The 883,231-nt window shown below is 43.8% G+C and overlaps 3 protein-coding genes, 5 long non-coding RNA genes and 1 pseudogene across 20 annotated transcripts; 2 read left to right on the forward strand and 7 right to left on the reverse strand.

Annotated features, from left to right (window-relative positions):
• Positions 1–10,139: 10,139 nt before the first annotated feature.
• On the reverse strand, positions 10,140–33,193 carry ITPRIP (inositol 1,4,5-trisphosphate receptor interacting protein). Of its 4 annotated transcripts, none has more exons than XM_031682650.2 (2): positions 32,982–33,193; positions 10,140–13,930 (listed from the first exon to the last, which is right to left on the reverse strand). In XM_031682650.2, exon 2 carries the CDS (start codon positions 13,915–13,917, stop codon positions 12,259–12,261), a length of 1,659 nt encoding a protein of 552 aa, XP_031538510.1. In that variant the 5' UTR covers positions 13,918–13,930; positions 32,982–33,193; the 3' UTR covers positions 10,140–12,258. The 4 variants fall into 4 exon arrangements, 3 of the variants coding, with proteins under 3 accessions (XP_031538510.1, XP_072827939.1, XP_072827940.1); XM_072971838.1 differs by lacking the exon at positions 32,982–33,193 and adding an exon at positions 28,182–28,286; XM_072971839.1 differs by lacking the exon at positions 32,982–33,193 and adding an exon at positions 24,896–25,020.
• Positions 33,194–46,353: 13,160 nt separating this feature from the next.
• CFAP58 (cilia and flagella associated protein 58) lies at positions 46,354–260,918 on the forward strand. 6 transcript variants are annotated; one of them, XR_012077570.1, is made up of 20 exons: positions 46,354–46,525; positions 50,843–51,124; positions 53,214–53,362; positions 55,915–56,071; positions 56,920–57,114; positions 59,185–59,322; positions 61,275–61,434; positions 64,887–64,969; positions 68,143–68,334; positions 92,389–92,550; positions 93,373–93,519; positions 99,318–99,458; positions 100,186–100,409; positions 103,091–103,202; positions 105,231–105,335; positions 137,691–137,810; positions 140,163–140,296; positions 144,054–144,326; positions 158,132–158,230; positions 260,582–260,918. XR_012077570.1 is itself a non-coding variant. In XM_072971840.1 (18 exons), exons 1-18 carry the CDS (start codon positions 46,517–46,519, stop codon positions 144,163–144,165), a joined length of 2,622 nt encoding a protein of 873 aa, XP_072827941.1. In that variant the 5' UTR covers positions 46,354–46,516; the 3' UTR covers positions 144,166–144,777. The 6 variants fall into 6 exon arrangements, 2 of the variants coding, with proteins under 2 accessions (XP_072827941.1, XP_072827942.1); XR_012077569.1 differs by lacking the exon at positions 260,582–260,918 and adding an exon at positions 160,603–160,656; XR_012077568.1 differs by lacking the exon at positions 260,582–260,918 and having other exon boundaries at positions 158,132–158,356.
• Positions 217,731–225,403, reverse strand: LOC140699836 (uncharacterized). 2 transcript variants are annotated; one of them, XR_012078084.1, is made up of 5 exons: positions 225,331–225,403; positions 220,528–220,656; positions 220,188–220,270; positions 218,438–218,508; positions 217,731–218,097 (listed from the first exon to the last, which is right to left on the reverse strand). It is a non-coding gene; the product is annotated as an uncharacterized lncRNA (long non-coding RNA). The 2 variants fall into 2 exon arrangements; XR_012078083.1 differs by lacking the exon at positions 225,331–225,403 and having other exon boundaries at positions 220,528–220,712.
• A 49,759-nt stretch (positions 260,919–310,677) lies between the features above and the next one.
• On the forward strand, positions 310,678–870,885 carry SORCS3 (sortilin related VPS10 domain containing receptor 3). Its single transcript, XM_006216335.4, has 27 exons — positions 310,678–311,529; positions 485,594–485,661; positions 562,770–562,869; positions 614,611–614,769; positions 676,321–676,394; positions 721,551–721,615; positions 732,662–732,780; positions 761,413–761,502; positions 769,411–769,590; positions 778,532–778,678; positions 780,278–780,380; positions 785,265–785,341; positions 788,185–788,276; positions 798,563–798,670; positions 823,158–823,275; positions 824,244–824,377; positions 834,067–834,180; positions 837,119–837,290; positions 839,637–839,823; positions 845,520–845,653; positions 853,904–854,027; positions 855,585–855,697; positions 859,235–859,366; positions 861,094–861,193; positions 862,186–862,291; positions 867,989–868,149; positions 868,931–870,885. The coding sequence occupies exons 1-27, from the start codon at positions 310,903–310,905 to the stop codon at positions 868,993–868,995; spliced, it is 3,669 nt and encodes a 1,222-aa protein (XP_006216397.1). The 5' UTR covers positions 310,678–310,902; the 3' UTR covers positions 868,996–870,885.
• Positions 527,143–527,983, reverse strand: LOC140699837 (C1q-related factor pseudogene; annotated as a pseudogene).
• LOC140699839 (uncharacterized) lies at positions 693,750–694,745 on the reverse strand. The gene is made up of 2 exons (XR_012078085.1): positions 694,526–694,745; positions 693,750–694,158 (listed from the first exon to the last, which is right to left on the reverse strand). It is a non-coding gene; the product is annotated as an uncharacterized lncRNA (long non-coding RNA).
• Positions 695,518–701,257, reverse strand: LOC140699414 (uncharacterized). Its single transcript, XR_012077567.1, has 2 exons — positions 700,651–701,257; positions 695,518–695,789 (listed from the first exon to the last, which is right to left on the reverse strand). It is a non-coding gene; the product is annotated as an uncharacterized lncRNA (long non-coding RNA).
• Positions 790,849–792,108, reverse strand: LOC140699417 (uncharacterized). 2 transcript variants are annotated; one of them, XR_012077576.1, is made up of 3 exons: positions 791,920–792,108; positions 791,196–791,298; positions 790,849–791,075 (listed from the first exon to the last, which is right to left on the reverse strand). It is a non-coding gene; the product is annotated as an uncharacterized lncRNA (long non-coding RNA). The 2 variants fall into 2 exon arrangements; XR_012077575.1 differs by lacking the exon at positions 791,196–791,298.
• LOC140699416 (uncharacterized) lies at positions 831,412–840,367 on the reverse strand. Of its 3 annotated transcripts, none has more exons than XR_012077574.1 (5): positions 840,323–840,367; positions 834,966–835,010; positions 834,679–834,738; positions 834,329–834,442; positions 831,412–831,814 (listed from the first exon to the last, which is right to left on the reverse strand). It is a non-coding gene; the product is annotated as an uncharacterized lncRNA (long non-coding RNA). The 3 variants fall into 3 exon arrangements; XR_012077573.1 differs by having other exon boundaries at positions 834,679–834,770; XR_012077572.1 differs by lacking the exons at positions 834,966–835,010; positions 840,323–840,367 and having other exon boundaries at positions 834,679–834,941.
• Positions 870,886–883,231: the final 12,346 nt, after the last annotated feature.

Consider the following 883,231-nt stretch of genomic DNA (forward strand, 5'->3'; position numbering starts at 1 on the left):
AGCTGCCAAGTTAAATCTGCAGGCCCCGTGGGCGTGCATGAGAATCCTTCTCGCTCAAACTTTGGCCGTGGGCCTGGGAGACGCTGAGGGTCTTGTGACTAAAAGAATTCCAAAGCCGGAAATGAAACACCCGTTATCACCCTGGACTAATGATGTCAGAATTTCACCGGGGCTCTCAGGGCTCAGGATGGCTCACAAAATGTTCTATAGCCGACATCCTGCCTTAAAAAAGTACACACGCCCCAAACCCAGGCATGGGCAAAGGTCATTCTGTTGGACTTGCGTCACACATGCGTTCAGTTCATCCCAACACAGGCCTCTGGTTGCTCTATTGTGTACCAAGCCCTGGTCCATGTGGGTGATAAAGATGACAAAGATGACAAAGACACAGGGGCCTCTGCTCTCTCCACTCATCTTGGTTGAGGTTTTAAACCTAGAGCATTGAAGCTGCTTGCCTTGCAGTGGGAATGCTTCTCCTTTTAAAAAATATTTTTTTTAATTGAAGTATAGTCAGTTTACAATGTTGTGTTAGTTTCAAGTGTACAGCAACGTGATTCAGATATACAGATATTTGTATTATTTTTCATGTTCTTTTCCATTATAGGTTATTACAAGATATTGAATACAATTCCCCGTGCTATTCAGTTAGTCCTTGTTGTTTATCTATTTTATATGTAGTAGTTTGTATCTGTTAATCCCAAACTCCTAATTTATCCCTCCCCACCTCATTTCCCCTTTGGTAACCATAAATTTTTTTTCTATGTCTGTGAATCTGTTTCTGTTTTGAAAATAAGTTCATTTGTATTTTTTTTTTAGATTCCACATGTAAGTGATACCATATTTGTCTTTGTCTGACTTACTTCACTTAGCGTGATCATCTCTAGGTTCATCCATGTTGCTGCAAATGTCAGTATTTCATTCTTCTTTTATAGCTGGGTAAGATTCCACTGTGTATATATACCATAACTTCTTTATCCATTCATCTGTGATGGACATTTAGATTGTTTCCATGTCTTGGCTATTGTAGTTTCAACTTTTTTGGGGGGGTGAGTAATTACGTTTGTTTACTTATTTCTTTATTTTAGTGGAGGCACTGGGGATTGAACCTAGGACCTCGTGCATGCTAGGCACGTGCTCTATCACTGAGCTACACCCTCCCCCCCCCCCCCGTCTTGGCTACTGTAAATAGTGCTGCTATGAACGTTGGGGTGCATGTATCTTCAAAGTAGTTTTCATCTTTACTGGATATATGCCTAGGAGCAGGATTGCTGGATAGCTGGGATGGCTACTCTGTTTTTTGTTTTCTAAGGAATCTCCATATTGTTCTCCATAGGGACTGCACCAAATTATAGGAATGCTTCTCTTGGCCTGATTTGGCACCTTGGCTGTGTCCATCTGGCAGTGCCCACCACTGAAGATGACAAAGAGCCCAAAACGGTAGCCAGGCATGCCAGCAGGTGCCTTAGGAGGGGGACAGGCCAGTCCAATGCCATTTTATCTCAGGGTCTTGGGATCAGTCTGTGATCATTTCCGCTTTGTTCATGCCAGATCTTTTCCCAGCCTCCAGCTGTGCTGAGAGACCAGGCAGCAGCAGGAGTGATGTTTGGATTTGTCGGTGCCCACAGAGGAGCTGTCTGCTGCTCCTGCCTCTGACCCAGCCCAAACCAGCCGGGTCTCTCCCCACGTCTCAGCCCGGCCCAGCCATCTGCTGCCTCTGGGAGGATTTTGACTCATGTAAATAGTTACCAGTGTGACTCTGTGCCAGCTGGACAAAGCAAGCCTGCTTGGGGAGGTAGCCTGGTCTGCTAGAACAGGCGCCACGTGATGGGGCAGTCTGCCGTGCCATCTGCTCGGGATGGAGCTCTCTGTTGCCATGGCGCCCGAGCCAACGCAGAGTGAGGTCTGCTAGTCACATTTCCCTGGGATGCTTGCTCGGCCTCTCCTGGGACCCGGGGACTGATCATCTTTGCAGGTGTAAATCCTGTATGTTGGCCAGTGTTTGGCATGGGACTGAGATTGCTGTTGACACAACAGATAAAAGCGTGTCTCTGGATGGCCAAATCCTGAGATGTTCTCTTCTGGGGCTCCGCATGCTAATTTAGGAAGCTTGGAGAACCAGGAAATAAAGGATGGAGAGAAGTGCTCATGGGGAGTTTGCGGACTGGGGGCCCCAGCCCAGTTTGGGATTTGAAAGCTTTTTGGCCAGTTGTGCTCTCTGCAGCTGGCCAGGTCACCTGCAGTGCCTTCCTCTACTTCCTTCTCATTCCTTTATGTCACCCGTTTGAGCCACAGAGGAATCTGAATTGTCAACCTCTGGATGAAACTCAAAGCATTTAGCCTGGAGAAAAGAGGCATGAGGAGCTTTCCAAACACCACCTCTTTTATTTGAGGGGGAGGGAACAGAAATAATACATAAGGATTAAAAAAATACAAGAAAGAGAAACGGGAGGTCTTCCTACATCCCATGTCCCAGAGATAACCACTGTTAACAACTGGAGTGTATCTTATAAAAAGCATGTTCAACTATGGGTTTGAGGTGAAATCTGTCCCCTATGTCCTGCAGATAAGGAAAAAGAGAAAAATAGTTTAAACCACAGCATTGAGAGAGCCTCATTGTCACAGATGATGTTAACATCAAAACTGACGACCAGAGGTGGTATGAACTCCATTCCATAGAGGTCCTGGATTGGAGCCAACCTGGGCTGAGTCCACTTACATCCTGACATGGTGTGGGGTGGGATGGGATGGCCAGGACAGCTGGCAGTGGCGGTGGTGGGGTGTAAGGGGAGTGGTGACTCAATGTTACTTGAAATTCCTTCTAGCTCCAAACTGCTCTGAGCGCAGACAGCAGAGTGGCTGTGAGCATCAGAGCAGATTAAATCTGAACGATCAAGTCCAAGATAGTGCGTCTTCCCTGCTGCAGGAACTTCCCGGGTGTGCCTCTATATTGCTCCTCCAAGCTTGGGTGAGGGTGGGGGTGTGTTTCTCCCTTAATTTCTCACCTCGTGTCCCACCTGGTCCACACTTCCTTTGTCAAAGTCAATGATCTTCTTGATGGAGGGGGAACTTCGCTGCTCTCCCTTGGCCTCTCCCATGGTTTATGTCAGCCTGGCTCCCTTTGTTATCTAAAGTCTCTTATCTAAAGTGTGTATCCAAAGTGTGTTACCTAAAGTTCACAAACAACCAAATATCCAGCCCAAGCTGATTCTCACTGACTAGCCTCCAGCTCCTCCTCGGCCTCCTGCCACCCCATACACACACTGAACACTGTGCCCACCCAGGAGCCCCAGTTCCCATTCATCTACCTCTGAGTCCCAGGAAGCCAGGGCATTTGGTCTTCTCAAATATCTTGCTCGCATCTGGCTTGTCAGAGCTCTTGATCCTTTGCAAATGCTGTTTCCTCCACTCTCTAATCTTCCTCAGGGCAGCCTCCTATTTGTTGTTTTTTTTTTCCAACCAATTTTTTCCTTGCAAAGTTCAGACAAGAATCCTTCTTTGTGCCAAGAGGTAGTGTACCATCATAGATAAGAAGAGGACTGTGTGGTCAGAGGTACCCGGTTCACAACTTATCTCCGACACTCATCAAATCCCGTGGGCAAGTTGCTTAACTTCTCTGAGCCTCAGTTTCTTGTCTATAACATGGGACCACTAAGTACCTATTGCATAGGGTGGTTTAAGAATGATGGGTCCATCCACGGAAGGACTTAGCCCATGCCAGGAAAATGCTCGGTGAATGGCCAGCAAACCTATTACCACGGTGAGGCTTCTGTGGATGATCAGACTTGAACCCTGCGTTTATTCTCTCATCACTTTGTGGAACAAGATGTCCCACAATTGTACACAGCCTGATCCATGATTTGGAGTTGCTTTCTGGTTGCCTTGTGTGTGTGGGTTGTCTCAGATCACCTGTGAGCCCTTGGAAGCTGGGACTTTTATCCCTCCCCTACTCTGCATTCCTCACCCCAAGCCTAGTTTAATATTGTGACTCTTGGAAGCTTGCCACATTGATGATGGTAAAATCAGTAACCTCTCCCGTGTTATGGAGGAGTACTCGGAATCCAGCTTCCCTGCCCTCTTGGAGCATGTTATCACCATCAGGGGGTTCAAATGTGAGGGATCTGAAATGTCTGCAGGCCTGCCCAGGTACCAGGCAGCTAGGATGCAGCAGGGAACACAAAACCTCCTGGGACCCTGTGGCTTGTCAGCACCAGACCTGGGGGTTGGGAAGCCAGGAGGGTGCATGTTTGTTAGCAGGAGCAGCCTTTGCTAAACCTGGGCTTCTACTTCCAAAGCTGTGGAATATTTGGGTTATCAGGGGTATAGAAAACTTCTCAACGGTGTGTTTGTGTTTGCGTATGTGTGTGTGCGCGCGCGCGCACGCGCATGTTTCTGGGCATTTCTCCCATAGGAGGAAAGTACTTGGATGAATAATGAGGAACCCTGTAAATGATCTGGGCAGGAGGTATTTTAAAAATTCCATCCTGGGATGGTGGGTATGGCTCAGTGGTAGAGTATGTGCTTAGCTGGGTTCAACCTCCAGTACCTCCATTAAAAAAAGAATTTCATCCTGAAACAAGCAGTACTTCATGTGCTAAACAGAAAGGCCCCCTTTGAGGACTTTGCCTGGACACTATTTGGATAATCTGATGGCAGCAGGGGCTGGGGCGCACACATGTCCCAGGTGCAGTGACAGGGGGCTGCTTAACCTGGAGGCCAGGGGAAGGGTTAGCTGGGGCTCTGCTGAGGTCTCTAATCTGCAACTGACTTTGCTATATATAAAACAGATAAAGAACAAGGTCCTACTGTTTAGCACAGGGAACTACATTCAGTGTCTTGTAACAACCTATAATGATAAAGAATATGAAAAGGAATGGAATATATATATATATATATACACACACACATACATACATATATATATGTGAATATATATATCTGAATCAATGTTCTGTACACCAGAAACGAACACAACATTGTAAATCAACTAGACTCCAATTAAAAAAATAAAAAAATAAAACTGGCTTTGAGTGTGTGGAGGAAATCCCAGGGTAGAGTCAGAACAATAGGAAACCTGTTTATTGAGTGTCTGCTGTCTGTCAGGTGCTTTACATATACTAGTTACACCTCACAGACTTTAAGGGAAGTACTAACTACCCCCATTTTACAGGTGGGTAAACTGAGGCTTAGAGATGCAAGTAGCTTGCCCAAGTGTCACATGGCCAGTAATGGGCAGAGCCAGGGTTTAAACACAGGCAGCTGACTCCGGAGGCTGTGCTCTTAATCCCTACACTCCTCTGCTTCCCCCTTACCAGAGCCCCCTTACCTCCTGCCCTCCCCTTGTACTTCCTCTCTAGTCTGGGAGCTCTCTTAAGGCAGGGATAAGTGATAGTGTCTCACTTGAACTTTGTTTTCTGAGCACCTGGCACAGTGCCTGGCATACAGTAGTGACAGCTACTCAGTAGTGTTTTGTGAAGGAGTGAACACATAAATACATGACTGAATGAATGATGGAATGAAGGGGCGCACGGATAACAGAAACCTGCACCCCTTCCAGGGAGCTCATTGTGAGGCAGCTCTCACAGCTAATTCCCTGCTTTGCTGTCCAGAAGAGGCACCTGATTGCCTGAGAAGCAGGGATGCCCTGCCTGGTACCCTCTTTCTGGCTCTGTTGCTGCTATGGCAACTGCTGGTCTGGGCTCTGGCTCTTCCACAAAGGGACTAGGAGAGCAGAAGGGTCAGAAGGGCCAAGGTAAGAGACCCCTTCTTATTCCCCCAAACTGGAGCCAGTGCCCCAGGCCCACTTGGTTAGGTGCACATTTCCTACGCATGCACCTGGCCCTGGGTGGGGAGGAATTCATTCTTGCAGGTCCTGCGCTGTGCGCTGAGGGAGCCCGGAGGGCAGACAGACTCACTCAATCAAGGGCGGTGGGAGGAGTTACTTGAGAGACAGCCTCATCACTGACGGGGGAACCACGAAGCAGGCATTTGGTGTAAGGAGCCCTCCTAGAGCACGGTAATAACCGCTGTCATTTTGTTGTCATTTATTATTCATCAGGCCCTAAGCTAAGTGCTTCACACGTGCTCTTTCATGCAATTTTCTCAGTGGCTCTATGAGATGGGCAGCATTACTTCCACTTTACAGAAGAACGCGAGGCAAAACCAAAGCTCGTAGAAATGATGACACTTGCTGAGCTAGGACACGGCACACTGGGATATGAACACGCAGCCCGAGCTCTTAGCCCCTGTGCCATCTGACCTGTATGGAATCTGAGTCTCATTGGTCTTTGCACGGCTTTGTCGTGGGAGCAGTCTGGGTCCCCAGTGGGCCGAGCCTCACAGGTGCACCTCCAGTCTGAGTGGGCACATGGAGATGGGGCAGGGAGTCCTTCTTCCTCGCCTCTCTCTGGATCCTTCAACATCCAGGCTGAGCAGTCTTGCTTGGGGTCTTGTCTCATCCTGGAGGGATGGGGCTTCAGTAGCTTCTCTGCCTGGTGGATTACAAAATGCTGTGAGGAGGAAACAAACGTGTGAGGGGGCTTCTTAGGAACTGTTTTGGTGGAAGCTGAGCTCTCAAGAGGGCTGAACGCCACCAACCTCCTTGACCCGGAATCTGGCTCCACTTAAGTCTTCTGTTGTTGCCTTGGTTGGTCCTGACTCCTGGGTTTCAGGAATCTGGGGTTTGTACAGGCTTGTCTCTGGCTGGGAGTCCCAGGGCTGACCTGCAGGTTCAGCTCCCAGCAGGGCTGATTCAGCGCTAATTGCGCCTTTTGGGAGAGGGCTGAGACATTTTCAGCCTTTGGAGGCCCGACCACTGTCCCGAGGGACTTTTGGTCTAGCACAGCTCAGTCCACTCTCCAGGACCAGGTGAGCAACGAGGCCGTGGGGGCTGTGAGTCACCTCTGGTCAGTTGGGAAGACAGCTTGTGAGGAGTGGCAGGAAGTGGGTCTGTGCTTTCTTTTTCTATTTTTAACAAAGTTACCCTAAGAGAAACCTTAAATATCATTAATCGGTGGGTTTTAAAGAAACAGATGGGACTGAATTCTTCCCAACTCCCTACCCAACCTCTGTCCTGCCAATCTCACCTTGCACTCTTAAGACCTACCTTTTACCATCGAAAAAGAAATATCTTTGAACATCTCTGAGGTGTATATGGTTCCCTCCTGTTGGGACAGAATTTGTGGTTGAGTTTTATTTTCTGGTTTTTTTGTGGGGCTATAGAGGAACATCAAAGGGATAGATGATGCCACTCTCACCTCTAAAGCAGGGGCCCCACATTGTGCAGGAGGAAATAAACCACCCCTGGGCTCAGGTGAATGGAACACAGGCATCTGGTGACAGAATGACCATCGTGATGATTTGATTTTCTTTGGGGAGGCTCTTCACACTTTGCTGTGTATAAAAACAAAGCATCTCAAGGGGGAGGGTATAGCTCAAGTGGTAGAGCATATGCTTAGCATGCATGAGGTCCTCAGTTCAATCCCCAGCGCCTCCTCTAAGAATAAATAAACCCAATTACCTCCCCCCACCAAAAAACAAAAAAAAACAAAGCGTCTCACTTGAACTCTGGGTTCTGAGCAGCTGGTACAGTGGCTGGCATTCAGCAGTGACAGCCACTCAGTGTTTTGCGAAAGATCAAATACGTGAACATGTGATTGGCTGAATGACGGAATGAAAGGATGTTTGGATGATGTAGAAACTTACAGCTCAAATCCAAAGCTGATCTGGCTTCTTGCACATCCCCCTGCTCCCCCACAGGCCTCAGAGCCACAATTCCACTTCCAATTACTTACCAGTCTTCATTGTTCTCTAGCTTACTTTGTGGCCATTGGATGCGTCTTCCCAAGAGACCCCATTCCCCAAGGACAGAACCCTTTCCTTGTCTTATACTTGTCCCCCACATAGCACTGACCCAGGGTGGAACACAAGCTGTGTTGCTCAGGACTTAGATAATAATGCCTTTTCTTCATTCTGGAGTCGTAATGATTGAATAAATCCCAGAATAAAGGAATTATTCTTATTTTTACAGTAAAATGCTTGGTAGTGAATGCATAGACAGCAAGTTGGCAAGTACAGAATAATACAGCGTTGACCAGGAGAAGATCACTTCAAAGCAGGCTTTCCCTTCAGAGATGTTCACTGCAGGGTTGTTTACAATAGCAAAAAAAAAAAAAAAGATACGACACCTAAGTGTTCCTCAGGGGAGGAGGGGTAGATTAGGGTACATTTATCACACAGGAATAGTAAGCAGCTCTTTTAAAGAACAAGGTAGAGCCAAAGGTTCAAAAAAGATAGCCAAGAAAAGTGAGATAGCATGGTCCAATTTATATAAAAAAGAACAAAAGGGATGCATCCACACATGTGATACATAATAGGAAAATTCTGGAAGGATACATAAGAAACTTCCTGTTGGTTGATGCTGGGGAATGAGCTGAGAAATCAGGAGTGGGAGCTTTTATCTGTTACTTAATATTTCTGAGAGTGGTTGAATTTTTTTATCATGACTGTATTGTTTTTGTTTAAAAAGGGTTAGAAAAACAAGCTATCTTTGGATGGCAACAAGAAAAGTTAACTCTGAGATGTCCCTCCAGGGTGGCGGATGGGGACAAGGCAGAGGAGGGTGAAGTGGGCAGGGCAGGGGGGTAGTGAGCTGAAGGCAGACACTTCCATCACCGTGTGGTTCTTGGCTCCCTCTGCCTGTGGTCCACTGGCCAAACTAAACAAACTTCCCGCTCTATCCCATGAGGCAGAGACCGGATGGAGCATTAGGAGGTTCTGAATCACAGTCTTCAGAGTGACTTAAGATTTCTGGGACATTCACTGACTGCTGCCACAGATGCCATCAACTTACTCTAGGTACTTGGCACACAGTGGGTGCTACTTAAATGCTGCCTACGTCTATTATGCTCTCCTACCTTCACTCCATGGTTCCGGCTGAGATGTGTTTCCTGGTCAGTCCCACCCATTTTTCAAAAACAGAATCTGGCAGTGCCCTGCCTCATGCCCCAGGTACCAGGGGTTCTTGGACTCTCAGCATCACCTAGGGAACTTGGCAAAACGCTGATTCCGGTGCCCGACTCCTTCAGATTCCACTGAAGTCTGCAGTTTAGTCCAGGAACCTGGACCCAGGTGATACCACACATGACCTGCTAGAAAGGCATGCTTACCAGCTTTTACCTTGCCATCCTCTCTCTGCTTCCCAGACCATTAGTGTGAGTATGGGTGTGCTCACGGATGCCTGTGATGTAGCTGATGCCACCTGGACCACGGATCCCAAGCAGGCTCACCAGCTTCTACCAAGCCTACCTTCCAACAGTTTGGTAGGGAAAACAGTCCACTTGGGTTTTCTTTAACTTTCCATTTGGAAAGGAAGTGAAAAGCCATCCTCCACCAGGAGTGTCATCAGTCACTTGAGGGAGCTTTAAAAATAGAGTCGTATTGGGCACCATGTAGGTTCAAGGTGGGGTCTGGGCATTTGACCCAACTCTCCACAGGATTCTGATGACACCCTGTATTATGAGCCAAAGTGCTGGGCCCAAGTTCTCAACCCAGGCTGTACTTTGACAAGCCTGAGAGAGGGGCTGGGGCTTCTGAGGAGGTGGGGCCCTCCTTCAACCTGACCAACCTTGTGGCTTCAGGCTGGCCCTAATCATTTCATTTATCAAGAGGTGCAGCAAAAGTCCTCGGATGTTTGGCACAGGAAGTGAGCAGATGCTGGGTAAAGTCTAGCATCCTTGGGAAGGAAAGAGATTCCTCGGAGAAAGCTGTCCTCAGTGGAAAGGCTTAACGTGTCCTAAAAGACTAGAACTTCTTCTGTTTAAAAGACAACCTCTTTCCTTCAAGCCCAAAACTTCACATTACTCCCAGGCTCGACATTCTTTGCACACACCAGCTCTCTGTGAAATAAGGTTTTGTGCCAGAATCCACCCTGTAGCTGGCTTTCAAAGGCCCTTTCTGGAACTCTGCAGGCTGCTTCAAAGATGGGCCAGAAATATTCTATTTTGCTATCTTTTAAAGTTTCCTGAAAGCATAAGAATAAAAAGGGAAAGCTTCCGCTCGTCAATAGGAAACCCACCCCCTCGCCAGCTACTGGGAATCTCACAGATTTCCTGAAGTTAAAAACAAACACCGTGACCAGTGCCTTCTCCTTGCAAGAATTTAATTCGTCCTTTAATATAAATAGGGCAGCATGAAAGGCCAAGAGCCCCACTGCTTTCTGCTTCAGAAGCAGCTTTGGTGCATAAAAGATCCCCATTTCCCCTCTGAGTTGTTGCCGCTGGATAAACAAGAGGCCAGAAGGTAATTTTTCAGTGAACTTTCTCCTGGAAGCAAAGAGGGGAAATCGGGGGTGGGGGGAGATTTAGGCTTGGTTGTGGCTTCTGGAAGCTGGTTCTTGGTTGCTGGGGTCTCTTCAAAGCCATCAAATGAGGATGAAGATGGGAAAGGAAAGGCACAGGTGACAATAAATAAAGGAAATTCACCCCGACTCTGGAAACAAATCCCTGTGGAATGGGGCACTTGGGGCTATGGTTGGAGACCACATGGGCCTGGGAAGGGGCAGACCCAGGTGCTGCTCAGTCAAACCCCAGCTCAAAAGGAGGGCCTCCTATGGGCTTCAGGGCCCCATCACAGACCAGCCTTCCACTGTGAATCAACCTTGTCAGGCAAAACTGTCCATCTTCTAGAATACTCTGAGGCCAGGTGAGAGCACTCCTGGAGTAGAGAGAGGATCCTTTCTTCAGTTCGCGGTGAGCCCCACACCCCTGAGGAACCGGATGCCCTCTGGGAGGCACGGCCAGCTTCAGCCCAGGAGGCAGTCCTGGGGAAGGAGCGCCTGTTCTTGCTTCCTCCTTGGCCTTCTGCAAGGGTTACCGAGGCAATGCCAAGAGAGGCACTCCCAAAGGGCCAGTGAAGCCACAAATGGAGGAGGGAGCGGCCTCCCAGCACCGCTGAAGCAGGCCTGCAGCCCAAGGCCAGCTCTGACCACAGGCTCTGCTGGCTGCCCAGGGACTGCCGCCCGGCAGTGCCAAGGTGGCCTCTCCGAGGCCTGAGCACTGTGCTTGCAGTCTGTCCCTGTGTGTCCCGGTCAACCGGGCCTCTGTCTGGCTCTTGGGTGATGGCCATCTGTGTGGCCAGCAAGGCCTACCAGAAAGGGGGTTTCTGTGCTGTGAGGGAGCCCCACTGGAGCAAAGAGCCGAGGGGATCGGGGGGCCTGCGCGTGGGGCTGGGTTTCTACAGCAGGTCTTGCTTCCGGGCACACCGTGCTCTAAGATCGGGGCCCTGAGGAAAACTCAGGGCTACGGCACCCCTCACCTCGCAGCTCCACGACCTTCTCCGAACAGAAGCCAGGCTGCAAGCCAGACCCCAGCACCCGGGTACCAGGCTCTGCCCTTTGCCTCTTTCTCTATCATCTTCCACCTCCAGTGTGTGACTCCAAGTCCCAACATACTGGTGGTCAGAGAGACCAGCTGTGGGGAGAACAACCTGGGGTGAGGGGCCGCTGAGCTTGCACCTAGCATGATGTGTGGTACCCACAGGGTTCAGGACACAGCATCCTGGGGGAGAAGGCGGCGGGGGGGTACACCTTGAGTGAGACCTGTGGTTGGAAAAGCGGTCAATTTAAACTTTTCTCTGCCACTGAGTACCCACTTTTGTGCAACAGAGACATTAGCCTCTTGGGGCTTTGAATCTTTCTTGGTCTGTTCTCCAAATAGGATAAAAATGGCAGCCACAGTGGGGACCTATATTGTGCAGGCTGCAGATGGAAGGCTGCAAATTCCCACCTGGTCCCCATCATTTGGTTGCAGATGCCTGGGGCCAAGGGTTACTGGAAATCAGGGTGCAGGTGTTAACATAGGTTCCTGTTAGCATTCCTGTACCTCCTCTGATGATATTCAAGTAGAGATTGAATCTGGGATGTAAAAAGAATCACACCCAAATTATGTCTGCATTGTCTGCAACTCAGTGTTCAAAGAGTTCTGTTATCACCTTGGCCACTGGTAGTGATCCAAAAGTAAGCTGCAAAGAATCAGTCCCCAGATCCAGACAACAGCTTCACCAACAGGCCCCAGTGGCATGAAAGCAAACCAGCTTCGGCTTGAAATTTCATTTCCTCTGTGCTATAGGATCTGGCTTCCCCTGCAGGCTAAGCCACGGCACCCTACAACGCCTGCCATTTTCCCAGGACAGGGCTTGCAGATGCCCCCAGGGGAGTGGACATGCGGGATGCCCCGAGTCCTGGCCCTCTGGGTCCTGGATGCTCTACAAGATGACAGCTTTTGGGGGCAGGCTAGAGTGGTCTGAGGGAATATGGAGGGAGTACTCGCTAATGAGTGCTGGGGCATTCTTGAGCATCTCATAGAAGGAGTCTACCGTCTTCCGGTAGAGACTTCGCTGCAGGACGAAGGGCCGGAAGAGGTTAAGAGGCTCAGCCCTGCGCATGGCCTCAGGGAGCCCCATGGCCTCGGGCACCTTGCGGTTGCCGATGAAGAAGTGATGGAGCTTCTTCTCCAGAAGGCTCTTCTCCAGAAAGCGGAGCAGCTCGTGCAGACGTGCGTCGAGCTGCCCAGCCTTCCAGTCGGCGGGCCGCCGGGCGAGCAGGAGGTGCAGTAGGGCGGTCTTCAGGTGGTAGTTGCTCAGCCCGCTGGGGCCGGTCAGGCAGCTCTGCTTGGAGAGCAAGAAGGAGGCAATCTGCAAGCAGCTGAGGTGGCAGGCGCCCTCCGGCAGGGCCTTCGATGTCATCCTTAGGAAGTGGCGCTCGTAGACAGCAAAGGACAGGAGCCAATCGGTGCTCGATGCCGAGGTCCCGGGGCAAGACTCCCGGGGAAGGTGGGAGACAAAGTACAGGTCGGAGTCATCACACTGGATCACAGGAATCAGGTTGAAGGGCATGAACTTCCCTGAGCGGAACCTGATCTTGAGGGACCCTGGGGTGTCTAGCTGGCCAAAGGCCAGGTCGAACTCATACTTGTGGGCGATGCGGTGCCAGGCTCTGGTGAGGGCTGTCTGGAACCACTTCATGACTCGCATCGTGTCCAGGTAAGGGGAGTCTTGGGCGCACAGGGGGTCTCCTGCCTCACTGCTGGGCTGTGCCACGTTGTTCCTGCCGTGAAGGAGACACAACATGTCCTCCCCAAGCTTGGTCTTGCCGCAGATACAGCTCAGCGTGTCCTCGTCGGCCCGGACGACCTTGATCTGGCCATACCCCTGGCGATCCAAGGGCACGGAGCGGCTGGAGCACCAGAGCTCTGGGTGGAAGTGGTAGGGCTCCGGGGGCATGAAGGGCACAAAGAGGTTGCACAGCAGTGGCTTGTTGACCTGCCAGTTCTCATACATGCTGTCCACGCCGATGAAGTCCTCCACCTCCATGTCTGAGTCCCGGCTGCACAGGCTTCTCAGGGCTTCCAGCAAGTCATCCACGAAGCCTTCCACAAACTCCCGGGTGCGGGCGGCGTCGGCTGTGGCCCCTCGGATGCAACGCTCGTAAAAGTGTTCGAGCGTGGCCTTGTTGGGCAGGGTGAGGCCCCGGAGCGGGGCGCCCTCCAGGCCGGGCAGCTCATCTTCATCTGCGCCCAGGCACTCGGGCGAGGGTCCGTCCTGGTGGTCCTGCCGCCACACCTCTATCACCAGGAAGAGGATCATGCAGAGGGTGCTCCACAGGTCCCAGGCAGCACGGCTTTCGTTCTGCTGCTGGCCCTCCTCCGCCACCCGCTCCAGCGCCTCCTTCTCGGCCGCCAGCCGCGCCACCTCCTCCTCCAGGCGCAGCTGCTCCAGCTGCAGCTTCTCCTGGTGCGCCTGCATCTGGCGGATGATCTCCTCCTCGTTCTCGGGGACCGTGGCGTTCTCTCGCGGGAACAGCAGCGGGTGGTTGATGATGGCCGTCACGACCACCAGGCACACCCGGAAGAGCCCCAGCGCCATGGCGGCAGCTTTCCTGGGAACAAGGGGAGAGACCGCTGGTCACACCGAGCTTCCCTCAAAGCCACTTCTTCCCTAGTAGGTCCCTCCCACCGACCTCTGCCCCACCGAGCTGGTGAACCCACCCAACCCACGGTCTAGCCTTGGGAACCAGAACCCCAGTCCCACACCAGCAGTCCTGGCTGCACAGCCCACAGTCTTGGAGTTATTCCTAGCTGCCCAGACAGTCCTCTTTCCCGTAGCAGCACCCCACTTTCCCTGAGAACCAGACCATTTCTACTCCCAGGCCTTACTACTCCGGTGGGGATGAACCCACCCCCAGCTGCAGGAGTATGGGTATCACCTAAGCCCAAGATTACTCCCTGCTCCTCCTCACCAGCCACAGTGACAGTTTCAGGATGAGCTTATGACCCTCACTGTTCTGGCCAGTGGGAGACGGAGGTAGGATTTGTTGGGACCAATGGGGAGAAAGACTCACTCTGTTGCCTAGGGTTGTTGAGGGAATAAGGATTACACCTGCTGGTGGCTCTCTAGCTACCTCAAAGTAGGGGTGGAGGTGTGTGGGTCCACCAGAGAAAGATGCCAACATGGAGGAAAGCAGACCTGCTGGACCCAGCCATGCCTGAAGCCATTACCTCTGGACTTTTTAGTCATATAAATCAATACATTTCCTTTTTATTTAAGTCAATTTTAGTTGTTTTCCAACACCTGAAACCAAAATAGTCCTGAATAAGATATCCCCTCTCCCTACAGTGAATGCCTTCCAGGGAATGCTTGCTTCCTCAGTGCAGAATAGCCTAGCGGTTAGGAACAAGACGGTTGGGTTCCAAAGCCGGCCCTGCCACTTACTGATCAGCTGTGTGACCTGGGGCATGTTAACTCATCTCTCTGAGCCCCAGTTTCCTTACTGTACAAATGGAAAGTCGTAGCACCTAGAGGGTCATTGTATTGATGGAAGCACTGATCCATGAAAACTGCACACACAGCACAGGGAATGGTGCACAGCGTATGTTCACTGAACAGCCGCTGTTTTTGAAGCAGTCTGCAGCTCTTCCCCTACTGTAAACTTCTGATCTGGAAGACCCCACCCCAAATTCAGACACTGATCTCCTGGCTACTCCAGGGTCTTTCACAGGACCATCTAGGAGACAACCAGACTGACTCAGTCCGTGGTTTTCCTCTCACGAGTCATCTGAACTTCAAATCCGACTTCTTAATTGTGAGAGGGGACACGCCACTCCTCCAGGATAAACGGATTTCTAGGTCTCAAGTGACTTTTGGGGAAGAACTAACCCCTTACAATACTTGCTATTCAGACTGTGCAGCTGCAACATCTCCTGGGAGTTTGTTAGAAATGCAGATTCTCAGCCTCACCCCAGACCTACTGAACCAGAATCTGCATTTTAATACCATCCACGTTACAGTCTCACATTGTAAGCCTTATATTATACCCTCCCTTCTCCCTGGCAGAAATCTTGGTAAGTAACACCTGGCTTTTTCCACATTTGCTCCACCTGCTTCCTGCCTGGGACCTCAGCTAGGAAAGCAAATGGCCAAAGGAGGTCATTTTTGGACAACAAAGAACACAGAGGGGGTTCCCCCCACAATACATGCCAATACCCTGATAGAAGCCCCATTCCCTGACCTTGACTTTGCACCATGAAAACCACCTGTTCTAGTTCTTACCCTAATGGTCAAGAGGCAGGTGTCTGTCACCAGTTACGGACACTTCTGCAGGTGCTATCTGCAGTGCCATGATACAGATGGCCTGAATTGCCACACTGGGGCAAGGCCTGCTGCTCAGATGTGACTCCGCCCGGTTGCACACGTCAGCAGGAGTGAAAAGGGTTGCGGGGAAGAAGGTCTAGCAGCAGCATTCAGTGTGGAGACACATTCAGGCCTCAGAGGTGAACTCACTCGAGGAGGAAATGGAGGACGGGAGAAAGTGGAGGAAGTCTCAGACCAGAAGGGAGGTGGTGTGAGGAGAAAGTACAGGGGGCAGCCAGCCAGCTTTCCTTCCCCAAGACAAGGAGCAGCTTGCTGGATTATTGCAGAAACAGGTCAGCCCTGGTTTCAACGTCAGAGAAACATCAGTGGAAAGTTTGGCCAGAGTGATTCAAAGTAAAACTGTAAGGTGGGCTGATTAACATGGATCAGAGTTTTAAGATAAAGGCGAGGAGTACTAATAGTAGAATGTTAGAACCAGGCAGCAGCCAGTTAGGAGATAATATGGGGGTTGTGAGGCCCGTCAGGGCCCCGTGCTCTAGGCAGCCACATTCGGGCACAGCAGGCCCGGACACGTCACAGTAATAGCCCTTGTCAACACCTGGTTCCAGCGGTCAGTTTCCATGCCACCTCAGGGTAGGATGCCACCAGCTGGCGACGGTACCATCCCCAAGTCCTGTGACTGGGAAGTCCTTCTCCTCTCTGCCCAGTAGTTTCTACAGGACTACCTGTGTACACCCTCATGCCTGCTGGAAGATGATGGCCTGTACTGGGGCAGGCAAGGTTCAAAACCTCCCAGCAAACGGGAGCAATTGACACCGTGCATGGGGGGGGTTAAGAGGATGGACTCTGGAGGAGACAGACTGGGTTAGTACCCAGCGTGTCCACCTACTAGGTATGTGACCTTGGTCAAATCATTCCACTTCTCAGAACCTCGGTCTCTTCATCTGTAAAATAGGAATAGTAATACTTGCTGTTATAAAGGAAATAATGCAGAGGAAGCACTCAGCAAATGCTTGCCTCTGAGCTGGTTTTCTTATAAAAGGGAAGCCTTGATGGGATGGGAATAGCCAACGCACCCGCCTGCAGGCGTTGGTAATGCAGTGGGCCAGGCAGATGCCCCTGCAAGGGACCTGGGCACGATGCAGGCAGCCACGAGCACACTGACAATAGTAGGTTACAGGCAAGACAACAGGAACACAAGGGAAGCAGAAAGGAGCCCGAGCTGAAGAAGCAGACAGGCCTGGGTTTGAACCTTGACTCAGCTCCTTGCTGAGGGGTCCAGGGTGAGTCACTTGGCATCTCTAGGGCTCCACTGTTTCACTTATGAGATGGAGCTAATTGCAGACCCCCCTTCACAGGAAGTAGGGGTTAAGTAAGACCATGCATCTCAGGTGCCTGGCATACAGCAGGCACCTTACAACACCAGCTGCTTCCCCCTTGGCCTCTGTGGGCCTGTTTTCTCATCTGTCACACACACCAGCCCTGCCCAAGGAGGAACACACGCTCAAAAGTGCTCTGAAAGCACAAAATGCTCCCCTAGGACTGCGGGTCCCTTGGCATGCCACTCCGTCCACCCTGCCCCCCAGCAAAGGGGGAGAAGTCTTTGGAGCTTTGGCTCCTCCTGCAGGTGGAGTTCCCTCTGACTCACTCCCCACCTAAACCACCTCCTCCCTCCCAGGGATGGGATCCTGGCATCATTTTGCTCCTGATACCCTCTGTGCAGGCTGGCTCTGCTTGCAGCGCCTAAGTGACGGGGAACAGGGCGGTGGCTGCTCAGTGCCCACAAGGTGGGACCGAGTTTGAAGCCTCCACTACTCCCCCTCCTCAAACCAAGTCACAGGCAACACTACCCTGGGGGCTGTGGGGGTCAGAAGAATGAGGGGAGAGAATCCAGGTGTTTGGACTCCTGGAGACCACAGGGACAGGACAGAAGCTGGGGGCCTCAAAAAACCATAGACATATGCACACACATACACTCCTCACCAAAGGGCCCCTTTCTCCCCAATTTCAAGGGTTTTTACCTCTGCCTTGGCCCAAAGCTGTCACCTCTACAAGGCTGCCCCACACCTGTAGTCTGAGACATCCAGTTTGACAATAAACCTGGGTCACTTGGAGGGCTTTCGTTGGTCTGCTTGCCAGGAAGTCGGCAGGAAACCTGCCAAGTTCCTCTCCACCCCGCCCCTGCCCACAGAGCGTGGCAGCCCATGCAGGTCACGGCTAAACTTAGCCTGGCAAAGGGCCAGGGTCACGAGGGCAGCAGGGGCAGCGACAGAGGGTTGCAGGTGGTCGGCCCCAACGAGCGGTTTACTGAGACACTGACTCTGAGCCTGGCCGGAAGCCCCAGGCCCTGGGAGAGAAATCCCAGATGGTTCCTCATTTCTGCAGGTCCCTCACTCCTGTGTCCCCCAGATCGCCCCAGCACCCCCACTACAGCTTAATCCAATGAATGCCACTAAGAGCTGGCTAATAGCAACACGCTTCTGTTTATCACGCCCTCACTAGGATGTGCTGGGCACTGCACACAGCGACCCCTGAAAACTTCTAGGCGGTAGGTTTTATCCTTCTTTCACAGGTGGGTTAAACCAAAGCTCAAGAGATGTAATTTTCTGGCCACACAACTAGAAAAGGCACAGCTGGGCTGAGAAAGTCTGCTCTATCTGCCTCCACCAAAGCCCAAGTACTTCCCACTGTGCTGTTTACAGAGCACCTACTATGTGCAAGGAACATGCTGGGGGCTACAGGGCCTGCAAAGATGAGCGGGGCATGATCCTCGGTGGTAAAAACACTACAATCCACATAGGAAGCAGATAGCCTGTAAGAACCCTCACAGGACAGAATGAGCTGTGAGCAACAGGCTACAAGGTCACAGCATGAGAGTTTCATTCCTGTTCTTTTGGGGGCCCCTCCTGTCTGTAGACCTGCTCGGCGCCCACCTGCTTGGCTCCATATCCACCACGCCCCCTCCTTCCTCCAGACTGAATTCCTCCAACAAACTGAGAACAGCAGGAGCCTGTGTCCAGACCCACATGTTCATCAACACCCCTCTGCGCGTCACCCACCTGCCCCCACCCAGGGCTGGCTGTTGACCGTGGCCTCAGCAGCCCGGGCATCTTTCTCAGCAGCCCAACAGCTTCCAGGACAGTGCTTCTCAAAATATGGTCACAGCTCAGCATCACCAATGTCACCTGGGGACTTGTTAGCAATACAAATTTTCAAGTGGAATCCCAGGCCTACTGATCAGAAATTCCAGCGAAGAGGCCAGCATCTCCAGGTGGTTCTAAAGCCCACTCCAGTCTGAGAACCAACCCTTCCCAAGCCAGGCAGACCTCCGGGGAGGAGGAGGGTGGGGCTCCAGCAGTGTCACTGCAGCCCAGATCCTGGAGCTTGCCAAGGGTTTGTCCCACGCCCAGCCCGTCGGATGCAATTAGCTCTACTAATTACAACAGCAAAAGGAGCTCAGGCCCTGGCGTCACCTTCACAGCTGAAAGGAATCGGAGGTAGGCTGATGGCAGGGGAGGGCACTTGTAGACCAGGCCTCATGGAGTGACTTGAATCCCTTTTCCATTGCTTAGGTTCTGAGCCCCTCAAGAAAGAAGGGGCCAGGGGAGAGCCACACTGTCCATAACTGTGGGCTGAACCCCTCCTGTGTGCCTCGGATTTGTGCTAGAGTTTCACAGTCCTGGCAAATGAGATAGATACACATTTTGGGGAAATAAATCTACACATTTAAGAAAGTCAGAATTTAGAGCTGGACTAATCAAAGCCCTGTTTTACAGATAAAGAAACCGAGGCCTAAAGGGGAGACACACTTGACTGGGAGGGTGGGGTGAAGGTCGAAGTGGGCCTGGCAGGCTGGATATCACCCTGTGGACCCTCACAGACAGGAGAGGAGTAGTGAAAAGTGGTGATGTTTTCATTAACAGCCAACAGGAAGTACTCTGCACGTGTTTTATCATTTAAGTTTCAGAACACCAGTTAGGTAGTTGCAACATCCCTATCTTGTGAAGAGATTGATGGTCAGAGAGGTTCACTGGGTGGCCTGTAAGATTCTCTGGTCTGCAGTATGCGACAGTCAGCCTCCCTCCATCCGCCAGGGGCTGATGGGAAGCTGAGTGAGCCCAGCTACCTCCCCCTGCCCAGTGGCACCTCCCTGGCATCACTGCCAGTGGTGACCACCGAAACCATCAGGTTGGCTGTCCCCTAAGCTTCCCAGGCCTTGGAGGAACAGGACTGTAAGTAAAGAGAGGTTGAATGTGGAGCCAGAGTTTGACCCTGAGTCTTGGTTTGGAGTTTGGCCCAGGAGCAGTCTGTTCCTCCTGTGGTCCGGCCTGTCTCATCCCCAATTCCACACTTCTCTCAAGCAGAGCCCACACCCCATGCTGGAATCTGACCACCTTCCTGGCCAAGAGCAACAGCACCCACCAGTCGGGGCCAGCTCAGGGGCCCCTCCTCCAGGTCTTGCTGCAGGCCAGCCTCACCCTGAACCCCTGTGGGTCAGGCCACCTCCTTGCTCTTTACTGTGTCAGTTTACCCATTCGTCCCTGCCTTCCTAACTATGGTTTGGGCAGGGTCCCAAAGCTGAGGCTGAATATCACCACCAGCCCCCCTCACCTCCTCCAGGCACCAGGCACGGGGCTGGGCACCTGCAGGCACCCAGTGTGCCAGTGGGAGTTAGCTTCTCACACACTTAGGAGGAGAGGCCGGCTGTGCGAGGGGCCGGCCGGTCTCCACACACTCCTTCCTCGTTGGCCGACTCAGGGCCAGGGGACAGACAGACTGAGCACGGATGGGTCCGTCAGGGCAGCTCTGCAGAGAGTAGTTCCCACCCTTCCAGGACAGGCTCACGGGCTGGAGAGAAAGGCGCAGCAAAGACAAGGCCATAGAGCCACCACTGGGGCATCTCAGGCTAAGGTCTCTCTTCACCTGCACCCCAAACAGGGATGGGAGAGGGGATCTAGCAGAGAGGGGAGGAGAGAGGGAGGCTGAGCAGCACTGGGGGTGAGAGCTGGGCGCTGGCAGGCCTCAGGCCTGGGCAGAGAGGGACAGGCCGGCAGAGAAAGGAAGTGAGGAAAGAGGAAGGAAGAGGACCGACACATAATAATTGAGAAAGTGGGTAGAAAGGGTGTGCTTCTGGGCCCCCAGTGTCTTTGCAGGCCCCTGGCATTTCCTTCCACCCCTCCCACTAGACAGGACCTCTGTCCTGTCCTCCAGCCAGGCTTACTTTCCTGGGACCTGTCACCCTCATGCCTCTGGGCTCCCTCCCTCATCTCCTTTCACCTTCCTGGGGGCAGGAGAGGCGGTGGGGGACATGCCTGGAGTGGGGGTGGCTTGGGGAGGGGACAGTTCCCCAGAGTAAACAAGCTTGGCTGCAGGTGCTGGGACCTGGGTGACACAGACTTTATCTAAGCGGAAAGCTACCACACTGCATGCTCCATACACCCAAAATGGCACAATCTTTTTCACTCCCCAAAAGAGAAGCCAGAAATCTGGATTTTATCCAAATTCCCCAGTTTTACAATGTCATCTATTCTTTCAAAAATACTTTAAAAACCATGGGAGCCAAATAAAACATGTCAGCGGGCCCCCCAGATCCTGTGGGCCCCCGGCCTGCAGCCCCTCATGTGCCTCCTCTCTCCTGCCCACTGCCGCCTCCCCCCGCCCCCACCAAGGCCCCGTCAAGCATTCCTCAAGGCTGCCCTTGGCCCTGGGACTCTCCTCAGTCTTCCCCCTCAGCCAGACCACCACCTGCTAGTCCTCGGCACCTAAGGCTCCCTCCAATACCCCACCGGCTAGACTTTTCTCTCCTAGCCCAGTCCTGACTCTGTTCCAGGGCCTCCCAGTCGGCCCCAGCAGCCACACTCAGAATCATCATCGCCAGCATTTACGAGTGCTGACTAGGTGCCAGGTCTGCGCCAGAGGCTTACATATGCTCCGCGTGCTTACACATGCCTGCACATGCCTTCCCCATGGCCTCTCCAGGAGCTAGAAGAAAGATCACCTGGCCTAATGGGTGTGGACTACGCAGAACTCAGACTACAGACTAAAGCCTGTGGTCGCCAGGACCAAGAGCTGGACCCCCTCCGCCCCTCCCTAACCCAGGGGAAACCCAGGGGTCAAGAATGGGCCCTGGTGAGGGTGAGGGAGCAGGACAGAATGAGGGAGAGAGCAGAGAGGAGAGGCCCCGCCCCGACGCCCAGGGAGGTGGACCTACTGATGGGCCCCTGGGAAAGTGTCCACTGCAAGGGAAGCGGCCTTTCCATTGAGGGGAGCTCAGCTGTCCCCCCATGTGGCCACACTGGCCAGACTCACAGAGGGTGACCGGTCACACCTGCCAAAGCATGAAGTTTTCTCAAGGACACTCTCAGAAAAGGAAGGGATTTCTGAAAGTCACCAGGATGATGCCAGCCCCATCCTCTGGACCAGGGTCATGCAGCTGGCCAGCCCAGGTGCAGGAAGGACAGTGGCCTGGACTCCACCGACAGGGTGGGAGAGCCCACATCCTTCCTGTTCCTCCAGCACAGCTCACGTGTGTCACTTGGCGGGCAAGGGATGGAAAAGGCAGGGAAGCCATCAATCTCCCAGGCTCATGGCGTCCTTCTGTCCAGGCATGCTGCCTGACTTCCCCACAGCAGAGGCCCTGACCCACAGGGTGTCATGGAAAATCATAGCATCTTGGGACAGACAGAGACAGACAGACAGATACACTTACACTGAGGCCTGGGGTTTCAGAGGCTAAGGGATGATGAGAAGGCCTGTAAGTCACAGAGACAAGGAAAGGCTCCCCTGGCAGCCCTGAGTCGAGGCCCACACCCCCCTTTCTCTCATCCATACTTCCCAAGGCACCTCGAATCCAACAGTCACTGCAGTGGGTCGAATGGCAGCCCTCAAAAAGACAAGCCCTGGTGCTAATACTCGGACCCTATGAATGGGAATTTGGAAGAGGGGTCTTTACCGATATAATTCAGGATTTTAAGATGAGACAGATCTGGATTACCCTAAATCCAATGACAAGTGTCCTTATAAAGAGACAGAAAAGTGGAGGACTGACAAAGAGGAGAAGGTGATGGAAGACGGAGGCAGAAGCTGGGGTGCTGCTGTCCCAGCCCAGGAAGGCCTGGAGCCACTAGAAGCTGGAAGAGGCAAAAGAGGATTCTTCCTTAGAGCGTGGGCCTTCGAGAGTAGCTTGATTTCAGACTTCTGGCCTCCAGAGAGTTCTCCAGAGAGAACTATTAGAGATTCGATTTCTGTTGCTTTATGCCACCAGGTTTGTGATCTTCTGCTATGGCAGCCCTAGGTCTGAGACCAATGCAGCCTCAAAGCACAATGCACCCTCCTCTCCCTTACCAGCTCTCCCACTGACTTTCCCATTTTTAATGGGCCTCTCCAGTGTCCCGAGCCATCGCCGATGCAGCCTCTGCTCTGCACCAAAGCCTGGAGACCCCACAGTCTTTGGGCTCTCCCTCCTGGCCTGGTGTGGACCTTTGGAATCAGCTCTTCTGAGGTCTCCCTAATTCCCAGCCACCTCAGGTAGCTCTGGCCCTGGAGGGCTCCCTTCACTACTTCAGGGAGTTTCTGTCCATAAGACAGAGTCTAAGTCTGATGTTCAGAGCCTGGTCACAATCAGCCTCGGGGACCCCTCGGTTCCCGCTTGCCTGGCCCAGACACTGCAGATTATCTACCGTGCTCTGAACCCCCTACTCTTCCCCACCATTCCCTGCAACATCCATGCCTCACATCTCTCCTGCCAGAACCCCACCCAACGGTCCTCACAGCCATCTCAGAAATCACTTCCATACAGCTTAAATGGTAGAGCACATGCTTAGCATACACAAGGTCCTGGGTTCAATTCCTCAAAAAATAAATAAAAATAAGAAATCGCTTCCAAAAGTGTTCCAATCTCCCCACCCCAACTCCTGAGACAAATCCTTCTTTCTTGAAAGGGATAGAAGAACAAGGGGAGGGAGACAGCATCTTTATTAAACCCCTGAGTATAGGCAGGTGTCTCCTGTAGATGGTGTCTCCACAGAAGTGTCCGTAGCAGGGACCCAACAAAGGCTGGCTCCGCACGCCTTTATTCTTAGTTCATCTTACTGGTGCAGCAGCCCTGTTTCCCAGGCAGGAGCCCAAGGCGCTGAGAGGTTGAGCAGTTGCTCAAGGTCACACAAGTAGGAAGAAAGCAGAGCAGCCAGACCCCTTGCTGGGCCTGTGGCTCTGGACCCCACTGGCTCCTCGGTGTATCCTGTGCTGCCTGAGTTCTGGTCTTACTCCATTGCCTTCTTTGCTGTGAGCTCCTCTAGGGCCCGGGTGGGCCTGTTTGCCATGATATTCTGCAGAGCGCCTGGCAGAGACCAAACACAGGGTTGTCTGCTCACTAAGGATACACGCAACCTTGGGGACCCACCAGCTCACACACTGCACATGGGAGACGCCCACTTTCTAAAGAAAGCCTCTATCAATGCCCGCCATCCTTAGGAAGGATGCACTTCCTATAGCGAGTGTGCACCAAGGGCCTCCCTTGACCCCAATTCCCAGGTCAGATTCCTAGACCTGAAACCACAGGGTGCGTTTTAACAACAGAAGCACAGTGCTAACCATTTCCCACAGCAAAGCAGCCCTCGTGACTGTCAGACCTTGGCTTGACTCGAACTACTGTTTCTCGGAATTTCCCCTCAGCCTGTGGGCCCCGTCTCACCCGCAAGAGTGGCTACACGGAGGGAATACAAACCCACCTCTGCGCAGGTGTGCCAGGGCTCCCCAGACTGTCCCCATCTCTCCCTTCACCCGGTGTTTGCTACACGCCAGGCCCCCAAGCAGAGGGGCAAATGCTCAGGACAAGCCCCACTTTTGCCCCAGGGCAGGGAGGGCGGTCTGGAAGAGGGTGCCAGACCCCAGCAGCCACACGGGCTTCCTGTGGAGGGCACTTGAGGGGGTGGGGCAGGAAGCAGAGAGTAAACACAAAGGACAACAAAGGGAAGACAAGGGCCTCCCTTGCCACGCCACCGCTCCTTTTCTCAGAGCTGAGCTGGGGATGGATGAGGTTAAATGGACGGTGCCCAGCAGCCACCTTCCCTGTGATCCCCGGATAGGAACATGGAGAGCTCAGCCCAGGATGACTTCCTGGCCTCTCAGGCGTGGGGGGGTGGGCCCCCCGGGCTTTTCTGTGAGATTTCTGTGAGAAAGGCAGATTCTCCACTCTCTCCCTCCCCACCCATTGCCTTACTCCTGTTACCCACGCCTTACTCCTGTTACTCACGTCCTGGCTCAGAGGGATTCTGGCCCCAACACGGTGGACTCCCAGGCAGTGCTCCTACCCTGGTCCCCTGAGGCTTGGGCGTACCTGACACAATGCCTGGGCCCCAGCTGGGCTGGGAGACAGGGAGAGAGAAGGGGAGGAGCGGAAGCACTCTGGGCCTTCTGCACACACACACTCAGTCACTAATGCTCTATGCCTGCAAAGATCTAAAGACCCCTTTCATCTTAATAAAGGGGAGCAGCAAGAGACACAAAGGCAAGAGGGAGGCCAACCCAGCTGTAAAAAACTTAAGAGTCTGCGGTTGGCCTCTTGGCTGTGCTCTCTGCTGCAGGAACCTGGGCTGAAAACAGAGCCAGCGTCTGCCCATCCTCCCACATCAGGACTGCATCGGTCACAGCAAAGGTCTCCTCCCACAGGGTTAGCAGTGGGCCTATACTGTAAGGCCGGGAAGTTAGAAAAATGACCCCCAGAATCATCAGACTCCCTGGGAATTACACAGAACAATGACCTACAACCACATGGTTTTCTAGCTCCGGGGATGGAGCGATGATGAGAATGTGTGGATGCCCGTGCTCGGTCCTGGTTCCTGCCAGAGGCTGCGGCTGGCACATAGGCATCCCTGAACCAGTGGCAGGTACACACGGGTCAGGCTCGGGCGGGTTGCAAGCAGGCACCGATAATACTGCCAAGTTCATCTGGACATCCTCCCGCCCCAAGGCTGCCCAGAAAGAAACATCCCAAAGCTCTTCAGCTCAGAAGAGCTTAACACTTTGCAGAAGCTTAGTAGTGAAGGGTCCAAACTCTGGAATCAGAGACCTGGGTTTGAATCCTGGCTTTCCCACTTGCTGTGACAGCAGCATCTACGTCATGGCACGCTCATCACACGGTCGTGCCCTGTAAAAGCCATTGTTACTGGCATGAGATGGGAATGGAGCGGAGCATTCTGGATGAAGTAACCTCTAATATTTTTTCCTGTGCGGCACCCTATCAGAAAAGCAAAGTGCTAACAGTGGTAAGGGCCTTGGGAAATCTGAGCAAAAACCCTTCCAGACACAGCCCCGGAGACAGATGACAGCCACATTAGGTCTGGCTGGACAGCCTTCATCTAACTGTAGGCTGACTCATCACCAATGTTGACCAAGATGACAACCCGGGAATGAACCCTGATGTAAGTTATCTGACCCCCCAGCTGCCCCTCCCCTTGGCACCCACCTCCTCGCTGGAGATCCCCATAGAAATGGAAGATAAATGGAGGATGACAGGATTTGATGCAAATTATGTAAGAGAAGAAGAGAAGGAACCTTGGTAGAGTGACACAGAGCAATTCTCCCCTTCTGGAGAACACCAGACAAGCCGCATGGCCCTGACACCCATGGGAGGGTTGAATAGCAAACAATGTACTGCATTCACTGAGATTTGAGCATTGTGCAAGATGCTTTATGCTGCTGTAATGTCCTCATGATAAACCTCTGAAGGAGGCACTATCCTCATAAAAAAACTGAGGCACAGAGAGGTGAGGCCACTCCGACAACATCACAGAGCTGGGGTTCAAACCCAGGGCTGTCCAACTTTCAAGCCTCCAGTGTTCCCATGGTACCCTGCTGCTCAGTGACCTGGTACCTGTGAAATATTAGACACGCACTTATGGGCTTTCATTCTCTGTACTGTTTCGGGAAAAGCAGGTGACAATTTAGGTGAAATTTGAGGTAGGGAGTTAGACTTAAGGAACCCATGATGTTCCTTCCACTCAGAGATTCTGGGAGTGTGACCTGGGATATCTGAGATGGCTTTTCAGCTGAAAAGACAGGAAACCTCCTCTGAAGTGGATTAGGAAGAGAGCGGAGGCCCATCCGACCCTGGGCGGTACTTTTTTGGGGTGAGGCAGTGGGGAGAAAGAGGCATGGATGCATAGGGTGGGTGCATTCTGGGGCAGCACACGAGGGTGGGGCCAGCATCCCCGCTCTCTTCCCCTCCAGCCCAGGCATGCTGCCGTCCTGCCTCCTCAGCGACTCTGGAACAAAGTCTCAGCAAACAAAGGACCTTTTCATGAACTTCAGGCGGGTCTCCTGACTGCTACTAAGAAAGCTATTGAAACAGGCTCCCAGGAGAACAGTTTGTTATGAGCACGTGGTTTTGTACCAACAAGCAGGGCCAAAATTATGACTACGCCCTCCCTGTGGTTTGATGCAGGTTGGTAGGAGACCCTCCTGCATCCGCTGCAGCCGGAGGGGGAAACTCCAGGACAGCCTCAAAGAGGAGCCCCTCCTCCTGGGCAGAAATTAAGTGTCCCTCTGTGTTATTCATCTGGAAGTGAGTCATCTGAAAATTGTGGGCTTTGATTTTTTTTCTAGGGACTTCCATCTGAGGATCTCAAAGTTCTCTGAATAGCATTTAGTACTGGCTGTTACTGTCCCCATTAAACAGACAGAGAAACTGAGCCCTGCCTGTTAATATCACAAAGCAAGTCACAGCACGAGGGGAACTGAGGTTGGTGGTCTGCTTGGTGTCTTCTCACCTTTGACCCTCAGACTTTGTGGGACTCTGTCCCTTGGCAGGACTCTGTGGACACCCATGGCTGTCCTCTAATACCACTCCCCAAATCTCTGGTATATCTCAGACATTCCTGAATTCCTGTACAAACTACTGAGGAGGAAGGGATTCTATAGGTTTTACTTAGCCCACCCAGAAGTCCATGAGGAATGCCAGATGGATGAGAGGTGAACTCTGAGACCTTGCTTCTATTTCCAGCTGCTACAGACTCTTGCTGGAGTGAATTCTGGACATGCCACCTCTGTGTGCATTTGATCACAAAGCTCCCTGAGGCCACAGAAGCCCCAGCACAGTGTCCATCACATCATAGGCGCAAAATAAGTACATACTCACTCCATTAATGAACAGTAGTTCCCTCTTAAGTCAGCCCCATAAGAAAGACGTGGATATCCATGTTTCTCACTTTCCTTTGGTGGCGCTGGTGAAGAAGGGATAGCCACTTTTCTGATCTCCCCAACACCGCTCTGGCCTGCTCTTGCCCTACCCACTTCAGGGATAGATTCAGGCTGTAGAAGGGAGGCCCAGAGTCACGGAGGCCACCAGTAACCACTTAGGAGTCATGCTTTTTGCTCCAAGTTGCAGCTCAGAGAACTAAACCAGATGGCAGCTGTCAGCACAGTGAGTTCCCTCAGGCCAAATCCAAGGCCTGAAGACTCTCCACCAGCTGGCTCACAGCCCAGCCCTCTGACCTGCAGCCCTGCCACCCTCCCCCGAACCCATCCTCCGAGAAACACACCTGTGGATGTTATGCCTCCGCCTCCAGTGGGCCTTCCCTTCAATATGTGTCTTACAGTTGGGTGGTTCTCGTTTCTCCCAGTTTAACTTAAGGTGGAGGAGTTGCCTTGGGCAACAGTGATGTCACCTGTGATGTGCTTCCATTCCGCTGATGTCATGGGTTGGGCCACATGAATGAAGGGGGAATGTGCTTCCTACAGGAAAATGTCACGGGACCCAAACTGCTCAGGAGGATCTTGTACACCTCCTGGGCTCCACAAATGATCCTCTTCCTTCCCAGAAAACCTGCTCATCCTTCCTTCCCCGCTGGGTGCCTGTTCCGGCCATGCCTCAAACCCGAATTTCCCTCTCACAGTGTCGGTCGAAAAGTCTGAACGGACAGCTTTGCCCTTGGCTCTGAGTGAACTTATGCAAGAGCCCTGATGGTCTCCTTCTCACCACATGGGGTAGTCTCGGTCCCTGTGGCCTTGCCCTTAGCCCAGGCCTTAGAGGCAGCAGTGGCACTAATGGGGAAGCCAGGGTCCCCATGTGGCAGAGAATGCAGATCCTTGATTGACCTCTACTGTTTTTAAGAGCCCATCTGCACCAGGCACTGTGCTGAGTGCATTCCAAGCAGGCCCTATGAGGAGTCATCCTAATTTTGCATATAGCATTTACCCCTGTGGCCTGAAATTTTACAGTAATTATTTAACTTATGCAAAAACAACTCAATGTAGCTGGGAGCTAATGCTTATAAAGCCCTAAAAGAACTAAGTAAAACAAAACAAAACAAAAGAGGACAGGGAGAAACCCTACTGGTAAATACTGCCCTTGAAGCACTGGCCAAGGAGGGACACACAGCATACAAGAGTACTGGTCTACCTGGCAGGTCGGTCAGTCTTGGTCGGTCTCTGTCTGTCTGTTTGTCTGTCTCTCTCTCTCTCTCCCCACCCCAACTCTCCCTCTCTCTCCTTCCTTCCCTCCCTCCCTCCCTCTCTCTCTGTTGGTGAGGGGGCCACAGAAGGGAACAGACCCCATGCATGGTATTGGACCATCACTCCCGTCCTCCTTCCCCTACCCTGATCTGAATCCAGCTTTGCCAAGCACAGGTTGCCTTCTGATCTTGGGTTTCCCACATGGCTTGCCAGGATGCAAGAAGCAGGTATCATCTAGGTTTCATCACGGTCACAAAAGTCTCCCTTTTCTCTCAAATTCATACACTAGTAATCTTATTTGTACACCCACTTCCGGGAGTTCTCTCGAGATGACTCAGTAGCCTATGCCCAAACTATTCTGAAAACTGTGAAGATAGAGTTTCTGAGTGGGCACAGCCAAAGGCCAGCCCCTGGGACAGGTGACATAATGCAGGTAAACGCCACCCTTCCGGGCAATCTGCTGGGCACCAGCCGACCCTTTCCAGAAGACATGATGACTTTCTCATTGGCTGAGAGGCCTATTTTGTTTAAAAATACTACCTATGGACACCATGTAGTAAAATGCCGTTTCAGCTCATGAAGCGCTAAAGTGCACAGTGTGGAAAATAAGTGATCATATATATGGAGCCGTGAAATGGAGTTTGGAAAGGCTTCCCGGACGAGCTCGGGGCGGGTGTATGCAGGTGAACAGCACAGGACAGGGATGGGGCTGTGGGGTTGCAAGCGTCAGGACAGCCTGTCCGGATACTTCTTCCGTTGTCCACTCCTGCGGGCGTTCTCTGCCGAGGTCAGAGGCCCTGCATGGCTCTTTTCCTCCGCACCACGCCCTGGTAGCACTTACTCATCACCTTCATGCCAGGCCCTAAACTGGATTTGCCACCTCACATGCCCAGTGATGAAGAAGGAAAGCCATCTGAGGCTTGGGCCAGGCCTCCTATCAGCCACCAGGGCCAGGCCTGCCTCTTTCTTTCCTTTCTTCTAGTTGCCACGTGAGTTTTCCATCTTCCTCTCTCTGACGTGAGAGCGGGTATGACTTCATTTGACACAAAAATAAAAGAGCAACCTCTCTCCTCTCTTTCCCACAAGGGCCCCCAAACTAACTAGCTTTTGAAGCTTAACCTACTTCTTGCTCTGTGAATGCTCAGTGACTGGGGCTCAGTCTCTAGGCTTCTGAACACTTTACTTCTCTGTGCCTCAGTTTCCTCAACTATGAGATGGGGATATCGATACCTATGTCACTGAGCGACCGTGAAGACTGAATGAATTAATACAGGCAAAGTGGTTTTGGAGAAAAAAAAAAAGCCTGGCAAATGTTAAGCCCTCAGTAATTGCTGGTTATCAAGAATTCAACTGCTGTGTATGGTTGTACGTGGTGTACTGCTCAAGAACAGCGGGCTCGCCTCGGGGGGTGGTGAGGATGAATCCAGCTCACGTGCAGCTTGCCCAGCTATGTGCCTTGGCTCTGTCCACCCAGATGAGGCCTCTTTTTCTAAATGGTACCAGGATGCCAACCTCTTACTGAGAGGAAGCGCTTTATTCTAATTCACACAAAGGATGGAACAGGCTAGCAGCAGCCTGGGAAGTTATTATTATCAGCTTTCAGCTCTCATGGCTATGTCCTCCTCCCTGCGCAGCAAGACTAGATTAGTCCCAGCCACAAGTAAGGTCCGGCTTCTCAGCTGCCCATTATACCTGGAGCACTAGCCCCTCCCTTAGGCTGCTTATCGGGTAAAGCCTTCCCCAGGAACCCCCCCTCACTGGGGTTGCCCTACTACCTCATCCCAATTGAGGGGAGGCTCCACCCCAAACACAGAGCCGCAGAGTCTTGGACTCTGAAGGATCATCTCCTTTGTAAATGTCGATGGCCATGTGTCTGCTGACAGTGATGGTGGTGCGTTACGTACAGAGGAGCCCCACGGTCAGCAGGTTCCTCCTTATTCCTGGGTGAGCAGGATCTTTCTCCTGCTTCTTGCACCCAGTGAGTCTCTGAGGCCAGACAGAGCAAGTCTTCTCCTTCTCTCAAGTGACCAAGTTGGAGATTCCTGAAGGCCACAGCCCCGTTCCCCTAGGCTTCTCATCCCTGGGGGAAATACTGCCATTTCATTCCCTTATCCCTCACAAGAAGCACTTTTCAGATCCTCCATGACATTCCCTCCCCTCCTCTGCGGACAAGTGAGAACAGCGCTGTGCACACCAGCCTCCCTCGCAGACTGCACCCTCTCCTTCATACAGAGCCCCCCATCTTCCTTCTTTTTATTCACCCTGGAGGGTCCAGGAAAGAAAAAAATACAAAACCAGGTTCCTCCCAGATGATACCTTCTCAGGTGAGCAATTTTGCCAGAAGCCTCTACCAGAAGTTTCTCCCCATTCTTGCCCTCAGATAAAAAAGTTCACTCACACACCCTTTTCTTTGTTTCCCTTATGGGTGCAGCAGGACGGCGCTGCAGGAGCCCAGGAAGCCTTCTTGGTAAGGTAACAACTTCTGGGACAATGGCATCAGGTTAAAAGTTCAGACCCTTGCCTCCAGAAAGCCAGAGCTTGAAACTGCTGCATCTTTGAAAATTATGGAGCTAGAGGATAGCACTTGAAACCAAAGCCTTTTCCTTGGAGAGTCAGTATAACCACTGTGTGGTTACCCACAAGTGGAAAGTATGAGGGCAGGATGGCCTGGAGCAGCAGCAGCACACAGGGAATTAAAACACAATGAAAGCCACTTAGGCACTTTGGCTGGAAGGAGGACTCAAAAGCACAGCCTATTATGTCATTAATAAAAAGGTGATGGGCAGCAATTCTACCTGTTGACCTGCCATTTTCAAGGCTAACTTGGACCTGTGAGTGCACCCAGCACAGATTAGCTTCTCCTGGCAGCCTTTCTGAGGTCCAACTGGTTTGTAAAAGGGAAGGGCCCTGGGTCAAATCCAAAAGAGGAACCAAAAAACCAGAATAAGACTCTGCAACTGATTTAGATCCAAAAGGCCTGGGTCCAGGATCCCCCAGTGTGGTGCTCTTCTAGCTCTGAAGTGGGGTGAGGAGATGGTTCTCATTCCAGGCTGAGGAGCAAAAGACAGTGTGGTCCCTGAGAGGTTCAGTAAAATATTTTCCCTTCCTGGGCGGCAGCATTTTTTGTTTTGAAAGAGGAGTATTTTTGGATGGGAAGCCCAGCCCTAGGGTTTCTGAGTCCCTCTCTACTCGGCAGCCAGGAAGGCAGAAACACTGGGAAGGGGTCGGGGATAGTTTAGGGGTCAGGTGGCAGAGGCTAACTGCAGCCCCAAGAGAAAGTTCCGCACACGTGGGGTCTCCTCTACTAATAGCTCGGAAAGAGGAAGCGGCGGGGGCCTCATCTGGCCCCAGGAACCTAGTAGGTTCATTAGGTTAAACCGAGAAAAAAACAGGCTTCACACCTACTCCCTCCTTCCAGGAGGGGAAGGAAGGAGGGTAAAGAGCTGGCTAAGGAGCGGGGCGACCCGACCAGTCTTTCTGCCTTAGCCCTCTGCTCAGACCATCGAAAGTAACGGATCGTCAGGGCCGCTGAGACAACAACGTGGTCTCGCTTCCGGCGCCGCGGCTCGGGGCGCCCGGAGGAGGAGCTGCCCGCTGCGCTGGGGCTGCAGCAAAGCGCCGCGGCTGTCCGCGGCCCGGGAGAGGCTGGGGTGCAAGTCCCCGCGTGGCGCGAGGAGGGACAGGGAACCGCAGAGGACAGGCTCCCTGCCTTTGCTCGGGCGCCGTAACAGGATCCCCCAAGTCAGCCCCAATCTGGGGGGCCGAGCGGGCATCCCGCTCCAATCCGCCATCTCGGGTGCAGCTCCCCCTGACCCCTCTTCATCTTTCCAACACACGAGATGCTCAGGGAGGACGCAGAGCCTCGCGGCTGCGGGCCCGGGACTTACGTTTAGCCTTGGTCCGTGCTCCCTGGTGCGAGAAGGACCGCGCGAGCCCCGGCTGAGCACGCGGGTCCCGGGCGCCCCGAATCAGCTGTCTGGCGGTGATTGCGGCGGAGCGTCCCGCCTGGCAATTAGAGGGACGGGGGCAGCGATACCCCGACCCGCTCCCGCCTTCTGGCCTCCATCGGCTGGGCTCTAAAGGGCTTTGGAGTTACTCATTTCCTGGATGTCAAAGAAACTTTTCCTCCTTATAAGAACAAAACACCCGCCTCTACTCGCGTCCGCCGAGGCTCCTTAAGGTGGACCGTGAGACTTAGGGAGGGTCTGCACCCAGCGTCCGCCGCAGAGATCTTCCCATCGGCCACCCCAGAAACTCCAAAGGGGACAACAGAGCCGGAGGGTGATTGGGCGAGACGGGATTTGGCTACTGGAGTAACCTGGGGCGAATGGACGGGGAGTCAGGGAGGACGCCCTTAAAAGTCGGTCCCGGCGCGCGGGACAGAAGGGGTTAAAGCACTGCACGCCTCCGGAGCGTTTTCCGCGGCGCGTTTTACAAGCGGTGGAATTTCCAGAGGCCAAGTGTTTTGTCCTCTGGAGGAAAATATAAATCGAGACACAACGCCAGCCCATTACTCTTTTGCGGCGTGAATGGATTAAAATAACTCACCAGGTTTTATGATAAATGAATGCATCGTGGCCTTTTCCTGAGTAACCAGACACAAAGGAGAATGATGACTAAATGCTTTTATCTGTAGAGGGCGCTTTAGCGTCCAAAGCCTGTTCAAGGTTGGGATGTTCGTTAGAGCCAGATTTTAGACAGGAGCGAACTGAGGCCAGGAGGGGACAGCAGCACCCTGGTCATTCTTGATGGGTTATGAAATCCATAACCTATTATCTTTTCTTTGTGACCTGCCCAAATTCCACAGCCACTAGAAGTGGCTGGGAAGGGCTTGAATAAATCGTACGTAAGTGGCTTTGCGGCTTTCAAAACGCCAGTGACAGTGCCTTGGGGGAAATCATGAGAACACACTGTCCGAATGATTATCACCATTGCCACTGATGTTTGGTGTTAGATCACCTTCTTCCTCTCCTCGGCAAGCCAGCCAAATAGCTTTAACACTCGCCTGGAAGACATTAGGCTGAGTCTGAAAGATAAACAGGCAATGAGAACAAGTTCTAAAAATAGAACCCCTGGCCCTTGGCCCAGGTTACTCTTGTTTTCAAGCGTTTGCTGCTGCTCACAGCTCTTTCCTTACACAAGGACAGTTATGATAGAGTTTTGGGGGCTGTTGGGGAGAGTTGGGGAATGGGGAGATCTGGGGAAACATTCTTGAACGGTCTGCGTATTTCTAAAATGTCTGCAAGTTGGATGGTGGGGTGTCACCCACCCAAAGCAGGTGAGGGAAATTCCAGGGAGGAGGGGACTGATAACCACTAGGCTTCCATAAAATCCTTAGGGTAAGAATTAAGGGTTATTCATGGTGGAATGCCAAGGTTAACGTCTGAAAGCCTTCTGGTATCGTCATCCAGTATGCAAAGCTGTTTTAGCATTTTCTAACCAGCTGTGTATATTTATTTATTCAAGCAGCATTTATTAAATTTGTTTTTCTTTTCATTCTTTGTGACCTGCTGGTCACCTTTATCTCTCCTCTGTTCTTGGCACTTGGTCCACTGTCCTAACTGGGCACCTATGCCGTTCCTGAACTGGCCTCTACTTATCTCACCAACTGCATATCTCATTCCATTTTCCACACCAAACCTCTTGCAGTTCTTGGAACTTGTGCTTCTCAGAATGTGATATGAGGTTTGTTTTTCACTCCCTTGGATGTTCACATGGGCTCTATCTCCTGCCTGCAGCCTTCACCCCACCTCTTCCTTCAACCTGTCACCCCTGCTAATGCACACACACTTTTTCTGCCTGGCTGATGTGTGCTCAGTCTTAAGGTCTCTGAAGAGTCGATTTCTCCTCTAGGAAGTCTTCCTCAAACCTCCATGCCTGGGTTGCTCATCCTCCCCTCCCATTTAGTTTCCATAGCAACTTGTGCTTATTTAGAAAGTGTTTTTAAAAGACAGGAAAATACAAAGATTAAACTTCTGGGAACATTAGAGGCCAAAAAATCAGGGAACCTCTGCTTCAAACACAGAAATGCTGGGGGAAAAAAAGAAAAACCATATCAACAATTGAAAGAAAGAGGGATCAGTAGGTGTGAGACAGGAAGAAGGAACTCAAAGGCAAATAGTGATATTTGACATGAACATAAGCACAAATGGCCAAGGACTGGGGCTGGAACCTACTCAAGCCATATGTTCTACAAAGGCAGAAATCTGGACTTGAGACCCCTGCCTAAAGCTGACACCCTGGGAAGGATATTAATGTCTGGATAACAGAGGAAGAAAGTCTCCCACTCGTCCAGGGCCACAGCAAGGAAGACTGTGCTTTGTCTGGGGACCATGGATGAATTAAAAAGTGTCTGCTATAGAAATTGAAACCACTAGGCTTCCTGTGCCATGCTTTGGTGTGCGGTCCCAGTTTATACTACCCATGTGGTGAGGTGAATCCTGAACTCAAGAAAGAATATAAAGGCTGGTTCCAAAGTGATGAATCCCCTTGGTCCTGTCAGAGCAAATGCAAAACACAGCTGTTTATTCTGCTCTCTGACAGATAGAACAACTCCCACTGAAGATGAACTTACAATAAGGAATTATAAACCCAAATAGGAAATGAACCACCTGAGGGACAGGATCAGTAAAAAGCAGGAGAATTAGCCCCTGAAGAACCTGAGACAATAGAACAGTTTGAAAAGACCATAAAATAGTTATGTTCAACATAATTACAGAGACAAAATGATAGGCCATAGCACTAAGACAAAAGAATAGGCAAATTTGAAAAATTACAAATACAATATGTAGAAGTAAAAAGTTTAGTCATTTGCATAAAAAAGCCCTGAATGGTTGGAATTCTTTTTTTCTTAAGTCAGTCATAATATATTAGTCAAAATTCCAATAAAATGATTCATTAAAAAGGGGAAAATAAAGAAAAATAACATACTAATCTCATTTATGAATACTGTTTCAGAAATCTTAAATAATTAACACAGAATCCCAGCTGCACATCAAAAGAATATTATATCACAAATAGATCAAAAAAGAAAAATGGAAAGATCATTATCATACATGCTTAAAAGCCATTAGACAAAATTCAGCATCTAAATATAGATAAACACTTCTGCAGTATGACAAAAGAAGAGTGAAGTTCAGCCCAAAGCCAGTATCGAGCTTAATGGGGTAACAGTAAAAACCTTTACATTAAAATCAGTGCAGAAACATCCTCCTTCACCTGCCTCCTCTTTGTTAGATTTGTCGATCAGGAATGTGTTAAGTTGCAAGTACTAGAACACTTAACTATAATTTTATGCATGTCTAAGACTACAAAAGATTAAACAAATAGGACCTTATTTTTCGCAAACGAGAAGTCTGTATATAGGTTGCTTTGGTTCAATGTCTTCATTGTTTCAGGGCTGGTCAAAAGTTGTGAACATTTATGTTTTGCTATTTATTGCAAAATTGTCCTCCAAAGAAGTTTCACCGATTTGGACTCCTGGAGTTTGAGAATGCTTGTTTCCTCGCATCCTTTTCAGCATTAGCTATTTCCTAACTTTAGTTTGCTTCTTTTATCAGTGAAAAAAAGATATTTCAGCGTCTTGTTGCGTGTATCTTTAATTACATATGACACTGAACAGAACCTTACTACTGACCATTTTTATTTCTTTATTTGTGAATAATCCATAATAACTTCACCTGTCTTTCTGTTGGCTTGTTGTGCGTGTGTGTGTGTGAAAGTTAATGGAATTTTTTTTTTTTCGTAATCTTTGGTGCTAGATGTGACTTCAAATTCCACAGTGAATGGTGACCTGGGACCAACACCAGACCAACTGCAGGGCAGCCTCACATTGTACTTCACATTCAGGAATGTTGGAAATAAAAAGCCAAACAAACATGGGAACAGATTTCCTTTTCACCCCTCGCTGTTGTTATCCAGTATATGGAATAAAATACACGACAGTGGAAGAGACAGGAAGCCAATGCTAGTCATGACGGGTCTGATGGATGGAAAAAAAAAAAGCATTTTCCTTGATAAGGTCAATCTCTCTCCATCGTGAATTCACCTTTGCATGCAGTTTCAAGAGGTAATAACAAGTTGGCCTGCGAGTGTTTCTTTGGAACAGGCTGCTTTGCTGAGACCTCAGAGGTGTTTGTTGTACAGGATGGATGATTTGCATTTGGCTATTTTATCCCTCAAGGTCTACTCTGGGAAACTGCCTCTTACCTTTTCTTGTAATGTTGGTGCCAGCAGGGCCTTTAGAGATTATTTACCAACAAAAATGAAGACCGGAGATGTTAGGTCACAAACTCAAGGTCACATTGTTGGTTAGTGACACTATAATAATGGCTAAAACTTATACTATGTGCTAGGTATTACTCTAAGCACTTTTCATATGACAACTCATTTAATTCTCATAATAACCTTATGTAGTAGTATCATTAACATTCCCATTTAACAGTTGAAGAAACAGGCCCAGAGAAGCTAAGTAACCTGCCCAAGATCACACAGCTATTAAGTCAGGATTCAAATCTGGAACTTTGGCTCCAGAATCTTGCCTGTAACTACTACACTCTATCTTTTCATTCAAAGTAAACCCCCTTCAAATGTACAAAAACACTGAATTTCCTCAAGAATGACATTATAATAATTAGAATGTTTTTCAAACTTTTCTTAAAATACGTTTTACCTCTTAGAACCCAATATACTCTCACATACAAGTACATTGTAATTGACAGGCAGTTTCCTTAAAATTAATTCTTATGCTGACTACAGGGGATAGATTCTGGTGTTGTGCCCTCTTCTCCTTTCTCTTGAAATCTTCTATCCTTTTTTGAAAAAAAATGGAGGCCAAAACTTACTTGTGAGTCATGATTTACAGATTGAAAAAAATTCTTCTTTAAACTACTCTTCTAGCTCTCATCTCTGTTATGAAAGCTGTTAGCGGTTTGTATATGTTCAATTACCATGCACACACACCACTCAGAGTGGGAAAGACTGTCAGATAATTTCTATCAAGCTTATTTCTGGTCAGGAGGTACTCACTGCACTCCCTGTAGTTCATGGCTAACGATGGTACACTGGGGCTTTAAGACAAATCTCCAAGCTATAATCTTAGGAAAATCTTCATTTACTCATTCATTCATCCATCCATTCATTCAGCAAATATCTGAGCACCTATGATATGCCAGGCATTGTGCTAAATCTGGAGTTGGCAAGCTGGCTGGCAGGCCAGAGTGCCACCTGTTTCTGTAAATAAGGTTTTCTTGGATTCCCCACCAGGCTGTTCATTTATGTATTGTCTGTGGCTGGTTGTGTGCTGGTGGCAGTCAAGTAGCTGCTACAGGGACCATGTGGCCTGTGGAGCCTAAAATGCCTCTTAATCTGGTCCTTTACAGAGAAAGCTTGCAGACTGTATGCTAAATTCTAAAACACAGTGGTATTTCAGGCTGGTCTCTACCATTCTGGAGGTTTGAATTGTCCTGCTTAGCTTTAACTGGGCTTCACGCTTCTTTGGTGGGGCTGGAGGGGGAGGCTGGTGATTTTTGCCTCCCTTGCTTTGCCTCAAAGAACACCTGCTCACAGCAGATGCCCAGCAGGCATTTTGTTGTTGTTGTTACTGAAACTCTTCGGTAGATCTGGCAGCAGATATTGGAAATAAAGCAACCTGCCTATGGGATAGACAGGAGTTTATTCCTTTCAGAGAGCAAGGAGTTTCCTTTTACAAATGCTTATCTTTGCTGCTCTGAGAAGCAAGTCATAACTTTTGTTGAATGCCTACTGTGCATCCAGCCCTGTGAGTTAGAAAATTTGGTTCTTTGGCACTTGCATCAAAGATGGGAAGAGAAATGAGATACATGCATTTATAGACATACTTAATTCCTCTGTTTGGGGACCTGGTGTGTACTTGGAGATGATTTTGTTTAACTACCTTAGAATCTTAAAGGTTTGTGTTCCAATAGCCTTTAACTAGTCACTAGTCACTCCCAAGAGTAATTCCTGTGTGCTCAGTGCATAAGCTAATTGTATTTTTTCTTTCTCCCTCCCACTTTCCTTTCTTTCCTCCCTCCCTTCCTTCCTCCCTTCTTTCCTTTTTTCCTTCCTTTACCAAACTTTGTCTTGAGTGACTCATGAATCAGCACCATAGATATATTAAAGAAAAGACTGGCGGGGGAGACACAGAAATAAACACATGATTACAATACAGTGTATTAGACTGAGAGACACTCAGGTTTTCTAGTAAAACAGAGGAGGTATGCCTAACAGGGGAAGACTTCCTGGAGGAGGTGACACTGAGCTGAGTTTTGAAAAACCTCACTGGCTAAAAAAGAAAACATATATAAAGTCCAGAGCTATTTGAGCATATGATGTTTTCAGAGGAGAGTAGAAATAAGAGCACTGGCCCATCATCAAAACGATTTGTGCTTTTGTTTTTTTCTTTTTCTTTTTTTTTCTTGCCTACAAATCCCTCTTAGGGTGCTTTGACTTTAGTAATTTTATTAATTTGCTTATCCACTCATCTGTTCAGTCAATTTATTTGTTTGCTTATTTATTTGTGGTGGGAACAGGTTGTGTGGAGCTATTTAGTCTTTTTAACCAATCTGGTTAGCTGGTTGGTTTGTGTAAGTCTTCACTAGTTTTAAGAGGAACCTTGGTCTGGCCTCTTGGGCAAGAAGCACCCACTGAATGAGCTAGCCCAACCAGTGATACCCAAAAGGAATTTGACTGGGAGAAGCACAGTTACTATTAAGCCAATAAAATTCAAGGCAGATAAGAGGACTGGGTTGTGACACTGTCACCTTCTGGTAAAAATGATCACCTGCAGTGGCAGATTGCCAACTGTTTCCACCTCATGCCCGACCTTTCAATCTTCCTAATAAAACTGCCTCAGCTTCGTTGCCTTCTCTGGTATCAAGAGGAGAGTTTGTACAGGGAGCCTTTGGGAATCGATGTCAAATGCTCAGCAAATGTTCTGTTAAGTTAGGTCTGCAGCAGTCTGGAAAAGGAGCAGATTAAAGGAATAAAATATGACCCAAACAGTTTTGGTGAGCACTCGCCAGCTGGGACTCTGTTCTGTCATCAAAGGTGAGCATGGGGTCAGCTGATAAATGATAACAATTTTGTGTAACACGTGGGCTTTTAATCTTCCCAATAGCCTGGAGGAGAAGTGCTAGGTATGATGGCTGGGGCCATTTTGATCATGTTGTTTGGGGCCCCAAATGCAGTGTTAAAATTTCACGGATACTAAATCAGCGATATCACAAGAATGCCTGTGCAAGCAGGACCTGTGTTGGTCCTATTCTGTCTTTGGAGTATTTTGGGGATGGGGGCGGTATAAACAGTGGAAACTCGCTGCTTAAACAAATAAAGGGAATTTGTTAGGAGGATGCAAAGTATCTGGCAGAACCCAAGAGAGCAGGTGTTTCTGGGCGGCCTCAGGGAGTGTAACCAGGACCTGAAGGGGCATCAACGACCAAGGGAGCCCCTCCCCACAACTCTCTCTTTGTCTCTTCAGCCTATGGGTTCCTCTCCTTGTTCACTTGCTTTGCTCTTCCCTCTATGTAGCCTACCTTTCTCTGCCTCTCCTGGGCATCACATACTCATTTCCAGGCTCCACAATGAGTGACTTGCAACTCTTGGTCCAATTACAAATCCCCAGGAAAAATAATGGGTCATTTGGGTCAAGCCTCCACTCCAGACCCTTTCAGCTATGGCCTGGGGGAAGCAAGTTGGGCCATCTAGAACATTTTGGCTTTAGTGAGGAATGTATTTCTGGGCAGTTTTAGTCTCAGGGAAGGGGATTGTGGGCTGTGTAGACTCTCCCCAAATTGCTTCTAAGACCTCTCTCTGGTTCAGTAGAGGAGTAGGTTTCTTTAGGGTGCAATTGTTTTGCATAGCAGGTTGGAATTTCCACACAGAGCTGCATGTCAGTGTTTCTCTCTGCTTTTCTGGAGTTTCACTTCATACCCTCACTGGATGCTGTTGAAGAGTTGGGCATTGTGTCCATTAAACGCTGTTTTTATTACTGAGCCACAGCACACAGCTTAGAGGGCCTAGGAGGGAGCTAGAGCAGAGGCACTTATATCTAAATTTAAACAAGGAGCTTTGCAGATGTATTACAGCTCGGGTTCACATATCTTAGTTATCTGGCAGAGCAAGTGGGTGTGTCCTCGGCTGTCCCTTGTCCTGGAGTTTGCAGCCACTTCTATGCTATTCTTTCAAAGGGTCCACTCTTCACCCACACCCTTTTATGTTGACTTAGTGTGGACAGTGTCCACTGGTCCCTGATAGAGGACCCCACCCTCCCTGTAACAGGATTTTTGCATTCTGGCTTTGGTATCTGCCCAGTGCTGTTTCCCACACCTGGGATCCCTTCTCTTTTTTCCCATGTCTCTAACTCACATGTGTCATTTAAAGTCAAGTTCAAGAACCATGTCTGCCATGTACCTTTCCCTACTAATAGTGAACTTCACGGGTTGTCCTTATTTCAGAACTCATTCAATAGTCATTCACTTAATAGTTATGTACTGAGAAGGATGTATCAGTTTGCTGGGGCTGCCATAATAAAGAGCCACAGACTGGGTGGCTCAAAGAACAGATATTTTAGGGGATGCAGTCAAGTCCATAGCATCAGTGGATACAGGGCTGAACAAGACAGAAAAGTGATCCTTGTTCTCTTGTTCTTTGACAGCCCAGTAGAAAAGATGAAACTGAGCAGGACCCTCTTGGGCCCTCTTGGGTACCAGAGCATCTCCATGTCCCCTGTTTCTTATTTGTAGGAAGAAGGTTTCAGCCTCCTAGACCTTCCCTGAGTTCCAAAGGGCAGATTCAAAAACTTACTAATCAGGGAAGGGAAGGAATGCAGAAATAAATGAGGAGCAATCAAAAAAACAATAGTGCAGTGATAAAGCAGGTCCTGGTTCCTCCTCAGGGGAGATATATAACAATATATCTCTGAGTTCTTCTTTGGGAAAAAGGCCCCCACCCAGGTGGAGGATGGCAACTTCAGGCTGAATATAAACACATGGAACCCAGACTGGTTGGAACCTGAAGGCTGATGATTGAGATTCCTGGAACACCACCCTGTTACCTCATCACCAACCAATCAGAGGAAGGTCACACACCCTGCAGACTGCACCCCCAAATTTTGCCAATAAAAACTCTTTCCCTGAAAGTCACCAGGAATTCGGCCTTTCTGAGCATGAGCTGCCCATTCTCCTTGCTTGGCCCTTGCAATAAATCTTCCTTTGCTCCAAACTCTGGTGTTTCGGTTTGTTTGGCCTCACTGTGCTTCTGGCACATGAACTTGGTTCGACAAAGTTTGACAACAAAGACAGACAGGAAACAACCATTTCCATGACTACATAATTGATTACCATTGTGGGAGGGTCCAGGAAGCAGAATACTAGGTACCTGAGAAGGCAGTCTGGTGTTGGGGGCAGCTCAGGAAGTCCCCTGAGGCAGTGAGATCTGAAGGAAGGCTGGACAGGTGTTGGCTAGGTGAAGAGGGAGGGTCGGGTATTCCAGGCAGAGATCAGGCTCTATGGATGCCAAGCGGAAGAACATGACATATACAAGGAATTGAAAGAAGCCATCGTGGCAAAGAGTAAGTGGTGGGAGAAGGCACTAGAAGGCCACCAGGGCCGATTACACAAGATATTATGTCCTGACATCCTCATTTCAGTGCTCACTGCATCCTGCCTCGGACTGTTTTAAATTGTTTTGTGTGAGGGAGGGGCGGCATGCATGTTTTGCTTCTCCTTAGGTTCCTTTAGGGAGGAGAGCCTTTCGACTCCCTGATAGTCTCCAGAGCGTGCAGGATAGGGCTGGGCATATAGTAGGTGCTCAGGAAATAAACTACATGGGGGTAATGAGAAATGCGATTGATAGACGCACTCTTACTTGCCTAACTTGGGGGCTGACACAATCTTGGTGGGTGTGTCCCTCCTAGAGGCTCTAGGAGGGGAGGACTTTTGGTGGTATGATGCCACCTAGTGCTCCTTTTTATTACAACAACAAAGGGCTGCTGGGTGGTGAGTAAATTCTTCTATGGGAATCTGGAAAATTGGAAATGAAGTATTTTCTCTCACCAGCATAAATCAATTTGTCCAACCACCCATCCTCTCATTCACTCATCCACCCTTGTTGATGTCCACCTGCGTCTCTTTCTTGTGAGTTGGACATGTCATGTTCTTTTCCACCTCCAGTGGTTCCCTGATTTCCCATGTTCCATCTTTCTGTCCTGATATCCTAAGTAAAGCTTTCAGGTGTCAGTGTTTGGATTCCCTGAGCACCCACAGCACCTGCTGTCGACCTGGCCTGTTGTAAATGATGCCATCCCGTCGTCTTAGAATTAACTGTAGATTTTCCTTTCTCTCTTTCCCCCAGAGCCAGATTGTGAATGCAAAGGGGAGTGACTGCCTTAGTCACCTCTGTGGTTCCTTGTGCCTGCCATGTATCAGGTACTTAAAAAAATAGTATTTTCTGGATTGAATTGCTGTCACCTTGGCAGTCCACCTGCTTGTGAAGTGGTCCTTTAGGAGGGTCCTAGGAAATGAGTTGACACCCATGCAAGTTATGGGTGGCCAGGGCCCTCTAGGTATATGGTTATGCACCTTCAGGAACGTTATGGGGCCTCTCTGGATCATGGTGGTCCCACAAGTTGGTCTCAGTGTGTAACTGGGTTTCCTATAAACACACAAAGCTGCCTGAATTGTGTTGCTTGCTCCATCTCCATCTCATTTCTATTAGCTTGGCTTACAATTTGGTTCAACTGCTTCTCCAGCTTCATCTGCCACCTGTCTCACTGTTTCCCTGCACATTATGCCTCAGCCATATTGTGTTCTTTTGCCCACCAGATACACAGTCTCTGTTCATGAATGAGATATCATTGTACAAATGTTAATATTTCCTGTATTAATTCATAAATTCAATGAAGTTCCAATTAAAATTTCTCATGAGGTACTTGAAAAATATCCTGAAAATTATATGGGATGATAAAGGTTCATGAATAGCCAATGCAGTTTTGACAGAGCAGGGATTGGATTTCTGCCCTTTAACCACAATGACCACCTACAAAACTATAATAATAAAACCTTGTGGTACTGGCACAGGAATAAGCCAAAAAGCTCAGAACAGACCCATCTAGATCTGGGAACTAAGATGGTTGAAAAATGGGCTCACTCCACTGTGAAAAATAAAATTGGGTCCTTATCTCACACCGTATACAAAGGTGAGCGCTACCTTTAGTTGAGAGAACTAAATGTGAAAAAGTAAAACTATGAAACTAATAGAAGAAAATGACAGAGAATATCTTTATGACCTTGGGGTTGAAAGGTTGAGAAGGACTTCTTAAATTACAGTAAAAAAGCATAAAAAAGATGAAGTACTACAAAACTAAAGATTATTCTTCAATCAAGGTCATCACAAGCAACTTGTCCAGTCTTTGAAAGCAGGTTAATGTTTAGACTTTAACAAGACCTCTTGCAAATCAAAAAGAAAAAGCAATAGGAAAATAGGCAAAGGCTATAAATAGACAATTTACAGAAGGGGACCTCAAGTGGCTTATGAATGTATGAAGAAATGCCCAATTTCACTCATAGTCAGAGAAACGCAAATTAAAAATAAAACTTGTTGACAATACTTCCATGATATTGACAGAAAATTGGCTAATTAGATGAGTCAGTATTTGTAAGGCACTAAGAATAGTATCTGGCACTTAATAAACACTATACGAGTGTTTATGAATAAATAACTACTGCATGCTGGCAAAGACCGGAGTGGAGGACAGAAACCCTTATACTACACGCTGGAGTGTGGTGTAGGGCAGCAATTCTGGAGTGCCAACTAGCAGTACCCAGTGAAGTCAAGTACCCAGAGCTTCCACCAGGCTATAGGCCCCTTTGAGCCATTGGAAAATACTGTCCGCCACTGGGCAGGTGAATTTGAAAAGGGCATATATACCTTCTGGATAGTCACAGCCTGTAGGTTCATGGCTTGACTAAGGAAGAGAGCTTTGTGGGAAAGGAAGGGATATGTCTTCCTCAGCAGGGCACATGATATGGGCAAGAGGAGAGGGGCTATTTTTCAGCCCCCACTGGCCCCCTGGCTGGATGTCTTTGTGCAGGAGAAGTTACAAAACTGAATTTGATGGTCCTGTGCATACCCTATGGTTTTAACAACCTCACCTAGGCATATATTTCTGAGGAGTTTGCACATAGGTCCACAAAGAACTGTGGACGAAGATGATCATGGCTGCATTGTTTGCGGTACTAGCGGCGAGGTGGAGGTGGCCTTCGTATTCAGCACTTGGGGGATGGAAGTAAAACGTGTGGATGTCCAACCTGGAAGACTACGCAGCAGTCAGAAGCTGTGAACTGGGATTATAACACCAAGTGCAACAGAGATAGAGCCTTAAAAAGAATGTTGAGTGAAAACACTAGAAGATAGTGTGCCAGTGAAAATGCTATACATTTTTTGAAAATACATATCCAAGTACAGTAGCATGAATTCCTATGGGGGGGTGAGGATGAGGCGCGGGATTAAGGATGGGGATAAACGGGGAAAAATAAAACAAGAGAGGAGTCTTGCATATTTCATGAACCAAAGAGTTTAATTATTTCAGCTCTGCACCTGAAGTCTAAGAGGGTGGAGGAGGAAGGGGAGGGAGAAAGAGAAAGGGAGAGAGAGAAGAAAGGGTCTTTAGAGAGGAGCCCCAGAATCCAGGCAGATTTTCATGATGTGGCTCCACGTACGGTCTTCCAGGTGCGTTGACCTCTGCACCCTGTTTTCCTCACCACTAGTGACTGAACCCTTTAGGGGCAGGGTCTGTGTTTTCTTTTAGTTTTACCCTTGTGTCCTGCACACAGTAGCTGCCTCCTAAGGGTTGGAATCGACTCCAGTTGAGATTATTTCCTGTTCCTGTGGCCAAGTCCCTTTATGACAGAGGGCAGACGGAGGCTGCCGGTCCTTCCCTCATCCAGAACTGACTGATCCACAGAGGGTCGTCCTCGGCTCTCCACTGCCGGCTCCCGGGTCTCGCTGAGAGGGTCCCTTCTCCTGGGTGTTTCTAACTTCGGCGCATCCTGGGGACTTCTGGCGCACACCTTGGGACTCCTCCCAGCCGCTCAGAGGCACCGCCCCTCATCTTCCTGGTCCCGCCCATCCAGGATATTTGCGTACGACTCTGAGGAACGCCGCCCAAGTGCGGGCCTCAGAGGCTCCACCCCTTTCGAACTTCGCTGCACCCCCCGAAGGGCGTGGCGGTTGCTAGGAGACCCGAGGTCGCGCCGAGCGCCGGGTTTCCGCCCCCTACGCGGGACAGAAATAACGTGGCGCCGTTTTAGACGCTGGGGGCGGTGCACAGCCCCTTCCTCAGACTCCGGCCCAGTTCCCGGGGGCTCCACAGCAGCCTCTGAGGCCTCTCCGGGAGCGCGTCAGGATGGCCGAGGTCAGAAGCCAGCGCCCCTCTCTCTGTCGCCTCTCGCTCTATCCCTCCCCGCCGTCCCTTTTCTGCTGTAGACTTATCCCCTGTCACATCCACTGATTCCGAATATTCCCCCGGTCAACATCCTGCCCCACCTGCAGCCTCACCGCCTCCACCCCCGTCCCTGTTGGTTCTGGCCCCGTTGTCTCCTGCTTCTCCTTCCATTGGTGGACACCCCCTACCTCACCCTATTAAACTGGCGCTGTGCTCAGAATGGTAGGAAATTCTTAAGTTCCCAGACTCACAGATGACAGACAGGCCCCCACCCCTAAATTCTGACCCATAAGGTGATGCCGCAGGAGAGATACACACGGAAATATTGATGTCTGGCTGACTGGGAGAAAGCGTCATAAATACCCAGGGTCACCCCTGTGCACTGACTCTTGTCCACCTGTCACAGCTTGATTCGTCTGATCACCTGCTATTACACATCTTCATTAAGCTCCTCAGCCCATCATCACTGCCCTGTGTTGTCTCTGACCACTGTGTTAGTATCTTTAGCTCTCCATTCACACCCCCACTTTGTAGCACACCCCATTTTCAGCCTCACTGATGAGGGGTTATTTCTGCAGTCTTTTAATGACCTTTGCCTGTCTGTTAGCACCCTCATTTATAACCTGGACAACCCTCAGGTCCCTGTCGTCACTTATGAGTCACAGTCCTCATCCACTATGGCCCCAACCCAAATCTTTAATCACCCCATCAAACCCTTCCCCATCTCACCCATCACCTGGTCAGTCCCAGCCAGGATCAGCCTCATAGTCTGTGGGGCTCAATGAAGGATGAAAATGCGTTAGCCTTTTGTTAAAAAAATACTAAGAATTTCAGCAGAGCATTAAACCAAGGGTGGGGCACATCTGAGCAAGGAGCCCTGTGCAACTGTATACTTCACATGCCCACGAAGCCAGCCCTGGTCCGAGCTTCCCATCATCACCGCCATCGTGCTCCCTCCCCTATTCCAGTTCCTCCTCTTATCTCCTTTACACCATTTACATCATTCCATCTCCTCCACATCTAGTCTCCCTTTGCAAACTCCATCTTCTGTGGTCAACAGCTCCCTCTTTTCCTTATCATACAGTCCCTTTCAGACGCTCCAGCTTCCTCAGTCTCTGGGCTCCCTCACTCTCAGCTCTCTCTTACATCCATCCAGCTGGTACCCACACTCATTCATAGCTCTTTTCTTCCCATTTCCTCCTCTTTTTTTTCCTGTTATTTCCTTTTGAGTATTTCCTCTTTTTCTCCCCCACTAGTCATCTTGGTTTATTTCATTCTTCATTTTCCCCACGTAAGCCCCAGTTACCAATACTATAAATTAATTATTTCCCAGTCTCTCTTCCCTTTCATCATTTCCTGTCACTTCTTCCTTTCTCCTGTTTTTCTTCTCAATAGACCTTAGCCCAGTTTTCCTCACCCCTGCTTTCATAAGTCTTCATTTCCACGCTCACCTCATTTTTCAGTATAGCTCTCTTTCCTTTTCTCTGCTAATTAGTACTCCCAGCACCTAGAAGAGAGCCTGGCAGATAGTAAACACTCAGTAGATAGGTGCTGAATGAAGGAACACCAGAATTCATTTCTGATCAGTTCATGTTGAAATCATGCTTCGGAAATAGATACTGTTATATGCTATAACTGTGGATACCAGCTGGTCACTGGTAAGAGCTAAGAGATTATTCTGGCATTGCTTTTAATTGTGATATATATATTTAATGACAATATGAACAAATCTCTTTTGTTCAAAATAGTTTCTTTAAAACTTTTTCTCCTTTGATATTGTTCCATTTCTGTGCTCAGTGCCTGGTGTACAGGGAAAACCTTTTCTGCAAACAAATCATTAGGCTAGTGATCAAGTGTTGACATTAATACCCTTTACAGGGATGTAACCGAGGACATTGCCATGATAAATGTTTGTGTGTGTTCAAGTTTAGCATCAACGAGGGGAAAGCACAGAGCAGTAGCAGCACTATTCCTTAATATGATTTTTCCTCTGTGAAATCGCTGTATTGAGATCTTTGCAATAATCTGCTTTTTAGTCAGGAAGAAGACCTCTGTTGAGTTTAACGTTAGTCCTTTGTTGTTATGCAAAATGCTGTAGGGATATGCTTGTGACTCCACGTCGATTTTAAGATGTGGACTCTTGTTTTGTTGATATGTCAACTTTAGATGTGCAATCAATAGTGCAAGTGTTTTTGAAAACCAAAAATGTGTAGACTTTCTCCATGTTGGGCAAGACAAGCTTGTCAAAGCAGAAGGTAAACTAAATTGCTTGCCAAAATCTTCGGAGTGAATTTGAATTTTGCTTTATTATTGGGATTAAAGCTCAGTTAATTTCTTTGATTAGTAATAGAGTTATGATGTTAAAGCCCTTTATAGTATAGAATATCAAAGCATAATGTTGCCAACATAAATAAGACCTTTCAAACCTTACCAGTTTTTTGCTCAAAAGTAGAAGTGGTTCCCCATGGCCTACAGAGTAATTCGCTCCCTATTCCTTAGAATGCCGTTCAAGGCCCCCAAGTCTGTCCCTAACTCCCTGTCTGGTCTCCTTCCTTCGTGTCATATTTCTTGTATTTCAGCTAACTTGAGCATCTTAACCAATCTCAAATCCTGGATACCTGCTTGGCCTTGAGCCTTTGATCAAGTCTTGCCATGGGCCGGGAATGCCCTCTCTCTCCACATCCACCTCTGAAAACTCCAGTCTCCCTTTTGCGCCTGCTCAAATGCCAGTTCCTTTATGAAATTTGCTTTAATTCTTGCTGCTGGGAGTGATTCCATCTTCCTCGAAGTCCTTGCAGAACTTTGAATCTATTTTATGACAGGTATCAAATTCTTTACTTCCATTATCAGCATTCACACCCCATCAGCTCTTAATGTATACATGTCCTACGGGAGGGCAGTTTATTCCTTGCCTTGATGTCTCCTACAGGCTGCATCATTCCACCTTACATACAGCAGATGTTCAATCAATATTTGCTGAGTAAATATATTAACCATACCTATTTTTTTTATTATTATTATTGTGCTGTGTGTTTCACAGTTCTGGAGGCCAGAAGTCTGAAATCAAGGTGTCAGCAGGGCTATGCTCCTTCTGAAACTGAGTAAAATCTTTCCTCTTCTCTTCTCAGCTTCTGGTTCAGCATCCTTAACTTACCTTGGTTTGCAGCTGTATCAGTCTCATGTCTGCCTCCATCCATCACATGCCGTTCTCCTGTGTGTGTCCCTGTATGTCCAAATTCCACCTCCTTTTTTTTATTGAGATACAGTTGACATGTAACATTGTATTAGTTTTAGGTGTACAATATAATGATTTGACATATGTATATGTTTCAAAATGATTACCAGAGCAAGTTTAGTTAACACCCATCACCCCACATAGTTAGAAAATTTTCCCCACTTTTCATAAGAACCAGTCACATAAGTTTTAGGACCCATCCTACTCCAATATGACCTCAACTTAATTAGTGATATTTGCAGTTACTCTGTTTCCAAATAAAGTCACATTCACAGTTACTGAAGGACTTCAACATACCTTTCTGGGGGACACAGTTCAGTCCATAACACTAGGGAAATAAGAATTCTCACGTAACTAAGTCCTGGGTTCTCATCTAAATCATCGTCAGACTTGCTTGAATCACATGTATATGTCCAGGCTTATATTTTTAAATAATCTTCTGTCCAGCTAATCACGGAAAGCAAATGTGGAGAAGGCCCAGGGCAAGTGCACAGAGGGCACTTCAGTATTCTTGTGGAGATGAACTAGGCTAATCTTTGTTAGGGGATGGAATTTCTTGTTGGAGAATATTCCGTATTATGGATGGGCTTCACTGTGGGTGTGACTTCATGGTATCTATATCAGTATTTCCTGAGACCTCATGACCTCCACATGCTGTGGCTTCCCTTTGCAGTCCTGGGAACAGTAAGAAGCAGGATGAAATGAAGAGAGATCAGGCTTTGGACTAATCATAATTGCTCGCAGTTTATTGAATACCTACCTACTGTTTGCCAGGCACTTGGCTAAGTGTTTGACATGAATTGCCCCATTTTTTCTCATCCTTAACAACATGTGATAGGAAATATTATTATCCTAGTGCATATGTGTACATATAGACATGCATCAGAGGATGAACAGAGTCTTCCCATCAAAGAGTCTTAAACTGTCCACTGGTCAGTGGCTTTTATTTTGCTTGTACAAAGGTCTTTTGTCCATGGATAGTAACAGTCATTCCTGAATAGTGGTGGAGAATATACTGCACTGTTCATTCTCATCCTTGCCATTTTGTACAGGAAAAAAGCGAAAAACAAATGCTGGAAGAAACTGCATATGAAGAAATTGAAAGGGATTTTCAGCATGTTCTCAGGGAACTTTCAGGAGACCGAAGTCTGGAGAAATTTAAGGTTGAATATGAGAAGCTTCATGCTGTCATGAAAAAGTCTTATGACAATGAAAAGCGTCTGATGGCCAAGTGCAGGGAACTGAACGCAGAGATTGTGGTTAATTCCGCGAAGGTCGCCGCTTCCCTAAAGCTCTCTCAGGATGATCGGACCACCATCGTAACCCTAAAGAAGGTCAGTGATCTTCTAGAAAACAGAACCAATGGCGAGCTGCCGTAATTGCATCCTATATTTAAAGCATCAGCCTTTCATTATACTGACAGCTCTGGGCTGGTAGTAAAAGTTATTCAGTGAAAATTTACATGATTTATATATTCATTAAGCCTAGGGAATAATGTTCATTTTCAAAGAATATAATCAGCTTGGGTGAATTTCACTATGCAGAAAATAATGTAGAACTTTACTGGCGTGGTTTCTAAGAAATACTGAGTTAGTGGAAAGAATCTGCCCTAAGTAAGTGTAGTATTAGGCATATGAGTATGTCTTGTTTGACCTAAGATAAATAATTAAGTATCTCATGATGATAGCTTGTTAAAGATAGTTTCATATTTCTACCTTTTCCAATGTTTTAGGAGAGATTACCTTGAGAATTTCCAGACAGTAATTTGCATGATCTTTCCTTTTATCACCCCTTTGCCTCTGCCTTGATTGCCCTAGTTCCTCGTAACGTGGGAACAGGGCTTCAGTCTCGGGGGCATATCAAGGAGGCATGGCTTTGTTTTATACAGAATTTTTCCATCCTCAAGTGTGTTGCATGATTCTGCAGGCAAAACACAAACATTTCTTGTAGATTGCAGGGCAATGAGAGGTTAAGAAATTTTGCTTTATAATTGAAACCCTAATACTGAAAAATGATGTATAAAGTTTTTCTACAATTCCCTTGATATCATGCAATTAAACATACCCAGCTCAAATATATTTCCAAGACCAGTGCAAAATGTGACTTATCTAGTTTTTTAGGAACCACTTTTTTAGTGTCATTTTCTCTGTATTATTTTCTTCTTCTCCTTGCTGAAATACCAATATGAGAAGGCTTCAATTCTTTTTGTGATGAGGGAAAAACCCCACTTCTTATTGTAAATTAAAAAACTGGAGATGGAAGTCATGAATTGATGAAAGTCCACGTGGTGAAGTTCCTTTGGACAAAATTTCATATAATCATATTTTCATTTAAATATCCTTCATTTGCTTTGTCAAAAATAGTACATGTGATTGCTGCAGAAAAATATATCCCATAAACTGACTTTTTGTTTTGAATCACTACATTACGTGCTGCAGTTACCCAAGAATCATCTCTCTAATGTAACAATGAGCGTGAATTTATTTAATTAAACACTTTCTTCCACTCATTTTATTCCTTGTCAACATAAAAGTAGAATATTTTCACCTTAAGTGTATAGATACTTACCTGTAGAAAAGGACTTGCATTCCACCTGATGGGGTTTTGCAAGAAATTTAAGTGATATAGCAAAACTCAAGGGTGTTGCAACATTTGCTGTCCTTCATCCATTTACTTGAATGGCTGTAATTCACTTTTAAGTATTTCTCTTAATACTCCACATTGCATTCAAATAGAAAGAAAACCAGTGGTGTCTGAGTCACAGTTTCCACTCCCTGCTATAGGTGTTGTTTTCCTCCTGTAAGCATTTGATAAGAAGGCCTGAGCTTGAGTTTCTGGAAATGGAAATGACCAAGGCTGTTGTGTACAATTAGGTGACAGTGAAGACCTCATTGCTGTGGGTGGCTCTAAACTCCGTATCGCCCTCCAGGAGCTCACTTGGGGCCTGAGGGCAAAATATATGTTTCATATAGAATCTATCAGGAGCTTCAAATTTAGAGCTTAGATCCAAGACCATTTCTTATGTGATACAGCCTTTTTTTTTCCCTATAAAATATCTGGATTTGGAAAGCACATAAGCTTTCATTTTAAATTTTGTAAACCTATCTTAACATCTTTACTAGAAATAATCCCACTAGTTGTAGCAGTCTTTGCAGTATGTGAGCCTTGTAGCCACATTCACCTACACAAGAAAAAATATACTTTGCCAGCACCCCTCCTTAAAACTGCTGCTCAGTATTGACTGGCTCCTGTTGAACAACGCAGGAAGTCAATATACACTGAATACACAGAGTGTAACGTGTAATCTTCTTTCCCAATAAATGACTTCTATAATGTAGTTGTCTTAGTATTCTCTTCATTCAGCTGATCTTGCATCTGGATCCTACTTTGGTTTTTCTCACTGATGTCTCATGGCCCATCTAGGAAGTTGAAAAGGCCTGGAAGATGGTGGACACAGCCTATGATAAAGAGCAGAAGGCAACGGAGACGATTCTTGCCCTGAAAGAGGAAATCGTGAACCTAACCAAACTAGTCGAGCAAGGATCTGGACTGTCTACGGCCCAGGATAGCAAGTAGGTCATAGCCTTCGTGATGCGTGTTGCACTTGCTTTTGCAGAGGCCTCCTCCTTTGACAGACAGCCTGGGGCTCGCCGGTGCCGTCTTGAACCTTCTTTGTGAATGCTTTTGCTTGGTTCCCGGAGATACTTTTCTGCCTGTCGCTATTTTTTCTTTTTAACACTCCCTTTCTCCACACGCAAGAACTTCTGACTTGTGTTTATATCCAGCTTCTGGCTCCATAGAGTCAGTGCTACTGGTTTAAAACAAGTGGAGATTTAAAGCTTATTTCTCTCCAACTTGTGTGGAATGGAACTGACTGACTGTCTGCTGAGAGTCCCAGCCCCTCCCATACGCTCTGCTTCCCCACACCCCGTCATTAATTGCATCACCATCCTTCCTATCTCCCCAGGTTCTAGGCCAGAAAACAGGGTTGCTTTTCACTCCTGCTACCCCTTCATGCCTTAAAGCTTCGTCTCGTTGACGCTGCCTTCTAAGCATTACTTCTGTCTTCCCCTCCTCCCTGTCACCAGGGCTTCTGCCTTGGTTCTCTTCTGGATTTGGCAATAGACCCCTAACTGTTCTCCCTTCCTTCAAGGAATCATCTCCTCTCTACCGTCTTCCATACCAGATTTACGCTTCTAAAACATAAAAATATGCTCCCATCTCCAGCATAAACACCTTTGACAACAACCTGTTTCTAAAGGATAAAGCCCAAAGTCTTGAACATGCCTTGCAAGAGCCCTGCATGGATCTGCCCCAGTCACTTGCTAGACTCACGTCCAGCCACACCATGCTAACTCATACCTCTGTGCCTTTCAACGTGCTGTTTTCTGTGCCAGGGGTCCTTTTTCTTCCCTTCCCCACTCAGTAAACAACTACATCCTTCAAGAGTCATCCTGAACACATCTTAACTTTAACACCATCTTATCTTCATTACCATCAACAATTTCTCTTCCAACCTCCTCCCCAAAAGTGGACCCAATGACCAAGCAAAAAAGTCATTATGTTTCCCTGTTTCCATAAGACCCAATCTCTCCCAAGTATGGCACTGATCACATTGTATCAAAATTATTTGTGCTTCTCTGCCCATTAGGCTGTGAACTCCTTGTAGGAAGACATCTGTCTTTACCTTCCCTGTAGAGGTCTAGCACTGTGCAGGGCATGTAAAACCTTGAATGAATGAATGAATCAGGAATGAGCTTCCTTACACATCCTTAACTAAATCTTTCTGCTATCTAGGTTTTATATGCTTTCTAGATGCATTTATTCTAGGTTGATAGATGGTTTTGAGTGAAAGTTTTGGGAGTGGGAATAGGAAAAACAAACAGAAGATGTGGTGTCCATAGTAATACACTCTATTTTCTTATTAAAGAAGTCAAGCAACTATTGAATAAAAATGTGAGGGAACTGATTTGGTTAGAAGGACTTTTAAGAAAAATTGGAACATAATGAGGAGGAGGACTGAAGAAATGATCCAGCCAAGAGTTTTGTCTTCAACAGTGCACTTAGGTGTAGCTGTCTGTCTTCACAGTAACTGTAGAATTCAAGGGCTCGTTTCTGAAGAGATTGAATGCAGTTTTGAAGGTTCTTTATTGAACAGTTACATCAAAGTTGTTGGTCAGTAAGTATCAGATTACTGTGTTTTCAACAGCCGTTTGATGGCTGTCAGCTGCAGGTGTCTCAAATGCAAGTTCTCTGGTTTCTCAGCTCTAAAGTAGCTGCCTTGCTCTAGACAGATTCTGCTGCACGGGTCGTGGCAGACAGTTTTTCTACTTTTAAAATGCCGTTTCTGCAGAATGTCATGCCAAATCATACGTAATGGTTTCTGAAATGCTGAGGTAACTGGTTTACAGTTCAAATCAACGAGTATTATCACATATCCTCCGAGAACTGGCATCACGAATGATTTTCCAAATTTTGTTCTTGGGAATATTTCATCTGGTTCATCCCTTTCGGAGAAACTAATCTCTGTGGGTGAATGGATAGAAAACTGGCAACGTATATTGTTTACTTATGTTTATGCTGCATTTTAGACTTTATAGCTGTGATTAGAGCTCTCCAGTGGATGTATTAAACAAATAATTTCCTAAATTGACATCTCCTTAGGGTTAATTAGAAGAGCTGACAGTAACACTATAGTTTCATTGTAACAAATTCAAATACTACAGGGATGTGGCGCATAAGGAGCGAAAATCAGCCCCCCAACTCTTCCCCACTAATTCCAGTCCTCTTAGATAACCTGTTATCAATTTGGTGCCTATTTTTCTGGACTTCTATATAAATGCCTATAACATACACGCACACCCATGGGTTATAGTTGATTAAAAATAGAAAAAAAAGGGATCACATTATGCACATTATTATTGGAATGCCTTTCCCTCCCCCCCTAGTTAACAACTCACAAACAGCTCCCCTGGCAGGGCACAGAGATCTTTCTCTTTCACACCTGAATAGTGTTAATCCTTGACTGGAAGTCTTTCCCTTGAAAACAAGTTCAGAGGATGATAATGTTCCCTCAGCAGATGACCATTGTCTGACTCCCATGTTCTTTTTTTTTTTTTCCCAGCATCCGAGATTTGCTGAAGTTCAAAGAAGAAGTGACCAAGGAGAGAGACCAGCTCTTGTCTGAAGTGGTGAAATTACGAGAGACCTTAGCTCAGATCACTGAGCAGCAGCAGGAGACGGAACGGAGCCGGGAAGAGGCCCAGCAGACCATCAGTCAGGTCTGCTCTGCCGTGGAGAGCAAGATGAAGGAACATTCCCTTCCAGAAGGAGGTTTTGTCCTTTCCCAGGCTCCCTTTCCGTCTTGTTCCTGTCTCAGTTTACCTCCTGGCATCCAAACGAAACATCCGTTGTTCTGTTTGTTTTTCTGGTTTGTTCTTGCGAAGGCAGTTTTACTTGAGTCGTTCTTCTTGAAGTTCTCTGTCTGAGACGTCACCAAGGCAGGGTGCTGCTTACATTTCTGGCCCAAGCAGGTGTCCCCTGTGAAAGCCAGGATGCCCCGCACCTGGGGCTGGTGGAAGCCGTTCCCCTGGCCTTTCTCCCTCGTTATGAAGCTCTCTAACTGAATCTGTCTGAACACTTTTCTATAAAAGCAGAAGTCAAGTAGATAGTATGCAAATGCAGGCTCAGGAGAAAAATGTGAGGCTCCTTTGAGAATGAGATGAGAGAAGGACGTTTCCTTTGTTTAGCAATCTCCAGTACTCATGAAAAACACAATTTCATATTTAGGGTAGCTGGCTACATTTTATTTAGTTTCTGTCGCTGGAGAGTTGGATGAGTTCTTTCCATGTTTGACTTCTCTGGAATTCTGGGCTTCCATATTGAACTGGATTTTATTCCTTCCTTTGTGGATTTGTTCCCGCCATCAGGGTGGGCATTCAGTGCCACAGCTCTGAAAAACAATACAGAATATTCGTGAAAAGTTTGAATATTAGGGTTCAAAGATGACTCTCTTTGAGGAGAAATACTAATACCAAGTGACTACCCTGAAAATGAACTATCTGAGAGAGTGAGGCGCTTGGCCATCTGAGACCCATCTCTTTCCACCCTGCCCTTTCTGTGCCTATAGTTCCAACAGGAAATCCAGCAACGTCAGAATGAAGCTTCGCGGGAGACTCGGAAGAAGGAAAAACTAGAGAAGGAGCTCAAGCAGATTCAGACAGACATGGACACCAGGCAGACGGAAATCAAGGCCCTGCAGCAGTACGTGCAGAAGAGCAAGGAGGAGCTTCAGAAGCTGGAGCAGCAGCTGAAGGAGCAGAAGGTGCGCTGGGTGGGGTCCTGGCCAAATGAGAATGGTGAATTTTGAATTTTCTTTGGAAAGCCAGCAAACTCCCTTCACTACGGATGTTGGTAACACAACACGTAGCACTGCCTTTGGTCTCTGAATGGCCCTTTTGGGTAGATATGCCCTCCTTCTCCCCCGACCCCACCCCCTTCCAGCTCCAACAGGTTAATTTCTTTTGAACTTTTTATTGATGTATAACATACACAGAGAAAAATGTACAGGTCACAAGTATACCACTTGATGAATTTTCTCTGCTTGAACACATCTTGGTCACCTGTACCCAGCCTAGGAAACAGCACCCCAGGAGCCCCCTGGTGCCCCCTCCCCAGTCACTCTCTCCCGCGAAGGGCAGCTTTCTTCTGAATTCTCAGTAGAGATGAGCTTTACCTGTTTTGGCACTTCACAGGAGTGAAATCATACAGGATGTACTCTTTCATGTCTAACTTCTTTCTCCTCACATATTCTGCTTGTGAGATTCATTCATGTTGTTGCCACATACTTACAGAACCACACTGTCCAATATGGTAGCCACTAGCCACACATGGCTATTTACATTTAGATCGTTTAAAATTAAAACTTCAGTTCCTCAGTCACACCAGCACCATTTTCAGTGCTCAACAGCTACATGGGGCTAGTAGGCACCATATTGGACAGTGCAGATAGAGAACATTGAGATCATTACAGAAAGTTCTATTGGACAGAGCTCAGTAGACCATTCATTCACTCTCGTTACTCTAAGCATTCCAGCCTGTGAATATAACATGATTTATTTTTAATTTTCAAGTTTGGGAAACCACACTCAGTCTTTATGTGTTTTAAATGTGGTACCTTTTTTTTTTATTTAAACATTTCCTCTGTAACAGCAATTTAAGGTAACACAAATGCTAGTCGTTCTTTTCTAATTTCTTAAAGAACCAATTCATGTAACTGAAAAGAGTCATTTCTTGAAAATATATCCTCTTAGGAAGTTTCCAAAGTATTTTCAAGTCATACATCATTTTTTCTACTTAAAAAATTAGATATTAGAACACATCACATTTCTTTGTCAGTTGCTTTATTAATTTTATATAAAGCCAAAAATCAAATAGATAATATACAGTGTGCAGTATTCACGGGAAAAACATGAGGCTTCTTGGAGCATGAGATTGGAGAGATTTTTTGGTCATCATGTTAAAACTATAGTGCATTGTTTAGCAATAGCCTGGACTCATGGAAAACACAATTTCCTTTTAAGCATAGCCAGCTAGATATATTTTATTTAGTTCCTATTGATAGGAAATTGGATGGATTTTTTTGTTTAACTTTTGCTTGAATGGAATAAAAAAAAAGACACTTTCGAGTAAGTGTCTAAAGTATCTTCTTTTTTTTATCCCGTTTGATTTCCCTCTATCTCCCCAATATTTTCCCAGTTGAAATGATCCCCAAAACAGACTCCTCTGCTTTTATAAAACCATGTCTTCTCAGGATAGTCAAGGTAGAAAAGAGGAAAATCCAACTGACACTGGAATCAGGCAGATAGAAATCATTCCACTGCTGCTCCACGGTTTTGACTTAAGCTGGATTAAGGGGAATTGTCTCTGTTGGTGTCAGTGAATGGTTCTGTTCACGAAAATGTTGTAGGCATGTTAATGTGGGATTTGCTTCTGAAGATGTAGCTTCTGAGCCCCACGGCTGATAAAGCCGTTCGAATCTCTAGCTCATTTGCAATGATTATAGCAATTGTTGCGTATGCGAAGCCTGCCAAATGGCAAACAGGCATTAAAATATTTATCCACCACCTGTGAACAAGACTTCCCAAGGCTCCCAGGGAAAAAAAATGATGCTCTCTGTGTTATTCATTAGAAGGCATCATTTCCCTCAGCCATTTAACATTCATCATATTTGAGTGCATTCGTGCTTTCACGGGGGAGAAAGAACAATTCCTGCAAAGACAAAAAAAAAGTGTGGTTGCCGTGCTTGCCGTAGGTCTACAGGGCCTCCTGCCTGGATATGCAGCTACTGTAGTCAGATTCAAAAGCCTTAACCAGCTCGTTTTGCGTCTTTCAGATACTGAATGAGAGAGCTGCAAAGGAGCTGGAGCAGTTTCAGATGAGAAATGCTAAACTTCAGCAAGAGAACGAACAGCACAGTTTGGTTTGTGAGCAGCTATCTCAGGAAAACCAGCAGAAGGCGTTGGAGCTCAAAGTAAACACCGAGTGATTTATCTGTCTCCTATCATACCCTCCTTCATTCCCTATTAATACGGGTTGGCTGTGGCTGTTGGAGCCCTTGGTTGGATGACCTGTATTAGCCTCGATACATCAGAGGCAGGTTGTAAGCCTACAGTGATTGCTTTATGCCCAGAAGCAGACAGTTTGATGACTTCCATTCTTAGACTACTGCAAACCTTATTATTGATCATATGATTATGCAAATGCTTTCCAAAGCAAGCTCAGATATTCATCTCTGTAATTTAGCCTTGCAAGTAACCAGCTGCCTAGAGTTAGAAACCATTTACATGAGTGAGTGGCAAGGAAGTCAGATTATATTTTACTACTTGTATGGAGAGGATGGAGTGGGAGGGGTGGGCGATGGACTGGTACTATTTGATGTCTACTCTCAGGACTGCAGAATCATGGTTTTCGCTTCTGTCCAATGTGAATTTCAAAACAGATCTCCTAGTCTTCTCCCTGCCCTCACTGAAGAAGGCTTGCAAATTGTTTGGATAACAGTTTTATAGTTGGATACATTTTGTATGCCTACATGCTTAAGAGGGTGGCTTTATAATTATCAGCAATTCTGAAAAATTCATAAGCCCTACTCTGGTTATGTTAGAATACTAGGTATAAAATTAGTGACCAATCAGGAAAATACATAGATTCGAGTAGTGAATCTTAACAGTTTCTGCGTCACAGCCCCTTTTGAGAATCTGGTGACAGCATACACATACACATACACACAGATGCACACACATGCTTGTTTGCACATCTTTTGTTTTGTTTTGCATGCAGTCTTAGAGGTTTACAGGATTTTTCTGAATTTTAACCATAAGGTCTGGATTAATAACCACTGAATTAGAACATCTTATTATTCCAATTGAAAGGGACCTTAGGACAATGAACTTGGACCTGGCAGGATCTGAGGCTGAGGAACATTTAAGGAATCTGGAATAGTTTGACTCAAAACCATTCTTTATGAGAATGCTCCTAGTTGAAGCAGAAATAAAACGACTACTTAAGGCAAAATAATGTATTAGCCCCTAAGGTGAAATTAAAGTAAAAATACTTATGCCATTAATTCTCTCCTTTGATAACACAAATGGGGCACCTTGAAAGATGGAGAATTTTTGCTCTGAGATCCTGAACCTGTGGGATTCTGCTTCCAGCAGTGATGTGAGAGTAACAGGTTGAGCTACGTGCAGTCTCTAAATGTCAGGAACTGGGGATAATTGCTACCTTTTATTTATTTATTTATTTGCAGAAGAATCCTTTCCAGTCATTTCTAAGAATGGCAAATTTAAAAAAATGAATTTAATTTGAATTTAAGAAAATTCATAAAACTTGGAAGTCCATAGACAAAAAATCTGGTGCTTTACTTTGCTAGAATTATTGTTTTGATATGTTTTGCCATCAAGTAGACTTGCCTGTTAATGTTACCCTGTCCATCTGTCCATATGTACAGTCACAGACTGACACAGTCTGAGGAAGGAGGACCCCTTTTCTAATGTATGTAATTGCACTACAGTGGCCATGTGGGTCCAAAAGAGTCAAAGTTTTATAGCATGTTAATAACCTCTGAGAGAGATCACTCTGTGAGTCTAATCAGATACAGCATTTGTACACAAATTTCATGCGTTTATGATACATGCAACTCAGCATTCTCATTTGATTAAACAATTTGATAGTACCTTGAGACATCAGGCTTAATCAGTCTTTTCATCATTTTTAGCTTATATAGCCATTTATTTTACTCAGAGATTAGAGTTTTTCCAGTTTACTCAAAACCAAACAGTGTGTGTTTTGATTTAATCTCAGAGAACAACTTTAAATTGGCCTGGAAAGAATTTCCTTGTATTGGTTCTGAATTTACCATCATCTAGTCGCCAGCCCTTTATTTAGAATGTGTGTCCCTGCTTAGTCTTCTCTAACTAATTACAGGCCAAGGAAGAAGAAATCCATCAGATGCGCCTGGACATTGGGAAGCTCAACAAAATCAGAGAACAAATCCATAAGAAGTTGCATCAGATTGAAGATCAAAAGGCAGAAGTGGAACAGCACAAGGAAACTCTGAAAAATCAGATCTTGGGGTTAGAGAGAGGTAAACCAAGGGTCATTTTGTGCTTTGCTTTATTAGTTTTTAAACACCTCATTGGTGACTGATGTCATTTGGCAACCCAGGGCTCCGTGCATACAAATGCAAACCATGCCAAATGAATTCAAGAGAACTACATTCAAACTAGTAAGCAGATAATATGGAGGGGACATCATTTTCAAAATCTTAAACTTTCTTTCCTTAAAAAACTCTCCAAGAGGTTCTAGTGAGTATTGCTCAGTATTTGTCAGTGGAGGATCTAACATCCATGCTTCTAGATCTGGGTTCTGCATGACTTTTTCTTCAGTGTTCTTTTTTCATAGACGATACGGGACAAATTAACATGAATGTTCCCCATCAGCAGTCTTTGAGACAGTAGTGCGCCCAGAATCAGTGAGACAGAAATAAATGGCTTCTAACTTCTTTCCTCTGCTAGTACTTTACATATGGCAAACTCTTGTTTTACCCAGCTATCACATTGACCTGTGAAGGGAAAAGTTAAGTGCTGCAGAAGGCTATATAGTACAGAAAAATCATTAAGGATACACACTCTGGGGTCAGATCTGCCTGGGTTCATACCCCACCTCCATCACACTTAGTTCTTGGGGGACAAAAAGACCTAATACACAGAAAGCTCTTGGGACAGTGCCTAGCACATAGTAAGTGTTTACTACATGTCACCTATTATTATCCAGTTACATTACTATTTATAAAAGTGATAAGATAGAATACTATCTCATTCTGAAAAAGGATATGATTAAAAATAGGGTATACTAGTTAAATATGGTGTGGTAGAAACAGCTCTGGACTTGGAGACAGAGGATCAGGATTTGAATTCTGACTACACCAGAAAATCTACGGCAGGAACACCTCACCAACCCAGCTGTAAATCACTGGATGAGATAGCATACATAAAAGAATACAAATGCACATTGCCTCCCTGAAAGTTAGGTAAAACTTAATCTCTAGATAAGATAAGTAGAAATATTTGTAAGTCTTTGAGAAGTGCAGAGATTTTTCATCCTAAGATGTCAGGAAATCATCTTTTACTGAGGTACAGTTGCAGTTGATCTTGGCAATTTCTCCATTTATTTATTCATTCAATAATTTGATTACATACTATGTGCAGGCATTATGCTAGGCATTGGGTGCATGGAGGTTTCTGCCCTCAGGATGCTTACAGCCTAGTATGAGTTTACAATTTAATGTCTTCAATGACAGATATGAAAAAAAAAAAGAACTAGTAGGGCATGTTTTGTAACTGGCTTAGTGAATTTCAAAAACACTCCCATATTAAAATTTCTGTATTTTTACTTGCAATAGTTCTAAGCTTTTTAAAAAAATTATCCATTCAGTGTTGAACCCAATTCTTCATCCTTAAATCATGTTTACAGAAGTCATTGTGCTTTCTCATCTGGCTATTTTATAGATATCGTTAACATCATTATTTCTTCTTAGGGAGCATTTCCTTTGGATGTGCCCTATCAAAGTGTGGCACTGGACATCATGGTCAGGAACAGGAGTCTCCCGTTTGTTATGATTTCCTACCACAAAATCCGAGAAAGGAAGTGAGAAACTGCCAGAACTAACAAGAGTTCAACAGAGTGGCAGGTTATAAAATAAATATATAGATATCAATAGCTTTCTTTTGCACAAAGAGTCAGTTACAATATATGATGGAAAAACCCCCTTTACAATAGCAACTAAGGTAATAAAATATTTATGAATAAAGTTACCAAGATATCGGTAGGACCTATATATATAAAACACTACAGAATTCTATTGAGGGGCATAAAGGAAGACTTGACAAATGGAGAGAGACGCCAAGTTCCTGGATGAGAAACCTCAATATGATAAAGATATAAATCTGTCCAAATTAATCTATGCATTTAAATTTCCAATAAAAATTTCAGTGAGTTATATTGTTTGAGACTTGAAAACTGATTCTAGAGTTCCTCCAGAAAAATAAACACGTGACAATAGCCATAAAATTCTGGAAAAGAAAAGTGGAAAGGGAGCCTTTGGCTTACCATCTGTTTAAGTGTATTATAAAGTTTCAGTAATCAAATATTTTAGTGAAAATGCCTGAATAAACAGATCAATGGGAAAAAATTGGAAAGACCACAAAAATACCCAAGATGACCATAAAGGTGTTGTTTCTTACCAATATGCAGGTTGAATTATTAAGAAAATGGTAGCATGACAATGAGCTACTTTTGGGGGAAAAAAGATTTAAGACCAAATGTAGAACAATAAAGTGAAGATTGAGAGATTTAATGAAATTTAAACCAAGTTTTTTTTTTAAGCAGCAAAAGACTCTACATATGAAGGCAAATTGACTAAAATAGTGCCAAAGAGTTAGTATTCTTATTATATATAAGGTGCTGTTATAAATGCACAAAAAGTATAATCAGTTCATGAGAAAAATGGGCAAAGGGCCAATGTGGGCAATTTGAAAAACAGAAATACAAATAAATGATCATTAAACATGAAAAGGTAGTCAACTTCACTACTAATTAAAGAAATGTAAATTAAATACAGGCATACTGGTTTAAAAAAAATCTATCAAATTGTCAAAGATCAAAGAGAATGATAATACCAGTGGTGGTTTGGGTGTGGATTTAAACTGCTGTTAATTTTTGGAAAGAAATTTGGTGGTAGGAGAGAGATGCCTTTGAAAAGAAAATCACCTTTGATCCAGGGCTTCCTCTCCTAGAGAAACAAATGAACAGAAACTTTCACAGGATTATTGCTTATAATTGCAAAAAACAAAAACAAAAACAAAAACAAAAAACGTAAAAGGAAGCAACTTAAATGTTAAGACAAGAATTGGCTAAATAAGTTACACATTTTTATACAGTGAGATGTGAAGTCATTAAAAATTCTGATGCAGATGTACATTTACAATATAGGCAGGTATTTATTTTATGTTTGTTAATTATAAAAGTAAGCTACAAAGCAGTAATGTGTAGTATGAGTCCCTCTGGGTGTATGTGGTGTATAAATATTCATATTTATATACACATACATTTTTGCATAGGAAAAGGAAAGAGACACATCAAAATCCTAGTAGGTTCTGGTTGATTTAAAATTTTTCCCCCTTGTTTATTTTTGTTTCCCATTTCTTCCTGTATTTCTAATGATTTGTATAATAAAAAAGATTTTAAAAGAGCAAGGACTTTTTGAGTCAGAGCAACGAAGCTCCCAGCCTCAGCTCCGTCACCTCTTGGCTGCGGACCCTTGACATGTGGCTCTCTAAGCCTCCGTTTCCATCCGCTCTGTGGGGCAGGAAGATGTACCTTACCGAGTTATAATGAAGATCACGTAGCACTCAACGAAAAGTAGCTTTATAGCTGCAAATAAATATATAAAGCAGTTTTTATGGCACTTTGGCTTTGGCAGATTCTTTCCTAGGTTTTTCTCTTTATTTACTATTGTTTTTCTCCCTGGTGATTTAGAGGTGGAGGCTTCAAAGAAACAAGTAGAACTTGATAAGAAGGCAATGGATGAGCTTCTGAGAGAAAGGGACATATTGAATAAGGTGAGTTTGTTACAGTAGCACTGGTAAATAAATGTCTTTCTTTAGTGCTATAATATCTACCTATAACCGGTTGCAGGGGAAAGAAGACTCTGAGGCAAGCAAAAGTAGATTAGAATTAATAATAGTGCTCAATTTTCCTCTAAGCAGCTGTCTACATTTTACCGTTCACTGGCTGGGAATTGAAACCACATTATCACCTGTGAGCACAAAGGGACTTGGGAGAATTACCCTACAACCTCGCGGGGGATTTCAGAGTGTCTTGCGGTTTCTGTGTTTATTGCTGGCGTGTTATTTGGCATCCTAAGCAGTTGATCAGAATCTCCGATTTTAGTATCTATTATCTGCAGCCTTTGCTAATCCAGACAATACAAGTGAGTGCTAATACCATTTTAACTTTGAGGTGTTAAAAGAATGGCTGCTGGGCGATGTAAAGAGTCTCTAAGCTTCCCTCCCTCTTTTCAGGAGTGTTGTAGGTTTCTGTTTTCAGACCTTATTCCTCCTAGCCTTTGAGCTCAACGTGGTCCAAAGCTGAGGGAGGGGTTAGGGGAGCTTGAGGCCTGGAGATCTTCCATTCAAGACAGGACCCCCACCCCACCCCCGCCCCTTTCCTCTCCTTGCTCTTTTCAGAGGATTCTTTCCATGGACAGTCACTCTTGGGAGACAATGCTACCTTCAGGGATTTAGGGTGAACATTCCCACTCAAGGATTTCCTCCAGGGAGGAAAAAGCGATGGGCCGGGTGTTGAACAGGGAGGCTGCTTCCATCACAGACAGCCTGATGGCTTTCTGCCAAGACAGCTTCATCTCGTCAAAGTGGAGGCGGCCCAAATTTGTTCATTGCAAATTTTTATTATGTCTTTAGGTTTCCCAGAATTGAACAAATATTAACAAAGTAGATTACCCTGTAGTTTAAAGTAGACTATTTAGGGACTCTCAGGAAATAGAAGATGAGCTATCTTTACATGCTGAGCACTCCTTAAGAAAGTCATTGATTTTTCTTTCTTTTTTTTTTTTTTTGTGTAATCCTGGAAACTCTTCCTTTATTTTATAAATTTGTACATGTACATAATATTGTTGGATTTAGATCTTTAAATTTATTTTTAACACATACAACATTTCACCCATTTATATTTTATATATCCTGGTAAATAACCAGTAGGTTTTGTGCCATAATAGGACACCTAGCACATTAATTATATTTATTTGTTTCATTTGACTACATCAACACCTTCTTTTAGGGCAGGATATACTTTTATTTTTTCTTTCCTGGCCATTGCATCCTTAGGGGCTAGCACAGCCCCCACCCCTCTGCAGGTGTGCAACCAGTCTTTGTTGATAGTACATTCTTTCCCCACTGACTTGAAAGGCCACCTTCATTGTACGAATGAGTGACATAGTTTTGCAGGAAGCAATGTTAATATATTTTGGTTCTTTTAGTGTCATGTTGAAATGGCTTTATCTTTCACAGAGCAAATGTTTAATTCAATACTTGAAAGTAAACTTGACCTTTTCCATTTTCTACATCGTTACCCAACCAAGTTTAATGTCCATTTTTTTTAACCTGTTTATATTCCACTGGTTTTCAGACCTGGCTGCAGGTCTGATTGGTGAGAGATTTGGGAAGGGATTATGAGGTGCCTCATGGAACCAGCCCAAGGATACAGCCGGGCCTCAGGAATGGATAGGAACCTGACCTCACATTCTTGGGATGCACAGAAAGCCCTCTCTCTCCACCACTAGACTTCCAGCTGAGTTGTTGCCTCATTTCTTCCTTGCAGTGAAGATTGTCTCACTCGGTTTCCCAGTCCATATGGCAGAAAAAAGCTGTCACCAACAGCTCCCAACTTTACATCTTCTACCAAGTAAAAAAAATCCAGAGGCCCTATTTCTAAAGCCACTGGCTCCATTCAGCTGTGGCTGGAGAAGCAGACCCTGTAGCATGAGCACGGCTGCCAGAACTGCACCCTATTAATTCTGTGTTTCAGGGGAACAACCTGGCTTCTTGGGCAGCCAACCCAAGGCATTTCCATTTCAGTATCAGAAATCATCAGTGCAGCTTTTTAAAAAAAAACCTATGTGCCTGGGTTCCATCCCAGATCCACTGAATCAGAAATCTCTGGAGTTGGGACATGAGCATCTGTGTTTTTTAAAAAAACTGGGTTAATTCTTTTTCTAAAGTGGTAAAATACACATAAAACAGTTTAACATTAGTGACATTTAGTATGGTCAGTGTTGTGCAAACATCACGATTATCTAGTTCCAGAACATTTTCATCACCTCAAAAGGAAACCTTGTATTCATCAGGCAGTCACTTCCCACTGCCTCCTCCTCCCACCCTTGACCACTACTAATCTGCTTTCTGTTTCTGTGGATCTGACCATTCTGGATGTTTATATAATTGAAATCATACACTATATGACTTTATATCTGGCATCTTTCACTCAGATAATGTTCTGAAGCTTTAATCATGTTGTACCATGTATCAGTACTTCATTCATTTTTATGGCTGAATAATATTCCACTGTATGGCTTTAGCACATTTCGTTTATTTATTCATCAGTTGATGAACATTTGGGCTATTTTCACCTTTTGTGAATAGTGCTACTCTGAACATTCATGCACAAGTTTTTGTTTGAACACCTGCTTTCAGTTCTTCTGAGTAGACACCCAGGAGTGATATTGTTGGATCATAGGTACATTATAGGTATCTGTATTTTTAATTAGCTGGGTTTATTTTACTTTGTAGTCAAAGACTGTTTCACAATGGGGTTTATTTGTTCTAACGTCATAGGAAAGTGGCTAGAGCTGATTTGGAGGTTGACTTCAGGGTCAGTTAGCCCTGGATTCAAATCTTAGTTCTGTCATTCTGCTCTTGTATGAACTTGTAGGCAAGTAGCTTAATTTCTCATTCTCAGTTTCCTACCCCTAATATGGGAGCAATACAGTGCCCACTTCCTATGATGTTGTCTCTTTGTGCATTTATATGTGTGTTTATAGCGCCCTGTGCAAAATTAACATAACGAGCTCTTAATAAGCTGTAGAAATGTGATTATTTTTATTCACCCCCACCAAATAATGCATCTAATTGTTTTAGGATTAAGGCAGGGAGTAAATTTAAATGCAAAACCCCAAATGTTTTGAGTAATGGGGCTGCTCTATTGTCCTGTTTTTTAGAATATGCTTAAGGCAGTCAGTAATACCCAGAAACAGATAGACCTGGTAAAGCTCCATGAACAAGCCAAGAGGAACCTGGAGGAAGAAATCCAGAACTACAAAGACGAAGCACAGAAGCAGAGAAAGATCATCTTTCAACTGGAAAAGGAGCGAGACCGGTACATCAATGAAGCCAGTGACCTTACCCAAAAGGTAAGCCACCCTTTGAGGGTGGGGGTCGAGCACCAGCACATCCTTTCTGATTGTCACACTTCTGATTGCCTCACACTGTTGCAAAGACGAATTACTCAGATTTCAGCTTGTGGTTCATGTGCTGATTTAAGATAATGGGAAACAAGCTTTTCTAGGAAATCAGCTTCTTCCTGTTTAGACTAAATAAATGTGGAGCAGATATTTGCAGAATAGAGGTTTGGAGGAGCATCTATGCATCTGCTCCGTCTAGCTCTGGCCGGACATGTCTTCCTTGGAAAGACCCCTAGAGATCCTCATACCCCTGGTTGGGAGCCTTTGGAATACAGCATATTTCTCTTGTGACTTACTCATTTAAGAAGCCCTACTGATTGATTTACTGACTCTGAGAGGACTCGTTGTAGGTTCAGACACTCATGTTCTCTAGCTCAGCTGGCCTGTTAGCCTTTGTATCAGTCAGAATGAGTTGTAACAAATAACTCTCAAATCTCAGTGGTTTATAGCAACACATCTATTTTTTACTCATCTAAGTGGCCTTTGAGTGTCAACCACAGCCCTGCTCACATCCTCTTCACTCCAGACTGGCTCCATTGGGATGTGCTGGCCTCTCACAGAGGAGAAAGTGTAGTAGTGAACCTTTGATGTGCTCAGAGCTCCCGCTGGCAAGGGAGGGGCACAGGGCCTGTCCACTCAAATCCCATTGGCCAAAGGAAGTCACATGACCAAGGCTTACATCCCTGGGCAGGGGTATGATACTACTAGGGGAGGGGCCCTGCCTGGTGAGATACGAATGTATCTGATGTATAATCTGTGCAGCCTCCTACTTCTCCTTCCTGACAGTCAGTCTCTCTCCACTCTGGCTGCCCTCACACTATCAGGGCTGTTAAAAATTCCAGTGTGATCTCGTTATTACTCCCTGCCTTACAAACCTCTGCCGTATCTCAGCAACCTGAGGCAGTGCTTCCTAATTTTTTTTGCATCACAGCACACAAAGAAAATTCCATGTCTATAGCATGTGGGAATAAGGGGGATGAGACTGAGCAAGGCTGGAGGGAACTAACCAGGGCTGCCAGCTGCCCAGGTATTACCTGGCCACCCTGTGGGTAGAGTAAATTGGTATTTTGGTAGATTCCTGCAACCCCTGTAACCCATGCAAGACACAGAAATTGGTGTTCTCTAATTTACGGGACAATGTCCAAGCTCTTTGTTCTCCCTGGAAAGTCCTTCCTTCCCTTCTCTGCGTGGAAAACTCCTATTCATGCTTCAGTACTCAGCTCTAATGCTTATCTCTGGGGTCAAGCCTGCTGTGACTCCCTAGGCAGAGCTAGTCATGTCCTACTTTATGGGTCTGTGGATCCCTCTGGAATGGCACTTATCTTCTTGTGTAATTATTTATTTGTACCTTCGTATTCCCTACTTTCTGTTGAGCTCAAGGACTTTATCTCGTTCTTTTCTTCATTTTCATCATTCTAGTAAATAGCAGGCACCAGAAAGTATTTGTTGAACAAATGGAGAGAGAATGAGTAATGGAAAGAATCCCGCCACTGATTTTAATATAGGGTTGTATATTTCTCTGTTTCCTTGTGTAAAAGAGATACTGGTACCAAGTTTTGCTGGTAACTGTTTTTCACAATTTCTGATGTTTAACTGCACAAGTTCTTAAAATATTATTTATCAACTACAATTTTTCTATCTCTTACTTAACCCCTGACAGCGTATATCAGTTGCTATAGCAACCTGTGTCATCTCTGGACTTCTTATTAAAAACATATATGTCCTTTTGATACCTCCCTATATTTCTTTCTTTACACACACACACATACACACACACACACACACACACACACACACACACCCCTCATTCCCACAAGCAGGAAGTTCCCTTTCCTGCATTCTATTAATAAGTTGAGGGCTGGGGAAAGTGTCATGAAACTGATATTTTCATCAACTTCTAAAGAGAGATGTCCCAAGTTTATCCATTTGACCCAGCAATTTCTTTTGTAAACACTGAATCTATGAAAAAATAAGAATGCAGAGATTTTCAGAGAAGAATATTCTTCAAAATAAATTGTGCAAATTTGATGGGTACCAGTAAAATCATGTTTGAAAAATATTTTTTTAAATGGGGAACATGGTCACAATATGAATCTGATAAAAACAAAATGCAAAATTATTTATTTGGTTTGACCCCAGATTTTTCTGTGTGCAGAGGAAAAGGATTGGAAGCATGCAGCATGGGATGGTTGGGAATCTTAAATGAGGAAATATCTGTAAAGTATTTAGAACAATCTTTGGTGCATAGTAAGTGCTATGTAAATGTCTCATAAGTAAGCAAATAATAAATAAATAAGCAAATAGATAAGTAAATGCATTTGTCATAAATAGTCCAGAATTTTCTTCCAAGTGGCATTTGAATGCAGTTATTCTCAACTCTTTTGTTAAGTGTCAGTAAGGTGCAGACATAGATGAAAGTTTTTAACAGGATCAAACACTAAGACTGACATAAAGCCTGATGCTAAAATAGAAGAAGAGAGAATGGATGAAAATTTTAAAGCCAACAGAGGGAAACTGAGAAAATCTTCCTGGACCTTAACCTCATGATCCCAGAATTTGCTTCATCATAAAGAGGACCTGAGGGATAGGTAGATATGGCTCAGTGGTAGAGTGTGTGCTTAGCATGCATGAGGTCCTGGGTTCAATCCCCAGACCTCCATTTCTAAAATAAATAAATAAACCCAATCCTACCCCCCTACTGAAAAAAAAGAAACACCCAAACATACAAAAACCCAAAGAGATGACCCAAGGACAGCTAGAAAGATGCATCTCCCATCTGGACTCTCTTCCCTGACTCCAGATCTGCACTATCCAAGAACTGACCAGGTGTCACTCCACCCTCCTACCTGTTCTTCCCAGCTGGTTGGGCAAATACAGCAAACCCAGTGAACAAGTGGGCAGGCTGTGGGGGAACTGGTCGGGGCCCAGTGCATTCTGGGGATGGTGGCTTAGGAGTGTGACAGGGCAGAGAGAATCACCCCTGGGAGTGGAGCAAACTAGGAATTACAGTTTTCCATAGGCTGCATCAGCTCAGAGTGACAGGTAATAAGCAATTGGACCCGGGGCTCCAGCCATATCCCTAAATGAAAGAATACTGGAGATTGGGAGGTGGACGGAGCTGTGCACATCACTGTGTTTTCAGCTGTAGATGTGAAAGTGGATTCTACCACCATCCTGAGGTACTAAGAGTTGGACCTACCTTAATAGTGTCATTCCTAGGTTGCTGTAAATCCTGCGTTGCTCAGGGATGAATAAGGTGAAAACACCAGCTTCATGAGGCCTATGAAAAAAAATAATCTTGGAACCAGAGAAAGAGAATGGTCTCTGAAAGCCCCAGGGTAACAGCCCGCCTCTGAAAGGTCCTCCATGACCAGGTATTTATGTTGAAGCCTTTGAAACAAACACTTTTGGAAGTAGAGAACAGTTGACTCTCAGTGATTGCCTAAGGTTCAGCCTAATAGAAGAAAATGCAGAGAAAAGATTCAGCTTCCTTCAAAGAATATAAATATACAAAAATCAGTGCCAGGTTTCCTCTAATGGAAAGAACAGTTTCTGTTTAGCAAAATCTCTCGATATTTGTGTTTGTTTGAAAGATGAGGTCCAATGAACCAGAGAGGGAGCAAAGTAAGGTAAGAAAAGTAACAGTGATTGGGAAGGGGAGTTGGGTGGTGAGCAGGAAATGGGGGGAGAGACGATAGGATGAGAAAGTAACGCAAACAACACCGGCACCCAGGCAGTAGGCTGGGCTCTTCTGGAAGACATGACCAGTTCCCAGGGCAGGAATGACCGAGGAATTGCTAAGAGCAGGGATGTGCAATAGCTGATTTTAAGTTCTTTACTGTGCTCTGTACCTGCAACCTCCAGTGACAATCTGCTACATCAACCCTGTGACCGGATTGCAGTTTGTGGGGACAGGAATGGGATGGTGAGGGATGTAAGGTACCACATCCTAGAAAAGGGATAGAACGTGCAAGAGAGAAGTGCCAAATGAGAAACAGGAACTTGAAATCACAGTAAATAGGAGAAATACAGCCACTTTAAGAATTCTTGGAGTTAGGTGGGATGCTAGATTTCCTAGCACAGAGAATGGAGATTCTGGACTTTCTGTTGTGTGGTTAAGAACAGGGTGACCCCAGTAGGGCACAGGATTGTCATCTGGGTTTAAGTCCAAGATGACATTACTTCTAAGATAAAGCAAAGATGGAATGAAAAGAAAGTGATAGATAAAATAAGGAACAATTGAGGAGAGACTAAAACACACAAAAACCCAAACCAGACCAAAGCAAACAATGACAGATTTAAAATGTACAATGAAGTTAGTAAGGAACAGAACTGATGTGAAGCAACATGGATGGACCTGGAGATTGTCATTCTAAGTGAAGCAAGCCAGAAAGAGAAAGGAAAATACCCATATGATATTACTCATATGTGGAATCTAAAAAAAAAAAAAAAAGCCACTTCTGGTCATCGCCTCCCAGACATCTTATATGCCCAAGTGCATTTTTTATAATGATTCCCTACCTACAATTTCTTAGCTCTCTGCTTATTTGCCTATAACAGTGTCAAGCAAAGCTCTTCTAGACAGAGGTTCCAAGAAATGAATAATAATGTGCTTTCAAGGGCTTAGAAGAAAGTGAAGTTAGGAAAAGTTGATCAAAGAAGTATTGTTCACTGAATAGGTACTTCGTGATAAAAAGAAGCTCCTGTTTCTTCAGTATTAATATGAAATCTTATGCCGAGTGTCTTTATTGGGTAGAATCCTGGAGAGGTCCCTCAAGGGGACATATACAAATTATAAACTTTTTGTGTTATAATAAGAAAATGTATTATGGATCACTGTTTTCCTACAGAACATAGTTTGATGCATAGAATCCATTATGACATAATATTAACCTATCATGATAGTCTATTAATATTTATTAAATGATTAAATTATGATATGCTAGGTACTTATATGATGCCACAAATATATATTTTCTCACTTATATCTTGGTAATAGCCCTCTGAGGCAGATAATATATCCCCCATTTTATACTATAATATGTTATTAAAAACAGATAGGGAAACAGACATGCCTCTAGATTTTAGCTAGAGGATAAAATAAGAAAGTAAGAAAAATAGAGATGACTTAAAGTTCCACATGTCCAGGCACCTAGGTGTTTTTTTTCCCAGAGAGTGAGTTGTCTAGTTTCATTATGGAGATAAAGGCATTGTCAGCATCCAGATCATTGCCATCAAGTCAGAAAAACTTATTTGAAAAGTTTATTGTACTGATATTTCATCAAATGCACGTTAAATGATTCTAAAGTCAATGACCTACTTTCTCAGCCTGCCTTAGTCTATATGATGTTTTGACTATGGCTGCAAATTTCTAGCATGCGTTATTGATTTTTATCTCAGTCTTATTTCTATTGGCAGGTTATGTTAACAGAAAAAGAAAAGGTAGTAGGTTATAAACTGAGTCTGTACCCTCCTAGTGCATGGTAAGCATTTTATGGGCTCCTCTGAAGTAGGCCTCCATATGCTAGGATCTCCAACTCTCTGGCTGTAACAAAACTTACTATATTTGGATGTGATTTATCTCATGAGTTGGTTTGAGGTATCTAAAGTGTAATCAATTAATTAAGCTCCAGCCCCATAGCTGGCATTCCACATTCTCTGACATATCCTTTTAAACTGGGGACATTTTGCTGGCAAAGAGTTTTGCTCCTACTTAACACTCCACACACTTTATGAATTTTCAGGATTTGAATCTCTATGTGACCTTGGCTTGAATGATTTCCCTCAAAACAATTTGAGTCCCAATACTTAGAGCTAAATTGCTTTGTGAATTGTCTTTTCCTTTCATTTCAATACGTTAAAAAATTTTCATTGTCATTTAAATGAAATACCCTTGACCTTTTTGGGATCATGATGGGTTCCTATTACTCCCAACCTCAAGAATCCAGAAGCAAGTTTGATTTTGTGCACTGTTGTTTGCAGAAAGATGGACCCTGCTAGCTGGGTTCCCCAAAAAGAAATGCCCTTGGCTGTATCCTTTCTCTGGAGCATTATTCTGTCTGTGCAAAGGATTATTCTTGTTACATTATATCTCAAAGTGATTGAACAACCAATTTTTTTTTCTATTCTCTGATGTGCTTTTTGATGTTTGAATGCTGATGATGGTGTTTAAAGTGTTTTCAGTCTATTCATTTCACTGACCCCAAAGAGGGTGATCATGTCCCCTCTTTATTATTATTATGCTAAAATGATGCCTTTCTTTTAAAAAAAATCCAACAAGTAATAAATCTAGTAATATCTTTTTTAGATTTCATATTTATTCCTAATTTATACATTTTAGTTACTGGCGATGTTACCTTAAAAGGCCACCTGCTACTCATTTTTTAATAATTCTAAAGATGTAGATCAAAGAAATGATAGAAAAAGGAATGAGATTTCTTTGCATTTCATATCTATCCACATGCCTCTTCTCCAGACCTGCTTGTCCCAGATTTCCTAATTTTGTTCCTTGCAGGCTCCCAACCAATGATGCAAGCCATTCATCGCTGGGTCTGCTTATAGTCTTATCTCGGGCCATTTTCTTTCCACATGAAGTGGACAATAGCAATTAGTAATAATAAAACAGTAAAAGCATATGAAAATTCTTTGTACAATTCTGGTTGCATGAATTTAAAAAGTTAGTTGAAAGATAATTTTCTCAAAAATCACATCAAGCACACATAAAGGCTCAACTCAAGGAGAAACAGAAAACATAGAAAGATCAGTAATTAGGGAAGCCACCAAAAAAGCTGAGAGAGAATTAGCTCCAGCACTGTCACTGGCGGCCTAATGATTTTAGAATTGAGTTCCTTCAAAGTTGTAAGAATCAGATAATTCTCAGGCTATATAAATTTTTTGTGTGTGAATTTAGAAAAAGTGTTCCTCATATGCCATGTATTCTTTGGGGGTAATACTGGTGGGCATTGCTGTATGGGCATAACCCATGCCTTTTGCTGTGATGATGAATAAAGATTCCAGGCCGAGGAGAGAGCTTGGGGTCCAAGGGGAGTCCTTGGTTGGGTTGATTGAGGAACAAGAAGGAACAGGTAGTTCTCACAAATTATGTAAATCCCAAATATTAATTTCTTGGATAAGGTGTGTCAGATCATCTTCAGAAACTGTCCATTAACCTCTCAGTGTTTAATTCTCTCATAACACCCTGTGCAGATCTCAGGTTATTGGTTGCATTCATTCCTTGATTATCCATTTCATGGTGAAGTCATCTCACTAGAGGTGAACTTGATTATAGGGATTGAGTCTTCTTTACATCACTAGTACTTTTACAGTGTCCACCACAGATGGGCCATCAATGTCTGTTCATTGAATGAATGAATAAGTGGGTGAGTAGATGAATGAGTGAACAGGAGGATATTGCGCTCACTTTATGAAATGAGCAGAAATCATGATATTAAAATAGAACCAAAAAGAAAACTCTAGACTTATGTCATTTATTATGCAGCATCCTAAATGAAATTCAGTACATTATAAGAGAATCATCCAGTATGACCAAAGAGAGTTTATCCTGAAACCTCAAGGATAGATGTCTATTAAGGAAACTATTGCTGGCAGTATGGAAATGCAAAGAGTTACAACCATTTTGGAAAGCAATCTAGCAATACCTATTAAAGTTAAAAATATATATGTCTTTTGAGTCAGATAACCACTCGTGGGAATCCATCCCAACAGAAGTGAAAGAACAAGTGCATAAGGACATATGTATAAAAATGTTTATTACAGGATAGTCCAGAGTGGCAAAAAAGTGGAATCCAAGTGAATGCCCATCAGAGGAGAACAGCTGAGTGTATGATGGTTCACCCACACTTTAGGGTGTTATCCCCCCTTTAAAGACAATGAATTAGAGATACTGTACCTGATTTCCACCAAGTATTATTGAGTGATAAAAAGCAAGTTGCGTGAAAGTGTATAAGCAGATCCCATTTTGCTAAAAAATAAAAACCACACCCCAAAGGCAAAACGAAGGGAGACAAACAAATCCCTGTATCTGTATATTGACTAGTTGAATAGCTGTGAACGATATTACTTCTTTTGACTTCGGTTTCCTTCTTTGTAAAATTGGGGTGATAATAATGCACATCTCATAGGATTTTTGTGAAGATTAAATGAGTTAATGCATATAAAATGCCTGGTAAACAGAAAATACTTAAGAAATATTAGCTATTACGATGATGATGATATTAGTAGACCTAAGTAGAATATGCAGAATTCAAAGAAAAATACGGACGAATACATCTAGATTGTTAACTTGGTTACTTTATGTGTCAATGAGGGCCTGATATAGGTTGAAGGGAGAAGGAAGGTCCAAGTAAATAAGGAAAAGAAAATAAATAAATGTATATTATGCATTTATTTAAAATTATGACACATGGAACTATATATAAAGGAATAAAATGAAAGTACCCGTGAAAGGAAACATTTATTACTAAGTATATCAAATCAATAGGCCCAATAATATAGTGCAAAATAATACATGCGAAAAAGCATTTACTCAAATTTAATCCATCCCTCCTGAAATATGTCAAAGAAATCTTTGAAAGGTATTTGTTTAAAGATATAAAGGAAGAGAATCTAGAAGGTGGAGTAGAAGGATGCTCTCAGCTCACCCTCTCCCACAAATAGACCAAAACTCACATCTGCAGATCCACTCAGCCAACCATAGCACCTGTTGAACTCCGACAGAACATCGCCCTCTTCAAAAGACAAAGACGCCAAAAATCTGGTAGGAGAAAGGGAAAAAAGAAAGAAGAAAAAGTAAAACAGTGCGGGACTGATCCCGTGGGGAGGGAGCGGCAAAGGAGGACTAGCACTCATTTGCTGGGTCTTCCCCCCTCCAACGGAGAGGCCAGCGGGACAGAGAGGGAGCCTCCAAGGCTCAGATCTGCCTGGAGCACCCCTTGACCAACAGAACCAAGTTAAACGGGCACAAAGGGTCCCTGCAACACCCAGCCTGAGACGCGAGCCGGCAGCTGGGGGTCGGGATAGGCCGCTAGAGCCAGGGGGAGGACTGGGGCGGCTGCACTGAGGCAGCCCCTGGGGACTGCAGGGGGCTGTGCATTGTGGCTGGGAGGGGATACAGAGCAGAACAACCTGGGCCCCCGCACAAATTACAGGGGAAAGAAAGCAAAGCAACACTGCTGGTGTGCCCTGAGGGGAGGGGCGCCATAACCTTTGTCTCCTCAGACCTGCTGTGCCATTACTGGTGCTACTCGCAAGAAGAGAGGCGGGGCGCAGCCAGAGCCACCTTCTCCTCGTGTGTGCAGTGCTCGGGCGGGGGCCGGGCTGAGACCTGAATCCACACCTGGTGACACCACAACCACCTGGGCAGGACTGAGATTTGTTTACAGCCTGAGGCAGATAGGATCTTTCTGCCCTGGTACCTTGGAGAACTTGCGCCTCCAAGACAAACAAGGAGCTGAGTTATGGAACAGAGCAGGGGTGGAATGGGGTGGTGGTCTTCCCCAAGCCCACCTATGGAGCGCCAACCCCAGATGGAGCAGGCAGCTGCACGGAGCAGCGAAGCGACCAGTGCTGGGAGAGGGCGGGCGGCCACCTGCCTTCCTGGAAGGAACGCAGCACCTGACTGTGGTGCTGGTAGGGGATGCGATCCACCCACCTGCCTCCCGTGGAGCGCAGCATCTGACTGCTGTATCTGGAGGGGGAATGACCCACCAGCCCACCTCGAAGGAGAGCAGCACCTGACCCAGTGTTGGGAGGCGGTGCAATCTTCTTGCGGACAGGCACCAGGAGCAGCATAGCTGAGGGTGCCATGGAGGGCCTCTGGAAAGAGCAAGCTGAGTTCACGAAACAGGGCGAAGACAGAAAGACTTCTCCATAAAACCATTAAGAATGCACAGTCTCCAGGAGAACACATCTTTTTTTTTTTAATTTTTTTATATCTGTTTTATTTCATTACCTTTTTAATCTTTACTCTTTTTTTTTACATTTTTTATTGATTCATAATCATTTTACAGTGTTGTGTCAAATTCCAGTGTTCAGCACAATTTTTCAGTCATTCATGGACATATACACACTCATTGTCACATTTTTTTCTCTGTGAGTTATCATACCATTTTGTGTATATTTCCCTGTGCTATACAGTGTAATCTTGTTTATCTATTCTACAATTTTGAAATCCCAGTCTATCCCTTCCCACCCTCTACCCCCTCCCGTAACCACAAGTCTGTATTCTCTGTCCATGAGTCTATTTCTGTCCTGTATTTATGCTTTGTTTTTGTTTGTTTTTGTTTTTTAGATTCCACATATGAGCGATCTCATATGGTATTTTTCTTTCTCTTTCTGGCTTACTTCACTTAGAATGACATTCTCTAGGATCATCCATGTTGCTGCAAATGGCATTATGTTGTCAGTTTTTATGGCTGAGTAGTATTCCATTGTATAAATATATCACATCTTCTTTATCTAGTCACCTGTTGATGGACATTTAGGTTGTTTCCATGTGTTGGCTATTGTAAATAGTGCTGCTATGAACATTGGGGTGCAGGTGTCATCCTGAAGTAGATTTCCTTCTGGATACAAGCCCAGGAGTGGGATTCCTGGGTCATATGGTAAGTCTATTCCTAGTCTTTTGAGGAATCTCCACACTGTTTTCCATAGTGGCTGCACCAAACTGCATTCCCACCAGCAGTGTAGGAGGGTTCCCCTTTCTCCACAGCCTCTCCAGCATTTGTCATTTTTGGATTTTTGAATGACGGCCATTCTGACTGGTGTGAGGTGATACCTCATTGTAGTTTTGATTTGCATTTCTCTGATAATTAGTGATATTGAACATTTTTTCATGTGCTTTTTGATCATTTGTATGTCTTCCTTGGAGAGTTGCTTGTTTAGGTCTTCTGCCCATTTTTGGATTGGGTTGTTTATTTTTTTCTTATTGAGTCGAATAAGCTACTTATATATTTTGGAGATCAAGGCTTTGTCGGTTTCACTTGCAAAAATTTTCTCCCATTCCGTAGGTTTTCTTCTTGTTTTACTTCTGGTTTCCTTTGCTCTGCAGAAGCTTGTAAGTTTCATTAGGTCCCATTTGTTTATTCTTGCTTTTATTTCTTCTAGGAGAAAATTTTTGAAATGTATGTCAGATAATGTTTTGCCTATGTTTTCCTCTAGGAGGTTTATTGTATCTTGTCTTATGTTTAAGTCTTTAATCCATTTTGAGTTGATTTTTGTATATGGTGTAAGGGTGTGTTCTAGCTTCATTGTTTTACATGCTGCTGTCCAGTTTTCCCAACACCATTTGCTGAAGAGACTGTCTTTATTCCATTGTATATTCTTGCCTCCTTTGTCGAAGATGAGTTGACCAAAAGTTTGTGGGTTCATTTCTGGGCTCTCTATTCTGTTCCATTGGTCTATATGTCTGTTTTGGTACCAATACCGTGCTGTCTTGATGACTGTAGCTCTATAGCACTGTCTGAAGTCTGGGAGAGTTATTCCTCCAGCCTCTTTCTTTTTCTTCAGTAATGCTTTAGCAATTCTAGGTCTTTGATGGTTCCATATAAATTTTATTATGATTTGTTCTAGTTCTGTGAAATATGTCCTGGGTAATTGGATAGGGATTGCATTAAATCTGTAGATTGCCTTGGGCAGTGTGACCATTTTAACAATATTGATTCTTCCAATCCAAGAGCATGGAATATCTTTCCATTTTTTAAAGTCTTCTTTAATTTCCTTCATCAATGGTTTATAGTTTTCTGTGTATAATTCTTTCGCCTCCTTGGTTAGATTTATTCCCAGATATTTTATTACTTTGGGTGTTATTTTAAAGGGGATTGTTTCTTTACTTTGTTTTTCTGTTGATTTATCGTTAGTGTAAAGAAAGGCAACTGATTTTTGAACATTAATTTTGTAACCTGCTACCTTGCTGAATTCTTCGATCAGCTCTAGTAGTTTTTTTGTGGACCTTTTAGGGTTTTCTATATATAGTAACATGTCGTCAGCATATAATGACACTTTTACCTCTTCTTTTCCAATTTGGATCCCTTTTATTTCTTTCTCTTGCCTGATTGCTGTGGCTAGGACTTCCAGGACTATATTGAATAGGAGTGGTGATAGTGGGCATCCTTGTCTTGTCCCAGATTTTAGTGGGAAGCTTTTGAGTTTTTCACCGTTGAGAACTATGCTGGCTATAGGTTTGTCATATATAGCTTTTATTATGTTGAGATATGTTCCCTCTATACCCACTTTGGCGAGAGTTTTTATCATAAATGGGTGTTGAATTTTATCAAATGCTTTTTCTGCATCGATTGAGATGATCATGTGGTTTTTGTCCTTTCTCTTGTTGATGTGATGTATTACATTGATTGATTTGCGTATGTTGAACCAGCCTTGTGTCCCTGGGATGAACCCCACTTGGTCATGATGTATAATCTTTTTTATGTTTTGTTGGATTCTATTTGCTAAAATTTTGGTGAGGATTTTGGCGTCTATGTTCATCAGTGATATTGGCCTATAATTCTCTTTTTTTGTAGTGTCTTTGCCTGGTTTTGGTATCAGGGTGATGGTGGCTTCATAGAATGAGTTTGGGAGTATTCCCTCCTTTTCAATCGTCTGGAAGAGTTTGAGAAGGACTGGTATGAGTTCTTCTTTGTATGTTTGGTAGAATTCCCCAGTGAAGCCATCCGGTCCTGGACTTTTATTTGTAGGGAGGTTTTTAATTGCTATTTCTATTTCCTTTCTAGTGATCGGATTGTTCAAGTGTTCAGTTTCTTCTTGATTCAGTTTTGGTGGACAGTATGTTTCCAGAAACTTGTCCATCTCCTCTAGGTTATCCAGTTTGGTTCCATATAGTTTTTCATAATATTCTCGTATGATATTCTGTATTTCTATTTTGTTTTTTGTTATTTCTCTATTTTCCTTTCTTATTTTGCTAATTTGTGCTTTCTCTTTTTTCTTTGTGAGTTTGGCCAGAAGTTTGTCGATTTTATTTACTTTTTCAAAAAACCAGCTTTTGGTTTGGTTGATTTTTTCTATGGTCTTGTTAATCTCTATTGTATTTAATTCCTCTCTGATCTTTATTATTTCCTTCCTTCTGCTGCTTTTTGGGGTTTTTTGTTCTTCTTTTTCTAATTGATTCAGGTGGTGGGTTAACTTGTTTATTTGAGATTGTTCTTCTTTTTTGAGGAAGGCCTGTATCGCTATAAACTTCCCTCTTAGCACTGCCTTTGCTGTGTCCCATAGGTTTTGAGTGGTTGTGCTTTCATTATCATTTGTCTCAAGGTATTTTTTAATTTCAGCTTTGATTTCCTCATTGATCCATTGTTTTTTCAATAACATATTGTTTAATCTCCATGCTTTTCTTTTTTTCTCCTTTGTTTCTCTGTTGTTGATTTCCAGTTTCATGGCACTGTGGTCAGTAAAGATGCTTGAGATAATTTCTATCTTCTTAAATTTGTTGAGGTTTCTTTTGTGTCCAAGTACATGATCGATCCTGGAAAATGTTCCATGTGCACTTGAAAAGAATGTATATTCTATTTTTGGGGGGTGTAATGCTCTGAAAATATCCACCAAATCTAGTTTTTCTATTGTAGTATTTAATTTCTCTGTTGCCTTGTTTATTTTCTGTCTGGAAGATCTGTCTAGTGATGTTAATGCAGTGTTAAAATCTCCAACTATGATTGTATTCCCATCAATATCGCCCTTTATCTCTGTTAGTAATTCTTGTATGTACTTAGGTGCTCCTATATTGGGTGCATATATATTAACGAGTGTAATGTCTTCATCTTGTATCACTCCTTTAATCATTATAAAATGTCCCTCTTTATCTTTCTTTATGGCCTTTGTTTTAAAGTCTATTTTGTCTGAAATCAGTACTGCAACACCTGCTTTTTTGGCTTTTCCATTTGCATGGAATATCCTTTTCCATCCTTTAACTCTCAATCTATATGTGTCCTTCTCCCTAAAGTGGGTCTCTTGTATGCAGCATATTGAAGGTTCTTGCTTTATTATCCAGTCTGCCACTCTATGTCTTTTGACTGGAGCATTTAGTCCATTAACATTTACAGTAATTAATGATAGATGTGTGTTTATTGCCATTTTGAACTTATCTTTGCAGTTGAATTGGTATATCCTCTTTGTTCCTTTCTTCTTCCTTTTGTGGTTTGGTAATTTTCCTTTGTATTATCATGGATTTTATTTAATTTTTGTGACTCCCTTGTAAATTTTTGACTTGTGGTTACCCTTTTTTGTAAATCTATTAACCTATACCCGTTTTTAATAAACTGATAATAACATAATCTCAAACCCATCCTACTGTTAAAAAAAATTTTAAAAAAGAAAGAAAAAAAAATTCTATATTTCCCTGCCTCCCTCTCCCACTCTCAGTGATTTGTATGTCTTCTTTTATAATTTCGTCTTTCCTTTATTTGTAATTCATGAGTTATCACCTTTCCAGTTGTACATTTCTCATTTCTGTAGCATCCTGCTGCTTTTCTATTTAGAATAGTCCTTTCAATATTTCTTTTAGCATGGGTTTAGTGTTGCTAAACTCCTGCAGCTTTTTTTTGTCTGTGAAACTCTTTATTTCTCCTTCTATCCTAAAGGATAGCCTTGCTGGATAAAGTATCCTAAGCTGCATCTTTTTTCATTCAGGGCTTTGAATATATCTTGCCACTCCCTTCTGGCCTGTAGTGTTTGTGTAGAGAAATCAGCTGAGAGCCTTATGGGGGTTCCCTTGTAGTTCACTCTTTGCTTTTCTCTTGCTGCCTTTAGAATCATTTCTTTATCCTTGACTCTGGCCATCTTGATTATGATATGTCTTGGTGTGGGTCTATTTGGGTTCTTCCTGTTTGGGACCCTCTGAGCTTCCTGTACTTGTATATCTGATTCCTTCTTTAAGTTTGGGAAGTTTTCAGTCATGATTTCTTCAAAAACCTTTTCAATCCCCTTTGATCCTTCTTCCCCTTCTGGGACCCCTATTATGTGAAGATTGGGACGCTTTATATTATCCCATAGGTCCCTTATGCTATTATCATTATTTTTTATTTGCTTATCTTGTAGTTCTTCTGAATGGGTGCTTTCTGTTGCCCTGTCTTCTAGATCACTAATTCGTTCCTCTGCATTAACTAGTCGGCTTTGCACAGCTGTTAGATCATTCCTCATCTCTGTCAATGAGTTTTCCCATTTTGCTTGGCTCTTCTTTATAGCTTCAATTTCATTTTTGACATATTTTATTTCTCTAAGCATTATCTCTTTTACTTCCTTCACCAATTTGATCACTCCTTTTTTGAAATCTTGATCTAGTAGGCTATCAATGTCTATTTCATTGAGCTTTCTTTCAGGGGATTCCTCTTGTTCTTTTAATTGGGAAAGGTTTCTCTGCTTCTTCATCTTGCTCATACCTCTCTGGCACTGTGGTTTATGGAGTATCAGTTGTCTATTTTGGATCTTAAGGATTTTATCTATCTAATGCCTATTTAGGAATAGAACTTAGGGAAAAAAAGAAAAAAAGAAAAAAATAAGAGAGAGAGAGAAAGATTTTTAAAAGAAGGGAGAAAGAGGGTTTGATAACAATGTATAATGAATAATAGAAGAGCGGGTTGAAGCAGAGTATTAATCGGGTGGAGACGTCCTTTTAAAACCTTAAAAAAAAATAAGGGGTGGGGAGATGAATATATGTGTTTGAAGCCTGTGTCTAATCAATAACAGGACATCAAAACCCAAGAGAAATAGAAATGAATTAAGAAGTAAAAATTAAGAGAGTAATTGAAAATAGAACAGGTAAAAACAGATTAAAAAACAAACAAACAAACAAACAAAAAAAGGGGGTTGTCGGTGTTCTCCTGGAGTCTGTGTGCTTTTAATGTGATGTCCTTCTGTCTTCGTCCTGTTTTGGAAGCTCAGCTTGTTTTCATAGGCCCTCCGTTGGCGCCCTCTTCTGTGCTGCTCCCAGCACCTGTCGGCAAGCAGATCGCGCCTCCTCCTAACACTGGGTCAGATGCAGCTCTCCTCTGCTGCGGGCGGGCGGGTCACTGCCCCTCCGGATGCCGCAGTCAGATGTTGCAGACTGGCCAGGCAGGAGGGCGGGTCGTGCCCCGTCCCAGCACCTCGGTCAGGGGTTGTGTTCCTGCCCGACAGGAGGGGGGCCGCTCTCCCCCTGCCTGCGCCGCCAGTAGCTCCGCTGTTCTGTGCGGCTGCGTGCTCTGCGCCGGTGCTCCGCCCTGGCCGTCGCTCCGCCCTGGTCGCGCTCCGCCCCGTTCGGCGCTCCGCCCTGGTCGCGCTCCGCCCTGTTCGGCGCTCCGCCCTGGTCGGCGCTCCGCTCTGGTCGCGCTCCGTGGGTGGGCTCGGGGAAGACCGAGGGGCAGCCTTGTCCCTGCTCCGAGCCAAGACCCAGCTGCTTGTTTGTCTTTGTGGAGCAAGTTCTCAGATTTTTGGCGTCTTTATCTTTTGAAGAGGGCGATGTTCTGTCGGAGTTCCGCAGGTGCTCTGGTTGGCTGAGTGGGTCTGTAGATGTGGGTCTTGGTGTATTTGTGGGAGAGGGTGACTTACAAGCGTCCTTCTACTCCACCATCTTGCCCGGAAGTCAATCTTTACTTTTTAAACAGTTGTATATGTTTACAGTTTTAATCCCTTTAAAATTTTTCTTTAAAATCTTTTTATTATTATTTTAAAAAAGTCCACCTCATTTCATTTTTAATTATCTTGGTTTTGATCTCCTGTTATTGATTATTCACAGGTTTCAAATATTGTTTTTTGATTTTTTCTCCATTTTATTAAGGTTTTTGAAAGATGTCTCAACTTGATTGCTATTCTGCTTCACCTTGCTCTTCTATTATTGATTATATACTGTTTTCAAACCTTTTTTTCTCCCTTTTAAAATTCTCTTTTATCTTTTGTTAAAATCCATTTTATTTTCTATTACTTTTTCAAATTTACTTTTTAAACAATTGTATGCCTCCAGTTTTAATCCCTTTAAAATTTTTCTTTTAAAATATTTTTATTTTTATTTTTATTACTTTTAAAAATCAACGTCATTTCATTTTCATTTCTCTTGGTTTTGATCTCCTGTTATTGATTATACACAGGCGTCAAATATTGTTTTCTGATCTTTTCTCCTTTTTTTAAGGTTTTCAAAAGACGTGTCAACTTAATTGCTATTCTGCTTCAACTTGCTCTTCTATTATTGATTATACACTGTTTTCAAACCTTTTTTATCTATTCTTTTAAAATTCTCTCTCTCTGTTTTTTTTTTTTTAAGTTTTATTCTGGCATAGGCTTTAGATAGATAAATAAATAAACTCCTTAAGGACCACAAAATATAACTGATACTCCTTAAACCAAGTGCTAGAGAGATATGAGCAATATGAAGAAGCAGAGGAACCACTCCCAATTAAAAGAGCAAGAGAAATCCCCTGAAAACACAATCAATGAAATAGACATTGATGGCCTACTAGATCAAGATTTCAAAAAAGGAGTGATCAAAGTACTGAAGGAACTAAAAGAGATAGTGTTTAGAGATATAAAATATGTCAAAAATGAAAAGAAGCTATAAAGAAGAGCCAAGTAGAATTGGTAAACTCATTGGCTGAAATGAGAACTTATCTAAAGGCTGTACAAAGCAGGCTAGGTAATGCAGAGGAAAGAATAAGTGACCTAGAAGACAGGACAACAGAAAGCATCCAATCAGAACAGCTGAGAGAAAAACAAAAAACAATGAAAACAATATAAGGGACTTATGGGATAATATAAAGTGTGCCAATCTATGCATAATAGGGGTTCTAGAAGGGGAAGAAAGAGCAGAGGGGAATTAAAAGGTATTGGAAGAAATCATGACTGAAAACTTCCCAAACCTAAAGAAGGAATCAGATTTCCAAGTACAGGAGGCTCAGAGGGTCCCAAACAGGAAGAACCCAGACAGACCTACATCAAGACATATCATAATCAAGATGGCCAGAGTCAAGGATAAAGAAAGGATCCTAAAGGCAGCAAGAGAAAAACAAAGAGTGAGTTACAAAGGAACCTCCATAAGGCTCTCAGCTGATTTCCCCTCACAAACACTACAGGCCAGAAGGGAGTGACAAGATATATTCAAAGTCCTGAATGAAAAAAAGATGCAGCCTAGGATACTCTATCCAGCAAGGCTATCCTTTAGAATAGACGGAGAGAGAAAGAACTTCACAGACAAGCAAAAACTAAAAGAGTTTAGCAACATTAAACCCATGCTACAAGAAATATTGACAGGTCTACTCTAAATAGAAAAGAAGCAGGATGCTACAAAAATGAGAAATTCATAACTGGAAAGGTGATAACTGCCATGAATTACAAAAAGAATAAACACAGAATTGTAAAAGAAGACATCTAAATCATTAAGAGTGGGAGAGGGAAGAAAGAAAATATATATATATATATATATTTTCTTTCTTCTTTTTTAAAAATTTTTTGTTCATGGTAGGATGGGTTTGAGATTATATTTCTATCTGTTTAGTACAAACAATTATAGTAATAGGTTAATAGACTTACAAAAAAGGGTAACCACAAGCCAAAAACTTACAAGTGAGTCACAAAAACTAAATAAAATCCAAGATAATACAAAGGAAAATTACCAAATCACAAAAGGAAGAAGAAAGGAATAAAGAGGAAATACAAATCAACTGCAAAAATAAGTTCAAAATGGCAATAAACACACATCTATCATTAATTACTGTAAATGTTAATGGACTAAATGCTCCAGTCAAAAGACGTAGAGTGACAGACTGGATAATAAAGCAAGAACCTTCAATATGCTGCATACAAGAGACCCACTTTAGGGAAAATGACACATATAGATTGAGAGTTAAAGGATGGAAAAGGATATTCCATGCAAATGGAAAAGCCAAAAAAGCAGGTGTAGCAGTACTGATTTCAGACAAAATAGATTTCAAAACAAGGGCCATAAAGAAAGATAAAGAAGGACATTTTATAATTATTAAAGAAGTAATACAAGATGAGGATATTACAATCATTAATATATATGCACCCAACATAGGAGCATCTAAGTACATAAAACAACTACTAACAGAGATAAAAGGGGAAATTGATGGGAATACAATCATTGTCGGAGATTTTAACACTGCATTAACATCACCAGACAGATCTTCCAGACAGAAAATAAATAAGGCAACAGAGAAATTAAATAATACAATAGAAAAATTAGATTTGATGGATATTTTCAGAGCATTACACCCCCCAAAAATAGGATATACATTCTTTTCTAGTGCACATGGAACATTTTCTAGGATTAATCACGTACTTGGGCACAAAAGAAGCCTCAACAATTTTAAGATGATAGAAATTATCTCAAGTATCTTTACTGACCACAATGCCACAAAACTAGAAATAAACTACAGAGAAACAAAGGAGAAAAAAACGATAGCATGGAGATTAAATAACATGGTATTAAAAAAAACCAATGAGTCACTTGATGCAATCAAAGTTGAAATTAAAAAATACCCTGAGACAAATGAAAATGAAAACACAACCACACAAAATTTATGGGACGCAGCAAAGGCAGTGCTAAGAGGGAAGTTTATAGCATTACAGGCCTTCCTCAAAAAAGAAGAACAATCTCAAATAAACAACCTAACCCACCAGCTAAAAGAACTAGAAAAAGAAGAGCACAAACACCCAAAAGTCAGCAGAAGGAAGGAAATAATAAAGATTAGGGAGGAAATTAATTAAATAGACATTAAAAAAATAGAAAAAAATCAATCAAACCAAAAGCTGGTTTTTTGAAAGAGTAAATAAAATCGACAAACCTCTGGCCAAACTCACAAAGAAGGAAAAAGAGAGAGCACAAATAAGCAAAATAAGAAAGGAAAATGGAGAAATTACAACAAATAACATAGAAATACAGAATATCATATGAGGATGTTATGAAAAACTATATGGAACCAAACTGGATAACCTAGAGGAGATGGACAAGTTTCTGGAAACATACAGTCCACCAAGACTGAATGAAGAAGAAACTGACCATTTGAACAAACCGATCACTAGAAATGAAATCGAATTAGCAATAAAAAACTTCCCTACAAATAAAAGTCCAGGACTGGATGGCTTCACCAGGGAATTCTACCAAACATACAAAGAAGAAATCATACCAGTCCTTCTCAAACTCTTCCGGAAGATTGAAAAAGAGGGAATACTCTCAAACTCACTCTATGAAGCCACCATCACCCAGATACCAAAACCAGGCAAAGACACCACCAAAAAAGAGAATTACAGACCAATATCACTGATGAACATAGATGCAAAAATCCTTACCAAAATACGAGCAAATAGAATCCAACAGCACATAAAAAAGACTATACATCCTGATCAAATGTTGTTCATCCCAGGGACACAAGGATGGTTCAACATACGCAAATCAATCAATGTAATACATCACATCAACAAGAGGACAAAAACCACATGATCATCTCAATAGATGCAGAAAAAGCATTTGATAAAATTCAACACACATTTATGATTAAAAACTCTCACTAAAGTGGGTATAGAGGGAACATATATCAACATAATAAAAGCTATATATGACAAAGCTACAGCCAGCATAGTACTCAACAGTGAAAAACTCAAAAGCTTCGCACTAAAATCTGGGACAAGACAAGGCTGCCTGCTATCACCACTCCTATTCAACATAGTCTTGGAAGTCCTAGCTACAGCAATCAGGTAAGAGAAATAAAAGGGATCCAAATTGGAAAAGAAGAGGTAAAAGTGTCACTATATGCAGATGACTTGATACTATATATAGAAAACCCTAAAAGGTCCACACAAAAACTACTAGAAATAATCGAAGAATTCAGCAAGGTAGCAGGTTGCAAGATTAACATTCAAAAATCAGTTGCATTTCTTTACACTAATGATGAATCAATAGAAAAAGAAAGTAAAGAAACAATCCCCTTTAAAATAGTACCCAAAGTAATAAAATACCTAGGAATAAATCTAATCAAGGAGGTGAAAGAATTATACACAGAAAACTATAAAATACTGATTAAGGAAATTAAAGAAGACTTAAAAAAATAGATATTTCATGCTCCTGGATTGGAAAAGTCAATATTGTTAAAATGGTCACACTGCCCAAGGCAATCTACAGATTTAATGCAATCCCTATCAAAGTACCCAGGACATATTTCACAGAACTAGAACAAATCATATTAAAATTTATATGGAACCACAAAACACCTAGAATTGCCAAAGCATTACTGAAGAAAAAGAAAGAGGCTGGAAGAATAACTCTCCCAGATTTCAGACAATACTACAGAGCTACAGTAAGCAAGACAGCTTGGTATTGGTAGAAAAACAGACATATGGACCAATGGAACAGAGAGAGCCCAGAAATGAACCCACAAACTATTGTTCAACTAATCTTCGACAAAGGAGGCAAGAATATACAATGGAATAAAGACAGTCTCTTCAGCAAATGGTGTTGGGAAAACTGGACAGCAGCATGTAAAGCAATGAAGCTAGAACACTCCCTTACACCATACACAAAAATAAACTCAAAATGAATCAAAGAACTAAACATAAGACAAGATACAATAAACCTCCTAGAAGAAAATATAGGCAACACATTATCTGACATACATCTCAAAAATGCTCTCCTAGGGCAGTCTACCCAAGCAATAGAAATAAAAGCAAGAATAAACAAATGGGGCCTAATTAAACTTACAAGCGTCTGCACAGCAAAGGAAACCATATGTAAAACAAAACAACAACCTACGGAATGGGAGAAAATTTTTGCAAATGAATCTGACAAAGATTAGATCTCCAGAATATATAAACAGCTCATACAACTTAATAAGAAAAAAACAAACAACCCAATCCAAAAATGGGCAGAAGCAACTCTCCAAGGAAGAAATACAAATGATCAATAGGCACATGAAAAAATGCTCAATATCAATAATTATCAGAGAAATGCAAATCAAAGCTACAATGAGATATCACCTCACACCAGTCAGAATGGCCATCATTCAAAAGCCCACAAATGACAGATGCTGGAAAGGCTGTGGAGAAAAGGGAACCCTGCTGCACTGCTGGTAGGAATGCAGTTTGGTACAGCCACTGTGGAAAACAGTATGGAGATTCCTCAAAAGACTAGGATTAGACTTACTGTATGACCCAGGAATCCCACTCCTGGGCATATATCCAGAAGGAACCCTACTTCAAAATGACACCTGCACCCCAATGTTCATAGCAGCACTATTTACAATAGCCAAGACATGGAAACAGCCTAAATGTCCATCAACAGATGACTGGATAAAGAAGAAGTGGTATATTTATACAATGAAATACTACTCAGCCATAAAAACCGACAACATAACGCCATTTGCAGCAACATGGATGTTCCTGGAGAATGTCATTCTAAGTGAAGTAAGCCAGAAAGATAAAGAAAAATACCATATGAGATTGCTCATATGTGGAATCTAAAAAAAAAAATAAATAAATACTAAGCAGAAACAGACTCATAGTCATACAATACAAACTTATGGTTGCCAGGGGGATGGGGGATGGGAAGGGACAGACTGGGATTTCAAAATGTAGAATAGATAAACAAGATTGTACTGTGTAGCACAGGGAAATATATACAGGATCTTGTGGTGGCTCACAGCGAAAGAGAATGTGACAATGAATGTATGTATGTTCGTGTATAACTGAAAAATTGTGCTCTATACTGGGATTTGACACAACATTGTAAAATAACTATAACTCAATAAAAAAAAGATTTGCCTAAAATAAAAAAAAATAAAGATATAAAGGAAAATATATTAAATACTAGTCATCATTAACTCTGATGGGAAAACGTTAGAAGAGGGTTTCTTGGAGTATATTTTCTGGAATACTAATCCCACAAATGGAATAAAAGGATTCGCTAGTGCAGTAATGTGGGGACATGATGCTCACAGGTAGCCCACACCTGAATCACAATGATTATCAGGATGGCAAAGGGCTAAGTCCTTCTTGACCTTGAGGTTCTAAGGTAAAATGCCTCTTCTTTAGAGGAAACCTCCCTGGCTGTGTTACTTTAAGTACATCCCCTTCCTTCCTTCTCAGTCATACTGCTCTGTTTGTTTCCTTCAACTGTCATCATTAATTAAGAGAAGTCCACTGACATACAGTGAGATAGTCTTGAGAATTTTCTCCTTGTGGTGGTCTAGCTGTTGTTTTATACCATAGTGCCACTGATTTAATCGGCCTTCCTTGCTAAATTTTTTTTTGTTAAGGAATTTTTGAAGAAGTTTGTTCTTAGAAAATCAGTTTCTGTGGGCATTGCAGCCGAGAGTCATGAGTATGTAATTTCTACTGTATGGATTGCTTGTCAAGAGGTATTGGCTGATGGTGGAATTTCAGGCTTCGGTTTTTCATACTTGCAAAAAGGAGGCAGTAATTCTTGGATCTATCTTGCCCAGAAGTGTTTTGTGCACAATGGAACACATTTTTATGAAGCCCTTTGGGTTTCCCTGATGGAGTGAGTTTGACATTGGCAAGACAGCACTATGATTGCTATCAGTGTTCAAAGGCCACTTTTCTTTCTCGTGGTTGACTTTATAAAGCCATGAGTGTGGCCAAACAGCTAAGTTATCTCTTATCCTTCTTAGTGCTTTGTGTTAAGATCTGTTTAAGCCTGTGCCTTTTTTTTTTCTTTCTTTCTTTTTTCGGTGGGTGGGGTGGTCAGGAGAGGTTTTCAGAATTGAAAGAATTTCTTTATTTCTTTACCCTCCTGTGATCACAGAATAACTGTGCTAAGCCTTTGTGCTTGAGCACAACTCCAGCATAGATAAAATGTTTACTCCTAATCAGCTGGGCTGAGTTTCTGTGTTGTACTGCAGTGATTATAGCCAGATTTTCTGATTGCTGCCGTTTCTACTAGCTACCATTAGATTAAAACAAAAAAAATCTCTGTTTTCCCTGAACCAATAACCACAGATAGGATATTTAACCATCTTTATATACTTCTTTCTCCTCCAGGTCCTCATGAACATGGAAGACATAAAAGTCCGTGAGATGCAGATTTTTGACTACAGGAAAAAAATCGCTGAATCAGAGACTAAATTAAAACAACAACAGAACCTGTATGAAGCTGTGAGATCAGACAGGAATCTGTATAGCAAAAATCTGGTTGAGGCTCAGGTAAAGAGTATAGTTACGTCTTTACATTTTGATCCCTCCCCATCCTGGGTTTAAAGCAGTTTCTGTTATCCTAATGGCAGAACTTAGACTAGATCAAGAAAGAGATTTCCTGGAATTCACCTGAAAGAGAAGATCAGTTTCTGCAGAACTATCATATTGTTGGGGAGGGGATAGCTCAGTGGTAGAGCACATGCCTAGCATGCACAAGGTCCTAGGTTCAATCTCCAGAACCTCCATTAAATAAATAAACCTAATTACCTCCCACCTAAAACAAATTGAAAAAAAAAACTATCAGATTGTTTGAAATGGAAATGACACAACTTGATCGGATGTGAAAATCATGGTCCTGCTTTTCATTGTTGTGTAGAATCGCCAATGTCCTGTTTCTAATTTTTAAAACTGCTGATAGCTACCGTGACTCAGACGGGAGCAGTGTACTCTTGTCCTTTAATTGCAGAGCTTTGCTTTGTAATCTTTTAGTTAAAATGTTTATTGTGGTTCTAATTCCTTCCTCTATGAGGAATAAAGTGTGTGTGTGTGTGTGTGTGAGTGTGTGTGTGTGTGTGTGTGTGTGTGTGTGGCATATTCATTATGTATACTTTATAGCTATCTCATGAGGATATTTTGAGAGTTAATTCTAGAAAGCACTTTAAGGTTGATGGGCACAAGGTACAAAGGATAGCCCAGTCGTAATTGGTCAAGAGACCAATGTTTGGAGTGAGTCACCCTTAAAAGCTCTTGATTAAGTATGTATTGAATTTCCACAGGGACGGTGATATCTCTCTAATGCACTTTCAAACATTTCTCCTTTCATTTTGTTAGGATGAAATAACAGAAATGAAGAGAAAGTTAAAGATTATGACCCATCAGGTAGATCAGTTGAAAGAAGAAATCTCGGCGAAGGAGTCAGCCCTTGTGAAGCTACATCTGGAACAGCAGCGGATTGAAAAGGAGAAGGAAACGTTGAAGGTACAGATCTCGTAATACAAGCCGTGGACCCACAGTCAATCTGTCTGACCCGCTAAGGGCAGGCCCCACGTTTACGAAAGGCAGCAAGGGGGCTGGGAGAACAACCAAGGCACCAGGAGGATGAACTCCACCACCTCCAGGTCAGGCTTCCTTCCAGGCAGGGCTCCCGGGTAGAACGGGGAGGGGCAGGTGGAGTTGCATACATAGCACCTCATTTACCTGTGCTGTCTATCATCACATCAGCGCAAGAGAACCGAGCAGGTCAGCGGCACACAAGGAGTCCTGGAGCTCTCAGGCTCACTGCAATCTCTGCATTTACAACCCAAGTTCAACCCTTGTGCCCACACCCAACCCTCCCAAGCTCTTCCCTGGGGCTTCTATAAGACAATGCTGGCGGGATCCTTGGTCCTTCTGTCCTGATCACTGTTTATTTCATGTGCAGTGCCTTTTCTGCCTGCCACATCACTAACTACCAGGTGTCAAGCTTTGTCCTCACTTGATTTGCCCTCAACCAGGTTCATGGTTCACCTTACCTCTGTGAGTCTAAGAACTTTGACTTCAGGGAATCAGATATATTGTCTTCACATCTATTACTAAGATACATCCTTTTAAATCTGCTAATTTAGAACATTCTGTGTCTACTAATATACTCTTCCCCAAAATACATACCAAATAATTACACCATATCAAATCGTTGAGCCAAATATATGTTTTACTATACACATTCACTAAACCTAATGTGTTTTCCTTTTCCTATGCAGTCCAGTAGATTTCCCTTCTAATCCATTTGACCAAAGAAATAACAAAGGATCTCCTAAGAGAATGATGTCACTTATTTTTTAAAACGTGTATGTTTATGAGCCACTTGCGGGAACTATCTTTAACAAATGAGAGACTGGGTGTCTTGTTTTCAGCACATGTTAGCTTTCAAAGATAGTTCCTATCTTGAAAATGTTCGAGTGTTGGATAGGTTTAATGTCAAATTTCCTTGGTTCCAAGATTCTGATTGAAATATGCACTCTCAGTTTAATAGGTTTTGTCAACTTAATGATAGGTCTTCATGGAAATAGAACTACTACATTAAATTAAATTAAGGCACATTAGGTTTGAGAAAGATTGAAATGTAACAAAATGCCTTTATAAAAAAGATATGGTAAATTGATATACTTACCTGCCTAAGATTTTCGTCTCCCCATTCTAGCTCATGATAGAAAAATAAGAAAATTCTGTTTTAAGAGTTGTTTATATATTAAAAACATAAATATATTTTCTAAAATTTGAAAATATCCTACATCTTTGTCCTTATTCTCCTTGTTTGAAAGCATAATTTTATAGAAGGTATTTTGTTCCACCTTGGAGTCTGTAGTGGAATGGGGTTTATTTATCATGGGATGAATCAGAAGAATCTTTTTATAAACATTGCTTCACCCATGGGCTTCATGGACCCGTGTTAGCAAGGCTTCAGTGTAACTCGATTTGGTACATCCTCTCTTTCCTTTCAGAGGATGACACTGATGCTCATCTCTTACTTTCCCAAGCAGTGCTCTTTTCAAAAGATTAATTATTGCTTTATAATTGCTGAAGTCCAAAGTAGACAAAATCCTGCTTTAGAATGAGCAATGTCCTATGCAAAAAGGCAATTATTATTAATTCCTTAGAGCTTGACTTTGGTGAATATTTATTTCACTCACACCCTCCATCATTAGACACCTACACACATAGCTTGAAAGAAGCATCATAATACAATGAGATAAAAGACTGTAGGCTCCTGTTTTTCGGTCCTGGGCCAGCAGAGTTGGCAGCTGGTGCACATGAAAGATGATTAAAGGGCTTCTGCTCTAGAGAACCTGCTCTAAATGGGGAATCCTAGGTCTGGATAGCTTTGGGTCATCGATTATAGGAAGATGATTGCTTTAGACTTACTGTGAAACTAGGCTGCCTTTTCCCCAGCTTTTCCCATTAAAGCAAGAATTAAGAACAGACAAAGGATGATTCCTTGATTTATTATTTGAGGTTATCCAAGGGTGACTTGCAGTGGTGCTTCAACTGGATAATTTTGGCCTATCATTAAGCCCGTTTGACATTCTTTAGAAAAATATGACAGCTCAAATGTTCAGTTTCAGCCTCTTGACTTTTTTAGCCTCAAATATGAATCACGTTTACAGAGGTCCCTGGATTTCATGCATCTAAAGTTTGCAAACCAAACCCTGAAGGGAAGGGCAAATTTGCTAGTGACTCTGCCCCACCAGAGGCATGTAGCTTGTTACTATGAGTTCTCCGAAGCTATATGGGCACATAATCTTCCCTGGGACGGCAATTCTTGACCTGTTTGGTAGACTGAAAGATGCTTTTTGATGGGACAACTCAATTTACTACTTCTCCAAGCCTGACAGACAAGCAGTTGTCCTTAATAGGTCATCCTCATCCTCATTCATCCCCCTTAAAAGAAAAATATTGCTCCTTCCATGTTTCTTTTCCTTTTTTGGTTGCTACCAGGCTCTACCGACTCCTCAGGATCTTAGACATCGTCAGCACATTATGGTTATGACAGAATGTCAGTGGTTCTTTGTAGACATTGCTGCATCTGTGTTCATCTGCCCATTCTGTCCCAGTCTTGTTTCATCAGCACTGAAGGGGCCATCTCATTTGGAGTGTCTGCCTTCCAGTCCTAACAAGCCCTCAATTCTGTCTCGTCACCTCCCAATCATCCCACATCAATCTGACAGCACTCTGATCCTTGATGAATAATTCAGCATCAAATTCTCTATGTCCAGAGCTCAGCATCACATTAGCAACTGGCTTCAGGGCACCATATCCCTTTACTTAGCAGACTGTCTAGAATGACATGGTTGGGAACTATTGGTGGGGGTGGGGGGGGGGAGAGAGATGGGGGGAAGCCTAATTATTCTCATGGCTAGAAGACTTCAGGAGGTCCTATTTGTTTTGCTAGATACAAACAGATAGATTCTGTGAAACCCAGTTAATATTGGAATCATGTATGAATGGGTGAAACTCCCTTAAGTATGGTTCTTAGGATAGGATTTATGGATATATGCCAGATTAGAGGATATATGTTCCATAAACACCTGTCACAAAACTATATAATTGTGGAGGCTGCAACTAAAGAGTGTCCTGACATTGTGTTACAACTTTGTACCACCAGTAACACTTTGATAAATGCAGATACCTCAGGTCCCACCTAGAACATTGCTTGATGAGCTTTTGGGTGCACAGTAGTTGTTACCATCTTTCCTGGGTGAGACAGCTCAGATTTATAGCTGCTAAATGCACGAGACCCAAGGTATTTTGTTGATGTTAACATTTGCTGCCAACATCTAATGCCACATCTTGTTTACAGCCCATAAATTTATGACATAAAGACACCACTCAGAACTTTGATATATTATGGAAAAAAAAACCGCCCAGCAATGCCAAACACATGAATGGTTTTACATTTCAGACAGATACTTTTACACACCATTGATTGCATTTTAATATAACAGCGGTTTCATTTTGTTCTGCTGATGGATTCAGATCAGCTCTCGGCACTTAGGAACAGGGAAGTGAATGTCGCACATCTGGGAAAATAAAAGTTTTATTAAAGAAAGTATGAGCCAAACGGGGATTTTATTGCTGTCTTCGCCGTCACCTTAAAGGATGATAGAAAGAGAAAGGCTGGTTCGTTCTTCACTCTTTCCTAACAGGCAATCCCCCGAAGTGGTAAAGACCAGACCAGGTCTTTGCTCACTAGCTATTTCCTTTGGCTTATCCTTTGACCAAAGCGTATTTCATAAATGAACAAACGAACTGTCATGAAAGGAACCCCGGTTTTACAGTAGCTAGCCGCACTTAGTTTGTGATGTTACATGTCTCTTGCTGGGTTTGCCGTGTCTTGTACTGTTTGGATAGGTTTGAGCCATGGAGTTAATGAGTCTTGGTCTTCATGGATGAGAGGTGGGCTACAGCTGGAGTTGGGCTCGTTCACAGGCACTCACTTGCAAGTATTCAGTTTTTGCCAGTGACATTTCTGGAGGTGGGGTGGATGGTGGGGGTCCCAATACTTCCTAGAAGGAAAAAAATGATTACTTTTTCGCTGTCATTTGCAGCCCTGCAAACCATTGAAAAGTTGGAGACTTAGTGTTGTCTCGCCATCGCCCTTGTGATTTCAGGCATGGGTGAAAGGCTAGTTCTTCCTCCCGTCTTTCCTTCTGGTGCTGACTGCTCTGTGATGGCACCTGTCCTTCCTATCTGGGCATAGAACCTCTCAAAGCTGTAGTTCTCTTTTCTTTAATATGATTAACTCTGGGGCTCCCCATCGTATACATTCTACGTGGCGTACAAGATCCTTGGCAGGTTGGCTCAGCTGTTTTACCAGCCTTACCTCCTGCTGTTCCCTCTCCAACACTCTATCCCAGCCCCACCGGTTGCTTTGCTATCTGGTGAACACACCAGGTTCACACGCCTTCGTTCACACAAGCCTGCCTGTTGACTGCTCTCCCCCCAGCACATACCTCTGCATTTTGGAAATAACTGTCAGCAGCCAAAGCCCTGACTGCCTCTTCCCTCTAAACCCCAGGAGGAAGTAGGAACTCTTTCCTGTGTACTCCCATGTCCTCCTTCACACACTAGCTGGCGCTTCCACACTGTGGTGTGCTTGGTTATATTTGCCATTTCCATTGGGTGGTGAATCCCTCACGTCTTACTCATCTGTGTTTGACTTGGAACCATTGTGTGGAGGTAGCAGAGGGGGCATGAGCTTCGGAATCAAAAGATCTAGGTTGGAATCTCAGCTCTTCTTCTTACTAGCTGTGTGACCTTGGGCAGGTTGAGGTACTTTTCTTTGTCTCTGGAATTGGGTCTGTAGGCTGGGGATAAGGGTAGCTGTGCAAAATACTTAGTATCATCCCAGGGGCATCGCAGCCACACATATGCTTGTGGAGTTGCAGCAAATGTGTCCTTTGATGAGAGGAGCTTTCCTTCTGAGACTGACCAGTTCACAGCCCCCTTCCCCCATCACTCTTACGATTCCCACGTCACCTCAAGAGCTTCAAGATCTGAGCTGTCCCAGGAAGCCTTCCCGATAGCCGCAGTCTTCTGACGTCCTGTAACATCACTTCACTGTCTGGGTGATAATAAAGATCCTGAAACGTTAGTGCCTGGACTTGTTAATATTTGCATAATACTTGTATATCTTATCTTCTCATCTGGATTGGAGTCGTCTTAGGAGTAGGATCTATATATCTTTCTATATCATAATATTTCTTCTATTCCATCAAGATGTTTTATAAGATAGACACTTGGTTGTTATCTTTAAGTTTTGCTTGTAATGGGCTCTTATCTCTGCAGCTGATATGCTGGTGGTGTTAGTTAGGACCATTACAGGAGCTGCTATGTACAGAGATGCCCCTCCTCAACCTCCCTGCCACACTCACCTCCACATCCTCTCTGCACTTTTCTTTGTGAATTCTCCGGTGTTTAGCTGGTAAGAGAAGTGCTGCTGAATACCAATGAAGCCCCTGCTACACAGATAGAGAAAAATGATGGAAGACCCTGAGGGCACGACTCATGGAATAAACATGATCACCGTGATGTGCACTGCTGTTTCTTTACAGACTGCGCGCGCTTGTGTGTGTGTGTGTGTGTGTGTAGCTCATTTTGCTTGTGAAGGTGATCAAACCACGTTAAACGAAACATCACAGGGATATGTAAGAAGCACGCCATCCGTCTGAATCTGGGCCCTGCGTCCTGGTTTGCACTGTCACCAGGGAAATTGGTCTGTACCTTTCACTCTTTGTCAGGCTGAGCTGCAGAAGCTGAGACAACAAACCCTGGAGACCAAACACTTCATTGAACAGCAGGAAGCCGAAGAGAGAAGACTGCTGCGAATCATTGTCGAGGCCGATGGGGAGAGGCTGAGACAGAAGAAGGAGTTAGACCAGGTAGGAGCAGCTCCTCACCAGACCTGCAGACGCCACTGTTGACTCAGCTCTTCACACCAAGGCCCCTTCTTTTCTAAGCTCTTCCATTCAGTCTATCGGAAAGACGGCCCTGGAGCCCCACCTTCTGCTGATTAATCATGAAATATTCATTCATTTATTCAGCTCCTATTTACGGGCACTTCCTGGGTGTCAGCCTCTCCTCTAGGCATGGAGGATACATTGACCAAGAAAATGAGGTTCTGTCTGCAGGGAGCTTGCCTCCTAGCATAATATCATTGCTTACATATACTTACAATTTAATAATTATGTCATTTAGGGGTTAGACACTTAAATGCTTTCAGAGATCTGGCAGGTTAAAACAAAGAGAATTTGGTTACTGTGGGACAGTAAGGAGTGGCAGAGGCTGTCAAGAGTTAGCCCACCGTAAAGGCCTTCACATTTAAATGTTTATAAAATAACGTGTTGGAAAAAAATCAACCTAGCAAACATCTATGGGCCAAGGGTTATTGGATGATTATTATCGTGGATTATTTATTGTACTCCTCTTTCCAACAAGGCTGCGAACTCTCCCAGGAAGGGTCTGGTGTTGGTGTGTAGCAGGCTGTTCCCAGGGCCTCACCTCCTGGCTGCCTAGCACAGGTCCTCATTGACTGCATGAGCACTGCTGTCATCATGCAAAGTGGGCCGTTTTGTCCCCTGGTGGCCACGCCCTTCCCTCCCCTTCTAGGTCATCAGCGAGAGAGACATCCTTGGGTCACAGCTAGTTCGACGCAACGATGAGTTGGCTTTGCTGTATGAGAAGATCAAGATCCAGCAGTCCGTGCTGAACAAAGGCGAGAGCCAGTACAACCAGAGGCTGGAGGACATGAGAATCCTCAAGCTTGAGATCAAGAAGCTACGCCGGGAGAAGGGGATCCTTGCCCGGAGCGTGGCTAACGTCGACGAACTCAGGTAGTAGAAGACCCACTTGGAGCTGAGGGCACGGGAGTCTGTGGGGAGCTGCTGAAAGGACCTTGGGTTTCTCTTGTTGGTCATGGAAGGTCTTTTTTTTTTTTAAGTTTTACTTATTTATTTTTAAAATTTTAATTTATTTATTTTTAATTTTGGGGGTAGGCAATTAGGTTTATTTATTTTTATTTATTTATTCTTTAAAGGAGGTACTGGGGATTGAACCCAGGGCCTCATGCATGCTAAGTATGCGCTCTACCACTGAGCTATACTCTCCAGCCCTGGTCATGGAAGGTCTTGATCAAGTTGTATAAAATAATTTTTTTATGTTGAAACTATTAGCAAATAATGGGAACCACTTTTCCTTCATTCTGAATCTACACTGTGCCCATTCTGTGTCACAGGAAATGAACTAGTTTCCTTTCAGTGGAGCATAAGCAAGGGCAAAAGGATTTAAAAAAAAAAAAAAACCTTTATTCTGGATTTAAAAAAAGAAGCTTCGAGTCAAATCCCCAACACAAACTTGTTACAATTCAGAAAAAATTTTCCCCCAATGAGCTCTGTAGAATTTCTTTAATAAGGCAGGATGCAAGAGATGGAGCATCAATATTTAAATTGAATCCTGCTAACATTTGCACATCTTTTTCTTGGAATTATATGCAGAATGAGAAGAGGGGAAAAATTTAATTTTATTACTATTTGAGAACTCTGTTTCCTTAGAAGGCGGCCACATTTTATATCTTACTCTTGATTTATCTTCTGCAGCTTTCACTTGAGCTTAGTACGCCTTCTTCTCGCTTTAAATCTTACATTATACAAGATCTACTTTCCCTTTGGGAAAACATCACTGTGTTTTATATAGGCAATTGCAGGAAACCAAATAAGAGGTCTGGTGTTTTCTCAGTAGCTATCTTATTCCCCACAGAGTTGGAGATACACAGTATCCTTGACCACCTGGGGACAAGGACACAGTTTGGATCTGCTTCTTAAATTAGCTGAATTAGAAGATAGTTTTGATTTTTAGATGCAGTGAATACGTTCAGGAATAGCAAGGGAAGTTGCCACTCTCAAGGATAGATCAATACTCTTTTCTTTTAAAGAGTTGCTCATATTTCAGACAATGAAAGTAATACAAATTCACTGTAGAAAATGTGGGGAATGTAGGAAAAATATAAAGAAGGGATTAGAAAATCACTCATAAGTTTACTATGCAGAGATACCACCATTGACATTTTGGAGACAAATGGATTCATTCTAAGTAGCTATTGAATGATCTCCAGGACCAGCACTTAAACTTGCCAGCCATGTGTTATTTTTATTACATACACAAAGGACCAAATTCTACCCATTCTCAGTCAACACTGCTGGTTTTTTGATAATAGATTTTTATCTCTCTTTATAATGGGAAAACAACTTAATAAAGATATTGGAGGCAAGCAGGCTGAACTCCAATCTCAGACTTGGCTACCTATAAGCTGTGTGACCTTGGACAAATCACTTAACTCATCTGAGCTTTAGACTTGTAGTTAAAATGAAACATGGAAACAAACGTAATGTGCCTGGCACAGAGTCTAGTACAAAAGGAGCCATCAGTAACAGTGGCTAATACTCTTGCCCTCCTTTGCTGATGACACTGTAGAAAATTGTAGTGTTAAAAATATGCTTTTAATTCTCAGCAGCTTGTTCTGAGCTCCCTGTTGAGTGAACATCATGCGGTTAATTCTAATGGTTTGTCTTGCTAATGAGGGGAAGTCGTATTATTGGTTTAAATGAAGCAATTAAGTAAAAGAGATGGCTTAGTATTAGTAATCTGAACACCCACAGCAGACGAGGACAGATAATAATATCCTTCTTGCCCATGTCAACGCCAGTGCTTGCCTCTACTCCGCCTCCCAGCAAAACCTCTCGTGGAATAGGGTGGCAGCCGGCTCACTGGGTACTGTGGCTGGCTGTAGTGCATTACCTATTAACTAGAGATTCTCACAGATTTTAGAGTGTGTTTGAGCCTGAGCTAGCTCTTCAGGACTTTTCCAGCCATCTGTGTAGTTGTGGAACTTGAGAGAAAAGATCTCTCCTCATTTGATGTTTTTCAATCCTGACCTGCATGTTAGAATTACCAGCAGGACATGACAGTCTACGAAACCCAAGCCACATGCTGGACCAATTAGCAGAATCCCTTTGGGCACTGGGTCCAGGCAAAGGTAGGTTTTCAAAGCTCCCCAGGTGACTGCAGTATGCAGTCAGGGCGGTGAAGCTCTGTCCTAATTGATGTCAGGTTCTTGCCTGAGCCTTGATAGCGTGCATTCTGGTGCCACACCTCGTGGTGGAACGTGGATTGGGGTTTCACTGCTACTATAGGAGGCATTTAGAAACTTTAAAAAATATATTGAAATCCTCATAATTTACCTCCCCTGTTCTTTCCTTGTTCTAAATTCCTTAGATATCCAGGATCATAATTCTGAAGCAGGGGTACCTTTTTTTTTTTTTAAGCTAAAGCTGAACTTTGAGCTCTGCAAGAATTGATGCCATCTGTGTCCTGCCCAGATTAGGAGGCTGGGCTCAGTTCCCAAAGTCTCCCGATAATTCCAGCTTTTTATGAGATGTAGTGTATATGTAACCACTTAAAGATATGATACTCAAATGGGTAGAGAATTTCTTTGCAAAAGAAAGTTTGTCTTATTCAGGCAGGAGCTTTTTCACACGCAGAGAGAGTTCCTGAAGGAGAGGACAAGATGCCGAGCCCTGGAGGAGGAGCTGGAGAACCCCATGAACGTGCACAGATGGAGGAAGCTCGAGGTAACCTCTGGCACAGCCTCCACCCACCCCCAAACCTCTGTCTTCCCTGCTTGTCTCCTTACCTCAAGGCCAATAAGAAGCGTGTTTTTATTTAATGCAGTGCGATTGTCGCCTAAAATGTCAGGCTGGATCAAATGTAATTTGGATTGTTCCAGATTTGGGTTCTGTTTGGACAGAACCCTTTCTGCCTAAAGAAGACCCAGTGAAAGCTGTGAACTGGCCTCACCAATGGACATTTTGTTTTGTTTTTGTTTTTGTTTTTGTTGAAGCAGTTTTTGGTCAACCAGCTATTTTTCGGCTGCCTGTTTTTCTTGGATAGTTAATTGCCTTCACCTGCATTGACCACCAGCCTCTTCACCATCTTTCAGTCGGCCTTTGCCTCCTTTTATTCCCCACAGGAAATAGGGCTTTTGTGAACTAGCCCTCTTTTCAAAGAACTAACGTTGTGTTAGTTAAACCCCTTCTCTTAGGATCTGGGGACACAGCCAAAGTCCCATTGGTAGATGATGGATAATAAACCTCACAATTTATTTTATGACCTCCTGATAGGCATTACCACCAGCAGTTCACAGTGGAAGACAAACTGCTTATTCAAGAGAAAGATGTCCATCTCCTATAGTTGTACCCAACAGTATGGGGGCCACAAGGGGTTTGGACTAAGTGCACAGTTAGGGTGCTGGGAGAATAGAAGTGTGTGATATAGAAAAGAGGGCACGGGGAAAAATCAGCCAAGTAGGTTTTTGTTTTTGTTTTTTATTTTTTCCTTTAAATGAAGAAAGCATTAAAGATAATGCATTATAAATTGTGATGTAAACATAAGGCCTGAATTTTAATGACGTCCATTGTTGCCAAGTGAATGTGGGTGCCAAATCTAGTCCCAATGTGTGGGCATCAGTTGGCTCTGCTTAGTATTTCTTAAGCACAGTCAGACTCCATGGAATATCTCCCCCCACCTCTCTTGGACCCTTATTTATTTCTCTTCAAATGCCAAGAGTCGGGTAGTTTACTAAACAATGATACGGTTGTGTCTGGGGAAGTGGGGCTAAAGATTTTAAATTCGTTTACTGTCACAGTAGTTTTCTTCCATGTGTTTTCAAGCAGATCTTTGAAGTTTCCAATTCATGTCAATTTCTATTAAAAAAATTAGAAAGTAGAGACTCTGGGAGGCAGCTGAAGATATTTAGCTGCTAAATTAATTCTGAGTGTCAGTACAGTTGGAAGTGAAGCTTTGGCTCAAAGTCCAGAGGACAAATTATCAAGGTATAACTGCAGATCTTGTTTGAATTATGCATAGACTGAAGGCACATCAAAGCTTTCGGGATTGATAACGCTGTTTGAGAGCTAAACACCAACACCATGGCTGTGTTCTGCTGCCAATTATTAGCAGACATCCCCCTCATAGGCTGTAATGAATCTTCTTGTTGACAATTAGGAAAGGAGAATCCTGAGATGGAATGAATTAGGGAGCCCCGTCTCATTCCTATGGAAGCAGAGATGACAGTAGCGAAACCTCAGAGCATAGTAATTAAAAACCCCAGGCTTTGGAGCCAGACATATCTGGGCTTGAATCCAGCTCGACCTTTATCAGTGTGGGGAAATGACTTCCTCCTCTGAGCCTCAGATGCCTTATCTGTAAAAAGGGAAGATAATACTGTCTAAGAGGGCTGTCATGTGACTAATATTTAATAATATTTGAAAAGCACTCAGCCTGGTTTCTGGATGGTGGTGAAGAGTCAGGTTTGATGCCCTGTAGCTGTCATATTGTGGTTACTATTTCCCCTGGTGAAATAAACATATTAACTTTCCATTTATCTACTAACTAGAGGTAACAGATAAAACATTAGCCAGACATCAGTCTATTTTGATGATGTCTCATCTGTTATACTTTTTTTTTTTTTGGTTCTGATTCTCTCTGTATTGGGTCTACAGCTTTGCAGTCGATTTTCAGAAAACATTGATTTTTGCATAGGGACCTCAGTGCTTTGAAACTGATCATCTTGGCTGCTTAATTTTGTTCCTTTTGAACAGGCCAGTGACCCCAGTACCTTTGAGCTGATTCAGAAAATTCATGCCCTGCAGAAGCGTCTCATCAGCAAGACGGAAGAGGTGGTTGAAAAAGAGCTGCTCCTCCAGGTAACATTTCCATGTGCTGTACTCATTGTATGAGCATATTTTCTTAGCGCCGGCGTCCTCAAGACTAGGTTTTGTTAATTTGGCAGTGTTGCATGCATGCCCTGTTTTCAACTGTAGATGGCAACAGGGACTCACACACAGAGAACAAACAACCTGATTAATTGGTCTTTGACGCTGCCATCACTGATATTTCAAGAATTCTAAAAAATTAAGTTCAAGTCTAGATTTACTCTATTGGGTAATGTGAGCTGCCCCCTCTATCCCAACATCTCTGCAGTTTGCTTTGTTAGATTCTTTTAAATACTTTTCTTCATGTCTTCATATAATATGAAACGCCATGATTTTGATTTTGAAAATTAGCTTAGAGCTAATTTTCATAGAGCACAAGTGTCCTCTGGAGGATTTGTGAGAGCGAAATGGAAGCAAAGGTATCTTTGTGAAGATTTTATGTGGTAAGTTAGTCTGGAGCAGTTAGGAGTGGTAACATCCCTGTGTGCCTGTATCTTTGCAAGTACCAGTTGTCATCACTGTCGTTTCCTTCATCACCAGACACTGTGCTGGTGGCTTTATCTCCTTGTCTCAGGTCCTCTTCACAGTTCGATAGAGGGGGTGGATATTGTCACCCCCAATCAGTGGGTAAGGAAGTTGAGCCCCAAGGAGTTTGGTGTGGATTACACTGTAGGCTCTGGTGTTAGGTGGCTTGGATTGGAATCCTGCCTCTTTCAGTCTGTAGTGTGTGAGGTTAACTTCTCTGCATCTGAGGTGCTTGATCTGTGTTGTGGGACAATAATAGAGCCTGCGGAAAGGGACGTTGTTGGGACACTAAGAGTCTGCGAGACTGATGGCTCAGGGTGCCCATCTTTGCCATCATGTCCTGTCCTATCGCCTGCACCCAAACTCACACAGATGCTCGTGGGCTGCCTACGTCCTAACTCACCAGATGTGGGGAGAGAGCGCCTGCACTTTGCTCTTGGTCCACATCGCTGACCTCTGAGGGCAGCCCAGGGTGGGGAAAGCCTGTGATTCTCCCCTGTAATAAAATTAGCCAGCACTCAGTATGGAATTCTAGGATATAAGGCTACTTGTCCTCAGCAGTTTAACCATTCAATTTCAGTAGCTCTCTCTGAAACTGAGTAATTTGGTACAAGGAAGAGCATTCACAGAACCTAGCATGTAATTGTGCCCAGTAGAATTCAGTTGTCCCCTTTCATTTCACCTTCCCTCAGCCATCATCTCAGGCCTCGTCATTCTGGTTCAACCCCCATGTGGAGAAAGCGTGACACTCCAGTGTCCTCGGTCACCATTTATCATGTACCAAACATAGTAGCTCCTGCCTTTGCCTGGGCCTTCTGTGTGGCTGGCCTCGTGCAAGGTGTGTGCGTCTGTTCATTGTTTTCTCTACGGTCAGTGAGATCTGAACATGAGATCTGAACCTTGGATGTGTATTGAATGACATTAAGAAAGGTGTGATAGGAGTATTACGGTTTTGTAAAAAAAGAAAAAAAGCCCATTTCATAAGAGAAACATACTGAAGTATTTACAAATGAAATGATACATAGTCTGGGGTTTACTTTAGAATTTTAGAGCAAAGAAATGAAGAAAGGGGAAGGGAAGGGAGACACCTGCATGTGGAGATGGAGGATCAGTGACATAAAATTGGCAAAATGTTAAAAGAAAAAAAAAGGGAGGGGATGTTGTAAGGAATAAAGAGGCTAGCATTATGCTTGGCACATAGTAAGTATCTAATAAATATTAGCAATTATTATTATTTCTAATTCCAGACTCTGTAATCTTAACCACTGGGATATTATTAGTAAAAGTAAGAACTTCTGTCCATGAGCAAGGGTGCGTTTGCCCCTTCTCTTTTATATTCTGCCTTAGAAAAGACGTTTTCCCTGAAGTTGAGTATACAGTGAGTGGCCAACAGGGATTTTCCTCACCTCTCATTAATGAGCATGGTGGTTAAGAGGGCAGACTTCAGAGTCAGAAAGATCTGGTCTTGAGTCATCTCCAATGCTTCCTATTTCATGACTTGAGGAGAATTACATATATTCTTCAAACCTCAGTTTCTCTATCTGTTAAGTGGGTATAATAATACCCGGGTTCATTATGGAAGGATGATACTCTCTTCAGAGTACACACCCGAAAGTCCTACTGTAGGAATAACCAGTTAGTGCCTGGGCACCAGGGTCCGCAGTCCAGGGTTTGAGCTGTGGTTCCACCAGTGCCAGCCACAAGTCACGTGCCCACAGCCATGCAGCTGGTAAGTGGCAGAGTGGGGACTCCAATGAAGCAGTCAGCTCCAGAGCTGACTTCCTACCACTTCATTACCTGCCTCTCCTGTTCTTATCACGATTAGTGTTAAAAGGAACCATTTTGTGTTTTGCCAAACCTTGCTCTTGTAAGTTTGTTTCATACTTTGTCGACTGCTCTAACTTTATTATTCCTTTCCTTCTGTGTACTTTGGGTTCATTCTGTTCTTTTTCTACCTTATTAAGATTGATACTCAGCTCATTAATGTTCAGCCAACTTTTCTAATGTAAGCATTTACAGCTACAGAATGTCCTTTAAAACTTTGGTTTCTTCCTATGGGTTTTGAAATATGGTATTTTCATTTTCTTTAGTTCTAAATATTTTCTATTTGCAGAATTATTTCTCCGTTGAGAGTAAATCTTGAAAAATACCCATTATTTATCTTGTGGTAATTAAAATTACAAATTTGAATTTCCAAATATATATGTGTTTAAGTAATCTTTTAGTTATTGATTTCTCACTTTTTTGCCTGTGGTCTCTATTATGCTGATTCTTTGCAATTTGTTGAGACTTGCGTTGTGACCAGCCAAGTGGTCAGTTTTATAACTGATGCTTACGTGCTTGAAAAGGATATGCATTCTCTAAATAGAATGCATGTTTTTTTTTTAAAGATTCAGTAGTCTACACGATGTTCGTCAGACCAGCCTTTTAATTGCATTGTCCAAATCCACATCTTTCCTGATTTCTTTGTCTACCTAATCACTGAAAGAGAAAAGTTTGGCGATTTGTCTTTTTCTCCTTGTAGTTCTGTCATTTTTGGACACTTTGGATTATCACAAAGTGAGTAAAAGGTCATGGTGTACATTTCTTCTTGGTGAATTGTTCCTTTGATATTATGCAAGAACTCTCCTGAATTCTTAATGCTTTTACTTACAAAATTGTCTGATATTAATATAGCTCTGGGGTTTTTTTTGCATAATTTTTCTATACTTTTAAACTTGTAGCATACTTGTATTTCGGTGAGTCTCTTGTAATTAAAAAAAACCCTAATCTGGTATCTTTGTCTTTTTGGCTGGTGTGTTTAGTCTACTTGTATTTATTGATAATTTTAGGTTTATTTCTACTTCTTGTTTTCTATTATTTGTTCTGATTTTTTTTTTAATGCTGAGAAATGATCTGTTCCTGCTTTCTATTGGATTGAGTTTTCTTTATTCTATCTTTTCCCCTCCACCAGCCACTTCTCTCTCCTCATTACTCCCTATTTTCCTTTCCCTGGTTTATTTGTTTATTTTTTCCGAATAGTTACCACGACTGAATGTAATTCCCTCTCTCTCTGATTTCCTTAAAAATTTAACATGCATAGTTGACATCAAGTCTAAACAAATTTAAAGTTGATCAATATCCTTATCCTTCTCACGAACAACAGAAGGGCTTGGAATGCTTTAATTCAGATTACCTCTTATGGTCCTCCCAGTGTTAGTCGTCATCATCATCAGTATTTTATAGAGCCAATGAATTATTTATTCAGAGTCACCAAAATATTTACCAGTTAATTTTTTATTTCTTCGTATCTCCAACTTCTTACTTCTAGTTTCCACCTCCTTCTTTTTGAAGTGCATGCTTTCATAGTCCTTTCAATGATAAATTTTTCAGTGGCTAACACTCTCTTTTGCTTGTCTGAAAATGGTTTTATTTTCACCTCACTTGTAAATGATTAAGTCGAAATCCTGTTTTCTATTTGTACTTTGAAGATGTTAGTCCCCTGTGTTAGTTTCTGTGATGCTACTGAGGTGTCTACTGTCAGTCTAATTATTATTGCTCCTTTTTAAGTATCCTGCCTTTTCTTCTGCTTGATTGTTAGAGCTCCTCTTTGTCTTCAGTGTTCTGGAGTTTCAGCACAATACATTTAGTATGAATTTAGTTCTAATTGCTATGCTTAGGACTCATTGTATTTCCTGAGTCAGAGGTTTCCTGTTGTTAAAAAACAAAATTCAACTGAATAAATTTTAGAGGTCTTATTGATTTTATCCAACAATTCATGAATTGGGCAGCATTCCATCTAGCAATTTGAAAGGAACTCCAAAGAGCTGTACAAAATGGGAGGCTTTTATAGGCAGAAGTGAGCAGGATGATGTTACTTGCAAAGAGTGGGTTGTCTAGGCAAGGTCAACTTCCTTTGGGGGATGGCAGGGGCCACCAGTGTTGACCAGGTAATTCCAGCCTCACCAGTTAAGATTACATTTTTAATAAAGGCTGAATCTGCAGTTAGGTTAAGTATTAAGTCTGAGTTTGGTGATGTGGGCTTAGCACAAATGACTCCATTTTGGGCCTTCTGTCTCTTTTTTTTTTTTTAACACTGTGTCTTTGAATAATCTCTCTTTTATTCTATTTTCACTCCTTCTGGAATTCTTATTAGATGTATCTTGGATTTTTCCCATTCTTTTTTTCTTATGTACTGACCTCTTTGATATTTTTCTTCTCTTTATTTCTTATGTTACATTTTCCCAGCTTTAGCTTCTTGTTTACCAAGTCTCCCTTGAGGTGTGTTTATCTGCTAATAGCCAATCTACCAAGATTCTATTTTCAATAATTCAATTTTTGTTTTCTAGAGATTCTTTTTCACATATGAGTGGTCTTTATTGATAGTGTCTTGATCTTTCATGTTTTTATTCCTTCCTTTATGTCTTCAGTTAATTGAAACATTTATTTTATAGTCTTTATTTGATTGTTCTATTATTTGAAGGTCTTTCCTGTTGTTTATTGTGACTGCTGACTTTCATTCATGATGGACCTTTTCCTTTTGCATTGTGATTTTGGATTGTGAACTCATTTTCAGAAAGGCTTTACATATGGGACTTGGGAATGGTCCAGGTTAAAGGTAGGTCCCTTCATTTGTTTCTGTTGGGTGCCCTAGGAGATCTCACTTGCTTAAGATAATTTTTTATGTTAAATCCTCATTTTGGAGCTTTCTAGACTACCCAATTAATTTATGTTAAAACTCTAAACTCTTATGATAGAAGAACTATGAATACAAATTCTCAGGGAAGCCATTTTATTCCCTGCCCAGAGCCCAGGAGAGAGAGTTAGATTTTCTTGTGGTCTTCCTGTCCCAGTGGGTGAATTTCTACCTGTTGTGTCTTTTCACTGAGGGTGTAACTCTTGTAAGCCCGTAACTTTATGTGGAGGAATCTCAGTACCAACTCCCCACTTTACACAGGTTTAGCACCTCATTTTATATCTTCTTAAAGCCATTAAAATCCAAGCTCCTTATTCAGTGAGTCCAGTCACTTATCCCAGTCAGCCCCCAAGGCGTAGCTGCCATATCTATCTACTGCTCTAATATGATTCACCCTTTGATTTTGATACTTGAGGATCAAACTACTTGTAAACTCCTTTTTGTGATTAAAAGGATGTGTTGTTTTGTTAAGCAAGTCAAATGCTTTGTGGACTTTAGTTTGCAGGTTATTGAGTATACCATAATGCCATAAACAGAAATTTCTGGTTTATTCTAATCCTTAGTTTTCTCATCCACAAACTGGGACAATAGTAGAATTAAGTGTAAGTACACCTAAAGGTTGATCAGAGTCTTTAGTAGTCATTAACATTCTGGTGATGATTGTTAATATTGTTAACCAGCAAGCATTTTCTCCCCAGGTCTCCAAAGTTGAATAGCCTGCCTCAGTCCCCTCTGTCCAACTCCTCATTTAGCCTTTCTTTTGGAGGCTTGGGCTGCCCTGTGCCTGCTGTGAGTTTTCTTCCAGAGCTTGTGCATCTGCCGACAACAAGCCTTGTTATCCTGGTGAAACCCCAGGCGTGCTACGGGGGTTGACAGTTTCTCAATTTCAGCTGCTTTATTAAATTATTGGAGAAGTTCTCTGAACTCACAACAGAACATTTTGCAATTAGGAAGATTTCTGGTTGAATTCTTCCTAGTATCAGAACATTTTTAAAATGACCGTTTAATCTGTTTCAGGGGAGGAAGAATCCCTGTCACCTCCCAGCACAGGTGTAATGCAAGTCTGTTTGCCCCCAATAGACTGTAAACTCTTTGAGAAAAGACTCTTGTTAATTCACCTTCCTAACCCCAGTGCCTGATACAGTACCAGGCATGTAATAAGTGCTAAATAAAGATGGACAGACTCTTTGCCTGGGCAACTCCTATTCACCCTTTCGGCCTAAGCGTAAATACTTTTCCCTCAGAGGACCCCTCTTCCTAGGTTATGTCTCTTGGTGTATGTTTCTATACCTTGGCTTCTCTTTCCTACCGTGGTCACACTCGTCATTCATGAAATAATTGCAGCTGTGCACTTAATGACTTTTCTGCTAGACCATAAGCTTCACAAAGTGTTCCTATGTCTGTCTTAATGATTACTTCATCCCTCGTCCCTTGCCCACAGAAAAATATTTGTTTAGTGATTGAGTGAATGTTGCGAGAATGGTGGTCCTTCAGTAAGTGGTATTTCACACAGTCATTTGAGTTCTGTCTTGGAGCTCTGGGAGGTTATGGGAATTATTCTCCCTGTTGCCTTTGAATTTTTGTATTAACTTCTAACTTTGCAGGAGTCGGGAATTTACTGTGGTTTATGGATCTATAAACTTGGTGCAAACTGTCTGGGTCCTTTCTGCATGCCGAGGCAGGCTGATTCATGCAGTGTGCTCAAAGTTCTCCCTTGCTCAAGGATAACTTGATTTTACAGTTTTAGTGGTAACAAGTGGTCTGTATTCTTGCCTGAACCGGAATCTGAAGTGTGGATGGGAAGGATTTCTTTTCTTTTCCCACCAGGCTACTCTCCTCTTTTAGGAAGCAAGGACAAGGCAAGCATCACTGAAATGTGGCTCCTGCTGGCCTCTCCTTTCTGTCTTTGCTCCATTTATTCCTCATCTCTCCCAAATCCCTTAGTAGTAATAATTTCTTTTTAAAAAGGCATCTGTAGGATTAGGCAGGCATGTGTGCCATGAATAACTGCTATCCTGTACTAGCATTACATCACCATCATCATCATCACATCAAGATGGGATTCCAAATAATGGCACAAGTCCTGATAACATTAGAGTAGGAAGCTTGAATCCCTTGCCAGAGGCTTTTTAAAAACACAAGGAACATTTATAGCAGCTGGGACCTGTTTTGTCCAAGTGCTTAAATATGGCAGAGCAAGCTCGTATACCTTCACCTTCAAGGCCAGACAGGTAACAAGAAAGAGCAAAGTGAACTTTGTGTGTCACAATCACAAATGGCAACTGACAAGGGGCTAAGGGTGAGAGTTAAAAGGGCATAGTGGGGACCCCAGCACATAGGGGGCTTTGGGTCCATCTCTAGGAAGCGGTTAAACTCACCCCAGCTAATTGTGGTGCATGTCATCAAATCTTAAATTTTTCAAGAATAGTTGGAAATGTGAATTTTTATGTTCCCTATACTGAGTTTTAAATATTGGCAACTTTAAGAACATTGCATGGCCCTCCCAGAAACATATCTGCCAACCACCCTTGACCCATAGGCAGCTAGTTTGCAACCTCCAGCTTCAAGGCCTGGGGGAGAAAGAATTTAAAGGAGCAACAGCAGCACAGTCAGCTTTACTTATTTCAATTTCTTTGATCTAGTCCTTTGTTACGGTTTCTGGATGGAAATACACGGCTGTGAATCAAGAGGGAAAGAGGAAATAGGGAAGGAGGAGGCTACAGGTGGAATGCACTGGTGGACAGTCAGAGAAGTTAGGCTGAGCTCCTTTGAGGACGTGAGCCAGGAGGCAGGGAAACCTGGCTGTGTTTTGTGGGGCAGCAGTGGGTGGGCTTAATAGAAGGTGTCTGTTTCCCCAGCTGCTAATGGCTCTGCCTTAATTTCATTGTAAAGCTTTTCTGAAACAGAGAAGCATTCCCTGAATTGTCAATGAGACCTGGTTGCCTCCTGACCCTCTTGATGCATGGACAGCAGATGTATGGCTGGTATCTGCTCAACTTACAGCTTACTGAGCCTCCGTGCCAGGGCGCCTGTGGTTCCTGGGTAAATCAGACAGACTCGATCCTGGCTTTGATGGACCTCCTGGTTCTGCAGCCACAGTGCAGTGCGACAAGGTCTGTGATTCTCTTCAGGACTTGATGGGACTCTGAACAAGGCTCTGAGGTGGTCAGGGGTCTCAGTTTGGGTTCCCCAAAGCAGAGACTGAGGCAAGGGCTTGGTTGCGGAGGTGGACTCAGGAAGCTGGAGTGAGGGAGCAGGAGCGTGAGGCGGGGGAGGAGGAGAAGGCAGTGCAGGGCCGGAGAGAGCTGGCCATCCCTGTGGGTGTCTAAGTTCCGACGCCACCAGAGTGCCTCCGAGGAGCCACGCTGAAACCACTGCAGAATTGTCCCGTCAGAGGAAGGGAGGCTGGGACTGCTCACGGGCTTCCCTTCCCCACTGGCTGAAGGTTGCCCCCGTGGGACTGGGCTGCTTCTGAAAACAGGGTCCTTCACTTGTTCCCAGTCCCACCTCTGAGGAAGCCCTGGCCGGAGGCAGAAAGGCTGACTCCGCAGGCAGTTGGGGTGGAAGCTGCCCACGTGTTCCAGGAACTGATGGCCATCCCACTGCGCCAGGCATTTCAGCTGCAGCTGAAAGTTTGAGATGGACTGGGAAGATGAGGCTCAGGACACACACAGTGTCTGTCACAGAAATTGTGGTTTCCTGATAGACCCTGAAGACCGCTGCCCGTACACCCCTTCCTCCCTGCCCCTTACTGCGTACTTCTCACCTGAGTGGTCAGTTGCCAATCCGCATGAGGCAAAGGCAGTGGCTATTTTACAACCAAGTGCCCATTTGGTCTTCCCCCATCCCACCCATCTACTGCTATTCCAGCAGCTAGTGACACGGTCAGGGCAGCCTGTGGTTCATTTAAAAGATGGTGCCCTGATTTTGTTCTAATCACAACCATCCTTTATGGAGTGCTTCCTGTGTGCTGGGCACTGTGCTTTACCCATGCACAGTCCTCAGGGTGATGGTGAGCGCACAGTGAACTCGCCAGATGGTGGAGGCGTGAAATGAGCCATCGTTCATAGGAGCAGGTGGGACAATTTCAGAGAAAGAAAACAAACTTGACCTCGCAGAATGTTCATTTCACAGGTGAGAACACTGAGGCATTTCCCTTCATATGTCGAATAGTGACATATTACTAGAAGGGTTAATCACTCCAGGGGGTTACCAAGCGTGGGGACACACTACCTGATGGCAGTGACACACGGAAATGACCCACGTGAGAAGACTGCTTTGATGTGGTTCTGCTTTGTGTTGCTTTAGGAAACTGTCACCGGCTCCCGCGACTGTTTCTTGTGCGGAGAGGTGTAGGGAATGGGCATGTCCCTCAGATAAAGAAATGATGAACCGAGCTGGAAGCCGCTGCTTCTTTCTTGCTTTTGGGTCCTGCCCTTTCAGGGTGAACTTTCTTCTAATTTAATTTTATGACTGACTAGATGTCAAGTCTGGTTTACTTAACTGTAAAACGGCTTGAAGGATAGGAGGCTTTGGATGGATCTGTGCAAGTTATTGGCTGGGCGGGGGGAGCAAACTGTATTTTTAGATAATTCTTTGGTAAGGATCTTCATTTTTCCTGATCTTCTGATTATTTTACATTTGTTGAGTGTTTACGGTGGGTGAGACCTTACTCTAAGTGCTTTGTATACGTACAATCTCATTTAATCATTGTCACAACCCAATAAGAAAAAAGCTATTATCTATCCCTTTATAGGCAAGAAATTCGAGGCATAGGAAGGTTGAGAGACTTGCCCCTAAGGCCACACATCCAGCACCAGGTGGAGTTTTGAGTCTAACTTTGGCAGCCTGGCTCCGTGGAGAAATATATTCATTGATCTGTCTTGTGCAGACCACTGAGGTCATTAATGGGGAAGGTGCACTTTTCCCAGTGTATCTAGAGCCTTGCTGCTCTAACTATGGTCCTAGGACCAGTGGCACTGGCATCACCTGACAGCTTTCTAGAAATGCAGAATCTCAGTACCTCCCCAGACCTTAATAAATCAGAACCAGCATTTTAACAAAATCCCTAGGCATTCAGGATACTGGTTCAGTCAGAGAAGCACTGGGGCTGTAAAAGGTGACCACCTTAGCTCCAAAGCAAGAGCCATGGTTCAGGAAGGAACCCCACAATTCCTGGTTCCTACATGCATGGCCTTGCCTAGTTACCTGACCTTCCTTCTCTGACGCCTGGAGCTTATCACCTTATCAGCATCCTTTGCTTGCTGTGAAGATGAAGAGAAGGAACTGCATAAAGCACTTAGCAGAGGCCAGCGGTCATCAGAACTGGTCAGTGCTCAGAAAATATCATTATAGCCGGCCCTCGGTCTTCATGGGTTCCACGTCCCAGATTCAAAGAACTGCAAATCAAAAATATTTTTAAAATTCCAGAAAGTTTTGAAGAGCAAAACTTGCAGTTGCCATGTGCTAGCAACTAGCTACATAGCATTCACATCGTATGAGGTATTATATATGCTCTAGAGATGATTTAAAGTATACAGAAGGACGTGCGTAGGTTAGGTGCAAATACAGTGACATTTTGTATTGGGGACTTGAGCATCCGTGGATTTTGGTGTCTGTGTGGGGTCCTGGAACACCAACCTCCCATGGATGCCGAGGACGACTTTATTCTGGTTTGGAGCATGGTAACCTCACATTTTGGTCCTCAGCTCTTGAATGACAAGGACTGAGACCTAGGAGGAAACTGATAAATGAGTGCTTCCAGGCTTTGAGGCATGTTTTAGGACCCCATAAACTTTTGAAGCCTACTGATGTTAGCATGAAAATTCTAGAATATTTCTTTGTTAGTAGAGACATGAGAATCTGTGATCCCATTTGATAGTAGCCCGGATGCATCTGACAGAAGCTGCAGAGAGTTTTGAAGATGGAGGGAAATGACAGTAACAGCTCACGTTTACTGCCTGCTGCGTGCACGCCCAGCCGCCCTGGGCTAGAGCATCTTGCTTTCACTGTTTCCATAGGAAGCCCAGATGAGGTTGACGCTGTTGCTGTTCCCATTTTCTAGAGGAGGAAACTGAGGCTTCTAAACAAAATCTACCCAAGATTTGACCCCTAAGAAATGCCAGAGCTGCAATTATAGACTAGGGTTTAGTAAACTATGGCCTGCAACAGGCCGTGTCTGGCTCACTTCCTGTTTTTATAGGGCCCACATTAAGAATCATATTTATATGTTTAAGTGGTTAGAAAAAAAATAAAAAGAAGAAGAATATCTTGTGACTTGTAAAAATGATGTGAAATTCAAAGTCCAGTGTCTACAAATCAAGTTGTATTGGTGCACAGCCACCCGCATCCACATATCTGTGGTCCAGGACTCCTTTATGCTGTGGCAGCAGAGCTGAGTAGCTGTGGCAGACTCTGTGGCCTACAAAGTCTACAGTAGTTACTCTCTGGCCTTTTGCAGTAAGGATTGCTGACCCCTCTTAGGAACCTCCATCATTGAAATCCAGAACAGAACCTCTTGCCCGTGTTCTGTGGTGCCTCTCCATAGAGCCAGTAAACATCCCATTTCTTCCCCGCCACATCCCCCCAAACCCCAAAGGAATTGTTCAGTTGTTAAAGAACTGCCCTAAGATATGGAAGACAGAATTCCAACATTGTGTCCCAGCTGCTGATGGTGTGATCTACACCGAACATAATGCTTGCCTGCTCAGTTAGCGGATAACTAAGTGACGTCCTCCACAAACAGAGCTGATATTGTTGAAGATACTCCTTCCCTAGAGAGACCAAGGGACTGAAAGGCACAGTGTCGCTGAAGCTGTTGGCTGGAAGCCCATCTGTGAAACTTTTGTTCTGTTCTAAAATCAGAGGGAAGAAGAATGAGATGCGGGGAGGGAACACCTCCTGTAGAGCCTTGCTGTCTTCGCCAAAGAATGTCTAACTTGTTGGGAATGGTGGAGGGGGCTTCTTTCCCAATGTGCTCCTGGTCGGAGCTGTGCCCCCGCCACCACTTCCTCGCACTTCCTGGGGGATTCCTGCTGTCCTGCACATGCTCTTCCTGTCAGGGAGGATGGAAGGGGCAATTAGAGGTTGTTCAGAAAACGTGATGCTATAGAAAACAAACTTATGGTTACCAGTGGGGAAAGGGGGTGGGAAGGGATAAATTGGGAGTTGGAGATTTGCAAGTAATAACTACTATATATAAAATAGATAAACGACACGTTTCTACTGTATAGCACAGGGAACTGTTTTCAGTATCTTGTAGTAACCTATTAATGAAAAAGAATATAAAAAGGAATATTTGTATTTGTATGTATGTCTAAAACATCATGCTGTACACCAGAAATTGACACAACATTGTAAACTGACTATACTTCAGTTACAAAAAAGAAACAGGATGCCAGTGCTGGCCCTGCACAGAGATGTGCACACATCCGTGAGGCCAGCCTGTGGGGCACGTGGTTTGTCTAAGAGCCTCAGTGTGAGCCCTTGGAGAGGACGGTACCTCTCTCATGATCTTATAGCAGCGCTGCAACCATTAATGTCTGAAGGGCATGTTATCAAAGTGCCTTCTATACACGGCATCTCAGTGGTTCCCAGACGTTCACCTGGGGATTGAGAAAATCTGTATGTCCCCACACATAAATATTCATTGGTCTGTAATGAGTGCAATGCATAGCATAAAGCCAGTTTTACTTTTCAACTTGGGGGGTGCCCTTTTCCCCATGTCCTTTTTTGTTTTTGGAGATGCTGTTTTTTTGGAATGGCATTCTCTTATTTTTTTGTACATTCCTTTCTTTCATGAAAATGATTGGTGAGAGCTCCTGACCACTTCCTGTTTGTTGAGCATGTGGATCCTGGAGCCAGATGACTGGAGTTTGAATCTTAGCTCTGCCACCAGCTCTGAAACAGTAACCCAGTTTCTGCGTTTGTTAAATGAGGAGGATCATACCTATCTCACAGGGTTGTTGAGGAGTTTATATTAATACATGTAAAACGTTTAGAATAGTCTCCGGCACAGAGCAGACACCACATTAATATATTACCTATTAGTCTTTCTCTTTTTCATGTTAAAACTTAGCAAAAGAAGCAGCAAAATTATGCCTCCAAGATTTTTGGTGGGGAGGGGGTCGATTATTCAGGTTCAAGGAATCTAAAATCAGAACTACTTCTTTCTCTCTTAAACTTTGCAGCAGCCCCATTTAACAGGTCAGGGAACGAAAGGCCAGGGAGATTTATGGCCCTCAGAAAATGCCTCTGCCGCTGCTAGCAGTCCTAAAAAAAGGACGATTGTGCAAGGTTGTCGAGGACCCACTGGTCTCCTTTACAGGAGCAGGATGATTTTAATATGTAGATGTTTTAGACTTAAAATTGTGTTCAGCTTCATTTAAGGTCAATCTGTTTTTCACCCTGCGTCCCTTCCCACTTGCCGAGGGGCATTTAACGTTCTCAGTTATCACAGGCCTTCTCTCATTTCCTCTCACTAGTCTCTATAAATGTGCCAGAAATAGCTTCCCGCAGCAGCAGAGCCCTGCAAGCGTTAGAACTTTCTTGAAAAGAGATTGGCGCTGGTAGGCTCCATTAGGCAGGCAGAGGTTAAAAACCAATTTATACCTTCAACCATAAGTGCCTTTAACACTTGTGATTTCAGCCAGCCCAAGGGGGTGCACAGCTGACTAGTGGGTTAGAACTTTGACTTGATTAGAAAGGGTTTTGTTCATGTTAAGTGTTTTGAAACAGGTTGTTTTCAAAAGGGGCTGTCTTGATTGACTTCTTTCTCTTAACCCCTGTTTTCCTCTCAGTGTTGAGTGAGGGTTGAGGCCTTCTGAAGTGTCAGAAATCCAGGACGAAGCAGGCCCGATTCCAGAGGTTTCGCTAACAAAGAACAGTTAGGTAGTAAGTCTGCCATGGGTGCCGAGCCTCTTCCCTCTCCTCATGGGAGTCCATTCTATATTCATGAGAAGAAAGGAACTTCTGCCTAACTTCCCGCCTGTTTCTCTGGCCTCTTCCAAGACCCTTTTCCTTCTTTACCCTCATCTGCCCCAAGACCGGAAGGGAGGCATTGCTCATCTGGTTGGTCACAGCCTAAGACTTGGCCACTCACTGCTGATGGGTCCAGCCATTATGTGTGAAGTAGCCCCTGCCCCTGTGCTCAAGCTCTCTGGCTCTCTCAGACTGTGTCAGAAGTCAGCAGGCCAGGGCAAGACCTACCATGTCCACCGTCCATCCCAGCTCCTCCATATCTTCCACTAGGTGGGTAGGTCTCACTGGGTCTGTCCCACCTGACTACTGAAGATTTGGGAGAGAGAGAGAGAGAGAGAGAGAGAGAATTTTTTGGTCCTGACCATTCTGCAGCCCTCTGAACAAGAGAAGCCTTTCATGGCTGATGGTGTGGGTGGTAGTGGTATCAGATGGAAAAGCATTGTGATTAAGAGCTCAGACTCTTCAGCCAATCAGATTTGTGAGTCCAGGCTTGCTTGTAATACTTTGTGACTCCAACCAAGTTACTTAACTTCCCTAAGCCTCAGTTCTTGATTTTAAATGCAGGTAATAATAATACCTTTCACATGAAGTTTTTATGTAGATAAATTAAGATCATTTTTATCAAGCACATAGCCTCATGCTTGCACTTAATAAATGTTAACTGCTATAATCATAGACTGCACTGTGGATGTAGATTTTAGAAAGATCCCCAAACTATTAGCTTATAAATGGCTTAGTAAAACTCGATTATTTCATATGCAAACTCACTTCTAGGAATAATTCTGTAGACCCCCCCAATCTGTAGGGCAGCCTCTTACTTTCCCTCTAGGGTGACTGGCCCATTAACTGTTGTGCTCATGAACTAGGTTTTGTGATGACCTTCGTATCAGATAGCTTACTATATAACAAACCAATCCAAAAGTCAGTGGCTTAAGACAATAGTCATTTATTTGTTCTTGAGTCTATCAGTTGATAGTTTGGGTTGGGCTCTGCTAGCCAGTTCTTCTATTGGTCTGGCCTGGACTCACTTGTGTTTCTGCAGGCAGCTGGCAGGTTGCTAGGAGCTGGTTGGCCTAGATGGCTCCATTCACATGTACAGTGCTTGGTGCTGGCAGTTGGCTGTAGTAATGGGAGCAGCAGACCACATGTGTCCACTAAGCCAGCCCAGGTTTATTCTCATGATGACAGTCTCAGGGTTCCTGAGAGCAGCATGAAAGGACAAGCCCCAAAGTGCAACTGCTTTTTGAGTCTCCATTTGTGTCATGTTTGCTCACATCTCATTGGCCAAAGCAACTCACATGGCCAAGCCCAGAGGAAATGTGAGTGAGGACTGCCTAAGATCATGAGGCAGACAGCCATTATTACAACAATATACCACATCTTTCTTTGATGAGTCTGAGGGGAGATACTTTGCAGTTAAGCATTCAAGTGGTACACAATTTCTTTTTTTAATCCTTTGTCAGATATGGTATTTTAATATGCCTGGCATCTGGTCACTATCCTTGGATTTTATTGCTGACTTGTTTTTCTTTTCTTTAATCTTTTATTCCCTTTATTTGGAAAATTATAGTTTGCTGCAGGATATAGTTCTTTTTACAGTAGAAACAGCCGTGATGTCATAACTGAGCACATTTCCTTAGGGATATGCATTTAGCCCCATGCATTGGAAACATGATCCATAACCCATTTGTTTGTTTCTATTTTGGTCTCTGACTGCATATTGAATGAGAGCAAATATGTGGACCCAAAATATATAAGTTGATAAATTAATCTGTTAAAACATGTTACTTACCATTTTCTTTTGATTTCTGGTTGTTGAGCTCTAATAGATGAGGGAATGTTAAAAAAGAAATTTCTTTCTTTTATAGGGTCAGTTTGAATTAAGTTTCACAAAACCTCATGTGCAAAGCAAAATAATGTGAGTTTTTTGGTATCAGAAAGTATTCAAGTTTTTTTTTGTAAGAGCAGTGTTTAAGCAGGTTTTTTTTTAAGTGAAAACAAATAGCAGTAATATGAATAGTGACTGAAAACGGAAATAAATAGATTACTTAGAGTCCAAACAAAACATTCTTAATAAAGCATTTTTCAGTGGAACGTTCAGGTTCTTACTGACTGTACACAATTATATCTCACTCCCTAAATAAAATGGATTTCCAGTGATAAATGTTTCTGGACAGCAGCAAGATTCAATTCAGTTCATTGCAAGATGCAAATTTATTTGTGAAATTAGAAGAAAATAGTTGCCAACGAGAACCTAGGGGAGTCCTATCCATCTTTAGCTGCTTTATTGGTGTTTCACCCAGAAATATCTCAGAGATAGAGGTGCTTCTTACAAGGATGAGAAAAAACTGCAGCTGGAGCAGAAATTAATTTGTATTTATAGTCCAAACACCTACATGAATCCCTAATCTGCTTTTTTTATGGTTTTAGGGGGATTTATAGAATCGTTTAGATTGGAAGGAATCTCCAGTGGGTCATCAGGTTCCTTCTCCTTATAATGGCAGCACTGATTTTATTATCCTTAAAGCAGCTCTGATAGATGGGTGTCAAGTCCGGCTCATGTTTCATGTATTTTAAAATGTATATTCCCTACCCTGAGTGTATTTAATGTGGAAGAGACAGACTGGGAGCTGCCTCGATGCCCAGGAGACCTTTTCTGAGTTCCTGACACACAGCCTCCTCTGAAACAGATGCCAGATATGTGGCAGATTAAGCATTATATTGATGCCATCAAACCCAGTTTGCTTCAGGCTTCTGACAATTGGAAACATTTTCCCCAATGTGTATAGGGACCCAGCTGTGCTCTCTGAGATATTCTGAGATGGTAATAAAAGATTGTTCCTTCTCATACCCTTTGTCCTGCGTACCTCCAGGGGCCTTCCGTCCCCCCGGTTAAGAAAGCCTACTTGGAAGGCCCATTATGAACCACAAGGTATCTCTAATCTCTGCAGAAGTTTGTGAGACACGAAGGAATATGAGATGTGGTCCTTACCTATAAGAAATTTATATTCTATTGGAAAAGATTTCTGAGGTGTATCTGGGAAGAAATGAGACTGGTCTCTATCAGCAGCATGTGGAAACTCAGACCATTATTTTATGATTCCACTTAGTCAATGATACCCAGTTATGCATAATCACATTATACCAGATCCTGAGAAAACTGAGTGCCTAATTTTGTGGTACAGACACTGTGTAGGACAGCGTATAATATGGCGTTGGTTGTTTAAAACAGATGTAAGTGCCAAAGCGGTAAAAGCAGGGGAGATTAGTAAGAACTGACTTCCTCCAGGACAAAGAAGATGTGATGGGCTGGACTTTGATGTGTTAAAATGACTCATCCTGCCATTGCCTAAAAATATGTGTTGAAGAAGGATGGGATAGCAGTTGAGAGTGCAGACCTAGTTTCTAGTCCTGGTTTTACCCGCGAGCAACTTTGTGACCTTGGGTAAGCAACGTACCCTCCCAGAGCCCCAGTGGCTCTGGCTGTCAAGTGGTGAGTATGAGTACCTGGTTCACAGGGATGCTGTGTGGATGAAATGAGACAACTCATTGAAACTGCCTGGGACAGAGCTAGACACACAGGGTGGTGAGAGCTAATTGTGTGTGATGGTGGTGGTGCAGGTGTGGAAAAGGCACAAGGGTTGGGTAGTGGAAGGAGCCTTTGAAGGAGACGTATTTGGAAGCAAGTGAAAAGGGTGTTTTAGGCTGAGGGAAGATGAAGAGTCATTGTTCTGGGATGGGGTGAGTACGTTTGGGGTGTAGAGATGTGGCTGAGTAGCAGGGACACATAGCTGGCTGTTTTGTGTTGGGGGGGTGCCTTTGGATAAGTTGGGTGGGGACCAATTATATGGTCTTAGAGACCAAGCACAGGCACTAAACTTGCTCCAGCAGACAACTGTGGACTCTAATTGTGATAAAGGACCACAACCGCCATGGCAGCAGTGACGGGTTTTGAATGCCTATTGTATTATTGTGTGTCCCATCCTATGACAGGTCCTCTGTTTTATGTATTATTTTTAATCCTCGCAATAACTTTTTTAAACTTATGCCTTAAGCCAACTTTACAAATGAGGAAACTGAGGCTCAGTGAGATCAAGTAATATGGTCAGGATCACAAAGCTAACCAGTGAGACACTTGGGGCTCAAATGCATGCAGTCTGGGGTGCAAGGTGACTCCTGTATCCCAGCCCAGGTTGGTTGGCCTGCCAGGCCTACATTCTATAGAATATCAACCAGTCAAGTGTGACACAGTAAAAGTGACGAGAAAGAAAATCAGAAAAGGACACGGATTACAGAAAAGGGCTGAAGGAGCAGCTAAGAGATGGTTGTAAATTGAGCCAAAGTTACTGAGGTTATTAGCCAGGAACCAGAACTAGGGTTGAGGAGAAAGGAGTAAATCTGTGATGTCTTTAATAGGACTAATTTATAGGACTTGGCAGTTGATGGTCTGTGAAGGTCAAAGGAGAAGAGTCAACAGTGGATTCAGGTTTTCATCCCGGTCAGTGGTAACTCCCAGTTTGGTGCTGCTGATCACTGCCGTGGGACCCATCAACCATACCACAGCCATCCTCTCCTACTCTCCTGCCATCTCCTCTCCTCCCCACCCACACACACACAGAGCTGCCTAGGCTGAAATTTGGACCATGAGACTCTTTAAACCTTGAACAGAAGGTGAAAGCAAAATAGGGAAGAAACCCAATGTCACATAATGGCTACAAACAGTTGCCATCACAGAAGAACAAGGGACTCCAGTAATTCATTCCTCCCACTTTCACTCTTCCTGGTTGTGCCCCTGGTGGGGCTTGGCAGTTGGAACGACAGAAATCTTTCCCCCAGTAGGTGTTCCAGGTGTGTGTCCCAGTTGGTTATTGCTGGCATATTGGAAAGCTATACATTTTTGCACAGTTATTTGTATCCAGCCCATCATACTAAACAGCTTCTCTGTTAATTTTCTGAGGTTTCTAGGTGTGTAATCATACCTCCTCTAAGAAATGATGGTTTTCCTCTTCCTTTCCAGTAATTATTCAATTTGTTTTTATTTCCTGACTCAGCACTTTATTTATGAGACCAGTTATTTTAAAAAGTTAGTTGGAGTAAGAAAAACAATGCTGATTTTTTGAGCATCTGTAGGAAGACTGGATTGGAAATCAGAGTGACTATAAAGATCGAGTGAACAGCCAGGAGGCTACTGCAGTAGAATAATGAGGTTTTGATGCTGAAGGAAACATTTGAAATGAGGGAAATTGAAATAGTCACAAGAGAAAATGGGCTGGTCTCGTTTTTGTGGCCAGGGCACAAAAGATGGCTTTTAGGCTTCAAATCCAAAGTCTGGTGATCTAGAGTCACCAGGACCTTGACTTTTTTGTGAATAGAGTTTGAAGTTTGTTGCAATCAGTTCATCTGAAGAGAGTTGAGAAAATGGAAATTAATAAGAATTCTCAGTTTATAAACAGTTCCAGGAAGGTGAATTTAAAAGAAATTAGTAGGTATTTTAATTTTCCTTAGTATTGCCACAGTCTGACTCTTAATCTACCTGGAGGCAAAACATCACATAATAATTACAAACTGCATTCTGGACTCATATTTTATAATACTTGTTTGTCAAAAGGATGTCCACCTTCCTCCTCGAGCCAGCTCTTTCCCTGGTTTGTGTATGCATGTTCACGGGGTGGTGGCTTTTCCAGGCACCCAGAGGCTGGAAATACCAGAGTCATTTCTGACTCCTCCATCCTCCTCCCACCACGTCAGTCGCTGAGTCATGTAAATTCCGTCTCCACAGGCTCTTGCATCTGTTTCTAACCTTGTATTTCCCCCTTCTCCACAGCCACTATCTTGATTTAGGTCCTCATTGCTATTATCTTAGACCTGTATTCTTCAAAGTGGAGCACTTAAGACAATCCACTGAATGTTGGAAGAAAGTATTAGAATTTCTACATATATATACATTTTAATCTCAGTCTTTAAAATGTTCCATTTTATATATACCTTGTAAATAATTTGTTAGAGTAGTACATAAACATATAATAATATATTAATATTACTACTGTAGTAATAATATATTATCCACCAAGAAACCCTCAATGATTTCTGCTGCCTGTTATGTGGAAAGTAGTTTCATCTGCCTGTCCTTCAGGACGCACATAGTCCTCCCTCCTTGTCTGGTAAAACAGCCCCTTCCAACCTCCCTTGTGTGCTGCAAGCTTACTGGATGCTTTCATGTTCCCTCTCCTGACCTTTACACCTTTGTTTGTATCTTTCTCCTCTCTTGCTCTCCACTTGCTATAGGAAGCAACACATTTGTTACTTAGGAGCAAGATGGATCTCTCTCAATCTTTGAAGTGTTCTATTTTATACAGGTTCACATCTTGGTTCTGCCACTTTCTGGTTGTTTCATCTGGATAAGGCACTGACACTTCTGAGCCTCCATTTCCTCATCTGGAAGGAAGGCATGATGATGAAGGAAGGCAATCAGTTCTCAGGTTTGTTGTGATGAGTTACTGAAATAACACACGTGTTGAGCTCAGCCCCGTGCCTGGCACATCCGTAATCCCTGTTCTTTAAATGAGAGCTGCTGCCAGTGCTTCTGGTACTCTCTTTCCAGTATTCTTTGTCCCATTTTCTCAGATTGTGAGATTGTGTGGAAAAGTGAATGTTGTCATAATATAAGTGTATTCACTGAGGAGCTTGTCATTTATGTGACTATTACTGTTCAGACCGCCTAACCAGCGTCATGTGACCAGCTCCTGCCCATCTTGACATCGTTGGTCTCTCTTTTTCATTTGGATTGTCTGATGTTATTATACCCAATGGGAAATACAAATACAATGCAAAGCAGTTGTAAAATAAAACTGTAAACTTTGCAAAGATGCCAGATCTTATGAAGTCAGTGAAAGTGGTATTAGAAAGATGATGGAATCATACACAAAGGCAATGACAAATCAGCATCCAGTGGAAAAAGAAAAATTGAACAAGTAAAGTGCGGGTACCTCAAAAAAGAATGTTTTAAATGTCAAAGGATTAAGAAGGGATTTGGGAGAAATTAATGAAGGCTTTAAATATTTCTCCTAAAGGAAGTCTTTTAAAAATAATTGGTCTGAGTACTTAACTAAGATACAAAAAAGCATTAACCATAAAAGAAATTATGGATAAATCTTACTACATTAAAATTAAAAATGTCTGCTCCTCAAAAGAAGTTGTAAAGAAAGCAAGGCACAAACTTTATTTTTATCTATCCAGAATATATAAAGAGTTACAGGTCAATAAGAAAAAAAAAACTCAGTAGAAAAACAGGAAAACGATGTATGTGAATAGGCATTTCTCAGAAGAGGAAACGCATGAGTAAAATGCTCATCCTTGTTTTGTAAGCAGAGGAATGAAATACACAATCATACTGAGATACAGTTTCACTATTTCTAGAGAGATAAAAGCTAAGATGCTTTTAATAGTTATCTGTTGCTCTGTTATAAATCAGCACCAATTTCACAGCTTAAAGCAATCACATTATTTTATACTTTCAGTGGATCGGGGTCTGGGTACGGCTTAGCTGGGTCACCTGCTGAGGAATGCCTGACGACACCAAGTAATGGCAAGGATGCAGATCAGTGGGGATTTTTATACAATACTTTGGAAAATAATTTTTCATTATCTGACAAAGTTGAACATTCATATATCTTTAAGATGCAATTCTACTTCTAAATCTACATGCTGGGAAGACTTGCACTTGTGAACTAGGGAACATACACCAGAATGTTCATAGCAACGTTGTGGGTAAATACAAAACCCTGGAAACAACCCAAATGCCCACCCACAGGAAACTGAGTAAACTGTGGGACTCTCATCCAATAGAATATCAGATAAACTACATGAACAGAAACACACAGTGACATCAATACAGCTTGGAAACATCATGTTGAGTAAAACAAGCAAGTCAAAGAAAACTAGATCCACTTGGAGGTAAAGCAAAGCAAAATTAAATAATGGGTATCTGATTAAAAACTACCTGAAAAAGACCTAGAGGGTGATAGTAACAGGATTCAGGATGGTGCTTACCTGGCTGACGGTGGCGGTTGTGTAGGCACAGGGATGGGACAGACAAGGGAGTACAGATTTAGGTATTGGTAACGTTCTAGTTTGTATGCTAGGGGACGGATCCATCATGAGCACTGATTTTGTGCTCATGCTCTGTGGTTACATAGAGTATAGATATTCTTTTGTATGGTTGTTACATAATAAAAATTTAAGAAAATGTTGTGTTGTAAAAGTCAGCTGTACAAAGTCAAATTGTACTATAATGTAACATTAGTTATGTTAAAAACCCAATCACTTTGTTTTAGTGAGGAGTACATTATTACAATTAAAATGTAAAATGTTAAATAAAACAAAATCAACTTCTTTTTATGAGGCTTAGATCAGTTTTTCAAGGAAAGCATCTCATTCAAATTTTTCCCCTACTATTTATTGTGAAAATTGATCACATTTCAAGTGAATTGCCTTCAAGTGGCTTTAGCTAATTAATTTGTCCTTTGATAGGGAGGCCCTTATCTAATTCATGAATACAAATATTATTACTGCTACTGCTACTCCCACCAAGATCTGTCTGAACTGTTTCCCTTTCTATGGTCCACGAAAGGGATATCATCTCTACCTTTGAACCTACCCCCACGCTGCCCACTCCTCCCACCACCTCTCTGTGGACCTGGTATCACTCTGTCTTGCTTTATGACTTAGTTATTTGTTTTTCCTCAACTGAATAGTAATCTCTTTACAGTTTTTGACCTTCCTTACCTTTGTTTGTGTGAAACTAGCACAATCACATGCATGGTATTTGCACTAAAACTTAGTTGACTTGCATTTTTCTAGACCCTTTTTGTTATAAGCATTAAGAAAAGTCAACATTACCATTATTTAATATGTTCAAATTCTTCACACACATTAAGTTGCTAAGTACAGTGCAAAGGTAAAACAGGCCAACAGTCTTGGTAATGAAGTTCAGGCCACTCTAGACAGTACATACTTTGCACAGGACTTCACAAACATATATTTGCCTTTGGAAATAAAATTCCTTGTGAACAGATCTTTCAAGAAAGTTTGTGTTAAAAAAAGAAGAAGAAGAAGAAGAAAAGTTTGTTTTATATCAGGAAGTACCCAAAGTATTTTCCTATTGTTACAAAAATGTGAATGTTAGTGCATGCAAATTTCTCTTATGCCTCATAAAACACTTAATCATCCACATCCGAAGCCAAGAACCACTGTGTAACCAAGTGGTTCCCTGCTCATAAGGAACTCAGCTGTGTAATTCTGTATCATCCCCAAATCTAGCATCTCCCATCCTCTCTAGGGGGCTTTACCACTTCATGACATCATAAACAAGATAGGTCCAGAGTTCAGTGTAGCTGACATTTTTGTTATTAAGCTAATAAACAAGAAAGCCCCAAGGTACCAGCCATCATTTTTTCCCTTTTCTGAAACTAGATAGAAATGTAATATGTTTACAAAGTTTCTTTATTTTCCTACTAATAAAAACAGGCATTCCTGGATAAATTAGGCATGTTCTGAAATTGCCCCTATAGAGAAAGGAAAACAATTTTGCTTAAAAATTTAAATCTGGCTTTAGTCTTTTGTTAAGAATTATGACTGGGGGATGGGATGGGAGGATGGAAAAGGACGGAAACCAAGCAATGAGGCAAACATGTACTGCGTTTTTTTTTAATTATGGAAAAGAGTTATGCGTGCAATTAGAATTTCCATGTTTAAGAAGGCTGTTGAAAAAGTCAGCACATTATTTAGTAGAGCACTGTAGTTTGAGTTATGCTTGCGCTTTTGTACCTACGTGTATCAGTGTATACATGCACATACAAGTAGAGTTTTCAGAGCCAATTCAGTAAATGCATTTGCAAATGTTATGAATTAAAAAAAAAAGCATTCCAGACAACTTGCACTATCAGAAAACCCCTATGAACATTTAATTAAAAGGTCAAGTTTGTACATCAAGTGCTTTCCTCAATCATACACAGTATGCACAATGAAAAAGTTTAGCTCCAATCTATGAAGTTTATAGTACTGGCTCACTGGGGTGAATTATATACAAGCTCTGTTAACAGGAAGATGGTACCCAGTGGCCTAATTCAAGTAAAAGTTCTCAGCATAAATATATCATACTTCTATTGATGTGTACTTGTGAAATATGATGGGCAGAGTTTGCTGACAATATAATTGCAAGCAACAAAATTACTGAGCACCTCGAATAAGTAGAGCACTAGAAAAGTAGTTGCGAGGGTTATACAGAGAGATGCGTTGTGGTTCTGACCTTAAAGGCTCATAATTCAATTGGAGAGAAAGAATGGACTCATAAAGCTTAAGTACCGAAGTAACACAAATGGCATCTGTTGACATTTTGGAAATGAGATTTTCTGTATATTCTGTGAAGTAGGCTTTCCCAGAAATAGTGGTTATGGGATTAAAAAAAAAATCAACTCCATCTTGAACCCACTGGGTGAGCAAGAGTAGTAGTAGTAGACCACACCAACGTCTCTTTCCTTTGAGTGCATCCTATCCAAGCAATTGAGTGGGTGGCTTTCACCCTGGTGGGTGTAGATAAGCATGCGTCTTTGGATCGGGAGGAGAGCTGCCTGTTTCACATGAATTAGCTAGTTCATGGAGTGAGGTGATTATTCCCAATGCTTGTCCAAGCAAACTGATGAATCCAGGGTGAGCAGAATCAATGCACTGGCATTTGCCAAACTCAGATTCAGATTAAAACAGAATAAATTAGTTCCTCTTAGTCAGTTATTGCCTCAAGGAGGCAAGCTGAGGAAGAGGAGTGTTAAGGTGCACACTGAATGTGAACTACCTTCTGTTTTCAGCTGAAGATGCAAAGCAGAAGACAGGGAATAGAAACAGACAGTGAATATGAAATTGGAGGTTGGTGGGGAAAGGAGTTCTGTGAGCAACTCAATTTCTTCCTCTGAATTGTACCCAGAATAGCACTGCCTCTTATTTGCATAGACTGTTCAGAATGTAGACTTTTAATTTATTGTCAGATAAAATATAGATTCCTGAAGTCTGAGTGATTCCATATCTGGAGTTTCCAATATGGGGTTATAGGCTGTCACCATGTAATGGCAGCATTATCTGCAGCTAATACTGTAATTAATTTCTTACCACTCTCCTCAGCCAATATTGACAGCGAGTCATGCTGTTATCCAGTGTAACTTGGCAGAGACTTTTGCAGCAAAAGAATCCATAACCATGTCTGACAGTCTGTCCAGCCAAGAGGCTGGGATGTCTAGGAAGAGGACATTGTTTCAAGGATGGACATAGTATGGTTAATGCTATGCTCAGCCAAAGAAAGGGCTAGCCTCTTGGTGTTAATAGTCTAACTTTTCTTCCCCCAGTATAGCTGTTCATAGGGTAATTTAAAGAATGAGGCATGCTACAAAGTAATATTAATGTGCATTATGCACAAATTCTGAATAAAGAAAGAAATGTCAGCCTGAAGAGTCAATCTTTTGTTGGTGGGGAAGTAATAAACTATTTATGATTTTCTTATGATGCTCCATTGACATATGGCGCTTCTAACCCAGTGACAAATTAATTGACTTGGTTTAAAAAGAAATGGATGTGGCTTAATGAAGAAGGACAGGATATGTATTACAAGGCAGCTGGTTCTGCCACCACTGGCTTATGGAGACAATATACATCGGACAGCTAATGAGTCTCTGTTGCATAAGATAGATTCTCTTTATAATAGAATTGCATGCTTTGTCTCTAAATGGGGTTATTATACACACCATTGCACAGTGTTTGAAGAGCTTGGTTGGCCCTTGTAGAGGGTTAGGAAAGAAATAAATTGGAAAACAATCGTACTTAAGACCTTCAATCCATCAAACCCTCCATATTTATCTAAATTACTAGCACGTTCTACCCAAATACAAATCCGTGTGATACACACCGCTAGAATGTTAATGCTGACCAGCCTTCACTCTGGTTTTATCAAAAGCTAGGTTTTCCGTTGTAAGCATAGACCCAAATTCATGCACGTTGAAGGCTGGCAGTGCATTTCAACCACTGTCCTCCCTTCCCTCTCCCTCTGCTCTTCATACATCCCTCTGTCTTCGTCCCTGACATCTCATTTGGTATTCCTTCCACCCACCATGGTCACACATACATCATTTGTCCTGGATTATTTAACTCTCAGAACTTTTTTGACTTTGAATACTTGGGCAGTTTTCATAATGATTCACTCAGTTTCTTCACTTTCCTCCACACTTGTGGGTCCTCACTGTTCAAACACTCAGTTATCCTTTAGAATAAATCCATTTCAATTCATTTTACAGCCTCAAAAAACCCCAGAAAGTTATAGGAGACAGGATATGTGGTAACACTGCTCACTCTGTCTGTGAAGATTGCGCCTCCTGTCAAGGGCCAGGGCGAGGCTCCTTCAGATGGCGTAGGGCGGGAGAGCGGGGAGTGGAGCTGTGCCCGTACCTCTAAGACCCTCTCACCTGGCTTTGAATCTGGCTCTGTTCTTCCACTGATGTTATCATGCAGCCTTTAGGAATTGTGTGGCTTACTTTGATTCAGATTGTTTCAGAGTTATAACACATCTTCCAGCCCCAGAGGAGGCGTGTTATGGGAAGCATGATCCTTGAGTGCATCATGATGAGGTTTTTGACTTGTCGAGCCACTCAGACACACTGTTCATCCCTGTTGACCTTGGGATGCTCACCTGGGAGCTGAGGTAAAGATATTTGCTTCTTCTAGCCTTCTGTGACTCTTTCCTCCCTCCCTCCCAGGAGCAGTTGAATGAATCATGCCTGTGAAACGTTTGAGGGTCCTTGCCGTAAGATGGTCTTTTCAGTTTAAGGCACTGTTATTGCCCAAGCCAGATTGCTTTCTCCTCATCACTGGGAGGTTCTTTACTTTTCAAGCCGACTGGTACACTGGCGTAATGAAAGGTGAGATGAAAGAAATGGACAAAACAGTTGCAGGGGCTTCTCCGTGTGTTTATTACCCTCTCCAAACTGGATCTTGAAGCCTTGTCAGAAGTGTTATTTTTCCAACAGAGCAGGTGTTAAGTGGTTATAGAAAATACACCCACCTCCCGGTATCTTTCTCATTGTGTGCTACACCCATTTACTGGGAAGACTATATTGTAAGGTGTGACAGGAGGCGTTGTACAGCAAAGGAACATCACCATTTTGTAATGCTATGTGTTCAAGTTGTTTTTCTTCTGTTCAGGCTTTTGGGTTTCCTTGTCATTTCTGAAATTATTTCTTAAATGATGAGTATTATTTTGATATTTCTTTCTCCAGAAGCTTATCCCATCCAATTTTTAAAATTAAAATATAGTTGATTTCTAATGTTGTGTTGGTTTCTGGTGTACAGCATAGTGATTCAGTTATACTTTACATGTATATATATATATCCTTTTTCATATTCTTTTTCATTATAGGTTGTTACAAGATATTGAGTGTAGTTCCCTATGCTATAGAGTAGGAACTTGTTGTTTATCTATTATATATATAGAAGTTTGTGTCTGCTAATCCCAAACTTCTGATTTATCCCTCGCCTCCTTTCCCCTTTGGTAACCGTAAGTTTGTTTTCTGTGTCCCATCCAACTAATTTTCAAGTTGCATATACTCTTTTCAAAATAGAGCCATGTTATTTATTAATAAATTTTTTGTAATTTGGCCAGTGAAAAGGAAAAACCATAACAAATTGTGACTATGGCTTGTTAATAAATTTTCTTTTACCTATTTTTTTTTTGAGATGCCTTTTATATGTTCTCTGGCAAAAACAGATGGTTTGATGACAATGGTAAGACTACTTAGCTCTGGGTAAAAATCAGCTTCCTTTTGACTTGATGTTTCATTTAATGAGTGGGCTGTTACTTATATTATTTTTCCTTTAACATAATTAATTTAAGGAAGTAAATATGTACAGAGACAAATGAGTCAACACACTACTCTTTATCAATGTTTGCTGAAATTATTGTAGTTTGGAAAAATGGGGATCCAGAATTGCAAAGCCTTAGAAATAAATCTTTGCCTGTGTGTAATATCTTTAGTTCAAGGATCTGAAAATAGGTTACAAGCAATTAAGCTTTAGGATACAAATGGGAGTTCTGTATTGTTTATTGGGTTAATTAAGTTATGGAATTATGATTTGCTTTGGGATCCTAGGAAGTCCTTTCTTTTAGTTCTACAAATTTGTATTCCTAGTTTTCCTGGATTCTTACCTAGTCCATTAACCATTTCCAGATCTCTTTTCTTCCCATGCCATGTTTCTTAAAAGACTCATTTTCTCTCCTCCCTGTTTCTCCTTCAACTTCTGTGACCTTTGCCCCCACATGTTCCTCCAGCCTTTCTGACCAAGGTTGCTTCATCCCCACAGCCCACCCCAAAGGCTGTTTTCAGCTTCTTCTCTTCACCCCATTTGATGTCCCTGACCACTCAAATCATTCCTCCTTTATAAACGTCTGCCTTTTCTGGGTTTGGGGGATACTCAGTTACTCTCTCATTCTCTTTCTCTGGGTCTTTCTTACTTACCTACCCTTTATATGCTAGTTTTCTCAACAATCTGGTTGTGCTGGCCTGCCCTGTAAGACGTCCCAGCTGATGGATCCACACCCATGGCTCTGGCCATGACCCACTTCTGGTTCCAACTTTCTCCTCATTCTCAAGTCTGAGACTTCAGTTTCAACTCCTCTCCTGGATACTCCCCCAGGGCCCCAAGCTCAACATTTCAGCAACCTGCTGATTGTCAGAAGAGAATGCAGTAACAGTTCCCTACCCTCCCCCTACACCCTCCCCTCTCCCAGCCTCCCTGCCTCCATTGCCATCATCCTCCAGCCCCAGAAGAGTCCACATTCGAGGCTTTGAAGACCTCTAACTCCTGTTCCTTCTTTCCTTACTTGTCTGATCATTCACCAAATCCCCCTGATTCTACCTTAGAAATGTCTTCACAACTGCCTACTTTTCATTCTAGTTGCCTTCTGTCTAGCTTTCTTTGTCTTCTGCTTGACCTGGTGCCCTGAGCCGTCTCCTCATTCTGCTCTCTGCTTTCCCACTGGAGTTATTCCTCTGAAGACAATCCCAGGCCCCCAGTTGCCCAAAACATGTGATCCCAAACCACATCTCGTGTGCCCTACGCTGTCTTGTCCCAATCTATGAGCCCAGCCTTTTCTCTCTGCTTCTCCCTCCTCCCACCCAGTGCACCTGCTAAACTGGGCTCACCTCTCCCCTGTCCTGTCAAGTATTTGAACCTTGGCCTTAAACACTTCTTTTCTCTCTCTGCTTAGGGGAATCTCCCACTCATTCTTCAAGTGACATTTTTGTGATGCACCCCCCCGCCCCAAATCCTCCAACCACAGTCACTGCCTGCTTCTACTGGCCACAGCACTTTGTCGAAATCTTCTGTCACCATCCTTGTCTCAGTTTTGTGATCATCAGTTTAGGTTAGAGAGGGACTTTCTTTTTCTCCTTTGTCCTATTATTTGTATCCAAATGCTGGGCACATCCTAGGCCCTTGATCAGGGTTAGTATATACAAAACTTTGAAAAATGGAAATATAGTTTATGCACAATATTATGTTTCAGGTGTACTACATAGTGATTTGACATCTGCATACATTATGAAATGATCACAATGATAAGTCTAGTAACCATCTGTCCCCATACAAAGTTATTGCAATATTATTGACCATTTTCCTTATGCTGTATATTATATCCCCATGGCTTATTTACTTTATAACTGGAGGCTTGTACTTCTTAATCCCCTTCAGCTGTTTCTTCCTCCTCCAAACTCCCTCCCCTCTGGCAACCACCCATCTGCTCTTTGTATCCAGGAGTCTATTTTTGTTTTGTTTTATTTATTTAGATTCTACATTTAAGTGAGATCATATCATTTGTTTCTCTCTGACTTACTTCACACAGCGTAATACTCTCTAGATCCATCCATATCATCCACAAATTGTAAGATTTCAATTTTAATGGCTGAGGAATATCCCATTGTTTACATACACTACATCTTCCTTCTCCATTCATCTATCAGTGGACACTTAGTTGCTTCCATATCTCGGCTGTTATAAATAACACAGCAGTGAACGTTGATGTGCACATATCCTTTCGAATTAGTGTTTTCATTTTCTTCGTGTAAATACCCAGAAGTGAAATTGCTGGATCATATGGCGGTTCTATTTTTAACTTTTTGAGGAACTTCCAAACTGTTTTCCAATTTACAAACTGGCTGCACCAATTTACAATCCCACCAACAGTGCACAAGGATTCCCTTTTCTCCACATCCTCGCCACCACTTTTATTTGTAAACTTTTTTGATGATAGCCATTCTGACAGGTATAAGGTGGTAACTCATGTGGTTTTGGTTTGCATTTCTTCAATGATTTGTAATGTTGAGCATCTTTTCATGTGTCTGTTGGTCATCTGTATGTCTTTTTTTTTTTTTTGGAAAAATGTCTATTCCGTCTGCTGTCCATTTTTTAATCAAGTTTTTTTTGATGTTGCGTTATATGAGTTCTTTATATATTTTGGATATTAAACCCTTATCAGATATATTGTTTGCAAATACCTTCTCCAGTTCAGTAGATTGCCTTTTTGTTTTGTTGATCATTTTCTTTGATGTGCAAAGCTTTTTAGTTTGATGTAGTCCCAATTGTTTATTTTTGCTTTTGTTTCCCTGGCTGGAGGAGACAGATCCAAGAAGATATTGCTGAGACCGATGTCAAAGAGCACATTGGCCATGTTTTCTTTTAGGAGTTTTTATAGCTTCAGGTCTTACATTTAAGTCTTTAATCCATTCTGAGTTTACTTTTGTATAAGGTGTGAGATTCTTTTGCGTGTGTCTGTCCAGTTTCTCCAGAACCATTTATCCCAGCTGTCTTTTCCCCACTGTATATTCTTGCCTCCTTTATTGTTGATTAATTGACCTTATAAACACGGGCTTATTCTGGGCTCTGTATTCTGCCTCATTGATTTATGTGCCAGTACCATATTGTTTTGATTGCTTCAGTTTTGTAGCATAGTTTGAAATCAGGGAGCATAATATCTCCAGCTTTGTTCTTTGGTCCTCTTTGGGTTGATTCCGTTTGACACTCTCTTTGCTTTCTGGACCTGGATATCTGTTTTCTTTCCAAGGTTAAGGAAGTTTTCAGTTATTATGTCTTCAAACAAGTTCTCTGCCCCTTTCTCTCTCTCTCTCTCTCTTCTTCTGGGACTCCTATAATGCAAATGTTAGTATCCTTGATGCTATCCCAGAGTTCTCTTAAACTGTCCTCATTTTTTAAAAATTCTTTTTTCCGTTCAGCTTTGGTGATTTCCACTAACCTGTCTTCCAGTTTGCTGATCTGTTCATCTGTTTCATCTAATCTACTGTTGATTCCCTCTAGTGCATTTTTTATTTCAGTTATTGTATTCTTTATCTGTATCTGGTTCTTCTTTATATTTTCTAACTCTGTTGAAATTCTCACTGTGTTCATCCATTCTTCTGAGTTCAGTGAGCATCTTTATGATCATTACCTTGAGCTCTTTGTGGGATAGATTGCTTATCTCTACTTCCTTTCATTATTTTTTCTGAGATTATGTCTTGTTCCTTCATTTGCAATATATTCCTCTGTGTCCTCTTTTTGCCCAATTCTCTGTGTTTATTTCTATATGTTAGGTATGTCAATTACATTTTCCAATCTTGGGGAAGTTGCCTTGTATCTTTTGGGGCCCAGCAGCATACTCCCCTCTGGTCACCAGAGCTATATGCTCTAGGAGTACCCCGTCTGAGGCCTGGTATACTCTTCTGTTGTGGTAAAGCTGACTGCTGTGTGGGTGTGCTGGTAGGTGGGGCAGGTTGCTGGCCAGGTTGGCTGGGAGGACATTCCTCATACAATGGCCATGAGTCCACTAGAGGGCAAAGTAGGCTTCCTGTGTGATTGGCCACACAGCCTGGGGGTTGCAAGGCTGCTACCAGCCCACTGGTGGGCAGGCCGAGGTCCTTATGTGGCTCGATGCACAGTGGACTGAACCTACAGGTAAGTGTGAACAGCATGGAGCTGAGAAGTAACTTACGGTGATCCCAAGTCATCCTGAGCATACTATCAGAGGCCCTTTCCTTGTCTTGATGGGGCCGTTTATCTCCACTTGTGGTTATGCTCTCCACCAGGAAAAGGAGAAGCTGTATGTGGAACTAAAGCACATCCTAGCCCGGCAGCCTGGGCCTGAGGCTGCAGAGCAGCTGCAGATCTACCGCCACACGCTGCGGGAGAAGACCAAGCAGCTTAAAGTAAGTGCTAGCCTCTGCTCTTTCAGGGCTGAGGGACGGCTGTGCCTGGGGAGCACCCCTGGACAAGTCCACCGTTTCGGCATAAGGAGCCAGCCTCCCAAATACTGTATTCCACTGAGGTCAGCCTTTTCACTCCTCCAGTCCTAGGAGGAGCAGGGCAAGCCTCAAAGCTACCCCTCTGCTCCTGGACTGATAGACGCCACACTTCACGTCCCAAAAAGGGGGAGATGAGCAAGTGGAGAAAGAGTTGGGGAGAGGATATGGAAATTTGGGAGATAGGGTTTGTACGGATTATCGCAAGACGATTTAGAGGATTTGGATGGTGGAGAAGAACAGAGGAAGTATTTTAACACCATTGCCCACTGAAGCCAACTCCCTAGTCCCCAACGGCCTTGCTTCATGACCACCTCTCAAATAAGTAGCCATGAAAAGTGAATTAAGTCATTTTAGGATCCTGTTAGCATAAATTCCCTTCTAAGTGACATAAGAACAGCAGGTGGGGAGATAGAATGTTTTACTATCACATGTGCCTTTTAAAAGTTTTCTCATTATATTTTCAGTTTTACCTCCTAAGAGAGTACTTAGATATTCTTGATGTATTAGGAAGGGCTCACACACACACACACACACACACACACACACAGCACATGACAGCTGAATTCTGGCACTTACCTGAGCAGTGATGGTAATAATCATTGCCTTTCTGCCTGGAGTAAAATAGATACCATGCTACTAATATAGTACTAATCCTTTCACAAATAAAATGTAAAATCGCATCCTTTTTCTTAAAAAAGGCAGGTGAAACAGAAGTCTAATGAGAGCATTAATTTCTGGCTTATCACTCTAAGCATTCATTTCACATGAGTATCCTGAGGCATAATTTGAGTTTTGCAGGAGGCATAATCTTTTGATTATTTTCAATCCTTTAAACAATTGAATGTATCAAACAAAATAAAAACTTCTTTTCCCATGGGTCGGCGTGGATTAGAACAGCACATGTCTGTCTTTGCACTGCTGTCGGGTAGCTGTGCTTAGCGCTGGACTGTAGTCAGCGGTTCAAAGGAGACTTTTGTGACTTTAACCCTTTATCTCAGGATATCTGGATTTTTTTCTCTGAATGAAATGTGACCCCTGGGAGAAGAGATTCACAGGTGGGTGGTACTGAGTCTGTCCACTAATTTGTCCTCATTATCTGGACTCTTTTAAGAAATTCCGCATTAGGTTCGTATGCAAGGTCTTTGTTCCTAAGAGTTTAACTTTTGAGATGGATTTTCTCCCAACAGGACAATCATCTTCTTCAGCTTATGTTAACATAATCAGAATCCTTGTCACAGCAATGAGTGGGAAAGAGTTCAGAAGCAGATGAGCACTCAAAAGATAAAGATCCCCCTTCCATGCAATTTTTTAAAAAATTAGGAGCTAGAGGAAAAGCAAATTGAGTCCATTGCATGTCTCTTAGAACAATAGCTTTCTTTTTCTCCCCTTGTTTTTGTCAGGGGAAATTGAGTCCATTGCATGTCTCTTAGAACAATAGCTTTCTTTTTCTCCCCTTGTTTTTGTCAGGGGAACTCCTCGCTGTGGTGTGCTTTACACATCTGTTCAGATGAGTAACTTCCCTCTTTTCTTGTCCAGCCTGAAACCAGTAGCATCTACTGAGCACAACAGTGGAAGAAGCAGATAACCAGGCTTCCTATTATAGCCTCTCATACACACGTCACTCTCCCATGCTCATTTTATAGCCCCTCCCCCCCCTTTTAGAGGTAGGCGTCCCAGTGCTGAGGTAAAGTGAGAATCTGTGAATAGTCCCAAAGGGCACAGTGAAGAGGTGATGGACACTCAGCAGACCAACCACTTCGGAAAACACAGAAATTAAATGCCTACTTAGTGGTGGTGGCAGCAGGATGATTCTGAATAATTTTTACAATAATCCTAAAATGAATCACACTCCCTAGTGATCACTTTTCTGAATGCTTAAAAACAAAAAGGCTTTGAAAGCAATTTTATACTGTATGCTGGGAGTTCTTCTGTTTCTATTCACAATATTCTTGAAACACATTACACCATCCACTGTGAGCCTGTTTGAATGTGCCTGATAGTTCTCCTTGTAAGGAGGGGAATGAGGTTTCATTAAGTTTGTCACTGGATTATGAGTCTTCAGACCTGTGTCGGATTTTTACCCAGATACAGACCTTGAACTGGTAGAAGGGTGCGGATTAACTGTTGAACCTGGGCATGGTTTTGTATCCCTGGCCTCATTGAGGTAAGTGGCAGCAGATTGAAAAGATTTTTTTCAGAAAAAGACATTGCCTCACTGTGTATCTTCTGTTAATGCGACTTTATTTGTCCTGTTAGGTTTTATCTTCTGAACTGAATATGTATGAATCACAGAGCCAAGAATATAAGTATGAGATCGAGAAACTTACCAGCGACCTGCTGAACATAAAGAAGAAATACCTTGCTCAGAAACGTAAAGAATACATTCAGAAGTAAGAATTAGTCAAATGTTCTTCTAATTTTGTTTTGCCTATTACCTACTGATAAAGAAGTAACTGCGGACAGAGTTGCAGACCTCAATGCGGTAAACGAAGTCACGGGGTGAACAAGTGACATTGCACAGGTCAATCAACGGGTTGGTATCAAAGCAAGACGAGTGTCTCATCTGATGCTGAGACCCCTCCTTAGGGCCCTGACAGGGATCCATTAATATCTGCTCCCTGGTGGACCTCACGTGGAGCAGAGGAAACCTATTGTGATTTCCCCCAACGCTGTTCTCATGGTTTGGAGATCAGCATGCCATAACTGTGTCAGCAAAGGAGGTTCACAGTCAGCCGTGTGGGGGCTAAAATGTACTCACATTTCAAGCCACAGTTAATTTTGCTAAGGGGTCTGGGTTTGGTAAAGCTGTTTTTTCTAATAACACAGCTGGACCACTATAATTACGTGCAGTTCATGAATAATTTTCACCCACGTTTTAGATAAACTATCTCTGAACCCTTTCTATATCTAGTACCTGACTTCAGTGTCTGCTGAGGGGCACTGACAAGAGCTTTCATTCTTCTTGGAGATGATAATGCAGATGTCAGGTGAACATTTTAGGTTTCAAGATGCCTACATGTTGAAGAGTACATGTTCTCCTTACTATGTTATCATCGTTTGCCTAATCCCAGGGTGAGAGAGTCGGTCCAGATGAATCAGTAGGTTTGAAACTTGGCTGCTTGGCATTGCCCAAATTATCTTGTTAATTCCGTGGTGGCTCACATTATGAGTTGAAAGTCAAGTTTGGTACCTCATCCGTAGGAGCATTTCAAGGAAATGGTGGAGGGTTTAAATGCATCTGCCTATGATTCATTAGTGGCAAACAGCTATTTAAAGTAGCTGGATGTGAATTCATTGGCCAGTGAAAATCTCCTCTTCTTGTAAATCAGAATAATCCTCCATTCCACATTTAGATGCCAGTTCCCTGGTAGACTAAAATACTGCTAAAAATGGTAGCTCATTTAGGTGGGTCTTACTTAATGTGTGGGTCCAGCAGCTATCTGATTCAGAATCACTGGTGAGATTCATTTATTGAACATGAAGTTTCCCAGGCCCCATTTCCAGATATTTGGATGCAGCAGGTTCTGGACAGGACTCAGAAATCTTCAGTTTAATTGCTCCTCAGTGATTTCCATGCACACTGATGTTTGAGAACCACCTATATTAATTATGTGAATTAAATGAATGTTGGAGTGAGTGGAAACACTGTAGTTTATTTCAGGACCAAGGTTGTGCTTATCAAATGTCAGCATGGCTAGTTTCCACATAAGGCCGGTGTCTAGCTCCGTGGCCTTCAAGCTTTTTGAGTGTGCACCCATATCAGGAAAACATTTCTGAGCTTGCAGCTCCCCCTCATATATATTCGTGTAGTTTTTAAAACAAATTTTCTTTGGAATCTTTTTTTTTACCTCCAGTATATTTAAATTTGTAAATTATATAGAGGTGTCACTTTGTGGGTAATTATTAGTAAAGCAAGATTTTAAATTTTTAAAGATGAAATGTAGAATCTCTTAATCTTGGCTTTCCACTTGCTAATGGGTGATCCTATGCATCTTCTAGAGTTCACGCACTCCATTTTGGAGACCAGTGGTCTAATTTACAGTTACAGACAGCTGGCTTGGCTAGACAGTTAATTATCTTTCTAGGGCTAATTAACTTCCCTGCCTTGGCCCTGGGGTTTGGTCTCGTTTCCTTTGACCTTATTGATTCCCCCCACCTCCCAAAACACAGTTTTTTAGACACAGAGAGCATGCTGTCCAACAGAGTGACACCCCTCTGTTGCCTTGGCTCTTCCCAATGGCTCTAGGTCACTAGAATTGTGCTGCCCCACCCCTGCTCCCGCTGTGGTACGCTGCTTGTGGCTATTTAAATGAAAATGAATTACAGTGAAACCAAATTCAAAATTCAGTTCCTTAGTTTCAGGAGTCACATTTCACTTACTTAGGAGCCACTTGTGAGTGGACGCCACCCTGGGCAGCCTGGCCGTTAGAGCTTCTCCACCCTCGGGGGGAGTTGTATATGATAGCGCTGTGCTGCTCCAGAACCTCTGCCTTTACCGTGAATCCTCCTTCCTTGTAGCCACTCTGACCTGGCTGGCGTGTCATCAATGGTTCCATTTAACTGGGGATCCATAAACTGGAGGGAGACAGAGGGATATGAGTTCATAGGAGAAGAGCAAAAAAAAAAAAAAAAAAAGAAAGAAAGAAAGATTAAGGAGCTGAAGGAGAATGTACCAGGGCAAGAACAAAAGTGCTGAGATGGTTTAGACTGGAAGGAAGAAGGCTGAAGGGAGTCATTAGGATGGTCTATAAATACATTAAAAAGATCATATAAAGGAGACATTATTCCCATTAGTCAGCTTCGATCAGGCCAGAAGCATTAAGCTTAAGTTCCTCCAGAAAGCAAGATTTAGGTTACTTAAGGCAAGAGAGGGCAAGGGTGGGGGGAGTGAGGTGGGGGGGGGTGCCTGCATTGAACAACAGTCAGGAGGTAGACAAGTTGTCAAAGCACTTGGAGGAATCTTCTTTGCTGGATCCATTCAAGGCTGAAGCTTTTGTCCTATTTATGGAGGGTGGGTTTTTATAATAAGGAAATCAATTCGGCTAAGAGACGGCTGGATTGATAAACCAGTCCTCTACAGGATCTTTCCATATGGAATAATTTAGAATAATCTCTGTGGATATTCTCCTCACACATGCTCTTTAGCAACTCATATCATTTTGACCTTTTTGCCTTTCTTCATTTTTCTCAAACACTGGGTTTATCATGCTCCCGTCCTGACCTGCACCCCCACCCACCTGCCCCTAATTCCCCTACTCTGGACCCCCTGGCTGGTCTAGAGTCTGCAGTACCAGTCAGATTCTTCTGCAAAAGGTAGAATTCTCTCCCTTAAGATAAATCTTTTGTAGTTGTCAGATCTGATTGGTTTTAGTCTTAGTCATGTGCTTAATTTTAATTTTTAAAAAGGAATTCTAAAGATGTTTTCCATAAGTCTCCTAATTATACAATAGATAATTTGTATAAATTTAATGTGCCTCTGCAAGAAACCTGAATGTGTGTGTGTGTGTTTAAAGAAGATCCATGTGGAAAATACAGTGTAGATTTTAAGGTAGAACTTCCTTTATCCATTGCCAAATGTGTTATCTTATTTATCTTACCCAACTTTTTTTGTATCTTAAACTATTTCTAATAATAACTGCTGCTTATCTAAAGTTGTAGGAAAATTTGTATTTTATAAATGTCCAAGTTTGATGAAGGTACCTTTGTGTGTGTGTGTGTATGTGTGTGTAGTAAATATTTATAAGTTTCCATGGAAACGTTGGAATATAAAAGTTGATAAATGATGAATTAGTCATTATAATTGAGCCAAGAGAAAGATTCTTCTGACTGATCTTTGGAACTAAACAAATGTTTTATAAAACAGGAATATGATTACAAGTTAGGAGCCTCCAGTACATAGCGCTTGAGTTATAATGAGGCCTTCTGTCTGTGTTTAGATCAGCATTACGAAGGCACATTTAATTGTGTCTCTCCCTAATTCTATGTGTTATCAGCAAACCTCTAATTAGATTTAAACAACCACCTTGTCTAAAATTGGAAGCTTTGATCAAACCAGTTTTCAGTGGCTCACTCACCCTAGGAATTTAACACCAATCTTAGAAGAGGAAAAAGATGGTAAGGAAGTTAACTTCACCTCCTCTCTTACAGAAACAAGGACAGAATATCCATGGATGACACCTTCTCAATGGCCAAACCAACTGGCCCTCGTTTTACAGGGGGTGGGTTTCCCCTCAGCAAGTCATCCAAGATGAAGTCCTGACTCGAAGCTGCTACCTGGGTCCAGCTGACCAGGTCATGAAATTTGCTCTGAACATTTTGGAGGAATCTCTTTGAAATCTCTTGGATCACAGACCTTTATGGGAAATCAATGCTTAGATTCCAGGATGGAAAGAAATGCAGAACTGTTACAGTCATGTACATGTAAGAATGATGAAGTTCTACTTAGTCCACATGGATATTAACAGAATGTAATTGTATCTGTTCAAATTAGGCTGACCCATTACATGAAGCAGATCTTTGGTTACCACCATGTTGATTGATTTGAAATGCACCACATCTAGATACTCCGTATGGATGAAATTTTGGAACCCAGTTTCTCTATTATAGACATTGGTGCTTAGGATTTATATTTAAAGGCATATTTTTGAAACACAGTGCATTCTTATTCATAAGAATCTATTTTAATTATTTCTCATTAACAAGTCACTGATGAGATGAGAATGAAGGACATACTCTTAAGTATTTTTTAAAAAGTGTTTTTAGAGTTGATTTCTATGTGGAATTTCTTTTCAGGCCTGGGGTATGAAAATCTATTCCAAAGAGACGTACTAATAAATACTTCATCATAAAAAATAAAAAGAACTTTTGTAGAGATTTTGATCTTTGCTTTGGTAGAGTACGTAATTAAAGTTTAAAACTACTCTGAGAAATATTTAACAGAAGGATTTGATTCAGAGGAACCCAGACTATAAAGTGAAGGCTTTGGGCTGGTGTCCTCTGAAGGTCTATTTTTTCTAGACCTCACACTCGGATAACAGGATAGGGATCTGTATGACTTCCAAGCTGCAGGCCAGCATTTTGAGCCACCAAATCCATTGTATTTTCTTTTTGTTAATGGCACAATTGTGTGGGCATCATTTCAAAGTTCCCTCCTTTAGAATGTTCATTCAGTAACATTATGTGGGACACTCTGGCCATCTTTCTCACAATATCTTGACCTCTGTAATTTTTTTAAATAATTGAGAAGTAGCTGAGGGATAGGCAAGGAGGATGTAAGTAGATGATTCCATTTGTGCTACAGGACTAAGGTTCTCATTGTGAGGAGCAGGAGACTTAATGACCCCAAGATGTTTGTTCAGATTATACAGAGAGAGGATTTCAGAGGGGTCTTCTGCATGATTTGCTGTTCATCTCAGTTCACCACCAGAAGCAGACCCAAGGCAATGATAGCAATGAAAGAGATTTATTATGAAGTGACCCCAGGAAACACACTAAGAGTGGGGAAATAGGACAGAGAAGAGAAGGAGACCAAGCCAAGGTGCAGTGTCATGTCAAGTTCCACGGAGGGGAGTCTTTGGCTGGACCTTGCAGGGAGCTCTGGAAACAATGTAATCACATCTCAAGAGTTGTCCCCATCAGGGGTGAGGGAGCTGAGATATTTATATCCCCTATGCTTCTAGTCATTGGCCAAGGACTACTGTGGAAGGGTCCTTCTGGTCTGTCCTGCCTGTAGGCAAAGCAGCTGTCAGACAAGGAGATGGCAGTTGCTGACTGTTGGAAGGGAAAGTGGTTATGGGCTTGGGGGGGAACTGAGTCAGGCACTGTTATCCTTTATTGCTTCTCCCCCATGATCCCAGTCAAGAACTGTGGATGGAAATCAACCTCCAGTGTAGCTGGTGACCCTCGGGTGAGGTGTGATCATCAGCAATCTGTGTACCATATGGGAGGTGAGGATGGTTACATGCCGGAGAAAATTTGCTGAGAACACTTTAAAGAATCACAGTGGGGCCATTTCCATTTTTGAAAATCACCGATGATATCTTCCCTCAGAGCTGACCATATTCTGTTTAGACAAAAGGCTTTTACAGGTAAGGTAAGGCGAGGCAGTTATGACACAGGCACGGCACTGGAGGGTTTCCCATCCATTCAAGCCCATTTTGAAGTAGAGCCATAGCCAACTTCCTTCTGAGTCCTTGGGTGACTTTATAAGAAGTTCACTTCTCTAGGGAAATGGGATCTGGGATTCTTGATTCCTCCCAGGACAGCAGACACTCTAGAGACAGATGCCAGGTTCAAATACTGGCTCATCAAAACAACTGAGTTGTTTTGAGGATTAAATGGATTCACATGTATATGCTTAGAACAATGTCAGGCACATAGTAATTGTTCAATAAACATCTGCCATTATTATTATGATGTAAGAGATATGTTTTGAAATTGGAGAATAAACATTATTACATAATACTTTATTATATCAACTATAAAGGTGATTCTGATCCTCATTTACAGCATTTACAGGATGAATGACACTAAAATATCTGGATGAAGCTAGATTTGCTAATATAATTGATAATTGAGTACTTTGCAGAAATGCCGTACAGGGGAACTCATGAAAACTTCTGTGTATTTTTCTTATCATTGTGATCTGAGAACAGATTTCTCACCTTCAAAAGTCAGAGCTTCCAGAGGGAATGATGCTGGTGGCCTCTAGCTGCCATCTTCTTTTTTTTTTTTAACTTTTTTTTTTAATTGAGTTATAGTCATTTTACAATGTTGTGTCAAATTCCAGTATAGAGCACAATTTTTCAGTTATACATGAACATACATTCATTCATTGTCACATTCTCTTTCAATGTGAGCCACCACAAGATCCTGTATATATTTCCCTGTGCTACACAGTACAATCTTGTTTATCTATTCTACATTTTGAAATCCCAGTCTGTGCCTTCCCACCCCCCATCCCTCTGGCAACCACAAGTTTGTATTCTATGTGTATGAGTCTGTTTCTGTTTGGTATTTATGTTTTTTTTTTTTTTTTTTTTAGATTCCACATATGAGCCAGCTCATATGGTGTTTTTCTTTATCTTTCTGGCTTACTTCACTTAGAATGACATTCTCCAGGAACACCCATGTTGCTGCAAATGACATGTTGTTGTTGTTTTTTATGGCTGAATAGTATTCCATTGTATAAATATACCACTTCTTCTTTATCCAGTCATCTGTTGACGGACATTTAGGCTGTTTCCATGTCTTGGCTATTGTAAATAGTGCTGCTGTGAACATTGGGCTGCAGGTGTCATTTTGAGGTAGGGTTCCTTCTGGATATATGCCCAGGAGTGGGATTCCTGGGTCATATGGTAAGTCTATTCCTAGTCTTTTGAGGAATCGCCATACTATTTTCCGAAGTGGCATTCCCACCAGCAGTGTAGGAGGTTCCCTTTTCTCCACAGCCTCTCCAGCATTTGTCATTTGTGGACTTTTGAATGATGGCCATCTGACTGGTGTGAGGTGATACCTCATTGTAGTTTTGATTTGCATTTCTCTGATAATTATTGATATTGAGCATTTTTTCATGTGCTTATTGATCATTTGTACTTCTTCCTTAGAGAATTGCTTGTTTAGGTCTTCTGCCCATTTTTGGATTAGGTTGTTTGTTTTTTTCTTATTAAGTTGGAAGAGCTGCTTATTTATTCTGGAGATCAGGCCTTTGTCGGTTTCATTTGCAAAAATTTTCTCCCATTCCGTAGGTTGTCGTTTTGTTTTATTTATGGTTTCCTTTGCTCTGCAGAAGCTTGTAAGTTTCATTAGGTCCCATTTGTTTATTCTTGCTTTTATTTCTATTGCTTGGGTAGACTGCCCTAGGAGAGCATTTTTGAGATGTATGTGAGATAATGTTTTGCCTGTATTTTCTTCTAGGAGGTTTATTGTATCTTGTCTTATGTTTAGGTCTTTGACCCATTTTGAGTTTATTTTTGTGTATGGTGTAAGGGTGTGTTCTAGCTTCGTTGCGTTACATGCTGCCCTCCAGTTTTCCCAACACCATTTGCTGAAGAGACTGTCTTTATTCCATTGTATATTCTTGCCTCCTTTGTCGAAGATTAGTTGACCAAAAGTTTTTGGGTTCATTTCTGGGCTCTCTATTCTGTTCCATTGATCCATGTCTATTTTTCTACCAATACTATGCTGTCTTGATGACTGTAGCTCTGTAGTATTATCTGATGTCTGGGAGAGTTATTCCTCCAGCCTCTTTTTCTTCAGTAATGCTTTGGCAATTCTAGGTCTTTTGTGGTTAGCTGCCATCTTCTTCTTGTTTCTCTCCATGTAGCAGAGAAGGGTGGTCAGCCTCTGCTGCTGACAGAGGCCCGTCAAGCCAAGATCGTGTGGGCTCTGGGAGTTAACACAGCAGCTCCATAAGCTCAATATGCTTATGTTCAAATGGAGGAGGAGTGAATTAAGGCCAGAAAAGGTGAGAGATACTGCTGCTGCCTCTCATTCCCTGCACAGCCTGACAGCCCAGGTGTTCTAAGCGACAATTATTTAGGTGGAGATGTTGCCACCGTAGCCACAGTACAAAAGTGAGCTATTAAAAATACTGAGATTTGCACATCATTAAAGATAACTCTGAACTCACAGTGGGCTAACGTGCTTTTAAAATCACAAATCTGAGCTGCATTGTAAAGCAACATTAGGAGGTTGTAGAGTAACACCATTTTACCCTGGGGTTTTGAGTGTCTCAGAAAGGAGTCATGTTGCTAAAACAGCCATTTCCTCTCAACTGGGCTGATGGGGAGCTGTTATGGCTTCTCTGTCGATAGAGAGACATGATAAAGACATGACTCCTGGGTCATTATTTGCTGATCAGAGCTTCTCAGCAACTGCTCTTACAGCCAGATTTTTATTGTGCTTACTTCTGAAGAAATTGCTCAGAGTGTAGGTTTGTTGCTGTGATAAGCCATGGAGATGGAAGTAGTCATGCTTGGAGGAGATGGCAGCTGCTCTCCTTGTCATGGGCTGTAATTTTGCTATAAAAATTTATCCAGGGTTGATAATTACAGTTTGATTTCCTGGCTCACTCAACCAGATTCTGATGTCTAAGCTAGGCCAACATACCAATCAGAAAATACTATGTCATGAATTGAGAGTTGAATAGCATTTCAGAGCCTGGACTATTGGAAGAAAGATACTCTTTCCCTTCAACATGATCAATTGTATAGAGATCTAGTTGGAATAGGGAGCAAAGGGAGGGCATTTTGAAATATTAAAATGGTAAAATAGTTTAAAAATATATCTCACTATTTTCTTTGTAGTAGATGGGAAATATTTTTATGGCATTATCCATTTTTAACTTCTAATTCAATGCTGTTTTAGTATACCATTTCTCATATCTATTATTTAAAAGTTCCATTAGGGTTTTGAGACCCATTAGATTTTACAACGGCATGAAATGTGTTATCAACAGGGTACCATTTTTCTTTTTTATAATTAAAAATAGATTTTTTCCTCTTATTTAAAAGTACCTATTGAAATACAGAGAGAAAATTAGAAAATATGAATAAGCAAAAAGAAAATACGAATCAGCATCAATAACCCCACCATCTATTGATAAATATTGTTTTCCTGTGCTAATGCACATCTCATTGACCTGGGTTGGCTATACCAGTTGCTATGCCCACCATTTGTTCTGACTGATTGGTGCTTATAATTCCCAATTGTTAAATATCTTGAATATCACCTTTGAAATACTACTGTTTTATAATTTTGAGTGTATCTTTCTGGACATTTAAGGTAAGTATATATAGATATATTTTATTTTTAAAGCTCAAAGATATAATTTACATTTAATAAAAGCACACTTTTAAATGTATAGCTTGGTAAGTTTTGACAAATGAATATGCCCAAGTAACCACTGCCACAATCACCAAGAATGCCCTTATGCCTCTTGGCAGTCAATATTCACAGCCCCCATCCAGCCTAAGCAATGATAGATCTGTTTTTCATCATTATATATTAGTTATATCTTTCTTAGAATTTCATGTAAATAGAATCATACAGTAGACACTCTTTTGTGCCTGGCTTTTTTTCATGTAATTTTTTTTTGAGATTCACTCATGTTGTTGTGTATGTCAGTAATTAATTCATGTTTATTGCTAAGTAATATTCCCTTATGTTGACAATGCAATTTGCCTATTGATTTACCTGTTGATAGGAATTCAGGTTGTATCCAGTGTTTGGTTATTATAAATAAAGTTGCCATGAATGTTCATGTACAAGTTTTTATGTAGACAAGCATTATCTTTGCTCTTGGGTAAATACTGAGGAATGAAATTGCTGGATCACTTTGAAGGTAAATGATCGTTTAACTTGATAAGACACTGCCAAACTGTTTTCCTAACTGACTGGGCCATTTTTCATTCCTATCTACAATGTGTGTGAACTCCAGTTACTCCTGTCTTTGTCAATATTTGGTATTGTCAGTATTTTTTTAAGCCATTCTATTGGATATATACTGATATTTTATTGTGATTTAAATTTATATTTCCCAATTATTAATAATACTAGGCACCTTTTTTTTACGTGCTTTTGGTCATTCATGTGAAGCATTTTCAAATCCTTTGCCCATTTAAAAATTTTTCATAATTAGGTTATAACTGTTCTTTGTCTATTCTGGATAAATAAACCTTTGTCAGATATATATATTGCAAATATTTTCACTCAGGCTGGGCTGTACCTTTTCATTTTCTTCACAGTGTATTTTAGAGTAGATCTTTTAAATTTTACTTAGATCCAGTTTATCCTTATTTCTCTTACGTAGTTAGTACTTTTCTTGCCCTAAGTAATTTTTGCCTACTCCAAGAGAGTAATGATTTTATATCTATTTTTATCTAGAAGTTTTACTATAGTTTTAGCTTTTATGTTTATATTTATGATCCATTTAGAGTTAATTTTATGTATGGTTTGAGGTTAGAGTAGAGGTTCATTTTTGTTCCATATGGATATCCAGTTGTTCAGCACCATTTGTTTAAAAGACTGTCATTTTCCATTGAATTACTTTGGCATATTTGTAGAAAATCAGTTGACTTTATTTGAGTAGTTCTATTTATGAACTCTGTTCTGTAGTTCTATACCTATCTGTGATGATAACAGTAACTTTATAGCAAGTCTTGAGATTCGATGGTATAAGATCTTCAACTTTTTTCTTCTTCTTTGGAATTATTCTTATTGTTCTAGGTTTTATCCATATCTATACACCACTTAAACCGGTTTATCAATTTCTGCAAAAAAGTCTGCTGGTAGTTTGGTTGAATTGCATTGAATCTATAGATCAATTTGGGGAGAATCGTCACCTTAACAATATAGAGGCTTTCAAGCCATGAATGTGGCCTATGTCCCCATTAATTTAAAATTTTACAATTTCTCTCAGCAACATTTTGTATTTTTCAGTGTACATATATTGCACATGTTCTGTAAAATTATGCCTAAGTGTTCTGCAACTTCTGATGTTACTGTAAATGGTAATTTTAAACCTATCTTTCATTTGTTATTAGTATGTGGAAATACAACTAACTTTTGTGTATTCCTTTTGTATCCCAGGACATTGTTAAATCCATTTGTTTTCAGCTTTTTGGAGTTACTTAAGATTTTCTATGAACATAATCATGTTTTCTACAAATAAAGTCAGTTTTTGTTTGTTTTCAATCAGTATGCTTTTTATTGTTTGTTTATTTATTTCTTCATAATCACCATACTTGCACTGGCCAGGACTTCAAGTAAATTGTTAGATTAAAGTGGTGAGAGCAGCATCTCTGCCTTGTTCTTGATATTAGGGGGAAAGTCTGAGTCTTTCATCATGAAGTATGATGTTAGCTGTAGGATTTTCATAGATGCCTTCTATTAGGTTGGGGAAGCTTCCTTCTATTGCTTGTTTGCTAAGAGTTTTGATCGTACATGGATACTTAATTTCAGCAATGCTTTTTCTGCATGTATTGAGGTAGTCTTATTTTTTTTCTCACTTATTTTGTTAACATGATGAATTACTTTGACTTTCAACTGTTAAAGCAACTTTGCATTCTTTGGGTAAACCCCACTTGGTCATATGTCGTTTTTATACACTGTTGAATTAGATTTGCTAACATTTTGTTAGTGACTTTGACAACTTTGTTCAACAGGGTTATTGGTCTGTAGTTTTCTTATGAGGTCTTTGCCTGGTTTTGGTTTCAAGGTTTTCCTGGTCTCACAAACTGAACTAGGAAATGATTCTTCTCCACTATTTCCTGAAATACTTCGTAGGATTGGTATTATTTCTTCCTTAAATATGTGATATAATTTACCTTTAAAGTTATCTGAAATGATAATTTTTCTTGTGGGAAAGTTTTCAATTAGATACAGGGTTATTTGGGGTTTTTTGTTTCATCTTCTGTTGCTTTTGATAATTCATGTCTTTCAAGGGGTTTATATATTTCATGTAAGTTGTTAAACTTATGGACATAAAGTCGATCAAAATATTCTTTTACTTTCCTTAAAATTGCTAGGATCCAAACAGACAGTCCTTATTTCATTCTGGATATTGGTAATTTAAACCTTCTCTCCTTTTTTCTTTATGAGAGTTCATTAATAAAATTTTATTGATATTTTCAAAGAACCAGCTTTTTGTTTTATTCTCCTCTATTATCAGTTTTTTATTTCACTGATTTCTGCTATAGCACTTAATATTTTCCTTCTGCTATTTACTTTGGGTTTAATTTTCTCTTTCTCTTACAGCTTCTTAAGGTAGTTGATTTTAGCCTTTCCTTTTTTAAAATACAGCCTTAAAGCTCTATGTTTCTCTCCTAGCTCTGCTTAAAATACATTCCCCACATTTTAATATGTTGTGTTTTCATTATTTTTTAGTCTAATTAGATTCTACTTTCCGTTATGACTCATGGGCTGTTTAGAATCGTGTTTCTAAATGTCACAAACATGTAGGTGCTTTTCCAGATATCTTTTGTTACTAATTTTTTATTTCTGTTGTCATCAGAGAACGTGTCCTGTATACTCTGAATCATTTCAAATTGATTGAGGTTTGTTTTATGGGCCAGAGTATGGATTATCTTGATGCTTGTTTTTTGTGCACTTGAAAATAATGTGTATTTTGCTTTTGTTGGGTGAGTGTTTTGTAACTGTCAATTAGGTCAAGTTAGCTGCTGGTGTTATTCAAGTCTTCTAGATTTCTCCTGGCTTCTTTTTACTTGCTCTATTGATTACTGAGAGTAGAGTGTCAAATATTCAAGTATGATTGTGGCTTTGTCTGTTTATCCTTTCAGTGTTGTCAGTTTTTGCTGCCTGCATTTTGAAGCTTTGAAATCAGTGCCTAGATGTTTAGGATTGTATCTTCTTGATAAATTGACCCTTTTAATATTACAAAAGACATCTCTTTATTTCTGGAAATATTGCTTACCTCAAAGTCTACATTGTCCCATATGAATATAATCCCTCCAGTTTATGATTGTTAGTGTTTTTATATTATAGTTTCCCATCCTTTTACTTTTAAGCTAGTGGTATCCTTATATTAAAATGTACCCATTGTAGAGAAAATATAGTTGGATGTTGCTGTTTTTCTTTTAAGTTCAGTATGGCAGTCTTGCCCTTTTATTGGAGGAATTAGACCAGTTACATTTAATGAGATTATCAATATTGTTTTGTACCCTTTACCAACCTGTCCCTTTGTTTGTTATTACATTGTTTTCTGGTATACATTATTTCTGCCTATGAGTCTGAAAGTATTCTTATCTTTTTCATTTGAATGTAATGTATCTTTTGCTTTACAAAATTTGTCTTTATAACTGATTTTTAGGATTTTATTATGATGTGCTTTGGTGTGGTTAGTTTTCTTTATGTTTATCCTGCTTGGGGGTCATTGAGATTTTTGAATATGTAGGCTTATAATTTTCATAAAACTTGGGGAAAAAAGTTGGCCATTATTTCTTCAAAAAATTTTCTGTGCACCCTCTTTCTGGGATTTCTATTACTTTTATGTTAGACATTAATTTCTCTACTTTTAGTCTTTTTTATTTTGTTTTATGATTCACTTTGGATAGTTTCTATTGATGTGTGTTAAAATTTCACTAATATTTCCTTGTGCAGTGTTTACTCTGTGGTTAAACACCATTCAGTACGTTTTTTATTTTTAGAAGTTTTGCTTGGTTACTTTGATATCTTCCATCTCTCTCTTCTTTATATTCATGCTTTCTTTATATCCATGAGCTGTTTTTATTTTTGCCATAGCTGTTTTGAAATCCCTGTCTACTAATTACATCATCTCTGTAATTAGTACTGACTGAATCTTCTCCTGGTTTGGGCCACATTTTCCTGCATCTTTGTATATCTGGTAGTTTTCTATCGGAGGCTGGATATTGTGAATATTGTACTGTTGAATGTCTAGATTTTGTTGTCTTTGTTTAAAGGGTGTGCAATTTTGTCTTGTTAGATAGTTAAATTGCTTGTGGATTACCTTAGAGGCTTACTCAAAAATTTTTTAAAAGTCACTTACAGAAAAGGTGCAAGAATAGTATAAAGTGTTCATTGATATGCTTCACCCAGACTAGCCAGTTGCTATCATTTTACTGCATTTGCTTTATTCACTTATCTATTTTTTTCTGAACCTGTGTAAGAGTAAATTGTAGAGATTATGCCTCTCTACTCCTAAACGCTTCAGAGTGTATTTCCTATAACCAGGGAACTCTGTCACAGACCTCCAGTAAAATCAACCTCAGAAAATTAACACTGATATAATAGTATTTTCTAATCTGGAGACTTTATTGAGATTTTATGCATTATTCCATTTATGTTCCTCATAGCAAATGAAAATCCAATACTTTACAGAAATCTTACATTCTGTTATCATATCTCTTTAGACACCTTTAACCTGGAATGGACCTCGGGTCTTTCTTTGTATTTCATGGCATTGAGGGTTATTTTTCAAACTCGATTTTTTTAAATGTTTTCTTATGCTTACATTTAGGTCATACACTTTTGGCAGAACTATCACAGAAGTGATGCTGAGTTCTTCTCAGTGCGTCATATCAGAAGGCAGATGGTCAGTCCCCTTACTGATCATGTTAAGTTGAATAGTTCACTTAAGGTGGTATCACCATGTTTATCCACTGTATATTTACCCTTCAATCCACTGCAACATATAAATATCTAGTAGGTAAATAAAACGAGACTATGTCAAGATTATTTCCACCTCAAACTTTATCCACTCGTTTTAGCACTACTGATGATTCTTTCCTGAATCAACAGCAATTATAATATTTTGACAAATGGTGATTTTCTTATTTTATCATTCCTTCTCTATTTATTAACTGGCTTTTTACTGAAAGAATGTTTCCTTCCCTCCCTCCCTCCTGCTCTCCTTTCTCCCTTTCTTTCTTTCCTCCCTTCTAATATTTATATTTCTAAGATATTTGTACCAATGATATGATTATAATAAATATAAGAATTTTAAAAATGAACAAAAAGTTTTCAGAACCTGAGCCCTTTGACAAAACAACTATTTCCATTAAGATTTCTTGTTTAATGATATAATGACCATTGAGAAAATATTCAGTCAATAATATGTTTGAGTTTCTACCATATATATATATATATATTGTGCTAAGCACTTTAGGAAATGTAAAGGTGTCCTTGTAAATTTTAGAATTTTTGAGTTTTTTCCTCTTCATTTTCAAGTTCCTTCACATTTTCCCAGCTGTCCCTTCTCTTTCATTCTATCAAGCCAGAGAACATATCTCTTCTTTTCTCTAAGGCTGATTCCTCCACCTTTGCCCACAATTCTATTCCCTTTCATGTCTTTTGGAGTCTTGTAAGTAGGCAGGATGGCATAGTGGTTTGGGGACCAGATGGACTTTTAATTTGAATCCATCCCCTTCCAATTACAGCTGTTTGATCTCAGCTAGTTAAGTAGGCTCTCTAGACTTTGGACTCTCACTTGTAAAGTCGGGATAATAATAGTACCCATCTCAGAGAACTGTTGTGAGGACTACAGGAGACCGACCACTTGTGATGTTTGTACAGTGCCTGGCACATAGTAAGTGCTTGATCAGTGTCAGCTTTAATTATTGTTATGTAAAAATCATTTTCTTGCTACTAATAGTAGCTTGGAACATTTAAAAATATTGTTCCAGTGCTCACTTGGATGGGTAATAAACTTCGTGAAAAATCTTTAACTGTTGGCTGCATGGATATCGTCCAGAGTTCTCTTTGGATTGTGAAGCCTTCTATTTTGCTCTTTAAATAAGTGTTAGAAGATTGAATGGCTATTAAAGTATATTGTGTCCATTCTGTTTCTCTCCCATGAGTGATTAGTCTTTCTTCCACTTAATCTGAGACAGAATGCCAGGAACTTTTCCCTCTAATTCCGAAGAAATTGTCTTTTATCTAAATGAAGACAATTCCTTTTCCTCCTTTTCTTCCTTCCCATTGAGATGATGCAAGGGAAATTCCTAAGTGTAACAGTTACAGTTACAGCCACCATCACAAAGGCTTTTAAAAACCCTAAGGCTCAGGCCACACCCCTGCATCTTTGAGCGAGGAACCCACATTCTTAAACCTAGTTGCACATAGGAATCACTTGGGGAATTTAAAAAACACCGATGTCTGGTCCCTCCCCCAGAGACACTGATTTTATTGGCCCCAGTGTCAGGATTGTTTAACGCTCCCCTGTGGTTCTGATGCGCAGCCAGGCTTGAGAATGGCTGCTTTACACACAATATCTCCTCCTTAAGGGAAGCCTCTCTCCAGGCCCACGCGACCTCCCCAGTGAGAGAGGAGCAGCCTCCTGGGTCATGGAGTTGACTTTCAGGGCAAGACTCAAACTGATTAGCCTCTGACCAACCCCATCCTGCCCCTGCTCATGACATGGTGGTTGTCCCCAGTCTCTGATGGAAGCACAAGTTTCAGGCTGTCCCATGCTCCTATTACCCAAACCCCTACCCCTCCTTGCCCTCATTGTGCCCTCTGAACTCTGACCTATGATCAGCAAACATCCTACATCCTCAACCTTTTATTCTGAATGCAGGTCCCCTCCCTCCTCTCCTTGCCCTAAGAGAGACTTGGCTCACTTCCTTGTCTCTCTCTTGAGTGGAGACCGTTTCCTTCTTAAATCCCACACACTCCTTGCTCTTCAGGCTGAGGGTGTGGAGTTGGTGTCATCCTTGCTCGGCATTTCCACTGTAATTCCTATTCTTTTCTCCTTCGCAATGTTAGTGTGCGTGAAGTTGGGCCATCCTGCTTATCACCCACCAGCACTTGGCGTTTCACTCATCTACTTACCTGCCTGGTAGGCACGCTCCTTGTGCGTCTCCTCAGCTGTGGCTCATTGTGCGCCTCTTCATTGCTGCTCCTCGCATTGCTCCTGGCGATGTCAGCAACTATGCGGATGAGACCCGCGCAGTGTCCCAGGTTCTCACTTCCTTGAGGTCCTCACTTCCAACAACTTTTCCTCCCTTCCGCCTCAAGTCATCATCCAGTTATTCTGCTTACTGTTTATTATTCCAATTATTTAGAGTCTTGAAATCTTGGTTTTAAATATTCTTCTTCCTATTCTTCTAGATACTATGCTGCAGAATAATCAAAGAACAGTTTTCCAACATCATCGAGCCCTTCAAAACTTACACTCTGCTACTCTGTCACTATTCATCTCTTTTCTTCTTTTCCCTCCTTATGTGGCTTAGATTTTATGGCCTACAATTACTATTGTTTCCTTGCAAACATGTTCAGCTCCCTTGACCCTTCCTTTCTGATGCAATGGCTTGGCAAGGCTCCTGGTGTGAGTGTGCTCCCTTTTTACCAGCCTTCCTCACCCCTCACCTTCTGACTTTTAACTAGTGGCTTGCTTCATGCTTGATTGAGAACATAGAAGCCATAATCTCCCTACCAACAAATCTAGAAATCTCCTTGGAGCTTGCTCTGTCTTCACTTCCCTTCCATTAAGAGGTGAGAAGTGTCCTCACTTCTATAAAAGTCCAGCCTCTCTTGTGCTCTGAATCTCATGTCCTCACTTCCTCAAGAACTTGCTATTTTGGTAAGTTTTATTAGCTCTCTCCTGCACCATTGGTCTGTCCTGCTCTATAGGGTCATTCTCATTAATTTGTATTTACTAGCATGGCCCATTAAGACCCAACAACAATTTTCCTTGATTTCATATCCTCCTTCCACTCATATCCCAGTATCTTTTCTTTCTTTTCCAGAAGATCTTCTTGAACCTGCCATCTATCCTTGGTCCCACCTGCTCTTCAACCCTCTCCAGTGGAGCCTCAGTTTCCAGCCACCCCTCTGGAAACACTCAAGTCAGTAGAGCCTTTCGTGTCTTGATCTTACACAATCGCTCAACAACATTTGACCCAACCAACGACTTCCTCCTCCTTGAAACACTGTTTTGCAGATATGCCTCCAATATGAATTTTTTTTATTGAGTTATAGTCATTTTACAGTGTTGTGTCAAATTCCAGTGTAGAGCACAATTTTTCAGTTATACATGAACATACATACATTCAATATGAAATTAATTAATGCTTTTCTCATGATTAGATTGAAGTTATGGTTTGAGGGGAAAGAACACCTCAGAGGGGAGGTACCTTTCTAATCTCTTCCTGCCAAGAGGTATGTGACAGCCACATAATGTCACAGGTGATGTTCACCTTTATCATTTGGTAAAGGTAGTGTTTGCCAGGTTTCCCCTCTGTGAAATTACTATTTTTCCCTTTCCATACTCTGTTCTTTGGAAGTGAGTCACTAATTCTAGTGCAGCCTCAACCCATGAAGGGATGGTAGTAATTAAGTTCCACCAAGGAAGATATTCTTTATTCCAGTTTTCAGATGAGGAAATTGAGGCTCAGAGAGTTAGAGTGCATTTCCTAAGGCCACATATGGATGTATGAGTCGTGATGTTGGCTCACTATCTGAGTAACTAACAGCCATCCAACCGGTATTCACGCAGGCAGCCTTTCATGAGGATTTAGTTTTGTCGAAATGATTTTAAAAAGAAAACCTCCAGGTAAATGCAAACATATGCTGCTAGCAAGACTCTTGACCATTTCTGTAGGCCAGTATGTGTGGCAATTGGAATAAAAAGGGATCTCAGTGTTTTCCATTCTCATCTGAATTATCCTACCTATGGTTCAAAGAAGAGGTTTCAGAGGCGTGCATTCCAACTTGTGTTCTGTGGTTTGGATCTGGCTGGCAGATGTGTTTCATTGGACCTACATGATGTTTAAAACCATTTTCTCGCTTGGTTGTCAACATCCCAAAACTGGGAAATTTCCCCTATAAATCCTGAGAGTGGAACCAGTGTCAGTGCCTCAAGTTATGGGAGACAGCCTCCAGCAAACATAAGGCAGAATGGTCTACACATATTTGCACTGTCAGTGTAGCAGGTTGTCTTAGATAAGGTGACTTTGTTTTCACATGAAGTGTTGAAGCAGAGTGGGGAGGATCGTGTATCTGGCTATCAGAGCGAAAGCTCAGAGCAGCCACATTGGAAGAAGCACTCCCAACTCAAATATTATGATACCCTGTTTTCCTGAAGAATTAATAAACTTGACGGAATCGTCATTTTACTCAAAGAAGTAATTATACCTTATAACTTATTATGCATGAAAGATATATTAAAGCTCTGAATTTTTTTAAAAATAGGAAGCAAAGACTACAGTGACCTGGCTCAAGTATGTAATCTACAGGGAATGGTGAGAAGTGGACAGAGATGAAGGGAGAAAATGGACCATGGGAGGAAGTAGCTGGACCGCCAGCAGCTTGTGTTGTGTGTTAGATGGGGAGAAAGGTTGAGGGCAGTGATGGAATGATTCAGGTGAAGGAGCAGCATGCTTATTCCTAGGCAAACTGCATGCCTGGGTTTTCTAATTGAACAAGCTTGTCTTTCTTGAAATAAAAGGAAAGCCCAGTGTAGTATAAGTAATTTGTATAACCTCATCTGAACATAGCCTTCTAAAGATGGTGTTTTAATCTTTCTTATTGTGGTGTCATATGTAGACTGAAGGCAGTGGGGTTTTTAGTTTAGGTGCTTAAATCCTCCACTGCGAGCTGTCTGGTTTGTCACCATCAGAGATTGTTCCAGCTTTGCCCTGAGTTGCAGGGTCAACTTTGGCCGCCTAACTAGTGTCACCCACATTTATGTTGTTGCAGAAAGTTGAGTAGTTTGGTGTAAGCTTGTTTACGTTCACAAATTTGAGGATTTTGCCTGGGGATGCCTTTGGCCTCTGTAACTCTTTGCATATATGAAGAGGCCTGGGGAAATCATTCAGAGATTAATTTGGGATGTTATGTTACCAAAGCAAGACAGGTAGAGCACACCTATCCATCAGGTGGGCTATTACCCCAACGGTGATAGGGACATTAATCTCCTTGGCATCAGCGATGCTTGCAATGAGAAAGGAATGCTTGTAGCACCTAATTATATCTCCCAGTATTAATTAACATGTTAAATGACAGCTTTGTTCACACCTTGTTGTGTGTGGACTCTTCCTTCCTAAGGAAGGAAGAAAAGAACAGTTTTGTGCAGTTCTCTGAAGATTTAGAACAGGAAACCTGGCTCTCGTTCCTACCAGATTTCAGGACGAAATAAGAAAAGGAGAGAATGGTTCCACTTGTGCTTGGTGGCTTAATAGAAAAAAAAAATAATGACTTTTATCTTATTTTGGCTCAGACGCCTACCTGAGATGTGATTTGAAATGAGTTTCCTGTTCTCGACACGCCCTTGTTGAAAGCCTGGAGATTTATCAGTTTCTCACAACAGCAAAGATCACCGCTCGGTATGATTGGACACAGGTGTGGCTTTCTTCTCCAAACAACCATCACATCTTTTTTAACGTCTATAGATTTAAACAGGATTTATACTTCATAAACCCAAGTGTGTATCCAAATCCCCCTGTCATTGTAAAGAACAGCAACAACAAAAGCCATACTCTCAATAAGCCAGTTGTGTTTTCTATAAACCTCCAAAGAAAAGATGTGGACTCTCCCCGGTCTGAGCATTAGAAGAAATGAACCCGCTTTGGCCAGCACCCCTCCCAGAAAGCGGTGTCCGAGAGCAGGCCCTGGGGCCCTGTAACTTTCCCAGCCCTAACAGGAAGGACTCCGTGAAGTAGCCAGAGTCAGTCTGTGATCTCTTCTTTTTCAAAGGAGGCAGCAACTGATGGTTATGTTTGTCTTTCTGGAACATTGGTGGATCGTGCTGTTACCTAGTCTGAGACGTTTTTACTGTTTTCTTATGGGATTTATAACCACTGGGTTTATTTCCCTGCTGACGTTTAGCGTTACATTTTAGAATTATGCCTACCTGACACTTCAGGAAATTTCCTCCGAAGAGGTTGTATTTAAGCCCGGGATGGCCAGGTTCATCCAGAACCTACTGCCCGGCTGCTACTTTCTGTGCAGTGGAAGGGTTCTTTACATTAAATTGATATTTTACTCTTTTGGAGTTAACTCTACCTTCTATTTTCCTTTCTCGTTTGACTTTTTCTCACTTAGCATTCCTTTCCGTTGCCTGCATATTAATATGCAGTTGATGCAGAAAATGTGGCACCTGAGCATCGCAGAAGCTTCTCATACGTGTGATGCCTACGGATGTGCGCACTACGTGCAGACACAGTGGGGGCATTGCTGAGAAGGACACGGGGGAGTCATGGCCGGAAGTATGGGATGGAGTCAAGACAGACTTGGGTTAAACTTTGGTTCTTCCGTTTACTGGTTTTATTCCTTGATTTCTTACCTTCAAAAATGTGTAGGGTTGTGGTAAAGGTGTTGCTTGAAATAATACATATAAATCATAGGAGAGGAATAGGAAATTTAGATTTATTTCTATTGGTAGCTGTTTTCCTTGGGAAATAGATCAGATTCAGGGTCCATGTGAATATTATGAAGCTTGGTGTTCAATCACTTAACAGTTTCATATCTGAGAAGCACCAACACCCTTCAAAAACTATATTCTTTATTTGATCAGCAATTCTACCTTTTCCAACATGAGCCTGGGCATAAAAGTTTAAAACACTTTTGACTAAGATATACATGTATTTCCATACCTGTGTGACAAAGGACTCCATGAAACGTACTGTACTATGCCAAGGCACTTTGATCCTATTCGAAACATTAAGAAGCAAGTTTAAGCTATTTCAAAGGTCTGATAATTTCCACTTTTATTCCCAACATAGAAACGACTTTTTACGCTGCTCCCAACCCCAGCTGCTACGTTTCTGCCGCTGTTCCCAGGAAGGACACATCCCTTTCATGCTCAGTGTGGACAATCACTGCTTGCATCAAGAAACCACCTTCTCATGTAGATAATAGAAAATGCACTGACTTTTACTTAGCTGCTAATGAGTAATGGCTCTGTGGCCAGCTACAAATGTGGCCAGCCACTGCAAGGTTATTGTGAGAAGACAAAAGCACTTTTATCCTCCAGGGTTTTAGATGTTGCCTTCAAGTTTTGCTAAGAAGAAACTAGCCATTGGGCCAGTCCCTCGTGAGCAGTTCGAGACTTAGAAAAGACTTGATAGACAGCATGGCTGAGCATCGTTTTTATTTAAAAACATAGCCATCACCTTTCAACAGTATGGTCAGCCTTGTTCTTTCTTTAGTCAAAAAGTTGACTTGGGAAACCAATGTAAGTCCCCAAAGGGTTGCTTGGTGCATATAGAATCAGAGTAATGAGACTGAGAGGTTTTTAGCATTAATTTCTCCTTTTTAAAATTATGCAAGCAGTACCTTTTTGTTATAGACAGATTAGAAAACATGATATATAAAAAAGGAGCCACACATACCACTTAGAGATAATCATGGTTAATATTTTGTTGCATAACCTTCCATACTTTTTAATGCCTCCTTATTGAGACTTGCGGCCTCTAGGGCTTGAGGCTAATTCATTCTTCTAGAAACTTAAGGTCCTGAAGAGTAATTGTTTTTAGATTTTATTTTGAGCAGGGGCAAGAAGGGGAAGTACTTATTCCTATAAAACCAACTCTTTTACCAGATACATGGATAGATGAATGGATGGCTGGATAGATGAATGTGATGCAGGAAAAACGGATGTGGGGTGTGAGGAGGGCCATTTCCCAGGGCTCAGTTGAGTCCCTGGATGTGCCCCACCAAGTATGGTCCTTGGCTTCATGCAGGAAAGAATTCAAGAGCAAGCTACAGTTGAGTAAAGGTAGATTTATTTAGAGAAATACATACTGCATAGAGTGTAGGCTGTTTCAAAAGACAAGAGAAAGGCCATGAGGTGTGGGGGTTGGGTGCTCAAATTAGAGTAATAGCAGTTACACATTCCATAGACAGAGTGAGGGCTGTCTCCAAAGATGAGGGAGTAAGAGGCACCCATGGGGCGCTGTGTTGACAGTTTTAATGGGTTTGGTAGCTTCATATGCTAACAAGTGGGAGGACCATTCTAACTACCCTTGAGAAGGGGCTGGGATTCCCAGAAGTTGGCCATTTCCCACTCTTTGACCTTTTATGGTTAGTCTTGGAGCTGTCATGGCGCCTGTGGTCATGTTATTCACCATGCTAATATATTACAATGGGTGTATAATGAAGCTCAAGTTCTACTAGAAGTCAAATCTCCAACCATCTTGAGCCTCAAGGCCTACTGGGAGTTGAATCTTCCACCATTCAGGCGTTAATTGCTGTGTTATTCCTTGAATGGCTGTGCCCTGTCCCCTTCCTTCCTGTCTCAGATGGATGAATAGATGGATGAATGAATGGATAAATGGGCAGATGGATGGATGGGTGGGTAGAAGAAGGGAGAGATGGATAGATTAATGAAATAGCTGGAATGAAGACAAGTTAACCAGTAGAGTGCATTTTGAAGTTGGATAGCTTTTTTTAGGTGGGCAGGATTTTATCTGCCAGCATCCTGTCTTTGAGGGAACCTCCTCTCCCCCTACTAGATGTGATATGGTTAATTGTTAAATATGCTGTGTGTATGCCCTCTTTCTCCAGACCTTCTAGCTACACAAGATTCAACCTGAGCAAATCGTGTTCTTGCAACCCCTTAGTTACAAGGATTGAACATGTGATCCAAATGGCTAATCAGAGCTTTTCCTGGAATTGATACAGGAACACTAGAAGAAAGCATCTCGCTATGCTTGAGGTAGCTCAATGGGGAACATGGACAGCAAGGGCAGCCTGAAGGCTTCTTGCCGGCCATGTGGCAGAGAGCTTGTCTGAGAGCAGGGGCCAGCAGTGCAGAGAGAGATATAGAGAGAGAGAAAGAGGGAGGGGGAGAGGTTAAGGCGAGGGAGAGGGAGATTGGGAGAAAGAGAGGGAGAGAGGGGTGCAAATATCCTCTCATCAATGAGTTGACATTGGTTGAGCCCTTGGATCCAGCCATCCTTAAAATTCCCAGTTATGTTAGCCAACCTAAACTTATCCCTTTTGGTTAAGCTAGTCTAAGTTGGTTTAGGTCAGACATAACCAACACTTGTATCGACTTCTCCAGCTCCTTGGGGAAGGGGGCCTGAGTCCCTCCCTTCCTTTTCTGTGCTCAAGGTATAGCTTTTCTTCCTTTCATTCTGCCTTGAAAACTTCAGCTTCCAGCTTGGCATTCACCATGGTGATGGCTGGGTATCCTCCTGGGAAAAGAGGGGCCCTGTGCGGTGCATCTCTTTGGAGATCAGCATAAGGTGGAGCCTGCGACTTCTCTGACAGCTGATGGGGTCAGATGGGTAGGGCCACCCGGTTTTGATTAATATGCCTATAAAACAGAATTCTGGGACTGACCTCCATTCAACTCAAGCAACACAGATAATTGACCTTTGGAAACTGCCTTTGGCAGTCTTTTATTATTTTTATAGGAAAGTCCTGCAAACCAATTACATCTCACAATGGGCCTTTTATGGTGCTATTAGTTTAATGCAGCTTTCAGAGAAATTAGTCCTCAGGGAGCCTGAAATTCTAGAAGAAGAAAAAAAAAAAAAAGCTCCCTGGGTTTATTTGACTTTTGGATTAGCAAGAAAGATGGATAGGTAGCATGGTAGTCCCTGTGGTAACTTTTGGTATTTTGAGCCATCTGACCAAGGTACCGTGTTCCCATTTGGGGCCCCTGGTTTCTGCCCCGAGCAAAAAGAAAAAATAAATTTGAAAAAGGACAAGCTGGCTCTTTAAAGAATTCAGTCTACAAATCAAAGAGGGTTTATTCCTCCCTCAGTCTGAGGTTAAAGAAGAATGGGAGTGAGAAAATTGAAATAGCACTTCTGTTTAAAGGTCTGGGTTTTCCCAAATGTGAAATTACAGATGTCTGTCTCAGATCCTCCTTTTGGCCTCCGCATCTCTCACCCTGACCACAGTTATTTGCAGAGTGACACTCCTGGGGCCACTGTCACAGGGCAGGCTGTAGGTCTGGGCTGCAGGAGAGGAGCTGGCATCTCAGAAAAACCACCCAGTCCCCAGCCCAGGGATCAAGTGCATGGGGAGCCCTGAGGAGCAGAGTGGGGTGAGGGAGAGAAGCTGAAGGTGATGAAAGGACCAAGGACTGGCAGGGAGCTCTTCTGTTTCCTGGGGTCTGATTCCAGGCTGGTCGGCCAGCTCATCCCTAGGACATGGAAGGGGCCACAGAGCAGGTCCATGCTGGGCAGAGGGCCTGAGTAACTTGCCCACCGGAGTTGCTCCCCATCAAACCAACACTGACCCTGGAAACCACCAGGCCTGCCTGTCCCTATGTCATATGGTCATCAGCCAGGCTGCAGCGGAAGCTTCCAGTCCTCTGTGCCCTTCTAGCTTGGGGACTTGCACCATGTCCTTACACTCTTTCCCTCCCAGTTACTGTTTTCTCTGGCTCTGACCTTGCCGGGGCCAGCTCACCCACCCTGGGCAACCCAACCAGGGCTTTGTCTGCAATCACCTGTGACTGCTCTCTGCAGGCTTCCTCTGGCTGCAGGAGGAGCTTGCTTAGCCTGGGCAGGAAGAGTGGGCTGAAACGCTGGGAGTTATCGCCCATGGGAGCAGCCGTCAACTATGTACGTGAAGGTGCTGATGGGCAGAGACCCCAGTTCTCTAGCCCCTAGGGAGGGATAGCTCCGAGATTTATTCTGCATCATTGCCAGGAGTTCCCGGTGCAATTGGGTCCCAGTTGCCTTAAATGATAAACTTCCATTAACATGCCCTGTATTCACTTCCTTCCTGTCCTGTCTCAGTTCCCCTCTCCCCTACTTCTTTTTCTGAGTCACCTCCCAGAGCCATGTCTCAGAGCCTGCTTTGGGGCTGGCACACTAAGCAGATCTGTTTCCTGTCTTGGCCCCCACTGGCTTCCTCACCGTGAATCTAGGATCCGAGGCAGTTTGTCCTGTACTGTCTTGGGCTCTTCTTGCTCCCTTCTTTACTTTCAATTCACATGACATCTCAGGCCGTATCTGTTTCAGGGTCCTCTGAGCAATGACCTGGCTTGATTCCTAGACCCTCCCTGGGTCCATGTGGCTGGTATTCCTGCTGGTTTTGGCTCAGTCCTTGAGTGGAAGAAACTGGAGTCTTATTTTTAAGGGAGAAAGAAAGAGAGAGCCTCCCTTTTGAGGGAAAGGAAAAGAGAATAGTGGTCCCCACACTGGGCGTGATACGTAGGGGTGCATCTCTAGAAAAGTAGCAGAGCGCTGCGAAGCTGTGTCCACCACCCATGGGGCCTTCCTGGCGTGCTTTTGATCAGTTTCTCGCCCTAACCCTTGAAACAGCCAATGGACTGGCTTTATTAGAAAGTGGGACCAGGCCCCCTCTCTTCCCTCCATTAGGACGCGTGAATGCTGCTCCCTTTGGACCCATCAATGTCTTGCTTGCAAAGCAGAAAGCTCTGGCTACAAGTACTGCTTATGTGATGCTGGACAAATTTAATCTCACCATAGCTCAGTGTCCTTATCTGAAAAATGAGGCTCATCACGTACACCTCATAGGATTGTTGCAAGGAGTAAATAAGCAAATGTGATGAAGTACTTAGCAGAAGCCTGGCACGTAGTAAGAGCTCAATATCGCTGGCTGTTATTATTAACCTGGCATGTACTGCCTGGTTTTGCTCATTATCTTTTGATATTTTATCTCCCTGAAGGTGGGAGGCACGCAGTGGCATCTTTCTTCCTCATGGAGCGTGCAGCATGCATATGTAGGAAGTAAGTAAATGACGCACTTTTAGGGACCAGGTAGATTAACATGCTGAGCCTTGCCCTTCTCCTCCTGACCTTTCAGGCATGGGGCCACCTGGGGGTCAGGAGGCACATGAAGAGGTGGTTCTAGCTGTGGGCAGGGTTCAGTCTCATCCCTGCATTCTCAGGATGCAGCCCCGCTAGCTCCGATGAAACCGTTTCATGGGCGGCCCACCTTTATCATGCTTAAAATCTAAAGACAGTGCAGGGGCTGGTGCCCCAGGAGAGGCCAGTGCAGCAGTGGAGGTATTTGCACTCTGAGGTGCAAACGTGTTTAAGCTGCACAAGTCGCTTAAATAACGGCATTATCTGCTGCTTCCCCGTCAGTGTTCCAGACAGATAAAGATAAAATAGCCGGGGTAATTGTGGAGATGGAGTGTCGCTGGCAAATGATCTGAGCACAAAGACCATTTCCAGAGACAGATGGAGTAGAGGCCCCTGTAATTTTTCTTGAATCATGTTTAAAGTGGCACAGTCTGAAAACCAATTCAGCAGGAGTACCGCTCGGAGAGTCCAGGGCCACCTGAACTTTGAAAATATGAAAACCCAGTGAAGCTCATCAGTGACAAAGAAGGAAAGCTATTCCCCAAATAGCCCGGCGTAGGAGAGGACTGGTGAGGGAGACTGATGGTCAACCCCGGGGAATTCCACCCACACGGCACTGGGTGCCAAGTACCAATGTGTAATTACTGGTGAATCTGGCAAAGCTGCCACCTGGGGTTGGCTTGACTCCAGGGCCCGGGGAAGCAAGTGCACCGCCATGGGTGGGATCAGCTGAGTCCCCTGGGCTTCGTCCTCGTTCATCATTTGGTTTGTTTGGGGGCATCTGGGCAATGGATTGTAGGAACTGGGTGCTGTGGAGTTAGAATGCTCTGGCAGCGTCCTTGGGCCCAGTGCCAGCTCCTCGGTAGAAGGAAACAGTTGGGGACTTCCCTTGACTCACTCTCAACCTGATAATGAAGGAAGTAATGGGCTCTGAAGGTAAAATTACAACATCTTATGGAACACTTGCAGCCGTTAAAAACCATGTTGTAGAAAACTATCTAATGACTTGGGGGAAGATTCATGATATACCACTAAGGGAAAAAAGTGGATTACAAAACAGCATGTAAGTATGCTCACATATATGTACACCTATGCCAAAAATGACTGCAGAGATGGCTAAAATATTATATTATTTAAATTTTTTTTCACCTTTAAATCTCTCTACAGTTTCCAAATTTTCTACAATGGGTATTTCTTTTGCAATGAGCGAAAGGGATATTAACATTGTATCTTACATTCCTATAGTATTTATAGTTTTCAACAGTTTTTGAATACCTGCTTTTGTTTGCTCCTTGTGACAGTTCTGCAAGTTAGGTAGAACAGAGATTCCCATTTTACAGATGAGGAAACTGAGGCCCCATGTAAATCAAGGACTTGAGTAACTGTGTGGCCTAACTTGTAAGTCCCTGAGGCGGGGCTAGAACCCACTTATTGTGTATTCTAGTCTTAGTCTTCTTTCCACTGCACATTAGAAGTTTTAGGATAATCCAGTTGACAGTATTTACCACCTCATAGTTGAGATCCTAACTCATGTCCCTCCCTCAGGAATTCCTACCCTGAGCCCACCGGTGGGACCAGGCTCCTGTGTCATGTGTTCTCAGAACCGAGTTCATTCTTTCCTATGCTGCCCAAAGCAGTAGCTACTAGCCACCTGTGGCTATTCAGATGCGAGTTTAAGATCATAAAAATGAAATAAAATTAAACATTTGGTTCTTCAACTATATTAGTCACATTCTAAGGGCACACCAGCCTTATGGGTCTGTGCTGCATTCACCTATATCCGTCAGGAGGGAAAGATCTGGGCGGACTGTCCCGGATTGCTCATCTCCCTCACTGATGAGACATTTATTTGTTCAGTTATTATTGGGTTCATGTCTGTTCTCTGCGCGGAATTGTGAAGTCCATGAGGGCAAGCATCGCATCTGATTTTCTTCCCTCCGCATCCCCAACGCCTAGTCCAGTCTTGACACACAGAAGTTGCTTAGTAAACATCTGTTGAATGCTTCCCACCACTTTAGGATGAAGTCCACATGCCTTAGTGTGGCTTCTCAGGCCACATAAAGCAGTCTGGTCTCCTTTATCAAGCTCCTTCCAGATACTCTCTTCCTTGTCTCCAGCCATTCGGTTGCTCCACATCCCTTTGAGTTCCTTGGATGTTCCATTCCCTCTTGCCACTGAGCCTTCACAATGCTGTTCCCTCTGCCTGTCTCATGCTTCCCCTACCTCAGCTTCTCAAAGCTCATCCTTCAAATCCAAGGGTTAAAGATTAAATGTCTCTTCCTCCAGGCAGCCTTCCCTTGTTCATTTAGTCTGGTTTAGCAGCTCCTCCTCCATGCTCTTAGAGCACTCAGTATTCCCCTACTCTTAGCACACTGTCATATAATGGTCTCTTAATATCTTTATCCCTCTAGCTAGATGGTAAGCCCCGTAGAGAGGCTGTGTGTCTTATAGCCACTATCATATCCCCTTGTGCCTAGATCAGTGCCTGGCAAAAAGGAGTCAATCAGTCAAAAAAATGTTTATTGGGAATCCCTCTGTGTCAGGACCAGGCTGGGCACTGGGTGTATGTTAGTGGACAACAGAGACATAGTTCTGACCTTTAGGGGCTTCCCCAGTCTTCAGAAACTCTCATTCAATGTGTCTTGAAAGAACTAAAGCTGTGTCTGATGAGATTGGCCTGAATTGGGAAGTGATGGTTTCTCTGACAGTGGAGCTAAGGGAGTAAAGCCAGGGAAACCACAGGAGGGACCTCTGCACTCACTGGACTAGTCACAAGGGCAGTGGTTTCCATGTAGGGTGCAGGGGAGACAGGGAGAAGCATCTCCCAGGGCATGTGTGTTTAAATAACTTAGAGTCTTTTTGAGATTTTTCCCCCACCCCCAGAATCACTGCTAGAGTTTTCCTGATAATAACAGCATTGTTTATTGCACATCTAGTATATGTCATTTAGAACATTACCTGTTTGAAAGGCTTTACACGCACAAACTCATCTCAGCCTCTTGAACACTCTATAAGGGTGGGACAGAGATCATCTCCACTTTACAGAGGGGACACAGAGAGGAAAAGCAACTTGCCCAAGGTCACCCAGCTAATGAATGGTAAAGCCAGGATTGGAACCCGGGTGGTCCTTTCTGATATGTTCTCTTAATCACTGACTTAAAGCCTGATGGCAGGGTGGTGCGTGTCTCAGGCGGGTGGGGGCAAAAAATCAAAACAAAGCTGACAGCCACTCAGATGGAGAGTTGGCTCAGAACTCGGTCATTCCCTCCAGTTGTGAGGCTCGTGTCCTTGGTTTACCTTGGTTGGGAGACACAAGTCCCAGGAATCTATTCAAGAATGTTCCAAAGCAGGACACAACCCAGTGCTCCATTTGGTGGCCCAGCCTCGTGGGACCGGGTGGGATACAGGAGAAGAAGGAGGGGTGAGTGCTCAGGGACAGGCAGGGCAAGGGTGCATGACGCTGACCAGATGTAAAGTTGGCCCAGAGCCTGGGGGCTGAGCACAGTGAGTTTCCCCCACCTGTTCCAGAAAGACTCGACCCACTGTTGTTGTTCTGTCACGGGGTTATTGTGCCCCTACTGTGTTCCAGGCATGGTGCTGGCTGCTAAGTGCCCAATGTGAGCAGAACACATCCAATCCCTGCCCCATGGAGTCTGATGAGGGAAATAGACAGCCATACACTTGTTAAACACACGAGCAAATAACTACAAAGGGAGATAAGTGATCTAAAGGAAAGAACATGTTCCTTTGGGAACACGTAACAGAAGGATCTGGCCCAGGCTGGCTGTGAGTGGGAGGAGGAGGTCAGGGAAAAACTCTCTTACAAATATCGTTTAAGTTGAGAAATGGGTGATAAGTTGAAGTTACTCGGTTAAAGGGGATGGCAGAAGGGATTCCAGGTAGAAGGTTCAGCACATGCAAAAGTCCTGTGGTTGGAAGGAGCATGAGGAATTGGGGCGTGAAAGAAGGCCAGAGAGCTAGAATGCAGAGCAAAGCAGGCAGGTAGCTCAGGCTGAGCTGGAGGGAGAAAGTGGGGGCCAGAACATGCAGGGCCTGTATGGATGGTGACCACACATCTCGGCTTGCCAGGGACAGCCCTGGTTTGCTTGTTTCCCTAGAAAATTAGGAATAGGGTCCCTCTTTACTCCCAACACTGTCTTGATTTGGATGACGGTATGTAGTCACCCTCTCAGGCCACGTTAAGGATTTTGTTCTTATCCTAAATATGGGAAGTCACTGAAGTGTTTTCAGCAGATAAGATCCTCCCTTGACAGTATCAGGTTCCAGTTTCCCAGATAAGTATCTGGCTGCAGTGAGGAGAATGGATGGGGGCACAGGGGCCAAGTGTGCAGGCAATAAAGCCGGTTAGGAGGCGATTGCTATAGTGATGGCGGAAAAGTTGTCTTCCAATACCAGTGGAGAGGACTACTCCCTCCCTCTTCCCCCTCCTCACCCCCAACACACAAAGAAAGTTTCAGATCTCTGGTTAAAAGAGGACCACTCGCCACTCATGGGTTGTCTGGGTTTGGAACCTGCTGGCATCCCGTTAGCAGGTGACCTTCTGGTATGCACATCCAAATGAGTCGGAGCCCTAGTGGGGTTTCCTGAAAGGCCAAGGACTTCCTGCCTGTTCTGGAAAAAGCACACATAGATCTCCCCAGATGTCACCCACCCAGCTAGCCCATGGCCGAGGGATAGTCATCCGGCAGTCACCCAGTTGTCCATCTAAGGCACCAGCTGTAGGGACAGTATCCCGTGCCAGAGCTGCTTGACGGATGTTGTTGACGGGGGAGAGTCTGGCTGTGGGTGCTCATTTTCCTTGAGTCTGTCTTGGATTTCGGGTGAGGTACCAGAGTTTGAGAGGGATGCTCTAAAGCCTGCTCCTCTGTGGTTGCTCGATCTCTCTCTCCATCCCTTTCTCTCTCTCTCTTTCTCTCCGTCTCTCTGAAGCATCTACTTTGTTTGAAATCAGTATTAAAGTACTCTTATTGTTCCTCCTGCCAGCCTATTAAAACTGCCTGGGCTTGGTTGCTTTTTCAAAGCATCTCAAGTCTTTTCTCTTGGTTGGTGAAATGAAAACACAATTATTCTAGTGGAACATTTGATGTTAGATGCAATCTAAGAAAATAGCTTACAGAACTGAGGGCTCTTCTGGAAGCAGCCAGGGCTCTGAGGGAGCGGAGTGGGAAGGAGAGCCGGCAGACGGAGCAAATTCTCAGAAAGGGTGGGGAGGAACCAGGGCTGTAAATGCCTCAAGGAGCTGGGTGGCTCCAGAGCAAGTCAACAGAAATTGATGACACTTTTGAGTGCTCTTATCCCTCCAGGATTTTATTTTTCAGTCCAGAATTATGCAGCTCTTTAAGAAGGCACCTCTCTCTCTCCTCCTTTTATCTTTCCCTCTTTTACCTACTCTTAATGTTATTTTTTTCTCTGCTTTAAGTTTTTACTGCTTTCCCAGCTCCAGCCTGGGACTCCCCTTCCTCTGACACCCACTCACTGTGCATCATTGGGTTGTAAGTGAACCTTCACAGCAAGAAACAAAGGCCTCCAGCTCATGTCCCTCTTATGCTGGGGCTCCAGCAGGTGGGAGTGTCAGCTCAGCCGATCTCTAACAGGACAGGGAGGGCATGCCTAGCTCTGAACCATGACTGAGGCTCCTGGGGGTCACCATGTAGCTCTTTTTCCAGCCCAAGCAGATACTTGCTGACTCTGTGATGATGATTTAGTGCCCAAGGGAGCCTCTGTGTCCCTCTCCTCCAGTCTTTCCACGTCACAGGAGGAGAAGTGGAAGTCCGGGCAGGTGACCTGGGGGAGGAGGAATTCACACACCCTCGAGCCAGACTCCCAATCCAGTGCTCTTTCCCTATTCGGGGAGAAACAGAGTCTGGGGGCAAAACTTTCCTGGCCTCTTCTTGGGGCAACATTTTAAGGACTTCATGGAATCCCGTGGGACCTATGCTCTTTGTCTTCTTACAGAATAAGGGGCTGATGGAGAGTAGGGATTTGGCTGGGAAAGTATATGGCTCTAGACCAGATGTTGCGATGCTCATGGGGCCAGGTGAGCAATGTAAATAAGGATAAAGCAATAGGGGGTGGTGGGGACTATGGCAAACAGAAGACTAAAAGAGGCAGCTGCTATGGAGTGCCAGCCTACTGCTGACACCGATGAAGGAGGGCCCAGTGTGGCCTGGTTTCTGACTTTTCAAGAGGGACCAGAAACCTAAGCTTTATAAAATATAAAATCTGATTTTTAAATATCGGCTACATTAAAATATGAAACCCTGAGTTGGTCAGAGGAAACTTCTCAGGTGATCTGAGTTCAGGCTGCTTGTTTTTTTTTCCCCCTGGGGGGATGTGAGTATGTTTATTTATTTATTTTTAATAGAGGTACTGGGGATTGAACCCAGGACCTTGTGCATGCCAGACAAGCACTGTACCTCTGAGCTGTACCTTCCCCATTCTGCCTATTCCTATGTGGACTGAGTGCAGCCCCTGTTCTGGGCACCGGGACCTGTCTGGGATTTGATAGGAGACAGGGCAGTAGAGGTAAGGGAAGCACAGAGCTGAGATGAGCATCAGCCGTGCCCTGGTGCTTTTTCCACCACTCTCCTCGAACCACTTTCCCGTAAAGGAGAAGGAAATTTTATATCCGAATGCTGGGGCATTTCTGTTTTAAGAGTAGAGGGCCAAGTTTAATGCTGGTGGAACTTTCTATCCTATCCAGACAGCAAAGGATTAGGAGGGATCTTGTTTTAAGACCTGAAGGACTCCCAAATCCAATGAAACTTAAAAAAAATAATTACTGCTAATTGAGGGCTTCCTGCATGCCAGGCATTCTATGTTTGCTCATTTAATCTTCCCAATGACCCTGTGGGGTAGATAGTATCTTTTTACATTTTATGGATGAAGAATTTGACGCTCAGAGAGGTTAAGTAACTTGTTCAAGGACACCCAGGACGTGGCTTTCTCGATCACGATGCTTTTCTTTCCAGTTACCCTCCCCAAAAGCCCATGCACACATAAACACACTCACTCGGTATACAGATACATAAAACTTTAACCAGGATTCTATTTTGATTACTAAGGCTCCTAAAAAAAGCGACTGTCATATCGTGTGCAGTTTTTCATTAGTGATAACCGTCCTTGGATGAGCTCACCCTTCCCATGAACTGTAATTTATTGATTTGGCAAAGGTGTCAGCGAGAGCTTGCTTGTAGCTTTATTCTATTTCCCAGCTCTCAGAGAAGAAGGGCTCAGCCTGAGAGGCAGCCCAACCCGACTCCGTGGCAGCCAGAGAGCTGGCAGCCTGTGAGGACCAAAAGTTACCCCATTTCTTTTCTTGCCATTCCCTTTGGGTGGAAGCCAGGCTCTCTGCTCTCACTCCTGTCCTTTCCCTCCATGATGAATAGGATAGCGCTGCCACCCCACAGCACCCTGTCTCTTTTTCAGTCTGAGCCACGAGCCCTGGCTCGGGATCAAGTGCATGGTGAGAGCTCCACACCCACCTGCCTGAGTGTTTGATTATAGTCAATGTATGGTCTGAAGCTCGGGAGAGAATATCTGTCATATTTTTGCGAAGGAGGTACATTTAATTTTTCTTAGGCAAAATCCATTTATCTTAGAGATCATATATTTGCTAGGAACAGAAGTCCCCTGGAGTTAAAGTAAGGGGAAGAATATTCTAAAGCCATGGATGGGCCTGCTGGAATCCAAGTAAAATGTGGACAGTTAGGCCACAAGAAAGGTGGGAACCAGGCTACTCCCAGGGCGACAGCAATCGCAGAATTCCCTGATCTCGCGTTATTGCTTCTCTGTAGGATGATTCAGCCAAACTCCACCTCTGATCTGCTCCCATGTGTGGCTGAATCTCCAAGTTTCCATTTCAGATTCCCAAAAGTGGCAAATCAAAGGCCATCGCTTGGGCAAGATGGTCATTACTGATGGAGCCAGCTGTGTATAGGGTACCCCCAAATGTTTGGTGCTCCCTATGATTTTACTAGAATATTATCATTACAACTAAGATTAGAGCAGAATGCCCGGAAGGGTGAAGTCATCCTTTTTAATGCTTGCCCCAAATGCCTTTGCTCTAAATTTTTAAAATTAAAAAATGCTTGAATTTAATTTTTAAAAATCAAACACTGGTGCTGAAGCCAAATGATTCCCCCTGCTCCATGGGTCAAAAAATGAACTTGAGAGGAAGTCATGGTGAAGAGGGCCAGGTTTTGTAACCTGCCAAGAATAGGAGACATCAGGGTTTAGATCCCAACTCAGACCTTGGACTGTTCTCATTTCTTTTGGAAAAATGATGATAACAACATAGAATGAGGGACGTTTTTGCAGCAAATCTCTGGAACTGGATGAGTAATGCCCCTGTTTTGAAGTAGTTAAGAGCACTGAGGACAGTGACTGGCACATAATAGATGCTCAGTAAATGGTAATTGTGATCATCAACTCCTGAAGGCAGGGATCACCATGTACCTAGAATTAAGTGCAAAATCAAGTTATTAACTGAATAACTGATAACCCAGCATGGCCCACTGAGAGCAGTAAGTGGCTACATGGAATAGAGTTGGTGAAAGAAGAACAGAAAGACAGCTTAAATTGGCAGAAAAAAAGCTTGCAAAAATAACCATCACAGGTTTTCAAAAACTCTAGTAAATATAACCAATTTTTTAATAAAAAGAGAAAATAGAATCATATAAATGTGAACTTAAAAGCCAGAAAATACAAAAAAAATGGAATACAAAAATAGGATCAAAGAACAAGGGCAGCAAATAGAAAACATTAACAAATGTGACAGATAATAATCCAACCATATCAATAATCACTTCGAATAACAAGAGTCCAAATGCGCCACTAAAAGACAGAGATTGTCAGAGTAGATTAAAAAACAACAACAACAAAACCAAGACCAACTGTATGTGGTCTACAAGAAACCCAGTTTCAATATAAAGACACATGTAGATTAAAAATAAGTGGATGGAGAAAATGATACCATGCTAACATTAATCTAAAGGAAGCAAGAGTAGCTATTTTAATCACAGAGCAGATTTCAAACTAAGGAAACTTATCAGGGATGAAGAAGGGCATTGCATACTGATAAAAAATCAGTTCACGAAGAAGATACAACAATCTTCAACAGTTGCTTCATAGCTTAACAACAGAGCATTCACACTACTTGAGGCAAAAACGAATAGAATTGCAAAGAGAAATAAATGAATCCACTTTCATAGTTGGAGACTTCCAACACTCCTCTGTAAGGAACAGACAGATCCAGCAGGCAAAAAATCAGTACCTTCAATCAACTGGATATTTTGTCTCTCTCTAGGTAGACTACTTCCCCCAACAACAACAGAATACAGATTCTTCTCATGCTCATATGGAACATTCACCAAGACAGACCTCATTCTGGGCCATAAAACAAACCTTGATGCATTTAGAAGAATAGAAACCATACAATGTCTACTCTCAGACCACATTGGCATTAAACTAGAAATCAATAACAGAAAGATAAAGGGAAAATTCCAAAGTACATGGAGATTAAACAACACACTTCTAAGTAACATATGGGTCATAGAAGAAATCTTAAGAGAAACTTAAAAATATTTTGAACTAAATGAAAATAAAAACACAACTTATCAAAATTCATGGAATTCAGTGAAAGAAGTTCTTGGATGGAAACTTATAGAATTGAATGCATACATTAGAAAAGAAGACGATCAAAATCAATCACCTATGCAATTCTAGGAAATCTATGAATTTCTAGGAAATTGGGAAAAGAAGAGAAAATTAAATCTGAAGTAAGCAGAAGAGAAAATAAGAATTAGAGCAGAAATCAATGAAATGGAAAACAGGAAATCAATGCAGAAAATCAATGAAACCAAAAGCTGGTTCTTTGAAAAGATCAATAAAATTGATAAGCTTCTATTCAGGCTAAGAAAAGCAGAGAGAGGCACACATTACTAATATCAGAAATGAAAGAGGGAATATCGCTACAGATCCTGTGGACATTAAAAGGATAGTAAAGCAATCATATGAACAATTCTATGCCCCCCAGTTTGGTAACTTGGATGAAACCGACCAATTCCTTGATAGGCATAGTTTGCTAAAACTCACACGAGAAGAAATAGACAATCTGAATAGGCTGATATCTATTTAAAAAATTAAATCAATAATTTATACCCTTCCAAAACAGAAACACGAGGCCCAGATGGCTTCACTAGTGAATTCCACTAAACACCTAAGGAAGGCATTATACCAATTCTCTACAATCTCTGTCAGTGGATAGAAACAGAGATAATACTTTGTAATTCATTCTGTGAGGCTGGCATTACCCTACTACCAAAACCAGACAAAAACGTTACAAGAAAAGAAAACCACACACCATTATTTCTCACTAACATAGATAAAATATCTTAAAAAATATTAGCCAATAGAACCCAACAATGTATAAAAAGAATTATACACTATGACTTAATGGATTTATCCCTGGTATGCAGGACTGGTTCAATATTCAAAAATCAATTAATGAAATCCATCACATCAAAAGACCACATGGTTATATCAATAGATGCAGAAGAAGCATTTGGCAAAATACAATATCCATTTTTGATAAAAATTCTTGGTAAACTAGGAATAGAGGGGAACTTTCTTAACTTGATAAGGATTACCTACAAAAATACTATAGTTAACATCACACTTAATGGTGAGAAACTTGAAGTGTTCCCACAAGATTGGGTACAAGGGAAAAATGTCCCACCTTACCACTCCTTTCCAACATCATACTGGAAATACTAGCTAATGTAATGACAAGAAAAGGGAATGAATGGTATACAGATTGTGAAGGAAAAAATAAAACTGTCTTTGCAGATGACATGATGGTCTATGTAGAAAATCTGACCCCAAATTCCTGGAACTAAGAAGGATTACAGTAAGATCACAGGATATAAGGTTACTTACAAAGGTTAATTGCTTTCCTATATGCCGGCATTGAACAATTGGAATATGAAATTTAACACACAATATCATTTACATTAGCACCCCCCCAAAATGAAATAGTTTTAGGCATAAATCTAAATATGTACAAAATCTGTATGAGGAAAAATATAAAACTCTGATGAACATAATCAAAGAACTAAAGAAATGGTGAACTAGTTTACATTTATAGATGAAAGAGTCAATATTGTCAAGATGTCAGTTCTTCCCAACTTGATCCATAAATTCAATGCAGTACCAGTCAAAATCCCAGCAAGTTATTTTGTAAATATCAACAAATTGATTTAAAGTTTGTATGGAGATGCAAAAGACTCAGAATAGCCAACACAATATTGAAGGAGAACAAAGTTGGAGGACTAACACTATCTGACTTCAGTACTTACTGTAAAGCTATAATAATCAAGACAATGTGGTATCAGTGAAAGAATAGACAAATAGATCAATGGAAAAGAATAGAAAGCCCAGAAACTGACACACATAAATATAGTCAGCTGATCTTTGACAAAGGAGCAAAGGCAATACAATGGAGTAAAGATAGTTTTTCGTCAAATAATGCTGGAACAACTGCATCCATAGACAAAAAAAAAAAAAGAATCTGATGCTTACCTTTCAGAAAAATTAACTCAGAATGGATTACAGACCTAAATGTAAAATGCAAAACTATAAAAATCCTAGAAGATAAAATAGGAGAAAACCTAGATGACCTTGGATATGACTTCTTAGATACAACACCAAAGGCAAAATCCATGGAGGAAATAATCAATAAGCTGCACTTTGTTAAAATTAAAACCTTCTACTCTGTGAAAGACAATGCCAAGGGAATGAGAAGACAAGCCACAGACTGGGAGAAAACCTTTGCAAAAGACACATCTGACAAAGGGCCTTCATCCAAAATATACAAAGAACTCTGAAAACTCAACAGTAAGAAAACAAACAACCTGATTTAAAAAAATGACCCAAAGACCTTAACAGACACCTCGCCAAAGAATATATACAGATGGCAAATAAATGTATGTAAAGATGTCCCATACCTATGTCATCAGGGAAATGCAAAATGAAACAATACTGCACACCTATTAGAATGGCCAAAATCCACACTGACAATACCAAATGCTAGCATGGATGTGGAGCCATGGGAATTCTCATTCATCGACAGTGGGAATGCAAAATGGTATAGCAACTCTGGATAACAACTTGACAGTTTCTTACAAAACTAAACATACTCTTAGCATATGATCTAGTAATTGTGCTCTTTGGTATTTACATAAAGGAACTGAAAACTTACGTCCACATAAACTCCTGCACACAGTTGTTTACAGCAGCTTTATTCATAATTGCCAAAACTTAGAAGCAACCAAGATGAACTTCCATAGATGAATGGTTAATTAAACTGCTGTACATCTAGAAATGAGCTATCAAGCCGTGAAAGGACAGGGAGGAACCTGAAATCCATATTACTAAGTGAAAGAAACCAATCTGAAAAGGCTGCATACTGTGATTCCAAGTATATGACATTCTGGAAAAGGCAAAATTATGGAGACTATAAACCAGGAGGGATGGGGGAGGGTCGATTGGGTGGACCACAGAGAATTTTTAAGGCAGTGAGAAGACTCTGTATGACATTATAATGATGAATACTTGTCACCATACACTTGTCCAATCCCATGGAATGTACAACACCAAGAATGAACTACAGGGTAAACTGTGGGCTTTGGGTGATTATGATGTGCCAATACAGGTTCATCCTTTATAACAAATGTACCTCTCTAGTAGGAAATGTTGGTAAAGGGAGTGGCTGTGCATGTGTGGGTTAAGAGGGTACATGAGAAGTCTCTGTACCTTCCCCTTAATTTTGCTGAGAACCTTAAACTGCTCTTAAAAACAAAGTCTTAATATAAGAAATATTAGTGACACCATCATTGACTGACTAATAAGAATCTCTGGGAGGAGGCTTGTCTTTTTTCTGAATGCTCTTTGATGGATTTTAAAATACAGTCAAGGATAAGAACCACATTGGTCTTAAAAAATAATTCTGAATTTGCTCTCATTTTCCTTAATATATATTGATTTCCTTGTGTAAATCAATGAACTTCTAGGGGTCTGAGATTTCCCTAAACCTCGAGGTATTGTAAGGAGCCTACCAAAATATGAATCTATAAGTTGGCAGCTTCTAGTTGGTTTGTCTTCCTGGTGAGAACTGTGTTGGGGTTTCTGACGTCTGAGTAAGACGGGAACGTGAGATGACTGGGAGGAAGATCTTCATCTGTAGACACTTCCCACGGGCCAGGCTTGTGCTGCGTATCCAGTGTCTGTGACCTCAGTTATCACAGCCCCTTTGACCTGGGTCCTATTGTGCAGGTGGAGATTAGACAGGAAGACAAGTGGTTAAGTGTGTCCTGAGACAGTGGCAGACACATCCTAGGTGAGGTCTGCCTGGGAGGCAGGCTCCTGTGGCTCAGACAGAGCCCCAAGGGTGGGGAGGGGGGGGCTCCCTCTCAGCCCTCCAGACTCCCATCCAGGTGTGAGGGGAGCACAGCTGGCTCATTAAGCTGAAAGCAGCATTAAGGGGCCCAGGGAGGAAAGCGAGACATCTGTTCCCCTCGGCCCCTCAGCTGGCTCCTTTGTGTTGCATCTTTGTAAGAGTGGGTCCCCTCCTCCCAGTGAAGGCCGAGCTGGGGGCAGAGTGAGGGCCGGTAGCGGCCAGGGTGGGGGTTAGGGGGTGGGGAGCTGTGGTAAGCAACTCCTTTTTCCTTCTCCGTGTGCTCTCCAGGGCTGAGCTGTTTACTTAATAGCTGCCTTTGGTGGAGCCAGCCCCATTTCTACTTGGGAACAGCGTGCTGATCTGATTTTCTTTTAACCCAGTGGATGCAATTTGCAGCATCCTTCCTTCCCTGCCGCCCCCTCAACCCTGCTTCATTTGTTTGTTTTTATTCTATAAGGAGAGCTACTTCCACTGCCCCAGTTTACATTCTCAGCAACCATGCTGGCGGGTTCCCTTTTCTCCACTTCCTCGCCGACACTTCTTATTTGTGTTCTTTTTGATGACAGCCATTCTGACAGGCGTGAGGTGGTACTCACTGTGGTTTGGATTTGCATCTCCCTGATAATCAGCGATGTCGAGCCTCTTTTCATGTGCCTCTTGGCCATCTGCAGGTCCTCTCTGGGAAAATGTCCATTCGGGTCTCTGCCCATTTTTAAATCGGGTTGTTATTTATATCATCTGTAATTCAAAGGATAACTGACTTCAAAGCGACATCCTCAAACTCAGGTCTCTGGCCCCAAGCCCATGTCATTGTCACAGTGCTACACCGTGTTTCCTGTTTGATATATTTAATGAATGAGTTGTCACACTCTCATAATGATGGCTGTTACCAACATTTCATGTACAGGCTAGGAAACTGAGTAAGGTCCAGGAAGACGAAGAGAATTAGGTAACAGGTTAAGAGTACTTACTACCGAGGGGCTCCTGCCATTTCTACAGCAATATCCCTTCTCACCCAAGAATCTGAATTGGTATCAGTTCTGTTACTTCTTGAGAGAGGGTGTTTGACGGTTCTTTTCACTGTTGTGTCCGCAGTGGCTAGGACAGTAGCCTGGCATGATAGCTGTCTGCTGAATGGGTGAATCCCAAAGCCACGTCCTCCCTGCTCCTCTGCATGACCATGATCTTTTGGCATGGCTGCCTGTGCAGGAAGTCCTCCAGGGAGCCATCTGTCACCCATGTCTGCCCCAGCACCCCCGTGAGACACTCCCTATGGGCAGCTTCCAGACCCGACTTACACTGTCTGCAGTATATCTTTCGATTTGGAAGATATGCAAGGATGTAAGTGAAATGAAGATATGCCAGCCAAATAAAAGCTCACCCAAGCTTTATGAATTTTAATCTTCAGAAATATTTGGAAACCACTATAATTTAATGTTTCCACCAAAGTCCAGAAAGTGTGCGAATATATTTATTAAAACTGAATCAGTTTTTCACAACCAGTAGGCTTCTGTGATGTCCTGAGTCACTACACATCAATAAGAAGATGTATTACAGGAGATGAAAAAGAAACATTTTATTCTCTGTATAACTCAGTTTTCATCGCACCTGATCACTAGGGGAAGGGCCAGTTTCTGTTGGTTTCAGGATTTCCTTCTGCTCTGTTGGTGGCTGTTTAGACACTCCCCAGCCTATTTGGATCTGTTCCTCTCTGAGCCTGTGCAGTGTCTTTTTTTGGATGCCATTTCTCTCTCTGCCTGCCAGCGGCCGCTCAGTGCTCTCTGGGAGACCCGGGGAATAATTAAGGAGCCCGAGTGCCTTGTTTCTAGTCTGAACAGGGATTTGGGTTCTCCCTGCTGTCTCCTTGAGTTGGGGGGTGGGTGGAGTCGGACACATTTTATACTCCTGGCTCAGTCATGAGCTGGGTGAGCTTGGGAAAGGCATTAAGCCATTATTAGTATTATTTTTTTCATTTGGGAAAGAGATACTGAAATCTAACCCTCAGAGTCGCTGTATGGGGACAGAGTCCTGACGTACCTGAACTTCAGGTCACACTGACCATGTGACCTGGGTTGGGGGGGGGTCTGGGAGTGTAGCCCTAATTCTAAAGCCTTCTGCTCGATTTTAAACATTTCTGCAGAGTTTGCATGGTATTCCATAAAATATCCATGCTTGTTTTGATATCCAGTGAGGCAGTCACGCCCCCCCCACCGCCCCGCATCTTTAGATAAGAGATGTGACGTGACGGTGTGCTGTGCACATCCTGCAAAACCCTGTGATGCCTGGCATCAGCTGCCTGTCCCCACCACCCAAAGGGGAGTCTGAGGAAGCGCAGGTACAGTGTCTGCAGCTTGGTAAGGCCTTTGAAAACAGGCTGAAGGGATCAGCAGGTAATGGGCTCTCTGGGGAGCCCCGTTTGCCCTTCCCCTGCCCCTGGACCTGCCGCTCTCTGCTTCTGCAGTGCCGGCCTCCCCTCTCCCCCGGGGTCTGGCACTTGCTGCTGAGTGAGTCTGTCAGCATTTCCCCCACGGAGCTCAGCCTGACTAATTAGCCTTCCCGGCCTGGTTGCTGAAGCCACAGGGCTCAGCCAGGCCAGCACTTTTTCACACAGCATCTGCTGAGAAAAAGCGAGGTGGAGTCCTTAACCCTGTCTTGTCAACGCTGCGATCTCTGGGTACGTCTGTGTTGCGTGGGCACCTAAGGACTTGCAGGCAGGTGGGCGTGGGTACGTCCTCCCATTGGCTTGAGGGACGTGGGGTGTGGGTTCTGCTCATGGGGCCAGTGGACATCTCTCTGGATGGTCAGGGCTGGTTGGAACACTTGGAAAGACTTAAGCCAACGATTCACATCAATCTGGAGGATAATTTAGGGTAGACGTGACGTCAGGTAACTGAAGCTATTTTCCTAATTTTGACCCAAATTTTATTTAAAAAAATTTTTGGTCACCTAACTTGGCCTTTTTGTTTCAAAGAAATTATGGTCAGTCAAAAAGTTTTTTAAAAAAGTCAAAATGAGGATCAGATATTTCTTTCTTTCACATGCATTTAATACAGGTTTGAGGCCATTGCGGCCTGAGGTTTAAAGAAGGTCATGTCATCAGTAATCTCCTATGCATTCCTAGCGTGCATCCTCTCCTGCTGATGCAGGACCCCGATGCCGAAAGCCCCTCAGGTGTTCCTGGTGCACCGGGGGGGGGGGGGTGTCCCATGAGAGCTCTTGAGTGAGCTTGGTCAGCTGCTGCAGGCTTCTGCTGGGTGCGGCTGCCGCTGGGCCAACTGTGTATTGTCACCTGTGCTGGATGTCGCCATGTCCACAGGGCATTGTCCCTGCCCCCACCTGTACCCCATCTCCCATGGCGCACCACAGTCTCCCTCCACAAACAGTTGCCCTCTCACTGAGGCATCACTAATGCCCCAGAGGGAATGGCTGTCTGCACTCTGTGCGTCCCCAAAGCAATCCTGCCTGCAGCTTCTGCCTTAAAGAGTAGTCAGGCATTGGGCTTTCAATGTTTATTTAAGGTCCTCTCTCCCTAGGGGATCAGGAGAGTGTGAGTTAAAATCTGGGCAGTGGGTTCAAAGTGATTGTAGTTTGAAACCTGACTCTTCTTTGAGACTGAAGAACTTACACACATCCCGACACATTTTTATACGTGCACACACATGCTTGTGCATACACACTTCTTCAACTTGATTAGGAAAAAGTAATCCCTTTGTATTTTTAAAATGAAGCAAAATGTTGTGCTATAACTTCATCCTGGGGGTTGATCTCCTCTAGGGGCTCCTAGTCTTTCCCTAGGACCCCCAAATCCAATGTCTACAGGAGTTGGGCAGAGAATTGGTGTGTGAATCAGACTGTGATTAGACATTCATGCATGGTACACATTCCACATCCAAAGGCAATCAAAATCAAACCTTTAAAAACTGCTGGGCAAACATGGATGGGTTCCTCTGAGCAGGAAACCACCAGGCTCTCGAACCCCGACCTTGCCCCACCGCCAAGCATCCCTGGACTCTCCTGCCCCTGGCCCCTCCCTGCTCTTCTCCTCCCCTGCTGGGTGTCTGGAGCGTTCTGGTCCTCTCACCACATTACCTTGAACAGTCACCTTGTTCAATTAGGCTTTGAGCTCTTCAAATGCTGGGGCAGGCAGATGTGAACTTTGATTTCATCTCCACCAAGTCCTCGATTTATGGCCTGGCTATTAAAAGTCTCTGAACATCAGTTTCTTGATGTGTAAAACTGAAATCATATTATCTTCTTCACGGGTTGTTTAAGGATATGATGATAACATGTAGCACAGTGCCTGGCATGTTGCATGGGTTTAATAAATGCTAGTTATTGTTGTTGTTACTAATATTTACCCTTCATTCGTTCATTCACTCAGCAGACATTGTCCTCTGTGCATGTGCATCCCTGTTCACTGAACACGGAGTAGGAGGGCAGCGTGTGTTTGCCGAATGACCCAAGCAAAGGGAACACATTCCTCCTTAGGTCATGGGACATGGAGTGAGTCTGCACTTGCCCTACTTGGGTCAAAGGCAGGATCCAGGCTTGGAGAGTCCAAGAGGGAGCTGGGATTTGGGGAGCAGGTATCAGGGAAGGCTAGTGAGCTGGGAACTGGGCTCATCTGGGTCCTTGGCTTCATTCTGAGTCCTGCCTTGGCTACTCTCCAGGTCACAGAGGAGCCCTCACTTCCATACGTGGAGTGGAGAGGGTCAGGGTCACCTCTGCACACCTCTGTGCCTGCAGGGAGTGCAGCCACACAGCCCTGAATTAGGTATTAGCAGACAGGGGCCCTGGCCATTTAAATGCTCTGAGCATTTTCAACCCCTTGTCTATTCTTTTTTTTTGAGGGGGATGAGGTTTATTTATAACTTAGGTTTATTTATTTATTTTTAGAGGAGGTACTGGGGATTGCACCCAGGACCTCGTGCATGCTAAATATGTGCTCTACCACTTAAGCTACACCCTCCCAGTCCCTTATCTATTCTTATGGAAACCCTGCATGGATATGGAGGCTGGCCAGCTCTTGGGTCTTCCCTCAAGGCTCTCAAACTCCTGCGCTGACCCCAGAGCCTGCTCCAGCTACAGTGCCGGCCTCCTTCCAAGCAGCCTTCTCTTGGCAGCTCAATACCTTTACCTTCAACCCTACCCTTTTTTCCTTTCCCCACTAATGATTTTTGTAGTTAATGAGATTTTCCCCCCGTTCTCTAATTACATGACTCCGGGGTCAAATTTAGTAAGCACCTAGCTCTCTATTTATACACCATAGGCTTTTCAGCTCTTCCTCCCAAAGTTCTCCCATGACCCTTTTATTTTTCACTGCTGCAGCAAACAATGCATGTTTCAGAGAAGATGGTTATTTTCCTAATAAGGTGTCTCAGTATGTGAAGAGACACTGCTGTCGAATGTGAATAATTAAGAAAAACATAGTTGGGATCCTTGGCCTTATGATCAAGTGTTTGGCAGCTCAGTTAATGCTCAGCTGGAGTGCTCTAATATCTGTGGGGTTTTCTCTCTGTTAAAATAGGACCTGACAATAATGATGGCTGCAAGGCTTAGTCCCTTCTTGTCAATCGTATTGATCACAGAACTCTGCATCTCAATTGATGTATTAAGTCCTTTTTGAACATTTGTTGAACTCAGTATTGTGCCATTTGCTCTAGGGAAGTGGCTGGGGGAGCTTTCAAAGAAGAGATGCGCGCTCCATCCCAGGATCTCTGGGCATCTGAAGCTATCTACCAGATCCAAGGTGCAACCAGGATTGAGAACCTCAGCTCTGGGGGAAAGGGAGACGTCTGCATGTTTCTCGCCTTCTGGAAGCTTAGTAGTGTCAACTGAAAAAAAAAAAGCGCAACCTAAAAGTTGAGAGTAATATTTTATTTGGTGGGCAAGCCCAGGAGGCAGCCTCTCATACCGCTCTAAGAGACTGTTCCGAAGAGGCTGGGTAGAAGCCAGGATATACAGGAGTTTCTGCAACTAGGACCAAGCAGTTGGAACATTAAAAGATTATTGTTAAGTAAAGAAAACGGGGTTTCTCAAGTTAAAGAGTTTAGCATTTTTTCTATGTATGGGGAGATGCAAGAATCTGAGCTCACTGAAATCATCCTTTTAACACACACCTTAGCTCTCCAGAGCCAATATCCTGTGCTTCCTATCCTGAGTCTCCTGGGGGGCACCACTGGGGGTGGTGGGCAGCCCGTTTCCATCCTGAGTTCCCTCAGGGCTCACCATCGGGGTGGCTGCAAGGTGATGGCTTGATGACTGCAACATCCTTTGTTTACTAACACGGCAGTCAGTATCTTTCACTCACAGTAGTGTGTTCAGAGCGGTCCTGTTGTGTGCTGCACTGTGCTGGGCACTCTTACAGCCATTATCTCAGCTTCTTAGTTCTTTGCAGGAACTGAGTTTCTTAAATTCTAAGCATAGTGCAGATTCCGAGGCTCAGAATCAGAGTTACACAGCCAGGGAGTGGCAGGACCAGCCTCCAACCTAAATCTCTCTGGCTTCAAAATCTACACCTTTTGCACCTTACTGAGCTACTTATGCCAGAAAAAGACTCAAGCCCATGTATGATTAAATGCTACATCTTGATTCTGGTTCAGGAGGCATTTCAAAGAGAGAGGGGGAGATGAATAGAGTTTGGAGAATTCAGCCACAGTTTTGCTGAGGACGTGAGATAAAGTGAGACTTGACAGAGTTCTGTGATGAGCTTGGAAAGCATGAGCTTCTGTTCCCAGGCAAATGAAAGCATTTCCCAGGTTTGATTTCTACTTTCATTATAAGCAGGTGTGTGTTGGGGGAAGAGGGTGGATGGAGTTGACTACGTGTTTCTCAGGCTGGGCCTTCTGGAATTTGTGCTCCTCTAATGAATCATTTTCATCATCAGCTTTGCAGGTTTAGAACTCCCGCTTTTTGTATTGACCGGGCATTGAGGTTCTGAGAGATGGATTTGCTGTGGCCAAACAGGACTCTGATCCCAGGGGAAAGAGGCAGGTAGCGGAGTGTCATGTGGAAATTGACAACAAAAGGCCTCTCCAGCCATGTGTACCTGCAGGGGACATTGCCTCCTGGGGTGGGTAGGGAGGAGTGCTTGAGAAGTCCCTAGGATAGATCACAATATTGCCTGGGGACCCCAGAAGAGGAGCAAAGGGGGTTGGATATTCACCAGGATTTTTTTTTTTTAATGGAGGTGCTAGGAGTGGAACCCAGGACCTCGTGCATGCTAAGCATGCACTCTACCGCTGAGCTATACCCTCCCCTGCTCACCAGGAACATTGCCTATTTATTCTGAAGATACTTTTGCCTCATTCAGAAGTGTTTGTTATTAGAATCTGACCACCCTTTCAACCAGGCAGGAACACCTCAAAACATGATTTCTTCTGTCTTTCTGAACTCCATCTGATATATTATGACAACTTGGACAAGGTAATTTGTAACTAATCAGATATAATGAGATACTTGCTGATTTTTAAAATCTCCTTGAGGGTCTTTATTTTTTATTGTGGTAAAATATACATAACACAAAACTTACCATTTTGACCATTTTTTAGTGTAGATTTCTATGACTTTAAGTACAGTCTTATTGTTCTGCAACCATCACCGTCATCCATCTCCAGAACTTTTTTATCTTCCTCCACTGAAACTCTGTACTCATGAAATGCTAACTGCCCATTTCCACCCATCCAGCATCTTGCATTTTTGGTGGGACTTGAGATACCCTAGGAAAGAACTCAAGTGTATATAAATCTGGTCTGGGATTGTGTTTATTTTTATTTTAAAAATTAATTTATTATTGTATTATCATTTTATTATTATTATTTTATTATCATCATCATCATTATTGGCAGTGGGGAGGTAATTAGGTTTTATTATTTATTTTTAGAGGAGGTACTGGGGATCGAACCCAGGACCTCGTGCATACTAAGCATGCGCTCCACTGCTTGAGCCTTACCCTGCTCCTGGGTCTGTGTTTAAATAGAAACTTCACCTCTTCTTCATAGACTGATCCTGCAAGTCTGGAGTGAGGTCCGGGAGTCTGAGCGTCTGTGATTCTGTGACCCATGGATCTTAGAGCTTGAGAAGGATGTTCATTCGATCCGGGTCCATCAACACTCCCGCAGCCCTAAAAGCCCACCTCCACCTCCCACTCCTCCTTGACCGATGAGTAACGCAGTAATGTTCCCTGGGCAACAGATTCAGATGTGTGATTCCTCTCTCTTCTCTCTAGACACTGTCTGGCTTCTTCCTGGACTCTGAGGAATGCCAGCTTCTGAGCCTGTGAAATATTTATTCTCTCCTCTCTGCCTCCTTTACAACCACTTTGCTGCAAGGCTGTCTTCCTCACAGCCCTTTGAGGGCTGTAGGATGGGGTAATTTAAAAGGGCTTATGTAGTTCCATTGACTAAAAATTGGGACAATTTCAGAAAAATCTGAGCTCCCTGAGTGTCTGTGTGTGGCTCCCGATGTTCATATTTATATATCTACTTTGTTAAGTCAGCGATTCTCAGAGTGGGATCCCTGGGCCAGCAGCATCAGTTTCACCTGGGAAACTGCTACAAGAGCAAGTTCTTGGGTCTCAGGCCTGACCTACCGAAACTCTGGGATAAGACCCAGAAATCTGTGTTTGAAAAAGTCCTCTGAATGGTTGTGATGCGCAACAACGTGTGAGCTGCTGCTTTAAATAAATGCATTGCCTAATTTAACTCTCACAAGGGTGCAGAGAGAACGCCCATTAACGAGAAGACAAGGAAATTCAGCAAGGTTAAAGATAAAGGGGTTGACCAAGTCCCTTCAAAAATCCCAGTGCCAACTGTTTTGGGGATTCCGGGGATCCCGGCAGATAGCACTCTTGTACACTTCCTTGTGTTTCTAGTAACCAGCTGCTACCTATCGAGAAGCCTTTGCAAACACAGAGAGAGCGGGACGAAGAGGGCAGAAGAGCCTGCAAATGGGAGTAAAGGGCTTGGTATCAGGGGGCCGTTTGTGCAAAAAGCGGCGGGAAGGCATCTTTCCACACTGCTTTCCTTGTCCCACATTTAGTCAGCTTGCTCACCACAGGGGGGACCTTTGGCTTCTTTTGGCATCAGCAGCTGGCTGTGCTCTGCAGGGGTGGGCAGCCAAGGGTCTGCTTGCAAAGTGTCATCACTCAGGGCGGATGTGCTCCGTGCGTGGCAGATGAAGGCCAGCTGTTGGCTCCGGGACCTGCAAAGATCAGCTCTGCGCCATCACCATTTGGTCTCGGCTGCTGCTTCCCGCGACCCCAGGGAGCTGCCGCACTTGCCGTTGTAAGCCAGCTGTTCAGGGCGCCTCTGAACAAGCATAAAATCCTCACTAGCTGTTTTTCTTTATCCTTTAAAGTTTGCTTTGATTAGTGTGAAGTTTGTTAATGGAAAGTCAACATGTGTTCTGACTCTGGCTCTGGCAGAGAGGCTGCCAGGCATTGGATGATTGTCTTACATTATCCCATGGTCCAGTCTGAGGTTCAGATGAGCAGATCAACTCATCCAGCAATATTAGGGGGCTTCTGCTCTGTGCCTCACCTTCTGCTTCCCAGGCTGGCACTGGAAGACCCCATTTTTGATAGGGGTTGGTGAAACAGGAGGAAGAAGCTGGAAGGAGGAAAACCCAGTACCTCCGGGTCGGAGCCAGTCATTAATTAGCGGGGAGGGACCAGGAGAATAAGATTGAAGGAACAGCCTGGGGCATCTTCCCAGACTGCTTCTCAGGCGCCTCTAGGACAGACCTGAGTCACTGGCCCCTCACGGGACATGAATGGAATACAGAGCTTCAGCTCTAAAGAAGCGCTCTGTGTCCCCTCAGAGGCACCAGTGTTGTGGCAGCAGCTGTCGGTTTGCTTCTTGGGCGGGAACATCTATGTGGAAGTTTCATGAATGGTTTTCATATGTCCAATGTCATGCCAAGCATCTGAAAACAGCCCTTAGGATTTTTTTTTCTTTTCATAATAATATAGATAGAATCAAGAAGGATTGAACGAGTTCTTTCTCAGAATGTGGTCCACAGACCAAGTGCCCCAGAATCACTGGTGAGCTTGTTGAAATGTGGATTCTCATTCCCAGTTCCAGATGGATTCATCGGAATCTGTAGGAGATGGACCCCAGGACCAGACATTTTATAGATGCTCCCCAATGATTCACATGTTCGTAAAAGCTTAAGAATCCCTGCCTTAAACCTTCTGTGCCTGCAGATGGAGTCACAAGTGAATCTCTTGGAAATGAAGTATAGAATCATTCTTTGAGGTCCAGCTCAAGTGTTCCCTCCTCCAGGAAGCCTCCTAATTCCCTTGAAATGAGCCTGTTCACGTGTGTACTTGGGTACATAGTGCACATCGTTAAGATGCTCTGAGTCCCCATCATTTGCTTTTGGCAAACTAAGAGCTCCTGATGGTGGGAACAAGCCTTATTGGGTTTCTGGCCCTAGTGCTGGGCACAGTGCCTGGCACAGAGGAGGCAGAGTAAGTGCTTGCAAAAAATGAATAAATGAATGAAGGAACCCGAAAGAACACCTTGTGCAGCCCAGTTCTTTCACAGATGAAGACCTGAACACCTAAGGGGTGAGGCTCAAGGGCACAAGGCTAGCAGCGCAGAGCTTGGACTGGTACCCAGGCTTCCACATTCCTTGTCCAGTGTGCATTCCTCTCACCTAGTGACAAACATTTCAGTTTCACTTAGAAATTAAATCCCCACCCTTTTCCTGCCCTTCTCCCACCCTCACTGTGCAGTGTGAAAGGGAAGTCCCATTCGAAGTAGATCCTCCTTTGCCATCCCCTCTGAGACTGAGCTGCGCACAGAGGCAGGGCTTTTGCGGGAAGCACCCTGAGGAGCACCTGGCCCCCAGGTCCAGCAGGACACAGGCTTCCTCTGCTCACTTCCACCTTCCTTCAGTTCTCGGCCCGCAAACCCCATCTGATGAGCATCTCCCTGGGCTCCTTGGAATGAATGTCATGGCTGCTGAGGGTGCCTCCCCCTTCATTGTGGGCAGCAAAGGGCTCCGGGTGGGATTTGCATATTGCTAATTACAGTTGATTCCGATTTGGGAGAAAATCATTGATCCATTTATAATTTACAGTAATTTGCAAAGCAATTACCTTCTGGCATCTTCTTTCTTGCTAAAAATGTGTCTTTTTGTCTATGTGTTTTTTTTTGAAAGAAAAATGATCTGGGCATTATCCACGAAGGACCAGCCTCTTATGTGCCTGGAAGAGGTAAATATGTGAAATCCTGCAGGGCTGGAAGTGCGACCTGAGAATCTTTACATCTTATTTGGTCCCCACATTAAGTAGATGTGCAATCAGTCTGTGGCTGCAATAAGAGATTAGAAGCCCTGTGAGCATCTGCTGGATCCAGGACCTTCCCCCCTCGTCTGATATGTGGTGCAGCAGTGGTGGATATAGCCTCCGGAAGCAGGCATTCCAGGTTGGAATCCTGGATCTTCCCTTTACTGCCCTTGTGACTTTCAATGGACGTAACTTTCTGTCCCTGGCATTTCTCATTTGTGAACTGAAAAGTCTGGCAGTACCTCCTTCCCCAGATAAAAGATCGAATGAGATGACGTGGGTAGGGTGCCTGGCCCAGAGTAAATGTTAAATTAATGTCAGTGATGACTTTTCCTTGGTTTGAGGAGTTGTTTGTTATGATTCAGTAGGTGAATTGCCATTTTCCAGCTGGACACCTAAGAGGTAAGGTGTGGATGGAGGGTGCTGGCAGACAGTGGATAGTGCAGTTTTCTGCAGGCATGGTGGGGGCTTTCTCTGCCAGTCTGCTTGAAGAAGTCACGTGAGCAGTGAAAAAACAGACAAACAAAGGGTATCAAGTTAGGGAACTGGGGCTTAGAGGAGTTAGATTTGGGAATCAAAAGTCTTGGGTTTGAGTCATGGTTTTGGACTTACTGTGTGATCTTGGGCAAATCATTCCACATCTCTGAGCCTCAGAGGCAAGATGGGGATCCTGGTGCCACGGCCAGGACTACATTAAGGAGAGCCAGCCACTCACCTCGGGTGACAGCCACCAAAACCTGAGTAATCAAGATAAATAGTATTTTAATGTTACATTAAAAAAACCCAAAACCAGTGCATCCCACTCTGTTCATGTAGACAAGGCCCTGAGTGGACCGCAGTGAACACGACCCTCCCTCGCGCTGCCCCGTGTGGAACTTCTCTCAGGGGAGTGGTTCTCACAGTGCGGCTCCCACCGGCAGCATCAGCCCCACCTGAGAACTGATTAAAATGAAAATTCTGGGGCCCCATCCCAAGACCTACTGAATCGGAAGGTGGAGCCCAGAAAGTTGCTAGTGAGACCCACTTCTTAGGGAACGAAGCCTTTTCTCTCATTCTCGTTAGGACAATGTCCCTGTAACTTTCTGACATTTTTAGTTTGTAATGAGTGTCAGCTTTCTACAGGTTAGCAGATAACTCCCCTTTATCCTTCTGGCCTCCCAGATACCTCCCTCTGCTCCCACCCCCAGTCAGTATGCAAATTTTGGATGAGCTGGAAATAGAGCCATTCATTGCCTCCTAGCTAAGAGCTGCAGGGGAAGGAGGCATGACACAGCAGAACCGTCTCTGTTTCTCCAGGCTTAATGTGGTGCTCAATTGTCTTTAATTTTCTTGTCAGAGCAGACAGGTTAAATATTGTATCTCCTTCACCCACTGCCAGCATCATCTTCAGAGTCCTGACCTGCTAAGCTTGTGCGGTGGTTAAATCCATTTTAGCTGTTGCTCTTTTGTTTCTTTTCTTTTAAAAGAACCAAGCAAAGAGTAAACATGTTGTTTCTTCTTTGTCCCATTTAAGTAAATATCTTTCTTTCCTTTCTAAAAGCTCCTCGCTTTGGTGGGTTTGCATACTTACATGAATTTCATCAACCCTTAACTCATGCATCTTCGGAAGATGCATTAGAAAATACTCTCTCTGCCTCATCCGCTCTGCCCGAACCCCCAGCTAGCCCAGCTAAAAGCCGTTTCTGCATAACAGTGCAATCATCCTTTGATCATACTTATAGTTGGGAGAGTGTTCTGTTGTTAACATGTGATTGGTTAACTTGTATTCTGCAGGTTCCATTTCTTTCCCCGTTGACAAAGATAGCTTTGTCTACCAACAGTGGTGCTCACAGATGGAAATGTTCTGTATCTGGCTGTCCAATATGGCACACAAGCTCACAAGGTGAACACTTGAAATACATGATCTGTGCAACTGAAGAATCAAATTTTAAAATTTATTTAAATTTAAATGAGAAAAAGCCATATGTGGCTATTGGCCACCATTGTGGGCAGTGCAGGTCTATGAACACGATCACCCCTGATTAGAAAGGAATGACCCCCAAATGCTGCTCTGAGAACCCCTGGACACCTGGCAAGGGTTTACGTGTCTCCACTTGGGTGGGTGGGGAGGTGTGGCTGGCTTCCTGAACTGCTCCAGATCACACCTTCCATCAAGGGCATCACTGCTCTCAGGTCGTGGACAGGTTCTCCCAGCTCTCAGTGGTCCCTGAGCACACCCGGCCATTGGGTGCCCAAACACCCGTGAAGGGGAGGAGCAGGTCCCACAGTGGTGGGAGAGCCTGAGCCACAGGTGGGGAGCTCTTGGACTGGCTCTTGGACTCCCTTAGCCGCTTGGGGTCTGCCAGTGCCTATTCTGGAGCACAGGCCCACTGACGAGCTGTGCCAAGAGCAATGGACCAAAGATGCTTTGCCTTCAGGCCCGAGATGCTGGTGTAACTAGTGAAGCTGGTATCAGGAGACAAGGTCCAACCAGGGAAACAGACACTGTGAGTTTTTACAAGGCTAGACATTTAATGCAACATGATGGAAAAGCCTCAAGCCAAAAGGGAAGGTGAGGCAACCCAGAGCTTAGCAACCTCAGGATGCAGTTGTGCACCCCAGGCTGGAGGGTCAAAGAGAAGCGGAGGTGTTACCAGAGCCCAAGAGTGAGGGGGTAGGGGTGTCACCTGGTGGAAACTGGGGCCATGGGGCAGGGGTTACTGATGAGAACAAGAGCCAGTTAGGAAAGCATCTGTTGTCATAGATACTTCCTTGGGTAGAGAAGGAAGGGGAGAGACTCTGGCTTCTCCCTTCCTCCTGTCTTCTAGTATCCTACCAATGCTTTGCTTTGGGCCAACCCAGACAGAAGCCATCTGACGTAAGAGCCTGGGAAAGGCTCCTCCAGGGTTTTCTGTTACAGAGAACAGAGCAGGGGAGGGGCGAGGACTGGCCCAGTGTCTATGTGAGTGTGTTTAAAATGTAAGCCTCTACTGTTGCCCCTGCACAGTTACAGAGGGCAGGACCATATCCTGTTTCCCCCTGCTTCCTGCCTGGTCTCCGCCTCCCCAGAGCCCTCTCCCAGTACATCCAGTTCACAGCGAGCCTAGAGGGGTGCCTGCCAGTGGTGATGAAGTAGACCTCTTAGAATGGATGCTGTAGAGTGGATTTAAACATTGGTGGTGGTGTAGGTTGGAACTGAGTTTTTAAAATTGTGTATTATTAAAAAATTTTTTTAATTAAAAAAATTACCACAATTAAAAAAAACACACAGCATAACATTTACCATTTTAGCCTTTTTAAAGTTCAGAAACATTAAATTAATCCACACTGTTGTGCAATCAATCTCCAGAACTCTTTTCATTTTGCAAAACTTACCCCCCCCCCCAGCTCCTGGCAACTGCCACTCTACTTTCTGTCTCTAGGAATCTGACTGCTCTAGGTACTTCTGAGCTGAATTATTTTTGAAGTGACTGCCAACCTGGAGATTCTGTGATTCAGTCTTAAAGGTCTGTGTGGTAGAAAGAGCATCTGGGTAGAACTGCCTCGGATGGATTTTCCCCTCAGAAATAGAAAGAAAGAAATTCAGAAAGATCTGCTGTTGACAGGATGAGCTCCTTCTGGGTGAAGTTCTCTTGGTGGGTGTCCCACGGTTTCATTCCTGTGAGATGTTAGGTCTATTAGATTGCTGCTTTTCCCATTAACCAGGATTATTGGACCAAAGGATACCAAAGGTACCCGTTGATTCTCCGGAATTCCCGACATAATTTCTCTAGCCCCGTTATGAGTCAGCTACCCAGTTTCCCTTTGGATCAGTCACCTTCCCGGGATCAACCGCCCCAGCCCATGCTCCAACCTCCTTTTCTGCCAGTTGGTCCAGCAGCATGAAGAGTGGTTCAGCTCCATTCGATGCACCCATGACTGAGGTTTAGGACGTGCAAGTGGATCTGTCCCAGGTCAACCTGGTTCGGATGCGTGTAAATGCTTAGCTTTGTTGTTGTTGTTTGTTCACTTGGTTTGTAATAGCCAAAACTCGTGGCAGGGAGAATTCCAAGATAGTCTCAGGGTTCCTGGCCTTCTAGGATATATGTACCTTTTCCCAATTATTCAAACACTAATCTAGCTTTGCAAATGTTAGTAAGGTCTCATATCAGCTGAGTTTAAGACAGGGAGATGATCTGGCTGGACTTGACCTAATCACACAAGCCCTTTAAATCTGGATCTGGAAGTCAGAGACTGAGGAATTCAGAGACTGAGAGAGTCAGAGACTTGAAGCGTGAGGGGAATTCAAGCAGGAGAAGTTTTACACTATAGGCTTAAAGATGGAGGAAGCCACGTGACAAGGAGTGAGGGCAGCCTCTAGGGGCTGAGGACAGCCCCTAACTGACAGCCAGCAAGAAAACGGGACTTGAGTCCTACAACCAGGAGGAACTACTTGGCCGTGGATTTTCCTTCAGAGGCACCAAAAAAGAATGCAGCCTGGCTGACACCTTGATTTCGCCCTGTGATTCCCAGAGCAGAGAAACCTGGCTGCACTGGGCCTGGGGTTCTGACCTACAGAACTAAAACTGAACCAGTGGTTACTGCTTTCAGCAGCTAAGAGGGTAGTAACTTGTTATGCCTAAAATGTTTACTTTTTGGTGAATGCAATAGGCTTTAGTTCAGGTTCTGGATTTGGTATAAAGTAAGTTCTCCTTCAGGAGAAAGGGCTGTTGTCTATTGTCTAACTGAATTCTTACACCATCATTACAGGTTAAACGGTTCAGGTATTAATACAATTCATTATATAAGTAACTGTGGAGTTAAAAATAATTCAATCTATGAGGAAACAGTGAGGGTGGTTGACAAGCCCAAACCTCACAGTTAGTGCCAAAGGTGGGACCAGAGTCCAGTTCTCGTGAACTCAGGCCTGATGCTCTCATTACGTGCCCACACTCCTTTAAAGGTATTCTGATGTTTCAGGGGTCCCTGGGGAGGGCAAGGTATGGCTGTTCCTTCCTGGGCTTCTTAAAGGGACATTAGATGGAGCCCAAAGGCAGGCAGGCGCCTTGGCCTGTCTGGATAGGCAGCCTGGTTATCTTGACTCTGTTCCTCGGTGGAGAAGCCACCACCAGCTGCACCTTCAGGAGGTTCTGGGCAGGTGTCTGCAGGGGTTGCTGAGAAGAGACCGGGCATTGCTCTGGCTGGCACCTGCCTGCCCACAGGTTGCAAACACTGCCTGTGTTTCTAACTGTAGCCTGACGATCAATGCACTTGCTGGCAAGAATGAGTGGAAGCCCAAACAAGGGGTTTCTGAGAGAAGTTCTTCAAGGCATCCATTCTCATCTGCTTTATTCAAGGAAATTCCTGCAGTAGAGGCCAGGACCACCTGTTCCGTGATTGTGTGGGACCTGAGGTCAGCCCCAGGTTGTTATTGAGATCTGGGCCCTGGAGTAGAGGTGATGGAACTGGGACTTTGGGAATTTAAGCTGGGATGATTTGGAGTGCAAGACAGAGGCAGGGCTCTCTCCAGACATTGACCCATGTACACCCCCACCGCAGGTCCTGACCCAGGCGGGGCTGCCCCTTGGGGCTCCATTTGTGCCTGAACAGCTCTGGAATGTTCCAGCTGGAAAGGACCTCAGAGATTTGTTAGTCCAACCCTCTTAGTGTACAGGGGAACTGAGGAAACTGCAGAGGGGACACAGCCACCAGGTGGCAGAGCCGGAACCAGAATCGAGTGTCATGGCAGATGGAAGACAGGCCATCTGCTGTGGAAAGGCTGGTTTCGTGGAAACTCTGGGCGACCTCCCCTCTGTCAGTCTGGAGAGAGACTTTTAGACATCCCTCTTTACTTCGATCTACTTATTGGGAATTTGCTGTCGTTTGAACATGGAACCCACAGACTGGTTGAGAAACAGGTTGAAATAAGTAACAGAGATTGGTCGGTAACTGCCGCTGGTTAACGAACACAAATAGGGTGCATTGGCTCAGAGTAGGTTCTGCATCAGACTGCTCTGCATGGGTTAAAATCTTCTCCGCCGGTTGCTATCATAGGACCTTGAGTAAATCGCGCGATTTTGCTGAGCTCCGGTTTCCTCCTCTATAAACTGGGGATGACAGCGGTTGTGAGTACCTGCTACTGAGAGTCGTTATGAAAAGTCAGTGGGATCACGCACCACACCTGGCGTGTTATGAGCACTTCATGCACCAAGTGTCAGGTATTATGAGTGACGTCTTATTTGTGCAGGTCAGCTAATTGTGAAGTTGCCGTGATTTGCCTCATTGAACTTACCAGAGTCATTTGATTTCTTTGTGGAAATATGTATATAATTAAATGCAAAACAGGGCAGCATTCACCGTCCTCTCCTGCCTCCCAGGCTTTCTGAGGTAGTGAGATATTTTTAAAACATCATCATTCTTTATGAAGCACCTGCTACGTGCTTGGTTCTAGCCATGAAGGAAGAGAAAGAGACTTGGTCCTTACCTTTAAGGAACTTGGACTTGCTGGAGCATACATGGCAGAGACAGTATCCGAACATGTTCTGCCCTGGGAGGAGGGGTGTAAGTGCCAAAGTTTCAGGGGGTGGGGTTTGGGACCCAAATCTTTCTGTTAGCTTTTTAAAATCAACTTTTAATTTTAGAACACTTTTAGATTTACAGAAAAACGGCAAAGATGGTAAGAGAGAGTTCCTGTATACCCCACACCTAGCTTCCCCTATTATTAATATTTTGCATTAGTCTGGTATGTTTGCCCTGCACGATGAACTGGTATTTGTACATTATTATTAACTAAAGTCCATACTTTATTCCATTATTTATTTCCTTAGTTTTGGCCTCATTTTTTTTTCCTGGTCCAGGATCCCATCCTCATTACGTTTAGTCATCATGTCTCCTTTGGTACCTCTTGGTAGCCCCAGCTTCTCAGACTTTGGCTGTTTTGATGACCTTGACAATTCTGAGGTGTTCTGTAGAATGTCCTCCGGGGAGAGACTAGTAAAAGATGCCCTTCTCTGATGGGCTGAGGTTGAGGGGAAGAGAGAGTTTCACCTTCCCCGCAGAGTAGAGAGCAGATTGCAGAGATTGGAGGAGGGAACTGAGCAGTGAGGGCTGAGGAATCAGGGACGGCTTACTGGAGCGTGGGACGTGGGTTGAGAAGATTTAAGGCTTTGGAAGGAAGCTCTAGAGGGACCATCCTGGCCTTTCCTCAAAGGCACCGCCTATTTTCCTACACGATGCTGGGAACCACACTTTTGGGAATGTCATGGCATCAAGCTGCCTCACACTGAACTTGTCAGAGTGTTTGTGTCTTCAGGGTGGGCCAGAGAGGGGGTCACTGGCTGGGGCTCAATGCAGGCTGCACTGGGCCTGGTCTGACTCGATGGGGGCTCAGAGGAAGCTCAGGGGGGCAGGCTGCCGAGGGCCTGCTGGGCAGTGGCATTAATTAGGAGGCTAAGAGTGTCTGCAGAAATGTTCGGGACGTGACACTGAGTTGCTTTTATATTACTTAGTTACATAACACAAGAAAGTGAGAAAACTAATCAGCCTGCCCCTCCAGGCTTTGGGTGTAGCCTGGCTGGGAAAACAGCCTGTGGAGGAGGAAAGAAAGGTAAGATTCAGGGTTAACTTGAAAGGACCAAGGGGCAAGGCAAATCTCCTCAAGATTAGATCATTTGATCCATGTATCCATCCATCCATCCCTCCATCCATCCATCCCTCCCTCCATCCATCCATCCATCCCTCCATCCATCTATCTATCCATCCATCAGTCCCCTGTATATGTGGGCAATGGGCAGGCCACATCCTCAGTACACCCTGAGCCACTCTTTACCTGACCAGTCTAACAGACTGACTTTTCTCACCTGAAGGCCCCTCTGTCTCTATGATCAGCTGGTTAAACACTTCTTGTCTGAGTTTCGATCAACAAAAGTGTAAAGACAGCCCCATCTTCCAGAAACTGTCCCCGTGAGAAGACAGCACATCCACTCTGAGAATAGTATGATGCAGTTGGTATATGAAAATATTTGGGGACCAGTGTCTAACATCCATCACCTAGCACCCATCTTTTTCCAGCAAAGGAGGAAATGGGCCTGGGTGGGGGATATTTGGGGTGCCATTATTTCCACGGCTCTCTGGTAATAAGCAGGGTCATTGCAAGTACGAGACTGTCCCCGACTCCAGCTGAGTCCACTGTGGACTTCGTGAAAGCTCTCCATGGGATCTGCTGTGACACAGATCTCTGATTTCATAGTTAGGTACCCTGAGTCAGGTAACCTGAGCTATTCTATTGGCTGTTGCATGAGCCCAGGCTTTCTCTTGTTCTGGCACCTCCTGCCAAGTCCTTTGTGAACTAGAGTCTGTAAGGAGTTCCTCGTGGTCCCAAAGTGCCGTAGCAGCCCTGCCAAGCGATGCCTCCCTGGGGCCTGGGCCCCCTGGTGACCCCTTCCAGGCTTTCTCTGGTTCCCCTGGCAAGCCCAGTCTGACTCCAGAAGGGAGTGTGTGCATCTCTTGTGTTCATGACTTAAAATAATGAGGCAGTTGTCTTAGCAAGAGGAGACAAATAAATCACTGGGAAGAGTTTTTCACAGGTCAGCAGGTTTGGGACTTGGCTACGTTAAGACAGAAAATTGCTTTCCCTTCTGAGTCGGGGATAAGGGTGGATTGGGCACCAGACCTCGGGCTTCCCTAAGTTGCACTGTTCCACTTTCCAGAGCCCCTTCTTGGGACCCGTGGGGTCTCAGGGGCTCAGTACCCACAGTCACTCTTGACCCTGAAGCACACACCAGCTCGGAGACCTCCCACCATTCCTCACTGCCCCTGGAGGGGAACTCCTCCAATTCATCTCTTAGGGCGCCCCACTAGACTTCCCGCTCTTCCCTCTGCTCCTCCCAGACGTGTCCCATCTCTCTGCCTTTGCTTGGGTTGGTTCCCCTTGCTAGGATGAGTCCCTCCTCTCAGCTCACCTCCGCTTAGAGGCCTCCCAGCAGCCCTCAGGGGTAACTCCTCTGTACGCATCCATCCCTCACTGTGGACCTTCTCTCAGTGCTCCTTAGCTGGCTGTGGTAGCTGTCCTGTCCCCCCATCGAGGTTGGACTCCCTGGAGGAGAGGGAACTTATCTAAACGACCAAGAGCCCTTCGGTCTGGGGTTAGGCAGACCTCCCTGTGCTTTTACAACAGTTCTGCTCACTTTCTGCCTTGAGAGGGGATCACTGGGCACAGAGAACAGGATTTGGATTCCGGATTTGGACAGCTCTGAGTTTGTATTTCACTTTGGGAACTGGGAGAGGGCCCTTGACCTCTCTAAGTCTCCTCTTCCATCCACATAATGGGAACGGCTCCAGCATTTATCTCACTGGGTAGCTGTGAGGACAAAGTGTCAGGATGCGTGTGAAGGACTTAGGACAGCTCCTGGCGCAGAGCGCGTCGGAGGCAGCCAGCGCTCTCATCAGGCCACTTCCTGCTGCACGCCCCTGGGGCTGGCACAGCGCTGCTGGACTGATGCTTAATTTGACCAATAGACCCACAGCCCTGTGTGAAGGAATCCTCCATCTTGGAAGAACTAAAGTCTGGGTCTTCCGAGGCTGTCTCTGGGTGAAGAGTCTCCGTGTGGGGCAGGGCTGCTGGCCTCACACGCACGCATGACTTTCAGCTTCCAGATTCTCCTTCCAGGTTTCTGCATAGTTGAGGCAAGGCTGGATTTTCAAGTATCACCTCCTACTCTAATTTGAAAAGACACCTGCACCCCAATGTTCATAGCAGCACTATTTACAATAGCCAAGAAAAGGAAGCAACATAGATGGCCATCAACAGATGACTGGATAAAGAAGTTGTGGTATGGAATATTACTCAGTCACAAAAAAAGAGTAAACTAACGCCATTTGCAGCAACATGGATGAACCTGGAGATCGTCATACTAAGTGAAGTAAGCCAGAAAGAAAGAAAAATACCATATGAAATTGCTTATATGTGGAATCTAAAAAAATAGAAAAGGACACAAAAGAACGTATTTACAAAACAGAGACAGGATCACATAGAAAACAAGGGGGAAAGCAAGTGGGGAGGGAAAAATTGAGAGTCTAGAATTTGCAAATACTAACTACTATATATAAAGTAAACGACGAAGTCCTACTGTACAGCACAGGGAACTATATTCAACACCTTGTAGTAGCCTATAATAAAAAAGAATATGAAAAGGAATATATGTATATATAAATGAATCACTATGCTGTGCACCAGAAATTAACACATTATAAATCAACTATAGTTCAATAAAAAAAGGAAAAGGTAATACCTTCCTAAGTTCTCAGGAATATCAAGGAGACAACAGAGAACAGAACAGTGATGAGAAAGAGCAAAGGGTTTGGGGTCAGAGGGCCATGGCACTTTGTAGGCCGAACTATTTTCCTAGTGGATGAAGAAACCCAAACCATCCTGGGTCAAAGCCGGTGTGAGCTCTGGAAGCGGGGCGAGCCCCAGCAGGAGGCTACACCACAGTGTCTTCATGTGTCAGATGGGGACAGGACAGTGGGTGCCTTGCCGGCAGGTGTGGGCTTCCCTGCGAGAAGGCAGAGAGCACACGGGAAGGAGTGAATCCGCCATCATTGGCAAATTCAGTCTGGTTTACTCACCCTCAGCTGAGGTTTCTTCTGCTGGGATCTCTCAGCTCTGGCTCTACCTCTTCAAGGAACCCTCAGGACATTTCTGCTTCCAGGAGCGGGGTGTGGAGGAATCAGGCCTCCTGGCCCCAGCTTGACACCAAGGGGGCGTCCCTCCTAAGCCCCGGGCCGCCTACATGTGCCCATAGGCAGTGCCCTCGGGATGGGCCCTTCAGAATGTAACCCAGTAACCCCACATCCATGGGTTCGTTCAGAGGGAGGGGCTGGGGTGGGGAAGAAGGAGGAAGAAAGAGGGGTGCAAGATCATTATGTTATCACGTCAACAGCCTCTGCTGCCATCTGGCAGCCCAAACAACACCCCTAACTGAAGGAATGCGTCAATCTCCAGGCTTTCTGAAAGAGCGGAGACAGAACAACGCGCTGTGTGCTGTAGCCGCAGGGATGGTCACGGATGACAGGGCCCATTTACGGAGTGTCCTCTTGGCCACACCTGCTTCTGAGAGATGCTGTGTTTATCCTTACAACTTCTTGCAGCGAATGCTACCATCATTTCAGGTGAGGGAACTGAGGCACAAGAGGACCAGACCTGTAACAACAGCATTCCACTGCTTTGCCTTCGGGGTGGTTACCTATGCCTTTATTTTAAAGGAAGGGAAATCCTAGTTCGGAGTGTCGAAGACGCCTGCCCAAGGACACACAGCTAATAAGGAACAGAGTTGGACTGGGATGCTGGTTGCCTGGTTCTAGCCTACCCTGGTTCTGTTTCAGAATTAGAATGGTCTGCTTGAGTCCCCATGAGCCCTCAGCGGGATGGAGTCGGGTCTGTTCGGTGGGTTCTGGTCTGGTCCTCCAGGAGGGTCTGCAGGGAGATGCTGATCCTGGCGGCAGAGGCTGCTGCGGCCGAAGATGAAGAAGATGAGATGTGGGCCAGCACGGAGCCTGGGCGTCCTGCCAGAGCTGCCAACACTAAGTTGCATTTCGTCGTCTTCTCCCTTTCCCTGATTTAATACAATCTTAAATAATAATGGGGCAGGGGGACGGGGGAGCCAGAGAGAAACAACCCAGCCAACATTCTGTGTAACAATCTCATCAAACCTGGCATTTTCCCTTTGCTATTTGAGGAGCAATTTCTCGTCTGATGTAAACATTTTTTTTAATGATGATTCCAGGCTGAGCGGCACCAGGAGTTGCTGCTCGGCGCTTTCCTCTATCTCCCTCTGGTCCTCAGACGGAGGCAGAATGGGGCCCGTAACCATAGCAATTCTCTAATGTTCTTCTGCCATAAACCATAAACGTAGGGGGAGTCTTCATTATGGCTTCTTCAAGGAGAAAACAAAGCTTTCCCTGACTGGGGCAGGGCAGGGTGGCAGGGAAGGGGGAGGAGAGAAGAAGAGAGAGTTAGATTTTTTTTTTTTTTTGCCAGAAGAAGAGGAGAGATTTTAGATTTTATCATGGAGATGAACTGCCTCAAACTTCATTCAGTCCAATGCATGGTTCCAGCAATTAAAAAAGATACAGCCCCAGGGCCAGGCACAAAGGAGGTGCTCCTTCAATATCTACTGAAAGCAGGAAGGGTGGGAGGGAGGGAGGGACAGAGTGGTGTGGTGCGGAGGGAATTTGGGGGATTGGGGGAACCGTGAGGAGTAACATCGGGTGGCCAGATGGGTCCACCTTTTGAAAGAGTTTCAAATTCTGCTGACCCGCCTAATAGGTTTCTTGGAAGAGCAGGATGATGAATGGGTTGTCTTACCTGGAGGCTGGCACAGCGTCCTTTCTTCCTTGTACTCTCCGTGCTGGATACTTGGTCTCTGAATTGTCAGCATCAATGTTTGTTGCATAAATGAGGGAATGAGTGGATCAAATTTTTTACCTTTTTGGAAGTAGTCATAGTGGTGCTGAGAATATAGATTGATGAAAGCTAAGAATTGTCCCCTCAAAACTGCAGCCATGAAAACACACATTCTACGTCATCTCAGGATGCTTACAGACTTACTCATGACCGTCCCTAGACCACACAGTGAGAATTCATGGCTGCATTATCTTCTAGAGACTCTCGAGCATTTGTTTGTTTGAATCATCAGCTAGACAAGGGTCTACTATGCTGCCTCGGTTTCCCCAATGCAACCAAGAACAGATGGATCTGAAGACGTATCTTGCTTCTAACTTACAAGTTCTAGGAGGAGAATCAGGGTTCACCCAAAGCCTCTGGGGCCCAGGGGCTTCACAAGAAATTCTACTCCAGACACCCACATACACACAGAGAGAATTCAGATCCTCTTGCAGGGAAAGGTGCCAAGTGTGGGCCTGGACCTCTCAGGGTTTCTGTTGTCCCTGAGGCTACCACATTAGCACGCTCCTTGTTTCATGTGGCTTTGTTTGGGTTTGTGGCACACTTGTTCTACCGATTTCTCACAGTCATAAACTATGCACCTGCACACATGTGCAAACATCTCTCTTCCATTCTGAGAGTTTTAAGGACTGCCCCATCTGAAGGCAGAGAACTGTGTCTTGTTCGTGTTTGGGTCCCCAGGGCTTGGTAGAGTTTGGGGATCCTGATACAGGCTTGGATTAGGTGACCTTTGAATCCTTTTCAGCACTATAATGCTGGGAATCCAGCACCCTCTGCATCCTTAGTATCCAGGACTGTGAAAGCAGTTTATAATATAAATAAATGTAGCATTAGACACCACCATTGATCTTGGATTTCATGCTCTTGGCTGGAGAGCTGAGTCTTTTCCTTTTTTACCTACCGAAGTCATTCTTGTACCTAAGATGTTCCCTCTCCTGCAAAATATTCCTTGACTTTCACAGAAATGATGTGTCAGTTCCTCTCCTGTTCTCAAGCTCTTTGCTTCATATTCCAGTGTTACCACTTTATGGACTTGGTTGTTGCTTTTATTGGGTTGTAAATATCTGGAGGGCAGAGACTGGCTGGAATTCGACTTGGTATCCCACAGTGCCTTGCACGTAGTGGGCATTCAGCAATGTGGGGCTTGCTGAATAGCAGGTAGTTCACTTATTATGGGGATGGGGATCCCCCTCTCTGTATCCGTGTCCCAGGCCATGTCACTTTGCAGTCCCTCTCACAAAGGTGGATTACATGTCCCTGCTCCTTTGACGTTGGATTTGACGTTGGATTTGACCATTGGACTTGCTTTGGCCAATGGGATACTAGCAGACACGATATGAACAGAGGCTTGGGATGCCCTGGTGCAGCTGACTTGCCCTCTTGTGCTTTAACCATCACCTGACTCACCCCTGGATGAGGATGAGAAACCCACGAAGCACAGCTGCCCTGACCAACCTGCTGAGTGAAACACAAATGCCTGTGGTCGGGTAGAAGTGGGCTTTGGAGGGTGTTCGTTCCTCAGCAACAGTTGTTTAATACAACTGTTAACCTAGAATATAGGCTGAAAAACATACAAAGCCTTGAAGTGTTAGTTGTTTTTAAGGGATGACGTGGACATTTTAGAGAGAATGGAACATTGAGAAGTGACTTGAAGAAGTGGTTGGTTGTTCCCCATATGGAAGACTGAACAGAGGTGGAGGAGTTGTAAAAACTTTCCCAAACATCTTCCTCTCTTAACTAAGTCTGTTGCTGTTAAAACCTGAATGCTGTCAGCTTTTGTAGGAGGGAAAAAGAAATGGGGCTTCTTTGAAGAGCGGCACATCTCCCCTATAGTTGCAAAAGATGTTTCCCACGGCTGACTTCTGTGAGTAACTCTGCAGTATAAAATAATGTGTGTGTGTGTGTGCATGTGAGAGTGTGTAGATTTCAGACAAAATCTGACTTAGATGCTTTTTAGAAAATTGGACTTTTCCATCATTCTGTCATGGGGTTCCCTGGCCAGCTCACTGCATTACTGTTGCCAGAAGGGATGGGACACAAGAGGTGAGGGAGCCCAATTGGGTGTCCATGCTTGCCTGTGACTTGAGAGTTTTCATACAATGCACTGTCTTCAAAATCTGGAGGTGCATTGGTGGGGAAGAGTATAGGTCAGTGGTGGAGCACTTGCTCAGCATACACGAGGTCATGGGTTCAATCCCCAGCATCTCCCTGAAAAAAAAAATGTAATCACCTGCCCCACTCCAAAAAGAAAAACAAATCTGGAAGTGCTGGAGCATGATGATGGCCAGACTTCTCTCCCATTTCTAATCCACAGCCATTCTTCAAAGAACTGGGGTTCAATGCTGGGAAAGGAACTGGGGCATGAGGGTCATCCTGTCGAGTCCCGTGTTGACCCACAGTGGAGAAATGGTTTTCACTTACCGAATCTCTACTGAATATCTGCTATGTGCCAAGCACTGCTAGGCACCAAAGCAGCCCCTTACCCCCGGCTGTCATGGAGACTATGATCTAGACGGAAGACAGACATTGGTGAATAATCCCACAAATAGAAATTTGTTAACTGTCACAGGGGCTACACGTAGGAGCTCCAGGGTCAGTGAGAGATGTTTGATTTTGGGATATCAGACATGGGAGATGATTTCTGAAGCCCCATTCTGCCAATTAAAAAGTCTATGTCAAAGCCATAGCCACTTTGAGTGCAGCCTTTCATCAAATTAGAAAATGCACCTTGTCCACCAGGAGTCCTTGTGTGGTGGGTGGACCTGCAGGAGTGTATACAGTGGTCCTGTGCCCCAGCCCCACATCTTTCTGTTCTTCCTCAATTCTCAGCCATGTTTCCACAGTTTCGAGATGTGGGTCTGGACCTGCCTCCCTGACTTGTGTGTCCAGGGCATGAGGAGCCACACACGTGTTTGGCACCTAAAGTGGAATTCCCTTCTAAATGCAGGGGATCAAAGATAATGTCGTGAGAGCATCTCCTTCTCTGGTATAGAACATGTAGCGTTTCTGTTTTACCTATAACGGATCTGGCGTCCTGATGCATTGAAAACATACCTTATGTGGTCTGAGATGGGTGATTGCTCAGTTTCTCTTCTTTCTGCCCTGAACCAAATTGATACTGGGAATTATGGGGGCTCTCTCAAAGCATCAGGATACAGGAGTTTTCAGATCTGCATGGTTTCCACAGTGATGTCACTTGCCCACCTGATCACAGCTCAGCTCGCTGGCACTCCAGGTGGAGGAGGACAGAGACCCAGAGTGCTCAGGTTCTGGAGTCCAGTAGGGATTCTGCCTTGGCCTTCGCTTTGCTCCTCCTGCTAGGGGCCCCTGTGTGTCTTCCATGCCCTCCATCTCGGCCCTGTCCCAGCTGGCCTATCCCAAGCTTTGGCAGTGGTGTCATTTCACCTTTTCCTCAGTGGGCCGTGCAGAAGGCCAAGTGATTCTTGACTTGGAGTCTGCACCACATGTAAATGGGGAGAGGCTGAGGAAGGCAGCACACAGCAGGTCTCCTCTGCTTGGAGAGGATGAGCTTACATTCACGGCACCTGGCACTGTGCCCTCCTACCAGAGTCCCAAACACAGACCCACTCTGACCTCAGCATCACTTTCAAGGTTCAAAATATGGCACATGTCAAACTCACCATGGCCTTTCGACTTGGCTGCCTGCCTCTGATCTCCGTCCAAGTCATCCTCTCACTGCTGTTGTTTTCCTTATTAAAACAAAGCTCTGATTATGACATCTCCAGCTCACAAACGTTCAGTGGTTCCCCATGGCCTCCCAAATAAAGCTAAACCTCTTCCACATGGAGCCTAATAAGGTCTTCATTCCCGGCCCCAACCCACCCCATCAACTTTGCTTCTCAGCTCCCTGCCCTGCACTGTAGACAGTGGCCCCCTTGAGCTTCTGCTGGTCCCTAAACAAACCAGGCCTTTCACAGTGCCATGTCTTTGCTCTCACTGGTTCCCTCACAGGGAGTTCCCTTTCTCAGTGCTGGCTGTAGACATGCTTCTCATCTTTCATGGCCCAATTCAAGTGCAGTCTTTAGTAGGAAGACTTCCTTAAACATCCCTGAGGGTGCTAGCATGTTGTCTCTGTGTTACAGCCCATGTCACTGCATTTATTTTCTTGGCTGTTTTTCTTTCTAGGTTGAAAATCTTGATTTGTTGGGGTCCAGGAAAGAATCACAGTCATCTTTGTTAATGCGCTCAGTGTCTTGTAATGTCTTTCTACTGTGGGTCCTCCATAAATAGTTACTGCTATCAAAGCCATAGGCAAGAGGTGTGGTCCTTGCACTGGAGGTACTGATTGTCTAGATGAGGAAACAATATACAAAATATAAAATGTCATGAAACATATAACAACATATAAAATGCCATGAGAAAAAAACAAAGAATAACAAGTCAGCAGTGGTGGAAATGCAAAATTGTGCAGCCACTGTGGAAAATAATATGGCGGTTCCTCAAAAAATTAAACATATGGCAAGGAGGGTAGAGCTCAGTGGTAGAGTTCGTGCCTAGCATGTACAAGGTCCTGGGTTCAATCCCCAGCACTGCCATTAAAAAATAAATAAATAAAAAAATAAACATATTGCCCAGAATCCCACTTCTGGGTATATATCTAAAAAGAATTGAAAGCAGGGAATCAAACATATTATACACCCATGTTCATAGCAGCATTATTCACAGTAGCCAAAAGGTGGAAGCAACCCAGGTGTCCATCTGCGGATGAATGCATGAACAAAGTGTAAGCAACACATATCATGGAACATTAGTCTTGAAAAGGAAGGACATTCTGTTTCACGCTACAAGATGTATGAACCTTGAAGGCATTCTGCTAAATGAAATAAGCCTGCCACAAAATGGCAACTATTTCACGATTCCACTTATATGAGGCACCTAGAGTCATGAAACTCATACAGGCAGAAAGCAGAATAGTGGTTACCAGTGGCTAGAGGGAGAAGTTGTTGTTCAACGGGCAGAGAGTTTCAGGTTAGAACGATGAAAAGCTCTGGTGTGGATAGCACTGATGGTTGCACAACAAGTCAGTGTACTCAATGCCCCGGAACTATGCGCTTAAAACTAGCTTAAAAGGCCAATTTTGTGTAATCTGTATTTTATCACAGCAACAAAAAATCGAAAACAACAACTAAAACGAAAAGAGTTAGCAAGTACAAATAATGCTCTGTGTACAAATTGGCTGGTGGCTCGTATGTCTTTGGCTGGAAGTGCTGAGTTGGCTTTAAAGGGCAAGGAGTGGGGGTTCTGGAAGGAATGTTATGAGCTATTTGGATTCTGCATAAGGGGGAGATGGGTAAGGGGGTATTCTGGGTTCACGCCTGCCGTGGTTGGACATTTCGCTAGCTGAGCTCCAGAGGCTGACCACTATGGACCACTCAGCTCAAGTCCTCTGTCTTCTCGGTGGGTCTGGCCAGTGTGAAGGGCCAGCAGGTGGGAAGAGGGTAAGAGATGGTGAGGTCAGGGACTCTCGTCCTGCCGGTTTGGCAGTGGCTTTGGTCCTTTGCTGCCATCACATTGAGTATGGGCTGCAGATGGGAAGAAGGGAAGGGACAAGAAGACTTCCTGGAAGTCTACACATTTCTCCTCCCTTTCACGTGGTCAGAATCCAGCTGCCTAGGGAGGCCACGACATGCTGGCTTTATTGCTGGAGACAGCGCGTGAGACTGTCTCAGGATTCTGTTTCTAAGGAAGAAAGGGGAACGGGTATCGGGAGTCCATGGTACTGAAACAGCCCCATGGTTGGCGCTGCTTTGGAGCTGATCAAAGCCCACACATGATTGGGATAGACAGAGTCAATGTGCCTTCTTTCTTCTCCCACTATTGGGTGCCTAGGCTTTGATTTACTATACTGTGGGGTCGTGGCCAACTTGGGCCCCTTCCCTGTGCTGAGCATAACAGGGGACCACGTACTCAGTCTCACAGGGAGAAGGCAAAGGACCACAGCAGACCAGAGTACAAACATCTTAGATCAGGAAGCTACAAGTTCTATTTGCACAATTTCTCCTCCCATCTCTCCTCTTAGTTATGATGGGACACAGGTTGCTATGGTGATGGGAAGATGAGGGAGGGGTTTGCGGGTACTGAGGCTGCTTTAACCTACACAGAAAACTTTGTAAAAGTTTCCTCCAAGGAGCTGGACTCAAGATAAGGCAAAGCTTGACCCCGGATGCCAGAGGGCTCCAAAAGTTTTCCCAAGTTTCTGTCCACCAAATAGATCTTGCAGGAAGCCAGTGCTGTAAACTGGGGAGTCCAGAAATATTCCAGGAGGAGGAACGATTCCGTGCCAAACCTAAAAACACTGGAATGAGCTGAAAGAGCTCTTCTGCTTTTAAGTTGAGAGTGGGCACAAGGAGAGGGCTGGCCAGGAATGCAGCGTAGGAAGCCCCGCCCCCTCTGTGTAGATGGACGTCAGCATCAGAGCGCTGGTGGAGGGCTCTGGCATCTCCTGGGGTTGAATCCTTCCTCTGTCATATTCTGGTTATATGACCTTGGGATGGTTTCTTTCACTTTCTGAGCCTCTGCTTCCTCAGCTGTCAAATGCTGCCAATACCAGATCCTGAGGGAATTACACAAGGAACTACACACAACATGTTTAGCGTGGGGTCGGGCACACAGCACGGGGTCTACATACACTGGTGGTTATATAACTGGCATTTCCAGGTGACCAGGTTTCTGTTCTTCAGTGTGTAGAGATTACAGTCTTTTGGGGGGAATTTAAGAAGCACTCCAGGAGCAAGAGAGGAATGGGGTGAAGGAGGGGTGCTGTGGCAAGCAGGTGAGGAACCCTAGCTCCTTTGCTCCTGAATTATTCATGGAAATAGGCTTGGAATAATTAGAGGCCATTTTTCATTATCATTATTTTCCAGAGAAAAGACTCTGTTGCTGAAATCTGAGGCGGGGAAGTTAACTTGATTCAGCTTAGATTGCTTTCTTAAAAACTGCTTAGGGATGGCCCCAAACCGGAGCCTCGTTTGGGGAAGTGTGAATGCAAAGGCAAATAATCCTGCCTCATTAATTACTTCCTAAAGTAAAAGGGGAGAGGAGAGAGGGAGGGAGGGCGGAAGGGTGTTGGGGAGGGGAAGGAGGCAGGGAGGAGGGGGTGGGGTTGAGAGGGAGACTCTGGAAGTCTGACCCCGGGTCTGACAGATGTGGGGTCAGCCCGGATGGAGGAGTAGTTCTTGTGTCTGTGCCTGGAGGGGCTCTGAGGAGCATCTCCCCGTAGATCCCAATCCCCACTGTGGTATTTTGTCCCTGTCCAGGCATAGCGTATTGACAAAGGACAGACTCTGCTCCACCACCAGGTGACCTTGGGCAAACACTGTTCCTGTCTCCATGCCCCAGTTACCCTCTGAGAGTGACACTGGGAATGTGTCTTTTGCAGAATTGTTTTGAGGATTGAATGAGAAAATGGACGTGATTTGCCTAGCACTGTGCGTGACTTACGGGAGGTTCATAAAAGCTGTTAGAAAACCCGTTCCCCCATCACCGAGTACTCCCCACTAGAGATCCAGGCCTAGGGATCCAGCATCACTCATTTTCAAATGCAGAGGCAGATGCTCCTGGTAAGGGGTCGTCCCTCTCTTCACAGTAACTTGGTTACCTCTGGGGCTGGAGGGGCCACAGGTTCTTACGTGTGGTGTGGATGGGCAAGAGGGGAGGGGAGGGGAGGGAGGCAGAGGGTGCTGAGGAAAGAGGGAGAAAGGCACTTAAAATGGAGTCAGGGACAAACCTGCAGCTTGACACTTCTAGCAAAGACCAGTCTGAAGATGCACACGCATACCCACACTCAAGCACATGCATGCACACACATGCATGCCTGCACTCATTTGCCCAGTCTGGGTGTTTTATGAGGCCTACTTGGACCCCCCCATCTCCATCCCCTGCTCCAGTCCAGCTGACCCAGCTCAAGGCAGATGCACTCATATCTGGCAGATGAGATGTAAGCAGAGGTGTCACATGCCAGTTTCTGGGAACCTTCCTTAAGACAGCTGGCGCGTGTCCTTGGTTGTAATTTAATTGCCATCTGGGAGGTTTGTGGGGATTACTTCTGTCTGTCTAATGAGTTAGAAGCTCTCAGGGAAAGGAGTACATCTGTGTCGTGCCCCCTCCCTCCCACCCGGGGTCAAGCACAGGGCTCTGGATGTCATCAGCCTGCAATACTCCACAGGCTGTTGACTGATGAGTGGATGGAAGCAGACACCAGCCAGTAACATGTTACTCATCTGGCTGAGAACCCATCGTGGGGACCATCTGAGTGAAGAGAGCCCAGGGCTGAGGAGAACAGTGGATCAAACTTGACAAGGGAAGATAAGCAGGGGGCCCACCCTCACCCCGCTGCCAGAAGGAGCCCTGTGCGTGGGCACCAGCTTCCTGCCCCAGGTCAGTGCTCCCCATTCCACTCCGCATGGTAGCTTCATACCTAGGTTCTCCGGCCCCCACGGCCCCCTGCTCCACCCAGGAGGAAGATGAAGAAAGTGCCATATACCTAGTAACATGTCTCGGCCACTTGATATCGTTTCCCGAGGGCAAAGCCTTAGCCCAGCAGGATGGACGCGGGGGAGCACTAGCCCCCTGGAGGCCCTTCCTGGAGCCCCCGCTCTAGAAAAGCGCACTGGAGCTGCGTCTTTACGTTGAAGCAAGGCCTGGAGGGCTTTGGGTTGTGCATCTCTGGGTGCTTTTCACTCTGGACAAAGGTTGTCCTTCCCTTCCCTCTGTCAGGCATCAAGATCTTAGAACATTGTACCCAGACAGCTCTGGATTGGGATCCCAGCTCGGCCCCTTCTGAGCTGCCATGTAGCCTCCGTCGGGGTACATCTTGCCCATCTGTGAAACCAGAGTCCTAGGAAAGAAGGACCCCACCCACACCCTCCATTTGCAGGGTAAGGCACAGACCCTCAGCATGACCAGCAAAGCCCCACGAGATCTGACACCTTCCTCCCGTCCAGCCTCCCTGGTGTTCTGTGATTCAGACGTAGTAGTCTTCCTTCTGGTCCTAGAAGCTACCTTGCTTCTTCCTGCCACAGGGCGGTGGCACAGGCTGCCCCCTCTGCCTGCAGTGCTCACTTCTTCCTCTAGTCCCGGTTGAATCCTCCTCATGCTGTTGGTCTCAGCCCAGGACACCTCCTAAGAGAGTTCTCTTCGGGCTGCTGCATTGCAGACTTCTGATGGGAGCATCATTCGACTGGTCTTTTATGGGAGTGGCACCTCGGGGTACAATCCTCCAGACAGTGCTGTGAATAAGGGCCCCTGGAGCTGTTTACTGATGCTTGCCTGCCCACCCCAGCCCCCAACTAGGCCAGTCCCTCCTATGAAATGCCACCTTCATAGCTTATATTAACTATAATTTTATAGTTATTTGAGTTAGTATTCATTAAGGCCTATGTTTGCTAGATTCAAGCTCCACAGGGGCAAAACTATTCCCATCATGCCTTGATACCTAGCTCGGTGCCTGGCACAGAGTAAGTGCTGAGCAAAGGTTTGTTGACTGACTAAATGAGAGAAATGACTAAACGATGAGAAGAGTGAGGTGTAGGGCTTTGTGGACTGTCTGCATGACACCCAGAAAAGAAATTAATGAATCCAATCAGGGAAGCCAAGGCTACATAGTTAATTCTTTCGCTTGCTTGTTCATTTATTTATCAATTAACACGTGCATGCTGTGTGCCAGAAAGTATGCCGAGCAGTAAGAAGAATTCAGGCATGAACAAGGCATGTTCCTGTTGAAGGAACTCACAACGCAGTGGGAGAAATAAAAGGATTATAGTAACAACCACCCTGACAGTGAGAACCCAACTGGTGGTTTTTAAACAGTCCCTGTATGTTAGATCTTGCCACACATCTTGCTTTAAGATATTGGTCTATTTCTTTTTCTCAACATCTCTGAAATGGGAATACTACTACTATTTTATGGATTAGGAAATCAAAGCACAGAGAAGTTATGTTGTTTTCTCAGGGCCACACAGCAAAGCTTTACATTCTTAAACTCTCTTGCTGTTGTAATATGAAGTAGCAGAATAGGAATGTCCTATGAACAAAAAGTGCCTCAGGAGTCCAGGGGAAGGGGTCCCACGTGAAGGCTTTATGGAAAAGGGACATCGGAGTTTGAAGGTGTGGTAGAATTTAGAGAGCCGGGTATTTGTCAGGGAAGGATGGCTGCACTGTGGGTGGCCTGGTGGAGGAGTCAGAGGCATCAAGGGCATAGGAATGAGAAAGGGTATGAGGTTTCTGGGAGGAACTCCAGCTCATTAGGGCTGGAACTGAGGGTATGTGAAGAGGTAGGGGGCAGAGAAGGCTGCAGAGTAAGTGGGACCAGTCTGGGAAAGATCTCAGGGGCTATGGAAGGCCTTGTCATGGGCGGTGAGTAGGAGACAGACAGAAGGACAAGGAGGAAGGTGATGTGGGACTAGTCTGCCCCTGGGCTGGTGGTTTGTCTGGTGTGGGGACAGGGAGGCAGCTCTGACTTGGCCTGGTGTGCACCAGTCCTGGCGTCTGTGTGCCCCAGGCCAGCAGTAAAGCTGTTTACGGGGGAGGGGAACAACACCGACTTCAGTGATGCTCCCAGGTTACCCACCGGGAGACCCTTGACAAAGCTCACCGCTGCTGATTGGCCCAACCCAGATGGCTAGCTAAGGTCACTCTTCAAAGCCAGCCGTCCTCTGAGCCTATTGGACCACTCCCCCGCACAGTGGGCTGAGCCTGGTAAAGATCCTTCAGAATCCATTCTTTTCCCCTACACAGAATTTCGCCCGCGTCAAGTGATTTCTTTGCTTGCTTTGACCAGTAATTTCCAGATATGTCTCATGTAGGGTCAGAGAGAGAGAGAAAGAGGAGATTATGTGAATGTACTTGCTGTATGGAGTGACTGCAGGAGAGGTCTCAAGAAGGCATGGTGGGGGCTGCTGAGAGCAGCGGAGAGAACATATGAATTCCGTTCTTGTAAGTGAAGATTAAACAGTGGAGAGAATGGGGCTTTGCTGCAGCCACTGGATTAACAGCTTGTAGATTTTAATAATCAGCTTCAAGCTGAGTTTATCACGCATGCCAGGACACGTGGCTCTTTTAAGATGAGCTATGCCGTTGTTGCTGGAAATGGCTGAAAGTCAGGGAGGCGATTTGCAGCCTGAAGATGCTGCCCCTCGGAGAAGAATCACCCACCCCTCCAGCAGCAGCCTCTTAAAAAAGAGATCTATCCTGTCAATTCCTTAAAGCCATCAGATTGAATTGAGATGCCCCAAGAAAAGGTGGATGCTCTTTCTAGGGTGTTGACTGAGATGAACTGGCTCAAGAAGCATGCCCCATGGCCAATGGAGTGAAGCTCTAAACCCTTGGCCAGAAACCGCAAGGCCTCCTGAACCCATTTATAGGCCCTTCTCCTTGGCACTCCTCCCTTGCAGGTCTGTCCTCCACCAGAGCTACCACCCAGGCGCCATCTCCCTGAGCAGCCTTTCTGCATAAAGTGCTCATCCTTTTTTCACCTGTCTAAACTACTCCAACTCACCAACTGCAAATAGAATACAGATGCCTCCCCTGAAATGAAGGTCCCTGAGGCCCTCCTCCTTCCCCAAGTGGGAAGGCATCCCCTGGCTCCTGTAGGGCCCATGACATTTTTCTTGTTAAGACATGTAGGTAATTGTAACATGACACGTAGCAGGTTGTCAGCTCTGGAGGGCAGACCGCTCATCTGGGCTTCTCCATGTGTCCTGTGGCTCATAGTCCAGTTGGGCAAGCACCTCATCCATGGTTGCCACATCAGATACTCATTCTTGGTTTTCCCATCACAGGTTTTTTACCCACAGGAGCCAACTCACTGTTCCCCAGTGTACTGTGAACGTTCACACCTCTGGGCCATTCATTCATTCATTCATACATTCAGCATATATTTTTTGAATGTCTACTACATGCTAGACTGCCCCACTTCCAAGAACCAGGGGTGAGCACATGACCCAGCCCGGCCAATCAGAACATTCCATTCTCCTAACCACAGAATTGGTTACAGATGGACAAATGACACAGGTCACACCATTGAAACTCAAATTTAAGACTCCTTTGGGAACTGTTTGGGAAGCAGCATGTATGTTCCCCTGGAGTTGCTTAATAATAGGTATCAGCCTGGAGCTGCCGGGGGTCACCCATGAGTAGTGAGAGTCAATTCCCACCAAGGAAAACAGATCTGAGAGGCAGAGAGCTAACTATTCCTGGTGACATCCATTGAGCACCTAGATCCAGCCATGCCTGAATCACCCTTGGACTTTTCAGTTATATGAATCAATCAGTTCCCTTTTCTGCTTAAGCCAGTTCAAACTAGACTTCTATTAGCATGCAATCAGTGTTCTCACTAAAATAAAGGTAGCAAATGGGGCTTTATGGATATGAAAGCCAGTCCTTTGTCTTCCTGGCTGTTCTAAACCTGGATCTAGAACATCTTCACTTTCTTGCTGCCAAGAAAGTTGGTGGGTGATGGTGGAGGGGTTGTTTGCTTGTCTGTTGTCATCTATGCCTGGCCTTCAGGCCCTGCTTGGTTGCAACCTCCTGCTTGTCTGGAAATGGTCCTGAGATGGGTCCCCTCTCACACCTCTGGGAGCTCATGGAGTTAATAGCACACACAGATTGAATGATGGATTCTGGACAGTAGAAAGGAGCTGATACAGAGGCCATAGCTCATCCTTGCTCAGATTGATCAGTCATTAGGTATAGAGTTAGGTCAAATTAGGATTTGACTATGAACAAGTTTGGTGTTTTTTGGTTTTTTTTTGTATCAGATACCTATATTTGTCATTACTGTGGCTGTTTTTATATTGAGTTTTACTTTAGCTGCTAGTTCTCTTCTGCCCCTTGAGATCCTGAGGTCCCACGATTGCCCCAGGAACTGAGAATGTTCCCACACATTTAACGAAGTCTGCACTGGGTGTATTTTTAGTTGGCTTGTTTGCATCTCTTCCCTCCCTGTTCCTTGCCTGATTGACATCCGCTGGGTGAGAGGCACGGGAGCAGAACTTTGCCATGGGAGGTAGCTGGCTACGGTGGCTGGCTTCCCAGCACCCCTCTGGTTGTGTCTAGCCTGCGAGGAGGCATAGAGATTTCCATCTCTCTTAGTTTGCTTGATTCCTTTGTTCAGATGGACTGGCAGGAGGCTAGCTGGCATGTTTACCCCCTCTCCGTGGCTGGTGGGTGCGAGACCCAGGGTGCGTGGCTGTGCCTGTTAGAGCCCCCTGGGTTCAGGCTGAGCAGCCTGCCTGAGGAGTGTTTCCGGATGCACAAGTCTCTGGCTTGGAGAGGCTTCTCACAGCCCAGGCGGTATTTGATGGAGCCCTTGCTCTCTGCTGGAGCGCCCCAGAGCCCTTTGCTAGTGGCGGAGCGTGGGGAAGTGTCTTAGGGTCCCAGCAGGAAACAGATGGCATACTCATAGTGGGGTTGAAGAGAATTTAATAGAGGAACTGTTCACAATTGTAGGCACGTCTGAGGGTACCAGCCGGGGACGTGAAGCACCTCAGGATTGGTAACAGCAAGAAACTGTTATCACACACGCTGCCACCCGACATGAAGCACTTGCCTCACCCCAGGAAAGCGATAGCTGCAGAGGAGGCACCCGACAGCAGTGGTGGCTTTCGGGAGCGGAACACAGCCATTGCCAGCCTGGGGCTGGGATGCAGGAGAGCTGGTGGAATGGAGAACCTGACCGCTCTCTCCTCCCACCCTCTGGTCTCTTGTTGGATCATCTTCCAGTTGGCTGAACTCAACCCCGTGAGGCACTAAGACAGGGAGGGAGAGTGAATCTGAAAGGAAAAGCAGACAATACCCAGCTCTGAAGCACTAGCTCCTGTTTCAGGCAGGGCTTGTCTGGGATGTAAGAAACAGAAATCCACCTACAGTTATTTCAAGAAGAATTGATGGGGCTGGAACCCCAGGTCAGCCCACAGGAGGATATGCAGTTTAAGAAGTTCCTTTATAAAGTTCCCCATGGAGACTGTGTGGATGCCACATGGGGCGGCAGGAGGAATCGATGATCTGCCAGGCTACTCCCCCCACCAAGCTTGGCCTTAAGCCTCCTGGGGAAGAGGTGATGCTGTCTGGGTTAGAGCAAAGGCTGACACAGCTGGACTTTGCACTACTTACAATGCTTACCGACTTCCCCACAGAGTAAAAAGTAATGCATGCTCCTTTCACAAATCCAATGATACGGAGACCTGCAATGGAAAAGCCAACTCCTTCCTCCATTCCCAACCCCATCCCCCACAACAATCATGAATGGCTTGGTGTATATTCTTCCTTCGTCTTCTCTACACTCAATCGAAATATATTTAAATGTTTATAAAATATTAAAAGCATTTTTTCTTCAGTGATCATACAATGTGCATAACCTTATAATCATTTTTTCCCACTAAAAGTGAAATGGATATCTTCCTAGGTCAATCAATGTATTTGACTCCAACTCATCCTTTTTCATTGCTTCCTAATATTTCATAGAAGCCATTATATATGATTTTGTGAGAAAATCACACTTCCCTTTTAATGAGCTGACACAGAGTTCTTGACCTAGCGGGTCAAATTGCCATAAATACACTCTTCTAGTCTCCAAGTTCTTCTGGCCCAGTTAGGGCTGTAAGACTTGGTGTGGGACAGAAAAACTTGTATTTCAAGGTAGCCCGTAAATGGCACCTGGGTGACCTAGACTCTGGATGCTTTAGGGAAAGTTGTTTGGCTGAGAAGTCCTAAAAGGCCTCATTCAGGGACAGGAGAGGGGTGATTTGAGCTGGACCTTGAGAGAAGGGAAGCGTTACTATTGCTATTTGGATCACACGCAACAACACCAATTAGTGACCGATGGAAGTGTTATGGGGCAGAGAGTCTGCTGGGTCTATGATGCAGTTAGACAGCTGTCATTTATAAGTGACACTGTTTGGATGCAAAGATAGAGGAGCTAACATCATTCCAAGTTCTTGAAATCGGTTGGTTTTCCCCAGGTAGGTTGATTATCCCTCTTGCCCAGTATTCTTTTGTGCTCTTGATTTGTGTAACAAGTTATTTTCTTCGAAAGCTCGCATGTCAGTTCGAGTCTTGTCTGTGTCCACATGATCTCAAGTTTGAAAGCAGGAATGTTTCTGTTAATGAGGTCTGACACGATGCCCATTAGCCAGTGAATATCATGGGACCCCACAGATCTGTGTCAAGTCCCAAGGGCATCACAGCCCCGGCTGCGATCAGTTTCCTGCACAGGAAAAAAGAGTCCTCGCTCTCTGGGGAGAGTGGGAGGGCCACTTGGAAGTGCAGGCTTCCCTCCTTCTGCTCCCACACTGGCTTCATCTACCTGTGTCCCGGCCTCCCTTGCGCTGAACCCTTTCTGCCTCCTCACCTGCAGCTCTGAAGGCATTTCCTGTGCTTCCAGGTGGCCAGTCATTCTCCCTGGTTCCCCAGTTGTACCCCTTTTCCAGGCACCCTGGGAGATTCTTCTCTGTACTTCCTCTTAGGTTTCTGGCCACCTTGTGGGGACATGGCCCCTTAAGGTCCTCGTCTAGGGCAGCGGCATTTTGATCCAGCCTCTAATAATTTCCTGGAGTTCACAACTTGAGGACACAAACTCTCTCTTCGCGCCCCTTTCCCCCAGCTCTAAGCTCCTAGAACACACTGGATTCCTCACCTCTTTACCTCTCTGTTGCTGTAACTTTTGATTCTGCCAAGATTTGGGTATAAAAATTCACCACTCATCTCCAGTGCAAACTTACTCTTTATAAACTCTTCATTCGGATGATTTGGGGAGTCATTACAAACCCCAACAAGGAATCGAAGAGACACAGAGTTTGATGTAATCCCCTTTAAATGGGAAGAGCTCCCAGCTATGAACCCTCTCGGGGAGGCAGAGTCTCACCTTAAAGAGGTGGTGCTGGGGATTGCCTTTCCTCTCACGGCGCTCTCCGAGCTGCTGAAATCTCTCCCCTCATTATTGGGAACCTATATAAAGGCCGGTAAACTTTTATTGTAGGCATGTTATAGCTTTACTTTAAAACAGTCTCCCACTCCCCCTGCACTTGGCAGCACCGAGGGATGGATTTCATGTGCTATTTGCAGCTGCCATCCTGGCCCTCTTTGAGCAGGGAGGGCAGTGGAGGATGATGCTGGGAGCCCCCAAGCCCTCATTCTCATCTGCTCCAGGCTCACTCCCCTCATCGCCCACTTTTGCTGATCCTTGTCCCGTCCAAGGTACTTACTGCATGAAGGTCACGGGGCCATCTGCATGTAAGAGAGGGAGAGAGAAGGGTCTTCAGGGTGGGAATGTGGTTCCTCGTCATTCCCAGTTTGGGTAGCTCCAGAGAGAAGGCTCTGGAGAGAGTTAGAGACTGGCCAGAGTGGCACAGCAGAAATGGAAATAAGTTGAAGAGGAGAGGTTCCACTCTCTGCATCTCCCTAAGTGATGCAGGCTTCAGAATCTAAGGTATTTGGAGAGTGGGCGTGGGGAGAACAAGGGCTCTGATGTTAAATTGTTCTCTATTGTCATCTTGGTGTCCCCACTCATTAGCTGCATGTCCTTGGGCAAGTGACATCATTTCTCTGCCTCTCCGACCTCTCATATTTTAGTACAAGTAATATTCTATTGGAGGGGAGTGGTGAGGATTAAACACAATTACACAGGCAAAACTCCCAGTGCAGGTCCCAGGAGCAAGTGAGTGCCTAACTGATGTGGAGCCTCTCCTTGTACTTGATTTAAGCAGCCTCTGCTGCAATCACGGTTTCCCCCTTTCATTCAGTTCTCGGTGGTCCACTCTTACTAATTATTATGGAAACATGTCTACCAGTGGAAGCACTATGTCTCTTGCAAGGCCCACTCTAAGACTCTGTATGTCCATAGTTCTCTTCTCCACTAAACTTTCATAACTGTTAGACTTTTTTTTCCTTCCTTTCCTTGATCCTTTTTACATTCTGCACTTATTTGCTGGGACTACCCGAGATCCCCCAAATGGATATCTGGAATAAAGGCCAAAGCTGAGTTTCAGGATAATGAAAGGATGGTTCACACTTTTAAAATATCCCTTACATACAACCAAATTGGGTCACGTGTTGGTTATATATTAGAAAAGCTTTACCCAGTCCTGCCTAAAGTGGTTTACAACTGACCGTCTAGATCAGAAGTCAGTAAACAATAACCTATGGGACAAATCCATCCCACCACCTGTTTTTATAAACACAATTTTATTAGAACATGGTCACACTCATTTGTTTAGAAATTGAATATGGCTACTTTTGCATTACAAGGACAGAGGTTAGAAGTTGCAACAGAAATTGTATGGCCTGCAGAGCCTAAAATATTCACTGTCTGGCCCTTATGGAAGAATTTTGCTGACCCCTGCTCGGGGTCATCTTCTGCTGGTGTGTTTCAAGCCTCCTGCTTCAACTCCAAGAGGGCATTGAGGAATTAACTCCATACAATTAGGTAAGCTCCCCAGATGAGAGACTCATTTCCTGGGAAAACATGGCATATGTATGGCATATACGCTGTATGACATATGTTTTGAGTATGCATTTTAAGCAATTTGGGCCTATCCTGACACATACATCTTAAGATTTATTTCAGGGCCGTCCTGGAAAAACCTAGCAGCTTGAGGAAGACCTAGAGGGCAGTTAGCTCAGCCGCTGTCCATCCTTGGTGCTGATCACAAGCACCGGTTGTGTCCGACACCTGAATGAGTAGCATCTTATTTTTGTTAGACATTTAACTGTTTTCAAAGGACTCTACAATGTGCTTTTTTCACTTGATTCTACTATCATCTCTGAGAGGTATATGAAACAGTTTTGTATATGTTAAAGGTACGACCTGAAGGTATTTCCGGACTCTTTATACACCGTGCCTTTTCTGTATTTTCACAATTACAGCCTTACTTTCAACCTCTTGTTAAGCCTCATTCTGCTTTGCTTGCAGATCTTGACAAACAGCCTTAGCTAGAAGGACAAGATCTTTGGCTTTATTCTGGCATTCATCTTGCCCAGACCTACACTTGACTCCCTGAACTCCTTAAGCCTTGGGCCAGGTGCTACACGATCCTCTTTCCCCTATCTGCCCTCTCCTCCAGAATTAACCTTCTCAGGCCTTCTCCTCAAGTTCCTGCCATTCACTCAACATTGGACGACTTGTCCACTAGGTAATACACTCTCTTGACACTAATTAAAGCCTCCAGGTCATTGGTAAGTGTTCATCTTCTTTTATAATGGGTAGTCTTGAGGTTAAGAATATTTCAAGGGGAAATAATGTGGTCTTTAAAATCCCATGGAACTCCAGCTCCTGATTTCCCATTTTGGAGGATCCTTCGGGGTTTTCAGACTAAGGTAGGCATGTCGCTTTGTGCTTCTTTCACCATCTGGCCAAAGCCACAGCCTCATCCCCAGGACCCTTGGCTTCCTCTCAGTTTGATAGTTGCATGTGATGTTCTGCCATATGCAAGTGCCCAGGTGTGGAGCAGGATAACGCATGAGGATATTACTTCATTTAACAGAACAATTTTACCCTAGTGATGGGGACAGAGTTATTCAGCATGATAGGTTAGGGTAGGCATGGGGAAAAGACAGGAAAACCAATAATCAGGTCCAGTAACCAGAGTCTTCTCTGAATTATGGAAGTCAGAGTGTCATTAGTAATTGCATACCCCAAGCTCTCCATGTTAACAATGAAAGAGCTGAGACTCAGAGAGCAGAAGTAACTTGTCCAAGGCCTCCCTGGGAGCTAGTGGCGTAACAGATATTAGAATTCAGGTCCTACAATTCATCCTGTACTGATAGTTTTCTAAAGGTTCAGAGGCAGTGTCTCAGGGGATCCTTCAGGAGAGAAGGGGATGATGGGACCAGTTTTATGTATTTGATTTATTTTGAAGAGAATATTTTGATCCCTAAAACGATTTGAAAGTCACTGCAGCAAAACATGCTGACTCTTGGTTTGAGGAGATTGAAAACCCTTAAAAGAAAACTGAAAAATCATTATACAATTGGCTTCAATTTACTGAGTGTCTATTGCGTTCCAGGTACTTGATGCTCAGTGGTTCATATACTCTTAATAATATTCCTAGGAGGCAAATGTTATAATCCTATTTTAAGTGGGGAGACTGAGTACCAGGCAGTTTAAGAATGCTGTCCAAAGATACATAGCAAGTAAGTGAAGAAACTGGACGTCATAGCAAAGTCTTCCTGATTTGAAAATGCGTTCTTTCTTCATTACCCCTGGCTTTCATATCATTCAGCCTCCTGCTTCAAAGCCGGCTACTAGGTGAGACTCCAGCCTTCCTAAGTGATTAGTGATTGCATCTAATAGCCCTCAGGTCTAAAGGGGATCCCTCATTTTGTTCCTTGGGTAGCATTTAAAAATTGGACTGGAGAGATTCCTTCTAGTGCTCCCTCTCAGCCCCACCCTCTCTGTTCTCATCTCTCCCTTCAGTGCAAACAAGACTCCCTTGCTCTGAAGCAAAGAACATGAATAGTACACAGAAGTGACACGCTCATCCAGAGTGCAGATGATGCACAGAGAAGCTATGAAGGGGATAATATTTTGAAATAAGACTCTATTGCTTTTCTTACTATATTCCCAATTCTTTCCTCCACTGCATTTTGGTGGTGTGGAGAGGGAATGACTTTTAAGGGTGATTCTTGGCTGAGGGCCTAGAGCTCTGTCCCCTCCCCTAAGTGCCATCTCTTCTCCTCCGATGGTCAGTATGACTATCCTGAGGTTCTTCCCTAGCCGTTAGCCCTGTTCTGGCCAGGGATATCTGGGAGCACTAATGTTGGGGCAGAATCTCCTCAACTAGGAACATCTCCAAAGGGCAACCAAGACTTGCTTCGGGGAGGAAGGTGCAGCCATGAGGGCCTATCCCACTGTCAGAGGAGAGAGCAAAGGCTGCACGATAGCAGGAACCATATTGGTGAGAGTGTCCAGGCAGGCTGAAACATGCACGTAACCAAGACCCCATTGCTCCAGAGCCTCAGGATAAAGTCAAGATGGAGAAGAGAAACCCTCAAACTGTAGGCTTATTTATCCTTCGGGTATCTACTGTCAGCCACCATTAGACATTACCTGTGCGAGGTCACCCAGTAGAGGGGTTCCCAGCAGGAGACAGTAAAAAAGAATTGGTTCTAGTCCTGACTCAGTTATAGGCACATCTGATCTGGGGTGAGAGATGCCTTCTTACTGAGACTTGCTGCCATCCTCTGTAAAAACAGGGCATTGGGCCAGCTGGCCCCTTCCTGTTCACACCTTTTCACTGCAAAGGTGATGCTCAGGGGCCGGAGCTTCTTCAGCTGCCCTCTGGTGTGTGTTTGTTGTGTCTACTATGAGTCTCTTGGTTGGGTGGGGTGCATGGGTGTGAAGTTATACAATGTGATGAGGGCAGGGGGTGATGCCAGAGCTTCAGAAAGCCAAGTGAGTTGGGGGAGTTAGAAAATAAAATTTCATCTCTTCCTTCTGGATTTTTTGGACTCCTGAAACACCCATGAGTGGGGCCTGAGATGCTGCTTAGAGACCGCCCCCCAGCCCCCCAGGCCCCCAGCCATCCCTGTATCTCTTTCTCTAGCCTCCCAGGTTTTCCCCTACACGTGCGGTTTGCCCGAGAGAAAGCAGGACCAATACTGTTAAGCCTTCCTGCTGTTGGCACCATTTCCACTGTACCTGGAGGGAGGGTTTTCCTTGGATAGTGATGAGAAAATGGTGGAGATTTCTTCTGGTTTATGCTTGAAGGGTGCTCAGGGAGATTCAGCTTATGAGGCTCACTATCCCAAAGGGAATTTTGACCTTAGTGGCAGAGGTGGTCCCATAGGAGGACTGCTTACTGGTGGGGATGACAGAGACAGAGATGTCCCTTTATGCTCTTCCCCAAAAAAGAGGAACTCCCAGGACAGGAGCAGTGACCAACCAAACAGACATCTGCCTTGAAATTGCTTCTGCAACTTTCTTGTTGTCTGCTATTGCACTAGGATGATGGTTGTTCCCACAGACTGGCATTCAGATTTCTCTCCTTATTCAGTTTGAAAACACCTACCTGCCTGATCTATGACCATGTCTGAAATTCCAGCGCTAATGCTTAGTCCATTTTTGTTGCAGCATTGCTATCTTTACGTTCCTTTTTAAAGAGCAAATATTCTGTACCTTTAAAGGAATGTAGACAGTGATAAATCTATAACACCTCTCTATAAATTATATTATAAAATACTCTCAAGTTTACTGAGAATATACTCTAAGAGATTGGTAGATGTAAAGAGTCAAATATCAGAGGGCACTGCTTCCTTTGAAGCATGAGATGCAACCTTAGACCAGGTCTAGGGGGATATCCATGGGAGAAACTGGGCAACATTCACAGAGTGGGCATGGAGGATGGGGAAACGTGTGTAGTGAGATGTGCCCTGGAAGGTAAGATGGACAGGAGCCAAAGGCAGAAACTAATTGCTAACTTCTATTGAATATGTAGTATGTACCAAGAACTCACACATGCATTAACTTTTAATCCCAAGAGCATCCTCGTGATGTAGGTGTTATTATTACTACTATCTCCCTTTTATTGATTGGGATCCTGAGGGATAGAGAAGTTAAATAATTTGTTCAAGATCACACAACTAAAAAGTGCCAGAGTCGGATCCAAACATAGGTACTGTCACCCAGAACTCTCTCTTTCTTCTTCAACGTTCACAAATGCAAGACTGAAAGGATAAAGGTATGGAAAATATCCATGACTCCAAGATTCTACGTGAGGTTTTCTCAAAATACAGCAATGATGATACTTGATGCTGCGCATCCCTTTACCCTCTGCAAAGTGTGTTCACATACATCCACTCTGTGGGCTGGGCTGGGGTGGGTAGGGACTGGAAGGACCTTTGGCGTCTGCTGTGTAAGACAGAACATCTTGACTAAGTGAACCGACCCTCCAGCATGACTGTTAGCCCTGCTCCATGATATTTTAGGCAGGGCTCCCACACCCTCTCTTCAAGCCTTAATCTCTGCTTCTGTCCATCTGGGGTTCAACCATGAATGTTGGGAACACAGAGCCTAGAGAGTTTTCTTCCAGAATGAAGGGACCCTAACTGATTAGCTGTCAGACAAGACCTGGGTGAGATTTGGGGTTCTAGATTAAGTTTTCTTTTCTCAAGTCATGGTGTGATGACTTAGGGTAACAGTCTAAGTCCCACTGGGTCAGTCTGGGGAGGCAGTGCTGGAGAGGGGCAGATGGCAGCTGGGCTCTGCATGGCTACGTGCCTGCTTTCAGTCCTTCCTTGTTCGTCCAGTCAGTCATTTATTCATTCAAACATACTGGAGTGGTCCTTCTGAGCCTGGTCCTGTGTGCATTTGGGCAAGAGATGGGGCAGGGAAAAGACCCCATCCCTGGCTTCAAGGAGCCCCCCAGGCCTGCTGGGAAGAAAACGCCCCCACCAGCAACAACTGATCTGTATCTGGAGCTATGGAAGGGGAGGGGTGAGAGGCAGAGGGCTCCCAGAGGTGAGAGCAGGGCTGCCAGAGAGAGACGGGGGCCCTTGCTGCCTGTCTAAACTCCACCCATCCTGTATCACTCAGCCCAAATGTAACCGAGGACACCCTGTGGGGCCTTCAGGGTCAGACCCCTCCCCCATGTCCTCTGCTATAGCTCCTCTCTGAAGAATCTGGATAATAGTATCTTATGTATATGTCCTGAGTTTCTCAGATGCTTGAAACCACCACCAAAGGGAAGGAATGAACTACCTGATGATCAAGAGCACGCGGCCCCCAGACCTCCTGGCGCCTGCGGGCTGATAGTGCTGACCGCCCTGTTCCCTCAGCGTCCGCCAATCGGAGAATTGAGCCCGAGCTGATCCCGTACCCTGTGACCCCTCCCCTACCTGGCCTTTCTGCACGCTTTGCTGAAACCCTTCGGGGCGCTGGGGTCTTTCTTGGGCATGAGCCACCCCGTCCTCCTTGCTCGGCCCTGCCGTAATCCTTTCTCTTCTCCAAACTCATGTTTCAGTTTATTTGGTCTCATGGTGCAGCGAGCACACGAACCTGCCTGCGGTAACAGTTTTGGAGAGCCCGCCCAGGAGTTTGTGTCGGTGGCAGGTCGACCCCGGCGGGGGGCAGCCTCTTCCCTGGGTCCCAGCAGCTGCCAGAGCTCCCTTGGCTCCGGGGAACCGGCAGGGACTCCGGCACTGGCTGCCCAACAGCACTAGGCCCTTTGGAGCCTAGAAAATGTCCAGAGCTGCGGTGCACATTCGGAGTCCCCTGGGGTGAGTCGTGCCAGCTCTCACAGGCTGGGAATTCTCTCCACTCCATCTGGGCTCATCGTGAGCCACTCTGGGTTCATTCTTTTTCGCGAGCTGGGCCCATCTGTTTGGAGGCCTCCGTTTGGGAGCGGAAGTGGAATTCTTAGACTACGCCGCCTCTGATTGTCTGTGCAACCGTAGCTTATTTGTTGTTTGTGTTTTTGTGTGTCTGGTTTTGGGGTGAGCCATTCCGGCTGCACAGGATGGGAAATGCTACCCCCTCCATCTGGGCTCCTTCCCTTGCAGGGAGTGAGCAATTCTGGGCTCATTGCTAGCCACTCGGGGTCCATTATCTTTTGTGAGCTGGGCCAATCTGTTTGAAGTCCTCCAACTGGGAGTGGAAGTAGAATTTTGGGGCCACACCTTGTCTGATCTTTTGTTTGTGGGATTGTGTGTGTGTGTGTGTGTGTGTGTATGTGTGTGTGTGTGTGTGTGTGTGTGTGTGTGTATGTGTGTGTGTGTGTGTGTGAGAACTTGCATCGGTCCGTTCAGACATCTTTGAGTTACGGGGCTCGCGAGTGACGACACCAGGGTGTCCTTCCCTGTTGCGTTGGCCTCGCCTGTGGTGGAGTTTGGTCAGTATTTTCCCTTTCTAGCCTTGATCTTTCATTCTCTGATGGGGCTGGGGTCTCCCCTTTTGGATTGGCGGGACAATGATTAGTAATTTCCCTTTTGGGGCTAGGGACCTGTGACCCTGAGAATGTTTTGAATTGTTGTTTTCTTGATGTTTGATAACACTGGCCATGAATAATAAAGTGCGGATAATCAGAGATCTGTTTCATCTTATATATAGTCCTCCTAGAGTGTATTTTGCAGAACTGGGAGTGTATTTTGCAAAACTGAAGAGCTATGCTCCCATAAATGAGAGAAAATGATATTTTTACAGTAACACTGTGACCTCAGTACTTACTCCCTGAGGTCTGAAGAACAGTGGCCCTGATGGCTCTGCTGTTATGTAAAAGTAGGCCTTTTGCAATTTGGCTTTTATCTTGTGTGGGGGGTGTGTGTGTGAGGGTCTTGGTGCCTGTGTCCAAATCCTGTTATCTCTTCCTAGTTTTGCTGAAAATGAGGCATGTGAATGTGAACAAATGAGATATATATATATATAATTGTCTACTATTTTTATTTCTTTTAACTTAAGTGGATACTTGGGAACTGGAAAAAAAATTCCCTGAAAATCGCCAAGATGATTGGGTTTTGTATGAACCTTTAGAGAGGAATTGTATTTCTCTTTCTGTGCCTTTCGGGTGTAAATGACCTCCCTGGGCTCTCAGTGAAAAAGTTTTTATTTTCAAACTCAGCCAGAAAAACTGAGATCTCTGGTTCTGTCTGTCTTTATGTAAAATTAACATGTAAAAGAGGTCTATTTAATTGACTTAAAAGTAAGCACTTAAAATTAAATACTTCTAAGTATAAAAGGAGGTAGACAACAAATTTCAGGCTCACGTGATCTACTATCCGATATTAAAGCTAGCTGAAGCTTGTTGGTATAATCAACACAGACAAGTCTTTTTATTGTACCTAAAGTTACTGATGGTCAGTAGGTTCATGTGGTTTCTGCTGCAGTTTGTCAGAAAGAAAAAAAAATTCAATTAACTTTGTATGACAAAATTCTTACAAGTAAATTAAATGTAAACAACGTAAGAGTTTGGGGGTGAACTTATTGGAAATAATTCTGTTTTAGGACTGTCTACTTAAAAATGATCTCTCCAGATACTTGGCAATTTGAAATTTTAGAGTTGTACTAACTTAAGTTATATGATGGAAGTGTGTTGAACAGCTAGGCCATTACCAAATAAAACAAGATACTGGAACATTATTTACTGAACATTGACTTCCCGTTATAGATAAAGTAAAGGTGTTTAGGACTATTATTAAATATGTTTGGTGTCACACTGAGATATTTTCTATAAAAATCACATGTCTTTAGAAATTATTATTTGGTATTTGTTTGCCGATCTCTAGAATGCTAATGTAAAAGACAGCTCATAATTGCTTACTTCTTGGTTTTCACTAGAAATTAAGGTTTTTAAGAGTTGAAGATTCTAATTTAAATATGTTATTAAAGCTGCTAAACATAATAAAGGAAACATTTCAGTATACAGTAGGAAAGTAGGATATGCATTTTGAGTAAAAAGTATGAGGAATGGAATTGCATTTTGTCAAGGGAAAAGTTTGTAGAAAAGGGACCCCTGAAAAAGAGTTTTGTGCATGGCTGAGCTGAGATTAGATTACCCTTAAGTAAATGGTAAATGGATTGTGTTATTAAAAGAAGGCTGGTGCAGGACTGGATTTGGTTCCTCTCCGTTAAAAGAACAAGTTTACTTGCTTGTGATTAGCAGATGCTTCTGATAACAGATTGTGTGAAACATTTTGATGCTGTTGATAAGCTTCCTATCAAATTCTAATCAAAATTCTTTTGACTTCAGCTAACTTTGGGAGGCTTCAGAGGACCCCTGAGACATCTCAGAGAAAAATATTTAACTAGCTGGGATTGGTTAATAAGTTAAATGACATGGCATTGTCAAATGAGTGATAAGCCTCCTCAGATCATATGGTACTGATAAATGTTATTAATATAGACATTCTGGAAATTATATAAGTTTTCTGAAATTTAGATATGTCCTGGTATCGGTCAAAATTCTATTTTTTCTAGTTATTATAATTCTCGTTCTAGTCTAGTTGTTATCTGAAAATGTTGTATGCCACAGCAACTTGATTAAACTTCTTTTTTAAAAACATTGTAACTAGATCTTTAATCTTCCTTTTTTAAGTCTTTTGTTATTCATAGACAGTTAAGCCGATGCTTTGCAAAACTGCTTCATCTTCAATAAGAAGTTATTGTTTTACTTCCAGCCACACTGTTGCCCCCAGTGTTTAGGATGGAAAGAGAATTCTCTAATGGAGTTGTCACAGTGTATAACCACTCATGATGTGTAACAATGCTTGGTCTATGTCTATTGCTAAAAGCACATGTACAATGCTTGTGTAACAATTGGGTGTAAGTGATAAAATGTATGGCTGATAATGTGTTTCCCCGTTAACGTACCTCTGAATCTATTCATGATACCTGATTAGTTTCCCCTCAAAATGGATAACTAGGCAGATATAAAGGAGACCCAGCACCGAGAGATATGATCTGAACCTGAGGCAGGAGCCATCACCCCAGCATCCAATGATGAATATTTTGATCATTATTGTTTTCTACTGAAAGATTTACAATCAGAAGGAGAGATGATGGAAAAATCTGCACATATTGAGGTATGGGGAAGTCATTCTGGTTTTTACATGGTTTAACTTAAACTTTACTGACCATAGCAACCTGTTTTATGGCCTTTTGGACATGCATTGTACATCCGCTTTGGCCTTGAGGAAGGGAATGCATTTGAAAGTCAAAATGGAGCAGCTGGGACTTGGACATTCAAGGTAAAACTAGGACATTCAAGGTAAAACTAGGTCGCCATTGGGGTATTATTTCAGATATGTTCTTTTTTTTTTTAATTGAATTATAGTCAGTTTACATTGTTGTGTCGATTTCTGGTGTACAGCACAATTCTTCAGTCCTACATGGATATACGTATATTCATTTTCATATTCTTTTTCACTGTGAGCTACTACAAGATATTGAATATATTTCCCTGTGCTATACAGTATAAACTTGTTTATCTATTTTATATATACCTGTCAGTCTCTGCAAATCTTGAACTCCTAGTTTATTCCTTCCCACTCCCCTCCCCCCCGGCAACCACATGTCCGTATTCTATGTCTGTGAGTCTGTTTCTGTTTTATATATTAGTTCATTTGTCTTCTTTCTTTATTTTTAGATTCCACATGTGAGTGATATTATATGGTATTTTTCTTTCTCTTTCTGGCTTACTTCACTTAGAATGACATTCTCCAGGGACATCCATGTTGCTGCAAATGGCATTATATTGTCTCTTTTTATGGCTGAGTAGTATTCCATTGTATAAATATACCACAACTTCTTTATCCAGTCATCTGTTGATGGACATTTAGGTTGTTTCCATGTCTTGGCTATTGTAAATAGTGCTGCTACGAACACTGGGGTTCAGTTCAGTTATGTTCTTGTATTACTGAGAACTTGAATTTTCTGAGCTGTGTCACCCTTGGGAGACCACCAACCATTCTCAAAGGAGTGTCTACAGGCAGTTGCAACCTTATGACTTCAAGGTCTCTTTATTAAATTTTTAGACAACAAAGTTAATTTAGATCAGATGTTAGCAGAAAAAAGGAGATGTGTAATGGCCAATAGCTCCTGTTATGTATATGTTAATACCACATCAGCAGTTAAAACCTACTTAGATAAAAGTAGCTACCTGGCTACAAGTCTCCTCTAAAGTGTCAGGTCCAGACTGGTTTTCAGGTTTATTCTCCTGAATTCCTCTGGGAACGGGGAATGAGCTCTATTTTGTCTTTTAAAGTTCTGCTTGTCACCCCTCCAACTACTTCTACTTGGGTCTGTTGGCACCAAAAGTGTGGACTAAAGGACTGGGATCTTAATCATACAAGACTCAGATCCAGGACTTGAAATGAAAATATTTTCAATTTGATGTCCATCCCCAAATTGAGGCAGGACTATGCTCCATTTCAGCAGGAAGTAGCCAAAGCACTCGTTGCCCCATTGCCTGATAGATCTGAGGGAAGATGAAATAGGATTGGTGATTGAAACCAAGTCCCCCTAAAACCAGGTTCCGCTGCTGAGTTTATGGTTAAACTCTCGGACCAAAACATTATTCCCTTTCTTGTCCAACACCTGTTCTCCTCGAGATTGAAGAGTCTCAAAGAAAAGGGGCGAATTGTAACCAAGCAGGACCCTGTGGGGGCCCTCCAGGGTCAGACCCCCTCCCCCCATATCCTCTCCTATAACTGCTCTGAAGTATCTAGATAGTAGCATTTTATGTATATTTTCTTAGTCTTTCAGAGACTTAAAACCACCACCTAAGGGAAGAAATGAACTACCTGACGGTCAGGAGGACGTGGCCCCCAGACCTTCTGGCGCCTAGGGGTTGATAGTGTTGACCGCCCTGTTCCCTTAGCATCAACCAATCAGAGAATGTGCACAAGCTGATCACATACCTGCGACCATCTCCGTTACTTGGTCTTTAAATATGCTTGGCTGAAACACTTCGGGGAGTTCGGTGCGTGAGTCACCCTGTCCTCCTTGCTCGGCCATAAACCTCTCTCTGCTCCAAACTCATGTTTCAGTTTGTGCGGCCTCATGGCGTGCTGGGCAATGACCTTGCTTTTGGTAACACAGAGGCTCCCTTCTCTCTGCAGCCTCAGTGCCTTTGCGCTTGCGTGCACCTCTCCCCTTTGTGGGCTCAGCAGTGGTTTTGTTGTCTACGGTACTTAGCATTGTTCTTTGCTTGACTTTTTTTTCCCCTTGGTATTCCTCATCTGGACTGTGGCAGAGCCTACCGTCACCCCCATCTTCTCTCGACTCCCCGGCAGGGCGGTACTTTTCAGAATTCATTGTGAAGCCGAATCCCCGGAGAACTTGTTAAAATGCAGATTTGAATCCAGTTAGTCTTGTGTGGAGCCCGAGATTCTGCATTTCTAACAAGCTGCCAGCTTGTTAGATGCCAAACCCAGAGTCTACAGACCTCGATTTTAGTGGCAAGGTTATAAAGAGTCAGACACAGACGAAACCTTTCAAGCGAACTTGCTGATTTACTGAACTGGTTAATGGGCGTGCCACTTCCTCTCTCTGGGTCTCTTTTTAGCCAGATAAGACATTTTTTTAAGGCTTGAAAAATGCGAAAGCTTCTGGACCACCATCTTCTCTCCTGCTCCCTTATAGCAACAGTTAAAATGGTATTCTTTCCCACTGAGCTTGGGCATGTCCTCTTGAGAAGGACTTTCTCAGTACAGTGCTCTAGAGAGCCGCTTCTGGTCCAACAGCATTCGCTTGAGGGAAGAACAAATCTAACTCCATATTGGATCTGTTTCTTTTACTTCAACCTTTGTGTTCTATTGCTTTTGCTACAAGTTAATCATTAAAGAGACGTTGCCTGAAAGCTGAAATTATACATAGTGGCCCATCTCTGGGAGCCCTGCCTCCCAGGTAATGAGTGTTAAGCTAAAATACCTAAAATTATGGGAAGCACCCTGACCAGGCTCACCTGTGAATGACTGCAAGTAGGAATAAATGAACACGTTCCCTCCCGAGGCCAACCGGAAGCAGGAAATGCATGACTTTACTCCCTCCGCCCTTAGTATAAAAGAAGCCTGAATGCTAAGGGAAGATGTTCTTTGGGATGCTAGTCTGCTGCTTTTTTGGTCTGTGGACTGTCTGAATAAAGTTGCTATTCCTTGCCCAACAACTTGTCTCTTGGTTTATCGGCCTGCGGCGAGCAGTTCGAGCCTGGACACAGTAGCATGAGGATGAGTCCTATTTGCTACCCCGGGGTGAGCTATACCTTGAGGTCTCTTCTAATGGCCAGATTCGGGGTGTGTGGGGAAGCTGTCCTGGGTGCGACACAGAGATGCTCCAGGATCTGGTGCCTGTCCTGGGAGATGCAGGCACTGCTGCCCTGGGACACATTCATGCCAGAGAAGCCCCTCCGTCGGGGTCTGGGAGGTGAGAGGAGGGGCAGGAAGACAGAGCAGGTGCTAGAGGGGGTTGATTAAGTCAGTGGTTCTCGGCCTCGCCTGCGCATGAGAATCATTAGAAAGCTTTAACACACTGTGCCCCTCGCCCCTCCTAGATACTAGGTTTAATGGTTTGGGATACGACCTGGACACCAACACTGAAAAATCTCCCGGTGAATCTAATGAGCAATCAGGGCTGAGAACCAGATTAAGCCTGTATGTTCATGCTCAGCGAGTGGCAGGAGACCAAGGAGCTTGGCTCACCTTCAGTCGTGGGCTCCGTCCCCCAACTGGCCGCTCCAGGGCTGCGATAAGTAAGCTCTTGGAAGTAGCTCCTGTCCAGGAGGCTTTCTGGTTAGAACTGGTTCCATCTTTAGAGGCCAAGCCAAAGGTAAAGGACTTGAGGAAAGATAGCAACTTCCAGCCACTGTTTTTTGTTTAAGATGGATCTATCCTCGGGAAAATAAGGTAAGGGAACGCCTTTTCAGGTGTGATACTTTCTTGGGGGAACGTTATTGTTACCCTCGGCTTCGTTAATCTAGATTGGCTTTCCTTGTTCTCTGTCTTATGGGGGGACCTCTCCTTCCTGCTTGGGGGATTTGGAGATGGGAGGCAGCCCTCTCCATACTTGTCATCCCTTGTGTTGCTGGAAAACCAGCCTCTGTGTCCCTGAAGGTCGAATTCAGGTTCGGAGACAGAGTTTTGAGAACATCAGAAAAGAGCAGCTTTACTGTGTTGCCAGGCAAAGGGGAGTCACAGAAGGCTAATGCCTTCGGGAGTCTGAATCCCTCTTGGGGTTGGCGTCTTTGAGGATTTATAGAAAAACTGGATGGAGCAGAAGAGTGATAACAATCAGGGGCAGGCTGTGGTGGTGTATTTTTCTTAATCTTGATAAGTCCATCTGGCATTACAGAAAACTCCTCAGGGTCTGTCCATTCTTCTGAGGTCATCAACCTGTAACTTTCTGGAAAACAGTTTCTGGGTTAAAGAATAAGCTATTCTGGGTAAAAGAATGTATAGGGAAGGTTGGGGGCTGTTTTAGCAAAGCTGTTGAGCGAATACACAAAAAGAAAAACAAGACATGTCAAAATGAACAGCAAACAGCAGCAATCAGCCTTAGCATCAGGGAAGCCATTTTGTTAGCTGTTAGCTTTCCTTGCCTTAAGCCCCACCCTTCAGTGCTGGCCTTCTCATTTTCCTCCCTGACACGCATGCCCCGTCTCCTCCAGCTCCCAGTGCCACGGGGCTTAGCTATTTGTTCAAATGGAAGGACTGACTCAAACTGAAATCCCACTGAGCTCTGGGTGAGTGAGTCCTGCCTCTACTCCAGCAATCTTGGATTTGAAAAGCTATCCTAGAATATTTTTTAATTGGTGGAATTCCAGGTCATAGATGAAGATAACTGAAGCATTTTCACAACTACTGTGGGGAAATTGGTGGGGCTTTCCAGAGGGGGAGGGGATGGCATTCCTATACTCTTCTGTGTAGCTGTCTTTTTTAATGGTGAGAACAGGCATTGCTGGAGAATAAGCCAGGTGCCTGGGGAGGAGCAGTCCGAGCCTCTTCTCCCTTCAAAGAAAGAAGGGGGTGGGGGCGGGGGTCTGCTTTAGGCAGCTTCAGCATATTTCTAATAATAGTGCCCATTTGTAACCAAGACTTTGGCCTTCCAAGAAGACTTGATTACTATATTCATAATTCATTGGCAGTCAGTCTATTCCCAATTCAATGATTTCTCCAGCCAGGGAGAGAATCTTGATCTTTTAAAAACTGATTTTTCACATTAGAATAGCAAAAGCAATTAGTTTTATTTTTAGCTCGGTTAAGCAGGAACTCTAATGAAGCTGAAAGGAGGTTTTTTTTTCCCCTCCTTTCTTTGTCCCATTCTTTCCCCTGAGGTGCTTTGGGAGGATTCAGCCTAGAAGTTTGCCCCCTGCTGCTACTGGGTCTTTGTGGGAGGCCTCTGGCTGCTTTAGAGTGAGGAGTTTGTGAAGGTGGAGGGTGGTTCTCAGAACTTGGTACTTAGCCTTGTGTTTCCTGAGGCCTAGACTCCTACCTCGACTCGTCATGAAGGTGGGAGTGGAATGTGTGTAGGGGTGAGCTTGGCAGCCTTAGTCCCTAAACCCCACATTATATCTGGAGTTCTTGGCATGAAAGGCTGAAAAGAATATTACTTGGCACTCAGGTCCTTCATTCCAACGGTATGGGCTCAATTTACTGTTCTCAGCCTTATCCTCCCTCCCCTGCACAGGCTCCCAATCTGGCCACAGTGGTTTACACATGGACCTCAAGTAGGACCACACACATTTCTCTCTCTCCCTGACCACCTCCCCCACCCTTCCCAACATTCTGGAATCCCTTTCCTCTGAATTCTCAGGGGTCAACTTGTGCCCATAACTGTAAATTCCTAGATGGTGTTGGGCACGTGCTGGCTGGGCCACAGGTTAACCTGGGCAGGTTTACTATGCATTCAGATGCCTGCAGGCATCCAGGGAAGTGGCTTAAAAGAGGAAAACTGATTGCAGTGAGAACTGTGGTGACCTGCGGAGCACAGGCCAACTCTAAAGGATGTAGCCATTCTTTAACTAGACGGTTTTCATGTTGAGCTTCTGGTCTGGTGCTGTCAGATTTTTTATTTTTCAAGAGCGGCTGGAAATTCAGATTTTAAAATGTGAAGTCTAGTAATTTTTCAATGTTGGAAATTCAATGTTCTTTAATACCTTACGTGGACCAAAAAAATCACATCTGGGTCCACCATTTTGTTTTCTCAACTTTAGGAACCCACAGCACTTAGCGGAGAGAACCCATTTTAAGGCATCTTTGAGCTCCTTCTGCCTCTTGTATCCTGACAGATCAGGCAGAAGAGCCAGCCCTCCGTGCACCAGGCTCAGAGCAGTCCAGGGGCTTCCCAGTCACACAGGGACCTGGGGGCAGAGCCAGCATTAACTCGTGGTCTCCAGCCCAGAATTCTTTCCATCAGTACCACACAGATACACGCTGATGTTGCCTTAGTGTGTGGGGTCAGTTACTGTAGCATCTGTAACTGCTGTCCAATCTTAATGGAAAATGAAGAAAAACACTCTTCCCTCGGAATGAATTACCCTTGGAATCAGTTAGATAAAAGAATACAAGACTTCACTCCTGTTGGGTTTCTGCATGATTTTCACAGGGAACATGCTACTGAAACTGAGCACTGAAGGGGCCCTACTGAGTATCTTCTGTGTGTCGGGCACGGTGGAGTGAGCCACCCCCAAGACCTCATTCCCGTCCTTGGCAGGCTTAAGCCACAGGCTCAAGGCTGTGAGCTCCTGGAGCAGGGACTTGGCTACACTCAGCTTTGCGCGTCTCCCAACCCCTACCACTCTGTCCAGCACAGAATAGGGACTTGAATTAAAGACAATGACAACCCGAGTGAGACACACAATAGGCAAAATAAGGCTTCCAACTAAAATGGTCAAACTCTTTCATCTTGATCTGAGAATGTTATTTCTCATTATGAATGTGATCCTGGCAGATCATGGCATCATTTTCCCTTGGTGAGCCACTGCTTGTTGTGACAGCCTAGTATCCTGAACTGACACTGAACAACACACCATCATTCCAAGTGGTATTCTTGGGAAAACCTGATACGGGGCTGGGGGAGGGAGAGCTTGCGCTCTAAGGGCAGAAAACAGGTAGAAGCCTGTGGTTAATGCATTCCTTCTGAATCCTCTCCTTTTTCCATCTTAGTTTTTCCTGACTCCAGCCCCTAAGATAGCCTCAGGGAAAATGGAGCATTGCTTAGCGCCTCCCCCACCCCCCATCTCCGGGCCATGAAAGGATGGCCTGCCCTTCTCAGGGAGAGGGTATACAAATTGTACCCCAGCGGAGGCCAGCTTAGGGTGTTAGATGAGCCTCTGACAGAGGATATGAATCTCGGCCCCAGGTCCCAGTGAAGGATGCTGGGGCTGACAAGCCCATATCAGACACGCCTCTGTTCTGCAGGAGCCATCACTCACCCCTCTGAGCTCTGGCGGCACATGCTAATGAGGGCCAGCTCATAGACCGAGCCTGCCAGGAGGCTGGGGGTGGGAGGGACTCAGGCTCCTGGCAGATTAGAAACGGCAGCCCTTGGTGGGATTGCGAAGGAGACAGCATCTAGTCTACCCTCTCCCTAATTTCTAGTAGTCCCCGTTTGTAGGGGCCTTCCTTTTAGCTGCCTCACTTCCTAGTCTCCAGCCTTCCAAGGGCATGGGCTCCTTTCTCAAAGCACTAACTGAACACTGCTACCATTTGCATGTGTTGTTCATTTCTCTTGGTGGCTTTTACGTTGACACGAAGACCCCAGGCATAGGACAGATTCCTAACCTAAGGAACAAATGATGGATGGTCCATTTCAGGCACCTGCTAGGAGATGGTCTCGAGAGCCCTTGTGAAAATAGAGGTTCCCTTTTCACCAGTAGATGGTCCTGTCGGCTGAAGGGGAACAGCACAGATGATGACAAGGATGATGCTAAAGATGACGATGCTGGCAGATTGACACCTATTAAGTGCTTGCTGTGTTCCAGAACTGTTGAGAACTTCACACATGTAAGCTCATTTACTCCCCTCGTGAGCTCTGTGGTGGGCACTATTATTATTCAGAAATGAAGAAACGGGCTCAGAGAAGTTAAAACAAAACAAAACAGAAACTTACCTATGTAGCTAAGAAGCATTCCTGGGAGGTGCTCCAGAAAGCCTGCCTTTCCATGATAAAGACTTGGGAGGCTTGGTCTGCTCAAGTGCCACTTCCTTGGTGAAGCCTTCCCCGAACCTGCACCCTGCTCCCCAGTGATGCGGAGTTCGAGAGCAGTGACTTGCGATGTGGGTGTGAGTCCTGTCTTTGACACCTAGAAGCTATATGCTCTAAGACAAATTAACTTCTCTGAGACTGCTTCCCACTTTATAAAAGGATCAGCCTCACTGGGCAGCTGTGAGGGTTAAGTGGGAAATGCCGGCAGAGCCCTCAGTGTGGCCCTCTTACTTCTGTTCCGGGGTGCATCACGGGCAGCCCACCTCCTCCACCCTTCAGATGCTTTTTATTTTCCCTCCCTTAACAGAGGCAATGGGGATTGAACCCAGGACCTCATGCAAGCCAAGCACGTGCTCTACCATTGAGCTGTATCCCCACCCCTCTCCCCTCCCCACCCCTCAAATGTTACATGTATACGTTTGCCTTCCCCATAAAACTGAGGATTGGGGGGCAAATTCCATGTTTTATCCATCTTTGAAAATGTTTCCCTTGGAACTTTGAATATAGTCAATTGAATTAGATGACTAGAATTGGAATAACACTAGCAACTAACGTATATGAAGCGCACACCTCATTGTATGCTCAACGCTAGTCCTTCCGACCACCCTGCTGCTGCATAGGTCCTATTATCCTGCTTGTTTCGCCGTGGAGGGAACTTGAATCACTGACTTGGGAGCTCACTATTGGCAGGTGGTGGAAGAGGACCCAGGTGGTCTGAATCCCGAGTCTGAGCTCTTAATTACTCTCCCATGAAACCATGCCCTAAAGATCCTTTTCTCCAATTCCCATTCCTCTTACAAAGTTTCAAACAAGCAGGAACCGGAGGCTCCCGGAGGGTGAGCTACCCCTGCGAAGGCCAGGGCTAATTTAGTTGCGGAGCTAGGGCTGGAGCGAGCGCGCCAGACTACCAGCCCCGTGCTCCTCATCGGAGGTGCGTCCTGTCATATGGTGCTGTGATTAATTGGGAGAGAAGCTGTAGGAGGCTGACATTTTCCCAGCCTCATCAGCCCACACGCCAGGCCCTGAATGTCAAAGCCCCCCACGCTGCTGCGCTGGGGGGAGGAGGGAAGCCCACTCACTATTATTAAGCAATTAAAAACACGGGCTGAGCAGATGTGGGGCAGCCGACTTGCCTGACGTGTTGGGCGACAAGGCGGTCGGCTGCCCCTCGCTCACGCTGAGAGACATTTAAGGGACTAAGTGAAAACAGCTCCTTTGAGCTTTCTGGGAAGGGGGTGCTCTGAGTGCTGCTGACTCAGCACCCTTCCAGCTCAGCTGCTCAAACAGTCTGGCGGACCGTGGGAGAAGCGGGAACTCAGGGGTGTGGCCAGCAGCCTCTGAAACACCATGGTTATCTCATCATATTTGTGAAAGAGAGGCAGGGTCTGAAAACTTCCTCTGGGTCCTTAGATCTGTTCCCAAACCTGATGTGTTCCTCCCCACCCCCCATAACAATGTGGAAACTCAAAAGTCAAGTTCACGTCAGGGTGGCCCCAAATCGTTCCTACATTTTATTTTCACCTGTAAGGATGAGTCCAGGATTTCATTTGCTAGAGGAGGAAATGGGGACTGAGGTTGGTCAGTGCTATAGTCTGTTCGTTTCAGAATTCGTATGTTGGAATCCTAACCCCAAGGTGATGGTATTAGCAGGTGGGGCCTTTAGGTCGTAAGGGCAGAGCCCCCCAGTGAATGGGATTAGTGCCCTTGTAAGAGACACCTGAGAACTCCCTGGCCCCTTCCACCATGTGCGGTTACACTGAGAAGATGACTGTTGATGAGCCGGGAAGCAGGCCCTTGGCAGACAGAGAACCCGACCATGCCGGCACCCTGACGTCAGACTGCCAGCCTCTGGAACTGTGAGAAGTCCATTTCTGCTGCTGATAAGCCACCCAGTCTATGGTATTTTTGTTACAGCAGCTTGGATGGATTAAGACTGTTGACGAAAAGGGCCTCCTTGATGTTAGACCTGAAGCTCTTGCTAGAATCTGGCCCAGGTACTTAGAAACAGAGGATGGTCTCCACCATTCTTTCAGATACCTCCATATCCGATTAACAACCGTCTTCTTTCATTCATTTAAAACATCTCTCATGTTGACCCTCACCTTTGCCCTCTGCATGTCCGTGGCTGTACACACACCCCATGGGTGGCACTAAACTAGGCCTCCTGGTGAGTCATGGGAGGGTCTCCAGGCTCATCGAAGAGGGTCCCTTTATTCTGTGTCTTGGAAGGAGGACTGGAAGTGAGTCACTCCCCACTGCTCCGTGGTGCCGGATGCTCAGGTATTTATTGAATGAATGAAATGCAGCAGACGGGCGTTTGTTGAAAGTCCTTTATTTTTTGATAATGACTTGATTTCAACCTCACAAATACTACAAAAACATTGAGTATGGCCCGAGGGTGTGAAAATTACATGGTATCAGTAGAAAATCACTTATTTTAGAGTGTGTGTGTGTGCACACACTACTTGGAGCACGCCACTGCCATCTAAGATGATGGCAGGAAATGTTAAGTATAAGTTGGGACAGAGTTAGGGTCAGGGCAGGGGGAGGGGGGAATAAATCCTCTGAAATGCTGACAACTGCATGTAGGGCCCCAGCATACAGAGGAGGTGAGTGGGTGCTCCTACAGGCCAACAGGAGAGCAAGGCCCTCCCAAGTGGGCAGAGTTTGACCAATGAGACCAAATCATCCAGGACACAGCTAAGTCTGTGGGAATAAAAATTTCAGCAAACTGTCCCAGAAGGAGCATCTTAGGATTCCAGGAAGAGCCCATTATCCACTAGTCATCCACTTCTGAGCCCAGAGGCTGCTGGCAGCTGCCTAGTGCTCCCTGGGTTGGGCTTGAGTGCTCCTACCTTTGTGACTCTAAAGAAGCTAGAAAGATGTGTGTCTTTCCTTCTCTCCTTTTCCAGGTGAATAGCAGGGAGGAGGACAAGGCACAGCTAACACCACATTTAAAAATCTTTTGTTTTGAATTAGGCTTACAGAAAACGTTGCAACATCATAGGGTTCCCTGTACCGTTCTCCCAGCTTCCCCTATTGGTAACAGCTTCCGTCATCACAATACAATGATCAAGACTAAGAAATGAACCTTGGCACAGTACTAGTAACTAAACTACAGACCTGGAATGTTTTTCCGCTCATGTCCTTCTGTGGTCCCAGGACCCCATTAGGACCCCGGGTTGCCTTTAGTTGTTATTTCTCTTGGTCTTCTGTAGCCTCTAACAATTCCTTAGTCTTTCCTTGCCTTTTATGACCTTAACACTTTCGAAGAGCATTGTGCCGAAGATACAACTTCACGTCCTTGGAAAGATATCACTTCTGTGGTGTTTTTGCCAAAAAATGCGTATCATCAGTCCGATCACAAGAAAACACCAGACAAACCCAAATTGAAAGGCATTAAAAAAATTGCGGATCAACCAATACTTTTTGAAAAAAACTTCAGCCTCTGCTTTTGTACTCTGTTGGTCCCAAAAATAGGTTCGGGGGACACTGCTTGACACTGAATTAGAATTTTAAGATGTGACCTTACGAGGCAGAGGTGGTGCTCCTCTCTGGTAACGGCCACAGCCCTGAGCAAGCAGCTGGAGCTATGGATTCTGATCTCAGCCCCGTCATGTCACTCAGAAGCCTCCCAGATGGCTTTCTGTGAAATGGTGATACCTCATTCTCTGCCTCTGCCAAAGGTTTGTCCCAATGAGATTATGTTAGGTCCCCTACCCTTGTGAACCTCAGAGGTTTGTCAGTTCTCATGGGATGATGCACACAGAGGGCCCATTATCTTTAAACTTCACTGGGACTCCAAGAGGTGAGAAACTGGTACCTCCAGCCAAACAAGAACCTTGTCAACTGGTCAACTCCCCACTCCCCCTTACTTAGCTGTAATCTTCCTGGGGAATGAGGATGGAGAGAAGAGGAAATGTTCCAGATTTATCCCCCTAACTTTGTCTAGAGGGAAGTGACTTTTACAACAGCTCCTCAAAAGGGAAATCTCGTAGCATTTTATTCAACAGATGTTTTTGATCACCTACTGTGTGCCAGTCTTCTAGGTGCTGGGCATATGTCAATGAACAGAATAGACTATACTCTCTGCCTTGTGGGGCTGACATGCCAGTGGGTGGAGGGGAGCAGACAGTAATAGAAATGAGTAAATGTAGTTGTCCCTGGGTATCCATGGGGATTGGTTGCAGGACCCCAGCAGATATTAAACTCCGTGGATGCTCAAATCCCTGTATAAACTGGTGTAGCATTTGCATATAACCTATATACATCCTCCTGTATACTTTAAACCATCCCTAGATTACTTACGATATCTAAAACAATGTAAATAGTTGCCAGTTTGTGGCAAATTAAAGTTTTGCTTTTTGGAGCTTTCTGGACTATTTTTCCCCAAATATTTTGGATCTGTGGTTGGTTGAATCCATGGATCCAAAACTCATGGATACAGAGGGCTGATTATAAATCAGTAATTAGGAGGTGATGAAATGCCATCTGTGAATCCAGAAAAGTCAAAATAATTTTGGATACAATCCATGTTGGGATGTAGTTAGTCACTGCTGATAAATGGGGATGGTTATAAAATAACAAATAGCATATATTAGGGGTGGGAAGATGGGTGTTGCCAAATGTCTCACCTACTTAAGCTTTCTCATTTTAAGTTTCAAATCAAACTCCCACTTTGGGTAATTAGACAATGCATGTAGCAGTTGAAATGTCATTCCTCTGACCCGAGAAGGTGCCTCTTAATCATTCCCTCTTGGCCCCCAGCATCAGGGGAAGGAGATGAAGGAATAAAAGCACACAGGAGTAGTTCACTCCCGGAATACTAATACCGAGATGATGATAGCTGAGAGATGAATTGAGTGCATCATTCGGGGGATATACCAATAAGCACGAAGAAAACAGTGTAAGGTACACACCAGACTTTAACCAGTTAATACTGGGAACCTGGTGTTTGTGAGAGCACATGGGTGGCAGTGGTAGGGGGCTGGGGGAGCAGGTGGTGGAATTTCTTTGTACACCTCTGTTGTTGGCCTGTAGCAGCTAGTGAGTATCGCTTTTGTGACTAAAAAAGAAAATCTAAGGAAATATTTAAACAAGCACACAAATTGAAAGGATAGATGAAAGATAAGGAAGATCCTATGGAACTTCTAATTCTCCCGAGTTCATATCTAGCTTTTCTTCAGATTATTTATTCATCCAGGCGAGCACTGATCATTGTCTTTGTGTGCCCGTTCGTGCTGAGATCAAGGGGGCGAGGGCACATAAAGGTGAGTGGGGCCTGATTTCTACCTTTGGGTAACTTTGTTTTTTGATAAACTTTTACAAATTGGTTTATCTGATTTACTTTTTAATTGAGGTGAAATTCACGTAAGATAAAATTAACCATTTTAAAGTGAACAAACAATTCAATGGAATTTAGTACATTCTCAATGTTGCGCAGCCACCACTCTGTAGTTCTAAAACATTTTCATTGTCCTCAAAAGTAAGTTCGCTCCCATTTCCCTTTCCCCCCAGTCCCTGGCAACTACCAGTCTGCTTTCTGTTTCTATGTATTTATCTGTTCTGGATATTTTATATAAAAGGAATCATATGGTGTGTGTCTGGCTTCTCTGACTTAGCATGTTTTCTAGGTTCATCTCGGTTGTAGCATAGGTCAATATCTCATTCCTTTATATGGTGCAATATTCCGTTGTCTATATACACTGCAATTTTTTATTCATTGAAGAACATTTGGGGTTCCACCTTTTTGGTGGAATAGTGTAATAGTGCTGTTATGAACATGTGTGTGCATATATGTCTTCCAGTATCTGTTTGCAGTTATTTTGGATATGTACCAAATATATATGTCCAAATTTGGAGTGGAATTGCTGGATCATATTGCAGCTCTGATACTTTTTGAGGAATCACCAAATTGTTTTCCATAGCAGCTGAGTATTTTATATTCCCACCAGCAATGTACAAGGGTTCCATTTTTTTTTCGCATCTTCACCAATACTTGTAATTTTCTGTTTTTCTTTTTTGAATAGTTATCGTACTGGGTATGAAGTGGTACCTCATTGTGTTTTTATTTGTTTTTCCTTAAAGACTAATGATGTTGATCATCCTTTCATGTGTTTGTTGACCATTTGTATATGTATTTTTAGAGCAATGTCTATTCAAATCCTTTGCGTACTTTTTAATTGAGTTGTTTGTCTTTTTGTCATTGGACTCTTAAGAGTTCTTTATCTGTTCTGGATACTAGGCAGCTGTCAGATACATAATTTGCAAATATTTTTTCCTGTTCTGTAGGTTGTCTTTTCACTTTCTTGATGATGTATTCTGAGGCACAAAATTTTACAATTTTGTTGAAGTCTAATCTATTTTTTATTTTGTTGTTCATACCTTTGTTGTCATGTAAAACAACCCATTTCTAAATCCAAGGTCTTAAAAGATTTAACCCTAAATTTTCTTCTAAGAGTTTTATGGTTCTAACTCATATTTAGCTTGTTGATGCATTTTGACGTAATTTTTGCATAATGATGTGAGACAGGGGCCCAACTTCATTCTTTGGCGTTTGTTTATCTAGTTGTCCAAGCACCATTTTTGAAAAGGCTGTTCTTTTCCCTATTGAATTATCTCAAAACCCTTGTCAAAAATCAATTGACCATCAGAAATAACTGCTGGTAAGAACTGGATCTATTTTCTTTTAGGCTATATGCATGTTTTTTCCATCTCTTTTATGTAAAAATAAAAAGCTTTAGTTTTATGAGTACTTAGGTACAATTTCTGAAAAAGTTAGTGTTAAAAAACCTTATATACAGTAACATTCATTTATTTTTTTCACATAAAATTCTGTGAGTTTTGGCAAATTTATAGACTCATGTAGCCACCACCACAATCAGGATACAGGTTGGTTCCCTCAGTCTCAAAAATTTCTTTGTGCTACCACCTTGTACTTCTGAACTCTGGCAACCATTGAAATGTGTATATATATATGTGTGTGTGTGTGTGTGTGTTTATATATATAAAATGTATATAATAAAAATAGAACAGGAGTTGGCCAACTTTTTCACTACAGGGCCAGATAATAAATATTTTAGGCTTTGCTGGCCCCATGATCTATGTTGCAACTATTGGCAACATGTAAAGGAATGAAAATGATTACATCACAATAAAACCTTATTTGTAAAAACAATCCTTGAACATTGATTCCTGGGTCCAGCCCCCAAAGGTTCTGATTTTAGTGATCTGAAATGAGAACTGAGCATCACGTTAAAAGCTACCCAGGCGATTCTAATGTGCAATTAGGTTTGAGAACCACTTATTTAAAAGAAACTGTGATATGGAATTAAGTTAAACAGAAATGTTGAGAACCTAAAAGTGATAGAAATGTTTATATCAATTCGTTCTCTAGAATGAAGCCTCAGACATATAAAGAGAAGCAGCAATGAGAGATGACAAGCATTGTTATGATTCTTAACAACCTTCTAGATATAAGTATAGCCTTGTGAGACCCTAATCTTTGTTTGCTTTTTGGAGTCTGACATATCTGTGTAATCTCACAATCCTTTTATCCTCAAGCTATTTTTTTTTTGTCATTTGTAATCAAAGGTACTCTGTACTGTTTATGTATCAAAATTTATTTGGGATATTATAAATATTTCTACTATATAAACTCATTTGCATTCCCCCAAGTGACTAGCCAGAAGAAGCAAACTGGGTCCTAAAACGTCTGAATCAAATGTGCAAAAATGCCACAATACTTCAAAATGAAGGTGAATGATTACAGTCTTGAGTCCAAAAGATCAAGAGAGAGTTGAATGATTTGGGGACTAGCCCAGGTCTTCAAGACTCAAGAGTTAGCTTCTGTCCTGGTTAGGTTAGGTCAGGTCTCCTTACTTTGTACCCCAAAGGCACTTTTGGCATCTCTTTATTGCTGCAGTTGTCTCAGGATATGGAAATTATTTTAATTTTTTCTGTAACCTCTTTAGAAAATAACCATAAGTAGATTGCACAATAAGCTTTATTTTAAAATAAAACCTTTTCCCCCACCTCTTAAACTTGTAGGTTTGCTTTCTGTGCCTGGACGCTGTTTTGTAAAACTCTTATATCTTTTGAAAACAGTCCCAAACGAATTCCTAAAACAGTCTTCCATGGCCTCCTTCAGCCTCCTGTCCTCATATATTTTCTTATTCCTTCCATATTCACTCTGCCCTTTTCACTAAAAATGATACCGTCTTTTATGTAGGTGGTCCAAGAAAGACTGAGAAGTGGATGGTGAGGCCCAGATTGTTAGGAAGGGGGTGAGAGGTGTAGAGGTTAGATGCTGGGGAACACTTCAGCATTAACTTTTTCCTCATTGCATCATTCTTTGCGAATAGACATCATCTCTATGGTCCTGTGAGCCTGGCACAGGGTTTGGCATTTGATAGATAGTCGGCAAATATCTTTTTGTTATTTGTTTTGATATTCTTTATTTTTATTCTTTTAGATGTAGAGTTCACACTCGGTAAACTTCATCCCATTTAATTGTACAATTGAATAAATTTTGGCGTAAAATGTTTTAATCACTTCAGAAAGTTCCCATTTGAACCGTGTTGTCAGTCTACTTACCCCAGCTCCTGGCAACCATTGATCTGATTTCTATCTCTATTGTTTTGCTTTTTCCAAAATGTAATGCAAACATGATCATATGTATATATGGAAACTTTTGTGTCTGGCTTCTTCCATTTGGCACAATGATTTTGAGATTCATTCATGTTGTATGTATCAGTTCCTTTGTGTTATTAAAAAGCATTCCAATGTATGGATGCACCACAAGTTGTTAAATATATTCACCAAGTAATGGGCACATTTTGGTTGTTCGTAGTACACAGTTGCTGTGAACATTCTGGTACAAGCCTGGTACATGGATATGTTTTCATTTATCTTGGATAGATACTTATGAGTGGCATTACTGGGTTGTATGCGTGCATGTTTGACGTTATAACGAGTTCCCGTATTGCCAAAAACTGGTGGTTGATGCTTAGTGTATTTTATTTTCATGTGTATATTTGCTTTTCATATATCCTTTTGTAAAATATCTGATTAAATCTTTGCCTGTTTTTTAAAATAAACTTATTTTTGAGTAAAAAAAATATCAATTGGCCATAAATGTATGGGTTCATTTCTGGACTCCCAATTCTATTCCATTGGTCTATAGGTCTTATTCTTATGTGAGTATCATACCATTTTGATGACTGTAGCTTTGTAGTAAGCTTTGAAATTGGGAAACGTGAGTCTGCCAAATTTGCTTTTGTTTTTCAATATTGTTTTGGCTATTCAGGGCCCCTTAAAAATTTCATATGAATTTGAGGATCCACATTTCTACTTCTATAAAATATATCTGTGGCAAATTAATGTAAAACTTCTTTTCACAGAGATTTCACTGAAGCTATAGATCACCTTGGGCGGTATTGCCATCTTAACAATATTAAGTTTTCCAGTCCACAGACACAGGATATCTTCACATTTATTTAAATCTTATTTACCTTTTTTGAGCAATATTTTGCAGTTATCATTGTACAAGTCTCTCATCTCCTTGGTTAAATTTATTTCTGAGTATTTTATTCTTTTCAATGCTATTGTAAACTTAATTGTTTTCTTAATTTTCTTTTTGTATTGTTCACTGCTGGTGTATAAAAACAGAAATGATTTTTTATTGAAGTTTAGTTGATTTACAATATTGTTAGTTTTTTTTAACATTTTTTATTGATTCAATATTGTTAGTTTTGAGTGTACAGCAAAGTGATTCAGTTATAGATACTTTTTTAAGATTATTTTCCATTATAGGTTATTACAAGGAGTTGAATATAATTCCCTGTGCTATACAGTAAATCCTTGTTGCTTATCTATTTTATGTACAGTAGTGTGTATCTGCTAATCCCATACTCCTAATTTATCCCTCTCTTCCCTCTCCATTCCCCTTTAGTAACCTTAAGTTTGTTTTCTATGTCTGTGAGTCTGTTTCTGTTTTATATATAGATTCATTTGAATTACTTTTTAGATTCCACATAAAAGTGATATCATATAATATTTGTCTTTCTCTCTCTGACTTACTTTACTAGATACAGTATTCTTTAGGGTCATCCATGCTGCTGCAAATGGTGGTATTCTTTTTATGGTTGAGTAATATTACATTGTGTATGTGTGTGTATATATGTATGTATTTATGTATACATACCACATCTTCTTAAGCTAATCATCTGTTGTTGGGCACTTGAGTTAAGACACAACTGTTTTTTAACTGTTGACATTCTACCTTGAAATTTGTTGAATTAGTTTATTAGCGTTAGTTGTGTGTGTGTGACTTCTTTGGGATTTTTCTATATGTGGAAGCAGGTCATGTATGAACAGAACTAGATTTATTTCCTTTCCAATTTGGATACTCTTTATTTCTTTTTATTGCCTAACTGCTCTGAATGGAACTTCCAGTACAATATTTAATAGCAGTCATGAAAGCAGGCATCCTTGTTATTGTTCCTGATCTTAGGGGTAAAGATTTCATTTTCCTTCATTAAGTGTGATGCTAGTTGTGGATTTCTCATAAATGCCTTTATCATGTTGAAGAATTTCCCTTCTATTCCTAGTTTTCTGTGTTTTTATCACGAAAGGCTGTTGGGTTTTGTCAAATGTTTTTTCTGCATCAATTGAGATGATCCTGTGTTTTTTCTCTTCACTGTATTAATGTTTATTACATTGGGTGATTTTTAAACTGAAGTACAGTCAATTACAATGTGTCAGTTTCTGGTGTTTAGCACAATGTCCCAGTCATGCATATATATATGTATATTCATTTTCATATATTTGGTTTATTTTCTTATGTTGAACTACCTTTGCATTTCTAGGATAAATCCCATTTGATGTATATTTATTTTTTTGTTCAATCTGAAGTATTTTGTTGAGTATTTTTGCATTCACAATTATTGTCTGGTTTTCTTTTCTTGTGATGTTTATTTTTCTGACTCTGATACAAGGGTAATGCTGACCTTATGGAATGAGTTAGAAAGTGTTCTCTCCTCTTGTCTTTCTTTTGAAAGGATTTAAGGATTGCTGTTACTTCTTTAAATGTTTGGTAGAATTGACCAGTGAAGCCATCTGGTCCTGGACTTTTCTTTCTTGGAGTTTTTTAATTGTATTTTTTAAATTCTTGATTCAGTCTCTTTACTTGTTACAGGTCTGTTTAGATTTTCTATTTCTTCTTCACCCAGTTTTGATAATTAGTGTGTTTGTAGAAATTTGTCCACTTCATCAAGGTTTTCTAACTTGTTGGCATACAACTGTTCACAGTATTTTCTTCTATTCGTTTTTATTTCTGTGAGTTCTATAGTAATGCCCCCCACACACATATATAACTGTTTTTCAGAGTTTTTCACACAAAGGTGATGTGGACAGCCTTTCTTGATTTTTGGATGTTTTTGTGGAGGGATAGTCTCTTAGAGCTACTTACTCCACCATTTCTGTTTTTTAAACTAATTCATAAATATACAGCTGGATGAATTTTTGTCTTTTCAAAAGGCATACACACATCTGTATTCACCCTCCAGATCTTTTTGTTTTGAAATAGATTTGTGTCTTACCTCGTTTCAAGAACTGCTTGTGGTGACTTATAAAAGTGCATATAGTGCTGATGAGGGAAAAATAATTTTAAGTGCGGAGAGTGGTCAGAAGGGAAAGTAAAGAAAGAATAAAGAAAACAAAACCAAGAGTAATAGTATTACCCTCAATATAAGGCATAATGTCTTACATACCTTAACAGAGGTAGGATAGAAATTAGTCCCAGAGTTCTCTAGTTGCAAATGCAAAAAGGGAAATACCATTGCTCTCTCTCTCTCTTTTTTTTTTTTTTTTGTAATGTCTGAAGGTAAAAACAGACCTGTTGTTTAGTAGATACGCAGCTATATTCAGTACTGAAGCTGGTGGAAATTTCTCCTGGAGTTACTGTAAAAGAAGACATTATTGGAATTGGTGAGAAGTGTGACTTTTGGCATCCCCGATAGTAAATGAATCCCACAGCAGGGATCCCAGGTCTTTCTGTGTGTGCACATCAAGGGGTGCCAATGCTACATTGACCAACTGCAGAGTAATGACAGCAAGTCTATGAGGGGCCTCAACGCTGCTGATTAGATGAGTGGGGAAGAGAATTATGAAAATAAGGATGGGTGGATTAATTGCCCTAAATCTTAGTTTCCTTAGCTGTAAAATAATGATAATAGTAAGTACCCAGGGATGTACCATCAAAGGAGAAATTGTGTGTGTCTGGAGTGTGGTAAGTGCTTGCTAAATCTAGTGATGATGATTGTAATTCTAAAGACTTGTTTAGAGATTATTGATGGTCTCTAGTCCCTTGGTTGAGTCACCCATTTCTTTTCACCTGCCCCTCTATTTCTAAGCCTGAACCATGCCACCAAGGCTTTCAAATGGTTTTGATGCTATGGGCCCAAAGTGGGGCAAGAGCACATGAGACTTAGGATCTTCTTAGATCTGGAGCCCCAGTCCCAAGATGAATCACTCCCAGAACTCAGTGGAGACACTGTCCATTCCTCATGGGGTGGAGGAGAAGATGACTGGGTCTGCCCCACTCCACATGCCATCCCAAGACTATCTCCTTGTATACAAATTAGGTTTCAAAAGCCCTGTGGGTACTTAGTGCCATGGTAGTAGGAATGCACACAGGCCATGGTTGCTTTTGGGTTCTGATGTATGTGCATGGCATTTATACTTTTCCTTGGGGGGTGACCACAGTCCAGATGGGTGTGACTTCCATGGCCCTGCTGTGATACAGCCTGAAGGACAGCAAGGTGCCCCCCAACCTCTGGTGGGATAAGCATCCATCTAAAATTACAGCCAAGCCTTCGCTAGTGTCTCAGGAAGAAGCACCTCTTTATAGCTGGTCATGAGTCTTTAATATATTACCCTTAAATCATTTAAAACTGGACTAGCCTGAACAGCAGTGAATATGCCAGTGCAGCTGGGAGCAATCTCGGGCGGGCCCAGGGAAATGGCCAAGATGATCTAATAGATCTTGTTTCATCTCCAAAAGTCTATCACCCTGCCTCTCTCCTCCTTATTAAACCAAAGCTCCCCACTCACAGGGAATAAAACTGCTACCTGATATTTATATATCTTCAGAGAGTGGTGTAATTCAAAAACCAGGGAGAATAGTTTAAAACTATTTATTGAAAAGGAGACTTTCTTGCATAAAATAATCTGATAGGAAACAATTACCTTATTTCTTCTAATGCACTTGGAAAATCTAGATCATTTGTAAAGCAAAGGGCAAAAAAAAAAAAAAGAAATTGATTTTTGTTGGCGTGAGGTTGGTTTTTGTCCTTTGATTAGCGGCTTGAAGCTGGTGAGTCATGTGGTGGTCCTGGTATTTCGGGGGAGGGTATTCAGACTGAGATCATAGCAGCTCTTTCTGACTTGACTTTGAACAGAATAGTGTGGGAAGTCTTATGTCACCCCCAAGTCTCTGGCTATTTGCAACCTTCTGCTATCTTTTTGATTGATCTCTCGCATTAAGCAGTCCTCTCCCCTCCCTCACTGTGCCATTCCTGGGCTCTAAGGTTATGAATGGTTTTACAACACCTAAAAAAACAAGTAAAAGTGTAAAAAGTCTGCATTCATTGTTCTAGTGCTCTTGCTTCTCCAAGCTCTGACCCCATCTGACTTCTCTTCCAGCCCACTTGCTCTCCTGCCTCCACGGTGTGAACCCTCTGCAACCTTCAGCCACGCCACTTAGCACACATCTGGGCACATGTTGACCCCTCCAGCATTTGTGCTTCTCTTTGCCTTATTCATTCTGTTAAGATGTCTACTCCTTCCCCAGGTATCTGCCCACAGGTGCTCTCAGAAGTCCCCCCCACCTCCTGCCTACCAGTGGAGCTTCTCCGCTCTCCACTGTGACTCAGTACGTACCTTATTGCACAAATAAACACCGATTTTTCCCCCCTCTCTAAATTAGTTCTTACAAGACAGAAACCATCTCCTATTCATCTCTGTATCCCTGTTCCTCAGGGAGTTTGCCATGTAGAAGCTGTCACTGGGTTCTTCTGTCACTTGCGATGTCGTCATCTAGGGAGAGACGAAAGAACATAAAAGAAGAGGGTTGGAGAAAGATCCTTTCTGGATCCTTGTTTTACGTGGAGGGACGAGGGGAGGAAGTCAGAGGAGCAAAAGAAGAACCAGGAGAAAGGTCTTAGAAGCTAAGGAGAGAGTTTCAGGAATGACATGGAGACCATCAGCTCCAAGTTTTGCAGGAAGTGAAGCTGAACAAAAAAATGAGAAAAGACTTTGGGATGCGTAGTAGGTGTATGGGTGAAGCCCAGGAGGCAGAGCTGGACTGGTCACCAGAACTGGAGAGGGGAGTGAATAGTGAGAAAATGTAGAAATGGCTCTAGACTACGGATTCTCAGTCTTGGCACCACTGACATTTTGGACTGGACAATACTTAGTTGTGGGGAGGGGGGCTGTCCTGGGTGTGGCGGGATGTTTATCAGTGTCCCTGGCCTCAACCTATTAGATGCCAGTAGCAACCCCTCACCTCCAGTTGTGACAACCCCAAATGTCTGCAGACATTGCTAAATGTTCACTGGGGACAAAATTGCCTGTGTCTGAGAACCACTGCTATACCACTGGCATCCTCCCAAACTGGCTGCCCCTGAGATGCTCCCAGAAAAGCAGTTTGCATGGTCAAACATGCAGGGGCAACACTGAGTGAAGCAGGTTCCTTTGCTGCAGGGATTCTCAGAGGCTTTGATGCCAAGATGCACCCTAGCTCTCTTTTATACTGTGAAAGACCAGTGTGGAAGAAGCAGGGTTTCCTGGAACATCTTTGCAGGACAGTATTACACGGCCCGCAAGGAGTGTCCTGGCGAGCACACTTTGGGAGACACTACTACAGATGGCGTTTACGGGAAGATGTGCCCACTGTCATTCATGCAGTCAGCACTGGGGGGGCGGAGGGGAACCTAGACCTGTTCTGTCCTAAATCCCAGCTCCCCTTCCTCCACCGTTCACTCCAAACTCCTAACCCCTGCCCGCCCCATCCAGCTGTCCATCCCTGCACCTCTCACTCAGCACAGGCCAATCCTGAGATTGTTTCCCTTCGCCTCTTCTCAAATGCCCAACATGCCTCGGTTTCCCCACAAGAAATATTACATTCAGGTTTGCCATGTCTCCCCAGATCACTGGAAACATTGCCTCATCAAGGCTGGATGGCATGCTGGAGCAAGCTCCAGTGGAAACCTGCAGACTCAAAGGACCCGAGCACCTGAGAGGGAAGGCTGCTTCCCTGCAGGGTGCTGATGCGGACAGGGTGCTGGACAGGGTGCCCTTGGATGCTCCATGCAGCTAAGCTATTCAGTTATTCACGGAACCAACATTTTAATGAAAGCTCTAATTCTCTAATTCTCTGCCTTTCAATTCTATCCTCTACCGAAGAATGGGATTCCTTTAAGAAATCGCTAAGACTGCTTTTCAATGACACATTCTGTATTCTTGCCTTCACTCTGCAGGGAGCAGGAAAAGCCCTATCAAGGCACTGGTGTTTAGGAATAAGCGAAACGTTCTGAACAAAAGCTCTGAAAAAAAAGAGGAGACTCTCTCCTGATTTTCTTCTCTCATCTTATGGGTTAGCTCTTTGAGGGGGAACTGTTTATTTGCCATTTGCGGATTTTATTATAGATGTTTAATGAGTGTTCTCTGTGTTCTCAAAAAAGGCAAGCCCTTTTTGAGGACAGAGGGGAAGCGGTGAGGATGAGGGTAGAGGGGGAGGTAAGGACAAGTCAAGGCCTTTTGAAAACCTGGGCTGTTTCGCAGCAGGTCCCCAGGGGTGAGCTCTTGGAAAGTCAGCATTCGCTGCTGGAACTTACTTTCCACTTTGGGCAGAAACTCCTCTGAAGGCCTCCGCCCTGTGTGGGGCACCCCAGGCGGCCAGTTCAGAGCACCTGCTTGGATCTAGGTGATGCATTCAAGGTGAATGTCACTCTGCCTTCTGTCGCTTTGAGTCAGCACCTCCTGTCTCCTGCCCTGCCAGTCAGAGCTGTCTGTGGTGAGCCCTAAAATGTGGCCTTCTCCCCCGTGTTGCCACCAGACACAGAGGGGCCGGTCTGGCAGTGCTCCCATCCATCCTGACAAGCAGTTGGTACCTTGTGCCCAGGGTGGGACTTCTGATCTCAGCTAGAGGCTTCTTGATGATCGGACGACTGCTGTTCTCACTGAGAGCCAGCGGGACATGGTCAACTCACTGTCTGAATGTGGCAAAGTGATGAATCGCACTCATGTTTATTCTGTGGTTTCAAAGGCAGCCATCGAATGTTTAAGAGCTCAGAGACATTAAATGAACAAATGGTTTGGTGGAGGAAGGAGAGATGGACACAACCCTGATTTGCTACCTAGTAAATGGACTTTATTTTATTTCTTATGGCTCAGGAGCATAGCTTTAAAAGACTCCCAAAGTGTGGGTAAGATTTGGAAAGTCTCAATTGTGCTCCGAATTTGAGAAGCGGTCCCTTATGCTGATGACGTCTTTGTAAGAAGATGGTCTCCTTTTCATCACCAGATTGTCCTTGAAATTAGTTGAGGCCCGGAGGCCTTAAATTAAAAGCAAGAAGTTACAATGCAGCAGACTGAATTTAGGTGCATGTGCTGTGTTTGAAATATATGAGCAGCTATTGAAAACATAATTTTAAATGAGTAGTGGGCTCCTTATTTAGCATCCCCCCCAAATGTCTGTTTATTTGCATTGAAAGCCTAAGATCCGCCCACTTAATGTCATAACAAAGGGGACAACCTTCCCCTCCCTTCACCATGACCCTGGCTTTCTCTCCAGGCCAGCCTGAGCTGGCAGGACTAGAGTCTGCGCTGATGTCATCATACCTGCTGGAACCTGTTCCCGAATTCCTGTTCCTGCCCAAGCTGGACAAGGCAGACCTAGCCCCCTGGGGTCCTGTCCCCTCCTCTTGGCCATCAACAAGTGAGGTGCCCGAGGAGGAGTGACAACTAGACCTCTTTACAAGCCCTGGGCTCCAGATCCTCCATTTCTTCCCGGCCTGGGTCTCAGGGTGCTTAAAAGGCAGCATTAAGTCCTACTGTTGCATCACACGTAATTGGTGAGTCTGCTCTCTGGATGAGGGCCCGCTCATTCACTGCAGTGATTCTTAACCCTGGATGCACAGGGGAAGCTGTGGAAATATACTGATGCCCAGGCCCTGACCCCTAGAGATTTTAATGTAATTGGTGTAAGATGAGGCCTGGGAATTGGGGGTGTGTGTGTGGGTGTGTGTGTGTGTGTTTATACAAGCTTCTCAGCTTATTCTAATGTTCAGCCAGCGTTAAGAAATATTGGCTTGGAGGGAAAAGTTACCTGTTTTCACTGCTACTATTAGGCTTTACTCAGACTAAGACAATGTGATAGGCAGACAGTGCAAAATTAGCTGTGTAGAGAGAGGGATTTAAAGACTCCAGGCATTCATGACAAAATCAGCCATGACCCTTTTTCACTCTACTCAAAATAAGAGAGATATAAAAGCTCAGGCTTACAGGGGTCAAGATTAGAAAGTACGCTTCAGAGCTAGAGGCTTGTATGTGTTGCAAATATTTCCTCAAAATCAAATTCACTCATTCATTCATTCATTCGCTCATTCATTCATGCACTGCCTACTTCTTAAGTACCTGTTTGGTGTCAAGCATTTTAATAGGCTCCCAGAGGTGCAAAGATGAATATCTTTAAGGTAGGAACTCTGAAAGGGTGGGAAGCACAGGAGATTAGGATTAATTTTCTTAATCATTGATACTTGGCTTTTCACCTGGGCTTCTGTTCCTTTGCAAATGCTGGAACCCAGCGTCTGCCCTTGAGTTTCCCTAGGACAATGACAACTCCCTCCACCCTTTCTGCTTTACCACTTGCAACTTGTCTTGTCACTGACATTTTCTCTGGTACATTTTGTATGACGATGAGTGGCATATGGGCACCTCTTTGTCAGACACACATTATCTCAAATACAACCTTCTCTCCATCCTGCCTGACTCATTTGGTGATTACAGAAAATTCATATGAATAGGCAAGGGTGCAGGGGCAGGAGAAGCATTTCAGGCACCTGGAATACTTCTCTTTCCAGCTTCAGGCTCCCGTTTGCAGAGTCCCCAGAGCAGCCTCCACCTCCAAAACTAGCAGAAAAGCAACCATTTCTGTGGGCACGTCTTGGCCGGCTAACTAGACATGACCACAAGGGGGCACCAAAGAGTTTCTAGTACTTCTGAATGCCTTTGCGTTTTTTGCTGTGTAGCAAATTGGTACACAATTAGAAACAGTGTGAACTTAGAAAAAGGGATGATGGAAGGTAAAGCTTAAGCCCCAGGTGAAAAACTGACTGGACAGCAGAGGTGATGCTCCTAGTTTTTACTTTGGTTGGAGATGTGAGGAAGTGATACCGGGTGGGGTAAGTTTCTGATTTGCTCTGGGAGCCCCTGTGAGGCTCCCTCGGAATGCTCCAATTTTTCTTTTAGAAGCAAAGGAAGATGGAGAGTAACGTACATGAAGCAGGCATTTGTTCAATCAGCCACTCACTGAGTGTGTGTAGGACATTAAGTCTGAAAGGTGGGTTGAGGGTTAGCAGGACCACACCGATCAGGGAAGGGGGTCTGGATTTTATTCCAAGTTCCATGGGAGTCGCTGAAGACGTCCAAGCCAGGGGGCTAGTGGTGTGACCTGTTTCGCATCCGGCTGCTCTGTGCGGAACAGACTCTGGGGCAGGAGCGTGGACACATCAGGGGCTGTTGCCGTGTCCAGAGACACTCAGGTGGCCTTGGTAAAGATGGGGAGGAGCACATGAACTCAGGGCATCTGTTGGTGGCAGGACCAGTAGGATTTGCTGCTGGATTGTCACCAGGCAGGTAGAGATGAGGGCACAGCCAAAGATGATGCTTGGGGCAGGGGCTGGGCCCTGGGTGGGTGGTGGTGAGATTCACGGAGGAGAAGGGCTGTGGGAGGGCCAGGTTCAGGGATCAGTGCTCTCCTCTGGCTCTGGGGTGTGTGCAGTGCTGCCACACTGCCACGTGGAGCTGCCCTGGGGGCAGCTGGATTTACGCCTCCGAGCTGGGGGAGACCAATCAATGAACAGGGCAGTTGGCACCCTCAAAATCAAGGCTGGGGACAAATTGCCTGTGTCCAGGTGGGGATGTTCACCAGTTAGGAGAAAGCGGGGTGTGTGTCTGACCCCTGGGGTTCCAGGGATGGCTCCCATGATCAGAGGGTTCTGGGTGGTGGTGGTGCAGGGATGAGGGTTGGGTTGTCTGTCAAGGCAGGACAGATCCAGTCAGAGGGGCTCAATCTCATCATGAGCTAACAATCAGGAGGCCGAGCGAGGGGTTTCCTTGAGAGGAGAGACCTGGCTGGAGGGAGGAGAGGGCTGCCAGACCGAGGTCTCAGGTGGGTGGGTGTAGATTTACAGGGAAGCCATCCAGGGAAGGAAAGTTTAGACGGGGGCATCTAGGGAAACCTTCCTGGGGTCCTTGCTGGTTGCAGTGTTGGCCCCTTCTCTGTTGTGTTCCCCCATGGCCCCTCTGGGGCAGAATAATCTAATACTCAGGCACAAGGTGACAAGTAAGGAAGCAAAGCCCTGCATCCTCATCTGATTCATTCAGGACCGCTGACAAGGCGGCTTCTGTTGGAGGAGGGGTCCTCTAGTCCGGTGGTGAGTTGTAGCTCAGGTAGATGCTAAAAGCAGTGAGCCCGCACATGCTTCAGAGAAGCAGGATGTGAGGACATCAGAGGCCCGAAAGCAGAAGCCAGAAGTTATTTCTGGGCCTTGAGATTAGCAGCGTGGCTTTGGAAAGCCAAGACATGGGATTGTTCTGTTGAGACAGAGAAATTCTAAAAAGGAAATAGGATGGGGGATTATCTGGGCGGGGAACGTTAGGGCATCCCTAACAGGGATGAAACCAGGACCCATGAAAACCTGTCCAGTCAGCAGGCAGGACACACCCACGGGTGGCCCGGGGCTCACCTTGTGTGTCTGCTGCCCTGTCCTCGGTGGGTTCCCTGTTGCCCTCCACTTCTGCAGAAGCCTGCTGGCCTTTGTTCCTTCATGTGTGTGTAAGAGATAAAATCAGGTGCCTGGCGGGATCCTCTGAGCCCTCGGCCACCCACACTGTGGAGCTGCCCGAAGTGACCTTCCTGCCGCAAGGGTGGTTCCAACCTGTGGATCTCAGCTCCTTTCCCGGGGTCATTGTGGGGAGACTCCTTGTGTTTTTCCTTTGCCTTATGTTACATCTGTTGAGAAAACCAGTCGGACATTGTACTTTATCTTGAGAACACTTGGTGGGATATAAGCAAGGAGCAAGCCTGTGGGAAGTCGGGGCCAAGCTGCGACTTCAGGCTGGGGACAGGGACTGGGGTGGGGCTTCCAGAGAAGGCAGAGCCACCGGCAGCTTCTGAAGAGCTGAAAAAGCTGGTGTGTCCTCTGCAGGCTCCTGTGAGGGCTGTTGCCTCTCTCCTGTTATGGTCACCATAAAGCAGGCTGCGTGCGCCCACCTCAGTGGGACAGAGGTCGAGGACAAAGAGGGAGCAGAGTCATCTTGCACCTGAACGATGCCCTGGGGACTCTAAATAGCCATCCTGTAGCCCCATCCAGGTGCCCGCTGCTCCCAAAATAACGGAGTGCACACATCACCGCCAAAGACGTTTTTCAGGAGAATGCCATCTCGTTACAGCTAGCTGGGGCCCATTGTGCACCCAGAGAGGAGGCAAGATAGATAAATATTTGGGGGAATGAGCATGTGGAAGAGATGAGCTGTCAGAGCGAGTGAACATTAGGCAGAATGGATTGCGTTTTCTTTTAGCTTCCCCCAGCTCAGTAACAAGATCGCTCCTGGGCCTGGGTTTCCAGGTAAGCATATCCCAGTGCCATTCATGTTCATTGAGTTCCTTCCGATCAGTGTCACCTGGGGAAGGAAAGGTGGGCACAGAGCAAGGAAGCACATTTCCTCTGTCAGGGGCAGGGAGAGGAGTGGGACTCCTGCCTTAAAGACCCCCGATCGGCTGTTGCAACACTGGACAAAGAGCAGAGGGGCGAAGGCAGAGACGTCTGCACATCAGACTTTATTTAAAGGACTTGAGACCCAGACCACAACTCTCAGACACATGGGAGCTTTCAAACCATTGGTTAACCTTTGTCAGCTAACCTTAACTTTCCTGTCCTGGTTGTTTATTTTTATTGAAGTCTAATTCACATGCCATAAAATTCACACACTGTGGGTGCACAATTCAACGAGTTTTAGGAAATGTACAGTGTTGTACAACCCTCCCTGCAATCCCATGTTAGTTTTAACTATCCTGTTTCTCTGAATGATTACCTTGCAAGGTTATGGGAGGAGGTGGTAAGGTCTGGGATGAGGGTGCACAGCCGGCCTGAGGAGAAGATAAACCTCAGGGATGGAGGTGGCAGAGCAGCCTGCACGGGAAAGAGTGAGGACAAGAACCAGCCGTTCTTATTGTGTGTGTACCGCGAGCAAGGCCTCTGTGGGACTCGTCACGTGAGTCATCACATTTGCTTGTAATACCATAACTCCAAGGGATAGACAACTGTATCATTCCCATTTTACAGATGGATAAACTGAGGATTCCAGAGGCTGAATTGCTTGTACGAGGTCTCACTGCCAGGAAGTGGCTGAACTGGGATTTGAACGCATCTCTCTCTGCCTACAGAGTCTGCATGCTCAAACCATACAGCAGGTGGCATTTGAAGACTGTGGTCTAGGCATAGACTACTGGAAGGTGACTTAAAATGCATCGGATCCTGACTGCACGCTCAAGACCTCTAATTTTGTGACTCTTGACCAAGCTGAGTTTATTAAAAAGGAAAATGAGTCTCTGCTCCCGATTGATTGTGATTTTCACTCACCCCTGGGTTCACTGTCATTTTGGCTCCTCCCGAAAAGATAAACACTACCCACTGGACTTTGTTTACTTTCCGAGGATCATGCCCTGACTCAGATAGAAGAAGGCACCAAATGTCTGGTGCTGCCCCCTGTGCCAGGAATAAAGGAACCTGACAACACACTGCTGTTTCTAGAACAGCCGGCCTGCCAGAGGTAATGGTGTCTGATGATGCCACAGTATTTCTTTCTCCCTTTCAAAATCAATCTTCAGACTACAGGCCTGAAAACCAGGTGCCACTGTCTCCTAAAGGTATGCCAGGGGTTAGAAACGGAATGCTACACACCACTTAACACATGAAATACGAGTTATCTGTCTGGGCATGTATGAAAAGAAAGAAAGAAAGAAAAACTCAACAATAACCCTTCTGTTGCGTTTTGAAATGTAAATGTTTGCTAATGCTTTGCCGAAGACAGCTTCACTTGGGCTGGGAGCTATGTGTAAAGAAACATTAAAATGCATCATTTGCTCAGGGCTAAAAGTCATCAGCTTGTGATATTAACGCCCTTTAAAAACTAATTTGTCAGCATGGAATCAGAGCATGTCTTGTGCAAAGGATTGGCTCTTGTCAATTTCCTCATGGATCTACTGAGTTATAATTGCATTAACTTTGATTTCATCTAGTATGAAGGACCCCTGCCTGTAGGCTGGGAACGAAAGCGTGCTGGTCAACGAGACGGTCAAGCTTTTTACCGCCGCTGCTTTGCTGCTTCTCCATCCTTGGTCCCCAGGGTCCCAATACGGCCTACGGGGTGAACGCTGGGAGAGACGAAGGCTTAGGGCCACCTGTGAGGGCATGCATGACACATCCTTTAACTTTATTAAGGCTGCTTTGGCTTAAGCAGCAAAGTAGGGTGCGGGGTGTGGCTCGCGGAGCCCAGGCATGGGAAAAGGTGGAGGTTTATATCCCACCTGAAGCAGGGGCCCGGTGCTGCCAGGAGTCTTAACTCTGCTGGAGGTGACCAGGCTGGGATGGCGGCTGCAGGATGGGTGGTGTAGGGAGGGGCAGATGCAGAGGCTTATTCCTCTGAGCCCTGCCTCCCCTGAGGCAGCCCCACTTCTCCTGCGATGTGTGGTGGGAGATTCCATTTGAAATAAAGATTCTGTCATGAAGAAAGAAATTGAAAATGACCGGACTAGATAATTCCTTGGCCTTCTTACAGATTCTCTGGTTTTGAGGAGTCAGCTTCTGGGAGATGCCCGTGAAAAGCGTTACAAGGACCAGACAGGCACAGCAGACACCTGGCCTACCCGACTGTCATCTCTGCACTGTGTGGACACGCCTGCCACTACCCTGAGCGCTGCGCGGTGGCAGGCTCTTGTGAGGCATGGGGGTAACACAGACCGATCGCAGACTCGGCCGTCAGGGTGCCTCTTATCTGGGTGGTGTTCTGGAAAGCTGACTGTTCCTGCAGTGTGGTTAATCACCTACAGCATCTGGGCTTTTCTGTTTTCTTTCTTTCTTCCTTAAAAAATTTTGATCAGGTTCTTTAAAATGTATACACACATGCATTTATTTTATTCATCCATTCAGCACATCTTTATTGAGTGCCTGCTAGGGGTTCTCCGATCTGGAGATAGAGCGACAAACAGAATAGAATCAATACCAGCCCTGGTGGAGCGTGTGCTCTTGTTGGGAGGTGGAGTTGACTGCGTCTGCTCCCAGCCCCCCTGGTTTGCTGCTGCCACTCCCACTCTCCCCACCTGTGCCGGGGGCCACAGTTGTCTTCCCTTGACAAGGTCAAGTGCTGATCCTTAACCAGCTACTCGATCCCATAAACAAATCTGAAAGGTTTAGAATAGTGATTCTCAGCGTGTGCTCGGGGAACTCCCGTGGGCTTCTGAGACCCTTTTACCAGGTATGTGAGCTCACATGTGTTTTTATAATAATGCAGAGGCATTTGTCTTTTTTGATCTCTGCTATGAATGTACAATGGAGTTATCCAAAGGCTGCATGACATGTGGTATCAAACCAGTTGGAAGGGAGAAGCAGATACATATGTTTCAGCTGTCTTCTGTGAAGCTGGCCATTGAAGGACAAGATTTGCAAATGTACAAAACAATGCCATTCATATCACTTTTTTTTTTTTGGAAAATACAGTTAGTTTTTATAAAACACCTAATTTGACATGTTATGAATTTATGTTAAGGTATAATGACTTCATTATTATTTTTAAACAAACTGATGTCTTGTAAAAACGTCTCAATTTTAATTTCTAATGCAGTAGGTATCACTAGATGTAACTGGCATAAACAAAAGCCCTTTGGGGTCCTTAATTCTTACAGTATGAGGGGGTCTTGAGAACAAAAGGTCTGACTACCACTCGTGTAGAGGCAGTGGGGCTGCACACACGGTTTATCAAACATGTAGTAGCAATGGAAGTTGTTGAAAAGATATGAAGGGAAGAACTATTCAAAGTCTCCAGAATCACTGGAAAGCTAGCAACTCTAGGAAAACTAGGAGACCTGTGGCTGCCAGAGTCTCAGACCAGCCTGGTGAGGACAGAACTGGACACAGGAGGCGCCTGGGTCACGTGTCCGTGGCCCAGCAGCCTGGAGCCTAGGGGAGGGTGCATGGCCGTCTGGGCTCATGTAGGGCGAGGCGGTGCTCTCTCTCCAAGGACCCAGTGTAGAACATAAGGGGCAGCCAGAACATCCGACCAATTCCCTTCAATGCGGTGTGTTTCCAAGACTCTATTCCCTTCACCAGAGCATGTTCCTGGGGCTTTGGGTGCCCCCTCTAAACCTTGAGCAGTCTGGGGAGATGCAGATCAGGGCAGTTATGCATTACCAATTCTGGTTCCATCTCCCGGGCACTTCTGTCTCTAAGCCTTGGAGGCTTAGGGATATTTTTGTGGCTGGCTAATAAGCACGGTGCACAGAATACAGAATGAGGTGAGGAGAGTCTGTTACTCTCCGGGTCTGCCTTCTTTCCTAGGTGAAGGGCAGGGTCAGAACTTACAGTGAAGAGCAGCAATTAGGAGCTTTTCTAGAAACAGCAGACTGGGGTCCCAACCTTGGATCTGCATTCTGCTTCCCTGGAGATGGCTATTTCTGGACAGGAGCCAAGTGGCCAGGTCTGGGAGACACGAGAGAGGCAGAAGGGAAACAGGCAGTGAGAGAAGAACTTGCTGGACCAGGGCTCATCCACTCAGCAGCAGGCATGTGCTACGCAGCTGTCTCCACGATGCTCTCCTTGTCTGCTTTGTCCCTGACTCGTAGCAACAGGTAGGCTCAACAAGGAAGAATTTGAGTACGTGGCTTGAGATGTAACGAGGTGGAAGACTCTCTCCCTTTACCACCACCTGCCAGAACTTTCCAGGTCCAGTGCTCAATTCCTTCTGGTGATCCATGAGCTTGGGATGACCTGCTGGTTAGAGCTGGTGACCACTCTGCTTGGAGGCATGCAGAAATGTGTGTCCCCCTCTCTTGCTAGGAAAGGGCCTTAAAAGCCACAGAAGAAAATCATGGAGGAGAGGGTCCCATGGACACTGAGACTCTGGGACAGAAAGCTCTTAACGGAGGTGGCAAGACTGTGAGCTACTGAGAGGGGCACTTTATAGGACTGTTTCCTGGGCACTTGGCAGAGTGCCTCACAGGATGAATAAAGGATGGATGGACCAATGGCCACAGCATGTGGGGAGCCCAGTCAGGCTTCCAGCTCCCGTTTCCCCTCCCAGCATCCCCTTCCTCACCCAGTGCGCTCATGCTAATCCTAGGCCTCCAATCTGCAGGAAACTGCCTACTAAACCCGGACTCCCGTGAAGATGTACTGAATAAACTTCCTTTCTCAAGAGGGCAGTGACTTATCCAGGTTGGTAATCCTATAATGCAGTTTTCTCTACTTGTTTCCTCAAAATTTTAACTGATGTTCCATGAAACTTAAGACTAAATCCTTCATCAAGTGAGTCTGAGAAACCCTGGGTGTTTATAGCTACTTCCTGAAGATTTAAAAATGCACATCAACATTATTAAAGGCTCTGAAAAGGCCTGTGGTTTAAAATCAACCTGTATAATTGAAAACAGAATAGTCTTTTCAAAGTACGGTTTTTCACACAGTGAAATTCGCAGATTTTAAGGGTACAGGTCAATGAGTTTTGATGAATGTATGCACCCAGGGAACCAACAGCACAATCAAGATACAGGACATTTCCATTAGCCCCAGAAGTTCACTCGTGACCCTTTGTAATCAGTCTGTTTCCCCAGCTCCCAGCCCTTGGCAACCAGTGGTCTGTTTTTCTATGACTATGATTTTGCCTTTTCTAGAAACTCCCATAAATAGAATCATACAGTAAGTAGTCTTTTGTGACTCTGGTTTCCACCCCTTAGCATAATGCATTTTGAGGGTCAGTCCTGTTGTGTGTATAGGCAGTTTGTTTCTGTTCATTGCCAAGCAGTGGTCCATTGTATAGTTGAATCATTGTTCGTTAATCCACCCACCAGCTGATGGACATCTGGGCTATTTCCAGCTCTAGATGGTTAAGAATAAAACTGCTATGGATATTTGTATACAAGAGCTTGTGCGGACATATATTTTTATTTCTCTTGGGTCAACACCCAGAAGTGGAATTGTTTCATTTTATTAGATCAAGGGACACAAATTGAATATCTGCTAATGAATGCTCTGAAGAACACAGTCTGGGGGACACGGCTGGAAGGCTGGGCTTGTCAACCCCATCTAGGCTGCTGCTCTCATGTCCATGGGCAAAGCTAAGATACTTTGCCCAGGCCCTTGCTAGACAGACATTCAGAAAGGTGTTTGTCAAGCAAGGTTCAGCTGGAGAGGGACTGTTGAGCTGGCGTTGGTGATTTGGCTTCAGAACTGTAGTGTCTTCTCTCATCTGACAGTACGCTCAGACCCTCACCATCTCTGTCATCTCTGGTCTCCCCGCAGAGGGGAAGCAGTGACTCTGGCCTGGAGCTGGGCTCTGCGTCCCTTCTCGTTGGTTCTGAGTAAAGACGGGAAGGACCCTCTGTAGTTGCTCTCATGAACACCGTCATTCTCATCAGCAGATGGTAGAGGAGAGAGGCTAATTGAGAACTCCTGTGGCATATAAAACAAAAAGCAGCTAAAGGAACCTGCAAGGTAAATATTATTTTCAGGCAAGTAAAGGAAACAGCATCTGTCCTGCCGTGGCTGGAACCAGGGCTGGGATGCTGGGGAGGTGGCGGCGCCCCGCGACTTGCCTCAGGGGAAAGCCGCTCTCGCAGCGAGGGAGCTGGCAGCTCAGCACCTGCTCCACTGACCTCACCTGAGGAGAAGGGCAGCTTGGGAGGCTGGGCCGGGGCTAGATTTTAAATGTTTAATGAGCTTCCCAACTTCCTTTTATGTGTTGTTGTCAGACTGTCTTGACAGACTCTCATGATCAAGTTTGTTGATCAGTTAAAGTCGGAAAAGGCACGTTCCTCATCTACCTCGAGCCGTTGGAGGGGGCGTAATGTGTGGAACCGCCTGGGATAAGCGCATCTGGGTCTCCAGCTTCTCTGATGTGGGGCTGAGGCTGTAGGAGGCACATGCCATTTGCAGTCAGAACCGAGAATCTAAAGACTCTTTCCCTCCCATTGAGCTCCACTGGGCTCTCAGGCCACGTTAACATCTGAGAAGAACAGGGAGGAGATGGCTCTTTCCTGCAGCCACATTCCACGGGCATTCTGTGGTTTGGTGAAAAGAGCACAGGTTTCTGGAATCAGACAGCCCCGGGTTCCAGTCCTTGCTCTGTCATTGGCCAGCTAAGGCCAGGCCCCTCTCCTGTGACACGTAGTCTCCTCGGCTGTAAAGTGGGGTGGGGGGTGGGGTGAGGTATACCTGCTCCCTTGGCATTGAGAAGAGTTTATAAGACACAGTGTTGCCTGTGGATAGATGAGTGCCTGGGGCGTATCAGGTGTATAATAGGAGCTCATAACCCCAAATTCCTGGACCCATCCTGAGACGTCCCCCCAGCAACAGCATGTACATGGCCAAGATGCGGGAGGAAGAAGGCGAGGAGGAGAGTGTTTGGAGAAAAAAGATACTATGGTGAGACCTCCTCTACCAGAATGCCACACTCAGAATTCTAGAATCCTAAAATCCCAGGCCCAGAAGTTTCCTCGGAGGTCTTTTAGTCAACTGTCCACGCCATGCTGGAGGCGGTTTTCCAAAGCCCGCGCTGAACGGTCGTCGACTTTCCCTGGAGCATCTTCAAAATAGCGCAGTGGGTGAGAGCAAGAATGAGCAACTTCCTCATTCTCAGCCTTAGGCTAGTTCCTTGCCCCCTCCCTGCCTCAGTTTCCTCACCTGTAAAATAGGAACAATGACGATACGAACGCAGTAGACTGTGGTGAAGATGAGGAAGTCTACGTAGGACCACAGTGGTCCTTGGTAAGAGAAGCCCCTTTAAAGACTTTCCTTACTGTGTCTGATCTTTTTAGGGATGAGGACTTGCTATGAACAGTGATACCCTAACCCTCCCTGGCACCTCAGGGCAGCTTTTGTTCCAGGAGGGAAGACCTTCCTGTCTTCTTAAAATTTCCACTAGGGAGTCTATTTATGACCCTTCTTCTCAGACTTTCTTTTTTTGTTTTGTTTTGTTTTGTTTTGTTTTGTTTTTCAGAGAGCTGTTATCTGTTCTCTGGATCTTTTCCTTGGTCACAATTAACACATTATACCAAAGAGAATATTATTAGTTTGAACCATATGAGATTGCCATTTTGTATCCCAAGAGCTCCTGAATGTCGGCGATTTCATATGGTTCAACCTAACACGAGGTTACACAAGCCGCACCGTCTTTGGGCCCCTGGAGCTACAGTCACCAAGGTCACTTTGGGCACCTGATTCTGGGGCCCTGTCCCAGATCTGAGGCGCAGCCCTCAGGAATCTGCATTCCTAACAAGGTGTCCACTGACATGGTGGAAAGAGTACTGTCCTGGGAGACAGGACACCCCGGTTTGGGGAGCAGTTCTGAGTCTGGCTGGCCGTACCACCTTGGGCAGGTCAGTTCTTCAGTCTCAGCTCTTGTCCCTCCATGGAGGAGTTTTCAGAAGGCAATCTTTAAGATACCCCCAACCCTGAACTCCTGTGGTTTATGAAATATTTACTGGGTGCCCGCTAGGATCTGAAGGTCACAAAATATATAGTCCAAACCTGCAGGGAGCGTTCTCTAGTTGGGTGGGTCTCTCCAGGGCAATGGGGCAGAGCAGTATCCCATGGAAGATAATGCAATACAGTGTGGAGGCGGTTTCACTCTGGAAGGAAGGCCTAGCCACAAAGGTAAATTACTGCTGTAGCAGTTCAGAGGAGAATGGGGCAGGCTTCCTAAGGCAAAGGGGGACTCTGGGAGGCTCTGGGGTTGAGAGAAGGAAGATTCACCTTAGCTTTATTTCTCTTTGTTATTCTTAGCACACCAGCTCCTAAAATGTCAGCAGACTTAAGATACTTCATTTGTTCATTTGCTCATTCATTCATCCATCTGTCTATTCATTATGTCCATAGATACATACTGGGTGTTTACATACAGTGAATAAGGTAAAATCAATCCTGGCCCTTATGGAGCCTAACAACATAGCAGAAGAATCAGACAAGAAACAAACACACAAATCAAAACAGGAGATGTAGCGTTAATGAAGACAATTAAAATCGGATGAAGCAATAATGACTGTGGTTTCCTGGGCTGGAGAGGGGTCAGAAGAGGCCTCTCTGAGGACATGACATTTAAACTGAGCTCTGAAAGTCAAGAAGGAGCCAACCAGGATCTTTCAGGGGACATAGTGCTCCAGGCAGAGGGAGCTGCCAATGCAAAGATTGGAGGAGGTGAGCATTAACAGGAACAAAAGAAAGGCAGGCAGTGTGGGAGGAGTGAGGTGAGAGATGGGCAGGTGGTCCAAGATATATCTGGTGAGGTAGGCAGGGTCAGAATGTAAAGGGTTTTTGTAAACCAGGATGAGGATTTTATGCTTTATTCTAGGTGCAATAGGGAGCCATTGAATGGCTTTAAGCAGAGGAACATAATTTGACTTATGTTTTTGAGCAATCTCTCCAGCTACAAAATGAAGAATGACTGTAAGCAGGCAAGAGTGAAAACAGGATGCCAGGTGAGGTTATGACAGTGGTCCAGATGAGCGATGGCGTCGGCGTAGACTAGAGGAATAGCTGGTGAACAGTGCGCCAATATTTAAATACTCAGGGCAGGGAGGGTGGGTTGGAAAGACGCCAGGAGGTAGAAGTTCTCAATATTTAAAGCAGTGTTTCTCAAACATCTTCCTGACCTCATGGGGAGTGTTGTGTACTTGCTTCAAGAACAGGATGTCAATTCAGCAGCGATTCTTGGCTGGGGTTCCCTGGAAGCTGGAACAGCATATTGCTGCTGGAGGAATGTGGGGGACATGCCCTACTCCACCAACAGCCATAGGATCTTGTGTCCTGATTATTATACAAATACTGACTGTGAGGGAGGGCTGCTAAGTGATGGGTAACATTGATAACTACAGCCCAATGTGACTTACTGAGAGCTTGTTTCTTGCTATTTTGACTCCCTAAGTACATTTTGATTGCATGTTTATAAGTAAAATCATTTTCATTATAATAATAAAACATTAATTTTTGTCAAAATATGATTTTTCCAGGCATAAAAATGTTTGTACTTTATTAATGTTGCATCATACAAATGAGCATTTTTAAAAAGTTGAAGTATAGTTAATTTATAATGTATTAATTTCTGGTGTATAGCATAGTGATTCACTTATGTATATAAAATAGATATATTCCTTTTCATATTCTTTTTCATTATAGGCTATTTCAAGGTATTGAATAGAGTTCCCTGTGCTATACAGTTGGCCCTTGTTGTTTACCTATTTTACATATGGTAGTTAGTATCTGCAAATCCTGAACTTTCAATTTATCCCTCCCTACCCGCCCCCTTCCCTCCGGTAACCATGTTTATTTTCTATGTCTGTGAGTCTGTCTCTGTTTTGTAAATAAGTTCATTTGTGCCCTCCCCCCCTCCTTTTTTAGATTCCACATGTAATTAATATCACATGGTATTTTTTTCTCCTTCTGGCTTGCTTCACTTAGTATGATGATCTCCAGATTCACCCATGTTGCTGCAAATGTCAGTATTTCATTCTTTTTTAATAGCTGAATAATATTCCATTGTATATGTATGTGTGTATATATATACCACAACTTCTTTATCCAGTCATCTGTTGATGAACATTCAAGTTGCTTCTATGTCTTGGCTATTGTAAATAGTGCTGTTATGAACACTGGGGTGCATGTATCTTTTTGAATTAGAGTTTACTTCAGATATATGCCCGGGAGTGGGGTTGCTGGATCATAGGGTAAGTCTATTTTCAGTTTTTTAAGGAATCTCCATACTGTTTTCCATAGTGACTGCACCAAACTACATTCCCACCAACAGTGTAGGAGGGTTCCCTTTTTTCTACCCCTGCTCCAGTATTTATCATTTGTGGAATTTTTAATGGCCATTCTGACTGGTGTAAGGTGATACCTCATTGTAGTTTTGAGCAAAATCCATTAAGTAAATTTTACTTCTTGCTCATCTTTTGCTATCTAATAGCATCTAAAAATTTCCAATCATTTGAGTTTCATTTACATTTTATTATGAGAAAATATATTGTATATATATATAGTAGATAAATATTTGATTTATCACTCAGATTTTGGGCGGGGGGGAACTATTTCAAATTTTGGCTTTTGCCATAATGGTTTGATTCTGTTTAGGTTCAGTTTCTTAGGTCCAGTCTTGCAAATCTAAATTTTGTTAAGGAGACATGATTCTTTAGGTATATTTCGATTATAGTGAAATTTATCGTGTGTGGTTTTAGCCCCAGTCAATTTTAGTCTCTGCTCTGTGTTTTCTCCCAGTAATATTCATTATAAATTGAGAAAAGTTGATAGTTGTATTTCTATTCCGGCTAGTCCACGAGGGTATTGCGGGCTGTTGTCTCAGATAGATCAGAATTGTTCTCGAATGTGGGTAGCACAGGCGGGCGGTGAGCATCTAGGCTCTGAGACAGGCTGTCTGGTCTCAAGTCCTGGCTTCACCACCTTTAAGCTGGGTGGCCCTGAGCCTCGGTGTCTTCACCTGGCAAGGAGTTTGGTGGTGGGCGTGCCCACCAGCTAGGCATCTGCTGCCGTGAGATTTGAATCAATGAAAACGCAGCAAACCCTGTCTCTCTGCACCCGCAAACGAGCCTAATTCCTTATTGTGACGAAGGCAAGGCTCTGGCCGCCCGTGGAGGAGGGTGGTGTGAGTGGAGTTTGCGCCTGCTGCCTCAAGTCCCCTTTGCCTTGTTTTCCTCCATTTCACTGTCTGCTTCCATCGCCCTCGGATGTCTCTTGGGCTCTCTTTCCCACCAACTAAGATTTCTCAAAAGGTGATTCACAACCTGCAACACAGTCAACTGGGAAAGTTGTTAAAATGCAGATTTCTGCTGAACTAGACTCTTTTAGGGCTGGCCCACGAATCTGCATTTTAACACATTCCAGGTGTTTCTGGTACATCCTGAGGTATGCGAGAGACTTAGACCCTTGTCCTGGGACGTCCTCAGAAGCTGGAGGGCGATCTGCTTTACCTGCCAGGCCAGGTGTCCAACATGCAAGCTAACCCTGGGCTGCCCTCTGCAGGTTTTCAGCAATAGCTTGTAACGATGGAGCATCTAAGAAGGGCCAGGAGAACTTGGCCACCTTTCTGGGCCTCTTGGAGTCTGAAAGCACCATCTGTGTTAGACTGATGGGCTTGATCCTGCATATAATTTTACTTGCTGCCCAGTAGAAGCAATTCTATCATTTTTAGCCGTGTGAGATTAATTCCAGTAAAATTGCACTATGACCAAGGAGTGTGCTGGGCTCACATCAGCAGAAGGTTACTCACTATGGAAAACAAATCGATGCACCCATGTTCAGTATGAATACATCTGAGGTTCACGCTCTCTATTTGTATCTGGTCAAAATTCATAGTGCCTACAATACATGGGTTTCTGGTCCGATGACCCACCAAGGACAATGTGGATTCTTCAGAAGGTAAAGTTTGCAGGCAGGGAGAGAAAATGCTTGACTTGCTCTCCTTTGCCTCCATCTAAGGCTGACACTGCTAATCCATTGCTGCCTAGGTCCCAGGAGCCTGCGGGACAGCCGGAGTTGATACGCTACATGTAATCAGGGGGTTTAAACATCTTCTGTATCAGTTGATAAATAGCTGCTGTTGAGATTACTCCCTTGGATCTCCCCACACTGACCCAGCAACTAAAGAGTTAACATCCACACCAGCAGGGGACCGGGAAGAGTGATTGGTGGATTGTTAAATATTTTGAATATCACCCTAGGGAACAGTTCAAGAATCTTTCTCAGTACGATGCTTCAGGCAGTCATTACCAATGGATCAAAGTTGGTAGTTTAGATAAAATTTATTTACCATCCAAAGATTAAGGTCTTACCTCCCCCGAGGGTATTTGGTTTTAAACTGTGTGCTCTGGAAACTAAAGAATGAGGCTTCCAGGACTGGACCTCTGGTGCTGTAGCTTCAAGTCCTGGACTTGAGTAGAATTGGGGGCTGAAGGCACCAAATCTCATTCTCAAGGCTCTGACCCTTGAACACGAGAAGGGCGATAGGATGTACCTCGGCCTTCAGCACTGTTGATGGTTTCTCTGCAACACATTTTTATTTTTGTGGAAATTAAGGGACCTGTGCTGCCTGTAGATGGCAAAGGTAGCTTAGCATCTAAACAGCATGACTTATGCCCTTAAACATCCTAAATAAAAATAATTCTGTCAGATTAATATTTTCCTTTTCCATATATAGCAAAGTGTCCCCTGATGTTAAAATGAATTTAGTCATGTTATTACCAGTAACAGCCTGGGCAAAAGTGGAGCTGCTGTGGAGAAGAAAACTTTTAGGGGATGAGCAGAGATAGGAAGCAAGATGGCAACGTTGGCATAAGCAACCGTGTATGAATTGGATGGTCCAGAAGGAGAGCGTGGCCGCCCCCACAAGGGTTTCTGTTACTGTTGATGTGGGATGGTTTGTCTCTCCAAGATCTCTTTGTTTGCAACGAAAGACTTATAGTTGTCACAACCCTCATTTCACCAGTGAGAGTGTTAGAGCAGGCAGATAGCTAGATGTGAGCAGAGAAAGGGGGACACAGGCCAAATGGCAGGAACTGGGCAAAAAGGAGGGACACAGGCCAAATGCAGGAAACCACACATCATGTAAGCAGCAGGGATCCCAGGGCAGAGAAGGAAAAGCAGGAGACTCTGTGCTGATCAGCTCTCACGTATTTTGGGGTGATAAGTGGCCTGGAGGCTGACAAAGAAAGTGGGAGAAGGCAGGAATCTCCAGTGTTGAATGTAATCTTTTGCTCATTATGCCCTCATTTCAATAAAATTAGCCTTGCAGATTGGAAGTACCCATCATGCACTGATGCCATGAGACTTCTGATTCAGACTAAATAAGGGCAAAAAATCCCTCCTCCCCTTGGGAAGGTGGAGTTGGGATGAAAATCAGGGAATACAACCCCAAAACCTTCCCTCCCCAATGAATATTCCACCCACTCACTTTTACACTCCATGTAACCAACTTGCCAAAGAAGCTCAGGGCAGCTGCTCACCTGAGCCTGCCCGCTCTCCCCTTGAGAGTGTACTATCCATCCCTTAATAAATCCTCACTTTACTTTCTTAGCTTTCACGTCTAGTCTCTGAATTCTTTCTGCAATGAGATAAGAACCTTATCACAGGCAACAAGATGACAGGGGTCCAGAGGGGGTTCACTGACTTTTCCAAGATCACACCTTTACTGCAAGACAGATGCAGAATCGATTGAGTCCTGACTGCTCATTCTATTCACTTAGACAACATGGCAAGGTAATTTATCCATTTCTTGATAACCCAGCTACCGGTATCATTAGGAACACTAATTACCATATAACATTGCCGTATAGGGCTGGCTGGGGTGTGTGGGTCTGGTTGTTTCTATGCTAAGTGGCCTCCTTTAGTGCTATTTTGAGATCTTTTCCTGGTATGTCTTAGGTCTGCCTTCATCATCGTCAATCTCTGAATGTGCCTGCTTCAAACAGATCTTCTAAAATCTATTTCCCCACACATCATTGATTGTGAAAGCACATTAGCAATTTAACTTTATGTAATAATGCTCCCAGCATGGCTGGTGGAAATCTCCCCAGTGCAGTCATATCTACTCCCTCTTTCTCCGTGTTCCCCAGGCCCTCTGCACCTCTCTTGGTCAATGCACTGTTCTGGGAGGAAGTCTCTTAGCATCATGGAAAGAGCAGGGCCTGATCCTGCAACCAACAGTGTGACTGTGCACGAGTTTCTTAGCCTCTTTGAGCCCTGGTTAGTCCCTTGGCCTTTCAGGGAGAGCATGAGGCTCAAATTCCTGCCTAGAGCTGTTTTTTGACAAAGTCTAGTTTCCTCCCTACCTTTAGAGGCATGTTTCACCGTCACCTTTTGTTATGGTTGGTTACGGGCATGTCTGTGCTATGTGGTAGGATTCTACCAAAGCAGTAGAATCGGTTGAGGTTGGTGACTTTGTTTCCTGGTTCTGGAGCCCCCGGGCCAAGCATAGGCTTGCTGCGGGCTCTCTATTAACGCTGGTAGAGCGGAGAATATTGTAGGTCAGTAAGTTCTGGCTTGGCCAGAAAGACAAAGAAACATACCATATGATACCACTTATATGTGGAGGCTAAAAAAACAAAACAAAACAAAACAAAAAAACACAGATGAACTTATTTACAAAGTGGAGATAGACTCTAGACTCACAGACATAGAAAACAAACTTACGCTTACCAGGGGAGAAAAGGGGTGGGGAGGGATAAATCGGACATTTGGGATTTGCAGATACTAGCTTCTATATATAGAATAGATAGACAACAAGGTCCTACTGTATAACACAGGGAACTGTATTCAATACCTTGTAATGGCCATTAATGAAAAAGAATATGAAAAGAAATACATATTGTAATATATATAACTGAATCACCATGCTGTACACCAGAAATTAACACAGCATTGTAAATCGACTACACTTCAGTAAAAAAAAAAAAAGTCCTGGCTTGGGGCAGCTGTGAAATGGCTGTGTTGTCTCTCGTAGGCTCAGGGGCTCAGATCCCGGAGGCCTTTTCCTCTTCTTTGTGTCCCGGGAGGCACAGCTCCTGGAGCTCTGACCTTCACATACATGGGGCATCTCTGTAAGTTATGACCTCTCTTTGGAAAGTGGCCCCATTGCAGAGTGTCCTTCTCCCAAGAGAGAATTCGGGATCTGGGGGACCAGCTTCAAAGCCCATGCAAAATGAGCCAGCCTGCTCCTTCCCTGCAGCACAGCCAGTGGGGCAAGGGGTCCTCAAGGCCCAGGTGCCTCCTCCCCTTGGAAGCCATGACTTTGAGAGGCTCTGAGTGGCTCGGAGGGTTTCCGAGCACTTGGGCAGGCTCTTCATTCCTTTGCGGTGGGTTTGGTTGCCTGGTCAAGAGCCCTGCCCCCTCCACACACGGCTGGCTGTGTGGGTGCAGAAGGTGGAGAGAGAAGGATGGGGGGAAAGAAGCCTCAAAAATAGAGATGAGAGAGCGAGACCAAGGGGTTCCAGAGAGAAGGAGAAACGGACGGAAGCCTGACTTTGCTCCCTGCGCCGTGGTTTCTTGAGATGCTCCTCTTTTTGACCACAAAACTCCTTTCTCCTTGAGTCATCTCCAGTGGGCTTTCCTGCCCCTTTACAAACTTCTCCCAACTCATTTCTTCTTTGAATAATCCATGGGGGTCACGTGGTAAGTTTCTGGAGGGCAGGAACCACACTTGCATTCTTACCTCCCTGCAGTGCACACTACAGGGCAGGGCAAGTGAGAGATGCCAGAGGCACAGTTGTTGCTTAATGACGGACGAGGCTGGGCACAGGGACAGTGTTTGCCCTCAAAAATGCCAACAGTTGCCGGCACATTTCAGACACAGGCACAGCCTCTGTTCCCCTGTGGTGTATGTGTATATTCATGAGTCTGGTCCCCTAAACATGTCATAAGCCTCATTGATGGCATGCTTTGCGGTGGTTTTGCAGACACAGGAAAATCCATTTGAATCCAATATTCTCAGATTGCCCTGTTCATTTAGTAATTAGAATATATTACCCTCGTAGATTACTTGAGCCTTAATACTTTCTTGGTTTTCAGCCCTCTCTGAACCGCCTCCAGACCACTGCTAGTGAGAAATTTGGGTAAGGTTGTAAACGCATTTGCTGTATATTTCTACCCAAGTATTTGCAGCAGGTTTTATGGAGCTTGTAAATATGAACTGATTTCCCTTTACGTATGTGAGTCAGCCTTATTTTGGTCTAAAGTGGACTTTATGAACCTGCACGGATTAGAATAAACACTGAGTCCAGCAATCAGTTCTGTACTTGGCTCTTAAATAGCTAGGCTCTGTATATGTGCGTGTGTATGAGAATTGAATATTAAGAAAAAGCTTAAGGTTGAGAACTGAAGCTATGTGTGAAGCTGACTGATCTGAGGATGGGCCCAGGAGAATTCCTGGCCAGGTGGGGCCAGGGCTAACAGCTAAGGGATCTCTTTTTCTCCTGAAAGTCACTGTTTCTTTACCTATAAATGGGTAGGCTGGGAACCTGTAAAACCCCAGGACGGTTGTGCAGTTCAAAGGAAGCAGGGGATGCACAAGGACCTAGCACAGTGCTGGTGTCCAGCTGGTACTCAGTAAATACTACTTACGGAATCTCAGCCTTGAATGGATTTTAAGGACCATTCTAGACGACAAAGGCACGTGTCTTCTGCTGTGTCCTTGACAGTTCCTAGGAAGCCCCAGGCCAAATAAATAATAATATAATACAGGTTTTTACATTGAATGCGAGTGCTGCCTGGGTCTTGATTTTCTCAGAGTTCTGCCAGACGAAAGTTCCCACCCAAAAAATGTCATCTTGGGTCACTATAAATAATAAAGTAGCAAGATCGGGCAACAGCAGATGCGTGGTGGAGGACAGGGCCTCTCAAGCCAGACTGCTGGCGTTTGTGTCTCAGCTCAGGCCCTTTAAGAGCCGTGTGACCTTGGACATGTCATTTAGCTTCTCTGTGCCTCAGTCTCTTCACCTGTAGAATGGGCTTAATAATACTAATGCTCTAGCAATAGTATATGCACATGTATCTATAGATGTAAAATGCTTAGTGTGACTAGCACACAGTGTTTATTATTTTTATTATGTTTATTATTATTAACAGTGGTTAAAAGAGTGGACTCTGGTGGCAGAAAGACTTAGATTTGAGTCTTGGCGCTGCCACTTTCCAGCTCAGTGACCTCGGATAATTATTCAAGCTTTCTAAGCCTCTATTTCCTATCTGTTACTGGGGATGTCTCTCATCCCCTGGGGTGACTGCCAGCTGCAAATGAGATGTGTGAAGCATTTAGCCTTGTGCCTGTCATAGAGAAAGCACTCAATCAGTGTTATCTATTGTATTATCTTGAGAACTACTCGAACTTAATACCGTTCATTCAACAAATCTTAGCGAAGCCTATCCTGAGTGTGGGCTTGGTATGGAAAGAGGCTTCTTCCTTCCCGAATGAGGAAGCATGAACATCGTTTCCATTTTGGAGGAATATACACTTCCCCCACTGTAGTCAGAACATTGTAATACTGTGTGGAAAAACCCGGAGGAGAGACTAAGGTGGGGCAACTAGAATCCTCAAAAGGGGCATGGGCTCCGGGAATCAGAGCTCTTGGGGGAGACCCCAGCTACACAGCAGTGGCACTTGTGGGACCTGGACCTGAAGCTGGTGGGGCCTCAAGGGCAACCACCACCCAGCCTGGCCTGCCTTCTTGAGGTTAGTGCTAACTGTGCCTCCTTTCACTTTTTTGGAGGGATGGCGGGTAATTAGATATTTGTGTTTATTTTTTAAACAGAAGTACTGGGGGCTGACCCCAGGCCCTCATGCATGCTGAGCACACACTCTACCGCTAAGCTACAACATCCCCTAGGCCTCTTTCGCTTTAGAACTGTCCTGGGCTAGATGTTAGATTCTAGGTTTCCGCACACTTGACCTACTTAAGGAAAACACCCTCCTGTCGCTCAAAGAGGTGTGGCTAGAAGTGCCACAAGGCCACATCTGGCCTTCGGGACAGCTGCCTGGAATCTTGTTGGACGAGGGGGCCTCTCTGGTGGGGCGGGGCGGCCACAGGAGGCGAGAACCCTGGGGAGCCCCTCTCCTCCCGGCCGTCCGAGAAGTCGTGGGTGTCTATTCTTTCCCCCTCCTTTTTCCAGGTCAGCACACTTTGTGGGAACTTCGTTATCTTCCTAGATTCTGAAAGTGAGTGGCTGAGGGATAGGAATGCAGAGAGGCCAAATTAAAATGACAACACAAATTCAAGTAAAGTAAACAAGCAACCAGCTCCAAAGAAGAAACTTCTGGCCTTGATTTGAATCCTGTTGGCTCTTGGTTGCCTGTTGCCCCGGTTGTCGCTGGGGGAGGGGAAGGTGGTGGGTGGAGAAGTGCTGGCCCGCCTGCCCCTGTGTCTCACCTGAGTCCCCAGTTCATGATTCTGACCCCCTGGAGGGAAGGGGCTGGGACCACGGGGAGGAGGTGCTGGCTGGGTATTTTGGAGCAGTGCTCACTAAGACTCTTATTAAAAAAAAATTGTGTATAAACAGCAAATTCAAGATCCCCCAAGGTTTCTACAACGCTGATGTGTTATTTTCAGTAGCAGGATAAAAATATAATTTTTAAAGGCTAATAAGACTAATAGTAAAACTTACCTATTGATTACAGCATGGCAGGTTTGCTTTGAAGGGCTTCACGCATATTTACTTCTTTAATCCTCACGGGGAACCTCTGAGTTGGCGAAATGATCATTATCCTCAGTTTCCAGATGTGGTTTAGTAACTTGGCCAAGGTCATATGGCCGGTCAGTGGCCATTATTCTACCCTGGCAGTCAGGCTCCAGATCTCAGCTCTTAACCAAACTCCTTATCACCTCCTGGGCTGAAAGTCAGGCTGAGATCAGGAAAGTGAGGCACAGAAAGGTTAGGTAACGGGCGGAGGTCACACAGCTAAGAAGTGAGAGCGCGGGGCTCAAGCTCAGCTGTGCCTAGCTCAAGCGTTATTGACAGCATTAGGGAAACTTTTTCTCTTTCCTCGTTGAGTTCCTTCAAGGATTGTTGTGAAGTGAGGATCAAGTGAGACAAGGTATGTGGGTGTGTGTAGACAGTTGTAAAGCACCACACAAGCTGTCATTTCCTACACTAGATCTGCGGACTGGGCGGGACAGGGAGGAACTCACCTTGTGTTCAGAGGTGCCTTAGGCAGAAGCTGGCGAAGAGGGACCCTCACATTTGCAGTAAGGGGGTCGAGCAGCAGAGATCAGAGATGTGAGATGTGAAGGAAAATCGGGTAGGCTCTTAAAACCAGACGGAGTGGAAGAGGGGAGCATTTCCCGTCCGTCTAGTGCTAAATGGTAAAGCCAACAGAACCAGCCCTCTGCTATCGGAGTCCATGGCTCAGAGAACCCAGCGATAATAAAGCAACAGAGCTGGGGACAGTAACAGCAACTTCCTTTTAGCCAAAGACATTCTGTCTCCTTCCTCTCACTGTCTTCAAACTGGCTTCCAAGCATTTTCCCAGGTTATTGTCTCTTTGCGGACAGCTCTGCGGAGGAGTCCTAATTTGCATCACCATATGGAAATCTTTATCTCGAGCTACCTGGCTCCTCTGAGCTGTAATCTGCCTACAGAAACGCACTTACTGTGGATCTGAAAGTGGCACAGAACCTGACGGCTCCTTTCCTCTCCGTTTTGGCCCCCCCTTTCCCAAAATCCTGGCAGCTGCTAACGGCCCAGTTGTTTCCCAGGGGAGTACATGTGCCTGTCTCGCTCTTCAAACCGACTGATCTCTCTCTCTTCAAGCCGACTGATCGTGCAAGCCTTTCATCTGCTCTGAATCTGATTTAAATACGAATCCATAGAACGCAAACACCCAGCACTCAGAAGAACCGTAACTTTATTATATTTCACTTTGCAGAATCACAACAGTTGTCTTATCATTCTTCTTTGCTTGGTGATGTCCTGTCAAAAGAAACTAAAAGACAACATCTGGAAAGACAGCAACATTAATCGTGTGAAAGTGATTTATTTTTAATCCTCCACCCTGAGGTCGTCCCCCAGTTATTTGTGAATATAGATCGAGCCCAGACTTTGAAATTTTGATAATTGGTTTATTGCCGTTTCATTATTTCTCCCTTTCCTCTGAGTTTGATGTGTGTGGAAAGTTTCCCAAATATGCATCCCTTAAATGAATCCTAGACTCAAAGATAAGCACAGTAAAATACAATATAAAATAAAGCCTCAGTTACTCATTTATTTAATGAATATTATTTGAATGTCTTCACTGTGCCAGATGCTGGTGACACAGTCACAAGCAAGGATCAGAATCTCTGTCCTCACAAACTTACCAGTGAGTGGAGCTCGCTGCAGGCAATGAAAAAAAGCCAAAGTAAATGAAAGAGCAAATAAAGACATTTTACACATTGTGTTACATTCTCAGAGTGGAACAAGTGGAGGTATTATGGAAAAAAATCATGGAAGAAATAACTCAAGGAGGGAGTGTCCCCTGATTATCCAACCCAAAGACTGAATTTTACAGATGAGAAAAATCAAGGATGAGTAATCTCTGCCAACCCTATGTAAATGGTTGCTAGCAGACCTGTAGCTAAAGTAGATGCTGCCTCTTGGACGATACACTATTAGATCTAGTGGTGAAATATACCATCCTCCTATGGTGAGATTTCTGGGAGGATTGGTCTTAGAATATGTGAGTATATATAGTTAACATATTTCTGGAGAAATGCTAAAAAGCATTCTGGTACTCTTTTTTTCTTTTACTTTTTCTTTGGATTGCTAAATCTGGGATGCTGTGGAAGAATGGATTCTTTTTATTCCTCCCAGACACTAACTCAGAGTTCTTGTAAGGAGTTCACTCCATGCATTGAGCAGAGAAGGCCCCTCGACTCTGGATCTGTTGTCCGTTAGACACAATATCCAGGTGGCTCATGCCAAGGGGGAGTTGGACGCAAAAGCAGAGTCCAGGAGAGAAGTAAAAGAGAGACGGAGAAAACAGAAACAACAGTGGTAGCAAGAGAAGCAGCAGAGAACCGGGATGGGAGGCTACTGGCCACGTAGGGAGATAATCCCCCAGCTTCGCTCAGCATGTGCACTGCCTGAGGGACTGTGATCTCAGCTCACTAGTAAAGGCCACCCCCAGTTTGCTTGTATCTCCTGTTTCTGTTCATGAGCCCTTTCCCATGTGGGAGCCCCTGACGATGGAGCCAACTTTAGTTACCTTTCTGGTTTGGTCTTACCTTCCAGGTAGAGTTATGCAGCAGCTTGTTACAAAAAGCTCTGAGCACTCATCCCTGAATTTGTCTCTGGTGCCACATACCCCTCCATCCTACACGGAATCATTAGAGTGGTTATCATAAAGGGCAACCATGTCTTCTCTTGCTCAAAACCCGTCAGTGGTACCCTGCTGAACATTACGCTAAGCGCAAGCTAGCCCTAACAAGTGCCCCAAGTTTCTATTGCCCTATAACAGACTATCACCAAACACAGCAACTTAAAATAACAATTTGTTATTACCTCTCATGATTCTGGGATTGATGGTGGGTGGTTCTTACTCGGGATCTTTCTTATGGCTGCAGTCAGAAGCCCTCTGAAGGCTTCTGCGTTCACAAGTCTGGTGCCTGTGCTGGGATGACTGGCTCAGCTGGGAAGTGGTCAGACGTCTCTTTGTACATAGCCTCTCACGTGCCTGGCTTGGGCTTCCTCAGATTACAGTGGTCATGCTGTAGGCATCCTTCTTACAAGGCCACTGGCTTCCCCAGAAGACAGGAAATAAGAGCTGCTAGTCTGTTAAGACCTGGGCCTGGAAACTGGCATAGTGTCACTTCCTCCATGTTCCGTTGATCAAAGCAGTCACAGAGGTTACCCACATTCACAGGGAGGGGGCATAGACTCCCATCTCCCTATGGGGTAAGTGTCAAAGAATTTGTGGTCACCTCTAACCCCTCATACCTCTACTGCCCCTTCCATCTGAGAAGCCTTAATATAGAAAAGAAAGCAAACATGTTGCCATTAAGTTTTTTCTTTACGGGTGATACTTACCAGTTTCTTTAGCCTTCAGATGACTCACATCCTTTCCAACCCTGATTTTCAGTCCAGATTGTCAGAGTTCTCCTTAAGATGTGGCACCATTACCCCAGATATGGCTGTCCGAGTACAGAGCCCAGTGAAGTGATATCTCTTTTCTGGAAAACGTAATTCTATGTATACAGCCTAAAACTGCATTCCTGTTGTTTTCATCAGCTGTGTTATTACACTTTTGATCTGTATTGAGCCAAAATGAAATTTTTATTATAAAAAATAATTGGAGCAAATTTGTCAAATATGAAACAACACAAAGAAGAACATAGGGTCATCTGTATTATCACCACTGAGAGTTAACCGCTGCTACCTTTTTTTGAGTCTTTTCTATTAATAACTTTGTGTGTGTGTGTGTGTTTCATACATTGGTTTTATCCACTTAAGAAAATGTAATATGCATTTTCCCCATGTCAGGAAATACCCTTCTGCATTATTATCCATAGTGATGACATCATATTGTACTGTGTGGTCATGTGAAATACCTCATCTTTTTTGGATAAAATGCAGTTCAACCAGGTCTTCTCCATCCTGTACTTGTATAATTGGGTTTTTTTTTAATCTAAATGTAGGACTTTACCTTTTTATGAAAAATCATCTTACTGCTTTTAAGGTAAATTATTATAGCCTGTTATGATCTTTTAAGTCCTGATTTCATCAACCAATCTCCCCCAGGTTTCTATGATTTTAAGATCAATAAGAATCCAAATCACTGATACATCATTTTAAGTAGGATAGAGCCTCGTAGCACTCCCTCAGAAACCACCCTCCAGGTTTTCATTACTCCATTGATCAAACACTCTTTAGCTCTGATCAATTAATCATCTTAGCTCTACTATCCTGTGGCTTGTTTCTCCATTTGAAAACAAGAATTTTCAAAAATGGAAAAAAATAAGACAGCCAGTCACATTACCATTTGGACACATTATGTCTGTCATATTCCCTTTTATGCACCATCTTACAGTTTTATTAAAGAATGGGGATGGGAGTGGTTTGATATACCTTGTTCTTTTTGAACTCATGCTGTTTTTCTGGGGGAAAAGATATTGGTCAAATAATAAACTCTGATTCAGATTCCTTATCATTCTTGAATGTATAGGTTGGACTTAAAGGTCTTAATCTTGACATATCCTTCAATTTGGAGATTAAAAATTTTTTTCAGACTAAGTCTTTTGTTGTTGTTTCTCTTTGTCATATGCAATTGCTGGTGAAAAAAAATGGGACTAATTAGTACTTTAAAGAATATTTAATTAAAAAATGAACACATTTTTTCTAGTGTGTTCACAAACTAAGTGTGTAATTTTCCAAGGATTAAATACAAATAATTGAACTGTAAATAATAAAATCCATTTTTTAAAAAAATATCCAGAATATTTTGTAATTCCCTTCAGTCCTTCAAAGATTATTCCCTACTTGGCATTATCATCTTTAAGTCCTGTAAGTACACTTCAGTGTGGCCCAGTTGGGACAAGCAGTTTGGACTCATTCAAGGCTGCGATGAGCTTTCTTTTTTCTCCTCATTTGGCTCAGATTTCTGTGCCCTGAAAAAAAGTTTGTTTTACCCTCTCTATAGGATGATTATTTTTCCTGAAATGACGGAGGCAAAATAGAAGTGGAGTGGTTGTGTTTTCTATCTTCTGTTCCCATTATATCATCTGCTCCAAGTAACGGTTCCATTTCTTTCCTCTCTAAACCACCTGAGAATTTGCTCATCTTGAGATGCTCCACAGTGCTGGACATAATGACACTTGATACAGGTGTATTAGTCAGAACTCTTTTGGTTGCAAGGGATAGCAACCCAACTCAAACTTTCTTAAACCAAAACACAAACACACACACACACACGCACACACACACACAGGATGTTTTCAGTGAGATCTGAATGCTCTGTATTTACAGCAAGGGCTTGGAATACAGAAATGCTGTCATGGAGGTGCTGGACACAGAGAGGAAAGTCTAGTACATGTCAAGAATTATGAGCAAAAGAAATATTAAACTAAATGCACAAAGCATAAAGTGTAGCCATGTCTAGACACCATGTCGTGCTTGAAAAATTTTTGTGCCAATAAATGATATCAGAATTTTAAAAACAAACACAAATTAAAAAATTTAAAAAAATTGTATATTTCAACAGAAGACCAACTTCAGAGCAGCTTGAAAAGAGCTGCAAATTATGTCATCAGGACTTGGATTCTCTCTCTCCATTTCTCCCTAGTGCATTTCTCTCTGGTTTTACTCTGAGGTGGTCTCACTCCATGTGGAAACTCCAGCTTGCATCTTCACAGCTCTGAGCTGTGAGAAAAATAAAATTCTTTCTTCTTGACTGCTCAAGAAAAAGTCCCAGGGTTAGCTGTGTTTGACTTGATTGGCTTGGATTGAATCATGTGCCCATTCCCAAGCCAATCAACCACCACGACCATGGGCATTCATTCTGATTGGCCTGACCTGAGTCACATGATGCCCTGTGTGCTTGGGGGTATAATCAGCTCTACATAAAGGACAGTGGGCGAGTGAAGCACTGGCACTTCCTCCAGAAGAAAGTCTGAGTATCATTATCCAAAGAATTGAGAAGGGTGATGGGTAGGTATAAATAACACAACATCATGACAAGTCTTTCAACTAAATACTTTTTGAAGTAGCTAATTAGTCTCATTTTTTCCCACCAGTGATTGTGTATGACAAAGAGAAGCAACAATCATGAAAATCTTATTCTGAAAAAAAGAATTATTTTTAATCTTCTAATTGAGAACTATCTCAGGATTAAGACCTTTAGGTCCAGTCTGTATATTCACGAATGATAAGAAATTTGACCTGGGTTTTCATATTTGACCAATTTCTTTTTTTCCAGAATACGTGGGTTCATTTTTCATTTTACGAATTTCCTGGGAGCATATGCAACAGTTCCTATCACCTGCCATTTACACAAAAGGAGATTTCTTACTTTTCACTAAAAGAAAATTTGTTACAACAGGATGACTGTATACATTGGAAAAGATAGGCCTAGCTTGTGGTGGCCTTGGTAGAGAGCTGGAGTCTCAAGGACAACACCGTACTAATGCATGGCTGCCCAGTTCTCAGTGGTTTGATACTACCCTCTGTAGGGCAACCAAGAATAGGAGTCCAAAGGCTTGTGCTCTGATGATGTGGTGACCTATTAGAGACAGCCAGTATCCAGCAGAGAAACAGCACGTACGAGGTAGCCCAACAGAAGAAATTCAATATGAAGAATTGATCACAAAGATGTCAGGAGAGCTGAAGAGCCCAGCAGGGGACCATGAGGCAACCCAAAGGTTAACAGAAGCAGGAAACCTCTACAACTCTAAGGAATAGGGAATAAAGGGAGGAAACGGCACGACCAGATCCAGGGAGCTGGAGTTGGAACTGCTCGGCAGTATCTGGATCTACAGCAGACTGCCCGATGTGAACCGGGACCACAGAGGAGATGCCAATCAGAGTAGGAAGAAGGGGAGAAATGCCCCAGATTCTCCTTCTCTTCTGCCCAGCAATCTCCCAACATTGTCTCTCATTGGCTAAACCAGAGGGCAGCTAGCAGGGAAGTCTGGGAAATGTATTTCAGTATTTTCACAGCTGGCACAACCGAACTAGTATGTCCTAATTGAATATCAGTCCTGCCCTTAGTCCTTGCTCGTCCAGGAAGCCTTGGGATGTTATGGCCACCCATGGCCACCCCACTGGATCCAAGGCTGCTCTGTAACATGGTCATGGCAGAGTTCCTTATTGCAATTTCAATCTGTGCTTTATATTTAGTTATAACTTACAACATAGCTTCCAAGAACCTATCCAAGAACATGAAACATAGACAAAAAATTGAGTTCCTATGCCTCAGGAGCTTTTGTGCTGCCAGACGACAGCAGACTTTTCCCTTGTGAGACGGATTGTGCCTCGCACAAGTGGCCCAGGGCTGAAGCCAGTGAAGGGATGTGTCTGGTATGGTCTGAGCAGTATTGATACAGAATTTAAAATCTGACTGTTGTTAACATTTTTAGATGGATAGGTGGTTCTACATACAAACCCAGATTTCAGGATTTTCCCAGAATACTGAATGCTCAGTCAATACTGGTTCTGTGTTTTCGGGGCCAGAAATGGCCCTGTCCCCTTTTGAAGGTGAGCATTTTTAGTTAGCCCTAGTCCCTACCACTCCCTCTTGCCTTTCTCACCCAGACTTAGGGTCAGTTGTCATTTTATCATCTTCCTGCTGGAGGTACCACTCATTTGCACCACCTGCTGGGCGTACTTAAGTTTCTGACTCTGGCTAGATGGGGGCTTTTGGAGGGGAGAGTCAGAGGCAGCTGGAGGGGGAATAGTTAAGATTCTTTAAGCCTAGGAGATGGCCGCCTTTGATGGGTCCTGTGAGGAGAGGAGACCAACCCCCCACTTTGGGACTGCTGTGAGGTGTCTTGCAGATGCTTGGGAGATGGAATACTGTGCCCTTGGCCACTGTATTGGAAGGTTTCTGGGCTCAGCCTTGGATCTGGCCCCTCAAATGACCAGACTAGCTTAAACCAGGATCACCTAGTTATAATCACGAGGATTGAAGGCAAGGAGGTATTCCTTAGAAAAATTCAGGATGTACAAGGACTCTGGGGCTTCTGAACAGCACTAAAAGAAAGCCCCACAGGATTACAGAATTAAAAATCCTCTAGTGATGTGGGAGAGAGTTCAGAGCAGAATATTGATTAAGAGACAAGAAACCGACCGTTTTGTACTAGCGCCGTGGATGTCTCGCTGTCCCTTCAGTCTCCCCGTATTGAGAGCTGTGATGAGTCCCTGTCTCCTATCTGCAGGGCTGATTTAGGTGGGCTGCTTCTGTGCTGTCATCAAGCAGTGCTTTCCCTTTGTTTTGTCGTCGTGTGAAGCTGTATGCCTGAAATGATCTGGTGATGATTTTTCCAAGAGCCCCAAGCACAGAGCTCAATACTTTTTTTCTTAATGGCTGCTATTCTAATAGTCTGCCTCCTGTTTCATGGAGAAGTATAGGGGAGATGACAGAGTCACCGCATACTTCCGAGTATCAGCTGTCATCTCTGTGGCATACGGTAGGAACTTTCTGAGCAGCCTCCCATATTCTGCTTCCCCCGTGCATTCTGCACACTAGCTTCAGTGTTCTTTTCCCGGCTCCAGAGGCTAATCTGACTATGTCACTCTTGCACGGCCTATCTCTGCGTCCCTGCAGCTTCATTTAATGCCTAGTCTCTTTAACATGGCTTTCTAGACTCCTCCTGCATTGCCAGCTTCATCCCTCCACCAGCATGTGCTCCTCCCAACTCCCTGAGTACTCTGTTCCCTGCTTTTCTCCAGGTCTCTTGCTTACCCTGGTCCTTAGCCTGAGATGCCCTTTTTCGCAACTTTGATTGTTGAACTCCTGTTCAGCTCTGTCCTCAGAGCTCACCTTAAATACTGCCCCTTTCTGAGTCATTTCTTGTATTTCCAGAGGCCTCACAGCATTCTGGATCGCTGTCCCGATGTGCTGTCCCAGCACTTTCCCTGGATTACTGCACGCACTAGCCCCTCCCCACACCTCCAGTCAACTTAATGGGCCAGACAAGTCGTATATGGTGACAATTTAAGTAGCCAGAATGATTCCTGGTTCAGAGTGTGATTTGATTGAAATGATCTTTAAAGCAACATTCAACAAACTGTAATCTGAAGGGGGGAAAGTTAGGTGTGTATGGGAGAATTCATTGTCTTATTATACCGTCCTCTGGGTGGTTTGCATCACGAATTCACAGAGTCAATGTTCTGAAGTCCTGTAGTAATGAACCCTTTTAAAATTTGCTGAATCTAGTATTTCATGAATTGATATGACTATTTTATTTTTCATGGAACATTATGAAATGTAATTTTTTTCACAGAATGCTATTCATATCTGCTGGGCTAAAGAAATACTGTACTGATCACAAGGAGGAATTGTCTATTCAATACGGAAAAAAGAAAATCAGATGGGCAGATGCCATCAGTATCCACCCAGGGGCTAGTTGAAGGAGATGAGGTCTCAGTCCAAGGTCTGGGCTGTCGGGGCCTGGCAGCTGGGGGGTCCTTACCTGGGAGGTGAATGCAATGTGCCCCCCTGACCTGATGCCAGCAAATTATTTGAGTCAGACAGCTACCTTCCCTTATTCTCATTTTATACTCACTAGACAACCTGATTATACTTTATTTTCCAAAGTAAATTTCTTACGTGAAGGAAATAATCTGGTCTGAGGACAGAATGCTTAACCCCCTTGCCGTTCGGTTATGATAGTGAGTTGGCATTCCGAGCTGCACGTCAGTCCTTTGTGAGCCTGATTAGTGAGAGTCCATCCTGGAGATACTGATTCATTCTCAGTGGAATAAAACAAAACCACACTTCAGAACCTACAAGGCTGTGGGACTTAGCATTTATGAAGTACCACTTCAGTTACCTGTTGTAACACATCACCACTTGGTGGCTGGAGTCAAGAACAATCATTTTATTGTTCCCCACTGGTTCTGTGGCTCAGGAATTTGGGAGGATTTAGCTGAGCAGTTCTGGTGTGGACCGTGTCATGACGATAACTGGGGCAGCTGGGGGTTGACTGGCATCTCTCTCTCTTCATGTCCACTCGTTCTCTCCATGCGAGCTGCTTAGGGCTTCCTCACAATATGGCGTCCCCAGGGCTCCAGAAGCGAGATTCTCAGTGAACCAGGTGGAAGCCCTATCAGCTTTTCTGATCTAGTCTTGGAAGTCATGTCGCTTCCAATGGTCTGCTGTTTGTTACAAGAGAGTCACAGGCTCACCTAGATTCAAAGGGAGGGGAAATTGAAGCCACCTTTTGATGAGAAAATGCCAGCGTTCTAAACAGCATGTGTAATGGGAAATAATACTGTGGCTTTCTTTGGAAGATACAACCTGCCGCAGCATTTACTTTAGTCAGCACCTTTGCTAAACTTCACACACACACACACACCCCTAACCCTTATTTATTCCTCACAACAAATCCAAGGGACAACTCTTATCATTCTCCATTTTTACAAATGACGAAACTGAGTCTTATACAGGTTAAGTAATTTATCCAGGGACTTACAGCTGGTTAGTTGCTGTGTTGGGTTTTAAAACCAGTAGACATTTTTAAGCAGTGTGCTCCACCGCTTCCTGAGGCACCAAGGTAAATGCCACGCGGGGAGGTTTCTGGCAGTCTGTCAGCCAGCCTTCCTAGGGACTCCCGCCTTGCTGTGCATACTAAGTGTGGTGGGAGAACATTTCAGAGTGTTGATCAGAATGACTTCCTCCTTAACCCACCACATTCCTTTACATGTGCCCCAAGGGTCTTTTCCCCGTGGAAACCCTGCCTGCTTCCCACCACCTTTGGTCCAAACAGCTCTAGATATGGGTCACCCCTTTATGAAACCAGAAAACAAAGGCCACAGATACTTGTTTGTTAAGGTTCCAAGCTGCGTATTGTCTAGATAAAAATGTGCTAGTGTTACTGACAATGCTGGTGCTTTGCTCTGATGTCCTCAGATCCCCTTTCCCCATTTATGCCCTCCCTTTAGTGTCTTTGGGCTCCTAAAATCTCTTGTGCCTTTCCAAAGACTACCCCCCTGGTGGGGGGCACCTGGAGCTCCCTCTACCCAATCATGAGAGGAGACAGAAGGGCCTGGGAACTTGTCCCCCCAGTGTGATCTCAGCCAATGCCTGAAGGTTGGGACTGTGAAGCCCCTGCCCCTTGTCCTCTGGTTTGGATAACTCCAAGGGGTAACTTACACTCGTAAGCATCCTTCCAGATTCTGGGTGAAGCTATCCTCAGTGGAGTTTTTCATGAAATTTCACCCTTTCTTGGCTTCTTCCCTTTTCTTCTCCTGTTTCCCCCACTCCTCTGGGAGTATCACCTATAAAAAACACTCAGGGTCTGCTTCTGGGGAATCTGAGCTAACACAGCTAGGCTGGGAAAGGAGAAGAGGGAGGAGCTGGAGAAGATTCCTCAGTACCAGTCCTGTCTCTTACCAGCTCAGAGAGCTGCAGGGGGGTTGGGCCAGCCTGGCCTTTCTTATTGTCCTTCAGAGAGTGCACCCACCCCTAGCCCAAATGACAGCGGCTGGCTAGTTATCTGGCAGCCACATGCACACGTTTTGGACCAGAGTCTCTCCTTAGCCCCCCACGTAACCTGTCTTTTCCCACCCCACTCGATGGGACAAGCCCCCTGGGATAGAGCTTAAAGGGTGGCGATCTAAGGAAAGTGCCCCCTAACACCCTCCCCCTCCTACCTGACCAAGGTGATAAGTTGATGGAACTCATTCAAAACCTGCCACTGAACCAGCGCGGAGATGGAACCACAATGAACCACGAGGGAGAATCACTGACCTCGAGTCCTCGCTCAGCCCTCAACTAGCTCTGTGACCTGTTTTCCCAGCCGCAATGTAGTCTCTGCCATCCCTCCAGCTCTAAATGTTTGTTCTTTTCAATATGACATGTTCGGTGCCTCCCAAGAGCTTATAATCTTGTTAAGGAGACACGACACAATCAGAGGGCTGTATATGACAGACTTTAGTACAAAGTGAAATCAGTCCAATTAAGGAGAAAAGAGCGTGATGCAGGAAACAAGTCCAGCGGCTGATTAGGACGGGAGGATTTCTGTGGGACAGACTCTTCAGGAAACCGTTGAAGGGAGATTTGAAAAGGGCCGTGGAGCTTGACTATGACTTGGTTGGGGACAGGGACAAACCACCGCAGTCTTAGGCATGTAATTGTCACCTGGGTGTGAAATGAGGGCAGAGGCAAGGGAGGGCAGAGAATGCAATCCTGGCTATCATTTAATTGCTCTTTTGCAGCTCTGCGTGATTACAGCACACACACTGCTCCAGTTATAATATGCTAGTTATTTACAGGGCTATATTTCTGTTCTTCCAGGCTTACCAAACATCACTGGAAATCTGACATTCAGAATTGGCTTTTCCAACCCCCTAAATTTTAATTTAAGTAATTATGTTACTAACAGAAGCTGTAATTTATCTTCTCCTCGTGTTTACAAAGAGGAGAAAGGCAACTTTGGCCCAGCCTGCTTCCCCTGCGTGCGATTTCTGGTTTGTTCCTTTTGGTGGCGGGGATAGGGGTCTGTCTTTGCCTGGGTGGTCCAGAGACCGTATGGCCCTCTGCAGTGCGGAGGTCCCTGTTCAGGCTGTTTGGAATAACTGTGCTACTGAGAGCCTCAGGATGGGTTGAGCTGTGTCATTCAGAAGCAGCTTCTGAGCTAAAGGACAAATCCATCTTCTGACAAAATCCTTTTGGCACAAGACTCTCTCTGTGTGTGTGTGTGTGTGTGTGTGTGTGTTTCAGGCATTGGTGGGAATAAGAAACTCAGTGATTTAGAAGAGAACTTTCCATGCAATTAACTTCTTCCAGACTAAAGCAGGTACTGATGGGAACCACCAGGCAAGCCTGCTTAGTAAATACCCATCCCCAGATGTGGAGCAATGCAATGGAAATAATTATACTGGGTCAATTAAGCAGAACTCAGATCTCCTCCTGTTAGCCTGTTAGAAGTTTTGATTTCCATGAGCCAGGTTTGCTCAGGATTTAATCTGCTCAACCTCTGCCAAAGGGGGTCTCTGGGCAAACATCACTGATTTCTGTGGTGGTAGTTGCTGCTAGAAGATGCAGCCCCCACCTCTCAGGAAGAGCCCTTGGGCTGGTCCTCACACAAGCCTGGGCTGGAGTGCTGGCCCCGGCACCTAGGATCTCTGGAACCTTAGGCAACTCACTTAACTCTCTAAACCTTAGTTTTCTCATCTGAAAAGTGGGGATGGTAGGAAGGCCTGTATCCCAGATCTTTCATGAGTATTAATTAAGAAAATGCTGATAAAACTCTGAAAAAAAAAAAGAGGGGGAGGGCCTGGACATAAAAAGTGCCCCATAAGCAGCAGCTTTTGTTATTATGATAGAGATTATCATTGATGAAAAAAGTGGATATTGTGGTAACTGCCACCTCTGATGATCCAATGGAAAACCTTTATAAAGGGCAGCCTGTGAAAGTAAGAGCTAATTATGCTCAACAACAAACATGCAGAATGTAAAGAAACCAATATGTGAGTCTATAAAATGCAACAATTAGGGCGTGATGTAAGGGCTGGAGAAAAGAAGGAACACCAGAATTCAATGAATTCTAAAGACCCTTGGCTGCACTGACCATCAGTCCATTTGTAGATTACCGAGGGCTTGTCACACAGGCTGAAAAACTAAGCTTTGGGGACCATTGTCAGGTTGAAAATGAATCAGAAATGAAATGACATCACCTTTAAAATGATAAGGCAAATCAGTGAGACGTGCAATCCAATTGACAAAAATTCAGAGGTTTTTTTTTTTGCACAATAATAAGTATTTATTGAGAGCTTATAATTTGACAGAGGCATTTCTTAGTGCTTTGTGTGGATTCCTTATTTAATCCTTACCCTAACCTATAAGGTTGTTCTATGTTTATCTCAATTTTACAGATACATAGCTTTGAGGGATGCACTTGCTACAGAAAATGAAAGGTCACCTACTTCTCGGAGGCCCCTTTAAAGCCTGGGAAAGGTAGACCCACTGAAAAGCTTACATGTAAGCAGAAGGGCTTACGTAAACATTGGAGAATTTGGATTCGGTTGTATACATGCATTTACTGCGCAATTCTTTATACAAGATCTACTACTCTGTGCCAGGAAATGAGTTTGGAGTTGAAGATAGAATGATGAACAGAAGTAGGTATGATCAGTTTCTGGGAAGATGGAGGATATGGACTTTTCTTATTGTTCCTGCTATGTGCAACAAAAAACCACGGGCATTGTATGTAAAATGAACATAAAAATGCTCTGAAAGGTGGAAAGAAGGCAGATCAGCAAGGACCTTGGGACCCAAGGAATGACACAGTGGTGTGATCCCTGGTTCTTCTTCTTGCCTCATGTGCCCCAGACTTGGAGAAGAAGCAACCAGCAACCTGGAAATGCCAACAGGCAAAAGCAATTAAAATCCTCCTCTTTCTAGCCAAAGGACCAGGAAAGGGGAAGCTTGGCAAGACAGAGAACTTTTAGGTAATGACAGCTCTACTCTTGCCAGACACCACTGGAAAAACTGTAGCTTCACTTCTGCTCCTACCAGCAGAGGCTGACTGAGGGGCCCAGACTTGCATCCTCTTGAGGCTGTAACAAGGTTGTCCAAGCCCCTGCGACAGTTATGTTAGAGAAGGCCAAGTTGGAAGCCAACACTTTCATCTGCTCCAGGTGGTGATGAGGCTGCCCCTATCCCTGCCTGCAATGTCAGTAGAAGCCACTTTTACCCCCACCCAGCAAGAACGAGGTGCTCCTGCCCCTCCCTGCTGGAGCGGGCCAGAGGGGCCTCAGCGGACAGTCAGGGCTTCCACCTCTGCCCTGGGGTAATGAAGCCACTCCCCACCTCCACCCTTTTGTGCCAGTGGAGGCCACAGTGAAGCATTAGTGAGACACATTCCTACCCCTCCTAGCCAGACAGGTATCAGTGGAGGTTTGGTGGGGACAGGTAACCCCCAACTTTGCCCAGCCTCACAATCCCCAGTTGTCCATAGAGGCCAAGTAGAGAAGGTGAAGAGAAGAACCCCCACCTGGCAGTAACAAAGGGCCACCCCTTCCCTTTCTCCTGCCAGAGCTATATCAGAAGAAGCCAGTTAAAACAGAGGTTCAAATAAGATTCAGAGTCTTAGAACATAATATTCACAATATCCAGATTTTAATAAAAAAAAAACTCTTGTCATACAAAGAACCAGGAAATAGCACATTGAATGTAAAAAGACAATCAATAGATGCCAATGCCGAGGTGACAGAGATGTTGAAGTTATCTGACAAAGACTGTAAAGCAGTCATTGTAAAGATACTTTAACAAGCAATTATAAACATACTTGAGAAAAAGGGAAATATAGAAAGTTTCAGCAAGGAAATAGAAAATATAAAGAAGAAACAAATGGGAATTTTAGAACTGAAAAACAAACAAAAAAGCACCTCAAAGGATAAATTCAACAGCAGAATAGAATAGACAGAGGAAAGAATCATTGAACTTAAAGATAGAACAGTAAAAATTACCCAATCTCAGCAGCAGGGAGAAAACAGAGTGAAAACAAAGAACAAAATCTCAGGGGTTGTGGGGCTCTAACAGCAGATCCAACACTCATGTCCTGGGACTCACAGAAGGAAAGGAGAAAAAAAGACAGGGATAGAGAAGTATTCACAGAGGTAAAGGCTGAAAACTTGTCAAATTTGGCGTAAGACATACCTATGTATTCAGGAAGCTGAGTGAACAATCAGAAAGAAAGAAAAAAAAATCCATAGCAAGAGACAACAAAATCAAACTTCTGAAAACTGAAGACAAAGAAAACTCTTGAAAGCAGCAATCAGAAATGACATATTACCTATGGGGGGAAACAATTCAAATGACAATGGAGTTTTCATCAGAAACTGTGGAGGTCAGAAAGAAGAGACATGGCATTTTTTTTTCAGGTATGAAAGTGAAGAAATGTCAACCCAGAATCTCTTACCCAGTGAAACTATCCTTCAAGAATGAAGGAGAAATGAAGTCATTCTCAGATGAAGAAAAACTAACAGGATTTGTCACCAGCAGACCTACCCTAAATGACTAACTATAGGAAATCCTCTAAAAAGACAGAAAATGATAAAAGAAGGAATGTTGGAACATCAGGAAGGAAGGAGGAACATGGTGATAAAAACCATGGTTAAAGAAAAAAAAGACTTTCCATTTCCTCTTAAATTTTCTAAATTTTGTTTGATGGTTGAAACAAAACTTATAACACTGTCTGATACAGTTTTAAATGTATGTATAGGAAATATTTAAGGCAATTTTAGGTGGGGAGGGTAAAGGGATATAAAGGGAAATAAGATTTCTGTTACTCAAACTGGTAAAATGAAAAGCCAGCCAGCTGTGATAAGTTATGTATGTTTAATGCAACACCTAGAGCAACCACTAAAAAAAATCTGTGCAGCGATACACGAAAGAATCCTATAGATACAATCAAACTGGAACTTTAAGAATGTTGAAGTAACCCACAAAAAGGCAGTAAAAAACAAACAGGTAAATGAAAAATAGAGACAAGCAGAAACAAAAAAATAAAATGGCAGACTTATCTGCCAAATTATCACTAATTACATGAACTATAAATGGTCTATATATATACAAAAGAAAAGACAGAGATTAGCAGAATAGATTAATAAGCATGAGCCAATTATATTGCTGTCTATAAGAAACTCACTTCAAATATAACCATAAAAGGGTAGAAAAAATATATATGTAAACATTAATCAAAAGAATGAAGGACTAGCCATACTAATAGCAGATAAGGTGGACTTCAGGACAAAGACAATTACCATAAACAGAGATGATATATAATGACAGAAGGGTCACTCTATCAAGAAGACATAGCAATCTAAAATGCGTAAGTGTCAAAAGACAGAGCTGCAAAATATGTGAAGCAAAATCTGACAGAAATGAAGGGAGACGTAGACACATCCACAATTACAGTTAGAGACTTCAGCACCCCTCTCTCGACAATTGATTGAGCAGCTAGGTAGAAAATCAGCAAGAACACAGACTAACTCAACAACGCCATCAACCAATAGGATCTAGTTGAAAGCGATGGAACACAGTAGAATACACTTTGTTTTCAAGTGCCCACAGAACACAAATAAGACACACTATATCCTGGACTATAAAACAAACCACAGTATATTTTTAAAATTTTGAAATCATATAGAATGTGTGGAATCACACTGGAAATCAATAACAGATACCAGGAAATCTCCAAACACTTGGAAACAAAGAACACTCTAAACAATCCATGGGTCAAAGAGGAAGTCTCAAGAAAAAGGTAAAAAAAAAAAAATATTGAACTGAATGAAAATAAAAACATACATCAAAATTTGTGGGGTACAGCTAAACTCATGCTGAGAGGACAATTTGTAGCACTAAAATCCATATGTTAGAGAAGAGGAAGTGACTCAAGTTAATAATTTAAGCTCCCACTTCAAGAACCTAGAAAAAAGAGCAGATAAACCCAAAGCAAGCAGAAGGAAGAAAGTAATAGAGGAAACAGCAGAAATCATGAAACTGAAAACAGGAGAAAAAAAAAAGAGAGAGAGAGAGAGAGAAAACTAGTGAAGCAGAAACCAGTTCCTTTGAAAAGAACAATAAAATGGACCAACTCTGAGCAAGACTGACAAAGGGAGGACAAGTTAGCAATATCAGGATATCACAACTGATTCTGGACAATAAAGGAATACTGCTAACAATTCTACTCACACAAATTTGACAACCTAGACAAAACAGACCAATGTTTTGAAAAACACCAACTACTACAATTTACCCAATATGAAATAGATAATTTTAATAGCTCTATAACTGGTAAGCAAATTAAATTCATCATTTCAAAAGCTCCCCCAAAAGAAATTTCCAAGCACAGATGGTTTCACTGGAGAATTCTATCAAGTATAAAGAAGAATTAAGACTAACTCTAAATAATGTCTTCCAGAAAATAGAAGAAGAAGGTTCATTTTAGGAAGTTAGTATTATCCTGATACCAAAACCAGACAGACAGTACAAAAAAAAAAAAAAAAGGAAAGAAAACCACAGATCAATATCACTGATGAATATAGACACAAAAAATTTTAACAAAATATTAGCAAAGAGAATTCAGCAATATATGAAATGAATTATATACCATGACCAAGTGGAGCTTACTTCAGGCTTGCAAGACTGGTTTAATAGGAGGATATCAATCCATATTAATAGACTAAAGAGGAAAAATCAACTGATCATATCAGTCAATGCAGAAAAGGCAGTTAACAAAATTTAAGGCCTATTTTTGATAAAAACTCAGAATAACAGGAATAGAGTGGAACTTTCTCTAGTTGATAAAAGCACTACAAAAAACAGCAGGTAAAATTATACTTAATGTTGAAATACTGAATGCTTTCCCCCTAAGATCAGAAAAAGTTAAGAATGTACACTCTTACCACTATTATTCAACACAGTGCTGGAAGTTCAATACTGTGCAATAAAACAAGAAAAGAAAAGGCATTGTGGACTGAAAAGGAAGAAATAAAACTATCTCTCTGCATATGACATGATTGTTTACATTGAAAATCCCAAGGTATCCACTCAAAAAAAAAATCCTGGAATAAATGAGTTCAGCAAGATCACAGGGTCCAAGTAAAAATACAACAATTAATTGTATTTCTATATGCTAGCAATGAATTCATGGGCACCAAAAGTTAGAAATGTAATACCGTTTATAATAACTCAAAAATATTTAGGTATAAGTCTGACAACATGTACTGGAATTATATGCTAAAAACTACAAAATATTGATAAAAGAAATCAAAGGAGATATAAATAATGGAAGAGACATACTATGTTCAAGAATTGCAAGGCTCAACATACTAAAGAAGTTAGTTCTCCCCAGATTGATGTGCAAGTTCAGTATAATTTCTATGAAAATTCCAGCAATATTTTAAAAAATAGACAAGATTATTCTAAAACTTATATCGAAAAGCAAAAGTTTATATCAAAAGGATTAAAATAGCTAAAATAATTTTGAAAAGACGAATGAAGTGGAAGAAATCAGGCTACCCAGTTTCAAGACTTAAAAAGTATCTACAATAATGAAGTGTGTGTGCTATTGGCAGAGGGATAGGCATATCTTTTTTTTTTTTAACATTTTTTCTTGATTTATAATCATTTTACAATGTTGTGTCAAATTCCAGTGTTCAGCACAATTTTTCAGTTATTCATGGACATATACACACTCATTGTCACATTTTTTCTCTGTGATTTGTCATAACATTTTGTGTATATTTCCCTGTGCTATACAGTGTAATCTTGTTTATCTATTCTATAATTTTGAAATCCCAGTCTATACCTTCCCACCCTCTACCCCCCTGGTAACCACAAGTCTGTATTCTCTGTCCATGAGTCTATTTCTGTCCTGTATTTATGCTTTGTTTTTGTTTGTTTGTTTGTTTTTGTTTTTTAGATTCCACATATGAGCGATCTCATACGGTATTTTTCTTTCTCTTTCTGGCTTACTTCACTTAGAATGACATTCTCCAGGAGCATCCATGTTGCTGCAAATGGCATTATGTTGTCGGTTTTTATGGCTGAGTAGTATTCCATTGTATAAATATACCACATCTTCTTTATCCAGTCACCTGTTGATGTACATTTAGGCTGTTTCCATGTTTTGGCTATTGTAAATAGTGCTGCTATGAACATTGGAGTGCAGGTGTCATCCTGAAGTAGATTTCCTTCTGGGTACAAGCCCAGGAGTGGGATTCCTGGGTCATATGGTAAGTCTATTTCTAGTCTTTTGAGGAATCTCCACACTGTTTTCCATAGTGGCTGCACCAAACTGCATTCCCACCAGCAGTGGAGGAGGGTTCCCCTTTCTCCACAGCCTCTCCAGCATTTGTCATTTTTGGATTTTTGAATGACGGCCATTCTGACTGGTGTGAGGTGATACCTCATTGTGGTTTTGATTTGCATTTCTCTGATAATTAGTGATATTGAACATTTTTTCATGTGCTTTTTGATCATTTGTATGTCTTCCTTGGAGAATTACTTGTTTAGGTCTTCTGCCCATTTTTGGATTGGGTTGTTTATTTTTTTCTTATTGAGTCGTATGAGCTGCTTATATATTTTGGAGATCAAGCCTTTGTCGGTTTCACTTGCAAAAATTTTCTCCCATTCCGTAGGTTTTCTTCTTGTTTTACTTCTGGTTTCCTTTGCTCTGCAGAAGCTTGTAAGTTTCATTAGGTCCCATTTGTTTATTCTTGCTTTTATTTCTTCTAGGAGAAAATTTTTGAAATGTATGTCAGATAATGTTTTGCCTATGTTTTCCTCTAGGAGGTTTATTGTATCTTGTCTTATGTTTAAGTCTTTAATCCATTTTGAGTTGATTTTTGTATATGGTGTAAGGGTGTGTTCTAGCTTCATTGTTTTACATGCTGCTGTCCAGTTTTCCCAACACCATTTGCTGAAGAGACTGTCTTTATTCCATTGTATACTCTTGCCTCCTTTGTCGAAGATTAGTTGCCCAAAAGTTTGTGGGTTCATTTCTGGGCTCTCTATTCTGTTGCATTGGTCTATATGTCTGTTTTGGTACCAATACCATGCTGTCTTGATGACTGTATCTCTATAGCATTGTCTGAAGTCTGGGAGAGTTATTCCTCCAGCCTCTTTCTTTCTCTTCAGTAATGCTTTAGCAATTCTAGGTCTTTGATGGTCCCATATAAATTTTATTATGATTTGTTCTAGTTCTGTGAAATATGTCCTGGGTAATTGGATAGGGATTGCATTAAATCTGTAGATTGCCTTGGGCAGGATGACCATTTTAACAATATTGATTCTTCCAATCCAAGAGCATGGAATATCTTTCCATTTTTTAAAGTCTTCTTTAATTTCCTTCATCAATGGTTTATAGTTTTCTGTGTATAATTCTTTCACCTCCTTGGTTAGATTTATTCCCAGATATTTTGTTACTTTGGGTGCTATTTTAAAGGGGATTGTTTCTTTACTTTCTTTTTCTGTTGATTTATCATTAGTGTAAAGAAATGCAACTGATTTTTGAACATTAATTTTGTAACCTACTACCTTGCTGAATTCTTCAATCAGCTCTAGTAGCTTTTGTGTGGACCTTTTAGGGTTTTCTATATATAGTAACATGTCGTCAGCATACAATGACACTTTTACCTCTTCTTTTCCAATTTGGATCCCTTTTATTTCTTTCTCTTGCCTGATTGCTGTGGCTAGGACTTCCAGGACTATGCTGAATAGGAGTGGTGATAGTGGGCATCCTTGTCTTGTCCCAGATTTTAGTGGGAAGCTTTTGAGTTTTTCACCATTGAGAACTATGCTGGCTGTAGGTTTGTCATATATAGCTTTTATTATGTTGAGATATGTTCCCTCTATACCCACGTTGGCGAGAGTTTTTATCATAAATGGGTGTTGAATTTTATCAAATGCTTTTTCTGCATCGATTGAGATGATCATGTGGTTTTTGTCCTTTCTCTTGTTGATGTGATGTATTACATTGATTGATTTGCGTATGTTGAACCATCCTTGTTTCCCTGGGATGAACCCCACTTGATCATGATGTATAATCTTTTTTATGTGTTGTTGGATTCTATTTGCTAAAATTTTGGTGAGGATTTTGGCGTCTATGTTCATCAGTGATATTGGCCTATAATTCTCTTTTTTTGTAGTGTCTTTGCCTGGTTTTGGTATCAGGGTGGGGACAGGCATATCTGATTGATCACTGGGATAGAACAGAGAGCTCAGACACAGATATACATAAATATACTCAACTTATTTTTGATGAAGTATACTTTCAAGTAATTCAGTGGAGGAGAGATAACTTTTCAACAAATGGTGCTGGAGCAACTGGACATCTATAACCATAAAAGTGAACTTCAACTTGTCTCATACCTTACACAAAGATTAAATAAAAATGGGTCACTGCATTAAATGTAAAATGTTAACTTTATAACTTACAGAAACAATCACAGGAGAAAATCTTCGAGACCTAGGGCTAGGCAAAAAGGGCTAATGATACCAAAAGTATAATCTATAAAAGAAAAGTGGATAAATTGGACTTCATCACAATTAAAAAATTCTGCTCTGTGACAGATCCAGTTCATAAGATGAAATGACAAGCCATAGACTGGGAGAAAATATTTTCAAACTACGTCTCCAACAAGGACTAATATCTATATAAAGAACTCTCAAAACTCAACAGAAAAAACAAACCAATCCAATTAGAAAATGGGCCAAAGATATGAAGAGACATTTCATCTGCGTGGCTATATGGATGGCAGATAGGATGTGAAAAGATGTTCAACAACATTACCATTAGGGAAATGCAGATTAAAGCCACAATGTGATTGCATTACATACCTACCAGAATGGCTAAAATAAAAACTAGTGAGAACACTAAATGCTGGAGAGGATTTAGAGCAATTGGATCAATCAGACATTGCTGGTGGGAATGTAAAACAGTATAGCCACTCTGGAAAACAGTTTGGCAGTTTGTTAAAACAAACAAACAAACAAACAAACAAACAAACAACCTAAACATGCAACGACCATAGGACTGAGTGATTGTACTTATAGACATTTATCCCGGGGAAAAGAAGACTCACATCCACAGAAAAACCTGTACAAGAATATTTACGGCGGCTTTGTTGTTATAACCAAAACCTGGGAAAAATTCAGATGTCCTTCAACAGGTTAAACAAACTATGATACATCCGTTCCATGTAATACAATTCAGCAATAAAAGAGAATAAACTGTTGACTCAAATAACCTGGGTGAATCTCCAAAGAATTAGGCTGAGTGAGAAAAGCCAATCCCAATAGGTTATATACGATGTAATTCCATTTATATAACATTTTTGAAAGGACAAAGTTACAGTAATGGAAAGCAGTAGTGGTTGGCAGGGGTTAAGGAGAGGTTGGAGACTGGATGGAAGTGGTTGTGGCTATCAAATGGCAACATGAGGATATTTGTGGTGATGGAGATACTGTGTAGCTTGACTGTTCCAGAGTCAACATGCTGATGATACTGTGTAGTACTTCTGTAAGATGTAACCATTGGAGGGAGCTGGGATTCCTTTGTGTTATTTCTTACAACTGCGTGGGAATCTACAATTCAATCAAAATTAAAAGTGTAACTAAATCCCTTTGCTGATGGGGCTTACAGTATTCTGGAGGAGAGAGGCACTAATTTAATCTCTAGACGAACACATAAAAATTCATCTCTAATAATGCTTTAAAGAATTGATGCATAGTCGCAGGAGAAAGTATAATAGGTAAGGTGGGTGGCCACATAATTTATTGCTGGCATGTTTTTTAGAGTGAACAGTGGTGCTGTTAGGCTGGGAAAGTGGCCTGAACTGGGGCACATGGTCACCCTAATGATAGGGGAGGGGGCTCCCAAGGTCAGAGGAGGCTCCCTGAAGGAGGTGAAGCTAGACCTAAGATTTGAAGGAAGATGGAGAGTGAGTTAGGCGAGCTGGGAAGTGAGGAGCAGCAGAAAAACATCCCGCAGAGGAAGGGAGCCTGGGCCCCCGGAGCAGGGGCAGCAAGAGGCTTCTCCCAGGAGTGCCCGGAACCTCCTGCGTGGTTTTCCGCAGGAGAAGCCTCATCTGGACTCTGGTTCCTGTGACCTCAGACGTGGTCTCTTTCCCAGTGCTGGGTTGTAAACCACATGTTTGTTTTAAGGCTATATTTAGCTCCCTGCTTTGCTCTCTCTGCCAAGCTTGAACAATTTCCTAAGAACCGCCAGCTCTCTCAGGTCCCCTGTGCAGGTGCAGATTCTGACCCCTGGATGAGCGAAAGGGTCGTAACCCCTGAGTGTTGGGGTGAGAGGGCCACAGATGCATCCATGATCCATCTCCTTCTCCTCTGGCAGCCGCTGAAGTGGCCTCGGCCATTCTTGGGGGTTTCCCATCCTTGTCCCCAGTGAGATACTTTTTCTGAGCTGTGGCCTCATCTCTGGCAGGCTGTTCTCACTCCTCTAGGGAGCCTTTGCCCCTGGGTTCTCCACCCAGGCTCTTCTTTCTTGCTTCTCCTGTATCCTCTGCTCTCAGGAAATCCCCCACCCCTCCCTATTGTTGACCTTGGAGGGTGGGTTTAAGCTCTCTGATCATCAGAGTCTGGCTGTGACCACCCTCCTAGGACTCTGGGAAGAGTAAATGAGGAGGGGGATGGTGCATACAGTTGTTCAGAGACAGCATTGAGGTCAGCCACTGAGACCTTTTCTATGAGATTATTTGCTTTTTAATTCTGCAGTTTCACCTTGGGGAAAAAAAGCTTGGACTTCCCAAGAAGGAAATCCAAGCATCATCAGGCAGATGGAACATAATGTTTTGGGAGGATGGAGAAGAGACTTAGAGAAGGGAGGTAAAGCGGGGGTGGTGTGGAGTGGGGATGGGGGTCTAATAGCAATTTATTAAGTGCTTATTATGTGCCAGGCACTATTGAGACATTATCTCATTGGATCCTCAAAAAAACTCTTTGAGATGAGAGGAACTATTGATATCTTCATTTTACAGATGGGGAAACCAAAGCTCAGAGGGGTTACACACATTCCCCAAGGTCGCACACCTCTTAAGGCAGAGCTAGGATTTTAACTGGCTCTGTTTGGATTCAGAATCATTGTGTTTGCTCACTGGGCTCCACAGTCTCCCTGGAAATCATGTCCTATCTCCAGTACCTGAAAACTTATCTATTTTGTCTTTTTTTTCTCTTCTCCCTAACATTCCCACTTCCACCCCCAGGCACCGTTTCTCTCTCTCCTTCTCTTACTCTTCCCTCTTCTGCTCTTTGCTTTTCCATTTCCCCCCAGTCCTATTTGCTTCTCTGCTGTCTAGGCTGTACCCTACCAGTGGCACTCCTCGGGGGCAGGTCAGCTCTGCTTGGATCTCATTGTCAGTGCTGCCTGGAGTTTCCCGTGATTGTCTACTCCCCTTGTTAAACTTGGCAAGCTTCTGGTAGTGTCTTTTTAAATGCAAATATTGTACTCCTGGGAAGGGGTGCATTAAGACATCAATATTTAAGGATGAATTAGATGCTCCCTCTATTAAAGCTTTGCTGGGGGAGCACAAAGCTAGGAGGGAGGCATGGGCACAGAAAAGGGAGGCTGGATGCAACAAAGACTCTCTCTAAGCATATTATGGGTTCTAGAAATCAGAACTGTGGGTTGCCTTGGGTCCTGTCTAAAGAGATGAGATCTGTAACTATATTGATGTCAACTAAACCAGCAGGGCATGCCATTTCTTTTGTGTCGCCCTGTAAGTTTGCTTGGTGCTTCCTTGAACATTCTCTTGTTTAATCTTCAAACTCAGTGAAGTGGGTTTTCTTTCCCCTGCTATAACTATGAGACTTGTTAATATTTCCCATCTAGCACTGGGAAAAGAAGGACTACACTGTAAATCCTCTCCTAACCTCCTCTCCACCTCTCCTAGAAAATCCCCTGCTTTTCTACTGTAAGATATTCTAATTAAATTACCCAAATCTCCTTTCTGTCTTCTGTTCATTCATTCCTTTATGCGTTCATTCATTTGACAGGCATTAGCATCAGGTACTAGGTTAAGCTTTGCCATATGTTATTTCTCATTTACTTCTCAAAATTACCCCATGGGGATGATATTAGAGAATCTTCTTTTAAAATGGAAAAACTGAATCATGCCTACCTGACCAATGCCCCAGCAATCGTGCTTGGAAATCCATCACCACATTCGTGCCCAGGCCAGCTTTCCACAGGCTGCTCCCAGCCACAACAGAGTGTGGCATGGATACCATGGCAGGCCTGTTACTGGGAACCTGGGAACTCCTCAGGGAGTGACTTGGACTCAAGGACTCCCATCTGCCTTGCCTTCTTAGAACGCGCAGTAATCAACGATTCTTTCGCCCGACTTTCCTTCCTTCCTTCCCTCTCTCCTCCAAAGAATCTGACATGCATCTTGGGCTGATGGCTTTCCCAGCCACCACTCCTGGCTCCCTCTTACTTTCCCTTTTCTGAATTCAAGCCCCTAGTTGTGTCACTCACAAGCCATGCAACCCAAACTCTCTTCATCAAAGCTTCCTTCTCTGTAAAATGGGCACAGAGTGCTGGCCTCCACAAGGCTGTTAAGAAGAGTAAGAGCATTTATAGCCAAGCTTACAAGGAACTCTATCAGTGCCATATTTGTTCAACTGCTTATGTACGTTAATTCTCTTAACCCTCACTCTGATCCTATATAGTAAGTAGTTGCAACATCCCTATTTACAGGTGAGGAATAGAAGTGCAGAGAGGCTAAGTAATTTGTCCAAGATCACACAGTTGGTGGTTAGTACGGCTGGAATTTGAACACAGACATTTAGCTCCAAAGTCTGAACTCTCAATCACTCTGCTCGAATGCTGATGGGTCCTTACCACACATCTGGTCCAGAGTTACTGCTCAGTATGTGTTAGTGCTCATCATTATCATCACCATGATCGCCTCATCATCACTGCTTCACCTGTACACATTTCTGCTTCTCAATCTATTGATTGGAACCAAGAAAACCTACTTTTTCAGAATTAAATGAAGCTGTGGGCATAGAAGACTCAGAGCCTGACATTAAGGAAGCCCTTGTTAAATGTCAGTTTCCAGGTTGTCCCTTTCTGCCTTCTCTCCTCTGCCTTTCTTCTTTCTCTTTCACTTTTCTTCATCATAAAGTCTTTGATGCCTTTTGGGCAAGATTCTTAATGTTACTACCTGCACCTGGGACCCCTGGGCAAATAGTCACCGGTGGTAGGGAATAGCATCAATCTAATCTTAGCGCTTTTGCCTCTTTAGAAAGTGTACATACGCTAAAAAGAACAGCTTATTGGTACTTGCAGCAGGAGTATTATTATTTACCTTCACCTGTTTCATTTTTTACTGCCCATTTATTGAGGGTCAGTGCTGCTCCAGGGGCTGGGCTAGGTGCTGAGGATAGAGCACTGGGCAAAACAGACACTTCCTGCTTTCATGGACACACAATAGTAAGAAATTTTTATTTCAGTAGTCTTCAGATGCTTTCATCCACATTTCAGCTTTTGCTTTATGATCATTTGCCTCTGTAGAAATTCAAAGAGTTACAATGGGGACTGTTGTTTTGATGTTAATCAATTAATTAATTTCCTATTTAGTTCTAAAAAGGATGTGAAGTGGCTTATCAACAATGCACAGATATAGTATGACCAAAGAGTATCAAACAATAAAAACAAACAGTATTTAGTAAAAAGAGGAACAGAGGATAAAGATCTTGTTCTGAAGACTGTATGAACAAGTGAACGTGCTACTCAGCCTGACTGTCGAGAGGAGAGGAAGACAGAGTGAGGAGACAAAGCCATGTTAAGAAAATCTTTAAGATAGGATGTCAACTTCACAGCAGAAATCAAATTTTTCCTGGCCCTAAGTTTAATGAGTAATTTAGCTTTAGGTCCTCATACGACTACTGAACATGTAATAAAATATGAGAAATAGGCATAATTGGAAAGCTTCCCTATATGTGCTGGCTGTGAGTGCTAATGGTAAGACATCTATTAGACTATTAAGGGATTGGAAGACGGTGTGTGTGCATGTGTGCATCTGGGATGTCAGGGAGAAGAAGTATAGTTTCCCCACATGTTATTTCACTATAGAGTTAAAAAAAAAACTGAAAGAAGCTATTTTAGGATGACATTTAGTGTACTCTCGTGGATAACGTATAGCATACAGTTTGCTTTCTCCAGTTGTTTGTAACAGGGACAGAAACCTGGAGGGGAAATGCATTCTCCACGAGGCTTTCTTTGCACTCCCCCTTGGGACCAGGTGAGGGCTAATCTTAGCTCTCAACCTGCCTTTCCCAGCTGAAGTAGGCATTATGCCAGCAAAGGAAATGGGAGCCCATTCTAACTCCTAGCCCTCTTTTAAATTCCAAATAAACACTGGATAGCTCCCATCTTAGAGCAGGAAGATGAAGAATTTGGTGATGATGATGATGAAGATGATGATGACTGTGCTGGTGCTAATAATGGATACAGTGTCAGGTTCTACAGGATAGTGGGGACAGGCCTCAGGGAAGAGCTGGCATTTAAATCAAACCAGAATGAAAACTGTTGCAGAGGACAGATTAGAGACTTAAGGAATACAGTAAGCAAGTTCATGGAGGTAAGAGAGTGTATGGAGTCTTGGACAACATTTTAACAAGTTTGGACTTTATGGACAGTAGTTGGCAATAAAGAATTTTGAAGAAGGCACTCCATGATATAATCTTCCTTGTGTTTTAAAAGGCTATTTTTGCCAACAGCATGGCACTGTGCTGTCTAAAACAATAGCCTTTAGTCACATGTGGTTCCCGAGAACTTGAAGTGTAGCTAGTCTGAGTTGAGATGTGCTGTCAGTGTAAAATACACGTTGGATTTTGAAGACAGTACAAAAGTATGTAAAAATACTTCAGTAATATTTATGTTGATTATAAGTTGAAATGAAGATATTCTGGATCTATCAATTCAAAGAAGTATATTATTAACCTTAATTTCATGCTTTTTTTTGACTTTTTAAAATGAGGCTACTAGAAAATTTTAAATTACCCACGTGACTCACATTATATTTCTACTGGATTGCACTGGTGGACAGTGGGGAGCCTGGCTTGGAGAAGCAAAGAACTGAAGACCAGGAGAAGATAGGAAGCTACAGTAAAACCCTAGACAAGGGATGATTGTGGGGTCAGATCCAAGGCAGTGATGCTGGGAATAGACAAGAGAGGACAGGTAAAGAGCCTTTTAAATAGGACTTGACAGTGATTTTCTCGGATATGGGAATTAAAAGAGGGAAGAGTTAAGGTTGCATGTCAAATGTCTAGTCTGAAAAACTGAGGTGTTGGAGGATGGTTTTTAGAACTTGATGCAGACACCTTTCAACATGGACATGCACATATGCGGAGCAATAGAGAATTTGGATGTGAAGCTCATGAGAGGGCAGAGTGGGGTTGTAGATTCGGGAGTCAACAGCAAGAGGTGATAGTTGAAGCACAGCAATGGGTGAGATCACGGGGCTTACTCACGGAGGGAGGATAGAATGGGAGCCAAGCACAGAGAATTAGGGGAATGATGGAGGTTGGGGCTCAGAATTTTAGATGTGTAGGAAAGAAGAGAGGCTGGTAAACTTCACTAAGGTTGGTCAGTGAGAACCAGCAGACCCTGGTACCATGTAGACCAAGGGAGGTGTTTCCAAATGGAACATGTTACCAAAGGCAGGAGGCAGAGGCTCTTGGGCTGGCTGTCTCAAGGGAGCCACTGGTGGTGTTTGTTGGGATGGGGCTTTGATGAGTCACCTGAAGGCAGGTGTCACACTGCAGAAAGCCTAGCAGAGAGTGACTGTGAGGAAGGGGAGACTTGAAGAGGTTTGGACACTAGAGAAGGTTGGTGGGGAATGGGAGGCTGGGGAGGGAGGGTTAGCACAGGGCTGAGGGCCAGGATTGTAAGGTAAAGGGTGAAGGAGGATGTGATAATTGATGGAGCAAGGCCAAGAGGATGAATTGGTACAGGAAACTACATGAAAACGTTGTACCTGGAGTCTTTTATCCATCCCCGCCCAACAACAACAAAAAAATCCCGTAATACTTTATAGCCACTTGTCCACTAGTCCATCTCGAGGATCCGACCTTTCCATGAGCTCCATCTGGGTAGGGCCTCCTGCAGGTGGGAGGGTGAGAGAGGAGACACCAGCCTTGCCCTTGCTCTCCACGGGGAACTGCAGGGAGTTTGGACAGGCCACCTCCCCTGTGTGCCTGAGGCTCGGGAGGCCGTCCTCTCCAGGGATGTATGAACCTCCAGTCCCTGAGCCCTGCCTAACAGGCCAGATCCCTTACACTCTGGCATCTACCAGGTCTCCTCAGAGCCCAGGCAGAGAGGAGGCTTCGAATCCTTCCCCAACCCCTGAGCTTCGGCTCCGGCTGCAGCGCCTAGCCTTCGCCGGTAGGGGCGCTGGGAACCCGCGGATGGCCGGCTTCGGTCCAGAGACCGACCCGCGCCCACCTCAGCCTTCAGCGCTGGAACTTTTCTTGGGGCGGCCAATGGCCGCGGTCTTTGGAAACCCACAGACTCCAAGGATCTGCCTCATTCTGGGCTGGACGTTGTCACTGGCGTGGTTCCCAATTTCCATTGTAACTCCGGGTGGAAAAGCAAGTTCACGAGGGCGGGGGCTCCCGAGAACCGCTGTTGTCTCCCTCCTTGCCCGGCTCAGATTCCCAGGCACCTCCTCTGTCTCCTGCATTCTTCTTGGTCCTCCCCAGAGCTCTTTTCGCCTCTTCTTCGGTCTCCCCTTTCCATTCGCGCCATCAGCTCGCCTTCTCTCCGCCTCTTGGTCATCTCCCCCTCCCCTTTCTCTTTCGCTGTCTTCCCCTTTGTTGCCTTCTTCTATCTTTGCCTCAGCTTTCTTTCCTTCCCCCTCCCCGCGTTCCCCTCCCGTCTCAGCTTTAATCGTCTCCTGCACTGGAACTCTTCCGTCTAAGCCAGAAGAGGGAGGCCTTCACGCTCCCCAAGCCCCCTCCCTTCATCCTACTCCTTTCTTAATAGCCCCTCCTCCAGCTTCACGGATCTAGGCCTTTTCGACCCCTAGAAACCCCGGGATTTTCTCGGAGGCTGTTGCACTACTTGCCCCAGGGCCTGTAAGCTACATCTTGAGGTTGTCTTCGGGTTTAGTTTCCTCTCTCCAGCCCACTCAAAGTCTCCTTCTACGGGGTACGAAGGGTCCCAGCCCAGAGTGAGTTCCACGCGCCCTGGCTGCTCTTCTGCAGTGGGCTACTGTGGGAACTAATAGGCCTGAGCTGTGCTGGGCCTGGAGCCCTCTAACTTGCAGCCCTTTCAAAATTGAGCCCTTTCAGGAATAAATCTAGGGAGATGGGGGCGCGACCTCGTCCGCGCGTCGCAGGCGGAAAGATGGGGGCTAGATCCTCCCCGTGAGAGGAAACGGTCTCGACTTCTCTCTTTCCCCAGCTCCAGCTGGGGTCCCAGGAATAAAAGTTACCGAGTCCGGAAGGAGCTGGCAAGCCCCCAGACCCGTCTGCCGGCGCCTCCTAATTCTTTCCTCTAGCCCTCGGAGAGGCTCAAGAAACAACTGGTTTACATCCGGAGGCGGTGGGGCACTATGGGTGCGCGCGGAGCCAGGAGGAGCGGGCTATCCAGAACCGCCTGCCTTGCTTTCGGTATTGCCTTTCTGAGGACTCGCAGGCTCACGGAAATGCAAACACAGCCCCTGCGTGATCCGCGAGCGCCCACAGCCCGAGCGCACCCCTCCCTGCCTCACACCCCATCGCTCACACTAACACGCATACATACGCGTGCAAATGCGCACGCACGGAGCCGCGCGCCCCCGCACATCCAGCCACCCCCGGCTCAGCCAGGTACCCCCACCCTTGGCGCCCGCCCGCCAGCCTCGGGCGCACCCCTTGCCTTCCCACTACCGCCTGCGCGCACGCACGCGCACGCACGCACTCCCCGTGCCCCCGCACCGGGCGGAGGCGCTGGGGGCGGCGGGAGGGGCCGGCCGGGAGTCAGGAGCGGAGTCCCCAGTCCCTCCCGCGCTCGGCTTCCGCACGTCGCCCCTCCGCGCGAAGACTCGGGGCTCCCTTTTGGCTCCCCAACCGGAACAGTTGGCTCTGAAAACACTTTACTCCTCCTCCTCCCTCGAGACCTACCTCCCCCCCGCCCCCCACCCCCGGCAACCTTCCCTTCGAGCCATCTCCCGCCTCCTACTACAAGCCAGGAGAGTAACCCCCTAAACGCGGCCAGAAGCGTTTCCCAACTCTTCACCGGGAGCAGGTTGGAGGCTGGATTTCCGAGAGACTCTGGATTGGGGTCCGTCGCCAGCCCCTCCTCCTGGATCCGATTTGATTTTCATATTTTAAAAGAGGATTTTCTTATTACCTTTGAACACTCCTGACAATTTCTGGAGGAGCTCGCTGGGGAAGATTTTGGGGGATCTTATTTTTAAGGGGAAAAGAAAAGCACCGAAGGGGCACTTATTAATTTTTCTTGCGTTTGGACTCACCCTGTGGAGGAGAGAGCGAGCGATCAGAGCCAGGAGGGAAGAGTAGAGAAGAGCAGAGAGGCGCGCCAGCCTGAGCCACCTCCTTCCTGGCCGCCCCCTCCCCACTCCCCCGACACACACTCGCTAGCTTGCTCGTCGGCGCTCGCACACCCCCCGCGCCGGACCCGCACCTCGGCGGGCGCCACACACTCGGCAGCCCCAGCCGCGGCAGCCGCAGCGGGATGGAGGCGGCGCGCACAGAGCGCCCGGCAGGCTGGCCCGGGGCGCCCCTCGCCCGGACCGGGCTCCTGCTCCTGTCGACATGGGTCCTGGCCGGTGCTGAGATCACTTGGGGCACGACGGGCGGTCCTGAGCACCTCTCGGCCCCGGCTTCGCCGTCGCCAGCGCTGTCTCCTCTTTCGCCGGGGGCAGTGGCAAGCCAGTGGCCGGAGGAGCTGGTGACGGCGCTGAGAGGCGCTGCACTGGGACGCCGGCCCGGACCAGAGCAGCAGCCCCAGCCAGGCGGTGGCAGCGGCGGGAAGAAGCAGGGAGAAACCAGGGAGCTGTCACCCGCAGGCGCACGGTGGGGACAGGGCATCTCGGCTTCTGGCAAGCCTAGCGGCGCGAGGAGGAGTCGCCGGGCGCAGCCCCCCAGTGCCCTGGAACGCGGGGACGCCCGGTCCACTGTTTTAGCCGATGGTTCCAAAGGAAGCCGCCCTCTGGCCAAGGGTCTCCGGGAGGAAGTGAAGGCGCCACGGGCTGGGGGGTCGGCGGCTGAAGAGCTCAGGCTACCTAGCACCTCATTCGCGTTGACGGGGGACTCGGCCCACAACCAAGCCATGGTGCACTGGTCGGGACACAACAGCAGCGTGAGTACCCACCCGGCGGATCTTACTGTTTCCCGACAGCAAGGGAAATGGGGGGCAGGAGAGAGGAGCAGATAGCTCCGGGTCCAGGCAGAGGCAGGGACAGGGGAGCTCCTCGACTTTTAGGGAGAACGGGTTCATCCTGCTTTCCCTACGCCCCCAACAGGTTAGCGGAGTTTGTTGTAAGACGGTGTGTGCATTTGTTTACTGGAGACCCTAGGATTGGGGACGCGGGGAGGGGAGAGGAGGAAGAGATGCCTTAACGGGATCAGTGATCACTTTCTCTGATACTCGGCTTGGAGAGTCAGTTATCCTGTTGGGGTGTGTGTGTGAATTCTTGGGTGAGGACACTGATTTAGGGGAGGAACCTCTCGACAGACTGGCGGATTCCTGCAACCGCCGGGGCTCCCCCCCTTTCCCCTCCAATCGCACGAAAGAGAGCCGAGAGATTGAGCCACTAGGACTCCGCTGCTCCCTCCAGCCCTCATTAGGATCGCTGCTCTGGGCTCCAGGCGACTTTGTCTCAGTCCAAGCGGGAGGCTGAGCCAAGTCGGCCCAAGCCTGGGCCTTTAGGCAACACTGATTCCCCCTTCAAAACCCAGGCAGCTGCCCTGGAAAGCTGTTGGAGAGGCAGAAAGAAAGTTTAAAGTGTGAAGTGAAATTCAGCACCCATCCCGCACCACTCATTCTAACGCGAGCACATAAGTCGCTGAGGAAAAAAAACTCGCCTCGGCCTCTGCATCCTGCAACAACTCCCGGAGCGGACTTGGATCCCGGTGCTTTCTACTCACCTCTCCATCCCTTTCCCTCCGCGGCCAGGTTCCCCTGGAAGCCGCTGTACCGAGAGGTGGCGCCCTGGAGTCCACTCGGGCGGCTCCAGCGCTCGCGGCCCGGCGCCGGGTTTTAAGATGGTCTGCCCAGGCAGCTGCTGCAGCCTGCAGCGCGTGCCGGCAGGAGCTCCCCAGCCCGCCCCCGCCCGCAGCCAGTGCGTGCTGCCCGACCAGGGGACCTCGGGGATGGCTCTCAGGGAGGAATTGGGGCAGCTTCCCACGATTTACCCCACTGCTCTGCCTTTCTGCGGCTCCCACTTCAGCCAGTCTAGCAAGAATCCTTTCCTAACCTCTGGCTCTCAGGATCAGAGCAGAACCAGGCGCTGGGCAGACTCTGGAGAATGGTGGATGTCTGTACAGGCAGCTTTGGGGAACTTATTTGATGGGAAAACACTGTTCCACTCCCTTTGTATTTCTGTTCGTAACTGACCTTAAAGATTTTCCTGGGAAATATTCGTGTGTGTTAATTCTTATTTTAATAGGCCTGGGGGGTGTCACAGGAGTGAGTATTGAGTAACAGGAAAGCTAGGAGTCCACAGAGCGCAGCACATCAGCAATACCGAGTACAGTTTCCTGGTCCTTACTGACACCAGGCACCGCGCACAGGCAGCCCAACCTGGGTTGGAAGCATCTGGGCAGCACAGCTCCCCAGAAGCGGGAGAGCTGGCTTCCTCTGCCTCCAGTGAAGACCCACCCCCAAAGCTTCAGAGTGGACAGCTCTAGACGTGGGGAGTGGGCAACATTTGGAAGGATGGGTGATTGAGGACTTGCAAGTCCCTAGGGGACTGTGTGTGTGTGTGTGTGTGTGTGTGTGTGTGTGTGTGTGTGTGAGAGAGAGAGAGAGAGAGAGAGAGAGAGAAAGAAACAGGGATTGTGAATCTCAACTTCCTTTTAGTTTAATAATGAGGAATTATGTGTGTGTGTGTGTGTGTGTGTGTGTGTGTGTGTGTGTTATTTTGTTCATGTTCTTACTCCGTGAAGAGGATGGACAGGATGTATGGAAGTAAATGTTCCCTAGGTGGAGGAGGTGATGTCCTCACATATCTGTGACTTTATCACTGCCACATTTGAACAATAGAAATTCATTCTGCCTAAAGAGTTTTCTTACTTTTTGGTTTTTATTTTAAGGATCATTTTTGTGTGTCGACAGATTCCCTGAAGATGGGATGTTAGAGAATGCTTTCTGCAAACAGTAGTGAAATGTGCATAGCCTTCTCTGCCCATCTTCAATGCAGTTGTGCAGCAGAGGAAGTGATGGGGGCAAGTCTAGCTTGGGGAAATGGCTCTTCAGTTAAAAGGGGGCCTCAGGGGACTGGGAGTGGACCAGTTGGCCTTGGAGTCCTTAGGGACAGCGATGAGATTTGGGCAGTCCATAAAAGGCCCCTCAGGGGGATTACTGGTTGTCCTTGTGGCTGATCTTACTGTCCAAGCAAAGGGCAGGGCAGCATGGGTGGCTGCAGAGACCCCATGGTGTCTACTCTCTCTGGTCCAGAGAGAGACTGCCTTTTTAGCTCCTGCGCTCGACCTGTCTGTTGCCCGTGCTTCATAGGCAATTTCAGTGAGAAGGGCTTCCTTGAGTGTCGGTTGCTGCTGCTCTAAGAAAGATGAGGAAACAGGCTAAGGTGGCCCTGCTTTTGAGAGGCTTGAAGGAAATAACCCTGGGAGAGTAACTGGAAAACCCATTTCTGCAACATTACCTAGTTGGTTTCTTTCTCCCTTTTCCTGAGGGCAGCAAAAGAAGGTGCTGTAAATGAAAGCCAGGGTAAGGAGTGATGGAGATGATGGACCTTCTGGAAAGTCCCTTCCTCATTGGTTTCAAAGTGGAGGGAGATGTCCCCAAGGCAGAGTACATGGGTCTTAGCACCAGGCTCTGTTGGCATGAAAAGAGAATTCCATCTTCCCTCTGACTTCAAAAGGGGTAAACATGTCCTTTTCTGGGATGGCCACCAGGTTAGTTAACACCTTGTGGGGCTTCCCACTCTCCCTCCAAGTGCCTCTGGTGGACCTCATTCCTTGCATGAGTTACTTTTTGGGGAGAGTTTCCAGTCACCCCATGTAACTGAAAATTGAACTCTACTCTGGCTTGTGTGCAGAGGTGGACACGCAAGGGAAGGACCTTCGCCCCACCTGCCGCATCCAGTGTGTGCCCAGGGGCTGAGACTCTCCTTCTAGGCTTGAGTCATGTATTTACTTTGCTCCCAGGAGTGGGGTGAGATGGCTTGGAGGGCAAAGCACCAAGTGCCTAGCAGGCTTGAGCCAGGAGGGGATGGAGTGTGGGTCCCCTGCTGACCTTTCATGCCCTGCCAAGGTGTTTCGGAGGAGAGGGGGTGAACTTGGGCTTGGAGCCTGTACACTGGAAGAGCAGTTTGCCCTTCTCTCTGGTTGTCTCCAGCCGGGATCCTGGTGATTAATGGGCTAGAGAGTGTTTCACAAACACTCAGAGGGAACCCAGACCCCGTGGCTTACAGGGATACAGAAAAACACATCATTCTGCTCTTCCCCTTCAAAGAGAGAAAGATGCTTCCCTGCTTGGTTAGTGAGTTGGCAAATGGCTTTGGAGAGTAGAAATTGTGAAGCCACAGCCCACTTCCTATGCTCCCTCTGCACTGCACCCCTTGATGGGGTCCCCATTCTGGATGCTGAGATGAGAAGACCGCGTCTTCCCATAGACAGATCCCCATGCCTTTCCTGTAGCTCACTCGCATCAACAGCGATTTGCAGGCTGCTGCCCCTGCAGTGTGTCTGGCTGGAATGACTTGCCAGATAGTTTTCAATTCGTGTGCCCAACACTGCACCTGGGGGAAGAGAGACGGGGAGATCCTGAGAACTCCAGGTCCCTACCCTTCCGCATTAGTGGGTGGAACACAAAGGTTCTCCCAGGCAGGATTTCATCCCCTTAACTAATTCAGCTGGACTGTGCTCTAAAATATTTACTACTAATGTGCAAAATAGTGACAGATTTGATCAGATTAATTGTATTTCACTCACTGGAACATCTAACTGTGGCTCCCCAACAGATTTTTCAAATAGGTTTTGGCTGGATTGTCTCGCCTTCTTGTCCCTGCTCACAGTCCCCGTGTCACAATATCTTAATGCGTTTTGCCTCTTGGAGGCTTAATAAAGAAGCCTGCCACAGGAGCCGTTCTTCAGGGGTTTGCCAAAAAGAATCTGTTTTTAATTAATATTACAAGGGGAGCCATCTCAGTTGAGACGTAGCTGGGAGATGCAGCGGGACAGACAGAACTGCCCTAATTGCTCCCGGTCGCTGTCGGCCTGGGGGTGGGGGAGGGGGCCCCACACAGGCTACTTGTCAGCTCTGATGGCTGGGTTACAGGGTATGATTTGCTTCTCAGATCCTGCAGTGATTTCCAAGGTGAGCAGAAGTTGCAAACTCTTGAATTGGGAGGCCTGATTTAAGGGTTGCAGAAATGCAGTGGTTGGAACTTCCTTCGTAGTTGGCAGGGAAGGAATGCGGGCAAGTGGCTTCTCTAAATTATGTTGGGTTTAAGGGATGATGGGAGGCGAGGGAGGGAGGGTTTTGGCTCCAGTGTCAAGAAGGCTCAGGGGGCAGAGAGGAGAGAACTGCTTTTCCCTCGGGCTGGGCTGTGTGAATCTCTTACTGTAACTGGGGGAACTGGCTCTGAATCATCCTATAAAGAGCAGAGAGGTGTGACAAAGCTGGACCAGCTGAGATAGGAGGCTGTGTCTGAGGGGTTTATCTGAGGCCAGGTACACCAGGGCCTGTGGGCTTGGCTTCCCTGTTGCTTTCCTGCCTCCTTTGGCCTCTAGGCTGGCTTGAGACACTCCCCTGTAAGGAGAAAAGGTCAGAGGATGACTTTTCTGCCAGTTTGGGAGAAAAGAGGTCTTGCAGAATTGAAGGTGGAAAATATAGAACACCTGGTGGGCCACTTTGGGTAAGCAGTGCTGGCTCTATGGGATGGACGTCCTTTAGCTAACCATAACTGTCCCCCTGGCATGGTGGCTTACTGAGAGAAGGGTCTGGATGGTGCTCTGACTTTGTTGGCAGGAAGTGGAAGTGAAAGAACTCTGCCTTACATGCAGCAGAGAAGCTCTACCATGTTTGACCAAGTGGGTGAATGACTGAGCCTCACTGAGCAGAGGCTGCGAAGGAACTGGAAATCCCTGTCCCTTGGGATAGCGATGGTTTCTTTCTCAGGTTGTTCATATACACTTGACAGCTGCTAAAACCAGGAACATTTCATCCAGTATCTCTGTGTTCTATCTTGAGTACCTTTAACCTCTTGGATTCAAATCCAAGTCCTTTAGCTTGGCGTTCTGTGCCTTTCACAGCGCCTGGGGGCTGCTTCTCCAACTCTGTGGCAGACTGTTCCCTGAGGGACCCCTTCACTCTGGCCAAGGCAGCCCCTTTGTCATTCCAACCTCCTTCGTGACTCCAAGCCTTCACTCTTGACCTGTCCTTCACTCAGATTAACTTTCTTCCTCTATGGAGGTGCACCCACTGCTCACACAACTCAGTTTAAGAATCAAACGTGGTGCCGCTCTAGAACCTTCCTGAGAAGCATTTATTTTCCCGGTTCCTGTTTATAGAATTTACAGACTGCCTCACACTTTTGATTATATTTAGTTTAGCACTTGGTTATTATATGAATGTTTGGAAGGTGAGGGATAAAATAATTAGAACAGCGCCCCACTTCCCGACACCCCAGAGTGAGTCCTGCTCTTCTGCTGCGTGCCTGCTGGCCTGGGGCACAGTGCTCGACACGTCCATACTTGCTGAACTGAGCCTGAGAGCTGGACAGCTGCTGACACTGTCTCTCTTTTTTTTTTTTTTTTTAACATTTTTTATTGGTTTATAATCATTTTACAATGTTGTGTCAAATTCCAGTGTTCAGCACAGTTTTTCAGTCATTCATGGACATATACACACTCATTGTCACATTTTTTTCTCTGTGATTTATCATAACATTTTGTGTATATTTCCCTGTGCTATACGGTGTAATCTTGTTTATCTATTCTACAATTTTGAAATCCCAGTCTATCCCTTCCCACCCTCTACCCCCCTGATAACCACAAGTCTGTATTCTCTGTCCATGAGTCTTTAGACTCCACATATGAGCGATCTCATATGGTATTTTTCTTTCTCTTTCTGGCTTACTTCACTTAGAATGACATTGTCTAGGAGCATCCATGTTGCTGCAAATGGCGTTATGTTGTCGGTTTTTATGGCTGAGTAGTATTCCATTGTATAAATATACCACATCTTCTTCATCCAGTCACCTGTTGATGTACATTTAGGCTGTTTCCATGTTTTGGCTATTGTAAATAGTGCTGCTATGAACATTGGGGTGCAGGTGTCATCCTGAAGTAGATTTCCTTCTGGATACAAGCCTAGGAGTGGGATTCCTGGGTCATATGGTAAGTCTTTTCCTAGTCTTTTGAGGAATCTCCACACTGTTTTCCATAGTGGCTGCACCAAACTGCATTCCCACCAGCAGTGTAGGAGGGTTCCCCTTTCTCCACAGCCTCTCCAGCATTTGTCATTTGTGGATTTTTGAATGACGGCCATTCTGACTGGTGTGAGGTGATACCTCATTGTAGTTTTGATTTGCATTTCTCTGATAATTAGTGATATTGAACATTTTTTCATGTGCTTTTTGATCATTTGTATGTCTTCCTTGGAGAATTGCTTGTTTAGGTCGACACTGTCTCTTAATAGCACTTAATGGCACAAAATAAATAGCATTATTTTACAAGTGACTTTTAACATAAGATGTGGAGGCATCTCTAACCCCCTTAGTCAGAGGATGAAAATAGGGACTAGTCAACAATCTGGCTTCTTCCTCATGTACTTCAGAGGTCAGATGGATTCACAGGATATTCACCCATTTGCCAAGTGTTCACCATGTGTGTGGCAGTGTTTTGGGGACTGTGGGGTTGGCAGGGCTGTGGTGGAGGGAGAGACAAAGAAGAATAAGACAGCATTTGCCTCAAGGTCCTTCTGATATGCTTTGGGTGTAAGACTGCTCGTCCATAAAGTTAAATAACACATAACAACAGGACAGATGCCACAGGGTGATATGTGGTTAATTGTCAAGTGATCATTTCAGGCTGTGAGCTCAGAGGAGAGAGGAGCACTATGGGAGACCCTATGGGCATCTCAGACTCACAGAAAGTCTAGGCGGGAAGTGCACTTGGAAATTGTGTTCATAACGTCACTCAGCATCAAGATGAGGGGTGTGGGGCTCAGAAACATTGGTACCCTACAGCTTGCACACCTTTCTGGTCTTTCTCTCCGAATAGTTATCCCCTATACACTCCTGGTTTTCTCCTTGATTTTACGGACCATTTTAGGATGCTGCCCATTTTATAGATAGGGTAGACTGAGGCCTAGGCTGAGTATACACAGAGAGGCTTAGGAATAGCTCCCTCCCTCCTGTTCCCTGGCTGTGTCTCGTGGCCACCCTGCCCACCCCCTGCTGTGACTGCAGACAATAAATACCAAGCTCCTTGATGTACAATCTGTGTCTTACTAACCGTTGTTAATGGGGGCCTCTTGTGAGTCACCTCGTTATTTGAGTGAGTGAATCAAGCCTGGTTGCATCACCAGGAACATTTTGCTCATTTATTTTGATCAGTGTAGTTTGGGTTTAATTATTTATGGAAATGCTGTTCTTTGTAGTATGCTAATAAACATGCTACAGTAAAGTTCCAAAAAGTCACGGAGTCTAAGAACTTCAGGGCTGCACGGATAGCTTTCTGCTGTTATCTTCTCGCTGGGGAGCAGAGGAAACCTTCCCTACTGGGTTGGGGTGAGAGGGCCCGGAGCACCGTGGGGCCAGCCGTTCAGGGCTGTTGGTGAGCAAAAGAGTGCCCCTTGCTCCACAGGGGCCTGTGACTTGGCCTGAGCTGGAAGAGAACCTAGCTGGGAGGAAAAGCTGGATGCAGTTATAGAGGGTCATCGAGGGTCCTGCTGGGGTGTGGATTACGTAGCCTGGGTACGATGGCTCAACTTGCATGAATTCATACTTGTGCACGGTTTCCGTCATTAATGCCGTCCTCTTCAGGGTTTGTTAGGAACAAAGATAGACTGGCAGCACGAAACAAATGGTGAACAAACAGGAGCAGGGGTTCTGGAGCCAGTGGCCTGGGTTTGAATCCCTCTCTCTCTTTCGTTTGGGTTAGGTTTAATTTAGTTTAATTTAGTCTTTAAAAAAAAATTGAAATATAGTTGCTGTACAATTACACATAAGTTACAGATGTACAATATAATGCTTCACAATTTTTACAGGTTATATACTCCATTTATAGTTATTATAAAATATTGGCTGTATTCCCCGTGTTGTACAATATATCCTTGCAGCTTATTTTGTACCTGATAGTTTGTACTATCTTATTCCCTTCCCCCTGTATTCCCCCTCCCTGCTTTCCTCTCTCCACTGGTAACCACTAGTTTGTTCTCTGGATCTGTGAGTTTGCTTCTTTTTTGTTGTATTTACTAGTTGGTTGTATTTTTTTTGGGATTCCACACATAAGTGATATCATACAGTGTTTGTGTTTCTCTGTCTGACTTACTTCACTTAACATAATGCCCTCCAGATTCATCCATGTTGCTGCAAATGCATTATTTCATTTTTTTAAATGGTTGAGTAGTTTTTAATTTGTGTGTGTGTGTGTGTGTGTAAGTGTGTGTGCGTGTATGTGTATCGCACATCTCCTTTATCCATTCATTTGTTGATGGACACTCAGTTTGCTTCCATACCTTGGCAATTATAAATAATGCTATGAACACTGGGGTGCATGTATCTTTTCAAATTGGTGTTTTTATTTTTATCAGGTATATTAGGAGTGAAATTGCTGGTCATATGGTAGTTCTAGTTTTAGTTTTTTGATAGACTTCCATACTGTACCGATTTACATTCCTACCTACAGTGTAGGAGGGTTCCCTTTTCTTCACATCCTCGCCAGCATTTCTTATTTGTGTTCTTTTTGATGATTGACATTCTGACAGGTGTTAGGAGATATCTCATTGTGGATTTGATTTGCATTTCTCTGATGATTAGTGACGTTGAGCATTTTTTCATGTGCCTATTGGCCATCTGCATGTCCTCTCTGGAAAAATGTTTATTCCATTCTTCTGCCCACTTTTTAATTGGGTTGTCTGCCTCTGTCTCTTAATAGCTGTGTGACATCAGGCGAGTTGTCACCCTCTCTTGCCTATTTTTCATTTATAAAAAGGGATCTATAATAATAGTACCTCTCACACTGGGCTGTTTTTAAGGATTAAATAAGATACTGTACATAACAAAGTGTTTAAAAGAAATGCCTGGCTTGTACTTTGTCCTCCAAATATTTCAGTTGGTTTAGTGGTTACTTTTATATTGGAAGGGACTTTCTCTTTATTTTCAGATGGAAACACTGAAGCAGAGGAAGGTGGTACTTGCCCAAAGTTTCCCACTGAGCTGATTGCAAAGCCTTGGCTAGAACCTAGGTATCGGTGAGATGCTCATTTCAACCACTTCCCATAGTCCATGTCCTGAGTCAGATGAGTCTTGGTGATACCTATTTTCTGTGTCATGATAAGGGAGATAGTGAAAGAGATAGAGAAGTGCAAATGGCTGGGGACCTGGCAATTTGAAACTCTCATTCAGAATTTGTAATAGAAATGGTTAGAATCAGGTTAACAATTACACTAATAGGCAACAAATAGGTTGAACATATTTTTAGGGCTTTCATTGAGTAATGTTTTGAGAAGAACATCCAGAAAGATGAAGAGTAGCTTCTCTTGGCTTGGGCATCCATGATTATAGCTCATAGCTAATCACGGAAGACTTCTTGAAGGAGGTGAGTGAAATGTGTAGCTTTAGGAAAATAGGAAAACACAGGACTGGTGGACAGGAAGAGCCTAGAGTGCCAGAGATTCATCTCATCCAAGTCATGGGATAGACCTTGATGTTCTGGGTTCATTTCTCCTCTCCATCTCCTGCCTGTGCTTTGTGCCTGGCGTGAAATGGGAATCTCCGTGGCAGGAACTATCTGCAGAATATCGGCAGCTTCTTTCTCAGAATTATCACACTGGCCAAACCCAGGAATATTTTGTAAGGATCCACATCTAGCGAGGTACAGGCTTGAATTCCCTTTTTGCCTGCACCCTATACACCAAGAATGGATCCTGAGATCCTACACAGACACTAGAGGGAGTGTTGCCCTGGGAAAGAAGTGACAATAAATAGGATGAAAAAAAAAAAAGTGCTGCATGAGGAATTGTTGCAAAGGAGTGAAGAAGAGCCTTAGGGACCTGCGAGTGCATTGTGGTAAGGGTCATCTGGTGACCATAGATAGACAATTGATGGGCAACCAAGCAGTTGAATCCAGTGTGGGGAGGGGGGTGGTGCTGATCCTTCAGCTCCTTCCTGCAGAAAAAAGGAAATGGATGTTTTGTTCAAATACATCCATTCTGCAGCCTATTCAGCCCATAAATGACTCAGCTTAAACTCTACAGGTAAATTCAGCCAGAAATGATGCTCAGACTGGGTTCTCCCATCTCTTTTGCATTTCCTGCCTTTGTGTTCCCACACTTTCTTATGTACGGTGGTCAGTCAGTAGAAGTGTATTGAATTGAATGACAAAAAAAAAATTCTTAAATTGTTAAAACTGCAAGGGTAAAGAATGAGTGCCTTGGGAATGGGGAAGGATCTGGCTTCTTGCTGCCCCCAGGCCTAGGGTCTGCACCCCTGGGACATCACAATTGCCTCTCGCCGATTCCCAGTTCCTGCATGTCTGACTCAGAACTCTCAAAGCCTTTTTGGCATCTATGATGAGGTAGCAGTTTCTCTTCCAGATGGTTAGAATCAGGTTAAAGATTACATTGCTGCATAAGAAATGAACTTTTTCTTTTTAAAATCTGTGCTCAGTGGGAGATGGAGAACAATGACTGAGTTGAACATTTGTTCAGGAGCTCAAGCTGCCATATCTGAATGTGATTACACATACTTGGGGAACTTGTTACAATAAGAGTTTTTGAGGCCATTGTATTAGAGATGCAAAGAAACTTGTTTTCCAGGGTGGTGGCAGGTAGAGGAAAGAAAGTATCTTTGGGCAAATGAATTGATCATATCACTATGTTGCTTTCAATGTTATTCATGCTTGAAAGCAAACTTTTGACTGGAAGATTTCTCAAAACTTAGAAAATTTTTTTTTTCCTGTTATGAGAAGCTCCCCACACAACAATGATTTCCGGTAGGTCTCTGAGCTTTAGTTTCCCTGGCTGTAAAATGGGAATAATACTGAGCTTGTAGGGATGTTGTAGATAATACACTAAAGGGGCTAGCGTGGAAGGCTATTCCACTGGTTAAGAATGTTAGTTCTCATTATCTGCCTGGACAGGAAGAGGGATAAGTTGAACATATGTCCTTTTGTAGTAGATCAGTTGGTACTCTGCCCACATGCCCTCAGCATTTGCCTTTTATCTGCAAGCTGGCCTGACTCCTGATCACCAGCACCACGGACTGCGTGCCCACTGGGGCTTGCTTTGATAATGCAGGTGCATGCTGGAAGTATCAGGGAATTAATTTCCATCAAGGAGTAGGGAATAGCCATCTGACAATGACTGCTGGAAGTTGGTGGATAAATACCCCAGCTCCCTTGCCCTTTGGGGTAAGTTAACTCTGAATCTTGTTCTCTATACTGTCTCCCAGGACCTCCAGTGAGATTAAGCCCCAGTTGCCTACGGTGGTAACTTGCTTGCTTTATTGGCTGCCTTCCCATTATTATCTCCTTTCTCCCCTCCCCAATCAGTATTTCCTGGGCTCACCTCCCAAATAAACTACAGTTGACCTTTGAACAATGTAAAGGTGAGGGGTGCTGATCCTCCATGCAATTAAAAGAAACCTGTTGTATGATTTTACATTTGGCCCTCCAGTATTTGAAATTCCCTGCCTGCAGATTCAACCAAACACGGATCCTGTAGAAAAATCCAAGTATGAGTGGACCCACGCTGTTTGAACCTAGTTGTCCAAGGGTCAGTTGTACTTGAACTCAAGGCTTTGTTTCAGAGTCCACTTCTGGAGGAACACAACCTAAGATGCTTTAGTTATTTCCAAGTGTGTTAGTCTGGGCTCTCCAGAGAAAGAAAACCAATGGTATATGTGCAGCCTTCACAGTAAATCTCTTTATATATGTAGATACATATATCCATACACATATAAAGAGATTTACTCTAAGTAATTGGCTGACACTGCTATGGAGACTGAAAAATCCACAACCAGCAGTCATGAGACCCAGGGGAGCTGATCATGTAGTTCCAGCCTGAGTCTAAGTCTGAAAGCAGAAGGAGACTGATGTCCCAACTTAACTTAAAGACAAGCAGAGAGAAAGAGTCATTTCTTACAGAGCCTTTCTGTTCCACTCAGGCCTTCTAGTGGGTTGAACGAGGCCCACCCACACTGGGAAGACAGTCTGCTTTACCTAGCCTACCAAATCCGACGTTCAAGTCATCCAGAAATACCTTCACAGACACACCTAGAGTATTATTTGACTAAATATCTGGACACCCTATGGCATAGTCAAGTTGACACATGAAATTAACCATCATACCAAATCAGAAATTTCCCTCACATTCTTTTAAAACTCTGCATCAGGCCCTGCTATGGTACATATTGGTTATAAAGAGGGAGCTATTGGTCAGAACCAGCTGACCCTGGTTCTGACAGGGTCCTCCTTTTGTGTTGGAACCTTCCAGTAGGAAGGACCCCAGGTTATACTGAGTGGCAGGAACAGGGCATTGGGGGTTTGAGGAGGGGACACACAGCTCCAAATTAGTTTTCACTGTCACTTTTCAGAGCACAGGAGCCCCCACCCGAGGGCAGGTGTTTGATCTTCACAATACAGGGCTTCCCTGAAATTTAAACCTCTGCCTGCTGGCAGACGATCTCTTGCCTGGAATAGGGTGTGACTTTTTTCTTAGACTTTGTCAGGGTTCCAGCAGGGAGTAGCTGGCTTACAGTTGATGTCTTCCCTCCTAAGCTGTCCTTAGTGAGGGGCGACATGACAGGTTGGAAATAATATTGGCCTGGGAGTTGGGCTCTAAATGGCTTCCTGATTTACATAAACTCTCCTCAGCAAGTCACCTGCTTCTTAGATATAAGGGAATGAAGACCCTTCCAGGTAAAGTAGCTTATATGTCTGTGAATAAGATTTTTTTTTCCATGGGTACATTAGCAAGTCAAGGGCCTAGAACATATGATAAAAGCAAATGGGAAAATGCTTTTTTCAAGCATGTATAAATTTAGTCTTATCCAAAGCACATGAGCTTACTTTGATTCATTTGTTCGGTCATTTGTTTGCTTAGTGTGACACCAGGTAAGTGACTTGAATGTTCTGGGATTCATTTTCCTTATCTATAAAATGAAAGAGTAACTTATGCATCTCTTGATGCGGGCTGGTCTCGTCATAAACTAGAGGTGGTGTTAGGTCAGTCATTTCTTCATGTGTGAAATGAGGACACTTCTGTCTGCTCCCCTCATGTCACAGTTAAATAACCAGCTACTACACCTGGAAGCCCTTTGAGAAGAGTGCTTTTCAAAGCGCTGTGAACAAGAGTGATATGAACAGGGGATGGGGAGATAGGAACTCAAGGTGTTAGTTCTCTTTACCTCTCCTTTATTCCTTAGGTAGCTGGAGGTCCTTCCACAGCAGATTTGAGACCACATATTGCTCCCCCTTTCTTTTGCCTTCTCCCAGCACAAATGGAACACTTTCATGAGCACTTTCACCATGGTGTTAAAAAAAAAAACCTGGAGATTCCTATTCCAGGCATGATACATAATTTATTTCAGGTCACATCTGATATAATAAAATTCTCAGATGGGAGTGTAATTTGATGTTTAAAGAAACATTTGTACTAGGGCTTGACCTGTATTGATTGCTCTGCCTTGTTTCTTTCAGATAATATGAAGTATTTGGGGAGCATCTGCTAGATGCCTAGTGATGCAGAATGTGCCAAAAAAGCACATGATGCAGACTGGGTACCCAAAAAGCTGATAATCCCGTGTGTGGGAATCACGTACTAGAAAAGTATTGCAAAGAACAACGTGAGATTATGCAAAATATGTGCTAAATTTGAGCATTCTTAGGAAATACATTGAGTGTAATCAAGACCACAGTAAATGAAAACTAATAAAATGTTTAAAAGATTAGGGTTGCTTTATTATTACAACAAAATCCAGTAGCAAGGTTGGAAATAGACATAATTCTCATGATTAAACCTGAGTCACTTGGTGAGAAGTGTTTCGAGCTTTCAGGTCAAAGAGATTATCTAATGCTCTGACAATTGCCCAGAATTCTGCCATAGTAGTTTGGGCTAACTTTCTTAGACTGCTTTTGTTTTTCCTTGAGTTTCTAATTGTTTTACCTTCCTCAGAGGAAGACAAAAGAAACATCTGTTTTTTTTTTTTTTCACCAGAGTACTGAGATTTTCCAGCTTCTCTATTGTATTATTAATAGATGTTCTAATTTGTACTGATTTCCTTCTAGGCCTGCTTCCCTGTTGTCATCTTGATTATCTCTATTTATTCTGCTCCTGGATTAGTACCTCTGTTTCTTGGATTCTATTCCTCTTTTTGGGGCTGAGTTTCATTTTTTGCTGGTAGATCCTCAAGTATTGTTTTTCAGAGTGTGCATGAGAATGTCCTGGCTTATTCCCAACATGAGTATTGCTGGATTCCTTTTAACTCTCAGAAAGATCCTGCCTTGGATGGCAAATTATAATCATCCAGGGCTTGAGTGATTCTCTTTTTTCATTGTTGGCATGTCTAAAATTTATTTTGATCTCACACTAGTTTGATGGTTCATCTGGACATAGAAATCTAAAGTCAAAGAAATTGGGTCTTTGAAGGTCTCAGAGTACGTGCTGGTTTTGCACCATCTGCTATTTTGGGATGATCTGTGTCTCCCCTCTCGCTCAGAGGACTGATGGGGGTAGGGGCAGGAGATGCCTAGCGTGGGACACCATGGCTTTGTTCCTGTTAGGGAGGCACAACCCTGGAAGGAAAACTCATGCATTAAAACCCAATTTATACAAAATCAGTATGGGGTGGGTGATTAAATACTCCATGAGGCAAGCTGCTGGAGACACGTGATCTGAATACCTTTGATACATAACTCAACCACAAGAGGTAGTTTTAACTACTTTTTATTTAAAAAATTTAAATAGCTTTAAAAAATGTCACCAACATTCAACACGTATTTACGGAGTGCGGTCTACATGCCAGGTGTTGCTGGGCCCTGAGTACGTGATGGTGAGCTCTGAAGGAGAGGTTCACAACACGATCAAAGGTTACACTAGGGACACTTAGCTGGGAGAGAGCAAAGGGGCAGAAGCAGGTGAGCAAGTTCAGCTAGGTGAAGAGGAATGGGCAGAGTGTTCTGGGCACACAGCTTCTGTGGCTTGAGGGAGTGAGGTTTTTGAAAGGACAGAAAGAAGGACAGAGTGACTGGAGCAGACGGTCTGTGTGCCAGGGGCTGGTGAGAGATGATGCTGGACAGGCAGGCATGGGATGGACCAAGCAGGGCCATATGGGCCCAGCGGAAGGACTTTATTCTTTTTTTTTTTTTTTTGCCTTTTAATTGGGGGTATTTAGACCATCTCCTTTGTTTTTAAATTGCAGTATAGTCAGTTTACAATGTTGTGTCAATTTCTAGTGTACAGAATAGTGTTTCAGACATACATATACATACCTATATCCCTTTTCATATTCCTTTTCATTATAGAAAGGACTTTACTCTTTATCCGAAGAGCAAAGGGGTAAGTTTCAAATAGGAGGGTCATATAATTACATTTGACCACGCTATGGGTTGGAGGGAGGAAAGGCTGGGTGCTGGGAGACTAGACTGTTGCTATGGCTAAAGAGGATGATGGCTTGGATGGTGGCAGTGTAGGTTATGAGAAGGAGACAGCTGAAGAGATGTTTAGTGGGTGTGACTGACTGTAATGTGGGCTCTTCTCTGTAATTCTTCACTCCCCCCATAACTCCCTTTGTACTGGGCCTCTGTGGTGCCCTTTCTCTCTGGGGGGGGGTGCATTCTTCCTCATCTCCTGACCTTCGGTTTGGTCTTGTGACTTGTTTTGGCCAGTAGAAGGAATGCCGCTTCTCAGCTTAGTTATCAGAAGGCGTTGCGTGTCTCCCTGCTGCCTTGCACCTCTGCAGTGGCCACGAGAGAAACATGCCCATGCTAGCTAGGTCCTAGGTAGAGAATGAGAGACAAGTTGTATGTAGCCATTCCCAGCCCAGCCCAGCCATGAGCAGCAGAACCGCTCCGCTGAGCCCAGCTGTGATCAGCTGACCCCTAGCTGCCCTGTAAACTTATGAGAACAAATGATTTCCGTGAAAATAAGGGATCGAGATTTGAATGGCTTGCTCTGCAGCACTTTTGCCACCAGAACCAACTGGTAGACCAAATAAAATCAACAGAACTTGATAGACTGGATGCAGCGAATTTGTGGTAATGTGACTCCAGTGTAAAGGGAGGCTCGCTTGTATTTCAAGCTCATTGGCCTCATCCATGCTCAGGACTACACTTAAATGTGTCTCTGTGGGGGTTTCCTGCCACTCACCTCTCTTTACAATTCATGGCTCCTCTTCCTGGAGCCGAATGAAGTAGGTCAGATTCACGGTCCAAAAGAATTCATCTTCCACTCATTTTCCTTCTCACTCTCTTTCCAACATCTGCTAAGATTCTAGCAGAGTGTTTGTGCTGAGTGGTCCTCAAGTCCTCGGCGAGAGCCTTCAAGCCCTAACACTCAGTCTATTCTTGCTAGAAATGAAGTCCATTTCTGTTCTAGCCAAGAAAATGGGATTTTACTTCAAGGGTGGGGACTAATGTGGGGCCAGGGATTTTCTTAGTCTTGACTGATTATTTAAAATATATTAGTGCTGATAAAATATTTAGCTCTTAAACAACAGACTTAATATAGGGAATTGTGTTTTATTTATTAATGGCGGTTGAAGGGAGATTGGTAGGAGCTGTGCTGAAGTGCACTGTTGTGATTTTGCAAAGTATAGTAATTACTGTAATATTTTGTTGAATTATTAATATCTACCATGCCTACAGGAACATAAGCTGCTGCAGTCAAATACATTTCAAGATTGTTTTTCCCCTCTTCTGGCTTTGTTTTGTGTTTTCTTTTTTGCACAATTATGAATAAAAAATGGGGTTGGGGGCAGAGTGGATTATTTCGTGTGAAACACCACTGTCACACTCGTCAGTGAATGTAGGCAGGCAGTAGAGAGAAATTGTAGTTCCCTGATGATCCCCTGCTTCAGCCAAGAGTCTCTGCAGCCTGGACTGAGGAATCCTGAAAGAATCATGTCTGGGAAAAAAGGACCTCGTCAGTGGGCCTTTTTCATAAGCTGAGATGAGGAGAGAGAAAACAGAGGGGAGGCCATGTGTGTGCACACGTGAGTGTTATGTGCACACGCCTCTAAGCAGAGCTGGTCTTACACCTGTGCATGGAGTTGGCAGATGTTCGGGTGTATATGTAGAAACAGTACCTGCATCCTTTATAAGTTATTTCAACAACTATTACTTAGTGTCTATTATGTCCTCGCAAGAGATTCTTGTGGATGACAGTGATGGTGATAGCTTAGTGGTTGTATGAACGGGTTTATGCTGCAGTAGGACTCTGGATCTGAGTGTGAGGTACACATAGGAACATCCCTTTTGGTTGTAACTAAACTGAAATCGGAAGACCAGCCTCCACATCATCCTCTACCAGCTTTATGAAGTGGTCCAAACCAAACAGCATCTGAGACTCAAGATCTCTCATCTGTGTAACAGTTGCAAGAATCTACGTGAGATTGTATATTTGAAAGAACATTATACACTATACATTTCCAGACAAGTGAAAGGAAATGCCGTTATGACCAAATCACAGGAAAATACCTGTGGTGTGATTTTGGGGGGCAACAGGGAGTATTCTGGGCGTTTTTTTTTTTGGCCAAAAACTTCACAATTTGAGAATCATTCCTTTGAGTTAAACATTGTCCTCTCCAATATCATCTTAAAATATAAACAATTCAGAGACAATATTTTAGAGCTGGAAAGGACACAATGATCTGACCACATCCTTTTCCAGATATGGAAAATATGGCCAAAAGAGACTGTGGAGTGTTTAAACTCACTGAAACAGTGGAAGGGCCCACACTGATGTCCATCTCCCTGATTCCTAGTTCAGTGCTCTTTCTGCAACACTTGGTGTTCTTCAGTTTTTCATTAAGCTCTTACCACAGTTTAGGGTCTTTTCTCCCGGTAGGGAGCTTTGGGCAGAATGAATAAATCAGACAACTTGCAGGGCGACAGAAGATAGGGTGTCTTAGGTGGCAGAGTGGTGCTGGAGCAGGTGGATCTCGCTTTGAATCTTAGCGCCACCACTGGCCAGCTCTGTGACCTTGAGCAAGTGGCTTTTCTGAAACCCAGCTGTCTCTTTTATAAAACTGGGATTACAATCCCTACTTTGCACAGCTGTTGTGAGGATTTGGTGAATGTGAAATGCTTGGCAAGGTGTGTGCCCTGTGGTAGAAGATAAATTGAAAGTGGGAAATGATTATTAGGTGGTAAGAGGTCCTGAAGATTGTGTGGTCTACCTCTTTGGTAGGTCTACCTCCTGAGAGCCGTTTTCCCCACTGTGAGGATGTGTATCTTAAGGCATGGGGGAAGCCACCATTTCCCTTCCCCAGGATTGGGGGAGGAGGGACTCAGAGAAAAGCCCTGCCCAGTGGGAAGTGATTCTGTAATAGCCAGAGGGATGAGCTAAGACTTACCAGTAGCCTGCCTTCTCTCTTGAATCTCAGATCCAGCCCCGTTTTAATTTCCCCTACAGCGGGTGGAGATGGTGAGAGGGTGCGGATGAGCATCTTTGAAGAACAGCAGGTGGCTCTAAAGAGGAAACAAGCGGAAGCGCTTGCATCCATCTGCTGCAGCTCTGTGTCTAATGAGGCTCCTCTGCTTGTTTTAAGTTACTAAGGGGGTTTCCTGAAAACAGGTTTCAGTTTTTTTTTTTAAACTGAGACTTTTTCCTGCTTCTAATAAGTCTATCCAGAATCCCTGGTGAGCTGGGTAGGACCCAGTGTTTCTTGTGATCTTATCACAATTAAAGCAGGGTCACCCATGAATTAACACTTGGGTAGAGGATGAAATTTCCAGGGACAGAAGGAGATCTGAAACCCCCCAGGCTGTGTCCGCTCTCAGGCATGGGGTCTGGACCCGTGTCTGCTAAAAGCAAAACAAGAAAAGAAAGGGATGCAGGGAAGTGTGTTCAGTTCCCCTTCCTGGCGCTTACTTTCCTCTCTACCCAGTGTCCTCTTACTTCCTCACTCTCCCTGCTCTGGAAAAAAATTAATATCAGTCCTTTTATTTCTTCAGTTCCTTTCCTTGAGGTTTTGGCGTTTTATTTGATTTTTTTTCCAGCTTGATGGAGATATAATTGACAAAGATTGTACGTATTTAAGTTTGCACAGTGTGATAGTTTGATATACGTATACATTGTGAAATGATTACTACAATCAAGTTAGTTAACACATCTGTCACCTCACTATGTAGTTACCGTTTTTTTTTAATACGGTGAGAACATTTAAGATCTATTCTACTAACAAATTTCAAGTACCTAATACAGTATTTTAACTATATCACTGTGCTGGATATTAGATCCCCAGAACTTATTCTTACTACACAGCTGAAACTTGATACCTTTGGCCAACATCTCCTCATTTCTCCCACCCTAGAGGCCCCTGGCAACTACCCTTCTGTTCTCCACTTTTATGAGTCTGACTTTTTGAAATTCCACATGTGAGTGAGATCCTACCGTATTTGTCTTTCTGTGCCCTCATTTTATTTAGCGTATCCTCCAGGTTCATCTACGTTGCTGCACATGACAGAGTTTACTTTATTTTAAGGCTGAAAAATATTTTGTTGTATATAGATACCACATTTTCTTTATCCACTCATCCATTGATAGACACTTAGATTGATTCTACATCTCAGCTCTTGAGAATAATGCTGCAGTGAACATAGGAATGCAGATATCTCTTTGAGACACTGATTTTGTTTCCTTTGGATACCTACCCAGAAGTGGGGTTGCTGGATCATACGGTAGTTCTATTTTTAAGTTTTTGAGCAAATCCCCATGCTGCTTTCCATAGTGGCTGTACCATTTTACATTCCCACCAACAGTTTGCAAGTGTTCTCTTTTCATCCATCCTGGCCAATACCTGTTGTTTCTTGTCCTTGTGTCTGACGGCCATTCTAACAGGTGATACCTCACTGTGGTTTTGATTTGCATTTCCCTGATGATTTAGCGAGTTTGAGCGTTTTTTTTTTCATATACCTGTCGGCCATTTGTATGCTTTCTTTTGAGAAATGCATTTTGAATTTGACCTCTTAATAGTGAATGAAAATCTTCCACTTTTATTGGGGATGGTTTGGAAAAGGCATTTTAGGGATGGGAATGCCTGAAATCATAGTCTGCACTCTTTGTCTAACTTTTCCATCTTTAGGGCTGGCATCCGGGAGAGAAAGGCTGTCTCCAATTCCAGGCCAGAAATGCTTGTTTCCTTTCTGACCCATTCCTGAGCCTCGAAAGACTCCTATCAGGTGAGAGCAAAGGACTCTGACCAAAGGCTGGCTTCTATCTCTGTGTCGGTCAAATGCTACTCATAGTGGATTTTCTTTGGAGATAGGGAATTGGGGAGAGCTCTATTCTGTTTTCTCCATTTTAAATTTTATCTATTAATTAATTAATTAAAAAATAGATATAACATTTGACCTTTAAACCATTTCCCCCCCCTTAACAGTTACCGGAGATTGAATCCAGGACCTCGTGCATGCCAAGCGTGCACTCTTCCACTGACTTGGAGCCATTTTTAAGTGGCCTTGGTTACATTCATACTGTTGTGTGACCATCATGGCTGTCCCTTTCCATAGCTTTTTCATTGCCCAAGTAGAAACTGTAACCACTCAACAGTGCCTTCCCCTTGTCCTGTTCCTCAAACAGCCGAATTTTCTTCAGCATCTGAGCAAGTATGGGGACTTGGCAGTTTGCTTCTGTCATTTGTTTTCTCCTACCCCACCCCTAACCCTTTTCTGTCCTTTCCTCTCACTGCAGGGGCCCGTGGGGTGGGGGAGGAGCAAGAAGGCTGAGAGACAGGCTCAGGCAGCTGCTGGCCACCTTCCTTCCTTTCCCTCCGTCTGGGTCTGTTCCCTTTCCACCAGCCATGCCTCTCGCCCGCGCCCTCCTCTGCACCACCAGCTCTGCGCAGTAGCGGTCCTCTCCATCATTAGAGCAGCCAGTGGGGTTCTACTGTAATTAAAGGAAGCCAACGGGAGGAAGCAAAGCAGAGCAAGGGAGAAAAGCAACCACCAACAAAACATCTTACTTCCCACCCCAGCTCCCTAACAACTGCCGGCTCTCAGCTTTCGTGGGAACCTGCTTCCTTTAAACACAGCAAAGGGAAACCCCACAGGATGGTGTGGGAAAGCAGGTTATTAAGTTACCCTCAGGCTGCTAGGGTGAGGATTTACTTTTTTCTTTTTTTTACCTTCTCTACCCTGCAGAGCAAAACTGATCAAAGTTAAGAGTCAAAGGGGACCTCAGAGGCCATTTAGTTCAACTTCTCTCCCAAGACGGGGGTCCTCTCCACCCCCTGCCACTCGCTGGCATCTCTGACCTTGTTACCTGGCGCCTGCCTTCCCCAGCTCCCTAAGTTTGCTGGGCCAGAGCTGAAGCAGGGATCAGAAGACACTTTGCTAGCAGAAAACTGGCCACCCAAGCCAGTTGTCATTTGTGGCACTGACTCCGGAAATGTCTAATTAATTCATTTATCCAATTAGCCCCTTGCTCTCTGAAATGCTTTTTCCTGGTTGCTGAGCAACTAGGATAGACTTTGAACACATGCATGCTGCCGGTGAATGAACCATCAGTCTTTTCCTTCACCCTGGCACCCCCACCTCCGGCTCCTTTCTCCTTTTATTTTCCCGATGTACAGTAATGAAGAACTTCTCCGCCAATCTGCAGCCTTCTTACCTTCCCCAGGCCTCTGGATGTGCTTGCTGCCGGCCTTAACACATTTCTGAAGGTACTTTTTATGCCAGACATTTGTCGTGGACAAGGAGAGGGACAGAATATCCAGGTACACAGAGTTGCAAGACTTGGGGAGAGCTTTGCTGGCACTGGGGGCCTGGACAAGGTTAGGTTCAGGGATGTTAGGGAAGTGGAGGTGAGCCTCTCTTCGGGTGACATGGCATTAACGAGGGCAGCCTTACAAGCCAGTGGTTCCATTTGTCTTTATGGTCTGCCTTTCATGGGGAATTGTCACCCAGCCCCAGCCTGGAGTGCATAGTGAGCACAGGAGGGGGGACTTTAAGAGAGGCTGAAAGGGACAATATGTACCCAGGAGGGCAGCAGAGTGCCTCGAGGAATCATCTCTGAGCTCGAACATGCTCCTGTTGCAGGGTGTGGAGATGCCACACGCTGCTTCCACGAGTTAGAATGTTAGAACTGGACTTTGAGCTCAGACTGCCACCCTTCTCCGCCTTATTGATGAGAAAATTGGAGCTCCTGGAGGACAAACAGTTTGCTCAGTGTCTCCTCACCAGAGTTTGGGGCTCCAGAGTCACAGGCCTTCCCATGGGACCACGCTGCTCCTCTTTGACCTTGTGAAGGGAACCTTGTCCGTCAGCTCAGTCACTTGAGTCACCCAAACTCAATTTTCAAAAATCAACTTTTATTTTGGAAGAGTTGCAGTTGGCAGAGAAGATTTGCAGAGCATAAGGACCTTGGCTTCTGTTGCATCATTCACCTTGGCGTTTCATCTGTTGCAGATGGCGGGGTATGTGCTCCAGGCCACATTCAGGATGAATAAAGAATGGCCCCAGCCCTCACAGAGCCCCACCGTAGTGGAGGAGGTGGTCAGTGAATGAGGGAGAGAGTCCTTCTTGGAAGGAAACATTCCTAGAGGAGGATTTGGGCTATTTGACCAAGGATCAGATCTTATGTTTGAGGGGCTGGGAGGGTAGGATAGGGGTAGGGGGCATTCTTGGCCAAGGGGACAGCATGGGCCAAGGTCAGGAGGCACAAGAGATTGTGGTACATTTGGGCTGAAGAGTGGCCTGGGAGTGGGGCCTTCTTCAGGCCTCTGGTTTTCTCTGATACAGGCAGATGGCTCGGTGCCTCCCATACTGACATCTGGAAAGCACTGCCTCCTGCTCTCCAGAATAGTAAGAAAGCACAGGTATCTATATGCGTGTGTGGGTATAGAAAAGCATATGTCGGATTTCCTGGATGGGAATGACTTCCCTTTGAAGTTAGTTCATAAATAATGATGAAGGCCATAAAAGTACACACGCACTGCACGCACCTTTAGCTACTGCTGTGGACCAAACTTGCCGGGAGCGGAGTATTCAGGAGAAGCAGCTGCCTGGAGAAAGAATAAGGGACTATGAGATGTCTAAAGCACATGCAGAGCCTCCTGTGGGACCAAGGGAAATGCTTTACTGAGAAGGACCCATTCCTTTGCACTCGCAATTGTGTCAGTCACTCAATCTGCAATTTCAAGGGACAGACGGAGAGGGAGCTGGGCGTGACGGTGCACACCCTGACCAGGCTTTTCCAGTGCAACGAGTGCTTCCGTACTTGGCAGGCATTGCTCATCCGGGTAAAGCTCTCCTTCTTCCAGCTGTGCAGCCAATGCCAGGCTTACTTTTAGAGGACCTGGAGATGGCAGGCAGCACTGTGGTTGCTCCTTAGTATCAGATCTCCTCTGGGAATTTTCTTAAGGTGGTTTGAGTTCCTCTAGGAATTAAGCCGGGGGTGGCTGCTATTTTTCTGGTAAGACTTGTTACTCTAAGATGCATGCTGGGCTGACAATCACAATGGACTGTCTTTGGAGCAATCAGATGCACATGGCAACCTAAGGGTCTGATAAGGAAGAGTCCATGGCTTTTTATTCAAGAAATATTTAGTACATTGGGCTTTGATGGATGAAGCCACTGTCTGCTTGGGGCTTCTTAGACTAGAATGTGAGGTCTCCGGTAGTCTCTGCCTCTTGTTTGTTCCTTTGATTTCCTTCGGTGAAAAATGGTCTTTGTCTTGGTGAGGTCTGTTAAATCCATTCTTTTCCAAATGGGGCTGCTAATACTTGGAAGAGATTGGAACTTTCTATCCCTCTGGTCATCCCTTGCCATCCCTTGGGTGATATGGTTTCCCATTTTCTGAGATGTGCCCACAGGTCTTGTCTCTCGCCCCCCCCCCCCCTTATATAAGGAGGCAGGGTGCATCTGGTGCCAGATTTCATTCAACTGTGTAACAATCCTCCCTTTATGACATCACTGCACATCACCATGGAAACAGTCTCCAAGTCACAGAGACTGGATTGTGGCATCATAGCATCAGGCAGGATGAGGGGGAGAGGAGAGAAGAGGAGAGGATTGAGACAGCCAGTGGGATGAAATTCCAATAAAATACCACGTGATGGCAGAATGTGGGACTTTTCTCTTTGGATCCTTGAATGGAGAGTCTAACCATGGGTTGTCAGAATAAACCTCATCTAGGATAAGGAGGAAGAGCTGCTGTGGAATGTGGACTCTGGACTCTGTTCTTGCTCGGTATTAGTGAGGGGAAATTACATTTAATGAGAGCGCTGGTGTTATTGTATATGTACATATAACATACGATGTAATATATATGCATGTTACATTATACATATACAATGTACAGCCTCACAATTGTACAATGTACAGTCTCATTTGATCCTCACCTAATCTCCATGAACTCTTGAATCAGAGAGGTTCAATAACCTGCCTAAGGTTACATAGCTGGAAAAAGCAGATGTGAGAATTAGAGGCAGGAATTGTAGTCTGTGTTCTCATGAGGTTTATAGTTAGTGTGTGTGTGTGTCTGTGTGTGTGTTAGAGGCAATTGTTAAGTAAATAAAATAGAAATAGTTAAAATGGCAGTAGATGTGATGAGAATACATGGTGCTTCAGTGAGGAGGTATTGGAGAGTGAGTGGAAACTGACTTAGGTTTGTGTATTATTAAGCTTGGGACATGGCTCCTCTAGTAGGTGTGCACTTAAACACCCGGCACTTAAGGCCCTGTACTCTTAAATGCTCCCACCTGCCTCTGCCTCAGCTCACCTGCTGGGCTGCACGACTCTTGCCCTCCTCCCTGGCTGCTTTCCTCTGCCCGTGTCCGCATCTTCCTGTACCCCCACTTCTCCATTTGTCTGTTCCCTTCTTTGAGAGCTTCCTGCCAGCCGTCCTCCCTTGATCCTGATTCTTTCTCCCAAGGCCCCACCTTCTCTTTCTCTAGAATCTAAACTCAAGAGAAGATATTCTCCTCTGATGTAAAACATTCTTGATTTGCCCAAGGATCAGGCTAGAATATCTGCTGCAGAAATAAATGAGCAGTGGCCCGTTGTACAGAAACAAAAATAATGGCTAGACTTTTGCTCAATTAAAAAATATTCTTTTTTGGACTTTTCTTATTAAACTTTGGCTAATGAATGAATGAACAACTCACAAATAAACATGAAAAGGGCAAATCCCCCAAGGAAATGGCCATTCATCTTTAATTCAACAGCTTGTTTACTGGGTGGTTTGCATGGTTCACGCCGATTGTGAGTTCATGTTCTCATGCGATCTGGTCACACGTTCTCTTAGTAAAATGGATCCAAGTCTGGAGGACTAATTAGCAGAGTTGTATGCAGGGTTCCCAGAGCTGTGGGTGCTTTGCCGTGGGCCCCCTCTGCGCGCTGCTGTCCTGGTGCCCGACCTGAGAAAGAGAGGGGTCCCCGGGAGCCCAGTCCTCTCCCTTTGTGCTGCCTTGCTGGGCCCGAGTCAGGCCCCTTCATTTCGCCCCCGGGACCTAGAGTGGACAGCTCTCTATTTGGTCTCCTAAGTGGAGGATGCCCATGCTCAGTAAGGCTGAGCACCTTGCTGACTGGAGCCCTGCTATCATACTTACGCTGTGACAGGACTGTGTGTGTGCGCACATACACATGTGTACAGATTTTAATTCATAAACTGTATGAAATGCATTTACAATCCAAGCTTGTTCTTTCTAGGACTTAGAGTATCTCAGTCTAATTGCTAGCATGGCCCTTCTGGACCTGCGTTACTGATTCTATCAGAACCATTTATGACTGGCATCTACAGAACTACTAAGTGGCTTTTTTGAAGACATACGTGAAAATCATGTAATGAGTTAGTTAAGATCATGGACTTGGGAATGAGATAGAGGTGGGTTCAGCCTCATCTTGGTGGGACTCTTACTAGCCAAATGATCTTGGGCAATTTACTTGTATTCTCTATACGTGATATCTTCATTTACAAAATTGGCATGGATCTTAGTACCTACTATACAGTGTTGAGGTCTGCATTCAGTGAGATACATCTGTAACATCTTATTATGATGTCATTTCTTGTCAAAGTGAACTATAATTAAGTGGGACAAATATGTTCTTTATGTTTTTCCCCAGTAACTTATTCAGTAAACACTTTTTGAACCCAGTGCAAAACTTTGTGAGCCATATCACATCTAACTTTTCTCAGATTTTGAATTAGAAGGATCAGGATAATTGGCATTTTTTTTCTTCTGTTCTTCACTTATAGACGCCATGAGTGTAGGGGGCCCAGGAAGTGTAACTCCTGGTATGGAACTGATTTTAGGTAGTTTCTCAAGTGTGACCTTGACCTTAGCACTGTAAGAGCAAATTAAACAGGTGTTGCCTCTGCCTCTGAGAGCAAACAGTTTTCTTCCCCTGGTCCTGCCAGAGGGAAGATTCAGCCAGGAGGATGTGTAAGTTGACATGCACACGCTCACTGGGTGAGAGAGGCTAGCCAGGACTGCTGCTCAGAACCAGCTCTCTGACCTTCAGGGATTCAGTTCATCTTTTTATATCCTCGGATGTAGGAAGGGAGACGGGAGGGGCTACTAGATCCCTTTTTCCCCCAAAATGTTTATTGATGTGAAATATACATGTATTGGAGTGTACTGATTTTAATAGTACATCTCAATGAGTATGTTTTTTCTTGCGATTACACTGATGTTACCCCACTACCTAAATGAGTTCAAGATTTAGAATTTTTATGGCATCCCCAGCAGCTCCTTCATTCTCCCTTCTCATCTGTAGCCTCTGCCCCTGGAGGTAATCAAATTTTGTTTCTATCAAGGTGTGTCTGTTGTTGAAATTCACATACATGGAATAATGTGTGGTGGGCAGCCTCTGAGATGATTGGCTACCAGTTATCTCTGCCTCTGGATAATCAGGCCTCTGTGTCATGTCCTTCCCTTGGGTGTGGCCTGGACCCTGAGACCTGCTTCTGATGAGCAGACTACGGCAAGGTGACGGGGTAGCACTTCCAAGCTTTGGTCACTCCAGACCGTGACTTACCTTTTGCTGGCGCTCTCCCTGGCCCTCCTCGCCTGCTGTGATGAAGCCAGCTGCCATGTGTGAGCTGCCCTCCGGGCAATGGCTGGTAAAGAACTGAAGTTCTCAGCCCAACAGCCGTAGAAGTGAACATGGAAGCACGTATTCCCCTAGCTGTGGCTTGAGGTCACCGTAGTCTGGCCGACACCTTGATCAGAGCTTTGTGAGCAACTCTGAGTGGGAGGACTCAGCTAGGCTGCACCTGGATTCCTGACCCACAGAGTTGAGACAAGACGTGTCCATTGTTTTAAGCCATTGGCATAATCCATTAGACAGCAGTAGGTAACGAGTATGTATATTATGTTCTGTTTTGTGTCTCTTTTTTTCACTTTGTGTCTGTGAGATCTATCCCTGTTGACATGTATAGCATTATTATTTTGTAAAATTTTGGCATGATATTAAAGCATGAGAATACATACAAATTACTTATCCATTCTGTAATTGATGGACATTCGGTTGTTTCCACTTTTTGATTATATGAAAATTCTTGTACCTGTTTTTATTTTTTTTTTTTGGTGGATATGTGCACGCATCTCTCTTGAACGTATACCCATAGATAACTGGGTCATAGAATAGACTGTAGTAGCTACTACCAAAACAATTTTCCAAAGTGGTTGCACAGTTACACTCCTTCCAGCAACATACGAGATTTCCACTTGTGCCTCTTCCTGGCCAAGGCCTGCACAGTGGAGTAGCCCACGTGGTTTTAAATTTGATGACTAATGAATGTTGACTATTTTTTTTTTTAATATGCTTAATGGCCATATGGATAGCCTCTTCAGGCTAGTCAAATATGCCTAGTCAAATATTTTGTCCATTTTATATTAAATTGCCTATTTTAAAAATGGATTTGTAGGACTTCTTCATGTTCTGGATTTAAGTTCTTTGTCAGAAAATATTTCTTTGTAGATGTCGTCTTCCAATTTGTGGCTTTTTTTTTAATTCTGTTAATGGTATATATATTTTTTTTATAAAGGGATGCTTTTACTTTTAATGAAGTGCAATTTATCAGCTTTGTTTTGCTTTGCTTTGTTTTGGGGAGAGGAGGTAATTAATGGAGGTACTGAGGATTGAACCCAGGACCTCGTGCATGCTAAGCATGCACTCTGCCACTGAGCTATACCCTCCCCTCAATCAATTTTTTTCTTTTAAGGTTATAAAATCTTTGCCTGTTCCTATGTCAGGAAGATACTATTCTATGTTTTCTTCTAGAAGTTTTACTGTTTTAACTTTCACTTTTAGGCCTGTAATCCATCTGGAATTTCTTTTTTATATGCTGCGTGTCTAATGTGAGAAGGGGGTCAAATTCATCCTTTTCTCATATAGAACTCCAAGTGACCTAACACCACTTATGGAAAATATATCTTTGTTACAAATCAGGCATCTTTGTGTATGTGTCTGAATTCTCTATTTGGTTCCATTGGCCTCTTTTTCTGTCCTAACACCTGTGTCACAGTGTCTTCATACTGTACTTTTATAATCCATTTTATTATTTGGTAATTTAAATTTGTCAACTTTTAGTATTTTCTTCATGGTTGTCTTGGCTCCTGGCCCTTTGCATTCCCATATACATTTTAGAAACAACTTGCCAATTTCCACCAAAAAAGCTTGCTAGGAGTTTTGGCTAGGATTACCTTATAGCAATTGGTCATTTTTTTTGGAAAATTGACATTATTTGGTTTTCCTTAATTTCTTTCAGCCGTGTTCCACAGTTTTCAGTGGAATGATCTTGGAAATCTTTCAGTAGATTTATTCCTAGGAGTTTGATGCTTTTTGATGCTATTTATGTGAGAATTAAAAATATTCATTTTTGAATTGTATTCTTCTATTGCAGTATTATCTTCCGCTTTTTTTTTCGGATTTTCTTTGCATAACAGTATATCATCTATGAATAATGAAAGGATGTTTTGTTTCTTTCTTTCACTTTCCTGTCTTATTGCCGAGTTATAACTTCTCCACAGTGCTGAATAGAAGCGGTGATAGCTGACATCTTTCTCTTATTGCTGAGTTTAGGGGGAAAGCATTCAATATTTCATGAGTGATGGTGTTTGCTGTATGTGGTTATAGGTACCTTTTATCATATTAGGGATAAAAATCTCTTTTTCCTGTCTAGCATTTGATGATTGTCTCTGATTGTATGTAAAAAGTAAAATCTAATGTGTAGATGGGAGTAATAATGATGATAAATGAGAAAGAATAAGAGAGGCAAGGGAGAGAAGGAGGATGTGAAGATGTATGCTGAAAAGGAGAGTATGAGAATTTCTTGGAAGCCTCCTAAGTTTCAGGCGCTGTGAGAGCTGACGGGAGTTGTGATCAGTGGGTCACATGGCTCGTGAAGGCTGGAGGAGATGTGAGAATCCAGGTCTTTTGGGAACAAGGGCTTTGTTCTTTGAATTGGACCTAAAGGGACAACAAACAACAAGGAAGACCTGCGAGGAAGAGAACAGCTATCGCAGAGCCCTCCTGTGGGCCTAGGGCATCGTGTCTTTCCTGTGTCTCTCCATATCGGATTCTTTCTTTCTGTCTCTTTTTCAATCTTTATCTGTCTGGGTCTTGATCTTAACCTTGGACTCCAGCTCAGTCTCATTCTCTTTCTAGTGGTGAATGGTGTTGTGTAACCATCCAGATCATGTGAGGCTCCTCTGCTCTGGGCTACCTCTGATTTTAATTCAACTTTTGAGATGCCCATTACATAATGCCAGCTGACCTGGGTCATTCAGAGCACAATGGCTGGGGCATGAGGTGAATGGGCATGGCTTGCGCCTCCTAGGTGTCTCGGTGTCAGCTCTCTGCAAATAATGGCCACTCACCAGTCATTGGTACACAGGGAGTGAGAGGGGTGAGCAGGCTTCAGGCTGGAGTGAAGGCTGCGACGCCCTCCTCACCCTACATGAGCCCAAGCGTATCTGCTATGGGCAGAGGTCTCGGTCTGGGACCAGGCCAGGGCGTTTGCAAGCCATGTCTAGGCTGTGTTGCCCGAACCTTCTGCAGCTGGCCCAGTTTTCCTGTTGGTTTTGCTCTTTTGCAAAGTCTATCCTGAGGCTATTGTTTGGTTTTCTGGTCCTGGCTGAAAGTAGGATGGTTCCATTTAAGGTGAAAACAGTATAAAACAACCACAGAAAAGCTCAGAAGAAGAAACAGAAATTTTACTCTTTGAAAGACGGATGCAAACATGCTTTGCAGTGTTTTAATATATTCGAGATGCTCTGCTCACTGTAGCCAATCTGTCACCGCCTGCCTGGGAACAGGAAAGTTTGTGGAGGAAGAGGCTGAGGTATGGGCTAAGAAGTTGGCTGCCTGAGAGCTCCTGAGCCATCATTGTCACTGCTGAAGCATTAAATACCCATTGGTCCTCACCACCTGGTCCCCAGGGAGGGTCATCCAAGGGGTTGGCTCTAGGGGTGAAGGGTGGTGGGAATGAGGCCATTGTCATCCTCTTCAGTACAGGTGACCCCAGGGCTGCAGCCCGTTTCCTAAGCGTGGCCGGTTGTCACTGAGTATGACCTGGAGGGAATGTGTATGATTCAGCCCCATCCACTACTCAGTCCTGGGAACAAACCATTGAGAGAGAGAGAGAGAGAGAGAGGGAGAGAGAGAGAGAGAGAATGTGTGTGTGTGTGTGTGTGTGTGTGTGTCTGCGCGCGTGCGCTCATGTGCTTAATAAAAAGCCCACTGACATTGCTTCCATGGCTGAGATCTTCTGATTTTTTTTCTTTTATGCAGCATTTTAAAGTAAGAGGGATGGTGCATGACCAGACATTTGTTCAAAGCAATAGGCACTCTCACTTCCTAGGAACAATCTCGTAGTGATAGAATTGATGCTGCCAGTAGACATACACGTGCATGGTCTTAAAACAGAAAATTGTGAAGAGGCCAAAATCAAATATCTTACCTGGGCATAGACCCCTTGAGTGTACTTTAAAAATTTTTGTTTTTTACTGAAGTGTAGTTGATTTACAATGTTAGTTTCAGGTGTACAGCAAAGTGATTCAGTTATACATATGCATACATATATATAATTTTTTTCAGATTCTTTTCCACTATATGTTATTGATGCAGGAAAAACAGATGTGGAGCTTGAGGAGGGCCATGTCCCGGGCCTCGGCTGAGCCTCTGGGACGTGCCCTGCCAAGCGTGGGCCCTTGGCTTTACGAAGGAAAGAATTCAAGAGCGAGCCACAGTTGAGCAAAGGTAGATTTATTTAGAGACATACATCAAAAGGCAACAGAAAGGCCACGAGGTGTGGGGGTTGAGTGCTCAGATTAGAGTAAAAGTAGATACACACTCCATAGATGAGTGTGGGCTGTCTCTCCAAAGAGGGGGGGGGGGCGGCCACGAGGTGCCATGTTGCCAGTTTTTATGGGCTCAGTGGCTTCATATGCTAATAAGTGGAAGGACCAGTCTAACCATCCTGAGGAAGGGGCTGGGATTCCCAGGAAGTTGGCCATTTCCCACTCTTTGGCCTTTTGTGGCTGGCCCTGGGACTGCCATGGCGCCTGTGGGTGTGTTATTCACCATGCTAATATATTACGCTGGGGTATAATGAAGCCCAAGGTCTAGTGGAAGTCAAATCTCCAGCCATCTTGAGACTCGAGGCCTCCTGGGGGTGGAAGTTTTTGCCATCCTGGTGTTAATTGCTGTGTTATTCTTTGAATGGCTGTGCCCTGCTCCCTTCTATCCTGTCTCATTATTACAAGAAATTGAATATAGTTCCCTGTGCTATACAGTAGGTCCTTGTTTATTTATTTTATATATGGTAATGTGTATCTGTTGATCCCAAACTCCTAAGTTATCTCTTCCCGAATCTAAAAAATAATTTAAATTTTATTTACAAACCAAAAATAGACTCAGAATAGAAGACAAACCATGGTTACCCTTGAGTGCATTTTGAGAATAAATGAGGAAGGGACTCAACATTTCACGTCTTCCTCCGTTCCGCCTCCGGGAATTGAGTTCAGGATGGTAATGTGTGACAGTGGCATGAAGCTTTAGTAATAGGAAACCTTGTCAAAGTGAGGTGACCCCTGTTTGGAGTTGACAGTTGGGGTGGACTAGACCCAGTACATGGGTGACTTCCGGATGCAGAGTTCAGAGCTGCAAAGGCAGCTGTTACGTGAGTTCCTACATGTAACGCACGTGCATGTACCTGGTGTGTAGTAAGGACTCCATGTTGGTGCTTATGATTGTTATTGCTGGGCCGAGTCCACAGTGTTGCCTTCAGGTCTGCGGGCCCAGGATAAATGAGAGCATCATTTGCTATGAGAGACCAGGATGGGGAAGGACACTGGACATTCTTGTAAAATAAACTGTTAAAAAGATTAGGTTCTTTAGCCTGGGGAAGAAAAAACATAGGGGATGGGAGCACTAAATATTTGAAGGGCTTCTACATGGAGGAAGGAAAAGAATTGTTCTTTAGAGATTTAGGGGGTCAGGGTTAGACTGGAGATGAGAAATTGCAAGGAGGCTGATTTTTTGGCCCCATAAGGAGGAACCTTGCCCCGGGGGAAGGAGTGGTTAGCAGAGTCTTGGGGATCGTTCCAGGTGGCTGTGGAGGGGTGTGTGGATGACTGTGGAACGTATCTTCCTATTTCCTTCTAAAATAGATATTAAATGAAATGAGAGCTGGGTCCTCTTGCTTGCAGAGAGGGAAGGGAAAGCTGCTGGTATGGCCCGTTTGGGCCGGTTATGGTTGGGACCCTTACCCATCTGGAAAGAGAAAGGAAGGACCTGCCATTTATTAAGCCTTTACCGTGTACCAGGAGCATTGCCAGGTGCTTTCTTTTTCTTTTCTTTCTTGCACATTATATTCCATTATAGGTTATTGCAAGATATCAGTATAATTCCCTGTGTTACAGAGTAAATCCTTGTTGCTTAACTATTTTAGGTAGTTTTTATCTGTTAATCCCAAACCCCTGATTTGTCCCTCCCCACCCTCCTCTCCTCTTTGGTAACCACAAGTTTGTCCTCTATGTCTGTGAGTCTGTTTCTGTTTTGTATATATATCCACGTGTATTGTTTTTCAGATTCTACACATAAGTGATATCATAGGGTATTTGTCTTTCTTGGTCTGACTTACTTCACTCTGTGTAATATTATCTGGTCCATCGATATTGCTGTAAATAGAAATATTTTATTCTTTTTTATGGCTGAATAATATTTCTTTATATCTATCTGTATCTATCTACCACATCTTAATCCAGTTGTTTGCTGACGGGCACTTGTGTTACTTCCATGTCTTGGCTATTGTGAATTGTGCTGCTGTGAACATTGGGGTGCATGTATCTTTTTGAATTAGTTTATATTTTATTAGATATAGGCCCAGGAGTGGAATTGCTGGATCATACGATAATTCTAGTTTCAGTTTTTTGAGGAACCTCCACGCTGTTTTCCATAGTGGCTGCAGGGGTCTACACTCCCACCACCAGTGTACGAGGGTGCCCTCTTGCCAGGGGCTTTCTTTACATCGATTCCCTGTCTCGGCATTGGCAGGTGAGTAGAGGTGGGGGCGGTGCTCTCAGGCAGGCCGAGTGACAGAGCCAGGCTCCCATTCTCCTTTCTTAATCATCTCCTGGAACCCTGTGCTGTCAGTTGGATCCTTTCACACCAAGTCCACTTTTTCCTCATCTAAATAAATGATTTATGGGTAGAACAGTCTGTATCAGATCCTGCTGGAACCTTCTTACGGGGCTAGGATGGACCTCTAAGCACTGGTTTTTGCCTTGTCAGCTAAGACCTTTGCTTTCGTGCAGAGTCCTTGCCGAGGGCTCTCGATTGCAACGTCCCGTTTCTCCCCCTTCCCTTGGTGGAGAGCTCCAGAAAGCCTTCTGTTGACCTTCTTTTAATTGCTAATAATTATTCAATTTATATAGCCCAGAGTGATAAATATCCATGAATAGCACTGTGTCCAACACTTCAAGCTATTGTGCTTTTTAAAAATACATTACAGGAAACATGGAATTAAATGCACTAAAAGGGGAAAAGCAGGAGCATCTACGTGTACCTACTTCAGTCTTGCTGCGGGGCTGAGCGGGAGGCGGACAGGAGGCGCTGACCCGGGTGCTGTGATGCGCTATCTTTAAGTGTCTGAAGGAGACACCTGAAACAGCTGGACCTGGCCGCCTTCGTCCACTCATTCACATGTCTGTTTATTATCTCACTTGGCACACATTTCCTGATTGCTGCCCAGAGCCCTCACAGAGCCTCTCAGTGGGGTACAGACTAGAACAGAGCCTCAAGAAGCTCACAGTCTAGTCCTGGCAGAATCAGCAGTGCCAGAGTTGCCTGATAAGTGTGGGGATCACAGAGCAGTGATCCCGGAGGTGCAGAGAGTAACCCCCAGGATGGTACAGAGGCTGCGATCCCCGTCAGATCCGCATCGTCTCCTGATCCTGCCTTCAGTGCTACTTCTCTCGTTCCAGTGAGGCTCACCTCTGGACTTGTCCCAGAAGAGGGGTGGGCTGCCCACCTTTCCCTGGAGAGGCTGTCTTGTCCAGGGTGTGGACTCTGAAGTCAGACTGCTTGGATTCACATTCCCAGCTCTGGCTCCTACCAGGGGTGCCTATGACCTTGGGTGAGTCATTTAGCCTCCCTGTGCCTCAGTTTCCTTAGCTGTATAATGGGGATGATCACAGAAGCCACCTCACAGGTGGCTGGGAGGGCTACACCAGTGCAGATGAGTGAGGTGCGCGGGACACAGAACGTGCTGAGCTGCCAGCATCCCAGCTACTGTTGCCGTTGGCCTGAAACCTCGGTCCATGAAGTCCCAGGACTTCTTTATGCTGACTTCTTGGTTTTCTAGAGACTCTTATGACGTTTTACTGTGTAAAGGGGCAGGCAAACTGTGGGTGAGCCCTGGCTGAGAGTTCAGGAACGTTCCTGAGAGCCCTCCTCAAGAGCCAGCAAGAGGGAGGCGAAGGCAGAGCCTTCACAAACACTCCCCAGAATGCCAGCCCCAGATGCCGTGGGAGCCCGGCCGGGGTGGGCACCTTGGGCAACGGGGAGTGGGAGGGAAGACAGCACGCTTTGCTGTGCCATCCCCACCGTGGGTGGGCCCCTTCTCTCTGGAGGGAGGAAGCCCAGCCCGCTCCCGTGTGGGTGTGGCACACGCTGTCCCCCGGGGCGTGTCCCTGCCTCCACGTGGGAAACAGGAGTCTTATTTGCAGCGCATGCTCAGGGAGACGCTCCTGAACGAGTGTGGGGATTTTCTCCAAGTAAACGAACCCCCTTTCTGGAGAGGCAGTTAGTTTTTACAGCTCGAGGAGAGAGAAAGCTCAGCATCGCCAGAGGGTTCTTAGCACTTGGCACCTTGTCCCTTCCCGTCTCTGTCATCTTCCCCCGCCTCTGACTGTGGAGTGGAGCTGGCGAGGGAGTCCCACTTCTCAGTCCTCCCACCAAACACCAGCAAGCTTGCCTTTTTGTGTCAGTTTTTACCGTAGCTGTTTTAAGCCAGAGATGGGTGGGGTTGCCAGGTTGAAGAGGCTGTGGGTAGGGGGGAAAGGCCTGGGGTCTCTGCTTGGTGGGATGAACCATTAGGGTTGACTTTGTGTCAAGGCCTTGGATTGAACACTAGCTCTGTGTGGCTTTTAACAAATCACCAGCTTTCTCTGAGGCTAGTTTTCTTATCCATCAGGAAGGGACTGATCAGAGTCAAAGCTTGAGTCTCTGCCATGACCCTCAGGGGCCCATAACTGGCCCTTGTCACTGCCCTCACTTAGTTCCTGCTTGTTCCCCTGGTTCACTTGGTCCAGCAACACTGGGTTCTCTGCTTCCTGATGTGTCAGCTGAGCTTCTGCCTCAGGGCCTTTGCACTGACTGTTCTGCTCTCTGGAATGCTCTGTCCACAGCTAACTACCTGGGTCATTCTTTTACCTCCTTCCGGTTTTTGCTTAAAATGACTTTTTGGTGAGGCCTGCCCTTGCCTCCCAACCTAAAATTGTGTACCTCTCCCATTCCGCCTCCTTCCCTGCTCTAGTTTTCCTCTGTGTAACTATCTTGCATATTATATGTTCCGCTAATTTTAATCTTATTTATTGCTTTCCCCACCTCACGAGAATGCAAGCTCCATGAAGACAGATTTGCCTATTTTGTCTCCAGGCCCCACCCAGGAGAGGATGGGGGAGGCGGAGAAGCTTAGCAAAGCGAGGTGGTGTCCCCTCTTGGTGATTGCAGGCTCGCTGGCTGGCTCCCCTCTCTCTCCTGAGCTGTGAAAAGAAATGGCCTCTCCAGAAAGCAGTTTGTTTACTTGGAAAAAATCCTGTTTGGTGCCTAATAGGTATCTGCTGAATGGATGAATCCGAGCCCAGGCCCTGGGGCCACGGAGCCTGGGCTCCTCCACTTCACAGCTCTGTGAACTTGGGTACCTTCTGGAGCCTCCCTGGCTTTGGTTTTCTTTCCTGTGAAGAGGGGCTAATGGTGTAACTGCCTTGCAGGGTGGTTGCAAGGAGTCCGTGTAGGTCTGCAGAATGCCTGCAGGTTGTGAGTGTTCAGCGCTGTTACTTTAAAAGTACTTTCAGGTCTGATATTTAAATTCCAGGCATAGGGACACTTCGTCCATGGAACCTGGGTCAAGCCCTGGAGAAATGGCTCCTGTAGGCAGTGAAATGGTGGAGCCTGCCTCCCAGGCTGCCCTGGGGAGGAGGGCGGGGCTCTGGACAGATTGCAGCGGGAAAACTTCATGTAACATTTTTGTGTTTCTTTAGCCTGCTCCCTCTAGCCTGGGCCCGCCTTCTGTGCCTCTGAGCCCTTACAGAAACTTCTGTATGCCTGGATATTGGCATGCCTCCAAGCAGTAATTTTTAAAATAGGGGACACATTGGCTTTTGGGGGGCAGGGAAAACATTCTTTCTGGTCCCAGACTGTCCTGTGCATGGCTGGACTTAGCCTCCCTGCTTCCACCCCATCAAGTCAGTCATTAATATTCTCCCCTCCCACTTCCAAATGTCCTCTAAGGGTTGGCATGGCCCCCAGTGAGACTCACTGGAGTTGAGGTGGGGTAGGTTATTGCTTCTCCACTTGTGGGTTTCTTTGCTGACTTTTCTTCCTCTTTGGGATTGGCCAACCCCTCTCTTGCCAGACCTTTTGTCTGCTCCTTCTTGCCATCAGTGAGGTCCTGCAGCATTGGGGAGGGAGGGAGGAAGTGCCTGAGTGAAGCCAGCTGTGGAGGGAAGTGAATGCATGTGGCATGAAAGTAGGTGAGAGCAGGCAGGGCAGTGGCATCGGATGCCTCTTGAGGGTCCCTGGGCTCTGGTTTCTCTTGCAGAACCTCCTTGTCAGCTTCTCTGTAGTGAGAGGTCAGGGAGGAGGCACTGCTGTCTCTCTGGAAGGGAGGCTCTGAGCCAGGGTCTGGCTTCCCTGGAGGCAAGCAGGGGCTCTGTAGGACTGTTTTCCAGGTCTCAGTTTTTTTTTTTTGGTAGGGGGGCAACAGGATCAGTAGTGACCCCCTTGAGGCTGGGAGTGGGAGCACAGGAGATGGTGAAAGGAGTTGCCAACTGCTGCAGACACAGACTGCAGAGACGTCAGCCTTACTCACCCCCTGCACCAGCCTCCTGGATAAATAAAGTGACGAAGAGCCAATCGTCGTGAGCTCTAGAACTCCCACACTCAGTAAATTGCAGAGATGGAAAGCTGGGGTCCCCACAGGACCATCTGTACCCTCGTGTAACAGCCTGGAAGGTTCAGGAACCTTGGGAGGAGCCAAATGAATTTAAAATACCACCCAGCTCTTCCTTCTCCCCTTTGTTTTCCTGTCTGGCTTCCTCCCTCCTTACCCTTCCTGGCTATTCTCATCCCTTTCTCCTCTCTCCTTCTGTTTAAACCTTTCACTGTACATGATGGAAAAGACCTAGCCTCCCAGGAGGAGCCCCATGTGTTCAGTGGCCTCTCCAAGAATCACAAACCCACCCCTCTCAGGCTCTCCGTCCATCCAAAGATCCATCCATCTATTCATCCATCCACCCACCCATTCTCCATATACGCACCCATCCACCTGTCCATCCACCCAACAACTCATTGATCCAGCCTTGCTCAAAGGCTCCACCAAGACGGTCTCTCCTCCCCAGTTGGATAGTAAGTTCCCTTAATCTAAGCGTGTGATTCAGACTTTTCAAAAAATCATTCAACCAGCCTGGGCTGGGGAACGCGTTACTGCCTGAGACACTTGAGAGCAGTTTGGGTCCCTCTCCTCTTCCTGCTGACTCCAGATAAGGACTGACTAGGTGAATGGAAAACTCCTGGCGATGATGCCAAGCATTCACCAGAACTGAGCTGCATTTAATGGTGAAAATCTTTACTCCTTAGTATGGGACAACTTCAAGTTCAAATGTCTGGGTAGAGGTCACATCAAATGTAAACACACATTAAGGTGTAAATGACTGATGTGACATTCTCCCCCTAGTGTGGCTGTGCATTGGGAGCAAGCACCAGGGGAGAGCTCTGGAATGTGGGAAGGTGGATACCACACAGGACTAGGGCACGGGAGGAGAAGCCTCTTGGGCTTATCTGGCCCAGAGTTTTCAAATGGAAAGGTAATAATCTGAACCTAAGAACTCTTTGGCTCACTGATAGGTCCTGATCCACTGTATGTCTCAAGAGGATGGTGGAGAGTTTATGGCTGGAGGCTCTGAAGTCTGATGCTGGTGGGTCCCCTCTCAGTTCCTGGTTCCTAGTTGTGTGCCCTCAGACAAGCTCTAAGCCTCATCTTCTTCATCTGTAAAATGGGGAGAATAATAATACTGATCTCAGAGGGTTGTTGTGAGGATTTGATGAAATAAGGCACGTGCTTTTTTTTTTTTTGTACATAACAGCTCAGAAATACTAGTTATCGCCCTTACCATTAGTTTCAGGGAGAGAAATTTGGAGCAAGAGGAAGAGAGGTTTGCATACCCGAACCGTCCGACATAGCATTGCCAGCTTTAGCAAATAAAAACACAAATCAATTTGTTATTTATCTGAAATTCAGAGTTAACTGGTGTATTTTACCTGGGAATCGTAATCAGTCGAGCCTTTGAGAAGCAGGGTCTGGATCCTCTAGGACAGTCACAGAAATGTCCAGGGCGATCTTGGAAGAAGCCGGGGGCAGCAGCCTGTGTTGGCTGGGGCAGGCAGGGTGAGGCGAGCTGCCAGGCAGAGGCTGTGTGTGTGGCGGGGCGGGGCGGGGACCTGGGGGAGGACGCAGCCGCGCACAGAAGCTGCGCTTGGCAGAGGCAGAGGGCGTGTGAATCAGAGAGGCGCCTGCCAGCAGGCCGTGGGCAGACCGAGTAGCAGCGCGTGCGGAGAGACACCGGGGACACCGGGGACACCGCGGCTCCCAGTGGCAGGAACACAGCCGCGGGACTGCTTCTGTTTTCTTCTTGAAACAGCCAGCAGCGCTCAGAGCTTTCCCACTGCTGCGTGTGTAGAGCAGCCTGGCTCCAGTTCCCTCCTGTTCCTGCTCTTTCCTCCTGTGTGTCCTCTTTCCTTCCCCTCCCCGCCCATCTCCTCTCTTGTTTCTCTCTCTCTCTCTCTCCCCCTCTCTCCCTCCCTCTCTCTCCCCCTCTCACTCTCTCCCCCTCTCTCCCTCTCTCCCTCTCTCTCTTTCTCTCTCTCTCTCTCTCATCCCCCCATACCAGCCTTTTTGAGAGCACCGATGTGGGTGGGATTCTGACGCATCCTTGGTTACCTGCTGTTCCACACCCACCGGCTTCTGCCCCTCCACCTGCTGACTCCACACCCTCCCCAGCCAAGGCTGGCCCTTGGCAGCGGGGCTCTGAGTCCCCTGCAGTGAGGAAACAGCCAAGGGCAGGTGCTGTGTGACCTGTCGGTGACAACCCCCACCCCCTCCAGGTAGGCAGGCGTGCCAAGGACACCAGGACATGACATACAGAGGTGCTGTCCGTTCTGAGCACAGCTGGGCGTGACCTGTTATCCCATCACATTCTACTTGCTCCCTCTAGTTAGGGGACCCAAGCTCTGGCTCCCCGTTCATCTTGCCATAGAGCACAAGGCCCTTCATGATTTGAAGGCTTTATCTCTTTTTTGCTTCACCTTCCATCACTCCTCTCCTCCCACCTGAAGCTCCAGGTAAATGGAACTGCTTGTAGTTCCAGAAAGCTCCGTGTCCCTCACACTTCCAGCCCTTTGTCCATTCTGTGTTTCTCCTGCCTTGGCAAAATCCGCTCATCCTTCAAGATTCAGCTCAGATACCCCACCTCCTCCGAGAAGCCCTCCTGAGCAGCCAGCCCCTAGCCAACTTGGCCTGCAAGGGCTCTTTCTCTGCTCGCTTTGTCCGTGTTGTGAACAAAGCTTGTTACTTCCTGAAATTGTGGTTGGTTGGTTGTGTACGTCTCTTCAGCTGGATTGAAAGTGCCTTGAATTATGTCCTTTAATCATTCCTGCCTCAGGGCCCTTGCAGGTGCTGTTGATGCTTCACGAACACTCACGGCCTCTTACTGTTCATGAGACTGGCCCCACATCATCCTTCATATCTCAGCTTACAGTCGCCTCATCAGAGACTTGCCCTAACTCTCCTTTCCTCTAAATAATTGTTTTGTTTATTAGAACACCCTGTTTCCTCTCACAGTGGTTTACTAAGACTTGGACTTTATTTCTCCTTTGTCAGTCTTCACTGACAGTAAGGCAAGGGCCTTCTTAGCTGGTTCACTGTCGTCCTCCCCCTCCCCCTAGGCCAGTGCTATTTGTGGATGGGGCTGCAGAATGAGGCACGTGGGGACTGATGCCTCTGTCACCTGCACCGTCCCACCTTGTCTCTGGCTGCATTAGTTAAATTTGGAGCAGATACCTCTATGGTGTGGCATCATCACTGTCTCTCCTTTTGCGTGCTTTGGTTCACAGGTAGGTTTCTTTGGACCTCTTCAGTTTGGTTGAGGTCCAACCAACAGAAGGGTTCTTTGGAAAGTGTGTCAGATGTTTGAAGAGGAGCAGCTGCAGTGCCTGGGAGCCCTGGGATTTGGTGCTCCGAGGCCAGGCTGGAGTATCTTTTATCCTCTGTCTACAGGTTGGAGAGTTCCTGTCAGTGTATCTCCCGCGAGGGTGGCAGTGCCGACAAAGGCCTGTTCTTGGTGATGAAGCCCTTCTCTGGATCCCAGGATGCCTCAGGGCAGGAGAGTGTGGATTTGAGAATCCTGTCCTCGGGAGCCTGGTTTCTGCTGCTCTGCTCCTCTGAGGAACCCAGGTCTCGTGTCACCTCGTCTGGGGTGCTTTGCCCTCATCATGTAGACAGACCCTCATGTCACTGGGATGTTAATTTGGAGGTGTGGGCTTCCAGGCCACAGAGGGCTTTAACCTTATCCTCACTGTGCAAACACGAGCCTTTCCTCTTTCACATCCCTCCTTCTCCCCCTGTTCACCATCCTGAGAACATGGGGTGAAGACAGTACCTTGGGTTCCAGGGTAGTGGGTAGGCCACAGGTGTTGCCCATGATCCATGATGCAAACAGGTACTGCTGTCCCCTGACTGTGCCTCGCAGGACCAGGTGAGACTGTGCTGAGGGCTCCACTCTGTTACCAGTGACCCGATGGTTCCTTTACGAAAGAAAGCTCCCACACGTGTTCAGAGCACTTTGTTTTTCAGATACAGATTTTAAAAGGCTGTTTCTATGTAGTTAATCTTTTGAGGGGTCTGCTGGAAAACCCTTCTGCAGGCTGCCTTGGTTCAGGTGTGTGATTGCAGCTGGCTCTGACCACTGTGTCTTTTAGGACAGTGTCCAAGGCGATGGGCTTGGCCAGTAGGCTGTGGACAGCTTACCCTGTGCCCTCCTGACATTCAGTAAAGGATGGAGAAGGAAGGATTCCATGGTAACGAGGCTGGAGAGTCCTAGCTTCATGGTGTCCTAGCAACCAAATGGGGGAATTCCATCCAAACGGTGACAGGGGGATCCCTGGACCAGTCAGACTCGGGCTGGCCCACTGCATTAGCAGCCGGGCTGTGATGGGAGTGCTCGTGGGGGAGAGTGAAAACGATTAGGGTGGGAGGGCTGGAAGAAGTTGTTCTGTGTGGATTTGGAAGACTAAAAAGAATTGTTAAAAGAAACAGTAATAGAGAAAGCCCTGCTGGATCAGTACTAATAAAAGGAAAGAAGTCAGGACTGACTTTACATCACGTCCTCTTGGTAGTGTTTTCTGATTCACCCCCCTCCCCCTTGGACTATTTAGTTTTCATGTTCTGTGTCTGGTCCGGGGCATTTGCCCTTGGCTTTGGGACAACACTCACCCATGGTTTCCCACCTCTCTTTTGTAATACTGTTTTGCTCTGTTCCTTTTGCTTACGTAAGACATGGAGTAGATACTGCAGTAACAGCCATTGGCTGCTCTTCGCCTCCCCACGTGTGTCTCCACTGCGTGGCGTGTGTTTCCCTGTGTGTCCATTTTGGATAATTAAACGGACTGTTGTGTGTGTTGGATTTCTCTTTTACACTTGACCTCTCACTTGTGACAAGTGTCTGATTTCTTACCCTGCAGTGTGGACATGTGAAGACCCTTCTGAGCTGATCAGGACTTGACTTTGGGTTAGAGGACTGGATACAGGCTTTTGCGGCTCGTGTCTTTTAGCGACCTGGCAATCTTGCTGAGATGGGACCATCTCAACGTGGATCTGGAGAAGGAGTTGGGCCTTCATCCACCATTCCCATCATTTCGGGAAGAGCAGGGTGGGTGGAGGACATGGGAGGCCTTGGGGAGAAAGAACAGAGGGAAGGATGCACGGCACAGGGGAGGTCTGTGTCCACAGCAGGAGAGAAAAGAAATCTGGACATCGGCTCTCCAGCCCCAGGTCTGGTTACAAGTGCTTGGCTCAAGGGCAGCTCTAGATGCAGAGTGTCTCTGAGGCCTCAGGGCACAATGTGAATGGAGTTTTGAGTGTGTGTATACACAATGAGCTCCTGAAAGGCTGGATCGTGGTTAGACTTCTCTTTACCCCATGGCACCTGTACCGAGATTGGCACCCAAATTTGGATGCCCCATATTTGTTGAATGAGTCATCTTTCTTGTCTTTGTCACACTTACACACCACCTGAGAAAATAGAACATCTCTCCTTGGATTGCCAAACCCCAGGGACATGAATAGACTATACATTTTCGAGTGTAAAATTAGGATTTGCTGACCACCGAGTGAATATTTGGGACATCTGGAGGCAGGGATTATGGAAGTTAAAAAAAAAAAAAGTTGTGATGACCAAGGCTAGTGATATAGGCTGTAAAGAAAAGCATGACTGTTCTAGGGAGCTTCAAACTTTAGGTGAACTTGAACTCTGTTTAAGCATGCAGCTTCCCATCCCCATCCTAAAAAGTCTGATTCAACAGCCCTGGAAATCGGCATTTTTAACAAACTACCCAAGTGATTTTGATGGGAGTTGCCAACTTAGAAACACTGATCTACCCCAGGTGTATTCCTCATTCAACAAACCCTCTTTGACTCACCTAAGCTTTAAGGCTTGCTGTTGTTAGGGGATTCAGAAATAGTTTAACATCAGTGAGATAACCTCTGTGGGGCTGGCAGATCCAGGACCCCAACTTTCTCTAGCAGAGCAGAAAACACCAGGCCAGTCCTGCTTTATCCTGAACTATCCTTAACATGTAAATCCAGGAGGCAAAGGCAGGTGGGCTGAGCTCCAGGGCAGGGATGGGAAGCAATGATGCCTCGCTGGGTGTGTGAGGTGTACACACAGGCAGTGAGGGTGAGCTCCTGTCATTGGAGCCCGCCAGCCCATGGGCTGTGAAATGCAGAGAGGACAGAGCATTTCAAGGAGGATTTGCCACTCTGGGGGGGCATCTCTAAAGATAGGAAGGCAAAGCCATGTATAAGCCAACGTCCTTCCCAGAAAGTTCTGAAAACCCCAACGCGCGTACTGCACTTCGGTTCATTCTGACTTTTCCTGCTGCACTTGGCTGCTGGGAGGGTGTCGATGTTCACAGTAGCCGGCCTGGTGGTAATAACCAAGGACTGACGTTTATTCATTGCTCATGCTGTGTGTTCACAGGGCCAAGCACTGAATGTTCGTGATCTCATTTAATCTTCATACTGGCCCCATGAAGCACGCGTTCCATCGCTTTCCATTTAACAACAGGGGAAACTGAGGCTTCAAGCATAACTTGCCTAGTGACTTCCAGCTGCTAATTGAGGGATCTGAGATTTGATGCTTTGTGCACAGAGGAGAGTCTTTTATTCACCTCCCTCCTCTCCTCTCTCTTATTCTTTCCTTCCATGTGCCAACATGTGCATTCTTCTTTCATCCAGTGTCTCCTGTATGGCTCCTAGTTTTGGTAGTTTATTATAGGACATGGAGAGTGGAAACGAAATAGAATATGGATTTTATGAGCATCCATTTGAAAGCAAGCCTCTTTCAGCAAGACCCACAGCATCAGTAGGATGAGCAGAGGCTGCTGTACCAGGCAGTAGAAAGCCGAAGTGATCACAAAGCAACAGGGCCTTGGTTATCTGTGTGATTGTTTGCAAAGCCCCTCTCCTGTGTTTGTGACAGCTGTCTTTTTCTTGATGGATTCCTTGTAACATCAGGTTCAAGAATTCTCCCCTTCCTCCTGGTAGGCAGGTGGATATGCTTATCAGTGTTAAAGTGCAGATTTTAAGGGTAATGTGCAGAGATAGAAACCACCCTTCTCTGAGACAGATGCCCCAAGACAGAGGTCCCAAGTGGGTAGTTGGTTAGGAGAGGCAGCCTGGCATCAGGGAAGGAGTTTCGAAGGAAGGAATCCTGCCTCTCAGCTTACCTGGGGCTAGTTCATTTCTCTGCTGCTGCGCCCTCATTTCTGGAACACGGATTTTGTCATTGCATGTGCCAGTAGTACACTTTCAGATTGAGCCGTCATCCCCCCAGCTGCTGGGGGTGTTGGCAGCTGAGTCCATCCCTAGGAATTGCCCTCAGCCTAAGAGAGCTGCCCGGCCCACAGTCACGTCTGTTCCCTGGAGGCAGCCTGTGTCCATATCAAAGCCGTCGTGGCCTGGCCATCTTGATTTAAGGCAGGGTAACTCCAGAGCTCCCAGGGATGGGCTGAGGCCCCTGTGCAGCTGCATCATCCCTCTGCCTTCACAGGGAGGGAGACTTCGTCTCCCTGTGCCCAGTGCTGCAGCCTTCGCTCCCCCCACCTCCTCCCCACAAAAAACCCCTCCTGTGTGCAAATCTTGGCTTCAGAGACTTAGATTCCATCCTAAGACACCTGTTTTGTGATGATCAAGTAAGATCATTGATAGTAATGCCTGGTGTAGTGCTTGAAAAACAGTAGGTCCTCTGTAAATGTAGCTTTTGTTTGATTAGCTTCAAAATTTTATAAAATTTATATCTATAACATTTGTAGCCACTTTGTAGAATTTATAGCCACTTTTCTGTATTTTGGGGAAATATTGACTATGCAGTCATGATCAGGGCTCACTACATTTCCATGAAAGCAGGAATTCTTTGCAACTATGAAGGACGCCCTCCTGTTTATTGTCATCAGACTTCAATATAAGAAGTGCTTTGGGACATTCAGATCAGCTTTGTTTAATGGAATTTTATCACTGTGGTTCTTTTTAAAGTTTTACTAGAAGACATATGCTGAAGGACCTTCCCGAAGATATTTTTACTTTTAGAAGGAACTTAAACTCGAGCTTTTAGTGAGGATTTAATAAGGAAAAGAAGTATAGCTCCAGTAGAGGGAAGGAGGGAGTGTTATCATTCACACCTGCTCTTTCAGTCTTCTAAATATGTGTGTGTGCGCGTGTGTGTGTGTCTCTAAGACTGTATTTGTGGTTTCTTATTTGCTGGAGTGTTAGGGAGCTTAGGTGATGGTTACCAGTGGAAAGGGTTATGATATTGGAGTCTCCATGGAGTGAAGAGGGTCTAGTACACCATTTAGAAAAATCTAAAATATAATTGACATATAATATTACACTTGACCCTTGAACAATGAAGGTTTGAACTTCCCTGGGTCCACTTATCTGTAGATATTTTTCAGTACTACAGTACTGCAAGTCTGGTTGATTGTGGATGCAGAGGAACAATGGATACAGTGGCTGACTATAAATTACACGCTGGTTAACCCCCTCATTGTTCAAAGGTGAACCATATATTAGTTTCAGGTGTATAGCATAATGGTTCAATATTTGTGTATATTGTGAAATGATCACCACCATAAGTCTAGTTAATACCCGTCACTGTACCTAGTTACACATTTTTAGTATACCATTTATAATAACATCTTTTGTAGGTGATTACAACAGAAGTACAAAAAGGGATGGAAAGAAATTCAACATGACTGAAATGTACCATATAAAAAGTGAAAGTCTCTTCTCCATCCCTGGCTCTCAACACAAATTCCATTCCTCAGATGTAACCACTGTCACAAATTTAGGGCATGTCTCCCTCAGCTTTCTTCTGTACACGAACGATCATATGCATACGGATTTATACTGATATATGTGCCTGTCTATGCATGTATGTATGTGTGTATATGTATATCAAATAAGTGATATCCTATCGTACATTCTACTATGTATTGCCTTTTTTCACTTAACTCTAATTGAAAATCTCTCCAGATTTGTACATATAAATTTTCTTCATTCTTTTTTGCTTGTGCATGATACTCCATTGAATGGCTGCAGTAAAATTTATTTAAGACGACTGCCATTGGTGAATCTCCATGTTGTTTCCAGATTTTCAGTGTAGTAAACAAAGCTTCAGTGAATTCAAACATCCATTATATCACTTAAAAATAGGACCCTCAGCTTGCACAGGTTTAAATGCACAATAGGTACTGAATCATGAGTTGTTGAATTGAAGTCTACGTACAGCTTGATGAGAGGTTATAGGGGAACAGCTCTCCTTAGCACACAACCAGGCACTGATTTTTCAGGGGAGATTGACTATCACATGTAGATTTAGACAAAGAAAGAGTCTGGTGTACTGAAGTCCTTCTGGGTGAAAGTTTGTTTTGGCCAGATTTTCTAGGTCCTGGTTCTGCTGGCCATTCGTTTTTATGTCACACAGGACTTTTCCTGGTGCCTGTATGCTGGTGCCAGGATCAGCCGTGTTTTCTTCCATCACAGTTTTAGGGGATGGGCTTTGATCTGAGCGCATTCACAGATGATCACAGGGCTGCCACCCAAGCCAGTTAAAATGTTCATAGGTGTTTCAGGCCGTACAAGACAAGGGGGCTATTCAAAGAGAGCAGGTGCATCGCCGGGTGGTGAGCCTCTGACGTGTAAATGAGCATTGCAAAGGGTCTCCTATGACTAGTTAATTTTAAAATGCATCCAGGACACTCTCTGTGACACAGCAGTTGATCTATAGCCCCATTAATGCATCTAAGTGGAGGGTCTAGTTTAATGATACCATTCAGCATATTCATGGTCCTGCCTGTGGTTTCATTCCATCCTCCAGGAGTCTGAGCAAGCCCAGTACACCCGATGCTGCCTGCTTCCATTTTGCTTTAATGAAGGGCGACTTTTAAATGTTTTGTGCACCTCAAGTTCATGAAAGGAGGTTTTCAAGAGGACCATTAATTGGAGCAGCTCATGAACCATGCAAGGTTATTATGCCACACTTCCATTTTCTGAAAGCACTTCCTCCTTCCTTTGCGCAGTGCTCTTGTGGAGCAGGGCAGGCATTAGTAGCCGCATTTTAAAGATGGGAATCTGAGGGTCAGAGTCTCCTGGCTTATGCAAAGTCTTACTGGACCAGTGATCAGCCCAGGATCTAAGATCCAGATTTCCTGTTTTGTAGTCTTTGCAGTCTCTTTCTGCAAATAACAACCCACAGGGCATCTCCAAGTGGTGTCCACACAGACGGCATATGGTTACACACATTGCTTTGAGCATATAACAGATTTTGCATGTGCAGATTCCTGGGTGATCATTTTTAGGGTTTTGTCTTGTTTTTGATAGTCAACAGGCCTTTGCCTGTCTCTCCCATGGTTCATTCTATTGCTAGTCATTCTCTTTAATGCATATACACATACACACATGTGTATCAGTTCTCACAAATTAAATAAAAGCCTTTTAAGAAGGAAAAGGAGTGATTTCACTATAAGGAAACCTAATTCAACCCCTTACCGAACAAATTGCTATTGGATGCTTACCCTGTGTGACTCCCGGTTGGACATAGGGAAGGATACCAAACTGGTCAAAGAACCATCCCTGCCCTGTGGAACTGGCAGTCTAGTTGAGGACAAGAGAAGACAATTAAATAACACTAGAAGCATGTAATCAGTTGTCCATCAGGAGCCACGAAAGCCTTCCCTTCTGTATGATTTTGGAGAAAGTGAGGTCACTGTGGGATGGAGGGGTCACGGAAGCAACATGGGTCCCTTCATTCTCACAACAGAAGGTCTTAGAGGCCCGGTAGCACTTGGATGGAGGGGATGGGGAAAAGAAGGGCATTCTAGGACCCTGCAAACTCCAAGTGTTTGAGGTTCAGTGAGAAAATGTCAGGTCATCAGAAGCAGATGTGAGCCATCTCGTTGCTGAATCATGTTTGCTAGCTTCCAGAGTGCCTGCATCACTGGTTCCTGGGACCTCTTTGCATAGAAAAGACCCAGAGTTGTAGGTTTAAAAGGATAAAAGCTTGGACCACCAAATTACCTCGCAGACTGAATACTCTGGGCTTCAGCTTTGGTGTCTCTGATCGCCTGCTCACCATCCCAGTGTCATCACCACTGGACATGTGCGCAGAGCTCTTGAGGGAAAATTGTGGTGCTGTATGGGGAAGACGTACTCTGGAGGCTTCTCAAGAACATGGAACCAATCCTGAATACAGATCACTGGTCTACCAACTAGCAGACAGGTACAGACTTGAGAGCAGAGAGTTAACTTTGGGCTGGGATGTCTGGCGCTGTTTCAAAGATGAGAAGTGACCTGATCAACCCTTGAAGAGAAGCTACCATAGGGATTTCTAGAAGAGTGAGTGGAAGATGAGTGAGTCAAGAGTGGGCCTGTTCAAATTAGAAGAAGCAGGAGTGTGGTGATCTGACTGGGAAAAAGTGGACCAGTCTTTCTGGGAGGCAGAATGCTTGTGGGGTATTAGGTAGGAGGAGGAGAAACAGGTTTGAATATAGAAGTCTTTACTATCAGTTTAAAGGCTTTAAAAATTTGAGTACAAGTATTAAAAAGTTATAATCAGGAAAAATAGATAAAAAACAATCAGGAAATTCTTGATTGTCAAAAGATAAGAGCTAATAACTACTATGTATAAAATAGGTAACATGTTTCTACTGTATGCCACAGGGAATGATATTCAATATTTTGTAGTAACCTATAATGAAAGAGAATATGAAAAGGAATATAGGTATGTATATATATGACTGAAGCATTATGCCTGTACACCAGAAATTTACACAACATTAAACTGACTCTACTTCAATAAATATTTTTTAAAAAGAGCTAATAGATTTTTAAAAATACACATTATTTTAAAGGACAGGTGATTTACTGTTACTCATTAGGATAATTGCATCTGGATACAATGTGAGGTTTATTTTAGAAGTAATATATTCTGAGATACTTACAAATTATTTTCTTACCCAGTTCTAAATAGAAGTGTAATAAATATCCATTTGAAAGGCTGCTGACAAATTGCAAACATAATATGCAACGGAACAGAACGAAGTCGGAGCACTGCTTCAGGTGCTTCAGATACATGAGTGGTTGGGCAGATGCTGGGCTGTGGTTTCAGGGTGGGAAGGTTTGCCCTGAGCCATCCACATTCTACCCCTTGATCACTTTGTGAAGGTAAATGAGATGGTTTGAGATACGTGTTCACTGCACTGGTCAGGAAGCTTTGCGTACAAGTGATGGAGAATAAACTCAAACTAGTTTAAGCCAAGACTTTAACCAAGCTAAAAGCTTAACGAAACTTTAACTATGGCGTTTGAAGTGGATGCAGCCTTCAGCTACGGCTGGATCTAGAGTCTCAGTGTGGTTGAGTCTATCTATTTCTCTCTCTGCTTCCGAGTCTGCTTTCCTCGTTATCAGCTTCATTTTCTAGGAGGCACTCTCTGTGGTGGGGGAAAGATGGAAGTTTAAAGCTTGCGTTGACTAAAGGAGAGTCAGTCTCTTTTCTTCTTTCCCTCTATGTCCTCCTCTCTTTTTCTTTATTTTTGCCTCTGAAAAAGTTGCCCCACTTCTGGACCAATTACTTGGTCAGCTTGAAGAGTCAGAACGCTGATGGACAGCTTTCAAAGAATAAAATGGATTGAAGGGAATAGTTGCCAAAAGGAAGGGGTGTGGATGAGAGAAAGAGAGAGAGAAGTTTAGATCAAGGTGACACCAGCTGATGCTGACTGCCTTGGGGTGGGACTCTGTGGTCCTGTGGACTTAGGTGCACTCTGCTCCACATAGTCAGCCCCATGCCTGGAATAAAAGCAGGGACTTTATCTTAGCCTGCAACACAGGATGTGACTGTCAGAGACAGGGACCTATTGGATCTCACAGCCAGTCACAACCCAAGCTCTTTAAGGCTGAAGAAAGTGACTTAACTTCTTGACTTTTGGCCCCAAATTCCAGAAGTCACTCATCTTGATAGAAAGCAACAACTGCCTACCCTTTAGAGGATGAGGGTGTTGAAGTTCCCCCCTTAGAACTTACCCGAATTTAAGCCACAGAGAGTTTTCATCTTGCATTGCCGTGCTTGGAATAAGGTGGAAGATGAGTTAACAGGTCATTTGCCCTGGAATCTCTGACTTTTGTTCTACTGTGCCAAGTTCATATTTGCTGAGTTTCACTTCCTTGGAAAATAAGCTCGGCTTGAGGAACATACATGTGTTTGGCATTTACCTGTGATGGTCTCTTACAAAGCTCACAGCAAATTCTGTCTTAGGCATCTCTTCCAAGGCAGGTAAGGGATAGGAGATGGGATAGGACTTTCTCCATTTGGTAGTTGTAGGAAAGTAAGACGCAGGGAGAGTGAAGAGACTCGCAAGGGAATATCAGTGGCAAAGCCCAAAGATAGAAAGTGGCACTCCTGATTTGAAATCAGTTTTCCTAACGATTGTTCTTCATCCTTTCCGAATACAATTGCTATTTCCTTTCAAAAGAGCAGTGCCTTAAACGTTCACTTTCACTGGGGAGTCCATTCACATCCATTGGTGAACTCAAAGGATGATAGCCAAGAGATCATTTAATGAGATCTAGGCCATTTTACAAGGCATGCGTTTGACAAGTTTCCATTTATTGTAGCGCTGCATTCAATGTGCACATCTCTGATTTTTCTTTTAAAATAGAGTGAAAAAAATTGTTTTTTGTAGCGTTTCTACTGATTGCTAATCCTAAATACAGTGGTAATGAAGGGAGTAGAAATCTGGTTCAAAAGTTCAGGCAAGAGTAGATATTGACAGGAGGCTGCTTAAGTATCAGGTATCAAATGCTGAGGCAATTGGTTTTGTGGGGTTCTTTGGTATCGGGTAGAAAAACGATCCTTCTCGGCTCTTTGAACATCAGTAGTGCTTCATTTCATTTCTGCTGCTGCTGTTGATTTTCATGTTGTTACTTCCTGTGTCTACACCAGGAATTGACAGATTTTTTCTGTAAAGGGGCAGGTAGTAAATATTTCTGACTTTGCGAGCCATGGGGTGAACTACTTGACTCTGTGTTGTAGTGTAAAATCCACTGTACACAGTATGGACATGGATGGGTGAACCTATGCGCCAATAAAACTTTATTTACAAAAACAGATGAAGGGCTGGATTTGGCCCATGGACAGTCGTTTGCAGATCCTTGGTGTATGTAGTCCACTGGGGTCTACGTGAACTCCTCTGCCTGGGCGTAGCTGGAACACACTGGGTTTCACAGTGTTTTTGCAGCCTCCATCATGCTCCCCTCCCTTTCCTGCAGAAATCTGGTACACGATTCCTTTTAAGTGGTGCTTCCAAGAGCCCCTTTTCTAGTGTCTACATTTCTATCTTAAGAGGACTGGACTTGGGAGCCTGATTTTAAACTTCATAGAAGCAAAGAAAAATCTTCCTGTTCCATTGCTAGAACATACTGGTACATGGTCTAGGAAAATGGCACTAGACAAATGATGGAGTCCCAGACTAAGTGACTTTGAGCAAACCACTTAACCTTCATGAGTCTGTCCTCAATTGTAAGAGCATCCACCTTGCTCGCCCTCCAGGGCTGTTTTGAGGATCGCCATTCTTTCAGTTTCTCTTTATTGAGCACCTACTTCTTGCCATAGCTTTTGCTTGGCATTGGGGATTTGCTGGTAAACAAAATGCTTACCAAGCTGACTCTCAAGTGATCCAATTCATTAATGTTAAAGAAGAGAAACTTCATGTTGATTGATTTTATGAGTTTAGATTTTCCTGACCCTTTTAAACAAGGATCAACTCAAAGACCAAGGGAAACTTTTGGGCTCTTTATTTAGGAGCTGAACTCTCAAGAGAGCCAATGTAATGGTAGCTTAGATTAAATGATAAGGGTTGGGGATGGGGGCAGGCAGAGAAGGAAAACAAAATGTTTTAAGAATAGCCTGATGGAGCGGCTTTCTACCAAAGTTCACTTCTGAAAGAAATCAAAGAGATTTTCAACTCCATCTGGGCTCTAAACGTAGAGATTACCATTGAAGTCAGCTGGTCGAGGGTAAAAATAAGAGTGTAGGAGGATTCATTTTGAAACGTTGTCAGCAACCAGCTGGAAAAAGTAGCAGCTCCTGTGATTACTAGGAAATTTCTTGGAGTGTGTAGAGGTGTATCAGATAATGTAATCTATCACCTATTTCAGTGGCATTTTGGCGGTTGGAAAAGCATTTCTGTTTGGAAGGAAATAGCACCAAAGGGAGGGAAAACAGCATGGTTGTTTCGAACTCTGAGTCCTGGCCAGTGTGAATTTGTTGTTGATCAGATCTGATAGCCTGTCCGGGCTCATTTTTGTGATATTTACTGAGAAATAACTTTGTGCTCTGCATTGGGTTCGACTGGAGGTGGGGTAGCGATGGGGGTCGATACCTAAGCAGAGGAAGACTTTGTTCCGGCTTTCTGGAGAGTGTATGTGAAAAAGCTTTGTGCGGTGTGAGGGATCAGCTTCTCCAAAGAGCAGCAAGACAGTATGTCCTCTGAGTGCAGATCCTAGTGTGGTCCCTGGCAATCAACAAGCGTGCGAATCATTGTGGAGAGAACCGCCTTGGCCACCATACATTCGGTGTTCCAGCCGTACCACCTCCTTTGAGACCCACAGATGCATCACGTGTCTTTAGAGATGCTGCTCTGTGTGCTTGGAACACCCTTTACCTCTACTTTGCCTTGCTAGCTCTTTGTTCTTCTTTAAACCTATACGTACATGTTCCTTCAGCAAAGCTGAAGGTTTTTCCTTTTCCTCTTTCTCTCCCTGCAACCTCATGCCTGGTTGAGATCTTCCACCTCCCCCCCTCCCTCCCTCACTCCACATGCCTCTCTTACAGCCCATAATTCACTGGATTGTGGTTGTCTGCATCTCACAACGGGGGCCAGTTGCTAGTAATTGAAAAATGTATCTGGCCATTTGAGGGAATCACAAAAAAATAAAATGAGTACATACCCTGAACATATTGTTTTAACTGAAAACTGGGAGATGTATGTTCCTTGACCCATTTTTTTGGACATAGGCAGGTTCCATCTTTTGTTTCCATTTTGTTCTGCTGGTTAGCGTTCTAGATCATCTTTCTTTTAAAACTCATACCTGTAGTACATTATCTGTAACTTCCAGTTTCTGATTTTTGTTTTTCGCAAGGTAAGAAGACCTTGGAAAAGCAATTCTTCCCCGCACCCAGCATTTAATTTTTTTCCTGCTCACACCTAATTCAACTGTATTTTTCAGTGATTCACCATTATCAAGTCTTTGCAAAACATTCAAATAAGCTTTTATAGAAACATGGATTTTTTTTGGTACGATTTTCTGTTGATTGACATGCTGTTTAATTAAATAATATAATTATAATAACGAGTATGACAACTAGACATCGTTTTGAGAAGAAACACAATTAGCTCTTGTGAACACATACTGCAGCTGGTGGGGGAAGCACCATGGGACTCAGTTGGTAGGCGTGCATGAGGTGGGCATCAGAAGCAACAGAGAACATCAGTTAATCCAGCAGGTTGCTTAAGCAAAGCTCAGTTTAGGGAGCATATACTTGATTGAGTTGGTCCAGTGTCTGGTCGAGTGGGTGTTGAATCCTTTGTTAAGTGGATGCATGGACAAGCCAGTAAGTAAAGGAGAGAACTTTGGGGGATATGACTTTTTCAGGACCACTAGTCTTTGGACTCATAATTGGCCACCTCCTCTATCTATAGGAGTGCTGGGCTCAAATGAAAAGGCTGGAACTTCCCCTACTGTCTGCAAAATGAGAACTCTCTCTCCAATGAGCAGGGCACAGATTTCTGGATAAGCCTGCCAGCTGGCTCCCCAAACCCCTGCCCCACCTTCTAACACAGCTGCTGTCTTGCTGATGAAAGAAGTAGAAAACGTCTCCTTTGCTCCTCGGAGACCCTCCTGGCCATTACTTCTTGTTTCAGCCTCTTCTGTTTGGGCTCTGAAACCTGTGAAGTGTTTGGGGGCTAGAGTTTCTAGGGACATACCGCACCGAAGGATGCCATTCGTATTGAAATTCTGCATGTGTAAAGCCCTTTAATGAATCTGGTTCCACTGCAGCATATGGAACGTCAGCTGGCGAGGGGTGTTGCATATACATCAGGGCCCCATTTCCGCTGTAGTCCCACCTCCCTGTAGATAATTATACCTCACCTGTGTGGAGACACCGCCCAGAGGCTGACACACATACAAAAACACATTGTATTTATATATATATATATATATATATATATATATATCTCCACTATATATCTCTTATATAAAATGATTTTTCCCCCAAACATGATACAGATTATTGTGAGCACATGGAAATTGATACAAGGTCAGCTATTGCAAACTAGAGATTATAAAGAGAGAAAGACTAAAGCTTTGTGTGTGTGTGTGTGTGTGTGTGTGTGTGTGTGTGTAGTGGTTATAGGAATGAGCTAATACAAGGAAGATCTATCTGAGCCATGGCATAAAGACAGGGTGCTCAAGGGCTTATCCAGGAAACGGAGTAGGTTGGTTCCACGAAGCAGAAAAATTTGGTGATGTAGTGGCTAAGAACATACATCGTAATTTCAGAAGGTTCTGGGTTCAAGTCTTGAACCTGGTCCTTACTAGCTGTGTGTCTGGGCAATGTACCTTATTGCCTCCTGTTTGAGTCCATAAAAAAGGGTAATAGGATGGCCTTCGCAGAGCTGGTGGGATGATTAGATTTTGTGTGGAAAGTAGTTCACATAGTGCCTGCCGCACAGTAAAACTCTTAGAAATGTGATATTAATTGTAAATGAGGACAGCGCAATTATGTCCTGCTCTGAGGGTGCTTCTTTGGGCTGCTTGGGATCAGAAGACCGTCACTGAACCTGACTCTTCTCTGATTAACACTCTGTAGACAAAATGGAATGCTGGGTACTCTGGGGGTGGGAGGATCAGAGAAGTAGATTTCAAGATCACCACAATATAGGTTTGTAATGTAATAGGAGAGAGGGGCTTAATATCCACAGAGGAGGACAGAGTCACATGTCAAAGTAAATGTGTAAATGAGCCTCGCTGATGAGCTCCCATCCCGAGCAGGGGTCAAGATGCCTTGACCAGTTTGTTTTCCTCTGCTTTTAATCTTTGAGATGCTTAACACTCAGGGGCCGAGAGCTGGTGAAGAGGTACCTGCTTCATGTCTATTTCAGAGACCAGAATAGAATGCCTGCTGCTTCCCCTCCCCCTGCCTAGCCCAGCCCAAGCCTGGTCCGCTTTATCCCTTACATTAGGATGGATCCGCCTCTGACAGTCTTGAGACCTCATGTCAGATGCACTCGGGATGCTGTTCTTTTATTGCTGAGAAGGTTGAGACTTTGCACTTGAGAGGGGTTGGGATGAATGAGTTTCCACTGTATTTATAGAAACTCGGTGCAACATCTCCCAAGGTATAAATAGAACAATGGAGTGTTGACAAAAGGGCTGGTTTTTCTGTAACTGCGAAAACCCTGCAATTATTCCTGGAACTATACTCATTGTTTATCTGCATCTAAATTTTAATAAACAGGGCTCTTGCTGCTTATTCATGAATTTTCAGATGGAAATCTATCTCCCATTATTATCCCCTTCTTGTGAGTCAGGCCCCATCTTGCAAATTTGCAGCTGAGTAAATAGACGGAACATTAGCAACAATTAGATAATTGGTGCCCTGGATAAACCCGCCCGCAGCTGTGAATGAATATGGACTGTGCCAGTGTCACCTGGTGCAGCCTTCCTGATGGCACGGCATGCCACCGCAGCCTGGCAATTAAGCACAGAAGTTTACCAGCCCATGTCCGGGTCCTCCTTTCTTCCGAAGAGACCCAAGGTAGTAAAGTAAGGGAGGTTCCCTATTGTCCCTGTGAGTCCTTGTACAATGAAAGATGTTAGGGTAGAGACTTTAGTAAAAAAAAAAAAAAGGGAAGTAAGTCCATTTATCTTCTCTTGACTGGCTGCTAAATTGCTTAAGGTAACTTGTTTGGTGCATACAGCCAGCAGAAATCCATGCTTGGATTCTGGGCTGAAAAGAAGGGGAGCTTGATTCTAGCTTCTGTTTTTCTGTAAATCCCCCTAGACTTGATAGCCTTGGGCTGACTATTTTTTTAACCTCCATCATCAGAATTTTTTTTTTTCACCGCTGACATAATTTAGGTTTCCTTTTAGCAGTCGTATTTTAATCTCTCTTTCCCTGGGATTGTATTTCTTCTGGGCTGAATAGGATACCTTTTCTAGCTCATTTATTCCTGTCCCTCAGGCAACCATGAAGCCCTTTTTGAGGTATCTAAGTATTTTTGTTAATTGCTGGTGACTCGGGAAATAGAGTAAGATTACAAAAGGGAGAGTGGCAAGAGGGCTTGTCCATCCCATGCAACCCCTGTGATGGAGGCTTGTTAGAGTGCAGTGGGCTCATCCCGCCCACCGTCCTCTGTCCTGACTAGTCTTGCCTGGCTCCTCCTCAGTTTTGCTTTGGGTTTGACAGCAGTTCTGTCTAGACCCCCAGTCTCTCACTCTTGTCTCCCTGGATGCTTTCCTAAGTCACTTCTTTCCTTTCAATTGCTTACACCTTCTGTGTGTTTGGAAGGAGGTGGATGGCATGGGAGTTGGATGTAACAGGGTAGTCGGATTGGGTGTTTGGGTCTCTGAATGAGTCACATGGAATTCATCCCCATCTCCTAGGGATCGTTGCAGGCCATCTTACTGCATTAGAACAGAAAAGTCATACTGGATCTTGAAAGAAGGGCTCTGGGGAAAGCTCCAGGAGGAGCAGGGGTCCTGATGTGATTTCTTGCCAGTCCTACCCTGTGTTTTAAAATGTACCATCCCCTTTCATAAACTTGAGACACATTATCTTTTATGTTTATTATTGGTATTGTTATTTGTAACATTCCTGCTGTTTAATGATATTAATATCATTAAACATTTCATGTATTGAACACCTACTCTGCCTTATGTACAATTATACATTATTTCAACAACCCACGAGATTAATTTTATTAGTCCTATTTTACAGGTCATTAGCTCAAAGATCAGAGAAGTTAGTAATTATCCCAAAGTCACACAGCTAGTAAGAGGCAGGCATGGAATCCAAACCTAGGTTTCTCTAATTGCAAAGCCTACACTCTCAAACACTGTGCTAAATGGCAGAACTCTAGTCATTTGCGGATACAATTAATGTCTGAAGCCTTCTCTCCTTGAGAATGAAATGTTAACTGGATAGCCTGCATTTTAGTTCCTTAAATCATAATCATTTGTCCATTTTGGAGAAGACATTAAAAACATAGATTCACGCAGCAGTGATTGCTGTTTTGTTTTTTTAAAAACCTTTGCTGAATTTTCCCTTCCAGCTAGAAACTACTTTCCCCAGTATTTCCCTTTGGTTCTCACTGCTGCCAATGCATCAGATGTATCAACCACCTGAAACTGGGCTGCAGGGGTAGAATTTATTTGCAGACATTTAAATTTCCCTGGTGATAAGCAAATTAATTTTGTTGCAAGTCTTAAACTTTCTAATTGAATGATGGAATGTCACTGAGTGCATTTTCCAGATGAAAGGCAGTCAAAGTCTTCCCATACATCGCGAAGAACTGAGTTGGGACCTGGGTTTGCAGTTCTGCTTTGCCCTACAGCCCAGCCCAGCCCATCCTCCAGGGCTTGAGAAAAATCATTTGGGAGCAGAGTGTCTGCAATCTTCCCAGCCGGCTGGCAGTCACCTCTGCCAAGAGAAGACCTTTGCTTCATTCATTCATTGATCAAATATTTCTGTGCGCCTCCTGTCAGGTGTGTGTCAGGCACTGTTCTAGGCTCAGTAGAGAACAAGACATGTCAGTCTCTCTGCCTTTCCCGTGGGAAAGAGGCAGATGGTAAACTTATGAGCAAATGTCGCTATGAAGAAAAGCAAAGCTGGATAACAGATGCAGAGTGTTGAGGGGGCTGCTTCAGAGGGCATCTCTCAGGGACAGTTAACTGAGAAAAGCCTGAATGAAGTGAGGAAGAGCACTGAGCCGGAGGGAACAGCAGATCCATAAAGTTTATGCTCATCTTCAGACCAGATTACCTCACTCCCACCCAATTCAGAGCAATAAATCAGATCTTCTGTAACGGCCCTTTCCTTTGCTCATAGATTCCTCCAGACCAACTCCTTTGGAGAACCCTTAATGACAGCTGTGTCTCCCTTTCATAAAGAGTCTATTGAATTATAAAGTCCACAAATGATGAATGCTAGAGAGGGTGCAGACAAAAGGGAACCCTCCTATACTGTTGGTAGGAATGTAGTTTGGTGCAGCCATTATGGAGAACAGTTTGGAGATTCCTCAAAAAACTGAAAACAGTCTTACCATATGATCCAGCAATCCCACTTCTGGGTATATGTCTAGAGGGAACTCTAATTTGAAAAGATTCAAGCACCCCAATGTTCATAGAAGCACTATTTACAATAGCCAAGACATGGAAGCCACCTAAATATTCATTGCCGGAGGACTGGATAAAGAAGCTGTGGTATATTTATACAATGGAATACTACTCAGCCATAAAAAAGAATAAAATAATGCCATTTGCCACAACATGGATGGACCTGGATCATCAGTCTAAGTGAAGTAAGCCAGAAAGAGAAAGAAAAATACCACATGATATCACTCATATGTAGAATCTAAAAAAAGAAAAAAAAAGAAAAGAAAAAAGAAGACAGTAATGAACTTATCTATAAAACAGAATCAGACTTACAGACATAATAAATAATCTTATGGTTACCGGGGTAAAGAGGATAAGAAGGGATAAATTGGGAGTTTGAGATTTGCAAATATTAACTACTATATCTATGCAAATAGATAAAAGAACAAATTTCTTCAATATAGCACAGGAAACTATATCCAATATCTAGTAGTAACCTATAAAGAAAAAGTATGAAAAGGAATATATGTATGTATATGTATGACTCAAACATTATGCTAAACACTGGAAATTAACACATTGTAACTGACTATACTCCAATTAAAAAAAAATTAAAAAGTCTATTGAAAAAGTATATGACATCACCACAAAATGGCATCAAAAAAAGTAAATGAGACATAAGGATAAGGTGACAGTAACATGGGCTTGCATTTCTGCCTCTGTTGGCCCAGATTCAGAATTTATGAGTAGATGGGACATAGATTAGATGGAAATTTCCAGGCTCATTCACTGAAAATGTGTATTAATTTCCTATTATGTACTAGAGGTATGGGATGGGGTAGGACTGCTTTGGTTTTCAAGCCATTTCAGCAGTAATTTACTATGACTATTTATTTTTATTAAATAGATATTAACTATAGTTATTGGGCACTTACAATATGCTTGTCATTGTTCTAAGCACTTTACGTGGATTAACTAACTTAATCCTCAAAACAAGCCTAGGAAATAGGTTCTTTAATTGTCCATATTTGATGATTGAGAAAATAGAAGCACGGAGAAGTTGATGAGTTGCTCAGGGTTGCATGTCAACTAAGTAACCTGTCAAGTGTTTGAACCCTGGCAGTTGGGAATGAAGCTCTGTAGCTTACTGTGGGCCAGGCCCCCTGGTAAGAGCTATAAGCTAAGTGCTCTTGTTATCCTCATGGGAGAAAACTGAGGCTCAGAGAGTCAAGCCTCTTACTCAGGGTGACATAGCTGTGCCGAGGCCAGAATTTAACACGGGTCTTTCTGCCTGAAGTCTGTATTTTCAGTGGCTCCGCTAAGCTGCCCAGCTCAGGCCATATTCACTTTGTAGGGTGCAGAGAGGACCGAGGCTAGTGGCAGCCTTGGGCTGTTCTCCAGCACCAAGCTGTGTGTCTCCTCCTTATCCTAGTGTTTCTTCAGGAATTTAAGGAAGGTGAGGACCGGTCCTGGGTGATGGATGCTAGAGCTGCACTGGCAGGGATTTTGGAAGCATCATGGGTGCTGAGCTCTGAGGATCTCTTTTCAGGCTAGGCTTCCAGGTTTGGGTCTGGGATACTTCACCAGTTCAGAGATGGGGGTATTTGAGCTAAGTGGGTTCCCTATAAGTTATGTGCTTAGAAAAGATGGAACAGGAAGTGAGAGGGAGCGAATTGCCCCTGTCTCTCCTGCTTTTCCATATTTCTTGTGATGTGCCTGTGGTGCGGTTCAGACAGCCCAGTGACCATTCATCATTAGGTGTTTGTTCTCCCTGCCTGGCATCTCCAACACCTAAGTTCCCCCTCATTCTTACTCTTGTGGTTCTTCCAATAATAACAATACTAAAATAGTAGTAACAAGCAGATTTTGGTAGTACTTCCCACTTTACAAAGCACTTTATGTATGCTTTGTGTCCTTAAAGCCAGATAATAACCTTGTGATATATTATTTTGCTCCTCTATTAAAGACGGAGGATGCAGAGGTTCAGAGAGGTTACTTGTCCTGCCAGATGCCACACAGCAAGTACAACATAATGGTGCCAGAATCCAGTCCTAGTTGCTTGACTCTTCCCCCCTCTGTTACACCGCCTCTTCAAATTATTTCCTAATTAGTCTCTTTAATGGCTCTCTGTCAAACTGGCTTTGGTTGCCCTTGCAAAGACAAGCTTGAATGAAATCAAACGATTTTGCTGCTGAATGAAAACATTTGCACGATGCTGTTTTCTAGGCCGTCTTCACATATGGTCCTCTTGGCTCAGTAAGCCATTCCAGGTATGGAGAGGGCTCCGGAGGCTGAGGAGGAATGGGATGTCTTCCTTGTCACAGGTGAGCCGGGTAGCAACCCCGGCACCTGGCGGCGTGCTTCTTGCGGGGCCAGTGGGTCTAGGGTCTGGTCTAGAGACAGAGGATGCTTCTCTAGTGTAGTAGTAGGCATCCTTCTCTCTAAGAAGATGCCCACGACTGAAGGTGCCTGTTGCCCTGCTGTTCCTAACCCAACATTTTCCCAGTGTTCTTGGCCCCATAACCCCAAATCCCTGAAGGCCCCAATTGGTTCATTTATTAAATGAAAATAAGCACCATGTGGTGACAATAGATCAGTTATTAAAACAGCAAAAATCCTGACGTGGAGTTGCACAGTATGTTAGAAAGCGGTAAGTGCTGTGGAGAACAAACAGAGAAAGAGTGTAGGATGTGCTGTGCGTGTGTCCAGGGAAGTGTTAGGTCGCCTTTCTCATCTCAGCCCCTCCCAGCACTGCGTGTCATCCTCCCAGCTGCATGTCGGGGCGGGGGTGGGGGTGGTATCAAGGAGGGAGTCCCAGCCTTTGAAAAAATCCGGTTTCACCATTTGGGCTTTTCCCTGGGTTACTTCTCCTTAGCTCGTGCCTCAAGTTAGCTATAGTTTGGGGGTAAATTTATTTTTTAATCAAACGGAGGAAATCCCTCTTTATTTCTAGTTTGCTGGGAATTTTTAGCTGGATTTTGTCCATTGCCTTTTCTTCCTTGATTGAGAGGGTCATGTGACTTTTCTGCTTTAGTCTGTTCACGTGGTGGCCCATCCTGAGTGTCGAGCCAGCCTTGCAGACCTGGAATAAATCCCGTTTGGTTGTGCTGTAGAATTCCTTTTATACTTTGTCGGATTTGATTTGCCAATAGTTGGGGAGGATTTTACATCTGTGTTCATGAGAGATAGCAGTCTGTAGCTTTTCTTTCTTGTAATGCCTTTTTCTCATTTTGGTTTTAGGGTTAGTTCTGGTCTCACAGAATGAGTTAGGAAGTGTGCGCTTTGATTCTGTTTCCTGGAAGGGATTATAGAGAACTGGTAAACCTTCCTTAGGTAATTAGTAGTATTCAGAGACAAAACCATCTGGAATTGGTGGCTGCTTTTTTGGGGGAAGATTATTGATTATTGATTATTGATTCAGTTTCTTTAATAGATACAGGGCTCTTCAGGTTGTCTGTTTCTCCTTATATGAGTTTTGGTACTTTGTGTCTTTCAAGGAATTGGTCCATTTTATCTCAAGTATCAAATTTACGGATATTTATTTATTATCCCTTTAATATCAGTGGGACGAGTAGTGATGACTACTCTTTCATTTCTGGTGTCAGTGATTTGTGTCTTTCCTCTTTTTTTTCTTTGTTATCCTCACTAGAGATTTGTCAGTTTTATTAATCTTTTCAAAGAATCAGCACTGTATTTACTTAATCTTATCTATTTTCTGTTTTCAAGTTCTTTGATATCTAATTTTTTTAAATTAATGCTTACTTTAAGCTTAAATTGCTCTTTTTTCTTTAATTTCCTAAGGTTGAAGCTTAAGTTATTGATTTTAGATCTTTCTTGTTTCTAACATATGCATTTAGTGCTATAAATTTACCTTTCAGAGCTGTGCTGCATCTGAAAAATTTTGATCAGTTGTATTTTCATTTCATTCCAAGTATTTAAAATTTTCTCTTGAGAGTTCATTGTTACTTAGTGTTATTTAGAAATGGGTTGTTTAATTTCCAAATATTTGAATATTTTTCAACTATCTTTCTGTTACTAATTTCCGGTCTATTGTGTTCTGAGAACATACTCTGTCTGATTTCTATTTTCAGTATTTTAAACTTGATAAGGTGTGCTTTATTGCTCAGGATGTGTTCCTTCTTGGTGAAAATTTCATGCCAGCTTGAGAAGAATGTGCATTCTTTTGTTGCTGGATGAGGTACAATGTCAGTTCTAGACTTAGGTCCAAACCACAGGGTTCCCCGCCTTTTCCTCCCAGCCCAGAGGATGGTGCCTTTCCAGTAGGAAAGCTTTTGGGGCAGCTGAGAGTTACACGAGGGTAACCTCTCAGTCAGGAAAGCAACCAGGTCATAGACAGCATCAGGAGGCCCAGAGGCAGGAGGACAGCTGGGCAACGGTCATAGGCTGTTACACAGGGCAGTGGGGTGGGAGGAGCCACTGTAACCAAGCTTGTCCCGTGTTTGTACTTTACACGCAGTGTTTTGTGCAATTTACACCAAATGCAGGTATATCCAGGGGTGGGGGGGACAAGGTATTCCATTGGGTGGTTGGAACAAAATATTAGATCTTGTATTTTTATTTTTAAAATCTCATCCTTTTAGTCTTCTCATTTTGGGGTATATATTTGAGGGTATGGAACACATTAGTACAGAACTAGTTCTCACTCCCTCCACCGCTAAAACGCTGGCCTGAGCCACTGGGATCTGTCACTAGGATTATCGCACCGGCCTCAGCTCCAGTCTCCCTGCTTCCGCCCTTTTCACTGTGTGATCACACCCCGTGATCCTGTTACACACGAGTCAAGCCATGTCGCCTCCCCCCACCTCCCGCCCCTACTTGGCTTCCGATCTTGTTCTAAGGAAAACCAAAGCTCTTGCTACTTTCTTTCTCCCCTGCTACTCTCATCTTGCCTGCAAGCCCCCTGTAAACAAGGCTCCTTGCTGTTCCTGCCTCGGAGCTTTTTCGGTGCTGTGCCTTCTGCCGGAATGCTTTTCCCCATGTCTCCCTGACTTGCTTCCTCAGTTTCTTCATGTCTTTTAAATTTGCACCCACTGCATTTCCTAGTCCTTCTTCCTGCTTTATTTTTCCCTCATGACTTTTATAACTGTCAGACATATACTTTACTTATGTATTTTGTTTAATGATTATCTTCCTTCAACGGGAATGTAAGATGCGCAAGGACAAGGTTTTGGTCTGTTTTGGTACTGCTCTGTCTCCCTCGTCCGACGACACATACACAGAAAATCCTCAATAAATACCTGTTAGTACATGAAAGAATGAGTGTTGAAGAGGGTGTGAAATTTTATTGACTGGTGGGGTGCATGATGAAAATGTTATACAGCCTCAGAGAAGGGAGGTGAGGTCATATCACTAAAACGAAACAGGGCTGAGTTTCAAATCTAGGGTTCTCTGATGCCAAAGCTTACACTACCCCAAGCTCAGGAAGAGAGAGAGGGTGCTAGAAAGAGAAAGAGGGAGGAAGGGAGAGAAGGAAGACTAGCGGGAGGAAAAGAGGGAAGGAGAGAGGGAGAGAGAGGCTGAGAATGAGAACTGAACTGAAGAGAAGTGATCAGGACCAGAAAGAGCCAGCTGTAGCCATGTCCAGGCAGTCCTTCTGGGGCAAGAAATCATCCTCATTCCTCCCAGGCCTTTGATATTGGGTGTTCCTGCAGTATTTGGGGAGGCAGAGAGGTTGCCTTATCTCACCGGAGTGCTCTGAGCTGGAGCCCCAGGTCAGTGGAGCCCCAACCCCCGGGGACCCCCTCCATGGTGGACCATTGCCATTTTATTTAGAGGGTTGTCCCTAGTGAGTTAGATGTCAGTTGACATGCAGCTCTGGCTGTCTACAGGAAGAGAGAAAGCATGTGAAGGGTTAGCGTGCTATTGGAAGAGGAGTCGTCATTCTAATCCCTTTCCCCGCCAAAAAAGTATGTTCTAGCCTTCAAAGTGGCATCACCCAGTAAAACAAACAAAGAGAGAGGTACTGCGTTGACCTTGCCCAAGGTCTCCTCTATTCCCCAGTCCCCCCACCTCCACCCCAGAGCACCTTTCTCCCTTTCCAGTCTGTCCCCGACACCGCCTTTTTGCCTGCTGTCTGTGATCTGGTCCCCCTCCACTGGGTTTTTGTGAAGGAGCTCCAGGTGTCATTCTCTTACTCCCTTTCAGTTGCTGCCTTTGCTTATGGGCATCTTCTGTCTGATGATCACATCCCAAACCCAGGGACAGCGACAGTTAGGAGGTCCTTGGGGACACCACCTGCATATTGTGCTTCTGGAATGGTCACACCACCAACTGAAACTGGTTTTAGCAGGGAAGAGGGCCAGGGCTGGGTAGTCTGATGGAATTTAAGACTCGCAGAGCCTTGGGACATTGAATTTTGTTACTGTAGAAGAAAGTCTGGGAAGTGCCCCGAAGGATAATTAGAGTCTGACAAATCTGACTGTGCCCTGACCCTCCAGTGACTCTAGGAGAGAGCTACAGAGCCCACCGAGGGAGGAGCACTGCAGAAACAGGCTCCTGCTTTGAGGAGCTGGGTGTGTTGGGTGTGACCATTTCAGCAAAGACCGTGAGAAAAGGAAACTGATTATTTCTGAGAAGACGGTCAACATGATGGACAAGGTTGACCAGAAGAGCTGGGAGAGGTCCAGGAAAGCGGGGAAAATGTCAGGAATATTCCATCAGGGAAACACCTGCTTACATGCTATTAGGAACTGGGAAAGCAGGAAATTCTGGTTTTATTCCATAAAAATAAAGAAGAAAAATAATGTGGGCCACCTTTGTAATTTAAAATTTTCAAATAGCCAGCTTAAAAATGTTAAAAAAAAAAGGTGACGTTAATTTTAGTAATTAATCTTACCCAATATATCTAAAACATTATCATTTTGATGTAAAATCAATATGAAATATTAATGATGTTTTTAATATTGTTTTTCCCACACTAAGTCTTTGAAATACTATCTGACACTTAAAGTCCATCTCAGTGCTGACTAGACACATTTCTGATGCTCAAGTATTACATGTGGCTGGTGGCTCTTGTATCGGACAGCTCCGGTCTAGAAGATTCTCTTTGTTTCTCTAAATCCCTACTCCTTTGTTTCTTCAGTAAGTATTCCCTGTTGCTTGCCCTTTGTCCTTGAGTGTCTAGTGTGCGTGCTCACATGTGGGTTGGGTTAATTTAGGTCTTTAGGTTTTTGTCAGTGTAATTGAATGTAAGCCATTCAAGATGGAAATACATACCTTTCCTTCTGTGTTCCTTGACGCAGGCCCGGAGAGAATCGGGGAGGTAGTAGAGAATGGATGGTGGGTGCAGCACGGAGAGAGACATTATTATGAATCACTGTCTGATCTTAGGCTAAATCGCTTCACCTCTCTGGTTCTCTGTTTCCTTCCCCATTAAGTGAGGATGGTGGGATCATTTATACCTGCCTCCAGGAGTGCTGTGGGGATAAAGGACACCAGACGGAAAGGACATTTGGAAAGGTAAACACACTGCACACAGGTAAGGCAGGGTGTTTTTATTATTTCAAGATGATTGAAATCAGCTGGGTCCTCTCCCTGTCTTGGCAGGAAGGTAACCTTGTTGGCAGCAAGAAACCATGGGGATTATACTAAGATTGGAGGAGAGTGTTTGTATAGGTGTTGGGATAAAAGAGACAAATGAAGTTGAATATGAATGTTCTTAGGGATGGGGAAGCCACATCAGATAGAAGATCTCTGCTTCCCCATCTTGTGGGTAAGACCATGTCAGAAAGGTTACCAGCCAGCTGAGCTCTCTGCTCAGGGAGGTCTTTACAGTGAACAAGCCTGGAATTAAAGCCAGCAGAGGCAGATTTACCTCCCTCAGTGCTCAGTGGCCCCCAGCTCCAGAAGTCCCCACGCTGTGTTACCGGCCTGTGCTCATGATAACGCTTCTGTCTTGGGGATACTCTGAGAAACACTTGATCTGGTCCTCTCCCCTGCGCTTGTGCCTGGTGTATCTTCCTCATTCTGGAGGCCCTCCCTGGCAAATGGTGTTTCACTTGGTTAGATAGTCTCTTCTTGCTTGGAATGAAAAACCATGCTGATTCATCAGGGCCTTCGCTTGAGGCAGATGTGGTGGGGTGGTAGGGTGCTGGGTGGGGATGAGAGCCTGCGTGTGCAATGGAAGGTGTCAAATCTGATGTAAACCTTAGAACTTCAGGAGCGATTGAATTTTCTCCTCCCTCAACTATTTTGCATGTTTGCAGGTAAATGGCCTTAGTGTCATCCTGCCACAGGCTTCCCCCAAGGGTGATTCTCCCCTGGATACCTCTCTGGGATCTCACTTTGATTCGTTTTCTCCTCTGGTTTGCCAGGTAGACTACTGCCAGATTTTTTCAGACTTACTCCTCCTCTAAAATCTTCAATGGCTCTGTGTTGCCACTGGGTCGAATCCATCCCCTCTGGCTAGACTTTGGACCCATATGCAGCTTGGCTCCTATTCACAATCCTTCAGGTGGACTGCCTTTCCTCCACTGAGCAAGCTTTGCCTGGTCCCCTCCTAATGCCTTTCCCCTTCTCCTCCAGAGAGCACCGCCCACTGAGGGTGACCAGTTGTCTCAGTTCACCCAGGGCTGGGGATTCCTGGGAAGCAGGATTTTCAGTGCTCAAGCTGGTGAAGTCCTGGGCGAACCAGGACAGGTTGGTCATTCCCCGCCCTCACCATCTCCACTGATTGAAATCCTGCCCATGTTAAGGGTCCTGCTCAGTTCCCTGCTGAACCCCTAAGCTCCAGCCCTCATTGTCGGCACATTCGTATGGCACAGGCTGTGTGTAGTGTCTTTTGTCATAGGTGTGTGTTCTTACTGTTGTCTATCGAAAGTGCAAATAATTCGAGGATGAGGGTCAAGACGTCTTATTCTTTTGATCCTTTGGAGCATGCAAACTGGGACTTTCATGTGGTACGTGTTCAGATCTTATTTGCTACATGAACGAATGGAGAGTGAATCATATCCTTGAAGTAAGAGGAGGTATCTGATTGATAGGAGGTATTTATTTATTTTAACTTTTTTTAAAACATTTTTTATTGATTTATAATCATTTTACAATGTTGTGTCAAATTCCAGTGTAGAGCACAATTTTTCAGTTATACATGAACGTACATATATTCATTGTCACATTTTTTTTTCACTGTGAGCTACCACAAGATCTTGTATATATTTCCCTGTACTATACACTATAATCTTGTTTATCTATTCTATGTATGCCTTTCAGTATCTACAAATTTTGAACTCCCAGTCTGTCCCTTCCCACCCTCCACTCCCTTGGCAACCACAAGTTTGTATTCTATGTCTATGCGTCTGTTTCTATTTTGTGTTTATATATATATTGAATTGAATTTTTGAGTTGAATTTTTTTTGGATTTCACATATGAGCGATCTCATATGGTATTTTTCTTTCTCTTTCTGGCTTACTTCACTTAGAATGACATTCTCCAGGGACATCCATGTTGCTGCAAATGGCATTATGTTGTCGGTTTTTATGGCTGAATAGTATTCCGTTGTATAAATACACCACTTCTTCTTTATCTAGTCATCTGTTGATGGACATTTAGGCTGTTTCCATGTCTTGGCTATTGTAAATAGTGCTGCTATGAACATTGGGGTGCAGGTGTCATTTTGAAGTAGGGTTCCTTCTGGATATAAGCCCAGGAGTGGGATTCCTGGGTCATATGGTAAGTCTATTCCTATTCTTTTGAGGAATCTCCATACTGTTTTCCACAGTGGCTGCACCAAACTGCATTCCCACCAGCAGTGTAGGAGGGTTCCCTTTTCTTCACAGCCTGTCCAGCATTTGTCATTTGTGGACTTTTGAATAATGGCCATTCTGACTGGTGTGAGGTGATACCTCACGGTAGTTTTGATTTTCATTTCTCTGATAATCAGTGATATTGAGCATTTTTTCATGTGCCTATTGATCATTTGTATGTCTTCCTTGGAGAATTGCTTGTTTAGGTCTTCTGCCCATTTTTGGATTGGGTAGTTTGTTTTTTTCTTATTAAGTTGTATGAGCTGCTTATATATTTTGGAGATCAAGCCTTTGTGGGTTTCATTTGCAAAGATTTTCTCCCATTCTGTAGGCTGTCATTTTGTTTTACTTATTGTCTCCTTTGCTGTGCAGAAGCTTGTAAGTTTCATTAGGTCCCATTTGTTTATTCTTGCTTTTATTTCCTCTAGGAGAAAATTTTTGAGATGTATGTGAGATAATGTTTTGCCTATATTTTCCTTTAGGAGGTATATTGTATCTTGTCTTATGTTTAAGTCTTTTATCCATCTTGAGTTGATTTTTGTGTATGGTGTAAGGGAGTGTTCTAACTTCATTGATTTACATGCTGCTGTCCAGTTTTCCCAACACCATTTGCTGAAGAGACTGTCTTTATTCCATTGTATATTCTTGCCTCCTTTGTCAAAGATTAGTTGACCAAAAATTTGTGGGTTCATTTCTGGGCTCTCTATTCTGTTTCATTGGTATGTATGTCTGTTTTTGTACCAACACCATTCTGTCTTGCTGACTGTAGCTCTGTAGTATTATCTGAAGTCTGGGAGAGTTATTCCTCCAGCCTCTTTCTTTCTCTTCAGTAGTGCTTTGGAAATTCTAGGTGTTTTGTGGTTCCATATAAATTTTATTATGATTTGTTCTAGTTCTGTGAAATATGTCCTGGGTAATTTGATAGGGATTGCATTAAATCTGTAGATTGCCTTGGGCAGTGTGACCATTTTAACAATATTGATTCTTCCAATCCAGGAGCATGGTATATCTTTCCATTTTTTAAGTCTTCTTCAATTTCCTTAATCAATATTTTATTGTGTTCTGTGTATAATTCTTTCACCTCCTTGGTTAGATTTACTCCTAGGTATTTTATTACTTTGGGTGCTATTTTAAAGGGGATTGTTTCTTTACTTTCTTTTTCTGTTAGTGTAAAGAAATACAACTGATTTTTGAACGTTAATCTTGTAACCTGCTACCTTGCTGAATTCTTCAATCAGCTCTAGTAGTTTTTGTGTGGACCTTTTAGGGTTTTCTATATATAGTATCATGTCATCTGCATATAGTGACACTTCTACCTCTTCTTTTCCAGTTTGGATCCCTTTGATTTCTCTCTCTTGCCTGATTGCTGTGTTAGGACTTCCAAGACTATGTTGAATAGGAGTGGTGATAGTAGGCATCCTTGTCTTGTCCAGATTTTAGTGGGAAGCTTTTGAGTTTTTCACCGTTGAGTACTATGCTTGCTGTAGGTTTGTCATATATAGCTTTTATTATGTTGAGATATGTTCCCTCTATACCCACTTTGGTGAGGATTTTTATCATAAATGGGTGTTGAATTTTATCAAAAGCTTTTTCTGCATCTATTGAGATGATCATGTAGTTTTTGTCCTTTCTCTTGTTGATGTGATGTATTACATTGGATTGATTTGTGTATGTTGAACCATCCTTGTGTCCCTGGGATGAACCCCACTTGATCATGATGTATAATCTTTTTTAGGTGCTGTTGGATTCTATTTGCTAATATTTTGGCAGATTTTTGCATCTCTGTTCATAAGTGATATTGGCCTGTAATTCTCTTTTTTGGTGGTGTTTTTGCCTGGTTTTGGTATCAAGGTGATGGTGGCTTCATAGAATGAGTTTGGGAGTATTCCCTCCTTTTCAATCTTCTGGAAGAGTTTGAGAAGGACTGGTATGATTTCTTCTTTGTATGTTTGGTAGAATTCCCCGGTAAAGCCATCCGGTCCTGGACTTTTATTTGTAGGGAGGTTTTTTATTGCTAATTCGATTTCATTTTTTTTTTGATTACAGAATAATAAATGTCCGTTGTGTTTTTGCAGAGAATGTGGAAAAAACAGAAAAGCACACGTATATTGCTTGAAAGCCTACTATCCATAAATAACCACTATTAATATCTTTTTGTCTATGCTTCCAATATCTGTCCATCTATCTATCTAATCATTGTCTGTCTGTCTCTACATATTTTTAAAATACTTAGACCTTATGGTACATACTATTTTGTAACCTTTTATTTCCCGTTATAATATATCATGGATACTTTTTTCATGTAATTAAATATACTGTTATCATAATTCTTAAAGGACATGGATATCCTTGTATATCATATATTTATCCTTATCTGTCTGTCTGTCTATCTATCTGTTTATCTATCTATCTAGCATTGTATTTGTTTGTTTTTTATATTTGAGTCAATCCCCTGTTCTTGGACACTTAAATTTGTTTCATACATTTTGTTCATGCAGCTCTATCTTTTTACCATCCCTGATTATTTCCTTAAGATAAAATTCTTGGGGATAAAATTTCTGAGCCAAAGGCTTCTGAGTGATTTTGAAAGTCAGAGTGAAGCTTGTAGTTTTCAGGCTGCCCATGAAAGAGGAAGCAAACTCTAGAGGTTAAACCTTGCTTTGATCTCAACTTTGGCCATGACCTTGCACTTCTGGTGCTTTTCTAAGACTTGAGGAGGCTGAGTTCTATTGCAGAACCGAGAAAACCTAGGTGAGGCTGAGAATTCACTCTGTTTATGGTGGATCTGGATCCTGGGAGTCTGTGTGCCTGAGATGAGAAGAGGAGGATAGTTGAAGCCAGTAAAGGATTTGAGAACCAGGTTAAAGTGTGAGGGGTTGGACTTGGACTAGGTCAGATCAGGTCAAAGACCCTTGAATCGGGGGATATATTACACACATAAGGACCTTGATCCTGTGATAAATTCTGCCTCAGGTAGGAAGTCTTTTACAGCTGTCCTACCCAGAATCAAGGACTGGTTTTTGTGACGGGGCTCTCTGGGGGCCTGTAGACTCAAAGAGCATCATCTCAGTATAAGCCCTGGAAAAGCCTAGTATCTGGCTGATTTTTCCTAACTCCGGCTTGTCTGAGCTCAGCAAGTGACAGTGGAAGTCCAGGCTCCCTGGGAGGCTAGTCCTGCTGGTCACAGGCCTGGGGTCCATCAGGACTACTAAGTATGGATAATCAGCCCTGGTGTCTCAATTAGAGGAGAACACCATCTGCCTTAAATGAGCTCAGGTTTCTTGATCTTCTCAATTGCACCCCAGGTTAGATGTCAGACTTTGGTGTAATATCACATTGCTGGTCATATTTGAGGAAGCCATTGCAGAGTGGGAATGTGCTAGAAGGTTGGAGAAGAATTATTCCTATTTTTAAAATAGTAGGTATGAGGTAGTTTATAGATTCATGTGACAACTTAAACTCCTGGGAAAGATTCTAAAATAGAGTATTTAAAAGATGGTTTGTGTAACCTTGGGAAAGCAAATAATAATCACTAGTAATCGTCATACACTAACCAAGGAGCAAGACTTGTTCAGCTAACCTCATTCCCTTCTTTGCAGTAGGCATGGTGCGTCCTAATTTCAGCAAGGCGTTGGAGAAACCCCTCAGCATAACCTTGGGCTCAAGGCAGAGGGCTTTGGTCTGGATCAGTTATTCACGGAATGATATGCTCAGAGAGCTTTTTAATGAAGCATTCTAAAGCCAGAGACAGGTTTTTAGAGCCGTGAGGTTCTCTTCTTGATCCTGAGTTGTTAACATCTCATTTAATCAATGACAAAGAAAGATGGGAGAGATAATGGATATATTGGATGAACAGATTCAGATCCAAAATGATGATTTCAGGCTTGAAAAAATGAACTTAATTTAACTTAAAATAATTTAATGGAGTCATATGCTGAGTTTTCACCCACATGAAAAAAGGTTAAACAACTTCACGAGTGCAAGGAGGGCTTCCTTATATTTCAGAAGGTGTTGTGTCAAGTTCAGTACGTGTCGAGTTGCATGAAGGGAACTACAGAACCTGTGATGAAGCTGGAGAAAGTCCTTCTCTGGCATTGGTTCTGTCACACCTGGGATGAGGTGACTTGTGCTGGGTACAGCGCTCTGAGAGAGAGGAAACACAAGGCAGACAGCGGCTAGAGGGCAAAGAACATGGCGGCCTCCCAATCCGCCAGTAACAACTGTGTACCTTGCGGGAGTGTTAACTTCACTGAGCCTCAATTCCCTCATCAGTAAAATGGAGCGATAAGTAGCTACCCTGTCAAGTTCTGTGAGGATTATGTAATTCGTGAACATCACTTAGAACAGGTCCTCGTTCAGACTCGATGCTCAGCAAACCTTGGATTTCTTTTTTGTTGCCCCTGCTCACGGGAGAGTGAGCAAGATTGTAAGGGTTGAAATTCACATCAAGTGAAGATTTGCAGCCTGGAGGGGAGTAGTCTTGGAGGCATGTGAGATGGATTTGTACTCTCTGCCAGACATTGTTCTGTGTGATTCACTTGGATTACCTCAGTTGCCCTTCTGGAAAGCCCTGTGACGTAGGCACTGTTTTTGTTGGCCTTTTTTAGATGAGGAAACTGTGGCTCTGGGAAGATGTATTTAGAGCAACACTCCACAGCTAGTCAGGGACGGAGCTGGAGCTGGAGCCTGCCCTTCTGCCTCCCTGTCTGTGCTACTGCGCTGCATCTCTCGCATTCTAGAGCACTGACCATTGGTAAGGTGTTAGGGGAACGTGTTTTGTAATACATGGAGAAACTCATCTGGATGGGGCACCAGGGGAGTCTGAGTCCAAAACCAGCCACTGACTAGCTGGGTCATGTCCCTGTAGGCCCCTGTCTGCCTCTCACTTCCCTCAACCATGTTTTCCCCAACCAGACCCTTAGACATTTTGCTGGACAATCACTAATATCCCTCTCAGACTGAACAAAAAGTGGTGAGTCCAGCCTTTCCACTCTACCTAGTGGATGACCAGGGCCAATGGGCCAAGGTTGAGTTGGACGTGGAGTGTATTTATCATGGTTGGGAAGGCAGGGACTGTGTGGGGTTTGACTACGTGAGTGAGTACATACTTGAGGGAGCCAGAAGCTGTCTGGTTATCTGGTGTGTCCCCTCTTTCTCTCTCTCCTCTTGGCTTAGTTGAGCTGACCGCCCAGTGAATAGGCTGGAGGGACTTGGAGACACACCATCATCCTTCACACATTCACATCTGCCACAGATGGCATCTTCCCTGGGATGGAGCATAATAAATGAGCCATGGGAGTATCATGGCGACCTTTTCAAAGGGTTTTCTTGGGTCCCAGCCAGAGGCAGAGATGCAAATTGTTTTCTTAGTCTGTATCTTCATTTACTCGGTCATGTTTCTTCTGGAAGAAAGAGCAGGGCTTGGAGTCTATGTCTAAATCATTTCCCTCCCAGGAGTCACTGCTCGGGATTCTTCCAGAAGAGTCTGCCTCTCCCTGACTCTTCCTCCACTCTGACGCTGGGAACCTTGGTTCCCTTGTTACCTTCCATCAACGGTCCAGGTTCTAGGACTTGGCTCCTACTGCTTCTCCCACTGCGAGGTGTTCCTAATGCCTTTGCATTTATCCAGGTCTTACTCGGGGGTCTGCCCCACTTCATGGATCTGCCCAGGTCATTAAACCCGTACAGATTTGCTGAACTGTGAGTAAATGAAGGACGGGGGCACTAATTCCTGTATCTAGAATGTGCCTGGAACTCTGAAGATGCTCAGTGGATGCTGTGAAAAGAATGGATGAGAACAAATGAAGGGATAAATACCAGTCAGCACCATTTAGCCCTTCAGAATTCCCTGGTTGTTTCATGTTGGTGATTTATTGACGCTGCCTTCAGGATATGGACTCGGAAGTCAGAGGCCTGAATTCAAACCCCAGTCCTTCCACTAACTTGGACACATTAGTTAAATTCTCCAAAGTTGTGTCTTCAATGGGGGAATATCTCATAGAGTGCTAAGGAGGTTTCAATGACATTATAAACATAATACTCTTACGAGTTACAAGTGCTCAAGAAATCCTAGCTGGCTCTAGTGAATGTATCAGGAGGGCAGGACACCTGCCTTATATCACTGCTGCTGATTTGGCGTTTAATTGTCCCACAGTAAATCCATCTTGAGTGCTTACTGGATAGGGACCCCAATCTCTGCAAAGAAAATAAGAAGGGACTCTGCATAGGGGTCTGACACATTTATAATACAGCTTTTTTGCTTTGCTGTAACAGAACTGTGCTAGCTCTGAGGCTTAACAGCAGATGTTTTGGGTACAAAGAGAGATGGGGAGAAACATGAGGTCACGCCATTGTTACGTCAGTGTTCTCTGTTGTCTCTGGACACGATGTTCCTAAACTGTGACACTTGTATTTGAAAGGCGAATCACTCCAGGACGACACTGCTTCTAAAGATGATGATAGATGCCTGGGAGACAGGAACACTCAGAACCAGGCTCTGCTGCGGGAAGTTAAAAATGCCAGATGCCTTTGCTGTCCCCCAGAGGAATGAGGGGTGGCATCGCATCGCTGGAAAGATGAACTCCAATCTCAGTCTCCTCAGCTTGGCTCGACCTCTGCTTTTGCATCCATGCTGCTGTGGCTGCTGATTCGAAGCCTTTATCTTGAGCTGAAATGTGCATATTGTAGAGCAGAGATATCTCACCGCTTCCCTGAAAATAGCTTCCCTGAAAATAAATAGCTATGCTAATAAGCAGGATTGGCATGAGGGGTCAGGTCATAGCAGTGCTTTGCTATCTAGAGGGGCTGCTGAACTGGGCAGCTGTGCAGGCATTCTGGGTCCAGCCTGGTGTATCCAGGATGGTGGTGCATATGGGTAGGGGTGGCGGGACCCTGTGCAGGCTGAGGCTGCAGGGGAAAATGAGGGCCTCCTCCAGGCCCTGTTTCTGGCTCTGGTGTCTGAAGGTTGAGGGGCTGAGCAGCAGACAGTGGAGGAGGGAGCCCCGGAGCCAGAGTAAGGGCAAGTCAGGCTACAATCAGCCTGCGGTAAACAGGCTGATTAATCAGGGATGAATTCAATTTGCCTACAAGAATGGCTGCAGGCTGTCATAGGCATCTGCAGAAAAATAATAACAACCCTTGAACTTGCCAAATGCTCTGAAAATACTCTGGAGTCATGAGCTCCTCTGATGCTCCCAGGAGCCCTGAGAGGTGATGTGGGGGCAGCACTGTTCTCTCATCAGCAGAGAGCAGAGGGCCCTTTGCAAGGCCACCCAGCTAGACCCTGAAGAACTGGACCTGATGCCTCCCTGATTTCTATCATTCATTCATTCATTCATTCATTCATTCGACAAATCTCTCTGGGCACATTTTTTTGTGTGTGTCAGGCATTGATTTAGTTTAACAAATATGGAGAACTGAGACTTGCCTTCAAATAATCTCAATAATTTATGCATTTAAATAAAGCAGCTTTGCAGTGTTTCCCCCCTCAGTTTCTCTTCGGAAGCACCAGATTTGGTGCTTTGCATAATGTTCAACGATTTCAATTTTTATTTCCTCAATCTCTGTTTTGTGGTCTGGGAGGAAGAGGGGGCCGGTGCTTTTTGAGCAAGTTTGCAAACCTAACCTCATTTACATGGAGCTGCTCTTTTTTCAGCATCTCCTCAAAACCAAAGGACTGAGGCTATGATGGTCCCTCAGTGATGTCTTTAGATGCACGTCTGTCCCCAGACAGATTATAAGCTTCTGAAGCATCCCAGTGTCCTGCTTATCTTGGCAACCTGCTCTCACAGTTTCCACCACAGGAGTAGGCACTCATCATATAATAATTGGATTGGGTTGGAGTAGAGATATTACTGTTTTTAAGTTGTTCGTGTCTCTGCGTCTGCATGTATGCACATCTGTGTGGATATGTATATGTTGTGTTGGTTTAAAGTGTGAAGAAAATTGTTTACTTCTGTGATTTGTTTTTAGGGGTGCTACAAAGATCTCTTCCCTAGGAGTATAGCTTATTTCCTAGTCCAGCATGCAATGGTAATTTTAACCATTAGAAATGTACTTGTTTATTGTAAAGATGAACACTTGTAGTTCTGTACACTTTAGTATGAATTAGTCAGTGGTCTTTTTTAGCTCCAGGAGAAATTACAGTAGTGAGTGGTAGGCTGCAGCTCCTGGAGGTGAAGAGGAGACAAAAGAAGACAAAGGGCAGAGAAAGGGGAGAAAGCTGAGGTGCTAAAGACAAACTGCCTCTTTGCAAGTCAGTTGAGGGCTGACTTTGGTCCTGAAGGAGCTTCAGGGGCAGAATATGCATTTCTCCCTAAGAAGAGGTGATTAAGTAGCCAGAGCACAGAAGACCCTGTACCTGTGCATAGGACCCCAGGAAGGGCTGTTGCTAGGAGTGTGGGTTGCAGGCTCCTGTAGGCAATGATGGCTTTCGTGACCATCACTGTGAGAATGAAACATGAGGGGCCCATGTGTGGGCAGAGGGGCTTACCTCTGATACCCTTCTCCATCACTGCTACTGATATTGCTCCGGACCCCTTGACGGGAGAGGCCACCTTCTGCAGTACATGTGCAGACTTTGGATGGAGCTAGCCAGACTGGGGTTTGATCCCCACTGAGGTGCTTTTAGAGCTTTATGACCTTGGCCACATGTTTTAACCTCCCTGGTCACCAGAGATAAACACCTTGTATCTGTGATGGGGGTGTTCAATGAGATAACATGTATGCAGGACCTGTCACCAACTTACTATTAAAATTCCTGGCAAGTTAGATTTCTCTTTCTTAAAAAAATTTTTTTTTTGTTATTAATAAAAGAATCTACCCTTCAAGGCATTCAGCTTAAAAATCCTTTTCCCAGAACGGGTGGAGTACAAATTCAAGAGTCAGTGAAGAACATTAGGAAAGAGAAGGGCTCCCAGAGGGGGCCGTCCCCCCGCAGCTCGCCTTTCACGCGGCCCTCCTCTCTGGTGAATGTTGGTGGGCAGGGGGCCGGGCCGCTCCGTGGAAGCTGTACCACCGCATTGTTCTTGGCACTTATGTCAGCCTTTCAGGGCTTTCCAAAAATTGGCTTAGGAAATAGTTTGAAAGTTATTACTTGGGATTCAGGAAACTCCAGGTGGCTTTTGAGAGCTGCCCCCGAGTGCAGCCGGGAGATGCGTCCTCAGCTGTTCACTTTCAGGACTTTCATTATTTTTCATGTTTATTTCTGGCTGAAGCCAGAGCTGGGGTATTCATGAGCTCTCACTGTCTGTTTTTTTTTATTATTTTTTTATTTTTGTCTTTTTTTTTTTTAACCAATCCCTTTGTTTCTTTGGGAGAGAAAAAAGCTGACTCCCCAAGCCCCTCTGCCCCACTGTAGGGTTCAGGAAAACTGGCCCTGGTAATTGTAAATTACCTGTGAAAAAGACAAAGCCCCTGGCTCCCTTCCTGGCTCGAGCTTCAGCATCAGCGGTGATGGTGGAAATTAATGAAAGCTGCAGCTGAGCTTCTGGCCTGTTGGTGGCTGCTGAGATGAAAAGGCAGCAACTGCAGTCGGCTTTGGGGATGAGAATTCCCATAAGGATTTTGTGTTTGGGGTATAGCTATTACCCTTGCCACAGACTCCAGCCAGACCCCAGGTTCCTTGAAACCAATTCTGATTTGCTCACTAATAACCAGTTTCCTTCCAAAGTATGGCCTCCTTTCCTCTAATCTGACCATCCCCTCTCCCAAGGAAAAATACAGCCCTCCAAACACAATAGCGTAGTAGCTCCAAGTGAAGTCAAATGCACGTCTCTCCCTCTGCTGCTGCTTCTTAACAGCAGAATGAGGCTTGGTTGAACTCATTTTCTTTTTCATTTCAGCTCATCCCCTTGGGCTGATGTTAAACAGCTGTCACACTTGGGCTGCCCAGGAATCCACTCATGAAACAAACCAGCCAGCCTTCTTAATTGTCCTTGTGCGACTGGGCTAAATTTGCCGTCCTAATTTTTGAATGCTTGAGTTCCTCAGGCCTCTGCGTGTCATCGCTGAATACGGCCAGTCATTTGCCCTCAGTCAGACCCTCCTGTGAATTTATTCGATGGAGCTCAGAAGGCCTGGTGGTTGGGGTCTGACTTCAGACCTCGAGGGAGGCACAGGAATAAGGCCATGAGAATGTGGTGAGCTTGTGAAAAAAGAAGCAATTTCTTGTTGGTGTAGAAGGGACGTTTTCTTCTTGATAAACCAGTGTCTTCCTGAGAGAATTAAACACTCAGGTGGAAAGGACCCACTCTAGGGTGAGCATGCCTGTACTCAGTCAGGGGACATCATAGCTCACGGACACGTGTGCTTTGCTGTGTATGAGGGCTGTGTTCTAGAGGGCGTAGTGACACTTCGTTGTTCTGTGACACTTTAGAAATATATTGGAAATTGACATTGATGAATTTCAACATTCATGCTTTTGGATATTGTCAGCATCCCCAAAGAGCTTTGGCATTACAGTAATTTTTTTTAATGACCTTGATGTTTTTTGTGGTTTATTGGATTAGATAGTTGTGATATTCTCTCTTGGGGAATGAATCCTTCTGAAGACTGGTCCCCTTGTACTCTCTGCAAGTACACTTTTCAAAATGTTTCCATCTCTGAGTTCTCTTTTGACTTTTTCAGTTGGAAATGTGCTTCAGGTGTTGTCTTTCTTCTTCTTCTTCTTCTTTTTTTTTAAATTTTTTTCTTTAAATTTTTTTTCCAGGGGAGATGATTAGGTTTATTTATTTATTTTTAATTTAATGGAGGTACTGGTGATAGAACCCATGAACTCGTGCATGCTAAATATGTGCTCTGCCACTGAATTAAACCCTTCCGCCTTGCTGTCTTTCTTGCTCGGTGTTCAGCCTTTCAACGTGATGACCTTTTCTTTGTTTGCAACTCATCCACACGTCCATGACATTTTACACCGAACCAACCGAGGTGCTCTCAAGAAACAGGTTCTTGATTTACCTTGAAGCAGCATTTCATGGTCTCTTATAAATACCTATTTGTATTCGAGAATTTGGGAATACTTGAGCCAGGGGTTTCCTCCCACTTGTTCTTTCTTTCTGGACAGACTTTACGTGTCTTCTTGAGGGGACTGTGGTCAAATGGCAATATTTGTAGCATCTCTGTGACAGATCTTCATGGGTTCCACATTCTCACTGCCTCTTGGGTTCCTAGGGCAGAAGAGTGGGTGCGAAGGCTCTGAGACAGATATATTTGTGTATATAGATGGAAACTATTAGGGACATTGATAAAGTAAATGGCTTTCATGTCATGGTCCAGGAATCCTCACATTCTGCAAATCTAGGTTCATATAGAGTACAGTCCATGGTTCAGAACTGACAGGAACTTTGATTCTTTCCCTAAGACTCACAACCCAAAACCCGAAGGCTGAAGGTACACGGAAAGTCCCTTGCTACTGTTCATATTTCCTGCAAAGAACCAGAGCCTTTTCAGCTGACTCTCTTACTTCTGCCTTCCGATAGTTGTGGCCAGAAGCTAAGCGAGGGGAACCCAAGATACATGCCACAGAAGTGCATGTCTCAGGGTTTTCTGGTGGACTCTACTGGCCATTCACACGTCTGACACTCTGCAAGTCATTAGAAATATGAGGAAGCCATTGGCCATGGCTGGATCCAGACTCGTAAACACATAAAACTTCCACATCCAGCAGCACATGCCCAGTGCAGACATAATCACTTTAATCTCAGCCACCAACTGTCACAGGGCCAAGTTGACCAGGATCCTCTGTATCTGAGGGACGCTAAGATACTGGGGACAAGTGAAAAGACCATCTTGGTTATCTGTCTCCAAAGTCCTGATTCAGATGAAGCAGAAGCTGTGTTTGTAGAATAGTCAATAGGGGTCTTCAACTAATTCAGGTAAATGGATTGAATTTTTCTGAGTTTTTCGACCACAGTCATGTGGAAGTTCACCACTGCAGGAAATTCTTAGGCCTGTGTTTATCACTGGCTTCAATTCTCTGTGTGGCTGACCAAATTGCCCAGTTCCAGGTTTTCCTGAATCCGCTTCTTCTGGGAGAACTAAGCACTCTGGGCAGATGAAAAGCCTTTGATCAGTCTCCATCGCCGAAGAGGCAAAGCACCTTACGCAGGTGCTGTATCCAAACCTCGTAGCGGAGGACTCTCAAGTGGTCCCTGCAAGGGGCGAAGAACAGTGCTTCCGGAGTCTAACCATAGGTGCTCTTCGGTTGCGGCCCCCTCCTCAGGCATCCAACTCTGAAGGCTCCCAGTGCATCTGGAGGGACCTTGATTCACTGCTGCTCTTTTACGAGGGCAGGTGAGATCATACCCCCCCCCAACATTCTGCCACACTCGTTTCTCTCCTTGGATTATATTTACATTAAAAAAAAAACCAGTTAAAATAAGACAGGAAATTCACCTACCTGTACAGAACTCCAGGCTTTCTAGATGGTAACTTGCAGGTTCTGTGTTTATAGAACTATCAAAGAACATTTTACTTTGGTACCTCCTTTCTGGAAAAAATGTGTAAGGAGATACAAAGTGGTTAATGGTGAAGAGGAAAGACTTGGACCGGAAAATGGTAGTCAGTATTACTTTTTTACAAGATGGACAGTATCTGTTTCAATTCGTGTATAGAATTTCTTTCTTAGCGTGATCAAAAAATACAAAAGGGTATGTATTTTAAAATTTTGTAACACACCCTAACAAAGACAAATTGGCAATATTTTCATTATATAAAACTGAAATGATTGACGTGCCAACAAATTCTTTCCCCCAAATCTGCCTGTACTATGTAGTTCTAGAAATCTGTGGGACTTTATACCTCGCTCATGTATCACCAAGTAAAATAAGTAATTCATAATTTTGTATCCTTTGCTAAAATGGAGGCTTCTCAGGAGTGGGACATGATCTGGATCAGATGATGGTCAGAACAGGTAGAAGCCAGGGAGGATGGAGTTTCCAGTGATGGCTGTGGTCCTCCTCTGTCTCTCCCTCCACCCTCTGTCTCTCATGAAGGAGAAGTGGAGCCCCAGTCCCATTACAGGAGGCCTCTTTATCCAGCAAGACAGACTCTGGGATTCCAAAAAGAAATAATTCTCCGCCAGGTGGCTGAGTAAGGACTAACTGAAAGGGGAAATGATGCCGCTTGACCACATAACTTTTTTTTCTCTTAGAAAATTTGGGTTTCCTTGATGAGCACAAACTGGAAATAAAAAAAGAAGGAAATCCTATCATTTGCAACAACAAAGGTGGACTGAAAGACGTCATGCTAAGTGAAATAAGTCAGTCATAGAGGGGAAAACATTGCATGATTCCTCTTACATGAAGCACCTCAAAGAGTCAAACATACAGAAGCAGACAGTGGGATGGTGGCCCCCAGGGCCTGGGGGAAGGAAGGTATAGGGGGTTGCATTTCAATGAGCATGAAGTTGCAGTTACACAAGAGGAGTAATTTCAGAGCTCTGCTGTACGACATAGTAACTGTAGTTAACACTGTGGTATTGTGCGCTTAAGAACTTGTTGAGAGGGCAGATCTCATGTTGTGTTCTTCTCACAAAATGAAACAAACCACAGAAGAGATGCAAGAAAACCTTTGGAGATGATGAATATGTTTAGTTCCCGGACTGGGCTGCTGTGCTGTGAGTACATCCAAACTCACCAAAGTGTAGGCATTAATTGTGTACACATAATTCTTTTTAAGGCTGAATAACATTTTACTATATATATATATATATATATCACATTTTCTTCATCCCTTCATCTGCCATTGGACACTTGCGTCGTTTCCATATCTTGGCTATTGTGAATATTGCTGCAGTGAATATGGGAGTGAAGATACCTGTTTTTGAGTTCCTGATTTCAATTCTTTTGGCTGCAAACCCAGAAGTAGGATTGCTGGATCACACAGTAGTTTTCTTTTAATTTTTTGTGGAATCTACTGTTTTCCATATTGGCTTCCCTGCTTTACATTCCCACTAGCAGGGTACAAATGTTCCAATCTCTCCACAGCTTCACCAACTCTTATTATCTTTTGATTTTTATTAATTTTTAAATGGATCATCCACCATATTGCTAATATTTAGTGTTGGGAATGGAAGTGCCTTCTTTCTTGAAATGGTCTCTCCACTCAAGTGTCTCCTGGTCCAGCATGGGGAGGTTAAGCTTGATGCTTGAATGGTGTAGTAGGAGGCAGGGCAGGAGATGTGCTCCGAGAGGCATTCTCACTTTGTGCTGGGACCAGATGCATCTCCCTGGGGTTGGGGAAGGGGGAGGTGAGCAGGAGCTGGGTGCCTTGCAACTATGCCCAAGAAGTTCTCTTCTATAATAAGTCAGTGTTACAGAGAGTGGGCTCACTGGACAGCCGTGGACTGAGTTCTACTTCCCCGGGAGAGGATGAGTATGTTCTGAGCCATCCACATGCTCTCCTAGGCCCCTTTGTTTACATGAGCATGCTCAGTGAGATAGTAGGCTGGAGCCGAGAAACCCAGGAAATCTGCCGAATCTATAGAGATGTAGATGTGGAGACTTGGAAGAGAGTTTAGAAACAGGAAAATGAAAAGCACCCTTTATTCAGGCATAAGTTTAAAGGCTGGGGCTTCAAGAAAAAGGATTTCAGAATAGGCTTCCCTAAACCTTCATACATTAATGGTGGCAGTGATGATCATGATGATGGTAACTATGCTAAAAATAGCAACCAGCTCTGATAATGATGCTTTCAGCCTTACTCATTCCATCACCTCACTGGATCCTCACAACACTGTGAGATGGGTAGTATCATCTCCACATTACCAGTGAGGAAGCCAACTCCTGAAAGCGCGGTGGGCTTGTGTGTGTGGGGTCTGGCAGGAGAGTGACAGAAGAGCCTTCTCACTCCAGAGTTCTCCCCTTTTCCCGTTATCACCCTGTGCTCTCAGCTCAAACCTCTAAAACAGTCTTATTAAAAAAAAAACCCAAAACAAAACACTGAAAACAAAGAGACTGTCAGAGCTGCCTTTGCCTTCCCTCCCCACCTCACTCTTGGACTCCCTCACTCGCTGGGCCTGCGTGGGTGATAATTATTTATCAAGTGCATCCTGTCGAATGAGACTCCTAGATTGTAATAGAAAATTTTCTGCTGAAATCATGGTAATCACTATCAATTATAATAATACTATTTTAAAAATTACAATCCCGACCGTTTGCAGAGAGTAGTGAAAGATTTGCTTTTTCTTATTAATCCTCACGACAGTCCTACGAGGAGCATAGTATCTCTACTGTTACAGATGAGGAAGCTGAAGGTTAGAGACGTTGAGTGACTGGCCTAAAACATCCTAGCTAATATCCTAGCTAATAAGGGGCAAAGCCAGGATTTGTAACCATATCTGATTCCAAGCACAGGTTTTAACCCCCAAACCTTATTTTCTCCCACCCTGATGTGCTCTAGTGCTGGATATGCAGTCTGGGCTCTGCCTGCACCCTCAGAATGCATCACAATCGCTGAGAAGGGACGTGCAAACAACATCTTCTTCTTGCAATGTCCCTCTTGCCTTTGGCCTTCTGCAGGCTGCTGGTTTGGCGTTGCATGCCTGGGACCCATTTTAAGGCTGTGCTGCTCAAGATGTGAGTGGTATATTAAAACTGAAGACTCATTGTTCACTTCACAGGCGTTAATCAATGGCAAATTAGAATGGAATTGATATATGCATATGACATGCACATTAATTCTAAATGTGTTTATCATAATTAGTGCTATTACAATGAAAACCAAAGGAATCAGGAAGTGATTAGCTACACTTAGTATTTGTTACGGTTTGTTTAAAAAAGTTAAACATAAAATTAGTTGTGGTTTGAGGAGTGATGTTTCATTTGCATGGTGAACATGGCAGCAAGCCTTGGATTTTTGTGAGTTGGGAGGTTTCAAGGGGGTTTCCTGTGCAAGATTTTACAGCAAACTGTGTGAATGAGTCTTTCATCCTCAATTAATGGCGTGGTTTTTCTGTTTAATCATTTGTGTCTTATAGCTGTTCCCTGTTGCCACACCTATATTAAAAAAGTCTGCCAACTCAAAAAGAAGAAAATGGAGGAGATAGATGAATAGACTCTAAAACATTTGAAAGGCTCAGTATATACTTTTAAGAGACATATACTGCATTGAACAAGGGTGGGCTGTTCATATCTAGTGATGTCTGTTGTGTTCTGGCATCTTCATCTGGATGATCCTCATTTAATCCTCAAGGTGATTCTGTGAGGCGAGAATTGAAGTGAGAAGAGCTAGGCTCAGAGAAGTTTGCTTGTTCAACGTTGCCCAGCTGCTTAGTGGAGATGCAGGGATTCAACTCTTGGTGAGTGAATTCAGATCCACCCTTGGTGCACCGAGTGGGGGCACTTCCTCCTCAGTGGCTAAGGGCCTGAACTAGCGAAGCCACTGCTATGGATGTGATTTGCAGGGAAACTTTGCTCCATTGTCCTGTGGCTCAGTTGCACCTGTCACCTGGCTGGCCACCTTCCAGATGGGTAGAGTTGGTCAGCAAGAGGACTGGAGGAAAGAGAACAGCTGGTTTAGGACGAACCCAGCCCTGCCAGAGGGCCAGCTGCTCAGAGCATTTGTCCTGCCATGGCTTTTGTTTTCAAAGGATGGGCTTCTGAGGAGGTACTAGGTCATATCGAGGGGTCCATTCGTGCAGCAGACACTTGCCGAGCACCTCCGTATGCTGGGGATTCTTGCCAGTCCCGGTGAGGCAGATGAATAGCACGGTCATGTGTGTAAATGGCTTATATTATAGGGGTCTAAACAGACATGCAGATACTTCCAAAGTGCTGTGAGAAGCCTGTGATAGAGGTGTGAGGTTCCCGGAGGGTCAGAGAGGGTTGTAACCTCACCTGTAGATCAAAGGGAGGCAAGAAGTGCTTCTCATGTGTGCATGTGGGGTGAATCTTGAAGATTGCTGAGTGCCTACTCAGTGTAAGAAAGTGTGCTACACCCTGTGTGCACATTCTGTAACCCTGGGGACCGTGCTCTACCAGGGAAGTGCCACTGGGTCTGCTCCAGCACCTAGCATGGTGCCTGGCACGTAGGCTTCAGTAAATGTCTATTGAGTAAATGAACAGGTATACGTGGAAAATGCTGAGACAGCTTCCTCTCTCTGCCTTTACACTTCTGCACTGAATAGGCCAGCACCTGGGAACACGGTCAGCTTGCAAGATGCCTGGCTGTCCACTGCTAAGAGCACTGGCTCTGAAGCCTCCATCTGCTGCTTTTTAGCCATGAGACCTTGGGAAAGCATTTCACTTATCAGTCCCTGAGCTGCCTCGTCTTTAGTGGCTCCATTTCACATGTTTGTCGTGAGGGTTAAGTGAGTTAAGGCACGTACAACCCCTTAGAGCAGCAGCTAGCACGTAGTTAGCACTCAGCCAGTGTTGGCCCTTTAATTCTCCATACGATTTTGTTTAACCATCTCAGAAAAGTATCTGTCTTGGCAAATTCTGGCTTTTCTCTGATTTTATGTGGTCTGATTCTGAAGTCTCTCATCTCTCAGAGATGTTGATGATACATTTTGCTGACATGATTCCATAATCTCTTTCCTAACAAGCTTTTCTGAGCTGCATTCAGTCTGTTCTAACAAACAGTAAACTATTAGATTTTATTTTGGTTGTTTGTATCAGCCAAAAGCATGTGTAGCCGTGGGCAAGGCCAGACTGATGATGAAACCGGTATTCTTTCTTTCATTTTCCTCAGTGTATTAGTTCAGTTTTTGTTTTTAAACTAAAGGCAGCAAAAACCATCTGGAATTCACTTAAGCAAGAAAATGAAATTTATCGGAAAGGTACTATAGTACCGTAGGCATTTCAGGGAACAACCAGACCTGAAGAAAGGGTAAGGATTACAGGAAATCCAAGACTTCAGGAGCAGGAGTTTGTAGACCCTCTTTCCAGATCTCCACCAAGAGTGTAACTAGATTCCTAACAGATCCTCGGGAGAGGGAACCCAGTTTTCCCAGCTGTCCATGTCAGGAGTGCACCGTTAAACCAATCTGCTGTGGCCAAAGGGTCAGGGTCATGAAGCAAAAACATGGCAGCAAGGAGGCCACCGCATTATGTGGGCCAGACAATTCCCTGAGTGTACAACATATCTACTGCAGTTGATTTTTGTGTGGCCTGGAGAGTGGTGAATTTACCTCTTGTTTTCCAACTCTGGGCTCTGTGCTCAGTCAAGCATGGTTGTTTAGCACTTACAGTGTGCAAGCACTCTGTGCAAAGTATGGCCGTGTGTGGGTGTGCTTGTGTCTGTGGCGCACGCGGTGGTCACAGAAGTGTATTTCAGGGACCCTGTCCTTTAGGAGACTACAGTGCAAGGCCAGAATGAGACAGAGAGATGGCTTTATCAATATGAACATGATTGTGACTTCTGCATCGGCTGTTTTCCTAGTTTCTTTTCCCTAAGCTATTTATATCTACCTCATACTTCATGCTCCTTAAAAATTAGGGCATCTTTTGGCCCAAGTATTCAATATTAACAGTGGGTTTTGAATGGGAGCATTTAAACACTGTGAAGTTTAGCAAGAGCTTATTGTATGTCAGTAACTGAACAAACTCCTTATTTCCTCTTTTTCATTGAATCCTCCTAGCCCCCTAAGCAGTAGGCACTAGGATTATTTATATCTCACACACGAGAGAGATAGGGCCTCTGAAAGAAGAGGTTAGTATCTGAAGATTCCACACTTAGTGTGAGCTGAACAAAAGCATTTGAACTCAACTTTGCTTACCCCAAAGCCAGTGCTCTTCAGTCCTATGCCATCCTAGCTTTCATTTGTTACAGAATTTAGTAAACTATACATTATTTTGCTTATTTTGTACATATTTGATATTGTCTGCTTTCTTTCTTGGATTTCCACATGGCAAGATTTTCATTTTTTAAAAGACAATGTCATTGGTATTTCCTGAGCCTGAGCTGTCTAATTACAGATCCCTTGCAAAACATTGAGAATGATTATGGTTCTTTGAAAATCAAAAATGATAAAAATTAAACTACTCCATGACTATATAACTTTATTTTGTCTTGATCAGCATTTGACGGTTTTTAAATAGTAAGTTTGAAGGTGCGTTCAAGGGCAAAGTGTATGTAATATAAAGTAGTAGGTGGCACTGAGCTAATAGTTTGGAAGGCAAAATTTTAGAATATTTCATGGTTAAAAAGAACCAAGACAAGAGTGAGGTTTTTGTAAACATTAGGACAACGATATCAAGGAAGTGATGGGTGACCGGGACAAGGCAGAGCACCTCAGTTTCCACTTTAATTTTGTTTCGTAGGTCAAGGAAAATGATCTTTGGACTCAATGGTGTAGAGTGAACAGATGTAAATGAACATGGATTAATGAGAAAAGCCATGTAAGATGTGGGAACAGACTGATAGAATATCATATTGATCGAAATAAATTCAAGTCTTCTATCATTGAGCATGAGTTTTATGCCAAGGCTCTGTAAAACATTACCTGGGCGATCAGTTAAAGACCAAGGAATTCCTGAGGGAATGAGATAGACAAATGTCAGATGATGGATGTCACAGCTCTGGAGCAGTGGGCTTGAAAATGACCACAGGCAAGATTTTAGAAGGGGATATTAAAATAATGAGGAGGAGGTGATGATCCCTTGGATGCTGTGAGGTTTTGATGCCGGCAAGTCATGCTAGGATAAATTTTGCTTCTTTTCTAAGGGTCACTAATCTATTAGGTGAGAAACACACACACACACACACACACACACACACACATACAAACACACACACACACACACAAGCAGAAAAGAACTCAGCAACATATCAGAACAACTTCCTTGTGATATTTTTGTGATTCATATGGATATATATTTGTATGTAAGGGACACAGGATGGATTAATAACTGGCCAAACAACCATTCTCAAAGGACACTGACCCATGGTTGGAAGTTAACCTGGGGAGCTCCCAGTAGCCGGCTGTAAGGTGCTGTCCTTGGTCCTGCCCTCTAGTCTGCCTAAGAGATGCAGGCATCATTTCCCTCTGGTTAGAGAAGATTATTGATGGCATATTCATCCAATGTGCAAATAATACAAAGGCAGGAGGGACAGTAAATACTAAGACAGAAACAGGATATAAAATGATATTTATAGACCAGAGATCTGGGCCAAGTCTAACAGAACAAAATATAGCAGGGATAAATGTAAAGTTCTACAAATCCCAAAATTAAACTGTACAAAATCGGATGAGGGAGATGTTTCAGAGAATTAGTAGCATGAGTAAAATGTTATTAAGTGGCTTTAAAAACAGTAAGCTCACGATTCACTGTGAGTCAACTCTGATATAATAAGCCCCAAAGCTCATGAAACCTTAATCTGTGTTATAAATGTGTAATCCAGAATGAGAATGGAGATGATTTCTTTGTGCTATGAACTTTTAAGTTTGCAATATTGTGTCTGTAATATTTTAGTTTAGAATAATTTTCCTATTTTGGTGGATACATAGTAGGACATGGCAAAACTGGAGGCCATGTAGGAGAAAGATTCCTATGACAAGACTTCAAACCATGTTGTATAGGAATGTTTGGACAAACGGGATTATTAATATAAAAAGGAGAGAAGGCAAAGAAAAAGAGACAAGATAGGCGCCTTCAGATCTAATAAGCATGTCAAATATAAGAGATATTAGGATTACTTAATATGATAGCAAATTGCAGAACTTATGCTAATAGGGAGACAGATTTGGGTTCAAAATTGTGAATGAATTCCTAATAAGAAAGCCTGGTCACAAGATGAGTTTTCTTGGGAGGTTATGACGTTTCTATTATGGGAAGTTAACAGTCCTGGGTTGGAAGACCACACCTGGTGCATCTCAAGAGGCATTCCTGTAAATTGCTGGTGTGTCCTGCAGTCTGTGGAGACTCTCAACATCTGAGTGATGGGGCTCTCAGCACCCTGTGAGAGTTACGCTGCCAGGCAGCCGGGGAGACTAGTTAGGAGGCTTTTGCTATGTTCCAGGTGAAACAGAACATGGCAACTGAATGGATGTAAAGGTCAGGTAGATGCAGAAGAAGTAGGGTATATTCATTTCTCCAGAGCCCTTGTGAAATACAGAGAGGGAACAGGATATGGCTGTAGTTTGCTGTGTTAAAGATTTAGGGTAGATCATTCAATGGCTGTGGTCTTCAGCTTCCTCAACAGTGAAATGAGAGGCTAGAGTCAGGATCCCTTTCATTCATGACATCCTGGGATGAGAACAAGCTACAATAACCCCATTTTAGGGAAAGTGCATTTGCAGCTGTTTGGCCTCCCTCTGAAATAGTGTGATATGAGGAGGGAGATGGCGGTGGCTTCTACCCAGATACATTCTCTCGTGTTCTCCTGCAATGACTTCATACAGTGACTGGAATTTCACCCTTCAGGTTTTATTCAGTGAAATTAGGTCCTCATCCTCTCTCTTAAAAATGTAGAAATGCTAATGGAAGGGCCACAGATTAAACCGCAGTTCATTGCTTAATTCTAGCAGGAATTAGGATTTTGGTTAGTCTCCTCTAAAAGCTCTAGCTAAAAATGAGGTTTTAAGAAACGTTTGGTGTCAAGGAAAGCTCATTTTGGAGCATGGGGACAGTGTTCGGGTTGCACAGTCGAGTAAAGTGCAATTGTTGGCAAATTTAGGAGGGTGGAGAATCACCACTGAGGGTAGACCTTGTTTTAAAAAAAAAGTGGAGGGACCTCAAGGACACGTTTAAATTGTTTCAGTTTTGCTGTGGGCTGGGCCTACTCTCTGGTTAGATCGCATATTCATTTAGCTTCCCCTTTCCATTTCTTTGAGAATAAGACCTCAAGGATATTGAATGTGTTCCATAGTGATTGTTGTTATATCTGCTCAGCGACTGAAATATAACTTCCTTTCACCAGCACTTGATTCTGCTAAGTGGAATTAATTACTCTCATCTGAATATTTCATGTTAAAACTAAAAGATCATAGAGTGAAATAGGGCAGTGTATAATAATGAAGTTACTGTTGGGTTTCAGATAGTTACTGTGGTCTTTAAAATAGAGAGTTTATATATTTTCCATTTATCTTGAATGCCTTATAGACAGCTATTTCTCTTTATCTATTTAAAAACCTTGGAAAGAATTTGCTGGTGGAATTCAGTGAGGGTTTCAAGCAAAACAAAACAAAACAAAAAAACCAGAGACCCTTCATGGAAACATGGAGTTTGGCTCTGAAATAATTTATTAAACTCTTTCTAGCAACTAACTGCTCAAGCAGGAGTATATCCACTCTATTGACTGACCTTCTTTTAATTAAATGCTGTACCTGGATAGATATCTTTTAAGAATCTGGCATTGAATTTAGACAACCATGCGGAATCTATCCAAATAAGATTTGTTTGGGTCTCCCCCACGGAAAAAGATGTAGAGTGCCATTTAATATTTTAAATTAAGAGTGAGGAGTCTCTTTGATGGATGGAACCAGGGCCACCTTCACTGTCTGAGAAAGGTTAAATGATATTTACCAGCAAATGTTCTTGCCAAGAAATATAAAAGGAAAAGTGATCTACATTCATGTAGAGTGATTGGGGCTGAGTTATGTCAAGAGGAGAACTTAAGTGCCAAAGCCCAGGGTACCTTTCTGTTAAGGCTGGCTTCTGGAAATTCACTGAAATACAAAAGGTGTGTAAAAAAGCAAGAACAGGAAAAAAAAAAAGCAAGTATTTGCTGATAGCAACACTTAGCTTTAATCAAGGACCCATTTCCTAAAACCATAGGGATGATTAACCTTGATGATAGAAGTATAAGAAAGTTCCTAATGTGTAACTTTTTTTTGATGGTTTTCCCCTCTGTTCCCTCGAAGTGTGGCTTTTAAAGATACTGATTTTTATTACTCTCTAGTAGAGTTTCAGAGGACTTCCTCATCCCAGGGTTTTAGGCTGTGGCACCATGTTACAAGTGAGGCGGCGTTAGCAGGACATTATTAGAGATGGATGACCTAAAAGTCCATGGCTGAAGCTGTGGAATTCTGGGTTGTCATTATGGTGGCTCTGTTTTCAGACACCCCCAAATGCACTTTGTTCTAATTGAGAACTTATGTCTGTGAAATGATTAAATCATACTCACATCCTGGTATGGAGCTTTAATTTGATAGACCTAATATAATTTAGTGAAATGTGTAGTGGGCCAGACCGTCTGGCCTCTTGGTGAGCAGTTTCTGTTCTGCGGCGTGCTCGGCCCTGCACCGATAGTTCTGCGAGTGTTGTGTGCTTAAAGCCTCACAGCTGCTCTCTGAAGAAACTGTTCTTACCCAGAGGTTAACTAACCTGCCCCAGTTTGCAGAAAACAGTAGAGCTGAGATTTCCACCTAGACCTGCCTGACTCAAAAACGCTTGTTTACATTACACGCTGTTTCCGTTTGTTTACCAGTTTGTCTTATGGGTTGTGACATCAGCATTATATGGGGCTCTTGGTAAGAATCAGCTGGTCAGACTCCAGCCAAGACGTATGTTAAGAGTCCAAATCTCTCCACCCTGTTAGCCAGCTCTCCAGGTGATCTGGATGTGTGGCCAGGCTTGGGTCCTCTGTGTGTTATTGCTTGCTTTAGACTCTAACCCTGCAGGGGGAAAGACTTTCGTTGTGTGCTTATACTTGTCAGCATATTTTAGAGCTAGAGTCCAGAATAGTTGGGAAAAATCCTTCCCCCTGGCATTTCTAGTTTTGGTTGCTGTAAAGGGAGAAGTCAAGAGAAACATTGAGAATATACGTATGTTTATGCGTGACTGCGACGTTGTGCTGTACACCAGAAACTGACACATTGTAATTGACTCTACTTCAATAGAAAAAAAAAAAGAGAGAGAGAGGGGGGAAGAGAGAGACAAATAGACATTGGAGGACAGAGAGAGATAAGCTTCCTTGGCCTTGGTGGTTTAGAGCAATATTTGGGCTCATGACCTTACTTCCTGTAACCGGCCACGGACATTTACCCAGGAAATGAGTCCCATCCAGCCTGCTTGTAGCTTGAGATATTCATAGAGAAATGAAAACTGATTACTGAAATCAGTCTCTGCTGGGGCCCCACCAGGCTGGGCCCTGACCTCCATGCCCATCTCCCGGCATCTTGTTTATTAGCATCAATAAAGATTTATTCCACTCATTACAGGATGGCAATTTGAATCACAGAATTATACTCCGTTTCTGCCAGCTCATTTACTCAGTCTTTTTCTCTTCCCCAAGCATTTAAAAAAAAAATAAAAAGATCCAAATGGAGTCAGGGCAGGTTGGAAGGGGATGCCAAAGAAAAAATTAAATTAGAAAAGGTGCTATTAAGTAACCTAGCTAATCTTAGCCAAGATCTGTGGCTAATGCACTCTCCAGGTGAACTGAATCTAGTTGACCAAAAATACTATCATGTCTCTGTGTGTTAGTGTGTCATAGGGAAGAGAGAAGACAGCTCGAGGATAGATTTATTTGGAATTGTTGACCAACAACTGACTAATGATACCTGACTAATGATAGGACATGTTCTTTCATTCACTCATTCCTGCATTCATCCCGCAAAGAGATATACTGACTACTTGCTGTGTATCTGAGACTTGTCCAGATGTGAATTTTCTAGAGAAGAGAACTTGAGAACATTGAGAACATTGAGGGATTTAAAATTTAGAACAGTAATAAAATTGCATGAGAGCTAAGTAAGGACATAAGAATTGAACAAAAATACCATGAGAAACAAAGTAAGTGTTGCAGAAAGTAAGTGATTAAGGTGGTTAAGGAGAGCCTGGGTAAAAAGAACAAGTCTAAAATATTTAGAATTCAACTTGAAACTTGAGTTTCAGAGATGAGTTAGATTTACATGGAAGTGAGGACATTCTGGGTGGAGGAAATCGTGTGAAAGGAAACCTAGAAGCGGAGGTATGCTGGGGCTTTGGCAAATGGTCAAACCAGCCTTCCTGTGTTCATGGGGAACATGTTACTTCATTTAAGGGTCTAGAATGATACCCCTTTGCCTTTTCTTTGTCATCACACTTGTCACAGGGAGTCATAATGATCTGTGTTCCTGTCTGTCTTCCCCATGAGACTGAAATTCAAGAGCATCGACTGTGTGTTTTTTGACTTTCAAGTCCTGTTACTTTCACAAAGCTGGCGAATAATGTGCACCCAGTTAGTGTGTGGGGACTGCATGGTGATGCATCTGCCTGAGGGTGAGGGACCACCCCTTCCTTGTTGCCTGCTACACATAGGACAGCCGCCGAAGTGGTTTGCTCGTCTGTAAAGTTGTTAGGTTATATGGCTCCTCCTCAGTGTGGGTAGATGAAGTGGAGGTCACTTTGAGCCTCACAACACTATTACTGGAGTTAGGTCACCCATGGACTCCAGAGGAAAGGGACAAATGCTGGACAGAGAGCTGCTAAAGATCTACTTCTGTGTACTCTTAGGTTAACTACTACAGGGTTATATAAAAGACTAATGTATAGAATAATGTGAGCTCTGTTTTCAGAAACATACATGTTGGACAGGTGAGAGTTCTGTCCGTGAAACCACAATGAACAAAGCAATGTCTGGGTAAGCCATGCAGCCTGCCTGGGCCTTGGTTTATTTTCATCTATAGTGTGGGACTGGATGATCTCAACCCTTTGCGCTTGTAACTGACCAAGGGCTTAAAGAGTTCAGCAGGGGTACGTCCCTGCCAAGGACAGGTAATGCTTATTCAGCACCTTCTTCACATACAGGGATTTCCTGGGAGGGTAGGGGTGGAGTAAGATGGAACTTGGAAGGTACCAGGCAGGGTTTGAATGAGACAGGAGAAGGCATCCCGAGAGTGGAGAGAGCCAGAGTGAAGAGTCAGGGGCTGGAGGGAGCATGCGCGCCTGTGAATCAGAGCAGGATTTGCACGGCACCAGCCCTCTGAGAGTGGGGAGGGTGGTACTTTCAAGACAAATCCCTTAGGAGCTTAAGCACCTCACTTGATGAACTACTGGTTGTGCATTGGCTGAGCCTGGACATTCATGCTCTGGGCTGGTGCAGGGGGAACCCCTCCTGACTTTCTGGTGAGTCATTTCTGGGACTGAATGCAAGGACTTAACCTCCTAACAGTTCCACCTGCTTTCAGGGTCCCCCTGAGATAGTCCCTTGGCTTCTCCTAGCACTGGAAGGTCTGTATCCATGTTCAAGACCAACCTTTACCTTCAGACTTCTAACTCACTCCAGCATGAGCAGCTGCTGTTGTCCACGTCGGGATGTTTTAGCCCAATGACAGCTCACAAAAGTTTGCACCTGCTCTGTCCAGGTGGGTCTGCCAGAGGTCCCCTGACCCAAATGGTCTGTCCCCACCTCCCGTGGCAGCACAGCCCAATTACAAGTGACCAGGGCAGCAGCCTGCTTAATTTTATGCAGTTAACACCTAACCCTTGGTTTTCTTGGCAAAGCAAAGTCATTGGCCTTTTGGCCTCTGCTGGGCTGGTCAGCAATTACCCAGTTATTAAAACTAAATAATTGCTATTAGCTCTTGTCCTCTGAGCATCCTGAGTCCCACCGCAGGCCAAGTTTCACTTCATTTGCAAAGCTCTCCGATACAGGGCTGGGAATGCCTGTCCCGCAGGCACAGGCAGGTGCAGCAGCAGAGCCGGCCCCGGGGGCCGCTGTGCCAGGCTGCCTTCGCACTCAGAGGCAGTGCCTCTTGTCTGCACTTCAGCGCTGGCTCCACTGCTGAACTCTTTAAGTCCCCTCTTTTTTATTTGTCAAAAACTTTACTTACATATCTCCCCTCCCCCCACCTGCATAGAAGAAATTGCAGTGGGTGACTGGAATTGGTCTCAGCACAGTTCAGATACTGTAACACAGCTCTAGATAAAATAAGCAACCGAGGGCCACAGATGCGAATGTTTTCCTCTTTAGAGGGCTGTGGTTTATGGTCAGGGGAAAAGGTTTTCCTCTTGCTTCTTCTGAGCTGGCCATTGCTTTGTGGTGGTGGTTTGCAATTTCGTTTGGGGGAGGGCGTGAACTTTCTCTCCCCATTTCTTTCTCTTTCCCTTTCTTCCTTTGGGGTTCTTTCTGAAGAGATTTCTCTTCTTAAACTCCGCATTCAAGCGAGGTGTGTTTCGTTTCATTTCTGGTGGGAGCAGTCTCGCTGCACAGATGTGCGTGCAATGCCTCCCCTGGCAGCTGTTTTTATTTTTTTTGTTCCTGCTCCCTTGCTGCTGCTGACTGATGTTGTCTGAAGTGCAGAGGGAAAGTTAAGATTACAGGTTGCCCTTCTCTTTCATTGTATTCTTGGCTACAGCTTCTCAGACCTTTGCGGGAAGGACTCGCATGTTAGACTGGGGCGTGGAAACAGGAGAATTTTCAGCCCCAGAAATAATTGCTTCTCAGAGTAGATTGTTTGGGAGCCTCAATGCTGAGGAATGGATTTAGACTAAGCCCCAGCCACTGATAGGTCCTGCTGGGGGAGAGAACTTCTGAGATCTGTGTTTTGAGACAAAGAAAATTCTGGCTGAACCTGTGCACGTATGTATTCAGAAGTCTAATTAGGCCCTTGGTGTGTTTGCTCTGCTCTGTTGCAGTGGCTCCGATATTATTTGATTTTTCACTACTTCCAGAGGGCTGTGGGCAATGATCTTGAACACAGATTCATTCTTGGTCTTTTTTTTTTTTTTTTGAGAGAGGTAAACTACAGTGAGGGTTACTGCACCTTATCCTCATGGCTGTGAACTCATTCATTTATTCCTTCCTTCAGCTGTTTGATGTTTATCCAGGGGCTACCAGGTATAATATGTACCACAGCCGAGAACCAGAGACCATGACAGCAGGAGGGGCCCAACCTTTTATTTTGCAGTTGAAGAGAGCTTGCCTCCATTTCCTCATCTGTGCAGCCTGCCTCCAACGTCCAGGCTCTGGGATCTCTTGCGTCCTGAGTGCCCTGCGCCTTGTCACTCAGAACTGACAGCTGGGACCTTGTGGGGCTTTTGAGCTGATGAGGTGAGCTAGCCAGTGCTGGGACGTGTTGTGGTTCTTCCGTGGGTGTGAATGCAGATCACAGGCCTTTTCCAGACCTTCTCCCCGGCTGCTTCTCAAAGCCAGGGACCTGTTGTTTTTGTGCTCTCTGCTTAGTGGCCTGAAAAGGCTACTCTGTCTCCACAGGGCCCCCAGGTAAGCATTTGGCACATCCTCACCCTGCAGAAGCAGACCCTGCTGGGGAAGCTGGTTTCTACTCTGAGGTTCTGCTGTGGGTTGAATTGTATCCTCCTGAAATTCATACGTTGAAGTCCCAATTCCCCAATACCTAAGAGTGTGACCTTCTTTGGAAATAGGGTCATTGCCGATATGATTTGTTAACGTGGGGTCACACTGGAGCAAGGTGGGCCCCTAATCCAGTGTGATAGGTGTCCTGATCAGAAGGGGACTTTGGACCCAGACAGACATACATGTGAAGATGAAGTCAGAGATGGGGTGATGCTTCCACAATCCAGGGAGCTCCAAAAATTGCCAGCAAACCACCAGGAGCTGGGGAGAGGCACAGACAGATGCTTCCTCCCTGCCCTCGAGGGGACCAGCCTTGTCCACACGTGGGTCTTGGTCTTCTAGCCTCCAGAGCTGTGGGACAAGAAAATTCTGTTGTTTAAGCCACCCGGTGTGTGGGGCTGTGTCATGGCAGCCTGAGCAAACTCACACAGGCCCCAAATGCAGAGTGTTGAGGAGCGCTGGCTCAGACGTGCAGGGGAAATCATCACATGGAGGGAGGCGGCAGTGGAGAGAGGGGCTCTGTCTCGCGGCCATTCCAGCGGTGCAGGAGATTCCTGGACAATATTCACATCATTAGGCCGAGAGTTTGTGGAGGGGTTGTCTTCATATGCATTTATGGTATGTTTATTGTACACGTCCTTTTATGTGGAATGCCGTTGGACCTTTCTTGCCCATGTGCTCAAGTCTTAAGTCTGAGATTCAATTCAGATCTCACCTCCTTGAGACGTCCTTTTCTCCTTCCAGGCTTGGGGAGGTGTTTTCTGCTCTCCTTTCCCCAAACTTACTGCATTTGTGTGTGTGTTTTTTTTTAATTGAATTATAGTCAGTTTACAATCTGTCAATTTCTGGTGTCCAGCATAATGCTTCCGTCATATACATACATACATTCATTTTCATATTCTTTTTCATTATAGATTACTGCAAGATATTGAATATAGTTCCCTATGCTATACAGAAGAAACTTGTTTTGTTTGTATATAGTAGTTAGTATCTGCAATCTTGAATTCTCAGTTTACCCTTCCCACCCCCCTTTCCCCCTTGTAAGCATAAGTTTGTTTTCCATGCCTCGCATTGTGCTCTAACCATTTGTGCTGCGTTGCTGATTCAGCAGGTGCTCCACGGAGAGCCTGGTGCTGTCTGGGGGTGCTGGGCTAGTGGCTGGCACCAAGGCAGCCCATGTGCTTGGTGAGCTTATACAGAAGTGAGACAAGTGGATGAAAAGGATGCTAGTGGACAGAATACTGTGAGATCATAGAGGGTTCTACGAAGAAAACAAAACCCAGGCAGCTGGAGGTGGGGAGGTCAGGGAGGCCTCTTAGACAGGGTGATAACTGAGCTGAGATCTGAAAGAATAGACTCACTTGAAAAGGGCGCTATGCCTTTGTTAGCACAGCACCTAGCACACACGTGCTTAACATGTATACATATGCTGAAGAAATGACCATGAACTCCTGTATGTGCACATGTTAACTAAAAATCAGTAAACAGTAACAGATCTATCTAAGGCTTGCTTCTCAGGCAAGCCCTACTATCCGGGATGCATCAGGAAGCAATAAGCACATGAATGTAGTTTGCAGATGCCAAGGCAAGATGGTTCAAGGTCATACCATTGATTTCACGATCGATCGCTACCTTTGGCCCTTGTTCAGAGCCTCTTAACTCTATTTACATACTGTTATATTAAGGTTGGTGGTTAAGTTTCCCAATTTCTAGCAAATTTAGAGCAACAAATTATAATGGGGAAGCAGGTGGGGGGTAGGGAATAGACATTGGAAGCAAATGTCAAGATACAAGCAAAATGATGGTGGACTGATCAGCAAGAAGAAAGTAGGTAGGTGAGAATTAAAAAAAACAAACTAAGAATCCAGAAAACTCATCAGTGTGAGGCTGTTGATTCAGGGATGAGCAGCCCTAAGCTTGACAATAAACTGAGGCACCATGGATTAGAGCGTGGTAAAAACACAGGCTGTTTACAGTGAAGATTCTGAAGTTCTACAAGTAAGGTTGCATTTTGCTCCACATATTTTGTCTAAGGAAACAGGGAAGAAGTGGGTACCATTCTGGAATTATTTGCGTTTGAAATGGTTAAAATTCAAAAACAAATGGGATGCTTCAGGATAAGCTTCATTTATCTGAAAAAAAAATGTACCTCTATGGAATTCTACCTCCTTGAATGATGCCAAATAAATGAAAATGTGATTGTTTAGCCCTTTGATCTTCAAAAGCCTTAGTACAAGTGGTAGATGATTTCCTGTGACCTCCCAATCAGAGCAAGGAATTATTATTTCTGTTTTTTTTTCCCTTCCTAAGAGCCAGGTAGAAAATGATGAACAAACAATGACATTATTACAGTGGCACTTTAATGGATGTTCAGGGAACTAAAAAGTCAGCAGAGGCACTGCATGAAATATTCATGGAGAGCTTTCTTTTTCTTGTCTCTTCCTTCTCCAGACACAGGGGTGCAGACATCCAGGACAAAGGTTCTGAGTACAGGAAGCATGTAGAAATGGCTCCTGCAGGCCTGTCTGACCTTTTGAGGGAGGGAGGGATAGACAGAGCTCTGCCCCTCCAGTTACAACGTTCTTCCTTTTTTTCTCATCCTGACATCTTGTTTTTCCAATGAGCTAGATATGGCTGCTTCTTCCTGAGTCTCCAGGGTCCCGAATGGATATTGATGGTGCCGTCTCCCCTTGGGAGTTAGAGAAAGATTTGGAACATGAAGATTCTCCCCCTAAAGGCTTCTGGGAGAAGGTGGATGGGATCAAACCAATTATTATTACCAGAAGGAGATACTGGGGCTGGATGGGCTGGTCCAGGGTGCCTCAGTGACTGTTGACTTGTTACAGAGTCAGGCAGTCCCTGGGAAGCAGTGGTAGGACTGAGTGGTTATGGTACAGCTGGCTTTGGTCTTAATGAGCCTTACAGAAGATTTGGCCAATATTTGGTCCTATACTGCATGGATGCACTGTTCTATGGAAACCCATCATATGAAATATTAAACTCTTCTGAAATCATATTTTCAGAGAAACACCTGCACTGAGAACTTTTCTTCTGAACATGTCCAGTCCCTTGCCCTGTCTCACATCCACGCCCCTGCTCCTGTTTTCCCTCAGGCTGATGGCGTTCTTTCTATACAGATTCTACCCATCCTTTATGGCCCATCTCTGGCCTCACTACCTCTATGAAGTCCTGTCCATTCCAGCCCAGTTGGGATTTCTTCCTCTTCTTCCTCTTCTCGTCTTTCCTGCTAACTAGTTGGCTGGCTGTTCATTTGGTACCTGTCACATCTGCCTTCTATTCAGTGGTTTGCTGGTAGATGTTTAATAACTGGGGTAGAGGGAACCCTGATTTGTAGCATTTGCCAATTTTTGTGGTGTAAATACTCCTGCAGTGGCTGATTTCAGGCTAGCGATGTGATGTCACTGAATGCAGAGTTGGGATGAGGTCTGCGCAAATGACATGTTCCTCCTGGTCGCAGTTGGTTCCGTCACACCACTGTGTGTGATGCTCTGGGACTCTTCTTGCTCTTGTGTATCTGTCTTATCTCCCCAACTTAGCTCTAAGGCTCAATGGTGCTCAACTCTGACTTCACATTAGAAGCATCTGGGGAAGCAATGCAGCATGCCAGTGTCCAGGCTCTGCGTTAGAGATGCTGATTCAACGGGTCGTTGGAGGGAACCAGGCATCAGTAGTTTTTAAAAGCTTCCCACGTGACTCAACTGTACAGTCAAGGTGAGAACCACTGGCCTTAGATGCAGGGAGGATACTGTATGTCAGCTCTTCTCAAAGTGTGATCCCTGGACAAGCAGTGTCCACATCAACTGGGCACTTGTTAGAAATGCTAATGTTTGCTCCACACCCCAGACCTGCTGGATGAGCAACTTGGGGGAAGGGGATTAGCCCAGTGATCTGTGGTTTAATAGCCTTCTGGGTGGCTCCGCTGCGTGGTAAATTTGAGAACGATTGTCTTATGTCTCCCGAATCCTTACTCGCACTGTAGACAGTTCTAGGCACACAGCTGCACCCAGTCGACACTTGTTGATTAAAATCTATCAAGGAGTACATTTTCATGAAGCGAGCTATTTTTTCCCTCTTTGTCACAGGATTTAGTGCAGAGTGCCTTAAAATAGAGATTTCTCCTTGTGCACTGAATCATGTGGTTCACAAATATTCAAGGCTCTAAGATTCAGTGTTTATTCAGCTAAGTAGAAGCACACCTATTACATGAAACAAAGTACAGTAACATTCGTTCATTTGTTCATTCAATAAATATGTATTGATGGCTTGACCCTCACACTAGGTGTGAATAATTTGTTATTAATCCATCTTTCCCTGTGATGGCCGGTCAGCACTGGGGCAGCTCAACAGTGGACTTTTTTTTGGTAGGGGGAGATAATTTTGTTTGTTTGTTTGTTTGTTTATTATTTTTAGAAGAGGTACTGGGGATTGAACCTGGGACCTCTAAGCATGTGCTCTACCACTTGAGCTATACCTCCCCTCAAACAGTGGACTTACGTGCTTGGTCTGTTACTTACAAGCTGGTGGCAGACAGTTAACTTCTCTAGACCTTATGTTTTCATAGTTATTAATGTTTCCATAGAGTTTTGGGCTTTAACTGATGTATCTATCAAAAACTTACAATATGCATCATAAATTATGATGAAATTAATTATTGATACATTCTCATGACAATCAGATGAAAATAAGGAGATCTTTTACTATTTCTGGTTTTCAGCAGGTGGTAGAACAGTCTTTCTCAGAGTTTAAGTGCATGCCTATCACCTGGGGAGCCTGTTAAAATGTGGATTCTGAGATGTCTGAGGTGGGGCCTGAGATTCTGCATTTTCAGTTAGCCTCCAGGGAATGCCAGTGCTGCTGGCTCATAGCCCGTACACTGAGTAGCACGGCTCCGCGGTGCTGGCTCATGCAACAAAATAGGAAAAAGGAAGGAGGGGCATGAGAACCATAAAGGAAATTACTTGCAAAAATGATTTCCTACTTAAAAAATATTTACAAACAACTAAAACTAATAAGAATTTAATGCTTTACACATTTGTCAGATGCCTTGGGGTCTGCCGAAGTAGTTGTGAAGGTAATGGGATGATAATTTGTAAATTGTGAAGAATTCCGGAAGTTTAAGCTAAGAAAGCAATGAATGATTAGTTTCTCAAAGTACAGTTAATTGCACTGCATTGCCTGGCCCACTGTAGTGGGGTGACCTTTAATTTTTTTTCCCCCAGAATTCTTAACCAAAATTCACCTAGCAGGCTCTAGGAATGTCTATTTTTACTTGTTGCCTATGTCCAAGTCATTTCCCTGAGTAGATTACCCACACTTTAAAGGCAGGAATCTTCTTAAACTCCTTTTGGCAGCATGATGAAGAGAAGGAATGGCACACAGGTTTTATCTGGTCGTCAACTCTGATTGATTGGCAGGGCTCCCTGGAGTCTAGATGCTGAGACTGTTTTTAGGCCTGAAGGCATGAGTGCTGTGATCGATTGTTGATGTCTGCTTTTGACAGAGGACGGGACACGTGGTGGGCTGGTCTCTAGAGCTAGAATGACTTAGGTTTGAAACTCTACCAAGAATCAGAGACTCTGCCAGAATTGTTTCTCCTAAAGCTCTGGAACCTCTTTCTAGGCTCCCCAACTTCACATTTCTTTCCTTCTGGCCCCATGGAACCTAGTCTTTTCTCTCTACCTCAGCCACACTTTCTCTGTCCTCTGCGATTTCTCTCTCCATATATCTGAACAGAGAGGAAGGCAGTCTCCCCATGAACCCCATTTTCTGATGGACCCAACTCCTAATCTTTCTGGGGAAATAGATGAACACTAAGGTGAAGAACTTAAGATTTATGGACCCTTACAAAGCTGTGTAGCCATGGAGCTAGTCTCTAGTTCCTAAATAGGTCAAAGGAATTCCTGAACTTTTGTCTCCTTGTCTGTTAAACTGGGGATAATGATTTTGATGTCTCAGGGCTGTTGGGAGATTAAGGGATGGTTGGATATGAGAATGCCCACCCGAGTGGCTGGTACACAGCTGGCATTCAGTCAATGTCGGTTCCTTCTTCTAGCTGGCCCTCTGCACAATGTGTACTTTTTAAAAAGAATGTTGACTTAGGGTGGGGACTGTGACATGACTTGACACAGAATCTCAATGACCTTCATACATGCTACTGGATGGGGAGAAAGAAGGACAATTCTTTTATTTAACAAAAACTTGCAGCATTCTTGCTCAGTGTCAGGTGTAATTTGAAGTGCATTATAGGTATCAACTCATATAATTTTCACAGTAACAGTGTGGATTGGGTGCTGCTTCACAGATAAAGAAACAGCCACTGAGAAATTAAACATGTTGCCCAAGATCCTGCAGCTCATCAGTGGCCGAGCTGGGTTCCCACACAGGGACTATGTCCGCCTAGTTTGTACTTTGCGCCATCACACCATGCTGCTTCATCTGGGCCCAAGGAGGGGGGCGCCCTGGCATCCACAGTCACTAACATCCCTTTTGAGGCCAGAGATGTTAGAGATTAGCTTTGTTACCTGGAGAATCCCTTATCTTCTGGAATTTCTAGAAGCTGTGTTTCTCCTTGATTCTGATGTTCTCCTGCTGCTTTGGAGTAATGACCCAGGAGAAAGTCAGGATGGGAGAGGGGAGAATGAGGCTAAATCTGGGACACATCCCCAAAAGCTGTAAAATCAAACCAGAGCAAATCGAGAGGGTGAAACTGTGGTCTGACTGCTGTGGTGTCTATGAGAGGTGCTGAGAGTGGGCCAGGAGGGTGCTGGTGGGATCTGGTCAATGCTTGCCTCCTTGACCCAAAGCTGGAGTGACACCCTGACTCCCATGTGTTACATGGTGAGAGGAGCTTTGTGGGAAGTGAATAAAGTGGCACCCTTACACACCTCTATCTTAGTACATTGCATTCACCGTGCTTGTTCACTTGTCTGGGTCCTGTCTGGGCTCTGTGGGAGAAGCTGGGGCTGTGTCTTCTTGTCCACTCCTATATTTCAAGCCCTGGCCCAGTGCTGGGCACACCAATGGTAAGTGAACCATGAACGAATGAATGACTAGAGAAAGGGCCCTTCATACTGCTGACTGTTGGAGGAGGCACTGTTCCTTCCTAGTGGCAAGCTGGGGGCTCACCTTGGCTTTCTCTTGCTGCTGCTGTGGGGACCGTGATGGAGACAGGACTTGGGATAGTCATAGGTAGAGGGAGGAGCAGATGCTACACTCTGGGCTTAAGAAGAGGTGGGACCGTAGTCCATAAAGAACATAACTCTCCACCGTAACTTGAATTATTTGCCTGAAAAAGTCTACGTCCTTCCTGTACCCTCCCCGAAGGTGCATCTTGGCTTTCTGTGACATGTTCTCTCGTCATTTCATCTACGATGACTGCCTTTGGGGTTTGATTTAACATAATATCACCTGTGCTCTAGTATTATTTCCTAAGTAATGACTGTCAGATTTCTTTTTTTTTTTTTTCTGGGTTTACAGGAATGATGCCAAAAGTGGCCATTCCTTGGATTCACACTCCTTCAGTATTTTTGGTGAGTAGTTTCCCCAAGTCCTCCTTAGCTCCTGATTAAATGTGATTCTGACTCTCAGCATCTTATTTCACAGCCTAAGTGTAAGCCCTCAGAGAGCTGGCTCCGTGACTTGTTCCGACACAACCCATGATTTATATAGAAAAATGATGAGTAAATGCTTGCTGAGTGAGTGGGCAGTGTTTGTGTACTTAATCTGCACTGGAGCAGCTGAGAAAATGACCTTCCCAAGAGGGTGGTGCCGTTTGCTCTCTGAATCACTGAATAAATGAAAAGCGCTAAGGAGCCCTGGGATCTGTAGCCTACACACTTGATAAAATTCCACCTTAAGATCCAGGTGAAACCCTCCCTGCCAGGCCTGCAGAAACAATGCCTTTCGGCAGTGCTGCCTCTGGAGGACTTGATTGTAACAAGCTTTTCGGTCCTGCTCTGAAAGTCGAGTGTCACCACTTCTCTTTAGAATGGTGGCCCTCTCTTTTCTGTTTCATTGTTTGCGAGTAGTAGTAGAGCTTGGCTGTAATGTAAAAGATGGCCAGTAGGGGCCACTCTCTGAATCGTTTTATTATAGATGAAGAGGTATCAAAGCTTACGAAGTTCCAGGGCAGGACAGATTCAGGGACCTGGCACGGGGGTAGGGTGGGGTGGTGTTGAACTGGATAAAGCAGAATTAGCACTTAAGTCAAATGTTTTCCGAAAATCAACCTCTAAATATATTCTCCTTGACCTGGGATAGAACTGTTAGAGCAGAGCCTCTCAAGGTGTGATTCACAGGAAAACTGCTTCCGAACTGCCTGTCTCTCTTGTTACTATGGTTTCCTCAGCTCTGAAGTAGACGCAGCCAGGGCCTGTGGGGAAGGGCCCTGAGTCCGCACTGCTTTATGGCCTCCCCAGGGGATTCTTCCGTGGCCTGACGTTTGAGAACCGTTTAGTGCAGGCTGCCTTCTTTCTTCTGGGGGAGGTAAGGAGGCGCATCGGATTGGAGCTCAGTAGCGAGGAGGTGGAGGACAGGCAGTTTTTGAGAAACCTGGGAGCGTTATATGAAAGAACCCAGCACCCTACTTTTTCTACTTGTAAATTATATTTTATAATGCAGAGGCGTTTGAGAGAGAAGTCGTGCTTCGGGTGGGACCAGGGAAAGCGAGAGGAGGAAGGGGTGCTCTTGATACAGAGGAAGGAAAAACAGTCATTTTGCTTATCTGGTTTTTTGTTTTCCTCGACAGTGTGGTATCCATGGCCACCGAACAGAGAGCCTGTATAACAAGCCGTGGGGGCACTTGCAGGTGACAGTGGAGCCGAGTTCTCTTGCCGTGCCTATTAGTCATTCAGTGCTTGTTGAGCTTCTGCTGATGGAGGATTTGCTATTGAGGAGCCTCAGGAGTCAGGGGTCACCCGCTGCTCCCTCCAACCCAATTCTCTATGCGGGAAGCATCTGCTTCTCTGCCTAATTGGAGACCCTCCTGCTCCTAGATGACACTGGAGTGACCTGATGTGGAGGTAAAAACACGAGTGCACGGAGGGTGTAGACAGGTGTGCGAGGACCTGGGCACAGAAGGAGGCGAGGGCCAAGGGCAGCTCCTGGGGTCCTAGTGACCGTGCAGGTGGAATCCACACAGCCTGAGCGAGTGTCTCACCCTGAGGACCCTGCAGAGCGTTGGCATCGGGCTTCACTTTGTAGCTTCCTCACTGCTGCATCTCCTGTCTCCCTCCCCTCCACCTTCCAAACATCCTACCTCTCCTGTTTTCCTGAATGACAGAGGGAGGGTCAAAGAACTGCCTGTTGTCTTATACTTAAGGAAGAGCGCCTCCTCGGGAGTGTGAGGGATGTGGTGGCTTCACCAGGAGTGAGGGCATCACTGATGGTGGGCTCTTTACAACGCCTCAGGGAAGAGCACAGAGAGTGGGAGCAATGACACCCCTGGGGGGTCTCCACTGCTGCAGGTGGGGCCCCTGCCAGCGCACAGCCAGAGGGAAAGCCCCAGTGAAGCCAGGTCACAGGGCTGGCTCTGGAGGCTGCCCCAGGCGCTATGCCCGCAGGGGTGCTGTCAGCTGTGTCTTTTTCTGGAATAGTTTTAGAAGTATCAGAAGCATCTGGTGAGACATTTGCGGTGTTGCAGCGGACATTCCTACCCATTGCAGTGATGCCTGCCATGACCCTGATGGTGGGGAGCATGCCCAGATGTGGTGAGATGCCTGCGGAGGAGTTGGGGATCAGGGGTGAGATTCAGCATCTGATGGAAGAGGCTGGCAGGCATCACCAGGGTTCCAATCTGGTACCTAAAGGAGGTGGGGGGAGTCTTCAAGATGACTTGTCAGAGCTAAGGAACTGGAATTGGCACCAAGCCTCCAGGAGCTCTGGGATGTTTGTTTAGAGCAGAGAAGCAGTTAGCTGCTGGGGTTCGAGGCAGGGCTATCAGAGGTGAGCACTGACTTGGAGTCTGATGTCTGCTTCTGTGTGTGTGTGTGTGTGTGTGTGTGTGTGTGTGTGTGTGTGTGTGTGACCTAGAATGGGATTTGCCGTTTTCTGTGTCTCAGCTTCTCATCTATACGAAGGAAGGGTTTGAACTTAGTGAACCCTATGTCCTGCTTTGATCTTAAAATGTACAAACTTTGGTCCAATGGCTCTTCTTTTGGGGGCCATTTGGAATAATGGTAACCGTGATAATAATGTCACCAGTTGGGGTAATGATTGTTACACCGGGGTTAGTTGGCCAGTAGTGAAACAGGCTGCCTTATCAGGGGATGAGCTCCTTGCCACGAGGGGTATTCACGCAGCCGCCAAAGAATACTTTAAGGTGATTCCAAGATAACGTCACCAGAACCATCTGATTAATGAAAAATTGATTCCTGGACTCCAGCCCCAGAAACCCTCATTTGACAGGCTTGGGGTGGGACCTGGGAATTTGCCTGGAAAACAGATCTGAAGCAGCGTGCTTCTATAGACAGACCGAATAAGTCTGGGAAACCCTGTGCACTAAACTGCTTGTTGGAAGTTCACGAAGCACAGGAGTCAGATAAATTTCCTTGGGAAATCTGATAGAGAAGGAATGAATTTGATTTTGACTGACTTAGTGTTTCCAGAGTTAAGTGTGGGACTTTATAGGATGTAAGAGGAGGAGGCACTCCTATTATGAGGCTACAGAAGCAGTTCCATGGGACTCTGTGGGCTGCTGCTTTTGTGGGGTTTGCTGTATTTCATGGGACAATCTGTGACAGCGCTGTCAACAGAAATGCAAGGCGAGCTCCACGTGAAATGCAAAATTTCCTAGTAACCACATCAAAAATAGTAAAAACAGGTGAAAATTTTTAAATAATTTACTTAACCCAGTATACCTGAAATATTGTTATTTCAACATGTAATCAACATAAAATTACTAAGATATTTTACATTTTTTTTTCCCACTAAGCCTTTGAAATCTGGTGCAGATTTTACACCTGAAGTCCATTCCAACTGGGACTGGCCACAACCCAAGGGTGGCTGGTGGGAACCCAATAGGACAGTGAAGATCTATGGGAGCTTTGTCACTGCACATGTGGTCCAGAGATTGGTAGCATCAGTGGCACCTGGGAGCTTGACAGAATTGCAGCATCGCAGGCAGGCCTCACACGTGATCTAATGAATGGGAATTTGCATTTAGCGCTATTTCTAGTGCACCTTAAAATCCGAGAAGCTGTTAGATGACTTCCCTTTCAATTCCAGGATTTATTCCTCAAATTCCATGTGGGTGCCATTAGCCGATCAGCACCGCTGATGTGAGAAACTGGGGCCTCCCGTGTGCAAAGTGGATGCGATTTGGCTGAGGGAGTGGCCTCTTGGCCCCTGACCCTGAAAGGGGCCCTGGGATCCCTGGGCAGAGGATGGACACATCACATTGTAATGAATTGTTATAACCTGAACCTTGGTTTTGTTGGAGTGTTTTACCGGGAAACCTAACATCAGGGAAGACTTCCCTGAAAAAGCAGCGTTTAGGGTGATAATTGAAGGGGCAGGTAGCTAAGCAGTAGAACAGCGTAAGTGTGAGCCCGGAGGAGGCTTCTGGAAGGGGGTAAGGCTGGAGAGGTTGGAGGGGTCAAATCCCGTAAGGCCACAGAGGCGTAGCTTTCCGTCCCAGCACACCATCCTCTTGCATTGTGTCATGCACATCAGTCTGCCCACGTCCGTCCTCCTAATCAGGCTGTGAGCTCCTTGCAGGCAGGGGCTGCGCCCAGAAACCTCCAATTCCTCCTCCAGTGGTGCGCTGGTGCCAAGTGACTTTGAGAGCTGACTGGACATTTTCAGGAATTTTGTGGGCTGTTATAATGCACGTAGGTTGCTTGAAATTGGCCACGATGACAATAGTAATACGTAGTGGAAGTTGGTGAATGCGATCAATCAGGGCTCTTATTTTTCCTCCCAGTGACCCTGTGTCTAAACATTTACCAGCACGCCCCTGCCAGCTGACACAGGGCTGGGCAGGCAGAGCAGGGGGCGATAGTGAGGAGAAGCAGGAACTCAGAATTGGGAGGCAGACACTAGCTGCGTGCTGCTGGTCTAGTTACTTCGCCTCTCTGAGCTCAGTTTCCTCATTTATCAAAGGGGGCTAGTGAGACCGATTTGACTGTGGAAGTAAGGATCAAGAGCTGTCCAAGGTCGAGGACTCAGTTCAGGGCAGACAGACTAAGCCATGCTGGTTTCCTTTATTTCTCAATTATCTGAGAATCCTCAAGAGGTGGAAATATCTGTCCCCTGTTCCTTTTGCATTGTTTTTTAAGTTTTACTTTATGAAGTATAACATTCTCAGTTGTGTTTAATTTCACAAGCTATCTCCCACCCTTTTGGAAGAAGGTGGGATATATGCCTTCCTGTAAAGCATAAACTCCAGGAATAATTGTTCCATTTACTTCATTGCTCTACCCCCTCTGCTACCCCTTCTCCCCACCCCGGTTCCCGCAGCTCTCAGCAGGAGATCAGCCTTTACTTCTGACTAGGCAGACTGTCCCAGCCCCACCCTGTGACAGGGGGCAGAGGGCATCCTTCCCCCTCGGAGGCTCCCTGAAATCGATGACTGGGTCCTGTGAGTCTGCGCCGTTAAGCTAGTGCCTCAGGTTGGGCGGGTAGCCGGGGGTTGACAGCAGCCCTTCTTTATCTGAAACCTGTGCTGGTATCACCGTACCCCCGGGAAAAGGGAAGCCAGTGAGCCAGTGTTGTCCCTCGAAGGGTGTCTGGTGTGTGTTGATTATTGAAGGATAATATTTCTGGCCATGGAGCAAACGAGGCGGGAAATGGCTTTTGCGGGTGATTAAATGCTGAGATGATGTGGCAGCTTCCGTCTGTGGCCCTGAGTCCCAGTTACCTGACAGGAAAGAGAGATCCGTCTGGTCTTCAAGCCTTAGTCCTGAGGGCGGTGAGGACTCACCCCCAGGACCTTTAGAACTGGGCTCCCAGGACACAAAGGGAGCCAGGAGGGGCCATCTGGGATTCTGGTCCTGTCACTGCCACACCTTGATGTGCTTATGACCTGGAGCGAGTTGTTTTCCATCTGTGTCTTTGCTTACCTCTTTGTAAAAGAGTGGGCTTGAATTAGTTGATCTCCAAGATCCGCTCAGCACTGCGATTCTGTGTTTGTAAGAACTTCCCCGACAAGCAAGGGCATTCCTATTTGGGCTTGTTTTATGTTCTAATTCCCCAGGACATTATTTCTAATGGACTGTACTCCAGAGACCCTAATTATTTCCTGTTAGCCAAGAATAATTTTAACAAGCAGCGGTAAGCTGTGCGGAACCTGGTATGCATGTGTGTTCCTTTTCGGAGGGTTCTGGGAGTTCAGTTTAACTCAACACGCATTTATTGAATGTCCACTCTTGGGATGGAGTGTGGTGCCCTGGGAGTGACATAGGATTTTGAGGAAGCCTGGGTTTGGGTCCCTGATTTGCTATTTGTTAGCTGTGGCCTTGGGCACATGCTTAAACTCTCTGAGTCTCAGTTTCTCCACCTATAAAATGGGGACAGGGAGAATCCTTCATTGAGGAATGCATGAGAGAATGGGTCTAGAGCACATAGCATAGGATGCTGGAGGCATGGAAATGCCGATACGTGTGACTCCTTTCCCTGTTAGGTGCCAGGCTTTGCTTAGGTGTTAGGAATACAATGATGCGTGCAAGCCAGGGGGTTCCTGCCTGCAAGACGCCCCCACCGAGCTGCAGGCAGACAGACACCCAGTCTGTGATGAGGCGTCCGTCAGCACTTGAGGTAAGAATCCAGGGATCAGGGGTCCAGAGAGGAGATGTTCAGCTTGTAGTGTCCAGTGTCTGGTGTGCTCCAAGTGACAATCGGGGAATGCAGACAGTGGAGCCGGGACCAGTTCTGTAAAGACTTCAGCGCTATGTCGGGCTTGGGGGTGGCATTTAGACCGTCTCCCTCTTGGCAGCACCATATTTGAAGTTTTCTAGACAGAACAACATTAGCATTTATGTTTACACTGCTGGACTCACACCATGGTTCCAGTGGCCTGGTGGGATTCTACAGATGAGAAGAAACAGCCCCTGAAGCTGGGAATCGCTGCTTAGCTGGGAGACCAGGTGTGCTCACTTGAATAGCAAAAAGCTACATGCAGAGATGCGTCATTGCTTCTGACCCTGGCAGGTGCACGGTCATGTAACTCTTACCCTCCTGGCTTTATTTCCTTCCTTTTCTTTCATTAATAAGCAGATACTGAACACTTGTTGGTGTCGAGTGCTAAGGTCTTGGAGGGGCTGAACCTGGTACTTGACTCTGAAAGATTCCAGTCTGACGGGGAGGCAGACATAAGAGCTGCTATACTCAGCAAGTGTCATAGGTGCTGAGGATGCTGGGACAGAGTTTGGGAGGTGGGGTACTAGGTAACAGTTTGCCTGGCTGTGAGCGGCATGAGGTTATACGAAGGCATGTAGAGAAGGGGTTCGTGGGAGTCCATAGTGGTCAGGGAGGATTTTCTGGGGGAAGTGAGCTTTGTGCTGTTTCCTCAAGTCTTCCTGCAGGCTGTAGAGTTCCAGCACTCCCCAAGGTTGGGGAATTCTCCCATCTATTTGAATTCTTTCTGCTCAGCCAGCTTGAATGTTGCCAGACGTTGCAAGGGTCGTTGGCATTGGCACGAAGCCCTCATCTGAAAGTCAATTGCATTTGCCTTTTGAAAATGGGACAAGACATTTATGCTTCCTATTTGGGTATTTTTGTTGTTGGCTGTTTTTAAAAAAACTTTTTTTTCAGGTCACACTCTGCTCCTGAAATAAGATTAATTTGAAATGGAATTAAGTATGTTCCGTGTAGGACACCCTTGCCAAATAATTACATCAAATATAGTTTGCAAGGAAGATGGTCTGTTTATCTCTTCTTAAAGGGCAGTCCAGAATCCAAACGCAAGCCTGCCTCTGAGAACCAGCCTGTTCTTGGGTCTTTCCCCGAGATCGCTGTATCAGCTCATCCCTCTCCGAGAACCTGGGTCAGGCAAAATTGTAATAATCTTATATCTTAGGACTCAGGGAACTTTTCTGTACCGTCTTCACTGAAGGTATTAGCTTTAATAAAAATAAAGTCCCTGGGCTTTTCAGCAGCAAGGGGAAAAATAAATAAACCCTCACAAAGCCCTGCATAGTTCCTCTTTGTCATATGGCAACAGAAACAGAGAGACAGAGGAAGAGGAAAACCTACAAGGAGGGAGCGAGAGATGCTGTAGAGTCAGGGAGAGAAATGGGGGCAGTGGGGAGTGGAGGCTGATTTCGGCGCACGCCCAGGTCGGAGTGGAGCTGTGGCGTTGCCGATGTCTGAGGCTGCACCCCCCTCCTAGGAGCCCAAAGTCACGCTCCCCTTTGGCCCTGACTTCTCACAATTAGAAAAATTGGTTGGACATGGGCCCATCTTTGAAGAACTCAGAAACTCAAGGTGACCTGAGAGATATTCTTGATCAACTTGTTCATTTTGCAAAGGAGGAACCTGACACCCAGCCGAGGAAATTCCACATGGAGTATGTGAGGGTGTAAGGCTGCCCTCAGGGAGGGCTCCGGGATGTGCTGCTAGGCGGCCGAGTGGGAGGGGAACCCTACGCTCTCATGCCCTGCGCTTCCCAGTGCCTGGTTCCCACCTGCTGTGGCTCCGTGAGGGGTGTGAGCTGACCAAAGACTGCAAGTGTCCACAGGTGATGGCTTTGCTCTCACAATCTATTCTTCCTGCCACCACCCTCCCCTCCAACCCTGTCTCAAACAGGGGCAATTTTGTCTCCCAGTGGACATTGAGAAATGTCTGGAGACATTCGTCATGAGGGAGGAGAGAGTGCTCCGGGGCTACCCTAGTGGGTAGTGGGGTGCCAAGGCTGCTGATATACACCCTGCCATGTGCGTGAACCACGCCCCCAGCCCCCGCAACGCAGAATTATCCAGCCCCAGACGTCAGTCATGCCAGGGCTGAGAAACTCTGTCTGATTCTGTGTGTGAGGGGAGTTGCAATTGAAAGAGATGAGAGTTCATTGTGACTGCAAGGGGGTTACTGACCTCATTCTGGGGATAGGTTAGACTCCCAGATTTGCCCGAGCACCCAATTATGCATCTAGCTTGTTAAAAGATGTATTCCCAGGCCCCACCCCATGTATGCTGAGTCAGAGCCTCCAGGGTGGGCCCGGGAACCTGTATTCCAGACACGGTTCTGACACAGAGCCCATGTTGGTACCTGATGGATTAGGTAGCTTGTTGATTGAATCTTTGTTACCTGCCCATACAGAGAAGTCTGTGTTTTCACCTCAGCTCCGCCATTTGTCAGCCGTGGGACCCCGGACAACCCCTTATTCTTTGCGCCTGTACTGTTGCGTCCTCAGAAGAGGGACCAGCATGTCCATCTCATGGTTTGTAGTGAGTGTACAGCCAGACTGCCCGCGTCCAAGCTCCTGGTGAGCGGCAGGCGTTCAGCCCTGTCAGATGAGTCGACTGTGCTTGACAAGGGGACCGAACAGTCACTGGCCGCCTCAGTTCCAGGCTCTGTGGTCGATGCTCTTATGGCATCACTTGTATTTGGCTTCACAACCAGCTTGCCTTGTAGCTGGGACACGTTCCAGGTGCTCTGACTGTGGTAGGCTGAGTAACAGCCTCCCCCCGCCCCAAGATACTCATTTCCTAATCCCTGGAACCTGTAAATGTCACCCTGCACGGTAAAGGAGATTTTGGGAGATGTAATTAAGTGAAGGATCTTGAGCTGGGGAGACTTTGCTAGATTATCTGGAAGAGCCTGATATCCTCAGAGGGGTCCTCACAACACGGAGGTGAGAGATCAGAGAGCGTAGGAGATGGGACACTGGAGGCCAGAGGTTGGAGTGGTTTCAGGAAGGGGTCATGAGCCAAGGAATGTACCCGTCTCCAGAAGAGGCAGGGAAGCTGTGTCTCCCCCGAAGCCTCCAGGAGAAACCAGCCCTGCCAACACCTTGACTTACTAGCCCTACAAGACCCATGTCAGACTGCTGACTTTCAGAACTATAAGGGAGTACATCTGTGTTGTTTTGAAGCCACAAACTTGTCATTTGTTAGTGCAATCGTAGGAAACTCAGCCACTTACCATGGTCTCATATCCAGAAATCATTTAAAAAATATATTTGTATTAAAATTTTTTACTTGAATTATACTTGATTTACAATATTGTATTGGATTCAGGTATGCAAAGTGATTCAATATTTTTATAGATTATGCTTGAGTTAAAGCTATTACAGATAATGGCCATATTTCTCTGTGCTCTACAATGTATCCTTGTTGCTTATTTTATGCACAGTAGTTTGTATCGCTTAATCCCATACCCCTAACTTGCCCACCACCCCCCTTTCCCTCTCCCGGCTGGTAACCACCAGTTTGTCCTCTGTATCTGTGAGTCTGTTTCTGTTTTGTTATATGCATTTGTTTGTTTTATCTTTTAGATTCCACATATAAGTGATAACAGAGTATTTGTCTTTCTCTATCTGACTTATTTCACTAAGCATAACTTTCTAAATCCATCCACGTTGTTGCAAACGTAGAAATTGAGTGGTAAAAGGGAGGTCAGATGTCTGATGTTTAACCACTTAGAGGAGACATGCACTCAACTGAAAAATTGGGGAAAATTCGCACCAAGGAGCAAATGAGAGTAGGAGGATCCTCCCCAGTTGTTCCTGTTAATCCAGGGGAGCGCCATGGTGGAGGAAGTGGGAAGGCTGGTGGCCCCCGGGGTGTGCATTCGATGCCTCATGAAGACATTGTGGGGTCTTGAAAAAGCCTTCTCTCTTGCCCAGGGATCTTCTGACCCTTGGATGCCGAGCCTTCTGTCTGGTCTCCTGGCTCTCCTTTTCCCAGATGGCACAGTGGCTCCTGCTGTTGGCTTAAATGTTTGGAAGCAGCTTCTGTCTCCTCTGTAACTCTGATCAGAGAGAACGGCAGGCGAGGTCCCTCTTCATTCCCCGCGAGCCTCCACTCTCCCTAGCCTCTGCCTGCACCACCCCGAGTCAATTGATGGGCGGTGTAAGTGCTGACTAACGTGGTTATTAGAAGCATGAATTATTTAAGGAGACGTGCACATCATTAACCTGTTGTTCATCAGGGGAAGCCTTGACAGGCATATTAACCTTAAGCACAGCGCTATTTTGCTTTTGGGAGGGAGGAGGGAGGCAGGGTGGGGGCGGGGTGGGAGGTAGAGGCGGGGGTGGGGGTGGTACAAAGACTTGGCTGTCTTGTGCAGGATTGGAAAGCGTTGCCCTGAGAAAAGAGGCAGTCTTTAAGAAAAAAAAAAGCTGAGTGTAATTTGATAGCGGAGTATTTTTGGCTCTGGGACACTGTGAATTGGAAATGCAAGAGAATTAGCACGTCAGACACTCAGAGGGATCTGTGAGCATACGTACCAATATGATCACTGTAATTATAATAATAATAAATGTTCTCTCGTTGTGTGACTTGTGGAGGTCACCCTGAGATGAGAAAGAGAAAGGGAAGAGAGGTGGAAAGGGAGGTTATTAATAAACCTTAGACACAGCCCTCGGAGCTCTCACCCCTTTCCCACGCTGAACCCTTCCGTGCTCAGTCCCTGTGCCCAGACTTGGATGTCATAGGAGCCTGCTTGCTTTAGGGGCATGAGCCCTGGGTAGCTGCTCTTATTTCCAAAGGGGCTGTTTTCTTAGATGGGAAGGCCAGTTTTGGTCCTTGTCCCTATTCGGATCTGCAGGGGCTTCTGATCCACAAGTAAATTTTTCTTCTGTGGGATAAGGATAATGAGATTTGGAGGGATCTCTGGGTGAGCTGGGAGATAAGAATGATCTCCTCTAGATACGCTGAACTAAGGCTTGGAAACCAATTACCTGTAGAGGGCGGCCAGGCCGACGGCCAGCTGAGACGGCATCGCCAGGAGTTGCCTGCATCTGTTTTGTCGGTCGTCAGATGTTTGCTGAGTGTCTGCTGGGTGGTCCTCATCTTATGAGAGACACAGAAGGGACAGAGAAGATCTCAGGAACTCACTGCCTTCTTAGGGAGAGAATAGCACACTACAGAACATAGAATATTCTAGCTATTGAACATTATTCCTGTTACTGTCAGCAGCACTGCTAGGAAAAATGTCGTTCTCTAATATCAGAGAGCAATGTAATTGTTACGAGATGCGTTATGTAGCTTTCTCAGCTGTGCAAACCACTGTTCGTAGCAATAAATGAAGAGCACTCTTGTACCAGTCTAGAGGTGTTTTGGACAGAAAATGAGTATCTTTGGAAACTACAGGGAGTAGAGAACTTTATAGGCAGGTGTAGTAGAGATACTGACATCTGACATCTGCAGAATGTTTTATAGCTCGTACCCCTCTTTACATCTCATGTGATCTTTACAGCAGTCAACTGAGAAGCCCAGAGAAGTTAAGGAGCTTGCTTAGATCAAACAGCTGGTGAGTGGAAGAGCTGGGATTTGAACCCCTTGTGATGCCAAGGCCAGGACTTGTCCCACCCCCACCCCAGCTGCCTGCTGCCCCACGGAGTGGCATGCATTCGTGTGTGGTATGTGTGTCACAGCACTTTGTGCTTGAGTTCTTCCACATCTGTCATCACCTTTAATCCTCAAGGAGAGCGGGTGTAGGAGGAAAGGTTGGGTTTATTCTGGGCGTTTCAGAGGCACTGGCCTTTTGGAAGACATGGCTTTGAGACACCCATCAGCTGCTGTGTTAGGAGGGCATGGTGACTCCTGGAGAAAGCACACAAAACTCACCCCCACACACACAGACACACACCAAGAAGAAAAAAAAAGAAGAAGAAACACACACAGAGCAAAAAAAACAATAGAAAGATGCAGCCAGAAAGAACTTTCAGCTGCGTCACTGTTCCTCACGCATTGCCAGGTATCAGATGTCCTTTCCTGCTTTCCAGAATGATGGGTGGGGTTCAACTGGATACCCCAATTTCCTCCTGCAGATCATCACGCCCAGTCTGGGCATTTATAGCTGTGCTGGGTTTTGGCATCAAGGCAGATCTTTCTGCCCCTCTTCCCTGGATCCTCTGGGTTCATCTCATTTCTCTGCCATCATTCGTACAGAGGTGTTTCCTTCAGATAAAGGAACTGAGATGGAATGAAGATAAAGTTTTGGAGTTTTGCAGATGCAGTGCCGGTTTGTTCCCACAGGTAGAGTGGGGTGCGGGTGTGTGCTGGGGTGCGTGTGGACCCACGCACACACTCCCCAACACGCCTCTGCCCCCAGGAATCTGGGGCCAGGTCTGCCCTCTTGGGCGCTGATCATTTGTATTACCAGTTCCCAGACAGCTTTATTATTTTAAACCTCCCTTATGATATTTCCTGTGACTGACAGTCACTGTCATATTTCTGCCTGATGCGCACTGAGCCTGGAGTTATTGAGGTGGCTCAGGGACGTGTCACCTGGTCTGCTATCGCGCACCCGTGCCAAGCCGCACTCTGTTCCTTTCAGCTGATCTGCTCCCATCAAGAGAAGGCAGGAGCTTGGGAACCAGAGGGATGGGCAGGGGTCACTCTTGGTCTGGGGCTGTGTCACTTCTCTAAAGCCGGCTTCTCTGAGCATCCTGTTGCTCATGACAGGGAGGACGTGGCAGTGCTAGTGAGACTTTAGGGAGAGACTGTGAAGATGTCTAGTTCATCTTTCCCATCAGTGCGGTGACCTTACAAGGGGTCATCAGCCTGTTCGTGGATACCTGCAGAGATGAGGATTTCGCTCTATTCCAGGACAGCACCTTCTCTTGTGGAGCTGTTAGCACATGCTGAGCACGTGTGGAGATGGGAGGGGCACTGGGCTAAGAGCCAGGCATGAGCCTGGGTTCCCCTCCTGACTCTCTTACCCCTCAGCTAGGACCTCTGTCAAGTCTCATCATCTGTCTGGGTCTCGGCTTCCTCTGCCTATGAAATGGGACGACTGGGTTTCAAGTGGTGCTCTGCACAGCTTGTGGTTTCTGGACGGTTCCTCAGGGTCTGCAAAGAAGGTTGAGGTGGGGTTTTTGTTTTTTAACATTTTTTATTGATTTATAATCATTTTACAATGTTGTGTCAAATTCCAGTGTTCAGCACAATTTTTCAGTCATTCATGGACATATAGAGGTGGGGGTTATTTGTTGAGGGGCGGACACCAGTTATTAAAGAGAATAGTTATGATTTTGTGCTTTCTACTTGGGCTTTGAATAAATAACTTTTGTACATAACAAGTTGAAAAAAAACTGGAATATAAGATTCAAGGTCCTTTCCAGCTCTAATTTTTTATGACCTCTGAAATCTGTGGAAATTACCATGAAATCTATTTAGTAGAATAACACTATTTTAAATCTCTTTTACAAAGAACAATTGTAACTCCTCTTACAAGACAACCTTCCTGCTGGCTCCCACCTTTCCAAAGTCCGTAAGTACAGGCTGTGAATATTACATCAGAGGCACCCCTGGCCAGAATAGTGAATTAAGAGAGGTTTGTTTTGCTGTCCTCGTGTTTTACTTTTCTCTCCCATGTTACTCTCTTTTCTACTCCAGGTGCCTCTGTGGTTTCCCATTCTCCAGAGACCACTGGACCCGGCCGGCCAGCTTTTACCTTGGGGAAATTCTCTCATAACCTTACTCAGGTTATGCAGTGTTAGCTGAGGATGTTTTAAAGTTTTAATAGTTTCCAAAATATTTGGGACTTTTGAAGACTGAAAAGCCAAAGTCTGTTGTCAGAAAGTGGCTCTTAATGGTGAATTCTGAGGTTCCAGATAAATTGTGTTGCAGGGAGTTGTGGTGTGTGCACTGGCTGCTTCCAGCATCCTTCAGTTTCTTCTCCATCTCTTCCTCTGGGTGTGTTTGCCTTGGAGGTATATTTCCAATTTTGCCTTACAAAAGGTGTTTCCAAATGTAAATCTCCCAGAATACTAATCCTAAAGGCGCTGAGATAAAAGGATTCTGTGGCCAAATGCCTTTGGGAAAATGCTGGGTATTATGTAATCTCTCTGAGAGATTCACAGTGCACCCTGATCTATTTCAGACTCTGAGAAATCCATCTGGGAGGAGTCCTGTTTATCTGTGCTTAATCCAGTGTTTCCCAAACTATTTGACCACAGTATTCTGTTTTCCTCTAAGTAGTAGCTGTTAGCATCCCTCAGAACTGGTGTTCCCCAGGACACAGTTGGGGGCAGTGGTTCTCATATGGGGGTGATCTTGCTCCCCAGGGGGCTTTTGACAAAGTCTGGAGACCTTCTGGGTTGTTACAGCTTTGGGGGACAGTGCTCCTGGCATCTACTAAATAAATGCCAAGGATGCTGCTACACATTCTAAATGCCCAGGACAGCCTCCCGCCACAAAGAACTATCTGGTCTCAACTGTCAGTAGTGCTGAGGTCGAGAAACCGCATTCTAGAGCTAGGCAGGGACAAAGTCTGTTTAAATGCAGTGCAAGGCCTTGCAAAATCAGGTACTCAGCCAGGCGTTTTATGATGAGGGATGTTCACCGGACAGTGCAGAAGGAGGTGCGCTCAGGTGATATTTCCCTCAACACTACTGTAACGAATCCAGAGCTGAGCGCGCCTTCATGCATGGGGGCAGCACTCAGCCTCCCCAGATCCCCCGTCTGGGCAGGGATGAGAGGCATCCTCTACCTGCCGAGCGTCTGGGATCTGGGATTAGGGCTGACACGGCGCATCACCTGTTCTTGTCCTCCCTTCCAGAATCAAGCAGGTTAGCTCCATTACAGGATGAGCCTGTTTTCCCAGCTTGCAGATTGTGCTTTATTTATTTCTTTAATCTTGCTCCAAGCCTCTTTTCTTTTTCTTGGACTGACAGGGCTTGGCTGCTCCTTTAGGAGATGTTGACTTGGTGGAAAAAAAATGTGCTTGCTGTCAAGCACAAGAGTGTTCCTGGGACTGAGATTCTTTAAGTCCTGGTGATTTATCTGTTTCCATAAAGCCGAGCAATGATGCTTGTTAGTCAGCAGAACTCACACCTGCAGCCTCCCCCGCTCAGTCCCGCTCCGCATCCGGGAGGGCAGAGGAGACCTCTCTAGTTCACAGGCTTCCTGATTCTATAAATCAGTGAACAGGTAGCTCTGCGGGGCTATGGATCCCTTTGAGAGTCTAATGGAAGCAGTGGAGCTTCTTGCAAAAAAACGCATACAGATGCATACACACAGTTTTGCATGTGACCTGAGGTGGTGCGTGGATGTCTGTGTTTGTGAACCCAGAATTTGATATACCTAATCTACAGGACACTCCTTGGAGATGGTGGCTGCTTTTGTGGCTCTGCATTGAGCATCTTCAGTGGGGTGTACAAGGGAAGGACCCCCTCAGTTCCTCACCACAAAGAGCCACTGTTCTTAGGGAATTATAATTTAACAGAGTGAGTAGGTAGCCCCTGATGTTTTAGCAACTTCATTCATTCAGCACATACTTATTTGTTTCCTGGGGAACTAACTATCAACTACTGGGAGTCAGAGATGAGAGAACAATCTTCTTTCTCTCAACAGTAAAGGGTGTGGGAAAGGGCACTGGCTTCCTGGGTCTAAGGGCCACTGCTGGGACTGAAGCATTGTGCCAGGTCAGGCAGGGTCTGCTTGGTGTCTGGCTCTTGATCCTGGAGTCAGGCTTGACCTGAGAAGCACTTTAAGAAATCACCCAGAACCTTCCAGGGGCCCATGGAAGCACTACCCATTTCCCCCTTTCAGTGCCCTCTGCAGAGCTGAAGCCACTTGTGACTTCCCATAGTTGTTACAGGCAGAAAACAGAGGACACAGGGTCCCCACCTTGGGGTTTAGGACTTGGCTCACTGGTTGTGACCCACAGCCCCCACAGCTTGCTTGGGGATATGACTATCTTTTCTTTTTTTTTTTTTTTTTACATTTTTATTGATTCATAATCATTTTACAGTGTTGTGTCAAATTCCAGTGTTCAGTACAATTTTTCAGTCATACATGGACATATACACACTCATTGTCACATTTTTTTCTCTGTGATTTATCATAACATTTTGTGTATATTTCCCTGTGCTATACAGTGTAATCTTGTTTATCTGTTCTACAATTTTGAAATCCATGACTATCTTTTCTGATCACATATCCGTACTGACAAGGCTCACTGACTTGGGAGTCTCTGTAGAGAGAGAACTTTGCAGAATGATGAACGCTTTTGCAGTGAATCATGTTAATGCCAGTTAGCTCTGTTTTCTGCATTGTTTAGGCTCCATCCTGAATCCAATGAAACGACTAGCCATCTTCTCTCTGGCTAGGAGACATACTGCAGGCATCCTGGGAAGAAGACGAGCCGGTCTGTTTGTCTGAGCTGGCAAGGGCTTTGCCCTCCGCCACTGCCGTCCAGCCTGACCATCTGATGCTCTTGCAGGACGGGCAGGTGGGCTTTCTCTTTCCGGAAACCATCTATGTCTGCGTGAGGTTGTGATGTCCTCAGCTGAAGGGGGCAGTGAAGTCCACGGCAGCTGGAGTCAAAGAAGTAATCACTTTTCCATAATTGGTACCTTTTCATTCTCCTTTTAAAAGTGCCCAGCCCCACCACACACATCTCTGAATCCCCAGCGAACTGCAGGAGAGGGAAAAAAGACCACACGGAAATTACAGTTGTAAGCAGGTAATGAGAACCAGCTACAAGCAGGCAGCTCTCCGCCTGTGAGAATGGGGGTTACAATTACAGATTTATGTAGCTCCATTTTCTGCTTTCAGTATAGCTGTCGACATCTCAAACTGAGAAGCCCATCACTGCGGCCTGGGCAGCCTCCTCCCAGCTCCTGTGTCAAGAGAGATTTATTATTCTTACAGACTCTGCTCATAGCGGCTCCCTCCAGAGGGGCCTAGGGAGGGAGGATTTTATTTTATTTCATTTTGCTGAGAACCACAGCTCTGCAGAGACTTTGTTCTGTCTCCCAGGCTGGGCTTCTGAATCTGGGTGAAGAAGGTAGGGAAATTAAATCAGGCAGTGGCTGCGTTGAAAGAAAACTAAAATGGAGCCAAAAGACCATTTATTGCTGCATTGTGGGAACAGAAGACTGGAACAATAACCGGAACGTCCATCAGTTGGGAACTGGTTAAATCAATTATGGTCCATCCACAGAGTAGAATACTATGCAGCTGTTAAAAGGAGTGCGGAAGATTTACTTCCACTGATAAAGACTGTTCTCCATGGTATAGTATGAGGGGAAAAAAGCGCAATGCAGTGCTTCTTTTTGTATGAAAGTAAGAGTGATCTCTAAACACGTACCTTATGTCAACAAGGGTGATCTCTGGGAGGATTCATAAGAACTGTGTAATAACATTTGCCACTAGGGAAGGACTTGACTGAGGGCCAGGAGAGGAAGGAAAGCTGTTTGTAGAAAATCCTGTTGTGCTTCTGAATTTTTTTCCCCAATGTGCTTGTGTTACTTTCTCAAAAATCACTTAAGGCTAAGAAATGAATTTCGAATCTAATAATGCCTAGCAAGGTTTGCTTTTGGAAGGATGAGCAAATTGTGGTTTGAATGTGACTAACCAAAGCTACCCAGAAATGAAAAGTTGTCTCCAGGAACTCCCATTATTGTGTGGGATTTATCACTGCTAATGGTAAGTAAGAACTAGAAACTGTCAGGGGAGGTGCAATTTTACCTTCATTTATGGGGATGAATTGAGTGCATTATGGTCCACATAAATTGCATTTATACCACACCGATTTGTTACGTGCCATTTATTAGAAGCTCAAACTTCCCTCCTGATGACATCATTGTTTCCACCACCTGGGCTCCTTGTGTCTTCTGCCGATGCGATGTCTGGCTATTCTTCAGCAGGGGTGGGGTGGACAGTCTGTTCCTCCGGGGCTCTCGGAATTTCTTTCCTATGGGTCAGGGGTCAAAGAGTAGTATAAGTAATATAAATGTTTGGGATGGCCAAGTGGGAGGCAGTAAAAGTGGTGAGGCTTTTGGCAACCAGAGTGGCATGCCTTTCTTGGAAACAAATTCAGCTTGAAAAAAATTTTTCAGGTTATATCTTGTTCAAGGTCTGGGGGATTCTACAATCCCTGTCCTAAACCTTTTTCTCAGTTTCCTCTTTCAGGGATGCCCGGCACTGCAGATTTGGTAGAAGCCTCACTAGTCAGAAAGCATCCTCCTGGGCATTGGCATTGAGTTCATAGGGGAGGGTTGACCAGATAACCAGGAAGAAGCCTGCCTCTGCCTGTCTGTGTCTTCTGCCCCAGGTTATTGAAAAGGCATCTCGTCTCTGGTGTTGGTCATCAGGAGAGTGAGAACTCATTCATCTTTTCTCTCCAGGCATCTTGCCCTGTGCTGTTGTTCAAAGACGCAGACCATGCAGGTTGCTACTGGGTTATAGCATCGCAGCTCCGAGGCTCTCTTCCCAGGGCATATTTCTCTGATGAGGAAACATAAAACTTGAACAGAATTGCTGAAAAAAATGAAATTAACAAATGAAATAATTCTTAGCACAGTATGTATTCAGAATGAAAACTTGATAAGCATTAAGAGAATAATAGTTGCCCTTCGAGAGTGTCGCTGTAAGTGGAGGTGAATAGTTCAGATTATCGCGATCTGAGCCCCCTACTACCACCTCCAGGTAGAGAATATCTGGCTGTGAGCCTTTTGGGGTGATGCTTCCTCTGGCTGGTAGGGATCTTGGCTGTCCCAGTGGCCAACTTTGTCAGATAATTCAGGACTTTCTCTGTCATCCTGTCTCTTCTTAATGGTTTGGCATGACTCAGGGGATTCTGTGCCAACGCTGCCGTAACTCTCCTCCGTAACTCACCTACAGGAGCTCCTTCCCCAGAACAGGAGAACCAGAGCCTGTCCAGGTCCCATATAACACTGCTTCTCTCTCCAGCAGAAGACCAGCGTGCAGACTGTATCCGAGAGCCATCCACAGTACTAAATAACACAATGCAGCAGACAGTGTTTCCTGTAAATTAGTGAAAACGATGCTGCAAAGACAATGTAAGGTGCATAAATTCAAGTATTTAGCCAGAAGCCCATTGGCTTAGGGTGGACAAAAAGAGGAAGAACATTGACAAACTACTTCCCAGTAGGAGTTTGCAGTGGGTGGGGGAGAAGGGGAAACGAACCTATCCTGGAAAGACTAGAGAGAAGGAAAAGATAAAAGGACTGAGAGCCTTTTCAAGATCGTGAGAGAGAAAAATCTATGGTCTTGAGTTGGAATCCCCAGGTAGACTTATTAGCACTGGAAGATCCACCTTGTCTCTTGGTGCAGCCCCTCCCTATCTCTGCAGTTTAATGGTTTACCCATTTAGTGGCTTATGTGCTACCTCCTCCGTGAAGCCTTCCCTGATGTTCCAGATGGAAACAACTTTCCCACTTAGGACTTAACTCTTTTTCACTGCGTATCTCTCTAAGTGCTGGCTTTTTACCTTTTATGATGGCTATTTGGGCCCATGTTTGTATAAGATCTCTGAAGGCAGAGATTATGACTTGGTGATTGACAATTAGTAACTATTTTACTAAATGCTTATTATGTACCACTCCCAGTGCTAATGGGGGATACTTACATGAGCAAAATGCTGTCTTAGCACTAAGACATCTACCTTTAGCAGAATCAAGGACAATTCTTTACATACGGTATGTGTAATCTCTATTGAGTGAATGAGGCTCAACCCTCTCTACCCTGTTTTTAGGAATGAGAAAACAGGTCCATGGCTACTGGACCTTCATAAGATGGCACTCCTAATTTCATAAAGACAGAAACACAGACAACTCTTTTCTTGCTCCATTTTATAGTCTACAAACAACATCATTCTCTTTGAGTAAGTGGGCCTGGGAGAACCTGGAGATAGTCCTAACCCCCTACCCCGAAGTTGGGAGTACAACTTCCAGGGTACACTGAGAGCTAAAGGAAGAACATGCACGAACTATCTGAAGCAAGGCCAGTGGAATGGGAGGCATGTCTGAGAAAGGCTCGGAAAGGATTTCATGAACCGAGGAGGAAGCCCCCAGTGGAGTGAGAGGGCTGGGCCTTGGGGCAGGGAGATCCTCTTTAACTGGTCACTTTGCATATGTTTATGGACTCTTGGTGGCAGTATGGACTCCAGAGCGCTGCAAATAAACCTATGTCTGTCCAGACTTGGCTTAAATCAGTCCCTTGTCAAACTTGAAAGCCAGCCTTTCCTCTTCCTGGTTGCTATGCAGGTAAGTGGAGCTGGAAGATATCTTGGGAAGCCATCTGATCCAGCCCCTTGCCGTTATGCTAATGGGGCACCGCCTCCATTTCACAAGCATCTTAAAAGAAGCTCAGAGGAGTTTAAGGGTCTAAAACCACTCAGGAGAGATCACTAGTTGGTGGTAGTCCAGATGAGGATTTTGGTGAAACAAGGCACTTCACGTTGAAACCCAGGCTCCTCAGGGACTGACTCTAAGGCCACCCCTTTGGCCCTCAGCTCGGGGCACGGGAGTGTTGGCGTCTTAAGACCTCCCACTCTGGCTGCTGTGCTTGGGTGACACAGGAAGACGCAGAGGGGGCACCCATGCTGCTCTGAGAGGGTCTGGAGCTGAGCACACAGGCTCCGGGACGTCCCCTTAGCCCCTCTCTCTCCATTCATGGGCAGATAAGCTCTTCCGTTGGTACCTAGTGGATCGTCCAGAGTTCTCTGAAACTCTGGGGAAACTGAAGCTCTTTCCAAATTGGGAATCTTTCGGTGACTGTGGTCAGAACAGATCTGGATACTTTCCTCTTTCCGTAACAAAGCTAGCAATGAAAATCTTCTGCTGAGACAAGAGTTGTTATACTTCCATTTGGGAATCAAGTCAGAAAGAAGGGAAAGGTGTAGACCGGAGTCCTAAGTGTAGAGGGAAGCCTGGACCCGTGTCTGCATTTCCCTGCAAAGAGAAGTTCATGTTTCAGGGGTGGTCCTGGGCTGAATTCAAAACTCAGGGGCCAGGAAAGTCAGAGTCATTCTCAGACATCATGGGCCTATCCTGATGGAGTTATCTGGGCAGTGTGTCTGGGTGGGAAGGAGACGGTGAATGTGTGATGGGACCCACACACTCACTCTCCTGGGGCTGCCTGTTCATCCAGTGCAGCTCTGATACTAGTTACAGTCTCAGCCTCCTGTGGTACGTGGATGGTTCCTCTTTTCAACTGCATCCCATTCTGCTTTGCTTCACTAGCTAAACATGTTAATGACTTTATAAGACCATTTGGTCCTTGAAGGCAATGAATATGTTATTCCCCTTGGACTGCTCATAGCGTTTGTGTTGTTCCTGGCAGTTAGAAGAAATGCAATAGGCATGTATTGCTATGGTCTTTGCAACATTTCCTGCTTTGGAAAGTGAACTTCTAAGTATTCTTGGTATCAAGATGACTACAGTTCTTTATTTTATTTTATTTTTTGTTGAAGTGTAATTGATTTGCAATGTTAGTTTCAGGTGTCCGGAAAAGTGATTCAGTTATGCATATACATACATATATATTTTTCAAATTTTTTAATATTTTATGTTATGACAAGAAATTGAATACAGTTCCCTGTGCTATATGGTAGGTCCTTGTTGTTTATCTGTTTTACATGTAGTAATGCAGATCTGTTAATCCCAAACTCCTAGTATCTCTCTCCCCTGCCCTCTTCCCCTTGGTAACCATAGTTTGTTCTTCTTCACACATATTATTTCCTTCCAGAGAAGATGATTCAGGAGCAGCCTTCTCCCTGAAACTTGCAATGACTCTGATTTACATGGCCCTACCTTCTCTAAACTCCTACTTCTTTTAGTTTATGCATTATCCTTTTTTTAATTTTCATTCTTCTAGCTTCAGGTAGAGTGAGGACTTCTAGGGTCTTCCACAATGGCTATGTTCCTAATCTGGGAATGAATGATTTTTGGATTATTGATTTCCCAAGTTTTCTCTCTCAATAAGGAGTTTCACTGTGTCAGTATCATGGTAGGGCAAATGAGGACAGGAACCTTGGAACTTGAGCTGGGGGAAAAATATTTATATATAATGTATATACATGTGCATATATGAAATATGTACAAATATGATTGTAAATGTATGTGTATATATGTAATATGTGTATATAAACTTATACATTATGCAACATACATACATCTCTCTAGATATTCTTTCCTCATTTTAATCCTCACAACAAACTTGTGATAAACATCATTATTATCTTCATTTTTTGAGACAAAAGAGATCCTTATCACTTTAGAAGTGAGTTATTTTGAATGTCAGATAACATAACCCCATTTCATCTGGGTGAATTTTTTTCACCGGTTGTGGCTAAATAGGAAGTTGAACTCTGTGTACAATAAACACAGACTTTACAATTAGGGTAATTAAAATAACGAGTCTGCTCTCTTGTTCTTGCCCAAGGTCACATAGCGAGTAATCTGTGAACCTGTTATTCAGTCTCAGGTCTGCCTGACTCAAATGCTTCTAGCCCTTCCTGACTGAAAGGAAATAATAATGGAGGTCTGTGTGGATGGAATGTGGCTTCTGGACCACAGGTGGCCATTGAATGAGGAGCCAGGTGTGAAATCTGACAATATGTTTTATTAGGATATCCTTGTTAGAAGGTTGGGAGATGGCTGGGAGGCGGTGAGAAGGAAGAGGAATCATTTAAAGTCCACACTATTACAGTATGCCAGGTAAAAGATGATAACAATCTGCACTGAAGTTGTGGGGATACAGAGGATGTGATAACAAGTTATCATTGCAAAGCTAGCATCGTTGGGACTTAATAACAATTGCATTGAGTTTGGGGAGCAATTAGATCAGTAACATGACTTGCAAGTTCCTGCTGACACCATTAACCAAGACAGGAATACAGAGGAGCATGAATTTTATTTAGCAGAGAGGAAGAAAGGAGAGTGTGTATGATTTTGATACATTATGATGAAAGTACCAGTAGTTCAGAAGGTTGGAGTTTTCTAGGAGGCAGCTGGATTTATAGGACTGAAGATTAGGAAAGATTTCTGGATGGGAGAGAGAGTTTTGGATCCCCTGGAAGTTAGGTGGTGATGGAGCTATCAGAGTGGATTAAATTTCCCAGGAATAGAATGTGGAGAGAAAGGGAGGGGTACAGATGGAACTCTGGCAGTGACTACCATTTAAGGGGTAGAGTGAGGGCAGCTCACTGATGACAAAGCCAGAGAGGCCAGCAGACTGTTAAAAATGCAAGGACTAGGTCTTTGTCTCGCCTCAGTTTCCAAGCCAGAGAAAAGCAATACACAGCTGCTGTTGTCCCTGGCAGGCGCTTCTGAAGATTTCTAAGACCTCCCTATCAGGATCATTCATCCCTGAATTTCTGCAACGGTGATGATTCCAGCTACTTTGTTCTGTTGTCAGACTTCATGTTCATATTTTTGTCAGATTTTGTGTCCAGTTTTTTGGTTTGGAAAATATTGTACCTGTACCGCTGCCCATCAGTTCTCTGGAGTGAAGCATGAGACATTCCCCAGGGCACCTGTTTTCCTTCAAGGGTTGATGGTTGGGACATTTTTCTCTCATGATGAAGAGCCAAGTGGCTGCTGGAGATGGGGAAGACTCTCATAAAGCGAGCTCTGGGGCTCAGAACAGATGCCTGTGGTATGGGGTGGAGAGTCTTTCAGGGGCCCGGAGGGGAAATAGCTACAGGAATGCAGGGGGAGTCGACCCAAAGACCCTCCAAAGAGGATTTAAACAAAAGTTCAAGGAGGGATATCAGGGTAGATTGTGAGTGTATATGAGAGCGGGTCGTGGTGGGGGTTAGGGTTAGGTTGATTATTAGGTTGGAGATTGGTTCATGATTACCCAGCGTAGTTGAAGAGGAAAAGATTTGTAAAGTGACTTCAGTAGACAACACATACCTATGTGTCTTCTTCAGGATCTACGTTCAGGATCAAGAGATTCAGGAGGGACTATGCTGGAGGTGAGTTCCCTGGCAAATACATTGTCCTTCTGGATGTCAGAGCCCAGCCCCCACGGAAGGCTTAGAGAGGATTAGGAGCCTGCTTTTTTCTACCCTAAGGAAGCCCCTAGAGGGGCTCAGCGGGGGAAATGGGATGATTAAGGCACATGGCAGTGGGCCTCATATCTGTGAACAGTATTCTCAGGCACATCAGACCTAATTTCCCCTTTTGTGATAAATATTTTGAAATCCTCACTTTACAGTCCTGAAATGCAATTCAGAGAAAATGTAACCTGCCTACACATATAATTAAAATCAACATAATGCCCTAACTCTAATGTAAAGGAGAAATAAATGGAGAGGAAGTTATAACAAAACAGTGTGTATTTCACTAAATGCTAAGGTATGACTATGCTGGAAGGTGTAATGAAGTTGTCAGATGTTTACTCCTATACACTGAAGCACCGTGAGTGAGACAGCCACAAAAGCAGGCTGACACAGGGGAGTGGTGTTGGCAATTCAAACCCTGTAAATGGCACTGCATTTTATTATGTGATTTTTAAAAAATGAAATGGTGAATAATTTGTTTGGTAAAGTTCTTTATAAAACAAATGGGAATCTTCCCTCAACTTGTACGGTAGTCATATGCCTAGAAAATTCAGTCTATTAATACTATGCCAAAAAAATTTTTCTGCTTATATTAAAATGAATTTAGTTCTAGGCTTGGTTAAGGACAAACATTCTTCTTCCCAACAAGAATGTCTGATGGCTATTTTCTGCCCAGGGATGTGAAACCGTTTTCCAGGGTACAACACAGTATGAAACCATTAGTATTATTCCTGCCTCTGTCCGCTAAATCCCGTATTGCCCTGTCCCCCCAGATTTCCAGAATGCTCCATAAGGGCCAGTAGGTATACTGTTGGTAACCACTATTTTAGACTTGGTGGGGGCCAAAAAAGACGAGTTCTACTGGGAACTGAAACTTCAGTTATCCTGCGTAATCCGTGCTTGCTGCCAGTGAGGAGCTGTCCCTGGTGCTGCTTAGTCTTTGGTGCGAGCTAATTTGATTGCTATGGATTCGACTAATTCCAAGTCCTGTCTCCACTGTGACCCTTCTGTGCCCGTGGCTCCCTAATCCAAGGCTCCAGGAACCAACTTCAGTTTTCTCTATAACGAGAATTATGTGCCCAATAACCAGGCCACCGGCCAGGCCACCTGGCCCTGCTTTGGACTGCGAACCATCCTGAGCAGTGGTGTGGCTTTGGCTGAAACTTCTTGGTGGGCTCAGAAGGAGGAAAAGATCTCAACATCTAAGATGTTTCATAGGAAAGTCCTTGAAGAGGGATTCCATTTGTTGTCTACTTTTAAGCTGGGTGGAACGTAGTAGTTCCCTCACATTTGGATTTAGTAGGGCCTACAGTTTCCATGGTTTGTTCTGAGTTTGTGAAAAACCTGTCAGTGCTATATGTTCTGTAGCCAAATCTCTTAACAGTATTTCCCAAAGTGTGAGACTTGTTGGAGTTCATCTACTACATGGATGTGGCAGTAAGTAGCATTGGCTCATTTGGTGAGATAATTAATCCTTTCTCAGTTTGCTTTTAATCCCTTTAAGATATCAAGAAGGAAAAAATCTCAGTTTGGGGTCAGGGTGTCTTTAACACCTTTCTAAAACTGGTTAATCTCCTATTTTAACAAAGGAAGGGCAGGCTTCAGGCTCCGAGCCCACAGCAGGGGATGGTATTGACTAGACTTGAATGGCTGTATTTTCTCTGCTTTGTAATTATTTTCCTGATTACTCTGCATTTATGGCAGGTGATACTGATTTTCCATTTTGGTAGTAACACCACGCTTTCTTTCAAAGATCAATTAATTTTAGTAAAAAGAAGAGCCAGTGTAAAGAAATACATTACCTTTAGGACAGTTTTTACACAGAGGCAGCTTGCAAAGAAGGTGGTGTGTGTAGAATTGAACATAAGGAAACACTGCTATTTTGTATCATTCAAGGGGCAGGTGCCTGGGTGTAAAACAAGTTCGGGGGCAGAGGCAGGCCATACTTTCAGGGTATTGGCTGGTTGTCAGTTCATTAAATTATTGGTTTCTTGCACAGACCCACTCCAGACGATTCACTATTCCCGTTGCTGTCTTTGTCCCTGGATGGGGAAGCAGCATGTTAATGCCTCATATAATCGGTGATGGATGGCCCCAGCCTGTCAGTCTCTGACACTTTGAGTGTTCAGTAATTTCATTATCTGCCCATTTCTCTACTCTTTGCCGCCTAGCACTTACGACAAGGTGCCATCCATTCCTAATAATATAGAATGGACTGAGATTCCCAAGAATCATTCTGCCTTTAGAAGAGGTAAAACTCCTTGAAAGAAGGCATTTCCCATCCACCCCCCCAATCTAGAACAAAGCAAGAAGCTGGGCCAAGAATATTTTCTGCCATAAAAAATAGAAAGAGAAGGATACATAGTCTAGGTAAGAGGTCTGTGAAAATGAAACCTTTAGTGACTAATGACAGTGATTGAGGTAAATATTTTCTAACTCAAAATGGAGTTGAAAGTGTTTCTTTTTCATTTTTTTTAACAACAAATATTGATGCAGATTGGACATCCACTAGATAAATAAGATCAGAGGAGCCACATTTGCCATTGGTTTGATGGAGCCACGCTCTTTGCTAAACCAACCTTGGCCAATTGTAATGCTCTGAAGGAGCTCTGGATCAAGGATGATTTTTTTAAAAATAGAGAGTCATAAGTGTGCTGCGCACCTACAATATTGGCTATAATCATCTGACTAGTTCTTATGTGCCACATATGTTTATTTCACCTTATCTTTAGAGCAAACTGTAGCTTCAGACGGGTTAAGCTCCAGAGAGGTGAAATTAATTGCCCATAGTCACAAAGCAAGCAAGATGGGGGAGGGGATTTGAATTTTATATCTCTAACTGATGTCTCTACACCCGAAGTCCATGCATTTTGGACTTAGTTGCCTTTTTCTAGCTGGGTGGAAATATATCTCCCCCCTTTTAATTGTAAAACTCTCCCAAAGACAAGAATCACCTTGGGAGATTGCAAAACAATTATCTTGGGTGTTTTTAAAAGAGAAAAAGAAGAAAACACACATACACAGATTTCTGGGCCCCAACCCAGATCTGCTAAATCAGCATTTCTGAGAGCTAGGCCTGTCATCTTTCTAACAAGCTCAACTGGTGTTTATAGTCATCAGGAAAGTTTGGGAAACAGCCCATAATCTCATGGTGCAATCCTAGGATTGATATTCAAAACGTTTAATAACCAGGGAAGGCCTGGGCTCTGACCAATCAGAAAGGACCCAAGCTATAGCTTAAGTGGGATCTTGGAGACCCTTTCAATGCCAAGCCTTAGGTACTTAGGTGTAGGATGCGAGAACAGCTGGAAGGTCTAAGCAGCATGTCTGGATGGTGGGACAAATGGGGGGCTTGGAGCAATTGCTCTTTACTAATGGGCCTGAAAGTATGTCAGTATTTTACCTGATGTGTCTGTACCACTGAGTACCAGTTGAGTATCAGCCCTGGTAACCCTCATGTGAAAAACTGCAAGCAGATGGTAAGGGCTTCTTTTTCTATAGGTTCCATATTTCTCAAAACCTTGAGCCATCTGCATGAGAATCACAGGGAAGCTCTTTTAAAAATGCAAATTTGATTCTACTACACACCTAGGAAAATGGCGAAAATCCAAAACACTAACAACACCAAATGCTGGTAAGGATGTGGAGCAATGGGAACTCTCATTCGTTGCTGGTGGGGATGCAAAGTGGTACAGCCACTTTGGAAGACAGTTTGGCAGCTTCTTACAAAACTAAACATGCTCTCACCATACGATCCAGCAATCATGCTTCTTGGTATTTACCCAAATGAGTTGAAAACATATGTCCATACAAAACCCTGCATATGGATGTTTGTAGCAGCTTAGTTCATAATTGCCAAAACTTGGAAGCAACCAAGATGTCCTTTAGGAGGTAAATGGATAAACAAACTGTGGTACATCCATACAATGGAATATTATTTGGCATTAAGAATAAATGAGCTACCAAGCTATGAAAAGAATGAGGAACCTCAAATACTTATTACAAAGTGATAGAAGCCAGTCTGAAAAGACTACATACTGTGTGGTTCCAATTAGATGGCAGTTTAGAAAATGCAAAACTGTAGGTACAATAAAAAAGATCAGTGGTTGCCAGGAGTTAAGGGGGAGGGATGAGCAAAAGATTTTTAGGGCAGTGAAAAGATTCTGTATAATACTATAACAGTGGTAAAGATTCTGTATAATACTATAACCGTGAATACAGGTCATTATACATTTATCAAAACCCAGTGAATGTACAAAACCAAGAGTGAATATAAAGTATGGGCTTTGGGGTTAGACTGAGTTAGTCACTCAAAGACCCTGAGTGTGTGTGTTTGTGTGTACATACATACTTTGTAAATACATACACACACACAATATACTATACATATATACTATATACTATATACATATATATTTAAAGTATAGTTGGTTTACAGTGTATTAATTTTTGGTGTATAGCATAGTGATTCAGTTTATATATATATATATATATATATATATATATATATATATATATATATATTCATTTCCATATTTTTTTCACTGTAGGTATTGAATATATTTTCTTGTGCTATACAGTAGGACTTTATTGTTTATCTATTTTGTATATAGTAGTTAGTATCTGCAAATCCCAGACTCCAATTTATCTCTCCCCATCCCTTTTTCCCCCTGGTAACCATAAGTTTGTTTTTTATGTCTCTGAGTCTGTTTCTGTTTTGTAAATATGTTCATTTGTGTCCTTTTTTTAGATTCCACATAAAAGTGGCATCACGTGGTATTTTACTTTTTCTGGCTTACTTCACTTAGTATGGCAATCTCCAGGTCCATCCATGTTGCTGCAGATAACATTATTTCATTCTTTTTTATGGCTGAGTAGTATTCCATATATTCCACAACTTCTTTATCCATTCATCATGTCTGATGGACATTTAGGTTTCTTCCATATCTTGGCTATTGTAAATAGTGCTGCTGTGAACATTGGGGTGCATGTATCTTTTCAATTTAGAGTTCCGTCTGGATCTATGCCCAGGAGTGGGATTGCTGGATCATAGGGTAAGTCTATTTTTAGTTTTTTAAGGAATCTTTATACTGTGCTCCATAGTAGCTGCACCAAACTACATTCCTACCAAGAGTGTAGGAGGGTTCCCTTTTCTCCACACCCTCTCCAGCATTTATCATTTGTGGACTTTTAATGAGAACTTGAGCACATGAATGTCTTTTCTCATTCCTGGTTCCCCTCCTGGATAGGGTAGTCATCCCCTCATGCCACTAGTTTTAAAAAGCACCTTTTCTGTGAAGTGTTCCCTGATTCAGCTAGCTAGGACTGAGTCCTCCTTCCCCCAAATTTAAGTAATTAGTGACTATTTTATTGCCCCACCCCCTCACCATCTTGTACGTTCACTTCTTTTAGCATAGGAAGGCAGCTTTAATGTCGTGGTGAGGGGCACAGCTAGATAGCCTGGGTTCAAATTCCATTTTGGCCACTTCTTGTTGGTGTTACCTTGGGAAGTCACTTCACCTGTCCACACCCAGACTTCCTTGTCTGTAAACCTGGGGGAATTAGGGGGGCCTGTCTCATACAGAGCTTCAGTCTGGGAGCAGCAGCTTGTACGAGTCTCTTCCCACTTTTTCTCCCCTGCTTGGAGGGAGACAGTGTAGGGAGGTGGATAGGCTCTACAACCCGACAGATCTTTGATTTCAACCTTGGAACAATTAACCTTTTCAAACCCTAATTTCTTCATTTGTAAATGGAAAGTTAAAGTGCCTACCTTTTAATGTCACCCCTGGGTTAGTCGGCCCTAATGTCCCTTTAGTGCCTGTCACTCCCGCTGCCGTAAACACATGAGTGTGTGAATGAATGAATTATGCATGGCGGTGCAGCATAGAGGGAATCTTTGAGGGTAAGATACGAATCTGTTGTGAACATGATTTTTGCATCTTAGAACTTTCATCTGGGCATATCCGTTTTGAAGCAGAGCCTGAAAGGAGGAACTAAAGCATCCACGTATGTGGTTAGTTCTAACACCAGAATTGTGCATGAATTTACAGATATGTAGAAGCTTACCGCGTCATCGCGGTACACAGCAGGGGCAAGCTTCAGATCTTTAAAAATTCAAACGCTTCACCACTTCTGAAGGTCTTAAGTTTAAACACCGGTAAGAATAGAACTTACAATGATTTGGAAAGATCCTGGCTGCTTTGATGCTAAAATGGGAATTGTATTCTCTGAGATCTGTTTCCCATTGCCAGCTCACTAGGCAATTGCGCACATTCTCTATTTTCATTTATTATATTTTAAGACATTTTAAATATTTGGGTGAGTCATTCTTTTTGGTAATGGAATGTAGTGATTAGAATAGCTTTTCTATTCCAAGGCATTACATGTCTTTTATATACCACGGTATCATCATTTTCAGTAATGACCTAGTATTCAACAATGGTTTCTCAAAGATTCTGGATCCCTGAAGCCAAGAGAGGGTGAGCCTGTCAGGTGATGCAAATGGAGGCCCTAAATTCTCCTTATTCTGCCTCTATTTCACAACTGAATCATCCAAGATGAGAAAATAGAAAAGAAGAAAAACAGCCTTAACAGAGACAGAACTTTGTGGGGTTTCTACAAAGTTGCTTCTCAACATCTTAAAATAGTTCTTAGAATTGAGATGGCTCTTTTCAGTCTGAGCTGATAGATCTCTTTGGAATTTAAAGAACTGGAGACTAGGCTGAGTTCCCCCTGCCTGCCCCACCCCCCGAAGTGGAAAGCAATGGCTCTTTCTGGGCATAGCTGCGGGGGGCAACAGTGTTGGGAAATGGAGAGTGTGCAGGATTGTGCAATTCTAGTTCCAGCTCTGAGGCTGGGACAGAGCAAAAGCAAAGAGAGGGAAGGAACTCCATGCTGTCAGAGTCTGGTCTAAGGATCTACTGAGCATCTACAGAATCCTTTTCCCTGAAAAATAAAGCATAAACAGAATCTGTTACCCATTCAAAGCCGCTGACAACTTTTGAAGGTCGAAGAGGTCATGTTCTGGTTGGGAGTCATGTGCTCAGGGAAGATCTTGGAGTGGGAGTAGAAGGCACCAAACCGAATTGTTCCCACTCTTTCTCTTTCCCTCCTGCAGGCCAGGTTATTTAGGTGGTAGGCATCTGTTACCGTGACACCCAGGGTGCTGAGGCTCAAACACAATGAAGATGTCTTTCTCTCCCATGTCCAGGTGTTGATGGATGACCCAGGGAGGGGGTGACTCTGCTCCACAAGTTCTTCTAGAGACTCAGGCTCCATCCATTTCATCTCTCTGCTAGCCTCCGAGTTTGTCTTTTCCATATGGTTGAAGCTAGCTACTGTCCTGTCCACAGTTAATTTCTTTTTTAGGAAGTGACTCAGAAATTGGACACATCACTTCCACTCTCATTCCAATGACCAAAAAAAAAAAAACTTAGTCTCATGATCACTTCTAGTTGCAAGGGAAGCTGATAAGTGAAGTTTCTAGCAAGAGAGAGGCTAAAATGTGGTAGGAGGGATTCTAGGTCTAAAAGAAAGGAAGGGGGATGTGCTGGTAGTCTGGGTCGCAGATCTCATACCTCATTCAGACCATGGCCTTCTAATTCTGCTGGCACATCCCACAGATTCCTCTCGGAAGCTTCCTAAAGGGAAATAGAGAAGCTGTGGGTTTGAACATGTGGGCTCCAGACCTCTCCTCAATTATCTCACCTTGATTTTACTTGTTTTTTGCTTTAGATTTTCACATCAATTTCTTTTAAAGAAAGATTTCCTGGGCTAAAATATTTTTGAAAACCTCTGCAGTAAGCACTTTTTATAATCCTCTGTATTACCTATCGCCGGCACTTTTTTCCCCCTTCTACCTTATCACCTCTCTCTCTTTCTTGGTGTCTCTGGCTTGCTGTTTGTAAGGAATGCATTTATGTTCCTGTGTGAGTCCCCAGGCTCATTTACTCACTCAAGCTCTTACTGCAGGTGAGTGACCCCATTTTTGCTTCTGGATTTTCTTGAAAAGCAGTATTTTTTTCCCTGATCCTTTTCTCCTCCAGCTCTTTCTTGGAGGGTCCTCTGCCTCCTCCAGGGCTCAAGGTCTCCCTCCTTGACTAAATTTACTGCTGTCACAGAGATCTTCTCTAACTCCTGTCTAAGGCTATAAAGCCTGCTTTAAACTCCAGGGAAAGAGCAATTATATTATTGTTTACCACATGGTGCTGGGACCCAAAGCAAAGGAATTTTTTTGGGATGTCAATCCCCAAGTTGGTGGGTATGCACCACCCATTTACCACTTGTTACCTAGTTACCTTGTTAGGATAAAGGGTTCTGCCATTTTAGTAATGATACCTTGAAATTGCTTAGTGTTTTACAATTTCCACAGCTTTTGTCACTTGGAGCATCTTATTTGATTCTTTTTTTTGAGAGAAGTATAGTCAGTTTACAATGTTGTGTTAGTTTCTGGTGTATAGCATAGTGATTTAGTTTTACATATATATGTATATTCCTTTTCATATTCTTTTTCATTATAGACTACTATAAGGTATTGAATATAGTTCCTTGTGCTATACAGTAGGACCTTGGTGTTTGTTTATTTTGTATAGTAATTAGTATCTGCAAATCCTGAACTCTTAATTTATTCCTCTACTCTCCCCTTTCCCCCTTAGTAACCATAAGTTTGTTTTCTATGTCTGCGAGTTTTTTTTTTTTTGTAAATAAATTCATTTGTCTCATTTTTTAAGATTCCACATATAAGTAATATCATATGGTATTTTTCTTTCTATTTCTGGCTTCCTTCACTTAGTATGACAATCTCTAGGTCCATCCATATCGCTGCAGACTGCATTATTCCATTCTTTTTTATGGCTGAGTAGTATTCCACTATGTCTATATATCTATATATCTATGTGTCTCTATATATAATTATGTATCTATATCTATCAATCACAACTTCTTTACCCAATCATGTGTTGATAGACATTTAGGTTGCTTCCATGTCTTGGCTATTGTAAATAGTGCTGCTATGAACATTGGGGTGCATGTACCTCTTTGAATTAGAATTTCCCCTGGTTATATGCCCAAGAGTGGGGTTGCTGGATCATAGGATAAGTCTATTTTTAGTTTTTTAAGAAATCTTTATACTGTGCTCCATAGTAGCTTCACCAAACTACATTCCTACCAAGAGTGTAGGAGGGTTCCCTTTTCTCCACACCCTCTCCAGCATTTATCATTTGTGGACTTTTGAATGGTGGCCATTCTGACTGGTGTGAAGTGATACCTCACTGTAGTTTCTCTGACAATTAGCAATATTGAGCATTTTTTCCTGTGCCTATTGGCCATTTGTATGTCTTCAATGGAGAAATGTTTGTTTAGGTCTTCTGCCTCCCTTGTCAAAGATTAATTGACCACAGATATGTAGGTTTATTTCTGGGGTCTCTGTTCTGTTCTGTTGATCTGTATGTCTATTTTTGTGCCAGTACCATGCTGTTTTGATTACGTAGCTCTGTAGTATTGCCTGAAGTCTGAGAGTGTTGTTCCTCCAGCTTCATTCTTTTTCTTCAGTATTGCTTTGGAAATTCTGAATCTTTTGTGATTCCATATAAATTTTAGGATTATTTGTTCTAGTTCTGTGAAAAATATCCTGGGTAATTTGATAAGGATCTTATTAAATCTGTAGATTGCTTTGGATAGTGTGACCATTTTAACAATATTATTTCTTCTAATCCAAGAGATATCTTTCCATTTCTTTAAATAATCTTTAATTTTCATAATCAGTGTTTTATGGTTCTCTGCATAGAAGTCTTTCACTTCCTTGGTCAGGTTTACCCCTAAGCATTTTATTTTATTTTTTGATGCCTCATTTGTCTCTAACAAGCACCTAGAAGGTAGGAATTTTTGTCATTCTCAATTTAAGGATGAAGATACACAGGTGGTTATCAAAGGGCCCTGGCCCAAGGCCATATAACTTCTAAGCAGCAGAATCAGAATTTGAACTCAGTTCTTTCAGGCTCACCCTTCATGGACATAAGCTCTTGGTTATATAGCTTATAGAAAGGATGAAACAGGCTCTGGAAAGTGTCTTTCATGGTCCTTGCTGCATAGGAGATTCAAAGTAAGTGTTAGTTTCTTTCCTCTTTCATCATACCTGATACTCTGTAAGGTGGCCTCCCTTACATGACTTCATATACTCTTACGGACCTGGAAGTGGGCAGCAGGGCATGGCCCCATGCATTATATAGGTATAGGAACAGAGCCTAAAACAGATGCAGTGACTCTATCACTGTCACGTAAGTAACAACAAAATCCGTCATCCGGAGCTTGGTGCACTCCCATTCCATGAGCTGATTAGCTGCATCATGGAAGTGGGTTATTAATGCTTTCACTTTAAAGGTTGACACTCAATCTTCAGATGATAACACAGATCCTGCCAGAGATAGGGTAAGACTTGGACACCTGGCATCATTCCCTGGAACCAGAATAGATGCCACATCGTATGAATTTCGGCAAACTTATTTGATTTCTACCAGAAATGGACTGACTGGTAGGTATGAGCTTCTTCTGTGCCTTAGGAAAAGCTTAATTCTAGACACTCTGAGGTTTCATTCATTCATTTGTGCATTGATTTATTCATTCATGCCAGGAAGTAGGGTTTAGGTAAGTAGACACATAGTGGAAGGCAAACCACGAGTGTCACCCTTAGCTGATTCTCAGGTGCTGCATGGAACCAGGTCAGTTTTCTGATAAGCCCACCACAGTCTAATGAGCACCTACACTATGCAGGTCATCAGGGGGCTACACACCATGGTCCCTGCACTTTACTTTCTTACCCTTGAGTACAAGGAAAGAGACATGTACGCCCAGAACTAATACACCTCGAGTGTGATTTGATTATAGAAAAGATATAAATAAAATTGTCCTAAGAGCACGGGGGACAATGAGAGTAATTCCCATTAGAGGGTCTGGGGAAGGCTTCATGGGAGAGGAGCCATATCAAGAAGGAACACGAGCAAAGGCTCAGAGGTGGAAAATGCAAGGAATAGTCAGGAGATCTCAGTTTTCCACATGTTGTTTCACAGTAGGTTTGCCAGAAGACATTAATATAGGTGGTGAGTGGTGGTCCATTTCAGGAATTTTGAAGTGAGGCTAGGGAGTCACCCTAAAGAGGTAGGACTTCTTTTGGAGGCAGTAGGGAGTAACAGGGGATTCTGAGTGGTGGGTGATAGCAGTTGAGAAGGCTCTAAGATTGAGACCCGGAGGGTGGAATTAGGGGACGGTGAGCCAGAGGAGAGACCTAGTACAATGAAAGACCACAGCGCCCGGTCTCCCATCCCCTTCCCTGTCTGCTGATGCTCCATTTCCATCACTCTCCAGCCTTCTACTGGTCTTCCTTCTGCTCTTTGCAGCCCGGAATGCCGCTCCTCACACCTCCCCCCTCAACCCTTCCACAGAACTTCTTTCTCTTCCTCTTGGTCCTTCTTCCCTCTCATGATTTATCTTGTTCTTTCTTTTTTCCCCCTCTGTCTTTTTCATGAGTGAATTTCAGACCTTCCTTTTAAAACCTCTATCTCAGACACCCTGCTTCTCTTCCCACCACTGACCACACTCTGTGTTAAAAGGGCCGTGGAAGGGGGAGGTTGTTAGGAAAGATGTTAGAAACATTTGCAGATGAAGGGTTTTGCAACTTTTAAACTTCCTATAAAGTAGGGCAAAGTATCCTTAGCTTCCGGGTGAGGAATTGAGGCACAGAGAGGCCAAGTATTTTTCCTAGGATGCCACAGCTAGTAAGCAGTAGAGTCAGGAATCTAAACAGGATATTGATGACTCAATCCCACCCTAGGCCTTTCTGCCATTTTAACCTGTTTCCCCTGAGTTAATTTCCTGTGTGCCCAGAGGGTAAGCCTAGACGTAGAGAGTTGGGAAGCTTGGTTACAAGCGAAACACAGTAGGGTTACGAATAGCAGCCTCAAATAACAGCAGGATGACGTCTCTAAACATGACTAATGGTGCTGTAAGCTCTAGAACCCTCTTCAGTGGCCGTGAAACTGGAATAATCTTGCTGGTGGCATTGTAAATCAGAACAGCTATTTTGGAAAGCAGTATGGCAGAATGTACCCAGAGCTACCACATCAATCATGGCTTTTGACTATGTAATACCACACCTCGGAACTTCTCCTAAGGACTTGTTCAAAAATGAAAGATGCTAAATGCATAAAAAAAATCAATTCTTTTTCTTGAAAAAGAAAATGTAATAAGATATGTCCCCTGCTAATAATAATAATCATTATGAAGACTTCATGGCAAAATGAGAATGCATTTATACTAGGTTAGGATAAATGAAAAGGTTGCTCACAATGTTTATGTTCTAGATCACAAGTCTGTGCAAAGGTGTACATTTCATCCAACCAGAAAAGAACAGCAAGATGGAAATAACAAGAGGCTGGCATGTGTATGGATGGCTTTTTTTCCTTCCCCAAACTGTCTTTGGTGTGCTATGGTTTTCATAATGAAAGCATACGGAAGAGAACTAAGGGCTATTTGCTAGATTAGGGTTTACTTGGAGCTGTTGAGACCAGCGTAGGTCTCTGTTTCCACATTGGATGTTGACAAACTCTGGAAAACTCCCTAGACTTCAAGAGCTTTTAGAGTAGAGCCACGTTCCACAGAGGCTGCATCCCATACCTTTAATTCTTCTTGTATTCTGCCACCTCTGGGAAAAATCCCCTACGATGTGCACTTCCAGGCAGCATTTTCAGACACTGGACTGTTGCTCTTAAGAAACTATCTCCTCCTAATCATCTTTTCACTGAGTTTCCTACACAAAGTGTATGTGTGTGTGTTGTGTGTGTTGTGGATATGTGTGTGTGTTGTATGTGTGTTGCTCTATTTTGCGTTTGGAGACTTCAACCTGTCACTGCTTATTCTTTCTGTCTCAGCTGAGGGATAATGTAGATCAAATTCTTTTCTTGGGTTCCTTGGTCCATGGAGAGACTTTAGGGAATCCACAAATACCCTGATATTGAGTGGAACATTTTATGTGAAGTGTATGTTTCTGTGGAGAAAGGATCCGTCATTTAATCATTCTCTCCAAGAGCTCCTTTGCACCTTGAAATTTAGGCAAACTGAACTGAAGTCATGAAGGCAAGGATGAAAAAGAGATACGTAGACTGAAAGGAGGAAGGAGATGCACAGCCTTCTGAACGTTGAAGGATCACACGTCTGGAGCATCTCTAGTTGATGCTGGTGGGGAGGCAGCATCTGTCCTCCAAGTGTTTTCTCATCTCTTTTCTCATTTTTTTTTCAAGCTTGAGGTTGATTTTTATAGCTGAACTTTCTGAATATGAGGGTGACAGCCCAGAAGCTAAAATCATTCTGTGGCTCCCAACACTTGCTGCTCTCCCAGCTTGTAACAGATGGATTTATAGCTATTATTCCATAGAATATGATGCATGATGAGGTTGTCCTCACACGAGAAAAAAAGGCCTCATGATTTACCTTCAGATCTGGATTTGAGTGAGTGCTGAGAGGCCCGGCTCTGCTGTGGTGTGAAATGGATTCCCGGGAAGGGGTACGGCTCAGTTGTCCGACCTTTACAGCATATTTAAATACATATTATGGCGTTCACGGTAGTAAATAATACAGCTAAGGTTATGTGCAGAGGAGAGCTGAGGGAAACATTTGCAGCAAAGCTGTGGGCTGCCCTGGCAGGGAGACAGGCACTTGGCTTTGAACTGGAATTTGGAATCTGGGTGGGGGAGTGACAGCAAATATTTTCCACTTGGGTGCCAGTTACTTTGGCACTGAAAGAACTAAGATTTCCAAGGCGGGAGAAGTTGGTTCTGTTGATTCAGGGTACGATCTGCTTTTGGGAGGTGGTGGAGGATATAAGAGTGGATCTTCATTTATTTCTTTATTTATCCAATCATCAAGCATTTATTTAGCACATGCTGTGTACTGGGGACCATTTTGTATGCTGAGGATGTAAAGACATGGCTTCTGCCTTCAACTAGCTAAGAGTAAGAAAAAGATGGGTATAAATGAATAAGTTCTGACAATGTGCAATTCAGTGGAAGCAGATATAGAACACAGAGACAGCATAAAAGACAGATTGATTAGAGGGAGTGACTTACTCTGTACAGGGGGCTCAGGGAGAACTGAAAGTTTGGAGACAAAAATATGAATTGGGTTTTGAAGGATGAATAGGAGTTCGCCTGTAATGGGTGGCTGGGTAGGACATTCCAGATGGGAGAAAAAGCATATGTAAAGACTTGGAGGCATGAGAGAGAAATAGGCATGGATGAAGATGGTTTGCTGTTGCCTTCATGTAAGTGAAATGGTGGGAACCATCAGTAGATGAGGGACCTGTCATAAATGGGCATATGTGTGATATTATTAAAAACAATAAACTAACAATTACTGAATACTTACTTTATACCAGATCTTCTACTGAGCACTCTAAGATACATTATCTTAATGTGCACAACAACTCTCTGAAGCTGGTACTAGCATTACCTTCATTTTACAGTCAAGGAAACAGAGGCTCAGAGAAGTAAAGTAACTTGTCAAAGGCCACACAGCAGAAATGGTTAATGGTAACTTGGGGGAGTGTTAGTGATAAAGACTGAGAGAAATGAATGGGGTTGAGAAGTATTTTGGGGGTTAAATCAACAGAACTTACTGATACGTTGGATGCAGAAGAATGTGGGTGAGGGCAAGGAAAGCTTTGAAGATGATTTCTTCATTTTTGTCCCATGTGATGGGAAGGCTAATCATGATGGTCACAGAATTCAAGAGGTTCTGGGAGAGAGACCACGAGTTCAGTTGTAAGCATGCTGAGGTTTTGATCCCTTTAAGATCTACAAATGGAGATTTAAAAGCTGAAATGAAGGTCTGTCTGTCTTTCATCTCCCCGTACTTCTTGGCTTAAGAAAGCTCTTAAGTGGTTCTGTGAGTTGGCAAGGTGGACTGGGCCCAGAGGGTCAGTTGTTCTGCTCTTGGCTGAGGTTCCTCGTGCGTCTGCCATCACGCGCGTGTCATCAGGGTGGCTCTGCTCCTGGTGGGTGGCTGGCCCCGAGTCTCGTCCTCTGGCAGGGTGGACAGGCCACCCCGGGCTTGTTCGCATGGTGGCTAGCAGCACTCCAGAGGAGCAAATAGGGACACGTGGTGTCTCAGGAGGCCTGGGCGCAGAACCGCAGCGCCTTTCTTCTGCCGTATTCCTGTGGGGCAAGACATGTCAACAGCCACCCCAGATTCAAAGGCTGGGGTAGTAGACCCTGACTCTTGATGGGAGAACCTGCAAGTCGCAACTCAGAATGAATCTGGGTCCGGGGGGGTGACGCCCGGGGCTGTTGCTGCAGGCAGTTGGTCACACGTGTGGTCTCCAAGAAGGCAGGGCTGCTGGGTGGTTTCAGAGCACATCTTCTCTCTTCCACCGTCCGGTTCTCACTGATGTGTTACCCACCCTCATGCAACAAGCGTTGTTTGCTGGTCTGTCGCGTGGGCTAGTCACTCTGCCACTTGCTGGGGATACAGAGCTGAGTACAGCACAGTACCGACGCTCGAGGTGAGGAACGTCATGGAGCTGCTGGCGGTGGAGGTGACGTTTTTCTGCATGTCCCAGACTTACCCAGCGTCCTTTATCGGACATCCTCCTGATGCAACCGCTGTGGAAGCCTCAGCTCTCTGGGACAGGGGCTGCTTCCTGTAGGTGTGCAGGAAATGTGTCACCCACCAGTGGGATGGGCTATTTCTGAACACACTTCAGACAGAAAGCACGTTCTCCTTTGAGCAGAGCCATATGCCGCATCTTGAATGTTAAAATTTAGCCACCACTGAATCATCTAGAGATGAAATAAAGGTTAGGAGATTTTTAAAGCAGGAATAAAGGCCTTTCCATTCTATTTTTAGAACTTTCTTCTGATTATAAGAAAAATAGTAACATATATTATAAGAAATTAGAAAATCTGAAAACATGATGAAGGAAATAAAAATCACCTATTGCACACTGATGATTATATCAACATACATGTGCATTCATTTTGTAAAATTAGGCTAATACTTTATATAGAATTTTTATTTAACATTGTTATTACACTATATATATATATATATACATACACACATGGATTTTAAAAACATACGTACTGTATATACTGTCTTACAGATTGCGTTTTACACTTGACACTGCACAATAATACATTATATTCCATATTATAAAATATGAATGTGAAGATAGAATTTCATCTTATCATATGGGAGTATCACGGTTTAATTAACCATTTCTCTGGTGTTGGGTAGATAACGTTGATTCTGATGGTGTGCTGCCATAAATAATGCTGTTGCGCCCTTCCCAGTGCCTAAATCACCATGGGCATCTGATCATTTCCTCTGGATACAGTCTTAGAAGTGGACATGCTGTGCTGGAGGGTATAAGCACATTTAAAAAGATTTCTAATAGATACTGAGAAATTGCTTCGCAGAAAAGCAGTACAGCAGTGATCATCTCATTCTCTTAAATTTTGACTCAAAACCTATCTGCGTGGCTGTTGCGGAAACTTTCCCAGCTAGTCTTTTTTTGTCCATTGTTTCTTTCACTGAGTGATTCATTCATTTATTCAGTAACATTTATAGAGGGAGAAAGGGCCTAGGGAGGAATAAAGATGCCTAAGGTAGTTCCGCAACTTCATGCATTTGTCAAAACTCATAGAACTGTGCACCAAAATAAGTAAATTTTACTGTATGTAAATTAAAAACATAAATTTTTTAAAAAGTGACTAGACATGCCCCTAGCTCCAAGGAACTTAAAATCCAGTGAAAGGGAGAAGATACGCACACGATTACGACACAACATATTAAAACACCATATAGGAAGGGAGGATATGTATTGGCACGTTTTGTGCCCTAGGAACTGGGCCAGGTGTTTTACACATCTATGCGTTTGTTCTTTTCCTGGGAATACAGAGACGACGAGCCAGAGTGCCTGTTCTCAAAGAGACCCCAGCATCACAGGAGTCAGACCTGCAAACAGTTACCGCCGACGTGATAATTATTGTAACAGATGCACGTGTAAGAGGAAGGAGTCTGCCTGGGGGAGTGGAGGGTGGCTTCTGAGAGGAGGAGAGTTTGATATAAGACATGGAGGGAAAATAGTGCTTTGCCTTGTTTATTCCTCACAAATGCCTGGAAAGGCAGGGGCCTCATGTTTGGTCTACCCAGGAAGAAACTGAGGCTAAGTAATTGGCCCAAGGTCACCCAGCTCCAAAGGGAAGTCACAGAGCCCCCCTCCACCCCACCCTCCGCGTCTGTGCTCTCTGTGCTAGTCACACGGGGATCCCTGGAGAGGGGCTGGGATTTAGGCTGAGCCTTACAGAATCGGGAGGAGGGGGAACTGGAATGATCTAAAAGCAGCATCTTACGGAAAGAGCCTCAGAAGCAGGGAGTCGGGTGGAAGGCTAGAGATTCACCTCGGAAAGTGGTGCAGGAAGGTGATGCGGAGCCTGATACTGGGAGGCGCCGCATTCTAAAAAAGGGTCTGGACTTCAGTTGGTAGGTAGAGACGCAATTGATATTTTGAGAACAAGGGAGTTGTCTGCCGAGAGGTGGGCGTCAGAACGGATTCATCTGGCCGTAACACCTTCGAGGATTGGATGAGGGGTAGATGGAGACTCCTGTTTCTCTCAGAGGGTTGTCCTGCTTCCAAAGGTAGCATATCCATGTTAGAACAGGAAGCCGGTGCAGGTAGCCCCGCGCTCATCCTTAGATCTTCCAGGATTTTGTTTGCTCTAGCAATTCTTTTATTGATTCAGTCAAAATAGTAGGGAAAACTCTGCCCTAGATTTTGTTATATTGTTTCAGTTAAAATAGTACATAAACAAAACCTCTCTGACTCAAATATTATTTCCTTTCTACTTGCTGTCTCCACTTCCAGTTTACAATTCCAAAAATAAAAAAAAAGTTTTGTTATCTGAAGTAATAACACCACACAGTGTTGAAATACTCCAGTGAGTAATGTGGTGGTACTAGCACATGAGGATGGGAAAGACTGGGACCCGAGAGGCCCAGCCCTCAACAGAGGTCGTTCTGCTTGGAACCAGGTTTCTTTCTGTGGTGGTCCAGCTGAAGGTCAGGCCGGTGGGTGGCCTGTGGCAGGGGCAGGGTGAGGAGGTAGCAAGGGTGCGGTGCTCCCTGGGAATCAGCTGGGAAAGGTGACCAGGCAGAGCCTCCCGGAGGATAACCAGAGTAGTATCTGGAGGGAATGTGGACCAGTTTCACCTCCATTTCCTTGTTGATGGGGGTGTTATAAGTGGGTAGTGGGTATCTGAATTTTGTATACATATGTGTGTATTTCTTTTCTGTGGAACCATGGTGTCCTCTACTTCTAACTCCAGGATTCTGACCGCTGGTCTTTAGCTCCAAAATCACCCTTAGGATGCTTTTCTGTTCCCATGTCCTACAAGGTCCCTGCCCACATCACCACCTTCCCAACTCTGTCTCACATTTATCTACCACCCTCTAGGCTCACTGACTGACTTTTGATGTTCTCTTCCAAGGTCTCTTCAGCCTTAGGGTCTTCACCACTGCGGCCCCCTGTAAGTACAGTGATTTTCCTTCTTTTCGTCTTCAAGTGGCCAGCTGCTTCTTATGATTTGTTCACCATTTAGAAAGAACATTTCTGACTTCCTAGTGTGAAAGATGGCCTCTTTACTATTCTTAATTCAGAGAACTTTGTTATGATTTGTAATTATATATTAATTTCTTTGACTAGATTACAAGCCTCATCACTACTACTAGATTTAATGCTCCATGAGGACAGGGACAGCCTATTTTATGCACTAGAATATATACATATATAAATAAAATACTCACCTGGCTCAGTGGCTGGAACATAGAAGAGATTCTATTAATATTTATCAAATGATTGAACCTGAGGCATCCTGTTTCTGTGGCGTTACCAGCTCCTTTCCAGGGTGACTGGGAGTGAGCACATCGCACATCCTGGAAGCAGGGAGGCTTTCCTCTCCTCAGGGTTGGGCGCACTGGTCCTTCCTGTACCCCATGGTCTCTATAGCTGGAGCGGGGGGCCTCAAGTGAAAATATTCCACTGATGATGCTCTGGGCTGGCAGAAGTTTCATTAAAGAAAAATAATTCATCTCTGCCATGAAGCAAAGTTAGTAACCAGGACAGCAACGTTTTCATGGATTTGTTGAGAAGATACTTTCCTTCTGTCATTGTCATCAACATTTTGGAAATTCTAAACGCTGTTTCTTCTAGCAAGAAAAAAAAATTCTCTCACTGATAAAGTACATTTGGGGGAGTCAATTTTTTTTTCTTTTTTGGTTTCTATGAGTCGTTTAGGAAAACTTGTGATTTTTTTTTCACCCTGTTGGAGAGTAACTTTGCAGCCTACCCGGGGAAGTTGTTGCGTGTTCTCTCCTGTCTTAAACACGTGACACTCCACTAGAGTGTCTCTCGTCTGACCAGCTTCCAAGTCGCTCCTGCAGAGGGAGTGGTGGTGTCTGAGCCCGTGGCGGCGTGCTGGGGAAGCGGAGTCTGCTCTTTTTTTATGTCGGGGATGGTGCTTGGAAAGTGCTCTCTCTCCCTAGCTGTAGTGAGACATGGTGCTTGCCCTTTCTGTATTCCTTCCCTCCCCTCTTCCTGTTCTCCTTCCCCATTCCAAGGACACACACTACCCAAAAGAACTGAGTGAGACACCTCCCCCCAAAAGCCACGCTTTTATGGTGACCCAGCCTCAGCTGCCCCCATTGCAGACCCTGTGTTTGAGACCTGCTTGCTGTTCCTGATCATCCTACCTCTGTCTTTGCAGGTCTTCTTCCCTTTGCCTGCAGTTCTGCTCTCTTCCTACTCCTCCACCAACCTCCCTTCCATATGGCAATCCTGTAATCACTCTCTAGGAGTCAACCCAGGTATCACTCCTCCTCCTGGAAGCCTGACCTGATTGCCCTCCTCTGTTCACTGACAGCACCTCATGCTAAAAGCCTCCATCAATGATGCCCTCTTTAGATTACTTTTGTGTGTTCATGTATCTAACTCATTAAATGTGAAATACTCTGGGGGCAGGGGCGGGACAGGGTCTACTTTATCTATCACTAGGGCATACAAGATACTACTAATTAATTAATGGATATGGAGAGCATTTTATTTGCTTTAAGACCTGTGCCAGAATAAAACACAGTGAATTGATCATTTGTACTTAGCTCCTATTTTTGTCTCCCAGCATGGTTGTACCATGTAAATACAGTTGATAATTATGATTCTTCCTTTCCTTCTCTTCATCGTCAAATCCTCATTGACCCCCAGTCTGTGAATGAGAACTTCAGAGGTGCTCTCTGTGGGTAGACTTGGAAGAAGAGGGAAAACACATTCCTTATTCACAAAAAGCTTGCAGTCTGAAGCAGGAGGCAGGACAGAGGAACAGCATTAATAGGAGAGAGATATGTATGCCTGATTACCGCTGATGTGTCAGCTAAACCACACGGATTAATAACAGCTGACCACAATAGCAAAGAATAATTTGAAAGTCAGTCACTGGGGGTCCTGGAACATAACATTCTTGGATGCATTGACAGATAAATTGAGATCTGAAATTGAGATTCAAAGTAGATTCATCTCGATCCTAATGATTTGTTTAAAAATGTTATACTGTCTTGACTGGCACTTATGGCTGTATATGAAGGGGCATTTCCACAATTACATGTTAGACACATTTTTGGGGGGTGGTGGGTTATGCCTTAGGTGAAGTCAATACATGAAACAAAAACAATTTTTCACTGTACATATACCTTTATAAGATGTAATCTCATTGATACCAAACACCAGCTCATCAGTAATACGTATCTGCATGCAGCTTATAATAAGCATCAGCATACTTTTTGGTCTAACTTGTGACTTAAGTGTGCTTCTACTTTCCCCCTCTGTATTAAAATAGACCATGTGGGTTCAGGTTTTAATTTGTAGTAACAATGTGGAGTCCATCATAGAATATGCTATTAATTGCTTGAATATGTCTATGCTATTGGGTATTTAGGTTAATTTTTTTTTTCCAGTGAGAAAGAGCAGTGTTATGAACTTCCACACAGATAGCGTTTTTCTTTTTTCTTTTTGAATGATTTCCTTGGAGTATAAGAGTATATTACCCAGTGTAGAATTAGCAGGTTAATGGGTGTAAGTAGCTTTGTCTTCCGGCCAGAACCCTCTCTCGCAGGCCTGGACCAGCACACAGGAGATGAGGACACCTGTTTCTTTAGAATATCCTTCCATTGCCTAACCTCAGCATTAATTTTCACTAATTCCAGTGGTATCCCAGTGTTTCAAAAATGAATTAATTTGCTTTTCTAGAAATCTGCCAAAGACAATCTGCTGGGCACTTTCCCTATGTTGGTTCACTCTGCTTTTCTTTCTTCCCTTATAAACTACTTATTCTTTGGTTTTCAGCATCTCTGTCCCTGGTGCCTGTAAGCATGGCTTCTCTTCTTGGACTAACAAATGGTTATCCTTTCCAACATAAGGAAAACAACCAACTTCATCACTTTGCTAATAGTTTTTCTTGTTTATTTGTGTGCTCTTTCCTTGACAGCATATCTTCACGTTACAGAAATGACACCCACCCCAGGTCCACTCCAGTGCAGGGAGTTTGTGAGCTTAGTGGATCCTTAGCTGTGCCTGTGGGACCAGGCAGGACCTGACTTCTGCTCAGGTCACTTTCTAGCCTCATCAGAGACTTTTGAAAAGCACCTTGTGTCAAGGAAAGAGCCATGGGCTTGGAGGTCCTGCCTGGACTTGAATCTCAGCTTTGCACTGTGTGACCTGGGGAGGTTTCTTAGCCTCTCTGAGCTTGAGTGGCCTCAGCTGGATGACAGGGAGAGCAGTGTCTAGCTCGGAGGGTCCCTTTGGAGTGTCTTCTCTCCTCTACCCGTTAGAGAACTGGAACTTTCTGGAGCTAGTTCTAATGCCAGCTAACATTGCCCCCACTTCTTTCTATGTGTTAAATTGATGATTTTCTTCTTTATTCCTCATGGCAGCCCTGTGAGGTCTGCATGCCCCTGTGCAGAGGCGATGAGGGAGGCCTGGGGATTAAGTAACTTGCCCGAGGACATGCAGGGAGTGGTGGTGCTCGAATTTGAACCCAGGGCTGTTTGCGTTTTGTGATTTAGGCTTTGACTACAGTACATTTAGCTTCCGGGTGTTTCTTCTCCCTTAAACGGTATCTATACCCGGAGTGCGTTAATCGCCTGCGCTTTGCTCTTGCCTCCGCCTCTGTTCAGCCAACCCCTGTCTGTTGAGCACCTCCTTGGTGCTGGGCCCTGATCCAGGAGCGGCGGTGCAGCTGTGTACTACTGACAGGTTTACCTCCTGCTCCAGACCGCCTGGGGGTGACCCCAGGACTCAGTCCCAAGAACTCAGCATCTCGGGGTGGGGGGCTGCCCTGGGAAGGCATTGGCTGCTTGGTGGAGGTGAGCTCTACTGGGGGGTTCACCCTGCAGCACCAGGATGTATTGTCAACGGTGGCTTGGAGGCCTCCCGTGAATGCATCCTGCCAAACTGGGTGTCTGGTACGACACATCCATCCCACTCTTGGGTGGGGCCTTGTTGTGCTGCACCCCTCGCTGCTCTGGGCTGGATTAGTTAGAGGTCGCTGGAGAATTTGAGTGAGGCTCGTATGTGAAAAGAAGACTCCTGGCTGAACCAGTGATCTCAAGCGCACACAGGCCATGAATGTGGGAAGGTTCTTCCTCGCTCTGGGTCCACTGGGAGTAAATGCTGGGGAGTCACTACAGGAGGTGGTGGTGTTGCCGTTAGACGCAACCGGTGTTTCAGGTTCTTGTCCCATCCCAGGAAGAATTCAGAGACAAGACTTAGAGGTTAAAAAAAGGTAAAGTGATTTATTAAAGGATGGATAGTACACTCAGGGGACAGTGGGCAGGCTCAGGTGAGTGGCTGCCCTGAGTTTCTTTGGCAAGTTAGCTACATAGGGTGTAAAAATGAATGGGCGGATTATTCACTGGGGAGGGAAGGGTTTGGGGTCGTATTCCCTGATTATCATCCCAACTCCACCTTCCCAAAGGGAGGGGGTATTTTTGTCCTTATTTAGTCTGGATTGCAAGTGTCTTGGTGTCACATGATGGGTACTTCTGATCTGCAAGGCTAATTTTATTGAAATGAGGGCATAATGAGCAAAAGTTTCCATTCGGACACTAGAAATTCCTGCCTTTTCTCACCTTTCTTTGTTCTTCTCCAGGCCACTTGTCACCCCAAAAGGCATGATCCCTTATCAGCCCCAAGGTTCCTGCTTTTCTTTCTCTGCCCAAGGACCCCTGCTGCTTACTTGATGTGTGGTTTCCTGCATTTGGCCCGTGCCCCTCCTTTCTGCCCAACTCCTGCCATTTGGCCTGTGTCCCCCATTCTCTGCTCATACCTAGCTATCTGCCTGCTCTAACAGTGTGGCTCCTGTCACCTAGGCCTGACTGGTATTGCCCGTGCTCCACATCCTCAGTATCTTCTGGAAGAACCACTCGTGTTGATCTTGATTGTCTTGACTTACTGGAGTTCCAGAAACACATCCGGCTTCCCCAGGGATGGTCGTGCCCTCTGGCCTCCTCTGGAGGCTCCCGCAGACAGTTCAGGTCTGTGTTGGAACAAAGCCCTTACACTGGCCTACGGCCCCCGTGCAGTTACTGATGGGGGCCGCCTTTGGGCAGAGGTCAACCTTAGAGGGAACCCAACTGTCAGAGTTGCCGAGCCTTCAGCCCAGGCACCAAGATTTCACATTGCCCAGATTCTGGGTGAGCATTTTTGCACCCTTCTTAGTGGACCCAGCATCCTGTCTTCTGGGACAGCATGTGTCTATTGTCCGCAAGACCAGAGGAGCTTTGTTATTTCTGAAACACTTAGCCTGGGTGCTGCCCTGGCCACAGGCACTTTCTTCTGAGCTTCCTCGGCACATTTACCCGAGGGGAGCAGGGGTTATACTGCCACCTGGGAGGAGCCAACATGATTTCTGAGCGTGCTTCATGCAAGACCTGGCCGAGCAGGAGCTGTGGGGCAAAGGCGGACTATGGCCAGGGAATTTCCTGTCTGGGAAATGAAGTTCAACTACCATTTATTGGACACCTAAGATGGGCAGCTCATGGATGTTATTTTGGTTTTTAATTAGTAATTGCACAGTCCTGTCTTTTTTTTTTTTTAACTTTTTTTTTTTTTTAATGGATGTACTGGGGATTGAACCCAGGACCTTTGGCATGCTAAGTGTGTGGTTTACCACTGAGCTATACCCATTCCCCTGCTGTTGCTTCTTTTTCTTTTTCTTTTTGCTGGGTGGGGGGAGTGGGAGCAGACAATGAAGCTAAGACTCAGAAAGGGCAGATAACTTGCCTAAGGTCACACAGCTGGGAAATGCTAAGCTAAGATTTGAACCCAGGTCTGTCTGAACTCAGAGTTCAGGTCCTTCTTGCCAAGCCATGCTGCCTCTCAGAATTCATCTCTTAGTACCTCCTGGAAGCTTTCCCTAAAATTTCCAGTGCTCATTAACCTTCTTTGCCTCTCCCCTCTTCCTCCATCTGTCTTTGAGGTTTACTGACCATTTCATTGATTTAGCACTTCTCACATAGTACCTGAAATTATTAAATGTCTTTGGGCGTATAACTATGTACGTGCATGTGTCCCCACCCACGAATCCTGGCTTAGTTGCCCAGAGGCTATCTTCCTGCAGCCTTTCCTCCCCCTGTGTCTTTACCAGTAAGTTATGTGCAATGCTTTTGGAGCCATGTTTGTAACAGTGGCCTGTCCTCTTGGCAGTGGTTCATGTCTCCCAGAGATGGGTGTCTGACCTAAGCCAGGCCAGTCAACGTGCCTTCCCAGGAATTGGAGGGTGTGAACAAGAGAGAGCTTCACTCTGTGTGGGGCTGGTTCTTCAGCACAGAAGCCTGGAGGTGTGAGGAGGGCCCAAGTGCCATGTAGGGGGAGGGGGGTGGAGCCTTTCCTCAAAAAGCAGCGAAAGGAGAGACGGAGAGCGGTCTGCAGAGGGTCGGCAGGGGTCCTCTGGCCTTGGATCCCGTAGGACTCCCTGTTTTCATGGACGTGGGCTTATGCTGGGTCCAGAGGACCCTTGCTCACCACCAGAAGGACTCTGACCCCTGATGCCCTTGATAACTCGTTGCTGATTTCACGTGCATTGCTCTGATTCCTCTCATGTGTTCTGATCTGGAATTTTGCTTAGGTGTGAATTGGCTTCTAAGCTGTTGTGTGGGAGCGAAGGGGCGGGTGGTCAGGGAGCCTGGCTGAGGGAAGGGTCCACATCCCACCAGGACTTTCGGTTTTCACTGGCTGCTGTTGACGTGGTAGCTTTCTATGATGTGATTAAAACAAAACCCAACACCCGCCACAACTTGACTGCTATCTGTACAGAGATAGCCATCCGATCTCGAGAGAGAATGAATGAAAATGGAAAAGATTAACTTCGGTGATTCTTGATGGAAATGTGGCTGAGGAGAAAGCCAGGAGGTGACAGGCTTTTTTTGTGTTTGAGATTTTGTTGATTTGTAAGAATCTCAGTATCACTTGAGAGTTCTGAGGGGATGTGCATCAATGTGTGTAAGATTCACTTGGATGGCCTGTAAAATGCAGACGACCCAGAGATGTCACTCGATGTATGAAGGGTGGGATCCAGAATCTGTGTTTTTTTAAATTCCTTGGATAAGTCTGATTCATGTGGTCCACAAACTATACTTAGAGAGGTTCTTACTTGTTGCACGTATATGTTGCACACACACACACACACACACCCCCCTACATCTGCATCTCTCTTTCTCTCTGACCCATCCCCACCACGGGACGCTCTCTGACAGCCTCCCACACTCACTCACCTGTCTCAGAGGACTCCCTGCATCGCCCCCTCTCCTATGCCTACAACACCTGAGAAGCATGTGGCACGTCTTAGGTGTTGGATACATGCTGGCCGATTGGCTGTTCCCTACGTGGTGGTTCTGGGTTGACTTCTCCTTGGAGTGGAACCACACACTGTCCACTTGGACCCTTCCATGTCCTGGACAGTGGTAGCAGTCATGTTCCTGCCCTTTCCCCAGGTCACCTCCCTCCTACACGGAACCTACTCTTTTGAGTCAAAGTTCCAATTTTAGCAGAACAACTAGAGCCTGCCATCTGAGCCTTGCCAGGTAGGTGGTTTGGAGGGAGAAACTGAGGGTAGAATGTGATGTAAAACATGGGGGTGGAACTCGAGTTTCAGGAGAGTGGGGAGGCCGGTGGGAACTGTGGAAGGAGTGTTAGGTCCTCACTCCCAAAGAGCTGAGTTTGCTTCTACAGCTGTGGAACCAGACCTGCAGTTTTCTGTGTCTTCCTTGACCACTGAGCTTGGAATAAAGAGTTGGCTTGAGGTCAATACTGTGGTCTTATCTTATAGATTTTGTTGAGTTTACTTTTAACTTAGCCTTGAGGAAATTCCATCAGAGGTTCTTGTACACAGCGAGCTGCCCCAGGACTTCAGTGGTGCCAGTATTGCTGGGTTAAGTGACATCCTTAATCAGGAAGGAGATGGAATATAAAACATGGGGGGTGGGGCACAGCCAAATATTTTTAGAGGAGAGAATATAGCAGCCACTGCCACTTACGTGTTGTGGGAATTTTCTTAGTTACTTAATCTTTCTAAGACTGTGGTTCATCCCTGAAAGGAATTACAATAATGGTAGTCACATGTCATAGAACTGTTGTGAGAGATCAGTGTGATAATGGATGTGAATGCTGACTTCTATTCCTCCTACCGTTATTATTAACTGAAATTTATCAATTGACAACTATTTATCCTATAAATATTTACTCATAAATGGGTACTTTAAGCACCTATTATGAATCAGGTAGGGCTATGTTAGGGTTTAGTTAGCTAGTGAGCTAGTTAGTTTAGTTTGTTTATTATTTATAGCACAGATCAAGAGGCTCAAAAGTTGCTCTCAGATATTTCATAGTATAGAAGGAAGATAAAATATTAATATTGCAGTTCAGCAAAACATTGATGTAATGTTAGGATGCATCGAGGGACATATAGAAAAAGGAATAACAAATCTGTCTGGGAGAATCAAGATGGGCATTATGGAGGAAATAACTTTGATTTGAGGCTTAAAAGATGGGAGAAGTATTTCTGGGTTAACAGTTAAGAATTTGAATGGGCTGAAACAAAAGGAGGATTTATTGGCTGATTTAACATAAATGGCTAGAGGTCAATAGCTTTAGATCGGGTTTGATCCAGCAGCTTAAATGATATTATCAAGGACTTAGGTTTCCTTAGTATTTCTGTGGGCTTATGCAATGCTGGCTGCAACCTCAGGTTTCACTTTGTGTTCCTTCAGCAACTTCAGGCTCTCCCTTCAAGATAGCAAAATGGTTGTAGCCATTCTCAAACTCATTTCTTTATTCCATATTGTTAAAAGAAGTGCATTGTTAGGATGCTTCCTGAGGAAGGAAGAGGATGTTCCTCTTTCCCAGAAGCCCCATCAAGGCTCATGTTGGGTTTCATTGACTCCAGTTAAGTAACAGGTTTTTCCCTGAACCAATCGCTGTGCCATGGGTATGGGATGGATGACTGGCTGAGGCCAAATAGAGCCTGCTCCTTCAGCTGAGGATGGGCCAATGCAAGGTCCATGCCACCTGAACCGCATGGCTCATCATAGGGGAAAACTGCTTCCCCCAAGGGACATTGTTCCCAGGAGGAAAGGGCATGGATTCTGGGCAGCATGGAGAATCTGGCTCTCCACTATACTAGTGATGGGGATATATAGTCTGCATTTTGGGTGAGGGAAAAGCAGACAGCAAGTACAAACAGACTATGTTTGAAGAGCAACTCTTAGCTGAGCATCTGTAGACCAGCCCTATTCAATAGAACTTTGTGCAATGATGGAAGTGTTCTATAATCTGCTCTTTCCAGTATGGTAGCCACTGGCCACATGTGACTGTTGAGTGGTTGAAATGTGGCTAGTGTGACCGAGGAACTGAATTATTAATACTAATTGTACTTAATTTATATTTTTTAAACTTAAGTAACCCTGTGTAGCTGATGGCCAAAGTGGTATTGGAAAGCACAAGCTGTAGACTCTAGATAGGATTCTGAAAGAAGGGGAGTGAGAATGTGTGTGTGTGAGAGAGAAAGTGATGAATTAAGCCAGAATGCCCTGGTTATATATCATTTGGGGGAGAATTGAAAAAAGTCACTGAAATTCTTTTCTCTGTTCTGAGGTTCATATGAATCCTCCAGAAAGTAGGACCCAAAGTGAAGAGCTAGTGACAGGAAATAAGGAGAGACCTAGGCTAGGGCCAGGTGGAGAGGGCCCTTGTGCCTTGCCAGTCACTTTAGATTCTACCCTGGAGGCAGTAGGGAGTCACTGAGGATTTGGAGGAGTGACTTGATCCTATCTGCATGTTAGGAAGGCAACCTGGCACCGTGTGGAAGATGGACTTGTACGACTAGAGGCATGGAGACCAGTAAGGAGGCAGATGCAAGAGATCGAGAGTCGATGAGAAATTGAACTTGGGGAGGAGTTGTCCTAACAGCGCGTGGAAGGGGGAGATACAAACATGAGGGGCAGAATAACAGAGTCTGCATGTGGAATGGGGAGGAATATAGCAGGATCTCTGAATATTTGGGTTGGACAATCCAATGGATGTGTGCCCTCTTTGAGAGGTGGCATTCCAAAAGGAAGGGGCAGGTCTGAGTGTTCCTTGATGAACACTTTAGGGCACGTGGTATTTGGTATACATGTGGGAGGATGTCTGATAGGTTCTTAATCTGTTCTCTCAAGGAGTTTACATTCTACCTCTGGAAATTTGATCTACATAAATTAAGTCCTTAGAAAAATAATTCCACTTGCATAATGATGCTAAGTCTTCAATGCTGCACTTGTTTTATGAATGGTGTTCTGGATACTTTTCCTGCATAACAAACTACCCCAACCACAACTTAGTGGTGCAAAAGGAAAACATTTTATTATGTTCTTGATTCTGTGGGTCAAAGATTTTAACAGGGCACTATGTTTGAAAACTTAGCTGCAAAGATTCAGGGCTGAGGCTGACTCGGTGGCTGAGGCTGCAGGCATCTGAAAGATATCTTCCCTCCTAGCTGGTGACTGATGCTCGCTCTCCACTGGGTCCTCAACGGGGCTGTGGGCTGAAACGTTGTGGTCGTTGTAGGTGGTCTTTCCCACTGTGGTCTGGTTTGGGCATCCTCACACATGGCATTTGGGCCTTGGGAGCAAGTGTCCTGAGTGCACAATCTAGCCTTGGAGGTCACTTAGCACCACTTCCCCTCTGTTGGTCAAAGTAATAACAACGACATATCCGCTTTTAAGGGAGGAACATGAACTCCACCACTCAGTAGAAGGAATGTCAAGGTCAGTTTGTAAGATAAGCATGTGGGATGGGAGATACTGGGAAATAAGCTGGCCACGCATGGAGAGATGAGTGTGGACTGGGGTAAGGAGGGATGGCTCTCTGCTGGGGATGGGGCTCGAGCTGGCTTGAAAAGTGGGTAGGTGGATGCTGGCAGGGAGAGAACAGGTGCATGTTGTTGGTGACAGAGGGGAGGATTTGTATTCCTTTTTGGACCATCTAGTCAGTCTCATTAATGCTGGGGGCAACTAAATAGGCTAAGGAAGAAATCCTGTTACTGCCACATCTTTGTGGAGCACAAAGAAATACAGCAATTTAAAGCAAATGAAAGGCTCGTGGTAGAGTGTGTGCTTAGCATGCATGAGGACATGGGTTCAATCCCCAGTACCTCCATTAAAAGAAAATAAATGAACCTAATTATCCCCCCCAATAAAGCAAATGGCCTCCTTCTAGCTGTCCATTCCACACACTCAGCATCAAGTTGAAAGTTCCTTGTGCCTACCCAAGTTGATCAGGCTTGTTAAAATGCAAAGCTATTTCTCTTTATTTTCCCCGTGGTTTCCTGTTTTGTTCTGGTGGAATTATGAGTCACACGGTTTTTGAATTAGTCCAGTAAGGACATGTGTAGAAATCACGTTAAATAAAATAGTTGCTTACTTACCTTCTTCCTCTTCTTTAGCTTAGTCTAAAGGAGACTTCCCCTTAGGCTAATAGAGACTCTTTAGAGACTCTCCTTTAGAGAGTCTCTGGAAAGAAGAAGAAAAAAAAACTGTATATAACCTATTCCAGCTTCTGGAGCAAAACCAGGTACATCGAAGATGCTCAACACACAATTATTTGGATGAATAACCTTCACTCAAGGTTAAATAAGAGCAGTGCAGAACACTTGGCACTTTATGCCATCTCAGTCCAACCCGGGGTCCAGACTTGCTTCTGCTTCTTATTTTTTCTTTCTTCTCTTTGTCTCAGAGTCCAACCTGCTCCTCTGTTCTCCTTATTCCTCAAGAGCAAGAATCCAATCTGTCCCCGATTTCTGTTTCTGTATCTGACAGTCCCTGTCCCAGAACTGAGGCTTTAATTCCCAAGCTCACTTCATCTGTGGGAGGGAGATTCTTTAGACCAGGGTCATCATATGAGGAGGGCTACTGGCTCCCTTTCCCCTTTTCTTTGGCAAGTCCCCCTGACCTGACTCTTTTTGCTGTAGCTAAGGTATGTGAGGAACTTATTTTTTACAGAGATATTTTGCGGAAGATAAATTTCTGAGGACCATGGCCATGGATTCTTAGCCAAAGTAAGGACAAGGAGATATGATCAAATGTGTGCTGGTGAATCAGTACAAATAAATAATGTGTTCTTTGTTATTACATCCTAAGCTAGACGAGGGAGGGCTCTTAAATCATCCACCGTCAGCCGCTGGAGGTTCTGCTCCTTTCCAAGGAGTTCTATGGAGACAAAGCCCAGGCTTATGTTATTTTAGGCAATCCAGATAACTTTCTAGTGGGAATATTGGTTTGGCTTCTGGAGGAATGCTGGCTACTGCAGAAGACAGGAGGAGAGCAATTATTCTCTGGGTCTGGCATGGCCCTAATTACACCCTAAATATTTACACCTCTAATGTCTGGGATTTAAGAGCACTCTCTTGCTTGAGTGGATGGTCCTTTTGCTATGACATATGACTCAGAACTCTGAGGTTTTGACCAACTGCTTGTCCGAGAGCTTGAGCAGATTAAAATCCATACCCCTTCCCTGCTTCCCACCTCATGAACAGGACAACCTTTCATCTGTGAGGTCTTGAGATGTGGCGGCCATGGTCCAATTCTCTGGGTGACCCACCAGTGAGATCCAGGCAAGCAATTTGCTAAAGGAGCTCAAGAGGTAACCAGACATGGGAGTGAGGCCAGGAAATGTTAGTCGGGGGAAGAAGATTCTCAGAAGTCGAGGCAGTTGGGTGGGAAGTAACAGACATGCCCTTCAGTCCCCTGGGCAGATGGGCAAGAACAAGATGGTGCAGAGGGAGCAACTTGGCCATGAGCATGTCTCCAACAAAGGAGGGATTCACAGATGCAGGGACATAAGTTGAAAACTCACCCAACCAAAATGGAGTGTGAAATGAAGGTTAGGCTGTGGAGACATACAAGATGGTCTTCCTGCAAATGTTGGATCTGGATTTCAAGTCCAGATCTTCGAATTACAATGAAGCACTAACTTCCTTGGAAACCTCGGAGGCGTCTTTGACTCCACACTTTTCTATTATGCTCCATTTGCGGTTTTTAGCAACAGTTTTCATAGGGCTTCCCCATCCCCCTTCCTTCCTTCCTTTTCCATGGCCACTGTCCTAATTCTTATCTCTTATCTCTTATCTGCTATGTTTGGACTATTGTAATATCCTTCTCACCAGGCTCCCCGCTTTTCAGCTTCACTGACTTACCCTTCATACTCCTGACAGTTTTGTTTCCAAAACGCAGGTGCCAACAGATCATTCACTTGCTCAAGCACAGTACACACCTCTATGCTATTCGCTGAGCAGAGTTGAAACTCTTTAACCTGATGTGCTAGGCAGAATAGTGGCCTCCCGAAAGATGTCCATGTCCGAATCCCTGGTAACTGTGAATATGTTAGATTACATGGCAAAGGGAAATTAAGACAGTAGATGGAAATAAGGTTGTAGGCAGTTGAGCTTAAGGTAAAGTAATTCTCCTGGGTTATCTGGCTGGGACCAGTGTAATCAAAAGGGTGCTTCAGTGAGGAAGAGGGAGGAAGAAGAGCCACAGTCAGAGTGATGCAATGTGAGAAAGACTCGACCAATCATTGCTGGCTTTGAAGACGGAAGGGGACGGGACCAGGAGCCAAGGAATGGGTACAGCCTCTTGAAGTTGGAAAAGGCAAGAAAAAGGATTTTCCCCTAGAGCCTCTGGAGGAAATGTGGGAACACAGCCCTGCCCACATCTTGATTTTAGCCACTGAAACCCATTTTGGATGTCTCTAAAGCGGTAAGATAATACATTTGTGTTGTTTTTAGCCACTACACTTGTCATAATCTGCTAGATCAGCAAGAAGAAACTTCCATATCTTGTAGTTAAAACCATCATTGTCTGACCCCAGTCTGGGTCTCCATTTCCTCCATGCATCTGAATCTGTAGCCTCAGCAGACCCCTCACCTTAACCCCCACCCCAACCCTAGAATATGACGGGCAAATCCAGCCTAATTGTGTCTTCTGCTGCTGCATCCTTAGCCTGAAAAGCTCATTGCCTTCTTCACCTACTAAAATGAGCCAGTTCAAATCACACTTCTTGTAAAAATTTTCATGGAGGGCAATCCTTTACTTCATCCCTGTGAAGAAATTGCTCTTTTCTGTCATATGTCAACCTTGCAGGGTTACTCTGAGCCTCCCATGAGACAGTAGATGGAATGTCTCCAACCAACCTGGTGTAAGTCAGAGTGATTCCAACTTTCACTGAAGTTTGCATAAATGTCCATCTTTCTTCTTGCATTGAAAGTGCCTTAGGTCAGGAACATTGCATCCTTCATAACCTCCATCCTCCACAGTGTTTAGCATGGTGCATTGCCCGTAAGAGAGTCGGTGTCGTACTTTGTAGGGTTGAATAGGAGACAGGTTATGATAAATGTGAGTTTACAGAATTAGATGATAGGTCATCCACGCCACCCTTATATACAGAGGATCCGGATGTGCTGGGCACTGTCCCAGGTGCTGAAGATATAGTAACAAACAAGACAGACCATCATGTTGCCCTGAGTGAGGCATCTTACAATCTAGTCAAGTCCCTCCTCTGGGTCTCTTGGGCTGATAGCTACTTCCAACCTGGAGAATTCTTATCCCTAGAAAATTCACTGGATTCAGCAGCTACAGTGGTTTGGCTGAGAGCTCTTTCAGCTCCAGAGACCCAAGAAGGAATGATGCCCCTTGACAGAAGTGGCAGAAGGATGGGGAGTGTGCGTGCCTGTCCTGCAGTCAGGACCAGCAGAGACAGACCCTGAAATGAAAAGTGACAAGTGGGTAGGATCACACACCAGGCAAAATGGACTTGATGAGCCTGTGATCTTCCCATTGCTGAAACTGTCAATGCGTGTCCACACAAAGCAAGCACCAGCACTCAGGGAATATTCCCGGCTTTCATCTCTATGTCAGTGAGAAGCCAGGTGAGGTTGCCCTTTGTTGTGTGGTCTTCAAAGTGTCATCACTAGAGAAGTGACATGCTCCCTCTTAGGACATGGCATTTTCTGACTTGGGTGGCAAATGACCTGGTTTGCTCAGAGATGAACTGGGATGGAGGGGACCTAATATATGCTGAAGACTTACTATGCACCTGGCACACAATCCTAATCTTCACAACATTTCAGTGAACGGAATGATACTGCTTTCGTTTTCTAAGTGAGGGCACTGAGGCTCCATAGGGTAAACCACTTGCCTCGGGTCACACAGAAAATAAAGGGCTGAGCCTGGATCCCACACCAAGACTGTCTGGGTTAGATCTTTTGTCTATTACCGAGGTAACAGATTGCTCATATTTTCCTCTGTGTTTGTAATTATCTCTGGAATCTTCTGTGGCTTTGGAACCACAGTTTCGTCTTTCATCTGCTTACATATTTTTCTGCCCGTGGCTTCCTCTTTAGGGTGGTGGTGGATGGAAGGAGTGATGGACGTATAGGTAGGGATGAGCTCAGACTCCTAGTTAGTGATACCCTTTGAGCTAATTACCCTGGTTCTGGTGGCCATTGTTGTAGAATGCAGACATTGGCTGGGAATTCAGGGCTCCATTAGCCCCATTCCTGTTGCTGGGCTACATGCTACCTAAATTTTCCAAGACATAGCTGTCTCTTTCATTTTCAGAGTCCCTTAGGGAATGAGAATGAATCGATTTTTAATTCATTTTTAATGGCTCGTTACGCAAAACCAGAACAAACTCCCACTCTTCAACAGCCATTTCTCACAAGCTCCTTGTTTCAACAACACTACATTTCCACTTCCTTTATCTGCCACTTGCCTTGTTCAGCTACCACGTTCTGCAAAGTACTTTCTTAGCAACAGCCCCATTTTAAATGGGGATGACTAATGCTTATTAAGATCTTTATCTCATCCCTTTCTTAGATCACACAGAAATAGGTAAGCCTGTGTTTGGGTACTGACTCGTGCCTCTCCTTAGCTGCATAGTCTGGACAGTTTCCTCATCTGGATAGTGTGGACAATAAAACCTACCTTTCACGTGTTGAGCACCAAGCACAGTGCTAGGCACTTTGTAGTTGCTCAGCGTACTCGGGTGTAAGTATGTAACTCTGGCCCCTCTGGAAGTCCCTAGAGAATAACAACCCTTTAAAACTTAATGCAGTCATACAAGAAGACTGTTTTCCCCATCTTTCCTTCCTGCCCGTGTGTTCTCTTTATCTCACCCTTTTGTGGACAGAAATTTATTTTCGCACAGTTCTGAAGGCTGGAAGTTAAAGATGAAGGTATCCACAGGTTTGGTATCTTCTGAGTCCCCTCTCCTTGGCTAGCAGATAGCCTCTTTCTCCCTGTGTCTTCACTGGTCTTTCCTCCATGTACAGCATCCCCAGTGTCTCTTCCTTTTCTTATTCTTGTGGGCATTCTGAAAGTTCTTTCATAGCCACTTCAAATTCTCCCTTCTGGAAAGACTTGGCAAACTAACTTGTCTAAGAAAAAGATATCCTTGAAAAACTGTATAAAATACTCCAGGAAGAAGAGGGCTGGGAATTCTCATTTCCCCTCCCATCTCTTATAAACTTACTTATGCCTCTCATCCTTCGTGGGGACTTCTTGATCACTCCAGCCCAGACTCATCTTATCCTCCTTTGAACGCCTATGGCAATACATTCAATTCTTTCAATGTGTCGTATCTCTGTTGGTTAATAGGCAGCAATGTTAATGAAGAGCATAATAATACTCTTGTAGTATAATAATGAGAAAGATGAGGTCTGTCCTGAAGGAGCACATGCCCTAATGGTGGAGATACATGTGCAAATAGAAAATTATCATACAATCTAGTGAGCAGCACGACTGGAAGTATGTGTAACAAGTTCGGGGCACGTGGACTACAGGGGAATCAGTTCTGTCTTGTCAGACAGGTAAGACATCAGAGTGTTGGTGAGATTTGAGCTGAGCCTTGAAGAAGATCCTTAAGTAGAGAGGGGGAGAAGGGCTTTCAGAGGAGGGAAAAGAGCTTGTGTGAAAGTGTGGGAGCATGAAATAGGGAGAAAATTGGGGATTCTGGTGTGGTTAGAATTTAGATGTTATTTTGGGAAAGTGGCTCTCAAAGAGGGTTAAAATGTCAATTGGGGCCGTGTGGAGAAAGACCTTCTATGCCGTGCCGAGGAATTTGATCTTAAAGGCAGCCTGAGCCGCTAGAGATTATTTGGCAACAGGTAATGGGATTCAGCCTCAGCTTTAGAAAGGTCATTCTGATGTAAGGATGGAAGAGGGGTGAGACCCAGCTAGTGCTTGTCATTGAATCTTTGAAAATCCATTCAATCGTTGTATCAGGTCAACTGCTTCCGGCTGATGAAGCTGGTGGGAAGACCAGCAGATTCCATAGACATGCCCATGACAACACTTCATTTGTTGTGAAAGGCATTCCTTTGTTAGAAGCAATTGCCTGGGATACCAAGACAGTGAATGATGTGTTCTGATATGGAAAGAGTTTGAGCGTAGGCTGTTCACTGCACTCAGGGAAAGCAAGTCCAAGGAGAAGAAATTGCTTCCTCTATGTGATGCGATCAGCTTGCCATCAGGTGCCATACTGAGGCTCAGCGTTGGTTTCTGATGTTGGCAGGTTGGGAACTCAGAGCAGTGATAATGTCTGCATCATCCTTGGTGAGGGGAAGTCTGTGGCCAGCCTAGGCAAAGCGTCCATCTCTGTCATGGTAGCCACTTTTCACAGGACCCCACACAGCAGACACAGGGGGATCTGGGGAAAAGGACTTACTGGCCTCAACAGAAGGCCATCGTGTTCATCTGCTTATTGAGAGACTCCTCTGTAGTAAATACCATTTGGTGAGTATTCACACAGGACACATATTCACTGTGCCAATTCTGAGAGGTTTAAGCACATACTGGTTTCCCTTCCTCATTTCTCTCATCTCTAAATGCACAATTGTCCCGCTTTCTACGCTCGTACCTCTACTGTATCCACACTCCCTCTCTTACTGCTATAATCTAGTCTCATGTCTTTAAATATCATGTAATCACTGACAACTCCCAAATTGATATTTCTAGCCTAGACTCTGTTCCCTGAACTCCAGACTCATTTATTTATCCAGCTCTTTGACTTCTCCATTCAAATTCTCTTAGGCATCTCAAACTTAATAACCAAAGCTAAACTTCTTCTTTCCTCCAAACCTCCTTCTTCGACACCTCATAAAATGTCACCTCATAAAATGACAACTCTGTGCTTCCAACTGCTGAGTCCCAAACTCTGAGGGTCCTTGTCGACTCTTCTCTTCCACACACAATATCCAAATTGTCAGCAAATCTTTGTGCCTCTACCTTCAAACTATATTGAGATCATGTCTCTTTTTCTGTCTGCTGCTGTTGGTCTGGTCTAACCCACACCGTGTTTCACCTGGATGATTGCAACAGGATTCAAATTCACTTTGTCCCCTCGCTGCCTTTCTTAACACAGACACTAGAGTCACCCTGTGAAAACTTAGATCCCCCATTAAAATCTTCTAGTAGCTTCTCACGTCACTCAGTAAGAGCCAGAATCCTTACAGTGGTTCACAAGTCCCAGCAAGATCTAAGCCTCCCGAGGTCCCCCTGACCTCATCTCCTGCTATTCTCCCCACCTCTCTGCTCCCTCCTCATTGGCCTCCTTGCTGTTATGTCAGGCACATTCCTGTCTCAGGGTCTTTGCATTCACTCTGCTGCTTCCTCTGACCATAATGCTTATGACCCAGAGAACCACCTGGCTTAATCTCTCTCCTTACCCAGGATTTTGCTCCAGTTTTTCATAGAGAACTTTCCTGGGCTCCTATTATGCTGCTGCAGCCTGTGCATCCCTGGACCACCCCTGCATATTAGCACTGTCTCTCCTCCTTCTGTTTATTTTCCTCCCATGGCACTCAGCATCATCTGACTGACTTTGTTTGTTTCTCTCCCTTGCCAGAATGTAAACGTTCTGAGGGCAAGGAAGCTGGTTTGCTTTCTTCACTGCTGACTCCACAGCACGTGGCCAACAGGAAACATTCCACACATCTTTGGTTAGTGAATGAATGAAAAATTATGAGGACTTGAAATTGAGTGACACGGTGGACTGTAGCACATCTCAGAAGACTTGATGTTTGTCTTGCCATGCGTGGGATGAGGGTGGAATCAAGGGTCACGTTGAGGTTCTGTCTTGAACCACAGAGTTGTTGATATGCCCTTTAAAAAAAAAACAGGGAAGGGGATAAATTTTGTGAAATTCCATGCAAAGGAACAAGATGACAAAGCGGGTATCTCTTGTACTCTCAACAGGATTGTAAGCTCATGGTGGGCAGGGAGCACCATTTATATGATTCTGAACTTGGCACATAGCTAGCATAGTTCTGGATACCCGGTTGGTGCCCAGACATTGTTATACTGGGGACACATTGGGCTGTGGGCTGCAAACGCTCGGTTTCTCTTCCTGGGGAGAGTGCCCCATGAGGTGGGAGGAGGACCTCAGGATTCAGACTCCACTTAGACTGAAAAATGCACTCTTGTATTCAGTCCCCAAGGAGTTTGCTTTAGGATCCTTATTATGTTAACCACTGTCAATCAGTTTCGGTAAAGAAGGCCACTGTCCCTGCTCCAATTGTCTGGAAACAAAGAACTGTCAGGTAGGGGCAGGAACGAGGTGGTAAAAAGTGAGGGGGAACTGGAGAGGAACATGCCGAGAACCCTCGGGATTTAAAGGCACCAAGGTTTTAGGGAGGTTTAATGAACTAAAATAATTTTCCTTCAGAGTAAGATTTTGTGGGCATTAAAGGTCCTCACTTCCCTGAATGTGCTCACGGGTGACAGCATCCTGTCTGATGAATTTGCAGCCTGTGCACTACCCTTTCAGAGGGCAGGGATCCCCCCGGGGTCCCTGCCTGCCTTCTGAAGCTGACGCCGAGTGGAGGAGCTAGGCGGACACACGGGGTCTGACCTGCAGCCTCCTGTACTGCAGCTGCGGTCGGAACGGGTGGGTATTTTGGGGAAGGAGCTTAGCACCTCTAGGACCTGAGTTCTCCTTTTCCCAAATCAGATCGAGTAAGGATGACTTGGAACCTTTGTCTCCTGAAGAATAATTAACATACTAATAACTCATATTTGCATAAGACAGCTTCTAAAGCAGGTCAGCTTTCCTTAGTTGGTTTGAACCAAAACCTTCTGAGGTTGGCAGGGAAGGCGTATCATTATCCCCATTTAGGAAACTGGAACAGATTCTGAAAATGTAAAGAAGTTGCTCGGGCTCGCCCAGGAGCATTCGGTGAGACTGGGCTTCGAGCGCATCCCTCTGGTTGTGAGTGCTCCGTTCCTTCCACGCTTCCTGGAGAGCCTCATCCAGGAGGCGGCCAGCCGGCCCCAGTGGGATCAGTGAATTAGACTTGGAGAGATTTAGGACTCTCCGGTAGCCTAGGGACCAAAACTTCCTTGTCCGCAGTTCTGAGTGGGGGTATCTTCTCTCCCAAAGGAAGTGGGTGGGAGGAAGCTAGACAGCTCCCCTGTCCCCAGGTATCACTCTCCCCAACCCTGCCAGAGACTTGAACTCCTTACTTCACATCCAGATACTCCTGGAAGGCAGCCACTTAAGGAAGACTATACAGTTCATGAAGTCAGGAACCACTTCTCTTTTGATCACTTTACCCTCAAGAATCTTATGCTGTGTTTTCCATGAGGCAGGAATAGAAGAATGAAAGGGAGACGGGATGTGACAAATAAAGACATTAGTTACTGGCACTATGTGTGTGTATTAAGATCAGGCGATTGGCTGAGGGCTGGCCTGAGCACCTGGGGGCAGCAATATGGTTGGAGGTGCACGGCATCAACAACGGACTTTGTAAAAGGCCAGCCATGTCCCTCATTGTCACCTAATTAAATGAGTGCCTTGTTATAATATAGTCCCTTAATATATATGTAATGTGTGTATATGTATGTGTATGCATATACTCTGTATATATGCACACAGAGTAAATTTCTTCTTATAGTCATCTAGTGTATATATTATGTTATGCATAATATACATTAATATTATATATGTATATATGTATATGTTTATGTTTAGTAAGTCCACTGTTATAATATAGTCCCTCATTATTATCACCCTCTTCACTCCTATAAAACATTTTATCAACCCACAGTTGACTACAGGTTGAGCTTCCTCTGTCCTTCCTGCACGATTCCATCGTCCTTTGTGCCTTCTTTCCCACCTTGGCATAGCCTGACTGAGTCTCCATGTGGGTGGTGTACACATGACACTGCACACAACACACGGCTGCTTTTGCCCCCAGTGGCCCATTCCGCTCTGCCTCTCAGCTGTTTCTTACAGCTGGAATGGCACCCTTCCCCCCTGCTTTTTTTGTATGTATTCCTGTCCAATTAAAAAAGGAAGGAAGGAAGGAAGAAAGGAAGGAAGGAAGAAAGGAAGGAAGGAAGGAAGGAAGGAAGGAAGGAAGGAAGGAAGGGAGGGAAAAGAAAGAGAAAGAGAGAAAGAAAGAGAAGGCGGCCAGGCAGGCAAGGGAGTGAGTTCCATTTCTCTATATTTAAATTCTTCATACTTTGAGTTTCAGCTCTTACAATCTTTGCTTCATGAAGACTTTGCTGGCACATTTTCTGTATTTAATTGCTTCCTCGTTTCAACTCTTATAGCGTATTATCTGTACCTCTCAGATACATTTATCATCTCATCCCTTCCTTTATTGTCATTCACTTATAATTCATTCAGTGGACCTTGTATGACACCCTCCATGTGTCAGGCGTTGTATTAGGCATTGGCGATGCAGAGTTGAGCGAGACCTGATTTCTAACCTCCAAGACATCATAATCTAACAGACCAGACAGACATATGGAGAAATCATATTAATCCAATGTGACAGAAGTTATAAGATGTATGAACAAGTGTTTTTCCGGAGAAGATATCTGATACCAATTTAAGGTTACATGTACCTAAACATACGAGCTTTTATATATATGTGTATATATATGTGTGTGTGTATATATATACATATATATATATATAGTGACTTCACCATTCTATGTGTGTGTATCAATATGTGTATAGCATATTTTAAGAGAGAAGTTTTATTTACTCATGAATCATTCCAATTTATTTTCATCTCTCCTGTCTGAAATCCCCCAAGGGATTGTAGCCAGTTGGTCAAAAAGGAACTTATTTGACAAACCTGGGTCTTCCAACAATTTATCTAGTTATTTCCTCATTACATATCTCTGTTTCCGATTTCTTTATCCAAAAACAAAGAAAACAAAAGTTACCTTCACCCCTGGGCCTTGAGTGCTGGGTCAAGGTGCCTTTCTAATTCACAGAAGGGGAGCTCAGTAAATAGTTGTGGAATTCCTGATTGAGAGATAAACTCCCTGAGAGCAAGGATATGCTTCTCTACTCTGCATGTGCCTGTTTATTGCCCTGAACACAAAACGCTCACGCAGACTTTCGCTGGATGTTAAATTAGAGCAGAACAGGCATGGTAGCCTCTTACAGCCCTGGGTGGGAATGCCGGCTCTGGCCTGGAGAAGCAAACTGCTAAGCTCTTAGGACTCACTTTACTCATCTGTAAAATGGGGGTGCTGTATGATACCTGCTCAGTCTCAAAAGTTTGTTATGAGGGTTGCGAAGCACTCAGTCACTATTTAGCACAGAGTAGGGGTTCAATCAATGTTTGGTTCCTGCTTTTCCTTCTCTGAGTTCCACTGCCAGCTCTCATCCGGGGGCATTTGCTGGAGGGGAGTCAAGTCCGGCGTTGCTGCGTGCCTCATCTAGCCACGGGTGGTTCCTGAGATGCACTCACACCTTTTCTTTCTGATCTGAGGCCTCGCCCAGCAGCCTGGGGCTTGGTAGTGGGTTTACTGCATCTGCCTTTAGTTTTCTTCCTTGGTAATTCCCTTCTCTCTGGTGGCCTTTGGAAGGCTCTGAATGGTGAGAGAAGCCAGGGCTTGGCAGGCTTTTTTTGATCTTGGTTTTCTTGGCTAAGCACAGAATATCTTAAGGCTAAAGGTTCCATTATCATCTCTTCATAACTTTGTTATTATCCTGCTGTGCAGGCTCCAGGAGGAAAGACGCTTCCAGCCCCTACTTTTCAGTGTCTGGTCCTTTCCTCTGGGGACTCTTGGGGTGATTTTTCTGAGACATCCTCCTCACACATCTCTATGAATTGCTTTCTTTGTAAAGTCCAACTCAGTTTAATTTTCTCGATGAGGATTCCACCACAGTGGAAGCGTGGAGTCGCTGCAGCACAGAGTTGGGGGAGGAATCATGATGTGATGGAATCTTTCTCAAAGTGGGTCCTCTGATAGGCGCAGCAGAACATCTAGACCCTCCCCAGGATCCACCAGGTCAAACATACTGGGGTGGGACCAGGGAATCTGCACATAACAGGCTCTCCAGTGACTGTTAGTCTCCAGCTTTGTTCATAGACTGAGAAGAACAGGGTTCTGGGTCATTGGTCAAGGCCACACATTGTTGGAGCTTTAACTTGAGTCACTTCCTCTCTGTCTGTCTCAGTTTCCTCATCTATAAAATGAGAGTGCTAGCCTAGATTAATACCATCCCCTTCTGAAGACTACAATTTACTGCTAAAACACCATTATCTTTCATTGACTCAAGAATGATGATTTTTAGGAACCTTTGACAAGCTGAGCCTGTCTGTTTGGGAGACAGAAGTTCAAAACATGAACCCCAACTTAGGTTGTTTGGAATCATAGGACATCCAGAAGCTACTTAGATAATGCTTAACTAAGTGGCAGATGATTTAAATCGGTTTTAAGTGCAATGGGACTTCAGAAGAGAGAGGACTTTGATGGCTGGGACAATGCTGGAAGCTGCCTGAAGAAGGCGGACCCTGAGCTGTTTCTTGAACAAAGTCAGGCACGTCCAGGAAGTCATAGAAGGGCTGGGCACAGGCAATGATACAGTGATACAGCATGAAAGAAGGCAGAGATGTGAGAACGGGTTTGGCTTATTGGCGGCCCCTTGGAAACTTAGATTGCTAAAGCAGAGGGCAGTTTTTTGAGAACTATTGAAGAGTGGTTGGAGGAAAGGATGTGGTCAGACTGTGGGCTGCCTTATGTATCAGGTAAGGAGTCTGGGTTTCACCCTTAGGCAGTGGGAGCCAGTGAAGATTTCTAACCAAGAAAGTGCACGAATTAAGAGGCAAAATTGAAACAATCTACCCCAAGGGCAGAAATAATATTCATGGAGGTGTGGAAGGATGTGTTTGTCTGGGTCCTTCAAGAAGCAGACACTAAGATGAGATTAGATACACAAGAAACATATTAAGGACAGAGAAGATGGAGGGAGGGAAGGAAAGTGGTCCAAGATTTGGATAAGGAGGCTGATAGAATAGAAACGGCTCTGGGTTCATAGAAAGATTTTCCAGGCTCATTTGTGTGTTAGATGCTCTATTAATTACATGAACTCTGACCCCTGACATCACTTTGTTCTCTCTTTGTGGGCTTTGCAGTTTTTGGAGGTAGTTCAGTGTACCTGAAGGCTTGATGTTGCGAGACAGTGAAGTAGCCTGACTTGCTCCTGCAGACTCTAGATGGGTGTTCTGACCTGTTTCCTAGAAGAGCATAGTTTTGAGTCTGTTTGTCCAGAATTTGGGATGGCCTGTGCATAGCCACCCGTGTTTTTATATAGTGACTGTGAGGATGACTTTGTAGATGAAAGAGGTGAGATGATGAGAAGTCTGGGGTGTGTATGTGTTAGCATCAGTTCAACAAATAGGAGTTATTGGCACATTGCTAGGTCTTCAGTTGGAGAAGGTGTGGTTAACTCCCCTGTCTTCATTAGCCTCTGAATTTAACAAATGAGGAAACTCACAATTAATGGGAGAGGCGTGGACCACTGAGTAACAGTGAAGAACTATGCTTTGCATAGCATACATGCTCCTTGGGCTATGCCAATAGGACAGGTACCTTGGCAGATTATTCTAATGTTCTACAAATAGCCTTGTCATTGATGTTCTTGGCTTGGCTGTTTCCGGCCAACCCACTACTGCCTATCACAGGATACAGTCAGAGAGGAGACCTCCCAGCCCTCCAGTCCTGACCCTGCAGAGAAGCTGAACGTTCCAAACCAACTTTTCCATGGTCTCTCTTTGACCCATAATGGGTCATATCCTTGCCTCTAATTTTTTCATAGTTTACATAAAAAAAATGGAAATGGTGCTGACCGACCCCATGGGGTGCGGGATGAGAATAAATCTCAAAGTTAGTGTTTTGTCGTCAGATAAATGCCATAAAAATGTTCAATATAATGGCTGATTATTTTTCTTTAATCTTAAATGGATACCTAGAATGGGAAAGTCCCATCTTGGTAGCAGAAATTCATTATCTCGGAAGGAGTTTAATGGCTGCTGTGCAAATGAACTGGAGGACGTTAAATTGTGGAATGGGAAGGAGCTGAGGAAAGTGAAATGAGTTGTGCATTAAATTTAGATAAACACAATTATGTGTAACTGGATTATCATGCGTGTAGGCAGGCACTGTATATTAGGCACCTGTGTTTTGATTAAAATCGATTCAGGTGCATATGTTTAGAATCCTTGCAGATACAGAGGTGTGCCTAAGCCACCGTCCAGATGCATGATGGGCAGGCAGGGAAACGTCTGATATCCAAGTCCCCAGCTGGAGAAGTTTAAAGGGTCTGGGACCAGCCTGACCAACCCAAGATTATTTCAGGAAACTGCTAATCTATTACAGGTAGCTTCAGCTCTCTGACACATACAGCTCCCTTCTGAGTTTCTTAATTTCAACTGGAGTCAGGAAAGTGGTCCTGGAGTCCAGTCTGATGACCCGCTTACTCCATGGTGGGGGCATAGAGGATGCTGGGGACTGGGCTTGCCTGTCATTCAAGTATTTATGGCTCTGAGGCCCCAGTGATGGGAACATAAAATCTCTTTGAATCCCTCTGTGGACAGACAGAATCAGACCCAGTTCTTTCTTATTACTCTTTTAGGTCCATGTCTGTAAGTCAGAGTCATCTTCAGATCAAAAGCAAGACCATCCTCTGATCTCTGGGTGGCCACACAGGTGAACAGAGCCAGCTGGCCCGTGTCTGACCTTGAAGGAGGACAGATGTGGAGAAGTAACTGTTGATAACCCAGTTATTTCCTGTTGACGTGTTTTATTTCAAATGCAAAGCATTGTCAGGATTAAAATAAATGCTACCAGTTACGGGGAAGCATTAAATTAGTAATTTTTCCCCCTTGCTTGATCCTATAATACCCCTCCACTCACAGGATAAATGCTAAGCTCTCCTCTGGGTGGTTTGAGATGCACTGTATGTTGTTACACAAACTAAAGTCAGCTTCCTTTTTCCCCCTCCCTTTGTCCCTCTCCTCTGTCCTCCTTGTCCCCCTCTCAGGTTATACTTATCCTGACGAAGCTGTATGACTTCAACCTGGGAAGCGTGACTGAGAGTTCACTTTGGAGGTAAGTGGATTGCAGATTTGTCAACTAGCCACGTGGGTTGGGCGCCCGTGAGGAATGCCAGCTAAGCAGTGGGAGAGCACGTTTTGTAAGGAGCGGAGGATGGTCCTCCTCCTGGGTGCTTTCTTTAATCCCCAGGTGGCACTGATGGCCTCCATCTGTGAATTTTTTTTTTAGCACTTTGCTTATCTGTCCTGGGGCGGGTCACGTGTTCTCCTTCGCACCGCGATTGCGCCTGCATTCCTGCAGTGTCTCATTCGACTTGGTGAACAGGAGTCTGAGGAGAGAGAGCAGAGCATGCCTGGCATAAGTGAGGGCCGTGGCTGAGGGAGCCTGCCGCAGGAGGCATGCTGGCCTCGGCGTGAGTCTTGCACCAGGGACCATTTCCTGTCCTTGGTGCCCGTCCGATTCTGTGGTCCTTGAGAAGCCTGTGCTTTATGGGAACAGGCACATGAGGGAATCAGGTCCATGTGATGACTTTGTGGTCCCCAGCCTTTGTGGGCTCCTTCCTCCATAAAATATTAAAATATACTTTTGACAGTGACACTGATGTAAAGACAAATACATGGATATTGTGTATTAAAAAGTTTTCAGCCTAAAATACTCATTTTTTGGTTTTGACTTTAAGAGAAATGACAGCATTTCTGTGAACTCTAGGCTCTGGGTCGATATGTTTGCTGGATTAGTCAACCCCCACGGAAGGCTGGGATGGGGACAAGGACGTGGGTGGGTTAAATCAGAGTTTCTCTGGACAGGGGACACTGCGCGCTCACGCTTCCATATACCTCCTCCCGTGCATGTGCGCGGTCACAGCCACGCATGCGCGCAGTCACACAGGGCCCCGGCAGGTTTCAGCAGCCACGGTGATTTGGTGCTTTGTGGTCTGTGCTTACTACGTCCCTGGGCCTCAAGAGGGCTATGTATCTGTCCTGTTTGACCTGTCATTTGCAGACATTGGGGAGAACACTGTCACAAAAGGCCATTCAGTTGGCCATGTCATTATCCGAGAGCCCCTCCTGAGGGTCTCCTGGGGCCTTGGAGCAGAGGGGTCTGGGGCGTGAGCAGCTGCATGCTGGCTGCTTCTCCGTCTGACCTGTTTGTTTGCAGAGGACCAGCTAGAGCCTCTCTCGGGGAGGGGAGCAGTTATAGCATCTATTACATGTTTAGAGATTCATTGCTCATATCACTGATTTGCCCAGGATGTCCAAAACCTAATTTTGCTGCTCAGTGAAAATTGGCAGAGGTATAAGTAACCAGGGTGCTTCTCATAGACGAAAGCCTGCCTATTTCTACTCACGTGGGACTTGCAGGGAATGAGCGCCTCAGAAACCATCCCCTCTGGCCCCGTCGCAGTGACACTATGGTGATCCTTTAAGCCTGACTCCAGTGCTGTCTGCTTGGTACAGATAATGGAATAAGCCAGAAAATCCTGTCCTTACAATGGGAAACAGCTATTCCTGTAGCCCAGGGTTCGGGAAAGGTTTGGTAGTTCTAGGGGTGGGCCAAGCAAAGCCAGGGAGCCGAGGCTGGGTACTTAATGCTAGAGGCCTGTGAGTGATGGAGTGTATGCTCCACAGTCGTTAAGAGCCAGTATGGTGTGTGCCAGAGACAGTAGATGGCCGAGTGTCCCCATGGGCACCCTGATGTCCCATTGCCAGGATTTAAATTCCAAACTGTCCAAACTTGTCCACCCAAACAGCTCCGGGCATTTTAACTAACCTCTCTGGATCTCTTTCCCAGGGCTGCCATAATCAAGGACCACAGACCGGCTGGCTTAAACCAGCAGAAATTTACTGTCTCCATAATCAAGGACCACAGACCGGCTGGCTTAAACCAGCAGAAATTTACTGTCTCCAGTCTAGAGGCCAGAAATCTAGGATCAAGGTGTCTTTAGGGCCACCCTCCCTCTGGAGGCTCTAGGGAGAATTCTTCCTTGTGCCTTCTAGCTTCTGGTGTCCGTTGGTGTTCCTTGGGGCTGCATTACTCCAGTCTCTGCCCTCAGCACCTTCTCCTCTGTGTCTGTGTCTTCTCCTCATCTTTCCCTGAGAAGGACACCTGCTAAAAATAAAAGATGCTGGAAATTGGGAAAAAAAAAAAAAAGAAGAAGAAGAGACACTTGCCATTGGAGTTAGAGCCCAGCTGGATAATCCAGAATGATCTCATTTCCAGGTCCTTAATTCCATCTGCAAAGACACTGTTGCAAATAAGGGCCAATCACAGGTTCTAGGGGTCAGGATGTATTTTAAGGGGGGGCTGCCATTCAACCCACTTCACTCTGTTAAACCTCAGTTTCCCTGGATGTAAACTGGAGAGAGTGCAGGTCTTACCTGTGCTCCAGCCACCCTGTGCTTGCTGTTCCTTGACCCAATCAACCTCTGCTCCCTAGAGCTCTCATACTCAGCTCCTTACTTGGCCTGAGCTCTCTTCTTCCCGGGGGCGGGGTGCCCCCTCTCTTCCCTCCTCTCTGTTCACCTGATCAGTGAAGCCTTTTCCTTTGGACTTAGCATTCCATCACTCAGCTGCATTTTCCTCCTTCGTACCAATCACCCTCTAGCTGCTAAATATTTACTTATTGATTTATTTATAGTCTACCTACACCCACTAACATCTAAGCTTGTAGAGAGAGAACACTTTTTACGTCTTAATTCAGTGCTGTGTTGTCAGCACCTCGAGTAGCATGTGGCACACAGGAGGTACTTAATATGTTTGCTCGATGAATAAATTAATGGATGGATTGTAAGGATTAAAGGAAATACTAAATGTACAAATGTTTAGGACAGTCACTCGCATGTGGGAGGTGCTCAATTAATTGTAATCATTAATGATCATTCTAATTGTGTGCGTTGTGATAGTTTTCATTTCATTATTGACTTTGTTTATAAGGACCCACTAATGCGGGGGTCCGTGTGATAGAAATGGTAGGACACCAAAGGGATGTGTTCTGTTATCTAAGCATTAGCATGGATCTTCAGGGGCGATGGCAGCGGACGGGGAGGGGGAAGAGTGATGTTTGTTGTTGTTCCTTGTACAGATTGGGGTGAATTGGAACAGCAGTTTCTACTTAGTCAAAGGCATTCTTTTGTAGACAAGATTCTCTGAGCTGGGTGTTGGAATGAGGGTCGGGATGCAATTTGGCAAATGGAAAGTGGAAAAATGTCCCTGCTACAGGGGAGACACCGGGCAAGGCTGGGTATAGGAGAGAAGGGAGCCGGGAAGGAGGCAGGGAGGGTAGCAGGGTGTTGGACCAGGTAAGGAGGATGTGGGGACTCAGCAGTTTCACAGAAGGGGTCAAACTCAGAGCATAGATTGTGGCTAACAGAGTATATATGGTGTGACCTCTCAGGGATTTGAAAAAGCTGGTCGATATTAGGGGCTTTCCCTCTGGATAAACGTTGTATATGGATGTATTTTTGTGATGTAATTCGGAGAGTTCATAGGTGTGATAAAGCTTAGCTTAGAAACTCCTACTGAGATTTGGCTGAGAAAGGGGGCTTCTAAACTTTGTGGGAATTTTCCAACTTGCCGGGGCCTCACAGGGTGCCTTCCACTTTTCATTCTTCCCGACTCACCCCTACAGATCTGTGCCTCCCGTCCTCTTTTCTATATTGTTAATGATGTATTTTACAGGCAGAGCCTAGAGCACTGCTTCCTTCCTTACTAATACAGTGAGCAGAGAAAAGAAACTAAATTAAACACCCACCCTTTCGTTTCCCTGATTTGGCCCAACATGCTTAACCAAGTTGAAATTGAATTTGGTGATTCTTCTTCAATTTTCTGTACAGCAGAGGAGCCTGGAGCAGCAGCTGTCAGGACAAGATGACTCTCCCTGCCAGGTTACAGTGTGATATAATTATTTGCCTCACTGAATTAATAATTTAGAAGCCATCGACTTCTAAGTAGACAAAAGACTGTTTGAAGGCATTCTGTGGTGTGGCAGTGGCGTGAGCCCTGTGACAGTCTTTCTGGAACTCCTTGGTGCCTTTATACTGTAGGTGGTCGGAATTTTTTTCTCTCCACCAACACAAGGATGGTTGTGTAACTTGGTCATTTAGCACATCCATCTGTTGGCATCCTTTAGTCAAAGGACATTTTACATATAGGATGACAAACTTACAGAGTCAATGAGGTTGGGGACTGACTTTTTAAAAAGACCCAGGGCGTTGCTTTCAGGGTGTTTTTATTCCATAGTGTGACAAGCCTAGACGTTGCCCATCTGCCAAGAGTAACTCGATTCGATATTTTTGGGGGGGATGTCTGGTTTATTCAAATTGTCAGTCAGAGTCCCCACCACAGAACTGACTAGCTGGGACCTGTGGGGATGAGCAGGGCAGGGATGTCTAGATGTCAGAAGATAAGACTGACTCTGTTCGATTTTACAGAAGCCTGACCCAAGGAGGAGAGATGAGTCAAGGCCAGGAGGCTGAGCGTCAATCAGCTTCCTCCTCCTCAAAGTGATTAAGAGTGAAGCTCTGGGACTGATGGCCTGGGTTCAAGTCCACCCTCCTCCACTTAGCCACTGAGTGATCTTGAACATGCTTCTTTACCTCTCTGTGGCTCCATTTCCTTATCTGTACAATGAGGATTGTCCTTCCACCTACCACATAAAGTTGTTATGAGGTTTCAATGAAATAAAATATGTAGACGGCCTAGAAATGTACCTGACCTCCAGTGCTTGTGCATAAAAAATGCCCAAGGAGAGTCAGTCGTCACCATGTAATCCTCCAGCAATGGAGCTGCTTCTCTATGCAGGTTGTTTCACCCAAGCTCTCCTGTTCTGTCCTTTACAAGAAACTGGAGGGTCACCAGCTCTGACTCACAGATGAAAGCGTTGACCATTACAGCGATTAAACAACTTGCCCCAGATCATAGGGGTACTAAGTAGGGGGTCCAGGTCCACCTGACACCTGTCTGTGTTCATTCTACCCTGTGTGCTGGGTCTGATGCTGTCATGAGAGTGGATTCTTTAACTCCTGCAGGGTAAGAGATCCTTCTTATGGGTGGGAGAATGGGGTGACATGGAAAGTGGGAGAAGGAGAAAACCCCACAGTGGAAAGACTGCTAGAGGGTGGTTGGCCTGGGATTTCAACCTCTAGGCTAAAATATGCTTTCTGAGATTGAGTCCAGTGCCGTCCTATTAGAAAGGTACGTGAGCCACGTAATTTTCCAGCAGTCAGTAATGCGAAAAGAAACAGTTGAGATCAATTTTATTAATACATTTTCTTTAACCTAGTTGTATAGAACTATCATTTCAATGTCTAATCAATAAAAATTATTAATGAGCTATTTTGCATGTTTTTTGTAGTAAGTCTCTAAAATCCAATGTATATTTTACACTTAAGGGCATTTCTCCATTTGGACCAGCCACACTTTGAGTGCTAAGTAGCTCCATATACCTACTGGATGCCATACTGCTCCATGGAAGTCTGGTACCCTCTTTTTCAAATATTATCAGTTCATTTTGGGGGTAGCTTTTTCCCCCCTAGAAATGCATATCTGTTTTACCAAAGGACAAAAGATAAAAAATTTTACTTTTTACTTTCATAGCCACCTGTTCTGGAGGGAAATTATTTTATGATGTTATGATACTTGGAATATGTGCAAAGTTAAGGGCTGACCTGGTCCATATCAAAACTCTGATAACCTAAAATGAAAGGAAGGCTATACAAATCTGTCCACAGAAGTAGAAGGAGCCACCAGAACTGTTAGGTCTTTGAACTGTGGTTCTTGGTAATTCTGAAATAATCATGGCTGTTGACCTTAGAGTTAGAGTCTTAGGGCTAAAAAGGATCATAGCAAACATTCTCTCTTTTTTTATATTGAAGTATAGTTGATTTACAATGTTGTGTTAGTTTCAGGTGTATAGCACAGTGATTCAGTTTTATACACACACACACACACACACACACACATATACGCTTACCTTCTTTTTCAGATTCTTTTCTATTATAGGTTATTACAAGATATTGAATATAGTTCCCTGGCTATACAGTAGGTCCTTGTCAATTATCTGTTTTATATATAGTAGTGTGTATATATTATTTACAAATTTCTAGTTTATCCCTCCCCCTCTTTCCTCTTTGGTAACCACAGTTTGTTTTCTGTGTCTGTGAGTCTATTTCTGGTTTGTAAGTAAGTTCATTTGTATCATCTTTTTTAGATTCCATGTATGTGATGTCATGATATTTGTCTTTCTCTGACTTACTTCACTTAGTATGACAATCTTTAGGTCCATCCATGTTGCTGCAAATAGTGTTATTTCATTCTTTTATATGGCTGAGTACTATTCCATTGTATAAATATACACAGCTTCTTTATCCAGTCATCTGTTGATGGATATTTAGGTTGCATCCACATCTTGGTTGTTGTAAATAGTGCTGCTGTGAACATTGGGGTGCATGTATCTTCCCAAATTAGAGTTTTCATCACATGTATGCCCAGGAGTGGGATTGCTGGATCATATGGTAAGTCTATTTTTAGCTTTTTATGGAATCTCTATGCTGTTCTCCACAGTGGCTCTAGTAGTTTGCATTCCTACCAACAGCATAGGAGGGTTCCCTTTTCTCCACACCCTCTCCAGCATTTCTCGTGTGTGGACTTTTAGATGATGCCCTTTCTGACTGGTGTGAGGTGGGCAAACATTTTCTTGTAACCACAGAACCTTATTTTTCCAGGGATAAGGATGTGAGTTCAGGGGGAGGAAGACACTTTCCCAGAGTTTCCTGGGTCAGAAGTCTGAGATTAGGAGTTCTCCCAGCTCCTGATCTCCTTCCATAAACTCACATGTCCCCTGCATGGAAACTCACATGTCCCCTACATTGAAACTCACATGTCATCCCCTAAATGGAAGCCCTGGGCTGGATAGAGGCACCCTCTTCATGTGTTTTCCATTCCCAACTGGAAATAGGCCGTTGTTATATGGTGTGCCGGCATTGCAGACTCAATGGCAGGGTCATGCTCCCCCTCATCTGTGTGGCAGTGCCATGTGGCCCATGCTTTGCTGCCATCTTCATGCCCATCTGCACAGATGGGTGTGTGCATCTCTGCCTCATTTAGTGGCAATCATGGTCCTTGATTTGAGAGCAAGGGTGCTACTCTTTTTTGGAAGTGGAACCTATGTAAAGACCAGTGAATCCACTGTCTGAGGTTTTTGAGTCTTGAGTTTTGAACAGAAGTCACAGTGGGGATTTATGTTTCCGACTGGTAGATCACTTCTTGGGTTCAGTTCTAAATGTCTTAAATATTAACACTTGAACTGATAAACAAACACATTGCCCTCCCCTCAAAAAAATGTTAAGGTCCTGTTTTCTGGAGGTAGAGATGCTAGCAAGCAATCTTCCAGCTTCCATCTGTCCATTCCAAGTGCTGGTCTCCAGCCAAGGTCCCTGAATGGTCAGTTTCTGATCAGGTGTGAGGTCACAGGAGCTCTCCTCTGGAATTTCTATCGGATGAGGGGTCCTCACAGAGCACAACAAATCTGTAGCTGTCTAGGCATAAGAGGAACCAGGAATCCTTTGCAATGGATGGTCCCCCTGCATTGCCACTGCACCTCATTCCCTCTCTCCATTTCACCCACCTCGGCCCAGCAGTGTGGGAGACCTGCTCTTGGAAAAGCGAGGAGGCTTCTCAGCCATTCCATCTGTGTGCCTGGCCTCAAGGCCTGCAGAGCAAGCAGGCTTCAAATCAAGGGCTTCCTGGTTGGGGTGTTTAGGTGTCCACTTCCTGGGCACAACCTCCCAGATGTCTTCTCTGACCCTCCTCCCTGCATTGGGTGCCTCTCCTCTGCTTACCACCAGTGTCACATCCCGACACTGTGTTGATGATTTGTTCCCAGCCAGGGACCTTCTTGAGGCCCAGGACCATGTGCCTTTCTTATTTCTGGATGTACAATGCCCAGGACGTGGGCTGCACTAAATAAAGGCTAGGAGAACTGAACGGAAGTTCCAGCAGCCCCAAACCCAGCCCGGCCCCAGCCCCGCCTGGCCCTGTTGCTTCCCTTGTATTGAGCTGTCTTATCCCCCTGACACTGGGGAATCCTGCGCCTCTTCATCTGGTTTGCAAGCTGTTGTCTGGGCCATTTATTTCCTCCTCTAATTGTTCTGTCAGTGACCTTTCCAGGGGATGCTGGTTTTTTTATTTTTTTTATTTAATAGAAAGTGGAGACCTTTTGGATTTATTAATTTTTTGTCTGCCAAGAAAACCCTGATAATAACTGCTAAGACTTCCCAGAAGTTATTAGTTTACAAATTTTAATGACACTCATGATTTATGTATGTGCTTCCCTCCCTCGGCAGCTGTTCATCCCAATTCCTTGGTGGAATTGCTGAATCTGAGTGAATTAATGGAAACAAAACTGCAGATTGGAATGACAGTTTTCTTTTTGCTAGGCTGTTAATTAAAAGCTTTCCATCCTATTCGCTGGGCTCTTCATATGTAAGGTTCCGATGGCTGGACTGATACAGGCTGGGAAATCCTTCCTCCAGAGCTGGGGCCGCCTTCTGTTTGCTTTTGGTGGTACTAAATCTGGTGAAAACTCCTGAATGGGTCACAGAGCATTCAGTTGAACAGATAATTAATTGAGCATCCGTTATGTAAGCAGGCCTGTGCTCATTGCTGGGAGATGCAGAATAAGTATTCCATGATTGCTGTCCTCGAGGAATGTTCAGTTTGGTTGAAAGATAAGATTAATGCACGTAGGACGCAGCATCAGGCATGTGCAAACATACACGCGTATATGCAAAACACACTGCGTTCTGTGGTGCGTGGCCCTGCTGTAGAAATACTTATATTTTTATTATTATCATACCTCATTCCATGAGGGTGAAAAGCAATTCTAGGAATGAACTAGAGAAATGATCAGTGTGGCTCATATATTTTGTTTTGCTGTTTACCGTAAAACACCTTATTTCTCCATTAGGATCTGAAACTTTTAGGAGGAGATACTTTTTCATATACCTGTAGTTCTCATAGTTCTCAGAAACACCTGGTAACAGAGGGGATGGAGTATGGGTGGTGCTTAAAGGAGTGGGTTCTGAATTCAGGTTGCCTGGGTGCGAATCCCAGATCTGCTTGCTAGCTGTACAACCTTAGGCAACTTTTTAATTTCTCTAAGCCTCAGTTTACTTACCCGTGTAGTGGGATGACAATAAGACCTACCCCAGTGGAAGCTTCATGAGGAGTCAGTGAGAGAATGCGTAGAATGCAAAATGCCTACAATCTAGTTAGTACTTAATGTAATAATTATTGTTTGTTCATAGGCCCATATCCTCCTAGCCCTGCAGCTTGTCGGGCTCCAGGGGACAGCTGTTGCCCATATCTTTAGGAGGTGGGGTGCGGGACACACCTCGAATCCTAAGAACATGATGCCTGGAAATGACACATTTCTGTTGAGAGAATGAATGTTCTGTAGTCTTCTCCTTTACTCACTTGCGCTTGATAAAAGGGAAAGGTTAATATATTACTTGGTTTTCCTACACCAGCTGCTGCTGCTGCTGTGGCTGATTTTGTGTGTAGGATGCAAAGCACAATCTGATTTAAGTTCCCCTAACATGGTGTTGAGTTAACTCGTCTGTTGCTGGTTATTTTCTTTTTAATGCAACTACTGGGGGATGCAAGCCCTTTGAAGAGCTTTGTTACCCAAGGAATTAACATGGAAGGCAGGGTGCGGTCATCCATGTGTCACAAACTTGGTGTATCCTCAGAATTACTTGTGGAATGTGTTAAAAAAAATCTAGATTCCTGGCTCCTACCCAAGATGTTCCAATTTAGTGAGACTGGGTGTTACTCAGGATATATACTTTAAAAATTTCCCTGGTTGGTTCTGATTTTCAGGTAGTTGGGGACCACTGAGCTCAGAGGAAGCTAGGCTCCCCTCAGTTACTGATTAACTGGATTTCTCATGCCATCCTTCTGTTTGCTCATCAACAAAAGTATTAAATGAAATGATCTCTCAAGTCCCTTTCAACTCCAAGTCCACAGACTCTACCAATCTGGGATGTCAAACAGGAAACACACACAGGATTTATGATGCCCAGCAGATAACTTCTATGAGCTAACAGCCCCGCTGGTGAGCACAGCCACCCTCCTTAAATATCCAGTGGTGCCGGCCACATGCATCTCTCACGGATGGAGAGTGGCTTATTGGCAGGTGTTAGCCAGAACACCTGTCCTGACTACTTAATTTAAATTCATTAAATAGAGAGCATCATTTAATCTATGAAACTCTGTTTCCCCCAAAAAATATAGAGAGAAGAGTTTTCCCTAAATATCGAGACCTCAGACATTTTACTTTGCTTGAGAATAGAGAAGTGCAGCTCTGGAGAAGCACATCTGGATTGCAGATTTCATATTTTCCTAGTTATGATGGGGAAGAGGTTTCTTTTCATGGCCTAGTCTTTTTTCTTCCACTAGGAAGGATCCTGACATGTACAAATCTTGACTTTGTCCAGTGGCTGAGAGAATGTGACCCTTTTGTATGGATGGTGTCTGTTGATTGTTATTTTATGTTATTTTTCCCTTCCCCCAAATGCAGTGCCATTTTATCAGCATCATAAATAACCCCACTGTTTGGAGAAGGGGAGTGGAATTCTGCTCACCCCCTTCTCCAGCCTGAGCTCCCTCTCATTTTCTCAGCAGTAGATTCATTAGCCTTCTAATGAAGTTAATAAGCAAACAGGAGCAGACAGTTCCTTCTAAAATAACATTTATAAATGGATGCACTTCCCGACTCTCTAAGAGAAGCCCTAATTTATTTCCCTGCCAGATGTCCACATGCGTAAAACTGATAGGTGGGTCCTTGGAATGTGGTTTGAAGCCAAAAAAAAAAAAAAGAGGAAAAATTTCAATTCACACGGAGCCTATCTATTTCCAAATTTATAGAAGAGTGGATTTTTCATACCCTGTTCCTGCTTACATATGTAATGACTATAAAGATGAGATAGTCAAGCTTTTATAGTTACTTTCTCATCTTTTGGTGGCCAGTTACTTCATTGGACATAGACTGTAAATGTCATTAGGAGGCTTCTGGCAACTTCTCCACAAAGACCATTGCTGTAGACTTTATTTGGGGAGCAATAAACTGGTAAAAAAGACCTCTTCTTTCTGTTACGTTTCTGTGAGTATTTTTTTTTCAGAAACACTGAACTTACAAAGGAAGCATTTCACAGCTTACTGCTGCTTCCAAATCATTTGTGCCCAAGTTAAAGCTAAAGTGAAGTCTTAAAATGCAATACATAGCATTTGTCTTTTGAAAGATTTTCCTTTCAAGGGTACTAATCTCTTAAACTGGTATATTTGTAGTCATTGCCACATGAACTCATGGCCCGTCTCATATTTCTGGAAGGAATGTGAGGCCTGTATAATTAAACATTCTATTTTACAGATGGATAAAATAAGGTCTCGAATGGGTTGGTGGTCAGTGAGTTCAGATCTGGTGCCCAGCTCCAGGTCTACCAGATCTCAGCAGCCCCATGCTCTTGCTGTTAAATTAATAGTCACTCCTTCCTGGCCTTTCCAGCTCTGCAGCCACTCACATTTCATTAGAGACCTATGGCCAAGGGACCTCTTTGGGGACTAGGAATGGGTTTCCTTGGATATTTGTCTAAGTGATTTTCAATTCTGGGGGATCATGAGAATCACCAGGGAAATATATGAAAAGCTGGTTTCCTGGGCCTTATTCCAAACTGACTGAATCAATTTCTGGGATCAAGATCTAGGAATTTATGGTTTTAAAGAATTCCCCCCTTGATTTTGATATAACCACTGACCTAAGAGGCTTCATGGCCATTTTTATTCTGAAAGGCCCATGAAAACTTATTTTGGGGAACCTTCCCCCCAGCATAGCGCCATGCCCTCTTACCCGTTTTCCTTACGGCTGACTCAGAATGACAAGCGTAATCGTTCATGCAAAAATACATAGTTGCACCCTCCTCTTTATAAATGACAACCATAAAGGTTAGTAACTGGAATGAGCTTTGGCTCGTGCTAATTAGCTCACATTCTGTCAGCATCAGGCTTGTTTAATTGGGCAATTAACATTGATTTCAGAGAGTGGTGCTACAGGAGAATGGTCGTAAGGTCCTGCCCTCCATGGAGTTGTGTTGCGATAACCCATAGGGGTGAGTTGGCAGCTGGAAATCTAGGCTCCCTGGGGATCAGAGAGCACAACAAATGGGGAATGGGTTTCAGGTGAATTTGGAAAGCTTTCTATTCATAAGTTTTGGTGGCAAGCGACAGAAATCATCACTTACTTAGGCAACGTATTGGATTTGTTGGAAGGATAATGCTATGGCTCAACATTTGGAGGGAGAGAGAACAACAAAACCTCAGGAATAACAAAATCCTAAGCATCTCCAGGGACCGTGGATTGTCATGCTGTACTCTACATTTCCAGGGAGCAGGACAACTGGATGTCACAGCTCTGCTCTCTGGTGAGCTGTCATCATACGACAACAACCTTCCCTGTGGTTTCAATTCCTGAGAGAAGGAATTGAAGAGACCACTTGGGTTAAGTAGTCAAAACATTAAGTGTGTTCAGGGGTGAGAATTTCCTGGCTAGGCTGTCTCCCTTGTCCATTCCTATGCATCAGGAGACTGGGACCACCAGAAAGCTAGGAGGGTTCTGGGAATACCGGACCAATCGCCTTCACAGGAGTCACATGTTTTCTGAGGTATTCTAATGTAGGGGTGACTTAGACTTAAAATTTGCAAAATGTTAAAGAACATCCCTTCAATTGTACTATTGATTTAAAAGACTTTCATTTAAACAAACTTATGGTTACCAGGGGGGAAGGGGGCGGGGAGAGATAAATTTGGAGTTCAGGATTTGCACATATTAACTACTTATTAACTATTGTATATAAAATAGATAAACAACAAGGTCCAATTATATAGCACAGGGAACTATGTTCAATACCTTATAATGACCTACAATGAAAAAGAATATGGAAAGGAATATATATATATGTGTGTGTGTATATATGTGTGTGTGTGTGTGTGTGTGTGTGTGTGTGCATATGAATCACTATGTTGTATACCAGAAATTAGCACAACAATGTAAATTGAGGGGTGGGGTATAGCTCAGTGGTAGAGTGTATGCTTAGCACAGGGTCCTGGATTCAATCCCCATTACCTCCATTAAAAAAATAAATAAAAAAACCAAAAGAAACAATATAAACTGACTATACTTCAATAAAAAAAGACTTTCATTTATTATGTGCTAGGGAATGTGCTAGGAGTTTTATGCATAAACATATCACCTATAACAACCTGGCAAGGATTTGATCCTACATTAGTGATCCTAGGGTTCTGACAGCAAGCCAGTAATGGAGATTAAACTTGACTTCAGGTCTTAAAAAACCATAAAATCCATGCTTGTCTCCCCAGATAGTTTTAAATTGAAGGTTCGGTTATTGAGCACCTTCTCCCTGCAGTCCTGGGCACTGCATTTCCACATCTGTTTCCCTAAACTTTAAGCAATGCACCATGGTTCTAACAGAGTCTTCACAAATGATGGTGTTATGATTGATCAGATATATTCTTTAAAATTCTTATTTTTTGAATAGCCCACCATCACCACCTCACCCAGAGATGCAGCTAGAATGCTCTTAATCAACCTCAGATACTCATCCATTCCTCTTGTGAAAGGTGGTTTTGATCACACACATTTTTAATTGAAATTTTTGTTGGGATAATTAAAGATTCACAAGAAGTTTTAAGAAAAAATACAGAGAGAACTTGTGTGTACTTTATCTAGTCTCCCGAATGGTAATTCTTTGCCAAACTATAACATAATATCACAACAAGGGTGCTGACACTGATACAGTCCACCAACAGACTCCCACAGGTTTAGCTGTTCTCATTTTAGTGAGTGTATTTGTGTGTGTGTGTGTGTGTTTGTGTATGTGTGTGTAGGTTTGTCCATCCACTACTGCAGTCCTAGACACTCTCTAGTGTTTCCGTTTCATAATCAAACCCACTTGCCTTTCCCCAAACCCCTAGTTACTAAACCTTGGCAACCACTAACCTGTTCTCCATTTCTAAAATTTTGTCATTTCAAAAATGTTATAAAAGTTGGGTCATACATATGTAATCTTTGGGGATTACCCTTTTCCATGTAGCGTAATTCTCTGGAAACTCATGCAGGTGGTTGTGTGTCGGGGGTTTGTTTCTTTTTATTGATGAGTAGTAATCCATGGTATGGATATACCACAGTTTGTTTAACCTTTTACCTATTGAAGGACGTTTGGGTTGTATCCAGTTTTTGGCTATGCAAATAATGTTGTTATGAATATATGAGTACAGGTTTTTGTGCAAAAGTCTTAATTCCTCCGGGATAAATGCATAAGAGTCTAATTCTTGGGTCACATGGTATGTGTGTGGTAAGTTTTATAAGAAACTGACAAACTTTTTCAGAGAGGCTGTACATTTATATTCCTACCAGAAATGTATAAGCAATTCATTTTTTTAATATCTCAGCATTTGTTGTTGCCACTGTTTGTTGTTGTTGTTGTTGTTTGGGTGTTTTTGGCATTGGTTTCAGCCATTCTAGTCAGTGGGCAGTGATACCTCATTGTGATTTTTATTTGTATTTCATTGTTGTACAATTTTTCACGTGCTTTTTGTCATCTGTATATTCTCTCTGTTGAATGTCTGTTCATGACTTTTGCCTACTTTTTAAAAACAACTTGATGAAGTATGGTTAAAAAGCTGTACATGTTTAATGTATACAATTTGATAAGTTTGGGAGTTAAGTCTACACTCGTGAAACCACCACCACAATCTATGCCACAAACATATCCGTAACCTCTGAGAGTTTCCTACTACTCTCTTTATTTTTATTTTTTGTGATGAGAATGTTTAACATAAGATCTACCCTCTAAGCAAAGTTTTAATTATACAATGTAATACTGTTAGCTATAGATCTATGCTGCAGAGTAGATCAATTAGGACATAATCATCTTGTGTAACAAACTTCAGACCCGTTGACTAATACTGCTCCATTTCCTCTCCCCACCACCAGCCCTTGACAATCAACAGGCTACTCTCTGTTTCTTCAAGTTTGACCGTTTTAGATTCCTTATGCAAGTAGTACCATGTAGTATTTATCCTTCTGTGTCTGGCTTATTTCACATAGTATATAACGTCCTCCAGTTTCAGCCACGTTGTTGCAAATGGTAGGGTTTCCATCTTTGTTACAACTGAATAATATTTCATTGCACAGAGGGAACAAAATTTCATTTTTTTAATCCATTCATTCACTGATGGACATTTATTTATTTATTTTTTAACTTTTTAAAAATTGAGTTATAGTCATTTTAGAATGTTGTGTCAGATTCCAGTGTAGAGCACAATTTTTCAGTTATACATGAACATACATATATTGATTGTCACATTTTTTTCTCTGTGAGCTATCACAAGGTCTTGTATATATTTCCCTGTGCCATACAGTATAATCTTGTTTATCTATCCTGCATATGCCTGATGGACATTTAGGTTGTGTCCATGTCTTGACAGTTGTGAATAATGCTGCAATGAATTTGGGAGTGCAGGTATTTCTTTGAGAGCCTGATTTCAATTCCTTTGGATATGTACCCAGAAGTGGTATTTTTGGAAATATGGTAGTTCTATTTTTATTTTTTTGAGGGCCCTTCATACTCTTTTCCACAGTGGCTGTAGCAGTTTACATTCCAACCAACAGTGTGCAAGTGTTCCCTTTTCTCTACATCCTCCCAAGCATTTGTTCTCTCTCTTGTTGTTTTGAGAATAGCCATGCTAACAGGTGTGAGGTGGTAGTAGCTCATTATGGTTTCGATTTGCATTTCCCTGATGATTAGTGTTGTTGAATACCTTTCTATGTATCTGTTGGTCATTTGTGTATCTTCTTTGGAGAAATGTCTATTCAATCCCTTTGGCCATTTTTTAGTTGGGCTTTTTTTTTTTTCCTGTTATTGAGTTGTATAGAGTTCCTTATATATTTTGAATATTAACCCTTTATCATGCTGATATATTAATTGGAAAATATTTTCTCCCATTCTGTTGGTTGCCTTTTTATTTTGTTGGTTGTTTCTTCTGCTGTACAGAAGCTTTATGTCTGATGTAATCCTCCTTGTCTATTTCTGCTTTGTTGCTTGTCCTTTTGGCGCCATATCCAATAAATCATTGCCAAGGCTAATGTCAAGAATTTTTTTCCCTATTATTTTATTTGAAGAGGTTTATAGTGTTTATGATGTTAGGTCTTACGTTTAAGTCTTTAATCCATTTTGAGGGTTTTTTTTTTTTTGGTGTGTTCTAAGATAAAGGTCCAATTTCATTCTTTGGCATGTGGATATCTGCTTTTCTCAACATCATTTGGTGAAGAGACTATCCTTTCTTCATTGTGTGTTCTTGGCACCTTTGTCAAAGATCAGTTGTCTGTATATGTGTAGGTTTATTTCTAGACTTTCTATTTTATCCCATTGGTTTACAAGTCTGTTTTTATGCCAGTACATATTATTTTGAATACTGTAGCTTTGTAATATATTTTAAAATCAGGAAGTGTGACACTTCCAACTTTGTACATTTTTGCTCAAAACTGCATTGGCTATTTCAGGTCTTTTATGGTTTCTTATGAAGTTTAGAATTGTTTTTTGTTCTAGTTCTGTACAAAATGCCATTGGGGCTTTAATTCGGATTACATTGAATCTGTAGGTCATTTTGAGTAGGATGGACATTTTAACAATATTAATTCTTCCAAACTGTGAAGATGACTGTCATTCCATTTATTGGTGTTTGCTTCAATTTCTTTCATCAGTGTTTCACATAGTTTTCAGTATACAGGTCTTCTACCTCCTTGATTAAGTTTATTCCTGCAACTTTTTTCACTTTATTAGTTTTAAATTTAAAAAAAATTTAGGGTTTCCTTTTTTTAAATTGAAGAATAGTTGATTTACAATATTATATTATTTTCAGTTATACAACATAGTGACTCAATATTTTTATGGATTATACTCCACTTAAAATTTTTGTTAAGTGTGTACTAAAGCATTTCGTTTTCCTTGAAGTGATTATAAAAGGTGTTGTCTTTTTAATTTCAGTGTCCACTATTTATTTTTAGTGAATAGAAATAGAAATGCATTCGTTTTTTGTGTGCTGGTCTTATATCGCATGACCTTGATCAACTCATTTGGTATTTGTGTTTGATGCTTACTGTGGACTTAGTGCCGTACTAGGTGCCTGCTGTACATTGTGGAATATATCACAGAACAAGATGACGTTCCCTATTGAGGGTTCTGAGTCCCGAAGATTTGGCTCTACTAGGACCGCGCCTTAGGTCACTTCACTTAATGAGACTTACTCTGTGCAATATCTGTGCTAAGTACTGTGGGCCATGCATGGATGTAGAAGGGATTTTCACTTTTAGGAACCTCCAACTGAGAGAGAGAAGAGAGAGAGACATAGAGAACTACACATCTTTTATATTATATTATGGTAAGAAATATAATACAAGATTAAAACAGAGGCATGAGAAAGAAAGGTAGGAATTGTAGCTTTGGGAGACAGAAAGAAGCTTAGGCAAAGAGCAGTATATGAGGTGGGTCTTGAAGGGAGAGAAGGACTTTGCTGGTAATGTGGGAGATGGGCATGCTAGATGGAGAAATAAAGTAAAGTCCAGGGAAGGGAATGGCCAGGCTGAGTCTGGAGGATGGTTGGGAGACCAGTGGGGTTGAAATGTGGATGCAGTGCGGGAAGATGACCAAGGAGGAGGCTGGGCAGGAAGTGAAAGTCACATTGGGGAAGAATTTGATGCCTGATTGTGTAATTTAGAAGCTTTTCTGTAGGGTAGAGACGAAAGAGCAAAAGGTTCATGAACAGCAATTGTAAAATAATAGCTGTGTTTTAGAAAGATGTGTTTAGAATGGGTGATTTAGTGTGGGGAAAAAACTGTAGGCGGGAGGATCAGTTCTGAGGCTGTCATGACAGCCCTATTGCCCTTTCCCTCTTATGCATGTATGTGTTTACGTCTATGCTTACTTATCTGCCTACCTCTGTAGACTGCCCAATGATCTAATGTTATTTAACGGGTCAGGGATGAGGAAGCCTCAAAATCCACTCTCTTGAGGGAAGCCAAAAACTTCCTCTCCATTCCCCTGAATCTGTGACTGGCTCTCCGGTGTATAAACATGAGGTCTATACCTTTGGGGTTAAGGTGTGATAATGGGCTCATCAGGCTGGACCCGGCGAAGGCTGTCAGGAACCAGGCGTGCTTCATTGGTTTTCTCTACTCAGACAAAGGTCAGACTTGAGCATTCTGAAAGAGCGGGGCAGAGGACAAAGGAAGTGACTGCCTTCCTAACGTTACTCCATTTTATTCCTCTCTGTGGGGATATGGGAGGCAGGGTGGTAGCAATGTAGACTGAGAAGAATTTGGAATTGGACCTAATTCTGATTGCCTTTGATACTCTGATACTTTATATTGGCATTCTCTTGAAGCACATCTGCCGGATTCCCTAGGACTTGAGAATTGAAATATTGTACAAGATTTTGTCTGGCCAACAAGGAAGAAACAATGAGTTTCCTAAATTTCTAAGTTTTTTTCTTTTTTTTTTTTTGCATATTTAAACTTTTATGCAAAACTTCACTAATAAAAATAATTTTACAAAACTTGAAAAATGAAGCGTACTATAGAAAAATTAGCCACAATCTATAATCCCATTTAAAACCATTTAGTTTCAGCATATATACATTTTTTACCTATACAATTTTACATAATTGTGATTCTCTCATATAAACAATTTTGTTGCTTATTTTCATATAACATTTGATGAAGAATTTTTCCATGTTATTCAAAATGTTTCACAAACATAATTTTAATGTTTGCATAATAGTGTATTGCTGTTCTGTAATTTACTTAACTTTATTCATTCCTCTCGTTTTAGAAATTCAGATTGTTTTACAGTTTTTCACTATTTTAAAAATGTTGCAGTGAATATCTCGATACATAAATCTTTTTTGTCTGCATTTTAGAGTATTTTCTTAAGACAGGCTTTTAGAGTAGAAAGTTGAAGACTCTATATACATGTAAACCGGGTTATGAGAGAGATGCATTTCTGAACCTCTTATGCTAGAAAAAAATCTCTGAAATTTAAACAGAAAAGTTACATAGTTTGCAGTGTGTATGTATGTGTGTATGGTGCATGAATATTACACATAAGATTTACATGCTCTAGGGGAATTAGTGTGCCTAAAATTATTGTAAAACTATTAGAATAAGACTTGGGTAGTGAGATTCTGGAAAATGGTTTATCCCCAGACTCCAAGAAGAGCATACATGTTCCCTGCTGACTGAGCATTTCCATCTGAACTGATAAAATGAAAACAACAGCAACCACATCAATAATAGTAGCTGCTCACACTTTCTGAGCACTAACTCTCAGGTGCTGATTGAAATGCTTTCTGTATGTGTAACTCAGCCATATTAAAAATCGGTTAGGTAAAGACTGCTGTCATCTTAAATGACTCTCCCAAGGCTGTGTACTTAGTAGATGGTAGAGCTGGGGTTTAGATGCAGACACTCAGACCGTCACTAGGATCTAATTGAGGCTGGGCTCCCAACAGTCTAAGATTTATAATGCTCTTAGTGCAAGACCTTGGTGCCAGACTCATCTGGAGGAAGGAGACTAAGGAAATTCCTACTGGATTATACCCACTACTCCTCCAACCCAAGGCATTACCTGTGATGGGAGGGTCTTGTCTCTTTCTTTTGCAAAACGTTTGGAATCGGTCTCATTGTCTCCACTGTTCTCTTAATAACCCCTGAGGGACTTGTTGAGCAGAGACTTACCTGTTCTGTATCTGCTTACCTGTTTCCTGTGCCTGCTCACCGGTATGTTTCTGAGACTCACTGTACAGAGAGGTTGAAAGCACAGACCCTAGTGCGTACTGCCTGGGTTCCAAACTCAGAAGTCAGGCAGTGACTTCTCTGGGCCGCCCTCCATCATCTCTAGGGTGTGAATGATGACAGTACCTACCTCCCTGGGAGGCTGAGAGATGCCTGGAGTTAATAACGGTCAGGTGTTTGGAAGAGTGCTGGCTCACAGCAAGCCCGCGCTCTGTGACTGCTTCAGTTCCTGTTAGGACCAGTCTGCCTTTTGTCCTCATCCCTCAGGGCTCCAGTCAGGACTTATTCCTACATTTCCCAGACACAATCAGCAAATACTGTGGAGCCCTCCCACGTGCGGTAGACCCTGCAGGTGGAGGGGGGCACACAGACCCCCTTCCTGCTCCTGGTGTGCCTCCCTCCAGCGTGGAGGTGGACAGTGGCCCAGTGCTCTCTGCAGCGGTTGAGGGACAGCATGGGCTGCACCGGACAGCGAGAGGGCGGGAACCTCCCCAGCCGGACGATCCTGGAAGACTTTTCTGGATGTATCAGTTTCTTGGTGCCACTGTAACAAATACCACAAACCAGGCAGTTGAAGCCACAAGAATGTATTTTCTCACAGTTCTGGAGGCTGGAAGTTTAAGGTGTCAGCAGAGCTGGTTCCTTCCGAGGGCCATGGACGAGCATCTGTGTATGCCTCTCTCCAGCCTTGTGGTTTGCTGGCAACCTTTGTGCACCATGACTTGTGGAAGCATCGCCCTGTCTCTGCCTTCTTGCTCACCTGGCTTTCTCCCTCAGTGTGTGTGTGTGCGCGCGCGTGTGTGTGTGTCTGTGACTGTGTCTGTGTCTGTGTGTCTTCATCCAAATTTTCCCTTTTTACAAGGACACCAGTCATACTGGATTAGAGGCCACCATACTCCAGTGCAACCTCATCTCAACTCATTACATCTGCAACAAACTTGTTTCCAGATGAGGTCACATCTTGAGGTACTGGAGAAAGGACTTTAACTTATTAGTTTTTGGGGGGGACTCAAGTGCACTCATACTACTGGGGAAGCACCCATAGCTGGGGCTGAAGGATAAGGCAGAATTGATTGGCTGAGGGGTTGGGAAGGAGGTGGAGGGGAACATTCCAGGTAGCCCTGTGCAGAGATTCTGTGGTAGGTGAGAGTGTCCCTTTTCAAGGATCAAAGTCAGCCAGTGGGTGAAGGGAGAGGGGTCTGTCAGATGTGGGGAGGTGGCAAGGGGGTGCCTGTGGTGTCTTGTCAACCCTTTAAAACAGGTTTGGGCACACGGGAGACACCTAAAAGGCTTTAGGCAAGGGTGTGCCATCATTTGATGAATGCCTTAAGGACCTATTATTACTGAAATTTTATTTAACTTTTTATTACTGATTCTGAATTGTTGTAAATGGAACATTTTCTTTTCTTTGTTTTGTACTTGTAGCTCCTGACATGCAATTTTTTTTCATGCATTTTGTATGTTTATCTGTTGGGGACTTGTTTTCCTTATCATTTGTGAATTTTAAAAATCTAATACATAAACTGAAAACAGTTGAATCTGATTCCTGTATTTCCCCCATTCTGTTTTTCCCTGCTATCGTAGTTTTGCTTTTCATAAAGTAGTTCCACATTTTGTAAATAATCAAATCTGCTCATCTTCATTTTTAAAAAATCACATTCCTTCTTAGCTTGATTTGCTAAGATTGAAGAGCTCTCACCTTTTTAATCTTCTTACACTGCAGCACATCCATCCCTTAGATGGGACACATGTTGTTGAAAAAAAAAATTGTTGAATAAGCTGTGACATTTATTTGGAGAAACATCTGCTTGTTGTGTGCTCAGTTATCTCATCAAATCCTCCCCCCAAACTTCTGAAGTTGGTTCTGTTGTACTTTTCCTTTTTGAAGATGGGGAAACTGAGTTTTCAATATAATGATTAATCTGCTAAAGTTCACACAGGTGGATTCGGGCTGCAGCTCCAGATGAACGGACATATGACTTACTCATAACCAGGGAATTACTCCACTGCAAGCTTCGAGTGGTTTCTTGGGTGGCCTCCACCCTGTCATTTCAGAGCTTGGTACCAAGCTCTTCTTCACAGGTGGAAACTAGGAAAAGTCCCCGCACAGCAAATGCTCCATAGATTTTGTTCCACCAGGCTTCCCAAGAGCCCTGCCTTTATTCATGCCGCGTCCCATTCTGGAATTCTCTCTTCTCTCCTCCTAACCACTTGCTTCCAGAGACTTTCTTGAGCACCCTGGCCCAGCACTCTCTCTCTTCTTTCCTTTGAGTCCCTTAGAATCTAGTTTTCTACCCGCTTCTCTGCGACTTGCTCTTACCATGTGTGAGGTCACCCACTGCAACTGGCTGGGTACTCAGAGTGTCATGTGTGCTCAATAAATGTCTTTTTGGTAGACAGGGAAGCAGGATCCACCTGGGTTTCCTTGCTCTTGAGAATGTGTTGAAAGCCTGCCTGGGTCTAGCAGCCCTGGGTCCTGCAGGGACTCCCTGTGTCAGGCAGCCTCCTCTGGACACTTGGTTCTTGGTATCCCTTCTGCTCCTGTCACCAGCTTTGCAGTCGCAGTGTTTTCTGCTCTGCAGCATGTCCTCTGTCACAGTTAGATGGAGTAAGATGGGATAAATGGATGTTTTGGAGTGATAGCATGTGCTGGAAGCCAGTCAGCTTATAACTGAGAATGGCCCACCCAGAATGCTACACTTGTCAAAATTGTCTGTTTTGAGGCAGTTGCCAGATTGTTTTATCAGGGTGGACAAAGGAGAATTTCTTAGAGATTGTGGGGTAAGTGGGGTCAATATATGCTTGGGACCAGTCTTCATAATTGTTAGGGTGTACTGAGTGGCAGCTGTGCACCAGGAAGAGGCACTTTCTGGTATTATCTCTAGCCTAAACATCCTGATGGCAAGATGTTTAGAGAAGGGCTGGGGATAGGCTGAGCCGAGCAGGATGCGCCTTGTGTATGGAGATGTTGCAGGCATTTCTGACTTAGCTATCTTGCTCAGAGATGTCAGGAATTGTCACATGTTTATAAAAGCTTTAGGATTAAAAATATCTTTTAAAAAAGATTTTCCTCTGCTAGGAATCTGCAGGAGCTGGGGAGAGCTTAGTGTTACTGCAGCCACAGCCTCAGAGCACCAGCGAGCATGGCCTCCTTGGGATCCCAGGATGGGTGCAGCCACAGAGGGACCTGTCCAGCCTTGAGCATCTAAATGAACCTCATTGACCTTTTCTTACACACTGGCACCAAAACCATAGTTGGTCCTTTCAGGATTCAGCTCACTCCTGTTGCCGGGACATCCCTGGAGTGGTGCCTGGTATTAAGTTTCGGGCAGTTTGTCCCTAAGGGTCTCACTGGGTGGTACTGTCTTTCTTTCATGGCCCTTAGGTGTGCTGTGATGGACGGCATCAGCCGGTGAGGGCTGGACCAGGGTGCTCCCAACACCTTACATCAGAGATACCTTTGGACCTATCATTATGCTCCTCATTGTCCACTGTCAGTGATAAGGTGTGTGCACCAAGTGTGCACAGACATGTAAGAGCAAATAGTGGGGCAAATAGTGGGGCAGCCAAAGGTGATCTGAGGTTTTTTCAGCCTGTTTAGAACAAAGCAAGCTTTTTCCTGCCCAGGGACTTCACCTCTGTCTGCAATATTCTAATTCTCATCCTGGCCCTGGTAATATTTTTCACAAGTCCAGGTCTTCTTTGCCTTCAGTTTCTTCAATCTGAGCACCTCTTCTCCAGAGAGGTGTTGCTTGTCCATCCTCTCTGAGAGAGGTTTCCCAGCTGGTCCTCCTCTCCGCCTCTAACAGCACTAACCGTTGTACAATTTAAAGTCATTTCACTCTGCGTCTTAGGTAGGCATTAGTTGTGTATTTCACTACTGTGCCGCCCTGCCCAGTAAACATAGGCTCACTGAGAGCAGGGGTGTGTTTGCCTCAAACAGTGTGTTTTCTCACCGCCCATCACCATGCTTGCATGTGATGGGAGCTGTGTGATGGGAGAGGGAAAGAGGAAGGCAGGCAGGGACCCACAGCCGGAAGCCAGGGCAGACAGGCAGACCTGAGATTTCCAACTCCCTGGATGGCAGATCTGGACCTACCCCCTTATAAATCTCTTCTTTTATAAATTCTCTCAACCAGATTGCTGCTATTTCATGGAGAAGCGTGTATCATTGTAGGGAAAGTGAGATTCAGAGAAGGGATGTGACCTGCTTCATGTCACTTGGTTAGGGTGACATACTGGACCAAAACTAAAACCAGCAGACTTTCGGACAGAAAGCAGGCATCCCCGACAGATCGTGGCAGTCCGGTCCTTATGGGTTTGTGTCCTTTGATTTTTGAACAATAGAAGTGGGAAACTGAAGACATGAAGGTAATCAAATGACAGGCTTTCACCCTGCAGAAATCTGGGAGTCTGAAAAGCCTTGCTCCAAGAGGACCTTCAAAGAACATGGCTTTTTCCTTTCCCCTAAAGTGAAGCTACAGCTGAGCACGACGCGGCTGCCAGTGAGAGTCGGGCTCTGTCTGGGAACAGACCAGGGGGGAGGGCTCCTGCGTCTCCCGCCTTCTCTGCAGGGCGGTGCGCACGCGCGGAGCCTGGCCGCGGTGCTTCTGTCCTTGGTCTCGAGTCTTCGCGGGAGGCGGATGTGTGGGCGTCAGACAGTAGTTCTCTGTTCACTTCCCACATTCTTCAGCTTGTGCCTGACACCTCCTATGTAGTCCCCCTGAAATCTGAAACGGGAAGGGGCAGGGAAATACACTTAAAACGCAGCTAAAATAGTTCGGAAAACAGTCCGGGAGGGGAGAGGGCACAGCTGTGGTGGTTCCTTTGGAGGAAATGAGTTGAAGTTTGGCTTGATGTTCACGGTCAGGTACTTGAAGCAGAGAGGTCTGATCAGGAAGCAAAGACCCAGATTAAGGCAAGGGAGATAGGGGTTTGTACAACGGAAGTTAATGACTATTATGGTGGGAAGGTAGCAGGATGGGTATTTAAAATACGTAAAAAGATCTGTATTTCTGAAACACAATTTATCTAATTATTGACGGCTGTTTAAGGGTAGACTTACTGGATTTACTGACCTTGGAATTCTTTAGAACAGCCAGAGTCAGGAACAGTCATGAGCATCAGTAACTGTTACGTTTACCTTGAGCCCCTGAGGTTAAGGCCACCTGGGTGCTCTGTCAGATCAGGTGAAGGAATAATTCTGGTGCTTGCAGAAACCTGAATTTGAACACCAGTTGCCTCAGCTATTTTCTGTAAAATCATGGGCAGATCATGGACAGTAACCTCTTAAATCTTCACATTAATGTCCTCATCAGGAAAATGGGACCAAAGTTTGTTTCAGAGGGTTAATGTAGGCATGGATTGAAATAACCTTGAAGTGCCTGTTACAAGCGGGTGTTCCTTCATTGTTTATTTCCATTTTTTTCTCTCACCGATTTGGGAAAAGGTGGCTCCAGAGCTTGTGGAGTTTCTATTTTCTGAATCGCTCTTTACTGACTCAGGTGGGTTTTTTCTCCAGGTATCTTTTGGTGTATTCCACGTTTGCACATGCACAATGCTGGTTCTGTGTACTCTGATACAGGGAGGAAGACTTCGGGTTGAGGAGGATTTTGTTGGGTTGTCTAGGTCATCGGATCCCATTCTCATAGGAGACTTTCACATCTTTGTTTTATTCCCATTCAACACATACGTTCCTGGAAGCCTACCTACTGTGTCCTGGACATCATACGGGGCAAAAGGGACCCCAGGCAGGCGGTGCAGAAAGATAGCTAGACCATGTCCCTGCTCTCCTGGAGTGGACACAAGAGTAGGGACCACAGAAATTGGAGGAGTAACCGTGATAACTGAATATGGCGAGTGTCACAGGGCAGTGTGATTGCTGGGAGTGGAGGAGGAGAGGTGAGGGTGCCATCTGGTTCTACAAGGGTGATGTCATGAAGCCAACTGCAGTGCTGATTTTTAACATCTCGAAAGGATTTCAGGGAGGAGATTAGGAATGAAGCCCTGCGTGCTCTGTTAAAAACTGGCAGAACAGGCCTTCAGATAGTTAGGTATTTCTAGGAGAAAGCTTGATGAATCACATTTCTTGCATCTTTTCATACCTTGAAAAGCACTAAAATCATTAACAGAGAGACCTGCTCCCTGTGGCTCGCAGCACCTTCCACCGAGATGTATGCTTGAGTGCATGCACCCCCTCCACCAGAATCATGTACATACTGGCCTCCCTCTACCTCTTTGGAGCAGAGCCACCAGAGAGGCTGTCTCCCAGGCTTAGTCCTCAAGAGCCCCAAGTAAAACTGAACTCACAGCTCTCCTGTTGTGCATTTTTTGTTTTTGTTTTTTTCAGGCAACAGGGACCGCTTTTATTAGAGTGACATCGCCAGGAGCGGGGCTGGGCAGAGAAGGCAGTGAGGTGCCCAGGGAGCATTATTTAAGGAGGCACTCAGTTTTGGGTCCTGCAAGGGCCTCCTTGCATTTTGTGCCCCAGACCCCCTGCTTGCCTGTCTTCTGCTCGGCCCAGCCCTGCCTCGCGGTTGACATTTGTGCTGAGACCTCAGAGGTAATGAGGAGGCCAGCCTTCAGAGAGCAACGTGGTCATCAGTGAAACAAGTGAGCAAAGATTGCTTTTGCTGTGGTTCATTTCAGTGTGGTGCAGAGATAGCCGCGTAAATCCTGTAATTGCCAAAATTGACCCATCAATGTTAAAGACCCTTTTTAAGTGGATCATTTTCTTCCTTTTACACAGCCATCAAATGCAGCACTAATGAGGGGTGGTATTCATCTTGTTTTACAACCCCAAGCTTCTCTGCATGCATTAGCACGTAGGAATCTGGCTCCGTGTGGTCCTCAGAGGCACCCGCCCCTGTCCCTGCTTCATCTTTCCTTGTGAAGTTGTTTATAATTGCTAAGGAGCCTTGTGGCTCAGCCCAAGTGGTTCCATCCATTTTCTCCTTTCCTCCGACTTTCAGAATGCTTTAGGGATTCATCCTCTGGCTGCTTTCTTGGGGAACTGCCTCTTTGTAAGTAACATGTGTGACTAGAGACCATTAATTAAAAGCCCATCAGTGACATTAACACATCGTTGAGAAACACCACATCGCGAAGTTCCAAAACCACGAGCCAAGTTCTAGCTCCTGAGCCATATCTGAGGTCTTGCTGTTTCTCACGTGGACTCTGTAGGAGTGTTTCTCCCAACAGAATCTCACACCGTTGCAAAGCCATGTTCTCGCGGGACTGCTCACCTCCCGCGCTTTGTGTAGTTTGCCAGGATGCTCACTGGGCGTCTTTCACTTCAGATAGAGGCCCCCTTAATTTAGCTAGTCCACGGCCAGGGCTTCCAGGACAGCTTTGCCCAACCAGTCCAGCGATCTTTACCCCAGCTCTGATTTCCTGATGGCACCTCTCAGATTAACTTCAGCTCCTACCCCAGGCAATGCCACTAGCCATTCTTCTCCAACCAAAAGCAGAACATACCATGTGTCATGTTTAAATGTTGGAACTCAGGGCCGAGTTGGAATTTCAGGAAGCACCATCACTGCACATACTGCGTAGTGCTGGCTGCCTGGGTTCTCTTGTAGCTTCATCATTATTAGCTGCAAATCACTTCCCATTGTTGTACCTTGGTGTCCTCATCTGCAGAATGGGTATAATCATGGTGGCATCCACTCCGTAGAGTTGTTGTTGAGAGTAAATAAAAAGTTCTTGAAACAGTGCCTGGCATGTCTTAAGCACCCTAGCAATGCTTTAGATTGTTGTCATTCCCATTGGTGTTATTGTTTGTATTTCTATTATTATTATGGTTGATGCACAGTAGAACAGCTCTCAAAGGATTCTTGAACATTTTACTTAATTTTTATCTTGTGGCTAAAACGTCTGTAAGCAGAAGCACACAATTGAATTAGTATTTATTTTTCCCATATTGGTCCTGTGATCTGGAATTGACCCTCTTGGCCAATCTAAATCCTTGGGAAAGAGGAACATGGAGGCACCTTTAGTAAGTGGCAGTGAGTGTGAGCCCCTCATTCATTCATTCATTCATTTGTGCATGCATTAATTCAACACGTATTTGCTGAGCCCCACCATGTGTCAGGCTCTACGCCAGCCCTTTGATGGAACTGACTGATCATTGTTATATTTAATTAACATTTTTTTCATGTTAAGAAACTATTATATGACATCAAAGAAAGGTAATACCTAAAACTGCTGTCGCCTCCTGGCACCTCAGTGTGGGGGGCAGCTTGGAGAAAGAACTTGATGGGGTCCTAGGGGTGGTGTGAGCGTTCAGGTTGCCTTGGGCCTGGGGACAGCAGAGGGCATAGGGCAGCTGGCCGAGAAGGCGGCCCTCAGGGTGACCAGAGGAGTGGAAGGAATGAGAAATGAATTCACCCTGGACAGGGAGAGGCCAGCTGTAGTGAAGACAATGTTTGCCATGCTGAGAGCCACCCCACCGGGACTGCATCCTGCTTGACTTGGATGAGACAGGCGCTTTCCATACCCGTCTCCTCCAACCACGGCTCTTCTCACCTCCCCTGGACGTCTGTGTTGGAAGGAATCTTGTAACGAGCCCTCCTCTGAGGACCCCTCTGACTCTATTGCCCGCCCATCTCCTGAGCGTTTTTTCTAGTGAGAGGCCAATGGATTTAAGGCTCCTGGCCCTCAAGGAGCCTAGGGGCCAACACAAAGCACAGGAGTGAGCAGAGATCATGGCGGGTGGAACAGCCCTAACGGTTCATGGGGACCCTGTGTGCTAAGTAATTGGAGAAGAAACGAGCCAGTGTTGGCCAGAGGAGCCAGAGGATAAAGCGACAGTCATGTCTATTGAGAGAGGGCTCTGTGTCACTCACTGTTCAAAAATTGCATGTGGTTTAGCTTCTCAAATTCTCACAACAATCCGAGGAGGTGACCACTCTTATGATCCCCATTTTGCAGATGAAGAAACAAAGGCACAGAGAAGGCTTCAGAGAGGACTCAGCTCCATGGTGGGTTCGGTCTTGCGGGATGGCTAGGATTTAATGATGCCAAGAGACAGGAGAGAGCTTGCTGGGAAGGGAGGAGAAAAGGAATGCAATCTCTGTAAGGGGTCCCCTTAACTAGACTGGGGGTGCACTGATGTTAAGAGTCAGGATTCATCAGAGGGGCAATGTCTTTGTTAGACTTCTGCTCTTTTAGAATGTGGGGCCCTCGCACTCAGCCCCACTTTGTGCGCCAGCTCCGGGCCTTTGGCAACCCAGGTGGACCCTCGCATGCAAATTGCCAGGAAGATAAATGAGAATTGGCAGCTGTACTTAATTACGCAGCCTTCTGCAATGTGTCTACAACAGACATTTTTCTTGCGGAGAGTAATTATTCTTCGCGTGCCCATCTGAGTGAGATTATACTTTGGTAATTGGTTTTGAATCCTCGATCCATTTTTATTTGTGCCTTCTTGCTGGAATCCTTTCTATCAGTGTTCGTGAGATGAGGTCCAGGTGCTTCTGCCCCCGAGACACAACTTAATGGTGATCTTCTTTTTTCCCTTCCTGGAAACCTGTTGCGGGGGGACAGGGAGCCCCCCTGAGGGGGGATGCACAGACCTGGATTGTGGGATGTATTTGGTGCTCTCAAACCCTGCTGAGAGGTCCTCATTTTTATCCCTTTGCCTCATATCTCTTTCTTAACATTTATTTTTATTTATTTTTTAAATGGAGATACTGGGAATTGAACCCGGGACCACATGCATGCTAAGCATGGGCTCTATCACGGAGCTATACTCACCCACCCTGCCTTCGATTTCCAATTATTATCTTAACTGATTGGAGTACAGTTGTCCTTTAGGCAAGGAGGTGACTTCTGCTCTGTCCCACACTCAGACTGCTCTATCCAATCCGACCATTTGATTCAAATTAAAACCACTCAAATTGAGTGAGACACTGGTCTGCTTGGCTGAATAGAGCGCACAAAGTTTACCCCCGAGTCAACCAACTCCTAACTCCAGGTTTCTATATCCATGTCTGTGATACAAATATAACTCCTGCACGAAACTCGTAAGATGCTGTGGAGGAGCGCATGGGATAATAATTGGCAAAGTGCTCTTAACTCATATGTTAAATTGTAAACGGCAGGCATCGTCGCCAGCCTGGCCTGCATCCCCGCAGTGACTCCCGTGTCACCTTTGGCAAGTTGGTTTTCCTTCCTGGACGTTGGCTCATTGTCAGGAAAGTGAGGGGCTTGTGTCTGATGATACTCCTGATTAAGGATTTTTAAGACTCTATCTGTGTGCTGAGGGTCTTTGGCCTGGGCAAGAAAACAGAGGGCTGCTTCTCAGATTGAGGGTGCATCAGCATTCCCGAGCCACAGCCCTGCTAAGATGCCAGCTTCCGGCGCCCATCCTCCAGGGACCCTGGTCCAGTAAGTGTGGGATTGCACCTAGGGATGCTCATAGTTTTGCAAACATCCCAAGGAATCAGTCCACAAGCCATCATTTGGGAATCCGTGCAATAGGGGAGGAATCACAAAGGAGAGGGAGGGAGACAGCCACGTGCACTGACATCTCCTTTTGGGGTGTCTGAGTTTCTGATGAACTTCCTTTCTTTAGCGCCATTTCCTCCTGTGGGTCTCACCGTGTGCCCAAATGCGCACACACACACCCACGCCCCACCACAAACAACATGGGTTGAAAAGTTTGTTTTCTGAAAAGCACAATATGCTGGAGTCTTGGCAGGAGGAAAATCGTGTTCTGGGCTGAAAGCATCATCTTTGCCATGCGTGAAAGCTGATGGCTCCGAGGACTGATAGATATTCCGTTTGCAGAGAGTGATTTGTAATCACATGCACACACACACTTGAATGTGTTCCCACACAACACATGTGGTAAGAAAAGAGCAAAGAAAGATCTGAAGACTCCCTGCCTGCTCTGCAGCAGAGAGCCGGGGAGGCCAGCGTGTCAGTCATTTTCACCAGAAGGGCTCTGGCTTCCTATTTTCAAAACTAGCAGAAAATAGACACACCGCGAGGGCTTCTGAGGTAGAAATGCAACAGTGGGTGTGATGTGCTGGCTGTCCTTGTCCTGCAGCCACTTCCCCTTGGTGGGATAAGACCCCTGGCATTCTGCTGCTCCTTGGCTGCTAGTTAGATTTGTCCTCACCAGGAATCCACCTGTTCCGCTCCCCACTGAGCTGTGTTGCTCTCACGCAGTGGGACCCGGTTCTGAGCGCAGAGCAGAGGCAGTCCTCAGCCGCACGTGGCTCTTACCGCCTGTCTTCCCAAGAAGTACTGTCCTGCCTATTCAGGAGAAAAGTGTGCGAGAGAACTTGTTTCCTCGTCCTCTTTTTTTTTTTTTTTTTTAATAGCAGAAACAATTGCCTTTTGGAGGTAGAGCCCCAGCGTTCCCTTTCCGATGCTGTAGTCAGACAAGCACTGTTTGCAGATGCACAGTTGCTCATTTTTATTATAATTGTGGCATATCTTTAATTTGCATGGCATGATGCACTTAATCCATAATTATAAAATATGCGACTAGCCCTTGGTCTCATTCTGCTCTCCCACCGCAGAGGCAGCCTGGTGTTTTTTATTAATTTAACTTTCTACAAGCTAACAGATTGCCATAAAGGAAAACAGAATTTCTCAACCAGTTCAGCTAATAGCTGGGCTCCGGCAAAGGGCCCTGTGGTACGTGTGGAACAATAACTCCCTCTCTCCAGCTCTACGTGCAGTTTCTAATTGAATTTCTATCCCGTGGATATCGTGTTGGAACTATTCATCTGCTCCACTAAGTCTTCCGATATTAAACAAGTTTTTCCAGGTTATTATTGTAATACAAATACTGTCAGACAGTTGATTTGCATTAAAAATTCACTGCCGGGGTAAGGCTAACCCGGCAAAGGGAGCTTATCCTGAACAAGGCCAAGCAAAGAAAGCACGTTAATTGGAGTGAGAATACTGTGCGCTTATCTTGTTTGCTTCCTTTGCTCCCTCCTTTGAGAGGACTTGGTCACACTCACGCATTTTGATCACTGACAGAATACCAGGCATTTTCACATAGTCCCTGGTTTGGCTGTAGACACCGGCCATTGAGATCTGCCACCAAGAGGCACATACATTCAGCTGAGTTTCTCTTTTCCCTCCGTTTCCCCTTTGCTGTCTCGTCTCTAGCACACAAGGCTGTTCTGGTTGACGTTAGGAATAGCCCCCAGAGCTATTCTAACTGTTAAGGGAAACATTTTAAAGATCTGATGACCTCCTGAATTGTGTATACTGGTCCCTTTCCAATATTTGTCACCTGTACGTCCTGATTTTTCTCGACTGACTAGTTCACCAAAGTTTTGGTTCATCGAAACAATGGAGACCTTCTGAAAACTCCTAAGAGGTAGATTTCTTAATAAATGAAAGCAAACCTTCTATGTCATTGGGATGGACGAAGTTAGGAATGGCTACTGTATAGTCCAGCTCTGTGCAGGTGTCATGATGGAGGGCAACTCCTGTTCTGCTCACTGCTGTGCCTTCTGGTTGTAGTATCTAACCTCAAGTTCACCTAGCCATGTTCCTTAGCATGTCCTCGGCTTACAACTCTCTGTATCATCATGTTCTTCAATATCCCATGGGATGACTTCTCCATCCATATTAGAAGACACCTTCAGTACTGTAACCTCCAAGTCTTAGCTCTCTTTTTCAGCTGCCTACCAACATCACTGAATCCTGGTCCTCACCATCATTTGGAACTGCCTTACTGATCATCTTGTGAACTCTGAAATCCCCCTCTCTGATCACATCCTTTCTCCAGTCTTCTCACACCCTTATGTCCGCTGCATTTGTGTTTTTGTTTGAGTGCACGATGTCTTTCCTTTCCTCAACTCCTCAAGTCACATGTCTTAACTTCCTGAAAAGACTATCTTCTTCAAAGGCAGGAAATAAGCTTTCTGCATACGCAGTGCTTTGCTCAGAACAGATGCTTGATGAATGTTTGCCAACAGGTAGATTTTTTTTTTCAAGCCAGGTGTGTTTGATCAATCAAGAAAATTATACCCTGTCTTCTATTTTGGGATGTGCATTGGATCAAGGATGCTACCTTGGCACATCTACCATTATTTGCACTTTGGTTTCACAATAGTGGTTTCCATGAAGAGTCAATTTTGAGTTCAAATCCTGGCTGTACCACTAAATAGCTGTGTGACCTTGGACAAATTACTCCTCTTAACTTCAATTCTCCCATCTTCAGAACAGGGCACAATGGTTGGGTCCACCTTGTAAATTAATTGATGATTACATTAATTAAAGTTTGTCAAGTGCTTAGCACAGTTCCTGGAACTTAGTAAACTTTTAAAAAATGATCATTATTATTACTAGAAGCCGTTGACCTGCTTAAGTTTCAAATCAGTGTTTGCCTAAAATGAACCTCCGAAGTTTCAGGTCCAGTTCTGAAGTGCTGAAGACATTTAAATCTATAAACTGTGGCTGAGACCCAGCTGCTCTAATGAAAATCCTAGTTAGTTATTGCCGCTGGCCTGCCCATGTCCATGAAAAAATAGAGGTGGTCTCATGAGCGCAATGATGCATATTAGAAATGTTTCTACATTGTAAAACCTGCATGCCTGTCTGAGTGAGTAAGTGCCAGGCTGATGGTCAAGGCAGAGCTTTACAGTGGACAGAATTATGAGTGTTTTTGAATCTCTAGACACCATGATACTGATGGGAAAGCCTTAGAATGGCTCAATTGACTCAAGTAGTAAAAAGAAAATGGCTGTTTTTCACATAACACTGTCAAACCCAAGCCACAGGCTCCTCAAGTTTATCTGGGAGTTTGGGAACTGTGTCGTTCCTCTCCATAAGTCGGTATTACTCCTTGCATCAAGGTCAAATGCCAATAAGTAACAAATCACATTTCTCACCTTGGCCTGGATGTTAGACCTGCCATTTCTTGAGAAAAACAGCAAAGTCAGCTGACAAAGAGGGGCTGTGACTTCAACTGTTTTAAGTCACTAAGGGCAGTAAACATTCCTAAAGGGATTGTCCTCTAAGGATTGGAATCATCTCCTCTTGTAGCCGGTTTGTCCTGCGAAACGTTATCATCCGACGTTAATTACAGGCGTTGATTTTCCTGGCGATCACTGAGTGGTGCTTATGTTCATAATGTTACCCTTTCTCTTTGGATTTCTGTGTTTTCTTCTAGCTATTAACAAAGCAAATCAGGTTCCAAAATATTTTATAGTTATATACTCTTCAAATTAATCTGTAGAAGCACAGAAATTATATGTCAGTTAAAGGTCTGTTTCTATGGGCACTATACCAGAGACTCCAAAAGACCTTCTGGTCTATTTAGAAAATAATACCTTGGTTTGATATAAAAGAAAGAGCTTGAGTTGGAGGTTAGGAGGGTTGGACAGAGCTTTTCATGGCTCTGACCCTTGTTGACTGTAGAATGTGTACCTTTTACACATGCCACACAACTCTGCACTGCAGCTACATGCTCACATACAACATGCACACCACATCCTGGTCCAGGTCTGCCTGTTTGATTCATAACACCTACTATTTCTCAGTAACTATAACCCCTGCTTCAGCTAGTCCACCCCCCACCATCCAGCTTGCCCTGTAGTTTCCCACGTTATTGTTGCCCCTAAAATGTCTCTTCCTTCATTCCTTTCTTTGCCTGTTTCATTTTCTCCATCTTTCAATGTCCAGCCGCAGTTTCCAACCTATACTGACCCATGTGACCTTGAACAGTTTTATTTACTTCTCAGAACTTACCTCCTCTACTGGAAAATGAAGACAATTTTATCACAACTTGTTTTTTTCATTGAATTATAGTCAGTTACAGTGTGTCAATTTCTGGTGTACAGCAGTGTCCCAGTCATGTATATACATACATAGATTTGTTTTCATATTCTTTTTTATGAAAAGTTATTATAAAATATTGAATATAGTTTCCTGTACTATACAGAAGAAATTTTTTTTAATCTATTTTATATAGAGTGGCTAATATTTGCATTATCATAAATTTTATGAGGATTAAGTAAGTCAGTTGTCAATGCAAAGGTATTTGACCCATAAAAGATGTTCAATAAATATAATTTCCCACCACTATTACTTTAGCTTACTGTCATTTATTCCTTCAAGTCTTGTGTGTAGAGATCTGGACTGGGCACTGGGGATAAACAAGTGAGAATCTGGCCGTGCTTTCAAAGGGCTTAGAATCAAATAAAGAAAGGATATACACAAATAATTTCAAGGCAAGGACTTACAAAGGAATGCTATGTGAGGAGCAGAAACCAGGCGAAGTGAGGAGAGGAAGGCTCGTTATACAGGGAGATAGGAAGAAAATTTCCTGAGAAGGGGTCAGGTGCCACATAGGATGTCCTTGCTGTACCCTTAGCTACAATTTTCCAGTTTCAAAACATAATGTCATTAACATTATGACTTTGAACGTCTTCTGTAGTCTCTGTGTTACATGCCTTGGGACAGGTGAGGAGTCCACAGCTCTAACCCTTCTCCCCGGGGCCCAAACCACCCTGGATTCACTTCCTCCCTGCATTCACTTCCTCAAACTTTCATCTGTACTTTTTTATTTTTCAATTAAAGTGTAGTTGGTTTACAATGTTGTGTTAATTTCTGGAGTACAGCATAGTGATAGTGATATATATATATATAATATACATAATATATATATATTCCTTTTCATATTCCTTTTTGTTACAGGCTATTACAGGGTATTGAATGTAGTTCCCTGTGGTATACAGCAGGACCTTGTTGTTTATTTTATATATAGTAGTTAGTGTTTGCAAATTCCGAACTCCCAATTTATCCCTCCATGCCTCCCACTACCTTTTCCCCTCGTAGCCATAAGTTTATTTTCTATGTCTGTGAGTCTGTTTCTGTTTTGTAAATAAGTTCATTTGTGTCTTTTTTTAAGATTCCACATATAAGTGATATCATATGGTATTTTTCTTTCTCTTTCTGGCTTACTTCCCTTAGAATGACGATCTCCAGGTCCATCTACATTACAGTAAATGGCATTATTTCATTCTTTTTTATGGCTGACTAGTATTCCATTGTATAAATATACCAGAACTTCTTTATTCAGTCACCTGTCTATGGACATTTAGGTTGCTCCTGTGTCTTGGCTATTGTAAATATTGCTGCTATGAATATTGGGGTGCATGTGTTTTTTCCATTAGAGTTCCCTCCGCATATGTGCCCAGGAGTGGGATTGCTGGATCCTATGGTAAGTCTTTTTTTTTTTTCTTTAAGGAATCTCCATACTGTTTTCCATAGTGGCTGCACTAAACTACATTCCCACCAACAGTGTAGGAGGGTTCCCTTTTCTCCACACCCTCTCCAGCATGTCTTGTGTGTGGACTTTTTAAAGATGGCCATTCTGACTGGCGTGAGGTGATACTTTGTTGTAGTTTTGATTTACATTTCATGATATTGAGCATTTTTTCACACGCCTATTGTATATGTCTGCCTCCCCAGCCAGGCTGTGAGTTCCCAGCAGGCAGCGAGTATGCATTCTCTCCTTGTATTCCTTGTAGCCCAACTTCATTATTAGATACTTAATGACACATGTGACCTAAATGAACCAACAGCTGAAATAAAATGTGATGGGAGTTGTGAGAGACCTTTGATATGTACCAACACACGCTGTCATTATCTTTTTCTTGTGGCAACACAGAGAAAAAATATCAGACAAGTTTATCTTCCCTGAACACTCCTTTTCTCTGTGGGACCTCTTTTCCTCCCATTTGGCTGCTCCCTGCTCTCTGCCTTTCCTTTCCTCAGTCAAAATCTGTTAGGTGGTGTTGAGTTTATCACTGTGGTCTGCCTTCCAGTGATACATGCCTTTGATGCCAATTACAGGATAAAAGGCTTTGCTTTGTGTTAAAAGACTTGTCAGAGCAGGTGGGAAAAGCATTTCGGGGTCAGGGGCTTCCTTGATACCTCCAACACCCTATCATGTTGGGTGTCACTTCCTCCCCTGATGCCTCTAGAAGCCCTCCCCCACCGACCCCCACTCCCCATGGGGAGAAAGCATTCTTTTAGGACATTTAAGCATATTCTCCAGCCTCTTATTCTTATTAGAAATCCTGCTTTCCCCCAGCCTGGCCTCCCTGCTTTGCTCTGTAATATTATAATGCAGATAGGCAGGGAGGTGGCTCCCAGTGATGGGGTCATTCCTAAGCGGATCTCCCATTACACGCAGAATGTCACAGTGTGAACCACAATTGGATTTCAAACCCACACGTTTGTCACACTACATACAGACGAGAAAGAGATTAATATTTTAAAATTCCAGAGATGGTTCTCTGTGTCTGACTTGATAAAATATATAATCTCTGTAGTCTGAGAGATAATGCCTTGAAGTTAAAACCATGATTATTTATTTGCCCTAACTTCAGCATCATTTATGCAGCAAAGTAGGAAAAAAGAGTACATTCCTTAATAACATCCCCAAACCCATTTTTAAGGCAGATTTAAAAGGATAGCTGCCAGGTTACTGGTCCCCCTGATCATTATAAACACACGGAGTTTTAGCGACTGTGCGATAACTGTGTGCAGCACACAAAAGAGCCGTGAATAGGTGTGAGGGCATATAGATTGTCGTTTAATCTCCTGAAATATTTCTCCTGATCAATTACTATAGCATTGTGCTATGTAAATTTTTCCCTTTTAAACCAAAATGACCTGCCTGTTTGTGGACTCTGCGCTCTGCTGGGGGAAAGCAGTGGGAAAGGAACACGTTAAAAATGCATAGAGCAATACTTTGTAATCAGAAATATTAACATTTTGATTGAATTGATGGAGCATTTAAATGGAAATATTCAGTTGCAAAGACCAAGCTTGGGAGGGAACCTACGACAGGCAGACAGAGTCTGAGCCTTTTTCCTTGAATAAAGAGAATTCTTTTAGAAGAGAAAAGAGTAACAGACCAAACAACTTCATATTGAGAATGGAAGGATGGGCAGTGTTCACTTTTCAATTGTTTATATTTGAATATAGGTAAGTACCTACATTGACAGCTATAAAGGCAGAAGCTTTGATCTGATGCAGGAAAATGGATGTGGGGGATGAGAAGGGCTGTGCCCCAGGTCTCGGTTGTGCCCCTGGGAGGTGCCCCACCAAGTGTGGGTCTTTGAATTCACGCAGGAAAGAATTCAAGAGCGAGCCACAGTTGAGTGAAGGTAGATTTATTCAGAGAGATACACCAAAAGGCAAGAGAAAGGCCACGAGGTGTGGGGGTTGGGTGCTCAGATCAAAAGTAGGTACACATTTCATAGACAGAATGTCGGCCATCTCTGAAGAGGGAGAGAGAAGGGCAGCCGCGAGGCGCCGTGTTGCTGGTTTTTATGGGCTTGGTGGCTTCATATGCCAGTAAGTGGAAGGACCAGTCTAAGTAGCGTGGGGAAGGGGCTGGGATTCCCAGGACGTTGGCCATTTCCCACTCTTTGACCTTTTGTGGCTAGCCTTGGGACTGCCATGGTGCCTGTTGGCGTGTTATTCACCATGTTAATGTATTACAACGGGCGTATAATGAAGCTCAAGATCTGCTAGAAATTAAATCTGTCATCATCCTGAGTCTCAAGGCCTACTAGGGGTTGAATATTTCACCATTTTGATGTTAATTGCTGTAGCATTCCTTGAATGGCTGTGCCCTGCCCCCTTCCATCCTGTCTCAGATCTACTGATGGTTGAAAACCAAAACCCAGACGGAGTAGCACAGCCAAAGACCATGGAATGCAGGCTGTCAGCAGACCTGGATGCTACATCCACCTCCATCCCTAACTCACCCTGTGACCTTGGCCAAGCCACCTCACTTGCTGTGCTCAGTTTTCCCCACTGGTAAAATGGGAGCATCAATACTCACTGTAAGGAATCCATATCCTTTTTATGTGTATTTAATGGGATAAAATCTCTTTGTGTCTTCAGCAGTCAGCAGACATCTCTGTTTCCCACGGGGAAAAAAGTAAATTTCCAAATGGGATCTGAAATCAGAGGTGACGTACAGTGGACGCACAGTGGATGCATAGTGAAACTTGGAAGGTAGATTCCCCTTTGAAAATTGTAGATTCTCCTTTGAAGAGTTTTAGCAGATCACTGTCACTGATCAGTACTCTGGTTTTGTAGAACAGAGGAAAAATCTGAATTTTCTTTTGCAACAAATTGTGGATAGAGATTCACCTGATTCACTTCCTCCCTCTACTTTATTCTCAATCTGACTGTTTCTGAAATGCCCAGATTTATTATAAAAGTGTTTCCCAAATCACTTTTTTGTTTGTTTGTTTGGCTTTGATACATGATGATAGGGTGACTACGTCCTTGGTCAAAAGAAACATCCTGGCTTCAGACACTCTTAAAACAGAACTTAGTATTGGGAATGAGGAAGGAGAAATGACTATCAGAGCATCAGCTTATGAAGCAAATATCCCCAGAATGATTAAGTTTTGAAGGAAAATCCTGATAAATACGGCCTCATTGTTTGTGACAGGGACAGAGCATGACCTCCTAGAACTGCAGAATTCTGCAGAATCATTTTGCAAATCAATCCACTGAAGCCTAAGGAGAGAAAGCCTTTGGGAAACATGTTCCTGGATTTGACCCAACCTTGTTTTTTAGGGAAGAAGCATCCAGATGGCAACTCCCTTGCCCATAACAAACTTTGTGATTCTTGTATTTCCTGGGTGCTGCCCAGTCCCATATCAGAGCTGCCTATAATAGCTGCCTGTTCCAATCACCCCATCCCCTGCCCTCTCCCAGCCACAGCTTGGGGTGAGAGAATCTTTGCAGATATCATAAAGGCCAGTGAACATTTGGACTCGGAAAAAAGAATGCTAATTCACTATTTCATTGTCACTCTTGTGTTTCCCCTCTTGACCCTTCTCTTCCACTTCAAAGAGAATTCTGCTGATTTACAGTGAAATATAGAGGAAAGCGTTGTGGTCCTCAGGAGAGCGACATCACAGAATCGCAGGGAGGAAGGGCACACATTTTAAGGTTACAGGTGGCTGTGCCATCTGTTGGTTAGTTCCCAGCAGACAAGGTAGGAGCTTCATTTTTCTTTTCCAGAGCAGAGAAGTGGGTGTGGGGAGGTTTCCTGGACCTCATTTAAGCTGCCACCGAGTCTGGGGAGCCCAGGAGTCTCCATGCTGGGATGAAGGGGTTTGACAGTGGAGACAGAGAGGATGTCTATGGGAAAGAGCGACCTAATTAATCACAAGCTATCAGAACTTGGCGGCAGAAGGAGTCTCCGAGGTCTTAATGACACCCCTCAGTAATGGTAAAAACCAGCTTGGTATGACTTCATTTTCTTAGAGACACATGATTGATCTGGCTATTGGTGAATGGAGACACAGCGGCTTCTTTCCGTAGACAGTGTCATTAGATGAGAAGATTAAGTGTCTTTGCGCAAAGGCTATGGGAAGACTGTGAGGGATTCGCCAGCAATGAAGGGAAGATAAAGAAAACTCTGAAATATGTATTTTTAAAGGCAAAATTGTAGACTTTACCTCATTTATTAGCATCATAAAAAGCTTCATGGAGAGTCTGAGCAAAGAAAAATGGCTCTTTGGGTCAAGCCTTGCAGGGATATTGCACAAAGCATCCAACGGGGGCTGAACTCTCTGGGGAACATTGTTTCTTATTGGTGGTCCTACTAAGCGTTTCCAGGCTCTGCAAGGAGGCAGGCATCTTTTTACTTGGAGTTTCTTAAGTCTTAGGGAGCCAGATTGGGGTAGCTCAACTTTTCCTCTGAGGAGACCGGGAGGTGGGTTGGTTAGAGTGGCCCCTGAGAATAATAGTCCACCTTTCCCACACTTTCTCAAACTTTTTAAAGAAGGCATGGCACCTTTCCTTTGGGCAGCCAGTAACTACACCTTCAGTTCCTTCTGTGTGCAAACCACAGGGACGGCCAGCCTCTCCACTCTTGTAGATCCAACTGTCCAGTTGAACATAATGCTAACCCCACTGAACCATTAAATGCATAACACCAGGCCCTTACGTTGACTATCAGATTGTATGAAAAGTCCCTACAAGTTCTGGCGCAAGTGAATACCCAATGACATTTAGTTGTATTATGATTCAAGTGTGTATAAACTTGATGTCATGGATTGCAGAATCAAATATACAGAGGAGAACGAATGGGTAAAGCAGGACAGCTAATAGAGAGGGGTGGGGCCTGTGGTCAACAGGAGCACCTGTATCCCTTCTGGATTCAAGGTCAAATTTTTTTTGGGGGGGGTGGAAGTGTTTTTATTATAGCTTTGGTCAGAGGGGGTGCAGCCGGGCTGGGGCTGTAGGGAGTGCTGGGAAGCTACCCAGCCCCCAACCCACCCCTCCCCCCGGCAGCACCACTCCAGATCAGGTGGGCAGCGCATGGAGCGGGGAGCGACCTCTCCCCAAGCTGGGGTGGGCTGGCCGGCAGGGTGGGCAATAAACAATCCTATTGTACAAATATACAGCGCGGGCCGGATGGAGCGGACGTGGTCAACACCACCTCCCGGGGACCGGGAAGGGCGCGATGGCCCCGGCTCTGCGGCGAGCCGGCGGGAGGGCTAGCTGCGGCCCAGGCTGTGGCGAGGGCGGGCCGGAGGCGTCATAGCCGGGAGGGCCTGCAACCGCGACGGGCAGCGAGGGGGTGGCGGGGGACGCGGCATTCTCTGCCCCGCCGGGAGAGGAACCCCGTAGGGGACAGGGGATGGAGGGGTCGCGGGGAGCTCAATCCGAATAGATGATGAAGCCGGAGAACGTGCTGTATTTGTTGCTATTGCCGCCGTGCGCTTTGCCTCCGTCGAGCTTGATGAAGACCTCGTCGCCCGCGTCCAGGTGCAGGATCACGCTGTTGCTGGCATAGTCGTAGTTCTGGTCTGCGTCCTGGGCAATGGCGCGGTCCCGCACCTGGCCGTTCTTGCAGAGGTCCGCCCACATACTGGTGCCGTCGCCGCCGCGCATGAGAACGTGGTAGGTGAAAAAGTAGGTGCCGGGAATGTTGCACGTAAACTTGCCGCTGGTCGCGTCGTAGTTGTTGCCTAGGTTGGTGACCACGTCGTCGAACTTGAGCACCTCGTAACCCTCGTGAGGGTTCTTGAGGCCGGCGTAGAAAGCCACGCGCGGCACCGTGGTGTAGGTAGCCGTGCTGATGGCGCCGCTGCCCCCCGCGCCCGGCAGCCCGGGAGGGCCGGTCTTACCCGGCTCACCCTTCTCGCCGGGTGGCCCCACAGGGCCCGGAGGACCCGGGTCCCCGGGAGGGCCGGGCTTGCCTGTGCGGCCCGGCTTCCCCTGGGGGCCCTGCACCAGCGTGGAGGGCGGGGGCGCGCCACGCTGCTCGCTCAGGGTGTCGCCGCCGTCGGGCTGCGCGCTGGCGCCGGGGCCCCGCGCGGGGTAGGGGTCGCACACCATGCGGCAGGTGCCCAGCATTTCATAGTGGCCATCTGGGCCGCCCGAGCTCACCAGCACGGGAATGAGCACCACCAGCACCAGCAGCATCACCACGCCCGCGGCGGCCGCCAACAGCGTCTTCCGGCCGGCGCGGAGCCTGGGGAGCGCCGGGCCTCCCGGCCGCGCCGTCGGGGCAATGGTGCGGGCGGGCGGGGGGCGCGGGCGGGGCGCCCGCGCTCAAGGGCGGTCCAGCAGGGCTGAGGGCATGGGGCCGGGCCCGGGGCGCCACGCTGCGCTGGTTGCGCTGCCGAGCCCAGCCGCCCGCTCCTGCCTCGCGCCTCCCTCAAGGTCAAATTTTTAAATCCTTTTTGGCAGGCCAATTCAAACATGTTCAGTAGGACTTAGCCCATAAGCTTCGTTTGTAGTTCTGCAGATGATACAGATCTTTAGAAAAGAGAAGAAATATTTAGCCTAAGTATGCCTTGATCATGTAATTAATTCTTTAATTCAGTCCTCAGACATGGAGGGACTACCACCTGCTGGGTTCTGCTGGAGGAGATAAAAAGATAAATAAGACCTAACAGGTGATAAAAAGCAATCCAACATAACATCGAGGATCTGTGATGTAAAAATCAGTATTTTCTATGAGAGACCTTTAAATAAAATACTGTAAAGTCCAGAAAGGAGATAAGGATGTGGGCTTTGGATAGCATGTTAAGGAATGAGTCAACAAACTTTGGGGAGCTGTTGAAAGTTTTGAGTTGGGTGTAGGAAGATTAGAAATAGAAGTTAGGAAGAATAATCAGGTGATACTGTATGATATGTATGTAATAGGTTGGTCTTAGAAAAGAGGGACCAGTTTCCATCGGTTATAGCCAGGAGGTGATTTTTTTGAGAAGTAATGTGGGTACCAAATCCATCACACTTCATAGAACGTTCGGGTGTAAGGAAAAGAAGATATTTCCAAAAAGAAGTATTGAACTCCTATAGGTAGCAATTTGGTGGGGAAAGAAGGTGCCCATCAGCAAAGCTCTCCATAATCTGGTCCATGTGCCTTTCTAACTTTTCTTTCTTCCTCCACATTCCCTCCACGGATGCTTGCTACCAATTATAGTAGACCTACACTAGTTACTTTGCCCAGAGCATCCCTTGCATTTCTTGTTTGTAGATTGTTTTCTCATTCCATGTCTTCTGCTTCACTGAAGTTGGTAGGAAGTCAGGAGGTTGTGGGTGGACTAGTAGTAAATTTCCAAGTCAGTATTTTAACCAAGAGTTCCCGAGAATCCGCCAAATGCCAGGCACCATGCCAGGGGCAGGGGATACAGCAAACAGGCTGATCTCTGCTCCAAAGCCAGGATGATGAAAGGGGTCTGAGCTGCTGCTCACCCATGCAAGAAGCATTGTCTCTATGTCCCCTAATGGATGCTCCTAGGCTCAGCCAAGGGCACTGCTGTCTCCTATGTCAACAGGGTCTCTTTACTGGACATTCTTGAACCACAAGTGTTGCCTTTATCAGGATCATATCAACAAAGACCTCACGGACAGCAGATTTCAGTTTACCCTGCTAGGGAGACATAGATTTCTGAGGGCATACACACTTGTGTTTCAAGTGCACAAGAAGCACTTTAAAGATGTTCAAAACTTTCCTTTCTATTCCAGAGACCCTATTGTGAAGGTGATCCTCCTGGTAATATGGTCTTAAGCGCTCAGAAGGGCTTTTAAAGTTATCTTTATGCATTTTAATTTTGTTAGGATCAGAAAATATGTTAATGGTCATCTTTTAAAATGCTTGCAGGGTATTAAGGCTTAGGAGAAAAGGTTCTCCTTAAAATACAAAATGCATAGCCAGGAAGTGATTCTGTGTTTCTTTCTACTTCTCTCCCATTCCAAAGTCATCTTACTTCCACGAGGTGTGTGATGCAAAGCAGATGGTTGTATCAAACTAGACAGAACAGACACAGGGTGAATATGCCATTATCCTGGGAAAGTTTTGGATTCACCTTAGTGCAAAAAAACTCAACTTTTAGGACTTTTTTCTTAGTGTTTCCAAGAATTTCTTTTAGTTCACATGGTCTGGGGCTGAACGGCAAAGGCAGCAATGTCAATCGCATAGTTCAAAAAGAGACAGAAAAAAGAGAGAATATAGTTATATCTGGTCTCTGTGACAGGTGATTTGGTGATGCTCAAAGTAAAGCAAGAACCTCAGAGTCAGAAAAGACATCCTGGCCATTCCTCTTATTTAAAAGATGGAGAAACGGAGGGTCCAGAAATTTCAAGCGATGGTCTCACAGATTCCCAGCTAGATAGTAATTGTGTAAGGGTTAGGATTTATGTCTCTTGGCTCCCTGTTCCATAGTCTTTAAATACATCTCTAATTGTTTTCTAGTAAGAGTTACTTGATCCAGAGTTTTATATAATAGAGTAAAATAATAGGTGGAGGCTTTTATTTGGGGGATTATGATGTGTGTGGATTGGTATTCCCTGTCTGGAGGCAGCAAAATCTATTTGGGTCCCCTTATTATCCTCAGTGGTCCCCGAATTCTTATTCAAGGGCTGCTTCTCCCTTTTCAGTATTCCTGGAAATTGAATTTGAATATCTTTATCACAAGGATAAATGGTGAATTCATTCCATTTACTTTATGGACTTAATGTATATGTATTTCCATGTGTTCAGAATAGGCACCTACACAGAATGTGCCCTGATGCCATTGTAAGTCATAAGTGACATATATTTACATATGTGTAGCAGACATTGTATACAATAATGTATACAATATGCAAAATATGTATATATATTTCTTCCCCAAACATAGGTTTGGAATTATAATCTTTCTTTAGGTGACAGCCCAAGACAATCACTAGGTATCAGCTGGAAATGGCATACGAGCTAGAGCCTGTTTACCATTGTCCTATTTATTTCAATTATTATGAAAAATGTGTAAGATAGTGGAAAAATATTTACCCCTAGATTTCCTAAATTAAAATATTTCCTCTTTATCTTTTATATATAGTTGTTAGTATCTGCAAATCTCAAACTCTCAATTTATCCCTTCCCACTCCTTCCCTCCCTCCCTCAGTAACCATAAGTTTGTTTTCTATGTCTGTGAGTCTGTTTCTGTTTTGTAAATAAGGTCATTTGTCTTTTTTTTTTTTTTTAAGATTGCACATACAAGTAATATCATGTGGTATTTTTCTTTCTCTTTCTGGCTTAACTTCACTTAGAATGACAATCTTCAGATCCATCCATGTGGCTGCAAATGGCATTAGTTCATTCTTTTTAATGGCTGAGTAGTATTCCATTGTATAAATATGCCACAACTTCTTTATCAGAACTATATTCACTTCAAGGGGAAGGTATAGCTCAAGTGGTAGAGCACATGCTTAGCATGCATGAAGTCCTGGGTTCAATCCCTGGTGCCTCCTCTAGAAATATATAAACCTAATTACCTCCCCCTCCTACCAAAATAAAAAATAATTAAGTAATACAATAATAAATAAATAGAATATTAAAATATGTATATATAAAGCTATATTCAATATTTTGTAGTAGCCTATGATGAAAAAGAATATGAAAACAAATATATGTATATGTATGACTGAACTATTTTGCTGTACACCAGAAATTGACACAACATTGTAAACTGACTATACTTCAATCAGAAAAGAAAGTTTCCTCTTTTATCTTTGGTGACAGCTTTCTGGATTGCTTAGAGGGTTTGTTTTTGTTTGTTTTTTTTTCCTCACAGTTTACTCACCATCTTCTTGGTCCTACGTTTTGAATACTCGGATTGGAATCTGGAATATATACTGGTTTTTCACTTCCCTGTTTATGAGCTCAATTGCAGTGCAGATTAATAGGAGAGTTTTCTAAAAGGAATATTTAGGTGGGAACATTTGGGTAATCTTTGAGATTCAAATTTCTTCATTCAGCAAGTAATTGAATGAATACCTCACTAGACATAGAGGGGAAAATAATTTATTTTAGAGTATCTGTTTTATAGGAATTCATGATTTAGGTGGAGGAATAGAAGATTCACATAAGCAGTAATTATATGAAAATTTAAAATCCTCTGTGAACAAATGGCATAGATACTTTACTGTATGCAAATGTTAAAGGACTTCAGAATAAGAAGCAGTCATTATAGGCTGGAGGTAACTCAGATGGGAGCAGCTTGAGCTAAGGCTGAAAGGATGGATAGGAAAGAGCTGGGCAGAGAGGAGTCATGGAGGATATTCTAGGAAGAGATTCAGAATGAGCAAAAGCTTGGCTCAGAAATGAACATGGCTTTGTGGGAGACTTGGATTCATTCCATCCTGCTGGTATGCCGAGGGAGTGGAGAGAAATCACCAGAGATACAGCTGCAGACCTGGAGGTGGGAAGATGTCGATGGACTAGCACTTTAAAAGCTTCGGTGAGGGGCTTACACTTGATCCTGTGGGCTTGTTATGCAGAATGCAACTCCTAGGTGAGAGTCTAGTGATAGGAGGGGATAGAATTGCCACTCTGGGTCAGGGAGTTGGGTGCTTTCTCTAGCATTTTCTCTACCCCAGGATCTCCAAGTGGTGATGCTGATGGTGTGCAGCTCTCATCCAGAATGTTTTCTAGATTCCATGTCAACTGGATTGTTTCCAAATGGTACCACTTTGCAGAGTTGTGCTTACATCTTCTGAATCTCCCTTACTTTATTGCTTTACTCATATTTCTGTAGATGCTTTAAGCTCTTCCACATCTGTCGTGATATACAGTGGTCAGATCTGCACGGAGTGTGCACGTACAGATGCTTGCACATTTAATACAAGGCAGGCTACCTCTCTGATCTCCTGTACCTTCCCAGCAACATGAGGCAGAGCAAGCCCACGGAGACAGCCTGAGACCAACGAGAGTGCTTCTAAGAGCTTGAGGTTTACGGTCTTCTTTTTTAGGAGGTGGTTGGGAAACTGTGCTTTCTCCCAGGACCTCTTTCCCTCTTGCTTACATCATTGAGATATCATAGATTTCTTTTACAGAGCCTTGTAAAACTGTTCCCCTTACTTTCACTTTTTAGAGTCTCATACAATTATAACATGTAACCTCTTTTAAAAAATTTTACTCTTTTATTTCCGAGCTACTGAGAATACAACTGAAAATTAAATGTTGAAATCAAATCTGTAAATCCCTAGCTACACCTAGAGGAAAGTGACAGGCTGAGTGGTTGGCCAAGAGACCTATGTGCTAGTTCATCCCAAGAATTGAGCTTACTTGTATTTTCCTGCAGAACATCAGATCTTGTGATGTTCAATGAGAGATATGAAATGGCCCACTGGAAGGGGCCCTTGTTTCCAGGCTTCTACAAACATCTGTTCTACGTATACCACCAATACAAAATAAGAACATTGTCCATTTTCTAGCATTGAACTCTTTCTCTGTGTTGAGTCAACTTGAGTAAGTGCAATGGTAAAACCTTGTAAATGGAATGGAATTTGGAAATTACCTTCATCTAAGTCCAGAGGTTATATTTAAAATACTAAGTAGTAGATATCAATCAATCAGAGTAGACAGAGGCCATAGGGTTAGAACAGGGTCATGAGGCTCCATGCTGTACAGATGTTACTCTTTTAGTTTCTAAATTGTGGGAAGATCCTGGGGGAAAGGCCAGAATGGTTTGGGGATATTTGGGGGTCTTGGGCAACAGCAGTTTTCCAAATTCCATTTTTAACATTATTATGGTTGAATATTAGCCCTGTCTGTGCCTAATTATACTTCAGATATTTTGAAATTCTGTTAGGAGGTGCATAAACGTTAGGATTGTTATATCTTCTGGACTGATTGACTACTTTATCATTTTGAAATGGTCCTCTTAATCCATGGTAATATTCTTTGCTCTGAAACCTACATTTACTGATAATAGTATAGCCACTGCAACTTTCTTTTGATTGGTAAATCTTTTCCCCTCAATTTGCTTTTAACTTATTTGTGTCCTTATATTTAAATTATTGTAGACACCATGGAGTTGGATCTTGCTTTTTTTTATCCAATCTGACAATCTTTCCCTTTTAACTGGAGTGTGCAGACCACTTATATTTAATGTGATAATAGATATGTTTAGAATTAAGGTTATCACCTTACTATTTGTTTTCTATTTGTCCCATTTTTCCTCTTTTTTCTCCTCCTTTGGGTTGAATATTTTTTAAATTCCATTTTACCTCCTTTTTTGGCTTACTGGATATGACTCCTTAATTACATTATTTTAGTGGTTGCTTTTGGGTTTATAGCACACATTTTAAAACTTAACACAGGCTAGAATCAACTGACATTTTACCACCTCACGTATGGTATAAGTACCTTACAACAGTACCCTTCCATTTCCCCCTCCCAGCCCTTGTAGCCATGCATTTCATTTCTACATGTGTTATAAACCTCACAACACATTATTATTTTTGCTTGAACCAATCGTTTATCTATTAAAGATATTTAAATAATAAGAAAGACATTTATCCATGAAATTACCATTTCCGTGCTCTACTTTGTGTAGATCCAAATTTCCATCTGGTATCTTTTTTTTTTCTCCCCACTCAACACTTTCAAGATATTGTTTCACTTTCTTGTCATTTACATTGTTTCTGGCAAGAAATCTGCTCTCAGCCATATCTTTGTTCCACCCTATGGGATATATCCTTTTTCTCTCTATCCTTATGTCTTTATTACTGATGTTAAGCAAGTTGATTATGATATGCTTTGATGTTGTTTGATTTATGATTCTTGTGCTTGGGATTTTTTATGCTCCATGGATGTCAGTTGATAGTTTTCTTCAAATTTTGAAATATTCAGTCATTATTTCTTCAAATATGTTTTCTCTTTTTCCTCTTCAGGAACCCTTAATTACACTTGGATGTCTTGCAACACACTGACATTCTAGTCTTTATTTCCCATCATTTTCTGTGTTTCATTTGTACAGTTTCTGTTATTATGGTTTTAATTTCATTTGCCTTTTCTTCTGCAGTGTCTAATTTGTCATTAATCCCATTTAGTATACTTTTTATCTCAGACATTGTAGAATTTCTCTCTGAAAGTTTGATTTGTGTCTCCTTTTTATATCTTTAATGTATATAATTAACATACACACTTTTTCCTCTAGCTTCTTAAACATATGGAATAAAATATATGGAATAAAGTTTTAATAACTGTTTCGATGTTCTTTTTTACTAATTCTATCATTTGCGTAATTTCTGACATGGTGTTGAATTAGATTTCCAACAGTGGTAATACTGACATCTTCGATCGGCTAATTCTTTGTTGTGGGGACTTTCTGTGCATTGTAGGATATTTAGCAGAATTCCTGTTCTCCACCCACTACATGCCAGTGGCATCTTCAGTCATGACAGCTAGAAATTTCTCCAGATATTGACTGATGTTCCCAGACTGCCTGATTGGAAGGGGTGGGAAACCACCCGTAGGTAAGAACTAGTAATTTAGATTGATTAACTTTCCTCTTCATTATGGGTGTTATTTTTCTGCTTCTGTCAATGTCAGATAAAATTTTTTTTATTTGATGCCAGATATTGAGATTTTTATCCTATGAGTTGCCAGATATTTTCGAATTCCTATGTGTATTGTTGAACCTTGTTTTGGGACACACTTAAGTGACTTGGAAATGGCTTAATTATTTCGGGGGTTTATTTTAAGCCTTTTAGGGTGAGATCAGAACAGTACTTTGTTTAGGATTGATTTTGCCCCGCTGCTGAGGCAGAACTTTTCTGAGGTATGTCTACCAGATACCCCGTGATTTATGAGGGTTGCCACTCTGGCTGATGGGAACAGTAACATTTATTGACCTTGTGTGAGCGCCTGGGATTGCTCCGTCTAATGCTTCCAAGTGATTCTTTCTCCACCCTTGGATAGTTTCTTCACGCTCAGCTGAAGATCTGAGGGGAAATCCTCCATATTTCTCTAAAGTTCTCTTCACGCAGCTGTCTCTTCTCCAGGACAGTTTCTTGCAAACTATAGACACCTTCACCTGCCCAGACTCTTCATTCCATCACCTCAAGTCAGGGAGATCACTGGGCTTCATATAAATATCTCACCCTGGATATAACCTGGAAATTCTCTCTATGCAGTGATCTGGGGCAATTATGATGCTTACTTCATTTGTTTCTCAGGGACCCCTGGTGGATGTTGCCTAAGGTCCAATGACTTACTCATTTCATGTGGGAGGGTCAGTTCAGCCCTGGCTTACTCCATCATGTCCAGAACCAGAAGTACTAACAGCTTACTTCATACTTGATGAACCAAGGTCCAAAGCAGTGAATGTTTACCTAAGGTTTTCTCCACTAGTTTAGAGGCAGAGCTGGCATTGGATCCACAATTTCTTTCTGCCATGTTCGTGCTCTTTTACTCATTTCACAAACTGCAACTGTCACCTCCAAAGGTACTGGATCAAGATTCAAATCCCAAACAGTGAAGCTCATGGAGTCCCTGTCTCTTCTTTGATCCTTATTTGTTAAACACATGTTTCTGTAGACGGGGTTGTGACCCCTGGGCAGAAGGTGCAGGCTGTGTGTCAGCATGAAGGTTTTGTGAAGATTCTTGTTTTAAGTTTTTACAACTTTATATAGTTTGATGTTGTAAAAATGTGTACTGAGTTGTTGATGTGTTCTTTCAAAAACTTCTAGTTTGATGGCTCAGACCCATTCAGGATCTGTCCATTTCCATTGCTAGGAAACCTAGGTTTTAAGAACAAAAAAAAAAAAAACTTAGTAATAATGGACCAGCTCAGTGCTGTGTTTAATGAGATGCATTAGGCTAGTTGGTATTGTTCTTTTGGCTAAAGGTGCAAAACAAGATTATGTCTTACCCACAAATTCTTACCACATCAAGACCAATAAAAATATCTCTAGCATGACTGTCTATTTGTTCCACATATGTTAGTTCTCTTTGTAAGCATCTATGGGCGAAAGCAGAAGTTGTGGATGAAAAATATCTCTCCCTGTGCTTGAGACATAGAAGACAATCAATACATATTAGTTACTTTCTCCTACTTTGTGACATCCCAGTGTGAAACATGTGGCTGGGTCACAAGTGTATTCTCATTGCACGTCTCTCTTTCCCTTATTCACTATACTCTAGGCTTACTTCTTTCTTTAATTCCTTAAACTGGTCAACCTCTTCTCTGCCACAGGACCTTTGCACATGCCACCAACACTGCAATGCTTATTTCGCTCTTTGCATGCTTTTACACTTCACGTCCAGCCTAAATGGCATCTCCTCTTGGAAGACATTGCTCCCTACCAGTCTTTATCAGACTCGCTCTTTACTTCCTTCAGCATACTTCATGATTTCAATTTTTGAATTTATTTATTAGTACACTAGTTCATTGTTTTTCTCCCACTTAGATAGCGAGCTTCACGAGAGCTGGGATTTTATTTGCTTTATCACGCATAGAGTGGTTAATTTGGGCATTGGGGCGATGGGAAAGTATATGGTTTATGCTTGCTAGGATTTGTGTTCATACAGTAGCGTTGTAATGTGAGGCCGATGGAGATATCCAGTACGCACTGTGGAGTCAAATCCCCCAGGCAATAAGCCAGTCTTTCGGGCATCACCATGTACAAGGCATAACCTCATTCTGGGTAGGGAGTGACTGATGGCAATGAGCTTCTCTGTGCATTCCCTGTCCTGTCTGCCTTGTCAGCTTTGGCAATCAGAACAAGGTAGGGCACAGCTCACTCCAGTTTGATGTCACTTGGAGTGCTATTTCCTGGCGTTGGAACTCCATCAGTGATACGTGCCAGTTGTTTTCAGTGCCTCTGACATGTGACAAACATTTTGTCCCTCTCGTCCCCCTTTGTGCCTTGTCCCATTTTGGTCATCCCGTCTTCTAGTGTGGGATCTTTAACTGATGCTTCTGTAGCATCCGTTTCTATGAATTAGGGCTCATTTCCCTCCAGGTGCCCAAGACTCCATGCAGTACCTGCCCTGCGTGTGGACAGGGAGCCAGCGGCCTCCACGGCAGGATGAACAGCTCCATGCTTTTCCAGTTATTTTCTTCTCAGGCAAGCCCTGTCACGCTTAGTAGTCTGGTCAGCCTCCCGCTCTTCTGAGACGCTCATTCGCCCATTCTGATAAGGACCTCGGGTTTTCTCCTGTGGGAAATGTATGCCTCTCTCCAGCACCCGTTCCCTCCTTCCCTTCTGCAACACTCCTGCCCGACAAATTCACTTCACTGTTTAGCTCTGTCTACTCCTCATCAGTAAATTACTTCCCCCTTGCTCACGCAGGCACTTCTGTTTTATTCATGGACTTTTTGGGGGCCTTGTTCTTCTTAATTATTTGGGCTACTTACCGACTGGGCTGCCTCCCTGTTACTTGTCATGAGCTCTGGTGTAATCGCCTTTCCTCTCTCCACCCTTTGCTTTCTGATCATTGTTTTACACACTTGTAACTGTCAAATCAGTTCAGTTTTATAAGCCCACAGGTCCTCTCAACTGCAGCATTTCTCCCAAATAGTCAGAGAGGAAAAGAAAAAAAGCATTGCTCTCTTGAATAATCTTCATTCATCAGCCATTTCATCATCACTGAGCTACTGAGGTTCATCTGTGTGCAGCCCCCCGGGGTTGGGGTGAGCAGTGATGATGGTGGGTGCAGACCAGGCACTGAATACCAGAATTATATTTTTTAGTAAATGTGGGACCATGGGGGTTCTTGAGCTGGGAAATGACTCTGTGCTCATAGCTATGCTTTCAGAAGACAGATTTGACACCACTGTGAACCCTGGACTGAGGAGGAGGGTATCTGGAGGTGGGGCAGCAAGCTAGGGGAGCATTACAGCATCCTGGGCAGCCCATCATGTTAAACTTGGGTTGTTCAGAAGGAGTGAGAGAAGGACCAATGCAGGAGGTATTTCTGAGACACAGTTAACAGGACTTGCTGGTGATTAGAGGTGAGGGTGGGGGAGAAATAATCACAATGATTGTAAGGTTTCAGACCTGGGAGGATTGGAGGATTTGGTCCCATTACAGAGTGGGGACTGGAAGAGGGGAAGGAGGGAGGAAGCAGGGAGGAGAAACAGTGTTCTGGTGGAGGAGTGATGAGCTCAGTTTCAGCATCCTGGAATTGTCGTACCAACGGCTCATTGCACAGCATTTGGAAATGTGGAACTGGAGCTCACAGGAGAGGCTGGAGTGGGATAAGTTTTGGGAGTCATCCAAGTAGAAGTGGGAGGTGAACCACAGAAGCAGTTGTAGGCGTATTAAAAGGCAGCTAACATGCAGACAGCAGGTGTGGAGCCCTATGTGGTATGGACGGGTCTTCTGGGCTGTGGACACTCAGGTGGATGGCTCCCTATGGACAGGAGCCGCCAGGGAGGATTTTCTCAAAGAGGTAGGCCTTCCTTTGCCCCATGGTGTCATTTGTATTTATTTTTTCCACTCTTTTCAAATTTGGGCACTATTTTCATTTTCATCAGTCGTCTTTGACCTCAGTTTTTCCTCCCTCTCTGTTTGCCATCAGTCTAGAAGTGGAGGGTAGAGCACAGAGGAAGTAGAAGCATCCGGTGCACACCTGTGTCTTGTTCCTTAAAGGCAGGGAGTGTTTGCCTTTCCGTAAAGCACACTGGACAGCAGAGATGGAATCGGAAATTCCTGCTTATTTCCCACTAACACCAATACGGAAAATAATTAAAAGTATGGTAGAGACCTGTGTGCACTTTGCCTCTCTAAGCCGTCCCTTGCACTGTGTGTCCTCTTTACTGGTGCAGAAGACTGTGTGCTCCTGCATCTCTCCGCCCTCACTCTCTTTTTCTGTCTGTTTGTGGGTGGCTGTGTCTCCGCCATGTGCTGGAGTAGAGAAAGGAGTTCACTACACTGCGTTGTAGACTTAGCTGGCAAGGAAAGGGCTTCCTCTGCTCTCTGCATGTGTGCCTCCCTGCCTGTAGACATGTTCACCCGTGTGTTGGAGGAAGAGTTTGGGATCTCTCTCTGCCTGCTAGCTTTGCCAAGGCCATTGAATTAAGCAGGCAATTTCCTCTCACTTCGTCTCTCTGTAAATTTCCCAGCCATATGGTATGAGGAGAGTTCTTGGATTATAAATAAACAACACTGCTCATAAATCTCAGGGTTTTTGTTTTTCCCTCCAATGGGAATAAATAGAAACCATTGATTTGTAACTTCAGAAAAATGTGTTGGAGAAGAAGATAATGTCTCTCTCTCTCTCTGTATATAAATATTTTCTCCCCGTCTCTCTTTATGCATAGCCTCCTTTTTGCTGAGAATCATCTATCTATCTGGGTTCCATTTAGTTTTTTATTGCTGCCATTTTCCAACCTGGAGGTAAACTGTTGCTTTAGGCAACATGAATTGAGCCACATGGGCCTGGCCAGATTGCACTGACCAGATGGGTTTGGTGCATCTTTTCCCCTGCCGGAGATGTCGGTTCCCCTCCTTACAGGACACATGCTTCCTCACGGGTCTTGTGGCAAAGGAAGTGAAGTGGTGGATGCTTCCCATTCTTTTTTGGAGGGAGCCCAGCTTGGACATCATGCACGCTGGTCCACTGGGTAAGCTGCAGCTTGGCTACTCTTAAACTGCAGATCTTTGGAAGGCATGGAGAAGCACGGCATTTGGTAGCCCTTTTGTTTGCTTTCCCACTATTACAGCTACCATGAATCAGATGGGCATGCCAGCACCAAGGACAGATGCCAGCGTGGTGTCCTGGGACTGGGGTGATTCGGGCAAAGGACAGCTCAGAGAAGGCATGGCTCAAAGCATGAGTGTAGATTTTGGTCTAGGAGGCAAGCTGAGGGTTGGTGCTGTTAGATCAGACAGGAGTAAGAGGGCTCACAGTGGGCAGGGGGCAAGAAGGCAGGAGTCAAGGGCAGAGGTCAGCAGACCATGCCCCGTAGGCCAAATCCAGCCTACTTCCTGTTTTTGTACAGCCTGTGTGCTAGGAACAGCTTTCATACTTTTAAGTGGTTGAAAACCAAATCAAAAGAATACCACATTTTGATACTTTAAGACATAAGAGGAATTCACATCTTAGTGTCCATGAATTATTGCTAGGACCTAGCCATGCTCACTTGTTTATGTACTGCCTGTGAGTGCTTTTGGGCTACAGTGGCAGAGCTGAATAGCAGAAGCAGAGACCATCTGCCCCACAAAGTCCAAAATATTCTCTATCTGGCCCTGTGCAGAAAAAGTGTACTGGGTTAGGGTTAGGGTTAGATTAGGGTTAGGGTTAGGGTTAGAGTTAGATTAGGGTTAGGGCTTCCTGCTCCCTGGCGCAGGGTACCAGGACTATGATTGGAATTGTGGAGAGCAAGTATAGGGAAGGCGATAGGTTTAAAACTGGGCTTGGAACTCTGGCTTGCCGGCCTCACTCTGTTGGGTGCTGTCCACACAACGATGTTGATTAGAGGAGGATCAGATTATTTACCACTCATCCCCTGAGAAAGTCAAAGCAATGATACCACCTGCTTTGTTGGGCTTTGAGAGACTAGGATTATCCTTCTGGAGAGTTTTTGCAGGAGACAAAGATCTATTTCATCATATTTCACTACATCCTAGAACCTTGTCTTCCTACTAATTTAGTTTTCAAATAAAAATTTACATGAAGGCATTGAACACTCAATATCTTGCCTAGGATTTTGCCTTTTCCAACAGTGATCTCAATGAATGCATTTTGCTCAACCCAAAGAAATTAATATCTAAATATGATCTTTGATGCACTGGACATACTGTTGGGGAACCTTTTTGAGATGGGAAGACTTCATACATCACAGTGTATCCAGTCATTGAGGTTAATTCTACTGAAGTCTATAAAATTCTTCAAAAGGCAATTCACAGCTGAAGTCATTAATTTACATCTTTAAGGAATAGGTTTCACTCTGAAAAGCTGTATTTAATTTTAATATTTTACATTCCTTGGTATTACTCCTCTGTAACTAACTTAATAATCCTCTCCCATTTTAAAATTTGGTAAACTATGAGATGAGAGAGTAATTTTAGGGGTCAGTGATAGAAGACAGAGAGAAAACACTATTTCATCTTTGCCTTGTGAGTGCAGAATGTGGTCTTCCTTGCCAAAGAAGTGATTCTTGGGTGGCGCTGGGAATGGAATGCTTTGAGCAAGTCTCTGTTGAGTTGGGTTGGGTTGCTTGGGGTAGTCCCTCTCATGACTGCCAGCCAGGCTATGGGAGCACACATCTGGGTATCTGCAGCCCATCCTGACTTCTCACCCTCAGTCCAGCTTGCTCATTCTAGTGGAGGTGGCAAATAGAGGGCTAAATCTCCTTGGTTACACGTCTGTTCCTTAGCACCATTGAGAAGCTGATTTAGAATTGGGTTGTGGTGGCCTCTCTTTAAGGCATCTGCCAGTCTCTTTGGCTCAAAGTGTTTGTGAGAGCCAGTAGGGCATCTGGAGAAGAACCTGAGTTCTATAGTCAAGTAGACCTGGTTTCAAACACCCACTCTGTCACTTACCAGACGTGTGACCTTTAGCAAGTCATTTGGCCACTTTGAGACTAGTTTCTTTTTTCTTTTAATGAACATTTTTATTGTGATTAAAATATACATAACATAAAATCTACCATTTTAGACGTTTTAAGGGCACAATGCAGTGGCATTAAGCACATTCACAATGTTGTGCAATAATCCAGAATTTTCATAGGTTTTAGAGTAGAGGTCTTTAGCTGTGTGGGTGATCAGATTTGTTAAACACTTTCATTATATTTTTATTTTTTTATTTTTTGGTGAGAACACTTATGTTCTGCTGTCCTAGCAAATTTTAATCATACAATCCAGCATTATCAACTATAGCCACCATGTTACATCCTCAGACCTTATTTGTCTTAAAACTGAAAGTTTGTGTCCTTTTACAAGCCTTTCCCTATTTCCCCCTCCCCACAGCCCCTGGCAACCACTATTCTATTCTCTATTTCTATGAGTTTGACTCTTTTTCTTTTTTTTTTTAAGGTTCCACATGTAAGTGATGCCATGCAGTTCTTGTCTTTCTCTGATTGGCTTATTTCACTTAGCATAATACCCTCCAGGTTCATCCCTGTTGTCACAAATGGCAAGATTTCCTTCTATTTTAGAGCTGAAAATTATTTCATTGTATATATGTATGCCTATATGTATATATATGCCTCATTTTCTTTTTTCATTCATCCACTGACGGACACTTAGGTTGTTTCCACACCTTGGCTGTTGTGAATAATGCTGCAGTGAACACGGGAGTGCAGATACCTCTTTGAGATCCTCCCTTTATGCCCTTTGGATGTATATCTAGAAATTGAAGTGTTGGATCATATGGTAGTTCTATTTTTCATTTTTAAAGGAACCTCCGTACTGTTTTGCTCAGTGTCTGTATGAGTTTACGTTCCCACGGGCAGTGTACAAAGGTTCTCTTTTCCACATCCCCACCAGCACTTTTTTATCTCTTGTTTTTCTCAATAGACATCCTAACAGGTGTGAGGTGATGTCATGGTGATTCTGATTTGCACTTCCCTGATGACTGGTGATGTTGAGCACCTTTTCATATGTCTATTGGCCATCTGTGTGTTTTCTTTGGGAAAATGTCTATTCAGGTTCTTTGCCCATTTTTAATTGGGTTTTTTTTCTTTTGCTTTTGACTTGTATGAGTTCCTTGTATATTTTAGATATGAACCCTACATTGAATATGTGGTTTGCATATATTTTCTTCCAATCCATAGGTTGCCTTTTCATTTGTTGATCATTTCCGTTGCTGTGTAGATTTTGTTTGTTTGTTTGTTTGATGTAGTCCTTTTTTTTTTTTTTTTTGCTTCTGTTGCCTTTTCTTTTGGTATCAAATTAAAAAAAAAGTCAATTCCAGGACAAGTGTCAAAGAGCTTACCCCCTATATTTTCTTCAAGGAGTTTTATGGTTTCAGGTCTTTTGTTCAAATCTTTAATCTATTTTGAGTTAATTTTTTGTGTCTGGTGTAAGATAGAAGTCCAGTTTCATTCTTTTGCATGTGAATATCTGATTTTCGCAGCACAATTTGTTGAAGAGACTATCCTTCCCCACTGTATAGTGTTGGTTCTTTTGTCAAAAATGAATTGACCATCTATGCATGGGTTTGCTTTTGGACTCTCTGTTGTATTTCATTGATATGTCATGGTTTTACTCCAATACCACACTGTTTTGATCACTGTAGCTTTGTAATGTAGTTTGAAGTCAGGAACTGTGATCCCTTCATCTTTGCTTTTCTTTCTTAAGATTGCTTTGGCTATTTGGGGTCTTATGTGGTTCTATACAAATTTTAGAATTTTTTTTTCATATATACTCTCTGTCAAAAATGCTCTTGGAATTTTGATAGGAATTGCATTGAATCTTTGAATACTTTGGGGAGTATGGACATTTTAACAATATTAATCCTTCCAATCCATGATCACAGTATTATCTTCAAATTGTGTCTTCTTTAATGTCTTTCATCAGTGTCTTATGGGTTTCAGGGTGCAGATCTCTCACTTCCTTGGTCAAATTTATTCATAAATATTTTATTTATTCTTTCTGATGCAGTTTTAATGGGATTGTTTTCTTAATTTCTCTTTCTCGTAGTTAATTGTTGGTGTATAGAGACACAACTGATTTTCGTATGTTGATTTTGTATCCTGCAACTTTACTGTTGCTTATTAGTTCTAACAGTTTGTTGGTGGCATCTTTAGGCATATGTAAGACCATACCATCTGCAAACAGAAACAATTTTACTCCCCTCCCCCAGTTTGTGTGCCTTTTATTTCTTCTTCCATTATTGCTTTGGCTGGGACTCCCAATATTATGTTAAATAAGAGTGGTGAGAGTGGGCATCCTTGTCTTGTTTCTGATCTTAGAGGAAAATATTTCAGCTTTTTATCATTGACAAATAAACAGTAATATCATTAGCTGTGGGCTTATCATGTATGTTGAGGTACATGCCTTCTATACCCAATTCATTGAGAGTTCTTTTTTTTGCCTAATCATGAAATAATGTTGAGAGAACGTGGTTTGTTTTTTGAAATGCTGGCATAAAAGTTAAAATATCTATCATGTATAATGTGCCCAACACATGGTTTATTTGTTTGTTTTCCTCTTAATGTGGTGTTTTTAACATTTAGAATAGGGTCAGGCAGGTCGTGGGCAATGCGTAAATATTTGGTAAATGGACAGGTAATCAACAAATTATACTCCTGTTCTTTTGATGAGTAGGATGTGTCTCAAGTGAACTCAGAATCTTTTTGGAAGTAAGAAATCATTAGTTGGTCAGCCTTTTATGTATAAGACTAAATACTAATTTCAGAATTCTGACACCTCACCTTATGTTCCTGTGGCAAGGACTGACTAGAAACAGGCAGGCATACCTTAGAAATATTAGGGGTGCGATTCCAGATCACTGCAATCACAATAAAGTGAGTATCATGATAAAGCGAGTCATACAATTTTTTTGGTTTCTCAGTACATACAAAAATTATGTTTACACTATCCTGCAGTCTGTTAAGTGTGCAATAGCATTATATAGGAAAAAATGTGCATTCCTTAATTAAAATACTGCTGCATTAATTTCAGGAAAAAAAACTGCTGAAAAATACTGCTTAATTAAAAATTATTGCTGAAAAATGCTAACTATATCATCTGAGCCTTCAGCGAGTCATCACCTTTTTATAACAGTAACCTCAAAGATCACTGATCACAGATCACCATAATAAATGCAGTGACAATGAAAAAGTTTAGAATATTGTGAGAATTACCAAAATGTGACACAGAGACATGGAGTGAGAATATGCTCTTTGAAAAATGGCACTGAGAGACTTGTTGGACCCAGGGTTGCCACAAACCTTCAATTTGTACAAAACACATCTGCAAAACACAATAAAATAAGATATGCCTGTATTCACTCAGCCTGTTTCATTTTCATCCAGGACAAACAACTAGGCTACATTCTTTCATTTAAATATAGTCATATGACTGAATTCTGGCCCATTGAAAGAGGCTAAGCGTGATGGATGCCACTTCCATACCTGGTAAAAACATTTCTCACTCATCTCTCCTTCCATGAGCTCCACAGAGAATTCCTGAGCTCTAGAAGATAGCAGATCCCTGATAGGAAAGAAGCCCAGGTCTCTGAATTGCTGCACAGAACCAGTGCCCCTTCCTGCCCCTTGCCTCTCTACTCGTCCATACTGGATGCTGATGTGAGTGAGAAGTACATTAATGTAGTGTTACTTACATAGTAACATACATCATTGGAACATGGGTGGCGTTTGCCTTTGCAGTTAGCTACCTCAATGCATACAGCCTCTGAAATGCATATGCAGTCTTCCTGCGCCTACGTTCACTTTGTTCTCTAACCAGAATGTCTGTTTTACTATTCCCCAGGCAGGCTGTGTTTTTCCAGCATCTAGCTTAGTGCCCTTCACACCATAGGCGCTCAATAAACATCTGTTGATTGATTTCTGGGTCAAAGAATGAAACAGCAGCATCCTATAAAATGCAAGCATGCTTTATGTTAGACGGATCTGAGATTTCAGAGGAAATACGCATTTGGGGGTGATTCTCCACTACAGGATTTAGTATAGAGCTCTCAAACAGAGAGTTCTGCTTACCTGGAACATTAAAACTAATGTTAAATTTACACACATCCTTTCAGGGAGATCCCTGCCACCTAAGAGGAAAATCCAGCCATACAGAATTCTAGGTGTGTTAGAGTAGCTTTGCAGATAGGCGCCATCCAGGAGGGAGGGTTCTGGACCAGGATATATGAACTTGCAGTGAATGTTACGGGCCCAGAGATTTTCTCATGTTCAAGTGCTTAAAATAGAAACAGCCTGTCTTTCCTCCACTTTTAGAGAGCCTCACCCAGCTTTTCTTTCATGCTTTTGCACCTCTGGTGAATTGCAAGGCCAATGTTGAAAACCCACAAAATAACTATTACTTAGCTTTCTGCTACTTACACAAAGTATATCAGGAAATGGAGGGGAAGTGAATTATACTCTCGGACAGAGGTTGTTCAGGGGCAGAGGACTGTAATTGCCCAACATTGGGCAGAATGTTGGACATCTTACTATATTCTTAATGCCAACATTCATAAAAATAATGGAAGGTGTTTGTTGAGTGTTGTGTGCTAAGCTTTAGGTTAACATTAAGTTAACATTCCACCTGCTGTAAGAGACGTGGTGACCTTCTCCAGAGGTCAATACTTCCCACATCTGGGATGGCCAATAACTGGCTGGTATGAGGCACAAAAGCCTGGTCCTTTACTTCGGACCTGTGTCTGTGGTGAGTTATGCATCCAAGCCCCGCTGTGGATCAGGCCTTGCCTGTCTGCTGCCCCTTCGCTCTCCTGCCTTCCTGCCTTCTGTTAGGTTTTGCCTAAGAACTCTCCCTCAATAATTCTTAAGCTTCTACCTCCCAGATTCGAGTTTTGATTTTAGGGAACTCAGCCTATGATGTTTTTCTTTTTTCTCAAAGTCAGTTTAAAATCTGCTCCAGAGATGTTGGTTCCACTCTGGCTTCTGTCAACGGAAACGCTATTTATTCTCTCAGGCACTGAGGCTTAGAATCTTGAAGTTGTCTTTACCTGCTCCTTCTCCTTCATCCCCGCCCCCATCCAGTAAACACATTCGGTGTCTTCGTGTCCCTCTTTCATTTCTTATAACCTAGCGAGGTGGATTCCTAGTAAGTCTTTCCACCTCCCGAAGGACGGGCTTCATCCATCCATCATACACATCAGCAACCGATTCATCTTTCCAAACAGGCTTCCGTCATGTCCCTACCCTATGTAAAAGACGTGGGGGCTCCCACTGCTTGAAGATTAAGTTCAATTGCTTTAGCAGATATTCAAGACCCTCCACATAGTCTTGTTCTACTTATCTAAACTGATACGCCTTCATGCCTGTGTAAGGACATTTCTTTCAGGCCCAAACCATCTCCTAATTATCTTTTGAAAATATTTGCCTGTTTCCAGTTCCAAAACTTCAGAACTTTGTCTTCCTTTGGCCTCTGACACTCAACCTTTTTCTCAAAGCGCGTCACCTCTTCCGGGAAGTCTTCCTTCCTTTTCTCTGAGCTCCTCTAGCACTAATGAATATCATCATCATCACCACCATCATATTAAAAACCTGTATATAATATGCCTGAAATTATGATACACATTTTATGTGCATTTCCTCACTGAGCTCTTCACTGAGTTCTGTGAGGTACTTAGTTTGAATAGTTTTGCCTGTTTTAGAGATGAGAACACTGAAGTTCAGAGAGGTGAAGTGACCTGCCCCAGATCACACAGAAAAGGGTGTGGAGCCAGGCTTTGAAACCGCCATGTCTCTGACTCCAAAACTTGGGTACTTAACTACACCGCTGTCCTACTGCACTTGGTCTAACTGCTTCCTGCTCATTTATCCCTTATTCATTTATTTATGGAAAATAGTGATTGAGTGCCAGGGAGTGGACACTAGGGACTTAGTGGGGCCCTTGTCCTCACAGAGTTTTATCTAATTGCATCTTGAGCCCTTTTCCTAAGTGCCACCCCCCTCCACAAGCTTCTCCCTCTCCCCTAACCTCTCCAGAAGAGGACTCTATCAACATCTCACTATGTGCCGTGTCGTTTGCCCATCATTTCCTGATGGTTCAGGTGTTGGATTTATTTTTAAATTTTTATTTAAACATTTTTTAATTGAAGTATAGTCAGTTACAATGTGTCCATTTCTGGTGCACAGCACAATGTCCCAGCCATACATATATATACATATACATTTGTTTTCATATTCTAAGTGTTCGGTTTAAAATGACATGTTTTATCCCTTGGCCTTCAGGACTCGCTCAGGCCCGGCTTTCTAGTTATTTACAGGGAGATGGTCTTGTTTCCACAAGACTGTACGCTTCTTTCTGAGAGCATTTCCCTAGGTGCCCAGGTTAGGTGAGCCACAGACTGGTAGACCTTTGGGAAGCTGAACACTTCTTCCAGGGACACGCCATAACTCAGACAGTTTTTAACAGGACCTCCGTGGCCCTCAGTGATGACAGATTTGCATCCTAGAGCATCGATCTGCATTTTGGAAGCAACCAGAAGCCATTTGGAGCTTGATCAGATGCACAGAAGGTTGGAGATGGCAGGGACTTTTTTGGATCATTGAGTTCAACCCTCTCATTTTACAAAAGAGGAGAGTAATCAAACTGTGAAGTGTTGTTTTGGGTTGGAAACAAGGAGTGTCTGTCACCACAAGATTCTGGAAACTCAGTAGACCAGGACTTATGGGGCTTGCTGAGTGCTGGAGAAAACCAGAGGCATCACGTTGCTGCCAGTCCTGCTGATTTTAATGGGCTGAGAGGCATTGTTCCCAAGCAGGGCTCTGGCTTCTCTCAGCATCTTGACCTGCCCAACTGAGTACTGCCTTCCCCCATGGGAGCAGCCCATCTCAGGAAAGGTACTGAGTTCCAGAGACTCTAAGACGGCATGAGCCCGAGGAAAGTCTGTGTATGTTGAGGGGATGGGGCTGGGGGTGCTGTGGGGAGCTGTAGGGGACTGGCTTGCAGAGCCAAGGCTTCTCTAGGCTCTCACATGGATTGGCAGTGAACATCTTTGATAAAAAAAAAAAAACAAACCACACACGCACACACAAACAAAAAACCTCCACTGTCCTCTATTTCCAGTGAAACTTCTGGCCTGAACTCCTGCAGCCTCTATGTTCCAAAGACCCCAGATCCAGGTGTCTGGGATGAAATATTTTCCTTCTCAGTAGATTGCTCAGAGTCCGGGAAGTGCTTGCTCTCGTTTCATGAAGTCGTTCTGGTTTACCGGAGGGGACAGAAGGAAGGGTGGTAAGACGGCTTTAGGGAGGAACGAAGGTGTATCGAGGAATTAAGCCGATTCTGGCACCTGTGCTTTCTGTGGACTTTCTCAATGAGTCCTCTCAACGACCCTGCCTGGTGGCAATTCTTATGCCTCTGTTAGAGATGGGGAGACTGAGGTCCAGAAAGCTAAGGCAGTGTGCCCAGTGTCATATTTACTAGTATGTGGGAGAGCAGGAATTCCAGCCCCATTTTGACTTCAAATGCTCTTTTTAATACCCACAGGACCTCCTAGTAGGCAATGCCTTTGGATCATCCCTAAAAGGATGAGTCAGTGACGCCCAGCCCCTACCATGTGATGCTCTGTGAAGCAGATGTTCAATTACCACTGCTTTCAATAAATAGCCAAGCACTGAAGTAGGCTGCATGGGATTTTGACCCCGCTGACCTGGGTTCAAGTTCCAGCCTTGTCATTTAACTTAGGCACTTAACCTCTCTGAGTCTCTATTTCTTCATTTTTGCAACAAAGATAAAATACCTATGTGAAAGGGTCATTGTGAGAATTAAATGAAATATCTCAAGAGAAAGTGTTTTGCATAAAGCAATATGCAAATGTTAGTTACTTAAATGCCACAGTGACTTAGGGTGGCACTCTTCTGAGAAATCAATTACTGAGCCCGAGTGTGTACCAGAGGCTTGATCCCTGACCTCAAGAAGCTTATAGTTTTGGTGGGGATGAGAGACTCTGAAAATCAGAGGGTAGAGGCCACATTGTGCTGCAGTGATGTGAAAGAGGGAGAGAATCAGAGAAAGGAGAGATCACTGGATGGCTACGTAGCCGAGCAGGCTTTATTCCAGAGGCTGGATTTGAACTCTACAGAATCTGGCAAAGAAGAATGTTTGAAGTGAGAGGAGATTTGCAAGAAGTCCATAGCTTTAATTTAAATTTAAAAATCTCTTTGGAAATTGCATTCCTCTTGGGATCTAGTTGTTTGGCAGAGAACAGCAGATCTCAAAGTAGGGGTCCTAGGAGCCCTGAGGAATGTCCACGACCCTTTCAGGAAGACCCTTTAATGAAGTCAGATTATTTTCTAATAGTAATAAAATGTTATTTGCCCTTTTTAATTCTCATTCTCTCACAAGTGTACAGTGGAGTTTTCTAGAAGCTACATGACGTTACGTGATAGCATAACAGAACAAATGAAGAAACAGATATGCGAATCCAGCTGTCTCCCATTAAGCCAGATATTAAGGAGCTTTGCAAAAGAGGTAAAACAAGGCCACTCTTTCTCACAAAACTGTTTTTGTTTTGGAAACTGCAGTTGTTTTTCATTAAATTGTGGCATTTGTGTACTATGCTTATTTTAAAATAAATTAATAAATATTGCACAGTTTTATCAGCTGTAATTTCTATCAGGGTACAGATTGATAGATATAAGATGTGAATTAATCTCTTGGGCTCTGCAATAATTTTTAAGAGTATGAAGGAGTCCTGAGTCTTGAAAGTTTGAGAACCACTGTTAAAGACATGGTATTCTGGTGTGAAGATACAGAGAAGGTCTCACAGTTTTGTAATGCTTTAGTGCCAAAGTGTGTGTCCTTCTGGTAGTTTGGAATACCTATGTCTGTAAACTTTAAAGTGGTAATACCTGTTGGCCAGTGTGTAGTGAAACTGATGCTCCCAAATATTGTTAGTTGGAAGTACAGATTAGCCAGAATATTTCTGTCAGGCAGTTTATAACAAGAAAATTAATGATAATTTTTACCCTTTGAACTAATAATTACATGTACATAAAAACATTTTAAGGAAACAAATAAAGATGCATACAAAGATTTATGTAGAAGAATATACAACAAAGGTTTTTATTATAAAGAACTGACCAGAAATTGACCATCTGGTCAAGAAGACAATTAAAGTAAATTATGATCCATTTATACATTGGAATGTTGTAAGGCTTTTAAAATGATTTTTGAGGAATACTTAACAACATGAGGAGATGCTTAAAATATTGTTAAGTGAAAAGGCAAGAATCACAAACTGTATACAAAAAATGACCCCAAATTTTGTAAACATACACATGCGTACAAATTAGAGGAGAAAACATACCAAAGGTTAAGTGGATTTTTCTCTATATGGTGTGGCTATAATTGATGTCTTTGTTGTACATTATTCTTTTCTGTATTTTATGATATTTCTAGCATAATTTTGGTCCTTTTATTTTTTAAAAAGACCTCAGACTGTGGCATTTATTTTATCTAAGAATGTGAGTGTCAGTCTCCTGAGTCAGTCTGTGTCCCCTTGGGTTCAGGTGAGCGCTGCCTCAGATCTCAGAGGGACATTTCTCTAAGGGCCACATGATGGTTTAAGAAATACTCTGTGACTTGAGAACAAGCCCAACTTCTAGCTAATTGCTTCTTTCTCTTATTTAGCTTTCCAAAGGGCAGCTTTAAAAAAACTAGAATTGATTTTCATGCCCTACAGCTCTGGTCTATTGTCAAGAGCATTTGGAGTGTAGAATGTAGTGTCCAACAGGGCAATTGTTTAAATAATGTTGTGTAACTGGTAACAGTGCCGGGAGCACAGCCATCAATGTATAATTCTTCTAGAAGAAGAGATGAATGAGATTTCAGATATCTGGGCCCATAAGGAGATGGAGTGACTACGGTGTAAGAGCCTCAAATGGGAGAACTGTAATTCACTCCTGGGTATCTGGGAATTTCTTCTTCTTTCTTGGGGTGGGAGGTGTCAGATGTTGGAAGACTTTAGTCTTCTTTCTCACCAAATGACCAGTTAAGATAACTGATTCCACCTATAAGTGATATCACATAGTATCAAATGAACTTATTTACAAAACAGAAACAGACTCCCAGACACAGAAAACAAATTTATGGTTACCAGGGGAGATAGGGGATGGGAAGGAATAAATTGGGAGATTGAGATTTGCAGATACCAACTACTATATATAAAATAGATAAACAACAAGTTTCTACTGTACAGCACAGGGAACTATAGTCAATAACTTCTGGTAACCTATAATGAAAAAGAATATGAAAACTAATATATGTATGTGTATGTATGACTAAACATTATGCTGTACACCAGAAACTGACACATTGTAACTGACTATACTTCAGTTAAATATAAAAATACATAACTGATAGAACCAGCTCGGCCTGAAGGAACATCTGCTTTGTTGTTAGAGTCTCCCATCAGAACCTCTCACATGGAGAAGGAAATCTATCTGAATGTGACTCTTTCAGTCCCTAGGACACATTCACTCAGCCTGAGTATCCAGCCTGCATGGTATTATTCAGCACACGTTAGGGGTTAGAGAGACATGCCAGGTAATTCCTTGACCTCAGAGGACTTACTCTGGAGAAAGGAAGTCTCGTACACAAAAAGTTAAATAATGGCATAAAGCAACAGCAGAAGAGAGGACATGTGTGTCCCCAGAGAGCAGGTACATTGCTCCCCGAGGTGACAGAGATGCTGAGTGCTAGGAAACCAGAGGCAAGAAAGATGAGAGGCTTCATGGAAGAGGAGAGCAGCAAAAGGAGACACTCCCTTCTCTCCAGGACTGACTGCTTCTAGGAGGCACCCACTCACTTTAACTGATGGATTAATTAACACATTGAGGGCTTACCACGTACAAAGCATTGCGCTTCCCCCAAGAAGAGAAAGATTTACAAATGAATGGGACACAGAATTTGGCTTCTCCAGGGTGGAGGGATGATTTGAAGTCTCTCCACCAGTTCCTATTTCTCCATTAGGCAGCTACATATTTTATCCTGGGGGTTTCTGGATGTGCACAAACAGGCATAATTGCATGCATGTCACAGGGACCAGACTGGCTACATGCAATTTTAAAGGGAAATGGTAACATCTACTCCCCAGATAGAGATGCCTTGCTAAAACTGTCCAGAACCTCTTAGCTCGTGCCTCATTATTTTTTAACCCGGGAAAACTTAGTGAAAAAAGTTGAGTCTGTTTTCCCTAGGCTTTAATTTGTAAGTGTTGGCCGCCTGCTGGAGGCTATCTCTGATCGTGTGTAGCAGCCCCACCGTCTTCCCTCATGGCTTGTGGTAGCTTACCGCCGATTGGGTGGGAGTGAGATGGCATTAGCCTGCCCACACTGGTGGTTAGGTGACTATAACTCAGCTGCTGTTTGCCCAGAGATGTACGAGACAATTTCTCCTCCAACGATGACATTATTGTTCTATCATCGGGCCTCCCAACAACTGGCAGTGAAGTGAACTTCACGATATTAGGGCTATTGAAGTGTCACAGTAACCCCATGAAAGTGATATTTATATTCCCATTGAGCAGATACGAAACATGAGACTTCTGTAATTAGCCCGAGGTTCCACAGGCTGAATTTGAAACCAAATCTGCTTGACTCTGAAGTGAATCCTCTTACGATTACGTCAGGCTGTCTTTTTGAATGCAAACGCTTATCTATAATAGAGTCCCTCTACAGATGTGTTAATTTACAGATCTGCATTGTAACTGCTCAGTAACAAATCGCTTTATTGCTCCTATTTTTTAATTGCATGAGTGTTATATGGATATACTTTTGTTTTGAAAACACTGCAACATTACAAATAAACTCAAGTCCTTGTAGGCACCCCACCCCACCCTGGTCCCCTATTCAAAAGTAATTTCTTTTGCCATTTATTTGTGTTACCCATCAGAAAATTTAAAGTGCACTTATAAGTAGACCATATTCACAACTTAGAAACCTGGTGGAAATACATTTTTTGTTTTGTCTGGGTATACTGCTTGCGTATTTAATGCATTATTATTCAGTAGCCTTTTTCATTTAGTAATGTCTTAGAGACTTTTCAATAATCTTGATATCTACCTTATTCTTTAATGCTCTTGTATAGTGTGTGTGTGTGTGTGTGTGTAAAGTACACTGGCTATTACTTATTCTTTCCCCTAATGATTGCCATTCTGTTATGTTCGTATGAACAGAGGTGCAGTGAGTTACGGGATGCCACATCCTCTTGGGGGTCCACTCATGTTCTTTCCTTTCTCTGGAGGGCTTCTTTCCTCCCTTCACTTGCAGAACACCAGCGGGCCTCTTGGCTGACAGGACTGAGCTCGCTTGTCATTTTGAATCCTCAGAACAACAACTCAGCAACCCTATTGGCTGAACAGATCCTTCGGTTAGAATAGAGTGTTCAGACTTCAAGGGGAAAGAAAGACCAATGATCTGAATGTTTGGCCAAGCCCACACACCCCAGATCTCCTAGATCTGAGCTGGAATGGTGCTGCTGCTGGGTCTGCATTTTGTATTTGCTGTGAACCATGAATTCTGCGTGATCTGGTCTCCAGGGTCAGATAGCCTCCAGTTTCCTGCACTTGGAAGCCAGCGATGGCTCTCATTCAGAAAACTGGGGCAGGAGCACATTCGTTACCCTGCATCATTGTGTCTTTCTTTGGGACACTGGGTGATCCAGCTGTGGAGTCAGATGACACAAGAGGCCCCTGAGAGCCGTGTGAGCTTCTGCCTTGGCATCGGTCTGCCTGTGGTTTTTCTGAAGCAGAGGGTGGGACCAATACTCACTTGGAGAATGAAGCTATTTCAATCTCTTGCTTTTGGCTCAGAGTCTGAAATTAGTTTTCCGGCTGGTTATTTGTGGTCAGGCTGGGCTTCTGCCATTTCAGAGATACAAATTAATGCAGCTTTGGGCACTGGCCCTCGGATGGGGAGGTGCAGCAGGCCAGAGGAAAGTACCAGTGGTTTTCCCATCTCCATCATAAGGACTCTCTGGGAATCCATGCGTCTGGAGCTGTGCTGGGGAAACTCTTGACTCTGCCCCCAGAGGGGGCTGTGGTTCACCAGACACTGGAGCCCCTCTTTGCTTCTGGTCTTTGATTGTTGGCCATCCTCAGTATAGTTGACTGACCTCAGTGGAATGTTCTCGGGAGTGCTGGCAGGGTCTTCCCAAGGCCTGGCCCTTGGAGGCACGGTTCTGCCTTTTGATTCCCCAGGTAGTTGGGCCATATTGTACGTTTATGACGGCAACTGGGACAGTGGCCAAAGATTCTTTAATGATTAATTGAGCATCCATGTGCCTCACCCACTAAGTGTAAAGAGTATAAATCAAGGAAAAGAAAACGAGGTAATTTCCCTTGAGGACAATACAATCTGGAGTATTCATAAGAATGACAGCCATCCATGTTTCTGGCCCAAGGGTTTATCAGATGCTAGACCAGGTACCTCACTGTTCTCTGCTGAGCCCTCGCGACAACAGCCCTATTGTTCAGAGCTGTGAAGAGCTCACACAGCTGCGTCTTCCAGTGCTGAGCCTAGCTGTCTCTGCCCTGCTTCCATCTGCCTTATTTTCTCCACTTAGGGCTCTGCACTTTCCGAGATTCAAAAGACATTTCATTTGTTATGTTTCTTTTAAAGAGCTTTCAGTAATTGCTGAAAAGAGCAGAAGTACATATGCATATTCAGAGAATAAACAGGGGACTCCTAGGTGCTGTTCATCTAGATGCAGAGGAGGGTGTGGGCTGAAGTTGTAGGAAAAGTCTCCACGATGTAATTAGTACTAGAGCTGGAGTCAAAAAGGAAATGACAGTTGCCAGCCGTAAGCAAGTTGGGAGAGCGGGAAACGGGAGGTGCCGCGAAGGCCTGAGTGCCAGACGTGGGCAGGCACTTCGACCCCGTGGCAGCCAGGCAGGGAAGAGTGAGTTAGGGCATCAGAGGCCCTGGCTAGAATCTTGGCAAGTTGTCTTGGAGACCAAAAGAGGGTGGGAAGCGCCTGGCTGGTGGTGGGGATGGCAGGGGTTGATAATGCAATCAGCTGGAGCAGTGGCCACCACGTTATGCACTGCCTGCTTTTGGAAATACGGTTTTATTGTAACACAGCACACCCGTTCATTAATGCATCCTGTTAGGCTGTTTTTTTTGTTTGTTTCCTTGTTTCCTTTTTTTTTTTTGAACTACAAGAGCAGAGTTGAGTAGTTGTGATAGAGATTGGCAAAACCTAAACTATTTGCTCTCTGGCCCTTTTCCAGAAAGCAGTTCGCTCACCTGAGCTAGATCTGCTCGTAAGTGTTCAGGAAGGGAGGGGGCACGCCCAGCACCTGGCACAGAGGAGACGCCGTAATAGAGAACAGAGTGGTAAGCGTTAACAAACAAGCAAAACAAAATACAATTGCTCGCAGGAAAAAGGACTATCAGGACTGAGGTTGTTTGCTAATTTTAGATTGTATCACAGAGAAGGGAGTCCACTGAGAAGATGAAAGGCTGATCAGAGAACCAAAGAGTAAAAGACTTGAAATTTCTCGGTTTCTTCTCGGGGGCGGAGGTTGGAGAGGGCAGGAGGAGGGGGTCTGAGCAGCGCAGGCGGCAGACAAGGGGAAGGCGGCTGGCTGGGTTAGGAAAGCAGTGTGCCTGCCCCCATCCTGAACATCTGGTGGCCCAGTGAGAACTGGCAGAGGGCCTTCTGGAACCCTCGCACCTCTGGCAGGAACGTGGCGTTGGGAACAGGGTGGGGGTGGTGTTTGAGCTCTAGCCCAGCTCTTCCGAGAAGCTGACTTAGCTGCATTGGCTGAAGGTTTCTCTTTTCGGTTTTTTCACTTTTAAAATAGGAACTCGTATGCCTTTTGCCTCCAGCCTTTCCCCCAGAAGCTCACTAGAGGAGTGGGAGCTTGCTGGGTGCATGAAAGTAGGCCATATTCACAACTCAGCTCTGGAAACTGTCATTGAGAGCATGGCCCTGGGTAACTACCAGGATTATGGCAGGTTAGGCTAGGGAGCCCTCCTGGAATGTAGGGAGGTCCTCCTGGCCCATGCAGAGCTCTTCTAAAGATCTATCAGAATGGATCAGGAGCTCCTGAATGGTCAAAGAGCTCAGACCAAGAGTCTTGGGAGTTTGAAGAGGGCAGATGTCTGGTCTACCAGTCAGCCTCGGGGACCTAGGGAAGAGTGTGAGTGGTTGACAGCTCGGAGGCCCAGCCAGACAGCAGTGGGTCCCTGGGCAGGTGATGGAGCCACAGAGCAGGTGACCTACAGTGATGCAAGTGAGCAAACCAGAGACAGAGCTCCTGCGGCCAGGATTCAAGGGCCTCGGCTGGGGAGTGGGTTCAGACACTCTAGAATTCAGGATTCTAAAGCCAGGGGTCGCTGGGACAAGACTGGTCAGAAGCTGTGGACTCAGGCCTTGGGAATAAAGAAGGACCCAGTTTTTGCTGAAGGGAAGCTCTTTGAAGGTACAGCATCCTTAGAGGACAATTGGTCAGTGATCAGCAAAGTAGAAGCTGTGCATGGTGTATGAGTGTTAAGTGCACGTGAAATGATGTCTCCAGAAAAAAAACAAATTAGTTTTTACAGATGCGCAAGAAGCCAGGTGTAAAAATAAAGACTGAAACATTTATCACAGCAAGTTTTAAAAGAGCAAAAATGCTTATCAGCGGTTGAAAGGATAAATAGCCAGGGATTTATTGGTAAGCTGCAATGCTCTACAGCAGTTAAAATGAATGAATCAATGGCTGGGTGTGTCAACATGGATAAAATCCCCCAAGCTGAATGCTGGGGAAAATAAGAAGCTACAGGACATATATCCTGTATGATAACGTTTATGTAAATGTAGAAACACTCGGAAGATTATGGAGTATTCGTATTCATAAGCAACATATAGATCTAGTAGAGGGTAAATGATTGGCATCTTGTGTTTTTCTGTGCACTGAAAGTAATTCATAACAAAAGACAAAGACATGCGTGTGATGTTTCCTGCTTTCTGGACACTTCAGGGTTAGGAGCCTATGGTCAAGATTTGGGAGAGCTAGCCTTCAAGAAGGGGAAATGAGCCTGCTTCCTCTAAGGGACCCCACCGGAAGATGTCTGGAGTCACAAGGTGGAGGATGGTCTGCTTGTAAAAGTGACTTCTGCAGGCATAGCTGTCTCCGGCAGTGGCCCCGAGGTCTCTCTGCCTGCTGCCCTTCCCCCCGGGCAAAGGGGGCCCAGAGAACCCTGTGGTCAATGCGGGATGCTGTGTCCATGCTGGAAAGGACAGGATCCAGGGCTACTTTGGCCCCAGGGAGGCGTGTGCACTGAGTGAGGCCTGTTTCTGTTTTCCTGAATGAGCAGCAGCTGCCGGAGGCAAGGAGGAGGCTGAGCCCGGGAGAATCCTTTGTTGGGAAGCCCCTACTTGGAGCAGCTGCTTTTGGAAAACAGCAAAGTCAGTGTGAATCTGTTGTGCACTTTGCAGAAAGGGGGACTGTGAGTGGTGCTCAGCACACCACCTTTGATGAGGGTTATTTGGATTCTGGAAGGAAGTTAGTTGTGACATCAATCATGCAGGGAGCCCTGAGAATTTCTCTCCCACAAGGAAGATGTTGGCTGTGTATAGCATGAGGAGAAGTCGCTAGTTGGAAAACAGCTTAGTGCTGTGTTGGTGGGATGATAAGATTGAAAGCCCAGAAAGGGCCTTAATGGTTATCAGAGTTAAACCTCTTGTGTTGGTGATAGGAGGGAGCTTGACGCAGGTTCTCTTCTTGACCAAGCTCTGGTCAGCATCCTCTGAGCTCTTTTTCAACTAGGCTCTGTCCTTGGGTGTGTCCTCTGGAGCCCAGTTTTAGCAGTTTAACCAGTATCTCATCACACTCCATATCTGCTTATACTCAATAGCTGATCAAATTCCTCATCCGCCACTAATGCCTTGGGTATGTCTGGTCACCGTGACCTGCCTTCAGCAAGAATTCTGTCAGGTTAGTTCAGCAAAGAATTTCCCCACCCTCTTAGTCATGCTCTACCCACTGACCCCCACCTTTCTCTTTGGCTATAAACTCCTTGTTTATCTTGTCGTGTTGAGGGTTGAGCCCAGTCTCCCTCCTTGACGTGGAAACCTCATTGTTGTGGTCCCCTTACCTTTGCACTGGTCCTGAATGAGGTCTACTTTTCCATTTTAACAAGTGTCAGAAGAATTTTCTCTTTAATGGGCTTAGAAAATTGACCTTTCCTGGGTAAGACTTTGCATCCATTTCAGAATCATTTCTAGAGTCTAGACTTCCAGATTCCAAGTTCAATGTTCTTTCCCTACGCTGTGCTGTCTTTATGCCTTCAAGAGTGTAGAATCAAGAAGTGAATTGTTTTGTTTTGTTTGCATTTTTGTGTGTAATATTTTGTTTGTATTAATAAAGTGTTTTGTTTGTATTAATAAAATATCCTACTAACATTTCCTAGAGATTATGGTGTGTCTTCTCCCCTGCCCTGGGTAGGGTAGGAGGTCAGGGTGACTGGTCATTTAGCCTTAATGCTTGTGTGAGTGAGTGAACTCTAGATCCATCTGTGGCATCCGACGCTGCTAGGTCTGACCAGTCTGTAAGTTGTGCTGGCATTCCCGTGTCAGGTGTGTTTCCTAGGTGTGGCTCTGTGTTGAGTTGCCGCTAGACGTTAGTATTTGGCCAAGAACTCACGAGTACGTTTGGACAAGTTTATTCCTTCATTCATTCTTGCAAATGAAAGACAAAACAAAGCAATACAAACATCACAACGTTCAACATTTGCTTTGTACCAGGCATGGTGCAAGGCGTTGGGGCTGTTATGAGAAATGGTTCTTGCCCATAGGGAGGTATAGTCAAGGAGGAGGTCCCAGGATAAAACTAGTATGGTCACAACAATGGGATACATGCTGGAATAGAAATATTCACAAGGTAGTATGAGAACAGGAAGGAAATGGTGATTAATTTCCCAGGGAGGAAGTTGGAAGGGGAGTGATATTGGAGCAGAGTGTGAAGGTTGGAGAGAAATTTACCGAGTAGAGGAACCAGGGGTTGGAGCTAGTTCACGCGAAGGAAATGATATGCCAGAAATGGAGGCAATGAAAATGCATGACATTCAGGAGAGTTTAGTGAGGCTGGGGAGACAGGGGCAGAGGAGCAAGCGACTAGAAATGGTCTAGTAAGTGAAGGTGTAGCCAGATTTTACAAGACTAAGCTTGGAAGCTACAGCTTCACTGTGTGCAGGCAGTGGGTAGTTACTACCAGGAAGGGAGGTGGACAGATCTGCACAGTTGAAATATAACCTGATGACAGCATGGCGATTGATGGGAGGGGGAGAAAGTAGAAGAGGAGCATCCAGTTGGGAGATTGTTGCAGAAGTGGTGATACACATTGGAATGAGGATGGAAAGATCAGGGGCCTACGTTACTTAGGAGACAGAATCGTTAAGACTTGGAGACTGAGCTGGGTTCGAGAGATAAAGGCAAGACTTCCTCTGATTGGCAGTGACTCCTAGTGCCTCAGGTAGACAGGAGACAGAAGATAAAAAGTCCGTTTTGGGGTGGCTGATCATCAAAGTTAGCATAACTGATGACCATATGGGGCCTGTAGCCTCGGGAGGGATTAGAAATACTGAGGTTCGTCTATTCAGTAAATGTGCTGAATGCGTATGATGTTCAAGGCCTGATTCTATTTCGGAGAAAGGAGAAGTGAGCGTCCTTTGTATTTTCATTTATTTTTTGACATTTCAGTCCGCTACATCCTATTAGGAGGCTTCCCATGGGTTGTATTTTTGCATCCTCACAAACGCCTCATGAGGTTAAATTGTCCCCATTTTTCAAATAAGAAGCCCGTGGCTCTGGTGGGTTAAGTGACTGCCGTCTGGTCTCGCAGCCAGGAGCTGCCCATCTAGGAGTGGAACACAGACTTAGCTAAGCCCCAGGTTCGTGTTCTTTCCTCTCCCGGTAGTGTATTCCGAAGTTCCTTGTCCTTGACCAGCTTGCATTGTGGTTGGGGAAACAGAATGTAAGGAAACTAATCATGACAATATCAAAGACTAAAATAGTCACGCACAGCATGTGCCTTGGGTGTGTAAGGGACGGGGACCTTTGTTCTGGTGCAGAGGAGAGATGAGTGGTGACTGGGAAAAGGGCCAGGGAAACCTTAGCAGAGATGAGGGTGGGTACTTAGCCGGGCCTGAGACACAGAATTAGCCAAATTGGACGGAGATGGGGATTTTTCTTAAGGGTCATCACAGAGTTTGGCATGAGACTTGTGAAGCTAAGCTTGGGCCACGGCAGAAGCAGATTAGTATTAGAAGGTGGGTAAAGGATGACAGAAAAGGCAGGGGCAGGTAGTTACTAGGGGAGACACAGGGCCAGAGTCAGGAACTGAGATTTGAGATGGAATGGAGGCACCCATGAGGTCACTTGGCCATAGAGAGAATGAGGTGGCCTCTGTGATGTCTAAAGCTCTAATGGGAAAGGATTCGTGAGTTTAGCCAAGGAAGGCGATGGCAGAAAGGGGGTGAGAACCTGATGGTACTGGTGATCTGAAAGCGGAGGGAGGTACGTGTGGCGTGGGGGTTGGGGCAGTGAGGTGGGAGCCGCAGGGAGGTTGGCTAATTGAATCCATTGTTGGGTGCCTGCTCTCCCTGCTCCATCATGGAGAGGTGGGATGGAGAGGAAGGGACCTGTGGGTCGCTTGGTCTGCCTTTGTTCTCTGAGCCCTGACTTGTGGTCTTGGTATAAGATCAGAGCCCTGGAAATTAGACTCAGTGGAGGGGGCAGGTAGCCAGCAGGCTCGTTGGGACGATGAGCTATTGGCTGCAGTCCATGTCCCGGGCTTTTTCTCCTGTGTAGAACATCAGACTCTCCACCAGTCCTGCCAGATTTGGCCATTGGACCCCACAAGCTCCTGGATACAGCACTTCCTGCCTCTCTGAGGGTTGCCAGGCTTCAGGCTCAGTGGAGGAGTGTGAAGTCAGTTGCACCTCAGGGACCTCAGGAGAAGGTCTGGCCTTTCTCCCCTTGGTCTTCATGCACAGCTCCAGGCGGGAACTCGTGCCTCTGTCCGCAGCACCACGCGGGGGACCAGAGAGCTGAGTGTGGGAGGCAGCCGGGCTCCAGCAGCTCCTTTCACTGCACAGCCTCACAAATGGCCGGAAAGTAGGTCTCCGAGAAAGGCCAGGAGCAGAGGGGAGCGAGCTCAGGTAGTGAGCAGATGCATTAGTCTAATTGCTCTTCCAAAATTAATGGGGCCTTTTATCTCTGAAGAACACTTTTAAGCACTCATGTGATTTGGGAACAAAGATGCAGGTTGAGGGAGAGCCGGGCTCCCCTTTAAACACAATTCCCCATTTGGTAAAACAATCTCTTCCTTTCTTTCTTTCTCTCTTATCTGTAGATCCACGGATTATGGCACCACCTATGAAAAGCTGAATGACAAAGTGGGTTTGAAGACTGTCCTCAGTTACCTCTACGTCAATCCTACCAACAAAAGGAAGGTGAGAGGAGGGGTCGGTGGGTCCTAAGCACTCCTTGCGGAGTGGCGGGCGGCCAAGGGCAGGAGTTAAGGGGAAAAAAAAAACCAGTAGCCACTGCGTTGCTGATAGACTGCCCGTTTTATATGCCAAGAGTGCCACAGACACTGTAGTTCTAACACCTGCTTTGATATAGTGGTAACAATAGTAATAATAATAATATTAATACTCACAACAGTAACAGTATATAACTATGTAAGGGGTTCCTCTGTGCCACGGACGGTGCTATGTGCTTTATATACCGTATCTCATTTATCCTCGTTATGAATCTATGTGGCAAAAAAGACTACTGTCCCCATTTTACAGATGAAGAAACTGAAGCTCAGAGAGATTACATGACTTTCTAGCCTGAAGGCAGACAGTAACAAGTAATAGGGTGAGTGACAGACCTAGAATCTAAGAATGGGACTGCTGGACCCCAGAGCTGAGTCCTCCTGCAGCCTCCTTTTTGCTGGTCTCTTTTCAGAACCCTCCATGTAAACAAGGAGTCGGTTTTTGCCAAGGATAGGCAGCTCCTAGATTCTTCCACTGGATCCAGCCAGAGCTCATTCTGAGGCACAGGGAAGCCAACTGACTCTGCCGGCCTCTGATTTTCTGTCTTTCCTCTCCGCTTAACAGCCAGGACATGACTGAAATTGTATGAGGTCAGACTTTGCTCGTGGAGACCTACTGGGAAGAGGGGGCCTGAGTTGCGTGGAGTGGTGAATGGTTTTAGAAATGAAATGCTTTCTAATATATTGGCTTTGGGGAGAGGTGCTCTTTCCCCAGCTAGGAGGGTACTGCTGTTTAGAAACTAGGCTGATCTGGCCCCAGTAAACACACCACCGATATAAAAGGCCATTTCAGAGTTTCTTAAATGCTGAAAATGGCACTCCCCAGCTCTCCTTCTGCAATCTGTTTGCATTCCCCAGTGGTTTTGCAAACCCTTTCTTTAGCGAGGTAGGCTCAGGGATGATCCTCAACCCAGTGTGCAGAGGTCCCTGATCTCGGAGTCCAACCTGCTGGAGTCCAAGCTGTGGCTTAGAACCATGATTGTGCTACTCAAAGCAGGGCAACTTGGACTCAGACCCTTAACATCACAGCCCAGCTACCCCTTTTCCTCACTCCCACCTGGCTGTCCTCAGCAAAGGGATGAAGCAGGATTGGTGGCTCCTGGTTCAGCGTTGGTAATTGATGCCCGGAGATCCAGCCAGCGCCAGGGGTCCCCACGCCTGGGACTGTGCCTCCCAGCCAAGTGCCAAAACTCTGCTGATCAAGACAGCCGTTTAGGTGTCTGTTGCTGGTTTTAGCTGAGTCATTCTCTTCTTTGTCCCAAAGGGTTGTCCTTTTCCCATTTCTCAATATTGTTATTTGAATTACTGAACATTAGAGCTGGATGGAAGGGATCATAGCTTTCATCTGTACGAGCAGTTGTTGATAGTTTTTGAACGGCAGCTCCTTTGCAAATGTGATTAAAGTGCTAGGCCTCCTCTTATAAACATGCCCCCACACGCAAACTTTTGCAAACAATTTTTAGATATTTATGAACACCTTAAATTCCACCTGTGGACCCAAGGTGTCTGTGGAGTCTTGATTAAGGATCCTTCATCTATTCCAATAGTCTCGATTCCCAGATAAGGAAACTGAAGCCAGAAAAGACCACAGAGGCGGGTAAGAAATGGAGCCAGAGTTAGAGCATGGGACGTCTGATGCTCAGCCCAGGTGTCTTTGCTTTGGACCACGCTCTGCTCCTTCCCCTTCCATGCAGTCACAGCCCTGGGCTTCAGAATTGATGGTCTAATCCTGACCTGGGAACTTGAGGCAGTTGCTTTGTGACCTTGAATTAAAGCTTGGCGCCATGGCCATGTGGACACATGATAAAACTTGACCCAATCAACTCATCAGTGGTCTGTGTCAAGTCTTCCTTTGTGCTCTCTCTTCGTTAAGAAGGAAGCTGAGGCCCACAGAGCCTCGCCCATGGCGCTAGGCTGGTTGGCAGCAGAATGGACACCTGGTCTCGTTAATTCCCAGCTTAAAGCTCCTCCCATCCCCACAGTAGCTTGGGGCCGTAGAATCACAGTGGGTGTCTGCACTCTGGAAGAAGCAGGGAGTGGTTATTTGATAGATGGCAGGTGCCCTTCAGTGATGATCTCTGACCTCTGTCTGGACCACAAGAATTAATCACATCTTCATGTAGGTGGTGGATCACCTGTCTTTGTGAGGATTTTCCCAAGTGGCACTTGAAGGGTCACACCTGTTTGCATCCATTCCGGTAGTCATCTGTCATGTGTGTTGCCCGTTGGACTCCTACTGATCACGACACTTCTTTCGGTCTTCTGCTGTTTTTCTCCACTCTTGACTGTTTTACCTCTTTTTAGTATAACCTAGAGGTGCTCAGTCGTGTGGGAAACCAAGGGCGGGATAAGGCTGATGCTGAGGGTTAGAAGAACGTACAGCTGGGATTTGGAGACCACTGGTGCAGAGAGGCACCTCCATTTCTCCTTCCCAGAGGTGATGTTCAGACCATGGGCTCTCTGGAGCAGTTCCTCACAGGAATTATCGCCCAATTAACAAAAGTTAGGTCTGTTTTGTCTTGTCTTTTCTGAGAACCACCTCCAAAGCACAATTAAATGCCACCTAAGAGACACTGTCACCCAGAAAGTTAAAAGTACGGACATTTTCTTCACTCAGTTCAGGGAAAGACAAAAAGACAGGCTCATGAATGCCATGGGTTTATTTATTTATTTTGGAAATAGCAATATAGATTAATTTCATAAAGGGACTGTGGGATCCTGAAATGCTTTCTGAATCATCCAAGCGGAGATAAACTTAGGTTCAGTTTCATTTTACTGTAAGTGTGTTTGCCTGTATTTGGAGCCGCTGAACACGACAACAAACACGCTACGTGGTGACTCTCTCTTAACCAGAGTATCGGGTTTACTAGACCTGCACTGCTCAAGCCACTCAGGCAAAGTGACAGTTAGATGTAAATGAAAATACTCTTATTTTTTTATTGGTCTAGTGCTCTGGGCCATTATGATGTTGGGTTTTATTTTATTTTTTTAATTAAAAAAATGGGGGGATTCGTTTTTTTATTTATTTACTTTTTTTTAAATGGAGGTACTGGGGATTGAACCCAGGACCTCGAGCATGCTAAGCATGAGCTCAACCACCGAGCTGTACCGTCCCCCCATGACCTTGTAATGCAACTGGTTTTTGTTGTTGTTTCTTTGTTACATATGTCTTGAAGTTTAAACCCATGGTCATCTGGAGTCTCATGTCAACTTGAATTCATCATGATTCTTTTGGCTCTCTCTGCACCCAAATTATCTGTAGCTCCCCATGATCTTCAACCGGCTAGTGGCAGTAGTCTCCAGCAGATTCTTCTAGCTAATCTTGTCCAAATACTTGCTTTCCACCTAATGTGTTACTTATTTAACGCATGGCTACTGCTTTCCTGGAGGCTGTGAGTACATCAGAGTTCTGTTACCCCTAGTAAAACAGTAAATTGTGCCTGTATTAGTGTAGGTATTCCCAAAGCTTCTTAACACTTTTCTGACAACATGAAATCTCCAAATGCAGATAGCCATTGAGTTGAGAGGAGAAGTGTTAACATCTGTACAGTGAGCTTAGGTAGCATTAATTGAGCATCAACTATACTAAGGTTCCCTTAAGAACTCTCTCTCTATAATCGCCAGCCCTCCCAGCCACCTTAGAAGGCAGGCAAGGTAATGACCTCTGTGCAAATCATACCAGGCTGTGTTACTTGTAAATGGTGGGTCTGCAAAAGACTACCCAAGAGCTTTTATTTGGGGGCAAGTTAGGGTACATCTGGCAATGCCGGACTCCCTTAAGGAAGCTGAGATTTGGACTAGTCATAGCGACTCATCTTTTTCCAAATCAGAGTATTGATATGAAGTGCCGGAGAGCTACTTGAGTTGAATTATAGACCACCTTGTGGTGCAGTGGCATCAGGATTATTTTAACGGCTTTGACCTGCCCTAGTTGTATTTGGTGTGCATTCTGCATCCCTCACTGTTTGTCTTTGGCTGGCCGTTGGCCAATGAGCTCACTGTCTGGGTGATGTCTGAGCCCAGCACTTTGAAGACAGAGAGCAGTGCGTTAGCTCCCAAAGTGTGTGAGGTCTGCCCCTGGAGGAGGGGCTCTGCTAGGGGGTGGGGTCTGAGCTCCAGCTCACAGCCTCCCCTCCCCTTGGCAGGAGATAAACACCCCTGGGTTCCTAGAACTCACTACTGTCAGCGGGACTCTGTCCTCGGGCCCATGCAAAGTGGCGTGTGCCAAGGTCAAGCCTGCATTGAACAGCGTTGTGCTTTATACAAACAGGCTGAAGTCTTTGTGCCTCAACCAGACAGGGACTGAGCTACCAAGGGTGTTGATTTGAGAACAAATCTTTGAGTGGAAAGAGAAATGCAGGCGTGTTATGGCCTAATTGCTCTGGCTCAAAAGCGGCTGCCACCTGCAGATTTGGAAACAGTGAACGGAGAACATAGACCATCCTGACTGCCAGGGAATGCGATCAAATTGCTGCAGGAGAGAGGTGTGTGTGCCTGTGTGTGTGGATGGAGGAGGGATGGAGTGGGGATGGAGGACTGTAAGGGCTGACATCACAGTAGAAGAAACACTTTTTTTATTGAGCTCTTACTAAATTCCAGGCACTGGACTAAATTCATTTCTACCCTCTGTTAAGTTTCACTGTTAATCCCCTGAGCCTAGTAGTTTTATTCCCATTTGTCAGGTCAAAAAACTGAGGCTCAGGCAGATGAGCCGTTTGCTTTCTCTGAAGTACCTGGTCAGCGGGGGGTCAGGATCCCCACTCACCTCTGCTGGACCAGCCAGGCCGTGCTGTCTGCTTGGACCTGCCACAGCTTGGCTGGCCTGCCCACGACACAAAGTCCAGGCAAGTGCTTTCATCTGTTAGTAGGAACTCTGGTGCCTGGGTTTTCTGCCCATTAGTGTTAGAGGATTACCTTCTTAGAGGAGGGGAGGAGTGTTAGATCTTCCTTTCCTAATTGATTTACCAGCGAGAAGGATAATTACTTCCAGGCTACCCTGCAGAAATACAGTGGGAATCACCCATCAGATTTCTCCGATGAGCAGGCTGCCTCTGTCAAGCTGTTAAAGAAGCATTGTGTGTGTGGTCGGATGTTGGTTATTCCCGTGTCATTCTCTTAACACGGCAGCATCACCCCTGAGCTCGCTTTGATACGCTGAGAAACCTCTAAACAAAACAAAATACAGAATCTTGAAATCTCGGACTCCTGCTTTCCCTGACCACATCTCCAGAGATTGTGGGAGGATCAGGGAGAGGAAGCTCTGAGGTAGTACTCTTTCAATTCACAGATATTAAAATCTCTTACACTAAAGCAAAGCAAAAAAAAAAAAAAGAATGTGGAAGGCTAATTTTAGGCTGTGAAGCCATCTGTTAAGTGTCTAGCTCTGAGCAAAGTATTTTGGATGGCAGCTTCCTGCTTTCAGAAATGTGCAATCTACATGGGCAGACAAGATGCACACAGAAAACAACCACCTGCATGGACCTGGGATCTCAGACTCAGATGCACACAAGGGCTGGGCAGGTAATGCCAGAGAGAGATGGGGGCCCGGCGGGACTGTCATCCAAGCTTCCGATGACTGTTGTCATGTGAGAGTGAGGGCTCAGTATAGCCACGCCATCTTTGTCACCAGTTCCTGATTTTCTTAAGAGATTATTCTCTGCATATTTTCAGATGCAACTTCTATATTTTGAAATGTTTTAGATAAGCTAGGGTGTGGGGTTCAGGGTGTGGTGTCTGGCAGGCTGTCCCAAATCGACTTCAATCCCTTGTATTCCAATTGGTGTCATGCACGTGCCATATTCTGAGTAGTAAGTAAATCTCCCAGCGGAAAGTTGGCGTTTGAAAAGTAGTCTTTGGGGCAACAGGAGAAGGCTAGCACAGAGAAGCTGCTCTTGCTGGGGCCTGCAGTGATGCAATGATCTGTGTGAGAGAAAAAGGAAGCTGAGCATGGCTTGCAAAGACCTCCCTTTGACTCAAAAGTATCACGAAGTAGGTTCTGCGGTGCAAAGGGACCTTTCGTGTCATTTAAAGGTAAGACCACTAGAGTAGGAGAAAGAGGCAGACATCTTTCTGGTCCTGGTTCTGCCTCTGAGTAACTGAATGATCTTGAATAAGCCAGCCCCCTCTCAGAGCCTCCATGTCCCTGTTTGTATAGTGGCAAGGTTAGGTCCTATCCTTTGTGAGGCTCCTTCAATCTTAGGTGGTCTAGATGACCACCATGTAGTCTTTGGGCTCAATGGATAGCCAGTTGGGTGGTCCTTGGTATGATCCCCACAGCTCTTGGTTTTATGGCCACCTATTGGCCCGCTAAGCCCTCCCATTCAGGCCAGCTCTTCTGGAGTCACAGTTCCTTGTTCGGGAGGTGACTGGTTCCCTGCAACCTGCTGTCTCTCTTGGCAGAACTCAGAACCACAGCATCCTCGATGGCACAGTGGAGGGGTCCATCAGCACAAGCATCACCGTCCTCATCCAGGCATGCACAGCCCTCCTCCACCAGGAAAGGGAGCTAGAGATGCTGTTGGCATTTGTTCTGGCAACCCAGGGGGCGAGGACACCAAGCATCACCATAGCAGGCAAGGGGCCAGCTCTGTTGCATCACACTTCTTGCTTCCTGGCCACCTGCTTCTGTAGTCTCATCTCTGTGGGTCCTGCTTTCTCCCTTCAGAATATGTGCATAATGAGCTATATGTTAAAGAGCAAGTAACAGAAGTCCCTCTTAGTGCTAATATTCACTTCTGTTTCCAAAGGGCACAAGTGTTTATGATAATAATAAAAATGACAATAATAATAATAATGGTGGTGGGAATAAGATGGAGGGGGAAGAGAGGGGGAAGGGAAAAGGGAGGAGAGAGAGCAGCTAGTATTTTTTAATTTTTACTATGTACCCCAAATTATTCTAAATGCTTTATGTGAGTTAACTCATTTACTGCTTCTCCAGCCACCCATGATGTTGGTACTATCACTATTCCATTTACAACGGATGAAAGTTTGGCACCAAGAGGTCGGTGACCTGCTCAAATTTGGTTGCTGGTGGTCTCTCCCCTTGATCTAATGTGCTCATCTAACTCACTTTCTCTCATATTTAATTCTTCGACTCACTGCATGTTGGGGATAAAAGGGTCCTCAGAGACGGTCTAGGCAGGCCCTCATTGAACAGAAGAGACCAATCGGGGACTTGCCCGAGGTCATGAAGTGATTTGCAGCAGAGCCTCCGGTGCAGGATCGGGGTCTGCTGACTCCTCGTCCAGTGTTGTCTGCCAAGCCCGTGGGCAGTTGGCAGCTGGAGCCCACAGATCTGATGGCGAACCCCAACTGGGTACCAAGGTGGATGCGAGCAGGGAGCAGTTGGGAATACATGCCCCCAACCCTGTCACTGAATGTGCGTTATAGCTGTAGGTTTTGTACAAACATCCTCAGCTTCTTTGTTCTCTGGTCTCAAAGCCTGAGGGACATTGCGGCTGGAATCCCATTTCATATGCACCTGGAAGAGAAATCAAGGGTCTGGAATCTAGACAGCCTGTAGCACACTGGAAGCACAGAGCGGTTGAGTAGCATGCCCGAGGTGAACGGCTATCAAAGAAATGAGAGGGGGGTCTCCCCTGCGGAAGGGATCAGGATTTCTGTTTAGTCCTTTCTCTTCCTGAGCTGTGGGAAAGTCATTTAAATTGTCTGAGCCTCTGTTTCTCAATCTGTAAAATAGGTATAAAAGATCACTGACCTATCCCCTCCTTCTGGGACCATAAATAAGATAAAATGAGAACCATAGTATTGTTTTGGAGTAAACCAGTGACAGAAAGGGAGGGGAAGACTGTAACTCTTCAGATGGAGCTGGCCTTGTGGTCAAACTGGAAACCCCTGTGAGCCGGCTCCTAGCCGCGTCCCTCGTCCTGACAGCAGGGCTGCTGGGCCCCGCCTGCTGGGTCGCCTGCTTCTTGGCTTCCTTGGAGGCAGGATGCAGATCCCAGAACCCTGGGTTTTTAAAGAGCCTCTCTTCCTGCCCTGTCCAGAAGGCACACTGTCACCTGCTTTTTTTTCAGTCATCTTCCCTGTCTTTTAAAACCAAACCTGCTGACTGCCTGGGAGAGATTGATTTTTCTGCTGACGGAGAGAGATAGTCCCACTCTTGTTAATTCACAAGCACCTTGTTTTTCTTGCCTCATAAATTAACAGTTACCAAGAGGCTAGAGCAGTGTTTTGGGAGATGAGTTCAGTGGAAAATGTGTGAAAGGAAGGAGTGAAAAAAGGAAAAGAACAGAACTTGGACCAAACCTTCTTCATTTACTGATTCCAAGTCCAAACTTTTTTCTTCTTGGTATGTCCAGTAAAGGAACCAGAGAGTAAACTCCCGGGGAATGAAAGTATCTGACTTCGTCAGGGGCTGAGAAATCAGAATAAAGCAAAGTTGAGAAGTCAGAAGAGAGGTGGATCAATGATGGGAAAGGCACTGGTTTACAAGTTTCCATTTGCCTTTGCAAGTGTGACCCACGATGGAGTGCGGTTCAATTCAAACTAATCACTTAAAGGAAGAGGAGTCTAGAGCAATTCTTGGAAATTCCCTCTTTAGTCACAAAGTCCCTTTCTCAGTAAGTATGTGTCTTTGGTCCCCTGTGTAAATTACTGCAGTGTGCTCTGGCCAAGAATTTATTCAAGGCGCATTAAAATGATTACTAGTTTTTTTTTTCTTTTACATTTTATTTGAAAATGGGAAGAATATAAACCTATAGCCTGGCTTCTCTCCAAAGTGCCCTTTGGGGTTTGCATGGAGTAGATCATATTTTTTAAAAATAAGGATATGACTTGCAGTAAGATTATCCAGGCATTTTAAGCTGAGTAATAAATGTTAGCCATTTACTGTACTTCATGGCTTTTGTTTGCCTCACCTAGTTTTTAATTTGATTTTTATTGGTTTGGATTTTCTGTGTATGTGTGTGTGTGCACATGCATCTCTGTGTATATAAAGATGCTCAACAAAAAACTTTAGAAATACCTGGAGGAGTGAATACAGCTGGCAGCTGGAAGAAAGATGTGGTCCTGTGATGTAATCAAAGCTGATGAAAGACAGAGGCAAAAATGGGGCAGATGTTGGAAGAAAGCTTGGGATTTGGAGAAGGAGGGGACAGGATGAAGGTTTGGCGGTGTGATGGGGCATATTGACTGTAGCAGTGGCAAGCTGGAAGAGAGGTGGGTGGGGCTGGGTATTGTAGACCCGCCAAAGCTCAGGGCTGGAATAGGACTCAGCACAGAAGGGCACAGGGAGCCATGGCAGGCTCTTGAGCAGAGGCTGAGAGCATGAGAGCTGTCTGCAGGAAGGGCTGACAAAGGCCTCTTGGACCGATGAGGTGCCCGTGTTAAGCATCCTCTTCCATCTCTTCTCCCCGCCCTGCCCCCACCAGACCTTCTGGGTGTGTTTTCTGAGCATCACAGGCAAGAGCAGTTTTTGCAAAGAGCTCGTGAAGGCAGGGTAATGTGTTCTTCCTAATGTTCCGATGCTCAGTTATATAGCAAATGGGTCTCCCTGCCCCCGAGGTAGAGATATCTGTGACAAAAAGAACCGGTGACGGGAACGACTCTGTTGTTTTCTTCCTTGGTGAGCTCAACCAAGCAGACAGATTACTACTGGCACACAGCCTCGCCCCCAGCCCGGCCCCCCCCATTACCAGCCCAAGGTCAGAATGACAGACGTCAGCGCTCAGCACACGCTCTGCTGGTGAGCGTGTCCAGGTAATGAGGGGCGAGCATCCTGGGATTCCCGGGGCTGCCAAATGGCTCGAGGGCAGGTTTGGAGCAGACAAGTCCCTGTCCCTGAGTGTTGGGGTCTGAGCCGGCAGTGCAGAGTGAGACGCTGACCTCAGTGACAAATGGCGGCCCAGCTAGGAGCTGGCAGCCCCATGCAGAGGGCCCCCGTTGCAGGCCCAGACAGCCAGCCCTGTCCCTCCACAGCAGAGTCTAACTCTGGGGAGTGGCTTGGGCTGTCTTAATGAAGACCAAACAGAGGAAAGAAATGAACCAGAGAGGATGGAGGTGTGAACCAGAGAGAAATGTGAGTATTTCCCGGCTGCCAGGGTTGGGAAAGAGTGAGGTTCGGTTTAGAAGCCAACCAGCTGTTCCTGGTTCCTCCCTGGTGCCTGGTGAGGAGGTACGATGTGGAGAGAAAAGCTTTGCAGCACACTTTGGATGTATGATTTACCTTCTCTAAGCCTTAGCTTTCTCATCCGTAAATGGGGCTCACAATAGGAGTAAAAAAACAACCTAAGAACTAAATAATGCCTAGAAAGTGCACAGAGTAGATGCTCAACCATGCGACCCCTCCCTGTCCCCCCCCCCCCCCGCCGCCACACACACCAGTTAAATGAACTTCTCTTTGTCGTCCCCTCTGCTCAGTGGTGCCTCCCAGGTCCCAGGATCCCATGTCTACAAAGCTGACTTTTCCCAGGCTCAAACCAGCATTAGGCAAAGTCCTTTTAACTTCAGAAACAAGAAAAAAAAAAAGTGCTCCCCTGCATCCCTTCTGTTTCTCCCTCTATCCAGCCACCTGCTTTGTGTGCCTTCTCACTGATCCATTGATTGCTTCTCTCTTACTTAATGGAGTATAAATGAAAAGTGATGGCTGCCAGTCCTGGGCAGTGTGCACAATGCAAGTTTCCACCCATTTTCACCCAAGCCCCATTAGGCACATAGAACTGGTGAAACAGGGATTTTCACATCCAGCCCTGCCTGGTTCCAGAATCCAGGTAGCCCCTCCAGCCTTGAAACCCACGGAGCACCATCTCCACCTGTGCACCCGCACGTCCGGATTCATGGCTCCTTCTTGGTGATGTGCAGATAGTCTGTCTCGATATTACGCATTTGGGGAGTGCCTTGCTGGGGTGGGGGGCACTGTGCCAGGCCCAGGGAGAGTGCAGCCCCCTCAGGCCTGGACCCCACACTGTCAGGGATTGTGTTTAAGTGGAACTGTCATTTGGGACAGGGAGCTGGGAGAGCTGCTGGTGGCCCGAGAGCTCAGAGCCTGTGGTTATGACAGCAACTGCTAGACTGGACCTCAGGACCAGGTCTAGGTCCAGCTCGGGCCTTAGAAAGAATAAAAGAGGCTAACGTTGATTGAACACTTCCTGGGAGCCACGCTGATGGTTCTACCTGACGTTTTTCTTACACACATAAATATGTAAATACTGTAATTATCCCCATTTTATGAGAAAGTTGGGGAGGCAAGAGAATGAGAGTGATTGTGGGTGCTTGAGGGAGGGAGGGAGGGAGGGAGAGAGACAGAGACAGAGAGAGGGAGCACACTGAGGCAAGAAGACAGACTTCTCCCCGCTACAGAGGGGCCAGGCCAGGTTGTAAACCCAGATTGTCCAAAACATTGAAACATGAGCTTTTCACTCTGGTGTCCTATTGGCTTCCCTCACTTTAGATGGACACTGGGGGCCTTCCAGAAAGTTCTCTGTATGTATCTCAAACAAGAGCATGGATGTGCAGAGGGATGTGCTTCCTTCTAGTCCAGCAGCGCCCTGGTCCCACGCTGGGAAGTTGTGCGAGATGTGCCCTGCAGAGAGGAGAAGCCAGAGGAACGCAGGGTTGCTGAGTCTCCTCACACGTGGGACAAACAGGAGGCTGGGGAGCACGGGGCAGTGCACTGCCTGTGGAAGATGCCGTAGCGTTCACTCATTCACCAGAGGAAGCCGTGAGGCTCGGCTCTGGCATTCCCACTCGGAAGCCCCTATAGGGCAGGGGCTGGTTGGGTTCCCAGGGATCTCTTTCCACTTGGGCAAGAAGCCACTTTGTGCAGATCCTGCTCTACCTCTCAGCAGCTGGTGGCTTGGGCACATTATTTAGTATTTCTAAGCTTCCATGTCCTCGTCTGTGTCATCATGATAATACGAGTACCCACCTCTTGGGCCAATAGGAGGATTATGCTTGCAGATTTTTAGCCAGTGACTGACCCCAGCTGCCCGGTTAGTAAATACTGTTATTATTACTCTTATTGTCACCCTGAGGTCAGGACAACTGGTGCCTATAAACCAGGGGTCATTCCACGTTGGATCTGCCCATTGACCAGTGGCGCTCAGCCTGGCTGGGCACGCAGGGCCCTCTCTTGGGCATCTCCCTGGTGTCAGGTTTGGAGAAGTGTGGAGCTGGTAGGTGACTCGAAGTTTGTCTGGTTCAAGCCCCTCATTCAACTGATGAAGACACTGAGTCCCAGTGGGGGCACTCTCACTTGGTCAAGGTTTCCTAGCCACTTAATGGCCGAACTATGGTTTTGGAAATCGGATTTCTGGCTTCAAGCCGAGTGCTCCCCCGGTTAAGTGACACAGAAAGACGCTGCATGATACAGGCAGCCCCAGGCAGACAGGTGGCCAAGAAGGATACTGACACCTGGGAGCTTTGAGGCTCTCTGTCCAGTAAGCCTAGAGTCCCTAGGGCCCTGGGGTTAGAAGAGGCCGGGTCAGTCTTTCAGCCCAGGGTGACCCAGCTGGGGAACTGCCCATGGGCCTGTGGGCATGGATGAGATCTCCAGGGCCAGGTTAGACCCAGGGCAGGCAAAGGCAGCAAAATCAGACAACAGTCTAAGTCAAGGTTAAACAAGGAGTGGAAAGGTCCCAAATTGGAGAAAGAAGGTCTGTTAAAGTCCAGAGGGTGAGAAAGGGCCCCACCTAGAAGGACCAGCCAGCAGGGAAGGGAGCAGAAAGACCGGCCCGGAGTGCAAGGCAGGCCTGGGCACGGGGCTCCCACCTGAGACTGTGCGGTTGTCGGCAGCCCGTTTTTGTCCGGTACCTTCCCCTTGTTGGGGGTTGGTATCAGGAGAGGCACTTGACTGATGAAAACAGCCAGGCCAGGCCAGACGAGGAGGACAGTCACAGGAGAAGAGCCGCAGAGAGATAGGATGCAATTATCCAAAGTGGTCTTTGGCCTGCACCTCCAATCTTTAATCATCCCTGGGGAGACAGTGACAGCAGATATATGCATGGAAGATTCCCTGACTCTGCTCTGGACCTTCGGAGAGGAGCGAGTTGATGTCAGAGCAGGATCCGAGCAGGCAGGTTAGCTCCGCAAAGTCGGCTTGGAATAATGGACTGCTGGCTTCCTGGTCTTAGCTGCCCTGCCTTGATCCCAAATCACAGCATCAGCATCCGATAGCTCAGCGGAGGCCGGCGATGCAAGACACAAGGTTGTAAAAAGTTATTTCTTGGCGAAGGTTCCCTCAACGTTAATAGCTGTGTGACGTGGCTGTCTGGAGAGCCTGTCTTGCCTCGGCTGGACCGTCAGCCAGTTGTAAATGGTTTAAAGTACTCAGTGTCACCCTCTCCTCTTGAGCAGCAATAAAGATGGTTTCTCTATAGTCCCCCGGCTGCTTGCATAGGAACTCATGCACGCTGAGTTCACCCTGAAATCTTTGTTTGGGCTGGTACTTGGGGTCTGGACCATCAACCTCTGGAGGTGAGGGAGGGAGAGGAAGGGGTGGGGAAGCAGACCCTTACCCCAGTCATCCTCTCAAAGCTTGGTAACAGTCAGAACCTGTCGTTTACTTTTAGGCATCACCACTTTGATCATGGCACACCTTACTCGGAAACTTTCACGACAGGCCCTGTGTCCCTGGGAGAAGTCTATACATGTGTGTGGTTCATCACGTGGTTCCGTGCTTCCCTGCCCTGCCTTCTCTTTGTCCTGCTCGGCACTACCAGTTCTCTGACCTTGGACAGGTTTTAAATGCTCCGGTTCTCAGGCCGTTGTGCATAAAATGGGAATCGTAGTACCTGCCTGTATCAGCTGGGATGCCTCGGCTCTACAGAGTTCAGGAAGCTCTGCCTTCACTGGCTGAAATTTACTGGGAAATTTACTGATTCTTTATGCAATGATGTCCAAAGGTAGGGTAGTTCTGGATTGTTGATTCAGTGGTCCCATGACATTGTTGAGGACCAGGGTCTTTCCATGTTTCTTCTCTACCGTCTAGACTGTTGGTCTTTGTCCTCAGGCCAGTTTCCTTGTGACAATTAACAAGATGGCTGCAGAAATTCTAGCATCTCACCCAGACACAACAGTGTCCGGAAGAAGAGTAGGGGACGACACATGTTCAGGGGGAGGGATCTGTTTGCAGAAGCACACAGCTCCAAGCATTGCCTTCCATGTGCGTGCCTGTGCCAGGGCTGGGGAGGCCAAGGGGCCAGAATCGGAGCCCAGCCTCCTCCAAGCGCATGCTCACACAGAGGGGTTACCTCAACAGAATAAGGGTTCTGTTAGGAAGAAGGAAGGAGAGATGTGGATGGTTGTGGGCTAGGCAACCAACAATGCCTGCCTCACTGCCTGATTGAGAGTCCAATGAGATAAGCCATGTAAGGCATGTATGTAAATGTTAGCATCTTTCCTGTGTACCATCTTTCCCATCTCTATGTCTTGGCTTTCACTGATGCGTGCCCACTCCACTTACCAAAATCTTACTCCTCTTTCAAAGTTCAGTTTAAATCTCCCTTCTTCTGGGAAGTCTACCCTGACACCCCAGTATCTCACCCTCATTTTCAAATCCCCAATAATACTTCTGCCCCTAATTCCTGAAGCTCTCTGGCAGGTCTGTGGTTGACCGCATCAGATGACCTCAGGAAACTTGAAAAATACTGAATCCCAGACCTCATTTACCCTGGAGATCCTGATTCTGCAGGTCAGGAGAAGGTGTGGAATATTTATTAGACAAAACACCTCCTAAGCATTCCTGATGCGTAGTCCCATTTGGAAATAATTTCTGGAACTTGACATCTGGGCTTTATCACCCGCTACGAAAACAGTGGGTAACTTTTCAATTCTGTCCCTGGCTGGAGAGCAGAGACCACATTTCATATATTTTTGTGTCCCTGGGTGTCGCTTAACACACAGCCTGGGCACAGGTATGCTGTCATTAGCTTTTAAAGTGACTGTGTTTTTACTGAGTCTTTTGAGTGAGAGCATCAAAAAAAAAATTCCCAGACTTTTTCTAGATGTGCTGGTAAGTGTCCTAATTTCATCTCTGCCTCTAGTATGTTACTGAGACTTACAGCCAGAAGAGGTTTGCTGGTTTACTCCTCTGCTGCTCTTTACCAGGAAGATGGACAGATCTGCATCCTCATGCTCCAGTCTTGTGCCCAGGGTTTCTATCCTCCTTTCAGAATTGTGACCAGTTTAGAAGGTCTGACTGTGGTTTCCCTTAAGATTACGGAGGGAGAAGAAGTCAAAATTAATTGATCATTATCTCTGAAAACAGCCAAGGCTGGGAAGGAGTGCTCACCAGTAATGATCTTAGCAGCAAGCTGTAACACTTCTGGTTGGAGTTGCAGGGAGCTGACTGAGATACCAAGTAGTGGAACAGGCTCTTGGTCCATGGACATCTCCAAAGGATTCTTGTGAGTGTTGGCTTGTTTTGGGCACTGCCGGGAACTCTGAGGGAGTAGGAAATAATAGCCTGTAACACACTTAACGTGTGTTGGGGTCAGAGCTAAGTCTTTACATGCGTTATACGATTAATCCTCAAAACAGCCAGTTTACCTTTGTGAGTTAAGCACTACTATTATCCCCATTTTGCAGCTGTGGAAACTGAGGCCAAGAGAAGTTAAGCAATTTGCCTGCCTAAGAAGTTGATGAGTTAAATTCTAAACCCAGGCTGACTGACTCCAGATTCCATTCTCTGACCCACTGCACTCTACTGCGTTCTAGAAAGCATGCCTCACTGCTTTCAAAGAGTTTGAAGTCAGTGTCATTGATTCTCAACTCTGGCTGCCCCTCAGCATTCCTCATGGGGCTTTAGAACATACCCATGTGCAAGCTTCACCCAAGGCACTGATATAATGGATCGAGGGTGGATTAGTAGTTTCTAAAGCTTTCTGGATGATTCTATTATGCTTCCAGCATCAAGAACCACTGGTCTATCATTTATCCATTGAATATGTTGGCATGTGTTTTGTGTCCTTGGCCTTTGATTTCGTGGAGTCGTGTCCAGGAGGGTGATGAATGCTCTGGATCACAGAGGAGGGAAGTGGTGGCTTTACATGGCAGGGCCAGGAAGGCTCAGAGTGAACCTCACTGAAGCTGAGTCAGTGCATCCGTAGGGGTTTACTGAGGACTCATGGTGGGGGTGGGCTGGGGAGGCGTTTCCAGGCAGAGGAAATAACATGCGTGATGGCGCAGACATGTGAGCTATGTTTGGGAAGCCCCAAGATCTCTGCAGGGGTGGTGTGACGGAACACATGAAGAGGTGGCCAAGGAGGAGAGACAGGTGGTAAAGGTCCAGGAGAGTAAGGATCTTCTGTTCTGGGCTAGTGCGTTGGCTGTTTTGTTTTGTTTTGTTGTGTTGTGTTCTTAACAGAAGATGGAGTAGGAAGTCATTGGTTCAGATCTGTTTCTTAGAAAGGTCACTTGGGGAACAGGGTGAAGGATGGTGATATTGGCAACAGAGTCCAGTATGCATTGTCTCATAAAATTATTGTTATTATTATTAAAACTATGATTTAAAAGATTAGAATTCACCTGAAAGCCCAACCATGAGAGATTTATTAATCAATTAAAATACATTGCACAACATTGTAAACTGACTATACTTTAATGAAAAAATTTTTTAATGTAAAGGATGTATTAGTATGGTGGAGCACTATGTAGTGATTAAAAATTATATTTGTTGATCTGAAAAGCTATTCATTATATATAAGAAAGAACAAAAACCAGGTTGGAGAACTGTATGTTTGAAATAAAGCAAGCAAAAAAAAGTGGCTGACATGATGCTCTAGGCAAGGGATGCTGAGGGCGTGGACTCTGCAGTGGTGGGAGGTTGACTCTGAGGAGGGCTAGAGAGATGGAAACAACTCAACTTCATGCTTGCTTGGATGTTGTGATACCAACGATTTTAGAGTGGTTCTCAGGATTTCAGTTGAGTGGTTGGGTAAAGGAGTAGGGGTTGGGGATACTACTAAAACATGGCTGAACTACAGAGACAGAACAGGTTTGGGGCAAAAGATAATCAGTTTGGTTGGGGCATGTTGAGTTTGACATTATGGAACATCCAGGTGTGAAGCCTTTCAGGCAATTGGATTTATGGATCTAGATCCTAGGAGATAGGCTTATGCTTAAGAGCACACAGAAGTCTTGGCAAACAAAGATAAATTCAACAATAAAGTGTGTTTGCTATTCTTGTTGTTGAACATAGGATTATGGGCAAATCAACCCCATTTGCTGTCTATTCAGCAAACACTTATTGAAGACTTACTCTGTGGTCAACATGGTGCCAGGCACAGGGGTCACCAAGATGAACAAGACTTGGTCTCTGTCCATGGAAACATACTATAATAGAAATACATATCAAATGCTTTGGTAACACAGAAGAGGAGTGATTAATTCTACCAAGAGTGGTCGGGGGAAGATAGGGAACAGAGGTCGCTTTTGACTAGCCCTTAAAAGGTGAGTTAGAGTTTGCCAGGTGGATCAATGTTTTACGCATTGCTGTTGCAGTTGAATTTCGCTTTAGCAATTAAGCATATTCTAGAAAAGATGGGGATTAGTTTGAATGCCAGGGAGCTGAATATTAAATCCATCTGAAGCATTCACTATAAAATTCAAGAAGTTCCTTTCTGAGAGAATGAGTAACACTGAATGTGCATTTTGTAAGCCAGTTTAAGCTCTCTCGGGTTGGCCGAGAGTTCATATCACCTTCACTTTCCATGACGCAAAGCAACATTGAATATCTCAGTCAAGGTGAATGGAGCTGGTAATATCTTTTCCTCTGGTCCATACCAGCCAAGTCAAGCTTGGGTCTTGGTTGGACAAGCCTCCCCTGAGCTCCAGGCAGATGATCCCCCAATCCCCATGGCTGCTTAAATAAGGGCAGGTGAATCAGTTCTCTCTCACCTCCAGGGGATTACTGAAGGTCACTCAGCAAAGTGGTGGCAGGATCCCACTGCTGTATACACCTTGCCGCACCGCTGGGCACTTCCAAACGATGCTTCCCACATGTTTGGCCGCTCTCCTTTGGCAACACTTGTGTGTACTTTTTACCTTTAATTACAAGGCACAGCAGTGAGTACTGGTTTGCATTCGAGCACCAGTGGGGATGGAAGCCAGCCAAGTGGTAGAAGCTGGACCCGTGAAGGGTAACTGATGGGCAGAGTTTGAACTCCAGTCCTACCCTTTGATTTTGGGCAGTTTAATGTGTTTTCTGTACTTCCAGGGCTTTCTGTGCTTCAGCAACCCATTCAACCTCAGCTTGCCTCTTTCTCTACTGTTGTGAGTCCCTTAAATTTTTGACTGGGTGATAAATGTAGTGCAGTGACCAAACCTTCTCAAGCTGATCCTGCTGTCAGTGGTTGGCAGGTAAATTTACAATCTGAGACTAGGCTGTGCTTTGACATCTTCCAATTGAATGGCCTTTATTGGTCAGGGAGGGATGTTTTTCAGGGAGAGGTGCTATGTGAGATCATTTGCTTTTATGCAGTTCCTATCCCACTCAAAATCTACTAGCGACTGCCCATTGCCTTCAGGGTCCAGGCCAAACTCCACAGCATGGAGTTTAAGTTCCCCCCTCACTTGCACCAGATGTTTCTCCTGCCCCATCGCACGTGCTCTCTTCTCCCCTTGTAGGTTTCAGGCACCTCGTGTTTCCTTTTAGCTCCCCTGGCACCTCCTGTGCTTCGGCTCTAGTGACTTCTTGGAATGCCCCTCCCTGGTCTCTCTCCACGTACTTGAATTCTATCCATCACCTCCAAGAGGTCCTTACTGATCAACTTGCTCAGGGATTCCTCCCACATGGACTGTTACTTCCACTTTGTGTATTATCTTTTAACATTTCTGTCTATAGAGATATGGCCAGCTCTTTGGGGGCCCACACTGAGTTTTCCCCATTCTCGAGCCCGCTGTGTGTCTTGGTGCTCCCAGAGCACAGTGTTCTCCTTGCTGCCTTGGAGGGAAGCCAGAGTGCAGTTGTTGAAGGCAATTCCAGGGTAGCTGGATCCCAGCCACCTGTTGGGGGTTCTCAGCCTTTCCCTGGGCAAGGCCTGTGGAGGGCCAACTCACCAAGAGGGCTTTTGCCTTTGGTTTCAATTCCAGCTTCCCAGGTCTGCTTTCCTGGTCCAGATGGCACCTGAGCTTGGCTGCTCCGACTTGGACTCACTTCTGTGTTGAGCATTGTGCTGGCCTCTCCTGTCATTGCAACAGGAATGATGGCTTCCAGCTGTGATAGCTTACAGCCTTTCTCCAGCATCCTCTGCCAGAATCCAGAGCTTAGCTTAGCACCTTCTGCTGGCGGGAGAGAGAGGAGTTAAGGCGGGGGGCATTTTTGGTGGAATTGATTACTCCCTTCTTGGTGCTTTTACACCATTGTGTTTCTCTCTTGTCCTAGCATGTATTCCCCACAGCTCAGCCATTCATGTCTCTGTCTCCTCTGCTAAACAGTGAATGCACTACAGCCAGAACCATGCATTCTCTGTCCAGGCAACACAATGCAGGGCACTAGGTTGACATTCATTGCGACTAAGCTGTAACTAATAAGCAGTTACTGGGTGAGACTAACCCAAGAAAGTGCCCAATCAAAGCAGGTGAACCATCAAACTCCTTATCTTGTTCCTGCTGCTACTCTTCCTAAAATCCTTAGGACTGTCCCATCGGGCCTGCACACTGGAGGTTTAGAGGACATTTTCTGGCCTCTGGGTAGACATACCACTGGGGCAGATGGAGGTCAAAGCAGGTCGCACTGTCTCTGAGGCTCTGTGAAGTGACTGCCCTCGCCAAAAACCTACTCAAAAATTTAATTTCCTGGTTGGTTTCCACACTGACCTTGTTCCAGAAAGTCCAAAGAGATGCGGGCATAGATTTCTCTTGCTCCACAACCCTCAGAGAATAAAAGATAGGCCACATTTAAAGGATTTTTTAAAAATTTTTTTTATTGAAAAATGGAAAAAGGAAATTGGGAGCTCAAGCCCTGAGTTGTTAGACCCACTGATCTATTTCACATAAGTCATCCTTTCCGGCTCCCTCAAAATGCTGGATTTTACACAACCCAGGGAAGAATGGGAACGTCTTTAGCCTCATTTGGTGATGGTCTTTGCTACACGTGGTCCTTGGCAGGTATCTGTCTGGTCCATTCAGACATGGCCCCCTCCAGAGCCATCCTTACTCCCTCTGTGTTGAATCGGGCTGTGCACAGCTCCTGTAGGGTTCTTGGGGACAGGGACTTCATTCACAGGCTGTATCCAGTGGGTGCTCACAGCCCCTCTGCCCCCCGTTTGAGTTTCTGCCACTCTGAATGCTGCCTATCAGGCTCAGAAAACTGCAATCCCTCTTAAGGTGACTGAGTAAGACTTTAAGGACTTGGACTTTTCCCAGAGCACCAAAACTTAGACAGTCTGGCTAACTTCCCCGGACTGGCCTAAGCCTTGGAGAAAAAAAAAAATCAAAGATGATTTTAGCATTTGCTTCCAAGTACAAGCCTCTTTCTCTTCCCGCTCTGGCTCTGAAACACAATAACAAAAATGCTGTGACATCCTCTTGGGGGGAAAAGAGAGTCCAGTGCTTGGAAATCAAGACCTGGCTGACTGTCTGGACAGGTTTACGTGGGGAATTGGGACTTAGCTTTTGTTACAGCCTGATGAGCCTGGAGCATTGAGAAAGAAGTCACCATGTTATGTCTTAATAGGTTATCCTGCTCTGTTAAATTCTCAATAAATCACCTGGCTGCAAGGACAGGGATTGTTTTTTCTCTTTTAATGATAAAAACATCTTGTATTCATCAGAGAGGCAGTGCCGAGAGAGGATGAGGACCAACAAAGAGACACGACTGAGAGATCAGGACAGGGGAAGGAGAATCTGGCCACTGCCGCCGGAATCTGACCAGCGGAACGTGTTGGAGCGTTTTCTGAGGACTTCTAGGAGTCAAACACCAGGCTTTCCTAGAGAAACCATTGAAACATTTCAGAATATTGATAATTTTAACAGTCTAGTGTCTATTAGTAAAACTGAATCTGATTTAAAGTCTTCCCACCAAGATGCACCAGACCCAGATGGCCTCATCAGTGAATTCTTCCAAATGTTTGGGGGAAAAAAATAATAGGAATCTTACAGAAATTCCTTAGAGAATAGAAAATGGGGAAGTCTTTCCAGCTCATTGTGAGGGCAGTGTAACTTTGATAACAAAACCTGAGAATAACATTAAAAGAAAGAAGAATTACAGATTAATTCTTCTCATGAACATCGATGCAGAAATCCTGAACAAAACATCAGCTAATTCAAGCCATCAAAATATAAAAAGGATAATATATCACACCCAAGCTGAATTTATTTCAGGGATGCAAGGTTACCTTACTATTAAAAATTAAATGTAATTCTCCACAATTACCTAACAAAGGAGAAAATCAAATGATAATCTCAGTTGAGGCAGAGCAAGTATTTGATAACCCTCAACACTCATTCATGCCAATAACTCTTAGCCAACTAGAAAAGAAGAGAACTTTCTTAGTATAATGAATAAATGTGTATTTAAGAAAAATCCACAGCAAACATTGCGCTTAATGGTGAAAGTTTGAATGTTTTCCCTCTGAGATTAGGAATTGAATAGAGGTGCCTACTATCACCTCTTATCTTCAGTATTATAATGGAGGTTCTATCCAGCGCAAAAGGCAAGAAGGAAATACAATGTATAAGGATTGGAGAGGAGAAAATGATAATGTAGTTGTCTATGTGGAAAATTTAAGAGAGTCCGTAAATAAACCAGTAGAATTAATAAATGAATATGGCAAGGTCACTGATACAATGTCCACATATATATAGTTATACATCATGATAACAAGCAAATGGAAAATAAAAAATGTAAAATGGTTCTATGTATAATAGCACCGGATGATACGTGATAAATATATGGGCAATATAATAAAGTAATGAATAGAGTAATACCCAGAGCAACGCCTTGATACAGTAGAGTACAATACATTGCTGAGAGAAATTAAAGGAAGCCTAAATAAATTGGAGAAAAACCATGCTTATAAATAGAAAGACTCAATATTTGTAAGCATCTTAATTCTCTCCAAACTCATCTAAAAATTCAGTACAACCCTAATATAAATTCCAGTGTACTTTTTCTGTAGAATTTGACAAGCTGATTCTAAAATGTATAAAAAAAATATGAAGAACCAAGAATATATAAGACAATCTTGAAAAAAAAAAAGCTGGAGGAATTACACTGCTGAATAGCAAGCCTTATTTAAAGCTGCAGTAATTAAGACAGTATGTTATTAGCACAAAGATAGAAAAATAGCCCAGTGGAATAGAGCCCAGAAACATATATATATATGTTTGAAATATAAATATATATATATATATATATATGCAGTTGCTTGATTTATAACAAAAGTAGCATTAAAATGCAGTAATAAAAAGAGTGTTCTTTTAAAAAATGCAACTTTGTCTATTGAATATCCTATTTTTTTTTAAAAGAAGATTCTTAACCCTTATCTCACTCTCTACACAAAAACATTCCTGATGGATTACAGATATAAATGTGAAAGTTTAAATCATAAAGCTTCCCGACAAAAGCATAAGAGATTATCTTCATGGCTTCTGGATGGGCAAGGATTTCTTACACAGCCAACAAGAATGTTGACCATCTAGGAGAATATTGATAAATTGAACTTAAGGGAACTGAATAACTTCTATTCAACAAGGGCATCATAAAAGAATGAAAAGACAAGCCACTTAATAAGGAAAGGTATTCATAAGATTTATGTGACAGAGAACTCTTATCTGGAATATATAAAGAACTCCCCCAAATCACTAAAACAAAACTGACAACTTAATAGAAGAGTGGGCAAAAGACTTGAACTGACATTTCATCAGAGAAGATATCTAAATGTCCAATAAACATATGAAAACTTGATCAACTTTATTAGTCATCAGGAAATGCAAAATGAAACCCCTTTGACATGCTTTATTTAGGCAGCATATTAGTGAAAATGAGAAATAGACAATATTAAGTGTTGACAAGGATGTGAAGCAACTGGAATTTCCATACACTGCTGAGAGGAATGGAAACTGTTACAACCACCTTACAAAACTGTCAGCACCTATTGAACCTGAACAGACGTGTAGCTTATGACCCAATTCTACTCTTAGGTGTACATGATACAGAAATGCATGCATATGTGCACCACACAGCATGCAGAGGAATGTTCATGGTCATAAAAGCCACCATCTGGAACCAATTCAAATGTCCATCAACAGAAAAATGGACAAATACATTGTGGGGTATTTATATAACGGAATACCATACAACAAAGACAAAGAAAAAATTACTGCCATAAGCAAGCAACAAGATGGATTAATCTCATAGAATGTGGAGTCGTAGAAGCAAGACAAAAAAGAGTACACACTGTGTAGCTCTGTTGATATAACAGATTGGTCAAAACTAATGAATGCTAATAGAAGAAAGGATAGTGGTTACTTTTATATGAGAAGGGACACATGGTGGGTTTCTAGGGGGCTGCTAGACGTTCTTTTTGCTTACATTGGAAGTGAATACACACTCACCTGTGGAAATTCATCATGCGGTACCCTTATGACTTGTGAACTCTATGTATGTTGACTTTAGTACATAGTTTACATTAAATTATTTTGTAATGTTAAGGAGGTACCTTGATTTAGAAGGGAGGCCATGGATGCTCTGTTCAGCAGCACATGAGTTTTTCAAAAATATTAATCGTATTAACCACACGTACACCCATCCACCAAAAAGAAAAGTGTGTTGGTGCCATGCTGTGCTTTGTCTTCAGACCAGTGAATCCTCAGTCACACTGGGAAGTTGTGGGTCTTAGGTGACCCTTTAGGGGACTATGGGAATGGCTTTGACTCAAGTGGTTGCCATTTTGCAGCCATTGGGTGTGGTTTTTAAGAGCCCCCATGCTGGCTTCAGGCAGACCTTAATTCTAGGCTCTACTCCATAATAACAGTGTTATTTTGAGTGAGTAGATGGAGTTCTGAAAACGTCAGTGTCCTTATCTGTGAAATGGGAATAAAATTAGTACTTAACCTCTCAGATGTTGTTGAATATCAAATGAGGTCATCCATAAACGTGCTTCGCACAGTGACTGGCACACAGCGTGTGCTCAGTGAATGACAGGTTTGTTGGTGATGACAATTTCCTTACATACTACTAGCTACAGAGCGGGTGTGGGGCGGTGTAAGATGCCCGTAGGAAACTGAGAATAAAGAGTCGCAAACAGAGGACTGCGGGGTTTGTTCCTTCTCTCCTGCTCAGTCTTCCGTCTCTTCCTCTGGGGCCCCCTCTTCCCCCTCCTCCTCTGCTCCTGCCTCATAGATGCTCCCTGAGTTCCAGCCACACTGCTGCCTGCCTGGCCCCTGTGGTCCCTCCCTTTCTCTCCGAGTGGTGTGTGTGGTTGTGGTGGAGCCAGCCTGTTTCTACTTTATCAGCAGAAACCACAATCATTTGAGAAGTACTTGGTCATACTCAGACCATCGCAGAGGCTTTGATGTGGAGACAGGGCTCTCAGAGCTCTTTGTAAATGCTGGGACTCATCCCCTGCTTGGATGTGACGTTGGCTGCAGGTCGGTAGCCTGAGTGACTCCCTGGTTTCTCTGTTTCCCCTGCCAGAGGGTGTCCCCACCTCCCGGGATCACACAGCTCACCGTCCTTCCTGCCTCCTCTCCTGCAGAGGAACCAATCGCATGTGGCCCAGGGGAGCGAGGGCATCAGAGCAGCCTCTCTTTATTTGGAGTTAATAGTTTTAAGGCGGAATTTCTAAGTCCTAGAGAAATAGGGGCCCTCACTCCCTCTGGGCTCCCGGCCTGTTCCTTTGGTGAGGGGATATGGGAAGGCAAATGTAGGAGTGGGAACAGCAGGGATCGTGAGTCTGTGCTGAAGCCAAACTCGCCGCTGGGGGTGGCAAGTTGGGGCTGTCTGCAGTGCCTGGCATGGGAGGTGGGGAGAGGTGATGGTGGCTCATGGTCCACGACAAGCTGTGGTGTGCCCTATTAAACTCAGCATCGATACCTAGTCTAACCTGCTACCCCCATCCGCACCATCCCATCACTTTTTCCTTTGTTCACATATAAAGAGTTCCTCTGTCTCTCCTTCTGGAAGGTAGAGTGCTGTTGACCGAGCCAGGACTGCTGGAGGGGGTGTGCCCTGAAAAATGAAGGTTCTGTGGCCGAGACCAGCAGTCGGGTCTGTGCCTGCTGTAGTTTATGCAGATTGGGGAAACTGTTCCCTTTTCTCTGGGTACTAGAAAGAAGGGCTGCTACCGTTTACAATCCCATACTCCAGGTGGGACAGAGGGAGGCTCAGGAAGTGCTGGGATTTAGAGAAGAGCCTCATTCACTTCCCTCTTGAGGGAGGCTCAGTGATTCTGGAAGCACAGAGGCTGTCCCCGAACAGAGGTGCTGTCCCTTTACGGACGGTGAGACTGGCCTGTGCAGTAATACATCGACCCCATCGACTTGGAGAAAGGCAGTGCTGACCAAGGCCCACTTTTATAAAGGTTTTTAAAGACCTTGGGCATAAGCATTCTGAAAACAAAGCGGCTTTTGTCTGGACACCAGAGCTATTTTTGTCATTGAAAAAATGAGTGAGAGTGTTGAAAGGACTCCTTATAGAGAAATCCCAGCAGGGCTAAGAATGGGGTTGGCATTAAGGAGCAAAACACACGTACATAAGCTGCATGCTTTCCCCAGTTGCACATTGTCCTCCTCTCGGACTGATTCAGGACACTGAGCCCTGCCTGGCCCTGTCCTGAATGTCCCTGGGTCCTGCTTACCTCTGAAGGGGGTTGTAGTTGTGTCTCACTTCAGCCCTTCAAAGTCCATCCCCAGGGTTCTGCTCTGCTAGGCAGAGGCTGCCCAGGACAGCATGCAAAGCCCAGATATGAGGCCACTACCACTACCTTCTCATGTAGGTGCGTCAGACAAGATGGGAAACCGACACCAGGGATCTGGGAAGCCAACCTCAGACATCCCATGACATCCAGTTGGGTGTGAAAACTGTACAGACAGGGTGGGTATGGAGGTGGTGATGGAGAGACGGGCGAGGCCAGTGGTGCGGAGGCCAGTGGAATGGAATGAGGAATTGACACAAGAGACGTGGTCCCGCTGGGAACTGAGTTGGCATATGGACTAATTCACAGCATCTTCAGGATGTCAGGCCTGGGGACCCAGTAGCTAAAACCCCAGATATAGCCCTGTCCTCATGCCGTTGACTTTCCAGATTGGTGTCTGTCAGTGTCGTCCTCTTCACTGACTGTAAGCTGCCCCATGGGTCCAAAGGAAGAGTCTTGAATGGAAGACGCCTCCTCAGGAGGAAGGACACACAGGGAGTGAATGAGCAAAGGGCAGATTCACCTCTTCTTAGGAGTTAATCAAATGGGGCAGGCAATTCTGTTACCCCAGCGTTGGTTATTCACAGTTGTGTCTGTGCAAAGTATTTAATTACAGGCCACTGTTCTCCCTGTCCCATTACCTGCCACACTCATTCCTCCCAGCCACCCACTAAGTATTACTTACCTTGTCAAGGAAGGCGAATCCATGCTAACAGTAGCCCAAGCTAATTCAAGCTAATTTGTTACAGAAGAGACCACCATCCAGAATGTACAGGAAAAAGAATAAATGTTTTGATTAGTCACTACTTGGAATTACATACCCCTCCAAGTTCTCTCCATGGTATGAATAACCAAGCTTTGATAGTAAAAGCCAAGTTTTTTTTTTTTCCATGTTTAAAAAATCAGTAGGTCTCTGTAGCACACATACTCCCCACCCCACTCCAGAGGCAGAAAATTGAGAGTGGGCTTTTTGTCTTTAAATTGCTATGTTTTCCACAGATACTGTGTTTGTGTTTGGGCATCAGTGGGGAGACGTCGGCGGTGGTAGGAGGTTTTTTGCTTACAAGCCCTAGGGAAAGTGAAATAGTTTTGAAAGTAGTTCAAGCCTGGGAAGTCAGGCTTTTAGTTTGAATCGGCAGTTCAAGAGAATGATAGATGCACTGAATTATTTTTTCCCATAAGAGAGTGAAAGACTTTAACAGAGACGGCATTCTCTTAGGGGTTCAAAGTACTGGAGTATTAAGAAAAGAAATTAAGTATGACTTCCATCTTCTTCTTAGGAAATTTGATGCTGTCTCTTGGAACTTCTTGAAGCGTCTTACAAGTATATTCTGTTTCCCTTTCACATACGTATATAATAAAGGGAACCTTAGAGCAGCAATCTGGCCTGGTTTTGGATCTTAGTTCAGTGTGGCTTTTTAAGTAGAACCAAGTGTGTGCTTAAATTCGTGTTCCCTTTAAGAAGAGCCACAATATAAGTATTTTGAATGGTGAGGTAGGTGGGCTTTGAGTTTCTGTGTGTATGGAGGAGGGAGCGGCGGGGCAAATAGTGAACTTATTGGTCAGTACGTTGGTGTATTTCACCGCTCTCTCACAGATCATTAGCCACTTGGCGTTGAACCTCGAGGAGAGAAACTTTGAATTGTACATTGAATATCAATTTGAAGTGAAATGGTAATGAGTCAGTGGAGGAATAAGATTCGATCTACACAAGTTTAATTTCTGTGCAGTTTTGGTTTAAGCTGCATGAGCCTACCTGCACAGGTGTCAGGAGAGTCGCGGAAAGCATCAATCTAAGATGTAGAGGCGCAGAAGCTGGGCACTGAGAGAAAAGGTGAAGGTGGAGCAAAAATAAAGTGTAATAGCCAGCAGACTAGAGAAGCCAGGACTCCTCTGAGTGCCCCCACTTTCCTTTATACCTTTGTGCCCCTCTTTGCTACACCCTTCTGCCCTATTTCCTATTACCCTTCCACCTCATTTGAGGTCCTTTTCAAAATCTCACCCTCTGAAATGAAGCCATGTGTGCTGACCACCCACAGCCAGTGGGATACTGCCTGTTGCCTTTTTTTGACATAAAAATGCTAATTTTAGGACAGAATACAGAGGTGTGTTTAGGGGATAGAAATATGGATTTTTGTTTCTGCAGCATTGCTTCCTGGCTGTAGATCTTGTCTGTTTCTTTACCTTACTGGACCTTTTTCTCTGAAAACTGGTTAATAAAGAGTCCTAACAAGGGTTAAATGAAGCTCTGCATGCAAAAAATTCTTAGCATACAACTTGGCACGTAGCAAGAACAAGGAGTATGAGCTATTATGATTATGATTATGATTTTCAGACTATTTTTATAGATCTGGTTCAGTTACAAAAATGTATTATAAATTGGTTTTGGAGAAAACCTGCTGGAAGTTTTCATTTGAATAGAAGGGCTTGTTTCAGTGGCTGAGGGAAAAGCAACATTTTCCTCCAAGCTCAGACTGGAGAAATGCTGCCTTGGGAACAAAGAGGGGTAGTTAATGTTTTTACTTCAGAACTCCAGATTCAGCATCTCCAGAGCATGTAGCCTGGGTGGTGAGAGTTCCACCAAGGTTTCCAGATGATTCTTATCTACAGTAAAGTTTAAACCTACACATCATATGTAAATACTGGCCTCTCAGTAAAGGGCTGGGTCTTAAATATAAATGATTTCAGTAAAGTGATGGTGTAACAGGAGCATCTTGAGTTGAATGTGTTTTTGAAGACAGCCGACTCTTTTGACCTTCCTGTCTATAGAGGAAGAGTCATTCCTGTACAGAGCCCTTCCGACATCTACAGTGGACACTAGAACTACTTACACTTTCTGGTTATCTTCACTATTTACAGATAATTTCCTTCTTAGTCTTCACTATCACTAATGCTACTCACTATATTTATATATATATTCTGTCTTGCATATTCCCAATGAAATGTCTGGCAAATAACAGGCCCATAAGTTGATACTACTTAGGACTGAATGTCCCCTATGAGACTGAAAGTTTTTCGAGGGCAGAAACCACCTTGCTCAATTTCCAGTCTCAGAGGCGCCTTTCACACCGCCTTGCATGGTGTGAGACTCAATTAAATAAATACTGATCAGTTAGGTTTACCGAGCCGTCTATGTGTCAGAGGTGAAAGGTCAGAGATGGGTAAATCAAAGCCGACACAATACCCAGATTCAGAATTACCGTGACTCCTGGGCAAAGCTGGCCTTTGATGTGCAGCCTTCTAATGTGCAGCCACGTCCCAGGATATTTTTATAATTGAGCCATTCTTCCTTCTGGCTAATCTTGACAATAGGAAGGAAGTTCACTGTTGTCCATTTTTGAGCATCTAACGAATTGTGCTAAATAGCTGATGCACGTTATCTCATTTAAGTCTCACTCAAACCAACTAACCAACCGACAGGTATTATTATCCCCATTTACACCAGGTTCAGAGCCCAGCAAGTTAGCCCCACAGTGAGATTTGAATCCGGTTCTGCCTGATTCCATGTCCAGTGTCCTTCTGCTGCACCAGTGGCTCTCAAGTGTGGGTCCTGAACTGCAGCGTCGCATCACCTGAGGACTTGCTAGAAATGCAGATTCTCAGACCCACCCCAGAATTCCTGAGTCAGACACTGTGGGGGGGTGACCGGGCGATCTGGGGTCACACAAGCCCTCCAGGTTAATCGATGCACGCTAAAGTCTGAGAGCCACAGCTCTACACCAGCTGTTTCTCATAGCCCTTACTTCCTGTAAGTCCTCACTACCCAAAGTGTGTGGTCTGCAGACCCAGAAGCATTGGCTTCATTTAGGAGCTTGTTAGAAGTCAGAATCTCATACCCCCTCGCCATACCTATTGGACCAGAATCTGTATTTTAATAAGATCCTTGGTGATTTATGAGTATATTCAAGGTTGAAACGCACTGCTTTAAACTGTATGTTTTTCTCCCCTTAGTCTTTGTTTTTAATTGAAGTATAGTTGATTTACAATGTTGGCTTAATTTCTGGTGTACAGCATAGTGATTCATTTATACATACTCCTTTTCATGTTCTTTTTTATTATAGGCTGTTGCAAGTTATTGAATATAGTTCCCTGTGCTACACAGTAGGATCTTCTGGTTTATCTATTTTATATATAGTAGTTAGTATCTGGAAATCCCAAACTCCCAATTTATCCTTCCTCACCCTCTTCCCCTCTGTTTTCTATGTCTGTGAGTCTGTCTCCGTTTTATAAATAAATTCATTTGTGTCTTTATTTTAGATTCCATGTATAATTGATATCATAGGATATTTTTCTTTCTCTTTCTGGCTTACTTCACTTAGTATGATGATCTCCAGGTCCATCCATGTTGCTGCAAATGGCATTATTTTATTCTATTTTTGTGGCTGAGTAGTATTCCATTGTATAAACATATCACAGCTTCTTTATCCAGTCACCTGTTGATGGACATTTAGGTTGTTTCCATGTCTTGGCTATTGTAAACAGTGCTGCTGTGAACATTGGGGTGCATGTTATCTTTCTGAATTAGAGTTTCCTCTGGGTATATGCCCAGGGGTGGGGTTGCTGGGCCCTAAAGACGCCACACAAAAACTACTGGAGCTGACAGACAAATTCAGCAAGGTAGCAGGATACAAGGTTAACATACAGAAATCTCTTGCATTTCTTTACATGAACAATGAAACATCAGAAAAGGAAATTTTTAAAAATCCCTCTTAAAATTGCATCAAAAAAATAAAGTACTTAGGAGTCAATCCAACTAAGGAGGTGAAAGATTTGTATGCAGAGAACTATAAAACATTGATTAAGGAAATTAAAAATGATTTAAAGAAAGGGAAAGATATCTTATGTTCTTGGATTGGAAGAGTTAATATTGTTAAAATGGCCATGCTCTCCAAAGCAATCTATAGATTTAGCGTGATCCCTATCAAATCATCCAGGTCATTCTTCACAGAACTAGAACAAGTAATCCTAAAATTTATATGGAATCACCAAAGACCCAGAATCGCGAAAGCGATACTTAAGAAAAGAAAATGAAGCTGAAGGAATATGCCTCCCAGACTTCAGACAATACTACAGAGCCATGGTAATCAAACAGCATGGTATTGGTGCCTATTAGTCTAAAACTGGCCCTTTCTGGTCTAGACGTGCAGGGTGCAGGGATGGAGTCTGTATTAAACCACAGTGCAGGAACCAGTGCTGACGGCCCTCTCGTTTCCCACCTCGGGACTGAGTCGAGGGCTGTGCTTACTCTTTTCTGATCAGATTCAAGTTTCCGTCCCTGTGTGCCTGCCTCTGCAGCCTAAACGCATGTACATACTGACACCAGATCCTTTTATTTCTTCCCCTCTGATGTCACCTTAAGCTCAGCATGACAGCCCGGGTGTAGCTAGAGCTGTGTTTGCATGATGTAAACTATCAGGAATGACAACTCTTGCCTGTTAATGAGGAGAGAGGATGGCTAATTCCTGCTCATTTCTATTCTAGGAACTAAATGTACCACCTGAAAGCAGCAGCTCATTGCTCCACAGTTGAAGCAAATGTCTTTCCGACTATGTAAATGGGTGGTGTTTAGAATGCCTAAAACGTAGGCTCTTCAGGCGGAAAAACACCCAACTTCTAGGAGCAGACTGTGAAGTTAGTGAAGGTACAAAAGGGATATTTGGGGACCCCTCCTCTGACAGAGTAGTGGGGATTAAAGGGTGTTAACAGATGCTGCCCTGCTTCCCTTGCTGTGACTGGCTCTGTCCCTAGTGCCACATCCTCCTCTTCTGCAGCCTCCGATTTCCCATTGAGTCCAGGGAAACTGACCCATCGTAATAAAGTCTGCATTTGCATTTCACGCTCCATTTTACTTAGTGTGAGTTCTTCAAATTCTCCATGGCCGCCTCCTAGAAGGAGGGCCGTTGGGCACTGGCAGGTTACGTCTGTTCTTCAAGGACTTGGAGAAATATTGTTTTCCTTGTTTGCAAACACTCTAAGTAGGCGGTGCTCACAAATGAGTCTACATTAAAATAATCTCGGTGCTCGTTCTAAGGCAGATTCAGGGCTCTGCTCCCTGGGTCAGAAATCTCAGTTCAGGATGTCTGCAGTAGCACCCAGGAAGATGCAGTGTTTAACAAGGACTTCAGATGATTCACATGGTCTTTTCTAAGGTGCCACTATTAGCAAACAATGATATCATTGATACAGTGGGGTTTTGAGATCGTGGAATCTCTCATGTGCCCTCAACTGTATATTGAGAGAGTTTTGATGGACAATCTTGCTCTATAATAGTTTTCTCAGGGTTGGTTAGCTATTAGCTCACTCAGATACATCTGTGAACATCTGCAACATACCAAATATGGTGCTGAATGCGGGGGATAAGAAAGGTAAGTCAGACATAGTCGCTTTTCTCAGAGATGTCACAGTCTGCGGAGGACACAAACATACAGGGCAATAAATGACAATAAACATACTAGTTATAATAGTAATGGGACACAGAACCCAAGAGAATCCAGAGTTGGGAATAGGGACATGGAATAAATTCCCATTGTGTTCTGAAAGCTCTCTTTATCGGGTCCTATAGGGGTATCTACCACAAGGGGCAACCAAGAGTCTTAGGGAACTGTTGGTCAGATGGGAAGGACAAGGTTTTCTTAAAAATGTCCAGTCTGATGGAGAAGGCAGATACAAATATTTAACTGATTTTTCCTCCGATTGATGTGGGATTTGATCTCTAGGAAGGAAAAAACGCACAAAACAAATACAAACTGTTAAGAAAATTCATGCTGCCAAGAGGGAAATCTCAAAAGGGACTCTTAGGATTTGTGTTATTTTCAGGAAATATGGTGGTCCTATCATTAACAGCTTAGAAGAGATGTGGTTCACTCCATCGTCTGGTGGCTTGAAGGCTACCTGTCCCATTTTTCATTATCCAATAATAAATATCAGAGTGAAAGTCACCTTTAAATACTTAGATATTACTTGGATTTTATGGGATTGAATTGAACGGGCTGCCATGGTATAAAAAAGCCATATGGGTGAGATACTTTTATAACACATGCTTCATAAAGCTGTATAAAGCAAGCACCTGCACACCATCCTTTAAAATGAGCGCATTCAAGCATGGTGTTTAGGCATGAAGGGGCCTCTGCTTGTTAATTAAACCTGTTGGTAATGTTAATTTTTAAGAAATAGGAAGTGGAGGCTTGAGGCGATTAGAATGGGATTTGTTCCTGGGAGGGGTCGCCCACCTGGAACTGCTGCTTACATCAGCAGGACGTGTGGCTTCTTTATGGGCTGCAGCCTGAGCTGCAATTGGGCACCACGGGGAGAAAGCAGACCAGTGACAAGACTCAGTGGCCAGTAGTTGGCTGTTCAGGGTTCCCTGAGGGTCGTGGTCTGTGGGACCTGTTTAGACCGACTGTGTTCTTATTACTTTTCATGAAGCGGAGGGGTTTGTTAGGAGACTAGTCACTTTACAAGCCAGGTGGGAATTAGTTTTGTGCTGACTAGTACCTTCAGCTTAATGTTGTCACATTGTCATCCTAGTTTTTCTTGGCATGAGCGAGGAAGGCTGGAGCCACCCGGCACTGGCCACAGTTATTCTATTCTATTTTATTTTATTTCATTATTTTATTTTCTTTTATTTTGCTTGAATTAATTTTATTTATTTAATTGAAGTGAAATTCACCTAACATAAAGTTAACTATTTCTAAGTGAACAATTCGGTGACATTGAATACATTCATCACATTGTACAACCACTGCCTCTGTCTAGTTCCAAAACATTTCATCACCCAAAAGGAAGTCCTGTAACTGTGACATAGTCACTTCCCGCTCCTCCCTACCCCAGCCCCTGGGAACCGCCAACTTATGTTTTGTCTCTATGGACTCACCTATTCTGTGCATTTCATATAAATGGAGTGATACAGTATGTAATCTTTTATGACTGGCTTCTTTCACTTAGCATAATATTTTTGAGGTTCATCCATATTGTGGCACATTATCAGTGCTTTGTTCCTTTTTATGGCTGAATCATGGTCCATGTATATGTACCAAAATTTGTTTATCCATCCATCTGTTGCTGAATGTTTGGACTGTTTCTACGTGTTTTGGCTACATTTTGTGAACAGCGCTGCTATGGATGTGAATGTACACCTATCTGTTTGAGCATCTGGTTTTGATTTGTTTGGGTATATATCTAGGAGTGGAATTTAGGTGTATTATTTGGACAAAATATTCCTTGCCTCCACTCTGCCACTGGGGTCCTTCCCCCTCACCCCGCCGGAGGATTGCACTCTTCACCTCAATGAGAGCAGGCTTAGCCATCCGACTCGCTTTGGGTGATGAATGCAGGGAGAGTGGAGGGGACCAGTGCCCCTTGTGAACAGAAGCCTTAGGTGCCATCTAGTCCTTTCCCTCATCCAGGGCTCCTGCAGGGATGCAGTGGCTCCCCCTTTTGGCTGAGTTCACAAATGCCGGCACCGTGGAGCAAAGCGTTGGTCTTTGGAGCTCCCTCTGAAAGACACTACGTTGGACTCTAGGGGGTGGATGAAGCGATGCGGGAAATCTCCCTGCCATGAAAGAACTTACAGTTAAAAAAAATTTTTTTTGATTCTTATTTTTATTGAAGTGTAGTTGCTTTACAATGTTAGTTTCAGGTATACATATATACATTTAGATTCTTTTCCATTACAGTGCATTACAAGACATTGAATATAGTTCCCTATGCTATGCAGTAGGTCTTTGTTTATCTATTTTATATATAGTAGTGTGTTTCTGTTAATCCCAAACTGCTAATCTATCTCCGCCCCCTTTCCCCCTGGTAATCATAGTTTGTTTTCTATGACCATGACTCTATTTCTAGTTTATAAATAAAATTTGTATCTTTTTCTTTTAGATTCCACATATAAGCAGCATTATTTGATATTTGTCTTTCTCTGTCTTACTTCCTTCATTTAATATGATCATCTCTAGGTCCATCCATGTTGCTGCAAATGGCATTATTTCATTCTTTTTTATGGCTGCATAATATATTTTACTGTAATTTAAGCAAGTAGTTGTAAGCTGTACAAAGCACTATGGCGTGAAAAGGGAGGGATCCATGGAGATTTCTTAGAGGACTTTGGGTATGGCCTTAAAGACAGACAGGGTTTAGGCACATGGAATATAAAGGAAAACTTTATAGAGAGAGGAATGGGCTGAGCAGTGGCTTGGAGGTAGCCAAGTGGGGTGTTTGGGGAAGAGTGAACTGGGGGATTCTTTTCAAGAGTCTAGGCATCCTGCAGACATGGGGTTGGAAAGTTCTGCTGGGACCTGTGAGTGAAGGACCATGACCTCCAGACCAACAAGTTGGCTCCCTGTAATCTGACGTTGTGTAGCCCACGCACGCGCAGTGATGGATGACTGGCCCACCGCTCCTTTCTTGTGCTTTGGGCTTCAGACCCATCCTGCTACAACCGTGGGCAGCGACCTTTACATGTTTGTTTTCACTCCACCCACCTCAGCTGTGCAACCTGAGTGACGTCCCACACCACCCTCCTTCTGCAGACTGATTCTCTGCATCTGTCCCCCTCTGAATTGAGAACAGCCGTTCTCAACCTTGTGGGGAGCAGAAGGGAAGGCAAAGCCCTGACTTTTGAGTTTGCCAAGATGTGTCCGGAGTTTCCCACTAACGGTGCTGGGGGTGGGTGCTCGTCTGTTTTTGCTTTTACAAGTGGAGAAAAACTAAAGCTTTGAAGTCAAGGAGCTAATAAGTGAGCTCCTACATGGAGGTGGGATTTGAGTTTCATCTTATGCATCCTGTTTCTCCCATGCCCATCCCAGAATCTGGCACATAGAGCCTCAAGAAGTGAGAGTGAGTGCGTGACTGACCACCGTGTGACCGAATCACTAAATGAAAAAGCAAGAGCTGTTTGATTCCAAATCTAATCCAGACGAGATTCTGGAAGGTCTCTCTTTACCACCACAGATACCAGAATAAATACTCTGGAGCTGCGGTGAGGGTGAGCAGAGGTTAAGGTGACACAACTCTCACTGAAGTGAGGGGAGCTGACTTGTTGGGGCCCTGGACGGAGCTGGCTCAAATAAGAGAATATTCCTGTTTTTCTCTTGTCCTGCTTCTCTGGACAGACCTCCTGGTGCAGGTAAGCCCGTTGGCTGATCCTTGTCAAGTACATTGTCAAGGGTGTTTTCTGGCCCTTTGCTGTGGGATTAGAGCTCTTTGAAAACCCTAGCTAGAAAAAGAGGTGGGGGGAAAGGGAAGAAAGCAAGGTGAAATGTAATTTCCTCTTTAATATAGACTGTCATTTAATCTAATATTATAGAAAATGATTAGATCTTAAAAACCTATAAATTACACTTGACAACTCTCTGTTGTGTCTCCACTCTCCCCCTCGGCAATTCCACCCCACAACAGTGGGCTGTGGCTGAGAGGAGCTCTTTCAATGTAGTTTGTTTATTGGCTCTTAATGAGAAGCGATTAATCTAAATCACCATGGGGTGGATCCTTTGTGAGCTTTGGAATAGGAAGTGGCAGTCTGAACTTTTGACAAATATGCTGTTCCATCTTTAACAACACAGAGCTGGTGAGGGTGTGTATGGTGTTTTCTGCCTCTGAACAGTGAGGGGAGTGTGCGCGCATGCACACACGGGCACACACACACGCGCGCGCACACACACGCACCAGCAGTCACCAGGGCAAAATACAAAGCTGCATCCGTTGGGCACCTGCATCTCTCACCGCTTCAGTCTTTCCTCTCCTGGTCTCCCCACCCTCCCTGGCTGAGGCAGCCGGGCTCCTCATTAAGTCGTTACCTGGAAGGCCTTCTTCTCTGTTTATTACTGCTATTGTGGCGCTCTCCCCCCTGCCTGTCTGGGGACCACCCAGCCCAGGATGATGGATCATTACAGAGAATACCTGCCTGGCAAAATTGCTACCTCTCTGTCCCTTCCCCTCCTGCTTCACGTTGGGAAAGAGAGGAAGCAACACAGAACAACCAAAGACCCAAAAAAGCCCCAAAGAGGGGGAAAAAAACAGTACACACACATACTGCCAAGGGTTCTTTTGTTTGGGGAGAATGGGGTCAAATTTGCCATGGAAGGGATGGAAACAAAAGAGGGAGGGTGGTGGACAGAGACCTGAGGGATAAAAACCTCCTAGTCTCTCCTGCTCTGTTTGATTTTTTCCCGCCCTTTTGTTTGCACTCTCTCTGTCCTTCCCTTGCTGTGTCCTCGCCCTCCTTCACTGTGTCGCTGATACAGAGCACAGCAAGGAGAAAGCGCTCAATGTGGGAGGTCAAGTTCTGAGTTTAAGCCCCACTTTTCACACTTGGTGACCAGCTGTGACCTTCAGCAAATCGCTCAGAGCAGGCCGGGCACTTCCTTGCCTCTAGGACGGGATGTGCTAGGCAGGAGAAACGGCCTCCCCAAAACATCCTGCTCTGTGGCCATGTGAGGTTACATGACAAGGGCGGATTAGAGTTCTCCACGAATTAAGGTTGTTCATCAGCGGACACTAGACTATTTTACTGATCTTGTGGCTCTCCCTTTCCCTGCCTGTCTGGGGACTGCCTGGCACAGGATGATGGGTCATTACAGAGAGTACCTGCCTGGCAAACTTGCCAGGGAACCTTCTGGGTTTTCCAGGTGGGCCATTAGAATCACAAGGGTCCTTAAAAGTGCTGTGGACAAGCAATGTCACCTGCATGTCAGTAAACAAAAGATGTTGAGGCCATCAAACCATCAGGCTGACTGTGCCCCCAGAGGGGAGCCAGGAGGGAGAAAAACAGGATCCTGGCCCTGGATCGTTCAGGTGCATGTCAGAGTGTTGCCAGCAACTAGGTTCTTGTCCTGTCGCAGAAAGAACTCAGAGATGAACCGGGGAGGTGAAGAAAGTAAAGTGAGGGTTTATTGAGAGATGGATGGTACACTCTCAAGGGGAGAGCGGCTCAGGTGAGCAGCTGCCTTGAGTTTCTTTGGCAGGTTGGTTACATAGAGAGTAAAAATAAATGTGCGGAATATTCATTGGGGAAGGAAGGGTTTAGGGTCTATTCCCTGATTTTCATCCAACTCCACCTTCCCGACAGGAGGAGGGGTTTTTTCCTTATTCAGTCTGGATCAGAAGTGTGGTGGCATCCGTGCATGATGGGTACTTCTAATCTGCAAGGCTAATTATTGAAATGAGGGCATAATGAGCAAAGGTTACATTCAGACACTGGAGATTCCTGCCTTTCTCACCTTTCTTTGTCAGCCTCCAGGCCACCTGTTACTCCAAAAGGTGTGACCACTTATCAGCCCAGAGGTTCCTGCTTTTCATTCTCTGCCCAAGGATCCCTGTTGTTTGCATGATGTGTGCTTTCCTGCATTTGGCCCGTGCCCCCCTTTTTGCCCAATTCTTGCCACTTGGCCTGTGTCCCCCTTTCTCTGCTCAAATCTAGCTCTCTGCCTGCTCTAACAAAAGAAATGATTCCAGTGAGCCCAGACGCTTGCATCTTCCTATACACAGAAAAACGCTAAATTCCTTAACTTGAGATGTTTGTTTTTTCTTAAGTGAGCAGTAATATCTTGATGTTCTGACTACCTGGTTTTTGTTGCAAAAACTCCTGTGTATCCTGGCTCCTCCCTGACCTCTTCAGAGCCATCCCTCAGAACGACCTTGAGAGGCTGCCTCCCGGGCTTGAGGTCCTCAGCAAGTCCACCGAATAAAACGTAATTCTCAACTTTTAGGTTGTACTTTTTTTTTAAGTAGACAGTTTGTAAGAGGGAAGAAAAATCAGAGTGATGTGATATGAGAAAGATTGGACTGGCCGTGGCTGTATTTGAAAATGGAAGGGGGCCCTGGACCAGGAAGTCAGGGCAGCCTCTACAGGCTGGAAGAGGCAAGAAAACAGATTCTCCCCTAGAACCTTCAGGAAGGAATGCAGCCCTCCTGACACCTTGATTTCACCCCAGTGAGACCCATTTGGGGCGTATGACATCTAGAACCGTAAGATAATAAAATTGTATTATTTTAAGATGTTAAGCTTCTGGTAATTTGTTTCCAGCCACAGGAAACCAATACAGTGGGTAATAACCCCCACCCTGCCTTCCTAGGAGAGCAGAGTGAGGATGGAGGGGAAAACAGCTGTGGAAAGGCTTGGACAAGTATAAACCGCCGTGCCACTGTGGACTGAAATAAACGCACAGCCCAAGAGTTGAGAGTTGTGTTCTATTCGGTGGAGTGGAACCCCTTCAAGCCTGGGATGACAGCTTCCCAGATGGCTCTGAGGGACTGCTCTGAAGAGGCAGGGGAGGAGCCAGGATATATGGTGGTTTTACAACAAAGACCAAGTAGTTGGAACATTAAAAGACGACCTGTCAACTGTGGAAAACCAGACATCTCAAGTTAAAGCTTTTCTGCATATGGGAAGGCACAAAGGTCTGGGCTCATTGAAATCATTCCTTTGATATACACCAAGCTATCTAGGGCCAGTGTCCTGTTCTTTCCTGTCCTCAGGGGGCACCACTGGGGGCCGCTGCAGAGGCCAGGCTGCCTGCTGGCTTGCATGCATGCTCCCCCCACTCACTGTTGGGGGTGGTGGTAACAGCTCGTGACTTGATGGCCACAGCATTCTTTGCTTACTGATGTTTCCTGGAGGCTTGCAGTATTTTTCGTTCACAGTCCCCCCCTTACCCCTTGCAAGTGTGGGTGAGGACTGAGTTCTAACTCGTGTTCACATGATCATCATTCTTATTGGGCCAGGGTGCTCCCAGCAGGTAGTGACCTTGCTCCCAATGCTAATGAAGAAGACCTCAGCTGCATAGTCTCTTCCAACCAGCCCAGGACGTAGGCTATTTCCAACCATATTTACTCTCCTAATGGTTTTCCTCAGGATAACCTACTGGTTGTCTTGCCTCTCTTAACTAGAATAATCATTCCCAAACAGCTAATCCTAAAAGGGTTAGGTCCCTGAAAATTGCTTAGGTTGAAAGCTTCTCATATGATGAATTCGAGATCCAATGGGAAAAATAAGATTAGCAGATGAACTTATGAAAGCCCTCGTCCCTTTTTTTTAATGTTCACTAAATGAAATACTAAAGATAGCACACTAAATAAATACTGTATCAGTGACAATCTGCAATTCTTAAATTACTCGTAATGGGTACTGTGCAATTAATTTCCGTTTACCATCCCTTGTGCACTAGAATCTTTTCAGGATCTTCCTCCCCCGCAGCTTCAGCAAGATGCTTATAAATTAGGTTTGTTTTGTGGTAGATGTTATGCATGCTAGTGAGAATTTTTTTCTTTATCTCTTCGTATAGTCATTGCCTTTTTGGTTTTAGGATGTTAAGCAGTGACTCAGCTCTGGGCTTTCTCTGTGGCCCCAAATGTGCACAGTAGCAAGTTGGATGCTTGACACAGCGAACAATTTGGCTGATCTTGATTCAACTAGTTTGATATTTTTCAAAGCCTTACCCAATACACCTGGTTATTATCTATGCCTATGACAATGTTGACTGAAATAAACGCGCAGCCTAAAATTTAAAAGTTACGTTTTATTTGGCGGGAGGACTCGAGCCAGGATGACAGCCTCTCAGATTGGTTCTGAGGGACTGCTCCGAAGAGGTAGGGGAGGAGCTAGGATATATAGGAGCTTTACAACAAAGACCAGGTAGTTGGAGCAATAAAAGATTACTTGTTATCTAAAGAGAATTAGGCATCTCAAGTTAAAGAATTTAGTGCTTTTCTATGTATGGGAGGAAGCAAACATCTGGGCTCACTGAATTCATTCCTTTGACAAGCACCCAGCTATCTAGGGCCAGCATCCTGTCCTTTCTTATTCTGAGTCCACCCAGAGTGCACCGTTGTGAGTGGCTGCAGAGGCTGGGCTGCAGGCTTGTCTTCACTGGGGGGTGGCAGCAGCCACTGATGACTTGGTTTCAGCCTTCTCTGCTCACTGACATGCTTGCAGTATTTTCACTCACATTGGAGTCTTTTCGTTCACAATGTTAAATTCCTTAAAGGCAGAGAGAGACACTGCTATCACATCCTCCGGTCTCAAGTCCTCCCGCCAAATAAAACATAACTTTTAACTTTTAGGCTGCGCATTTATTTCAGTCGACAATATCTAGGTGGTAAAGTGAGACGAAGTTGAGGGAAACAAAATTTAACTACTATCTTGAAATATATACATGTATTTATGATATTTCAAATATTTTAAACAGAAAACCAGTGCCAAGTGTGATAACAGATTTGCCAATGGGGTTCCTGGAAGGTGGAGGTCATTCTCCTGGAACATTCAGGAGGCTTCCCGGAAGGGAGGGAATTAAAGTTGACCTGGAAGGAAGGCATGGACAGGGAAGATGCAGGACTTTCTAGGTAGGCGGGGAACATGCGCAAAGATAGATCTGTCAGAGGAGTAGGCAGAGTGATTTGAAGCAAAAAATAGGGAAAGCTGGCTAGAGCATATCGTTGTGTTTAAAGATCAAGCCTGAGGACAGCAGGGGACCCAGGTATAAAGTGTCTGAGGTGCCAGACTTGGTTTTCATGACCTGCTGAGGGTCCTGGAGTTTCTTGTAGCAAAGCGATGCTGTGATTACAATCAGAACTGAGGTGGGGGAGACCCGTCGAGCAGAGCAAGGTGGGCTGGATAGTTTAGAATGTGGGTAGAGGGACATTGGAGAGTCCTACTCCAGACAGGGCACCAGGACCACCGCCCTCTGAGTTGGGAGGTGCTCCGGTTACTATGGACACTAGGTGCCCTGGCTACCCCTCCTTCACCCATGCCCGTCCTGCCCTCGGAGCAGTGCTCACACCGTGCACGGGTATTTGTCGAGCTTCTCAGTTTTTTTCAAGGGCAGGCAGTGGATGGCATAACCCTGCTAGGATTCTTGAAGGGGCTAATGCAAGGGTGTGTGTGTCGGGGGAGGGGAGCAGGGTGGGAGAGAGAGGGAAAGAAAGAAAACATCTCATTATTATAAAGGTAACGTCTGCTCTTTGCAGAATATTAGAGAAATAAGAGATAAGTGTAAATAAAAAAGAGAAGAGCATAAAGAAAAAAAAGTGTAAAGCAACAAAGAAAATTACTCACCATCTTGCCACACAGGAATAACTACTGTTAACATGTAGTGAATTTTTCCTTCGAACTGTTTATGCATAAATATGGGCATGAGTTCTAAACAATTTTTAACAAAATTAAGATCTCACCTCATGTGTTTTCAGCCTGCTTTTTTTATGCACTGTTTCCACATTGGGTTATTTTTCACGTGTCATCAAGCTATTTGAGTTCATACTTAATAGCTGCATAATATTCCATTGAATGGATTTTGCCTACTTTATTTAATCCTTCTATCAGATATTTGGGTTGTCTCCAATGTTATATTGTTATAAATAACACTGAGATGAACATACAGGTGCATAAGCCTTTTATTGGGTCCCTGATGGTTTTCTTGGACGGATTCCTAGAAGAGAAATTACAGGGTCAAAGGTATGAATATTTATGAGTCTTGTTGCATATTGCCACAATGCTTTCCAGAACGGTCATGCCAATTAACACTTGCATCAACACTGCCTGCCCGCCTGCTTCGCTCCGCTGCCTTTGCCATGGTCACCGGCATCCTCCACGTCGCTAGATTCAATGGTCAGTTCTCAGAACTCATCTTATGGAACTGTCAGCTGCACTGGACACAGCTGCACACTCTCTTCCCTGATAGCACTTTCTTTCCTTGGTGTCCAGGTTTTGAGGACACCACACTCTCTGGGCTTTCCCTTTCCTTCTCACACTCCATTTCTGGCCCCTCCTTCTCTCTTTGACCTTTGAACAATGTGCTGGAGCTCAGCGCTCAGACTCTTTTCTATCTGTTTGCTGTCTCTGTGACCTCCAGATTCACATCTTTAAATGCTATTCAAACTCTGGCATCTCCTAAATTCTCATCAGCAGGCCAGCCCACTCTCCTGGAAATAACCTTGTATATCCACTGTCTGCTCCTCAGCCCCTCTGGATGTCTAGTAGGTATCTGAAACCTAGCCTTTTCAAAATCATGTTCCTTGTTTCCAAAGCCCCCGATCTGCCCCTCCCATAAGCCTTCCTAGCTCATAAACACCAACTCTGTTTTCTCCATTATTCAGGCCAAAAACCTATCTGACAGTTTGAGTTATTTCTAATTTCTGATTATGATGAGCAACACAGAGATGAACATACAGGTATAAAACTTTTTAATGGGATTCCTCACTGTCTCTTACTCCCCAGTGCTAATCTGTAAGCAGACCCTTTCACTTTTCCTTTCTACCCACAGATGGACCACATCACAATAACCAAGATGGCAGGTCAGGTTGTCAACCTCTCCCATCGGGGTCATTTCAGTGGCCTCCTACTGGTCACTCTGATTATTCCCCCCTGCTATTCCTCACCTCTCACAATGCTCTGTTCAGCCAGGGTGGCAGCCAGAGTGACAGGATCAAAATCCAAGCCATAGCCCACAGCGCCTTGCTCCGAGCCCACCGGTGCTGGGCATACCACTTGGGAGAGAGCCAGCGTGCTCCTATTTCCTACCGCCCCCGTGTTTACACTCTGCCTCCTTCACTGCTCTAGCTCACTGGGCTCCTATATCCTTTCTCCAGTGTCTGCTTCTCACTGAGGCCTCTCCTGACCCCGCTATTCCAACCACAGACTCTCTCCTTCAGCACTTCCGACCTCGCCTGCTTTATTTTGTGCTAGAGGACTTATCACCGTCTGATAAGCTGCATGTTTTACCGATTTGTTTGCTTTCCTCCCTTACTAGGAGGCAAGCTCTCTGAGGGCAGAGGTTTTCAGCCAGTTTGCTTATTGCTCTTTTCCAGTCCTTACAGTAGAGCCTGGCATTAAACCAACTCCATAAATCATGGTTGATGAATAGTGTTTATGTGTTTGTTTGATTAGTTTTCAAATTCCTCAGCACATTGTTTTATCTCATCTTATATCTAATTTTATATGTTTTCTTTTTGTGTTTTTACAAAAATATAGTCAAATACGCATAACATAAAAACTTACCATCTTAACCATTTTAAGTCTAGTTCAGTGTGTTACATTCACATTGTTGTGCAGCCGGTCTCCAGAACTCTTTCCATCTTGTAAAACTAAAAGTCTGAACTATTAAACAGCAGTATCTCATTCTCCATTTCCCCCAGCCCCTGGCAACCATTATTCTGCTTTCTGTCTCTGTGAACTTAACTACTCTAGGTGCCACATACAAGCGGAAATCATATAGTATTTGTCTTTTATGACTGACTTATTTCACTTTAGATAATGTCCTTACATTTAATCTATGTCATAGCATGTGTCAGAATTTCCTTCCTTTTTAAGACTGAATAATGTTCCATTATATATATAGCTCATTTTGTTTATCTAATCCTCCATCAGTGGACACTTGGGTTGCTTCCCCATTTGGGATATTGTGAGTGATGCTACTATGAACATGAGTGTACAAATATATCTTTAAGACCCTGCTTTCAAATTCTTGGTGGTATATATATCCAGAAGTGAAAATGCTGGATCGTATATAATTCCATTTTTTTAAATTTTTTGAGGAGCTATAGTATTTTCCATAGCAGCTGCACCATTTTACATTCCCACCACCAATGCACAAGGCTTCCAATTTCTCACCAAATATATTTTTATATTTATATATATTTTTGGAAAAATGTCTATTTAAATCCTTTGCCCACTTTTTGAGTTGTTTATTTTCAGTGTTTTTTTTGATATTTCTTTTTCCTGATTAACCTTAATGATGGATGCGTTACTGGGGATGCTTGAAGGACAGGTAGAAATATGCTTAATACCGTGGGCTGGGTTGGAAAGGTGGGGAGTCTAATCCTGGCAAGGAGAATGGCATTTGTAAAGGGTAACAGGTGAAACAGACATGCCTATAAGCATAAATACACACTGATGTTCTATCTGAAAGATGTGTATGTAGTTTACATTCTTTCCCATAATAGAATACATATACATAGATATGTGTGTGTACACAGATTACAACAAGTTTTCTCAGTAGCAGCACTATTGACGTTTTGGGCTAGATGGTTCTTTTCATCTGGTGCCATCCTGTGCATTGTGACTGTTTAACAGCGTTCCTGGCCTCTGCCTACTGGATGCTAGTTGCTCTCTCCCCTGCCCCTAGTTGTGACAAGTAAAGTGTCCCCAAGGTCAGGGGCATGGATGAAATAGGTGAAGGGGATCAGAGGTCCGATGGGCCAGCTGTAAAACACGTAAGTCATGGGGGATGTAATGTACACACAGAGAATGGAATCAACGATACCGTAACAGCTTCGTAAGGTAACAGGATGCTATCTGGTCTCATTGTGGTGATCATTTCAAAATGTATAAAAATATGAATCACCATGTTGTACACCTGAAACTAATGTAATGTTGAGTGTTAATTATAACTCAATAGAAAAAAAGTGTTTCCATGCCTTGTTAAATATCCCCTGGAACGCTTTTTCCTGCCAGCAGTGAACCTCAGCTATAAGAAGGGATGTTAAACAGACAGAGAGAGAGAGATGGGAGGGGTGGGGGAGTGAACGCTGGGATATTGTTATATTGTGATTAAGAGCCTTATCTGTAACAGGCTCTATTTGTGTGTAAGTCAATATTCAACAACATATCGATTATGTCAGTAGGTTTAGGGGCCAGCCTAAGGAATCTCTCTTATATTTTTTTTTGTGAGCTTGTATTGATATTATTGTTATTTCTTACTGAGCACTAACTGTGCTAAGAGTCTCCCATTAGGACTCAATTATACAGTAAATTATAGCATTTCAACTTTTCTATTCAGGAGAATGTCTACTTACTCTTATTCAGAGACAATTTTCAAAGCGTTAAACTACAATTTGTTTCCTTTGCATTTCTGGGCTCTCTGGCTGAGTGAAAGGCTGAGAAAACTCTAGCTTTCACCCCATTGTATAGATTGCACACAGGAGAAACACAGAGGATAGCAATTGAATCAAAGTAACATATTCATTAATTTTACAGTTCGGATATTGTAAGACTCACCCAGCAGCAGGAAAGTGGAAAGGTTTCTGGGGAGGATTTTGACATGTCCAGTATCGATTTGGACTGGTTTAGACACAAATAAGCTTTTAAATCTAAGTTGCTGAAGCAAAGCCCCTGCCTGATTCCCAACTTCCACCTGTGTTCCTTGCAATTTACAACCCACCGTTAAAATTAGGACCACTATTCAACTTTCCCAGGAATTTCCTGTGTGAATGAAAAATACTGCCTGCCGTGTGTGTCAGTAAACAAAGGATGTTGCAGCCGTCCAGCCATCACACTGCAGCCACCCCAGTGGTGAGCCCTGCGGGAACTCAGGATGGAAACGGAGTGCCCACCACCCCCAGTGGTGCCCCCTGAGGACACTCAGGATGAGAAGCTTAGGATAGTGGCCCTAGAGAACTAAGGTGTGTGTCAAAGGAATGATTTCAGTGAGCCCAGACTCTTGTATCTTCCTGTACATAGAAAAGTGCTGAATTCCTTAACTTGAGATATCTGGTTTTCTTTATTTAATAGTAATCTTTTGCTATTCCGACACCTGGTCTTTGTTGCAAAAACTCCTGTATATCCTGGCTCCTCCTTTACCTCTTTGGAGCAGTCCCTTAGAGTGAGCTGAGCAGCTGTATCCCAGGCTTGAAGTCCTCAGATAGTCTGCCAAATGAAACATAACTCTCACCTTTTAGGTTGTGCATTTTTAATTCGATACTTGCAAAAAGAATTATGAGTAAAAAAAAAAAGATATTGCACCATCTGTATGTTGATAAACTCTAAAACTTGTCCATCTCTAATTTGAGATAGAGACGATTTGTGTACAGTGAACAGCCAAACCTGGAGAGACCAGCTGTGTGAGGTTCTCACTCCTAAGGCAGTAATGTGTTTTGTTCCTTCATGGGCTGCAGCCTCCCACTGAAGAGATGAGAGTGGTCATTCAAAGAGCAGTTGCAACTACCTGCTGATTGGTGTTCATTTTGGCAGTGTTGATATTTGCTAACAGAGTGTTTTTTTTCTTGATATGTTGCCAGGAATGTAAAAATGCATGTAAAATAAGTGTAAACTGTAGTCTTGTTCTCCCCCACCCTTTCTTGTTTTTTTTAATAGCAAGAAGATACATAATATGAGATCGACCTTCTAATCATACTCTTCCAGCTGTGCAGTGCAGTGCTGTTAACTATAAGCACAGTGTTGTACAGCAAGTCTCTAGAACTTGATCATCTTGCTTGCCTGAAAGTTTATACCCATTGAAGAGCATCTCCCCTTTATCCCTATCACCCATCCCTTTGGTTTTTATCTACAAAACTCAGGAGTGATGGGAGCCAAAAGGGAGGCAAATAATCCCCAAATCTCCAACCTGCTTGGCATCACTTCTGACTTTAGTTGTGCTCTTGTCCTGGGTGGTTTCTAGATAAAAGTTAGTGTTGATTTAGCAGTTATGATCATGTGCTAAGCTCTTTAATCATTATCTTATTTAATCCTCTCAACAGCATGGTAAGTTAGATACAATTATTAACTGCTTTTTTCATAGATGAGTTAACTGGTTGGAAAAATTGAGCAATATCCTCACATTTACACATAAAGTAGCAGACTGAAGATTTGAACTTGCCACCTGCCCCCACAGCCTATGGCATCAATAACCCTGCTTCACCGTGTTTGAAAGACCCCCTTTTCCTCTTCCAGCACACGAATACACCCACTGTAGGTCTAGTGTCAGGACAAGCTGGATGAAGGATCAAAGCAAAATGAAGCAAAATCAAAGAAAAACAAAACAAAACAAAAGTCTCCCATGGGAACTCTTACCTGTTCCTATCATTAAAATCACGTAAATGCAGAATTTGCTGACATGTAAACAGGCATCGTCCTTGACTGTATATATTTGGGATCGAAGACTGAAAGGCAAGGGTTGTAAATTTCTTTGCGTCTGTAGGATCAAATTATCATAACTTTACCAATAGTCACGTTCCTATTTTATAAATTTAGTCCACAGACATATTTAATGTGGGTGTAATTTTTTTTGGTGAAAATTTCATGTTAAACATTTTACAGAAAGATGTGTACTTTTCATTTTGGCACAGTCCTTAGCATTTGCTTTATCTGCTCACTCACTTAATTTACTTGCTTTGCCCTCTTAGGCATTTGCCTTTGAAATCTCTGCTTAACAATAAAAATTTGGGTGGACATGAGATGATTTTTTTAAATGTAGTTATAGAAGTAGTTACGTAGATTAACACACAATATAGGTATTTTACCTTGAGATTTAACTTCTGTCAAAGCTTTGCTTTCTTATTCTATTTATGTTAATATTATGGTCCCCTCCTTTTATTTCTTTTTTTTTCTTCTTTCTTTCCTTCCTATTATTCTGAATGTTAACATTCTGTTTCCCCCTTTGGATTCGTATTCACTTAATTCTTCATGCCTTCTTGGCCAAAGGTGGATATGAGTCAGAGGAGGAAAGGGGCTTTCTTGAAGGTGCTTTTTCATTATTATTATTTTTGGTGTGGATTTTGTAGAAATGGAAATGCTTTAAAAAAGGATGAAGCCCTGCTTCTCTGACTTCCACGTGTCCCTTGATAAAGATAACAAAGTGCAAAGGTTTCCAGGCCCAGAGAGAGAAGTGCTGGTCTGTGTACATGTGGCGGGATGTGGTGGCACTGGGGTCAATCAGAGGAGGCATTAGGCATTTTGCTTTCCTCCTCCGAGTTTCAGTTTCCTTACCTATAAGATGCCAGTAATGATACTTCACATAATTTGTTTGAGGTTTCAATAAAATATCCGGTAAAGCTCCCAGCACAGATTAGAAATCCAGCACATGTAGGTTTTGCCTTTCCTCCTTCCATTTTTCTCAGACACTAGGATTGAACACAGACATTGCCAGTGCCATCAGAGTATAGAAGAGGATTTCTGATGAGAGTGTCAGAGAAAGGTTGCAATAAAAATGTACTCTTGCCAACAAAAGATCCCTATGGCCGCCACACAATGTCAATACACCGTGTATATCAATGCATTTCTGCATGTGTGCATGCACATATGTGCCACAGTGGTGTGTGTGTATGCATACGTGTGCACACATATCTGCAGCTTTTGTGCGCCGAGTGATGTGTTTGTATAAGCAAGGATGCAGTGTGTGTGCAAGAAGAAACAGGGCTGGAAGAAGAGACTACCTTGCATGAGATATTTGATGGTAACCCTTATTCACTATATTGTAACTCATGGTATATAAAATAAAGTTCGTTTATGATGTTGGTCTTATCTTCTAATTAAAACCATAGGCATGAAGCTTCTTTATACCTGCATAAAATAAGCAGTTTAATTTCTCTGCACCAGGGGAGAAATGATTTCATGGCCTGTTATGTAGCCCATTGGTACATGGCGGGGAGCAAGAGAGGGAGGTTATGCAAGCCTCATTCTTTCCCAATATATTTGTCCTCGCAGACTCTACAAGGACCATGGGTGCATCCTCTGAGGTTTTTTCAAGGGCAGCAGGGGTGCTTTAACCTGTGGTCCCTACCCTTCACAGTGCCAAGGGAGGAGAAAGCCATTCTGTCTATGAATAGCCCATCTGAGAGCTTTTCCCCTAGATTATTCACACATGAATGAAAAAAAAATTATACTGCATCCATTTCTCAAAAATTTGCTGATAGCTAGTAATAACTTCTTTCAATGAAGCCAAAGCAAATATTTGAGAAAAAGAAAGTAAGCTTGTCTTGGAAGCTGTAAAAGAATAAAAGGGGAGAAGGACTATGAATCTTAGCAGTTAAACGTGTTGAATTTGTTTTAAAGCTTACTTTAGAATGCTAATATATACTATGGATAACATTTTAAAAATCCTGCTATTCAATAGTTTTGTTTTATGAGGTGTAGAGCTTTTTTTAGGGGGGAGCTTTACTTGGTACTCTGGGCGCCATGATGCAGACCGTGTGTAGAAGTAGCTCTAACAGCTGGTGGCAGTACAGCCTGACTGGAAACATAAGAGGAAATAAGCCCATTGGCTCATTCAGTCACTCAGCAAACATTAGGAACTCAAACAATTTGGGTTGAGCTGGATGATAAAGGCCAAATAAACCCCAAAACATACATAAAGGGTAAATTATGTCAGGCTATTTTCAGAATTTTAGTATTTAGGAAGATCAGAGATAAACCATTGAATGGTTTTTAGTACAAGAATGTGAGAATCAGATTTGTATTATAGGATGATTATTCTGGCCACGGTGTGCAAAGTGGATTGTAGGGGACGTGGTTAAAGCTGTGAGATTGAGTCGGGTGTTTTACAGGAATCCAGTACAGAGATGGTCACATTTTGGTCTAAGGCCATCACAGTGGAAAGGGAGAGAATGGACCTGATTTTAAAGTTAATTAGTGGGAAAAATTCACAGAGCCTAGCAACTAATTAATTATAGGAGGTGAATGGAAAAGTGGAGGTAGGGGTGAATCTCCGGCTTTTGGTTTCATGGGAATGGTTGCGGGAAGCACTCACTGAACCAGCAAACAGCCCTGCAGGAGGAGCAGGGTTTGGATGAGTGGGGTACACAGCGGGGCATGTTGTGCTTGAAGGATTCACACAGAAGGTACCAGGCAGCTGAGTTTTCAAGTCTGAAATTGAGAGGAGGAGACCTCAGATTGACATATTTAACTTGTGAGTTGTCCCCAGACAGGTGGTAAGTGGTAATAAAATAAATAAATAAAATTGAGAGAGGAAGAGGTCACTGAAGAACAGTGTGGTGACGGAAAGGAGAAGAGGGTCAAAACTGAGGGTTGAGGAATGGTCTTATTAGAGGGATAATTAGAGAAAGTTGACTATTCCAAAGAGACGGGAAAGCCAGATGAGTATGATGTCGTGGACGCCCCTGGGCGAGAAGGCTTCCAGAGGAAGGGAATTATCAGTGGTAACAAAGACAGCTTAGAGGTGCACTAAGGGAAAGGTCTGCGTGTCTCAGTGGCTGTTGGATTTAAATACTGGAAAGTCTCTCACACCTCTAGTGAAACCAATACCACTGAGGTCCTGTAAGTAGAAGTCAAATTGCACTGGCTGGAGGGGGCTTTTGAATACGGTAGACGGTAATCCTGGCTATCACGTGTCAAGAATACGCATTAGGCCAAGTGCTCAAAGCCAGTTCTGGTGCCATCAGACTCAGTTATTGTTGAGGACAATGAGGCCTCTAGAGGTTAAGAGACGTTCCAGGGTGGTGGTATGCCCAGAGAAGGGTTGAGATGTGACCCCGCTCCCCCTGATGCAGACGCCTTTCCACTGCATCACTCTGTCCGTTTGGCTTGGGGATGACAGAGTTTCCTGAGTGTCGGTGTTTGTCCTGAAGGCCTTTGGGGATATGGGCTTTGGAAAATATCTAGAACAAATGGATCAGGCAACAACTTAAATCAATTAAAGCATTAAAACAATTCAGGAAGGAGAAAACAGTGGGATCCGTCTGATGACTGAAGAGCAACAGGGCAAGAGTGTGAGGGAGAGTGATGTGGGAAACTGACAGACAGAAGAGGAGGAGAGAGATGGTCCCAGGATGGTCCCTTGAGGGTCCCAAGGTCAGGGAACAGTGGCCCATAAGAATATCCTTCCAGCACTTAGCAGGACGAGTATAAGCATCAAAAATGAAAATATGTAAGAGGTGCACGTCAGAAAAACGAGGCCTCATTTGTATGCAGACCTAACCTCGCACAGTCTTTTAGTTCAATTCTGCAACGATGGACTAAATCAGGGAAAAAATGCCAGTGCTTCATCTAAAGGCCCAGACGCCCCTTTCTGTGCTGTGATATACACGTGCAGATGACTTTGTATTTCTGCCTTAATTCCTTGTATTTGTTCTCTCCTGCTAACTCGTCTGTATTTTCTCCTCTCTGCTTTCTTCAGATCATGCTTCTTGGTGATCCTGAAATAGAGAGCAGCATATTGATCAGCTCAGACGAGGGTGCGACCTATCAGAAATACCGGCTCACCTTCTACATCCAGAGTCTGCTCTTTCATCCCAAGCAGGAGGACTGGGTGCTGGCCTACAGCCTGGATCAAAAGGTGAACCTGTACTCCTTTCATTCACATCTTGTCCCCCAGGTACCGCCCGGTGAAAAGCACTTGCTTACTCAATCCAAGTGCTGGTGGCGATTCCACGACATTTCCTCGTTCCAGCCAAGTTGATCATGTCTGCCGCAACTAACCTTCCTTCCTCCTCTTTAATATCAAAACATGCAAGCAGGTGTATTTCATTTATTGACAAGGCTGTTGATCATGGCACAGGTTTAAGATGGTTTTCTCTATGTTTTTACTCGTTTGATCTTTAAAACCACTCTGGGCTGTAAGTAGGAAATGTGTATTCATCATACTTTTATGGAGACTGTCGTAAACAAAGGTGCAGAAAAGTTAAAGTGCTTGCTCACACCCACTCAGCTAGTAGCTGGAGGAGCCAGAGCTTGGATGCTTATGTCCGACTGCCCGTCCAGGCATGTCCCATCACACCATGTTCCCATTGTCCAGGCGTATCCCATCACACCATGTTCTCATTGTCTGGGCGTATCCCATCACACTATGTTCCCATTGACCAGGCGTGTCCCACCACAGCATGCTGCCTTAAGTTGGAATATCCCATTGTTCTCAGTTTAGCAAAGGAAGGGAAACCTCAAACGTGGCCCTTTTGTTATTTTTCTAAAAGTACATCCAAGACAGAGTGGCCCAATATGTCCTCCTCTTTGAGCTTCAGATCCGCATATCCAGCTGTGTTTGATCTTGTCTCCTCTATGTTTCAGAAAACTCCCGATTCAACATTATTCCAAAGATGATCACCTGATCTCCCCCAACATAGTGGGTTCCCTTCCAGTATTTCCTAATGGTATCCATTTAGTTGCAAAAGTCAAGGACCTAGGAGGTATCTGTACGCTTCCTATAGTGTGTGTTCGTATTATAATTTGAGCAATATATTTCCCAAACGTACATCTTATGATTTCAAGCCTTTACTCAAATTCCTTCAGCATTTTTTCATCAGCCACAGAAAGCTGACGAAAGTCCTCAGTAGGCTCTGTTAGTGCCTACTTGGTCTGGTCCCTCTTTCTCTCTCCTGACCGTTACTACTTCCCTTCCAATGGCCGTCTTTCAGCCCCTCACCCCAGCAGTCCCCCTCCCTTTCCTCGTCCTGGGATCTTCTTCCCTAAAGTAAACCTTGTCACTACCAGCTCTCAGATCCAACGTCACTTCTACAGGACGTCTTCCCTAAACTCCCAGACAAAGTTAGATCCCCCGTGATGTTCTTTGTCATAACACAGTGCACCTTCCCTTCTGAGTACCTGCCACAGTGAGGTTTTCTGTTCACTGATGTGAATTTGGGATCATCTGCATTCCTCACTAGATTGCAAGCTCCAGGCAGGCAGGACGGTGTCTGGTTTTCCTCACTGTTGTGGCAGCAGCTCCTAGGACAGTGTCTGGTACTTAATAATGCTCAGTTAACATTTGCCAGCCAGATGAATTAGTGGATGGATGCAGAGGTGCTATGGTAATGAGCCCTTTACGGCTGATCCACCTATACTTCAGAGAAGAGACTTTAGATTATGCTTCTTTGCATTTCCTGCTTTCTCCAGAACCTTAGTACAATGCCTGATGCTAAACTATTATGTAACCGCGTTGTGGAGTCAATCAGTGAAAGGAAATAGATAATTACGAAAGCTATCTTGCATAGCGATGTCTACAGAATAACCTTGGTTGAAATAGCTTCTTCTCTCTGGTCTCTCTTTTAAGTTCTAAAACAGTATGTATTTGAATATGTAATTGTAAATGTGAGTGTGTGTGTATATGTATGTGTGTGATGTCAGCACTTTTAAACAATAGTTTCAACATAACCTTTATCTCTCTCATTAGTGGAGCCTCATGTTGGGCGCCAGGTGCTAAATGCAGTCCCCTAAGGATACCCACATGACATTTGCAGAGCAAAAGCCATGGCAAATACATTTCTTTCATGGCATCAAGTGGATATTGTATGAAAGACTTAGCCAAATGTCAGAGAGTCTGTGAATTTAGCTGCTTAGTATAGCCAGGAACTTTGAAGATATATTGAGAAAAATCATTTGGATGTTAAGTGGCTGTATAGTCATTTATTTAGGTGAAACTCAGAGAACTCTTTTTTTTTTAATTTTAATTTTTTAAATTTTATTTTATTGATTTATAGTCAGTTTACAATGTTGTGTCAATTTCCAGTGTAGAGCACAGCTTTTCAGTTTTACATGAACATACATATATTCATTGTCACATTCTTTTTCACCATGAGCTACCACAAAATCTTGTATATATTTCCCTGTGCTATACACTATAATCTTGTTTGTCTATTCTATACATACCTGTCAGTATCTACAAATTTCGAACTCCCAGTCTGTCCCTTCACACACCCCTCCCCACTGGCAACCACAAGTTTGTATTCTATGTCTATGAGTCTGTTACTGTTTTATATTTATGTTCATTTGTCTTTTTCTTTTTCTTTTTCTTTTTTTAGATTCCACATATGAGCGATTTCATATGGTATTTTTCTTTCTCTTTCTGGCTTACTTCACTTAGAGTAGCATTCTCCAGGGACATCCATGTTGCTGCAAATGGTGTCCTTTTTAATGGCTGAATAGTATTCCATTGCATAAATATACCACATCTTCTTTATCCAGTCATCTGTCGATGGGCATTTAGGCTGTGAAACTCAGAACTCTTAAACTTCATTTTCACTTATGCAGCAACAGGCAAGGTTAGAGGCAACAGATGTCTCATGTCAAGAGGTTGATAAACCAGATGCAATATGCCTTGTGTGTACACAGAAGTATTCTTTTTCTCTGAGTGCCCAGCACTGAGTGTCTGCAGCATTGCTTGTGAGGTACCCTTGTGGATACAATGCATTCAGGATACTTTCGGACTTCGTGGTGGCTTTTTCACCTGGTACAGATATTTGGAAATGTGACAGTGTGTGCTGATGGATTTTCCTAATCACACTGCACATTTCCGGACATATTGTTCCTTAAGTTCTCTTTCTTGTTGACATCTTCTGTGTAAAGTGGCTGAATGTTCTTTAGGCCCATAAAGTTCTAGCTGGTGCCCTGCCACTCTTTTAAATAAATGGTGTGAGGAGGTGAATAATGCCCCTGGCAACATTTATAGAGATGGTATAAAACACCTAGCCCCAGTCATCCAGGGTACAGCAGAGTTTATCTTTATTTGGGGATAATTTATTGGTGTAGAGTCAAGGTGAGGGATGCTATGGAAAAGCAAATGAAGATGCAAGGATGGTTGAGACTGATGGACAGATGTCTTATTTCAGTCTGCAGCCTTCTCTGATGTGCATGCGTTGAGGCGCTGGTTTCGACTAGAGAAAATGAAAAGTGCTAGCATGGAGGTAACTGCAGCATCGAAGGGAGATGTTTGTGGTGAGGAGCGAATCGATGTTTCCATTATTGTGCCTTTGATGAAATGCACTAGCAATTTCTTTAGAATCCGTAAGGCTGTCTCGTTGTGTTGTATGTATTACAAAAGACCTAATTGAATGATATTTTAAAAGGACAATATCCAATTGCTCTACCTTCCAAATTGCTACCCCAAAGCTGCAGGAGACTTGCCTGGAGACTTCATTCAGTAAAGGCACTGCTGGAGCATTAAGGAAATACCTTCTGGATAGAACAAAATTATACCTGGAAATTGAGAGGTGCACATAATGTGTTAATTGAGATGCTGGATGGCAGGTTGTCAGTCAGATGGGCGACACGGCTGCCTTCTACTGATCAGGGACAGGTTAGGGGTGAAAATGATCCAGGCTTTCCAGCTTCCAAAGCTGTGAAGGGATATGGAGGTAGGGGCAAATGCACCTTGCACTTGACCCTGTTGGAGGATCATGACTCTCCAGTTTCTGATGTGTCCTGCTCAGTGTGACTTGGGCTTTTGACTAGGTCCTGTTCTGGCCATCCTGTAGTTCCTGCTACTCCTAGTCCAGCTCCCCCTCTGCCTTACAGAGTCTCCTGTCATCTTGCGTTTGAATATTAAATGACTCATTACTTCATAAAAACAATTATAAGAATACTTTCTTGGGTATAAGAATCTTGGAGATGTTTTATAAGAATCTTTGAGATTAAAAAACAACAAACAAACAGTGGAAGTCAGAGGTAATGGTTGACCAAATTGGAAATAATAAAAGAAAAGCTATTCCTCCCCTCTCCTCTCAGAACCAAAGCTCTAGAGCATCTTTTGAGAGCTGTGTATTTACCAGCTCTTTAAGAGACAGGATTCTGTTGCTTCCATTAGGCTGTTTCCTCACTGATGACCGAAACAGTTCACATTGTGATGTTTTGGAATAGCTGGAGAGCTCAATAATCTTACTGAAATTGAGGCTTTTTGGAAAGATTTTGAGGACATTGCAGTCCCCTAGAAAGGTAGGTGCTGGTCTCATCTCTGTAGAAAGCTAAATGTTTAAACATCCCTCATTGTGACGAGAGACAATATAGTTTTTTAAAAAAATGGGTACATGCTCATGTGTTCACAGATGCGTACATCTGGGCACAGGGGGCCTTCCACGGAGGTGGAGAGTTGAAAATGGCTATTTTTCTGCATGAGACGTGGAAGTGCTCAGCCCTCTACTATCATTATCTTCTTGACAGAATGAAACTCACAAATCTAGCTGGCTTTGACGAGCAGAGATGAGGAGCTCAGTGGGATTTGAGACTATTGTTTTTCAGATGCTTCTGGGCTAGACTAGTCTAGAATTGCCCATAATTTCAAAGTAAAAACCACTCTCTGAAATACTAGCACACATAACGAAGGGTTACTGTTATGGTAGTTGGGAAGGAGGTGGGTGTGCAGCTATGGGTTTTTTGTTTTGTTTTGTTTTTTGATCACTGGCTACCCACCAAGTTCAATAGTAGCTGATGGAGTGATACGCTGGTTAAGAAGCTGATGCAGTTTTAGGCATGGTCACTGGCAAAACAGGGTCCCTGGCGGAGGAGATGGTGGTGGTCCCACGCAGGCTTATCTGATTGGACCCTACCTGGGGCTGCCACAGCATGAGCAGGACACTGGGGAATTAGGGCGTATCTGGCATATGGAGGGCCTGAAAATTCAAAAGGAAGTTTATACCTGTACTTCCGGAATGCGGGGTACAAATGAAGCTGGTCCTTTCATTTCTGTTCTCATATAAACCCTCAGATTAGAAAGAGGGTGGCAAGGAATAAATTGGGAGTTCAAGATTTGCAGATACTAATACACATAAAATAGATAAACAACAAGTTTCTTCTGTCTAGCCCAGGGAACTCTATTCAGTATCTTGTAGTAACCTATCATGAAAAAGCCTGTGAAAACAAATATATGCATGTATGGACTGAAACATTATGCTGCACACCAGAAATTGACACAGCATTGTAAACTAACTACTTAATGTCAGTTAAAAAAAGAAAAGAAATGTAATTATACTCAGAGCCTCCAGGATTAGCAGGTGATAATCACTTTCCATAGTAGCTGAAGCGTATTCCCCATAGAATAAGAGTGGGACTGAAGGATACCTTTTATTTAAAGAAAAGCATTGCATTATCATTAGGTCCTCTTCCATACCTATGAAATCATTTGTGTATCATTTAAGAGAAGGAAAACTCCGTAGCCCCTCTCACCTGTGGCGAGCCCACGCTGCTCTGACAGATGTCTCATCGGTACAAGAGGAAGGCGCTATCTCCATCTCCATAGAAACACCAGTGTCCACAAGGCCACATCCCTGAAGGTGAAAACAAAGACAACTGACTGAGTGAGAGTCGCCCTATTTTGTGTGAAGGAGGTGGTAGGAACACTGTGTTACTCAAATGTTAGCATTAATCTATTTGAGCTGAGTTCTGAAAGACACAACTGGTTTAGTGTACAGTACTGACTTGCCTTTAGTGAGAGGGGTGCAGTAAGAATCTCCAGCCACGGCAACATTGTCCACAAGAATATTAGCTCAAGGGAACAACCTTCAGCAAAAGTATGAATCCAATGGCCTTTGTCTTCCCAAGCCTTTGCTAAAATAATTAATGGAAGATGCAGCATATCTATGTATTAAGAAGGGTACTTGGGTACCATTTTCCACCACCATCTTTCCTGAAGCAGTTATGCTCTCATGGTAGAAATTCAGGCATGGTGATACTTTGGTAAAGGAGGTGACTATGGCTCCAGGTGGGTGAGAGATGGAGTAATGCAGCCTTCTCCGGTTGCCCTCGACCTTCTCTGTGCTCCTCCACCACTTCCTGTATGGAGTGACCTTGTTTTCACACGTGCACTGGTCCTTTGTGCTCACACTGCTGCCCAGTGTCCCTAACTCTGATCCCTTTGCCTAATTCTGACCCTAGGTGTCCAGTTTTTCAGTTGGACCCAGGAATACTTCTGCTCATTCCTTCCTTTGCCAGCTTCTCTGGACTTAGAATCTGGTAGATCTGACCTGCCCACACCTTCTCTTCTCCCTCCGTTCTCTGCCTCCATCTTGACCAATCACCCTGGTATGACAGCACCTAGCCTTTTAAAGTCAAAGCCAGTTTTTAAACATTTTAAATTAAAGTGTAATATACATACAAAAAAGTGCACATATCATGAGCTCAATTTTCATAAACTGAATACATTTATGGAACCAGCACCCTGATCAAGAAACACAACATGACCGGCATCCCAGAATTCCCCTCATGCACTTTTTCAGTCGTTACCTTCTACCCCTAGTGGATCTACTATCAGTAGGGTCATTTTTAATTTCATACAGATTATTTATGGCTGGCTCAACTGGTGAAGAAATAGACACAAAGTGAATTCCTCAGAGGAAAGTTTGGAAGATAGCAAGTGAGATAAGTGACAGAGGAGACTTTTAAAAATATTAACTTTAGAGAATTAGTCTATACCAAAGGCAAGGATTCATTGATGTTCAGTATGTCTAACTAATCCAGAGAATTCATAAAGAAACTTTCAAAATATACTCATTTAAAATTAACTTAAGAGGTTTCATTTTAAAATTTTTATTTCTTTCTATGCCATAAGGAAAATACCCAGTGTTGGCAAAGTTGTGGTGAAACTCTTATTCCAAATTGTATTTGTGGTTGTGCAAATGAGTTTTACTTCCTGGAAAACATCTTGGCAGTGTCTATCAGGAGACATACAAATATTCATTACTTTGAGCCAGTGATTCAGATACTCCACCTCTGAGACTATACCAGTGGAATAATACCACGAGGCTTTAGGCATAATAATATTTATCAAAGTCATTCCTAATAGGAAAAACGGGATGGACATTTACTGAATGCCCAGCATCTAAGGGACCTTATATCACAGAAAATACATTTGCCAGAATATTATGCAGCCATTAAGATGGTGGTCATGATGGTCATGTAGCAATATGGATACATATTAATACCTATTTAACATGCACCTCATTTACATACATTATATACATAAATGAATACATGATTCATATTAAATAAAGTAGTACTCTTTGAATACAAGTATGCAACAAGTAAAATCAGATGAAGGAAAGAGAAAAATTAGAATTAAAAAATGGAAGGAAATATTACTCAGTATTCCCTGAGTTCTCTTAAGATGATGGAATTATGTTTAGGTGGTTTTTTTTAATACCATTTGTTTTCCAAATTTTACATTATTTCATTAGATTACTTTTATAATTAAAGATCTATAAAAAAAGTAATCTACATTGAAGAGCTTATGTTCAGTCCTAATTATAAGGCAGTGATCTTGAAAAAGGTTTTAGGTGGGAATAAGGTCAATTTTAGGTAAAATCATTTCAAATCATTATTTAAATACATTTTCAAGAGACAATGTGGCATAGAGGAAAATTTCCCTGAACGAGGAATATATTAAGCCTGAGGTTTCTCTTTTCTTTAGCTTTACTTTTTACTGAGGTCCCTTTTGAACTGTGAAACTCTAGGAATTATTTTTTTTTCTCAGAAGCAGAAAATGTTCTTGTCGGATGTCACCTCAATGCATATTATTGACAACTTAGTAACAGATGTAGGTTTTTTTGTTTAGATGCACCCACAATAGATAGATGTTAAGGAACTGATTTATTCTGGTAGTTTTTCAGATGAATTTTGTGGCTGTAGCCTAAAATTGAATTAGTATTTGGTTATTTGATTTGACAACTGTGATGGAATCAGATGACTCTGGGGCCAAGAGGTGTAGACAAAGGAAGAGGTTTGCACCTAGTAACTCTTACCCTCCCCATATTATGTTACTCGGTGTTGAACACGTAGGTGCTTCTCGGAGATGGAGATCTGTGTCCTTAAATATCTCCCATGTATGGGACTGATGATGCTTTAATATACATGATTATATTGAATTCTCATAGGAATCTGCAAAGTGGATGTTTTTATTTCCAAGTAACAGGTGAGCGTGTGACTCCTGAAGGCGATATCCACTTGCTCAAGGTCACCTGGACAGGGAGGGGCCTGGCCTGCTCTCTAGGCCTGGCATAGGTCCCGCACTATGACCACCACGCCTCGCTCTTGCTGGTAGATGGATGGACTTTCCACCACCCGGGGGCAGGATTCCATATGGGCCACTTTACACTGACCCCTAGCCCCACAGAACACTATGCTAGGGAGACAGCAGAATCAGCCAGGCAGAGACCTGACCTTCAGATGCATCCAGTGTTGCCTCTAAAACGGCCTTCCTCCCTCAGCTGATGACACTTGCCAAGGCGGGAACTGACAAGGAAAACCATCAAACTGCTTCCTGATGGTTGGTCATAGGACTAATTAATTCTGCCTCAGGCAGACAATAAACAACAAAGCAGTTGTGGGTTTTTTTTTTCAGGTTTCATCCAGTTTTGCTTACTTTCCCCATCCATTTGTTCCAATGCTTGGGTTAATATATAGATTAAACAAAAGTCTGCCTTTCAAATAGGTAATACTATAATCTGCAGTTTTTTAAGGAAGCTTATGGAGACAACATCTTTAATATGGTAATGAAGATGGAAGTTGAAATCATTTAACTTCATTTACAAACCATGAATATGTATTATGCTTTAAATGAAAAGAAGGGCTAAAACAGATATAGTGTTTGTTCAATTTGCTAAAGAGAAGACAATTTGTCAAGATTTTTTCCCCCAAAACTCAAGCAATATGCAAATGTAGGAAAATCAGACCCCCGTGTTAATTCCATGGCATGATGAATATTTTTATAATCCTAATTAGTACCAGTCATTTAGTCTAGCAATTTCCCCCAATCTAGGCAATTTGAAATTAAAATAGATGCCTTGATTACAAAACTCATTAGCAAAGAAGCACCCTTCTCACTACCCAGTTCATTTAAAATGCACAAACTGAATGAAGTGTGGAACACTTGTGTTGTCAATTGGCATAAGTGAAGTGAGTCTTAATTGGAAGCATTGTGAAGTATTTGTATTGCTGCATGTTTCATTGCAGTATAATATATCATTCATTAAATGTAACAAAAGCAACTTTTAAATGGTTTAATTAAGCAGAGTTGGTGCACTTGGTAATTTTTATAAAGTCGAATGTCACAATTGTTTGCATTTGAAGTACTGATGGGTATTAATGTCAGGAAGATGAAGTCTGACTCTGCATTTATCACTCCGATTATGCGAAGCATGGCAGGTTTAATGTGAGAGGAGAAAATTAAATTATAGAGCATTTACTTCTTACTTAAAACTACATGCATATTGTCCTTGTGCGTTTGGACATGCAAGCTCCAGAAATGCCTGACTTATGGCTAGGAACGGAGGGGAAGGGCTGAGGACTCGGTGAAATGGAAGGCGAAAATAACAGTTGGGGATTTTTTTGTAATTTCTTTTTTAATTTTCTTTTTTTAATCAAGGGAGGAAGTAGTAGGTGGAGGGAAACTCTCTGCAATCTATTTTCTTCTACTCAAAAGAGCAAGAGAGATGCGCAGCCGTGCAGATTGAGGTCTAAGCCAAGTGTGGTGGGAGTAGGGGTGGGGGCGGAATTGGCTTCAGACCAGGGAAATACTGGAAACGGGACTCTATAGAAGTCCTGAATGGGGGCCAGCTAGCAAAGAGTTTAAGGCTGGTTTCTCAGCGGAAGAGACTGCAGCATGAGTTGCAATAGTGACAGGTTTACAGACATCAAATATAAGACCAGCACAGAAATCCCTTTCCGTTGATGCGTATTCTCTGTGCAATCCAGATGTCAGCTGTTACCTCGTATTTATGGGCTGTTTCAGCCACACATCAGTGAGGATGCAAAGCTCGGCCATGTCACTGATTTCCATGAGAAACCTAATTTTACCAGACACTGTTGGTGTTCGGCTCGTATCCATTCGGTATTTCCACTGAGGTGTGCTCCCACTGACTTCTGATTGCAAGATTTGCCTTTCTTTGCTGGAGGGCTTTCTCCAGATCCTCTAGAGACTCCTCTACCCTCTTCTGCAGAAGTGCCAGGGAATTAGTATGTGGGAGCAGCCCTCAGCCAATGACCAGTGAAGTTTGGTGTATAGATACCCTGGTTCCCTTGCTTCTTGCTTCTCATGTGGGACAACTCCCAAAGCATGTGATCTTTTTTTCCCAGAATGTCCCAGTGGGACTGAGCTCTAGTTGCCCAGAGACTTAGCTGGCTTTATAACATACTCTATATTGACTGCCCTCTACTGCCTGTAATTTCTCTACTCCTATACCATCTCCCAAATAAACCCCTTAATTCTCATCTCAGTGTCTGTTCCTAGGGAAATTCTAACCAACTATAACAACCATTTTGGGATTTTGGTTGTGGTAGCTGAAGATTCCTGGGGTCAAGGACAGAGGCCACAGCACATACATTCTCACCCAGCAAGTCTCCTTTGACATTTCTCTGTTCCTCAGTCCCTCCTGGGCTGTGCCTCCCTCTGGTTTTCTTCACTGTCTTAAACTGAGTGATGCTCCCTCCCCTGAAAGATGGCCACCTCTGAATCCTCAGACCTGTGCATACCTTTCCCTAAAGGGCAAGAGGGACTTGGCAGATGTGCTCCAGTTAAGATCATGAGATGAAGAGATTATCCCGTATTAGCCAGGTGTCCCCAGTGTAGTCACACGCGTTCTTACAAGAGGGAAGCAGAAGAATAAAAGAAAGGAGATGGGACAAGAGAAGCAGATGCTGAAATGATGCTCTGTGAGGATGGGGCCACGGGGCAAGGATGCAGGCAGCCTCTAGAAGCTGAAGGAGACAAGGAAGTGGGTTCTCCTCCAAAGCCTCCAGAAGGAAGACAGTCCTGCTGACACCTTAATTTTAACCCCATGAGACTCAGGTGCAACTTCTGACTTCCAGAGCTATAAAATAATAAACTCATGTTGTCTTAAGCTACTGAGTTTGTGATAATTGGTTACAGCGGTCATAGGAAACTAACACACTCACTGACCTTCCCCTGGCTTCAGTGGGCCTTCTGTCCCACGGCAGGCAAGGTCCTCTACTTACCTGCACCTGCTTCTTGGAAGCCTAGGCATCCACACAACCAGACACAGGCCACCTACGTCATACTTTTGACTCCTCTTGACACTCATCCATGCAATCCTGAAATAAGAAGAGCTCCTCCAAAGAGAAGTTATGATAGAAAAACAAGTGTTCCCCATCGATATTGCTAGGTCTGCCACAACAGAGCACCGCGGACGGGATGGCTTAAAGAGCAGAGACATAGGGTCTCACGGTGCCAGAAGTGTGAGCCTGAGGTCAAGGGGTCAGCAGGGCTGGTCTCTTCTGAGGCTTCTCTCCTGGGCTTATAGATGGCTGTTCTCTCTGTCCCTTCACAAGGTCCCCCCTCTGTGTTTCTGTGTGCCAATTTCCTCTTCTTATATGTAACACACTGCTTTAGGGCCCATCCTAAGTGACCTCGTTTTAACTTAACTTTTTAAAAAACCTTATTTCCAAATATAGTCACATTCTGAGGTCCTGGGGGTTACGAGTCAACATTTGGATTTGGAGAGACACAACTCAGCCTGTAACATAAATGCACATCCAGATGGCTAAGTGACAAAAGTCTTGTCCTTTGGGGCTCTACTGCCCTGTGTGAGGAGAGGGCAAGAATCTCCTCTGTGTAGCGTGACTGCTTCTGAGGCGAACGAAATGGAACCAGCCACCAGGAAGGATTTGCTGTGGGGGTGGCGTGGGAGGTTAAGGAAGTGACGGTGGGGCTTATCCCTGGGGTAGAAACCAGATCCTCGTGAGAGTCCCTGAGACTGCTCAGGAAGGTCTCAAACTAGCCTTTGGCTTTGACCCTGGGTTAGGTTAGGAAATCATAGAGCATCCAAGAGAAAAGATGGTGTCTAGGCCATGGAGAGAACACTGGGGCACAGTATGAAAGAAATCTCGGCTGGAAACTTATTTTTGAGAATCATGGCTATTTGCTTGGCTAAGCTAGATTTGTTTTCTTTAATTTGTTTTCTGGTTGTTTATTCTGGTCCACTCTTTGCATTTGAAACCTCACAGAAAGAGGTTTGATTTACGTGAATGTGTTAGATATCTTCTTACAATTCGTCATTGGCTTTCCCGTAGCTTGGAAGATAGAGTCAGCTCAGCACGTGGACCATCATGGTTTGGATGCTCTCATTTTCTAGCCCTTTCTCCACACCCTCTGTTCAGCCATACAGCAGGGAACTGTATCTTCTTGTTTTACATCAAAATACCTGGCACATGCACTTCCTTCTGGTTATCCTTTCCTCCTTCTTTACCTAGCTAGTCCTCTTTATCTTTCAAAACTCAATGACTTTCTAGAGAAAGCTTTCCCTAGGCAAACTTACCTAAATTTATTGCGACTTTTAAGAAAAATCTAGAAAAAAAGCTATTCATTGCAGTATACTGGAACACTTTTTATTTTATGGTTTTACATATTTTTAAGTGCATGAGAGGTCGAGAGACCAAAGTGTTTTTTCTGTGTTTAAGACATCCAGAGATCTTAAATTGTCCCTGGACAAGAGATAACGAAGATCTGAATTAAGGTAATAATTGTGGGGTTGGAAAGAAAGGGGACAAATTATAGAGTGATTTGAATAGAGAAGCCGACTTGGTGACTGCATGGAAGTCACAGGAGGGAGGGGTGCCTGATAACCCTGACCGTGGGGAGAGCCACACGGACACCATTGATCGGATGGTCTGATTACCTGTGAAAGTATCTGAGGCCATGGCTGTGCCCACAGCACATTTCTTTCCCGACAAAGGAGATGCCTGTTTCTCAAACACGCTGACTGGGAGAGGGGAGGCCCTGGTAGGCGGCGCCACCAAGGTGCAGCATGCAGGGGACAGTGACCTTCTTTTGTGGTTGCTCTTCGCTTTAGCTGCTTTTCTGACATTTTGCCCTGTGCCTCCCTTGGCTGCTCTGAGTGCCAGAGGCAGCAGCCTGCAGTGCTGTCTGAGTAAGTGATTGAAACAAGGCTTTTTAAATGGAGACTTTTTAATTTGAAGCACTTGGTAGAAGTACCAGGGATTGTAGTCTAGAAGCTTCGGAATAGGCAGCTAGGGAATGAGTGAGGAGAAAAAAGAAAAAGAAATATTAACTTTTCTTTCTTCAAATATTGTTGTACTAATATTGGACTTGAATATTTTCATAAGATGCTGAAAGGTGGCTAAGGAATCTGCTCCCTCCAGTGTTTAACTCAGGCATGGATGGTCTCTGGAACCTTCTAGCCCAGAGGCTCCAGCCCCTGAAGGGAACTTCCAAGTGTCACTAGTATGTCATTAGTCCTGATAGAATCTGTCTAGCCTTAGGCTTATGTCTCTTTCCCTTTTTGATGCTAAAAATGCCAGTTTAATAATCAGGTAAAATCTGATATTATCCACTTAATCACTATTACAGGTACCACAATTTAATCATTAAAAGTAACTGAAAAGCATGCCATAGAGTTTCTCTTTTTTCCTCGCAAGTAACTTACTGACAGATACTAGAGCTTAACAGAGTGACATAGATTCATGTTTTAAAGTCTTGACAGAATTTGTTTCTCAAATGAATATGGATAAAATAAATGGGAAGATGGCAAAAAGCAGAGAGAGCCAAACCTGTCCCTTCGCTTCGAGGGTATTTAATTGAAAGGGTCAACAATTTGATCTTTGGTACCCAGATACTGGGTCTAAGAGTCTCTATTCAACAAACACTTATTGAGTACTTACTGCATACCAGAACCTCGGGATGCAAGAATGAAGGATACTGATACCATCTCTGCTGTTGTGGAAAGAAGCATTGATCAAATGAGTAATTGATGGCAGCGGTGACAGGGCTACGGAGTTGGGTTCTAGGTATTGAATCTTTGCCACAGGCAGTTTTACTGCGAATGGTTCAGCTGCATAACTAATTGGCCAGAAGACAGCTTTTGCTGTAAGAGACAAAATAATGAAAATAAGATAAAAGAGGGACATTAGAAAGAACACAATGAAACATGGAAAAAAAAAACCAAAGTAAAAAAAATTTTTATTGTGAAAAATGAAAATACAAAAAGTATTTGAATATATTTCGAATATGTGTAGGTTAATGGTCATGGTCGTATTTGAGCATGTCTTAGAGAAAGCTATGATACTTCCTTTCTCGAAGTTGATCATTAAGGATTCAGGATCTAATGTTGGACATAAATTCCTCATGATCTTGACAAATCTGCTGTAAATCTCTTCAGCTTCCCCTGGAAGTAAAGCCGAGGAGGGACGCTGCTAATTCTTGTCGATACACGTAACGTGTGTAACTGGTACTACATATCTGAACTTCATCCAAATGTTTTATCACATGCCCAGTCCTTATATTGCACCAAATCATCAAAGCCAGATTCTGTGCCAAATACCTAAATTCTGTCTACATCATGTTCTCCGCTATCAAGTAGCAAAACATTTTCACCATTTTCAGGAAACTGAAACTCAACAGGAACCATGTAACCGTTTCTGTTTTGGGGAATAGGAGGAGCTTGATTCGTCTTTTGCCTCCAGCTTCTCATGTTGTGTGATAAATTTGGTAAAGATGACATGAGGGAACAAGCTGCTGTATCTAAATCAGCCCAAGACTCGATAATTAAAGCTCTCAAAGCCTGTTTGTGAGTTACTAGCTGCCTCTTTTACATTTGCCGTAGGTTGGTCAGCTTTTGGTTCTGATGGGTGGGAGAGTGGCTGGGCTCACTGAAGGGTCTGCAGACTGCTTTCTTATCATCCTCTAGCAGAGTGTGCAATCTGGCTCTGCTTGTTTCACACTTCCTGTAAGTTTTCTTATCACTGTATTTTCTATCAGGCCTATATAGAGAGTTGTCATCATCCCATTTCAAAGACTGCAATATCTATTCATCACTGTGTAGACCATTATAAGGCCTAAGATTTATACAATGGGAAAGTGGGAGACGCAGTGCGTCAACGGTGAAATGAAACTAAATTGTCAACAAGTTGAAACCAAACTGCCCACTAGTTATCTTATCTTTTCTAGCAAAATTGTTTTATGGCTAATTAGTTGTACTGCAAAATTGATTGCCCCGAAGGTGTTTATGGAACATACCGGACGTGACAAAACAGAGCCTTAGATTGTTATGAGAGCATATTTAGGGAGAAGGTCTGACGTAGCTTCCAAATGTCTGATGCAACATTTGAAGAGTTATCTCTTGAAGATATGTGTATTGAAGAGTTAAGGTATTCATTCTCTTGGAGTTAAACTTTTTTAAGTGCTTATAAACATTATGTAAAATAAAACTAAGATTACTCTACGAGTTGCCTTAAGATTGTCATAAACAACTTTATTGTATTTATGGTATAATCAGTGTTCCATAACTGCTCACATTAAAGTGTACCAATTTGATAAGTTTTAACATTAATACACCCATGCATTCATAACAAGAGTCAAGAAAATCAGCGTATCCATCACCCTCTATGCTCCTCCGTAATTCCTTCCTCCCACCTTCTTCATCCTTCACAGCATTCACAGTCAGGGGTTTGCTGACAGAGACTATAGATTAGTTTGCATTCTCTAGACTTTTATATAAAAGAAATGTACTCTGTTTTTGTGTGGCTTTCGTCTCTTACAGTATTTTGAGATTCATCCATGTTGCTGGATGTATCAATAGTTCATTACTTTTTGGAGGTACAGTGTTTCATTGCATGGATATAGTAAAACTGGCTTACCTAGTCACCTATTGATGGATTAATCTAGGTTTTGGCTATTACAAATAAAGCTGCTATGACCATGCCTGCACAAGTTTTTGTATAGATATATGCTTTTATTTCTCTTGAACAAATGCTTAATAGTGGAATGACTGGGTTATATGGTAGATACAGCTTCAAATTTTTGAGAAAATGCCAAATTGTTTTCCAAAGTGGTTGTGCCATGTCGGATTTCCACCAGCACTGCATGAGAGTTACAGTTGTTCCACATCCTCATTAACACTTGTTATGGTTAGTTTTTAATTAATTAGTTAATTCATTCATTTTACTGAAATATAGTTGACATACAATGTTATGTTACTTTCAGGTGTGCTACACAAGGGTTTGACTTTGCATACACTAGGAAATGATCACCATGATAAGTTGAGTAACCATCTGTTACCATACAAAGTTATTATAATATTGTTGACCATATTCCTTATGCTGGGTATCATATCCTTGTGACTTATTTACTGCATGACTGGAGCTTTGTACCTCTTAATCCCTTTAATTACTTTGCCTACCTCCAGCCTCCTCCTTTCTGTCAACCACTCATTTGTTCTCTGTATTATCTATGAACCTGCTTTTGTTTTGTTTCGTTTGTCTTGTGTTTTAGATTTTATATATGAATGAAACTATGATATTTATCTGTCTCTTTCTGACTTATTTCACTTAGCATAAACCCCTCTAGATCAATCCGTATGGTTGCAAATGGCAAGATTTCTTTTTTTTTTTTTTATGGCTGAGAAATATCCCAGTGTATACATATACCACATCTTCATTATCCAAATGTCTATCAGTGGACAGTAAAGTTGCTTCCACATCTTGACTATGGCAAATAATGCTGCAGTGAACACTGGACTGCATGTATCTTTTCAAATTAGTGTCTTTGTTTTCTTTGAGTAAATACCTGGAAGTGAAATAGCTGGATCATATGGCAGTTCTAGTCTTAGTTGTTTGAGGAAGCTCCATACTGTTTTTCATAGTGGTTGCATCAGTGTTCAGTCCTTCCAGCAGTGTGCAAGGTTCCCTCTCCTGTGCCAGCACTTGTTATTTGCTGTCTTTTTGCTGACAGGCTTTCTGACAGCTGAGGTGGTTTCTTGTAAGTTTGACTTGCAGTTCTCTAACTAGTGATGTTGAGCATCTTTTCCTGGCCCCTTGTATGTCTTCTTTGGAGAAATGCATGATCAGGTTCTCTGCCTATTTTTTCATCAGATGATTTGTGGTTTTTTGATGTTGGGTTGTGTTTTTTGTATGTTTTGGGCATTAATTCCTTATAGGATATGTCATTGTGAATATCTTCTCCCATTTAGTAGGCTGCCTTTTTGTTTTATTGATAGTTTTGCTGTACAAAAGCTTTTTAGTTTGATGTAGTTTTATTTGCTATAGTTAGTTTTTTTAAAAAATAATGTTAACCATTCTAATAGGCGTGTAGTGGTACCTCGTTGTGATTTTAATTTCCATTCTTTTAGTGACTAAGGATGTTCTGAACATCTTTTCATGTGCTTATTTGCTATTCATATTTTTATTTGATTTGCTATTTATATTTATTTGGTGTCTCTGAGAAAATATTTTGCCCATTTAAAAATTTGGTTGTTTGTATCTTATTATTGAGTGTTAAGAATCCTTCTATATTCTGGAGAAAAGTCCTTTATCAGATATATGACTTGCAGATATTTTTCTCCCATATCATAGCTTGTCTTTAAATTCTCTTAACAGTGTCTTTCGGTGAAGAGAAGCTCATAATTTTGATGAAGTGTAATTTTTCAGTTGTTTATTTCTGGCTCATGCTTTTGGAGTCATATCTATGACAACTTTGCCTAAGGCAAGGTCACAAAGATTTTCTCTTCTGCTCTTTTCTAGATGTTTTATAAAGTTTAGACCAATGATCTATTTTGAATTAAATTTGTTTATGGTGTGATGTATGCATCAAAGTTCATTATTGTTGCATATGGGAGCCAAATTGTTCCAATACCATTTATTGGAAAGACCATTCTTTTTCCATTTGAATTGCCCTTGTACTTTTGTCAAAATTCAGTTGTCCATATCCATTCAGGTCTATTTCTGGACTCTATTCTGTCCCATTTGTTTGACTGTCTTAAAACCAATGCCACAATGTCTTGATTATTATAGTTTTATAATGTCTTCAAGTCAGGGAGCAAGTCTGTTAGAATTGTCCTTCTTTATCAAAGTTGTATTGTTCATTCAGGTACTTTGCATTTCTATATGAATTTTAAAATCAACTTGTCAATTTCTACCTTCCAAAAAAAAGGGTCCTGGAATTTTTATTAAGACTATATAAAGTCTATGGATCAATTTGAGGAGAATTTTTATTTTACAAATATTGAGTCTTCTGAGTCATGAGCACATTAGTTTTTATTTATTTGAGTTTTCTTTAATTTAACTCAGTAACGTTTTCTAGTTTTTGTTGATAGATCTTGCACCTCTTTTATCAGATTTACCACTAAGCATTTCATAAATATGATTTTAAAATACCATTTTAAAAATGGTATTCAGTTTTTGGTTCTTTGTTGGTAGTTTATAGAACAAGCAGAAAGAAAAATCAGTAAAGATGTAGAAGATTTGAACGACACAATCAGCTGACTTGATCTAACTGACATTGATAAAATATTTCATCCAACAAAGCAGAATACGCATTCTTCTCAACTGCATGTAGAGTGTTTACCAAGCTTGGCCATACTCTGGTTCTCTGTGACTGAATTCTCTGTACTGTAACTCTTCACTTGTAAAATGGAACTCAGAGAAGTATGAAAATTACCTAATGTTTTGAAGTCATAGAGGGATTTTGAGAGACAAGACTTAACAGGAAAAATATACTTACTGCTAAAATGTCACTTAGAAATGTCAAGTAAACACATACTTCTACCCTCACATCCCACTGAAGAAGTAAAAGTAAATATTGTAGGAGTTCAGTGGAGGGAGATCCAGGCACAGTGTTTGGAAGATGAAAAATTTGGCTTTTTGCAGGGGGTGGTTCCTAGAAAGAGGATCAGATAAGCACATGGGGAAGGTATTCGAGGCAGTGCAAAAAGTCTACGTGAACTTGTGAAGGTGGGGAAAGGGGGATATAGCTGAGATTGGTAAGTGGTTTAGTTTGTCTGAAGCACAGAAAGTGTGATGGGGAGGAGCCAGGAAATTAGTCTGAGGTCAGTCAATGGGGCCCTTTGGGTTAGTCTATGGAGTTGGTGCTTTATTATGCAAAGATTGGAAATTATTTCTTTTCTTGTTAACATACATCATTTAGAGGATGGGGACTGTCCATGTTGAAATAACAAAGGCTATTTGAGTAAGTCATTTCTTTATCATAAACAAACTATTCAAAACCTAAAGATAATCTTCAGTTTTGCTTTCCACCAACTTCCTGTGGACTTCCAACTTGTTTCAGAATTTAAGGTGTGAGCTTTTATCCCCGACTCTGTTTCCCTTGGTCTGAGACTTTGGGAACCTTTGAAGCTAGTGACTGTCTGAGACCACTGGCAAGGGAGGGTCTTTGGCCCCTAGAGGATATTGGGAGAGGGAGTTAGCTGGACCCTGAAGGATGAGGGGGATTTCACCAAAGAAAGGAACCTATTGGGGTACTTAGTGTTCAATACGTACTTGGCAACAGGCCAGTTATGGAAATAGGCTCAGTTAGGGAAATACTTTAGGGGACATCTCATCGTTAAAACACGGCTGAAAGCAGACCTTCTTCATGTAGAGTGATAGGCTCCGGAGAGAACTGGACTTGGGCTCAGAAGGCCTGGATTTGTAATTCTATGCTTCTCCTTTTCTCAGATGTGTTACCTGGAGGGGATGGCTTAGCATCTCTGAACTGAGTTCACTTTCTAAGAATGAGAATTATGCTGGTAAGGGCATAGGCATGTTCTAAAAAGGACTCTTAGCTGTGCTAAGTCCCACTTCAGTGTGAGATCTCTGCTCGGCATAAGCCAGCTCTGCCTTCTCTCAGGCCCCACAGCTGAGCAGATGACACTGATTTTCTTATGATTTAGTCTCTGACTGGCTGAGCTGACTCAGATTTCCTTTTCCTTCAGGGCAGGGTTTTGTTTTGTTTTGTTTTGTTTTGTCTGTTTGCTTGTTTTGTACTTTTTAAAATTTCTTCTTTCGCTACCTTGAATTTTAACTTCTCTAGGACTTCAAGGGATATTTTCTCTTGGGTGAAGTTACCTCCTACAATTCTTTGGGCCTTCGGTCTCTTTAATGCCTAGTTGCCCAGACTCAAAGCTAGAAAGGCCAGAGGTCTCAGGCAAAGGAGGCCCGCTGGGTAATAGTTGGCTGATAGGACCGTATATCATTGAGGACGCTTTCCCAACAGGAAATCATCGGCTCTTGATTAATACTGAGTATGGACGTCTGTGACTGGGCTGTCTTCGCTCATTAAGTCACAAGCTGGGATTCTGACTCCATTTGCAGTGCATCAGGGCCCATGTCTTCTAATTACAGAGTTGAAGACAGGAGTGTTCAAATTATCCAGCTCTTTCTCTTTATCATGGAAATATACACGGAGGAGGAACGTGATGACAACACATGAACTATGGCATTTTTAGCATTTCAGTTGTGCCAGTGTCACTTGGTGGTGTTCCTTTGGATTGCCTGTGTGTATCTAAGTCCTCACACTCTGTTATGAAACTGGGAAAGGAGGGAGGTTAAAAATACACTTATTATCATTCATTTCATTAAATTCTTTTTGTTTTTAATAATACTTCCAGGTATGGAATTTATTTTATGTTTTCTCACTGGAAAATATTTTTGTAGTTGTGCTTACTGCTGCTTTGAACCTTCTCTCTTTATTTTTTTTAATCTTCTTAATCCATTCTTATAGAATCCGTGAGCTGGAAGGGTCTTTGGTTTAACACCCAAACCCTTTGTATATTAGCTCTGACAGCAGCCACATAGCTTCTGTTTACACGCTTCCAGTTTCAGGCTGCTCAGTTCTTCAAAGCAGCCAATTCTGGTTTTGGATAATTCTAACTATTGGCTAAGGACTTACCACATCAAAATAAAATCTACTTGCTTTCATCTTCTACTGATTGGAAATAGTTTCTCTTTTTGCACTACCTCATTCAAAAACACTCTGTTTCCTGAAGCTCACAAGTCCCCTCTCTCTTCATAGGAAAACCCTTCACATAGGTGACATGGCTTTAGTACCTGTCCTATTGCTCTCATCTGCTCCAGGATGAACATCTCTGTTTCATGAAATAACTTCTGAAATCCCTGACCTATAGCCCTGTTGTGTAAAGGGGAGGCAGGAGGGTTCATGCTCCAGTGTCCACCTGTTGGCTTTTTAAGCACTCACAGAAAGTTTGGAAGAGTGCTTTATGCTCCTAAGCTTTGAGTCCAAGTCATGGATCCAGCCATTGGAGTCCGTAAGTAGAGCTGGCGATTCCTCAGTGGCTCCATCCACTAACTCCATCCCACTAACTCCTTCTCTCACACCTTTTTACCACTTGGCCGCCCTCTTGTGGAAGGCAGATGGATTACCTTTCCCTAGAACTGCCTGGTTCTTGCTTGGTCCCTGGACCTCCATTATTGCCTTGAATTCTTGTATTCCTTTTTTTTTTTTTTTTTTGTAGTGATATATGATCAATATGGTGGTGGCCTAAAGGGCAGTCTTCTTAAACCTCAGCCCTGGTCATGTGCTCCTTTTTAAATGAATGGATGAATAAAATATAGCAAAACTAAAAATAAATACCCTACACACAGAGACAACGGCAGGACTTTGGAAGCACTATTTAGGGTATAGAAGAAAAGAGAGAGGAAGATCAGAACTATTGAGTACCAAATATATACTAAGCATTGTGCTAATTTTAATACTCTAGCCTTTTTATAATTCATCCAGTAATTGCAATGATTTCAAACCTCAGAGTGGTGTGTGTGTGTGTTGTGTGTGTGTTGAGGGGGGTGGTTATGTACATGTTTTTAAAGTTTTAACTCATCTTCACATGGGGTTGTCTGTTTTGCATTCTTTCAGGGATCCCTGGATTGTAAAATATCCCCCAGGGTGGTTTTGCAGTTGCTTCTGTTTGAGACCTAGGAGTATGGGTGGGAATATACATATACATCATGGAGGTCACGTGAATAAACTCCAGACCCATAGCAATAGCTAGCCTGGGATTTTGTTTTCTTTTGGATGGCTGTTCCCACATCACCCTAAGCCAAGGTTCTGATTAGAAGGCAATGTGTTGTTGTTTGCCCAGTTAGTGGCTTACCTATTTCAAGGCTCTGTGTCATGTCCAATAACACTTCAAACTTATATATGGACAGTCCCTAGCTATTTACCTTGTAGGGCATAAAGACTTTCCTTTTCCTTGTATACATGTTAGAATCCACCCCTCAGTTTCCAGAGCCTACATTTAGTTCACAAAACACTATGGATCATGATGAAGTCAGCCCCTGATTACCACTTTGGTTCTGAGTTCTCAGTTTGATTTTGATCCATGGAAATTTACTTCCACGCTTGGAAACTATTTAAGGTTTTGACTTTTATTTTATCTATCATGTCAAAAGGTTTGTGAAGAGATGGGGTCCCATCCAATTTTCCCCATAATCTTCAAACCAACCTTATGAAGTAGGTATCATTAGTTGGATTTTATAGACAATACCAAGATTCAGGATGGTTAGGTAAGTTTTCAGAGGTCACACAGCCAGTAATTGGCAGAACACAGATAAACAGCAGTCAGCAAAGGAGCCAAAGGAAGACTGTTCCTGGAAGCAGGAAGAAACTCAGAAATGAACACTGTCATGGAATATAGGGAAGGAGAGAGGTTCAAGGTTTCAACAAGAATCAAATGCTGTCGGAGGGGTAAGGGCTAGGAAAATCACTGGGTTTGGCTGGGTTCTGAAAAGAACAGATAGTGTCTAAGTGAGTTTTTGAAGTGTGCCTGGAGGGCAGTGTCTGTGCTGTCCTGTTCTCTTCCCTCAGCACCACTCACTTAATAGGCACTTAAGTACTTTTTGATGGTGATGGTGATTACCCGAAATTTTCCTTGAAATTGCACTTCCCATTTGAAAAATTTATGCAAATATATGGGACCAGGTCCAGCTTTATGTTCACCCTTTGAATACCCTTTTTCTTTGAAAAGTTGCCTGTAGAAACCCCCTACGGGGAAAAAACTGAAAGGAAGGATGGGTTAGTGACAGGCCAATTAGCGGGGGTGGTTGCGGTGACGCTAGTCTTGCAGGGAGACGCAGAACATTTTTTAGAACAGAAACAACATTTGGGGCATTGTGCTAAGCTCTTCATACTCTGTCTCTTTCAGTCCTTTGGAGAATGGCCCTGTTGTTTCCATTTTAAAGATAAGGCAACTCGGATTTTAGAGCCCAAGGTTCCAGAGCTAGAAATGACAGAATTGGGATTCAGACAGAGACGGGTCAGATCTCCACAGCGAGGCACTGGAATTCTCCAGGTCCCAGAGTGGGATCTGTTTCAGGTGGTTTTTGACATTTCCCTGGGCATGGGGATGGGGCGGGGAGTAGCTTCCAGAATCAAAATGAGGGATCAGCATGTTCCACATCCTCTCCCAGACACTGAGGTGTATCCTCAGGTGATTCAGGACTTTATGGCCTCTGAGTTTGGCCCCCTTGTCTCTCCTGAAGAGCAGACAAAAGCTAGAAGGATGCAGGCTGGGGAAGGGGTCTGCTTCATGGTAAAGGAGGGGAGACCAGGAGACTCCCCCTGCTTCACGTGGGGTGGGTTTGCACCCTAGTGAGGTGGCAGCTTGTTTGTTTATTCGTTCATTTTCAGACATTGGTGAGTTCCTCTTAGCTGCATAACCCTTGATTGAGGACAGGCTCGTGAAGGCAGTAACATCAGCCAGATGGGAGTAAGGGCTCATATCCTCAAGAGTGAGCAGAGCACCTACTGTGTATCAGGTATGGAGCTGGGGCATGAGGACTACAAAACGAATAAGGTCGTGATGAGGTGAGCCGTCCAATACAGTAACCGACAGCCACGTGGGGCTATAAATTAAATGAATTATAAATAAATAAGATACAGAACCCCACTCTGCACTGCACTAGCCACATTGCAAGTGCTCAGTAGCCACGTGCAGCTGGTACCCAGCGTATTGGGCAGCACAGCTGTAGACCGTTTCCGCCATTGCCGAAAGTTCTGTTGGGCGGCATCCATGAGGGGGAAGGCTCGCTCCGGAGTCCGAAGGCCTGGGATGGACCCTGGCTCTGTCCTTTAGCAGCTATGAGTGTATGTGTGTTTTTGAGCACATTTAAAAAAAAAAAGTCTCTTTCTTCTCTTATCTGCAAAATATGGAACATAATTGACAACAAAATCGGGAACATCTTACAGAGCACTCAGTATGTTTCAGACACCATGGTAACTGCTTTATTTGATTATTAATTAATCTTGCAACCACTCTGTGGGATAAATGCTGTTATCATAGAAATAGGAACTAAAACGTCCGGCAGCCCTTTAACAGAGCTGGGTGTGAACCCAGGGTCTGGAATCAGAGCTTGCGGTCTTTATTATCATTCCTAGTAAGGGCTTCAATCTCAGCGACGTTGGGAGATTCACTGATTTACTCCACAGAGATCCTAGCACCTGCCTGGCATAGAGTGGGAGCTGACAAGATGTTAGTTATGATCATTCTGGCCTTCAGGTAACTTAGAATAACTCTAATTTTATTCTCTTTAAGAGAATCTGGGACTCATTCCTATATATAAAACAGATAAACAACAAGGACCTACTGTATAGCACAGGGAAGTATATTCAGTTTCTTCTAATGAGCCATAATGGAAAAGAAACTGAAAAAGATATATATATATATATGTAGGTCTTTGTATATATAAAACTGAATTGCATTGCTGGACACCTGAATCTAACATTGTAAATTGACGACACTTCAATAGAAGATAAGAATTAAAAATAAGTAAATAAAATAAATTAAAAGAAAGAATTTGGGGGAGGTGGGTACCTTGTTCTCCCTGTGAGTGGAAAATAGCCCAATACGGCAGGAAAAGGACTTACTGGAGACAGAGGCCGTTCCCCCCTTGCTCTGCCTCGCCTTGGACACACCATTCCCTTTCTCTGCTTTAGTTTCATCGTCTAGAACATGTGGGGGTTGGATGGGAATGTCCCCGGACGCGGTTTCCTTTTCCAAATTGTCCGATCCCATGATGAATGGGGCCTCATTTGCATTGCACAATTGCAAGTCGTATGAATATTAGCTCATGCAACTGGCTAATCACTTAATGTCAGATAAACATGCGGAGCGAGGTGTTTACTATGTTTACATAAACTGTACACACCGCGTCGTCATCAATTGTGCTCACCCAGCGTCCTAGCACGGATGTGTGGAGGCAGGAGCTTCACGTGGGTGCCTGTCTCCCCTCACTTTTCCTCCTGACCAGTCTCTGATTGATGCCTTGGGCTCCCTCCCGAGCGCCTGGGAACTGGGGTTTGGAAAATGTTTATGCAAACCGTGCAGCCCTCCGAAGTGTGGGTGCACGCGGCGTTATCTTTACCTTCAGACAGCCCAGGCTGGGCTCTTCATTTCTCGTCTAGTCACGGAAAAGACCTGAATTACCACTCATTTACACCTGGATGTCAAACCGTCTTCTTTCTTTCTTTTCACCCCCTCCCCCAGCTCCTCCTTTAAGTTTTATCACAGGAGAGCCAGGCCAATTTCAGGGCAGTTTTGGGAAATTTCTCAGGTGTGATAAAGATTCTCTGGGTTTTGGTTCCATTGATTTTTATGGGATTGTGGATGGCTGTAAAATCAGAGCAGGCACAGGGCAGCGGTCTGCCTGACAGCCTGGGCTCTGCACAAGACAGAAGGGGCTGGGACCAGAGCAAGCTGGCGCCCAGAGGGGAAACGCTTTGCCCTTGTACAAGCCAGGGTCCAGGCCTGGGGGAGAAGGTTGGCCTGAGCTAGAATTCCAGTAGAACTGAGTGAAGGGACTGTTTCAGTGGGATGTTCAGGGTTGAGGAAAGCAGCACCGCACGGCAAAGCACCGAGAGACCAGCAGCATTAGGAAGCAGCAGCAGGAAGCTGTTAGGCCCAAAGCCCAAAGGGGGCAAGCACTCCATCAATTCCTGGAGCAAGCTGAAGTGGTCTAGGGCAGCACCCAACAGCTGAAATCATACGAGGGCCTCCCTGCCACAGATGTGGGGCCCCGGCAGGCAGGAAGGAAGTGGAAAGACAAATCCTAACCTCTCTGTCTTCTCACCTGACAACTAAACTCATGCCTGTGAGTTCTTTTGGCTGAATCCGTCTGGAAAGTGAGGAAGCCAGGTGGGCCGATGCTGTCCACATGGGTGAGCCCTGTGGGGCAGAGAACAGGCCAGAGGGGCAGAAAACAGCTGCGGAGTGAGGACAAATGGAGAATATTTGGCTTAGACAGATGTGGACAGCTGTGGAGTGTGAGTGTGAGGTAATGAGTAAGTAAGTGGGGAGGGGTGGGGGAGTATGCTAGGAATGTGAGGTTCAAGCTTATCGAGTCTCCCAGCTTCTTCAACTATCCATAATCAGATGCTTTCTAGACAGACCAGCATCAAATATTTAATATGTAGGGACAACATGGAAAGGGTATCTGCTTTGAATTAGATCAGCTTGGGTTTTCTTTTTAATCCTGCTGTAGTTGCTTCTTAGCGACATGGCCTTTGACCACTTCCTCATCCTCAGTTTTCATGTCTGTAAAGTGGGTCTAATTCTATTGCTATTAAATTAAAATTAGGTAATGAACATAGGATGCCCAGTGCAGAGCCTGGTGTTCATTCTTGCATTAATTCAACAATTGCGCCCTGGGGTGAATGGGATTAGATAGAGCTCTTGCATGTAGGTAGCCAAAGTCCAGTTAAAGGTAGATGTTCATGGTGGTATACATGTAAACAAACACAGAATGATATAACTTGTCACGTATAGTAAAGAAATACATGCACAGGTTCATACCCAAAATGTTAAGAAGGCGAAGACCAATGTGATGTGATAAGTAGGGGAAAGTTTATACTGGGAGTCAGGGAAGTCCTGTCGGAGAAATTAGTACAAAGACTGAGATTTCGAAGATGGGTGGAAGCTATTCAGCAGTGCCAGTCCAAAATGTTCAGCAGGAGAAGGAAGAAAAGGAAGAGGAGGAAGAGGAGAATTAGATGTAAGATGGACCACTGTTCTCTGTGTGTCTCGTCCCTCACTGGCTGTTCCTTCTCAGAAGGCTTTCATGGTTCTGCCTCCTCTTTCTGACCTCTCCAAATATTAAAGAGCCGTTGGACACAATTCTTGGACCTCTTCCCATCTCTGCCCTCACTCATTCTCTTCATGATCTCATCCAGGCTCGTGGTTTTAAATACCATTTATTTGTCCTACTCGTTAGCCCAGATCTCTCCTCTGCCTCCCAGACTTGTTCATCTCCAGCTGCCCTCTTGGCTTCTCAATGTGGATATCTCATAAATATACCAGATGTTTCATTCTAAGATTAAATGCCTGGTTTCATTCCCCTTCACAAATCTGCTCTTCTCACAGTTTCGTTCTTCCAGTTTTTCAGGGAAAATATTTGGGAGTCTTGGCTCTTCTCCCTATTTCACACTCTACCATCGACCCCTAAGCAAATCATCTTGGCTCTATTTTTAAAGCTCATGTAGAATCCCAACACACCTCATCCGCTCCTCCATGGCTCCAGGCTGGTCTGTGCTGCCGTCATCTCTCCCTCACCTGGATTATTGTAACAGCCTCTTCCTCTCTTGTCCACCTACCATAGACTCTCCATAAAGCAGCTAAAATGATCTGCTAAAATGTGTTATGCCATCCCCCATTAAAAATCTCCAAAGACTATGAAAACACTAATTCAAAAAGATATCTACACCCCTGTGTTCATCACATCATTATTTACAATAATCAAGATATGAAAACAACCTAAGTGCCCATCAATGGATGAATGGAAAAAGAAGATGTGGTATACATATCAATATGGAATACTCCTTAGCTATAAAAAGGTGAAGTCTTGCCATTCATGACAACATGGAAGGACCTTGAAGGTATTATGCTAAGTGAAGTAAGTCAGAGGGAGAAAGACAAATACCATATGATTTCACTCATATATGGAATATAAACAAACCAACCAACAAAATAAATGAACACACCCAACCAAACAAAAGTAAACGTGTAGATACAGGAAATAGAATAGTAGTTACCAGAGGTGAAAGGGTAGAGGTGGGTGGGTGGGTGGGGAGCAGAAATGGGTAAAGGGAATCAAACTGTAATGTGACGGATGGAAACTAACAAGTAGAGATAATAATGTTGTACACATGAAACATATACAATGTTATAAGCCAACGTTGCTTCAACAAAGAATACATTTAAAAAAATCTCCAGTAGGTCCCATCTCATTCAGAATAAAGCCCTAAGTCTCTTCCATGGCTCGCAAAGTCAAATGCACTCTTCCTGGGTCTGCCCGTCCTCTTCCTGCTCTGGGCTCACCTCCCACTGCTGCCCAACATGCGCACGCACAAGGCGCCCCTGCCGCCCAGGCTTCCCGTTGCCAAGCACAGCCCTGTCTTAGTCCTCTGCCCTCACACTCTGTTTGGAATGCAAGGTGTTAACTTGGCTTGGGGTCTCACTGCCTTCAAGTTTCTGCCCAAATCCCATCTTTTAAAAAATGTCTTCCCCCACCACCCTTCTTTCTGACCCATTCCAACACCGTTTATCCTGCTCCATGTTTTCTTTATCGCAAGTTTCCACCATCCAGCATGTTCATTCTTGGGTAGTCTGTCCGTCACCCCTACTAGAACTGAAGCTCTAGGAAGGCAGGGACTTGGTCTCTGTGATCCCAGGCTGCATCTTCAGTACCTCGAACAAGGCCTGGCAGGTGCCTTAGAACTTACCTGTTGACCTACTGAATGACTGAGCGTGAGAAAATCCTAGCACAAGACCCTCACTCTAGTGAGGACTCATCCTTGAAAGCTCACTCCCCAAGGAAGAAAGAGAAGTTACTCCAGTCTAGCACTGGCGGTTCCCATTCATCCTGAAGTCCTAACTAGCGGTTGGGCTCTTTAACCAGTTGGTTAATTGATATTTATAAGAATCTGTGCAGGCTTGGGTTGGGTGCTACAAGAGATACTGAGAAATAATTTCTATTCTCAAGGGTCTTTGTAGTCTATTTGAGGTGAAACACACACACACACACACAGCAGTAATTAACAATACCAGGCAACGCCAGGAGTATTAATAGTTGTGTTCCAGACACTGGATCAAAATCTGGCATTGGGAATCTCTTTGAATTTTTATAACGCTGTTAGAAAAGCATCATTGCTACACCTATGCCTGCCAGGCCTCCAAAGAAAGAAAGAAACACAGATGAAGAAATGGAGGCCTGGAGAGTAGAAGTAACTTTCCCGAAATGAGCGTTTGGGCTCCAGTTTGTGAGTGAAGTGGCAGAAGCTGGATTCAAAACCACCTGCCGGACTCTCAGGGCCATGATTGCAGACCGAATCTCCTGAGCCAAAAAATTCAAGGCACAAGATGTGTTCATGATATGAGCAATTGTTGGAAGGATTGTTCATTGGTTGTCTATTTATAGAAGTACTTACTAGGTACCAGGCAGGGTTCTTTGTGCTGGACATAAAATGGTGAGTAACCCCAGGCAGGGGCCTTGAACTCAAAGAACTCAGAAGGCAGAAGGACGTCCATTTGAAATCAGGGTAACAGCTGGAAGTCCGGAAGTGTGGAGATCCTCTTCCAGGGAAGAAGTCTCTCTGGGCTGGGATGACTGCCTGTGACCCAGAGAAGGAGAGACTTGAGGTTGGCCTAAAAAGATCAGAAAAAGAAATTGTGTAGCTGGAGAGAAATGGGGAAGAAAGAATGGAAAAATCGCTCGCAAAACATAATATTGGTTACATAGTTTGGTTTCTGTTTAGCAAATTCTCATGCAGCGTAAGTACCTCTGAGAAGCCTTTTTGATCTCTACCAGGCAGTCTCAGGTTCCATTCTGTTCAGTCAGTTTTTGCACAGACCACATCTCGATATTAGCATCTACCACTTCATATTATAACCACCCTGCTTTTGCACAGACAGGAGTACAGTGGAGATGGCACCTGGTCTTTTCTTTTGTGAATCTCTAGCACCGAGCACATAGTAAATACTCAGTAATCAGTTTTTGGACAAAGGTCTGTGTTCCTCTGGTGTCTAGTAGAAATTGCCCAGGATGGGATTTCCTTCTCCCATCAACAGTCCTGATCAAGGAAGTATGTTTAAACCTGGCTGAATCTGAAGGCTGTTAACACCATTCTGGGTGCATCTATCCCTCTGATGTGACTTTAAACGATTCTTTGGTACCTCAATTGTGGTTTTTGTTGCATTTGAGTCATCAGAAGAGCTTGTGGCAAGATACTTTATAGTGAGCGTGTTTTTAGAAGATGCTGTCCATCCTATTAAATGTTGCTGACAGAACAATGCTAAGTCATTTTGAGAAGGTAGAATTGGATCAAGTTTTGACTGCACAGTTTCTTTTTTCCTTCTCTCTTTCCTTGAACTCTAAGGGGAACTATAAACATATACCCATGTGTTGTATATTCTCAGATCTAACATATATTTACTGAGCACCTACTACTATACACTAGATATTGTGCTAAGTGCTTCTGTGTACTTTTTTTTTGTCACACAATAACCTGGCAAGTTGTTATTATTTTTAAATTAGGAAATTGAATTAAAAACAGGTCATAGAGAAGTATGTGATTTGCCTCTGTTACTAAGAGCTAGTGAGTGCCAGAGCCAAAAATGAGAAAATAATTTTATTAGGAGTATTTGGAAAAGAAAGCAGAGCTTTAATTGTGGAAGGACAAATTCAAGAAGCAGAGGAACATACTATAAATGTCCATTAAGGATTTTAGTGCTACCAGCGGTCAACCATAAATGCCAAGGCACATCCAACGCTGTGTTACTTAGGATTTCGGCCCTCCAGAACCTCGCAATCCAGATGGAGAGGCAAAGTATTCAGGAGGTCCAGTATTTGCCCAGAAGAAGAACAGCAGGCTAGATCTCCTTCCTGGTGCAAATGGCAATGGGATATGTATCAGGATGATGGAGGTGCACAGGTGTGTGTTGGGAGGCCTGGCAGAGATCATGAGGAAATGAAAACGGTTGATCCACTGGAGTCATTGACTAATAATTCGTTTTTAAAAATCTGATATTTTTATGATGACATTTTTCTCAGTATGTTGGAGAAAAAACCCGGAGGGATACTGAAGGAAATACTAGCTTTCTTTATTTTTTTTTTCCCATGGTAGAACAGAGCCCTGTTAGGAAGAAAACTAACCACCCCTCCCGATGATCATGAAATGAAACCCCTTTTCCTTTGGTTTCCTATTTCTCAGTTTGTGAAAGAATATTGAAGAGACTATTGGACTTAAAGAATTAAGGGGATGTTGAAACATCCCCTCTGTTTACAGAGGAAGAGACCATAACCCAGAGAGGTTCCAGGATTTGTTCCAAAGTGGGTCATAGCTCATGGCAGCATCAGAACAGAGCCCTTATGACCAGCTCTGTGGTGGTGAAGTGAGCACTGGACTTGAAGTCAGAGGCATGGACCTAACACATCTCTGCTGTTTTCTGTGCAACTTGGGTACCTCATTCATCCTCTGCCTCTTAGTCCTTAAGTCCGTATGGGAGATAATGACACTTCACAAGCCCTTTAAAAGGAGTTCTTTGTACACCAGCAAGTAATGTTCATAATTCCACTTCCCGAAACCCCTTTGAAGGTGGTGGAAACTTTCTAGCATATACTCTTCCTCTGCCTGGTTCTTTGTTTCTTGTAGTGGTGAAGGATGCAGTCTGAGTGAGACAACAAGATGAGCCAAACAAGGCTTTTGGAAACAAACATTGTTTTTTTTCCAGAAGAGATCTATTCAAATCGACAGAGGGCATCTCATCACCCTGGGCCACTAACCCTGAAGATTACCTACCTCTTAAAAGCTCAGAAGATCAGGGAGCTATCGCTTTAAGTTGCACTCCAGCTAATGTGTGAGTTTCCACTGCATTGCCCCAGCTACTCTTGCATTCAATAAACATGAGGGATTGCACTGTAATAGCAACCAATGCACCCAGACACACACTTTAATTAAAGGAATACATCACACAATAAAGTGCATTTAAATGAAAAATCTTTCTATTGGAAGTACACTTTGTATTTTTTTTTCTTTTTGTGGTACTTTTCTGATGTTTAAACACTTCTAAGAGAACAGAACAGGAAGGGGAGGCAAGGAGCAAGGTGAGAGTCTCCAGGGAGACGCTGGGGGTGTTGGCTGCCTTGGCCCCGACGTAGTGTTGGCTAAACCTTGTGTAGTGACAAATAGCACAAACAGCACCCAGTGTGGCCACGCAGTTACTGAGATGGGTGAGCGGAGCTGGTACATGCATGAGATGCTGTTATAGGATTTCTTCATTTCAGGAGGAGGAGTGATGGCTGGAAAAAGGGGAAGGGCAAGTGAGAGAAATTCAACACACTTCTGAGTTGACGTTGCATGCTCTTGATGCCCGGCCTGATGGCTGGACAACAGTCTGATCGGTGTTGTTCTTTGAATAGGAGACTGAGCTTAAAGATCCATCTGCCTCTTTCTGTGCCAGTCATGGTATTTTTTTTCTCAATCAACTTTATTGAAAAATAATTTATGTACAGGAAACCACATTCATTTAAAGTACACAGTTCAATGAGGTCTCACAGTCCTAAGCTCTTGTAAACCACTTCCAAGATGCAGAACATTTCCATCACCTCCACCAGAGATTTCTCGTGCCTCTTTACCATCCATTCCTCCTGCTGCTTCTGACCTCAGGCCAACACTACTCTGATTTTTATCACCGTAGATTAGTTCGCATGTTACACAAATGGGGTCATATAATACGTACTTCTTTTGTGTGCCTGGCTTCTTCCACTGAGCACACAGACTCTCAGAGTCCTTCACGTCGTTATGCGTATCAGTAGTGCATTCCTTTCTCCTGCTTTCTTTTGATGATGTTTTAAGGCTAACATAATTCTTATATCTTTAAATGGCCATTCCTGCTGGTTCCGTCTCTGGGAAACTCTATGCGTATCTTTGCTGAGATCCTTTGTCTCCACATTTTAGGAGTAAGGACACTGCTCTGATGACCAACAACAGTGATCGACATGTCCCAATCCAGGTTGTGCAGTGAGAGACTGAGGCCGGCTTCCTCTCCTTACCTCCCTCCATTCCAGTTTCTTCTTTCCGTCAATTTTCATGGCACACTGACTATGTCCATGGCACTGCTCTAGGCATCTTGGGTACATTAAGAAACAAACAAACAAAAACAAGACAAAAATTTCTCCCATCATGAAACTTGCCATGTATATCAAATTAAAAATAAAATGTTATAACATTTATTGTTATATAGTTATATAGTTGGCCGACCACTGATGTACAGCGGACCCTTGAACAATGTGGGTGTTAATCCGTGTATAATGTATAGTCAGCCTTCTGTATCTATGGTTCCTCTGTCTCCATGGATTCAACCAACCACTGACCACATAGTCCTGTACTATTTCCTATTGAAAAATATCTGCATAAAAGTGGATGTGGGCAGTTCAGATCTGCATTATTCAAGGGTCCACTGCGGTTGGCTATTATTAGATTTGGTCTAACAATAGCATATGTTGTTAATTATTGTCATAAATACTGCAAGGAGAATATCACAAGAAAGAAAAGGGAGAGCCAGGATGGGAGAGTTGCAACTTAGGATGGTCAAGGGAGTCTCATCAGGACAGTGATATTTGAGAGAAGCTAAGTTCCAGAGCAGAGGCTCTAGCCAGTACTGTGGGTCTCCAGCCTAACATTATGTGTAGAACTTGATCTCTTAAATGTGGTTAGGCTTTTAACAGCACAGAGGGGGATGGAGCCTCATGACACCTATTCTTGAGTTTCCCAAGACTTTTGCCTCCCTAGACCTAGGTTCTCCCCAGGTCAGAGTTCTCTGTGGTGTTTGGTTATAGTGACTGAATTGAGAAAAGGATATGGAGAAACTGGAGTAGTCTGAGAAAACACACATGTTCAAAGTGAAGGAAAACCATGCTTAAGAGGAAATCTGAATGGACTTTTGGACTTTGGATGGTTTGGTGAGAGCTTGCCAGTTTCTCCAGTGAATATTCATTCAATCGGAAGTTAAGTACTGAATGATTGACAATGGTAAATGTTCTGACGAGGAAGTGTGAAATTAAGCGGAGGTGGGCTTGGGTAAATGGATTTGATAGATTCATAAATCTAGATGGGAAGGGGATGAGGAGGTCCTCCCATCTCATTAAGACAGTAACCTGGTAACCGTCTAGTCATTCCATCTGATAGACCTAGTGGACATTTTAGTCTTCATTTACATCCTTTCCCTCTGGTCTTGGAGCATGTTAATGCCAGCAGTTCAATCATCTTTCCCTCCCTTCGTACACATACACATCTACAAGTCTGACTTGCAAGGCCCGCCAGTCGAGTGGAATTAAATTAACCTGTTGGGTCTTACTGTCTCAAGAGCAAAAAACTAGACTAGTGAACACTATGAAAGTGTTGTATGTTGAGGCATTCTCATGAGTTGTTAACGTCAAAGCATTCAGAGAGCTGCGGCAGATGATTAAAACCTTGGAATCTGGAGCCAGATAGGCCTGAGGTCAAGTTCTGCCTTTACCCTTGGTCACATCACTACCAAGGGGCACTCTGTAAAGAGGCTGTGAAACACCTGCTCCATAATGTGAAGATGCAGTGGGATAAATTGCATCCAGCAGTGTATGCAGAAGGAAATATATTAAGATAAACTTTGGTTTATTTATAGAATGTTAGAGTGTTTATTGTTAGTAAAATCTAAAACTGAAATTCACTCTATTTAAGGTTTAAGGAGAAAAACTACATTACCATCTCAATTGATTCATAAAAATTCTTGAATAGAATTCAACACCCATCAGTGATTCACACAATGAAAACAAGAAACAAAACAAACAAAAACCCCTTAGTAAGTGAGAAGATGAATGCTTCTTTAACCTGATAAAGATTATCAATGAGATAACACAATGAACATTATTTTACATTGTGAAATATTAAAAGCATTTCTTTTAAAATTACGAGTAAGACAAAGATATCCACTCCTATAGTTCTGAATCAGTGTTGCACTGGAAATCTTAACCATCATAAAGATAAGAAAAAAAAAGTCACCTTATGTGATTCAAAGACTCAAATGGAACTACAGACGATTTATTAAACTTAGTAGAGCTTAGCAATATCAAATGAATTTTTATTCCTCAGCAATAATGAGTTAGAAAACATAATTAAAAACATAATCTGCATGGTGTATCTTGTTTTACTTTCCAACAAGAATATAGTTGTGTGAGACCTTTATGGAGAAAACTGTAAAACTTAAAAAAAAATACATTAATGGAAACTAAACTACATGGAAACATACACCTTGCATACTTACTAGAAGCCTCAATAGCAGACAAATGTCAGTTCTCTGCAAGTTGCTCTGTTTTAATAGAATTCAATTTAAAAAAACATATGCTTGTAGGAACTTACCAAGCAGATTTTCTAAAACATAGAATACAGCAACTACCTGAGAATAAGGCAGCTTCACCTCGAGGGGGAATAAAGTATGTGAAGTTGGGCTGGGGTGGAGAACTTAACAGATGTCAAAAGTTATAGTTTTATTCTGTACCTCTGTTCAATTTGTACACACACACACACACACACACACACACGGCCAATTGACAAGTGAGTACAGAATTGAGAGCTGAGAAAAGATGCATACAAAAATATGGCAGCTCAGTCACGCCCAAGTTAGCACAACAGAACAGTTGGCATGGGATGGACTGTGTAATGACTATGTGGAGACAATTGTTTATGCATAGGAAGGAGATACATTTGGGCCTGAATTAACATACATAAAAGTAAAATTCCAGATGAACGTAAGAATTAAATGTGAATGAAAGTTAATAACCTTCAAGAAGAAAATTCTGGAAGCTGTATTTTACACTTTATGATAAGAAATGATTTCTTAATTAAGACCCCAAAAATGCTAACCATAAAATGAATACATTCAAGTTATATTAATTAAAGTTCATAATAATGAAGAATTGTTTTTCATTACAACATACCAAAAATGGTGTGTGAAAATATAAGCCACAGACTTGGAGAAGATATTTGTAAAACATATCTCTAATCAAAGGATAAGGATCTATTTTATATAAAGAAATATTACAAATTTATAAGTGAACCATAGGCAGATTAACAAAACTGTTGCCAAAATAAATGAAAAGGTGTAACATTTAAGAGGATACACTAATGGAAAATAAACATGAACAGAAATGCTTAGCCTTATTAGTAATTGGTGCAATGCTAATTAAGATGACAGTATGATAGCATTTAATACCCAACAGACTAGCAAAATTAAGACACTTCATCATTTCAAGTATGAGGGAGGTTGAGGTTCAATGGCATTCCTAGCACATCCTGGGTAGCAGTTTAAATTTGAGCAACCACTTTGGAAAATGGGCTGGCAGTACCTTTGATACCAACTAAGTGCAAATCCTACAACTGAACAATTGATTCTTGGTGTAAACCCTGGGGAAATGCTTGTCTGGATGCACATGCATGAACGTTCATACACAATTTCTTATTATGGCAAAAAAGCTGGAAGTAACTAAAATATCCATTAATAGGCAAGTGGATGAATGGATTATGTTATACTGACACCGTGGAATATTATTCAGCCATGAAAATTAGCAAACTAAAACTACATTGAATGATATGGATAGATCTTGAAAAAATATCCTGGGTGGAAAAAAATCCCATCAAAGGAGGCTTTATACAGTCTGATTCCATTTTTAAATTTCAGAAAGAAACACTGCCTAGCAATATTGTGTTTAGTGTTATATTCTTACGGTGTAGAATTATTTTTAAAATCAAAGGGACGATAAAACTCCGGTTCTGGTGAGTGCGTACCTTTGGGTTTCAGGGGGAACACACGATAGTTTCAATGGAATAGGTGAGGTTCTACTTCTTATTTGGTAGTAAGATCACAGGCATTGGCTTTATTATACCTCATAACTTACATTTATGTCATAGCTTTCTTATTATAAATATTACATGCATATTTTATAAGAAGAACATATTACAGGATTTTTTAAAAAGCTGAAACAGCACTGCAGAAATGGTAAAGCTAAATAAACTTAGTACCGTATCTGTAGTCTAACTGCTGAATAACAAGAAAAAGCTGTCACTTATTACTGTAACTATTTCTGCAAATAGTGATCATTTTTTTGTGCTCCCTCACAATAATATAAATTATTATCATAAAAGATAAAAGCTGCTGAGGGCTCTATCTTGTTGTCTGGAAGGTGGACCCTGACTGCAATCAGTGGTACACCAGTCTACCACTCCAATTTCTTGCCATCCCTGGCAAAAGTTGCTTTTTCTCCCCACTCAGCATGTCTGTTGGAAATGGATAGCTGGCCTGCTCAAGGCTCACAAAATAAATATTATTTTGAGTTGCAGGGGAAAAAAAATTTCCTAAAACAACATGTACACCATTATTAATCTTGAAAACTGCCTCCACGGAGAGATGTGTTTGAACTGATCTGACTCTTGGAATCAGGAAAGCAGCGTTCTCATTTGGAGGACAGAGTTTTTAACAATGACTTTGACGCAGTACTAGAAACTCCATTCCGTCTCATTTAAAGATTAAGCTTTGCTTGTTCTCTTTTGTTAATAGTATTTTTTTTTCTGCCACTTCTGGATAATTATCAAGGTTATCTGTTGTTGAAGGGGATTTTTTTTTTTTTTTGAGTTAGCCATCTGCGACTTCTGCTGGTCTCTGAATGAAATGGTTGTACTGTTGGGGTGTGTGTAGCCTGGGGCAGGGTTGGGGAGTCCTGGTGGTGGTCCCGGTGGCAATGGCAGAAAGGCCCTACCTTGAGTGGGCAGTCCTCTTTAACTGATTCACAGGGCTCCTAGAGATAGTCAAACAATAGGAAGGTAGTTCCCCACTTCCAACTGGTTTCAGGCAAATAAAGAGTCTCTGAAAAAATTAAGTATCACAAAAGACCATCACACAAGTCTACCAATGCATGTTGATCTACAATTCACGAACATGGTCAGCAAAATCATCTTCACTTCAACCCCATTTCATTTAAATTAAAAAAAAAACTTTTAAATAAAATGGTTATATTCAAACTTTAACTTCCTTAGTACCATGCTGCAGATTTCAGTACTGTTAAGGTATTGCAAGGATGCCCAACCCTCTGGTATCTGATCACATATATCCAGCACCATTGCAGTATTAAGGGATGCCTGGGTCTCAGTCCATGGACAATTAAATACATTTAAGCAGGTTCTTCTGTTTTACTCTTCCTGCTCAGACTGTATCCCAGTCTCAGTATGTATCTGCGTAGACAAAGAAAAAACAAACTCCTGTTTTCTTTTATTGAGGAGTTTCCAGGACTGCATGTCTGTTCCTTGGCTCTGTTTTAAGTATGTGTGTCCTTTGCTTGTATTTTGCGTTAAAGAACAAGGAAAAGAACCCTTTATTGTTGAGCATGTTGGCATTGTCCCCTTTAGTTTTTCTCTTTTGGGGACGGATGAAGCAAGTTATTCTTTTTCTGTGTCTTTTTTTCTTTTGTAAACTTTTTTTGGTTTTGTTTAAAAATGACTTAATAAAAGGGCTTTTGAAATCACCCCCCCCCCAAAAAAGAGTTTTTGCAGATGCAGAGGTAGGGAAGAGCATCAATTAACCACAAAGTCTGGTTGGATCAGCCAGGCAACAGAGGTTGCTAGGTGGTATAGTTTAATGGTTAAAGCATGGACTTGTAGAATGCCTAGTTTCACAGAAAGAAATGGAGGAAGCAGCCATGGGCTTTGTGGCTTTTATTATTATTATTACTGTTGCTTTTGAGAATAGAACTACTTAGTACATGTGAGAAGTTCTAGCACATAGAATGTTGCTCAATAAATGCTGCATTAAAAAAAAAAAAACACACAGTTCTCCTAAATTTCAGTTGTCTCACCAGGATGAATCCTTCTCTGTGAGGTTCCCCTTTTCATCTCCTTAAGCTTTGTTCTCGCCATTGTCAAGTTTGGCACGCAGCTGTTTCCTACATGAAATCATGATGTCCCTGATTAGCACGAGCTGCACTGAGGTCATTTATTATATTCCCTGCAGTGCCCTATAAAAATGTCATTAGCCAAAGCACAATGAACCAACCTCCAAGAACTGGCCTTTTGTGTGAAGTATTCACTGCTACCGTAACCTAGAGAACACATGCCTCTCTGCAGACTTAGTTTCTGTGTGATGCAGTGTTCCCTGTGGTTAGAGGTTGTATATAGTAAGGAATATTTCAGCTGGAGGTGATGAAAATCCCATCTCGAACTGGCATAAGCAAAGGGGAATTGATGGGTTAAGTAGCTGTGATGTTCAAGGGAAGGCCCGGCTTCCAGCGTGATTGAGTCAGAGAGCTCCGCCCATGCCAGCCATGCTCTCTTTCCCTGCATCTTTGAGCTCTGCTTTATTTCTGACTTCATCTTTGTTCTCAGGAAGCTACGCTCAGTGTAGCAAGATGGCTGCTAGCAACTCCAGGCTTTTGTCCTAGACTCTCATAACCCTAGTGGAAAGAGGGCTCCTTTAGCAGAGTTTTGGGATTGGCTCCAGTTGCTCCTCAAGTGCTACATGCCCACCCCTAGACTGATCACCAGGGCCACTGCGGTTGGCTTAGGCTCAGCTCACGTGCCAACCCTACCCAGGTGAGAGTGAGGAATAGTCCCACCCAAATCTTATCAACTAGCTGGAGGACAAGTGGTCCTGGGGAAGTTCAGGGTTACCGGAAAATGAGCACAGAGTAGGAAGGCAACAGACGCAGATCTTATCTTGCTTTATATAGAAACACGGATTTGGCATTTTTCTCAACTGCATTTTAAGGTTATTACATGTGAGGCTGTATTTTCCTTTCTTATCTCTTCCAATTTTAAAAGAGAATATGCAGTTATGATCTAATACCGTCTCTACACAGTTGAATTGAATTGCTTCCCTTGGTAGAATCTAGAAGAAACCATAGCTGTTTATCCAGATTCTCCTTGACTACTCATAGCTCCATACTCTCAACTCAGTTTCTCTCTCTTCTCTCTCTTTCTCTTAAACGTATGTTCATGCCAATCTCAAACCTAATTTGTCTTGTCTTCACTAGTTCTACTAATGACCCATCTATTCTTCCTGTGACTTCAGCTTGGGACTCCCCCTCTCCCGTCACCCATGCTGAAATCATTATATCTTGCAGTCTTGTTTTCTTTTCTTCCTTTCCATTCCCACTGTTCTATTTTTGTCACATCAATTTTTATCTTTATTTTACAGCACCTACATGGCTTCCTAATTCTTCAGATGTCCTCTGTGTTTCTGCCTTCTAGGCTTCCCATGCTCTGACACCAAGTTAAAATTCCTACAGAGTGACATATTTGATCATCCTTCGGAAGTCATCTCTACCCTCTTCTCGTTTTACAGATGATAAAACTGAAGAGAGAGTAAGGTAACTGCTGAGTGTCAGGAAGTCAGTCTGTCGTGTTCTATAGGACGTTGTGTGTCATTCCCACGCAGAATAATCAGTTGGTCTCCGTTGCTCATACTTTGAGTTAGCCTTTGTGTCGTTCATTCTAGACTGCAGCTACCATTTCTGCTTCTCTTCATATACATCATATTCTAGACACATTCGGGTTGTGTTCATCTCTATAAGCATTTGTTCTTCTGCCTCTTCCCCTCCTTTGTCTTACCTCTCCAATCCATATGCCAACACACTTCCATGATCCCACTTTTCCAAATGTTCCTTTAGTCATCCAACAGAAAATGATCACACTCCTGAGGCTTGACATTCCTTCCTCCTTTTACCTAATACTGAGGGTAGTTATTTTTCAGGGGTGTTCTATGTACCACATCCTGAATTGAGCACTCATCCCCCCCTGCTCAGTGATGCCCACTCCTGTATTGTATCTAAGAACTATGTTGGAATTTATCTGCCCTATCATCTCTGTTACTCTTCCGGCACCCAGAACAATACCCAGTGTGCAGAAGACCATCAACAGGTGTTTGTTGAATGGATGAAGAAGAGAATAAATGAAAGAATGTGATTATTTCTAAATTAAAGATTAACTTGATGCAGGGGCCCATTTTTTTCTGACTAAAGTGGCAGATGATCTTGCTGTTCAGTATCGGAAGGGCACTGGTTACCATAGAAATGCATTCCTTTCTCTTTCTTTCTCTGCCCTGAATTTTGCAGAAGCACCAACCACTTACATTTGAATGTTAAGGCCTTAGAGCTCTAATACATCACTTAACCCAAGTGACTAAACCAGAGCCCAAAATTGCTCTTGGAAAATCCAGTGCTTTGTTGAAAATACCTCGTATCCATGGTCTTATTGTTGCATCAGGAAGCTTCTTGGATCTGTTCTCCACGAGGTTGCCCATACTCACCTGTCACTGGATATCCAGGATATGGGGGTTTATTCTTTATGGAATGAGACTCTGCTCAGGCAAGGGCCTCATAAATATTGACCATAGAAGATAATTTATTCCAAATGTAGTTGCCAAATCTTTAATGGCTCTGCCTTGATGTCAGGGTGAAGTACAAGTTTGTCCACATATTATTCAACTTCTACTCCATTGGTTTCACAGATACATCACCCTCTGATTCTCTCTGCAGACCCTGTACCCCAGATTTATCTCAGATGGACATTAAGTGTGGGCAGATCATAGAAATGATAGTTTGGGACTGTAGTAAATCGGCATGGATATGCCCTGCCTGAAGATATTCAAACTTATTCAAAAGCTATTTTAGCAAATACATTAATCAATAAACCAAAGCAAATCCCCTCTTTTCTGAAAAAGACCCATGAACAAAGTAACAAAAGCTGGATTTAAATCACAAAGTTGAGACTCCTGCACCCAAAAGGGAGGAGGGGCACCTGTTCACCATTACCCTCATCCTCATGCTGTCCTGTCGCTGTACCATTGCTTATGGATGACTTCCTGCTCCTGAAGGGCTACCAGCTCATGTATCAGCCAATCAGAAAGTCCCTCTTGTTTGAGCTCCCAGGACACTCATCCTCTGTGTCTCTGTTGCCCAGCACAGAACATTGAACATTATAGTAAGTATTGCAAGAAACACACTCCCCCAGGAGATCATATACTGCTAGTGTGCAGGGTGTGTGTGTTAGACATCCACTTGCCCAAAGTGCGATCCACAAAGCCTTGTCATGGCTAGATCCTCAGGTAACACCCATTGGCTGGTGCCAGCATCTATTACATTACAATAGAATCAAACAACCAACTGAATGAATATCTCTTTGTACTGTTTTACAAGCACTCTTTGATTTTCCCACCTGAACTCTGACACGTTCTCATTTTAATAATGAATAATTCTAATAACTAGTAATTGTCATAATGTTCCCTGAGATGGGATAATTTTGGTTGACTCACTTAACGTATCTATAAACATACACTGGATAATATAAAACATGTCTTTGTGGATTTGCCCTTCATGGCTTTAGGAAGCACCAGGCTTCCGTTTGATTTGTTTTTCATGGTGTCCCTGATGGGCTTCAGGGATTAATGTTAAGAGAAGAGAAACTTGGGAGACATTTTACATTTTACAAGCTACTAGTCCCAGCTCTGTGTTTACAAACTACTAGTTCCAGGAAACAAAGGAACAAACAATTGTTCCATGAAAAGACATGCATGAAACTTAAAATGCATGTTGCTCAGTGAAAGAAGCCAATTTGTATAAGCTACATAATGTATGATCCCAACTATATGAAATTCTGGAAAAGGAAAAATGATGGGGCTAGTGAAAAGATCTGTGGCTGCCAGGGGCTGGGAGGAAGGAAGGATGAAGAGGTGGAGCACAGAGGATTTTTAAGGGCAGTGAAACTATTATGTGTCGTACTACAAGACTGGACGCATGTCATTCCTTCTACATTTGTTAAAACTCACAGAATGTACGCAAAGAGTAGACACCAAAGACTTTAGTTAATAGTAATGCACCTATACTGGCTCACCAATTCTAACAGATGTGCCACACTGATGCACGATGTTAATAATGCTGGGGAGGAGAGAGCGTACATGGAAGCCTTCTGTCTGTACTTTCCTCCTATGTTTCTGTAAACCTCAAACTGCTTCAGAAAATAAAACCTATTAGTTTAAAAAAAATTCTTAGTTTAAATAATTAAGACAATAAAACATATCCCAATGTCAAGAGCTGATCTCTTAGATATTTTACCCAGAAAACCATTTTGGACCTACATGGAGGTTGGAGAAAGGCCATTGCAAGTATGACTTTGGTTAAGTGGATTGAAAGTAGACTGGGTAAGCCAAAGATGACAGTTAATTCCCTTGAGCACTTTTTCCAGACATAAGAGCTTTTAAAACAATTATTTCTAAGATGTCACAAAGATCATTAAGTCTGTAATAAAAAGACTTCAGAAGAGATAGAATTAAAAAAACAAACAAAAAAAAGATTGGAACATCTGTGGGAGGGTAGTCCAAGGGTAACCTTGTTTTTAGTATGCTCCTTGTTCGACCAACAAGTGACGCATGTTAAATTTTCCTCTCTCCCCATCATCCCTGGCTCCCTCCTGATAAGAGAACTGGGGATAAGCTACTTCCACACACTCCCCTGCTGAATGAAACACTCCTGTGGAGTTCTCAGCCATTTCAGATCGACAAAATAAAAGTGAAACCAAAGCCGGTAGATAAATGGGTCTGTTTGTTTTCATTTCAGTTACTGGTTTCATTTTTTTTTAATTACTGTGAGTAAACAAGGGCTAGAAGCAGAAGCACATATGCAGGTTTATTTTTTTAATCTCCCAATTCCTGTCTGCCGGCTGCTGTTCCTGAAATTGCTTGGCCCATAAAAATGGCTGCCCCTAAACTCTGAGCCAGAAGAAAAAGCAGAGTTCCCAATCTGATTGGAGAGAGGAGAGTTGTGGTTGGGCCACTTTTCTGACTTAGGAAAACAGCTTCTGGTCTTCCCGTCTTTGGCACTGATGGATTGAATCTTTGTTTTTGGCACTGCAACTTTTTTTTTTTTTTTTTGGTGCCTGAGGCTGTCGGCTGAAAGCTGTTGGAATCAGAGGCTGTGTACCGAGCCATCTTGGCAATTCTGTATCTTCAGCACTTCGTCAATGCAAGGAGTAAGAGAAATTGTAATTGAGGCTGCCTTTCTATAAATCATGCCACAGAGAGTGAGCACATCTAAATGATGGGTCCAATAGGAACTTGTGTCCCGCGCCAGGGGACAGTGGTGGGAGGGTATTGGAAAGTCAGTCTGAAGCATATCAGTAGTTGCTGAGCAATGAGGTGAGGAAGGAAAGGCAAGTAAATTCTAAGTTTCCTGGCAAAATCGTGAACGCTGAACAGGGATGGGATTGGGGGTGAGAAATAAATAGCAAGAAATTATCAAACCATAGAATCCAGCTGGAAATGGGAGCAGGAGCTCACAGGCAGAGTGGTTCCCATGTGCTTCCTTGGGCAGCTGGGAGCTGGGATGTCTCCACTTCAAGGAAAGCCAGCCTCTCCTTTCCCAGCCTAATTAATTTCATCTTTGTAATGTGACTTTGTCGTGGAGACGCTGCTGTAGGAATTTAGTGTTCTTGGTGCAATAACGTTAAAATCAGAAAGGAAAACAAAATGGCGGAAGGGGGCATCTATACCTGTATGTGATTGACACTCCTCATGTAGTATGCGGTATGTGCAGTGACACATAGCTGGACTCTGGGTGAGAGTCCACTGAATAGTCCCTTGTGTGACTTGGTGGGTGATCTGCTTGTTTTTTCTCAAAGGATTAGGCGCACTTTCTTGTTCTTATAGCTACTGATGTAGCTGAGAATGCATTTGACTGTTGGTTGTTTTTCACTCATCTCTGAGTATGAAATGCTAACGTTGGAGGGTTGTGGGGCCACTCTACAGTCAGACAAAGATGTGCTAAGTCCTTTTCATGGTTACTGGCTTTAAAGGGGAACTCCAGCATTGATCCCATGGGGCCCTTCCAGCCCTAAAATGCGAAGTTTTCATGCAATAGGTTGGAATAGGGGCAGGGGAAACAGAGAAGAGGGGATTAGGTCTTTACCCCACCCGATCTGAGTCTTGGCTGTTAAATGCTTGATGGAATCCGAGATTTCCCTTGTTTGCCCAGGGGAGCTTCAGCCGTCCCGATACCCACTAATTTCCCCCACAAACCTCCACTGGACTGGGGTGGAAACTTCAGGCATTTAGCTAGGAAAGAGGTGGCCAAGGAGTGTGTGCATGAGTTATCTGTTTAAGCATTCAACAGAGGCGTTTTCTGAATGTGGAACTTTCGGATAGAACGTGTAACCAAACTGAGCCCGTGTTCCTGGTAACATTCTTAGCTATTGTAGGGTCAGGAACCTCTGCTTTGTGCGTGCAACTATTTCACTGTCTTTATGTTTTCTTTATTTATTTCCCTCTTGGATTTCTACAGTAAGTTTTTTGAAAATGCTGGCCTCTAACAGCTGTACTGGGGGGACTAGAGGAAGGGATTGTGTCTGATGCTGCAGTTTCATCTCTGTCAGTGCTGGGACCAGAAAGGTAGAAACAAACTCAGAAAAAAAAGAAGCATCTTGCCTTCAGCAGAGATTTTCCTCGGGAGAGCTTTTTTCCCTTGCTCAGACCTTGGAGGAATTTGTGTTCTGTTTGTTTGTGGAGGCTGTTCCCTTGCTTGAGGATTTTAGCTTTGTTGATGGTCTCTCCCCAAGAGTTGCTCCTGGTTACCCATTAAAAGCAGCAAGCGCATCTACAGACAAGTTCAGCAGGTAAGTGAATGAACATGGGGACGTGGGTCCTGATTTCTGAGGGCTGTCCTCTGAGTGCCGAGACATTTACGTGCCACTTGATGTCACAGTGGCTGTTGGCCTGCCCAGCCTCCTTATAAGCTTTTTCCCAAGGAGAACCTAGTAGCGATTTGATCATCAACTGAGCTGAAAACTCTTGACTTGGTATTGATGAGACCAGCAAAATCATTCTTCCTTAGGTCTTTTGGGGAGAAATTGGAGTTTCTGCAGATTATACTTAAAAAAATTTTGTTTTGATTCTAACTTTTTATTTTTTAAATGGAGGTACTGGGATTGAACCCGGGACCTCATGCATGCTGAGCACACGCTCTACCGCTGAGCTCTACCCTCACTCCCCAGATCAGGATTTTTGGATCTCACTTCTGTCTTGCATTGGGCATTGCCTGCCGTTCTCTTGCTTCAGAACCTGTATTGAAAAAAAAATTTAAATAATCACCTGTTTATTTGTCTGTTTCTTCCATTAGATTCCAAGCTCCCCCATGGAGGCTGGGTTTGTTTCTGCCTATCCCTAGTACAGAGCAGAGCATACACAGATTGATGAGTATCTATTACTTCTTTATAATTTTCTCTCTTCTTGGTCTCACCCACACATATACAAATCTAAAGAAAAGTAAGTTAATACGTGCAACTCTTAACAAACTCCCCAAACTTACTCCTTTTCCGGACTTGAATGACAGTAAAGGACACCCCTTTCCACAGGCTCCACATCTGGGAATCGTCTGTTTCTCAGATTGAACTCCGGTACAGCAGTGAAGCTTGTCGTTTCTACTTTCAGATTATATCCTGAATATGATCAAGTCCCTCATCTTCCTCTACCACTCCGTTGATAGGAGTCCCAAATCTTTGAATTATCTGATTCCTCTAAGACCTCACAGCCATCTGTCGCCTAGTCTTATTGGCGTTGCCTCCAGAATATTTTGCAAAGCCCCCCACCTTCCCAACTCGAGCACTCACATGCTAATGCAAGCCACCTCCTGTCTTCCTGGGCCACCACGATCATCTCTTCCCTGTGGTTCCCCTACGGTGATCTTTAAAATTTACATCAGATTGTGGCAGACTTCTCCTCACATGCCTCCGTACACTTCCATTGTGCGCAGGAGACCCAAGGTCCTGTCAAGGGCCTCGTACACAAAGTCGTCCTGATGCTTCTCTCTCTGGAGCACCGCGGCATCTACACCGGCCTGGAGGCTCCTCCCACATGCCACCAGGCTCCCACATCAGGGCCTTCATCCTTGCTCCTCTTCCTTTCTAGGTCCCTCTTCACATGTTCCCAGCACCTGCTCTTTCCTTCATTTGGGTTTCTGCTCAAAGTTTAGAGGTTCAGAGAGGCCTTCCCTGACTGCTTTCACTTGGCTCGCTGCATGCCTTTATCCTGCTTTCATGTCCCCCTTGGCAGTTATCTTTGCATGACGTTATACAGTTAATCTTCGTTATCTGCGGATTCCGTATTTGCAAATTTACCTGCTCGTTAAAATTCACTTATCTCCCCCGAGTCAGTACTCAACATATATTCGTGGTCATTCGCAAACCTGTGCTGAGTAGCCAAAAATTTGAGTCACCTGTTGGTTGTGTTTCAGACAGAGGCTGAACAAGGTGATGTCCTGCCTTCTTGTTTCATATCTCAGACCGTAAACAGCTGCCCTTTCCATGGTCTGTTTTATGCCACGTCTTCTGTATTTTTTGTGCTTTTCTGTGGTATTCTACTATTCACAGTGTCCCGCACACATTGCTGTCTAGTGTTTCTAAGGACAAAAGGCTGCCGACTCCTTACTTCATGGAGTTTACATGGTAGTGGGAGAAGTGAACAGTATGCAAATATACACATACATACACATATATGGATATGTACATATACATGTATATGTACATATACATATGTATCTGTATGTTGATATATATTTGATAGCCTGTGTTTTCCAGAATTTTGTTCTCTTTTGTAACCTTGGAATACAGAAACATACCTGGTTCACAAAAGGTGCTCACTAGATTACTGAGTGGTTACATGGCTGAAAAAATAAATTCGTAGAATATTGTCAAGAATGTCTCTGGAAGAAAAATCTGACAAAACACAGTTTTAGTCGACCAGGCATTTTCATTTGTGTAGGCATCATGCTGTCCCTAATCTCACTGAGGTCCTGTAAGGTAGGGGTTCTTAGAACCTCCCTGTCCCTGTCTCTGGAAATTCACACTGCAGTCTGGCTCAGAAGCTCCACGTTTCCACAATGTGAATCTTGGCTTGTGTTGTTATTGAGCACATGGGTCGTGGAATCAGAGAGCCTGATTTGAATGTGACCTGTCCACTTACTCTGTGTTTTCAGACCAGTGACTTTGTCCTCTCCAAAGCTTTGTTTTCTGTTCTGTAAGATGAGGATAGTCATGATTCCTCAACAGGGTGGTTGTAAGGTGTAAATACCGTGATGCAAACCACTTAACCCAATGCCTGACACAGAATTAATACTTGTTAGACGTTAGTAATTGTTGTTGTTGTTGTTGTTGTTGTTAACTTTGGGCTCCTGGTGTTGGAGAAACAGGTAAAAGGGGACCAAGCCAAAAGGCACTTAGGATAAAATCTCTCTTAGGACCTCTCATAACTGCTACTAAAGATCAGTACCTAAGAGCAGTGGTTGGCAAACTTTCTGTAAAGGACTGAATCATAAGTATTGTATGCTTTGCCAGCCATATGATTTCTATTGTAGCACTCAACTCTGAACTAACGAGTATGGCTAGGTTCCAATCAAATTTTCTTTACGAAAACAGGTGGATCATACTATGCCAACCTCTGCTTTAAACCAGTAGGACTCAACCCTGTCTGAACCTTAGAATGACCTGGAGAGCTTTAGAAACACCTATGCCCAGGTAATCTACTCCCAGAGATTCTGATTTACGTTTTCTGAGATGAGGCCCAGGCATCGGTATTATTTAAAAGTTTTGGGCAACTCTAATGCAGAGTTGAGAACCACTGTTTGGGTCACTAAAGCCAAGAGCAGGAGAACAGCGAGCAGTTGCTGGTCCCACCCCAGCTCCCTCCTCGCCCCATTTAGAACCCAAGGGTCAGCACTTTCTGAGAGCTCCGGGCTAGGGTTGACTAGGCGGCCGTGAGTCCCCTTTCCTTAAAGCACTGACCATATGACTTTTAGATCTGGAGGGAAGTCTAATTATCTGTGTAATAAATGCATTGTACTTTCAGGGAACACAGTCCAGCTGTTACTGTGCATTTTAGCTGAAGCTAGGCTATTTGCTATTTAGTCGTATTCCAGCATTGGCAGTTGGACAGAAAAGTTTTGAGTGGGAGTAGTCTTCCCATCTCCTTTTGCAAGGCTCTGGTTTCTGTGATGGCGCTAGGAGTGGGTTTCCCAGGAGCCAAAAGATGCCTGACTTAAGGGCAAGTCACTCTACTCTAATGGGCCCTAGAGCATCTGTGACACTCCTATCTCCAAGGAGCTCCAAATATTCAGCCAGGTATCATTGACCTGTGATGGAGGTAGAAATTGACTGAAGGTGATGAGCTTATAAATGTCCAAGCTACCTCAGGAATGATCTAGAACAGAGCTTTTCAATGTGTAGTTCCTCTGCATCTACATTAGATATCTTGTTAAAATGATATCTGATATCTGATTAAAATGCATACTTCTGGGCTCCACTCTTGACTCCCTGAATCAGAATTTCTGGAGAGGGCCTGTAATACACATTTCAAACAAGGTATCTGAATAACTTTGAAATTTGACAGTCACTGTTGTGGAGAAATCTCTTCATTATACTTATGTAAGAGACTAAGATTGAGGAATTTAAATTTTTTCCTCAAAACAACCCAGTTAGGTCATTGATAGATCTAAGCCTTGTAATTAAGCTCTATGTATCAGCTAGCTCATGCTGTGTAACCCACTCTCCCTAAACATAGAGACTTAAAACAGTAAACATTAATTATTGCTCACAACTCTGTGGATTAATTGGGTGATTTCTCTGGTCTCAGCTAGATTCATCCATGTGTCTCTGATCAGCTGCAGTTGAGTTGGTAGTTGTGATAACCTTGGTTGGGATGTCTCTTCTAGTTAGAGTTCAGCTGGCTGTATGCTGGTCTGAGATGGCTGTAGACTGGGTTCTTTTCCATGTGGTCCTTCATCCTCCAGCAGGCTGGCATGGGTTCATCCAGGGGTGACAGTATTCTGAAGGACTGAAATTGTCCAAGGCTTCTTAGGGACTACACTCAGGACTGGAACAATGTCACTTCCACTGCATCCTGATACCAAAACAAAGGGGTGAGGAAATGCATTCTAGCTCTTGAAGGGAGGAGCTGAAAATCCTTTTGCAAAGGTCTTAGGTACAAGGAGGCTGAATGATTCCATCAAAGCCTGCCACACACAGTCCTGGGCCTTTCCAACATTTGAGTGCCTGCAAACAAAGTTCCTCTGCCATCTTTTACAATTGTTTAAGAAGCATCAGAAGTGAATATTCCCTTGGGTTCTATTCCTAGGATTATTGCTCTTGGATTAAGAATCGAAAATCATATATCTAAAGAGGCCTAAGAACTCATTGGCTTAAACCCCATCTGCCACTTTAATTTCCTGATGGTATCACCTTAATCAAAGTGCTTATCCATCTTCTATTTAAGTACATCTCGTAACTCCCTGGGGAACTTGCTGCCACATGAGGCAGCGTATTCCAGCCCCAGGGAGTTCTTTCCATTAGAATATTATTTCTTACATCAAGCCAACATTTACTTCTGTCTAGATCACCTTTTGGTCCAGCTTCTGCCCTTTGATGCAGCAGGATAAAGCCTCATTATCCTTCCACAGAACAACTTTTTCCCATATTTGAAAACAGTTATAAACTTCTTTGTTCATTGGTCAATTTTCTGTGCCAACAACCCCAAGTTCCAATAACTTTTCTAGGACATAGTTTGAACCCCTTACAGTTCAGGTTGTTTCCTTGGTAACACTCATTTTTCAGTGGTAGCAGTTCTTGTGGAATGAACACTGGCTTTGGAATCAGATGTCTTGGGATTTGCTTTGGGATCTTGAGCAAGTTCGTCACACCCACAGGGCCTCCAAGGTCTCCTTGGAAAGTGTGGACAGAAATAACCATCCATGTTTATTCTGAATCAGTTAACCTATTTATAGAAATGCAGGGGCAGATTCTCCATAAATGTATGTTTCTTTTTTTCCGTTTTCTTTTTATTTTTCTAAAAGAGTAGACTTTGCAGTACACATTCTTCTTTTTCCTTTACTGTCTTGAGTTTGAATAAACTCTTAGATTTTTCTGGCCATATATTAATACTAAAATCTTCCACATGTTTAAACAGTCCACTTGGAGATTTGTCACAAATGGTGTTTCATAAGGTAGTTAAAGCCTTTATTTCTTCTGAATTGAAGGCAGTTATTATTGTTTTGATATTTAAAGATAGTAATTTAAATCAAATAAATGACATCAAGCTAAAAAAAAAAAGCTCATCCCACCTCTTTTAGATTCAGGTTTTGGGGAAGGAAAAACAAATTTGAACTTGGAAAAGAAGTAAAGACAAATCAAATGCAGTGAAAAGGCCAGGAAAATAGGTGATAAAGTGGATATTGATAGTAGGAAGTGATGTGAGACCAAAACCATTAAGGAGAGATGTAGGCACAGGGGAGGGGTGTGGGTCGGAACAAATAAAGTCAGCTTATGAGGAATAGCGACATTTGTGTTCCAAGGGTACTGCTTAATATGAGATATTTCAAATTTGTAATGTATAAAAGTTGAATGGAATCTGATTGCCAAGGAAAATGGTCCAGAGAATATGACTGTGGAGACAAAAGAATGGATTTGGGTAAATACCATGTGAATTGTTTGTAAGATTGTCTTATGTGATTGTTAGCTCAGAAAATAGCCTTCGGCACAAAAGAGGATAAAATGATTTGTAAATAAAAGTGCTGGATACATTCAAGGTACAGTGTCATTCATGCATGGTGTACCCAAATGAGCCATTATTCCTGTGAGGTTATGTTAAACTTGTTTTTCTTTTAAAATCAAGCAGTTAACCTAAAAAAAAAAAAAAAAAGACAGTACAGCACAGCACTGAAGTGGGAGTCAAGACCCTGGGCTCGAATTCCAGCTCAACACCTGACTAGCTGTGTGACACTAGGCAAGTCACAGAGCGTTGGATTCTCCATGTGTAAAAAGAATTGTCCAGATTACATCTAAGGCCACATGAAAATGTATTATTCTCTGGTTCTATGTTGTCAGGCAGCCCGGTGGCAGTTTCTTTAGAGGGGGTTGGAATCTAGATTTCAGATGGGATTCCTTTCAGCCAGGAGCTTCTAATCTACCTGAAGAGATTACCAGAAGCTTTGATGCAAGAGGGAGTGAATGACTAGATCAATGTTGGATGAATTAAATCAAAGCAATTCAAGAGCTTAGAAGAGAAACCTGTTACTCGAGTCTGGTTGGACGCTGGGTGTTAAATATGAGAAAAGAGTTACTATTTATAGGATACTCTTTCCTTCTCGCCAACTTCTCATAGGTATGAGTCTTATGAATCTGCTTTTGAAATTAGTTCTTCAATTTCCCTCTTGTAATCTTGTCTCTTTCGGCCAAGTGTGGCCAAGGATGGCTTCATGGACCAGACGCAATTCAAACTAATATTGAAAGAAAGGTAGAATTTAGACAAATTTGGGAAGGGAAGAGGGGGCTTTCAGGGGAAGGAATAGAACTTTAAAAGACTTGAACAGGAATATTCATGTGGTCATTCAGGAAATATTTACTGAGCATCTATTCTCGCGGCCCCAGCACTGTGTTAAGCACTTGGCACTATTCAAGTAGCAATCCCTATGACCTAGAAAGGAAGACAGACATCAGCCATATAATTACACAAATATATAAAGACTTTGGTGGATGTTATGAACAAGAGACTAGAGACCCACGGGGGCAGATGGCAGGTGGACCTGGTGCCGTCTGGGGCAGGAGGTAACCAAGGAGGGCTTTCCTAGGAAGGGTTATTTCTGTGTTTACCTGACATGTGAGTAGCAGTTCAGTACATGAATAGGAAGAAGGAGAAATGCAGAGAGCAGGAAGGGTATTTTAGGTAGACGGGGCAGCACGTGCCAAGGCCCTGGGACTGGAGAGTTCCTTGGCATGTTTGAAAAGCCAAAAGGAAGCAAGTGTAGCTGGAACTTGGAAAATAAGGGGGTGGGGAGGCGGGTGGAGAGAATCCTGGAGGAACAGGCAGATGGGAAATGAGCATGGTGTCACCCCTTTGAGCGTAGACGCTACTACCATTCTGAACTGGTTTCTGCATGCCGGATGGGAGGAGAGCAGTCTATACCACCCGCGGGCTGGGTACTGGGGTGCAAGGGGCAGCACCGTCTATGCTTTGTGTTCTCAGATGGACCTTTAGAGTCACCAGGACCTCTAGCAGGGAGTAGGACACTGCCTTGGGAAATAGAAAGCTTTGCTTATCCAAACATACATATGGCCTCTGAAATGGGGGATGTAGTCAGGTGAACAGGCATGGGGAGTCATACAAAAGCCAGGGCGAAAACGAAGCTTGCTGTGTTAGTGGACAGAGTTTGATGGAATCACTTTCTTGCAAATATGGCGTGGCCAGAACGACATGTTTCCCTCTCCCTTGGGCATATCATTAAATGAAAACCCTGCCCACGGGCATCTCCTCATACCAAATCCAGGATTCCAGTCCTCATGGATATAATCATACCCCTCTCCTCATAGTCACCCTGCAAAAAACCACACCTGAGATGGTTAATGGGTCACCCCCACCCAGAGCACCCAGTCCCTTATTATGCATCAACCAGTTTTGGTGTCACTTACCCCCACTCTTCAAATTGTGACTCAGAAATGCACCTCTGGGGGCCGCGGTGTAAAGAGTATGGCAGATTTAGAGGGTCTTCCTGGGGGGTCCACTTGAAAGTTTGTGAAGACGTTTATTTTTTATTCTAAGCACAGATACAGAGTAGACTACAGAATATCCATGAAATTTGAAGGCGAGAATTAGAGACCTGAAAGTGCTTGCCCTTTTGCCTGTTTAAGGTCAGACCTCCAGATTCTGGTGGGATGCTTTGCTTTATTCCCCTTGGCTATTAGAGATGTTTTGATGGCAAATGTTGAGAAGCATGAGTCTGAAACTGTTTACAGGATATCCTGTGCTTTTCTCACCGACTTCTTAAGAGTAATGAATTTTGTGAACTTGCTTTTAAAAGTAGTTCTTCATTTTTGGTGGTGGTGTGATCTGCCAGGGAGGATGTTTCAGAGTTTGGTAAACAAGCGTGTCTCTACTTAGACTTCTCTGCTTTTATGCCCTTCACTCTCACAGCCCGTCTTTGTCTCCGTTGTGTCCTCACACCCACGCACGACTTGCAGAGCTGTTTTCTCCTCTTCCTCTTGAATCCTTTCGATGGCCTTGTTCGGCTCCTTCTCCGTGTCTGCTCTTTGTCCTTTGAGATGTGGCAGTTAGACCAGCGTTCACTGATCCTGGGCCAAATGAATTGTACTTTTGTAGGAGGATGAGATAATGTTTGTTTTATTTCCAACATCTTCCCTAATGTCCAGAAATCTTCACCTTTGTTAACTGCAGTGTTTTTTGGGGGGGAACGTATCCTTCAGACCAGCTCCTACTCGTCCATTCTGACTCAGCCCCTGGCCCGGGGCCGAGCCCAGCAGGACTGACCACTCCTTCCTTTGAGCCCTGCCAGCCCTCCTCTGCCGCCACGGGCAGGGCCCTCCCTGTGCTGTGCTGCGCTTACCTGTGGACACGTCTGCCTTCCCGTCTAGGTTTTCAGCTTCTGGAGATCCAAGAACCTTGTGCCACTCACCTTTGTATCATCACACCGGGCACTGAGTGTAGCCCCTGCTGATGCTCAATTAACATTAGATCGGCTGAGTGAAACAGTTGGACTTAATTGACTCCAGGGAGTCTTTACAATAATTTTGAGATTATTTTATTGACTTAGTGGCATCCAATGTCAAAGAATAAAGAAGCCTCATGTAAGGGGATGTATCTTATAATCTAGATTTTTAGAAATGGAATGGGAGAGACTTCAGAGTAAGGTTGCAGATAAAAATATAGGGCATATAATTAAATTTGAATTTCAGATAAATAATAACATTTTAAAAATATAAGCATATCCTTAATGTTATGTAGGATGTAATTACACACAAAAATTTGTTTAGTTTTTGTCTGAAATTCAAATTACTTGGGAATTCTGTATTTTAATTTGCTAATAAAGTAAAAATCTGGCATTCCTACTTCAAGGTCAAATAGTCCCATTCTCTCCTGAATTCAAGCAGTTGTAGGTCGACGCTAAGATTCAGGTTGCAAATTGGTGGTCCTCAGGCAGCCTGGCCATCTGGATTAAGATGTATTTTATTTGCCCTGCAAATAGACTTTAAAATTTTTAATGTTTGCCAAAATTGAAAATATAGAGATTTCCCATATAAAAGCTGAATTCTCAGGTTCCCTTAAAAATTACAAAGCCTGACCGCACTGGATTAGCACTCTTGTTCAGCTATGGAACAGCTACACCCATTTTTAGATGGAGCACAAGCTGTCTGGACTCCCTGTTTCTCCTCAGCCTTGTGGCGAAATGTTACCTGCCAAACATTATCACATTTGTACCGTGTTTTTCTTAGAGTTAGGAGGACGGTGAAACCTTTCTGAACTCATATCTCTATCAAAAGCAGGAAAATGAAAGGTAACCCTACAGTGTCAAGTGTTTTCAGTAAAAATGGGAAAGATCTCCTTCTTGGATGAGTGAAGAAGCCTCCTCAATGTGCTAAGTGCCAGCAACATGAATCTGTGTCTCAAGAACACAAATAATGGTCTAGGTATTTTCTGACACCTCCCCCACATGTCCACAGCATGGACTTGAGGGCATTTGAGTTCTTGATCGCCTCTAGGATGTAAGGCTCCTGAGAGCAGAGACCTGTCTTTTTGGTTCACTGGCTTTCTAAATCCATAGAACAGTGCTTGGTTCTTAATAGGCATTTGGTCAATATTTGTTAAACGGAGGAACGAATGATGTAAGCCATCTGAGAGAGAAAGCTTTCATGGCCAGAAATCTTCGAGAAGGGAAGAAAAATGCTGCCTTTTCCAATAAAAGGACATGACTAGCTGAATGCCTGTGTCTTTTTTAATGGATATGTTTATGGTGTAGTTGCCTTATATCTCCCAAGGGCAAAGGGAAGTGATTGCTGAGGACAGAAGTTCTTGTCTATGTACCCAGAGCTTAGAGGGACATTGGGTGGAATTCTTTCCTTTGGCTGTCAAGAACGGAGTTCTAAGTGAAGTAAGCCAGAAAGAGAAAGATAAACACCACATGACATCACTCATATGTGGAATCTAAAAAAAGAAAAAGAAGAAGACACTAATGAACTCATCTACAAAACAGAAACAGACTCACAGACATAGTAAACAATCTTATGGTTACCGGGGAAAAGTGGATGGGAAGGGATAAATTTGGAAATTTGAGGGTTGCAAATCTTAACTACTATATATAAAAATAGATTAAAAAAGCAAATTTCTTCTGTATAGCACAGGGGACTATATTCAATATCTTGTAATAACCTTTAATGAAATAGAATATGAAAACAAATATATATATATATGTATATATAATATATATGACTGAGACATTATGCCTTACACCAGAAACTGACACACTGTAACTGACTATAATTCAATTTAAAAAAACAGAAAGGAGTTCTCTGGAGAATGGCTGAGAAAGGAACCAGAGGCAAGTGTTGGAAAGGACTCTGTGTCTGTGTGACCCTGGTTTCTCTCCTGCCTGCCACAAATATTGCCACAACCTAGGAGATTCACCCTACATAGACCAGCCAAGCCCTCCCACTCACTCTAGGGCTACCACAGAAATAGGTACAGAGAGCTTCTTATTTTAAGCAGAAAGCAGCCTCAGTTTATTTGAAAGACAAAGACCGCCATGGCTACTCTGCAGAATGCTACTGAAACCGTGTAGGTTTTGAGAAGAAAAATCAGGACAGTTACACACTAGGTTTGCATTGGCCCACAGGGAAGAGCTTTTACATAAATGTATTCCAAACCATCCTTCCCTCTTCATGGGAGATCTGCGGGCTCTAAGGAGTCTGGCTGGAACACCAAACACCTCTATAAAATGTGTATTTTGTTGCCTCTCCTGATTATGTCTGGTTATGGCCATATGGTCATTATGAAGTCACATTTATTCTTGGAAAATATCTTTAGGGATGTGGTGGCAATGCATGGGACAGAGAAATATAGGCAAATGAGAGTTTGGCTTTCAACCACAGATTCTACAGTCTGGGTGTAAGTCAGACTTCTGGCTTTACAACTCAATGCCTAGAAATGGAGAAAGAAAACAGTGGAGAAATGTAGCAAGCTCTGTCATTGTTGCTCTTGGTAGCCGGTCTAAGATGCCTGCATGAGTTTTCTAGGGTTGCTACAACAAAGTACCACTGACCGGATGACTTGGAACAATAGAAATCTGTTGTTTCACAATTCTGGAGGCCAGAAGTTCAAAACCGAGGTGTTAGCAGGACCATGCTCCCTCTGACACCTGTGGGGAGGCTTTGCTTCTTCCTAGCTGTTGGTGACTGGTCAGCAGTCTTTGGCATCCCTTGGCTTGTAGGTGCATCACTCCAGCTCTCTGTCTTAGCATGGCCTTTTCTCTGGGGGGTCTTCACGTTGTCATCCCCCTGTGCCTGTCTATCTGTGTGACCAAATTTCTCCTTATTGAGGTTATCGGTCATATTGGATGAGGGCCCACCCTGGCCCCATTTTAACTTGATTACATCTGCAAAGACCTCGCTTCCAAATAAGGTCACATTCGGAGACAGTAGGGGTTAGGACTTCAACATATCTTTTGGGGGGGATGGGGTATAATTCAACCCATAACCTCCTGATGCGATCATGTTATTCTTTGAACTTCAGCTCTCCGGATGCAACTTGGTTTTCCTGTAGAATATTACATTGATTAAATTGCCTCTTCAGCTCTTCAGCTATCAGATGCTTTCCCCTGGCAGGCTGATGTAATTAGGGAGCTAATAACTGAATCAATAAGGAAAAGAGCGTGCTCTTTCATATTTCCAGCTGTTCCGATGATTCATTTAGGGCTCTGTGTGTATGTGTCGCCACTGTCTATGTGCTTGTTGAGAGAGATGAGACCACGACATGTAGTGGGAAAGGATAAAGATGGTTCTCTGGTAAAAATCCAGGATGATGTCCTTGCAGGAGGGGACATCATAAGGCAGGATGTGGAGGAGAACAGGGTCTCATGTATGTAGCTTTGCATAAACAAGAAATGTTTTTAAAATGTTTATTATTTGGAAAATACATTTTATTTTAATGTTGCATAGAACACTTTGGGTTGAAGCCGTGCAGAACTGTAGAAACACTGAGTTTATATGAGTTAACACATTTCTTAATGTCCAAGGAAGGATTCACCATTATCCATTATAACCTCTGTGAAATACCATGTTGTAGAAAATCCCATATGGCTGTGTCTAATTCCAGTTCCCTAATGAAAAAAAAATTGGATTTTTAATTCTTAGTTTTTTAAAAGATAGATAAATATAATGTGTACATTATAAATATAGAATTATTATTATAAAATATAAATAGAATAAAGCATAGGCTTATCTTACTATTGAAATATAATATATATGTATTGTAAAGAAATCTGGAAATGATGCGAAGTGTTAAAAAGTTTATAAAGTACCCGTCATCCCACAATTCAGAGATAACTACTGCGAATATTTTGGCTTGTTCCTTTCTTACGTATTTCAAGTTGTGCAATGCTTTAAAAAAATTAACATCATTATATACTTGTTTTATAACATATTTTAAAATAAGTAATATATGAGCATTTTCATATCATTAAACAATCTTCTAACACTCTGCTGATGCTTGTCTGTATGCTTTATTTCTATTTCAGTGTCAGAGCTTTCATTTTGTAAATTAGTAAGGTAATACATGTTCACAATGATTTTTAAAAGTCCTGATAACCCCAAAAAAGAGGAAATATCAATTGCCCACAATCTTACCATTGCAGAGATAATTAGTACTAATTATGACATGTATTGCATGGCAATGCAATTGTCTGAATTTCCGTCTTCTACTCTTCATGGTATTTTTAACCTTTGTAATCCCTGCACTCTGTTCAGTGCTTGAAGCATAGTGGTTGCTTGGTACACTTTTAGTGAATGAATGAATGAATGAATGAATGGAGAGGCTGCAAAGATACATCTTGTGGAAGAAGAAAATTCACTTCCGACTCAGCAATTTACTGTAGATTGAGAGACAAGGCGGCTAGCCCAAGTCCCTTAATGAATAGGAGCCTGCTCTTTCTGTTCATCTGAATCAGCCTCCAGGCAGAGAATTCAATTTAATTTTTCTCCCATCAGTCAAACTGAAGAGCTGAAAAGGCAAAACCAGAGACAGGGGAGGCAGGAAGTGGAAAAGGCTTGGACAAGGAGACCAGCATCTGAGCTCTGGTTCTTTCTGTTGGGAAGAACACGAGACGAGAGGAGCCATGCTCCTCCTGAGGGTGTGTCGAGCGGAAGTCCTGGTGGGTGGCATGCCCGAGATCTTCCGTGAGGGAAGGTCTGATGACTTCCCTGGGGGACTGAGACTCCAGCAGTGTCAGGGCAACTCTCAGGGATTTTCCCTGACCTGTTTCTAGAGTTTGAAGCAGAGGAAGGCCCAATCATGGTGGGTTTTATTTGAAGGAATTTGGGGCTCTCTTTGCTCTGATTGGAGCCAGGGCTGATGGAGAATCATTGATATCTTTGGGTTACAGAAAGCTCCAACCACAGTCTCTTCTATATTTTATTGGAAACATCTGTCTTAAGACTGAGCAGATGTCTGTCAGACACCTGCCACAGGAAAGAGGGTGATCAGTTTCTTAAAACACTGCATGGAATACTCAGTCCTTGCAATAAATTATGAGGATATGTTTTTCCCAATGTGATGGTCTGGTCCTCACAAACCCCCTCCATCCTCCCAAGCCCCTCTCCAATGTAAATACACATACAGATATAAAAACATCCACACATAGGTAGATGGATGGATGGATAGGGAGACAGAGAGATAGGCCGATAGACAACCTCCATCTGCTTCTGGCCAGCAACCATCATTGCATCCCTCATGTCTCTTAGAAGCTCCCTCACAAGCCAAGCTCAAGGGCTTGCCCACACTGACACCTTTCGTCTCATTGTCTCTTCCACCCAGTGAAATCTCTGTCCACCTTCTTTCTTGTCCACATCACCTATTTCCGAAGGCCTGGCTCAAGATCTCTCTCTCCAGAAAGCCTCGTTGTTCCAGTTTTGCCACAGGTTATCTTTCCCGTCTCTCACCTTCTAGGCCTTAGCCTTTGCTTCATCTTGCCCTGTGACGTGGTGTCCCTGTGAGTCTGAGGACTGGGGAGTGGTTACCCATTTTGCTTCCTGAGGAAGTGAATGCAGTTCCGTGTGGCTCATGGTGTAGAGCTAGCGATGTTTTGTTCGCTAAGTTGTTGAGTAAAGAAAGAGACCAAGAGCAATGGGGGAGGAGTTTTGCCTTTTCCCCTATGTGCAGAGTTGGGCACATAGTAGTTTGTAATTACTCGTGGAGTGGGGGCCCTGTTTGCATGAACACTGTGAGAGTTGGGGTGATGTAGTGTAAAAATCAGGATTGACATCTGGTTTTCCATATGGTTCCAGTAGTCACTTTGTAGAACCAAGCGTCAGTATCTTCATCTATAAATCGCAAATGCTAATATATCTCCTTAACTACCTTATAGGCTATTTTAAGTTACACACACATGCACACACTCACACATGCACATCTGTTATTTACTGAACAAAGAAGAGACTCACAAATGTAGTTCATGGTGAACATTGGCTGAATTAAATTGAAATGAGACCAAAGTTATCCAAACCCCGCAACGCTTTTTTGAGGTTACCGGAAGTTCATACAAAAATATTTGTTTGTGTTGTAAGCTTAAGTACTCAAAACTTACAGATGGGACCGTTACCTGCATGTGGCAGAGCAGGTCCCTGTTGGTGAACAGCTACTGAGGATGAGATTCTAGGGATAACTTCACTTGACCCTGTATCTATAAACTTGAGGGCCACCTCCTTCTGCCTTGCTCTGTGTTGACATTTGTAAAAAAAGCATAATATTTTGTTTATAATATTGGCTCAACCATCAGCTGATATGCATCTTTACATATGTGCCTTATTTTCCCTCTGAGCACAAAATCTACCTCTTCCTTAGCTTCATATCCTCCAGAGGGCCTTTCATGGAGGAGTCGTTGAATAAATAATTTTAAAATAAATTTTGCTGAATTGTTTTAGATATAGCTAAAGACTTCAGGGAATTTGAAGAAAAAGGGAAGATACAATTTTACCTAAGGCTTTGCCCCTAAAGGAGAGACATAGATGACACCAGAAATGGGTTGACTTGCAGCTCAAAAACATTGGTCAGTTGGATGTATATTGATGCAGGTAGATGGATGATGATGTAGAGGATGCTGTGATAAGCATAGCATGGTCAAATTCACGTTTTTATCTAGGTAACAAGGATGCCTGCGTCAGGTACTTGGTGGGTTGGAATGTTCATCTCCAGGGGGTTGACATGCGCATTGCTGTTGAACAGTGGCCCCGTGATGCTTATGCTCTCCTTGCTTTGTTGTTTTGCAGCTCTACAGCTCCATGGACTTTGGGAGACGGTGGCAACTCATGCATGAACGCATCACCCCCAACAGGTTTTACTGGTAAGCTCCATCCGCCGTCTCACCACCCTCTTGGATAAGGAATTATCACACAGCATGGCACTCTGGGCAATCCCTGGACACCTTCAGCCCTTGAAGTCACATGTGTCCCCGCCCTTGGCTATGCAAATTTGGGTTCATGGGCCAACAGCTTCAGCATCACCTGGGAACTTGTCAGAAATTCAGAATCTCAGGCCCCCTTAAGACTTACTGAGTAAGACTCTGCATGTAACGTGATCCCTGGTGATTTCATGTGCACATTAAAGTGGGAAGCACTGGGCTAGAGGGCTCTATGAGAAGGTCATGACCAGGTACTCTTAGCTGTGTGCAAACCTCCCTTCTTTTGGGGAAAAGTAGATATTTTATGAACCTATTCTCAAAAACAGTACTTCCTAGAATGTACTCCGAAGAATACTAGTTCCACACAATGCTTCTCTGGTCAGATAATCTTAGATAATGACTATCCAGCTCTCACCTCCTGGAGACTCAGGATTCACATGAGGATATTAAAGACTCAAGAGATGACTAGGGTGAAGGAAGCTGCCAGGCATTAAGTCACTGAGCCCCAAACTCATTTCACTCCTGAATCCCTGTCTCATGTCACACCTGATTGATCCTTCAGAACAACTTCTGTGGAGCACATGTTGAAAAAGCTTTTAGAAGAGTGAATACACATTTCAGATGGAAAATTAGCCCTTCCTCCAATCAGAAAGTGTCGTTATTAATTGGTAATTCTTTACATGCACACTCTTGTTACCTTGGGTGTAATTTTACCTTTTACTCTTCCTTGCCAGAATGTGCAAATGTGTCTTACTTGTATCTTGCTTTCATTTGAGCAGAAGTGATGGCCAAATACATGAAGGGATGTATGTGAGAAGCACGTACCAAAGGGTATAACATGCTAAATGGCATGCTTAATGAAAAACAGAAAAAAAATAGCAGTGTTTGAAAGTAGTATGTATTCCATGTTTCATCTTAGATACTTTGGTTTTGTTCCCTTAAAAAGTCATGAGATGACCCTTTATGCCTTTCACATGGTAGGAGAAGGGGGTGTGTGTGTGTGTATGGGGGATGAGGTCCATCTATACATCCTTGTATGTATATACATTCATTTCAGCATCTTTGTTAGCAATGGTTTCACCCAGTCCCCTCTGCATCTACAAAACTATGTCCAGAATTAAAATGCTGATCGCTGAAACACACTGTGAAAATCAACCATGTCCTATTATACACAGAGTACTAGGAAAGAAAAGGGCTTTGGGAGTGGTGCCTTTGATTCAATACCTGGACTATTTCCAAGTATTTTTTTCCTCTTCAGGCCAACTATTATTTGGTCCATAACTATTATGATAATGATTATTTGGCCTGTATTTAGAATTATTAAGATTTTGTGACAGATTAAGTCAGAAAAAGGAAATTTGTATCTTTCTGATGTTCCAGCTATCTAACTACAGCCTTTTGCTCAGCTGAGATGGACTAATTTCTCAGTGTGCCATCACTCAGAATTTCCTCAGAAAAAAAAAAGCTCTTCGCTATTTCTGGAGCAAGCTCTTGAGATGGTAAGGCAGTTGGCCAACTAGGAAGTGAAGCTGATGGAGAAGGAAGGTACAATGGACTGGATAAGCCTTGTCATTGTTTCTGAAGGAAATTAAATTAAGGGGATGAAGGACAGTGTTTTCCTCTGTTTCACAAAGAGCAACAAGAGAATGTTCCAGCTGCTGTCTGCCCTTCTCCCTTCCTTGGTGTAGCAGAAAGAATAAATCCCCAGATCCTGATAATTTCATCTCTTCTCCACTCTGTGCTTCTTTCAAATATGGTCCCCATGGGAAAATATGAAAATTACTGCCTGTGCTGGCCAGCCACGTGGTAGCTGAAATCTCCCTTTTTGTAATTATCACTGCTCAGTTTCTGATGTATAATTGCCATGATTATTCTTTTAGGTGTCATAGGAGTTGCAAAGGAAAAGCTCATTGTACACAGACCTTTTTCCCCAGTGACAGAATCCATGGCCATCGAAAGCTCTAAACCACTTATGCTGAAGAGACATGGCTTGTATGGGTTAGGGGTAGAAATACTGACTCAACCCCTCCTTGAGAAAAGACGGAGTGTGCCTTTCTCGGGGTGCAGAGCACAGCCTTGGCTGAGACAGAGCCTCTTCAAGCTCTGGTTTCCTCGTCTATGGGATGGGAACAGTATTCTTGTCAGTTTCATAAGGTTATTGGAAGGGCGAGATATAACCCTTTCAGAACTGGACACTTAGCAATTTCATTTCTCCATTGCAGATTTATAACTTGTAAATTACAAGTCTTTAAGTCCTATGTTTATGAGTGATTCTGAAGAACACGACTCCTAAGTGATTTGTCAGTTTTCTGGGATGCAAATTTGAATCCGATGCGTGGTGAGTTTGTTTGCCCATGGGCATCTGATGACAATTGAATGGGTCTAATTTACTGCCCAGAATCCACATCTCAACCTAACTTTATTGTCCTACTCTTTCTTGAGTCATAATTCTTCTGATGTGGAAAAAACAACAACAACAAAAAACAACAACAAAAAGCCCTAAATCTACTCCTTTGGGAGGGATGAGGCAGGGTGAAGTGGTGCTGGGGATGGTAGGGACATGAGGCGGGTAGAGCAGCCATGCCAAAAACAAGACATTGACATGAAATGCCTTTATCTTCTAGTATGTAGAGTGAACATGAAATCCAAACAAAATATTGTCCAAATACTGTGATCTATCATTTAGAGATATTCCAGCGCCTAGGGATAGATCCTTCACAAGTACTAGGTTTCTTCTCCTGTGCCACCTTCAGCTGGTGGAAAGTAGCAACCTCGGGGAGACCTATGAGGAAAAACATTGTGATTCAGTAGTGGTTTCTGCCAAGGGTGTAGAAGAAGAATCAACCTCATACTTCATCTGTTCTCTCTCATCTACAGTGATGATCGTTGTAATGGCTGTGAAATGCATTGGGAGTTGGAAGGTGCTGTCATTATTATCCATTTCCTCCTTGGTGCCCCAGAAGTGTTTGCGGGTTAGGCAGGGCATGGGGCGTAATATTCATTAGCATCAATAATAAAAATCTTTACCTGAAGATACAATTTTCCTTAGGAATTCCAGATGTTCCAATGCCATCAAGAGAGGTCACCTAGGAATCTTTCATGGTGGAATGACTTGGCCACCAAACTCATGCCCCAAGAATCAGACTGCCATGCAAACTCTTCTATATGTGACCCTTTCACTCATTTGATACCTGGTTAACAGGCAGATTACCGACCTGTTTTATGCTCCTGTGCACCACTCCAACTGCTTTAGCAATTTTACCTTGCAGGGAGAGCATGAAAGAGGATAAGTATCATAACATAATCTTGCTCTAGTCTTCGCTTGGGCAGAGCTATCATAGGGAAGAGGTTGGTTTTTTGTGGTTGTTATTTTTTGGTCTTTTGTTTGTTTTGTTTTAATATCCTACTGGGCTGCAAATGAACAGTATTTCCACTCTTCCATTGGGAGGTATTTAATAGGCAGGCACATCCTGCAGGGGAAAGATGATTTTCGTTACACATCCAATGTGAATACTTGTTATGGTTCACAGCTTTGCTTCTGTGGCCCCTCACCCTCCCTAGATGTTCGCTGTCTTCTGGCATCTTTTTCAATGAGGGCATGGGCATCCTGGGCCTTACTGAGTTCTCTGGATTGGCCTCTAAGTGCCTCTGATCTCTGATGGCATTTGCTTGTACAGTATCCTGATGGCTTGTGCAGTATCATTGAAGAGAGAAAGAATGTCTGTAGTGTCTCTTCTTTACGAACTTCTTAATTATTCTCCCTCCTTAAAGATCAGGGCCCATTTGTTCCTCTTCCTTGCCATCACTAAAGGAGTGTTCTGATAAAGTAATACACCCTAAGGTATCAGGAACTTAAACTCTTACCCCTTTTCTTGGGTATTTGCAGTCAAATGCTCTACCACTGAGTTATACCCCCTCTGCTTTTTCTTGAGTATTTGGGTTGCAAAATAGGCTAGCCATTAGATTAAAAAAAATAGACTAGCCATTAATTAAAAAAGAGAAGTCAATAGGTGTAGAACAAGTTCTGGATCAGTCCACTTCAGGGGGCACAAAGACAGGGTTCCTTGTGGATGACTCTTTTGAGCTGTTGTGACGCCTAGTTGCAAGCTGAAGGGTGGCTGGTATGTAGGGACAGTCAAGTTGGGCTCGGTGTCCTGTTGTCCTTCGATTAAGGTTGGCTTACTCGTTGTAGGTTTCTAGTGACGCCTGTGCCAGCAGCTTCTCTTCTCTCTCAGAAAGGTCAAGAGGGAGGGTAGGAAGGGTGGAGAAGCAAAATGTGTCCCTCCTGGTGTGTATAGATGGGAGGTCCTAGGAGAAGGGAAGATACGGACTTTCACTGCAATCTTTCCTTTCCAATCTTTTATTGTTCTTGCTTTTCCCAATCTCTTTTTGTATGCATATGGTCTTTGGTATGTAGCCTAAACATACTGCATGTGAATTTGTATAATTCTGCCTTCTCCCCTTTTAATGTTCTATTATAACCATTTTTATGTTATTATAAAATCTTTATAACCAGCCTTTTTAATTGTCTGTGCAACACTTCATTATGTAAAGATACATCCTTTATGATTGTGTTCTATTTTTATTGGACGTTGGAAATTTTCATATTTTTCATTATCATAAATAACAATTTCGTTAACATTTTATGCATATTTCCTTAATATCTAGGATTGTTTTCTTGGACCAGTGTCCTAGGTATTCCAAATAGAAACTTGATTTTGTTTTTCCCAGTCTCAGTAGAGTGTCACATTCAAATTGTGTTACCCAAATGCAACACTGAAAGCATTTCATGGCAACGTAGTTTTTTGTTGAACATTTTATTGAAGGGGGTGGCAAAGAAGCATTACATCATACAGCACATACTGAATCTAAAACTCCTTGGTCCTTATCTATCTGTCCAAAGTCCTGACCATCATGATAGTTATTTTCTTACCTTATCCTTTTCTTTCCATGATCTCTAAAACTATTCTAGATCAATGACATTAATTGTCCACAGTACATCCCCTTCCAGAGGACCTCCATACCTACACCTTTCTCCTCAAATATCATAATCTTTTCTTATATAGACCATCTCTTCTTTACCTCTTCATCTACCACTCTCACCCTACCCCTCAATATTTGTTCAGTGTACATCACTCAGAACATGGGGGAGGGGGGATTGGTGACTGTTACAGTTTAATATTTTTGTTTCAATCACTACTAGAAGGGGAATAGTTACATCAAAATACACACATTTTGAATATCTTTAACACCTGTCACTAGAATACTATTTGTGTGCCATTTTATATTCCCACCTAAGACATATACAAGTATGAGTCTATTTATAGTTGTTGCTTTCTACCTTCTCGTGGCAGGCAGCCTCCAAAATGGCCCCCAGTGACCTCTGACTTCTGGAGGCCATGCCATTGTGTAGTCCCCTCCCTTTGGGTTTGGGATGAATTTAGTGACTTGCTTCTAGTGAATAGAATGTGTCAGAGGTGATGAGATATCACTTTAGAGGTTCGGTTACAAAAAGACAGTGGTTTTTGTCTTACATACGTTTTCTTGCTTGCTTGGTCAAAGCAATGTGTCATGCTGTGAGCTGCCCTATGGAGAGGCTTACGTGGCAAGAAACTGAGAGAGGTTACAGTCAATGGTGAGGAACTGAGGGCACCAGCCCAATAGCTGGGTTCCAGTGAGGAACAAGTGAGCTTGGAAGCAGATCCTTCTCCATTTAAGTCTTCAGATGAGACTGCAGCCCTGGCCAGCATATCAGTTGAAGCCTTGTGAGAGACCTTGAGTCAGAGACACCCAGTTAAGTCATGACACACAGAAATAGTAAGACAATATTTATTGTTTTTAGCTGCTAAGTTTTACAGTGAGGTTGTCTAAATTTGTTTCATTCTATTCTATTCTATTTTACATTTTGATGAAAAGATTTTAATTTTTGAGAATACTGTTGATTGCCAGTGTGTGTGTGTGTGTGTGTGTGTGTGTATGTGTGTGTGTACATGAGCCAAGTGTGCACACACCCATTCAGGGAAGTGCTAATTTCACTGAAGGCATAAAAATCGTATGTATCTGAGTCTGAGGCTTACCCATCTCAGGCTACTAGCAGCTCTGAGTATGGAAGACAAGGGCAGAAAATCAGCAGGTGAAAATGGGACATGATTACCTTGAAATAACATGGCTGGGTGAGCCCTTTTACACTTTTACTTCATTTAAACTCTATAGATCTCTCCTATTCTGAAAAGTATCCTATATTTTGCTTCGAGGATGGGCTCCTAAACTGTGGTTCCTGAAAAACTACATGGTGAGTCATCTTTAGGCTATTAATGCATTATCCCATGACAGAGACAGAGGTAAGGAACAAGCAGAATGGCTTGAGATTGCATTCTGGAAAAATCAAGATCTTTTCAAACAAAGTTAATATTATGGGCTGATTTTTTTAAGCCGCCTCTAAATGTACGTCTATGATTTTGCAAACACAGTCATTTGCGATCTCAACTAATGGCATTTAGGCATCGACCTGATAGAAGGGATCAGATTTAGAGGCCCTTTGCAAACCAGGGGACATCACAGATAATATTTAATTCAACTCTCCCTTGCATTTTTTAAATGGTGCAGCGATTTAAAAAGACATTACATTCAGAATAATAGATGCAAGGTCAAGAGGGGAGATATGAAAGCTCAGCTTCAAGCAGAAATCAGTTTCTACTTTGCTGGTGGGGGCCACCCATATACTGCACGTCTGGTTGCATCTTGGCCTTGCAAGAGCTGCCTGAATGCTAAGAGCAAATGCAGTGCTTAAAAGCTACACATGGTAATCAGCCAGTGCGCTGAGGAAGACAGAACGCTCACCTATTTGGGTGAAATCAAGATGAAGTACACTCCGTGGACCCACGTGGTAATTATGCTTAACGCATGTACATTCTATGAAGGAGAGGAAATGAGATATCTGTAGCTGTACACTAGGTGGATTCTTTCCTGTGAAGAGAAAGGGTCATATTTGACCCTGCCTTGGGGCATCTGAAGAGATTTCTTTGTGTTAAACACAGAGAATTCAAAGGTAGCCACATCCACTCCCCTAATCCAGTGTAAGAAAAATTTCAAGGCACAAATGAAAACACCATTTCTTTTTCTTTCCCCGGCATTTTGGTTGGTTTCTCTGGAATAGAGACAGATGACTTCCAAATGCTAATTCCACCCAGACGATCATGTGGAGGACATGAGAAATATTCGTTCAGCTCAGAAATAAGGGAGTCTCACTAATCAGCTGTCAGAGGGGAGCAAATCTCGTTGTTCTCGTGGTGGGTGAGATTTCAGCCAGTGACTGTCCTTTGAGGAGAGGTCAGGAGAGACCCACTTAGAGTAGGGCACCTTGACTGCTCTCATCTTCCTGAAACTCAGATTGCTCCTTTAGGTCTTGCTTCCTCCATGAAGAAGTGGGGTAAGTGAATACATTGATAGTAATGAGCTGTGCTTAGCAGCCTGGAGGAGGAAATATGAGGAATATGAGAACTGGAGGGTCAGGGAGAACCCTAGAGAGGGAAAAAAGAGAAGGATATTGAGCCAAGCAGCCCAAGGAGATGACATCAGACTGAAGGCTGTTTAACACACAGTTGGATATAGGGCTGTAGGCAAGACTACCGCCATCTTGGCTCCTGCCTGAATCACTGTTTTTTGTCAGTGAGGAAATCTAAGAATGCTCTGTTCCAGTGTGGGCTGGGGTTGTCTATTAGTCTGCTTAGGTTGCCATAACAAACTGCCATGGGTTGAGTGGCTTAGAAAACAGAAGTTTATTTCTTCCCACTGCTGGAGGCTAGAAGTCCACCAAACATGGTTGGTTTCTGGAGAGAGCTCTCTTCCGGGCTTGTAGACAGCTACTTTCTTGCTGTGACTGCACATGGTGCAGAGGAAGAGCGAGCTCTCTGGTGTTTCCTTTTATGAGGATGCTGATCCCATCATGAAGACTCCACCCTGATGACTTCCTCTAAACCTGATTACCTCCCAAAGGTCTCATCTCCAGATGCCATCACCTTGAGGGTGAGGGCTTCAACCTATGAATTGGGGGTGGGGCACAATTCAGTCTGCAGCAGGGTGTAAAGCAAAGAAGACCTTGAGAAGGAATGAAAACTTTCCAGAGAACAGCTCACTAAGAAGAATTCTGGAACAGAATTATCTCAGGCTTATAGGAGAAGATGGAGAGGCAATGTCAAAATTATAAAAATAATTTTTAAAAGACACAAATTCAATCTAACTACTTTTTTTCCTGATTGTAGAATCAATACAAGTTTATTGTAGACATTTAAGAAAAGGCAGGGAAATAAAAAGAAAATAATTACCTCTAATTTCACTGCCCAGAAAATACCACTTAAAAATCAAGTACTTCTTCACAGACTTTTCCTACTATAATATAGTAAAACTTTGAAAGATATTTAAGTTTTTTATCACAGTTGAGATCATGCTGTTTATAAAATTTTGTATCTTTTTAAAGCACACTTGAACATTTTCCTGTACCATTCTCTATACTCTGTGAACATAATTTAAAACTTGTGCTACTTGAACTGTATTCTAATTGGTGGCTATATAATAATTTAATCACTCTTTTTATTTAGCATTGATCTTGCTTCTGAATTTTGACTATCAAAGAAGGCATTGGAATGTTGTGTTGAAAACCTTTAAGTGATTATTTTCCCAAGGTCTGATTATTATAATTTTTAAGGATAGACTACCGAAACAATACATATATAAATATTACCACGCCAAATTGTTCTCTGGGACATTTATACCCACTCCAACTAGTAAAATACCATTTCACTGCACATCATAAAAATTTAATTTAAAAAAATAATCGAACTTAATATGCAAAAGTGGATTTCCCTTGTTTTAATTTGCATTTCTTATCAGACCGGTGAGTTTAGACATGTTTTCATATATTTATTAGCCATTGTATTTCTTTTATGTGGCCATCTGGTTTTGCTTCTTCTTTATTACGAGTTTTTTTAATGTAGCCTCTCATTTTGTTTCAACATTGTCTCCAGTTTGTTCTTTGGATTTTAATTGCCTTCTGATTTCAAATATACTTTTTACTTTAAAATAATGATCAATTTTTTTTTAATTTTTCCTGTTACAATGTCTTCTCTTACTTTATGTTTAGATCATGCCCTCAACCTATGATCATGTAAATATTAGCTGAAGTTTGTTGATTTGTAATGCTTCTTTATTAAATAGCACATATAATACGTGTATGTGATATATGTTAGACTATGTATGACATAAAAATAACTGTGCATTTTCTTATATTATGCTTCAGAAATCTCGTATTGATAGTTGTCTATTTCATCTTGTGACTATATTATAATTTAATAATTTTAATAATTTAGTGATGTTATCCATACTGATGGATACTTTTAGGATGTGTAGGATTTCTTTTTTTTTTTTTAAGTAAAATAATACCCAGTGAACATCTTCCCACTTAATTCTGTACCCATATTTCTGACTGTTTCCTCTGGTCAGAAGTTAGGGACCCTGAGCTTGGTAGCATTTGCCAGCAGCTTTTATTCTATTGAACTGGTCAGTCCCCTGTGCCCTGAGCCAGACCACACTGTGCCTAATTATTGTTTATAACACACCATAGCGCCTGGCTGGGCAAGTCTCCTCTCCTGCAAAATATAACAAAACAAAACAAAAATAGAACCTTTTCTTCTTTTTGAAAATATTCTTGGCTTATCTTATTCATGTATCCACCCAAATAAATTTGCAATCATTTTGTTATGTTTCGAAATTTCCCACTTCCCCCTTTCTATAAAGCAACTAACTAGACTATTCATTAGAATTGCCACAAAGCTATAAATTCACTTGATGAGAACTGAATATTTTTCAATATCTAGTTTTCATTTTTGGCCATATGGTTTTTCTCTCCTTTCGTACTGTTCCTTTGTGTTCTTCAGTAAAGTTGTATAGTTTTATTTCTAACAGTCTTACACATTTCTGGTTAATGTTATTTCTTGGAATTTTCACTTTTGGTGCTGTTATAACTAAAGATATCTTGTACACAGTGTCTTTCTTCAGATTGGTGTGACTGAGCTGGGTAGCCATGACGTGTATCTGATTTGCCTACATGCATATATATTTGGTGCCCTAAGAGTCTTTACATTATAAAGAAAATATTTTTAATTAAGTGATTAGGAGGGTTTGGTGTGACTAGGGATTAATTTCTGTGGGGGATTTGAGGATTTAAATAGGAGGAGAGCTTTGCCTTTAATAGCTGTATGACACTGGGCAGTCTTACTTAATCAGCTGGTGTCCTTCCTGAGAGATGAGGCGTTAGTATATCCTGCCATTGCCTCCTGGCTGAGTATTAGTCTTCTCAGCCAGGCACAAAATAAGTGCCTAATAAATATTAGATATAAAATTAATAATAAAACAACTTATAACATGAGACGATAACTGGAAGAAATGACCATCCTCATTGGTTTGGTGGCGTACGGCACGTGTCTTTGAAACTAAGCAAGGCTGGGTGTATCTGCACATCTTTTTTTTTTTTTTCCCTGCTCTACATTCAAATCCCATTCATTACCTAATAGTTAGTGTTTGTATTGTATTTCTGATCTGTTTTTCCAGCTATCAGCATATGTCTTATTACTATACTTGTTAAAACTATTTTTGGAGAAAAATATTTGTAGCTTGATGCTAATAAAATTCATAAGACTGTAAACTAAAGATTGTGTAGCATCAGATCACGCGTGCTTTAGCAGATGTGATGCAAGTGTTGAGACAAATCTGTGCCGATTGCCGAGAGAGCATGGCCAGAAGTGGGAACCACCAGAAGACTATTAGAGGAAAGGCCATGATTGCTCAGAGGCTGAAGGGCCCAGGTTAGCCTGGTGTGCCAAGTGAGGGCTTCTTGGAGGAAACACGATTGAAGAACCTTAAAAAGTGGGTTGATTTGGCAAGTAAGAAAGCGAAACAGGTTTTTCTGAGAAGGGAGGTTAATTAGAACAAAGCTAAGGTCATGGTATGTTTGGAGAGAAATTAGTAAATTTGTTAGAATACAATTTCTCAACCTCAGCATTGTAGACATTTTGGTCTGGATAGTTATCCTGTGCATTTTAGAGGTTTAGCTGGATCCCTGGTCTCTACTCTGTAAATGCTCACAGCACTCTTGTAGTTGTGAAAAATGGAAATGTCTCTAATATTCAGGTATTGCTAAATGTTCTCTGAGGGGCACCCCCTCCCTGCTATTGAGAACCACTGTGCTAGGAAAATAGGATTTGCACTGAGGGGCAGTGAGAAATGAAATTAGAGATGTAGACTAGATTCAGATTGTGAAGGGCTTCAGATACTACCTACGTGTTTTGGACTTGTCTCTCTGGGTAATGGAGAGTATTTATCTTTTGTGCAGGAGAATGACATAATATTTATGTTTTATGAAGATTTATTAACATTTGGCACTTTCCTTGAGATGCTTAAGTGCATTCCTTGCAACTCTCTGTCAATAGATAAGCTACCGATTTTTCTCAAGACAGATGCAAATCTTCTAAAGCATCCTGATCCCAAGTTCCATTTCTCCAGTGAAAAATTGTGGAATTGTGGACTTTTAAAAATGTATGCCTAGTATGTATTTTTAAATAATTCATTTCTGTTAACACTTTAATTGATTCAACAACATTAAAGATTTTTATTAAACCAAGGATTTAATCTTTTTAAAAAAATTTAAGTATAGTCAGTTACAGTCAGTTACAATGTGTCAATTTCTCGTATACAGCCCAATGTCCCAGTCATGCAAGGATTTAATCATTTTAACACACACTTTTATTCTTCCTTGCCTCTTCTAATTTTACATGAAAGTAATTTCTCACAGAACCATAGTTGTATTATGTCCCCATTCTGTCTTTTTTTTCATTTTTACCTAACCTAAACGATTTTCTGTATGTGCGCATAGTATTTATGAGGATCATTTTCATGGTGGCAGACAATTCCACTAAATTGATATACTCTCTCTTTTAAACTGAAGAATTATGGAAAAGTTAGAGTGCAAAGGACCCTGAAAGATGATCTGGTCTAGTGGTTTCTACACTCGTGCTCTTGGAAGCTGTATGAGGGTTCTGGTAAGTTGCCCCAGGGACTACCAGATACACAGTGATCGAAGGGTGCTTAGCGAGAAGGTCCTTGGCCCTCTCATTTTTGCTTCAGCCAGAACTACTAGCTTCTTTTTTCTTTTTTCTGTGGAATAAATGTAGTGTTTTTTTAAAAAAATTTTTTATTGAGTTATAGTCATTTTACAATGTTGTGTCAAATTCCAGTGTAGAGCACAATTTTTCAGTTATACATGAACATGCATATATTCATCGTCACATTTTTTTTGCTGTGAGCTACCACAAGATCTTGTATATATTTCCCTGTGCTACACAGTACAATCTTGTTTATCTATTCTACATTTTGAAATCCCAGTCTGTCCCTTCCCACCCCCTGCCCCCTTGGCAACCACAAGTTTGTATTCTATGTCTATGAGTCCGTTTCTGTTTTGTATTTATTTATTTATTTATTTATTTATTTATTTATTTATGTATTTATTTTTAGATTCCACATATGAGCGATCTCATATGGTATTTTTCTTTTTCTGGCTTACTTCACTTAGAATGACATTCTCCAGGAACATCCATGTTGCTGCAAATGGCATTATGTTGTCGGTCTTTATGGCTGAATAGTATTCCATTGTATAAATATACCACCTCTTCTTTATCCAGTCACCTGTTGATGGACATTTAGGCTGACTCCATGTCTTGGCTATTGTAAATAGTGCTGCTATGAACATTGGGGTGCAGGTGTCTTTTTGAAGTAGGGTTCCTTCTGGATATATGCCCAGGAGCCAGAACTACTAGCTTCTTAATTAATGTTAGCTTCTACGTAAGATTTCTTTTGAAGATAGAAGACTACTCATTAAAGAAACAAACAAGAAGTTTATAAAATCATTGATCTAGACTGGCCTTTTCCTTTCACACAAGCTGCATCCCGGTGTTAACAGTCTTCAGCTTATCCTTCCTTAGGACTGGCACCACCCTGAAATGTCCAGTCCCACTGCTTGAATGGTTAAAGTTCTGTCAAAGTACCTGAGCCATTGTGCTAGTGAGGATACCACCCAGTGACCCTCTGTCAGTGGGTTCACCATATTTTGGTGGGAATATAAATATCCACACCAACATGGACATGATTTTGGCAAGTGATGTGATAATTCACAGAGCCAAGTGTGCAAGAGGGTGAAAGGCTATGGTGATCGGATTGGAAGGAATGGTCCCTTTCACTTACTTGGTGGCAAATGGCACTGAGGATTATTCAGTCACACCCTAGCTTGTTTGTTCTCGAAGGGATGCTTGAAACAGGAAGCTCCTTTAGGCAGTTAGGCTGTCCCCACTGTCAGTATATCAGCATATTGCTTTTCAAAGAGAGCAATTTTCCTTTTATATACATGTTTGTGTATGTCTGAATCTAGCAACTGGCACATGCCACCACCTTGATCCTCTTTGCTTACAAATGCAATGAGGAACAAAATTGTCATTAGAGAATCCACGCTGTTTTCTCCTGAAATTCCCCCAAATCGGAACACTTTCTCCCCCTTTTGGCCTCTTACTCAGATCTGCTCTTTGGAGAGACAGTGTGGATGATGGAGGGGCGAGTCCCACCCCTTTTCATCTCCTCACTGGTCGGCCTTGTCATATTCAGACATTCTCCAAGCTTTTCCCTTAACAATGTTGAAGAGAAGCTGTCAAGTAATTTGGGCAGAACTGTGCCCAATGGAGACAGAGAGCAAGCCCCGAGGGTTGGAGGGGGGAATCCCTGCTCTGCCCGCTCAGCATTTCAGATGGATGCGAGGAGACTGAAGCGTTGAGAAGGTCAGACCCTGGAACCAGTCTGATCTATAAAAGGCACCAAAGTGTGCAATAATTGCCAAGGAGCTGGGCCAGAAGCACTGGGGGGTTTAAAATGGGACGGCTGTGCACTTGTCCAAGTGATGCTGGGAAGGAGAGGGCCAAGATCTGCGTCACACATTTCTTAGCATGATCACCCCCCACCCCCTGTTTAACAAGTGTCATTCAAAGGTGGGACAGTGAAACAGAACAGATGGAGTTGGGCTTTACGACGATTTTCTACTTCCGTGGAAAAAGAGATTTGAAACGTGGATGACATAACTGGGGGCATCGTGCTGTGTCTCTTTTTGTTCTTTCTTTTCTTCATTTTTCTCTTATTGGTTTAATGTGAGGTTTGTTAGGATTTTCCCGAGCTGAGAGAAGCCCAGTACATTAGGAAGAGAATGTCGGTGACTTGTGAGGTGTATAGTTTGAGGAGGACTCGGGGCTTCCGGGTGCTGATTCTGTCTCTGCCCCTGGAATAGAGGTCAGGCCTTGGGGCACTCGTAGGACCCCTGTGACTTCCCACATCTTCATCTGTAGAGTTCGAAGGGCTGGCTAGAAGGTCTTGGAGGTTTCAGCCAGGGTTTTCGTCCCAGGAGTCGATGGCCCTCTTGCAGCCTGAGTGTTGCTCTCCAGCATTAACTGGGGGCAGGAGAGAAAATCCTGTCCTGTCCTCGGAGAGGGAGAATTTTGTTTCTCAGATGATGGTCAGGGGAGAACCTGCAGTGGATTGTCACAAGGTACATGCTGAAAATGCGGCTTCTTGGGCCCCACCCTGAAACTCCTGATCTGAATCTTGAGACCCTGGCCTCAGGAATCTCCATTTTAGCACTCCCTCCCAGCGATTCCTTTGCACAGTAAGTTTTAGAAACCAGAAGAGGTGGCCAGGAAGTGGTTTTGACCGTCAGAGAGGAGAGTTTCTGGGGCACTAGGTGTTGTGCTCTGAGTGGTATGGACTGGGGCCTTTTACCAAAAACATTCTCTTTTATCCACAGTTCTTGACATTCACAGTTAAAGAGTGGTTCCAACCAGTGGAGACATTGCCACCTCCAGGAATCTTTTTAAAATGCATACAATCCATGCTAAATGAGATAATATATTTAAACGTGCTTTGAAAGCTGTAAGGCGTTAATAAAATGCTTTGTAACTTTAAAATGCTGTCTAGATATTAGTCATTATGAAAATAATGCCTCTACTTTTTATTAACACTGTGCCGTAAATGAGGTTATGGATTTTATCTATGTCCGTTTAGATGTACTTACTAAGGAACTGTATTCAAGAGACTGTTCTGAGTCCCCACTCTGTGGATAGTGTGTTCATCCACAGGACAATAGGTGTGGGTTATTGATCCAATGCTTAATTATCTCTGAAGTCACAGAATTGTACGTCCAAAGCTGTTGCCATGTATCTTCGTGGTGCCTTTTGCCTATTTTCGGCAGGTACTTTCTCAACTAGGCTGTGGGCTTGTCTGTTTGACTTCCGTTGACATGTTTAGTAGATGTGACACTTTTAAAGTGTCTGCCAGGTTGGGGTGTGTGTCTTTTGCCTCTGCCATCCATGGCGGCTGTGACCCCCTCATTCCAGGCTCCGTCATGAACACACAAAGCACACCTAAACCCTCACCTCTGTGAGAAGCCCAGCTCCGCCCTGATTCCTAGCTTGGAGCAGAGCCTCCGATGGGGCCCCATCTCGACAAGCCCTTCCCCCAGCTGTCTCCTGGAAGTATGAATGAAATCTGTAACTGCAGTTGTAAGCCACTGCATTTTAGCATGGTTTATGATGCAGCAGAAGCTGCTGATACAGTAGGGCAAAGGAAAGCTGTGATGAATGGGTAAGTGTCTGATATAAAGGACAGTGCTGAGTGCCACAAGAGAGGTACCACCTGAGATAGAGGGACCAGGGCAGGTGGCATTTGGGAGGAACCCGCTCATGACAGGTGGGTTTAATTTCCACAGGCAGACCTATGTGAGGGTGGGTATTTCAGGCAGAGGAAGGAGCAGGAGAGCCTCCCAGTAGGAGAGCACAGGATGTACTTAGAAAATGGTTAACAGTTCAGTCTGTCAGGAAGTTCAAGTTCTACGCTCATGGGAGAAGAGATGCCGATAAGGCTGGGAAAGAAGATTAATGTGATAAGTTAGAGGTTTTAAATGCCACATTGAAGATTTTGCAGTTAATACACTTGAAGGGCTCTGCTCAGGGCTAGGCATGCTCAGGACCGGCCTTTAGGAAGGTCGTTTTTGCAGCAGAATAAAGTGCAAATCATAGACGGAAGAACTGAGGACCAGGTGGCCTATTAAAAGGCTATTACTGGGGGCAGAAAATACTGGAGAGAGGAGATGGAACCACAGGAAATTCTAGAAAATGTACTTTGCAATTAAAAAAGAAAAAGACCATCTTGAAGAATAGAAAATAAATCTAAATCCTTCTTCCATTCTAGAATGTTGTTTCCTGTCTTTATAATGTCTAAAAACTCAAGTTCTACTTGGAAATAAACCAGTTAAGTTATAGTGACCACAGATTCAATAAATACAAATAAGTACAAATAAAATTTTTAATTAGTGCTTAAGTTCAGCATGATATTTAAACCATGCTCTGGACTTAGGTGTAATTTTCTCCAATGCAAAAAGGCACTGAAACAATATTCCCTGAGTTGTTTTTTGTTCATTTGTTTGTTTTTTGTGGTTTTTCTGGGGGACGATGGGGTGAATGTTTTGGCAGTGATCCCCTGAGGCAGAAATTTGTGTGCAGGAGGTGTGCTGGAGCTCGGGAGTAATCGGGAGAGGGGAGCAAAGTGGGTCAGGGGAGAGGATGGTCTGTGATGCAGTTGCAGTGGCTGATCCTGCGAGAGCCGTGTCTGTGCAGCTGGGATGGCCCACCAGAGATGTTCAGCCTTGAGCCAAGGGATTGGGCCTTCCTACCTCTACTTGACCATCCATAAGATGTGACCCACCACTGGGGAAGATTGTGACCTTGGTGAGGTGCTGTCACCAGCTGTGGAAAATTCTGGAGAGCGACTCAGCCGGGAGTCATCAGATATCCACACTTCCAATGCTGGGGAGTGCATGCCTGGAAGAGAGTGGGGTCCAGACAGCACACGCCTGTATCCACTATAGCGTGGACACAGAGGTTTACCCCCAATCCTGTCCTTGTTCTTAAGAGCGGAATGCATTTCAATAATAATAGCAATAAATAACAAAGGAATAATAAACAACATTGTAAAATAAGTAAGTAATGATGATAATCCTTATTATTTCCTGAGGGCTCAAGCTAAGCCAAGCGATGTGCTGGGTCCATGCAACCGTTACTACAATGGTCTTTTAACAACTGTGCATGCAGGTGGGACAATGCAGTGGCCCAAGGTGTAGGGTTGGGTACAGGCTACTGTTGAATGAAAAAATCCACAACCCAAGAGTTATGATTTATTTGACAGACATTTCAAGACGTAAGCCCAGGAGGTGGCCTCTCAGATCATTCTGAGAGACTGCTCTGAAGAGGCAGGAGAGGAGCCAGGATATTGGGAGGTTTTGCAACAAAGGTAGTTGGAACATCAAGAGATAACTGGTAATTAAAGAAAACCTGGTATTTCAAGTTAAGGAATTTAGTGCTTTTCTATGTATGGGAAAGTGCAAAAAAATCTGGGCTCATTGAAATCAGTCCTTGATATGCACCTAGCTCTCTAGGCCAGTATCCTTTTCTTTCCCATCCCGAGTTCCCTCCGGCTCACCATCAGGAGGTGGGGGTGGTGGCTGACGACCTGATGGCTGCAGCATCCTTTGCTTGCTGACATGGCAGGCAATATTTTTCATTCACACTACCTAGGTTGGAATTGTGGTTGTACTGCTTATTAGCTGTGTGTTCCTGGGCACCCATGACCTCAGTTTCTTCATCTGTAAAATGGGATTTACACCCATAGTCTGTCCCATGGAATTTTGGTGAGTGTTATGAACCAGGAAATAGTGGGGCTGGACTTCCTGAGTTGAAAGCCCACACTGACAAGTTTCAGTTTCGGTGTTTATGGGAGGATAGGCAGGGGGGTGGGGAGGGATGCCACACTAAGGACCCTGCTCAGTGAGGGGTGTTAGGTATTTGGGAAGTGGGAGAGGCAGGGCTGAAAGTGCGCGAAAGAGGACAGCGTGATGGGCCGGAGGGTGCAGGAGACGTCAGCTCACGGGGCCTGCGTACCTTTCCCGCAGAAACCCGGCTGCAAAAAGAACAACACCTAGGGAGTTGGCACTTCAGTCTTCTGTTCTGAACCTCCCCCTTGATGGCTTGTCTGTGGAAGCTCCATGCTTTTGAACTTTCCCGCATACTACGGACTGTGTCTATTTAGAAGCTTCCATTCAGCCCCAGCACTGCGCCAGACTCCGTCAGACACTTTTTGATGGTCTTTTAGGCTCAGAAACCTACCCTGGTTAGAGAAAGAGGCTTGTCACTCCAGATGTGATTGCTGGACTGAGACGTGGGTGAGAGCAGAGAGGAACAGCCACGGGGGGAGGTGACCACAGAGACACGCACTGTTGTATGTCATTCATCACTAATTGCTGAATGATTTTATTATATGGCAGCTGTAAAATATCACTTGAGGTTTTACAGCCAGTTGTAGCTTTAAGAAAACAATTTCTTATGTCAAAATGACTATTAAATTAAGTGATTCCATATTAAACATCCTCTGGACACCAGGTGATTTATGGGGCTGTGTGATGAACAAGAACCTTTCCTGCCGGCTGCTCAGAGGAAATCAGCAGCCCTTTCTGGAACAGCCATTGACCTTGGGAGCCCAGGAGAGACATCCTGGTTTCTGAGAGACACCTGGGTGATTCACGCAGGAAGGGAGTCTTGAGAAAACAGACTGAGCTGACAGATAAGGAAACTGAGGCTGGGAGAGGTACAGTGAGTCACCTGGAATCCCAGTGTAGACAGTGGCTCAGCGCTATATATATCATGCTGCTGTTACTATGCATTTTTCTCTTTATTCCCAGCTGTCCTTACTGTCCCCGTTTTATAAATAACAAACCCAGTCTCGGGAAAGTTTTTTGTATGTTACCTCAAATATAGCCACTTGGGAGCTAAGGGTATGATGTCTTCCCGTGACACCTCTTTGCATTTTGCCTTGAATTTGCCTTTATGTATTCTAGGCATTGGTAGACCCAGTAAAATGACCCAAAACTAAACGGTTTTGGCCTTGCTGTGTATTTCCACTGAGGCATTCACAATTCCACAGTTGGAGTGCTGGGGGGTGGGGACGCTGAATGTATACCAGCCACAGTCCCTCCCTTCAAAGAGCTTACAATTCAGCTGGGAGACCCGGTCATGGGGTGTCAAACGCCTGAGAGTTCACCTGCGTGATCCAGATAATTTGTGCCATAGGAAACCTTGAGGGGCGTGGGTGGTGGTGGTACAGGTCTCACAATTGGTGGCCCTTGAGCTCAGTCTGGCGAGGGGAGACCTAGCAGGGACAAAAGAAGGAGAACGTTTCAGGCAGAGCAGCACCAGGAGCCAGAGGCTCAGAGACGGAAGTAAGCGTGATGTTTCAGACGGGCTAAGCAGCTCGGGCTTTCTGGCGCTTGCTGAGTACACCTTGGCCAGGCAGGATACGATCTGCTTACGAAGGGCTTAAAACCCAGGCAGAGGAGTTGAAACTCCTGGAACTCCGGTTGTCTTAATGTTTATCTTGGCTAATTTTTCTCATCAAGTGATCATTTGCACTTACCTCTCCCCCCAGCTATATTGTAAACATTTTCTAGGTGGAGATCCTGCCAGTATCTCTGTGTACGTTGCCTCACGCTGTGTTATGTACAGAAATTCTAGGGAGGAAAGAAAGAAGAAAGGAAGGAGGAGGCAGGACGGGAGATGGAGAAGGAGGGAGGAGGGGATAACGGACCTGCCTGCTGTATTGATAAAGGACTGCGTGAAATAAGCCTGGAGAAACCTTAGCCAGGCTCATGCCCTGCAGCTGACCCCGGGGTGGCAGCTCTGGGCATGCTGCTAATTCCCACGGTGCCTGCAGGTGGCCACAGAGTGCTCCCCTAGCATGACCCTTCCACTCATTAAATTCTACAAACATGTGTTCAACACCTGCTAGGAGCCGGCCACTGTGGTAGGCACCAGGCTATGCTGGTCAGCAAAACAGACCTGGCCCCTGCCCCCTAGCCTTTACAGCCCTGCAGGGGAACCAGACGTCAGTGAAATAATCAGAACGATGTCATTGCTAACAGTGGTAAGAGCAGTGAAGGATGGGTAAAGTTTGCCATATGAGGGCTAAATGAAGGGACCCAGCCTAGTCTGGGAGTCTGAAAGGCCTGCCCTAGCACTGTGTATATAACAGGGCACCTGACCTAGTCAGATGCATGTAAACTTAAAGTCAAACTATGTACAGTACAGATAATGAGACGTCTTCGTGTGGGTCCATCCTTCTTAATCGCTGTATGAGTGAATGTGAGGAGGTTCCGTAGTTGTGGCTCGCATCGGTAATGCTAGTCCTAACCTAACTCCCCTGCTGAGAAATTATGTGTTTGTGGTTAGCTGCCTCTCCCCTTACACTTCAGCTTCCGTACCTGAATGAGGAATGGGAAGCTTGCACCAGCATCATCGCTACTCAAAATACAGTCCAGGGACCAGTGCTGGTGCACACACTGCTACTGATTTGTGAAGAGAGAAGTCTAGCTATGTACGTCCACTGAGCAGCTTTAGAAACTTGTATAGCAGTTGGACATTCTGTGACATTTTTAGTGCTTTACAGAAGTATCAGTCTGTAATAGTTTGGGAGGATATATTCACTCCCAAGTGGGTCTTGGAGATATTCTCACTGGTGTCTGCTTCCTTCCAGAGTCTCTGTCTTTCCTTGACCACTGTGATCTTCCTCTGTCTTTCTATCTTCCTGACCATTTCTTTGCTGCAGTTTTCATTGGCTCCTCTTGATTTGGAGACCCGTAAATGTCAATGTTTCCAGGATGTTCTTGCCATTGTCTTGTTTGCTTTTAAAAAGATTCATTTTCCCAAAGAAGCATACCCACTATCACCAAAACTGTTAGTTCAGATCGACTCAAATGCAACACCGCAGACTACCGGAGGTTGGTAGTCTAAGAAGATAGTCACATGTCCTTTTCCGGCAACACACCTGATCTCCAGGCCAAAGCTGAACAGACCAGACCTAGCTCAGAGAATCTTCATAGAAGAGGGTAGAAGTAAAAATAATGAAAAATCCAATAAACTCGTATGACCAAATACATATTTGATGTTTGTTCTTTCTTAATCCATTTTGTACCCATCAAATTGCTCAAAAGCTACTCTGATTTATAAATGGAATTTAGGAAGTGAGTAGTGTGAAATACAAGCAATTTAAACTTTGAAAAGTAGCTCCCATGAAGCAGAGTAAAGGTACTTAAAGGATTTCTATTTCCCAGGACCCTAGAAACATGATGAATTAGAGTGTCTCTGTTTAACTGCTGTTATGGTTGGTCTCCTGGGTAAACACTATGCTTTATAAAAAGCCAATACTCTGAAAGGGTTTTTAAAAATTAATATTCATTCATGGGCACATCTGATGAACAATCCACGGCTGACATTTTGTGACCGTGTTACACAAAGCACCTGCATTAACGTTAAGAAGCAGCTTCTCCCCCCATCTTGTCCCCACTGAAATCTTTCGCCATGAACATCGCATCCTTGGCTGTCTCCTCTCCAGTGTTCAGGCTTGGAGGATCTTGGAGCATTCCAGACATGGGGTCCTGCTAGGAAACAGTGGAATTGAGGAGGTGGAGATGGATGAGAAAAGGTTCTGGGTTTAGAGGTAGAAAGAGCTGGTTTTAGAAGAGCTGGAGATAAATTAAGGACAGGCTGGGGTTGCCTTCTCTTTGTCCTCAATGACCAGGAAAGGCTGCTTTTTCTTTGCCCGGAGCAGGGCTCGCTTGGAGTTGTGGGTTTGCCACATTGCGTTTGGGTCATTACAGCTGGAGACCTGCCTGGATTTATCATCAGTGTCTGCCATTTATTGGCAGGCGCCTGACACTCTGTTCTTGAAGAAAGAGAATCATAATAGCTCAGCACCTGCCGTGACTTGCTTCCCACCACTCCTCTTAGTTGATCGGTCCAGCAGCCCTTGCTCTTGCCACATAGTGTTTTTCCTAATGGGCTGTCCTTCTGTTCCAGATGCGGACTTGTCCAGATCTGTGGCATACCCTGCCACTCACGTTAATCCCCCACCCTTCTCTGTCCCTCACTTTCTGCAACCATTGAGCCTTCTGTCTCATCAAAACATAGAGGCTACAACACATAAATGCTTTCCTTTGCCCCTCTCCCCACAAAGTTTTCTCTTTCTCTGTATTTCCCTGCTGTGTTGGAAGACTGGCTGTACCTTCTTAGGAAACGTCTGTCTCAGTGGCACCTTTAATTCTGTCTCTTCCAACCTTGCAGGAGCTTTGTTTCATTAGTTACTCTCTAGGTCCAGTATCTTCAAACTATTGATTCCTTTGTACCTAAAAGCATCATTAATTCTCCTCCATCCTGTGAAAGAGAGGAGAGAAGGAAACACAACAGTCCTTCTTTCCACTCAGGTGACTTCTCTACTTGTCTCCTTTCTTCATTGCCAAATTTTATGAAATTTTGTGTAATGAATGTGCTTTCTCACCTTCAAACCATGTTTAAACCCACTCAGTCTGGTCTCTGCCTCACTGCTCCTTGGACTGTGATCATCAGGGAACTCTTCATGTCTAATCCTGTTCTCTCTTTTCATTCTTCATTCTACCTGACTTCAGCAATATTCTCACTGGTGTCTGCTTCCTCCCAGAGTCTTTGTCCTTCCTTGACCACTGTGATTTTCTTCTTTCTTTCTATCTTCCTGACCATTTCTTTGCTGCATTTTTCATTGGCTTCTCTTGATTTGGAGACCCCATAAATATCAGTGTTTCCAGGATGTTCTTGCAATGGTCTTGTTTGCTTTTAAAAAGATTCATTTTCCCAAAGAAGCATACCCACTATCATCGAAACTTAGTTCCTGTAAAGATCACCAAATCCTTCCCGTACTGTACTCTTGCCAGAATCTCACACTTCCCATGCCCTTGGCCACCCCGGACATCTCTTCCCTGATTTTGCTCAGATACTTCTGGATAGCTGTGCTATGATAGACCTCAAAGACCTCAAAGTTCAAACTCTCCAAGAGAGAATATATTGCATTCCCCAAATGCACAAAAACTGTATCTCCTCCTTCTCCCAAGTTGGTTAAATTATTCCTCCTGATTTATCAGATTTTCTCAGTGGACAATCTCACCATCCACTTGTCCAACCTGGAAATCTCAGATCACCCTGGACTGCCTTCATTCATTGTCTCAGCCAGCACCACCCACTTGATTCCCATGCCAGTGTATGACACCTGTAAGATCATTTTTTCACCTGCATCTTTATCTTCCTTGCTGGCATTTTTTTTAACCACATCCTCATCATCTTTTGCCCAGACCAGCTTCCTCTCTGTCCTCTCTGCCTTCAGCTTTGCTACCCTTCAAGTCAATCCTTTACATTACCATGTAAATTTTCTAAAACGCAGACTAAATGATGTTATCCTTTGGTTAAAAACAGCTGTTGAAGCCAAGAGAGAGCTGTAAAAGAATTTTAAATAAAAGTATAATGACACACTGGTGAATCATGATTGTATGTGAAGTGTGTCACAAAAATTTTGTGGCCAGTAATAAAGAAGTGATGATGGTGAGTTATCGCTCTTCCGTTTTTCTGGGATAAATTTCAGCCAATTCAAGGTTATCAGTAAAATTATGTCATTCTTATGTACTTGCATTCCTAAATGAACAAAAATCAACTGAGTGACAGCTAATGTGTCTCCAGCCTGTTCTCTCTCACTGGCCATAGTAATCTGCCTTTTTGGATGAAGCATAAAGAAATGTCATGAATGCAGATCCTTGCTGTGCAGGGTTTCATTAAAGATTATTTAGATTTTTCTCGAAATCGTGCCATGCCTACCCGATTGTGTCTTATGTGAATAGCATCACCACAGATTTTTTCAGGGAGTCAAGACTGAGAAAAACTAGCCTAGAGATTAAATTCCAAACCCTGCAGCCTGGCATAGAGTGTCTTCTCACACCAAACACCTGAAACGTCTTTCCAAACTCAGGCTCACATGCGGTTCCTCAACTCTCCATTCACACTCTACACACATCACCCTTCTGCATACCTGCCATCAGATCCTTTACCTGAAGGTCTTCCATCCTGCCTTCCCTTTGCCAGGACAGTGGAAGCAGGACATTACAGTTACAGGCAAACTACTTAATATCGTCTAAAGTTCTGCTCAAAAGTTAACTTACTTTTGAAACTGCCTGAACTCCCTCTCTCTCACATTTTTAGAGTTGCTAAGAGCGTGTTTCCTAAAACAGGCATCTCGGCCCCTCTGTCAGAAGCTCTGATGTTTTGGGCCAGTTTTCTGAGCCTCAGTGTCTTCATCAGCCCTGTGATGATAATCATGTTGTTCCGTGCCTTATAGAGTTGCTATGAAGAATTGTTAGGTAATTAACCATGTCTGGGGGCCGGGTCCAGGGAGTTCTTCTGCGGCCCCTCCTAGGTTCAGGTCGGTTAATATCTGTAGCTCATTCTGACAGTACACGGGAATGCTGCACTGAGCTGGGGTCAACCTCACTTTGAATCTCTCCAAAGCATCTAAGCTGTGGAGTAAATTAATTTTCAGCGAGTTAGATGTTGTCTCAAGGTAATTCTTTGTGATACTTTCCAGCAGAGAGGCTTTGAAATGCCGTCCCTCTTATAATTAATACTTGGTGCGATGCTGTGCTTGTCGGCAGATGGATTTATCCTTGCATATTGGGACTTGACAGAGGTCAGCCATCATCTTTCTCCACGTGTCCTTGTGTGCTCCCGACGAGCTGGCCTCTTTCCTTCCTTCTTTCTCACCCCTCCTCATTCCCACTCTACCTCCTAGTCCAGCCAGATCCTTAGCTCACTGGATGAAAGTAATTATGACATCAGGCTGGAGTTCTGATGCTCAGAAGGACTCTGTTCTCTGTTTAGATTTCATTTCTGACCAGAGTCACTGAGCCAGCACAGTATCAAACATGCCACATTTACTGCTTCCAGACAGTGGAGGACATAGGATTTGTGCCCTTCCCAACCTTCTCTGTGCCCCTTAGATTCATTCCTGGGTTCAGTTCCACTTAAACATGTCTTGAAAATGTAGCCAGGATTAATAGTATGAACATTTGTCACCACCGTCAGCATCTTTGCTGGTGTCATTCATTCATTACTGGACCTATTTATCGTCAGCTTCAGGCCTGATGTTTTGTGGTTTGTTTTGCATTTTTACTGGCTTGCATTTCTACTGGGGGGCGGGCAGTTAATAAATTTATTGCTGTCAGGTTTTTAAAATGCCATTTCATTATTTCATGCCATTACTAGATTTGTTTCGCGGGGGTTTGGGGGGAAACTGAGGTTGAGGCATTAAGCAGTCCATCCAAGTTCACACCATTAGAAGCGACAGAGCCAGAAGTCAACTTAGGTTTACTCCAACACCAGGATTTTAACCACGATTTTATATGACCTCTCTGTGTCAGATGGGTATCTCCTTCAAGGCTGTCTTCAGATTCAACACCAAGGAGATTCCTGGAGCAAATAGACCTGAATCAGATACCTGGCATCTTCACAGAACGGGAGAAATCCCGGGTCTTTTGTCAAAGAGCCACTTCCCAGGCTGCGATCAGGGAGTTTCACATCATCTCTTTCGATAGAACCCATGTCCTCAGCCCTTTGGAGAACCCTACACGGGAGGGAGACACTTCGTGTTTTCTCCACAAACCACAAGACCCTCCCTCGACAGTTGAACAGGGTGATCTCCGCAAAGCTGACAAGATGTTTCCATGTTTGTTAAACAAGAACCATTTGTTTAGCTCAGGAGCATCTGTTGAATAAACAAGATATCTGATGTGCCATTTGCTCATTGGAAATTAACAAACCCTTTAAAAATGGCAATTTGTCAGGAGTTATATGAGGCAGAATTCATTCTCAGCAAGTGAGCAAATTGAAACCTCCTTCCTAGGCTTTCTAGAATCCCCCAGAGCTAGTTGTGCAGAAAAGGTTCAGTTTGATTCTGCCATCATTAAGGAAACACGCAGGCAGTGATGGAGGAAGAGGCAAGGGTCCTGCTACGGAGATAACGGGTCCGGGAGGATGTATCCTCCGGAACAACTGGCATGAACTATTTTCCTTCGGGGTTTTGTCTCCATTTGGAGAATGTGGGTCCCCTGGATGGGAGGCATTTTTTTCTTTCTTCTTCCATGCTGTTTCCAGGAATCATTTGGTAAAACTGTCATCAGCCAGCACTGTCCTTGCATGTGGCTTCCTGTGGGGAGGAAATGGAGAAGGGGCAGGTTTAAATTACTGCAGGAATAAAGGGGACAGGGGAAAATAATACGAGGGACTAAGCGGCTGTCACTTCTCTCAGGGATGCAGGAGCTACGAGGACACAGGCTAATGAAGTCTGAGCATAGTTCTCTTTTTCCCATGAAACACAAGTGCTTCACAGTGTTGGTCCGTCTTGACTTCGTCCTTGGATGAGCATGGTGGGCTGGTACCGGGTGGCCCAAGCATAGAGGTCAGTAAATGATTACTCAGCACGGATGCCACACCAAGCACGTCAGTGGCATTATTGAGATATGTGCCCACAAAGCTCTCTTGTCACTTCCATCTGCAGATGCGGGAACCATGGCTTAGGAAGAAGTGGAAGTGGAATTTACACCCACACCATCAGAGAGCCCACTGACTTGATTGACCGTGATGCTGCAGTGCCTCAGAGAGCCTCTGACGATGCGAGGTCCCTGGGAGGCTGGGTGGGAGGCTCAGGGCTCACAAGCCCTCCCCTGGGCTGAAGCGTACACGCATTAAGGAAGTCTTCCGGAGATGCCCGGGAAGTGCCAGCTGGTTTGAGGTTGACGTGCAGTTCTTGCTGGGTTGCAGTTCAAATTCTTTATTTAGATGGGGTTTGCGGATGGTGGGGGGGATCGAGCCAGGCGAGTGTTCAGGCTTTATATAAGTGGGTCCCTGTGGACTCTCGTTAGAAGCTAAGGAATTGGCTGACTCTGGGCCCAGAGCAACTTGCTGCCTCATCTCCTCACATTAGCCCTCTAAGCAATTGATCTTGTAAACTTTCTGAATCAGAGAAATTAAAGATGAAAAAGGGCCCATTAAGTGGTGTTGCTCCAGCCCTGGACTAGACGGGAATCGCTCCCAGGAGAGGATTTCAGAGCATCTGGTTCAGTTTAATTGTAATTGTCCCAGAGGATCTGACTTCCTGCTCTTCCCCTGGACAGCCCTTCCCCCGGCTGACAGATGCAGGTGTGAACCACGTCTCGGAGAACTATGCTTCCCTGGGCCGGGGCTGTGCCTCCTTTTCCTGGTCTCAGTTTTCCAGGGCCTGGATGTTTTCACATGTTGCTTCTGGAATGTGCTAGAGTTTAGGAGGAATCCTTTTTTTAGGTGGGGAGAGTGTGGATGAGACAGCTGTACCTTTAGATAAAATCTGGTGATTTTACCTGTTTCTCCTCTTAGCCTGGAGACATGCCTCCAGCAGTGTCTGTGCAGGTAAAGAGGGGATGGGGCTCAGGACAGTAGTGGGGGTCAAAGACTGACCATCCACTGGGAAGACCAGAAACACTGAGGACTGACATGTGTTGCGTGTTTCTAAGCTGTACTTGGAGGGTCCTATGCTTACCTACTTTAGTTCTCACAACAACCCTTTGAGTTACATTTAATTCTCACAGCAGCACTTAGAGCTAAGTATTGTTGTTGTCCCTTTTTCAGAGATGGGGATTCTGAGGCTCAGGGAGGTCAGATGCATGTTGAGGTCACTTAGCTGGTGGGTGGTAGGGCTGGGATCAGAGAGATCAAGGTCTCCCAGACTGCACAGTGTATGCAGCTACCCTCTTGTCACTGCCTCATCGTGAAAGGTACCAAACAAGATAGAAGTGAGAGAGAGGAAGAGGCGGAAAGGGACCAGTGCTGACTTTGAATTGAATTGGCTAACTGTCAGATCAACCAAGTTTCATTTCTTAAACTTGGAAGCCCGAGTATGTGGCATGAGCTCTCTGTGCGGGTCTCAGGTGCAGAGATCTTGGGGATGTTTGCAAATTTGTGAGCTCCTAGGCCGTGCCCCCTTCCAGGCCTAGGAAAGAGATTATTTCATTCCTGTATCCTCTGCTTAGAGAATGATGCTGCTGAGAAGAAGGTGTTCATGACTGGTCCGTGCAGAGTTATAATTGGCTAACGTTTGCTCTGCTGCCCCTCCCAACATGTCCTTGCTTGTTACTGAAGGAGATCTTTTCATTCATTCGGTTGCTTTCCTTGGCTGCTGTTGGCTGAGGGCTTGCGCTTAGCCATGGGCTGCTGGTGGTTGATTTTAGAGCCCAGGATATTATCCAGGAAAGACACGCCTAAGGTGGGGGTCTTGGTCCTGGTGCAGGTGTAAACATGAGGTAGAGAAGCATGAGGCCACTCAATGTCGGAATCAGAGAGAGACGTACTAGACGGGGAGCTGGAATCAGGGACGGGGCTGGGGGGCCCCATCAGGGAAGAGCTACCTGTGTCACAATTTGTCCCCAAGTTGTCCTTAAAGGATTTGTTTGAAGGAATAGGAAACCCAGCACTTACTTTCTTCCCCTCAGTGCCTTGTGTTTCAGGGCGAGTTTGATCTGTCCTGTGTCACTCTGGGATGCACACAATGAAGGGAAGCTTTGTCAAGGTTAAGCTGTGAGGTCATTTGAATCTTCTCTGTTCTCCTGGGCCACCTGAGGAATCTTGGTCAAGCCGCTTACATTCTCAGAAACTCCACATTTCCCACACTTTCAGTGTGTGGACAGTACATGCTTTCTAGGTGTCTTCCTAGGATCAAATGACAGAAAGAAACAAGGTGCCAGGCACATCGCAGCTAAGAGACACATGTTGGTTATTTTCTTGCCTCCCTCTTTCTTTCTCCAATGGAGAAAGGCAGCCTCCATGGCGCATCACAGCGTGTACTTCAGAGCCATGCCCATTGGACCCGGGTTTGAATTCAAGAGTCGCAATTTATTAGCTGTGGCTTCTTGGACAAGCCACCTACCTCGCTCCTCTGAGCCGGCAGTCCCTGGCCCATGAGATGCAGACAGAAATTAGGGGTCTTTATCACTGGTTCAGTCACGTGAGTAAGTGCCAGCTTTGCGGGAGGAAGTGGATTTCCCATGGTGGGCAAAGCAGGCAAGACCCCGCTCCCATCAGGAAACTTACAGTCTAGAGGGGAGGCGGGCGTTATTCAGAGTATTAGGTAAGATCACACACACAGTGCATTACATCCCAGGGACCATAAGAGAGCGCACACGTACCAGCCGTTGGCACATCAGCACTGGGAAGGCCGTGGTTACCATCTTCTTCACGGGAGTCCCACGCGAGTACAGCCTATTCCCTCACACGCTCAGCTAACTGTCTTCCAGACCCGTTCATGCACGTGAGCGCATGAAGCAGATGCCCCTTTCCTAACTACTGCTTTCGGCGCCGGCTAGGTCCGGGGCAGCTGTGAGCAAGGCGTTCCTGTGAAGCGGGCTGTCTTTGTAGACTCTGTGCAGGTATGTTCCCACTACATAAGGTACCAGAAGGTGTGCCCCTAACAGTCCTGAGGCAGAGACCAGGAAACTGTTTTTATTCTCTTCAGAGCTAAGATACAATTAAAAATGTTACCACAGTAATTGGCAGCATCCATTAACTTGATGAGAATTGCCGGAGGCAGCACATTGTCCCCCTTCTGCACGTTATTAGTCTATAAATATACCTGGTTCCTTTCTCCTTCTTCTCTAGAACTTCTACAAAACATCCTCCCAAGCTGTCTCCTTCATGCCCTTTGCCTTTTTAAATTAACTCTCCAAATTCCTCCAGTGCTTCCGGTCGGTACCACATAATCTTGCATCTAATTACTTGTGGCCTCGTGGCTTCTATGAGAGGCAGCCGGGGAAGCCCACGGTGCCGAGAGCTCTGGGCTCAGATGCGCAGGCCCTGGTGGGCGTCCTAGCTCTGCCTGGTGATCTTAAGTGACTTTGCTTTTGAGTTTGGTCATCTGTGGGATGGGAACAATGCTATCTCCCTCCTGGGACTCAGGCAGTGGAGTTAGATGGTGGTGATGATAATGATGGTGGTGTGGTGAAAGGCTTCTGCGGACTGCAGAGTACAGGGACCTCCTGCCCATTGATCCCCAGCAGTAACGTCGTCTGCCTGTGCCCTGCGTGGTCTTCTAGTCCCCATGGAGGTGCAGGGCAGGTGGATTCTGGCAGCATGAGGATGTTCAGAGAAGCCGTCTCCTGGATGTGGGCCCTGCTGGTGATGAGTGGTACCGCAGGTACTCCCAGCACAAGGTCCCTCTGCCTTCCACTCACTCACTTGGTTAGAAATGTCCCCCTTCAGAATCCTCCTACACTGCTGGTGGGAATGCAGTTTGGTGCAGCCACTATGGAAAACAGTGTGGAGATTCCTCAAAAGACTAGGAATAGACTTACCATATGACCCAGGAATCCCACTCCTGGGCTTGTATCCAGAAGGAAATCTACTTCAGGATGACACCTGCACCCCAATGTTCATAGCAGCACTAATTACAATAGCCAAAACATGGAAACAGTCTAAATGTCCATCAACAGGTGACTGGATAAAGAAGATGTGGTATATTTATACAATAGAATACTACTCAGCCATAAAAAGCGACAACATAACACCATTTGCAGCAACATGGATGCTCCTAGAGAATGTCATTCTAAGTGAAGTAAGCCAGAAAGAGAAAGAAAAATACCATATGAGATCGCTCATATGTGGAATCTAAAAAACAAAAACAAACAAACAAACAAAAACAAAGCATAAATACAGGACAGAAATAGACTCATGGACAGAGAATACAGACTTGTGGTTACCAGGGGGGTAGAGGGTGGGAAGGGATAGACTGGGATTTCAAAATTGTAGAATAGATAAACAAGATTACACTGTATAGCACAGGGAAATAAACACAAAATGTTATGATAAATCACAGAGAAAAAAATGTGACAATGAGTGTGTATATGTCCATGAATGACTGAAAAATTGTGCTGAACACTGGAATTTGACACAACATTGTAAAATGATTATAAATCAATAAAAAATGTTAAAAAAAAAAAAAAAAAGAAATGTCCCCCTTCAGAGGAGGGGGCAGAGCAGGATGGAGCAGGGAGGACCATAACAACTGTCAGGGCAAAGGGAGAGCTCCTGTGTCTCCATCCTCCTCAGCTGCAGTCACCCCAGCCCAGAGAGCACCAATGGAGAGGATTCCTGAGGACTCCCAACCCCGTAGCCCTGGAAACCCCTGCAGTGTGCAGACAGAAGACCTGTGCCCAGAGAGGTCAAGTGATGTATTCAAAGTCACAGCGCTGGTCAGTGAATAGACTATGACCAGAATCGAAGTCTTCACCCCAGTCCAGTGCTCTTTCTACCACATTCCAGGGCCAGTTGTCCTTAGACACTTTCTGCACAATCAGAAGGTATTCAGACGAGTGGTGTGTGTGTGCAGGTGTGTGCGCATCTGTGCGTGCGTCTGCCTGCGTAAGCTCCTTACGATGCCTGGGACCTCGTGTGCACATTCTCTAAGTGTGTGTATGTGCCATTCCACTTCCTCCTCGAGCCCAGCTGAGGAAGTTGTGATTGCTGTGGAGAACTGGAGGGGCAGAGAGGTTCACTAACTTGCTCCAGGTCACGCAGCTAATTGGTGGAGAGCCAGGATTAGAATCTAGGACTGATGGCTCCAAAGTTCTCCTCTTAACCAATGGACACAGAAGAGACAAGTTCCTGTCCTAAAAACACCTTATGAGTTAAAAATAATACCCAGTGTTACCGGCGCAACCCCGTAAGCGCTACCGGTGTCATCACAAACTGAGGCTTGGGAAATGTGGGGCAGTGAGATTCTTGTCCATTCCTAATTGTTTTTCTTTAACTGGTCTCTACACCTTTATCAACCTACTTCTCTCTCAAATTATGTTCTACCCCACTCTACCAATCCCGCTGCCTCTGGCCCCAGCCCTCTTGTGATTGCTGGTCTCCGTGCTGGACACACAGGAAGATCTTGGAAAGCACTTGGTTTGGGAGCCGCAGGGCCATGCTGATGGATTAGCAGGATCTGTCTTTGCCTGGTCTGTGTGCCTCTCCTATCTACTCACTTAAGGACCCAACCCTTTGTGGACTGTCACAGCAGTCTGTGCAGAAAATTCCACTATAAAAGTATGTTCCAGATTTTCTTACAAACACCTGCCTCCCTCTGTCATTCTGAGCTTCTCAAGAGCTGAAACCTTAAAAATTTTTCTAATGGATGTACTGGGGATTGAAGCCAGGACCCCCAACATGCTAAGCGTGCACTCTGCCACTGAGCTAAAGCGTCCTCCCTGCAAGGGCTGGAACTTGTCTTACTCGTCTTGGCATCTCTCCCTTATCATCTTTTCATACTAGACTTATAGCGGGTGCTCAGTGTGTGAGTAAGTAGAATAAATCATTTAGTCAGTGCGATCCTTTGCTCAGATTAGACCCTGTAGTATAACCATGGGGTGATAGAAGGATGTCCCTTCTCAATCCAAATTTTCCTGAAAATTGTTGCCAGTGAAACACCTGTCTCCTCTCTTCTTAACATGGCAGAATTTGAGTGGCTTGGGACAGCTCAGTGGGCACGACTTTTGCTCTGAGTTTGCTCCCCCCCCCCCACCGAGTGGCTGTGGTGTTGGCTCCGGCCCTCAGGGGATGAGGAAGTGAGAGGATCTCCACCAAGCACCATCATTTGGGGGTCACACATGCTCTATTGCAATATTTGAAGCATATCCCATAGACCCCCCTCCAAAAAAGAGAAAGCAGCATTTTAAAAATCATAGGCTTCTCTAAGTAAGCCATTTATAACGATTACTTTAATACAAGTTAATGTCTAAAGAAATAGAATGTATATACCTTCAGAAACAGAAGCCTTTGTCCAGTGGTGTAACCAATACGGTGGGGGAGGGTGTTGGAGATTTTAGTTTGCAGGAACCAGTGACAATGAACCATGTCAGGAACTCCTGGCATGGAGGCTTTCCACAGCCTTCGAGTTCTTTCTTATTCTGGCTCCAGAGTGTTCTCTTGTGTCTGCCGTTCGATGTTCTCCCCACAGCATGCCTGTTCGCACCACCATGCCTTGCACTGTATCACCCTCTCTCCTCCCTGACTTTCTAGTCCCACACATTCTTTAAGCCTGGTCCTCTTCTTCCCACCTCTGTGAAACCCAGCCTGGTCTACCGTGCCTTTCCAACAAGACTGCAGGTTCTTTGAAGGTCCCTTTATGTGTCACCCCATAAATACCGATTTAAGGTACTCTCAGGAGGTAGGGAGTGGGGTCTGAGAATGGCAGTTCCAAAATCAAATGGCTGGGAACAAGGGGTCTGCCTGTTCTCTGTAAGCACTCTACAAATGTGGCAATGAACTTGGTCTGTTTAATAGGATTCATAGGTCTTCTGTGAGCAAACTTTTTTAAGCTGTGTCGTGTAATATGGTCCTGTTCACTAAAGCTATGCTAGGCTGTAGTCCCCACATCCACAGCAAACAAATGGGCTGTGTGGCAGGCTGTCCGGTGGCTCCCCAGGTGCTCACGCATGGCGGGGATTCAGTAAGTACCCGCCAAGGGATTACTGGTCATATTCCTAGCAGACCAGTTATTTAGTTGCACTTAGGTAAAGCCTCATGGATTGTCACTGCATTAGCACAATCACAAAATCCCCATGACCGAAGTTCAGCTTCAGATTGCTACTGCCAGCTTGTAGCATGGTGGTGGCTACGGTTCACTGAGATTCTTCAGTTGCGTTCAAACTCCTTGTCTGTTGTGAGTGACCTCCTGACAGGTATATGGCTGGTCCTGAAAACAGTTCATGTGATTGCTGAATTTCATTCTCGCCAACTAGAATTTAGAAAGACAGTAAGCTAGGACATATTGTTTCTTTCTTCCTTCTAAATTTTTTTTAAATACTGCTCCCTTGGTGGGAAATGTTATACTTAGGACCCTGTATAAACCCATGTCTTCGTGTGTATCTTGAAGTTCCATGAAACAATGCTTACTCAGCCACATGAGGTGCTCTCTAATATTGCCTATTCCATTCTATTTTATAAAAAATAATAATTGGGGTTGTGATCCACTAGATGTATTTTATGACCCACTACTAGATCACAGCCCATAATTTGAGAGACACTGATGTTATAGTCAGAGGCTTTTTTAATTTGCTGGGAGAACCAGGTTGCTGAAGGGACGGTCACTAACGCAAGTGTCACGAGAAGGCCCAGCACAAGCTCAGCAGCTTTTAGGGGGGATGATGGTAATGATTCTGTGTTGGCGAGAAACGGTAACTAACTTAAGCTAGCTTACTTAAAGAGAGAGAGAGAGAGAAAATTATTAGCATCTCAGAAAAGGGATGCATTTAGACCTCACAAAGGACCCTACCCCAGAATCTCACAGCGTGCTTTCTTTCTTTCTCTTCTGTTTGCTTCTCTCTCTTTCTGGAAGAATGGTTACGGGTGTGCAAGCCAGGTCGCTCCATGTCTCATGCTGCAGTTTCTCAAAGCAATCCTCAAGCCTGCAAAACAAATACCTTTGACCCAGCTTGGGTCAGGACTCTCGTCCAGTCTAGTCAGCCGTAGACAAGGGACAGAGGGTTCCGACATGGGCATGGGGTCTGCACTTGCAAGGCGGTGCGTCTGGAAGGAGCCAGCAGCTGACCGAGGCAGGGATCATTTGTGATTTAGGAGGAAAGCACCCAAAGTGCCCACTAGAGGAGCCATGTTCATCTGAGCTGAATACGATCCCTGGGTTTTTGCTGTCCTAGCATTTTCACAGGATGATCACATTTGTCAGGCAAATCACAGATGACTGTGTCTGACAGATCCAATATTGCTTTGAGGATAAATGGTGAAAATAACAACATAATAATGGAAAATGAAGACTTTATTTACTTGATCGCCTAGAGATTAATTAAATGAATGAAATCTGTTTCACCATATTATGGAGCTATTTTCAACGTTTATCCTAAACATACTGCTGGGGTTATTCCTGTTCTCACTTGTATATTCATCTACTCAACCGATATTTAATAATACAGAGCAAGGCACAGTGCTGGGCACTAGTGGAAATAATTTAATCAGATCTAGAGCCTGTCTTTAAAGATAGTACAATGAAGAAGGAGAGAAAAACTCAGGGACAGAAATGACTGATGGGGGAGTAAAGCAGACTAGGCTGGAATTCAGGCTCCATCCCTTTCTCATGCTGTACCAATGATCAGGCAATTTGAAATCTCCACATTTTCATTTCCTCATCTGAAAGCAAAATTCTACTATTGATTTCAAAAGTTGAAGGATCAAGTGAGCTAACGTATTAAATTGATAATAAAATTCTTGGTGCGTTAGGTGCTCGATAAGTATTTGTTACACTGAATGTGAGCCCCGTAACGGTAAGCACGGGGTCGTGTAGGTGTTGCCACATGCCTCTCTCTATTCGAAATGTTTACATGCATTTTGTTCATTTAGTTCTCATAACAGCAACAAGAAGAGTGCCAATAATTATCTCCCCAGTGCACAGATGAGAAAGATGCAGCAAGGAGAGGTCAAGTCAGTTGTCCGTGATCCCACGATGAGTAAGTGATGGAGCCTAGACTCTATCTCGGAGTGTCTGACTCCAGAATCTGTGTTCTTAACTCCCCACTGATACGGAAAAAGAAGAGGTTGTTTCAGGTTGCTTCGTGAAGGTTGTGTTTCAAGTGCTAGTGAGTGATTCTCAGCTCCGACTGCACATCCTTATCACCCCGGAGCATCTGAAAGCTATTGATTCCTGGATTATACTCCAGGCTAGTGGTTCTCAAGAGTGTGATCTCTGACCACCACCACCATCATCATCTCATTTACGTGTTTGCCAAGAATGCAAATTCTTGGCCCCACCTCCGACTTCCCAAATCTGAATCTCTGAGGGTGGAGCCCAGCGTCTGTGTTTTGACAAAAAGATTCTGACGTTACTAAATGTGAGAGGACTCTTGCTCCAGGCGCATGAAATCAGAACTTCTGGGATTAGGGCCTCTGTATTGATATTTAGTATTTTTAGAAAGTTGCCCATGGAGTTATAATATTTGGCCAGGGTCAGGAAGCCTTCATGGAAAGTGAGGGTTGAGCTGGGCTGTAAGCCAGGAATATGCAGAGTGGGAGAGAAGGAATATTCCAGATGGAGGGGCACCTTGAGCCGAGACATCCAGGGGGAGAATGTGGCATGAACTGAAGAAATACGTTGAGATAAGATGATTTTGTAATTTAACTGCCTAATGAATCAGTTTGTAAAGCATTTGACCTTTGACTTTATCAGTATTTTACCTTCAATGCATCCCTCACGCGTACTCCAAGGTCCAGTTTTATTATTTCTGGGAGAGGTTTTGCTCTGAAATTCATATCCCCAAGGAGAGAAAAACACACAGGAGTGTAGCCCTGCCGTCCCAGCCTCCTGGCGGCCACATGTGCTAGGAAGAGGCCGGCCTGAAGTTCCAGCTTGAATTCTAGGACCACGTGACACAAGCCAGCTGTGTGTCTTTGCACAGTTGTGTGACGCTCGGTGTCCTGATCTACTCAGAGAAGGGGTTGGACCAGATCGAGCTGTTCTAAACTTGCCGCGTCCAGCTGTCTTGGGCACGGTTGTGTCTGAGTGAGCCATTTGTGGTTTCTGACAAGTTCCTGTTTGACCTACTTCCCAGGTTGGGACTTGGAGACTGTGTTTGAACAGAGGGTTCAATTGCTAAAAAAAAGTTTGAAAGTCGCTTGGGCTTTTTCAGGTACTTCCGTCAGTGACACCTGCGCTTCCGTCAGTAACGTCTGTGAGCTTGGTTCCACGAGCCGGTTTCAGTTTCTTCCCTGGAGGTTTGGCTGCCGCTCCTTACGTCCTTCTGTTCCCTGTGTCCGCGGTCCTTGCTCAGAGCTCAGAAGGGCTCTGAATTGTGGAGAGTAATCCCCACCCTTCCTCTCAGTTTCACCTGACCCTTGCGGGCTGACGCTGAGCTTGGTAATCGTTATGAAATTGAATCTCCCCGGGAGGGAACCGCCTCACACATTATTCAAGTCTGTGTAGTATTTTTTTCCCCCTTGTCAGCACCAGTTGAGCCATCCACATGATAAACGTGATCTGGGACACAGATAGGAAAGTGAGATCTCTTCTGAGCATCAGAGAAGTTTTCTTTGAGAACCAAACGTGAGCTCGAGGCTTACACAAGACCTTACGGAGTCTGTCTGACTGAATGAAAGTGTTGTAATCATTCATTTGACACATATTGATTGATTGATTACCACATGCCAAATACTGTGATAGAAATGTTGGTATAAGAACCAGCAGAAGTTGGTGAGGTCAAGCGTTGTGTCCCATAGGCAAAAAGCAAAGGCACTTGCCATCCAGTATAATGGTTTCTACACTAGAGAGGGGAATGGCGCCTTACAGGAGCCCTTATCAAGGGTGGGTTCCCAGGTATGAGATGTATAACCAGTCTGGAGAGGGAGAAAGCCATCTAAACTTAACTCCTCTGTAGCAAGACTTTTTTTCGGTGGGGGAAGGAGTGGGAATTCAGTTTATTTATATAGTGAAGGTACTGGGCATTGAACTCAAGACCTCATGTATGCTAGGCATGCACTCTACCACTGAGCTATACCTGCCACCCCATAGTAGGACTTTTCATATCCAGTGCCTAGAACAATGCTATGACGATTAGGCACTCAGCAAATATAGAACTGAGGTACAGGGGAGGGAAGAAGGCAGGTAAAGAGATGGATTAGTCTCCTTTAAATGAAAAATAATAATAGTTAAAAGGTAAAAAAAATTGCTTTCTGTGAGTCAGTCACTGTTCTAACATTTACTGCTTAGCTCATTTCATCCTCATGATTCTATGAAATAGAGATTGTGAACATCCCATTTTATGAATATGGAAACTAAAAATCCTTATTGATATGTGTGGGCGAAATATGATGCGGAGTTTGCACAAAGTTTGATCCTAGTTCCTTTCTTGAGGAAGACTGGAAAGACCCACAGGAAAAGATTAGTTTTTCCCCCGATCACTGGTGTTCGGTTTCAGAAACTTGTAGTAGAAAAATTCACCACTGAGGAATTTTAAAATCTTCATAAGGGCTTTCATAGATTCATATCTGTACTTGGTACCTTAACTCTCTTTTGTTTTATTAAATTTTCTTTTACAGCCAGTGAATTAAAACCAGGAATAACACATAACAAAATAAAGGCATTATTGATGGCTTGTTTTTGTTTTGCATTAGTAGTAATATGCACTGATACCATTTCTCTTTGCAATCTGATACCTTCTAGCAACTTTCCAGGAATTTCCTTTCATGTAACTTCAATGGGATGCTTGCAAATTCATTTTCATATTGGTGCAAATGTTAAGCACAAGGACCTCGATCTGTGCCGTGGCTGGTTCTGCGATAGATACGGTTTCTAGCCCTCTGGTCCACTCTGGCCCTATATTGATCCTGGAAACGTGGAGGAGCTTGGATGCTTGAGATTCAGGAAGTGTCAGGGCATTGTTACCCTGCGTGGCATATCTGAGCAGGCACGCCTCTCACCCCCTCCCTTAGACTCATGACAGTCTCACAGTCCCTCTTACACGCATCTCGGCTTACCCCATCCTCAGAGACCTGGAAAAAGGAGTCAAGCCCAAGCCCCAGATTTTCCTTGTTGCAACTTAAGGCTCCCTACCATCAGCCCAACCTCCTTCTTCTCTTCCCAACATTTCCTTCTTACTGATTAGCACCAATGGGGGTGACGCCCAGTTTATGTATTCTAGAGCTAAATTTCCTGAGATATTGACTGTGGATACACACTGTGTTTATATTTCCTACAATGCTCCTGTAAAAGGCTTACGTGTACAGGGAGAGGAGGCAACAGGGCACGGTGGCTATGATCCTTAACTCTGGAGAATGACTGGGCTCAAACCCCATCCCTTCTCTCGGGAGAGGCAGCCTACAGGGGAGGTTAAGCTCCTAACTCAGAGCCAAACTGCAAGCTGGTTTGAGCCCCAGATTTGCTGTTTCATAGCTGTGTGACTTTTAGGAAGTTGCTTAAGCTTTCAATGCCTAATTGCACCCTTTTAACAGATGGGAAAAGAACACATAGGATTGTTGTGTGAATAATATGAGATCAGCATGACATACATACAGAACTCTCAGTATCTGTGAGTTATTATCGTGTGACTTTAGGCACGTTGCTTAATCTCTCTTTTGTTTTTAATTGAAATATAGTTGATTTACAATGTTGTGTTAGTTTCTGGTGTGAAGCAAAGTGATTTAACTCTTATTATCCCCATTTTACTAAAGATGAGAATTAGATGAACGCACCCTTCCTCAGAGACTCATTTGGGAGATTAAGACAATACTTGTAAAACACCAAACACGATGCCTGACATGTGAATCATCTCGACGTCCACTAGCATCTATCATGATTACCACGTGCGTTTTCCGGAACATTTCCACAAGTTTACCTTTTGCAACTTTGGCCCCACATCAAAAAGAACCACAGAATGTCTGCATCTGTATTACCTTGCTTGCTGTATTTGTGTGCACTCTTCATGCATTAGGTTTTTAGAAGTTGGGACTTCTCAGGATTCTAGGATTACAGACCTGACTGCTTCCACCTGGTGAATGTCACATGGTTCTCTGGTGAGATGCCGTGGTCCAGAAGAGCAAGAGTTCATGGGCATCTCAGTAGTGTTAGGACGAGGTGAGGAAGTGAGCGCTCTGCATGCTGATTTTTGCTGCCCTGTTGGCAGGGGAGGCACAAAGTTCAGGCATTAATTGCGTGAGTGCAGGTGAGGCAGTGGTTCTCAGCTGGGGGCGGTTCTGCCTCTAGGGCATAGTAGGCACTGCCTAGAGGCAGTTTTCATCATCAGAACCGCAGGGATGCTACTGCATCTAGCAGAGGCCAGGGCTGCTGCTAAATACCCTGCAATGCGTAGCTCAGCCCCCACAGTGAGAATTACGTAGCCCCCAAGTGTCAGCAGTTGCGTTGTTGGGAGCCTCTAGGCTGGTGCCGGCAGTGCTGCAGAAAGCCGGTGGTGGCGTCGCTCTGTGTGTGGAACAAGGGTAAGGGCATTCTCCTTGCCCTCAGCACCCGAGATCTTTTGCTCCACCTCTGGCCAGCTGAGCAGCTTAATCTCTTCCCCTCTGGATCCAGGGACAGAGCAAGTTTGAAGTACAAGTCTCTCACCCCAGCACTTCATCTGAAGGTGTGTCTAACCCTGAGTTGCATGTGGTAGTAAGTGATGGAGGGAGAGAGTTAGGGTCTCTGTCCTTAGGAAGCTCACCCACTGTCTGATGAACTAGTTGTATATCAATGACTCATCATATTTGTCACTGATGTCTTAAGCAAATAAATATGCAAACGCATTCATAAAGGTGCACCGTGGGCTTCTGCGGATGAACAAGCTGCAAAGCTGGACCAGGACGGAGAAACAAATTTCATTCATCAAGGCTCCCCAGAGAAACAGAAGCAGTAGGATAAACAACGGAGACACGTACAACCACTCTGAACCCACGTAAACATTCTGTTTTTCATCTTTAGTACAGTATTCAATAAATCATATGAGCTATTCAATGCCTTATTTTAAAATAGGTTTTGTGTTGGATGATTCTGACTGCCTTGTAGGCTAATGTAAGTGTTCTGAGCACGTGTAAGGCAGGCTAGGCGAAGCTCTGATCTTCAGTCTCTTAGGTGTATTAATGAATTTCAACTTGGAACATTTTCGCCTAACGATGGGTTCGTCGGAACACGACCCCAGTGCAAGCTGAGGCAGATCTGCACTGTGGAGCTCAATTTGCTAATTATTTGTTGAGGACTTTTGCCTCTATGTTCATCAAGGATGTTGATCTGTAATTTTCTTTTCTTGTAGTGTCCTTTTCTGGCTTTGGTATTAGGGTGCTGCTGGCCTTGTAACGTGAGTTTGGAAGTGTTTCTTCCTCTCCTAATTTTTTGAAAGAGTTTGAGAAAGACTGCTATTTGTTCTTCTTTAAATGATTGTTAGAATTCACTCTTGAAGCCAACTAGCCCTAGACTTCTCTTTGTTGGAAGGGTTTTGATTACTGATTCAGTCTCCTTGCTAGTAACTGATCTGTTCAGATTCTCAGTTTCTTCATGATTCAGTCTTGGTAGATCGTGTGTTTCTAGGAATCCATCCATTTCTTCTGTGTTGTCCAGTATGCGGTCTTATAATTGTTCATTGTAGTCTCTGATGAGCCTTTTGCATTTTGTGGTGTCAGTTGTAATGTTTCTCCTTTCATTTATAATTTTACTTATTTGAGTCTTCTTTCTTTTTTGTCTTCGTAAATCTAGCTGAAGATTAGTCTATTTTGATACCCCCCCCCAAAAAAAAGCCCTTAGTTTCATCGATCTTTCATCTTGTCTTCCTAATCTCTATTTTATTCATTTCTGCTCGGATCTTTATCACTAAATTCCTTCTAATGATTTTAGGCTTAGTTTAATTCTTTTTTTTTTTTTAGTTTCTCTAGGTGTAAAGTTAGGATTGTTTATTTGAGATCTTTTTTTTTTTTTTTAATGTAGGCATTTGTTGACTTGTAGGAGTTGCTCAGTTAGCTTCGGGATCTCCTTCAGAGAGAATTTCTCCATGGATACGTTTGGTGCATCCAAGGGAGGAAAGGAGCTCAGGAGGCTCCTGTGTTGCCACGTCTCCTCCTCTGTCTGTGTGAATCTCTGTGTCTGTCTGTCTCTCTTTCCCGTGGCTCTGCTTCATATCATCTCTTGACCACTACCCTCACATCGCCCTTTCTATCCCTGTCCCTTTTAACCTACCTGTCACAATGTCAACTCTCTTTTCTTTTTCTACATATATCCACATTACTCCTTGGGAGCTCTTCTTCCTATCAGTCTGGGAACATTTCTCCCAACAGTTCTGATCTGGTGAGCGGAGAGGGAAGGCAGTTGCTCCCCTCCAGCTCAGAGAATTCCTGAGGAAGTCCTTTAAACTGTCCTGGCATGTCCTGGTCACTATAGCCAATATGTCTCATGGTCACGCTGGATCATGCACCAGGCTGGGGGTTCAGAGGGATAGGCCACTGTAATTGACTACCCTGGACAAAGCACATGGCTTGAGTTGGATAGAACAGTTCTGCAAAAGACAGAGGAGTTATAGGGGTACTAAGCCAGTGACGACCACAAGTGTCCACTCTTGGGAGCCAAGACCAACTTAAGAGAAACAAACACACAACTTAATAAAAATACAAATGCTGAACTTCCTGGAGGACCTGATTCTTGGTTTTGATCTTAAAAGATGTACACAATTTTAGATAGGTAGAAGAGAGTGAGCAATCCTGGAAGAGGGAGAAGTTTCTGTGCATTTTTTATGGTGTCATTTGCCTTGTTTTAAGCTCCTAAGAGGCAAGGACCTTTCTTTTGTTACAGAACATGGTGCTCGATGACCACAGTCAGACTTAGTCATTACAGTTCCAGTTCTATCCATCCTTCCCTGCTGTTGACCTAGGATAGAAGATTAATGCCTGAGAAGCTTCTAATCCTGAGAATATCAACTTGCTCATAAAGAAACAGGGAGGCTGTGGAACAGAGAAGGTGTTCTTATTGCCCCTCTGGTGCTCTCAGCCCTGTGTGTCTGACCTCAAGTGAGTTTCACACTGGAATTTTGTCATTGTCATGGGTAGATTGGGTCGTTCATTAATTCAGTGAACACATCAGTGATACCTAATATATACTAGGCATGTAGATGCCAAGGATTTAATGATAAATAGTCAGGATCCTACTTCTTAAAAGTTCATTTCCAAGATGAAGAAGTGTAATTACATGAGGGACGTGACTGAGTCATGCAGAACTGTGGTTCTAAGACAGCTGTGTGTGAAAATCACCTGGGAGCTTTAAAAAAAATACTGGTGTCCTCATCCTATCCCCAAAGGTTTTGATTGCATTGATTTGGGGAGGGGACCCAGGCATCCAGATATTTCAAAGCTCCCCCAGTGACTCTCATGACCCACCAGGGTAGGGATGCATGGAAGCAGATAAAAGGTTCTCTGGTGAGATGAAGGATGGAGGGGCTGCTGGAGGGCTGAGGCCACCTGAGCATTAAAGGAAGGGTAAGAGCTGGAAAAGAAAAGGGGCAGGGGGCAGTTGGATATAAAGGACATTGCAGACAGAAGGGAGAAGAGCCAAGAAGGCTGGGAGCTGCTCTAGATGGAAAAGTAAGCAAGTCTCTCTAGTTCTGGCCTAGTCCCTGGATCATCTTGGACAAATATCCATTTCTCTGTGCCTTGGTTTCTCATTCAGTCAAGTATAACTAATGGTCCCTCCTTACCTTAGGTGTTTGCCCTTAGGATTAATTGAGGTGATGAAAAATTTAAAGGTAGTATGTCAGTGTTCATTGAGAAAAAGTAAAACATTAAAGTAAAGCCTCTTTTATTTAACATCTTTGGGGAAACAAATATTTTATATAAATGAGCTTTTTAAGTAACTGAGGTTCAGCCATTCAAAACAATGATCATGAACGAATAAAAATCATCTTATTTTTCCTAACATATGTCATTTGCAGCTCTAGTTTCTTAAACAGAGGAAACTGTCATTAGACCCCCAGCTTGCTGTTTTCTCTGCCTTTCGTCCCTCAGCGTAGGTGTCAGATGCTGAACTGTGCTCTCGTGCAGTAATGGCCTCAGGACCAGAAGTGCAGTAGATTTCCTGTGTGGATGGTTGGGGCTTGCGCTGTCATATGTTTTCTGTTTCTCTTGCTATCTGGGTATGAGCTGTTGATTCTCACCATTTTAAATTCTACTTTTCCTTTCTAACTTGCTGCCTCTTCCCTGTTGAGGACTGAAACACCAGAAGATGAAGCTTAGAATGAGATTTAAAATAAGAGTAAAAAGGCTGTGAGTCCAGAGTCGCTGGAGAGAATGGGTTGTGTGATGTCTTCCGCGCATGAATGTTTTGATGCCTGGGCTGCCTTGCACAGTGGACTCTGAGCCACTCTGGCCTGGAGACCTCATGCCCGAGACCGCTGCCTGGGCTTTGTGTGTGCGAGGCTGGGGGCTCCCAAGGGTAAGTTTGTGCAGATTCTCAGCCCCCTTTTCTCTGGCTGTTGGCCATAGACCTTTAGGGTTTCCCACCCTTACCACCTGGAGAATGGTGTTCTTGTCAGATCAGATTTTGAGTGTTTGTCAGCAAATGTTTTATTGTTCATGAAGCGAAAGGTAAAAAAAAAAAAAAAGAGCAGACAGGATCAAACTCTGGAAGACAAGAGTGCCTGGAAGCACACAGCCAGAGAGGAGGCTACATCACCTTCCCCAGGGGGCAGAATGTGGTAGGGAATAGCACACCCCAGATGGGAGAGTGGGGGGAAGGACGTGGTGGAAGCAGTCAGGTGTCACAAGACTGCAGAGGTGGAGGACCATGGGGATGAGAGAACTTGGAAGGTGCGAGGTGGTGAATGGTCAGGGACAGAGGTTTAGACCAGCTTTTATTTTTTAATTGAAGTATAGTCAGTTTATAATGTTTTAATTTCTGTGTGCAGCATGGTGTTTAGTCATACCTATATTCATTTTCATCATAGGTTACTACAAGATATTGAGTATAGTTCTCTGTGCTGTACAGTATAAACTTGTTGTTTATCTATTTTATATATAGTAGTTAGTATCCGCAAATCTCCAGCTCCCAATTTATCCCTTCCCACTCTTCCCCCCAACCCCCGTAACCATACGTTGTTTTCTATGTCCCTGAGTCTGTTTCTGTTTTGTTTTGTTTATATGTGGGGTTTTTTGTTTTGTTTTTTAGATTCCACATATGAGTGATATCATATGGTATTTTTCTTTCTCTTTCTGGCTTGCTTCACTTAGAATGACCAGCTTTACAATGGAGTATATTGCTCTGTAGCCTTTTCTTTTTTTTTTTTTTTTTTTGAGAGTTACCCACTCACTGACACCACTCCAAGACACATGAGGTGTGACCACTACAGGTGACAGCTGCTAGAGGCAGCCACACTGCAGGGGCTGAGAGTTGCCATATTCGGTGGGTCCCCACAGTGCAGGGCAGGCCCTCTTGAGAAGGCGGCTTCCTGAGTAACCACTCTGGCTGCTTCCCCACTTTGTGGTCTGCCGTCCTTGTGGTCGCTGAGCTTCTGTCTCTCCTTTCCTTCCCCAGGTCGGTGGCTGGACTGGATAAGGAGGCGGACCTGGTACACATGGAGGTGCGGACGGCAGATGGATGTGAGTGCTGTGGCCACCAGGCCAGGCCCAGGGAGATCTGCCTGCAGGTCTCCCTCCCTCCCCAATTTGCATTTTAATGGCTTGGGAAGATGAAAAGCTCTGAGCTCCATTACTGCCATATCCATCTTTATTTCCTAGAGTGGAGGAGAGGCCTCCAGTCCCAAAGGAGATGTTTCACTGAAATAAACCCTCAGGAATGAATTTTCCTGGGGATGTGAGTTAATGTGATGAATTTTGAAGCCCCTGTTAGTAATTTCCTGGCATCTTCAGTATAATTCGAATAGGGATGTCCATAGCTCATCATGGTATTTTGCATTCACTCGGTGAACTGCAGGGACTGCCAGCTTTAAAAAAATAAGAGTTTATATAGTCAAGCTTACAAAAAAAAAAGTAACACTGGGCAAATTATTTGCAAAACTGTTTATTCATTATTCAGCAAATATTTAGGAACGGCTTACTATGTACCAGGCGAGAGTCTCAGCCCCGGAGACAGAGTGGTGAAGACCTCTCTTGTCCCTGCAAACAAGCAGTGGAATCCAAGAGTTCAAACACTTGTGACCCCTTTGGACATTGTGCACCCATCTACATCTTAAACAGAACTGGACGGATAAAGTATCATTTTGCACCAACTTAAGTAGTTACAAGGCTCTTCCCTGTCCAAGTAAAAGGAAATCAACTTAAAATATATTAAGCATGTGAAAAAGACATAAAATATATGAAAATATAGTTAGCATATTTTAGATCAAAAATAGAGCCAAATAATCCATAGAAATGATAGTGACCTACTAGTGCCGCAGAACAAAGCACCTGACTGGGAGTTGAGGTCCTGGATCCTAGCTGGGGGACCATAAGACCCCCTGACCTCTCTGTGCTCTGGCTTCTTATGAGCTGAGCATACTCATCCTTACCCTGCCCACGTCCTAGGGTTATGGGTTGAATGTACAAATGTAAGGAGATTCTGTTTGACCTGGATGTGGGTGTTGGGTTATCATTCAGAATACATCAAGTAAAGCCACATGTGCTTTGTCGATGAGAAGGCTACTGCTTTTGAGGCCAAGCACAGATGCATGCTAGAAACATGCACTTTGGGAAATATGTTTTATTTGCTTGATTTTTATTTTTAAAAGAGTTAGAAGACCATCAACACTTGTTACTATATGCCTGGAGCTGGGCTGAGTCTTTCCTTCCTTCCTTCCTTTCTTTGAGTTTTGAATAAATGTAATTATCTGAAGCATACAGGGATGAAGGATGACCCATACTCTTTTTACATTTTTTTTAACAGAAAAGCTATTTAAGATTTAGGGAGATAATGTCACATATTCAGATGCACTGATCATAAGCGTGGTGAAGCCTGAATTCGAAATTACTCTTACTGCTGAGAAAGGAAAACCTGGCAAACTGGAGGAGGAATGAGATGGAGGGGTTTGAAGCAGATGAGCGGGAGGAGAGCAGACAGCAGCTCCAGGAGATGACCCCAGACCAGCTTTCTGGGCAACCCCTGCCTTGGCTTTGCTCCCCGTGTCAAGCTTTTTAAGCTGTTTTGTGTGACCTGTGGGGGCTGTAGTATTTCAGAGGTTGGAGGAACCTTCACAGGACTGTCTGACCTCCCATCTGGTGTAAGAATCCCTTCCCTCAAAACGTCTGACAGTGTGTCTTCAGGTTCTATGAGTTCAGGCTTAAGACATCTCCTTTTCTACTGCTGGACAGCTCCATTTTAAAAATTAAAGAGAAAAAAAAAAGGTAATTTCTTACGTGAAGCCTAAACTCATTTTCTGCAAGTTTAGGAATTCTGGTCCACATCGGGATAAGGCCTATGTTGCAGGACTTGCTGTGAAATTTTATGAGATTAAAAATGCAAAACACATAGAAAAGTTCCTGGCCTATTGTCAAGGATTGAAGCAAGCAGACAGAAATATAGCAGGGGTAAATGTTCTGTACCACACTGAGGTCAAAGTATAGTATGGGTTAATTCTGTGTCATTTTTCAGGGTTTTTTGAAATCAGTTTTCCAGTAGTTCAGAGAATCTTCTTTCAACATAGTGAATTGGCTCTAACCCATCTTTATTTAGAAAGAGCACATAATAGACTGAATTAACCTGGGATGTTCTATTTTACATACTGTAAAGAAATGCACGACTCCTTTCTTCTGTGGTGTGTGGCAAATGCTTTCTTACACTGACGCGCACACACACACACACACACACACACACACACACACACATCTATATCTTTTGATCATCCGAAAATAGCATCAACCTATACTTTCTTTTCTTTTTTTTTCCTGATGTGATAGCTGAGACCCCAATTTTCCCAAATTTGCACAGCTGGCCTAGTGATAGAATTAAAAACTAGAACTCAGAACTCATAACACACTACAAATAGAAGGGGCCTTCTGATAAAGACCATCTACATTATACTTGATGGTGAGAAAATGAATGCTTTCCCTGTAAGGGCAGGAAAAAGGCAGGGGTGTTTACTCTTAAAATATTTTTTCAGCATTATGCTGAAGGTCATAGTCAGTGCAATAAAAGAAGAAAAATGAAATGCAACTCCTGTAGGTTGCAAAGGAAAAAAATAAAACTGCCACTATTCCCTTTGACATGATTGTCTACACAGAATATCACAAGGAAGCTACCACAAAAGCTCCTAGAGCAAGTATGTAAGTAAAGCAGGGTTGTAAGTTACAACAAATTCTGTGGAAAGAGGATAATTGTTTTTAGTGAATAGTGTTTGAACACATTGGGCAGTCCATGTAGAGGGGAAAATGAACTTCAACCTTTGATTTACAACTTAACATGAAATTTAACTCAGGTGGATATTTATTTCTAAATGTAAAAAATGAAATTATAAAACTTTTAGAAGAAAATACAGGAGACCTTGGATTGACACCAAGAACAAAATTGACAAAATAAAGAAGTGATAAATTGGACTCCATCAAAATTTAAAAGTTTATCCTTCAGAAGACATAATAAAGACAGTGGGAGAAAATATTTGCAGATCATATAACCAGCCGAGGACTAATAGCCAGATCATATAAAGTATTTTCAAAACATAGGAGTAAGAAAAAACACAATTTTTTCTAAATAGGGAAAAAGTTTGAATATGATATTTATGAAAGAAAATGTGAAGATGACAAGTAAGCACATTTATTTGCAATATTTGGAGTAAGTGATGCCTAGATCCTCTGAGCCCTTTTGTGACTTACATGTTTAAAAGAACAATAACAAAAATCTCTGTGAATCTTAAATCAGGAGAACTAGTGGGTCTTAGATAATTATTTTTTCTTCCTCAGACTTCCCTTCATTGTTCCACTTTTTCTGGGTTATGTTGAAGAGGCTATTCCTTAATCAGGCTGTTTCAAGACCATTTACCCTGTGTTCTAGATTTGCCAATTGCTGTTTTGAGAATTACCTTCAAAGAGGTCTTGAGTGGTAAAATTCCATTTCTCTGAGTCTTCCTGGCCGTTTCTCTCAGCCTGTCCCCTCCATGGTAATCCTCTGGTGAGCTGGTTCTGCCGCAGCGTCCTGGGAGCCACCCCAGAGGTTTGGGTTTAGATGGTCTGATACAGGACCTGGGAGTCTGTGTGTTGGTAAGCACACGTCTAGCATGATTCAGACTCAGGGACCCTGTTCAGGACCGCTGCTTTGAGGGTCCCTGACCTCAGGTGGGGCTGGAGTCGCAGCTCAGGGGCAGTTACATCCTCAGTAAGCATGAAGAAACAGCCTGGTATTGGAGGCTAGAGTTCCTCTGTTCTGAAAAACTCATGGGATTTTAGCTCCTGGGCTGTCGCAGCAATGGAAGTGAGAAGAACGTGTAAATAGAACAAATGGGTCTTTCTTTCTCTTCTAAAAAACAAAAATCAGTAAGAAGTCATAATCCGTGGTAAAATGCTCTCATGAGCAAAAAGTTTTTAGACATCTAGACTTGAGATTTCTGGAATCAAAGCCTGTTTCTTGTCCCGGTGCTGTTATCAACACTCATTCATCAGTCGCTGCGCTTCCTCACTAAGCCGAGAGAGAGCGCAGTGCTTCTTAGCCGAGCATTCTGAGTGGTCGTAAGTAATCAAATGGGCCTGGCACACAAGGTAAAATTGTTAGCCCTGCAGCCTAAACTGTAGGCTCTAGACGTGAGAATATTGGCTCTTAAGAACTTCAGGTTATTAACTAGTGCAGTGGTTGTAAACTGTGTAACTCGGAGCCCTAGCAGAACTCTAAGAACTCAGAGGCCAAGAGGAGGGTAAGGGGGCGGCTGCCATCAGTGGGACTACCGACCCCTTGACTTCTGTTCAGTTAGAGAAGGCACACTAAAATCCACTTGATATATTGCAAATTAGTATCGTCTTTGATAAAATGATCCCAGAATTTTAAAAAAATTAGTTGTAATAGATAAGAAATTTTCAAATTGCATCATTTTCCAAAAAGCACCAACATGTATAACAATTTGTTGTTACATAAACAGTCAGTGACAGGACGTGAAACAACAGGTGGATTCTGCTCTAACTGTCAGCCTGATTTTTCCTCCTGTGGTTCAGATACCTAATGGGTAGGATCACTGGTGCTGGTGTCATGTTGCCTGGCTTCAAATCCCAGCTCGGTCACCTACTAGAGGTGTGGAATTCAGGCCGATTACTTAATTGTTCTGTGCTTCAGTCTCCTCCTCTGTGAAATGGGAATGATGATAATTGTAACTCCTTACTGGGGTTGCAATAATTCTTGCAATAATCAGTTAATGCCTGTATTTCCTGTGAGACCAGACGACGAAGCAAGCATTCAAAAATGTCACTCATACTTACCTCCTCCACCACAAAAGATCTTTTAAAGAGAACAAAAATGTCACTTATTCAGAAAGAGAAAGAGAAATGCCATATGATAGCACTCATATGTGGAGTCTGTAAAAAGAAAAGAAGAAAAAGGACACTGTGAACTCATCTACAAAACAGAAACAGACTCAGATGTAGTAAACAATCTTATGGTTAATGGGGAAAGGGGATGGGAAAGGATAAATTTGGAAGTTTAAGATTTGCAAAGGTTAGCCCACTATATATAAAAATAGTTAAAAGACCAAGTTTCTTCTGTATAGCACAGAGAACTATGTTCAATATCTTGTAATAACCTTAAAAAATGTCGCTTATCATCTTCTTTAGCATCCTCATCATCACCACCTAGTCATCATATTGAGAATCAGTTTATTTGGCAAGTGAAGTGGAAAGGCCCCTGAATCAAGTGTCAGAAGTCTTAAAATATTCAGGATTGCTATGATTTCTAAATGTCTACAATGCTGCCAGATTCCCCACCCCCACCTCATGCCATTAGAAGATACATACACTAGAATTCTCCCGTGGGCAATAAGAAGTTTTATAAAAACTCTGCATCCATAAGCACAATAGGAAGGAACGGAAACTGCCTTTTCTGGTTTGTTGATTTTGTTTGTTCTTAGTATCCACCATGTCTCAAATGTCACATTAGGTATTTGCAACAATGTCAGCATCGTTTGTTTTTCACTGTGCCTACAAACAGGTTGGCCCACTCCCCAGTCAAGGAAAAGGAGGCTTATGGAAGCAAAATAACTTTTCAGTTCCCTGGAATCTGCTTGTTTTCACTTATTTGCATTTGAGAGTTAATGTTGTTATTTAAAATAAATAGCTCCTGGGTATTTCTCTAAGAGAGGACCTGAAGAGCTGAATTTGCTTTTTGTTCACAAGTTTAATTCACTTTTTCAATTTCTGATAGTATGTTTATTACCCAAAGGGATGGAAGTTGAACAAATCATGGAAAGTTTTCTCTCCTCCTAGATGGCAAGAGGCATGATGTTCAGGATAGTTTGAATATTTAATAATCTTAAAGGCAATGCATAATCACAAGTCACAATGTCATTCTACGTAACAAAAAAATGCATTGGCTTTTAATGTAATTCAATTCAGTTTAACTGGCATTTACTGAAGCTTTATAAAGTTGGTGTGAGGAGAGACACAAAGATGACTAAGACTTTACCCCTGCTTCTAAAGTGGTGACCCTTTTGGAAAGGTTTGGCGGAGTGAGAAACACAGGACTCCACGGTGAGGTTTGCTCCTGTAGGTGGATGAGAAGCTTGCCTTACAGAACTCCTGGCAGCCATGCAGCCTTTTAGGATGATAAGACTCGGGGTGCCAGGTTATCTCTTCATGCTCTTTCCACACTTCTCAGTTCTCTGATCATCCTCTATCCAGCACAGATCCCAAGGCACATTCACTTGAAAGTATCCCGTCTCCATCACTGGCCTGGGGATCTTCTGAGGGCAGGAACCAGTCTTACGGTCTCTGCTTTCTGGAACCTCAGGGACTGTCTGCCACCTGCAGCTTCTCTGCATACCTTGACCCAATTCAAAAGGACTGAGTCAGTCAGTCAAATATCACCCCTTTTCACCATATGAGACCCTTGGTCCACCATCTGCAAGGTGAGAAGGCCTGAGGCTGGATACGCTGGGGACATGGTACCACCTTCCCTGAAGTCCTGCTCGCAGTAGAGCTAGTTGAAATAGGGCCCAGTATTGATGAAGTTATGGAGCAGATCTCTCTTTACACAGTGCAGAGAACAAAGCCTTTGACTTCTAGTTTTTGTAAGTGTTGGAGTGACCATGCCAGCTCTTAGAAATACATTAGAAAGGCATTTGACATTTAGAAATGCATGAATCATGAGGATGATGTGACACTCCACCACTTGGGAAATCACTCTGGTTTTCCCACAAGAGTATCCAAATGAGATCTTCATTCAGTCTGGTCTTTCTAGTTTTTCATTTGAGGATGTTTCAAAGGATAGGAAAGAGAAGTTGAAGAATAAGGATTAATCAAAGTCCACCCATTAACATGTAATTATACAGTGCCTTCCATGAGCTTTGCCTACCTAAACGTCCATGTGCACTTTTCAATCTCTTTTTCAGGAATTCCCTTCTCCCGTAGCACACTTCTCTGTCTGAGCTAAACACAAGGGCTGCATCCTCCTTCAGGTCCTCCTTGATTACTCCAGCTCAGACACACTGCTTTTTTTTTCTTGTCTGAACACCCATAGCATTTAGAAAAGTAAAGTGATGTAAGTTCAGAATATGACTTGACTGGTAGGGGCTGTGCCATCATGGTCTTTTGATTTTCCATGATCAAAAGATCCCTATTTGTTATTATTTGAACATATGAGGGATGTTGAGTGTTAAATGCCCTTCCTTCTCCCTTCATAATGAATAAAATGGACAAGCATTAATTGATCATTTAAATTTATTCACCAGTGCACTAAGCACTTTTCATACATAATCTTGTTTAATCCTGACGGCCATCCTGAGAGGCAGACTCGAACTTGTTTGCACCTCCCGGAGGAAAGGCGGTGCTGCTGCTTGTTAGCCAAGGGCCATCAGCAAGGAGCAAGTCGAGGATTAGAGCTCCATGCTTTTTGCCTTCTGAGGCCTTCCTCTCAAACACCACAGTGTGTTCCATCAGGCATCTGGGATTATAAAAAACAAAAAAGGCCACAGTTGTTAGAAGCCTATTTGAGGATTTCAAGTTATATGATAAATATCTTCTTTTAGTTTCATTGTGGAACCTTTTCAACTGTCTCCAGTCCCATTTAGAGATGATGTCTGAAGTCCAAATGTGAGAACTTTGACCAATAGGGAGCTTCAGCCAAATGGTGTCTCCTGCTCACCTTTGACACCCACCTTCCCCCGTGACCCTTGGTCCCTTCCACCTGGTAGTCTGGCCCACCTGACAGATCAACCCCCCACCCCCACCGACTTTAGGTTCTTACCAGGCAGCCGGTATTGTGAGCACTTATGAGCCTGTCTCTGTGTTTTGAAAAATACAGGCATTGTGACTGCTGATATATGAGCCCAGCTGAAGACTGCAGGGCCCCTGAATTTTAAGTGGATTTCAAAAACTCATTTTCCTGCTGCTTTCCTATTAAATTGGACCCTTTGTTCCATGCAGGGCAGTGGCAAGCAGTGGGGGCAGCCATGAAATAGGATGAGTTTGGCACCATAACTCACCTATCGCGGGCCAGGGTTTAGGTAGGCTTGGGTTTTTGAGGGGTGGCCTCCACTACACTTGATTCTTTCTTCAAAGTGTCCAAATGTGGGAGTAAGTCGTAAATATACAGGGGGAACATGAGCCTGTGGGAGGGGTAAACAGCTGTCCGCCTGTGTGCACCTTTGATTACTGGTCTAAGGAGCTTTCTCAGACCCTTGCTGGCAAGAAAGAAGCGGGTTGTCATGTCAACACTCATGGCTTCTTTACATGTATTTACTGCAGCATTTTACTGGGCTTTAGTGCTTTATTTTGGGAGCAAATGACTAAGGTGGTGTGGGGCCAAGAAGATTCCCGGTGGGCAGGCCACGTGCTCCAAAGCACAGCCTGGGCTCCTTACCTTCCCTTGTCCTCTTGGCCAGAAGTGGAAAGCCAGGCCACTCTTGGCTTTCTCTGTGGACAGAGACATGCAGGCTGTACTTACAGAACAGCAAGCAAGCTAGTCTTGCTAATGGATCAGGGGATGAGAGTCAAGGGGCACTGTGTCTTCCCTGGAGAGGCAGGTAGGGGCCCAATTACAGCGTCACGATGCAAAACGAGTAGCTCCCGGAATTGTTTGGACTGGAGGCTTGTTCTGTTTGGCCTTACACTGTTTGGCCTGCACCATATTTTAAATATAATTAGCTGTCGATTGTTTCAAAAAAAATTAGGAAATTTCACATTTAAAACATTGGGACATTTAGCTTGATGTAGAAACTCAGAACGTCTTGTTCCTACATCTCAATGACTGATTCTGAGGAGCAGCTCCCTCCTCCCATAAAGAGGCAAGTAGTGGCTGTTTTCCTGCAGTCCTGGCTGTTCCTTGGTGATCCCTGGCACTGGGGCTACATGCCACCTGCCATTCATCATCCCACCCCAGCTCAGTTTCCTCTGGTACGTTATTCACATGGCCCCTTAGATAGTTGATTTCATTAGGCTAGTTGTAAAAGGCCTTCTATTCCATAGAAAAATGTTTGGGTTTTGTCCCGGGGCACTTGGAACTGTTGGATGGTGTTGAAGCCCAGAGAGATTAGCTCAGGTTAGGTTTTAGAGAAGATGCTGGTTCCTTACCTCCCCTACACCGAGCTTACGATCCATCGTGCACCTGAGCGCCAGGTGTGATGTGGAGACAGCAGGCAAACGGATGGGAGGGACTTGTCCAGGCAAGTGGCAGGGGTCACAGAGAGAAGAAGAGAGATTCTGGAAGCACTTCAGAGGCAGAACTATGAAGCCTGGGGACCAGCTGGACGGCCTGGCATATGGAGGAAAGAAAAGGGAAGAGGCTTCAGCTACTGGGCAGATGACAAGACTGCTGATGGGGAGAAGGAAATCTGTGTATGATGTGTCTGGATTAAGGGTACAGAAGACATGGGCTTTGCCCAGATACAGACATCTGAAAAGTTGGGCTATAGCACATTATGAATTCGTTTCCTACCAAGACATGTTTCTTTGTTCAGTTAGCATTTTGTTTATAAATCAATGTGTGTAATAGCTAGCTACAGATGATAGGAGTGAACCCGCTCCTAGACAGCAGGTGCTTTCAGAATAGAAAACCTCTGTCTCATTCCCTGCCATGTTCCTAGTGCTTAAATGATACCCAATGCATTACGTGCAATTATGAAATATTTGCTGGATCAATCAATCAATCAATTGCAGATCAACAATTAGGTATAATTTAAAGTACCCTTGTTTTGAACTGAGTTGGGATAAATTCTTGCTTGTTTAAACTTTTGTCTTTATTTATCTCTGTTGCGTACTATCCCCTCCATTGTAGCTCCCGACACCTACCCACGCCATGCACATGTTTAAGACAGATGTAGTAATGTGTGTCATTTTAGATGATAACAAAGACTTCTCTGCCTTTAGTCCTAAAATGATCCCTACTTTCCACTTTGACCCATTTGTTATTTTTAAGCACCATTAAGTAAACACTAAATATTTTAAAAGCAAGTGTACGCAAAGGGTGCTTTATGGAGACCTACCTATAGTTTTTCCCTGGGGAACAAATAATTGAGTGGATTGTCTTCCTTGAATTGTCTTGCATAGTCGTGATCAGAATGCTTTAGAGTCCAGGGTTTCTCGTTCATTTCCAGCTCCTGCCAAAATTTTGAGGGGGTTGGTTGGGGAAGTTTCAGTGGCTGAGATCTTGAGAAAATTTTACAAGTAATTATGCAAGTTTACTTATTATATAAGTAATAAGTAAATACATTCTTATTGTAAACACAATAAAGATGTATATAATATAAAGAGCAAAGACCTTATTTCAACTCTGTCTCTTTAAGTCCTTTCCTGTCCCCCAAAGTCATCAGAGCTAATTTTTATAGGCATCCTTTAAATTTTTTTTCTATACCCATAACGGCATAAATCTGTATCTATAAAGACCATATTCTTTGGTTTTGTTTTGGTTTTGGTTTTGGTTTTTGGTTTTTGTCATAAATTGAATCATGCAGTATATGTTGCTAAATAAATTTTTACGATGTTGCAGAACAGTGCACCTTGGGGAAATCAGCATGTTGATGCATGTGTCGACCTATTTTTTCTTTTTATTTGCAGCCTGGTACTCTGTTACACGTGTACCTCTGTTTATTTAAATGTTCCTTAATTCATGGACATTTAGCCAGTTTCCAACTTTTCACTGCTATATATAATGCCAGAGTGAACGCTTTTTGCCCTTGTCTCTTTATGAAAACATACAAGTGTTTCTCTAGAAAACATCCCTTGAATTAAAATGACTGGTGTAAGATACGCACATTTAAAATTCTGCTGGATATTTCAAACCTGTTCCTCAAAAAAACTGTACCAAGTTACTCTTTGGCTGGTGGTACTCTTTGGCTGGTGGGATATAAGATTAACTCTTTCCCCACTCTCTTGCCTGAACTAGATTTTTTTTTAATTATTACATTTTTGTGGATGAGAAAATGCAATCTCAGGGTTGCTTTAAATGGCATCACTGATTCCCAAGAAGTAGGGCTTTGCTGCCCATTTCCCCTTGTGTCTAAGTGTCACTCTGCCCTCCCATTTCAGATGCTCACTACCTCACCTGCAGGATCCAGGAATGTGCTGAGACTACTCGAAGTGGGCCTTTTGCCCGCTCCATCGACATCAGTTCCCTGGTCGTCCAGGATGAATATATCTTCATTCAGGTGAGTCCAGATGTGCAGTCAACAGTAGAGGGAGGGTGAGTGGATGAAGTCAACTGCTTACTAGGAAAAAGAGGGAGGCTTTCCAGAAGCTGTGAAGATGTGGACCCAGGGATGCTGTCCCTTCTTTGCTTTGGGTACCCAATCCCCCGGGGAGATCACAGACTTCTGGTGAAAGATGAAGGTGTTATGGGTCCTTATCATTTACAGGGGACTTTAATGTCCCACTGAATCCTTCAGTTGGATTGTCATTTTATTACATGAAAGGGGTCTTAAAATGACTAAGACTTGGGCTGGGGTTTGAGATCACTTAGAATCAGATCTCATTAGAGATGAATCATTAGAGATAAGTAATTTATCAAAGCCAAATTCTATTTCTGTTCAAAGTGACTTATCTAACTTGGGAATGAGAATCTCCAAGAAATTAAGCATCTCTAGGATATTCTTTCTGTGAAAATCTAGGTTTCACTAAATCTTTCCCTCTCTTTCCAGTGCTGACTCTCCCCTCAAATGTCCAAGCCCCAAATCCTTCACTCCAAGACCTCTGTGACTCTTAGAGGAAACTAGGTGGGACTCAGATTTTTAGGCAGGCAAGGGAAGCCTTGTTGTTGGTTTTGAGTTTCACTAGGAGATGCAAAATAGATCAAAAATGAGGAAAGACAAAAGAAGAAATTCCGCCATTCCACCGAGTGATAGACAGTGTGTGTGTGTGTGTGTGTGTGTGTTTTACTAAGTCAAATCTCACCTACATTTGAGGACAGCCTTGATCTTCCACCCTCTGCCTTTCCACCCTTCTACTGTCAGCTGTTTTCTCTAGGAACCTTGACCTTGGGAGTCTCCCCGAGTTTGCTCAGAGCTGAGCACTTGAATGGCTTTCTCTTCCTCACTTTTGGTCGTTTCATTCAAATCAGCCCCATCTCCTCTATGAGATGTTCTGTAACCTTCCGAGCATGGCTCCCTTCCTCTGAATGTTTGCAGCTCTTATCAGCTACCATTCCTCTAGCACGTAGGCTATTAAGAATTGTTACTTAAATCTTAGTGGATTTGTCTCTGTCTTTACAAGTTGCATTTTACACTAAGGATGGGGACAACATTCTGTACACACATTTTACCCCTGATCCTTGGCCCTAACAGTATGCCTTTGCACAGCAAGCATGCTCAGTGACTACTTGTTCTGTTGATAGGTTATGGAAATAGCAGTTACTTCTTTTTGCAAATTAGCTCCATGGAATTTTGAGGTCTAGTAAAATATAGGAAAAGTAGTCACTCAAAAACCAGCTGGAAAGAGGGAGTGAAACAGAGATCTTTGTGCTTGCAAAATCACTGTTTGTTTAAAAGCCAGAATTTCAGGAATTTTTTTCTAAATCTTGGCAGGTCATTCTCATATTCATGGATATTTACTGAACACATAGATGCAAAATATTCAATCCTAGGCACTACTCTTGGAGTCTCCCAGCTTTCTGCCCTGGGCCTGCTTCTCTTCTCACTCACTGCCTGGGAGATGCCCTGGTTTCCAGCACCTTCTCCATGCTCTGATGACTCTCAAGTCAGTGTGCTGTGACCTCTACCAGGCACCGCAGATCTCCATATCTAACAGCCATCTCAACATCTCAGTTTAGATGTTCCACAGGTCAAATATAATCGACATGTCCCCCTTGAACATGACACATGGGTGGCACTGCCCTCTACCAGGTCACTCAAGGTAGAAACGTGGAAGTCAGTCTGTGTCACCAAATTAAATGAATCCGCAGCCTTTGCTAATATTACCCTTAGTTATTTCTCAGGTGTTTCCTTTCGTTCCATTTCCATTATGGTCCCAGTTTAAGGCTTTATTACTGTTTTCTCTCTATTTAATTTTTTTAAGGTTGAAGCCCAGGGATGATTTATGAATTTACCAATCGGATTGCTCTTTCCTTAATGTTAATACTGCATAAAATGATGAACGTGGCAGAACCGTTTCTGGGAAGCATGACATAGAATTTCAAATGTCCGTGGTTTTTTTCTTCATTTTTCTTTGTATTGCATAAAGCTTTCTGTAACTCTGCAAGCACATATCCAGATTTTTTTCTGAGTGTTCTGAAATAGTTCTTTTTTAAAAAATAATTATTATTATGTTAGAAACCAATAGAAAATTTTTTCTTTAGTCAGCATCAAATTTTACTTTGTTTGAAAGAGATATGAGTTCCCATTAAATAAAGTTCTGTTGGTTCCCTACTATGTTGTAGACCCCCTGTTTTAGGTGCTGGGGCTAAGATATTGAACACAATAAAACCCCTGCTTTTGTGGGAGACAGGAAATGCTAATGAGAGACAGGAAAAATATGTAGATGATACATACATACATAAATCCATAGATGTGAAAGGCTGTGAAGGGTAGTGGTTAATGAAATGTAGTCTGTAGCCTGACGGCCAGCATTTATTCTGATCTTGGCTTGAACACTTTGTGTGTGTCCTGGGTGACGTTGGGGGTTGGCTTCGATTGATATGACAGATATGTCTGAGATCTGACAGTGTATGCTTAGTATTTTTTTTTAATTGAAGTACAGTCATTTACAATGTGTCAGTTTCTGGTGTACAGCACAATGTCCCAGTCATGCATATATGTGTGTGTGTGTGTGTGTGTGTGTGTGTATATATATATATGTGTGTGTGTTTGTGTGTATATATATATTTGTTTTCATTTTTTTCATTAAAGGTTATTATAAGATATTGAAATAGTTCCCTGTGCTATACAGAAGAATCTTGTTTTTTTTTTTTTGTTTTATCTATTTTTATATAGCGGCTAACGTTTGCAAATCATAAGCTCCCAAATTTATCCATTCTCACCTCCTTTTCCCTGGTAACCTTAAGATTGTTTTTAGTTATAATTATTTCTTTTATAAAAAGAAAAAAAAAACTCATTATATGGTCTATTTTCCTTGCTTTCCTGCCTATGTGTTTCTCTGATGATTTTGAATATTTGTTCTAACTAAGCTTTATGACTAAAACTTTATATGACATGGCCAATCTATTTTTGGATAATATCTATTGATTTCCTCTTGTGAGCAATTTTAAAATTAATGTATTTCCATGCATTCCTGTTTCCTCCTCTCTGTGTTTAATTTCTCCACTGTCCAGTTTTGGTTGGTTACATTATCTTTTAGTATTTGCCTTCCTATCTTAAAATATAATTCTGTTAGTTTAAATATTTTATCAAGCACTGCTGAAGACAGGTAAGAAGAAAGTAGCCTGTGTGTTTATGACCTTGCACTCTCTTCCTTCCACCCAGCCCCCGTTTTATTATTTAAATCATTTGGAGCATTTATATTCTGCTCAAACCATCATTCCTGCATTTCTTTTGATTTTAGTTTTCTAGGTAAATGTATTCAGTAGCTCACCACCAGTCCTCTCACTATCGTGTTCTCATTTATGTCTTGGTCATCTGAAATTTGTCTTTCAGTAATGTCTTCAAGAAAGGTGAATTCTTGAATGCTGAAAATATGTTTGTTTCTCCCATTTATGTTTTAATATCATCTTTTAGGGTATAAAATTTATGTGTCATCTGCTTTCCATAAGAACTCTGCTTCATTAACTTGTTGAATGTTACTATGTCCAGCTAGTCTGAAATTTTTCCCTTTTTGGTGCCTTAATTTTTTTTTGTCTTTGATATATAAAGTATCATATATATATAATATATATTTTTATATATTTATTTATATATATTTATATATATTTATATATATAAATAAATATGTAAAATATATATTTTAATATATAATATATAAAATATATATTTTAATATATAATATATAAAATATATATTTTATAATTTATATATTTTATATATATATTATATAAAATAATATATAAAATATATATTTTTTGTCTTTGATATATAAAGTATCGTGTATATATATATATATTATATATATATATATAATATATATATATATATATACACACGCACACACACATATGCATACCATTTACTTTATTAGTGTATGTTTTGTGGTTGGTCATACTATGTTGATTCTTTCCCCTGGAATATGTCTCATTCAGTTGGTTCAATTTCTCCTTCCTTTTTCATTTCTCAAAAGTCTCTGTGATTTGTATTTTGAAATATATATTTTATTTATTATATATGTTAGTTCTATTGTTTTGTCCCCCTTCCTCCAGGACACTTAGGGTGTGTACAGTGGACAAGAATGGGGAGCCATCATTTTCTCCTTCTATTATGTTTTAACTCCCTGAACAAAATGAGATTCTAAAAAGCAATCTTATCCTCACTATCCTTGATGAATAGTTAGCAGTGTTCAGGCTCCTCTTTGCCATTTTTGATGTTATTATTTTTAACTTCTTTTGTGAGTTTTGCTATCATATATATATATATGTGTAATATATTATATTATCTCTTTTGTTGTCTCAACATATCTCCCCTGAGTTCTTGTATTTCTGCTTTGGCCTCTTCTCTTACAGAAGTCATTTCATCATATAGGTTATTTTTAATCACAGCGGTATAGTCACAATTTTTATTTGCTTCATGGAGGCATTTTTTGTTTCATGTCTGCTATTTGTTTTTTCTGCCCATTTCTCTATTTTATTTTGCTGTGTTATTTTATAACTCTTGTGCTGTTTTCTTTTGTCTTTATATTTTTCACCATTACTCATTTCTTAATGACATGGGGTCTTCCCGGTGAACTGTCTGAGAAGGTTCATCTTGGGGATAGGTCAGGGCTCTCTTTCAGCTTAACGAGAGCTGTCCTCAGTTTCACGGTGAGGTTTCATATAACTATGAAACTTGCTCGTCTGTTAATGGGTTCTTCTCAGAAGGTAGAACCACCTGGGCGGTTCTCTATCCAACCATGCCTCTCCAGCTGCTCCTTGTCACCCACCAGTTCCAGGAATACTCCCACTGCCAATTCCTGGGCCGTATTCCCTTGATTCCATGTAACAGGTTGTCAGTTGTGCTTCTTAGGAAGTGTCATCTTTGGAGAACTCTATTTGTCTGGCGTGATCTAGGATTTGTATCTGTAGGCATTCTCACCCTGGTGCTGTCTGCTCCCTCTTTGTCCTTTACTGCCTTTGGCTTCCTTTCCACCTGTTTTTGTGTTTCAGGGTTATATTTTCATTAAACAGAGAGTTTGCATTTTTCTTTCATGTTTCCCTTCTGCTCCGGGGTGATTTATGAAAGGAAAAGGGGGAGGCACCGTTATGACTTGGCTATTTAAAACCATTTATAAACCCTTACTATGTATTTTCTGAAATGTTGCAATAGCTTGCTAACTGATGTTGTTGCGCCTAGATCCACACACCCCCAATCCATTCACAACCCTACTTCCAAAGTAATTTATTTAAAATAAAAATCAATATCCTTGCCTTCACCGGCTGCTCGTTGCCTATAGGTTAAAATCCCATTTCCTTAACATTGCCTACACTCTCTTCTACAGTCTGGCACCTACCTAGTACATCGGCCTCATGTGAATTCCTTGCCTACCACTGTCCCCCACATGCCTTCCTTTTTATATTTTAGCCTTCAATAAAAGTAAACTGTTTGAGGCTGCATGCACATACCATGGCAATTCTGCACCATGCCATTTCTGCCTAATATGCCTTTTTTGTGTGTGTATATATATTTTTTGTTTGTTTGTTTTTTTCCGGCTTGGACTGGTCCTTAACAAACAAACTCATTCTTTAGCTCATTCAACTTAGGCAGTGCCTCCTATAGGAAGTCTCCCCTGATATCCTCAATCAGTCAGGATTAGACCAAGCTCCTTTGCTGATTACTTCTCCATGTGGGTTATGCTTCCCAAGCCAGGTCTGGAAACTTTAAGAGGAGCGAGAATGTGTCCTCTTCATCATTGCTTTCCCTGCACTTAGCATAATGACTGGTACTCAATAAATGTTTGTTGAACTGAACTGAACTGAGCAGATAAGGCATCGTCCTCATTCTCAGGGAGTGTAGTTAGTTATCTTTGTAAAGCAAGGGAGTCTTGTTTTTCCAGCTAACAATATAAGACAACTTAGGGTAATTGGCAATTGCTCACTGCATAAGAAATGGCCACGTGTAGAATGTCTCTGCATTTTTATAGAACTGCTGTCAGGAATTATCCATTATGTTATTCGGTGCCCTTTTTATATTCATTCATCTAAATATATTAAAATATATTCAGCCCAGTGGGAAACACAGACAACGCAACAATTATAATGGAGCGTGATGAGAGCTGTATTAGTGGGAAGCCCACGTCGCTCTTGGAGTGAGAAGGAAGGATTCTTCACCCGGTCCTGGGAGGATGGTCAGTTCAAGCTTCCCAGCAGCAGGACCATGGGTGCCGGCTTGACAGGTGAAGGAGAAAGAGCATCCTGGGCAGAGGGGGTTCTGCGTAAAGTGAAGGCAGTGAGAGAACGTAGTGTATCAGGACCAACTAAGGACAGCTACAGTTGTGGGAGGGCGTGAAGGGGCAGGAAAATAAATGAGAAAATTGTCCTGGAGAGGTAAACCTTTTCTGTTTCCTTTAATTAAATATTGGTAATTTTGTGTTTCCCTCTTAAGAATTGCTGAAAACTCTAAGAACTAATTTTTTGTGTCAATTTTAGCGGATGCTCTGCATTAAGCTTTATGATAGTCTTCCTTTCTCCTGGACCACTGATCAGTTTTAATTACTTGGCATCTTTCTCTTTTTTTATATGTTTGCTTTTTTATTGCTTTTTTGAAAAAAAATTATTGGAAGCCGTCTCAGATACATTTCTGAAATCAGTGTGGGTCTTTAATTTTTCTTGGAGGGTATGAGTTTCAGAAATTGAAGGGGGGATCAGGAAGGGCTTCATGGAAAAGGTAAGAAATGTGCACTGCAGTGATTAATATCTACCTCGGAAGCAAGGAAAAGGCAAGAATTTCTCATTCTGTTCGTAGAAATAAAGCTGCCTCAGAAGACTTTCTGTCAGAGTGGAAAATCCTCAGACTAACAGTAACTGCTCCAAAGTTTAAAACCACAGATTTGTTTCTGAGCAAGATATCAGGGCATCAAGGTGGGTTATATTCTTCCTACCCTGGCTTGAAGTTGGCCAAAGAATGATCTGGGGACAAGTAACACATCAAGGTTTAGGTCCAGCCCAGCCTTCATGGGTGACTTCTCCGAGACTCCCTCAGGCAGAGCTGGACGCTGCAGATAATGAAAGAGCCTTGTCATCCTTCCATAGTTTGACTTTTAAAGGGGAGACCTGTAGAGGTGGACTGTTCACTTTTATGCCGACCCTTTGAGCAGCTAAGCAACAGCAAGATGAGCATGAAGGGTATTAGTGGGTTTGTTTTTTCATAATGTTATGGGACTCACCACCTTAGTTTTCTAATTTTTTAAAATATTGTTATCTTATATTTTGTTTTAGTGCCACCAGAGATAGAACGCTGGGGATGGGAGGGGAAGGATAAGCATGCACAGAAAAGGAGACCAGTCTGTTCCCTCACTCTCTCCTACCCTCGTATTTCTTGGCGGTTTCTACCTTGGCTCTGAGGAACTCTGGGTCAGATGCTACTCAGAATGGAAGAGGGTATCTGGGAGGGTGGGCTCCAGGACTCCTGGCCCTCCTCACATGTGTGACTCTGCTTTTGTTTGCTCTGTGTATCAGGCTTCTTAATACCTTTTATTTGACAAAAGGAATCTGCTGTTAAATGTTTGAAAACCACTGACATTTCTGTAGCACTGCTGACAGCATAGGTCAAGGTCAGGACTTTTTGTGTGTGGACAACTGAACCCTAGGAATTCGGGCGGCATCCAGGCCCCTATCCTCTCTCTGCCTATTTATAAATGAGATGATTGTATTTAAGGCATAATGATTTACCCACTAGTGAGTCATTATATACAAACGTACATGCATTAGATAGTGCAGTTTAAATAACCCCAAACCTAGCCAACCTCTTCGTAATGCACTTCCCGTGATACTCATTTTGCATAAAATATTCACCGCCTCCCACCCACCCCCTGCAGGAAAACGTCCCATGCCCAGTCATAATTTCCTTTTTCTAGACATACTGCTACTGTTTTTGATCTGCTATCTTGTGTGGTAGAAGGGTCCGTGTACTTACTCACACAGCTCCTACAATCTAGAGAGACCCCAAAGATTCTGTATCACCTTGTTTTGTTTTGTTTTAATTCACAAAGAGGTAAAGGCAGCCATCTTGATGGTTTTGCTTAGAGAACCTGGTGTTTGATCTCCTGCTCTCAGGGAAGCTGAGCTGGAGATGTACAGAAAGCTGTGAAATTTGCTAATCTGTCAATGCCTTTTCTGTGCAGGGGGCCCAGGGCCTGGGGTTCTGTAGTGAAATCAAAAGGAGTTAATCTTTCCCTGAAGAGCCCTTGTTTTAATAGGAGAGTGTCTGCCTGCAATGCCTCTGTTCAACATGGATAAAGGAGAAATTGACTTTCCTCTGTAGGGGCAGGGGAGAGGGAGATACGTTGGCCTTGGTGTTCTGAGCCGAGATGGTTGGAAATCCTATCCTTTCTCCTTGCAGGGTGGCTCTTCTAGTGATTATCCTGGAGAAGCGGTAGTTCAGTGGTGGCAGGGGTAAAACCCCTTCAGTGGTACAATTCCTACCCCGGCTTTTAGGGAGTGTGATGAAGAAACAGGAACAGGACCCTAGTAAGTCATCACAGGGAGCCATGCATCTTTACTGAGCTACAATGAAGCCCTGTCCTGTCCTCTCTTCGGGCCCAGGAGGTGGCCTTCAACGTGATATAGATTCAGGCATTCATTGAATAAAGTTTCATCGTGCGTGCAAGTGAATTAAACAAACAAAAAATAGCTATGATACTGACATATCTTGAAATATCTGAACTGTAAGAGAAGAAACAGATACATAATTAAGATGCAAATGAAGTACTCTAGAGTGGTGGACAAAGCAGAAAATTCAAGGGAGGGAACGTCATCCCAACCCTGCCACATCCTTCTCCAGATACACAAGGAGACCAGTAACAGTGCAGACCCAGCTACTCCCTAAGGCCACGCTCTAGTCCTGGTGATGCTGTGTAGAGAGGCACCCCCACCCCCTGCCCCATAGCAGGGAATTCTGAGGATGGAGCAAAGGCTTACACGAGCGTGGTTCTCAGACAATCCCAGGACTGCAGTGAAGCTGGTGGGTAGTTTGGATACAACTTGCTGTTAGTTTTTAAGAGTTTTGTGTATAAACAAACAAACAAACAAACAGCACCCTTGCACTATGTTTGCGTGTGTGTCGGGAGCTGTTCTAGAAGGATTAGCAGTTAGCAAGCACCAGTGGCCGATGAACAGACATTTGGTGACCCACTAGAAATACGCCAGGGGCAGCGGAGCATGCTAGAGATAGAAGGCGTTGTCCCTGCTCTCAAGCAGTTCATGATTCAAGCAGCTAGTGGTCTGATGTGGGAAAAGATCCCTGAACTCACAGGCCTGGGTTGTAGTCAGGAGTCTGCCCCCTACTGGCCAGGGCACGCTGGGCAAGTCACTTGGATTCCCAGAGCAATCATTTCCTGACCTCTGTAAAATGGAATCGTGTTCCTTGCTCTGCCTGAATTGGAAGGTTGTTGTGAGGATCAAGGGAGATAATAATGACTCTGAAATGCTTTGAAAACTGCAGAACCCTCTAAATGCAAGAATCAAGAGACTAATCCACCTGCAAAAATCAGCCTCGCTCTATTTTGCGTATGCACGTTCTCTTTTAAGGGTTTTGATAAGCCTATTGCATAAAAGATTCCTAGTCTTTCCTCCAAACTCATTCATTAATTATTCATGGATTCAACTCATGTATTGACTTAAGTGCAGGATAAAATTGTCCCACATACCTTCCATGATGTTGGTTATCACAGAAACCAAAGTCTAATGAGACATATATCTGTATATATGTAACTGTAGATATTCGGGGGTTTAATTACCTTTCAAGAATCTTGAGTGCCTCCTTGGAGCATCTTGGTTCCCAGATCACCTGGGTTTTGATACTTCAAGAGCCTGCTTTATGAGCCAACATGTGAGGTAGGGAAGCCTCTATGGTGTGACTACTGTGATCCCTAATAAATTGTTATCTTTCTGAAAGAAAAAAGAAAAAAAGCCCTGAGGCAGAAATTAATAGAGTGTAATTATTCAAAGAAAAACTGTTTGGCAATATTTTAAATGATGTTAATTTGGCCTTAACGGGAGAGATTTTTGAGTGCTAAATAAATAGCAATTTCATCATTAGGGATACATTTACAACACAGGAATTTAAAGGAAAATGAAAGAGTTGCAGAGACAATCTTCAAAAGAAATCTAATAAAGACGTCTTCAGGTGAGTATTCTTGAAGCACTTTTCCGAATCTCAAGTCAGCTGTTTTCAGCAGGCAGCACTAATGGAAGTCCTATAGCTAGCATGTAGCTGGGATGTTTCACTGTACACATAATGATTTTAGTGGCTGGATGTAAAAGATATTGGTAGTATTTGAAATACTTCCACGAATAGACGTAAAATAGTGATCGGATTTTGCAGTAATAATATTTAGTTGACCTTTGTGTTAAACTTCTCTTATGTCCCATTCCCCATGCTTCTGGCTCATGTTTGCTTAGCAAGCAGCTATGCACAGAGGTGGCCGGATAGCACCTGGCCTCCACTGCTCTGTGGGCCTCTTGCTTTTTGTTCTCGGACTGATTTCTCCCTAGGCAGGGGGCTCATGAGAGACCCCTCAGCCCTCCCGCTGCAGACGTCTAGACCTGAAGTGCAAGGTGTCTAGATCTCTGGGGACGATGTGTGCCGTAGGAGTCAGGAGCCGTTGGATAAGTACTCCTCTCTTCCTGGGTCAGGAGGGCAGTTCTGAGCCTCAGTCTCTGTGAGTCTTCATGCGTAGTCTGTGAGTCCCCAGGAAAACTGAACCCCAGCTGCTCAGAGTAATAACCGGTTCAGTAATGCAGCCTGAGGTGGCTTTCCTTCCCTCCGGGCTTCCTGCTTGCCGGTCCCACCACTCCCGTTCCCCAGGGACATTTCTCCAAGACAAACAAAACCCAAACCACCCCTCCAAAAAAATTAACTACCTACACAAAAGCCCTTATCTCAGGCTCTGCTTTTAGGGGGAACCCAACTCAAGACAACTTCGATTTGCTCTTCAAGTCCCTACCGTGTGCCCAGGATTGCAGATGGGGTGAACCCTGCGAGACAAGTGAAAGAATCATCCTCATCCCTATGTAAAACTCCCCAGTCCGAACATCCATTCCCGTCCCTTCTCACTTCTCAGAGACCTGGCTTTGTTGACTATCCTCCTTTCTCCTCCATCTTCAGCTTATTCATCCCTATTTCTGACTCTCCATCAGTGTTTAAATATTTTAAATTATCCACCATCCTTAAATTAAAACAAAATAAAACCAGGAAACTTTCTTTGAACCCCATACTTCTCTCTGCAAATGACTCATCTCTCATTCCCAACCAAATTTCTTGAGCGCCGTCTACATTCACTCTCCCATTTTCCCATTTCCTTCTCTCTTTAACCCACTGGAGACTGATTTCTGCCTCTGCCACTTGGTTGAAGTTACCTTTGTCAAGCAAGTTCGTCAAAGATGTCTTTGAATGACATCCAGAGAACACCCCTCAGTAATTGACTTAGTGGACGTGTCTGCAGCCTTGGAATCTCCTGACTGCTCCTTCTTTCTTGAAGCACCCTCTCGTTCCTGCTGCTTTGATAATGTGAGGTCTAGCTTCTCCCCGATCCCTTCAGCCTCATCTTTCTGTCCTGCACAGGTGCCTGTGCCTCTGCTTCTGCCCACTTTCTAAGTATGAGCTTTTCTCAGAGCCCTCGCTAGATCCTTTTCTCCGTTCACTTCCGACCCACCGTCTGACCAGTCCCGCCCGTCCATTCCTGCAGCACAGCATCATTTACCAGCGAGCAGCTGCTGATCCCCTGTGTGATCCCCTCCCTGCCGAGATGGGGAGGCTCCAGGGAGGAGCTCCTTATTTATAGGATGCTCATCAATTCTTTCGCCAGAGCGATCTCATCACTCTGTTTCAAAGTTTTGCTGTGCCTGACTCTAATAAATGATTTAGATTTGCTTCTTCCCAAGAGATCTGCTGAGACTCTGTGGAGGTTACAGTACTGTTGCTTACTAGGCCAAAAGCGCAAGGAATGTTTTCCCTTCATCTCAGAGAATTGTTCTGTAATTAGCTGCGTATTATAACATATATAATATGTTGGTAGTACATGGATGGGAGATGTCTGGTTTAGGGGTGTCAAATCTTTTTTTTTTTTTCATTTTCTGTATCACCTCTGAGTCATTGGTAATGAGTGCATAGAAGATCGTGTTGTGGTGGTACAGTAGGAGAGACTGCTTTTCTTAATTAGTGGTGTCCCCGCGGGCGTGAGAGGGAGGGCGGTGGCACGTCTGCTCTGCAGTGCACTTTGCAGGAGGAGTGGCGCTCACGGTGTTTCATGATCCAGGAGCCTCATGTAGTTAGATGCAGGCTGTGCGTTCTGGTCTGGAAGGTGGGGAAGCTATCCATCCAGGGACCACAGATGTTTCTATATTCAGCTCAAAGGCTTTCAGATCTCTTCCACTACTGGGAAGTCTGTGAGTTCTTATTTCCAAAGCAGGGATTCTTCTGAATATTCTTGACACCTAGACACAGCACTAATTTTTACCCACTAATCAGCAGATTGAAAGAACTGTTGTCTTTGTTGGGAAAGGGACTCACATTTCTTTAGTGCCAATTTTGTGTCTGGTGTGTATGCATTTTATTTCATTCTACTTTATCTTCTCAGGATCTCAGTGTGGCTCATGTCATCATCTTTATTTTGCAAAGGAGGAAACTGAATTTCAGAGCATTTAAAGAATCACTTTGTGTCATATAGCTCAGTAAATCAAAGAGTCAGGAGAATCTAACCTCAGGGAGGCCTGGGTTCATAAAGGATGGCAAAAGAGGACAATTTCTCATTTCATTTTCCCAGTCTGAAGCTCTTCACATTAGAACAGCTAGTGTATCTGGAAACTTTTCCGGATGACTGTGAAAGTGAAACAGGCAGATGTGGTCCCTGTCTTGGTAGATACTCTGGGCAGGAAAGCCTCACCTCACTCCTTGTTCAGTGGACAGTGTGTCAGGATATGTTTCAATTTTGTTTCAGATCAGAAACTTTCTGCATCATTAACCAAAGAAGGGCTTAATGGAATTCAGTACAGTGTAATCACGCCCACACCTCTGAGAGCTGTCCCTCAGATACATTAGAGGATTATTCAGACACTCATCACTGGGATGCCAAGGCAGGTGATGAGTGGCAGCCTGGTTAATCATCATTACCACCCCAGCCAAGCTCTTCTCGAGCCTTCCCCACTTGCCTTGCCCCTACCTCATCACGCACGATCTGATTTCCATGATGAGTTTCGGGACAAGGCTTCTCCTGTGTCACATTCCAGAGTGCAGAGGAGCTGTTGAATCATGACCCAGTCTGGCCTCCCCATCATCCTTCCCTTCTAAGCCCCAGCAAGTCTCCAACACCACTCTGCTAAGCCCAGCCCCCAGAAGGATCCCTTTCCTGGACCCATCTCCTATTAAAGATAATTATATTGTAAAAACAACAGTGCTGATAACGCAGGCAGTGGGGTGTTGACTGAGAAGCGGACTGTTAGGCCCAGTTCTCTCCTGATTACCGCTCTAACTAGAATATGCATCTATTTCAGAGTTTTAGCTTTTTAAATTTTTAGTCACTCTGCCTTTAATTCCATGGCTCCTAATGGGGCAAGAAAACATTGTGGACTTCTGCAAGAAGCCTCTAAGACTCAGAACCTGAAAGTTCTCACGGTCAGCCAGAGCAAGATCTTCTGGGAGTCTGATTGTGGCAGAGCAATGGCTAATCAAACAACTTGATTTGACTGAACACCTACTATGTACTCTGGGCTGTCTGAGACAAGAGTGTTGATTGATTGGCTCATTCATTCATGAACAATCATTTATTGAGCATTTAATGCGCTCCTATTACTGTTCTAAATGGAAGGACACGATGGTGGACGAGACTGACTTGGTGGTGGTCCTCACTCTTCGTTCGGTTTAGGTGAAGAGGTGGGACTGCATGGCCAACAGTCTCCATGAGCCATGCTCGGAAGCACTTAAGAAAGTGTTGGATTCCTTCCCAGAGTGAAGGGGAGCCATGAGGCGTGAGATGATCAGGGGCATTTTCCTGGAAAAGGCAGGGCTCAAGCCAGTCCTCAAAGAAGGGAACTGACGTAAGGAGTCCAACTTTAGGACCAGTCAGCACTCCAAAGAGACCCCATTGCGGCAGGAGAGAGGGGACAGTGTCCACGGCATGGGGTGGGCCGGTGGAGGAGGGTGGCGCAGTGTTCCTGGGTTTAAGTCTGGTCTCACCATGACTCACTCTGTGACCCTTGGACCATTACCTTTCCTCCCTGGAGCTCAGTTTCCTCATCACAAAATGAAAGGATGGCATCCAGATAGAGCATTTAAGGGGGAGGGTATAGCTCAGTGGTAGAGAGTGTGCCTAGCATGCACAAGGTCCTGGGTGCAATCCCCTGTGGCTCAATTAAAAAGATAAATAAGCCTAATTACCCCCCCCCCAAAAAAAACCCATCACCACCACCACCAACAAAAAACAAATAGAGCGTTTAAACCTTTTGTTGGTGATGCTGTTCTTAACAGTGGGGACCACTTTTCAAAAATCATTCCAGGAATTCCAATGTATAGAACAGATACAGGAGGAATGGCTCTAGTTTAAGGGGGTGAGGGGCTGTGTTGGCTCCCCGACCCACCCAACCTCTTCTTCACCCCTTAATGGGAACTCCCAAGGAGTCGCTGTCGAATTCTAGAATGCCATAGAATCCAGTTTGGAAGGCAGTGAGCTGTATGACTCCAGAAATCCCTTTCTAGAGCTAAAATTCCACAAGTCTGCTCCCTCTACACAGGATGATCTATTTAATCAGACACAGAGAGGGAACCGTCATTGGGAAGTATTTCCCAACTCATGTTTCCACTGTCAGAATAAAAAAAAAAAAAGATATTTGGAATGTAGGTAATTTCTCAAGAGAGTTGCTGAATCATCCTTGCTTCTTTCCTTTCACATACAACTACTGAGGGCTCAGTATGGAGATAAGGCAATAGATCAGAAATTCAAGAGCAAGAAAAACCTTAAAGTTCCTGGAATGGGAGGGTTTATAGCCAGTGAGAGAGACGCAATACAAAGCACAGCAGTAAAAAAAGAAACACACTTGCAACCTGTGATAAGTCTATGCAGAAATCAGCATAAGTGTAAGAGCCGATACTATATAACAGCAAGGAGGGGCTTCATTCATTCATTTATTCCAGCAGTCCTTCAGCAGATTCTCCTGGAGTTTCTACTACCCACAGAGCACGTGGCTCCACTTGGAAGATTTCATCATGAACCCAACCCAAACCTTAGTCTTCTTATGGGAGCTTATGGTGTAGATGGATTCTCATCTCTGATAGTTATTAGGAGGCAGAAATAAAATAGAATAAAAGCATCAATTAAGAGAAAATCATGTGCATATGTGTATATGTGTGTGTATAAAATATACTCAGATTTTGCTTAGGGGGCTGGGCCGTGTGAAGTGTTGTCATGACAGGTGGATCCGGGCACCCTCTTCCTTCCCCTTTCCTAAACTGGGAGTCAGAAGGTCTGAACAGAAATCAATTCATGCAATTTATTTTTAACTTCTTTGTCCTTAGCCAGGATTGATTTTTGTCTTTGTGATCAATGGCAGAGAGAATAGCTCCATGGCCCGAGCAGCTATTCCAGCGCGTGGTTTGGACGGTCACATGTCTATCGAACAGAACTTTAGAAGCTGATTTTGAAAGTAATAGAATGAAGATGTTTACAAGGATGGGCCTGCTTACCCATGCCTTCCTGGTGAAAAATGCCTGCAGGCGGGGGCTGCTGTATGCCAGATCGCCCCCAGAGAACCTCAGGGTGGGTGAGGCAGCGGGACTCCAGGTCTGTCCCCTGTTGACGGAGCCTCGGAGAGTGAAGCCGGGAAGGAGGCAGGCGTGGGGATTAGTTTATTGTTTGACAACCTGACTCTCTACCTCCCTTCCTGTTAAGCTGTTTCTTTTTCTTCTTCCTCCTATTTCATCCTTACTACGACATCAACTACTATGAGATTCGGAACTGCAAGCAAAACTTCTGTTGCAGGAGAAAAGGGGCAGGGGGAATTGATTGGTTCTGTGTGTGTGTGTGTTTCTTGGGCTTTAAAACTGTCTGATTCTTTCATCTCCATTCTCTCCCCTTCCTTCCTTGTTTTCTTCTAATCCAGTTTGTGTGTAATGGGGCCATGAAATTAGACATGTCCGCCTTCTCCCTCTAGGCTGGTAACCTCTCGGGACCAGGCAAGATCACTTCTGCTTTCTTCTTTGAAGCCTGTTTTCAGCAGAGATGCGCACCTTGTGCACTAGTGCGCGGTGCTGATCCCACTGAGCGCGGTTAGGGCGGAGAGCGGGCCACAGCCAGAGCCTTATGTCTGGCTCTCCAGAGAGAACGCCACCGTTCCACTGCCCGCCCTGGGTGGCAACTGCTTCCAGATTGCAGTGTGCAGACATTGTCCGCGTGCTCTTCACAAGACTGTGTTTATTATTTCATTGCACTGGGTAATTGCTTCTTAAGTGTTCTTTGTGTGTGTGGGAGGGAAGGCGTAGAAGTACTGACTTCCTTACTTCTTCGGATACTTCATCTGAGATGAGTCCTTATGAAGTGGATTGAACATCCTTCTTCTGTGCAAGCAACACTATAGTTCTCAGCATTTTCTTGGTTAAGATATGTCCTCGGTCTTCCTCCACACTTTTTACCTCTTGGATCATTTTCTTTCTTACTGAATAATCTGTAGTCCCTGGAGAATCAATTATATATGATAGTGTCTGCTAACACTTAGTGAGAGACTCGTATGAGCTAAGCGCTTTATTAATATATTTAATTGTTATCACATCCCATGAGATGAGTCCTTGCTGACTTCCATTTCACAGAAGAGGCACAGAGAGGTTAAGACATTTTCCCAAGATCACACAGCCAGTAGAGTGGCGCAGAGACTTGACCTGGGCAGTCGGCACCAGAACTTGCCTTCTCAACCACTGTCCTTGTCTTGTTCTCTAAGTGAGAGTCACAACCTAAGCTTTCTTACTTGCCTGAGGGAAATTGGGCCAAGATCTTGTGGAAGGGGCAGTGAGTGGGAGTGGAAAGCTTAACACAAAGCAGGTGCATAAAACATGCTTGCATAGTCATTGAATGACCACAGAACAACTGGCAGCACAGAATCTTAGGAGACAGGCATTGAAGAAGACCTACGCGGGCAGAAAACTGGGAACCAGGATGTGAAGGGAGGAGGAATTCAGAGATGTGACATTTCTGAGTCCCTACTTTGCATCAGGCAGGTGTTGGGCTCATGTCATGAAGGTGCTTGTCTGTTTCAAGATGAAACTGAGGTATGGGAGCAGTTAAGTGCTTTTTCCAAAGAGCTGTGATTGCCAATAGGGTTGGGGGAGCAGTTAGGATCCATGTCTGGGCTTCTGCTCTGATGGTCTTTGTTATTATTCACATTAAAGAACTAAGTAAGTAACCCCAAAAAGGTGCAGGAAGATCAAATCCCTGATAACCCACTATAACTCTTGGGAATTTTCTTGAAGCAAAACCACATGCCTGATGTGAACCACCTCTGTACAGATAAACAGACAAACAAAATTTTAGTGAGATTATTGAGCAGTGTAGGATAGACCTTTTTATTGAAAATGCCGAGCAAAAATGAAGCAGAGTGATACTGCACAGGAAAAACACTTAATAAATCCTGGACATGCCTGGTATTTCTCACCCTTTCCCCAAAGCACCTCTTCTGGAACCAACTACCAGTGACCTCCTCTCTTGGGTCTCCTGTCCTGCAACCTCTCCAGCTCTGCTGGTGACCTTTTTCTCCGTTCAAGGTCCATCCCCACCTTTCCTCGCCATGTCTCCCTTTGGTGTGTAGAACAGTCCAGCCATGATCTGGTTCCTCTAGTCTCCCGACCTCAAATCCTTCATCCCGTTCAGCAAACAGAATGTCCTTCAGTGTGAGAATCTGTTCTCCTGAGGCAGTGGGACTGTAAATAACACCTGTTTAGATATGACATCTTACTTGGGGGGACGGGGTGTGCGCACATCCGAGCATGCCCATATGTTCACGCATGTGACAGATTGGGGGCGATACAGAGGACTAGTTTTGCATACATCTCTGGAGTTAGGCAAATGTGAGTTTGAACTCCAGCCCAGCCATATGCTAGCTGTGTCACTCTCTCATCTCCATGTCTCAGCCCTGTCATCTGTAAGATGAGACGGCATGAGTGTGGACCCCGCCTTGCCCAGCACTGATGCTATTGCCATTCATGAAGGATCGTGAGAACAGGTTGAGGAAGCTATTGGGGTTCTGGGTGGGGGTTCTCCGTTTTGGAGTACTTAGGCTTTGCCCTGCTCAGAGCTCCACTGCATCGTCACCCCCTTTACATTGTCATTTGTACATCTTATGTGTTAGGCTTGTTTTCACAAAGAAATGGTGAACTCCACGAGGTCACAGCCCCTGACCTCTGTAATACCTGAAGCAGCCAGGACACAAAAGGGCTGAAACAAGTAGTTGCTGATGGATGGGTAAATGTAACTCATGGTGGAATCGGGACCAGTATCCATTGTGAGATGTCTAAATGTGATTAGTGTTTAAGGAATGATGTGAATTTGGCTAGACCTTTAATTAATATGTGGATTCGGCAGTGGGCGGGGAAGAACATCTTGTTAGCTGCTTCTTTGTTCCCACAGGAAAGCACTGCTCTCTGATGGCTCCTGGTTTTCCATGCTGTGGTCTTGCCAACCACTCAAAGGAGTATTTGATGTACAATCACGACCCACTTGTAAAAATCCATGCAATTATCCCCGCTTTGTTTTATTTTTTCTGATCTTGACTTGGTGAATACAGACAGAAGCAGCGTGGCAACATGAAAGGAGCCTGGGTTGAGAGTCAGAAGTTCTGAGGTTGGCTTTGAGCCTTACGTGTGAGTAACAAGGTGACCTAATGTAGCCTGTCTGGGCCTCGGACTCCTGAATTCTGACATCGGGGTGTTATTAGATCTCCCTTGCAATGTTGTGCTCTGACCAGATGAGATTCAGTCCAATCATGGAAACCAATGGCACAGAGTGGAGCGCTCTACAAATACTAGAGATGACAGTGGTGCTGGGTACCAAGAGACAGTTGAGTGGAAACAGGACACATTATCTGCCCTCAAAGACAGTACAGTATAAGAGACCATGGATGTACCCACTTTCCAGTAATTCAGGATAGAAGAGGGTAAGTCCAACAAGGGAGCCACAAACAAAGAGCCCTGAGAATCAGAGGAAGAAAAGCTGAATTCCAGCTGGGAAATTGGGAGAGGATTCATTAAGGAGGTAGCTTTTGATGTCAGCCAGTGTGAAATTCGTTAATGCTGGCGTTTTCTGGGGACCTGAGTCAGAATGACTCCTTCCAGGTAACTGGTCCTAAACGAGGAAATGCTCTGCAGCAGACACTTGGGACTCATTCAGGGTTGCACAGGGGAGTGTGCATTTTCAAAATTTAAAGACCCAAGTTCAAATCCAGGCTCTGCCACTTCGGAGATGAGTAACCTCATGCATGTCAATCAGCTTATCAGTAAAGTGGGGCTGCATAGTATCTCCTCTACAAGGTCATCGTGCGTGAGAGCAGGCAGTGCGTGCACAGTGATGGGCGTAGAGCTTGGCTCTCCAGTGGTGATGCTTCTGTGCTGGTGGAGGACGCTCCAAGAAGTAGCAGCTGGCATTTTACAAATATTCATGGTTCCCTTGGGGAGGTGGCAGTGTTTTCTGAGAAACAACTTGACAGATGGTTTACATCTGTCCACTACTCTCCCCAAATTCACTCATGAGGCATGCAAATCCCGTGTTGGCGAGTCTTGCTGTTACATCTAGCAGCCCCTGTATCTTCCAAGTCTGTCTGGAAATCCCAGGTCCCAAAGAATCATCCCTACTTCTCTAGGAAATTAATGTTTTTTGTTTGCCTTGCCCTTTTAGGCTCTTAAATATCTTGACTATATCAATACAATTAATCATTCTCTAAGCAGCGACATGCACCTGCCATTCATCCCATGTGGCTGAAGACACTTCTGTTCTCTAGCTCTGCCCATCCATTTCTTGCCCCTCTTCTCATATTCCCTAGTGCCTCTAACCTTGCGGTCTGTAGAGTGCCTCTAACCCACAGACTACCTACAGCTATAGCTTTGATGGCAAATTTCAGTGCTCCACACAATCAATAGAGTGAACGTATCTGGATTGTCAGCTTGATTTCTGTCCTATGGCTGCTATAAAAGACATAGACTGAGTGATTTATAAAAAACAGAAGTTTAAGTGGGGAGGGGATAGCTCAGTGGTAGAGTACATGGCGAGCATACATGAGGTCCTGGGTTCAATCCCCAGGACCTCTATTAAAATAAATAAATAGATAAATAAACCTAATTAACACCCCCCCCAAAATTTAAAAAATGATAAATAACAGAAGTTTATTTCTCACAGGTCTGGAGGCTGATAAGTCCAAGATTAAGGCACTGGCAAATTTTGTGTCTGGCGAGGATGGTTCATAGATGGCCACCTTGTTGCTGTGTCCTCCAGAGTAGAAGGAAGGAGAGAGCTCTCTGGAGTCTCTTTTGTAAGAGCAGTAGTCTCTTCATGAGGGCTCCACCCTCATGATCTAATCATCTCTCAACGGCCCCCCCACCTCCAAATGCCATCACACTGGGGATTAGATTTCAACATATGAATTCTGGAGGGACCCAGATATTCAATCTGTAGCAATTTGTCAGTGAAAATACTGCTAAAATCTTTGGGTTCCTGGTACATACACAGGTCAGTCATAACATCCTAACCTTTATATGTGTAGAACACTTTACAGTTACAGGAGAGCATTTTATAATCTTATCTCATTTACTTCTCTGTAAGATAAGGGTAATTATTATTTGTTCCTTTTTTTTAACAGAAAAATAACCTTGAAACTCCAAGAGACTAGTTACCATGCCTAAAATTGCATGTCTGATACACAACTGAGCTGAAACTCGAATCATAAATGTTAGAGACCCTGGGACCTTTTAACCTTCTTCCCTCTTCTCCTTTCCCACCGTTTTGGTTTTATTTTCTGAAATTCTGGGCTATAATAGAAAAGACAGAGGCCAGTGTCTGGCTTGGGATGATTTCAGTCAATTAACTGACCTCATACTGTCTACCTGTGTAAAGGAAATACGCTATGTGACATCTCAAAGAGAAAATGTTATATAAATGTAGGAAGACCATATAAGCTAGACTCCTTGTAGTATCTTTTCTAGCCCCTTCTCAGTCCATCTTGTATGATATTAAACTCACAGTGCAAAAAGAACAGGCCATTTTTGGGAGATGAAGGGGGAAGATCTTTTTATAGTAAGTTATAACATTTGTCTTTAGGGTTTCCATTTCCATGGGTAGTATTTCCTTCTTTTTTTTTCTTTTTTGGTAAAGTTCTGACATGCTGATCTAGAACACTCAAAGTAGGTTTTAGCTTTTTATCTATTGTTATCTTAACTGGGAGTATTCAGACGTTCCAAAATTTTGTACTCTAGGATGACAATTTTTAAATCCGTATCTGTTCTTTTTTTTTATTTCTGCATGTATTATCTTTGCCTTCTCATCTCCCAATAAAATTAGAAGAGGAAAAACAATGAACTTCCATTTTGAACGGTCGGGTGGGCATCCCAAGATCCTCTTCCCCTCCTTTGAAATCATAAAAACTGGAACGCGAAGATAAAACTTGTGGCCGTTCATGGCCAAATCTATGGCACAAAACACGCTGGCTTTGCCGTCGCCAAGTGTGTTCTTCTCTAGAAAGTCATCCTTGCTGTGGGCAACAGTCCTCTATTCCTGCTCAGCTCTGATCAGGTAGCCCATGTGGCTATCCCCACACTTCCCGAAGCCTCCAGTTTGTATGTACACACTGTCACCCTGACTGGTAGCCCGTAAGCCCTCCAGATAGTAGAGTGAGTAGACGTCTGTGCCTCTAGTTCAGCAGGGACAGGTAATATGCTCTGAGTACTTAGCATGTGCCTGAACCTTCAGGGCTTAAGCTCTTTACATGATGTAGTGGGCTTCGTCCTCGTGATAATGCATCAGTAGGTAGCATTAATACCTCCATTTGCTGGAAGAAGAAATTAGGAAGGTTAAATTACCTGTCCAAGGTCACCAAACCAGCAAATGGTAGAAGCAGGACTCAAACACAGGTCTGGGATCCCAACCAACGTGCTATGATGCTTAAAAATCAGAAGAAGAGTTTTCTTTGAAAATATATAATTGGAAACAGATCAAGATTGATCCCTTTATTATATTAAAAAAAAGAGAGACAGTCTCAGAGCGTCAGATCTACTGATTCTTCTAGTGCTGTGTGTGGTCTAGACACATGGTTTTTGTCCCATGCTTTTCTTACTCACCACCTTTCCTCTACCTTACTGGCATTTCCAATAGGCAGTGAAGACTCCAAGAAGTTTCTTGGCAGAGCTGGTGAAGGTGGCAGTGGATTTGTCGGTATTTTTGGCCAGTAGTGTGCTGGCAACCTCTACACATCTTGCCTCCAACACCTCCCCTCCACTCAACAGCCCCCCATCCCCGACAAAGAGAGAGCACGATACTGGCTTCACATCAGCTATCTTATCCCAAATCTGTTCTTGATGAAGCTATTTGGGGGCTGTATTAGGGCCCCAATAAAACATTTTATGGGCAAGCCTGTTTCAGAGGAGGTTCAGCCTCAGCAGGAGTGCTGTATTAGGCTTTAGACCCACTCTTCCTAGAAACAGGCAGATAAAACTGCGTGTTACATTAATATCACAGAGCCTCCAGGACATAAAATGAGCCAACACCGGTTTGACAAACACTGAATTCAACATCAGCCAGTCTAGCAGAGGAGATAGCTTGCTGATAGGTGTCTTGTTCTTCCAAAGGTTGACACAGAGTATTCAGACACAGAGCATAGGACCTTACTTAGCAGAGCATGCTCGGAAAATGCGCTCAGGAGGACAGAGGAGACGTACCCCGCCGTGGAAGCCCCTGGGGCCGTCCTGACACTTAAAGCCACATCCTGACAAGCCCTCTGGCTGTTTATTGACTCTTATGGTCTGGTAGTCAGAAGCCTGGTTCCTTGTTCTTGAAGAAAAAAAAATGTGATCTTTGAAGAAATTATGTAGGTGGAGAGGAAGAGAAAGGCCTAACAATGTCAAGACTTATTTCAAATAAACTGAATAGAATTAATGAGCAAAGAAATTGGGAAAGTTAATTGCGCATCATAACAACTCAGCTGTTCTCTTTCGGCTTTTTTTTTTTTTAAAGAGAAGAAGCCTTTTAACACAAAGGCTGTGTGAGAAGTAACTAACGGATACCTATGAAGGTGGTCATGTCTCTTGGCTTAGACAGTTTATTCACCTTATATTGGACCCAGCAAAGTCCTCTAGCTGGAAAAGCTTCTAAATGCCACGTCCTCTGAAGGCAGCAGCTCCTGTGCAAGCTGAATGTATTTCCATTATAGTCTGTCTTATTCGCACATTCCAAAAGCAGCACCATTCCCTCCTGTGCAACAATAGAGCACTGATTTCCCAGGGCTGGGAAACTGACATGAACCCCCACAGAGAAAGATCTGCCCTGTCGGTGGGCATCTTATCTGGGAAATTGGGAGCTGAGTGACCTGAGATCCATTCCCGTCCATGGAGAGGTATGGAAACTTCACACAGTCTGAAGGACCAGCATAAGCCTTGCAGCCAGATAAACTTGGGTCCAGATTCCAGCTCCGCCATTGACTTGCTGTGTGTCGCAGTGTGCTAACTTCTCTGTCCCTCAAATCCTCACCCGACCAGAAAACAGAAAGCTGGTGCACACAGAGGAAGATAATTAATACTCAAAAAATGGTATGTTATTAATACTTTTACCCTGTATAATTACCCTGATAATACTATTAACAGTAATAAGAGTAATAGTAATAATTGTTATTGTAGATATTGAATAAGATCATGAATGTAAAGCACCCATCACGTGATTGATACACAAAATGTTAGTTTCTACTTCTCTGCAGATTACCCACACCCACTAATGAATTCTAGAGACATTACAAGTTTTCTTCCGTCTGTGACAGAAACAGGCTCAATATGACTCAAGGCTCTCTGGTACCATTTTGGGGGGCAGATTTCTCTCTCTCCTCCAGGGCAAGCTATCATCCAGAAGCAAGGAGAAATGGAAAAAATAAGAGGGTATGTCTGTTCAGACTTGGTTACGGCAGGAATGGGAGCAAGTCAGAAGAGACAGATGTGTTTAATGGCCAATGCATTTGTCCAAAGGAATCATTTTCACTGGCCAGGAGCCCAATTAAACCTGTAAAATGGAAATCCAGAAAATCAGATTAACGAGCCAGTCATTAGTGAGGAAAAGACCCAGCTAATTCTGTGTTTAGCATGACGGATGGGCCCAGAGCAAATAATTGGATGACATTCATCAAATGTAAAATAAAAGGTGTCACTGAAAGGGAAAGTGGTAATAATCTTCGGGATTTACAGTGCCAGCGGATTTGCTTGTAAGGAAGAGAAAAGTTCATCAAAATAGATTAATAGTCGCTAAACTTTATTCCTGCCTTGTGTGATTGCCAGAGAACCACACAAATAATAGCGGAGAGGCAGCAGCTGCGTTAGCCTGGCGTCATTCCAGCGCTGGGAGGACTCTGCTCCCACGGGGCAGTCTCGGGCTTCTATCTGGCCATCAGTTCCTGTGCCCAGCCAGGGACTGGGCAGGAATGGAGAGTTCTTCTCTGCAGCCACTGTCCAGTCACTCAACAGTGGAGGAAATCAAGGCTCTCTGGTTCAGCAGATGAATCACAATTTATTGTTCAGTTGGTCAGTAAGTATTGACCTCCTGCCCTATGCCTGACATTTTAGGGAAGTGCTCATTCCTAGTTAACTAGTCAAGCACAGACTGGGGTCTTACACTAGCTTTTACAATGAAAAGCTGTGTGATGTTGGGCAAGTTAATTGACCTCTCTCAGCCTCAGTTTCCTAACCTGTAGAGTATCTATCTATCTATCTATAGTTATATATATGTATATATAGTATATTTATACATTTATGTATATATATGTTTGGAAGTAAATGAAGCATGGTTTATAAACTGCTTACTGTATCATCTTCTATGTAATAACCTTTCATTGCGTATAATTATTATTACTCTCTGTTTTAACCTTACCTCTGTAAAAAGACATCATTTTTTTAAGATGCAGCATTAATGCTATAATAGATGTTCTAAGGATATGAAGAAACACAAAATATACATACACATCAATTACAGCAATGTAATTTTTTTTTCTTTAAAGATGTTGGAATCAAGGAAATGTATTGTATTTTTGTTACAATACAATTGTTGACTTGAGTAAGATGGACGGAGGATTTGGGAGGGGAGAACAGGCTTGGAGCCAAACTTTACTAAGTTCGCATTTGTCTCTCTTGGGCAAGTCACTCAGTGTCTTGTAGCCTCTGCGGGGTTGTCAGTGGGATTAAACTAGATAATTTATATAAGGGCTATGGGTAGTTCTAGAGCATGGTAGATGAAATGAATCGATGACAGATGACAGTTTTATCATTATTTTTATCACCATAGGTCCACTCATCTCCTGCCATGAGACCAGCATTACTCAGGAATCGGGAAGTGACAACCTTATAATAAGACATGGAGGGGTCATTATAGGTATATGCATACCACGAGAACAAATGTTGAAAGTGCTGTAGAAATGCAACTTACAGAATTCAGGAGTTGAGAGGAGGGAGAAGTTATAATGAATTGGTGGATCCAAAACCCTTCCATGAGCTCCTGGGTCTCAAACTGAGATTGAAAGCAGATTTCAACAGTACAGAGAGGGGCGCAGCCAGAGCAGGGGCAGAGCCGTGGGAACCAGCTTGATATCGCTGGGGGTACTGCGATGTCAGAGGCACTGGAAAACCTCTGGGCTCTCGGGCTTCATGCAGCTCTTTAATATTTTGAATGGTGTTTCTGAAGTGTAATTCCATCTTCATGATTTACTTAGGCACAGACTTTCAGGTTGTGTGGGTGAGCTTGTGAGAGAGAGAGAGACAGAGAGACAGAGAGACCGTGCTTGGGCAGGACCATATCAGCCATGGCCGGGCTGAGTTCCAGAGCCAGCGGGACTGATCACCCTCTCACGGGGACCACTCTGTTCTCCTCTGGCCCTCAGTAATTTGGAAACCCCAAGGGGCCCAGCGTTGCTCTGTGGTGCTGATAAGCGGCCTGTGTTGTCATCTTGTTCCCTATGGAGGTGCCTGGGTCTTCTGTGGAAGCTCTTCTGTTAATAGCTGCGCTCTGGCCAGCATCAGTGATGGGACTCACCTCCTCTGATGCTGGTCTAATTCTCTAAGGGGGAGGTTGGTGAGGTTCAGGATGTCCTGGAGAGAACTGATTCTTTAGCATATGGTAGGTGACCAGAGGATATATTCTGGGGCTTAAAAACTTTATCACTGGGTAAAGGCTTTTCTTTGCAGAGAGGGAGGTGATGAAAATGCTTTAGAACAATGTTAAGGGGCTGTGGTTGCACAGCATGGTGAATATGCCAAATACCACTGAACTGTGCACTTAGAAATGGTTACTTTTATGTTATATGAACTTGACCTCAATCAAAACAAATCTTTATCATTACTGTAAACACAGAAGTCAGGAAAGTAGCTGCATCTCAGAGGGAGGCAGGGGTCAGGGTGAGTGAGTGTTGGTTGGCATTCAAGTTCTATTTCTGTGCTGCTCCCAGTGTGGTCCCCAGATCTGCAGCATCAGCAGCATCTGGAAACTTATTAGAAAAGACAATTTTCGAACCTCACCCAGGCTGATTGAATCAGAGACTCTGTGGTGTGGGTGTGGGCCAGCAGTCTGAGTTTTAACAAGCTTTCCAGGCGATCCCAGTACATGCTGAGGTTTAAAAACTACCAGCTGAGTTCTTGAGTCTGCAGGTATGTTTATGTGGGTTGGTTTTGTAATGAAAAAGAAAACCAAATTAAACAAGTAAGTAGGATCATGCCAGGAGTAATGGTGACTATATTTAGAACCAAGTATTATATTTTAATCTGATTCTATGCAGGTGAGATGTATTCAGAAAAAGAAAAAGACTTCTCAGCCACTCATTGACCTTAATCTGTCAGCATCCCACCTCTAAGCCAATGCAGAACAATATAGATTCAAATATAGGTTTTATTTATTTATAAATAAATAAATAAATAAATAAATAAATAAATAATGTTTTGGTAAAAAAAAAAGATGTCTTATCAAAGGGGAAAAAAAGTCTTGAAATATAAGACAAGAATGATTCTAATTAAAAAATAAAGATGTAAGGATAGCAGTGACCATCAGGGAGAGAGCCAGTCTCTCCTCTTGGTTCGTAGCCTCCTTTGCACCAAGCTTTTTCAAGGGTTCCGCCTTCACGCTGACTCTCACATCTGTTCTACCTGGCAGCGTGTGGTGCCTGGTTTGTGGGCTTTCAATCTGTGCAGGGCAAGGAGGAGCCATGCAATATGACATCTCTCAGAGTGAGGAGCGATGGGTGGCTTTCAATAGAGATGTTATTCCCCGCCTGCTCCCAGCAACCACTGTGGATGGGCGCCAGGTTTGGACCAGAGTCAGGGGGCTGGCCCACCTCCAGCAATTGCTTGGTCCTTAGTGAGCATGGAGCGTGGGCCTCCCGTGACTGCCTTAGCACAGCAGCCTGGTTGCTATTGTCCTCCTGCTCTTTTCTCTGAAAAGGCTGTGTTGTCTTCTCTTGTGAATATTAATTTCCCCTGAGTTAGGCTAATTGGGCCAAGAGCAGCCATCTGCAGAGCTGTGCCACGTTGGCAGGACTTTTCCGCAAGCCCAGGCCAGAGGACCTTTTCTTGGAGTGGTTTCTGGGTTCCTCTACGAATCTGTCTTATCCCAAATGAAGGTTCAGATCATGACTCCCCCAGCCGTGAGACAGAGAATAGAATGGAGACTCAGACTTCGGGTCTCTGACTTTCAAATCCAGAGTTCTTTCTCTGACTTTTGATGCCTTTAATTAACTTGCACTTGGAAAAAAATGTCTGCCTAATGCATGGATTTGTAAATATGAAGGAAAAAATTGTGCTCAGATTAGAAGTGAAATTAATTTCGAAGTAAGGAGAGCTTTGAACAATAGTAATTATTCAGATCCAGAAAAAAATTTTCTTTGCCGATCGTATCATCATTGAAATGGATTAAAAACTTTTTAAAAAGACAGAATATACAGAATATATAAATCATGGATCCAGCCCACATCAATAACTTCTCTGTTTTCAGCTGAAAATATGTATTAGTATATATGTATGTAGTGTGTGTGTGTGTGTGTAGAACACAGTGACCAAATACAGAATCCCTGCTCTCACAGATCGTGCCAGCCATGCAGAAAGAGTGGTGGAATTGCTCACTTATTGTCCAAGAGCATCTCAGGGTGCCGTGGGGTTGGAGGCCTGAAGCCAACAAGGGATGTTCCGTAAAAGTTGTCACAAACCTATCGTGGCTGTTGACGGAGAGGCTCCCACTTTCCAACTTGTGCTGCGACCCGTAGCCCCATCTGACCTCTCTGTGTTTCCCCCGTGATCCAGGTTACAACTGGTGGAAGAGCCAGCTACTACGTGTCTTATCGGAGAGAAGCCTTTGCTCAGATAAAGCTGCCGAAGTACTCGCTGCCGAAGGTACGCGCCACCTGCTGCCCCGGGTCCTGCCAGACAGAGCAGCAGGGAGAGGCTGCCTTGTTGGGCGGCGGAAGGATTGATCCCTGCCTGGGAGACAGCTGGCATTCAGCGTGACTTAGCGCTGTGGGAGTGGTCTCTGCTGATCTCACGGAATCTGGGTTCTGTGCTCCCTTCTCAGCAGGGCGCACAGGCAAGGGCTTTGATTTCCTATGACTCAAACAAACGTCCTTCTTGGGTCATTTCCCAGGAGTGGTAGTGAAAGGAGCACTAGCTTTGGAACCTCTTTGAGGGCCCTCCCTTCGCAAGGGCCTTACTGACAAACAGGGCCCGGCTCAGAATGGCCCAAGCGTGTGTGTGTGTGTGTGTGTGTGTGTGTGTGTGTATATGTGTGTATATATGTATATGCATAAAGGTGCACAGGTGAGTCTCGTGGTTTCCTTGCTTCTCTCTACATTTTAATATAAATACACTGCCTATGGTTCCACTCCCTTCTGCCACTAGGAGTAATTAGAAAGGAATAATTTACTGTGATGTTAATATCAAATGATGGCATTTTAACTCCTCTGTTGGAAAGTCATAACTTGCTGTGTGGACCTCATCCCTGGTGAACAATAGCTTCTGGCAGGAGACGTATCTGTGAACCTCGGTGTGAACATGGGCAGGTACAACTGCATCACCTGGTGAGGCTGCAAAGAAGCAGAGTCTCAGGTTGGGCACGTATCAAATGCTGTCTTACAGGGACTTGGGTCCCCAAGCTGGTGCCAGGAAACACGTCATGAACGTTTAAATGGGTCTAGAGGTAGGAGGGGTTATGGGATAAGACGGTGGATAATTATCTACCTCCAGCTGCTTTTATTAATTTTGTTATTCATGTAGGCATGCATATATCCATTCATTCATTTGTTCCTTCTTTTATTCACCCATTGTTCCATTCTTAATTCCAAATAAGTTTTCAGTCTGCACCAGGCACTGAACTAAGCTCTGTGAAGAGAGTCCCTGCCTCCATGGAGCTTGTGTTCTAGTGGAGAATAGAGACACAGAGCCAGTGACTGTGGGTGTAGAGAGTGTTACAGGTGTGCAAGTTCAAGGGCCATGGGGACAGCATAGCTGGAGTTAACCAAATATAAGTGGTGAGGGCAAGCTTCCTACAGAAAGTGACGCTTCAGATGATCCAAGAAAGATACGGAGTTAACCCTGCAAACGTGCTGGAGAAGCTGATAGGGAACGCATGCCCAGGCCCTATTTTAAGAGAGTGTGGCTCATTTAATAAACTGAAAAACCATCTCGAGGGACTGGGTTACAGAGAGGTGGAGAGGCTGATGAGGTGGGCAGGGACCACAGTAAGCAGCCTCCAGGCCACGAGCATCATTTTCTCATTTTTCTCTACCCTCTCTGTGATTGGCTTTATAGGACCATTGTGTAGTGTTGTGGTTGCAGGATGTACCCACCAGATACTCTAAACCCAAGCAAGCAATGGGTATCCCTGCTTGGAGATGAGGAGGGGGAAGTTTATAATCATGTTCTTTCCAAAAGAGAATGACCCTTAAGCAGGAACCTGATGATTTCCATGTATGGGGCCCAAGAAGAGTTTGGGGAACTTTTCAAACCATATCCTCCATGGAGGGCCTATTCTGTCTCTGTCTGTATGTGTGTGTGTATAGATATATATACATTTTTTTTAACCTTCTCAGGAAAACAGTTTGCTCCCCTGGGCAGCATGGCTGCAGGTGGGGACAAATGAAGCCTGGCATGGACCACAAGCCTAGAACACTCCATTAATGTTTAGCAGCCCCGTGGCAATTTACTCTGGTGGAGGACCATCCGTGCATCCCCTTTTATGGAACTTCATCCAGAACAGCTTCTCATTAATATGAAGGCTGCTGTGAAAATAGCTGGATGGTTATCGATCCCCTTTATTAGCCGGCATTGGCCCAGATTTTCATAGCCTCGGCCGAGGAGGTGAGGGCAGAGCGGGTAGAGGGAGATCAGTTCTTTCCGTTGTTTAAAAATGGAAATGGCTTTTAAGCAAGTTGTTTCTGGTCCATGTGGTGTTGCAGCTGCTGCTGGGCATCTTGTTTAAAAACAAAAACACAGAAAAGTTCCCCATCACCATTATCGTCACACCTATATTCCTGTCTGTTCAGAAGACACTCTCCTGGGGCACGCTATGTGGCTTTGTAGTGTTCTGCAGGGGAGGAAATGAGAGGCATTATTCGTGGCAGGAACCTTGTGCTGAGTCCCCCCATAGCCCCATAGCATCAGATTGGCACTCTCAGACCAATGGCCATGAAAAGTGTGCACCAGCGGAGGGCGTGGAGGAGATGACAGGAACTACAGTAGCCTCAGGAGAAAGGGCTTTCACTCCAGCTCTGCCACCTACTTATCTATGAACTCAGGTCTTCTCATCTGTGAAATGGGCACCATAATACCACTGGACAAAGTTATGAGGATGTCAGGAATCGCTCATTGTTGGTTAAGTGTGAAGTGCTGGGCAGTTCTAAGCAGTGATCCCAGGGAAACACTGCAATACTCCTAACCTGCCCAGCAAGTTCCCTGTGGGGTCACAGCCCAGTATGACCTTGGTCTCGGGGCTGCCTGCCTCACTGTACCACTCTGAGTCTGAGAGCCCTCCTCTGGTCTCTTAAATTCTGAGTTTCTTCTTCTTTTTTTTTTAAATTGAAATATAGTCAGTCACAGTGTGTCAATTTCTGGTATATAGCATAATGTTTCAATCATACACCTACATACATATATTCATTTTCATATTCTTTTTCATTATGGGTTGAAAAAATTAGATTTTCTTATTTGTTTGTTTCTATATGGAACTCAGTTTGGCAGTGAATATGTTGAACTTTACTTGAGCCCTGAGCTCCTGGAAAACAGCATCGTTTAAGATGTCCCCCACCCTTTTGTGTTCGTGGACGTGACTTACCGCAGAGAACCCCCCACTTCCCGCATGTGCCCTAATGAGGTTCACATGTCCCCTGCGTTTACCTCTGATAAGACCAGATTCCTGTTCTTTGTCTCATCAGTGATGAGCTGAACTGTTGGTCTCCAACCAATCTGGACAAAACACCTGCTAATTCGACTTGACCTCATTTCAGTCTGGCTTTTCTTCTTCTGAAAATCACCTGACCCTAAGGAAAACCATTTGCTGTTTAACCACTCACTCCGCTTCCCACACTTCCTTCTAGCCTTGCTTTACTTCCCCCTACACAGGCAATTCTTGCCTGTCTTCACTCTGAGCTGCTTGCAGGTATCATGGTCAGCCTGTTCTCCTGACTGCAATAGTCTTTTCAGATAAAGTCTCCCCTTACCTAAGCCTGGGTTTGTCTTTCACAGTAGAATATGGCTATTCCCATTCCGAATAATAAAAGAGAGGATCGGAAAATAATTTTTAGAAACTGTATTGTAATGATGATGGTAATGATACTAACCTTTTCCTTCAATCCTTAGGAAAATTTTCCTTAACTTTTGCATTTCCCCAAATGCTAATTTATCCTTCTTTGCTGTGTCACAGCCACACTTCTTAGAGTTATCTGTAATTCTAACCTCTTCTCCCACTTTATAGTCACACTTTAACCTACTGCTAATTGTCCTCAGCTCTCTCACATCCATCTCTCCACTATTCCACTAAAAATCTTCTAACCATTATTACAAGTGACCATCTACCTGTCAAATCCAATAAACATCTCTACATCTTTATTTGTGTATTTATGTATTTTACCTCTCTGAAGCATTTGACACTGTTGGGGAAAAATCCATACTTGATACTTGTCCCTTTGTCAGTGTTTTTTTAATTTTATTTTACTTTCTGGATTCCCTTTCTTGCTATCCTTAAAATATTGATGTTCCTAAGCTCTCCTTGGATTCTTCATGGTTCCTGAGTGACTTCATCCCTTCTCTTCATGCTGATGACTCTTACAGCCCCAGTCCCAGCTCATATCTCTCCTTTAAACTCTGGACTATATATTTAACTGCCTATTGAAAGTACATTCCCTTAATGGTCCCATTTAACAACCAAGCTCAGAGTCTTTACCTTTTGTCCTTATGTCTCCTCCTTCTGCCATCTTTGCTTACTTACTCCATTTATTTACTCAATAAGATTTTGTTGGATGTCTACCATATGCTGGATACCCCAATAAGTACTAGAAATAGAGTGATAAATAAGAGAGATGTAGTTTCTGTGCTCTGGGAGCTTATAGTCTAACAAGAGAGACAGGCATCACATAAATAATTATAGAAGCTATCATTAATTTTGATCATAGTGAGTACTAAAAAGAAAAAGCGAAACATTTTGGAATTCAGATATCTGAGGTAATAGGCCTTCTCTCTTACCCCTTGTAAATTCTACCTCCTTAATATCTCACCAGTTCATTTCATAGGGTTCTCATAGAGAAGCTACTTCCTTGGTTCAGACCCTTGAGTGTTACTACCTAGATGGTTGCAGTGACCTTTTAAGCCTTCTCCTTGCCTCTGGCATTGCCTTACTCACCCTGTTCTTCGCAATGCTTCCACATTGGGTGTTATCATGTAATGAACCTGACCTTCTCCAACCTAAATCTATACATTAACCAACTCTAATCATCTCTTTCTCCTGTTTAAAATCTTGTGACAGCATTGTACTTCCTTCTGGGTAAAACTTTGGTGTGCCCTACAGAACCCCTGGTGATGTGGTCACTCTTTATTCTCACCCCCCTCAGAGGAAGTCTGATTTCATGTTATTTCAAGTTCCATACATTGCCTTGAATGCTCCACCCTCTCTCTCACCCATAAGCCTTTAGAGTCCTTTCACCATTTTCAGTATGTCTATTGTTGCACATAGTCAAGTTCACAGAAGGCCACATGAATTTGTGATGTCTCCACCACCAGGTGAGTATCTTCTTGAAGTCAGGTTCTCTATTTTGTTCCTTTCCGTATTTCTACATGGTGTTTGGCACACGGCAAATGCTTAATAGCATAGGCGTTTCTGTAATAGTGAAGTTACATCAGGCCCAGATTACAAGAAAATGTTTCAATAACAGGGAACCATTTTTACCATTGTTCACCTAGGAAATCAGAGGTTTAGGTTTTCAGAAAGTAACTATCATTCTCCCTAATAACTAAATTGGGAGGGCGTAGGGGGAGTGTTACTTATAATTATCTTAATAAGGAAATGACACATGCTTTGCAGTTAGATGAAGGTAGCAAGACAAAAGCAACAAGCTTTATTATCATTCAGATTCCTATTGGATCAATTTTAACGAATAATGCTTTTCTTTTTTCTTGAAGATTTAAAATTTTGATTATTTGTTGACCTCGATTCACCTCTAAGACCTCTAAGAAAGGACATATAGTTCAGAGTTTTGTGAAAAGTGATTCCCCAGATTGCGTGCCCCAGAATCGTCTAGAGGGTTTGCTCATATGGTAGAATCCAAAGCTCCACATCAGACATACTGACTCAGAATCTCAGACAGTGGGACCCGTGAGTCTGCATGCTGCTAGGATCTCCAGGTCTTCTTTATGCACACTGAATTATACCCCCACTTATATGGAGTTTAACTTCTTGATTCAGATAGTCTTGGGCTCAAATCTTAGTGATTTAACTTAACAGCTAAGTGATTTTGGCACATTATGGATTTCTCAAGCAGACATCCTATAACTCTGTATACTAGAGAGTAGTGTCTCACCCCAGAGCTGAGTACCTGTTCACCAGGTAACATAGTCCCAGTGCAGGTCTAAAGTAAGAAGCGCTCGCAGAAAATCTGGCTGCCTCTAATCCTGACCATGCCCCAGTGTTTAAGTTGTTTTTTTCCATTTCTTTTACATTAGTTTAGTCTAAAATAGCTTAGCTCATTCATTTTTATGACCAAAACATCTGGGAAAAGCCAGGCATTTCTATTGCATTTTTAACAGGGTAAGTGAATTTAATCCGTATTTCCTGCAGCTGCTATTTCCCCTCCTACTGGGCTCTTGGGCTTTCATTCCACACCAACACAACAGGATTTCATCACATGGTTTTTAAGAGGAAGCCTCATTTCCATTTTCAAGCACCTCAGCAGGAACCTGTAATTCTACAAGGTGTGTAAGCACAAATGAGTGAGTGAGGTCTTAGTCAAGGTCACTTAGAAAGTCCAAGGCTAGGGAGCTGACAGAGAATCTCCAGGAAGAAGATCCAGTAATTACTTTCTCAGCTGTCGAAATCAAATGTGTTTGCTCCTTTATTTAAAACAAAACAAAAAAACTTGGAGGAGCTCTCCATGGTCCTGACATCATAGACATGGCAGCACACTTTTTGTTGCTGTTGTTGAAACCATTTCTGGGAAAGGTTGGTCACATAAGGTAAAGGCTAGACCCACTCTGGTTATTTACTACTGTCAACTACAATTGTCTGTGTCCCTGTTACCAGTGCTTTCCCCACCACAGTGACAAGGCTGCCTCTCTTTTTGATTTCCTGGGATGATACTGCTCTTTGGCATATAGAGCCGTATAGTTATGCATTTTAAAAATTACTCCTATTTTGTCCAATGTTTATCTAGGTCAACATTTCCTCCTGAAAGTGTAAGTTCCCTAGGTAAGGATTTGAGTTTGTGATAATCTCTGTCCAGTGCCTTGCCACATATGCAAACTAGCTTTTATAAATTGTTTTGAATTGTGAACTGTTAGATTTGATTTTAGAAATGATCTGGTCCAGGACTAGAAACTAAAGTGACTTCAGGGACCAGGATGTTAACATTAATATGGAAGGGCAGATCGCAGGAACCTTTGGGTATGTAGGGCTAAGACTACAATAAGTCCTGACTCCACCTAAAATACTACATTTTCAGATTTTTGATAAAAGGCTATGGTCAAACCAAACAGTTGTGATTCATATTCATTTCATGGGTGGTTCATTTGCAACTTCTGATCTTGAAGTTCTACATCCACATAGTTAGAAGCTAACTATTAGATTAGAGTTATACTACAGAGGTTCAAAACATGGTTTAACTACTTACTAGTTTATGTAGTCCAAAGCAAGTTGGTAAACCTCTGCATGCCTCAGTTTACTCCTCAGTAAAATGGGACTAATCATACTACCTCCATTATAGAATTATTTGGATTTTTAAAATTATAATAATGCATTTAGATGACTTAGAGTATTTTCCAAATGTTAGCTACTTTTACTGGTAGCCCAAACTCTTCACTCTTTTGGTGAGAAAATGGAAGCTCAGGGAAACTGACACATTCAATATCATACAGCTGACTTATAGAAAAGCTTATATTATGCCCCAGGACACAAAATTCCAGGTTGGATATCCTTTCCTCTAGGTCTGTGGCTTTCAAATACTATTTTATTAGCAGCAGAACCCCCTTGCCTTTTATTCTTAAAATATTACACTGAACTCCAGGATAAAACAGATCTGAGTGGTGCTGCTCTATTTGAAACAGGATTGGAAGCCTGGAACCCCATCCATTGCCAATGCTTCCATGCCATCCTTCTTGCAATCCTTGTGGCTCTGAAGATTCCAAAGAAAGGTGTTAAAATCACTACACTAAAAAGTTTGAAATCATAAATGAAGGTCTAATGAAGGGGTAGGCCCTGTCTTTTTTGCATGTGTGAGTTTCCTCTTGCAAGGCTGTATGTCTCTGTTAGCACTAACACCAACTTTTCTGATATAAAAATAAAAAATGAAAATGGATGGATTCCCTCGAAGCCATGGAAAATGATACTCACCAAAGCCCCTTACACCCATCTCACTGTCACTTAGCAAAGAACAGAAATCATGAAGCTTATAATTTATAGCCTTGGTTAGACGTGGAATTGTTTAACACTGCCTATAACTCAAGCTTTTCCTCAACCATTTCATAAGTCATGGTAATTACTCTGGGTCCCAGTGGGCAGGGAGATATGGAGATCTGCTGCTTTACAAGCCTTCCATCTTCTTACAGGACATGCACATCATTAGTACCAATGAGAACCAAGTGTTTGCAGCAGTCCAGGAGTGGAACCAGAACGACACGTACAACCTCTACATCTCAGACACCCGTGGGATCTACTTCACCCTGGCCATGGAGAACATTAAGAGCAGCCGAGGTCTGATGGGAAACATCATCATCGAATTGTATGAGGTATGTAGCCAGGATTTTCCCACATCTGCATCTGCCTCTCTTTCTCATGCATTTGAATGGTATTAACACAAGTGTTGGAGTCAGATAGTCTGAGTTCAGATCCCAGCTGTACACTTAGCCATTGTGTGACTTTGGGCAAGGAACTTAACTTCTCTGTGCCTCAATTCCCTCACCTATAAAATGGGTGTGTGTGTATATATATATATATATATATATATATATATAGTGTGTGTATGTGTGTGTATATATATATATATATATATATATATATATATATATCTGATGAAATTATTGTGAGAGTGAGAGATGTTTGTAAAGCGTCTAGTGCTGTGATTGACTCAATAAGCCTTCAATGAATGGTAGCTAAAGTCAACGTTCTTATATGTTTGAGCATGATTACAAGCCAGAGTGAAGGTACTTGACATCAGTGGTCTTTTGAGTACTTAAAATGCTTCTTTTTGGGAGGTCTAGGTGAGGGAATAGTACTATTTCTATGCCTCAAATCATTTGGAAAATCATGTTTTATGAACAAACTTTATAGGAAGGAGAGGGGTGGGAGTGAGGGTTTCCCTAACATGCTGCCAGATGCCAACACCTGTGTATGGAGAAGACCTGGCTTTGACTTACACTGAGTTTTTCTTTTTTTCTTTTTCTTTCAATATAATCACCTTTATTGAGTTTTCACTTATATTGAAATTTTGTTTTAATGTGACCACCAGTTAAAGAATAATTTGTCTAACAAGTGATTCCATTTGGGAACTAGATTTTTTTAAAAACCCTAATTATTTCAGTGCCCCTAAGTATATAGTGCTTGTTTATACCTCTAGTAACAGTATGTGACCTTTGTCAGTCTTGACCTCAGCAAAAGAACTGAACTGACCACTTCAACCTGATGGATTGAGTTGAGCAGAGAAGGTGTGTCTCATTGTCCAACATTCACTGTGTCAGATCCACACAGGCTGTGCTGGCTGAGGTCATTCATTTATTGCAGGACAAGCTGTCTGTTGTGGGTGGTACCCTCAGATGGCTCGGGTGAGCTACTCCCTTGTGAGTTTTCCTCTTTGAGAAGTGGGAGTGGCTTTCAGAACAGAGGGATCGGTGCATGGGCTCTGCTTTCCCGTGGTCTCTTCTGAGCTGTGCCTGTCAAGGTTCCAGCATCCCTGCCCTGGTATCTAAGTTGGCTGCTCAGTTACTAAGAGTGATGGAAACATATACGATTCCAGTTACTTTATTAGGCAGAAGCAGGATTACACAAAGGCATGGAGTGAATGGAAGTACCTTAAAAAGAAGGAGAGAAGTGACTGTCATTGGTCATAAAACAAAATCAGTAGAAATACCCTGTTTTCTCAGATATAGTAGACATGCGCTGAAATAATTCCCTTAGCAACAAGATCCCAACTTGGGAAACGGCCCAGATTTCTTCCTAAAGTTGTAAAGACGGGCACAGATGACTAAGGGGTCTAAATGGCTTTGGGAAGCTTACATTTTCATGCCTCTAATCACAGTAGGAGGCAGAAATATACCTTTGTTACTGGGCAGTAAATCACATCTGTGAGAAGGTTTGGATAAATGTTCCCAGGACTGAGGCCATTCCTGTTGGCACAAGTAAGCCTGCAGAGGTAAGAGGATTATGCATGCTCCTGTGGTCTGAGCCCAATAGGAGGGGCCGGCCATTGCTGCAGATGACCTTTCAGTTGAGAAATTCCTGTTTCTATGACTGTTGATGTGGTGGATGAGTTTGCCACTGTGCTATTCTTTTCCTTAAAAAGGGTGCCTGAAACTCCTTGGTCATTTAAAACAGTGAGACTCTGATCTGAAGTGGAGCATGAATCAAAATGAAGAATGTGCCAAAATACATGTAATTTTTTTTTCATCGTGCTAAAGTCAGTCTTGTTGGGGGAAAAAAATGCTTGGTGTCATTGCATCTACAGAGAAGCAAGTTGTACCAGGCAAAGCAACGTCTTTAAAACCAATTCTGCTAAGCTTGTTCTCCGTTCATTTTTATGAGGGTTGATTGTGCCCCTGCATTGTGTTCAAGCCCATGAGAAAAGCTGGAGAGATTAGGGTTCTTACCCTCAAGGAGCTTACAATCTAGTTTATTGGGCTTTGAAGGGAGGTGAATAAACCAAGTTCCTCTTTTACTCGCCCAAGATTGAATCCAATTGAGACCGAAACAAAGGGTGAGACAAAAGGAGATCAAATGTCAGCTTTATTGCTTTTAAAAGCACATAGGAGGAAGTGGTCTTGCTAATACTGCTCCCCAGAATTGGATGCATCCATCCAGTCACAGGCAGAAATAGTAAATCAAAAGTTCTCACATGGAAGCCTGTTTCTGTAACACCACGGCACTGAGTACAGAGGATGTGATCTTTGCAGGCAGATCCTCAAAATAGTTGAGTTAAGGATGCACTGTACGTACCCAGTTCTTTTTCTCAATGTTACCAATCTGATTATCTGTACTTTTGCCTTGGGGAGGAGGAAGTGGACAAGTGGAAGGCATTCCAAATGTCAAGAATGGCATAAGCCAAGAATTGGATACATGGTGTAGATTTGTAAGACCGTGAGCTAGCCAGCTAGTCTAATTGCATAGAATAAGTGGTTGTCAGGGACAAGAATGAGTGCTGGATAAGTAATTGAGGCTCAGATTCTACAAGGCATTTAATACCAAGGGAATAAATTGTGTCCTGACACTATCTAGACCATGACCATATTGAAGGTTTTTAGAGGGCGATGCTGTTTTGCACCTGAATATACATTCTGTGATTTGGTGATAAAGCTCAATTTAATTGGTCCCCGGGGTCATTAGACTTTAACCTTCTTCACTGGAGATTCTCACAGAAACTAAGATTGTGTACCATATGGCCAGTTAGCAAAGAGACTATAATTTCATCTGGACTCTGAATGCCCTTGAGTAATACAGCTGGGGAAAAAAAAATCAGTGAGCTTTTACGTTCAATTCAGCTAAATTAACATACTTTCATGGAGTGTATTTTGTTTGATAGGCTGGTGCATGAGATTCATGATCTACTGGAAAGATATAAGTGACTCTTCTTAGTTGTTCACAGTCTAACTTGTATTGGAGGTACGACGCCTGCAGGTTATAGGGTCAGGAAAGAGGAAAGTTAATTCTCACTTGATGAATTTGGGGAGACTTGCGATGAGTAGATTTAAATGATGAATTTCTGGAGCTCGCGAGAAAGACATGGCTGGTAAAGTCCCACGTGGGAAAAGAGCCAGAAGCTGATGATTAGAGGTCCATTTTCCTGGAATGTTGAATGATCTTGGAGGATACTGGGGATACAGTTTATAAAGGTACTAGTAAAGAGCTTGAGGGTTGGGCATTTATTCTCTGGGCTAGTATTTCTCTGTGTTTTTCCCTTACATCTAGCAAATGATAATTAAATGTAGGAGGTAGTCCCCATGCCAAGGTAATTTGTAGCTTTACATAATAATGTGACAGGATATTACACCTATTTTCTTTTGTCTGAAATGTCAGAGATGCCTTTAGGTAACACAGATGTGAGGTGGCTCAGGCTGACTGTGGCCACTTAAAGCTACTGGTCTATCACTCCACCTTCCACGTGGACCTCTCGAGCCTTTTCTTGATATTGGAAAGGGGGCAAAGAAAGTGAGAATTTCCCTGAGAATTCACTTTGCAGGTCTTGGCACTAAGAGACCCATGGCGATCAAGCCCATCAAACTCCCTAAAATCTAAGGCAAAGTATTGTTCATGCCTTGGTCCGTTGGCACAGTTTCCTGCTGTAGACAATCTCATGCTCTCTTTAGTCCCTGCCTCAGAGTGCAATATTGTCATGACTGTAATTCCATAACCAGGAAGAAAATAATTCTTGAAAGCCAAATATTAATCTTTTCTTTAACGTGTTAGAGCCCATTCCATCAAAACAAGGCTGGTGGTGTTCATAATGCAGTTCATTATGTGTGTTCACAATTATATGTGGGTTTTTTTTCACATCTCTAACTATAAACTACAATTCTTCTTAGTTGTTCTCCACTGATAAATCAAGTGACTAATACTCTTTCCAACACTCTCAGTTACACTATAGAAATATACTCTCAGCTGCTACATTTTCTTCAGTGCTTTCCTGGATTAAGCATTGACTTGTAACTCTGTATAAAAATAACAACAGCATATCTATCAGGTAATGTCTTAGACTGGCATTGTTGAATAAATACATAATACAACTGCACATGCACTTTTAAGTTTTGTACTACCCACAGTTAAAAAACAATAAAGAGAAACAGCTGAAATTAATTGTAATGATATATTTTACTTAACCAAAATATCCAAAAGCAATCATTTCAGTATATGCTTAATATGAAAAAAATTACTAATGAGATATCTTATATTTTTGTCATACTAAGTCTACAATCTCCTGGGTATATTTTACACTTCCCAAGCATCTCAATTCGTGTACTGAATTTTCACCAGAAATACTTGATCAGCATTTATATTTCATAAAATTTACAATAGAAAAAGTGGATTCACATACCCAGGTTATTCTAAACATACAATAACTGGACTAGGTATCAGGTTTTAAATTTAAGCTTACATTGGTTAAAATTAAATAAAATTAAAAGTCTATTTCTGGTAAAGAACGTTATACTGTATAGCACAGAGAACTGTATTCAATAGCTTGTAATAACCTATAATGAAAACAAATGTGAAAAATAATGTGCATATATAAAACACAATCACTATGCTGTACACCAGAAACTAACACAACATTGTAAATCAACTATACTTCACTTGAAAGAGAAGTCAGTTTCTTAGTCCTTTTGGCCCCATTTCAAGTTCTCAGTAGCCATATGTGACTTACGGCTATAATATTGGACTGCATAATCCTTAACGATTTATAAACTCTTTCTTATTTATCTATTACAATATCTCCTTGTGGTAGATATCATTCCCTGATGTGCCTTTGAGAGATGCAGAGAATTTGGTAACTTGGCTAAGATCACACAGCTAGTCAACAGTGGATCAGTGTTGGAACCAACCCATGTCTTTCTGACCAGAAGTCCAGGCTCTTTCTACTATAAAATTTTTTCACGTTCATTTTTTAAAACTGAGGTATAATATATGTCTAGTGACATTTGCCCTTTCTGGTGTACCCTTTTTGGTTCTATGAGCTTTGGCAGGGGTATGTGCATCCACCGCCATCGTCAAGGTCATTGACCATGTAGGATATTGTCTCAAAACATTCCCTCTCTGGCCCTTTTGTAGTCACCCTCCTCCCACCCAGAGTCACTAGCAAATCAATCTGATTTCTCTCTCTCCCTTCTAGATTTCATAGGACTGGAATTATACAGTTGGCAGTCTTTTGAGTCTAGCATCTTTCACTTAGAATAATGCATTTGAGACTCACCCGTGTTGTTGACCATTAATAGATGTTTCTTCTTTCTGTTGCTGGGTAGTACTGCATTGCCTGGGTGTGTCTTCATTTGTTTATTTATTCACCGATTGAAGGTCCTCCCAGTTGTTTCCAGTTTTGTATGAGTATGAAGGAAATTTCTATAAACATTCATGTGATCTTTCTCATGGGTAAATCCCTAGGAGCAGAATTGCTTGGCCGAATGTAAATGTACGTTTATAAAAAGCCACCAAACTGATTCTCAAGTGGCAGTATCATTTTGTATCCCCACCAGAGATGTATGCAAGTTCTAATTGCTTCACATCTTCATCAGTACTTGGTATTATCAGTTTCGTGTGTGTGCATGTGTTTAGACATCCTTTTAGGGGCCTAGTGCTTCCTCGGTAGTTGAGTTTAAATTTCCTAGTGACTAATCACGTTGACTTCACTGTACTTGGATGGACAAAATACAACTTTCTGAGCCATCCTTAGTGTTCTGGCCTCTTTGTGCATCTTATCGATGTTTCTTTGTGTTCCCTGTCTCTGTTTCCTGCCTTCCACCCTCTGCTTTATCATGACCTTACATTACCCTTCTTTGGCCAGATGGGCAGCTGCTTAGAGACTCCACAGGGACATTTTCCGAAACTGACCTTCGTCCATTCCTCACTACAGATCCAACTCTAGGGACAGCCCAAGGGAGACCATGGTAATTGCTTTTCTCAGCAGAGCCCTGTCTTCCTTACCTGAGGGCCCAGGGAGGTGAGCGACAGATGACCATGCCACCTGGACTCAGTGCTTTGCCAAGGGACTGCTGTCATTGTCCCTTTGTACCCCAGATTGATTCCCAGAGGGAAAGTGGGCCATGCAGGCCTGATGTCTTGTCTCACCCTCTTCTCTGGGGACCACCACAAGCTGGTACCTTTCTCCTTGAACTCTTGGAGTCGACAGCAACCACACTTCTGATTTCAAACCACAGTGGGAGGAAACACATTTAAGTTTATCAGATCCCAAGTACCTCCTTGGATGGAGAAGAACGGAAATGTGTTTCTCATTCTCCAACAACTCCTTTCTATTGCACGTAGTGGGGATAAGTAGTGTCTCATGGAAATCTTGTGTTGGAAATGTGCATGTAGCTACCTGTGTACACAGGCATGCATATGTGGGCGTGAGTCTACTAGGCTTCGACAACATAAATGGATTTCATACTTGGGTTGCAATCAAAAAATCTGAAAGCTATTGGCCTAGGGTATAGGAAGCAAAGTGCCCTCCAAACTTACAGTCCATTTATACAAGAGATGGAGCCAAGAAACAATTCAGCAATAATGTTAAGGGCTTCGAACAATCCAAACACAAATGGAAACTGTTCTTTTTTGTTTGTTTTTGTCAGACGGGAGGCAGATTGCTTTGGCAGTGTATGTAATTATAAGAGAAATATCTTCAGAGATGCAGATGGTCACCCTCAGCATCTCTCCTTCCTACAGCCCTTCTGTTCCCATCCCCCTGATTTTGCTCTCAGACTTGATGAGGCACACAGGAAATGCCCATCTGAGTAGTGGAGTTCTTGGTGGGAATGTTGGGAATGTGGCAGTGTAATACTGATATATTTGCCGAGCATGCTCATCCAGAAAAGCACAAAGGGCAGCTGAGTGGCTAGTAATTCCTGCTGGAATGCATTGAGCTAGGAGGCAGGGGGTGGGTGACAGAAGTCCTACAGGAGCAGACTCAGGAGTCTGAGTCTGACCTGAGTGTTTGCTAGAAAGGGGATAGCCAGGCCCTGGCTACGTGTTGGAGGAGAGCCAGCTGGCTCAGTGCGGGGAGTTCTATGGAAGCATTGTCTGGCGGTCCATCATAAAAACACCAGCTCTGTGTCTGAAGAGAATACCAGAAGCCCCCCGTGAGGCAGAAGGCTCTAAGGGGTACAGATTCCATTCTCTGGGAGGAATAGGTGGTCATCAGGTTTCAGAGAAACATCTTTGCAGTCGGCTGGAAAGACCGAGGTGACCTGAGGGCCCCGTAGCCGCTGGTCTAGCACGAGCGACCTTCCTGAAGTGGCCATGCCTCCCAGCGGCGAGGGCAGAGGGGGTGCCCTGGGGAAGCGAGGGCAAGAGGGGGTGCCTCCCAGCAGCTAGGGCAGGGGGGGCGCTCCTGGGAAGCTAGGGCAGGGGGGGCACTCCAGGGAAGTGCAGAGCTCTGGCACAGCCCCCGCCTTGGCATCTGTCCTTACCCACCCTCTGTTCAAGTTAGAAATCTAATCAACTCCGTGACTGGCCTTTTGTCAAATGCCCCTGATGGTGTCCTTCCCAGATAACGGGGTTCTCCTCCTGACACTCTTTGTCCATTTGTTGTTGTTGCTGCTGCTATTTGTTTGTTTTATGTGGGTTGGCATTCTCTTTTCTCTTTCAAGGCCAGCCAGGTTACTTTAAAAAAAAAAATTCTTATTTCATCAGCTAAACTACGTCATTAAAAAACAAACAAACAAACAAAAAGCTCACTTCTGTGAAATTCTTTCCCTTTGCTCCCACTGGCGTTCCCTCAGAACTGCAGTTAGATCTCAGCTACACATGATCCTCAAAGAACGGGGCTACATACAGTTAAAGTTTCAAGATATCTGGGTATTATCCAGAAAACCTGCCATTAAACTTCTTGTTTCTCTATATTTAAGCACTATGAATTACCTTTTCTTTGGAACATGCTGGAGCTTGAACAAGAAGTTAAGGGAATCTTTCTTTCACATAGAGTGTTGGCATCCCAAATCTCTCTTCTTATTGCCCAGGTAGACATTGAAGAAATAAACGTTTGAGTCAAATCTGTGCATACTCTAGCACACTCCTGCATTTTAAATCTCCTGACTCCCTGACTTCTTATTTTGTGGTGATGCTCCTCTCCCTTCAGAATACCAAGAGTAGGCAAATCCCAGTATATCGGGAACTCTGGCAAAGACGGTCTGCATCTTTTGTTCTGTCCTTTGCCAGCTGACTGAGGAAATAAAGAAAGGGAAGGGCTTATTCCTCTTCTTTCAAAATGACCATTGACTGAGACCCAAAGATGGTATGGGAATTATCCAAAGTCATACAGTGAGCTAGTGGCACAGCCAGAGATAGGGGCCGAGCCACCAAGCTGGGTCCTCTGCCCGGAAATATCTACCTCTACCAATCAGGACGCCTGAACTTCCACCATTAAGGAGTATACCTGGATGCCTTGAAGAGCTGTCTACCAGCCCCTTCTGAGCAAAAGTCTAGATTCTTTAGAAGGAGGAACTCCTTCAGTCATTATCAACCACTCGCACCCCAGAGGGAATGTTGATAATTAAGGATAAGGTCCTCTGAACAAAGTGCAGAGACCTGTAGCGTGGGGAAAAGCAGTCGAGGAAGAGGGGGTGGGACATCTGGGTAGGGGGTGGAGGGAGCAGAGATGAACTGAAACATCTCTCAGAAACCACATGGCACATGACATATATCCCTCCTCTTCTCCTCTATTGTATCCCCAACCCGCTGTGAAAAATTCTGGGGCTTCTCCAAAACCATAGACATTTTGGCCCAACATGGTTCTCCATCTCTCGCCCTTTTTCCTAGGTAGCAGGTATCAAAGGGATATTCCTGGCAAACAAGAAGGTGGATGACCAGGTGAAGACATACATCACTTACAACAAGGGCAGGGATTGGCGCCTACTGCAAGCTCCAGATGTGGACCTGAGAGGAAACCCTATACACTGCCTGCTGGTCAGTCCCCCAGTCTCATGTGAGACCACACGGGGCAGGCTGGTTACCTGGGGATGCTCCATCAGGGGCTTTTATCCATCAGGGAGGTCTTAGGAACCTGGCTGGTGCTGGACAGGGATTTCCTATAATTCCCAGGGCATCATTCTGTGGACTCAGACTGCCAGATCACTTGGATGGGAAGTTCAGGTGAACTCCACAAGCTTTTACGGAGAGTACCCTATATGGTCCAACTCCTAGTAAGATAAAGAAACAGAAGAGAAAGAGCCTGTGCCCAAGGTCCCAGACAGAGCTCCGTAGTGGTAAATACCTATTAGCCGATGCTGGTGTGGTACAGTTTGATAAGGGCTTGATGGTGGTCAAGGTGAGCTAAAGTTGCCTTGAAAGCCCAAGAAGTGTCAGACTGGTGAGTCCACATGGGACAGTAGTTAATCTCTCAGCATTCCCGGGATTCCAGTTATGGGGAATATGGGGGTAGACATCATGGAGGATATGATGTGGAAGCCACTATCTCTGTCCTCGGGGGCTGCAACTTGAGGCTGATGATCGACAGTGAAATTCACAGCCCTCAGTGCCCTCTTAAAGGGACCTATGCGAGAAACTTTTCTAAGGTCTCAGAAATGGTTATGTTTCTCCTTCACACAAAAAAAGTTGCCTTTTGCCACTTACTGAAAAGGTTTATTAATCACTTATCATATTCTAGATGTTATTTTAAAAACCGGGGGTACAGTGGTAAATAAGACAAACAGGGCCTGTCTCCTTTTGTAGTTTACAGTCCAGCTCCCAGATTTTGACTTTGGTACAAGGAAGGTAGGAGACAGACGCTTGCCTACCTCCAGGAACCGGTCACAGCAAGAACTTTGTTTTTTTCTCCCCAAACCTAACCCATGGTTTCATCTTATTTTATTAACCTAATTTTCTCCTTTCCCCAATTTTACAATTTTCTTATTTTTATTTATTATATAGGCTGCAACCCTATAAATCCCTAATCCTTTTAAAGAAACTCAAATAGGGATAATAGGTAAATAAAGAATCCAAACTTCTATGAGTTTTAGATAATGGCTCCAGACATTTTATGTACAATTCAAAGTAAGATTCTAAACAGGAACCAAACACATAGCACAGAAACTGAGACTATCTGGTTGAAGAAGAGCGTAAAGGGTCTGGGGACTGTCTCACTTAGCGTCCCCTTTTTACTGCTCCCGGTGGCTCCTCAGAGCTCCAAGACGCAGGGTGCGATGGTCAAGGTCAGGCCTGGGAGAAGGTCAGGGTCATCCTGGGAGCAGGAGTGGTCAGGGAGGCTTCATAAGGCTGAGCACGAACTGGACTCTGATGGGTGGGGTTGAGTGGAGGGGTGGGGACGCCTGCGATCGTCATGGGAGCGGGGACAGGAGCGGGCCTGGGAACGGTCCTCAGGGCAGCTTCTGATGTGAGCACTTCGGCTGTTCAGGGAGAGATGACTCCTCTCCAAAACTAAGTGAGCGGCTTACATCCAATCTGGGCTGTTCCTGGAAGCTGAGCACCAGGGAGCCCTGTCTCTGGTGGGGTGAGGGTGCGTGTCAGGAGTTTCCTGGAATGAAGTTACTTTCTTCTCCACTTTAGCCCTTCTGCTCCCTACACCTGCACTTGCAAATCTCCGAAAATCCATATTCTTCAGGAAGAATCTCCAGCAAGGAGACGGCTCCCGGGCTGGTGGTGGCTACAGGTAAGGAGGACGTTCCCCGGGCTTCTTTCTCACTGAGGGCTTCGGGGGTACATCCTGACCACTTTGGAATCATTTGAGCATCGGATAAAAGCTATAGACACTTTTCCCAGAAAACAGGTGGGGTCTGCAGAGCTCCAAGGCCAATCTAATAACCCAGGAAAAGAGGTCCAGATGCTTGTAACTGCTGGTAATTGCATCATCCCACAAAGTCACAGGGCCGTCCGCTGTGCTTCGCGAGAGGCCAGAGTCCCTTTCCAAGTGCACTGACTGATCAGAAAGGTGGTTTCTACTGGGGAATTCTCACTTGAAGAAAACACGGTACATGAACTTCGTAGCTCACCAAGTCAAAGTTGGGGTAGTTTTCTCTTTACACAGAGGCTCCTTTACAAAGCGTTTTACCCCAGAGCTGTTTTTAATCAGGAGGTCTCTGGTGCATGTAAAGGTTTGTTTACACATGATGAACCACTTGGCTGGGAGCCTGGGGGTAAGGGCAGAAAAGCTCCCGTTTGCCTTGTTGGAACCACTGTCCACCGAACATCAATGAGAAATGAAGATAAAGTAACTCTGAGATGAAAATGGGAGTCTCCAGGGGAAAGTCCTCTGATCAGCACACATTTGATTTACATACACCTTTTCAGGAACACAGCGGTGTCGTAAAGCAAGGCTGGGCTCTCCTCTTAGAAGCTGGAGCTCTGATATGAGGCAGCTTTTTCCTAATGAAAGCAGGTAAAATCACAGAGACTTTCTGAGAGGGTATAGCCTGCTTTCTCTCATCAGCCTGAAGCCCTGGCCCCCGGAGTGACCGCCCTCCTAGGTACGGCTTCCTTTTCCACGCCTCCAGCTGCGAGGACTTTTCAGTGTCACCAGGCACCACCCACTCTAATCAGATTGACGGCAAGCATAGCTTCTGAACCTTTCAGGCAGCCCTTCTCGACCCCGCCGGAATTGCCATATTTAACGCCACTGAGGTCGGGGAGCCCAGGACTGCAGGAGATGAGGGCAGGCTCTGTTGCTGTTCTCCTGTCTTGGGGAGTGATCCCCACACTCCATAATCCGTGTGGGTCTGACCACCGAGCTCTGGGGCTGCTCCACTCTCTGCCTCCCTGCCCCCAAGGCCTGCGGGACTCCCCCGACTGGAGTGTAGGGAACACTGGAAAACAGGCATCGATAATAAAAGTTAACATGAGTTAAATGCTGACGATGTAGCCAGGCGTTGTTCTGAGTGGCTTAACTACTCTGAACGTCAGTGATTTAATTGACAAAGTAGGACTGATGGTACTGACATGTTGGAGTTGGAGTAGTAAGTGAAGCAGTGGATTTAAAGTGCTCAGAAGGGGGCCTAGGACCTAGTGAATGCTCAGTGTGTGTTACCTATAATCATCATTAATATTACAGAAATTTAGAACAGTGCTTCTTGCACCAGAAGAATGTGGGTGGCACCTCTCCTCCAACAGAATCCATAAATAATATGCATACGCTGGGCCTATGCTGAATGAAGGGACACACTCGGGAACCCCGTGGTCCCGCATTCCAGGCTGGGCTCTAATGCTTCCTGGCCTTATGGATTTGGCTTAGTTCTTTAACCGCTGAGCTTCGTTTGCTCTGAGCATAGTCAGCTGGGATTAGTGGAGTCGTTATTATCTGTGACCATCACGTGCCTCTAAATGACTCGGTTAAGTCTTTGCAAACTAGCAAACATGTAGACCTTAAAGATTTGTTTTTGAAACATTTGTCAGTACGTATGAGAATGTGCTAATTCCTCTTACTCTCCCCTTTGTAACTCTTGGAACTTGCATGGAGCATTGCATTGTGAGGGACAGAACACAGGTGACAAGATCCTGATGGAAATCCAGGACTAGATCCTGGCACATGCTTCCTGGTTTAGCACCTCCTAACCCTGCTTGCCATCTCTGCCTGGGAAATGGTTTGCTAGACAGAGGATAATGATGAAGCTAGCCAAGGATGCCATCAATGGCTTATATGGAGCCTGTCTCTAGAGGACCCCCTTCCATATCCATGTGTTTCACCTGCCTTCAGGCATCAGTGACCCTGGCCTCTGTCCTCCCCACTCACACTCCTCACCACCTCCTCCCATCTCTCATTGAGATGAGATCTCAGGGAAGCTGCGTGGATGAAAGGCTAGCCAGGGATTCGTCTATATCTCTTGTTGAGACCATCTCAGAAAGCAGATGGAATTCCAGTCTGGAGAGTTGGGGAGCTGCCTTTAGCAAGCAAAACCGCTAGGGTTCAAAATACCCCTACCACTGTGGTCTCAAGCTGGTTGTCGAGAGACCTCACATCCTCCCAGGGCCTTAAGTTGTGCAAAGCACTTTCCTTGCCTTGATGGCACAGTGGCTGGAGGGTGTAGAAAAGGCAATTACTCTTCTCCTCCACTTACAGATGACGAGACGGAGGGCAGGAGGGAACAGGTGTCATGTCCATGCTCACACTCCCTCAGGCTCTGAGTCTAATCTGTCCAGTAGCCATTCAGCCAGACCTCGTCCTGAGCCCCTTCACAGGCCAGCTCTGCACCTACCCCAGGCTCCCCGCCACAACGCTTCCTACAAACTCTGAAATGCCCATCCCCTGGAGTTGTCCCCTTCACGGAGGTGCCTTTCCTCCCTGCACTGGCTTGCACACCGTCTGCTTCCTTCTATATTTCACCCTTAACCTCCCTGAGTGGGCATCAGTGCTGGTGAGAAAGGCGTCTCTAGACCCAGAGGATGTTAAAATTCTCTCTCTCTTCTCCTTCTTCTTCTTCTTTCTAACTAAGGAGCAGAGAAGGAAGGTAGCTGTAGGAGGAAATGGGGCCAAAAGCATATTGTTTAAAGCTGCCCCAATGCTCTGATTTACCAGCTAAGCTGTTCTGAGAGGAGCTCCCTGTTCTCCATCCCTCTCCTCCCTTCTCCCTCCTTTCACACCACTTCAGTGGGAACAGCTACCTCTTCCTCCAACCTGGCCAGGGATACCTTGGGAAGCCCCCCTCCAGTTCCACGTTAGCCAGTGAGGTGCGTTATTCAAACCTTCCTTCTCTGACACGATAACCCAGACTCTTCCTATTAGAGGTTTCCCACAGATCCACTTAGGGACTGAACATGTTCAGAGATCAGATCATCCTGGACACATCTGTCCTTTCATCTGGGAACTGACTTTCTGGTCCCTGTGATCAGCAGCAATTCTTTCAGGGAGACTTTCAACTCACAGTAGCTGTGTCCAAAACAGCCTTCACTGTGAACCTTGGATTCTCACTACCATCATGCCTCCAAAATCAGTCTAGTCGAGCTTTGAAAGAGAGGCTTAAGATGTGGGCAGAACTAGCTCCTAAAGAGGGTAAGAGGTGATGAGGCAGATCCTAGGAGGCCATCACAGGGATGGCAGATGCTAGCTCTAGGGGACTGTACTCCTGTCTCCTTCCTCTACCATCCGTGGTAGACATGACTCATCGATCACCAAACTCCATTCTGTTGAAACCAAATATGGCTTCAGAATCCTTCTTAGCACAGTGGTTTCAGAATCCTCCTAGCACAGTGCTCCAGGCAGCCATCGTTACATGACTTGAGTTGACACTCTCTGCCCTGCCCCGCTTTTCTTTCTTCATCTGTGTCTTCCAAAACCTGGATCTGAAGAACCGAATTCCAAATCCAGGCATGGCTGCTCACAGCGGCTCGCCATGCCTCTCCTTACTCCGCTTGTACCTATTGCCTGAGCCCCGAGCCCCAGGCTTATTTTTGGAAGCCTGGGTGTCAAAACAAGTTGGCTAGCTGTATGTTCCCTGATGCTGATGGGAGCTTGACAAGCTGTAGCCTGGCTTTAATTCCTCATGTTGAAGCATTAAATGTCAGGAGCTCAATTAACATTTTCATTATTGCATTTTTATTGTGCTCTTACGTAGGCTACAGATGTGTGGGAGCTAACATTCCCTTCCCTGCTATTTTTAAAGAAAAAATATCAGCCTCAATGATAAATTATTACATGTTTAAGGTACCTTCCTGGTTCTCAAGACCTCCCCGAATGCACATCAATATCAGAGCATGGTTCAATCATTTTGTTTACTCATTCATTTATTCCACAATTATTTGTTGAGCAACTAACTTCTAAGTTTGGGGGCACCGTTCTGGGCTGTGAGGTTGTGCGGGGAAACTTGGGCAATGTAGATAGAATGGAAAGTCTTAAGCAGTTTTTTTCTTTAAAAAATAAACATAACCCACAAGGTGATGAAGTGCAGGAGGAAGAAAAAGAAGGGAGGAGAAAAACAGAGGGTGTGAAGAGGTAGAGCAGTAAGTGTGGTCAGTCTAGGCATAAACCAGGTGACTTCTCCTGCCATATTGGATGGCCAGGGTCTGCTGAGTATTGTCCTCTTCTTCTGGGAACTCCATAATTTTGTTTCATAGTTTATACTATTGGATTACTTAATTTCCTGGCACTCAAGAAACATGTTGAGAAGTTTAAGTTGGAAACACACCCACACCCACACCCACACGCACACACATACACACTCAGTTTTTCTTAGGCTACTATTATACATGAAGAGGAAGGTATTCCTAGGCCAGTTTCTCCATACATGTCTGCTCTTCCACTCTCTGCCAATGTCAAGATCAATGTTGAAGAGATTATTGGTATACAGAATGAAGAGTTCCAGAGATCCAAGCTAATCAATATTTGGTTTTTGAGTCTTACCACTTAAAGACACATCCCTGTCATATTACTTATGTATTCATTTTTCCCATATTGGATTATCTTCCAGCTGGGTTTTTGATACGACACCAAGAGAGAGATTGTACACATCTGCTCTAAACACAACTTAGAAAATCTTTCCTCCTCCAACCCCAAGCACATGTCATCTATAAACTGCCTGACAATTTCCAATGATCTGCTCTGTTTCAGGCAATATTGGTCCAGAGCTCTCCTATACTGATATCAGTGTGTTCATCTCTTCTGATGGGGGCAACACATGGAGACAGGTAACTGTGGGATTTGGGGACAGGGAAGAGGCATTTAGGGCAAGTTCTGCCAACATCTCTCTTTCCTCTAGATTCTCAGGCTCATTATGACTTTTTGGGTGCAAAAAGAAATTGAAGCAGCTATTCTATTTGGTCCATGTAGCTGGCATATTAGATGGGCAATGGGGTAAAATGGGATGAGCTGGGCAGGGAATAAGAAGAACTGGAGTTTTCCCAATTTGTTCATTCTGTCATTCAGCAATGTGTACGGGGCAGTCATCAGGGGCTGTGTACCACGCTGGTGTGGTGGGGGGACACCACCAATAAAACAGTGTTTGTCATCAGCGTGCCATGGGATCTTGGCAAGTAGGTCTCTTGACCTTTCTGGATCTGTTTCTTTATCTACAAGAGGAAGAGGGTAGAATACTAAGACCAGAAAGTCTTGTGGAAGTCTGTGGTGGGTGAAGTATCGTGTAGGACCAGCTTTAATTAAGTAAGAGACAGCTTAATAGATACATGGCCATATGAAAAATTAATTCGATTTTACAAACTTTTTTTTTTGCAGCTCTAGCCAATAGAACTTTTGGCAATGATGAAATTGTTCTGTATCTATGCTGTCCCATGTGGCTATGAAACACTTGAAATGTGGCTCCTGTGATAGAGGAACTGAATTTTTAATTTTATTTATTTTAATCAATTTAAATTTAAGTTGTCTCACATGGCTTCTATATTGGACAACAACAGCTTTATGCAGCGTCAACTCGGTGTCAAATATAAACCTGAGGAGGTGGCTGAATACTCTGGAGTCCTCAGAGAGCTCAAAATTAAGCAGAGAAAACAGGTTCATAAATAACTAACTATAGTTTAGACTGATTGCATGATTTTAGTGGCATTGTGAGCTTGCAGAGAAAAGGGAGGAATTAGTTCTACTTGGGGAGACTGAGAAAGACCGCACAAGAAGAGCTGGCATTTTACTAAGTCTTCAAGATGAGAAGGTTTCTATCTGAAGAAGACAAAGATTTGGGTCCCTTAGGAAAGATTATCATGGCCGTCACCAACATCATCATCACCACCCCCATTGTCACCACTCTCACTACTACCACTGTCAAAAATAAAAAAAAGTTACCAAGGACCTACCAGGCACAACCACTATGTTAACTATGATTAGGCACAACAAAGAATAAGTTAAGCTGTCTGCTCACCAGGCCATAATCAGGTAGATGAGGAACAGACACATAAATATGAACATGCCTTCAACATATTAAGTGCCAAATCAGGTCGAAACTGGAATGTCAACTCCTCTGGTACAGAAACTCCCAACAGACAAATCATTGTCCCTCCAATACGAGAAATAGTTCACCTGACCAGGTGGCTACAGCGACATTCCTTCCTTGTGTTGTCACTACTTTGGTTTTCTTTTTTCTTTTCCCCAATAACCAAGGATTCCATCTTCTAGTGCTGGGCAGGGCAAGAGTTAGTAGGGGCCAGAATGATAGTATCAAGAGGAAAGTGTGACGACAATAACATCTCTCCCCTCCTCAGTGCCAAGAATTTTCTCGCCCTCAGACTTAAACCCAGCCTTTTTATTATGTAGCTTATCAGAGTCCACCTTTGAGCTCTGGAGAGAAAAGCTAGCATTGCTGGCTCAGAGTCTTTGTTTATATCTGGCATATAAGTGAATAATCCTTAAGTCTTTTGTGCAGTAAGGCTCATCATTAGTGTGGACATTTATATTTCCTTAAAAGGAAAATATGGGAAAGAAAACTATTTGAGAGGGTTCAGCCTCAGAGTCCACTTACGTTTCTCTGTGGTTTATGTAGAGGAGATCTCATTCCTTCTATCCCCTCCCTTTGAAATCTGCTTACACTTTCTTACCCCTTCTGGTATGTCTCACTTAACCTACCATCCCAATCTGACCATCTAGGCTGTGAGAGTCACCACTAGTGGGTTAAGGGCTAGAGGAATTCTCCAATTCCACTTTCCTCTAGAAGATCTATATCTAGAGGAGAGAACTGGCTCTCTGATGGGGAAATATTTTTCCTGTCCTAGGTTGCAGATTTAAATGCCATCAATTATAGCAGCTTTGCCCTATGGAGGGTTAGGTCTGAGCTAAGGCTCCAAGATTTGCATCATGGTAGGTGCTTAGTAGGCGCCAATGTAGATGGATGGATGGGTGACTGAATGAGTGAGTGAGTGAGTGGATGGATGAATGGATAATGGACAAGTGGATGAATCAAGGAATGAGTAACTCTAGGTCCCAAGAAGCACTGGGTCCCAATGAGCATTTAGTGTAAGGATCCCCAAGTACCAAACTTAAATCTTCATCCAACTTTCCTGGGAATCTAGGAGGTGGTAGCTAAGTCTGAGAACTCAGTCGTTACATAGACCGTAATGTCTACATGTCTAAAAGGAATTGTCCTTTAATTTCCTAGGTAATTTATAAACACACTGTAAGACACAGACCATTTATAAATTAGCAAATATCTCACTTGAAGAGATGAAAAGGAGGAAGCTGAGAAGTAACTTACTCAGATAAAAGGATGGGGAAGCTTTTTTGAAGTCCTCTTTTCCTTTGGGTTATCTGGTTAAGCATGCCTCGACCTCTTGTAGTACACTAGCTCACAGGACTAGGGGACGGAGCCCTGGAAATGCCATGTGGGAAGCCTAGGGAGGCTTATTTGTTCTCTGCAAGCCCATTTCCTCATCTGTTACATGGGGAGGACAGTACTTGCCAAACTCCCAGATTTGGTTGTTGGAAGGCTCAGAACCTGGACGAAATGATGTATGTGAAAGACTTTGTAAACTGTCGAGCACGATGCGAATGTGAGGCATTGCTGTGATTGTTGTTATTGTTGTTGTTCCAGATCTTTGATGAAGAGTACAATGTCTGGTTCCTAGACTGGGGTGGCGCCCTCGTGGCCATGAAACACACACCTCTGCCAGTCAGGCATTTGTGGTAAGGACAGCTCCCTACCCTATTAATGAGCAACTTTTTAGTGGAAAGGGCTGGGACAAGTTATTCTGCATGGTTTTGTACCCATTTCCCCATTTCTTCATCCGTCTCCTCATCCATCCACCCATTTAATATACACGGTGTCATCTAACTCTTAGGTAGCATTAGAAGGTCGGGTAATTTAGATGGGAAGTTTGATGAATACAGTGGGATCGTAGGCATGGGTGTTCTGATAAGGCAGACATGAGCAGGAAGGACCTGCAAGTTCAAGCAGCCAAAATTAAGAATCCAAAATATAGGAGCTGAATATTGCTGCAAGGAGGTGGTTAGGTGCATGTAGCAAATGCTAAGTTCAGCTCCAGATCAGTTGAATTTGAGATATCTATGAATATTCAAGCAGAGATGATGATTAGTTGTCGTAATTATTCATCCAAAGGTCAAGAGAGAGGTCTAGGAGGACACTTCAGATTTGGAGTTAACTAGCCATTAGGTGGTAGTTAAAACCATGTCAGTAGGCTGTGCACCTCATGAAAGTGGGTGCAAAAAGGAGGAAACAGGGACTCCTGTGGAACACTGTTGGATACGAACATGCAGAGCAGGGGAAGAAGTTATGGAACAAACTTAAGGAGAAATGGCCAAAAAAGATAAAAACACAGGAGAAATGTTTCCATGGATGCTGAAGGAAAGGGTGATCAATAGCACCAAGTTCTATATTTAAATCGTCAGTTACAGAGTGAAAACAATCTAGAATTCAGCAATAAAGGAGGTCACTGGTGATTGTTTGTCAGGGTAAATTCAAAAGAGAAGTGGGGTTGAAAGGTAGATTGCAACACAGGAATGAATGATTAGCAATGAAGCAAAGACAGTGTCAGTAACTCTTCCCAAGAAAGCAGATTATGGGATGATGTTGAGTGTGTACACGTAAGACCCTCCAGGGAGGACAAAGAGTTCAGTGAGAAAGTATGATGATAATGAGGATGGTGATGATGATGATGATGATGATGATGCTTTGGTTTTGGCAGGGGACGGATAAGTATCATACATGTTTATATCCTGATGGGAAAGAATTTCAGGCTTCAGATTCAACAGAATGAATATTTGAGTAAATATTTGGCAGTAAGGGTATATTATTTATAATACAGTTGTTAGGATTTGCCATGGGCTGGAAAATGGGCACTGGCATAACTCCCAGGACCTTGACTTTGGGAGACTAACCCTTTTAGAATAAGAGTTCTACTTGGAAGCATCAGATTGTAATGAGGGAAAAAAAAATCAGCTTTGGATCCCCAGGTACACAATCCAAGCTTCTGCCACCTTGGCAAGGACTTAAGAAAGTTTCTCTTCGTTTGGTCATTTATAAAGTTAACGCCATTTGTTAAAAAAAAAATGCTCTGCCAACTCAAGCATGAGCTTGAAAAAGTTCCCAATGTAATTGTTTATCATCCTTTCACTACTGATTTTATCATTTGGGGCTAGAATAGAAGAGTGGAATTACTTGATAGTAATGATAGTCAGCATTCACTGAGGGGTTATTAAATTCCAGGCACTGTTCTAGACCCTTTACATGAATTGTCTAAGTTAATTCTTGCAGCCACACTATGCATGTGGGTACTCTTTCTATCATAGCACTAAAATGCAGGCGTATTAAATACTTGCTCAAAGCTACACAGCTAGTACCTGCCAAGTTAAGTCTCTCTCATGGATGCTCTTCAGTTTTACCTGCCAATTTTCCAGATATTTTAATGAGTACACAGAGGCTTGTCACATGGTTGCTGCCCTCTGGATGGGGTGGGGGGGATCATTGTCAAGATAAGGAGTTTAGACAGTCCACATATTACCAGAAATCAAATCAATGTCAGAAAAGTAACATTTCTTGGCTGCTGTCATTGGATTCTAAGCACTGTATCTAAACCTTGATCTAAACCTCGATGAGATGATTGAAAGATGTCCTGCAGACAGACCTAGCTGGCAGGTTTCTTCCCTTTAGGTCCTAGGAGACAGAGTGGCATCCCCATTTGTATCTGATGGTCACTGACCTGCTCCCCCCTCTTCATTTTGGTGGAAGACTTAGAGCTCACTTCATGATTGTTTTTTAGAGACTTTTACACAAAAGTTGCCTTGTCTTAAGGAGAAGAAGAGTTTGTTATTGTTGTCATTTCTTTTTGGCGATGGAAGAGGAGAGTATGTTTGGCATGGAAGGGGTGTATGGAGCAGAGGGACCACAGAGAGCTTTGGCTTTGGCAAATCTTAACATCCTTATGTGTGATCATTCAGTCTTTTCTGCAGTGGTGTCTCTCCGGAAACCTGATCACTTCCAAAAGGAACACTTGCCTAGGGGTTTCTGGAGGGAAACCATCCAAGTTGGTTAAATGATCTCATAGTCACTCAGGGATATGTAAGTACGTAAAATCAAATCCTGCCTCTCAAAGTCATGAATACAAAATTTTGAGTTTTCCCTTATTCCATGAAATATCTTTTGTTGGTTAAAAAAAACAAAAAATGCTATAGCTCAGAAAAAAATAGCTTCGTTCCTATCAAATTTCCTCTAATGGTAGTAATGATACTTCTATCTCCATTGGCTCATCTACTTCAATTTATAAAGTATTAAAGATGATTTTTCAAACTTAGCTTTGGAATAAAATTTTCTCCATTTACAGGATGGTGACACTGTCGTTTATAATAAATGCTGCAAATGTCCCCCTGAACTTAGATACGTCCCACGACTTCTGCTTACTTGTCCATCTATGAATGCCCTTCTCTGGAAACAGTCCTTGCAGTGGTTAAATGCCAGCTATGGAGGACCTGTGTTAGAAAACAAAGACAAATGACTCATTGGGGAACTCACCTTGGTACTTCTCTTTCGAGGCTAAGTGAGTGTTTCATAAGGGCTCGACCGTATCATTATCATCAATGTTTCCTTACGAACTTCTTGACTGATTCTGTCTCTGGCTGGCTTCTGAGTTGCAAACTTGGGAAACTCAAATGCAGTGTTTTTGTCACCAGTAGCTTCTGTCTGAGTTCCTACCTTCAAGGTAAACAAATGGCTCATTTGAAGTGGAAGAAAGATTAAGTAACCTGTTCATTGTTCTTTTCTGTAGTTGGTCTCACTCACATTATTTGGCAGCGTATACAGATGTACGTATATTTGCACAGGAAAAAAGACACCGGCCCACCCACTCTCACACAAGGGTATAATGGCTCTCCAATTTAAATAATAGCTACATCGCCTTTCAGAGAAAATGGGAATCATAATTGAAAAGCTGGGGGAACTTTAGCGAGGCTAACAAGGCATGTTGTTTCCTATAAATTGAAATGATAGGTAGCTAGCTATGCATGAGGACAAAACAGCATACAGATGAAACCATCTGTTTGTGACCGTGTATGTTTAGATGCATAGAGATTAGAACCTAAGTGCTATTTCAGGTCAGCCCTCCATCCGGTGTCACCAGTATTAGCTTTGTACCTTAGAAGCGTTAGAGTGAAGGAACAATGCAGCCCCACGGAATGCAGCGCTCTGATGAAAGCTCACAATAGACGGAGCTCGTAATCAGCAGGTAGATGGGGTCCTACTGTCTGTCTAGCCCTGACAAGCCATCAGAGTCTCCTTTCAAAGGGATGTTCTTGGAAACTGAAAGCAAAACATCACCTGGTCTTTTTTGTCCCTTCGTTTTTCTATAAATGGTTGTGAATGCTGGCCATTTGCTCAGGGAAACGTTCACGTGAAGTAACAGTTCCAACCGATGTGAGTCTTTGAGAAGAGAAAGTGCATGTGCTCTTCTGAAAGGGCTTCCGTGGGGCTACAGTGCCAACACCTTGTGTCTTTGGGGTGACATAAAATGGAGCAATGCACCTCACCAAGGGGAGGAACACTGATCCTCGGTGACCATTGTGACTGTACTTCTGTGCTAGAGAGTTCTGGGGAGGCCTCTGATTGTTCTTGGCAGATTCTGCTCTTTTAGTAGAGCTCATCTCAACAGCATAACGCCATAGACACATGGAGTGCAGGAGGGTCTCGGAGGACAAGGGTCTGGTTTCACACGTAGTACAGCAGGCATCTCTGACACCTGAGAGGGTTACCACACTTCATCAGGACAGCGCAGGGCTGACCAACTTGTAGGTGAGCCCCCACCTTGTCTATTGGCTTTGGTTGTTAGAAAGATTGTTTCTGTGCTGAGCAGTAATGAATCTACTTGTAATTTCTGTTCACCAGTCTCTGTTCTGCTGCCCAGACCTACGCAGAGTAAATCTGCTCCAGAAATGTGTGTGATTTGTAGTGTCCTACACCTGAAAAGGACCTCAGGAGCTGGCTTTGTTCAGGCTTTCCAAGTTCTGGAAAATGACCAGAACAATTCAAGGCAGATTCTGTGCATCTGTTCATTTATTTCTTACATATTCATTGAGTATATGCTATTTACCTGGCATGAGCATCGGGGCTGGGATATACCAGTGAAAATGACAGAATACTTGGGAACTTACATCCTTGTGTGGACATTTGACTTTCCTTTTTGGAACAGTTATGAGAATAGAAATCTTTTCTACCTTAGCCTCTCTGTATTTTTAATTGATACTTTCGTGTGTTTTTATCCACATTCTCTCTGATTTCATTCACAGACATTGCCCCTCTCCAATAGGCAACAAACAGAATTATTTTTATGTGTTTAACTATTTGGAAGCTTTCTTACTAAAAAAAAGTTAGAAGGCAATGGTAAATTATTCAGCCCCTTTTCTTCTTTCCCTAAACTATCTTCAATTCATATAATCTGTTTCTAGAACAACTTGTTTCTTACTTTTAATCACACTGATTGTCAGTTTTCTACAGTGATTGAAACTGAACGTAGCACTCAGGATCTGGTGGAAGGTTAATAATGCCTTTTATTATGCACGCTGTCTACCTGTGAACACATACTAAACTTACGGTGGCTTGTTCACCTCTCACAATAGAGCTGTTGCTGGAAAATATTTACCTTGTGATTGACAATCACTTCAGGTCATTATTACTGGTTTTTGGTTTTGGGGGGATTTTTTTGGTCAGCTTGAGTTTTTCATTAGTTACTCTTTTTCCTTTCTCTGGCTGTGGGGCTCTTTTTTTTTTCTTTCTTTCAAAGTAAGTATTCTGCTTTAAGTTGGTCCTACCTTATAAGTGACTTTCAGATCTACAGCCCTGGTTTTGATCCAGAAATCAGGATCGGTCCATCCAAAGGATTTCTTCACAGTGTCATGGCGTGGAAATCCAACAAAAGCATCTCAGCCTTGATGTGGACCAAGCAGAAACTAACAAGTAAACAGCAAGTTTTGCTTCTCCTGTTCTCCCCATTTCCCCATCTTAATTACTTAACCCCCTAATCCATGCTGTCTGTGATTTCTTTCTTTTGTTCAAGCAATCTGTATACATTCTATTGCCAAATCCTATTAACTTCACCTGTAAAAATATTCTAAATCTTCCCATCTCCTTTCTGTCTCCACTATTAAAACCTTTGTCCAAACCCTTTCTCTTACTCGGCCTTTTATAATGGCCACCCCCTCCCCATTCATCTCCTTGTATCCAATTTGGGCCCCTGGCAATCCATTCACCACAAAGAAATTAAAGTTGTCTTTTAAAGGTTAAATTAAATCACATCTCTCCCATTTCAGCTGGAAGCAAGGTCCTCTGTAGCCCAGCCCAGCCTTCTTCTCTTGACTCTATTTCCGTCTCTTAACTCCTTTCCCACTAACCTTCAGCCACTAACCATCTCTCTGTCCTTCCCACCAGATCTGCCCTCAGGAATGGCTCTCACCTTGATCTTTGCATGGGCAGCTCCTTGTTGTTGTTCAGATCTCAGTTTAAATGTCACCTCCTCAGAGAGGATCTTTCTTAAATTTTCCATATAAAGTAGCTATTCACTCACTGCATCATATCATCCTGTTTTAGTTATCTTCGTGACACTTTTTCCTAACATATATTTTTGTGTCTGTTTATCTGCATACTGCTTGTCTCCTCAAACTAGAACCTAAGTTCCACTGAAGCCAGGACCTTCCCTTTCTTGTTCAATGCTGTATCTCTAGAATAGAGCCCACGGCCAGACCAGGCACAGAGTTGATAGACATCAGTAAATATTTGATAAATGAATTCTATTTTATTTGTTTTTTAAGCTTTGCTTCTTGTTGTATTGCAAATTGGCTTACTTTAAATTTTTTTTCTTCCAGTTATATTGAGCTATAATTGACGTATAGCACTGTATAAGTTTAAGGTGTACAGCATAATAATTTGACTTACATACGTCATAAAAGGGTTGCCACAATATCTTTAGTGAACTTCCACTATCCCAGATAGATACAAAATGAAAGAAATAGAAAAAAAATTTTTTCCTTGTGATAAGGACGCTTAGGGTTCACTCTCTTAACAACTTCATATATAACCTATGTGGAGCTGGCTGGCCCTCTCTGGAGTCAGAAAACCCTCGCTCCTGGGCTCTCTGTGTGCCTGGAGCCTATGGACGCCCTAACCCAACTCCCCACTGCAGGACTCTCCGCTTACCTGCGTGTCTGCAGGAAATAAAACGTCTTCTCTTGCTGTGTGTTTACCCTGACAAAACTCATCGCCCCAGGAGGTAACCTGTCTCATAGTACCCTAACCCTAATCCTACCCTCACCTCCTGCCCTTATCAAAGCCCTAAAACCTATTGCTCAGGGAAGTCCCTGACAGATCTTACAACCACTCAGGTACCTGTGCAGAAACTACTCCTTGTGTGCACTGCCCCCCTCCCCCCAGTAAAAGACCCAGCACACCCATCCCCAGTGCTCACGCTGGCACCTCTCACCTCTGTGGCCCACTGGTGCTTATCCAGCGTACCTCCTAACTGTTCCGAAACTCTCTCGGTCTCTGGTGATTCTGTACCAACCTGCGTGTCACCGTCACGGTGCTGTGTGCCCACGACAAGCTATAGCAGCGTGAATTATGTTTATCGTGTTGTATATTTCACCCTAGTACTTGTTTATATTTTTTTCCTTTTTTCTCCTTTTAATTTTTTAATTTAATTTTTTTATTCTTATTTTTTATTGATGTGTAGTTGATTCACAATGTTAGTTTCAGGTGTACAGCAAAGCAGTTCAGTTACACATATTCATACAAACATATATATATATATATATATTCAGTTTCTTTTTCATTATGGCTCATTTTATTTCAGTTTTATAGTCCTGTCTTGCCACTGTTTACAGGTCAGCTGGAACTTTACCCCTGTGTCCTTGAGTATTGGCAATGCTACCAACTGAGCTTCACCTGTGGGCTTAGTAAGGCATTCCAGATCCCTCTGTCTTGGCCATTAATGAGCTATTGAATTATAGAGGAGAAGATGGATCCCAGAGGGTTATCATTCAATGTAGTTGCCTCAGAACATCTAAAAACTAAGGAAGGATAGCTTTCCCGAATGGTAGGCCATTCAGACCCAAGTTTCTGATAGTCATGTGATTAAAGTTTCTAATGTATTGTTTGGACTACTTTTTAGGATTTTTGTGTTGCTTTCAGTAACTGTCTCAGCCTGAGATATTCAGGTGTTAGAAACTACTGATCTCAGAAGGTCACCTGAAGGGCACAATCCTGGGCTTCCGAGTGGTGTTGCCCGTCAGTGAGAGTTAGAGGGTGCATTCCTTACCCTGGCTCTGGGGAACTGTCCCCTTGTTTATGGTGATTTTATGTCTTCCTTAGACTTTGGCTATTGGATATGCTAGCTTTCCCACCTGGATGTTAGCATTTCTTCTCCTCTTTTTTTTTTTTTTTTTTTTCCGCTGCTCCCATTCTTCCAGAAGAAGCCTTTGCTCCTTCCATATGAATTCAGTTCGCACAGCATGCCTTTATCTTCCACAGTGCCTCTCTCCATCTTGGGCTTAGTGTTTCTTTGGAGCCTCCACCTCAGAGCTCAGAGCTCAGAAGGCTGAGATGGTCCCTCTATTTCTACTCCGTGTTGTCTTATCTTCATGTATGGAGTTAAGATGACTGTCCTCTGCCCTGCTGTTAATGGCAGTGGTGTGAAGGCTCCTCCTTCCCTGGAATGCTGGTGGCACTCACTGCATTTTTCTCTGCTAGTTCAATAACTGACTTTCACCAGTCAGGGAACTCAGAGAATGAGACAAGGACAGGTGCCTTCCTCCACTTTGACTTCTTTCTATCAAGACAATAATCAATCCAAAGTCATCAAAGCAAACAAACAACAACAAAAACACTAAACAGAATTTTTTTTTCACCCCCTGGACTTACCAGCCAGAGTTAAGTAGTGGCCATGACATACTTAGAGACTCCAGTGATGATTTTAGGAACCAAGTGGGTACGTGGCATGAAAGGTGAATCCATTCCTAATGACACTCTTGATTTCACTTTTGAAATGAGAAATTTATTTCCAAGAAAAGAAGTTCAGATCTGCCCAAACTTCCTTTGGTTCAGCTTTGATGATTATCCAGCCTATTGGAAACAAAAGGCTGAAATGACCAAGTCCTTAAAGGTCAAGACAACATTGTTGACTATCATCATTGTGCTGTACATTAAATCTCCAAGAACTCATTCATCTTGCATAACTGTAGCTTTGTACCTTTGACCAACATCTCCTCATTTCTTCCTCCTGCCCACCCTCCACTCCTATCCCCTCAGAAACCCGGTTCATTGTGGCCTACTTTTCACTATATGTATTATATATGTGTGTGTACATATAGTTATAAACTTTAGATACATGCAATTTTCTATGTCAAGGCTATCTCAATAAAATTGTTTCAAAAGTCCAGAGAAATACCGGTCACTTTTATGACCACTTCCTGCTTTTTGTTTGTGGAAGTAGGCCTAGGTAGACCATAAATACAAAAATTGTTGTATGACAGACTGGTTTTTCTAGCTGGGTAAAGAGATTGCCTTTCCAATTTTTTAAATCAATATATTTGGGAAGAGAGGATAAGACAGAAAGAGACAGAGGTTAAGAGAGACAAGTAAATATGTGGAGAATGGGCTGAGCAGGTTGACTAGTAATGGAGAAAGAGGCTGTCACATCCAGTACATGGATGCCAGTGTAGGCCATGCTAGAAAAATGATTGGATGGATTAGAAGAGCTTCCTTATCATTCCTTATTTGTTAATTCATGTTTATTTAACATTTATATCGTAGCAAGCGCCATTGTTTCTGATAATTACTAGGAATGCAAAAATGAGTAATATGATCTTTGACCTCGAAAAGATCACAGTTCAGTGGGAGAGTCAGACATTTTTTGAAATTATGGATATAATACCAGGTAAGGAGCATTGCCATAAAGATATGTAGGTAGTGTTAAGGGGTCAGTCAGTGAACAGGACATGCATGAGTCCTGAGCTCCCAAGACTATGATGTTGAACTTGAGGGGTTCAAGATGAGTTAAGAAGTCATCACTCAGCACCGTGCTAGGGGAAGGCTGGGTGTTGTTGGAAATGAGAGTTTCTACAGTTGAACTCGGAGAATCCTGGGTTGTGGAGCCGAGAAGAATTAAGAATTAACCATGCCAAGAAGGATCACAGGAAATGAAACAAATAAAGCTGCCTTGGGGAAGGAGGGGTGTCAGGAAAAGCTGTCAGAGGAGATGGGCTTTGGGCTCTGTCCTCTGGTTAAGTCAAGGAACTGTAGGGCGCTCAGGAGAGGGAAGGACCAGCACTCAGAGTTGCTCAGGTCTTCTCCACTAGCTGCATCCCTTTAAAGGGTTTTGGAAGCTGTGTCCACAAATAGCCAGACCCTCCTCTTACCATCAACTGATAGATGGAACAGCGTTGGCCAGGACATCTCAGACACTCTATACTTGTCCCTAAAAGACCCTTAAAGTGGCCTCAGGGAGGGAAAATAATACTTCATCCATTCTGAACAAATAGGAAATTGCTATTTTTAAGGTTTGATCGGAAAGACACACAGCTCCCCTCCCATAGGGTACACCCCGCACTGCTCAATTTATCTGTGTCAGAAACTCCAAAGGCTGAATTGATTGTGCTGTAAACTGAACCTCGGGTTTCATTCCGGGGACCTGAAATGTGACCCTCCATCCACTAAGCCCTCCTGCCTGGGTTGGTTTTTTCGATTCTAATAGGTTGAAATGTTTCTGCAGCTCTTGGTGCTGTGTCTGCCTGGGCCAGAAAATGCAGTTTTGATCAAATCTCATAATAATATGGGGAGATGTTGAAGATGAACGCCTGTTGATGATCCAAACTGCCAGAAAGGGAGATACAGAGGAGAATTTAATAACCTGAAACATGGTTGCACAAGAGTGATTTTATTTTCAGCTGTCTCTTCCGTGTACTTGTTTCCAACCCAGGGTGAGTTTTGATGAAGGCCACTCCTGGGACAAGTGTGGCTTCACTTCACTTCCTCTCTTTGTCGACGGGGCTCTGGTGGAGGCCGGCATGGAGACGCAGATCATGACGTGAGTACTTCTTTGGCTGTGGTCAAAAGAAGCCCAGAGTCTTGGGTTCTACTTCCGTGGAAGCCACGACTTTCCCCAGGGAAGCTTACAGCAAAGTGCTAAAGTTTTGTTATCTGTAACATGGAACTATTAATGCTTAAACCCACCAATTTGGAAGACTCCTGGCAGGATTAGAGAAGCTGGACTTCTAATTGAAAAGTTATAGTTTATGATGGAATTAAAGCACTGTAACACATTTCCATTGATCCCAAACCCAAGCAAACAGAAAGCTGAAGTCTTTTAGATGTGTTTTTTCTTTTTCCAAAACAGTCCAATCAGGAGCTAGGGAAGAGTCAGAGGGAGGAAAATAGCCACCATACTGAAAACAGGGGATATGTTCAGGGAAACTTCTGGAATTCATGGTACACACACACACACACACACACACACACACACACACAGAGTTGCCATTGTTCCACTTAAGATTAATTTGCTGTGAAAATTTTTCTACCCTTCTTTACAGTGAGAATAAATGGAGAGGATATAGATCTTACAGCTGTAAAAAAGCCCTGAAATACTTTCTGAATATTGAAGGAGATAGTAATAATATGATGTTGTTTTCTAAAAGCATATGAAAATTTAATTCCTAAAAAGTTGATCACCTGTGTGTGTTTGTGAGCATGTGTGTCTGTAGGGGGCCATGAGCGAATTGCTATGGTAACTTACCCTCCACCAGCAACACTGAACCCCACCTCCCTCCACCTCCCCCACTCTCAAGTGCCTGGAATACCTTGCACTTTAATTGTTTGCTGGACAGAAGGAAGGGCGTCTGCTGGGCAAGATTAAGGAGAACTTGCTGTATTGTGGAGTTCGCACAGAAAAGCTTCACAGAATGATTCTGGGCTGGTTTGGGGCTCATCTTCTTACTCTAGGTGCCCCTGCTTTTGTCTTAACCTTTGCATTCATTCATTTCTTGACAGCTTGAATCAGTCTTTGCCTAATATGATACTGATGAGCTTTGAGGAGGAGGCAAATACAAGGGCAAAGGACTAATTCCTGTGCTTTACCTTTTTACCAGAGTGACCAGTTAAAAAAATCTTTTATAACCACAGTTCTGCAGTTTTGATCCAGTGTCATAATCTAGCTCCAGCTTGGACCACTTTGCCATGTCCCTTCCCTCCACATCCGTCCTTGCGCCCAGTGGTTGACCAGGGACTCCTTTGAGCTTACCAAGCAGAAGGAACTCAGCCATGATGGAAAATGATACACATATTGGGGAAAACAAACCAACAAAAATCTAATCCCAGGGCTTAGGGCACCTGAGTTAGGATTCTGTATAGTCCTGTAGCTCTGAAATACCTGCCCAGTAGCTCCCCATGCTGGACCTCCAGTACTTCCTGTGTAAAGTTGAATCTCCTCCTCCTTCTTTCTCAAATGTTGATATTCTAAGAATTTTCCCCTTCTTAGGAAGTTCAGCAGGAGCATGGAGAAGGGGTTCCATGTCTATAGGATTTGTCTAGAGAAAGAGTCTGTAGGACTCCCAGTGTCCTCATTATTTAAAGAAGGTTCACAACAGAAAATTTCGGTGGTTCCACAGACTGTCTTTAAAATTATTTGGAACAAAGGCAACAAAGAGTGATATTTAAGTTATCTTCTTTAATTCCCTCTGAATTTTCCAAATTGCTAGTACAACTTTAACTCCAAGGATGGTGAATTGTGTCTTTTGAAGACTTAACTCTTAAATTGAGCATATGCTGTATGTTAGGCATGTAGGCTCTCTGGTTGGAAATTGAAAGGCATGAGGTCAAACCCTCTGAGGAGCTGCTGTGATCCTCCCAAAGGGTCTAATTGTGTTCATAACTGGTATCTTTAGATGCAAACTTGGGTAATGATAGGACTTCTCTGGACAGTTCTGTTGTAAAATGTGAGCAAGCATTTCCTGTAGAAATTGTTGTTCAGGAAATGAAGCTTTAATCTGAGTTGTTTTCAGTAATTTCTTCTCATTCTCCTAAAATATACCCCCAGTGGAATTGTCTCACCATCTAAATGTTTAACTAAACTTCCTGTAATAACAAATGGACTCTATTCGTAAGCTATCAAGTCTTTTATTAATTAAGAGTCAACAATAATTGTACACAAGTTTGGCTGTTCAAGACTGTATTTAAGATATAGTGTGTTATTAATGCTTAGAGTCCAAAGCTTCATCATTTGATGGATACACAGCAACAATATGTTGGATAAATACAAGTCCTGGATGTTCAAAGACAGTATCATAATATAAATTTTATTTCTAAAGCACACATGCTTTGATAAATACACATGTATAGTGAACATATATATATATATATATATGCATGCATATATGTATATATATATGAACGTATATGTGTGTATATATGTATAGACATATGCCCACATATACATGTACATATACATATACATATACATATACATATACATATATATATACAGACATTTAGACAAAAGAAATACAATGAGAGAGAAATCCCAAGGATCCAGGGTCATGGCAAGACCTTCACAAAGTTATACTATTAAAAAAAAAAAATGGTGGTTCCTGTGTGCCTGATACTATTCTAGGTGAACAAATCAAGAAAAAGCCCCTGTCCTCATGGACTTTGCATGCTTGTACATTAAATAAAGATGACATACACATGACTCTGTCATGCTACTCAAAACACTCTGCCAAGAGATTGCAATATTTTCTTAATAATTCCAGGAAGCATGTCACGGAATACTAGGAATACCACCATCTTTTTTCATAAGGATCTCTGACCATGCGCTGACTTTTCCAGATTATTTCCCATCCTTCACTTAATCACGAGATATAAAAAGAAAACCTTCCTTTTTTTCTAGGACTTTCTCTAATATGGCCATCAAAGAGTTTCGAGTACTGAGTTCCAAGTTCAGTAAAGCAAAGAACACATATTCAAGACAGTTATGGAATCTGCTCAAATTCATCAAGCCTGATGTGGCTGCTCACCACAATCAAATACAAAAAAATTTTTTTTTGCTGCAAATAGCATTATTTTACTATTTTTATGGCTGAGTAATATTCCATTGTGTGTGCGTGTGTGTGCACACACACGGACACACACACACACACACACACACACACCAATTTCCTTTTCCAGTCATCTGTCCAATGGACATTTAGGTTGTTTCCATGTCTTGGCTATTGTATATAGTGCTGCTGTGAACACTGGGGTGTAGGTTTCTTTTTGAATTAGAGTTCCATCTGGATATATGCCCAGGAGTGGGATTGCAGTTTCATGTGGTAAGTTTATTTTTAGTTTTTTAAGGAACCTCCATACTATCCTCTATAGTGGCTACACCAATTTACATTTCCACCAGCTGTGTTTGAGGGTTCCTCCAGCATTTATTATTTCTAGACATCTTAAATCTGACATGGTCCTAGAATGTTGGGCAGTGAAGATATGTATGGTCCTGAAGTCAGGTGTTCCCAAAGAGACATACTGGTCCTCCTTTTATTCTGTTTTCTCCTCATCTCACAACGTGATTTCTCCGGCGTCCTCTCGTGTAAGGCCTCCTTGAACACGTTCCTTGCTTGTCTTGGGCAGAACTTTGAACCATAGCACATGTACACCAGTCTCTACATGACCTGGCATTCCCCAGCAAGTTTAAGGCCACAGTTCAGGTTCTGTATTCAGCTCATCTTAAATGGTATTTATTTTCTTTTTCTCAGTTTCGGGTGGAGTTTAGCTGGTCACATGGATGTGAGGGAGAGTGACCTCAGGGCCAAAGCATTCGCTGAATAGACGAGATAGCACTACTGCTTTTCCTTCCTCTCCAGGAAGACACCAAGGCATGTGGCAGAGCTTCTGTCCTCCTCCCCTCCTCCCCTCCTCCTATCTTGCTTATGGAGCTCTTTTAAATGCTAGTAAATAGAAAAGGAATGGGAATAGTGCATCATTTTTTTTATATGAGATTTGAGGCAGAGGTATTTTGTTCTTCATAGAATTAAGACGAGCCTGGAAGCAATCAACCAACTAAGTATAAACAATTCAAGCTACCTATTTTCAACTTTCTTTTTTAATTATTAAATCCAAAGTTTCTCTGGTATGTAAGTGATTCAAGACTCTTTGTACAGACAGAAGGGTGGACCCTGGAATGACTGCCAAGAGGCAATTTCTGTTTCTGCCTTCATTTTGAAAAGGGCTTTAAAACCAAATGGCTCACTAAGGGCAATGAGTACTTTCCTCTCGTGGAATGGCAGTGACAAAGACTAAAGCAGGAGTTCCAAAAATTTAAATATGCCTTAGGAATTTTGAGGACAGAAAGTCCATTTGGGGACAAGGTTGTTTAACCTTACCATTTAACCAAAATCTTATTAATGATACGGGCTATTTGAGTTCTGTATCCTTCCTCTTTCTGTTAACCCTGAGTCCGTAGCTCACCTAGGGTCAAGGAGAAAGACCCTTGGCTCATTCACACTAAGGTTTTATTGCCTTATCTTGTTGCCTTTATTTGGAGGATTTAAATATTTATAAGTTTGTGCTGGTTAATGTTATGTGTTAACTTGACTGGGTCATGGGGTGCCTAGATATTTGGTCAAACATTTTTTTGGTTGTGTCTGTGAAGGTGTTTTTGGATAAGATTAGCATTTTAATCAGTAGACCCGGTAAAGCAGATGTGGGTGGAACTTATCCAATCAGTTGAAGGCCTGGATAGAACAAAAAGGCTAACTCTTCCCCGAGCAAGAGAATTCCTCTTGCCTGACTGCTTTTGAACTAGGACATGGCTTTTTCTTGCCTCCAACTGAAGCTTCCACTTTTCCTGGTTCTCAAGCTTGGAACTACACCATTGGCTTTCCTGGGTCTCCACTCACCCTGCAGGTCTTGGGACATGTCAAATCCCACAATTTTGTGAACCAATTCCATGTGATAAATGCCTCTCTCTCTCTCTTTCTCTCTCTCTCTCTCTCTCCCCCCTATTCATTCTGTTTCTCTAGAGATCCCTGACTACAGCTACATAGTTCACTCATCCAAAAACATTTTCTGAGCTTCTAATATATTTTAGACCCTTTTAAGGGGTATTAAAAAGGTAAATACAATTCTTTGTATTTTTAAGGCACTCTCAGTCCCGTGTGTTGGGGGAGATGAGATACATGGTCATCAAGAAAGCCTAGTTATAGAACCTGGATGTAAGTAGAGGAAAGTGAAAGCTTCCCACGTACGGAAGGTGACAGCTGAGTCAGTCTGGAAGTTTCAACAGCAGTTCACTGGTGGAAAGCCAGTTAATAGGCAATAGGATGTAAGCTCAAAATCAACACACATTTTTAACAGTTTTGTTGAGTACTGTAACCTCAGTGTCTAAAAGAGTGGGGGTAGACACATGGTAAGAAATTTATGGATTGAAAGAATGACTTCAAAGCAAAGAAAAGTGCCACGAGAGAGCATGACTTTGTGTTAAGGTGGTGAGACTACGAAGGGTGTTAGGATTATGTTTAGGAATTTGACTTATATCCAGAGTGATTGTCTTGAACCTGAAAATTTGGAAACACCACCCGTGGAGTGCTTTCCACTGCCATTAGGATAAAGTCCAAAACTCACTGAATGGCCTAGACATCTCTACCCTGAGTCATTATCTGGGACCTCATTTCTGGCCCCCATGCTCTGACCACTCTTCTCTGATCTGCTGGTACCTTCCTGCCCCAGCATCCTTGTCTGTCTATCCATCTGGAATGTTCTTGCCCTCCCCACTTGAATGATCAGGTTTCTAAGTATCTTTCAGTTCTCAGCTTTAAGTGTCAGTTTTTCAGGCATACCTTCCTTTAGCCAGCAGATCAAGTTGGGGCCCCATGCTCTATGCTGTCTTAGACTGATATTTTTTTTTTCGTTTACAACACTTCAGGAAATACATATTAATGAAGATGGCAGTTTGTGTGCAAGCTTCCCTCTCCCCCTTCATCTGCCCTTCAGACAGACAGACATGTGTATGTATGTAAACACACACACACACACTTTAAATTCCCTCAAGGGAGGATCTTTGTGTATCTTATTCTTTGAGTGCGTGTGCATCAGTTTTGTGTGAGCGCTGAGGATGCAACCATATATATGTATTGAGTGAATGAATGAATGAACACATGAATCTTATGGTCCCCAATGATCTTACCACTGTTGTGATTAGAGTGGCTCCTCTGGCCCATGGCTCTAGCATTGTAGGGAGTTGATTATAGATCCCCAGTGGTTCTGAATTGCTCTAATCAGAATCCAGTAGTTACAAGTTATGGGAGCCTGGGGCCGGGTCGGAACCAGAGCAGTCTGTCTGTGTGCAGACGTGCGTACAGTGGGTGATGGGGGAGGGGGTGGAGTGGCAGGTGGGCGCAGAAGGGCAACTAGACAATGAGGCTGGTCCTGGCAATTGACTTCTTATTTCCTCCACCTTCCATAGAATCTCTCGAATTCCTACATCTCCCAGAGGCCAAACCCCAGAAGCATGAAACACTATGGCTTTATAGGGGAATCTGTGTGAAGAGACAGCCCCCAGCTTGCAGGCATGGGATTTGCTTACTTTTATTGCTCGTTTTTTCCACTGTCTTTTCAAATGTTATTATTTCAACATCTCCCTGGTAACCTTGACAGGAGCCATCTAGTCTAGTCAAATTCACAGTGAAATGTGACCATTCTTATTACTTAAGGCTGAGAACTGGGTTGGATGATTGACAAGCCGGAGGACCTATTGCGTCTCAGGCAGTGGCTCTCCAGCTGATGAGATGCCTGTGGCTGTCAGAACGCGTGGACCTCTTTGGTCCGCTGTTGGCCCCCAAATTAGCACTTTAAAGAGCACTCTTTTTTTTCCACTTGGCTCAGATGTGGACTCAGATCGAAAAACACTGTTACCCTGCAACCTCAAAGCAACATTTGAAATTCTTTCTTGATAGGAAATGTTTGAACCAATTGGCTATGATTTAGCTGATCTCTTACAGGGGCCAGGGAGAACCTAGCAGCCTCCCAAGGGAAAAAAAAAATTCCCAAAGGGTGCAGGGGACTCAGCTTCCCTGGAAGAAAGCAGATGCTTCTGACCAGGAGTGAGCTGCAGCTAACCTGCGTCTGTTCCACACCTTCCTTTTTGTGTCAGGTATCTCTCCGAGCTCTTTCTCAAACTTGATTTCACTGGCATTTCCCAATAACCCTGCCAGGTAGATCAGATTATTGTCACCAGGCGCATGAGAACACTGAGGCTCAGAGAAATTAAGTGCTCAGCTCACACCTTCAGTAAGAGGTAAATTGAGAGCCAGAGAGGCGAATTTCAAGCTTTAGGCTCGGAGCTGAAATCTGAGGAAAGATACTAGGATTCTGCAGGGTTTGTTCTGTAAAGGATGGGGGTGTTGGGGGCAAGAGTGGCAGGATGCTGTTCACTCAGTGTGGATGGGTGCCCACTGTGCAGCCAGACAGAAGTCACGGCAGACCCATTCAAGCACAATCTATTTGAAAAAAGATGGCAAACACGTGAAAGAACTGGAAGACAAGTAAGTGGTAAGGGATGGGACCAATTGTAGCTGCCACTGGATATCAGAGAAGTGATTAAAAACAGAGGAGCTAGATAGGGCTTTGTATCTATGCAGGGAGGGAGGAGCAAGGGGGTTCTAGGTGGGGGAACGGTGTGAGCAAATACGGAGCAGTAGGAACAGGAACGAGACTGGCCTGTAGATGGGAGAGTGAGAGGCAGGGAGGGCGAGGATGCTCTCAGCAAACTGTCTAGGGCCAATTGCCTCCGTGAATCCCTGTATCAATCCAGTTCTAATTGGCATAAATCTCTGATCCACTGTTCCACCAGCAGAACTAATAGCCAAAGTGAAGGGGGAGAGAGAGTATTTTGCCTAGGAAGTTATGCAAACCCCAAAGCTGCAGAGGTTAAAAAAAAAAAAAAGCAAAGACCTTCCTTTTACTTAAGAGACTGTGACCACATACTTAGCAGGGAGCATGCTCTTAAACACAACCTTGGTGCAACATGGAAACCCAGCCCTGAGCTTAAATGCATTGTTTAGCCTCTAGTAACTGCATCTGATAAAGTCGTTGGAAATGAACCAGCACTGCTTCCATTGATCTGTTTTTCAATTCTCTGTTGTTTGCTGGAAGAGTCTGATTTTACTTTGCCTGAAGTAAGTCATTCGAGTAATTGGCAAATCCAGTGGAACTCCCAAGTCATCGCCTCTCAGGCTGGCTGCCGGATTCATGTCCTTCAGGTTGTCACCAGACTTACCATCTGTTTGGAGGCCCCCTGAGCTGGGGCCAAGGAACACAAGGGCAGAATGCACGTCTGGGGGTTTGGAAGAGACTGGGAGGTGCTAGAAGCTGCTAGTAGTCTGCAAAGAAAAGGCTTATTTTGACCAACGAATTGCTGTGTGGGTAGGGTGGTGGCTGAGAGCAGGGGTTTTGGAGGTCCACACTCCTGGCACAGCACTCAGATTGCTTCTTACCATCCCTGTGATCTTACCCTCCCTCTGAGCTTGGGGTTCCTCATGTGAATATAAGAATTAAGTGAAACAACCTCTGTTGAGTGACATTAGAGATGTTTGCAGTCTCCATAGTCTAACGATCAAGAAATGGGCCACCTGCAAGCAAGAACTTTGGCCAACCAGCACAGGGGCAGCAGGCTCTTTCTGCAAAGACTTTAGACTTTGCCAGCCACAGGGCCTTTGACTCTCCCAAGCCGGTGGGAAAGCAGCCACAGACAGTATGTGATGAGTGGACATCAGTGTGTGCCAAGAGAACTTCTCTTGCGGACACTGAAATGTGAATATCATACAATGTTCACATGGTATAGAATATGATTCTTCATTTGTGCCCCCCTCTAGCCATTTAAAATGTAAAAGCCTCGTTAGCTTGTAGGCTGCCCAAAACAGGCCTTGGGCCAGATTTGTCCCACTGGCTTTAGTTTGTTGACCCTGAACAAGAGGACACGTGGAGCTTAATCTATTGTGGCCATGTTACAAATACCATTTGAATTTTTGACACAGTTTGTACAAATACCCCCATCCATAAACGATTCCTATTATCCTGTCTTACGAAGTACAGTTGTCCCTTGGTATCGGCTGGGGATTGATTCCAGGACACCCCTGCCATGCTGTGGGTACCAAAATCCGTGGACGCGCAAGTCCCTTATGTAAAATGGTGTAGTATTTGTGTATAACCTTTGAACATCTCCTGTATATTTTGTTTATGTTTTAAAAATATTCTATTTATTTATTTATTGTTTCCTTGGTCTTTTGGCTTGTTGTTGTTTTGGCAGAGGTAATTAGGTTTATTTATTTACATATTTATTTTCATGGAGGTCCTGGGGATTGAACCCAGGACCTCGTGCATGCTAAGCACACGCTCTGCCACTGAGCCATACCCTCCTCCCATCCCATATACTTTAAATCATCTCTAGATTACTTATAATATTTAATGCAATGTAAAGTCTGTGTACATAGTTGCCAGTGTGTGGCAAATTCAAGTTTTGCTTTTTAGAACTTTCTGGAATTAAAAAAATATTTATTTTTGATCTGTGATTGGTTGAAATCATGAATATGGAACTGGCAGCTATGGCGGACTGACTATATTTGAAGAGACGGATCGTCTGAAATGGCTTAGAAGTTTCCTCATTTCTTATTCTAACTGTACAGGCAAGTCTCACCTCTTTCAGGAAGCCCTCCACGATCCCTCCAGTCCTTACTTATTTTCTTTCATTAAACGCCTGTCTGAAGCTTCAGGGTTTGGATCACAGGCACGTTTAGTTTGGCCTGATCTTTTCTTAATGGAGCTAAATTTTGTGATCAGAAGCATCCCGCAGTGCTGAGCCCAAATGCGCATAGTCCTGCAGGCCGTCGAGCTGCCTGGAAGGGCCCACTCTGCACTGGGGGTGCTCCTTCTTGCCCCACCTCTCACCTGATGTACGCAGGTCTTCTCAGCTGCTTCAGCTGCCTCAGTGTTTATTTAAGTTGTGCTCCTGGCTCCTGTAAGATTTTGAGTTTGTGATTCCCAATTTAGACTCTCCATCCATAATTGCATACCTATATGGCTTTATTACAGTTCTTTTGGAAAGTTTTAAAGAACACAGCAAAGTACAAAGAACCTGTGTACCAACCACCTGGAATTAATAAATATGAACGTGTTATCATTTTGGCTTCAGATTTTTAAAATAAATATTCAGGGCATCCCAGGTAGAGTCGGTCTTCTTGGTATTGCCCGTTTTCAGACGCTTTCCCCTCACTCCCTACACAGATCAACCTCTCCCATGAATTTGATGTTGCCGTGAACTAGACATCCTTCTAGTACGTGCGTTAATACTTTTAGCATATATTTAATTATCCTTAAAAATAGGTGGTATTGCTTTGCGTATTTTAAAATGTATAATTGATCTAAATGTGATCATTCCTCTGTATGCTTCTGTCACTCTGTATTATCTATCTTAGGACATGTCCATCTGCTCCAGACACTTACAACACTGTGGCGTTCTGTCATGACATGAATATGCACAATTTATTTCTCTATTCTATCCATGGACATTTCGGTTGTTTCCAGTTTTGCGCTATTACAAACACTATACTCCTATCTGCATATGCCTCCAAATGCATACAGAGAAGTTCTCTGAGCTGCATACCTAAAAATGGAATTGCTGGATCACGGTGAATTGGCATTGTCACCTTTATTTTTGCACTGTGTTCTTGCTGTTTTACATATTGGTCATCTCTGCAGTTAGAGCGTGAGGTCTTTTTTAGTCTGAAAGATTCATGAGGTTGGCAACTGTCTTATTTGTCATCCTCCACAGCATTGAACATGGAAGCCTGTGCATGACTGGGGCTCAGCAGATCCATGGAGAGTGACTAATACTATTGGAACAAACTGCAAACTATTTAAGGGTAGAGGCTGAATTTTATCCTTTTTCTGATTCTTTTTGTCACTTAGTTCCAGATTTGACATAAAGTAGGAGCCTGAGAAATATAATGACAAAGGAAAACCACATGCCCCTACTTCCCCTCCTTTCTAACAGCTCTTTTATTTTATTTTTTCTAATTTTTAAAAATTATTTATTTATTTATTTTCAATTGAAGTGTAGTCAGTTATAATATGTCAATTTCTGGTGCACAGCATAATGTCCCAGTTACAGCTCTTTTAATTCCCATGTATTTTCCTCTCTTATATCCCATCTTGAACATCCATCTTCTCTTTCTGTTTCCATCTCTTGGGTTCTCCTTCAGCACCCAGCTCCCAAATCATCTTTCTCAGGTTCACAGACCACATCCCAATGTTGTGGACTTTAATAAGCTTTCAAACCCACTGAAAGAGCTTACTAAGTTTTGAAAAAAGAGTCAAAGTTGTTTGGCTATTGAATGATTTCTTTAAATGCATAGAAACATCAGCTTTCTTTCCTTTGCCTCCTCAGGTCCCATGCCTTTTAGTCTTTTTCTCAGTCTTTCCCTCTCCTCTCCCAGGACTTTTTAATCCCTGCCTCTTTTCACCACCTCACCCATCATCTCACTGAAACTAACACAGGCCCTGCGTGCAGGAATCCTTGCTGTTGATCCCCTGCCTGTTTCTATTAAGGTCTAGTTCATGTCTCACTTTCACTCTGTGCAATTCCCCGGCAGCCACTGACCTGCTTTACCGCTAATCCTTTCTACACTCTACTGGGAAAACGGTCAGGTGGCAAGGACCCACACCGACAGCCCAGGATGTGGCCTGAATTTCTGGAGGCCGACAACTGTTGGCCTCGGATGGCTGGCCTTCCCAGGATGCTGCTCTTTCTGCTTTGACTTGAAGTCGGTCCTCATCAGCCTCCTTCATAGAAGCAGAGATGAGAGCAAATGGAGGCAAGAGGCAAATGGAGGCATAAGGAGGTGGGGGGCTTTGGTTTTTCAGAAAGAACTGAGCTCTATAGAAATACTTCAGGACTCAGGAATCCACATGTATCAAGTTGCTATTACAAGAACATTATTATTTCTTTATTCCACAGTATGTGTTGAGTGCCTAGGTAGGCACTGTTCTAAGAGGGCTAGCAGCTGGGCTGCAGCATGAACAGGACAGTTAAGTTGCCATGCTCCACAGCCTCTTCTGCACCCTACAGAAGAGAGATCAATTTGGTATGGAGTTTATTTCAGCTCTAGTATTTATGGAATGTTTTCCATAATCCAGTTCTGAGCTTTTAATGGTAGTGGTGGTGGTGCTGGTGGTGGTATGTGTGTTTTTTGAGGGAGGGAGTCGGGAGAGTTGGAGGGGACAGGGGAGAGAGAGAAAGAGATTTCAAGGTTACCTGTAACTTCCAAAGATTCGAATTCTGGCTGTGGATTCTGATAATTACTTAGCTCAGTCTGAGAAAGAAGAACACTGTCAGTGAATGGAAGGAAATATCACAGCATGTTAAAAGTGTTACCTCCAGTGGGGGGTTTGTTTTCTCATCTATAGATTTTTGTAGTTTTTAATTTTTCATAACGAGAATGCATTCTTTCTGTAACAAGAGAAGAGAAATCATTTATCAAATTGTACTCGTGGAAAAAAATAGTAGCTCCCAGATAACAAAAGAGTCGAGGCTGCATTTAGGTGTGTGTGGGTGATTGTGTGGGCCACACTTACTCTGCCTTTGAGGTCGTGACCTAAAGGAAAGGAAAGTTTTAGGTGCCCACTGTCATTCTCCAGTGCTCGCTAATGCTCTGAGTAAATTCATACTAAATCATTTCAAATAAACAGGCTACTGGAATGGAAAAAGACAAAATCCCACTTGTAAAATAAAAATTCAAAAAATTGCTAGATAGTGGCTTCTGATGAAGCAATTCTCTAAATAATTTCTTCAAGGTCATCTGGTTAATTTATGCTGCATTTGTAAGTTATTGTGTATTTTAAAATTAATGAAAGACTTAATTATAGCAGGGTTGCCCGTGACCTTTTGTGAAACGACTTCATCATAAATCTGCAGGTATTTCAGAACTGTTTTCCAGGTTTCTAATAATTTGCTCTCAAATTAATGACATCCAGCCAGTGAAAGGCGTCAAAGCTGGGTAAAAGGATTGAGCTGGGATTTGCGGTTTCCTAGCAATGGCTAATTCTGAGTCCTGGACGGAGGTGGCGGAGAAGATGGTGTGTGACTCACCGGAATTCACAGCAGGTTTAATTGTTTACTTAGAAGAATGGAAAATAAATCCAGTGTGTCAATAGGGGGAATTGCATGTAGCCAGGCTGGGTGATTGTAGAGCATTTGATTTGGGGCACATTTATCTATGTGTCAGTGTGGAGGCAACACAACACTGGACCAATGAGAGAATCCTTCCCCTTCCCTGGCACCCACCAGGATTCTCCCTCATTAGTGAATTGAAGGTCTATGTCTGCCCTCCAGCTTGCTGGCCACCAGTGAAGCCCGACTTAGATTCCATCACCCTAGGATCTCTGACCTTCACCCACCTTAGGGGCTTGATGGGAACAGCTAAGCCGTCTCTGGAGGGGAGCAGGTTCATTTCCCCAGAGGCAGGAAACATCATTGTCTGTTTCATTCTGATGACTCATTTGATCATTAGACTGTGCAGAGGAATGCCACATCTCAGCACATCAAGGAAAATTCTCTCTTAGAAGAAACTAGTGGCACACATCTCTAGTTTCAGAATCACAGGCTAGAGTTTGGAAAACCCAGAGCTCTCTTTAGGCACAGGAGCCTTAAGTAAAAGCCAGCAAAATGTGGACAGTGGGTCTTATCTGAATCCTTCCTTGGTTAATTGTAGCCCTGGATGTGATCGTGTTTTACCCTGGGTTCCTCTAGCAATTAATTATTCATGGTACCACTGTCACACATGGTGCACCGCGACTCAACTTGCAAGCTTCATAGGTTTCCTATGAAAAGCAGTCAGTATGGGAGAAAGAATTGGGCTTCGGGTGACTTGGGTCCTAGTCCTCTGTGTTCCTGAGCAGGTCGCTACCTTACCTGGCCTTGGTTTCTCTGGCTAGCAAGTGAAGGGGCTGGGCCAAAGGTTCGTCCCTAAGAACCCTTGGTCTTAAGCATTAAGACTTTATAATTCTGTTTGTTCTTTTCATGTCCTAGGGACTCCCAACTAGAGGCCAAGCCCTTGAAGATTGTCACAGTTCAGGTTCAAGTGCATAATTCCCCACGTAATAGATGCTCTAGACCTTGAGACCAGCTGGGCCATAATTGGAACTCTCTGGATAACATCTTCTCTGCGTATTTTTCTTCTCTTACCTCCTCCAACTGTGACTTCGGTTTTATACATTTCATGGTTTTTCTGCCTTTTATGCAAGCAGCCTATTACAAGCTGGAGCTAAGAGAACCTCCACCACGATGCCCATACCTCTGTGCCAAACTGTGCAGTCAAGTGATTGCTGATGAGTCACAAAATGCTTAACAGGGGATATGAGCCCTGCTGAACGCATGGTGCTGAGAACTGTGTTATAATATTAGCAACCGCCACCTAAATCGAACTCCTGGCTCCAACGCCCATTCACTGTGCAGCCTTTTCGGAGGAGTTGTTTAGCTTCTTTGAGGCTTAGGTTCCCCATCTGTTACCTGGGGCAGTAAGTGAAATGAGATAATCCAGGCCAAGTGGTTAGCATACTCTAAGTGTTCAGTAAATGACCACCAATACTGGTGTTTCTAATTATTATTGTTGTTAACTGTTATTTGATTGACTTCTGCTAGAATACATACAGTTTGCAAAGTCTTATAGTAGAGACTATGGGGCTGCTAAAGCCTGACGCACAGTGTCTGCCCACAAAATCCTCAAGCATCCAACAAAAGACATGGAGTAAGTGTCCATAGTTAGGTGTTACTATCTAAAACACGAATGGTAGTTTAAATGATTCATCTCTTTATTTATACTAAACATTATAAATATACAACACATTTAAGCCCCAGAATTCTGTTAGGTACTGTTACTATCTTCATTCTGCACATGAGAAAACTGAAGTCGAGTTAATATGCGTAAGCAGCTTTCCATTGGCCCAGGACTGGGGCTCATGTCTTGGCCTGTCTGACATCTTTTATGTTTTAACCACTTCATTCTCTTGGATCTCAGAAAATACACATAATGACAAGCACTTAACAGTGTGTAAGGCACAGCTTATGTAAGTTGCAGGCTTGCAAGGGTTTAAAGTCTAGCAAGGATGATACGATATTTATGTACATATTCTATAAATTTTGATACCTGGTGCAAAGAGCTAAGGGTGATCCTCAAGGTATAGAAAAAAGGCTACAAAAATTCAAAGGAAAGAGATCATTTTTTTCCTCCTAAGAAGGAGAGGGACCAAGAAGGAAGGAAGATCATTGAGAGCATAATGGAAAAGTTGGCATTTAAATTAAAACCAAAAAGAATAATCCATCAAGAAGATAGAAAAATCTCAAAACCTACATAGTGCAATGATTACATAATGCAAAAACCTACCAAAACTCAAGGAGAAATGGAAGATTTGAAATATCACAGGGGAATATTTTAATAAACTTTGTGTAGAAACCAACAGACCAAGCAGTCAAGAAGTCAGTGTGGTTTTGGATATGAATAACACTATTAGCCAGCTTGATTTAAAAGAACTATGTACAGCTCTCCACGCAACAAACAGGGAATACATGTTTCTAAGCAAACATTTAATATATTTTTAAATTGACTATACACTGGGTCATCTGCAAAGGCTGGACTAATTCTAAAGGGCTGATATCATTGAGATTATATTCTCTCTAAACATTACAGTTAAGTTGAAAATTTTAAATGATGGTAAGAAAAGTAAAGTTAAAAAAAAACCCTCCTATGTTCAGTTTTTTTTTTTTAAAGGAAATCAGTACGGTCACTATAATTGGTCACTAGAGTTGAAAAACTTCCCTTTCCCTCTTTCCCCTCCTCCCAAGAATTACTGCTTGTTACTTATCTTGAGACTTGCAGAACGGGTAAGAGTGGGACAAGAAAAGATGGTGAGAAAGACATCCCAGGCAGAGGAAAAGCAGGTGGTAGGAAAGCACACTGCTTTTAGTGGAACAAAATGGAATTCAGTTTGAGCACAAGTTACACTGTGAAGTAGCAGGAGATAATACCACAAAGGGAGGGAGGGGTCTCTTGAATCAAATTCAAAGTTCTGAGCATCATACTCATGACTAAGTCTTGGGAGAGGTCAGTAACAAGAGCAAGTATCTTGGAAGTTTTCTGCATAGAGGTTGAAGTTGAAGAAATGAATGCGATTGCTAAAGTCAAGTGTAGGGACAGAGAAGAAGACTCAAGTTACCAGCAAAGATTGAAAGAGGAGGAGAGGGGAGAGGTCCACTTAGAGAGGAAAGAGGAAGACAAGGAGGATATGGTGTTACTGAAACAAAGGGCTAGACATGCCGGGGAAGGTCTCTGCCTCTGTGGACGTTTACCATCCTCTCATGCAGGGAGTCAGAAGTTTAGAAGAGAGATCACTCAGACCTAAGGAACACTTCCAAGAGGAGACGTCATCTGGGTCGGGGCTTGATTTGGTTTGGGGACAGGCAAAGACTGAAGGAAGATGTTTCTGGTGAAGAACATGGCAAAAACAAAGTGTGGAATCAGGAATGGGTGTGTGGGCATGTGTGTGGGTGTGTGCGTGCACGCACAAACACACCATGGAAACTGCTAAATATTCCACAACTATCATCAGCACATGTGCCTGTCCACACATAAGCAAGTGTCTAGGTAGCGTAGGCATTTGTACAAAGGGAAATAGACCAGTTTGGCCAGAACAAAGAGGGCAGAAGGAAGAAAAGTTTGGAAAGGAATATGAGGTCCAGATGTGGGATGGGATGCTAGTTGCAGGAATGTGGTCCTTATTCTATAACCGTGATTTCTGAGCAGGTATGCTGCGTTTTGGGGGCAATGCTTTAAGACAACTGTCTGGAAACAGGTGGAGGATAGGTTTCATGAAGATGAATATAGGGTATAAAATAGTGAAGCTAGTGAGGAGAGAAGAGTTACTGAGAGCCTGGAATAGAGTCTTCAGCAGGAGGAAGCACAGCCAGTAAGAGCATTGGCCTCCATGAGTGTCAGCTTGAATCTCAGCTTAATCTTGACCCTGAACATGGCCCTAAGGCCTCAGTTTCTTCATCTGAAATGGCTATGCCTAAGATTCTCAGGGCATTACGTGGAGGATTCAGAATGATAACAGCCATGAAACATTCACCGGAGTCCCCAGCATCTGATAAACATGCAGTCAATGGTAACCCTCAGTGGCTGCCATTATTACTATTATTAGGATGTGACAGTGGGACACAGATGGAGTTGGTGAATGTGAGAGCTTTTGTAGAAGTGTAATGGAAAGGACTGAGCGTCAGGCTGGAGGTTAGGAGAGAGGGCCGTGCTGTAGACTGAGTCTCTGCTCACGTAGAGGTTTCTTGCCTGATGACTGAGAATTCAGTTGCAGTAACAGGAAGGGGAAAGTCAGGAAGAAACTGACAGAGTCAGCTTTGGCCTTGCTTTGTTTCTTAAGATTTTCTTCGGGCAGATGAAGGTGGGAAGGTTGGTGGTTATAAGAGCTCAAGGTGCCGGTGCTGGCATCACTGAGGACGATAAAGGAAAGGGGAAGGTCCCTGGGCTGGCTGATGACAGCACAATATTATACTAGTTGAGTTCTATCAAATGTCCCCTCAAAAGCCAGTCTGCAGTGACATCCTCCTAGTCTAGCTCCCCACCCACACTGTTCGTTCTTTTTTGTGCATACTTCCAGTGGTTTCCTGGTAATGAATTTTCGTCCTTTTCCTCTCGGAAGGATTGTGGTCAACCACTCTCTCCTTGAAACTTCTCTCGCTTTTATAACTGTATATAAAAGCTGGTGTATTGGGAGGTCGAAAAAAGAACCAGGTTACCATGCAGGGGAGAATCAGGTGACCCAGAGTTGCTCTCCTGTAAAGAGGAAAACATCTTTAAGAGCCTACTCCTCTAATTACATTTAGTGTGGCATTGTTTCCACCTAAATTATAGCAATTATGTTCCGAGATCCCCTTTGAAATCACTTAATTAACGAGTAGCTCACCCTCTATGTGTATGGAATTCTAATGAAGTCTTTTATGTTGTAAACCAGCCTCCTCCCTCGACTTAATCACGTCCCTCCCCACAAGGCTTACTCAGGTCTGGATGGTGGATTAGAGAAGGTGTGTTATTTAGGATCCCAGCAAATCACAGTTGTTTGCCGAAATCCTAGCACAGCCCGCGAGAGCGAGGGGTGGAGAGGCTGCTGCGATTTTTCCTGAGATTGTTTTCGCCCTCCTAAACCCCAGAGGACACACAACTCAGCCATGTCCTCTGGCCCGGAAATAAGGGCAGATAAAGCCCAATTTTGGAAGATGTGGATGATTTTGATAGATTGATTCTACCCATTAATCAACCGAGAGCTATTTATTGAGCATCTGTTATATGAAAGAAGTGCCAGTGAAGACAAGGATGAATGGCTCTAATAGATAAATCCTTTGTGTGCGGGGTCACCAGGAGATAGATCGCTTGTCCACCTGAGGGAGACATAGGGATTGAAAGAAAATAAACTATTGGAAATGGTCTTTAAAGGGCCATGCTCCATCTGGACTATTTCTGTATCTCATCCTTTGAGTGTATCTGTCACTGATTAAAAATTATCTTCTGTAAGGATGCTGAAAGCTTGAGAGATGAAGTGATTTGCTCAAGGTCACCTCGCTAATTTAGTGGCAGACAAGGACTAGGAAAAGACAAGTCTTCTGTTTCCTTGCCCAGTGCTCTTGCCACAGTGCTCAGACCACCTGTATGTTAGAACAACCACACAAGAGCGCAGGAGGTCACTTTTTGACCAGAGTCATATCAGCAGTGCAGACGTTTAGCAACAGAGGAGTTTAAAGGAGGAAAGAGACGGTTTCAGGCTTGTAAAGCCCAAGAAGAAGGTGAATCTTGAATGGAGCCAAAAATTCTCATGAAAAAAATCCAGGTGACAAGGTAAAAAGAAAAAGAAAAACAGAAGTAATAAATTTTAATTGATTTTTCCTGAAAATCCATATTGTGAGAAATGGCTTTGAGGATTCATTTATTTTGTTCTGTGTTTGGGACCAACTTCTTAAGGGGAACTAAAGGGTAGGCTACTAGTTCCCAGACAGTCATCTGTATTTATGTATGAGGGATCCACGTTTTCTAAGGCTCTATAGAAGATGTCATCAAAAAAAAAAAAAAAAAGAAAGAAAGAAAGAAAGAAAAAAGAAAACCCCTGCATTTGAGGTTAGTATTTACCTTGCAAAAAATGTTTTTAAGCCAACCCTATGGAAAGTTTCTGATGAGCTGGACCTTGGATATGAGTCTGTGTGGGTGCCAGCAATGAGAATGATGAAGATAGTAATACATATTTGTTGTCAATTGGGATTTTCAAGATTTTCACATACATTTTCTCAGGGTTTTGATTATCTTGGTGAAAATATGCCTTGAGTTAAGAAGGGGAACTGGAATACATTTCTTTATACGTAGGTCAAAATAGTTTATCTTGGTAATTGCAAGGAAGGGGGACTGTGGATGACAGTGGATATGGGCATGCTAGAAAATAAGTTTTTTCTTATCAAAGACTTGAAAGTGAAACCACCCGCTAGAATTGCCTTGTTCCATGGTGCTTAATAATCAATTAGCTGTTCTTTGTCATGTATCTATTGGTGAAAGGCGTTATGTAGCACAAAGAATTACAAGAACATCCCCAGCCTTACACAGCTTTCGAGGTGGTTGATACAAGTTCGATCAAAAATACAACAATTTAAATTCTGGATAAGTGGTCTAGAACAGTGTTTCTTAAACAGTGGTCCTGGAGACAATGAGATCAGCATCACCTGGGAGTTATTAGCTATGCAAATAGTCAGGCACCCAAAACATACTAATTAGAAAGTCTGCATCTTAGACCATGTATATTTAACAAGCTCTCCAGGGGATTCTGATGCAGACAGTGGAGAACCTCTGGTCTAGAGATAATGGGATGATTTGAGTTTCTAAGGGATGAGAATTCAGTATTATATGAAACAGTCACAGAAGACTTTCTAAAAGAAGTAGCCCCTGATTTGGGAATCACATCCTTTTAGAAATAACTCTTGGGTCTTTGTATTTAATTGATATACAAACCACTTTGTTCCCCTAAAAGGTACCAAAAGGGGACAAGTATGTTGCTCCTCCTTTACTGGTGATACATTTTAGAGGAACATGTCCAGGAGATGAGAAGCTTTTATCTGGAAAGCTGGTTTCTTGTATTATTAATCAGAAGCAGTCTAGGTTTTCTCTTTCTCTAATTCAGAACCAGGTGTATATACTCAGTGTTTATCACCCCAAAGTGATAGACGTGGTTTCTGATGATGGCCACTCTGACTTCTCTGCAGGGGTCTCACTTCTACAGATCCTGTTGTGAATTTTAATATCTGTTCTAAAGGTGGATATAAAAAGGGATGAGAAATTGTTGAAATTAAATTAGTCCTTATTTTCTCTCCTGCTTAGTTTGCTGCATTTCTGTCACTTCTTCGCCTTCCATGTGCTCTAATCAGAAGAGCAGTGAGTAAACCCAGGACTGGACAGATTTAGGGAAGCTGGCTCTTTGTAAAAGAGAGACCCTGTTTCAGAGTCATGTATGTCCCACAGGAGAGGGTCCACCATGAACTGATGGCAGATGGAGAGATGGAGAGTATATTAATGTCCAAAAGTTGTTAATGGGTTTTGTACCATCTTAATTGGGGGTCCAAAGAGAAAATGAACAAAGCTCATAATCCTAACATTAAATGTTTAAAAATCTGCATAATGGCATATGAAAGTGATCACACAGGAGAGCAGCCTCCCACACTCCCAAGTGAACCTATTAGTCTGTCAATTAACAGTTTGGGGAAGGACCTGGGGAACATGGTGTAAGGAGCCTGGGATAGAAGCCAAAGAAATATAGATGGAAGGAACACATCTACCAGGATTGCAGAAGAGAAGAGTCTGAGTTAGTTCACATGTCCTGAATGGGTGCCTATTTTGTGTTCAGGCCTGAAATGAGCACTTTGAGATCAGGAACAGATCTTTTGAAGGGTTGGGAAGACCACCAATGTGGACATCCTTAGAGGTTCAGGGTCAACCAGGTCCTACACTTGGGTGATGCTTATATCCTCCCCAGCATCAGCTCTGGGAAATGGTTGAGCTTGAGCTTGAAGTTCTGTGCTGACTAATCTCCAGCATTCCTTTCCTACCTGGGCAACTCTGTTACTTTCTTACACTCAAGAGATCTGCCTAGATTGCACATTGCATGGTCTTCCCTCCCCTGCCCCTTCCTAAGTCATCTGTCTGCAGGTTAACCAGCCATAGTTTTTATAGCACCTCTTGGATAGGTGGATGAAAAGTGGTCTCCAATCATAATGCCATTTATATTATTTTCTGCCTGCTGTAACAAATGACCATAAATTGGGTGGCTGAAAAAAAACAAACCAGAAATTTATTCTCTCACAGTTCTGGAGGCAGAGTCCAAGATCAAAGTGGCAGCAGGGCCACACCCTCACTGGTGCACTAAAGGAGAATTCGTTCTGGGCTCGTTCCACCTTCTGGGGGCTCTAGCTGTTCCTCGGCTTGTGGCTGCATAACTCCAATCTTTGCCTCTGTCTTCACATAGCCTTCTCCTCTCTGCATGTCTCTCTTCTCTGTGTCTCTTGTAAGGACACTTGTCATTGGACTTAGGGCCAGGGTGATTTTATCTTGAGATCCTTAACTGACTTACATCTGCAAAGACCTTTCTCCCTGTAAGTTCACATTCACGGGTTACAGGGAACAGAGCATGGTCGTATCTCTTTGGGGAGCTACTGTTGAATCCAATATGTCATCTTAATCACTCTCTTTTTCAGTGGTCCTTAAACTTTCGGAACTGTAAAGCCTTTGGAAAATCTGATAGAATATGTATAATTTCTCCATAGATAAATACACCTATGCCAATAAATGCATATTTTTATTTAAAATTTCAGGAGAATTTAACTCTACTGCCACCACCAAAGCCCCTACATGTGCTCTGGAGATATTTAGTCTATATCCTTCTTGAATGGTGACATCCAAGACCAATTACAGTTTTCCTTTGTGATGTAGTTAATGTAAAATAGACTGAGATATTGTCTCTTTTGTTCTAGATGGTATACAAAAATTCTGCATTAATTAATGCATTCCAAGATTACCTTAAGTAATTTTGGTCTCTCTGAAAAGTTGACTTCTGTTAGTCACATTGTGTATGAAAATTCTTAAGCCGCCATCATCATCACCATCATCATCACCACCATCATCATCATCATTTATCCTGAGCCGCACCAAGCCCCATTTCTTTATCCAATACTTATGTAGTTGCCAGAGAAGGACCTGACATTTTTCCTTGTTATGTCACATGTTATTAAATTCAGCCTGTCAAGACCTTTTTGGGTCCTGATTCTGCCATCAAGCCTATTGACTATTTCTTCCAGTTTTGTGTCACCAGAAAATGCAATTTCCGATGATGACCATTATTTTCATGTCGTCAAGTCATTAATAAAAATGATGAACAAGAAAGAGCAGACAGCAGAACCTTGCAGCTGCCTACTCACACCCTCCCTCCTGGTTGATTTTTTAATGCCTTAATTAGGTGCTGTTCAGCCACATAATTTTACTAGCACCTGGCTCATATTTTTTCATCTTTTCTTCAAGACTACAGCAGATGCTCTCAGATGCCTTGCTGATACCCAAATCAATCACGTGCCTCATATTTCCTTCTTCTAGCTGCCTAGTGATCCTTTCATAGAAAGGAAGGGGGTTAATCTGACATCATGTATTTTGTGATCCATGAAATAACTGTTGACTATTCGGAGTAGGCAGAAGTGTTTTGGTTTTGTTCCACATCGCTATTACCCTGCTACTCAGAGTGCTCCAATCAGGAAAGACTTACTAGAGGAGGTGGCATTTGAATGTGGGAGGATTTGGGTAGGGTGGATAGAGAGGGAAGAAGACACTCTTCAAAAAAATCCCACTGATTTGTTTGTTTGTTTTCTTGATGAGCTTTTAACCTAATTCTCCTCTTTACAAACAAGTAGAAAATTTTTATAAGAAATAACTGTTTTGTTAACGATTTAAAATTGACTGACTCATGACCTTTCCAAGAAGTGAATCAGAACAAAATGGTAGAAATCCCTTAGTGCAGACCGAGCATGGGTGTACTGGATTTGGAGACCACTGAATATAGCAAGAATGCAGTGGAACAGAGAGAACCTGGGGGGAGGTACCCCACACTGTGTTGGCCACACAACCCAGGATATTCTAGCCCCTTGGCTTCTACTACTCAGGGCTGAGGTAAGATTCATGCAAACACCATACAGCTTTAATAAGGAAGAGACTGAAGTTCTGCTTAATCTCTCTTTTTTTTTCCCAAAGCTCTAAAAAACTTTATTTAACATGTAACCGATAGAACATTAAAAGTCGTTTCCTGATGTGTATTTTAAGTTGGTGATCTACAGAACAATTCTGTTTCTTTCTCCGTTTCACAATTTCAGCCAGCCCCACCTCCCCCCAAGAGTCCTCATCTTTCAGATGGCAGAAGAAAATGTCCCTCGAGGAGGGTTAGTCTCTTAGGTGTCCCTGTGAGAGTTTTTTTTTTGTGGAGGGGTAGGGGAAAGAGGAGAATCCAGGGCTGCGAGGCTGATGAAGTCTTGCCATCCAGTTCCTTGAAAGACTTCAGTCGGTTTCGGTTCCCGGCATGACTGGTCTCCCCTTTACATCACTGTGATAGATGCCTTGCATTGTAATTATAAGACACGCCACCCGAGTGGAGTATGAATGATCAGTCCTGTTTTCTATTTTTCTAGAAACGATTGATCATTCATATTTATAGGGCTATCAACTACTGGGCTTTGAAAGGTCAGTATTGATCGTCTAAGTCGCGCAGACGGAGTGCTTCCCCACTACACATGAATACGTGTTCCTTTTATAAGATGGTGATGATTTTTTTTCAGGGAATGGGGAGAAGAGGGCAGTATTCCTGTGAATTAAGCATTGGGAATTTCAACTAAAACGTGCTTAGATGGGATCAGAATTTTGGAATGGGTGGGGTCGATCCTACTTTGGATTAGCTAGTCCATACCCCCTCCCAACATACACAAGTACACTTTACAGACAAGGAAACTGAGTCCCTGCCAGTGGACATCGGTAAACCCAACCCTAGCACTTGTATTCAGAAGGAGGCTCTGTGTCCACATTGGAGGAACAGTTCTTCCTGGAGACTATTGGGAAAATGTTTCCTTCTCCATGCCTTTCTGTATTTTAAAATGCTGCCTGTCAGGCACATTTACTACTTTTGCAAAAAAAAAAAAAAAAAGTGGGTTTTAAACCCACAGTGACCACCCTGTCAGTTGGCTAGAGCCATGTGGGCGTGGACTTTCCCCGCGATGGCCTTCAAAGACCTGACTTTGGAAGAATCGGTAAAGCCTAGGCTGCAAGTCAGCCCCACCCCTGCCCCTCCGGTCTCTGTGCACGAGTGGCTGACTACGGGGCTTCCTCTGCTGCTTTTTTCTCCTTTCTCCCCCAAACACTTAGAGTTTTTGGCCACTTCAGCCTCCGCTCCGAATGGCAGTTGGTGAAGGTGGACTACAGATCTATCTTCAGCCGGCGCTGCACCAGGGAGGACTATCAGACCTGGCACTTGCTCAATCAGGTACAGCGCAGGGCGGGGGAGTCCTGTTTCAAGAAAGAGGGGCCACTGCAAGCCCAGCTTGGTTGTACTGGGGACTTCCTAATCGGAGGAGGGACGTGCTGGGCCATCCAAGAATAAGGGTGGCTGTGTGGGGAAGGGTTGGAGCCCACATGCTTAGGTCTGGCAGGAGCAGGTGATATTTTGGGACCATTCTGCACCCTGGAATCCTGATCTACTCTTTGAAAACACTGAGCAGCCTGGAGGAGAGGTGACAATGATGACTTGGGATTTTAGTGCCACCATGTAGAAATAAGCCCAGAGAACGAGGAGACTCCACCAATGGTTTGATCATCTCACCTTCTACTGGAAGAGGAAGATCGTTTATAAGGGCCCCAGGGGCACAGGGAACAGGACCACAGAAAAAGCGTGGAAGTTGGGAGTGAGGGGCTCTAGGAGTGGCGGATATTTAGTGCTGTGCAGTAGAGGTGGACCTCTTTTTCCTTCAGAACTGTTGGTCCCTATAATTTGTACCAACTCCTCCTTCTCTTGTTGCCCTTGACTAGGAATAAGGACCTGTGCGTGTTTTTTTATCATAGAAAGGACACTTATTGGGTCCACTTCAGTTTTACTCTGAAGATAATGTGGAAAATGTGCCAGAAGGGGTTCTTTTCCACTAGAGTTTCTCCTGAAGCCATTTGGGCAGTTGCCTGGTGGTCTGTGAGGATGACCTGGAGTTTGTGCATTCTCCATGGCAGTGGAGAAGAAACAAGGCCAGGTTGCCATCCCTGGCTAGCTTGGGTGGAGGGACAACGATAGTGGCCTCCCCTCGTGTTCCTCCGTGTGACAGTGAAAGATCGGCCTTCTAGTCTTTGAAATTCCTGGGAAGGAGATTTCTACGTAAAGTGACCAAAAGAGAATGAGAAGGCTAATGCTGGTTCATTTCCCCTCTGTGTTTTTGTGACTCTCTCTCTATGGACTTCTTTCCTAAGGGGGAGCCTTGCGTCATGGGAGAGAGGAAAATATTCAAGAAACGCAAGCCAGGAGTTCAGTGTGCCCTGGGCCGAGACTCCTCGGGGACGGTGGTCTCAGAACCCTGCGTCTGTGCCGACTGGGACTTTGAATGGTGAGTCCCTTGACATCTAATTGCTCTTTCCAACCAGACAACTACCAGTTTGGGGGATGAGGGGGAAGGTGAAGTTAGGGGTGGAAGGCGGGTCTCAGAGGTAGGAGGTGTGTCTGCTGGCCCAGGGGCCTGGCTGCCCCAGCTCCTGGCCAGGTGGCATCCCGGGGCGGAGGACAGGAGGAGGCATTTTCACAGGAAGATCATCGTCCTGTCAGCGGCACGCCTGAGGGGACTTCTCATCTTCAGTCAGCAGCTATGCTGGGAAGCGCCGGAGAGGCTGGGCTGGGCGCTGTGAGTTCCAAGAGCTGCCGCCTTGGACAGTTAGTTACCTCTGACCTGTTAGCCCAAACTGCTCTTCTGTGCAAACTCACTCTTATCATCATTTCTTTTTTTTTTTTCCTCCCTCTAATGACAACCACCAAGAACAACTTTGAATCTCGCCTATTAGCTAATGATCACAAATTTCCAAATATTTACTTCCAGCCCTGGCCTGTCTCTCCTCTCAGTTGGAGACATTTGTGTCCATCTATTTACTTAGCATCCATCTTCCCTTGAATTGCTAATAAGATTTCAGGCTTCATGTGGCCAAAGCAGAACTCTTCCTGAATACCCACTGCTGGAAGCAGTTTTTCAGCTTTTCTTAACCACCACCTGCCCCGACCAGTTTTTCCAAATACGGTGAAACACATAGACATCCACTAAGTTGCTTAAGTCAAAAATCCCAGGAGAGCTTGATTTTTCCCTTTTCCTTGTGAGTCTCTATTTCCAAAACACATTCTAACTCAGAGCACCTGTACCTGTCTCCTGCAATCTGGATCATTCCAACAGTTTCCTAACTCACTCTCTACCTCCATCCTGGTCACCCTAAAATCTACCCTCAGAGGAACCAAAATTATATTTTAAAAATCCAAATCAGATCTTACCACTCCTATGCTTAGAACACTCCAATGGCATCTCCTCTCCCTTGAAATATAATCCAGTTTGCTCTTTTTTTGGCGTGTTCCACTGTAGGTGATTTGACCCACTACCATCATGCCTTAACTTCTTACCATTCTCCCCTCATTCACCATTTTGCAGCCACACACCATCTCCTGAACCTTGATTAACCAAGCTCATTCCTGGCAAAGAAAACAGCACATGCAAGGATTTCTTCCAAATCTCAGCATGGCTGTCACCTTTGGCTCAGTCATGCCTCAGCAAAAACATCAGCTCCACAGCAGTGCCTTCTGGGACCATCTAATCTCACCTGCACCCTGGCACTCTCTGGCATATCACCCTGTGTTGTTGTCTTCTTAGGATTAATCCCACATGGAGAGATCGTCTTTTGGTTGCTTTGTTATGGTCTGTCTCTCTCCAGTAGAATGTAAGTGCTATGAGTGTGGGAATTTTGGACGTTGTGGCATCCTTGGCGCCTGGCCCATAGTAAGCATCAAATAGTTGTACAATATTTCTGAGTATTGTTTCTTCTAGGAGAGTCAAAAACCTTCCCCAGTCTGGGAATGGGGGATCCCATTGGTGATCACGGGGTGATCCTACCCTGAACCCTTCTGGATGAATTCTTCCTCTGCATCACAGTCAAAAGCTGAAGTTCAATTTATATAGTTTCATAACCCATCCCAGGTGAAAAGACAAAGCAGCTGAGGGCTTAGGGATCAGCCTATAAACATGGATAGGGCAGAATAATGACACAGTGGCATCAGGGCTTTTCTGGCTTCTAATAACAGAAGTAAGTCCAAACGGGTCCAGAACAGCAGCCTCACCCCTTCCATCCTCATTTCTTCCAGCCTGATTTGTGTTGGAAGCCCTCCTTCATCCCCCACTTCCTACCAGGGCTACAGCTGGTGACAGCACCACTAGAAGACTGTGCCCGCTTCCTCCCTGCCCCTCATCCCCGAACTCACACCTTGAAAAGCTTGACTTAACAGGAATCATCCAGGAGGGATGTGCCAAATGGAATTTAATTAGAATGGCAGGGTCCCCATCTGTAGCATTTTTGACCCCTTGGAAACAAAGGATATTTTCATCTTGGGAAGAACAATGTTTAATTATTAATCACAATCCAGAAAAATAGTCATAGCAAGGTACCCGGCAGGCCCCTCAGAATGACGGTGCATGACATGCTGATGTCAAGCTGAATATTCAGAACGTGAATATCAGGCTTCCTCGTGTCTCTGTCTCTGCATGTGTCAGGCGACATTTTCTCCCATGTCTCTCTGAGCTGTGCCAGACCTCACCCGTTGTTGGGAAACCTTGCAATGGAGAAGGAGTAAGAACTGTAACACAAATACGTTTTTTCCTTCAGCAATTCCATTAATATTTACTAGCCTGGAAAAAGAAAAAAATCCCGGCTCTGATATTCAGGTTTTGACCTTGGGAAGTTTTCCTAGTCTCTATGACTTCACCTCCTGGGCTGTACAATGTAAATATCCAGCATGTATCTCATTGGGTCCCAGGGAGGCATAAATGAATTCACATACACCGTCAATGTGAGTAAGGAATTTATCCTAATGGCACGGGTATCCATGTGGCACCTTTTGCTGCTGCGGTTGTCAATCATCTCCTCCACGGTGAAGGGATCCCCATAGGCTGTTTAGCACATAAACCAGAGTTTATACATCCAAAGAAGCACTATCTTCACAGTTGTACCTTTGGGTGTTATCCATTTATTTCAATGCTGATAGCTTTGCTAAAAATATTTCTGAACCTTTCTCTGGAAACTGCTATCAGAATGCATCTATAAGTAAAGTGGGGTGAGGGGGAAGCCCTTGCGAAACATTCTGTGGTTCTCACACTTGCATTGGTAGAGGCACCACCTGGACCCAGCACCCTATAATGTCGCATTGTTACTTTGACACTTTAGTGAGAAGAAATTTAGCCTCTGGAATGTAAGTTACTTGACCAAGGGTAGATAAGCTGGGAGAGAAGGAGGTGAGGGTCAAATGTAAGTCTAGCTGAATCCCACGCTCTCTCTTCTGTATCATGCCATGTCTCAAGAAATCCAACAGGTCTTTATTACTTTATTTTTCAGAAGAAATAGGGTCCCCAAGTTGAGTTATTGAAAAATTAAAACTTATCCTCAGATAACCCAGGTTAACTGCTGGTGACGAGGTCTAATGTAGAATGTTCCACCAACTCTAAACCAATGCCGCATGAAGTCTTTTGGCCACTGGTACTAGAATTGTGAGAGGTGTATGGTGTTTAAGAAGAATTTATAGAATTTGGAGGGCAGATGTGTATAAGACATCATGTATTTACCTTTCTATAGCCTATCATGCCTCATGTTAAACAGAAGATAGAACCACTTGAGTCTGAAGTAGGATAAACTGACACACAAGACCTGAGGCTATGTTAGTAGTTCTAATCTGAGAACAAAAGCCAAAAAAAAAAAAAAAATCATGGGACAAGTATTTTTGCACTACTTTTGAGTATGGAAGAAATAATTTGATTTCTGAAATTTCTGGGTTTTGTTTGTTTTTATGGTGGTTTTCATGAACAGTGGGGCTGAGTATTTAAATTTTGTTTGTTATTTTTTTTTAAGTCAACTTCAATAAACAAAGGTGTTGGTTAAAAATATAATTTCTCCATCAAATATAGTTTGTTTGTCATTAATGCTCATGCTGGAAAGTCAAGTATGGCAGCCGCTTCAGAGCCCTGTCTCCTTCTCAGTGCCCCTTCCTACCAGGAACTGTTTGTTGGTGGGTAAGGAAGCTGAAAAGCCCTGTTGGGTTAGTGTAAGTGATTACCATGCACATTCCACATGATCCTTTTCCTAAGCCAAGTCAGGTCATGTTCTTTTGATCGGTCCAGGCAACTTTTAAGTCTCAGATAGCAGGGAGTGGAGACTGGGGAAGGTGGCTTAAATGTCTTGATTTTGGTGGAAAAGTTAAGGAGTACAGCCTGGATTCACAAAGGACTGGTATTTTCTACCTGTATCCGTCCTCTGTTTGAAGAAGGAAGGTTCAGTAGATTCTCAGATGCATTGATTTGTAGAACATTGACTGTCACAACTTTTGCCCTTCCGCCCAGAGCGGGTGTCAGTAATAAGTATGAATTTTGCATAAATATTGATGTTTCTACTTAATGACCTCATAAATCCCCCAGCCTCATGCTTACTGTAGCGACTCACTCTGCAGCAACTCTGTCATGGCACTGTGAGGGGCCGGGAACGAATTCTCCCTGGGAAGTAAGTCTGTCAGAGACTGGTGGGTAGTCGGAAAAGGGGGCTGTTCTGAAGTCCTGTGAGGCCTCCTAGGAAGTAGGTGGCCCCTGGGAGGTCCAAATGCATTTGTTCAATGAGAAACCAGGTCGGACCAGAGACGATGCCCAGTCGTTCTCTTTTCTTACTCACTCACCCAACCACTCAGGCAGCAATAATTTGCTGAGCACCTGCTATGTACCAAGTTTTTTTTTTTTAATTGAGGTACCAAGGTCTTTAGATGGATTATCTCACTTAATCTTCTCAACCAGCTCCTGGAAGGACAGTCTGTTATGATAGCCATTTTATAGATGAAGAAATGGAGATACAGAGAGGTTAAGTATAACTCATTCAAAATAAAAATATTCTGACTCCAGAGTCCTAAGTCTTAGTATGTCTTAGAGTTTACCTTCCGTATCCAGTATGATTCCAGATCCACACAGCAGGTTTATCAGATGGTAATGTGGAAGAGAGAGAGAGGGAGAGATTTGCAGTACTATCGTACATAAATTCAGGTATCTGAAATCCATTCGATCTTTAATATTCTGCATGTAGGGCTCAATCAGGTGTATTTTTTCTGTAGACTAGGCATGGTGAGAAAATCGAAGATGTATAAACCAGAGTTATTGGGTGCAAAGAAAGCATAACAGCAAATAATAAAGAGTATAATTGGGTGCTGAATTTTATGATCCAGACCTATGCTGTACAATATAGTAGCCACTAGTCATGTGCGGTTACTTGCATTAAAATTAAATACAATTAAACATTTATTTCTCCAGTTCCAGCCACATTTTGGGTGCTCAATAGTCACACGTGGCTGGCGGCTACCATATTGGAGAGCATAGATGTAAAATGTTTCCATTAGCACAGAAAGTTCTGTGGGACAGCATTGGCCCTAGCTGCAAGTGCTGGGAACCGTCAGAGTAAAGCAATCACTGAGGACTGGAGTAATGATGGAAGGCTTCCTGCAGGAGGCAGTGATGAAGCTGTGTAGACTTGCGGCTGAGTAAGCACAAGGAAAGTGGGCAGCACATCAGAGAAAACAGATGGATGAAGATGACTAGAGGGATAAGGGCGGATGGGTAGCTAAGGATTAGATTTGGAGAAATACTTGAGCAGTGATTGTTTGGTTTTTCAAATAATTTCTGAAATGGTTTGGATGTAATTATCTTTCTATCTCTACAGCTGTTCTTAGGCTTATGCTTTAGCAAATGATGATGTTAATTCTTATTCCATTGTTTTTGTTGTGGTTGCTTCTCTTTGCTAAGTGTTCATTCTGTGCCTGCCAAAAAGCTCTGTGTATCTGATCCCAAACCCGGTGTGCTATCCTGTCTCCTAAAATGAGACAGGAACACCTGTGGAACACTGATCAGAGAGTTTCAACTCCCAAGTGGGAGAATGGAGGAACTGGGAGTCAATGAGGCTATTACATGGCTGTGCATGATCTGAGAGTAAGACACCCGCTACCCCTGGGCCAGCAGAGACTTTGGCTTCTTGGCTGGCTCAAAGAGGCTCAGAATGTCATTCTTGGGGACCAGGGGACCCTCCCTACTGATGATTAAATGAGTGTTTCATGGGATTTTTCTAATGTTGAACCAGAGGTCAGAAGTATCAATTACCATTATTGGCTGACATCGTCAGCTCTGTACAATCTCTAACAAGTCATTTCTCCTCTTTTTGCTTCTTCTTTCCAATCTGTCACCTGAGGGGACTAGACCCAAGGAATGCAAGTGTCCCTTCCTATTCTGACATGCAGAAGCTTTTTGATTTCTGAACCTTTCCTTGTCTATTCCTTCTTTGAATCCTCTAAGGCTTCTCCCGCGATGGGGTTTGGAGGACACACAGGTCCCTGGAAATGGGCAAGTTTTCCCCTAACATTTTAGAAGTTATAAACCCTTTTGTAGTCAAGGGAGACACAGAGATGACTTATCTCTTGAAGGAAACTGCTTGTGTGTTTGCAGAAGCTGTGGCAGTTTACTTCCCTGAGGCAAGTCAAACTTTCTGGTTCATTCTCTCCAAATGTCACAATTCACCAGATAAAACACCTTTCCCCAGGAAGCTGGAGCAGCAGCTGGAACTGCTTGTTTGTTGAAATCATGAGAACTCCAGTGCTGAGAGGGAGTTTGGGAGATTTTGGGCAGTATGAGAGATTTTAACATATATTTAGCAGAAGTTAATGAAGGTGTCCACAGCGAGGGGGCAGCCAGTGATGCTTCCATTCATGTTATTAAATATTCAGGTGCTTTTTCTCTTTGGGGCCAAGCAGCATGCCTGGTGCACCTTTTTAAATGACTGCATTGCTAACAGGTAGCAGAGCTGAACCGAACTAAAGATGGTTACTTTTAGCAAAGAGGATTACGATGTTCCTCTCCTTCCCAGAGCTGCATAGGAGAGTACAAAAAGATTACTAGTATTTCTCAGGATTAACAGGACAGTCACTGGATTAACCTCATAAAGCAATCAAGGGATATTCTAGAAGCGATGCAGACACGCCACAGCCCCAGTATTTCTGCAGATAAACAATACTTAGAAATCAGATATTCAGTGCTGTGCTGGTAAATACTTAACTACTGGCTCTCTGGGAACAAATAAAAAAATAAATAAATAAGCCCTGATGAGTAATGTTTGCTGAAGGCTGTAAATATTCCTACCATAGCCGATTTCAAGCTACCAACCTGACATCAGTGAGTGCAGAACTGGGAAGCACATGTATTTCTACCATACAGATACATAGAGGTAAATGACATGAGAGAGCATAAGTACCATAATAATGTATAATGACAATTTATATATAATGTTTATTGCAGCATTTAATAATAATACACAGTGACATAATGAGGAATTTCCATGTTTTGAGTATTTATTATCTTTTAAATAGGATTTATTTAATTGAAATTTTGTATAGCTTAAGTTTTGATAATAGCTGTGTTTAACAGCTATAAGGTAACTTGCAAAATTCCTGAAATTTTAAGTTATCTCGGGGGCTGTTACCAGCTAGCGCAACACAGAGTCCACGTGAACTCTCAGGCTGGAAGATCTCCAGTCACTGCGAAAGGTTACTTTGACATGCCCCTTTCTCCTTCTGTTCTTCCAGGCTCATGTAAACATGCCATGTCAAAGCTGGTCTTGAGCGCCACTATTTGCAATGCCTTGAGCGCACACTCACTCCACAGGCATCTGTTGAGTGCTTGGGATGCTCTCCGTGGGCCGCACTGGAGAGTCAACTCCGGGCTCACAGCCTCCTGGCAGAAATAGACCAAGGGCGGTGGGATAGTTAGTGCGATCATTTTAAAATGTAATTGAAATATTCAGTCACTCAGTAAATATTTATTCAACACCTGAAATGTCCTAGCTACTATTCTATTTTTATTTTTTTTAATTTTTGTTATTTTTAATTGAAGTATAGTTAATTTATAATGTTATGTTAGTTTCTGGTATACAGTATAGTTGATTCAATTATATATATGTGTATATATTATATATATTCGTTTTCATAGTCTTTTTCATTATAGGCTATTACAACATACTGAATATAGGCCCCTGTGCTATGTATTAGGACCTTTTTGTTTATTTATTTTATGTATATTAGTATCTGCAAATCCCAGACCCTTTAATTTATCCTTCTCCACCCCCTATCCCCCTGGTAACCATAAGTTTGTTTTCTATGTCTGTGCGTCTGTTTCCTAGGTACTATTCTAGACTCTTACACTGGTGGATAAAACCAACCAACAGAGGTGTCTGTTATTTTGTAGCCTCAATGTTTCCAAAATCCTATGGCCACAAAGATTTTGTCTGGAGAAGCAAGGATGACCTCATGGGACCTAGATATTGGAGAAGGATACGTAGGCAACTGCCAAACACAGAAAGGGGGAGAATGCTTCAAAAGCCCAGGGTGTAACCCACACAGAGAGGGTTGAAAGGTTGGCTTGAGTTTGTTGTAGAAAAAGATGATAAGAAGGTAGGGTGGGGCCAGACTGAAAAGATACTGTATAGAATCTCATCTGTCTATGGATACTTCCTAACTGTACTGCTGCACATGGTATCCCCGTGCTCCACGTCATCCTGTATTACTCTGTTCTTTTGTTGAACTTGAGGCACACTGTTTTCCTCTCTCTGAAAGACTGCAGGCCCCCAGAGGATAGGGATTCTTGCACTTCTTTGTCACGACACGTATTGAGTAATGAATAGACGCAGGCTTCAAGTTTTCTTCCCATGTCCCTTTCATTCCTATCCTAGTTACCCACAGACACAGTTTGCCTCCATTTTCATTGGACTTTAATTAAATCTTGGCTCAAAGAATATGGGAGAAAAAAGAAAAGAGGTGTGGGTCTGGAGAGAGTGAAGTCCTGGTTGTTTTATGTTTCATTAACACTCAGTGGATCAATATTCAGATGTCCAGATGGTTCTGCCCTGTCTGTGGGTTTCAGGAAACCCTTGAGCACTTAACTTACAAGCATGACTTCCTGAAGTGGGGAGAGTGTGGGGAGAGTGTGTGCTTAGCATGCATGGGGTCCAGGGTTCAATACCCAATACCTCCATGAAAAAAAAAAAAACATAAATAAGTAAAAACACATTTAAAAAAAAAAAGAAGTATGATTTCTCCTGCCAAATGAAGCCACCTTCAGTGACCAGGGGTTGGTTACAAAAGCAATAATTCTTACTTTCTTGCTCTTTTTCGATCCTGACATTTATGTTTCTGGGAGTTTTATGAAATTCCAAGAAGTAAGGCAACACTATGACTATTTCAGGTGGGAGCACCCCTCTCCTACACTGGTCTGGGACTTCCTCATTTTGGAGTACGGAGAAAAGAAGTGGATCATACTTGACTTTCTTTCCTCATTTTATTATGTCTAGGCTTTTACCCCCAAAAAAGAAAAAAAAAACATGGAAAAGGAGCTACAATTTAGTTTTTTGTGTTTTGTTTTTTTCCTGAAGGAAATGGGGGACCTGTGTTACATATAGTTGGGAAAAGTTTGAAATGACTGGATGTGTCTGTGTAAATACAAATGCATATATGTGTTTGAGAGAGAATTTCCAGGAAAAATGAAAATAAGATCAATGAAATCCATTTTGGAATAAAATGTGAAATCAACAGAGAAGTTAATTTTGACCTTTAAAGTCATCTTCTTGGCTGTCATCTACTTATGTCAGTAATTCCACTGTGATCCAAAGTGTACTTTTAAGCTTACAACATCCCTCACACCTACTCCAAGCCAGTGTACCTGCCACATTGTGTATATCCATACCTTTGAACACCTGGACTCTTAATTTGATAATCCACTATGTCTTCTCTCTGTACTGGACTCTGAATGGGATGATTTCTAAATCTGAAAATCTGTTTTCAAAGTATGAACATTTGTCTTCACTGGGAATATTTAAAGAATGTGTTGCAGGGGTCTGGGTGGCTCTAGGGCTGTTTGTATTTGTGTGTGTCTGTGGATATTTTTAGCATTTGTGCATCTACACCAGTATGCAATGTTCATTTTCCGGACAGTGACTATGGCTATGAGAGACATGGAGAGAGCCAGTGTGTCCCAGCTTTCTGGTACAATCCCGCATCCCCATCAAAGGACTGCAGCCTTGGTCAAAGCTACCTTAACAGCACTGGGTAAGTTAAACACCTGAAGGAACGCTACTGACTGCTTCCCTAGTTCCCTAAGTTGGGATCAAAGGAGCACTGCTTCTGAAGCAAGATGGAGGAGAGACAGAGTTCGTTTACAGTGGGTGGCTTCTGAGAAAAACTGAGGGGGTCTTACCTGAGACTAGCTCTTTAGGACCATCAGAAGAAATTCTGATTACTCAGATTTCAGTACATTTTGTTATTTGCCTTCAACAGACCATAGCTATTGGTTTGGTTCAGGTCTTCTTTTCTGGAAAGAGATGCCACCTTGTTATTTCAGGTCTCAGTGAAATAGATGAACACAAGTGGTGTGCAAATACTACAGTGTCCTCTAGACAGATGAACTGATGCTCTCATAGACCGATGAGGACATTTTAAAATGAAAATTTAAGATGCCCATCCTAGGAACCCCTTATAAGAAGGTCAAGGCACACTTTCTATGATTGTCAAGTGATGTGTGTTTCTCTTTGCCTACTTATTACTTACTCAGATGCTTGAAAAAAATTTCCTTGGAGATTTGTTGTCTTCGCCTTTGCTTCACCGCTTCTATGAACAGATTTCAAAAGTGGCTTGGTGGTCTAAGACAGCAGTTCGCAAATATTAATGTGCTATGAATCACCTGGGGATCTTGTTAAAATGCAGCTTCTGACTTAGGAGATCTAGATGGGCACTGAGTGATCTAGATGTCCTGGAATCCATCTCAGCTATTCTGATGGATCTTCTAACACCTCACACAAATTACTCACAATTTCACTTACTCACTCTTACCTTACCTGGTTGTAAATGAATAGTAAGGGTCGTATCTACCCAACTGACATCTGCAGAGGAAAACAAAACAAAACAAAACATGATGGAAGAGATATATTGAGTAGTCTGAGATACTCTGAAAAACATAGATAGCTTTAGTCAAATATTTGGTTCTTAGGGAGCTATTCCTTGGACCTGCGCTGAGGTTTAAACATTTTTGATGTCATTTTATTGTAGGTACCTGATTTAGGCTTTTAAGCCATTTGAGCTACAGACACGTGGAAACTTAAAGACACATGGTGTCAGAGAATGAAGTGCTATGAAGTTTGAGGAAGAGAAACATAATGGAGACAAGTAATCAGCTAGACTACCAAATTCCTAGCCAGAGCATACGTTGGACACAGTTGAAAGAGAATTGCGTTAGGACTTCCAAATGATCATGTGACATGTGTAGGTGCCCCCAGTATTAAGAAAGTTAGGGGTACCAAAACACCAAATAAATCAGGGAGATGAAAAGGGAAAATTGTTAATTTTTCAAAAGCTCCACTACCAATGTCTGCATATATCTCTAGGCAGCTTAAATCTTGCTTCATATTATAAAGTGTCAACCAGTTGGCCAGTTGAGGTTGAAGAGGAAGAGTAGATGATACCAAGTTTGCATTAGGATATGGTACCCAGCAATATATTTATCATGAGTAAAACTAACTAGCAGAATTCTAAATGACTAAAGGTTGGCAGGAAAGTATAGATGATAAAAGTTTGATTATGAGGACCAGGGCTGACCAAAAGAACTCTAATAGGAGCTACATATGTAATGTAAAATTTTGTAATAGCCACACTGAAAAAGATTTTGTAAAAAAAGATGAAATTAATTTTGATAATATATTTTATTTCACCCAGTATGTCCAAAATATTATCATTTCATCAAGCAACACTAACTACATTTCAGATGCTCAGTAGCCTCGGTGGAAAGTGGCTACTGTATTGGACAGCACAGCTGTTATGAACTCAGCTGGCAATCAGAAGTAATACAGATGCACAAGAAGATGCACTGTAATTCTATCCAAGGCAATAACTACCTACAGCATTTGCTTAACATCTTCCCGAGATCTCTGGATGGAGATGTAGGACCGATAATTCAGTGGTATTGGGGGTGGGGTGGAGGGGAAATATCAGGTATAGTGGAGGATGGATATCACTCATAAAAAATTCGGTTTCATCTACTTTCAAGGCCACCAGAAGAAGGCAACATGGATGGATTGGTTAATTACTCCTGACACAAAGGGTGAAAGAAGAGTGATGTGATGTTGATGGTGGTGGTGGTGGTGGTGGTGCATTTATTTTATGTGCTTTTACCAGAATGTTGATTTTATGCAGCCTTACAGATAGCAGTATGCCTGGAAATAATGTCTGTCATGCAGGTCAGAGCTGTGGGCAAGCTCTCGGCTCGGCTTCACCTGCTGGGGTCCAGGGTCAAGCGTGATGACATGTCATCGCTGTGCACAAAGATGCCCTTATCCTAGAAGGTCTCAGCACTTGTCGGAGAGGTTTTCTCATGAAAACTTCTCAGAGGCAGTTTGACCACGGCAGGATTCAGTAGGAGTTTCAAACGTGTGCTTCTTACCTGGCATTTGTGCTGAGTGGGCAATGAAATATTAGCAAGGAGAGAAGATATGCTACAAAATAGCATAGGTGGCTTCAGAGTAAGGCATTAGGAGATGGGGTGATGTCCCGGGTAAGGGGACACAAGGAGGGATTTCCTGAGTAATCAGTTAGAAAAAGGCTGATCTTCTAGCTGCTTTCTGGCCTCAGGGAGGAGAGAGAAGCGTATGTTTTTCTTGCTTCCACAGTCCAGTGGGTCCACCTCCTCCTGGCCTGTGTGAGTCAGACATTGATTTCTCTTGGCTGGTTTAGACACTGATGCAATCCGTGGCTCAGCAGGTAGGATCAATAATAATGTTTAAAGAGCTACTCTTCCCGAGATGGAGGGATAGTGGTTTCTCGGCACTCGTTTGGCTCCCTAAATGGCCGTCTTCTCTGGGACTCGGCTCTCCGGCGCCGCTGTGCGGGATGTCTGGCTCACTCTTGCTTTCTTGCGCGCGCGCCACTGGGCGCGGCCACGCGCATGCGCGCACGCACAGCACAAACCGCACTGCTGGTAATGGTCGATCCCCCTTAGGTACCGGCGGATTGTATCCAATAACTGCACGGACGGACTGAGGGAGAAGTACACCGCCAAGGCCCAGATGTGCCCCGGAAAAGCCCCTCACGGCCTCCACGTGGTGACGACCGATGGACGCCTGGTGGCAGAGCAGGGGCACAATGCGACTTTCATCATCCTTATGGAGGAGGTAGGAGCAGACACCCCCGGGTCTCGAAGTCAGAACTTGCAAGCAAGCCGTTTCCCACTTTCAGAGAGAGAAGAAAAGGAAGATCGTGTTCCCATAGGTCCTCCTAACAAAGTCAATGATGAGAAGCTAAGGCTTCTGCGAGAAGATAGACGGCGAGAAAGAGGGCTTGGGATGTTTAGAGACCCTCCCTCTTCCCTTCATCCCACAGTACAGACGCAGGCTGAAGTGGGGGCAACTTGTCTCTCTCCGGGCAGGTACAGATCTGAACATATTCTTTGAGGTTCCCTGTAGGCTATGCTTTGTTAATGAACTGTTTATCACCATTAGACCATATACTGTGAACTTTGCCGCAAGAAGGGAATTCACATTATTTTCTGTTGCTTTCAAGAGCCTTTTTTTTTTTTAAACTCTTAATCCCACTGATTAGAAATGCCCGCAAGGCTTTCGAAGGGTCTTGAATTTATGAGTGTGAAGGTGGAGAAAGATTTTCCCAATTCTTTAAATGTATTTTTACAAAGAATGTCACATAAGTTGCTTTCCATCAGCTACCTGCTCCATTAGGTCTTCTGCAATCTGGGCAGTAAAATCAGACTGTGTTCATTCATGCCAGTATGGAAATAGCTCTGCTGTGTGCTTCTGGCTTCCTAGATGAGTTGTTTCATCTCTTTCCAAACCAGGGAAGTTTTCAGGCACTCCTTGCTGAGCTTCTGGGGCAAGAAAGCTTGCCTGATTTACAAAGCTCTCTAAATTTAAATGCAAATTGCTATGTGCTCTTGAGATCTTGGAAAGAGACCAAAGCAGGCCAGGAGATTTTTCCCTAACTGTGAATACTTTAGAAACCTTTAAAGTCTGGCCCACACAGGACAGGACAGGGAAGGTCCCTTATCCTGGGTTGACAGATTCCTCAGCCTTCATCCACACTGGGTACTTGAATTAACCTTAATATTCAGAGGAGGTCATTATCACATTTCCCCTAGGGAGTTTCCAGGACCAGCACTATAAAAACCTTCCCTTGAATGAGTGTGAAGAGCCATAATCTTATCCGTTTGACTTGCCCTCAGTTCATTTCCACTTTAATTTATATTCATAAACTCAAGGGTAGTTGACATTGTGTGGGGGGCAAGGGAGCACCTATCAATATTTCACTCACATCTGGGTTTCCATGGAGGAAGAGACAGACAGTGAAACTGTGATGGATGCATGTTCACGGGGCAGAAGGACTGGCTCGTAATTCCAAAATGATGTATTTCTCCTTTAATTCTACCAACCATTTTTTGTAAATAAGCAGAGATCTAATTCTTCTTTTTCACCTGGGCTCTTTATCTTATGGTCATATTCATTGGAGTTTATCCAAAATGTTGGCCCAATATAGTGGGGAGAAGGACAGTGTAGTGGGATTCAGTATCAGGGCTTAAGAAGCTAAGATCAGCTTGGGGTGGTGCAACTCACTCAAGTCAGCCCCTGACATCACATCCTCAGGCAGCACCCAGGGGGCTCTTGGACTTCCAAGAGGCAGAAACATCTGTGGGCCGAGATAGAAAAGGCTTCAGGGAAGAGGAGGTTTGGGCAGGTGTAAGGAAAATCCAAGATCAACAGAGCACCAATATAATTTTGGCTGGTATGCAGTATTCATCTGTAGAGTGGAAATAATCATCCTATCTCATAGAGTTATTTTGAAGGTGGTATTATATAATATGTGCCAAGTGATTAGCATAATGCTTGGAACATAATAATAAACACTAAAAATAGGAACAATTATAATTACAGCATGGTGGTTGAGAGTCTTGGTATTGACCTCAGACTGCCCGGGTTTAAAATTTAGCTCTTCCACGACTGGCTGCAAAACTTTGGTCTAATGACTTAGTTGATTGTTGTCCCCATTTCTAAAATGGAGACAGTAATACTTTCTACATTATAGAGTTGTGAGGGCATTAATTGCTTAGAACTGAAAAGAAACTTTATCTCTGTTAGCTGTTTCTATGATGATGATGACGGTGACCACCCAGGAGAGGAATAATTAAACCATGTGTGTGAGGTGGCCAGGGAAGCCCTTGGCTTCTCCACTTCAGAGATTCACGGAGGCACTACCTTATCCACAATTGCCAGTTTCAAGCAAATCACGCTGCCCTGAGCTTGGGCATCCAAGGGCAATAGGTCCGTGGTACCTGCTCATTGTGCACAGTGAATATCAGATAGGAGTCTGATGATTGTGTTGAGGGTGTTTCGGCCCCCTGGAGGAGACTGCAGGTCCTCAGAGGGTGATGCTGAAGGCACAGGACCAGACATCAGATAGAGGCAGGTTGGACCATGTGAATGGGCCCAGGTCAACTGCTAGTCCCCCTGCAGGGTGATCTCCAGAGGACAAACATTCAGCTTGACTTCGGGGATGGGATTGCAGTGTCCTACGCTAACTTCAGCCCCATCGAGGATGGCATCAAGCACGTGTACAAGAGTGCGGGGATCTTCCAGGTGACAGCCTATGCAGAGAACAGCCTGGGCTCGGACACAGCCGTCCTCTTCCTGCACGTGGTCTGTAAGTAGCATGAGCCATCCCCTCTCTAACTCTTCTCCCAGTTGACAACTCCCTCTCTCCGAACTTCCTGGGATTCCAAGCTGGGCTGGATCTGGTGTGACTGCTACCCCAAATGGTGACCCCAATCAAAAAATTGAGAAGTGGGCTCATCTATGGTTGAGTTTCATGATACTGAAGTAGGCTGATTATTTTGAAAATTTGGATAACATTATCTACTGGTCCCTCCTTTTCAGAACTCTGTTCTGATGTAAGTGTGTACATGCAAACACACATTCCAGTAAAAGTGCCCTCCCTTTGATTTGGAGACTCCTTAATACAGAAAGAGGATACTTATCTCATTCCCGGCCACAGGAGCATTCTCAAGCTGCTAAGAATGAAGGTGGCACAACTCAAAGTAAATTGTTATCTCCCCTGGAAGAGCCAAGGAGGGATCGAAGAAACACATGCCGAGATTGTTTTAAATAGAGAACTAGAGCACACAAAATAACTTAATTCTTACATCCAAAGTTACTTCAACTTCATTCCAGTTGTAAATCATTCTAAGAACTCTCCAAGATATTTTTGTTGGCCTAGAATGTATTTCCTGGCTACTGGCACCATCCAGAACAATGGCTAAAGTTCCAGAACAGTTGTTTATACTGGATGCATTTTGTGTATTTGCTCTCCTGGAGCTTGACTCACATAAACTGAAACTTAAATAGGATTTTAAAATGTTGGGTCAAGGAAATGTTATTATGAGGCTGTTACTGGTTTATTTTACCTTTATATTGACATTTATGGGTCTAAGGACTTGTGTGGTTCTCGTATATCCACAGTATTTGGGATAACATGCTATATATGGTGCAAATTGTATGGTTTAGCAGAATCTAGTTGAAAACAAGGGACACCTTTCCTATTAACAACTCAGTAATGATATAAACTCTACTATATAAACCACTTACACTTAAAAGATCCCTGGGAAACAGTAACCTAGCTAATCTCCTCGCATCCTGGTCACTGTAGTAGCATAAGGACCAGCAGTGGTGAGGGAAGTACATGAAAAAGACCTGGATTATGTATGTTGCATCCTTAAAGATGCCAGGCTTACACGACCATGACATAAATTATTTCTTCTCTAGGTCTTCTGACTTCAGTTTTAAAATGGCTTAGTCCTAACTGGTACCTTGCTTCACAGGACTCTAGTCACAGTAACAGGAAACACAAATGACACACCTGATCATTCACTCATGTATTCAGGGACTGTTTGTTGAGGTCTGAATGTACGTACACAAGGCATCCTGCTAGGGGAGGCAACGATGCAGAGATGGCCCTGCCCTTGCAGGGTTTGTATTCTGGTGTGTTGTGGGGGGCGGTCCTGCTAGACATGAGCCATTGAGAGCCCAAGTGGTGATGACCACACTACACCCACTGTAGTAATTCTGTCCTAGAAGCACCGGGTCAGAAACCCAGGTAGGTGGTGGTCAAGGTGTTCCCGAGGCAGGTTTAGCGCAAGGGAGCCCTGTGTTTGAATTCTGATCATATCCCTCTGTTAAATGTCTAACATTGATCAGACTTTTTAATCCTCACAGACCTCTGACCCCTCACCTTTAGTACTTACACTGTGGCGAGGCTGTGAGAATCAAACTGGATCGCGTGTCTGTGTCTGGGGTCCCCCAGACACCTCCCCCCAGGCATAGTGATTTGCTAGAAGGACTCATAAGGTCAGCATCTAGTCCCACCTCCTGACTGTGACTTATTATAGTGAAGAGAGACAAAGCAAGGTCAGCAAAGGGACAAGGCCTGTGGGACTGAGTCTGCAGGAAACCAGGTGCACACACCCAAGAGTCACACAGAGCACACAGCTTTCCTCCAGCAGTGAGCTGTGGCAACACGTGTGAAGAGCTGCTTACAGAGGAGCTCGCTGGAGACTCAGTGCCCATGGTTTTTTGGGGGGATGGTTCAAGAAGCAATCCTCTGCCTGGCTGATACCAAAATTCCAGACTCCTCGAGGAAACCATTTCATTGGCAAACATAGTCTAGGCAGAGTGAACCACTCTTCTCAGCCCACTGTTGATTGGAAACACTCCCAGGGCCAAGTTCCCAGATGCCACAAAGGGCCAATCATACACACAGGTCTTCCTAAGGACGGCAATTTCAGAGCTCTGTTAATGTTTTTCTGTACAATGTGCAAAATGCCCCTTAGCACCCAGCTCAGCACAGGACGAATGCTACCTGTATAGTCATTACAACGTATTTCCTGTCAACTTGCCACCTGGCACTTCTGCTGCATTTAAAAATGAAGACAAAGTTCAAACGGATTTACTTTCCTCTATTCCAACCCCCTGCCCAACCCATGTTCCTAATTCTGCCAAGAGTGGGCCTTGTCTTCTGGGCACAAATACCAAGGTGCCTCAGTGGCAAAAAACACAACAGCAAGGAGTAGGTTTATGCTGCGGGTTATGTGCGTGAAGGAGGAAATGTTCCTTGAAACTTTTATCTTGCTCATAATTCCCTCCAAATCAATCATGGCTACATTTACCAGACGGTTACTACAGTGGAAACTGCTCTTGGCCTCACCTTGGGCCATTAGCTAACAAAAGTAGCTGCTAGCTGCCTGTAATAACCAATCTCGCACAGATTATTAGATTTTTATCAAAAAGAGCCACCATGTGACAGTGAGGATCTTAGGAGTTTGCTGTTTCCTCTTCTGAATCTGTTCAGCTTTTTCTCCCGGATCTGTGGTTTGTCTGTAGGTTGAAGCCTGGAGCTTCTGGCTCAGGATTTTTTTTCCTAAAAAGCTGGTACATGTTTTCTTCAAGGAAATAGCGTCTCAAGATGATATTTACCCAAACACGCTGGTTGTCAGGAAGCTGCCATCAATGTGGCCATGCTTGCTGGGGTGCCAATTCGTGGAAGCCCTGTCCCTTTTGTGTGTGGCATGGATTTAGGGAGAAGGAAGTCACCTTTTATACTTTGGGGCATCAAAGGACCCAACAGTGTGAGCCGTGGTTCAGCCAAGGCTTATGAGCGACAGAAAACTGGGAAACCTGTCCTGGGCCACGAGTCATAGCGACATCATCGCTGAACTATGGAAAAGCCTGGGGTTCTCATGAGCTGGCCAGGGGAGAGGGCTTCACGCATTTTGAGGGAGACAGAGAAGAACCAAAGCATTACTGCTCAGCCATAAAAGGAAATAAGCTAATGCCATTTGCAGCAACATGGATGGACCTGGAGATCGTGATTCTAAGTGTAGTAAGCCAGAAAGAGAAAGCAAAATACCATATGATACCACTCATATGTGGAATCTAAAAAAAAAAAAAAAAAAAAAAAGACAAATGAACTTATTAACAAAACAGAAACAGACTTCCATAGAAAATAAACTTATGGTTGCCGGAGGAAGAGGGGTGGGAAGGGATAAATTGAGAGTTTGAGATTCGCAGATATTAACTACTACATGTAAAATAAACAACAAGCTTCTACTGTATAGCACAGGGAACTGTATTCAATATCTTATAGTAGCCTAGAATGAAAGAGAATATGAAAATGAATATATGTATGTATATGTATGACTGAACTATTATGCTCTATACCAGAAATTGACACAGCATTGTAAACTGACTAAACTTCAATTAAAAAAAAAAAAGGAAAGAGGTATTGACTTTGAGGGTAAAGGGAGAAGAATGAGAGATCTGAGGCTGGACGTTAAAGAGTCTGAGATGTTAATATAAGACACAGGTTTCTTACCTTCCTCCCAGGACACAGCCTGGCCAGGGACCCCACCCCATCGCCTCATTCTCTTCCACATTCGTCAGTAAAACACAAAAAACAAAGAGCGATAAATAAGATAAACTCCTAAAAATGAGTAAATAAAGCAGGCCAAAGTGGCCAGTGTTTTTTCACACCTTGTGCTTTTTTTTTAATTCTCACCAACAATCAAACCATACAAAAATAATTAAACAGACTTCCTTATTGAAAATAATTAAACCTTTAGCCAGATGTGCATCTGAAATGACAAGGTTTGAAATTCTTTCCTGGACGAAGTCTTGAGGTGCCGGATGACTGGGTCAGGTGAGAGCACAGGCAGAGAGGATTTTCACGCTGTAAACGTGCGGATTCTTGGTCCCTTGTTGATTGTTCGGGAAAATACCATCTGGACAGTGTCACGCAGGTCTGTCTGATCTCCTCACTCAAACATTAATCCTGTCCCAACATGTTTCTCTCAGTATGAATTTACCCATGACACAGGATATGCTCACTGTCTTAAGACGGACTTCTCCCCAACGATACACAGAAGTAGTGTTGGTGTGGTGGTGTTGGTAGAAATCATGCCAATCCATAATTAATTATGTGGTCCTTTTAACATCCACACATTACTTTCATATGCTCGTACTCATGTAAGGAAGGCAGAGGACAGTGCAGCAGTCTGTGTAGGGTCAAGGTTCTGGAAGATAGAGAAGAGGTCATAAGCTAAAATTAAACAGGAGCAGAAATGAAAAGTGTCCATCTGTTTTCTTCCCTTTAAACTGAGCTGCCTCCAGAATAACCAAGGATATAAAACAGTAAAGGCTGAGTGGCCTGAAAAATGTCCCACCTTTGAGAAGAAGTCAAGGTCCCCAGGCTAAAGAGATGTCCATGCTACGGTTGTGATCATTGGCTCATCAGCACTGTCATGGTGGAAACCAGGAACACGTGCTCTAACCGAGTGTGGGCAGACAAAATATTTTAACTGGATTTGGTTAAGTAGGAAAGATATAAGGAAAGGAAAAGAGGAAGAAAGGGAGGAAAAGAAGGGGATAGGAAAAAAAATGAACAAAAACAGGAAGAGAAAGGGGTGGGGGTTGGGGAGAAAATCCCACAGAGTTAAAAAAAAAATAGCATATCCACCCCTTAAATGCAATGCTGACGCATTAACATTTCCCATCAGCGTTTTCCTCTTCTCATGTTATTTTGGAAATGAATTAAGTTAAAATCCTTACTTATTATGCATAGAGTGTGTTCCAATATATTCTCTTACTTGCTAGTTTAGAACTTGAGACTGCTTGTATCAGTTTTCTGAGGAGTGAGAAAAAAAACAGAAGTTTGATCACCTTTTTGCAAGCAGCTTTTTTTTTTTTTTCTTATTTGGGAACCTGGTGCTTATTTCTCCTTCAATCTAGGGAGATGTGCATTTCTCTTTTTATAAAACAGCCTTGCCAGCTTCTCACTGACACCCACTGTGTGTGAGGGTTGCAGATGACAGGCCCAAAGGCCGATCGTTGAGCAAGGTGGAACCGATAAACAATTGAGGATAATGGACACGCCCTCCATCTAGTGCATTGACCCCAAATCACAATACAGGCTAATCGCCAGAAATGAGAGCGACCACTGTTTGCCTTCCTATTTATTGGCTAAGTGTCCAATAAGCTAGCTTTGTCCTTGGACTGGAAGTTCATAAGCATTCTCAGTTGGGCTCATCAGATTTAAATAATGTTCCCGTGTCACTGAAAAAACATCTGAAGCCGAATTTGACTTCCCTTATTATATGTAATGCTTTATTTCAAGCACAAACACACACACACACACACACACACACACACACACTTCTCAACATGTGTGAGTTTGTGACCATTGTTTTATCACAGGTGATGGTAATAGGGGTTAGGAGGAGGAATCTGGGAGTGTGATAGACTGCTTATTCAGGACTGTGAGCACTGACATTGTTTTTCTCATCCCCTTAGGTCCTGTGGAGCATGTGCACCTCCGAATTCCGTTTGTGGCCATCAGAAATAAGGAGGTCAACATCAGTGCAGTCGTGTGGCCCAGCCAGCTGGGGACCCTGACCTATTTCTGGTGGTTCGGCAATAGTACAAAGGTGCGGCCCTTTCTGATCGGTGTCTGGTTAGATCTGTACTGAACGGTCCTATGTTCCAACTTCTATGTTGATGTTGGGGGTGCTGGGGATGTGGACCACAGGGAATGCACAATGACGTACGTGATGGGTCCACGTAGTTGGCTATGACATACCTTCCTGCAGCAAGTTCATTTTTATAATCCGGAGAGGCCTGGTAATCCATAGGATGAAAGAGCACTGGGAGAATCTACAAAACTGGTTGTCCTTGCTCCTCTAATGAATATTTCTGAAACTTCACCGGCTCCACTTGTTCTAATCTCAGCCTTTCTACTCACTAGCTATATAATATTAGGACAGTCACTTAGCATCTCTGAGATTAAGTGACGCCATCTGTGAGAGGTGAATTAGCTATCTCAGTGCAGGAATGTGGAAGGCAAAAGGGGGTAATGTGTGTAAAGAACCTTTATCAAGACCTGCGAGGTGTTCTCTGAAGGCCAGGCACTGATGTTCTTCCCCTTGGGTGTGGGACTGTGGGACTGACCTGACAAAGGTCTCAAAGAAAGGGAATAAAGGGCCAGACTCTGAACCATGCAGACACTCCCTGCTCCTAGCAACTGATGGTGGGGAAGCTCGTACCAGGAATGACCGTGCTTGTGTGACAGGAGCTGGGAGCAGCTAGGCTGAGCGTCCCTCAATTTAAGGGCTTCATGTTTCTCTCCCTTCTTGTTTTTGCCTTTGCAGTTTCTTGAGTCATTCTTGATGTGATTGTCATGGTCCATCTTAGACCTTTACTTTTTAAAAAATAACTTATGAAAGATAATCATACCAGACTTGGAAATGCTGGGTATCTAAAAAAGGGGAGAAAATATTCCAGTTGCCAGTATAGTAATTCCTTTGAAAAAGTTTTATTTGTTTGTTTTGAGATGGCCAAAAAGAATTTTGGCTCCTGCAGGATAGGAATGGGAGATGATTTTAGGGAGGCAGCTGGACAGGTGGAGAGAATGTGGACCTTGGAGTCATGGGGACAAGTGTTAGGTTTCCAGCACTGCTGCATGTTGGCCGTGTGAGCTTGATCAAGTGACCTGGCCTAAAATTTAATTCACTCAACTGCAAACTGGGAGGAATGATGCCTGTATCATCTTGATCTTTGTGAAAACTAAGTAAGAGAATACGTCTCTCCCTGGCACACACTAGCCACTTACTAAATGGATGCTTTTTATTTGGGTATAAAAATTGGCAGTTAGGATGGGTTGATGGAAGACTGAATGAGATTTAGGGACCCAAGGGACACTTTTCTGTTCACATTGTTTGTGCTGTGTACTTTCTGTTCCTTAGCATAGGCTCTGATGCTGCTGCATTTCTGGTGTTATTATTCACCAGGACACTAGGTAAGGAGGTTAGTTAATAAGATCCCCCAGCTGATACATCATAGAAGTGAAGCTCCCTTTGTGGTATGAGCATCCTGAGGTCAAACAGCTGGTTAACTGTGGAGCCAGGCCTAAAGCCCAGGTCTCCTCACTCCCGTCTACCACGCACTGCGCCTCCGCCCCCGGCCGCAGGGGGCTTCAGCTGCGTGACTCTGTTCGTCCCCTGGAGGTTACAGACCCTAAAATTCTGCTTCAAACATCAGCAGATGTACATGGTGAAAGAAAAAGAGAAAATCGTCTTGGAGGATGCAATTGGAAAGAGAAGGCTCTTAACTTCATTTTGCCTCTGAGGACGTGAGGTGCAGGCTGTCAGGCCAGGGAATTCTTTTCTGTTAGTGGTCGTTCACCCGGTGATCTTTGTGGAGAGACTGTGGTGTGTAAGGAGGGCAGCTCCTGGCCGTTATCAACACAGTGATGGACTCAACAGCCCACAAGGAACTGAGGATGGTTTTTTTTAATTTTTTCTCCGAGTGCTGATTCTAAGACCTGAAATACCAGACTGTGTCTAATATTTGATCAACAGAGAAGTGCGCAGAGTGAATGGAGTGCTGAGTTTCTACTTCTCTAATGATTATCTATGTTAGTTTGAACAAATCACCTGACCTGAGTGTCAGTGTTGTTTTCTCTAAATCAAGGATGCTAGTATCCAATCTGTAAATGTGGCTGAGTTAATATTTGGAATCTCTCTCCCTCTCATCTATCTATCTGATCTATAGGATGCCGTATTATGAGAGAGAAATTTTTAAATTGCAGAATGGCTTTATAGTTTTTTTTTTAACTTGATGACCTGAGGTGTTCCTTTGGTTAGAAATTTCCATCTATAAACTTGAGCATAAGGCGCTGTACAAATATCCAGATCTCAGAGGTCTTACCAGTTACTGGATCCAGAGATCCAGGAGAAATGATGGTACATGAGAGGCATTAGAGCAGAGTGGTTTTGAAATCAGGCAAATCTGGGTTGGGGTCCAGACTCAGATTCTTCTTGCTGTGTTCCTTTCATCAGATCAGGTAATTTCTCTGTGCCTCAGTCTTGCTCATTGTAATGTCAGAGTAAGACCAGTAGTGGCTACGCGTTAATGTTGCTTTGAGGATTAGGTAAAGACAGGTGTGTAAGGTGCTCAGAACGCATCTAAGCGCTTGAACACGTCAGTCACCGCTGTGCGTCTACATCCCAGTGGCAGGTCTGACTCGGTTCCACAGAGCTCGCTCCCACCTCCAAAGCATGGCTTTCGGACCCGTTTGAAAGAGGTATCTTCTCAGTGCTTTTGCTCAGGCCAGAAACACATCGAGGTGGCCACAGGGCCTGATAATTGATCCAGGGAGCTTCATATTTTCCTGGCAAATGAATGAGTGTCTTTGGGTGTCTTAGTGAGTTTTCTGATTGTCAAGCCATTTAGTTAGCTTTGATGAACAAATTGATCTGTAAAGGGAGATAACACTAATTTTGAGCATTTATTTCCTAGCATTGGCTTTGCACTAGGCTGTTTATATACATTATTTTATTTAATCATCATAATGTCACTGATGGAGGAGAAATTTTCCCGTGTGTGTGTGTTTCTATGTGTTGTGACCAGGTGAATTGGACAGGTTCACCCAAGGGGCTGAATTAAATCAACCTCTCAGTAAGAATCAGTTCTCCCCTACCCTCACCCCTTTATAGCCAACCCTCTGCTTGGTGCCCTTGGGAACAAAGAGCACTTACGACCCTGTTCCTACCTTCAAGGAGATTACACTCCTGACGAGAAGGCAGGATGAACACACACACAGTGATTGGTGAGCAAGTGTGATGCTGTATAAATAAACAGGAGAGAGCAAACATTCCTGAAATCCACTGTAGGCTCATACACCTAGAGATGTATCGGCAGGAGATGTGAAGTTGTATCAGTGGCTCCATGTATCTTTCTTCAAGAACCTGAATTTTGTCCTAGATGTTATGAGGAACATAACAAAGCAGCATACATTCCATTTGTGGCCCTTAAGAAATCCATTTGAGAATGTGGGGTTGACATCCAAGAACAGATACTATAAGGTACAGTGATAGGAATGTAACATTACCAGCCCAGCCAAGCAGCCGAGGGGGCAGTGGATGCAGGGCTTCTTGGTCTTGGAGCAAGTCGTGTGTGAAGCTGGCCCTAAGCTGGCATTGGAGGAGCGGCAGAATTGAGGCAGAGAGGAGGGGAAGGGATTTGTGGTAAGTCTTTGGACATGTTTGTGTTCTACGTAGACTGATTCCACAAGAGCAGGATTCATTTGGGAAGAAATTGCATAAAAAAACTAAAATGGGGGCAGATAGATGACAAATTGCTTTGAATGACATAAATGGATGCATGTTATTTTGTCATGAGACTCAGATTTGGGATAGGATAATGGAAGATAGAACCAGATTCATGGACAGTGATACTTTAGAGAGTAAGATACTTTGGAAGAGTTTTTAGAGGGGTGTGTGTGTGTGTGTGTGTCTGTGTCTGTGTCTGTATGTGTGTCTGTGTGTGCGTGTGTGTCTGTGTGTGTGTGTGTGTGTCTGTGTGTGTGTCTGTGTGTGTATGTATTTGAGGGAACTTTCTCTTCCCAAACTGAATTTCCAAAATAATCCCATAGTCATAACACATCTTTACATATGATTTACTTTATTTAATTTTGGTCTTTTAGATTTTGGTATTTTAGATTTTTTTTCTAATGTAGTTCTAATCATAGCATATCCACAATTACATATTCTTCCTTCTCCTCTTCATATAATAAGCACTTTCCACAAAGTACTATGTCATCTGCTGAAGATTTTAAGTGAGGCAAGCATAGTGATTACATAGTCTGTCCAATTCGGGAATGGCAGGTTTTATTAATGTATACATTTAAAATGTGGAGATGTTATAATATTCAGTATATATTTGACTTATTGTGTATGGGGAACTGGTGTAGACTGCATCCAAACATTTCCCTGAAGCTCCCTGATCCATTAGTCAAGCAAGAATCTCGTAACTGTAAGTTAGTCAGAGCTTTGTTGATGTCTTGCTGGGCTCAGTGGATAACATGTGACCTGTTGCCCATGAGGGATCCTCTGTGGGCAGGGATGTAGCCCACAGCCTAGGCAGGGCGTGAGCCTTGCTATGGGCTGACCTTGTAATTTGGACAAAATACAGAGACAGAGAAGGCAGTTGGCTTCCCTGTTGGATTTGTGGGGCTCTGAAAGGCCAATTTGCTGGGATTAACCGAGGTCTGGCTTAATAAATGTGTCTGCTTGCCTAATAGATTTAGTAAATGAACCTTAAAATGCTTGATTTAATTTAGCATTGTGCACTAGATATGGGTGGCCGGTGAAGAACTCAAGAATCCTGTGGAGTGTTCCAGCTTTGCAAGGAAGGTGAAATCAGCCATGAGGCTGTAACAGCTGATGAAAAACAAAAGCAATTTGGAAAACAAAATTAGCTTCTGCCATTTCCCCAGCACGGGGGCCCGTGGTCTGCTACCCAGGGACCAAGTGTTCGCATTCAACACAGTTTGTTTGCTGTGGCTCAGAGCCCTGCCTGGCTGGTGGGGTGGCACGCTCCCTCCCCCCTCAGATGGCATTCCCTTGTCCTGCAGACTGGCATTCTTGCTTGGTTCCTGGATCTCCTGGGAAAGCAGCCAGATGGAGTGGAGATCAAATCTGCTGGGACGGGAGGAATTCCACTTCTCTTAGAAAGAGATGTCATTGCCCAGCACAGCACCAGTCACTCAAGTCCAAGACAAGGAGAGTGTGCAGGGAGAGGAGAGGGGGTCCACACAGACCACTGAGGGCTGAAGATGATGACATGAAAGTCATGAAGGTTCCTTGAAGAGAAAACCTTTAGGGAAGGAAAGTATCCTGGTGGTGAGAGGTGGGAAGAGATTAGCAATACCTGAAGGCAGTAACCAAAACGGAAGGGCAATAGAACAGAGTTATGGTCAGAGAGAGGCATATTCATGGAATCAAGAAAAAATAAAAACACATCTATGATTTCTTTTTTGTTGTGTTTCTCTCCCAACAGTTTATTATTAAAACTTCAAACATAAACTCAAATTGAAATAATTTTAGTGACCATCCATACACCCACCACCTGTAGTCTATATCAACATCTACCACACTTATTTCATCATATGTCTATTTATCTGTCCACCCTTCCATCCAGCTGTCAATCTATCTTAATTTTTTTATTCATTTCTAAGTAAATTTCAAACACTTACGTGCTTTGTGCTAAATGCTTCAGGTTACAGATCATTAACTAGAATTCAGTATTTATTTAGACTTTTCTCCCATGGAGGTATTAAATATATCCACAGTGAAATGCACAGATCTGAAGTGTGCACTTCTGGAATTCTGATAAAGGTGTATTCCTGTAACTCCTATCAAGATATATAGTATTGCCGCCACTCCCCAAAAGTTCTCTCACATCCCTTCTCAGTCAGTTGCCACCCCACAGAACCAACCACTGTTGTTTACCATCATGAATTAGATTTGCCTTTTCTAGAACTTCATATAAATGTAATCATATTGTGTGAATTATTAAATATAAGGCTTATTTCATTTCTTATGGTTTGGGAACTTATCCATACTGTTGTGTATATTGGTTCTTGTTCTTTTGTGTTTATTGTGTGATATATTATGACTTGCTTATTTATTTTCCTGCTGATAAATTCTCCTGGGCTCTTTTTGGATTTTGGCTATTATGAATATATTGCTATGAACATTGTTTTGTTCATGGATATATATTTTCTTTTATCTTGACTAAATTCTCAGGACTGCAATAGCCAAGTCATAAATATAAAATGGCACAACTACTTTGCAAAAAAATATTATTACAATTTCTTGCAAAACTGAACTTTTTCCCACAGGGTTGCACCATGGGACATCCCACCAAAAATGTATGAGCATTCCAGTTAGTCCACATCTTCAACAATGTTTGATACTATTATTTTTAAAGAAGTTTAGCCATTCCATTTAGTATATAGAGGTATCTCATTTTCCTTCCAAAGAATAGGACTAAAGTAATGAAGCAATTGAAGATATTTTGACAGGTAGGACCTAAGGAGTTGACTAGTAGAACTATGAAGTTTACCAGAAGCCATTCATCAATGCTGTATATTCTGACTTTTGAATGAGTTCTCATATCTTCTAACTGAAACTTTTAACTCGACAGCTAAAGAACTAAGGGCCACAATGGAGACAAATTTTGCCCAAAGTTGTTCATTAAAATAGTAACAAAGCCAGAGTTTCGCCTCTCTGTTCTCCTTATACTGCAGATGGCAACTCAGTGGTTCCCCCTTTCTGTTTATTCCATGTCCATGGCCACCATTGCTGTGTTGAGCTCAATTTGACTTCAGTTTCCTCCTCAACACAGAACACTAAACAGCCACTGCCGGCCCACTGGAGTTGATGTCCATCACAGAACCTACTTGTACCTCATTTGCTGTTTAATTAGTAGCACCACACCCTTGTGCGTATCATCACAGAGCCACAGGATGGGGAAGAATGCTTGAATTCTGGGGCTTACCCTTGGCTAAGGGAAAGTGTACAGCTGCTTCTATACTCACCTCTTTCTTTCATTTTAGCAGAGAAGAAAGGGTGTCAGAAGCTTAGGGCAATATTTCTAATCCTGCTCAACTCTAGCTATCAGCCTGGTCATAAAAGAGAGCAATAGAATTTTAAAGCCAAACCAGAAAATTATTGTTTCAGAGGCCCAGCTGAAAATTCTGAGCTAGAAAGGGATTTAAGTCTTGCAGCAGGGATGCTGTCTGAAAGCTGCATCTCTGAGCCTCTGCAGGTCTAGGGGCTCACATCCAGATCTTGCTCAGCTAAGAGTGCATGGGTGCATGGGTGCGCCGTGTGACCGCAGGCCATTACACACCCTTAAAGGGCAACTCTTTGCATCCCCAGCTGGCCGCGTTATTACTCTATCACATTGTCCTAACACACACAGAGGACACAGAGTCAGCTCATCTGTGCTTGTGACATCTCTTTGTGAGCTGCCTCCTACTACTCTGTCTTACCTTTGCAAACACCAGCAAACTCGAGAGGGCCTGGGCCTCAAGATAGCTGCTGAATAATGACTCTTCAGTCTCAGAATCTGCATTCTCTTCTCTCCAATAAGCTCTTGCTTCTATCAAGATCCTAATTCCCAGGGGAAAAATCATGTATACTTACCATCTTTGTTTCTTTAGCCCTGGCAAGTCCCTATCTGTTATGATCAGGAAAAGAAAACATAAAAAGAAAAAAAAAGATTAAAAAGGGAGCACAGATATGTATGTTTACATGTTTTGCAACCTATTGAAAATGTTAGAAACGCCCTGCAATGGAAAACACAGATATGATAAGACAGAAAGTCAGTACTATGACCATGTATCCAGGCTACATAAGACTCTGCTATGTTGTGCCAAGGATGTGTGATACAGAATTAAGTAAAACATGGTCACGTCTCTGAAATATCTTACAGTCCAGTGGAATATAGGATGGAAATATAAGTGACATGGAATATAGAGGGTAAAGAGAAATGATCAGCTATTCCCAGAGCCACTAGGAACAGATTACAAAAGGTGCATCTACTCTGCCCCAGGAGAAGGAACAGAATGACATGCAGAATCCAAGGTGTCCAGTCTTCATCTCAGAATTAATAGTTTACAGTGTATTTCAAGTCTATTAATACTCTTCATGGATACTGGGTATATAATCACAGTTTTGGAAAGCTGGGTAAAATAATTTTCTTTTTCAAGTTAGGATTCCCTGGGAGTTTGCAAATGCTATGCAGATTTGTACTGTCTGCGATTTATAGGAAAGGAGGGAGTCTGAAATCCCATAAAGGGCTAAGTAAAGGTTTCTGCTTCTCTCTTTCAGCCCCTCATCACCTTGGACAGCAGCATTTCCTTCACATTCCTAGCAGAGGGTACCAATACCATCACTGTCCAGGTGGCTGCTGGGAATGCCCTTATCCAGGACACGAAAGATATTGCAGTTCACGGTAAGCCCTGAAAATCGTCCTGTGTTGCCTCCTCCTGCCCAGCCAATCCCCTCCAACTGCCCTAGCAGCAATTGCTGACTGCTTTGGCAATTCCCCGAGCCATGGGAAAATTATATAGGTCCACAAAAGGTATCCAAACCTACTCCTTACCTTCTCCTGGAATAGATACTGAGGTTGTCAGAGAAGCTGGTCGCTGACAGGCATTTCTTATCACTTGTGATGTGTCTGCAGTACAACCTGATGGTCTCACTAGACAGAGTGTGTCATAAGTTGAAAGGGTGCTGAGCTGGAAAGACTGTCCTAGAAGCCTCTAGCTCTGATGACCTGCTGAGGTCTCTGTAACACACATGTGGTACCCACTCTTTGTGAGGATGGGCACAAGTGATTTTAAAAGTTGGAGGAGTCATGGTCCCTGCTTTTGAAGAACTCATAGCTCAGATACTGAGACGAACTGCACTTAACTGATGTGTTTTTTTGATTGTTGACCATTCTGACATTTTTGGCTGCAAAGACTGAGACTAAGGCTAAGAATGTAAGGACAGAGCAAGGAAGGAGAGTGGTAAATGGGCCACCATTCTGTTCTCAATCCTGGGGAACCATTCTTTCCCTTTTTTTTTTTTGTGGGGAGGGGAAATATTTGGGTTTACTTATTTTTTAAATGGAAGTATTGGGGATTGAACCCAGGACCTTGTGCATGCTAAGCACATGCTCTACCACTGAGCTATATCCTCCCCAGCCTGAGGAACCATTCTTAATTATTAAATTTATTTTAAATCAAATCATGCTTCTGCCACTGTCCCACAAACCACCGTCAGACCTGTAAAAGCAGCCAGTCTACTTGGGATTTTCTAGAAAGTTGTCCTAAGGTGTGTGATCCTCTGACCCAGATTATAATTCTTCCACTTTACCCCAGATGAGTGCCTTTTCCTACAACGATGCAAATTTTTTGCTCAGGCCCTCTCATTGGGCACTTGGAAGACTTTCTTTTTAAGTAAACATTTTTTGAAGTATAAATTTAATACAGAAAAGTACACAGATCATAATAAGTGGTTTAACTTCATGAATTACCATAAAGTGGACAGACGTGTGTGTACCTACCAACCAGATCAAGACACTGAGTGTTACCCACCCCCCAGAGACAGGGGTTCAAGGTACTTTCTAATCCCCTGAGGCAGTTTCTAGCAGGAGGGATGGAACCAAGGGAAGGACACTGAAAGGTTCCATTCTAATCAAGCCCAACTTGTTAATGCTTTCTTGTTGCCTCTGCCCGACAGCACCTACAGCAGCAGAAGTCTCCTCCTTCTGGAGTTGCATACTTCTCATTCATGTCAGATAATGTTTATTTACAAGAAGAAGTCTTTAAGACTTCAGGAGCTGACAAGTGGTGGGAGCACCGATCTACTTCCAGTCACCAATCCCCACTTTCTTTCAGAAGTCAGGAAATAGGCTGAAAGGAAGGAATCCTGGCTGAGGCCACACGAAAGCCTGGGCCGTTTCATGGAGTCCCCTCGCCCATCACACCCTCTCTCAGCCTCACTCACACACTCTCTCTTGCAGAATACTTCCAGTCCCAACTCCTGTCATTCTCTCCTAATCTGGATTACCACAACCCTGACATCCCTGAGTGGCGGCAAGACATTGGCAATGTTATCAAGCGGGCTCTGGTGAAAGTAAGTTGGCTTTATCTTTGCTTAAGTCTTTATGAAAAAAGAACCAAATGATGTGGCCCAGAATACATTTCCATGGATTAAAACCACCATTCTACAGTTATACAGAGATGATTTCTCTGCAAAAAGAGAGAGAGGAAAGAAGAGTAGAGAAAGTGAAGGATGGAAAGGAAAGATGGAGAGATTAGTGGGGAGAGACCTGAAAGAGAATCAGTCTAGGGTTTGAGGATGGGGAATTGGCCCCATCCTTAGCCTCAGTTTTTCTAAGACAAGAGCTTGACGCTTTTAATGAAATAACAGATGGGCCACTCATTGAGTCTGTACTAACATCACTCACTTGGTTGGCTGTTTGCCCACCATTTTTTCCTTCTTCAACTAGACACTCAGACTCCAAGACTCCCATTGACCCACTGTATGTGGCCATTGGAAGGCTGCAGGCCAGGAAGCAGAGTAGTATGCCAGTGGACTCTGGAGTTACAGAGTTAGCCCAAGGTCGTATTTTCCTTACAGAAGGTTGAAGGGGTTTTGATAACCCTTTGCTCAGACCTAGGTACTAGAATATAATGATAAATAAAACAGGGTCAGTTCAGTTGTAGAGAGAAGTCTAATATGCGACTGGTTCTATGGTAGAGACATGGCCAACATTTCAAAAGAGCGTGGAGAGAAGTGTGATTCTGTCTAGGGAAGTGCAGGCTTAACACATATTTGTGATTCAGTAAACACTTGTGAACTATTAGAATGGTCTTTGGAGGGGATACTTGAACTCTGTTTTAAAGGATAAATAGTAGATAACAGAAAGGATGATGTCTTTCAGGTAGAATGAACAGCATGTGCAAAGCCATGGTCTACTGGAATGCACAGTGTACTTGGAAATGGGCAGTTTAGTGTAGTCAGTCTGTCTGTTACAAGGGCAGGTGTGACTGACGTCGAGCAGGGATGGTTTGGGCAACTTGTGAAGGCTCTGAGAAGCCAAAAGGGGTTTGACATACATCCTGTAGGCTCTGGAAGGTGTAAACATTTTTATTATTCTGTAAGTAAAGAATTCCTGACAATAGATTTATATTTCAAATACCCATTCTTGTGGCCAGAGGATGGGCTCTTGAGGCAGGAAGTGAATAGGATGGGGGAGGATTTCACAAAAGATGACCAGGTACAAGACTACTGCAGTTGTCTGAAGCAGACATAAGAATATCCTGAAGAGGAGAGATTTACTACTTAGGAAGCTGAGCAATAGAATTTCTGACTAGTAAAATGTACTGTGGGTGACAGGGAGGGAAAAGCTTTCTGATTATAAGAGTAGGTAGGGGATGGTTTTCCTTGCCATTCATTCATCAAATAGGGGGACTCTGTAGAAGAAACCTGCTTGGGAGAACAATAATGGTTTGATCTTTTATGTGAGTTTGGAACGCATGAGAAACAGTTGGGTGAAGGTAACCAAGAGAGTTGAAGATGTGGATGTGAAGATCGAGTGAGGCGTCCACTGGAGGTAGAGATGTGGGAGCTGAGGTCATGGAGTTCCTTAGATCCCCCCAAGGGGGAGTGGGGGGCAGGGCAGAGATGGAGCTGATGCTCCCCAAGGCAGAGGAGAAAGGTCCATGGAGGGACATGGCGAAGGAGCTGCCAGAAAGGAAGAAGAATAAAGAGAATGAAATAAGAGCATTCCTGTGGGGAGCTGCCCACAAGACGAACTTCACCACAGATCTTTTTACAAGAGATTGTTCGTAGATGGGGATGACGATGAAATTGATCTTGTATGCCCTTGACTGTGAAACAGTCAGGATTGTCTTGTATGTGGCTGATTGTATTTATTTAAAACACACACACTTTTTGATAAATGACTTAGTAATTTTAATAATGTTAATAAATAATAATAATCAACCTTTTCCATTGATGCCTGGGCCTTAAATCTCACTCATATGTCCCTTTGGATGAGATTAAGTGACTCTAGACATGGCGCTCCAAGGTCCCGCCTAACTGAGTGATGCTCCCTGGGACGTCTCTTCCCTGGGACGCAAAGTCACACCAGCCACGGCACTCATAGGCTCATCTGACGAGTCCTCTTCTCCACTGGGTGGTTGTCTGCGTTTTGCTCCTCAGTCTGGTCTCTGGCACTTGCTTCCCCTGGCTGGTTAGAACAAGGCCATCTTGCCCCATCACTTGGGCACTGAGACATCTAGCTACTTAGGGCCACGACTCCCAGCAGGAAACTGAGTTGTCGGGCAAGGCCTCTGGGATTCCACCAGGATGCCTCCCCACCTTGGAGAACTTTTCAGGCTTCTGACTGCTGCTGGCTAGTTCTCTGCAAGTGGACGCTCTCCCTTTCCTTCATCACGTCCCTGAGCGTCAACTGCAATCTGTAAGCCTATTTCCAAACAGGAGTCAGAGCTCACCAAATACACACACATACATACATAATTTGAACTGACAGAAGAAGGGGTGTTTTTCTGGATAAAAGACCTTCAGGAGACACATAGGAAAGAACAGGCCTGCTCTTTACAGGGGAGAACTCAGAGTATTGTTTTCTTAAAGAATTTGCCTTCAGACAGAAGCTTTCTTTTCGTTTTTATTAAAAAGCAATATAATCCTTTTACTAAACACGCAGGAATAGAAAACTTCATTTACAATTTCAGCATCTTAACTTTTAGTGTTTTGTTTTTTACTTGTCTACATTTTTATTTTTTTAGAGTTGTAACCAAAGAAATATAAGGAGACAGATCCAAATACAGCTATCATTAAGTGATTTTCCATGTTGCCGCACTGCACAAGTTATCATCTTAATGGTGGAATAACTGTTACTTACTTAACTTTTAAAAAAATATTTGAGCTTTTCCCATTTCTTTGGTATTATAAATATTGTTGTGTTTCTTCCTCCCTATGGCTTTTCCTATACGTTGGGTCATTTCTTTAGGACAAACACTCCAAGTTACAGTTGCTGAATGAAGAGTCTGAATATTTTTATGACCTTACAGTAAGTCTTTTGAAATACAAATTGGCAATTTGTATCAGTTCTTAGGGCTGCCCGCAACAATTAAGGAAACCTCTTAACTGAAGCCTCACCAGAATTAGCTCTTTTAACTTAATGAAAAATCCTGCTTCAGTAAGTGAAAACAAGAGCTGGTTTGCATTTTTTTTAAATTTTCATTTTTCTGTGTTTGTTTACAACTTCTTATTTTTCCTTTGCAGCCAGGCTGTTGATGTTTTAGCCAGAGGCTCGAGCCCTCCTAGTGTAAAAAAAAAAAAAAAAAAAAAAGGAAAATGTAGGAGGAGCTTCTGCTCATGTTGCCAGCAAACACTATTTTGAAAATCATTTGTAGAAGTATTTTAGTTTTAGTAAAAATATATGTAAGAACAGAGGAGATAGTGAAACTAAGACTTCTTTACCTAGCAGGTCTAGGGAAAACAGAAAGCAAACCTGGATATATATTGGAAACTATGCCTAAAATGCTACATTTGAAAAATATATAGTCCATATTCTGGTTATTGGCGTGGAGAAGGCTGGCTCCTCCAAGACCTCACTCTTGGGTCTGAACATCTCTGCAGGTAACCAGTGTCCCGGAAGACCAGATCCTAGTCGCTGTGTTCCCTGGCCTCCCCACTTCAGCAGAGCTCTTCATCCTTCCCCCGAAGAACTTGACAGAGAGGAGGAAAGGCAATGAAGGGGACCTGGAGCAAGTAAGTGAAAGGACACTGGCCTGCCCCTCACCTCCTAAGGGGACACAAAGTATTTCCAGCCAGAAAGGGAGATAAGCCCTTTCCTATTGGTCCGTCAGCTTGTCATGCTTTATCCAGCACCCAAGGCTTTGGAGAACGATCAGCCTTACCCAGAATAAAGGCAAATGTACAAAGACTGGAGCATTCAGCAACCCAGGAAAGAAAAGCACCCCTGGTATCATTTGTTCCAACAGTTGGCATTCCCGCAACTTGTTCACGTCTCTCAACCAATGACTTGTCCTGGGGAAAGAGAGATGGGGGAGAGGAATTTGAGTTTCCCTATCTATTTCTGGGAAAATGTGCTTCCTATCTTTAAAGATCCTGGTCAATCGAAGTTCCACTTCTAGGAAGAAAATGGACTGTTTTTAAACACATGTCTTTTGAGAGAGATGGATTACCTCATCTTGCTTTGACTAAGGAAGCAGCGTTCCCCTAAGGGATTGTGATTTACTGTCCTTACCCAATGGGTGTATAGTTCTCGTGATGTGCACACTATCCTCAAAGTGAAGGTGGTGGCGTCTCCTGGTTTTCCCTCTCTCACTCCCTGCTTTTCCTGGGGTCTTATTGGCTTGGCTTGGCTTCACCTTTCCATGCCTTCCTGTGATGCTCAGTCAGGAGAAGTAGAAACAGGTGAGAAGGAAGCTGCTAAAAACTGCAGGAATCAAACACATTTGCTCCCACATGAGCTAATGACCACACAGACATCTTCCTCTTCCCTCTGCATCTCACCTGCTGTCACCCCATCCCCACCTCCCCCGCCTGTCCTTCCGAGAGCTGCGTGGATGCCATCATGGTCAGTTTCTCTGGAAAATGAAGCGGATCTTTGCACTGCAGGGCTGCATGTTGAAATGGGCCAGAGAGAAACTCAGCTTCCCGATACATACATCACTTTTACAAGACCTCTTTATTCTGAAATAGCAAGTGGCATGTGTGAACTATATTTGGAAGCTACCATATCCATCCATTTAGATAAATAGGTAATTACGGTGATGAATAGCAGCTGTGATATTAAGGCGCGTACAGCGAGATAAGAGTTAGGGACAACAGCCTCAGTCTGCCTCAGCTTTCATGTGGGAATTACACGGTGATTAAATCGATGTTATGTGTTCTGAGACTTGCTGGGGAAAAGTAAAGAGGAAAAATTATCCCATAAAAAGGAGGCAGCTTCTGCTCTGATGTTTGTCTCCCATTGTCTCTAAAGGAGAAGAAGCAGAGGCGTGGGTTGGGGTGTACACTCCTGCTTTAATCCTGGCAGGAGGGGCCTCTCTACCCTGTGTGTATTGCTTGATCAGATTAAAGAACTAATGGTGGGTTGACTCTCTTTCACTGGGACCCACAATAGGTCTTTCTACAGTAAGTCACACAGGCTTGGCTGAAAAGGCACTCAACTGGGACTTGAATGAAACGTCTGTGTCTGTTGTCAACTCTAATTCACCAGGTAACTTTGGACACACCTCTTTCTGTCTCACTCTCCTCCCCAGTATAAGCGAACGATACCAGCTACGTCCTTGGCTTCACAGGGCTCCCCGGGCTGGGAGAACTGAATTGATACATCTTGCAACATTCCATCCTTTGAGCATGGTTATTTTTCGCCTATTGACCCTGGCTTCTTACTCCATGAGGGACGAGCGTCACACATCATTTCTTCCCACACAGCCTCTCTCTCTCCCTCTTCTTTTTTCCCCCAGATTGTAGAGACGCTGTTTAATGCTCTAAACCAAAACTTGGTCCAGTTTGAGCTGAAGCCAGGGGTTCAAGTCATTGTGTATGTCACACAGCTGACATTAGGTGAGTGCAAGGTGGGGTGTCTGGTGGGGTGGGGAGAGATGGGTACGGTGATCTGATATTCTGGAGAGAAAAGGGAGGAGATAATTACTAGACACTGCTCTATAAATGCCTGAAGGTGGCTTTGTGTAGTGATAGCAAAGAAAGATTAATCACACCTTTCTTGAGGTGTCTTGTTAAGGTGGCAAGAAGACTTTCTTAGAAGTGACTTTGCTATTGAATTCCTGGATAATCTTGGGGGAAAACTTAACAATTTCTTCGGGCTTTAACTTTATTAGGTGTTTTATCTACAACAGGTGGGATCCTGTTCAGTAGTCCTCAGGCTCTCTTAATTTCTACGATTCTCTGATTCAATGAACTTTGCCTGGGAGACCAGATCAAGTAACTTTAAAATGTTCTTAAAACTCTCTTTGATGTATAATGTGTAAATCTAAGTAGCAAAAGGAACCAGCTCTGGGTGGTTGATTTGTGAAAGGAATAAAAAGAAAGGCATGTGCGTTGGGCATCCATTACTGGCTCTTTGGGAACACCTATTTACTAAATGTTTCTAATTAATATAAAACACTTCAGATGTGGAGGTTCCAAATGGGCCCATCCAGCAGTGTTTTATCAGAACAGTGAAGAGGAAGAGATCGACGCACTACATCAGTATTTAACCCAAAGTTCCCAACTGGCCACCTATAGTCATGTTGATAAGCATGCAGGCTGTCTAAGAGAAAGCACATTCGAGCCCTAGTCCTAGTCCCCTTAGCTGGGTGTCGTTTACACCAAGAACAGCACGTTTCCCCAGGCAGAGCGGAGGAAGTTGCTTTCCCCAAGCAGCTGTGATCGGGGATACCCTTCTCATCACTGAAGCCAAGCTTCCTGTGCCCCGGTAGCATACAGGGCAGTGGGAAGCTGGTTATAAGGATGAAGATCAGCTGGCCTCCTTTCTGCAATGAATGCTCCCTCCTGCTAATAGCTTCCAAGTGAGCAAGTGTGTTCTTTCCTCCTAGCCCCACTGGTGGACTCCAGCGCTGGGCACAGCAGCTCGGCCATGCTTATGCTCTTGTCAGTGGTGTTCGTCGGCCTGGCTGTGTTTTTGATCTACAAGTTTAAAAGGTAGGTGGTATTATCAGTCCGTTTTAATCATGGGGCTAGATTCATGGGAGCTAATTCATCATATAAGCAACATTCCTAAACTCATCCCAAATAGGTAAAATTAACTCTCCCTGAAGCTCTGTTTGGCATCAGAGAGGAGCCGGAATGGCTTAGGGTCAGGGAATAAATGGGCGTTAAGAATCTGAACTCTATCCAGTCTGTGATTATGTTGAGTTAGGAAAATGAGGGGTAGCCTGTGAAATCAGTTTATTCTCTTCAAGAGAAGCATAAGGGGTTGTCAAACCTCACCTAAGTTTCTAAAGTAAGGTCTCAAATGTTTAGGAGGTCTTTTTCTACAGCTTAACCCACATTCAGGGTGGTTAAGTAGAGAAAATGCAGCTGGAATCTTGTATGCACACACACACACATTTTCTTATCTTGTGTTGCAGCTCTTCAATTTCTCTGTTTGAATTTGCATGCTAAAAATACTCATTTTTTATCCTCTTTCCTCTTTTTCCTGTTTCTGAAAGGAAATTGATCAGGAAAACCAAACCCCACCTGGACTCAGAAATTATTTTTGAAAGCCACAGGAGGGGTGATATAATAGGGTACTTATTTAGAACATGAAATTGAAATCAATAGTTCTGTACCATTATTTGAATAATTAATGCATCTGCCAAGAGGTGTGCTGGTTAAGGGTGTGGACTCTGAAGTCGGACAGACTCAGTTTTAACTTTTAGCATTTGCAACCTTAGGTCCTTGAATTTGCCTCTCTAAGCCTTCGTGCTCTCATGTGTAGAATGGGAAAACAATAACACTTTATAGGTTTGCTATATGTTTTAAATGTAACAATCTCTATACCTGGTACATAATAAAAAAAAAAAATCAGCAAAGCTAAGTTACTGTAAATAACAGCATGTCTTCCAAAGGTGTCTTGTGTGGCACATAGGAGGCTCAACAGGTATCAGTGACATAGAAATGTGTTTCATAGGAAGCCTGGGTAAAGTAAAAATATCACGAATTATTGTCAGGTGAGTTCTGAAAGTGTAACTTGGTGCTGGGAGTTTTTCTAGATGCCGAAGTTAATGCTTTAAGATTTTGAAAGAGATCAGTGGGAAAGGTCCTTCAGTCTACCTCCCCTCCCTACTCCCTACTTCAGCTCTCCTACTGTGGATTTCTCAAGCATAAAAGCACCAGTTTTACTCAATATATATCTCAGAATTAGCCAAAACAGCAGGGACCTTCAACGCTCTGCATTAGAAGGACAGAGTGAAGTTTACCTTCCTACTCAAGTTATAGACCACTATGTACATTCATATCTCGTTGGATCCAGATGTGTCAACCCATCTGCCATGCTCCCTTTGAGGAAGGAAAAATACTTTCATATCCAATTAGAGAGCAAAGACTCAGTATTGAAACAGTCTGGTCAAACAACACTCCTTTACGGATGTACTTCAGTTACAGACAAAGCACCCTTTGATTCATTCAAGGATTTGACTTGGGGAAACCTCACATTGCTGGGGCTTGATGATCAGTTAAACCAAATTTATCACCTTCTGGCTCCTAGAACTCCATGCTTGCTGAGGACAGGGGCCCATAGAAGTCCTACAAAGAGGTGTTTGTGTCAGGTGTCTCCAAATTAAGGCAAGATGTATCCTGTGACTTAGACATCTCTTGTAAATATTGCTAAACTACCTAGATGGTCAACTTATTAATGTAGGCATCTCTTAATATGTAGGCTTAGTACTTAAATTGATGCCAGTTAATGGCATCTCTGAATTACTCTACCTCTGTAGCCCCCAAATTTCAGCCAGTCCTTTCTCTGCCAGTAAATCATGTAGCTAAGGCTACAAGAAACAGACACTAGTCAAACTGGGTAAACAGCAGAGTGAGTTAAGAGTAAGCAGTCATCCGTTACCTTTTCTTTTCTAGTCACCTTTTCTGGAAGATTTCCTTCCAGTGCTGTAGTCCATCTTCATTTTGGACCCTCCTTTATTTCTTTGGTCTCCTTTCTCTCCTCACCACCTGGAACTCCCGTGATGGCTGTGTGGGGGATGCCTGGCTTGCTGATAAGTAAAGGTCAGGTTCTCTTCCATGATTCCTGGAGTCCCCTTTGCTTCTTTCATTACTGCCCAGCAGAACTTTCTGCAATGTTGAGAATACTCCACATCTGTACTGCCCAATAGAGTAGCCACTGATGTGATGGAGGAACTGAATTTTTAACTTCATTTAACTTTAATTCATTTAAATTTAAATAGCTGCGCCTGGCTGGTAAATAGTCGGACAGTACAGACTAGGGAAGGGACAGTCTATTTCTGTTTCCAGATCACTGACCATGCTGTTTTCAGACCCCAAACTTTCTCTCTGCCATTTTTAGCAGTAGTTCATTGAGGCATTAATTTATTCAGTGAACATTTATTGAATGCCTGCTTTGTGCTGCGGAAAACTACCAATGTCCCACGTGGTCACTTAACAGAGGAAGGAGGATAGAATTATTTAAAGGAACTTGGGGCTCATGGGTAATTCTGTTCTCTCTCTCTGTTAAGTGACCACACTTGATCTCATTCTTGGATAGTGACTACTGCTTTGTGATGTTTCAGGCAATATAATTAAAAATCATTCTGAGATGGCTTTTATGTTCTGAAAACTCTGTCTAAAAAGACCTTCTTTCTATACTTTAAATTGATTTTTTCATGTTATCTGAGAACGCTTTAGAGTTTTTATCTTTCTCTCAGTCTTTTTTTCAGTAAGGGTTTCATCAGAATCTGAAGCCTACTTTGCTTCCTCCAGGTTTCCTCCCACGGGCTTCTAACACTTAATCATAGGTGGAACAAACAATAAAAGCTGAAGTTTATATTGGTGGCTTGGATTGATCCATCTTACTCCTCTTCTCAAAATTTATATGAATGTATAGCGCAGGACATATCTTTAAATCTCTTTATTTCCCACCTTTCTTATCTGCAAAAGTGAGCTTTAGTCTTGGCTTATCGTCTGTACAGTCCTGCAGGTGGGTGTGTTAAGAAATGAAAAGCAATTTGAAAAAAAAATTAAATAAATGCTGCAAATTGTGATATAACACCCATTGCTTTCCAACCATCTATTTAAAATATTTTAAAAATGCCTGTTTTCAGAGACTGAAATAAAGTGAACAGTCTTTATCAAGGCCAATTTATCTAATTCTTCACAAGTATCATTAAGAAAGCAGGAATGGGGAGGCCGTGACCTCTGGCTACAGCTCAGACGTCCCCAGACGTGTGTGATCAGGAATGCTTCAACTGCCCTCAGCACCTAATAAATATTACAGTGAATCCCAACATTCATGAGTTATATGTACCTTTATGATTAGAAGAAATCTCAGTCATTAGGCTGCATTTCTCTTTAGAGAAGCAGAAAGTAAGGGCCAGCATGAAATTTTAATTACACACATTTAGAGGGCCTGCTGTTTGCGGCTTCACATAGAATCTGTTCATTTAAGGTTCTTGTAAATTATATTAAGCTGGTTTAGACCAGTAGGAGTCAGGAGGAAACCTCTTTAATGGATGGAAAGCAACCATTAAAAACATGAAAACTGAACGTAAAGGAGAGGACGAAACTATCCATGTTTTAAGCATGTTTGGGGGTCTTTCCTTCTAAATTAGCTACAAGAAGACCTTATTAAATGCCCCGTATTCTACCTCACTGCAGGCTGGAGTGGGGAAGGGAGTGTAGAAGCTTGACACTACTACTGGTGGGCACTAGGGCAACAGAGCAATTCCCCTTTAGACACGCACAGAAAGTCTGTTCTGGACTGGGGTGGGTATCAGATGTCTCAAGTCTGAGTAACATCTCTGCCAGTAATCAGCTTCATGAAATGTCTGGATTTCACGTCCAACTTCCCCCTCATTTCATGAGGTAAGACAGGGCTCTTCTCCCTGTAATATTCCAAGATAAAAGTGTGGGGTTTTTTGCTTGAGAACATAACATACGAAAATAGAAAGAGTACACGCTTTGAGGCCATTGTTCATTTATTCAACACATACTTACTTCATATAAATCATGTGCCAAGTACTGTGCTAAGTTAAACGTATAGCAGACTTTGCAATGGGGCTTTTAGTGGGAGAGAAAGAAAAGTCCACACACAGTGCCTATTCCATCCCTCTAAACCAGCACCCTATCATTTCTTTCATAGACACCATCCCATAATTACATATTTATAATGGGAGAGATTGAGTGATCAGGAAGGGCTTCTCAGAGGTGACAGGTAAGCCAAATTCTGAAGGACAAGCAGGACACTGTCATAAGAAGAGTAGAAGGAGGTGTGTTACAGAGGGAACAGTTGATTTAAAGTCCCCAAGGTGGGTGCGAATCTGATGTGTTAGAATCTTGAAACTCAAAGTTTAGGTCTCACCCCAGAGGTATCAGTACCACCTAGGAACTAGGCAGAAATGCAGAATTTCAACCCATCCTGTTCAGACCTATAGAGTCACACATGCCTTTTAACAAGAACCTGGCAATGCATAAGCACACTGGGATTTAAGAAGTTCTGGGTTACTGAAAAGAAAAAATATGCATGTATGTATATGTATAACTGAATCACTTTGCTGTACACCTGAAACTAACATTGTGAATCAACTACACGTTAATAAAATTATTTTAAAAATAAAGTAACCTGGAAAAAAAAAATTCTGGATTAGAAAAATCCAAAGGAGCACAGACAGAATACAGACTTGTGGTTGCCAGGGGAGAGGGGGGTGGGAAGGGATAAACTAGGAGTGAGATTTGTAGATACTGACTGGTATATATAAAATAGACAAACGAGTTTATACTGTATAGAACAGGGAAATATATTCAATATCTTGTAGTAGCTCACAGTGAAAAAGAATATGAAAATGAATATTTATGTATGGCTGAAGCATTGTGTGGTACACCAGAAATTGACACAACATTGTAAACTGACTATAACTCAGTAAAAACAAACCAACAAACAAAATTCAAAGGGGGCTACAGAGGCTGGAACACAGTGGGTCAAGAGATAACAGAAATGGGTCTGGAGATGAATTCTCCAAGATTGCAGTCTGAACTTGCCTGCTCCTCCAACCTCAAGTCTGTCTGCTTTGTTTTTAAACCTACTGCCTGTGTGTCTTTGGAGGAAGTTATTTACCTTCTCTTAACCCTTGCCTTGATCTCGCCACAACCCTAAAAGAGAGCTATTGTTATTCCGATTGAACAGATGAGGAAACTGACTATGAAAGTATTTAAGCTACTTGGCCTGTGGGTGGCTGTAAGTCTTTTTTTCCTTGGCTATTTATTCGCAAAGGAAATCCATGTGAATTGATTAAATTGATGCAAACTTAGAAAAAGCTGTCTTTTCTCTATGATAACAACCTTGCGAATCTCAAAGTCCACCTCCTTTATAAACGTAACGGGGAGAGGCTTTGAGGGTTTTTGTGCACGTCTGGCCAGTGGCATGGCCCTTCTGTTTATTACCTGCTGGTACGGTGCCCCAGAAGAAGATGCATTCCTCGAGGAGTTCTGTGGCTTGCATCTCCTCTGGGCATCTGGGTTCCTCCTTGCGTTCATTGGCCTCATGGCAGCAGTATCTGGGTGGCCGTCCCCTTTCCCTGACATCAGCCTGTCCTGTAAAGAGCTGCTTCTTCCCCCTTATCACCTGGGGTTTCCAGTTGCCCCAGTTTGGCTTGCCCTGTGATTGTAACCTGATTTTGCTCCTGCCCCATGTAGGAAAATCCCTTGGATTAACATCTATGCTCAAGTCCAGCACGACAAGGAGCAGGAGATGATTGGGTCAGTGAGCCAAAGTGAAAACGCCCCCAAAATCACACTCGGTGACTTCACCGAGCCCGAGGAGCTGCTGGACAAAGAGCTGGACACTCGGGTTGTAGGTACGTGTGCTGATATCACCACGCTCCTGTGTCCTCTGCCTCCGAACACTCGGCCAGCCAGCCCACTTGGCCTGTCCTTCAGGTAGGACTAGAGCGGCGGGTGGGAAAAAGCAATTGGCAGCAGCAACATCGTCATGTGTTAGAACGTGTCCGTCACCTCTCACCACATGGAATTGGCAGACCTTTTTTCTCTTAAAAGATCATGATAGAAAGTTCTGGAGTTCAAGTGGGGGAAGGATGAGGCCAACAGTCCATTACTGTTGGACTTCCTTTTTATTTTTCCTATAAAGCAAAAGCATGATACGTCCTAATTAATAGTCCTGTGAGCAGGGACTCGGCCACTAGATAGCCCTGGATTCTTTCTTGCTCTGCGCATCTACTAGCTCTGGGACCTCTCTGTGCCTCCTATTCCTCATCTGTGAAATGGGAATAATAGTACCTGGCTTCTGAGATTGTTGTGATCATGAAATGATGTATGTCATTAGCACAGGCACTGCCACGTAGGAGTGCTCAACATCTGTTGGCTGTTGCAGTTGGGATCAGTAGAGCAGAAGAGGGCCAGGGATCGCTCGTACCTGGCGTGCTGGTGTGGGAGACGGCAAACATTAAACATAGCTAAGCCAGTGAGCCGAGAGGAGACACTATCCGAGTACCCTATTTCATAAACTTACATCAAGCACATTAATGCCAGGTGGCTTGGTTTTTGGTAGTAAATAAAACAAAGGTCCAGCCCCCTGTGACATGTTCATCCTTATCTCCTTCTGTCTTCTCTCCCCTGCAGGAGGCATTGCCACCATTGCAAACAGCGAGAGCACAAAGGAGATCCCCAACTGCACTAGTGTTTAAGACCAACAAGCCACGTGGTCAACCATCTCTCTGACTTTTTATTTTTGATGATCACTGTTACTCTTATTACGGAAAAAAAAAAAGAAAATGTCTTTTCTTACCTTTTGTTTACCAAGGGCCCCTTCCTAAAGAGCAGGCAGAGGCTTCGCTTTGGGAGGAGAAGGCATTCTTAGCTGATGAAAATGAGATAAAAAGAATACATGGCTGTATTTGTGCTGAGGGTAAAGGGTGCTTCTTCCCATGGCTTTCTTGCTTCATTCTGCCATTGACAGTGCCAGGAACCGCTTTTTCCTTGTAGTCTCTCTTTTTTTTAAGTTGGTTGGCTTTCCACTAACCTCCCATTCCCTGCCCACTGCCACCCAACATCACCAACGCCTGCCCCCTCCTACCCAGCACACACCCCTAAAACAGAAACCATTTCCCAGTTAGATCTGCCAGAGGTAGGTTGGTGGGGAGTGAATGTAGCTGCAGAAAGCGTGCACATCTGTACGGAAGAGGCCCTGCCTCGTGCATGTCCATTGCGAGGCTGTGGATGGCTTATTGTATATAATTCCAGTGTAAATAGCTTTTTATTTCCTGAGAAATAATTTAATGTTTAGTAAAAAAGAAAACTGAAAAAAAGAAAAGATGCGTCTGTTGGCTTATGCACTCACCCTCAGAGCTGACCAAGCCCCAGGCCTGCTTGACGTGACGCATTGGGTTCTGGATGCCCTCCAGTTGTCTGTCACACTTAACTCTTGCATCTCTATGTCTGCACCATCACTGGTTTCTCCTTCTGTATATAAAGGGGGGAGGGGGGAGGGCTTCTCTGGGACAACTGGTAAAGGAAGGACTAGAGTGACATCGGAGAACGTGGGGGTCTTTTTACCCCATCAGTGACATGGAAGAAGTTGCGAGACGATGCCCATGAGAGACTTCACATGGAGACTCAGGTGGGGAAACCAGGCTTCCCCTCTGAAGGGATGAATTTCAGGATAGGTATCAGCCTGAAATAGTGGTTTTCTCTAAAGAAGCCAGGCAATGGATCTAGAAATGACACTTACTCTGTTCTCTGGTTGGATTCCATGGAAATGTAGAATGCTTATGGGGTATCCTCGGGCTCTTTTTAGCTCAGAAAAGTCCCTTGGGTATTCAGTTAAGCCCAATGAGTGCCTCTCGGCCTGGGAGAAACAAGAGGAGGGAGAGAGGTGGTGTTTGTGGAGTCACGAGACCGTGCAAACCCTGCGGGCCAAACAGGGGTCTAGCCTTCGATGATATTAGTCAAAGTTGATGTTAGCAAAGCTGTGCTTCTTGCTTGTCAGATGTACACAACTTCCTTAAAGTCAAATGTCTGCCTTCAGTTCCCTTAAGACAGTTCTTGCGTCTGGGGCGAGTGGCTTTCAAAGCCAGACTTCTCTTTTCCAGCATCCCAGCCCCTTCACACATTCCACGTGCCACTTCGTTTCAGGAGGGTCGCTTTAAGCCATGCTGTAAGCATTGTTTTATTTTCAGGCTCAGCCTGAGCACACTTGTTTCAAAAAATGATATCCTGTATATACATGGGAGAAAAGGCCGGATTTTGGACCTGTTCGCTTCTGTCGGAGATGGTTCACATCCTTCTCTGTGAGACACCCAGAGGATGTGACCTGGAGAAGTCTGGCCACAGCGTAGATCAGAATTAGGAATGTTTTAAAGATCCTGCTTTTTCATTTCAAGGGTTAAATGGGGCAGACAATTGCAATACTTGTACTAAACCCTGGAATACAAATGCATGAGTCATGTCTATATATACAGTATATGTACATATACTGTTCTTGGTTTTATTGTTCCATTTGAATATTTCTACTGTAAAAAAAAAGACAGTGGTTTTGAAATTGTTGAAAATAAATGTATTTTTGTACATCAAAGCTACATCCCTGGCTGAGATGTCTCTCTTTGGGCAGTTTCTTGATCTATGGTATCATTCAACTATTGCTGTAATAATGCTATGTGGGAAAAAAAACACGAATAGTTTATAACAATAGATATTGGTGTTTTGCTTGTGAGTCTTCAGGTTGGCTGTGATTTGGTCGAGCTCAGTCAGGACTGACCAAGCTTTCCTGGGCTGGTTTGGATGCAGGCTGCCGTTGGTTCAGGTCTGCTCCATAAATTGTCATTGTTGTGAGACCAACCACGACCCAGGGCATGGGATTCTCGTGGTGGATAACAGAGTTCCAAGTGAGGCCAGCAGCATACTCTGTCCTCTAAAGGCTTAGCTCAAGAAGGCTACTCTATTTATGGTCACTGACATTCTATTGACTAAAGAAAATCATGGCCAAGTTCAACATCAATGACCGAGGGAAGTAGATTCTGGTGCAAGGCATTACTAAATGGCTTGACAAAAGGTGTGGCTGTATAATTCCAACCTAGGGAGTGTAAGAAGAATGGAGACCAGTAGTTCTATTGTACCTCTTCATTTTCTACGTCCCCATGGGGAGCTTTCATTAGATGGCCGATTTGAATCAGTGTCCAAGTTTCCCATCCTGGTTTGTGACCAGGACACTTGAGCAGAAGTCTTGGAAACCCTGAGGCCTTTGAGTTTGGCACAAGCTCCCAGTAAGTAGAAGTGGAACTCCAGCTCAGGTCTTAAAGGAGTTCAGCAGGAGAATGAAAAGAGGAGAGGAAACCATTGAGATATATATACATGTATATTTTTATACCTTTTTAAATGCTGTTTGATGCATTAAACCAGTAACAAATCTCCTCTTGTCCACACTGAGTAAGGTATTTGGAAGGAGGAGTGAGTGGCTCTTCTCCACATTAGGTAGCAACAGAATGTGAACTAAATACCTAGAAGGGCTGCAGTTGCAGGTTTTATTTATCTGTCTATCTGTTTATTTATTTATTGTTCAAAATATGTGACAAATTTCCATGGATCTCAGAAACCAAGGATGTTTTGGTCAATAATTTGCCCCCATGGTTTGGATAATAACTAACTGTTCTGGAATCCTATTTTCTGATCTCTATTGAAGATGTAGGATTAAACAAATGAGGTTCCCTTTCGATTTGTGAATGTGTTTTAAAATTATGTATTATTCCTGATATAACTTTTATTGAGTTATACTCACCTTTTTAAAAAAAATTAACGTTATGTAAGTACCTTCTTCAAATATTGAGAATGTCACTTATGGTACCTCTAAAAGAAGTAGTGAGTTTTTTGGTCTGTCTTCAGTGATTCATAACATAAATTACCTACACATCTCTGTGGGATTTTTAGTGATTTTGAGTTCATTCAGTAATGACAGGTGTCTAATAGCCCTATCCCAAGTCAAAGGAGAATATTCTAAATGCATTAAATGCATTCATTTCTGTTTTCCAGTGAGATCTGAGTTCTTCCCATGTTCACGTTATGTCCTGGTGGATACAATTGCTCAACCAGATGAAAGAGGATGAAAGTGAAATTAAGGGGTAAAGCAGTATGAGTCAGTTGGTTCATCTGGGCAAAGTCATGCTAAGACTGCCGCCTCTGCATCCAGATTTCTCAGTAGTAGACAGGCAAAGGCAGATAACAGAGGCTGCGGTTGGCTTTGTAGCTAGTTCTGTGCAGGGTCTCTCACCAGTGGTGAGGATGCTCTTTGCATCACAATCATCTTCTCTAAGGCAATTGTAGACCAGCTATGTCAGCCTGCAGAAGTATTCTGGGGTTAGGGCCCAGCAATCAGCACTGCCAGCAGATTCTCTGAGGATCCTCGTGTGCACTGTAGTTTGAGAATAACCGCTCTCTCTGCCACTAAAACAGCTCAGGGTAAAAGCCATGTCCCCGGGCTCCTGTTACCATGATACAAGGCATCTTAATTTACAGAGTGAAAACAGCTTCCAAACGTGCTCATTTCCTCCCAGGCGACCGCTGCAACTCTGGGAGAGTCACCCAAGTAAGTGATCTAAAGCAAAACCATATTCCCAGTCAAGGTGACGCTGGATTGTGCCTTGGAACAAACATGAAGCCAGGAATTAGGAGATCTCTGACTTTCAGCCAGTCATTCTAGACCACAATTTCCTTATTTGCAAAAGGAAAACACTTTATGGCCTGCCTCCCGGGCGCGCTTTGATTTCCAGAGGTGTGAAAAGCACACTGCCAGCTCCAAAATTATTGAGAGATGAGCAGTGTGGGCAGAATTTAGGAGGACTCTCTTATTCTGTAGAGGAGTGAAGTGAGATTCAGGGAGGACAGTGACTTCCCTATAGTTGCAGCAGATCAGTGCAGAGCTGAAGACAGGGGCTGTGTCTTCTTTATACTAGGGCAATACTCCTTCTACCACAAACGCAAAGCTGGTTACACTGCACGTCACTGAGAGTCCTTAGAGAGCCTGATGGACGTGGCAGTATGGCCCCCGTATTTACAACGTCCAGAAGACGTTAGAATCTAACTTCCCAAGCGCACTCCTCATGCAGTGAGTGGCTCCTGACCCTTCACGTGCCGTTGCCCCGCTGACCCACTTGTTGAGCAGGCCGTTGCCTGATGCCCTCTGTCCCCTCATTGGACTGAAATAAGACTGCTCAACACACAGCAGCCAGGCCCCAGCTTCACGCACTGTATGCTCGCCTTTCAGAGCAGCTGGCCTTGTTCAGAGGCAGGAAGGCCAGGGAGCCAACATAAGCATTGGGAATGCCCCATCCTGATGCGCACACCTGATCCTGCCAAATTCTCTTGTCTGGTCCAATGGGTCCTTCTGCCAAAGGGGGACCAGATGTAGCCCAGTAGTTAGCTCCCAAAGGACCGCTGCCTCTTGATGTCCCTTTGACTTAGTTTCATTACCATTAACTTTACAGGAAGAGAGTTAAATTGCTCTATGTCTCTGTGTTTTCAGACCAGGTATCATTGTGAGATGCAGGTTCACTCAGAGAGGAATCAACGGGACATTGTGTACAAAAAACAAAAGAGGGCCTTTGCTAGTGTTCAGTTTATTCGGAGACTTAAAGTCTCAGTAAAAGTAGAATCCACTGCTTCTTAATTATCTGAGGCCCAGAGGGGTAAAATGATGTCATCAGGGTCCAGCTTCCCTCTCTAGAAATTGACCATAATGACATCTACCTCACAGTGTCGGGACTGAGATCAAATGAGCTAATTTGTGTAAACCCACCCAAAATGACTAGGGCTTGACAAATAATGGATTGAATCTGAGAAGTTCTAGTTATATTGTGCTGGATCCTTTTCCACTGTCCTCCCTGGCCTCAGGTTGTAAAATATTATGTGACCTGTTTCTCACTAAAGGCTGAACTGCCAGAGGAAGAATTCAGAATGACCTAAATGCCATCTCCCTCAGCGTCCCTTCAGGAGGAGGAGATTTTTGGTTAAAAGCCACTATTTATACCTTGATCCCAGAAGTCACTGGATCTTTTATTGCTTTTTTTTTAATATATAACTGATCTAATTTTCTTTGGACCATATAAAGGAGATAAGAAATGGCCACTTCTAATCAGGATTTCTAGAAATGCCTCATAAAATTAAAGGCTGGAGACTGTCAGGTTCTGAACCATGCTTAGTCTTGCCAAGTCTAGGGCAGTGATGCCCTGGAGATAGCTATGTGACTGGATGGAAACATTTTGATTTTATTTGTTTATGATTTTTGGCTCCATCCTTTACAACCTAACTTGCTCCTTATTTACCTTTCTTCTCATACAAAGCTTTTGTGATGTACAGTTCCAGGTTCTGGGGTTCCTCAAAGCCACTGTGAGGGTTACTGACTTGAGTTTCTTTTTCTTCCCACATTGGAAACTGTTCAGATAAAATAATTATTTGTAAAAATATATTATACATATACATATACATATATATATATATATATGTATACACACATATACATGTATATATATACATGGAGGTGCCAAGGACATGGTTTCTGACTTCAACTTTGGTCACAGCTCAAGGAGAGATCTTTTAGAGAGTGAGCACAAGATGCAGATTTTCTCCAAAATGTCAGCAAAGACAGAAGAAAATAGATCATGACAGGCACACATGCCATCTGTCATTATAGCTTAGTCTCTGGAGAACAGTGCTGTTTGTAGCCATTGGAAATGAACTAGATAAAGTGGGGCCTTCAGTGCTTTGCTCCTGAGGAAGTGTGCAGCCTGGTCTCTGAAGAACAGGGACGTCTTCAGCTGAGATGACCATGCCAAAGCGTCCCATGTGCCTAAGGCTGCTGGGCTCCAGGGATTTCTCCCCACCAGGAAAGCCCTCCTTCTCCTCCCTGTCTCCCACAGAAGTCTTTTCTGACAATGCAGGGTCTTTTGTTGCTTGCTCTTGCTTGCAAAGAGTTATCGCTGCCCGGGTCCTAGGAACTGGCTGCATTTAAGACCATGTCCAAGCACGGTGGATAGGAAGAGAAATGAGGCCATGCAGAAGCAACAGAGACAGAACAGAATTGTTTTTCTTGTCACTAATCTGTCTTTCTTGGTTTCCAGGTAGAATCACCTGGGAAGCACATAATTGTCTCCATAAACAACACACCTGGTCCTTGGAACGCCAGAATGGTTTTCTTGTGCTGACCTTCCAAAATCTTATGGTTCAATTAGAGAATTTCTGGGCATCTTCCATTGGCAGCTGGGACATTCTGAGGGTGGGGTGCCAAGGGAAGAAGAGGAGAGAGATGAGCCTAGAGAATTAAAGTTAATCTTTGTCAATTACAGAGCTCCACTTGACACATTCTCATTTCAACCTGTCAATTTCAGATTCTCCTCTGTGAGGGGAAAATGCAGATGCTCCCCAGATTTCTAATCTATTTATAATGGTAACAAGACAACTCTAGGCAGCGTGTGCTCATCATGAACTAATCATCCTCTGCCATGCCTTGTGCCTCCTAATTAGTGGCATGTTGGTTGCCTACTGATCAAGTTGGAGCCTCATCCAGGCAATAGGGAGGGCAGGTAGGGGAGGAGAAGCTCCAGGGGAGTCCAGATCTTGGCAGGCTTTCTAACAACAGGTGGGCTTCACATCTTGCCTTGAAATGCGTCCCTTTTAAAGAGGCAGACACCACTTCCATGGGTGCTAACGGGAATGTGGCAGGTCTCCAAACACATGCCTTCTTTCTGTCGAGGAGCTCTCCACAGCAAGATGCTGTCCTTCCAAAACCTCTTGGCTCAGTGATATAGACCCAGAATGTGACATCAAGCAGAAGAAAAAGAAATAAGTAAATGGGCATCTGTAGCTGACAGTGGGGCAAGATCAGCTTCATTCACTCATCTGTTCAAGAAATATTTACCGAAAAGCTGCTCTGTGCCAGGCTCTGTTCTAGACAGTGAGACTACACCAATGATCAAACACACTTAACGTAGGGGGACCACATCCTTTTTTTTATCCAAACTGGGACGCTGTTGGGGGGTGAATGGAGCACTACTAATAATTACTCTGAGGAAACAACCATGACATAGGACTGTTTCAAGTAAACCAGGATGGAGTCATCCTAACTTAAAATTCAGCAGAACTAGGAACTGTAAACTCAGAGATGTGTTCATGTTCCATTTACTGTTGAATGGTCTTTCTTCCCTTTCAATTCCCTACTCATAGATGGAAATCCAATTCTCTGAGCCTAAAACCCCTTTATGGAGCCCTCCCCTGTCAGCTCCACAGCATTTAAGGGCCTCTCACTGGGGTGGTAAACTCCTTCAGAGTCAGAGGTCAGTGAGCATAGCTTTGGGTGGTTTTTAAAAATATATTTACAATTTTGTATCAATTAGGATTTAGGTGGCAGAAAACAGACATTAATCTCGGCTAGTTCCAGCAAAAAGGAATTTACATGAATGCTATCAGGAGCCCACAGAATCAACTCAAGTTTGGAGAACATAACTTGGAAAGAAGCAGGAGCTAAGACAGCTTGGAAAGGATGGGAATCAGGAAACACAGGAACATTTTCCTGGCAGATAACAGCTCCCCAGGGGTCTCATCTGGACCCAAAGAACATCAGTCGTTTCTTCTGTCTTCATGTAACTGAAGATTGAAAATTCCAGACACATGTCCTCACTGGTAAAGTTTAGGGCACAGGCTCACTGCATGGCATAGGGAGTGTCACGGGCCGAATTGTGTCCCCTCAAAGTTCATATGTCGATGCCCTCAGAATGTGACTGTATTTGGAAATAGGGCCTTTAAAGAGGCAATTAAGTTAAAAGGAGGCTGTTAGGGTGAGTGCTAATCCAATCTGACTGATACCCTTCTAAGGAGAAATTAAGACACTGACAAGTAGAGAGGGAAGACCATGGAAGACAGAGGAAGGAGATGACCATTTATAAGCCAAGGAGAGAGTCCTCAGAAGGAAGCAACCCTGCCTGCACCCTCATCTCTGACCTCCAGCCTCCACCGTTGTGACAAAATGCCCTTCTGTTGTCAGAGCCACCCAACCCGCGGTGCTTGTTACAGCAGCCTTGGGAAACCGAACAGTGAGGAGAACTGTCTGGAGGAATAAACCTGTGAGTATTTCTCCAGCTGGAGAGGCATTGGGATTTACTGTTCCACTTAGACTGCACACACGAGGAGGAGAATGATCTCCACCACCAGCAGGGGAAATGCGTGAGGAGCTCTGAAGGCAAAGAATGACTGTCCACTTCAATTACCTCTCAAGGAATTTTGGAAGTCACTATTCCATCAATATTTCTTGAGCACAAACTAAGAAACGACGTGCCCAGTGGTGCGTTAGGTAGTTAGCATTTCAGATATTAATATGCGACCCCTTTCCTGGCCTGGTGGCACATTCTTGAAAGTATTCAATTTTCTATCACATTTTGGAGGGGGGGACAAAGTGCTCTGATAATTTAGAGACAGTTAACAAAGAGATGGAGAGGGGTAGTCCTTCCACCCAGAGGAAGGATGGTGGTAAAAATTAAGAAAGAATTAGGAAATGACATTTACACTAGGCGTTATAAACTGCTGGAGTCTGCTCACACTTTTTTCGGTCTAGCGGCTTCCTTTCCGTTCTTTCTCTGGCAAAGGGACAGAGCTCTCTAAGAGCTGAAGGAGTGGCAGAACTGGAGGGTGACTGGGGCTGGGGGAGTGGTGGGAAATGGGCTAGAAAGACAACCACGAAATAAAAGAGCAGAGGTTTCGTTTTAGAAAAATGTTGGCCTTCTAATCTGCACATGACAGTTTGTATTTTATTTTCTGTTTTTTTCTTTTTCTGATGCAAGTACTGGGGATTGAACCCAGGACCTCGTGCATGCTAAGCATGACCCCTACCAATGAGCTATACCCTCCCCCAACAGCTGGTATTTCCTATATTATTCTAAATGTTTATGATGACCATATATTCTTTTTATAATTAAAAAAAAAATAAAGAAGAAAGTAAAAGTCACATCAAATGTTTATAATGGTTTTCCAGATCTAGTGGATTTCTGAATATTAGAATCCTTTATAATTAACTGTAACAAAAAAATAGATTTTTCTGCAATACTGATTATTAAGCGTAGTTAACATAAGAACATTCATAGGTCAAAGATGGACAATAATTTCAAAAGAGACTTGTGGTAGCATGATATCGCCTAGAGAATGGTTTATTGGTCTTTACAAATGGAAAAAGAAACTCATTACTTAGGTCCTTCACAATGAGTATTAAAGATACAGGAAATCATTACTCAAGATTCTTGGCAAAGGAAATGGCTCTTATGTTGCTCTCTCCTACTCTTTTGTCTTACTCCTTTCACAAAAGTAGAGTAACTTTTTTGTTGAGCAATTTTGCTGGCAATGTCCCATCCTAAGTAATTTGCTGTTGTTAACGAACATTGGAACAAAACAACACCAATTAAGGTTTTAAGTGATTATTAAACATGGTAGGAGATTCTGCGTGAACTGTGAGGTGAAGAACTCAGCTTGAGGGAGGCATTGCCCGGTGCTGGAAAACATTTTTAACAGAAGGGAAACTTGGACCAAATTTCTCCCCTGAACTTTAGCGCCTACCTGACCCTCTGATGCAGGGTGATGGCTAGAGGTTCAGCATTGGAACTTCAGAAGCCTGGACCTGGAGGAGATCACCCAAGGGAGACATGGAACAGAAGGTGAGTGCATTCAAACTAGCCCACCAGCTTTGGAAAATGGTCTCCTCCTTAAACAATTTTCCATTTATAGTATATGTTTTTTTTAATGAGTGTTTATCAGTGTAGCATGCAACCTTCTTTCAAACAAAGCCTCTCCCTCTCTGAGCTCTCAGAATTCAGGGACCACGCCCCACCCCAAACACTACGAGGGCGTCACCTCCACCTAAGGGGGCAGAATCATGCTGTTGTTACAGAGATTCAGCCTCTGAAGGGCTTACATCTGTGTTCATTTCCAGCTTCTGTGTTTGCTCCCTGTGTGGCCTTGGGTAAGTCTCTAACTTCCCATCGTCTCCATTTTCTTTTTTGTTCTTACGAAGAAAATAAAATAGGAATCATTTAGCGTATGACAGGTTTGGGATCAGTGAGCATTCTGCGCTTTCCTAGGACACCTGTATGACAGAGCGCAAGGCACTCCTTGCTAAGTGGAAGCAGCAGGGCAGGAAGGCTCAGACCCCCCACTGTGTGCTCCGTGACCCCACCCCCAGCCCATTCATCAGCCCAGTGCTGCTTCCCCTCCCTTGTGTAGGAAACAATTAAGAAAAACTAGAAAAAACAGCCCCTAGACCAACCCCCACTCCATGTATGTTTACCCCTGCTCTTTTGTCGAGTCAGAGAAGTGCCAAGGTACCAATGATTCTGGAGAGGCAAAATGAGGGCTGGGTCAGTGAAGGACACAAGGGGCTGGCGACATGGCTGGTGGACTGTTGGAGGGTGGGTGTTGCATTGCTAAATGCTGCCATGCCTGAAGCTGAATGTCTCCTTCTCTTTATAACAAACCGAGACCCAGCAAGGTCCTTCCAGGAACCTATCATTAACTTTGTTATTATGGTTATTATCAACAATGTGCCAATTTTCCTGCATCTTTGAGGATCTTTCAATGATGACACTGAGTTTTTTCCCCTCCCCTTCTTTCTGCTGGTCTCTCCCCTCCCCCTGCCACCCCTCCCTCCTCTTTCCCCAAATGCCAAAGTTTATTTTCTTTCCTCCCTGCAAATTGTTCTCCTTATGAAAAGAATGGCAGTGACACGGATAGAAACTCAGCAGGATTCAGACTCTCTCTGCTGGAGGAGAAAGAAATATTTGTATATTACTCAAGGTCCTGAGACTTATTCATCAGAAGTTTCATTTTTCACTCAAGTCTTTTCCTTATCTTAAAGCCACTGACATGAATATATATCATGAAGTTAAAAAGATTGAATTACACTTCGCTGGCTACTGCTAAGATTCATGGAGACGCAAAGCGCCAGCTAGTCAGTCCCCGGGTGTCCCAAGCCGCTACGTTTTACGTTTGCCTTTTTTTCCCCCCTTGCTCAGCGAACACACACTAACAGGATTTGTCTCTTCATTGTGATATGAGAATGACTGAAAATATACTCTGTTTGGTTTGATAAAAGACCGTTGCCACAGAGGAGAACAGCTCTGTCATTTGGGCATATTTCCCAGGGGCTCTGAGATGTGCTTGAGCCAGTTTTAATGGGATGTTTTGAGCCACGCTGCTGCTTGGCCTGAGGCAGAAGCTTCTGTGTGGGGTCACTTGCCCCAGGAGATCGTGGAAGTTCCCACGTTTTGGTACAGATTAGAATGCTGGTATGGCTTGTGTCCTGATGGCTGGGGTACCTGGGTGAGGGGCAGCCTGGTGGTCCATCCAACCCCCACACCGCTGTTCCCTGGGAACAGAGCTTGCCAGGCTGGATTAGTCTCCTATGGATACTCTAAGGTTATCGTAAAGTAGGTGATTTAAAACAGTAGAAATGTATTCTCTCGCAGTTCTAGGGCCAAAAGTCCAAAATTGGGGCGAGGCAGCGTTTGAGTCCTTCCTAGAAGTTCTGAGGAAGTATCCATCTATCCATCCCCTGTCTGTGTCCTAGATTCTGGTGGTTTTTGGCATTCTTGGTTTGTACCTGCATCACTCTAACCTCCTTCATCTTCACATGGCTTCTCTGTGCATTCTCCCCTTCTCTCATCAGGAGATGTGTCATTGGATTTAGAGTCCATTCATTTAATCCAGGATAATCTCATCCAGGGATCCTTAACTTAATTAGACCTGCAAAGATCTCTTTTCTAAGTAAGAACCATGTCACATTCACAGGTTTTTAGTGGATGTATTTTTGGAGGGTCACCATTTCAACTCATTATGAAACCCATTCCTGAAAAAAAAAAATTAACCAACATACAGGTAAAAGGGCAAAAATTGGGATAAGCAGAATATCTGTGTAGGAGCGAACATCACTTAATGGCCTTCACCTGAATTTTCAGCAGCCAGTGCCAGTCTCTAACCTCCCACCGCCTCCATTTTCTCTTTTGTTCTTATGAAGAAAATAAAATAGGAAATATTTAGAGTATGACAGGATCAGCGTCAGTGAGCATTCTTCTGTGCTTTCCTAGGACACCTGTATGACAGAGCGCGAGGGACTCCTTGCTAAGCGTGCATATATGTTAACAAGAGTAATATCCTCATCTTGTATTGTTCCTTTAATCATTGTATAGTGTCCTTCTTTATCTTTCTTTATGACCTTTGTTTTAAAGTCTATTTTGTCTGAAATCAGCATGGCTACTCCTGCTTTCTAGCCATTTCTATTTGCATGGAATATCTTTTTCCATCCTCTCACTTCCAATCTATGTGTGTCCTTTTCCCTAAAGTGGGTCTCTTGCATGCATCACATTGTAGGTTCTTGTTTTATTATCCAGTCTGCCACTCTGTGTCTTTTGATTAGAGCATTTAGTCCATTGACATTTATGGTAATGATTGATAGATGTGTTATTTATTGCCATTTTGAACTTAATTTTGCAGATGACTTGGTATTTCCTCTTTGTTCCTTTCCTTTTCTTTTTGTGGTTTAATAATTTTCCTTTGTATTATCTTGGTTTCTTTTTAGTTTTTGTGACTCTCTTGTAAGCTTTTGGCTTGTGGTTATCCTGCTTTGCTTGTATATTAACCCATTACTATACCTGTTTGTTTTAAACTGATAGTAATATAAGCTCAGACCCATCCTAACAAGAATGAAAGCAAAAACAAAAAGAAGAGAAAACTCTATATTTTCTTACTCTCCTCTCCCATTCTTAATGATTTAGATGTCCTCTTTTACAATTTCATGTTTATTCTGTTGTAATTCATTGTAGTTATCACCCTTCCAATTATGATTTTCTCTTTTCTGTAGCATCCTGCTTCTTTTCTATTTAGAGTAGACCTTTCAATATTTCTTTTAGCATAGGTTTAATGTTGCTAAGTTCTTTTGAGTTTTGCTTGTCTGTGAAGTTCTTTATCTCTCCTTCTATTCTAAAGGATAGCCTTGCTGGATAAAGCATCCTAGGCTGCATCTTTTTCTCATTCAGGACTTTGAATATATCTTGCCACTCCCTTCTGGCCTGCAGTGTTTGTGTAGAGAAATCAGCCAAGGGCCTTATTGGGGCTCCCTTGTAACTCATACTTTGTTTTTCTTTGCTGCCTTTAGAATCATTTCTTTATCCTTGACCCTGGCCATCCTGAGTTTAATATGTCTTGGTGTGAGTCTGGGTTCTTCTTGTTTGGGACCCTCTGTGCTTCCTGTTCTTGGATATCTGATTCCTTCTTTAGGTTTGGGAAGTTTTCAGTCATGATTTCTTCAAATACCTTTTCAATCCCCTTTGCTCTTTCTTCTCCTTCTGGGACCCCTATTATGTGTAGGTTGGCATGATTTATATTATCCCATAGGTCCCTTATATTGTTTTCATTGGCTTTTATTTTTTCTTTCAGCTGTTCTGATTGGGTGCTTTCTGTTGTCCTGTCTTCTAGGTCACTTACATTCCTCTGCATTATCTAGCCTGCTTTTTACAGCTTTTAGCTCAGCTCTCATCTCAGCAAATGAGTTTTCCAATTTTAATTGTCTCTTCTTTATAGTTTCAGTTTCCTTTTTGACATATTCTCTGTCTCTACATACAATCTCTTTTAGTTCCTTCAGTACTTTGATCACTCCATTTTTGAAATCGTGATCTAGTAGACTATCAAGGTCTATTTCATTGATTGTTCTTTCAGAGGATTTCTCTTGTTTTTTAATTGGGAGTGATTCCTCTGCCTCTTCATTTTACTTATATTTCTTTGGCACTGTGGATTACGGAGTATCAGTTATCTACTGTGGTCCTGAAGGGGTTTATTTATATATTTATTTATCTAAAGCAGATGTGGAAATAAAGCTAAAAAAAAATTTTTTGAAGAAGAAAAAAG

This window comes from Vicugna pacos, chromosome 11, assembly GCF_048564905.1.
Source record: "Vicugna pacos chromosome 11, VicPac4, whole genome shotgun sequence".
NCBI classification, from domain to species: Eukaryota; Metazoa; Chordata; class Mammalia; order Artiodactyla; family Camelidae; genus Vicugna; species Vicugna pacos.

What these genes read in the sequence shown, in the direction of transcription:
- ITPRIP (XM_031682650.2), bottom strand. Translation starts at nt 13,917, where the DNA reads ATGGCGCTGGGGCTCTTCCGGGTGTGCCTGGTGGTCGTGACGGCCATC.
- CFAP58 (XM_072971840.1), top strand. An exon ending in AAAAAGAGCTGCTCCTCCAG is followed by an intron (nt 105,336 to 137,690) that starts GTAACATTTCCA and finishes GCTCTCCACCAG; the next exon opens with GAAAAGGAGAAGCTGTATGT. An exon ending in AGAAGACCAAGCAGCTTAAA is followed by an intron (nt 137,811 to 140,162) that starts GTAAGTGCTAGC and finishes TTGTCCTGTTAG; the next exon opens with GTTTTATCTTCTGAACTGAA.
- SORCS3 (XM_006216335.4), top strand. Translation starts at nt 310,903, where the DNA reads ATGGAGGCGGCGCGCACAGAGCGCCCGGCAGGCTGGCCCGGGGCGCCC. An exon ending in CGAAGTACTCGCTGCCGAAG is followed by an intron (nt 761,503 to 769,410) that starts GTACGCGCCACC and finishes ATCTTCTTACAG; the next exon opens with GACATGCACATCATTAGTAC. An exon ending in AGCTACCTTAACAGCACTGG is followed by an intron (nt 834,181 to 837,118) that starts GTAAGTTAAACA and finishes GATCCCCCTTAG; the next exon opens with GTACCGGCGGATTGTATCCA.